Source organism: Lacerta agilis, chromosome 8, assembly GCF_009819535.1.
Source record: "Lacerta agilis isolate rLacAgi1 chromosome 8, rLacAgi1.pri, whole genome shotgun sequence".
Taxonomy (NCBI): domain Eukaryota; kingdom Metazoa; phylum Chordata; class Lepidosauria; order Squamata; family Lacertidae; genus Lacerta; species Lacerta agilis.
Genome location: NC_046319.1, coordinates 18,894,498 through 20,023,363, shown reverse-complemented (window position 1 = coordinate 20,023,363; position 1,128,866 = coordinate 18,894,498). Strand labels below are relative to the sequence as shown.

The 1,128,866-nt window shown below is 45.2% G+C and overlaps 11 protein-coding genes and 1 long non-coding RNA gene across 31 annotated transcripts; 5 read left to right on the top strand and 7 right to left on the bottom strand.

The window, feature by feature from the left end:
- Positions 1 to 5,346: 5,346 nt before the first annotated feature.
- TP73 (tumor protein p73) lies at positions 5,347 to 105,638 on the bottom strand. Of its 4 annotated transcripts, none has more exons than XM_033156429.1 (14): positions 105,518 to 105,636; positions 76,286 to 76,381; positions 74,194 to 74,317; positions 51,263 to 51,508; positions 19,841 to 20,027; positions 19,145 to 19,260; positions 16,142 to 16,251; positions 14,455 to 14,597; positions 13,838 to 13,926; positions 13,300 to 13,424; positions 12,740 to 12,894; positions 10,451 to 10,583; positions 9,538 to 9,631; positions 5,347 to 6,180 (listed from the first exon to the last, which is right to left on the bottom strand). In XM_033156429.1, the coding sequence occupies exons 1-14, from the start codon at positions 105,547 to 105,549 to the stop codon at positions 5,860 to 5,862; spliced, it is 1,971 nt and encodes a 656-aa protein (XP_033012320.1). In that variant the 5' UTR covers positions 105,550 to 105,636; the 3' UTR covers positions 5,347 to 5,859. The 4 variants fall into 4 exon arrangements, with proteins under 4 accessions (XP_033012320.1, XP_033012321.1, XP_033012323.1 ...); XM_033156430.1 differs by lacking the exon at positions 105,518 to 105,636 and adding an exon at positions 82,967 to 83,039; XM_033156432.1 differs by lacking the exons at positions 9,538 to 9,631; positions 10,451 to 10,583 and having other exon boundaries at positions 105,518 to 105,638.
- On the top strand, positions 102,373 to 124,507 carry WRAP73 (WD repeat containing, antisense to TP73). Of its 2 annotated transcripts, XM_033156433.1 has the most exons (12): positions 102,373 to 102,549; positions 104,232 to 104,384; positions 105,674 to 105,790; positions 113,990 to 114,062; positions 115,865 to 115,968; positions 117,231 to 117,317; positions 117,876 to 118,010; positions 118,128 to 118,205; positions 118,994 to 119,099; positions 120,343 to 120,468; positions 122,249 to 122,440; positions 124,060 to 124,507. In XM_033156433.1, the coding sequence occupies exons 1-12, from the start codon at positions 102,481 to 102,483 to the stop codon at positions 124,173 to 124,175; spliced, it is 1,356 nt and encodes a 451-aa protein (XP_033012324.1). In that variant the 5' UTR covers positions 102,373 to 102,480; the 3' UTR covers positions 124,176 to 124,507. The 2 variants fall into 2 exon arrangements, with proteins under 2 accessions (XP_033012324.1, XP_033012325.1); XM_033156434.1 differs by lacking the exon at positions 117,231 to 117,317.
- A 1,151-nt stretch (positions 124,508 to 125,658) lies between these two features.
- On the bottom strand, positions 125,659 to 130,866 carry TPRG1L (tumor protein p63 regulated 1 like). Its single transcript, XM_033156428.1, has 5 exons — positions 130,560 to 130,866; positions 129,618 to 129,709; positions 128,618 to 128,794; positions 128,136 to 128,289; positions 125,659 to 127,102 (listed from the first exon to the last, which is right to left on the bottom strand). Exons 1-5 carry the CDS (start codon positions 130,800 to 130,802, stop codon positions 126,908 to 126,910), a joined length of 861 nt encoding a protein of 286 aa, XP_033012319.1. The 5' UTR covers positions 130,803 to 130,866; the 3' UTR covers positions 125,659 to 126,907.
- A 7,544-nt stretch (positions 130,867 to 138,410) lies between these two features.
- Positions 138,411 to 340,766, top strand: MEGF6 (multiple EGF like domains 6). 4 transcript variants are annotated; one of them, XM_033156423.1, is made up of 39 exons: positions 138,411 to 138,745; positions 145,972 to 146,106; positions 155,179 to 155,288; positions 172,070 to 172,174; positions 216,962 to 217,084; positions 265,853 to 265,975; positions 286,747 to 286,872; positions 289,295 to 289,417; positions 291,781 to 291,903; positions 292,733 to 292,870; positions 296,401 to 296,523; positions 297,764 to 297,886; positions 298,810 to 298,980; positions 299,790 to 299,921; positions 301,698 to 301,826; positions 305,520 to 305,648; positions 305,795 to 305,929; positions 306,554 to 306,688; positions 309,245 to 309,370; positions 310,326 to 310,457; positions 312,895 to 313,023; positions 313,109 to 313,240; positions 315,109 to 315,237; positions 316,327 to 316,455; positions 316,557 to 316,685; positions 318,600 to 318,728; positions 321,116 to 321,244; positions 324,826 to 324,954; positions 326,790 to 326,918; positions 327,939 to 328,070; positions 328,914 to 329,042; positions 329,839 to 329,967; positions 331,431 to 331,559; positions 333,137 to 333,265; positions 333,986 to 334,114; positions 335,365 to 335,493; positions 336,720 to 336,851; positions 338,452 to 338,499; positions 340,496 to 340,766. In XM_033156423.1, exons 1-39 carry the CDS (start codon positions 138,654 to 138,656, stop codon positions 340,558 to 340,560), a joined length of 4,848 nt encoding a protein of 1,615 aa, XP_033012314.1. In that variant the 5' UTR covers positions 138,411 to 138,653; the 3' UTR covers positions 340,561 to 340,766. The 4 variants fall into 4 exon arrangements, with proteins under 4 accessions (XP_033012314.1, XP_033012315.1, XP_033012317.1 ...); XM_033156424.1 differs by lacking the exon at positions 172,070 to 172,174; XM_033156426.1 differs by lacking the exon at positions 216,962 to 217,084.
- Positions 340,767 to 346,239: 5,473 nt separating this feature from the next.
- On the bottom strand, positions 346,240 to 379,435 carry ARHGEF16 (Rho guanine nucleotide exchange factor 16). 2 transcript variants are annotated; one of them, XM_033156421.1, is made up of 15 exons: positions 379,196 to 379,435; positions 374,004 to 374,595; positions 366,946 to 366,997; positions 365,576 to 365,751; positions 363,065 to 363,121; positions 361,365 to 361,525; positions 360,707 to 360,859; positions 360,066 to 360,195; positions 359,305 to 359,379; positions 357,920 to 358,012; positions 357,283 to 357,440; positions 353,566 to 353,766; positions 351,147 to 351,220; positions 347,059 to 347,160; positions 346,240 to 346,632 (listed from the first exon to the last, which is right to left on the bottom strand). In XM_033156421.1, exons 2-15 carry the CDS (start codon positions 374,565 to 374,567, stop codon positions 346,493 to 346,495), a joined length of 2,136 nt encoding a protein of 711 aa, XP_033012312.1. In that variant the 5' UTR covers positions 374,568 to 374,595; positions 379,196 to 379,435; the 3' UTR covers positions 346,240 to 346,492. The 2 variants fall into 2 exon arrangements, with proteins under 2 accessions (XP_033012312.1, XP_033012313.1); XM_033156422.1 differs by lacking the exon at positions 379,196 to 379,435 and adding an exon at positions 378,555 to 378,649.
- A 17,132-nt stretch (positions 379,436 to 396,567) lies between these two features.
- PRDM16 (PR/SET domain 16) lies at positions 396,568 to 830,144 on the bottom strand. 12 transcript variants are annotated; one of them, XM_033156415.1, is made up of 18 exons: positions 830,024 to 830,118; positions 680,115 to 680,166; positions 662,589 to 662,938; positions 586,532 to 586,582; positions 456,016 to 456,150; positions 436,648 to 436,750; positions 429,942 to 430,140; positions 429,590 to 429,737; positions 428,482 to 428,635; positions 425,438 to 426,851; positions 422,005 to 422,092; positions 416,340 to 416,509; positions 415,332 to 415,409; positions 408,562 to 408,731; positions 406,683 to 406,857; positions 402,379 to 402,609; positions 400,733 to 400,907; positions 396,568 to 397,245 (listed from the first exon to the last, which is right to left on the bottom strand). In XM_033156415.1, exons 3-18 carry the CDS (start codon positions 662,913 to 662,915, stop codon positions 397,111 to 397,113), a joined length of 3,753 nt encoding a protein of 1,250 aa, XP_033012306.1. In that variant the 5' UTR covers positions 662,916 to 662,938; positions 680,115 to 680,166; positions 830,024 to 830,118; the 3' UTR covers positions 396,568 to 397,110. The 12 variants fall into 12 exon arrangements, with proteins under 12 accessions (XP_033012306.1, XP_033012305.1, XP_033012300.1 ...); XM_033156414.1 differs by lacking the exon at positions 680,115 to 680,166 and having other exon boundaries at positions 830,024 to 830,144; XM_033156409.1 differs by lacking the exons at positions 680,115 to 680,166; positions 830,024 to 830,118 and adding an exon at positions 780,286 to 780,484 and having other exon boundaries at positions 422,005 to 422,089.
- Positions 830,145 to 830,326: 182 nt separating this feature from the next.
- On the top strand, positions 830,327 to 832,990 carry LOC117050671. Its single transcript, XR_004427119.1, has 3 exons — positions 830,327 to 830,499; positions 832,290 to 832,323; positions 832,922 to 832,990. It is a non-coding gene; the product is annotated as an uncharacterized LOC117050671 (long non-coding RNA).
- A 28,321-nt stretch (positions 832,991 to 861,311) lies between these two features.
- On the bottom strand, positions 861,312 to 862,984 carry LOC117050669 (actin-85C-like). Its single transcript, XM_033156407.1, has one exon. It carries the CDS (start codon positions 862,478 to 862,480, stop codon positions 861,356 to 861,358), a length of 1,125 nt encoding a protein of 374 aa, XP_033012298.1. The 5' UTR covers positions 862,481 to 862,984; the 3' UTR covers positions 861,312 to 861,355.
- Positions 862,985 to 864,958: 1,974 nt separating this feature from the next.
- LOC117050668 (actin-related protein T2-like) lies at positions 864,959 to 866,278 on the bottom strand. The gene has a single exon (XM_033156405.1). The coding sequence runs from the start codon at positions 866,242 to 866,244 to the stop codon at positions 865,090 to 865,092; it is 1,155 nt and encodes a 384-aa protein (XP_033012296.1). The 5' UTR covers positions 866,245 to 866,278; the 3' UTR covers positions 864,959 to 865,089.
- A 1,758-nt stretch (positions 866,279 to 868,036) lies between these two features.
- LOC117050667 (actin-85C-like) lies at positions 868,037 to 869,450 on the bottom strand. The gene has a single exon (XM_033156404.1). It carries the CDS (start codon positions 869,360 to 869,362, stop codon positions 868,229 to 868,231), a length of 1,134 nt encoding a protein of 377 aa, XP_033012295.1. The 5' UTR covers positions 869,363 to 869,450; the 3' UTR covers positions 868,037 to 868,228.
- Positions 869,451 to 1,053,814: 184,364 nt separating this feature from the next.
- On the top strand, positions 1,053,815 to 1,082,413 carry TTC34 (tetratricopeptide repeat domain 34). The gene is given in 8 exon segments (XM_033156403.1): positions 1,053,815 to 1,055,486; positions 1,056,657 to 1,056,882; positions 1,065,863 to 1,066,055; positions 1,068,534 to 1,068,700; positions 1,071,094 to 1,071,304; positions 1,071,307 to 1,071,363; positions 1,073,192 to 1,073,406; positions 1,081,712 to 1,082,413. Coding segments are annotated over 8 exon segments (3,201 nt in total). The 5' UTR covers positions 1,053,815 to 1,053,876; the 3' UTR covers positions 1,082,234 to 1,082,413.
- An 18,336-nt stretch (positions 1,082,414 to 1,100,749) lies between these two features.
- Positions 1,100,750 to 1,128,628, top strand: MMEL1 (membrane metalloendopeptidase like 1). The gene is made up of 23 exons (XM_033156401.1): positions 1,100,750 to 1,100,952; positions 1,101,123 to 1,101,286; positions 1,105,899 to 1,105,958; positions 1,107,712 to 1,107,873; positions 1,109,195 to 1,109,275; positions 1,110,009 to 1,110,104; positions 1,111,218 to 1,111,336; positions 1,112,553 to 1,112,618; positions 1,113,481 to 1,113,615; positions 1,114,061 to 1,114,150; positions 1,115,706 to 1,115,842; positions 1,117,080 to 1,117,173; positions 1,118,703 to 1,118,831; positions 1,119,857 to 1,119,955; positions 1,120,995 to 1,121,078; positions 1,121,570 to 1,121,673; positions 1,122,838 to 1,122,896; positions 1,123,518 to 1,123,637; positions 1,124,424 to 1,124,557; positions 1,125,088 to 1,125,153; positions 1,126,241 to 1,126,336; positions 1,126,806 to 1,126,882; positions 1,128,262 to 1,128,628. Exons 1-23 carry the CDS (start codon positions 1,100,903 to 1,100,905, stop codon positions 1,128,359 to 1,128,361), a joined length of 2,322 nt encoding a protein of 773 aa, XP_033012292.1. The 5' UTR covers positions 1,100,750 to 1,100,902; the 3' UTR covers positions 1,128,362 to 1,128,628.
- Positions 1,128,629 to 1,128,866: the final 238 nt, after the last annotated feature.

Sequence of the window (1,128,866 nt, the reverse complement as noted above, 5' to 3'; positions counted from 1 at the left end):
CTGTGTTAATTGCACTGAGAAACACCTGGAGTTGGGCTGTTGAGTATCTTCTCTGGAATGAAGCATCCTGTGAAATATCATGCATAACTATGTCCACAGTTAATGGATTTTGCATGGGTGCACAAGAGTCTTTGGAAACGAACACAGATGTGGTGTTTGCAGAAGGGCCTGTGCACTGTGGTCATTTGAGGAACCCAGACATACCACAGTAAAGCAGATGATGGGAGGAGTTTCTGGTCCCAGGCAGCAAAGGGCAGAGACTGGTCAATGATGAATGTGATTAAAGTTCCCCCAGCTTTTATACTGGATCAAATTATTATTATTATTATTATTATTATTATTATTATTATTATTATTATTATTATACTCTTACTTTTGCAAGGCTTCCGCAGCACCATTATTACCCTGTGAAACAGAGAGGACTTCTATTTCCAGGGGTTTTCAGGGTGGCATAGGTTTCATGCATCCGTCATAAAAGACCAACCTTCTCCCAGAAGACATTTTGCTGCATGTAATGGAGGCAAATTCAGGACAGACGAAAGAGCACAGCGTGTCTTTAAACTATGGAATTTGCTCCCACAAGAATTAATGGTGGCGACCAACTTGGTGGGCTTCAAAGGGAGATATAGACAAACCCCAAAGGGTAAGACTATCCTTGGCTGAAAACCAGTTGAAGAAGGTGGCAAGTGGGGAAGAGTTCTGTTGCATTCAAGTCCTGCCTGCAGGCTTCCCATTGGTGTCCATTTGGCTGCAGAATGCTGGATGAGATGAGCCTCTGGCACGGTTCAGCAGGAATTAGTCCTGTCCTGCATACCCACCTTAGATGGCTTAGAAGGGGGATAAGGCAATCGGCAGCTCCTAGCCAGATTGGCCATGTTTACCCTGCAATATCAGAGGTTTTCAGGTCCCAGCTTGTGGGCCTCCCAAAGGCATCTTTGGCTGGGCGCTGAGAGAACAAGAAGCTGGACTAGATGGGCCTTTGGCCTGATCCTGCAGGGTACTTTTTACTTCTTATTATGGCAATACAGCACTCAACTGGACTGGTAATAGAGCTTACTCCTGCACGGGATAGCATTCTTCAAAGCACGTGAGAGGAGCAGACTAGTTTAGAGGGTAAAGGGCAGGGGATAGCTCAGTTGGTTGAGGATGAGACTCTTAATCTCAAGGTTTTGGGTTTGATTCTATGTGGATCTCCCAGCTCAAGCAGCTCACCTAGTGCTGTGTCCACTGAGGTGCTATCCCACCCTGCCTATTGGTAGGGCCACTTCTGATTCAACAGCCTGTGTCAGAGGCTGTACCATTTCAAGCTGCCGATGAGATGGGTCACATCACAGAATGTGTCTGCAGCTCAACAGCAATCCCTGCAGTAGAAAAGTTAGCATGTCCAGGAGAACACCAGGCACCTTCAGTACTTCTCCTGTGACATCTGTTCTTCTATCTGTAACGAGTGGGAAGGGTCAAGCAATCATGCCCCCAGCGCTAGTGCTGCCGCCATCGAATTCAGAAACCAGACAGCTTTTTTAAAGTGAAAAAAGAGGGAAGCATGATGTAATTCACAGTAGTGTGCCTAAGCTGTGCTTAAAAGGCTGCTATGCTTTGTCACTCCCCTTAGGCCTGGAGACTGAAGGAGACTCTCCATGCCTCTTTATCTGGTGCTCAGGACTCTCCCCAGGGCACACCCCTCCCCAGCCACAACCCCTACCCCCTCTGGTTTGCACCCAAGTGTTTTTGCCTGGCTGGAATGTGCCCTTGTGCTCTTGAGAATGCTTCTGGCTTGCCAGGATGGAGGAGAGAAAATGTGTGTAAAAACTAGCCTTTTGTGAAAAGGCACACCCCCCACTGGCTTGTGGCCCCCCAGAAGGGAATGCAACCCTTTGGCTTGAAACAATTCCCTTGCCCTGCACTAGGAGCATGAAAGGAAGGGTGCGCTTTTGTGCATGTGTGTGTGCAACAGCGATGCATCTCTCCCTTTTGAGTCAAACGACGTTTGAAATCCATTTATTGTGTTACCCCAAGAAAGCTATAAAAATAACACATTTCCCCGCCCCTCCCCCTCAAAGATATCATTACAATAAAAACGAAACGAAACCTCACAATTCATGACAAAGTTTAAACTCCACTTGTGTTTCTTAAGCCCATGTTAAGGTGAATCCAAAAAAGCTCGGGCACGCACACCTGAGAGGGGTCAGGCAGCCATCGGAAGGACGAGATGCAGAGGTTGCTATGTCAGACATCAGAAAATTTACTGGCCATTTCCAGAACAAACCAATGTAGATGGATTGTTCTTTGCCCTGCTTCATCTGGGAAATACAACTGCATGAAAGACCTGTGCACGAAGGAGGAGGAGTCCCCCACCCATATAAGGGGCAATGGGGTCATGGTACTGGTTTGGCCTCATGCACAATGCCACATGGGAGCCCATCCCTTGTTGTCCGTACACTGCGTGTGGACCTCTGAGCATTAGCCAGCTGATATCTAACTTTGCCCCCAGTTATTCCAGAAGGGACTCTTGTTCAGCACCACTTGTTACAGCAGGGAAAATCGAGTCAAAATAATAATGAGGCATCATAGATGTCTGTGGGCATAGGGAGCTGGGCCCCACACACCTCTCCATTAGGGCACTGCCTCACCAACTTCAGCCTTGATTCCTCCAAGCTCACCTGCCTTGAGAAGCTCTGCCATTGTAGAACTCGGCACAGAGAAAGAGGAGGAGGACAACAAAAGTAGTTAGTTGGTTCTGCCTGTCGTTGGCTCTGGAGCCACCTGCTTTCCAGTCCTAACAGGCACAAGCCCATCACTGTGGACAACCTGGGTTTTCAGAGTGTGTGGAAGCCCGTAAGTGCTGGCTTCCCTCCTCATAAGTTCTTTCCCATCATGGGACAGGGAGGAAGGGAGGAAAAGAGAGGGGGGGGAGGGAAAGAGAGATGCCACTCCAGATTTCCCTACAGTTTAATCTAGAGTGCCAACACCTTTCTTTCCCTTTTCGTGGTTTTGAATCTACCAGAGTAAGCTGTGATTTTGGCGGGTGTATATAGGCCTAACTCTAGCTGAAGCCCAGGTAGGTCAACAACATGCACTCTCTCTGTGCATCCCGTGGGTCTCTGTTCTCCAGTATGGCTATGAATCGACAAAATATGATAGGCCTTTCTCCTGCAAACTGTGAACCTTGTATACCTCTAGGTACAAGTACACTTTACATGCATGTTTGTACACATTACTGTGCTGTGATTCAGTCCTCGTATTGTTCCAGAAAGTGCGAATGAAGGCTCACCTTTGCATGCATACTAAACAAAAATGTACTCTCCCATCCCTGCTGCTGACTCCAGGATGCTTCCAGAGCTTCTGGATTTTTGCTCAAGCTGCTTGTGACATGTGCCCAACATTTTGAGATTTGCTAGTTACGGAAGCATGCAGGTGCACACGCACACTCACTCACACACAGATTAATTATATACAGTATAGTAATACTGCTCCGGGAAAGCATTTTTTGTGACCACTGAAGATGTGAGTGAGGGAGGAAAAAGAACAACATAAAGTGCTTTAACTTGCTGCTACTTCACAAGCACTATTGCATCTTGGCTGTTCCCAAAGTCCCAGCCCCTGCAGGACAAAAACACATACACAGTTTTCAGACAGGATCTTTAACAAGGTGCAAATCTGGGCGCTCCCTATAGATAATTCACTGAGTAGTGATGCAAAGTGAGTGAGAGAGAGAAGGAGAAGAATTTTTTGCTGGGTAATGAGTGACAGATCTGTAGCATTTTGGCTATGCTGGTTCAGTGGCAGGGGCAGCTGGTGTATGTGTCCTGCTTTAACAGTGGGCAGTCCTCTGAAAGAGTCCTCTCTTTAAGGGATGGAAGTCCAGAAGAAGCCTATTGAAAAACCAAGAAACCCAAACCCAAATCAAAGTGTTTCCCCTTGCCCTGCAAGGGGCTTTTAAACAAACAAAATCACACGGTGTCACAAATGGGGGCTCTAAAATTCTACCTGGATGCTGCAACAAGATGGGTGAATTGCAAACTGTTCTTAGCAAAGACAAGAAAACAAAAACATACAGTAGCAGAAGCATGTGGAACAAGGAAAGTCAATGTCGAAAATCCTGGTCAGAATCGGGAGGAAATTTCCAGAGGTACCAATTAAGGTAGTATGGGGAACCTCTGGCCTTCCAGGTATTGCAAGTCTACAACTTGCATCGTCCCTGACACTTAGCCATGTTGGTTGGGGCTGATGGGAATTGGAATCGATAACAACATCTGGAGGGTTTATAAGAGTACTGTGTCCAATTCTAGGCACCCAAGCTGGAGGGTAAAGGTAAAGTGACCCCTGACCGTTAAGTTAAGAATCTGGTAACCAAGCCTTATGAGGAACCAAGTTCATCTAGTCCAGCTCTCTGCAATGCAGGAATATGTAGCTGTCCCTTATGGAGATCAAACCTGCAACCTTGGTGTCATCAACACCATGCTCTAACCAACTGAGCTATCCAGATGATTTATTTAACAAAATTTATATACCCCTTGTTCATAGCTACAGCCTGTTCCCAAAGTGGCCAACCTGATGGAATGAGTTGCTTTAAAGCAAGGGTGACTACATTTCCCATTATCCCTAACCTTTGGCCATACTGCCTGGAGCTGGTGAGAGTTGGAGTCCAATAGCATTTGGAAGCTCCCTCCAGAACCTCTTACCTTTCTGGAGTCTATTGAAATGTGCTGCGACAAAAAAGAAGAAGAAAATTTAAAGAAAAAGAGAGCAAGTTTCTTAGAAAGCAAAATTTTGCACCCGAGCCAATAAAACACACACATTGTTGAATGCAACCCCTTATCACCTAAGCATGAATTTGTTCTGAAATCTAGGGAACATAACCCATCTATAGGGCTTCTAAGCAAGAAACAGCTAGCACCAAACTATATATCATTGTGTGTGTTTTTGTGTGTAATGACAGAGCCCATTTCTCCCAAAGATGAAAACTATAGCTTTTTTGATGTTTTGCTTAGGAATCCATTACAAAGACCAAATAATGATTTGGATTTGATCAAGCAACAAACCTTTGACTCTAGAAACAGTTGTGGAATTGTTTTCCTTTCTTGGGTAGGGGAAGAATGATGCCGTCTTTGCACCCCCTCAGAAGGGGGGGGGGAACCTTGTCCATCTGTGAACTCTTCACAATAGCTTACATAGAAAATAAACCTTACAACATCATGGCGAGTATATACTGTATATACAGCGTGTGTGTACAAAGTCGTCTTGCTAGGCAACGCCTTCACCCAGCTAACACAGATATCCCTCAGGTTAATCAAATCGTAAAGAGCTGCTTTTCTGTTCTGCAAAGTACTGTAGAAAAACAAACACTTTTTTTGGCAGTCTGTTAAAGAAAAGAAGTCCCTAAGTGGTTTGGTTCCAGTTGGCCGTGGAGACCTCCCACGATGTGTGACAGGTCAGCCCTGTTCTCACTTAAAGAAGTTAGGGGCTTGGAGACTTTTCTGATGAGGTGGAAGAGAATAGATAAGATGAGACACGTGTTATCCTTAAGGTCCTTGATGCTGTGATACAAAATTAACCCAGGTTTGCTACACAACCAAGTGCAACACAACACAGGTTGTGGTTTTTTAACCCAGTGCATGTCCTGCTGCTAAATGCAACCGCCAAATTAGCTACCCTTCTTGAAAAGGTACGTCGCAAAGGACTGCATTTAAGCTCCAGAGCACAACTGCCATGTCCTGCCCCAAGCTCTGAAAAAAATACTTTTCGGTGGCTACCCGAAAGGCTCGTTCTGCCTGGCTGTTGTGCCAAATACCTTTCAGGTCCAACTGTTCAGTTCCTTGCCCTTAATCCACCGGCTTCCATGCGCCTCTCTAGAAACACTCAGTTGATTTCTCCCTCTGTGAATTCCTCTTTGATGGACTGTTTGCGGGACTTGCAGTCCGGGAGGTCAAAGCCGAAGTCCGCCCACTCATCGGCCCCACTGCGGTTCGGGATGGTGATGGTGTGGCGGACGCGGAAGTGAACGGCTTCCATGACACGTTGCCTCTGCAGCTCGCCAGACGTGCCGATGGAGATGGTGGAGGCATTGCTGCTGGAGCGGATGAGCTGCTGGGCTCCGTAGTCGTGGCCCTGCTTCAGTTCCTGGAGGCCCCTCCAGATAATCATCCGGTACTGCTCCGGGATCTTCAGTGCTCCAAGATCCTGCAGAGAAAGGTGTTTGGGAGATTGGGTAGACAAAAGGACTCAGTGAACTGTAAGAATATAAGAGCCTGTTGAATCAGGCAGACAGCCCATCTCACCCAGCATCCTGTTCTCACAGAGGTCAACCAGATGCCTTTGGAAAGCCCAACAAGAACACTCTTCCCTCCAGTGTTTTCTAATAATTCACATTCAGAAGCATTGCTGCCTCCACATAGCCATCATGGCTCATAGCCATCGATATCCATCTCTAGGGATTTGCCTCTTCCAGTCCTGATCTCTCTACCTCACGGCTACTATTTCAAGCTAAATACAGTCATACCTTGGGTTACGGCCACTTCAGGTTGTGCGCTTTCGGGTTGCGTACCGTGCCGAACCTGGAAGTATCGGAATGGGCTACTTCCGGGTTTGGCACTTGCGCATGCACAGAAGCACTAAATCGAAACCCACGCTGCGCAGATGCGACACTGCGGGTTACGGACGCTGCAGGTTGGGAATGCACCTCCCGCACAGATTGTGTTTGCAACCCAAGCGTCCACTGTACCAGTAAAAAACAAACATGGAAGGCCCAAGTACTACATGTTTAACATAGCAAGTGCTCTGGCCCTCCATGTGAGAATTTGGGGGAGGAAATGAGGAGACACAGAGGCCCAGACAAGCCTCACGTTCCCCTCGGAGCACTGATTTACAACACAAACAGTTTTAAGTCCCACTCATGAAAACAGCCAAGGATTCATGCGCAAGTGTTAATTTAGTTAAAACAGTAAGCACTGTAATACTCTATTACAGTTTCCCCTAACTTTGGGCCCCACAGTTGTTTTGGATTTATTTTGCAGGGAGTTGGCAGTACCATTGCCTCTCCTTTCTTGCTGATGAAGCCAGCCATTTTGTACCGGCACTCAGAAAACTTTTATGAAGAAATAAGTATCAGGACCTCATGGTTGTTTTTGTTTTTTGTTTTTTGTTTTTTAAAAACGACAACAAAAAGAGTTGGAGCCCAAAACGTCTGGAGAGCATCAAGTTATAAAAGGCTTCTCTGTTGGGAGTTAGGTGTGGGCATAACTCAGGAAACATGAGGTATCTGAAGAAGTGTGCATGCACACGAAAGCTCATACCAAGAACAAACTTAGTTGGTCTCTAAGGTGCTACTGGAAGGAATTTTTTATTTTATTTTGTTCAGGAAACATGGAAAGTCTTCATTCAAAAATGGGATCTTTCTTCAAACACACAACACTAAACTTTATGGAGTTAAGCAGCAAGCAGCTTTTGATTCCAGTCTAAGACTGTGCAACTGGCTCCAGGTGTTTGTGCAACTGGCTCCAGCCTTTATTCTGCGGGTTTTCTGTTCATTGCTTGAAGCCCGGAGTGGAAAATGACATACAATGCATGGCACCAAAATATGACATGGTGAAGATTTGTGGTTCAGTGCAACATGTGGCATTTATTGGACAGACATTTATGTAGGGTTCCCTTAGAGCAGCCTTTTCCAGCCTGGAACCCGCCAGACATGACTGGACTCCAACTCATCCCAGCATGGCCGATCAGCAAGGATGATATGAGGGCAGAAGGTTTGGGGAAGGTTGCCTGAGAGGTGAAATGATGGTGTCAGTGGGTAGGGATACAGAACTCTGCCTAATTTCTGATCCATACCGCTTTCATAAGTTTTTACCTATAATTCCTTTGCAACTGCCATTAAATAAAAAACACCTCACAAACCCATGCTTAACTGCATATTTTCTCTCAGAACATGTGTTTAAATGTGTGCTTCTCTCAGAATCTGTGTTTAAATATGTATCCTCTCAGAATATGTTTTCCTCACAGAATACACATTTAAGGTATTTTCTCTCACAACACATATCTAAATGTCCATTTTCTCTCAGACCACATTTCTCTCAGACCATTTTCTCTCAGACCCCCCCTTGTGTTTAAATGTGTATTCTTTCTCATATGTTTTTCTTTCAAAATACATATTCAAATGTGCACCCCCCCCCCCAGAATACATTGTATTCTCTCTCAGAATATGTTTTTCTCACAGAATGTATATTTAAATGTGCATTTTCTCTCAGAATATGTATCGGAATGTGCATTTTTCTCAGAAGGTGCTTGAAGGTGTGTTCTTCCTCACAATATGTTTTTTTCCTCAGAATACATATTCAGTTGCATGTTTCCCCCCAGAATATGTTGTACAGTATTCTCTCTCAGAATATGTTCTTCTCACAGAATTATTATTTAAATGTGCATTTTCCCTCAGAATATGTATTGAAATGTTCATTTTTCTCAGAAGGTGCTTAAAGGTGTGTTCTTCCTCACAATATGTTTTTTCCTCAGAATACATATTTAGTTGTGCATTTTCTCTCAGAATACATTGTATTCTCTCTCAGAATATGTTTTTTCATCAGAACACATATTCAAAGGTATATTTTCTCTCAGAATATATTTTTTCTTTCAGATTACGAGTTCTAACATGTATTCACCCTCAGAATACGTTTTTCTCTCAGAATACATATTTAAATGTGTGCTTTCCCACATAATATGTATCTAGCTCAGTATCATCCTGCAAGCTCCCTATTGTCTACACTGATGGGTTTCAGGTGGGGGACATTTCCTACCTGGAGATACCTGGAGATTGAACTAGGGACCTTCCCATCAGATGTCAAACAAATAAATGACTATTTGACTTTTAGAAGACATCTGAAGGCAGCCTTGTTCAGAGAAGTTTTTAATGGTTAACGTTTGATTGTGTTTTTAATATTTTGTTGGGAGCCACTCAGAGAGGCTGGGGCAACCCAGTTAGATGGGTGGCATATATGGTAAATGCTATTATTATTATTATTATTATTATTATTATTATTATTTGTATACCACCTTTTTCCCTAAAAGAAACTCAATGTGGTTTACAGAGTAAAGCTGGATTATTATTTTTAAAGTTGCACAAAATTTTGCATTAAATGTTCAGTGCTTGACAGAACTGACCACATTATTTCACCATTTTCTGTTATGTGCTCTTCATATTTTTAGAACAAAAATGCAACCGATGACTGTGTGGGAAAGTCTTATTATTATTATTATTATTATTATTATTATTATTATTATTATTCATGCAAAGCAGAGGTTCTACCACTGAGTTTTTGGCCTTTTCAACCATACCTGAGTACCCAAAGTTGGGATGGGGGAAGGGTGCTCTAGGTAATTGTCTTTATTGTTTAACTAATATCATCAAGAGATTTCTCCTGTGACAAGCTTGCATTTCAGCTGCTCGAGACCCCCAATACCCCCCATCCCATCCCCAAAAACGTTGTTTTGAGAGCGACAGCCCCAAGAGAAACAGAGCAATGAGCAACAGATCTTCTCTGTATTTACCTCTAGAGTTAAGTTCTGCAGGTGGTAAAGAGTCTGTAACCCTTGTGAAGTGAAATAGTCAATGCAGTTTGAGCACCCCAAACCTGTTAAAAAACTGCAGAAGAAAAAGAAAAAAATATATAGATATATAGATATATAGATATGGGGGGGGGGATAGAAGTGGAGTTCAGTCCTCAGGTACATTAAACTCTTATCAGTAAGGTAAGCTAGGAATGGTAAAAATAATGGACAAGCTTCTCATATCCTAGGATGGCTCCAATAACTGACAAGATATTTTGTAATATTGAGGGGAAATGGTTCCCATAACGCGTCCCCTTCCCCCAGCTCTCATTTAATGCTGACAGAAGTCATTTTTTAAGAATATGATGGGTTAATAGGGTAGGAAATAAGGCAGGGGTAGCCAACGTGGCGCCCTTCAAATATTGCTGGACTACAACTTCCATCATCCATGACCTTTGGTTCGAGCTGGAGGGCAGCAACATCTAGGCCACATCCATACCAAACATTTAAAACTCTGTGGTGCCATTTTAAACATCTTGTAATCCCTTAGCTAAAGAAAACAAGTTGTGAAAGGAGCGCTCGCCTTTCTCTTCTACCCCCCTCCCAACAGAGCATTGCCTAAGCCAGAGCTTTCCAAACTGTGTGTCGCAGCATGTTAGTGTGTCGGCTGAAGTGTTGTCACGCGATAAGTGCCCGTATCTCTCATAAGGGGTTAGTTTAACCTCCTGTTTGCTAGCAAAACTGAATTACTGTTTCACGAAATGATGCACTTCTAAAAAGTGTGCCACCGACATGAAAAGTTTGGAAAGCTCTGGCCTAAGCAAACCAGTTGCTACAGAGGTTAGTGTGTGGTTAAACAAAAACAAAACCAGGCGTTGCTGAGTTGACCCATGCTGAGCCACCTCCTTCCTACCTGACAAGGTTTGGGTCTGGGTTGTAGGGCGGAGGGGGCGTGCAATGCGACCCTGAGACCATGGACTGCGAGGGGTGCCCGCCGTTCATTTCTCCATTGGACTGCATGGTGTGGCTGTTCAGCATTCCCGGCCCTGGGTTCAAGAAATGGCAGCAAACCAGCCTGGTGAGTTTGCAAAATACATTCCAGGTACAACCTTACACAATTCAGGGGCTGCCAACCCCTCGGGGCCAATGGGATCATAGGGAATGTTGAGAAAATGCTGCAAAATGGCTGCAGCATAGTGCAAAATGGATGCCTTGGGGTGGGGCATAATAAAAAATGGCTACCTCATCCAAAAGAGCAGGAAAAGATATGTATTTAGCGGGGACATTTTGCTGGCTCCAAAGTGGGTAAAGGTGGGCACACAGGCATCAATTGGCACCATGTGTAAGTATCTCTTCTCCCAGGTGCATGCTTCCAGGGAAGGGTGCTTAGGAGGACAGTCTCACAATACAATGGTGCATGTGTGTACTCAGAAGTAAATCCCATTGACTTCACTTGGGTTTATACCCAGGTAAGGATGTTTGAACATGCCTCAATCCATTCCAGTATTCATTTGCCCTTTCACCTGGCAATTTTTGTTCTGCTGCAATTGGGTCATTTTGCACATGTCTGTGTTCCATCTAGTCATTCTCTGATGCAACAAGTATGTATTTTTTAATGTGGTGTGTGTGTGTGTGTGTGTGTGTGTGTGTGTGTAGCACACAACAGACACAAAAAAACTCAGTCATCAACAGATATTCACAATCCTTCCTTGCATGTTCCCTTGCAAAGTTAATATAGTAAATTTCCGTAAGAGGCAATATCTAAAAAAAAAGGTGCAACACTAGTACAGTTATAATCTTGGAATAGCTCCTGCCCTACCAAGAATTGGAACAGCAATAATGAAAATAAAAAATGATAAAAAGAATACTAAAAACAAAACAAAAGAAAAGAAAAGAAATCAAAAGAAAAAGGAAATAGAAAAAGAGCAACATCTGGGCCGAGTCATGAAAATATACATATTGAAAGCATGTTTAATGTCTAATTTAATGAAGAGATTAAAGTGGGAAGCCCAAGGAAGAGATTATGTACAAATTCAGCCTTACTGAAGCGAACAAGAGGCTAGAATGAAATTATACTTTTAAAGAGTTTGTGTAATAAAAATATTTGGATGAAACTGTATATGGAATTAGATTTATATGTGTAGGTGTGTTTAATGTGTATTTGTTCTATGTGTATGTATATGTATATGTAAGTTTGTATTTTGATTAATTAAAAAAAAAGTAAATTTCCGTAAGAGTAACCCTCTTAGAATTTTTGCAGCCAAAACAACAAAGAGCCAAAAATGGCTTTGTGATGGGCCATTAGCCCATTCAAAGCCATCCATGACTCCAAACCTATCTATGTTCACTCAGAAGTAAGTCCCGCTGAATTTAGTGGGGTTACCGCCAGGTAATTTGGGGTTGATTTTGCAGCTCAATGTAAGCTTGATGTCTTATCCCATTTTCCTCACTCAGGCATCAGGCAGAGACAGTTTAGCTGGTCAGCTACAAGTCAAGAATACATTGTGGGAAAGGAAAGCAATTTTGAATTTTATTTGTTTTTAAAACAGAGATTTAGAGTGGACAAAAAACGGGCAGCCAAGTCCAAATGGCATCGCCTCTTCTTGGCTGTTTGAGGGGCTTCCCGCTCCCCTGACAGTCATTATTTTACACTTGAATCCAGTTTGCTAGAACCTTGGGAGTTTTGTAAAAAAGAAAAAAGGAACCACAAAGTAGCTGTCACAAGTTTGGGGAAGGGCTGTAGCTCAGTGGTAGAGTGTCTGCTTTGCACGAAGAACCCCACCCCAAGATCAACCCCCAGTTTCTCCAGGTAGGGCTGGGAATACCGCCTGAGTATGAAAACCAGGAGAGTTGCTGCCAGTCAGTGCAGACAACAGTAAGCTAGATGATCCAATGGTCTGACTCTGCACAAAGCAGCTGTTTACACTTCCATATTTCCAAATCGCCACATCTCGGTTCCAAAAGGAAGAGCGAGGCTACCCGTTTTATTTAGAAAACTACCGGTATATATCCCACCCTACACAGCCCTGAGAGGCTGGCTCAGGTAGCATGCAAGAAGCCCAAAAATACAGGCACACTGAAATTGACTACAGGAAATGAAATGACAGGGTATCTGTAGGGAACCAGGAAGATCCAGAGAAAGGGTGCTGCACAGACAATAAGTAAACATTCTTGGCCTTTTGCATTAGGTGCCTTGCCTTACCCATCGGCCCAAGGGTGGTCCCAGCGCTGGAGCTGTGCTGCGGGGGCTGCCCCACGAGCTGGTTGACGGACGGCAGCTTATTGATCCCTCCCGTGTGATGCTTGTTGATTGGCGAGAGAACTGGGCCATAGGAAGAAGGAGGCTGAAGGTGAGTCCTGCATGGGGAATGGAGTTTGGTGGTCAGGGGCAGGGATGAGTGGGAGGGTAGGAGAAGTTTGCTCCAGTACACATTTATTTATTTATTTAATCAGCTTATTTAAACTTGTGCTCTCATGTGAACTGTCAACCTGCAATAGCTGATGGACCAAAGGGTTAACCATCCTTGAAATATTTGAAATTTGCTGACTGGTCTTGAAAACACAGAATCCTCTCTTCTGAAAAATATAAACAAAATGGCTTGCAACACAGAGAACACAACAGGTGGTGCCAGAGCGAATTAGAGGCAGACCCAACTACCAGTAAATCTTGTTTTGTCCCCATCCTCCTCCAGCACCCTGCTCACCCTAATAGTGCTGCAAGTTGTTTTGGGGAAGAGCAGGGAAAGACAACTGGGGACTTACTGGCGTTGCAAGAGCTGCTGCTGTTGCTGGCGATAGGAGTCGACCAGCTGTTGGGGAACCAGCTCCACCAGCTCCAGGCTTTCCTTGATCTTCATCAGGATCTCAAAGTTCTCTCTGCCGCGTACCTGAATCAAGGAGAACAGATGTGAGTTAGAATCAAAAGAGTCGGAAGGGACCCCCCAGGGGGCGGGGTCATCCGATCTAACCCTCCCCCTGTTCAGTGCAGGACCTGCAGCCGCAGCCTCTGCATTTATACCTCCAGCGTAGGAGAGCCCACCACCTCTCAAGATGACTCTTGGACTAGATGACACTTGGGGGTCCCTTCCAACTCAACAGTTCTATGGTTCTATGATTACAGTTCAAATGTGCTGAGGATATTTTTGAGTTCATTGGGAGGCAGTGGTGAGTTCACAGGTGACTGTGCATGCCACGTTGGAAAGCTGTGGTCTAGTTTATCTTAAAGCGTACTAGAGTGTCTTGTCACTTGTACAGCATTGCACACGCACACAAACACAAACCAGACTCAGGTGCTACTTACAGGTACGTAATATGTCTCTTCTTCCCCATGCCTCCTTTTCTTCACTCCAGCTCCCAGTGCTGGAATACCTTGAGGACTTTGCTTGAAAGCTGGGTGAGGGGAGAGAAGGAAACAATGACTGCTATTAGACAGGGCTTAATTTGAGCCAAGGTTGCGTCTTGGGGAGGATGGTGGAGAACCTGCAGCTCAAGGTGGTGTAATGCATTGCTGCCTCAACGGTCCATCATGGCTATAGATAAGACTTCTCCATGAATGTGTCTAACCTGCTTTTAAAACCACCAAAGTTGGTGGCCATTGCTCGCTCCTGTGGTTGCGAGTTCCAGAGTTAAACCATTTGCTGCATGAAGAAGTACTTTCTTTTATCTCATGCAGCAATAGATAAGCAGCTTCCAGTGACCTGTCCATGGTCCTGAAAGCCCTGTTTGTACCTAGGATCCTACAGCCAATTAGCTCCAGTCATTTGGGTCATTTTAACTTTTGGTATATAGGAAGCTGCTTTATCCCAGACCAGTCCATAGGCCCACCTCGCTCAATATTGACTTCAGTAACAGGCATCAGGTTGGGGGGCAGCTCTCCTTCCTTGAATGCTGCCCAAGATCCACAAACCAAAGACTTACTCCGCTTATTTGGGTTGCCGTTTTTCGCCACGCTTTCATTCAGGGCCTGCTGCTCTCGATAATGGTCCTCATCCGCTTTCCGGTCTCTGCCGGGACAAGCGCAGATTCGGCCTTCGAATGACCTCCTCCCCAAGACCTGTCCACTGAGAAGCAAAGACAATGTCAATTCAGCAGACGCAAACCTCTATAGTTACCAACAGTGGGCTGTATCTAATGTTAGTCCTACCCAGAGAAGACCCACTGAAACCTATGGACATGACTACCTTGAGTCCATTAATTTCAGGGGGGTCTGCTCTGAGCAGAACATAGCTGGATGCAACCCAGTGACCATGTTTATAATTATTATAATAATTATTAGACCTGTTACTGTGATTAGCAGTAACATAAAAACATAAATACATGTAATATATTGTAATGTTAACACATTCATTTTTTAAAAAAATGTGCAAGTCATAAAAATATTCAAAACAATCCCTCCCCAAAATAATGGCAGCAGAAAGCTTTAGCAGCAAAAACCATAATCTTCCTAGTTTATCAAAAGCTGGAAGTGGGGAAAGATACATTTTGACTTGGCATCAACAATATGTCAATGAAGGTGTCAGGTGGGGCTCACTGGGGAGAGTGTTCTGAAGTCTGGGAGCCACAACTAAAAAGGCCCTCTACTTTGCCACCATCCTCCTCCAAGCCTTCCTTAAAGAAGGAACCAAGTGGAGGAGATCTAATGGTCTGGGTGGGTTCAGATCAGGAGATATTGAGGTCTCCTATGTGCTAAGCTGATACACTAACCCACAGATTTTCCACACCTATCAGCCAATCACCCATTCCCACCACCCTTCTGAGTAATACCCCTCCCCACTCTCTCACTATAAATAAGTGTCTGGTGACTTCTGTTTCAGTGTATCTGAAGAAGTGTGCATGCACACGAAAGCTCATACCAAGAACAAACTTAGTTGGTCTCTAAGGTGCTACTGGAAGGATTTTTTTATGTTTTTATTTTGTTTTTACACTAAACCACCGTACTAGTTGTCAAATGGGAAGGGGATAACTTTGCATACTTCCCTGAGCTGCTGTGTGGTGGCAGCAGTGGGAAGCAGATGAATGATAATAAATGAGGAAGGTCCAAAGCCTGACTCTGGGTGTGTTAGGGCCAAACTAGACATGACACAGGAGTTGGTGAATCCATCTCCTGCTGTTATTTCTTCAGTTAATAGCAATTAGAGGCAGGGATGACTTGGTGTGGGTAGTGGGGGATGGGATCCAACCTTTTACTTCTGTGCCCCCAATTCAAATTCTGCCAACACACACACCCAGCATGGCCAATGGTCAGGGATAATGGAGTTGTAATCTCTGGAGAATCACTGGCTTCCTACCCATGGTTTAGCACATCAGAAGTAAGAACCATCACCTTGGGCTTGGCATGGAAACAAATCGGAACCCAGTGCACTTGACATAAGGCCAGTCTGAAAAGCATGTGCCAGTAAGCAACCTGTTGGCTGCACTTTGCACGCATTTCCAAACTGTCTTCAGTATAGAGAAAATTGCCATGATGCAGGCATGGCTCTGATCTTCATCTACCTTCCCAACCCAATGCAAATCAACCCCACTCATCTGACTATCCATTGGGGACTATATTGTCAGGGGAGTCGCATATCTTCTTGCAGAGCTGGTGTTCACATGGCCGACTCACTCTCTGGTCTCCAAGGTGATGATGATGAGGATGGGTCTCCTGTTCATTCCACCCACACAGCTGCTGTTGCACATGAAGTTGTAGAGGATGGTGGTGAATTCGGTACCCACCTGACGAAGGAGAAAGAGGGGAAAGAAGGTGTGGTGAGCCATGTTCGGGATGTGTATAACATTATTATTGTGGCTGGTGGTGGGTGGGGATCTGGCCCATTTGTTGGAAGAGGACAGGGGAAAGGGTGAAGAGTAGAAGGGATTGGCCGGATGGGAATGGATTTGAGAAAAAGGCATGGCTCAGCAGTACAGCATCTGCTATGCACGCAGATGGCCCCAGGTTCAATCTCAGGCATTTCCAGGTAAGGCAGTATGAAACCTTGGAGACACACTGCCAATCATTGTAGACAGTACTAATCTAAAGGAATGTCTGTGCAAGGGCAGGATCCCAAATTCAACCCATAATTTCACAAACCAAACAGCCAATTCTGATTCTTCTTTAAGTCCTAAGTCTCCCAAAATTATTTGTGTGGAGGTCCAACATGCTCGCATGGTTTAAGAATATTTTAAATGATGGCTTTCGTCTGCGTTTTTAGCAGTTCTCATTTTTATCTGTAAGCTGCCTTGAGTCCTGCCAGGGGAAAAAAGCAGGGCTAATAATAATAATAATAATAATAATAATAATAATAATAGGTTTAAAGTAACCCCATAAACAAGCCTCCTTCCTCCACCAAAAAAGAAAACAGTTTAGAGGGTGAATACTTTGTTGTTGTTGTTGTTGTTGTTGTTGTTGTTGTTGTTGTTGTATCATTAAACAAACAGGAGTCAGAATCCTTGCTGATCTACAGAAGATCATTCAGAACTCCACTAGTAAATCTTCTGCCCACCTCAATGTAGGTGACCTTTCGAAGTCTCAGACCCTTTCTTGAAGTGGAAAGCAGAGGCTCAGTGTGGTGTAGTGGTAAGAGTGGCAGATGAGGTCTCTGGAGGCCCAGGTTCGAGTCTCACTCAGCCATGAAGCTTGCTGGATTTCCCTGGGCCAGTCACTATTTCTCAGCCTGACCTACCTCGCAGGGTTGTTCTAAGTATAAGATGGGAAGGGGAGAACTACACATGCCACTTTGAGCTCTTTGGCATAGAAAGGCACGAATAAACAAAACGAAGCATTGCAAGCGGAGCGTGGAATCAAAGTTGCAGTAATGATGCCCCAAATTGAAGCATATTACATATTGGGTGCGGAATCAGAGTTGCAATAATTCTGCCCAACAGTAGGGGGAGACCCAAGCCTTCCAATAAGCAGTCTTCATTTTTCCTTCTGCTGCTTTCCCCTAAAACTCTCCTGCATTTCTCCTCCTTCGAGATGCTGCAATGTATGTGAGTTTAGAGCAGTAGAAGGTGGGCATATCCTTTAAAGAGCGAGGAGCTACAGGTGTGCTTCTTGATAGGCGAGCACACCTGGTAGGTGTTCCCATCCTGAATGTAGATGTAGCCAACATTTGGTTTTTCTTCCTGGGGTTTGCAAACACTGGCGGTACATATGCCATACCTCCCAGATCCCTAGTTCAATAAATGCAGATGGAAGGTAAGGCGAAAGTTAGGAGGTTGCTTTGCACCAAGTAAAACCAGTGGTCCAGCTAGATCAGGATTGCCTATGCTGACTGGCAGTGGCTTTCCAGGGTTTCAGACACAGGGACATTCCCAGCCCTACCTGGAGATACCTGGGACCTTCTGCATGCACAACAGATGCTCTGCAACTTAGCTGCAGCCCTTCATTATACTAAGACAGGCTATTGATCCATCTAGCTCAGTACTGTCTACACTGACTGGCAGCAGGTCTTGAGAGTTTCAGGCAGGGGACCTTTCCAGGAGATGCTGAGAATTAAACCTGGAACCTCCTGCAGACGAAGCAGCATCTCCAACACCTTAAAGTGAAAGTAAGATTCTAGTCCTCATGGTTCCAGATGAGGAGCTGTTAAAGAAGCTGCATTGTATCTAGTCAGACCATCAGTCCAACTAGCTTATCTTTCAGGAAGGGGGACATTCCCAGTCCAACCTGGCGATGCTGGGGATTGAACCTGGGACCATCTGCATGCAAAATAAATGCTCTGCCACTGAGCTACAACCTCTGTGGTGCATTAAGACCAGGCAATGCTCACACGTAGCTGCTTTTCTTTCAGAATAAATACTGGCCATCTTAAATACTGCTTCCCCCCTGCTGCCTTTTAAAGCATATTTAACATGCTTGGCCCTTAGAAGTGGATAAACCTGATTTGCACCGGTGTCCTCTTCCTTTCCTACACAGTGGGAGCCTGCAGTGCAGGAGTGGGGAACCTCAGGCCCAAGAGCTGGATGCGGCCCCCAAGGGTCTTTCTATATGGCCCTTGGGACACTTCTCAGGCCACACTTCTTCCCCTATCCTCACACAATGGCTCTCAAGGGCCCTGTTCTGCCCCCCTCCTTGACTGTGATGGTAGGAGCCAACTCCTAGCAGCCAAGGAATATTTGAGGGGCCCCCAAGTTGATGGGCATTGCCATTCAAATAGTGCACTGCACCACATCATGTGGTCTATTATGCAGGGCGGGGCTTACCTGGGCCCCTCCTATATTTTATTCAAGGTGGCTCTCCTGACTGTGATATACTGCCTCTTGTTTGCCTGGATGGAGAGATGAATGCAGGACTTGTGTGTATGTGAAACCTCTGGCTGTTACCATACAGTGGTGAGAACCGTGAATTTAAAACTTCAGTCTGCCAGCAGCTGCCTCTACATGAGAAGCATGTTTTTCCTGAAAGCTCAACCCTGTTCTCCAATCAACATTGTGGATTCCCGGGCCCCTCCCTCTGGCTCCGAGCCTCAAGAGGTCTAGCAACCTCCACCCACCACCCACAAGAGAGAGAGAGAGAGAGAGAGAGAGAGAGAGAGAGAGAGAGAGAGAGAGAGAGAGAGATTATGCCTATTGCTTCAAATGTTGCTGTCCACCCACCCACCCACCCCCCATTAGCAAGTCAGATTACCTGGGGAGGTTCATAGGGAACCATCACACTCTGCCTCCCAGTTACAGGGTCATCCACGTATTGAGATAGGTTGTTGCCTTCCACGCGGATTAAGTGGCTTGCGGGAGCCGAGAGACCTGTGAAGACAAAAAGCAGGCTTAACTGCAAGTATTTGCTCCTTTAGTTGTCTTTTTGGATGGAGAAGCCAGAAATGCCACTCAACGGAATGTCAACATCAACAGCAGAAATTCCTGTGAGGCCAAGACCCATCGTAATGTAAGCCAACGAGATTGTCCTTCTGACTGGCTGCTGGGGGGAAGCAATCCACCTTACCATCCTCAGCCTGCCCTGATGTGCCTGCTGTCTTGCCATGAGTAAGGGATGAACTTTGCCTCTCTGGCTCTGGTGCCACCTAGTGTTGCTCTCATTGCCTTCTGCCAAAGCAATCGCAATGGACAACCCATTATAAGGGGGCAGAGGGTCATATCCAGTGTGAGCCCTGCTCAAAGTGGACACATTGAAATGAATAGACATGAAGATTGACCAGATGACCTGTTGGGTCCCTTTCAACTCTACAGTTTTATGGTCCTATGGATAACTAAGGTCCACTGATTTCAGTGGGTCTGTTCTGAGTAAATCATAGCTGGAGACAACCCAATGCATTCCAGAACTTCTTGAGAACCAACGGCACACACTTCCTGTTGAACCTGATCTCACCGTCATTGAAGTCGCGCCCGAGCTCATGGTTTGGACACCGCTTCACCACTTCCGTCACATGCTCTGCCTTCTTGTAGACTGGCATGGCTCGGATGACAGTCCCCGGAGGAGGCGGCGTTGACACTTTGATCTGGATGGGGCACGTCTTCGCAATCTGACAGTAGAGCTTCTTGAGCAACGGGGAATACTGGAAAGAGGAACAAGGTGCAAATGTGAATGAGGGTGTGCTAGCACTTCTCATTCATTCTCCATGGATGCCACCAAGAGGGGACAACCCATCCGCCTGGAAGGTGGATTTGGAAAACCTGTTCTCCTCCTAACCAGCACCGACCTTTGCATTTGCCAAGTGGCAGAATCAATCGTGATGCCATTCTACAAACCTTTGGTGCAACCACATTTGGAATACTGATCACCTCACCTCCAAAGGGGATATTGTAGCATTAGAAAAGGTTCAGAAAACGTTTAGCCAACATTAAAACTTGTGGACATCCAATGAAGCTGAATGCTGGAAGATTCAGAACAGGTAAAAAGAAAGTACTATCGAACTTACTCCTTCAGGAGGCAGCCATGGCCACCATCTTGGATGGCTTTAAAAGAGGATTGGGCATAGAGAATAATGCTATCAATGGCTACTAGCAACAGTAGCCTTCCTCCATGGCCAGAGGCCATAATGCTTCTGAATACCAGTTGCTTAAAACCACAGGGGGGAAGAGCACTCTTGTGCCAGGGTCCTGCTTGTGGGTTTTCAACAGGCATTGGATAGCTCAGTTGGTTAGAGTGTGGTGCTGATCATGCCAAGGTGTCAGGTTTGATCCCCGTATGAGACAGCTGCATATTCCTGCCTTGCAGGGGGTTGGACTAGGTGATCCTCAGTGTCCCTTCCAACTCTACAATTCTATGATTCTATGTAAAGGTAAAGGTAAAGGGATCCCTGACCATTAGGTCCAGTCGTGTTTGACTCTGGGGTTGCGGCACTCATCTCGCTCTATAAGCCAAGGGAGCCGGCGTTTGTCCGCAGACAGCTTCCGGGTCAAACCAGAGCAGCGTGCGGAAACGCCGTTTACCTTCCCACTGGAGCAGTCCCTATATATCTACTTGCACTTTGACGTGCTTTTGAACTGCTAGGTGGGCAGGAACTGGGACCAAGCAATGGGAGCTCACCCCATCGCAGGGATTCGAACCGCCGACCTTCTGATCGGCAAGCCCTAGACTCTGTTATTTATCCCTATGATTCTATGTAGCATGTCTAAATCAGGTGTGTGCATTCAAAGAAATACAGTCATACCTCGGCTCCCGAATGCCTTGGGAGTCGAACATTCCGCTCCCAAATGATCGGAAACAGGAAGTGAGTGTTCCGGTTTTCGAACTTTCTTTCAGAAACCGAATGTCTGATGGGGCTTCCAAAGCTTCTGATTGGCTGCAGGAGCCGTGCTTTGGAAGTCAAACATTTCAGAAGTTGAACGGGTTTCCGGAATGGATTCTGTTTGATTTCTGAGGTATGACTGTATAGGAAGCTTCCAAGTCAGACCGTGGGTCTGTCTAACTTAGTACTGTCTACATGGGCCGACAGCAACTCTCCAGGTGTTTTTTTTCCCCTAACCCTACCTAGGATGGCAGTGAATGAACCGGAGACCTTTTGCATGCAAAGCAGATGAGTTTTCTACCACTGAGTGATAGCCCTTTACAAAATTCATTTCAGAGCAAATGGAAAATTTGGCTGAATGTGTACCTCTCAGTACAGTTTTCAGATATGTTCTGAAATTAATGCAGAGAGGAATGAATTATCGAGTCAGATGTGGAACTGCAGCTCATGCCTGTTTGTTCTCCTATCAGCGGCGTGAGGGAAGCACTGGTCTGTTTTGGTGCTTGTGGTTATAGAGCTGACGTCTGTAATTGTGGCTGGTTCTAGATACATCAAAGAAGCAATTCAGTTAAACACATTGTAAACTTCATACAGGGAAGTTCTGTCGGTGTCATAGTGTTATAACACGCATAAAGCGCTTTATCTTTACAAATGTAGCTGAGTCCTGTATCTAGTGGCCATCATTTATTGCCTCCCAGAATGTACTGGATGTTGCATAGTTCTTTTAGAGGGGAAATGACAACTACTAGTGGGGGCCACCGTTTTCACCTTTCAGAAATGCTGGGAAATAGGGAGGGGGGTCTGAAAGGGGGGGAGTCTCTTGGAATGGCTCAAGAATCCAGCTTTGCCGCTGGATTCCAAAATAAAACTATTTTTTTAATTTAAGAAAACTGTTTTAAAAAGAAAAAACGAGGAAATGATCAACAAAACGAATACAAAATCCAAATGAACAAACAACTCAATTAATGCCAGTATGGTGTAGTGGTTAGAGGGCTAAGCTAGTATCTGGGAGACCTGGATTCAAATCCTCCACTTGCTGAGCGACCTTGGGCTGGACACAATCTCTCAGCCTAACCCACCTCCCAGGGTTGTCATGAGGATCAAGATGGGGAGGAAGAGGAAAACACTATATGCTACCTTGAGCACCTTAGAAGAAAGTTGGGAATGTAAACCTAATACTAAGTTAAGTTAGTTAAGTTATAATGGAACAAATTAGCATCCTAAAAACAACAATGAACAAAGTGATAATGAAATAGAGGAAAAAATATTGCAGATCTCTGATACAAAGCAGTTCAGTCTACTGCTCTTTTGATCCACCCATCCAATTATATTTCCACTTGATCCCTATTGGCTAATAGGTTATGCTTGACAGGGAGAAATTGGTTGACAAGTACTCAAAGGCTGCATACACATGCCATTTTATTCTGGAATCAATGAAGACTGAGTACTTGTTTCTTTGACATTGTCCACGCACAATTTAGATTTAATACGTCTTCTTTCTTCTTTCTTTTGCCATGGATGGGCAAATGTTTCTTGAGAAATCGGTTTCATTCTGAAAACAAAAGCTCATTGCAGATTGATCTTGCATTACTCCACAGCATGTCCATTAGAAAACAGGTGTAGGCAGGGCCGGCAATGGAGGGAAGATGCACCCACACCTGTCCGATGACACTGTGCAGGTGTGGGCATATACCAAGATCACAGTCGCCACTTCCTCCTTCATTCACCTCAGGCAGGTGCAAGGTGGAAAAAGCATGGCTAAAGGGAGGGTTTTCAGATGTATGTCAAGTAACTGCGCCAACCCTTGTGGGCAGCAGGATCTAGACTCAATCTAGGTAGAAGCAGCATGCTGAAGATGAGCTTGAATGACTCAAGATTGAGGAAAAACTTCATAGTGTGTATGCAGCCCAAGTCAGCTTAAACAATTTCCATAGTTTGATGGGTAGTTAGTTAGTTTTAAATGCAAGCTACTTTGTATAATAAATTATACGTAATTCTACTTGCCGAACTCCTTTTTTTTTTTTAATAGCCAGATGCAGATGTATGATCAGGAGCGAGAAGCTGACCTGTGTCAAGTTCAGTCAATAGATACACCACCACCAAGCACAGCTCATGCTAATTATCTACCTGTCTCTCTGTCTGTCTACAGAGAAAGCTATCTGAGCAGGGTACCACCAGATGACATAAGACAAAGTGCTAATGCACGTGGTTGTATCCAGTTAAATCCTGCTCCCAGTAGACCTACTGTAATTAACGCTTTTGACTCAGGTACACACTTCTGCTAGCAATTTTCCCATATACAATGCATTTGTGTATGTCATTTCCCCCTAACATGTTCATTTTTTATGCACATTCCCCCCCCCTCATATATGTATTTTTGTTGTTGTTGCAAACATTGGCAGGAGAGCAGCCTTTCAAAATGCAAATTCTGAATGACAGCTGCATTTTGGTTCATGTAGTGGTCCAAGAAGTGCAAATTAGGTAGCTTCTTGTTTGAATGCAAACATCCCTGGCAAAGACCACAGGCCAACTTTGCCACCCATTGTGGACCAGCCTCTATTAGGCACACCCCTCTGCACCCACCAGTGGTATCCTGATTATTTGGTTGGCCTCTCTCTCTCTCTCTCTCTCTCTTTCATGGCAAGGACTGAGAATGGGAGGGGTTTCCCCAACATGCTGGAGCAAGCACCTTTGCTCAGAGATCCCAAAAATTCACACTGAGTTTGCTCCTTGCATGGATCTGCTGGGACAAGTTGGCTTGAGGTGGAAGCCGAGAATAACAAGACCTCACTGTTGAAAAATCTAGAATACCCAGCTCCAAAAAAAGAAAAAGAGCTTTGAACAGGTAAAAACAATGGCAACCTGACACTGATAATTTAGCAAGTGATTGCACAGCCCTTTGCTATTAGAGGCTCTGGGGCAAAAAAAAAAAAAAAGGTGGCAACCCTCCTTATTAATGTTTGGACATCTGATGGGATATTGTTGTAGTACTGAATCTCCCCTCTGCATTGATCTGGAAAGAGGCATGGGTCAGTTGTAGAGCACATGCTTTGCATGCAGAAGACCCCAAGTTCAGTCCCTGGCATCTTCAGGTAGGGCTTGGAAAGATCCCTGCCTGAAACCCTGGAGAGCCACTGCAAGTCAATGTTGGCAATACTGAGCTGGATGGAGCAATGGTCTGACTTGGTTGAAGGGAGATCCCCACGGTGCAGAATACTTTCTCTTCCTCCACTCCCTTCCCTTCCCTCCTCATCCCATTGTGCATCTGCATGCTTTGTCAACTTCAAGCTTCTAGTCCATAGTTTCTAAACCCTCAACACACACACACCCAACAGAGTGCATAGCGGAAGTGCAAATGCCATTTTCCTAGCGGAAAGACACCAGCTTTGAAATGCAATGCTTAAGGGGTAGTTAATTTTCTGGGCTTCACAAAGTTCAAGCCACTGTCACAGACAGACTTCAGGTTTTGGAAAAAATGTAAGCAAAAGCCAACTTATATTGACACTCCTCCTAATTTATACAGATCGCCTGATTATTTTTTTGTCACATTCCAAGCCCATCAGTCCAAAAATTGCACAAGAGCAGTAAATTATGAATAATTGCTATCATAAAAACTAATAATTCTCCCCCCACTCCTTTTGTGCCAAAGAAAAAGCATTCTGTATGGAGTTCAAGGTGGAGTCATTTGAGGACATAGGAGTGAACTCCTAGGGGCCGTGGTCCATTCTGCCCCCCAATAAAATACTTGAGAGGGCTGGGGGCCCCCAAAGTTGATGGGCATTGTCATTCAAATGGTGTGCATCTGCTGTTTCATGTGATCAGTTATATGGGGCGGGGCTTACCTGGCCCCCACAGGATTCTTTTCAAGTTGGCACCCCTGTTTGAGGGGCAGCTTCTGATGGGCTCTACATCCCTTGTATTTACTGAACATGCTGAGATAAGGTGATGGTTCTTTCAGTGTGTAAAGGAGGTGGGGGCTGTCACAGGATTATGCTGGTTATTCCTTCCCCACATTTTGGCACCTGAGGCGGACCACAAAGTGCCCACGCCCCCCCCCCCCCCCCCAGGGAAGAAGGGGGTGAATGAAGAGCTACACCAGGAACAAGGGGGGAGGTGAGGAATAAATATCTGCATCAGGGGAAAGGATGAAAAATTAAGATCTACATTGGGGGAAATGGGGCGAGGGAGAGTAAAGATCTACATCTGGATCAAGGGGAGGGGAATCAAATCAACCTTACTGGGTGGTTGAAGTGGGAACCAAAGGCTTTTGCAGTGCAGGGGGGCACTGAATCACACCAGGTGAGTGCAGCCCCCACCATTTCCTCCCCACAGGTGGGAGGAGAACGGCAGTGCCTCCTATTCACCAAGTGGCCATTGTAGAGACATTGGGGGGGGGGGTTCTGCCAAGGAAGTCACAGATCTGGTCTCCAAGGAACGTGCTGCAGCTGTCGCTTCCACAGAAGCAGTAGCAGTGGATTCCTTGGAGGCTGGATCTGCTGCCCCTATGGATCCTGCCACCTGAGGTGGTCACTTCACCTTGCCTCTTGGGTGGGCCGTCCCTGCCCCCCTACCCAACATTCATAGTGGGCATGACCCTTCCTAGCTGCTTGTTAAGTCTCCACCTGGGAGGGCTACTTGCACCCATTGATGCCTGTCAATGTGCTTCCTCTCTATGCACAAGGGACCTGAGGTTCCCTTTCCATGCTCCACCAAGCAAAACAGTAGGAATAACCAGCCACATAAATCAACCCCAAAGCACCATCAACGGCCAGTGGCCCAACCAGGTTCCCTCCAAACACGGCAACGCTTTGCACGTGCCGCTGAAAGGGGATTGTTGTTTTCGAAGAATCTCTGGAGGCCTCACAGGAGCTGTTGGGACTTGATGGGGTTATCAGAGGAGGCTTGTCTGTGTGGGGTTGTGGCAGCCTCCCCCCCCCCCCAAGGCTCTGAGCTGCTGCTGCTGCTGCTCAAGAAAAGGTTTCTTCTCCATGTCATAACATGGCATAACGAGATAATTTGTACTGAGCGGCTTAGCACAAAGCACCTCCGCTGTCCCAGAACATTTTCGTTTCCCAGACATGCTGGGGACGTGCCTGGGAATGTAGGCCATGAAAGGGATCCTTTGACAGGAGTCATCCATGTGCTTAACACCTGGCCAGGGGAGGGGGGAAATCCCCCCCCTATAATCCCCAGCCCCTCCCCAAAGGGGAACCCCGGAGGGATTATTGGACTCCTCACAAATGGACAGTGAAGCTCGCGGGGAAACCGGGGAGAGGTTGGAAGCCAAGGAATGGTCCTTTTTCACATAAATGGGCCAGCGGATACATTAAGGCAGTTTCACAGGCAGGACCAGAGTTTGAGACTTTTGTCGATGTCAGTAGGGATGGGGGAAATATACGGAAGGAGGCTTTTTGGCAAATTGGTATAATAAGGCCATGCACTGGTTAGAGTAGCAGGCTGGCGCCTGGGAGAACCAGGGTTCGAAGCCCCACTTGGCCATAAAGCTCACTGGGTAACCATGGGCCAGACACTGCCTCTCAAACCAACCTACCTCGCAGGGTTATTGTGGGGATTAAAGGAGGAGGGTCAGGAAAACCACCCACTGTGTCTTCTGCTCTGTCTGTCACTGGGATGCATCTCTTGAAAGGAATGCAGCCCTTGCATTAAAAAACAAAAAAAAACACAACCCTATAGATTGATTACGCCACCCTTTACCTGTAGATCTCAGGGCAGTTATGTATTATGTTGGGCTACATCCTGCCTTGCTAACACATTTGAGTGCAAGAGGAACCGGCTGGACAGAAGCACTTCACACTGCAACGTTTTGTGGCAGTGCTCTGTTGTCTGTTGTTAGTGTCCAAGCTGTATATCCCTTCTTCCTTATTTGCAAATTCTGGGCAGCTAACAATTGTTTAATGTACACTATGCTGCAATGATAAAATACCCATGATTTCATATTTTTTTTAAAAAAAGATTTAATTGCATCAAACTTTTTAAATGATACCATAAAACATCATAAAAATCTAGTTTCCTAAATGCTTCTCTTATCATGTTCAATCTGCAGCAGCAATTTGTGGGCCACCGTGAGAGGCAAAACATGTACAACATAATTTTGCACAAAGAAACTTTGATATTTATGTTGGCTAGCCCGGTTCAAATTAATGATTTCCTGACTTGTGGGGTATCTCCCCACCTTCTTATCTCTCCTTGCGTTCCTGTTACCTGTGGCTAGTTGGAACCCACCATGGTGGTGACAGAATAGCATTTATTTAAAAAAGAGGAAGATAATTGTTAGGATTCCATGTCTAAGGATGAAAGGAATGTAAGATCCCTACCCCCAAGTCATTGTTGGGGTGTGTATGTCTTAGTCGTGATTCACAACCAAGTGAAGTGAAGGCATAACCCCCAGAGGCAGTGCTGACTCTGGACTATTTCACATCTGAAGTGAAAAGTCAGAATAATATCTCCCTTCCCTATTTCAAACTGAGTTGTTTTTTTAAAAATTAATTTACAGAATTGGTACCCATCTCAGCAAGGACTAATGCACAATTCTTTGAGAGTGTCAACGAGTGTCAACGAGTGATAGTGGTGATCTGGTCGACACAGTGCACTTACTTGGTCTTTGAAAAAGCTTTCGACAAAGCACCTCACCATCTCAGCAAGGACTATTGCACAGAGAAGGAAACCTTGCTTTTCTGCCACATGGAGAGTCCTGCTTGTGGGCTTCCCAGAGGAATCTGGTTAGTTAGTCTGCTCCACTTAACCGTGGGGCGGGGTTGCGGTCGGCCATGTGGCCACCCACTCTCCTTCGGGGCTGGAGGACGTTGTCCCGCATTGCCCGGAGGATCCCGGCCACATCAGCAGCAGCCGGCCAATCAGCTGGCTGATGGGGGGGTGGCCGGGACCCATTTAAACAGGGGTGCAAGCCAGGGGACTTCCTATTGACTCACTTCCTCAATCTCCTGCCCTCCCTCCCTACTTTCAGGTTTCTTCACTGACCTTGGTTTGGACTTCGGTTGGTCGCCTGTCTTATGTCAGGGGCCTGGTAGGAATTTTTTTCCACTTGGGAGTTTGGCTTAGCCATTTGGTTTTCGCCTACCTCTTAGCAATCGTCACAACTTTGTAAGGTTTGCGGTTAGGCATTGGGTGACCTCATGTTGGGGGGGGGAGGGGAGGCCCGGCTATTGCCTGCCCCTCCAAGCTTAAGGGTATTCCGTTAAAGGAATCCGGGTGTGTGGATCTTGTCCGAAGCCCAGGGTGGGGTTAGGGCCATGCCACAACCCCTTCAGGAACAGAGGGGGAACTCGAGTTGGTTCGCATCAACGGGGCTCCCCTTACCGGTGGTTTACCCTTACCAGACTTCCTGTGCAGCGGGCAGGAGTCAGATATAGTCTGGTCTATCCAATGCCTAAGCCAATTACCGCTCACATTCTGTAACCAATAAAGTTGTGGCCAAAATTTGCCCAATAGCATTAACCATATACAGTGGTGCCCCGCTAGACGAATGCCTCGCTAGACGAAAAACTCACTAGACGAAGGCATTCGTCTAGTGGAAGGCTGCCCCGCAAGACGAAAAAGTCTATGGGGCTGCCTCGCAAGACGATTTCCCCCCCAATTTTTTTCGTCTAGCGAAAACCGCGGTTTACACTGCCGCTTCGCTAGACGGAAAACCCGCTAGACGAAAAAACACGCAGAACGAATTATTTTCGTCTAGCAGGGCACCACTGTATTCTGTGTCCTAGTCTTTATTCATCTTCGAGGGGTTGGCTGTGGGGTCTCGACACGCAACTGTGAGGATGCTGGACTAAACCAGCCTTTGTCCCGATCCAGCAGGGCTCTCCTTGTAGGCTTACGGGGTTCCACCAAGTGACTATGGAGATGTAAGCAAAGCAAACCTTGAGGTTTTACCTGCCTTTTCTCTCTTAGGTACCACATTCTAAATCCTGGGATATTACCTGGAAGGGCATGTTTGGGCAGGTGACGAACATTCCTTGGGAGCTTTTGATGTGAGCTGGTGTTTTTAAGGGACTTTTTGGTGGTGCGTGTTGTTTTGTTGCTTGGGTTGCATTTTGCGGGGAGATGGGAGGAATGTTTTTGACAGCAAAAAACGTGCCCTGCCATGTAAGGACTAGTCAAGCCATGCACTTTGCTTCTAGAGGGAGGAAGCAAGCAAAGAGAGAGTAGCAAGAGACCATCTCTGTAAAAACAGGAGCAGGGATACCTTTTGTGACGATCCCACATGCCAGTGGTCTGTGGTGCCAGAGGCAAAAGTGTGTAGAGCAGGGGATGGCATTGTTATCTGAAGGTTAAAAAAAACTTTTACCTCCCTTGTTCTAGAGTAATATGCACAATCAGAAAAAAACAGTTATTCCCCAGATTTTGTGCCTCTGGTTTCTCTCTCTCTGAATTTTGCGGTGCAGTTCCCAACTATAAAAAATGTTTAAAATGCATATTTAAGTAATTGCGGATTAATGCAAAAGCAGGACATACTGGGTTTCTGAGTGAACAGGAATAGACTGATCTGCCCACCCATGCTTCATCAGACATGCATAATAATTGCAGCTATTATCTTATTAAAGAAGTCTTACTTGTAACCAACTAATAGACTAGCATTGCATTTGCATACATTTGCCTGGCAATAAAAACAACTGCTCTGGAGCAAAAAATAATTCTATTTTTGTTTTAGATTACGCCACCGTCTTTGATATCACACATCATTTTAGAAGCCCATATTTAGAAGTACTTGAGTCTGGTGCCCAACTAAATCAGGGCGCCTTCTAGGTCATTCAAAACGTGTGTGCAGGTGCTATTAAAAATTACTCTGACTCAGGGGTCGTCAGCATTGGGATCTTTTGCATAGCAGCTGCTCTACCACTGAGCTACAATCCTGCATAAAACTCATTTAGGAACAAATGAAAAAAATTAACCAAATGAGGCCATTATCCACCCAAAAGCCCTGTGAGATAGATTACACTGAGAGGTAGCTATTGGACCGAGGTCATCTTGTGAATAATTGAATTGCAGAGTTGAAAGGAAGCCCCTCCAAGGGTCATCTACTCAACCCCCCCTTGCAATGCAGGAATCACACCTAAATCACAGTGAACTTTATGGCCAAGCAGGGATTTGAAGGCTGGATATAGATGTACACATGTAAGGCACCTCCTGATTCCCCAGGGAATCCCTCCTAAATCTCCCTAGGTCACACATCCTCTTCCCAGCCCATATCTGTTACTGTTCCTGCTTTGCACCCTGAATGTATTTTTGTCTGGGCCAAATGCATCCTTGGACTTTCTTCTCTGGGTGTAGGATAGAGAAAACAACCAATGGTTTGTGACATAGCTCCACCCACTTTGGCTTCTAGACCTTCCCACTCCTTGCCCCAAATGATCATACAAACTGGGAAGCATAGGAACACAGGAAGCTGCCTTATACTGAGTCAGGCCATTACTCTACCCAGCTTAGAACTGACTGTCAGCAGCTCTCCAGGATTTCAAACAGGAGTCTCTCCCAGTCCTATCTGGAGATGCCAGGGATTGAACCTGTGGCTTCCTGCTTGCAAGACAGAAGCTCCTCCACTGAGCTATGGTCCTTTCACAAACTACATGTTGGCTGTGAGGGAGAGACAACACAGACCACTGTGAGCCCCTTGGAGAGAGAAAAAGAGAGGAGCTGGAAGTAAAGCAATGCAAGCCAGTTTCAAAGTTACTGGGAGCAGATGGGGAGCTGATTCCTGCTTTTCTGGATCCTATTAACCCTCTCACAGCCTGTGCTGCTGACAATAATAAACCATCCCTAATTATGACAAGACAATATTGCAATGACCATTTTTCAGCTCAAGGGCCACCTGTTCTCCCAGGGGCCACATGCCAGGGGAAGGCAGGGCCAGGGGTAAAAGTGATCAAAGCAATAGAGGTGGATTGTACAGTGGTCTAGTTTCTGCACAGACATCCAGGAACCCCACTCTGTCCTACATCATCCTGGTAAGCAAAAGGCAATGCCAGATTTCAAGGGGACATTCCAGCCAGACCAAGACACTCAAGGAAGATGCAGAGCAGAGCTGGTGAAGGGTGTGGCTCTGGGAGATTTTTTGAGGGCCGGCTAGAGAGGGCTTGAGGGCTGCATTTGTCCCTCGAGCCTGATGTTCCCAGTCGCTACAATATTGTAAGACTGTTTTGGGTCAGCAGTTCCATTTTTGCTTTAAAACTGCTTCCCTTGCTTTGTTGCAACCTGCCCAGGGCGAGAAACCCTATAACAAAACAAGTTCCAGGCAAGGAGGGCCTTAGGCTGCGATTTATATCGTCATTTGCAAACACTAATGATGGGGCCCAATTAATGAGTGGTTAGTGGGCTGAAATCAGAGGAAGAGGATGTCCTAGGTTGCATTCTAGGCTGAGCAGAAAGTAGACTAGGTTATTCTGGTGGATCTGTGGGTGATTTGAAGCAGACCAACAAGTGTTTTTCGGCTCCCGGCTGCTAAACAAAGGATGCCACCCTGGTCTCCTTCAAGGTGGGGGGTGGGGTATATATCCAATAAATAAAGTAAACAACAAAATGACTTAACTAGAAAACTCTTAGGCTCAGACAGTGGAGGCTGGTCCATTTGCACAAAAACCTCAACTATTCTTATTTTTGTTTATTTTTTGCATTTATATCCCACCTTTTCTCTTCCTCATTTAATTCCTGAGGCAGGTTAGGCTGAGAGGCAGTGGGGGACCCAGTAAAATTCATGACTAAGTGGGGATTTGAACCCTGATCTCCCAGTTCCTAGTCCAACACTCTAACCACTGCACTGTGCTGGCTCTCCTAGCTGGTCTTTATTTCAGTTCAAGGGGCAGCATGGCCAGTCAGCTACCTCTTCCTCTTTAATCTCAGTGTTGTTCTTATGGAACTCAGCAAGGAGGAGGATTGGCGCAAAACTGTAATGGGTTGGCTCTGCCTGTCATCGGCTCTGGCGCCACCTATTGTTGGGCTCCCTGCCTCCCACCCTACCTGTCCTAGGGGGCACCAACAAACACTGGGCTCATTATGTGGCCAACAATAACAATTATGCATCTGGTTGGGAGATCTTGGGGGTTCTAGTAAAAGGGAGAGTAGAACTGACTAGCCTGAAATATGTCAAACCCCTGGTTTAGGTGTAAAAAGAAAACCACGCTCATTGTTTCAATTTCCCTCTTCCTTTATTGCAAGGAGAAAAGACTAGATCATTTCAGGACCATTACAGCTGACTGGTGTTCTTTGTTGTTTGGCCTTTTGATTTGGCAATTTGTCAAAGGAGCTGTCCCTGGTATTTGTCCTATGGAGTGAAATGAAAACAGCAGCAGCAGCAGCAGCAGCTGATACTGTGGACATTGTGGCTGAGAAGAGGGTGAAGGAGAGGCCATAAGCAGGAATCATTCTCACATCATGAAGTATTGTATCATGGCCAACAATACCAATTATGCATCTGGTTGGAAAAATCTTGGTGGTTCTAGTAAAAGGCAGAGCAGAACTGACTAGCCTGAAATATGCCAAACCCTGGACTAGTTGTAAAACGAAAACCAGGTGTAAGACACACTTTTGGGGTGACAGGGACAGGTGATGGCTTTGCTATTTTTTTATGCAAATGGATGTCCCATGCAATTAGGCACTTTTGTTCGGATTCTTCAAATATGGGGAATTTTCTTTTCTCTTTCCTTTGAATACATTATGAGTATTACACGTTCAGAATAGTCCTGTTGGCCCATCAGGTCCAGTACCCTTTTCTCACAGCGGCCAACCAGATGCCCCAATGGGAAACCCACAAGCAGGACCCTAATGGAACAGCATTCTCCCCACTTGTGAGATCCAGAAACTGGTAACCCAGCAATTACCTCTGAGACATGCAGGCAGAACAAAGCCATCACAGCCAGTAGCCACTGACAGCCTTATCCTTCATGAATTTGTCTAATTCCCCCTTTAAAGATTTCCAAGTCAATGACCATCACTGCATCTTATAGGAGTCCTGAGCATTACAACCAGTTAAAGGCGACTATGGGGTGTTCCTCTTGCTTCAGGCCAAGGGAGCCGGCGTTGGTCCACCAGAGTGCATGGAAAAGCCATTTACCTTTCTGCAGCAGCGGTACCTATTTATCTACTTGCACTGGCATGCTTTCGAACTACTAGGTTGGCAGAAGCTGGGACAGAGCAACGGGAGCTCACCCCATCACACGGATTCGAACTACCAACCTTCCGACCAGAGAGCCCAAGAGGCTCAGTGGTTTAGATCACAGCGCCACCCGCGTCCCTCTTAGGACAATCCAAGAGACAGGGGATTCCACAGATTTCTTTTGAATAGGGAGGCTTTTAATATTTAATAGATTATTGCATTTTAATGTTCTGTTGGAAGCCGCCCAGAGTGGCTGGGGAAACCCAGCCAGATGGGTGGGGTATGTATGTATGTATGTATGTATGTATAAATAAATAAATAAATAAATAAATATTATCATCATTAATATTGTTTTGTTATTCCTGCAGTGCCTATATCTATATATTGGATACATCCCTGCCCCAAAGTGGTGTCTTGCACGAAGTCAGTTGGATGTAAATCAATATGTCATAGTAGACCCTCCACTGTTTTTCCTAGACTCTCATGTCCTAAGTCTGACTGGCCATCAAAAATAGATCAACAATATTTGATTATTGTGCTAGGGCATCATAGTCTCTCTCAGTTGACTTGGGGAGAAACTCTTGCATAGAAAAACTTCCTGGCCATTGCTCCATCTAGCTCAGGATTGTCCACAATGACTGGTAGCAACTCTCTAAGGCTATGGAAGGAGTTTCTCTGAGCCCTACCTGAAGATGTTGGGGATTGAACCTGGGACCTTCTGCATGCAAGGCGTTGAGCTGCCCCCCCCGCCACTAGAGCTGCAGCCCATACCCAGTTGCCAGATTGGATCTCTCCACCTCCCGACTCTGTGACCCTCAAAATCTCTTCTGGCTGCCTCATAGCAAGATCCACCTCTCCTTATACATTGTAGAAAATAAAAGAGGGAGAAAATGCAGAGACAAGGCAATGAATGTCTCTCTTTCCCCCCCCCCCCACTTTAGCATTTGGAGAGCCGAAGGCTAGCCTTGCCTTGCCCAGAAATATTCCTTCGGAGAAATATCTCTGTGTCCGGAACCGCTAGGTGGATGTGTCTCAACAGAATCCCAACTGATAAGATCCCGTTTATCATCAGCTTTTGACACAGAGGTGTCTAGACTTGAAAAGCACAGGGAGGGGTTTGTCCTCCTCCTTTCTTAAAGGAAATGATCCAAACCATTACTGTTGTTTCCTACTCATTCCCATCCCCATCCCTCCCCCAAAAGCCACACCCTTAATTTTTCTTTTGTTAGGGTTGTGGGGTTTTTTGGGGGGGGGGGTTTGCATTCCATTCTCCTCATTAGAGTTTTCCTGCAGACGTGTTTGGGGATGCAGTAGTCAATAGATCCTAAGGAAACTGCTACCCTGGAAAGAGGGAGCAAGGGGAAGAAAAGGGGGGGGGGAATTGCGCCCCGGGCTGCTAATTTCTCTGCGTTCCCTGAGCAAGCAGCTGCAAGGACCCCCTTCCCTGGTTTGGGCAGGTTTGGGCAGATAGCAGCGGAGAGGTGATAATAATGCGTCTGTCATTTCCCTTCGACATGTAGGATCTTGCAAACCGCAAATACCGTTAACCAGCTTGGCCAAATCTGTTAGGACGGATCCTGGGAGATGAGAGCACATGCCTACCGCAAAGCTTGCCTCCTTATTTTATTTTATTTTTTTCATCATTATGGATAAGAGCAAGACTCACCCACCCACCCAAAATCGGGGTATGGAGCGGGGTGGGGGTGGGGTGGGGTAAGGGAACATTCTTGGAAGGAATTGCGGTCCAGAGGCTGGCGGAATCTTTGCACAACGAGAAGCGGGTTTTGTAGATCTTGCTATCCCTGACACAGACAATGCTGGGCTTGCTGGTTTTCACAGTGGCCAATCAGTTGCCTGTTATGAGAAGCCTGAAAAGGGGGCGACAGGGCTCTCGCCCCCCACTTGTGATTCCTAGCAACCGGTATTTAGAGCGATCCTGCCTCTGACAACGCAGGTAAAATGTAGCCCATCTCGGCAAGTTGCTAATGATAGCCTTATCCTCCATAAATGTATTCAGCTCCCTTTTTAAAGCCATCTGGGTTGGTGGTCATCACTGATTCCACAGTTTATTCACTGCATGAAGAAGTATTCCCCCCTCCTCCCATGCATTTCCCCGCTACTACGTCGGATTTTATACACCCCTATCTATTGTCTCTCAAACAGTCAGATAACAAAAGCAACAACAGCTATGTCTTCTCTTGCTTGTCTTTTATCTAAACTAGAAAAAGAAAAAAAGAAAACCCAAGAGCAAATGCTGTAACCTTTCATCATAAGGGAGTTGCTCCATCCGCATGATTATTTTTGCTGCCCTTTTCTGAAACTTTTCCGCGCTCTACAATCTCCAACTATGCAATAGCCAGTGGAACAATTCAGAATAACACAGATAACGTACAGAGTAGGGTCGTGGTGGGTTCATTTTGTAATGAATAAAAAGAACAAGCCATTTCGTTTTTCAAATACTAGTAGAAATGAATGGGCTTTGTTTTCATGTCTCAATCTGTGCTGGGTGAGAGTGCTTAACCATCTCTGTCCATAGTGGAGCTGATATTAGTAACTCCTCCTAGTAGCTTTCGGTTTATTTTCTCAATTGCCCCAGTGGAAGGGGGGAGAGGACAAATTAGGCTGAAACCCGAATTCCACTTACTGTATATTCTGGCGTATAAGACTACTTTTTAATCCCGGAAAATCTTCTCAAAAGTCAGGGGTTGTCTTATGTGTCGGGTGGAGAATCTGTGGCCGAGTACATCTCAAAGTCTATATTTTAACTGGAAAAGTTGGGGGGTCGTCTTATACGCCCAGTCGTCTTATACGCCGGAAAATATGGTACTTGGGAGCAATTCCAATTGAATCTGTGAAGCAGAGGACACTTTAAATACATTCTTAAAACTTAAAGGTTTTTCCCCAAGCTTTCCTGGACTGTTACCTTTTTAACTCTGCTCTGTATAATGCTCAGTTTTATTTGTGATATGAATTTTTGTCTTGTTTTTATCTAGGTTTTATTTTTTTTGCTAAATTTAAATTCTAAGAAGTGTCTTTTCATAACACACCTCAATATTGCATTAAGCAGTATATTTTAAGAATGCGTAAATTAATAAAAATGTGAGGAACAAAATGAATGTGACATTTATGAATGTGAGTTGCATTCAAGGTTGGTCCTATACGAAGCAGACCCATTGAAATGAATGGGCATGACTAATTTAGTTCCATTGATTTAAATGGATGCCGAGTAGAATGCTGTTGGTTATCACCCTGAGTGACCAACCTAATATTATTTCAATTAACGAGTAATAAAATAAACGAGGCCTTTGATAACAAACACGAATGGCCCTGTGAAATCAAAACCACTTTCCCTACAAGGGAAGAACCTTGATAGATATTGCTAGGTTACCAAAATAACAGCCCTGGCTACTTTCAGAACAGACTTCACAAACCTAGTACCCTGCAAATGTTTTGGACTACAACTTCCATCAACCCCAGCCAGGATGGCCTATTTCACACCCTCCTTGAGTGTTTTTGCCTTTCTGGAATGTGCCATTAACCATGCTTCTTGCTTGTCTGGGTGGAAGATAGAGAGAAAGAGTTGTGTGTGTATGTAGAAACTAGTCTACTGTATAAAGGTGAAATTTACATTCATTGCTCCACCCAGTATAGCCACTGGACCAACCCATTATTGGCATGTGGCCCTTGGAAGGTTCACTGGAAGGAAATGTGGTCCCCAGGTTGAAAGAGATTCCCCACCCCTGCTTTATATGGGCAAAATTTTCTAGCTGCCCGCTATGGAACTGATGTCAACAAACCCAGGTTTGGAGCGCAAGAAGTTGAACAACTATTTCCCCTGCCTACTGGTTTTACAGGTTGTGAAACAGAGGTATGGGGAAGGGTCCCAGAGGGAGCCTGTGTTGAATTCACAGGATCACTCCAATGCAAGGAAAACAAAGCAATTAAAATTAGTGTTGCATTCAATTATGCTAGGCTCTTGTCGAAATCTGGCGTGAGTATTTGTGTGAGTTTATGGTTAATGCACTTAATCTGGCCTTAATGCAACAAGGGATCATCTTTGATCCTGCCCATGCAATTGGAGAGCCTCAACAAGCTAAAGGGGGAGGGGGAAAGGCAGGAATGCCTTCCAGGTGAACTCAACAACAAGAAAAGCAACCATAGCACTTGGACTTCTAGCAATCGGCGAGGTGCCTTGCTGAATTGGACCAAGGGGCTATCTTATCCCTACACTGGCAAACCAGATGCCTCTGAGAAGCTCACGAGCAGGACCTGAGTACAACAACACTCTCCCCACTTGTGATTTGCAGCAACCTGTATTCAGTGCCATGCTGCCTCTGAAATGGGAGGTAATACACAGCCATCTTGACAAGCAGCCATTGATCACCTTTAATTTATCATCGTTTCTCATTTAGGGCATCTTCAGTATTTTTGCAGGGAAGCTTCAAGCACCTACCTGTTAATTGGGGCTTGCACCGTTCAATTGGATTCAAGTGCTCTGTCACCCCTAGCACAACAAATGCACCTAAAGAAAAAGGCTTTCGGCAATTAGGAGAGTGACAAGGAAAAGGGATCGAAAGGCATGGGATGAACAAATGACCAACACAGAGATGTGTGAACACCGTGCAAGCAAATCAGCAGAAATGCTTGATGTCATATAACAAACACTCGATAGAGGCTGGGCATAGGGTTGCAGCCAACTAAGTCATGCCCAGAGTAGGCCCATTGAAATGAATGGACTGAGGTCAGTCACATCCATTAATTCCTGCGTGTCTGCAATGAGTAGGACTAACGCAGGAGACAACCCATTCCAATCTCTCCTTTGTCTGTGCAAGCAAATCTGGATGAAGGCTCAGTAGAGAGGGTTACCTGGAGGGGCCCAAAGACTCTGTTTGCTGGATAAAAACTGGGGCTGCATTCACAGGGCAGTTTGTTCCATTTTGCATGACATTTCCTCAACTGTCAGGGGCAGTGCATCCTGTTTTGAAGCTTGAGGTACAGCTCCACCCACTGAGCCTCCTGCCATGCTACCTACACAGTGCTGCCTCTGCCATTTGCTGGTGCCACTTCTCTGTTGATACCCCCAGAGCATCACCTTGGCAGCTTCCACTGCCTGGGGCAGCTGCTTTGCCCTGTCTAATAGGTGGGCTTGTCCTGCTAACTCTCCCCCCCCTTCCAATATATTTTAATAAATTTCCAGCAATTTCACATAAACATTCCAATACATAACATTGTGACATATACACTCCAATAAATCACAATTTTTTCTTTTCTTTTGTTAACTTCACATCCCCTTTTCCATTGTGTTTTTTTTATTTCTCTCCCTTGCTGCACCCTATCTTCTATCTTCTATATCATAACAATGATACAATACAGTAACCTCTAATTCCTTCTGTTGCTCATAGTACAAATCCTGCTAGCAAATTCATCATACTATAGCCCTGCTAACTCTTGAAATTTCACACAATGTAGAAGTCACTTCCAGAACTATAGAGAATATAGTGCAAGTTTAGCACTCGTTTCCATATTATTTGCAAATGGGTTCCCCCCCCCCCCGAAGCAAATAACATAAAAATGAAAACTAAAGTTGCACTATAGGAATATATAGTTCCAGAAGTGGCTTTTACGTCGCATGAAAGCTCAAATTTAATGTGGAACGTTACAGTAAGGGGGAAAGTTGTGGCAATGCTACAAACTGCCATGTGAATGCAGCCTGGGTGAGGCTGCTTCTCATGAGCACTTCTAAACTGGAAGAAACCAATGTGTGTGCATGATAGCGATTGCTGGATTGCTGGAAGTAATCCCCATTTCCTTTTCCTCTCAATTCATTTTCTCTCTTCCTCTTTTGCCCACTTCCTCACTCCAAACTAGGGTTTCCATATTTCAAATCTGGACGGAAAAGTTGTTGAGCTCGAAAATATTGACGTGTTTAAGCTATTTTTAAGGGGGGGAAACACCAAAAATGACACTGCTGACATGGCTTGCCATAGTTTCAGCTATTTCTGCCCAGACACTGTTTCTGATTGCCAGCTATGTCCAGGAAATTCCAGACATATGGCAACCCTACTCCAACTCCTTGGTCTGAATTTGGACTTGAAGAATCTCGAGCAGAGAGTTAAATTTATTAAGTGTAGTGTACACTGACGGCAGAATATAAACAATGCAAACTAGACATGTTCATTAACCCTTCTTTTGCCCGAAGCAGGAGACAGTTTGGGTTCTGGACCATACAAGGCCACTTCCTTGCAGAACACCAGGGTAGCTCCTAATAGGAGATCATGATAGAGTTGTATGCAAAAAAAAAAAAAAGAGGACGGGGAGAAGTTCGCCCACTTCCTCTCGTAATACTAGGACCATCCGATGGAGCGGAACGCTGGACGATTCAGGACAGGCAAAAGTCCCTCTTCACACAATGCATTGTTAAACGATGGAACTCACTCCCACAAGGGGAGTTATGACGACCAACTTGAATAAGCTTGAAACAAGGGTTAGACAAATTCATGGAGGATACCCATCAGTTGCTACACTCTGCTATGGCTATGTTTTGCCTCCACAGATGGAGACAATGTGTGCCTTTGGATACCAGTTGCTGGAAATCGCAGGGGATCACAAAATCATGGAATTGGAGAGTTGGAAGGGACCCCATGGGCCATCTAGTCCAACCCCCTGCAATGCCAGAATCACAGCTAAAGAATCACTGTAAATATGGCCACCATCAACCTCTGCTTAGAAGCCTCCAGTGAAGATTGCAGTCTGTGCTGCATCCAGCTATTACTTGTGGGCTTCCCACAAGCATTTGGCTGGTGACCCTGAGAGCAGGACGCTGGGCTAGGTGTCCATCAGGCGTCCTCTTCTTCTCTGTGCTTATGTCCTTACGTTCTTGCAAGTCTCCTCTGCGGCATGCAAGGCTTGGAGGGCCAAAGGTGCTTTTCTCACTTCAAGCATCCCCCATGCTTTTTGGGGGAGTGCTAAAGAAGGGAGGCAGCGCATCCCACAGCTGCCATTGCTGCCGCCGCGATTGGACTTGAGAAAAATACTAATTATCTATCAGTTACCAGCTGTCTGGCGTGGCAAGGGGAGGGAGGGGGGGCATGGGGCAGATATGGCAGCTGCGATCAGCTCCCGGTTTTGACACGTCCAGGCAGCTCCTGCAGGCAGACATCCTGATAGCTTTGCACATGCTGTCGGGCTACTGACATGCTCCATCATGCCCATGGATCAGAGAGCCACCTTCTCTGGCCTCCCACCCACTATGAAAATGAATCACAAACAGGAGAGTGGCGGTGGGGGGTGCTGCTGCCAGGATGTGGGGTTTCTACAAGTTGACCCAGGACCTCAGAGCTGAAGGGGAGCACCCACTGGTCCATTAGTCAGGAGGCCAAAGGGCCTCATGTATTCTATTGAGGTTATAACTTTCTGTATGTTTTAAATCATGGTTGTATTTATTTATTTTTTACTGATAAGTTTATTGTTTTTTCTTTTTTGTATACCGCTTTCCCTGCAATCAAGGGGAGGGGTATATAAGTTTTTTTTTAAATAAAACTGAACAGAAGCACACCCTGGTACTATTATTTATAGTTGGTTAGAGCATGGTGCTGCTAATGCTAAGGTTGCAGGTTCAATCCCCGTATGGGACAGCTGCATATTCCTGCATTGCTGGGGGTTGGGCTAGATCAGGCATAGGCAAACTCGGCCCTCCAGATGTTTTGAGACTACAATTCCCATCATCCCTGACCAGTGGTCCTGTTAGCTAGGGGTGATGGGAGTTGTAGTCCCAAAACATCTGGACAGCCGAATTTGCCTATGCCTGGGCTACATGATTCTCAGGATCCCTTCCAACTCTAGTTCTATGATTCTGAGATCTTAACAGTCGCAATACTAAGGCTAATAAGAAATTTCACCCTCTGCCTCTCAGGAAGCACATCATAGTTGGGGGGGGGGGCAACCAGCCAGGCACCATCCACCAGCCAGAGAACTTAAGAGAGTGCTTGGCTGTGTGGATTTAGGGCATGCTGTTGCAATCTATTACAAGTCACTTTCATTAAAAGGTTGGGTGTAAATCTCCTAAATCAAGGGTGGGGAACTTTCTCCTGCTTGAGGGGCCACATTCTCATCTGGGCAACCTTCCAGAGGCCCCATACTGGTGGCGGGTTCGACAAGAGACAAAAGGGGTCAGAGCAAGAAATGTAAAGTTTTGCCTTTGTAAAAAATGGGCCAGTTTCTACAAGCACACACGAACACCCCTCTCTCTATTCTGCATCCAGGTCAGCAAGAGTCATGGTCAAGGACACATTCCACCCAGGCTAAAACGCCCGAGGAGGGTACAAAGTGGGGCTGGTGACAAGTGTGACCTTGGGGAAGGGGATATAGGTGGAGAAGGGGTGTGGCCTGGAGCAAGCCTTGAGAAATCTGGATGGCCACATTCTGTCCATAGGCCTGAGCTTCACCACCCCTGCTCTAAATAAATACATTTACCCTATGAGGTCCTTGTTGAGGGGTGAATGATGATGATGATGATGATGATGGAGATGCAGCAGAAGCTACTATAAAGAGAGACACAAGCAATCCTTTGTTGCAGCACTCAACCACGCCTTGAGGCTGAGGGCTAGCCATGATAAGCTACCCGAGACCTGAGTATGCTCAGAGCTCAGGAGCACCCCCTTCAGGCACAAAAGGGAATGATGGTTTGTAATGCCAGAACTTTGATTGGCTTGCAGAGGGGAAGCCTCTGGATTGGCTGGGGCTGCTATAAATACCAGGAGCTTGCATGGCAGTTGTGAAGGTGTATGTAGGAAGATTCCAGGGATCAAACTGGGACTCTTCTGGTGAGCCGGAGAACTGCAGCTTTGAACACTTCCAGAAGTCAGGGGTGTGGAAGCTGCGGCACATCCAAGCGGCTGTTCAACTCTAAAGCTTCATCTGCACCATACAGTTAAAGCCCTATGGTGCCCACTTAAAATGGCAAAGAATCCAGGGGAACTGTAGTTTGCTAAGGATTCCGAGAGTTATTAGGAGAGCCCTATGCCCTTCACAGACCTACAGTTCCCACAATATTGATCCTTTTCTCCGGGAACTACAGCTAGAGACAGGCAAATCTGTCGGTTTTGGTTTCTTACTTTTGCACACATTACCCGTGTAGATGCAATATTTATTTATTTATTTAATTTATTTGCATATTTTACTCTGCTGGAGAACCACACTATAAAATTTAGAGAGGTGCATATTTCGAAGGATGGCTGTTGTTTCGGTTCACCCATTTGTTTCAGGGAGTAAATACCGGTAAACTCGCTTTTAGATGCGAACGGAAGTGGCTTTCTTCTCCATCCCTACTGACTGGTTCCCCGTTTCTGACTCTCTGGTTAATTCATTGGCTACACCTTCTGGTCCTCTTCACTCTCATCTTGGACAGCTGCCTGCAGCCAAGGTTCAGTGAGGTGGCCGCCTCTTGTGACGAATGAAGAGAAGCAGAAAATGGTGGCAGCACGTTGGAAAGAAGTCCTGTAGATGCCACCACACCACAGTCTGACCTTCATCCTCCAAACTAGTCTGCTGCCCCATCACCAGAGCTGAAATAAGAATCAACTGTCCATCTGGCCAGATTTTGGGAATGTAATTGGGAGAAGGGCATCTTATCCTTTGCCCCATGAAGCAAAATGTCTTGGGTAAGCACTGGCTAAAGGCTTGTCCACCTCTCCTTTGTGTATCTTCTATTTATTTTAGTGAGGTTTATGCCAGAGAACTTCCTCATCATTAAAAGAGCCCTACAAAATCAGGCCAACAGCCTACCTGGTGCATCATCCTGTTTTCCTAGTGGCCAAGCAGATACCTCAATGGGAAGCCCACAAGTTGGGCAACTCTCCCCTCCTGCAATTTCCAGCAACTAGTAGCCATTTTGGGGAAACATGTTTTTTAACCATGACAGCCCTGGATCCAATGATCTGCCATAGTTCCACCCTTGCAAAGCTTACAAACTGCACAATTGCCCATTGCAAAATGAGATTGGAGATCCTTTTTTAAAGGCGAAAGGGATATTAAATTGCATTTAGAATCCCAGGCCCAAAGCCAAGGATAAGGAAGCATGATAATGGGACAGAGAAAGCAATTCTGCCATGGGGGTCGTTATGCAAAGCCTAGAGAATTGCCAACTGATCCACCCTGAGCATTGTGAAACTGCAGCTGAAGCTTGAAGAAAGCAAGAATTTCCATTTGGATTTGTTAGCAAGAGGTTTCAGGCAAGATGGGTGAAGGGAGTAGTCAGGCTAAGGCTGAATTCTGAAACACCAACTGACCAACTGGCCCTAACAGGCTTTTTATGACCAGCAAAAGGTCTCAGTTCTGATCAGCTCACTAGGAGATAATTTTGATGCTTTTGCAACACTGTTGGAAGGATGAGATGCCCTGGACAGAGCCATGGCATTTCTGAAAGAACACTGTTCCCCAAAGGATGAAGCGTTCCTTTCGTCACAAAGAGAGCCTTTGTGGAGAGTTATTTTATTTTGTCTGTCCTGAATCTTCCAGCATTCAGATTCACTGGATGTTCCCAAATACATGCCTGTTATGAACTCCCCTTGGAACTGCTCTGCTGTTCTCCAAGGAAGATAGATATGTGTGGTCAATCACCCAAGGCCATCCTATTGTCCTCAGAAGGCACAGCTTTGCTCCAGCAGGTGCTCTCTAGGAACCTGAGTTCCTCCCAATCTTTGCTGAAGAGTTGCAGGGAATTCACCCCCTCAGCAAATGTGATGAAGCCCCCAAGAACACAAAGCTAAAAACAAAACAAAACAAAAAAAGCGTGGGGAAGAGTACCAAGATGAACCAGAATAACAGAAGGGAACACTCAGGCGCCGAATGATATTTTAATTGCTAAACAACAACAGTTAGCCACTATCATCTAAAAACATCCCATTACAGAAATAATACTAATGCTAACACATTCAAAGTCAAAATTTATCGACTCCTTCATACATGCTAGCTTTTTCATTACAGGGTTATTTCAGTACTTTGAGGAGCGGGTAAATAGACAGGATTTATTAAATTTGGAATGTCTTGAGTAGCATATATAGATTTTTGCAGGACATAGTCTCATATATATAGTGGTTTTTTCTGTTGAGTGCAGGGGTACACATACCTCTAAACATTGTGTGTGTGTGTGTGTTTACTAGCAAAATTTTGCATTACATTTTGCCTCTCTGCAACACTCTGCTGATGGAGCATCTGGGGTGCTTCAAGACTGCTAATATTTTCAAGTAGGATTCAATCACACACTAGCAAATCCAGGTTGTACAATTAAAGTTGATTTGCACAGCAAATCACCCACCCCCAATAAAAAATTATGGAATAAGGAAAGTGACCAGAAAATGAAATGGAAAGTGTGGGATAATAATTGCTTAATGCAACATCTTATAACCTCCCTGCAAACATATCATAATTAATGCAGAATAAATAGTTCATCTAAAGGTGAACCCCTATTGAGTTATAGAAATTCAGAGCCCACATCTCCCTATCAGGTAGCTGTCCAGTAAGTTCCAGCTGATAAAAAAAGCCCTGGGCAATATGTATAGAATCATAGAGCTACAGAGTTAGAAGGGACCTCAAGGGTCATCTAGTGCAATCCCCTGCAATGCAGGAATCACAGCTAAATAATCCCTGGCAAATGGCCACCCAACCTCTGCTTGAAAATATCCAATGAATGAGAGTTCACCACCTGCCAAGGTAGTTTGCTCCATCATCAATCAACTCTTACCACCAGAAAGTTCTTCCTAATATTTAGCTGGAATCTCCTTTGTCGTTTGAATCAATTGGTTGGTGTCCTCTCCTCTGGAGCAGCAGAAAACAAGCTTGCTTCATCTTCCATGGGACATCCTTCAGATATTTGAAGATGCCTATCATATCACTTCTCAGTCTTTTATTCGCCAGGCTAAACATGCCCAACTCCCTCAACCGTTCCTAATAAGGCTTGGCTTCCAGGCCCTTTGTTGTCCTGGTCACCCTCTTCTGCACATGTTCCAGCTTGTCAATATCCCCCTTAAATATGTTTCTCTTCAGAGGTGGAGCAAGGGAAACAGTAGCCTTTGGAAGATTTCTACTCTCCCCTAGTGACTCTCAATAATCCAGGCATAGGCAAACTTGGCCCTCCAGATGTTTTGGGACTACAACTTCCATCATCCCTAGCTAACAGGACCAGTGGTCAGGGATGATGGGAATTGTAGTCTCAAAACATCTGGAGGGCCAAGTTTGGGAAACTCTGTCCTAGTCCTACACTCTACCCTTGTCAACACATAGGAAGGAGAGAGAGAGGTGTGGGGGTGCCTATAGAAACTAGCCTACCGCAAAAGTAAAATTTTAATTCATTGCCCTGGACAAGCTGTTATTTCAACTCAGCTTTGCCACTAGAGGCCTGTGAACTTACAGCGGCTAGAAGCTCCTTTAACCAGATGTGCCAGCTTAACTATAGAACATCAGGCAGTGGTGACCTCCGTACTGGATAACTGCAATGCACTCTATGTGGGGTTTCCCTTGTGCTTGACCCGGGAATTGCAGATAAAGCAGACAGGAGTGAGGCCCTGTCAGCATGCAATACCTCTGCTCAGAGACCTGGAGTGTTTGCCTGTTCATTACTAGGTCAAGTTCAGGGCGTCACAATTGGTATATAAAGAACTTAATGGCTTGGGGAAAGTTTACTTGTGAGATAGCCTTACCCCATGTGTGCCCAGCTGACCGCTTCAATTAGCAGAACTGGCCCTGTTACAGATGCCACATAATACTCGTTCTACAATTGTAAGAAATCAATCATTTAGTGTGGGAGCACCTACACTTTGGAACTCCCTGCCTATTGATACAAGGCAGAGAGGCCTTTGTGCTATACTCTTTTTGGCACCTGCTTGAAATATTTTTGTTTTGGCAAGCCTATCCAGACATGCAGAATAATAATAATAATAATAATAATAATAATAATAATAATAATAATACCCCACCCATTTGGCTGGGTTTCCCCAGCCACTCTGGGGGCTTCCAGCAAAATATTAAAATACAACACTGGTGAGTGTTTTGATCTGATTTTAATTACCAATGTTAATTCTCTTTCGAATGTGTTTAGCGTTACTTTTTTTAAAAAATTGATCATTTTAATATTTCTTGAAAACGACTACTTAGAGGTTTATTGCATTCAAGTGGTATATACGTTATGCTAAACAATAAATAAATTGCAATCCCAGGATATCTGATCATTGGACACTCTGTCCCTAGCAACACTTACTCAAAAGTAACTGATGGCAAAACTGATGGCAAAACAGTTTACATTCCAAGTAGGTCTTCTTGGGCCAGTCATCATCTCAGCCTAACCTACCTCACAGGGTTGTTAAAATAAAATGGAGAGGAAGAGCGCCATGTATGTCACCTTGAGCTCCTTGAAGGAGAGGTGAGAGATAAAAAGCATAGATGATAGATAGATAGATGATAGATAGATAGATAGATAAGTAAGCCACCACTGCACAGAGCAGGCAACATTTCAGATTCTGAACACAATTGCAATCATGTTCTATGACTGTTTATTTGGAAGTATGTTTGGTGGGGCTTACTCCCGGGTGAGTTTGTCTAGGCATCTCCACATTGAGATTGCAGCTGCCTAATTGTCTGCAGGACTATAGTCAAGGAGATGTGCATCCAGAGTCTGTGTGCGTTTCCTCGGGAGTTGGGCTCCATTGAATTCAACGGGGCTACTCCCAAGTGCGAATGGGCAAAACCTGTCTGTTTCAGTTTCTTGCTTTTCCAATCTCAAGCCCATGTTTTCTCCACATCAGTGCCTGAATTCCATTTTTTATATACTTCTCATGAAAATTCACCCGCATTTGTGAATTCCTGCTAGCATGCGGCAGTTTTGGGTACGAAGTTTTCCTAACATGCACAGTTTTTTCAAAGCAGTTTCCCCACAGTGCAGTGCATTTTGGTACATCATTTACACCAATATATGCACCCTTTATGAACATCTTTACCCCAGCATATGCATTCTGATATGCTGGAGAAAGACACAGCAAGATTCAGAGACATCCAAATTCTGAAGGATGACTGTGTCTTGTTGCAGAAAGTACAGATTAGGTTCACCTTTAAATGCAAACTGAATCATATTTCTTCCCCCATCATACTTGGCTCCCAGGTACTGTAAGTGTGCTTAGGCTTGTGGTGAAAAATCAGTTGAAATCTTAATGCTAGACAGTAGCATGTAAGACTGGTGATGAGCTCATCCTAACACCCTCCAGTATGAGAAGAGGTTTGTATGTGCCATTTAACTTGAGCTGATTTATAAATATTACCATGATGATTTAATAGCTAGTGGAACACTTGCTACAATATTTGCATGCGTGTGCAGTCAATGGGCTTTTTTGCCTAAGTGTCTGCTTTCCTTTTAACAACTACTAGTCAGTGATCATAGAATTGCAAAGTTGGAAGGGACCCTGAGGTTCAACCCCCTGCAATATGCAGCCATCCCATACAGGGATTGATCCTGCAACCTTGGCATTAGCAGCACCATGCTCTAACCTGTTGAGCTGTTACTAATCACGTTAAGGTCTGTGCCATGAAAAGAAATTCTGCCTTCCTGTGGGATCCTGGTCACTCTGGGCTGGGCCAGTCAGCTAAGGTAGTTCAGTTTAGGGAAGGGAACCCTGGTGGTGGACCACCTGCTTTTCATGCAGAAGAGCGCAGGTCCTACAACCCTGCAGAATCACTAGGGGAGGTGGGGAATGTCTTCTGCCTGAAGCCCTGGATCGTTGCTGCCAGCCAGTGTCAAAAATACAGAGCTAGATGGACCAATGGTTTGGCTCAGTATACAGCAGCTGACTATGTTCCTGTGTTTTAAGGAAAGGGCTGTAGCTCAGTGATGGAGCACCTGCAATGAATACAGAAGGTCCCAGGTTCAATCCCCAGCATCTCCAAGGATGGCAGAGAGAAACTCCTGCATAGATTTCCTGGAGAGCCACTGCCAGCCAGTGAAGGCAGTATTGAGTTAGAAGGACCAGTGGTCTGATTCAGTCTAAGGTGGCTTCTTATAGTCTGTGATGGAGGCTAGGCTTTGCCCAGAGATGGTGCCCTTAACAGCACCATTTTATTGGTTTGAAACATCTATACGCTGCCTCCTTCATGACAGCTTGCAGTAAAACTCAGAAATGCAATGAATAGTGAATAGAATACTGGGAGAACAGTAATGGATAAGGCAGGCCGACCCACTCAAAATTACTACAATATCATCAAAGGGAAACCCAGAGCCTTCGAAGGGTTGGGACCGAGTCCCCAAATATCTCAGGAAAGCCTGCAGTGTTTGTGGTCTGGCAATGAATTCCAAAGCCACGTGCCTGCCAATGAGAATGCCCTTGTACCCAAATAAACAGTTTACTTAGGAGGAGAACGGTGCTGTGGTACCCTTGTCACTCTCCTCACCACTCACGCTGCAATATCCTGACTGATAAGGATGAGTGAATCTGTCATCTTCAGCTTTTCAGTTTTTTCCCCTTACTCTTAAGTTCAGTTCTCCACATTCCCACATCAATTTCCTGATTTCTCTCTCTCTCTCTCAAAAAACAACAACCACCCAATAAAGTGCTCGTGAAAATTCGCCATGATTTTAATGTGACGATCTCCTAATATACACATGCTTGTCTGCAAGTCTGCCTAATATACACATTTTTTGCAAACAGTTTCCCCTAACAGAATACAGTTTTGCATGTTGTTTTCACTTAATGTCATGCATTTTCATGCATGCTTCCTAACCCCAGCCAGTGCACTTTTGGTGCACGTAACTTGAAAAATTCAAAGAAGCGCAAATTTCAAAGGATGGCCATGTTTCCGTTCGCATATTGTTTCAGAAAGTGTGGAACAGGTAGGCTCACCTTTAACTGTGAAGTGAATCGAGTTTCTCCTCCATCCCTACTGACAGGGACCATGTGGGAAGGGAGGCTCTGTGTGTCACAGGGGCAGCGTAGAGGGATGCCTCTGTATGTACCATGTACCACATGTGTGGTAACCATTTGGCGACTGCTGAGGAAGGGAACTGGCTAAACCTGCCGCTTAACCTGAGTGATACCGGAGAAGTGGGTTCAAACCCCTCTCAACCTTGCTGTGGAAAGTGACTAGTTTGCTTTGTCTGATAGAGCTCAGTGGGTGACACTTTGAATGAAGCCAGTTCTGAAGGCACGGTCTAAGAGTTACAGCCAACAGGGTGCTCTCCCCAGGTGTTGTTGGACTACAACTCCCATCAGCCCAAAATAGCAAGGCCAGAGATGATGGGCATTGTAGTCCAACAAAATCTGGGAGGCAACACTTTTGGCTACTGCCAATCTAAAGGGATATGACACAGCCAACTTGCCATACTTAAGCAGAGTGGCTGGGGCAACCAAGTCAGATGGGCGGGGTACAAATAAATTATTATTATTATTATTATTATTATTATTATTATTATTATTATTATTAATATCAGGTCTGGTCAGCACATGGATGCAATGCGACATGGGAAACGCCGCCTAAGCTGCACTAAGTTGTATGATCAGATATATGTGTAATAAGTGAACAGTAAATGCCACATGTGTTCGTCTATGCCCTGCACCCTTTTGCTTGCATTGCACCTGGTGTGATGGGGTTTTGGAACTGGCTTGTTGAGAGAGAGGTCCCATATAATGGACCTAGCTCACAAAGTTGGACTGAAGAGCAAAAAAGGCAAGATAGTTGTAAGATGCATTGACACATCTGAAAAGTCCGCTTGCCCAATACAGGCAAATGCATATTTAAAAGAAAGCCTATTGGCATGCACCAACATTCACAGAAATGCCATAACTCAGTGGGTTGAGCACATGTTGAGCATGGAAAGGGGCTCAGATTTAATCCCTGGCATCTCCAGGTCCTTCAGAAACCCTGGAGGGTTTCTGCCCATCAGTGTAGGCAGCACTCAGTGGCCTGAGTCTGCACAAGGCAGTTGCTTAGGTTCTAAAATAAATAAATAGGATAGCAACCTATTGGGAGTGCATTCCTGGCTGGCAAATCCCCAGCTGAAGGACATGAGAAGCTGCCTTATACAGAGTAGGACCAGTGCTCCCCCCCCAAAAAAATAGGTACCAGTACTCACCCTGAAGTTGTTATAGTAAGTGCCACACTTTTTAACAACAACAACAGCAAAAAGGTACTGCCCTTAAGTATCCCTTGAAAAAAAAGCACTGAGTAGGACCATTGGTCAATCTACCCTAGTATTGTCTTCTCTTCCTTGCAGTGGTTTCCAGGGCTTCACTGAATCACAATTCTGCAGGGGACCGACCTCAAGGGCCATCTAGTCCAACCCCCTGCAATGCAGGAATCTCAACTAAAGCATCCATGGCAGATGGTCATCCAACCTCTGCTTAAAAACCTCCAAGGAAGGAGAGCCCGCCACCTTCCGAGGTGGTCCATCCCACTATCAAATCAGCTCATGCTGTCAGGAAGTTCTTCACAATATTTACCGGTAGATAGAATCTCCTTTCTTGGTATTTGAATCTATTGGTTTGGGTCCTACCCGCTGGAGAAAACAAATTCTCTCCATATTCTATTGGTGTATCTGAAGAAGTGTGCATGCACACGAAAGCTCATACCAAGAACAAACTTAGTTGGTCTCTAAGGTGCTACTGGAAGGATTTTTTTTTGATTTTTTTTGTTTGTTTGTTTTGACTATGGCAGACCAACACGGCTCCTACCTGTAACATATTCTATGCAGCAGCCCTTCAGGTATTTGAAGATGGCTCTCTTATCACCTCTCAGTCTCCCCTTCTCCAGCCTAAACCTTCAGGCATGAGATTTACCTGGAGACACCAGGGATCAAACCTGGGACTTTCTGCATGTGCAAAGGGAAGCCGTTCCTCCACTGAGCTGTGGCCTTGCCCCCCAAAAGAGCCAAAAAAAAAATAAATCAAGCTGTGTGACTTACTGTCCAGGTCGCAGATTTAGCCGTGCTGGATTGCTGGAAGGTGACCTCGAAGTGATGCGGCCCCGGGTAGTCAGTGTTGGACGGGATGACAGGCGCTGGGGACATGGTGTCGAAGGTGGAGCTGGGCTGCGAGTAAGGCGAGAGCGTCGGGACATTGGAGGCGTGCTCGGAGCTATAAGGGCTAGAGGAGGCGGCCCTGCTGTCAGTGCTCTGATCCATGCTGTTGTTTAGCAAATTAAACTGAGACTGGAGGAAAGGAAACGGAGGGGGAGGAGGATGGAAAGGGGGGGGAGGAGGAAGGAAGGGATGGAGAGAAATAACACTGCCAGTTTAAACACATGGAAATCTCAACACACTCCTTTTTTTGGAAAAAAAAGTTGTCCAGGTGTCTTGTTACAGGCACCTTTAAAGGGGTAGCCTCACTCCAGAGAAAACCAGCGTGGGCCATTCATGGCTCAGCTTCTTATCGTTAGCCCCTACACCACCCCCAATTCCAAACAAGCTGCCACTTGTTAGAAAAAGAGAAGGATACTCTCTCTTTTTGCCTTTTGCCTTTTTTTCTAACAAGACTGACCTTGTTCCTCAACTTCATCCAGGATGGAGATGACACGTGTGCAACCCTCCCCCTCCAAACCCCCCCCCCACAACCCAGGATATATACATACATGCATACATATATAATACATATAACGAATTTAGCAAAATGGAACCCTTGCATTTTGCCCTTGGGAAGAGCTAAAGGTTTTGTGATTTGGGTGCTGTCCATTCTGAAAGTGAGACTAAAGGCATTTGCGTAAGTGACTGACCCTCGTGAACTATCTCTAGGTGTAGCTGTGGGTAGAGATAGAAAGAGATGTCAATTTCAGTTCCTCTCCTTTTTCCAGTCTTAAATCTACTTTGCACATTGCATTTTTTCCCCTTTTACATAAGACAGCATGAAAACGTGTGTTTGTGTGTGTGCATTTTTACACACATTTCTCCTTATTTGTGCATTTTTGCAACACATATTTGCCTTCTGTGAGCATCTTTGCAGGTCATTTCCCCCACGTTCCAACAGGATGCAAGTTTGACTGTTATTTTCACCAATACGTGCATGCTTGTTTGTATGCAGTCTTTGCTTGGACTGTTTCACTGAAAATCTTCTCTTGGAGAAGTGCTCGTTTCAAAGGAGAAATGTGTTTTGGATCACATAGCAGTTTGATAGCAGATTTGGAAAGTTTGTATTAAAATGCAGACCACGTGAATTCCCCCTCCATCCCTGAGCCCCAGCCAGCATGCAGCCAAACGTGATGATGGGAGCTGCAGTCCACCAACCTCTGGATGGCCCATAGGATCCCCACACCTGAAAGGTGATGTCCAAGAATCCTCCCAGCTTTATAAGTCTATGGGCAAGTTTACTTGCAATGGGCCGCAGTGCATTCTCATCCACAGATGTAATGAATGAGCACAGCGGTCATCTGTGGAGAAGCATACAACTATTAAGAGATTGAGCCGTTGCTCAACTGAAAGAGCATCAACTTTGCTGTGATGTCTCCAGGCAGAGCTGGGGATTTCATCTGTCCAAAACCCAGGAGAACCACAGCCAGTCAGTGTAGACAATACGAAGTTAGCTAGACCAATGGTTTGGCTCAGAATAAAGCAGTTCACTACTTCCTTGTGCAAGTAAACTTGTCCAAGGAACTGGAAGCAGGTGATAATTGCCTTACACAAAACCCATCTACCCTTTTTCAGCATGAGGACTGTGTGCTGAAGGTCGGTCAAACCTCCAAGGGTTGTATGCCCCCCCCACAGCAAATATAAACCCACTCACACAGGCCATGTGCATGCCACACTCATTGCCACTGAAGTGCTGGGCTGAGTGGCGTAAACCTCTCCACACAACTCCATGCTTTGACTGGGCCATTTCACCATTGCAGTGCTGGGCTGTACAGAGGGACTTAAAGCCACTCAGCGCTGAGATGGAGAAAAGAGGGTGCTGATTTTGCTGGGGGCTGGTGGGTCCCTTGCAGTGGGTGTGACCCATGGGCTTTGGGCACGGCACCCATGAGGCTACCCCACTGATTTCTCCCTGGATGGGCAAATAAACCTTGAAGACTTTGCAAAGAATCTTCCCTGGGGGCAAATGGGGTCCTGGCTTGCCAGCTATCTTTAACCACCCCCCCACCTGCCAGCCTTCTGACTTTCCACTAGTCAACGGGGGTGGGAGGCACTGTCCATCAGCTTCCAGTGTGGTGTAGTGGTTAAGAGCAGTGGACTCGTAATCTGGTGAACCGGGTTCGTGTCTCCGCTCCTCCACATGCAGCTGCCTTGGGCTAGTCACACTTCTCTGAAGTCCCTCAGCCCCACTCACCTCACAGAGTGTTTGTTGTGGGGGAGGAAAGGAAAGGAGAATGTTAGCCGCTTTGAGACTCCTTCGGGTAGTGATAAAGCGGGATATCAAATCCAAACTCTTCTTAGCCTGAGTGTTGCCCCTTGTATAACTCAGCAGGGAGAAGGAGGCAGATGGGGCACAGCTAGAATGAGTTGGCTCTGCCTCTGGCGCCACCTGCTGTTGGGCCTCCTCCCTTTGGCCCTACCACTCCCAATGGGCACCACAGTGCCACACCTGAAGATGCTGTGTGGAAAGCAAATGCCCTCTTGCTGAGTTACAAATCCTCCTTAAGATCCGCTTTCCTTATTTCAACATATTCATCTCCCACCTTTCTGAGGTCTTTGAGGCAGTTTGTGAGCGTGTTTGAACAAAGTATATTTTTGGTCTTGGCAGAGGCAAGCCTCCGCACGTACGTAGGTCTTCCACCCCAGAACAGGCACACAGATTCCTATGCCCTGTGCTTGGTGTCCATGCTGAAGGCCCATGCCAGGGCTTCAATAACTTTCTAGCATCACTCACTGGGGAGGGACCATAAACTCAATGGTTAGAGCTCCTGATTTGCACAGAGAAGGCTCCAGGTTGAATTGCTAGCATCTCCCGGTACAGCTGGGAATATTCCCTGCTCGGAACACTGAACACATGGCAGGCAGGGCCAACTACCACTTAGCTTTGATTCCTGCATTGCAGAGGGTTGGACTAGATGACCCTTGGGATCCCTTCCAACCCCACAATTATAAGCCTCTATGATTCTAACTAACTAGTTTCTGCTGCCATTCTCCTCTCTGCTGAGTTCTTCAAGGCTCTAATGCAGCCTTTCTCAACCTTGGGTCCCCAGAAGTTGTTGCACTTCAACTCCCATCACCCCTACCTGCCAGGGATGATGGGAGCTGTGGTCCAACAACAGGAAAGTCTGCTCTGGTGCATTCAAAAGAAAGCTTGCATCGTTACCTGTATCCACACTCTAGGTCTCAGGCTCAAAAAATAAAGTCCGCTTCCTGGTTGCCATTACAGAACGCAGTTGGGAGAAGGATGGGGGACAAAGCTAGAATCAGTTAGCTGTGCCTGTCATTGGCTCTGGCGCCACCTGCTGTTGGGCTCCCTGCTTTCCGCCCCACCAGTCCAAACATCCACCAGCCAAGAGAAAAAACAGAGAGCACAACAACTGATTGGTTAAGCCCTTAAGAGATGTGAAGCGAATGTGAAGGAGAGAGGGAGATACCCAAAGTGGTCCAAGAAGGGAGGGGTTATGATGGTTTAAGGAGGGTGTGAAACCGGCCCAGGAAGGTGTGAGGATGGGGATAGCACTGAAGGTCAAACAGAGAGGCTTGGAGAGGCATATTCAGGCCCTGTAACTGACCTTCCTCACTACTGGCATGAAAAAAAATATTGCCATTTATTTCTTTAGGAAATTCCTAAACTGCACCTTCATCCAGAACAAGAATGTTTGAGCAGTGTACATACATAAGAATCAAACATCAGTACAATATCATCATCATCTACTCTTATGAGTTAAAATAATTTATAAATATATTTTTTAAAAACAAACTTATATGCCACCTTCTATTCAGGGGCTGAAGATGGGGGCGGTGGGGGTAGACCGCCCTGGGTGTTTTCGCTGAGGGGGGTGACATTTGGCATGCCGCCCACACGTGACTTCCAAGGCTACCCCAAGCCATTTGCCGGTGGCATCCCCCCTTCCCCCTTCCCCCTTCGTTTTGACAGTTTGGGGAGGCTTGGGAGTCATGGGCGGGTGGCGCTCTGAATGTCCCCCATCAGCGGCTCGCTCCACCCCTGGCTGCAGGTGCGCGTGCTGCTCAGTGCACCCGAGTGGCTATCCAGTGCCTGGGAGGGCACCCTCCACACCCTCCCTCCCTTGGGAGTGTGCTCTGCCCCCTGGGAGCACCCCCACCCCCCTCGAGTACATGCCTGCCCTGGGCAGCGTGGACATATATTCCACCGCTGCTTCTATTCAGAAGATTTAAGGGCAGTTTACAGTCAAACTATGATGATGATGATGATGATGATGTACTATAAAAATGCAATAAGCCAACACTGAAATGCCAGAGCAACAGCACCTATAACATCCAGCAGCAATTATCAGCACAATATCTGTGTCCAGAAAAATGCTTGGGCAAATAAGTGTGTGGATTTGTTTGTTTTCAGGCATACACCGGAAACTGTTGGAGCTAATCTTACCTTGCTGGTGAGCAGGGCCGTCTTAAGCATATCTGGCGCTGTGGTGCAAAGATCCCTCCAGCAGTGCACCCCATTTCCCAGAGTTGTCAACCTTTTCCCAAGCCTCTGCAGGGATCGCTCTCCTCCTGCAGGGGCTTGGGAAGGAAGCTTCATGCCTGCCAGCCATACAGTTGGCGGGGCACAGCTTCCATCCTAAGCCTCTGCGGGGATCGCTCTCCTCCCACGGAGGCTTGGGAGGCAAGCTGCACACCCGCCAACCATATGGTTGACGGGGCACAATTGGCAGGCACGCAGGAGGGAAAGGGGAGGCCGTCCACAAAGCTGCGCAGCTCCCCCACTCACTGGGGCGCCCCTGAGAGGCCGGCGCCTTGGTACAATGCGCCAGTAAGCCCAATAGGAAAGACAGCTCTGCTGGTGAGAGCCACTGTACTATGGTGGTACAGCCATAGAATCATAGGACTGTAGATTTGTAAGAAGAAGAAGAAGAGTTGGATTTGATATCCCTCTTTACCACTACCCGAAGGAGTCTCAAAGCGGCTAACATTCTCCTTTCCCTTCCTCCCCCACAACAAACACTCTGTGAGGTGAGTGGGGCTGAGAGACTTCAGAGAAGTGTGACTGGCCCAAGGTCACCCAGCAGCTGCATGTGGAGGAGCGGAGACGCGAACCCGGTTCCCCAGATTACGAGTCTACCGCTCTTAACCACTACACCACACTGGCTCTGGTTAGCATGTACTAGGGTCATCTGGTTGGCATGTACTAGGGTTGTCATATTCAAGAACTAAAAATCTGGACATTTTGGGGAGGAAGTTTCAAAAACCTGGACATTTTGCTGATTTCCCAAAATCCTCCTGCCTCCAGATGCTAATTCCGCTATTGCAATCCCAGACATCTCTGGGGAAATCTGGACATGTGGCAACCCTATCGTATACATTATTTGGCCACGCGCATCAACATCAATGGGTCTACTCTAGCACTGAATCCCACCCAACGACCTCACTCTACACCAGATAAAGCAAAACTCTGAAGATGTGTCTGCAAAGCAACAGAAGCTGGGTGGATTTCATTTTGCAGATCCCCACAGCAGTGGAACTTAGTTACCCTCCCCTTCTTACCAACATGCCATCAATCTTAAGATTTTTAAAACTAACCAGACTTTGGAATCAAGGGACAAGTTATAACTTGGGATTCTCGAACCTCACCCACGGATAACTTTCTGATGTTGCACTCTAATAGCTTCCTTTCTTTTTCTTTTTTCTTTTTTTTTTTAAAAAAAGTACCAACATGAGGCATCCATGTCAAGCAAGACCTCCAGCGCGCCGCAACTCCTACAATATCATCAGTGTTCAGTGAGTAACAGTTGGAATTCAGAGCAAGACTGAACTTGCAGTGGTGGAGAACACCTCTTTTCTCCCCGAAAATATGCATGCAAAACTCCTTTGTCCTCTTTGATAATACAGTTCCAGGATGCTTTTGCCCTCCACACCATGGATCTCGAGGTGCCTCCTGAGACAGAGATCCCCAAGATTAGGAACTGAGGTGAATTTCGTTTTGTCTGCATTTTAAAGCAAACCAACCTAATTCACATTTCTCCAGCTAATATGCGGCTTGAACAGAATAGGCAGAGTCCTTTTTTTTTTTTAATGCAGTTTTGGTTCAAAAGACATATGCTGAAATCTGTATTTTATGAGGATAATGGGTTGTGTCCAATGCTAGGCTTAATGAGACGAGACCCATTGAAATTACCAAAACTAAGGTAGCCATGCCCATTAACTTCAGAAGATCTACTCTGAGTATGACTAGCACTGGATACCGTCTAATGCATACAAAGGTGGAAGGCATATAAAGTGTGCACTTTATAATAGAAATGCATAAAATGTATGTGCAAAAAATGCATATTTCAGGGGGAAAGTGTGTACAAGGATGTATATAATTTAAGCACAACATTAATTTTTCTTTTTAAAAAAACTATTTTTAAAAAAGGACAGGACAGACTTCTGGCTGAAAAACACATGAAAATACAAAAATGTGTTTATCAGGAGGAAATTCACACTAAAATGCTGAAGAATTTTCATGATGATGATGATGATTGAATTGCAAATTGCTACAGAAAGAGATAGAACTGAATTTAAGATTGGAAAAATGAGACACTGAGATGCCACAAACTAGCAGATCCTTCCATTGCTAATGATGGGGAGTTGAATAGGCATAAGAACATACTTTGGCCACCTCATGAGAAGAGAAGACTCCCTGGAAAAGACCCTGGTGTTGGGAAAGATGGAGGGCACAAGGAGAAGGGGACGACAGAGGATGAGATGGTTGGACAGTGTTCTCGAAGCTACCAACATGAGTTTGACCAAACTGCGGGAGGCAGTGGAAGATGGGAGTGCCTGGCGTGCTCTGGTCCATGGGGTCACGAAGAGTTGGACACGACTAAACGACTAAAGAACAACAACAAGAACATCAGAGGTGTCTTTCTGGATCTGACTAAAGGTACAGCATCCAGTTTCCCAAGCAGGTCCACCAGATGCACATGGGAAGCCCGCCATAAGGACATGGCTGCAAGAAGCCCATCCCACCGTTGTTCCCCAACAACCGGTCATCGGGGGCATAATATGCAGCCATCATGACTAGATGCCACTGATAGCTTCCTCCTCCACCACCAAGAATGTGTCTAACCCCCATTTTCAAGCAATCACAAGCCATCACCTGATTTTGTGGTAACAGCTTCCATAGTTTATCTATGCCCTGTGTGAAAGTCCTTCATCTGGGCTGGAATCTCCTACCAATCCATTTCGTCAGCCGATCCTGTGTCCTTGTCTCATTTTTTGTTGTTGTTGTTCAGTCGTTCAGTCATGTCCAACTCTTCATGACCCCATGGACCAGAGCACGCCAGGCACCCCTATCCTCCACTGCCTCCCGCAGTTTGGCCAAACTCATGCCAGTCGCTTCAAGAACACTGTCCAACCATCTCATCCTCTGTCGTCCCCTTCTCCTTGTGCCCTCCATCTTTCCCAACATCAGGGTCTTTTCCTTGTCTCATTAGAGAGGGTAAAAGAATAACCTCCCCATCCACTCTCTCCACGCCATGTCTAACTTTCTAAAGAAAAAGAAAGGAAAAAAAACTCTACCAAGTCCCACACCCACCTTCATTCATACTAAACATTTCTCCAGGGAAAACAGGGCTGTCCTATTCCATACCCCCCAACATTTCTCTGATGAAAATAGGGACATCCTAAGGAAAAGCAGCACATTCCTGGATCAAATCAGAAACCCGGACAATTGCTTTAGATCTGGGACTGTCCCTGGAAAATAGGGGCAATTGGAGAATCTGAACTTTATTTTATTTTATTTTATTGAACTAAAAAGCTCCTATCCCTGCAGCCTTTTCTTATAGGGGTGTTGCTGGACCCTGGTGATCATTTTAGTTGCCCTTTTCTACTCCTTTTTTCCTGATTTGCAACCTCTTTTGAGACTGGGCACAGCATTCCACATGTGGCTGCGCCATAGATTTCTATAGAAGTATTGCAATGCGGGCAGAGGGTATGGATTCACTTTGGTTAGGATGCTATTGCGGACCTCTGCCTAACTGGCACTTTCTGAAAAGATAAAAGAACACAGTAACAGCCTGTAAGATCAGCACAATGGCTCATCTAGCCCGGCATCCTGTTCTCATGGTAGCCTACCAGATGCCTCAATGGGAAACCCGCAAGCCGGATCTGAGTACAAGATCACTCTCCCCTCCATTGATTTTCAGCAACTGGCATTCAGAAGCATGACTGTCTCCAACTAGGGAGGCAGAGAATAGCCATCACGACTAGTAGCCATTGGTAGCCCTCTCCTCCATGAATTTGTACAATCCTCTTTTGAAGGCCATCAAAGTTGGTGGCAGTTCAATAACCAAATAATGTGTACAAAGCTGTGAATATTTTGGAGCGGGGAGCGGTGTGCCTAGAAATGCTAGTGAAATGCATATATTAGTGAAAATGCACCATGTTAGGGAAGACTCCTTGCAAGTAAGTGTATGCATGGCATTTAAATTGTGCATACTATTATGAGAAAATGCCATGAACTTGGTCAGCATTTTTATTGCGCTACACCCTCAAGAGCTTCAGTATGTGGTACTATGACAGAATTACTAAATGTAATCCAGCATGGATCAGATCAGAAATCTAGACGAGAGATTACCGGGAGCGCAAGATATACCGATAATAAATGGCTTGTTTTAAAAGAAGAAGAAACGAAACCACAGTGGTGGCGATTACTGGTGAAGTAAATTAAAGAGACACAGTCACTTTGACTCTGGCAATTATCTCCTAAGGTTACAGAAAACACATGGCCTGTGAGCATTACACAGGATCGGAGGCAGCTACCGTGAGTGACTCACGCCAATTAGTGCAGTGTTAAGAGTCAGACCCCACTGAGCTCACACCATTGCTGTGTTACACTGTTTGGTAGACCAGTGTTTTTCAACCACTGTTCCGCGGCACACTAGTGTGCCGCGAGATGTTGCCTGGTGTGCCGCGGCAAAAATTGAAAAATTACTTTATATATCAGTGGTGGCGAACCTATGGCACGCGTGCCAGATTTGGCACGCAGAGCCCTCACTGCTAGCACGCGCACCATCGGCCCATCTGTGCTGCTGTTGTTGTTTTTTCCCCAGGCTTGCGTCCACTGTTGCCTGCTTGCACTCGCTGGGGCTGCTGGCCACGCAGAGCCGCCTCTCCCGGCGGAGCTGCGCCCAGGGTGCGAAGGCAGCGGCGGCTTGCCTCGCTGCCGGCGCGCCTGGCAAGGCGAGCAGTGCTAAATCCACCCTCTCGAGCAAGAAGGCAGCCCGGGCCCCGGATCAAGCAGGCGCCAAGGCCGGCGGGAGGCAGCCCGGTGGCGAGCCAAGCAAAGGCAGGAAGGGCAAGCGATGCGCCTCCTTGGCCCCGCCGGGTTCCCTGGCCCCGCCGGGTTCCCTGGCACCGGCCGCTGGGCTGGGCAGCGGATCCGGCGCCAGGATCAGCCACATGGACAGCAGCTCCGACCTGTCCGACTGCCCGTCCGAGCCGCTCTCCGACGAGCAGAGGCTGGCTCAGGCCGCCAGCAGCGATGCGGAATCCAGCACCGGCTCCAGCGATCGGGAACGCGAGCAGCCGCAGCTAGCGCCCGCTCTGCCCCCGGGGCCAGGCGTCGCCCCTCAGCCTGCCTCGCCTTCTTCGAGCGCCACCAGCAAAGGGCCGGCAGCGTACCGCCCCCCATAGCGACGCCCCTGCGGGTGGGCTCCCGCCTGCGGGGACTGCGGCTTGCTGGAGAGGCTGGGGAATTTGGGGTGCACCGGCGGGGGCTTGGCAGAAGCTGCCCGGGCGTGGAGGTCTTTGAGGAAAGGTTTGGCTGGGGAAGGAGCTCGGTGGAGCCCCTTCTTCTCGGCGAAGGAGTGGTGCAGGCTCTGCGGCGACTTCAGAGGCTCGCCGAGGCTGGTGCCATTCAAAGTCTCCATAGTCCCGGCTGCCTAAGAAGACGCCAGGGAGGGGCGGACACTTGAGGCTCCTCGAGCCCTTCCCGAGCGCAGGAGTGTGAGTGGCGAAGGCAACGGTCCTCCCGGCAGAGCCCCGCAGCAACAGCGCCTTCCTCTAGTTTTCGCCTTTGCTCTCTCATCACTCCTGCTTCCTCCTTGCCCGCCACAAAGCTCACACTTTTTCCTCGGTCTGATTCAGCAAGACGGGCTCTCCTCCACCCCTCGGTCAGAAAACACAAACACACACAAAGCACAATCGGTGGCAATCTTCTCCCCCCCCCCCCCCAGATCTTTCCAATCCGCTCGATGCAGCTCACGGTAACGTTGCACCCTGCAACATCGACTCCCTTCCCCCCCAAAAGCCCAGCAGCTTTGGGGCGCCCCCCCAAAAGCAAAGCAACTTTTGTGCACCCCCCCAAAACTCCAAAACTTTGGTCGGCAGCTCCCCCCAAAAAAGCTCAACAAGTTTGAGCACTTTGTGATAAATAAGTGGTTTTTGGTTTACAGTTTGGGCACTCGGTCTCTAAAAGGTTCGCCACCACTGTTTTTAACATTTCTAATGGTGGTGTGCCTCGTGATTTTTTTCATGAAACAAGTGTGCCTTTGCCCAAAAAAGGTTGAAAAACACTGTGGTAGACAACAAGGTCTAAGGCAGATCACCTTAAATGCTTGAGCGATAAATTGACAGACAACTTCTAACTGTGAAGAATCAGATTATAAATCCCTTTGATTTTAGTGCAGTTCACTTCTAGGTAATACATTTAGGGTCCAAGCTTGGAATCAGGATCCCAATGAAATGGCCAGGATTTAATAAATGCAACTTAGAAGCCAGGCTCTGGAGCGACTTTTAAAGTTACAGCAAGGAATTAACATTGCCATTGTTCATATATGGGGGGGGGGGAGAGAGAGAGAGAGAGAGAGAGAGAGAGATTGTTTGTAGTCAACTTCATGGAAATTTCTGTGCCATTGGAGATGTTCTTGCGGGTTGTTAATTGTTCAGCAATTTCATGGATCAAAGCAAAAGAGAAACGAAAAGAATTACTGTGAAATTGCTTTCTTTGCAAGACAGCTTTAAGAGTATAACATGGTGATTTTTCTGTATAAAAAGGTATTTACTGTTTGAGATTGTCAAGGATAATGTCAGAAAAGCTAAGAAGCACGCCACTTGAACATGACATGTTCAAGCAGAAGTCTCATTGAACTCAGTCTTCCTTTCTCACTTGTTAAGAGTGCTTCATATACTTGCCTTAAAAGCACACACAGTAATGTATGAATGCCATCGGTGAAACACAGAAAACCCATAAAGAAACAAGCCTTCATATTTGTAACCAAGCAATAATCCAATAATTTCAAAGGCTAGGGCACCAACACAAGAGTTTGGGTTTATCAAACATTAGTCCCATTAATTTCAGTGGGTTGTATCCAACTAAGTTTAACCTAAAATAGACTCATTGGAATGAACTGGTCTACTCTAGGACTAATGTTAGATTAAGCCTAATGGGTCTACTCTGAGCAAAATCTAATTGACTCCTTAATGGAACACTTAATGGACTACTTAACTGACACATACTATGGATTAAAGGCATTTATCTACTTATAATATTTGCAATAAGAGCCAAGCACATTCATCAGTAATTGCCAGTAAGTCCCTTTCTTTGATTCTAAGGAAGCTCATTTCCGATGCACTGTGGTAAGGAGCCAAATTCTGTGGACATGTCTTCTGTCACTCTTTGAAGACCATGCTGAGGACCAAAACATTGTGTCGCATTGCATTAGAACCCCTGCAAACAGCTGAACTGTCACAGTGTAGGTTACATTGCACAATCCCATTCCTAAAAAGGACAACGTGGATTCCCCTGTGGTCTTTGTTGACTGCCATATCCTAAACGTACTGGGTCTTTGGTTTTACAGATCCTTTTTTGTCCCCAGTTCTCTTGAGCAGCTTCCTAAACAGTCTCCCTTACAAAGTTATGGATGCGTGGAGAAATACCACCTCCAGACCCGCAAGAGAAGCATTAAAAAAATTGACATGTGGGAGTCAAGTCGGAGCCCAACCTTTATCTCAACTGGATACAAAGGTCAAAATACACCACTGAGCCACCGTACCAGATGCCTTGCCAAACAAGCATCCTGTGCTGTGGGACCCAAATGCATCTTCAACGCAAGCCTGCTAGAGTGAGATCAATGCTTCTCCCCACATGCTCAGAAGTGCAAAGACAGTGACTGGCAGCGTCTCTCCGGGTTTTCAGACTCTCTCAGTCCTACCTGGGGATGCCAGGGATTAAACCCGGGACCTTCTGCATGCAAAGCAGATGCCCTATGCCACTGAACCATTTGCTAACAGGCAAAGCAAACGCTACCCTGTTTCAACCCATCCTGAGCCAGCCCACGCTGGCATTCCTCAAGAATCTACAGGTGCCCTGTTTTGGTCTAGCCAAGTGCCACCGCGCCACGGGAACCGAGCCCTCGGCAGAAGAAAAGTCGACACCTACCGTGGTGTAGTGCTGCATTGGGTTGCTAGCGTACAGCATTTTAGTCTTCTTGGGGTTTAAAAGTAACAAGGGAAATCCCTGTTGCCGGAGTCATGGAGTCAAGGGGTGGACGGTGGAGCCGCGGGGGGGGGGGCATTAAACGGCATGCAAAAGTGGGGAGGGCGGTGAAGTGCCTGTGGTGTGCCAATGGGGAAAGGGCAGCGGAAAGATGTGGGGCTGGCTACTTTGGTGGCTGGCTATTTTGCTTGCTTCTCTACCCCCCCCCCGGCACCCTCCCCACACCTTAGTTCTGTCATCTAGCTGCATCTAACAACAAAACTCATACCCACCCCTTTTCCTCTCTCATGACTATTCATTAAAGAAATAGGCAGGCCTAGACTTGCCCGGTGATGTATTGGACAGTACCACTGGTTCTCAGTGGAAAGGGGGGGGGGTTGGAGTGTGAGGTGGGTGTCCTTTCTGCAGAATAAAACCGAGTCAGACTTAATTCCCACGTCCAAACTATTTTTTTAGCTGCATGAAACAGATTTCGGTGGTACGTTGCTATCCTTTGTCATGGACAGAGTGAGATTTCTCTGCCCAGGCAAACGAAACGATTTGGAAATTGTCCCCAGGTGTGTGTGTGTGTGTGTGTGTGTGTGTGTGTGAAGCTGAAAAAAAGATCTGTTCCCAAGACAGATAGTAATAGATTATAGAAGTCTGTGCTTTAAAGAGAAGGCCTTCTTTCTGCAACAAAAACATGTATCAATCCATCGATGGATAGATGCAGATATACAAGTGGGGTACTGATTGTGCTGCTTCCATACGACTGCTGTGAATGGATTTTAATATCATGGATTCTGCAAGCTGGCATGCTGCATGAAAACTTCTCTCTGTTGACCTATAAGGCTTCGGTCCACACCATTAGGGCTGCCATACATCCGGAATTTCCCAGACATAGCCGGGATTCGTCCGCCAAAAATAGCGACTGGGCAGAATTTCCGAAAATTGGTCAAAACGTCTGTGAAAACCCAGGCGTATGGCAACCCATGCTTTTTTGCAAAAGATTTTGCAAGAGATTTTGCAAAAGAAGCTCAACAACTTTTGTGTTCAGATTTCCACTTTCTGAAATTCTTCTTCTTCTTCTTCTTCTTCTGCAATCACTCGTAGCCGAGTAAGATTGTCTTCCATAAACACAGTTTTAACAATGAGTCCATAAGTGACTGTGGAGGCCAATTCTGGATCCACACGTCCTTCCACAGTGGGGACATTGGTTTCCAGGCAGGAGTTGATCACGGTGTGGATTTGCCAAGCATGCCTTCCTCTTAGCATGTTTCTCCCTTGCGTCCTGAGTTTGAGTGTCTTCAAAGCCCATAACACCTTTGGTAAAGGCTGTTCTCCAACTGGAGCGCTCGCAGGCCAGTGTTTCCCAGTTGTCAGTGTTTATACTACATTTTCTTAGATTTGCCTTGAGACAGTCTTTAAACCTCTTTTGTTGATCACCAGCATTACGCTTTCCATTTTTTAAGTTCGGAATAGAGTAGTTGCTTTGGAAGACAATCATCAGGCATCCGCACAACATGACCAGTCCAATGAAGTTGACGTTGAATAATCATTGCTTCAACACTGGTGATCTTTGCTTCTTCCAGTACACTGATATTAGTTCACCTGTCTTCCCAAGTGATGTGTAAAATTTTTCGGAGACACCGTTGATGGAATCTTTCGAGGAGCTGGAGATGGCATTTATAAGTGGTCCATGTTTCACAAGCATATAGTAAGGTTGGTAGTACAATAGCTTTGTAAACAAGCGTTTTGGTTTCCCTGCAAATGTCCCGGTCCTCAAACACTCTGCACTTCAGTCAGGAGAAAGCCACACTCGCAGAGCTCAGGCAATGCTGGATTTCAGCATCAATGTTGGCCCTTGTGGAAAGATAACTGCCTAGGAAGGAGAAGTGATTGACATTTTCCAGTGTTACACCATTGAGTTGGATTTGTGGCGCTGCAGAGGGGTTATTTTGTACTTGTTGGTGTAGCACTTTGGTTTTTTGGATGTTGAGTGATAGGCCAAGCTTTTTATAAGCTTCTACAAAGATATTTAGGCTGGTTTGGAGGTCATCCTGTGAGCGTGCGCACACTACGTTGTCATCAGCATACTGAAGCTCTATGACGGAAGTTACGGTAACCTTACTCTTTGCTTTCAGCCTGCTCAGATTGAAGAGCTTTCCCTCTGTTCGATATATGATTTCTACTCCGGTCGGGAGTTTCCCTTCAACAAAGTGTAGGATCATGGCAATGAAAATAATGAATAGAGTTGGGGCAATAACACAACCCTGTTTAACACCAGATCCCTCTGTGAATGGTTCACTTTGAGAGCCATTGTTATCTGCTATTATTGCTGTCATATTATCATGGAAGAGCTGAATGATGTTTACAAATTTATCTGGGCAGCCAATTTTCAGAAGGACAGTCCACAGGGCATTACGATTTACAGTGTCGAAAGCCTTAGTCAGGTCAATAAACGCCACATACAGGGGTTGGTTTTGCTCTCTGCATTTTTCTTAAAGCTGTCGATCAGTGAAAATCATGTCCACTGTCCCCCTAGAAGGCCAAAAGCCATTTTGGTATTCAGGAAGGGTCACCTCGGATATTGTTATGAGATGGTTTGCTAAGATCCTTGCAAGAAGTTTGCCGGCTGCAGCTAATAGAGAGATGCTTCGATAGTTTCTGCAATCAGTTCTGTCACCTTTTTTTAAAGAGATTGATAATTTTGGCATCTCTAAAGTCTGCTGGGATTTCTTCTCTTTCCCACATTTTTTCAATGAGCTTGTGAAGTTGTTGTGTAAGTTCAATTCTGCTCACTTTGAAGATTTCAGCAGGTATCCCATCAGGTCCACTGGCTTTGTTGTTTTTCATTTGTTTAATAGCTGTACACAACTCTCCCATATTTGGAGATACTGCAAGCTCATCTCTAACTTGTTTTTGCAGAATTTGTGAGAGGACCTCGACAGCTACAGGGGAGTTGCGGTTAAGGAGATGTTGGTTATGTTCTTTCCAGCACAGTGCAATAGTTTCTTTATCTTTTAGAAGTGTGGTACCGTCTGCTGGGCTTAGGGGGCATATGCCATGATTTATTGGCCCATAGATGGTCTTTGTGGCTTTAAAGAAACTCTGTGCATCATGAGTGTCGGCTAAGTGCTGGATCTCTTGAGCTTTTTTATCCACCGGGTGTTTTTCAGTTCTCTGGTTCTTCTTTGAATCTCAGCCTTAGCGTTGGCATAGGATTTTTTCTTAATGGCACAATTTCTATCTCTTTGCCAGATCTGAAAGGCCTTCCTTTCCTTGTCAATCATGTGTTCAATCTCACTGTCATTCTCATCAAACCAGTCCTGGTGTTTCTTGGTTTGGTATCTAATAGTTTGTTCAAAGGCTGCAATAATGGATGTTTTTAACTTGGTCCAGTGTTCCTCGATGTTCTCGGGGAATTCTGAAAGCAGATGCTCCTTAAGAGTCATTTGGAAGCAATCCCGCTTAATAGGATCTTGAAGGGCTTGAGTGTTCATTTTGCGCCTTGGTTACTCATTTAAAGCATCTCCATCGCAGATTTAAAGTACCTGGCTTTCACCCAAAGTACCCTGGGAACTGTAGTTTACCCCTCATGGAGCAACAATCCCCCATGCCTTTAACATACTACAGTTCCCAGGATTCTCTGGGGGAAGTCTTGTGTGCTGAATGTGCTTTGAATGTATGCTGTGGATGTGCAATAGTTTGTCTTTTGGTTGTTATTTTTTTGAGTCTCAAGGATCGGGAAGCATGGAGGGTGATAGGCAGCTGCCTTATTTACTGCATCAGACCACTGGTCCATCCAGCTCAGATTCATCAACGGCAAAGATGCAGGATTTTTTTTTTCCAGCTTGAGGGCCACATTGCCTTCTGGGCAATATTCCAGGGGCCACATGCCAGTGGTGGGTGGTACCAGAGGCAAGAGCAGGTGGAGCAATGAATGTAAACTTCAGCTTTGTGCAGTAGTTTGGTTTCTACTCACACTTGCGGACACTCATCTCTATCCTTCACCAGGCAAGCAAGAGGGATGGTCCAGCTGGGCAGAAGCACTCAAGGAGAGACTGTGCTCCCCCTGCTTTTCCTCCAATGAGACCCCTGGTTCCAGATCTGAGCAAGAAAGAACCCTGACACTGTGGTGATTCTCAGTGTCCACCTTGATCCCCAGGGCCTATGGATATATAGTTGAGAGTTGCAGCCTGGGAAGTGTTCCAAGGGCAAAAAAGTAAGGTTTGAGGGCCACATTCAGCTCTGGGCCTGAGGTTCCTAACCCCTGGCCTATGCTGAACAACAGTGACTCGCCACCCTTTCTGACAGGGCCCATTTCCAGTTCTATCAAGAACCAAACTGTCAGGGAACTGCCTCCTGGCCCACTGAGGGGAACGGAGGATCCCGGGATGCTGCTGAGAGGCCCAGTACCTCACCTCGTCTGGCTGGTCAGGAGGGAAGCACGCCAGTTCCAGCGCCCCAATTGCACAGAGGGGTGAAACGCAAGGAGGGCAGGAGGAGATTTGGGGTGCTGAAGCTCTTATATTGGGGAAGGAGCCAGAAGGAGCCATTCCCAGATTCTGCCAGCGACTGAGACAGACATGCTTTTCGTAGCTCTGCACTGTAAATAGTTTTGCACAATAAAACTGCCCAAAGACTGTTTGGGTTCCTGCTTTGTCACTCGTAAGCACCATCATGCGAACCTCAAACAAACCTAGGAGCTTTTGCCTGCCAAAAGCAGGACTCCAAGTCGCCACTCCTTCCAAAGGAATTGTTTCTGTCCTGTGCTTCCTTCTCAAAGAAGCCCAAGGCAGCAAGCAACAAGTGGTAAAACAATAAAGACCACGTTGAAAACAATTCCAATACAGATGTGGACTGGGAGAGATCTCGACTTAAAAGGCTTGTTGGGAGAGGAGGAGGGTAGGCACTGAAAATATGACGGAGACAGCAGCTGTCAAATATTCAAGGGGAAGGCATTCCAGAGGGCAGGAGCCACCACACTGAAGGCCCGATTTCTATGTTGTGAGCAAAGGGCCTCCTGGTAAGATGCCATTTTGCAGGAGGCCCTCACCTGCAGAGCATAGTGATTGACTGGGTATATAAGGGGTGAGATGATCTTTCAGGTATCCTGGCCCCATAGAGAGCTTTGTACACCAAAACCAGCACTTTGAACTTAGCCCAGTAATTACCAACCATAGGAAAAGAACTTCTCAACACTCAGGGATGCAGAGTGCACATACTAACAAGTGCATGCATATCAACCAGCAGGCTCATCTGGATCCACATTCACACTCTCAGGACCATTGGAGATATTGGGATGAAGCCTCCTTTTATCATTCCCTGCCTCCTTCCCATCCCTCTTGCATTCGTCCCCCATCCCTTTATCCATACACTTTCCATGAGCAATGGAGCTCCATTTTCCCAGCAGACTTGAAAGAGTCTGAGGGACAGCGAGAACGACCACTCTCACTTCTCTGGAAAAAAGGACAAAAGAGGACAGAGATGTACGCCACATTCGCATAATGCTAATTTATATGTGCAGGGGCAGATTTAGAGATAAAGACAGCAATTTAATTGGAACAATTTAATTGGAACTTCTCAGCATAGTGAGGATGACCGACCATGCTTGGTCGGCTTGAGCTACTGTCCAGGTGGAAACTGTGGCTGGGCATCTCCCAGGTCTCTCCTTCGTCCTCTTCCAACAGAGGGCTGTCCTCCATAAAGTAGGGTACATGACATGGTTTGTGTTGGGTCAAGTGACCTCAACACTGTCCTGTAGCCCACAGTATCTTAGGCTATAGACCAGGGTTTCCCAAAATTGGGTCTCCAGCTGTTTTTGGACTACAACTCCCATCATCCCCAGCTAGCAGGAGCTAGTGAGGGATGATGGGAATTGTATTCCAAAAATGGCTCGAGAATGAAGTTTGGGAAACCCAGATATAGAGCTTGGTGCAGAACTTTACAACTCTGGGCAAAATCAGTTCTTCTGTAAACCACGGATTGGATCCTACTCAGAGTATACCCACTGAAGGTCCTCAACATGACTAACTTAGGTCCAATAATTTCAGTGGGTCTTCTCTGAGCAGGAGTCACCTGGATGGAACCACATCCTCTGGGCCCTTGCGTAAGGGGCCATTATTGTGGGGTTACAGCTATTCAGCTTAGATATTACTGACAAGGCTTGGCATATAAGCACTCCACAAGCAGAACCTACAATAAAATGTTACAGAGGATCCTTGCTTCCAAGAGGGCTGGGAAACCTGTGGCCCTAGCCATGTTGTGCTCTCCAGATGTTGGCTTCCAACTCCCATCATCCCAAATCATTTGCCATTGGGGCTGATGGGAACTGTAGTCCAACAACACAGAGAGCACCGCATTGGCTATCCTTGCCCTAGGCAATGGTAGCTGATGCTTAGTGGGACTGATAGGGCAGAAAGCAGGGAAGTCAACAGCAGGTGGCACCAGAAGCAATGACAGAGCCAACTCATTCTAGTTTTACTCCCCATCCTACTCTTCATACCTGCTAAATTCTATAAGGGCAAGAACTGAGACTAAGGAGTATGAAGAAGACAGCCAGGGCCACCCTGTAGGCAAGTTGCAAGTAAGAAGGCAGGTGGACATAGAATAATAGAATTATAGAGTTGGAAGGGACACTGGAGATCATCTAGTGCAACCCCCTGCAATGCAGAAATATGCAGTTGTCCCATACAGGGATTGAACCTGCAGCCTTGGCATTATCAGCACCATGCTCTAGCCAACTGAGCTATCCAGGCACATCCAGAGGAATCAAGGTTGGTGGGGCCTGCTCTAAAGGACCAGTCTTCACTGCCTCTGGGGCTGCATGCACCCAACTTTCAAAACGCTTCTGCAAATTATCAGTTCAGATCTCTAATCAGACTGCCTTGCCCCTCTTCCCACAACCAGCTGGCCCCAGGTTCAATTCCCAGAGTCTTCAGCTAGGTGATGAAAGTGTTGGAAGTTTGGGTGCAACTCCACTTGGGGTTAAGACAGATGGAGTGAGGGTCATCCATATCCCCAGATGATCCCTGCGCATTTAACCTATCAGATTCTTTCTCTGTCTCCTGTCTGTTTAGGCTGATACATCTTAGGTGACGTGTTTGCAACTTCCTCCTCCTCCTCCTCCTCCTCCTCCTCCCACTTCTTTCTTAGACCTCAAGATGACAGGTCCTCTTGGAAGTAGCCTCTGAGAGAATGCAGGAGCAAGCATGGCTGCCTTGTTCTTCTCTGGGCTAGTTAGACTAGAACTAGAAACCTTTCTAGCTGCTATGTATTTCCTAAAATCCTTGTGGTGTACAGGTATTTCCTACAACAAACAACTTTATTGTTCTCTTGCATCTCTCTATGTGTGATTTCAACAGACAAAGTCTATTCTCTAACCAAGCTTCAGTAGACAAACACTGCTCAATATGCCTATGAAAGGGTTTCAGTATGTAATAGGACACTGCTACCCCAATAGAAAGACCTCTAACTGAATCCCTGGAGAACTCCTGCCAGTCCCTGTAGACAATGCTACTCCACCTAGGCATATCTACTCAGCAATGAGTTCAGAGGGGCTGACCCCCTAAGTAAGTGTGCATAGGGGGAAGGGCCATAGCTCAGTGGTAGAACATCTGCTTTGCATCCAAAAGGTCCCAGGTCCAATCCCCAGCACCTCCAGGTAGAGCTGGGAGAGATCCTGCATGAAACCCTGAAAAGTTGTTGTCAGTCAGTGTAGACAATACAGTGGTACCTTGGGTTACATATGCTTCAGGTTACAGACTCCGCTAACCCAGAAATAACGCTACAGGTTAAGAACTTTGCTTCAGGATAAGAACAGAAATCGTGCTCTGGCGGCACAGCAGCAGCAGGAGGTCCCATTAGCTAAAGTGGTGCTTCAGGTTAAGAACAGTTTCAGGTTAAGAACGGACCTCCGGAACGAATTAAGTACTTAACCAGAGGTACCCCTGTACTGAAATGGACTAATCGTCTGACTCACCATCCTCTGCTGCTGTGTCTTCAGGGAACATTTGTAGCTCAGCAGTAGAGCACCTGCATGTTGTGTGGAAGGTCCAGTCCACAGCATCTATAGGTAGGGCTGGTGAGAAAGCCCTGAAACCTTCGACTCGGGGCTTATCATCTCCTCTGTTTGTCCCCTACTTTCTCCAAGGAAAACCTGTGGTTTAGTGCCAAATCGGAACAAACAGCAACCGGGTTCCCTGCAGAATGCAGTTTTGCTCCAATTTAGGGCTAAAGAGTAGGTTTTCTGGGGCAAAGGCAAAACCACTCAGACTCATGCCTAGAAAGCACGAGGCAAGCAGGAATCCACTCAGACGCTGCTTCCTAGGCATGGAACAAGCGGAAGTGTGAATGAGCCCTCTGTGCAGACAATACTGAGCCAGGTAGACCAACGGTCTGATCAGTATAAGGCTACTTCCTGTATTCCTAGAACTGCAGCATCAGTATCACCACAGGAAAACATTTTCACGGTTCCTTGAAGCATAATTCTATACCAGCACGACTTAGAGCCTCTGCTTTTGTGCTGTTGACGTGCTCCACCTACTGCAAGAATGTTTGCCTTCCACTTGTCCAGTCAAGCAACAGAAGTTTTAAGCCTGGATAGCTCAGCTGGTTAGAGTGTGGTGCTAATAAACAACAAGGTTGCAGGTTCAATCCCTGGTTGCATATTCCTGTTTTGCAGGGGGTTGAACTAGATGATCCCCAGGGTCCCTTCCAAGTTTACAATTTTATGATTCACATTCCTACACCTGAAAGACATTTGGCTGTTCAGCTGAGGTGGATGAACTTTTTTTAAAAAAAAAAAAAAGCGGAGGAAGGAAGCTGGTCTTCCCTCTTGGGACTCTTGCTTCATATCCTCCCCCCCCCCCGCAGCCATGGGTCCAACCATGATAAGAGAATGGGGAGGGGAAGGAGAGGGAACCAACCAAAAGAAACTATAGGCAGTGACTTCAGCTTTGGTTTTGAAACTCTGGTAACTGGTGCCCGCTGGGGCTAGTGGGGCAGGAGGCAGGAGCCCAGGAGTAGGTGGCGCCAGAACCAATGACAGACAGAGCCAGCTGATTCTGGGTTGGTCCCTGCCACTCCTCCTTGCTGAAGTTCTAACAAGGCCAACACAGAGACGAAGGAAGAGGAAGCGGCGGGCAGTGCTACTCCCTTGACTGGGTGTAAGCAATGTGGCAGGCAAAGATCCTGCACTGATATTGGTGGGGCAGTGTGCCACATTGGCCCTAATGGAGTAGCCTCCACCACTGTCTCCCAGAGAGAAGCCTTGAGGGATCCATGGAAGGTTACCAGAGGTACCTCTGTGTGAAGAGGATGGCACCATGGTAAATCACTCCTTTTTGAATGCAGAGGGTCCTTGATTTGATCCAGCATGTAAAGGAGTGCTGTGCCAAAATCTTCTCCTGCATCCTGCATCCCACCCCCCAATTTTCCCATCCAATAACATGAAAGGAAATTGCATTTGCAAAATATTGAAAGGGGAGATGAAAATTTCAGAGGTTGTTTGTTTGTTTGTTTGTTTGCTGTGCATACCTTTTGAGGGGATCTGTGAACATCCTTGCTTTTATTCTACACACCATCCCATCAGTGGTCTGCAGCCTTCCTGGGTGCCCACGTTCCAATCAAAGCCCAGGGAAAGCCATTGTGTGTGACTCATCCCATAGCTCTTTCTCAAATGTGGGGGGGGTCTGGGCAGGAGGCTGCAGAGCCCTAGAGAAATGTTTACTGGGGAAGAAAGTAACATCAACCACCTGTGACCCCCTTGCAGCAATAAAGTGAGCTCCAACCCTTGCATTGAGAGAAATCCTACAGAAATTCTAAAATGCCTTGAGAACGAGGCTGAAAATCTGAAGCTTCAATAGCGAGGAAAGTAAGCTTTTGAGAAATTGGAGGACACATTTCTCTCTCCCCCCCCTCTCTCTCTGTGTGGGGGGGGGGAGGAGGAGGAGGAGGAAGAAGAAGAGGAAGAGGAGGAGGCTGTTCCATTAGGGCCAAAGGGGCCCTATGATCTCAGCTAGTCTCCAGCTGTATTGCCTTCTTACTTACAGCCCAGGAGGTGGCAATGCCTATCAGCTTCCACTTCCTTAGTCTCAGTGTTGCCTCTTGCAGAACTCAACAGAGAGGAAGATGGAGACAAAACTGGGATCAGTTGGCTCTGGCTACCCTTGGCTCTGGCACCACCTACTGTTCATCTCCCTACCTTCCGCCCTACCAGTGCAGACACCACTGCTTGAAGTCTGAAGTGTCCTTGTACCAACCCATCACCATGTTGTTCCTCTGCAGCCTCAACTGAGTCAAGAAAGCCTTCCACTTTCTTGCCATCTCTTACCATTACGGAGTCATTCATGCTTCTCATCTGAAAGACATCCATGGTGACCTCTGTGCGGTTAGAAGCTTCACTGCTCCCTGCATGCCCCGACTGGGGAAGGTCAAAATAAGTGCTGTCAGGTTCCCTGGTGGAAAGGAAACAAAAAGGCTTCAGTGCATCTGGTCTGGTTTCCACTGAATGCAGCCTCACCTTGCACTTCTATTCATTCATTCATTCATATTTATCAAGGTATATATACCAGCTTAATCCCCAAAATCTTCAATGGTGCAATCAAAATTCAAGATTCCCTGGGATGAGAGAGTATGGTTTTAGAGGATCTTGTGTTTTCACAACTGATTTGGAGCTACACTAGAGTAAGTTCCCCACCCTCAGCTCAGTGAGTAAGTCCCACATCCTAGCTTAAGCAGGGCTCTGCCAGCTAAGGTGAGAGTCATCTGGCAAAATTTAGGATTGCTTGGCACATGGCAGGCATGCAATATAAGGCACTCATTAAAATTACCAATAAAATCAGGTGTTAGCTGGGCTGCTTTTTGCAAAATACAGCCAGCAGTTTAAATATATACATAATGAAACAAATTTGCAAATTTAATAGCATGTCAGATTTACCTGTCTGGGGCACAGAAAACAGTACAGTGAAAGCACTTACTTAATATCAATGGGCAGTGCATTCCCAATAAGAAGTGCTGGCACACTGAAGGACTGATTCCTTGCAAGCATAGAGCAGGCATTATGTGGTGCTCTTTGCCTGCAGAAGATCCAATCCCTGGGATCTCTATGTAGGGCTGGGAGATAGATCCCTGCCTGTAACTCTGGAGAGCTGATGCCTGTCAATATAGGCAGTTCTGACAATATTAAGCTTGTTAGACCAATAGGCTGACTCCAAAGAAGGCTGCTTCCTATGTCCCTGTGATATACATCATTTTGAATGCATGCATTTTAAAATCGCCTTTCGAAACTGTGCATCTCTGCAAACTAATTTCATCTGGAATACAAATGCATGCACGTTGGTTGTTGCATGGCTGTTATTGAAGTTGTAAATTACCCTGTAGATTATTATTATTATTATTATTATTATTATTATTATTATTAAGCCATTCATTATGGTCCCAGAAACCTGGTGGCATGGATCAACCTCCACCAGTCTAGAGCACTCCAGATTGGTGAAGGCTGAAATATTGGTGAAGAGATGATAGAGATAATGGGGGGGGGGGACTGTTCAGACAGAGCCAGGCCTGGTAAGAGCCCTGAAAACACCAACCCTGCACTGTCAACTCCCACTGGACAGGGCTCTGACTCTGAGGACAAGCCCCCTTTGGAACTGTCCACAGTGGAGGGAGGGCACTTTGCTATTACCACTCTGCAGCCTGAAGCAGCAATGGTGGTCCCCAGCCCTGCTGGTGCCAATGCCTAAGATAGGAGTTGCCTCTGTAAGAGCCCACAGTTCCTTTCCTTCTGCTAAAATTAGACTTGAAGGCAGCACTTTGCTGCAGCCAGTTGAACAGAGTCTGTGCAGCTGTTGCCCTCAACAGTTTCTTCTATTTGCAGATGGGCCCATGGCCCCCAGAAAGGTTGGCAACCTCTGGCTTAAATAGGGCATGACCTTTTTAAGTGCAGCAGTTTCCCCCAGAGGGGGTGGAGCTAGATGGCTGCAATATTATTTAAACCCCCCAGGTGGCTCTGCACCTTTGCTGGAGCTGCATCCTTAGCTGGTGGTATCTGTGCTTCAAGGAGCTGGCCAGGGTCCTGAATGCCTGTCCTGTTACTGAGTCGTGACAGCTCCTCTGTGGGGTCCTGGCCCAAAGCACAGGTATTGCTGATGTCTGTGCAGGTTGATGTTACCTGCTTGACAATGGGGGGGAAGCCCTTTCTGCTATCTGCATCAGCTAGGTGAAGCTCCTAAATCCAGCTATGGCATCAAAAAAACAATACATGTGGGGTCTCCTGTTTGCCTGCAGGGGGAGAGAAAATTAGCCAAAATTGTGCATGGAAAGTCACTCAGGGCAACAAGGATATTACTGTAAGTTCTTTGGGGCAGGGGCTCATCACTGCAAAGCTCCGTTCACCTAGATGGTGGCATACAAATTATACTTACAGGGTGCTCCAAAGGTGCTCGAATGTGGTGCCTTCGTCTGCTGGGGAAGACTCAGACATCTTCACAGCAGGGGTCTCTGATGAAGGATAGATGGCCCTAAAGGGGAGAAAGGGATGAGGAAATTAGCTTAGCAAGCTCTGAGATATTTTATTTATAGAAGTGTTCATATAAAGCTGTGTCATTAAATAAGCTGGCACTGTGGGTTAAACCACAGAGCCTAGGGCTTGCCGGTCACCGGTTCAAATCCCCACAATGGGATGAGCTCCCGTTGCTCGGTCCCTGCTCCTGCCAACCTAGAAGTTCGAAAGCATGTCAAAGTGCAAGTAGATAAATAGGTACCACTCCGGCGGGAAGGTAAACGGCATTTCTGTGCGCTGCTCTGGTTTGCCAGAAGCGGCTTAGTCATGCTGGCCACATGACCCGGAAGCTGTACGCCAGCTCCCTCGGCCAGTAAAGTGAGATGAGCGCTGCAACCCCAGAGTCGTCCGCAACTGGACCTAACAGTCATGGGTCCCTTACCTTTACCATGTTAAAACACAAAGTGCCTTAAAAATAAAATAAAATAGAAGTGCAGATAATTATAAGGTGATTTTGAACAGCCATAGATGTTTGACTGTGAAGCTAGATCAAGGCTGGGAAATTTTGAGCCTTCAAACCAGATTAGGTCTACCAAGCCTTGCCATTTGGCCCTCAAGGCCATTTCAGCCAAGCCACAGCCATCTGCCCAGCCCCTGATAAGTCATAGAAGAAGTTAGGTATCATGCAGGGGAGAAGCCATAGTTCAGTGGGTCAGCATCTCTGGGCTATGAATGTCCCACTGCCAGACAGTGTAGACAATGCTAAACTAGATGGACAGGCTCTGCAGCTTTCTCTCTTCCTATGTACAGGTAAAAGTCCTAGTTCAGGCAAAACTGGTAGGACAAGCTCCACCAATCAGCTGATCGGCACCTGTAAAGCCCTTTGCAAGACCCCTCAATAAGCTGATTGCTGAATCCTGTGGAGTGCATTTGCCTGCATGGTTTTGTGTCAAACCATGTAGGCAAAAAGGGTCAACCAGGAGTCACTGTGATGCACCACTCAGCTGTCAAATTTGCTCTGCATGCGGGGGGGGGGGGGGGGAGGATAACAATCTGGCTTACTGCCTCCCTCTGCCCCATGCTGCGCTACAGTGCTTTGCTACTACATCTGAGGCCAGGTTCCAGTTCTGCCTAGAGCTGAAATGGCAACAATTCAATGTAATGAGTTCTACAGGGCTTTTGTTTCCAAGCACAAGGCCGCAGAGGAGATGAGTGCTAGATCCCCAAGCTCTTGGAACCAGGGGACCAGCCAAGGGATTAAGGAAGGAAGCAACCTGCACACCAGTTAGGACAAAGGCTCTGGTGTTCCTCTGTATAAAAATACAACATAATTAATTAGCCCTGCCAACAGCTTTATGGACAGATGCTCTTTTCACTTTCCACATTAGGGTCACAGGTAGAAATTCAGCAGGTATAGATTCTCCCCCACCCCCACCATGTCCTTGCTAGGAAAGCTTTGTTCTCCCCATTTCAGCCTGTTATTTGGCTTTCAAAGGTAAACAGCTTCTGGCATTCTTTATTTTTTTTTAAAGGCATCAGGCCTATAATTAATTGTCTATTTACTTAGAATCATAGAATTGCAGAAATGGCGGGACCCCAAGGGTCATCTAGTCCAACACCCTGCAATGCAGGAATATGCAGGTGCCCCCCATTTCATCTCAATGGATTGGGGTGGGCAACTAGTTCACACTGGCTCCTACTCCAGAGGGGCTGCTGGTTGTCTTCTGTGTTTCTTGAGCTTGTGGCTCTTGACATATCAGTTGTGTTTTCTGAACCTTGTTAGGAACATAGCACGCTGCCTTAAAGTGAGTCAGAACCATTGGTCCATCTAGCTCAGTATCACCTACACTAACAGACAGCAGCTCTTCTGGGTTTCAGACAGTGAATGTTCCCAGCCCTACCTGGAGATGCCGGGCATTCAAACCTGGGGAAACAGATTCCTGGGAAAGCAGGTTCTACATGCAAAATAGATGCTTTACCCCTAACCTGTGCCCTTTCCCTGTTATCCATTTCTGAGGACTCTTACATCTACTGAGCAACTTATTGAGCAAAACTGTTAAGAGGAGCCATAATTGCCATGATGCAACAAAAATGGAAAACCCCAAATGAACTGGAAGTAGGAGAAAAAAGGGGGTGGGAAGAAAGACAGGAAGGTATTAATCAAGTTCTAGAGGTTCTTCTTTGTTGAAATTTTAGAAAAGATACAACATTTAGAGCTGCTTCCACTTTGGGTTAATAAATTTCTCTTTTGTCCCTCTTAGCAATTTCTCTGAGCCCAGACGTGGCAAGGAGGTCAAGGGGGGAAGCCAGTAATAGGCCATGAGCTGGGGGCCACTTCCTGGGGCTTTCGGCAAGGGATAAGCCTGGCTGACTGCTGGTGCTAGCCTTGACATGGACAGCCATGCTGGTGACATCAACCTCCTTGAGGAAGGGTGTTTATTAACAGCCAGGCACTCCATAAATAAGCATTTGGTGAGGCAGCTGCAGCCACCACCTGAAGTTTCCAGAATGCTTCTGGACCCTGAAAATGACCAAAGGGCTGGAGCAACACCCCTGCAAGAAAAGGTTATGATGTACGGGGATTTTTAGTTTAGAAAACAAACATAAGAAGACCCTGCTGGATTAGGCCCATGGCCTGCCTACTCCAGAATCCTGTTCCCACAGTGGCCACACAGATGCCTGTGGGAAACTTGCAAGCAGGATCCGAGTGCAAGAGCGCTTTCCCTGCCTGTGGTTTCCAGCAACTGGTATTCAGAAGAATTACTGGCACTGAACATGGAGGCAGAGCATAACTGTCGTGGTTAGTAGTAGCCATTGATGATGAAGATGGTGATGATGATGATTTTATTTATACCCCACCCATCTGGCTGCGTTTCCCCAGCCACTCTGGGTAGCTCACGGCATTTTTCAGAACATACTAAAACATCAAACATTAAAAACTTCCTAATACAGGGCTGCCTTCAGGTGTCTTCTAAAAGTCAGGTGGTTGTTTATTTCCTTGACATCTGAAGGGAGGGTGTTCCACAGGGAGGGCGCCACTACCGAGAAGGCCCTCTGCCTGGTTCCCTGTAACCTCACTTCTCTCAGGGAGGGAACCAGTAGAAGACCCTCGGAGGAGGACCTCAGTGTCCGGGTTGAACAATGGGGGAGGAGACGCTCCTTCAGATATACAGTACTGGGCCGAGGTCGTATAGGGCTTAAACGTCAGCACCAACACTTTGAATTGTGCTCAGAAATGCACTGGGAGCCAACAAAGATCCTTTAGGACCGGTGTTATATGGTCCTGGCGGCCTTTCCCAGTCACCAGTCTTCTCTTCCTTGATTTTGTCCAGTGCTCTTTTAAAGCCATCCTAGTTGGTGGCCACTACTGTCTCCTGTGGGAGGGAGTTCCAAAGTTGAAAAGTATGTTGCATAAAAAAGGACTTCCTTTTATCTGTGCTGAGCCTTGCAGCTTCATGGGATGTTCATGAGTTCTAGCATTACAAGAGAGAGAGGACAAGTTTTCTCCATTCTCCAAACTAAAAAGTCCCAAAGGCTGCAACTTTTCCTCGTAGAGGTGTCACAGTGGATGAGTAACAGTGGACCTGCATATATGAAACTTTGGCGACTTGTAGGGAAACTGGATAGGGTTTTTTTCTCCTGAGGTTATCATAAGAATCTGGTTCTCAACCACAGCCAACCAGCAACCTCTGGGAAATCCAACTGCAGGACCAGAGAGCAGCCATGCTTTCACCTCTTGCAATTCCCCAGCAACTGGCATGGGTCCTTGGCTTGCTCTAGCAAGACTTTTCTCATGTTCAGAGGCATTCTCGAGAAATTAAGGTGGCAGAGTCTTCAGCCACCTTGCCCAGCACTTTCAGAGTTCTGGGCTGTTTGCTGCTGTTGTGCTCCACTGCCTGCTCAGTTGTCCCAGTGCTGCTAGTAAGAACTGCACAGGGCCCCTTCAAACCAGACACCAGCCCTGCTCTTTCTAGACAAACTCTTGCTGCCACACAGGAACACAGGAAGCTGCTCTCTCACTGTGCTGCTGCCCCTTTCTCAACAATAATAAGATTCCAGTTATCGTGACTAGTTCTAAATGAATAGTCATTTAAATAGAAAGCTACCTCCATACCAAGTAGTATTGTCTGCGTTGACAGGCAGTGGCTCTCCAAAAATGCGGGCAGTCCTATCTGGAGATGCAGGCAGGGGTCTATCCTAATCCTATCTGAGGATGCTGGTAATTGAACCTCGGTCCTTCTGCATGCAAGGCAGAAACTCTGCCACCAAGCTACAGCCCTTCCATTGCCCTTCCCCCCCCCCCCACAAACCCCCTGCTTGTAAATTTGGTCTTTGGTTCATCCATTCAGTACACCTTCCAAATTTTAAGTAAATATCATTGATTTGACCCTTGGGCCAAATCAAAATCATGGATAAATATACCCTGTAAATAAGACATTGCGGGGGACAGGATTCTGTGTGGGAGTGGGGGGGCAGAACCTCAGATAATTCAGTACATGCTTTTCAATATGCCTCATTCCAAATCCTTACCTAGTTTGGAGCGAGGCATCACTTATTTCTAGTTTTGGATTGTTATTTTGTGCAAGCACGGTAAATCACAAAAGGTGTATGTGCACATGCAGAGAAATACCCATGGATCTCAGGTTTCTTGGCTTGGAGGAACAAACACACACACACAGAGAGAGAGAGAGGGGGGGGGCTGCTGTTTTGTGCAAATCTGGTAGATTGAGAAACTTGCATTTAAAAAACAAACAAACGAAGGTTTGTGCTTACAGGTAAACAGATACCAGTGTGCATGCCCATAATGACCTCAGGCAAGGCCAGCCCACCCATGAAGTGGTGTGAAGTAGCTGCCTAAGGCAACAGAAGCCCCTGAGGCAGCTCATGGGTGCCTCCTGCCTGCATCCTGGGAATGGCTCTCCTGACAGATGATTTGGACTGGAGCCACCATGTGCAAATAAAGGATGAGATTGCCCCTACTACTAGGCCTGGGGTCTCCAATGTGGTTCGCCCAGCCCCCGCTCACAGTACTCCTATGTTGTGAAATGGGGGCTTTTGGGGGGAGGAAGACCAGTTTGATTGGGATATTGCCTGCTCATGGGTGGTGTGTGTGTGTGTGTGTGTGTGTGTGTGTGTGTGTACCTGTGATCAGTGCTATTTCTCTAGAAAAAGATGTGTCAGAAATCACCACAAACACATCCCCTTGTTCTCTTACAATGGCAATGGTGCCCACCTGAGAGGTGCCGGAAATGAGTTTCTGTGAGTTTTGACTGGGGGGGGGGGACATTCCCTGTGGTGATGTTTTGCTGAGTGCTGTCACCCTCTGTGCCCCCTACTCCCATTTTGTTCACATCAGCCCAAAGGAGAGGCTGCCTTTCCCCACGACCATCTGCTGAAGACACATTTATGGTATTTATATTTTTTACAGTTAAAACAGCTCTTTTTGGGCAGCCCCCATTGTTGAGCTTTTTTTTAGGGAATCAAAGTTGTTCAGCCTTTCACAGGTAAAAAATAAAAATACCCCACCAGTAGGACATTGCAGGGGGGGGGGCAAGCTTCTGCACGTGAGGGAGCAGAACCTCAGAAAATTTTCAATGCTTTTCAATAATATTTGTGGAATCGGAGGGGGGGGGTTGTAGGTGATTTGACCCCTCCCTTCTGTGACTGTTTCTCACCTGCATTGTCCATTTTAGATTGAAGCAATACTTCTCTATTTATGTAACTTTGTAATACATTTTCATAGGTGGTGCAGCAACAATAACCACTTGCCACATAAACAAAAACTTTGTGAGGGCATTGGCTCAATCTGGTCAAACTTCAGCAACTGGAAATGGTTGACCGTTTCAGTGGGAGACTGAGGCTGTGATTCAGAACACATATATGCTTGGGGGTGATTCAGTTCACATTTAAAGGTGAGCCTGTGCGGCCTGTACTTTCTGAAACAACATGCGAACCAATACATAACCATCATCCGAAATTCACATGTGTCCAGATTTTGCAATGCAGGTTTCCATCCAAGTAATGTGTACCAAAAAAAGAAGAAGAAGAAAGGGCACATACTGGGGTAAATTGTGCGTGCAAATGCATGTATTAGTGGAAATTGCTTTGCTGAAATATGCTTATTAGAAGAAATTTGCGCTAAAATGCTGAAGAGGAGTTGTTGTTTTTAAGGGCAAATTTCTGCAAAAACGTGGATAACTGCATTCAAGACTGGGGGGAAATGAGAACCCCAGAGAACCAAAACTGAGCAGGCCCTTCCATTCCTATTGAAATTATAGAAACAGTTGAATGCAAAACGCCGGCGAGCATCACTCTCTAGAGTCAAGTCATCCACACACAACTTTTGCCAACCGGTTATGTGTCTGCTGTAGCGCTAATGCCCCATCCAAAAATGCAGACCTATCTTTCCTGCCAGAGGGGGATTAGCCAGGGAAGCAAATCCCACCCCCTCTCCCTTGCATTGCAGCCTGCAACACCAGGATCTGATTGTGACCCGTCAAAAGTGTGCAAATCACACCTTCTTTTAAAAGCAAAAAAAAAAAAAAAAAAAAAAAAAAGCCCCCAGAGCAGAGCGAAGGAGGGGAAGGGGAATGTGTTCTCTTACCTGTTCGCAGCCCCCAGTAAGTTTGGGTTTCCCTCAAAAAGACACACAGAGAGAGAGAGGCCTAAAGGGTTGAGATTCTGAGTTATTTAACTGCACCCGCTGACAAAGTAGCGTCCCGGTCGCCTAGGTGATGACATTGGAGCTGTCGAAAGCTATGTGAAATGTGTGGCAAAGGCCCGCGCACTCCTTCCTGGAACGCCAAGTGTGGCGGGGAGGGGCTGTTCACTCCCCCAACTGTGTCCCTGCCTTGAGGAATTAGAGAGCAGGCCCTGAAGCGGAAACCCTAGACAACTTGCCTCACCTGGTCCCCCTGTTCTTTTCCTTCCCCCCTTTTCCTGCAAACTCTCCTGAAAGCATCCAACACCTTTTGCAGATTCTGCTTAGGTATATGACCCTGCTCACATCTGGCTTTCTAACTCTGGGTGCCTCCCAAGCTAGCCGTATTTTTGCAGAAGGGATTTAAAAGGCATACCGGGGAAATTCAGGTTTACGCAGCAATCAAAGTGGATTAAAGCGCTCCGTTGCCTCAGCGCGACAAAGCCTCTTTGAAAAAGAAACAGACCTCCCTGTTTTGCAGTTAGGAAACTTGACGGGAGGAAGTGCACTGAAAAGCGCGAGATGAGCAAATGATTAATGGAATGACTTGACAGATTGTGCGAGCAAATTGTGATGAATGTTTATTGTCAAATAACCTCTGAATGAACAGACCTGAACGCCATCTAACCTCTGCGTAAGCTTTGTAGAAGCAATCTGGGAGAGATGAATGCTCAATAGATAGTTGGTCTGGAAGAAGCCGCTGACTGTTACGTTTCAACTGACATCCTATGTGTACATACTTATGAATCAGCCCGCTCAAACAAAACCCAATTTATTTCTGAGTAAAGGTGCTTCAAATCACATGGTTATCCGATTAAGTGGTTGCCTTTGTTGGTTAAATAGTGTAGGCAAAATTCTGACAGCAGGCACCATCTAGGAGGAACCTAGAATCACAGAACTGTAGAGTTGGAAGGGATTACCAAGGGTCATCTAGTCCAACCCCCTGAAATGCAGGAATCACAGCACTTCAGTTCCCTGACTAGGTTGTCTGGGGCTACTAGGAACTGGTGCCCAAAAGCATCTGGAGGGCTATGGGAAGAACTTTATGGTGGGAAGAGCTGTTTGACAGTGGAATAGACTGCTTTGGAGGGTGGTGGACTCTCCTTCATTGGAGGTTTTTAAGTGGACTAGATGAGCCTCGGGGGGGGGGGGGCCCTTCCAACTCTACAATTCTGTGTTTCTAATTGGAAGGCACCAGGCTGGCGAAGGCTGCGCTAATTGATCACCTGACATTGGACCTTCCATTTCATGCAAACAGCCCTGTACAGTTTTATTGAAGCACACCTGATCTGATTATTTGGATAAGAGTGACCTGTGCAGCCGCAGCAAACAACTTTGCTTCCTTATCATCAGGCGTAGCAATTTGGCAAACATGAAGCTTTGGGTCAAGCTGGGGCTAAGGCCTTGTTAAAACTTCCGCATAAAGTAAACTCTTTGGAGGCTGTACACATGATCTTGAAATGCACAGACATGCACAACCCACACATGCATCATGCTTCTTTTTCCAGACTGCTTTCCTTAACCCTGCAATGTTATACCTTATACCGGCACTAGATCCATGGAACTACCATGCAGATCAAAAGAATCCCTGCTCTGATGCTTAGCCAATTTTACTTCTCCTAGTCGTGTCCAATGCTAGTCCTACTCACAGCAGACCCACTGAAGTTAATGGTCATCATGGCTAACTTAGATACATTAATTTCAGGGTGAGTAAAACATAGCTGGAGGCAACCCTCTGCTTCTGGTCTGTGTCAGTGTCATATATGCTCAGCCATAAATTCATTCCATTTTTTACTGGGGTTTTTTAAACACACTCTTAAATTGTCTGCAAAAGATGGGGAACTGAATAAGCAATATGATACACATTGCCATCTAAGACTGTGGCAACTACATAACAGGCGGAACTTAGCTGGTAAAGCTTCTCCATCACCAATAAGGTGATGCAATAATGAGCAATGACATACCTGTTGGGTTTCTGCCTGTGTCATGCAGCTATTGAAGTAAAATAAAAATGTGTGTGTTCTTCAAAAGGCGTCAAGGGGTATGTGGGTGTGGGTGGGTGTGTTGGTGGCTCTCTGGTTCAAATAGGTCATTTCACAACCAGTCCCTTGGTCAATTTGTGGCTGTTCTGGGAAATATTTTTCTGTGCCACATTCCTTTTTCTTTAAATAGGGGGTGTGATCTGGACGGTTCTGCCAGGGGTGCAAGATCACCTAGCTATGGCTCTGTGCTTGGGTCAAATCCAGAACAAGTGAGCTGAGCATAGACACCACTGAAATCAATGACCCAGGATGGACAATGCTGCCATTTTCAAATTCTCTCTGATCCTCATTTTTTCACTCTTAAGAATACCACATTTCGAGATCAGTTTGCTATTACATACAAAAACACATCAGCATTCTACAGCATATTTATCCCAATATACTCATTTTTGAATGTGATTTTGCCTTGTAAGGACATTTTTATCCTAATATAATGTATGTTGTTGTGTGATTTTTATCCCTCATCCTTTCTCATCACCTAACTTGCACCAAGCCAATTTTGATTAGAGCTAAATTAACTAAACCACCATGCAATTCTAAGCATGTATGCTGAGAAGAAAGTCCACTGGAACGCAATGGGGTTTACTCCAAAATAAGTGATGCCTCAGTCTAGGATCTAGTCCTGTGACTTCTATTAGGGGAGGAAACAGATTTTTTTATTTAAGGTATTTTTACCCCAATCTTCAGCCAAAGAAAGCTCCCAAGCAGATTGCAATTAGCAATAAGACACTTGCACTTACTGTCATGACACAACACAAAAGGAAAATTGACTGGGAGGGAAGAGATGAAAAGCAAACTCAGGCACAAGCATTCTTTCTGGCAGGGAGAGTGGATGCAAGCTCTCAGCATACTGGAACTGAGTTGTGTTCATTTTAGGTATGACATTTATGGAGAATAAGGGGAGTATGAATCTTCATCAATTTAATATACACATTTCTCTGAGCACACTGAATTTTTAAATGGTTTGGTTTTGTACTACCTGTAATATGAATTGCAAATGCACCCATAACATTTTTAAAAATTTGATGATGTATTGCATTGGATTTTACTGTTGTGTGTTGTGTTGTTATGGGCATAGTATATAAAAGCTACACTAAGGCCATATATGTAAAAGCAGCCCCGGAGTCTCTATAATTTCCCCTTTTAACCCAATTAGTGACTTGTTTACCTACCTCTCCTTTTGTAATTTGCAGCCTTTCCCTAAAAGCTGAGGGCAACTTCCACAAGCTGTTGTTATCGATTTTCTCTCATTACGTCCCATAATTAGCAGAGACGCTGGCCGTGATCAGAAATTAAGAATCGGGGGACAAGTTGGAACATGCTTTATGTACAAAAAAGGGGGATAAATATTATAGGAGACTCTTCTAATTACAAGAGAGTTTTGTTGACATTTCTAGGCTTTAGGGAATGAGTGACGGGATGGGGGAAATGGAGGTTTAATTGCCTGGTGAAGTGTGTTGCATGTAATTAAGTGTGGTACAGTTTCCCTTCCGATATAAAAATATTCGACATTGTTTGCCGTTATTAATGTGTAAGGATGTTAGTCAGCATTACAATGCAGCAAGGGAGCCCCATAACCAGGGGCCCTTTTTCTATCTGCCCCTTGGGATTTTCCCCTGGCCGCTCTCTCTCTCTTACTCACTCTTCCTTGAGTGTTTTTGCCTGGCTGGAACATGCCCTTGAGCTCTGGTCATACCTTTTGCTTGCCTGGGTGGAGGAGCAAGAAGGGTGTTGGTGTAGAAATTAGCCTGCTGTGTAAGGTAAAATGAACTACGTGGTAGCCCCTGGAATCTGGATAGCTCAGTTGGTTAGAGTATGCTGCTGATAATGCCAAGATTGCAGGTTTGATCCCCATATGGCACAGTTGCATATTCCTGCCTTGCAGAGGTTTGGACTAGATGATCCTCAGGGTCCCTGTCTGGATGGAGGGCAGAGAGGAGTATTTGCAGAAACTTCTCCTGTTGTAACTTTGTCTTGTTTGAACTCAGGAAATGAACTCACTCAGTCAGTCTTATCTCTCTTCCGCCTCCGCTGTACTGTACTTTTGTACTTTCTTTCTTTCTCTCTCTCTCTCTTAGAGAAGTGATGAGAGGATGCCATGGTTGCTTTGTTGTCCTGTATATATTGAGTTTGACCAAACTGCAGGAGGCAGTGGAAGACAAGAGTGCCTGGTGTGCTCTGGTCCATGGGGTCACGAAGAGTCCAACACGACTAAACGACTAAACAACAACAACAAATATATTGCTTAATAAATCACTTAGAATGCTACACTCATGCTCCACGATCATTTCTGCTATACTCTGCTGAGTGAGCATGTGCACATGTCTTTTGATATGTGTCGCTGGTGTGCACCGGGACTGATTTGTGAACATCCCGGGCTGCACTTCATCCGGAAGACGCCTGGAGAGGTTTGTCTCATTCCGGGTGCTGTGTGTGCCCCCCTAGGCCTGTTCCAACATGATCTACTGCAAAATTCCAAGTCCAGATTTTAGAAATTCGGCTGTTAAACCAAACTCTTGGTTTGGGTGTGTGGAGCCAAAAGCTGGAGCTGGGGACTTCCTAGGCGACTGAAACAGTGGCGGCAGTTCAAAATGTACACACGCCTGCCCAATTACGCAGGAAGGTCCCCACCCAGCCCTGGAGAGGCACTCCTTGGAGAGCAGCAGAACTGCAAGGAGCAGCAGGCAGGCAATTAAAGGCCCGCACAACTGGCAAAGGCAATGAGAGGTGAATTGATTCTCCAGCTGGTACCTTGCAGGGAGCATGTTGTTCTGTGGCAACTCAGGGAGCTGAATGGGGCCGCAAAGCAGGAGACTTTCCGTGCTGCTTGTTAGGGATTATTCTCCCAGTGTTGAAATTTAGATTGTATGCTCCTACAGGTGAGGAACCTGGAGCCCTCCATGTGCTGTTGTTGTTGTTGCTGCTGCTGCTGTATTGTGATTGTTGATGTTGTTGTAACAATAATGTCATTCTTTTTCCTATTTGACGCTTTCTGTTTCTTTTAAAATTGAGTTTAAGCTGCAATTTAGACGGAATGAGAGTTTCTTTGCTGGTAGAATCTGTGTGTAAAAGCGATGTATAGGCCAACTTAATACATACTTTAAAAATATTATTATTAGTTAAATAATGATTGTGATGAAAGGTTTGCTATGAATTTATTAATAATAATAATTTAATAATGATGGTGAAGAAGGAAAAAACAATACAGGTGTAATATAATATCAAACCTTTTATTCATCACCATCACCTTTTTCATTAAGATTGCTGGTTGTTAATATTTATAAAATAATAATATTGATATAGATGAAATATATCACTGTTTAATTACTACTGAAATGTATATAAATGAAAATCATAAATAAAAATTTAAAAAGATATAGATGCAATAATAATAATGTTGATGATAATAATGTTGTTTATTATTACATTATTATAATGTTGTTTATTATTACATTATTATAATGATGTTGTTACATTGATATTCCACCCTTTTTCTCCAAGCAGCTCAAAGGAGGCATAAACACTGCTTCCCCCTCCAGCTTTCGCCTCTACAACAGCCCTGTGGTGTAGGCTGGGCTGAGAGAGACAGCGGCTGACCCAAGGTTACCCTGTGAGCATTATGCCTGAATGGAGATTTGAACCCATAAAACTATGTGTGGAGGGGCAATGGTGATGGGCTGCCAAGGGTCACCTGAAGTCTGGTGCCAGCCCCGGCCTGTACACAATGATGACAGGACGTATGATGCCAGCTACATCCTGTTGACGTTACACTGCTGTTAGGTATCCACCGTGAAGCAGGGCTGCTGTGACTAGAGAATTCATGGCAGAAGTGGGGTTACACCTCCTCCCCACCCCCTCCAGCTGATGCACTTAGCCGGTCAAGGATTCGTAGCTCAGTGGCAAAAACACCCACTTTGCACGCAGAAGTTCCTGGGTTCGGGTGTCGGTGTCTCCAGCAGTTAGAGGATTACAGGTTGGTAGGGAAGACCCTGCCCACGCGATAACCTTCAAAAGCAGGTTCTTAGTCTTGGGTTGACAACTCCATACAAAGCCAACTTTAGTTATGTACACTGGGCTTCAAATCGAAGCCATCAGCTCCTGCGCTCTGCTTCTTCTGTGTGTGTGTTTTTGCTGCAGTGGTTTTATTTTTCATTCGTCTTAAGGCACCACAATGGGAAGCTCAGGGAAGATATTCTGGACCAGTCAGCCAGGAATTTTCAAGCGTGGTTTTAATGAGCCTCCTTCCCAAGCTTGGGGAGAGGAGGCGTGACAGGTGGGAGGATCCTCCGCTCCAGATCACAGCCCGAAACAGATGCAGCGCTATTGTCCCTCCTTTGGAAGGCTCTTGTTTTCTCTGATTTCACCAGGGACAAGCTCTTTAGACTAGTTCTGTTACATTTTGTACCTGTTCATTGCAATATCCCCTTGTTGGTTACACTAGCCTCTATGGCAACCGCCATAGTAACACAATTGCACAATGCATAGGCAGGGCCACCAAGCTTTTGCCGGCTGGGCTGGGCGTGTGGGATAACCCAGAGGGCCCCGCTCTCTTGCAGGTAAAAACTTGGCTCATTATCTTAAAAGCGGGGGGGGGGGTCTCCCGAGTCCTGACTCAGGTCCTTTGCTGCTTTGCGCTTTCCATTTGGAACAGATCACTTTGGGTGCAACCAGGCCAGACAGCCTTATTGTTTGGGTATTCGTCCTGATTTGTTTTCACGCAATTCATGCATTTAAGGCACCTTTCTTTCTCCTCCAAAAGAATCCTGGGAACCTTAGCTTGCTAAGGGTGCTGAGAACTGCAACTCTGAGAGGGGTAAAACTACAGCAACCAGCCAGGCTTTCTCGGGGAGAGGACCTGTACTTTGGATCCGTGTTTTTGAGCCATAATCGGTTTGGAAACCAAGGAGATACATGATTTTCTCAGTTTAGTCAGTGGATGCAGATGTGATTTATCATTTGGTGATGGTTGCGGGAGAGACAAACTCCTGAATAAATTAACCAAGAGGACCCATTTTACTGAGGTGTGTGTGTGTGTGTGTGTTCGTTTTATCACTCCCTCTCCCTCCCTCCCCTCTTGTAACATCCCACTTTCTCCCCATTCTTCTCCTCACAGTATCCCAGGATGCTCCTCTCTCTCTCTCTCTCTCTCTCTCTCTCTCTCTCTCTCTCTCTCTCTCTCTCTCTCTCTCTCTCCCACCCTGTATTCCATTCAGTGCCTCACCTACTTGATCAGAGCCTCCAAAAGCCCATAGAGCTGAAAGAAGAAGTTTGAAAGAGCAACCCTCTTCTCACTTGCTCCTTCAGCTCTATTGCAGGGGAAGGAGCTAACCACTCTGAACACCATGTGATGTGAGCAGGGTAGGACTCAAAGTCACCAAGGGAAGTCCTCATGGACACTATCATGCCCACGGGCACCAGGTCGGCAACCCCAAGCATCCGATATATTGGTAGCATGGCTACCTCTCCGTATGTTGGAAAAAAGGAAGGAATCAGGAGTTCAAAGAGATCAGCAGTTCCATCAAACAATTTAAGGGTACTGGGGAAGAAGAAATGAATATTGAAAATGAACAGTTCCATCAATCATTGCAGTCTGTCACCTTTCCCCCCCCCCCCATGATTTCTCCTGATTTCCAAAAGGATTTATTATATTGGACTCTGTGTAGTGGATATTTGCTCAAATCCTTGCCCAACAGTGAATCTCACCCTGATATGATCCACAAGGTTGTTGTTTGGCAGAAAACCCATGTATGTATGTATGTATGTATGTATGTACACTTAACAGGATGGTTGTTGAGGGGGAAAGCCCAAATCAGCTAATCACTCACTCTGACTGCAAGGTTGCTGTTCTGGGCAAAACATGTTTGTTAATCCTCTGGCTTACTCAACAAGGTTGTTGTTGGACAGAAAGCCATCTGTGTTAACCTGAGCTTTTGAGAGGGAAAGTGGGGTGCATTCTTTTGCTCTCACCAAGCCCCAGACCCTAATTTTTTACTGCCACAGCTGTTATCAGGGAAAGAGCACATCACTCTTCAGTAAATTAACAGCAGGCAGAGCTTTGCTCAAAGAGAGGAGACGCCCTGTGATAACTTAGACCAGAGGTAGCTAAGGTGTATTCCAGGTGTTGTTAAACTACAAGTCCCATCAGCCCCAGATGGCATGGCTAATGGGTAAGGGTGATGGGAACTGGAGTCCAGTGACTTCTGGAAGACTACAGGGCTCCTATTCCTGGACTAAAGGCTCCTGGGGTCTGGGACCATGATCCAGAAAGGAGGCTCCCTGCAGTATCCCTGCATAAGTGGCTACTCTGGCATATATTTAGACTGGCTGATTTGTAGGGTGGGAGGCTAGAGCAGGGGTCAGCAACCTGCGGCCCATGGAGGTCGTTTGACCGGCCCCCAAGCCGCCCCTGAACTGAGCTGCTCGCTCGCGTGCTACGCTAAACCAGCGGAGCGCAACGCGGGAACTCGCTTCCGCGGCACCAAAAATCATGTCTGCCCATGCACAGAAGTCGAAAATCGTGGGCGGGCACGCTCACACACGTGCATGATCCAGCCCACGGTGGGATCTCCATGGGACCGATCCGGCTAGAGTCTATACCCACTCACACACCTTTCTATTCTCCATCCAAGCAAGCAACAGGCATTATTGAGCTCAATGACACATTCCAGCCAAGCAAAAGCTCACCAGATAGTTATGGGATGTGACATAGAAAATGGACGAGATGGAAAGGCCTGGTGAGTGATTTATTCAGCCCCTGGACTTGAGGTTCCCTCATCTTGTGTTAGGGCTTTGTGGAGCTTGGTGGAGCAACACTTCTCTTCCTTTTTCAGTACTGGGGGCTAGTCCACTAGGGTGAATGAAGCACTGCCCCACCAAGCTCAGTCTGCCTTCACCCAACTCCCACCAACCTGCCTTCTTACTTACATCCAGCCCAAGGGGTGACACTGCCCTCCAGTTTCCTCCTCCTCCTTAGTCTCAGTGTTGCCCTTGTAGAACTCAGCAGGGAGGAAGAGGGTGGGAACAAAACTAGAAATTGTTGGCTCTGCCTATAATTGACCATGGCACCACCTACTGTTGGGCTCCCTGCCTTCCGTCCTACCAGTCTCAATGGGAAGCAACCAACACTATTTTTCCAGTCTTAAATGGCATCCCACAAAGAACCGAATCTCACTATCGAAACAACCAGAGTCTCAAAGTCAAATAAAGGCTAACAGGTTTGATTGTGGCATAGGGTTTTGTTTTTCTTTTTTTTTTCTTTTTGGACTAGAGATTATGCTATTTGGTGCTGTCATCCATCTTTAAGGTACCATCAAAGGCTCTTTTCTTTTTCGTTTGTTGGAGCAGAGGGTTGACCCACCTGTTCCTCAGGAAGGTTTGTAGCTCCTATAATCTCCACGTCAAAGCACATGATTTCCCCCAGAGAATCCTGGGAACTTTAGCTTCCTGCTCACGTGGCTACAGTTCCCAGGATTCTCTAGAGGAAGCCACGTGCTTTAAATGTGTGGTCTAGAACTGGTATCAGCGGCTGAACATCTGCTTGGCCTGCGGAATGTCCCTGGTTCAGTCCCTGCCATCTCCAGGTATGCTGGGATTAGGGCCCTGTAAAAATCCCAGAGGGCTGTTGTCAGTGTAGACACTATGGAGCTAGGTAAGCCAATGATCCAACTCTGGTTAAGTTATCCTTCTATAAAAGTAATATTTCATTTCCTCAGGTCCTTTGTCCCCTGTTAAACTGGCATTGGGGAGGAGGTTGCCCTATATAATGGACAGGGGGGAAGGGGGAGGATTCTCCTTTATGGAAAAAAAAATAGGGTTAAGCAAATAAGAGAACCAGGGAAGTATAGCATTTAAGAATGTTGGGCTAGGACCAGAGACCCAGGTTCAAATCCCCACTCAGCAAAGAAGCTCATTGCATGACCTTGGACCAGTTGTTCTCTCGCAGCCTTGCCTACCTTGCAAGGTTGTTACAAAGATGAAATGAAAAGCGTGTTTACCGCCTTGGACTCCTTGGAAGAAAGGGAGGGGTATAAATGTAGTAAATAAAGAAAATCAATAAGGACTGTGGAAAGGTGCCTTTTCCCAAGTCAAACCATTAGTCCATCTGGCTCAGTATTGCCTACACTAACTGGCAGCAGCTCTCCAGGGATTCAGGCAGGGGAGACTTCTAGCCGTACATGCAGGTGCCAGGGACCAAAACTCTGGTGCAAGGTGTTCTAACCACCGAACTATGAGCCTCCCCTTAGGACATAGGTACATTGGAAGCCACATTATGCAAAATCAAACTCTTGGTCCATCTAGCTCAGTATTGCCCACACTGACTGGCAGTGGCTCTTCAAGAGTCTCTCCCAGCCCTACCTGGAGAAGCCAAAGATTGAACCTGGAACCTTCTGTGTCAAAGCAGATGCTCTGCCACTGAGCTATGGCTCCTCCTCCTGCTTTATTTGCAGATTAAATAAATAACTGGAATTTTAGGGATTAGAGAAAGCAAAACACCCTAGCCTAGCAGCTGGCCGGGCACTCCAGCCATCCTTAGGGCCATTTGCCCCTCTACCCACCTAACCCAATTACCCCTTCCCTACCTGGCTGGCTGGAGTGTGGGTTCAGCTCTGCCAAGGGGGGGGGGGAACGCGACAGAGGTTGGCAGCCTCTTCCAACAGAGCCAAGCTTGCTCATCTAGTCTTCTCTTGTTTCCCCACTTGACATTGGCCTGGGCTGGGAGGGATGAGATGGAGCTTTACTCCCCTCCTTCCCCTGCCTCTTTGATTCCAGGTTGTTGGGAGGTGGGTGTTTTCCCCCAATGCATTGCCTTTTTAACCCTTCCCTGGCATTCTTGGAAGGGGATGGCCAAGAGGAAAGGCGCCTTTTCGCTCTGAGCAGGCGGGAAGGCAGAGAAAGAGAGGCAGAGGGGGAAAGACGGGGAGGAGACTCACAGAGGTCCTCAAGCAAGGCAACTCTCCCACCTACACCGCCCACACCCAAACTAACCTATGACAAGCATCTTTTCATTGTTGCAGATAAACTACCTTCTCCATTCACATGTTCATTGACAAACAGGCAGGATCCTCCTAACTCTGGTCTCTTCAGAAGTTAGTCCTGTGGATGAGGACCGTAGACTATGGGTTGCAGCTCGTACGAATCCTGCTCAGAGTAAACCCATTGAAGTTGATGGGCATGCTTAATTTAGGCACGTTAATTTCAGTAAGTCTGCTCTGACTAGGAATTGATTGGATGCAACCCTAGGGCTGCCTGCAGCAATCCTAACCCCACATTCCTGAGAATAAACCCGTGTGAATTAAATGCGGTTTACTTCTGCGCAGATGTGGTTAGAATCTCCCTCTAATGCTGGCTTCAGTCTAATATCACCTTGTTAATATCACCTTGTTAAATATCTCGTTGGTTGTATTCAGCGGGTTTTAGACAATGTTAGTCTTACACGTTGAGTGCAGCCATGTAAAATGTCAGCCGTGGTAACTAAGGCCCCTCAATAGGTTTAACTCTCTGTAGGACTTAGCTAGATATATCTCAGTGGGACTTACTTTTGAACTATAGGATGGGGTTGCATTTCACTCTATGTCAAATAGATACATAGCTAACTCAGCTTGACAACTGTCACTCAAAGGGGGCATCTGGGTATCCGCAAGAATTTTTTTTCTTTGTGTGGGGGGGCAGGTTAATTTCTCACACCCCCTTTTTGAGGAGAATCGTGCTTGCATATTTTGCATTATACAAATGCTAAAAACTGGGTTTTTTTTAAAGATGGGGGATCTAGAAATTATGGTTCATGGGTGGGTAGGGGGGTGCCCTCCTTGCACCCCTTGGAAGCCCATGGCCAGATACCTCTTTCACACACACACGTGTGCCAAGCAGGACAGCAGCAAAAGGAGAAAATGGTCTCCTCTTTGGGGGTTTCTGTTTGCGAATTCATGAACTGGAGACCTTCCTTCCCGCGCCATTTATACCTCACGCTTGTTTCAAATTTGGAGGCGGCTCAGGAACGACAGAATCCGAAGCGTCTGACTGCACCCCACCCCACATAACCGGGTGGTGGTAGTGGGGTGGGGTGGGGAGCAGGATTTTAGACATCGTATTGACAAATCGAGGCTGCAATCTTAACCCCACTTCCCCATTGGATACAATACGGTTTACTTCTGAGTAGGCACTGTTCGCATTGCACTCCAGGGGGAAAATTACTATCATGTAGGTAGGTTGAACGACACCCGATGTTATTATTATTTAAAAAAAAAAAAAATTTAAAGCCAAAGGGATCTGTTTACATTGATCTCTGTGATCATGCCATCCTCCTGTCCCTGATCCCATCCCATTTCTTTACACACACAGGCTTACACATCATGGACTTTCCAGCAGCACCTACCCGTGCTTGCTTCTCACATCGCAGAAGATTCTCCCCTCCAATTTTCATCATTATAAATTATAAAAAAGTTACCTTACCCTTCCCCAGTTCCAACTCTTTAAAAAAGGCATGGAGGTCCATCTTTTATCATGGCAGTTTATTACGATGCTCGGCTCGCCCTCTTGCACACACACACACACACACACACACACACAGAGAGAGAGAGAGAGAGAGAGAGAGAGAGAGAGACCAACCCACTCCTCCTCCTGGGAGTTTTCTTTTAAACATTTCCCCAATGGTTGAATAGCAGTCGAGGGTTGTGATTTTTTTATTTTATTTTTTAAAGCACAGAAGAAACGAAAATGCACACAGATTTGTTCGTTTTTAAACAAACGGATCTCTCAGATATATATATATATACACACACAAAACAAAACATGCCACTGTTAATGGGGACCCCTCACCAATCAGGACATATATAAATATAGATATAGATGTGAATGTACCTTTTTAGAAATTGCTCCGGGATCGCAGGCGGTTTTGCAGCTTGCTGCGGATTCCTGGTGGATCCCTTCCTTTGTGGGTGTTTTTGAGGGTGTTTCCCCCCTTCTTCCTGGGTGTTCATTTGTTGTTTATTTGAGCTTATTATAGAGGCGGGTGGAGGGGGTGGCGGCAGTTGCCTAACTCTGCCAGCGCTGGTCGTGTGTCAAATTAGCCTGTGCGCCGAATGAACCCGCAGCCGCAGAGCCCCGTGTGGATGCAAAAATAAATAAATTGGGAGGGGCGGCGAAGTGAGATTCGAGACATCAACAAAAACAGCAACTCGGGGGGGATCTATGCGCCAGGGGTTTATTTCCTTTTGAAAGCAGCAACAGCACAAGCAGGGCCGAAATGGCATGCAGAAATGTTTCACGCTAGCTACGTGTTTTGCTAAACGGGATTCCTGGACCCTGCTGCAAGGATCAATCCGAATCAAAATGTTTCCCACAACAGGTGTAAACGGGGCAAGCGTCGTTACGGCGGCGGAGCGAATCCGATCCGTAAGGTTGGTGGGGGCTCTGGCCTCCAAGTTCGCTCTGGCCTCCAAGTCCTGCTTAGAGTAGACCCACTGAAATTAATGAAGCTGTTACTCATGTCCAAACGGTCTGCTCTGAGGACTAGCATCGGGTGCCGTTCGTTCTGTATTAAATCGTATTATTTGCATTAAGATGCTGCTTTTAAAGTTGTTATATTTTATCCACTCCTTCAGGTGACTTATGGTTTGCAGTAATACACGAAATCTATTTTAAAAAAACAATCAACAAAACGACAGCCCGTTAAAAATCACTGGTTATGGTTATGGTTATTTAATAAGTCATAACTAATAATTATGTCAGGCCCGCTGGTAGAACGCTTGATGAAAAAGGTGAGACTCTGGTCCTGTCAATTTTTTATCCATATTTAGATGTTCTTGTTTTTATGCAGCTTCTTCAACCTGGTGCTCTCCAAATGTTGCTGGACTACAGTTCCCATGAGCAGGTGCTGGCAGGGGGCTGGTGGGAGTTGTAATTGAAATGGCATCTGGAGGGCACCAGGTTGGCGAAGGCTGTTTTTAATGCACGTGACTCGTGAGCCGCCCTCGGGGCCGTGATGTGGCCAAAGAGGAGCAGAAATCCCGGAACAGATAGCAAAACGAATAGAATAACAACAATTTTGAATGGGAACGCACTTTTCAGAATGCAGCTTTAATTCAGAAATAAATCTGACCCACTTAACTCATTTGCACGGGAGAAGTGCTCTATAAAAATTTGCAAGAGGGTGGCTGAACCCAATTTTCTCCCGGACAAAGAAAGAAACTGAACAACTCAAACCCCGTTTTACTTGGAGGTCCGTATAGTTAAAGCTATGGTTTTCCCAGTAGTAATGTACGGAAGTGAGAGCTGGACCATAAAGAAGACTGATCGCCGAAGAATTGATGCTTTTGAATTATGGTGCTGGAGGAGACTCTTGAGAGTCCCGTGGACTGCAAGAAGATCAAACCTATCCATTCTCAAAGAAATCAGCCCTGAGTGCTCACTAGAAGGACAAATCCTGAAGTTGAGGCTCCAGTACTTTGGCCACCTCATGAGAAGAGAAGACTCCCTAGAAAAGACCCTGATGTTGGGAAAGATGGAGGGCACAAGGAGAAGGGGACGACAGAGGATGAGATGGTTGGACAGTGCTCTCGAAGCTACTAACATGAGTTTGGCCAAACTGCGAGAGGCAGTGAGGGATAGGCGTGCCTGGCGTGCTCTGGTCCATGGGGTCACGAAGAGTCGGACACGACTGAACAACAACAACAGTCGTGATTTCACGGTTGAACTTCCTGTAATGGGATTTCATTATTTCTTAAACTGTCCTTTCGAAAGAACAGCAGCAACAATAGTAATAACACGAAATAAATACTAGTAAAATATCACCACTAACGTTGAGGCTCATCATTCAGAACCTAAGTCAGGCGCCCCGGAACAACGAGAAAGCTACAACAACAAACAGGACCTCTGACCATACACAAAGGGCCCCTCTCCACTAAACAGCCCCTCCTACCCACGGATGTGGAGAATCAGCTTTCGAGCAAAAAATTGTTTTTTTAAAAAAATCTGGATTTGCAGGCAAGTTTGACATCTGCGAAATCAGGTCAGGGGACTAGAAGAGCTACAATGCAGTCACAGCCGTGCCATTTCAGCAGAAGGTGAGCTCTCCCATTTGATTCAATTGAGCCCTATCCACGTCTGATAAAAACGAAGCCCCATTGAGTTCAACGGGACTTGTTTCCGGTGTTTATAGGGATCGCTGAAGCCCGGCTGGCTTCTGGCCCTGCAGTTGGGATGATATAATGGAAGTGCCTGGCTGAAGCCACCACAATCAGCCTGGTTGGTGTCCCACCCTCAGATTTCCCCGTGACTCCAACTTCCAGAGCCCCGCCCTAACCATTGATCATGCTGGCTGGGACTGATGCGAGTTGAAAGTCCAACAACATCTGGGGAGAAGCAGGTTCCCCAGCTCCGATTTGGACCGTCACTTGCCTTTACTGCCCCTCAGTTTGCCTCCATCACTATCTAAGAGGGAGAGTACAAGCGAGGCGTCCCTGTGAATTGTCAAGGATGGGGTTTCGCTGCAAAGCTGTTTATAAGGCACTTTAGGAGATATGTTTGAGGCACATCACTTACTTCATCTGAGTAGTTTTCCATTTTTCTAGATAAATTTTTAGGTTTTATTATGGCTGCCATGCAATTCTTAGCTTATTTATTAGCTGCTGTTTATTTAACGTTGTTAATATTGTTGCATAGATCATAAATCATATAATATGTCTTTTGCTGTGATTGGGATGCTTAGCTTATTTATTTTTTTAGTTGCTGCTGTGTTGTTTTACTGTTGATTTGTTATTTTATATGATTATGTTATACGATTCACTCTATTGTTATTTATTGTTTGTAAGCCACTTTGGGCTTCATTTGAATGAAAAGCAGAAAAAAGGTAAAGGTAAAAGGACCCCTGACAGTTAAGTCCAGTCGCGAACGACTCACTTCCGAGTAATGGGAAGAAGGAAGGTATAAACCCCACCGACTTCCTTTCTTTTTCTCTAATAAATAAAAAACCTCTGTCATATTTGCGAACCCCCCCCCCTTTTTTTTTTTTTTACAAAACTGGCTCATCCTCAGCCTGGTTGCAATCCTACGCGCCAACTTCCCTGGGAGTAAACCTCCCTGAATGTAGGACTTCCAAGAAAACATGCACAGGACTGAAAAGCGAGTTTGTCCTCCTAAGAATCAGTTCTAGATTGTGGGTGCATGATCGGAGCAAATCGGACGGAGAGAGGAGAGAGGGTGGGAGGGAGAAGGAAATTTTTGTCTGGGTTTTAAATTTTGTTTGGGAATTAAAGGGCGACGAATGGACTGGTGGGTGTGTGAGAGAGAGAAAGAAAGAAAGAAATAGCTGGGGGCGGAGCAGCTCTGTTTGCCCAGATGATCGTTAGGAAGGTGGCGCGCTCTTTCCCGGGAATTGCTTGTGTTTTTTTTCTATTTGCTGAGCGGGAAAGCAGGGCAGCATTTCTCTATTAGGAAAATAACTGGCAGCGGTTTAACGGAGAGGGCGCCTTCCAATCCCTGCCTGTGCCTGGAGACTGAATCTGGGACCTTCTTCTGCATACAACGCATGTACTCTACCACATAGAAGTAGAGGGTTGGGTCGGTCTATCAAGCTCAGTATTGTGCACTACACTGACTGGCAGCGGCTCTTCAAGGTTTCAGACCAGAGAAATTCCCAGCCCTATCTGGATATACCAGGGATCAGAGGAAGCTGCCGAATCAGAGCAGTGGTCCAACTAGCTCTATATTTTCTACACTGACTAGCAACAGCTTTCTGGGTTTTCAAGAAAGAGTCCTCCAGCCCTTTCTGGACTTGTCCGGGATTGAACCTGGGATGTTTTACATGCAAAACAAATGCTCTACCACCAAGCTACAGCCCTTGTTTGAATTGTCATTGAGTGGATTTTATCTGTTTATGGCTGAAACGTCATTTTATTTATTTATTTATTTATTTATTTATTTATTTATTTATTGCATTTCAATCCTATCTTTTTCTCCATACAGCTCAAGGTGGGATATATCATTTGTCCCCCTGCACACCGCAATATCTGAAGGGCTGCCACATGGAAGATGGAGCAAGATTGTTTGCTACTGCTACAGAGGGTGGGGCCCAAACCAATGGATTCAAAGTACAAGGAAGGAGATCCCGATTAGGAAGAATGTTAAGAGCTGTTTGACAGTGGAAAGGAGTACTTCCTTGGAAGGTGGGGCACTCTCCTTCATTTGAGGTTTTTAAACAGAGTTCAGAATCATAGAATCAGAGCATTGTAGAGTTGGAAGGGACCACCCAGGTCATCTGGTCCAAGCCGCTGCAATGTAGGACTCTTTTGCCCAATGTGGGGCTCGAACCCATGACCCTTCTTGGGTGGCCACCTGTCAGAGATTCTTTAGGTGCAATTCCTGCACTGCAGAGGATTAGATGACCTTTGAGGTCCCTTCCAACTCTTACCATCGTCGACGTAGGCCATGGACTACCTTCTCTTAGTTGCTCTTTCCTCCGCAAATGAGAAAGACAGATGAGTGCAGACTCAGAGTATGAGTTGCGCAAACCTGAATGAGCTGGTAACTTTCCTGAGCGTGGTGGCTCCGATGCTGGAACCGAAAGAGAGTCTTTCACCATTGTATCGAAATTTTATCCGAAATCCCAAGACTATGATTTTGTGGTTTCATCATAAAACTCTGCAAAATGGCTAGGCTAAGAAGCGGAGACTGCCCATCCACCCTCCAAGATCACACAGCAAGCTTCATTCCTGGGTGGGGTGATTTGAACCCTGGTCTCTCTCTCTCAGATCTGATTCTCTAACCAGTATACTGCTTTCTACATGACTTTTGTTTTATTTGCTTGAACACAGAGATATATATCTATATATCTATATATAGATATAGTATTATATAGTATATCTAGATATAGTATGTGTGTGTGTGTGTGTGTGTGTGTGTGTGTATTCACACACACACACACACACACACACATCTATCTATCTATCTATCTATCTATCTATCTATCATCTCCCCTACTGGCCTAGTGGAATCTTCATTATCATCAGCAATAAATTAGAAGCATCCTCCCCTTCTCTGCAAACCGGCCAGCTGACAGCTCCTTGCTTGCCTTTAGCTCCTTCCTAGCTTGCCTTTAGCTCGAGAGTCAGCGCACCCTGCAGAACTACACCTCCCAGCGTGCCTCGCGGCCTCCTCTCCATCCCATGCCTTTTCCGGAAGGGAGCGGATAACTGTTTCCGGCCCGGGAACAGCCGGTTGATTGGCGGGCGTCTTTGAAGCCGCCGCTAGGCTGCCTCTTCGCCTCGGCAGCTGCGCCTTCTCTCTCCCCCCCCATTCCACCCCCCCCCCCGAGAGAGAGAGTGAGAGAGAGAGGGGCCCCCCCTGGTTTTTTGGGGGTGGTAGTGGTGGGTGGTCAAATCAGCCCCCTTTGCGCAGAGGGGTGGCTGGGTCACCTTTCTCTTTCCCTGTATTATTCTCTTTTTTGAGTGTGTGTGTGTGTTTGTTTCCCAGTTCCTTGTGGATAATTTCGTAAGTGTGTGGGTCGCACACACCAATTGCGTTTTGAGGCTGGGGGGGGGGATTGTTAGGGCGGCTGTCCCTTCCTCTCTTCCTCTCCTCTTTTCCTTCAGGGCGGGGGGGCAAATTATTCCCTTGAAACTTTTAAGGGGGCGGCATCTTTTCTTCTGAGGTGTGTTCCCCAACCTCTTCCGTTTTTCTATATTCCTTTTTTTGGGTGGGTTAGGGGTCGTTTGTACCTCCTTCCTTTATTTCAGGGGACAGTTCTTTGGCATCCCTTGAGACCTTAAGAGTTGCATTCAACACCTTTGAGGAGGACCTTTCCCCTGTTTTCTTTTATTGGGGATAATGATATATATTATATATCTGCCAGGTTGTTGTTTTTTGGCGGCAGTGTCATCCACTCCCTCCTTGGGGTCCCCCAACCTCTTACTCAAATTCTCACCCCCCTCTATCTCCTAGACAACACTTGATGGGCAACACTTCCTCCCTTGAGGCTGTGCTTTTCTTTTGAAAATTTCTCTCCCTCTGTATGTGTCCCTCTCCCCTACTTTCTGAGACTTCTCAAAATACAGCATCCCATGGGCAAGTCTCTACTATTCTGGATACCTCTATTATTATATATTTCTCAAGGCTGGGGTAGTTCATATCACCCCTTCACCCACACCCATACACCTTTCTTTATGGGAAGTGGCATCTTTCCCAGTATCTGCTGGATATCTCATCCACTCCGCTCCCTAGGGCAGAGCCCTTACACTGAACATCGCTCTCTGCTTGGAGCAAAACTAATGTGAAAGCTCCCTGTTCCTTAGCCTCTGGAGGAACAGGCCTTCCGCCCTTGGGAGACTAGATTTGGTTCTGCTCATTTGCTAGGCTCCCCTTCTCCCTTTTTATTTGGTCAACATGAATTTCTCCGAGGTATTTAAACTCTCCAGTCAGTTGTGCAGATTCTCTCCGGATGGAAAATGCTTGGTGAGCTTAGCCTTGTGTGCCGTGTGTGTCTGTTTTACAGATAACGGGTTGGTGTGGGGGGGGGGGGCAAGGACTAAGAGTGGATGGACAGGAGGGTTGGCTGTGGATTCAGGGAAGGAATGGAAGATGTGAGGACCAGGGGTGGCTTTGATATTTGATGATAATAGACATGATTTTCTTGTTACTCAGTTTTATGTTGGGACAGCCTTAGCCAAACAGTATCTGATTTATGCTGAGGAGAGCAGCATCCATAAAATAAGCCTTTCCACCTAGTTAGCAACCTTGTATGACATTTGCCCATTAAATTCTTAACTGTTTTTAAATGACACCAGGAAATCTCTTCCCACAAGATGTGCATAGTAATATCAAAGTATAATTTGGCTGTGATTTTAAATAAAAATCATTTTAATCAGCACTACCTCTGGCCCCCCTTCTCTTTCCTACTTAACGTGTCTTGTCTTTTAATTTATAAGCTTTTATTACTATGTTTGGTTAGTAGTTCTAACAACCTGGATTATGATGTGAAATCATTGCCTTGTAGTATATCTGCTGAAGTGCACATGTTTACTGCGACATTAGTATGCATAACTGGTGTAGCTGTTTAGAGCTGCAGTCCTCTGCATTGCTTCTTGGAGCGTCAACCCCACTGACCTATTCCAATGCCCCCAGTTTGGTTTAAATGAACAATTTTGGGTTCCTCTCTTCCCCAGCTGCACTTCCTCTTTTGTAGCAAACCATGGTTTGCCTTGTTCAGATGAAATGACAAACAATGGTTTGCCAAGGATGAGGAAGTTCAAGAGGAGGAGGAGGAGGAGTGCATAAACCAAAGGTGTTCAGATATAAAAGAGGAGGGGGCTTCTACACCTGTAATAGTTACATAGAAAAGGGAGCTTCATCAACTGAAGCTTGTGTGATGTGACAGTTACAGTTGGAGAAGCCGCTGTGTTTATTGCATTGGTTGTCCTGCATAGGCCTAAGGATAGTTTCTGTGTCATTGGCTGAAGTTATGTGTGAATGAAGCTATGTGTATGGGGGTAGAGACTTCCAATAAAGCCATTATGAGAGCTTCATTAACTACGAACCAGACCAAGTTGGCTCTCTGGGGGATACCTATGTCCTCTGGTTTGAGAGCTAAAAAATGCAGGACTCACCCCACAAAACGCTATTAAATGACTACAAAACCCTATAAAGGTTTGGAAGCGGACTCTAAATTTCAGGGCTTGTAGTTACTGAAGCTCATCAGAAAATCTATCAGTGGGTGTAAAAATCTTTGCATATGTGTAGTTTTGCTGTGTTATAAAGTAGGGAATGCAAAAGAAAGTATGAAAGATTGCCTTTCTTTTGCAGTCCCTGTGGTAGGAGTGGCAGCTCCTATTAAAACCTAAGATATTTTTCTTATACCTCATTTTATATCAAATAAGCACCTATATTGAAATTTGTAAAACAGGTACATTTAATATATTAATTGGCAATTGACAAATCAGTTATTTTTACTGCTTGACAGGCCTGCGGTATGTCATCAGTCTATATTTTGAAGAGCTTTCATCTTGTTCTACAGGTTTTCTTATGGTTTCCCCTGTCTCTAATACTAGAGGATTTAGAAATCACATCTGAAATAATTTTGCCCCTTGTCGCTGAGCTAAAATGACCCAGCTAAGCTATTCATTTTTTGTTCTATTCAGGCCTCAGGTGTCCAGTATCGTTTGGTGGTTCGTGATGTAAACACTCTCCAAATTCTGCAGCTCTTCACCTGCCTAGACCAAATCCAGCACATTGAGTGGTCTTCAGATTCTCTTTTTATATTATGTGCAATGTACAAGCGTGGAATTGTGCAGGTGGGCACCCATGCAATATGCTTTCTTTTCTGGAACTTGCCAGTTTCTAAACTGATGGTGTTAAGTAGCAAGTATTTAATACAGGTGCTGAGGAAACAAATGCACTTTACATACAGAATGCCCCAAGTTCAAACTGGCATCTTTAGATAGGGATGATAGAGTCTTCTTGAAACCATGGAAAGCCTCTACCGGCCAGTGTGGATGGACCACTGGCCTGACCCTGTTTAAAGCAGCTTCCTATTAATATCAGGTCTTTATTCAGAAACATGAGGACTAGAATTTTTAATGTTTAGAGGAAGGACCATATCTCAGTGGCAGAGCACCTCTGTTTTGCATGCAGTAGATCCCAAGTCCAACCACTGACATCTCCAGTGAGAGAGACCTCTCCCTGAAATCCTGTATTGCTGCTCCCAGTCACTATAGACAGTACTGAGCTAGATTGAAAAGCAGGTTGAAGTTGTGGTTTTTAAGTAGCCTAAGGGTTTCACTAGTCTGAGAAAGAAACAGCTGCTGTCAGTCCTGTGGACAATGACTGGGCTGGTCAGCTGGGTTAAGGACCCAGCTGATTTCTAGACTTGCTTGGTATCATCATTTACAAACTGGGAATAGCAGTGGTGGACCATCAAGGTGATGACTTGAAACTAATTTCAGAAAACTTCCTAGCCCATACATTTTATTTTAATGGCTCGCATATACTTAGTGAAACAACATCATGCTTAATGAAAGACCAGTTATAAAATTTTCCTGCCTGGTCACCTGGAGGTGATTCATGCTTGCCACAGGCAACTTGGTAAGTGTGAGCCTGTTGTGAAGCTCTTTGCATCTGAAAAGCACCATATAAATAGGGCTGTATGTGAATTCAATAAACAAAAAATAATTCAAGCAAACCCTTTCAAATTTTTGAAATTTTAATGTGTGGTGGGTCTTTAATAATATTGGAGCCCTGTGACATATTTAAAGTCAAACAAATATATTGTGGTCCAGATCTCTTAAAGACAGCCACCATCTTTACTGGAGGCCTATACAATCCTGTGCCACAACAGAACTCTTGATCTTTACAGACACTCTTTTGGAATAGTTTTGTGGATCTAACTGGATGTAAAGAAGAAGAAGAAGAAGAAGAAAATACTTACCTCTGTAGTGGGATCCAGCGCCAGTCTTTCATGGTCTTTTGCTGGTGGGCTTGTCTTTTTTCTGTTGAAGAGTGATCCTTGAGAGGAAGCTGGTAGGGCTTTGGGTGCCTTGTTCAAGTCAGCGCTGACTTGACTGTTTTTCCTCCCTTGGCTTAGGTCTGGTCCTTGGAACAGCCTGACTGGCACTGCAAGATCGATGAAGGCTCAGCGGGACTAGTGGCTTCTTGCTGGAGTCCGGATGGCCGTCACATTCTCAATACTACAGAGTTCCACGTAAGTGTGAAATTGGGGCTGCTCTTCTAAGATATCAAATGTTACTGTCTACATCCTAGCCCCCAAAATAGCCTGAAGCTCTTAAAGCTGCAGTGTGCTGCTAAGTTGTACTTGTGGGACCTTTAAAAAAAAAAGTGTGTCTGCAGGAGGCTCCTTTAATATTCTTTGCAGGAGAATACAACAAAGAAAGGTAACAAGTCTCCGATTTTAGTCACATAATCTTGGGTATGTAAGGAATCATAAACATTATCTCCAGCTCTCCTGAGGACTGATGCGTTGTTTAGTAGCCAAGAACAGGATTAGTGAGCCATGAAGTCTTTGTTTCCTTGTTCACCACCACTAATTTAATTAAACCACTATCTCTGTCACTTTTCTTTCTTTTCTTTTTTTGCATTTATGTGCATGTTACTGAGCTACCTCACAGGTAAGGACTATTGAGGTGATTGATGCATACGGACACTTCAAAGCAATATACAAATTAGAATTGGAATTATTCTCCCACTGATATGTTTAATATGGCACAGTAGCTTGAGATGGCTTTGTGCAGGTCAGCATGCACACGGTGAACCTCCCCCCCCCCTTAACACATGTCAGAAAATACAAGGTCGCTTTCTTACCTAATCTCGGGTAAAGCTTATTTCCATCTCCAAATATGAAGTCAGTTAGACGGATTTGTGAAGTGAAGGTCTGTTGTGGAGTCTCTGCTCGGGGCTGTCTCTGATTCCCCAAATGTGGGGAATCGAAGAGAGAGAGAGAGAACACCTTTCTGTTTTTCTTACTGAGCGAATTGAAGGGCTAGTCTTTGAAGGATATTCCCCCCCCCCCCCCCGGTATTGCATTAGAGCCCGTCGGATGCTTTTCCTCAACTGTAATAACTACCCAGGTGTGGAAATACTGTTGCTGGTTCAGTAAATAAAAGAATCATAGAATCATAGATGATGGCACGCATAGAGCCACTCTGCATAGAACATAAGAGCTCTGCTGTATCAGATCAAAGGCCCATCCATCCCAGCATCCCAGTCCCCACCATGGTCAGTCCTATGTGCATGACAATCCCACAAGCAGGATATGAGGGCAATAGCCCTCATAAGAGCGCAAGAAGAGCCTGCAGAATCAGATCAGTGGCCCATCTTATACAGCATCCTGTTCTCACGGTGCCCAACCAGATACCTGTGGGAAAGAGCATTGTCCCATCCTGTGGTTTCCAGCAACTGGTACAGTAAGCCCACAAGTTAACATGGGAGTTATTTTTCCTGGGGATCACGCCTAAAGCCAAAACCACGTATAGCCAGAACCCGCTGGGTTCAATGGGGGATTGGATTGCCCAAGTCATTTCCCCCCCGGAACCCAGCCCCCTTTCCACCCCCTTTGTCACGCTCGTAACGCTCAGTGTGCACAAGTTAAATGGGCGTAAATTGGGGCTTGCTGTATTCAGAAGCAGTGTTGCCTCCAACCATGGAAGCTGAGCAGAGACTCCATGAATTCGTTTAATTCTCCTTTAAAGCCATCCAAGTTGGTGGCCCTCCGTGTCTCCTGTGCGCGGGGTGTGTGTGTGTGTGTGTGTGTGTGTGTGTGAGTTCCATAGTTTATGCACTGTGTGAAGAAGTGTTTTCTTTTATCTGTCCTGAATCTTTTAGCATCATCACTTATCCGCGAGTTCTAGTATGATGTAAGTGAGAAAAACTTTTCTCTTTCCACTTTTCCCAGACCACGCATAATTTTATAAACTTCGACTATCAGGCCACCTCTTAACTTGCCTTTTTGCAAACCAAGAAGTCTCGAATGCTACGTCTCGCTGCGTCCCCTTGGTCTCTCCTGCTGCCAGTGTTCCCCACGTGCTTACAGTGCTTCACTCACATTTCTCAGCAATAAAATCTTCTAGGTTTTTTTGTGGCAAGGCTTCTAGTAATCTCCCATAGTACAGGTGAATATTATCCTCATGGTGCCAGCTTATCCTCTCCCTGCATCTTTGCCAGTTCATCCTTTCGGTCCATGGCTCTTCCGGGGCCATGCGGCAAAAAAGCAGGCACGAGACTTCACCGTATTGGATAGTTTTAATAGGGTGAAAACTATTCCAGTTATCCGGCTTCATTTTGTTAGTCGGATGCATGGCTAACAGCATCCCGAGGAATCGAAGATGGTGGGCTCCCTCTGCATACCTCCTGACGGCTTCCAAATGGCACATGTACGTGGGGGCGGGCTGACAAGTTATTTATTACCCGCCATCAGAACTCCATTTGACCCTGCGGGATTTTCATTAAGCCCTTGCCAAGTTGGCATGTGTGTTTGGGATAGACTTTCTCCCCAGCTGTAAACAGGTTGCTAAATTAACTTGTGGCAGACAGCTGGCTGGGATATGTTGGTGTCTGCACTGTTTACTCTCTCAGGTCCTCTAAATCCATCGTCTGCCGGAGCAGACTGTGGACTAGCGTTTTGAGATGAGCACTTTAAGGATACATAATATCCTTGCATTGTGCACATTACCCATTTCAGGGATCGCTTAGCCTTAGAAGGTTTTGCAAGTTATTCCTCAGCCGCCGCTGCTCACATTCAGAAGGCCGGGTTGTGTCCGACACTAGTTCTGCTCAGAGTCGACCCATTGAAGTTAATGGACATAGTTTTGGAGTATAAACATAGTTGGCTCTGATCATGTTTCCATGTATTTTAATTATTTAATGCATCCTGCCAATGGAATGGTTCTGCAGTCCCAGCTCTCTTTCTCTCTCTCTCTCTCTCTCTCTCTCTCCTTCTCTCTTTCTCCCCTGCAGCCTGATGACAGTTGAGGGAGGATCATGACCCAGTAGCCATTGATAGCCACCTCCTGCATATATTTGTCTAGTCCTATTTTAAAGCTGTCAGAGTTGGTGGCCACGGTAATGACTGGCAGGCACTGGAACTGGGAGGGGACTGGAATTCCCGTTGCTGCTGGGTTTGTCCCTTCTGGTCACTCAGTTTTGTAGCCTTGGGAGGTGCCTGGGTTCCAGGTGTTGGTGCTAGAACATGGGAAGCTGCCTGGTTCATCTAGCTCAGTATTGTCTGCACTGACTGGCAGTGGTGTGCTGGGCTTTCATGCAGAAGTTTTCCCAAGTCCTACTTGGAGGTGCCGGAGCTTGAACCTGGTACCTGTTGCATGTAGATTAGGCGCTCTTAACCACTGAGCTACAGTCTTCCTCCTCTCCCGGTTTTGCCGGAAGTGGTTTCTACGACTTGCTTTTCCATAGTGGTGCACACCTAGTGACCGTCATGCTGTACCTTCATAGATTTGCCCGCTGTATTAAACATTTTGCAGGACTACCATTCACAGGCTTCATGTGATGCAAAAGACACTGATCCACTGTCTTCTGATGGGAGAGGATTATTGGCTATAACTTGCACCAGGATTCCAATGTTGGCATTAGCTTCCTTTTGATTCCCAAGTGCCATTCAAGGAGCCTAGTGGCTTGAGCTTGACTAGGATGATGTTTAAGATTGGCTGGGAATTCTCCCTAAATGTGCCAAATCATTCATAAGGGCCTACAGCAAGGAGATATTGTTGGCAGTGAAATTCTGTTTCTTTGCAGATTCGACTTCTGGAAATATTGTAAGATTTTTTTCTTTTCCAGACTGGCACCCAGTGGCCAGGGATAGCGTAGAGGAAGCTTGCAAACACTGTTGTTTAATGTGAGTTCTCTAAAAGCGGTGGGCTGTAAGTCCAATAGATAGATAAGCTATTCATTATGAAACGGCAAGTCTTAACCTGCGGCAATAAATTGTATCCGAAAGATCATTTTCCGATTTGTCTCCTGGTAAGCTAATAGGACTGTAAAGAAGTGAAGAGTGTGTTAACAAGTTCCTTTTATGTGACTCTTGGATGATTTCTGGTAATGCTAGCTATTTTAAGAAGGCAAGTGATAGCACTGAGGAGAGTTTATATTCCTATGAGGTGCTGATTTTTAAAGAGAGGCCCCTTATTTCTTACAGTGATATAGTTATTAAAGCTGTGAGTATTATTCAAATAGTTGTAGCTGATTGATGGGGGCGGGAAGGGTTAAATTTTCCTTTATAAGGCTGAGGCATAAAAATTTGTCTAAAGTCCTCCAGATGTTGTTGGGTTGCATCTCCCACCATCCTCAGTCAGCATGGCTAACGGTCAAGCATACCATGAGTTGTAGTCCAACAACATCTCTAAGGAAAGCATGGGCTACCCTTGATTTAAACATTAAATTCACATGCCCACTTAACTTCTAGCCATTGAATGCCAGCCCAGACAAGAAAAGTCCTTAGAAAACATCTGGAGGGTATTTTGCCATGAGCTTTAAGAGATTTGGGAAGCACATTGCACAATGGTAGGGCAGCCACCGAGAACCAAATGATTGAGAAGCTGTTTGGTGACCAAAAGATACATGTCATTGTTATAAAACATATATTTACTCCCACGCATCTGCTAGACACCATGTAGAGCTGAGCAGTGAGCCACTCCTATTTATTTTTAATGTTTTGTTTCCTATCCTTTTTCCTAAGAAGCTGAAGCCAGTATACAATGGGTTATCTTACCCATTTTATCCTCACATCAACCTTGTGAGGCAGGTTGGGCTGAGAAGGTGGGACTGGCCAAGGCCATTTAGTAAGTTTCATGTTGAGCCCAGAGCCCAGACCCCATTTCAGTCCAGCACCCACACACCTCTGTTATTTTGCAGGACGAGTGTGAACTTACCGTTGTACGATGCTTGTGTTTGCACACAAAAAAATGCTCCAGGGTCGCTGCTTGACTCATTACCATTTGGAGCAATGTTTGTGCTCTGAACGGCCAGTGGAGCTGCTAGCGGCGGTTTTCCCTCTTTCGGCGAATACTTGGGTGCCCTGTCGCTCTAATCCTTAGTAACTGTAAATGGCTATATTGGTTGAAAAATACTTTCTGTCGAGGAATGTGTGCTGCGTAATCCCCTGAAATCCTGTGCTGACAGACACAGCTATGTAAGGAGGCCCAGTGACCTAGTCAAGTCTGGGACAAAAGTTGACAGTCACTTGAGAACGCAAGGTTGTTAAGCGTGGGTTTTGTTGTAATGAAAATTGCCAGTCTTGCCACCTGCCTGGGGTTGTCAAAGCTTGGGTGCAGCTCCTTAGCCCAGCTCTTCAGACTGTTTTATCGCGTTACTGTCTAAATACCTCTTGTTTCTCAGCTGTTTTTAGGCTATTTGAAAAATGCTGCTTCTGCTTCGCCTCCCACCCTTCCCTGCCCTGTGCTGCAAAACAACAGCTGTATGCTCCTCAGGCACCTTAGCAGTAGGATGTGAGTTTGGAAATTTTAATTAAGTCCGTAACCCTCACATTTGGGGTGGGGGTGGGCGGGAAGGAAAATATGTTAGGGAAAAGCTGGCTAAAAGCCCCTGTAGTGGCATTTGCTGGGATTTGCACACCCACACCCCACATTACAATCTGTTGTTAAATTTCTCACTTTCTCGGTCTCGTGCATATTAAGAGGGGTGACTAGCGAGAATCTCATTCTCGTGGTGGTAGGTCTTGGGTGCGTAAGTGCTTTGGCATTAATTATCCGTAATGCTGGAAGGTGGGAGCAGGTTGACACATGAATTGTGGACGATCTGCCCTCTTGTTGTTCCTTATCACTGTAAGCAGAAGGGCTAAATACTTTTTTTTTTTAAAGTAAACATTCAGGGAAGTGGTGTTGGCACTGGAGCCCGGCCTGTTAGGGTGAAAGTGGCACAGCTCCACCAACTTCAGCTTTCCTAATGCAGCTGCTACCTCGCTTACAGTCCAGAGGGTGGCACTGCCTATCACTTTCCTCCTCCTTAGCCTCAGTGTTGCTCCTTTGCAGAACTCAACAGAGAGGAGGATGGAGGCAAAACCAGAATTACTTGGCTCTGCCTGTCATTGGCTCGGGCTCCATTTTCTGTTGATCTGTCCGCCTCCCTCCCCGACTTATTCCAGTGGGCATCAGCTATCACTGGATGTTGGTAGAACTTCATGTCTCTGGAAGACCATTAGTCATTGCCCATACTCCAGTTCTGTCAGGTCCCAAAAGTGTACCTCTTTACTCAGACCTCTGGGTCTTCTTGAGGTTGCTGTTTAATTAGGTACGGGGAACATTCAGTTCGTAGAACAGTCTATGGGTGTGCTTTATCTTGCTGGAATGCTAAGGTCAATGTTTATGGTTCTGTTGTCCAGCAAAATCTGGAGAATATATTTTGGAAACTTCTCTGTAATTTTCTGAATGGTTTATAAATGGATCTAAGGATATCAAGTAAGTAGCAGGGGGCCATCCCTTATCACCACTTGTCTACCAGTGTGCCTTTATCATCGTGCACTTGCTTGCAGATAGGGCGGTCTTCACCAACCTGCTGCCCTGCAGATGTTGGACTACAACTCCCATTGACAACCGGGGATGATGTGAGTTGTAGGCGAACAACATTCTTGAGGGCACAAAGTGGGCGAAGGCTGAGAAAGGGGATGCCTCTTTCCTGCCTAGATTTGAAATCACACCTGTAGCTCCCTGATCACCCCTAGATTTTCTTGGGCAGTGGACTGCAATCTCTCTTCTGCTGAGATAGATATTGTGTTGCTGTTTCGAAAGAAATAACCGGTCTCAGGAGTGTAGTCTGAAATTTTTATTTTGGAATGACTGCAAACAAGCTGATGAGATGATGGTCTAAAAAGCCTTTCACTGGCTCAGACCCAGAATTAATCTTTTTTTTTTTTAAATGGACATAGAAAATTACTGCTTACGACCTTGTGATTAATGTTGCATTGCTGAGGGAAACTTCAAACTCGACTGAAAGCATGCGGATTGAAAGACTAGAGTAGGGGATAAGGAATCTAAGGTGCAAAGGCCAAATATGGCCCTCCAAGGCTGTCTGTCTGGCCCTTGGTACTCTATAACTATGACACACCTCTTTCTGAGCCACACCTCCTTTCCCCAGGCCACACCCTTCACTGGCCCTGCCTTATAGCCTCAGTTGAGTATTTTTGCCTGGTTTGAATGTGCCCTTGAATGCTAATAATTTGTTTATTCATTTATCTCATAAAATTTGTACACCGCTTGATTGTAAAAAAAATATAAATAAATAAAAATGTATATGCTACTGATTCCGTCTAGTGAGACGGTTGGAATAAGGAAAAGAGACCAAACTCCTAGGCCCTTGCCCTTGATGGCAATAAGCCCCTCCACTCTGACTGTACCCCATCCTGCCAACCACCACTGAAATAGGAGTAGCATCTTCATCACTTCCTGCTACTTGTCTACCCAGACACTTTAGAGCATCATTATTCACCCCCCATTTACAGCTGGGAGATTAGGGCCACAATATAGTAAACCAGTATTTCCCAAACTTGGGTCTCCAGCTGATTTTGGACTACAACTCCCACCATCCCTGACCAGCGGTCAGGGATGATGGGAATTGTAGTCCAAAAACAGCTGAGGACCCAAGTTTGGGAAACCCTGTAGTAAACTAAAGCCCAGCTGTATGTGTATTCCACACTTTCAGACCCACAGGTGGGTTGTGAGGCCACACCAAGTGGGTCACAACAAAGCTGTTGCCGCCATGTGGGTTTCCAGCTTAGTCTAAGGAGCATTAACTACATGTGTGTCTAGACCAGGACACATTTTAATATGGCACCCATTTCATCCATTTCCACAAGTCCCGCAGGGTGGCAGGAGAAAGGCACCAGTTGTTTTTTTAAATAAGATACGTATTTCTGATCAAGCACTTTGTCCTGCCACATGGCAGCACTGGTTTTCCTTTAGTAGTAAATGCTAAGTTAACACTGCATGTGTTGCTCTGTGAATTGCCATTTTAGGATTAACAACATGTATTATTACCATAACTAAGTATAAATCAGAAGTGAAAACACAAAAGTGCACCCCATAATGCAGCTTGGGAGTCAGAGATTGAGGTCACAGGTGTGTGCCAGTTGAAGATCACTTTTTTAGAATTTTAGGGAAGCACCAGTTAAGATGCTTGAGGGATATAAGTTTGCTTTTGCTTGTGTGCTGGGAAGAAGGTATCTGAAGCAAAACTGCCGTACGTCTTCATGTTTTGTCCCCTAGTTTGGTTTCCCATCCTTTCTGCAGAATGAAAACCACACCGTTGTCGAGTGCGGAGATGAAGCTCAGTGGGTTCTGTATAAAAAAACATTCCCCCTGCATGCATTTCATCTGCAAAGATAAACAAATACTTCCTCTGTCTCTTTCTCTGTTTCCAACAGCTGCGGATAACTGTCTGGTCCTTGTGTACAAAATCTGTGTCTTATATCAAGTATCCCAAGGCCTGTCAGCAGGGTAAGTGGAGCTAACCTAAAACAGGAATGGTTTTTAAAAAAATTATTTTTATAGTGAAGATTGCCATGATCTGAGGATATCTCGTATCTCCTTCAATTGATGCCTATCTGCCAGCAGGAAGGGTACTGATATGGTAGGGTAACTGCAGTGTATGTTTGTCCCAGTGGATGTTGGTGTTCCAAAGTGAGTAATCCCCTCTTATTCTCAAGGTGTATTCTGTCAAATGCAGGCACCTGTCTGACTGGTGGAGACCTGTGGAATAAAAATCCAGAGTACAAAGTCACATTTGTAGGAGACTGGGGTGTGTGAGCTTAAAGGTACATTCCTGACCTCAGTGTTGGTAAAGTTTTGAAGCAGGAAGGAAGTCAGGTGAGCAGCCTGATATTGTTAAGCCAACATGTGCAGGCTGACTGGAGGACAGAATGTCTGAGGATATGTAGTATATCTTTCTGTTACCACTGAATAACCACAACCAGTTCTGCTAAGATACATGTCACTATGAATTGGTGCTTCTGTTCAGGGGATATAGCACTGAAGAGAGAAAGCCCCCCCCCCCCCCCGGTACAAGTGGGGAAGGCCTTGTCATACATAAGAAACAACAAAGGTGTTTGGGTAGAAGAACAATGCCAACATGGAAGATATGTGTGTCAACTTGGGAAATGTGGCTGTTCATTTCTACAGCCCTTGATGATTATGTTCTATCTCCGCTGTTGGAGGCAGTGTGCCTCTGAATACTGGTAGCTGGGAATCACAGGAGGGGAGAGCTGCTGTTGCACTTGAGTCCTGCTTGTGGGCTTCCTGGGGGCATTTGGTTGGCCACATGGAGAACAGGAAGCTGGACTCTTTGGCCTGACTGAACAGCGCTAATTTTAGGTTCATATTCTATTGGGCAGTCCAAGCAATTTAATTAAACATGGCTCTCTTCTCTTCTCTGTATTTACCATGTTCTCGCACAGACATGAATATGAATACCATAGGAGAGGCTGAAAATGCTTTGAATGGCATGTGTGGAAATATTCAAGAAAAGTGGAAAGGTTAAAGAACGCACTGAGAAGTAGCTTTATCTTGCAAAAACAGTATCTCCCTGATATCTGATCTCAGGTTACATGCACCCAGTTGTTTTTGGTGATTATAGTAGTTATTGCATAACCAGTCTCGTGAATCTGCTGTTAGACTGGCTCTCCCCACTCCACAAGATATGGATTCTTTGTAGTTATAAGCGCCAGTTTGTCCAGTCAATGTTACTCAAATCATGTACCTTAGGGAAGTATTCTAATATCTCTTGTCTAAACTAGAGGTGAGAATACTAACCTCCACCCCTCCCCTTACATAGTTCATACCAGTATTTTGAATTAAACATTTGTGGTTTTGTGTGGCTTTTCAGAAAGCATTTCTTCTTACCTACGTAAGACAAGGACAGCTGGGAGTCAAGGGTCCTGGGTCAGGGTTCTGTTTTCCTTTCACACGCAGACAGGCTTTCCATTACTTGGTTTTGACAGTAGCGGAGTTTACAATGGTGGCACTTCAGGGCCTTGAAGAGTCGAATGAAAGCAATAGACCTCCACTTCAGAGCAAGTATAGCGTGTGTGTTATGCAAGGCTTCTCAAGAGAACAGGAACTAAGCAGCAACAAATAAGCCTTAAGTCATACTCATCCATCCTCAAAATAATAAAAAATAAAAATGCCTCTTCTGTCCAGGTTTTGTTTTGCTTTGGGTTTGGCCCATTCCTTGGCTGGTATTATTAATGGCTCAATTTCCCTCTCTCCTAAGTGCTGCCATTTTTTGTGTGTGTGTTTGGCAGGAATAGCATTCACAAAGGATGGCCGGTACATGGCCTTGGCAGAGAGGAGGGACTGCAAAGACTACATCAGCCTCTTTGTATGCAGCGATTGGCAGCTTCTGAGGGTAACCCTCCCCCTATTATTAACCTTCCCTTTGTAGGCTCCTTTGTGCCTTATAGAGCCTGTGCAAATGTAATGTTCCAAATCCCTTTAGCGATAAGGAGTTGACCACCAGTTTGTGCCTTTTCCTCCCACCTCGTTCAATTTGCAAATTCTTTTTGATAGGCTAGAGCTGGTGCTGTCTTTAACCATGGTTAATGCTAATCCTCCTGGGAATCCAGAAGACTTATTCCAGGGGAGAAGGCAAAGTAAGACAGTGAATTGTAGGGGTGGGGAGCAGGCTAATTTCTTGCAAAAAGTGAGAAGAATAGTGCTTGAATATTTTTGCTTCATGTCTCAGGTTCTACAAATGCTAGAACCTCGGGGCTAGATTCACCTAGCCAGTTCCATTAACCTAAGGCCTGTACAAGTACTTCCACACACACAATGGGGCTTCCCGCCCTCTGAAATTGGCTCAGGGAGTGTCAGGAAAATATCCCCAGAAGAGCAAGGAGGGTGTGTATGCTTGCACAGATAGAACAATTGGAAGAGTGGGATATTTAATTCCACTGTTAGGATTGTATTCATTAATGTATACAAGTTGCGCACACACACACACACACACATTTTAAAATGAAAGCTGGGAATCAGGATTATAGTTCATCAGGTATGGGGCAGGGGGACACCCTGTGGGTGCCCACCATCATTCTTCTCAAAATGTGGTTCAATATTCATAAAGGAAAATAAACTATTTATTTATTTGGGTAATGTATTTAGAATCACATAATTACAGAGTTGGAAGGGACCCCAAGGGTCGTTTAGTGCAATCTTCTGCATTGCAGGAATCGCAGCTAAAGAATCCCTGACAGATGGCCATCCAGCCTCTGTTTAAAAACAGTGAATGAAGGAGAGTCATGTATCTCTTCATATTTCAGAGAAATTTTCTAAGCTGTTCTCCACATCCTAAAATATCACAAATAGCCAAGTCAAAATAATATAATTTTTTTTTACAGTATCTCATATAACAATTATGTAAGATGCTTTCTTAAACATTTGTAGAAATGGAAACAGCTGTCGTAATGGGGACCATACCTATGGGCAGATCCAAGATGTAGCAGTACAGCAGAGAAAAATGGAACACGTTTCTCTCACTCACTCACACATACATGCTGGGTGGGGGCTGACCCACCAACTATAGAAGCATAGGAAGCAGCTGCATCTCTCACTTCTACTGTTTCCCCACCTTAAGCTCACACTGAAATTATTTCCTTTGTTTCTGTTTGGAAGCATTTTGATACTGAAACACAGGACCTGGCTGGGACAGAATGGGCCCCGAATGGCTGCGTGTTGGCAGTGTGGGACAGCTGCCTGGAGGTGAGAGGAAACTGCCAGTGCCTCAGTGGAGGGATCTTTTGCCAAACCCATTGCAGTGTTTCAGAGCAGCTGGGTCCATATTGACTTAATAACCCACATAGAAATGTTGCTGAGAGGCGGCTTTAACGAGAGCATTATCTAGGTAATGGCCTCTTGAGAACAGGCATGGATAGTCTGTGGCCCTCCAGATGTTGCTGGACTGCAATGCCCACCACCCCTGGCCATTAGCTATGCTGCCTGATGGGATCTGGAGTCTCAAACAACATCTGGAGGGCCACATGTTGCCTCTTCCTGTCTCAAAAGATGGCCTTTGCACCAAGGTTTTGAGCGTATGCATTTTGTTGCTGGAATCTGAATGTGAAAACACTTCGAGATTTTGCAAAATGCAGAGAAGATTCTCTTTCTTTAGCACTCAGCACTTGGGTGTGGATAATTGACAGGCTGTGCATATGCATTTTTGGACTGGGGCGGAGGTTGCTTGCTTCAAGACCTTCAGATGGGACAGACTAAAACTCTTAAGCCATTGCCAGTCTTAAAGATGTAAACCTTTTATTTCAGTATAAAGTTTTGCTGTACTCCCTCGACGGGCGTCTGCTGTCCACATACTGTGCTTATGAATGGTCACTAGGCATTAAATCTATCGCCTGGAGCCCCAGCAGCCAGTTCTTGGCAATCGGCAGCTATGATGAAAAGGTAAGGCTTCTGAAGCCCTGCCAAAGTTGAGTTTGTGCCACAGTTCTCTCTCTCTCTCTCTCTCACTCTCTCTCTGTGTGTGTGTTTTCACCCTGGGCTTTCTCCTCTCTTAATCAGGTGCGCATTCTGAACCATGTGACTTGGAAGAAAATTACAGAATTTGAGCATCCTGCAAACATTGCTAGCCCAAAGATAGTAAGTAGAAAAAGAAGAGTGGTTGGCTCATGCTGCAGGAAACACACTCGGTGGGCAGAGTGGGTGGGTGGGCGGGCATTGAGACCTCTTATACAGTAATGATAATACTTGGTATTTCCATAATTCTTCAAAATGTTTTCAGCAGTCCTAACAAAAACTCTGTAAGGGCGGTCAGTATCATTGTCCCCAGCAATGAGGGTTTTCAGGCTGTGTGGCTTGCTTAAGGTCATTTAGTAAGCATGCAGCTGAGGTGAGATTTGAACACGGGACTTCCTGTTCACATCTCAGCCTTTTAGTCACTTGATGTAAACCAGCCAAGTGCTGGTTAGTATGGACAGCTTTGATAATTATTTTCTTTTTGTTTGGTTGAACCAAAAACATACGCAGATTCAAGGGGATTGGAGCATTGCTTTGTGATTGGAGATTAGGAGAAATGTGAGGCACTGCCTTGGTTCATGTGTTCTTCTTCCTGCTCTTCCTCCTCCATGGAATTGGTTTTTAAAACATGGACACCCATGTTGCAGCTTCTGTTCTGCAAATTCTCTTGCATTTCTATTTCTCTTTACATCACACAGTCTGGATATCTATGTTCTGATTTGTGTTGAAGGATCAAAGAGACTTCTCACCCAAACCCCACATCCTGTTTATTCTTAAATTTCTGTTTTGATTTTGATGACATCCTCACCACTCAGACCTTGCTTACTGCCATGCTTTCCAGCCCGAGCGTGGATGATCTAGCAATGTGTCTCCTATAAAGAGCTGCAAGGCTGACTTGCCTTTCTCTTCAGATTGTCTATAAGGAGGTGGAGAAATCGCCAGCAGTGGAAGTGGAGAAACTTGCCTTCCCCCCTACCAAGAAAATGGCAAGCTCTCTCTTTAGCACAAAGAGCAAATGTAAGTCAAAGCAGGGACCGTGTGTACAAAGCCGCGTTATTACTTGTCTGTTTACTTACTTAAAAGTATTTGAAATAACTTTTACTCTCTTCTGCTGCTCAAAAGACCCCCATGGTGAAATACAAGATGTACTGTGCCATTAGACGCACTGTGTAAAAGGCAAGACATAAAAGGAAAAAGAGAAGGGGAGGAGGGAAAAAAACAAATATAAAGCAGTATTTTTTATATTAACCAGCTGGGGTGGAAGCAGGTTAGGGAAAGGAGATGCCAAAACGATTTGATTTTGCCACAGAAAAAGGTTTAAATACATGATACCCAGAGTGATACCATATGGTTCTTGTGAGATCTTGAGACCATTGACTGTAAGGTCTTAGCAGCATACCTGCTTGACTTGGCAGATGTTGAGCAACTGCTGTGGAGTGGATTCTCTAATTCCTGTCAACAGATACCAAACGATACTAATAGGTAGTTGCTCAGTTTTCCTAGCCCTGCCCCAGATCTCCTGTCCTGACTGCTTCCATTCAGCATGTGTCTATATGAGGCAGCTGAACCACATCGTGAGACACTGCAGTTGTGTATGATGAGATACACCTCATTTTTGTGAGACTGGGCACTTAAAAGGTTGGACTAAGACTAGTACTCAGTATCTGTTGATTTATTGGATTTATACACTGCCTTTCTGTCAAGCCACTCAAGGTTATTTAAAGTTTTAAAATAATAAAACATATATATTATAGAGTCTTCTCAACGCCATTTGGGAGCTAGTGGTTTGTGTTCTTCCTGGCCTGAGCTCCTTCACTTCAGTAGGGCTGTGTACCAGTCCTGGGGGAATTCCGAACCGAATCTGGCTAATTCAGGTCAACCCATAATTCCGCCAGAATGGGTTGAGGCAGCCCCAGGTTGGATTGGATCTACCCAGAGTGATCCAGGGCTGTCAAGGGGGGCGGTGGCGGTGGAGGACAGTCTTGTAGTGAAGGTCAGGGAGTGGGGAGGAGGAGATCTAGGCAGGCAGCTTGCAGGTGTCTTCCCTCTGCTGATGCATGTTTAATTTGGTTTTTAAATGCTAATTAAACACTTTGCGGGGCGCCTGATTGGGCCCTGAATTGAAGCAGTGGGAGGATGTGCAGCCCTAGTACTCTGTGTGCATCATAATATTAAAAGGAAGTTTATTCCAGGATCCATGAAATAGAACGATATATGGTTTAAGAGTCATTATGACTTTTATTTTCTCCTCTCCTTTCAGATGAAATTGCCCAGGTCCCAGTTTCTTTGCATCATGTCAAACCTGCGGTGGACCGGGCAAATCCTAGAATTGGAGTTGGAATGTTAGCTTTTAGCTCAGATAACTGCTTCCTGGCGACCAGAAATGGTTAGTATCTCAAGAGGGCTGACTGAGGACCATTGTGTGTCCTAGTGGCTTCGACTTCAAGTCCTGCCTCTAGAATGTACTCATCGTATGGCTTTGTGTATATTACTCATTTCCCATGTTATAGACTGGAAAGTAAATGCCCCACCTTACATGGCACAGGCTTTTAAGGCAAGAGTCTCCCAAATAGGAGTGTGACAAATTGTGGAGGTTTTCCCAGTTCAGACTGAGTGGTGTGCTCAATGGTTAGCGCATGAAAGTGTTCTTACATTGAACACAGGGACCTGTCAGCTGTTAATATTCAGGACTGTAAGTTTTCATCATGACATCAACTAGTGACTTCTGTAAAAGCTGTGTGTTTTTGTTTTGTAAACATCTTGACTAGCTTGGAATAAGAATTCATGTTGACTCTGTATGTTTTTGAGGATGGATCTTAGAGAAAAATGAAACAAGTTTCTCTCACTCACTCACACATACATGCACATGCCCTTGCACAAACACGGTGATTATGAAACTCTGTTGCTCTGGGAGTATGCCCAGAACATTCCACCCTAAACTTTGTGAATTCTTGTCCTGCGGACTGGTTTCCCAAAAAATGACTTGAACACAACTTGGTTGCACAAGCTGCCACCTTATTGGTGCTTTTATTTCATGCCCAAGGGGCTGCATAATTTTATTAAGGTACTTCCACCCCATTTTGCCTAACAACGACCACAAAGCCACTTAAGCTGCAATAAATATTATTTCAGATAGTAGAAATTCAAATAGCAAGCAATAGAATGAAAACAGCTGTTTAAAATAGGATTCCCAATAGAACATGATAGTTAAAAGGTCTTTTGAATTTATCCCTCAAAAAGCATGCAGGGAGCAGGCTTGGTGAATTTCCCTCAGGACTGAGTTCCATAATCACGGAGCCACTACAGAGCCGCCGCCACCACGGAGCTGCTATTCCCTGCAGATTGATCCTCAATCAGCAGCAGGGCCAGAAGCCAGGCCTTGGATGTGGATGCTGAGGCTTCGATAGGTTCATGCAGACATAGGTGGGGAACTTGTGGCCCTCAAAATGTTGCTGGATTACAAATGCCCTCATTCTTGACCACTGGCCATGCTGGCTGGGGCTGATGGTAGCTGGATTCCTAACAACACTTGGGAGGCCACAGCTTCCCCACCCCTGGCATAGGTGGCCTGAGCAATAACTGGGTCCCAAACTTGAGGGACTTGGTCATCCCCAGTTTTGTTTTTAATTGGCAAACAGCGTGACCAGTTCGAGCAGAATAGTAGTGTGTCTGCACCACCTTGCTCCTGCCACATTCTGAGTCAACTGCAGCTTCTGGCTTGTCTTTAAAGACAGCTCAATTTTAAATGCATTGCAAGTAATCTAGTATGGCTGTAACAAGCAGGTGGTTAACTGGCTTCCTCCAGGCTGCAGACAGTGAACTAGCCAAAGCTAGTAGAATGCGTTCCTGGCTGCAGATGCAACTTGGGCAACTAGAAATAACCTTGGTTCCAGGAGAATCTCCAAACTCTGTGCTTGGTTCTCTAGTATTTGGTGACTAACACAGTACTTGGTTCCAGAACAGGCTGTATATCTTTATCCAGATTAACAAAAGATCCAGCTCACTGCCTGATGGGCTTTGCAGTAAGTTTTCAGTGTGTGTGGTTGCTGAGGTCTGTCTGCCTCAGTTCCTTAGACCAATTACCGGTATTAGTACAATTGTGAACCAGGGACTGATTGCATTGTGTGCTTGTATTGTACCTTTAATTGCTGTTTTGCATCTAACAGATAATATTCCTAATGCTCTTTGGATCTGGGATGTCCAAAAGATGAAGCTGTTTGTGATCCTGGAGCAGCTGTGCCCAATCCAGCTTTTCCAGTGGGATCCCCGTCAGTCCCGGCTTGCCATTTGTACTGGGAACAGCAGAGTGTACCTCTGGTCCCCAGCAGGATGCGTGTCTGTACAGGTACCAGTGGAAGGTAAGGAAGCTCCAAACTGATACTGCAGACAAGTCAGGCCTAGGGGCAATTTTGCTACAGTGGAGAAGGGTATCCTTGAATGGGTTGCCGTTACCTACTGGGCAATATGCAACAACAGGTTTCGTTAACATTTTCTTAAAACTGTGAAGCCTTTTTTGTAAACTGGCTGATCATTTTCAACATGTCTTTAATAGACAGCTCACATTCTCTAGATGTGTGATCATTTCAAGAACTCTAGGTCAATGCTTGGATTGATGTTAACCACACCAGAAAGGAACTGAAACCAGTGTGCTGGTTGACCCTCATTTGGTTGTTAAATATGCAGTGCTGATTAAATGCATTGCACATGACTGTGAAAAAAACTGAGGCAGATGTCACAACTGGAGATTAACTCTGTGTAATCTCCAAAACCATATAGATCATACTTGCATTGCTGTCATGAAGCACACGGTGTATGTGCGTGTGTGTATTCTACTCTGAGTAGGCCCATTAAAATTGGTCAACCTTCTCAGAGTAGGACTAACAGTAGGATACAGCCCATGTCAAGGTTCAGTCCTTCACATCTCCAGTTAAAAGGAGTAGTAACAGGTGATGAATGAAACTGACTGATGAAGACTCTAGAGAGTCACTGCTACTCAGAGCAGACAACACTAGGCTAGATGGTCAATCTGATTTGATCTGAGTCATCTTACTACATCAGCTGCTACGGCACACATTCTAGAGTGCTTTCTGCACTTTTAAGATACTGAAGAAAACACAAAGGAATCCTAAAATTTATTAGGATTATTATTCTCTTAATCATCCTTTCAAATTCTGAAGCTGTGACCAAATGTGTTAGGATATGTCCCGCCCGGGACAAGTTGTGAGACTGCCCGAAACAGGAACACAACCTTTGTGCACATTCCCAGCTACAAGAGTCTGGTGGCACATTCATATGTGATTGTTCCCCAGCAGGAAGAACAACACACACAAGCCATTAATTAGGCTAAACTATTTATTGTAGTTAGATGCAGAGTATGTCTCTGCTTGCCAGCTCAGTAAGGCAGAGCTGTGCATTAAAACATGTTCAACATCTCTTGAGCCAGAAGTGAAAGTAAAGCTATACAGTAACATCACATGGTTGAGAAAGCAGATAAGACAGCTGGCTTTCTCATGGGAAAAACACACTTCATACCAGCCTCGTTGCTGCTTTTGCAGCTCGGTCTGTATGAATATCCTAACACCACACCCAAAAAGGGAGATATCAGGAGGTCTGAGGGAACCTAAGGTTTTCAGAACAAATATATGTATTTGAAGAACCTCAAAACAACCCAATGAGTTCTGAGCATGCTTAAGAGGCCACAGAATGTTGACTGCTGTTGGTCAGGGTAGGGAATAAGACTCAGAAACAAGATGGAGTGGTTGGGACCATGAACAGGAATGCTCCATGCAGCAACGTGTTTGAATACATTTTAGGAATTAGTCCTTAAATATTTACGTGTACAGTGCAATTCTGCAAACTGGAGCTAACATATGCCTACAACTATCTTTTATCTGAAGGGGAGGGCAAAATGATCACCTAGAAAAATTGTGTGTGTAAAGGGTATTTGCCAGTAAAAAAATTTGATCCACGTCTACAGGTGACTTCCAGGTAACTTCTCTGTGCTGGCACTCCAGTGGGGACTCTTTGGCTCTCCTGAGTAAGGACAATTTTTGTATGTGTTACTTAGAAAAAGAAGAGGAAGATGTGAAATAGCTACACCCAAAGCTAAGCTGGGTTAAAATGGAAGCCTGGTTTTGTGTACTGGTTCTCCAGCATTGCAAGTGGAGGGGGAGGGTAGAGAGAAACTGCTGCTGGGCTTAGTCTGTATATAGATGTGTGGAAGCTTGTATTTGCCCTTGATGCACTTTAAACAGCTGAGCAGTATAAAATGTTATGAAATAGTGAGGAAACAGGTGTTTTCGCTTTAAACTTATAGATCCCTTTACAACATAATGTATATCTTAGTGTGTAAACTACTTAGTTTATTTTGAAAATAAAACAAAACATTTTTGTTACATAATGCATTATTAAAACATGGCTACAAGGCTACCATTTTTTCATTCTTCAGTGTATGAACAGAATGTGCTGTTGCCTGTGAAAATTAAAAATTGAATGAAGGTGTGCAGTGCTGACTTATAAAGGGAAAGCTCTCAGGTTAAACTCGGTACCTGAAATGTTCCCAGAAGTGGTTTGCCTGAAGCAGGATTTGGCCAGTTTTGAAGGGCCCTGGCACCTGCCCCTTCAGTCCTTTACTGAGGTTTCCACTCACTGTTACGGATGCGGTCAATGATAACCAAGACAACAATTTGGATAGAAGAGCTGCTTGTCCTGTTGATTGACTTAGAAAACACAGAACTGCTTGGATCAAGAGCAAGGAGCACAGTGCTCTTTTGATTCCACCCCATGCCTCCATTGCAGTTCCTTGGTAAGTGGAAAACAGAAATGAAGAAAAGCTAGGCAGTCTGCTTATTAGCAGCTGCCAACATCTACCTGTTTGTTAAGGAAAGCGACCCAATTGGTTTTGATTTTTTTATATACCGTATATACCGGCGTATAAGACGACTGGGCGTATAAGACGACCCCAACTTTTCCAGTTAAAATATAGAGTTTGAGATATACTCGACCACAGATTTTCCACCCGGCGTATAAGACGACCCCCAACTTTTGAGATGATTTTCCTGGATTAAAAAGTAGTCTTATACGCCAGAATATACTGTATATACTTGGCATACAGCCTAAAATCTCCAGCCAGTTTGTTTTTCCCAGTATGCCTCAGTACTACACAAACCACACTTAACAAAACCTCATTTTGAATGCCTGCTACCCCCTCCCACTCTCTACCTTAAGGCTGTTACCAGATGCAGACACAGATGGGAACAGTACTATCCAATCCCCCCCCCCCCCGTATTTTTACTATATAGCTGGACAAAGAGGTCTGTCAACGCAACCCTGCACAGCATTTTGTAATTACATTAGCTGGTCTAATAAATTAAATTATGATAAGGGCTTTAAGTTAAAAATGCTTTTCTTTGGTATACAAAATAGTGTTACAAGGCCACTGGCAGCACCCAATGTAAAAAGTTTGTGTTTCTGTGTTTACTTGTTTCCCTTCCATTAAACAATTGTTTGCTCCTCCCTGCCCAACCTCTGACCCACTACTGTTGAACCTGCCACAAGGAATAGATGACATTTAAGATTCACATTTACTTCAAGTTTATTAAGCTTAAATATACCTTGCTTAAGACAAAAAGGGTCATGCATTCGGTTCCATTCCAGCACCATATATTTTGACACAAATTTTCAGAGGGGAAAAAAATGGTTCAGAGAAATAAGCACTATAAAACATTGGATTACCAGTACCAAAGCAGGATTTCTTGCATATTAGTGACAAACTTTCAGTAAGCATAGAAAGATTCAACCAGCAAAGGTGACACAGGCCGGGAGCCAAAGCTCATGTGCAGGCACTGGGAGGGCTGGCATGGTTGCTATTTTCTCCCTTCTGGCAGCATCTTATCTCATGGAATGCCACCTGGAAATATCCTTGACCTTTTGGGGTACCTTTTTGGAGGAAGGATACGAGGAGTTTCCGATAAATCCTTATGCACAAACCTCACATGGCCCTTTGGATCCCAGCCACAGAACATTATTCATGCAATAGAGCAGAAAGTCTCTATATACTTGACTTTTAAGAGTTACAGGTTTGTCTAGTTTTAAGGAAATGTCCATAGTCGTTTCTCCCAGCCCTCTTATTAGAGAGGTACTTTGGTGCTATTCATCTAGTTTAGATTAAAACAAAGTAGAAAGCTAATCAAAAATTCCCTTTTCCTATAAGATAAAAAAAAAGTTGATCCCATGTGGCAAAAGTTAATATAAAAATCAGACACTGCTGCTTGTGTGTTCACAGTGAGACTTCTTTGGATATCTGACTGCAACGAGAAGCTGTAGCTAGCTGCATTTGCATCTGACTATAGAAGGTTATTAAAGGCAACTACCATCACTCAACCACATTTCCACTCAAATGTGCAGTCTCCAAAGATTAACAGAAAATAACTTGGGTTCTGACAAAATAATCACTTTAGCAAAACAGTTCACAACCTGTCAAACCAACAGGTGCTCTCTTTAAATCAAAAGAGAGAGAACTTTTATCCCTGCAAAACAACCTCGAGCATACGTAAATATGACACTTGCAAAAGTAATATGTTTACTGGCAAGAGTTAAAAATGAAACCATGCTTCAAAATATACAGGTGGCTTACTTGAGACACACTGACAGGGAAAGAACTTTTCACTGGAATATTTATTTGACTCACCAAATGAATTTTATGACAAGCAAGACTTCTGTTAGATGAGCTGGAAACTCCTCTATATGATGTTCTCTCTCCCACTTTCTTCTTCCAGGGACTTGATAGGCAGTGATCTCTCCACCCTTTTTTTGGAAGCAGACTTTTAAAATCCAATTTTGCCTCTTGTCATTGAATAGCCCAACTTGGCCTCATTATTGATGAAAGACATCAATCCCACATAGGTCTCAATGAGAAGAGGGCGCTCCAGCAGCAGAACTCCATTTGCCCTCCCAGGCAGAGGGCACTCCTTGTGGGCCTTCTTCACAGCTTGGATCAGTTGAGTTTTGAAGTTCTCCAACTTAAAAAACAAACACAAACCATACCTGTTAATTATACTGAAATCATGATAGTCAGTAAACCAACACTGCAGAACTTCTGTATCTGTCAACAACTAACTGCAAATGGCTCAAGCACTTTTTTTAAACCCCTCACCAGAAGTATGCCATGAAATAACAGGTTTCATGCTAACTCCATAACAGAAGGATGTAAGAAGCCATACAATTAGTACAGCCAATGGGACTTTGGAACAGGGCTTGTTTCTCAAACAGCATCCCTCCGTGCCATATGGCAAGTTACTTTTGAAACCACGGGGACACTCAAGAGCAGTTTGTTGCCATAGCAAGAGTATCTGCAATATAAAAGAACGACCCTCACAGGATGGGTCCAGAACCTTAGATGTACCTACAAATTTATTTATTTGAAAGTCTCAAGACCTTTCAGTTGGCATCAAGTTGTCTATACTGCAAACTCTTGTCTACCTTTCTTGGAAGTAAACCAAACAACTGTCCTTTGCATGTATGCTTAGATGTGTGGATTTTGTACTAAGAAAACCAAAGAGAAGACACACATTTTTAAAAGGCAAGTGGAGAAGGGGTCTGTAGCAATGGAGAACAATATTAAGGCAGCTAAACTCAACCCCAGCCGTTTCTGCTCCAAATCAAGTCTTTACACTTCCATCAAACCCTCGGAAAGGACAAAGCGTAGGATGCTGGTCTGTCTTATGTACAGTGGTACCTTGAGTTACAAACGCCTCAGGTTACAAACACTTCAGGTTACAAACTCCGCTAACCTGGAAGAGTTACCTCGAGTTGAGAACTTTGCCCCAGGATGAGAATGGAAATCTTGTGCCGGCGGCAGAGCGGCAGCAAGAGGCCCCATTAGTGAAAGCACGCCTCTAGTTAAGAACAGTTTCAGGTTAAGAACGGACCTCTGGAATGAATTAAGTTCGTAACTAGAGGTACCACTGTATTAAAGTTCTGTTATGATTTCTACCTAAAGAACTTGACCTCGACTAAAGTCACCCAAAGAACGCGCATATGGCAACACCTTACTTGACAAAGAGATGCAATCTTTTCATCAGCATCAGCCATGGGATGTTCTGTGAAGGTGGCATATGGCACATTTGTGGACCATGGGTTCCATCTATTTATGAAGGAGGGACGGCTTTGTTTATCCCACTGGACTCTGATTCCAAAGCCTTCTCGTCTGAAAAAGGGAAAGATTGTATGCTCACTCAAGCTCCCCCTTCAGTCATGCAGTTTCTGTGAACCCTGCAACCATTTAAACTGTGTTATGAGAAAGCAACGACACACAACCTATATAAAAATGTTACACTGTGAAACCTGATAGTTTTTGTAGTAATTAAAGATGCATGAGGAACTTAAAGGAGATCCGGAAGCTAGAAGCTTAAGCAAAAGGCTTCTATAGTAAATATCTACTAGAAGACAGGAGCTAACAACTGCAAGTCTTCTATAATGCAGTGGGATTTACAAGATACACAAAACAAAGAACAGGAAACAGAATCAGAACCCACTTATTCAGTGATTTAGGAGGAAACTCAAATTCTCCAATGGAAATTGTATCAACGGCATTAAGTGATATTCTGGTCACTTGCTGGCACTGCAGGCTGATGAAGTCATATTTACAGATCAAAAGGGACCAATCAGTAATGAGAACCAAGCGTTCCTTCTCATTGTTCCAGTGATCAATTCTGGAAAGGGGAAAAAAAAGATGAGTTAGCATGGTTTATCTCCCTAAACTAAACACAGATGATAAACTGAGGAGGACTTCTAAGAAATAAATTATTTGTACACATGCCCGTCCCAGTTTAAATCGAAAGTCTATTTTTACTGCAGTTAGATACACACTAAAAGGTTTGTGGCATGGTTAGCTAATCCTGAAATCAAGAAATATAGAATGATAATTCACCAGTACCTCTTCTAAATCATTGTTTGTGGGCCACCCTTACACCTTCTAGGGCAGAGGCAAAAGTGGGCAGAGCAATGATATTATCCTTATCTTTGAACCATACATTCCAGCTCTGCAAAAGTCAATAGGTCTGTGTACTCTACCCCTGTCCATCCTTCTTGCAGACAGGCAAAGAAGCAGGATCTTAGTTCAATAAAAATTCTAGCAAGGCAAGAACATGCAAGGAGCGGGGCTTGTGGGAGTCCTGAGGGTCAAATGGAGAGGCCTGCAGAGTCACCTTTGGCCTCTGGGCTTGTGGTTTCCCACCCCTGCCTTACTGCCTGGATCAAAACAAGTCAGTCTGGTTCTGAGTCTGGTCATTGTGTTTACATCTCATCCTGCTTTTGGGAGCCCTGGGGGTGGCATGGTCAAGTGCTTCTTTTAAAGAGGTTGCAGTCAAAAACTTTGTAAAGACTTCTCCTGCCAGATCACAAGATCTTCTGCATGCAGCTTGGCTTGCTTTTCTGATGTTAATTGAACCACCACTCCTAAGTTTCACCTGTTTTTTTGGAAAGAATGAAAGGAGAGAAACTGTACTGAAACTGCATATCAGATCTGCTACTTACTCAGTCAGCAGCCATACACTCTGCACTTCTCCATCTTCAGTGGGCATCACCACCACTCGTATCTCGTTCACTGCCTGCTCTATTGTTCCTGGCTAAATTAAAACAAAAAGGAAATAAATTTCCCCCCGTTAGAGTAATATTGACATCTTCTCATCCCTAACAGAGCTGCCATACACAATTGCAGTCTATCCCCAGGATATTCCCCCCACCCAAAAAATTACACGCCCTTTTCTCCTGTCTGCTTCCCAGAGCTTCCAGCCACAGCGGCAGTCTACCCCTAGAATGAATACTTTCCCTTGAAAATTAATTTCCTTCTCTTGTCTTTCTTCTCACCACAGTTGCAGTCTACTCCCTGCTAAATATTCCTCACTGGCCAAAATTATGTGTCCTTTGATCTCCTCGCTTCTGCCCTCCCAAACAAGAGCCTCCAGCCACAGGGGTGGCCTACCCAAATATATTTTCCTTTCAAAAGTAAATTTCTCTCTGTCCTCTTCTCTCCATAACTGCAGTCTAACAACCAACCCCACTGAATATCCCCCTCCAAAATCCAAAATTATGGAGGGAAACTGCACTGAAACTCCAGAATTATGTGCCCTTGGATAGCTCAGCTAGTTGGAGCACGGTGCTGGGGATACAAAGGACGCAGGTTTGATCCCCGTGTGGGACAGCTGAGTATTCCTGCATTGGAAGGGGGTTGGACTGGATGACCTTCAGGGTCCCTTCCAATTCTAGGATTCGGCAATACTGTTCCGCTCCCTCTCCACAGCCTCAAAGCCACGGTTTCCCACTAGAGTATCCCCCTAACCGCGCCCAGAATCGCGTGCCCGTTTCTCTCTCCCTTCCCACTCCAAAGAGAGCCTCCAGCCACAGGGGCAGTCTGCCCGCAGAGGAGCTCCCGGGCGCGAGAGGTGGGCGTGGCCTCCGCCGCTCCCCCCTCCTCACCCGGAAGACGAAGTACTCCTTGAGGCGGCCCCCCCGGGTGGGGTTTCGGACGCTGAGGGGCCGCAGGGTCTGCCTGGGCGGCGCCTGCGCCAACAGCGAGGCGGACGGCGAGCTGGGCGGCAGCTCCCCCGTCGGCGTGAAGGGCACGTCGGCCTCAGCCGCGGGTACCAGCAGTGCCGCCCCCCCGGAGCCCTCGCAGGAGCCCGGCCCGACGCCTTCCACCGAGTCCCGCATCTGCAGCATCGCCCACACCGGCGCACAGCGCGCCAGGCCTGTCCGGCGGCCGCCTCACAGCAGCGCCTTCTGCGCTTGCGCGGCGGCGGCGGCGGCAACGACAGCCTCTCTAGTTTCCCCCCGCGCGCCGCCCAACGGCCGTCCTGAGAGGCGGGGATTCGGCCGCCCATAGACTCACGCGGAGGGGGACTCATCACCCGTGGAGGACGAAGGCACAACTTCCGGGTCGGCTTCACCCATATGTTCCACGTGTCTCAGCTGCTGGGGATGCTCAGTGCTAGGAGAGTTGTTGTTGCTGCTGCGCTCAGCACCTGCTTGCTGGCTTTTCGTAACGGGCAGCTAGGAGCATCCCAGACCCTGAGATGTCAGGGCCCAGACCTGGGACTTAGGGGTGAACCCCTGTGATGTCAATAAGCACGACAATGTTTAAGCATTGCTCACAGCATAGCACGTGGAAAGGAACAACAGAGGATGTTGCTGTCTAGGCTTGCTGTGAACTGCCCTTGCAACAGGCAGTGTTAAGTGCTGCAGGCATTCAGCTCCCTTCTGATTTCATTCAGAACATCTACCCTTCACTAAAACCAATGCCCAGATTTTGGTTTGTCTGAATACCGGGAGCTCCTGCTTTTATTGGTTTTTAACACCCTCTCTGAATACTACTGTTGTATTGTTTGCATTTCGTGTTTTTGTTTTAGTGAGAATGTTCACTGTTATTTTTACATTGTACACCACACACACACACACACACACACACAAACATATATATATATATCAAGTGCTTTTAAAAACAATTGAAATGGAGCCTTATTTGCCCCTACGGGTTCCCATTGTTGCGCCCGGTGAGAAAACATGGAAGCAAAAAAAAAAAACCTGAGGCTTCTGGCTTCAGAGAGAGAAAGATTTAATTTCTGCATGCAGAGGTACTTCGGTGTTTAGATAGCCAAGCAAGTACAAAACTAGCCAATTTTCAGACAGTTCTTATAGACAGTTCTCTGGCTCTCTTCCCACCCCAGAAAACTTCCTCTTGTCCATATAAGGAACATTTCCTGTTGTACATTTCCTGTTATACATATAAGGCAAAGGACATATAAGGCAAAAGAGCATTTAGCCAGAGTTGGTTCATGTGCACTCCAGCAAGGCCATCCTATCTCTTGACCTGGACAACAGTTCCTCTCTGCAAGGACAGCTACAGTCTGTGGAAGGTCTACTGTTCTTATCTCCAGACACTTAGTAAGGCAAAGCTTGCCAGAGAGAAGTACAATGCAGATCAAAGTTCACAGCTTTACAGAGCAATTTCATACAGAAGAGCTTAACAGGGGCACTTTTATACTTAATACATTCACTGGACTAACAATACATTCAGGTAAATATATAGGTTAGCTAATTAACCCCTTCCAGAAATACATGTATATTACTTTTCTCTCTTTATTTTTATTACGTTGTTCCCTGCTCTGGGATTGAAAACATTCAATAAAGAGTGGGCTATAAACACTTCAAATAAATAAATAAATAAATAAATCACACCTAGTCCAACCCCCTGCAATACACAAATCATTTAGCTAAAGAAGTGATGAAACTAGGCACTGTTCTACCCGGGTCAAAGACCTAGTTTGGCACACAAACCCTATGTGCATTTCCATAGACACACACACACATAGTCTGGGAGCCTCAATGGCTCCTCTCTGGGGGCTTCACCTGGGGCAAAAATCCTGGCTTGTCCCATAGGTACGGTTTTGACTAAAGAATACCTGACAGATAGGCATCCAAATTCTGCTTTGTTGTTGTTGTTCAGTCGTTCAGTCGTGTCCGACTCTTCGTGACCCCATGGACCAGAGCACGCCAGGCACGCCTATCCTTCACTGCCTCTCGCAGTTTGGCCAAACTCATGTTAGTAGCTTCGAGAACACTGTCCAACCATCTCATCCTCTGTCGTCCCCTTCTTGTGCCCTCCATCTTTCCCAACATCAGGGTCTTTTCTAGGGAGTCTTCTCTTCTCATGAGGTGGCCAAAGTACTGGAGCCTCAACTTCAGGATCTGTCCTTCTAGTGAGCACTCAGGGCTGATTTCTTTGAGAATGGATAGGTTTGATCCTCTTGCAGTCCATGGGACTTCTGCTTAAAAACCTGCAATGAAGGAGTCTAAGGTCGGCGGTTCGAATCTCCGCGACAGAGTGAGATCCCGTTGCTCGATCCCTGCTCCTTCCAACCTAGCAGTTCGAAAGCACATCAAAGTGCAAGCAGATAAATAGGTACCACTCTGGCGGGAAGGTAAATGGCGTTTCCGTGCGCTACTCTGGTTCGCCAGAAGCGCTTAGTCATGTTGGCCACATGATCCGGAAGCTGTATGCTGGCTCCCTTGGCCAGTAAAGTGAGATGAGCGCTGCAACCCCAGAGTCGTCCACGACTGGACTTAATGGTCAGGGGTCCCTTTACCTTTTTACCACCTTCCGAGGGAGTCCATTTCACTGTTGAACAGCTCTTACCCTCAGAAAGCTATGTCTGTTCCTACAGTTTAGTTGGAATCTCCTTTCCTGCAATTTGAATCCATTGGTTTGGATCGTGCCATCAGAAGCAGCAGAAAACAAGCTTGCTCCACCTTCCATGTGACAGCCCTTGAGATATTTAAGATATTTCCTCTCAGTCTCCTGTTTTCCAGGCTAAACATACCCAGCTTTTTCAACCGTTCCAGACCCTTGATCATCTTGGTTGCCCTCCTATGCACACGTTCCAGCTTGTCCATATCCTTAAACTTTAACATCCTAAATATCTTTACAGAAGCTTAGAGAAAACTTGGCCCATTGCTCAATATCCAAAAAACAAAAGTGCTGCACCAACTAGCACAAAACAACCGCTCTGCAGTGCCACAAATCCAACATAATGGTGTAATATTGGAAAGTGTTGATCACTTTTCCTACCTGGGCAGTTATCTTTCCACAAGCTCTGCGAGTGCAGCTTTCTGCTGATTGAAATGCAGAGTGTTTGAGGAATGGGACATTCGCAGGGAAACCAAAATGCTTATTTGCAAAGCTACTGTACTACCAACTTCACTGTAGGGTACGCTTGTGAAATATGGGCCACTTATAAGCTCCTGGAAAGATTCCATCAATGGTGTCTCCAAGAAGAAGAAGAAGAAGAAGAAGAATTCTTAAACGGGGGTGCCCAGAACTGGTCACAGGCCTCCAGGTGGAGTCTGGCTTTGACGACTCTTAACGTTGTGACACAGGCAATATGTCGTTTTCTTAGGATCTCACAATATGTTCCTTATTTGGGAGTTCTTCAGATGACAACTCTGCTGTTTAATATGTCCTGTCTCACCTGCACTGATGTGATTACACGTAAGTGCTGCCATCTAGTGACAGGTTTTCAAAAAAAAATTCAGTCCCGAGAGCTCTATCTGCAAGGAGAGCATTTATTTTGGCTGGCATGTGGCAGGAGGGGCTAGCAATTGGTGCCCAATGAAATGTGGGCATGTTCAAGGCAGGGTGGTGGTGGTTTCAATGCAGAAGAGTCTGAGCCCATTAGGCCTGTTCACAGCCTGTATTTCATCCTGATGAAGAGTTAAATCCACTTGCTTCGTGTGATTGACCGCTGGCTCACTCCTGTCAATAAACAACATGAGTGAAAGCGAACAAAACAGGTGTGACTTCCCCAACTCTGGGGAGCAGATGCCAAAGAAGGTCGGATCCTGTGCCTCTCATAGGACGTTGCCCAGACTGTTGCAATTTTCTGGTGGGATTCAGTCACCAGCAAATTCAGGTGGCACAGTTATTATTTATTTGTTTGTTAAATTTGTATTCTGCCCTTCAACTGTAGATCTCGGGGCGGTTCACAAAGTAAAACTGGCTTGGCACTCTTATATAAATTTCATTTGCTATCAAACTCTTCAAAAATTTCAATGTCCTTTGACCTCCTTCATCTCTGGCCACTGTAAGCTCTGTGAAATAAGTGGCGGATAGCAGCTTGTGAACTTAGATTAGGGACTTGCTGTGGGAGAGTGGGAATTCACAACAAAGCACAGTCACTTTATATGTTATACATACCTTTCAACTGTATAGAAGCCTTAAATACCAATTTTTATTTTGTAAAGGTTCTCTTCCATATTTACAACAATCATATAAAGGTAAAAGGACCCCTGACCATTAGGTCCAGTCGTGTCCGACTCTGGGGTTGCGGTGCTCATCTTGTGTTAATGGCAGAGGGAGCCGGCATACAGCTTCTGGGTCATGTGGCCAGCATGACAAAGCCACTTCTGGCGAACCAGAGCAGCACACGGAAACGCCATTTACCTTCCTGCCGGAGCGGTACCTATTTATCTACTTGCACTTTGACGTGCTTTCGAACTGCTAGGTGGGCAGGAGCTGGGACCGAGCAATGGGAGCTCACCCCATCGCGGGGATTCAAACCGCCAACCTTCTGATCAGCAAGCCCTAGGCTCTGTGGTTTAACCCACAGCACCACCCGCATCCCACACCAATCATATACTGGGCCACATTCCTCCAAATTCGGGCCCCTTCTCCCTTCGACATGTCGTTTCCCAGTACTAATTTCCCATTTTTTCACAACAGAGGTTCTTAAAAACCCCTGTTCCTTGCATTGTATCCTTCTGAATACACCCAAAAGGGGCTCCTTGAATCTGGCTGAGAATCTCTTCTGCCCTTACACCCACCACTAAGCAGATGTGAGTCATACCCATTCCTTTGTGGGATATTGTCTTACATGAAGCACCTTTTTCTAGTTACAGGTGGGTAGCCGTGTTGGTCTGCCATAGTCAAAACAAAATAAAAAATTAAAAAATCCTTCCAGTAGCACCTTAGAGACCAACTAAGTTTGTTCTTGGTATGAGCTTTCGTGTGCATGCACACTTCTTCAGATACCTTTTTCTAGTTGCTCCTCTATTCCAGGCACACAAGGGGGAGCCAATTGCTAAACAGTTTTAACGGGAAATGCCTTTATCCCGGAACGGGTTTGCAAGTTATTTTTCTCTCCCTGTTGTTAACTTTATTTTGCGTGTGCATTGGTTCTTCTACCGCTGCAAAAAAATATTTGTAATTCATTTAAGCCCTGTCAGAAAGACACAACTGCATTTCTTCCAGCCCAGCGAGGGACCGTAGCTGGAAGCGTCTGGAATGAACATCATCGACATGGATGCACTAATCGAGCTGTCGCAGGGGCTTATTTTCAAAGCATTGTAAACGGACTTTCCTGATGCTGTGGAATGGCCAAGTCCTATTTCTGATGACTTCGGCATCGGTGCTCCTCACAGCTGGTCTGGATCTCTGTCAGCTAGAACGGCTTGGCAATCAGTCGCCAAGAGGATGCGACTGATCCTGTGAGCGCATTCAGGTTCCCCATGATTTCTCTGAGCCACCAGAAGGTGTGGTTCTCCACCGTGGCCTGTTTGTGGAGCATTCATCCTGAAGGGTGGCACAAAGCTAATGCGGAGGTTAAACAACGCCTCTTCTTTATTGAGTGACCGATACGTCATTATACGTATTCCCATTAATAATCTGCTCATTCCATACTTTGTAGTGTACCTCCCCCATCACTTTCCAAACCATACAAAGCCATTAAAAAAAGGTGGGTTTGTTGTGCCAGAGCATTTTAACCCACTTTGATTGCAGAAACCTAAATTTCCGGTATGCGACTGAATGAATCCCTCCAACAAAATGCTGACAGCCTGGAGGCAACTTTGAATGGAACGATTGACCATTGCAATGTGGAAAAAGCTTAATTCCTTGATTCTCATGAGTAGGTCTTGTGGGCCTTGGCTTTAATTGGCCATTGGCCTCTTCTGCCTTCCTGATAAGATGGAAGGAGGGGTGTTATGTACTGAGTTGAATAGGATCCAAAATGCAGCAGTCTGATTGGTCCTAGAACAATGGGATTCAGAAGGCAGCAGTCTGATTGGTCCGCAGGAGCCACTCAATCCAGCTCCAGGTGGAAGTGAATCTGCAACCCGATTGGCATACAGGAGTTTCCCAGAATTAGCCAATCATGTGGGGCCCATTGTGTAAATAGTGTATATAAAGCAGATGTTTTGGGGGAACTGCATTCCTGCCACAATGAGCTGAATAAAGAGCATGAAATCCACACTTGACTCAGAGTATATTTCAAGGAGATTCCCTCAATCTTCCCTAGCAGTGACAGCCCGAAAATGACCGATATATCGATCTGTCCAGTTCATTTGAGGCATTCATTGCTGTTCAGAAATAGCTCAGCCCGCCCCGCCCCCTTCACGTTTGCTCACTTAACAGCATGTTTTCGTTCCCCTGTGGCTTGGACCGAGAAACGAAAATCCCTGTGTATTCCACTTCCTGGACTAGGCGCTCTTTACTTGCAACACGATTCCAAAGTCAATAAAGAAGAAGTGCTTGTGGCTTTGCCTGCGATTTTTTTTCTCCTTAGCCAAAACCTTAATGTCTGTTGCAGGTGGAGAGAGTGTTTTCTGCTTTCTGAGTCAGATTTAAAATGACAACCAAATAGTTCTGTAGAACGGTTTGGCTTTACAAAGCATGTTTACAGGGGTAGGGGAGTGTTAGCAAAAGTCAGGCTGTTTAGAGGAAATGGGCACTCCTGCATTTAACTTTTCTGTATATCAGGGACCCCCGCATTTATGGGAACCTCACATCCAGGAGTCAAATGTGGCCAGTATAGATCTTTTCACATGAGCACCAATTAATTAATTTCAAAGGGTTTACCCCTAATACGGCAGATGTCAGCTACAATATCTACTATATTGCTACCCTGTTCTTCCTCTGAAGGACTTAGTACAACTTAATTGTGGTTTGCAAAGAAACAAAAAATCCTTCAGACTGGTAATTTGTTGGTTTTTTTTTTAAAAAAATGCTGTTGTTTTTTAAATATAAAAACAAAATCTAATACATAACAGTAATTTATAAGTCACAATAGATAGTAATGGTTCATGCCTCATTTTCAAACGTTCTTGATGGCTTCCCTTTTTTCTTTGAGATATGCATAAAAGAAGATATCCATATATTTCAATTATCTGACTGTGGAAGCGGGCAAAATTGTGCCAGATCTTCCAGATTATGATATGTGGCCAATGGGGTTCGGTTCTTGGTAAGTGTACATGGATTTCAGATTCACCTTTTTTTAAAAATATATATGCGGATTTTTGTTTTGTTTTCTGTATTAGGGCATTAGAAGGTTTCTTGGGGTGTATGTGTGTGAAAATCATGTGCTGTGTATGTTTTAACTATTTGTGTGTGATTGTATAACTTCTATGGTCAAACCCCCAGGGATGAATGCTGGTCTCCTTTCCCATAATAAAACTGTATTACTTTTGGGGCAGGGGGCGGAGACTCTATTAAATCCTTACTCAAACCCCATTAGACAATGGATTGAGAAAGAGGCAGGAGCATGACACTGGGGAACCCATAAGAAGCATGGATCGAACTCGCGAGTGCATCTCCCTTTGTCTGGACGGATCCTGCCATCCATGGGCTTCTCCTGAATGCCACCGTCGCAGCAAAGCCCTTTAAGGCTGGACTGCAGCACTCCGGAGGAGAGGGCAGCTGTTTGTTGCGCCTTTTGGCTTTAAGTCTCCCTGCTTTGCCGTGGATGTGTGAAGAGGGAGAGGAGAGCTCGGTTGCTCCCCAGAGGGAATGTTCCCGGCCGGGTGACAGATATATCCATCTCCCGGCAAGGGGGACAGAGAGTTCCAAAAGTGCTCTTTTGTAAAGGAACAACAGCAGCAGGAGGAACAGCGACAAACAGACCCGGCTGGGTCAAATGGTAGCAATGAACTTCCTTCCTCCGAAAATCGGGGACCTGCCAGAACTGTGACTTCGTTGCAATTTGCTGGAGGCACCTCGATCCTGGGGGAGGTGAGGGGCCGAGGATGGCAGCGATGGCGATTCATGCCCTCGTCCGGTACATCTTTGTTCTCAAGCTGCTTTTCCCTGCCTACGGGAACAAGCTGCTGCCCAACATGTAGGTATTCAAACTTGTCTTTGGATTGGGGCCAAAGCCGGGCGGAAAACTTTTATATATGGGTGCTGCTGTGTGAAAAGGATAATGGTGGCTAAGAAACTGAACTGTGAAGTGGGAAGTCCTGGATTCAGATTCTGTTTTCTGTCCACCCCCTCTACCCATGGGCGTAGTCAGGATTTTTTTTTGGGGGGGCAGAACCAACCTGATTGGTCAGTTAAGTATTTCTATTGTTTTACTTGATCTGGGGTGTGTGTGTGTGTGTGTGTGCAGCTGCCCATGCCAACCCCCACTCCAAATCTGCAGTATTGGGGGGGGGGTTATAATACTGACCTACCTGGGAAAGTTGGTGTAAGAATCCCTGAGTTAATGATAGTTGTGAATTGCTATGATTACTCTAAGGTGCTATGGTGAATGCCAAGTATGAGGGTTGGCAAGGTTCTGTATTTATTTTCTCCTGTTGGATTCATGTACTTTTATCATTTGTGGGGCAAAGATATTCCTGAAGGAGCGTCTCCACCCCTATCGTTCTGCCCAGACACTGATGTCCAGCGCCGAGGGCCTTCTGGTGGTTCCCTTGCTGCAAGAAGCCAAGTTACAGGGAACCGGGCAGAGGGCCTTCTTGGTAGTGGCACCTGCCCTGTGGAACACCCTCCCACCAGATGTAAAAAACAACTACCAGACTTTTAGAAGACATCTGAAGGCAGCCCTGTTTAGGGAAGCGTTTAATGTTTAACAGACTATTGCATTTTAATATTTTGTTGGAAGCTGCCCAGAGTGGCTAGGGAAACCCACTCAGATGGGCGGAGTATAAATAATAATAATAATAATTCAGATGGTGTAGCTTTTTCTAGGCTGGAGAAAGGAAAATGTTTCACCTGTTTGATTTCTGCTTGGTGCACTGTTTTTTTTTTTTTTTTTTTAAAGGAGCAAGAGTCCTTGTTGCTGCAGGCAATGGAAAGAGCAGATGGTTTTAATTTTTGGATGATCACCAAGGGTCATTATGAACTTTCCCCAATGTTTTTGAGGAATGCTTATCTGTGCACAACAGTTACTATCGTTGTTGCCATTTAACAGGTGGTGATGCTGAGACTTAATGAGAGCAATACTGTGATTCCCAACCAACTTACTTGGGAGTAAGCTCCCTTGGGCACTAGGGGAACATTTCCTCCCAAGTAAACCTGTATAGGGTTGCTCTGTTACCAGTTCACCGAATGCTTGCCGATAACAGTGGTGGGTGCTGTTCAGTGGCACATCTGCTTAAACCCATCTTTAATAATAATAATAATTTATTATTATTATTTATACCCCGCTCATCTGGCTGGGTTTCCCCAGCCACTCTGGGCGGCTTCCAACAGAACATTTAAATGCAATAATCTATTAAACATTAAAAGCTTCCCTAAACAGGGCTGCCTTCAGATGTCTTCTAAAAGTCTGGTACAGTGGGATCTCGGGTTAAGTACGCTTCTGGTTAAGTACGTTTCAGGTTAAGAACTCTGCTTAAGAACAGAAACCGTGCTCTGGCGGCGCAGCGGCAGCAGGAGGTCCCATTAGCTAAAGTGGTGCTTCAGGTTAAGTATGCTTCAGGTTAAGAACGGACCTCCGGAACGAATTAAGTACTTAACCCGAGGTACCACTGTAGTTGTTTTTCTCTTTGACATCTGGTGGGAGGGCGTTCCACAGGGCGGGTGCCACTACCGAGAAGGCCCTCTGCCTGGTTCCCTGTAACTTGGCTTCTCATAGTGAGGGAACCGCCAGAAGGCCCTCGGCACTGGACCTCAGTGTCCGGGCAGAACGATGGGGGTGGAGACGCTCCTTCAGGTATACTTTACCTCCCTCTTCCCACCCCCTGCTCAGAGAATCCACAAAATACTCTTATTTAGACATTCCAATTTATTTTGTAGAACTGCAATTCTATTGCCCTGGGATTTGATCGAACCTCGGCTTTACAGATAATACTGATTTCAACACTTTGTACACTTAGCCACACTCCTTTGCAAAGTTTAGTTTAAGTTGCTCTGGCCTGAAATGTTTTAAATGAGCGATTTCTTTTTTAAAAATTTCCCCCGAGGAAGGGGATTGGTTTAAATCGGAGGTAGTCCATGTGGGGTCCTCCAGATGTTGTTGGACTTTCCAATTCCCATTCGCCCCAGCCAGCATGGTTAGCGGGGAGAGCTGATGAGATCTGAACAGCATCTGGTTAGCAGCCTAACCTGGATAGTGCATAGTGCTCAGAGCCACAACCCATTAAACACAGTATTGGGCTAGATTAATAAAAAGACAGTGTGGAGTAGTGGTTAGAGTTTCTGCCTAGAACCTGGGAGACCAGGGTTCAAATCTCCCCACTTGGCCATGAAGATCACTGGGTGACCTTGAGCCAGTCACTGACTCTCGGCCTAACCCAGCTCACAGGGTTGCTGCAAGGATGAATTGGGGAGGGGAGAACTGTGTGTGCCACTTTGAGCTCCTTGGAGAAAGAGCTGGGATATGAAAGCAATGCCATAAAATAACAAATGCATTTTGACAATCTACTCCCAGCCTTTGCCAAGCTGGTGCATCTGGAGGACACCAGGAGAATGAGAGCTAATCTACTCCATTTGCAAAAAAGAGAGGACATCCCAGGTAGTTTAAATAATCCTTTCTTGCTCTCTTTGTAAGCCAGCGAAGGAATTTTAAGTGTAGGAGGCAGCCAGCACTTTCCTCTGTGCATTGAACACTTTAGTGCCAAGCAGCAGTTCAAGAGGTGAAGCATTTTTCTTACCTTTTCCCCTGGCCCGCATGGGAAAAGCTCTACCAGTTGAGTATCTGTGTATTGTGCAGCAGTTAAAAGACTCACAGAACACAAGCGTGCAGAAAGTAATTGCCGCTCTGTGCAATGGGACCTGTTCACTAGAGCAGAGGTGCAGAGCCTTGGGGCTGGGGTCCAAATGTGGCCCTCCGGGGCTTTCTGTCTGGCCCCTGGAAGTCTCCCCAGGCTGCACTCCTCTCACTTGCCCTGCTTTGCAGACTCCTTGAGTGGTTTTTGCCTGGCTGGAATATGCCCTTGAACTCTGATAATAGTTCCTGCTTGCTTGGATAGAGGACAGAAGGTGTGTGCGTGTGTAAACTATTTTACTGTACAAAGGCAAAATTCACATGGATTGCTTTGCTCACTTTTGCCCCTAGCTCCACCCACCACTGGCACATGGCCCTCAGAAGATTGTGCAGAAGGGAATGTGGCCCTTAAGCTGAAAAAGCATCCCTCACCCCACCTGAGAAAGTTCCACAGGGGTAGTCGTGTTAGTCTCTTGTAGCAAAGTCAACCACTTAATGTTGTGGCCCCTTAAAGACAAATTTAGAAGCTTTTATGGGCTGTAGTCAAATTCGACCTCAGACAGAAGTGAACTGTGGTCCACAGAAGCTTCCACTGAAGTGAAGTTATTAGCTTTTAAACATGACACTAGACTCCTTGGACTGGTTTTCATTTTTGTGTGTGTCTTCTGCAACATGCCATCGATGCAGCAATAGTGGTGAATTTCTGTTGGACCCTGCGCACATCAATTCACTTGGTTGTTCTGGAAGGCTTTCCCGGTGTTACTGCATCATTGCTGTGTGGAGGGGCACTCTTGCAGCATGGGATGTGGGTGGTGCTGTGGCCTAAACCTCCGAGCCTCTTGTGCTTGCTGATCACAAGTTCGGCAGTTTGAATCTGCGCAACGGGGTGAGCTCCTGTTGCTCTGTCCCAGCTCCTGCCAACCTAGAAGTTCAAAAGCATACCAGTGCGAGTAGATAAATAGGTACCGCTGCAGCAGGAAGGTAAATGATGTTTCTGTGCTCTCTGGCCTCCATCATGGTGTTCCGTGAGCCAGAAGCAGTTTAGTCATGCTGGCCACATGACCAAGAAAAGCTGTCTGCAGATAAATGCTGGCTCCCTTGGCTTGAAAGTGCAGATGAGCATGATATCCCATAGTTGAATTTGACTGGACTTTACCGTCTAGGGGTCCTGTACCTACAGTGTAACAAAAGAGCAACACCCTCTGCCCCCCACCCCCACAAACAACCCAGAACATTTGTGCTATGAGAAGTTGCAGGATTTCATCAGGAAGCTACAGGACATCTGCCCCAGAACTCTTGCAGCCTGAAACAGTATTGGAAGTGGGATTGTGTATAACTGGCCTGATACCATCATGAGCTCAAATCATCGCAAATGCAGAATAAAATGGATTTCTGGAAGGGCTTCCAGTTGTCCCACCCCCACCCCCAGGAAGTGTGTGTTTTAAGGCTGCCTTCTTAAAGAGCTCAACCAGGAGGAAGTTGTTCACGCTGCTCAGTTGAAAGGGTTGCTCATTTTTACGAGCGCAGTATTTGCCTCCTGTCTTCCTCTCCTCACAATTAAAGCTTATAGCTCTGGCGCTCAGCATACGACTATGTGAATCTTTGGAAAGTTTCCTTACAAGCTTGAGCTCTGGCCAAGAGCGCCATTCTCGACTCAGTGAAATCGTTATGTTTTCCTTTGTAAACTGAACCAGGATTGAACAACATAGTAAATCCAGACCATCTTTTCCACATGTTGTTCGCCCTGCGATGGGATGTGTGTGTTAACGGTTGAGGGCGGGGGGACAGGACCATGCTCATCGATGCGCTTTGAAAGACTCCGCCATGATGACATTTACCATATTTCTGGAAAACTCGTTAAGTTTATAAGCTGAGCAGCTTGAGGCAGGGATAACCTAGGCTGGTTGAGTGCAGATGCGTTTTGAGAAAGCTGTTGTTGTAGCCTGAATTACAACCCAGTCAAACCCCAGAATGCTTGGATTCAAGTGGATTTATTGCCCTTTGGGTTGGCTCACCACAAATCTCCATCGGCCATTGTCAACCTGGTGCCCTCCAGATGTTTTGCACTACATCTGGAGGTTTATCAGATTGGCTGGGATTGATGGGAGTTGTAGTCTAAAACATCTGGCGCACACCTGGCTGGCAAAGGCTGGTCTGAGTATTCTAGTCCACTGTAGGGAGAAGATGAATCGGGTGCTGCAGGAATATTTGCTGCGGAAGGTTTCCCTGTTGTCCAACAACAGCAGCAACAAGACATGCCTCCCCTTCTGCCTAAACACCCTTACCTGGCCCATTGAACTAAGACATCCATAGACTGTGCAGTTGGAATCCCTGATATATGGAAATTTGGATGCATGTTTGTACACTTTGGTCAACCATCTGTGTGGCTCAAGGGAGGGGTGGTGTGGTTCAATTAAAGGAGTTGGGAGAGCAGATAACAGGAGACAGTCTCCTCTCTCTCCCGGGGTCTTGGAGAGCTTCTGCTACTCAGAACGGATAATATTGGCTCAATGGGCCAGTGGTCTAACTTGAAGCGAATGCTGTGTATTCCATTGAGGAAGGAGCCGTAGCTCATGGTAACAGCATCTGCTTTGCATGCAGGAGGTCCCAGGTTCAATCCCCGGCATCTCCAGGTAATTCTGGGGAAGACCTCTGCCTGAAACCCTGGCAGTCATCATAGATAATACTGCATGGATGGTCTGGCTCAGTACAAAGGCAGCTTGCACTTTTGGGTCCGCAGAGATCCAATTGCCAAATGGATGTGCTCAGTCAAATGTTTGATGTGCTCAGAATGGGAGTAAAAGCACTCTGTGTACTCTCAGGAACACCTTTTTGTCCTTAGATTTGTTTTTGTTGTTTTAAAGGAAGCAAAGCTCTGCTCCATTTTGGATATACTTAAAAGGGGTTGTATCCAAATGCTGGACCTACTTGGAACAAGCCCTTTGAAATTAATGGACATGACAACTTCAGATCCATTAATGTCGACAGGTCTGCTCTGAGTAGGGCTAGCGTTGGCTGCGAACCAAAGCCTTTCAACTTCACCTGCCAAAACCTCTGAAAGCAAAAGTTGGCAGTTCTGCAGCCCAGCCCAGGACAGCGTTTATCTCTGCACGTCCCAGTAAAGTAGAGACAGGTGGGGAGGATTCTCCCCCCCCCTACACTCATAGGGTTTATCCTGAGACTCCCTTGCAGCCTTTAATCTAGCCCTGTTAGCTTAACTCATCATCACTGACTGGAACACTTCTTTTGATGAGCTCTTGATTTAGCTTAGCACATCCTGCCTCTCCATTCCAGCTTCCCTGGAGACAATAGATTTCACTCCCAGGACACGGGTTTTAGCTGAATGAAGAACAAAATTAGCCTGGCAGTAAACAAACATTTCTGTTTGGGGGTTATGGAATCCCAGAGAGTCAAACGTGACTCGTGCAACGTCCGTAGGATCGGCGTTTCCTCACCTAGAGTGGCTGGGATGCTGGTGTAGTAGTTAGAGCCAGAGTAGAGGACTTTCTTGGAGCCCGAGGGCCACATTCCCTTGTGGACAAGTGGGGGCACATGTCAGTGGTTGGAAGGGCCAGAGCCAAAGCAACTCTTAACTTTGCAGTATTGGTTACATTCCAGCCAGCAAAAGGCAGATGGGAAATAGGAACAAGGAAAGAGTGGGCAGTCTTTATACTGAGAGGCGGGGTGGTGGTGTGGTGGAATCCGGGTCGAATCCAGCATTAGAGCAGATCCACCGAAATGAATGGGAACAACTAACATAGGCCCATTCAGGAGGAATTAGGTGGATACAACAAATTACTTTCAGATTGGACTGGTATTGGATCCTTTTCCATCCCCCAATTTCATTTGCATTGTGTTTTCTTGCATTACGCTGCTAGCTAATTTTATGAAACGATGCATTCCTGAAAGGTTATTCTCCCCCCCTGCCCAAAATAGTGTGTGTGTGGTGGCGGCGGGGAGGGATTCATACCACAATCACTAAGGAATCCATATCCTCTTGTGTGCCAATCCCTAAATTATTTTGAAATGCCTACCTTGAAAAAGTTGGGGCGCACAACCTGTTTTAAGCCGGAGGGCTGCATTATTCCCTGAGGCGCAGATGCCAGAGGGAAACGTAGCAGGAGCGATACATACAAATTTTGCCTTTCTGTGGTAGGCTAGTTCCTACACACACTTTTTGCCATCATCTGTCCAGGCAAGAGGAAAGCATGGCCGAAGATCAAGGATGTTTTCCAACCGGGCAAAAGCAACCAAGGAGGGCGAGTTAGAGGTGTGGCCCAGGGAGGGGAAGTATAGTCTGAGGGCCAGAGAGAGAGAAAAAAAAAGCCTAGAGGGCCAGGTTTGTCGCCTGCGCCTGAAAAGAATGTCCTACTGTTCAGCCGCACAAAGAAATAACACCTTTCTTTTCCTTCCAGGCCAAACGTCTGTGCAGAGCGACAACTCGCAATGGTCAGTCACCGACAGCCACGCATCAGCTCCTTCTCTCGGTTAGTTAAAGTGTGGAATCCAAGTTGTCGAGGGCATCCGTGGTGCTTGGGCTATGAAAGGAGGTATGTGCCATCGCTGGACTGGGTGGGTCTCCTGTATTTGTTTTGTTGCTCTTTCCATCTTGAAAGCTTGGTGGAACAGCCTCTCCACCCCTGGACCATAACGGGATGCGTTCAGACTTCAGGGCCGTCTTAAGGGGATCGGCCGCCCTGGTGCGACGATCCCTCAGCGCCCCCGGTGGGCCGCCTCTCTGCCCACCTCCCTCCCGTGCTGGCCGCCCCTCGGGAGGGGGGGTGGGCGAGCAGGAGATGAGGGGCGTGGCGCTGCAAGCCGCCCGCCCTCCGGAGCCCCAGCTGGAGCACTGGGAAGGGCGCGCAAAGCCCCGCGCCGCTCCAGCGCGGGAGGGAGGTGGGCAAGCGGGGGATGAGGGGTGTGGCGCTGGAGCGGCGCGGGGCTTTGCGCGCCCTTCCCAGCGCTCCAGCTGGGGCTCCGGAGGGCAGCCGGCTCGCAGCTCGCCCGCCGGCGCGCGAGCGTCCGCCCATGGGGGCGGGCGTGGGTTGGGGAGGGGGCGCCTGGTATGCCGGCAGGCTCGCAGGGGCGCCCCTGGGGGGCCTGGCGCCCTGGTGCACCGCGCCACCCAGCCCCTATGATGAGACGGCCCTGCGTTCAGTGTCAGTCACGTTCAGAGTGGAACCGTTGAAGTTGATAGATGCAACAAACACAGACCCACTGATTTCCGTGAGTAGGACTTAGTTAGGGGTGCGTACAGCCATTGAAGTGAATGGGCCTATTGCAGTCATGCTCACTGATTTCATAGGGCCGTCTCTGAGGCTGCACCCACACCTTCAATTAAGGCCCTATTATACCAGTGCTTTAAATGGCACAGCTTTAATAGCTTCCCCCAAGGAATCCTGGGAGCTGCAGTTTGCTAAGGGTGCCAAGCAGGGCTTTTTTTCTTCTTCTAGAAAAAAGAGGTTCTAGAACTCACGGTGAACGCCTCCCTTGTTCTCTTATAATGGCAATGGCGCCCACCTGAAAAAAAAGCCCTGGTGCTGAGAATTGTTAGTAGATCCCTATTCCCCTCACAGAGCTACAATTCCCAGAGTTTCTTTGGGAAGAAGGATTGATGGTTAAATCACTCTGGGAATTGTAGCTCTGTGAGAGGAAAAGCGGTCTTCTAACAACTCACAGCACTCTTAAATTACAGCTTCCAGATTATTATTTTTTGGGAGGGAAGACATACTTAAAGTGGTGTCATATTGTGTTAAATGTATGGTGCAGATACGGCCTCAGTAGGAACAACCTTGGACACAACACAGTATAAATATATGAAGTTGCTTACAGCTGGGCTGGCTAACCTGTGTGCCTGCAGATGTTTCGGGACCACAACTCCCATCTTCATCCCTGACCATTGGCCATGCTGGCTGGGGCTGATGGGAGCTGGAGTTCAGCCACATCTGGAGGGGCTCCCCACCCCTGCTGTACACAAAAATCAAACCATTGGTCCATCTAGTTCTGGATTATTTAATTTTACTGCGGTGGGCAGCAAGATGAATAATGCAGTTTCGGGCAGCAGTTCAACCGCAGTGGAATGGGGACAGTGCTGCATGCAACAAATACAGAAACAGAAAATGATGGCTTCTTGCATCTCTACTCAGAGTAGATTCATGTCTATCAGTTTCAGTGGGTTCACTCTAAAGAGGACTTAACGTTGGGTGCAACCCTGTGTCCCTGAAAGAAATGAAGACAGCTCCTTTCTTTCTTTCTTTCTTTTTTTAAAGAAAATCCTGTCTTGTATTTAAGGAATCCCTTGCAGCCTGTAATTGTCAGCAATTACCTTGCTGATGGAGAGCTGTCCAGCAGTAAGGCTGAACTTAGTGATTTATTTCTTTTTTTTGGTCTCAAAGTCTGTGTCTTTGTCTGGTGCAGAGAGGACACTTTGGAATGTGAGGGGCTTTGTCTGCTGCTGCAGCACTTCAAAGGCTCAGAATCCTCCGTCTTGCAAATGTTCGGCTCGCTCTCATGCGATGAATCTCCCTCCATCCCCTCTTTTTAACATTGTAAATCAGGAAGCATAAACACAATCTCTATTCTCTTCTCTGTGAGGCTCTAGCTGCTTTCTTCCTGGCTTGAAAAACATGCACGTTTTTGGCACGCAAAGTCAGAGGGGTTTGTGCTTACTGTCAAGTCAGAGCACGGCAACCCGGTAAAGTGGTAGTAAATCCCAGGTTATACCACCGCTGTGTATATTATTTTGCAAGAGTTACATAAGCAAATAGGCAGGGGTCTTGGCCCCAAGAGGCTGTGCTATCAATATTTTAACTGTGTTTGTATGGCTGAAACATTACCCCCCCATTTTGTCCTGGAAATTTGGGGGTGGGGGAGTTCACTGCCCATCTCAACAGTTCCTTCTCTGTCACTTTTTCTCCCTCCTGGAAGCCCATGGGAGAATCCTGGCATCTCCAGTACAGTTTGCCTGAAACCCCGGAGAGCCAATCACTGCAGGCAATACTGAGCTAGTTGGACCAATGGACTGACTCAGTATAGCAAAGGGCTATAACTTGGTGGTAGGGCATCTGCTTCGCATGTAGAAGGGTCCCATATTCAACCCAGGGAATGTTCTGTGTGTGAAGTCCTGGAGAGCCGCTACTGGTCAATGTAGATGATCAGCACTGGCTGGGGCCCATTGAGACTGGTAGGGTGGCAGGCAGGGAGCTCAACAGTAGGTGGCGCCAGAGCCAATTACTGTATTTTTCGCTCCATAGGGCACACCAGACCATACGGCGCACCTTGTTTTTAGAGGAGGAAACAAGAAAAAAAATATTTTTCTGGTTTTCCTCTTCTAAAAGCCCTGTTTTTTTGAGGATCAGCTAAAGGTTTTGCAGCTTTTTTGCAAAGGGAAAAGCCCTGGTTTTTTGAGGATCAGCTAAAATATTTGCAGCTTTTTTTTTGCAAAGGGGGAAAAGCAAAGCTGCTTTTGCAAAGGGGGAAAAGCAAAGAGGAAAAGCCCAATTTTTATGGGGTTCAGCTCACATTTCTGCAGCTTCTAAAGAAAAGGCAGCCTTTTCTACAGTTTCCAGACAGATAATCTAATCAGCCAGTCACATGTCACTGGGGAAACAAACAGCCTCCTTCTGCAGCACCTTCAACAAAGGAGGGCGGGGCTGAAAGGGAGCCGGGACTCTTATTTCACTCCTGATCTCTTGCTGATCAGCTGCTGAGTGGGATCCTTTCAACACTCCCTTTTCTCTTTGTAATATAAAAAAGCATGATCCTCTTTTGGCCCCTGGCAATTCAGCTCCAGGGACCACCATTCGCTCCATAAGACGCACAGATATTTCCCCTTACTTTTCAGGAGGGAAAAAGTGTGTCTTATGGAGCGAAAAATACGGTGATTCCAGTTTTGACCCCTGTCCTTCTCCCTGCTGAGTTCTTCAAGGGGCAGCTCTGATATGAGGGAGGAAGTGGAAGCTGAGAGGCTGTGCAGCCTCTTGGAAGGCAGGCTGGCAGGGGTTGACTAAGAGCAGTATGAGGTTGGTGTGGCAGTGCCCCATTTGCCGAAATGGACCAACTTCCACTGTGCTGAGCTAGATGGACTTACGGTCTGACTTGGTATAAGGCAACTCAAGAGGTGGCTCAGTCGTAATCTCAGGGTTGTGGGTTCGAGCCCCACGTTGGGTAAAAGATTCCTGTATTGCCAGGGGTTGGACTAGATGACCCTCATGTGATCCCTTCCAGCTCAACATTTCTGTGAATTTCCCTGTGTTATTATTGAGCTTGAGTTGGGCTAGATTTCAGCTGAACATCAGGAGGCTACATTTTCTTTTTAGTGCAAGTTGTCAATAATATATGTTCAAGTTCCAGTTTAAAACAAAAGCCCCAACAAATACATATAAGCTTAAATACATGTGTCAACTAGCATATCTCTATATCTGAAGTTCTCTTCAGATAACTCAGTTTAATAAACCTGCAGGTGAAGACCTTTTATTTTCTTTATCCTTCCCTATTGCTGAAAACACACCAGAGCCACAACAGCTTTTGAAAATATTAATCAACAAGTATGTATTTCACTTGCATTACCCGTGTTAATCAACCTTAAAATAATAGTTGGCTGATCTACCAGTTAAAGCAGTCAAAGTTTGCAGCCAGGTTCATGATAATCCTTCAGAGCTCATTAGAACCAAAATAGCATTAAAAAACACTAATAAACAAGTGTGAGTGTTACTAGGTAATCAACAGGTATGACTGTGGCTTGCTGCCCCCTGTTAATCAACCTAAAATATTAGTTGGCTGATCTACCAGTTTAACTACTCAAAGGTTGCAGCCCATCTATCCATAATCCTTGGGAGTGAAAGCTCATAGCTCCGCTGTGTATGGTTCATATCATGCAAAGTATGTTTCCTGGCCTCTGTGTTGGCTTCTGGAGCTGTTTCAATTGGCCAACACTGGGCTGGGAAACAGATGAATCGGGAGCTTGGCTGCAGCGTTGCGGATTTCCTTGATGGGACCAGGGAGGCACGGCAGCTGATCCACTTTTTTTTTTTTTGTTATAAGCAGTTGTGTGACGAAGATTGGACAACAGGGGCATTTAGCCATGGGTATGGCCCAAGCAGGGGTTGCGAAATGGCAGGCAAAGGGCACGCACCACGTTGGCAGTTCTGGAAGAAGCCACACATTATTTAATGTTTTAATTTTTGGCAGGAAAGACTTAGGACCGATTTTGCCTTGTCATTCCAGGAGTATGCAGTTATGTAACTTTAGACCAAAGGTGGGGAGCTTCAGGTCCAGGAGCCAAATGTGCCCCTCCAGACAACTCTGTCGTAAAATTATAAGAAGGCACCCAAGCGCCATCTAGTCCAACCCCCTGCAATGCAGGAATCACAGTTAAAGAATCCCCGACAGAGGGCCATCCAGCCTTCAATGAAATGAACTAGGATAGCGAGGGGAGGTTCTTAGCATTTTGAGAGAGCTGGACTTTCCTTAGATCCCAGATGATCGCAGTAGTCTTTAACATTAGGAACAACAATAAATTTATTAATGGCCCTTTCTCTGATGTGCATCAAATTTATGAATGAAGCCCAATACAGTGTTCAAAACATACCCATTAAAAATATATATATGGAGAGGGAGAAAGGGGGAGAGAGAGATTTCTTCCAGCCTTACGAAGAGACAAAATAGATTGACTTTGGGACTCTTTGCTGCTGAGCCGCAGAGGATGGGGGCAGCGGTGGAGTTGGCCACTCGGGCACCCAGGGGGCGGGATGAGCCGCCCAGGGGGGCAATTGGTGCAGCGATCGGCACCCAGGGGGGCGATCGGTGCCCATTGGGGGCAATCGGCAGGTGATCGGCTCCCAGGGGGGCGCCGCAGTGATCTGCTCAGGGGGGCAGCGTGGTGATCCGCCATGGGGGGATTTTGTCACCCCCCTCAAGGATGGCACATGGGGCAAGCCGCCTCCACTGCCCCCCTTCCTATGACCCTGGATGGATGGGGGAGCAGCTCAGGGCTAGGGGGAGCTGGGGGTCTCTTTCCCCAACACCCTCAAAACCTGTAGCTGAGCCTGGGTCAAAAGATGAAGGTCTGGAAAAAGTATACCTGTAGCCAAAGTGCTCAAGCTCGCCTGAGTGGCCTTCAAGGAACTGTGTGAACATTTTCTCCCCCTCTCTCCTGTGAGCAACACATATCTGGAAGGTAGAATTCTTGACCTCCTCCGTCCTGGAGCAGCGGCGGGCTCTGGAGACGAGAGCAGCGTTTTCTGCCAAGCCCAGAGCAAGACGGTCAGAGAGTGGTTCCACCTGCCCTTCCTCTCTCCCCTCCTCTGGGTCCTGTTAAGTATGGCTATTTTTCTCCGGCTTAGTTCTCAATGCAATAAGGAGCCATATTAATTTTTATTGGGCTTGACAACATGAGCTTTTATTGGCATCCCTCTTTGAAACCGCATTGCCTGATAGCTCTCCTCCTTGCGGGGGAATCCTTCCTAGGCGGACTCTTATCCCAGTCTTTCTTCTGCCGCCTTCTTCCCAGAACCCCTTGCTCCAAAACTCTCCTTCCCTGTCATCTCAAACACACACCCCATCACCTGGGCTACATCTGTCTCCCCAGGCCAAAGGATTCTTCTCTGAGGGACCATCGGCCCCTTTTGCCAGGGATTCCTTTCCTGGCACAGTTCTGCAGCTTGCACTTGTCATCCCTATCCCAACTAATCAAAATCCTACCATTTATCCATTTCTAGTATTTTTTTTTTTGGGGGGGAGGGTTCCTTCCCAAATCCATAACACGGAGCAAACTTGTTTTCTGCTGCTCCAGAGGGTGGGATCCAAATCGATTCACATTGCAACCAAAGGAGCACAAGCGAACAACAGAGAAGCTGCACAAACAACGCTGACACCAAACCCTACATATATTAAGTAAAATAGAAACGTCGTCACCCTACCCCACCCGCCTCTCTCCCCCTTTTCTTCCTAATGTCTCAACAAACGAAACTGATGTGTGAAAATGTTACATGGGAAAAAATACGAGACATTGCACCTTTGTAACTCAAGAAAATCTTTAATAAAAAAATACTTTAAAAAAGAAAGAAAGGAGGTTCCGACTAAATATTAGGAAGAATTATCTGATGGGAAAAGCCATTTGACAGTGGAACGGACTCTCTTGGAAGGTGGTGGGCTCTCCTTCCCTAGAGGGTTTTAAACAGAAGTTGGGTGGCCATCTGTCAGGGATTCTTCAGCTGTGATTCCTTCATTACAGGGGGTTGGACTAGATGACCCTTGGGATTAGCCAAATTCATGGAGGGCAAGGCTATCAATGGTGACTAGCTAGGCTTGCTATGTTTTACCTCCACTGTTAGACGGAGTATGACTTTTTTTTAAATAAGAATTTATTAAGTTTTAACCATAAAAAACATACAAAATACCACAAACACTACAAAAAAGACTACAAAAAATACAAAACAAAAAAACAACTTACAAACAAACACTTATTTAACTATCCTTATCCTCTTTATACACATTATTTTGGGACCTCCTCGCATCCTCTCTTCTGCGTTCATTTCTAATCTTCTTTAGTAACTTTATAACATTGTAAAATCTTCTTTCTCACAACTAAACTTAATCTTTACAAATCATAATCATTTTATACCTATAATCTTATGCCTAATAAAATAAACATTACACAACTCTAACTTCTTATATCCTATCTTAACTTAACTTCACTTTGCTATAGCCTTAAATATCCTCTGATTCCAATTTCAAATGTTTATCTATTCACATCATTTTAATTAATTTTTAAATTTCTTCCAGTTCTCTTACACCGTTTCCCCCCCTCTGGTTTCGGAGTTTCATGGTCAGCTATTTTTATTTCCCCTTTAAATAAACTTTCTTCACCCCATACCTTTCCTGACCATTCTAACCCTTCCCTTTTTTTCCCACCCCCCACAGATCTCCCCCCAAAAGTCCTCTCTTTCCAGCTCCTGCGTCTTCATTTGCTAGACAGAGTATGACTTTGAATACCAGGTCCTGGAAATTCCTAGTGGGGAGAGTGCTGTTGTGCCCAAATCCTGCTTGCAGGCTTCCCATGGGCATTTGGCTGGGCCTTGTAAGAAAAGGACGCTGGGCTAGAAGGGCCACTGGCCTGAATCAGCAGAGATCTTGTTAGGTCCCTCTTCCTCCTGTGTGTAAGCAGCTTGGGAAGAAGTCTCCTGTCACCCAGGAGAGTTTCTCAAAGCCCAAATAATTTCTCCTGGTTCTAAACAACCCACACACCCCTCTTGATGCGAACTGTTAACCACGGAGGGAATGTAATGACGAGTTTTCATTCATTTTCCCCCCGAACCTTGGCATGCTTTCCTTGCAGGGCATCTGCTCCATCACTTATATTAAACCTGCGGATTTTTTTTTAAAAAGCTGATTGCGTGACGTTGAAAGTAATATCTGTTTTGAGCACAATGGAGAAGGGAGTCTTTTTGGCAGCGCGCAACCCAGTTGGGCTTTTTGCCAGTTTGCGAGCTGTTTTGCTGTCTTAATGACTGGATATTGCTTTCCCAGACACATCTGGGCCCTGATTGCTTTCTCCATGCTTGGCTGAAATGGGTAAAATATTTTTGTGTTTTCCACAACCCCGTTTTATTTCTCTTTTCCTCCTTGCAAAAACGGACTGGAGATGTCGTGCATTACGATAAAGCCGGATTATGCCTTTAGGTTTGTGCCCCATGCTAGTCCTACTCAAAGTAGACCTTTTGAAGTCAATGGGCATGGCTAACTTGGGCACCTTAATTTCATTGAGTTTACTTTGAGTGGAACTTGTTGGATACAACCCATATCATTTGCCCTGCATTGCAAGGGGTTGGGCTAGGACACCCTTGGGGAAACAGTTGTACAAATCTGTGTTTTTATGGTTCTGTTTCTTTGTGAATTAAAAGCACTAAGTAACCAGGATTTGTCTGGACACTTTTTTTTTTTAAAGCATTTTAATGGATACACCTGGCATTTTCTGCTATGCAGAAAAGTGTGTGTGAGTGCAACACTCAAATTCATGCAGTCATTCTGGGGGCTTTTGCAGTTAGTTGTGTTTCATCTCTTGCCAATGGGATGTGTTGAAAACATATGTTAAAACCACCAGAATGGTCTAACAGTGAAGTTAGACTAACTCAACTGGAGTCTTAACTATATGTGACGTTAAAGTATTTTTTTACCTGTATTTTTGGTCACTTACAGACTTTCACTGGTTTTTTTGGGGGGTGGGGGGGTGGGAATCAACCACATACTGAGAAATTCTGGTTGCACAGTTAAAGTTGATCCTGGTAAGGCTGGGGAAGATTCCTGTCTGAAAACCTGGAGATCCACTGCCAGTCAGTGTAGACAATATTGGCCCAGATGAACCTGTGGTCTGATAAGGCAGATTCCTACGTTGCTCACTATTTGCAATGGCTTGATTGCTCTGGGTTGCAGACAATGTTAGAGCAGACCCACTGAAATTAATAGACAGAGCTAATTTACGTCCATTAAAGTTTAATAGGTCTACTCAGAGTAGGACTAACACTGACTGCAACCTTCTGCTTCTGATTTCTGCTGAATTACGCGGCTGTAACCTCCAGCTGCAGTAACACAATACTGCTTGTTTTGATGTTTTCTTTTCTCAGGATGGTGTATTACATGGACAACAGGCAGCTCTACAGCATGCAGTACCAGACGGTGTACAGGTGCTGCCCGGGATGGTCTCAGTTTGGAGAGGACGCAGGCTGCCTTTATCGTAAGTGGGCCCTCCTTCCTCCTGCCATGTTTTACCAACTGGGATAGCTCAGTCGGTGGAGCATGGGACTCTAAATCTCAGGGTTGTGGGTTTGAGCCCCACGTTGGGCAAAAGATTTCCTGCATTGCAGGTGGGTTGGAATAGACGACCCACACGGTCCCTTCTAACTCTACAGTTCTAGGATGTGTCTCTTCAACTGCGAATACATAAACTCAGTGAGATCCACATATACACTCTGCACCCAGGCGTGCAGAATGCACACTCGTAGGACGGTGTAGGTCAGCAAACCGTAACGTTTGTGTATGGAGATTGTGCGGTGTGTGAACACCCTTGCTGACCCAATGCAAAGCATGCCGTGCTTCTTAATAGTGGGGTAGCAAAGACAAATTCTCTCTGTGTGTGGCAGAGCAGAGGGACCAAACATTTGCTGAATCTCTGAGCAGTTGTATGCACTCAAAGGAACACAGAGCAAATGAATGGGAGGTGGTGATAGTGTCCAAAGAGGACCAAAGAGACCTTCTCAGAAAGGGTGGGAGCCTCATGTGGTCGTCTTTCCCAGATGGAAGCGGACACTGTACTGTATATAAGCCTATTCCCTGGCCGTACAAGGCTAGGAGGCTCTGGCTCGGGGGCCAAATGTGGCCCTCGTAAGTCTCTCTTAGGCCACACCCTCTTTCCACTGGTCATACCCCTTGCCAGCCATACTTTGCACCCTCCTCAAGTGTTTTTGCATCCTTGAACTCTGCTAATGCCTCTTGCTTGTCAGGATGTACTGGTAGAATAGAGAGGGGTGTGCTTTTTGGTGTGATGTATTGTAGAAACAAGGCGACTGTACAAACGTAAAATTTGCATTCATTGCTCTGCCTACTCTTGCCTCTGGCTCCACTGCCGTGTGGCCGTCAAAAAGTTGCTCAGAAGAGAAGAAGGTTTTGGGCTGAAGAAGATCCCCCACTCACCCCCTAGGCTAGGGTGAACAGTGCTCTCTTTACCACCACCCCCCACTCCACCCCCCCCCCCACAAAAAACCCTGGAATTGTGGTCACAGGCAGCATGAATATCATTGTGCAAGACTCTGTTTTGGTTCCAGCATCAAGGAGACAACCTCAGAAAAATTACCGGCTTGCATAACCCGACTTCTATACCCATCTGTCTTCCTCATTTGTGGAGAAAAAAAACAATTAAATGGAGGTATTTCAAGTCCTGAGCTATAACCTCTGAAACAACTTGAAATGAAACTTTTTTTTAAAACAAGAATTTCATCTATGAAAAGAAAGAATAAGAAAAGAAAAAATACTATTACATTTGCATACATTAATATACGGATGCGCATATTCTTATTATCCTAATACACATATAATTGTCATAAACCCAACATAGTCTTTGTAAACTCATTCCCTATATCGCTGTATTTATCCAAAGTCTGCGTCTATAAGCTGCCTGTTCGTATGTTGCCAATGTTGTCACGTTGTCAAGCCATTGATTAAGGGGGAATCATATCTCTATTCTTCCAGTTCATTAGTACCATGAAACTTGGCGAAGGTGATCTTATGGCCCAAGTGGCATGTGCCCTCCCCAGGGTTGCCCAGAAGACTGAAAGAAGTTCCCCACTCCTGGCCTAAAGGGGTGTGGGGAGAAAAATGAACTCTATTCCAGTTTGCAAAGACATTGTGGCCTGGTGGTGATGCTTATTCCTACATAGGACCTCAAAAGTAGGGGTTTTTGTTTGTTTGTTTGTTCCCCACAAGTGTGTAGCAAAGCAAGAAAAATATTCTGGAGAATCTTGTCTTTGTTTTGTACCCTTTCCATTGTTCTTGGTTGGTTCTTACTTCTTAGCATGGATGGCGTTCTAAGTTAACATCATTGAAATGCGAGTTGGCTCGAGGTCCGTTCCTATTTAAAGCAAAGACCTGCACTGACGATATTAAACTCTGGACTGTTTTCGAGATCCATCTTCCTCATTTTTCAGAATGTTTGTAGAAATGATCAGGCCGCCGGGAGTTGCCGGATACGCTTTTGCGATCCGCTAGTGCGATGCGTTCTGGAGTTTTTCCTAATAGCTTGGGCTGAAGAAGGTAAATTGGGAATCCCTCTACGGACGCTGATTAATTGTGTGGGGAAAGGAGCCAGGCATTGTTGCTCATAGCTGGATAAGACCGCAGGCCCCTTATAGTCCAGCATTCCGTTCCCAAAGTTTAGAGAGATGCAGTGGTGGTGACGGTTATTATGAATTTGGCGAGTCTGTCTAGATGAAACCCTGGATTTCTTTCCCCAACCCGCAATCCCGTATCTCTGAGGGCGGAATGCATACGAGCAAGTTTTGCCAACCCAAGTTCCTTTGTCAAGGCAATGGCTTTGGCTGGCCAGCTAAGTACCGCAATTTAAAAGTCCAAGAGGTTGCCATAGAAGCAAATGGGTAGGGCTCTTCCCTACCCCATCAATAGCTAGAGCAGTGTGTGAGAGTTGGCCGGATGCTGACGACTGGAGGGAGCGAGGCAGGTCTTCCTCTGTTCTGGATTTGGGAAACCTAATGGGGAAGCAGCATCTGTTGGAGTGTCAATGCTGTGAGCCCCTCCCTCCCATGCTCAGGTTACATTTAGTTAAAGGTAAAGGGACCCCTGACCATTAGGTCCAGTCATGGACGACTCTGGGGTTGCGGCGCTCATCTCGCTCTATAGGTTGAGGGAGCCGGCGTTTGTCTGCAGTCAGCTTCCGGGTCATGTGGCCAACATGACTAAGCCGCTTCCGGCGAACCAGAGGAGCGCATGGAAACGCCATTTACCTTCCCGCCGGAGCGGTACCTATTTATCTACTTGCACTTTGACGTGCTTTTGAACTGCTAGGTTGGCAGGAGCTGGGACCAAGCAACAGGAGCTCACCCCGTCGCGGGGATTCGAACTGCCAACCTTCTGATTGGCAAGCCCTATGCTCTGTGGTTTAACCCACAGCGCCACCCATGTTTATGTGTAGATAAAACTATATATTCTAATTCCGGGCCCAGAAATTGGCTGTGCCAGCCAACGCTGGTAGACAGCATCTCTAGCATTATAAAATCATGTTGAAGATAGATAAAAGGTTGCTCCGGAATTCCCTTGAAAGAAGGATTGCTTTGTTTTATTGTGTATTTTCAAATTGCAAGAAATGAGATTCCAACTCAACATTAGGAAGGACTTTCTGACATGAAGATCTGGCTGGCTGTGGAATGGACTACCTCAGAAGGTGTTGGGAGTCTCCTGTGCTGGTGGTTTTTAAACAGTGGTCAGCTGCGATTCTTGCATTGCAGGGTTTAGGTCTAGATAGCCCTTGGGGTCCTTTCCAGTGCTACAATTCTCTGATTCACGATGGATGTTTTATAGTTCGGTGGTTGTGTATACTAGGTTAATACTGCTTAGAAACCTGTCTTGCCGTGAAGCAGTCTACAAATTAATAAACAGTGAACTTGTAACAATAACAACAACCATAATGCTTAACTCAAGAGGTTGCCAGTTTGTCAGCTGTGGGAGGGTGATGAAGAGAGTAAACAAAACAAAACAAAACAAAACAAAACAAAACAAAACAAAACAAAAACAACAATTCAAAGGAAACTTTGGAGAAGGACCAGATAATGGCCTTATCTGAACTCGGCAAAAAGAAGAAGAAAAAAAAAGTACACCCAAATTGGCAACCAGCCAATTAGCTCAACTCAGGAGGGAAAAGAACTTTCATAAAGGTTTCCTGCAGGGGAAGTGAATAATTCCATTCAGGAAAGCAGAAGCCCAGTATAGGAAAGAGAGACGCCTAGAGCAGCATCTTAGCTTGCCATTTGAACTGCTGGCACGGAGAACTCTCAGGGGAAGGAAATCTCTCATTTGTAGCTGGAAAGGGGCGAGAGAGATAATGGGGGCAGACACGAAGAGGAAGAGCGTCTGTGCAGAAGAAAAATGATAATAATAGTCTGTGTCTGTTTATGAACTGGTGTGTAATTTGTCGGAGGAACCCAAAGTTAGGAATGTTTGTGTTTTTGCTCCCCCCCCCCCGCCTGCTAAGAGGAGCGGCCTTAAAAGCTAATGAGCTTCTGCGTTTGCCAGTCTCTGTGTTGTTGCCAGCTAGCAATTATCACGAGTTTTTGTATGGCTACGGTTTGAGCAACAACTGGCATGCTGTGGAGAAAGGGGAGAGGGGAAACACACCACACCACACCACACCATACCACACCACACTCCAGGAACAATCCAGTGAAGCTCTGAAGATGTCAACCCACCAGCTGCGAAAAAGGCAGATTCCATGCTAGGGATCATTAGGAAAGAAATTGAAAATAAAACTGCTCATATCATAATGCCACTGTACAAATCTATGGTGTGACCATGTTTAGAATACAGTAAGCCTACATGTAATGTGTTTAACTTGGTGTGCATTCAGCTTACATGCAGGGCAATTAAAAAAAAAATGGGTTCCAGGGAAAATGTCCTTGGCGATGCCAACCACCATTGAGCCCAATGGGTCTTGGCTATAGACGATTTTGGCTTTAGGCATGATCCCTGGAACATAAGTCGTGGGCTTACTGCACTTGGTATGGTTCTGGTTGCCTCACCTCAAAAAGGAGCTGCAGAAGGTTCAGCAAATGGGCAGTAAAAACAGTCAAGGGGGTGGAGCGACTCCCCTATGGGGAAAAGTTGTAATGTTTGGGGCTTTTTTGTTTAGATAAAAAGGGAGTTAAAGATGACATGATAGAAACTAATAAATATACATTCTTCCACCACGCTATGTATCTATACACATGCGCGCATGCACGCACTACCATTATTAGAGGCTAAATCTAAAATGGTGTGCGATAATGCACATTATACCACTTTGTACGCATTAAGTAGCACACATCACTATACTGTTAAAACCGCTTAAAATATTTAAGACCCTGTGATAAAATTGATAGGAGTAAATATAATTTTATTAATGTCATTCTTTCAGTTAGAGGACTTCCATCTGATCACCTTTGATATTGAGGGCTGTCCTTTGAAAAGTGCATCATGATCTCTCTCTCTCTCTCTCCCCCTCTCCCCCTCCCCCCATTCCTTTGGACCTTCTCATGATTTTGACCCACTTTGAGCCACCTTTTTATTCCTTGCAAACATTGACCTTAAACATGTCAATGCAAACTGTGTGAAATTTGCCCAGGAGTACCGTTCCCCTTACAAATTCATTCCTGTTTGACTGAAGGAACTCCATACGGGCTGTCAGGTCGGCACCCCCCCCCCCCCCCTTTTTAACAACCCCGTTGCTGAGTTCAGAATTTCTTCATCCCTGTGAAAGGAAAGCTGGGAGATGGATGGAAAACTTTTCACGGAAAACAGACGGTGAACAAAACGCCGCAAGAAGAGGCCTGTATACTTTAAACAGCTCCAAGGGGATCTGTAAAATGTCTTGTGAAATATCGGGCTTCCTAGTGGCTTCTTTCCATCGTGTGTGTGTGTGTGTGTGTGTGTGTGTGTCTGTGTGTCTGTGTGTCTGTGTGTCTGTGTGTCTGCTGGATTCATAATGTCCTCTCATGCTGTCAGATCGCACCTCAGTCTCTCTCTCTCTCTCTCTCTCTCCTCTCTTGGTTTCATGTTTATCTTTTTTTTCTTTAAACCCTCTTGTCTTTTGCTTTGGGCTGTTTGGATGGTCAAGGTTTGCTTATAGGTTCAAAAGAAACACCAGAATGTTACTCAAGCATAGTTGAGACATGGGGCACATCTGCATTATACATTTAAAGCAGTATGATACCACTTTAAACAGCCATGGCTTTCCTCAAAGAATTCTGGGAGCTGTAGTTTGTTAAGTGTGCTGGCAGGTTTTAGGAGACCCCTGTTCCCGTCACAGAGCTAGAGTTTCCAGGGTGGTGAAGCAATCAGTGAGCACAAATGAAATATGCAGATTTAGCTATGGGTGTCTGATGTAGTTCCAAAGGGACTGAGCAGGTTATGGACTCCTCCTCCTCCTCCTCCTCCTCCTCCTTGACATCTTAAGTAGAATTCTGGCAGTGACTTTTCAACACCGTTTCATTACCTTGGGGATACAGGCAACATGGCTTGAGCATTGCCTTTTGTCTGGCTAACCATCCATTGATGGGGATGCTTCTGTAGAGACTTGTGACCCGCAATTCAATTCAAGCCGATTCCAAAGCTCAGACGTGGCTCTTCTGATGCAGCCAAAGTAGTGGTGGGGTTCAGGTGTCAGTCAAGCTGAGATGTAAGCCAAGAGGAAAGAGAGACTCTGGTGCAGTGCACATTGGCAGGATGGAGAACGGAGGAAATTGCCTGATCCGGAGTCAAACCATTGTTCTGTCCGGTTTAGTATTGCCCATGCTGACTGGTGATGTCTCTCCAGAATTTCGGACAGAGATCTTCCCAGTGAGACCTGGAGATGCTGGAGATGGGACCTTTTACATGCATACATAGCAGATGTTCAGCCACTGAGCTACGGCCTTTCCTTGGATGACAGCAAACAGACGTTTGTGCTGTCACATTGTTTCCTAGGGGCCAAAATCGATGGGATGCTAAACATTCCATTAGGAATGCATATACCCTCCAACATTACTCCTATGAAAACAGGGACACCCATCATCATCATACCCCGCCCATCTGACTGGGTTGCCACAGCCACTGTAGGTGGCATACAACATATATAAAATCATAATAAAACATTAAACATACTTTCCAATGCAGGGCTGCCTTCAGATATCTTCTAAAGGTTGTATAGTTACTTATCTCATTGGCTTGGGGGTTGCAGTAACTCCATACCCTCCAACATCTCTCAGCTGAAAATAGGGACGTCCTAAGGGAAAGCGGGACATTCCGGGATCAAATCAGAAACTGGGATGGCTTCTGTAAATCTGGGACTTCCCCAGAAAATAGGGACATTTGGAGGGTCTGGTTTTGGATGCCAAGTTGGCTGCATCATGGCAAAGGTCTTTATATTGGTAGTGTTTATAGTTAAAGCTATGGTTTTCCCAGTAGTAATGTACAGAAGTGAGAGCTGGACCATAAAGAAGGCTGATCGCCGAAGAATTGATGCTTTTGAATTATGGTGCTGGAGGAGACTCTTGAGAGTCCCATGGATTGCAAGAAGATCAAACCTATCCATTCTGAAGGAAATCAGCCCTAAGTGCTCACTGGAGGGAAAGATCCTGAAGCTGAGGCTCCAATACTTTGGCCACCTCATGAGAAGAGAAGACTCCCTAGAAAAGACCCTGATGTTGGGAAAGATGGAGGGCACAAGGAGAAGGGGACGACAGAGGATGAGACGGTCGGACAGTGTTCTCGAAGCTACTAACATGAGTTTGGCCAAACTGCGAGAGGCAGTGAAGGATAGGTGCGCCTGGCGTGCTCTGGTCCATGGGGTCACGAAGAGTCGGACACGACTGAACGACTGAACAACAACAATCCAAAGTCTCAGGGCTTCCTTAGGTGATCTATTTATTTAGCATTCATCTTGATTTGCTTGTGTGGAGGTTAGACTATGTCCAACTTTAATTGAGCATCCATCCTTATTTGCTTGCAGAAAGCTTATGCAGACAGTAGGCTACAGCTGGCTTATACTGAGCATTGTTCTCATTTGTTTGTGGGCAGCATTCTTCCTAAATTCATCCTGATTTGCTTGTGCAGTGCTTATACATCTTCCCATTAATCATTCATTTGCCCCACGCTTTCCCTGTTAACTCTCCCAAGTGCAAAAAGTCACTTTTTTAAAAAAGTGGGTTTGTTGCGCCAGGACGACAGAGTTCTTTAATCCTCTTAATTCAGCAAACCTAAATTCCTGGTATGTGCTTGAATCTCTCCCACAAATTGCTGACAGCGTGGAGGTGACCTCAAATGTAGGTCTTTTCCTGGAGATGCCAAGAGGTGAAACTGGCTCCTTTATTTTGTATGGAAAGAACGAGTGCTACCACTTCACTGAGGTCCCTCCCTTATTCTTCCTGAGAGCTGAAATTTTAATGCCTTTAATTTCCCATGGCAGAAACAAGAATAGCAGGAAATGTTGTCAGAGTATAACTTGTTCTGTATTACCGGGGTCATAATTGATGGCACCATGATAAAACCCAACAAAAGAAGTGTTTATGAATATTATCGTCAGTAATATAAAGAGTGGTGCAAAAAGCTGCTTCCCCTGTGCACGCCCCAAATGTATTAAAACAACTGCGAATACTTAAGCTGTTGTGGGAAGAGTCACGGCTCAGTGGTAAAGTATCTGCTTTGCATGCAGAAGGTTGCAGGTTCCAAACCTGGCACGTCTAGGTGGGGCTGGGAAAGTCCCCCTGTCTGAAATCCTGGAAAGCTGCTGCCAGTCACTGTAGGCAATACTGAGCTGGACCAGTGGTCTGACTCTGTGCTAAAAGAACTGTCCATGTCCTTTGTGAGTATGAAGGAAGCTTTGGAAAAGAGTCTAAGGCCCCATCTGTACTACACATTTAAAGCATTGTCACTTTAAGCAATCATGCCTTCCCCCAAAGAATACAGGAAATTGAATTTTGTGAAGGGTACTGAAAGTTGTTAGGTAAAGGTAATGGGACCCCTGACCATCAGGTCCAGTCGTGTCCGACTCTGGGGTTGCGGCGCTCATCTCGCTCTATAGGCTGAGGGAGCCGGTGTTTGTCCGCAGACAGCTTCTGGGTCATGTGACCAGCATGACTAAGCCGCTTCTGGTGAACCAGAGCAGCGCACGGAAATGCTGTTTACCTTCCCGCTGGAGCGGTCCCTATTTATCTACTTGCACTTTGATGTGCTTTTGAACTGCTAGGTGGGCAGGAGCTGGGAGTGAGCAACGGGAGCTCACCCCGTCGCAGGGATTCGAACCACCGACCTTCTGATCAGCAAGCCCTAGACTCTGTGGTTTAACCCACAGCGCCACCTGGGTCCCATACAGCTGGGAAAAAAAACAGCTGAAAGTTGTTAGGAGACTCCTATTGCCCTCCCAGAGCTACAATTCCCAGAGTTCCCTGGAAAGAGGGAATGTTGGTTAAAGCACCGTATTATATTTGACCTTTCACATTGTAGGGGAACCAGCCTCATATAACCATCATGTTTGAGTCTAATTAATGAATGAAGGGGTTAATGCCATAGAGTAAGCTGTCCTGCCAGGTTTTGCCTATGTCACTTCTCTTCACCTTGGAAGGAAACGGGCAACCAAGCCTTTTGTTCTACTTAGTCTATGTGTGTGAGGATGTCTGAGCTGCTCCCTCCAGCTGCATGGCTTTAAACAGCCTCTTTTGTTTCAAACAAGAATAAAGTATGAAACTAATGTTTTCCTATACCAATAGCTTAGGAACTTTTACCATTTTATAACCAAGCAACATTTTACTGCCTGAGCAATTATTGCTATATGGAAAGGCACATGAATCTGACCTCTGAAGCATGTTATGAGGATACCATTTTATGACTTTCTAAACCTGTGGTCTATATTTGTGCTAGGGAAATAGGATACATCAAGATTCACTGGAAAGGGTACATGTTAAAGGTTTTAAAACCTATATTCCCATGCTTTCTTTGCTGCATGTTTTGTCACATCAAATCTAAGCTGGGGTTCTCTCACGAAAGAACAATTGCCCCAAGTTTGGAATCTTTGCATCTGGGATTTCCAACACACATGGCACAAAAGCAGCTTCTGGAAATCTAGCGGAAGCTTAACATTCATTTCTGTGTCACTTACTTCAAGAAAAAACAAACAAACAAACTGTTTGCAATCCCGTAGAACCAGAAAATTGCACGATTTGGGGTGGTATACCAACATACAGCTCTACCCAGCTGTTTTTATGGGGAAACAGAAGCATGTATGGAGGAGAATGACATTGTCCAATGACATCCGTTGTTTTGCCACATCATGCCCACTGGTGTGAAAGAAATTTAGCACGACATGCTAGTGCAGTGGTACCTCTGGTTGCGAACAAGATCTGTTCTGGAGGCCCATTCACAACGTGAAAAGCCCACAACCTGTGCAGGTGTGCGGCATGATTTGATGCTTGTGCGCATGTGCGAAGCACAATTTAGCACTATTGAGAGCTAGTGTGGTGTAGTGGTTAAGAGCGGTAGACTCGTAATCTGGGGAACTGTGTTTGTGTCTCTGCTCCTCCACATGCAGCTGCTGGGTGACCTTGGGCTAGTCACACTTCTTTGAAGACTCTCAGCCCCACTCACCTCACAGAGTGTTTGTTGTGGAGGAGGAAGGGAAAGGAGAATGTTAGCCGCTTTGAGACTCCTTCGGATAGCGATAAAGCGGGATATAAAATCCAAACTCTTCTTCTTCTCTTCTATTGCGCATGCACAAGCAGCAAAATCCAGAACTAACCCTTTCCACTACTTCCGGGTCGCCGCGGGACGCAACCTGAAAAAACGTAACATGAAGTATGACTATATATCTGTCCAAAAGTATTGTTCAATAATGCAACAGGCACTGAAAGGAACATTAGAAAACAGGACAGAAATGGCTGCATTTCAACCAGGAAATCTAACACAACATTTCTCACTTCCGGATGCAGCCAGTGTCTGTTCTTCACTGAGCTTTCTTTCTGATTCATTTCTGGGGAGGTTATACAACAAAGAGCATTCATCCTAACAGAGGTTAGACAATGTCCAGTCTTCGTGGAGCATTTGTTCAGTTTTCTTTGCAGAGAGGTTCAGCGATGAGTGGAGTTTCTTGTGGGGTGTTCACACATATTCCCACTAATCTGCATGCCTCTCATACCTTTCAATGTGTTTTACCATCACTTTCTGAACCATATTTGCCAGTTTTTAAAAGTGGATTTCTTGCACTAGACTAGAGCAATGGAGCACTTGAATTAATGGAGGAATCCTAAAGTTTCCCAGCGTGTGCTTGAACCACTCCTAGAAAATACCCACAGTCTTGAGGCGCCCAATGTGTCCCTGGGAATATATATACTCTCCTCCTTTTGTGGCTGGTTTTTTGTTTTGTTTCCCTAGATCCAAGAGATTCTGCAGAAATTTATCTTCTCTCCAGACTGGCGGCGGGGGTGGGGGGTCTTTCCCAAGCTCCTCTTTGGCGACTAAGTTGGCTCACAAAAATGCTTTGATCTCCCCTGTGCTGTTGATTTTTCCCTTAAATGCTCTTAAAAAAAATCTTCGTTAGAATTTTGTCAGCAAGCTAAAAGGCTCTGAAAGCTATTTCTTGGATAATCTGCATAGATGGAGGTGTAGGGTTTGATGAATCTGTCTGTTTTGGTTTGGTTGACCCCATTTCTACATCTGTTTGTGAATTGCTTTGTTTTGTTTTGTTTTTAAAAACACACGAAAATTCATGCACATTTATGCATTTCAGACAGAATTTTGCCTAGTATATGCATTGCACCCCCCCTCAATAATTTCCCCCAGTTCTCACAATGGGCATCAGGTTGGCCACTGTGAGAGCAGGACACTGTTTGTTGTACAGCAATCGCCTTCAACTCGCTGCAAGGAAATCCCCTATCCAGCTGGTCTGTCTTGTGTTATGTCTGGCATCTCCCCATTAGTTTTATGGCTCCTGTAAATTAACACCCACTTGAGATTGCTGGATCACACCTGCTAGTGTCACTGGGCCTCACAAGAGCTGAAAGGGGTTGACTGTAAATGAAAAGGTACAGCTGAGCCTTTGCAGACAGACCTCTTCAGATATGACTCATGCAAAGGAGCAACACAAGAAGAGACTAGCTGCTGGGTCAAACCAATGACCCATCTTTCCCAGAATCCTGTTCTCACAGTGGCCAACCAGACAGCCCTGAGTGCAGCAGCAAGTCCCCACCTGCAGTTTCTGGCAACTAGTGTTCAGAGGTATACTGCCTCCGACAGCATTTCACTCCTCCGTTGCTGGATATGTGATTGCTGTGTCACGTGTCTGTGTTTACTTTCCAGGCTTGGAAAGTGTGAGAACAGGAGCCAGTCTTATCTCTTCCACTTGTACTGTACTTTTGTACTTCTTCTTCTCTCTCTCTCTCTCTCTCGGAGAAGATGTGAGAGGACGCCATGATTGCTTTGTCCTGTATATATTGCTTAATAAATGACTTAGAATGCACACACTTAACATCGTTTGCGCTATGCTCTGCTGACTGAGTGTGCACATATCTTTATCCACACCAGGACTGAAGATTTATGGATGTCCTGGGTTGCGCTTCATCAGGAGGACGCCCAGAGAGGTTTGTCTCATTCTGGGGGCTGCATGTGCCCCCCCAGGCTTGTTCTGACAGGTAGAACCTAGTGTTTGTGGCCAGTAGTCTTTGATAGGCTTATCTTTCATGAATTTGTCTAGTCCTCGTTTAAAGCAGTCCAAGTTGGTGGTCATTACTGGTCCTTGCAGGAACAAATTCCGTAGTTTAACTATGATCTTCCAGCACTCAGTTTCAATGTATGTTCCTAAATTCCAGCATTACGAAAGAGAAGGAGTAAAATTTACCTCTTTCCACTTTCTCTGGACCATGCACGATTGCATAGGAACCTGCTTCAACCCCAAAATCATTGTGTAGGCTTCAACTCAAGACTCATTTATTCCAGAGGGATTTTATTAATCCTGTATAAATGCTCAGGAGTGAGCAAATAGTGGATTACGGCCAGATTACTTCTCCTATCCACTTTGAATTTCTTACAAAAGTTCCTGAAATTTGCAGGAAAACAACTGTGCTAATCCTCCTCCTGCTAATTCCCATTGTTAAGATTTCCAGCCTCTGTGGGTGTTCCGAGTATGTTGTTTTAGCTATCTGAGGAATAACTCTTTATCTCTTTTGCAAAGAGGTGTTTTTCTTTCCCACTTTGAAATAAACGTTTGGGGTTAGTTGGCCAAAAACACCACTTTGAGCGTTACAAAAAGATATTCTTTTGGAATTTTAGAGGTAAGAATACAGGAGAGGCAAGTGATGGATTGCCCATTTAATCTCGAGGGCTGCAGGTTTATCTGGGTAGATTGTGGTACAATCCTGTTCACGTCTGTTCAGAACTGGGCGGAAGAATGTTTGAGGGAGTTGGAGGGATCAGTTTCTGCTGCCAAAGTTGACCCTTAATGAAGCTGAATTAGTCATGTCTATCAACTTCATTGAGTCTACTCTGAGTAGGACTAGCATTGGATGCAACCAATGATTACTGGGCATGATCTCCTCTGGCAAGGTGGTTGGAAGCCATGTGAAGGGAATTCCACACACGTGCTGATATATGTCCCCAGGAACAGACAAATATGTGATTTTTTGTTTTCCCCAGCATCTTATTCACCCCCAAACTTAATTCAGCCCCCCCTCCCCAATATTTCGGGAATGAAAATGAATGAACATTCACCAGTCTTTTAAGGGGCAATTCTTTTAATATACAGGTGAAACTCGAAAAATTAGAATATCGTGGAAAGGTTCGTTTCTTTCAGGTGAAACTAATATATGAGATAGACTCATGACATGCAAAGCAAGATACAGTGGTACCTCAACTTACGAGTGAGTCGACTTCTGACGTTTTCGACTTCCGAATCAGTTCCGGAAGAGTTAAGAAGGGAAAGCGGCGGCACGATACCTCGACTTATGAGGTTTTCAATGCGGTTTTTTCGACTTGCGAAGTTTTTTTCCGTTCCGAGATGGCGCCTTCGACTTACGAAGATTTCGACTTATGAGGGCGCCTTCGGAACGGATTATCTTCGTAAGTCGAGGTACCACTGTATGTCAAGCCTTTATTTGTTATAATTGTGATGATTATGGCATACAGCTGATGAGAACCCCAAATTAACAATTTCAACTTTGGGGTTTTCATCAGCTGTATGCCATAATCATCACAATTATAACAAATAAAGGCATGACATATCTCACTTTGCATGTCATGAGTCTATCTCATATATTAAACTCTAGTAGCTAATGAAAACAATTGCTTACATAAATGGACTTTTCCACAATATTCTAATTTTTGAGTTTCACCTGTACACATGTAGTTTGGACTAATATGCACACTCTAACAAACAGCTTGCTCTAACATAATGTATCCTCTGTATGTTGTTTTCACTAATGTATGCATTTTTAAAACGTTGTGAGTCAGATGGAAAATGGAGCCATGTTGTTTTCTGTTGCTCCAGAGGGAGGAATAATAATAATAATAATAATAATAATAATAATAATAATAATTTTATTATTTATACCCCGCCCATCTCGCTGGGCTTCCCCAGCCACTCTGGGCGGCTTCCAACAAAAGATTAAAATGCATTAAAACATCAGTCATTATAAACTTCCCTAAACAAGGCCGAACCAACAGATTCATGAACCGAACCAATAGATTCAAACTACAAGAAAGCTGAATCCGACTAAACATTAGGAAGAACTTTCTGACAGTGGGACGGGCTGCTCCAAAAGGTGGTTGGAGGTTTCTTGGGAGAGGTTGGGTGGCCATCTGTTAGGGATTTTCAGTTCTGATTCTTGCATTGTTGGAAGTTGGACCACCAATTGGGGTCCCTCCTACCCCCCTATACTTCTATGAATCACCATCTCCGTTAACTATAGTAGGTCTACTTTGAGTCGGGCTAGTATTGGCTGCAGTTCTATGTTTGTGGATGGAGACCATCCACTTGGTGGGGAGATCCTTGGCCAATGTGCTGCCCTGCCGTTTTGTATGGAATTCAGAAACATCGCACTGTTTCTGTTTCTCTTGACTTCCAAGCTGAGTAGAGCATTTCTCCGTCACAGTGGGAACTAGTCCAAAGACTTCTGCTCTGGACATCATCCACTGGAACAGACCCCTTGTCAGAGTGCCAGACAAGATCTGTGGCATTTTAATCGCCATCACGCTGTATGAGCTACAGTCTTCGGAGCTAATCACTTCACCATTTTTGGACTGTGGTTCTTAAATTGTCTTAAGCTGGCATCAGACACCAATGGCACTCTCTCGTATTACATGATCTATGCCCCTGTGTTGCTGGAGACAGTATGGAGTAACAGGCACATTTTTGCCTGTGGTGGGAATGTGGGAAAGTGCAAAAATCTGGAGGTCTTTTCAGAGATAGCATCATGCAGTACCCATCAGAAGCTAATTGCAGAGCCAGCCCTGGCTCTATTGTCCACAGAAAGTGACTCTAATCCTGTAGTATCACATAAGATTTTTGCATTCCAGCTATTAGCCTCCGCAAGATTAGCATCCCGTTGGAAATCTTGAGCGCTAATGCCCTAAGAGATGTGGCTTAGCAACGTATGGGATATTGCTCTCTCGGAACCTTTAACTTAATACTGCCATACAATTCAAGGGGAAACTGAACTTGAGTTGTTTGATAAAGAATTGTATCCCTTTAACGAGGGAGGCAGATTTAGAGTGGCTGGGGAAACGTAGCCAGATGGGCAGGGTAATAATAATAATAATAATAATAATAATAATAATAATAATTAATAATAAGGCAGTCTTGAGAGATTAAGTCATATTCATGGGAGGCGTATTTGAAAACATAGCATTGTACTTTGGGCTTTTAAAATGTATATCTAATTGAATATTGCATGTAATTCTGCTGTACCCCATTGTACCAAAGTTGCCCGTGATTTTTGTCTTTTGCTACTGCCAAAGAGATCTTTTTTCTTCTTCTGCTAAACAACAATGGAAAAGGTCCTTCTAGTTGTATGACACAATATGGTAGGGTTGCCATATTTCGAAAAGTGAAAATTCGGACACAAAAGTTGTTGAGCTTTTCTGTTCTACTGCATTGTATAGTGGGCTGGCTGCAGGAAGGTAGTGGCAAATTCGGAAGTGCGAGGTCCCTTTAGGATAGTCACAGCTACACTCCTAAGATTATACAATTTCCTTATAATTATACAATAGTAATAACTAGGGACATATTACAATGATCAATGCGGACACCATGCATTGCCTTTCAGCTAGATCCGTGGACATGCATGGCAAATGATTTGGAGTGCTATGGGACCTTCTTTTGCGGTGACTTAAGCTGTGTTGTCCTTGGAAGTTGCACATGGCGGAACTTGCACACAATTCTCTCGAAACACTTAGCTGTGAGGTGTACAAAAGAGCAACTCCTTGGTGCTCTTCCCACACTTTCTCCAGAGCAACCCGAGAACAGGCTGGAGGCTGGAGAGGAGTGTGAGAATGTTTGTAAAAACCAGGTGAAATTTGCATTTCTCGATCTGTCCCACTTTTGCCTTCCCCCCCCACTGCCAGCAGGCGTCCCCTGGAAGCTCGCCCAGAAAGGATTTTTTGCTCTTGTGCTGAGAATGGCCCCAATCCATATTCTAGAGCAGTGTTTTTCAACCTTTTTTGGGCAAAGGCACACTTGTTTCATGAAAAAAATCACGAGGCACACCACCATTAGAAAATGTTAAAAAAATTAACTCTGTGCCTATATTGCCTATATATAAAGTAATTCTCTTGAATAGGAATCAAATAAACACAAAGTATTTTATAATTACTTTATTATGAAATAGTAAGTAAACAGAAATGTGAAAAAATATAAAATACTTTATTCAGTGCACAACCAGGGCCTGTTTGGCTGAACACAAAGCTGATATTCTGGCTGGAATCTTTTTTTAAAAAAATTTTTTGGGAATTTTTCCATTTTTCCCACGGCACACCAGGCAACATCTCGCGGCACACTAGTGTGCCACGGAACAGTGGTTGAAAAACACTGTTCTAGAATGTCAGTTGATGGTCTCATCGAATCATAGAGCTGAAAGGGACCACAAGAGTCATCTAGTCCAACCCCCGGCAATGCAGGAATCTTTCGCCCTCTGTGGGGCTCAAACCCACAACCCTGAGATTAAGAGTCTCATACTTTACTGAGTTATCCAATGCATCCATATCTCATATGGTCATCCGCCTTTTCCTTTTTTCTTTTAGCTGTCTGCAATTACGGCATGTGTTTCAATGGAGGCAAGTGTGCGGAAGGCTCCTCTCAGGTTTGCCACTGCCCTGCAGGCTTCCAGGGCCCCAGCTGCCAATATGGTGAGTAGCAGCTTCAGACTGACCCTTACGCCCATGTTAGTCTTAAGATGGAGCCGCCTCTCCACCTGAGTCGGAGACCTGGCTTGGCACACACAGCAGGCTGATGGAGTCGACTCCTAAGTGGGCAATAACCACTTTGGGCCTTGAGGGACTGTCTGCCCAATTTTTCAGTTCCTGAATATATAGCCGTGTTCATAGATGTTTGTACAAATTGCTGTTGCTTGTGGCTGATATTTGTCTAAGCGAGTCTATCTCCAGCCTGGCTTGTGCAACATGCTAAGCTGAGCTATGTGATCCTATTGGTGCTGACCGGCTGGTTTGGATTATTTTTTTTTTTTTACTGATGCTCTCGCTGCACCGCCCTCTCCTTTTTACATCTCAAGTCTTCTAGCGAGGTCTCCCTCTTATGTTTGCACGTGTGCGTGATGTCTGAGCGCCGACTGCAATCCTGTATTTGGAAATGAGACACAGTCTCCTCTGCCTTTTTGCCAGTTTCCATTGATTCAGAACAGCTGGGGAGAGGGGGCAGTTAGGTCATCATAGCAAGAGAGGTTCTCTCTGGGAAAGACCCTGCTAAGTGCTCCTTACATCCTGTAATTCAGCGAGATCTTCCAGTTGGCACGATACGTGTGTCTCCCCCTACCGCCAGCAACAAACTTCAGGGATCACACACACACACAAACCCATGATGCACACACACAAACCCACAGCTAGATCACACAATTTTCTTTTAAAGTAACCTGACCTTAGGCATGCTTGCTTGGGAACTCGGGGTCAATGCATTCAATGGGGCACATGTCTGAGCTGGTATGTTTTATGGCTCAGACAGCATGTTACAAAGGAGGCGTGTGAATGCCCCTCTCTCTTTAAACCACCCCCGCCCCAGCCAAACAGCTGCACAGTGAGTTGAGGGATGGGGGTGGGGAAGAGGCTGGGGGAAATGGTCTGGAAGTGTGTGTGTGTGGGGGGGAGCTTAATTCCACTACATACCACATACCTGCTAACATTTCTCTGATGAAAATAGGGATGTCCTAAATAACAACACAGGTGTGGACGCGGGTGGTGCTGTGGATTAAATCACAGAGCCTAGGGCTTGCTGATCAGAAGGTTGGCGGTTTGAATCCCTGCAATGGGGTGAGCTCCCATTGCTCGGTCCCAGCTCCTGCCTACCTAGCAGTTCAAAAGCACATCAAAGTGCAAGTAGATAAATAGGTACCACTCTGGCGGGAAGGTAAACGGCATTTCCGAGTGCTTCTCTGGTTTACCAGAAGCGGCTTAGTCATGCTGGCCACATGACCTGGAAGCTGTACACCGGCTCCCTCGGCCAGTAACATGAGATGAGCGCCGCAACCCCAGAGTCGTCCGCGACTGGACCTAATGGCCAGGGGTCCCTTTACCTTTACCTTTTTTAACAACAACAACAACAACAACAACAACAAATTTTAATGGGTTGCCCCAGCCACTCTTGGTGGCTACCAACATATATGAAAACATAATAAAACATCCTACTGGGAGAATGCCAGGTATGGAACATGGAACCTTCTGGGTATGGAGTAACTGCTCTGCCACTGAGCTATCTTGCTTTCTCTGATGTTAAGTCTGGCGGGAGTATGCAGAGCTGCGATGGGCCTCAGGAACCTCTGATGCTGAGTGCACACATCCATTTCATGCTTTGGGGAGTCCTGATTACAGGAGAACCATGAACTCATCCGGTTAGGTGGGTTTTAGCTGCTGATTCAGCATGCTTTCTCCCTCCTTCCCCTTTCTTTCATGGTACATCTGCTTTCATGAACTGTAATTATCATTACAGGTGACAATATAGAAGCCCTATCAAGGCATTTGAAGTCTCTTTCAGATAATCTGTTGAAAGCAGATGCAATCCCCTACACACACACACACAGAGAGAGAGAGAGAGAGAGAGAGAGAGAGAGAGAGAGAGAGAGAGAGCACAAATATCATGCTGTTGCAAGAGATGGTTTGTTATCTATGGGTGTGGTGTGTTCAGCAGGACTCATGATCCTCTCCTGCAAAATATATTCCCCCTTTCTCTCTGCATAACTTCCACTGCATGAAAGAATACCCCAATTTTCCTATCTTTTCCACTGAACATTTTTGGAAGTAAATGCCAACTGCATAATCCTCTGCATCACAACTCAGAAGTAAATTCCATTTGCTTCAATGGGACTTGCTTCCTGGTCAGCGTGGATGGCAGCCTGCCCTAGTTGGGCCCCCTCGAGCTGTCAGTGGACTCCCAATTCTCTTTGAGTCCCAGGCCCAGAAGGGTTGGTGGTCAGGGCTGATGGGAGTTGTAGCCCAAAGCATCAGGGGGCACCAGGTTGGGGAAAGTTGGTGTACTGGGTTGCGCATCAGGAGAGCTCTTTATAATGTACATTTCCTCAGAGATAAGTGCTACGCTGTTCTGTGAGACTAGGTACTACAACCCTGTATTCCACAAAAGGCAGTGATTGCCTCTGACTTGGATGGCTTCCAGTGAAGAATGCATGGAGGCTATCATTGACTCCAACCCCCCCCCCCAATAGATTATACTTTCTGCAATAAGGAAAGTGAGGGGAAAACCCATTAGAAAGTGTAGGATAATATTTGCTTCACTCAGCGCTGTATGATCTCCACATATGAAAACTCAGAACGAATGCAAATAAACAGCTGGCCTTATATAGCTCCCCTTCAGACTTTGTTCTAGTAAATGAGGACAAATGCAGGTTGTCATGAGTGCACATCCCAGATCAAGGGTTATATCCAGTGCTACTCAAGAGTAGACCCAACGAAGTCAATGGACCTAAGTTTGAGACCCATTAATTCCAGGGGGGCTGCTCTGAGTAGAATCTAGTTGGTGATGACTCCAAATCGCTCCTTGGCAGCTGAGCTGATGCAGAAAGTCTTAAGAACATAAGAAGACCCAGCTGGATCAGGCCAACAGCCTATCTAGTCCAGCATCTCACAGATGCCCCTTATGGGAAACCCTCAAGCAAGATACAAGCACAAGAGTACCCTTGTGCGTTCTGTAGTTTAACTATGCACTACGTGAAGAAGGACTTTCTTTTATCTGTCCTGACTCTTTCAGCACTCAGCTTTGTTGGATGTCCACAGCTTCTAGTGTTATGAGGGTGGGGGTGGGTGGGGGATTTTTGTCCATCCACTATCTCCATGCCACGCATAATACTATAAACTTAGGGACTCTTAGGCACCCCTTCCTGGGAGTAGCTTTCTAAGAAACTTGTTCACCTTTTCTCTAAACTCAAAAGTTCCGAATGCTGCAACCTTCCCTCGTAGCAGAGTTCCTTGACCCCCTTGATCTTCCCCTAAGGAAGGACCCTTGGATTTCTAGAGCCAATGTGGTGTAGTGGTTAACGTGTCGGACTAGGACCTGGGAGACCAGGGTTCAAATCTCCACTCAGCTATGAAGCTCACTGATCCAATGCCGCTCAGCCAGACCTACCTCACAGGGTTGTTGTGGGGATTAAATAAAGGCAACCATGTGAGCACCTTGGAGAAAAAAGATGGGATACAAATGCAATAAATAAAATAAAAACAAATTTCCTACCATATACAGGATTTATTTTCCTGTGTGCACACTTTGCCCTTAGGGCTGACGCCAAGATAGTCATTGCCTCCCCTCCTAAATTCTGGTATCGGATGGCGTGCAAAACAGCAGTTTCAGGCCGAGCCAAATAGCAATATGCTTTTCTGGCCCTGGCTCTTGTACGCCCCGTTAATGACCTGCTTAAAACTCACAGACAGAAATAATGGATTTCCCTTGCTATTAAAACGGGAGTTACATCGGTCCAGGTGTGGATGGTTTGTTCCAGACGATTTTACAGAAGGCTATTTCTCCCCCTCCTATTAAAACCCATGTTCTAGCTCCTTTCAAATACTGTTTTTTTTTCTTTCTCTTTCTTCATTATGTAGCTCAAGGGTGGGGAAAGTGATGGGGAGTGTAATCATAGAGTTGTAGAGTTGGAAGGGACTCCAAAGGCCATTAATCCAAACCCCTGCAATGCGGGAATCTCCATTAAAGGGGCCATAACAGATGACCATCCATGAAGCAGAGGAAGTAGGGGTCTGTGCTTCAGCCCCAAGACCAGTTCTCTTCTGTGGGTGACATGCCCACAGTGGGCGGGGCCAGAGGCAAAATTGGGAGGGGCAGCAAATGCAAAAATTTCTTTTATACAGTAGGCGGGCAGAAGCAGCCATCCCCTGATAGCAAGTGCAGAGTCTCTCACCTCTCCAGGTTCTTCTTTGTGAAGAAGCTCCTTTATGAAGGCTCTTGGAGCTGCAACTGGTCTGCAAGCTTACAAAACCTTACCTTTTTAGTCCAAGGGCCACAGCACCTTCTGGGCACACTTTCAGGGGCCGCATGCCAATGGTGAGTGGAGTCTGAGGTCAAAGTGGGTGGCGCGACAACTGTAAATTTTTACCTTTGTACCGTAGGCTAGTTTCCATGCACATTTCCATGCCTCTATCCAGGCAAGCAAGAATCATGATCAGATCAAGGACACATTCCAGGCAGGCTAAAACACTCAAAGTGTATGTGAAGCAAGAACAGTGAAGAGTGTAGCCCGGGGAGAGTTCTGAAGGCCACATTCGTATGTGGGCCTGAGGTTCCCCTACCGTAAATGCAATATTTTGCAGCTACCTGTTCCATCTCTACCTTGCATTTCCTTGCAGCGGGCACTGTTGTGATGTAGTATCAGGATGGCAAGGACTGCATTTTCTCCACCGCAAAATGCCCCTCTTTTTGCACTGGGGAAGATTCCACATTCTTGCAAGAGGGGCCTTCCTTCCAACATTGATTGGGGAAGCGGGTGGAGGTTGGATTTCTTCAAGCAGCTGAGTAATGAGCTTGCACCGCTATTGCACCGAGAGAACCATCTGGAGAGGCCCCAAGAACAAGCCGTTTTTCTCCGTCTCGGCGAGGCTGCCAGGTTGAAATTTCCTTCCCCAAATGTATCCCCCCCCTTGCGCTCTCCCTCCCCTTGAAACAAAGAGTTCCTTTAGTCCGAGGCCAGCCCTTCTGTTCTGTTTGATGGTGAGGTCCCTGCAGAGCTGTAACAAGCTTATGGGCTTTGCTGCTGGAATTTGGTCCCGAGAGCAGATACATCTTCCTGAATTCCATTATGTGCTCAAGGTGGCTTTAAGTTGGCTCTGCGGATATCCCCCTGGGCCAAGGAGAGAATGTGGACAGGAAAGCAATCTTCCCGTGCGCCTCCCCCCCCCTGGGGTGAGGGGGGGGGAGAGATGAAAGCCCTTCTGACTCGCTTGGGGGCTTCCTGGCAAACTAATCTTCATAGCCCTTTGTGTAAAAGTAGACCCAAGCCGCCGCACATGGAGACGTGTGATGTAGCAGATAAGCGACAGATGCTGGGCTCAGCGTGGAGATGAGACAGGCGGCCTGACCCGTTTAATTTGCTTGTTGCATCTAGCCAGCCACCATCCTGTGCTGGTTTGCGGGGACTTCGTCCGTAGTCACTTGCGTTTCATGGGATCCTAGAATTGTAGAGTTGGAAGAGAACCCCCCCCATCCAAAAGGGGCATCTAGTCCAAATCCCTGAAATGCAGGAATCACAGGTAAAAGAATCCTTGCTTGGAAGAAGTCCTAGAGAGTGAGCTGGGTTGGTCCGTTGCAGCAAAACCCAACCCGGGATCGTGTGGCACCTTAAAGGCTAACAAGATGGCATGTTAGGTTTCATAGACTTGAGCCCATTTTGCCAGGTGCATGAAATATTATCCACAAATATAAAGCAGGGCTGGGTGGATCTGACAGTTTTAGTTTCTCTCCGTTTGTCGTTCTTCCAATCTTAAATTCGGTTATCCACATTTCTGCATTAATTTGCACTTAAAAAAACAACAACCCCTCTGTGAAAATTCATCGGTGAATTTTTCTAATTTTTTCTAATATACACAGGATAACGCCTTCTTACCTGTGCACATCAAGCCAGCCTCTGTAAAATACTCGGCAGGCCCTCCCCTGCAGATTTTAATAACTGGACAGCTTTGTAACGAGACAGAAGGTCCTTCAAATAGCCTGGCCTCAAGCATTTTGGGACTCCAAGGGTTAAAACAAATGTAGCCCAGTTGAATAACATTCAGTAACCAGGGGTGTATTGAAAGATCTAGTGATGGGTTCCTGGTCCTATGTACCTATGTACCTGTAAGCAGCCTAGCTGCTGACTTTGCAGTAACTGCAGCTACCAGATGCTCTTCGAGGGTAGTCACACATAGAGCTCCAGATCACCAATGTATTGAGCATATATCCTGATTGGCTTGCACAAAGCTTAGGGGAAAGTTAGATTACGCTCTGACTTTATTGAGCACCAGTTCTTATTGGTTTGCAGGGACATTATATGACTACGAACATTCGTTCTGATTTGCTTGCACAATATTTATGTCCCCAATATTTGTCCAGTCCCACAATTTTCAGAGCATTTTGCCATCACCTTTCTAACTACAAAAAGCTGGTTTCTTTTAAAAAGTGGGTTTCTTGTGCTCGGTCAATGGAGTGCTTGAATTCACTTTAATTGTGCAAGTCTAAATACTGACTATTTTGAAGTGACCTGGATGTGATGTGGCTGAGATCATTTCTAGATGACCTGTCTGTTGAGCATTCATCCTGATTTGTTTTCAGGGAGGTAAAATGATGTTTTACTTCCCAGAGCATTTTCACATCACACTCCTTATCTGGAAAGGTCAATTGGGTTGGGAGAACAAGAGTTTCAAGCCAACTTTAATTGTGCAACCTGAATTTTCTGGGATGTGATTGAAGCCCACCTGCAAATAGCAACAGATTATTAATACTATATTATCATTATTAATTATTTTATATTCCACCTTTTTCCCTGACAGGGACCTAGGGCAGCTTACAGATAAAATAGGAGCAGCTAAAAACACAGGAAGCAAACAAACAAGCAACCAACCAACCATTAAAAAACAATTAAACTTTAACAGAATTCCTATCTGAAACATATTCAAATGTCACCATCTTTTCATATTTTCTCATGTTAATTTTGCAGACAAAATTTTTAATAATCATCACCTTCGGGTGAAAGGGTGCAGCCAACCAAGTTTTACTCAGAGTAGACCCAGTGAAATTAATGGACCCAAGTTAGTCATGCCCATTAATTTCAGCGGGCAACAACTCTTGGGTGCAACAGCTGTTGGATACAATCCTGAATGTTTTCCTGCAAACATGCTTATTGCTTCCACCACTGGGGAGTCTAGGAGTACCAGAGGGTCAAAGATACACTCTTCAGCTATGAGCATAATCTTTCACTGGGGAGTACAACCCCTTCCAGAACAGATTGTATCCCAGTTCCCGAGCCAGATTTTCTGCTGACCAACAGCATGTGGTGCGCTGAGTGGGGGAGCAAAGCAAACCTTTAATGTCTGGTCCATCTGGCTCCCTGAAGCTTCTGCAGAGAGCTTTGTGTGGGAATAAAGGAGTTGGGGAGAAGTTTCTGGTATTTTGGAGACTGACCTTTCCAAACATAAGTGCATCAACTTTGAACCCCCACCCTTTTTTGCCGAGGGGAAGAAAGCAGTGGAATATACTCCTGTATTGTTTTTCTTCTTGAAAATACAGACATTTTTGACCTCTGGACCTTGAATTGGGCCACAGCTCCCCCTTGTTGCTCACCCAAGGTGAGATGTTCCAGGTACCAGAGTGCAGCTCACTGGAAGATGTGGAGCAGCGTCTTGGGCTACCTTGGTAGAAGTTCAGGGCACTTTTTTTTTGCCCAGGCACACACTGTATGCCTGCCTGTGCCCTGCCCTGATTTGTGTGAGCAGAGGTTACTCGTCCTCCCATCATTTGAACACCATTCTATGCTTTCCAATGCCTCTCCCCTTCAATGTTTGTAACTGCAAAAATCCTCCGCCCCCCCCCACAAGAGGAACGGTTGTTCCAGGGTGATAGAGAGCTTCAATCTGCTTTTAATTGCAAGCCTAAATTTCTGACAAGAGCTCACACCCTTTGCAAAATGCAGACTGTCTGGCGGCAACTGAAGTGTGAAAGCTGGCGATCGCATTAGTTTGGTTGGTATGGATCAGGATTCACCAAGTTCAAGTTCCTTAGGCACCCGTACTAAAGAAAAACTAGACCTTAGCAGCTCCCTTTTCTTTGAGACAAACGTATCCTCACAATGGACCACCTGATTCCATAGAATAGCTGCAATATTTATTTATTTTTCTGAATGAAGAGGTAGAGTGTGTTTGTGTGTGAAAACGAAGCAGTGTACTTATCTCCAGTCTTAGTGTGCCAGAAATAGACAAGATTCCAAGGAGAAGGTAGAAGAAACAACGTCATATGAATAACTTGCAGCTCTTTGGGACAAAAGTAAGAGAGCTGGGATAGCTCAGTCGGTAGAGCCCAAGACTCATAATCTCAGGGTCACGGGTTCAAGCCTCACGTTGGACAAAAAGATTCCTTGCATTGCACGGGGGTTAGACTAGATGACCCTTGTGCTCCCTTCCAACTCTACAATTCTATGATTCTAGACATCTTTCTACTTCTCCATACTGGGACAATCTTGAGTCAACCTTAATATCACTGTAGGTGTTCCCCCCACCCCATTAGTTACATTGCAGTGTTTCTGGTTTTTCCATTTTGGTCATTAGCTTCATAGCATATTTGGTGGTGGTGGTGGGGGGAGTAAAATTGGCTCATGCCTCCTGTTTTGTACTTGTTGATTTTCCCCTTTGTTTGCCCCCTCTTTTTTTGTTTGGTGATTTCCCAGTTCTGACAGGTAAAGTGGGGTGGGGGAGCAGGAGGAGAGAGGAAAGCAAGGCTCCGCTTTGCCCTGAGTTATCTGCCTGTCCATCTGCCAAGTACTAGGTATTTAATAGTTGGCAAGCAGATAGCACCAGACACTTTGACGGAGAGGCTGGGAAGGGAAGCAAGCCAACATCTTAGAGGAGCTTATTGAGTTGTGCAAGGAAGTTTGGTAAATGCATTTAAACGGGGGTGGTGGTGGTGGAATGCACTTAGGACAAAAGGAGTGTTTGGAGATTCCCATTTATTTAACTTTTAAAAATGGGGACTGGGGACAGGGTCCTCCAGATGTTGGTGGACTCCAGCTCCCATCAGCATGGTTGATGGTCAGGGATGATGAGAGCTGTAGTTGAGCAACATGTGGAGGACCGAGGGCTCCCAAACCCCCGATCTAAGGGCAGAGAAAATCTGCCAAGGGTTCTTGAGCTGTGGTTCCTGCATTGCATAGGCTTGGACTGGACGGTTCTATGTATTTGGCTGCAGAAGCAAGGGGGGTGGAGGACCAGAGTTTCTAAGAGCCAGCATGCTGCAATGGTTAGAACGTTGGACTAGATTATGAGAGACCAGGGCTCAGACCCCCACTCAGGCATGATGCTCACCTTAGGATGAGTCCCTGCCTCTCAGCCTCACCTATCTCTCAGGGTTGTTGCGTGGATACATGGAGAGGCAGGGGTGAGAACCAATTGGGATGCCTTGAGTTCCTTAAAGGCAAGGTGGGAAATAAAGGTAATAATGCTGGTTAATGATCACAAATTAATGATTCCCTGAGCATGCAGGGTTAGAGATTTGCAGCAAAGAAGTGATGACAGGGGAAGAGTCTCATTAACCACTCCCCCATCTGGGATGGCAGAAGACCATTGTCTTAGAAGATGAGTGCAGAGAGGTGGAAATCAGGTTTTAAATAATTTATCTGCTGCGTACAACAAGCTTTACCTGGAATGTTTTCACTTCTTACAAGAGTTACACACACACACACACACACACACACACATGCATATACCACCCATCATCTTCATCAATTTGTTATGTTAAAAAGAGGAAAGCCAAGAAGCCCTCCAACTTCTCAGCTCATTAACTTGATTTATACACCTGGAGCTAAAAGTTCAGGCAGCTGAAAAATCTGTTATTTTAGGGTCCTGCTTTTCGTTTGTTGAAGCCAACTGGTCTTTTCTTTTGCTTTCCTCTGGAGCTCTGGTGAGTCATGTTTACAGGGTGAGTGGGAGGTTGAAATCAGCTGGGAGTTGACAAATCCTGTCTGCACCAGGGGTGCTTAGCCCAGCCGTATCAGTCTCAGGATAAGGTAGTCTAGTAGGGCAAATAGGGTGTTTCCCCACCAATCCCAGTTTGTCCTCAGCCAGGCCTGCCTGCCTTCTTCCTTACAACCACTGAGAGGGTGTTCTGTCTGTCACCAGCTCTGGCTCCCTCTACTGTTCATCTCCCTGCCTTCCACCCTATCAGCCACAATGAGCATCTGTCACCACTGGGATGATCCTGGGGACATTCGTAGGTGGAGCCCATAGCCTTGGGTCTCCTAATAGTAGCTTGGCTAACCTCTAGCTAGCCACAAGCTGTGTTCACTAACACAACCCCTCTCCCTCTAAGTCCCCTGGCAGGTGTAGAGGCAGTGGGAGAGAGGCGAGATCTCTCTCCTCTGAGTTTACAGGACGGGAGTGGGTGGGAGAGGCTCCTGCTGTTTCTTGTCCAAAGCGCATAAAAATACCTCTCCCTCCAGCCCTCTGTGTGTGTGCCAGAGGGCTTCAGAAACAAGCAGTGAGGAGAGTATCTTATCTCGCTCACACTGAGCTTTGGACAAGGTGAGAAACAGAGGAGCTGGTGGGCGAGCAGGAATCCTGTTGATTCTTCATCTCTCCATTCCAACACACACTCTTTGAGTAGATCTACACATTAGATCAGCAAGCATAGGTCACAGGATCATAGAATTGTAGCGTTGGAAGGAATCCAAAGGGTCATCTGGTCCAACCTCTATAATTGCAGGGATCACAATGTGGGATCTCCCTCTTTATCCCCCCACCTTGAACCCTCATATCTGCCAACTAAAGTAAAAAATGCATACCCTTAGAACGAAAGAATTCAGAGCCCAGGAGTTTGCCTCGAGTAGGGATGTAAGCAGAGCAATTTCCATCCCATCTTGTGTTTCATGCAACCAGCACTGTTTCCTTTCTGCTACAGTTCAGCTTCTGCTGAAACCACTGTGAGAATAGGCTATTGGGATAGATGGGGCATGGTTCTTCTTCTTCTGGTCCTTCCTTCCTTCCTTCCTTCCTTCCTTCCTTCCTTCTTCCAGGAACCCTTTTAAATGTAGCCTCTAATTTTCAATAACACCCCTTCCCCGTAGCTCAGAGTGGCTTATGCAACAATTCAAGAAGCCAAGCAATGTTGAGAATGTGCTAATTAGTGATTATGTGTGTTCTGAGAATACTCAACAACACAGCAAGCTTTGGTGGTATAACTAATGAGGGGCATAGCAGAAAGGGAGGCCCCTTCTCCCCTTGCCCTCCATCCTTGGGTCCTGTTCAGATGCTTTGGAAGCTGTGTGCATTCCAGCCACCCCTGCATTCTTCCTTGCGGTTGTTGAACTGTACTTACTCTGCACAACGTCAAGCTGAAACAGGGCTCCTTGATAGCGGCACTTTGGCTGCATTCGGAGGAGAAGCTTTCACTGACAAGCAGTGTAAACGGTTGCAACAGCTGGCAGGAGCTACGCAGGCGGGCCCTGGTCTCCAGAAATGTTTTAACGTTGTCTGATTTTGGTTGTCAGATGCAGATGATGAATGCCCATGTTGAGAAAGCAGGAGCCGAGGCAGGCCTTGGTTATTTGTTGCATAGAGGCCCAACTGGAGTTAGGGAAGTGCAGATCAGGGCTCATTGGCTCCGGAGTTGCTGTTGGCATCCATCTGCCTCAAGAGACAATGGAGTACTCTTCCAGGGGTGAAGTCAAACCACTGCATTAGCAGTACCAAAGTGACCTCCTTGGGGCGCAAGCCTGGGTGGTGGGTATGGAGGTCCTGAGCTGCCTAGACAACCAGGCCCCCTCTTGGCCCCACTGATGTGGTCCAAAGGAAAGCGTACAGTGGTACCTTGGTACTCGAATGGCTTGGCTCCTAAACAAATCAGCTCCTGAATGCCACAAACTCAGAAGTAAGTGTTCCAGTTTGCAAACATTTTTCGGAAGCCGAATGTCCGATGTGGCTTCTACTTGAGTGTCAGAAGCTCTTGCAGCCAATCGGAAGCCACACCTTGGTTTTCGAACGGTTTCAGGAGTCGAACAGACTCCCAGAATGGATTAAGTTTGAGAACCAAGGTGCCTGTACATCAGGCAGATAGTTCAGTTGATTAGAGTGTGGTGCTGGTAATGCCAGGGTTGCAGGTTCGATCCCCGTAAGGGACAGCTGCATTTTCCTGCAGTGCAGGGGGTTGGAATGATACCCAGCGTCCCTTCAAGCTCTGTGCATCTATGATTCTACATATCGGTCATGCCTGTAACAGGAGTTACCTGTATATATATATGTCTAACTTAGGTTCATGAATTTCAGCTGGTATACTTTGAGTAAGGCTTAGTTGCATATGACCCTCAGTTTCCACTCGCCTCTGTCCTTCATCCAGCTAAGCAAGACACATTCAGAGTTCTGGGACAGGCAGGTTCCAATTGGGCAAAACCATGACATGAAATAGGGCTGGTGATGGTTTTGGCCTGGGGAGAGTCCTGGGGGCTAGATGGAGAAGGCTGGAGGGCTAAAAGTGAGGTTCTGCACCCCTAGAACAGGACTAAAGAAAAGAGCAAATCTTAGCATCGTGGCATCTTCTCTTGCTCCTTGATCATTTTATTTCTTTCTTCTGGGGTCTGTTGACAATATCAGAAGCCTCCTCTACATGTAAATGTTTCCATGCTCCACCTCATCGCTATATCATTGGCAGATGGGCCTCCTTTTAGGCTGTTTGCAAAACCTGTACTCACTAAGTCACGCTAATACGGCAGGTATTTGCACGCATTCCAGCGCCAAAGCACAGAGCCTACCAGCCACCACCTTCTGCATATCTGGAATGAATATCCATATGTTGCTGGCTGTTAAAGGAGAAATGTGTGCCTCTAGCCATAATCTATGACTTCACTCACTCCTGGGTGTTAGTGAATAAGATTCTGCTGGGGTAAATGAAGTTTTGAGTTGATTCTTCATTGCCGGGTATCAAGATAGAATACAGTTATGCATGGCATGGAGGAAGTGCATAGAGCAAAGTTGTTCTCCCATAATACTAGAACTCGGGGGGCATGCAATGAAGCTGGATTCTGGAAGATTCAGGGCAGGCAAAAGGAAGTACTTCATCACATAGCCCAGAGTTGAAATATTTCCACAAGAGGTGGCTACCGACTTTAAAAGAAGTTTAGACAAATTCACGGAGGACTAAGACTGTGCTCTCCCTCTACTGTTGGAGGCAGTAGGTGCCTGAATACCAGTTGTTAGAAACCACAGGAGTGGAGAGTGCTCTTGGTTAGATTACTGCAACACATTATATGTGGGGCTGCCCCCTGATGATGGTTCGGAAACTTCAGCTGGTGCAGGATTCAGCCACCAAGTTGTTCACCAGGGCAAGACGGTATGAATCTATAACGCCAATCCTGGCTCAGCAATGCACTGGGTGCTGATTAGTTTCCGGGCCCAATTCAGAGTGCTGGTTTTAAATGGCTCAGGACTGCAATACCTCAAGGACTGCCTCTCCCCAGTGGAACCGACCCAGACCCTGCAACCATCATCTGAGGCCCTTCTTTGTGTGTCTCCTCCATGAGAGGTCTGGAGGGCAGCAACATCAGAACAGGCCTTTTCTGTGGTGGCTCCCCATTGTGGAATGCTTTCCCCAGAGAGGCTCACCTAGCCCCTTCGTTACATATCCTCTTCTCCCAGGCCTTCGGCTAATTAAACTATCTATGACTTTTTAAACTGGGGTGGGGGTGGCGGGAGTTACTGTTTTCACTTGTTACTATAGTATGTATTTTTGTGTAGTCATATTGTAAACTGCCCTGTGATCCTCAGACGAAGGGTGGTATAGAGACGACAACAACAACAACAACAGTGCTCAGGTTCATCTTGTGGGTTTCTCACCAGCATCTGGCTGGCCAAGTCCATGTATACAATATTCCTTTACTGTGACAAGAAGCTGGTGTGGTGAGTTTGCAGCCTCCAATATTTCTTGGCTGGAATATGATCTGGTGTAGGATAGCTCCTGGCTCCAGGTTCTCTGCTCATTCGGAAGACCGCCAGTAATAATAGTTATAGTTGTCAGCTGCTGCTGAATCTCCCATTGCCATTTCATCTGGCTTCATGCAGGCCAAAGAATTTGATATCCTGACCTCCCCTCTTCAAACCATGGGGAGAAGAAGGGCCATTTATGAAATCCCAACCCCCCCCCCCACCCTGACACACTCACCCCAGGTTTGTTTGTTTGTTTTGCGAAATTACAACCTCCCTCTGTTCTCTCTTAAAAAAACCCTGAAGTTTATGGATAAGGACATAGGAAGCTGTCTTATTCCAAGTCAGACCAGTGAGTAGTTCATCCAGCTCAGTATTGCTCGTGCTGACTGAAAGGCTTTCAGGCAGGAGACTTGCTAGCCCTAGGTGGAGATGCCGGGAATTGAACCTGGGACTTTGCGCTTACAAAGCAGATACTCTACCGCTGAGCTACGTCCCTCTTCCAAAGGGGAATGCTGGATGAGATGAGCATTTAGGATGGAACTTAATCTTCTGGGGGACTCTGAAATCTCAGCATGAGCTTTGTTGGGATTTGGCATGGTTTGGCAGCTCCAGATGGATGTGGACAATTAGGAGAGCAGGGTGTGTGTGTGTGTTAAGGTTGACATCCAGGGTTGATGGACAAGGGTGTTCTCCACTTTTGATGCCAAGTATCAGAGATGGACAAGCCAATCTGCCACCGCTCTCCATTGCCCCTCGTTCAGAGCCCCGTTGGGGAGTGCAGAAGACCTCAGCCAGCCTGTGGGGTGGCTGAGCAAGAGGCAGTGGCAGCAGAGCCAGAGGGGCAGAATGTAGCCTTGTCACCAAGATCCAGGTATCACTTCTGCAGATGGGATCAGGCATACGTGCCCAGACAAAGTGTGTGTCTTGGCACAAGTGGCATTCCCACAAAGCAAGCAAGCCTCTCTAAAAGCTGGGCAGGAAGGGTGCCATAACCATTGGGACATCTTTGTTGCTTCTCTATAGTCCTGAAACTCTTGCTTTGTTTGCATACTTCAGAATCATGACTTCTGGTCCCTGTGTTTGCTGCTGCGCCAGTATTGGTCAGTACCCCCCAATAAAGATCTCTTTCTTACTCACAAGGAAGAGCCTCTGTCACTGTGGACAGAGGGGGCTGAATTTGGTCCTGGCAGATTTTAGATGTGCAGCAGCCATCCACCCAAGGGTGCAATCCACAAACAACCACGACTGTATTGTTCTACCTTTAAAAGCTCTTGTTTGCTTCCTTGGTCAGACTTTTCAGAATAAGTGTGCATAGGCACAAGGACCAGTGCAACAACATCTGTATTTTTGTTCTGATCCCCTCCCCCTGATTTTGCAAAATGTCCATGTTTATGGCCCCCTCCCCTTTGCACTGGTGGCTCCAGAGCTAGCCAAAGTGCCTTCTCTTTCCCAGAGAGAGCCGTCTGCGAACAAATTCCTGTCCTGCTATTTTTCCGCCAGCCATCCCCTCCGCAATCTCGGCCGATGTACCTCGGAGAGCCGTTAGCTAGCATTTCTGCAAGAACATCTCTTGGCTCGGAAAGCACTTTTGAACTTTACATGCAGCTCATAATTGCTGGCCGCCTGCTGTCTAGTGAGAATGAGTATTATTACTTTTTCCCAACATTATGAGAGAAGGGAGGGGGGAGTCTATAGCTGCCTAATTATTTTGTTATCATCCCATTGGGAGCCATTCAATTTCCTGCCAGTTTCCAATGTGTGGCTGTGCCTTTTCCTCTTTGTAACGCAGCCGAGGGATTAAGGATAAGGTTATACGTGGAGGTTTTATAGTTGGATGGATTGAAACATTAGGTGTGCAAGAGGAGACCTGCTGCTGACAGAGTGTGTTTGCATGTTGCAAATAAAGAGTGTGGTTTGCCCTGCCAGCCAAAGGGCAGGTGAGCACCCTTCCTGATTTGCTTGTACAAAGCTTACTTGGTGCTTAATTTATGCCTGGTCTTTATTGAGCGTTTGTTCTGATTGATTGATTAATTAATCATTTATTTATTATTTATTGCATTTATATCCCGCCAATGTGGTGTAGTGGTTAAAAGCGGTAGACTCGTAATCTGGTGAACCGGGTTCACGTCTCCGCTCCTCCACATGCAGCTGCTGGGTGACCTTGGCTAGTCACACTTCTCTGAAGTCTCTCAGCCCCACTCACCTCACAGAGTGTTTGTTGTGGGAGAGGAAGGGAAAGGAGAATGTTGGCCGCTTTGAGACTCCTTTGGGTAGTGATAAAGTGGGATATCAAATCCAAACTCTTCTTCTTCTTCTTCAAGGAGCTCATGGTGGTGTAAATATTCCTTGTCATTCTCCCCATGTCATCATCACAACAACTCTGTGAGGTTGGTTAGGCTGAGAAGCAGGGACTGGCCAAAAGTCAGCCAGTGAGCTTCATGACCACGCATGGGGTTTGAACCCCGGCTGCTGAGGTCCTAGTCTAACTCTCTAAACACTGTGCCACACTGACTCCTATCCTGTTGGGGGCTGCCTGCTGACAGTGGGAGGGGCCAGAGCTGTATGTGGGTGGTGCCATCCCTTCTCTCTCTCTCTCTCTCTCTCTTTCTCTCTCTCTCTCTCTCTCTCTCTCTCTCTCTCTAACACACTTTCCCCTCCCACTTCCTCCCTGGCCAGAGGGCTTCTAGGGGGAGAACAGACCACACCTGCCAGCTGTCTGAACCAGTCACTTGTAGAAGGCTTTTCAGATTAGGCAAGGAGTCACATGTTTCATAAGGATGGGATGGGGGAAAGCCTCAGGCCCAAGGGTTCAATGTGCCCCACAGGCCTCTCCATCTGCCTCTTCGGACTCTTTCATTTTTTTAAAATAAGTATTTATTAAATTTTGATAATACAACAAAAACAAAACACAACAAAACACTACAAAAATTACAAAAAAGACAAAAATACAAATACAAAAATACAAAAAATATCAAAACTAAAAATCCAACAAAAACACTTATTTAATTATCCTTATAGTATTGCCTAACATTATTGGGGGACCTCCTCACGTCCTCTCTTTCTGCGTTCATTGCATATCCTCTTTAGTAATTTCATAACCTTGTATAATCATTATTATCTTCTAATCTTATTCCATATAAAAAAGAAATTATATTACCTATTTCTTATCTCCTATCTTAAACTAACTAATTTCATAACTGTAACCTTATATGTTCTCTGATTTCATTCTCAGATAACAATCTTTACATGTTGTTTCCAATAGTCTCCAAATTTCTTCCTATCCCTCTTGGGACTCTTTCAAGACCATACCCCTTCCTTGACTCCACCCCGTCTCCAAAAGCCATTCCACTCACCAGACCTACATCATATCCTCCCTGACTGTTTTTCCCCTGGCTGGAATGTGTTCTTGAACTCTTGCCTGGATGGAGGACAGAGGTGTGTTTGTGTGTGTATCTAAGCTGCTGTAGAAAGGTAAAATTTGCATCAATTACTCCACCTACTTTTGCTTCTGGCCCCACCCACCAGTGGCATGTGGCCCCAGAAAAATACCTGAAAGGCAGTGCGGCCCTCAGGACAAAGAAAGGTTCTAGGGTCACCACTTGCCCACTCCTGATTCAGTAATTGTGGGGTGGATTTTAATAGGTAGGAGGGGATGTATTAATTGCAATTTATCCCTCCAGGTGCCCATGTGTGAGGGTTGAGTATACAAAGAACTTACCACTTTATTTAAAATGTGGGGCAGAACAGAGTTCCAAGTCCCATCCTTAGCAAAAATATGGAAATCATAGGAATAGGCTGTGAAGGTTTCTTTTAATTAAGTCCAGCTGCGAAGCAAGCTGGCTCCCACTTTCTCGCCATGCTTCTCAGAAAACAGGCTGAGAAGTAAGTTTAACATATGATTTACTTACTCACAATCATGCATTCATTCTCAGCAGCAACAGCAGTTAAAATAAATGCAGGCAAAATGCTTATATTTTTCAGTATAAACATTCTCAGGCATGTAACTGGTGCTGGAGCAGTTGTATCCATCGCTGGCCGAGGAGAAAGAGAGAGAAGGAAGGAAGGAAGGAACAGGGAAATATTTATTTGATTCTTCCTTCCCAAGAGAGGAAGGGAAATGACATCACACAGAGCCTTCTCTACCAATTACATTTCTATGGTTTGAGTCTGCCTATCAGCAATGTGGTCTTACCCTCTCACGTGCTAACTCGCAAGGATATGCCTTGTTAGATTTGACTGCAAATCTCCCACAGTAACTGGTGTGCTGCTGGTTGTCAGCTGTCAGCCTGGGTTTGGTTCATCTGCGCATTGATGCACCTGGACGACTCTCATAAGAGCAGCTGGGAGAGGAACACAAATAGAAATGGAAAGGAGTGCCAATGGGCACAGGGGGATGCCAACTCCACTTCAAGACCAGTTGAACCTGTCTTTTCACTTTACAAACCCACCATGGCTTTGTTGGAAGTGTTGGGATGCAACTTGGCTTGTCCTGGCGGCTGATGTGTCAGCATGGAAAATGGAGAGAGAGAGAGAGAGAGAGAGAGAGAGAGAGAGAGAGAGAGAGAGAGGGAACCTCCAAGCTTCCTAGACTGTCCTTTTCCCTGTGCTGACCTCCCTTCCTTGTAGGGCTGCCAACCTCATTTCTGACTCCCTTCTTCTCCATGCCCCACCTTGGGAGAGGAGACGTCAATTTCAGATGTCTGTCCATCCAAGTTGCAGGAGCAAGCTTGACTTGTTGCCTCTTCTCCTTGGTTAGAACTCAGATCTTTCTTATCAGGCATGCAATTCCTACAGAAATAAAAACAAACCATAGCTTTCTTCTTTCCCCTAAACTCAGAATCTCAACGGGATTATATCCAGGGCAAAGTGTGTGCCTTTGACAGTGATCCAAGTTCATCTTCTGCTAATGCAGAAGTTCAACCCCCAATGGCATCATGCTTCTCTCCCCAGAATGATGGGCTGCGACTCCCAGTCGGAGCTTGTTAGCAGTTCCCCAGTGATGGTGTTTCAGCTGATTAATGTCCCCACGGGAGCTTCAGACCCATCAAGTCAGCGGCATCAGGAGCAAGAGGGCTGGATGATGGAGAGGATGGCAAACTCTGGCCGAGTTTCTGTGGATGGATTTCTTTCCAGCTTTAAAAAGGATAGGGTAGCAAGCAGTGGGAAGGCTCTTTCAACCTCTTGCATTGTGAAGAGCTGCCGCCGCTTAGAATAGGTCAGGGGTGCGGGGCCTTTGATATCCCAGATGTTGTTGGTGCCCAGCTTCCACGGACCCCTGCCAGCCAGGAGTCAAAGATGATGGGAGTTCAAGAACATATGGAGGGCCACAAGCTCCCTGTTCCTAGAATGGACAATATACAGTGGAGGCTGGTCCATTAGGATGAATGAGGCACTGCCCCAGCAACCTTATTCTGCCCTTAGCCAGCTCCCTGTCTTTTTACTGACAGCCAGCCCAGGGTTTAGCACTGGCAAAGTTTTCTCCTCCTCTGAACTCTGCAGTAAGGAGGATGGGGACAAAAGGAGAATTAATTGGCTCTGCTGTCATTGGCCCAGTTGATTGGGAGGTCTTGTGCAACAAACCCTCTTCCTCAAAAGACCAGACTTTTTCATGCTGAGGAAGGCAATGGGTGAATGCATTGGATGCAACATCATCCTAACTTCTCCATAAGCAGATCAGAATGAATGTTTGAAGTTCCCAGGTGAGAGCTGGGAGGGCTCACTTTTCTATGTGTGGAAAAAGTATCAAGATATAATTGTGATAGAGGGCCTGGTGTTTATTCTCTCTTCTTTCTCTTCTCTTTTTCTTTTTCTTTATTTTCTTCTTTTGCTTATTCTTGCTTCTTTTCTATTTATCTACTTTAGATTAGTTTCACTTTTCTTGTGTTTTATGTTGAAAATTCTTAATAAAATTTGATTTTTTTCTTTAAATGAATGTTTGTTAAACAACCAGCATCCTCTAATCTCCCTACAAAGAAATTGGGATGACTGCTGAATAAACAGGTTGTCTGTAAGTGCCCTGAGGTTAGCATACTTCAGGGGAGATCAGTTGTATTGACTGAGGCATCTTTGCAGGTCTGTTGCAATGTTCACCATCCAAACAGATGAGCCTCTTAAAACAAGACATGGTATTCTTCCTCTTTGTCCCTTAAAAACACACACATCCAGAGGAAGAAGTTTGTGGAACTCAGAAGCTAGCTTGCTGCTTTTAAATATGTAATTGCTCCTAATAATAGCTTTTTATGATGTAGGTACTTGGAATTCTTTCCCCGCTGAAGCTTCATGTCTGCATATTCGTTTGTGGTTTTGTAGAAGGTCTTATGGTAGCAGTAATATCTTGCTTGCATTTACATTTTCTCGATTTTGGGAGGGTGTATGTGTGTGTAAAATTATTAAACAGAAATGCATGATTAAGCCTGCCAAAAGACTCTGCAGTTCAGAGAACGAAAGGATGGATGGGGCTCCGCCTGGTGGCTTTTGTGTAAAACTGCAAACTGTGGAAATAAATCATGACTGCGAGTCAAGGTTCTAGTTTATGAATGAATACTAGCCTCTCTGCTAGTGGAGATAGAGAAATTTTATTCAGTTTGCATATAATGGTGAATGTACCTAATTCACACTTTCTGAGGCAGTACATATACTGAAACACAGCCAGCCTTTGAAATTTGCACTTCTCTGAATTTTGCAGTGTAGATTTCCACCCAAGTAATATGTGCCAAAAAGCATATGCCATGATAAAGCTTTAAAATGGTTATATTTGTGGGAAAAGCATACAAGAATACATTATACTGGGAGGGGGAAATTATTGGGAAATAGTTTATTTTAGGATGAATTTACACTAAACAGCTGACAAATTTTCAGAAAGAACTTAAAAGAATTTGCAAACTGTTGCAGGGAACTGAAAAACTGAGGGTCTTAAATTGACAGTTTTTTCTGTCTCTTTTTGGTACACAAGAAGTGACATCTTGGTTCAAGCACAACAGTTACCGAGCATGTTGGGGAGAGGGGATGAGGACAGCCCCCCCCCCCAAATCTGATGCAGAACTCATTTTATGCGGGGTCGGGGTTGGAAGATGAATTAAATGGGACTCACCTGAATTATTTTTTTTAAAGTTTATTCTGAAATGAGTGCATTGGTGAATGAAATGGATGCACAGTTAACTATTGTTCTGCAGGCACTTCTCATTCATTCATTCATCATCACCCTGCTCTTCAGTCCAAATAAAGTTTACAGTGGAAGTGTTGCAACACACAAGGGGAAGGGTCTGGAAAGGAGGAAGGGAAAAAGAAGCAACAGATCCTTGTTGTACACACTCCTAGTCACATGCTAAGTCCTTGCGATGACCAGATAGGTGCACCAACACCCTGACTCATTATAAAGATAGCTTTCTAAAATTCATACAAAAACATTATTGCTTCCTTGGAAACTTGGGCTGCCTGATTCCTGTGTCTTCATCTCTTTCTTCCTCTCTCTCGCTGCCAACGGGAATGTGTCCCATCTGTAGATTTTGATTGCCAGTGAATCTGATTGGTGGTTCTGCTTACGGTGCCTCTGTAGGGGAGGATGATAAGGGACGGCCATTGTTCAGGAAGCCGGGCAGATGCTGGCAGCCCAGAGGAGCCTCTTGCAATTCTGGAAGCTTCCTCCCCTTTCTCCCTCTCTCCTTGAGATGCTATAAATTCCTACACACAATAAGCTTGTCTGTTTGGTGAGATTTTTTGTGTGCCCAAAGACAGATGGAAGAGAGGAAAGGGGGGGGGGGTCGTTATCGGTTTTAAGTCGGCAAACTTCTTTCATGTGGGGATGTCAGAACCTCTGTAAATAAAGGACCAGATGTGCCCTGAATCCTTCCCCCCTCCCCTGAAATGCAATTGTACTTCTTGAGCTGCAGAACCAGTTGCAGATGCCGGCCATTCATGCCAGATACAAGACTGAGATTTTGGGGAGGGGGGTTCCTTAAAGACTATGTTCCCTGAGTACAAATTCAACAGGCAGGGCCAGGATTAGCAAGTGCCACAAAAGGTAGTGTTCTGTAGTGGTTAGAGCAGGCAACCCCCCAAAAAACTCAGTCCTCCAGTTCTTTTGGGACTACAAATCTCATCATCCCTGACCACTGGTCCTGTTAGCTAGGGATGGTGGGAGTTGTAGTCCCAAAAAAACTGGAGGGCTGAGTTTGGGGGTGCCTGGGTTAGAGTGTCGGTCTAGGGCCTGGGAGACCAGGGTTTAAAGCCCTAACCAGACCAACCATGTTCCCCTTGCCCCGGAGAAGGATTCCAATGCAACTTCACGGGTCTCGGGGTTGCTGTGGTGTAATGGTTAGAGTGCTGTACTCGGACCTGTGTTCAAATCCGCATTCAGCCACAAAGCTCACTGGGAAGAGGTGGGCCAATCGCTGTCTCTCTCAGCCTACCCTGCCTCACAGGGTTGTTGTGAAAATAAAATGGGGAGGAAGAGAACCACGGGCGCTCCTTGGAGGGAAAGCTCATATAGAAATGTAAAAAATAGCAGTCACTGAGTTTGGCAGGAGGGGGGCAAATTGCAGGAACCATAGCTTAGGCGTAGAATGGATTTTTTTTCCACGTAGAAGTTCCCAGGTTCAATGCCCAATAAAAGGTAGCAGGTGAGGGGGAGGACCTTTGCTGGAGAGCTGCTGCCTGTCAGAGTTGACAGTGCTAGTCTCAACAGACATATAACCCGAAGCCACTTCGTTTCGAGCAGGGGAAAGGCTCTCTCTGGCTCAGTGGCACAGCCTCTGCTTTGCATGCAGAAGGTCCCGTGTTCAATCCCAGCATCTCCAGGGAGGGCTGGGGAAGACTCTCTGCCTGCAACCCTGGAGAGAGGCTACCAGTCAGTGTAGACATTACTGAGCTAGGTGGAATGAGGAGTCTGATACAGGATAATGCCACTTCATATGTTCCTAAGCTTATCTAATTCTACTGCATGTACTATGGTCAACAGGGCCATTTTGAAATACCCAAGTTAATAAATAAATACATGTAAATTCAAAGCAAAACAAAACAGTGGCTCCCCCAGTGTCTAGAACAGTGTTTTTCAACCACTGTTCCGCGGCACACTAGTGTGCCGCGAGATGTTGCCTGGTGTGCCGTGGGAAAAATTGAAAATTTACTTTATATATAGTCAATATAGGCACAGAGTTAATTTTTTTAACATTTTCTAATGGTGGTGTGCCTCGTGATTTTTTTCATGAAACAAGTGTGCCTTTGCCCAAAAAAGGTTGAAAAACACTGGTCTAGAAGACCCTTATCGTCTGTCAAACCAACAAACCCATCCAGAATATAAAGGAGAATAACCCAATAAATGTATATCTTGAAAGTAAAGAATGGGAAGATTTCCCCCATCCCTATTATTTGTCTGTCTTTTGCCTTTTCTGCCTCATGTTTCTCTTCTCCTGAGATCTGCTTTTACTTAGGAGTCTTCATCAAATGAATTGTAGAACCGGTGCTTCAGGTTTCGGTTCCATTTATATGCACCATCCTGATCTCATGCCCTGGTACATTGTCAGTGCAAATGTGTTGCATGGATGACACACTCCTTTGATGAAGCACTATATATATATACACACCCACAATCTGATAGGAAAATTATGCATTATACTGAATCAGACCATAGTCTCATCTAGCTCACTGTTGCCTACACTAAGTAGGATATGAAAAAAGGCAACACATGGGGCAGCAGCTGTAGGAGGAACTTTCCGCTACAGAGACTCACACCAAGTTCCTAATTGGCCAGACTTTATTCAGTAAATGTGTTACAGGGCAGAGTCCAGAGAGCATTTGACCATACACTCTCTCCAAGTCAGCATTTTGGTTTCAGATGCTTGCTGGAACTTCAGGTTTTCACATTTCCAGTTGACGAAAGCACTCTTGTCACCCTAGTACAACAAATCTGCTTCCTCAGAGACCCTTCCAACTCTACCCTTTCCTAGGGAAGTTTTTTAATGTTTAATGCTGTATTGTGTTTTTAATATTTGGTTGGGAGCCGCCCAGAGTGGGTGCAAAAACCCAGCCAGATGGGCGGAGTATAAATAAATTATTATTATTATTTATTACTACTACTACAACAACAATTCTTTGATTCTATTATTCTATTGCAGTTGGGAAGGTGGCAGGGAAAATGCATTAAAAAAGTGTGGGTTGGATGAGCAATTAATGAATTAATGGGGAGATGTCTAAGCACCTGTAATTGAGGGTAAGTGTTCATGGTTGTCCATTCCCCCACAAAAAAGAGAAGAAAAATAAAAACAGGAGTGCTTGGTAATGACTGGACATAGTATTATTGGCAGCTGCCCTCTTCTCATAGATTCCTATGGAAACATGATTGGATAATACACTTATGATCAAGGGCAATTGTCTGGAATTATAAAGCTGTTTTTTGAATACTACCACTCCTCCCTCCTCACAGCCTTCACTTCTTTTCCTGCTTTGATCCTTTCTCTTCCTCTTTCTCTTTATTGTTGCCATTACTGCTTCTTGCATATTACAAAGGAGGGGAAAGCAAAAACAGTTACAAAAAGTAATGACTGGACATAGTCTAAGTTCCACATAAGCTTTGTGGATGAATGCTCAATGAATAGATTTTTGGAAGGAGTCAGCCCTCCTCTCTCTGGCCTTGTTCACACTTCTACTTGTGCTGTGCCTAGAAAGCAGTTTTCTGCTTGTCCAACACTTTCTAGGCATGAGGTCTGAGCGGGTTTGCCTCTGCCTCATCACTTTCCCCTGGAAAACTCCCTCTTTAGTGCTAAATTGGTACAGCAGCCCGCAGAAAACCCGATTGCCATTTGTTCCCATCCAGCGCTACAGATTGGATTTCCCCGGAGGGAAGAGGCAGGGCAAACGGAGGTATGCCCCCCTCTGACATCAGAGCAGCCAAGCCAATAGTAGGGAAAGATAAGCCATCGGACGCTTTCTGCTTGGTCAGGCCCAGTGTGACTTCAGATTGGCTAATGGCATCAAGACATGCAATGAAAGGAAAGAGGTCAAAGATGAAGGGGTAGGCAGAGCGCAGAGGAGGAGAAGAGCAACCGCTGATGCACTCTGAGGCACTAGAATATCTGCATTCTGTGATTTGTTTCCGTGAGAAACTGTGTGCATGACCTCCATTGGCAAGAACCGCCATGGTAGTTTATGGCCCACAAACCACCCATCGGCTAACCCTTGTGATAACAGCTTTTGAGGGGACGCCCTCTGCACTGGGGTTATACAAGCAAGCTGTTAGTCTGGTATGCGGCTTGGATTTCCCCAGTATTTGTCTTGGATGCGCCGGAGCACACCCTTCGCATGCAGAAGTTCAGTCCCTTGCATCACTGGTAAAAGAAGACAGAGAGCAGGGAAAGATTTTTGCCCGAGAGCCCCTGCCTGTGCAGATGACGCTGAACTGGATGTCTCCATGGTTTGGATCTGTGTCTATAACATACAAAGAGCCCTGCTAGACCCATCTCATCCTGCATCCTGTTTTCATAAATGCCTCTGGGAAGCCCACAATTCCAACAGCACACTCTTCACCCGTGATACTCAGCAGCGGACAATGGAGGTGGAACCTAGCCACCATGGCTAGCAGCCATTTGTCTAACCCTCTGAGAAAGCCATCCAAGATGGTGTCTCAACACCAGCTCTCATAGAAGTGAACTCCATAGTTTAACCAAGCACTGTTTGAATAAGTATTTTCTTCTGCCCAGTGGCGTAACATGTCGAGGTGGGCGCACAGCGGCAGTTGCTCTGGGTGTAAAAAATTTTAGGCTGCAAAATTTCAACACCTGGTGCTGCCTCAATATAGCTGTGCACTTTTGTGGCTGGGCTCCGTTGAAAACGCGTTATCCCTGCGAACCAGGAATTGACCTCTCGAGGCAATGGAATAACTCTTCTTTTCTTATCTCTGTGGCTGTGATCATCTGGGTGCTGCAGACGCTGTTAGGCAGTTGAATGTGCATGCGTACTCCAACTGTTTCCCTCCTTCCCTCCCACCCCCCTCCATGCAGCCCCGGGCACTGGCAACCCATGCTATGCCACTGCTTCTTCCTGTCCTACATTCCCCCAACATTCAGTTTCGTTGGGCGACCCTGAGTTCTAGTATTACAAGAGAGGGAGGACAACCTTTCCTTTTTTTGCTGTCTCCTCGCTGTGCATGATTTTACACACCTCTGCCTCCCTCATTACTCACCCACCAGGGGCACATTTAGGGCAGTGCGAGCAGTGCGGTTGCACCGGGCGCACAGCTGAGTAGGGTGCCTTCCGGAAGGAGGTGTGAGGGCTCTGACAGGGTCCTAGTGTCCTCCTTCCTCCTTCCCGAAGCTGAGCAAGTGATTACCGGGCTTTGGGAAGGAGGTAGGAGATCTCTAGGACCCTGTCAAAGCCTGGCTTAAGCCAGTGCCATGAGGGCTGGGGAGAGGGTGTCAAATGGCCTTGCACAGTGCGGCATAGTACCAAGGTCTTCTCCTGCACGCACACCTAATGATCCTCTTCCCCTGAAGAATTTCTGCCCGCTGTTTCACCTTGGAAATCAAGAGCGGGTGGGACCTGTGGATGTAAGAGTAGGCGACCCACTCTTGGTTTCACAGGTCAGCAGGGGATCTCGACAGTCTTCTCCCCCACCCTGCAAAAAGGCAGACATTACTTCACAAGCTCCTGTGAAATAAAAACAGCCAGACGTTGATGGGCAAATCCTCTTTTTCGTTTCTAACCGGCCTGCTGATTCACCAGGGTGGTCGGCTGCAGCACCAGCTTTCCAAACACCTCTGGCAGCAAGCGCACTTCGAGCCCAGTGATGCTCTGTCTATCTAGGATTGTGGCCTCGACCCTTTTGTGTCTTGTGGCGGTCTGTCTTCGCTGGCCTCTCCGGCGTTTGAGCACACATCATTAATCACGCTGTCATCCAAAACGCTGTGCTCCCTCGCGGAGAGTTACTCACAAGAGGTGCCCCTGCTGTTCGAGTCTGGATGAAGAACTCTCTGAACTTCTTTGGTGCCTGCGTGTGATGTAAAACCATGGCAATGGTTCAAGAACGGAGCGAAACGTTGCTTTAAAGAGCAACCCATCTCGACCAGTTAGGAGCTTTATTTTGGAACGGTCAGGATGGGCTCAGCGTGGTTTGCCTAGGAAGGTTTTGGAATCCAGACCTTTCGCTGAACCTGAGCAGGGTTTTCAAAACGTCAGGGAAATAGAAACCCGAGGTTCTCCTAGGTGGAATGCTTTGTGTGCTTTTATTTCATATTTCAAGGATTGTAGATCTCAGATTCGGCTTGGTTAAAGCGGATGGGGCAGTTGCAAATGGTGGAAGAGTGCAGAGTGGTTTTGGTGGAGAGTGAATGGTGAATTTCTTTCCAGTTTTTTAAAAAGGATAGGGGAGCAAGCAATGGGAAGAAACACACACACACACACACACACACACACACACACTTTGTCTCTCTCAGTCTCTCAGAGTGTGAAGAGCTGCTACCAGATACAATAGGTCAGGAGTGGAGAACATTTGGTCCTCCAGTGAGGAGAGGCAGTGTGGTTTAGTGGTTAAGAGCGGTAGACTCGTAATCTGGTGAACCGGGTTCGCGTCTCCGCTCCTCCACATGCAGCTGCTGGGTGACCTTGAGCTACTCACACTTCTTTGAAGTCTCTCAGCCCTACTCACCTCACATAGTTTGTGTTTGTTGTGGGGGAGGAAGGGAAAGGAGAATGTTAGCCACTTTGAGACTCCTTCGGGTAGTGATAAAGCGGGGTATCAAATCCAAACTCCTTCTTCTTCTTCTTCTTCTTCCTCTTCTGCAACATGTGCTGATCAAGGATCTGGAACCAGGCCTTATGAGGAATGGTTAAAGGAGCTGGCTATGTTTAGCCCCGAAAAGAGGAGACTGAGAGGAGAAATGATTTGTTGTTGTTCAGTCGTTCAGTCGTGTCCGACTCTTCGTGACCCCATGGACCAGAGTACGCCAGGCACGCCTATCCTTCACTGCCTCTCGCAGTTTGGCCAAACTCATGTTAGTAGCTTCAAGAACACTGTCCAACCATCTCATCCTCTGTCGTCCCCTTCTCCTTGTGCCCTCCATCTTTCCCAACATCAGGGTCTTTTCTAGGGATTCTTCTCTTCTCATGAGGTGGCCAAAGTACTGGAGCCTCAACTTCAGGATCTGTCCTTCTAGTGAGTACTCAGGGCTGATTTCTTTGAGAATGGATAGGTTTGATCTTCTTGCAGTCCACGGGACTCTCAAGAGTCTCCTCCAGCACCATAATTCAAAAGCATCAATTCTACGGCGATCAGCCTTCTTTATGGTCCAGCTCTCACTTCCGTACATTACTACTGGGAAAACCATAGCTTTAACTATACGGACCTTTGTCGGCAAGGTGATGTCTTTGCTTTTTAAGATGCTGTCTAGGTTTGTCATTGCTTTTCTTCCAAGAAGCAGGCGTCTTCTGATTTCGTGACTGCTGTCACCATCTGCAGTGACCATGGAACCCAAGAAAGTGAAATCTCTCACTGCCTCCATTTCTTCCCCTTCTATTTGCCAGGAGGTGATGGGACCAGTGGCCATGATCTTAGTTTTTTTGATGTTGAGCTTCAGACCATATTTTGCGCTCTCTTCTTTCACCCTCATTAAAAGGTTCTTGAATTCTTCCTCACTTTCTGCCATCAAGGTAGTATCATCAGCATATCTGAGGTTGTTGATATTTTTTCCGGCAATCTTAATTCCGGTTGGGGATTCATCCAGTCCAGCCTTTCGCATGATGTATTCTGCATATAAGTTAAATAAGCAGGGAGACAATATACAGCCTTGTCGTACTCCTTTCCCAATTTTGAACCAATCAGTTGTTCCATATCCAGTCCTAACTGTAGCTTCTTGTCCCACATAGAGATTTCTCAGGAGGCAAATGAGGTGATCCGGCACTCCCATTTCTTTAAGAACTTGCCATAGTTTGCTGTGGTCGACACAGTCAAATGCTTTTGCATAATCAATGAAGCAGAAGTAGATGTTTTTCTGGAACTCTCTGGCTTTCTCCATAATCCAGCGCATGTTTGCAATTTGGTCTCTGGTTCCTCTGCCCCTTCGAAATCCAGCTTGCACTTCTGGGAGTTCTCGGTCCACATACTGCTTAAGCCTGCCTTGTAGAATTTTAAGCATAACCTTGCTAGCGTGTGAAATGAGTGCAATTGTGCGGTAGTTGGAGCATTCTTTGGCACTGCCCTTCTTTGGGATTGGGATGTAGACTGATCTTCTCCAATCCTCTGGCCACTGCTGAGTTTTCCAAACTTGCTGGCATATTGAGTGCAGCACCTTAACAGCATCCTCTTTTAAAATTTTAAATAGTTCAGCTGGAATATCATCACTTCCACTGGCCTTGTTGTTAGCAAGGCTTTCTAATGCCCATTTGACTTCACTCTCCAGGATGTCTGGCTCAAGGTCAGCAACCACATTTCCTGGGGTGTATGAGACCTCCATATCTTTCTGGTATAATTCCTCTGTGTATTCTTGCCACCTCTTCTTGATGTCTTCTGCTTCTGTTAGGTCCTTTCCACTTTTGTCCTTAATTGTGGTAATCTTTGTACGAAATGTTCCTTTCATATCTCCAATTTTCTTGAATAAATCTCTGGTTTTTCCCATTCTGTTATTTTCCTCTATTTCTTTGCATTGCTCGTTTAGAAAGGCCCTCTTGTCTCTCCTTGCTATTCTTTGGAAATCTGCATTCAATTTCCTGTATCTTTCACGATCTCCTTCGCATTTTGCTTGTCTTCTCTCCCCCGCTATTTGTAAGGCCTCATTGGTCAGCCACTTTGCTTTCTTGCATTTCTTTTTCATTGGGATGGTTTTCGTTGCTGTCTCCTGTATAATGTTACGAGCCTCCATCCACAGTTCTTCAGGTACTCTATCCACCAAATCTAAATCCTTGAACCTGTTCTTCACTTCAACTGTGTATTCATAAGGAATTTGATTTAGATTGAATCTTACTAGCCCAGTGGTTTTTCCTACTTTCTTCAGTTTAAGCTGGAATTTTGCTATAAGAAGCTGATGATCTGAGCCACAGTCAGCTCCAGGTCTTGTTTTTGCTGAGTGTATAGAGCTTCTCCATCTTTGGCTGCAGAGAATATAATCAATCTGATTTCGATGTTGCCCATCTGGTGATGTCCATGTGTAGAGTCGTCTCTTGTGTTGTTGGAAAAGAGTGTTTGTGATGACCAGCTTGTTCTCTTGACAGAACTCTATTAGCCTTTGCCCTGCTTCATTTTGATCTCCAAGGCCAAACTTGCCAGTTGTTCCTTTTATCTCTTGACTTCCTACTTTAGCATTCCAATCCCCTATAATGAGAAGAACATCCTTCTTTGGTGTCATTTCTATAAGGTGCTGTAAGTCTTCATAGAATTGATCAATTTCGGTTTCTTCAGCACTGGTAGTTGGTGCATAAACTTGGATTACTGTGATGTTAAAAGGACTGCCTTGGATTCGTATCAAGATCATCTTCAAATACCTTAAGGGCTAGCCATCTTCAAATACCTTAAGGGCTGTCACATGGAAGAGGGAACAAGCTTGTTTTCTCCTGATCTGGAGGGTAGGACTCGAACCAATGGCTTCAAGTGACAAGAAAGGAGATTCTGACTATGGAACTTGGGAAGTTGTGGACTCTCCCTCCTTGGAGGTTTTTAAGTAGAGGTTGGATGGGATTCTGTCATGCATGCTTTAGCTGAGATTCTTGCATTGCAGGGGGTTGGACCTTGAGCTCCCTTCCAACTCTACAATTCTATGATTCTGTGATCCCATTGGTCCCAGCCAGCATGGTCATGGAAAAGGAGCTTAACAATTGCCAGCCGAGCTGATTGCTGCAGCTTGCAAAACACATGACTTTTGCAAGTGCCCATGACCAGCTGATCATCAGGCAATGTAAAACGCTGTGCCTTTACCCACACCATTTGATTTTGAACCACACAGGCACAAAATAGTGTACTGGATGTCATGGGGACTTTTACATGAGCAAAAGTGGGACTTCTGACACCATTGTGATGTCAGGTAATTGGCAGGTGGCTGGCCCTGCCCACCTTTCAGTCTTGAGCTGCAAGGGGAGGGGAGGATCTGTCTCACTGGCTTTATCCAGTTCCCTGCCTGGATCTAATCCTATGATATATATATTGTGTCTTTGAATATGCAGCTCCCATTTAAGGGTCACAACTAGTAGCTGTTGGCAAACCTGCCTCCCGTGATGTTTTGTTCCATTACCTTTTCAAAGAACCTAAGAGCTCTGCCAGATATTGCTTCCATGGCTGGCATGGTCACATTGTCTGGGCTCATCAGGGAAGGGCCATAACTCAGTGGGTAGAGCAGATGCTTTGCATGGCAGAAGGTCCTAGGTTCAATCCCCAGCATCTCCAGATAGAGACCGGAAAGAACTCCCTGTCCAAAACTCTGGACAGCTGCTGCCAATCAGTGCAGACAATACTGAGCTGGTGAGGGACCAATGGCCTGACTCAATAATACAGCAGCTAAGCCCTGGAGAAGTGCAGATTCCGAAGGATGGTTGAGTTTCAGTTTGTGCATTATTTCGGAAAGTTAGATAGGTTCACCTACAATGTACAGTGGTACCTCAGTTTTCAGACGTCTCCGTCGCTGAACATTTCAGAACCTGAATGCCGAAAACATGGAAGTAAATGCTTCCGTTTTTTAACGTGCCTTGGAGGTCGAACAGTGTCTGCTGAGTGTACAACTGTATTTTTCTCAATTTTCTGCAGACCGCCCATTGTCCCTCAGTTTTCGAATGTTCTGGAAGTCGAATGGTCTTCCAGAACAGATTACGTTCGAAAACCGAGGTACCACTGTAAAGTTAAACTAAATTTCTCCCTTTTCCTCACCAGGAACACAATGTTTCCATTGTTGCTGTTCCGTTGCTGCTAGTCCTCATTCCTGGCCATTGTGTCACTAACCTCTCTCTCTCTCTCTCTCTCTCTCTCTCTCTCTCTCTCTCTCTCTCTCACACACACACACACACACACATACACACACCACACCATGAACAGCCCAACATCCTATGACTTCCCCACTCCGTAAACAGTGGACATTGTATAACTTCCTCACAAAATGGAGGGGGAAAGGAGAGAGAGAGAGAGAATCCTTCACAACACCTTAAAACATGTTTTAAAACCCAAACACGGTACCCCCCCCCAACTGCTTCGTGTTCAAATACAGGATTTGGAAAAGCGATCCCTTTAAATCTGAACTCCCCATTCAACTCTCTTGCCTGGTTCTTTCACTGTGTGCTTCTCTTCATGAACTCCTAAAACATCTAGGTTTTCAAACGCTGAAGCTTTTCAAAGCTTTGTGGAGGGGTAGGGGGGGGCACTCAACGGATCGGATTTCTTCCCTCTCTTCCTGCTCTCCACCCGCACCTCCAGGATCTTAGAGTACACCCCCCCCCACACACACACCCCAGAGTGTCCTTTTCTTTACATTCCCCACATACACAAATAAATCTTGGGGTCTGGTGTCTGGATTGAATAACAACTGCGTGTTTTATGGCTCTCTGAATAACCGTAGAGGTTTGGAGCGAAGGATTCTTTTTGTGTGTGATTGGCATCTAGGGCCGTGGGTGGTGTGTGAGGGGTTGGTGAGCGAGCGAGCGAGCAAGAGTTTTAGCAGCACAATAAGAATATCATAAAAGCCCTGCTGGATCAGGCCAAGGGGGGCCCCACCTAGTCCAGCATCCTGTTCTCCCAGTGGCCAACCAGATGCCTGTGGGAAGCCTGCAAGCAGGACCTGAGAGCAGCAGCAGCAGCAGCAGCTCTTCCCACTTGCAATTGGTATTCGGAGGCACTTGCCTCTGAGAGCAGAGGGAGAACACAGATCATGGTGGGTAGTCACTGATAGCTTTATCCCCCTTGAATTTGTCTACTCATCCAGGGAGAGTGTGACTAAGAAGGTACCTTAAGTCACTTAGGACTGCAATATCTCAAGGAACACCTCTTTCCATATGAACCTACCCAGACCCTAAGATCGTCTTCTGAGGCCCTTCTTTGTGTGCTTCCTCCTCGAGAGATCTGGAGGGTGGCAACATGAGAAGGGGCCTTTCCTGCAGTGGCTCCCTGTCTGTGGAATGCTCTCCCCAGGGAAGTCCGCCTGGCGCCTTCATAATACACCGTTAGACGCCAGGCAAAAGCCTTCCTCTTTAATAAGGTTTTGGGCTGATTGACATCTGATGCCCTTTTAAAATGTGTTGGGGAGGGAGGGTTAATTGGGTTGCTCTTGTTTTGATTATGCATTTTGTGTTTTTATATTGTGAATTTATGCTGTGAACTGCCCAGAGACCTGCAGGTATAGGGGGTATGCAAATTTAGATAATACTGCTGGAGGAGACTCTGGAGAGTCCCATGGACTGCAAGAAGATCAAACCTATCCATTCTCAAAGAAATCAGCCCTGAGTGCTCACTAGAAGGACAGATCCTGAAGTTGAGGCTCCAGTACTTTGGCCACCTCATGAGAACAGAAGACTCCCTAGAAAAGACCCTGATGTTGGGAAAGATGGAGGGCACAAGGAGAAGGGGACGACAGAGGATGAGATGGTTGGACGGTGTTCTCGAAGCGACTGGCATGAGTTTGGCCAAACTGCGAGAGGCAGTGAAGGATAGGCGTGCCTGGCGTGCTCTGGTCCATGGGGTCACGGAGAGGCGGACACGACTGAACGACTGAACAACAACAACAACAATACTAATAATAAAGTACCTGTGGGGGAAAGTGCCAGCAGTTCCTTCGGAAACTTACTCTGAATGGTTGGTTGCAACTGTTGGAACATATCCCCGTCTTGGTGTCTGAGTCCCATACAAATGTTGGGGGAGTATTTTAGCAGCATAAATATTCAAGCTGAGGGCTACAAAGGAGTCTCCTTTAAACCTCCCAGAGCTTAGAATGGCTTTTGCTGTCCTCTAACCTAAAGGTTTTGCTGCCTCTTTCTGCGACTGAACATCCATTTTAATTCATTTGCGAGGAGGTTATACAATAACTTGCCTTTGTCTTGTGTTCATCCTGATTTGCTTGTTTATACACTTCCCCACCCATCATTTGTTCCTCCCACACTTTTCAATGCATTTTCCCCGTCACTTTCCTAACTGCAAGAAGTCTGTTTCTTCTTTTATCACCAAACGCTTTAATCCACCTAAACTGCACAAACCTACATTTCTGCTAAGAAACCAAACCCCTCCCTCAAAACGCTGACAGTCTGGAAGCGTCCTTAGTAATAACTGACGTCTGGGTTGCATTCAGAGGAGCTTTACCCGGGGTAGACCCATTGCAATTTAATGTGCCCAAGCTATTTATTTTAGTGGCTATACTCTTAGTTTGACTACTGCTGGATGCAGCCCTCTGTCTAAGATGAACCCCAATCAAATTCCGAAAGAGCCAAAATTGTCAATTTCAACATGATGAAGGTGGATGGCAAAGATAGGTGTGTAGCCGTGTTTTTTTTTTAAAGATCTGCCACCAGGGGGCAGGATCCTTCCAAAAACAAGAGGCATTGTGGGGTGGAAAGAGATGAAAAGGTGCTTATAAGAGAGACACTGCTTTTGGACAAATTTGTTTGGGGCATTGGACAGATAATTAATGCTACTGTTTTTATGGTGGGCACTGCATTGAGATGTCGCCAAGATGATTTTAGTTTCTTGGAGGTCATTCATTTCACTGGGTCACCTCTGAGTAGTACTACCACTGAGTACAGCCCTATATCTGCAAACATATTATATATTTACACCCCTTCTTTTTCTCCAAGGATCTCAAAGTGCCTTACAAGTTCTCCCTGCTCCTCTACCCCACAACAACCCTGTGAGGTAGGTTAGGCCCAGAGGCAGTGATTGGCTCTAGGTCGCCCAGTGAGCTTCACGGCCAAGCGGGGATTTGAACCTTGGTCTCCCAGGTCCTGAATTTAAGGTGGGGGGAAATGAGAAACTGAAATGGATAGGTTTGTGGATGGCAGCTCCCCCTGGAAATGCGTTCCAGCAGTCAGGGCCCATAAGGTTTTCAAGTGCTCCCTGGCACATGCATCCATCCCCCGCCTCCTTGAGCATGTTGTGACAGCTGAAGTCGCCTGGAACGCACTCTCCCTTGGCTGGACTCCCAGGTCAACCGTTTCTGAGCTCCCTTCCGAAGCCGCCTGGCAGCCCTGACTTAAGAGCCACCCGGGCCCAGTCTTAATGCATTCTGTGTCAAAGGCTTTTCACCCATGTCGGATCTTCGCCAGTGCTTCCCTGAAGTCCCTTAACACTGCGGTGTCTTCCTGTTAAAGCCCTGGTTGCTGAACAGTAATAGGATGGGTCCAGATCACAAAGCAAAAGCTACCTTCTTCTGGTGCCCCAGAAAAGTTCCCTGTAATTGCGTGAGATGGATTCTGGGGGTGAGGAGGAAATTTTATCCGGGTTGGATTTAAAGGTGAACCCACTGAATTTGCATCCCCCCACCCGTTTTCGTATATGTATATACAGCGGACGCTCGGGTTGCGAACGTGATCCATGTGGGAGGCACATTCGCAACCCGCAGCACCGCATCTGGGCACACGCGGGTTGCGATTCAGCGCTTCTGCACATGCGCAAAGCGCGATTTAGTTCTTCTGCGCATGCGCAAGCGCCGAAACCCAGAAGTAACCTGTTCTGGTACTTCTGGGTTCGGCGTGGTGCGCAACCCAAAAACACGTAACCTGAAGCGGCTGTAACCTGAGGTATGACTGTATTTTTATTGAGTTTTGATAAATCCTAAACATCAGTTCAGTTACTTAATAACAGTAACTGACAATTAATCATTTGGATCGCTGGTACTTTTGCACTCGGCAAATTGCCCTCCTTGGAAAGATATTTCATAAGCTGAAAGCATCTAAATGGCGGAGCTCAAATAATTGTTTTCGGGATAGAGAGCGTGGGTTTTATTTCTTACGCAGATATCAAGGCACATGGTTGCTCAGCCACCAGTATATGCAGACGTCTGGCTCATCTAAAAACCTTTACTCTCAATAATGATGGAACTCACAGGTGGAGAATACTTTTATTTTTACATGTCTTTATTATTTGTAAAGGGGATATCTGTATTAGTTAATACTTTATTACCCCTTTGGAGCTGCACTGTATCTTTGTGCTTTGTACTTAGCTGTGATTCCTGCATCGCAAGGGGTTGGTCTAGATGACTATTTGGGTCCCTTCCAACTTTGTGATTCTATGATTTTGTCCTTCTGGACTGTGATGCCTTACTCTTCACACGTCTCAGTCTTGATTTTCTTTCTTTTTGATAACGTCTGCACTTATTAAAAAGACAACAACTCAATAAAATGTTTCTTTTTAATATCTATATCTATATCTATCTATCTATCTATCTATCTATCTATCTATCTACACAATAATTGATCTAACCTAGTAAAAAATAAATCATACCATAACAAGGGATGAAAACAATATAAACAAAGAGCAAACACTGGGCAGGGATTAAAAAAGAAGAATTATGTAGTAGTCTTTAAGGATCATATCCGGTAAGTATAACACCAAAAAGTATCTCTTTTATTTTGCAAATTCAGGAAATGGGTGTACAAAGGAGGGAGAAGACACACAAAGATACAAAAAACAATAAATTGATGAACTTCAACTTTAATCAGATCCATTTAAACACCAATGGTGGAAACCAACCATGTACTTGGATACTGTGGATGTGGGGGGGGGGGTGTCAGTCTGGATGATTCTCCGAGTCCCACCCAATTCTTGGGATTCTGTATCTGTGGGTGTCAAATGTATGAGAGCAAGCTTGCCCAACCTGTCCTTTTGTCTAGCTCATGGTTTTGGCTGATTCACTTAAGCACCATGGTTAGCATAACCAAAGAAGTTGCTCTGTCCCGTAGAACAAATGGGTGGGCCTTTCCTCTACCCCTCACTATCTGCTAGGTAGGAGAACAGTAGCCGGAGTGGGAGGTGGGGGGGCACTGAGTAGAATGCAGGCTGGAAGCTGGAGACCCAGAGACATGCTTGATATGTGCTTGATCCAAAGCTGTGACTAATGGAGAAGCAAGCAGTACTGATTCGTCACAGACTTAAGCTTGAAATTATGGCCAACCTATATTACAAACCATAAAGAAGACTGATCGCTGAAGGATTGATGCTTTTGAATTATGGTGCTGGAGGAGACTCTTGAGAGTCCCATGGACTGCAAAAAGATCAAACTTATCCATCCTTAAAGAAATCAGCCCTGAGTGCTCACTGGAAGGACAGATCCTGAAGTTGAGGCTCCAGTACTTTGGCCACCTCATGAGAAGAGAAGACTCTCTGGAAAAGACCCTGATGTTGGGAAAGATGGAGGGCACAAGGAGAAGGGGACGGCAGAGGATGAGATGGTTGGACAGTGTTCTCGAAGCGACCAGCATGAGTTTGGCCAAACTGCGGGAGGCAGTGAAGGATAGGCGTGCCTGGCGTGCTCTGGTCCATGGGGTCATGAATAGTCGGACATGACTGAACGACTGAACAACCACAAATACAACAACAATATTACAAACTTACATTCTCTTGCTAATTGTGCTGTTTCAAATGTTCTTTTTATGTTTGACTTCCTTTAGTGATGTTTTCTTTTCAAATGTTTGAGATAATAATAATTTGGGGTTAACGTTGCTGCATTAAAGGTGCCTTCTGTAGCTGACCTTCTTGGTAATGTTTTACTTTGAAATCTTTAAGATAATAAGTTGAGTTCCCTGCAAATTACGTTGCTTTGAATGTACGTATACTTTATATTTTGCTTTCTTTGGTATACCGTCATCAGTCTACTTTATATTTGACTTGATCCTGGATTGTTTTATTTGAGCTTCTAATGTAGGTTGTTGAGAGGTTTTTGCTTTCTTTCTTAAAAATATAAAGCGGTATAGAAATTAAATTAACAACAACAAGAAGATCTAGTTACAGGTAGGTAGCCATGTTGGACTGCCATAGTCGAAACAAAATAAAAAATAAATAAAAGAAATTCATTCCAGTAGCACCTTAGAGGCCAACTAAGTTTGTTCTTGGTATGAGCTTTCGTGTGCATGCACACTTAATGCTGGGAGCTCCTCTATCTTATCCTCAGGTTGTATATATGTGTAAATAAAAACAGACATCTAAAAGACACCATAATCTCTGCTGACCTTCATTCCAAGGAAACAGAACCTAGGGTGAGCTCCTGGAGCCTCTCGCTGCTCAGAGATTGTGGTGGCATGTAACATCATTGACACAGCTCATAAACCAAACTGAACAGAAGGGAACTTACCTGTTCTACATTGTAAATGTTAGCTTTTCCAACAGTGCATTATCTCAGACCTTCCTGCACCAGTAGTTCAAATCAGCTCCAGACTTATCTCTCCCAAAACCTTGCAATCCTGAGTTGCGCAGCAGTCAATAAATGTCCAGCTAGCTCCCTACTCTAAACAATAGCATCGTCTTCCATTTTTTTTTAAAAAAAAAAAAAAGATTGAGGAGGGTTTGTTGTAGTGCGAGGGTAAAAGATGACACTTTCCCAAAGATCACATTTCTTGGAAGGCTGTATCCCAGAAGGCTTTAATTTGCCCTTTCTGGAACAGTTCACTAACTGAAACAGAGCCATCCTTCCAAATTTGCACTTTCCTGAATTTTGAAATGCGTTTCTCTCGCCAAGTAAGGCGCACCAAGAAGAAGAAGAAGAAGAAGAAGAAGAAGAAGAAGAAGCCTGCACTGGGATCAAGTGTGCATAAAAATATGCTCCTTAGTGAAAATGGAGATGTCAAAATTAGTGCTTTGGTGGAAATTGGAATCATAGGATCGAGGGGTTGGAAAAGGTCCCAAGGGTCATCTAGTCCAACCCCCAAATGGCTGTGCAAAAATGGGTACATTAGGCAAACTGCCTTATGAAGGTGTGTGTATTAGGAGAAATGTGTATCAAAATGCTACCAAATTTCCATGAAGTTTTTTTTTTTTTAATTGCAAACTGATTATGTGGTGTCATGACAATATTCCTTAGACAGGTGGGAGGCACTACCTACCTCTCATATTTGACCCACAAGGTTGATCCTCATTTGATATTTGAAGATGACTTAAGAACAACCATACATTTTACTACTTCCCTTCCATTCCAGGATATATTATGGAATACACCCACACACCTGATTTGCATTAATTTGCACTTCTGCAGCCAAAGCCATAAATGTTCAGCATTCAAAGTGGGCATGGAAATTGGGACCCCAATTAATACATTACATTGGCAATGTGGGGACTGCCATGTCCTCCTAGCTTCCATACAACTGGGGGTTCCATGGTGCAGCACTATTGTTTGCAAGCTCTAGTAGGAAATATGGGGCCATAGCTTGGTGGGAGAGCACCAGAACGGGATGCAGGTTCCTTGGCTAGCATCTCCAATTAAAAGGATCCGGTGGTAGGTCAGGTCCTTTGGCATGATAGCCTGGAGAGATTCTGCCCATGAAGACTGGACAACACTGGTCTAGACAGGCAAAGGGTGTGGCCTGGCACAAGGTAGGTTTCTGTGTTTCTGCCTTTTGGAGAAGAGGCATAGCTCAGAGAGAGTGCATGTAGAGGTTTGGAGCTTTTAGAGTTAACAAGCTCAACCAGGTTGTCCCACCCACAGGAGGAAGAGCGTCACCGGATGCTCTGTGTACTGTTGTACTGTGTAATGTGATACTTTCTGTTTCTGTTGTCCGGAGAACGGAGAGAAGGGAGAAGCCACCAACATGGCTTGCGACTCTCCCGGAATGTAATGATTTATGCCTTGTAAAATAAAGCTTCTAGATTAGAAAGAAGCCGGACTCTGTTGTCTGTAATATGCTGGCATGCACACAACCCCGCTGCGTGAGAGAAGATAAGAGAAGATAACTCTGCTGAATAGCACAGGAGACGGCAGCAAGGAGAACGTACAGGAGAGGTACGTGCGCTGAAGGAAGTGTGCCGGGCTCCAAGGTGTACTAAGGTTGGTTTGAAGTGTTTCCAACAATCAAAAACACTTCAGGTTATGGATCCAAGCTTTTCCCCATTCTGGATTGATTCTGGGACAGTTCCAAGGATCCAGAACGTGTGTGCTTTGCCTCCCTGGCTTGGACTGTGATGGAGCATCCAGGGAAGTTTGCTTTGCCAGCAGGAGCATTCAGCAGTCTGCTGAATGGCTCAGGAGCCTAAACCCTGCTGCCAGAGGTTGGAAGGCAGCAGGGAAGCCCAGATCGAGGGCTGCAAAAGCAGTTGTACCTCTCTGGTGAAACCCCCATCTGTGGAGCCGGGTGAGAAGCTACAGATTCGTAAGTACGCTACCCCTGGGCAAGATGGAGGGAGCCATAGCATTCCCAGCAAGGAGGAGGGAAGCTTTTGTTTGCAAGCACCTCCAGCCTCACAGCTTCAATGCAGAGGGCTGTTCCCTGAGAGCGTTGATGTTTTGGCCAACGCCTGTGAGGAGGAAGGTCTGGCCAGTGCTTGTGAAGCCTGGAAGAAGACCCTAGCCCAGTTTCCTGGGGCTGAGGGACTGGCTGAAGTGGCTTTGGAAAGCTCGCCCCCAGCTCGGCTTATGGCTGTTGAGAGGCAACAGTGCCATGGAAAGCAGGAGGGGGGCCAGATCGCCGTGGGCTTTGCTCCCAGAAAGGGAGGGGCTGTTTCCAAGTCTGAAGCCAGTGTAAAGGCATTGACTGTGGATCTGTGTTTTGGCACGTAGCCTGCACCTGGTCTTTTGTTGACGTGCATGGCTGAAGATAAGGCCAAGGACATGATGTGTGGTACTGGCCATGAGAATCGCAACAGCTCTACCACAGCCCAGGAGGAAGAGGAAGCCCTACTGTTGTGATGCAGTCACCGAGGCAACGCTGAGAGAGGCCAACCCTGGTGGGCTGCGTGTGATGGTTGCCGTCGTCGTCGTCGTTCCTCCTGGTGGACTTGTGAGGAACTGCATATCTTTTTCTACAGAGCAGTTTGAAGAACTGACTGTTGGATGCCAGAGACAGTTTGTCGTGCTTGAGACAGTCTCTGCAGGATTTAAAGGGACAGAACTGGCGTTTTCTTTGGCTGTTGACATAACTCTGTATTGTCTGTTTATGTCACACCTTCTGTCCAATGTTTTTGCTGTTTGCTTTGTGATTATCACCTGTTCTGATTGCAGGGGCCAGAAGATGCTTCTACGCGTGAAAGGCAGCCAGGACGGGCTGTTTGCTGTCGAGGGGCCTCAAGCAAGAACAGGGGGAGGTGGCACTGATGGAATGTTTGCTCAGTGCACCAATGTGCCCGTGCACCACTTATGTTTGTGTCAGTGGTACCAAAGGCTGGCAAGTCGCCACTGGGACAGTGTGCTGAAGCAGCCTGAGTTCTCTGAAGGGTGCAAGTTAAGGGCATGTAACAGCTTTCTTGATTGCAGGGTTTGCAAGGTCGAGGAGTCGACATCCTGCTACCCCGCGTCTGAAAGGGAAACCACGCGTCCCTTTTCCCTGGTTCATGTGGCTGTTTCTGAAGGGAAGCCAGAAGCTAACCTGGGGGGAGCGTGTTGTTCTGAGTGTTTGGCTGATGCTTTCTCTCACCACATGTGGTCTGCGTTGCTCAAGGAGGCAACTGAGGCAGCACCACTGGTTGCAGTGGAACAGCAGGTTTCTACTGGAGTAGGCTGTTCCCAGGTCCTCAGTGAGAGGGGGAGTAAGCACAGTGTGTCTAACCTGCTTTCTTCACAGGTATGTGGTCTTGCAGAGAGGCAGCAAAGGATGCTGCATGCTGCCACTGAAGACATGCTCTTGGATGCAGAGCTTCCACAAGGGTTCCGGGTGGAACTGGGTGGTACCAAGGTTCTGAAAGTGTCTTTCTGTGGGTACGAACCCAGCTTGCGTAGCTGGAGGTTAGTTAGCCCAGATAGTGACCAGACCCAGGTTCTAGTCAGCAGGAGTGCTGAATTCTTTGAGCAGAATGGATTGGAACACATCCCTAGAAGCCCTGATGTTCTGGATGGTCCTGTCAGTGATGGACAGGCAGATACGCCACCTGCTGGTGGCGGTGGTGGTCCAGGTGGATCAGCCCCAAGAGGGGGTATTGCTGTGGCTTTAGCACCTGCTGGTGGCTCGGGCCGAGTTCCCGGTCATCACCAGGGTGCAGCGCAGCTAGTGGTGACTCCAAGGCAGCAGCCTGGGAGTGCACCCGCATCTCCTATGTCACGGACTAGGAGGCAGGCCACGCATGGTGACTCTTTGTGTGGCAACTCTTCTCCAGGAGAGCCTGGCGCAGGCCTCGTCCTGGAGCAAGAGCAGGGTTCTTTGGCAGTGAAGCAGGAGCCCAAAGGCGCGCCAACGTCATCCTTAGGTGGTTCAGTTAGGATGCACAGGCGCAGCAAGTCTGTAGGTGAGGTGCCTGACGTCAAGGACGTGCAGGTGGAGTCCAGTGCAACTGGAGCAGAGGGAGAACCTGACGTGGTATCACAGCAGTCTGCACGATCCACTGAAGGGATTCTGCCCGAAAGGTTCACGGCCACTAGCGTGAGTGCTTGTTTGGTTCAGTGTGAACCGGAAAGCCTTGTGAAGGTTCAATGGGTATCTCAAGGTGAGGCCCAGAAATGGCAGGATGCCATGGTAGAGCAGGTAAGCTCAATGAGGTCTTTGGGTGTGTGCACAACCACGACGCTGTCAGAAGGTCGTTGGGTGTGCAGACTCAAGACGGCAGCAACTGGCGAGTTGCAGTGCAAGGCTAGGTCAGTAGCCAGAGGTTTCACTCAGGAGGAGGGGGTCCATTGTTCCGAGGTACTGGACGCGCCCTCTCTCAGAGGCGAAACCACGCGCATGCTGTTAGCGGTCGCGACTCAAAGCAGTTTTGAGGCGAGCCACTTTGGTTTGGATGCCTGTTTGGATTCCGACCTGGACGAGGAGAGGTACGAGGTACCTCCGCCAGAGGACAAGGACAACGGGCCAAATCAGGTGTGGAGTTTGCACGAGGCAATCACTGGCTTGAAGGAGTCAGCCAGAGATTGGTCCTCAGGCGTGCAAAAAGCTTTGAGAAAGCTAGGTGTCAGCCAGAGTTGTGCTGATAGCTGCCTGTTTCTGGCAGGAGTAAGTCCAGAGCAGGAGCTAGTTCTGCAGTCCGGTGCGGACATGCTTTACCTGGCGGAGTCCAGGGGACAGGTGCAACGGTTCGCAGAGGAGCTTGGTCAGTCTTTCCAGCTCAGGAACCTAAGCCCTGTTGGTGTTTACCTAGGTGTGCAGGTAGACAGAGCCGAAGACGGTAGTGTCTTGCTCAATCAGACTGGCAAGGTAGTGCAGTTGTTGAAGAAGTTCAGAGTGTCTGAATGTGCTAGTGTCAGAACACCCATGGAGACGTGTCTAGGTGAGGACAGTCAGACCGGGGAACGCTCTGAGTTCGAGAGCCCCGAGGTGTTTAGGTCAGCTCCTGGGAGGCTGTTGTTTCCTTCACAGTTGAGCAAAAACTGACATAGCAGTTGCTGTGGATCTGTTCAGCAAGGTGGCTGCAAATCCCAGCATGCATGCCTGGAATGGCATGGTGAGAGTGCTCCAGAGTTTGCAGGAGACTAAGGAGTTTTGCCCGGAGTTGTCAGCTACCGGTGAGCCCCAGCTCACGTGCTGGTGCGACGGCAGTTGGGCAAATTCCGAGGACAGGAAATCTGTGTCTGAAATGGTTGTACAGTGTGGAGGAGCTCTAGACGGGTTGAAGTCCCGGTGCCAGAGCCTCATTGCTCGTTCTCGTGCAGAAGCCAGGTACAGTGCGTTGTCAGTGCTTTGCAGGGAACTGGAGTTCTATAGGTGTTTGATCCAAGAGATCTGCGTTCAGAGTTGCCTGCCCGTGATGGTTTGGGAGGACAACCAACTCTGTTTGTTGGCGGCAGAGTCTAGACAAGTCAAGGCCAGACCCAAACACCTAGACGTTCTCTTTCGAGACGTGTGTGTTCAGACCGGCTTGGAGAAGCTGAAGTACTGTCCTGGTCAGGTGAACCAGAGGGTTGGGTTCACGAAGCCCCTGAGCTTCCAACGTCATGGGAGTTCTGTGAGGGTTTGTGTGAGGTAAGCTGCAAGCTTACAACGCCCCTGTGTGCGGGACAAGAGGGGGTGTAGAGGTTTGGAGCTTTTAGAGTTAACAAGCTCAACCAGGTTGTCCCACCCACAGGAGGAAGAGCGTCACCGGATGCTCTGTGTACTGTTGTACTGTGTAATGTGATACTTTCTGTTTCTGTTGTCCGGAGAACGGAGAGAAGGGAGAAGCCACCAACATGGCTTGCGACTCTCCCGGAATGTAATGATTTATGCCTTGTAAAATAAAGCTTCTAGATTAGAAAGAAGCCGGACTCTGTTGTCTGTAATATGCTGGCATGCACACAACCCCGCTGCGTGAGAGAAGATAAGAGAAGATAACTCTGCTGAATAGCACAGGAGACGGCAGCAAGGAGAACGTACAGGAGAGGTACGTGCGCTGAAGGAAGTGTGCCGGGCTCCAAGGTGTACTAAGGTTGGTTTGAAGTGTTTCCAACAATCAAAAACACTTCAGTGCATCTGCTTTGCATGTAGAAGGTCTGGGGTTCGATCCTTCCTGTCTCCAGTTAGAGGTGGGCTCATCGGAAGCCCCAGAGAGCTACTGAATGGCAGTGTTCACAATGCTGAGCTAGATGGACCAACAGTCCAGCTTAGTGTAAGCTAACTTTTCTATGTTCCTGTGCATAAAGGTCAAGCATGGAACTTGGAAACTGGTTTAATATGCATGGCCCCAATCCTTCCTCCATACCCTCTGAGAACCTGTGAACATGAACATGGCCAATAGCTCTCACTGGAAATCGGCATGAAGCACCAGGTAGAACATTGAGTTTCTTCTTCTTCTTCTTCCTTTGCTCACAGATGTGAACGAATGCGAAACCGGGAACGCAGGCTGCGAATCCCAGTGCTGTAACACAATTGGGAGTTTCTACTGCAAGTGTCCTGAAGGATCCAAGCTTAAAGACGACGGAAAGTCCTGTGAAGGTAATGACAGCCCATTCAACCAATCACTGTATCATTGGAGGTGGTTTGTCTGCCTTCTGACTTGCAAACAGTCCAGAAGTTGTACTGCCTGTCAGCTTCCTCCTCTTAAGTATTAGGTTGTACGTTTGTATACTCTACATCCAGAGCAGCAGATCTTCTATGAGACAACCCTTACGAAATACTGCATTTTGATTAATTTTTTACCCAAATCGGCTTGGTTTCAAATTGAGAAAAGAATGACCTAGCTGTGTTTCAAGCAAGTGATGTGTACTGAGACCTAGTGTAGCCCTTCTTGAGCTCAGCAGGGAGGAGAGAATGGGAACAAAACCAGAATGAGTTGGCTCTGCCTGTCATTGGCTCTGACTCTGTCAGTTACTGGCTTTGGCTCCACCTACTGCTAGCCTTCCTGCCTTCCACCCCACCCCACCAGGTCCAGTGGTCACTAGCAGTTGCTGGAGGGTTTTATCCCGGTGTGCCCCGTTCACAGCTCAGTGTCATCTGGGAAGCAATTGAGCTTGGGCCTTCAAAAGGCACCCCCCCCCACCCGCTTTAACAATGTTTTGGAAAAGTGTGTTTATGTGTGTTTAATTGCTAAGCCGGATTTAAGTGGATTAGTCTGCGCTGTCTGTTTGAGAGAGGGGTGGTGGTTTCACTTTCTAAAGGCAGAGAGTTTGACTTGAAGGAAATGAGTTTTATGGTTTCACGTGCCCACGACCAACTTTTCATGCCAAATGCGGCGCATGGCTTGGGTTGCAATATTTTATCAAAGAGAAGCAGGCAGATACAAGGCTCCTGGTCTTTATGGTGTGTGATCTGCGGCTTTTAAAACAACAACATTGGTTGCCTTTTTAATTGCTGTTGGCCTTCTTTGTTGCTATGCTAGTTTATGTGAACAGACGCAATCTTCTAAACTATCATCTTAAACGAAAACAGAACACATCTCACCATAGCGGGGCAGATGGCAACCTGGTGCGTTGTGAACCTGCTCAGATCCCATCTGCACCATACGTCTAAATCAGCATCATACCACTTTAAACAGTTGTGTTCTTCCTCAAAGAATCCCAGTAGCTGTAGTTAGTTGGTTAAGGGTGCTGAGAGCTGTTAGCTGACCCCCTCCCAGAGCTTCAATTCCCATCATTCATAACAAACTACATTTCCCAGGATTCTTTGGAGGAAGGCATGGCTGTTTAAAGTGGTATGATACTGCTTTTAATGCATGGTGCAGATGGGGCCTCAGTCTGCTGTCCTGGTGCTAAACTGTTGGTAGACAGTTTCAAGTCCCCTCTCACTCTCCCTTTCTATAGTTATTTAAGTTTATACCAGACTTGGACCAGACAACCTTCAAATCAAGCAGGATTGAGGAGCCTCAAGCTTGGGGGAAGCAGCAAATGTGATCCCTCCAGTCCTCTCTGACTGACCTGCTGGCCATTCCCCAGGTGTCACGGGTGAGCCAGTAGTAATTCACAGGGAGTTGTTGTTGTTCAGTCATGTCCGACTCTTTGTGACCCCATGGACCAGAGCACGCCAGGCACCCCTATCCTCCACTGCCTCCTGCAGTTTGGCCAAACTCATGCCAGTCACTTCGAGAACACTGTCCAACCATCTCATCCTCTGTTGTCCCCTTCTCCTTGTGCCCTCCATCTTTCCCAACATCAGGGTCTTTTCCAGGCAGTCTTCTCTTCTCACGAGGTGGCCAAAGTACTGGAGCCTCAACTTCAGGATCTGTCCTTCCAGTGAGCACTCAGGGCTGATTTCTTTAAGGATGGAGAAGTTTGATCTTCTTGCAGTCCATGGGACTCTCAAGAGTCTCCTCCAGCACCAGAAATCAAAAGCATCAATTCCTCGGCGATCAGTCTTCTTTATGGTCCAGCTCTCACTTCCATACATACAGCTCTTACTTCCATACACCTACAGGGAGTAGGTGAAGTTAACTCTTTATTAGAAGAAACGGGGTCTGCACAGGAGGGCCAGACCAAATGAGCACAGCAACTCATCTTCAGTAGATCTCATCTCCCCACAGTTGCCTAAGTCTCCTCCTCTCTATTGGGATGCGGTTGGCACTGTGGTCTAAACCACTGGCTTCTTGGGCTTGCCGATCAGAAGGTCGGCTGTTCAAATCCCCACGATGGGGTGAGCTCCTGTTGCTCAGTCCCAGCTCTTGCCAGCCTAGCAGTTTGAATGCACGCCAGTGCAAGTAGATAAATAGGTACCTCAGTCTGTGGTGGGAAGGTGAATGGTGTTTCCGTGTGCTCTGGTTTCCGCCACAGTGTTCTGTTGCACCAGAAGCAGTTTAGTTATGCTGGCCACATGACCCGGAAAACTGTTTGTGGACAAACGCTGGCTTCCTTGGCCTGAAAGCGAGATGAGCACCGCAACCTTTGACTGGTCTTAACTATCCAGGGGTCCTTTACCTTTTTTTAACCTTTACCCTCTCTATCGTTTCCCCAAGTAATCTGAGACCATGCCTGCATCTCTGCCTTTGCTCCTCACACTTCATGCCTCTCTGGGTTCTGGGAGACCTGGGGGAAGGGGAGGGTGAGACACTGTGACTCTTCACCAGCCTGACTCCTCTTGGCCTCCCTCCTCTCACTCACCTGCTTCAGCATCTGCCTTTGATTCTGCACTGCTGTCTGCCACAGGTTCTCCCAGCTCACTAAGCCCTGTTGCCTCCTCGGCTTCCAACACCTCTTCTTCCCAGTCTGCTCCCCCTGACCACTCATCGTCACCCCACCACTAATCCCCGGGCTCTGAGTCTTCTTGTTCTGAGCTTCCCCAGCTGGTTCCTTCCACCATTCCTCTGCATCCAAACAGTCCATGACATTAAGTCACACCTGATACTGATCCTGCTTGAGTGTTTTTTGCCTGGCTGGAATGTGTCCTTGAATTCTGATAATGCCACGTTGCTTGCATGGATGGAGGGCAGTGAAGGAGTGTGTGTGTGTGTGTGTGTGTGTGTGTGTGTAGAAACTAGCCATGAATTAACACTTGTCACTCCACCCACTTTTGCCTCTGGCCACGCCCACCATTGCCACATGACTCCTGGGAAGGAAATGTGACCCCTGAACTGGAAAAAAATTCCCTATCCCTGAAATAGGATTCCTCCACAGAGAAAACTGTCTGCAAAAAAGAAAAAAAAGGGGGGGGCACATTCAGTTCACGTTAATAAAAACACCCACACACCCCAGATGTGAAATTGTTTCAAGATGTTTTTGCGATTCATAAAAATGGAATCAAATAAGTAAGTAAATAAATAAATAAATGATTCTATACAAGGCGTGTGAGTGCAAATAAACAGAAAGGTATATTAACTTTTTAAGTACATTTTTCATATATATTTTTATAGTCTTTATTGAAAAATAAAAAGTACAAAATTACAAGAGTAAGGTAAGACACAAAAAATAAGAAATCGTACCCATGTAGAAAACAAAGCAGAGTAATAACAACAACAGCAAAATTATATTGTGTACATTACAAAAAAAATGGGGGGATGTTATTGTAGTTAACCAGACCTTAATCTAATATGGTAATTATAAAAATGAATTCCAAATATCATTAAATTTATCCATGGCAAGTCTATGTTTGTTCACAATTTGTTCTTGTGTAGCGAGTTTGTACATACAGTGGACCCTGTAGTTACATACCGCTCTGGATACGTAAGTTTCAGGTTATTAATGCGGCAAACCTTGAAGTGTATACTTCTGGGTTTCACGCCACACACATGAGCAGAAGCAACGCCTCTGCCTACGGACTTTTCGGGTTGTGGACAGACCCCCAGAATGAATTTAATTCGTATCCGGAGGGTCCACTGTATCTTCAGTGCAATCATTAAAGGGAACAGCTTTTTTTTTAAAGCACCCATGCAGGATTTAGCAATTCTGCAAAAGACACTCAAAAAATAGAAACATTTGTAACTGACTCAGTTACATAAGGATTCTGTGTTCCTCAACCAGGAAGGCTGTATATACCATTTCTAAAGACTTTCTCTGTTCACTTTTGCCCCCTTTGCCACCAATTTCTGGCATGTGGCCCCCAGGAGGAAATATGGCCCATGAACTGGAAAGATTCCCTATTCCTAAAATAGCAGATTCCTTCAAATATAGGGCTTTATGTAAAATAGGTCACCTGCTCTTATTACCGTTCAATTCATATTTCTTACTAGCCCACAGACGTTCAAATTAAAACACACACACACAGATCTTTGATTTCATGCAAGGAGTGGGACCTCAAATACACAGAAAGGTATATTAGCAGGAAAAGTAAAACTTTTAAATAGATTATTTGTTATTTTTTAAAAGATATTATAAAACACCCAGTTCCCATTAACAAATCTGTAAAAGTTGCTCATGACTCTTAATAGTTTGAAACAGAAACTTTTTTTCAGGTGATTCAGTTACATAAAGAATGTGTGATCCATAACACATACCATTTCTAAAGACTTTCTTGGAAAGGGAAAAATCAAAGCAGAACTAAGTTTGGAAAGTATAGGCTGAAACAACATGGAGAAGGTGGAGCCACCAGGTCAATAGGTTCAAGAATTGGCTGTGGGCCCTGACTAGGCATGGGGCTTGGAGGATATCCAACAGTGGCCCCTGATATTGGCCCTGGCAGCAGGATGCGCATTGCCCGACCGCTGCCTGCTAAAAGTCTCTCTACATGGATGGGGAATTTGTAGATCTCTAGATGCTGCTAGACCCAGGTGACGCTGTGGGTTAAACCACATAGTCTAGGGCTTGCTGATCAGAAGGTCGGCGGTTTGAATCCCTGACACGGGGTGAGCCCCCGTTGCTCAGTCCCAGCTCCTGCCCACCTAGCAGTTTGAAAGCACATCAAAGTGCAAGTAGATAAATAGGCACCACTCCAGTGGGAAGGTAAACGGCGTTTCCGTGCGCTGCTCTGGTTTGCCAGAAGCGGCTTTGTCATGCTGGCCACATGACCCGGAAGCTGTATGCTGGCTCCCTCAGCCAGTAAAGCGAGATGAGCGCCGCAACCCCAGAGTTGGACAAAACTGGACCTGATGGTCAGGGGTCCCTAGATGTTGCTAGACTCCAAGTTCTTTGGGACTCTCCCTAGGTAATTCCCACTCTCCCCAGGACACACCCCTGGTTGCTTTTGCTTGGCTGGAGTGGGTCCTTGAAATCTGAGAATGCTTGGATGGAGGATAAAGAGGGATAATTGGGTTGCATTCCATGCTAGTCCTACTCAGGGTAGGCCCATCAAAATGAATGGCCAGGACTCACTTAGGGTCATTCATTTCAGGGGGTCTGCTCTGCGTAAAATTTAATTGGCTATCACTCTGCGAATATGTGTAGAAGTAACCCCACTGGACAAAATCAAAATTAGCACTTGTTGGTCCTCCCATTTTTTGCTTCTGGCCCTGCCCACCACTGATGCATGTCCCCTGAAGGTTGCGTAGAAGGGCACATGGCCCTCAGACTCCAAAAGGTTCTGTTCCATTGCATGAGCCAATTCTTCATGGAAGCCCATATTTCACAGGCCCATGTTTAAGTTTGTGTCTGAACCGAGGCCTGCGAAAACCGGTCTGGTCTGGGAAAACTTCAGCCTCTGTCCAGATCACAACTCATCAACCACATCCTGAAAAAGAAACCATGCAAGTGAGTTGTGCCATGACATGGTGAGTCACAGTCTGGAGATGTGTCGGAGGGTTCAACCGTCTGGTTTTGGTGAACTTCACGGCCAATGTGCATTGACTTCACCATATAAATATCAATTGGCTCTGAAGCATATTAGACCAGCAAATTTCCTTGTGTCACCTCCCATTAGGTGACAGAGAAAATCCCCAGAAGAAATGACATTTTCAAGGATAGACAAACCAGTGTATTTGTGATCCATGTCTTGTTCATGTGCTTTCACCCTTGCATCTAATCTTTCGCATTTCCACATTAACTTGCAGTTTTTCAACCCATACGAAAATTCACATATAAGCACCCAGAAGGCTATATAAGCACCCATTTCCAAACATGGATCAAACCTAGCTCAGTGGTAGAGCATCTACTTTGCTTGCAGAAAGTCCCAGGTTCAAATCCCGGCATCTCCAGGAAGGGACTGTGATAGAATGCTCCTCCCAGACCCTGGAAAACTCCTAGTGGTCAGTTTGTAGATGATACTGAGCTGAGTGAACCAACGTTCCAACATATTCTTTCAAAATACAAAGCAAACAAGCAAACTGATGGATATTTCTGTTCTGATCTTCGTGTTAGTCAGGTGCAGATCAGATCAGAGCACACACTTCAAAGACTGAGTTCTTCATACTTCTCTAGACACCAGCGTTTGATCAGAGCTGTGTCTGGATGGATTTGGTCTACAGGGATAAAATAGCACCTATGCTTATGAATGTGCATTAAAAGCAATCTGGGAGCATGAAATACTCTTGGTGGACTGGATGTTCAGGAAGTTCAGCAATCATTTCTTCTTCTTATTCCTCTTCCTCTTCTTCTTCTTTCCTTGCCATTAGAGTATATTTTATTAGGGGGTGGGGAGATTGAAATATTTCCAGGCTCCTTGCACTATGAATATGTGTGAAATGCTGTTGCCCGTATCTGAGTCAAGCTAAGCCATTTTTAATTTCCCCAGAATTCCCGGGACAGGGATTAGCCTGTTGAATGATTAAAGGTTTCTCAGCCATCAGGGGGAAATGAACCATCTCTTGCCGACGCTTTGGCGATCCAAGCCACGCATCGCTGTTATGCAATAAAGATTGGCCAGCAGCCTTGGCTAGCATTATATCTGACCCGCATGTTAGCCTCAGACTGACCTATACCTTTGATCCAAACTTGCGATCACCTCACTCCCCCCCCAATCCTTCTCAAACAGCTGGGCTTGGAGAGATTAGATGTTCCACGAGGGGATATAGCTCTTTTGATGCTTTCAGTTTTGACTCGGCTGGGGGAAGGGGGCAATAGAAGGTCTTTCATAGCTTGTGAAATCATTTCCATCTCATTAAATACAGGGAAGAGAAATGGAAGTTGGTCCATTAGAGCAAATGGGGTGCTGGCCCACCAGCCTCAGCCTCCACAGGCCTGCCTTCCTACTTACAAAAAAACCATTGGCTCTAGCGCCTCCTACTGTCAACCTCCCTGCCTTCCAATCCCAATGGACACCAGCCACCACTTCTCACAAGTCCAGGAAGGCTGCCTAGACCATTTATAAAAGCCCCGTCTGCCCAGTTTTGCCCCTGGCCCCTGCAACTATTGTGATGTGGTTCCTCAGAAGGTTGACCTGAAGGGGAAAAGAGTCCCCCTAACACTGAAATTGAGGATTCCTTCAAGTTTTATTTTTTTTAATTTAGATTATATGCATCCCTCCCATTGTGGGGGTCTCTACCTACAGGTTTACAATCTAAAGCAAAAAAAGGGCACACAGGGGGAAAGGGGAAAGGAGAACAGAGCAGAGGTGGGAATCAAACTTGGCTACCAAACAAAGGACTGTCGTCTGTAAAATAGGACCCCTGCTTTTATTACTGTTCAGTTCAGTTCATGTTTCTTAATAGCCCACAGACCTTCAAATTAACACACACACACACACACACACACAGAGAGAGAGAGAGAGAGAGAGAGAGAGAGAGAGATTTGATTCCATACATGGAGTGGGACCTGAAATATACACAGTAAGGGCATATTAACAGGGCAATTAAAACATTTAAATGGATTTTTATTTTCTTTTAAAGAAAATAAAACATTAAAAACAACTGGCGCCCATTAGCAAATCTGTTAAAGTTGCTTACAACTCTTAATAGCTTTAAAAAGTAACCTTTGCAAGTGATTTGGTTACATAAAGGCTGTAACCGGCACGGTTACCGATACCACTTGTAAAGGCTTTCCTGGAAAGGGAGCAAGCAAAGCAGAACTAAGTCTGGAAAGCACAGACTAGAATGACAAGGAGAAGGGAGAACCACAAGGTCAAGAACTGACTGGGCATGTGCCTTAGAAGAAGCCTAACAATGCCCATAGTGTCCAATCACTGGTTTCATACCCCACAAGTGTCCCAGAAAAACCGGGACACTCCGTTTTTCCCTGCAAGAGCACAGCGGCCATTTTGGGCACTGTGATCTCACACGGTTTTGCACCAAGATCTCGCCCTGAAAAAGCACTTTTGGGGGGGCTGCGAACTCACACAGCTCCCCAGAACACGTGTTTTTGGGTCCCATGCTCTTGTGCAAAAGCATAGCCCTGGGGGGGGGGGGAGATGCATGACTCAATTTTGAGACTCAGCGTGTTGGAGGGCATGTGGTTCTCTCCAGGGATGAGGAAGCTGTGGATCTCTAGATGTTTTGGGGCTCCAAGTTCCGTCATCCTAGCCATGGACCATGCTGGCTGTAGCTGATGGAAGCTGGAGTCATTCCTCACCTTTCCCACCCCTGTCTTGTCCTTGGGCCATTAGCAGATCCTTCCCATCTTCCTTCTTTTTTACTTTCACATGTAAGGGCGACATCTGAGTTAGCTAAAATGGTGCCGTCCACAAGTAGTTGGACTATAACTCCCATCATCCTTGACCCATCAGGCTGACTTGGGCAGATGAGAGCTGGGCTTCACATTTTTTGCTCTGCCCATTTCTGGATCTGGGTCCACCCACTGCTGGTATGTGGCCCCTGGAAAGTTTTGCAAAAAGGAATTCTTCTTCTTCTTCTTCTTCTTCTTCTTCTTCTTCTTCTTCTTCTCTTGCCCTTCAGCCTAAGGTCCCAGGGCAAGTTGCAGCACTAAAATGCAATAGCTAAAACTGTTTCAAGCAATCTACAATCACAAAATAAGGTGGGTCTGAAAACTATACATCTCAAGTGGCAAAAGAGGTGCCAGACACACCTCTGTGGAGAGGGTGATCCATAGGTTAGGGGCCACCACAGAGAAGACCCTCTCCCAGGCCACTATTCACCCTGCAAGTCTCTGAGGTCAGAGGAACTACCAAGAGGGTCCCATCTACCAATCTCAGCATCTGAGATTGTCTGTAGAGAAGGATATTTGGGGCTTGAGTTATTAAGGGCTTTAAACATTAGCATGACACTCCATCCAACTTTTTCAGACCCCAAACTACGATGTGTGTCTTCCAGGGTGCACTTTCAGGCAAGTTGTGTGACCCGCGCCTCATTCTTGCCCTGAAAAAACAAGCGGTTTTTATGAGGTGAGACTGTGGCATCCAAAATGGCTGCCACAATCTTGTATGATAAAACCGGGATGTCCCATTTCCCCCCGGGGTATGACATGAGCACCTTGAATTGGGCCTGGGAATGAACCGGCAACCAGTGTCGCTGTTACAAAACTGGGGCTGTATGAAATTTGAAACGGACCCTAGTCAATAATCAAGATGCTGAATTTTGGACCAATGTGGCTTTTCAGGCTGAGAAAGGTCCTACTTTAAGATGCCTGTGCCAAAAACACTGCAGTGGATCACCACAACTGTGACAATTCTCCTGCGATCCAACAGGATTATTTAGGAGCAAAGGAAGCTGCCTTGTTGTACTGGGTCAGACTGTTTATCCAGCAGTGGTTTTCGAGGGTTTATGACTGGGGTCAGTGCTTGCTACCTGATTCTATTTAACCGGAGAGGCCAAGGACAAAACCTCAGATCTCCTGATGCAAAGCAGATGTTCTACCACTAGGGGTGTGGGAAGACATTTGATCCCGTTCTCATTTTAATGCAAACCTACCTGATTCTCGCTTTCTGAAACAATATGCAGACCGAGAAATATCAATCCTTTGAAAGTTGCACCTCGCTTGATTTTGCAACACAATTCTCAAGCCAAGTCATCTTTACAGACATGCATCTATTAGGAGAAACTGCTTAAAATGATTATGATGATGATGATTTACTTGCCCTTCACCAGCAGATTTGTGGGTGGGCTACAACAATTTAAAACTCAGTATTAAAATCAGTTTAAACATATCGTATCACATTCATGGGAATCAGGTGGTAAGGTAAAGGTAAAGGGGCCCCTGACCATCAGGTCCAGTCGTGTCCGACTCTGGGGTTGCGGCGCTCATCTCGCTCTATAGGCCGAGGGAGCCGGCGTTTGTCCGCAGACAGCTTCCGGGTCATGTGGCCAGCATGACAAAGCCGCTTCTGGCGAACCAGAGCAGTTCACAGAAACACCGTTTACCTTCCCGCTGGAGCGGTCCCTATTTATCTACTTGCACTTTGATGTGCTTTCGAACTGCTAGGTGGGCAGGAGCTGGGACCGAGCAACGGGAGCTCACCCCGTGGCAGGGATTCGAACCGCCGACCTTCTGATCAGCAAGCCCTAGACTCTGTGGTTTAACCCACAGCGCCACCTGGGTCCTAATCAGGTGGTATTGCCACTAAATTAGGTTGTTTGGTGAAAGTAACCCAAATAAATGCATTATGTTAGGAAACATTGCCTTGCAAAAATGTGTAGGCAAAAAAAAATGTATATCATTCATGTGTCTGTTAGGAGAAATTAGTGTTACTATGTTGATGAATTTTCATGAAGTGGAGAACCAGATTTCAAAAATGGGAAGCTGAGAAACACCCATACATTCTCATTATTCTGCATTACGTTAAAGCAGGAATCATGCTGGACCTTGAATCAAGACTGTCTGGCCTTTTTCAGAAGGCGTGGAGTGAAGGTGTATGACTTACGAAACTTTAGGACTATGTGTGGGTGGTGGGGGTCATGGGACAGATGGGGGTCTGTGCGTGGAGCTTTCAGACTGCGGATGGGATTCATGGCTTTGTTGGGAATATGTAGGCTGTACGTCTTGGGCTCAAAGATCGCGACTTTGCTCATTCTCGGCACTTTGGTTTGATGGATGGTCTCTGTCAGGCATTCAATGACACTGGATTGCAGGAGACCTCATGTTTGAAGTTCTTCTTAAACAAACAGCTGCATAGTGACAGCCGCAGGGTGCTAGGGAGCATCAGCCAACCCCACTGGGGTGTCCTGTTTGTTTTCCAAATGTTGTACAAAAGAATGCTTTGATCTAAAAAATCTATATGTCCCCCCCTCCCCCCCCCAATAGGTACCATTTTAGGCTCAGGGTTTATCCACACTTACATATGAAAACATCTGAAAGTTGCCCTATAAAGGGAAGCTTTTTAAGGTTTAAGGCTTCATTATGTTTTTATATATGCTGAAAGGCGCCCAGAGTGGCTGGGGCAACCCAATCAGATGGGGGGAGTACACATCATCATCATTGTTGTTGTGGTTGTTGTTTGCTTTTTGCCCCACTCTATCCAAGCAAAGGGCTGCACTTAAAATCTCCTTGTCTGAGTGTTGTGTTTTTTTTGCCCCAAACTTTCCCTGCAAAAACCTGCTCTTTTGTGCTCAATCAGAGCAAATGTCAATTCAGGTTTTCTACAGATTGCCGTTTACTCCAACTGAGCTTTAATGAGTGGGTTTTCATGGGAAAATAATAATAATAATAATAATAATAATAATAATAATAATAATAATAAGTGCTCAGATACAAATCTTTAAAGGGCAGACCGTGCCTGGAAAGAGCAGAGGAAAGGTAAGTGTGGATAAGTCTTCAGGAAGAACGTGAGAAAAGCCCTGTTGGCTCAGGCCACTGACCCATCTAGTCCAGCATCCTGTCCTCACCTTAGCCATCCAGATGCCTCTGAGAAGCCCTAAAGCAGGACCTGTTTGCAACATCAACTCCCCCCCCCCCGTGATTCCCAGCAACTGGCATTCAGAGGCTGATAGTGGAAGCCAAGTGTAGCCTTCATGCTTTATGCATACTCCCAGACTCTTCCCATATTACTCAATAGGGAGAGCGTATGGGTGGTGACAGGGCCACGTGTTAAGCCCTGTGCTCAATATCAGTTGTACCACCTTCAGCAGTGGAGAGTCTGCGCATGGAGCCTCCCCAGCATGATGTACAGGTATGAGCTTGGGTGAAAGGCACCACCCAAGGACAGGGCTGGCCCAATACTTTTTGGCACCTGAGACGGACCCCAAAATGGCGCCTCCCCTCCCCACCAGGGAGAAGGGATCAGGAAAGATGAGGAACAAGGGGGGAGGGGGAGAGAAAGATTGACATCAGGATCTGCTGCCCTGGTGGTCTCTGCCACCTGGGCAGTTGCCTCACCTTGCCTCATGGGTGGGTTGGCCTTAACCCATTGATCCATCTAGCTCTGTATTATCCCTACTGACCAGCAGTGGCAATAACAACAACAACAACAACAACAACAACAACAACAACAACTTATTTATACCCCGCCCATCTGGCTGGGCCTCCCCAGCCACTCTGGGCGGCTTCCAGCACAATATTAAAATACAATAATTCACCAGATATTAAAACAGGGCTGCCTTAAGATGTCTTCTAAAAGTCTGGTAGTTGTTGTTCTCTTTGACATCTGGTGGGAGGGCATTCCACAGGGCAGGTGCTACTACCGAGAAGGCCTTCTGTCTGGTTCCTGGCAGCTTGGCTTCTCGTAATGAGGGAACTGCCAGAAGGCCCTCGGCGCTGGACCTCAGTGTCCGGGTAGATCGATGGGGGTGGAGATGCTCCTTCAGATATACTGGACTGAAGCAGTTTATTCAGGTTTTCAGCCTGGGGGTTCTTCTAGGCCTAACTAGAGATGTGGTGGGTGGAGCCTGGGACCATCTGCATTTGAGGCAGATGCTCTGCCACTGAGTTATGGCCCTTCTCTTAATAATAAAGCAAAAATTCCAGTCCTTGTGATTCTGAAGAAAGGCTTAGTTTCAGTCAGAGGATGTTTTGTATCAAGTCAGACCCATGGGTCCATTGAGCTGTTGTTCATCTCCTGGATTTTGATAAGTGAAGCCAGGTGATATTGACCAACCCCTAGATGGGTGAGGGAGTCTAATTTCAGTTTCTCTCTCTCTCTCTCTCGTGTGGTTCTCCACATTTCTGTAGTAACATGCGATTTTTTAAAAATCTAGTGAAAATTTGTCAGCATTTTAGCATGAATTTCTCTTATCATATATCTTGAGTGCGGGTTTGACTAATGTGCACATAATTGCAAGCAATTATCTCAATGTAACCAATGTATGTTTGTTATCTTCAAGAATATACACATTTTTATGGACACTTTCTCTTATATATGCATTTTCATACACATTCTCAGATTGGACAACTGCACCGCAAAATTCAGAGAAGTGCAAATTTCTCGAGGGATGTTTGAATTTTGTGTGATGTTTCAGTAAATGTGTATTAGGGAGTTCCTCATTAAAATACGAACAAAATCGAATCCCTCCCCCATTCCTGAATGCTGAAATCTCAGCTCTGGATGGTTTCTGAGCAGAGTTTAGAGGCATAGGATATGGTGGTCAAAACTACCTCTCCATGGTGGCTGGGCAGATATTTCTGGAATAAGGCAATACGAACACCCAGTCATTTTTTTCCTTAAAAAAAATGTTTAGGGGTACTCTCATTTTGACTCAAGAAAAATCACCATTTTATAGTTCAAATCAGAGGGGAAAAAATACAGTAAATGGACAAAAGTACAAAGATGCACAAAATGTTTAGGGGTATGCATACCCCTGTGTCCCCCCAGAAAAAAACCCACTGCAAACATAGCTAAACCGAGCCCCCGACCAAGTCCTCCCAACTTACAAGACTGTATTTTTCATCCATTCTAGAGATTGCTCGAAGGACCGCTCTGTTCAAATTATGCCTAGAGACAGCAAAGATCTCACTGTCCATCTTTCCAATAGCATGTAGTTTTAAGACTGGAATAGACCCAAGAGCTTGTTTGTATTTGACTGTTAAAAAAAAAGATTCAAAGAAGAAATTAAATCTGATTCCCATTAAGGCTGCAAGAACGACAGCTTTGCCGATGTCCGTTTTAATGCTTTCCACCCTTTTGCTCTCTGATCGCTCATCCGAGACTGCTGCCAGGAATCTTTTCCACAGCTCCTGCCCGCTGCTGCTGCTGCTGCTGCTGGGTGTCTGCTTCCAGGGAGTGTAGACAGTTCCCGGGTGAGAGCCAGGCAGTCTTGGCTGGGCGGCAGTGATCTTTAGTCACAAGCTCAGAAAGGCTTCCAGTTTTCTGTTTTCAAATCATTGGGGAATTTCTCAGAAGTCTTTGTTCCCCGTTCTCCCGTGAACTGGGACTTGGCCGGCTTCCCCACTTAAGGTCATTCTTGCCAACTCGAGAGTGTTTGAATGGATGAAGGGAGGCCAGGCTGCAACCCTAGGTAAGGGCAAGGGGCCATCGCTTAGTGGTAGAGCTCATGCTTTACAGGCACAAGGCTCCGAGCTCACTGCCCGGCCTCTCCGGTTAAGGTGGGGATGGGGAACCACATGTGGCCCTCTGCATCCCCCTATCAGGCTCTCAGGACACTTCTCCCTCCGCACCCCTCCTCTCCAGGCCACACCCCTCACCAGGCCTGCTTTGTAGCCTCCATTTTGCCCAGCTGGAATCACGGAATTGTAGACTTGGAAGGTACCCCAAGCGTCATCTAGTCTAACCCCCTGCAAGGCAGGGACCACAGCTGAAGCACCCCTGACCGATGGTCACACCATCTCCGCCACCCTGGTGTCTCCCAGCAGAATAGTAAAAGCATGATAAAACATCAAACTTCCCTAAACAGGGCTGCCTTCAGATGTCTTCTGAAAGTCAGATGGTTGTTTATTTCCTTGACATCTGAAGGGAGGGTGTTCCACAGGGTGGGTGCCACTACCGAGAAGGCCCTCTGCCTGGTAAATGGCTTAGGCCCCAAATATCTGAGAATCCACCTCCGACCCTCCTCCCTTGCTTCCCTCCTCCACTTCTTAGTGCACCCCAAACATAGTTTGCTGTGATGTCCAAAGTGGAAACTATGGCTAGTTCCCTGCTTGCAAACCTGCAATATGAAGCCAGCGTTCAAGCTGGGGTTAAATAATCATCATTTGCCAATTGGGATCCCATGGCACATAATGGTTAGTGAAAATGAGAAAGTGGAGGGAAAAAATGTGCAAACACAGCGGAAGAAGGAATTGTGTGAGCTTGCAAAGGGTGGGCTGGGGGAGCCTCACTTCTTGACTTGTCATTATGTCTGATTGTGGCGTTCACCCACACTTCAGATTGGCATAGAAAGTGTTAAAAGGAAATAACCAGTAAGAACCTTGAGGGGGGCGGAGTTATGTGGGCTATATAAACCCCTCCCGGGGAAGGAAGAGGGTTCTTTAGGTCTTGGGTTCTTAGGTCTTTTGGTTCTTTAGTTCTTTAGTCTTAGTTCTTTGGTCTGGGGTTCGTTGGGTTTTTGGTTCTTTAGTCTTGTCTTTAGTCTTTAGGCTTGTCTTTGCCTAGGGGGCTTGTTGTGGGTATTGAGAGGTTGGAAGAAGGGTGGCAAGGGAAGGAGTAGGAACAGGGTTGGGAGAATTTGTTGGGCACTGTTGTTAACAAGAACACAACCAAAAAAGTACTGTTTATTCAGAAACCACATGCTTATGTACTAAACTTCAAATAAAACAGTTTTGTTCCAATATTCTCCTTGACTGAACTGAGTGAAGTAAATACCAGACAAACTGGTTGGTGGCAGCGGTTAATAAATAAAGTGGTGAGTGCAGGTATCAACGGACCGTTAAACGTCTGGGGGACCTGTGCAGGTGGAGCGAACCGCCACAAGTGGTGGCTCAGCGGTGGGATCAAAAAAGTCCAGTGACTGGAAAGAGAGGAGCAATACACCTGGAAGGGGGAGAGGATAAATCTAGAAAGGATATTATCCCGTCCTAGGGTGTAATTGTGAAGACTCTTGATCACTGTGAGGCTGAGAAAGAATTAAGAACTGGTGATCTCAAAAGTTATTCTGGCAGAAAGGTTTAAGTTGTGGTCGGGGGAAAGTACGCTGGAAAAGGTTAGAGAAAGAACCTTAGGCGTGACTTTCAGACCATAGTCTTGGAGAACCTAGCCCAGAAAACAGACAGAGAAAAACGTTCTTTTCTTTAATAGACTGTTCGAACTCCTATTTTTAAGAATATGCCACCCAAAAAGACTAAGAACCCGGTGAGGGAATCACCTATAGAAAGTGCTGAAGAGGAAAATGGGGACCTGCAAGGGGAACCAGGCTCTATTGAAACCACACCTGCGGGAGAGAGTCCTAAAATCTCTGAGAGTTTTGAAAAGTGGAAACTAGAGCAGGAATATAAATTGAGAGAGATGGAAATTACATTAAAAGCTGAGCAGGAAAAAGAAAAATTAAAAGCTGAGCAGGAAAGGAAAAAATTAGAAGCAGAGAAAGAGGAGCGAATGAGGGAAAAAGAAATGCAGTTTCAATTGGAGATGAGGAGATTGGAAGTGACTGCAATAAAAAAGCAGAATAACAGTAACAATACCAATGGGCAAACACTTGTGAAAATAGAGTTAACACGTTTCCCAGAATATAAAGAAAGATACCCCACAAGCATTGCAGCAGCTCCAAGGTTAGGAGATGAGATTAATGAAATCCGAGACTATGTGTATGATGGACCCATATATGGGGGGAGGAAGTGGGAGAACAATAAAAATAAGACTGAACAACATCGAGGAAAATTTACCTCAGACTCCAATACGGGAAATTACTCCTCAGAGAAGGGGCCCAATGAAAAGACATCCCTACAATCAGGGAGTGCTGAGGGAAAACTTAATAAACCCAACAAGACAGATCCTCCTGAAATCTTTTGTGGGAAATGTGGGAAAAGGGAACATCGGAGGGATGAATGTTGTCAAGGAAAAGAGAAAATAAAAAGTCCCACAACTACAAATAAAACATTTTGTGTCCAGGCTGTAGAGCAGGGCCCAACTGACTCGGTTGTCATGGCAACCAACTGGAATACAGTTGAGCAGGGGCCTAAGGAGGTAGCTGAGGCCAAGGTGCTACATTGTAATACCATCCTATATGATGAACACTTATTACAAAGTGCTGGGGAAAACATTTGGGTAGAAGGAAAAAAATACCGTGGGCTGAAGGATATGGGCTCACAAATCACAATCCTTCACCCCGATATAGTAAAATCGGAGGCCATCATTCCCGGGAAGACTATAAGAATAAAGGGAATTTTCAAACCTCCTGAGGTACTACCGATGGCAAAAGTTGATATTGGATATCAGAGTTGGTCAGGACAGTGGGAAGTAGCGATCTCTGAAGAGATTTCCACCGCAATTCTTATTGGTTGGGATTTAGTAGAACATGTGCGAAGTGCTTTTATAGTCACCAGAGCACAAGGGAAGTTATTGTTGCCCAGGCCTGAACAAAGTGATACAGTTGCTGAAACCACTAAGGAAGGAGAGCAGCTGGGGGGAAGAGTGTCTATGGAAACAAGAGACGCTACATTATTTCCCCTGACTAATAGTCAAGCCTCAAACTTTGTGGAAAAACAAAAGGAGGATTTAGAGTTAAAACCCTATTTTGAGGCGGCAGAGATAAATAAAACCTTAACTCCTGAGAGTCCAGAACAATTTAAGTTGGACCAAGGTTTATTATATAGAGAAATTCTTATCAACCCAGCAAGGGGTGGTGGTGAGATACAACCACGAGTGGTGGTTCCAACTGAATATAGGGGCAACATCCTGCAAAACACGCACAGCAGTGTGTTTAGCGCACCCATGGGGATTAATAGCACAAAATACCTGACATTCAGGATGGACGATGAAATCCGTAGTGTCCAACTGAATGCCTCAAAGCCAGTTAAGTCACTAAACCATGAACCCAATCTAGACTACAGTAGGCACGTTGTTGAAAAAGCCCGTGAAGTTGGTAAAGAAGGGTATACCTGCAGTGTGACCAGTGACCTATCTGTGAGATCAGTTAGAACAACTAGTCATATTTATGATAAACCATTCAGCAATTGGAAATATAGAAAGAAAAACGTCCTGGAAGTTATAGCTGGCATGGTGTCCCATCAACTTTCTATGAAAGTGAAAGTGTTTCCTACACTAGAGATTGTGTGGTGGGAAGATGGGTACCCTGCTGCTTACGCAACACAAATAAATGTCCAAGATAAACGTGGTTACACAGCGTTAATGTGGCCACCACAGCACAGACATAAAAAAGTAGTCTTCAAATGGCTCAAAGTGGGAACTGATAAATCAATACAGACCAAAGATGGACTGACAGCAAGGGAGATTGCTATGAGCAAGAAGCAATCAGAGTTTTTAAACCTACTTGCATTAAGTAATCACGCTTGTATAGAAAACTTCAGCAAGCTGACTAAAAAAAAAAAAAAAAAAAGAAGCTATCCATAAACTTATGAAAACAGTTCCCAGTACATTTAAAAGCCAGTCAACCAGTTCTTATGCAACTGTTGATGACATGGAGATGTGTGTACAAGGCCTCGAGCTTGAACCCTTAACAGAGATCCTGAAGGAGGGAGAAGTTGGTCCAAGAGAGCTTTTGACCCTGAGAAACAAGGATTTTACACAGCTTGGAATCCACAATCGTAGCAGGTGCATCGAGTGCAGAGATCGGAGGTGGACTGTGTCATACGGCAGAGAAAAGACTGGTGCCAGAGAAAGATTCTTCTTACAGCGTTTAAGGACACTAAGGAGTGCGAAAGTTCCCTTAACATCGTCGCCGATGCCCTATCCAGGAGACCGGAAATGGAAGAAGAAGAGTGAACTACTGAAAATAACCGTAGTAAAATTGTATATATGTTGTTTTGGGGGGTGGACATCCATGAATAATGAGGTATGTTTATGTGTAGCAACTGACAGTTGATCAGGAGGTCACTTGGCAAAGTGAACCCTCCTGAATCAAACTTTCTAAAGGGGGGAGGTATGTGGCGTTCACCCACACTTCAGATTGGCATAGAAAGTGTTAAAAGGAAATAACCAGTAAGAACCTTGAGGGGGGCGGAGTTATGTGGGCTATATAAACCCCTCCCGGGGAAGGAAGAGGGTTCTTTAGGTCTTGGGTTCTTAGGTCTTTTGGTTCTTTAGTTCTTTAGTCTTAGTTCTTTGGTCTGGGGTTCGTTGGGTTTTTGGTTCTTTAGTCTTGTCTTTAGTCTTTAGGCTTGTCTTTGCCTAGGGGGCTTGTTGTGGGTATTGAGAGGTTGGAAGAAGGGTGGCAAGGGAAGGAGTAGGAACAGGGTTGGGAGAATTTGTTGGGCACTGTTGTTAACAAGAACACAACCAAAAAAGTACTGTTTATTCAGAAACCACATGCTTATGTACTAAACTTCAAATAAAACAGTTTTGTTCCAATATTCTCCTTGACTGAACTGAGTGAAGTAAATACCAGACAAACTGGTTGGTGGCAGCGGTTAATAAATAAAGTGGTGAGTGCAGGTATCAACGGACCGTTAAACGTCTGGGGGACCTGTGCAGGTGGAGCGAACCGCCACACTGATCTAAGCCAAAACTTTCAAAATGCAATGCGTGTATATAAATACACATTTATTCATTACCCTTTACAACAGCAGTGATAAGTGAGAAAACATCAGCTTGGCAACACTAAATTAATTAAAATCTGCAGCAGGAAAGAGAGGCACTGTCTCTTGTTTAGATCCAGATTGAATCTGTTTTCAGTTGTCAACTTCTGATTCCTGGAATTATTTACACACACACACACACACACACACACACATGAAAACATCTCAAAGCAATTAGCAAAAACACATCAGGAATAAACACAATTCAAATTCAATACAGAAACTGCTTGGGAGAAAAATCTCTACTTAAGAACCTTGTTGAAAGAGGAACCGTAGAATTGTAGGAAATATAGAGTTGGCAGTCACCCCCTAGGGCCATCTAGTCAGTGCAGGAATCAAAAGCTAAAGGCTCCCTGACCGATGGCCATCCAACCTGTTTAAAAATCTCCAGTGAAGGAAAGTCCACCATCTTTAATGTGCCTAAAATACAATAGAGATGCTGCCTGTCTGGTATATAACGGGAGGCACAGTTCCTGCAATGCATGGAATGGACTTCCAGATAACATGATATTTTCAGGAAGAGCTTAGTAGTAGTAGGTTGGGTGTATAAGAGGTATTCTGGACCCAAGATGTATAGAGCTTTGTATCCCTGTACCAGCACATTGAACTTAGTCTGGTACTGGTATTTAAATTCATTAACATAAAGCTGACCTACATATATAGATATACAGAGCCGTCTTTCCCATTGGGCTTACTGGTGCATTGCGCCAGGGCGCCGGCCTCTCAGGGGTGCCCCAGCAAGTGGGGGAGCTGTATAGCTTTGCCGGTGGCCTCCCCTTTCCCTGCACGCCCGGCAACTGCGCCCCATCAACCATATGGCTGGTGGGTGTGCAGCTTGCCTCCCAAGCCTCCCCGGGAGCAGAGTGATCCCTGCAGAGGCTTAGGATGGAAGCTGTGCCCCGCCAACTATATGGCTCCCGGGTGTGCAGCTACCTTCCCAGGCCCCCGTGGGAGGAGAGCGATCCCTGCAGAAACTTGGGAAATGGGGTGTGGGGCACCGGAGGGATCTTTGCACCACAGCGCCGGCTATGCTTAAGACGGCCCTGTAGCTATAAATGCAATGTGCACATTTTAAATTCAGAAAATATAGCTTGATAGTCCAACCAGCTGCAGTCCTAACCCTACTTACCCAGGAATTCAATACAATTTACTTCTGAGTAGACACGGTTGGCATTGTGCTGTAGTTCCAATAATATACCACATAGGATGTTCCAAACTCTGTCTCTCTTTTCAGATTTTATGCCAGTAGTTCTCAAACTTTCTTCTCTGGGCCACACTTCCAGAACAAAAATTTGACATTTGCTATTGATAATAAATAAATCGGAAAACAAAAAGAAGCAATTCCTAGCAGTGCTTGATTGAAAACATAGAACACAACCACTCTGTAATATGATCACGGGACATCCAGAAAGTATAAAAGAATGCAGCTACATAGAACAGGAATCATTTCTCAGAATATAATTACAAGCAAGCATCTTACACATTTACCTTAAGTTTGTACACCAACTCAAATGAGAGGTGTGAGCTTGCTTTTGCCAGGTAATCTCATTTATATTAGGCCTAATTTGAGACAAATTTACTATCATCTCCTCGTCAGCACAAATAAGCCTTTCTCTTTTCTCATCTTCCATATTTTGTCAGAGTTGAAAATATCTGTTCACAACAATGTGTCCCTGTTCAGAACTCTGTTCAAACAGTGATTCTGGATCACAGCTAGGATTGTCCTCAGCAGAGGCGCCAGCTTGTGAGAGCAATGGGGGTGGGCAACATCTTGATGCCCCATGCATGATGTCAGGACAACGGGAGGAGCCATGGACGGAGCCGAACGCAGCAGCCGCATGACTCAATAACCAGTGGCTCCTGCTCCAGCTCCTCCTGGTGCCACCACAGGCTGCTTCAACCTTCCTCAGTGGTGCAGAGCGTTCCTCGTAATGCTCTTGCTCTCATTTCGAAAAGATATCTGGCCATATTCTGCAATTATTATTATTTTATACTATACTATATTATGCTATACTGTACTATACCGAAATGTTTAAATGATTCCTTGATTAGAGAGCCAGTGTGGTGTAGTGGTTAAGAGCGGTGGACTTGTAATCTGGGGAACCGGGTTCGCGTCTCCGCTCCTCCACATGCAGCTGCTGGGTGACCTTGGGCTGGTCACACTTCTTTGAAGTCTCTCAGCCCCACTCACCTCACAGAGTGTTTGTTGTGGGGGAGGAAGGGAAAGGAGAATGTTAGCTGCTTTGAGACTCCTTCGGGTAGTGATAAAGCGGGATATCAAATCCAAACTCCTCTTCTTCGTCTCTTCTTCGCGGATCTTCCTGCCACCCCCCTTGAGAACCACTGTTTTAAACACTTGTCCATAAAAACGTGATCATTGTCCTCTTGACCTAAAAACTGAAACGTCAGGTTTTAACTGCATTTCAGGAAAGAGGGAGAGAAAATGTTTCGTGCTTGGGAAGACACATGGATTCTGTTTATTCAATTATCAGCTAATATCTTCCTCTTGAATGTTTTGAAGGGAAGGTGTTTGTGTGAGAGGAGGGTTGGAGATCTTTCTGGAAGCCATTGTGTAGCACATAGCTTGCCAGTGGCATGTATGAAATTTCCTGTCCTCTTTGTTTATCCGAAACCTCCAAAGCCTTTAGCATGGCACTGTTAGAGGAGAGCCAATTTGCTAATCTCTAGAATCAAGCTCTTACTGCCAAACAGACTGGAACAGCTTCTTCCTCTTAGCACAGACACTAAACACACCTCAAGGCCACCAATTTCCTCAGTTAGATGATGTGTGTTTTTCTTTTCAAGAAATGGCGAGCAATTCCATTTATTGATTTTCCTAATAGGTAGGCTTTCCCCCCTCCTCTTTTTCCTTTGAGAATTCTCTGAAAGAAGGGCCAGGTCACCAAATCTAGCTTATTACATCCTGAGATTTTGCTGGCATTCGGTGAAAATTGTGTCGGGCTTGCTCAGGAGAGGCAGTTGCCTCGAGATTTGGCCTAAAGCAAAATTTCAAAGCAAATGTTGATGTTCCTGTGTGGCTGAAATCTCAGAGGAAGCCAAAAATAAGATATGGAAAAAAAGTTATGAAAAGGTTCACTATGAAGAGGTGAGAGAACTGCCACGTGCTTGAGCAATAAACTAATTAATTTTGGGAAGGTGTGTAGCACAGTGGGAAGGCATGCGGATATTCCCAGTCAATCCCTGGCACCTCAAGGTGGAGTTGGGAAACGGCCCCATCTGAAACCCTGGGTAGCAGCTGCTAGTCAGTGTAGGCCAGGGGTTGCTGATCTTTTTGGAGCAGCAGGCACATTCTGAATTTTGTGAAAGCGCTCAGGGACATGGTATCACAAAATGGCAGCAGTGGAGGCCAAGCCCAACACAAAAATTAGAGAGAGCATTCACTGCTGCATCAGCGGCACCCTGGGCAAAATCAGGCTTACCATGAGAAGTCAGTTTTGCCCTGCTGGTGCTTATTGGGGAGATCACACAATATAATTGATCTGATGTTCAATGATGTTCAATGATGCTGTTGCTGTTTAACACCAACAGGGAAACTTCTCCAGTACCAGGGAAAATATGTAAGGTGCCCATAGCATGCTCTCTCTCACAAACTGCCTACATTCACCTCTCTCACTTGCGCACAAATATATACGCACACTGCATGCACCCACCCATCTCTCTCTCTCTCTCTCTCTCTCTCTCTCTCTCTCTCTCTCTCTCTCAGTCCAAGCGCATCTCAGACCACACATACGGGCCACATATTCATAATTTCTGTCTCTCTCACACACCTCCCCCGCAGACCACACATCTGCCCCCCACATCCACACCACATGTGCATCTCTCCTCGAGTGCGTTCCTCCCTCTCTAGCATGCCTGGGCATCCACAGGAATTTTTCCAGGGAAGGAGGCAGTTTCCCCAGGGGAGCAAAGGAAGACACTGAAAGGGTGGAGCAGGCTCATTTTGCACAAAAAAAGAAAAAATGAAAGGGGGTGGGGGGGGGGAGGAAATGCGTCCGTATGTTTTGCCTCGTATTTCAGGTTCTAAACATGCTTGAATTTTTTTGTTTTTGGAAAAGGGAAAGCTGGGCATCTGAGAATTATGGTTCATCTTGGTTGGGGAACCAAACAAGGCCTATGGGCAGCCAGTTTGGTAACCCTTGGCCTAGATTTTCCTGGATAATGGATGGGGGGGAGGAAGTAATTAATTCATTAAGTAGCAATGTCCTGGTGATTGTCTGCAATCTCAGCATAGGACAGATGATCTGCTGAGGTTTTGGAGGTTTTGCTTCTTTCCTTTACCTCCTATCCACTAAGCACAGCCAGACTCTTCTTCATACCTGGTCAGATGATGCCACTTCCCACCTGTCCCAGATGCCACCCCATTCAACCAGGCTCTGGCCGCCATCTTTTCTTTGCTAGGCTCTGCCCTCTGAATCTCAGAAGCTGAGCTTCACGGAACTCGTTGTGTGGACACGCCACTAATGGAGAGTGGCTTCAGGGTGCACAGGGAAAAGGCACCAGCAATACACACAGTGATTGTGTGCACCAGCTTCTAAGAGCTACTTTGCATGCATCTTTATGTTTAGGCGTATGCTCAAGGCTTTTACACGCGCTCTCAGAAACACAACTTGTGGATGCGACAAGTCCCACATCTTTGCAAACACGTGAATCCAAGAAAGTATAGTTGCCAGAAATCAGAAGAATTTTTTTTACCAGTCTGGCCTGATCCTGCTGTGCCTTTTGAACAAAGTTATTCTGTATTTGAGTGAAGCATTTCAAGGTGCAGAATGAAGCATAATTGTCTGCTAACAGCTACATCTAGAACCACTGCTAAAGGTATCGCTGGAGGTTACATTTCAAAACTGGGCAGCCCTATCAGGGAACCAGAATTCTGTACACTGTCCTCCTGTGTGTTCACTTGTGGGCCATCCAGTGTGCAGAACTTGTTCTTGGGAGGAGGAGGAGGAGGAGGAGGAGGAGGAGGAGGAGGAGGAGGAAGAAGAAGAAGAAGAAGAAGAAGAAGAAGAAGAAGAAGAAGAAGAAGAAGAAGAAGAGGAGGAGGAGGAGGAGGAGGAGGAGGAGGAGGGGGAGGAGGAGGAGGAGGAGGAGTTTGGATTTGATATCCCGCTTTATCACTACCTGAAGGAGTCTCAAAGCGGCCAACATTCTCCTTTCCCTTCCTCCCCCACAACAAACACTCTGTGAGGTGAGTGGGGCTGAGAAACTTCAAAGAAGTGTGACCAGCCCAAGTTCACCCAACAGCTGCATGTGGAAGAGCGGAGACGCGAACCCGGTTCACCAGATTACGAGTCTACCACTCTTAACCACTACACCACACTGGAAGCTAGAACAGCCCCTGCATATGTCTCCGGAGTCCTCCTTGCCAGCCAAATGCCTGCAGATAGGAAGAAGGAAACAAAAGCAAAAGGGTGTGATCTTCTGCAAGTTGGATCACTTCTCTGTGGTTGGCTTCAACTATTCAGGGACATGCGTCTCAGTCACTTGTTGATAGATTTACCAAGGAAAATTAGGTCTGCTAACAAGTTGGAGATGGATGGGCTTAAAGAATGAGGAACACCGTCCCACCCAAGCAATCAGAGGAACAGGGATGGGAGACATACCTAAGAAGAAGAAGAATCAGTCAACCTCTCTGAATAGCACACCTTTGCTATACTGGCTCTGATGAAGAAATGGTTGCGGACCAATTGCTCCAAAGGTTCACAGTACCGTTAAAAGTGAAGAGCTGTGTCATTAATCTGGGAAACTGCTTTATATTGAGTCAGACTCTGTCCATCTAGCTCAATGGCATCTGTACTAACTGGCAGTAGCTCTCCTGGGTTTCAGACTGAGGGCATTTCCAGCTCTGCTTGGGGATTCCAGGGATTGGACTTGAAGCATTCTACATGCAAAGCAGATGCTCTATCATTGAGCCACTTTGCCGCTTTGCGTTCTGCAACCCCTATCTCACTACTCTGGGAACCACTCATTGCTCAGATCTCAAAGAACTGCCTTGTCAGAGTTTTCCTGGTGTTTTAAGAACATTACCCAGCAAGACAGAAACTTGAAAAGCACACCTACACACACAGAATCCCTGACTCCAGTTTCTTTCATTCTTCCTTCTACAAGGCTTTCTCAAATACAACAATGAAAGGTGCTTTCTTGCTTGTCAGCTGTTCCTTCCCAGCAGCCTCAAAAGGGGGACACCCATGTGGCGATATTGTTGCTGTAGGCCTCTGAACTTCCTATAGGAAAGTTACCTCCGGCTGAGATGTAATGCAACAGTTCTGACTAGGGATGAATGAATGAATCTTACCATTTTCAGTTTCACTTTTCCTCAATCTTAAATCCAGTTCTCTACATTTCCACAGCGAAAATCCCCATGAGAATGCGCCATCATCTTAGTGCAATTCTCTCTTAAAACATATATTTTTATATGCAGTTTTGATGAACGTACATTTTTGCAAGCATGCTCCTCTAATAGCTGCATCCCCCCCAATGCAAGCTTTCTTCCAGTATATGCATTTTTGTGCATTTGTTTAGTTGTAGAGCTCCAATGCAAAATTCAGAGTGAGACTTGCTCCAAGCAAATATGCATCGGCTTGCATTGTGGAATCTCTGTCATTCTTTTAATTAATACTACAGAACCACATGCCCATGGGTCTGACTGAAATGTACAACGAAAGCACTCTTTCTCTTTTTTGTTCTCACAAAAATCTCACCATCATGCAATAGTTACATAGTACACATAATATTGTAAGTGTTTTACAATACTTACAGCAGTGAATCATAAACAGGGCACTGCCTGCAGGTTTACAATCTGATTTTTAATCTAATCCATCCGCATCTACTTTGAGATGGTATTGCAAAATGAAATTCCTCCGAAGAGTTTGTAATGTGTCTTATATAAACATGTTCAAGTAATGTCACTCAGTGGCAGAAGGGAAAGGGAAGAATCCAAGGCTGGTAGCTTATCTGTGCCTTACTCAGTGTAGGGCCACTGAAATCAATGGGCCTAAGCACAATGGGCATATCTTGAGGAGGACTGAAGTTGGATACAACCCCAAGGGACCAAAACAACAAAACTTAATAGATTGGTGCAAGCAGGCTGGGCAACTTTCCCAAACCACCCACCCGAAACTCAGTGATCCTGGAAACAGTTTTGCTTTACAACAAGTGAAATTTCTAGCTCTGTTTTCATAGTATGCTATGTGAGTCAGGCTTCTAGCTAGTTGAAGTGGGTTTGTAATTTGTACCCTTTTAGAAATTATTTTTAAAGGGGGGAATGGAAGAGGAGACAGGAGACAGGAGTGGGACTTCCAGCTCAGGGGGTCAGATGTGGCCCTCCAGGCTGATCTGTCTGGCCCTTGGAACTATCCCCAGGCCACCACCCGCTGGCTCGGGCCACACCCTTCACTGACCACTTTGCACCTACAGTGCTTTTGCCTGCCAGGAATTTGCCATTGAATTCTGACCATGCCTCTTGTTTGCCTGCATAGATGGTGGGGAGGGAGTTGGCAAATGTGTGTGAAAACAAGCCCTCTATACTGAGGTAAAATTTGCATCCATTGCTCCACTCACTCTATATCTCTATATATTTAGGGCTCACCTTGCTGAGATAGCTCAGTTGGTAGAGCATGGGGGGTGGGTTTGAGTCCCACATTGGGCAGAGGATAACTGCATTGCAGGGCGTTGGGCTAGATGACCCTTGGGGTCCCTTCCAACTCTGCAGCTCTATGATTCCCCTTGTTTCTTCATTGGGGGAGGCAGTTAAACTGCCTCCCAATGGGTTTATATTTAGGGTGTACACCCCCGCACACCACACACAGCTCAGAGCATGGTGCTGAAAACACCAAGGTCGCAGGTTCAATCCCTGTATGGGACAGCTGCATATTCTTGCGTTGCTGGGGTTTGGACTAGATGATCCTCATGGTCTCTTCCAACTCATATAGTCTATGATTCTATGATATATGTTGGTGTGTGTGTGTGTGTGCGCTCGCGCTAGAAAATCTGCCCAAGTTCCTGCTGTCTGCTGAAACGTAGAAACTTGTCTATGGGAAAAGTTCCCAATGCCCCCATTGAACTCAAGAATTCAGTTTCTACCTCCTGAGCCAGAGGGCTAATTTTAAGCTCCGAACAAATCTTGTCAAACTTTCTTAATTTATAAAGATTTTTTTTTTTTTGGCGATTATCATTTACACACCAGGGGACCTTGAAAGAACATATTAACACATCAGGACAGGTTTGTGGGCAGGGATAACCCCGGTGAAATTCCTTTAGTCTTACAAGCTCGGTCCACATAGATGTCAGCAAGCTTAGAAAGAGGTGATGAATAGCCTGGCAACCAAATCGAGGCGAAGATATATTGGTTCCATGGGAATCATACAAAGAGGTTGCCAAATCTAAACCAAGTCCTTCCAGAGCTTTGTCAGCTAAATGAAATCAGGTGACAAGCAAGCATACAGTTGGGCCAATGTCAATAACCTTGCGCCGATAATGTTCCACTTAATTCCAGAAAGTGCTTCATTCTACTGTGAGCCTCCTTTCCAGAAAACGAAATTTCATCCAGTTGGTTAGATCTTCAGATGTTCTTTGAAGCTATAGGGAGAACCTTCCAGCATCAGCCTGACAACTGAAGGGTGATCAAGGGCTTGGAGCAGCTCTCATTTGACAGAAGCGGTGCTTTTTGGTTTGTTTGTGTTTTTTTTTTTTTTTTGGTTTTTTAAAGGCAAGCAAGGTAGAATCTTGATAGAGGTGGGAAGGTGATGCATGTTGTAGAGAACGTGGGCAGGGGAAAGTTTTTTCTCTCCTTCTCTTCTAATATTAGAATTTGGGGACATCCAGTGGAGCCGAATTCTGTAGCATCCAGGACAAGCAAAATAAAGCTATTCTTCACCCCAAAGCATAGCTGAACTACAGAACTCACTGCCACAAGATGGCAGCGATGGCCACCAACTTGGATGGCTTTAGAAGTGAGGAGAGCGCTGTTGCACTCAGGTCTTGGTTTGCGTTTCCCATTGGGGCAAAAAACAAGATGCTGGACTAGATGGGTCTTTGGTCTGATCCAGCAAGGGCTCTTAGGTTCTTATTAACCATACTCTCCTTGGAGGGCTTTTAAAGAGGATTAGAAAAACTCTTGGAGGAAAAACTCCACAGTCAGAGGTTGTATACCCCTGAACACCAGTTTTCGGGAATCCCAAGTGGGGCGAGAGCTGCTGTGTACATGTCCTGCTGGCACACTTCCTATAGACACGTGGAGTGGTATTCAACCAAATAGTAGCACCAGCCCAAAGATTACTGCCTGTGCAATGGGATTTCCCCCATCTCCTCCCCCTGTATATCCCCCAAGCCACCCCGGTATTTGCTCTGGAGAGTTGGGGAAAACCCCAGAACAGATTTAAGGGGTGCACAGAGGGAGAAGAAGAGGCAGGCATTCCACTGCACACAGAGAACTCCTTTTTGCGGATGGAACGTATTCCTTGCAGCTGCGTCGAGTACAGCCCATTGTTGGCCACTGTGGAAACAGGTTGCTGGGTGAGGTGGGCCTCTGGCTTGATCCATCAAGGCTGCTCTTGTGTTTTTCATGCGAGGGCTGGCTGGGTGAGAGCTTTGCTCCATCTGCTACAGAAAATGGCCCGCAGAGGCAGTCAAGCACCTTCCACTCACTTTGATCTGTACTCCAGGGTGCCTACTTTCTTCCTCTACTTACTGGTTTTCTTCTGCAAAATACCCCCCAACAAGGAAGCAGAAAACTTCCCTGCCATTAGTCTTAAGTTTGCCATGCGTTTCTTTCTCCCCCCTCATTCCAGTTTCTCTTTTCCGGTGGTGAATTTTCACTGCTGTTTTGGGTCATCTATAGCCTCTGATCCGTTCCCCCGGCTGTTCCACAGTGCCATCTCCCCACCCCAGCAACAGTTTGATGTATTATTGGTTGGACCTTCATTGGGAAGTTACCACAGCTAGGGTCAATTTCAGTTTATCATTTTTCCAGTCTGAATTCCAGAGGAAAGCAATGGTGGTGAGAGAGACAGGTGGAGCTAGGTGCTCGTATTAAGTTGCACGTGTGAATGGGAACACAGGAAGCTTCCTTGTACTGAGTCATACCATGACTTGCTCAGTATTGTCTGCCATGATTGGTGGGGGCTCTTCAGAGTCTCGGGGGGGGGTGTCTTTCTGAGTCCCCTTACCTGGAATTGCAGGGGACTGACTTTGGGACCTTCTTTATTATTATTTTATTTGTGGTTTTCAATTTTATCCATTTCAATAATTCTATAATCATTTTAACATTTCCAAACTTCCTTCCCCCTCTTTCTGCGGTTCCTTAAATTTATTTTTAACATTTTCTGCATATCCAAATTAACCTGATTTGCTCATTTATTCATCTACGGTAATTTAAAGATACACTCTTATAAAACTGCAGGTTATTACAATAATCCTTCCAATGTTCTTCTCTGTTTATTTGTAAATATTAAATAAACCATTTCCATTCATATATATATATATATATATGTTAGTTATCTTGATTTCTTATTTTTCTGGTAAATTTTGCTATTTCTGCATCTTCCATAAGTTTTTGTATCCATTCTTCTTTTGCTAGGATGTCTTCTTCTTCTTCTTCTTCTTTCCATTTTTGGGCAAGAAACATTCTTGCCGCTGTAGTCACATAGATGACTACATTTCTATACAGTTTGGGTAGTTCTGTCCCTATCATTCCCAAAAGGACCTTGGGATCTTCTGCATTCAGAGCATATCCCCCAACCATTGAGCTATGCCCCCTTCCCCAAAATGTGTGAACTCAGATTCAACGCTAGCAAGAAAACCATCACATCCCCTTGTATCATCTCAGGCACAAGACTTCCCAGTGGTCTATTCGTGCTTCCAGCCAGGAGACAGTGGAAGGAAGAAGGGATGATGAGCTTGTCAAACTGCCCATGGAGGGGGGGAAAACTGCTGACCGTACAACTTGCTCTCTCTTTTTTCTGAAACAGTTCTGTGTCTTCTAGGAAACCACTTTGGCTTGGAGAAATATTGTTATGAATCAGAAGCAGGCTCGATGTGGCAGTCAGTTAGCTTTGCGATTCAGAAGGCAGAGGCCACGGGTGCTTAAGAATTTTGTTCTCATTTGATTCAGCCTTGCTAAAAATGACTCGAGGGTGGGTGGGAGAGGGCGGCGGCAGCCCACTTTATTTCTTGAGCATTAAAAAAAGTGTTCTCTCGCTCCTGGCACAGGCCAGCCCAGTGTACCATTTCAAAATGGTATTCATTGTGCTCCAAAACCGCACATTTTAATTTGGAATTTTTCCGCAGCCAAATCGATACCACGGAAATGTCTATGATTCTGAAAGAGAAGCTTTTCTTTCCTCGGCGGCACAATGTCACAAAGCGTTCCAGAAAAAGCAACTTGTGCTTTTATGAGCTTTGCTGCTGAAAAGAAAAAAGGCACACAAACAGAGTACCCTTCCCCCCCTGCTGCCTGTGCCCCCCCAAACACAGACTGGTTCCAGGTTTGAGGGGGCACTTGCCAGGGCCCCCCACTCCCTTTACAAGGCCCTTTAGCCCTTCCCTTGGTTGTGATAGGGCTGCCTATTCTTTTGCTATGGGTGTCAACAGTGAAAATGCCATTTTAATTAGGATCATGTACAGGTCCCCTGATGTGAGGGTGATCTGGCTGTGACATCTGTCACCCCATTGATCGCCAGGGTGGATTCAGCTGATCTGGCTGGCTAGGCGGGTGTTCCCTTCCTCCCTCACCGCTCCATGTGCGTCCCTCCCTCAGTGGAAGAGGACAACCATCCCAGATAGAAGGAGTGTACCGTTCTTCTGTCAAGGGTATACAATAGCTATGCTCCCCTGGTAGAACCTCCAAACAAGATCTCAATCCAACCTGAACTGGGTGCACAGTATTTAATTTGGGTTTTTAACCCAGATTAAACATGGTGTGAGGGGAGAAGAACATGCACACAGGCTGCCTGGACTTCTCCTTCTCCTCCCCTCCTTCTCGCTGCCAAAACCCACCCCCCTTCTGAGCACCCTGGATTGTTACAGGTAGGTCTGAACAGAGGCTGCCTCAATCCAATCCTGCCGAATCGCAGGTCAACACAGGATCTGGCCCAGATCTGGTGCACAACCCTAATTTTAATTCTTTTGCAATACACCTGGACTCAGGCACTGCCTGTCTTGACAGGGCTAACCTGTCCATTTCGGTTTTTATTGGTCTCTTATTTGGCCAATGCTCCACATTTCCACATCAGTTTACAATCTTCTTCTTCTTTTTTTAAAGTCCCCATGAAAATTAATCAGCAATGAAGTGTGGATTCCTTCTAATAGCGCACATTTCCCTATGCAATACAACCTAATCTACAGTTGTTTTTTTTTTTTTTTTTGCAATGCACTTTCCCCCAATGCAATGCATTTTTTCTTTTCTTTTTGGTATGTCATATTCACTCATACATGCTGGATCAGGCAAAAGGCCCACCTGGTCCAGCACTCTGTTCTCACAGTGGCACTTCGGAGGGCTGGACTAGATGGCGCTTGGGTGTCCCTTCCAATTCTTCAGTTCTATGATTCTATGAGAGTGAGAGATTTCACTTTCTTGGGTTCCATGATCACTGCAGATGGTGACAGCAGTCACAAAATTAGAAGACGCCTGCTTCTTGGGAGAAAAGCAATGACAAACCTAGACAGCATCTTAAAAAGCAAAGACATCACCTTGCCGACAAAGGTCCGTATAGTTAAAGCTATGGTTTTCCCAGTAGTAATGTACGGAAGTGAGAGCTGGACCATCAGGAAGGCTGATCGCCGAAGAATTGATGCTTTTGAATTATGGTGCTGGACTGCAAGAAGATCAAACCTATCCATTCTCAAGGAAATCAGCCCTGAGTGCTCACTAGAAGGACAGATCCTGAAGTTGAGGCTCCAATACTTTGGCCACCTCATGAGAAGAGAAGACTCCCTGGAAAAGACCCTGATGTTGGGAAAGATGGAGGGCACAAGGAGAAGGGGACGACAGAGGATGAGATGGTTGGACAGTGTTCTCGAAGCTACTAACATGAGTTTGGCCAAACTGCGGGAGGCAGTGAAGGATAGGCGTGTCTGGCGTGCTCTGGTCCATGGGGTCACGAAGAGTCGGACACGACTGAACGACTGAACAACATGATTCTATGAAATGCGTGCGCAGGGGAAGCCTGCAAGCAGAACCCGAGTGCAAGAGCAACTCTCTCTCTCTTTAAATATTTAAATGTGCACTTGCATGTGTGTGTGTGTTTTAAACACCCTCATTGCGGAAATGGGCCGGATTGGAACAATGAATGAAAATGAGTTGCAGGGAAATAAACTGACCATACCATAGGTATCCTTTTCCTGCCACACAAGAATGGTTCGTCTCTAGCTTGCTGTGTGAATAGAAGCATTGATGCTTTTGTAAAAGCCTTTGGATGCTCAGGTAACAACTTCCACAGGGAAGGCCCACCCACCCACCCATGAATGGACTTCAAGAAGTCAATGAGGCTAAACCTCTCTTCTTCATAGAGAACTGAGCCCAGCTAAGGGGGGGGGCAGAGCTTTGCTTTGATCTTTATCCATGCTTCCCCCCATTTCTTCACCTCGTCATCTCCTTCACCAGCACAGAAAGGACTGGAAAACCTTCGCCCCCGCCATCATAACACAGCAATTTGCCCGACAATCTTGTCTTTCAACAGGTTGTATTAATAAAAAAACAAAACAAGGAAGGTTTGCTTGTGTATCTGCCGCTCGGGCATGTGGGTGGGTTTCGATTTCTTCAGCCGCCAAAGAGAGCTTCTGCGACTGATTAATGGGCAGTGGTGGGGGAGGAGAGGGAGAGTATATGTCTCAGCGGAGTAACATTTGCATTTAATTGCTCTCGCAAGAACACGCAAGAAAGTGCAGCGAGGATACTTGCTGGGTTCCCAGCTCTGGCTCAAACTCCTGAGGAAATAATTCAAGGCGGGGGGGGGGGGGGAGAATGAAAATTAAAAAAAAAATGCCTAAGGAAATCTGGCTCCATCCGAAGAGATTGCTGCGTCGGGGGGGCAAGAGCCTGTGGGGCAGGGAGAGGGATGTTTTAAGATTCTTAGAAAGGTTTAAGGGCCCACACATATCGAAATGAATAAGCAGTGTCTTGATTCAAAATACCTTATTCTGACCATTGCAATGTCATTAAGAAAGCTCAAGGAGCCAGCCGTTTCCTCATCCCTGCTTTTATTTTACTTTTTTTAACCAAACCAAGAATGTGCCATTTTTTCCGCCCTGAGGGCCACATTTCATGCTGGGCTACCTTCTGGGGGCCATGGTTGAGTGGTGGGAAGGGCCAGAGGCAAAAGCGGGTGGGGCGATGGATGCAAATTATCTTTGCACGAGATGCAAACCCATGTACGCAGGGTGGTGGTTGTATTTGTTGTTGTTGTTCAGTCATATCCGACTCTTCGTGACCCCATGGACCAGAGCACGCCAGGCACGCCTATCCTTCACTGCCTCTCGCAGTTTGGCCAAACTCATGTTAGTACCTTCGAGAACACTGTCCAACCATCTCCTCCTCTGTCGTCCCCTTCTCCTTGTGCCCTCCATCTTTCCCAACATCAGGGTCTTTTCCAGGGAGTCTTCCCTTCTCACGAGGTGGCCAAAGTACTGGAGCCTCAACTTCAGGATCTATCCTTCCAGTGAGCACCCAGGCATGATTTCCTTCAGAATGGATAGGTTTGATCTTCTTGCAGTCCATGGGACTCTCAAGAGTCTCCTCCAGCACCATAATTCAAAAGCATCAATTCTTCGGAGGATATAGCCTGCATTTATAACAGGGACAGGGAAACTTTTCTGTTCTGAGGACTGCATTCCTTCATTGGCAAGCTATTAGGGGCTGCATGTCAGTGGTGGGCGGGGACAGCGGCAAAAGTGGTTGGGGCAGAAGTTGTGCTTCTTATCTTTGTACAGGGCCAATGAGATGTGTGGTCTAGGGAGGGTTGCAGTGGCCTCGGCAGTCTCAACGACCTGTTAGACAGAGGCATAGCCATGGCTTGAGTCTGATTTAAATATTGCCTCCAGTTGTTAGGAGCTGAAGCTTGTCCTTTCGTCTCCCCCCCCCACGCAGTCTTTATTTATTTACTTAATAAGTATGAAATTATTTCATAAAATTCATGCACAGCTTGATGGTTGATTTTTTTTTAGTAGCTTACAAAGAGAGGAAAACAATAAAATTACCAGTAAAAGCAGTAAAGACAACCCTTTGAAAGATTCAGATGATAAAATCAGCAATAAACTAAAAACAGATCAAGCATTCTGCATGTCTGGGTCGCCTTGTCTAAACAAAAACAGTTTACAGCAGGCGCCAAGAAGCGTACAGGGGAAGGCGACTGATGCACAGTGAAAAGGGTTACAATTGTAGAGTTGCAAGGAACCCCAAGGATCATCTAGTCCAACCCCCTGCAATGCAGGAATTCTGACCACGGCCGTCCCTGGTCCGGCTCAAACCACCTACTGACCCATTGTGCCCCCCGAGGAATGAAATACCAATTTCTTACAAATTAAAAAGGAGTGTTGTGTGGCATCTGTAACACTGCTGTGCAGATTGATGCAGTCGAGTGGCCATATATGGTGCAAGGCAATGGATGGCGTTGTTGTATCAACCTGTTCTCCAAGAAACAGTTTCTTGTTCTGAGCCTATGAAGTGAGTAGCTTCTATTACACGAGAATTTAACAAGGAGCATGCAAGGCCACCTTTTGCCCCTGGGCCAGATGTTCCCCACCCCTGATCTTCAAAATCACGCCTAGTAGTGTTTTGGGTAAATTAAATCAATGCAGATGGAAAAGGAAGGAATTGTGCAAGTATCCGGAAAAGGCCTAGGGCTGATTAATTTGTGCAGTCAAATCCATGTAGACTTCTCTGCTTCAGGCTGTTACCTGGAAGTGTTACTATTTTTTATATATTTAATTGTTCCAAGAGCAAGTTCCGCCTTTACATTATTCAACTGAGACGGAGCAAAAGTTATGTGTGTTCGCTGTTCTGTTGCCACGTTCATTCCAGAGGCAGGTTGCTGCATGGCTTCATATTTCCCCAAGAGAACCCTCTGTTCTTTGCCGGCTTGCACCAGGGTGCCCATCCAAATAATGTTGGGTGGGTGTGATGCAGGCAGTCACACCCTGAAAGGTTTGATAGATTCCTTCCTGCATAACATGCGCGGAGTAGTGGGTGTGCTTAGCCGAGTGTGTGCTCCGTAGCGCACAAAAGCCGCTTGTCTTGGCAGCGTACCGTTTCCGCACGGCCTCACCCAACCATGAATGAGCATGTGGTCAGATGCGTACGATTCAAGGCTGTGAAGCTGGATGACTCATTGAGTGCCGCCACCGCCCACCCATGTTCAGAAATATGTGTGGATTGCTGTTCACGCATGGATTAGTGCAGATAGTTGGGTCTTAGTGGGGCAGGCCAGTTCTTGTTGCCAAGGTAAGATGAAAAGAATTTTTGAGGAACCAGCGGGGAATCCTCTCTAGCACTAGGACTTGTGGACGGCCAATGGCACTGAAGGCTGGGAGATTCAGAACAGATAGAAGGAAGGGCTTCTTCATGCAGCTCATAGTTAGACTACGGAACTCACTCCCACAAGATGCCGTGATGGCAACCAACTTGCAGATCTTCAGAAGGTTGACAAATTCACGGCGGATGAGGCTTCCAATGGGTACTAGCTGGGATGGCTATGTTCTCCTTCCACTGTCAGAGGTAGGGTGCTTCCGAGGACCAGTTGCTGGAAACCACAGGAGGGGGAGAGTGCTGTTGTGCTCGGGTCCAGCTTGTGCGTTTTCCACAAGCATCCAGTTGGCCACTATGAGAACAGGATGCTGGCTGGACTGGATAGGCCATTGGCCTGATCCAGCAGGCTCTGCTTATGTGGGTTGTATCCTGCTGAATCCTACTCAAAACAGACCTATTGAAATTAATAAGCCTAAGTTAGTCATAGGTCTTAAGTTACTGAATGGGTCTACTTTGAGTAGGACTTGCACTGGATACAACTCAGTGTCTCCCATGAACAGGCTTTGAAGTGGTCCTGTCTGTAAAATACTGTGCCAGATAAATGATATTTGGACCCTGTATACACAATGCCTTTTGTATCCCAAAGAATACCAATTCAATACCAGTCAACAAGGGTCTTTACATTCCAAGTCCCTAAATTTAACTATGCAACTTTGAGAAAATATGGAAATATATATATAAAATCACCCGAGACTGTGTTTACAAGGCTGCAAATGAAATAGAATATTTATTAGTCCGTATTTTTTATTTTTTAAAAAATCTGAATAGGCTACACTTCCAAACCTTTGGGTTTCCAAGCTCAATTGAGTGTTGCATTTTGCATTTGAAGCCCCAAGCTACTTATTGGGCTGCTTGTCCCCACAGCATCCCTGCCCACAATTTAAGATTTGCTTTGAAGGCTCTTCCCATAGGTTGATTGGGTAGGTGTGTTCCACGAGGGAGAGAGCCCCAGGGCTGTGGGATTCCCTTCTATCAGACCCATGTCAAATCTCAAATCTCTATGTAGCTAGCTTTTCAGATATACCTGAAGATCTCTCTCTCTCTCTCTCTCTCTCTCTCTCTCTCTCTCTCTCTCTCCCCCCCCCCCAACTTGGTGGTCTTGTCATGATGCAGATTAGCTGGGCGATGAGTCTGGCTGAATTATTATTTTTCTGACACTGTTTCTGTTTCTCTCTGTCTCTGCCTCTCTCTCTCTCTCTCTCTCTCTGTGTGTGTGTGTGTTGCTGAGTTGTAGTTTCAAGTTTTCAAATTCCTTTTACTGTTGTTTTAATCCTTGCGTCGTTACTGATTGCAAGCTGTTTTGGGTGGGCATTTATTTATTTAGAAAATGTACAAACCTAAAAAAAAAACCACACCAAACAAACCTCCAAACGGTGTACATTTTATATAAAGCGTGATTAAAATATGCAGACCAATTTGTCCAGAAAAACAGAACAATAATAGGTTGTATCTAATGTTAGCCCCCCCCCCCCAGTAGATCAACAGAAATTACTGGACATGACTAGATACATCGATTCCAATGGGTCTACCCTGAGTAGGGCTAACCAGATAAGAATGGGTTGTAGCCAACTTTAGTCCTACTAAGAAGTGAGCCTGTTTGCTGTGTCCATTATTTTCAATGGGTCTACCTTGCACAGGACTAATACAACCCTTTCTATTTGGTGTGACTTTCTCCCATTTGGCTTTTAAATATTCAGTTGGGGAATATTTCATTGTCTCAAAAAGCAAAACTCCTTCCCGGAGTATGTGTGCCTTTGTGGAGAGGGAGAGAGAGGGAGAGAGAGAGAGAGAGCGCACTTTGGAGTATTTCACTGATTCTAAGCAGGACTTTCCAAAATGTGGTGTTGATTTAAAGACCGCCCTCCCCTTTCCCCCCTGACTCTCCTGGTTTCTTTTCTTGTTTACATGGCCAATTTTAGAATCCAGATTGGCCCCAAGCCAGGAACTCAATAATGCCCCAGAGTCCGTCAGCCACAATTCCTTTGCTTCTCAGGCATAATTTTGTGTGTGTGTGTGTGTGTGTGTGTGATGGAGATAGTCACACTTTTCTTTTCTTAGAGTAGCCCAGATAGAATAAGGGAGAGAAAGATAATTTGTGTTGTGAAGGAGAAGAAGGGGGCAGAAAAGCCACTGTGGGCTTGGTCTTTTTTACCTGCAGGGGGCGGATCGAAAGTTGAGAACATTAACTTTTTTTTACTTTTTTAAAAAAAGAAGTCCGTGTGGGAGGGCTGCTCTGAAAACCCTCCTCCCCAACAACATGTGTGCTTGGAAGCAAGCGGGTGGCTGTTTCACAGGGACATGGTGTGTACATCAGGGCATCCTCACCGAAGGAATTTGTCTCTAAGCTGCAAACAATAGCAACGTTTCAGCAGAGAGGAGAGGGATTTGCTTTGCAACTCTCTCTCTCTCTATTTAAAAAGCATTTCCCATGCATGCACATGGAAACTTTGCAGCTTAACCGTTTTCCTTCTGCTGCGCTGGGGTCTGGCTTTTCTTAAACCTCTCCACCACCACCACCACCCCTGCACGGGGTTTTTTTTTTAATTAATTAATTAAAATCGGATTAGGTTTTGTGCTATGGGACACAAGCAGCCGGCAGAGTTTTGGATGCTGCTACTCTGCTGTGCAGCCGTTTTGCACAGCATCCCCCAAGCTACCGCCTTGCACGACCGCTACCTGTGGAGAAACTGTTACCCGTGCTATTTGGGGCAGGCAGGGTACGGAAGCGTGGGCCACTCTGAGCGGAGGCCAGGTAAGCTACAGCTTGTTTTCTTCACAACTCCAGGGGCGCTGTTGGCTGCCTGTACAACAGCATAGCTTTTTAAATGCATGGATCATTTTTCCCCTCCCCTGCCTCGGACAGGTATCATAGGATCCCGGCTGATTCTTCCCCCCCCCCCCAAATGACAGCAGGTATGATTGGCTTTCCTTGTCTGGAGGTGATGGGCCCTTTAATCCTTAACTGCATTTCACTAATCAACTTGATTGATAGTTTGCTATTAGCATATATATATATATATATATATATATATATATATATATATATATATATATATATATATATATATGTATATGATGAGAGTTGACTTTTCGATGGGAAGAGCCATTTGAGAGTTTGAGAGTGGAATGGGTTCCCACAGAACGTGGTGGACTCTCCTTCATGGGAGGTTTCAAAACAGAGATTGGATAATAATAATTCAGTAGTTAGTTAATAAAAAATATTTGTAGATCGTTAATTCATAAAGAAAATATTGAAGTGGTTCACAGCAATGAATATTTGTAGATCGTTAATTCATAAAGAAAACATTGAAGTGGTTGACAGCGATGATACCTAAAACCATACAATAAAAACCAGATATAAAAAGTTAAAATCAGAAATCAGGAAACTACTGTATTTTTAATTGCCTGCGTAAGCCTGAAAGCACAGGAAAAGTTTTCATCAGGTGTTGGAAAGCTGATGCAGAAGGCACCTGCTGAATGTCTATTGGGAGAGTGTTTCACAGGACCAGGCCAATAACACTAAAGGCTCAGTTCCCCTTTTGTTGTCAAATAAGCCTCACCAACTCTGGCAACGACCAGCAACGCGCTGGCAGATGATCTCGGTGACTGAGTTGAAATATAAGGGTTCAGGTGATCTTTAAGGTACCTAGGACCTAAGTTGTTCAGGGATATGTAAATTAATTAGTTAAGCTGTACACTCATATGGGCAGTCACACGCAGCATCTAAGGAGGGTACTGTCTCTACGCTATAGTTTAGCAGTACAGCTCAACCACCATATGCTCTTCCACACAAAGACTTGGGCGTGTGTGGAGACAGCTTGTGCCTGTGTTCAGTGTAATGTGTGAACAAGCTTATTCAGCCAACCCATTGGTTCAGAAAGCCAACTATTATCTATGCTGACAGGCAGAGGCTCTCCGGAGTCTCGGATAGAGATATTTCCTGCCACCTGCTGCATGTTCCTTTTTTTAAACTGCAGATTTTGGGGATTGAAACTCAAACTTTCTGTGTGTAAAGCAGATGCTCTATCATGGACCTACAGCCCTTAAGATATAGAAGCATTTGAATCTGCCTTGTACTGAATCAGACTATTGGCCCATCTAGTTCACTGTTGCCTACACTATATCTGTGCCACTTCCACATGTATAGTCTCATCCGTCCCATATCTTCATTGATCTGCAATATTTCTTTCTATATAATAAAAATGTAAGGATGTCATCATGCAGCCCCATTGGAGTGTGCTTTCGTGCCTGACTGCGTAGTGGCAGCTTCTGAGCAGCTGTAACTGAGAAAGCCAGTCGAAATTGTTCATGGCTGCAGCTCTGGAACATCCCATTTTTGTTTTCTGTTCTGAAAAGTGCTAAAGCAGCACTGGCAGCTATTGCAGAGGGGGGCACTGTGCCAAGTGTGCCAACCAGCAAGCTTCCTCTGCAGAGTGGGAGAGCGGAATAAAAGCCAACAACAAATCATCTTCTGAGGCATAAATGGCCCCTGTTCACATGGAAAGAAAAGAACCAGATGGTTTGCAATGTAAAAGTAAAGTCCCCCCCCCCCATCTCCGCCACCCTGTTAATAGCTTGGAGCACATTTCCTGCAAGAACAAGCTAAAAGGTTTTGGCCTTTATAGTGCATGCATGCATGTGTGTGCACTTCTATGTTTCAGGGCTCCTCCAGTTGACCTATTTACTGAGCATTCCTCCTGATTTGCTTGCACAAGGATTATGCAGCATTTAGATCGTTTCTGGTCTCTATTGAGCATTCCTTGTAATTTATTTACTTACTGTAACGTACTTCCATCTCACCTTTCTCCCAAGCTGGAATACAAGGCAGCTTGTGACATTAAAAAATAAAATCAATTATAAAATACAGAAAGCTAAAACCAACAAGCATTAATTAAAATACAGTGTGATGCATCTAAAACCAGCAATTAAAATGGTGTTTGTCCCAACAGCCGTTCAGTGATCAGCATAGTCTGCACCTTAGTTTCCAAAGGCCTGTCTGAACAGGAAGGTAACAAGGCAGGCAGGCAGGCAGAAAAAGAACGAGGAGGGAGCCAGTCTGGCCTCCCTTGGGAGGGAATTCCACAATATAGGAGCAGGAACATTATATAACAAGGAGCATTCATTCTATATCTGTATGGATGTGCTTGCATTGGTTCATCCCACAGTTTTCAGTGCATTTGAAAACTGCATTTGAAGTGTGTCAGACTAGGACCTGGGAGAGACCAGGGTTCAAATCCCCCCCCCCCTTAGCCTCACATTCCTATGGGCCAAGGCAGTTCCCCTCATGTATTTTTTTAAGGGACTGGGCTCCCTCAATTTTCAGAAGGTGTTTTGTTTTGTTTTATGGTAAAATAATAAAAATCTTTTAAAAAAAAACAAAACAATTTTCAGAAGGTGTTTCGCTCCATCCCCTGGCTCCCCATGACATCACATATGTGATGTCATGCCCCCCTCCATATCCTCTGTAGAAGTTGTCACCTCTTCTTGACCACAAAGCTCACTAGGTGACCTTGGTGGTGGCCAGTCACTCACACTGAGTCTGACCTACCTCACAGGGTTGCTGTGGAGATTAAATAAGGAGGAAGAGAAGCATGCAAACCACCATGATAATAAACAGAATGCATCTCCCCATCATTCTTCAAGCTGAAGGAAGCCCGTTTCTTTTCTTTTCATAGATTTGTGGTTCTCAGGCAACAGAGTCCTTGAATCCACTTTAATTGCACAAACTGAAATCTCCCAGCAAGGTTTAGGTTTTGTAGCTCTGCGTAAGTCCTGCGAGCTGTATCATTTGAGGAGCGGCTCACAGCTCCACTGCCAAAGAGGTCTGCGCACCCCTTGGCTGCAGTGGTGCCCCTGGGCCATGGCAGCGTGTGCTGATGTCTGTCTCTGCCTGGCACCTTTGCCACGTTTCCTTGGGTTCTGCTGGAGCCCATGAATTTGCACAGAGCCTAGTCAAATAAGTTGATCAACATGATTAATCTGGTTTAAGGGTGTTTTTGTGCCCATGCCTTTGAGGGGCGGGGGAATCACTTTAATTATTAACTGGCACATCATTCCTGCCCCAGCTCCTTCCCATTTCCTTCATTCATAACTTCAAGCAAAGGTTTCTGTTGCTTCAAGTTTGTAATTGGAGCAGGTGAGCTGAGGACGCCTGTCCTCGCCAGGGATGGGCCAGTCTGTCAATTGTGGTTTCGGTCTCATTTTTTCAGTCTCTCATTTTTTCCAGCCTGCAGCTCATCTGTCTACATTTCCCCATCATTTTGCAAACTCCTTGTTAAAACAAATGTCCCTGTGAAAACCCAGCGGCATTTTAGTGCAATTTTCTCCTAATATACACATTTTTGCTATGGCATTTTGCTGAATTTGTGCATGTTTGCAAAGTGACTCCCCCCCCCCCACACAATGCATTTTGGAATGCTATTTTCACAAATATACACATTCCTCTTTTTTTTTTACACACTTCACCCCAGTATATGCATTTTTGTACATATGATTACGTGCCTGCAAGATTCAGAGAAGTACGAATTTCAAAGTATGCTTGTGTTTTGGTTCATGGCGTGATTCGGAAAGTGCAAAGCAGATAGGTTTGCCTTTAAAGGCAAATTGAATTGAATTTCCACCTCTTCCCTTGTCCTTACCTCTTTTCTGCACCTAATCCCAAACCTTTACTGCACTGGGGGAACTGAATAATCAGCTTCAGGTAGGGTGCAGCTGTGTCCATAGGTGGTAAAGGTAAAGGTAAAGGGACCCCTGTCCGACCCTGGGGTTGCAGCGCTCATCTCGCTCTATAGGCCGAGGGAGCCGGCATTTGTCCTCAGACAGCTTCCGGGTTATGTGGCCAGCATGACAAAGCCGCTTCTGGCGAACCAGAGCAGCGCACGGAAACGCCGTTTACCTTCCTGCTGGAGTGGTACCTATTTATCTACTTGCACTTTGACGTGCTTTTGAACTGCTAGGTGGGCAGGAGCTGGGACCGAGCAATGGGAGCTCACCCCGTGGCAGGGATTCGAACCGCCAACCTTCTGATCAGCAAGCCCTAGGCTCTGTGGTTTAACCCACAGCGCCACCTGGGTCCCTCCATAGGTGGTAGCAGATGCTTATTGAAGTGTAGGTGGGTTCCCACGAGGCAAGACACAGTGATAACAACAAGTAGCTTTATTGATCTACGTAACTGGGAAACAGGGGCAAAGCAACTGCTTATATACATTCCTGAAAGCCTGGGCCACTCCCACTCCCAACGTGATTGGCTGTCTAAACTTCCTAGCTGCAAATCACAACTCATAGTTCAAGGGCCAATGGCAGGGGCCCACATCCTGAAATGTTCTGTGATTGGACATCATGTATCGAATCAGAACACAGGAGCTCAGAATTGTTAGTTCAGACTCAAGCTCGGGCAAACACAGACCACTGAATACATAATACTTATAAAGGTCGACATGTGGTTGTGTATTCAGTTTCCTGTATGGGGAGGGAGCACAGCTCATTTGTGGAACACCTACTTCTGTCCAGACCCTGGCAGCGCCAGTTGAAAGGGTTAGGTAGCAGGTATGGGAAAAGACCCTTCTCAGTCAGCGAACACAGAGAGAGATGCTGCCAGTCAGAGTAGACAATAGTAGGTTTAAAGGACAACTGGGTATTAGTCTATGAATACACCAGATTATGGACTATCCAGTCATTTGTCAAGTTGTAACTCAAGAGAAGAAACAGGATCGGGGCATCTGTCTCATACCGAGTCAGACTATTAGTCCATCTAGCTGGGCGTTGTCTACACTGACTGGCAGCAGCTCTCCAGGGTTTCAGGCCTTTCCCATTCCTACCTGGAGATGCTGAGGGTCAAAACTGGGACTTTCTACATGCCAAACAGCTGCTCCACCACTGAGATATGGCCCTTCTGTTAAGACACGGAAACATTAGAAGGTTCCTGATATCCATCTAATTTAACATAGTTTACGATGACTGGCAGCAGCTTTCCGTGGTTTCAGATGGGGAGCATTCCAGCCCTATCTGGAGATGCAAATTATATATTTGTGCAGCAGGTTAGTTTCTACACAAACTCCAGCACACATGCCCCTCTCTGTTCTCTATTCAGGGAACCAAGGTGCATTACCTGAATTTAAGGATACGTCCCTGCCAGGCAAAAACATTTGGGTGCACAGCAGAGTCAGCGAGTGGGGTGGGGTGGCCCAAGGAGAGTCCAGAGGGCCAGATGGAGACGTCTGGAGGGCCACATTTGCATTGTGCCCCCAACCTTGGATCTAAGGGATTCGCATCAAAGATTTGTTAGGCACAGGGGATCAGACACGTACACGAACCGGAGCGTGTGCTTATCACGCGACAGGAGGGGAGTCCAGGCATTAAAAGAGCATGGAAGCCCAGCCACACCCGCTGACCATGCACCCCTGCTTGGCATAGAGGTCCTGCATATAATCGAGGGACAGTGGTGCCCATCAGCCACATCCTGCTGCCACACCCATCACCGATGCCCCCCACCAGCCATGTGCTTGGTGAGTACATCAGCCGATTACAAACCTCTCATGTGGAGGGACTCTATGAGTGTGGGGCTCCTTTGCCTGCCCTCCTTGCAGGGTCATGGCTGATGCGTGGCGCTCCCCTTCAGTACGTAAGGGGGTGCCCATTCCTACCTTAATCCAAACAGGCAGCCATTATCTGTTTGGTTGCAGGGGAGGATCAATACCAAAAACAAAACAAAACAACCTACCCCTCTTGTCGGCCCAGTAATCACCCGAGCCCTTTCAATGGGCTAATCTTAGAATCTCGTTCACGCCAAACGCCTTTCAGCCACAAGGGTAATGGCATTCTATTCTATTGTAACCATTTTACTTCTGCCTCATCTGCCCTCACTAATTATCCCTGTGCGCTATCCATGCGCTGCGCATTTTAAACGTCCCTCTCGCACTCACTGTTGTCGGAATATGCTGCTGAGAAAAATCCCAATGTATGCAAGACTGGCCAATTATGCTAATGGAGATTTGGTTATGAAAATTAAGAGGTGGGAGGGTGAGACCAGCAGCCCACTCTGCACTCACTCCAGGGGTTCCAAAAGCATCTCTTCTCCACCAGGAGCCTGTCCTTTGGGATCTGAAAAGGGGGTGACGTTCCTTCTGGTCAACTGGTGTAGCCCTTGAGACATTGCTGGGAAGGGCTGCAGCTTAGTGGTAAAGCATCAGCTTTGCATGCAGGAAGTTCCCGGTTCGATCCCTGACAACTCCGCTTTCAGCCCAGTGAAATCCCTTCATGAAACGCTGGAGAAGCACGGCTACTCATTGTAGACCAGTGTTCTTCAAATTTGGGTCCCCTAATGCCATTTGGACAACCAGTCCCATCGTCCCCTGGCTATGCTGGCTGGGGAGGATGGGGAACCAGTGTTGACAAAGACACTCTTGAGCCACACGGATTTAAACAGTCTGACTCTGTAAAGGCAGCTTCCTATATTTGTAGCTCCTAGACCACCTGCTTGCCAACAATTGACCCCCAAAGCATCAAGCCAGTATGGGCTGCAGGTGGGTAGGGTTGGGGCTGATAAGAGGCTGCAAGCCTTTTACTGCCTTCTGATGGTTTAGCAGCCTGAGCAACTTGAAGGAAGGGAAAAGGCCAAGGAGAGACCTGAAGGCTGCCCTTTAAAGGAGAATAAACTGGTGGAGAGAGGTAGGAGGTCTATTCTCTTCCTCTTCCCTGTGTCTCTGATCTGACAAGAAGAGAGGGAGAGTAGTCTGCTCTTGAAAGTAGCCAAGAGCAGAAGCATTGGAAGCTACCTTGTATTGAGCCAGCTGGCTGGTTCAGCTAGCTCAGTATCGTCCACACTGACTGGCAGCAGCTCTCCAGGGTTTTGGATGGAGGCCTCTCCCATTGCTACCTGGAGATGTCGAGGTATTCCAAGCTGGGGGGGGAACCTTTTTTCAGCCTGAGGGCCGCCTTCCCTCACATATAACCATCTCAGGGCCATATACTAGTGTTTATCCTTCTACATTAGGCTAGTTCGTGTAAATACGCTTGCATCCTCCTCGCTCACCTCCATCCAGACAAGCAAGGCACACTATTGGGGTTCAAGGACACATTCCAGCCAGGCAAAAACACCCAAGGAGGATGCAAAGCAGGACCTGGGGAGAGGAGGTGTGGCCTGGGGAGAGTTCTGAGGGTTGGACAGTGAGCTATGCAAGATCACATTGGAAGTTCTTCACACCTGGTGCATAGGTACACAAGGTTGAAGAGATGTACTTTGCCATTTTGTAAGACCATGCTAGGATTGCTCTCTCTTCAGCATTGCCCATAAGCTGTGTTGAATTTGTGTTGTTTTTAATAAAGAAAAGTGGGGAACATTTTGAAAACAAATGGCCTCCTTAGCCCTGTTGAAATGAAGAACGCAAAGTTGAACTAAGGACATGCACACCTTGATTCTGACTCTTGATTCCTGCCCTCCCGCCAGCAATATGTTTGCAACATAATTTATCTTTGCCTTCCTTCTCTTTCTGCCTTTGAACACTCAACCAAACGAAATCTTGTGAAATGTCTTAATGCATTCCCCCGGTTTCCCTTGAAACATGACAGATGACTCTGAACCTTTTCAGTGCAGAAGTTGAAGCAGGAGGATCTGATCATTTCCCAGCAGGACGCTGGGAAAAGAGCGAGTGCCAACCTTTCTTGGCTGTGCTTTTGAAGTTTCTCTGTGCCCAGTTGAGAGCGTTTTGGACCGCAAGGCCGGGTCCTTGTCAATTGAGGGCAACCGGATTTGGACCGCGTCCTAGAAGCGCCCCTTCTCATTAACCGCAAGAACCATTTGGGGGAGGTGACATAGCTTCTCTCTGTGGTGGCTCCACTGACCCCTACAGGGGCAATAAAATACATTGTCCATCGTCATTTCTCTGCTGGCAGGAAACACCTTTTGTCTGCATCTTCTGTGTTTGCCTTGGTGTGTTTCTTTCTGGGCAGAAGGCCAAATTGAAGGAGGACTTTTGTGAGGAAGCCTCTTCTCCCCGCCCCACTGCAAAAGGAAAAAAGGGGGAAAGCCATGCTCCAAAAACAGAACAGAAGATAAGCATCGCGGGCTTGAATGTGCTCGAGACTCATGGTCTCCCCTTTCCACACCACAGAGCTGAGATGAAACAAAATCAACCCCAAAATTTGTGTGCGCGTGCATGTGCACATGTGGAGGGAACTTTTGGATATGCAGTTTCCAAATTTTTGCATGCATATTGCGTTACAGTGTTTAGACTGCTGGTTAGAAGAAACTGAATGGTTAACCCTGGGTAGAGTTGCTAGCAAAACTTGCTTGTCCAGGGTTTGGATAGGAGTTTTGAGCGGTTATAATAGAAATGTGAGCATTTAGGGGCCCTGAATTATTTCCTGTCTTAGATTAAAATCCGAGCCAGAGAATAATTTCCAGCCTATCCATCTCTCACTTAGCCAGTCCAGCAGTCTTCTAACTCTCTCCCCTCCTGCTTCTGTTATATACCTTGAAAACATTTTTTTTCTGATCTGAAGAACTCCATTTCCTTTGGGACAACTTTCCAAGAATCACCTGGTCCTTAGGAAAGGTCTGAAAGCTGAGGTTGGTGCTAGCAGGGAGGGGGACACTGAGGCAAGACTATCAGGCATAGGCCCTGTGCTTCCCTTCATGCATTGTCTGAATGTGTTGCAGTGAATGCCTGTACAGGGCTTTCATCCTTCCTGTGGAAGCTAGCTGAAAAGCTGCTTCAGGGCTGGGGACCTTGGTTACAATCCACACATAAGCTGATGAGGTACAAATTGGCTCAGTAGCAGAATGCAGAATGATCCGATTCTTCCAGGTTCTTCTTAAGTGTACAAGATACCCCTCATTGCCTGGTGAGTTCCTCCCGGGTTACTTGGTGCAACAACAAGTGATTTCCCCCATACATTTGCAGCTCTGTGGTAGGTAGAGCATCTGCTTTGTATGCAGAAGGCCCCAACATCTCCAGACAGGGCTGAGAGAAACCCTGCAGAGCTGCTGCCAGTCAGTGCAGACCGGGGTCCCCAAACTAAGGCCCAGGGGGCCGGATGCAGCCCAATCACCTTCTAAATGCGGCCCACAGATGGTCCGGGAGTCAGCATGTTTTTACATGAGTAGAATGTGTGCTTTTATTTAAAACGCATCTCTGGGTTATTTGTGGGGCATAGGAATTTGTTCATATCTTTTTTTTCCAAAATATAGTCCGGCCCCCCACAAGGTCTGAGGGACAGTAGACTGGCCCCCTGCTGAAAACGTTTGCTGACCTCTGGTGTAGACAGTACTGAGCCACATGAACTAATGGTCTGACTTCGTATAAGACACCTTCCTATGTTTTAAGAGAAAGGCCATCGGTAGAGCATCTGCTTTGCACCCAGAAAGTCTCGAGTCCAATCTCCAGCATATCCAAGTAGGACTGAGAGAGACCCTGTAGAGAGCCACTGCCAGTCAGTGTAGCCAGTATGGAGCCATATGAACCAATGGTCTGACTTGGCATAAAGCACCTTTCTGTGTTCATTAGGCGCATCTGTAGCTTGATGATGGAGCACATGGGAACATGGGGTGCTTCCAGGCACCTTGTTTATTAAACATTTGTTCTGGTTTGTTTATGGGGAGGTTAGACAGTATTGTGTCAAGCATGTGTCACAACACTCGAATGCATTTCCCTATCACTTTCCTGACTGCAGTTTTGCAGAAACTGGGCTCATTGTGCAAGACCACCAAGTTAAGTTTAACTGTGCAAGCTGAATTGTCGATATGTGATTGAATCCCACCCGAGAATAGCCACAACATCTTCCTAAGCCTGGCCCATTGACCTGGCTGGCTGCTCCTCTTGAAGTCCTGCTTCTGGCCAGCACAAATGCTGAGTTTAGCTTGCATCGTGCCCGCTGCTCTGACTGTTTCCATTTTTGCTTCCTTTCCAGATGTTGACGAGTGCCAAGTTCACAATGGGGGCTGCCAGCACAGATGTGTGAACACTCTGGGGTCCTATTACTGCGAATGCAAGCCAGGCTTTCGTCTGCACACAGACGGCAGGACCTGTCTTGGTAAGATGTGGATTTCAGCGGCATCTCAGCCCCTCTTATTACTTCCAGTGTCCAATCCAGCACACGCTGGGAAGACAATGTCAGCCAAAGGGATCTGGCTCTTTGTGTTGAATCATCTCTGCAGAACAATGCTACGTAATCACATTGGCTGCCTTTGATTCACCAGGTTTGCTTAGTTCTTAAGAATGGTGCAGCCAGCCTAGGGTTTTTACTCATGAGTAAGTCCCACCATGTTTAATGGCCTTGCTTCCAAATACAGTGGTACCTCAGTTTACAAACTTTCCGGAAGTCCATTATTAAACCGAACTGTTCCTAAACTGAGGCACGCTTTCCCTAATGAGGCCTCTCACTGCCAGTGCCCTTCCACCATTGGGCTTCCGTTCTTAGACCGAGGTAAAGTTTGCAAACCGGGACACTACTTCTGGTTTTGCGGAGTTCCTAAATTGAATAGTTCATAAATAGGGCTGTTCTTAAACCGAGGTACCACTGTAACTGGACATGTGACTGCAGTTTCACAGCTCAATCTCCTGTAAGACCATAAGCAGAATCTGCTGGATCAGGCCAATGGGAGGCCATGCTCCACCTTCCTGTTCTTACAGTCAACCCAGCGGGAAGCACATGAGCAGGATCTGAGCACAACAGCGCTCTCATAAGACCATGTGAATACCCTGTTGCATCCGAGCAATAGCCTCTTGTCCTCACAGTTGCCACCCAGATGCCTGTGGGAAGCCCACAAGAGGGATCCGAACACGAGAGCCCTCTCCCCTCCTGTGGTTTCCAGGAACTGGTCTTCAGAAGTGTTACTGCTTCTGCCCATGGAAGCAGAGCGTAGCCATCATGGCTGGTAGCTTTGGATAGCCCTCTCCTCCATGGAATTGTCCAATCCTCTTTTAAAGCCATCTAGGTTGCTGGCCATCTCTGCCTCCTGCGGGAGCAAGTTCCATACTTTAACTGAGAAGTGAGTGGCACTGTGCTCTAAACCACTGAGCCTCTTGGGCTTGCTGATCAGAAGGTCGGCGGTTCGAATCCCAGTTCCTGCCAACCTAGCAGTTCAAAAGCACACCAGTGCAAGTAGATAAATAGGTGCCGTCATGGCAGGAAGGTAAACGTTGTTTCCATGAGCTCTGGCTTCCGTCACAGTGTTCTGTTGTGCCAGAAGCGGTTTAGTCATGCTGGCCACAACCCGGAAAGCTGTCTGTGGACAAACGCCAGCTCCCTTGGCCTGAAAGCGAGATGAGCGCCGCACCCCACAGTCTCCTTTGACTGGACTTAACCCTCCAGGGGTCCTTTACCTTTTACCTTTTTTTTTTTACTTTAATTATGCACGGTTATCCGTTCTGGAACTTCATTGAATTTCCACGAGAGGGAGAAAAACTTTCATCTAACCACTTCCTCCATGTCCTGCATAATTCTGTAAACTTCTACCATGTCATCTCTCAACTTCATATCACCTCTTGCCTTTTCTCTAAACTTAAAAGTCCCTCTCCCCACAGCAGCTGGTATTCAGAAGTATGCTGCCTCTGACAGTGGAGGGAGAACATAGCCATTGAGACCCTTATTCTTTGCAGGCTATTGTTAGAAAATATAGATATGGTAGTCATTTGTTAGAGGGAGAGGAAGTATTCTGCTTATGGGTATAGATTTGGCTTGCACTAGGGCCAAGGACTGCTGATAAGAAGGTTTGTGCTAACCATAGTTTAGAATCCAAATTGTGTTCCCGTCTTCCTTTTTTCAAACAAAAGTTATATATCATTTGACTGTAGCAAAGCCTCTTAGCAGTTCACAAGAAAAAATATTCACAATATCCATAAAAATAAAATTAACTGAAATTAACAGCAAAAGAGATGAACACTGAGGCAAACCATGGTTTAGAGTTGGTGATTTAATTGTTTTCTTTTCCTGCTTACATCAAATTAAGAATTAGTGGGGAAATAGGTGTGTCTGATTGCTCCATGTCCCAGCCTGCTTGTCTTAAGTAAACACCAGTTAGAGGTCTTGTGGAGAGAAACATATTCTTGGATGGAAAGTCTGCGAGGTGTGCCAAGGGAAAAACTTCAAGGAAGTCTCCAAATGATCATTTCTTGCTCTGTTGTTGTTGAAGACCGTAAAGTTTTGCTTTGAATACGGCAGTGGGGCACAATGGGGGGTGGCGCTGTGGCCTAAACCACTGAGCCTCTTGGGCTTGCCGGTTGGAAGGTCGGCGGTTTGAATCCCCACGATGGGGTGAGCTCCCGTTGCTCTAACCCAGCTCCTGCCAACCTAGCAGTTTGAAAGCATACCAGTGCAAGTAGAAAAATAGGTACTGTTGTGGTGGGAAGGTAAACGGTGTTTCTGTGTGCTCTGCTTTCTGTCACGGTGTTCCGTTGCACCAGAAGCAGTTTAGTCATGCTGGCCACATGACCCAGAAAGCTGTCTATGGACAAACACCGGCTCCCTTGGCCTGAAAGTGTGTGTGTGTGTGTGTGTGTGTGTGTGTGTGTGTGTAAAATTTCTACCCTGCCCATCTGGCTGGGTTTCCCCAGCCACTCTGGGTGGCTTTCAACAGAACAACTCCATAGTCCCATATGGCAACCCCATAGTTGCCTTAACTGCCTAGGGTCTTTACCTTTTTAAAAAACCTATCTCTGGACCACAAGCCAAATGTGGCCCTCAAGGCTTCGCTATTTGGCCCCCAGGACTATCCCTCAGGCATGGCCCTTAGCAGCCCCACTCTGCACCTTTCACAAGTGCTTCTGCCTATATTTCATTGAACTGTGATATTGCCTCTCCCTTTCTGGGATGGAGAGAGGGTGAAACCTCAGGCTTTTTTTGTGGCTAGATGGGATGCTCATGAATTCTGACACAAATGGGAGCAGAAATTGCCGATATTTGCTAATTTACCCCATGACTGGAATATGGACCGGTATTCATTGTTGTTGTTTTCACTCCATAAGCAACACATAATTGACCGTGTTCCCCTCATCTGGACAGGTAATAATCCCCCTGTTTAACGAACTAGTCCAGCTACCGAAACATTTTCTTCTAGGAGTCAATCAGGTGGGGTGTCCAGCAGCTAATCGGATTATTATGATTTGAGTGTTGCATAGCGGCTCCCTTCAGTTTTGAAACAATAGGCTATATATGCATTTTATAGTTCTGCAAATCTTGGTTTGCTGCCACGCATGCTGACCGCCACCCCGGCCCCAGTTTTTTGGTGGCCCTGTTTGGGTTAAGTATCCATTGTCACTTACCACTTGGGTTCGCTATTAGAGGGCAATGAGTGGCTCTTTGCATGAGAAAACTGCATAATTCTGAAACTAAAAGTCTCTGTCAACCAGTACCAATCAGTTTATCAGACCTTTGGAGTAAAAAGCTCTGAAACAGTCTATTCAATCTCTCTCTCTCTCTCTCTCTCTCTCTCTCTCTCTCTCTCTCTCTGTGTGTGTGTGTGTGTGTTAGATAGATAAATAGATATAGATAGATAGATAGAATCATAGAATCGTAGAGTTGGAAGTGATCCTGGGGGTCATCCAGTCCAACCCCCTGATTGCCAGCCAACCTCTGCTTAGAAGCCTCCAAGGAAGGAGAGTCCACAAACACACAAAAACAAACACACAAAACACCTGGAGCTGTAAATTTACCACAGAGTTAGCACACCCTTGTATGGTGTCCACGGGGGTGTCTATCTCCTTGGCAGGAAACCCTCTCTCTCTTTCCTTACCTCACCACTATACAGAGGAGGGAAGCAGCAATGGATTTGTAAAAGCAAGAAGCTACACTGCTTTTTCTCCTTCGTGGTTGTAACGTGCAAGTCCGATGTATTGGGCTGTCCCAGTTGGCCCTGACTTTGTACAAGCACCTGGCTTTGGGCTGGTTCCTCCTGACCAAGATCAGCTTTCATCCCTCTGAAATTTGAGAAAGGCAAGCCATGGTCCGAGGGCTCAGCTTGAGCTCACTTCGCGTGGGAGGCCGGCAAAGCATGGGGAATCTCGAGGCTGTTTCAGACAAAGTGATCTCCTCTGGGATGATTCATCTCACTGCACTGTCACTTTGTTCTTAATTGTTTGTTTTGAAGCAAATGGAGCGATGCTCTCCGCCCCGGTGAGACATTTTCAAGCCACAGCGATGAGCTGTACTCTGCTTTCGTTTCCGATTCCAAGAGATTCCTTCCACTACAAAGGCCATTCAATCAATCACTTTATTTCAGCTTTAAGCTCATATAAAACAATACTAAGACAAATACACACATTAAATTTAAAAATTAATGACAATAAAAGCCTTAATAAAGATACAAAATTAAATATGGGAATTATAAAGAAATTTCACTTTCCAAACAGCAGTCCATTACACCGAAAAGGCCATTCGATTCTCCAGGTTTTGAAGATATTTGTGGAGCAGGGGGTAGCCAGAAAATGGCTGAGGGACACTTCTCAATTAAAGCACAGGTCACCAATGAAATTTCTGCTTTGATGCATTCTGTTGTGAGCAATGGAAGAGGTTGTGGTCTGTGTGGTGCCTGCAACAGTTTCTTCAGTTTTCAAATATGCACATTAGGCCCAGAGTTACAATTCGCTGAATTCCTTGGGAAGAAGGGCTGGCTGTTAAGCCGCTCAATGAACTGTAGCTCTGGGAAGGGAATAGAGCTTTGTTAACAACTCTGGGCGCCCTTAACAAAAACTACAGCTCCCAGAATTCTTGGCAGGGGAGGACCATGGCTGCTTAAAGTGGCATCATAGTGCTTTAAATGTATGGTGTGATCTCAAACCATTCACTGGCAAGGGGAAAGTGCATGAGTCCTCATTTGGATGGTACCAGTGACATGGGATGGAAAATGTGGCTTTTGTAGAAGAAAGGTTTCTTGGCCTAAATTAAAAAATTAAATTAAATTAAAACAACAACAACCCATCAGCCTGCTGTTCTGTGGTTCACCATATGGGGTATAAGAACATAAGTAGATCCTTCCTGGATCAGGCCAGTGGCCCATCTAGTCCAGCATCCTGTCCTCACAGCAGCCAGCCAGATGCCTGTAGGAAGCACACAGGCAGGACCAGAGCGCAAGAGGCCTCTCTCTGGCCGTGATTCTCAGCGACCAGTGTCCAGAGTCATACTGGAGGAAGCCTCAAACAGATCCAAAGGTTCCCAGTTTGACAAAGATTGCAGGATCTTCCTGCTGTATTGAGTCATTGCAAGGACCTCCGTGAGGGAGAAATTCTCAGCGGATTGTATCTCAGGTGAACACATGGAGGTGGGTACCGTCTTCGGATTTCCTCATTCGGGCAGCAAAACATCTTGGACTGGCCTTCCCATCCCAGAGGATGCTGTTGGCCTTCCCCTCTCTCCCTGCCACTAGACATAAGGGTCTTTGCTCTAGTGGAGCCTGCAATAGTTCCAACTGTGCCAATTCCTTCCTCCGGGATTAGGCTTGCCTTCTCTCTTTGAGACGGACGGAACAGTGCAAAACCCCACAGCGTCCCATTCGAATGAAAACATTGTGGCGAGCCAGTATGTGCAGTGTGGGGTTTCTAGAAAAGGAGAGAGCGGAGGGGCTTCTAAAACCTTGTAGCATCTTGGCAGTAAACCAAAAATATGTTTCTGTAACTTTCCCATGTCTGGAAAGTGACTTGTGTCCATTCACACCTTTTAGGGGCAGGACCAGATGCAGTGTGCGTACTGTAGTTCTATGGGGACATTATACACCCGCTTGAAGCAGACGCCTTTTAAGAGGAGATGAATAAAGTTCAGATGGGGAAAGAGCTCGCTCTTTCTGATCCAAAGGCACTGTGGCTAGCTTTCATATTTTTCCAAAGTATTAGCAGTCCCTTAGGCCACATTGAAACCTACTTCTGGTGCATGTGTGTACACGTATATGTCCCCAGAGACAGCTAAAAGGCATCAGGAGTCCTGTTGGATCGAACCAAGGGGCCCATGTAGTCCACCTTCATGTTTCTCACAGTGGCCTGTTTGGCAGTGGAATGGATTCCTGCGAGAGGTGGTGGACTCTCCATCCTGTTTTGAAGCAGAGGTTGGATGGCCATCTGTCCTGTACGATGGGCTTGAGATTCCTGCATTGCAGGGGGTTGGACTAGATCAGAGTCTTCAAGTGTCCCTGTTTTCCAGGGTCAGCCCCGGATTTGCAGAATCTTCCCTTAAAGTAAGATTTCAGCAGGGGCGTAGCAAGCCGCTCTGCCGCCAGGGGCGGCAAACTTCAAGGCACCCCTCCCTGGGGGACGGTGCGCCGCTCCCCAGCGCGCGCCCTGACGTCACGACGCATGCAGCGTGATGTCACGACGCGTGCACAGCCTCCTGGGTGGACTGCGCATGTGTGGACATGCGCAGTCCACCCAAGATGGCAGGCGTGATCGGCCGGCACCCCTTCTGACTGGCATCAGGCCAGGCCGGGCCGCACTGCGTTTTAAGGCTGCAGTGGGCGATGTGGCGCGGTGCAGCGCCGGTCGGAAGGGGTGCCAGCCGATTGCACCCGCCATCTTGGGTGGACATGCGATCGGCCTGTACCCCTTCTGAGCAGACGCTGTGCTGCTGTTCGCGCGTTGCAGCCTTTTAAAAGTTGCCGCACCGACAGTGTCGATCGCAGGGGTGGAGCCTGCCCCCAGAGTGTCACCCTCCCCAGGGCGGTACCCAGGGCGGACCGCCCCCCGCCCCCTTGCTCCGCCCCTGGATTTCAGTCCTCATGGTTCAGAGTTAAGAGCTGCTTAAATGGGAACACAAGAGTGCTGCCTTAAACTGAGTCAGTTCCATCTAGTCAAATCTTGTCTGCAACGAATGGCAAAGGTTTCCCAGAGTTTCAGGCAGGAAGTTCTTCCAGCTCTAACTGGAGTTGCCCATGATTGAATCTGGGACCTTCTGCATGCAAGGGAGATGCTCTGTCACTGAGCTGTAGAAGCTATGAGCTTTGACTAATCGGAGCAGCAATACTTGATTTTGGGGAAGGGAGGTCTCATCAAACAAATCGTCCAGGGCCTAGGAACCTCTGCCTCTTTCTCTTGTGCTTCTGCATAGGCATGAAAGGGGCTCATTCAGCCAGCTCTCTGCCTGTGTAAATATTTACTCTGAGGGAAACGGTGAATTTGCTCTGACTTGATCTTTGAAACCATGTGGCTTTAATTATTATTATTATTATTATTATTATTATTATTATTAATAATAATATTTATCAACATTCTTGACAGGTCTTTTGAGTCTGGAGCCTGCCTAGAGGGAGGGTAGCAGTGGGAAAGGATGGGGTAGAAACAACCACTCAGGTTCACATTTTTAACATGGAACTACCTTATTCGCCCTCTTCGAAACAATATGTGAACCAAAGGAAGACTCCCTTTAGAAATTTTGCGTGTCTCCGAATTTTGCGATGTGGTACTTCAATCAAGCAACATGTACCAAAATAATGCATGTACTAAGGGAAAGTGTTCCTACAGATGTGTAAGTGACCTACCAATATACATTGTATTAGCTTGCAAAAATGAGTATATTGGGGAGAATGCACACAAATATGGCCCCAGGGCTTCAATTCTGGTTGTGGATATTTTTGGGTACAGTATTTTTTTGGTATGGATTGAAGAGAAGGCAGCAGAGAGGGCATTTAGAAGGCGTTTAGAGGGTACTTCCCACTTAATGCAATTTCATTTAGGTGTGTGGGGGTCCGGAACATAAACCCCACATATGTGGGGAGTTGCCTGTACTTCTAGTCCAATGCGATGATTGCAACCCAAAGTGTGTTGTGATGCAGTCGTCGTTGTTGTTGGAAGATAAAGCCTGGGATTCCACCCCGTACGGATTTCAGTTACCATTAGTTGCCATTAGTAACTATTAAAGTAACCATTAGTTGCCATTAGTTGTGCGATCAATTGGCCATCATCATTGATTTAGAAGTATTTCCAATTCAATGTGGAAGTGGAAAACTTAGAGTTCCTAGGTTAGATACGCAGCAGTTTCCCTTCGGTCCTGAGACACCGTCAGTTGTGCAAATTCATTTTTTAGGAAGCAGTTGGCAGAACTAATGAGCAAAATAAGTAAATAAATGCAGTGCCAGGAATATTTTTGAGAGGGGGGGGACTTTTGTTTTATTTTTAATAATAGAAAAGGACTGTACAAAGGATTCCAGTTTAAAGTTGGCAACGAGCCACCAATCCAAATGTGTCTGGTCTGCCATAAAGAAAGACCACAAAAGCTTTCAGGCTCATCAGCAAAAGCTGACTGAAGCACAATGTCTCCAGAATTGTACTTTAGGAATTGAGGCTTGCTGTTGTCCCTATGGGCACAAAGGCCTGACCACAGAACTCTAGAGAAGCTGGTTAGATTTTTCCACCCACCCACCCGAAATCTGAACGGTCCCTGTGCGTTTATTCTGAAGGGGCGAGTGTTCCTAGATGCTGATGGGTACAAGAAAGAACCCAGAGGTCATCTTGGGCTCATCCTCTTAGCAAAGCCACCTAATTAACTCCACAGAGAAAACAAAATCAAATCCTGACAACACTTTACTGGAGGAAACCGAACAAAACCAGTGTGTAATTGGAGGAGGAGAAAGGGACAGAGAGGTTTTGTCTTTCTTATTTCAGTCCTTGTACACGACAGGCATCCAGCTAAATCCTAACCCCCCAGATCTTCTGGCTGCAGGGGTTTTAGGGCTGGGTGGAGACATTTTTCCACCATTAGAGAGGAGCTCTTGCTGGCAGGATCGGAGGCTACGGTTACAGCTGTGGAAACCTCCATCAGCATCAGTCGACCACCAGCAGAGTTTCAGTAGGGGCAGAGGCAGATTTGTATCTTCCCAGTCCGAAGCCTCTTTGCCACTGGGTTCCCGACAGAGGCCTGAGTATTATGCTCCTCCCCAACTACACCAGCCTTCGTGACTCAGGGACACATGGCGCCTTGCCCATGGTTGCCCATGTTCAGTCGTTCAGTTGTGTCCGACTCTTCGTGACCCCATGGACCAGAGCACGCCAGGCACGCCTATCTTTCACTGCCTCCCGCAGTTTGGCCAAACTCATGCCAGTCGCTTCGAGAACACTGTCCAACCATCTCATCCTCTGTCGTCCCCTTCTCCTTGTGCCCTCCATCTTTCCCAACATCAGGGTCTTTTCTAGGGAATCTTCTCTTCTCATGAGGTGGCCAAAGTATGTTTGCCCATAAGACTACTTAAATCTGCAGAACTGGCACCGTTATAGGTGACAAGTAATGCCTGTTCTTCATTTGCAATAAATTGATCTGTTAGTACAGCAGCACCTAAACTTTGGAACTCCCTGCCTATTGATATCAGGCAGATGCTTCACTGTATTCTTTTTGGTACCTCCCCCAAACATTTATGTTTAGACAAGCCTCCCCAGATACCTAGAATGCTGGTGTGGCTTTTTGGCTTATTGCTAGCTTTTTGTTTTGTAATGTTTTAAACAGTTGTTTTAACTGTTCTCCCCCCAAAAAATGTTATTGTTTTATTCGTTCTGTAAACCGCTTTGAGGGTTGTTTCAATACAATCAAGAGGTATAGGATTTTTTTAAATGAAATAAAAAAAAACCTTAGCACTCATTTCTGTATTATTTGCAAACGGATTATTTCTGGATTCAAGTAACATGAAACTGAGTGCTGAACTTTCACCGTTTCCCACTATAGTTCCAGGGGTGCCTTTTAACGTTGTCTGAAAACGTGGAACTCGACAGTGAGGGGGAAAGTCCTGAAAACAGAACAAAATCCCGTTAAATGCAGTCTGACTTAGTTCCGTTAATTTCAGTGGGTCTGCTCTGATGAGAAGCATGTTTGGATGGGACCCATAGTTTGGGTTTTTGGAATCTGTGTGGTTCACAGCTCTGGGTTTATTTTTTATTTTATTTTTTTACAGTCCAAGTTGCTGCTTTGAAAGAGTGTCTGGACTCACAAACATTCTGTGCATTCGTCTCTAGAGGAAACTTAGCAGGACTGGAATCAATTCTTTTGCCTTTATTTTATGTTTGATAGGCGGGGATGGGGGGGGGCGATGAGCTTTATTTGTGTGCTGACAAGGTCCACCTTGAAGAAAGAGACTTACGTAGCCAGAAGCTGTTTCTTGACTAAGTTGGTGCCACGATGAAATCAATCTGGGACTCCCGGTCTTCCTCCCCAAACCTCTCTCCCCTTCCCCCGTCAGTGTAACTTCAGCCCTGGCTTCTAGCAACTGGGGTGGGTGGTATGTATTAAAATGCAATTCTGTGTTATTGGTTTGGTTCTTCCTCCTTGACATGTGCCATGTATAATTCCCCATCCTGTATCGAACGGGGCTGCCAACCCCCCGTCTTGTTTCACATGTGCATATGGGCTGCGTGCCTTGCCAGAGAATGACTTCTGCTTCTTATTACTTGTCCCGAGCTGAAATGTACGCCGTATGGCAAATGCAAACAGAGCGCTTTGCAGTCGACATGTACAGTTGGAAAAACTATAAGGTTCAAACGGGGTTATTAGCTTGGGGGCGGGGCGGGGGAAGGGTATTCCTCTTCTTACATGCAACCTGTATTTTGGGACGGTCAAAGAGAATTGAGTGGACGGGTTAGTTGGGAGAAGATAGCCTAACACTCCCACTGTCCTCAGGCTGATTAAAAAGCAAAACACAAGGCATGTATTTGGTGAAGAATTTGACATCATTTTACAAGCTTCTAGTCCTCATGAGTGATATTTTTTAAATCCAGCTTAAACATTTGGATGGTCAGTCATACTTGTATTAAATTATTTTTTACAGTCAAAGTTTGCACCCAATGTTAGTCCTACTCAGAGAAGACTCATTGAAATTAATGGATATGACTAGCTCAGGGCCATTAATTTAAACAAGATAACTTCGAGTGAAATTGAACCCAAGGGTAGTTCAAAGTAAGTGACAATTCTATACTTCTGTTTAATTAATTCTATACTTCTGTTTAATTAATTCTATACTTCTGTTGAGACAGCCTAGAATTGCATTCGCTTCTGTTGCTGATGCGCATATATATATATATATATATATATATATATATATATATATATATATATATATATTCCAATGTATTTGATGGATTTGATGGATTGAATGGTGGGAGCTGAAAGCAAAATTATTTAGGGGAGGGAAAGCAAGCCCAGCACATGGGTAATTAATTTGCACACATTCCTCAGAGTCCAGCAGTCACATTTCAGTGGTGCAGAGTTTTGAATTGGGTACAGAGAGAGTTTTTGGTTGTTGGCATCCATCGGTCTTGAGAAGACAATGGAGTGTGCCTCTGGGGGTGAAATCAAACCACTGTGTTAGCAGCACTAAAATGACCTCCCCGGGGCACAAACCTGGGCTGTATGTGTGGAGGTCCTGGGCTGCCCAGACGACAAGACCTCCCTCCTGATGTGGTCCAGAGGAAAGCAGAACAATACCTTTGGCACCAGCTTGGCTGCAGGAGTTGCCAGAAAGAGGCGTACAAGGCGCTATTCAACCATCGACTCCAGATTTGTGTAGGGTTTGATCCTTAACTTTTCCTTCTCCCGAAGATGTCCCACAGGGCAGTGGAGGTTCAGGATCAGAGTTTTCCTTCTCCTAGATGAGCTGCCTTCCTAGGTTCATGAGCCCCACCTGCCCCTTATTGCTACAGCACGTGCAGATACTGCTTTCTTGGCCATTGGACCCACCATTGGTCTCATGTGCTCAGTCTGCTGGAGCCTGTCTCCTCATGCAGTGGAAGTCCCTAACTCACCAAGGGTTTGAGACCCATCAGCTCCCCTCACCTGGTTTGGCTGACAAGTCGAAGCTGTTCCTGGGGCGTGGCCGCTGTCGCATGTGGACAGCTTCTGTGAGCCACTCTGCTGAGTGCAGAGTGGGGACCATGGTAGACAAACTACCCCAGAATGAGCACCCCTTATGCCCTGAAGAGATAGCATAGTATAGAGAACAGACATACTAGGTCAGGTCATATCCTTCACAGATTAGACTACTTTTTACCCCCACCCCCCAAAATGACAAGAAGGACAAATGGTTTTGCTAACGTCTCAGTCTTTTCCTCTCACTGGATACTGAGATGCGCCTTGTAAAGCCCAGAAAAGAAGAGTATCATTCAACCAAGCATAACTCTGAATGAGCCTGTGTTAGCCATGGTCCTTCATTTTGATGGGTCTGCTCTGAGTACAACTAACGTCGTACTCTGTAGCTGAGTGTGCATGACCCTCAACCCAGAGGTGGGGAGCCAGAGACTCTCCAGGTGTTGCTGAACTCCAACTCCCATCAGCCCCAGCCATCATGGTTGAGAGAGATGCTGAAAGCTGGAGTTCAACAACAACAACAACAACAACAACAACAACAACAACAGCAGCAGCAGCAGCAGCAGCAACAGCAACAGAAACTGCAGAGGGGAATGGGACTTTGTACTGACCATCAGGCAATGGGTTTTTTCCCACCTGCCTTGCCCCAGCCTCCAGCCCTAGGAACTTCTGAAGTCTTCAGAATGGAGTTGCTGTCATGGGCATTTTGTGTATGTGTCTTCTGGTGAGTTGAATGGAAGATTATGAGTCATGGGGGTTGGAAGAGTGTGTGTGTGCATTCAGCAGTGCTTAGTTTGTTTCTGGTTGTTAGTTTGCTAATGCTGTTAATATTCTTTTGTGGATTACGAATGCTGTAGTGTTTTGTGAGTCTTAGAATATGACTTTTTGTTGTGGTCGCACTGTTTAGCTTATGTTTTAATCTTGTCAATAGCGTTTTGTAGAAGGTGGTTGTTTTACTGGTGATTTGTTTTACTGATTATTTGTTAATTATTCTTCATGATTTATGTTGAAACAGTGAGGTTTTATCATGTTATCATTGTTTATTGTTTATGTGCCGATTTGTGTGAGGGAAAAGTGGCATAGAAATATAATAAATGAAATGAGAAGGGAAGAGTCACAACTGAATAGCTCAGTTGGCTAGAGCATAGTGCTGATAACCCCAAGGTCGCAGGTTTGATCCCCCTATGGGACAACTGCCTATTCCTACATTGCAGGACTAGGTGATCCTCAGGGTGCCTCCCGACCCTACAATTCTATAATTCTAAGTTCCCCATGCCTGACCTAAGCTGTGTGTTGTACTCAACATTAGGCCTGCTCATTGCAAGTAAGGGGCATGACGGTCAAATGCTGCTCTCTCTAGCATTTAAAACAAGTGCTGTGTTCAAGCCCATTCTTCACTACATATATAAATGCCTTTTCACTGCAAATCACTCCTGCTTTCACAGAGTGCTTTAACATTTCTTTTCAGTTTCTGCTAGTGTGGGGTTGAGCTTTCCTTACCATAGTGAGATGGCAGACTGGGGCAGGGGCGTGGTGGGTGTTTACTTGTCACGGGTCAGGGAGAGGGCTGCTGGACCAGGTCCTTCTGCTGAGTGCCATATGCTGGACTAGATCACATCCTCCAAGTGTCCCTATTTTCCGGGAACAGTCCCGCATTTACAGAAGCTGTCCCGGTTTCAGATTTGATCCCAAAATATCCCACTTTTCTCCCTATTTTCATTGGAGAAACATTGGAGGGTACAGAGTAGGATGTCTCTGGTGCCATCAGAGAAATGTTGGCGAGGGTATCTCTGTTTTCATCAGAGAAATGTTGGAGGGTATGCTAGATGGGCCATTGGACTGGTGGTCTTATGTTCTTAGGGGAAGCTGGGAAGAATGGATACCAAGTTCCTGAGATCAGTTTGTTTACTGATTTTGCTTTCCCTTCCCTTTTGGCATTCCAATGCTCTGCATTAATGGGGGGGGGAAGCAACTATCAGGCACAAAGTAGGCAGCATCTTCACCGCCCGCCCCCCCTTAAAGGGTAGCCCACCTCATGTGGATTTCGGGAAGTGGGATTAATGTGCAAGCCTGCAGAATGCCAGAGAAAATGATTTTTGTAGAATGAAGGGACATTCAAGATCCCCCCCGACCACCTTGTAAGTAAGCAGAACAAAAAACCCCACATCCCATACATGAAAATCTCACTGAAATTTCCTCCTCCCTTGATTTTTTTTTTGAATGTAATTTCTTTTCTCATTAACTGATGGAAAACACGTCAGGGGGAAAATATGTGAAGGTAATTTTTGGCAGAGCGCTACTGGAAACGGTTCTATAAAACCCTCAACCAGTTTCCTGAGTGGGGCAGAATATAATTTAGCAATGTTGCCAAAATGAATAATTTTTTTGGTCAAAATGTGGATTTGCTCAGGTTGTAACGCTCTGAGGTATTGAGAAATGGGCACTGTACCCTAGAGAAGTCCTTCTCCAATTTAGGATTTAAGATGAAATTCTGCAGAGATGCAGAATGCCCTTTTAGCTGAAGAAGGTGGTCTTGTTTGCCCAAAGCCCGGGCAATTGTAGCTCAAAAATCTGCCCCTATTTTCCAAAGAGTGATTTTCAAGATTACAGGGAACTGTTGGAGCCCTTCAGAACAAAAAATGATGTACAGGAAATCTCCTTGACCCATATGAGCTATGACAGATCCTGTTTACATACAGATAAGTTTTATACTTGGCCTTGCTGTAATTTATGGAGGAGCATTATAACTATGCATGTTGGGGCGGAAAGCTGATAGGGAGATGTTTTTCCTTCTTCTGTCATAATATTGAACTTGTGGAAATCCAACAAATCTGATTGTTGGGAGATTCGAGACAGACAAAAGGATGTACTTCTTCATGTAGGGCCTCGTTAAACTGTGGAACTCCCACCCACAAGATGCCATGATGGTAACCAGCCTGGAGAGCTTTAGAAGGCTGGACAAATTGACGCAGGTGAGGCTGCCAGTGATGGCTGTCTTCTCTCTCCACTGTCAGAGGCAGCATGCCTCCGGGTACCAGTTGCTGGAAACCACAGGAGAGGAGAATGCTCTTGTGCTTGGATCCTGCTTGCAGGTTTCCCATAGGCATCTGCTTGACCACTGCGAGAACAGGATGCTGGACTAGATGGGCCTTTGCCATGATCCAGCAGCCAGGCTCTTTTAATGTTCTTATTCATGATACTCTCCTTGGATGGATGGCTTTAAAAGACCAATTCACGGAGGAGAAGGTTTCTAGTGGTTACTAACAGCATTCGAAATTCGCCAGGCGCATTTTGCACCTGGCTTTCGGCCACGTTGCAACCAAGAGAAGACGCCCAGCTGCCAGGATGACATCTCCACCATCTGGAGGTGCATCCTGGGGATCTTTGGGTCTTGGCTACTTTCGCACCCTATCAACACATCCTGTTGAATTCCATCTGTTACATTTTCACTGCGCAATCGGAACGAATTTCAGGAACCAAAAAGCCGTGTTGGAAAAAATAGGACTTTCAAGCCATCTAGCCCCAAAATGGCAACCGGTTTAAGGAGCCATTTGGTTCTTAGCTTATAGATTGAGTTCCTAACGCTGGTTACTAAGCACAATGGCTGTGTTCTCCCTCCATTTCCGCTCTTCTGAGCCTGTGAGCTCTCCATCTACCAACATCAAATCTGTAAGTGTTCCTTCTGGGATGAGCAGAGAGGAGCCTCAAATGTGAATAAGGAGGAGGAGGACGAGGAGGAGGAGGAGAAGAGAGTAGTGGCATCAAACCATTTACATTTTGCTCCTGGGTTGACCAAACTGGACTATTAGCTGCTGGATAAGAACATAACAATGTTCTACAGGGGTGTGTTTCTTGCAGTTGGCAAAAGCCCCTGAAAGAACTACCTCTCATAATATTCCATGCCCCGTCACTCAGGTGGCACAGCAGAAGGGAATAAGGGCAAAATCCTGCTTCTGCTACGGCATTCCGCCATAGTTAATTGGTGGAGCCTCTGCTTTGTGTAGGGAAGGTCCTTGGCTCAACCACTGGCATCTCTGTGAAGGACTGGGAGAGACCCCTGGAGAGCTGCTGCCAGCCAGTGTAGACACTACTCATCCAGATGGAGTCAATGGTCTGACTTGTTAGACGCTACTGATCCAGATGGAGTCAATAGTCTGACTTGTTAGACGCTACTGATCCAGATGGATTCAATGGTCTGACTTGTTAGACACTACTGATCCAGATGGAGTCAATGGTCTGACTTGTTATACAAGGCCAATGGTGCGATTTAGTGGAAGGCAGTTAACGTTGGGAGATGGCACAATCTCTCCGTATAGACACTGTCCTTTCAGAGCTGTTTGGGGAGGTCTGTGTTGCTTCGAGCTATATGCTGCGTGGCCATTCCATTATCCCAGCATTCCTTTGGAAAAAGAAACATCCAATTTTGTAAGCTTAGCTTTCACATGTGTGCTTGTTCGCTTGTGTGTTGGTATAGCAGCCCGTTTAATTCTGAAATACAAAAACAAATCCTATTTAATAGTAAGAAGTGCTTTAAGTTTTATATGGTTTCATACCGGGAGAGATTATTTTGGATTTAAGATGATCACTTATTGAACCTTTCTAGTCTTATTTTTTTTCCCAGGCGGGCAAAAGTGAAGCCTGCTTTTACCATCATTTAAAAAAAAAGGAAGGAAAGAGAGAACCTCAACAGCATTCTTTATGGAAGCCTTGAATGCTTTTATTAGCTTTTTAAAAACATGTGATTTTATTTTATTTTATTTTTTTAATAGCTACCACCAAGCTCTGTAATATCCAGCTCCTCATTGCCTCAGTCCAAGATGATTGTGTATGTGTGTGTTTTTGTTTTCATTGCAAAAGAACCGTAAACCACTTTTCCAGCTCCTGTTCCAACAGCCCTAATGCATTGCTCAACAAACATTTTGACCCGACTCAGTGGCTTTGGGTCCCCAAATGGGTTGCCTAGTTAATCAGGGGCTTGTGTGTCTATGCCTGAATGCAAAAGACCAATTCAAATTGTTCTCTGTATCAGGAAAGGTCACACATTGCTATTTCAGGCCGTGTTTTGTTTTTTTGCTGGGGGAATCGTTTACAGTAAAATTAGGACATATTTGTGGCTTTCCCTCTTGCACGCTAAGCCAGGTTTTCTCCTGCAGCTCCTGGAGGCTATTTGGGGATCACAGATGATCCTGGAAGAGCAGCGCACTGGAAAGCAGACACCTTTCGAGATGTTATATTGGGGACGAGGAACCTCAGGCCCTGGCGGGGAGGGGAGGTGGGCAAATGCAACCCTCCGCTCCATCAGGCCCTTGGGGTGCTCCCTCCGAAGCCCTGATTCTAGCCCTCCTTGGAGGTTCCCCCCCCTGTCTGGAATGTGTTCTTGAACTCAGAGTACATCCCTTTTCCCTAGATGGAGAGACTGCCTAGATGGAGAGTGGGTTTTTTTTGGGGGGGGGGGGAGTTGCGTCTTACTAGCCTATTGTACAAACGTAAAATCCACATTTGTTGCCCCACCCACTTCTGCCTCTGCCCCCGCCCACTACATGGCATGTGGCCCCTGAAAAGTTGCCTGGAAGGGAACGTGTCCCTTGGGTTGTAAAAAGTTCCCCAGTTCCCCACCTCCGACTCAAGAGACGCGGCGTTACCTTCTCCAAAAGCACCTCTCTTTTATTTGCGGGGAGGGAGGCGGGAGATGTCTCCCGGACGGTTCGAGATAATTGCCTTCCAAATAATTGTCGTTTGCCAGAAGTTGTTTATGGAAACCCACTGGACGGTTGGTTTCCTTTCTAAGATAATATTGTCAACCAGTCTCTTGCACGAAGAAGCAGGCTGTGGGCCATGAAATATAAATGTCTCCAGAGAATTTAAAGGCCAATGTACACATTCACTAAAGTCAAGTGGCAAAGCCTTTCCTGGACTGTACCACTGGGCCTGGCCCACTGAGGAAGCTATGTGAGGCGCCCACCTAATGCAGTGGAAGCCGCTGGGTGAAGAGGAGTGGGGGGAGGCTCCGGCCAGGGAACCCCCAAGGGTAATCCCAGAGGAGGAAGGCTCGGAGCTGGGGGATTGGTGGTGGCACACTGAGGAGATGTCAGATAGGGAAGACAGAGGTGATGGATATGGAAGGGACAACAGGGTTTAATGAGCAGGAGGAACCTGTGACAGGGAGCAGTTCAGACTCCGAGGCTGCAGCAGAGGAGGGGGGTTAAGAGACTGCTGAAGGATCCCTCTCCTGCTGTGACAAGCTCCCCTCCACCCTGGTCTGCAAGAACACAGAGAATAACAAGGAGAGCAGAACAGAGGCCAGAGGTGGGCAGATGCAGTTTGAGACTGCTTGAGAAACAGCTGGGAGAGGAGGAGCCTTAGAAGGGGTGGAAGGCAGGGACCTTCAGTCCTGGAAACAGTTCCACAGGGGCAAGACCTACTCAGAAGTGTGGCTGAGTTGTATGCTGTTTCCTTGAATGAAGAGTCAACTTTACTGACAACTGACTTCATCTTCATGCTGACCTGCATCTGATTCCAGCCCTGGCACCCAGGAAGGAAGAGCTGGGAAAGACAGCGTGGAGACCCTCCCCCCTTCCAATCAGCATAAATTGGAGTTGGGGGAACATTTCCACCCAGGAGCTACATTCCTTTCTGGGGAACATATGCCGGACATGGGCGGGGCCAGAGGCAAAAGTGTGCGTAGCAACAAATGCAAATTTTATCATTGTACAGGTGGCTAGTTTCTACACACCACTCTCTGTCCTCCATCCAGAGAAGCAAAAGGCATGATCCAGCCTGGCAAAAACATTCAAGGAGGATGCAAAGCAGGGTCAGGTAGGGGTGTGGCCTGAGTAGGGGGGCATGGCTTGGGAGAGTGCCTAAGGCCAGAAGAAGAGGCCTAGGGGGCTGCATTTGACCCCCACGTGTAAATGGACTCAAGTTCTGAACTCCGTACAAAGTAGCTTCTCAAGTTCCATACGTGAAACAAGTCTTTGAAAGTCCAGAAAAGCAAGGCAGATTTCTGCGTGTACCTTTGGGGTGTTTTGAAGCATGACTGGTTGCATAAAATGTTTCTTTCTTTCTTTGTTTACTGCATGGCGTGCAGCCAGAAAATGAGCTTCCCACATCCTTCTTGTCTCGCTGAAAGTTATTTGAATGGAGCTTCAAATGCCATTGACTGTTTGCTCTCTTTCTGGATTGGTCTGAACCGCTGGGGGCGCTTGGAGCCGCCCCTCCTGCCATCAACGCCCCATGATGGCTGTTTCCTTCCTTAAACAAACCCTCATCAAAACTTGTTCTTCAACCTGAGCACCTGCCGGGTGGGTGGCAGCACAGGGCAGAGGGTTTGCCACGTGCAGACAAAATTGTCGATTGGATTCCGTCCCTTGGAGCACCCTCAGTTTGCAGCCTCGGATTATGTCACTGAAACCGTGTGGCTGAAATTTTGATCCAATGAGATCATCCCTCCTTTCGTTCTTTTTAAAAACGAAACAAGATAGCAGATCCAGAAATAATGGCCTGTTTTATATCATCAGTGCATTTTTCTGCAGATAAGTCCCATACACGGGGAGTTTTGCTCCTCACGCTGGTCTGGTTCACAAGAAGCGGTATGTCCAAAACTGGATTACCTCGGCTTGGGAACCTTAGGGCCAGGGGTCAAATAAAGCCCTTCAGGCAACTCTATGTGGCCTGTGAATTTCTCCCCAGCCCATTCCCCCCCACCAGCTTTGCTTTGCCCCTCAGATGTTTGTGCCTGACTGCAGTGTGTCCTGCAAAGCAGATCATGCTTATTGCTTGCCTGGATAGAGGATGGAGAGGGTTGTGTTCAGAAAATAGTCATTTGTACAAAGGTGTTGCTCTGCACACTTTTGCCTTTGGATCCACCCACTACTGCCATCTGGCCCTCAGAAGGCTGCCCAGAAGATAATGCGGCCCTTTGGTCTGAAAAGGGACCGCCCCAACTCTGCCTTCCTGGGACTTTGTGAATGTGTGGACTCTTGCAACTGCTTTGCTCCATTCCAGTCCTTTTCAATGCCCGCCCCGCATTGAGTTCAGTCAAGGTTTGGCTTGGAGTATCGTCATTGAAACCAGGCTTCTGGGTTAAGCTTCCTCTTCACTAGCTACGAATTGTAGCCAAGAACACGACTGAAGAAAGCATCTGTCCACACCTCACGTAGCTAGTGCAAAATGCAGCAGCTCGATCGCTTGCTGGGGCAGACGATTGCCACCGTGTTGCACTGCTGCCGAAAGAATTTGATTGGCTGCCAATTAACTAAAAATGTCTCAGCTCTGTTGCCCCAAACCCAGGATGCTTGGAACCAGGATGCCTAAAATAAAATCACGCCCTCACCCCCCATTATATACTCAATTGATCACTGAACTGTTCAGACGAGGGCTTCCTGTAGATACTGTTTTATCAGAAGGTTTGTTCCAGGATTGGCTTTTAGTGTGTCAGCAAATCCCTCCCATTGAAGCACCGGAAAGGAGCCTTTCGCCCTCCAGATGTTCTTAGACTACAACTCCCATCCTCCCTGATGATTGACGATGCTGGCTGGGACTGATGGGGGTTGGAGTCCTTAAATCGGCATTAGATATTAGGTGGGTGCTGTCTTTATTGTCTTTTCAACACCCGTTGAACGCCTTCCTTTTTCAACAAGCCGTTTTTCAACAAGCAGTCGGTATCTGTATTGAAACTGAAAAATGGAATTGTCTTTAATTCTCTGTATATGTGGAATTGGTTTTATTTGTTTTGCGTTGTTGGTCATTATCATTTTGCTGTGAAATTGGTTCAAGATTCCTATGGGAAGTTGATTCATGACTGCAACCACATAACTAAGAATGTAAGAAAGGCCTTCTGGATCAGGCCAATCACTCATCTGGTCAATGGTCGAGCTTCCAACAACCAGATGCCCATATGGGAAGCCTGCAAGCAGGAACCAAGCACAATATCACAACTGTGATTCCCGGCAACTGGTATTCAGAGGCACACTGCTTCTTACCATGTTGAAGGCCTGTACTGTTGCAGTTTGACCTAACCATGCTGTTCTTTCATTTCCCAGCCATAAACACCTGTGCTATCAACAACGGTGGATGTGAACATGACTGTGTGCAGCTCACCCTCTCACAGCATCAGTGCCAATGCCGGCCAAATTACCAGCTGAGGGAGGATGGGAAGCATTGCATTGGTGAGTCTCCCCTGCCCTTTGAGGGCTCGGATCAAGCAGAGGAACATGGCAGGCCTGTCTTATACAGAGTCCTGGACCCTTGGTCCATCTAGTTCCGTATTGTTCACACAGCATTTTGGACAGGAGACATTCGCAGCCCCATCAGGAGATGCCAAGGTTTGAACCTTTGACCTTCTGTATGCAAGGCAGGTGCTCTGCCACTGAGCTATGGACCTTCCCCGTGTAAGTTCCTAGTCCCCAGGATTCTAAATGAAGACCTGGTTTAATAAGAACAAAGGAACATGCCTTATACAGATCAGACCACTAGTCCATCTAGCACAACATTGTCACTACTTGCATGCAGGGACTGTTCAAGGTTTCCAGCATGGGACGTTCCCAGCTGGGCTACTGCCCTCTTCCCAAATGGTCCCGAGGGCTATATATTGTCTCTAGGATCAGAGACAGGTACGCCTCTGCATACTACTTGCATGGAATTGTGTATTTTTAATAAATATAAGGAATTCCACCACCACCACCACCCCAAAAAATATTATTGCCAGGGTCAAATTTGTACAGTGGAGATGCAGTCACCAGTATCTACATTTTAATTCAGTTTTTAAAAACTGGATACATTGTTTGGAATTAAGTTGGTGTGCGTTTTCACATTTGGTGATTAACACAATTACAGCCTGGAGGTTGGGGGGGGGGGAGAAGAGAAATCGAGAGCAACCCAAACTGGCAGCAGATTCACCCATCCCTGGCAGTAGCTCAATTGTAAGAGCATCTGATTTGCATACAGAAGGTCTCAGGTTCAATCTGCAGCACCTCCCAGTAGGGTTGGGCTCAGTTGCTCCATGATACAGCATCTGCTTTGCATGCAGTCAGCCCCGGGTCCAATCTCCAGGTAGGGCAGGGGCTGTCTGAAACCCTGGGGTGGTTCTGATGAAAACAAGAGACACTTGTGAGTGCTGTTAGGTGTGCCACCCCCTGGGGCTTCCACGGGCGTCCCAAGTGAGATCAGTTGGTTGGGAAATGGTTGCTCATTCATAGTGATCACCTGGACTGAGGCTCCCTGATCCAGTGCCGGGTTTAGGTTTGACGAGGCCCTAAGCCAGGGTTTCCCAACCTTGGGTCTCCAGCTGTTTTTGGACTACAATTCCCATCATCCCTGACCACTGGTCTTGCTAGCTAGGAATGATGGGAGTTGTAGTCCAAAAACAGATGGAGGCCCAAGGTTGGGAAATACTGCCCTAAGCTACTGAAGGTAATGGGGCCCTTTATATGTCCAGCTGTCCTTTGTCAACAACAAATTTTCACTGGTTTTTGTGTTCAATATATGCTATATGGTAACTTATGGACCTAATAGATATCTAAAGCCATTTGCACACAACAAAATAGGTATTGTATCAAAGTAATTGTTGAACTGAAACACAATTAAGAAGAATTATATTAACAGTGAAATACAATTAAGAAGAAGTATATTAATAGTGAAATAATTATTAAGCTTTTCCCCCCCTTTAATTTTTTTGGGGGGCCTCCTAGAGAGTGGGGTCCTAAGCTATAGCTTGTTTAGCTTATACGTAAATCTGGCACTGCCCTGATTGCACGGCCTGTTTGTGTTTGGAAGGGAGTGCGTAATGATGTTCTTTCAAACGCCTTCTGAGGGATTGCTTTGGCTTTGGAGGAAGAGGAGAAGGGAGGGAAGCCGAGTGTAATGAAATAAAATCAAGCCCTTCCCATACCAGGGAAGAGACAGAATTATCTCTGAGGAAGCACTCCCCCCTGCCCCTGCCCCTTAGTCATCTCTTGTTCCAGCAGGGGAGGGGAGAAAGCCAATGATGGAGAGAGAACCAGCTGGATAATCTCAGCTGGAAGGACTCAGATAAGAGACAGAAAGGGGAGGATGCTGGTGTGCAGATTAACCTAGAACAGGAGCTCACTGGTGGAAAGTTGAAGCTGCAGCTCTTCTGGCATCTGGGTGCCTGCTGATCCCTCTTCAAAATGTACTTGAAAGGACTTGGCCCCTGGCTTCCATTCCTGAATAACTGCATGCAGGATAAGCCATTGCCAGTGTTCTTTGGGTGTTTGGCCGTTCCAAGAACCCACACGGCATAACTTCTCTTCTGCACAAGATGCAAGGAAGCCTCCATCCAAAGCAGTTGCACCCCACTGTTCCTCTCTCATAAGCAGAACTTTTTGGGTCAACAGCCTGCGGGTTTCTGCAGATGACCTATTTATTGAGAATAGACTGGGTCCATCCAGCTCAGTATTGACTACACGAACTGGGAGTGGCTGTCCAGGGGGAGTCTCTTCCCTGTCCTACCTGGAGATGCTCCTGACGATTGAACCTGGGGTCTTCTGCACGTGAGGCCAAGACTCTACCTTGGGACTGCTTCCTTTTGGACCATTTCCCACTGACTCGCTGCCTCCCTTCTCTTCCCAGTGAGAAACCCATGTGCCGACAGGAATGGAGGCTGCATGCACCGGTGTCAGAGCCGGCGTGGGGTGGCGCATTGCGAGTGCCACCCTGGATACAGGCTGGCGGCTGACAACAAAGCTTGCGAAGGTACGGGGCACCTCATGAGGCTCTTGCACAAGTTTTGCAGAGCTGTCCTTTCTCTCTTCCCCCCGTGACCCCCATGAAAATGCCTTGCTAATCTCCATAGATGTTATAATTAGTTGCTCCGTCTGGTCTGGGAGGATGATAAATGAGCCTTCACTGGCCCTAGAAGATAAGTGCTTGCAAAAACAAAAATCCCATTTACTTGCAATTAATACAGACCTTTCTAGTGTTCATGGTGGGGGTTGGGGTGGGGGTGGGGGAGGACAGCAACCAAAAAACCCCCAGCCACCAATTCTATGCATGTCCAATATGCTCCATGCATGGGAGAGAGACTCCTGGGACAGGGGTAGCCAATGGGGTGCCCTGCTGATTGTAGACCACAACTCCCATCATCCCTGACTGTTGGCCTAATGGTCAAGGATGATTGGAGTTGGTGTTCAGCAACAGATTAGGGGGGAGCAAAGTGGTGTCCTTCTGGCGTTCCTGGATAACAGCTTTGTGGGCCATGCTAACCTCGTACAACTGCACTACGATTCCCATTGTTGGGGAAATACTGGGGTTCAATAACCAACAGCCTGTGGGTTCAGCCTGGACAGCCGATGAAGTCCGGGCTCCAGTTGTCAGTCGAACAGGATGCTTATTTAGGTGCTGCAAAGCCAGTGCAACACAACCTCAGCTAGGAAGTAGTTGAGGGATGGCACCCCAAATATGAAGAAAAAAAAAAAACAACCACAAGCATTTATACATTTATAAACAAAGAGAAGCAAAGGGGCAGTTATGTCCATATATGGCAGTACTTCTGCTATCTTCTCCTGCTTTAATCCGGAGGCATAACATCTTAACTTTCCTTCCCCTTCCTTCATCCTTAACAGCTAGAGCAGTAGCTCATGTTTACATGTCGTTCTGTGCTTCTCTTGCAGACACAACCTTCACATTCCAGCCTTCACTTGCTCAGCCCTCCTCTCACACATTTCAGCCTTTAATTTAATTATTTCCACAATTTGTACAACGCCCATCATCCCTGATCATTCGCCAGGCTGGTTGGGGCTGATGGGAGCAGGTGTCCAACAACATTTTAGAGCTGGGGAGTCCATGTGGGGCCCTTCATAAGTTGGACTACGGCTCCCATCAACCTTGACTATTAGCCAGGCTATTGGAGGACACCACATTGCACACTAGAAAACCTAAGAGTGTGATGGCAGATCCCGTGGCGACCAAAACAAGATGGTAAGGCATGCTCTGCATTGTAAGATCTTTGCAGCCAGAGAGAGGGTTGTTGTTGTTTAGTTGTCTTAGTCATGTTGGACTCTCCGTGATCCCATGAACCAGAGCATGCCTAGGAAACTCTCACTTTCTCCTCAAAGCTTCTCCTTTTTTATGTCCATGGAGTTTTCTTGGCAAAATACTGGAGTGGTTTGCCAGTTCCTTTTCCAGGTGGATCACATTTAGTCTAAACTCTCGGCTATGATCTGTCTGTCTTGGGTGGCCCTGCATGGCATAGCTCATAGCCTCTGGAAGTTATTCAAGCCCCTTCGCCACGACAAGGCACTGATCCATGAAGGGAAGAGAGGGGGTAGCAATGGGCAAACTTTCCACCAGCACTGGGAACAACAGGATTTTAGATCTGGATAGAGAACAGCAATTAGAACAAATGAACTAACTCAGGTCCATTAATTTCAATGGGGCCACTCTGAATATTCAGACAGTGACAGTGAAGGCAAAAGCATATCCAACACGGCTAGTAGCCATGGATCGCCTTTATCCTCCATGGATTTATCCAATCCTCTTTTAAAGCCATCCAAGTTGGTGTCCATAGCCAGTTCCATAGTTTAACTATGCACTGCGTGAAGAAGTAGTTTCTTTTGACTGCCCTGAGTCGCTCAACATTCAAGCTCTCTGGCTCAATGGCAGTCTTCACCATCAGCTGTTCTGCTCGCTTTCTCTGCAGCTCTGCTCCGATTTCATAGAACCACAGGACTGTAGACATGGAAGGGGCCCAAAGGTTCATCTAGTCCAACCCCCTGCAAGCTGGCAATTATGTGTGTGGTGTAGTGGTTAAGAGTGGTAGACTCGTAATCTGGGGAACCGGGTTTGCGTCTCCGCTCCTCCACATGCAGCTGCTGGGTGACCTTGGGCTAGTCACACTTCTCTGAAGTCTCTCAGCCCCACTCACCTCACAGAGTGTTTGTTGTGGGGGAGGAAGGGAAAGGAGAATGTTAGCCGCTTTGAGACTCCTTCGGGTAGTGAAAAGTGGGATATCAAATCCAAACTCCTCCTCCTCTTCTTCTTCTTCTTCTTCTTCTATGTACAGGGATCTAAATAGCTCATCTGCATAAAATAGCTTGCTTCTGCTTTCTTTTGTCCAGATATCGATGAATGCGTAGCAGGGATAGCCATGTGTGTGCATGGTTGTCTGAACACCCGCGGCTCCTTTAAATGCACCTGCAATCCAGGCTATGAGCTGGGGGCGGACGGCAAGCAGTGTTACCGTAAGTATCCATCTCCATAGAATCACAGAACCATAGAGACGGAAGGGACCCCAAGGGACATCGAGTCCAACCCCATGTTCTTCCCTCTGATGAAAATGCAAGAGCGGAAGATGCTGAGATAAGGCTTTCCTTGGGCAAGTTACGGAGTCTTTTTGTGGGGCCACATAGTCAGCCCACATCAAACATCACTTCACACAAGCTTGTACCAGATCCAGTGCTTTTTTTTTTCTAGAAAAAGAGGTGGCAGAACTCGCCACGAACTCCTCCCTCGTTCTCTTATAATGGCAATGTTGCCCACCTGAGAGGTGCTGAATTCCAGTGAGTTCCGGTTGGAAAAAAAAGCCCTGTCCAGATCCCTTTGGGGATTCTGTTAATCCCTGAACTAATATATAGAGTGCCGTGATTAATAAAACAAGAGATATAAGTTCTCTTGCAACTTGTTTTGACTTCCGCCTCTGGATTTTAGTCCAGGTAAATAACCCTTGTTTAAACCTGTATTTAGATATCCAGTTGTTTCATATGTGTTTTTATTGTGTTGTGGAATTGCTTCAAGAATCAAAATGCTTCATAGGAAGTGATTCGTAAACTAAATCGGAATAACAAGGGGCAGTGTAGGCCTTCGAATTTCAGAATTCACATTTCAGATCTTTTTCTTCTATTTTTTTTTTTAAACTTAAATTTTGAATGTGTACAAACACTTTTACTGAAACATTGATTTCATGCAAATGTCTGCTTCCGCTTGGCCATGGCTCAATAGATGACTGTAGGAAACCAGTCGATAGTGTATCTCTCCTTCCTCCTCCTTCTCTTCTTCTTCTTGCTTTTCCAGGTATAGAAATGGAAATTGTGAACAGCTGCGAGACCAGCAATGGGGGCTGTTCCCACCTTTGCCACCACACCAGCACCGGCCCCGTCTGCAGCTGCAACTCAGGCTACCAGCTGGATGAAGACAAGAAGACTTGCATTGGTAATCCAATAACCTGAGCTGGCAATTTGTTAAGTGAAGAAGAAAACTATGATGAGCATATGAGAGGCAATGAAACTGGTGCCTTCCAGTGTCTGCTGACCTACAGCTCCCATCATCCCTGACCAGTGGCCATGCTGGCTTGAGCTGATGGGAGTTGGCATCCAACACCATCTGCAGGGCCACAGGCTTCCCCATCTCTGACCCAAGAGGCATCCCTTACTCTCAGGCGGAAACGCCTCTTCAAAATAGAGACATCCCTCCATCTCTCATATGCAGTAAGCAATGCTGTTACTTAAAGCATGGATGAGGAACCTATGACCCTCCAGATGTTGCCGGACTACAATACCCATCATCCTTGACCACTGGCTATGCTGTTTGGAGGTTTGCCTTGAGAAGCATCTAAGGGGCTCCCTGTTGCTGTTTACAGAGATGGCTAGTAACCTACTTCCAGGGTTCCACATTTTTCACTCGCTGAGATCACCGGGCTGAGTGTTCTGCTGCCTTTCCCAGAAGACTGCTGAACCCCAGGCTTCCTCCCAACCCTTGAGTTGCAGAGGATGTTGGGGGATCAGCCTAGAAGTTGTGTGGTGGTCCCTGTCAATACTTTTTTCCTGGGAAAAACAGTGGGAGAACTCACCACAAAGTTGTTGTGGCTGGGGAGACCCGGCCAGATGGGCGGGGTATAAATAATAAATTATTATTATATTATTGTTTGTTTATTGCGGGCTCAGTCACAGTGACACAAACACAGTGACTAAATGTAAGATGTGATTAAGCAGGCAATGCTCTGGATTAGAAATGGCCACAACTTAATTGATTACAGATACAGGTGGGGTTTTGGCTCAGGCATTGGGTGTACTGTATATCTGTTCCAGCCTCCTCCCCCCGCCACCTAATAATAATAATAATAATAATAATAATAATAATATGCTCCGGTCCATGGGTTCACAAAGAGTCGGACACGACCAAACAACAACAAAGGGAACTCAGTTCCTCCAAGTTTCTGCTAAAAAGCACACAAAACCCTCTGGTCCCTGTACTCCTGTTTGGGAAAGGGCTCTTTGGCCATTGGTTGGTCTAGGTATCCAGAGCACACAGACCAACCAGGGTATGGAGGCAACCATATGGGTTATTTTGGACTGGCTGCTAAGGGCAGCCAAATAAACTGTGGACCCCTGCATGATACCCTCCATTTTAGGGGTATGACCTTGAGCAAGCAAGACACACGTATGGAGAAAGCATGGGTCACCTGCCCAATGGAACCCATGGTGGATCTTTGGCCCATCAGGGATGTCTCTCCCTGAACTACCCAACCTGACCAGGACCCTGGGGAATACCTCCTTGGAATAACTGGAAGCTTGCAAGGTAGGGATAGGGAACATTTTCCAGACCAGGGTCCACATTTCCTTCTTTGTAACATTCTGAGGGCCACATGCCAGGGACAGGTATGGCCAGAGGCAAATGTAGGTGGGGCAATGTATCTAAATGTTACCTTCATGCAGCCAGTTTCTGCACATGCTTGTACACCCTTCTCTATCCATCCAGACAAGCGAGAAGCATATATATTTTACTTTATTGTAACGAACCAGGCCACTGGTGCATCTGGCCGAATACTACCTGGCATCACTTCTCCAAGATTTTAGGCAGGGATCTTTCCAAACCCAACTGCCCAAGATTCTTTTAATGGGAGGTGCCGGTAGTTGAACTTCTGCTCCCTCCCTCAGCTGCAGATACTCCCAATGAACATCAGAAGCTCTCTTAGACTGAGTCAGGCCATCTAGCTAGGCATTGTCAACACAGACTCCATGTTTTCAGAGAGGAGACTTTTCTAGCCCTGCTTGGAAATGTCAGGGATCGAACCTAAGACCTTCTGCATGCTTGGCAGGTGCTAATACCACAGACCCTGGGAGACTCGGCTTCTTTTGCCTTCCCCTCCACCAACAACACTAGAAGGATTACTGACAATAACAAGGTCTCCATCTCCAAGCAAGCTGCCAAAAATTCAGCGCTCCGTCAACTTGTAGTTTGCCTGCTGGACAAAGGAGTGTGCATAGGTGTTTGTGTGTGTGTGTGAATGCCATGATATCAAATGTCTGCATTTCATTTTATATCATGCCGTGCTGAGTCCCAGTCTGGCAATTAACCTAATCAGAAACTCTCCGCAGATCTTACCAGCCAGGCATTTCCTGGATAGGGAACTGGCTCCGCGTGTGTTTAAATGTTTATGCACCGGATGCATCTGAGCTGCGCGTGTGGAGCGTAGGTCTGTCTGGGTCAGTGCCCGGAGCATCCAGGGGGATCTTCAGAGGATCATTAAGTGCAATTTTGCCTGCATCCTTTCTGCATTGAGGTTGTAGTTGCTGTCCCCCCACCCAGGGATTTTCTCAGCTTTCCCATGTCCAGGGGCAATTACTCTGGATGATTCTATTAAATTTCTCAGCGCTGAGGGTCTGTGACGGGCAAGGTTTAGTAGGGCCTAGAATACTGTTTGCACTTTCATTTCATGCCAGTGTAATTGGTAGACAGTATCTATGGGCAACCTCAGACTTGTATAATAATAATTTATTATTTATAATAATGGGTTTCCCCAGCCACCCTGGGCGGCTTGCAACAGAATATTAAAAACACAATAAAACATCAAATATTAAAAGCTTCCCTAAACAGGGCTGCCTTCAGATGTCTTCTAAAAGTCAGATAGTTGTTTATTTCCTTGACATCTGATGGGAGGGGGTTCCAGAGGGCGGGTGCCACTACCGAGAAGAGCCCTCTGCCTGGTTCCCTGTAACCTCACTTCTTGCAGTGAAGGAACCGCCAGAAGGCTCTTGGCGCTGGACCTGTGTCCAGGCAGAACGTTGGGGGTGGAGATGCTCCTTAAGGTATACAGGGCCAATCTGGTTTGAGGCCTGATTCAGCATGTTGGATTGGGCCAGATCTGACATGGGATAACCCAGCCCTGGCGCAATCCAGGCCCTGAACTGAATGGGGGCGGGCCATGCACAGCCCTAAACTTAATTAGGGTTTAAAACCCCAATTATACATGCAATCAGGACAATGGTAGCCGGGAGAGAAGGTCCAAGTAGAGATTCTCACTTGCATCTCTTTCTCTCCCCCCTCCCCTTTCTCATTTTCCCTCCCTAATTTTGGGAAGTGCTGCAGCTCCGCGAGAGAAAATCTGCCTTGCATACAGAAGGTCTCCGGTTCAATTCCCAGCCTCTCCAGATGGGGCTGGGTTTGCCCCCGCCCCACCTAAAACCCCGGAGAGCTACTGCCAGTCAGTGTAGACACTACTGAGCCATATGCCCCCTTCCCCCATAATATATGCATTTTTGTACACGCCGGTCAGAGAACTGCAGGACAGCAGGCTTTCCATTTTGAGAGGTAGGAATAGGGAAGATTCCCATTGTAATGCCAGCAGAGCCCAATGCCTCCCCCATTTCTGTCTTAGGGGGAGGGCCGGGTAAACCTGCTCCTCCTTCACAGGGCCCTTCGCAGGGTTGATGCAGGCTGACAACTGTTTCTCTTTCGACCAGATACAGACGAGTGCAGCGCTCGTTCTCATTGCTGCCACCAGGACTGCTACAACTACCCAGGGGGTTACGAGTGTGTTTGCTTCGCTGGATACAGGCTGAACGCCGACGGCTGCAGCTGTGATGGTAGGGAGGGGCTCTGCGCTCAGTGGGACTCAAAAAAATAGTTTGGCATTGCGTCCTTCCATTCGTTTTCAGCTCCTATGCAAAGGTCCATGTGCTTTTTGTGTGTGTGAGAGAGCATGCATCTAGGGATGGAGGCATCTGTCAGTTTCCCATTCTTACTTAAGTCTGGTTCATCTTATTGACCCGCAGTTCAGAGAAGGGGAAACAGAAATGATTAAGGGGGTCTGGAGCGAAAGGTGGCAGCGCTTGGGACATTACAGCTTAGAGGAAAGGGAGAGTTAACAAGGTGACATGTTGGAAGTCTTATAGAATGTTCATCATCATCATCATCATTCTTTATTACGGTCAAAGACCAGCTCTTAAAAAGGAGGTAAAGTAAAAATAAAAAATAAATACAGTGGATCCCTTTGACGAAACATTTTCCGGGGATGTTACATATATAAAACTCTTTGAACAAGATTTAAAAGAAAATTATTAATTGCATTACAATGTTAAAGATTTAAAATAGTGGCTGCAGAATGTTCACATGGCGAAAGTGGATAGAGAAAGGTTTTCCTCCCCCTCTCTCATAGCACTAGAACTTGTGGGCATCCAATGAAGCTGAGTGTTGAAAGTTTCAGGACGGATAAAAGAAAATATTCCGTACGGTGCGCAGTTAAAAGCAAAATGGATGGCTTTAAATGAGGGTTAGACAAATTCATGGAGGCTGTTGATAGCTTTTATATGCCTGTTGTCTTTGTCCATGGAGTTTTCTTGGCAAGGATACTGGAGTGGCTTGCAAGTTCCTGCTCCAGGTGGATCACGTTTAGTCTAAACTCTCGGCTATGACCTGTCCGTCTTGGGTGGCCCTGCACGGCATAGCTCATAGCTTCTCTGAGTTATTCAAGCCCCTTCGCCATGACAAGGCAGTAATCCATGGGGTCCATCCGGTCCATGGGGTCACAAAGAGTCGGACACGACTAAACGACTGAACAACAACAATATTGATAGCTACTAGCCATGATGGCTGAGGCAGTTATGCTTCTGAATCCCAGTTGCTGGAAACCACAGGAGGAGAGAGGGCTCTTGTGCTCGGGTCCAGCTTTTGGGCTTCCCATTGGGTTGGTCAATGTGAGAACAGGATGCTGGACTGGATGGGCCATTGGCCTAGTCCAGCCATGTTCTTAGATTCTTACATTCTGAAGATTTGTAGCTCAAAATTAAAACTAAAAATAAATAAATGCCTCCTTTAATTTTTAAGATGTGGACGAGTGCTCTTCAAATAATGGCGGATGTGAACACCTCTGCCAGAACCTGGTGGGGTCTTTCCATTGCAGCTGTCAGATTGGCTACAAGCTCGATGAAGACCGAAGGAGCTGTCTCTGTAAGTGACTTCTTCATCTTTCCGCCAGTTTCATTCTTCTTCTTCTTCTTCTTCTTCTTCTTCTTCTTCTTCTTCTTCTTCTTCTTCCTCTCATCATCATCATCATCATCATCATCAACACTGGAGGCATTTTATTTCTTTAGATTGAGAGCCCAACCAATCCAAAAGGCTTGGTGCACATGGTGCAGGAAATATCAAAACAAAACATAACAAAAGCTCCTTGGAGCAAATCAACAAAGAAATTAAAAGCCAACACAACACAGTGGCTCTTCATTATACCTACTTATTTTTTGTTTCTTTATTACATTTTATTTTCATCCTACCTTCCTCTAAGAAACTCAAGGTGGTGTACCCAGTTCTGCCCCCTTCTCATTTAGTTCCCAATTTTATCCTCCACGGCGGAGATGATAGGAGCTGAACCGAGAACATTCTGCATCTACACGGGAACCCCTTTCAACCTAAAGGCAACATTCCCTTCTAGGCAACTTTCTGGGGGCCGTGTTCCCAAAGTGAGCCAGGGCCAGAGGCAAAAGTGGGTGGAGCGCTGAATGCCAATTTTACCTTCAGATGGCAGGATAGTTCCTATGTGTTGTACTCCCCCAAACTCTGTCCTCATCCAGGCATTATCCGAAGGGCCAAATAAAGAGGTCCTGCACCCTCATCTAAAGCACATGCTCAATGTTTGGCCACCCTTCTCAAGCTATACCTAAAAATGTAATGCGTGAAGAAGGGTCCACATACAGAAGGTGTGTGTCATTTTGGGAAAGGGCATTTAGATTCTTTACAACATAAAACAGTGTAGACCATTGTACACTGCTCAGCTCCCATATTGAGTTTATTTCTTTTGGTGAATGATCAGACCATTTTTCTGGGTCCTTGGCATTCCTTAAATGCCCTTGGCGTGGTTTGCTTTTTCTCCGCAGTGCTCGATGAACCAGTGGAGGCCTTGGATGGCCGGCGTCCCATCTTCCGTCCGCTCCCCCACGTGGCGGTCCTGCGAGATGAGCTCACCCAGCTATTTGATGAAGATTACCTTGAGGAGGAGGAGGAGGAGGCGGAAGCAAGAGGAGAGCACACGCTGTCTGAGAAATTCAGTAAGCACACGTGGGACCCACAGCAAAACATTGCACTGTATCCTCCTTCCAAAAATTAGTGCTCCTGTTCAGGGTTGCGGCCGGCCAGCTAGGCTTGCCCTTTTCCCAGGTATTCCATTCCATTATTCATTTCTCTGGTTTTCTATTCCTCCATCATAACACATACCAGCAACAATCACTATTCCACTGAACATACATACTTTTTGTTTCTGTTGGGCGACAAATGTGTATGTCCTGCAAGTTTACCTACTCAGATTTCATTCTATAGGGTCTACAGCTTGCAGACTCCCAAATTTATTACTGAACACTTCCTTTTCTTGTGATTATCCTGCAGGAGAACCATAAAAAATCATGCAGTTAGACACTGAAATATATTTTATTTATTCTGAACATATTGCACTCCAGTACTGGGAGACGTGAATTCAGTCTTTGTGATTTCCAACACAAAATGACCTGATTTGCTAAACTGTGGTTTGGAACTTAGCTATCCACACCAGCTTCTGTGCATTGCTGAATCTTACGATGCAGCTGTTTAAATGAATCAAACGATCCATTTACATCATTATTCCGGACAACAGCATTGGTCCATCTAGCTCGGTGTTGTTTACACGGACTGGCAGTGGTTCTTCAGGGTTGCAGACGGGACTTTCTCCCAGTCCTACCTGGAGGTCCCAGGGATTGAACCTGGGACCTTCAGCATGCTAAGCACTGAGCTAGGAGCCTCCCCCAGTTAGCCCTCATAAAAGTATTACGCTACTGTTGCCTCTTGGTTCAAGGTTGAGCTCTGTAACAGTTTACCTTTCTTGCAGTCTGCTTGGACGACACCTTCGGCCACGACTGCAGCCTGACGTGTGACGATTGCCAAAATGGAGGGGTGTGCAATGAGGACCGGACAGGCTGCAACTGTCCTGCTGGCTGGAGTGGGATCCTCTGCAACCAAAGTGAGTTGGGAAGGCGATACCCCGGCAAACGATGGGGCCGCCTTTTATGACCTGTCAAAGTGTTTCCTTCCTAGAGGCCATTAAATGTGAAGAGCGTTGGGGCAGCGGTGAGCCAGCTGGCTTGGAATAGCACCAAAGGCCTGCATTTTATCATGTTTAGCTTGGACTAGAACTACCCGGCAAAAGCGCTCAGTAAAGTTGTGTGGAGGCCATTGCCACTATCTGCCCCTTGAGATCCCAGTCTGCAGTCCAGGCATTTTTTGTGTGCCTTGGATCAGACAGCAGCTGTAAACCTATCGGCGGCGAATTAGAAGCATTGCTGGCTTTTGAAAGGCTAATGAACTCTTTATGACACCAACGGGAACCTTTGGGGATTCTGTCTCCCAACACAGTGTCTGGCCACTCTGGAAAAACAGAGACCACCACTTCCCACTGCCGCCACCACCCTCAAGGGACCAATTGAGTCTATAGGCAGAATTGAGTCATGCCTGCACCTTCCCTGCCCAGTCACCTGCCACCAAATGAACTGATGCCTATCTTAGAAGAAGGTCTTCTTTTTATGTTTGGCTTTCGCAAGAAAGACAAAGGCCCGTCCCGCAGTTAACCACATGCCTACAGGAAGTTGGCAAGCAGGACCTGAATGCGGCAGCACTCTTGCCACTTGCGATTCCCAGCAACTGGGAGGCATACATTCCTCTGACGGTGGAGGGAAAGCATAGGGCTTTTATATGCCCCCCCTATCTGATTTTAGGACCCAGACTGGTGCTTTGGAGCAGCTCCATTGCGACCCAGGATGAATCCCTGCACTGCAGGGGGTTGGGCCAGATGACCCTTTGTGTCCCCTTGCAACCCTGCAAGTCCATGGGTCTATACAGTCAGGAAGGGAGGTGATTCTCCTTTGTCCCTCCTTTTAAGAGCCCTGGATCTTTCTTCTACCATCTGTGATTGGATTAAAGACTTCCTGAGAGATCGCACACAAATAGTGAGGATTGGGCCTGTAACATCTTCCTCTCTGAAGCTCTCTGAAGCTCAGCACTGGCACCCCACAGGGATGCGTACTGAGTCCCTCTTTCTACCGGTCCACAATAGAAAGTGTCCTTTCATGCTGTATTACAGTGTGGTACGCTGGTTTGACAGTCATGGACAGAAAGTCCCTACAGAGGGTGGTGAATACAGCACATGATATCATGGGCTGTCTCCTGAGATCACTAGATGACATCGCAGGAGACCACTGCCTCAGGAGAGCGAGGAAAATTCTCAGGGATGACTCACACCTGGCCAGCACCTCTTTAATCTCCTACCTTTGGGCAGGAGATATAGAAGTATAGTCAGCCACACCAACAGGTTAAAGAATAGTGGTGCAATTGATTTCCGACAAGAACACAAAGTGCGAACAAGACTGAGTGCATGTGTGGGGAGGGGAGGGGAGCTCGTTTAATTTCACTGCACACAGGTGGTGTAGTGACAATAAAGGTTTATTTATTTTATTTATTTATCATTCCGGGCGGACTTGATCCCATCAGAGGGATCCAGGGGTGCCTCATTCGGCTTTGGCTAAATCATGGGTTGGACCCAAATCAATCTGATTCAGTGTGGGATCCAGCATTTGATTGAAGCATATCCCTGAAATATAGCCATTGTGGCTGGTAGCCAGCAACAGACTTATCTTTCATGGATCTATCTAATTCTCTTTTAAAGTCCTCCGCAGTTTCCACTGGCCCGGCCCATCTGTTTCTAGCATCTCATGGGTCGTCTCTTCCTATCTCCCTCTCACAGCCTGCCCAGAAGGTACCTTTGGAAGGAACTGCAGCTCTACCTGCCTCTGCCAAAACGGAGGTACCTGCAACCCGGTGACAGGAGCCTGCCGCTGCCCGCCTGGAGTCAGCGGGGAACTGTGTGAGGACGGTAAGGCTCAGACCTCTTTTCTGCTCTCCTGCTATGAGTTGGGAAAAGGGTTCCACTTAAGGTCACATTTGCACTGTACATTTATTATTATTATTATTATTATTATTATTATTATTATTATTATTATTATTATTACTACTACTACTACTACTACTACTACTACAGCCGTACCTTGGAGCCCGAACGCCTTGCGAGTCGAATGTTTTGGCTCCCAAACGCTGCAAACCCGGAAGTGAGTGTTCCGGTTTGCAAGCGTTATTTGGAACCCGAATGTCCAGCGCGGCTTACACAGCTTCCGATTGGCTGCAGGAGCTTCCTGCAGCCAATCGGAAGCTGCACCTTGGTTTCTGAACATTTTAGAAGTCAAATAGACTTCCAGAATGGATTCTGTTCGACTTCCGAGTTACCACTATATTATTATCATTTATTGAATTTATATACCTCCCTATACCTGGAGTTCTCAGGGCAGTTCACAAAATAAAATCAAGATATAGAACCACAAAATTCACAATAAAAACGAAAACAAAAACCCAATAACCCTCCCAAGTGCTGGGATAGCCCACCCTCCGAATTATGGGAGCTGTAATTGGATAAAGGTGCTGAGAGTTTTTTAAAGACCTGATTTCGGTACTCTATCTGCTGGTATGATTTGTGAAGGCTTCTGAGAGTTGTTACATGTCCTCACAGAGCTACAATTCCCAGAGTTTCCTTTGAAAAGGGATTGATGGTTAAATCGCTCTGGAAACCATAGCTCTGGGAAGGAAATAGGGGGTCTCCTAACAACTCTCAGCACCCTTAACAAACTACATCCCCATGAATTTTTTGGGGGGGAAGCCCTGACTGTTTAAAGAGTTATCAAAGCTCTTTCAATGCATGATATGAATCTGGCCTCAACCTCCTCTAGCAAGAAAGGTTTGGGATCATACGAAGTGGGACGGATATGTCTGCCAATTGCAGTTTCCCTCTGTTTCTTATTTTCCCCTTGGTCTTAAGTTGAGCTCTCCACATTTCTGCATGAGTTTCTGATATACATTTTTAAAGTCCTCATGAACATTTTAATGCAATTCAATGCAATGCAGTGCATCCCCTCTGGTTCCACTTATGTATCGCCTCCCGTAAAACATCTGAAAATGATTTCATGACAGTAATGAAAATATTACACTATTTCATTTATAAGAAGAATTAAAACAAACAATTAAAAACAGTTTTCACAAGTAGAGAACAAATTCAAATCTAGTCCAGGTACAGACTAGGATGAAGGCCTTTGCTTCAAAAGGCTTGTCGAAAAGGAAGGACTTCAGGAGGCCTCCAGCTGCATTTTTGTCATTCCCTAATGTAATGCATATTTATTTCCATTCATGTATGCAGCTTCAAGCACACTTTCCCTAATAGGCACATTTTGCATCCATGTTTTGTTTGGGGAACTGAATTGAAAAATTCAGAAAAGTCTGAATTTTTGAAGGCTAGTTCAGTTACGCTTTGCGTATCGTTTCAGAAAATGTGAACTAGGAGTTAGCATATAGAGTCCTTCCTTGCTGAGACTACAAAGTATAAAGGCTGAAACTTGGTATAAAGTAAGAATGCTAATGTCTATTAAAGAAAGTGCATTCTTTGTAAGAAAGAGCTCTATAGCCCTAGCTAACTAACTAGGAGGAGAAGGAAGCTGTAAACAGGATGCAACCCAAGACTTATCAGTCTAAACATCAAGGATACAGAGAGAAGTCAGCATAGTGTTAAAGGTACAGAGATTGTCTAGGAATCTGGAGGTCTGCTACTCTATTGGTCTAAACCCCTCTCAGCAAGCTGAGTTGCACCCAAACTTCCAACATTAGGTAGCTTTGCATTAAAACCCAAATCAAATTTCATTCCCATTCCTTGCATGTGGCAGATGCTTTGATGTGCTCATAGTTGCTTTGGGAATTTCTAAAACTGAAAAGCAGTCTATAAATCTTGTAAACAGCAGAATGCTATAGCCATGTTTTGTTGATTAATAAAAATTCAAAACAGGGTGTGACAAACTCCCTAAGTGAAGATGGGAGGTGAGGCAACGTGACTGAAACTAGGGAGGTATAAACTTGGGCCCTTCCTGTATAAATCAGATAAGAATTCAGGGGTTGTCTATACGTGGTGGCCTACACTATTGATCGGCAACAAGGACTCTTAACGTTGGGACTCCTAAGGCAACTTATTCCCAGTTCGGGATATCAATTTAAGCTGAGGCACATTGGAAAAAAAACTGGACTTTATTTAATTAAACACTTAGTGAGAAATGATGCTTAATGGTTTCATTAGTAAAAGCACAATAGGCTACTAATCAGTCGTAAATGCTGTTACAGGTTTAAATGAAAAATTTACTGATGAGTCTATTCCACAAAACTATTTCTGTTGCTCTGTAGAATAGCTATCTGCCTTACAATGCCAGTAAAACAACTCTAGCTATTTTCTAGGACCTTTTCCTTTACCTCATGAATTTACCAGGTTTATTGTACCAGACAAACTCCTAAGCCCCTTAGCGACTTCCCTAAATTGTCAAAACCAACTTTTCCCATCCTCTCCCCCTCCTGATTTGACGTTTCCCACTGCAGCCATGATTGGTTAAGGGTCATCAGGAGGTTGATTGAATGTTCTGTCCATCCTGTTAAGAGCTGAGAATGCACTATAATATTTTGGGGGCATCCATTATCAGGACGATATCGCGATTACCATCAACTACAGTTCCACATTGTAACTCACATTTCCAGGCCCTTTGTCTCTGATTGTCCCTCATTTTCACACTATGGTTACCTTGCGTTTTCTGCAGTAAACACATCGTCAACAAGCACACATCCTTATGCAGATGTGACCATTCATCAGGGCTCCTAGATAGGTGTGCATTGATGCTCAAGGATGTACATCTCTCAATCACGCTTTCTTGTGGAATGTGTGGGAATGAAACCTATGCATGATTGTGAGATAAAATATAAATGCTCCCTTCAATGGGGAGAACAGAGGTCAGGAGTCACAGTAACTACAATGTTCCTAAGGCCACCAAAGGCATTTTCATGGCTGAGTAGCAATCGTCACCCAGGTCTCTTCGATCCCGATCCCCCACTCTTGTCACACGATGCCACATACTGTACCTTTTCCCACCCCAGAGGTTATTTAAGAAAAATAATAATTGACGGATGTTTTGTCCAAAGCTAAGAAACAAAAATGAAATCCATTAACATGACCTCACAGAAATAGTTAGGAACACATGGAAGCAATTTGCTAGGAAAGGAAACTCAAGAAGAGCAGGAATGAGTGCAAGAGGCACCTGATACTGCATTCATTTCCCTCACTCCATGCAAGAAAGATGTGCAGCCATTTTTGGCATTGAGGGTAATAAGATAAGACTAAGCAAGAAGGTATAAACAAAATTCAAAATTGGTCTGATGTCCCAGAGGGTCCTCTGACATCAACAGCAAATGGAAAGGACTTGGCTTGAGATGCCTTTGGTGACTGGGACACTTCAGGCATCAAGGATTTAATCCAGCCTTTCTTAGCCTTGGATTCCCCAGATGTTCTTGAACTACGTATCCCATCATCCCTGAGCACTGGCCAGATGGGAGTTGTATTCCAACCACATCTGGGGACCCAAGTTTGAGAAAGAGGGTAGCCTACACCAGCCTATCATTCCGCTTTGACCATCTTCATTTGCTTGTTTGTTTCCAGGCTGCCCCAAAGGATTTTTCGGGAAGCATTGCAGGAAGAAATGCAACTGTGCCAACAGAGGGCGCTGCCACCGAATCTACGGGGCCTGCCTGTGTGACCCAGGCCTTTATGGGCGATATTGTCATTTAGGTAATCAGCTGGGCAACTTGTTCACCTGGGGACATTGAGGGGGCTCTTGGGGTCCACCCCAATAAGTGTATTTCCCCTCCCCCAGTCCATTTACTTTTTTTTTCTTGATTCTCTCCCCCCTGCCCCCCACTACCATTCCACGTTAGCTTGTCCAAAGTGGGCCTACGGCACAGGCTGCTCAGAGGAATGCCGGTGCACACAAGCAAACAGCCAGGAGTGCGACAAAAAGGACGGCACTTGCGTGTGCAAACCCGGCTACTCCGGTGACAGATGCCAGAAAAGTGAGTTGCTCTTGTGCAGTTGGTGTCAGGTACTCAGGTTCTTGTAGGGGACATAGGAAGCTGCCTTCTGCTGAGTCAGAATATTGGTGCAACGAGCTCAGTGTTGTCCACACTGACCGGCAGCCGCTCTCCTGGGTTTCAGACAAGGCATCTGTCCGACCTCAACTTGTGGAGATTAAACCTGGGACCATCTGCAGGCTCTGCACCACTCTGCTATGACCCTTCCACTGTAGATGTTGCCGTACTACAACACCCATTATCCATGGCAGCATAGCCAATGGTCATGGATGATGGGCATTGTAGTCCATCCACATCTAGAGGCCCAGGGATGAAGGATACTGACTGTCTATTCTGACCGGTGTTGGATCTGTATTTTTCTTTCAGTGCAGCCCCCCTAACCTGGGGGGTCCCCCAACATTGCACTCCAGCACCCATCAGCCCCAGCCTGCATGCCCACAGGTGCTGTCCAACAGGATCCAAGGTTGGGGAGGACTATTTCAGTGGACCATCTTGTGGATTAAACCCCGGGACCAAGGATGTTGTTGCCCACCTGTCAGCTGCCGCCTCTCTCCTCACTGTCCAGCCTTGCATTAAATGCTTGGTGTTGATTATCTCCCTTCTCAGAATGTGATCCAGGCTATTACGGCGCCAGGTGCAGAAGCAAGTGCGATTGCCCCTCTGGTTCGCCCTGTGACCATGTCAGCGGAGAGTGTCAGAAGCAGTGCGCAGCGGGCTACCACGGAGAGAACTGCAGCCAGGGTAAGGTCTGCTTTGGGGTGTACATAGGAAGAGCCTGCTGGATCAGGCCAATGGCCCATCTCATCCAGCACCCAGTTCTCACGGTGGCCTGTGGTGGACCAGCAAGCGGGATTCGAGCATGAGAGAGCTCTCCTCTTGTGTTTCCCAGAAGCGTTGCTGCCTCCAGAAGTGGAGCAAGGTGCAGACATTCTGTCTAGCAGCCATTGCTGGCCCTCCCTACCAGGAATTTGCCTAATCCTATTTTAAGCTGTCCAACCTTGGTGCCATCGTTGCCTGCAGGCGGGCGACAGCTTTGTTGCACAGGTGGGGAACCTGAAGCCCAGATGCGGCCCCCCAGAGCTTTCTCCTTGGCCATTGGCACTCTCCCCAAGCCACAGCCCTTCTTTGCATCCTCCTTGTGTGTGTTTCTGCCTGGCTGGAGGGTGGGTCGTATGGGCTGTGTGAGTGTGTTCGGAAACCGGCCTGCTGTACACGGATTAAATTTACATTCATTCCTATGTCTACCGCCATGAAAAAGCTCCCTGGACCTTTTTTGCGGGGGTGTCTCTGGTTATACACTCTCAGAGAGCTCACCTACCTTTCCAGAGTTTAAATAAAACGAGAGCACTGCGATTCCTGCATTTCAGGGGGTTGGACTCGATGACCCTAGGGGATCGCTTGCAACTGTACAAATCTATGATTAATTAATCAAGCTGATTTATTTAAAGTATTTGCATTTTATGGAATAAATAGTGTGTGTTCTTTTAATTGGGCAACACCAATATCTGAGTGTTCATTTCCTTTCCTTCTCCTTTTGGATCCTAGCCTATGCCTGATCAAAGGTTTGAGTTTTTGTTTTGCAGAGAATATGTCTTAGTCCCCCAGGAAGAATCTCACTTTTCAGTCGCAGAGAAAGCAGGAATCCTTGCTAAGATCTGTCTGGATTACAAGTGCTATGTTGCAGCAATCTGGGCTGATTGGGGTGGGGGGGGGGTAGGCAGTGGTATATGATGATGGACTGGGCGGCTTGAAAAGCAACACAAGCTCATTGGGGGAGATTTCAAGCCCCCAAGGAAGAAGGGACAGGAAATAACGTAAATTTTTAAAATGGCAATATTGAGCTCCGGACTTCGATACAAAATCTGGAAGCTATTAAAAGGGAAGAGGAACATCTGTCACCTATTAGCTTAGAGGAAAGAATGCACAAAAGTGATGCTGTTGTTGCTTTAGATCCTTAATCATTGTGTGTGTGTGTGTGTGTGTGTGGTGTGTCTGTCCCCACCAATCCCTGCCCCCCGATGAACTTTTTTGATTGTGTGTTTGCGGCTCAGGGCTTGCATCTGTGCAAGACCTGCCCCAGCATAAACGAGCACCTCGCCTTTGCACACCCACCAGGCTGCTTCTGTAGTCTAGATCATTTTATTTATTCATTGGTTATTTGAAATGTTTTGGGCTGCATCCAACCAAGGCCTACTCAAGGAGGGATCCGCTGGGTGGGATTTGGCATAAGGCAATAGTTCTGTCTGCACAAACCTTTCTGCTTGCCTGACAGAACAGTGTCCCCTCTCGTCCCCCTCCCCCATGCACTGTTCTGCAGTGGGTGGCCCCCCAAGGCAGATTTGGGAAGGAGAGAAGGGTAAAGTCCTGTTGTGCTAGCACAACAACTTAATTGAATTTGGCCCAGTGATATTAATGGGCCTAAGTTAGCCTGATTCCTGTGTTGCCGGGGGATTGGATCTGTCTATAATTCTGTGATTAATTTCACTGGGTCTGCTCTGAGGAGGAATAGTACTGGATACAACCCAATTTATTTATTTACGCTACCATGTGCTATTTGTTTTAGGTTACTTTTTATGATTGTGACATGTGCACTATTGACACATGTCTTAATCCAGTTTTTAGCTTCCTTGGAGGCTTTTAAGCAGAGTTTGGATGGCCACTCACAATGTATGATCTAGTCGAGATTCCTACATTGCAGAGGGTTGGGTTCCCTTCCAACTCTACCATTCTATGAGTCTAATAATTTTTTTGAATGTTGGTGTTGAGTTTTTATTACAATAAAGTGGTATATAAATCCAGGGAAATAAATAAACTAAAGAATAGTTGCTAATAGCAGGAGCAACCAGGTCTCTCTTCGTCCAAATGCCTGCTGAAGAAGGTGTATCTTAAATAGCCACCTAAAATTATTAAGATATGGGCCGGGTGTGCCTCTGCAGAGAAGCAGTTCCATGTACAAGGAGCCACCACTAAAAAGGCCCTTTTGCTGGAAGGGGGGCATTTTGCTTCTTCTTTTTGCTGTCACTGTCCACAAACAACCACATTCGTGTTTAGTCAGATTGACCATGGTGAACCCATGTCCTTTTGCTTCTGGGTGTCCACAACATAACCAGAAAATGCCACATGGCCACTTTAACCGATTGGATTAAACGTTGTCGAGGACAGTGAAGGCAAAGATGAGAACTGGATGGAAAACAAATCTGGGCAGGTAATCTTGGCGTCAGGAGTTTCAGGGAAAAATACCATTCCTAGGGACACGTGTGTTGTCTTAATCGCTGCATGTCCTCCTTTGCTTTTCAGAATGTCCAGAAGGCAAGTTTGGCATGAACTGTTTACAGACCTGTTCCTGCAGTGGTTCGCAGTGTAGCCGCTTCACTGGGCAGTGCCACTGTGTGGCCGGGAAGACTGGTGTGGATTGCAGCCACGGTGAGTAAGGGAAGTCCCATGTCTCCACCTCTGAACACTTGAATGCTCCCTGTGTCACAGGAAGGAAGAGCTGGAACTTCTCGCAGCTTGAAGATGTAGGGAAAGGTCGTGCCCGTTGATTCCACGCAGTGCCATGTGACATTTTAATTTAACTAATTCAACTTAGTTATGGGCAGAGTAGACCCACAGAGGTTAATGCAACTGAGGTTTATGGAGCCAGTGTGGCGTAATGTTTAGTCTGTCAAACTAGGACCTGGGAGAGACTAGGGCCATGAAGCTCACCTTGCCTCTCAGCCTAGCCTACCTCACAAGGTTATTGTGAGGATTAAATGAGGAGAACCACATATGCTGCAGTGAGCTCCTTGGAGAAGAAGGTGGGATGTACAGTAAACGCAATAAATGAGTAAGTTAATCGTGCCCCTTAACTTCGGTGGGTCTACTCAGAGTAGGACTAAGCTTTGAGTTTCCCCTGACCTTGCTATGCTGTTGGTGGATGGACACATTCAGGATTATAGGTGGTATTCAGGGCTACTCCTATTCAGAGTAGACCCACTGAAGTTAATGGGCACAATTAACTCATTCATTCATTGTGTTTGCATCCCACCTTTTTCTCCAAGGAGCTCACAAATGGCCTTGCACACCCTCACACGCACTATCACTCAACCATGTCCTTATGGCAACAACATCACTCCAGCCACTCTATTCTTCCTTCAGCGAAACCCTGACAATGTGTGATTGTGTGGCTCGCTTTCTCCTCCTGCCTGCTGCTAGGTTAGGAAAGATCCACCCAAATGGCTCTGGTGTCCCCACGTGTGCCACAGGTGCTCAGGACTGCCTCGTGGGGAAGCCGCTGTGGGTGCAGGTGAGCCTAGCGCTGCCTAGAGAAACTAGAGTCCATTGCCAATCCGGGACTTCAACATTCATTCTCTCTCTCTCTCTCTCTCTCTTGATGCAGATTGCCCTGAAGGCCACTGGGGTAGAGGCTGCCAGGCGCTCTGCCCAGAGTGCAAGAATGGTGCCCGGTGTGATCCTGCCACTGGCGTTTGCTTGTGCCTTCCTGGATATACAGGCAGCCATTGTCAAGACGGTAAGCAGCTCTTGTCTTTAGCAGGGTTAGAAGTGAAGGCAAGGACACCTACTCTGCATGCCAAAAGTCCCAAGGTCAACCCCTGACATCTCCAGGTTGGGCCGGGAGAGATTCTTGGCCTAGAACCCAACAGAGATGCCGCTAATAAGTATAGACATAAAATCATAGAACTGTAGAGCTGGAAGGGATCCCCAAGGGTCTTCCAGTCCAACCCCTTGCAATGCCGTAATCTCAATTGAAACATCCATGACAGATGGCCATCCAACCTCTGTTTAAATACCTGCAGTGAAGATAGAAGTGGAAGTTCATAGCAGCTCAGGACCGCAGTACCTCAAGGACTGCTTCTTCCCATATGAACCTACCCAGTCCCTGAGATCATCTTCTGAGGCCCTCCGTCATGTGCCTCCTCCTTGAGAAGTCCAGAGGGTGGCAACATGAGAATGGGCCTTCTCTGCAGTGGCTCCTCATCTATGGAATGCTCTCCCCAGGGAAGTTCGCCTGGCACCTTCATTATACACCTTTAGGTGCCAGGCAAAAACGTTCTTTTTTAACCAGGCCTTTGGTGGATCTTATTGACATCCAACACCCTTTGAGAATGTGACTTTTTTGGAGGGGGGGTTATTGGGTTATTGCTTTTGGTTTGATTGTATATGTTGTGGTCCTGTTGTGAACCGCCCTGAGGGCAGTGTATAAGTTGAAATAATAATAATAATAATAATAATAATAATAATAATAATAATATAGTTGAATTTGACACGTGTGGTCAACGGAAGCAACATCCAGTGTGGATTCTTCCAAGTAAGCGCCAGTGAAATGAATGGGAGTCGCGCAAGAGCACGGTGCCTGCTGGGCTCCCTCGACTCTGCCAGTCTCAATGGCAACCCCCCCCCCCCCAATACTTATGGGCCCAACTGGCTTTGCACCGTTCCTCCTCCTCCCATCCTGCCCTAGAGGTGATCTGATGTACCAATTACAGGTAGGTAGCCGTGTTGGTCTGCCATAGTTGAAACAAAAGAGCACCTTAGAGACCAACTAAGTTTGTTATTGGTATGAGCTTTTGTGTGCATGGTACCTGAAGAAGTGTGCATGCACAGGAAAGCTCATACCAATAACAAACTTAGTTGGTCTCTAAGGTGCTACCGGAAGGATTTTTTTTTTTTTTAATGATGTGCTGATCTGGAGCATCGGTTAACTTTGATTGTGTGTTTGTGGAAATGGTTGTATGAAGGATTTAGTAAAATGTTTTATTGCACTGCCCAACCATAATGCCCGTCCTAGAAAGAAAATGCAATCTTGACTGTACTAATATATATATATATATATATATATATATATATATATATATATATATATATACATACATACACACACACACACACACACACACATATATATATATATATATATATATATATATATATATACACACACACACAGTGGTGCCCCGCTAGACGAAAATAATTCGTTCTACAAGTGTCTTCGTAGAGCAATTTTTTTGTCTAGCGAAGCGGCAATGCAGCGCGGAGGTTTTCGCGCCGAAATTTTTTCCCCCCGTCTGTCGAGGCAGCCCCATTGACTTTTTCGTCTTGCGGGGCAGCCTTCCGCTAGCGAATGCCGTTTGTCTAGCAAGTTTTTCGTCTAGCATGGCATTCGTCTAGCAGGGCACCACTGCATATAGAAAGATTGAGCAATCCCAACAAAAGAACAGACTGCCTAAGCTTATAGAATTTGCAGAACTTGCCAATTTGACAGCCAAAATAAGGAATCGGGGTGACAAACCGATAAGGTCTGAGAGGGAAAGCTTTGGGGAGGATTTAAAATGATATGATACCAAAATCAATTTTCAAGTTGGGGTAACTTTATGAGCAACAGTGAACTATAACAAAGAGGGAAAAGGGGGGGGGGATGGATGGATAAAGTATCTGATACGTAGCAAAACAAGGTATATCTAGACTGCCTCGGAATGCTGGGTTGGAAAGTCTGCAAATACCACATGATGGAAAAATAGGATGTATAAATTGGATATTGGAAAATGCATGAAAAAAAAACAAATTTAAAAAAGGAAAGAAATTGCAATCTGGTGTCACAATGTAGTGGGGGGGGGAGAGCAAAGTGCGGAACAGACTCATTGACTTGTTATCCATCGAACATGAACATATATCCTATCAAGTTGCCTTGCTTGCAATTGCAGCGAAGAAAATCAGAGCAAGAATCTTGAAGCAAATGTCAGCGGTTTGCAAAAGTAACTCGCGTAACTGGAGCACGCTCAATGTTAAGAGTAACCCCGTGACGTTTCAAAGCTTCTTTTAATTTTAAACTCCGAGTTTATTTACCTGTCCTACATCTGTGCTAATAGGCATTTCACTGCATTTGCAATGGACTCTGGCTACAAGCAATAACTATTTATTGGATTCTTGCCCCCCCCCTCCTTTTGTAGTATGTCCACCTGGATGGTTTGGGCAAGATTGCCAAATGCGCTGCAACTGTGGGAACGAAGGATACTGCCACCCTGAGACGGGGAGGTGCAGCTGCCTGCCCGGATGGACGGGCCACAATTGCCGAAGAGGTAGAGGTATACTCTGAGTAGGACTTAATTGCAACCCGGTGTCGTATTCATGATAATAATGAGGTTTCCCCTCCCTCCTCTTCAGCCTGCGATGCTGGCCGCTGGGGTCCCGATTGCACCAACACTTGCAACTGCAGCAACAGTGATGGGAGCTGCAACGCTATGACGGGGCAGTGTCTCTGTGAAGCCGGCTACACCGGGACCCGTTGCGATCAGAGTGAGTGCCGCCTTCCGGTGTTTTCGAGCCTCTTGCTCACTCTTTGTGCATGTGCGAAGGTGTCGTTAATGTCCAGCCAGCAGAGTGATTATGTGTGTGTGTGAGACACACACACACACACACACAGAGAGAGAGAGAGAGAGAGAGAGAGAGAGAGAGAGAGAGAAACTGACTGGGAGGTGATTGACTCTTGTGAGGTAAGACCACTTCCGCGCATGCGCAAGAGGTGGCATTGCGGGCATTCACGACCTGATCACGCGCGCAGGGGACGAGAGCTCAGCCCCTGTGTGATTGGAAGGATTCCCGCCGCATCGCCCAAAGGCTGACCAACCCGGCCGGCCAGGGGGCGGTTAGGCATTGGAAAACATCAATAGAGGTGAGAAGGGGAGGTAGTGCCATCACCTGCCCCTCATTCGAAGGGTAGTTGTGACCTTTCTGCCCATTAAACCTATATTACGTCTCACGTGTCATTATTTCCCATGGGGAGGGAGGTACATTGCCATGCAATTCTGGGATGAGGGCACCACAGTGGAGAATGCCCAGTTTCTTGAAGAAATGTGCTCAGCTCCTAAAACCACCTGTCTCACAATCCCAGCCAGGTGACTTAAACACTAGGGGTCTGCAGCTTTGTTTCTAAATTGGATTTAATAAAAAATAAAATCATTTATTGACATTACTAACAATCTTTATTTCCAAATTGAATGGAAAATCCAAAACACTAGTTTCCCCACTCATTCAATGGAATGTTCCATGAAAAAACACCTTTCCTTTTTCATTTATTTTATTTGTTTCTCATATTTTTTTGTATTGGGACAAAGTATTAATATAACCTGGAACAGTCTGTACTGGTCACAGGAAGGTCACAGAGAGGGGAAGGAGAGAAATTAGGTTGTATTTCTGTTGTTTTTTTTAATGCCTATAAGATAGAGACCCTTTGTTCTATTATAGATTTGGCCAGTCTGTCCGTTTGAAGGAGTAGCAGAAAGTCTGAGAAGTTCATGCCAATTGGGGCAGAAAACATGGAAGTAATAAGCAGGAGAAGAGCTAGTAGTTCTGTCATGGAAAGCAACAGGTAGTTTATAGGATGTGTGCCTCCTTTAACTGCATCTAAAGCAGCAGACATTACCTGTCTGAAACCAGGCAGATCTGATGCTTTGAAGTAGTAAGAAGCCTGAACATTTCATGCCACACAAATGGGGAAAACACCAACATTACAGGCAGCAGAAAGACCACCTGAGTCTTCCACTGAAAGCAAAATAAAACCAAAAGAAGTTGGGGAATAAGTAAAACAAATATGCTAGTTTTGAGTGAACATGACTGGAGCAGCTTGTTGTGAGGAGAGCATGGATTTCAGGCAAGGCAAGGGCTGGTTCAAGGAGGCACTCGGACTGTGCTTTGGGAGAGCAGACCTCTGATGTTGCCTCAGCAGCTGTCAAACTGAGACTGAGCCTTATATAGCAGCAGCACCCAACTAACCCCACCCTGCCATTTTTTTAGTTAAAGGGTGCCAGCCCATTCCATCAGTCTCCCTGGGGCCAGTGCAATGGAGTCGTCCAAGGGTAGCAGCACTGCTGCCAGAGACTTGGCCAGTGAAAGTGGTTCTGGGGCTGGCCCTGCATGCCCTCCTGCTTTGGAGTCCTCATCTCCCAAAGCAGGGGAATCAAACATCCAAGATCGTGGCCCCACCAAACTCCTTTCCCCTCCTGAACATCTGGGTGGGAGGCAGTGCTTTCCTGAAAGATGGTGGTCCTTTTAGCAGCATCTGGTTTTACACACCAGCTCTGCATCCTCTTAAAAAAAAAACCCTCTCTCTCCCTCTCCCCGCCCCCACCCTCCCCATTGTTTTGATGTATTTTGTTTTTCCCAAGAGTGCCCCGAAGGCTGGTTTGGTCCAAGCTGCCGCCACAGGTGCCAGTGTGACAACGGCGCTGGCTGCGACCACGTCAGCGGGGCCTGCACCTGCACCCCGGGATGGAGAGGAACCTTCTGTGAACGCTGTAAGTAACCCAAACCCAGTACTTTAGTTACTCATACTACTACTAATATCCTCCCCACCCCTTATTCACAGAGGAACCTTTCGATCTGCTCACCTTGCCAGTCGCTCTTCAAATGAGGGCTGTGCCAATAGTTCTCCCAGAAATGTTTTCAGGAGGAAGGTATCGTCCCTGGAGGGGATGTCCATTTAAACTCCAGCTCACTCATTTCTCTGCCTCTCCATTTGCCAAACGACAGCAGACTCTTCATGGTCGCCTAGTCTAGGAGGGGATACATTCGCTGAAAATATTAGCTTTTTTCCCTTTTCTTTTTAAAGAAAGGAACCTACCTGTTTGTTAAACCTGGCACCAGAGGCCCTTCTCTAAATATCCCTGCCACTCTGTTGGTTTTCTTTATTACTGTTGTTGTTGTTGCTGCTGCTGCTGTTGTTTATAAGTCACCACATGACTGGGTTGCCCAGAGAGCCATATTTTGTTGTTGTTCAGTTGTTCAGTCGTTTCCGACTCTTCGTGACCCCATGGACCAGAGCACGCCAGGCACCCCTATCCTTCACTGCCTCCCGCAGTTTGGCCAAACTCATGTTAGTAGCTTCGAGAACACTGTCCAACCATCTCATCCTCTGCCGTCCCCTTGTGCCCTCCATCTTTCCCAACATCAGGGTCTTTTCCAGGGAGTCTTCTCTTCTCATGAGGTGGCCAAAGTACTGGAGCCTCAACTTCAGGATCTGTCCTTCTAGTGAGCACTCAGGGCTAATTTCCTTGACAATGGATAGGTTTGATCTTCTTGCAGTCCATGGGACTCTCAAGAGTCTCCTCCAGCACCATAATTCAAAAGCATCAATATTTTAGACATTTTCAAAAAAGATTGCCCATGATTTTAACTGCTTTTATAACTACTGCTTTTTTGTATCTTTACTGTTGTTGCAATAGTAGCTTTTGTTTCTGAGGTTTTTGATCTGTTTTATGATTCTCTTTTGTAAACTGTCTTGAAAATCTAGATTAACTGAATTAAAAAAGAAAGGTGGCTTTGCTTTACCGCCATCTCATACGAATTGGTGCCCAGACTTATCGCACGGGTTTTTCTTTCCCCAGCATGCCCTGATGGCTTTTACGGGACGGAGTGTCACAAGGCCTGCCGGTGCCTGAACGGAGCCCGCTGTGATCACGTGACCGGACGCTGCACCTGTCCCGCTGGCTGGATCGGTCCCACCTGCAATCAAAGTACGTGCCCTGTGCTGGGTGCCAGCCTCTCAGCCTCGCCAGCTGACCGTGGGCGTGCATGAAAGTGGCGACCCTCATTGTCTGTTTCCCTCCCGCTACAGCTTGCCAGGCTCATCGCTATGGGGAGAACTGCAGCCAGGAATGCAGCTGCTCCAATGGGGCCACCTGTGACCACATGAGCGGTCGGTGCCACTGCGCACCTGGATGGACGGGAGAGACCTGCCAGCAAGGTATTGTTCGCTAATAATTAGTAAGGAGGCTTTCTATAGATACTAGCCATGATAGCTGTGTTCGGCTTCCTCTGTTGGAGGCAGTGTTCTCAAATCACAAGTCAGGTGAGTGCTGCTGTCCTCCAGTTTCTGGTTGGCCGCAGAGCTTGACTTCTCCTTTTCTTTACTTTTCTGCTCTTCTTAGCATGCAGGATGTTTTTCTCTATTTCCCTTCTCTCCTGCTAGTGGGTAGGTTCTCAGCGATGACCAGCAAAAAATCCATCTGTGGTGGAGCTTTAGGGAACACACACACACAAGTGCATAGACACGTTCCTAAACTACCTAACGAAGACTTTGCCCAGTTTAGGAATTCTTGGCACTACAGTTTGTAAGAAAGTAGATTGGGAATGTGTGCGTGTGAGAGAGAGATCCTGGAGTATACAGAAGAAAATACTAAAAAAAAAGGGGCCTTTTCCACCTGGTCTGGGAGGCCTTTTCCACCTGGTCTGGGAGGGTGGAGCCCTGACTGACTCCTGCCACAGAAGCTGAGGCTGCTCAACAGACTGAGAGCCAGTGTGGTGTAGTGGTTAAGAACAGTGGACTCGTAATCTGGTGAACTGGGTTCGCGTCTCCGCTCCTCCACATGCAGCTGTTGGGTGACCTTCCCTTGGGCTAGTCACACTTCTCTGAAGTCTCTCAGCCTCACTTATCTCACAGAGTGTTTGTTGTGGGGGAGAAAGGGAAATGGGATGTTAGCCGCTTTGAGACTCCTTCGGGTAGTGATAAAGCGGGATATCAAATCCAAACTCCTCCTCCTCCTCCTCTTCTTCTTCTTCAGCTGGGTTGCTATCTGAAGGGTTTTGTCGTGTGTCCCCATGTGTTAGTTACTGGGTTTTTTTGGTATGGTTGTTTTTATGCCTTGACAATACATAAACTGTTCAGTTTGGTTGTGTTTTTCGAAATGCTTTTTAAAATTGCTTATTACTACATTTGTTATGCTGTAGTTATGTATTTCCGTGAGTTATGGCGTTTCCGTGAGCTGCTCTGGTTAGCCAGAAGCAGCTTAGTCATGCTGGCCACATGACCCGGAAAAACTGTCTGCGGACAAATGTCGGCTCCCTCGGCCTGAAAGTGAGATGAGCGCGCAACCCCAGAGTCGTCTGCGACTGGACCCAACAGTCAGGGGTACCTTTGCCTAGTTATGTGCTGCTTTCATGTTGCAAGCCGCCTAGAGCAAGGTTTGAACTGTGGAAAGGCAGCATAGAAATATAATTCTGTATGTGCTGGGGCGAAGAGGCAGGACCTGGAAATGATGTGGGCATTTCCCACCTCGCAATCCATGGGGGAAAGAGAGACCTGCCATGCTCACAGAAAAATGTTATTCGCACCTCTCCCCTGTTCAGAATGAAAGGGTGAGTGGCTGTGCGTGTCCAATCCTGGCATCTAATGAAACGCGTCCATGCTTAAGGGGGGGGGTGTTCAATGTTGGAGAGGCTGAAGGAGTGCAAGCAGGAACTGAGCATGGAGAGCAAGCAGCTTGTTGTGCGTTGAGGATTTCCAAAAGGGGCCTTTACCTTTTGTGGTAAAAACATGTGGCTTAAACATAGAATCATAGAGTTGGAAGAGACCACAAGGGCCACCCAGTCCAACCCCCTGCCAAGCAAGAAACACCATCAAAGCATTCCTGACAGATGGCTGTCAAGCCTCCGCTTAAAGGCCTCCAAAGAAGGAGACTCCATCACACTCCTTGGCAGCAAATTCTACTGTCGAACAGCTCTCACTGTCAGGAAGTTCTTCCTAATGATTAGGTGGAATCTTCTTTCTTGTAGTTTGAATCCTATTGAGATTCTGTGTCCCTTTTTGTTCCCACTGGAAGTTGATTTCAGCTGCGTTCTGATCTGGTTGCTGTTCTTTTTTTTCCTCCCGTGCCCTCAGTGTGTGCCGATGGCTCCTTTGGAGCAAGCTGCCAGCAGCAGTGTCTTTGTCAAAATGGCGGGACGTGTGATCCAGTCACTGGGAGCTGCGTGTGTCCCAAAGGCTGGACAGGACTGGCCTGCGAACAGGGTAATCTGTTTCTTTTTTGCAATAATAATAATAATAATAATAATAATAATAATAATAATAATAATAATAATAATAATAATAAATTTCTCTCTCGTTATCCATAAATACAGTCATACCTTTGAAGTCAAACGGAATCAGTTCCGGAAGTCCGTTTGACTTCCAAAACATCCAGAAACCAAAGCGCGGCTTCTGATTGGCTGCAGGAAGCTCCTGCAGCCAATCGGAAGCAACGGAAGCCCCGTTAGACGTCCGGCTTCCAAAAATAGTTCGCAAACCGGAACAGTCACTTCCGGGTCTGCGGCGTTCGGGAGCCAAAACGTTCGAGAACCAAGCTGTTCAAAAACCAAGGTACGACTGTAAGTAACAAAACTACTTAAAACAATTATACATAAAACCACACAATAAAAAGCACTATGGGAATGCTTACTATGTTGTGTAGATATGAGGAACGTGTTAAAATGTTAAAAGTAATAAAATAAAGGAGCAGGAATGGAATGTTGTGGCTAAAGGGGATTTCTTATTTACCGGTCGGACTTTTCCATACGTAAAATAGCAGGAGGGATAATAAGTTGCATTTGTGGAATATTGACATATAACCAATTTTTTTTGTGGGCTGGCAAAGCAAAAAGAGTAACCCTGCTTGACATTTTGGGAGTATGTTGTAGCTGAATAAAATTCTATGCAGGGATTGAAATATGTACAGTCAAGGGGAAATGAAGAAGTGATAAAGTGATAAAACGCTAAAATATTTCAAGTATTGAAACAGAATTATGAGATGTACGTTACACTGAGCACTGGGTAAGGGAGGGAAGAAAAACACCATGGAAGCAGGGTGGGAAGTCAGCTTTTAGATTTGTATTAAATTGGAGTTAATTTGATGTTGATCTGTAAAAATTTTTTGAAAAGCAATACAAATCAATGGGCCAAAAAAAGTAATAAAATAAAAATAGAATAAGTTAAAAACTTATCAGAGGAGCAGCTCGAAGGAGCTGTTCACCGGCCATCCTTTTGCTCCTCCCATATGAAGAGGTTAAAATTGGAACCAGCCTGAAGGAAAAGGAAAAATAACAATTGGGCATCTATAATATGAAACAGAAGGTGCCTTCTGAACTTTTGCTGGCAGAGTATGCCACAAGGCCTTGCTCGTGATACTAAAGGCTCAATTTCTTCTTGCTGTTGTCAAACGAGATTCCCAAATTCGGGGAACGCTCCTTTTTTTATTATTGTTTGGAAACCCAACTATCGATCTGGTTGGCTGGACATTTTCAATCAATATATCCCCTCCACAGACACCTCTGGGATGATGATGGCATTAAAATCTCCTGTTCTTCTTCAATAAGAGGGAAAAAAGGGAGATCAGATCGTGTCAAAGATATCTTATTTTGGAGATGCTCTTGATTAGTTGCCGATGGTCTGCGCAATGCTCCAGATCTTATTAACCCAAGCCTCTGTTGGTATATTACAGGTTTCCTTCCCTTGTTGGGCAATAATTAGTCTAGCTGCTGTGAACAGGAAGGAAATTAGTTCTTTAAATTCTTTGAGGGTAGAATTCAGGGCAGGGGTCAGCAAACTTTTTCAGCAGGGGGCCGGTCCACTGTCCCTCAGACCTTGTGGGGGGGGCGGACTATTTTTTTTTTGGGGGGAATGAACAAATTTCTATGCCCCACAAATAACCCAGAGATGCATTTTAAATAAAAGGACACATTCTATTCATGTAAAAACACACTGATTCCCGGACTGTCCACGGGCTGGATTTAGAAGGCGATTGGGCCGCATCCGGCCCCAGGGCCTTAGTTTGGGGACCCCTGGTTTAGGGGAAAGCTCCTGAAGGAGATCCCAGTAGTTGGGGATAAGGTACCATGGACTTAAGTTGTTCAGAGCTTTGCAAATTAATACAGGAACCTTGAATTTGGCTTGGTAGTAGATGGGCAGCCAGAACAGATGCTTTAAGGATGGTGCCACCTGTTGTTAGCCACACACACCCCTATAATGCGACGCTCCCATCCATCAGCACTCCATCTGCGGAACTCTCTGGTGCAATAATTTAAGCCGGGGATGGGGAACTTTTTCCAGCATGGGGGCTGCATTCCCTCACTGGATGGATTTGTGGGTGAACAGAATCAGAAGTGATGCGATGCAAACTCTTCAGCCACCCCTAGTCTCACCAGAGAATGTAGCTACAGTAAGCCTCCTTGCATGTAGAAAATAGATCTCTAAGGGAGGTTGAGCTACATAACCTTGATATGCTGCTTTTCTGCTGACATGGATATTTATCATGTGTTTTGCATTGGAGGGGGGAGGCATTCAACTCACGTTCCCACCCTGCACACCTGTTTTGATGGGTACGGTCTGTGGAAGGCTCATCTGAAAAGGTCTCTTTCCCTTAGAGTGCACCCAAGGAAAATATGGGGTCAATTGCCAGGAGAGCTGTGATTGCCTGAATGAGGGCTTTTGTGACCGGCAGGCCGGGCGCTGCCTTTGCCGCAGCGGCTGGACAGGAGAGAAGTGCCAAAGCCGTAAGTAGAATATTTTGTGTTTTCTTTTATTAAAACTTACGAACATCTTTATAACAGGCATCTCCTTCATGAGGCATGGTGCAAAGCAATGACACAAAAAACCTAACAATATGTAAAAAACCGAGTTTAAAATCCACATTGCACCCTCTGAAATGAGCAGTAAAGCAACCTTTGATAAATAAGTGGACTTAAATAATATTTTTATTTCTTTGAGGCCTTTTAATATAATTTGATTATCGCAGTCATACCTTGGTTGATGAACGCCTTGCGACTTTGAACATTTAGGCTCCCGAACGCCGCAAACCAAGAAGTGAGTGTTCCAGTTTGCAAACATTCTTTGGAACCCAAACATCTGACACGGCTTCCGATTGGCTGCAGGAGCTTCCTGCAGCCAATCAGAAGTCGTGCCTTGGTTTCCAAATGTTTTGGAAGTCGAATGGACTTCCGGAACGGATTCTGTTCAACTTCCGAGGTATGACTGTACTTGTTATTATTTTAGCCTCTGCAGAATCATGGCAAAATAACCATTTTTATTTTATTTTTTCCCTGGGACTGGTGGATTTTAGTGGATATGCCGATTAAATTGTTTCATGGAATTGCAGAACTGTAGAGATGGAAGTTGCACGTGAGGGTCATTTAGCCCAACCCTGTGCAATGCTATAGGAATCACAGCTAAAGAATCTATGACAGATGGCCATCCGACCTCTGATTAAAAACATTTCAAGGAAGGAGAGGCCACCACCTTCTGAGGGTGCCCATTCCACTATTGAACAGCTCTTAGCATCTAAAAGTTCTTCCTAATGTTTACTTGCAATCTCGTTTCTTGTACTTTGAATCCGTTGGTTCAGGTCCTCCCCATACTGGAGCAGCAGCAGAAAACAAGCTTGTTCTGTCTTGGCTGTCCTATCCTCTTTCAGTCTCCTCTTCTCCTGGCTAAACATCCCCATCTCCTTCTTCCATTCCTCACAAGGCTTGGTTCCCAGACCCTTGTGTCGTCCTGCTTGCCCTCCTCTGCCCACATTCATGCATTACAGGGCTGCCTCCATAACTATTTTGGCAAAGAGATTTAACAGCAAACAAGCAATTTTAAAAGCAGGTATAAAGCTATTTATTACACTGATCAAAACAAGCAAATTTCAAATGTAGACTGTGATTTATTTATTTATCTATTTTTAAAATCCATGTAAAATGCTTGAAAGGCTTTTCCCTGAACCGAGACTGGGGTTCCTCTTCACATCCACTTGGAATTTCCCAGTGCAAATTGCAACTGGCATTGCCCGAATCTGGTTTCAATTACGCGCCCGCCTCCCCCGGCCGCTGTGAAAGCACCGGGAACGAGGCTGCGGAAGGTGCCGTTCCAAACGGCCGGCTCGGCGCCGTTCCCTAGCCAGCCTATCTTGCATTTTTACCCTTTCTGTGTTTGCCTTGGACCGTGGCCATTTGCGCCTTCTGTCTGAGGCGAGAGCCAGCTCAGGAGGCTTGAGTGGAGTTGGCGTGCCCTCGGGGCAACCTCACGTGTGTGTTGTAAGGCGAGCCGCCCACCTCGGGTTACCGGCTGCCCTGCTCGGGAACTGGCAAGCACTGGGAGCGCAGCCAAGCTCCTGAGCCGGTGCCCCAGTGTTGATATTGCTGCATTTCAGTTCCGTGATGGAGGCATTAGGACGGCTTCCAAGACAACTCTGTGCCCAGGGCAAGGAAACTGTTCTTTCGCCTGGCAAATATTTGCTGCTTGAAATGGCGAATGCCAGAATCTATTTTGATTCTCCCACCCCCTCCGTCCTCTTGTCTGCCAGTCTTCCTTTCCTTCATATAATTTCCAAAACATGACACCAAGGGGTGGGGCAATTCAGGTCTGAGGTCCAACTGTGGCCCTCTGGATCTCTCTGCCTGGCCCTTGAAACTCTCCCCAGGCTACACTCCTCACTGGCCCTGCTTTGCATGTTCTCTTGAGTGTTTTTGCATGGCTGGAATAGGTCCTTGAACCCTTTTAATGCTTCTTGCTTGTCTGGATGGGGAGAAAGAGATGGGGCTGTCTGTGAATGCGTGTAGAAACCTGCCTGCTGTATAAAAGTAAAAATTTCATCCATTGCTCTGCCCCCTTTTGCAATTGGTCCCACCCATGGCTGGCATGTGGTCCCTCACAGGTTGCCCAGAAAGGAGCATGGCTGAAAAAAAGTTTTGCCATCATGTATTATGGGCCCCCATCATTCAGTTCAATTTGTCATTTGTTCCAAAGGGTGGGACAACATGCTTCCTCTTTGGGAGCTTAAGCGGGAAAGGGGGTTATAAAATCTTAGAATTGTTGAGTTGGGAGGGGACCCCAAGGGCCATCTAGTCCAACCCCCTGAATTGGAGACTATCACTTACTTATGGCCAGCAAGCCCATGCGGCTGACATGAGATACTTCTCTTTCCCCTAATTGGGAGCTTTGGAGCAGAATGTTCTCTGCAAAAGAATTCTGCTGGGAATTTTGGCAACCAGAGGGGGGCGCTGACTTGGGCAGAAAGTGAAGAAGCTGCAGAAATCAGAAATAAAAACACTCTCCCCCCCTTCTTATCCGGGTGTGAAAAGCTCTCCCCAAACAGTGCCAAGTAAGATTGGAAGTGTTATTTCTGGCTTGAGCCAGCAGAGCTCGGATGCCAGGACAATCTCACCATGATCCAGGGTATTTAGCAAGATCGGCTTCAGTAGTTGGAATTTGCTGTTTTATCTGTCATCGGAAGTTTAACACGGAACTTTAAAGAAGAGGGTTCTTTTTTAAAACACACACACACACATAAACACACACACACACACACAGTTCTTGAGGGGCGCAGGCAGGGAGAAATTGGAAACTGAAATTTGAAGTTAGGAGTTGCACAAACACAGCAGCCGCCGCGACGAAAAGTTGCAGCATAGCAAGTGTGGCTCCTGTTTCGGCATCCTTGCCAGGCAACGTTGCTCTTCGAGGATGCTGTAAGCCAGGGGTGGTGCCCTACAGATAGTGTTGGCTCCCGTCAGTCCCAACCAGCATGCCCAATGGTCAAGGAAGATGGAAGTGGGGAGTCCGTCAGCACCTGGAGGGCACCATATTGGCTACCCCTGTTGTGAGAGATGGGAACCCATAGCTCTCCCTTCACCTTGGACCATTGACTATGCTGGCTTGGGCTGGTGGTAGTTGAACTTCCAGCAAATGTCTGGAGCGCCCCAGGTTTCCCGCTCCTGATCTGACCTGTAAAGCCGCATTGTGGTACGCACCCAGTTAGTACCCAAGTTTAATGAGCTGATAGATAACCTTTGGAATGGCTCTGATAAGCATTCATTTGCTGTCAATCACACCTCTGGACTCATCAGCTGCATTTCGTACTTGCCAGATTCCATCCTGGCTCTGCCCTTCACCCTTGGGGTCCCTTCGAAACTCTACAATTCGATGATTCTACGTTACAAATTTGGGGTGGGGGGGAAGGGATGGTTTAACAGCTTCTTGAAAGTGGGGGGGCTGATTGCTGCCCGGTTAATCTGAGTATGTTTGTTTTGATCAGATTCTAGATCAGAATGCATTCATGATTGAAGCACTCCAGCCGTTTCTTCTCTTTTTGCAGCTTGCCCCGAGGGCACCTACGGGGAACAGTGCAAGCAGCGGTGCGACTGCGAGCATGGGGTCTCCTGCCACCATATCACAGGGGCCTGCGATTGCCCGCCAGGGTGGAGAGGACACCACTGTGATAAAGGTGAGGGAGCTGCCAGCTATTCCGGTGACCAGGTAGGTGAGCCAATATGCAGGCGGCCAAGCAGGTAAACAAGGAGGTTGTGCTCCGTTGCTGCCTGGTGAGTGACCATTTGCTCAAACTTAAGAAATGGGCTGGAGTCAGTGATTTTATAGGGCCAGCCGGAACTCTTGCTTTCCCTTGTATCTGCGGCCCTCCACTGCCTCCACTGGCTGGAGGTGGTATTGCAGGGTAGGTGCAATAACAGCTCCAGCACTGGTGTGCTGCAGAGAGTAGGCTAGCGGATGCCTCCTTTGGCAAACTGCTCTGGGGGCACAGTGCATGAGGCCTCTTGAGCCCCTGCTGTGGCAAGGAACCTCCGGCCCACAGACCTAATGCTGCCCTCCAGCCCCCCTCCTTCCGGCCTACGATGCTGTTTTGTTTGGGGCCAAGCCACTCCTGATTGCCTGACATCATATAGGACATTAAGTGTTGGGGCAACTGAGAACGTGGCCGGACTGAAAAGGGGGCTTGCAGGCACCACTGATGGCCAGCACTTACAACAATCCTGCACATAACCTCAGCCACAGCATTTTGCAAGCTCTGGCATCCAGCACTGTGCCTGCACGGGTTCAGTTTCAAGCCATGCACCTGATAATCAGGTAATTGACACATGGCTGCCCCCTCTTGTTTCCCCACCTACCTGCCATCAATCTACTCCCCGTTTCTTCCTCCTCCTGTTCCAGTACAATTGACTAACCTGCTGTTGTGGTCTTTCTGAATCCTGGTTAGGATGCGAGGAATGAATGTCACCATCATAAATGTTACATTGGGGGGTGGGGGTGGAATACTATGGTGTGGGAGAACAGCCAGGTTTAAGCAGGTATGGGTTTTCCTATGAAAGACGTTGGCTTGCTAACAGCTTTTCGTTTAGGAGACCACCCAGTTGGGGAAACAAGCATGTTCTGGAAAACAAGCTGATTTCACAGAAAACTGAAACCCTTTCCCCTCAGAGGCTCCAACAATACCCCCATCCCAAACCCTCTACTGCTCTGCTTAGTTTCCTTCTTGGATGGCATGAAAAAGGCTGGCTCAGTTTCCACCACCCCTGGCATGGAGCCTACTGCTTTGGGTCCCACCAGCTGTTGGGAACCACAAATGGGGAGAGCCGCTGTTGCACTCAAGGCCCTGCTTGTGGGCTTCCCGCAGGGGTGTCTGTTTGGCCACCCATGAGGGAAGGATACCAGACTAGATGGGCCTGCGGCTTGATCTGGCAGCCTGGCGCTGCTTCTGCTTCTGTGTTCAGAGCAGAATGCCAAGCGATGGCCACCAACTTCGATAGCTTTCAAAGAAGGCTGGAGAAGTTTGAGGAGGAAAGGGCTGCTAGCCACAGCAGCTCTGCTCCACTGTCGCTGCCCAGCTTCCAAACACCAGTCTCTGGTGTCACAAGTAGATAGGGTGCTGTTGCTGTCAGGTCCTGCTTTTGAGCTTCCCAGAGGCATCTTGGTTGGACGCTCGGAGAACAAGGTGCTGGTCCAGAGTGGTCTTTCATCTAATCCAGCCACTGGACTGTTACATTTTTATTCTTTGTATTCTCTTTGGAGGCTTAGATGATTTCAGGGAGGGTGAGGCTATCCATGGCTGCTGGCCACGATGACGGTGTCCTGTTGCCATTGTTGGTTGGAGGTGGTATAGCTCTGGGTACCACAAAGGAGGAGAGTCGCTGTTGCCCACAGGTCCATCTTGTGGGCTTTCCCATACTAAGCATCTGGTTGGCCACTGTGAGAACTGGACCCGATGGGCCCTTTGTCCTGATCCAGCAGGGCTTTGTCTTACGTTCTTATCTGTCCCCATCACAGCCTGCCTGCCTGGGTCATTTGGAAAAGGCTGCACTGCCAGCTGCGACTGCCCTCCAGGAACGCCTTGCAACCACATCACGGGCGAGTGCAGCTGCCCCCCAGGAGTTACGGGCCATGGATGCGAGCAATGTATGTTTCCCAAGTTCCCCGGCGGGGCTTGTAGCTTGGGCCAGAGTTGGAGGTGTCCATTCAGCTTTGGATAATATATCCATAAATGGAGTAAATAAAACAGGTGCTCTGCCAAATCCCAGATCGCATCCTGGCAGGTGCCTCATGCTCTTGCAATCCAAACACAGAGGAGAGAGAGCCAAGTGGGAAATGGGATCAGCATCCTCTGTCCAAGGAGGATTAGATTAATAAAGCCTCGAGTGGAAGCCAAGGCTTGGCGCAAAGCACTGTGGCTCGCCGCCACGATTCGTGCACTTGTGTGTTTCGAGGCTCTCCTTCCATGCTTCGAAGGGTTTCTGCTCAGGGCTGCCAACTGACCGGGAAAAGAAACCATGCCTGGCCGCTCCTGTGCCAGTTTGAGCTGTTTGATTAGGAGAAACTGCTGGCTGGCTGGCTTTTCACAGGACGACAAGCATTCTCTCTTTCTAAGAGAAGATGCCAACTGATCGAACAGGGTGTGGAGGACCCTGACCTGGCCTGCTCCTCAGCCTTTGATACCAACATGTTCTGCAGAAAAGTGGAGTTGGTCACAGCACAGAGATGAGGCCATCAAATGCCCCGAAAGGCTCAGGGGGAGGAGCAGGTGAAAGGAGTTTGCAGACCTCGCCTGGGCCTAAGCCAAAGTGGAGAAGCTTCTTTCAGTCTGAGGGTCACATTTCCTCCTAGGGGACCTTCGGAAGAGTGGTGGTGGTGGTGGGGGGACACGTGTGGAGGGCAGAGCCAGAGACAACTAAAGCAAATGTTCACGAATCCTTTCTGTGAAAGTTGCAATTTGGTGCCCTCACAGTTAAAAAAAATAGCATACAGCATCTGCTCACTGTTACGGGAGAACAGAAAGCAGGAGTCAGCCACCTCATGGAAAACCTTGCTATGGAATCTCTGCCCCGCCAAATTTGTTGGGTTCCAAAAGAGATCTCGATGCAAACTTCGCCATCCCAGCTCATTACTACCCTTTCTTCCTCCATGCCCCCTGCCCTTCAGCCTGTCTCCCTGGGACCTTCGGAATGAACTGCGCTCGGATTTGCCAGTGTCCCGGAGTGAACCATGACTGCCACCCAGTGACAGGAGACTGTATCTGCGCACCCGGTTACCACGGCAGCAACTGCCGGCAAAGTGAGTTTGCTCTGAATTACTTGCAGCGGGATTTGCTTGCATCGCAGGGAATGGGAGATAACGTCGTTTGGTCTGCGGTTTTAAGTGAGCTGATGGGATTCGCACCATCTGGGTGACTTCATATAGATTAGAATGACAGCGCCTTTCGGATTTTGGACATCTCCACATCCTGCGAGATAGGATGTATCGCGTTTGTATCTCGCCTCTGCCCCAAGGAGCCCAAGGTGGTATATACATGGTTCTCTCTTTCCCCATTTAATCCTCATAACACACCTGTGAGGTGAGCTAGGCTGAGAGAGATTGACTAGCTCAAAGTCACCCAGCGAGCTTTATGGCTGAGCAAGGGATTTGAACTTGGGACTCCCAGGTCCTAGTCTGTTACTCTAACCACTACACCACACTTGCTCTCCAGTACATGTTTACACATACACACAGAGAGAGGAACGTATAGAGGATGCAGAAGGGAGCAGGAGGGGTGCCAAATTTTGGCCCTGCGCAGGGCACCATATTACGAAAGATGATAAAATTTCCACCCCTGCATCTAGCTCAGTATTATCTGCAGGGTTTCAAGCAGGGTTCCCACTCCCTACCTGGAGGATGCTGGAATTGAACCTGGGGAAAATCGGCATGCAAAACAACAGGTGCGTTGCAACGCAGCTGCAACCCCTCCTGGCTGGCATCTCCAGATGCTGTCAGTAGAATCGCCGCACAATGGCAAAAGCAAGTTGCGATGGAGATTTGGTTTAACGTGAGCAAAACGTTCTGCTTTGGCAGTGCAAACCCAAAGGCTTATTTTGAACCTTTTAAACTTTTAATGGCTTTTTTGTTTGTTTGTTTACTCAGGATGCCCCTCTGGGCGTTATGGTCCGAATTGTGAGAGGCAGTGCAAGTGCAAGAACGGGGGGCAATGTGTGACCACCACGGGAACGTGCCAATGCCCAGCTGGTTACATTGGTGCCGACTGCGGTACTGGTGAGTGGATTGGAACGGGTTTTGTGTAATGCAGCGGCAAAAGGCTGAGCCGAAAGATCGAATATTTGAAATTTCATCATGAAATTCACACAGGCTGGTGTTGTTGTTTTTTTTAGGTGGCAATGGTGATGTAACTCTGAACCAAAAAAAAACATATTTTTTAAAGTTTTGTCATAAAAATGACAGAAGCTGGTAAAGAGAGTTCTTGTTTTGTAAAGTACCAGAATATAGAACAAGTTTAGCACTCATTTATGTGTTATTTGGTTCCCCCCTAAAAGAATCCATTTGACAATAATATGGAAAGGAGTACTAAACTTGCGTTCTGTTCTGCCATATGTCTCGAAAAGTGGCTTTTGCATCATATGCAAGCTTGAATATAATACAGAAGTTAACAGTTAAGGAAATCATCAGGAAAATGCAATAAACCTGTTGCATGAATGCACTCTTTATTGGAGACAACCCAGTTTCTAAGTGCAGACTGAAAGCTGGTCACGTACTAAGGGTTGTTGGAATGAACCCAACCTGTGCCATTTTTCCTTTCCCTTTTTATAAAGGCCTCAGGGGTCAGCTTCTCCTTTCCAGAACTTTCTCTGTATCAGAAAACATCATTGGTGGAAAATAACTTTCCCTCCCCACCTTCCGATCTGTGAAATGGGGTTGCTGTTTCTTACCGTAGGGTTGCAGCCTTGATTACGGAGATGTGCTTTTGGGAGTAAACACTAAGAAGACTCTGCTGTAAATGAGACCTTTCTTTGTTGCTTTTTCTTCCCCCCCCCCCCGCCCTCCACCTCCATAGCGTGCCCAGCTGGTCGCTACGGTGTGGACTGTGCTCTAGTGTGTTCCTGTGGCAACACCGCCACCTGCCATCATGCGACAGGCCTCTGCCTTTGCCCACCGGGAAAAACTGGCCCCAACTGTGAGCACGGTAAGCGTCTGCAGTGGGGGGTGGGGGGTGGTGGACGGTTTTCATCCCAGGGCTCCCTTCTAGGCAATGTCCTGGGGGCTGCATGCGTATGGTGGGTGGGGCCAGATGCAAAAGTGGGGGGGACGGACGGACAATGGAGGAGAATTTCACCTTTTGTACGCTAGTTTCTACACATATTCACACGCACTTTGCTGTCCTCCACCCAGGCAAGGAAGAAGCATCATCCGAGTTCAGCGATACATTCCAGCCAGGCAAAAACTCTAGGGGTGCAGTGCAGGGCCAGTGACAGGTGCGGTGTGGCTTGAAGAGTGTTTTGAGAGTTAGAGGACCATATTTGGTCCCAGGCCTGAGCTTCCCCCAATGCCTGCCATTAATGTAAAGTGTCATTTTGTCCAATGGAGCCCTAGGAGCATAAAGCTCTGGATCATGGCCTTCTCTGTGGGAGTCTCTAAGCTGTGAATCTCCCACTCAACAGAGGTGTTTCGGGCTCATGCATAACATGATCTCCAACATTTATCCGATGAAAATAGGGATGTCCTAAGGAAAAGTGGGACATTCCGGGTTCAAATCAGAAAGTGGAACGGCTTCTGTAAACCCACAACTGTTCCTGCAAAATAGGGTCACTTCAGTGAATGCTAAAAGATGCACCTCTTTACTCTGTTTTTTGAAACTTGCGGTGCATATTTTAGGACAGGGGTCCCCAAACTAAGGCCGGTGGGCCGGTCGCGGCCCAATCGCCTTCTAAATCTGGCCCACGAACAGTCCGGGAATCAGCGTGTCTTTACATGAGTAGAATGTGTCCTTTTATTTAAAATGCACCTCTGGATTATTTGTGGGGCCTGCCTGGTGTTTTTACATGTGTAGAACATGTGCTTTTATTTAAAATGCATCTCTGGGTTATTTGTGGGGCATAGGAATTCGTTCATCCCCCCCCCCCCAAAAAATATAGTCTGGCCCACCACATGGTCAGAGGGACGGTGGACCAGACCACGGCTGAAAAAGGTTGCTGACCCCTGTTTTACGACATCTCCATAATTTTAAGTTGCTTTAAACTGGTTTTTAATAACTGTAACCCGCCCTGTAACCTTGGGGTGAAGGGTAGGTGGTGGCAGTAGTAGTAGTAGGAATGAATGAATGAATGAGCACATTGAAGTTCAGGAGAGTACTGTTGCGCACTCATGTCCTACTTGTGGGCTTCCCAGAGGCATCTGGTTTTGGCCACTGCAAAAAGGACTGTGGACTAGAATGGACTCTTAGCCTGGGGAGGGCTGCCACTTTCCATGCTCTGCCTATGGACTTTCTGGAGCCACTGTGGAAAGCAGGGTGCTGAACTTTGTCTTTTGGCCCAGTCCCAACAGGGCTCGCTTCATGTCCTGTCGTCACATTGCTCCGTCAACAGAAATAGGTGTCTGACCCTGGCTATCCCCAACCACCATGTCTCTCTCTCTCTTCTTCGCCACCAGGCTGTCCAGGAAACCGCCACGGAGCCGGCTGCAAGCAGACGTGTGCCTGCCGGAACGGGGGGATCTGCCTCGCGACCGACGGCTCCTGCCTGTGTGGGCTTGGGTGGACGGGGAAGTTTTGCGAATTGGGTAATTCTGCATGTGCGGCTCCTATTCCCTCTTGCTACAAAGGTGCAATTGATCCTTCTGCCTTCCCCCGCAACTTGGCTGCGGTCCAGACTGCTGGAATTTCACTAGAGCCGCTTTGCTAAAACAAAACAAAACCCACAAAAAACTCACCTTCGTTTTCCAGCCACATTTGCAGGTCACGAACGTGGAGGTGGGGGTTTCAGATGTTTTAGAGAGTGAATTTTGATGCGGGGAAGTTAAACTTATTGGCACATCTCCTGACAATTTAGTTTGGTTTAGGTCCTGCTTTAGGCATCTGGTTGGCTGGATTAAATGTGCGCCTTTGGTTTGATCCAGTAGACCAAACTGTTATTTATTTATCATAATCTTGAGTGATTTTAAAAGTGCATTAGACAAATTAATGGAGGAGAGGGCTACCAATGGCTAGTAGTCACGATGGCTATGCTCCATCTGCAATGTCTGAGGCTGCATGCTTCTGAATACTGGGACTGGGGAGAGGGCTGTTGCACTCAGGGTCCTGCTTTCAGGCTTCCCACTAGGGCAGCATATCTCAAGCTGGGTCCCCAACTGTTGTTGGACTACGACTCCCATCATCCCTAGCTAACAGGACCAGTGGTCAGGGATGATGGGGGCTGTAGTCCAACAACAGTTGGGGACCCAAGTTTGAATATTATTATTATTAATAATACCCCAACCATCTGGCTGGGTAGAAAGCACTACTTTAGGGTATTTGCTTGGCCACTGTGAGACCAAGATGCTGGACTAGATGGGCTTTTGACCTGATCTAGCAGGTGCTCTTTATGTTCAAAGTTATGTACCAAGTTATGGCGACCTGCCTTGAATGGCTTTAAAAGAGAGTTGGGCAAATTTATTGAGGATATGGCTCTTGGTGACTAACTAGCCACAATGACTACTACGTTCCACCTCCATTGTCGGAGGCAGTATGTCCCCGAACGCCAGTTGCTTGAGACCCACAAATGGGGAAAGAGATGTTGCACCCAGGACTTGCTTGAGGGGTTCAGGATGGACACTGTGAGAACAAGATCCTGTACTAAGATGGGCGGTGGTGGGTCTGATCCAGCAGAGCTGCTCTTTTAAAAGAATGCCTTGTGACAATTCCAAAAGGGTATTCTAGAGAGAATCCATTCCATCCTGCCTTGCATGCAGGAGGTCTAGGATTCAATCCTCCACATTGCCAGGTATCATGGAGAGCTGCTGCCAGTCAGTGTAGACAGTACTGAGCTAGATGGCTTAAAGGTCTGCATCGGCCAGCTTCCTTTTTTATGAGAGTAAAAAGGGGCGGGCGGCGGGGAGTAAGCACATAATGACTGTTTCTCTCCTGCCATTAGATATGTATGATGTCAGCCACAGATGTTCTCCAATTGGCATACTGTTTTCTTAATTGAGATCTTGCGTAATTTCCCCCCCGAGGAGAAAAATGTTTATGTATGAAACGAGGCAGGATCTCTGGGAACCAGCTTGATAATAAATCTCCTTGATTTTGGCCTGCTTGAGTTTGAGCGAGACCACCTCTTTACGAGCAGTGTGATAAACTGAGACGCCGTCTTCCCCCGCAGGATGTCCGCCAGGGAGATACGGAGCCAACTGTCAGCTGAGCTGCACCTGCCAAAATAACATGACCTGTGACCCGGTGTCGGGAGCCTGCCGCTGCGGGAAAGGGCACTATGGAGATCTTTGCCAACACAGTAAGTGTGGCCACTCCTATTGCTTCGAAAAATCTATTGCAAGGTTTGGTAACCATCCTAAGCTTGGCTTAAGATGGTTAGACAAGAGCTGCTCTTGTCTCCAGAAATAGGGTGTGGCCGCAGCTCTTTGGTAGAGTATCTGCAGAAGGTCCCAGGTTCAATCAATCCCCAGTGGGCCTCTCCATCTGAAGTTTCAGCCAAGTCAGAAAAGCTAGTTGTGATCTCAAACTACAATGTGGGAGAAATTTCAGCTTGAACTTAGAAGCACTGGGGAGAAAGGGGTTGCTGCTGACCTGGAAAATATTTGTGGATATCAATGCCCCCTGAAGTCCACACGTAGGGGTTTTGAGGAGGAATCCCACCTTTTAAATTTCACCCACTCCCTTAAAAATCACCTTGTATACGACCTCAGTTTTTCCTGCCTAAAACAGTGGTGGCCAAATGGTGGCATTTGGGGGCTGGGGCGGCAAACCCCCCCCCACCCTTGTTTATTTTGATAATGGCAGGCTGAACATGTGAAACTGATGGACCTGAACGATGGTGAGTTGGCGAAGGGAAATGCAATGAATCCAAATCCAAGGGCTGCTTGGTGCTCTTTGGCTAAGTGGGTTGCCAGCTGCAAGAAGCCAAATGGAATCCCCCATCCCCAAATATCTCTTAGTCCTCTTTTTATGTGGATGTTTCCAACTAGCTTCCCAATGTCTTTCCATTTCCCCTTAGCTTGCCCAGCTGGTTTTCATGGAGTTGGTTGCCAGGAGCTGTGCGACTGTCAGAACGGAGCCACGTGTGACCCGGCGACAGGGGAATGTGTGTGCGCCCCGGGTTTCTACGGCAACCAGTGTCAGAAAGGTATGGAACTTCCTGAAAAGGAAAAGTGGCTGCAGAAAGCAGTATTGAGTTCCCTTCGTATCAGATGATGTTGAGGGGGAATTGCAGACCTGTTTGGGCAGTGTCTCTGCCCAACTGCATGGGGCAACTTTGACAGGACGTTGGGGGGGAAAACCCACTGCCAAGTTGGGCTGTGGGAGAGAGAAATACCTGGCCCACTTGGCCAAAAAGGTTCTCAACTCCTCCTATATATACTATTTAGGAGGATAGTGAGCCATTCCACCCAGGTCTTAGCCATTCCATCTGTTTCTTTAAATGTCAGTGGGGTGCTACTCTCCTTTTAATTTTGACTTCCTTGGCTTGAAGGAAAGCTCTAGCTGAAAGGATATCATTCTCTTGCCCTATGGCTGTAACAGTGATGTGGCAGAGATTTGGTTCGGTCTGCACCTTAGCACGCTGCCTGAAGCAGTATTCAAACTGAAACTTGGGCTGTCCTTCAAAATTCACACGCCTCGCAGATTTTGTGTTGATCTTCTTCAACTAAGCAAGGTGTACAAAACTCTGCGTTAGGAGGAAGTGTGTAAAAAAATGCATGCACCAGTGAAAATGACAGTGTATTAAGGAAAGCTGCTTGCAAAAATGTGTTTGGGGAAATGTACACTGAAATGTGGGTTAATTTTTGTGAGATTACATCAGAGCAAGTTGAAAGCAGCACAACGTTGAACAGTCACATTAAAATTACTATTCAGAAACCCATTTGCCCAGGAACCTATGAGGTTGGTTTGTATGTATTAAGATAATTTGATTACTATAGACCAGATTTTTTCAAACCATTTATGTTTAGTAGGAGATACATACACCCCCTGCCCCAGTTTTTAGCTATCATAATCTTTACAGCAGTTAAATGGTTGATTACTTATGTCTTTCTCATCTTCCAGGGTAACATTCTTCAGATAGAATGTGAATTACTGCTGCTATGCTAAGGGCGTATAATATCCTTATATGTCAGAAACATGGACCTGTACAGATTTCCAAATAGTTTGTGATTGAAAGCAACACTGAAAAATGCATATGTTGTCTGCTCTATTTAAAACATCCTGGGGGGGGGAGCAGACTGTAAAGAAGGATTTTTTAAAAATAAATAATTGCAAACAGCTGCAGAAATATGGAGAACTAAGCATACTGGAAAGATGAGAAACGGGGGGGGGGGGGATGAAACGGACCAATTTGCCTACCCTTAGTAACAATGGATATCTCTTTCGTGGCCACAGCGTGCGACATGGGGACATACGGAGACAAGTGTCGACATCGGTGCGACTGTGAGGGGAACGCTCCGTGCGAGGCGACCAGCGGCCGCTGCCTCTGTCCTCCTGGGAAAACGGGTGCCAAGTGTGATGTGGGTGAGTGCATGGATGTGTATAATCTTTACAAAGAAACAAGTCACACCTTGTCGAGGGCAGGAGTGGGATGGCTTCCATATAGGTGGGCCAGCAATGCAAATAGGCCCTTTTCAGTTGCAGCAAGTCGGAGACTCTGAGCTGTCTTTTAGTCCTCCACACCTGAACACTTTGTGGCCTGCAGGTGCACTAGGTGATCCAATACCTGCCGGCCTCTAGGAGCTTTTTGTACATGGAAGTGTACCTGGAAATTGCCCCTGCAGCCCCGAAGTTATATTAATCAGCAGCTTGCAGGAGTAACGGGCTGTTTTGGCTGTTGCAGCAGTGCTCACTTTTTGCACTAGGAAGGGTGTGAAGGTGGGGAACTTAGGAAGCCACCTGAGTCAGAGCACTGGGTCTATCTAGCTCAGTAATGTCTGCACTGATTGGCAGTGGCACTCCAGAATTCCAGGCAGGAGCTTTCCCTGCATCTACCTGGAGCCACCAGGTATTGAATCTGGGGGCTTTTCTGCATGCAAAGCAGATACTCTACCACTCAGCTATGGCCCTTCCAGTTGCTTTAAAAAAAAATATTGCTCATCAGTCATGAGGTTCTCAGACAGTGCCTGCCCCCACCCCCTAACACCCTGAAATTTATTCCATTTCTTTGGGACTGCACAGCTTTAGCTCTTTCTCTTTACCACTAGGAGATGCTCCCAGGTTTAGTCTGAGTATCAGTTAGAATCATGGGATCGTAGAGCTGGAAGGGACCCTGAGAATCATCTGGTCCAACCCCCTGCAATGCAGGACGATGCAGCTGTGCCATAAGGGAATTGAACCTGCAGCCTTGGCATTACCAGTATCATGCTCTAACCAACTGAGCTATCCAGGATTCCACCCCCCATCCCCCAAGGTTAACAACCAGGTTCTGCCCCCTTAAGTGCCTTGCCTTGGATTGATGGAAACCTGCCAATCTTATGCTAAGGGTGGGGAGCCAGCTTTGGCAAGTGGGTCTAATGTGACCCTCTAGGCATGTGGTCCTGGGTTCCTCACCTCTGCCATATATAGCACTTAAGATTCCAGGGGACCCTGTTGCTATGGGATTACCTCCTCTGCTGAGTCAAGGCCCCCCGCTCTCAGGACATTTTTGTGTTTTAAATGCGTGCAGCAGAAGCTTCGCTCCCCCCGGGTGAGATGCCTTCCTAGCATTGCACCGTCTCCGATTTGACTTGTTCCTCTTGCTAACTCAGATTGCCCACTGAAGAAATTTGGCCCCGATTGTGCTCTGACGTGCGAATGCTCCATGTCCAACGCTTACTGCAATGCCCAGAACGGCCGCTGCGTTTGCCTCAACGGTTACATAGGGGCAATGTGTCGAGAAGGTAAGGGGGCCAAATTGGCCGCTGTTTTAAGAAATCCTGGACTTCTTTGAGCTGATTTATGTGAAACAGCCTGCTTTGGCCTCCATCATTTCACTGTTCAGCTGCTTGTAGGGAAATGAGGGAGAATCTTCACAGCTGACAGTGTGGGTTGTTGTGTTTTTTTACTTTCGGTGTGATGTGTGTGTGATTATATATATAAGCACATGCTAGGGGGGAAATGGCCGGTGTTGGTTGTAAGAAACTAAAAGTATCATTGAGGTTTTGAAAGGTTTAAGTCCGGCAAATACAAAATGGCTTCCAATTGTATCCAAACACAGGTGAAAATGTGTTTCTTGATCTCAGGAACCATCATGCAATATTTGGTTACAATAACTTAAGAGGTGTCCAAAATCATAGTGAACAAACAACTTTCCAAAATATATAGTAGAGATACATATAAAATCACACACACACACACACAAATACCCATGTTTCCTTACCAGCACCTGCAGAATAAAGTAGTCATGTCCAAAAAAAGGCTGCAGCACTTGCACTTGATACAAATCCATCATGTGTATACAGAGAGACAAGTTTGTGTAGGTATCTCTCTATCTATAATAATTGTACTGGTCTATCATTACATGTAATGTTGTCTGAGGGAGTGCAAAACACACAGTCTGAGCTGAGTTTTGAAAGCCAGCCCCTGTAGAAATCCATCTCAGATCCCAAATGGGGAGGAGGTGGTGCTGGCTTACCCTCCCTCAATTTCTCTCTCTCTCTCACCTACTGGGAAAGGCTTCTCTTGGTACCAGAGATAGAAAGAAAAAAATGTGGGTTTTTTTGTGTGTGTGAGAGAGGGAGAGTAGGGCTTTTTGAAAACAACAAAAAATTTTTTTTTGAGGTTGATACCAAATTTTGCCCTCACTCAGGGTGCCATATTATGAAAGTCCCTCCCTTGTTCTTTTTGTGGGAAGATTTGGGAGGGAAACAGAGGCAGGGAGATAGGAGTGGCACTGCAGAGTAGAAGGGAGGAGACACCCCCCCCCCCACACTAAGAGCTGCCTCCCACCTTCCATCAGGGATGCTTTTCAGCCAAGACAAGTGATGAATTCAAGGCAGTGAACCAGGGGAGCATTGTTAGTTTCTCCCAAATAAGCTGTGATCATTAGCCCATCTTAACCTAGTGCTTTTTTTTGGGGGGGGGGGGGAGATACTCAAGGGTATACAGTACCAGCACCTTTCTCCCCCAGAAGAACAGCACTGTCTAGTCTCTATAAGCTTAGCTTTTCCTCATTTGTTTGGGTGGGTGGAAATCAGGATCCCTGGTTCAGATGTAATACTTTGTGCTTTCTTACCAAGGTCATGGAAGGAAGGAGCAAACTGGCAGTACTCAGGCTTCATCCCAGTATGGTTTAAGACCTAGGTCATGTCCACGCTTACGAGTGTCGGACTAGGACCTGGGGGACCAGGGCTTAAATCCCCACTAGGCCACAGGGTTGTCCTGGGGATCAAATAGGGGAGGCACGCACACCACCCTGAGCTCCTTGCAGAAAAAAAGTGAGATAGAAATGTGATGAAATAAATACGGGACAGAGCAAAACTAACACATCTTCACTTTTAGGTGGCCTACCACAGCTGCTAACCCACACGAGACGACAACCAGAACAATGTGAGTTGTTTATATATATATATATATATATATATATATATATATATATATAGATAGATAGATAGATAGATAGATATATATGAGCTCAGAGCTGGCTGATGTGGGGAGCGAGGGGCATCAGAGCTTGGAACATAGGATGCAGCCTTGGACCAAATCAGACCATGGGGCAACCTAGCTCCATTTGGTCTACAAATGATGTTAGACTACAACACCCACCATCCTTGGCTAGAAGGGCCAGAGCTGAGGGATAATGGGAACTGTAGTCCAACAGCATCTGAAGACCCAAAGAAAGGCTGGTCTGCAGAGGTTCTGCAGGGTTTTGGGCTAATATCTCTTCCATCTATATTTGGTAGGCCTGGGTGATATATCGATACATCGCCCAGGACTGGTATGAGGGCCGGGTGAAGCAGTCATTGCGGTCTTGTCCTCATTGTACTGGCAGGTAGCTTCTTTAAACTGCTCCACTGAGGGGGGGCACGGCTATCTGTGCCTCTGGGGAGCAGTTTAACAAAGCCCCCAGCATGCAGGAGGGGGGAGGCTTGATCAGCTGAGCAGGCGGGCAGTTTAAGGAAGCCTGCTTCTTGGCTGGTCAAGCCTCTACAGACCAGGTGGGGTCTTCATTCATCTGCTCGCTGAGGGGCACAGGCAGCTGCACACCCCTCAGCAGAGCAGGATAAAGATGCCACCCACCTGTACAGTGGCGGTGCCTGAGGCCGTCGTGCAAACAGAGCAATTGCGCAGCTGCCTCAGCAGGAGGGCCGCCTCTTCCTCGCAGTAGAAAGAGGTTGCCCACCCATGTGAAGGTGGAGGAAGCCCTGTGAATGGAGCCCAACAGCTTCCGTGGGCTTGATCGCCATTGGGCAGGCTGTGTCTTTCCGCCCCTGGGCGAAAGCAGGCAGGTGCCTTTGAGGGAACCCCCCCTCTGGCTCGCCTCAGTACAATAGCTTCTTCCCTCCACACACTGGGTGCTAGGAACAAGCTGCATCAACCCTGGCCTCCCATAAGCAAGCAAAGGAAGCGACCAGTCTCTTTCCTTCAAAGTGCCCAACTAGGAGGCAGGCACTTTCCTGCCCCCCAGCGACCCTACTGTCCGGCTTGTTTGAGGCGGAGCAGCATGATAAAGGGGCTTCCTCAGCCAAAGGGCTGGGCGCTGTATCTGGCTGCTTCTTCCTCCCCTAAGGCAGGAAGGATGTAGCAGCCAGATACCGTATTTTTCGCTCCATAAGACACACTTTTTTCCTCTTGAAAAGTAAGGGGAAATATCTGTGCGTCTTATGGAGCGAATGGTGGTCCCTGGAGCTGAATTGCCCAGGGGCCAAAAGAGGATCATGCTTTTTATTTTACAAAGAGAAAAGGGGGTATTGAAAGGACCCCGCTCAGCAGCTGATCAGCAAGAGATCGGGAGAGAGATAAGAGTCCCCGGCTCCCTTTCAGCCCCACCCTCTTGCCCAAGCCTCCATTGTTGAATGTGCTGCAGAGGGAGGTTGTTTTTTCCCCCAGCGACATGTGACTTGCTGATTAGATTATCTGTCTGGAAACTGTAGAAAAGGCTCCCTTTCCTTTAGAAGCTGCAGAAATGTGAGTTGAACCCCATAAAAATGGGGCTTTTCCTCTTTGCTTTTCCCCCTTTGCAAAAAAAGCTTCTAAACCTTTAGCTGATCCTCAAAAAAACAGGGCTTTTAGAGGAGGAAAACCAGAAAAAAATTCTGGGTTTCCTCCTCTAAAAACTAGGTGCACCCTATGGAGTGAAAAATATGGTACATTTCAGATATCGTGATATATTAGTGTCTAGCTGCTGATATATATCACGGCGCTGAAAACCATACACCGCCCAGCCCTAGCACCAGGAGATGTCAGGGACTGAACCTGGGATCCTCTGCCTGCATGGCAGGGGCTCTACCACTGAACCATATAGCCCTGTTGCTGAGGCCATGCCTGCCAGCACATAACACCACGGTTGCTGCTCCTCTAACACATTATCATTTCCCTCTTACAGCTGCACAGTCTCGGACTTTTTACCGCGCTTCCTCCAGGGTGGTTGCCCCATCTTTGAAGCACTAGTTTTCTGGACTCATCACTTCCAGCGCAGACTTGGGCAGAAGCTACAAGGGTCGGCTTCCAAGTATGGAACTAGCTCACCTGACTTGCGACACAACAGCTTGCAGATCCGACCCCTCAAGAGCACAACAAATACAAGATTTCGCCCAGAGGAATTGTCGTCCTGCACAGACTGAGCGAAAACAACTCAAAACAAGCATATATCCACTTCAAACCAGCAAGGCAGTGTGGACCTCCCCCCCCCCACCCCCAATCCTCCATCTCGCCCACTCACAAAATCTGGAAGCCATTTTGTCTCTGAGCTTCCGGACTTAAGACTAACTCATAATTACAAGCTCTTGCTCTTTTTGTTTGCCTGGAATTATTAATAGCAGGATTCTGTATTTATGTAAAGGCATTATTTATGGGTAGGTGTATCAAAAGTTGCATCTTCGTACTTGCTACGCGAAAGGCCCTATGGGTCTGTGTAGCCCTGGGAAGTGTGGGCGACAGAGGGTGGAAGTGTGTGTGGTTGAAACACAACATCCCTGGCGCTTGAGATAGAATGATTTCAACAGCCCCCATACGAGCTAGCCAAGAGCTTGAGAGTGGCAAGCTGCTGGGAGGGGGTCGGGAGAGAAGAGGATAGCTCCATTTAACTCCCAGAAGGCCCCAGGTGCAAAAACATGGCACTACAAAGGTGCAGACTGTTTTGCTGCCTTTCCATGATCCGGCCTATGGGATTTGTAGAAGAATCGTACCTCATCTCTGCCACTCCGGAGTCTGCAGCCTGAGATGGTCTGTTGGGTTGCTTAATTTAGGCTGCCTTTTGCGTATACAAAGGAGCTATTAAGCCTGCAATCTAAAGCCTAAACACATCAGACTTCCGGGAAGGTTTTTTTTAACTGCCTGGCTTTGCATAAGCTGAATTGATGCCCATTGCTCCATGGGCGGTGAGAGCTAATCCACCTTTCGCCAACTTGGTGCTCTCCTGCCATTTTGGACTACAGCACCCATCAGCCCTCACCAATATATCATCAGAGAGAGATTGCAAGAGGCAGGGGCTTGTGAAATGCTATAGGGACATCTCTTCTGCTGCGATCCTTGCTTTCCCATCATGGAAGATGGAAAAGACTGTGAAACTTGTTCCGAGCAAGAGCTAAAAAGCTTGTTACATTAATTCATGCATGAGCCCTACAGTTGTTGGGTTTGTTTTTTTAAGTGTGCTTTTTCCTCCTTGTTTTAGAGACTTTTATAAGCTTTTTGCCTGGCCTTTCCCTATACAGCCATGAGGGAAAGCCGCTTGCTGTTTTTAAACAGAAACTTGGAACTCTGCCGATTCTGAAACATACTTGGTGGCCCACGAACTTTCTGCTGCGTCTCCGACAGCCTACATTGTACTTGCAATGAAGTACTTTGGTGAAGACTCTGCTTAAAAATAATTTGGGAACCACAACAGGATGAAAAGGACAGGATTTTATCAGCCTGCATGGAGGGGTTAGATCCTGAAGGCTGAACACCTAGGGAAGTCTTCCTTTTTAAAGTAGCAATGGCACACAAATTGGTTAATCACAGGAGAGCAACAACCAAACAATTCAGGAATTTCACCCTCAAACACACACCTTCACTCGTTCCCTCAATCTTTATCTTGCGAAAGGCGAGGTAGGTTTGCAAGCAAAGACATCATCTTACCTTGAACATCCATTGCCAGTCTGGAAAACAGAAGTTCCCAGTGCCTCCGATAAGGAACTCCATTGAGCCAGGAGACATGGGAAACGGTCACCGCCCAAGCTCCTTTTTACAAGGGCTAAGTCTTGGGAAATAAAAAGAGTTGGTTAAAAGCTGAACTACTTTAGCAAAGAGAGAAAGAACTCACCATCATCACTGAGATTTTTATCGTGTGTCATGCATAAGAACTTGAACCCGGCTTTAGAAAGTAATCAGAAACTGTGGAGCTGTACAGTGTTTTATATGTGAAGATTTTAGCTTTCATACTTGTGTTTGGGGACAACCCATCAGAAACTTCCCCCAGCTAAAATTTAATAGAGCAGAGTTTTGCCTTTTCAGCTTAATGGAAGTTGTTATTTGCAAGGTTAGTGCTCCTTTGTCCATAATGCCATAGCCTGTTTTCAAAAGCAGCACCTACCTGCTATCAACCCTCTTTGCTGTCCCCTCAGACTTGTGTTTTACCCCCAAGCAGATCCGTAGAAATTAATGGACTTAAGTCAGTCATGCCCATTACATTTACTTTGTGTTGGACTAAGAATGGACACAACCCATGACCTCTGACTTAATCCTGCCACCGGTTTACAGATCTTTGGTTTTTTTCCAGCTGCAATACTGTAGAACATCTTGCCATACGTCTGACAAAATTATAATGTTGTTACTTGCTTCTATTAAATATATATATTTATATATACACTTTTATGCTATCCTCCGTGAAGGTGACAGATTTTTGGCACACAGTATTATGTCCAACACAAAAATAAAAATTAATTTGGGGTCCCACCCCCTGCCCAAAATCACAATAGTCATGCTGCATACAGAGATGGCCTCTCAGTCCTCCCCAGTTCTAGAATTCCGATTACCATCGACCTGATGGCTACTAAGCTCTGTCTCTGCGCTCAGGGACAGTGAATGCTTCTGCATACCAGCAGTTGCTGGAAATGGAAACCGCAGGAGGGGAGGTTGCACTTGCAATATGGTTCCACTTGCAAACTTCCCACAGGGATCTGGGTCAGCCACTGTGAGAACAAGAATCTGGACTGGATGGGCCACCGGCCTGATCCTGCAGTCTCTATTTATGTTATCATGTCATCGCCCACATCTTTATTAGGAGAATTTCGGCATACCTCCTCCCCATCACCAGATTTGGCCTTGAGCTGATTTTAGTATTAAAAATCATCAAGTGCAAAGTGACTAACACACGATCTTATGCACATCTACTCAATAAATAATAATAATAATAATTTATTATTTCTATCCCGCCCACCTGGCTGGGTTTCCCCAGCCACTCTTGGCGGCTTCCAACAAAAGCTTAAAAATACATTAAAACATCAGTCATTAAAAACTTCCCTAAACAGGGCTGCCTTCAGATGTCAGATGGTTGTTTATTTCTTGGACATCTGATGGGAGGGAGGGCGCCACTACCAAAAAGGCCCTCTGCCTGGTTCCCTGTAACTTCGCTTCTCACAGAAGCTGGACCTCAGTGTTCAGGTATACTCAGAAGGCAGCCCTGCAGAATTCAGTGGGCCTTACTTCCCAGCTGCAGAGAATAGGAACACAGCCTAAGAAACTGAGCTTGCACAGCATGATGCCCCTGTTACAAATCCTGCATGTGCTGCAAGTTTGCTGGGTAGCGTTAAGGAAGCTTCAACCTGCCCCCCGATCTGCAATATGGGGGGATTACAGTAATACTGACTTACCTTACAGGGTTCTCGCGAAGAATGCATTCAGGACCTGCATACGAACTGCTCTGAATACTTGACAGTGCTATACAGATGTTTCAAGTAATATCATTTTTTAAAAAGAAACAACTATCATTTTAAAAAGCAGTCAGCAAGGTTTTTAAAAACACATGTTAGAAGCTTGCAAAAATAAAGTTCTGTCCTCCTGGGGCCTAAATTTAGGAGCTTTAGGGCATTTCCCCTAAGCACACACACAGAGCTTTTTACAACAGATTATTTGCAGATTTATGAACCACTTCCCAAACATACGTTCTGACAGCTAATTACAAATAAGATGCAAGAAAGATAAAACGTTAAAAGATTACAAACTCAAGTCAGCTAAGCCCATTTCTACAACTGTACCATACAGTGGAATGGGCTGTCTCAAGGTGAGGCTCTCTTCTTTGCTAGAGGTTTTTCAGGGGTTATTTAGCTATGATGACTGCACTGCAGCGGGTTGGACTTGATGACCTTTGGAATCCCTTCCAACTCTATAATTATGGTAGCATTTTTCCACAAAGTGACCGGGCCCCCACTTTAGGGAAAGCCTCCTTGAAACAAAAACTGCAGGGCAAACTACGTAAGAAACACCACTTTAGTTTCAAATATGTTGTACGTGAAATCTAACCAAGGCGGCACTCCAACAGCATTTTGTTCCATTTCCTTACCTGAGCCTTTTCACATCTTGTGTGTTCTTTCACGTGGCATAAAGGCCACTTTTGGAAATCTAGTGGAAGTGTTAATTGCTTCCACAAAATATCCGTTTGCAACTGTCGACCTGGAAAATGGGAAGACTTTTTTGTGCTGTAATTTCCTGCAGTAGAAAAGGAGTATTAGAAACTGAGACAGAAATGTCATTGTTATCACCAATACAATCCACACCACATCTCAATGCACCCCAGGTCTGGAAAAACTCATTGGGTACCCTACCCCTTAAAGCAAAAGCTTCAGATCCTGGGTTGAAGTAGGAAGGTTCAGTGGTGAGAGCACCTGGTTGGCATGCAGAAGGTCCCAGGTTCAATCCTCAACATCTCTGGACGGGGCTGGGAGAGAGATACCTTCCTGAAACTGCAGAGAGCTGCTGCCAGTCAGTGTAGACAATACTGAGCTAGATGGACCAATGGTCTTCCTGTGTAGAAATAACAAACCCTCCGCACCTCGTTCCAAATCATACAAGAGTTTAATCAGCTTAAATAGATATACAGCAAGACACACGACTGATTTTCTAAAACTACCCTCCGAGTTCACAGGAGCTGCAAGAAACAGGGTTACTATAGTAATGCAATTTGTCCCAATCAAAACCACTCCGGTCCACTTGCTAGACTCATGCAGATCCAGAATGCGCAGGATAATTACAGTGGTCAGACACAGGAAAACAAACTACTTGGAGGGGGTGTATGTTAACTATGAAGTCTAAAAACAGAGATACACATACTGTATAAAAGGCAGGAGCACTTATTAAAATGCCCCGAACAAAAATGATTTAAAAACCAGTACATCCAAGAGTCACAGCATTAGACACTAAACCCAAATTCATTGCAGCCCATAAGCTAGACATACGTCAAAAGGCAGCCAAGATAAATAAGGCTGCAAGCCCATGCACACTTACCTAAAAGTAAGCCTCGCTGAACTCAGCGGAGCTTACTTTTGCGCAAGACATGTTTAGGGTTGTACCGTAAAGGTCACACTGGAAACCACCATGCTAAAAATAAAATAAAATGGTGCCAGCGCAATGTATTCAGATTAGGAGGAGTCTATTCAAAAGTTTTAAAGGCATTGTCCTTCCAACTATAAGCATCGCACAGCACTACTGAGGTGCAATGGCTTAATGGCTCATGAACGTATATTGGATTCGCCACATCTGTGCAAATTGGCAAAGGAGGGTGGAGGGAGGTGTAAGGCTCTGCAAACATCGAACTGATTGCACAGGAATGTGTCCTCATGGCTGCGGGTTTGGGGGTGGGGGGCAGGAAATTGCAAAGTTAAAAGCCAGCCTCTACAATTGGTGGGAGGGTCACATAAGCCCGTTTTCCCCTGAACATTGCAGCTTTCACAACACACACACACACACGCCATGATGAGATTCTGACATGAATCTGGACAGAACGTTATCTGTACATCATCTTAACAACCAACAACAGACCACAGAAGATAACACCCAAGGAGGACCTTTAGGGCAGGGGCGAAACACCATCTTCAGCGAAACACCAGCGAAACACCATCTTCAGACAACAAGGTGAACAACTGTGTCCTTTTTTGGAGGGGGAGGGAAGGGGGAGATGCCTCAACCCAGAAGGTCACCCAACAAAGGTGCGTCCATTGTGCGGCACAGCTGGAAGGTCATTCATCTCTTTGGACGGCGGCTACCTTACGAGCCAGGAAAGAGCTCACTTCTGACCCAGGAGGGACAATCGGAGGCAGTCAGCAACCCAGGTCTGCCTTCCCAGGCCCTACCGCTGGCTTTGTGTCCCAAGTGCTCCAGCGGACTAATGTTCGACATACTCCAGCTTTCACACATCTGTCTCTATTCGCAACCGTTCCATGCGCTGAACATTGCGCTCCACGGCGCTGCGGTTGGTGATCTCCTGGGCACAGGCTTGCGGGAACCAGCCCTTCTCACCATCACGCAGACGCTCACCTAAGTACCAGCCTGCAAGGAGGAAACAGAATTTAAAAATATATTATGCTGTATATAGATATGGAGGCTATCAATCATGGTTTCCTAAACTCAGTCTTTCTGAAGTGGCATTTTGTTAAGAGAGAAGAACTTTTTTCTGTTTTCAATTATATGGTGGTGATTTCTCTCTCTCTTCAAGTCCTGAGGGCCACATTCCCTCATTAGTAATCTTCCAGGGCCCAACAGCTGGCAGGGCCAGAGGCAACAAATGAGGCTCAGATTCCAGCCATTAAAAAGTCTCTACACCCATGCAGGCAAACATCACAGTTGAAAGACATGTTTCAGCTGGGCAAAGACACTTGAGAAGAGTGTGGAGTAGGGTCTGGGGAGGTCCCTCACATACACACCCCACAATCATACCTACAGACTAGGCATAAAGCCCTGGCAGAGCACACTTACCTTCCTCCCTGGTCAGGACTAGGACAACATCGCCTTGCTGGAGGGAAATCTCATCCGTCTGCTTGGCCAAGTAAGCCCGTACAATCTCCACCTGCTTGAGATCTTGGAGAAACAGAGGGACACAGAGTGAGCGGCGGTGCGGAGACAAAAGGGCAGAGAGAGTAGTAGTAGAAGAAAAAGAACAATCTCCCTCCTATCCTTTTAGAAAAAAAAAGAAACCTTTGAAAGCATGAAGTTCAAAATCTGTTTAATGATAAGAATATAAGTAGGAGCTGCAAAGAAAAATAAATGCTGCAGCATGCACTCATGTCCTAGTAGAATTTCTCTCGTTCTAGGTTCTTGTCAGTCATGCCCTTCCCAAAGATACTATAAGGCACAGGTGGATAACCTTTATCTGGCTAGCAGATTATTTCCCCACGCCTGCCAGGCCAAAGCACACCATCACCTGATGTCACAGTGTCATTTAGTGGAAGATGGGTGGGACTGCCCACCTGTCACTCACCCAATAATGCGATGACGTCAGGTGATGCTTTGCTTTGAAGCCCCGATAGTCAGGACTTCAAAGCACAGTGCAAACAACCTGTGCTGCTCTTTGAACCTCTGAGAAGCTTGAGATTCAAGGAGCGACCCCAGGAGGGAGAAGCGGTATTCATTCAGTGGAAACTGCTTCCCTTTCCTGGAGTAAGGCATGATCCCACTGCCGATATTATTAAAATATTCTTATTTTATGCACTGTGACTTGCCGTTGTTTTATTGATTATAGTTTAGAATTAATTTATTATAATTGTTAAATGTGGATTTCTGTTTAATTTTCATATGCTGATATTTAATATTCTTCTATACCATTCTAATGGATTGTTGAATATTACCTTATTTGATATAAGTTGCTTATTTTAAAGTTATGTTCTATGATCATATTTTTGTATTGGGTGAGGTTGTTATAAGGCGTACATTCTTTGTTTCTCTTCAGCTTGTAAACCACCTTGGGTATTGTAAAATAGAAAAATCGCATCCAAATTAAAAGTGAAATGAAAATCAGTCATTGGGTGGTGGGAATGTGCCATTCTCCAGCAAAGGAACAATCAAGAGAGGATCATTTTAAGCTCCTGATTGTTTCTTCGGAAGTTTGCACTTACCTGACGCCAGGTGCAGGACAGGTGGGCCTTGAGAGCATTGATCCACGGACCCAAGGTTCCCCACTCCTAGTCTAAGGAGCTGAAGTAGGGCAAAACTGCCTCCCACCACATCAACTTCCTGTTTTCCTTTCTCCGCTCAAAGGACAACATTCAGTGGCTATTCACAATGCTCAATCCTCATTGGACCTTTCTTTTAAGAGTGTGCGTTTGTACTTCTGCAGACCTTGAGATTATTCCAAGCTCTGCCAATACCTCCCCTGGCACCATTTTTGTTGGCAGGGGCCACCTGCGTTTGTTAATAGAGGAGCATCAAATGTGTGGGGATTGAATCTGGGGACTGATGCCTGCAAGGCAGGTCCCCAGCTCCTGAGATGTGGGGGCCCTCCTTCATCCGGTTGAAATGCATTGAACCAAAGAAATGTGGGAAATATTAGGCAAAGGTATAGGGAATGCTTCTGTCAAAGTCCCCCTCTCCCTCTCTTCCATTTCAACCGCACCATTTTCAGTTGGGCAGGCAAAAGACTTTCAAGAGCTATAGTTATTCCCACACTGCATTAACATTCAGCTTTCGGCTATATTCTGGGGAGCAAGCAGTTCTCTGGCTAGCCTGCCCTGTAGAGATTTGGGGAAGCTGGTCAAGCAGGGAGACTCTGAGACATTAGTGAATCAATTACATAAGGAGACTCCGGCTGCTGAATCAGGCCAAGGGCTCATTTAGTCCAGCATCCTGTTCTCACAGTGGCCAAACAGATGCTCATTATGGGAAGCCCGCAAGCAGGACATGAGTGAAACAGCAACTCTCCCCGCCTGCGATTCACAGCGACTGGTATTCAGAAGACGCTGCCTTAAATAGTGGAGGGAGAACACGGCTTTTGAGTTTAGATCCATAGATTGCATTGACATGAATGCAGATGCAACTTGCTTTCTATTTTGATACTATGGTTTTTGTTTTCTGTTTTGACGCTATGCTATGGTTTCGTTATATTGACTTTCCTTTCCGATACTTTCCATTAACTGAACTGTTTCCTGGTTTGCCCTTGCAAAGCAAACCAACATATTAAAATGAAAAAAAAAATGCTGGTCTGTATAACCTGTCTGCTTTCTGCCTAGCCTGCTGCCAACAAAGGGAGGGGCTGCATCTCAGTGACAGAGCAGATGTTTTGCATGCAGGAGGTCCCAGGTTCAATCCCTAAGCAAGTCCAGGCAGGCTTGTAACCCTGAAGTGCCACACTGCACGTAATAGAATCATAGAACTGTGGAGTTGGAAGGCACCCTGAGGGTCATCTAGTCCAACCCCCTGCAACACAGGAACCTTCTGCCCAAGTGGGGATCGAACCCATGACCCTGAGATTACAGGTCTCACGCTCCACCAACTGAGCTACAAGCTAGATGGACCAAAGGACAGATTCAGCATAAGGCGGCAGAATGAAAACATGGAAGATCTCAGTTTCCTGCAAACACTGAACATTTGTAACAGCAGAAAGTCAACTTGCTATATTCTCTTAAATTAAGCTCTTCCCTAGACAGCCAAACTCCACATGAACCACCAGAGGGAGTACTAATCTCAGTTCCTTTTTGGATTTTTGCTCTCAGTACTCAAGAGTGGAAAAAGTCATTCCTTATTTAGCACTGTCCTCCCCCCTCCTCTCCCCCTCCCCCTCAGATCAGGGAGAACAGAGGGCAAGGCATCTCTTAAAGGGGCAGAGCCAAGACCAACACCCTCCCTTGCAGAGAACCAGACCTGCCTGAATGGCTCCCCTCTTTCAGGTAAGGGGTTGGAATACTCCCAGATTCTTTTGATCCTTTGAGGTGAGAAGCACCTTCAGGCTGGCTTCAAAACTAACCCAGCACATTCGCCTGCTCTTTGAGTAAGCAGATGGGAACATCCGGACAGCGCTGATTTTAAAACTGTAACTTGAAACATCATCTATGTTTAGATGCCAGGCAAAAACCTTTTATTTTAATCCATGATTTGGGCCCTTCATCTGAAGGACAATAGGTATTACTTGTGGCTACTTTTTTTATCTTCCAGCGGGGTGACCTGCCTTTTATATATAAAACGGACAGGTGGTTTTAGGTTTTCATTTGGTTCTTGTTTTTATACATCGGGCCTAACATTTGCACCATTTTGTAAGCTGCTCTGGGTCACCTCTTGTGGAAAAAGCAACTGATAAATGCTAACACTGCTAACAACAACATTGATAATAATTATGGTGATTATGCTAATAGCTTGCGACAGGCATGGCCAAGGTGCTACCCTCCAGACATCATCTCCCATCAGCCCCTGCCAGCATGGCCAATGGTCAGGGATGATGGGAGTTGTAGTCCAGCAAAAACATCCAGAGGCCAGCATGTTGAGCTTAGGGCCTCAGGATGGGCTATACCCAGTGATTTCCATCCACTAGACTAGAACAAGGACTTCTGCAGTCACAGATAAGGCAAGTTTTAATACTGCACAACAGAGGAATCCAAAGGAAGGCACAGGAGCTTGTTGTGCACTCTAGAAACCTGCTTAAATGTTCTTTTGGGCAACAACATTCTGCAGTTGCAAAGGATTTTGCCAGTGGAACCAGCGTACCATTAAATAGAACGGGCGCCCTCGGAAGGTGGCGGACTCCCCTTCACTGGAGGTTTTTAAACAGAGGTTGGATGGTAATCTGTTGGGGATTCTTTGGTTGAGATTCCTGCATTGCAGGGGGTTGGACTAGATGATCCCCCAGGGTCCCTTCCAACTGTACAGTTCTATGATTCTATAAGCACAGCACTGGATGCAACCACTTAATCCAGCCCTGGAGGGGGACAATGACAACTTTAGGGTCCAACAACAAGGGGGTGGAGGGAAGGAGCTCCAGCCCTGTTTTAGAGCCACTATTCAAGACTCAATTCAGCTCTCCATAAATACAGCAAATTCTTTTCAAACAAACAAACAAACATATAAATAATAAGTTGTACCTCCTTTGTTGGCAGTGTCCTTCTCCTTGTCTTCCCTGTGCATCAAAGCCCTGATCCATCGGGCACGGTCGCTCCTGCCAAAAGCACAGAATTCAAAGCATTTACAAAGCAAATATATTGCTATGAGTTTGGGGAGTGTGGGGTAAGTCTGGAAGATGATACCCCCAAGTCCCTTCCAATTCTTGAGATCCTGTATCTGTCAGGGTAGAATGCAGAAGAGCAAGCTTGCCAAACCAGTTCCTTCATCAAGTCAATGGCTTTGGCTGTTAAGTACTGTGATTTAGCATGACAAAAGAAGTTGCTATTTTACCATAGAGGAAAAAACGGGTGGGCTGCCACATTGGAGAACTATAGGCCAGAGTTGTGGCAAAGGAGCATGAAGCAGTCTGGAAGCTGGAGACACAGAGACTTTACTTGCTCCATGCTGGACTTTGGGACTTCCCAAAGGAAACCTAATAGAGAAGCAATATCTATTGGGGAGTTAATGCTGTGAGACCTTCCATCCTTGCCTAAGTTTTGTATAAAGGTAAAGGGTAAAGGGACCTCTGACCATTAGGCCCAGTTGGGTCCAACTCTGGGGTTGCGGCGCTCATCTTGCATTACTGGCCGAGGGAGCCGGCGTACAGCTTCCGGGTCATGACAAAGCCACTTCTGGCAAACCAGAGCAATGCATGGAAACGCCGTTTACCTTCCCGCCAGAGCGGTACCTATTTATCTACTTGCACTTTTGACATGCTTTCGAACTGCTAGGTGGGCAGGAGCTGGGACCGAGCAACGGGAGCTCACCCCATTCGAACTGCCGACCTTCTGATCAGCAAGCCCTAGGGCTCTGTGGTTTAACCAAATAAAACAATATATTCTAAAGGCATCACCATCTCCAGTGACCTTCATTTCAAGGAAACTGAACCCTGGAAAAAGCCCTTTAGACCCCTGGAGTCTCTCACTCCTCAGAGACTGGGGTGGCATGTAACAACATAAGCATTATGGGCTGTATTCTGTGTTAGTACTACTCAAAGCAATGGACCCAAGTTAAGCATGGTCGTTAATTTCAGTGGGTCTATTCTGAATATTTGTTTGTTTGTTTGTTGCCCATCTGACTGGGTTGCCTGAGCCACTCTGGGCGGCTTCCAACAGATTAAAACATCAAGCGCAGTAAAACATCATTAGTAGGACTAAGGTTGGCTACAACCCTATATATTTAATGCATTTTATCCCACTGGGAATTGGTTCCCAAGGTGTCTTACAAATATAAACCCTGCTACCTTCAGGCTTGGACGCGGGTGGCTCTGTGGTCTAAACCACAGAGCCTAGAGCAGTGTTTTTCAACCACTGTTCCGCGGCACACTAGTGTGCCGCGAGATGTTGCCTGGTGTGCCGTGGGAAAAATTGAAAAATTACTTTATATATAGTCAATATATAGGCACAGAGTTAAATTTTTTAACATTTTTTAACATTTTCTAATGGTGGTGTGCCTCGTGATTTTTTTCATGAAACAAGTGTGCCTTTGCCCAAAAAAGGTTGAAAAACACTGGCCTAGAGCTTGCCGATCAGAAGGTGAGCGTTTCGAATCCCCATGACAGGGTGAGCTCCCGTTGCTCGGTCCCTGCTCCTGCCAACCTAGCAGTTCGAAAGCACATCCAAGTGCAAGTAGATAAATAGGTACCGCTCTGGCAGGAAGGTAAACGGCGTTTCCGTGTGCTGCTCTGGTTCACCAGAAGCAGCTTAGTCATGCTGGCCACATGACTCAGAAGCTGTACGCTGGCTCCCTCGGCCAACCCCAGAGTCGTTCGCGACTGGACCTAATGGTTAGGGGTCCCTTTACCTTTGCCTTCAGGCTTAGACAGATACAGGAATGAGGGATGAAAGCGAAGAGGAAGAAAGCAAACTCAAGATCAGGAATGAGGAACCTGTGTCCCCCCAGATGTTGTTGGACAATGCCCATACTGCCTGGCCATTGGTCATGCTGGCAGAGAACGATGGGAGTTGTAGTCCAACAACATCCAACAACTTCTCCACCCCTGTACTAGCTCTTAGTTACACAGTTCTTGCAAAGACTTGCTGGATTGGTGGTGGAGCATGTGCTTCGCGTGCAGAAGGTCTGAGGTTCAATCCTCAATGTCTGCAGGTAGGGGCTGAGAATGCCCACTGTCCGAAACCCCAGAGAGCCACTGCCAGTCAGTGTAGATGATACTGAGCTGGATGGACACAAGGCTTCATCCCATGAAGGCACAGAGGGCTGAAGGGTAGGGAAAATCAGGTGGAAACAACCACCACCCCCAACAGCAAGCACAGAAATATCTCCAGTGCCCACCCTCCCCTTCACCTCTGCTTGATCACGTGCCCTCTGCCCACTGGGCACTACTGCCCTGGAAGGTGCCCAGTGACGCCAACCCTCTGCACCAATCAAACCAATACTCACAGGGATTCCGCGGCCAGCACTATCGCCTCCCGCTTGCCTTCACTGTCCTTGTTCATGGTCACACGGAACAAGTGGCCAAAGCGGAATGCACCACTCGAACCCGGCTTGCCAGGGGGAGAAGAGGGAGTGTCCGGGTTTTCAATTTTGTCCACCGAAAGCTGGTCAAGCATGGCGTAGTTGAGAACCATGTAGCTCTCCTCGCTGCAAGAAATAAAAGAGAGCTGGTGAAAGGGACCGGGCATGAGACAAGAGCCAGGAAGATAGAAACGGAATCGTGTACGGCGGAATCGCACTAGCGTTTTACGTGCTACAAAATGGTTTGCAAATGATGAAAGTGGCCCCAAGGCAACTGTGATCATTGACTTCCTTCTATAATGGAACCTCCAGATATTGTTGGACTACAACTCCCATAATCCCCCAACAACTGGGAATGCTGGGTGGGGCTGATGGGATTTGGAGTCCTGCATATTCTGGAAGGCATGAGGCTGGGCAAGGGTGTAAATATATTAATCTACTGGCTGTGTTGTTTTCGACAGCTTGTGAAAGAGCATCCTAAAATATCCCAGAGCTCCCTCCAAAATTCCCTTATCATCATCATCATGTTTGCATTCTGCCTTGGCAGTGGCGCCCTCCCTATGCAACGCCCTCCCATCAGATGTCAAGGAAATAAAGAACTACACAACTTTTAGAAAACATCTGAAGGCAGCCCTGCATTGGGAAGTTTTTAATGTTTGATGTTTTATCGTATTTTTAATATTCTGTTGGGAGCCGTCCAGAGCGGCTGGGGATACCCAGCCAGAGGGGTGGGTTATAAATAATAAAATTTTTATTATTATACCATGAGATTAGTCCATTCTCAAGGCGGCTTACAACTTGGAAAGATTTACATGATTACAACAATGTAACAAAAGCAGTTGCGAGCAATAAATAAAAACATATCAAAATGTGCACCACAAAGTTAAACAATCCCCACACAAGTCATAAGATCTAAAAATAAAGATACAAAAAAAATCAATTATAAAGAACATCAAAATTAACAGCTCCAAAATTAAATCTTGACCCCAACAAATTGTTGTTGTTGTTGTTCAGTCGTTCAGTCGTGTCCGACTCTTCGTGACCCCATGGACCAGAGCACGCCAGGCACGCCTATCCTTCACTGCCTCCCGCAGTTTGGCCAAACTCATGTTAGTAGCTTCGAGAACACTGTCCAACCATCTCATCCTCTGTCGTCCCCTTCTCCTTGTGCCCTCCATCTTTCCCAACATCAGGGTCTTTTCCAGGGAGTCTTCTCTTCTCATGAGGTGGCCAAAGTATTGGAGCCTCAACTTCAGGATCTGTCCTTCCAGTGAGCACTCAGGGCTGATTTCTTTAAGAATGGATAGGTTTGATCTTCTTGCAGTCCATGGGACTCTCAAGAGTCTCCTCCAGCACCATAATTCAAAAGCATCAATCCTTCAGCGATCAGCCTTCTTTATGGTCCAGCTCTCTCTTTGTTGGGGTCCATAAAGAAGGACCATAAAGCTGGACCCCAACAAATACCCCTAATCAATACCCCACCCCAAGAGTCTGTAGGCATCCCAGGAAGCAGGTTATGATGGACTCTCAGCCAAGACAGTCTCTGGTCTCTTCACCAGCCTCAACTTTTGTAGCTGGAGTCAGTCAGTCAGGGCCCCTCCCTCCCAACCAGGCAGAAAGAGGCCAGCAAGGAAGGGAGCTGGTCTTGCAGGATTCACACTGATGGGCAAGATTGTCCTTCCTTAGGGAAAATTCTCCATTCAAGGCTCTTGCTGTAGGACACACCTGCAGAACCTCCAAGTGTGGATAGACTCCAACTCCCATCAGCTCCAGCCAGAACAATCAATGGTCAGGGGTGATGGGAGTTGTAGTCCAGCAACATCTGGAAGACTGCAGGCCTCACAGCCCTGCTATAGAATGATTTAGAAAATAAAAACAAAAATAAAAAAACCAGTCACTCTGGCATTCCAGCCGATTCCAGAAAGAGTGACTGAAGCCTGATGTGTGAGAGAGGAAGAGTTTTCCCATGACAGACAGAAGCCTGGCTCCTCTCTGTGCCAAGATTCCCATTAAAGAATCACTTGGGAATGGGCAGGCCACGAACCACGTCCCCCTCGGCAGGCACTTCCCACATAAATCAGCCGCTCACCATTCCACAGTGAGCAGGCAAGAGGCATTCCAAACTAGAGGCGGGGAAAGAGTCCCCCCCCCCAAATGATATAAAAATTACCACCGGAAGAATGAGTGAGGGAAGGGGGGGGAATAGGGAAGAGAGTTTGGCCAGGACGACGAATCTCAGAGAAGGAATGTAGGGACAGTCCCACAATCTTGGAAAGAAAAGAAAAAACCCAAACCAACGCACAGCTTCCAATGACTTCACATTCCACAAGGAATTCCTTCGGCTCCCTCCTTATCGCAAAAGATGGTTCTTAAGTGTTTCTGCACACCAGAGCCTGGCCGGAAACATCCTCGCCACCCGTCCCCAAGTGACCGAAAACATCCCGAAACTTCAAAACATCAAATATTAACCACTTAAGGGGCAATGGTTATAATCGGGAGATTGGTAATCTTTGGGTCCGTGGGCACATTTGCAAATCTGAGGTAACTTGTCATGGGCGCCACACGACCACACACACACACCACATCGTGCTTGCGGGCTTCCCATAATGAGAGGGCCACAGGATCTCTGCCCTTGTGTCTAAAGAGACCAAAACATAATACCGAGAGGGGGGAAAGAGAGTAAGATGCATCCCACTGACACCAGAACACGTTCCTCTGAAGAAGCAGCCATTTCCATCCATCCAGCAGACCTTTGTGACGCAATTGACGGAGTTTTTTCCCGTTTGCAGTTCTGAGCAGCCCTCACTCAAGATAGCCTGCAGAGCCTCTTTCCGACAGGGTTTTCCCCCACTGCTGATGCCTCTAGGCATTGACCAGAAACCCTCACGCATTAGGCAGGAAATCTACACAGACTCTTCTTGGGTTTTACCTCAGTCGCTGGGAAGCAGGCATTAAAAGCACCCAGAGACTCAACCCATCTTAAAAGGAATCTACCTAATTTTCTTTTTTTGTATCACAGAAGGATATTGAGAGTGAGACTAAGAGATAATTAAACCAGGTTGACCAGGGAGACTTGGGTTCAAATCCCTGTTCATCCCTTTTTCATGTGCCCCGTAGGTGTCGAGGGTGAAAACATAAGAACGGGCCTTTTTAGTGGTGGCTCCCATGTTTGTGGGATGTTCTCCCCAGGAAAGCACACCTGGCACGATCACTTCAGTCCTGGAAGGATAAGCACCCAGCGCCTGTTAATGCAATGGTGTGAGGACTTAAAATACGCTTGCTACATTTAAACATATTCCTTATAAATACCAGTTTCATGTGGACAGCTATCTGGACATTTGGATGGCCAATATAGATTTGCATATTTTAAATTAAGATGGATGGCTATTGTATTTTCAGCGTGAGATGAATTTTATTTCCCATTTCCCCCTCTGTTTTTATTTCTGCGTTAAATTTGCTATAAATATTAATTTAAAAAGAAGCATCATCAGAGATTGAGATGGCGTTTGCCAGATGAATGAAGCGGAGCCTTGAAGAAGCGCATTGCGAGCGACTTCATGAAGTAAAAAAAAATCACGCACAAAATAAAATTCCCCATACGCGAGGTGAAGTTTGTTCCACTAAAAATGGCCTCAATCATACCTCTTTTTCTTGGTGATGATCAGCACATCGTTGAACACGAAGAGATAGCAGTTCCCACGTCCAGAGCCCTTCCGGAAAATTCCGCCTTCTTCTGCCAGGGGCATGGAGAGCTCTCCCCTTTTCAGCAGCCACCGGGAAGCAGAAATCAGCGGGAAGTTCTGGGGAAAGACCCAGGGTGACATTGGTCAATATAGCGAATTCAACCAAAGGGTTGTAATGAGTACATCATGGAACCAGACACATTCGGAGTAAGCCAGGGGCAAATCCAAAATGGCACTGTCCCCCCAGACCGCTCCCAACATGAAACACAGCCCCTCCTCAAAATACTCCCTTTCTTTTGTCTCCGAAAAGCCCAGGTGAACACAAGGCCTAGCAACATGGTGGGCTCTCTGGGTGTAAAGGTGAAGTTCTAGCAATGGCCAACAACTTGGACGTTTTTTAAAAGGGAGTTAGACACAACAACCCTGCGAGGTAGGTTAGGTGGAAGGACAGCAGTTGGCCCAAGGTCACCAAGGGAGGCTGGAGTGAGGATTCGCAGGCCCCCAAACCCAACCAGTACACCACAACTTGCCATCAAGCCTAAGGGGCAGAGCCGCACTGGGGGGGGGGAGAGATTTACAACTTCCAAATCTCACACCTTGATCTTTCCAAACTCCAGCTGCTTCTGCAACGTGTACATCTGCTCGGTTCTCTCCATGGTGTGGGCACCCTCGTTGCACCTCTTCACGAGCTGGGGAGTAAAGGAGAGGCAGAAACATACTTTTGTAAATGCAACATCGTCTCTATCGTCATCTCCTGCACAAGTGGGAGCTGCAGGAAAAATATTAATGGTGCAACACCTCTCCAGCCTGCCAGACCTCCTCGGTGACACTCCATTCCATACCTTTGGCTCCATTCTATTTCCCATCCCACCTGGTTTTCTGGGTCTCCCTGCTCCAGTCCATCAGTCAGCATTCCATGCTCACTGAACATGCTTAGTCCTCACTGGCCTGCTTTTCCCCTCCCTTTTTTTTTGGGGGGGGGGGAAGGACAGGTTGGGTACATCTCCAAAAGTTGGGATTCCCCAGTGTCTGCTGATCCTTCCACTTTTTGCACATGTGTAATTCAGTTTTCCCCCTTCATGGATCACTGCCTTGCCGTGGCGAAGGGGCTTGAATAGCTTCCGGAAGCTATGAGCTATGCCATGCAGGGACACCCAAGACAGACAGGTCGTAGCCCCTGGAAATGTGATCCACCTGGAAAAGGAACTGGCAAACCACTCCAGTATTATGCCAAGAAAACTACATGGACATAAAAAAGGAGAAGCTTTGAGAAGAAAGTGAGAGTTTCCAAGGCATGCTCTGGTTCATGGGGTTAGAGAGAGTCAAACACAACTAAGACGACTAAACAACAAACAACAATTCAGTTTTAGCTACATCTGCAACAGCACTCAAACCCCGAACGCTGGAATTAGAGGAATGGGTTGCTAAAGTGTTTCTTGCTGCAATCTACTGTTAGAGGTTTGACAGGAACAGCCCCGCCCCCTAATTTCAGACGCCTTTTGAAAACTACTGTGGCCTTGACAATATAAAATTTTCTATCACAATTAATTGATTTGTTTTGATTGGTTCCAGACCACGCATGAGAGCCCCAGCTGCTAAGAAAGTATCTCCTTGTGATTTGTTTCATTAAACATTGAGCGACCAATTCCGGGGCTCCCCCCAAACAACCGGTTTATGGAGCATTCATCCTCATGTGCTCATGTGAAGCTTATGTGGAGGATAGACTATGTCCAGTCCTTATTGAGCATCCATTCCAATTTGCTCCATGGAGCATTTGTTCCCAATTTTGAGGAGGGTTATAAGGCAATAAACATTCATCCCGATTTGCTTGTAAGGCGTTTACATGTCTTCCCATTAACCATCTATCCACCACACAATTCTCAACCCATTTGGCTCCCATCACTTTCCTAACTGCAGAAAAGCCCATTTCATTCTTCAAAAAAATGTGATCACACAAAGAGAGCTGGAGAAAGTCTCTTACCTTACTGATGGCCTTCAAAGCCTGAGTAGCTGCTTCATAAGCTCTGCTATACATCTGGGTTTTCTGGCAGACAGTCTGAAATGGAACAGAACACCCACACCACTTTTTTTTTCCCCTTCCAAAACTATTGACTGCCCAAACCTGCAACCTGTTCTTGACAGTCCATGTTTTGGAATGCATTTTTTGCCTAACAGAAAGCATTTTTTAAATATGTTGTTTTCATGAATAAATGCATCCTGATGCACACTTTATCCCACCATATGAATTTCTGGACATATTGGTTGGGTGGAGAAGTGCAAATTTTGAAGGATGACTGTGTTTCAGTTTGCGTTTAGTTTTGGAAAATGCCTAAACCAAGTAGAATAGGTCTGATCAGAACACAGAGAATATTACTATTTGAATTGTGGGATTTTAGGTATATCATTCAGTCTTCTCTTCGGGAACATGCAGCAATCTTAAAGAATACGCAGATCAGTGAGGGGTCTAGGAAATCTGGGGCCAAGGGTAAGGTACAAATAAATGAGAAGCATAAACAGCTTCCTCACCAGGGTCTAGCAGCATGGCCTGTTAATGAGGTTCGAAGGTCAGAGGAAAGAACCCCAGCTTTCAGCCTGATGAATGGTAGACATTGTGTTTTAATGCTGCAATCCCACCCCCGGGACTTTAGGATGACAGGCAGGTAAACAACAACAACAACAACAACAACAGATGGACATATATATTTCCATGTGCTCCTCCCCCCCCCCCCCGCTTGCTCTTACATCCATCAGAAGAGGCAAACGAGTAACTCTCTGCATGGGGTTGATAAGGAAAGAGATCAAGGGAAGGCTGCCACACTCTGGTTTCTGCTCAATGTGTTTCAGGGTTTCCTTAAAGGCAGGATTCGTGGTTCTGCAATGGAACAGAAAACACCACTTTATCTTCTTGTGATTGATGCAATGCACGCTTTTTACACTTTAAACAGATAACCTGAACACAAACAAAGTCACCTCCTGGTGCAAGAAAGAGTAGAGTATCAAACTGGGAGTTTCAATGAATTCAGCTGCTACCTACCTTGGATTAAGGGTTGAATCCAAATTAGTCCTGCTCAGAGCGGACCTACTTAAGTCAATGGGCATGACTAACTTAGGGTCATTAATTTCAGTGGGTCTATTCCGAGTAGGATTCAGTTGGCATTCAGTAGCCCTTACTTAGAATCATACAGTTATAGAGCTGCCAGGCATGTTTGTGTTATTATTCCCATATCGCAGATGGGGGAGGCTGAAGGCTAAGGCCACTTGGGTTCATAGCAGGGGCAAGATTCTAAGTCTCTACACCAAGCCACATGGGTTGGACTTTAATACACTAAAGCTTATAAATAATCTTTTAAGTTTTGGGGCAAAGGATGACTGCAGTCACTTACAACAGCTTCTGAAGGGTCCTCTGTTGGTAGACTTCATTTGAACAATAGATGACGTATGGATTAAAATTGTTAGTCGCATGAGCCTCTACGATGTCGCTGATGTCCGGGATCAGGACGTTCTCCTGATGCCTTTTCTCCAAGTCCTCAAAAAAGCTAGAGGCACAATAAATAAGAGGGAGGTTGAGAAACTGAGTTTCATGGTCAGCCTCCTCTGCACGTTTCAGCTTGTCAATACCCTTCTTAAACTGTGGTGCCCAGAACAGTTAAGCAGATCCAAAGGTGAACAGTCCTTCTAGCTGCCAGTGTTGGTGGTTCTTGGCTGCTGCCAATAAGTGGGCCCAGAAATTCTTTGTGTTTTGATTCTACATCTAAATCTCTATATAGGCTGAACAGTGCCAAGTGTGAGGAGAGATGGACCATCTGCTCAGTGATGGGGCTAATTCTAATCCTACCCTTCTCCTCCAAGGATCTCGGTAGGAATCCTCACAACCACCTTGCCAGGTAGGTCAAAAAAGGCCAGTGGGCAGCTCAAGGTTGCTTTCTAGCTGAGCAGGGATATGAATTTGGTTGTCACCAAGTCCAACACTCTAACTCAGGGATGGGGAGCCTGTTATAACTGCTACACCACACAGGCAGCTGCCTGAGGCTTGAGATTTACCTCTTGCTGGCAGCCAGGATATCCCCAATGTTGGAGAAGAGGTGGTGGTGATCCGTCTGATTCATGGTGTCCTTCAGCGCCTCCGACTTCATGAAGTGGTTCACCAGGATCTCCAGGCTGCGCATGTAAGAATACTCAGAGGTAAGGATCTCAAAGATCGCCTGCAGGGGGAAAGGGTGGAGAGACAGAAAGGTGAACACGACTGGACAGCCCTTTTAAGCTGATATTGAACACAGCTGATCATGGAACTGTAGAGGTGGAAGGGACCCCCCAGGGTCCAACCCCCTGCAATGCAGGAATCTTTTCTCCAGCGTGTAAGTCAGACCCACAACACTGAGGTTAAGAGTCTCACGCTCTTCCAACCGGGCTGTTCATCCAGCTATGTGGCGGAGGTGCATTTTCAGATGCTGGCAAGTGAAATGTTGGTCTGCAGCCACCAACATCGGCACCATTAATGGTGCCATCTGGGTAGAACCGTGGGCAAAAAGTCTGGGGCTCCAGTCTCCAGAATGATGAGGCAGATCCCCTCCCCCTGCAAAAAATAATAATCCAGCAACCCACTTTAGCAATCTGACATTTATTGTTTATGCTCTGGCAATGCATTCTATGTCAGGCTGCCTTTGAAGATGATTTGGAAACCACAGTTAATACACAATTCAGCGGCCAGACTCTTGACTAGGCAGCATGGTCAGAACACATAACACTGATTTTGGCTTGACTGCATTTGTTTCCTGGCTCCGTTCAAAATCATAGTTTTGACCTATAAAGCCTGATGTGGCTCAGGACCCCAATACCTCAAGGACTGCCTCCTGCCACACGAACTGAGCCAGACCCTGTGATCATAATTTGAGGCTCTTCTTCTCATGTGCCCCACCTCCATGGGAGGTTCAGAGGGTGGCAACACAAGACTGGGGCTTTTCAGTGGTGGCCCCCTCCACTTGTGGAATCCTCTCCCCCCAGGGAGGCACGACCGACTGGAGCCATCTCTGGTCAATTTTCAGGTGCCAGGCAAAGACTCTTCTCTTTACCTGGGCTCTTGGCCCTTGATATGACATCAGTAGGGTGGGGTTTGCAAGTCCTGATCTGTTTTGTCTGTATTTTTAAATCTCCATAGCGTGTTCTTATTGCTTTTAATGTAAGCTGCTTATGGTCCCTCCTTGAGAAAAGTGACTAACAAATAAAAAAGAGAAAGAGAAAAAAAGTCCTCTCTAAGACTATTAAGCGAAGCAATCTTAAACAGGGAATAAAGAGAGACACAGCAGCTTGAAAGGAACTCATTGTTTGGGAGAATTCACAAGGCATTCAAAACCATGCCACTTCTCCAATTTCCACAGCATTTTGTGCAACATACCGTACTTTTCCATGTATAAGACGAGCTTTTTTTCCTTAAAAATTGTATTAAAAATTGGGAGTCATGTTATACATGGATAGTGCATTGTGGGGACATGTGATTGGTTGCTGCCACGAGCCGGAGATAGTCAGTGGCTATTTGCGTTGCATGCAAGTCTCAGCGTAGGTCAGGCGGGTGAACGAATTTTGACAATTTCCCCTTTAAAAAAAGCTCAACAACTCTGGGCAATCCCTCCCCCATTTTATTAATTTGAAATCCCCAAAACCAGGGGGCGTCTTATACACGAAAAAATACGGTACTTTTCTAGCACCAAGCAGGAACCTTGTTTGAGCCTCCTGGCTTCCCTTACCTCCTGCCGTTTGCGCTCTTCCGGGGATATCTGCTCTAGGATTCCAGCTTCCTGCACCTGCAGAAAACAAATTCTGAGTGACTCGCAGACTTACTGTTAGTTTCCAGACATCCCTTCTGTGGAGCCACATGACCAAGGACCCCACAGGTGGCCATGGGGGTGCAGGAAGCTGCAAGTCACATAGAATTCAATGGGGTTTCCTCCCTGGTAAGTGGTTATAGGATTACAGGGTGCCCATTTTTATGAAGAAGAAAACTGCATCTTTTGCTTTTAGAACATGGAAAGAAAGTTACAGGAGTGAAACTATGAAGTATTTCCCATGAAGACAATACAAATCTGCCCCTGTTCACTGCCACTACATATTATCCCAGAATTAAGTCACTCTCACTGAACAAGCCAGATTGATTTTCCCATTATTTTTGTTATTTATTTATTTAACAATCAAAAATCTCTAACCCAGTGGTGGGGAACATCAGGCTTAGGGACTGGATGTGACCCTCTAGGCAGCTCTGTCCGGCCCCTGGAACTCTCCTCGGGCCACACCCCTAGTTGGCCTTGCTTCACCCCCTCCTTAGGTTTTTTTGCCTGGCTGGAAATTGCCCTTGAACTCTGATCATACCTCTTGCTTGGCTGGACTGAGGAGGGAGACTGGTTGTGTGTAGAAATCAGTGTACTGTACAAAGGTAAAATTTGCATCGGTTGCTCCTCCCACTTTAGCCTCTGGCCCCACCCACCATATGGCCCTCAGGACATTTTTCAGAAGGGTATGAGGCCCTCAGGCTGAAAAAGCTCCCCCTACTTTTAGTGGTTCACATAAAACAATGTAACGCATTCCTTCCAAAATGCCAATCATATCAAATGTTAAAAAACAAGCCAACATAGAATATAATCAAAATACAAATAAAATCAGAAAAGTTAAAATATATGTAATCAATGTACATGGTAGGGAAATGCACACCTGGGGAGGCTAGAAAGGGTTTGGGCAGGTGCACAAAACAATACAGCCTAATAACAATGGGCAGGGAGTCCAGGAGGGTACATGGTGCCACACTAATGGGTCGATTCCTTGCAAATGCAGAACAAACATTACGTGGCACTTGTAGAGTTACTAGGGAGCTCCTTGCTCAGGGAGTTTCCACTCTCATCTGCAAAGCCCCCAGACAATGCTTGAAAAGAAAAGGGAAAAACACCAGAGCTGCATTTCAGCAAACTCCATAAATCCTGCCAGGTGAAGCAGATGAACTTTGGAACCATCTCAGGAGGAAATGTTTAGTTGTTGTTTTTTTAAAAAAAAAAAGTGGAGGAGGACAATACCAGGTCAGATAAGAAAAGGCAGGTGAGCCTCAGGGGCAAAGCCACTCCTTCGGGTCACATCATCCCAACTGAACGTTGCACCATCCATTTCTCCAAGGCAATTCTGTCTGCTGCAGGGGAACTTCTACAGAGAATCCCACAGTAGCCAAAACACACATGTTGGGAAGGGTGCGGGAGACAGGTGCGCAAATATTGACTGAGGCAGAAGTAATCCACCTGAAGTACATTCCTGGAACGTAGGACGCTCCCTAATCCAGAGTTAGAACACTGCGCCCATCTAGGCAAGTGCAGTGGCCCTCCAGGATTTCAGGCAGGGATCTCTCCCAACCTGACCTGGAGATGCTGGGGACTGAACCTGGGACCTTCTGCATACCACTAAGTTATGCCTCCTCCTGCTCCACTTCTGGGAATTCAGTGTTGGTGTGTAGCAGTGCAGCAGTATGCGGCTTGAGCACATATAGTTCCCACATCAAACTGCCCATGTGCCGAGGCCATCAGAGTCCAGGAAGGGGGCAAACCAGAAAGAGGGTCTTTCCCAGTTGTAGTACTCTCCCCAACAAGTCTTGCCTGGCATCCACACTGCTATAATTTCAGTATTAGGGAAGGATCCAAGACACCCACTGTCAGGACGAACTCATTAGAGGGAGCGGCAGCTCATTTATGAACCCACCTGGTCCCCCTACATTGTTTGCGCTGCATTTATATTCAGTGGGCTATGTTGCAAAGCAGCTTTGCGGAAGCTAGGAAAGTTGGGGGTTAATCAATGCAAACAAGTCCTGAGCTTCACCGACCAGTGGCACAAAAAGTATTTCTAAAAGTACTGTAGCTCCATAGGTACCCAAAATGAAACGGAAGAAACTGACTGTCCTTCAAGAACAGAAGGACCCCTCTTGTGGACCATAGACCACAGATGGGTGTGGCCAGCGGCCTTTCAATCATCTGATGTCACTGGTACATCATGTGCCCATGTACAAAACCGTCAATGATCAGCTAGTGCATTTCATCCTTGCTGTACCTTTACCTGCTCCACAGCTGACGACATCATACGTGGCATCACGTGTAGGGCAGGTGGGCATGTTCTGGCCAAAATGGACCAACTGGGAAGGCTTACTAGGCAGGCCTACTGATTAAAGGAGGTTCCCAGCTGCTGTTCTAAAAGACGGGGTCCCTCACCCTCTAGCGATCTCCCTTTCCTACCTCTGGCAGCTGGCTCCAGGTGATGTGAACAGGCCGGTAGTTTTTCACCACAATGGTGGAGGAATCTGTGGCAGGGGGTTCCTCGGGGATGGTTTCCACCTCTAGGAGGTCGTCATCTGACTCGTGGCTGATGGAGTTGAGACCTTTCTCGCGAATCTCTTGATACAGGCGGGGGTCTGGGATAGAGAAGTGGTGCGGGTCAGCGATGCTGAGAAACCTCAGGCTGCCCCAAAATGTTAACTCTTTGCTCCCCAAAGACACACATTTTCCCAACCTATGTGCTAATGCTATGGAAGCGCATTACCAATGTGAATCTTATATACCAGGAGTGGATGGTGTGGGGCCCTCTAGACGTTCCTGAACAACATCTCCCACCATCTCAGACCATTTGGGGCTGATGGGAGCTGGGAGTCCCAAAACATCTGTGGGTTTCACAGTACACTGGCTGTCCCAGCTATGCAGTAATAGTGAACTCGTTCTTCTGCATTTATATCTTTTATGAAGCAAGCATCAGAAGGATTTGAAGAAGACAAGGTTTGCTGAAGTATATTAAACAATATATTTTAGGGGGGAGAAAACTTTCTAGGGGAATCCAAGTCTCAGCTATGCATGCAGAAGGTCCCGAGTTCAATACCCAGCATCTCTGGGTAGGTCTGGGGGTGTCCCCTTGCCTAAAACCCCAAAGAGCGGCTGCCAGTCAATATAACTAATCCTGAGCTGGATGGAACAGGGGTCTGACTCAGGAAAATGCAGCTACCCATGTTAACAAGCTAAAGGTGTGTGAGAGAGAGAGCGCGCACAAATAGCCCAAACAACACTTGACAATGGACCCCGGAATGCTGCCTGACTGAAAGGGGTAGTGTGGGGGATGGAATGGAGTATCCAGGAAGAGGGTTCAATTGCCTGGCACCCATAACAAAATCACTCCACACTGCAACATTTTGTTGCAGCTTCCACTTGTAATTCCCATCAAGAACTCACATGTTCCTAGGCATGGGGAGTCCTTAGCAGCAGAAAACAACTACCCGAGTGAGGGGGTTGCAGACAACTAAGTTTTACTCAAGGTAGACCCATTGAATTTAATGGACCCAAGTTAGCAGTTCATTTCAACGGGGGCTAGCGCAAGACACAGCCCTGAGGATCCTTAGATGAACTGACGTAAGAGTAGCCAGGCTGCCATTTCCTGTTGCCAAATATCTGGGCACCTTGGGTTGACCGCCTGTTTTGAAACTGCTCCCATAGGAACCAAGTTTTATTTTAGGAGGTCCTGCCGTGGAATGGATGCAAAGGGAAGACTCCCAGGGCCAATCCCAGGATCAATCCGAAGTCTGACTAGGGGTGCCCTGGAATACCCTAGTCCATCTACTCACCATCTTTGAAGGAACCTCCATGCCGATTCATACGCTTCCGACCAAAGTTTCTCTGTCAAACAGAGAGAGAAAATGAGAGGTGGGGCGATCATAAGTAGCTATACAGACACTCCATTTTAAAAAATAAAAATCATATTGCAGATAATGGTGGCTGGTGCCCATTTGTACTGGTGGGCTGGAAGGCAGGGAGACTAACAGTAGGTGGCGCTAGAGGCAATGACATACCTAGCCAACTATTTCTAGTTTTGTCCCCATCCTCTCCCTCCTAAGAGACAGACAAGGGGGGAGGTACAAGGCTACTGTATTATTATTATTATTATTGGTTTATTCAATTTATATACCACCCTTTATCAAAAGATCCCAGGGTAAAGAGGAATGTTTTAGCCTGGTGCCAGATGAGCCTCTCTGGGGAGAGCACTCCACAATACAAAGGTAAAGTCTACTCTCACCCCACCCTCCATCTCCACATGGCCCCCAGAAGGCTGCCCGGGAGGGAATGCGGCCCTCAATCTGGGGGTGGGGAGTTTCCTGCCCCGAAGCACTATGAAATACTAGACATTAGCAATGATTGAACCTTGCCAATCATCATTCAACGTTTTTGAGCAGAGGCTGGGAGGCCATCGGCCACGTATGATCTAGTTGAGATTCCTGCATTGGACTAGATGACCTTAGGGATCCCTCCCAACTCTACAGCAGTGTTTTTCAACCTTTTTTGGGCAAGGGCACACTTGTTTTATGAAAAAAATCACGAGGCACACCACCACTAGAAAATGTTAAAAAATTTAACTCTGTGCCTATATTGACTATATATAAAGTAATTCTCTTGAATAGAAATCAAATAAACACAATTTTTCCCACGGCACACCAGGCAACATCTCGCGGCACACTAGTGTGCCGCGGAACAGTGGTTGAAAAACACTGCTCTACAGTTCTGTGATCTTGCTCCTTTTGTTTGAACAACTCTTGCTTGTTCAGGACTCCCAGAAGCCTGAGTAAACTGAGAGCCAAGCCCCTTTGTCTATTCAGCTGCTGCTGCTTCCCCCCCCCCAAGCGTTTCTCCACCCCGCGAACTGTGTACAAACAACGTCCTAAGAGGATCATCCGGATTTGAGCCGAGGAAAAGAGTTGCCAGCCAGAGAATTATGTTGCAATGGCAGTTACGTACGCGGTCAAATTTGCAGCCCCAGATTGAAAACAACCCCCCCCCCCAAAAAAATGAGGCGTTTCACTGGATAAATACCGGGCGACGTTTTACAATGCAAGAAGAAGGTGCAGAGTCCAGAGGGAAAGGGGGCCTGCGACAAACAAGCATCACAAAGGTTTGGGTTCAGCATTAAGGAGTTTATATCCTAGGCTTGCAGCCTAATAGAGGTGGGACATAGGAAGCTGTTGTATGCAGAGTCAGACCACTGGCCCAGTTCTGCAAGCAGCTCTCTCCAGCATTTCAGAAAGGGAGCCTTTCCCAGCCCTTCCTGGAGATTCTGGGGACTGAATTGGGGATTTTCTGCATGCAAGACACATGCTCTACCACCGCAATACAGCCCTTCCCTAAATGTACAGGAAGCCACTTTATACCGAGTTGGATCTTTGGTCCCATCTAGGTCTGGTTTGTGAACACCAGTGTTTCCCAAAGTTGGGTCTCCAGCTGTTTTTGGACTACAATTCCCAGCATCCCTAATGCCAGGGATTGAACCAGGGATCTTCTGCATGCAAAGCAGGTGATCTACCATTAATGCATACCCCCCCCCCGAAAAAGGGGAGCAAGGAAAGATGACGCTCATTTGCACATGCAAAAAAAACATGGGTGGCACTGTGGATTAAACCACTGAGCCTAGGGGTTGCCGATCAGAAGGCTGGTGGTTCGAATTCCCGCGATGGGGTGAGCTCCCGTAGACCATTTGGCCATCCAAAGCTGAATCTGGGGATTAGACAAATGCATGGAGGACAAAGGTTTTATCAATGGCAGGTAACCCTGACGGCTTTGTGCCTCCAAATGCCAGGTGCTGGGAACTGCAGGAGATGAGACCACTGTCAAATGAGATGGGCTGCAACAAGGTGCCTATGAAAAGTGATTAGGTGGATGGGCAGCTTTCCTTCCCTCTCTCCTCCCCAAACCCAAACAGAAAACCAATTCATGCAGCTTTGCGCCATTGCATATAGGTGTGCTGAACACCTGGGCACAAAAATCCCGTTTGTTTTCTACACAGCTGTGTGAAGCAAAATGCCAAGAGCAGACCCTCCAAGGGTCCCTATTTTCCAGCGACAGTCCTGGATTTATAGAAGCCATCCCGGTTTCTGATTTGATCCCAGAATGTCCCACTTTTTTTCTTAGGACATGCCATTTTCACCAGGAAAAAATGTTGGTGGGTACGGTAGGATGTCCCTATTTTCATAGGAGAAATGTTGGGAGGGTATGGAGTTATCCAAACCCCAAGCCATTTGATGGCAGCCCCGTATAGGGAAGTTTTTTTAAAAAAACGTTTAATGTTTTATGGTGCTTTTCTGTATGTTGGAAGCCACCCAGTGTGGCAGGGGCAACCCAGTTAGATGAGTGGGGCATAAATACAACAACAAACAACAACAACAACAACAACGGAATAGGACATCCCTATTTTCATCAGAGAAATGTTGCACCGTATGCAAAAAAGAATCCCTTGCCTTGCTTCTTAAGCCTTAATAGGAAGTGACACAACCAAGGCCTTTCGCACAGGGCCATAACCTCTTGGTCAATGTCTCTCTCTCTCTCTCTCTCTCTCTCTCTCTCTCACTCACACACACACACACTCACACACACCCCTTGCAACTTTGACATGTGATCTTCTTTGCCTTATTTCAGTTTCACTTTCTCAATGTGTGGGATGGGGGGGGGGAATCCAAGTTCCAAAGTGACTCAAGGTTTTGTTTACTTTTCCAGGGACCTTTGCCCCCAACAGCCCTAACATTATCACTGCAGCACTTCCCCATACTAGACTCCCACCCGCCTTGGGTCTTGTTGCAACACGTACCCAACGAGCAACCCTCAGGTCAAGAGCTGTCGGGACTCAAAACTTGGTCTACTTGCTGCTGCCTCTTGTGGTGAGAGACAGAACTGCAGCTGCAGCACCTACCTACCTAGGCCAGAGGTGGTGAACCTCAGGCCCAGTGGGTGAAAATGGTCCTCCATGTCTGTCTCTCTCTCTCTCTCTCTCCCCCCCCTGATCTTCAGGAGTACCGTCAGGACTCACCTTCCAAGCCCTACTTTGCACCCTCAGGTGGATCATCACCACCACCACATCTTCCACATCATGGACATTCCTGGCTGGGTAAAAGAGGTAAATCTCAAGGGAGCAAAAAAGGACCAGGCATTTGCTGATTTGCATGTGAGCATGACACAATTGCAGGCGCCGGCACCAGCTCATCCCCCAGGACATTCCAGGATCATTACAGAAGCCAGGATGACTTCTGTAATTCCGGGAATATCCTGGGCAAACAGGGATGGTTGGAGGGTATGCCGTACTGGGGGCCCCAGTTTACCAAACATAGAGCAAGGGTTGCTAACATGATGCCTTCCAGAGGTCGTTTGGACTCCTGATTCTTAACACCTCCTCCTACATCAGTTTGTTTGTTTGTTTGTTTGTGTTTGTTTGTTTGTTTCAAGTATTTACATACCCTTACCCCAAGTGCAGGACCCAAAGTGATTCGCAGCGTACATCAAAATAGATTCAGCTACAAATGCACAAAACATTTAAATGGTAATTAACAGTTAAATAAATGACCCCATTTAAACAACACCCAGCACCGAAAACCAGTTAAAAGCACAACACACATATCCAAAACAAAAAACGTACAACCCTCTCTTCAGAAGACCCTGCCACAACAGTCAGTTACTGGTCTGAACAAAGAAAGAATTTGCTTTCTCCTGAAAGGAAAGAAGAGAGGAGACTGCATTGGCCTCCTGTAGAAGGGCGTTTCACTATCTGGGAGCGGCCACCAAGAAGTCCTTGTCTCATGCCTCCGCAGAAGATTTCAAAGCCTGGGCAGGCTCATATAAGGAGGTAGGTGCACAACCAACGCTATGAATTGCACTGAAGCCAGCACTTTCCACTGAAAAAAAATCACAAATTATCCACCCTTGCGACCATTTTCTGATTCAAGCCACATCTGCTGCTTGTGGTCCTTCGAAAAATCTAAGCAGAGCGCGTGAACACTCTGCCATAGATCCATGGCAAGGTTCCCCTCTCCTTCCAAGTTTCCAGGAGAGAAAAGCCCAGTTCCGTGGACTCTTGTGCTGAAAAGGTCCGCCCCTCTGCTTCACCCTCCCCTTTCTAATTCACTCCAAATCTCCCTGGAAAGATATCAATCACTTTATTTCAGCTCATATAAAACAAAACTAAGACAAACACACACACAGTTAAATTTAAAAATTAATGACAACGAAAGCCTTAAGAAAGATACAAAATTAAATATGGGAATTATAAGGAAATTTCACTTTCCAAACAGCAGTCCATTACGTCGCTTATATGTCAGAACGGAAGTTAAAAATTTCGCCATTTGAAGAGTTACATACTGATCTGTATTTTGCAATAGGAAAGCAAGATAAAAGTCTGCCGGATGCCCAGGCAATTTATAGATTAACTAGTGGTTTCTGCCCGTTAAAATAACGGGTGCTAGAATATGTCCACCACCATCACCCCCGACGTCCCGCTAAGGCAGGCTTTGGCAGGGGGGCGGGGGCGGGGCGGGCAAGCAGCGGCTTCTCCGCGAAAGTGGAGAAACCGCTTCTTGCCTCTCCACCACCCCCTGACCTCCCGCTAAAGCAGTCCCCTGGAGGCCAAGTGGGCGGCGGGAAGCCCGGCTGGTGGTGGAACTGAGCGCGGGAAGGTGCAGCGGCGAGAGCGGCAGCGTGGCCTCCCCTCTCGGCCTCCCCTGGCCTCTGGAGCGCCAACGTTCCGCTTCAACTGCCCCCGGCCGATGTCTCTCCATCCAATCCCTGTGTCCCTGGGGCACATGCGCAGTAGCGCAAACCCAGAGACACACGGACTGGACGCAGAGACACTTGCATTTTATATATATAGATGTAACAATAAGTTCTTCCAAACAGCACAATATAAAGCACATATAAGCACTGTGTTGAAGTGTTTCAATCAATCAATTCTCCCTGGAAAGGTTGATAGAAACCCAAAAGTCATCTTCAAATAGAGAGCATGATTAACTCCCCAGTTCCCAGGGGTCTATCAAAGACAGCACCATACCCTGCACCCAGACGGCAGGCTGATTTGCTCACTTCTGGAACGGACAGAGTTAACTTGTTTTGTTTTAAATGCAAGTTTGACCTCTGACCCTCCGCTGGCCAGGCCTCAGCTAATCAGGGCAGTAGTAATTCAGGCCAGCTGTGGCCAAACTGGAGTTCTGCATGCATTTGTCCAATCCGGAATAAAAGCATTTGGGGCGAGGATGAAAGCTTTAACGCTTTGGAAACAAACACACCATTGCTTCAGCAGTACAATTTCATTGCATGGGATCCTAGAGTTGGAAGGGACCTCCCTTCCCTAAGGGTCATATCTTCCAACCCCCTGCAATGCAGGGATCTCTGCGAATCATTATTTCTCGGGCTTCAGAATCCAAACTGTGGTCTGAGTGACCGATTGCACCTGCAAGTCATGGTTTGGAGTCCCTCAACCTCTGGAGGGCACCAGGTTGGGGAAGGTGGCACTGTCAGGTCTACGGCAGCTCAGCTTGCCCCTTTCGCCCTGTGGAACGCCCTCCCACCAGATGTCCAAGAAAAAAACAACTACCAGACCTTTAGAAGACATCTGAAGGCAGCCCTGTTTAGGGAGGCTTTTAATGTTTAATAGATTATTGCATTTTAATGTTCTGTTGGAAGCCGCCCAGAGTGGCTGGGGAAACCCAGCCTAATGGGCGGGGTATAAACAATAAATTATTATTATTATTATTATTATTATTATTATTATTATTATTAGAAGGCACTATGGGGCTTTTGGAGTGTCCACCTGAAACACTCCTGAAATCTCAAGCATCTTCTGGGTGAATGGGAGGGAATCCACCCAACTCTACTCCAGTTTCGGATTGGGACAAATCAGCCGCTGAAATGCACATAACCCCATTAAAACAGGGGTAGCCATGCCCAAGAAGGAAGCTTCAGCAGGCTACGCCTTCTGCCACCCCGAACATGGGCCATGCTGGCTGGGGACTGATGGGAATTAAGAGTCCAACAAAACTGAAAACACATTGCTGGCTTCCCTGCTAAATGAGAGCCAGCGGGGTGGAGTGATTAGAGTATCAGACGAGGAGAGACCAGGGTTCAAATCCTGCCCTCCTCAGCCATGAAGCTCACTAGGTGACCTTGGGCCAGTCGCCGCCTCTTGGCCTAACCCACCTCACAGGGTTGTGGTGGAGATTAAGAGAGCAGGCCACCTGCTTCGGCAGCTGCTTGAGTTGCAAAACAATGAAGCTTGGAACAGTGCAATGGAGAACTTATGAAACGGCAATGGAATACTAGCTCCGCCTAAGGTATGGTGGAGAACAGCAACAACAACTGGAAAAGGTAGACATAATACAGTACAAGGACAGGAAGAAACATCATGGACAGAATAATAGCCACACACAAAGAACAACAAAGAGAGAGTTTGAATGCTTCATCTGTAAAACTGGAAATTATTTGATGTGTTAATGCGGATGGAAGCCGTTAAAATTGCAGCTGCAGTATAAAGGTTCGTTATTCTAACTGGTGTGTAATTGGGATTTATAAGTTTTTGGAACGCAGAGTTGAAGTAAATTATCAAGCCATAAATTCTATCACATGGGGGGCCAACAAAATAACATAATTTGCCATCTGAACAATTGGCATTATTGGCTGTATTATAATTTGGTATTGTGACAATGAGGCTTTTATTGGGTCATTGTAACTGAATACTAATAAAAAATTATTACGCATAAAAAATTGGGTCACCTTGAGCTCCATCCATGGAGAAAAAAGGTGGAATAGACAAGCAATAAATAATAACAACAGTGGATTATAGGCTATTCTAGAGGGCAGAGCAGTGGTACCAAGGACCTACCTTCTGCCTTCCGGGGCTCCGGGCTCCTTGGCCATTGGTTTCTTCACACAGAGGCTTCAGGCCACCACCGACAATTTTTGATGGCTCTGTGTGCTCGCCGTTCCCTAGGCCCTTCATGGCGGCCCGGTACGACATGCTGCGGAGGTTGCGCTTGAGCGTCCCTCCATCCAGCTCCGCTTCCTCCGGGTCGTCGAACGAAATGCTGGGGGCCGACATGCGCTTGGGGTCCAATCGGGCAGCTTCCTTGCTCAAGATGGCTGCCGAGAAGCTCTGGTGCCGAGAGGGGACCTTGGGCTTGGGGCCCTCTGCCAGGCCCTTGGGGATGAGCTGCTGGGTGCCCACCTTGAGGGCGGCCGGGCTTTGGGTGCTGAGGATGATCCGGTGGGGCCCAGTGGGCGACGTGGAGCGCTCGGCCAAGAAGGCAGGGCTGTCCAGAGGGACCAGGGAGCTGCGCTTGCCGTGTGGGGACACATTATTGGCGCTGAGGCGCAAATCTGAGCCGACCTGGTGCTCCAGCAGAACGGCCTTGTCTCCCAAGGAGCCGGTCGAATGGCGCTGAGACATGGCGCCGGCGTCTGCAGATTTGTGGGGCCTGGAGAAAGGAAGAAAGAGCATCAGGGATGCAGTTTTCCAGCACAGGAAGCAAATAAAATATGGGAGTCTCTAGGGATCTGAATCTGCCAAAGCCATGACATAATAAACATGTGGAGACCATTCCTTCAGAATCCCTGAGGAAAATATATTTATTACTCATTTTGGAGTAGGTAGTAACACTTAAATGAAAAAACTTTTAAAATACAGTGGTACCTCGGATGTCGAATGTTATCCGTTCCGGAGGGATGTTCGACTTCCGAAACGTTTGGAAACCGGATCACTTACTTCTGGGTTTTCGACATTCAGGAGCCAAAATGTTCAGCAACACAGACGATTGAAAACTGAGGTTTGACTTTACTAGGATTTGGTCTTATGATATTCTCAGTTGGAGCTAAATTTGCTAAGCATTCCAAATAGTAACATTATTTCACAGGCAACAATTTTTTGCCCTGCAGTTGAAAATGAATATTTTTGCTTGTTTGTTCTGTAATCTAACATCATGCATGAGTTAATTTTTCAACAATAATTATGCCCCAAACTTAACTATGCCAGAAATCCTTATTTAATTTGTCTAAATGTTTCCTTTTCTTGTGACAACCACATGTACGATCTAGTTGAGATGTCTGCATTGCAAGAGGTTGAACTGGATGACCCTTGGGGTCACTTCCAAGTCCACAGTTGTATGATTCTATGAATAAATATACTCAATTCTTTCCAAGGCATCTTCCATTTGGCCCACCCCATATCACCAAGAGAGGAACCAGCATAAATTCTTGCTTTCTTCTTAATTTCTAGGAACATCATCTCCCCAAAAGCTGCCGCTGAGTGACATTCCTACAGTAAGTGGAAATATGTAAATTTATGGGGTGTGGTTTTTTTTAACAGCATCATCATTTGGGTGGTTAATAGGTTATAAAATCACCTGTGCATGGTGCCACATTAATATTTGTTTAGCATAGTATTAAATCTTTGCTGAGGTTGATTTCATAGGCACCTTGTTGCTTATTCATTCCCATCGAAGCGGTCAATTTCATAACAGGACTGTTTTTAAAAAAAGTTAAACATAGAGGCCACAGAACTCTTTCTGCTTGCAAAGACTAGTGGGGGGGGGGGGAGGCTGTCCAACCTGTTGGATTAGTTTTCAAACTGACTTCCAACTATTATTTCTATAGCGGGTTGGGGCACAAAAAGGTATTCTTAATTCAACTGTCTCTGTAAAAGGGCGGGGAGCTCCTCTTCCAGATACTGTACCTTGCATGCAACTCCTAGTTTAAAGATATTTGGGGATCCCAGGACAGCGTTGTTTTCATGCTGGCTAGGATGCAGTAAGTTTCCCCCTTCGTTCCTTCTTCCTTTGGAAGGATTCTGAAGGAAATGTACAGGCATGCTACAGCAACACTATTTAGGTATATCCCTCCAAGGAGATCAAGATGCAGCGCATGGTTCTCCCTGCTCCCACTTTATCCTCACAACAGCCCTATGAGAAGAGGAGGAGTTTGGATTTGATATCCCGCTTTTCACTACCCAAAGGAGTCTCAAAGCGGCTAACATTCTCCTTTCCATTCCTCCCCCACAACAAACACTCTGTGAGGTGAGTGGGGCTGAGAGACTTCAGAGAAGTGTGACTAGCCCAAGGTCACCCAGCAGCTGCATGTGGAGGAGCGGAGACACGAACCCGGTTCACCAGATTACGAGTCTACCGCTCTTAACCACTACACCACACAGGTAGAGTTAGGCTGAGAGATGTTGAATGGCACAAGATAACCAGGGAAATTCATGACTACTAGGCATAATGGCTGTGTCCTGCCTCCACTGCCAGAGGCGTAATGTCTCTGAATGGCAGCTGCTGGGCATCAAGTGAAAAGAGAGCAGCTGTGCTTGTAGCCTTCACTGGGTGGAATCTGGGCAGCCTACGCTGGGCTTGATTGGGCCACTGGCTTGATCAAGCAGCCAGGCTCTTCTTAACAGGTGAATGGGCAATTTGAACCCTGGTCTCCCAGGTTTGACACTCTAATTGCTACACCCAGAAACCACAGACCCCTGATTATTTAATATGAACGAGGGCACGCAAAGGAGGAAACAACGGATGCAAGAAATGCAGGAGCTGCTTTTGCGTCTAATTCACAAATCTCACTCGTCACTGTTCCTGAAACGCACCAATGAAAATTGTTCTCTGAGAATAGCCACAACTGGATTTTCACGCATATCATAGCACAGATTTTAATCAGGCCCCTCTGCCTTTCCATGCCCGCGGGCAGGTGAGTTTGGGGAAGCGGGCGCCAGGTTAAGCAGAGGTTGAATTCTTAAGGGCTCTACAGTTAAAACAAAGTATGCTATCTTTAACTCCTAGGAATAGTGGTGGTGGTGGTGGAGCTATGCACTGCAGCTAATGGGTGCAATGCCTGGAAATTTCTTTATTTACAACCCGCACCTGTTGAGACATGTTATCTAGTGTGCAAGGTAAGATTGCATTATTTACTCCACCAGCATTCCTTCCAACTCTTAAGGAGCGGAAACACCCTTTGACTTCTCGGTTGGCAGGTTGGGGCACGGCCGGAGCAGGCAGCGAAAGAGAACACACAGGTGAAGAAAAGAAAAAGCAGCGAGACTCAAATTCGGGAAACCCTGGACTAGAGGATCCTCAGGGTCCCTTCCAACTCCATGATTCTATGATGTCAAGGCCAAGAACGGGATATGGATAAGGTGGGGAAATGCAGAAAAAGAGGAACAGGGTGGGGTGGGCCCCTGCATCTAATAGTTGTGTAGAAGAACAAATCAGCTCTAGGTAGCAAGGTACACCTGCAGAAACTCCATCTTCTGCCCAACTGTTCTCTCCTAGGACACTTTCAGATTCACCATTTCCAGGTGTGATTCCATCAAGTAACAGCAAATTAGGGTTGCACAATTCAAGTTAATTTGGCTCTCTCAACAAACCTGCTCCCCTGCAAAATCTGGACTTTTTGTAGTAAGAGAAGCGAGGTAGAAATGCACCAGAAAGTGTGAAATAGCACTGGGCTTGACTCTGTCATATATCCTCCTTGCAAAAGAAACAGAATGAGTACTCAACAAATAGCCACTGCTATCTAACCTCCCCACAAATTTTGTGCAAAGGAATCAAGATGGATGCTCATTAAATAGTCACCTGGAAACAATCTGAGTTTTCAGGAAGGAGGTAAACTTTAGGGTTATAGCACCTATCGAATGTTAGCCCTACTCACTGTAGATCCATTGAAATTAATGGAGATAGCTAACTTAGGTCCATTGGTTTCAGTGAGTCTGCTCCAAGTAGGACCAACCTTGAACACAACCTGATATGACTAGTTTCACTTTCAAGCCTTTCCGTGAACCCAGGAGAATGCCAGCAAGCCTAAACAGCTTGTAAGCTTTACATTAGTCAACCCGTTCCCAGCCAAAGCACTTTAAATATTGAAAAGCTTGATCCTAACAGTGCCCCCCCCCTTTAGCAGTGTCCATGGATTTCAATCAGATTCCTTTGTTTGAGACCTTGGTTTCCCCCAAACTATTCTCTGCAGGCTGACCCTATCTTAAATCAGTCTGACTTAATTTACTCTCAAATACGCATAGGTTACAGAGAGGCAGCATAGTGCTAGACATTTTTACTTAGGAGTAAGTGCCGCCATATTCACTGGGACTGCACAGGATTGCACCATGGGCACCTGCAATCCTTTGGGGGGGGGGCGGGGAGAGAAACAGAACACCTAAGGGCGGGATAATTACACACACACACACAGAGAGAGAGAGTAGCGTCTACATATTTTGCTTCATTTCACAGATTCTACAAACTTTCTCTTTGTTTCTATTTGGGATATCTGGGATGGGGGGAGGGGCACAGATGCGCCCCCCGTACAGTGGATACACATGGATTACACGCAGGAAAACTACACTTATCAATTACTAAAAATAAAAATAAATATTACAATCCTCTATTATGCTTACTCGAGTAATTCCGATTGCACCCAGCTGGGTCATCACGCAAAAGAAGCCCGCCCTCTCCACGCCACGCGCGCTCCACAATCCAGTGTGGACTCAGACTCAGGAGTAAGTTCCACTTCGACGATGCACCGCTTACGTCAGAGTAAAAAGTGCCTGTTGCAATTTTCCAGCCACCTTTTAACCCTTTGTATACCGTGCGCCACGCATGCGATCCTCGGGTCGCCTTCCACAGAAGGAAGTCCTCTTATAAACAACAGGGGCCTGTATCCTGCGGGACCTCTGCTCAGAGTAGTGTCAGAATTTTAAGGTATGACCCGCTGAAATTAGAAGACCCAGGCCTGGAAAAGGAAAGGATCGGACCCCTGCTAGCCTAGATTTCTCCCTCCAGGATTTGCAAGGGGTCGGACTGCCTGAACGCCCACGATTTGAAGCGGTGCCATGCAACGCCAAATCACAGCTCCCCATAATCAAGGCGCGGGGGGGGGGGGGAGATGCGAGGACCCTCCCTCCCAGTAAGGAAGGAAGTGGGCAAACTATGCCTTGTCCTCCTTTGATCAGCGAGCTAACTTTCCCACGCGCTCACACACACACCCCCAAAACAAACCCGCGCGCGCCTCTGCGTGCCCTTCTCCAAACGCGCTCACCTTCTTTACGTCTCCATTGGGGCTCGGTGTCCAGCGTCAACGGGGCGCCATCGTCCTCGGCCTGGGACAAAAAAGAAAAGAAAAGAAAAGAAAAGCACAGGTGTCGCCTGAGAAGGGGGGCTCCACCCTCCAAGGAGGAGCCTGAGATCGAAGTGCACCTGGGCAAGCCCTCCCACTTCGCTCTCTTTCTCCAGCTGGGGCGCAAGAGCCGACGGGTCTCTCTTGCAGCCAGCCAGCCGGCCTTGCTATTCGGGGCTTGGGCGTCCCAAAGACTTCTGAACTTCCTTTAACTCTTCCAGGCCGGGAAGATTCCCATGCGGGCGTCAAGTTACAAAAGGTTCAACCCCCTGCCGGGTTAAGCAGCAAAACGCAACGCAGGGAGTTGCATTTAAAAAAAATATTTAATTCTTGTGTTTACAGTGTCCTAACCTGCATAGCTTTGCCTCTGGACGTTTGTCTTATAGACTTATACCAAGTCAAGCTAGCTCAGTAATGTCCTCAATGACTAGCAGCAGCTCTCCAAGATTTCCTAGCCCCATGCCATCTTTAGCATATTATTTATTTATTTTTCATCCTTCACCAGCACGCCCCATGGCGGCCTGGACAGGCCAGGTCATCCTCTTATATACCTGCTGGGATTGACAAGGCATCTGACTCTCACCTGAATCTCATAGCTCTCCTGTAGCTGCCTCTGATTAGTTATCAGTTAACCAATTAACCAACTCGATAGATTACTGTTAATAGAATCATAGAATCATAGAGTTGGAAGAGACCACAAGGGCCATCCAGTCCAACCCCCTGCAAAGCAGGAAACACCAGTCTTCCCATAACTTGATATTGCTGGATAATTTTGATGAACTGCAAAACCATTTTTAGTTTTCTTTCTGTTTCCACCCTGGAACTTTTCTTTATTTGTGCCACTTTGTTGTGTATGATTCCTTTCAAATGAAGGAAAACAACTTTTCTGCTAGTATATGTTGATAATATAATTTTGGTTACTGAGGACAAACAAGATTGTACTAAAACAAGATTTGTATGCTTGCTTGCTTAACAGCTGTTGGGAACTTCAAGGTCCCTGCTCTCCCTTCTTATGGTCTTTGTACTGGACCTGGAGACTCTAATAGAAAGCATTCCATGTTAAGAAAGAGTGCAAGTGGGCACTCTATCAAATGCCAGGGCAGGAGTTACACGGAGCAGGGCCTCAGAGCTGTAAACTTTCCCTTTTTTGCAGTGGGAAACGGCGCTGGAATAAGGGAATTTCCCGCAAAAAAGGGAAAGTTGACAGCTATGCAGGGCCTTTTCACTGGTGGTCCCCATTGTATGTCTCGCTCTTCCCAGACCTGCTCTCTTTTGGCCTGTATTTTGGAGCTTTATAATTTAGGAAGACTTTGGAAGAACTGGTTGACAAGTCTTATCAGTTGCTGACGTATGAGCGGATTTTATTTTCTGCTATTCTGTGCTTCTGGTGCACCAGGGTTTACACCATCATAACAGAGTTGGCCAGGATGCCAGAAGGGATACAATTTACAAGCTTTCTCCATTATCTGCACAGCAGGGGGTGTTCTGTCAACAGTGCAAAGGCTGAGCTGAAGCATTCCCTGCTGGTTACCTGCTTTCAGCAATAGGGGTCGTTGTTTGGTAGTACCCAACTGCTTAGCTGTCAGATTCTAGAGCTCCCTATTGGTGGCTCTTAGGTAATTCACAAAATACAGAGTCCATTCATAAAAGACAGTGTTCATTCATAAAGCAGTAACAGAAATCTCCATTGCTACATAGTGGGTGTATATTTCAGCGGTTGAACGTATACGTTTATGGCCATGCTGTAGTGTAGTGCTTATGCGACTGTGAATAAAAGGTGGCTGGGGTCATTGTCTCGGGATTTGGGGGGGGGGGGGAAAGAGGTGACAAAACTGATTTCCAATAAGTGCCCCCCTTTATTTCCATAACAAGTCCATGAGTCTGTACTCTGAATGGTGACACCAGGGACCTAGAAGGTGCAGGGCTCGTCAGTCCAACCCCTGCACAGTCTCATCAGGGCTGACCTTAAGGCAATTGAGCCAAATTGGGCCCCACGGACCACTCCTAAGGGGGCCCCTGCACCAGGGCAATCTAGATGGATTTATTTATATCTATAAGATTTGCAGACTTTGGCTGTGAACTGGGGCCCTACAAATATATATATATATAATCAAGTTGCGCCTCACTACTTCAAATTGGCTAGCCCTGAGTCTAATAGTTGCTGGGCCTGAGTTGCCCTGTCCTTGCATGAAGTCTTGGGTTTACAATTTCAGGAGAGGGGAGAGTGGGGCACTGGGGAACGGGCAGGCTGGCGAGGCCCCCTAGATTTAGAGGCCCAAGTTGTCCTGCCCTCACATGAAGTATTGGGTTTGCAATTTTGGGAGAGGGGAGACTGCGGCACTGGGGAGAGAGCAGACTGGTGAGGCCCCCTAGATTTAGAGGCCCTAGGCTTCAGCCTACTTAGCCTATACATAAATCCAGCACTGCTGCTCAGAGTAAACCCACTGCAATTAATGGACCTAGGTTAGTAGTAGTGCCCTTTATTTATTTGAACAATGAATTACCCCTCTCTTTGAAGAACTTCCTCCCCAAAGCAGTGTAGTTAAAAGCAACTAAACTCTGCCCTGACAAGAAGAGTGCAACTAAGCAATACACCAGCATAAAAAGTGCACAGCAAGAATTAAATTAGATTTATTATTCTGATCATTCATTAGTTTGGAAACATTAAAAACCCAAAAAAGATCGAAGATTTAAAAAACCAACCAGAATTTAAAAGTAGAAATAAAAGAGAATTAACTTAGGGTATGTAAGGCTTTTGATACCAGTTTCTGGGAATTGCAGGGGGCATCTAGTTGGTCACTGGGAGAACATGATGTTGCACCCATTGTTCCCTTGCCTGATTCAGCAGAGCTCTTCTTACCCTCTTATGAAAAAGAAAATGCCATTGGGAGTTCAAATCGCAAAATTCTTAACATTGCATTAAATTTGGGGGGCCCGTGCATCGAATAGCTTGGGTATGCTGCTGCAAAGCCCAGATTCTGCAGCTGCAGCTCGCCCTCTGTTGGGTGATACTGCTCATTGCCTCGAATACACTTGCAACTTACATGCATTTAACTTGTGGGCATTCAGCTTTACAAACTTGACAATTAAAATAAATAAATTGACAGGGTACAGAAAGGGGTGGGGACGTGTCCGGGCGGGGGGGGGGGGGAGAGGACTATGCCAATCCCACTCGCCATTGCACCCAATGTGTTTTGACTATACTCAGTTTTGGTTTTAGACGTGATCCCCGGAACGGAACTCCCGCATAATCGCAGGCATACTGTACTGTATTGCGAGGCAGCGATTTGGGTGGTGGGAGAGCCTGCAAACGTTTGCAGTCACAATTACGAGCACGCTGCAAATCCAATCGCTGCCTAAATGGTGCTTTGGCACCCGGGCACACAGCTAGCGCCTATGCATATAAGGGTATATGCATCCTCATCCTCTCCTGTTTCAGTTTTTCAAGAGCTACAAAGTTCTGCAAAAAAAAAGTGTTTGTTTTTTTCCAAGTGGGGGTTAAATGTGGAACTTACTGCAGCAATCTTAAGTACAAGTGCCCCCGGCAAATGCAGTTTCCCCAGAGTGCATGCCATCTGTTTCCCAAGACCACTGCTAACAGTGCAGTGTAGTGCTTGGAGTCAAGACTTCAGCCACAAAACATATTGAGTGACCTTGTGCCAGGCACTGTCTCTCAAGCTAACCTACCTCACAAGGTTGTTATGAGGATTAAGAGGGAGGGAGGGCATTCTCTTAGAAGCCACCCCCCCCCCGGCGGTTCCTTGTAGGAAAGGTAGGATAAAACTTTGATAGGTAGGCAGCTAGCATGCAAATGCAACCTATGTGCTCCCAAGCATGGTTTCCCCTTTGTCAGAGAGCCATGGCTACTTCTAAAACAATGTACAGTGGTACCTCATGTTATGCACGCGATCTGTTCTGGATCACGTTACGTAACATGGGCATGCTTAACACGAACACCCCCCACCACCACCACCACCCCGGAAGTTCGCATGTTTTTGCGCTTCTTCGCATGCGCGAAGTGTGCAGAACGCTTCTGTGCACCCATGTGCACCTGTGCGTCGTGTGCACTCCGGGACTTCCAGGTCGCAGAGGTCCGTAAGTCGAACGTACGCAACATGTAGTGTACGCAACTCGAGGTATGACTGTATAGAGAACAACATCCCTGCATACTGCCTTCACCAGGGGTGGGTAACCTGGGGCCCACAAACTGCCACTGGACTCCCAACTAGTATGGCCAAGGGTTAGGTAAGTCCAGCAACTTCTGGGTTGCGGGGACAGGCTTATCATACCTGGATCATACCACTGAGTTGCAGAACATGCAGACAAATTTTCACCCACTGCCTCCAAATTCATTTCCTCTTATGTGTCATCAACAAGGGGAGGGCTTTTTTGTAGAGGGGGATAAGCCTTGGCTACAAGGCTCTGTCTGGTCACACGATTGATTTAGGGTATTTTTTTCGTCAGCCGGGATGCAAATGAACTACATGTGGGCATTATCAACCTCCCAACAACAGACCTTTTCTTTACGGGCCTTCTGAGTTGGGCAGATGCCTCGAGCACTGGCCCATAACAACTGGGTTCATTTTCGTTACCAGAACAAAAGTCCAAAACGCTGCCCCTCCTTGGCCAATGGCAAGGGATAATGGGTGGGAAAGTAAAAAAAAAAAAAAGGTATATTCAAAGCTGCAACAAGTGAGTCTTGGTTTGGATCTCTCCAAAAGAACCGAACCTCAAACAAAGGAGGCACAAAGCTTTTATATAATTGTAGCAAACTGTGTCACAGTAGAGAACAGCGTGGTTGGGCAGAAGCGAACCATTATCCTATCAAAAGCATCAAGGGATAGGGAAACGTGTACAGAAAAGAAATCTAGACAGAGGAGTCCAGCGATGGGGAGAGATTCCAAATCCTAGAACTGCTTCCCTTCAGGTACCTGCTCACAGAGCGTTTTGGTACCCGCTGCCATTGTAAGTATGATGTAACCAGGGCTTCCTTCACAGTCATAGACTATTTAACAATATATAATGGTGGCAAAAAGAAAGGTTGCTTGACTGTTGTCCCAGCTGTACAGAGAACAGATGCAAAAACCAAGGACCCAGACCCAGTGCCCAGTAAATAGTATTCATTATGCATTCAACTTATTTTCACCACTTGGTACACATCCCAAGAAAATGCAGAGGAGCATCCTTTAAAAAAGCACACAGGTTTATTGCATATCAATCTCATGTATAAATCCGTTGTAGCATTGGAAAGATTACATTTGGTATACATTCCTATTCTACAGCATTAACCTCAAAATCAGCGCTTTCTATTCATTATTTTTTTTAAAGGAATTTCTCTACACAAGTACATTGTTTGTTTGTTTTTCATCTTTTTATCACAAGCATCAAAGTGAAATTTTTGCAGGAAAAAAAATCGCCTTTTGTTTTAATTATATTCTACACATCACCTCTTTTTAATTTTATTTTTTACTTTATTTATTCTCCCAACAAAGCGATTTCGTATTAATTAATAACTGCCACTTATTTAAAATTTTCCTTGGCAGTTCAAGGCTTCTAGCCCCAACTCAAAAAAAAACAAAAACAAATAATAATAATAATAATAATCCCCAAACGAAACAACAACGGAGGGGGGGGGATGAAACAAAACCCCTAATCACATATACATAAGTGCATCTACTGAATTTTTTTTTCCTTTTTAATAAAAATTTCACAAACGGACACAATAATGACTGCTAAACACAAGTCATGCAGAGTTTTGCTTTGTTTGTTTTTTTTACTTATAAACAGAATAGAAGCAATATACACTCCAGAATGCTAAGGAACTAGCACCTTCCTCTTTCGCAGTGTTTTAAAAACATTATTTGAAAAAACCAGACATTTACAATTGATAAAAAAGCAAGGGGGGGGGAGACTATACAGTTCTAAAAGAAATAAAATGTCCTAGATCAAACGTGTATACTGTAACAACGGCAGGAGGAAGGGATAAGAACAGGAAGATGAGGACAGATAACACAAATCATAATCCTTGCTACCATTTATATATATATAAGGTTCTTTTAAAAAAAAACATGAAAAAATTACATCTTTTTGTAGGTAGGCAGTGGGGGTTGTTTTTTGTTTGAAAAAAAGCTTGCATTCTGAAGACGCAGAGAAAGACAAGCTAAGACGACGAGGCATATCTACACTAGAAACATATGTCAGTTTTTAATTGCATTGGCTGCCCCCCCCCAAAAAAAGTCTTAGGAATGCTAGTTTACTGTGAATGCTGAGACTTTCTGGTTAGAGAATCTCAGCCTTAGCAAACTACAGTTCCCAAGGATCCCTGGGGGAGATGTTAAGCCACTAAAAGTGCAACTCTGTCCAATTCAGTAATAAGCCCCATTGATTTCAACCAGAGTTATTCCCAGGTAAACCATATACAGCAGAGGCGGGCAGATTTCAGGTCTGATGAATCCATTTCATTTCCCTAGCACTTTTTTATTTCTTTGTTGCATTCATGTGCCACCTTTCCTTCGAGGGGCTTCAGACGGCATACGTGGTTCTCCTCCATATTTTATCCTCACAACAAACCTGTGAGGGAGGTTCGGCTAAGAGAGAGTGACTGGCCCAAACAAGTCTCCCGGTGAGGAGCTTCGTGGCTGAATAGGGATTTTTTTTTTTATCCTGTTCTCCCAGGCCCTAGTCCAACAGTCTTTAACCATTGCACCATACTGCTGCTCCTGAGATCCACCAGTTGCAAAATGGCGGTGCTATTAAGGACTTGGATGGCTCTTCTCACAGGCTCAGTCTGAGGATATATTTCCAGGACTAGCATAAGAGTCATAGGACTGTAATGTTGAAAGGGACACCAACGGTCATCTAGTCTGGCCCCCTGCAATGCAGGAATCTTTTCATACACAAATGCACTACTAGTTTTCTCAGCAACAAAAAATTAGTTCATTTCAGCAAATTAATTAAAAGCAACTTGTGTGTTGTTACTTTTCCTGTGTTAACACTGATTTACCATTTGCCCGCCACTGGTGTATAGGATTGCAGCCTTACAGTGCTATCTGAGGCATGTTTACTTGGAGATACGTTCCACTGTGTCTAATGGGGCTTACTCCCAGGTAAGTGGGTTGCAGAACTGCAGCTTCAGTCTCTGGTGTAGATATTGCCCTCTAAGAAATGGCTTTAGAATCTTTTGATCTTCTGTGAATTGCCTGTTAGGGAGGGAGAAGCAAAGCTGCCGTTTTTTTATTTTATTTTTCCTTACAAAAAAATAATAATGAATCATACATTGTTCTGAAAGTGGTATCAATGACTGAGGAATCAAGAGACAGCGAGGAAAAGAAGTTGAAAAAGAAAAGAAAATACACTTCGATTAAGGCGAAACAAAACCTTTTAATCACAGTATCTGTTAAATATACAGGGAAACAGTTTGACGGGTTTGTGAAGGACACCTACTGACCATTATAGAAGGAAATGTTTCGAGCCCACATTCTCATTGGCAAAGCGGCACAAGTAGATCGCGCCATTCCTTCATTTATTTATTTTTTTGTGAGTTTCTACACCATGATGCACCATTCCCCTCCCCTCCCTCCCTCCCCGCTCCCTCAGACCACGACACACACAAAAAAATTACAGCATATTAAAATAATGAATGTTTTAAGTCAGTAGCTTGCAGTACGACGGAGAGAAACTCAATCCAGTGCTTTTTCTGTGGTTCATTATAGTATTTATTGGTGCCTAAATTTGTACATGGGTACAGTCCATCAGAAACGTCCCTTGCAGAAGTTGCCCTGTGGTGCAGCTGTAGTTCATTTGCCATGAGACTTTGGGGCAAGAGACCCTCCTTGGGGAGTCCGGGGTGTGTGTGTTTCTTCCCACTGAGCAAGTGCTTTTCATAATTCGTCGCCCTAAACACAGGGATGGGGGAACTCGGAGGCTTCTCCACACACAGAGAAAATAATCTTGTGAAATTCTAACATGATGCTGCGTCAGACCGTTGGTCCATCTACCTCAGGGATGCCAACTTTCCAGGGTTTCACCGGGCAGGAGCCTTTCCTAGCCCTACCTGGAGATATCAGGGATTTAACTTGGGATCTTCTGCATTCCAAGCAGGTGTGCTACCCATTGAGCCTCTCCTTAAGTGCTGGTTTTATATAGGTGGGGGTGGGGTGGGGTGGGGAAATAAGGTTGTGTTTGCATCATAAAATGCACCTTGGGAATCCCAGTGTTTTCTTGCTGCTGAGCTTCACAACATAGCCATCTAATTCCGTTTCAACTTTCCTGCCTTGTTTGGTGGCCCTTTTACTGGCTTGAAAGAGCACGGGGGTCTAATTTTGGTTACAAAGGAACGCAGATGCTTTGACCCACACTTTCACCCCATCTCAACCACATTTTCAGGTTCCGCTGACTCACTTCAGGGACATTCCCCTGCCGCCACCCCCCTCCCCCAAATCATTGGCGTATTATAGACAGTAACCTTTAGCAGGTGTCGGACGCGCTGCTTCCTATTCCTTGAACCAACCTGACATTTTGGATGCCTTAGGGAAATCACCAGGCTCTTGCAGTCTGAGATATATGGTCTTGCAGCGCACGTTTGTGAAACAACCCAGAAAAATAGCCAGCCAGGTTTTTTGAGGGGCACGCTAACAGAGAGGCAACAATGGTGAAATGAACAGGAGATCAGTATTATTACACATATAGACACCGAGATACAGAGCCCGGGGGATGGGGCATTGGGCAGACCAGGCACTTCACTCCATCCAGAATTCCCTGCTCTCTAGGGTCAGTCCTGATTCACACTCAGGATGCGTGAAAAGTGCCAGTAAACATGAGTTGAAGGGGGCAGCTTCCTCCTTAGATATCCCATTAGCAAGATCATTCTGGTCTTCCAGCGTTACAAGCTTAGCACCTGCCCTCTCTCCTATATTCAAACAGCACAGGTGGAGCTGGGCAGGATTGATACATCAGCATCTAAGACACCACAACACCCAGTTCGCACCTTTCCATGGAAGCATGTCTAAAACAGCGATTGCAGGGTGGGAGGGAAGAAACATAGGGCAATTACATGCCCCACATCTGCCAGATTTAAACCTACAGTGGTACCTCGGTTCTCGAACGTAATCCGTTCCGGAAGACCGTTCGACTTCCGAAACGTTTGAAAACTGAGGCGCAAAAGGCTGGGCTGCAGGTTCAATGGGGGGGGGGATGGAAAACACGCAGCGGAAGCCATTTGACTTCCAAGGCGCATTTGAAAATGGAAGCAATTACTTCTGGGTTTTCAGCACTCGGGAAATGAAACGTTCGGCATGCTAGAAAACCGAGGTACCATTGTAAAACCTTACAAAGGAATCTTTGACGTTTCACGGGGTTTGAATACTGGTGTCAAAGTTCAGAAAGCTTATGGGAACAGCAAAGGCTCGTCTGCTAGAATTCTGCACTCAGAGCACCCGCCCAAGCAGCAGTAGCCAGCATGTCGAGAGACCTGTGGGAAACATCACCTCCTGCACACAGCACAGCACGACATGTGGGGAACTTGGGAGGACAGCTGAAAACTGCTCAGATCAGGCCCAAAATACAAGCAGGACTTTGGTGGTGGGGAGGGGAGGGGAGGGAGGACTTCCTAAAACAACAATAATTATTGGTATCTTCTAATGTAATTGGCACACTTGAAATAAATGCCATCTGTCTCTAATACGGAACACCTCAAGGACTGTTGTTAGGCACCTGCAGTTTGGGTGCTTAGGAGTGGGGGTGTCAAAGGAGGCCGTCGATTTCCATCTAGCTGCAATCGTCGCTATCTCTGTTCTGCTGCAGTTTGGCTTCCACTAAGTCCTACATTATTCATCTTGTTATGGCCAAAACATACATGATTATTCACACAATTAATTTCAATGCATTTCGGTAAAAGGGAAACAAACAAATGCAGAAAAGAACGTAATTATTTACCTAATGTTTGTGGAGAAAAGAAAAGAAAAGCCCTGATAGTGAATACTGTTCATAATTGCTGGTGTGATTTCTGTTTCGGGTGGCATTCTCTGACGCAGAACTCACACATGTGTGATTGTGATTGTGCGGGGTTTTTTGTTTTTCCAGTATAGATATTTATAATTGCAATTTTCTTCTGCCTCCTGCCTTGTTTTGCCAAACCAAACTACCCTAGAAAATAAATAGAACACTTAATTCTAAACGCAAATATGATAGAAATGATTATTTTTTTAAGAAACCAAATTAGAAGCAGCATATGATTGTCTGGGAAGCTGGGTGCCAGATTAGCGCTTTCATTACTTATGGGTCATTTGGCACATTGACAATGATAAAAACAATTAATTAATAATGGAAAACAATTCACCCTTCTACGTCCTACTTATTGGTCATATGACGTAATAGCCTTTAATTATACACCATTTTGGTCCTTCACTAGTTACTTATATTAACATTATTATTTTTCCACAATAATGATATCTAACGCCAAATATATATATATGTATATGTATATATAATATAATAATAAAATACTGTTAAGGAAGAAATAAAATGTGTGTGTGGGTGGGTGGGTTTTCCTCTTTTTAAAAAATATTACAAGTTATATACAGATTAAAGTAAAATCCACCACGCCATAGAATACCCCAATAGTCTTTTATTTTTCTATATATAAAAATTTGGCCCCTGTTTGAACACACAGCCCATGTGAATGGGATGGTTTGCTTTGTAGAAGCTTAAGGAGAAGTGCCAAGGAATGGAATGTTAAGAGTGGCTTCTCGCGACCTGTTCACAGACAACAATTTGGATGCTTTCTCTCAGACATTTTTGGCCAGGGCCTGACATGCAAAAGCAGGAATGCCAGATGCGTCCCAGGGGAAGGTCTGCAACTCCCCCCCCCCACTGCTATACTCAGTGGTGACTGATGCCCTATTGGGACGGGTGGGTTGGAAGGCACAGGCAGTGTTGTCCCCTGGGCTGGTTGTTAAGTAAGGAGGCAGGTAGGCGAGGGCTGGCTGAGATCAGACTAAGGTTGGTGGGCCAGTGGCCTCTTTGCCTAAGTGGACCAGCCTCCACCGGCTACGCTCAACACTGCTTGGCAGCATGGCAAAAGAGGAAGCTATGCACCCTCTCTCAAATGGCTCTGCATCTTCTGTGAAGAGAAAGCCTGTGATTCTCACCTGTAGGGAGGTGCACTGAGGTTGGTGGCACTCAAATTCCCCCAAAGTAAGCAGAGACGATGCGCAAGAATCTGTTTATGTTTTGCAGCACGGCTGACACCAGATGTCAGCTAGGTTGACCAAAAGTCCTGGGGGCCAGAAGCCTCGCCGAGCCACCAGCACCTGAAAGGTCCTTCCAGCTTTCCTTCAAAGCTCAGCACAAAAGGAGAGGATTTGCCCCGTCTCTGCGTTCCTCTTAGAGGAAGGAGGTGCCTTACAGGGAAAGGTTTTTCCCTTGGTTTGTATGATCCTGGCAGTTGCTCAACAATTAAGGGTGTCCATTGGTGGGTCTTGAATGATGGGGCCAGACCAGGCTTCAGAAGAACATTCAAATAGCCATTCTGCCAGTGATGTGACTTCCATCAGCCCTCCGTGCTGATCTAGGAAGCAGAGTACTTGACAACCGATAAGGAAGATCTCACTGGGAGGGCAGATCCTGAAGTTGAGGCTTCAGTACTTTGGCCACCTCATGAGAAGAGAAGACTCCCTGGAAAAGACCCTGATATTGGGAAAGATGGAGGGCACAAGGAGAAGGGGACGACAAAGGATGAGATGGTTGGACAGTGTTCTTGAAGCGACTGGCATGAGTTTGGCCAAACTGCGGGAGGCAGTGGAGGATAGGGGTGCCTGGCGTGCTCTGGTCCATGGGGTCATGAAGAGTCGGACACGACTGAACGACTGAACAACAACAAAGGAAGATCTCACAGTTCAGTGAAAAGCATTTACATGCAGCTGGTCACAGGTTCAAACCCTGACCTCTCCAGTTTCAAAAATGGCTCTCAGGTGACAGGTGATTGGAAGGACCCTGTTCCTGAGACTGTGGAGAGTTTCTTCTCATGAAAAGGAGACGATACTGGACAAGATGATCAAATCTGATCTAAGGTAGCTTTGTTATATGGGGTGAAACATCTCAGCGCATCTTAGAAGAAGAAGAGTTTGGATTTGATATCCCGCTTTATCACTACCTGAAGGAGTCTCAAAGCGGCTAACATTCTCCTTTCCCTTCCTCCCCCACAACAAACACTCTGTTAGGTGAGTGGGGTTGAGAGATTTCAAAGAAGTGGTGACTAGCCCAAGGTCACCCAGCAGCTGCATGTGGAGGAGCGGAGACGCGAACCCGGTTCACCAGATTACGAGTCTACTGTTCTTAACCACTACAACACACTGGCTCTCTTAGCTAAGTAGAAGAGCTGAAATCACAATGTAGATCCTCAGAAAAAGCACTGCCTGAGTAAGGCTTGAAGTTAGAGTTGTTTTAACCTTATTGTCCCTCCCAACTCTACAATTCTATGATTTTATTCCTGAAAATCATAGAAAATCATTTTATTTGGTGGTGGTGATGTCTAAAGCAAAAGCAGCTAATTAAGCAGGTTTGCTAATATGTGAATCTATCCTTTTTTTTAAAGAGCAATGTGCAAATGACCTTTTCACATTTTCCACTGTCTTTACAGATGAAGAAGTTGGAGAGAACCAACGTTCATACCGTTAGAATCTGAAATTTTCTTTCTTGGTTATTGGAAAGGCATTATCTTGGAAAACGACCTAGAAACAGCAGTTAATCTTTTAACAGCTGCAAGAGTAGCAATTGCTAAGAAATGGAAGAAAAGTCGATTCCCTACAGAAGCCGAGTAGATAGAAATGATTGGGTCTGTATTAATATGGATCAAGTTAACATATTTTAAAAAAAGAATTTGCATAAGTCAACCATTATGCACTTTGGGGCAAAATGGGTTTTGTTTGTAATGTTCTGGAGTAAGTTTAATGACAACGCCAAACTTTTACGCTGCTCTGAGTTTCTTACAATGTTACTGTATTTTAGGAAAAGAAAAACCCTAATTGCATTTTATTTGTAAAAAAACAACCTTTTGTTCTCAATGCATTAGTGAGTTAATAAAGCATTTAACAAAGAAAGAAAGAAAGAAAGAAAGAAAGAAAGAAAGAAAGAGAGGCTGGGGGGGGCATTTTGCCATAATTCTCCAGGGAGAGGAGAAATTCAAAAATGTCTGTCTTTTTTTCTTAAGGATTTGGGGATTATTATTATTATTTTTTGCCATTGAAATTTAAGATCTGTGTTGTCAGCATAACCACCATGTTCCAAAATACATAATTCTGGGACAATAGGTGATACAAACAGTGGTCACCACCAGCAAGGTACTAAAACTTAAACAAAAAACCCGACCTGAAAATGAATAACGGTGGAGAATATTTAGTCTTTTATTTCCCCTAGAGAGGTGAGAAAATGAAAAATCTCAAAGTATTATTTCTGACAAATGTCCTCTGAAAATTTTCAGTTCAGCTCAGGTGTGTTCTTTGCCCCCCTCTCTGCAAAGTCCCAACTAATTTAGTGTTGCCATATTTTGAAGAGCAAAAGAAAGAGGACACATTTGCCGACTTCTACTTTTAACTACGGATCACTATGACGACTCTCATTTTACATACCCATGAAAAAGAGGACGTGTCCTGGAAATAGATGACATATGGCAAGCCTATTACTGGAGTCATTATGTTTTAGGGGATTTGGGGTTTTGCAGGAGGGTGTAGGTAGAAGTACTATTTTTTTAATGGCTGCCTTCCAATTTATTGACAAGACTTAAAGTTGCAAGCTTCTTCTTTTTTTAGAAAAAAAGCTGGCTTTTAAAAGCAAAACTTGAAAATATATGAATGATAATGCATGTGAGAAGGTACCCTGGCACCTGAAACTTGAAGAAGAAGAAGAAGAAGAAGAAGAAGAAGAAGAAGAGGAGGAGGAGGAGGAGGAGGAGGAGGAGGAGGAGGAGGAGGAGTTTGGACTTGATATCCCACCTTTCACTCCCTCAAGGAGTCTCAAAGCGGCTAACAATCTCCTTTCTCTTCCTCCCCCATAACAAACACTCTGTGAGGTGAGTGAGGCTGAGAGACTTCAGAGAAGTGTGACTATCCCAACGTCACCCAGCAGCTGCATGCAGAGGAGCGGGGAAGCGAACCCGGTTCCCCAGATTACGAGTCCGCTACTCTTAACCACTACACCACACTGGCTGAGGCTGAGACTTTTATCCAACCAATGCTCATCTTATTCAGACAACACAGACTGAAATTAATTACTAACTTGGATCCAATTCTGAGTAGGACTTGACTGCATACAGCCCTTAAGGCACCAGATAGACACTTAGCTTCAAGACTTGGAAATGACTTCTGAGTATTTGCGCAGGCCTGTAAAATGTTACCATGGGGCACATCTGCACTACTGATTTAGCCATATTTCGTTTCTCCCAGGGAAACATAGTGCTTCCAGGAGACCTAGCAATCTCTTCAACTGAGTATCATCTTGAACAAACCACAGTTCCCAATATCCTTTTTTTTCGGTGGGGGGGAGCCAAGATAGGTAAACTGGAATAATAAAGCTGATCTAAGTTTATGCAGTTGTGAGAAACTCCTTTTTACAGTCCACGGGCAATTATGTAAGGAAGGGCCTGGCGCAGAGTGATCAATGGGGAAAAAAGAGAAGGGATAGCCAACTATTTCAGAATGCAAAGTCTCCAGTACAGTCGTACCTTGGCTCCCGAACGTAATCCATTCCGGATGTCCATTCGATTTCCAAAAACGTTCGGAAACCAAGACGCGCCTTCCAAATGGTTGCAGGAGTTTGCTGCACTCAGTCGGAAGCCGTGTTGGACGTTTGAGTTCCAAAGAACGTTCGCAAACCGGAACACTCACTTCTGGGTTTCTGGCGTTCGGGAGCCGAAACGTACGACTCGCAAGGCGTTTGAGAACCAAGGTACGACTGTACAGTAACACAGAGATGGGAGGATGAGGTGGTTTCTGAAACCAGAGCTTGATGTTATCTACAAGGTGGTGCCTTTGACTGCAATCGGTAACCCTGGCTATCTGGTTTCCCCTCTCCCTGTAATGCCGCATAAAACAAAAATTCATGGTGCCACAAAGCCAGTGAAGCACAACAGGAACAGAAATAAATGCATGATGTTGCTTGTGTTGTTTCACATTCTCCTCCACCCATTAGATAATACTGGGGCGAGGGGGGGGGAGAGAGAGAGAGAGAGAGAGAGAGAAACACCTGTCTTAATGTTTCCTCCAGTACAGTCACTACCTGCCTGCCACAATGCAGCTGCCACCAAGCTTTGGGGAGCCATGGGGCCCATTTGCAAACCAGAGATAGCTCAAAGGTGCTGCACACCCCACAAGCCAGCAGATACAACCATAGAATGCTACTGGTTACCACAGAATGCTGCTTCCAAGCTGAACTTGAAACCGGGGAGGGGGGTCACATGGGTAGCAGGAAGGACCTCTGTGGGCAGATGTGTGCCCACGGGCACCTCTTTGGCAACCTCTGCCTATTGTCTTGTTCCTGCCTTGGCAGCAACTACAGGAAGACCTGAGCACCTGATAATTACCCCTCTTGCCCAAACTTACTCTAAAAACCAACCCTGTGCTGGGAGGGGGGGGGAACCCTAAACCCGGCTGAACCCTAAGCGAAGCGAAAGCTGGACTCACAACAAATCAGCATTAAGGTCTCGACACTATTTCTGTGTCCTGGAACTTGATCTAGAGATGATTTGAAAACATTGGCACTGGACGGGAGGGAATCAGAACTGAAAATCTGCAAACAAAAATAAACAAAAACCAATCAGACAGCCTCATAATACTATTTGTCCTTGCCTTCGGAATTAGTTTAAATAGTGGTGCTGGAATATGGTGGGAAAGGTTGCCCCTTTATATTGAAGAATTTTGGGGAGATAGGGATAAGGCTGGCTTTGGATGGTGTTGTCTTGGGACCCTGTCTTCTTGCCAACAGCCTCTCACCAACCTGGTGCCTTTCAGATGTTTTGGACTTCAACTCCCACTGTGCTGTCTGGGAGTTGTTGCCACAACATCTGGAGGGCATCCGGTTGGCGAAGTCTGGTGTTCTGCATGGGAGCTGACCTGGCAACAGACTTGAGGCTTCCCACCTGTTGGCACAAGACTCACGGTTTGCCCTCTGCCAGGTCTCTGTGCAAAACTCTGCTGCCGCAGTCTGCAAGAGAGGCTGCCAGCCAATCCCTGGCCTGGGGGGAAACAAAATTGTGGAGTTGGACCCTAGCAAGATGCTTTGATTGATGCCCCCAGGTCCCCCTTTAAGAACCCCAAGGAGTGGCCCCGATCCACACCTGTGCCGAAGCTGCTGTCAAAATTCCACCGAAAGCACAACTGTGAGGCAGATTTGGCAATCTGGCAGACCAAAACAAGCAAACAGAGGAGTTCAAAGGGAAGCAAAAGGGATTTTGGTAAGACTTGTGACGCTTCTCGGGTCAGAGGGAAGGAGGGTCTGTACGCCCCATTTACCAGAGGAGCTGATGTTGTTCTCCCCACCACCACCAAGTCCAGAACCTTAACTACTTCAAGCTATAGGGGAGTAATTCTGTTTTCTGGCCGTGCAACAGGAGACGGAAATTCCATACCACCTCTCTTGCCCATTTCAAACTTTTACAGGCTGTTTTCCATCGTAAGCACGACCTGGGCAGGTGGGATAGTGAAGGCCATACACAAAGTTTCCTCCCGCAGCCCCAGCTGCTCCTCAGCTCAGCATCAGAACTTCACATAATGTGTGGCTTGTTACACACATTATGCTGAACACAGCTTTCAGCCAGCAGCACCTTAGAGACCAACTAAGTTTGTTCTTGGTATGAGCTTTCGTGTGCATGCACACTTCTGAGCTTTCGTGTGCATCTGAAGAAGTGTGCATGCACACGAAAGCTCATACCAAGAACAAACAGCTTTCAGCGTGTGTGTGGAAAATTGTGACTTGCACACCGACTGTACACTCCTTGATTGTTACATGTGAATAACCGTACAAGTGTACAGCTCAGCATATGTGCACCCCGGTCAGAAAGACCGTGCACTCGTCATCGAACGTAACGCGTGAAAACCCCTCAAGAGAAGTGGCAATGGGTGGCTGGAAACCGGAGTTACAGAGGTGGTTTTTTTTTTCCTTTAAAAAAGTATGCCAACAAGCTCTCTGAAAGGCACCCACTGGGGGACAAGAGAGGTTATTACCTACAGTGAGGCCCTCTGAAGAAGGGCTTACACAATGCACATAAGATGAGGGAAAGGAACGTGACACCTTTTTAAAAAAAAAAAGAGGGGGAAGGAAGCAAACGAAACTCAACAGAAGTCCTAATCTCAGCAGAACTCCACTGACTTCATTGGAATTGGACCTGACCTAGAACGTCGTTTTCTTCTTCTTAGCAGAAGTGGATACGAGGGTCAAAGGATTTCATGTGGGGTAGGGTGAGGGTGTTTACAAGGAGGTTTTCGCTGGCTCAGCAACACGGTCTGTAACATGAGAGGGTGGGGCACGATTGGATTTGCTAACGACAAATGCACCTGGTACTCCCCCCCCCCCAGCCCAATGCAGGAAGAAGCTTTTGCTCCTGGGATGTACTATGCGTCAGAGAGATGGCAGGCCCCCGGAGCTGCTGCGGTGGTGGTTTCCTAGGTCCGACGAAACAGGGAACGAGCTGTCCGTGGTGGGTTCCTTCTCCCGGTGGTGGGTGGGTGAGCCCCGAGGGCTTCCTGTCCAGTCCTCCGCTGCTGACCAGAAGGTCTGAGAGGGGAGACACGTGGCACCTCGGCCTTCTTGCTTGGGATCTCGGGCCGGGCGCCTTCTTCTCCAGCCTCTCAGAGGTGACCGATGGCGCTGAAGCCCCCTGGCTCAGAAGCAGCACCTGCCATGTTCAACCAAGCATCCAGAGAGTTCTGGGAAGAAGGATGGAGGGGAGTGTTCTCAGAAAGGGACAACATCATTGCATAAGCCTAAGGGGAGGGGGAGAGAGAAGAAAAACACAGCGAGGGAAAGAGGGCATCAATACATGCTGGTCAGATCTTTGTCAGCAAAGAAAGGTGTGTGTGTCAGGATTCTAAGAAAGGCAGTGCGGTGTAGTGATTAGAGGGCTGGGTTGAGACCCAGAAGCCCAGGTTTGAAATCTCTCATTCAGCTGTGAGGCTTACTAAGGGGGCACAGTCTCTCAGCCCAGCCTACCTCACAGGGTTGTTGTGAGGATGAAATGGGAGAATAGGAATGACGCACACCACCTTGAGCTCCTTAAAGGAAAGGCGGGGCACAAATGTAGTCATGATAAACAAATGTCATCACCCCCATTCACTTCAAGGGACTTTTGTGCAAGAGCACTTTCTTGGAGGTGCGGCGTGTTTTTGCATGGGACCATGGTAGCAAGCGCTGTGCTCTTCAGATGTTGCTGGACTTCAAGAGTTGGGACTGGCGCTCTTCACGCTCAGAATATACCCCCCACTGGCTTGTAGCCAACCAAGTCCTACTCAGAGTAGACCCACTGGAATCAATAGACCTAATTTGGGCATGCCCGTTAATGTCAGTGGGTTTCCTTTTTGAGCAGGGCTAGCGCTGAATGCAACCCAGTGAAGCAAATGGGCACGACCGCCCAAGGTCCTTTGATTTTTATGTATCTACTCTGATTAAATCTCAGTTGTGGCCAAGGTTGTCTCCCATGAACTCCAGCCCATATGGCCAAGCATAGCTGTCAACCTTTTCCCTTTTTTGTGGGAAGCATTGGGAAACAGCAGGGAGGGTTGACAGCTATGATGGCCAAGAGATGATGGGAGTTGCAGTTCAGTAGCCTCTTGAATGTGCCATGTTGGCTACTCTTGCTTTTTTTGGGGGGGGGGGTGGGGTAGGCTGGGAAATCAGAATGGCTCAGTTTACACATCTCATCCTCAGGCATGTGATCTCTCTCCTTATGTTTCAGTTCCCTCACTTCCTGACTGAGGTTGCCCCCTTGCCCTGCACCAAATAATTGATTGGATGGATGGGGAAGGGGGTGACCTGCCTCCCACCTGCTCTGGTGTGTCTATGCATGCCAACCGTGGGGTGGCCATGCCCATTTTTAAGCCACACTTGCCACCTCTGGCATGTAGCCTCTGGGGGCTTGGAAGGTGGCAATGTGGAAGGTGGCAATGTGGCCCTGGAGCCTGAGAAAGCTAGCCTAACCCTTGAGATGGCAATGTCACTACTTGCTTCCAAATGTGGTAAGAGAGCACTGCTGGACTGGGGTGGGAGGGAGGCATCCTACTCATTTCTGCTGAGTGGGGCATCCCTGGACCTCTGCCCCCTGATGGCACCACTGCTTGAACTGGATGAGTTCTGAGGCTGTCCTTGCTCTGGAATCCAGGGGGAGAAGTTTTTTTTCATAGAAACTGTGGAGTTGGAAGAGACCCCCAAGGGCCATCTAGTCCACCCCCCTGGAATGAAGGAATCACAGTTAAATAATCCCTGACACATTGCCATCCAACCAGAGGATGCCATTTCCACCAGACTGATTGATCTGATTCAGTATCAGAAAAGTGCAGTCAGGGGGAAAAAATTCCTGTCTTCCCCATCTTACTGGGATCCAATAACAAATGTTGACCATAGGAATCCAGGGAGATGAGTGCAGGATTCCTCACTAGGAAAAGAGGAGTGAACAGCAAAAAGGTTTAGGTTTGGGAAATGAAATCCTGTGTTTTCCCTCCTTCTCAGCCCTACTGCCTTTGGCCAAATCACAATTCTGTGGTGGTGTTGGTTCATATACCATTGTAGCAAAGCAAGAACAGGAGCCCTCTGTAAAAACCAAGACTGAAATTGCAGGGAAACAGGAACAGAGAACACAAAGTCCATAAAAATTAGTAGGTTTTCAGCATATTAGTATTAAAAAGACAAAGACAAAGAGACATGCATGGAAACAGGAAATGAGACCTCCCTCTCTTTCTCAACGAAGAAGAACATGATAATTAAGTTTCCCACACAAAACAAAAGTTAGGGGAGCTTGAGGTTCTCTGCAGCTACTGTCAGGGAGGGTATTTCCTACAGACTTGGTTTAAACAGCAATTCTATCTTCCCAGGTTAAAAACCTTAATAACTGCAGTTCTCGGAAGAAAGGCTTAGGGGGAGCTATGAGAGAGAATTTTCACGGACCTCAAATCTCCCCAGGATCAGGGATGCTGTGACAGGGTGCATGAATACTGGGGTTGTGTTGCATAGGGACCATCTTCAGAGAAAACCCATTGCAATGAAGGACTTAGACTTATTCATTTCAATGGGTCTGCTCTGAGCAGAACTCAGCTGGAGGCAACCCGCAAGGCCACCACCCAAATTTGTACACGTATCGATGCAGAGGGAGGTCCTCAAACAAGCTGAGAAGGTGGGCAGCCAGCTGGGCTCTCAACAGAACTTTGCACTTTGCAAAGCAATGTTTCTTGAGTGGTGATCTGAGAGGCAGTTGAAAGGATCTCTGCCACTCCACCAATGCTCCTGCCAAGGATTCTTGCTTCTTCTTTTTCGAGGTGAGGAGTGGCAAGCTATGGGTTGAACCTATTTCTCCATAATTAAATGGCCAGCGAGCATCTTGGTCTCTCTAAAGCAGGGCTGGGAACCTATGGTCCTCCAGAACTGGTTGGACACCGATGGGCCTCAGCAAGCATGGGCAATGGCAAGGGATGATAGGAATTTTATTCCAGCAACACTTGGAGGGCCACAGATTCTCCACCTGTGACCTACAGCAGGAGTAGGCAAGGTAGTGACCTCCTGGTTTGCTTGGGCTACAACTCCCTTCATCCTCAATCAACAGGGGTGATGGAGGTTGGTATCCAAAAACATCTGGAGGGGACCACAATGGCTAGTCTTGCTCCACAGCCTTCTGGCTTCCTTCTAGCCGCTAGCATTTCATGGTGATCTAGTGCAGAAAGGAAGGAATTTTGAAGGATGCGGCAAGATGGGGAGGTTTGCTGGCTGCCAATTGTACTTGGCAAGTTCTCAGACTTATTAAAAAAAGTGAAATAAAAAACCCCACCACCAAACCATCTACCCAAGGCTACCTCTCCTGTAAGTAAGGTATGCAACCTACCCCACCACTGAGAAAAAGACCCTCGAAATTTCTAGCAACTCATGTCCATGTTTGATGCATTTTCTTGGTACCTCTCCCCACAGCAAATGTTCAAAACACTGGCTCAGCCTATAAAACCTGAGAGAAATTGGCCATGCAGATTGACCCATTCGTCTTTCCCACATCGCCTCTGAGGTTAGAGTGGTAGGCAACCCAACCCATAAATCCTGATGAAAACATGCCCCTATACTGTTTTGCGGGACCTGCCACTGCTTGGCTGCGAGTTCCCAGTGTTGGCCATTGTTCATGGGGACCTTTGGCCAGGAAAGGAAACCAAACGGGCTGAACCCCCTTCTTCATCACCACGAGAGGGAAAACTGCGGAAAATATCCCAAGGGTACACCTACCTGATTTTTAGCCTGCCTGTACAGAGTCTGTTTTATTGCCTCAGAGTCTAAGGTGGGGTTATACACATCTTTAACTTCAAAAGCTTCCTCGGACGCCTTGCGTAGATCCAGCCCCTTCCCAAACTGCGGTAACTGCTCCAAATCTAACAGGCCGGCTTCGTCCTCCTCAACACACCTGTACCAATGACCAGGAGGGGAGGGGAGGGGTGGACCTGTTAGCGCATCTGACTGTTCACATACGGGGCCACGGTGAGCGTCGCCAAACTCGGGCAGGGGCTGACAACATGCACAGACTGTGGAGGAGTTGCCCGGAAGCTACATGCAGGACGTGTGAAAGGGAGACACACAACACACACACACACAGAGAGAGAAAGAGAGAGAGAGACAGGCACATGGACCGACAGACGTAGGGCTTGCAAATGACACCGAGGAACAAGCAAAGTGTGGCGTGGGCATGGCTGTGTGAGCTTCGATCGCACACCGTCTCACTGGCACGTGGTGCTGCATGCGCCCATGTTTGGTGCTCACTGCCCAGCTGGGGAGCTCTCCCTGGAGACGCCTCAAAGGGGTTCTCAGTGCCCCCTTGCACCATAGGCAAGGAACCTCAGGCCCGGAGGCCGGATGCGCTTGCCCTGGCCCTGCTATGCAATGCAGCCCTTGGGATTCTCCCCAGACCCCATTGCTCCTGCTATGCCCCCCCCCACTAAGTGCTTCTGATTGGCGGGATTGTGTCCTTGCACTCTGAGAATGCCTCTTGCTTGCCTGCATGGTAGGGTGGAAGGCAGGGAGGTCAACAGCAGGTGGCGCCAGAGCCAACGACAGGCCGAGCCAAACAGTTCTAGATTTGTTCCCACCCTCCTCCCTGCCAAGTTCTACAAAGGGCAGCAATGAGACCAAGGAGGAGGAAGCTGCGGGTGTCTGCTTGCATATGTGTGTTTGTGTGTGTGTGTGTGTGTTTGTGTGTGTGTGTGTTTGTGTGTGTGTGTGTGTGTGCAGCTGAAAGTTATGGACTTCATAATGGAGACAAAAGAGTCCAAAAGGTCCCCTCTAGGCTCCGGAGCACCTTGCTCCTTCAGGGTGATGCCATGGTGAGGAGCAAAAACAGCAAGGGCCTCACAAACTGCAGGTGAAATATGGCGAGCCTAGAGGGTTTTAGGCACTGCCATGTTCTTGATGATGGCCTCGGGAGTGGATTGAGCCTCACAGTCTTTCCTAAAAAATGCTGGGTGATCCATACTACACTTGGCTATGCCTTATTTCCCAGCCGGGTGTGTGTTTGCGTGAGGTTGAGAGTTCTCATCCATGCTGGGAGGGACACAAGCTAGAGGGAACCTTAAGACGTGCCTGCCAGGACATACAGGGACCCATGGGAACTGCATTTCCCATGATCCCCGGATGCCTTGGATGAAGTGGAGATGTGTGAAGGTGCCCAAAGGCTCTCTCTGCAGCCTGCGGAAGCTTGCATGGGATGCTGCTGAGAGCTGAGCTAGACTCCCTTCTTGGAGAGGTGCCGACGCATCTCTAGGGCGGATGCTATAGCCACACCGAATGGATGGTTCACGATCCCCCCCCCCACGACTTGCCAATGAGGGGTGGGAAAAGCAGGCGTTCCCCCCACCACACACTGAAAGTCCTGTCCCACCCACCTTCGGGTGCGGTCAAAACTCATGGTAAGGGACGTGGCCTCTTCATCTTCCTCATCCTCATACCCTCCTTGCGGCTCTGTCGTCGGCGACGCCGTCTCGTCCTGCGACTTCCCCGTCAGGCTGTCATCGTCTTCCTCTTCCAGTTCTTCCTCCTCCTCGTTGACATCCTCCGTTTTGTCATTTGCGAGGCCATGGCACTGGGAGTTGCCATCAGCATTCTGGATTTCAGGCCTGTGGGTTGCAAACGCAAAGGTTTCAGACGGGGGTTGCGGTAAACAGAGAGCAAAGAGGACTTTCAGCTTGAGAGTCATGCCCATCTTTGTAAAGGTGCTTTTCGACTGTTGGGTTATAAGAAATATGCTAGGACCAGGGCCGTTTTAAGTAAATCCAGTGCCCTGGTGTGAAGATCCCTCTGGCGCCCCTCGTGCTCCGCTGGGCAGGGCCAGGCGTGGCAGGCAGCCGGAGGGCACGGAGGGCCAGGTGGGGACGCTGCCAGCTGTGCTCCACCCCCACCTCCGCCTCTGCCTGCTCGGCTGAAGCGGCGGTGTGGTGCTGCCGTCCAGGGAGCCATGGCTGCAGTGCTGACGGGAAGCTCGCTGACAGCCTCCCCGCGTCCACAGCCCGAGAAGAGAGCGGTGCTGCCGGTGGGGCTGGAGGGCGCAGGTGCCCTCCTCAGGCCATGGCGCCTTGCGCCAGTAGCCTCAATGGCTAAGACGTCCCTGGCTAGGACATTTTCTCATCCACATGCCTTCCTAACCTCTGCTCCTTTGAGAATGTCTTATGCCCAGGAAAGTAAAAAGGTAAAGATAAAGGACCCTTGGATGGTTAAGTCCAGTCAAAAGCGACTATGGGGTTGCGGCGCTCATCTCCCTTTCAGTCTGAGGGAGTCAGCGTTTGTCCACAGACAGTTTTCCAGACTATGTGGCCGGCATGACTAAACTGCTTCTGGCACAATGGAACACTGTGATGGAAACCAGAGCACACAAAAACACTGTTTACCTTCCCGCCACAGTGGTACCTATTTATCTACTTGGACAGGCGTGCTTTCAAACTGCTAGGTTGGCAGGAGCTGGGGCAGAGCAACGAGAGCTCACCCCGTCACGGGGATTCGAACCGCCGACCTACCGATTGGCAAACCCAAGAGGCTCAGTGGTTTAGACCACAGCGCCACCCGTGTCCCATGCTTTTTACCAGGAAAGTACATGTCCCACAGCCTACAGCTTCATGGGCTACAGCTTAGCACACTCCTTACAGCACCTCAGGTACTAATGGATCTACTTTCAGGGAGAGGCATACCTAGGTTCCCTTGTGCCTCTGAAGTCAGGAGAGACCATGGACCAGAAACTCAAAAATTTTGCTTTTTGTCGCTTTCTGCATTTGCCAGTGACTTTCCCCCATGACCATTAGGTTCAGGTCTGCTCTGTTCTGCCTCCCCTCCTCCACCTTGGTCCAGTCTGCCTTCCTCCCTCCTCCCTCGGCTTGCTGCTCCCCCCCCATTCCATTCCCTCCTTTCTCCTCCTCCAACTCTCACCCACTCTCATTCTTTCTTCCCCCCCAAACTCCACTGGGCACTCCACTCACACATCTAACGATGCCCCTGGGGAAAGGGGCAGCTGTAGTGGCCCCTGCCGGGGACCAAATTTCTCTGCCAAGGAGCCTAGCGCAGCCTGCACACCTTGCCTGGCTGCCCGGAGCAGTGGAAAAGCTGCCCGGAGAGCTCGTAGCAGGCACGCTCCTAGTCACTCTGTCCAAGAGCAAAGAGACACACTTTTTGCACCCCTTTGGGTCTGTGCTCTTGGTGGGCCAACCTGACCAACTCATAGGTACACCCCTGCTATTAAGGCTCTTCACTTTCCCTGGGCTTTTGGCCCTTAATTTGAAGGGATTGGAATTGTGGCTTCTTTTAGTGGGGTAGAATAACTAAGCCCTGCCTTTTATCTGTACAGCTGGGTCTGTTTGCTTTTTTTAGATTTTAACTTGGCTGCTTGAAATATACTCCGAGTCAAGTGTGAATTTCATGCACTTTATTCAGCTCATAGTAGTGAGGAATGCAGTTCCCCCAAAACGTCTGCAAAACGTCTGCTTTATATACACTATATACACTATGGGCCCCACATGATTGGCTAATTCTGGGATACTCCTGTATGCCAATCGGGTTGTGGATTCACTTCCACCTGGAGCTGGATTGGGTGGCTCCTGCGGACCAATCCGACTGCTGCATTCTGAATCCTATTGTTCTAGGACCAATCAGACTGCTGCATTTTGGATCCTATTCAACTCAGTACATAACACCCCTCCCCTCTAAGTTCCAGTCCTGCCTGGGAGGTTGCATTCATAGTCCTCAAGGTACGTTGGCTGTCTTTAATGTTAAGTTGCTTCCAGTCCCTTGGTGAGAAAAGCAGCAGCAGCAGCAGCAATTTGCATGGTGTTTGAGATTGCCATAGTATACTCAAGGCACTTTGGAAAACTTTTATTTCCCAGGGATCTTCGCTGATGCTGTGAAACTGCCTGTATTCTAAGTTGGAGGGAAATGACACTTAATCTATATAACACAGCTGAGCTGGAGAAGTTCACAGCCCATGCCAGGTAAATAAGGAACTTGAATGACATCACTCATTTCAAAGTTCTGTATGCTTGGCTGGCTATAAACCCAGCGCTGACAGCTTGCCATGCTTAATTCAGATGATATCTTTGCCACAGGCCCACCAGGATCCAGGAACAACATTGTCCCAGACAGAAAATAAGCATCGACCCTCAAGAGCCATCAGAAATGCCGTGATTAGTGTCTGACTTGGGGGCCCCACTCCAAACATGGAATTCTCGATGCATAAAAAAACACAAATTAAGTATTTTTTCTTTCTTTCTTAAATGTCCATGTTCACATTACACGGCATTTGGAAAGATCAGAATAGCCTGATCGTAATTGCAACTGGCACTGCCTAGTAGGATGGGGAGAGAGTGTATTTGTGTGCGGGGTACAAAAAGGACCCTATTTATTTTCTTCTCTTGGTCCCTAAGCAGATTAAATATCCCCCCCCCCCCAAGTCAATGTGAAGTTTTAAAAAATTAAGGGTAGGGAGCACACAAGCTTCCTGTCAGCCCTGCATCTCATCACATAGTCTAAACAAGCTCAGAAGCTGCTTGTAATTAAAAAACAACAACAAAAAACCACACATACGAAAGCCAGGTCCCCCCAATCTCATTCACCCTAGAGATCAATTATGCCAGTCTGCTGAGGATTCTACCTCTAATTTGGTATCAATTTGTGTGTGTTTGCAACTAACGTGGAAAGATTCCTGATTTTCCACCAAAACTCCACCCTTGACTTTTCAGGGTTTCCTTTTCTCATTTAGATCTAAAGCACAAAGTTTTAAAAGCAAACTATTTCACAGGGTTTCTGTTTTGTTTTGTTTTGTTACTGAATGAGATTGCCATATTTTCCTCTTGGCTGCAAAGAGATCAAAGCCAGTGTGGTGTCCCTCTCATGCCTAAGCCTGTTGTATCAAGCTGCCAAGAGGCTCCGAAGCCATTCTAAGGGAATGGGGCAGTGGGGAAAGGTCACATTCAGCAGCCCTGAGTTACCGTGGCAGGGAGTTCCATACACGCTGAAATCTAAAAATCAAATTAGCAGTAACGTTTATACAAGGTGAGGCTGAGGAAAGCACTTTCTTATAGGTTGTGGAATCCGATTCCCGACACTCACAAATAATTCCTTGCATTCAGAAATCTAGCCTGTCAACCTTTCCCCTGAAACACTACTTTTCTATGTGTGGGGATTTTTTTTACTCCCTTTTTCGTATGAAGGAGTACTTATGTGAGCCCCCACCTGCAGTCTGTTGTGAAGCAGCTCAGACACGCTTTATCACCACACTGCAGAACTGGGTTGCAAATACCAAACTAAGTCAGAAGTGCACTATAATTATAACACAAGCTGTTTCCTAATTCCTTTAAGCTCTTCCCCAAAAATCCTTGCAGATGTCTGCTGAGGTTGTCACTGTCACCATAGCGAATGTGCAAAGTTGCCTTAGATCAGGGTTTCCGAAACTTGGATCTCCAGCTGTTTTTGAACTACAGTTCCCATCATCCCTAACCACTGATCTTGCTAGCTAGGGATTATGGGAGTTGGAGTCCAAAAACAGCAATACATGTGCTCTACCTCTGAGCAACGCTAGCCAACCCCCTTCCCAAAATTAATGTCTAACCAAATGGCCCCTTCTCCATTGCGAGGCTAGCCTCTGATTATGACCCGGAAGCTCACAATTCATACTCTCTCCATCACTAAAAGCACATTGAAACACACTCACCTTTTATCTGCTAAGCCCGACGATTGGTTCATCTCGCTATTTGCAATAAAGTTTCTGATTTCGGAGAAATACGAGTCTTCCTTCTCGTCTAAAAGTGCATGGTTGTCTGATTCTGAGGTCGGCGAGGAGGCGTTGGTCCCCAGGTGGTTCGTGATGACGCCCGTGTGCTGGCTCACTGCGGTGCCGGAAGAGAACAAGCGCACAATAAGATGCGGAGCTGTGAAACGATGGTGCTAAGAGAGCGTTGGTGGCGGGGGATGGGGACACCTTAATGCAGGGGTCAGCAACCTTTTTCAGCCGTGGGCCGGTCCACCGTCCCTCAGACCATGTGGTGGGCCGGACAATATTTTTTGGGGGAAAATGAACAAATTCCTATACCCCACAAATAACTCAGAGATGCATTTTAAATAAAAGGACACATTCTACTCATGTAAAACATGATGATTCCTGGACTGTCTGCGGGCCGGATTGAGGCGGCGATTGGTCCGCATCCCGTCCATGTGCCTTAGGTTGCTTATGTCTGGGCTCTCAATTTCCCCAGCTATTCCAATACAGTGTTGGGCTAAAAATAATAACCATTCCAAAAGCCCAGCTTTTGATGGGCTATGATCGTGATGGCTCTGCTGCTAATTTGCTGCCAAAGCATCCTGCAGCTTTTATGAGGGTGGATGGGGTTGTTTTGAACATTTTTTGATGGGCTGTGTGTGTTTCTGCATGCATCTGTCAATATTATAATGTATTTATATTTAGGTTTTTCAGTACAACGTAAGTACAGTTGGAAACCTCACAGGCAACAAACAAATCTAATGAACGGCGGCGGCAGCAGCAGCAGCAATAACAGGTTGTATTCAATGTTAGTCCTTCTGAAAGCAAACCCACTGAAATTAATGAATGCAACTAAGTTGGATCCATTAATTTCAATAGGCTGTATCCAATGCTTGTCCTACTCAGAGAGAAGACCCATTGCAATGGATGGGCATGACTAAATTAAGCCCATTTATCTTACGTTTCAACTAGAACTTAGTTGGGTTGGATACAACCCAGTCTGCAGTCCACGTGCTAATTGTTGGAGGGCAACTTCCAAGCCCTTCCTGCTCTCCCCTTCTTAAGGTTCATTCTGTTTAGGAATCTGTCTTCTACTGAGTCAGAAGATCGGTCCATTTAGTTCAGTATTGTCTGCACTGACTGGCAGTAGCTCTCCAGAAATCCAGGCTGGGTTCTGTCCCTGTCCTATGTGAAGATGGCTAGGGACTGATGCAGGGGCGTCGCAAGGGGTGTGTGGCCCACCCGGGTGTCATGCCTGGGGGGGGGGGGTTGACAAAATCACCCCGGGCAGATCAGTGTGGCGGTGCTCACCCCACGCTGGGTGGATTTTCGCGATTGGCATGATCGTCGTCATGAAGATCTACCTGCTGATTGCACAAATATGGCCAGCGATCAACCTGGCAACCTTCCTTAAAATAATCTGAACAACTCTGGGCAACGTTCCCAAAAACTGCAGTGTGTGTGTGTGTGTGTGTGTGTGTGTGTTTGACAAATTTTTTTTTGCACCGGGTACCACCTGACCTTGCTCCGCCACTGCACTGATGCCACAGAGCTATGCCCCATTCAAACAGACTTGGACTGGACAGTCCTTTAAATAGAGGACTTCTTCATGCAGGGGAATGCCCTCTGTAAAGAAGGACACACGATCAGTCTAATGAATGAAAACAAGCCAAACTGACATGGTCCAGGCAGAGACCTGGGAGCAACACTTATCCAAAGATCTCATCGTTGGGTTCTCTTCCTCCGAGAAAGCGTTTAAAAAGCGATCGGTGGTGGGAAAACCAAGGCTTGCATTTCACCCGTACGATTCTGAGCCTGCACCGTTCCCCGTTACCTGGCACACTCTCGTGTTCGTGCTTTTTCAGGTGTCGGTCGAGATTGGTCTGCTGGCCGAAGCAACGATTACAAAGGTGGCACTTGAATGGCTTCTCCTTGTTGTGGATGTTTCGGACGTGGCGCTGGAGGTTGGATGAAATGCTGAAGGACCGGTCGCAATATTTACATCTGGAGCGAGAAAGAAGAGAGACATTGTGGGGGGAACCCTCCAATAACACAGGGTAAAAGAAGTTGTCTGCAATGGTTGGTTCTCTGGGGGCTGTGGTTTCTGCTCCCTTTCAACCCTACAATTCTATGAGTTCCTGAGGTGGTGGTGCTTGAGAGGTTGCCCTCAGACTCTGGAACACCCTCCCCTCCGCAGCTCATCTGAAATCACTACTGCATACATTTCGATGTCAGGTGAAGTTGCGCCTTTTTGTCCAAACTTTTGAAGGTGGACGGTATTACCCCAATTCATTTTTATTTTTTTAGCTACACATAACCCTCTCTAGAATCCCATGCTGGGCATTGGCTGCATAGAACTAAATAAACAAACTAAATAAATAAACTAAATAAGCATATAAATAAATAAACTAAATAAGCATATAAGGGTCTGGTGACTTCTGTTTCAGTGTATCTGAAGAAGTGTGCATGCACACGAAAGCTCATACCAAGAACAAACTTAGTTGGTCTCTAAGGTGCTACTGGAAGGAATTTCTTATTTTTTTATTTTGTTTTGACTAAATAAACAAGCAACCACACCTGCCGCTAGGACCCCTGTGGGAGGCAATCTCCTTTCATTTGCTGACTGCTGCTTTTACGGTTATTACGTGCTGTGATATTTGTTTGTTTTGGTTGGGGGGGGCGAGACGGGGGAGGCCTTATTGATATTACAGTTATTTTACTGTCGGCCACTTTGGATTGTGCAGAAGTATAAGTGGAGAAGCTAACAAAAACAGCTAAACGAAATAAAAATAAGGCCAAACCACACAATAAAAGGGAATGATAACGGCGCCTGAATAATTTACTATTGTAATAATTACAAGAAGTTCCTGCAACAAAATGGAGTGCTCCTGTACAAGGTTCCAACCAACCACGCCTTGTCTCGGGATACTCCATTCCATCCTTTTCTCAGTTTTCTGGGGTTTCCTTTCCCTTCTAACACTCAGCCCTTATTGGGCTGTTTTGGGGTTTCCTCCCACTTTGGGTTCCCCCCTCTCTAAAAATTATAGTGCTTCTGCAAACCTTGAGGTTTGGCTAAACAGGGACCCAAAATCTGATCGATTGTGATGATGGTGATGACCTCTCCCTTCCTCCTAGGAGCTCAAGTTGGTGTACATTGCTCTCCCCCTCCTCAAAACAACCCTACGAGGTATCTGAAGAAGTGTGCATGCACACGAAAGCTCATACCAAGAACAAACTTAGTTGGTCTCTAAGGTGCTACTGGAAGGATTTTTTTTTATTTTTTTTTGAGGTAGATTAGGCTGCCAAATAGAAGGGGAAGAAATGGAGGCAGTGAGAGGTTTTACTCTCTTGGGCTCCATGATCACTGCAGATGGTGACAGCAGCCACGAAATTAAAAGACGCCTGCTTCTTGGGAGGAAAGCAATGATAAACCTAGACAGCATCTTAAAAAGCAGAGACATCACCTTGCCGACAAAGGTCTGTATAGTTAAAGCTATGGTTTCCTCAGTAGTAATGTATGGAAGTGAGAGCTGGACCATAAAGAAGACTGATTGCCAAAGAATTGATGCTTTTGAATTATGGTGCTAGAGGAGACTCTTAAGATGCCCATGGACTGCCAGAAGATCAAACTTCTCCATCCTTAAAGAAATCAGCCCTGAGTGCTCACTGGGAGGACAGATCCTGAAGCTGAGGCTCCAGTATTTTGGCCACCTCATGAGAAGAGAAGACTCCCTGGAAAAGACCCTGATGTTGGGAAAGATGGAGGGCACAAGGAGAAGGGGACGACAGAGGATGAGATGGTTGGACAGTGTTTTCGAAGAGACTAGCATGAGTTTGGCCAAACTGCGGGAGGCAGTGGAGGATAGGGGTGCCTGGCGTGCTCTGGTCCATGGGGTCACGAAGAGTCAGACATGACTGAACAACTGAACAACAACAAGGCTTAGAGTTGGTGAGCAGCCGAAGGTCACCCAGCGAGCTTCATGGTCGAGAAGGGATTTGAACATCCCACTAGTGCCGGGAAGAATTGAGTTTGTTACGGCTACTGTAGCTGCTCATATTGGAGTTGAGGCAGTTAATGATGGCAGCTATAATAAGCAGCGGTACCAATCTTGGCTGGGGAAGGTTTGTGAGGCTTGTAAAAAAAACTCTGGTGTGCAAGATCTCCAGATTTCCTGAAGAGGGCAGCATTGGGGCACCCAGAAACGGAATTGGGATTTCAGTGCCTGTTGAAGTCAAGCTTTGTTCCTTCCTTGGAGGCTGCCCCCTCTCTGCCAACAGGACTGCTTATTAGATTTGCTAGCACTTGTATCCTTCAGCCTATTGATGCAGAGTACACAGAGTTTGTTTTCTTAAAAATAAACTTTCAAAGGAGGGGAGCAATTGTCACAATTCTACATTATGCAGACAGCACATACTTTCCAAATGCGCTACAGCTGGGACCGAGACTAAAAATACCTCCCCTATTATTTTTGGAAACAGCGGATATACATTTATGAAACACTCTCCTTTTTGTTTTGTTTTTTCGGACCCCGCATTCAGCTTGCGATTTGCCGGCTTTGAAAAACGAGCTGGACTCAAGGTGTTACGTGTCACAAAACACTGTCATTAAAGCCTCCATTCTGAGGGGAAGGCAGGCTTACTGAAAAGCAGAGTCATTTCAAATATTTCTGGAGGTGGTGTTGGCAACTTTTAGGGGCATAATAGGAAATCACAATTTCAGAACAAGCCAGGTTCTGAAAACACAGTTTAACCCTGGCTTGGCCTCACTAAGCCATAACCTAAGTAAGCCACAGTTTCTGAGCTTTAGACATCATGGGAAACTGTGGTTTGTTTAAAAGTGGAAATGGAAGCTTCTGAACATGATGCTTCTCAACCATGAGGTGCAGCATGAGAACACATGAACCTAAGGCACGTATAAGCTTGTTAACATAGTGAGAAACCATGGTTTTCTATTACGTCTGAACTAGGCTACAGTGGACAGGGACTCTCAAAGCATTTGTTCTGCAACACAGGGAAAGCCGTTGCTATCACCTTCCAACAGAAATGCACAGGTGTGTATCCAGTGCTACTCAGAGTGAAATGGGTGGACGTGGCTAACTTAGGCCAATTAATTTCAGTTGGTCTACTTGGAGTAAGACTTGAGATTTGCTTCTTTTTCAGAGAGGGGATACTCCTGCAAACCTTGCCAGCAACATCTGGGGGGTCATAGTTTTCCCCACCTTTGCCTATACACATTTGCCAGGGAGTACACCCCAGTGAAGTCAAAGAATTGTAGAATTGTATGATTGGAAGGACCCCACAGGTCATCCAGTCCAACCCTCTGCAATGCAGGAATCTCAGCTAAAGCATCCATGACAGATGATGATGATGATGATGATGATGATGATGATGATGATTAATTCCCCGCACATCTAGCCAGGCCTCCCCAGCCACTCTGGGCAGCTTCCAACAGAATATTAAAAACACAATAAAACTTCAAACATTAAAAACTTCCCTAAACAGGGCTGCCTTCAGATGTCTTCTAAAAGCCAGTTGTTTATTCCTTTGACATCTAGTTCCAGAGGGCGGGCGCCACTCCCTGTAACTTCGCTTCTCACAGTGAGAGAACCGCCAGAAGGCCTCAGTGGACCTCAGTGTTTGAGCTGAACAATGGAGGTGGAGACGCTCCTTCAGATATATATACTGGGCTGAAGCCGTTTAGGGCTTTCAAGGTCAGCACCAACACTTTGAATTGTGCTCAGAAACGTACTGGGATCCAATGTAGGTCTTTCAGGACCAACCTCTATCCAACCTCTGCTCAAAAAACCTCCAGAGGCATTACTGGGGTTTACATCAGAGTAGAATCATCAGAGTTGGAAGGGAACGCAGGGTTCACCAACTCCCTACAACGCAGGAGCCACAGCTGAAGAATCCAATGGCAACAGACATGCCCAGGATTGCCCTGGGAATTGGGATTGGAGCAAAGTTCGTCAACTCAGCTCTGCTTCACATGCCCTGAAGTTCACGCTCACTCACAGGCAGGTGCTTGATTGATCTCTCAGATTAAATGGGTCAACAAAGGAACTACTTAAACAGCTTAAAGGGGGGGTCCAAATATATGAGCTAGAACCTAGCAATGGGCTCCTTCCTGCCCAGGCCAAGCCAGAATGCTTTCCAAGGAGCCATTTGTTTTGCTAAAATTAGAAGCCAACATTGCGAAAAGGAAAGGAAAAACAAAACAAAACACCCAACAGTGGCCCATGCTCTTTGCAAAATGCCACCTTCCCTCTCTGCAGTGCCATTACTATGCAGGGTTGCCCAGAAGTCAAACCTTGATTGCTAAAAAATAAAATAAATAAAAAATAATGCACAGACTTTCCCCAACCCCATTTCTGGGAGAGGACCAGACCAAATACAAACTTTATTTTGCTAACTTATGCTAAGTATCAAAGTCTCCTTTTTTGGAAGAAAAATGGACTGAACAAGCTGTGAATGATCTGGTGTGTGCTTTGGGCTGGATAAGAGAACACGGCAGTATTCATCTCCTTCAAACAGCAAAACAGCCCAACAGACAGATTGGAAGAGCGGGGAGTGGGGAAGCAACTGCAGAATGTGCATTTGGGGGGGCGGGGCGAGTGAGGCAGTGGCCATGGAAGCAGGTCTTGACCAAAATGAAAAATAAAACTAAAAACCCTAGCACAGAGCCAAAAGCTCCTACAAGGACAGTGGCGGCACCGGGGTGAAAATTGAAGACCTCGCTCTGCTGACTGAGAAGGAGGTTCCCCCAAACACAACAGGGCCAGCTGAAAAACGTTTTAAAGTAATTGACACGTGTCAAGTATACTCTAGCCCTGACCAAGGTCCCCAGGATTCTCAGAGGCCCCAAGGTGTGCCTGAAAACCAGACACTCCTTTGTGAGTCCCGTGCTCTGAGCATTTGGGCACTCTTTTCACCGCCAGATCCTTTGCTTCTAGTGTTACAAATGCTGGGCGCTTCCCCTCCCCTCTGCCAAGCCCAGAGGGCCCCAGGCACTCACCCAGGGTCTATGTTCCTTTGGAGAATTGAGGCATGGCGAAGACTGCCGTAGCTTTAAGAAATATGGTTTATTCGCCTATGTACACCTTCAGTCTGCATGGAAGGAGTCCGGCTCTTACAGCATGGTCCTTTCAAGAGGGGCTTGTTCCCCACAGCAGTGCAGCCCTGAAGTCCAAGGCATCTCTCCCAGCCAGCCTTTATTTAGCCAACCAGCCCAAGGTGAATCCCAGTCTTTCTTCTTCCTCAAACATCTTGCTAAAAACTCTCTTCTTCTGTCACCTCACACCCAGTTACCCTGATGGCAACCTTCCAAACCCCCAGTCTCTGTTCACGCCTCAGGGCAAGCGGAGAGGACAGCTCTCTTGCATTGCCAATGGCTCTCAATGGCCCTGTATTGTTTCTTAATGGCCCTAGCTTGGCCAGGTCCTTTTGCAAAGGCTAGTTCAGGAATTGAGAGTCCCATGGACTGCAAGAAGATCAAACCTATCCATTCTTAAGGAAATCAGCCCTGAAGGACAGATCCTGAAGTTGAGGCTCCAGTACTTTGGCCACCTCATGAGAAGAGAAGACTCCCTGGAAAAGACCCTGATGTTGGGAAAGATGGAGGGCACAAGGAGAAGGGGACGACAGAGGACGAGATGGTTGGACAGTGTTCTCGAAGCTACCAACATGAGTCTGACCAAACTGCGGGAGGCAGTGGAAGACAGGAGTGCTCTGGTCCATGGGGTCACAAAGAGTTGGACATGACTAAACGACTAAACAAGAAGAAGATTAAGAAGAAGAAGAAGAAGTAGTTCGGGAATTCTTTTGCAGCCTGTATTTCTCCCCAAATAATCAAAATCCTACCATTTATTAATTTCTAGGGCTTGCCCCCCCAATCTATAACAATATAATAGAGTAGTCCTCCCCAAGCCCTTTCCTTCTCCTGCACCACCCCCAGAGGCTGCTCTTTATGCTTCCTTTGCTTCAGACCACCTCTTTCTTCATGCTAAAGCTACTTTTATGCCCATTCCCTTTCACACACACCCTGCCGGCAAACCGTCTCGAGAAATTGTTGAAATCCAACCTCCGCCTCCCCCCAAAACCGGGCTGAAATTTCTCTTTACTGGCGCCATTATGAAAAACTGCCATGCACACCTAGGGCCATATCCTACTAAGTTTAACTCAAGAGTAAACCCACTGAAATTAATGGGTCTACATCAGTCATGTCCATTAATTTCAATGGATGTACCATTGGAGAAGACTCTTAGAAATTATCAGGTTTGTGGAGTCCCCCCCCCCGCCCCCCCGGCAACAGCAGATATTTTGCGGCCTATCTTCTGCTCCACACTGAACTCTAAAAGGGCACCTGTGGTACAGAGGCCCTGAATGTGGAGGCTCCATTCTGAGGCATATCTGCTGTGAATCTGCTAGGTTCATCTATGCTGAGTCACCATCCCATGATCCTGTGGCAATCAGTTCCACAGATAAACCAGGCTCCTTTATATTTGCCCCCCCAACCCTTCTTGCTGATAATTCTCTTCAGAAAAAAGTCTATATCGACTGTTTCCCGCTGTTTGTCCTGAGATTTAAAGCTACGTTCTTCCTTACCTGTAAGGTTGCTCTCCTGTGTGTGTCCGCAGATGTCTCGTCAGATTTGCTGAACGTGGGAATATTTTACCACAGTACCTAGGAGGCGAGAAGACAGTGAAGTTCATACCCTAGTCTTATGGCTATCGCAGGAACATGGGAAGCCACCTTACACTTTACGAGTCAGAGCATTGGTCCATCTAGCTCAGTATTGCCTGCCCTGACTGGCAGCGTCCCTCTGGAACTTCAGACAAGCACTACCTGGAGATGCCAGAGATTGAACCTGGGACCTTCTACATGCAAAGCAGATGCTCTACCACTGAACCACATCCTTCCTTTATGGCCCTTTGCTATAGTGGTGTGATCCAGAGATTACTAATTGGCATGAGGGGGTAGAGGGAATCTCAAGCAAAGAAATCAGAAAGAGGAAGAGAAGGAAACTATGTGTCCCCCAGAGAGCTCTGGGGGACACACAGTGGCTAGTGAACCTGACCGTTGCACCAGCACTGCAGAGCAAACTTAGGCTGTTTGTTTCATTTTCTTGGATCAGGGGTCACTAATATGGTGCCCATGTGTGCAGTGACATCCTTGAGGCATCCTCCTGGTGCCCATGAAGCTTCTGAGCCCCCCCCGAAACCACAGCACAGTGGCTTCTTGTCTACAAGTTGGTGAGGCGGCTTACCTTCTTTCCCCTCAACAAGTCCGTAGAGCTGAAGGAGGAAGTTGGGAAAGTGACGCTCTTTCCCATGTCCTCTTTCAACTCTATGGGCTTTCCAAGGCTCAGATCAATGCCAATGGGACGCTTGCAAAAGAGCAGTGTGTCGGGACACCCTTTCTACCTCTCTCTGGTGATCTGAAGGAGGAGAGAAGTGATCAGAGAGGGTGGTACCCACGGCACTCAATCAAAAATCCCAAATGTGCCCACTGGCCTAGAAGGATGGCAACCCCTGTACCAGATCTTGCATCCTACCTCGAGCCGAGCCTTTTCTCTTCCTTTGCAGCAGCTGCTAACGGCCCTGAGTTTCTTACCTGCAGGTATAGCGTTCTTTGCCCTTGCGCAAAATGGGGTCGGACAGCGTTGGGGGCGGCGACCGGAAGTTGAAAGGGTGGTGCGGGAGGGGCTGCAAGGAAGCGCCGGCATCCGCCTTCATGGCTGCAAAGCTCTCCAGTTTCTCCGTCATGGTCTCTATTGCCGACATCTGTTCAGAGAAGGGGGGAAGGTTTGTCACCCGTGGTGGCCAACACAATTCGTTTATGGATTTTGAGCAAGCAGGGTGGCGGAGGGATTCTAGATTCTACCAACCAGGCAAGCCTATAAGCACCCAACCTCTTTTCAGACAGAGGTAATTCCAAGTCGGGCCTAGCCACTCCACTTCCTTGATTTTAATGAGATATTGCTCTGGAGTTTTTCTGCACATTGTATGACGTAAGGTTTAGATAATTTAGTTCAGGCCAGGCTGCAGGAGCTTGTCTGCTGCTTTATCATCACCCAGGGGTGGGTGAATGTGTTTCAGTTTCTCTCATTTTCCAATTATTATTATTATTATTATTATTATTATTATTATTATTATTATTATTAGAATTTATATACCGCCCTATACCCGAAGGTCTCAGGGCAGTTCACAGAAAAGATCAACATAAAAATCACAATATATATAATAAAAATAAAAACAACAACCCAATAACACCCCCTTTCTACCCTTCAGTTCTCCACATTTCCACATTAGTGTGCAATTATTATTATTATTATTATTATTATTATTATTATTATTATTATTATTTCCTCATGAAAATTCACCAGCATTTTAGCCATTTATCTGAATACAATGTATTTTTATTATACTAGTTTTGTCAATGTACACATTTATGTGCACACTTTCTCCTAGTACAAGCATCTTTTAAAACGTTACTTGGCTGCAGAACTGCCTTGCAAAATTCAGAGAGGTGCGTTTCAATGCACACATCCTTTCAGACTATGCAATTTAGGTAAGTTGGCCTTTCAATGAGAACCACCCCATCCCTATTCCCAACTTGTTTTTTCTTCCAAACGTTCCCCCCATGTAGAAACCTGCAATAACTAGCACACTGGGGTCTGTGCTAAACATCTCGTCCTTATAGCTGGTTAACATTGTTCAGCAGGGGAAACAGCCCAATAAAGTGAAACTTTTGCCCTGTAAGATAAATCCTTTGCTGTGTTACGCAAAGAGCTAGGCAATTAAAAGTTGTCTTAATGGTATTGTTATGTGGGAAGGAAAGAGCAATGGAGGCTGAGCAGGGTGCAAGGCTCAGAATTAAGAGTCCAATGTTGTGGAGGGGAGGTCACACTTTTGATGGCAGGAGGGATCTCTCAGTCACAAAACGAAGTGCTTTGTTGAGTACCTGGGAGAGCTGGCCTTTGCCATGTTCCTGCTCCGTTGAAATGGGACTGGAGATAATGCCTAAGAATGCATACCACTACTGACAGGCGGATCTGCCAAATTCAGTTTCTCTGAAGTGTGAAGTCAGTGGCTTTACATTAAAATGTGGAACATGTACAGCCCCCCCCCCCGATTCTCTCTCTCTCTCTCTCTCTGTGTGTGTGTGTGTGTGTGAGAGAGAGAGAGAGAGAGAGAGAGAGAGAGAGAGAGAGAGAAAATGAGTAAGAAAATAGGAGGGGAGGGAAGGGGGAAGAGGCAGAGTCAGAGAGAATGAGTAAGAAAAAAATGAAGGGAAGGGGAGCTAGAGATAGAGATAGAGATAGAGAGAGAGAGAGAGAGAGAGAGAGAGAGAGAGACTGAAGGAAAGAAAACAAGGGACAACATTAAGGAAGGAAGATAGATAGATAGATAGATAGATAGATAGATAGATAGATAGATAGATAGATAGATAGATAGATGGATGGATAGACAGAGAGAGAGAGTGCTGTCCTGATCATTGAGGAATAAATTGCAGACAGTTGACAACCAATCATAAACCTTAAAAAAGAAAATAAAAGGAGTCCCATAAAAGCCATTTTGTGTTATTTAATAGAACAGATCCTGGGCCTGTATGATAATAGCGCAAGGGAACAGAGGGCCAGCCTCCGCTGCCAGTCATGTAACAAAACCGAGCGGGTTGCAAAACGCTTGGTGGATCTCGTCGAGGGTTCTTTTCACTCAGCCCTTTACCGGAGTACCTGGTGGCGGCTTTTGTTGCTCCCTGCTCTTTCGGCACTTAATCACAGAGGGTTTGCCAGTGTGAGATGTCGTGGGCTCGTTTTACAATTCTAAAGGCAGGCCCTGGCCTCTCCGTTTGGCAGGAGCATTTGCTATTTAAGGAAGGAGCAACTGGTTCGAAATGACAAATAAAGATGAGGAAGAAAAGAAAAGCAGAGAAGAGGAAGAAGGAAAGACAGTCATCGGGGCGGGGGGCGGGGGGGGGGCTTGCCATTAAGCAATCGGGAAGGCTTGCCAATGATTTGTGCAGGCAGAAGTTCATTCGAAACAGATCATGCTGGAGTCGTACAAAAATCAGTGCAGGGGGGAAAGCCTTCTTTTGTTTAACCCCCCCCCCCCCCCCCCGCCACTTGCAAAACAAAAGAGAGATACATGTCATGTTGTTAGAAATGCCAGCGTGGGAATCCAGCATATATTTATTTTTTATGTTATTGTTCTTGGTTTCCAAAGGCTAATGGTCTCCCGAAATGCCAGGTTTTGTACAAATCAGCATTTCAGTTTTAAAAACCCCACATGGCCCAGTAAAACTAAATGACAAAGCATTAGGAGTTGGGTATCAAAAATAGCTGTCCATGGCTAGCTAACCTGTGGTCCTCCAGAGGTTGTTAGACTACAACTTCCATCGTCACCGACATTTGGCCATGCTGGTGGGGGTGCTGATGGGAGGAGGAGTCCAACAACGTCTGCAAAGCAGCCCCATGTTGACTATCCTGACCTTATGCTGATATTTTGCTGTTGACAAATAGCACTTGCAAGGAAATGCCACAGTATGGAGTTCAAGGGTTTCAGACAGACAGACAGACAGACAGACATGTCCCCTTCTGGGAATGTTCCAGGAGTAGGGAACCTTGGTCGCAGGGGACAAATGTGGCCTTCCAAACCTCTCTCTGTGGCCCCTGCACCTCTGGTTAGGCCAAAGTCCTCATTGACCCTGATTCATACTCTCCTCAAGTGCTTTTGCCTAGCTGGAAGCTGTCCAGCTCAGGCTGAAATGGTCCTTACCCTTTGAACTATGGACACACAACTTAAGCAATTAATCTACATTGCACTGCAAATTACAGCCAGGAAATGGTGTCAGGAACAGATGGGTCTGTGTGCATCTCCCCTATGTGGTGAACCTTTGAGATGCGTATGGAAGCTACCCAGTGAAATAACTTCTGCCATTGGCTGTGCTCACTGAAGGTGACTATTGGACCTTCCTGGACAGGAAGCAGTTTAAGAGGACTTCCTGTTCTAGTTGATTCTTGATGCAACAACAGTCTTCCTGAACTCTGTTGTGTCCCTGTTTATGCTTTAGTCTTGACTTTTGGTTTGCTCCTTGATCTTGCCTCCTTGGTTTTTATTTTTTATTTTTACTTGCTTTCTGGTCCTGACAACTAGCTGCTCTCCCGGCTCCCAGCTCCCCCTACTCTGCTTCCCACAGTTAGGGATGGGCAGGTCTGTCCACTTTTGTTTCTCTCAATTTCTAATTTGTTCCAACTTTAAGTTCAGTACTCCACATTTCCACATCAGTTTGTGAAATAATAATAATAATAATAATAATAATAATAATAATAATAATAAGGCCTTCATGAAAATTCACCAGCAAAATTATTGCAATGTACACATGTTTATGTGCAATTTTGCACATTTTTGCAAAGCAATTTCCCCTAATATAAGGCACTCTTAATGTTATAATCACAGGTATCTGCCTCTTTATTGACATTTTGTCCCAGTATATGCCTTACTTGGCTCGAGAACTACACTGCAAAATTCGGAGGAGTGCCAATTTCAATGAATGGCTTTGTTTCATTTCACATATTGTTTCAGAAAGTGTGAATTAGGTGGGTTCACCTTTATATGCAATCTAAATCATGTTTCTTCCCCATCCAGACCCACAGCCTAGCCCCAACATTCAAGAGGTTCACAGCGCCACTCAGTCAAGAAGCTTGTTGGGTGACCACGGGATACACACACTATATTTTAGCTTACCCTGCTTCACAGGGCTGTTGTGAGAATTGAATGGGTGGGTGAGTATGAATGGGGAATTCATACATGCTGCCCTGGGTTATTTGAAGGAAAGGCGGTATGAAAATAATATAAAGGAATTGTTGATAATGGTGATGGTGAGAACGACCACCATCATTGTATATATTCTGTTGACAGATACTAATTTGACAGACAACCAATGTGACAGATATTTTATGAGATTGACTTTTAGACCCTTCTGTGCCCCCCCCCCCCAGCACACAGTCTTTCTCGGAGCGCATAGCTTTCTCACCAGACTTTCTGGGACAGCTATCAGATCATTTCTCTCCTGCTATTCTAACCCACACAAACACAGGATGTCCCTGGCCAGCCTGTCACCATTGTAGGACCTTCTCAAATGGAAAATCGGGGGAAGTTATTAACCAAACTCTCAGGCTGAGACAAAACAATGAAGGAACTAAGTTTAGCTGTGAAAGCAAAACCATACCGGGCGGGGAAAGCTCCAGCAACAAAACAATGGTTGTTGAGTACCCTGTAAATGAAACCACAGGGTAGACTCTGGCTGTTTCCAACAGAAGGGAAACTGAGATGTGACACTGTTGGCTTGTGCTTTATCACTAGCCCCTCTGCTTAAAGGATGGCAAAGGTGCTTAAAGATGAGAGTGAAGTCAGGGGCCCCTAATATGGTGGGACCCCTGTTCAGGGGCCTTTTAGCAAAGTCATGGAAACACACAAGACCCTGCCACTCTGCTCTTGATAGCACTAGGCCAATGGTCTCATTCAATGAAATGGCATTTTTATGTGCTCAGTTATGAGGGGCCCTAGAATCATGGAATCGTAGAATTGTAGATTTGGAAGGCACCACGAGGGTAATCAAGTCCAACCCCCTGCAATGGAGGGATTTCCCCCCCCCAACATTGGGGTCGAACCCATGACCCTGAGATCAAGAGTCTCATGAGAACTTGCAAAGTATCTCAGAGCTTTGGGTGCTCTGAAAAGGTCTAGTGTTCAAATAAAGCTAATAATAATAATAATAATAATAATAATAATAATAATAATAATGTTGCTGCTGCTGATGTTGCTGACGTCAGGCTAGAAACGATCCTGCAAACCTCCCTACAAGTACCTGGCTGGGGTAGAACATTTATCTCTGGTGTGCTAGATTTGGACCGGGGGGGGGGGCACACATACACCAATAAAATATAAAAAATAAAATTTATTTTATCTCTGCAAATGAACTTTTTTTTTGGCAATGCCTTTTTGGGGCCAATTTTCTGAGTTGCAAACTCCTGCAAAATCCAGGGAATTGTAAAATGCTGAGCTGTAGTCGCTACCAGTCCTACTAAGAGTAGAAGTTAAGGAACATGATTAACTTAGCCCCAATCATTTCAATGGGTCTACTCAAAGTAGGTCTTAGCTGGATACAGTCCGCTGCTCTGATCCACACATTTGTTTGGGAGGTTCCAGACAAAGTAGGTTCTCATCAAACTGCACCAAAGTCAAATTCAACACTTTTTTTTTTTTGGTCTTACCTGGGGATGAAAAAGCAGCGGGGATGGTCTCAGATACTTCTCCTTCAATGCGCCCACTGAATCTACTACCTTCCGCTTCTCCACCCTGCTGGACAGCAATACAGAGGGTTACATACCTCACAGGGCCTCAAGGGAAAACCAGAAGAATCACAGAATTGTAGAGTTGGAAGGGACCACGAGGGCCATCTAGTCCAACCCTCTGCAATGCAGGAATCTTTTGCCCAACATGAGACTCGAACTCACGAACCTGAGATTAAGAGTCTCATGCTCTACCAACTGAGCTAAGAATATATATATATATATATATATATATATATATATATATATATATATATATATATATATATATATATCTACCCTTCCTGATTTCTGCCAAGGGATGCCTTTCTGTTGTGCCAGGAAGATAACAATGGGATGAAACCAACATTAGTCCCACTCAGAGCAGGCCCATTCATGGTTTAAGAGCATGAGTGAAGGACCTCCAACCCAGGGGCCAAATGTGGCCCTCCAGGGCTCTCTATCTGGCCCTCACAACTTTCCCAAGGCCACACCTCTCACTGGTCCTGCCTATGTGTTTCCACCTAGCTGGAAACGTGTCCTTGAGCAGCAATAATATGTTATGGGTCCAACTTGCATTGCTCTATTTTCTGAGCTTGCCAGACTGCTAACTCATGGCATCCTCAGTTGGATTTACAACCTTTGAACTGCTTTTAACTTTGAAATCTCCCCCCCCCAAAAAAAGAACCCGCTACTAATCCTTCACATCTCCCAGGAACTCACTGAGCATGTCTCCCCCCTCCCCTGATCCATCTCATTCATCTGTCTTCTGCTCCTGTGCCATTTCCTGCCTTTCTGTTTTGACTGGCAAAGCTTCCTCCAACCTCTGTTATTTTGGCACATTTCCCAACCCTTACACAGAGGTGCTGGAATCCCACTGGAATAACTTCCATCTCTACCGTTACCATCGCTATTTCCCAAGGAACAAAGTTGAAAATGGCCAAGGCCATTTTTCATAACTGGGATGGCATTCCTAGACGAGGATGATTGGGAGAGGCAACATAAAGCTTGGAGCAAAGTCCTTAGGATCTCAAGGGTGAGAACAAGGAAGCCCTCCTCATGGAGTACCAATCTGAAAAGGGATCTTGAGAAAACTCCCCCTCCTTACCCCCCCTCCTGGTTTCTCAACATGCCCAGCCAACATCACCTTGGCTGACAGTTCCTTGGCATCTTCCCATATTGATGTCATGGTTTCCCAAACTTCTCCACCGTGCATGATTTGCAGATCTCGGTTTCTGGTTTCCTAATTTTGGACCCACTTGTCCTATGCAAGCCTATATACTTAAGCTCTACACAAATCTGGAGTCCCTCAAACAGTTGGATGGTGTCTTCTGCACCTCTTTCTGGCAACTCCTGCAGCCAAGCTGATGCCAAAGGTATTGCTCTGCTTTCCTTTGGACCACATCAGCGAGCCCAAGAGTGGGATTTTGTCATCTGGGCAGCCCAGGACCCCCATACACACTGCCCAGGCTCATGCCCCAGGGAGATCACTTACAGTGGTTTGACTTCACCCCTGGAGGAGCACAACAACAACAATACTTAACAACAACAACAACAACAACAACAACAACAACAACAACAAGGGAAGAAGATCTTATCTAGGCCAGTGCCCTATACAGCTGTGCCTTGGTTTTCGAACAGTTTACTTCATGAACAACTCGGAATTCGAATGTTGCAAACCCAGAAATAGCTGTTTTGGTTTGTGAACTTTGCCTTGGAAGCCGAACATCCGATGTGGCTTCCATAGTTTCCGATTGGCTGCAGGACACTCCTGCAGCCAATAGGAAGCCATGCCTTGGTTTCCGAATGTTTCAGAAGTCGAACAGACATCCGGAACGCATGCTGTTCGAAAACCAAGGTACGACTGTATCAGACCAAGAACAATCAGGAGCGCATGTGCTGTATGTTTGAACAGAATAGATCCATTTAAATGGGCGGACCTAAGTTAGTCGTGCTCATTAATTTGCTAGAAAAGAAGTCAAGGTAGCCTATGAGTCACATATACACCTATTACATAGGGAAAAAGGCTTTAAGGTGATAACTTGATGAAAACAATCTCCTAGCCCAACAGTCAGCTTATTTTCAAATGACTCTATCCACAGGAGCCAACTCCTAGGGTCTTTGCATCCCCCCCTAAAATATTTGAGGGGGCCAGGGCCCCCCCAGAGTTAATGGGCATTGCCATTCAAATAGTGTGTGTGCACCATGTCATGTGACCAATTATGCGGGGCGGGGCTTACCTGCCCCACTCCAAATATTTTATTCATGTTGGCACCCCTGACTATCTTCTGGTGGTGGGGATGTTTGCTACAGCACATCATAAAAAAAGCAATTACACTTTTGGAGTCGTGCTCAAGTTGGTGTTCTGTTTTGTTTACCTGCCACAGAAGAAATCCTGTTCATCAGAACATGTCTGGCCACAGATATTGGCTTTGGAAAATAAAACTGCACATTTTATTTCATTTTAATTGATCCACGTGTATTCAGTTTGTCAATGTCATTGGGAATGGAGGTGAATCTATTGGCCACTGGGCTGAGGAACTGAGTTGTTTTTAACTAAAGTTATCGCTTCAATGTTAATGACCTAGCGCCGTTCATTTCAATGAATAAAATGGAAATTAATGGGCCTATTTCAGTCATGTCCATTAATTAAAGTGGGTCTACTCTGCACAGACTTTCATCGGATATAATGCGATATACCACATAACCATGTTGCAGCCACAGCTAACGGTCAACTTTTGTCAGGATGCTGTCAGCAGCTCCCGGCTGCTTGCCCAGGAAAGTCTAAAGTTTCTTACCACCCTTTTTTTATTTCAATCTTTACAGAGAGAGACTATAGAACCCAGCCTCTTGGAAAATGGCGTTGTCCCAAGTGAATCTCCACCCCCCATCTCTCCCACTTCCTCATTCGTCATTCGCATCATCTCCTCTATGGGTGGCTGCTATGGGCCCCCTGTTTTTGAGCTCTTTGCTCTCCTACTTTCAAGGCTCGCCAGGTTCTGGGAGATGGAGGCTCTGGAATGCTTTCTAATGACAACATGTTAGTTGGGTGTTGCTCTGGCTCTCCCATGATTTCTCAGCTTCCCCCCTCATCTGCCTCTGAGCTGTGACCTCCCTGTTGCAAATTTACTGTCTTCCTCTTCCTTGTCTCTGGAAGGGTTAGGATGGGGAGGTGGTCTCCACCATTCCTCCTCAGCCTAGTCCCTGAGAACTTTGCTGGCAAGTAGACCAGACCCGAGTGATTGCTTCATACACCAGGGTTGGGGTAACTCAGTAGCGGTGGCAACCCCGACCACTGCTTGCCACCACCGTTGTCGCTGGGGCTCAGTTGGCCTCAGTTGCAAACGTGTGCGATTAAGGCAGGCTATGTTAATACCTGTATATGGGGTCCATGAAAAAGGGAGACGGCTTGGCGTAATGCAGTGATGGCTGTGGCGGCATCTGAGCCTGAGAGATCTTGGGTAATACTTCACTGGCCAACAACTTCCTTTCTCCGTACACGTGGTTCCTCCGGGAGTCCCGGCTCCCATTCTGACTGGCCCGGATGCGGTTGCCGATGCTGAGATCGAGCGGCTGCTCCTCCCCAGACGGGTGAGCTGGTGGGACTTTGGGGGGCGGCAAGGCTGGCTTTATTTCTTTTGGCTTTGTGGTAAGGTCGAAGGGCGACTCGGAGCTGGTGCTGCCCAGTTTGTGAAGGTCCCTGGGCGACTTTGGTTCTGCCTTGACCAGCAAGCTGTGGTTGAGGGTGCGGTCCGTAAAAGGGTACAGCGAATGGGGGAAGTTGGGGAGGAACTGGAACGGGAACATGGAATGGTACGGGAGGGAGCCCATCTTCTTCTCCTGCATCCCCATGAAGCCGGGCCCAAAGTACTTCTCCGCGATGGAGGCAATAGCCTTGATGGAGTCGTTGGCTGCTCCTGCCATGGGGAGGAGCTGCTCTTCGGGGGGAGGGAAGAAGGAATGCTGCGAGTAGAAGAGGGGGAGATCGCTCATGTTGTTGGCGGAACTGGTGGGCACTGTGCCGCTGCTGAAATCCGGCTTGCTCTCGGACGGCTTGCTCTTCTCCTTCATTTTGTCCCGGTCGCTCTCTGCGTCGCTCTCCAGGTCAGACCCTGTCCCAGTGGTGGTATCCAGGTCCGTGCCTGTGGTGGTGTTGACATCCTCGAAGTCGCTCGCGTCTGACATGTCGCTGGTCCTGGCCTTGAGCTTCTCCAGGTAGGAGTTCCCCAGGTTGCTGCTGTTGTAACGCTCCTCCCCGGAGGCGGGGTGGCCGCTGTTGCTCACGGCCGAGATCAGAGGGAGGGCTGGGTTGCCCAGTGGGCTGGGAAGTTTGGCATCTTGAGTGTGGTTGAGGGGGCTTTTCAGCAGCGGCGTTGGAGGTAATAAAGGGGGCCTGGGGTACAGCGAAGGAGGGAAGATGCCCGGGAACCCAGGGGCGAGGGATGGGAACGCTGGGGGAGCGGGGGAGAAGGGGAGCGCTCCAGGGTGCTGCCGGGATGGGAAGTAATCACTGAACCCCAGGCTGGCATGGTTAAGGGCAGGAGATGGCTTGGATTTGTCCATCATTGAGCTGGGAGTGAGAGGCAAGCCTGGCCCAAAAATCCCCCCGGGGTTGTAATGGTTCTTCCCCTCGCAGAAGCGCCGGTGCTTGTTGAGTGAGGAGGTGGTGCTGAACATCTGGCCACAGTCCTTGCACTTGATCTGGGTCCGGCAGTCAGCATGCATGCGCTTGTGGCGGCACAGGTTGGAGAACTGCGTGTAGGACTTGTGGCAGACCTCACCTAAAGCATCAACAGAAACCAAAATACCAAACCCCAATATGAAATTAATATGAAAGAACTGGTTGGAAATCAGGTTGTGTTTAATAATAAAGTAATGAATAGGAAGGACTTAGTTGGATGCAACCTGAATTCATGATTGATTGATTTTTTTTACTGGTTTTGGGTGCCACCCTGTTGAGGTGGAGCATGTGTGTGTGTGTGGGGGGGGGGAAGTAACATAATTTTACATATAAATTGCAAACATAACCCCTCAGCCCATGTAGCTCAGTGCTGCCTTGCCCTGGTGAGCAAGCATCTTTCCCAGTTCCCAGCAGCAAAGGATCTCGCAGTAAGCAAATTTGCAGAAATGCTGCATCCTAGAATTGTAGAGTTGGAAGGGACACCAAGCATCATCTTAGTCCAACATCCTGCAATGCAGGAATCTCAACATGGGGTCACCCATCCAATTTGAAACCACACAGGACCCTGCTTAGGTTTGCAAATGTGCTAGCAGTTTGATTGCTGCCCGTCATGTGAACCTGAAGTCGTACTTTGGCTTACCAAGCCTATTACCTCACTGGAAATATTGGCTGAGTCAATTCCTTGTGTAGAACTGAAGATGACGGTCACATCCACACCATATGTTTAAAACGCATCCACTGCACATTTAAAAAGCACAGGGCTTGTCCCAGAGAACCCTGGGAGCTGTAGTTTACCCACCACAGAGGTACAATGCCCAGCACAGTTAACAAACTACTCAGCCCTGTATACCTGAAGGAGCATCTCCACCCCCATCGTCCAGCCCAGACACTGAGGTCCAGCTCTGAGGGCCTTCTGGCACAGTAAAGTTACAGGGAACCAGGCAGAGGGCCTTCTCGGCAGTGGCACCCTCCCTGTGCAACGCCCTCCCATCAGATGTCAAGGAGATAGAGAACTACACAACTTTTAGAAGTCATCTGAAGGCAGTCCTATATCGGGAAGTTTTTAATGTTTAACATTTTATTATGTTTTTATGTGTGTTGGAAGCTGCCCAGAGTTGGTTATTTCTTCTCCAAGAAAGGGTGCAGGGATGAACTGGGGAAGTGCTCTTTGCACAGACACAGGAAGAGCCTTGTGGATCAGACCAAAAGGTCCCCATAGCCTGCGACATCTGCATTGCATGCAGACGGTCCCAGGTTCGACCCCGGCATCTCCAGGTAGGGCTGGGAGAGACTCCCTCTGATTGAAAGCCTGCAGAGTCCTTGCCTTTCACTGGAGACAATTCTGAGCTAGAGAGAGATCAATGGTCTGACTCTCTATAAGGCAGTTTCCTATGTTCCTAGGATTTGGAGGGGATGGCGTGTGGGTGTGGGTGTGGGTGGGTGTGCGCTTGCTGCAACGAAACGCGTGCAGGCAAAATTGGCCCAATTGACTGTGGAGTTCAGCTTTTAACCTGTCAAAAAAAAAAAAAACCCTGCCTCAAATGTTTACTGAAAAAACAGGAGCCGTGCGTGAAGTGGGGGGTGGGAATTGCGGCAGGATTTAATCTGGTGCTCTGACCTATAAAATTACAGTGGCTGCTGCTGGCAGAGGCTGGAGGGGGTGGCGGTGGAGGCTGCAGCTCAGGATATGTGCAATTATAGTGGCTGGCCCGCTCTCGGAGGCAGCCATGACAACTTACATATGAAAGGTTTGACAGTGCTGTGAATGTGCTTGTGCTGCTTTAAGCCGGAAGAAGTGGCAAAGGTTTTCCCACAGTCAGGGCAAGCGTGCGCCCGTGCGCCAACGTGCTGAGAACGGATGTGCCTCTGGAGGTTGCTGGGGTCAGTAAACACCTGGAAATAGGGAGTGCAGAAAGAGAGAGAGAGAGAGAACTTTTTTGAGGAACAAAGCCACATAAATTCATCTCACCGTGAATTTCTGTTTACTGGCGACTTATTTATTTCATTTCATTTATATCCCACCTTCCCCCCCCTCCAAGGAGCTTAGGGCAACATATCTGGTTCTGCCCCACCTCCTTTAATTCCCACAACAACCCTGTGAGGTAGGGTTTGTTTCTGAGATTTAAGTGTCTTATTCGCTTTTTGCAGAATTGTTGCCAATAGCAAGTCAGCAATAAATCACACAGAGTAAGTGAAGTTAATGCTTTATTAGAAGTATAAGGTCAGCTTAAGAGCACTAGGCCTAATGAGCACATCAACTCTTCTCAGTAGAGTTGCGCCTAAGAGGCAGTTGTGGGGACTGAAGGTCCCTGCCTTCCCATAGCAAGTCTCCTCCTCTCCCTGGGTCCTTCCCAAGCAATCTGAGACTGTGCCTGCATGCCTGCCTCTGTTCCTCCCTCTTCATGCCTCTCCTAGTACTACGACTCCAGTGGTGAGGGGAGCCTGTTGTAGCGGGAGGGAGAGGAACCAGCCTGACTCATCCCTGCCTCTTGGCCTCCCTCCTCTCTTTCTTCTGCACTTCTCTGTCACAGACTCTCTCAGCTCACTAAGCCCTGTTGCCTCCTTAGCTGTCAACACCTCCTCTTACTCCCAGTCTTCTACCTCTGACCACTCATCTTCATCCCATTCCCACCACCTCTCCCAGGGCCCTGAGCCTTCTTCCATTGGGAGTTCCCCAGTGCCTCCCACCATTCCTCTGTGTCCAGCCAATCCATGGCATTTGCTTTATTTCAAAAAAGTCTTTCTCTGTTCCTTTATTTGCCCATCTTCAAAGGAAGGTAGGGTTGATCCTCTTGAGTGATTGGGACCACAACCAGAGTCAATCAAGGGCACCCATCACAGGCGTACCTTTACACAGTTTTCACATTCAAATCGCTTGCCGCTATCGTGTGACATCTGGTGACGAATCAGGTTTGATTTCCAGTTGAAGGCCTTCGGACACTGGTCACATTTGTACTCCCGTTCCTCAGTGTGGATGATCATGTGCTGCTCCAAGCTGAAAGAGAGAAATGGGGGGACACATTGCATGGATACTACAACTCTTCCCATCGCTAATAACTCTAGCAAGCCTAATTTTGAAGGAGGTCTAACAGGGTAAGAGGGCTACAGAATAAACCTGGTGCCCTCCAGGTGTTCTTGACCAACCCCAACCAGCCCCAGCCAGGATGCTCAGCATCTCATATGTTCTGAAGTGCATTACCTGTATTTGTTTGGGAACATCCTCTCACAATCCTTGCACTCATGGACCTGCCCATCGGAAGCCCCTTCCTGCTTGATCTCCTCACTGAGGGTCTCGTAGAGGGAGTTGACGGCATTGCAAGAGTATTTCTTGTGCCGCCTCATGTCCATCTTCGACTGGAAGAGTTCGTCGCAGTCCTCACAGCGGTACGTGTGCACTTCTAAGGAAGGAGTGGAGAACAAGACAACGTCAGAAGAGCCCAGCTGGATCAGGGTTGTTCAGCCCAGCTTCTTGTTCTCCCAATGGCCAACCAGATGCTGAAGGAGGCAGGGCTGGGGTCACCAACCTAGATGGATTAAAACTCACGGAGCAGAGGGCTGGCTACTAGCCGTGATGGCTATGCTCTGCCCCCACAGTTGGAGACAGCAATGGTTCTGAACCCCAGTTGCTGGAAACCACAGGAAGGGAGTGCGCTCTTGTGCTTGAATCCTGATTTCTGGCTCCCCACAAGCATCTGGTTGGTCACTGTGAGAACAGGATGCTGGACTAGATGGGACATTGGCCTGATCCAGCAAGGCTCTTCTTATGTAAAACACTGATTAATTTTCATGAGGACTTCCCTGCCCCCTGCACTGCCAACTGATGTAGAAATGTGGAGAAGAATGGAAGCTGGAAGAATGAGAACCGAAAAGGAACAGTTTTGCCTTGAGGCCTCCCAAAGCCACCTGGTTGGTCTCTGGGAAAACAGGATGCTGGACAAGAGGGGCCATTGGTCTGATCCAGCAGGCTCTTCTTATGGTTCTTCCTGTATCATAGAGGCGAGGAGCCTTTTTATGTCATGTGGCTGGCCAGTGGGGCCAGAGCCAAAACAATATGCAAACAATATGCAGTTGATTACTCCCCCTCCTTTTTTATTTGTGTTGAAATGAATGGGGTGGAATGACAGAACGACAATGCATCTTGCCTTATTTACGCAACCAATTGCGTAATTTGTTCTGCGAATTATGCAGGCTGCACAATTCTGTCGCAATGGCCAGTGAGAGAAGTAACGACGGTCTTGGCAGAAGGCAAACTGCAGCAGGGTGGAGACAGCGCTGCATGGGACGACTACAAGGCAGAATGGAAAACCTTCTTACCTCCCTAGCCCAGAGAGTTTCATCTGAAGGCAGACTAAAGGAGGGGGTGAGGTGGAGGGTGAACGAAAAGGCAGACATTGTCAGCAGCACTGACAAAATGCAGAGAGATGCTGAACTAACCGTTCTCCAAGACCAAGATTAATTATGTCTTTCCAAGGAGGAAAAACCAGCCTTTTAGGTTTTCCAGGGATTCAAGTATACATGTAAAAGGGGAAAAAATAAAAAAAAAATAAACTCTGTCTTCTGTTTAAATACGAAGTCGATTGCTAACCAGCTGCCGCATGAGCAACTGAAGCCAAAGGGAATTCCGAGGCACAGCTCTCTCCGCGCAGTCAAGGGGAAGAAGCCAAATTCTTTGTTTTAAAGAAAAGTGACGGGGAGGAGGAGGGAGAGAGAGAAACCTTCTAACGCACATAATAAATTATTGTAGTCAAGGTCAAACAAATTAAAAGGAGGGCAGCTATTATTAAGTTTACAAGACAGCATCCTGACCAGAGTGCCAAAACCAAACAATCGGCTTAGCGCTGTAAATTTTCCAGCAGAGCAGTTTCTGGGAGGAGAGTTGGGACAGAGCAGGATTTCTTCCTCCTTGCTTTAAACAGAAGCTTTGGTAAATTTCCTCCTCCTCCTCCTCTTCTTCTTCTTCTTCCTCTTCTTTCCTGCCGTGCTCCCCTTTTGCTTTACGGTTTCCCACCTTCCTCAGCACTGAACTCCTCCGTTTCAGAAGCTTGCTTTGCAATTAAAGCCTCTTGCTCACTCACTTCCTCTAACAGTTTTACTGCTAATATAAAACCTGTAACTGTCACTACTTTTTCTTTTATTTTTAAACTGTTTTTATTCATATTTACAGAAGAAACACATAACATTCCATTTTAAAAGATGAGCAAATAAACAGAGGCGTAAAGGAGAGAGAAGAGAGGGTTGTATCCAACGTCAGTCCTGCACAGAGTAGACCACTGAAATGAATGGTCCTAAGTTAGTCACATCTATTGCTCTCCATGGGTCCATGTTGCATAGGACTACATTGGATACAACCCTTATATACAGCCACTTTTGCATTGCCCAAAAAGAGAGACAGGGATCTTGAAAACAGAAGGTGAAAGATGACAGTGATTTCAATAGGGTTGTATACAGCTAGGTCCTGTGCGGAGTAGACTCATTGAAATTAATGACCTAAGTTAGTCATGTCCATCAATGTTAAGTAGGACCAGCCCTGGATACAACCCATAATGTTCACATGTTCTAATTCACATGTAAAATGCAAACTTAGACAGAACTATAATCCTTTGATTGGAATACAAGACATCTTACTCTAGTGGGGAAGACAGGGATCAGGTGACTGGTGTGTCTGCTCAGTTTGTGTTCCAGGTCTTAAAGGGTTCCAGGTCTTACAGGGGTCTAGGTCTTAAAGGGTTGATGGGCAGGTTCAATGCTTCGCTCTCTTTTTGTGGTTCCTTATCTTGAAACTGGACTGAGAAGACTGTTCTCTCTAAACTGCGACACGTGGTCACCCTACTAGAGAGGCTGGTTGCTGGGAAGTGGGGGTCAGAGGATGGAGGTCTCTCCCTGTTGTGCTTTGACTCCAGCTACTTCAGAAGGGGGATCCCGGGTGTTGGCTCCTCCCCATGGTCTACAGGAAGAGCAGAGGGTCTAAATGGAGGCTGGGGAGGGCTTTGGGCAGCCAAGGTGGGAGGAAACTCTGAAGGCAGCAGCAAATGATCAGGAGCATGAATGAGAGGGCGTAGTCCTGCTGCCCAGAACCAGGTATTGCCTCCCACCCACCCTGGGTGAATGGGCACTTGCAATCATCACATCCCCTCCAAGTGAGCGAGCCTTGTGGTCGAGTGCATCACGCCTCATACTTAAAAGCTTGGTGGGCAGGGTGTGGGAAATGTTGGGACATCTTCAGTGCTTCCCCCCAGTTCTGAACATCTCACCTGTTTTCTGCTGCCTGTTTTCTGCCTGCTTGAACTCTATGTCTGCTGCTGTGCCTCATGAATGAAGATATCCATTAGGAGTCTGTGTTGGATTCAACTAACCCCTTTCCGGCCCTGCAGCCAACACACTAACGTGTCGTGACACACAGTTTGGAAAGCTCTGCTCTAACCTCTACACAACACTGGCTTTTGCCTGAAATCATAATGTCTGAAATCCTTGAGAGACGCTGCCAATCAGTGTAGACCACTAGATGGACCAATGGCCACACTTGTTATAAGGTGGCTTCCTATGTTCCTTGGGGTTACATTAGGACTCGTGGCATTAAGGGAGGGGTTGAATCTCACCAGGCAATTCTTTTCTGTCATTCTTTCCTGCCCTCTTTGTCAAATTTGTGTTACACGCTTCTGCCTCATGTTCCATCAGGAACACTTAGGACATAGTGAGAAAGTAACCGGGGGAGAAGAGGAAGGGGAGAGAAAAAAAATTACATCAGGCCATAATAGCTTTCAAAGAGACCAAGGGGAACATAATTGTAGGATCTACATGCTAATCTACCAGAACCGTATCTCAAAGGAATTCAAGAGCCCTGCTCAAAATTCCTGCAGTGATAAGGGGGTCTGCCACATTTGGCTGCGGCTTGGAGAAAAAGATTTTAATTATCTTTGTGTGGAACATTTTAACATTTCCTTTCTTGTGCAATTCAGAGTTGCACTGGAAAAGCGAGGTGGGGGGGGGGAGACCGAGCCTTGTCGAAGGCAAAAAAAAGGGAGGGGGGTGTAAAAAAGAGGAAAAGAAGAAAGACAAAGTATTTTAAAAAGTCAAATGTTTGATGATGATAGGTTATTATGTTTGGGAAGCAATTAGCCGGCAACTGCCTGCTACTTGATACGCTATTAGGAGGTGGTAGATAAATACTGTGGCATGTCAAAAATGGAGCATTGTTGGAAGCAAGGTAAATGGGTTTTTTTTTGGGGGGGGGGTTCGCCCCGCCCGGGTAGATTCAGAAATGTGTCATTTTGGAATGAAATGAAATGTATGATGCTTAACAGATCTTCCAGGACTAAGCAGTCATCTTCTCCCATTTGTTTCATTTCCTCCCTCGGAATCATCACGCCTACAGTCCAGGAAGGACTGTACCACATGGCTGCTCAGAGTTTGCCTTGAGAGCCCAATTCTGAGGATGGGTTAGCGGCATGGAAGCTGTAACACCTTGGCTTCAACCCAGAGCAAGATGCCTTTTCCTTTGTCAGACCCGCTGTTCCATCTAGTTCAGTATTGTCTACACCAGGGGTCCCCAAACTAAGGCCCGGGAGCCGGATGCGGCCCAAGCACCTTCTAGAATCATAGAATCATAGAGTTGGAAGAGACCACAAGGGCCATCCAGTCCAACCCCCTGCCAAGCAGGAAACACCATCAAAGCATTCCTGACAGATGGCTGTCAAGCCTCTGCTTAAAGACCTCCAAAGAAGGAGACTCCACCACACTCCTTGGTAGCGGCCCGCGGACAGTCCGGGAATCAGCATGTTTTTACATGGGCAGAATGTGTCCTTTTATTTAAAATGCATCTCTGGGTTATTTGTGGGGCCTGCCTGGTGTTTTTACATGAGTAGAATGTGTGCTTTTATTTAAAATGCATCTCTGGGTTATTTGTGGGGCATAGGAATTCGTTCATTCCCCCCCCCCCCAATATAGTCCTGCCCCCCAAGGTCTGAGGGACAGTGGACCGGCCCCCTGCTGAAAACGTTTGCTGACCCCTGGTCTACACTGACTGGCAGCCCTGCCTGGAGATGATAGGGATCGAACCTGGGAACTTCTGCATAAAAAGTGGGTGCTCTTCCACTGAGCTATGGAACTTCTCTTAAGACACGGGGAAATAGGAAAGTGCCTTATACCAAGTCAGACCCATTGGTCTACCTACACTGACTGGCAGCAGGATATGTGAGAGGAGGCAGTCAGAGCCCTATCTGGGGGTGCCGGGGGCAGAACCTGTAGCCTTCTGCATGCAAGACAGACGCTCTGCTTTTGAGCTACAGCCCTTCCCATGCCCACAGGGCAACATTAGATGCAGAAAGGTCCACAACTAGGGCTGCTGATGCAGCCACCATACCTGCAGAATCTCCCAGCCCCCTTGCCAAAAAGCATTACGTTTTACAGAACAGAGAGTAGTGTACATGCCAAAGGTCTAGTCCTAAGCATAGGGGCGTATGAAGTGGGGGACGGAGGGGGCGGGCCACCCTGGGTGCCGCTCTGGGGGTGTGTGTGACAAAATGGCCCTGTCTCCTCCCCCCCCAGCTGTAAAGCGTCCGAGGGTGCACACAGTCAGTATGGGCGCCACTCTTGTGGCATCCGTATGGGCTGCCACTCTCGTGCACCATCCATATGGGCGCCTGTATGGGCTGCCTCTCGCACGGCGACCGTACGGGCTGCTGCTCTCGTGCACCGTCCATACAGGCGTCTGTACGGGATGCCACACATGCGCAGTCTGTATGGGATGCCGCACATGTGCACTCCGTACAGGATGGCGCTCGCACAGCAGCCCATACGGATGGCCATATGGATGGCGGGCGCAAGCGGCAGCCCATACGGACGCATCCATACAGGATGCCGCACATGTGCAGTCCGGACAGACAGCACACATGCGCCACTGGGTGGTTTGCCCCGCCCTTTGGCGTCCCGACCCGGGTGCTGGAGAGGGTTCCTCCGCCACTGCCTCAGCATAGCTCTCCTGAAATGAGGATGAAGAAAACGGATTAAATAGCTGCCAACTCGCCACCCTTTGTGGATGCAGGTACTGTAGTCCACTTCTTGGCAGAGCTCGTCACTCTTATGATGGAAATGCTGCAATCACACAATGGGGCAGAATAACAAGCCTAAAAGAAACACTCCAGTGCATTGGCCCTCTTGGCTTGCCATACCAAGAACTGTGGTGCTGGCTCTCAGTTTCGTTTCAGTTCTGCATTGCAAGCCGCACAATTTGTTCCCTCCGCAAACTGCTTGATAAAAAAAATGGTGTTGATGCTTTGCATCCCCTCTGCGGCCTCCTCTTTATGACACATTTCATGAGCCACGCTGGGCCAAGGCGGTGTCTAGTCCAGCATCCTGTTCTCACAGTGGCCAACCAGATGCCCATTATGAAAAGCCCACAAGCAGGACGCGAGTACAACAGCTCCTCTTCCCACTTGTGATTCCCAACAACTGGCATTCCGAAGCATATTCCCTCTGGCAGTGGAGGGAGGACACAGCTATTGTGGCTAGTAACACTGATAGCCTTGTCATACTTGAGTTTGCCTTCTTCAAAGCCATCCAAGTTGGCGGCCATCCCTATATATTGGGGGAGAAAATTCCAACTATGGAAGTCCCATCCTGTTTTCTGACCTGAATTGTCCAACATTCAGCTACACTGGATCACCCCAGTGTTTTATAGCGTTATCCACTTTTACCAAACCATGCATAATTTTAATTAACTCTATCATGTCCCCAACCCCTTATTCGCTCCTAAAACTAAAACACCCCAAATGTTGGAACCCTTTCTCACAGGTGAGTTGTTCTAACTCCTTCATCATTTTTGGTTCGTTGTGTGCATGTTCGGGGAGCTTCATGTCTTGAAGGAAATGGGGCAAAGTTGCAGAGTGTGCTCGCGTATTAATTCTTACCTTCCAAACTGGGTGGGATGTTCCCAGTCGGATAAGTACCTTCTTTCATATACATCAGCAGCTCTTCTCCGGGTTCAATTTCTTTAATAACTTTATAATAAATCTAGACATTTGCAATGAAAGAGAGAGGAGAAGAGAAGAGAAAATATTAAATCTGCACAGTCACTTTCGTATGACTTAAAGGACTTTTTTTGGGGTAATATGCAAAAAGGGGAAACTGCCCCTTGATCTGTTTGATCTTGGCTATTTTCAGCTTCTACCCCACCCCCACCCCTGCTCCCGACTATCATTCATATGCTAAGTTTGCCAGATTTTCATGGACTCAGAGGTGGGAAAGTCACAATTCAATATAGCTCAAAGTGCATGTCTTTTTTCTGATTTGCAAAGACGCCTACCAACACAAAGTGGCATTGTTTGGAGGGGGGAGTTGGTGAGTAGCCTTGAAAAAGTCTCCCCACTTCCACCTGAGCGGAGATCACAGTGCCCCAAGGGTGTTGCCTGCAAGGAAGGGGTTTTCAACACACCCCTATATGTGGAATGATCCAAAGGTCTGCATAGCTTTGATGTCTTCACAGAGGATTCCATTCAGCACTCTGAGAAGGACTAGAATTAGATCCATCCCCAAATATTGGTCTCTATCATGCTTCTTGTACTCTTCTGGTTTTTGTTATGCTTGAAATCTTCCTCTCTGATGCACGGAGCAACATCCCTCATGGGTACATACAATGCTCCTCACTCAACCAGTCTCATCCACTTCAGCTGCAAGCCAAAGTATGAGCACGCAATAGTAATCTGTGGGTCAGCCACAAAATGATTGACAGAAGACCCATTTGCCCATATGCTGGAGCTGTACGGTCATGGCAGAGCCCAAGAAGTCATGAATACAGTACCAACAATCCCCCACTTCTACACCAACCACCATCTCCAAAGGCACACATTCCTGGAAATAGAGAAGTACATGGAACTGGCAGCTGGTTCGAGAATGTTAGCTAGCAATGGGTTTATTTATTTGTAAAAACAAAACAAAAACGCACCTCTATTCTGCTGCATTATAAAATATCAGGGTGCTGTATAGTGATAAAATATAAAAGACCATTAACAACAGGGTTGTTTTTGAGTAGGAACTTGGGGGAGCTGAGTTCCTTAACCTTTTTAAAATTAAATAATTTTTGTTGTTGTCGGGGGTGGGGGCTGGAAGGGATGTACACCCAATGCCTGAGCCAAAAACCCACCTATATCTGTAATCAATGAAGAAGAAGAAGAAGAAGAAGAAGAGGAGGAGGAGGAGGAGGAGTTTGGATTTGATATCCCGCTTTTCACTACCCGAAGGAGTCTCAAAGCGGCTAACATTCTCCTTTCCCTTCCTCCCCCACAACAAACACTCTGTGAGGTGAGTGGGGCTGAGAGACTTCAGAGAAGTGTGACTAGCCCAAGGTCACCCAGCAGCTGCATGTGGAGGAGCGGAGACACGAACCCGGTTCACCAGATTACGAGTCTACCACTCTTAACCACTACACCACACTGGCTCTCCAGATGTGGCCATTTCTAATCTAGATCATTGTCTGCTTGAGTTTATTAATCACATCTTAAATTTAGCCACTGCCCAGGGTAGGGTGGGGGTGGCACTGCGACTGGGCCCACAACAAACAAACAAACAAACTTCACAGTGAGTTCCCCCAGCCTTTTTTCCCCCAGAAAAAAGCGCTGATTAACAACAATGCAAATACTCATGATAGTGACTGGCTAAGCAATCTGCACAGCTGCAAAGACCTATCGACATAAAATGGTCATGAAGAGATGCCTGAAGTCAAAAGGAAGGGTGCCTGCCCAACTCTGCTGGAGCAGTGTTTCAGAGCATGGGAACAGCAACACTAAATGTCTGGCTTCTATTTGAGGCCATTGGGCCTTCTGCAACGTGGAGGACAAACCAACAGCACTCCTCTGGATGATCTCAGAAACTGAGCTGGGATAGAAAGGGTCGAACAGTCCTAAAAGTATACCCATGTTTGTTTATTTTTTAAAGGGTTTTGCATATCAATACAAGAACATTGAAACTGGTCCGGCGGCGCATTGGCAGACAATGCAGATGTTTTAGCAAGAGGGTCATATCTGGTTGGACATCTGCCCCCCCTCCCCCCGTCTAGCACCCGCATCCTGTACCAGCTGGAGCTTCCACACAAGGCCCAAGATTTTTTATGACAAACTATCAACTGGATGCTCAAAAACGATTCCCAATGAAGACAGTTGTGCAACCAATGTGCAGCCATGATACAGGTCTGTGTTGTACTACTAATTTTGTGCTTCGAAAACAATCGAGGCCATCGTGGATAATAATATGAATTCATGTTGTCCATTATTTTTATTTTTATTTTTTTGAGGTGGAGGGGGAAATTAATCTTGATTCAACAAATCACAGGATGCCAGTTGTCAAGGAACTCCAACGCCGCCAGCGTCCCTTTACTTTGTTTCCCCAAAGAAGAAACCCAAACATAAGACCTACAGCTTATAAATGCGGTTGAAATGCGTGCCACTCAATGTTGAAAATGAATCACATAAGAACAGAAGAAGAACTTGCTGGATTGGGCCAATGGCCCATCTAGCCCAGTATCCTATCCCCAGAGTGGCTAACCAGATGCCTGTGGAAGAAGCACAATTAGGACCCAAGCATAAGATCCCAATCCCTTCCTGCAACTTCCCCTCTTTCATTACTGTCGCCAACTGTTGCAGCATGGCTGAGTACCAGAAAAATATCCAAACTTACACCATTTTCTTCCTGTATTATAACTGAAAATTTAAATTTATAACAATGCTAGTAGTTATGGGAGAGATATTGTTATTATTGCTCAGTTTATAACCCCCCAGGGCGGGTTATGGCTATTTAAAATACAGACGTCCACTTCACTTATGCATGATTCCCTTGTACGCAACCGATTCTGCATAGTGCCAGGATAGAAATAGATTCAAACCAGGAAATGGCAGGAGAGAGCTGGAGAGCCCTTGTGGCTTGTGAGGAGACCCTTCCTGAGATCAAAGGAGCCTGAAGAGGATGTAGGTGAGGGCAGAGGAAACCCCAAAGAGACCGGTGGCATAGCAGGGCTTTGCTTAAGGCTGCTCAGGTAAACATAAAGGTAAATGACCCCTGGACGGTTATGTCCACTCAAAGGCAACTATGGGGTTGCAGCGCTCATCTTGCTTTCAGGCCAAGGGAGCCGGTGTTTGTCCACAGGCAGCTTTCCAGGTCATGTGGCCAGCATGACTAAACCACTTCTGGCGCAACTGAACACCGTGATGGAAACCAGAGCGCACGGAAATGCCATTTACCTTCTCGCCACAGCAGTACCTAATTATCTACTTGCACTGGTGTGCTTTCGAACTGCTAGGTTGGCAGGAGCTGGGACAGAGCAACGGGAGCTCACCCCGTTGCGGGGATTTGAACCACCGACCTTCCGATCGGCAAGCCCAAGAGGCTCAGCATCCCTAACCTAACAGTGGATTTGTGGGATAGTGCAGCAACTGCAGCCGCTTTCCTATGCATCCTCTATCCTCCAGCCAGAGAGAGAGAGAGAGAGAAAGAGCAAGAGAGAGCAGGAAAAAATGGGCCTTTAGAGACTTTTTAGGGAATGCTCCCCACTTACATGATTTTTGCGTATGTGTGTGGAGCCCCAGAAAGTAACCCCTGCATAAGTGGGTGGGTGGGGGAGGACATCTGTACAACATCAAAAGCAGTTCAGTAGTGTCATACACTACCAAAGTTCATCTTACTTTCGCTAAGAGCAGGGCCTGCCGTGTGGTGGCACCTGCCATTTGGAGCACGCTCTCAATGGACACCAGGCAGGCACCTACAGCACTGATGTTTAGCCACTTGTGAGAAACTCACCTGCTCACACACTGGCTTCTCTTGAGGGCTGACCCGACTATGTTTTATGCATTGCCTGCATTTTTTATTTATAATGTATCTTGTTGCTTGTTTTGCGAATGTAATAATGTCATGGTTGACTTTGGGTTCTAGTCAGAGTAGACCCACTGGAATTAATAGACCTAAGTCAGGCATCCCCATTATTTTCAATGAGTCTGCTTAATAATAATAATAATAATAATAATAATTGTTATTGTTATTATTTATTACTTATACCCCGCCCATCCGGCTGGGTTTCCCCAGCCCCTCTGGGCGGCTTCTAACAGGAGATTAAAAATACATTAAAACATTAGTCATTAAAAAAAAAAAAAACCTTCCCTAAACAGGTCTGCCTTCGGATATCTTCTAAACGTCAGATAGTTGTTTATTCCTTTGACATCTGATGGGAGGGCATTCCACACGGCGGGAGCCACTACCAAGAAGGCCCTCTGCCTGGTTCCCTGTAACTTGGCTTCTCACAACGAGGGAATCACCAGAAGGCCCTTGGCGCTGGACCTCAGTGTCTGGGCCAAACAATGAGGGAGGAGATGCTCCTTCAAGTATACTTGGCCGAGTAGGTCTATCATTATCTACAACCCCTTATGCTGTTCACTGGGGGGATACTTTTCCTTAACGTTGGCAATATGAAAATGTTTGCAAATAATAATAATAATAACCCAATAAAACCATGTCCCTGGTTTATATTTGATGCATTCCTTTCCCCTCTCTTTCTTTTGCTGCTTGTAAGTAGCAGTCCTGACTTCAAACAAATAAGTTCATGAGTTTTGTGCAACCAGCCTTGTGAAAACAGCATATTAGCTTTTGACGCAAGTGTCCTAAGGCTGCGGTGTCAGCACCCGTGGTGGAGGGGACCAATCCAAAGAGAGGAAGGGGCAGGTGGTTTGACACATCCCACACAGTGATGTTTCACAGCCTGGTGACTGCAACTAGAGGCAGCAGCTGCATTGGTCTTTCAATACTCGCGAGCCTCTTTCTAAATAGAAATCTTCACTAGAGTGGGGAGCTGGGAGATATAGATGAGCCTAACCTGTGGCCTAAGAGGGCCGTGGGTGGCGCTGTGGTCTACACCACAGAGCCTAGGGCTTGCCGATCAGAAGGTTGGCGGTTCGAATCCCCGCGACAGTGTGAGCTCCCGTCGCTCAGTCCCAGCTGCTGCCAACCTAGCAGTTTGAAAGCATGTCAAAGTGCAAGTAGATAAATAGGTACCGCTCCGGCGGGAAGGTAAACGGCGTTTCCGTGTGCTGCTCTGGTTTGCCAGAAGTGGCTTAGTCATGCTGGGCACATGACCCGGAAGCTGTCTGAGGACAAACACCGGCTTCCTCGGCCTACAGAGCGAGATGAGTGCCGCAACCCCAGAGTTGTCCGCGACTGTACCTAATGGTCAGGGGTACCTTTACCTTTTCAATCTGCGGCCTATGACATGGTGGGAAATGGCAACCTCCTCAGAGACGGGAAAATTTTCCCTGAGAACTTATATAGCTAGATATCCATGCTATCCTGCAAATCAATGACCAATACTCCAAACAAGCAAGCAAACCTTTACTCATCAAAATAAAGGGTTGCACCCAACTAAATCTGACTCACAGTAGACCTGCTGAATTAATAGAACTAAGTTAGTCAGGTTTAATCATTTCAGTGAGGAAGAATTAAAGAACCTTTTAATGAGGGTGAAAGAAGAGAGCGCAAAATATGGTCTGAAGCTCAACATCAAAAAAACTAAGATCATGGCCACTGGTCCCATCACCTCCTGGCAAATAGAAGGGGAAGAAATGGAGGCAGTGAGAGATTTCACTTTCTTGGGTTCCATGATCACTGCAGATGGTGACAGCAGTCACGAAATTAGAAGACGCCTGCTTCTTGGGAGAAAAGCAATGACAAACCTAGACAGCATCTTAAAAAGCAAAGACATCACCTTGCCGACAAAGGTCCGTATAGTTAAAGCTATGGTTTTCCCAGTAGTAATGTACGGAAGTGAGAGCTGGACCATAAAGAAGGCTGATCGCCGTAGAATTGATGCTTTTGAATTATGGTGCTGGAGGAGACTCTTGAGAGTCCCATGGACTGCAAGAAGATCAAACCTATCCATTCTCAAAGAAATCAGCCCTGAGTGCTCACTAGAAGGACAGATCCTGAAGTTGAGGCTCCAGTACTTTGGCCACCTCATGAGAAGAGAAGACTCCCTAGAAAAGACCCTGATGTTGGGAAAGATGGAGGGCACAAGGAGAAGGGGACGACAGAGGATGAGATGGTTGGACAGTGTTCTCGAAGCTACTAACATGAGTTTGGCCAAACTGCGGGAGGCAGTGAAGGATAGGCGTGCCTGGCGTGCTCTGGTCCATGGGGTCACGAAGAGTCGGACACGACTGAACGACTGAACAACAACAACAATCATTTCAATAGGTATATCAAAAACATTGGACACAGTCCAAAGTTCTGGACCCTGCATTGGTTCCGATTCACCCCTGGTGCTCCCTCCAGGGCTGGCAGCAGGGCCTGACATCACTGAGCACCAGCCAAGGCTCCCACACCAGTAAGGGCCCACTGCCAATCCCTGGAGCTTCCTGGTCCATTCTTTCTTCAATGTGCTGCTTGCTCACCTCTGCTCTCCGCATATGAGTGGCTGGGGAATGGAGCAGCAGCCTTTGCCTTCTTTGCCTTCTACCTTTGGGAGTTGGTGTGGAATGGGTGGGGAGAAAGATAGGAGTGGGCAGCAATGACAGTGATAAGGAGGAGGTGGAGAGCACATTCGGGGAAAGAGAGACTGCTGAGAGCACAATGGCCACCTGCCCTGGAAAACCAGGAGCCAACAGTGGTTTCCTCCCCTTTCCCTCCCCTAAAACATCCACCCCCAACCGGGGGCCCTCCAGATGTTTCTGGACTCCAACTCCCATCAACCCCAGCCAGCACAGCCAATGGCCAGGGAGGATGGGAGCTAGAGCCCAATGAGAGAAGCTCCATCTGCACTGGCATCCGTCGGCTTTGGAAGATTCACCTATTTACACAGGCATTGCTATGATCTCTCCACCTTTGATCTCTCATCTCTTGTTTTAATTGGTGTACTGTTTTAATGGAATTGTTTTTCCCCCTATTTTAATTATGCGTGCTTATATTTTAATGCTTTAATGGGATTGTTTTAGTGTGTCTTTTAATTAATTATACTATTTTAATATCTGTGTTGTTGGCTTTCATACTTGTAAACCACTTAGAAGCCAATATTGCCATAAAGTGGTATGCAATTAATAAGTATCTGCAAGGGCATTTAGAGGGCAGCATGTCAGGGAAGACTAGTTTAAGTTTCTTAATATCAGAATCCCATATGAGGTATCTGCTTTTAATTTTTGTCATGCAAAGTGGCACTCTTAGAAACAGGTAGCTATAAAGGTGTAGATAGAGGGAGAGAAAGAAACTTGCATTAAGAACCTAAAGCAACCTGCAGTATCATTGATTTCTCATTCTTTTATCCTGTCCAACACACATATGTTATAAAATATTACAAAACAATGATTAAAATAACGGTGTGCAATCCACACTGACAATTAAAACACAACACAGCAGTACACAGAATAAAGTCTATGTAACACAACATCAGAGGCAGTGAAGGATAGGCGTGCCTGGCGTGCTCTGGTCCATGGGGTCATGAAGAGTCGGACACGACTGAACAACCAAACAACAACAACAACAACAACACAACATAGGCTGCACATATATCGTTACTACTAATCTTATTGTTCCTCGGAAGCAAAATGACTTTGGTGGCATGTAGTGGTCCTGGGGATAATTTGAAATCGCTCCCCCCCCCATCACCACCACCAAATGTTCCCTTGAAAAATCACACAGCTGTTTCAGAAGCTTTGAATTCGCTCTGAATTCGGTTTTAGCCGATATTTGGTGATGCCTCTAAGCAACTCCCGAGGAAATGCCGAAATTCCGCTGTGCTCAAAGAATGATTCATTCAGTGTGTGATATATACCACCCAGCGCAAGACAGAAGGAGCAGTATTTCATTCCTTGTTGGCCTTATAGGCACAAAACAACTATTGTTTCTCCTCTGTCTTGGTTTACCCTCTGCTTTTCAAAGTGAACCCATTTCTGACACATCTCACCCAGATTTAGCCAAATAGCCTGTCAGATACAATTTTAATAAATGGATAAGGCTGGATCACAAACTACTGCTTTTTAACATGTTGGATTTACGGACCTTTATTTTGAAAGGCATTCTCACGTTCTCTGAGGGGGTGCACCCGCGTTTTTCGTTCACCCGCTAGAGGGCACCGTTTACCAATGAAAAGGACGTGGAGCGACAAGGGAATCACTTCCCCCAAATTGGTATACTGTATATCCTACCGCTTTCCCCCTTCCTTCCACCTAACAAGAGTTAGAGCCATCTCTCGAAAGCTTCCTTGAAGGTAGATACATAAAGGAAGGACCTTATCCCTCAAACAGACCTAGGTGCTAAACCGAAGCTAAAACAACAGCAAAATCCACTGCAAGCATCTTTTAATGCAGCAAAAGAAATGAATAGAAATTCATTCCAGAAGGCGACACCCGCTCAGTCAGATAAGAACAACCACAACCTCGTGGCAGGGGAGGTTGAATCCTTCCTAGCAGGCTGTGGGAGAGTGTGGTGGACAGGTCGGCTTTTAAAGAGTGCTGAGATTGAAGGGGAATTCTGCAGCTTTCTTTTGGGAGCAGGGGGGAAGTTGATCGGTCCGGTAATCTAATCTCATGAAGGTTGAATTTCAGAGCGGATGGGTTATCTCCAACTAAGTTTTGCTGGGGGATAAATCCAATGTAATTCATGGGACCTATGTTAGCTGCGTCCATTAATTTAAATGGGCCTACTCTGAACAGACACAACATTTTCTTAGGGGGACACATGTCTACTGAGACTGTCTGTTTTGGTTTCCTCCACCTTCTCAGTTTTCTAAGCTTAAATCCAGTTCTCAACAATCCCACATCAGCCCTCAATTCCTCAAGAAAATTAGTTAGAGTTTCTAATAACACACACCTTTCTCTGGCGCAACTTTTTTTTTTTTTTGCAAAGCAACATTCCCTGATATAATGCATTTTTTTGTATGCTATTTTCACTAATATGTGCATTTCAATGCGGACTTAACCTTAGCATATGCATTTTCTTTTTTAAAAACTATTATTCAGTAATTTCCACAGAGGGGGGAAAAAAACACTTTACAAATTTTAACATAAACCATAAGTTACTCTGTCAATTGGCTTCCCGTCCTGCCTTAAATGCTGCATATTTTGCCTATACTATTCAATTCAGTCAATTTAACCTATTTATCTTAGTAGTACATGGTGCTGCTGCTCATATTTCAAGTCCTGCTTGCGTTTTCGTCCCGCTGCAGTAGTTCTTTAAATACTCAACGAAAAGTTTCCAATCCTCAATGAATTTTTCATTTCTGTGCACATTGCTTGGCTGGAGAAGTGCATTGCCAAAATAAAATGAAAATGAAATCAGAGAAGAGCACCTTTTGAATGATGGCTGCGTTTTGATTTGTGTAATATTTTGGAGAGTGAAAATCGGGTGGGTTGGAATTTCAATTAGAAGCAAATTTAATCTCTTCCCCCCATCCCTACAAAGAACATGGAGAAAGGTCATAGCTCAGCAGGATAGCATTTGCTTTCTGTGTGGAAGATCCTAGGTTCAATCTCTGACATCTCCAGGCCCGGCTAAGGATATTTCCTAACTGAAACCCTGGAGAGCAACTGTCTGTCAGGGTAGACAATACTGCGCTAGATGAACCAATCATTTGATTCTGCAGAAGGCAGCTTCCGATGGCCTTTTGCTCCTACGTCTAAAACTTCATTAAGTTTCCCGGGTGAGGTGGAGGAAAGGGGCATGATACTGGGTCATGAGTTGGCAGTTGTACTGATTTCAAGCTTCTTTGGAATTAGGTCTGCTGTCCTTTAGATCCTGACCCAGACAGGATTCAAAGTTAAGAAGCCTCTAGCAGCCCCTCTCCATCCACACTGCATTGCAAGGTAAAGGTAAAGGGTAAAGGGACCCCTGACCATTAGATCCAGTTGCAGACGACTCTGGGGTTGGGGCGCTCATCTCGCTTTATTGGCCAAGGGAGCCGGCGTACAGCTTCCGGGTCATGTGGCCAGCATGACTAAGCCGCTTCTGGCGAACCAGAGCAGCGCACGGAAACGCCGTTCACCTTCCCGCTGGAGCGGTACCTATTTATCTACTTGCACCTTGACGTGCTCTTGAACTGCTAGGTGGGCAGGAGCTGGGACCGAGCAATGGGAGCTCACCCCATCGTGGGGATTTGAACCGCCGACCTTCTGATCGGTAAGCCCTAGGCTCTGTGGTTTAACCCACAGCGTCACCCGCGTCCCCATTGCAAAGCAGAGGTTTAAAGGCCCCACAGAATGTAGGCATATTGACAAACACAAGGTGACAAAAGCTGGGCTGAGGAGAGGGAGAGGGAGAGGGAGAGGGGGAGAGGGAGAGGGAGAGAGAGAGGGAGGGAGGGAGAGAACAATGAAATTGCTGACCTGCTTCTGCTGTGCAAGATCCCCCATCGGAGAGACCCAGGTTAAATTTAGAGGGTCCCTGTGCATTAATCCGGAATCAAGAGAGCTGACCACAAAAACCATCCTGTACGCGATTAGAGGGAAACAGCAGATACTATGGGCCTCAGGAAGCCGAGAGGGTTTGTGTGTGTGCAGTGTGGAGGGGGGATACTTCTATCTGCAACACAGCATCCTCAGTTCAGATTATCCCTCTCTTGCAAAAGTCTTCCTTTCACTTCATCCTCTCTCGGTTACCTAAAAACTTCACTTCTGAGACACACCCACAGCTCTTATCAAACCAGCCTCCCTACGTTAAGAATGTCAGAGAGAGAGATTGCAGTCCTGTTGCAATTTGAAGGAAAAGGATGTTTGGGTTATGGGAGTCAGGCGTCCAGAGTTTCAAAACTGGCTGAAAACTTCCTCAGGTTTTTTTGGGGTGGGGTGGGGTGGAGAAAACAAAAAGAAAACAGACCCCCCCCCAAAAAAAACCCTTTAAACTCAGCAACCAACAAGAACCCAGTTCCCTCTTCATTATAATTCCTGGGATTAGAACACATTTAATGGAGATAAATATCTCAGAGATTAATGCTACGAGTGGTACCATTATTATTTTGACTCCGATGCCAGTCCTACTCAAAGTAGGCCCACTAAAATTAATGAACACGGCTAACTTGGGTCAACTGATTTCAGTGGGTCTACTCTGAGTAGAACTTAGCTTGATGCAATTTCTATCGCTGCTATTGCTATTTCTCGGCATAACATTCTGTTGGATTGTGAACCGCCTGCTCAAGGTGCTTACATTTTACTGGTTTCACTCTGTTTTTCTGCCATTTCATCATCCTCCTCCTCCTCACCGTTTGAAAAAAAGAGAGAAAGAGAGAGAAGATTTCTAAGGTGGCCTTAAGGATGCCATCTGTGACACACTTACCTGGGAGCAAGTCCCATCCTAAGACTTGTTTCAAGTCAGCATCTATAGTTTCGTGTTACACAAGCAATTCATGGCCGAAACAATCTGTTCGCTGCTACAGGAATCTGAAAGACTAGGTGCTTGTCAAAGAAAGCACATGCTAGGCTCAGTGCACCAGCCTTTTAAGGAAGCTAGGGTCTCTTTGTAGTTTTCACAAATTAATGTCACCTCACTGCAGCTACGAGAAACGCTTCATTTCTGACAATGTGGACGAGGCATCAATATTCTGCTTTCCTCGGCAACTAGCGAACTTGATTTTTTTTTTTTTTAAGGCATTGGGAATTATTGAGGATAAGTATATGTTGGCTTCTCTTTTTAACTACAATGATTTTTATTGTTTGGATAATTTGCTAATTCCACAGCAGGTGTTGCAAAATGAGATAACAAATGCTTGCTCTTGTTGTGGAAAATAAAAGAAACAGCATTTCTGAAGTGTGATACGTTCTCTTGGGTGCTCATACCAAGTTCAGAATGCCGCAAAAAAAGCCTCATCCCAAGATCTGAAAGAAGAGAAGTACGGAAATCTAGGTAAATGCATTTAGCAAAAACTGGGGGGCTCAGAACGCCAGAACTACCTCAGGATTCCTGATTTCCTGAGTTTGCAGTTGAAACTGATAAAAAAAGCCCTTTAAAACCCCAGAGAGAAATTGTTTTAGCTGGTATCAATACAAGAAACACACAACCAATCTAAGAACTGGACCAGGAATGATTAAAGGGTGGAAATATGGATGAATGAATGAAATGGCTCAGAAGCACGTGGGAAATAGGCGTCTTTGCTGAATAATGCCTACCAGTGACTATTGGAAATATATAACAAAGCTCTCAGATGCAGCAACTTAAAGAAAATTCAAGGGTGAATGGGGGCGGGGGGGGAATACAACATGTAACAGAGGAGTACCTTGTCTTACCTGATGCAGAACAGCTTGCCAGACATAGTCAGGTTTCAAAAACCATTCACTGCCAAGTAAGTATGCAGTATCCACTAATTAGTTCTGAACCTCCCCTTTACGGCATTTGAGATACACATTTTGGAGATGGACGAGACTGTGGGTGGGTGGGTGATATCACTATTTGGTGGGGATGAATGGAGATTCAGAAATTCTAGACACGAGCAAAGGGATTTATCAGAATGCTTAGAAATGTAACATAATATCCCATACGTATGTCTCCCCACAATGGTGTCCGTTTGGCTAGGTGGTTTGTTTGTCTTTTGAGCCATGTTTGGCTACGTAAAATATTTTACAATTGAGAGGTTGCCAGGAAATCCGTTGTGCATATGATAATAGCAACGGATTTTAAGTGGCCTGAAACAGATGAAGCTATGAATGATGCGTTAAACAAAACGTTGAATGATGTGTTTATGGTGAAACTGTATTCACTTGGGAAGGTGATAAATGCAGATATTATTAATGCATAATATCAGTACTCTAAAATACATTGTTAATCATAATGAATAAAGACAGGTATTGTTTGTTTCATGAAAATCTCTTGGTAGTTTAGTGCAGCAGGCGATTCGATCAGAATGTTCTCTTGGAAATGCCGATAATCTGAAATGCTTTGTTAAGGAGAAGCAATAAATGTAAGTACCGTTTGGTTACTGGGAATATTTCTGTAAATTTGCTGAACTATTTGGAAATATTATTTTGAGGGTACTTTAATCTTGAGTTTAGATGTATGCATATATTGTGTGTGATACTCATACAACTCAAAATGTAAATGTGAATTAAAATACCCTTTGCACAAATATAGTTCTGAACCAGATTTTGGGTATAAGAGCTGGTCCCAGAGTTATGATCCAAAGGCAATGGCTATAGTAACTTTGCTGAAGTTAGGCAGGTAAGGGAAATGAGTAAGAAAATGAAGGAAAAAAATTAGTTACTCTTTGTAGTGGAATAAGCCTGGACTAACAAGCAGACAACAGAGCCTTTCTTCTTGTGACTCTGTCATCTGCAGTGCAGTGACAAAAAGAGGGCATGTTTTGTAGTGGCACCCCAAATATAGAATAATTTTCCTAGGGAGGCCTGCCTGCTCCCAATTTTAAAGTCATTTGGCTCCAGGCAATTATTATTATTATTATTATTATTATTATTATTATTATTATTTTCCTAGGCTTTTAATCTATGCTGCTTTTATCTATTAGGTTTGTTTTAACCATTTTGTTGCATTGTAAAAAAATATAATTTTGCTAATATAAGCTACGTACCTCAGTGAAATTGTCTGAAGGTGTGGTGGATGTTGACATAATCCATCAAGAGAAACAACAGATTGCTAGAGGCCAGACATAATTCTGGGGAACCAGAATTCCCCGGAAGTTCCATTCTCCACATTCCCACATCCAAGTTTGTGAATTCTCTCTCTCTCTCTTTTGATCCTCATGAAAAATGATCAGAAAGTTAGTGTGCACTTCTCCTAAGATGCACATTTCCCATGCAAATATGCTGCAGTCTTGCATGCTATTTTCAGCAACATATGCATTTTTCTGGACACTTTGCCCTAATGTATCCATTTTTGGACACTTTACTTGGCTAGAGAACTGCATTGCAAAATTCAGATAACAGCAAGCGGCTGTGTTTCGGTCCGCGCATTGTATCAGAAAGTGCGAATTAGGTAGGTTCACCTTTAAATGCAAAGTGAATCTGCCCCCCGCATAGGTGCAAACACCCTGGGGTCCTGGGTGCCCAAGCATCCACAAAATTCCCCATGAAGGGGCCGGGTACCCACAAATTTCAGTACCAGGGCCATGCATGCTGTATGGCACCCACAGTCGTGGGCTCAACCTGGCACTCCTGCCCCCCCATCCTTGATTCTAAGTAGACAGCAAAGATTGCACTGCAATGGGCAGATATGAACATCCCATATTAATTAATTAAGTTATTGTATTTCTAGCCCAACTTTCTCAAGGAGCCTGGTGACAATGAGCTTTATGGCTGAGTGGGGATTTGAACCCTGGTCTCCCAGGTCCAAGTTCAACACTCTAACCACTACACCACCCAAGCAACTCCACAGCTTCCACTATCCACTACAGCCCCTTAGAGTTTTGGCTTCTGGGTTTAGGTAAATATAGACACTGAATGATGTTCTATGCAAATGTTATTGGTCCAGGCTGGGATCCTGTACCCGGCTGGCTGCACTAGCTGGGGATGATGGGATTTGTAGTCCCAAACACCTGGATTCTTGAGGGCACCAGGCTAGGGAAGGCTGGATTAGATAGACAGACACATACAGTGGTACCTCGACTTACGAATTACTTGACATACGAATTTTTCGACTTATGAATGAAAAAAGTGCCCGCACGCCTACGATTTTTTCGACATCTGAAGGACATCCCTTGGCGGTTTTAGATGGGGTTTACTCGACTTACAAATTTTAGATGTGGTTTACTCGACTTATGAATTTTTCTGAATTTTTCGTTTCCAATGCATTCCTATGGGGAAATCGCTTTTTCCGACATACGAATTTTTCGACCTACGAATGTGCATTCGGAACGGATTAAATTCGTAAGTCGAGGTACCACTGTATATGAAGTATTCAGAGGTTATTTATCTCCCAGTATTCATTGTTGCAGCAGCCCTCCCCAAGTTCTGAAACTGAAGAGATCTGTCTTTAAAAGGAGGAGAAATGAAAAAAGTCTCGCTGTTGGTTAATGATTTCCAAAAAGCATGAAGTAGTTTAGGAAGAGGAATGCATTTTGGAACCAAGTGGTGAAGAACATTGTAGCAATGTTTTATTTTATTTTTTTTCAGGGGGAAGAGGAAAGGAAGAAGACATACATAAATTGTTTTGTTGACATGGGTTTCAGCTAAATCACTCACCTAGCATATCCTCCTCCTCCTCTAGAATCAATTAATTTGCTCTCTTGCCAGCACGTCACTGATGTTTCAAAATTAAGGAAGCCACTCACCCCACTCTAGGGTTGTACTTTTTAAAATGCGCTCTTTCTTTTCCTACCTTTGCTAGCTGACCATTGTTTCAGCTACAACAAATAAATAAATAAAACTCTGAAATCATATTTTAATCATCTATTTACTGGGGATTCCCTCCCTCCCCGAAAAAAACTGGTCATATCGCAAAACAACTCAGCGTTGGTCATAGTGGAAGTGCTTCCTGCTGATTCAAGAATGCTAGCTTTCAGTTTTCAACATACATTTTAAAAAACACTCAATATCAGGAACTGCCTATCTATATAATATATACGCATGCATATATTGACAATAGCTATGTTTTGCCAGGCGCCGGAAACGAAACCGGAAAAAACCCTGAAGCGTAAACAGCTTAATAAGATATTGGGGTGAGGGAGATGGACAACCCAGGCTTCAGTCAAACTAACAGCTATTTAACACTCTGAAACTAAAACTGCAGTTTCAAACACCCACAGCAGCAGTGACTTCTGTTATGACTGACTGCTCAAGCTCAAACCGATCAAGGTTTTTTTTATGACTTAGCATTTTACTGTTACATCTGAAATGAGCCAAGGTTGCTTTGATGCCACCACTGATGCCACTCAAAAGGCGCTGTTGGTTTTTGCAGCACTCCAAGAAAAATGCCAAACCTGTCCCCCCAGAGTTGACAGCGGCATGGGTGCTCACACTGCAAGCCGCTTTGACTCCCATTAGCTCTTGTTTCCAGCCAGAGAGAAAACATGTGGAGTGAGCTGTATACCATTTGGGGTGCTCCCCTGCCCATTCTCCAAGAAGGCTGTGTGTTCTAGAAAGAGCAGAGTGTCAACAGGTTGCAGGAGGGTTGCCCTGCCTTTTTGGCTGCCTTCCCTCTGTAAGGCACCCTACAGGAATGAAAAACCATGGAGTCAAATGATCGAGAAAGTTGGACCTGCCATTTGCCTCTGTCCAGGAGAGAGAAGCAGTGGCGTAGCGAGCTGCTTTGTAGCCCGGGGTGGCAAACTTAAAGCCCCCCCCCCGGGGCGGTACGCCGCTTGCTAGCGCACGCGCCCTCGCATCACGATGCATGTGTCATGACATCACAACGCGTCTGCAGCCTCCTGGGTGGACTGTGCATGTGTGGACATGCGCAGTCCACCCAAGATGGTGGGCGCGATCGACCGGCACCCCTTCCGACCGGTGCCAGGCTGCGCCACGCTGCGCCGAGTTTTAAGGCTGCAGCGGGCAAACAGCAGCCGGTTGGAAAGGGTGCCGGCTGATTGCGCCCGCCATCTTGGGTGGACATGCGCAGTCCACCCAAGATGGCGGGCGCGATTGGCCGACACCCCTTCCGTGCGGTGCGGCAACTTTTAAGGCTGCAGCACGCGAACAGCAGCACAGACGCTGTGCTGCTGTTCACGCATTGCAGCCTTTTAAAAGTTGCCGTGCCGCCGGCGTCGGTTGCGGGGGTGGGGCCCACGGTGGGGCCCACCCTCAGTGTGTCACCCCCCAGGGCAGTACCCAGGGCGGACCACCCCCACCCCCTTGCTCCGCCCCTGGAGAGAAGTGAGGATTGCCCCCCACCCCAAAACACACCACGAGCTTCTTAAAAAACCATACAATGTGGTGGCAGGTATTTTGCCTTGCATACCGAATGCAAGGGGCAAGTAGTTTGCCATGCTCGATTCGCAAGAACGGCAATAAGAAGATATCCGGGGTGAAAGGGCCGGGATTTTAATTTGATAGGTGGAAGTCTTACCCCTGCATTTCACTCAGGATCATCATTTGAAATCAACGATTATCTAGTGCAGCCTTTGTGCTTGGATGGGCTAGGTCCTGTTTGCACTGCACAGGACCTAGTACTGTGATGCCACTTTCACAGTCATGGCCTTCCCTAAAGAATCCTGGGATCTATAGTTTCTTAAGGGTGCTGAGAGTTGTCCGGAGGCTCCCGTTCCTCTCTAGGGTTGCCAGATCAGTAGCAACCCAGGCCCTGAAATTTCAGGGCCCAAACCTGAGACCTAGGATTGGCCCTTGGTGATGTCATGGGGGCAGGCCCTGGAGATGGAGGTTAATTGGAAGAGGGGAGCAGAGGAGGGCAACCTCCTCAGAGTGCAGCCAGCTCCTGCCAGACTGAAGCCTACAAGCTGCATGCAAAGTCTTCTTAGTGATTTTTAAAATTGTCATTAGATACTCTTGCCCACCTGGAAATTCAGGCCTTCCACCAGCCACCTGGAAAGGTTGAAGCACACCTGGAGACTTCAGGTAGCTGTGGCCCCGAAGGACCAGGTGCGCTGTCTGGGAGTCATTTTGGACTCACAACAGTGCATGTCAATTCTGTGTCCAGGGTAGCTGTCTACCGGCTCCATCTGTTACGCCGGCTGAGACCCTACCTGCCCGTGGACTGTCTCGCCAGAGTGGTGCAAGCTCTGGTTATCTCCCGCTTGGACTAATGCAATGTGCTCTACATGGGGTACCTTTGAAGGTGACCCGGAAACTATAACTAATCCAGAATGTGGCAGCTAGACTGATGACTGGGAGTTGCCTTCTCTAAAGAATATAACACTGGTCCTAAAGGATCTTCACTGGCTCCCAGTATGTTTCTGAGCACAATTCAAAGTGTTGGTGCTGACTTTTAAAGCCCTAAATGGCCTTGGCCCAGTATACCTGAAGTAGTGTTTCTACCCCCATCACTCAGCCCAGACACTGAGGTTCTCCTCCGAGGACCTTCTGGTGGTTCCCTTGCTGCAAGAAGCAAAATTACAGGGAACCAGGCAGAAGGCCTTTTTGGTAGTGGCACCCTCCCTGTGGAACACCCTCCCATCAGGTGTCAAGGAGATAAATAACTACATAACTTTGAGAAGACAGCTGATGGCAGCCCTGTTTAGGGAAGTTCTTAATGTCTGATGTTTCACTATGTGTTTTATATTCAGGTAGGTAGCCAGGTTGGTCTGACACAATATATATATATATATATATATATATATATATATATATATATATATATATATATATACACACACACACACACACATACATACATACATACATACATACATACATATATTGTCCAGTAGCACCTTAGAGACCAACTAAGTTTGTTCTTGGTATAAGCTTTCATGTATCTGAAGAAGTGTGCATGCACACGAAAGCTTATACCAAGAACAAACTTAGTTGGTCTCTAAGGTGCTACTGGACAAATTTTTTTTGGTATGTTTTATATATGCTGTAAGCTGCCCAAAGTTGCTGGGGAAACCCAGCCATGTGGGCAGGGTATAAAACTATTATTATTATTATTATTATTTATTATTACCGTGTTTCTCCTAAAATAAGACATGGCCATAAAATAAGCCATAGCAGGATTTCTATGCATTTGCGAAATATAAGCCATTCCCCGAAAATAAGCCATACCCCGAAAATAAGCCATAGTGATGCGGCACCTCCAATTAAAACAGCCTGGAGAGGCTTGGCTATGCAGCGTACTGATGCGATGCGGTTAAAATAAGACATCCCCTGAAAATAAGCCATACTGTGTTTTGTTGAGGGGGAAAAAATATAAGACGGTATCTTATTTTAGGAGAAACACGGTATTATTATTATTATTTATTGTCAGGTAAGACTTGGAGGTTTGGCAACCCTATTCCCCTAATGCACAATGTGTTTGTAACCCTTACAACAGCTGCAAGTTGGCATCATGAATTATTACATCCCAAGATAACAAGGAAGGCTTGATTTCTCGCCAGCGTGGAACCACTTCTAAAAGTGCCAGTTCCTCAGGTCAATGCACTCAAGTGGGTAATCTGGTCCCACCTTGAATCTGGCATGGTAAAAGATCAGCAGATCTTCGAGAATATTCGTTGCGTGTTGAACTTGGGATACTTTGCTGTGGTCTTCTGGTTATTCTTTTTAAATGCAACCATTTATCAATTCGAATGATAAATCAGAAGAACTTTCTCCTGTGGTACACTTAACTCCTCTCTCACTGCCCAACTGGCCCCGCCAAGTTTCAGCGCAGCAGCAGAGAAACAAGATGACACGGGGAAGAGAAGCGGATTCCACGGAGCCAGATCATACCTGGTCATTCGCAGGACACACGGCTAGGTTTTGTTCTTCGCTGGAGCAGGCCACCCGGATGTACTTCAGCCAGTTCCCGTTTCCTGTCTGGTTGGCATCGACGCAGAATTTCTCAGTGCCCAGGTCATCGCCAATCTGAAAGAGAAGGAAGTGTTAAAATAACCAAATTTGGAAGACCATAAGCCAGGGGCTGGGAACGGTTTTTCAGGTGAAGTGCCGCATTCCTCTCAAAGCAATCTCCCGAGGGCCACGTGGCCCCAAAGGCAGAAGTGGGAAGAAGAACCACGGCAAAAATTTACTTTTGTGCAGCAGGCTGCTTTATACACATACCCACACATGGATCCCCTCTCCATCCTCCATCCAGGTAAGCAAGGGGTTATTATCAGAGTTCAGGCACACATTCAAATGCTCAAGGAGGATCTGAAGCAGTGCTAGTGAGGGCTGTGCTCTGGGGAGAGTTCTGAGGGCTAAAAGGAGGGGGTTGAGGGCTACATTGGGCCCCAGAGCCTGATGTTCCCTACCCCTGCTATAAGTATTTAAGTAAAGGCATGAGCAGGATGGGAGGGAGAAAAGCAGCCCAACATTTATTGGCCAGTTCAAATCGGTCTGGGAAAACCAGTTGCGTCTTGGAACTCACAACCTCTCTTGGCCTTTCTTCCTTTGTGCAAACTGAGAAAGTGCACAGTTCCAGCCCATAGTGACATCCACAATTGTGATTCCTCCGGCAAGGGGAACCATGCCAAAGGCCATAGCTCTGTGGTAGAGCACCTCTCCTTGAATGCAATAGCTCAAGAGTTCAATCCCTGGCATCTCCAGGTAGGGCTCGGAGAGGCCTCTCTCCCTGAAACCCTGGAGAGCTTCTGCCAGTCACGGTAGACAATACTGAGCCAGATGGACTGACGACATGTTCCTATACTGTGGGCTGCATCCCTGAATCAAGCAATTTATGCCCAAGTTTCACCCTGAAATCCTGCACACAGAAGGGCTTATGTAGAAAAAAAAAAGAATAAGCCAGCAGTTGGGTTGCTTATGAAAACCAGCCCCTTGAACAAAGTATTTCTGGGCATGCACAGAGTGATTTTAACCTAGCTACAATTGCAATCAGTCACTACACATTTGGGTTTGAGGTCAAAGTGTGCGACTTCTAGGTAGAGATGGATCCAGATTCCTCCCCCCTTTCTTTCTTTCTTTCTTTCTTTCTTTCTTTCTTTCTTTCTTTCTTTCTTTCTTTCTTTTTTTAAAGAAAGTACATTGAAAGAGAAAATAGGGTTGATTAAAAGGCAGCATGCTTCATTGTCAATCTAAGCACCCTTCCCCAACCTGGTGCCCTCCAGATACCATTAAACTCCGCTGGCCCATGCTGACACAGCCAAACACCCGGGATTGTGGGAGATGGAGTCCCGCAACATTTGGAGGGCACCAGGTTGCGGAAGACTGGGCAAAAGCAAGTTATCTCAGCTGAAGCCTAGGAACAGAAGCCCAGTTGTGATTAACAGAAGCCCTGATTACAGACATGCTCACAAATACTTAGAAGATACAAATGTGCAAGTGTGGGAAATAAAATGGTGTTGGTGACCTTTTAAAAAATCGTGGTTGTTTTCTATCTCTCTCTCTATCTCTTCTCAAAGAGCCTCTACTTTCTTCACACAGGAAAGCTAGCAAGTTATGTGAGAGTATCTGCAGGCAGGTAGCAAAGATTTTCACACACACCCTTTTCTTTCTTTCTTTCTTTTTCGCAGAGGCAAGTGAGTGTTCTGAAGAGCTTGGGTACTTCCCCAGTGTGATTACTGCAATGTGGTTCAGAGTTGTGAGTACAGTTAAGGAACTGCAGCTGGAATAGGACATGACTCCCAGGTACACGGAGGTTAGGACATCACTGATGTAAACCTGGGAGTTTGTGCAGGAGCAGGAATGTTTGAAATTGGGACCCAGACAGGTCTGGCCTGGATCCCTTTGTTAGACAAACACAGGTGATATATTGCCTGGGGTTTTAAACAGATAGATAGCCAATTGCTTCTATGGTGGGTTTTTTGTTTTTTTGGTGGTGGTGGTGGGGCTGGTTGCAGTTTTAAGGGGGAGGTGAGTAACACAGAGAACTAAACATTGAGCTCTGTATGCATTTTCGTGTACCAGCCATCTCCCTAGAGATCTGACATAGCAGCAACTATATGCCTTTTGGAGTACTTATTGTGTAGGCATACAACGTAAGTGCTCCAAAAGGCAGCCCGTTGCTCCCTACCCCAGCTGTATATTTGTAAATAAATACAACTATTACAAAATGCCAGGGGCCTCCTTCCTAAGGAAATCACAAGTTTTGTACGTGTTGGGCCTTCGAAACTTTTCGTTGCTCTAAGAAGTGGAGCAAGCTTAACAGTACTAACTTGGACTAAGTTACTGGAATGTTCTGGGCTCCATTCAAAGTGTGGAAGTGTTAACCTTCAAAGCCTCCTGCTTTGAGAGAGGTCTGGTTTTTTTTTTTTTAATGGATGATGAATGCAATGTGCAATTAGCCAGATGTGGAAAAACAATGATTTGCATACCTTGCCAGAGTGATTTTGGACCTTTGGCAAGGAGAATAGGACACCTCTGCTTTTGCAGATAAGTATCTCCCAAACCCGCAAAGCTAGTGAATGGGAAAGGGGGGCAGGGGGGGTGTCCAGAAGAATCCCTGACAAGATGGTCACCCCCAACTTCTGTTTAAAAGCCTACAATGAAGGAGAGGCCACCACCTGTCGAAGGAGTCCTTCCCGCTTTCAAAGAGCTCTTACTGTCAGAAAGTTCTTCCTAAAGTTTAGTCAGAATCACCTTCCTTGCAATGGGAACCCATCGGCTTCGGCCCTCCCCCCAGAGCAGCAGAAAGCAAGCTTGCTCCATCTTCTATGTGACAACCTTTCAAATATTTGAAGATGGCCAAGACTTACTCAGAGTTGACTCGTAGAAATGGACAGGCCCTAGTTCATCACGTTCGTTCATTTCAGTGTGATTACTCAGGGTAGGGTTGATATTGGTCTACTCTGAGTCTACCTTAATATAAACCACAGTGTTTTTTTGTTTTTTGTTTTTTAAAAACCCAACATCTTCTGCTTGGGTTATTTCTGTGTTATCAAAGCCTCCTGTGTGGACACAGATAGGGAGATTGGGGAGGTGGTGAAAGGGAAGGCAGCTGTCTGTGTGGAGCTGGGGGAGGGAACCGATTCGATTCCTTGACAAGAGGTGACAATGCAGTGCTTTGCTGGCTGTCTCTGCATTTCTTCACTCATCACTTTTGTCTGGGCTCAACTCTGTCCACCTCACACACACCCAGCCCCCACCTCCAGGCGTGTTGTTTTGATCACCTCACTCCTCCGCATCATTCCTTAGGTTGGCCATTTCTGCTTTCTCATGTTCACTTATCTTATGGGACTGAGGCGTGGAATTTGCTGGCATGGGACGTAGAGATGGCCTTTGGTTTACACAGGGTTGTAGCCAATGCTAGCCCTACTCGGAGAAGACCCAGTGTGGTGTATGAGGACCTGGGAGACCAGGATTCAAATCCCGAGGACCAAGGAGACCAGGACTTGAAGCTCATGGGGTGAGAAAGAGGAGGATTGGCTTGAGAACCTACTGGATTATTTGGGTAGGTTTGAACAATTTGGGGTAATCAAAACGTTAAAAGCTAAATAAACCTTGCGGATTGTTAATATATATATATAGAATTGTACATATGGTTGATTTGAATATGTTTCATTGTTCATGTATATCCGATGCATCTGCTGCCTGGAGGGATTCACTGTTTTTGTCTGGGTTGTTGATGATCTAAATAATAATTTATTTTTTAAAAAAAGCTCATGGGGTGACCCTGGGCCAGTCACTGCATCTCAGCGTAATTTACCTCCCAGGGGTTGTTGCGAGGATAAAATGAGGAGCAGGAGAAGAACTAGGTATGCCCCCTTAAACTCCCTGGAGGAAAGGTGGAATATAAATGTAATAAAGAAAGAAATAGATTCAAATTAATGGGCATGGCTCACGTACGTCCATTAACTCCAGTGGGTCTACTTTGAGTAGGACCTAGATACAGCCAATGTATTTTAAGAGGGGGGAGGGCGCGTTGTGGTGGAATAGGTTCTTCATCCATGATATCGAAATGGGACCTTCCATGAAGGGTTGTTTCCCTCATGCCCTGCATGTGGGCTTCCCAAAGGTTCACCACTGAGGGAATCAGGATTAGATGGAGCCTTGGTTCATTAGATGATGCAGGGGCCCTTCTTACATCCTTAGTTCAAAGCCTTGGGGTAGCTTTAAAAGAAGATGGGGCAAAGTGAGGGAGGGTAAGCCTATCAATAGCTCCTCGCTACAATGGCTGTGTTGAGAACATAAGAAGAGCCTTCTGGATCAGGCCAATGGCCTATCTACTTGTTATGTATTGAAGTTCTCACCCTAGGCCACTAGGGGTGTGTGTATATAGTTCATTCTGATGCAGGTCTCACTCAGGTCCGCACATGCAAATAAGGGATTGGGTAACTACAGAAAGTTGTTACTGTTGCTTGCAGCTGAGTTCTATATAAGCAGGCTGCTGAGCCCTTCAGTTCTGTTCTGTTCCAGCCTGAGAATAAACAAGAGCTGCTTGGAGAATCACTGTGTTGTCTGCTATGTCCACCCGCTATTTAATACTACTCCAACATCCTGTTCTCACGGTGGCCAACCATATGCATTTGGGGAGCCTGGAAGCAGGATCTGGGCACAAGAGCACCTCCTCCTCCTCTGGTTTCCAGCAACTGGCATTGATCATCTAGGGACAGCAAAGTCATAGTAGCTAGTAGCCACCAGTAGCCTTTCCCTTCATGGATTTGTCTAATCGCCATCCAAGTTGGTGGCCATCATCGTCCCTTGTAGGAGCAAGTTCCATAGTTGAAGTGTGCTTTGCATGAAGAAGTACTTTCTGTTATCTGTCCCGCTGTGGGAGGCACTACGGATACCAGTCACTAGGAATCAGCAGAGTAATAGAATTGTAGAGTCTAGTCCAACCCCCCCCCCCTGCAATACAGGAATATGCAGCTGTCCCATACGGGGACTGAACCTGCAACCTTGGCGTTGTCAGCACCATGCTCTGACCAACTGAGCCAAGTAGGGAGAGCACGGTTGTACTCAAGGCCTGCTTGCTGGTGTTCCACGTCAAATGCATTGCCTGTTATTATAGGACTAAATCGTGCGTACGTGCTGTGCATCAGAATAATGGAAAGCAGTCCATAAATGCAGGAACAAAATTTAAGTATCCAACAGCTGAATAAAATGGAGGCATAAGGTGTGTGTACATGATGCACCACTGATGACATTTCTCACCTGGAGGGGGGGGCGGCACCCTTTGATCTAAGGCCAGCCCTGGAAATGGGTGTGGAATCGAGCAGCGGGACAAAGTGGCGGCCCTCTCCACCCACCCGAAAAAGCATGCCGGGTCCTCCTTGCAGCCGGTTTATAGTCCCATGTCAGCAAACCTCACAAGCGCAGTTGAAATGAGAAAACATTGGTCTGAGATCCGGTGTGGGTTTTCACTTTTTAAACGTGCTACCATTAAACTGCAGGAGTTCACAGGGCAAAGGGTTGCAGAGCGAACCACAGAGCTGACCACAATTTTACACGTTTTGAAGCAGAGAGCTCTGTGTTTTGAAATTGCCAGCAGAGGGAGAGGAATAAACTGCGCCCTCCCAGAGCAGCTACCGAGAGCAACAAGGAGAGTGGGGTTTTAGTAAAGCAGGAAATTATGTTCAGCGAGGCAAAAAGAGTGCTACAATTGTGGAAAGAAGCCGAGTCCTCATAACCTTTAATGATTATTGTTATTTTGCAAGATTATTACCATCGCCTCCTTTTTTTCTGCCAGCAAACACATCTTTTGCTTTTTTCAGAAGGTGCAAAGAAAGGTGGAGAACCTTTGGCCCTCCAGATATTGTTGGATGCCAGCTCCCATCAGCCCCAGGTACAAATGGATGAATATTTCAATTCTGGGTTCTCTTTGGTCCTCATTTTTCTCCTTCTCCTTTACGCCCCCCAGTCAGACCTGACCCAGGAGTGGAGCTGCGGCTGGCTAGCGGTGTTGGGCCGCCACGCAAGGAAGCTGTCTCCATAGCTCTCTCGCTCGCTGGAGCCAGGCTCCAATGAGGGATCCTGTCGCTGGGGTGTCTTGCCATGCACCCCCTCGAAAAATTGCACCAGGAGCCACAGACCCCCAGCCCCCCCCATTATGCCACTGACTGGTCCAAGGTCACCCAGCGAGCTTCGTGGCTGAGTGGGGATTTGAACCCTGGTCTCCCAGGTCAAAGTCCAGCACCCTAACTGCTACACCACACTGGCTCTCTTATTGAGAAGGACTGCCAGGGTGTTGCCCTGTGTCTTGTCTAGCTGCAGACATGCCACCCCAGCCATTCCCACCTCCCAGCAAACCCTGCTGTCACTGGGGCGCTGATCCTGCAAGCATGCAGGAGGCAACCATGGTGTGTGGGTGTGTGGGGGCAGTGGGGCAGTCCTTGGTGGTCCTTCACAACACTAATAATAAACCCCAGAAAGTGCTGCTAAATCCAGGCAAAATAAATTCACCTTCTGGGTTTCCCTTCCTCTGCCCATTGGGTCGCTTGTCCCCTGCCTTACGAACTCCCCTCTCAACTTCATACAAAGTCCCCATTGTCAATGGACAGTCGTCTTAAGAAGGCCTTTGCTGAATCTGAGCATGCAATAGGATGTCAGGCTTACGTTCCAATAAATAAATCAAACATACTTAAGACCCGTTAGACACCCCGATCACCTCCTTTTTTATTTTATTTTTAACCCTATGGCAAGCTAAGTTTTTATTGGATGCACTCAACTGATCCTACAGTACTGTAATGGGTCTCTCTCTCTCTCTCTCTCTCTCTCTCTCTCTCTCTCTCCTCTTCAGCCCTTCCATTTTACGGACAAAAGACCTTTTCTTGTCTTCAAGGGCTGACAAGTTTATCCAAATATTCTCGGCTTAGTACTAGCCCCTTTCTGAATTGATCAGCTCAGTAAAAGGACACTTTGTACCTTAAAAAAAAAACCACACGAGGGAGACCAGCAAAGGACAGCTGGTAGGGGGTGAGGAATGTGCTTAAGCCGAAGGATGCCGTCAAACAGCAGAACTGGGGTATAACCACTCATGTCTTCCGCTTTTCAAACTACTTGGGTAACTCACGTGGTATAATCAATGGTTTCCTTCCCAGCGAAACTCCTTTTCACCTTTCAGGTTGGCACTCTGCAGGTGTGGCCATTAAGTGTCAAATATATACAGTGGTACCTCAGGTTACAAACACTTCAGGTTACAAACTCTGCTAACCTGGAAGTAGTACCTCGGGTTGAGAACTTTGCCCCAGGATGGGAACGGAAATCGCGTGCTGGCGGCAGGGCGGCAGCGGGAGACCCCATTAGCGAAGGTTAAGAACGGTTTCGGGTTAAGAACGGACCTCCGGAACAAATTAAGTTTGTAACCTGAGGTACCACTGTATATATATTCTGAGATGAGAATTCAAGACCTGCCTTCCTCTTAGAGACGTACAAATGTATTAGTTTCAGCTTCCCATTGTTCCAGTCCTAACTTTAGTTCTGCACTTCTGTGCACCAGGTTTTTCTTTTGAAAAATCTAAAATCAAAATTGATTATCAATTTTAGTGCACATTTCTCTTCAGCTACATGTTTTTGTATGACGAACATACCCGTTTTTGCAAGCACTCCCCCTCCCCCAAAGGGAAGCATTTTTTGCATGTGATTTCCACGGACATGCACATTTTTTAGGCTCACTTTCTCCTAATATGCAGTACAAGCACATGTTACGTGCAGTTAACTTGCGTGGTTTCAACCACACGTAGTTGAAGGCGGGCTGGTTGAATCTGTGCACGCTAAACCCAAGCAAGGCTGAGAGCTTAAAAGCTCTTTGAGCACTGAGTCCACTCGCACGACCACCCCAGAGCCCTGTGAGATCTCATGCGAGCATCCCAGAACCAGAGTGCTGAGCAGGTCTTTCCCCAAGCTCAAGGCAGATTGTTTAAAGACTCCCCTTGGGTTGCCGAATGTGCAAAGAGCATGTGTTAGCTTTCTGTCCTGCTTGCTGGGCAAGGCCTACTTGCTATGTGAGTTCTGGGAGTATGCAGGATTCTCCCCCCCCCCCCGACAAGCCGTGAGGGTGTCTCTGAGGGTTTGGGTATACACAATTTTTATGTAGACATGGAACCCTCGGAACAGAACCCCCATGTAAGATGCAATAGTACTGTACACATGTTTTGCACGCAGTCTTCGGGGAACTGCATTGCAAAATTTGGAGACCTGAGAAATCTTGTTGATCTTATTGAGACACATCGCTTCCCTGGAAGTTCTTCAGATGCTCCCCCAAGCAGGAACTTGAGTCATTTTGCTTGAGGGAAGCAAAAGCAACTCAATATTCCCCCCCCCCAGCTTTTTCCCAAGCATGGAGAGTCACTTCACCAATCTCAGAACCCCAAGGTAGTCCTGCCTAGACTAGCAGCCTGTTCTCACAGTACCCAACCAGATGACTATGGGAAGCCTGTAGAAAGGACATAAGGGCAACCGCTCTCTCCTCTCCTGTAGTTCCCAGCAACTGACCCTCCCGATACAGGAGAAAGGATACAATCATCATTACAAGCAGCCATGGATGGCCTTATCATCTGAAGGCAGCCCTGTATAGGGAAGTTTGTTAAAAAAAAGTTTAATATTTTATTATGTTTTTATGTATGTTGGAAGCCACCCAGAGTGGCTGGGGCAACCCATTTAGATGGGCAAAGTATAAATAAAATTATTACTATTATTACTATTACTATTATTACTATTATTATTGAATAGGATGTCCCTATTTTCATCCGTGAAATGTTGGAGAGCATGCTCTCTGTCCATGTTCCCCACACCACATATAATTTCATATACTTCTACCATGTCCTCCTTACTCCCATTCCAGGGATGCAGGTGGTGCTGTGGTCTAAAGCACTGAGCCTCTTGGGCCTGCATATCAGAAGGTCAGCAGTTCAAATGCCCGTGATGGGTTGAGCTCTGTCCCAGCTCCTGCCAACCTTGCAGTTCGAAAGGACACTCGTGCAAGTAGATAAATAGGTACCGCTGTGGCGGGAAGGTAGTCCCTTGTCAAGGTAAAAACAATCTCCAAGGATTTTGGATTTTTGGGGCGGGTTCCACACATACCCAGTAAGGTAAAAGTGATCGGAAGGTCGGCAGTTCGAATCCCCACGATGGGGTGAGGTCTTGTTGCTCTGTCCCAGCTCCTGCCAACCTAGCAGTTTTGAAAGCATGCCAATGCAAGGAGATAAATAGGATCCGCTGTGGTGGGAAGGTAAATGGCATTTCCGTGCACTCGGCTTTCCATCACAGTGTTCTGCTGCGCCAGAAGCAGTTTAGTCATGCTGGCCACTTGACCCAAAAAGCTGTCTGTGGACAGCCTGAAAGCGAGATGAGCACCGCAACCCCATAGCCGCCTTTGACTTAACCATCCAGGGGTCCTTTACCTTTCTTTTACCTTTACCTTACTCCTGTTCCCCTGCAAAAAAAAAACCACAAAACCTAAAAGCACCAATATTGAAATCTTTCTGTTCTTCCTGCCTTAAGAAATATGGCAAATGGCTTTTCTTCTCAAGAAGAAATTGAACCTGCTTCATACCAAATCTATGCGTCAGCAGATAAATACCCATAAATCTCCCTGCCTCTGCCTTATTAGAATGGTTGCTAGGTAACTGGAGCCAGGCCAGCCTCTCCTCCAGTACGTGTGCTGCCTGTCAGGGTCGGTCAACAGCATGAGTTGTTGGCAACGGCGCAGGGGTATCCCTGGGACCATGTGCCACAGGTGCAGCCATCGAGGCATTAGTCAATGATTAGGCCTCGTAAAATATATGAATAGTGTTTCTTTAAGAAGCTATAAAGTTTTATGGAGGAAAAAATCCATGTGTCAAGCATTTCGGTCTGCTCCATGGCTGGTCATTCAAAATTTCACTCGTTTCTGTCAGGGCCCTGATAATTAAAACTGTGGCAAGGGTCTGGTTTCTATAATGTCGCCCATCTGGCTTTCGGAGATGAAGCAAATGTAATTGCCGGGACAGCAAAGAACTGTTGTTGGGGTGGTGTGAGGGTTTTTTTTTTGGTTTTTTTGCCATTTACTGGGCTTTCATTTTGTCTCTAAAACTGGAGGCTTGGGGGCATGAAGCATAAACTTACAGAGCACCAAAGATCGTTAATGGACGTTGCGAAGCAGTGGGGAGGGCAGGAGAAGTTACGCCATGTGCTTTATAGGTTTGACACTAGAAGGCCCATTAATGAAAAAGTTAGATTTCAATTTGTGGGGCGGGCGGGTGGGCGGTAATTGTTTGAAACTGTTTGTTAAAAGGTATGTGTGTGCCTGTATGGTTTTGTGCATGTGGTTTAGGGACTTAAGAGGTATTACATTGTCCTTCGGGGAACCTGAAGTAATAAATAATCGCCTCCCATTAAGGAATCAAGTCATCTTCTGATGCCATCTCTTCCTTGGAAAGATAAAGGCATTTGTGTGTAACTGTTGTTAGATTTTAATTGTGCCATTTTCTAGCTTTATAATTTGCAGATTTGCCTTCAGTTGTCATCCTTTTTTAGCTTTTTTGGGATTTCATTTTTATTGCTTTCATTTGTCTAAGGTGCCTTGAGTCCTGGTGTGGGGAAAAGGCGGAGCATTAATAATAAGAATGCCTTGTGAGGCTGAGGAGAGGAGAATTGTGAAATCCGTTGAAAATAAAGCAGGAGATCCATCACAAAACGAAAAAGCCAGAGTGGTGCATGGCTGGTTTTTGTTTTTTTTTTCTCTCCACAGAGCTTCTTTCTGTAAGGTCAACCCGATGTCTTTGGAGGGTAAAAATCCCCAACCCGTGCTGCCTACTTGCTGACTACAAAACAAGATTGTACAACACAATGCCTTGCCTGATTGTCCCACGCAGCTATCTCACATCATGAAAGGCTATCTGTGCTCCTGAATGGCAACACTGTGTGACAAGACAGTGTCGGGATTGTTGGAGCCGTGTCTTCACTAAGTCAAACAGAAAAAGGTCCCCCGCCTTTCCTCTTCTTCTTCTTTGACTGGGAGAAAATGAGCATATGGAAAATCCCAAGCGGACAGTACTTTGCCTCCCCCCCCTTTTTTTTCTTTTACCCTAATGGGAACATCAAGGGCACATCTGGTATCATTTTAGGACTTTCTGAAGATGTTCCACTTTGGAAAAGGCAGGAACACCTCCGGGGTGGATGGAAAACAGAGAACTGAGGGCTTCTGTGTAGAAGTTCAAGAATAATGGCAACAGCGGCTGTCAATGCACGCCTAAGGATGTGACCAGACAGTGGTGCTGAATGGGGAATAAGATATGCACACACAGAGAGTGCAATCCCATACTTGATACACCCCACTCTACTTTCCCCTCATTTTTGCACCATTAATTTATGTCAGGGGTCACCAATGTTTCACCTTCAGGTGAGCCCATTTGCAAACCAAAAGAAACCATTGTGGGCACCACTTTCACACTGCGCCCTCAGAGGAAGAGCAGGAGGTCCTGGGAACAATCTCCACCATGTCTAGGGAGGGCTGGGGAAAAGACTTGTGTCTGAAACCCCGAAGAGACACTGCCAGTCTGAGCAGACAATACTAAGCTAGACAGACCAACAGTCTGACTCTGTATAGGACAGCTTCCAAAGTTCCTCTGTAGAGTTGGTGTCAGTCTCCCTTCCCTGAACATGATGACAGAAGCTCTTACTAGAAAGTATGGAAGAGATATTTATTTAGGCTAAAAGTGCAAGGACCAGAAGCCAACATTCCAAGGTCAGTGAGCAAGGCAAGAGGTTCATAACCGAACAGAAGGAAGGAAGATGTCCCAACAATTGGTATGCCCTTCCGGCCAGATGAGATGGCGTGAGCTCGCTCACAAGATCCTCTCTCTCTTGGGTTGTGCTGTGTGTGCACACGTGTGCTCCATCTGGGTGGGTGCTTCTGATTCCATGTGCCAAGGTGGCTCCTGGTTCTTGGAGGCAAGCCTGTGCCTTGTTCCTTTGTCTCCAGCTCCAGCACCACCACCACCTGTTGTCCCTCTTTCTGGCTGGCTGATGTCCTTCTCACTCTCTGATGGGGCTCTGCACACCACAGGAAGGCCAGGAGAGAAAGCAGATGATCTACTTCCTCCTCCCTAGCATCATAAGTCACAAGGGGTGGGCCTGCATCCCTGGGTGCCCAACTTCCAACTTCCTCCAACTGGTGGAGCCAAGGGGCCCATGACAGTCGTAGGTACAAAACAAAGTTATCTCTGTAGCGTAATAGATTAGCAACATAGTTGCAGAAGGCAGAGGCAAAATTCCCACATGTGGTCCTCGTTATTATACTTGCTCAGAGATGAAAGCGGACAGGAACATGATAAATTGGACCATGCACTCAAAACTGACGAAAATATTTTCATTGCTGCATTCTCAATGCAATTATGGGGGCAGTCTCCTTGTTGCCCACTGAATCGCTAACATTTCTAATTAGACGTGCTCGCTCGCTTCATTCAACTGGCAGCGGCACATAGTTGGATAAACCGGGATTCTTAAACTCTGCAAAACGGCCTGCCAAGACAGCGGTTAATGGGCTAACCTTTATTAATTTGTCAACATTCTCTTTAAGTAGCCATTCATGAGCACAGGGAGAAACACGGTCTGCAACCAAAACAGAAAGTATGCAGAACAGTGCAAGAAATGTTAACCTTTTCATATCTTATTCCATTTGCAAGCCTATATTCAGGGACTGCAGGACTGCAGCTCAGTGGTAGAATATCTGTCTTGAAAGCCCCAGGTTCATTCCTTGGCATCTCCAGGTAGTTCTGGAAAAAGCTGTTGTCTGAAACCCCAGAGAGTTATTGCCATTCAGAGTAGACAATTCCAAGCTAGATGGGCCGACTCAGTATAAGGCAACTTTCTGGGTTCCTATGAATTTAGGATTTAGCCCATTTAGAAATGCAGGGCTTCTCCTTTCTCATTTTGCCACACAGCTTTTGAGAAGGTCTGAGTCAATGGCAGTGCCAATGGCTTGGGTGGAAGGACCACCATTTCCCATGCCACACGCTGATGCAACGTTGCCTCCCCAGCTCAGCAAGAGACATAGCTCTGCCCTCTTCACGAAGAAAGCAGGATTGTTTAGGATCATAGGAAGCTGACTCAGACAGAGACAGACTCTTGGTCCGGCCAGCTCAGTGCTGTCTACATCCATCTGCAGTGGCTCTCCATGTTTTCAAGCTCAGGACATTCCCAGCCCTACCTGGATATGTCATTGGAGAATGAACCTGGAACCCAGGCTCTGCCTCTGAACCACAACCTGTTTCCTCCTGAAAATGGAAAATTTGATGGGGGAGGGGAAAATAAGGAAGCCTAGAACGGCCTTCCCCCCATCCAGATGTTTTAGGACCATGTTTTGGAGGAGAAAGAGGCTGCTTGGAGGGGGGGATGCTGGGAGTAGAAATAAAAGTTGGCATGAAGGTGAAAGAGAAAATAAACCAGCAAGGTTTATGAGAATCAGTGTTGATAGGTGGAGCAGGAGCTGAAACTCAAACCCAGAAGTTGTTGCAAATAAGGATTTGCTACACATGGTTTTGATATAACATAACACTACAACACCATCTAGAGTATCGTGTGTGTGCGTGCGTGTGCGTACACTATTATTATAGGCAGGACACAAAGCTAATTATATAGTTATGGAAACACGTTGCCCTAAAGCAGATGCACATGAAGAAAGCACTCCAATAAAGGTAGACCAGTCTCCGAGGAAAGGAAAAACCATATTAATATAATATTTACAAATAAGCAGGCTGGCTTCAGCACTCACAGGGGTAATGGAGAAGCAAGGAGACACCCAGATCCATGGCTTCCCACCACAACCAAGCTCTCCGTGTATGCTGAACTTATCTTTCTGTGCTATCTGTTGGTGTTCAGGTGGTATGCTTCTGAAAGCTCTCTGAGTATTCCTAAAGGAGTTACCGCGCATTTCCTAAGCATCTTTGCATGAGCAACATCCAAGGTTTAACACACACACACACACACACACACACACACCCCAACCCAGGACACCATGGTGGGAGAGGCAAAACATACCTAACTTTATTATTATTATTATTATTATTATTATTATTATTATTATTATTATTATTATTATTACCCCCCCACCCCACCCCAGCCAAGACCGGGCTCAGGGCGGCTAACACCAGGCATAATTTTTTTAAAATTAAAATACAACTTAAAAACAAGATTAAAATACAACGTTAAAATGCAGCCTCATTTCAGTAGAAACTCAAATCAGAAACTGTTTGGGGAAGAAAACGTCAAATCTTCACCAAGGCCAACTATCCAGACTGGTCCTACGTGGGCCAGAAAAAAGCCAGGGAAGTCCCCAAATAGGAGTTCTGTCACAGAAGGAAAAAGGAAAGAGGGGGAGGGGGGGGGGTCAATGTTGATTTCAAGCCAAAGGGCCAGGCGGAACAACTCTGTCTTACAAGCCCTGCGGAAAGAAATCAGATCCATAGCTGTCAACCTTCGCTTTTTTGCGGGAAATTCCCCTATCAGTACTATAGTCTATAGTATAGTATACTGTGGAAGCACCTGCACTGCAGAACTCCATGCCTATTGACACCAGGCAGGCACTTTTCACTATACCCTTCCAAGCACCTGCTCAAAGCAATTTTGTTTAGGCAAAAAGAATGACTCAGATACTAGAATGCCGATATGTGCTTCAATCAGATTTCAGTTTATTGCTGATTTAATTTAATTTTTGGAATGTTTTAAATAGCTGTATTTAACCAACGATTTTATTCTTTCATTCTCTTTGTAAACCAATTTGAGGTTGTTGTTGTTGTTGCTGCTGCTGCTGCTCTCTCTCTCTGTGTGTGCGTGTGTTTTAAAAAACATAACCAATCAAGCAGTGTATAATTTTCATGAAATAAGTAACATTGTTATTTTAACAACATTTTAAAAAAAGATTTCCCTGACAAAGGACCAGTAGAGGCTGAAACATGCTGGACTAATAAATATCTCTCGTTGCTTTTTATTCCCTATTCAAGTGACGAAAACATATGAATTGCTTGCAATGCACCAAGATAGGAAAGCCAGCAGGTTATTCCATACTGATGTCCACTTTGCTTGTGCAAAGGCCCAGAATGCCAGAGCCGTACAAAGACAGGCGCATGGGGCCATCCCAAGTCTGGTTTTAATACGGAGCCAGCCAATCTCTGTCTCCCCCCCCCCAGCCCCAACCCCAACCCCCTCCTGCCCTTCTGGGTGGACATATTTGGCTCCCGAATGGTTTGACAGTAATGATTAATATAGTGTATTAGGAGATTCCAGCGAAAATATTCGGGATCAAGCTGTGTAGTTTAGTTCTCATCAGCTGGTCGGGTCTACAGGCCTATTAAAAACAGCAGGGGAACTGCAGACTTAATCACAGAGGCTGTGCCCACGGAGGGGAGATGACACACAGACAAGCAGAAAAGATGATGAAGCCGGCCCAAGACATTTGGTGTCTAAATGTCACTCCCTTCCCTCTCTCCCTCCCGCTTCCAATTAACACAGGGCATAGGACATAGGAACATGGGAGGCTGCCTGGTACTGACTCAGAGCATGGTCCACCTAGCCCAGCATTGTCTACCATGACTGGCAGTGGCTCACACAGCACATGTTCCTAGCCCTACCAGCAATTGAATCTTGGACTCTCTGCATGCAGAGGAGATGCTCTCACTACTGAGCTGTGGTCACCCCCTAAAGTAATATTCTAGTCTTCATGGTCCTGTATAAAGAGTGGTGACACTCGAACTCAGAATGCAAGGGAGAAACATGCCAAGAAGAAGGCACGCTTGGCAAATCCACACCGTGATCAACTCCAGCCTGGAACCAATGTCCACACTGTGGAGGGACGTGTGGGTCCAGAACTGGCCTCCACAGTCATTTATGGACTCATTGTTTATGGAAGACAATCTTCCTCGGCTACGAGTGATCGCCAAAGGATAAAGAGTGGTTTTAAATAGGAACAGAGCAAGGTGGCTCAGACCATTGGTCCATTAGTTCAGCACTGCCTACACTGGCAGGCAGCAGCTGTCCAGCTTTTCAGCGCAATCACAGCCCAACCTGGAGACACCAGAGATTGAATTTGGGACCTTCTTCATGGAAGGCAGATCCTCCAACACAGAGCTACGGTCCACCTCCAAAGGACATGATCCATTTAGGATGGTCTGCTTGTATGCACGAGTATTGTTTCAGGGGTAAATCTAAGCCAAATGAGCAGAGGGACAATTGCAGGCTTCCCTTGCTTCTTGATCTGCTGGACAGCCTAAGTAGACAGAGAAGAATCTAAACCTCCCTGCAGCGGGATGGTTCCAGCTGGGCTTGAACTGAAGAATCATAGAATTGCAGAACTGGAAAGGACCCTAAGGGTCATCTGGTTCAACCGCTGGCAAACGAGGGACCGCAGCTAAAGAATCCCTGGCAGATGTCCATCCAACCTCTGTGTGTCGCTTCATACACCAGATAGCATTTTTGCTGAGGGCTCCCTCAAACCTGGAGCCTCGGAAATGGGACTTGGGGAAAGCTTCAAGCAATGAAAGCCAATATGGTGTAGTGGTTAGAGCGCTGGTCTAGGACCTGGGAGACCAGGATTCTAATCCCCACTTGGCCATGAAGGTCACTGGGTGACCCTTGGGCCAGGCACTCACTCTCCGCCTAATCCACCTCACAGGGTTGTTGTAAGGAATAAAATGGGGGTGGAGATGTCACATCAAGCTCCTTGGAGGAAAGGTGGAATAGAAATGTGATGGATGGATGGATGGATGGATGGATGGATGGATGGGTACATAGGCTTAGGGACATTTCGAGGTTGGCTTGGGAACAGGGCTACCATGGGTTCTAGGAATGGCCAGGTTTTGAGTTTTAGGTTCCTCTCTCTCTCTCTCTCTCAAAAAAGAGCACCCTGTCAACCATGGCTTAGGCTGTCACTGGAGCATCATGAGCCAGAAAGGGCTAAGAAACAGAGGGAGGAGGTGCTTGCAATTTTCCCATTGATTGGAACAAACCAGCCAGCTCCTTGGCTGTGGGCTTTGAGTGTGATTCTTAACATTATTAATTAGGAATCGTGACCCAGGGCTCATTGAACTGTGAAGCCCTCTGGGCTAAAATGAAATAAAAACAAACATATTGCAACCTGAATGGAGAGATTAGGTCTGGGGCAATCCTAGCAGGGGCTACTGCCACTTACTGAGTCTCAGGCAAAGAAAGGAAATTATAATTATTTGATTCATTGAAAATACACATATCCTGCCTCTCTGTTCAATAAAAATAAAATAAAATAAAAATGACAAAATGACAACAACCAAGGGTTGTATCCAGCTAAGTTATACTCAGAGTAGATCCTTTGAAATTAATGGGCCTAAGTTAGACACGCCTATTGATTTTTTAATGGGTCTGCTCTGAGTAGGACTAGGTGTTGGCTACAATCCCATGTCAGAATCCTGCAAGATTAAAATAATCCATTTTGAAACACATAGAGATGCTGGTAATAGAATAATTAAAAAAGTGGGAGAGCCCACTCAAAGCATAATTAAAACATGATCTCGTGATGGGATCCATTACAGTAACCAATATATATATTCAGTATAATTTGCACTAACAAAATAAGAAGCCTTTAACGCTGCAAAAATGGCAGGTAAAATGGGACACTGACAACTCTACTTTCTGGAATTCTTCATCTGCCTCCATTGGTCTAAATCAAGTGTTTCCCAACCTTGGGTCTTCAGCTGTTTTTGGACTACAATTCCCATCATCCCTGACCGCTGATCTTGCTAGCTAGGGATGATGGGAGTTGTAGTCCAGAAATAGCTGGAGACCCAAGGTTGGGAAACACTGGGACTCTAAATCGTGCTGGCATTAAGTCATATGGAATTGAGCCCATTCCTTTTTAATAGACTAAACCAGGCATGGGGACCACGTTTGGCCCTCCAGACATTTCTATCCAGCCCTTGAGATTTTGCCCCAGACCACACTCCTGGGTGTCAGAGAATTCCAATGGAAATGGAAAAATGGGAATTGTCAAGGGTCACATATTTGTCCCATGTCCGGAACAGCAGCATATCTCCAGGGTCCCAGCCTTCCCCAGCGCTACCTAAGGATTTGCCTCCTGTGTGCAAAGCGAGAGCCACCCCTCTCTCTCTCTTTCTCCCCCCCCACAAACCAGCATCTGCTCTGACTGTCAGTCAAGGGACATTTCCTTGCTGGCGAGGACAGCTGTTCCCCATCCTGTGAGCGAACTACAGGGGCAGTAGCCTGCAGAAGACTCAGCCCAGCTGGAGATCCCCCTGCCACCGTGCTCAGGTTTCAAGCGCAGCTTCCTAATCGTGTGTAGATGCTGGGAAATTCAATCTTTGCGCCGTCCAAGCAGCCCATAAAACAGGCACAGGCTCAGAAAAGGAGGGCGAGATGTTGGTGGTGCCTGCAGGGGAGCAAAGCATGCAAGAAAGAGAGAGGGGGGGCATTAGATTGCCTTTTACTGGGCCTGTGTGCCCTACACAGGAGTGGCTGAAGGAGTCTAATTCCAGGCTATGTCACTCCTGCAGGTGTTCCCCATTTCTGTTTCAGGATTCTACTTCGGCACCGGTCTGTATGTGTTTTAAATTAGCACAGAAATCCACGTTTCAATCTGTATGTAGTCTCCCAAATCGAGCATGGCTAAATGTATTTTCTTTTGCAATGTGTGTTTCTCTCAAAACATAGCATTTAGAACACATTTTCTGGAGACAGTGTTTGAGCCAAGAACATATCCCGAGGAGTGAGAAAACAGGCAGGTAGCTAAATTCAAATGCACACCATTGCCTGTGAGTTGCAGGACAGGTTAGTTCATGAGTAAGGAATGTATTCCGCCTCGAGGACCACACTCCCTGCTGGACAACGTTCTGGGGGCCACATGCTAGTGGTGGGTAGGGCCAGCTGCAAAAGTAGGAGGAACAATGAATGCCAATTATTTAAATGCACTTTTTTTAGCAGATAGATTGATAGATGGGTAGATAGATAGATCATAGTTTATACTGAAATGGAATGGTTCAGAAAGATGGCAGAACACTTGGAAACGTGGTATGAACGAGAAAGTGACTAATTCACTTCCCTAGAGGTTGGGCTGGCCTGGGATAACAAGGGCTGCCCCATAACTTACAGCCCAGCTTCCTTCTCCTTAGTCTCATTGTTGCCCTTCTAGGACCCAGCAGGAAGGAGGGTGGGGAGCAAAACTACTGGTTTTGTCATTGGTTCTGGCGCCCCCTACTGCTGGCTTTTCCACCTTCTGCCCAATCAGTTCCAATGGTCACCAGCCCCCACGGCTAGACAAAATGTTCAAGACTAGTCCTGACATGAGTTTGGAAGGATGTGTATAGGCATGCCGGCCAATCAAAAGGATAGGAACAACTCAAGACCTGGGAATATCTGTGATGTAGCAGGGTGGAAACGTTTATCTGGGAAGTCCCGCTACTTCCATAATTGCTGGGGTGTCAGTGCAAAATTTGGTTGCGACTTCAGGATCCTGACAAATTCTACTTGCTGAGGCTATCAGAGGGTGAGTAAGCCGTAGCCAGACACCCCTCCACTGTGCCTGGAATACAGCTCGAGCTGAGAGCTCCCCTCCCTCTCACTAAGTGCTGACCTAACTCAGGACTGACTAGCAGTGGTTCTCCAGATTTCAGAGAGGGCTTTCTCCTGGCACGACCAGGAGATCCTGGGTATTGAACTTGGGAGTTTCTTGCCTGGTGCTGAGTAGCCTGCTGCCTGAGAAGTTTGTGGACCAGATGGTATGAGGTGTGGGACACATCAGGGCTTCGGAACAGAGGTCCTCATTTAAAATAATAGAAGATGGGTAGAAAATGGCCATAACTCAGTAGCAGAGCATTTGCTTTCCATGTAGAAGGTTCTAGGTGCAAATCCTTGGCATCTCCCAGTAGGATTGCAGGTAGACTTCCACCTGAAACTGTGGACAGCCGCTGCCAGCCAGTGTAGATAATACTGAGCTTTATGGACCAGCGGCCTGACTCAATATAAACAGTTTCCTATTTAAATCAGAACTTCATTCAGTATGCTTTAAAAAAGAAAAGAAAAGAAAGAAAATCCTTCTGCAGAATGCAAACTGATGACGATCGTGATATTCCTCCGGTGTTTGAAGCCTTTGATGTCTTTTCCCCACCCCACCCCACAAATATAAAAGGTCCAAAGAGCAAGAGAACACAAAACACAAATTAATTCTTCTCTGCCGAACACACTTGGATCAGAAACAAGGGCTAAAAATAGCTCTGATCCTCAGGGAATACGGCAGAGGTGCCCTGGACATTTTGCTGCACTGATTAAGTAAATTAAACCTGAGCTGCTAAGAAGGAAAGGACAGAAAATTCACAACTGGCCACGATGAGATATGGGCAGGCAGGGAGCAGTTTATGAGGAGAGAAGTCCACTAAATGGTAGCATAACAGAGGCATTTCTGTACACTGTACATGACAGTTGAACTGCATCACATCAATGGATGAAGGGCTGATTACGAAGGAGAATTGGGCTTGAGTTGTGTGTGTTGGGTTGAGAACTGCAAATTAGGTAATTCCTGATTGAAATGCAAACAAAAGAAAATTCCTTCCCCATCCCTGCTTGTATTGTTAAGATAACATTTGCTTTCCTTAGTGGCTAGGGTTATTCCCCTCAAATAGCCCTAAGATTCACTTTGAATTTTCACTGTGAGTGAAATTTGGTGGCAACACTAGACTTGCGTCATAAGGTGTCATTGGTTGGAAAGTTTCTTCTTTAACCTCAACAAACAACCCAGCCACTGCTGGTGAACACCCATAACACAGCTTTAATATTTCTCTTTTAACAGTGGCATATACATATTTTTAAAATACGAATAATAACCACTTGCACTGATGTACTCCCTAGGTCCTAGACAGGAGGCACAGAAACCACCATATGCAATTTTATACAAACTCTTTCTGCTTCTTTTGAAATGCATGGGACATTTTCATCCCTGGGCAGAAACCTCAAAACTCAGCGCAGAATTTCACTGTGAAAGTGAAATTCCCCAGTCGCAGCCCTCAGCGACGCAAGTCACCCTCTTTTGACAACCATTTTACCGGTTGCCAATGCATATGCCAACAAAGACTGCATTATGTCCAAGCGGAATGTTTGGCTTCTTTGGACAGCGATTGTTACGGACCTCACTGCAAAGGCCTGCCTCTCCTGTTGCTTTCTCGTCGTCTAAAAAAGCAGCTCCCGAAAACTGTGCAGGGAACAAGCGCGATGCAATGGAAACATTTGTTTAGTTTCGGATCGTGAGGGGTAGCTGCTCCCCTTCTTGAACAGGGGCTGACAAGCGAGAGAATGATGAAGGACAGGATTTTCTGAACACCCTCCTGTGCTATCTCCGCATAACTTTGGATTTGCAAGGTTATCAGCAGGGGGCCGTGACTTCAGCGATGACCTCATTAAGTTGGCGTGGCCACGTCAGCACCTTTTCCAGAGGCTGGAGCACTCATCATGTGTCAGGGCAGCGCTGGGCGGAGGGAGTCTTCCCATTGACACCTTCTCGGCCAAGGAGATTTGTCTCTTCTTATCTCCCGCGGAGAGAGGTCCCCAACTGGGAAAGAGAGGAGCTTGTTGTCTCGGAATGCAGTTCAGAGACAAGTTCACCGACACCAGCTGACCGGAGAAGATTAAGCTAACAGTCTGTGGAAGTGAGGGATATTATAAATGGGCACCTCCACCCCCTGACAACACTTTTACTTACAGCTGCTATAATTCGGGAATCGTTCCTATAATTTCAAACAAAACCTCGCAAGTTCCCCGCCCGGAACACACACCCCGAGCAGGGGCTCTTTTTAACCCCTCCTCGCAGGCAACGGGACGCGAGCAAAGTTGAATCCATTTAATTTGCCCAAAATACAGTCTTTATTCTCTCAGGGTTGGGGTGGGATGTCAAGGCACTCCCCAAAGGTCCTTTTTTCCACCACTTCCTTTTTTTTGAGCATTCAACAACAACAACAACAAAATATTGCTCATTTGCACCTATTATAGGTTGGACACTGGAAAGAAAAGGCCGCTCTTAAACAGCTGGAGTGCCGAGTGAAACGATGCCAGGCCTTCTTACCTTAGTGAGGATCTTGTTCCAAAAAGTGCTCTCTTTTTTTTTTTGGTGAAAGCTATGTTTTGCAAGAAAAATGGCCCATTTAAGTGGCAGAAGCTGTGCATTCTCTTCTCAGGAAACAAAAGAGGGCTCAGCGTGGCACTGAGTCACGCATTGGGGTAAGGCTGGCTTTATGTCACTGCCACATATATTTTTCGGAGAGGAACGGGGAACAATGAGCCCCCTTCACCAGTCATAACCCTCCCCACCCTCCTCCTTTTTCCTATCACAAACAGGCACTGGGCATAAATATTAACTTCAGTTCAGCTGCTTTATGCTAGCTCCCCCCCCCCATTTTTTGTCAAAAGCGTAATGCAATCACTCAGAATCATACAGAACACAATGTCCAAGAAGAGACATGCAGCTAACCTGACAGGCATAAGCACCCCTAGCAATTGGCCTAGGCGGCAATATTTTTAGAGGCAGTGTGCAAATGTGGAAGCACCCCCACCCGGCTCCCTTGCAATATTGTGGGGGACATACCCTCCAATGTTTCACAGATGAAAACAAGATGTTCCTGCTTGTGTGGCAGCCCCCCCCCCCAAATACTCTGTCGGAGCACACGCTTCCCCACTTATGCATGGCTGCATGACTTTATCCACCAACTAGGGGTAGCTGGTGCCTGGTGGGGCAGAAGGGCAGGAGCCCGGCAGTAGGTGGCGCCAGAGCCAACGACAGGCAGACCCAACCCTTCCACCCTACTGAGTCCAACAAGGGCAACACTGAGAATTGACAGGCAGCTCCACCCCCTGCTCTGGTGTACAGAACCCTACACAGCTTGGGGCCGGGATGCCTAAGAGGCAATCTAATATGGCCAAGCAATCTTTGCACTGATGCCATCTCACCAGAAGGTCCAGTCCATATGATATAGGAAATGGGCCTTCAGTGTGGTGGCACCCAGCCTTCGGAGCTCTCTCCCATGGCACTCTATGATAGCTCAGTCAGTAGAGCATGAGACTCTTGACCTCAGGGTCGTGGGTTTGATCCCGACGTTGGGTAAAAGATTCCTGGATTGTGGGGGGTTGGACTAGATGACTCTCGGGGTACCTTCCAACTCTACAATTCTATGGTTCACTAGGATTCTTTGACACACCGGACAGGCACCTTCTCCATGGTCTTTTCTGCACAATATTTTTTTTTATAAAGTTTTCAATTTTACATTTCAAAATAAACATTTTACAAACTTTAAAATATCCAGTAACTTCCCTTCTTCTCCTTCCATGGTTCATTTCACATATCATACATTCCTGCATATTTTACTGCAACCATTCAAATCAGTTTGTCACTTTCACATCAATCAAATATTATTTACACTGTTGAATTTATCTTAATGCTGCCAATGTTTTCAGCTGTGTGCAGTTATTTTCCACATATTCAATAAATGCTTTCTGCTCTAAATATATGTTCTTCTTGCTCCCTTATTTTATGTGTTAGATCTGCAAGTTCTGCATGTTCTGTCCACTTAAGTTGCCAATCCTCTTTAGTCTCTGTGGTCTTTCTGGGACACGCCGAAGACCTTCTGTTTCCAACAAGTCTTTCCAGCGAATATATATTTTTTTTCATTCCAGTTTGTTTCTGTGTTGGATTTGAAATTGTTTTTATATGTGAAATGATTTTAATCACTTTCATATTTGAAATTGTTTCAATGTGTAATTATATATGCAAACTTGTTTTCCATGTGCATTTATCGTGAAATGAGATGTTTAATGGGAAGTGATTCATAATTGGTGCCTATGTTCTGCCTCTGCCCAGAGGCAATAAACCCCTGAATCCCAGTTTCGGAAGATCACAGGTAGGGACAGTTGCTCTTGTGCTCAGATCCTGCTTGCAGGCTTTGCATAAGCATTTGATTGGCCACTGTGAGAACAGGATGCTGGACTGGATGAGCCACTGGCCTGATCCAGAAGGGCTCTTTCTTGTGTTCTGATGTAATAGAAGCACAATGTCTTAGCTATAACAAACTGCAAAATGTAACGAGTGCGTTTCATTTAATCTGAGAAGCTTTGCTGGATACGACTTATGCAAATTTGTGTGGCCTTAAAATTTTGCTAAGTACATCCCCCCCCCATTGGAGATTTTTTTGTTTTGTTTTTTTGTTTTAAGTGAGTATCAAAAATGAAAGATCCTGAATGGTCACTCTCAGGTTGACACTTCATCTGCATATGAACCTGAGTTTTTAGGTTTTTCTGATTATCAAGGACATGAGGTGCAGACCTCCCCTCCCACCAACCGGGTTGCCTCTGCCTCTGTCCCTCAAACGTTTCCAGGCTCGCTTATTGAACAATTGGAATGAGCTGTTATTGCTACATTGTCTTCGGATTTACAGTTGCAGCTACCTACAAAGAAATTTGTTAAACCTAAGAAGGCTTCCTCATTACAGAGCGCTCAGGTTGATTTGGACACAGGGGATTCCCCTAACACATTCACCTCCATAGGTGATGACGAGAATGAGGATTTCCCCTTTGCCTTCCTCCCCAACCCTTTTCCAACCCTTGCTGTGATTTACAAAAAAGGGCCTTCTCTAGCCTTTTCTTCAGATGTTAAACCTGATATTTTTATTACACCACAATAACCCAAACATCCTCCCCTTTATGTCTCCCCTGCTGGGCAATGCCATGTTGAAACAGAAGCAGCCAGAAACAACCCAGGATCTTGCTGTAATTGGCACAAGTTGACTCTTCCTCTCTTCAACACACACCATGGAATTGAAGGAGTAAACACATTAACTTTGGCATGCTTTGGTAAGAGAACAGGATGAAACTGCTTGGAGACATCCTCTTGGTGACATTCTCATCATTGCTATAAAGAGGAGAACCCCAAGTGACACTCTACCTCCCCCACAAACACACACACATGCGAGTGCGCGCGCACGCACACACACACACACACACGCAAGCAGAGTTCCCAGAGTTAACTGATAATCAGCTAAATTAATTGATTCACCCTTGCAAACACCACCCTCTCTCCAAATTGCTATGTGTCTCTATCAACTTAAATTGCAATCACCCTGATGGATTTTTCATCCCTTTAAGCTGCAATGGGAGTCAATGATGATGGAAAACTGGGCTATAAATACGAGTGATGTTTGGAACTCCTTGCTTATTGATCTCAGGCAGGTGGAGTCACTGTGTTTCTATAGATGTCTGCTCAAAGCATAGTTTTTGTTTTTTTTTTAATTTCAGCTTGCCTGCCCATATATATAATTCACCAAACGCAACTATCAATGTTTTTTCTTTCACCCAATCACTCAAAAGGGTGTGCATGGTTCCAGGACATATGTTTCGACTGGATAAGAGGAGACTCAGAGGAGCTATGGTAGCCATTTTCCAATATTTACAGGCCTGTCACATGGTGAAGGGAGCAGGCTAGTTTTTGCCTGTTCCGGAGGGTAGGACTCGAACCAATGGATTCAAGTTACAAGAAAGGAGATTCTGACTAAACACCAGGAAGAACTTTATGGTGGTAAGAGCTGTTCTGACAGCAGAATGGACTCCTTTGCAAGGTGGTGGACTCTCCTTCATTTGAATTTTTTAAGCAGAGGTTGGACAGCCACCTGTCAGGGATGCCTTAGTGGAGATTCCTGCACTGCAGGGGGTTGGACAAGAGTATCCACAGTGTCCCTTCCAGCTCTACAATTCTATGATTCTGAATGCCAGTTTATGGACATTTAATCCATGAAAAGGCAGGTGATTCTTTAGCTGGTTGAAAACCACGATTTAAAGCATTTAAGTTTGTGCATTCTTTACAAGGACATTTTGTTTTGAAGATGCACTGCACCTTTGCATTCAGCAGGGGCGCTATAATCTAAAAGAGCACATCGGAGAGCAGATACTGAATTACTTCCTCGTTTTTCTGTTAAACCTGTGGAGTTTACACTCAGACACGTTGTCATCACTCAGAATCTCATCACATGTAGGTTTTAAACATGGTGTGCAATTTATGGGAAAGGGGAGAACAGATGCCTCACTCAGTCTAGGTCGCATTCACACGTGGCCACTCGCAAATCCCTTCAATCACACTCGCACACTAAGCTGCGATTCCACAAAAACCCGCACTTCAACACTATTTTAAATGTAGCTCCAAATGTATGGAGATACACTTGTTGAACCAGGAACTGCAACAGAACATCTAGGGGTTGCAAATAATAGTGAGAAGCCTAAGATCTAGGAGATGAGGATCAAGTCAACCAGGCACTGTATTCTTCAGGCACTCCCTACTAAGAGAGGGTAGACATCTGTTTGTCCCCCACTTGTCTTCCTTTCCTGAACATGCACTCTGATTCTCATTCGATTTTATTTTTTGTTTATTTTATTTTATTGTTTGTTTGTTTTGTCCATGTGCACATGCGTGCGCGCGCGCGCATGCACACACGGACTTAAATGAGTGCAGGAGCTGCATAAGTTTTAGATGCCAACAAGAAAACTACAATACCTGCTCATACCATGTTTCACTGTTACCTCTAAGTCCTTCCTCAATAATATTGCTGCTGTTGTTTAATGAATCCCTTTTCAAATAAACCTCGGGGCAATTTACAATCTTCTTGAATTGTCGTATGTGTTATGTATTTCCTACCCACCCCTTCAAGATTCATCATGATACCGGGGAAAATAAAACGTTGTCCTCCAGCTGTTCAGAGTTATAATAGCTCTACAAAAATGCAAAATAACAGAGGGGAGGATGGGTTTCCCTTCCCTCTCTTTCCACCCTTAGTGCTAGCCCAACACTCATCCTGCAATGCCGGTTTTCCACATGCAAGACATGTTGTGTTTCTTTTACAAGAGGCAATATCCCAGCATTGAATCCTTGCTCTCGGAGTTTGAGGGGGCATGGCCCATCAATACATACAAGTGCTGCTGCCCGTGGTGTAGCTTCATCTCTGATGACCCACGACAGATACAAGTCATCCCTTAATATTGCAGTATGAAGGACACTCCCACGCATTTTGTCCACTCACTTTTTGGAAGGCACGTACATGAGGCTGTCATCAAACTGCTATTCCTTTGCTTCTCTGGAGAGCTCTGAAAACTCTAACTTTGGAGAAGGAGGTGCAGTATCAGTACAGGGGCAGCTCTAGGTGTGTGGAGGCACACAGAATGCCCACCATCAGGTTGACAGGCCCTCCAAGGCAGTTTGCATGGGACAGAGAATATTCCCATTTTCCTTCCATCTCCTTTCCACCCCTTGGTCTTCTTCAAGTTCACTTTCCAGGAACAGGCAGGTGTCTTGGACCTCTCTGTGAATGACAGTGTCACGACCCTGGAGTCAGATTCCTATTCACCTGGGGACGAGATTAGGGATGCAGAGTGGAAGATGGAATTGGCCGGAGGGAAAAGTCCCAGAAACTCCTAACCAACCATAAGCATTTTATTTTTCAGATTTGTCGTTGCCTTCCTCTGGCTCAGAAAGCTCCAGATCGGAAGCCCAACAGCAACCAGAGTCTCCTCGACTCTGCCACAATAAAGTATATGACTGCTAAAGCAGGCTAGGGCCCCTTTAAATGAAGAGGCTGATCTCAGGAAGTGTGGAGGTGGCTACTGAGATGGAGCTCCCATTTAGGGGTCCGTGTTGAGGATGGCTGCTGCTGAAGCAACATCTGAGCCCTGCTCTCCTTAAGTATTCAGCCTGAGCCCTGAATGGAGCTGTCCAGGGTACTGTTGCCTCAGCTGAGGTACAATCCAACTTTTTGGGGGGTGGTTTAAAAATGAAGGCACTACCATAAACTGAGGTGCTTTGGAGCACTGTTGCTCCTCTGTCCACAGATATACACACAAAATTATGCATACTGAATTGTGGGGAATCTGCTGCAATCCTGCATTTTCCATATCATTTAAAAAACAAACAAACCCAGCCTGGAAGCACCATAAGCAGTGGAGGAGTGTCGGTTAGGGCAAGAGAGGCACTGCCCTGTCAACCCAGCCTGTCTACCAGTCCCTACCTGCCTGCCTTTTTAATTCCAACTAACCCAGGGGGTAGCACTGCCTATCAGTTTCTTCCTCCTTAGCCTCGGTGTTGCACCGCAAAAACACAGACGGGAGCAGTACGGGGACACAACTAGTTGACTCTGTTTGTCATTGGCTCTGGCGCCACCTACTGTTGGCCTCCCTCCCTGTCTGCTGCTCCACCAGTCGCAATGGGCACAGACTCAAGACTGCTGGGAGTCAGCTGAGCTTCTCAGCAAGACTCCAGTCCTTTTCAGCTGTATCTGTCCCCGTGATCAAAATCACACAAACAGAAAATGGGAAGATGATCCCGAAGAGTTCTAAACTATGAGGGAGAGTACGTATATGGAGCAGACACCTCACTTCAGTGCTTTGGCTCCAAGCATAGATGGTGGAGGCATCAGGAGACACAGTTCTGGGGCCGGGGCCAGTCAGCATGACCCCATTGTGCACAGTTAAAATCTGTAAGGTCAGGATGAATGAAGGGGACACCATTGCCCAGGATCAAGCACAGGAAGCTGCCTTAATCTGAGTCGCACCATCAGTTCATCTAGCTCAGCATTGCCCACACTGACTGACAGCAGCTCTCTTGGGTTTCGGGCAGCCCTACCTGGAGATGCCAGTGATTGATTTGGGACATTCTGCATGCAAAGCAGCTGCTCCACCACTGAGCTACAACCTTTAAAGTGAGCATTTCTTTCTCTCCGTGCAGTGAGATGAGCATGTGTGAATCTTCACCTCTAATAAGAATAACAGTAATAATAATATTAGGTTCCTGTTTGCTAAAACACACTTGCATTTGCTCTCCCAGCGGCTCGGGGAGTTTCTGCTTCTTTATCTGATGACATCCCTCAGGCTATTAATTTCATAAAAAGATCATTGTTCTTCCAGATGATCTTTACAGAAACATGTCCCTGGAGGACGGAAACATTTAGTTAATAATTTAACACTGCGCTGTCTGCAGATTTTTTTCTCCTTCGCTTTCCTCCCCCCCCCCAACCCAAAATGCGATCGATGAGGCAAACAATTGGTTTATTGAATCTCCCGCAGGCTTTTTTTATTTTCCAAAGACACCAAAAGAGAATGTAAAAAGGATAACTGCTCTTGGAAAACATATACATACACATACATACATACACGCACATAAATCAATGCAAGTTGCCAAAAATAATTGTTTTATTTTCTAAGGGAACGTTCAAGACACTATCGGATGCGATGACCCGTAACACTGGTTTTGAAGAGTGTGGGGAGCAGCTCGGCATTTATTGACACTTCGTTTCCAGCCTCTGAGGGGTTTTTTTTTTCCTTTTCTTTTAATGCCTGTTTGCAAGTGAAATGCTTATAGCTCATGATTCCATTTTAAAACTTCTGTATTATTTGTAGATGATGGCTGGGAAAAGGTTGGCCATCCCCACAGAATTAACAATGATCCCAGGAAACTCTATAGACTGATGGGAGAGGTCCAGGTGCCCTGGGAAGCACCAGGAGGTCTCACTCTGCCACTAATGACAAGCTAAGTTATACTCTGAGCAGAAAATTAATTTTCTTTCATAAAATTTGTACACCTCTTAACCTAAGTTAGTCATGCCCATTAAGTTCAATGGTTCTACTCTCAGCAAGACTGACACGGGATACTCTCTCTCTCTCTCTCTCTCTCTCTCTCTCTTTCTCTCTTTCATCTATATCTATCTATCTATCCATCTATCATCTATCTATCTATCTATCTATCTATCTATCATCTATATCTGTCTGTCTGTCTGTCTGTCTGTCTATCTATCTATCACCTATCTATTTATTTTCTAATAACAATATTATTATATGCTTTGGAGAACTGACTGCTTTTAAGGAAAGGGTTTTTAACAGTGCTGCATTTATTACCTGTTTTCATGCCATTATAGTTTAATTACTTCACACACACACACACACACACACACACACACACACACAGTGCTTTTTTCTATAAAAAATGTCTAGGGTTACTCTCATTTTCCTACTCCTATTGAAATATTGCTCCTCAATGAGGCGAAACTCATTGTTTGTTTTAATTTTCATGGATCGCCTTGAGTCCCAATTCTGAGAGAATGGTGGGACATAAATAAGTATTACTATTGTTGTTGTTGTTGTTGTTGTTGTTGTTGTTGTTACAGCTACTACTAATACTAATACTACTACCCATTACATGGTTCTCTGACTGATGTGCAACAGAAGTTTAAAACAAACGGCAAACATCTAAAATAATAATAATGCAATTTTAAAAATCTACAATAAAATCCGAACAACATACGTAAAAAAAACTCCCTGCAACAACACTCAAATTCATTTAAATCACACCGAGAACTCAACAGTCACAATAACCAACCATTTCTATCCTGACTCTAATCTACAGAGCAAGGGGACTATTCAATTAACCTGCCGCAATGTGGCTGCTTAGAAATGTACAAAGCGGTCTTAGAGAAAATAGTCAGGTCTTGGTTGTTAGGTCTTAGGACCATCTGGCTCAGTAATTTCTATTCCGGCCAATAGCATCTCTCTTCCCAGCCCTTCCTAGAGATGCTCGGGATTGAACCTGGGACTCAAGGATTGAACCTGCACTCAAAGCAAGTCCTCTACCACTCAGCCACGCTCCTTCCCTTAAGACAGGGGTTGGCAAACTACGGCCCGGGGACCGGATGCAGCCCACCAGGCTCATAAATCAGCCCGTGGGACCCTGCCACCTGCTCGGTCAGTCCCCATGCTGGAGCTAAACTGGCGCGGCACCCAGTGTTTCCTTGAAAAGAAGCCACGGACAACTTGCTGCATGGGGACTGACTTCCGCAATGTGGCACGGCTTCAGATTGGCTGCAGACGTTCCTTCAGCCAATTGGAAGCCTCGCCGCTTGTGCACCGAGGGTAAACCCGGCATGGCCATGGACAGAGAAGCTGGCGGGTCTGGCCCACCACGGGCATTGTGACGGGTGCATCGCGGGGCTTCAGCCAGAGCTTGGTGTACCTGCTGGCCCTGTGCTTGGCACTGCTGCTGCACTCGGGTGGCCACGCTGGAGCAGCTGGACGGCGACCTGCACGCTGCCTGCCCGGCGCTCCACGTGTGTGGCCTGCCCGCCGACCTGGCCTCAGATGATGGGCCACAGTGCATGGTGCACGCCGACTGGGAGCTCCGCAGGGATGGGCCGATGGAGCAGCTGCTGCTCGTCAACAACACCCGTGAGCAGGCGGCACTGAGACACACTCCTGAGCACATGGAGAGTGTGTTCCTTCTCCAGGTCCGGAGGCAGCTGCGGGACCGGCTTGCAGGGTGTTTATATTTTTCAAAATATAATCCAGCCCCACACAAGGTCTAAGGGACATTGGACCACCCCCCGATGGAAAAGTTTGTTAACCACTGCCTTCAGATATAGGAACATAGGAAGCTACTGGGTTCAACTCCTCGATTCACCTATCTCAGCATTGTCTACACTGAGTGGCAGCAGCTCTCCAGAGTTTCAGGTGAGAGTGTTCCACACTCCTACCTGGAGATGTTGGGGATTGAACCTGGGACCCTTCTGCATGTGAAGCAGATGCTCTACCACTGATCTGCAACCTGGACCCCTAAGTGGCTATTTAGCATCCATGTCTGAGCCAAATCTGATGGTCTGGAAAAGAAGTTGCCAAAGTTCCTAGGGAAGTTCCTTCTGCAATGACTCTTTGATCTGGGAAGGTATCAAAGTGCTTAGACCAAAGTTGGGAAACCCGTGGCCTTTCAGATATTACTGAATTACAACTCCAAACAGCTCTTTGTTGGCTTTGCTAGTTGGCCTGTTGAGAGCTGGAGGTTCAACAACATCTGGAGGACCACAAACTCATTGCCATTGGTCTACTTTTTAAATTGCACATTGGTCATTTAGGGGCCTATTCTTGGACGGTTAAGTCCAGTCAAAGGTGACTATGGGGTTGCGGTGCCCATCCTACTTTCAGGCTGAGGGAGCCGGTGTTTGTCCACAGACAGCTTTCCGAGTCATGTGGCCAGCATGACTAAACTGCTTCTGGCACAATGGGACACTGTGATGGAAACCAGAGTGCACGTAAATGCCGTTTACCTTCCCTATTTATCTACTTGCATTGGCATGCTTTCAAAACTGCTAGGTTGGCAGGAGCTGGGACAGAGCAATGAGAGCTCACCCCATTGTGGGATTTGAACCGCCAACCTTCCAATCACTTTTACCTTACTAGGTATGTGTGGAACCTGCCCCCAAAATCCAATACACTTTCCAGTTCCTTGGAGATTGTTTTTACCTTGACAAGGGACTCCCTTCAAAAACGTCAAAATCCAGGAGCAACTCTAGTTCCATGTCTTATCAGCTTTATACTTGCAGGGTGGAGATTTAGAATAATGGAAGTGCAGAGTTGGGGGTGAACCCAAGGGTCATCTAGTCTGATCCCCTACAATGCAGGAATCACAGCTAAAGAATCCCTGACCGATGGCCATCCAACATCCATTTAATGGAGGTTTCCCAAGGCTGCGTGAAGCCTCGATTAAGGACTGACACCCACATTCCATACACACGTGCATTAACACCCCCCCACTAAAAAAAAGATAGTTCTTCTAGAGGGGGGTTGCCAACGCATTGGCCCGTGGGCACCAGCGATACCACTAGTTAGGCTACCTTTAAGAGCTAAAGCCCTCCCAAACTGTCTTGCGTGATAAACCTATGAAACAAACTTCAGAACGTAATAGAATCTGACATTTCACTCTCAGATTGCTTCCTCCCCCCCCATGTCTATTTCAAAAAAGAAAAAAAGAAAAGAAAATCCTTCTTTCTGATTGTGGCATAGGCTCACTCGGAGGTTCAGTCTGCTGCATCATTTTCTCTCTCCTGCCTTTTGAACAGCGTGCAAATCATCCCGGGCCAAAGGATGTGAGCAGCACCACTCAATCTGACACAAACCACAGTGGTGGGTGTGCACAAACGAGGCATCCCAAGCACAACAGCCTCTTGCTATTGCTCTTCTTTTGAAGACAACTTCTTTAATTCCACTGATCCTGGCCAGGCTTCTGCATTAATGATTTAGGCATTGCGTTACACACCTGATCACATTAAGCCAAAGCAGCGCTGCACATTTTCTGGTGCGTCGCAGCCTCTGAATAATTTAATTGCCTGAGCTGCAGACTGAAATTTATTAATGGTGTTGCCGTTGCAACCTTTGTGTTTATTAATGCAGGGTACAATCCAGCCAGAGTTAAGCACCTTAAAGCCTGATGTTTTGTTTCGAAGGGAGGAAGGAAATAGAGAAAGACGTGCAGACAATCTAGCTTTCTACTGTTGTTGCATTTGTATTCCAACTTTTGCCCAGGGAGCGTAAAATAGGGGGCATGGTTCCTCGCTTTCCCAGTGCTCATCTGCTCAAGAACCCTGTGAGGTAGGTGAGGGCGAGAGGACTGACCGATCAAGTGTGGATTGAACCCAGGTCTCCCACATCCATGTCCGACACACTAACACTACAGCACTCGAGCCACTACCTTTTTGTTTTTAAGCAGTTAAAAAGCAGAGACATCACCTTGCCGACAAAGGTCCGTATAGTTAAAGCTATGGTTAAAGTATGGAAGTGAGAGCTGGACCATAAAGAAGACTGATCGCCGAAGAATTGATGCTTTTGAATTATGGTGCTGGAGGAGACTCTTGAGAGTCCCATGGACTGCAAAAAGATCAAACTTATCCATCCTTAAAGAAATCAGCCCTGAGCGCTCACTGGAAGGACAGATCCTGAAGTTGAGGCTCCAGTACTTTGGGCACCTCATGAGAAGAGAAGACTCCCTGGAAAAGACCCTGATGTTGGGAAAGATGGAGGGCACAAGGAGAAGGCGACGACAGAGGATGAGATGGTTGGACAGTGTTCTCGAAGCAACTAGCATGAGTTTGGCCAAACTGCGAGAGGCAGTGAAAGACAGGGGTGCCTGGCGTGCTCTGGTCCATGGGGTCACGAAGAGTTGGACACGACTGAACGACTGAACAACAACAAAAGCAGGGTTTTGGGAGTTCCTAGGAATTCAACATGTTCAGGGTACAAAAAGCAGGTGCCCAATAGGTGTTTAAAAGGCCTCAGAGAAAGGAATGGTATTCAAGGACAGACAGACAGACAAACAAAGAGACAGAGAGACATATATACACAAACTGCTCTCCAATTTCCAGAACAATATATTGAATTATGCTCCCTCAATATACATCCAAGTCTCTGTGAAAATAGCCAGAATTTGCTGGTTGTGATAACGAGGGACTTCCCCCTTCTCTCTTTTTTCTTTTTGCACAATTAAATGTCACTTTCAGACAACCTGTTCATCAAGCTTTCATCCTAATTTGTTTGTGGGGATATCAGATGATGTTGACTGTTCACTGAGCATTCACACTGACCTGTTTTCAGGGACGTTAGATGATGCGGCATTAAGCAAGTGTTGTCTCACACTTCCTAGAAAACTGTTTGCAAAAGCAGCTTCGTAGCTCAAGAGTGCCAAACTCAACATGCATTGCGCTACCTGGAAATAAAACCAGCAAGGCAGGGCCAAATCTGAATGAAACACAGGACCTTCTTAAACTACCAATTCTCACATGTTGCTCTACATTGCTATGTTAGAAATCATGTATAAAATGGGTAAAAATGTAAGTATATAGCAGCTGTATATGGCAGGAAAAGAACACCATGGAAGGTGTTAGCGCCCCTCGTGCTTCATTCTAAACCATAGTTGTGGCGTCCCCTGCAAGCGCTCCCATGGCTTCATACCCAGTGAGACCGAACCAATCGTGTTGGTGCTGACCTTGAAAGCCCTAAACGGCCTCGGCCCAGTATACCTGAAGGAGCGTCTCCACTCCCATCGTTCTGCCTGGACACTGAGGTCCAGCTCCGAGGGCCTTCTGGCGGTTCCCTCACTGCAAGAAGTGAGGTTACAGGGAACCAGGCAGGGGGCCTTCTCGGTAGTGGTGCCCGCCCCCGTGGAACGCCCTGCCACCAGATGTCAAGGAAATAAACAACCACCTGACTTTTAGAAGACATCTGAAGGCAGCCCTATTTAGGGAAGTTTTGAAGGTTTGATGTTTTGTCACATTCTTCTTTTCTTCTTCTTCTCTTCTCTTCTTCTTCTTCTTCTTCTTCTTTTCTTCTTCTTCTCTTCTTCTTCTGTGGGAGCTGCCCAGAGTGGCTGGGGAAACTCAGCCAGATGGACAGGGTATAAATGAATGAATGAATGAATGAATGAATGAATGAATCACCACCACCATCATCATGCTTCCCTACATCTGCCTCTGCCCCATTCCCCAAAGTTTAGGAGTTTAGGGAGCATCTCTAGGTGAGGAGAGTACACCCTTACCCCAGATACACAACACCACATTTAAAGCACATGACACCCCACAAAAAAATGCTGGGATATGTAGTTTGTTAAGGGTGCTGGGAATTGCAGCTCTCTGTGTGTGTGTGCATTGGGGAGGGGAGTAACTACAGTTCCTAGGATTATTATTTTATTTGGAGAGTGGAATCCATGTGTTTTAAAGGCAGCTTTAGTGTAAGGCGTATTTGCAGCCCCCGACCAGCGAAGGACAGTGCGCTCAGGAAGCACACAGGCTGCCAACTTTGACTATCTCGATGTGCGAGAGCTGCCTTTCTCGCTGGGGAAGGGAACGCTGAAACGTTCAAGGGGTTCATTTATGCAAAAAGGAAAACAAGGGGCAGCCACATGAAAGCCTGTTTGGGCTCCGTTTCCAAGGCAAAAACTGAGAGAGGCTTCAGTCTGCGTCGGCGGTCTGAGCCAGCAGCGAAGCAAATGACCCGCAGAAGGTGAACCTGATGGCCGGCATAAGGGCCTTTTTATATAGTTTTGGCTTGGCTTCCCGGCTGCCAGCGATATAATGTAACATAGCCGCGCTCCTCGCAGAAATAATAATAAACTCTCACCAAAAACAAAAAAGGATATTTGGTTATGATACATCCCTCAGGTATATGGGGGTCTAAAACCAGAGGCTGCAGCATTAATGGTCTGTATTAGGGATTCTTTGGCTGTGGTCCATGGAGCAGTCCAGCCCCACTGAAAGCAGCGGGATCAAGGATTTATTTACTTAATTCGGGGTGTGTGTGGGGGGCGGGGGGGGGCGGACAACCTCGGTTCTACTTACAAAGCTCAAAGCAGCTTACATTATCACTTTGACATGAAGCTAGGAGACTAAAAAAAGCGTTTCCTTTTTTAAACACACACACCACACAAAATAAAACACCACTCAATACATTCACTTAAAGCCTGCAGATTGTTATTTTTTTTTAAGCATTTTCATTCAACATTTTTTGAAGGCAGCCAGATAAGACCAGATAGGATCTATAAGGAAATAAATCAACCTCAGAGACTGCATGGCTCAGTCCTTGCTGAGGTGGGCTGTACCACTTTATATTACGATATCTCAATGGAGTGAAAGCTCTCCCCCCCCCACTTGCAGAAGAAAAGTGGAATCTTCTTCCTGACATTCTAGCCTTCTATATGCAGGGAGTGTGTACTGTTATTGTCCCCTTGGCATTGAGAGCATTCAGTCATGTTATTATCACCAATATATTCAGTTTTACGCCCCTAAACTATATATTTGTGTAAGTGTTAGTTGGAGAACTGCATCACAAAAGCTGGACGAGTGCGGATTTTGAAGGAAGGCTGAATTTTGTTTCTCATATTATTCAGAAAGTCCAAATTTGATAGAGTTGGCTTTAAATGCAATCAAATTTATCCCCCGTATCTAGATATCGACATCCAGTTGCATGTTTGCACTGTTCTGCCTTTTGTGGAGGGGAGTTGACTTTTTAATGTACTTTTTAATGCGCACTTATTTATTTCATAAAATCTATACACCGCTTGATTGTAAGAAACCACACACAATAAAATCAAGGAAAAATCCACAACCGTACTTTAAAACACACAAAAGTTAAAAACAGATTGAAATTACATTTAGTCTGCCTAAAGGAGGCACCGAATCTCTCACACTGAAGATGCAAAATTCCAGAAATGCACCTTCAGAAGCAAATCAGGCATTTTGAGTTTAACTCCACTAAACATACCCAGTACATTAAAACTGCAGTATCCATGTTAAAATATGGGAGATGTTGGAACATCCCTAGCTCAATCTGCACATAGCCATGAAATACGCCGGCTGATGTTGGCCATATCACTTGAACCCCTAAGAGGCTGCCTTATGTTGAGCCAGACCATTGGTCCACCAAGTTCAGCACTGGCTGGAAGCAATTCACAAAAAATCTTTCCTAGCTCTACACAGAGATGCTGGTGCTTCAGAACCTTTGCAAGCAAGGCCATGACCCTTACCAGACTTACCTACTCCACAGGTGGCTGCTTAATCCAAAGCACATGTACTCAGAAGAAAGCCTCGCCCCAACAAAAAAAAAATCAATGGGGCTCGTGCCTAGTAAAAATACCTAAGATTGCAGCCAGTGATGATAAAGTATTAGCTCCATATATGGACCACCCCAGGCTACCTGATGGAAGGATGGGTTACAAAAGCAATGACTACCTTTGGCTCCTTCCTTCTCTTATTCCCACATTATGATTCCGAGATCAGCCTGTTGAATGCCTTGTCTGAGCTAGCCCTACTGAAGCGGGATGGGTATAAGAGGGCTGAGCAGCAGTAATTTGGTGGATCATAGAATCATAGAGTTGGAAGAGACCACAAGGGCCATCCAGTCCAACCCCCCTGCCAAGCAGGAAACAAAAAGGTAGATAGAAAGGTAGACAGACAGACAGGCTAGAAAAGAGGGACATTTGGAGGGTCTGGGCCAGTTGACATTTTGTTTACAGGTCTAATTGAAGGTGCTCATGTTAAGTGTTGAAAGCCCTAAACAGCCCAGGTCCCAAATATCTGAGAGATGACCTCCTTCTGTGCTGCCCCACTCAGCTGCTGAGATTGGCAGAGGGGCACTTCCCAGTAGTTCCCCTGCCCTCAAAGACTCAGGTGTGGGGGGCAGCCCAGGGACATCTCTAATTTGGAGAAGCCATCCCGGTTTTTTGATTCGATCCCGGAATGTCCCACTTTTCCTTAGGATGTCCCTATTTTCATTGGAGAAATGTTGGAGGGTATGGAGTTATTGCAACCCCTGAGCCGTCAGAAGGCAATCCTGTATAAGGAAGGTTTTTTTTTAATGTTTAATGTTTCATTATGTTTTTCTATATGTTGGAAGCTGCCCGGAGTGGCTGGGGCAAACCGTGTAAGATGTGTGGGGTATAAATAGTAAAATTATCATTATGGAATGGACATCCCTACTTTCATCTGAGAAGTGTTGGAGGGTATTGAACCATCAAAATCAACAAGCATTTGAGAATGAGCATTTCTGCAAATTTCAGTTTCTCTCCCTGTTCTGTGTATCCAGTCCTAAATTCAGCTCTACGTATTCCCATATCAGTTTACATTAAAACAAAACAGCAAAAAAGCCCCCATGAAAACCCATGAAAACCCACCAGCATTCTAAAACAAATTTCTCCTAATGCAGTATACATGTACAGTGTTTGCATGCAATTTTGGCTAATATGCCCATTTCAGCAGAGCAATTCCCCCACCCATATTAAAAATTATGCACCCTGTTTTCACTAATATATGCATTTGTATGCACGTGTCGCTCAGGTACGTGCATTTTTGTACACATGACTTGACTGGAGAACCGCACTGCAAATTTCAGAGAAGTGCATCGCTTCAGAAAGTGCGAATAAGGTAGTGAGAATGGAAGCAATTTATCTGCCGTCCTGATAATAAGATATACATTAAAATATTGATAAAACCAGAGTTTAAAAGCAAGCGAATCCATTTCCCCACAACACGCACACCCTTATCCATGCTACCGAGCTGTGGGAACAAGGATCCCCCACCCACCCAGCACTGTAAGAAAGGAATGTGAATTTGAGGTCCACCCCAATGAATGGGAGGTGTGCTCGCGAAGAGTTCATGAGATTGGGCCTCCAGCGAGCGCATTGTCTAAAGACAACTCCTAAGGTTTCGTACCATTGAAAGGACAGATGCCGTAATGAGAGCCGTGGAAGATTTGGCTTGGCTGCTTCGTGCAGGTGAATACCTGCACCCCCCCCACCTACCCACCCCTATTGTATCTGGTGGCTTCCGGAGGTAATCAAAACAAGCATTCAGATAAGTGAGGTAGGAGGTGGGATCTTCTCAGCTTATTCTGTTGCAGCTTTGCGTTTTCCTGGGGAGTTGTGTTGTGTTGTCAGCAACTCCTTCCATGAAATACCAAGGAGAACTTGGAGATTCCAGCTTTGGGGAAAACGCTTTCGAAATTTACCGAACCGTCGCATTATAACTATACCTTCTTTCCTGGCACTCCATAGAACACACTACAGTAATGCCAATTTATCAGTTATGCTGTTCTGTGGTTCATGTTTGTCTTTTAAGTGCCCCTGTTTTCAGTCTAGGGCAACTGACAGACCTTTCCAGGCAGTAGATTGCAGTAGGGAACCTGTGTCTCTCTGGATGTTGTCAGATTACAACCCCCACCATCGCTGACCATTGGCCGTGCTTACTGGTGATGATGGAAGTTGACTCACCTTGCCTCATGGGCGAGCTCTCCCTGAATATACCTCAAATAGCCACAACCACAAACTTTCCACAGTAGCAGATTAGTGATAATTGCTGAGGTCATTGCATTGACACCCACAGTTGGGCAGGAAACCATTTGCAAAGAAACCGTCATGGAGAGCACAGGTATCGTGGCATCAGTCAGCTAATTAATACTTGCCATGCGACAAGAGTTCTTTGTCTCTGTTCAATGCACCAGTGGTGGCATTTTCTGAAGGAGCCGTTCTGGCCTCAGAGGTTTGTTGCATCTGAAGGAAGAAGTCGGAATGGATACTCCCTCCCAAACCCATTCTGGGGTAGCTTCCTTTTTTAAATAAAAGAATGAAGTGCCTTGGAGAGGGAGAGTTATAGATAAGGGGAGAAATGGCTCTGCCTCTTAATTCTGCCGCCTGGTGTCAGGTTGCTTCACAGACATGCCGCCACTTGGTGAGCTATGCAGGCCTCATCAAAAGGTGGACTGGGATCTGCTGCTAGATCTCAATATTTGGTTGTGTGTCGAGATCCTCAAGCCACCCCCCAAGGAATTGACAGTGGAGACATTTTGGCAATAATTTAGGCCACAACTTTATTGAAATACAAATTCGGTGAGTGGTTGTGTAGGCATTGGTTCAGACTAGCTGTCCGCCGGGACAGAGCTGACATCCAGTCAGCATCGGGAGAATACCAACTGGGGAGAGTTAAGGAGGCTGGGGGCAAAGCCTCCCTCTCCCCAGAGGTCCCGGGGGCTCTGGCTACAGCCCTATCCCCTACTGGGGGTTCGGACAAAGCATAAAGAGCCGCCGGATTCCTTTAACGGAATTCCCTGTACCATCATCACCATGATTCTGGAGGTGGCCACCACCCATCCAGAAATCAACACAATAACCAAAGCCTAACCACCAACCTTACAAGTTGTGACAAGTTCCTACTGCAGTAGGTGAAAACCAAATGGCAACAGCCAATCAGCCAGATGGAAAAATTCCTACTGTGCCTCTGCCCCAAAAGCAGACGACCCTATGACAGGCAGTTGCCCAGCAACACCTCCTGACCCTATTGCAGCTAAGGCCGGCTACCGGCCCCACCCCACAGGACAGGGAAGTGTCTTGCCAGGCCCCAACCGCAACACGTGCTCTTACTCAAGGTAGAAACCCGATTTCTCCAGTTGTTTTTTGGACTACAACTCCCATCATTCCTAGCTAGAAGTCCCAGTGGTCAGGGATGAGTGGAGCTGTAGTCCAAAAACAGTTGGAGATCCATGTTTGGGAACCCCGGACCAGCAAGTAGGGGTGGCATTTGAGAGATCTGTTGCATTTGAAGCAACGTTGGACAAAACCAGATGAATAAGAGACTCTGTAAATAGAGGAAGCAACCTAAACTGGTGTCTGCATCCAACTATGGGGTTTTCCTCTTTTTTGAGGGGGGGGGGAGTACAGTATGTTCACATGCTTTTGTGTGCAACCCCCCCCCAAAAAAGCTGAGGTTCTTAGAACGCTTTGGATGCCACCCGATCCTACTCTGCCGACTCTGTTGCAGCAGCCTCAGCATGAACGCCGTTGCAGCGGCCCTGTTCAAAGGAGGCATAAGATTGTAAAGCTGCAGACTGCTATTTTGAAGATTCTTTCCTCTTCCTCCAGAGGCTCGGAAAGCCGTAGAGATAGACCAGTAGCCGGCCCTACTGCTATGTAATTAAGGAAGTTCAGCAGCGCAAACATTTCCTCCCGTCTCCAATTACATTTAACAGCCCCACATGTGCTTCGAGCCCGGCACATCCCAGCAGTGTGGAACTCGCCCCCCCGCCGCGATCTTGGGCTGGCCCAAGCTGACCATTTTATGAGAGATTTGCTCGCAATAAATCCCCATCTTGCTTGCTGGTGGTATATCAAGGAGTAGCTTAAAAGCTGTACAAAAAAAAAAAAAAAAGGAGGAGAAAGCAGAGGGGGAGCAGGAATGAAACGTAGGAGCAAGTTATGAGACAAACTTTATGGGCAAGATTTGACAGCTGCTCCTCCAAAGACTGTGGAAGAGGAAAAGGGGAAGGGAGGGGGGGAAAGGCTCCATGCCAAATGTATTTTATTGCCTCATTGAAAGAGTTGCTTCAACAACAACAAAAAGGAAAGAGCATATATATTAAAAACGATGTTGCAATTTCACAGAAACCAAGTACTAGCATCTCTGGACCAGTTCCAAAACAGCCAATTTTTGTGATTTTGCAAGTGGAAGCTATCTAGGAGGCTATCTGTACGTTGCTGTTAGGAAGAAAATAATACATATTCTGTTCCTTTTTTCTTTTTTAAGAGAAAGCCATGTCCTCACTGAGTAAATACCAGCAGCCACTATACAGCTGAGACTGTGGACAGTGATGGGCTTAGAGTCCCTGTGAGGAACTGAGAACATTTAGCATAGGAAATTATTACGATTGTTTTCATAGAATTGTAGAGTTGAAGGGACCCTGAGGATCATCTAGTCCAACTGCTTGCAATGCAGAAATATGCAGCTGTCCCATATGGGGATCGAACCTGTGACCTTTGTTCGATCAGCACCATGCTCTAACCAACTGAGCTATAATTTCTCTCATTTTAACTTTATTATACTACACTTTTTATTTTATTCACTTATTCGGAATGGGCAACCTTCTTTAGCATGTGAGGGCCACATGAGGTGGTGGATGGGCAGTTGGGGGCCACAGGCCAGGATGTGACAGCTATGCCCATGCACACATACGGACTCAGAAATATACACAGGCATTTATTTCCACACATACAGCTGCACAGTTCCACACCCCTCCACACTTTTTCACTTTTATTCATACACTGTGGGCCTGATTCAGTAGTGCTCCTTTATGTTCAGCAGTGAGCAGCTGATCTAAGTGGTGCATTTGGGCTGTAGGCCTCAGGCTGTCCACAAGTAACAGCTAGTTCCTCACTCCACTCCACCCCACCCCGGTTACGTATTGCATTGCATTTCCTTCGCATCGAAGGAATTGAATAATCTACATAATTATGCCACAGGAGACAGTGAAGCAAGCAGCATGGTTTTTAGCGGAAGACAACCTGCAGCAGAACGGAAACAGCGCTGCAAGAGGCAAATACAGTGGTACCTCAGGTTAAGAACTTAATTCGTTCTGGAAGTCCGTTCTAATAGGGCCTCCCACTGCCGCCGCACCACTGCCGCGCAATTTCTGTTCTCATCCTGAAGCAAAGTTCTTAACCCGAGGTACTATTTCTGGGTCAGTGGAGTCTGTAACCTGAAGCTTCTGTAACCCGAGGTACCACTGTATAGGCTAGAATGCTTCTTATATCACTACCCACAAAAGCATCCATGGGGAAAGGCGGTGGTTACATTCCTGGATGAACACTAACCTCCAAATTGTCAGCTTTCTGAAGAAAATAAAATAAAATGTTTAATTTCCAGCATCTGTAGAACCTGAGAAATGAAGCAAAATGCACGGGCACCAGTCTCCCGCATTTGTCCAGATGCTAGCCTGCTCCCACTTTTCAATTTTGCAGGTATGCTTGTTTATTGATTTGGAGTATTTCTTTCTCTCCACAAAACAATACCTGTGGATGCCCGTGGTAACAGGGCTACGGAAGATACAGCTTTCTATGTGTGCATTTCTGTTTGTGTATCCCATCACCACCACTCAGGAGATTTGTGAGACACAGGCTATGTGTTTTGCCATAAGCACTTGATAAGTAATGTGTTTTAACTGGATTTTTTGGTTGCCATTATTATTATTATTATTATTATTATTATTATTATTTCTTCATAAATTTATTTTAATATTTTCCCCAGAACCGGCATCTTACACAAATTAAAACAACACAAATAAAATACAGAAAGTTTAAAACATATAAAATATAATAATTTAAAACTATCCAATTGTTTTTTTTTTTTTTTTAAAAAAAAAACTATAGCTAAAAACAATGATGGAACTGAAATGATAAAAAAACCCAATCTATTAAAATGCAGGAAGCAAAAGCAACACAACCTTCCTTAAAAAATAAAACTCCCGTCAGTTCCCAATGGCCTGTTGGAATAAAACAGTTTTTTTCTGCCATCAGAAAGACAACAAGGAGGGAGCCAGTCTAGCTTGTCTAAGAAGGGAGTTCCAAATCTGAGATCAGCCACCGAGAAAGCTCTCTCTTCGTATTGCTGGTTGATATTATTCTAGATATCTATTTATCTTTAGTGTTTTGGGTTTTGAAGTTTAGGTTTAATACTTATTTATTTTGAAGAACCTTGCCCGAGCCGTCACAAAGGCTTCTTGCAACGGCAGGCGGAATGCAAATATTTCAAGAACATAAAGAAAAGCCTGGCTGCTGGTCAGCCCCGGAGGCCCACCTAGCTCAACCTCCTATTCTTGCAGAGAACGAGATGCCTCTGGGAAACACACAAGCAGGACTCTGCGTGCAACAGAGACCTCCCCACTTGCAATCCCTGCTGATGGTATTCAAAGGCATGCTGCCCCTTCCAACACTGGGCCATCGTGTCTAGCAACCACCAACAGCCTTGGCCAAATCTCCTTTTACAGCCATCCAAGTTGGTGCCATAATGACATCCTGTGGGAGCAAATTCCATAGTTTTAACTACGCTCTGTGTGAAGGACTTTCTTTGGTCTGTCCCAAACCTTCCACCACAGGGTTGCCATATTGTGAGAGCAAAAAAGAGGATGCTAGGACGACTCTCGTTTTAAATATCCCTACTATATGTAGGCTATAGAAGCTATGATATATAGCAGAGGTTGGGGGGGGGGTTGGCAGGAGAAGAGAAAAGCACCAGTTATGTCGATGTATAGTCCAGGGCCGGATTTAGGTTTGATGAGGCTCTAAGCTACTGAAGGTAATGGGGCCCTTTATATGTCCAGCTATCCTTTGTCAACAACAAATTGTCGCTGTTTTTGTGCTGAATAAATGCTATATGGTAATTATTATGGATAATATAATATAATATAATATAATATAATATAATATAATATTTATGGATAATATATGGTAATTTTTGGGTTTCCATGATCACTGCAGATGGTGACAGCAGTCACGAAATTAGAAGACGCCTGCTTCTTGGGAGAAAAGCAATGACAAACCTAGACAGCAGCTTAAAAAGCAAAGACATCACCTTGCCGACAAAGGTCTCGTATAGTTAAAGCTATGGTTTTCCCAGTAGTAATGTACGGAAGTGAGAGCTGGACCCTAAAGAGGCTGATCGCACCGAAGAATTGATGCTTTTGAATTATGGTGCTGGAGGAGACTCTTGAGAGTCCCATGGACTGCAAGAAGATCAAACCTATCCATTCCTTAAGAAATCAGCCCTGAGTGCTCACTAGAAGGACAGATCCTGAAGTTGAGGCTCCAAGTACTTTGGCACCTCATGAGAAGAGAAGACTCCCTGGAAAAGACCCTGATGTTGGGAAAGATGGAGGGCACAAGGAGAAGGGGACGACAGAGGATGAGATGGTTGGACAGTGTTCTCGAAGCTACTACATGAGTTGGCCAAACTGCGAGAGGCAGTGAAGGATAGGCGTGCCTGGCGTGCTCTGGTCCATGGGGTCACGAAAGAGTCGGACACGACTGAACGATTGAACACCAACAACAACAATAACAATTTATGGACCTAATAGTATCTGCAAACACAACCATCCTCCCAAATTTGTACTTCTTTGAAATTTGCAATGCAGTTCTCCTGCCAAGCAGCTTTTACAAAAAGTATGAAATTGATGAACTGAAGGAACAAAGATACGATCTGCTTTAATAAAGGATTGACAGTATGATAAGCATCACAACTATGAATGGACTGCTTACAGATGTGGATAAATATGACAATATTTTGAATGTGTTTATACAAATGTAGCAGGCTATCATATTTATGCATATATTAGGATAATTATATAAAATTTATACAAGAATGTATGGTTAGGGTGTTTTCCTCATATATTGTATATTCTTGTATATTGTTTCTTTCTACACATTTTTTGTGCTTTTTTCTTCTCTCCCTCCCCCGCATCACTTTATTTATTTATAATTGAAACCTTTTAAATAAAACATTAATACCAAAAAAGCAGTGTTTTAAAAAAGGAGCAGGGAAAAAACCTAGGGAAAGTGTGCACCAAACCCATATATGGGGAGAATAACATACAAAACTGCATTAGATTAGGGCAAATTTATCAAAATTTATGCATGGTTTGGGCAAAATCGCATACAAATATGTGTATTTTAGATGAACACACATAGACTAAAATGCTGATGAATTTTTGCTGAGGACTTTAAAAAAGGAAGAATTCCATCCTGGTGCAGAAATGTTCAGAGCTGACCTTCAGATTATAAAAGTGCGTAACTGAAACTGACAAATTTATTCATCCCTACTTACTGCACAACCCACATCTACTCAGAAGTAAGTTTCATTGAGTTCAATGGGGCTTACTGTGCAGCCCTGGGAACCTAAGGAAAGGATGATCTGCCCCGGATATAATGGGAGGACAGCAAGGTTTGGGTTTTAGTTTATAGACAAGAGTAATAAAATGCACACCACAGGCTCTCTCTGCTCAAAACTATGTGGGCTCAGAGCTTCCTTTTCTGCTTGGCTGCTGAATGGAGTCTCCCTGTCAGTGTTAAGTTTAATGTCTATCCCTTATCAGATCAAAGCAGGTTGGAGTTTCACTGTTCTGATTCCTGCCATTCTCCTCTCATTCATTCCTACTTCCTGTTCGCTGAAAGTCAAGCTCCCATTCACAAAGAGCCAGGGGGGGCCTTATCTCCTTACCTCTTGACCCTGAATCATGGCTGCAAGGAAGGGGGGAGGGTTAAATTTCTTGCCAGGGACCTAACAGGTGACAAAGTCCTTGGTTGCAGTGCCTTGAAAGGAGGAAGAAATGTCTTTTTTTCCCTGGGTAGAGGATGGCGGTGAGGCTGGAAGGCCCCTGCAGAATCTTTGCATGCTGTTAAGAAGAAGAAAGAAAGAAAAAAGAAAGAAAGAAAGAAAGAAAGAAAGGAGGAAGGGAGGGAGGGAGGGAGACCTAACTTTCACATCCAGATGAAACAGCCACTTCTATTTTCTTTGAGAGGCTGTGAGTAGCTTCCAGGAGGGCTAGGGAATGTTTAAACCCGCACACCAGCCCCCCATCTTTCATTTCATTTCATTTGTTGTATTTATATCCCACTCCTTTTCCCGAGCTGCTCAAAATTGTCCTCCCCCTCCTCATTTTTCCGTATTGGCCCAAATATATCCTGGATCCCCCCCCCCAATTCCGACCATGAAAAGTTAAAGCGCAGCTTATATTCACGACCTTACGGTATGCAGCCAGAGTGTGGGATAAACAGTGGCGCCCGTCCCGCATGCAGCCCCCGTCCTCTCTGCCAAGGCTGGGAAGGGAGGAGAGCGAGGAAGGGGAAAGGCCGCCGGCAGCGCAGCGTGCTCCCCCCCTCCAGTATGCAGCCAGAGCAGAGAGGAAGGGAACGGCTTATATTCGGGTATTTTCCCCCCTTCCCCCTCCAATTTTAAGCTGGCTAATATTCTGGTGCAGCTATATTCGGTCCATTACAGTAACTCCCACAGCAACCCTGCAAGGTAGGTTAGGCTGAGGAGTGGTGACTGGCCCAAGACCACTCAGTGAACTTCGTGGCTGAGTGGAGATTTGAACCCTGGTCCCCCCCCACCAGGACCTGGTCCAACACTCTAACCACTATCCCACGACTGGTGACAGTTTCATTTGTAGCCCAGAATCCTAAGCAAACTTAGACAGTCTTACTGAACTCAGAAGGGTGGGGTGGGGGAAAAAATCTGCAGCGATAATGCATATATGTTATTTGTTTTTAAGATATCGGCTCCTGGATCGTAGGGGATGTGGCTAGAGGGCCTTTGGGGTCCCTACCAACTTTTCAATTCTGTAATTCCAGGAACTCTGCATAGCAGGTTATGCCAGGAGATACCAAGGTCACCTCTACAGACAAGTGATATTTTGGGGTGTGAGTGTCGAGCCAATGGCTCAGGGGTTCGGGGGAAGACACCCAAATGCCATGGCCTGTAAAGGATGGAGAAACAGACATTATTAGAACTGCGAGTTTAGAGGAGGGAAAGATTGTTGTTTGGGCTGATGCAGTAATAATAATAATAATAATAATAATAATAATAATAATAATAATAATAATAATAATGCAAAGGATTTCACAAATGCAAAAGTGTGCAAATGACAAAGAGCTGTCTCGTGACAGCTCAGGGTGTGAGTTCAGTATACACTGCACCTGCTCTTTGTTTATTTTTTGTATTATTATTCTAAAAAAACTTGGCTGAAACTTTGCAAGAGCTCTCTCTCTCTCTCTTTTTTTATCAGGTTTCACAGCCAGGCCACTTGAGTGAAGAAATGTCTGGTGGGTTGAGATTCTGACACATACTTTAAGCAACAGCCACGTGAGGAGTGCCAGCATTCATTTAAAGGAAGAGAAAAAGGAGGGGAATGGGGAGGGGGGGAACGCAACCTCTTTAATATCAATATCCACACATTCTTCTGGGGCTTTTGGTGCAACAAATTGCAGCCTTTCAAGCAAAGCGCTTGCTAGAGTGACGATCATTGCTGGCACGTTATCTGGGTGCGCATGGGTTGTTTGTGCGTGCGATTCTTTATTTTAAGAAGAAGAAGTTTGACTTAAACAAAGCACTCCTAACTAGCTAGTTTGCTCCGCCAAGGCGAGGGTTAAGAAACCCTGCCGCGCTTGACAAGTACAAGGTGAAGTGGGTGGTCAGCGAAGTCTGAAAGGCACCCTTAACCCCTCTTGGCTGAGAATCCAGGCTCTTGTTCTTTCTGCTGAACCCGCACATCATCACTTGGTGATAGGAATCAGAATGAGGCGGCTGGAGCCGGCCAAAGCTTTCCTTCTTAAGAGACAGCCGCTTCAGGCAGACTCTTTCATCCAGGGGGAGAGAGACAGAGAGAGAGAGAAAGGAAGAAGAAACAGTGCTTCCATATTCTTCTACTCCGCTTTCCCCTTCCCCTGAAACTTCCCTGCCTGCGCAGGGGAAAGATTCACCAGTATAGCACCAGGCTTCTGATAAAAGCCCAGGAGTGACGGCTGTGGCTCAGAGGTTTGCATGCCGAAAGCCCCAGGTCCAACCTCCAGCATCTCTAGGTAAGCCTGGGAGATTCTGCCTCCAAAAACCCTTGAGATCCTCTGCAGCCAGTGTGGATAATACTGAGGAAGGTGGACCAGTGGTCTTGCAACACAGGAAGGCGCACTGTACAAGGGTGTACACTGGTTAATGACATGAGTGTACAGTCAATGCATTTGTGGTTGAATTTGGAACATTGTTCTTGCAAAGCAGATGGTCTGTCAATAACCTACAGTGCTTTCCTAATTCCTGAAAAACTGAGTGTTCTTAATATCTTCTTTTAAGCTTCGATTTAAGGGCTGATGTTGCACATGCAACATATTATTATTTTATTAAAATTTATATACCGCCCTTCATCATAAGATGTCAGGGCGATTCACAGAATAAAATACAAGATAAAAACACTAGTAAATAATTAAAACAACACAGCAAAACAATAACTGCCCCTTTCCCACAGACACATTTTTAAAAAGTGTAGAAAATTAATCAGCTGAAGGTCTGGCTGAAGAGGAATGTTTTTGCCTGGTGCCTAATATATATATAATGAAGGTGCCAGGCGAACACAAAATCCTGTGCAGGATTTGCTTGAGTTAATAGCCAATAATGTTCATAGTTCGATCCCATAACTTTATTTTTTTTTGGTAAAGGTGGAGGCGGCAGGACATTAAAAAAATTAACATTGGTTGAAGCAAGATTTGAACTGGTGTGTTTTTGGTTGACCACTCATGCTTCCCATAAACTTACTCAAAGGCCTTCTGCAAAGTGCTACCCTTTCAGCTTGAATGTCTGCAATATGGGGGTAGTGATCCTGGCCTACCTTACAAGGCTGTAACGTTTGCCAAGCTACAGTAACATAGGAAGTTGCCTTAAACAAGACAGACTCTGTGACTACTTTGTCCAAAGGTTCTTCTAGGAATCTCAAGCAGAGCAAGTCCTCTCCCCAGCAACTGTTACCCAACCCTTGAGATACTATGGATTGAACCAGAGTTTGTTTGCATGCTAAGCACATGCTCTACCATGGATCTTTGGCTAGGGGTGTGTGGCGGGTGGGGAGAAATCCCATTCAGTTTGCATTCAAGGGCATACCTATGTAATTAACACAGTCCAAAACAACACAAGAACTGAAAAAACATCAATCCTTGAAAAGTTGCACTTCTCTGAATTTTGCAGTGAAGTTCTGCAGCCAAGTAGTGTCTACAAAGATGCAAATACTGGGGTAAAGTGTGCATAAAAATGGATACATTCGCAAAATTAATATGTGAAAATGCACTATATAAGGCAAAATTGTTTTGCAAAAAAAGTATGCGTTAGACAAAATTGCATGTGAACATGTGTTTATTATTAGATCCACACTAAAATGCTGATCGATTTTCATGCGAACATTTGTGTGTGTGAGTGTGTGTGTGTGTGTGTGTTTTAAAAGATATTTGCAGACTGATGTGGAAATGCAGAGAACCGAACTTAAGATAGGAAAAGCGAGGAGGATTCAATTTGGAAGATTCGCCCATCGTTAACTGTGTCCACTCTAAAGCACCACTGTGTCACATTCAAAAATGGCTGCACTGTGTTCTCTACTGCCAGCGTGGGCTGCAAATCACAGTAATGCAATCCCAGCAACAACTAACGGTAGTTAAGACTATGAAGCGCCTACATAAATCCTATCCATCCTGTTCAACACTGGAGAGTCCAGGCCACAGACAGACTGTAAAGGTGCCTCCGAGATGAGTCGGAACGGCAACTGTGTGGGCTTCCCAATTGCTTCTTGACCTCTTTGGAACGATTAGGCGTCTCGCTCCAGCTTTGCTGCATGACATGAAAGCTTTTCTCCTTCCTTCTGCCTTCTGAATTGAGCGGGTGGGCGGGAGGGCAGGAAGCAAAGAGCTGACAGGGCACAGTCATCGCTGGATTGTTCTGGGAGGTATGTCATTTGCAACAGAGGCACGTTGGGCACACATTTCGCATTTGGTGGGCCTTTGAACTTTCGAGGCAGCTTCGCATGCATGTTCCCGTCTTTGTTTTCATCGCTGATCCGACTACCCAGGGAAGGCTGTGTGTGTATGTGTGTGCGTAAAGGCTCACAGCAGGCAAGAAGTGGGTGAGAAGGAAAGGTAGGCATTTGGAGTCGTAGAATCATAGAATTGTAGAGCTGGAAGGCACCACAAGGATCATCTAGTCCGATCCCCTGCAATGCTGGAATCTTTTGCCCAACATGGGGCTCGATTAAGTGTCTCAGGTTCTACCAGCTAACTCTGGCTTCTGCCCTTTGCTTCACCTTTGAAGGAAACCAGCAGAGAAGATCTTCATGTTGAACGCAAGGAAAGCGCAGCAGCTGTATCAGGCCGCAGACCCATGTAGTTTAGCACTCTGTTCTCCCAGTGGTTGACCAGATGCATGTGGGAATCCTGAAAGCTTGACATGAGTGCAACAGCACTCTGCCCACCTGCAATACCCAGAAACTTCTGGTCAGAGATGTAACGCCTTTGATGAGGGAGGCAGAACATCTTTGTCCTCCATGAATTTATCTAATCCTCTTTTGATGGCCACCTGTCATGGATGTTTTAGTTGAGATTCCTGCATTGCAGGGGGGTTGGACAAGATGACCCTTGGGCTCCCTCCCAACTCTACAATTCTTTAAATCCATCTGAGCTGGTGGCCAGACTTGCAGAGGCCTTGAGGGTATCCATTTAGCACCAGTGGCACAAAGGTCACCTCAGCACCTTCTCCTCTACACTGGCGAGGTGCAATCCATTTCCATTTGAATGACAAGGCAGTTCTAAGCAACCTGTGGATGTTGAGAGGCCATTTTGCACGATACAGATGTGTTTATGCACATTTCTTTTTCCCCCAGGGTGGGGTGAACCTTGTGGATTTGCTTTGGATAAAGCTCTTCTCTGTAACTATATGCCTTACTTTCAATCCTCTCTTGCTCTACCAAGAACCCATCCTTCCTGGCTTCTTCCCCACCTGACAGCATCAGTACTCAGGTTATAAGCCAGGATTTCAGAGATCTGATATACCAGCTATCAGTAACATGATCAGCTTGGAGGTCAAATAACTTAAAGTCAGGCTAAACAGACTATTACTATAATAGGCCTATCTCTAAGTACACTGCCTATCCCTATCTGCGCAGAGCCTCAATGGAAAAGTCTAAGCATCATTATTTGTGCATTAGGAGCCAAGGCAGAGAGGTGGACGGGTAGCTAATTCTCCATAAGTAGGAAATGGGTGGGTAAAGAAAGTTAGCTGATGATGCACAGTGCTATTTTTCTAGAAAAAAGAGGAGCTGGAACTCACTATGAACATCTCCCTTGTTCTCTTACAATGGCAGTGGAGCCCACCTGAGAGGTGCCGGAACTGAGTTCTGGAGAGTTCGGGCTGAAAAAAGCCCTGATGAAACATGCTCATTGCAATATTAAGGTCACTTTAGCTCTGGCAGAGAGGGCTTTCGCATTTGTGGGGGCCTTGGTGATGGAACTCTCCCCTCAAGGAGACTCCTCACTGCATTATCGTTCAGGATTTCCCACTGTTTCCCTCAAACACTTTGATGGTTTGCCTCGCTGGTTAAGACAGCTGAGACGCAGTGCCCCTTCCTGGGGATTGCAGGTGAAGAATTGCTTTTGTACTCAGATCCTGCTTGTGGGCTTCTCAGAGGCATCCAGCTGGCCAATGGGAGAAGAGAATGCTGGAATAGATAGACCTTTGGCCTGACCCTGCAGCCAGGATCTCCATATGTCCTTAGATTTTTTTAAAAAAATATATATAACAAGCCCCTCATCAGCCTGGGCTTCTGCATTTCTCCTATTACTGGTGTCCACCTATCTGTGTTCTTTTTTTTTTTTTTTTAATCCAACATAAAGCTCCTGAGCAGTTGAATTCCACACAGAAGACCACACTCTGCTCTCCTCTATGCTCTGTATATACTATCAGGACGGATCATGGCTTAGTGGCACAGCCTCTGTTTTCCTGTATTCAATCTCTGGCTTCTCCAGGTGGGGCTGGGAGAGATTGGCAACCGAAACCTTGGAGAATGACTGCCAGCCAGTGGAGGCAATACTGAACTAGACATACCAAGGGTTTGACTCAATGTAAGGCAATTCCCAGTGTTCCTACAGCATCTCAGCACATGCACCGGCATACAGTTCTGTCCAGTTAATCAATAGCCTGAACTGAATTTCACGCTTGGCTTGAAATATAGCTCATTAGAAAGGAAACAGAAAGGTTGGCCCATCCATGCGAGACACATTTGTACATACCACCCAGTTCAGGGATTGCAGAAATTTGCCCAATTCACATTTTAATGCAAAGCTGCCCGTACTGTGATAGATCCAGTTTTGTGATAGATCTCCAGCCCCGAAATGTGTGGACTGGGGAAAGTACACACAAAAAACCATGTACAGAACTGACGTCTTCTCCCAGACTTTTGGTGGCTATCGGTGTTTTTGCTGCTGTCACATTGAACTAAGTTTCACTCATGGCAGACCCATTAATAATAATAATAATAATAATAATAATAATAATAATAATAATTCCTTCCAGTAGCACCTCAGAGACCAACTAAGTTTGTTCTTGGTATGAGCTTTCGTGTGCATGCACACTTCTTCAGATACTCTGAAACGGAAGTCACCAGACCCTTATAAATAGTGAGGGAGTGGGGAGGGGTATTACTCAGAAGGGTGGTGGGAATGGGTGATTTCCACACTTATCAGCCAATCACCCATTCCCACCACCCTTCTGAGTAATATCCCTCCCCACTCCCTCACTATATATAAGGGTCTGGTGACTTCTGTTTCAGTGTATCTGAAGAAGTGTGCAGAACTATGGCAGACCAACATGGCTACCTACCTGCCATTAAAAATAAGTTAGTTATGTTCATTAGTTCCAATGGGTCTACTCTGTGTAGTACCAACATTGGATGCAATCCATGGATGCAATCCATGTTTTCACAGTGGCCAACCAGATACCTTTAACACATTTTATTTTTTTCTAACTGATCTAATGCCATACTTTATGCTTTTTACAAATTTCGTAAATCACCAGGAGATTCGTTATATGTTGAGCAACTAATAATAATTATAACAGTATTGAAATCAGTGTTCTACTAACTCATGGGTAGGCAAACTAAGGCCCGGGGGCCGGATTTGGCCCAATCGCCTTCTAAATCCGGCCTGTGGACAGTCTGGGAATCTGTGTGTTTTTACATGAGTAGAATGTGTCCTTTTATTTAAAATGCATCTCTGGGTTATTTGTGGGGCATAGGAATTCGTTCATCATATATATATATGTATATGTATATGTATATGTATTCCGGCCCCCCACAAGGTCTGAGGGACAGTGGACCGGCCCCCTGCTGAAAAAATTGCTGACCCCTGTACTAACTGAACTAATACATTTTTGCCCATTTTGTTCTACTCTGAGCAAAATTTCATTGGTCTCGAACCTATATTATATGGGAAATGCAAACAAAAACGCTATTTATTTTTTTAAAAAAACAAACAAAGAAAGAAATGCAAATGGCTATGAAAATAGGGGCTGCAGACTAAACATAAGGCTGAAACAATAAGACAGAGAAATGGAGAGAAGCAGAAACTAACAGATTCACCCATCCTCACTCCCTTTAGAGATCTCGCGATGCCACATGCAAGGGGCTTATTTATTTGACGATTTCCACATGGAGAGGGCAACAGCCGCCACCACCATCACAATGTGACAACAGCATTGCCCAATTCTCCCATCTCCTCAATGATAACAGGTAGGTTATCTGCAGAACAGCCTGCAGGCCAGGCCTCCCATAATGGGAGAAGCTCTGGTGGCTTGACTGAAACCCGATTCCTGTCAAGAGCTATTTTCTCTGGGAGACAGAGGAGACATTGTAACCCCCTCGGTGCTCGAGTGTGGCCTTGGCTACTGCCAAAAGACCACCTTTCCTCCCCCTTCCTTCCCTGAGACAAAACAGAAACAACCCGCCCCCCCAAAAAAAACCCACACCCACCCCAGCTGTCAGTCCTATCGAGAGCTGTTGAAAGGAGGTGTATAAACCCAGTAGCGCAGCTGAGGAGATAACTGTCAAACGGCATGAAAAGCCATGCCTATCTTCTCAGCAAGAGGAACTGGGGCACCAGCAAAATTGTAGCGTGAGGCCAAACACTTCTCAGCATCTGTGAGGTCCTGCTTTTATTTTTATTTTTATTTTATTTTAAAGTCAATTCCTTAATACCGCTATAAAAGAAAATGGTGGGCGGTATCAATGGAACTCATGTGCTTCCAAGCCATGTGTGAGAGAGGAGGTTGACTGACTCATTTGAGGGCAAGGGAAGTGGGCCTGGGTTTTTATTATTATTTTTTGGAGGAGGAAAATACATGAACTAACCCTGTTTTGTGTGTGTTTGTGTTTAATTTTTATCTTTAAAGCAAGACAGAGAAGAAGCAAAAGGAGGGAAACTCAGAAACATGGCATGTAGGGAGTGCTGGCGGCTTCTGACGAAAACAGAAACAGGAGGAGAAATTGCCAATGTTAGCAAATATGGTTGATACTTTACTTTCAGTCTGCAAATGGTATGTGCTTATTACATCCATGCCCCCCGCTCCATTTGTACTGTTTCCTTTGCAACGAAATGAATGCAGTGGAATAGCATGACAACAATGTGACTTACGTAACTAGCTATGCAAAGCACATAATGTACATTATGTAATTTCACCATAACGGATAGTGAGATGAAAGGGTGTGGGGGTTGTTGTTTTTTTAGCAGAAGGTGAACTGCAGCAGAATGGAAGCAGTGCTGCATGTGATGAACAGAGTGCAGAACAGAAAACAATGCCTTCTGACATCCCTACTAGAGTGTCAACGCACAATGGATTTGTGCCCAATTCCTCAGTCACCAGCTGGCCAGGCCAGAGGATAGACCTGCCTTTGAAAGCCACATTTGTCCCTGGACCTGAGGTTCCCCAACTCCTGCAACTAGGTAGACAACAGGAAACTATTATGCACACTTGTGAATGACCCTTGCCTGAAAACAGTACGGAGCTAGATGGCTCCAATGGTCTGACTCGGAATAATCCTGTGTTCCCAGATGCCCATTGGATCGAAATCCATAGGTTAGGTGCAGCCTCAACAGAACCCAAATCCACCACCTGAGATGGCTGTGTCTCTGCCACATGGAAGGACCCTACTGTAAAAAAACAAAAAGGCAACTGCTGTTGGATCAGATCAAAAGCCCACCAACTCCAACATCTGAAAGTACCAGTCACTGTAGAGAAAATACAGAGCTAGATGAACCAATGGTCTGACTTAGTATAAAATTCCTATGTTTCATTTTGTCCCATCTACAGAGAGCTCTAGTGAGGGAAGGGCTTTACAGAGCTGTAAAGTCCCAAAGCTCATCTTTCCAACCTCAACAGTGACAAATAAAAACAAAAACAAAACTCCCACCTTGGTTTTAGAGTCTTGGTCTTGTCCTATTTAGAGCAGGCCCACTGAAGTTAATCTGCCCAAGTTAGGCATGTCTATTAACTTCAATGGGTCTACTCTATGTAGGACCAGCACTGGATGCAAACCCCTGGAGTTTCCCCAGGAAAAGGCTTCTCCTACATTTCCACATCTGAAGACTTTCCTGGAGCTTCCCCCTTCCCCTTCTCCATCTTTCTGCTTCGCTGAAGTCATTTATGGGAATAGGCCATAAATCTAGATAATTTATACGCCTCGTGCCTGCATGGGCCCTCTTCCTCCTATGCCCCTTTCCAAGGACTCAGCGAGTGCAATTTGAAAGCAATTCAACAGACAGGGGCCCTGATCCAACAACAACCTCTGAGCAGAAGGAAGTCCCTAAGAGCCTGCAGGATGCTAACGAAGACCTGGGACAGACTGCCCAGGAGTGGCAGTCGCTGGAAGCAGCCTTCATGCGACCAACCATCAATGCTACATTGCAGATCAAAGCTCTGCTTTGCTATGATGCAAAGTGCTCTCTAAGCACAGGGGGCAGGAAATTTGAAGAGTCAGTGAAGTGTAGCAGCTGGAATGGTGGACTAGGACAGGGGTGATGAACTTCATGCCCAGGGGCCAAATGTGGCCCTCCAGACATCTCCTTCTGCCCCTCTGAACTCTCTCCAGACAACCCCCATCACTGGCCCTGTTTCACAACCCAACCTTTTTTTCTTTTTTCTTTTTGCCTGGGTGGCATGTGTCCTAGAAAGCTAATAATGTCTCTTGCTTGTATGGAAGGCAGACACAAGATGGGTGCTTGAGTATGTGTGGAAACTCTTCCTCTGTAGCAGGATAAAATGTTGTTGCTCCACTCATCTTTGCCTCTGGGCCCTCCCACTTCCGGCATGTGGCCCTTGGAAGGCTGGCCAGAAGGGAATGTGGCCCTCGTGCAGGAAAAGTTTCCATACCTATGGAAACCAATCTCTATTTAAGCATGAAGCTCATTGGATGATCTTGGATCACTCATTCTGGAATTTCACCACTGTTCTGACTTTGACAACCCACCCTAGGGATCTGGTGGCAAACACACACACACACACACACACACAAACACACACCATGCTTCCCCAAGCTCTACCCTGTCCCAGATGTTAGGGGTTTGCTTGATTCATTTTCCAGTCCAGAATCTGAACTGATTAAAATTTCGCTTCCTTCCTTCTCCGAATATTCATTTATGGGATTTCTGACCTGCCGTTCATTGTAAGGTCCCAGGGCAGTTTGCAACAATATAGCAATACAATGGTAGAATCAGTTAAACCAATGTACAATCAGAAGGATAATGTGGGTCGGCAATAGCTCTATCTATAGATCAGCTGTCAAAGGCCAGGGTCAAGAGGTTTGTGATCAGGCTATGCAACAGCTGTACAAAATGAAGGTGGCCAACCTGCCACTGTAGGGAGGGAATTGTACAGATTAGGGGGCTGCCACAGAGAAGACCCCACCAAACTTCTAAGGTGGTGGAACTCCCAAGAGCTCACCCCCCACCGCTGATCTTAACAACCAAGAGAAGAGGGTCTGTACTGAAGGAAGAGGAGGAGCTTTCAGATTTGGGGGGCCTACTGTGCTTAGGGCTTGATACACTAATGTGGTCACCTCGAATTGGTTCCGGTCCTCCTAAATCTCGCTGGTGTTGTGGCTGACCCCACCCACATCTGAGGAAAGGTGGAAGAGTAATAGACCTGTTATCCAGTGCCATTTTTCTAGAAAAAGAGGTGCTGGAACTTACCATGAACTCCTCCCTTGTTCTCTTATAATGACAATGGTGCCCACCTGAGAGGTGTCAGAATTGAGTTCCGTCAGGAAAAAAAAAAGCCCTGCTGTTATCATGTCCTATGTCCACCATGACCATCGGGAGTGTCTCTCTCTCTCTCTCTCCTGCCCCCTCTTGCAGATTTAAGGAGCCCCTAATAGGCCGGGCCACCTCTGGGATTGCTGACACGCATTGTATTATCCTGCTATTCAAATACGGCCGAGGAAAGAAATCAAATTTAATTCCCCATTCCCCTCAGATGGGAGACTTTAAAATGAAATTAATGAGCACTGCCTCAAGCTGCTGAACAATCAAGCTGTTTTCTTTTATCCTCACCCCATCCCTTAAAAAAAAAAATTAAACCCTTGGAATCAAGAGAGGCTATAAATTTTACAATAAGCCCAGAGAAGCTGCCCTTTCCTTGGGCTTCATTTTAAATAAAATAAAATAAATAATAGCCTTGGCCTGCGTGTCTTTGATCAGAAATATTACCGAAGGGGAGGAGGTGCTGGTGCTGGGTGGGGGTGGGGTTGACTGGGAAGGGGAATGGCTGCGAATGTGTGAATAAATGGCTCTACAAGTTGACAGCCAAGCCAGGAAGCCAGCTATTTAAGCTAAAGCCCTGCGATATGTACGCGGGGAGTGTTATCTCAACCGCTAGGATGACTATAAAATATCTTAACAGTTTTTGGCCGCTTGGCTGGAGGGCGGGGGGCTCCCCGACTATCTGAGGCGAACCGAGCCCGCCCGTCGTCGTGAAAGGAGACTCTGTGCTGGGAGTCTGCTGGGCCTGGAAGCCGAGGGGTCCCCCTCAGAAGCTCTCAATTGTTTTTAAATTCTGTTTTTACAAGGAGAGGGAGATTTATAGGCTCTTGAGGGGAAGAAAATGATGTAACCTGAGTAAATCAACAGGCCATTTATTCCTGGCCCTGTTTCCTCTCTGTCACTAAAGTTCTCGAATTAGCCCCCAGTACTCTGTCTTTTAAAACACACACACACACACACAGCCGCAGACATCTTGCAGAGATAATTGAAGGTATGGCTTCTCTTCCTACTGCCCCCCCCGGCCATGCCCCCCCCCCCACAAAGCAGGGAGCAAGATGAAGCCCTGCAAAAACCCATGTGCAAGTTGCGTGAGCCTTTGCCAGAACCAATGGCGTCTAAATGGGCCAAATTCTGATCTGAATATGGTTGTGCAGACACAGTCATTTGTCTCTCTGCCATAGGAACCAGTGACATAATGGGTACTGTGTGTGTTTCGGTGTGTGGCATCAGGGCCACAAAATGGTGTTTGCATGCCCCCTCCATCTCCCATCTGAGGTGGGGTGAAACATGTACATCACCCATCAGCACAATCAGAGGGACACTCTTTGCACCTCTCCTCTGTTCCGAATGGATGCAAAATTGAACATAGGGGGACACATTTAAGGAGGCATGGCCAATGTAGGAGACGCTGAGCCAGCATAAACAGGGAATGAGCTGGGAGCACAGTGGATTTATGATGGAATATTTACTGAGGTCTTTTGTGTCCAATGAGATTCTGGCAGACACAGCGCTACCAACGGGTGTCACGTTGTTGACCCATGTTCCAAAGCGTTGCAGGGAATTAAAACAGCAGCTCCTGGACCTGGGCACTTTTTTCAAAAGGGAGCACGGCTAGCTCCCACTGGTTCTTAGCTGCAGCTGATAGATACCATGTTGCCTGCATTGTGGAAGCCTAAATCTGTATGCGAGGTACCACTCTGTTGGGGCATCAATGTTCTTTTGCATTCTCTTCCGCAAAAAAAGAAGTTCAAAACACTCAGTCTTGCTATTCTCTCCAAGCTCAGCCAGCTCTGGTGTTTCTCTGCCTCTTCCCCCAGAAAAAAAAAAAAACCAACTCTCAGGGAGAGGGAGTGCCGAAAGGGGCTGCAAATTAGGAGAGCGTTTTAACCTTTGCCCTAACTAAACCGCAGGACTTGTTGTCGGCATTGAACCTGGCCCTAAAATCTCTGTTCGGAGGAGAGAGATTTTTACAAACATAATTTGGATTGAAATGCGCTCCAAGCAGAGTCCGTTCTTCATACTCCCCACCCCTCCGCCAAGAATTCAAATGCAGAAGGTATAACAGCAATTGTGCTGACATCTTGCAGCCATTGAGTCAAAAGAAAACCAATGCAGGAAATGAGGCATTTTTGAAGATTTCGGGGAGTGAGAAGCATTGACCTCTCACCTTTCGATATTGATATAAAGATTCTGCCATTACTGTTTATGCCCAGGAAGATCAGGGCTGTTGGGGAAATCCTTTAGCTTGACATTTATCTTAATTCAATGGTGGTTTCATTCATTTCAGGGACTCCATGTCTGCATTTGCCAGCCAAATTTAGTGAGGATATGACAGAGGGATGTATTTATACAACACACACACACACACACACACAGAGAGAGAGAGAGAGAGAGAGAGAGGGAGAGAATAGCTATTAAAATGCAAACCTTCCACTTTTGCCAAAATCAAAGGGGTCTGTGCACAACTTAAAAATCTCAGACGGAACAGTAAAGCTTCCCCCTCAAGTTAGAATGTAAACGGTCTTACATAATTTCTTTGGAGTACAGTAGCACATTAACATCTTTCCTTTTTTGCAGTTGGAAGGCATTCAAAAGTTAAAACAATAACCTCAGACCATTTTTTTAAAAAAAACAACAACAACAAACAAACAAAAAACACCAGACTGGTAGCGATTCTAAAATGAGATGTTAAATCTACAATACTGCAGCTGCTTTGTAGAAGTACAAGATCCATTTAAATCAGTAGGACTTGCTCCAAGAAAATGCACTGGTTTTAAGGCATTTGCAATTTGTAATTCTCTGCATGTTTACTAGGAAGCAAATTCCACTGAGTTTAGTAGTGTTTACTTCCAGGTCAGCATGCATGGGAGAGTAGCCTTAGGCAATGGGGGTGCAGATTTTCCGTTTCCCTGCCTATGCACACACTTTGAATACATGAGGGGGGGGCAGGCCTGCACCCAATCGCTCCCTGAAGCTGACACATATGACCTCCCCCCCCAAAAAAAATGCCTTTGAGTTTTGCATACCTGTAAATGTAATCTGGTTAGCCAGTCCCAGGTAAAACCCCCAATCGATCCCGCAAGTCTGAAATCCACCTATCTCTTCCCTGAGGGAAGCCAAGATTAGAAGAGGAGGGGCAGGGAAGGAGGACAAAAAGTCCCATCTGCACTATCCATTTAAAGCATCGTCATACCGCTTTAAACAGGCATGACCCCCCCCCCCCAAATTATGGAAACTGCAGTTTGTCAAAGCTTTGAGTGTTGTAATGAAACCTCTATTCTCCTCACAGAGCTACAATTCCCCAAGTGGTTTAACAACCAATCCCACTCTGGGAAATTTTTCACTCTCTGAGAGTTGTAGCCAGTGTTAGCCCTATTTGAAGAAGACCCGTTGAAATGAATGGACATGGTGAACGTAGGTCCATTAATTTCAATAGGTCTACTCTGAGTAGGGCTTTCTTGAATGAAAGCCAGAGAGAGTAATTTAAGGATCGCTGTGTATACCTCTATTGCTGTTTATACTTTTGGTCTCTGATACTCTACCCTGAACTGGTGGATCAAATGTTCAAAGTGCAAATGAATCAATCTCTGTATTATAGACGGTGTCCTAGCCATTTCTCCATCTGCCATTTGGACTGCGGTGAAAGGTTTCTCTCCCCCCCCCCATTTTTTTTTATGATTCTGATAAAATGACTTATTCTTCCTAGCCATTGATTTTTTTTCTCTCTCCCAGTGTGCAGTGTGGCTGGAATCACCACCATCACCACCAATACTAAACCACCCCCCATGCAAAAAAAAAACTCCACCACCACCACCAACAACAACAACAACCCAAAATTCAACCCTTGCAGTTTAAAAAAAGGAAAGAAAAAGCCAAGGGTATAATTTTCTTCAATCAACTGCAGCTCATGACTGCAATTACCCAAAATCTTTCCGAACCTTGCTGTGATATGCGAGGGACAGGTCTTGGGGCCTCAGTGGGTGGCTCCCTTTCATCTGGCTTCTCAAACTGTTCTTTATTGTATGGTTTCAAATTAGTGCTAGCAGCAATGAGCAAATTTGATAATTCAATCTCAAATTAGTTAATGTAACGGGCCAGGAACCACTAACTAGGGGCCTTTCCTTGCAGGATGAAAAACGCATCTTTACCATAGTTAGGGAGACAAAAGTTAACCAACCTGTCCTTTCAGGACTCTGCATAGGTGTTCACATGTGTGTGTGTGTGTTGTTAAGAAAGGACAGATGAGCCTAGTCCCTTTTCTTGTCATGTGTTCAGCCATGAATAGCTTTCCATCCCATTTTTCTGCAGAAAATGTGCAGCATTTCAGTCATTTACGTCTCTCCCTCTGACATGACTTGGCCACTGTACTCCATGCTCTGGTAATTTCCAGATTGGATTATTGCAATGTGCTCCATGTGGGGCTGCCCTTGAAGACGACTAGGAAAATTCGATTGGTCCAAAATGCAATGGTCTGATTACTGGGCTGGGTTTTCTTTCCATTCTCGCAAAAAGTAGGCCGTCATGCCCTCCAACATCTATCCGATGCAAATAGAAGAAGAAGAGGAAGAAGAGTTTGGATTTGATATCCCGCTTTTCACTACCCGAAGGAGTCTCAAAGCGGCTAACATTCTCCTTTCCCTTCCTCCCCCACAACAAACACTCCGTGAGGTGAGTGGGGCTGAGAGACTTCAGAGAAGTGTGACTAGCCCAAGGTCACCCAGCAGCTGCATGTGGAAGAGTGGAGACACGAACCCGGTTCCCCAGATTATGAGTCTACCGCTCTTAACCACTACACCACACTGGCTCTTCTTCTTCTTCTTCTTCTTCTTCTTCTTCTTCTTCTTCTTCTTCTTCTTCTTCTTCTTCTTCTTCTTCTTCTTCTTCCCTGCCCATCTGACTGGGCAGCTTCCAATATATATAAAAACATGGTAAAACACTAAACATTTTTTTTTAAAAAAACCTTCCCTATACAGGGCTGCCTTCACATGTCTTCTAAAGGTTGCATATTTACTTATATGTTTGTCTCCGGTGGGGGGGGGGGGTTTGCAATAACTCCATACCCTCCAACATTTCTCCAATGAAAATAGGGACAGATCCTGAAGCTGAGGCTCAAATAATTTGGCCACCTCATGAGAAGAGAAGACTGGGGGAAAAAAACAAAACTCTGATGTTGGGTAAGATTGAGGGCACAAGGAGAAGGGGATGACAGAGGACAAGATGGTTGGACAGTGTTATAGAAGCGACCAATATGAGTTTGACCAAACTGCGGGAGGCAGCGGAAGACAGGAGTGCCTGGTGTGGCGTGCTCTGGTCCATGGGGTCACGAAAAGTCGGACATGACTAAACGACTAAACAACAACAACAAAGGCAAAGGGATCAAATCAGAAAATGGGATAGCTTTGTAAATCCGGGACTGTTCCTGGAAAATAGGGACACTTGAAGGGTCAGGCCCAGTTGCCAATTTTGTTTCCAGGCCTAATTGAAGGTGCTAATGTTAAGTGCTGAAAGCCCTAAACAACTCAGGTCCCAAATACCTGAGAGACCACCTCCTTCTGTGCTGACCCTCTCAGCTGCTGTGATCGGCAGTGGGGCACCTCCCAGTAGTTCCCCTGGCCTCAAAGACTCAGGTGTGGGGGGCAGCCCAGGAGAGGCTGCCCATAAGCTGTGGAACTCTCTCCCCACAGAAATGTGCCCGGCATCTTCATTATGCTTCTTCTGGAGGATGCTAAATGCACACCTCTTTACCCTGCCTTTGACACTTGAGGTATCTCTTTTTAGAACCCACCTTATCTTTTATGACCGGCGGTTGTTTGATTCATGCTTTTAATGTTGTGTTTTAATGTTGTCACCCACCCTGGGACCTTGGCAATAAATTGCAATGGTAAAATAATAACCACACTCCTCCATTTGCCACGCTATTGGCTTGATAGAAACAATACATTGAAAGCACCCGCTTGCACCCAAAGAATCTTCAGCAATGCAGTCAGTTAAGGATACTGGGAACTGTAGCCCTGTGAGGGGTAAGCCGCAGTTCCCAGGATGAAATTCACAGTGTGAACGCAGCCACTCAGCAGAAGTGGCATCGGTGAATGCTCTGCAGGCTGCATGGAGAATTTATCTGCATGTGGCACTGACACTGGCATGGTGCCTGGTGCCAGGGGCTGTATAAGCGCAAACAACTCCTTGGTCAGTCCTCTTTAGTTTACCTTACAGTGTAAAACTAGTTGGTTTCATCCAAGCCAGCTAGGACCTATATGCTTAACACACTGCTCAGCATTTAAAGGAGGTGTTTCTGTCTACTCTATACTGTTGCCCTGGGACGAGGTTTGTTAGTCCTTATTTCTTATTACAGTGGCACCTTGGTTCTCAAACACCTTGGTACTCAAACAACTTGGAACCCAAACGCTGCAAACCCGGAAGTAAGTGTTCTGGTTTACGAAAGCTTTTCGGAAGCTGAACGTGCTCCGATTTGAGTGTTACACTTCTGATTTGAGTGCCACACTGCCATTTTGAGTGTTATGCTTAAGTCTGTCTGTTTTTGCTATTTATTTAGCATTTTTGTGCCTCGTTTGTTTTTTGTTTTTGTGACTGTGTGGAACCCAGTTCAGCTACTGATTGATTGACGGTGTGACTGCAGTACATTGTTTATTGCTTTCATTTTATGGATCCATGATCTCTTTAGATAGTAAAGTTCATGTTAAATTGCCGTTTTAGGGGTTGTTTTTAAAAGTCTGGCATGGATTAATCCATTTTGCATAACTTTCTATGGGAAAGCGCGCCTTGGTTTTGGAACGCTTTGGTTTTGGAACGGATTTCTGGAACGGATTAAGTTTGAGAACCAAGGTACCACTGTATATTTGTGTGCTTGTTTTATTTTAATTTTTTTAATGTATTTTTATTAAACATTTCTTGGTTTACAAAAGTATGTGCAATGTATCTTTTTCCCCAAGTTACATTTTCTACAGCTGACACAAAACACATGCACTAAGTAGAATAGAAGCATTGCTACCTTACCCCACCTCCACTCACCGTGCTTGTTTTTGTTTTTAGGGATGGAGAGTCTATTTCTGTTCCATGTCAACTTCTCATGTGCCAAATCATCAGTACAACCTATCCAGTCTTCTTTCTTTCTTTTAATACAGAAAAAAAATCAACATGTACTGGTATGCGTTTCCTCCTAAATTGTGGTGGGTTTTTTGTATGCAATTTCCCTTAAAACACATCTCAGTACACGTTCAACTCCCAAATTGCACATTGTTGTATGTGTTTGCATTTTACCCTAAAGTTGGCATTTTTGGATGGATTTTCCCCATAAATGTACTTTTTGGAAGCAAAACTGCTTTGTAAAGTTTAGAGAAATGCACCGTGCAAATGAAAACTGTGCAATGATCCATGAATTAGTCTAGGAACTGCAAATTAGGTTGGTTTACTTAAAAATGCACACCAAATACATATGCCTATATTTTTTAACACTGAACGTGTGTGTGTGTGTGTGTGTGTGTTTGGTGGAGAAAATTTCGCATTTCCCTCCCCCTGTGCATATGAGTGATTTGGGGTTAAAAAAAGAAGAAGAAGAAGCCTACAACGGCCAGTTGTAATGGCAACAATGGATGCAATCTATCAAGTACAGCTTCTCTTTATTTCAATGGAAAGTTGCGTGGGAATAACCCTTGATGGAATACGCTGAATACTTTCAAGTCATTGGCAATCCTGCATGAATTTTGTCGGTGCGGTGCTGTGCCAACCCCAGATAAGATGTGAGATGAGTAGGAATCAGGAGGCTGGCCATTTGCAACAAGACTTGGGTTTGGGTAGCAGGTTGTGATGCAGCAGGAAGAGGAGAAATGCAGGATTTCTGGTGCTTCAGTTAAGGATGACAGCAAGGTCACAGAAAAAGAGAAGGCTGCCTTTCGCAGAGTCAACCCACTAGTCTACCCGGCTCAGTATCGCCAGTACTAACTGGTAGAAGCTTTCCTGGGTTTCAGACTGGAAATGTTCCTAGCCCTACTTAGAGATGCTGGGAATTGAACCAGGGACCTTTTGCATGCATGCCACATGGCTCTACCGCTGAGATACAGTTCTTACTTTAAGACTTAGGAACCTAGGAAGCTGCCTTTCACTGAGCCAGGCAATTGGCCTGTCTTGTTTAGTACTGTCTATACCAGGGGTCAGCAAAAAAATTTTTAGCAGGGGGCCGGTCCACAGTCCCTCAGACCTTGTGGGGGGCCGAACTATATTTTGGAAGGAAAAAGAAATGAACAAATTCCTATGCCCCACAAATAACCCAGAGATGCATTTTAAATAAAAGGGCACATTCTACTCATGTAAAAACATGCTGATTCCTGAACCATCCATGGGCTGGCTTTAGAAGGTGATTGGGCCGGATTTGGCCCCCGGGCCTTAGTTTGCCTACCCATGGTCTATACCAGACACGTCCAACAGGTAGATCGTGATCTACCAGTGGATCACTGGACGTCTGTGGTAGATCACTGGTAGATCACTGGCTCCCCTCAAAGAAGCTCAACAACTTTGGCTCCCCTAAAAAAAGCTCAACATTTTTGCCTTGCACCCCACAAAAGCGGGGCTTTCCTCCTCCGTCAAACAAGCTCAAGATCTTTGACCTAAACTCCCCAAAATGGGCTTTTCTCCTTCCTAAAAGAAGCTCAGCAACTTTGATCTGAAACCCCCCCAAAACAGGGCTTTCCTCCCTAAAAAAAAGCTCAACAACAACTTTGACCTGAATCCCCAAAAAGGGGGTAGATCACAGTCTCTTGGGAGTTGGCCACCCCTGGCTATACCAACTGAATTGTGGCTATCCAGAAATAGGGAAGGGGCTGTAGCACATCCGCTGTGCATGCAGAAGATCCCAAGTTCGATCCCCGGTATCTCCAAGTAGGACTGGGAATGTTCCCCGCCTTTGAACCCTGGCCAGTTGCTGCCAGTCAGTGTGGACAATGCTGAGCTAGATGGGCCAATGGCTTGACTCAGTGTGAGGCCAATGGTCTGGTCAGAATTTCAGATGGGAATCCTTCCTAGCCCCCAGTGTAGATGTCAGAGTCTGAGCTTGGATTTTTTTTCCAGAAAAGGAATGTGCTAACCACTGAGCTATTCTGTCTAATGAGAAAGAAGGGTGTTTATAACTGAATTGGGTGGGGCAGAGGGTATAGCACACACCTTCCTTGCCAATACAGAATAAAGAGAAGAGAAATCCATTTTTTTCCTGCAAGCAAATTATAATCAAGACTTCTGATTTCCCCCACCCCAGCTCTCTCTCTCTCTCTCTCTCTCTCTCTCTCTCTCTCTCTCTCTCTCTCTCTATATATATATATATATATATATATATATATATGCTTAAATACATTTTGGCTCTTCTGTCCGAGCATCCGATCCCCAGCATTAAAAGCCAGAAAACACAGGCACTAGACAATGAGTCAGTAAAGAAAGGGCTGGAGCACAACTAATGCTTGCGAAGCACGGTTCATCCTTTCTTGGGAATGAGAATGCTATCAGTAATATATGAATGCCAGGCGGTTTGCTTCAAATTCTGGGAAGCTGTGAAGTTGAGATGAAGAGAAGGATTGGAGAGAGGCTTTCAAAAGCGCCAGTGTTGTGTTGAACTCTCTACTTTAATCAGAGCTGAAAGGCCTCCGGCCTGGAGCCGAGTGACAGATGATTCTCCCCTGAAAATGTTTTCAAATGGAACAGAAAACGCTGTTTATCTGTGTGGTCTGAGCTCATTTACTCCAATAGGAACCTTCAGCTCCTCTCTGACTGAAAGCCAGGTCTTGTTCTCCCATCTGATGGATGAATTGAATCTGGAAGTTTGATCCCGTCCCCTGAGATGTCATTTAAGTCCACAGATACGTCCGACAAGCAGAGGGACGCGTCAGTCCCTTGGCTCATCTCTCTCTCTCCCTCCCTGCCTGCCCCCACCTCCTTCATTCACTATAAGATCCTCTCTATTCACTTCTCTCCCCTCACCCTTTGCTTTTCTGATTTTTTTTTTTAAATTAAGTGTCGTATTCTTGCACTGCAGGGCTTATTAGACTTGTATGCAGCACACATCGTGGCACACTAAGATGTTTCTCTTTTTGGAGGGGGGAGAATAAATTAAATGTACAATTTTGAACTTTGAAACGCTCAGCTTTTGACTTTGAAATCTAACTCAATCTGAATAATAACAAAAAATGAATGGATGAATGAATTCAGCTAAAGTTATTTGCTGGTGCGTATGTGTTGCCCAGGTCTGGTTGTTCCCTAGGTAGCAGCCACACAGCTCCCAGAAAAAACAACAAATGTACCCACAGGACTCTCCATCCGTGTTTCCTTCATGAATGGGAGCAGACCCCCCACCCACCCGGAGGGAGTGTATTTCTGCAATCCTGATGTTCCCACAAGGTGAGAGAGTGCTGCAGGTGAGCTTACCACACCTTGTCTCCAAAAGCTTGGCAGGTGGGGGCATGGAAACTTGTTGGGGTATCTTCACCACTTCTGTTTGGTTCTGAACTTCTTTCTGAACTCCTGAATCATGGCTCCGGAGCTCTGCGGCTGAGTTGCCTAATGACTGGGGCCCTTGGGGGAACCACAGAGCTTTGGATCCAATGAATTTTTATTTTTATTTTTCTGAAAAAAACTTATTTGGAGTCCCGTCCCCCCTCTAGGCTGCTTTCAGCAATAACTTCCCACTTGAGTGGGAGACACTCTGGTCTCTGCTGCAGCAAAGAGGGTGCTACCTGCCACCTGATTCCCCAACCATTACACAACAACCTTCTTGTACAAGCTACAGCGCTAGACTGTGCTCTTTCCTAATATTACCAAAGGCTAATATTAAACCACTTGTTGTGGGTTTAGGGCTGCACTGTAGATGGACACAGGAAGCTACCTTAGGCCAAGTCCGAATTGGTCTATCGAGTTCAGTGTTGTCTGCGTGGGGCACACTTCTTAGCCTTGGCTGGACATGCCAGGGTTTGAACCTGGGAATGCAAAGCATGTCATGACCCTTCCCCTTTTGTATCTTACCACTTTTTTCCCCTTTGGGTGTCCCAAGCCCTGATTATCTGTAGCCAAGGCTTTTGCTTGGCTGGTATTTAAATCTGCATTCTTATCTGACAATCGTAGCCTGCATGGTGTGACTCTTCCTATCCATTTCCCTTAGTTCCGGCTTCTGTTCTCTGTTGCTTCTTGCCCTACTCCTGAACTGCCTCTTTGAAACTTGACTCACTTAACCCACAGACACGGGCTCACCAGCAGTGGACTGGTAACGGATGCCACCGATCTTGCTCATCTGCCAGCTGGTGCCCCCCTCCTTCCCTCCAACATTTGACAGCAGAAATGGACACACTTGCCAGTTTCATTGTCAGATGAGTAGCCTAAAGGATTCACCATACGATAGCGAGGAAGGGAGATGAATAAGAGGCTTCGGTCGAGCCTTACGGTATTCTTTGCCTATATTAATTTCTCACAAACGCCAAAGGCACTGATGGCATGTGTGCGTCCCCCAAAGATATACAGACATTTCAGAGCTCTAAAAATTCAGAGCTAAGGATGTGGGAGAAATTGGATTCAGTTCACGTTGACCTAATCTGCATTTCCCGAAACAGTATACAAATTTAAACACAACACAACACACACACACACACACACACACCACTTCAAAATGCACACTTCTACAAACTTTTGCAGTAAAGCCCTTCCATCACATGTGAACAAAGATGCATATACTAGTGTGCATAAATGCACAAATTAAAAAAAAGAACATTAAAAATGCATTTGATTAAGGGGATCTGCTTGCAAAAAACATGACTGCTGTTGCATGTCACCCCAATCTCCAAGCGGTGCGAGATTCCAGGGGTTCCAAGTGCTTGTGTTTCCTTTTGGGAATGAGGCACATTGTCTTTAGGATATATGATGTATTTACACATACATACAACCCGAGCCTGTGGTGGAGGGAGGGGTGCACAGCATTAACAGCCTAAAAGGGTCATTTCTCCCATAGCCTTGGATTCAAACAAGAAATCAAACCTCATGCTCTGCCTCTCTGGCTTTTTAGCCTGCAGCTTTTACACCTCCAGCTTCTCGCTCACATGACATCTAACTCTCAACTCTGGCTTTATTCCTCTTCACTATATCTGTGAATCGAGAGAGGGGCCCCATCCATTTGCCGTTTCCCACAGAGCCCCTTCCTTTGCTCTCCTTACACCTCACCAGGAGGCTAGTCTGGCTATTTCCCGGAATTTGAAGGCTTCATTAGCACGCTGGGTCCAGGGATTAGGGTGTCTGGCACCCACAAACTCATAACAATACAGTACAGTTGCAATTTACACACGTTTAGCATGCGCAATTTCAACTTTACGCAGCCGAAGGCTGACCAGTTGAAATCGCACAATTTAAGGCAGAGAGCTTAAAAGCTCTTTTTGCATGGGGCTTTCCCAGCATGTAAAGAGCTTTTAAGCTCTCCGTCTTGCTTACCAGACTCTGGGATACTCTCACACAAGACTCTGGGATACTCTTGAAAGATCTTGCAGGAACTCCGGACAGCCCTGCGATATTTTGCAAGGGCATCCCAGAGTCCAGTAAGCAAGGTAGGGAACTTAAAAGTTTTCTGACTTTTCTGCCTTACTTTGGGAGAGGTTGCCAGGGCTGCTTGAGGCGCCTGCTCCGAAAAGGTCAGGAGTGGTTCAGTATACCCATTTTTGCATATACATGCCATCTCCTGAACATAACCTCCATGTAATACACAATTGTACTATACTGAGCAAAAAAAAAAAAAGCCTACAGAAATTTGTGTATTAGGAGAAATGTGCCCTAAAAGGCTGATGAATTTCCATATATACTTTTGAAAATGTGCAAACTTATGTGGGCATGTGGAAAACTGAACTTAAGATCGAGGAGCTGAGAGAACTGAAACTGAAAGAATCCTCCATCCCTAGAAGCAGGTGATGTGGAAAACCCTGGAGAGCCCTACTATTATGGGTTGGATGGACCAATGGTCTAACCTAGTATAAAGCAGCTATACATTTTGCGGGGGGTGGGGTGGGCAACAACTGTGTGTAATACCTGCATGTCTGACCTACAAGGATCAGATATGTGAAAGAAGTTCTGATCTCCATCACACACACACGGACATAAGATGATCTTGCAGGATCAGGCCAATGGTCCACCTAGTCCAACACCAGGTTCTCAGAGTGACCAAGCAGATGACAGTAGGAACCCTGCAAGCAGGGCATGGGTGCAACAGCACTCTCCCTTCTTGCTGTTTCCAGCAGCTGGGATTCAGAAGCATCTGGCAGTGGAGGCAGAGCATAGAAGCTATTGTCAGCCTTGCTCTCCGTGATTCTGCTCAATCCTCTTTTTAAAGCCACCCAAGTTGGTGGCCATCACTGCCTCTTATGGGAGCAAGTGATGCTTTGTGTGAAGGAGGACTTTCTTTTACCTGTCCTGGATCTCTCAACATTCAGCTTCATCGGGTGCGTGCTATGAGTCCATTTTCTCTATCCCCTATCTCTATGCTGTGCTCAGTTTAAGAGACTTGCATCATGTAGTCTCTCACTTGCCTCTTCTCTAAACCAAAATGTCCTGAATCTTGCAACTTCTCATCCCCTTGCCCCAACCCCTTGATCATTGTGGTTGCTCTTTTCTGAACAGCAGCACTAAAAAAGCCAATGCAATTCTGGGCTGCATCAATAGGAGTATAGCATCTAGATCAAGGGGAGTAATAGTACCACTTTATTCCGCTCTGGTCAGACCTCACCTGGAATACTGTGTCCAGTTCTGGGCACCACAGTTCAAGAAGGATACTGACAAGCTGGAATGTGTCCAGAAGAGGGCAATCAAAATGGTCAAAGGCCTGGAAACAATGCCTTATGAGGAACGGCTTAGGGAGATGTTTAGCCTGGAGAAGAGAAGGTTAAGGGGTGATATGATAGCCATGTTCAAATATATAAAAGGATGTCATGTAGAGGAGGGAGAAAGGTTGTTTTCTGCTGCTCCAGAGAAGCGGACACGGGGCAATGGATTCAAACTACAAGAAAGAAGATTCCACCTAAACATTAGGAAGAACTTCCTGATAGTGAGAGCTGTTTGACAGTGGAATTTGCTGCCAAGGAGTGTGGTGGAGTCTCCTTCTTTGGAGGCCTTTAAGCGGAGGCTTGACAGCCATCTGTCAGGAATGCTTTGATGGTGTTTCCTGCTTGGCAGGGGGTTGGACTGGATGGCCCTTGTGGTCTCTTCCAACTCTATGGTTCTATGATTCTATGAACCCCTCTATCGACATACCCTGTGTCAGAAGCGTCTGCCGTAACCAGCTGTGGCAACACGTTTTTTTCCAGCCTAACCAACCTCGCAGGGTTGTTGTGAAGTTAAATGGAGATGGGGTAGAACCATGTATATACCACCTTGAGCTCCTTGGAAAGAAGGTGGGATAGAAATAACTAATTTGACAGGTGGCGTGTCTTACCTAGGAAACTATTATGGCGAGACTGGGAGTGCATCAGAACCTCCCAATGCCTTAGCTGCACTTAGGTGTAGGACCGAGGCACGCAGCCAAAAATATTTGCTAACAATTCTGAAGGCGGTGTTAGTGTGCGAAAATGTTTGTGTTGTGCATGCAAGGCTAGTGTGATTTCAAATTGTTTGTTGTTGCACACTTGGCACCGTATGCCGACAATGTGTTGATGGCTCGGTGTAATGTTGCAAGAGAGGAGAAGCTTTATATAAGAAGCTCTCTCGGGAAATGCTGGGAATGGACTCGCCTTCCTTAGGGAGGTTGTGTGATTGTAATCGCGCTCCAGATAAATTCTTTACAGTTGCTTGATCCAATTTAATGAAAACCTCACTGAACACCCATACATTAAACATGAGCGATCAAGCCCTGCTTGTAACGCATCTCAAAAATATTTGCCATGAAAACAAAAGCAGACCAGAAATTTCAGGCACAGCCAAAGGGAAAAAAAGAAAGAAAGAGAAAAAGTTGAGTTTCGGTGATTTGCAAGGAACATGCACTGGTGTTCGTGTCTAAGGGTTTGCTTGCACAGACTCTATCCTGAAATAACCTCCTAACTCTCCTTGTGTCTCAGTCTTAGAGGTAGGGAACCTTTTTCATCCCAAGGCCTACATTTCCTTCTAGACTACCTCCCAAGGGCCACAAGTCTCTTGACAAATAGGTTACACTGGACACGACCACTGTGCAGAAAGGAGGTTCCCAGGGCATAGGCAAATGTTTAAACTGGGATAAGGAAGCTTTCCCATCAACGAAGCATGACAGATAAATAGGAGGAGATTTGATGGATGCTTTGAGATGTGGTTCTATCTATCTATCTATCTATCTATCTATCTATCTATCTATCTATCATCTATCTATCTATCTATCCACAGATAAGATCATGTGCAGCTTAGGAGATACTCAAAAGCCTGACAGGTGGGAGGGATGTGGATGGTCCACTGTGTCCAGCAGTTAAGGGGTTAATGACCAACACACACACACACACACACAGAGAGAGAGAGAGAGAGAGAGAGAGAGAGAGAGAGAGAGAGAGATGTGAGCATACAGTCCAGTGCCAAAATTGAACCCATTGCTTGTTTCTAATGAAAGCCAGATTGCTGTTCAACAATCGTCCCACTGTTATGAGACAGTCTTCCTGGGCTAACAGGCACACGGTTGCCTGTGTACCGGTACTCATGAAAACGTGCATGTATCCCGTGTGCCCAGCTTAGAAGGGTTTTGAAACCCTGTTTTACATTCTGGTGATGGAGTGGAAGGTGAGGGGGGGGGGTCATGCCAGCAGACTGCAGCACTCCTAATTCCACATTCTCTAAACAAATGGCAGCAGGCATCTGTTAAATACTTTTTCCCTCTGCTGGCTTAAAAATGCTTTGCGTAGCCCTTTCAGAGCAAACAGGACTCACCGTCACAAGCGCTAAATAATTATTTGGAATTCCTGCCAAATGAATGCTTATTGCAACCAGCGGTGATGGTCAGGGTTTGGAAAGGTGGGAACAGGTCTTGTGGAAGCACCAACCCAGGTTCAGATTCAGGTTCTTCACTTCCTTGACTATTCTGCCTAGCAACAACAGAGCTGTAACACAACCTGTGTTGATGCTGTTGTGTATTTGGTAATGGAACAAAGTTAGAAGAGCCCTCCTGAGACAGACCAAGTGTCCATCTAGCCCAGGTTCCTGCTCTGTCAGTAGACAATGAGATGACTCTAGGCATGGATAAATGAGTCTATTCAGCAATAAAACTGCCGCCACATTTGCAAAGGTAAGCAGGGTCCAGTATGGTTTCAAATTGGATGGGGAACCAATGTGTTGAGATTCCTGTATTGCAGGGGTTTCCACTAGATGACCCTTAGGGTCCCTTCCAGATCTACAATTCTATGATTCTTTGAAGTCTGTTGGAAGGACTGTTAATCCCTTTAACTCCATATCGCTGACGACACTGACTGGCAGCAACTCTTAGAGAGGAATCTTTCCCAGTCCCACCTGGAAATGCTGGTCGGAATTGAACCTGGGACCTTCTGCATGCAAAGCAGATGTTCTACCACCAATCCCATCCTGCCCAGTTTCTACATCCCTCTGCAGTTTTTGCGCATTTCAAAAAGCATTTTAATATCCAAAACCTATTTTCTCTCAAATGAAATTTGATACAGTTTTGCAACAGTTTTGTCTGTCCGGAATCGGTGAAAGACTGAAATGTGAGCTTCAGGTTTTCAATTTGAAGAAATCCCAGAGCATTCTACCCCAATCTCCTCTCCCTCTGGATGTTACTGGACTACATTTCCCATCAATTTCTGAGGCTGTTGGGAACTGGAGTCCAACACATCTGGAAGGCATCGAGTTGGAGAAGACTAGACGAATCCAACATCCTTTAGCACAGAAGCTTCTGCTACATTATCCCTGAAACTGGAACTTTAGATGTTACCCAGAATCCTGTGCTAGGAAGCACTAATGTGAGCCACATTAGCTCTCCCCAAACTGTGTTTTGCTACCTATAATAGAGGCTCATTTCCATAATGCATAGAATTTGGCTACTGAAAACACAGTAAATGGTTTTGTGAGTCAAGTCTGATGAATTCCAAATGTGCTAATGTACCATCTATTGTGTACAGTATGTCCTGGAAAGAATTTAGCCTGTTCCTACACAGTATGACTGTGTTGAGAATTTGTGAGCTCAAACATTTTTTCGACTGACATACATTCTCACTCTCTCTCTCTCACACACACACACTCTCGTTGAAACAAAATACATATACAGCACGCTCCTCTGATGTGAAACAGTAGGTGGCACCCAACTGCGTTCTACTTAGAGTAGACTGGATCCAAGTTAGTCATGTTCATTACTTCTAATGGATCTACTCTGAGTAGGACCTAATGCTGCATACAACCCAGGCTGCCTCCCACAGAATCATCAAATGTATCTGGGGGTGCCAACTTAAATAAAATATTGGGAGGCAGGTAAGTCCCATCCTACATAATTGATCACAAGTTGTGGTGCAGGCACACTGTTTGGATGGCAATGCCCACCAAATTTCGGGTGACCTGGCTGCCTCAAATATTTTATGGGGGGTGGGTTGGCCAAAAGGAGCTCAGCCCCAAGGAGTTGGCTCCTATGTATCCTTTGCTGTGATTTTAATTAGTGTTAGCCACCCTGAGCCTGGTTTTTGGCTGGGAAGGGCGGGGTATAAATAAAAATTTATTATTATTATTGCATATCCCACTGAAATTGACTGAGGATGCTCAAGAGCAAAGATCTGGTGGCCTTTCATAAGAACCAATGTTTGAAGAGGGGCGGGGGGGAACTAGACACCCTCCTTTATGACATGTGCATTAGCAACAGAAGAGGCATATTGATGATTGAAAGGTTATTTGAAATATTATATTTGCTTCCTTTTTAAAAAGAAGGTGAACATTCCCCATAAACTCAGCCATTTACACAGACAAGCCAGACAGGCACTCTAGTTTCTGATTCGATCCTGGAATGTCCCGCTTTTCCTTAGAGCATCCATATTTTCATCAGAGAAATATTGGAGGGTGTGGTAGGACGTCCCTATTTTCATCGGAGAAATGTTAGAGGGTATGGAGTTATGTGACCCCCCCCCCCCATGCCAAGGAGATAAGTACAGTCTTTAGAAGACATCTGAAGGCAGCCCTATATAGGGAAGTTTTAAAAAACGTTTAATGTTTCATTACGTTTTTATATATGGTGGAAGCTGCCCAGAGTGGCTGGGGCAACTCAGTCAATAATGGAATAGGACACCCCTATTTTCATTGGAGAAATGTTGGAGGGTATGAGTTCCTGGGCCAAGGCAGTGAAGGATAGGCGTGCCTGGCGTGCTCTGGTCCATGGGGTCACGAAGAGTCGGACACGACTGAACGACTGAACAACAACAATATAAATATACTGAACCTTTCCCTTTGGTCTTCTGCCATTTCCTCCTCCTCCTTTAAGGAAAGGGTCACAGTTCAGTTCCTTACACTCAGAAGCCCCCAGGTTCGATCCCTTATGTCTCCAAGTAGGCCTGGGTACGATTCTGGCCCAAGAACAGTTGAAGCTCCTGCTAGCCAGTGTAGGCAATAATGAGCTAGATGGGCCAATGAAAGCACCCCATCTTTCCTTGTCTTAGACCTCAATTTCTTAGCTTCATCAGCCACTGCATCCACAAGCCAAACTGGAGACTGAGTCCATCAGATCTGAACACATCAGAGCAATGTCAGCCTGCTCCACTGATGGACTGCCATTTCGCTTAATATATTACTGGCTGCCTTTACCCACAAAAGTGCCCCTGAGTGGGTGGATCAAAGAATGGTGGTTAAAGCAGACATTTAAAAATAAGGCAAGATGGGCAGAGCTCCCCAATTAAATTCTGCAAAGGCAAACACAAAAATGCGGAGGCATCTTATCAGCTGAGACCCTCCCATTGTCCCACAGCCAATAGAACCCCGTAAGATTTGGTGCACACTTATTACCCTGCGATCAGCATTTTGTGGCTTGGCAACCCGAAACCTTTTATTTATGGAAGAATAATGAAATTATATTTTAACCGCCTCACATCAAAGTTCACTGCTTCCGATAAGTTTCCACTACAGCTTCGCCCCAGGGCAATGCAATCCCTTTTATTAATACTTTGTCCTGGTTCATAGATGGATGAATCACTACATGGATATCAATACAACCTTTAGCCACAGACTATTATCAAAATCAGCATCCATGGCGATTTTAGAAGGTTTCATTACACCTCCGTGGGCAAGCACACTGCAGAGATGCAAATCTTTCAGGCGCTGATTACAATAATTTCGTAGCCAAGAGCCCAGAATACAACAGTCCCAATTTATTATATTTTATTTTAACTGCCATCCTAACATGGAGGACAGAAACTTTGTTGGGAAATATCCACATTTAATATCACAATTTAGGGGGGGGATCTATTATTTGCAATAAGGCTCATTTAAATTAATAGACCAAATGGCACTGACTTCAGTAGTGGGATTAGCATTTGGTGCTACATCCTTGGTGTATACGACAAACCTGTATACAAAACTATGCATGCAATGAGAAATGTGCATCAAAATGCTGGCAGGTTTTCACGAGGTCTTAAAAAAAAAGAATAGCAAACTGACGCAGAAATGGGGCAAACATGTAAAGAGGAGAAACAAAAAGTGACAGATTTGTCCATCCTTAATGCAGGCAGGCAGGCAGGCACACCACATGTTCTAATCTTGTCTGTTCCCATGTCCACTTAAGTTCTCTAAGGACATCAGAGGAGCTCAGCTAGACTTGACCAAAGTTCCATCTATTCCATTTCCTAAGCCATATTCTAAGCCAAATTCGCACCATGACTTTAAAGCAGTGTTTCCCAAACTTGGGTCTCCAGCTGTTTTGGGGCCACAACTTCCATCATCCTTAGCTAGCAGGACCAGTGCTCAGGGAGGATGAGAACAGTAGTCCAAAAACAGTTGGAGACTTGTGTTTGGGAAACACTGTTTTAAAGCAATATGATGCCACTTTAAGTCATAATTCGGTGTGCCCCCCAAAAAAATAATAATAATATGGGGTCTGTAGTTTGTTAAGGGTGCTGACAGTTGTTAAGAGATCCTCTACTGGCAGAGCTATAGTTCTCAGAGTTCCTCATGAAGAAGGATTGGTTGTTAAACCACATTGGGAACTGCAGCCCTGTGAGGAAACTAGGGGTCTCCTAATAATTCTCAAGACTATTAACAAACCGCAACTCCCATAATTCTTTTGAGGAAGCCATTCTTTGGAGGCTACTCAAAGGGATAGCACGGTGCCTTAAATGCATGGTGTGAATGTGGCCACAATCTTCAGCTTGAGGCATCTGGGAAGCCCAGCATGAAGGCAGCAGTGCAGCCCCCTTGTTTGTCCCAAAGTTATTCAGACGGGAAGCGGACAGGTCCATCCATCCCCACCTGGGATGGAGAAACTGACTCCCATCATTCATGACCATTGGCCATGGCACATGGGAGTTGCAGTCCAACAACATCAGGAGGGCACCAGTTTGGGAAGGCTGAACAAGCAGACCCTCCAAGTGTCCCTATTTTCCAGGGACACCCCAAATTTACAAAAGCCATCCCAGTTTTTTATTTGATCCTAGAAGGTCCTGCTTTTCCTTAGTATGTCCCTATTTTCACTGGAGAAATGTTGGAGGGTATGGAGTTATGTGACCCCCAGAGCCAAGGAAATAAGTAACTATACCACCTTGAGAAGATATCTGAAGGCAGCCCTATATAGTTTTATTACATTTTTATATGGGTTGGAAGCCGCCCAGAGTATTATTATCATCGTTATTTGGAATAGGACGTCCCTATTTTCATGGTCTAAACCACAGAGCCTAGGGCTTGTTGATCGGAAGGTCAGCAGTTCGAATCCCCACGACGGGGTGAGCTCCCGTTGTTTGGTCCCAGCTCCTGCCAACCTAGCAGTTCGAAAGCACATCAAAGTGCAAGTAGATAAATAGGTACCACTCCGGTGGGAAGGTAAACGGCGTTTCTGTGCACTGCTCTGGTTCACCAGAAGCAGCTTAGTCATGCTGGCCACATGACCCGAAAGCTGTCTGCGGACAAACACCGGCTCCCTCGGCCTATAGAGCGAGATGAGCGCTGCAACCCCAGAGTCGTCTGCGACTGGACCTAACGGTCAGGGGTACCTTTACCTTTATTTTCATGGGAGAAATGTTGGAAGGTATGAGCATGAAGATCTGCTGAAGACTGCCACCAACCACCCTCAGCTTCATAGGCCTAAGCCATGTTTATAGCTCCATTGCCACGAGATGCATTTAGAAAACAAACAAGAAAACAATACCCAGTATAGACCATAACCTAGTTCTTACTGAGATGGTTACCCTGTGACCTGGTTGCGCTAATTTCTGGACTCAGGCTGGAGCTCATGTTATTCAACAGTCCTCCATAAAACAAACAAATCCCAGCACATAGAAAGCTAGGGTGAAAAACCCTTCTCCCTGACATAGTACCCTTCTGTAGGCAGGGACTTTTTCTGTCATTCCTACAGGCGAGACACAGCTTCACTATCTCATTGAGAGCTGAGCGCTTGAGGCAGCCACTTGGAAAAGATGCTATTCCATGCTCTCCACCAGGTCTCAAGTTGCATTCTTCAACTCCTTCAAGGCCAACGCAACAAGGAACATTCTTTGCCTTTCTCCGTGTCATTATAAGATAATCTAATACAAAAAGGTCTCCTATTTTCATCTAGGCATTAAACTATCTACAGACAGTGCAGTCAAGAGTGAAGGTTATTTATGTCATGCTTGTTAAAGAAGTACCCCTTTCAACACACGAGGAACACAGTTCAACTGGAGAGATAAGGAAACAGCCAGAAATGTCCCTTTTCTTTTTCCACGAATTATCTCTTCACTCCCTCTTAAGGTGGAGAGGCCAGGCAAAGCTAGCTAGCTTTGAAAGCTAGCGGAAATGGTTGTGCTCAGAATCGAATGGCTTTCATTCTCATGGTGATTTGCAAAAATAAAAGTGGCGGTTCCAGAATTGGGAAATAATAATAAAAAATTTAAAAAATGCATTTTTCAAGGTCAGATTTAAGACACCAGCCTTGTAAGAAGATGGAAATCTCAAATGCAGCAGTATATATATATATATATATATATATATATATACACAATAACAACAAAAACCTATCTGTCCCCCATCCCACCCCACAGTTTGTCATTTTCTGGATCATTGGGTGAAGATTACCCTGCAAGGCTCCACAAAACACACATGGAGGCAGGCAGTTGTAACACTGTATGGTATATTGAGGGCCACAGTACCAGCTAAGGTTACTGCAGCCCTTACCCCAGAGGTTGCCAACACATAGGCATATCCTCCAACATTTCTCTAATGAAAATAGGGATTTCCTATTTATTTTATCATCATCATCATCATCATCATCATCATCATTACCTTGCCACTCTGGGCAGCTTCCAACACATATAAAAACATAAAAAATATTAAACATTAAAAACTGTCTTCAGGTGTCTTCTTAAGGTTGCATAGTTACTTATCTCCTTGGCTCGGGGAGTTGCATAACTCGATACCTTCCAAAAAAATTCTGATCAAAATAGGGACGTCCTAAGGAAAAGTGCGACATTCCGAGATCAAATCAGAAACCAGGATGTCCCTGGGAAATAGGGACACTTGGAGGGTCTGCGTGGGTAGCAGTCTGCCCACCAGAACCTCTGACAGGGCACAACATAGGAGCCAACTCCTAGTGGGTGAGGGTTCTTTGCCCCCCCCCATAAAATATTTGAGGGGGCGAGCCCCCCGCCCCAAGTTGATGGGCATTGCCATTCAAATGGTGTGCATGCACCATGTCATTTGATTATGTGGGGCAGGGCATACCTGATCCCGCTCCAATATTTAATTCACGTTGGCACTCCTGGGGCACACAGAAGGTCTCCATAAATCTCCCTTCAAAAATCCATGATGCATGGTGGACTGTTTGCCCTTCCTAGCTCAGTTCCTGTTTGGACTGATTTAGTAATGTTGCTGGAGAGCTCTTAGCAATATGTCCTTGGGGTATGTATACTGAAAATACGTGATCTTCCCAGGACTGGTGCTCAAAGCACGAGCTAAGTCCCAATAATCAATGTAAACTTCAGCCCCTAGAAAGAAGTTCCACCTTAACAGCCATGCCGAAGATCCCTGAAGCATCACTTTTTCTACATCTGTGGGTCTGAAGAAGCCCTTTTGCAGCTGCCCATGTCACTAGGCTGGGCCCACTCCTCATAACATCGCTAAGACAGCTAATAAGGCTCCCGATGAATGATTAGTATGAATTTCTGCACTGCTAATTTCCGTAACTATCACTCTCTGAAAGACAGCTCAAGGGATTTTCGGGTGCGGGGTTTGCCTCTTGTCCCTGCAAACAGAGGGCTGCATTATTTGACAGAGCTCAAATTGGCGTGTCCGGTTTCAGTGGCCTAATGTGGGCTGCATTTTAAAATGATACAATATTTTGAAATGTGCAACTGCCTCGCTGATGCCTCCCGCTTCGTGACAGGCCCTCGGGGACTCTGCTTCCCGACAGAACGAGGCACCTGATGTGATGCCTCACTCAGGACATAAGAAGAGCGCGGCTGGGTCATGGAAATCATGGAATTGTAGAGTTGGGATGGGACCCTGGGGATCATCTAGTCCAACCCCCTGCAATGCAGGAATACACAGCTGTCCCAAACAGGGATCAAACTTGCAACCTTGGCATTATCAGCACCATGCTCCAACCAACTGAGCTGATAGTCCATAGGCCTATTGTAGTCCAGCATTTTGCTCTTACATTAGCCAGCCAGACACCCCTGGAAACCCTGGGCAACAGTATCTCCCCCCCCCCCGGTGATTCCCAGTGACTTGTAGTCAGAAGAATGATGCCTCTGAAAGTGGACGGAGAAAGCAGCCATTGTGGTTACAGGCCACTGAAAACCTTCTCCTCCATTAACATGTTGAGTCCCCTTTTAAAGCCATTGAATGAGATTCCAGTGATTAAGAGCAGAAGTCCAACATTCTGCTCTCACACTGGCCAACCAGAGGTCTGGGGATCTGCAGTACCTCCAGAGTTTCCATATTAAAGACGAATCTACCTGATTCACAGTACCTGAAACATGTAAACCGAAATAAATAAATAAATAAATAAATAAATAAATAAATAATCTATTATTTATACCCCACCCATCTGACTCGGTTTTCCCAGCCACTCTGGTGGCTTCCAGCAAAATATTAAAATACAATAATTAATCAAATATTAAAAGCTTCCCTAAATAGGATTGCCTTCAGAAGTCTTCTAAAAGTCCGATAGCTGTTTATTTCTTTGACATCTGATGCGAGGGCGTTCCACAGGGCGGGCGCCACTACTGAGAAGGCTCTCTGCCTGTTTCCCTGTAACTTCACTTCTCGCAATGAGGGAACCGCCAGAAGGCCCTTGGCGCTGGACCTCACACCCATCCTTGAAAATTCACATTTCTCAATATTTGAAGGGGCCAGGGGGGCCCAAAGTTGATGGGAACTGCCATTCAAATGGTGTGTGTGTGTGTGTGTGTGTGTGTGTGTGTGTGTGTTGTCATGTGAGTCCAATTCAATATGGCACCCCTGATCCCGAGGGTAAGCTAGTCCAATTCTCTGCAAAGCAGAGATCCCTGACAGATGGCCATCCAACTTGGTAAAAATAACACACCAAAGGGAAATTGCTTTGCAAGAAGAAGTGGTGTATATTAGGAGAAAATGCTGATGGATATTCATTTTTGGGGAGGGGGGAGAAAAAAAGGAAACCAATGTGGAAATGTGGAGGATGGACCTGAAGACTGGAAGAAGGAAAAAAAAAAAGAGAAACCTACACTGAGAGGTTCACCCATTCCTAACACACCATTAGCCTTACTCAGAGCAGACCCTCTGAAATCAATAGATGTGGGCAACTTATGACCACTAATGTTGATGGATCTACTCTGAGTAGGACTTGGTTGGCTTCATCCCAAAGACACACACCTCTTGCATAGCCTTGAGAGTGATCTGTCTGGAAGCAAAGGACACCTGGAACTTCAAACAGTGTTCAAATTCCTGTCAGACTGGAATGTAATTAGAGCAAGTTCAACAGCATCCTGAAGCAGCAGAGGTCAGAGAGCAAGGGGAAGAGAGAGAGAGATCTGGCAGAAGGACTGAGCTGGGTCATTACCATGAGGGGTGGGTGGGTTAGGACATGTACAACAAACCTTTAAGTCACTTAATGACCGTGAACATTTCAGTTTGGGTCCCTCATTGGAGACGATCCGCCCTCCATTGCAGGAACCACCTCACACTTAGGACCTCTTGTCTTGATGCTTTGGTAGAAGCCAGCTTTGTGCGATGCTAGATTTAGAGAGCTGCAGCCAATGCTAGCCCTACTCAGAATAGATCCATTGAAGTTAATGGGGTGGCTTACCAAGGTCCCCTAATTTCGATTGGTCCAATCTGAGTTGAATTTAGTTGGGTACAAACAATATTTCTGCAAGCAATTTCACCCAATATACACTTTTTTTTTAATGTACATCTTCCCATTGTAAATGGATTTTTGCATTTTAGAAGGATTGTGGGGAAGGGGGTAAAAACAGGGCAAGTGAATTTTTGGTGAGGGTGGTGTGTGGTGTCTGTCTGTCTGTCTGTCTGTCTCTCCATTTACAAGTGACAACATTGGAGTTGTGACCAAGGGTGCCAACTCGAGTAAAATATTGGTGGAGTGCAGATAAGCCTTGCCCCACATCATCCATCACAAGACGCAGCATGGACACACCACTTGAATGGCAATGCCTATCAACTCTTTTTTGGGGGGGTTTTGACCTCCTCAAATACTTTATGGGGGGGGAGTCAAAGGGACCTCAGCCCTAGGTGTTGGCTCCTACGGTTTTGACATTTTGCTGAATTCTCTCTATGGTGTGTGCGTAGAATTTTCCAACTCTTCAGAAAGCAAATTCCCAGGAAATCAATCTTAACATCTTTTTTGAGAAATTTCAGCCCAGCCAGCCACAGTCGCCTCTGAAGACAGGATCGCTTAGAGAAATCTGCTGCACGGAGTCTCCACATTCAGCCAGGTTTGTGCTGGAGCAACTGAACAAGAAACCTTAATGACACTTAACTGTGATGAATTACTATATGATAACATCATAAATAATAAACAAACCAATTTTATGTCGTTTGTACATTAGAATATTTGTAACTTGCCAAAGGCTCCCTGGGGTGGCTAACAAAATTGTAAAGCAGGTGCATAATGAAAGCAAAAATTAAAACATAATTGCCCCCAGAAGCAATCAATTAAGTAAAAAAAAAATGATAACAAGGCCAGCAGGGTTTTTGTTTAAAGGAATCTGTATAGAAGGACTGAGGAACCCATAGCCCTTCAGGTGTTGCTGAACTACAACTCCCATCATCCTTGGCCATAGGCCATTCTGGCAGGGGCTGATGGGAGTCAGAGTCCAACAGCTCCTGGAAGGCCAAAGGTTTCCCAACCCTGGTGAATAGCATACTGAATTTATTATTATTATTATTATTATTATTATTATTATTATTATTATTATTATTATTGAATAGGACATTCCTATTTCCATCAGAGCTGGACCATAAAGAAGGCTGATCGCCGAAGAATTGATGCTTTTGAATTATGGTGCTGGAGGAGACTCTTGAGAGTCCCATGGACTGCAAGAAGATCAAACCTATCCATCCTTAAGGAAATCAGCCCTCAGTGCTCCATGGAAGGACAGATCCTGAAGTTGAGGCTCCAGTACTTTGGCCACCTCATGAGAAAAGAAGACTCCCTGGAAAAGACCCTGATGCTGGGAAAGATGGAGGGCACAAGGAGAAGGGGACGACAGAGGATGAGATGGTTGGACAGTGTTCTCGAAGCTACTAACATGAGTTTGGCCAAACTGCGGGAGGCAGTGAAGGATAGGCGTGCCTGGCGTGCTCTGGTCCATGGGGTCACGAAGAGTCGGACACGACTGAACGACTGAACAACAACAAAATTTCCATCAGAGAAATGTTGGAGGGTATGAAACAGGATGCTGGACTAGATGGACCTTCGTCCTGATCCAGCAGGGCTCTTCTTACTTGGAAGTGGTGAATCAAAGCATCAGCACACAGGGAAATAGTGTAGGAAGCAGATTAATATGCTGGATCTACATCCAAGACTGCTGACTCAGTTATTTTAAAACTCCAGTAATTGACTTTGGGGTTTTTTTTGTTTTTTGTTTTTTTAAAATGGCATTAGCATTTAAATGGTAACAGCATTATAAAGGTGAAGGTTCAGCAGAATATGATCAATTTATTGAAATTTGCAAATGTTCCCTTTGAGTGTGTGTGTGTGCGCGCGCGTGTGTGTGCAATATGCACACAGAGACAGCTTTTCACGCTGCTGGGATTTTATTTGGTGTTATGTCAGGGAAAAAGTCTATAGCATCAAGTAGCACTCTCGAGTCGGCAGCTGCTAGGTGGAGACAAGTAAGAATTTTATCCTTCAATTTCTCACCCCCCCCCCTTCCGAAGCTTCATTTCCTTCAAAGCTAGTCCCGTGATTATAAAAAAACCAGAGCCGATCTATTTGCAAAAATGTGGGGAGGTTTATCCCCCATTGGTCCACTGCCATGAGAATTATCAGTATGCAATTATACAAGCATATTTGTATAGACTTATTAGTATGCAATTGTGGTGTTTTTTTTTCCAACCGAGCATTGAAAATATTTGACATGAGAATGTAGTTGCATTGCTTAATATTATATTTTATACCCTGCTTAATGATGTCAAATTGGCTTCTGAGCCATGTACGAGTATAACTACTAATGGCAAAAACATCCAAATATAAAGATCCATTATCAAAATGAACGATAAAGCAATTCCCTGAGAACATTAACATATAAACATGCATTATTAGGATATGCCCCCCCCCCAAAAAAAAACCACAATTCCATCAAAAGGACTTAGCAGGAGACAGGAGACTAGGACCTGAGTTTCCCACAATTCATGGTCTTGACCAGCAGGACTAATCTCAGCACCCTTTCCAGCTTTATGGGCAGCATCACATGAGAAGAAGCGTGGTGCAGTGGTCGGAATGTGGACTAAGGCTGGGGAGACCCGAGTTCAAAGCCCCATGAAACTCACTGAATAAAGAACGCCTCAATATGTATCTATTCCCCCCCCCTCAGAGAATCAGCCCTTTCAGTACAACAAAATCGTCTCACTGAGCAAAAGCAAAAGCTCCAGCCAGGAATGGTAGATAGAAATGGAGAAGCAGATCTAAAACCCCATCCCTTGTGCCTCCCGCAATGGAAGGCTTAAAACTGGTGGTTATGTGCAACATTCTTCCACGGGACCATCTCCAGGCTGGTGCAGAACAGGGGTGGCTCTCCATGGGACATGGTCCAGCTTTGGATAGGGTTGCCATATTTCAAGAAGTAAAATTCCTGACACCCGCAAAGTCGTTGTTGAGGTTTTTTTTAAGGAAGCCACCAAAATTGTTGATAAAATAGTGATTTTAAGCTTTTGGAGCTGTTTCTGCTGCTTCCCCCCCCCCACCGCATTGCCATAAATCTAGGTTTTCCCTGACATTTTGCCAATTCGGCACCCCCCCCCCCCAATGTCATTTGTGCACCAGAAAACCAGGACATGTCAGGATTTTTTCCTGACGTATGGCAAGCCTAGCTTTGAATCCAGTAGATTCATGCTGGACCTGCTCTCCCTCCCCAGTGCTCCTCTGAGAGCTGCAACTGGAGATAGCACACACTCCCCTGTACTTTCAGCGATTGTGGGGTTACCATATCTTGAAGAGTAAAAAAGAGGACAGCCCCAGCCACTGCCAGTCCAAGCCAGGAAAAAGGGGGCACGCACATGCGGGGCCACCGCCTTGGACTGGCAGCAGCCACGGTGTGCAGAACTGCCCATGCCCCCCCAAAACCATAGACATTTCCTTTAAAATGTAGAAATCCCCCTGGATTGGCATTTTGGCCCCCCAAAAGAGGACAGGAGCCCTGCATAAGTGGAGCCTGGCCCATGCGTGGAGGGACACTTCCAGCTCATCCTCACCCCTTCCAGCAGCGTGGAACAGTGGTTAGGGTTGCTCTGCACAGTCCTGGGAATTGCATACTAGATCAATAATCCCCAGAGTCGTAGTTCTATGCACAATTTTTTTTGAAAAGGGAGATTTAAAAAAAAAGGAAGTTTGGCCCAATGGAAAAGCAAAACTAAATAGGTATATTGTGTATGTTTGTGTGGGTGATAAATTTGCAAAGGTACAAATTTCTTTATTTGGTAAGGCTAGAATTGCACTAAAGAAAACAAAACAGGAGGCACACTCCTTATTCCAGAATGTCTCACATGCATTCAGATGTTTAAAAATAAATAAATGCTTAGTTTGAAATAATTTAGTCTTGCAACTTAGTCACATTTTTTTTAAAAAAAAGATTTTTAAAAATACATAATATTAAGGGAAAGCAAGACAGGGCACATATTAAAATATTTATTCCCAACAATCATCAAATGCCTCATCTTGCAAAGTAAACCAGAAATGGTGTTTCTCGACTGGAGAATCCAGAGTTAGGCATTTATTCTGCAATCCTCTATATGCTTACCTGACAGCAAGCCTCACTGAATTCAATGGGACTTACTTCTGGGTAGACATGGCTAGGTTTCTACCAAGGTAAAGTTTCCTTTGGAGTTTAAAAATTTAAAAGGCTTATGTTTCATAAATCAATAGATGAAACTGTGCTTTGCCCACTATGTCCCTGCCCGGCTTTCAAATGTGGGGCCAATTCCGTTTGAAGAAAAGTCCCAACAATATGTCACACCCCAAATGTCTAAGTCTTTTGTTTTGTTTTTAAAGCCACTCCTGAACTGGTTTGGAGAATTCATCTTTTGTCACTCGGGAGTTAAGAGAGATTCACACGGCCTTAACCACAAAATTAGAACCCATCTCAACTTTCTTAAAAATCATCATAATAAGGTAACAACAACCTCTGGACTGTTTCCTGAATCGGAGAAGCTCTTAATATCGCAAAGAATCCATCTCAAACTTCTGAAACATTTGTCGCTACCAGAAGTGCCAGCATTTATTTTTTTTAAGAGCCTGATGTTTTCTCGTCCTTACTGCAGCCTCCTCTGCCAGGAAATCTTTCCAGCCTCGGCTCATGTTAGCAGAGGCCCAGGGACCGTGCCAAAAATTAACTCAAAGTGTATCCTCCCCTCTGTTCAAGGAAGGTTCATTAGCGGCCAATTACACTATACAAGGGACTTGCTATCATATAAAGCTATGTCAACGATCCAAGCCGGCAGATTTTGTGAAGGCTTTTCTCGGCAGTTCCCCAGAAAGGGGGAGACAAACCCGCAAGAGGAGCACTCAGTAGCACTTAATAAACTTGGTCATCTGAGCAAAATGTAGCCAAAATATAGTGTGCACACACTCACACACCCTTGCGAATTGCATGCCCTTGAAAAATTCGCAGCTGGGAAAAGGGGCATGCGCATAACGCCCTTATATACTCATACCAAGGAGCACTGCCCACACTCAGCCCATCCTAGGATTTTATTTATTCTGCAACAGCCAGTTATTCTGCAACAGCCAGTCCTCAGGCCTATATACTAATAGGGAACACATTCTCTGGATTCCGATCTGTGCATAGTTAAAACAGCATCATCCGCACACGAGTGGGAAGATACTGGCACACTTGTGGGACACACAATACATTTTCAGAAGTATGGAATTTCTTTGGGAGGGGGGAATCCTAAATAAGAAAAAAGAGGAGGACTAAACAGCTCAATTATTGCTGAGCATGTTCAGTGAACTCAGAATGCTGAATGATTGTTGCAGGGAGGGGTCAATGGAACACAGGGGAGGGGAAATGGAATGGAGTATTCTGGAAATGTGCATGGCCAGCTGAAAGCTTTATGCCAGGCTGCAATGTTGCACAAGAGCATGTTTCATTTTGTTTTCCTTTTGGAGATAGATAGATAGATAGATAGATAGATAGTCTTAGATCCTCATATAATTTAAGGAAATAATAATAATAATAATACAGTGGTGCCTCGCTAGACGAAAATAATTCGTCCTGCGAGTATTTTCGTCTAGCGATTTTTTCGTCTAGCGAAGCACCAATGCAAATCACGGTTTTCGCTAGACGAAAAAAAAATTCGTCTTGCGAGGCAGCCCCATAGACTTTTTTGTCTTGCGGGGCAGCCTTCCGCTAGACGAATGCCTTCGTCTAGCGAGTTTTTCGTCTAGCGAGGCATTCGTCTAGCGGGGCACCACTGTAATAATAATAATAATATTTATTTGCCACTTTACTCATAAAAATAACTGAAAGCAATTTACAAATACATCAGAAATGTCAAAATCAATTACAATAAATGTAATCAGTAAATGCGTACAAACAAAAGGCAAGTCTACTGTTCCATCAAAAGAGGCCACAAATATTTAAAACCCTTTGAACTAAGAGCCAAAAACCTGTGTGAAAACAAAAGTTTTTGCCTGGTGCCCCAAATGAGACAAAGATGGTGCCAGGCGAGCCTCCCTGGGGCTAAGCATTGCACAAGCTGAGAGCCACCACCAAAAAGGCCCGTTCCCATGTTACTGCCCTCCAGGCCTCCAATAGAGGGGGGGCACACAGAGAAGGGCCAGGTCAGTTCATATGGAAGGGAAGTTCATGGGAGGAAAGCTTCCTGTCCCCCTCCACTCTGAATCAGCCCCCATTGTTCAGGAGAGACCTTCAACTGTTCAAAGAGGCTTTTTTGGGGGGGGTGGGGGGTACAGGTGGCCCCAGAGGATGTGAAACTTCCATTGGCTTCCTTATCTTATCCCGAGGATCTAAGATTGTGTCTCTCACGCATCCAACAACGATTTAAATAAACGAAAGATTGCATCCAACACTAGTCCTACACTGAAATTAATGGACGTGAGTGAAGTCCATTAATTTAAATGGGTCTGCTTCAAGCAGAACTTAGTTTGATACAATCCAGGGACTTCTTGGCTGAACAGGGATAGCGGAACTGCATGGGGTTATTTAAAGCTTTCTTTCCCCTTCCTTTTACATTTTTCAACGAACAGAACAGAAATAGCTATGGTGTGGAAGGGAAGACACATAAAGCGAGAAATCATCTATATGCATATTTCTTTAGCTACTGTACAGCCTTTTGTCCAAATTGCACAACACTATGCCAGCAGTGTTGAATATCAGAATGACTGGCATGCATATCTTACAGCTTATTCAAAATAAAACAGAAATGCTACGTTCATTTTATCTAGTTTCCCCTGTATTTTCTTGATGGGTACATTTTTTCTGGTTCTTTTTAACCATCTTTATTAACTTTCCCAGAAGAATCTTATATATTTCTGCTGCTTAATGCTGACTAGTCAGCCAGAAATCACAAGTGTTTGACTTTCTTTTCTTTTCTTTTTTTGAGATTCAGCAAATATTTGGCATCTTTCAAGTATCGTTTTTCAACAGAGGAGCATGGGGGAGGCAGAATCATCATCTCAACCACACAGATTTAATCCAGAAGGCCATCTCTATTAGAGGCTGCAGAACCAACTTTTAACAACAGAGGGCACCTTTATACAGTAGTTATGTTACATTTCAAATGACTATACTTAAAAGATACATGATAATCAAAACATGTTCTGGACCATCAACGAAGCCCTTTTTAAAAATCCTGTTTTTAAAACTCGCTCTCTGATTATAATATGAGTATGCTATATGTTCTACTGTTAGGAAGATCTTTTAGAGTTGATTTTTTTAAAAGAAAAACCTATCAATGAAGAATTAAACACTGATGTTAAGGGCAGGAGAGAGATATTTACATGCAGATTCAATTCTGGATAACTTACTTTCCATTTCCTTGATCTATAAAGGATTATCTTATGTAGAAAACACCATCTTTAAATCAAACATGCACAACAAAGGGCATAAAATATCCTACCCAAATACCACCCCTAATTGGTGCACCTTCCTGGAACAAATCTGTGTCTGCACTTGCCATTCTAAAGCAACATCTAATATCTAATGTGAATTTCCAATACTGCCACATCTGGCTGTCCAGGACTCCCCAAGTCAGAATTTAATGGATACCATTCTCACTGAAAGTTAGTTCACTGTTTTCTCGGCATTTCCCCTTGCTACCTCAAAATTATGATGATATGGAAAATCATTATCATCATCATTATTTTTAAACAGAGGAAAGCAACGCCTCATCTTCTGTGGCCATGCATTTCAAGCCAATCTAATTTCCTTTTCAGCTCCTGCATTCGCTTTCCTTGGCTGGAGAACTGCATCGCAGCATTCGGAAGATTGCAATTTTCAAAGAGCTGCTGCGTTTCAGTTTGCGTAGTGTTTCGCATCACACAAATTTGGAAGATTTGCCCTAAAATACAAAGTGAATCAATTCTCGAAACCATCCCTAATTAAGATGGATGTGCACGCACACACAAACACACAACTCCTCCATCCCTCATACTACATGCGTAGAAGATTGGGTTTCCTGAAAGCCCAGAATGAACCAATGGTGCTCTTCCGGTATGCTACTCTACAAAACCTTCATTCCCCATGACTGTTTGCATTGGATTGGATGGGACAATGTACACACACGGAGGACTTTTCTAAAGAGAAGCGTTCAGAATAACCTTCATTCATGAGGAGTTTGTACAGGTGTGAAAATGACAGTCATTCCATCACATCAAATGCCCGGGCAAGTTCTATTTGAGAAGAGCAGAGACTTTCCCCCTTTCCTTGTCAGCTTGAACACAGAAATCATTTGAAAGAGAAAAATGAGGGGTGGATGGGATTCCTGATACTAAACTATAGTTCTTGTGTGATTTCAGGGCAATAGGAGACGAATAATTGCTGGAAAATGAAGAACAAACCCCATGGATCATATCTAAACTCACTTTGAAATGCTGTTCCATTTAATACATAAATGAAAAGTAGGCAGTCCTATAGCTGGTTTCATGGAAGTAACTAAGTGGACATATAGGTACTTCTGAGTAGACAGACATAAGATTGCTCTGTTCAGCTCAGTGCTTCTCCAAATTATAGAAAGTTCTCTTTCCATGCAAAAGAGGCTTCTCCTCTTCTGCCTAATTCACAATACAAATTTAAAATATCTTGATAGTTTTAGCGGGTGTGTGGTTGAGCCCTCCTACTTGCTGTGAGCTGGCGGAGGGTGACATGTCACTAAACATTCCCCCCCCCAGCACTCTGCATCCTCCCTACACTTCCTGATCTGAAAAGGGCCGACTGCCTCACCAAACCAACCCTGCCATAGCCTGGAGCTGAGTGTGTGCAGTGCAGCTGACTTGGGGCAAAGTGGGGTTGCAGAGGATGCCCCGTCAACCTTGGCGCCTGCCTAGGAAAGCAAGGCTAGAAAGGGAGACTAATGTGCTACCAGCAGGTTCTAGGAACCTCATAAGCTCTTTGTTGTGAGATTTCAGGGATGGCATGTGAGTTTGTTTGGGTCTTTGGAGGAGTCAGGAGGTCGAGAGAGGTCAAGTGGAAGAAGGAATATATGACAGTATTTATTTCTTAGTAATTTGCATTCCTGGAATTATTGTGTATATTTGTAATATTTGTGGTGGTGGTGTGTGTGTGTGTGTGTGTGTGTGTGTGTGTGTGTGTGTGTGTATACTGGCCTTTTATCTTAATTTTTTTAAAAAGGCTTAAGTAACAAACAAACAACAAGCAGTTGCGAGGAGCATGACACTTGGTGAAATGACACTTGGTGAGAGCAATGACAGACCCTATTTTCCAGGGACGTCCCTGATTTAGAGAAGCCATTCCGGTTTCTGATTTGATCCTGGAAGGTCCTGCTTTTCTTAGGATGTCCCCATTTTCATTGGAGAAATGTTGGAAACTTTGGAGCTATCCAACCCCCAAGCCATCTGAAGGCAATCCTGTATAGGGAAGTTTTTTTTTAATATCTTATGTTTTTATATATGTTGAAAGCTGCCCAGAGTGGTTGGGGAAACCCAATAAGATGTGTGGGGTATGAATAGCAAAATTATCATTATGGAATGGGACGTCCCTATTTTCTTCACAGAAATATTGGAGGGTATGCAATGAATTACAGATCTGTAAACCTTTTGCTTCTGGCCCCACCCGCCACTGGTACGTGGCCTCCGGAAAGTTGCCCATGAGGGAATGCGGCCCTCAGGCTACAAAAGGTTCTCCTCCCCAGATGGACAAGCTTTTGCTGCCAAGTTCCTCCAGAGACGGGAGACACATCTATTACTAAGTAGGTACTACAAAAAGGCCCACCCTTCAGGCTTAGGACCTGGCAACTCCACCTCTCTGGAGACATCCAGGAACCAGTTCCTGAAGTCTTCCTCTTATGGCGCTTTTGTGTTTCTGCAAGGTGTTTTTCTTTTCTTTTCTTTTCTTTTTCCCCTCAAAAGGAAAAGGAAACTCCAGAGACCACCAAATGCATTACTATTCTTCTGGCTCCCGAGGTGAGATCATGGCTTGGTATCACATGCAGGCAGCTCATTAGCTGTCTCCTGGAATTGTTTCTTTGCCCAAGCCAGTTCCTTGCTTTTATTATCCTCAACTGAAGGCAGGAGATTTCGGCTGGTTCACTTGTTTGCCTAGTGATTTTTGGACACACACACACACACACACACACACACACACACACCTTTCTTCTTGCTCGCTTGCCTGGGAGCCAGATGCTATTTCCCCTTCACCTAATCTATTCCTCTCACATCTCCCAATACTCAGAACATAGGAAACTGCCCTACAGTGAGTCAGACCATTGCTCCGTCTAGCTCAGTATTGTCTGCAACCCTATGAACCATCGGATATTCTTGGATCACAACTCCCGTTCTCCTGGAACGCTGGGCACACTGGATGGGGCTGATGGGAGTTCGAGTCCAACAACATTGTGGAAGGGGGAGTGCCACCCTCTCAAAGCCTAGTTTAAGTTCATTGGGGGGGGGGGTTGTCTAGCCTCTGTTTGAAGACCTCAAGCAAGGGACAGCTCACCACCTTTCTAGGGGATGTAGAAACTGTTGTCAAACTGCCCTCGGCATCAAGACGTTTTTCCTGAAAGTTCAGCGAAAACCTGTCCTCCTCAAGCTTAAGCCCATAAGATACAGTCTCGCATTTTCCACCAGCTCTGCCCTCTTCTATCTGGCAGATCTTCAGGAATTTGATGAGTACACTCATATCCTCCCTAGGTCTTCTCCTCGTCAGGCATAGCTAGGGTTGGAGGATAAATTCATTCGGTCCACTTTTTATAGCAGAAACAATCTGAATTATCAATCCTGGGCTTAACCTGCCAGTTTTGAATGGAACCGTCAATCAGATTATGCACACCTCCAGATTTTACAGTGAAGTTTCAGTCCCCCCCCCCCCAAAAAAAAATTGCACACATTAAAATGTGCAGTTTGGTACTTTTCTTTTTAATGTACAAAAAATGCACATTTTAGGGTAAAACGCACTTGAGAAAGAGACAAAGATGCATGTTTTAGGAGGAATCTGTACAAAATGAACACACAATGTGTCCAGTTTTAAATGAAAAATTGTCATGGGGGGGGTGGTGTCGGTGCACAGACACCTAGTCTTTTTTGCTAAACAACAACTACAAACACTTGCAACAGGTGCTCAGTGCATTTCAGCCAATTTCTGCATCAAATTTATATATTTAAAATTCCATTTTGATACACGTTACATTCTATAGCCACACATTTGCAAGCAATTTCTGTATGTTATTTTCAGACTATATCTGTGTGTCTAATGCCTGCTCCCCCTTCTTAACGTTCTTTAACTTTAAAAACAAATAGAGACCTCCTTCAAACAGAGGACACCTAAGTCACCCTTGCTAAGCATTTTCTGAGCTTGCCACACAACCCAGGGCTAATTTGTCTCAATGAGTCTCTGTCAAAAGGAGATCCAAAAGGAAATATACAAAAATGCAGAGATGCAGTTTATTGGATGTTGGTGCTCTGAATGTTTTTGTTGTTGAAGATCTGTTCCATTTAAGCACATGGATAGACAGACACCTTTTAAAGGAGTATTTGAACTCTTCTGCAGAGGAAAGAAAACGTACGGCTTTATTTTATTTTTCCAGCATCAAGAACTTGAAAGCCTAGGGCTGTGAGGTTCTTTGGATAACCTTGGCTCTGAATGAAAGCTTGCTCTTACTTTTAAAAGCTCGCTCTGTTTTAAGCAGAAACACCGTCCCCACCCCTACCCCAAAGTAAGGGATTCCCTCCTCCTGAGTCGTTCAGCACAGACAGTGATACAGAGAGGGCAGGCTGCCCTCTGAAGTGGGAGAAAGAAGCTCAGCCGTGAATCTGGGCATTCATGCTCACTTTGGGCGGACGGGGTTGAAAGCACAGAGCCACCCAATGTTGTCTTCTCCCGCAAAAGGGCTGCCCCACTTATTCTCTCTCTCTGAAGCAGGGTCCGCTAACCTCCAGTGAGGAAAACTACCTTGCAGACTCCCATCCCTTAACCACAGCTACAGGCCTAAAACACTGCCAGCCTTTATTCTGCCACGCATGCCATGGCCTCCTGTCCTATGAACATCCTGTTCACTCGGAGCTTTGATCTGGCCACATTTGCCAACACGCCTCAATCCACACAACCACCCTGCTCAAACAAACCCTGCTCCGTGTTCCTCAAGGGAGCACAAACTCAGGGATATGGCAGTATCTCCAGGGACAATTGGAAGCTTTTGCGCAGCGGTTCCAAGTGCTCATGGGGATTCACATACAGAATCTTGGTGGTTCTTACTACACCTGGGCAAGGCGAATCAGTATTATGTTCCTAAGTTAGGTGGGGGGATGAGGAGACGGGAGAGAAGAGGTCTGGAGGGTGGCAACATGAGAACGGGCCTTTTCTGTAGTGGCTCCCCATTTGTGGAATGCTCTCCATGGGGAGGTTCACCTGGCACCTTCATTATATATTTTTAGGCGGCAGGCAAAAATGTTCCTCTTCAATCAGGCCTTTGGCTGATTAATATCCTACAGCTTTTAAAATGTATCCGTTGAAAGTGTGTGTGGGGGGGTGGGTATTGTTTTGTGGTTTGGGTTTAATTATTTGCTTGTGTTTTATCTTGTAGTTTATTCTGTGAACCACCCTAAGATCTTTTGATGAAGGGTGGTATATAAATTAAATTAAACAAACGAACAAAGAAATAAAGAGAACATTTTTGGACAGACGAAAGGAAGTACTTCACACACTGTGTAGTTAACGCATGGAATTTGTGACCACAATAGAAAGTGACGGCTGCCAATCTGGATGGCTTTCAGAAGAGATTAGAAAGATAGAATATCAGTGGCTACTAGTCATGATGGCTATATACTACTTCCAGTGCCAGAGCTGCTATGCCTCTGAAGACCACTTGCTAGGGGGCAACAGTGGGGAGACTGCTTCCATGTCCTGCCTGCTGGCTTCCCATAGCCATCAACTTGGCCCCTGCGCGAAGAGGATGCTGGACTAGATGAACCGTTGGCCTGATCCAGCTGTATGGCCTCTGCTTAGGTTATTCTGACTTCCCAGAAGCTACCTGATGTTGAAAGCCCTGAGCTGGATTCAGTGGTCTGCTCAAGCAAAGCAATTGGGAAACATGTGGGCAGCCAACTCAAAAGTTCTTAGAATCATTTTCCATCTGCTGAATGGACACAGCCAGGCCTCTAATGGCTTGTGCAATGAAAATACACAGCTGATCCATCGTAATAGCGGGATTTCCCTTACTCGTTCTATGGAGTCTTGAACCACTACTACAATCTATGAGTTTTCCATAATGGCTTTTAAGCCTTGTGTTGCAGGCTGTTTATGACACACTTGTGCTTGCTTTAGAGATTTGTTTTAATGCTGTTGGTGTTATTTAGAGGGGGATTAAATCCAAACAGCTTTATGGGTGCTAATAAATGTCTCTTATTATTACAGGCATTTTGATATAAAAACCTCATACAGGTACTTTCCCTGTGAACTATGTAGATTTGATTGATTAGGCCGTGCATGCAACACAGTGGTTTATTTTACACTTCAGTGGGCATTAAATCTTTCGTTAAGATTAAAACTGTACTTCCTACAAGAAAGAAATCACTTTGCAGTTATTGGAAGGGGAAGTTGTTTCACCCAAGATCTAATGGAAAGGGGAGAAAAACTCAGGACAAAAGAAGAAGAAGGAAACTGAGACAGTGGTTTTCAATTATGTTATTCAAGAGCTTTTGTCAATGGTTATTAGATTGTGTCTGTCATCCCTAATCTCTAGCCTGGAATGAACTCGCATAACATCATTGGCAACTCCACTTAAAGAGGATCAGGTAGCAGGTCTGCTTGAGAGTCTGGAGAGCTGCTGCCAGTCAGAGCAGACAGTGCTGGTCTAAATGGACAAATGATCTGACCTGGTGTAAGGAAGTGTCCTGTGATCCACTGTGATAATAGCCTATGCTTTGTATTTAAGCATATGCAGGTTCTGTTCCCAACATCGTCACCTAAAAGATTTCAAGAATAGGACCACAGCACCTTAGAATTGTAGAGTTTGAAGGGACCACAAGGGTTATCTAGTCCAAACCCCTGCAATGCAGGAATCTATTGCCCAATGTGGAGTTCAAACTCACAACCCTGAGATGAAGAGTCTCATGCTCTACCGACTGAGCTATCTACCATTGGCGGCTGGGCCATTAGGGCAAGTGGGGCACTGCTCCACCAACCTCAGTTATTGTTTTTATGTATTACAAAACCAAAATATCAGCAGCCTCCCCCACCCAAAAGATGGAGTTCATATAATATAGAAAAGTCATGGTCCACCTCAAAATCTCAGTCTCAGTTATCTACAAAATAAGCAAAGGAGAAGCAAATCATGCCAAAACTAGGCAAAAGACCTTGCTTTTTTACTCATATCCAGTCCAGGGTGTGGCCCTCCATCAGCCTCCACCTTAAGTCTGCATCTTGTCCTTGTAGAACTCAGCAGGCAGGAGTGTGAGGCCAAAACCAGGATTATTTGACTCTGGCTCCACCTACTGTGGGGCTCACTGTTTTCTGGCCCACCAGTCTCAATGGACAACAGTCACCAACAATACCAATACTGGCAACAGTGCTGCTTTCTCAAGCAGATCAGGAGGCTCATTACTATATAAACGTCACCTGATGTCTGATGATGCTAATGGGGCTGTGTTGAAGAGACCATCACAATAATGTCCTCCCAGAAGGTTGTCATTGTTGGCACTGAAATACCTCCTAGATGTAGGCTGAAACCAGAATAGAACCTAGTAAAACAGGACTATGAAACCTTTGGCCCTTCAGATGTTGTTGAGCTACAACTCCCATCATCCTTGACCACTGGCCAGCCTGCCTGAGGTTGGTGGTAATTGACACCTGACAGCATCTAGGAGTCCACAGGTTCCCTATTCCTGCATCAGAACCTAATCCATTGTCTGCCAACTCCTCCTACTAACTGCAGACTCTGTGGCTTCAACATCACCTAACGTTTAATATTCCTGTCCCCTCACATTTGCTCCATACAGAGTTTCCCAAACTTGGGTCTCCAGCTGCTGTTGGACTACAACCCTCTCATCTCTGGGTAGCAGGACCAGTGGTCTAGGATGATGAGAATTGTAGTCCAAAACAGCTGGAGACACGTGTTTGGGAAACCCTGATCTAGCATGATAGAGACTTCTGTGGAATTCAGATGCATGCTCATTTTGAGTCAGTCCCAATGAAAACATTGTCCTACGATGGATTTTGGAGCCACCTAAAGCAAAGTTCCTCCTCAGTCAAAATATTTGAGGAACGTCACGTGAAGCTCAAAGAATTTCATCAAGGCTAGCAGACTTCCACAACGTGGTCAAGTCAGGCATCCCTTGAGCTGGGTCACATCTTAAAGCCATTTTATCAGAATTTAAAATACACCATTTGTGCTTGGGAGTTTTGATTCAGCCAAGGAGTCAGTTAATTACTGTGCTTCTTGCCTAAGCGCCTTGCGGAGCCTTGAAACTGTTCCCACGAGCAAGGCTCTTGGCTCAGGCAGAATGGACAGGCCGGCCGGCCTGCCTCGCAGCCTTCAGACAGGCCACCACCAGGGAACACATTGATGAATGGCCGGTTTATAAGGCTGTCATGCCACTTTTGCCCTCTGGGAAATGCGGGAGTCTCTCAAAACAGCTTATTACCAACCTGTGGCCAAGGCAATGATCAATCACGCTGATCAGATATGGCAAACATAGCAATTGATACAAAGAAGATGCCCGGCTGCTTTGGCTTGAGGTTAACATGACAAATGATAGCGGGGAGCAAGAATAACTGAAGTGTGTGCATTTGGGAGGGAGGCTGGAGGGAGGTCAGGCTGGAGTGGAGCCCAAGAGTGTGCTCACTGGCAAACCATTGTGGAGCAACGGCACCACGAGTTAACAGCAATGCCTCAGCCCTCAGCCCCCATGCACAGATATTTCTTGCTTTGCTTCTCTCAAAACAACCTACAAAGTATTCACTGTGAACAATTCATGTGCAGGGGTTTTCTTTAAAAAAACAAAACAAAACAAAACAAAAACTGTGAGTAGCCCTTGGACCCTGGTTTCATATGTGCATTTTGGAGATGACATAGTTTCATTGCCGGACTTGATAACCTCGCCACCACCCAGGGCCACCACCATTGCTGACCAACAATTCCATCTAATCCAAGTGAGCTGAGTGAATTTGCACGCTCTTGCAATCTCCAGAGAGTTTAACAAAGATGGGGCCAAAATCAGAGGTGAGGAAAGGGATTGATTAATCTGCCATTTTTTTGTTTCTCTCAGCTTCTCATTTCCCCAACCCTAAATTCAGTTCTCCACATCAGGTTGCTCTTCTTCTTTTTAAGCCTGCATGGAAAATTCATCAGCCTTTCAGTGCAAGTTTCTCTTAATATAGACAATTTCACGTTCAAGTTCGCCCAATAGGCCTTTTTTTTTAACAACAACAAAAAATTTCTTACAATAATGCATCTTTGTTTGTTGTTTCCACTAACATTTTCATTTTCATGCAAATTTCCCCCCTCATTTATGCATTGCTGTACACAGTATTTGGGCTGGAGAAAGGCACAGCAAAATTTGGGGAAGTGTGAATTTCAAAGGACGGCTGTGCTGCATATATACTATATGTATATAGTAAATATACATACTCACTTGATTTTCTTTGTATGCCACCTTTCCACAGTTCAAACTATGCTCAAAGGTGGCTTACAATATTAAAAAAATACATAACTACAACATAACAAAAGTAGTCACAATAAATAAATGAAACATTAAAAATTCAAAACCAAACTATTCTCACATAAATCACAAGATCTAAAATAAAAATGGGGGGGCAGCAATAACCGCCCCTCGCAATAAAACCCCAAATGCCCAAATCCAAAAGTCTGTTCAGCATCCTGAGCTTTTGTAGCTGGAGTCAGTCAGGGCCCTACCTTCCCAGGCCAGGTGTGAAAAGGCCTGCAAGGCAGGGAGCAGGTCTTCCAGGACTCACTGAGGTCATTCCACAACATCAGTACACATGGAGCTACCTTAGACCAAGTCAGGCCATTTCGCTCGGTGCTATTTACATTGCCTGGCAGTTGCAGTAGAGGGTGCACAAAAGCAAAAATAAACCCTTCCCAGTGGCAGGGCAGGATTGCTTAAGCAGATCCTTGAAACTAACTAGGTCTGGACCTGGCCAGAATATAGACTGAGCAGTGGTTGCAGTGTGGTGGAGTGGGGAGATTTGCATGTAGGCTTTCTTTGACTAGGGATGCTGGGCAGTTTCATCTAGCCCATATTTTTTAAGCCATTTGGCTTAATTTGCACTTATTTATTTATTATATTTGCAGACCTCAAACTCCTCCTCCTCATTTGTTGCATTTTTCACAAAAGTGTCCTAAATAATTGAAACATTAACACCACTTATAAAACCCAAAGCAAAACAACGCAAAAATCCTAAAAAGTGCAACCATAACATGTCGCTGAGGTGGAGCTTTCTCTTCACAACCCTCCTGGCCCCTCCCAAAGCGTTGGGCCCCTCCTCTGTATTGGTCCCCAGTCTCTCATCCCATTCCTCCTCCCACTCTGACCAGCCCTGCTAAGAAGTCTCTATGGGGCTCATGACACCCGCTCCCTGATCCTTTGAGATGGAGGTGCAAAGGGTTGAACCCAGGGCATTCGGCAGGCACAGCAGCTGTCTGTTACCGAGCCAGTGTCCCTCCACTCTGCAATCCAAATATTCCTTGTAATGTACACCAAACAAACCAGGTAAATTCTCTCGCTGAAGTTCTTACGTTGTAAAAATGAAGTCCAAAGCTTGATTTATCAGCCATTTCACATATTACAAAATTCAGAGGTTGCCAGTCTTTATAGACCCCTGAGTAGATTTGGATTTTTGAATGAGTGCCATGGGTGCTGCCCCATCCAGAACTTCTCTCTCTCTCTCTCTCTCTCTCTCTCTCTCTCTCTCTCTCTCTCCCCATCCCTCCCTCCCTCCCTCCCTCTCCCCCCTCCCTCCCATCCCATCCCATCCCCTCCACTGGATCAGTCTACCCCCAAGAAACAGAAAGACAGAATATACATATGCACACACAAGTCATATCTAGTAAAATTAACCTGAGCCTTGAAAAGTACACAGATAGAGCTGAAAGAGGAAGTGGGCAAGAGTGTCATTTTTCCAACTTCCTCCTTCAACCCTATGTTTCCTTCAAGGAAGAAGGCAACTACTTATCATCACCTCATGAATAAGGAGGCAGTAAGTACAAGGGTCGGAGGGCTCAGAAGCTTGTGGGCACTAGGGGAAGACCTCAAGTGCACCCTACAAGTGCCACACTGGCCATCTCTGCCAACGATAGCAAACTATGGGAGTCTGCCACCATGTTTACACTTGACAGGGAGCTGAGCCAAACCCAGCTCTCTGCTATATTTAAATGTATTCATTGCTACACATTTCCCATCCTGCCATCCCATTAAGCATTTCCAAGGTGGCATGTGAGATTGATAAAAGAACAATAAAATCAAACAACCCAGTACAAAAAGCAAAACAATAGAACAGCAGAGAGCAGTCCTAAGAGCGAAGCCATCCACAGGTAGTAGTCTAAAACACAATGTCAACAGCGTGGTCTAAAACACAATGTCATCACCTGATGCCTGAAACTCATAAAGGCAAGTGCCGGGTGAACACCCCTGTGGAGGGCATTCCAGACTGGAACACCTCCACAGATGCCACATTCTCCAAACATTCTGGACCTTTCCAAATGATATCAAGCTAATGTGGGAGCACACACTCCTTAATGCACCAACATCTCAAACCCAGATTTGACTCATTCGTACACCATACTTCTAACTTGTAGACTTTGGAAGAGGAGGGGATCTTGGGTAACCTAGGTCTTCAAGATGCAAACCCAACAGTCCATCTACACTGGATCTCTATGTGGCTTCCTAAATATTTGGGCAATTGTGGTATGGGCCCTGCTAGAATCTCAATTTCCTTGTGGTTAATAAGCAGCAGCATTGCTTGTTATGAAACGACAAGGTATTTAAGAGGAGCTCTGCTGAGTTGCACTTCACTCGATGTATTTACTAAGTACATCTAAATAAACATGTACATGTGTGCGTGCTTGTGTGTGTGTGTGTGTGTGTGTGTATGTATATGCATTCAAAGTTAAGAGATCTAAATTGTCAAGCTGCAGGTGAGCAGGTATAATGGGCCCAAATTCCAACTCTCAAGGGTGTGGAAAGTGCGGACACCGCAGTGCAACAACGCCAGACGAGCTCTGCTGACTTGCATTGTTGTTTTTTTCTGGTGCTTTTAAATGGCAGGATCCATTTCACGGAATTGTAAAATCACAGGGCTGAGAAGGAAGTACAGTCAATTTGCCGGGAGAGTTCCCTGTTTGGACTTCATTGGGAGTGTAATCTCCTGTTTAACAACAGCGGAGGAGTAGGGGGGGAGTGATGTCCGTTATCTTCTTTACGCCTGGAGGAGGACACATTCATCACTTTATCATTGGATGTATCTCGGTCGTTAACTCTCTGACACTTGTTAGAGGAGTCTTTTTGTGCCTGTAGCTAAGGACTGATGCTTTTTTCTTTTCTCTTTTGGTTGAGTGGCTTCGTGGGGGGGGGGGGCGAGCTCGTTTGCGAGCAAAATTAACGAGCAAAAGAAGGTCCTCAATGAGACAATAATTTATTACTTCTGGAATTGGCAGGTTTTGACAGTGGAACTCATTGGATAATACGTTTCAACTGAAAAAAAGGACGGGTGAAGAAGGGTTCCTTTTCTAGAAAGACTGAAAACATTGTGGGTTGGTTTACTTAATGTTCAGAACATGACACTTGGGCACCAAGTCTTATTTTGAATAAAGCCTTAAAACCCCCTCAAAAGTTTACATTAAAATTGATGATGATGATGATGATTACCATCATCATTATAAATTTTAAAACATGCAAAATTCAATTTTGCAGCTACATGGCACCCCAGAAATGGAAAACAGGATAGCCAAAATAATTTGCTAACTAATTGTTCGTGTATCTCAACTTGGCTTAGGATCATGCGTGTCATTCAGAGAAATGGATAGATACAATATTGTTTCATATATTTATAGCAGGGCAGTCTGTATCTGTATCTGTAGGTACAGTATCTATCTATATAGCTATAGCTATAGCTATAGCTATATCTCACAATGAACAATGAAACCTGTAATGCCAAATAAAGCAATAACATACCCCCAAAGGACATATTTTACACCGACTCAGAATTTCACTGCTCCAGGAACCCAAACTAAGTAACCTCCACTAAGCATCCAAAATCACTCGTCCCATTGTACACCCACCAACCCCCCCCCCAATCACTGCAATATCTCCAATGTTAATATGCAATGGATGGGATGACAAAATAAAATGTAGATTTGCCATGGGGTGTTGCATCCTTGCTTCAGCGGCAAACATTTCCCCCTTTGCATATGCCGGTGAGGAGCTGTGCACTGGTGCGTGTGTGTGGTGGGTGGGGGGAACGATGCACACAAAATGTATCAGGGGAAGAAGGAGGGGGGAAAGCTCTGCCTAATGGCTACCAGACTTGCAGAGTGTCAGTTCTAGTGTTTTCTACAGATAGATTTTCAACTCTATAATAATCATGCAGCTAAGATACAAGGTTCCTTGTTGGCAGTAACCTACATGACATGACTCAGAAGGCAGGTGTTATTCTAATTAGCTATTGTTGGGTTATCAAAAGTCAGAGCTGATTAAAGCCACTAAGTACAAGTGCAGTATTTTATTTCAAAGAATATTATAAACTCCATGCTGGGACCCTTTCAGTACGGACCTACCTTCCGGAGTCAGCTAAGAGCCCATGCCAGCAGTAATCAAAACTGAAATCTGCATAAACCTTCAGGGTTTTTTAATTCAAGCAGAGTCATTTCATTAGAAATATGTTACTTTATGAAATCTGTTCGCCAGCAAGGGGAGAAAAATGTGACTTCTTAAGAAAAGTGAATGACATCTCTTTAGTGATTAAACCAAGATTAATGGAGGCTCCCACTGGTGGGCCTAAGTCCATTTTATTGCTAATTCATTTAGGTACTATTTCAGATGTACTTGATGAAAGTCACCTGCTAGGAAGTCATGTTTTGGCAAGTAAGGATAGCCATTATGGTTGAAATCCCAAATAGATTTTTTTTATCATTATTAAAGAAGCTTTGAAAAGTGTCTTGAATTAGGCAGTCTTCTCGGGGATGTATTATTTAATGTACTCAATTAGTTAAAAAAAATAAAACGAGAAAGAGAGGGATATTTGGGTCACTGATGAATAATGCACAAAGCCATTGAGTGCATTTCCATCTACCCGCTCCAGCATAAGCGTGGACAACAAGGAGGGGGAAACTGTGGCCCTCCAAGTGTTTTTGGACACCAGCTCTCATCAGCGTCAGCCAGCATGCCCCATGGCCTCAAGGGTTGATGGGAGTTGTAGTCCAGCAACACCTGGAAGGACAGGCTGCGTGAAGCAGAACACAGGGCAATCCAACATCTGGAAGAACCTTGAGCATCCCTGGTCTACTCTAAGCAAGGAGTCTGTTTAGAGAAACATGGTCCAATAGTTAGGGGAGATGAATCCTACTTTCCCCATATGGTATTGGAGACAGTGGCATATGGCTAGGGGTGTGAATTTTTGACATAAATAGAGTGGGCTAAGGGCTGGTGGCAGTGCAGAACTGGTGTAATGGAGACAGAATCTGAAACTTGTTGGTTCTCTGGATCCCAGGAATAGTTACCTAACAGAATTGGAGATCTGATCTTTGCAAATTATGAGATGAACTAACCTTATCTGCACCTCTTGAATGGATGTGTGGATCGTAACTTAAATTATCCATTTGCTTCTGCACTTTCCAAATGTTCCAAAGTAGCTCTTTGCTCAAAGGGCAATTTTAAAAGGGCATATATTTAAGAGAAAATGCGCATAGAAATACACATTCTGAGAGAAAAGAATGTTTTGAAGTATGTGTCTAGAAGTGCACCATTTGTGTTTCCAAATTTTATTTATTTTACTTGCAGGTTCATACAGAAACAGGACTGAAGAGATTTATGGTGAACTAATGCAAAAGCGACACAGGCACACGGTCTGATTTCCCAATCCTATGGGGTCATTTTTTATTTTATTTTTTACCATTTACTCCAATCTAATTCATAGCTAGCTGGCCACCTGAAAGTTCACCCAGCAGTTTTTATTCAAAGCCCATCTAGATGTCCTGATGCTTAAATCTTGAAGTCCAGGGAGTGGAGCTAAAGAACCAAAGTTTTGGCATATCAGGAAATGGTAGTGGAAATTGCCAGTGTGTTCCATGTGTCCCTTGTCCATAATGAAAATAAATCAGAGAGAGAGAGAGAGATGAGACAGAAGAGTGTGTCAATATCCAGACACAATATTCTTTGCTGTAGTTTTTAGTCTGCAAACAAAACATAATTGCTGACAGGCTTCCCACCCCACCTTGTTTGCATTGTGTATCCTTTGCATTGAAATAAATGGTGTGGCATAATGTAATTAATCGTGTAAAATTCCACCACAGTTGCACAAATAATATCGTTTTTGGTCAGAGGCCGAACTGCAGCAGTTCGGAAACAGTGCTGCTTGCAACAAACACAAGCCAGAGCAGAAATCAGTGCCTACTGGTAAGGGCAAGATGGCAATTGGCAGTTCGGGAAGAGCTCAAGTGTGCCATTTGCCTCCTGGTAGAGCCTGATTGATTGACTCATGGAGCATATTTATTCATTTTTATTAACCACATTTATTGTACACTTTTCACCATGAAGCTCAAGATAATACACATGGTTCTTCTTGCCCACATTTTATTCTCACAACACGCCGGGGATTGAACCTGCATGCAAACATGTTCTGCCACTGAGCTATGGGCGCACCTGACAAATAATAGCGATACGGAATTTGCATTCTGTTTAGTATTGGCTCTCAAAGCAGCTAATGGATCATAAAACCCAAACCAAAACACACTGACAAAAATTTAGAAGACTTAAATATTTACTTTAGCTAGAAACATCAGCCTTAAGACACATACCCCAGGCTGCATCATGGTTTTGCAGCAAAACACCCAAAAAACAGAATGTGTATCATTATTATTTTTTTCAAATGCCGCATTCCAATTTCAAGGGATGCTCTTAAAACCAAACATTCCTGCTCATATAGTTTTCCTTAGAACTTATTAACTTGGCTCATTCAGCACTGTACACTTTATTTTCCTTTCTTTCTAAATTACCTGAATTTAACAGCACTATAACTGGAAGTGGAAAACAAACAAACATCGAAATCATATATACCTGCAAGTGAATTCACAACATGAAGTTTAACTTCAGATCTGTTTTCTTCTTCGACATTTAATTTATTATTTCTGTTTTAGACCACTTACTAGCAGATTAAAAAATAAATAAAGTCCAGAGTGATTTACAAAAAAATATATAGTAGGAAAGCACTAAATGAAAGCCAAATCATTTAAGCCAGTGTTTTTCAACAGGGGGCCATATGGCCCCCTGGGGGACCCCAGGATATTTCAAGAGGGCCACATGTGAAAACTGCATAAATGAGGGGCCACGACACAACATTTGGGGGCCACAGAGGGAAGTGAGAAATGAAAACAGAGAAGTGACCGAGAAAAGAAAACAGAAAAGAAGAAAGAAAACAGAGAAGTAGAGTGAACACAGAAGTGACCGTGCTTCCGAGTGGATTTATAAAAAATATAAATAAAAAATATAAATAAAACATGTCCTATTTGCAAGCAAAACATTTGAATACCTACATTTCTACCAGTAGGGCAGGGGGGCCACAGGAAGGAAACAAGGTTGGAAGGGGGCCATGGTCAGAAAAAGGTTGAGAAACACTGATTTAAGCCATAATATTCAAGATTCCACTTGAGTCTTTTGCAGAGGTTGGCTATGAAAATGTGATGCTGCTGAGAAACAAAGCGTCAAAGGACATCGACACAAACTACTTCCCACCTCCCAGGAATGGGGAACAGATATGATTTGGTTCACACTTAAAAGCAATTTAAGCTGATTTGCTCTTTCCAAAACAATATGTGAACTGAAGCTCAGTTGCCCTTTGGAATTCACACTCCTCACAATTTTGCAATGCAGTTCTCCAAACAAATAACATGTTCACTCTGTAAAGTGTGCATCTATCTATCTGAGCAAGGATATCATATAAAAATGCATTGTGTTAGGGAAAACTGCATTCACACACACACACACACACAAAGTGCTATATGCACGAAAATGCTGACAAATTTTCAAGAGGTGAACTTGCAACGGGAAAACTGAAAGAAGCGAAAACTGGCAGATTTTGCCCGTCTCTACTTCTCTCCACGGACCAACTTTTGAAATGAATTATGCAGGAAGAGGGAGAGAGGATTCCCTTCCCATGCTGACAAAGTTCCCTGAAATCAGATTTGGATTCCTTGGGTGTGCAGAGACATGCAAAGGCAAATCTCATCCTCCTCCTGTTTGACTCTGTTAGTTCACCTCCTTGGCCTTCCAGTGATTCAGCCTCTTTCTGCTATCCCGGAATGCCCTTGTTTTACCGTTCCTTTTAAATGCATGTGTTAATTATCTTGCCACTGCTGTAATTTCTCCCTGTAGTCCATTAATTAAGAGGTCACAATTTAAGAGCATGTTTACCCAATAAGCTTTCTTTTTTAATTATCTTAATTGCTTGGATAATGACAAAGACTCTGTCCTCCCCTCCTCCCTTTTCTCCTTCGTTGGATTAGCAAACAGCATTTGGGGAAGGGGGGGGAGAGCTTACAAGAATGGGTTTGTTAAATGTATAGGGACATCTACCATTGCCATGTCTTATGGCTCAAGGATCAATATAAAAGGGCTTTTTTCGGGTGTGGGAGAGGGAAATCCAGAAAACTTCAAGAGGTTTGTCTCATGCTTTATCAGTAGATAATTATTTAAGGATGTCGTTTATACTGTCCTTTTGCAGAGGGGGACAGGAAGCAAAAATAAATGTGTGTATGTGGGGGGGGGAGAATGGCATTTGGAACCATCATTTTCCGTATTTGATTCTGATGGTACAGTGCAGTTTTCCGTTCAGAACCACCAGTCAGGTTTAATAGCTTCTCGCCTCCTTTGCAAAAAAAGGAGCCAAACAAAATTTCCAGGCTTATTTGAAGGATTCATAAAAGGGTTTTTCTGAAATTGAAGAGAAGGTGTGGGGCACCAAGTAGAAATTTAATTGTTAAGTGGGAGGGAGGAACTGTGTGCAGAGAAAGAATTCCCCCCCCAACATCATATGGGACAATATTTGACATGCAGACAAAAGGCGATTCCTTGGGTGGCTCCCCCCCCCCCCAATTTTAATAAAGCAAAGGCTTCGTTCAGATTAGCTATCTTGGGGAGCTGTCTAATCTAAAAGTAATATAAATTAATTAGAAGCCACTTAGGGGGAGCGTGATTGATGCATGGAAAAGTAGATGTGTGTCCCGCGCCCCCCCCCCACATTTTTTTTTTTTGTTTCTCTGACGGATTACGGATGAGTGTTTAAGAGTTCGTTTGACCAGCCTGTCCACGTGTTTTGTCGATTGTGGCGGTGCCAGTCCGCACCAGTGGCTCCTTGGTAGTTAAGGACTCTTTAATAAAGATTAAGATGTCAAAGGGCCCTGCACTGAACAAAATCCCAAGTTTATTAACTTCTCATTATCAGCTTGAAATATGAAGGGCATTTTCTGCCCGCCCCCTTCTTGCCACCATCCTTGCTAGTACTAAAATATCCCCTTTGCAGTGGGAGAATGACTAGGTAATGTATGTTTCGGAGGAGACAAAACAGCTAGCCGTTGACGCCAACGTTTCCCCTGTTGGCTTCAGTGGGGCTGCCTTTGCAAGACTACACATCTGGGGACAACTTTTCCCAACTCCGTGGCTGCTTTCGGCACCATAAGAAACAAAAACATGTGCCAAGAAATCTGAATTCTGTTAATCATATTTGCGAAATTGTTGTAATTATATACCCTGGAGCTTTGTACCAGGGATGGAGAGCCAGTGGCCCTCCAGAGGTTGCTGGACTACTACTCCCACAATTCCTCACTGCTGAACATGATCGCAGGGACTGATCGGAGTATATATCCAACAATATCTGGAGGGCCCCACCCCTGCTTTATACTGTTTTGGATAAGGGCATTGAGGACTCCGATAGATCGCAGGCTACTGTAGACCTTTCATCAGCATATTTCTGGTGTCATGGGCTTTTATCAAGCCTGCCTACACACTTTCTCAACCATGTTTCCCGCAACTATAAGGGAACATTTGGGTGATTCGTGGCTCACATGCAGCCTCCATAGTCCTTCCCAGGAAAGCACCATGGATGTGCAAAGCTGTACCTTTGCACTGAAGCCACTGCTGCTGCTGCCACCTGAATTTTGCTGCTCAAGGGCTCAGAGGAGCATGACTGCAATGGGAGAGGAAGGTGCATGAAAAGGGCCATTCCTATATACCTGCCTGGCAGTCTAAGGTGAGCATGAGAAGTCTATTGCCGCATGGGTCAAATGCAGCCCTCCAGGCCTCTCTATCTGGCATTCCAAACCTGTTCTAAGCCACACCCACTCCTTAGCCCCAACCATTCTTCACAGGACATGCCCCTCACTGGCCCGACACCTTCCTTGACTGCTGTTGCCTGTCTTGAAGGTGTCCTTGAACTGTAACATTGTAAGTAGAGTCTTGGAGAGATAAGTGTGTACATGTGAAACTCTGACTATTGTTTTAAGACGTAGCCAACTGTAGGAAATGTACAAATCACTTCCATTGCCCAACCCACATTTGGCTCAATCCAACCACCCATGAGGGCATGTGGCCCCCAGAAGGTTGCCAAGAAAGAATGTGGCCCTCAAATTGAAAAAAGAGGTCCCCGCCACTTGTCTAAGGCATAGGGACTAGTAACTTGTTTTTGTCAGAAGAAAACCCCACCTGTGTTCTGCATTTTCACTCACTATGCCACATTATTTCCTTCTTTCTACTTTCTCGCAGGACCAGACAACTGGCACACCCAAACCTGTTTGCGGAATGGAAACTGGAAAGGGATTTCTCAGCAAGCAAATGTTAAGACTGCAAGAAGGGCTTGCTGGATCAGACCAATGTAGCTAAGCAACAACATTCTCCCACAGTAGCCAATCAGATGCTTTCAGGTAGCCCACAAGCAGGGCAGGAAGCCAATAGCTGTCCCTTTCTGATGCTTTCCATTAATTCAAGGGTGCTGAAGAAACCTGAATCCTTCTGCACAGCTAGCTGCTAATCTTGGGCTTTCCTTTAGGGTTGGGTTTCTCTATAAAGAAGGGATGGGTAGCCTCAGGCCCAGGAACCCATGCCTTTCTAACTGGCTCTTGTGAGTTTCTATAGGACACACCCCCTGTCCCCAAGACCATACCCATCACCAGCCCTGCTTTGCACCCTCCTTGGTAAGTTTCTGCCTGGCTGGAAAGTGCCCTTGAACTCCAATGATGGCTCTTGCTTGTCTGGATGGAGGACACAGGGATGTGCAAACATGGGTGGAAACAATCCTACAATACAAAGGGAAAATTCACATCTCTTGCTGCACCGACTTTTGCCTCTGAGCTTGCCAACCACTGGCACTTGGCCCCCCAAAAGGTTGCACAGATGGAAATGCAGGTTGAAAAAGGGGGTTCCCTGTCCCTGCTCTAAAGCAAAGCTAAGTCTCAGCCTGTCACCAAAAAGCTTGCAACTTCCTCAGAAGTGGAAACGCCAATCCTACTTCTTCTCTCTTCACACTTCCCCCTGCCCCCACCGTCTTGATAAAGCAGGAATGGTGGAGGCCGGCCTCCCAGCATTCAAGAAGAGGTGGCACACATGAGCGGCGCAATGTCCCTTTCAAAAGGTATGTATGTACAAAAGGCATGATAAGTGGAGCCGAATGGCTGGGAGTGGCCAATTATCAGGCCGACGTATCGCTGTAGTCCCTCAAACTTTTTCAATAGCTGCAGAGTTCCACAAATACTCTGTTTACCAGGCCAGGTAAAAAAGGGACTCTTAAATGCTGTGCAAATATGACTTGCCAGAGGACTTTGCTTTCTCACCTACTCTTGGGCTTTTCAAATCAGTATTATTAATTGGCCAGCTTATCGGCAAAGTGCTGTCTGGCAGTTAAAGGATGTTTCCACCCATCGCGTCACTGCATAGAAACTGAGTAATGTCAGTTGCAAGGACAAATAGCTTCAGAGCTTTGGATGGATAAAGATTTCCAACCCCCGATATTATTTGATTAGTGGGTTTTTAAAAAGCCATACTTCCCATCTTTTTCTTGTTTCCATTTTTCTATCTGGCTACCTCTATCACAATGGTTTATCTAAAAAGTGGATGTTCTAAATGAAAAGTTAAAGAAAAGTCTATTGAAAGCTAGGTCAACTGAAAGGTCTTGAACCGAGTTTGGAAGGTGCATACATGAGTTGGGTTTCACAAGTGTTCAATGGAAAGTCCCCCGTTACTGGTGGCCACCAGAGTCTCGACACAAACTTAATCATCCTTACAACAGTCCCATTAAAATAAACAAGATTTAAGTTAGTCGGAACGTAGGGCTCATTTATTTCAATGGGTCTACTCTAAGTCTCAACCCAATTTGTTCTTTATTAATAATTGCCAACTCAGGTTTCTGCACTTTTATACACATTGGGGGAGGTTGTTTTTTGTTTTTTTCAGAGGATGGCCTTTCTCTCATTTTCAGAACTTAAGTATTGCTGGAATATGTAAGCAACTTAAGCAAGTAAGCAATACAAGCCCTGCCTCTATACCTGGCCTTTGGAACTCCTCCCATGCAAATGTCCTCTCCCCAGGCCACACCTTTCAATGGACCTGCTTTGCACCCTCCTTGAATGCTTTTGCCCAGCTGAAATGCTTCCCTGGACTCTGGTGCTTCTTCCTTGCCTGAGTGGAGAATAGAGAAGGATGTGCTTTGGGTTGTGTGTAGAAAACAGCCTACTGTGCATTCGTTGCTCCACCCCATTTTGCCCACGACTCTCCCTACCTCTGGCATTTGGTCCCTGGAAGGTTTTACAGAAGAAAACGTGAGCCTTGAGCTAAATAGCTTCCCCTGCCCCTTGCTTTGGAAGCTCAAAGCGTTGCGTTTCGTTGCTTTTCATTTTTCAATCTCTTACTAGAAAAGCTAAATGTCTACCGATATTTAGTTTACTGTTTGTCTCAAGCATAAAACTTATTGCAGAAAGATGTTATATGAATACTTTTGAGCTCGCGGATTGATTCGTTGCGCAGGCAGGTGGTACAAAGAGAAGGGCAGGTTTATACCCCCCCTTCCGACCAAATACCCTGCTTCTGCACCCATGCTAGCTATTGTTTCTTTTTTGATGGCATAATTTTAGCATTCAGAGGAACACAAACATTCGCGAAACAGATGCTTGCAGACTTGGCTGTAACTCAGGAACAGCCCAGGCACAATTCCAGCACCGAATAATATGTCTTGCTCTTATGACCTAATTCATCAACACTGTGTTCTGGGTGGGGAAAAGAATATCTTGTTAACCGGAAAAGAGCTATATATATTGAGGGAGGGGGAAAAATACTAAATAAAGACTTAGCTTTCTATTTTCTGCAAACCTCTGACTTTTTGAGAGCCACTGATAAGGGCTGCATGGCATGGACATAGCCTGGCTCCTCGGTTGCCCAATCTGACCTTTCACTGACAAGTCACAGGAATGCATGAGTCACTGTGGTGTGGTGGTTACAGTGCTGGATTAGAACCTGGGAGAGCAGGGTTTGAATCCCGACTTGGTCTTGAAACTCTCATTGGATGACGTTGGGCCAATCACTGTGTCTCAGCCTTACCTACCTCACAGTGTTGTTGTGAGGATAAAATGGATAGTTGGACCGCGATCTCCTTAGAGGAATGGTGGGCTAGAAATGTTGTAACAGACAATATAAAATAAATGGTTTTGGTGTGGCACCATCCCTGAACTGTCCCATTTTCCATGGCCATCACCTCCAAAGCCTTCTAGGTCACTATCCAGCTCTTGGCTGAGCAAGGGGGCATCTGGCTACCCCCTTTTTTGCCTTCATTAAATGTTACAGCTGAAGTTAGGCATGTAAGTGCCATTCAGTTAGGGCTCTCTGCTTGCTTGAAACATTGGATATTTTTTGAGGGGGGGGGGACAAATGAGTTTGAGAAGGCAACAGGAAGGGCCTTGCTCAGTTCCAGAGCATCTGCTCTGCATGGAGAAGGTCACAATTTCAACACGCAGATAGGCCCCTGCCAGAAACCCTGGAGAGCAGCTGCCCACCAGTGTGGATAAATGGGAGCTAGATGAACCAATGGTTTGGCTTAGTATAAAGCAAGGGTCAGCAAACTTTTTCAGCAGGGGGCCGGTCCACTGTCCCTCAGACCTTGTGGGAGGCCGGACTATATTTTGGGGGAAAAAATGAACAAATTCCTACGCCCCACAAAAAAACACGCTGATTCCCGGACCGTCCACAGGCCGCATTTAGAAGGCAATTGGGCCAGATCCAGCTGCCAGGCCTTAGTTTGCCTACCTATGGCCTTAGTTTGCCTACCCATGGTATAAAGCAACACTATATGTTCTTAATAATTTCTTGCTATCACAAGGCTCTTTTCCTGCATTGTCCTTCTTGTCAGTACTTAGAACTTTCCCACCAGACAAGTCTGCTGGGTCCACACTCTCACTTCACATCCTGCTTATATTGGTCTAACACCTCATCCAGTTGATGAATGTGGACCAGTTATTTGTCTACTCCTCTCTCTCTCTCTCTCTCCCCCTGTCCTTGCCCTTTTCTACATAATATTTATAGGTGTGTTCACACATTGCGGGCCCTTTCCCACTTACTTTTTTATAGTGGTAGAGTGGCTGTCTGATCCAAAACCTTTAATAGTGGATTTGTAGCTGATTTGTCTCCACCACTGATTTTATCTTCCTTTATGAACCTTCCCTGGTGTCAAGAGCCTTGGGTGAGCACCTTCTCTCGGTCCCATTCACATCAGAGGCAGGGTCGGTGGTGACATGAAAGCGCCTTTTCTGTGGCTGCTCCCAGTTTGTGGAATTCTCTGTGTTCAATGTGAATGTGTACATGATGCTGCCATGACTTCCTGTGGTTAACAGTTGGCCAATGGATCCAATTGGATCAGTGGATCAGATTTGACCAACAGACCACTATGTCCCTGGCTACACATTGGACTGGATCAATAATAAGTTGGACAAACTTACTTCCCACTGAAATCAATAGAACTTTACTTATAGCTAACTTGTTCTATTGACTTGAAACAAGACTTTTAAACCCATTCTAACCAAGCTCAGCCCACCTCATAGCTTTCCAGATCCTGGCTCCTCTATCCCAGCATTCTAGAAACATACTTTTTGATCGCCATTGACAGTTCATTTCATCCCAATACCAAGACATTTCATTAGATCTAAAAAAGGATAGGCACAACAGTGTATTTCTGCGCTGTGTCAATTTCAGACATTTAATGCCATTCCATCGCATTGCTGCATGAATCTAGGAATTAAACGAAAGACTGCATACAAACATTTATATTTAAATATTGCAAAGCAGCATTTAAATATGTGATTATCTCAAGGTATTTTGCATCTCTAAAATATTATTTTAACGTACCCGTTTGCTTATTTTTGAGCCATGAACTGTATCACAAAATTCAGAAAAGCACAAATTCTACATCTTTTGAGCTGGGTGATGCAACTTAGGTTGGGATCACTTAAAAACAAGGGCCAAAGGAAATTCATTCTTAACTCTGAAAAGCAGTGGCAGGAATATTACTAGAAGAATCTAATCGGCTCAGTTTTTAGCACTCATTTTCCTGGAGGAGAGGGTAAAAAAGTCTCAACGTCTCCCCACACCCCTTTCTCCTGCTGCAAAACTCTGGTTTAAGGGATCTTAATAGGCCTTTCTGATGACATATATTTTCCTCCAAATGGTGCAGCACAATTCAATTAACTCAATATCAGGCACGCCTGATGATAAGTGACATTATTGATGTCACCATCTGGCTTGGATAATGCACATATAAAATATGTACACTAAAACAACCCTTCTTCCAAATGCTACACTGGCCAGGGGAAAAAAATTAATAAATGTTGCTGTGCTCCATAGCCTAATCTCAGAGCATCTAAATAGGTTTCGCATTATGCAAGGGACAGTTGTTCCCATGCTGCTTTCTAGAAAAGTCTGCTCATTAGGCACATTCACCTTATGTCTCTACTCAAAAGCACCCCATGGAAGGAAGACCAGGAGCTGGCTATGGGGAGGGGGGGGAGCTATGGCTCTATTTGACAGAGCACAAACATGGTAAACTTTCAGTATGGGCAAGCCTTTCTAATTATCCAGTCTTCACAGAAGTCGAGCAGGTCACCAGAGGGTGACCTTCCTCCACCCACCCTCTTGGAAGCCTGAAGGCATTCATGAACACTGTCCCAATCACGGGCGGGGGACGGGACGGCCATGCTATAATATGACACTCCCCCCCCCCTTAGGCAGCAATGCTCCAAGATTAAGAACGCAACGCCACCTTAGACACTAAAGGTTTAGACTATGCATGTGCTTAGTTATTAATTTTAGGCGTCTTCATCCATTTCCAGCATATTTACAGATTCTCATTTGTTACTGATAATGCACCATTCCAAGAGCCTCAGAGAATGGGAAAACCTTTTGCTAGGCCATTATGGATGGCTGAATCTGTCCATTTTTTGTTGTTGTTGGTTTCCCTTGAGTTTCCTATATCCCCAAGACTCAAAATCAGTTCCCCACATTTCCAGCTTGCAATATTTTTTTCCGAAAAAGTTCTCGTGAAAATTCGTCGGAGCTTTTAATTTCTGCTCCGAAACCCATTCTTCTTTGCAAATTTGCCTAACATATACATTTCTGCAAAACAGTTTCCCCTAATATAAATGCATTGCTTTATTCTATTTTTCATAAAGACGTGCTTTTCTGCGCATGCACCATTCTAGTATATACTTTTTGGTACACATCACTTGGCTCAAGAACTGCATCGCAAAATTCAGATGAGTGCAAATTTCAAAGGATGGCTGGGTTTGGGTTCATGTATTGTTTCGGAAATTGTGATTACAGCCACCTTTAAATGCAAACTGGATTTCCTCACCATCCCTAGTCATGATGGTTAGCCCAGAGATGTTCAGAGGTGTCAATCAGTGGGGGGATGTTAGCACCACCTGGCTCAGCTAGACCTGCTGGGGTTGGATGAATCAGTCAGTATATGATGTGTGCTATTTTCAAAATATAAAACCACAAAATATATAATCAAAATAAAAACAACAACCCAATAACCCCCCATTAAAACAATGACAACTAAACGTTTCACATTTAAATTTGCATTTATTTTTCTCCCAAGGTACACATTTATAAAGGTGTTTTAAAATGTGTTTTGATTTTATTTTTTATCTGAGCACTGCCTTAGAACATTTGGAAAGGGGGGAGAGCAGATGCATAACTATAAACCCCACTTACCAGGAAGTAAGCCCCATTGAATCCAATGCAATTGACTTCTGAGTAGACACAGATGTGATTACACTACAAGTTTTGATTTTTTGCATTCATCAGGGGTGCCAATAGGGCCAGAATTTGTGTCAGAGTCCTCAAAGATCAACCTTCTCAAGCACTGCTTTCGGTCAAGCCCATGGATAAGTCTGCATCTTACGTCCAATGAAATGTGTCCTGTGTGCTTTCCCCCATAGAAAACATTACCAGAACATATTATGAAATGCCATGTTTCGTTTAAATGCCCTGTTGTAGCCAAGTAAGCTCTACCCTGAGCAGACCCATTGGAATTCAGCAACCCAACTTATCCATGGGCACTGAATCCAATAGGTCTACTCTGAGTAGGACTAATATTGGCTAAAACTCTGTTAGAAAACATTGTGTCCCTCTCAAAGACACATTTGCTCTCATTTTTGCAAGACGGTGATCCAAGCTTCTATTCATTCAGCCCAAAGGGCCAGAATCTGATCAACTTTGGCAGAAACTCTCAGAGTCCACCCCCCCATCCTTTCACTGCTATGCCAATATAGAGACCGTTACGTCACCCGCCAGTTCTTTGCCCTGCTGCCTAAGTTAGAAATGTGGTTTTGGAATCCCAGGAGGGCCAGCGATCCCAAATTTGTGGTGTTTTGTCTGCCGCTGGGGCTGGTGATTTAAGGTTTGTCAGAGAATGTCAGAAAGGCCAGGAGGCCGAGGGCTTCCTGATGATGGAGGATTTTCTTTCACATGACCTTCCTGAAGTTGATTTCGGGCCCCAGACAGCGCGGCCTTCAGCTTTGACAGGGGCCGGCTGGCAAAAAACTCCTGAAAGCTCTCTGGGGGCTTTCTAGCATTCTTAAATGAAGAGGGTTGGGGGGTGGGGGCTGTGTGCCTCTTAGGCATCCAGATTATTATTTCACAAGCAATCATCTGGGTAAGTGGGATGAGAGAGAGATGCGTCCATGTTAATGCCAACCATTTTGCTGTTCATTTTGTTTTGTGACTGTCATGGGGGAAGGAATTTGTTTAGTTTGCCTTTTAGTGAATCTGCATGTCCCAAAGTAATATGCAAACTGAAACACAGCTCTCTTTTGCAACTCACCGCTTTCCAAATTTTGCAATGTATTTCTCAAACAAGGCAAAATAGAATAAAATACTTCTTTTGCGTTTTTTCCCCTTTTACCAAAAATGCATTCTATTTGTGGAAATTTGCTTGGACAGATGGATATGCTAAGCAAAACTATATACAAATGCATGGATGTTAGGAGAAATGTGCATGAAAACACACTTATGGATGAATTTTTGTATGAACCATTCCAGTTATGTGAGCATTCATTTGCTTTTCAGCAGGCAAATGCTCAGTTCAACCACCATTCTGAAACACACTATTTTTGAGTCATCATTTTCTTTCAGTAAAGTGAGCCAGACAATCTGGGCACATGTGTGCGTCAAAAGAGAGAGGAAGAAAGTATATAGAAATAGAGTGCTTGAGTTCCTTGTGGCAGAGGGAGCAAACACCAAGTGGGCCTTGCCCAACATGAATGAAAAAAGCCAAACCAGTAGCATATAAATATTTCTTTTTAAATCATAGTACATAGTCCCCAATATTGTGGGATTCTTCTGGCCTTCCCCTCTGAAGGAGACTCAAGAGAGTGATGGCAAGCCAGAGGGTCTTTTTAGTTGTGGCTCCCTATTTATGGAATGCTCTCCCCAGTGAGGTCCACCTAGTGCCATCACAGACTCCTTTTCAATGCCACTATAAACATATATATATATCCATGCAGTTTTTCCTAGCGTACATATTTTCTGCAAGCTTAAAGCACACTTTCCCCTAAAACGCATTTCTCGCACACATTTGTTTTGGGCTAAGAACTGCACCACAAAATTCAGAGAAGTGTGCATTTCAAAAGATGTTTTGATTTGCATATTGTTTCCAGAAGTGCAGATTAGGGAAGGCTGCATTGAAATGAAAACAGGTCTGAATTTCTTTCCCTTCTCTGGCCATTTGTGCTCATATTTGTTTTTCTTTGAGTCCTTAATGGAACCCTCAAAAGGCAACATATAACACTGAGTACCAGGGAACAACACAAAATGCATCGGTGTGTTCAGGAACAAGGGTGGAAAGTTCAACTTCGGTCAACTTGGGCAGCCGAGGTCCATGAACTTTCCTTGACCAGCTTCCGTGCTCCCATTTGGAATGACAAGGCCAAATATCCAGTAATTAAGAATCAATAGCTTCTTAGTGCACGTGCCAATTAATCAGGCCGTGGTAAGGAGATTAACACTTCTCCACAAGAGTTTTCTCCCATCTTTATCTCCGAGAAACTCAACTGAATCGAGCAGAAGCAGTTGGTGGCTTGAGTCCTTGGTAACAGCTTGGGTTTTCAATATTGTCAATACCATAATGATGTAGGTGATTAACCATCCATTGGCAAAGCCCTTTCCCCTCTCGGTTAATGCAAATAAATGGATAAGGGCAGAGCACCCCTTATATCATTAGCGTGGCAACCTTTTTGTAAAATCAAGTTGATCTTCCCTGCTACCTCTTTCCCAAAGCCCTCGGACACGCTTGTTGACCCCCCAACCTTTAAATTGCCTGGGTTGGCAGAGAGATGTGAAGCTAAATCAATTCTTCATTAGCTTAGAACCCAGTTTATATCTGGAGATTTAGGTAAGCCTTGTGATGCCAAGGGAATGAAGGATGGGTGTCAACACCGTACGAGTGAGATAACCAAAATGAACAAGCTAAAGGAACACAAATACATTACTTTCTTGTGGCATACAAGAGGGGTGAGCAGACCTCAGGTTTGTGGTATCTAACGTGTCACATTTTGTTGCTAGAACCAACTGGTGCATGAGGCATTTGTGGTGACCGAACCAGATCCAAAATGGCGACTTGGGGATGGAGCCAGTTGACCTACTGTGCTCCATGAGTCATACAGGGATAGCCTCTGTATACAAGCAAGGATCTACCAATCTGTTATTAGGAACCAGGGATTCTAGCACTGCTTTTAATACTAGATCTGAGTTGGCAATCCATTCACATGAAAATGCACCCTATGTTCCCCCACCTAATGTCTAGCAATGAGAGAGAGAGAGAGAATAGACTCTTGTTAAGAGCCAGAAAGCTTTGCAGATCTACTGCAAATCACCCAGTGATCTACCAACAGATTCCTTTATAGCAATACTCCCTGCAGAAGGTGTGGGTGTCATAGCTGCACCAGAAGTCGTATTCTTAATGGAAACAAGAGAACTGGAACTGTACAAAAGATGTAATACTGGCATGAACTGCTTCACCTACAATTTCTTCTGGGGGGCAGGAGCTACCCCCCCTTCCTGTTAAGACATGCACTGCTCAGCTCAGCTTTCAAACTATGCTCACAGAATATTTGACCAGTAATTTCTTTTAACAGCCATCAGCTAGCCATCTTGGTGACTGTGGATCAGACCAGAGCTATGACATGGGACATTATATTATGCTTTGCCCTTGATATAACTCCTCTAGGAATGGAATCCTCTATTCATTTCAGAATCTTCGAAAAGGTCAATCAGATTAGATGGAAATTAGATGGTTCCTGGCCAATGTAGTCAAGCTTGTTATCTGTCAGTTAGCTTTCAAGCAGTGATAAAATTACACACTATTTTTTCTTTTGCCCCCAAACAGCATCAGCTGCCATGACTGAGTAAAAAAAAAAGTACAGATGTCAAACAGATGTCAGCAGGGTTGGATATTCTTGGTGGCCACCTTCTGGCTGCCATATCCCACCCACAACAGACGCTGTGTCATTCTGGGACGTTCAGTGTGTTTTTGGAAATGCTAGTATCCACATGGAGTGGTTGCAGTTTTCTGTTTCGCTGCACGCAGCACTGTTTCTTTTCTGCTGCAGCTTGGCTTCTACCAAAAAACTGCATTATTCGCCTTGCAGTTTGTTGTGGTGAAACTATGCAACTTATGTAAGTTACATAACAAATTGTGCAGATTACATTGAAATGAATGAAGTAGAGTAATGTAATGACAATGGGGGGGACACTGCAAATGGGGGAGAACATGGACAATTGTGTATCCTTTGTTGACTGAAAGCAACATCATCATATACCTATCGGTGGATAGATGGTGGACTCTCCTCCAATGGAAGTTTTTAAATAGAGGTTGGGTGGCCATCGATCAGGGATGATTTACTTGTGATTCCAGCAGTGCAGGGAGTTGGACTAGATGACCACGGGGGCACCTTCCATCTCTATGATTTCCATTCCGGACAAGGGATGAATAAGTGAACATCAACAATTTCTATTTCTGTTTTTGTCTCTAACATCCCTAGTGGCTACCATGTCGTTCTTTTTCTGAATTCCCCAAATATGGGGCATGTGAAGGAGGAGAGTTTAAAACAAAAACCCCAAATGTATTGGGGGTGATTTGCCCTTTACCTCCCCTCCCATATCCCCCACCAGTATTATGAAAACGGACTATTTATTTCCCTTTTTGGAAATAGGGTTACAAAAATTGTGGTGGGTTTTTTTTTTGGGGGGGGGGGTGGAGTGGTGGAGAGAGATTTTGGTTCAATCCCACCTTCAGCCCCAGTGTAGGACATTTGCTCAGGAATTGCCAGACATGCAAAAGATCAAGATGGCAATTGTCGTTTGTCCATTAAACTTTGTTCTGCAAGGCGTCCAGCGGCTGTTTTGCTCCTGCCTCTGCGTTCCATGCTTCATTTCAGGAAAATCAAGGATGCAAACTTCTTAGAGGTACTTAGTTTCCATGGTAACCTAAGCTGACCTCAACATTATTGTTCTCAAGAGGGGAACTGACTTTACTATATGTTCATTCACTGAATTAATGGACTCCTCGTTCTTTTACTAACGGTGGCCTAACAATGAAAAAAAAGAGAGGGAGAGAGAAATGCTGCATTTTTTTAAAAAAAAAATAAAGACACACACTCCCTCTCTCCCTCAGACAACTGTCCAGTCTTTTGTTGAAGGGCTTATTGCAATGAAGTGAGTCTATTTAAAGGGGGGGTGAGAGAGAGAGATTATAAAAATAAACTCAAAGCTGCCTCTGTTGTGGCAGCTAAACACACTTTTATTTCATAGAGTCAGAAACTATAAAACAAGCAAATTGAAGTGCTGAACGAACCTGAAATACCACAGAGTGTGTTGAAAGTGGATTTGAGATATAACCGATAGGATATTGTTATACAGAAGGCTGTGATCCTCAGCCACTATTGTTCAATTTGTTTCTCAAACCACAACTGGACCCTCACTCATTCCTCCATTTTTTTTTAGTTTCCAGTTTTAAAAATAAGACTGACGTAAGAAATGTAAATAGACTTGGGAGTGAGATAACGTAACTGTGGGTCACCATTGGGGAAGAGGAAAACCCCGTACTGCCCGCGTTTTAAAGTGGAACCACCTGATTTTTAGCTCCTGGACTAGAATGCAGTTATCAGGTGGAATTGTACTTCTCGGCAGTTCCGATATGAAAGGCAATGTGTATGTTGTAGGGAAAATGTATCACAATGCATCTTTTGGGCAGGGGGGGGGATATAAATTAGATAGATAGATAGATAGATAAATAGATAGATAGATAATTTACAAAATGCTTAATAGAAGGAAGAGGCATGAAAAATAAATGCATTTCAGGGCATTTTTTATTTTAAAAATCCAAAAATGTGATGGAACAGTGCATGTGAAAATGACACCGAGCAGCAATAGGGTGACTCAACCACCCCTAGTGATGGGCAAGCCTGCATAACACATAGCCCTTCAACATTTCACACTTATGCTTTGGGGAAACGGCCAGAGTTCAGTGTCGAAGCAGCTGCTTTGTATGCAGGAGTTCAATCCCCAACATCTCCACTTAGGACTGAGGGGAGACCCAAAAAGGTCTGGGGTAAAATGCAGCCTTGTATTCAATCAGAAACCATCTCTCTCTCTCTCTCTCTCTCTCCTTTCTCAGTATACAGCTTTGCCTCTAGGTCCCACATCACAGCAAACCCTGCCCTCAAAACTTGGGTTTTGCCCCACTCATTTGTCATCTGGCCCAAAGGCCCCCCCCCCCACTTTCTTAAAAGGGCATGTCACCTTTCCCTTTGTTCTCTTTTAACACTTGCTGGCTCCAGGGGTTAAGTGTCTGGCTCCCAGTTTAACACCCTATACCTAGATTAAATTATAACACTTACTGGATCCAGGAGTTTAGAGGAGTCTTGCACCCCACAAACTCATAACGTTATTTTAATCCTCCACAGGGACAGATTCTGCTATTTATTCAAGATTTTTTTAGCATGCCAGTTAAGTGGTTTCTAGGTCAGAGGGTTTGCTGGCCAATGCAGACAGGCTTGTTACCTATAGGTAAGGATGGAAGAAGGCGCCAGTTTCTGTTTTGCCACCTTCATTGTCCGCAGCACTGTTTCAGTTCCACTGCAGTTCATCTCCCACCAAAATCTACATTGCTCGTCTCACTGTCTGCTGCGACGAAATCGCACAATCTGTGTAATTTATGTAACTACGCAAATTGCATCGCCATTACATTATTCCACCCTATTCATTTCAAAGCAAAGGCAATGCAATGTACCAGTAACTATGTATTGTCTGTGGAATGAAAACAACAATAACAGTGAATGCAACTCATATTTGCTAAATGCATTTCCATTCTGGATGTGGGATGCAGAAGTAGACATGTGCAATTTCCACTCCTGTTCATTCAGATTTCTCCAACATCTCTACTTATAGGAGCACCAGCAGCGAGAAAACCGAGGTGCTTTAAAAACAACAACAACAACAACAACAACAACAACAACAACAACAACAACAACAACAACACTAATTCATTGAGGAACATTTCAGGTTTTGACAGCTTCTGAAAATGGATATGTTTAAACTTACCCTTTGACTGTCTTGTTTTGTGTGTGATTTATATGGCAATAGCCGTTGGCTGCAAACACATAAAATCTGCCTGACTGATATTTTTAATAACACACCCTTCCACAAATGAATATGTTCACAAGCACCATAGCTTTGAATACATACTTTAAAAAAACAACAACAAAAAAAACAGGAGAAGAATTGAGAACATTTGATGCCAATAAGTGCAAGGAGTTTTTTCAGAGGATACAAAATAAACATCATGGTTTGCTTCTCACTGCCTTGGAACTGCAGGGAATCTGTGAACTTTGAGCAACTCTAGTTAAAATCTCCAGACCAAACATGTGTGTGTGTGTGTGTGTGTGTGTGTGTTTAGTACTGTTATTCTAAACGTGGCAAAGGCCTTCGGCAAATTGGCCCAAGTCATAATTGCTCCACAAAAGACAGTTAGCAGTTCCCCAGCTCTTCTCTAACTACCTTCCTGACTGCCCATTGAAGCCTAATTTCCCACTCCTTGAGGTCATCATTCATCAGCCCCTCAGATCCCACTGGGGAAGGCCCAGCAGACCTTTTCTCTCTCCCTTATAACCGGGGGCCCCCCTTTTTTTTTTTGATGGCCCTGTCCTCTATAAAATGTCTCCACTCTCTCCCTGTGGGGTGAGCTATGTTTATAATATCCAAATAATGATTTCACAAATTATCATAATTATCAATCAATCATCTTCTTTTGAACAATGCCTTCCGCAAGTATCAGATGGCTTGGGTGACCTGTAGAGAGAGTGAGTGTGTGTGTGTGTGTGTGTGTTTGCGCAACATAAACAGAGAGAGATTTATTGGTTCCATTGCTGCTAATGCTTCTCAGCAATGACATTTAGTGAATTTGGGAATAAATCTGCCCCAATAACTGCCAGGCTTAGATACAGGATGCAGTTTCTCAGAGCTAAAGGGTTCGGCTCATCAAAAGAATAAAAGTAGCAAACAAACAAAAATGTTCCAAATTTCTATAAAGATGTGCCTCCTTTTATTTATTTGCAATACAGACTTTAACAGTCTCCAGCACTCTTCAGGAAAACAAGCTCAGCATATATCAAAAGGGGCTTCCCACACCAACGTATTCATTGCATTTTGCATAGCCTTAATCACATTTATTACTTTAAAAAAGTATTCATAATGCAAAGTCAAGCAGAAAGGAAAGGTCTATCATCTTAAAGATTGAATCTCTCTATTATTATTTTTAAAGACAACGTTATCTCTCGGTCTCCCCACAGAGTTCCTCCTTGTTAATGGATAAACCTGGACTCACCAGAAAGTCACAGAATAAATTCAGAGCCTTCCCCCCACTCCACAACCTTCTTGGGCAAATGTCTATCCTATTTGATTTTGATAAGACGGCTATTGAGCTTTAATAATGTTGCCTATCCATTTCAGCTGGCCCTTAACATGTCTCTTTATTTGTCCCTAAAGCCTCTTCAAGCAATGCCTTTTTATTACAAGTCTCTCCGCATGGTCTCTGGGGAGACGGGGTTGACAAAGAGTGATAGATAGATAACTCTATAGATTATCTCCCACAGCTGTTTTCCCTCCAGTAGCCCCCTTAGGCGATTCCCTGTAAGTAAACAGAGGCTAAAGGGGGGAGAGCATGCTGGAGAAAGATGTCTTCCAAGGTTCTTTAGTCATCATGCTTGGGAAAAATAAAATGAAACAGCCCACACTAGATTGGCCTGTATGGATGCTTCTTTCTTCCCTCTTCTCTGCAATTTTCAAGCATTTTTTCCCCCAGGGGAAAGAGGTCTTGCCTTGGAAATGGCTTATCGTGCACTAGAAAAGTAGGGGGTGTGGTGCCGTTTCTGACATTAGAAACAGAGGTGATACAAAGGTGCCTTTTAGATTTATTTCCTCCCTTCCTATTTTGATCTACACCAGGGTTTCCCAAACTTAGGTCTCCAGCCATTGTTGGACTACAACTCCCATCATCCCTAGCTAGCAGGACCAGTGGTCAGGGATGATGGGAATTGTAGTCTTAAAAAACCACCCAGAGACCCAAGTTTGGGAAACCTTGATTTATGCCATTCACTGGAGGGACATTACTACCTGGACCCTCTGCTCTTCCCAGCATTGCTCTGCAAGGAGCATACCTTATAAAAAAAATCCATATAAAATGGGTGAAATACAATAGTAACCTTACTCAGAACAGACCCACTGAAGCCAGTGAAGAAGATTTAAGGATGTAAGAAGAACTGTGCTGGATCAGGCATCCTGTTATTGCAGTGGCCAACCTATGGGAAGTCCATATGCAAGACCTGAGCGCAATACCACCTCTCCCCACCTGCAATTTCCAGGGGCTGGTATTCAGAGGCAAACTGTGTCCAACAGTGGAGGTAGTAAACATAGCCATCATGGCTAGTAGACATTTCATTAAGTCTTCATCATCTCTTTAATCTAAGCACCACTTTGTGGCATCCCTTGCAGAAATCAAACATGACGGATTCTGCTCACACCTTTAGGGCAGAGAAAGGCACTGGTTAAGGGTGATTTTTCATTCTTTACTCCTCTCCACTGTCTGGCAGTAGTTCCTTCTGTTTAGCACCAAGTTCCTTCACAAGCCATTAAGCTTAGACTTGAACTCTTTACCCTACTGCTTTGACCTCTGTTGGCCTGGCTTCAAAATCCGACTGCCCTTCAGCAAATTTATCACCTCATAAACCGCCGGTAGTGCTTCTTTACAATGTGTTTAGGCTAGAGCCTATGTCAAATATTATAATTGTCATAGTTTATGTTTGCAGTTGGTGTGGTGTGTGGTGTGTGTGTGTGTGTGTGAATTAAGGCAGGAAAAGCAGAAGTAACCCAACTGCGGATAGTGAATGTCCAATTGGCCTTCTCTCATCCCTACCACCTTGTTGTTCAGTTCAATTCAATTCTGCATCCTTCTGCACACCTGCCCAGAAGAAGGCAACCAAACTTATCAAGGGCATGAAACAACATCCCTAAACGAAGAAAGGTTAGAGCGTTTGGGACTTTTGAGTTGAGAGAAAAGGTGTGCAAGCGATGACATGATAGAAGGGTACAATATTATGGATGTCATGCATGAAGTAGGTAGGGAAACATTTTTCCTCCCTCTTTCATAACACTAGAACGCACGAGCATAAAGCTGAATGATGGAAGGTTCTAGACAGGTAAAATAAAGTACTTCTTCATGTGGCACATAATTAAACTATGGAAACAGCTCACACAGGAGAGAGTGATGGCCACCAACTTTGATAGCTTTGAAACAGGATTGGACAAATTCATGGAGAGGGATCTCAATGGCTACTAACTCTGACTTCTGTGTTCTGCTTCCATGACTAGAGGCAGGAATGCTTCTGAATACCAGTTGGACCAGGTGGGCGATTGGCCTGATCCAAACAATCTCACTCACCCAGTGTGTGCCATGTGTGTATGTGTGTGTGAATTTGCTGTACCTGTACTCCTATACTTTTATTTTGCTAATGTAAAAGCCCCTTAGTTAAAGATCACTGTCTAGTTTATCTTAACTTCCTGCATAATTCTGATGGCAAAGAAAAGTTGTCAGCAAATGTTTAAAGGCCAATGTAGAAGACACCTGCTGAATCTCTAGTGGAAGATGCCTGGACCAATGACAGGAAAGGGGGGGGGGTCTTCTTGATAGTTCCACTTCCCTCAGAAGTTTGGAGGGGTTGCCTGGAGGAGGGCCTTCTCTGTGGCAGCCCCCTAAGTCATGGAATCCCCTCCCCAAAGAGGACATCTGGAAGCTTCACCATATAACTTTTGCTGAATGGTGAAGAAATGCATATTTACCATGACCTTTGACACCAGAGATGTGTGTTTTGACAGGCCCACCCTATTCCTACGAATGCCATCTGGTGATTTGTTAATTCGATATGACGATTTGTTGATTCTTCTATATGATTTGTGCTGTATTCGTAATGTTCTATCATGCTATTCTTATTTATTGTTTGTAAGCTGCTTTGGGCTTCATTTGAATGAAAAGCAGCATAGAAATGGCATGAATCAAATCAACTAATCATTTTTTTTAATTTTTAATTTTTATAACCTGCCCTCAGACCTGCTGATCAAAGGCAGGCCATAGATTTAACAGCAGCAGCAACAACAACAGCTCAGTTTCATGTCAAATGAGAAAGTGCAAATTAGGTAGGTTCACATTTTAAAAATTGTGAGAGATTTAAGGAGGATGTTTCCAAAAAATAAAATAATTTTGTGTTTGTGTGTGCCTCGTTGCAATAAACAAACATTTAGAGATGAGCTCACAATGACTGGGTGCAAATGGAATGGGACTTATTACTAACACATCATGAGCGAGTCCAGGAAAACTGATAAGTGGCTTCTAAAACAAGGAGGATGGGATTCCATTTTTGGGGGTGATAAATGAGGTTATGATAATAAGGACTGTCCCCACATGGCTTGGGATAATAAGATCCCTCCGAGGTCCAGACAAATGGCCGATGAGTTATGAGATGAACAAGGTAAAAAGTTCAGCACTACTGCAAGGTCACAGGATGGTCAACAGGGGGCATTTCTTGTGGGACACCCCACCCCCCACCCCCATGCCCTCAAGTTTAGCTTCTAAAGGAAAAGATTATTTGCCTCATCTCATCCTGGAGAGAATTGGAATAGACTGTGTTGCGTATAGATATGTCTATGTATCTCTTTTCAAACTGCCTCTGGAGCCAGCCAGATCTAGAGTTTCACAATGTTTGGCAGAAGCTGCCCGGGTGTTTCGTTTTAACTTTCAGAGCTCAGAAAGTGTCATTAACAAGACAGCCATACAAAGGGGTGGGGGGGGAGTTGCTCTAGTTTTTCAATCTGAAACAGCAATGGTTTCTTAAAAGGAAGTCTCTGGAGGCATGCTACCGAAAATATGGACTTTCATAAAAAAGAAAATAAGCCAAAATGAAGCACACAAAGAACACCTTTAGGCAAACACATGTTGCCATTGCATAGACAGGTGGTGCAATGAAGCTTAGTTAGTTGTTCCACTAAAAATGCAAACTGGAGAGACTTTGGCTGGGATAAGTGTAACGATTCAAGCTAAATCAATCAATAGGCAATGGCAAGCAGGGCTGCTATGAGATCCCATATAACCCTGCTAGCATCGTCAGATTAGAATATATTTTGGGCACATTCATACACATTTAAAAAGTCATGGCTTCCCCCAAAGAGTCCTGGGAGTTGTAGTCTGTTAAGTATTGAATTGATGCTTTTGAATTATGGTGCTGGAGAAGACTCTTGAGAGTTCCATGGACTGCAAAAAGATCAAACCCATCCATTCTTAAGGAAATCAGCCCTAAATGCTCACTGGAAGGACAGATCCTGAAGTTGAGACTCCAGTACTTTGGCTACCTCATGAGAAGAGACGACTCCCTGGAAAAGACCCTGATGTTGGAAAAATGGAGGGCACAAGGAGAAGGGGACGACAGAGGACAAGATGGTTGGACCGTGTTCTCGAAGCTACCAACATGAGTCTGACAAAACTGTGGGAGGCAGTGGAAGGTAGGAGTGCCTGGCGTGCTCTGGTCCATGGGGTCACAAAGAGTCGGACACGACTAAACAACAACAAGTATTGTAGTGCTGTAAATGTATGGTGTGAATGTGGCCGTGGTGTGACCTCTAAAATGCATGTCCAATTAAAAAAAAAATAGTACTATGTGCTAGAAAGACAGCAAGAATCAGGATTCTCTTTCACCAAAATCTGCTAGGCGTGATGCCTGACTCATCAGAATCTGCCAGATCACCCAAAGCCGCAATATTTCCACCACTGGTTCAGTAGCACATTCCAGGTTCTGCCCATGAATCATCAACATCTGCAAAGCTCCACACATGATACAGCAGAATCTGCCAGGCCCTGCCCATGGCTTGACAATCTAGCCTATGAGGAAGTGCCCTGGCCCCAACTCACTCAATTTGAAAAGCAACCACACTGAAAATGCAGACTCACTGCTACAGGGACATTTGTCAAGAGGGGTGTTCTGGACTGGAGCTCTGCATCCAGACTTCCATCCTCCTGGCTTATTGCAGTGACAGTGGCAACAGCAAAGTAGCCTTTGCAAAGGGCTGCACAGCTGATTTTGAGTTGTTTGGGCCTTGGGAGGAGAAGGTTTTCACTGATACCAGGTCATGGATATTGCCCCATACAGCCCCCCCCCCCAGCATGTATAGCTAACCACATGGTTTCTGAGATTTCCGAGAGACGAAAATTTTAGGCAATGCATTCGCCACCACAGCATGGACTCAAAACCTATTTATAACAAACAATTTTATTTCCAGTGCCACAGAGGATTTCTGAACTTTTGTCCAGCTTGGCCCAGAACTGAAGCCTACATCCTACCTGCAAATCTGTCTTTCACAAACAACACACAAACAGAACCACCCACACAATAAAAAGGGCATTCCTGTTCTAATAGGCAAACGGCACACTCAACAAATTTAGGTGGATATTCAGGAGACATATATCACACCCCCTTCCTCGCCCCTGGAACAAGGAAACAGTCTAGGTCCCGTCATAACCAAATACAGAACTTGCACAACTTGGACAAGATCAAGAGGCGTTTTTTCTCTCCTACCTTTTTAATGCAGCCAGCTTGCAAAGCTGTCTCAGGATCCGTAAGCATTTGCTGAAAGCAAAACAAAAACAAAGGTCACTTGGCAGATCTGGGGAGCAGTGAGACAATGCAAATCACATTCAAATAATAGGAGTAAAAGTATGGTTTTAGACTGGAAAACAAGCATACAGTGAATGGGTGTGATACTAGGCACTAGGAATGGGTGAATCTGTCAGTTTGGGTATCTCGTTTTTCCTAACTTAAGTTCTGTTCTCCACATTTCCACATCAATGTGTTTGCAATTTCATTTTGCAGAAAGTCCTCATAAAAGTTCACCAGGGAAGTTCTCTTTCACACTTCCTTCGTGTGAAATTTTGCCTGGCGTAAATGGGTTGTGTTTTTTTTTTTTGGTTTTTTGGGCAAAACCATTTCTCCTAATACACAACACTGTTTTGTATATTATCTTCATTAATATAGGCATTCATTTGCACGCTTTACCACAACATATATCCAGTTACAGGTGGGTAGCCGTGTTGGCCTGCCATAGTCGAAACAAAATCAAAAATTCTTTTGTTTGTTCTTGGTTTGTTTCGTGGTATCTGAAGAAGTGTGCATGCACATGAAAGCTCATACCAAGAACAAACTCAGTTGGTCTCCAAGGTGCTACTGGAAAGAATTTTTGATTTTGTCACAACATATATGTATGTTTCTGCACACGTTGCTTGGCTGGAAAACTGCATTACAAAATTCAGAGAAGTCCCAAGTTCAAAGGATGGCTGTGTTTCAATGGTGAACATGGATGGGTGAAGTCAGTCCAGAGTCTCATGGTTCTTCATTGAAAAGCAGCCACCTACAGTTTGGTGACATGGGGAAATCTGTAAAGAGCAACAGTTCCACACCCCCCCTCACTGGCACATCCTGAACCCATGCAGTTAGGGGCAGATTTGATTGTCCCAACTGGAGAAAAGAAACGGGCAACAGCCATTTGAGGCAAAACCTGTTCCTTGCCAACAAATTGTGGTGCCATTTAAACTCACTTCACTGGGGAGGGTGAACTTGGAATAATGTGTCCATTCTAGTTGCTTTGCCTCTAAAAGGGATATTGAAGAGCTGGAAAAAAGGTTCAGAAAAGGATAGCCAAAATGATCAAGAGGTTGGAGCAACTCCCTTATGAAGAAAGGTCACAACATTGGGGTTTTGCTGGTTTGTTTGTTTTTTTAGTGTAGGGAAAGGTGAGTAAGAGAAGGCCTGATGGAGGTGGACAAAATTATACATGGTGCTGTGATTGTTTACCTCTCCTTCTCCCTACACTAGAACTCAGGACATTCTGTGAAGCTGAATGCCTAAAGATTCATGGCAGACAAAAGAAAATGCTTCTTCACGCAGCAGCACATAGCTAAGCTATGCAATTCCCTGTCACGAGAAGTAGTGGTGCGTGCCAACTTGGCTGGCTTTGAAGGAGAATTAGACAAATTCGTTGAGGCTATCAATGGCTGCCAACTATGATGGCTGAGTTCTACCTCCACTGTTGGAGGAATCATGCCTCTGAATACCAGTTTCAGGGAATCACAGGTAGGGAGAGTGCTGCTGTCCTCAGACCCTACTTACAGACTTCCCATCAGCCACTGGCTGGGCAATGTGAGAACCTGAGAAGAACATAAGAGTCCTTCTGGATCAGACACAATTAGTTGAGTATCCTGTTCTCACAGTGGCCAAGCAGATGTTTGTGGGAAACCCAAAAAGTATGTTAGTTTAGATGGCCCACTGGCCTGATCCAGCAGAACTAAGTTCTCCTCAGAACAAACCCATGTAAATTAATGAACCCAAGTCTATTAACTCAAATGGGTCTACTCTGAATTGGACTAGCAATGGCTACAACCCTTTCATGCTTCTACAGGGCCCTTCAGATATCTATTCACTTACTCTCTTGCACATAAATGTCTGCCATTTATTTCCATGGGGCCGATAAAGGTATTCAATCAACGGAAAAGTTGTGGTGGAGCAAATCTACTCCCTACACCTAATCATGGGTGGTCCAGCCTCCACCAACATGGATCCCTTTGCCCCTCCCATCCTATAGATCATTGCCATATACAGGTCCCAGGTGTAGACATTCCCCTGGTTTCTTAATATTAACAGTAATCACTCATTATCATCGTCAGGAGTTCAGACCTAAATATATTCGCTGTATTTTTCTTTCTTTCTGTTCCTTCCCTAATAACCCTCAATATTCTCTTTCCTTTTGGACACATTTGCACAGCTGTTTTCTGGGAAGCTCCTGCAATGGTTCCAAGATGTCTTTCTGGAGTCGTAGTAGCTAATTTGGAACTCGCAGACTACTCCAGCTATTTCTTCTTCTTCTTCTTCTTCTTCTTCTTCTTCTTCTTCTTCTTCTTTCTTCTTCTTCTTCTCTCTCTCTCTCTCTCTCTCTCTCTCTCTCTCTTTCTCTCTCCCCCACCCCCGTTTTCCAGGGTGGAACTTTGAGCTACAGAAGTCCTACACGTTCTGCCCAATAAATGTGCCAGCTGAGTGGGTCTGGCTCCATCTGTGTGTTTGCATGACCCGGCCTGGGTAAGGCCGCCCAATTTCCTAAGTTCAAATATGTTGGCAGGGCTTTTCCCCGAGCTCAGCTGTGACAACAAAGTGTCAGATTTTAAATATGAAGGGTTTTCTAACCCCTCCGATGTTTTACGTTTCTTTTAATAGACACCAAAAATTGTGGTTTTGGAAAGCTGCGAAAAGCAAACAGGAGCGAAAGGTGAGCGCCGGAGGAACAAAGCAAAGTTTGTCGGGAGAAAATCAGCACTCCATGCTGCATGCTAAATAGTTTTGCATGCCCCAGTGCGAGCAGATGGGGCTGGTTCGATGGAGCAGAACAGAGCTGGGGTTTTAAAGGGAAAGGACAGCCCTTCTGGGCCAGGCCAGCAGCCCACGCTCAGCTTGCCGGCCCAATCAGGATATACACAAATTTAGGGAGGGTGTGAAATTTCTCCATTACAGTCTAAAGGAGGATTTAGCTACCTAGCGCAATATACACTAAGATAACAAAGCCGATTTTGATCCTGATTGAGTCTCTCTTTGGAGTTCCCACCAGGCTGAAGGGGCAAGCAACCATATTGTCTGAGAACCAGGAATGTACGAAACTGCCAATATCAGTTTCTCACCCGCTCCCCCAATCTTAATTCAGTTCTCCACTTTTCTGCATACATTTGCATTACAGAAAAAACTCCTCCTGAAAATTCATTAGCATTTTACTTCCTAATAGGCACAAGTTTGCAAGCAAATTTCCCCAATACAATGCATTTTTGGTGCGTTATTTTTTGCAATCAAATGCATTTTCATACACACTTCCCCGCTGATATATCCAGTTACTTGGTTAGATAAATGCCCCATGACATTTTGAAGGATGGCTGTGTTTCAGCTTGAAAATCATTTCAGGTAGTACTAATTAGGTAGTTTTGCATTAAAATGTGAACCACCGGACTGAATTTCAGAGAGAGAGAGAGAGAGAGAGAGAGAGAGAGAGAGAGAGAGAGAGAGAGAGAGACTATTTCTGTCTCCATGCCATGTGTCATTTTATATGTTCCAATCATGTCACCTATTACTCCCCTTTTCTCTAAACTTAGAAGCTCCAAACTCTGCAACATTTCCTTATAGAGAGACCAAGACCACAATGGAACTGCCAAGGAAGAACTGAAGAGAAAGTGTCCAAGAGGTGTCAAATATTTGAATTTGAAAAATTCTGAACGGTATTCAACACAGTCCTACATAGAATGCACCCATTGGTGTTAGTGGACATGGCTAACTTAGGTTCTTTAATTTAAATGTGTTTCCTCTGAGCAGGACTGAGCAGAATGCTACCCTCTATCCCAGCATCAACAATTACAGCAAAAATCAACTCCTTGTTCCTGGATGAATAGAAAGAGAAATTAAATTTTCCAAAGGAGTTTGAACACACACACACATGCACTCTATCATACAAGCATAACAACATTTTCAGCAGCCACTGCTGAAGGACAGCTTTGCATTAGCAGCTGCTCTAGGGTTGGCAGCGGCGGGGAAGGAATCCTGTCCCTAGATTTTCCTTCCTGGAGTTGGGAGATGAGAGAGGTTTTGTTGCTGGCGCACTGGGGTTTGTGCAACTCCTCCCCACTTTCTACAACCAAACATGTCAGGAGACGCCATGTGAATCTTTTTCAAAAACAGTTTACAAGCTGGCATGCGCCATCTGCGCTTAGCCCTAATTTGATTACATTCCCCGGACGGATCACAATGAGCTTATGTAAATAGTAATATTATCCATTCATCCCATGTGCTTGGATAAGTGGTTATCCCGTGTGTGTGTGTGTGTGTGTGAAATTAAAGCACACAGGCATGCAAAATGGATGGATATATTGGATGTATAGTCACTGAATCTATTTGGCCAAATCGCTGTTCTGGTGTGCTCAAGATTGCATATGGCATCCGGTGTTTTTCTTTCCCTTTCCAATACCTTAGGTTGAGGCTAGAATCAATAGATTTAAGCCTGAAGACAGATAATGGGTTACACCAAGTGCTAGACCTACTCAGAGTAGAAGAAGAGTTTGGATTTGATATCCTGCTTTATCACTACCCGAAGGAGTCTCAAAGCGGCTAACATACTCCTTTTCCTTCCTCCCCCACAACAAACACTCTGTGAGGTGAGTGGGGCTGAGAGACTTCAAAGAAGTGTGACTAGCCCAAGGTCACCCAGCAGCTGCATGTGGAGGAGCGGAGACGCGAACCCAGTTCACCAGATTACGAGTCTACCGCTCTTAACCACTACACCACACTGGCTTCAGTAGAGCTACTGAAGTCAACAAACATGACAAACCCAGGTCTGTTGGTTTCAATGGGCATACTCTGAGTAGAATTTAGCTGTCTCTAGAGATGTGCTGAGTGCCAACTCTGAGGAGTCACAACCCTTTTCGCATGCCTGGAACTGCTGGGAATTACCAGGGCTGCAACCAGGAATCCTTGGTTCTGTGTGCAATTGCCCTGTGGGGTGAGCCACCAGATCACGCTGAAGCATATTAGGAGTAGGAGAAATTTGATTCAGTTCACACCCGAGGACAAACCTATCTTATTTGCGTTTTCTGAAAAAAAGGAGTAAAATAATGCACAACTTTCCTTTGAAATTCACGCATCTTTGAATTTTGCAATGCAGTTCTCCAGTCAAGCAATGCATGCAAAGAGGCATATACTTGGGCAAAGTGTTCATAAAATGCATATATTTATGAAAATAACATACAGACATGTATTGTTTTATGGAAAAGCACATTGCAAAAATGTGTACATTGGGCAAAATGGAATAGGAAAAAGTGCACTGAAATGCTGATACATTTTCACGAAGATTAAAAAATAATAATAATCACATACTGATATGGAAATGTAGTGAACTGAAGATAACACTTGGGAAAAGGCCAAGTAGATAGAAACTGGACATGAATTGACAAATTCACCCATAACTCCCCCTCTCACACACACCCAGTTAGGAACCACAGAGAAGTCAAGGATGGGGTAGCTGTGGGTTGTAGTCAACTAACTTTTACTCAGAGTAGATCCATTGAAATTAATGGACTTGGGGTTGATGGGAGATGGAGTCCAACAACATCCCTGAGCTATATGGCTTTGCACAAAGCTCAATTCATGCCTGAATTCAGGAGGTGTCAGGAGCTGTCATGGACCAAAAATCCTTTGCTTTGCATACTGTTGTCTCATGCTGCACAGATGTATTGAACTATAACTCTCACCAACCCCAGCCACCACAGAGATATCAAATATGGGGAAGCTGTGCCCCCACTCCATATATTGTTGGACCAGAACACCTATCACCCTTGGCCATTGGCCATGGTGGCTGGGGTTAATGTTAAATGGAGTCCAGCAGCATCTAGTTGGTTAAGATTGCCCTAAGCTGTGAGCTCTACTCCTTAGCTCCTGTCAGGACTGAGCTACAGGACGCTTCCTGTGCCTGTCAGTCAAAGATGAGGGACAAAGCTAGGAGTTAGAATTGATGCAGCTCTGGTTCTACCAGTAGGCATAATGAGGCAGTCCCCTCAAGCAAGTGATTTTGGATATCACGAATGGACAGCAAAAAAGGAGGTTGATTTATATTACTTCCAAGGTGAGGCACTTGTGCAAATTTCTGCCTCAGATGCCAAGACTCCAGCCATCATGGCTGTCGGGTTTAGCGCTTCTCCCACACAAGACACGGAACGTCGGCAATTTAAGTAGCTGAGGTTTATTTCTCAGTAACAGACTTACAGCAGTCCAAGCTTCCACAATTCATCCTTCACCATCAGAGTCAGTTGACTCGACTGGCTTCTGACCCCTCCCAAGGCCAGATATACACCACGCCCCCCCATAGCTGTCAACTTTTCCCTTTTTGAAAGGGAAATTCCCTTATTCTGAATAGGATTCCTCGCAAGAAAAGGGAAAAGTTGACAGCTATGCGCCCCCAGCCTCCTGCTGGCCTGCCTCTGCTCTAATTGCTTGCTCCACCTCCTACTTCTTGGAGACTCAGGTGCAGCCAGTTCCTCTTCCTTTGGAGATTCCTCTCTGCTGGGCGTGTCCCTGACAATGGCCGATGGGGTCTTGGTCCCCACTGGTCCAGAAATATATGTGTGATCTCTCTGTGCTGGCTGGGGTTGATGAGAGTTGCAGTCTAATACATCTGTATGGCACCAGGTTGGCAAAGGATGAGTCAATAAGTCAAGGGACTTACTCCTCTCTAAATAAAAAATCCTGTATTGGTCCTTGGAATGCATAGATAGATACATACCCTCCCCCCACTCTTTATGAAAGAAAGGGGGGGAAGGAAGGATGGATGGAAGGAAGGAAGGAAGGAAGGAAGGAAGGAAGGAAGGAAGGAAGGGGTAGAACCCATCCATAAGCTCACATTAAGATGCAATAACCACCAGTGCACCCATTTTTAATTTAAACACATGAACCCAAATGTCCAGATAGGTATCCACATGAAATTGACATGCATAAGAAGCATGTTCAAATCCTGCAAGGACGATTAGGTCCTCAGACCACCACACAATGGACAGCGGGTGTTTATCCTTCTAGGCTTATGGTCTTGGGGTGACCATAAGGGCTTGCCAAATCTGCTCAAGTTGTCCTGGAATGGTTAAACAGTTTTATACTCCAAGGAGCCAAGGGTGATATACACCCACCACAAAAGAAAACCACCACACATTATATATCCCCACAAGACCCCCAATAGACAGCTATCAGGCAGCTGCCACAAGATCACTTGGCAAGCTTCATGGCTTGTGTGCATATGGTCTCAGTACTTTGCACTATGCCAACTCTCAAAGACCCGGCAAGGGCCTTTGATGGACTGAAGATGAGGCGTTTGATCAGGATGTGTTTGATGTTATTTCAATATGAAACAGAGAGGGTGTTGGTGGGGAGCTGGCTTAATATTTAACCTCAGATCAGATGCTTTTCTGCACCAGCATTCACCTCCAAGCTGAGTGTCTGTTGTCTCCCCAGTATGCAGAGTTGCACTCTTCACCCTAATCCCTCCAGACGGTCCTCAAACACAGCCATGATTAATCGTTTTGTCACTCTGGGCTATGGCACCAGGCAGATACTGTGGAGAGAGGCCACACCCAAGAGCCCAGCTGTGATAACTCCCAGGTGTGGGAAAGTTCATATACAATGATGATAACGTGGTTAAAATGAATTAATGTTGGGGCGAGTAGACACCTGACTCCATAGCACCTGACTCCACGGAACCAGTCTTGATCAATGACCAATATTAAATCAGTAATTATCACCCTTCATCTGTTTATTAGATTTCCTACCCAATCTTCAATGTGAGATTCCAGGGCAGGTTGCAACAACTTATATATATATATAAAATTAAAATCAGTTAAAACAATTACAATCAAGAGCATAGGGTGAGTCCCTAGATAGACAGATAGATAGATAGAGAATCATTTTGGTCATTTATATACAATTTCATACTTTAAAGAAACCTCTGATATCCTAACAATATCACAAATGAAGTAAAATAAATAAAAATAAAAATATACATTTCAGAGCAGCACAGGGCAATTAGGTAAGATGTTCTCTTAAACTCAGACAGTATTTAATGGGGAAAGGGTCAAAGACATGCAAATAACATGCATATCCCATTAGACAACTGTATTTACAAGGTTGTTCCATAAGGAATGGGCAACACCAGCGAAATGCAACTAAAAGGGGAAAAGTTGAAAGTTCAAAAGTTTTGTGTAGCTTCACAACCAGGTTCACCTTTACTATTGAAGCATTAGATTTGCTCTTTCTCTCTATGAACGGCACATATTAAAAGTGATTATCAACTTTGTTGAGAGATGAAACCAAGATGAAACTGAAACATATATCAAAACTCCTGGCTTAATCTCTCTCTCTCTCACACACACACACAGCAAGAAGTTATAACCTCCCCCACCCCTCGGCTTTGGTGTGATCATATCCCACGACAAGTATCAGGAAGTTAAACACACCATCTAATGGGGATCATTTGTAAGAAGTTCAGTATGCAGAGGACTTAAGACTTTTGGCCAAGACAAACAGAAGACAAGGTAGAGATTGCAGAATGGCACCTTTCCCTTTGCCAAGTAATTGGAGGCTGGTGATAGGAGGATGTTAAGTACAATCCCACAGTCTTCAGGGCCTATTTGGTTTTTATATGGCGTCCTTATCAGGCTTTAAAAGTCCAGTGTTTGTGAGCTGATGAAATGTACTTCAAGCTTTGGCAAAGGTTTTCTCCCCTCAAGGAGAAAAGGGGGAAATAAATACTGTAAGCTCATTACATGTGTTTCTGTGTGTAGAAGAAATAGAAATCTAATTATGAGCATAGCTGTCAACTTTTCCCTTTTCTTGCGAGGAATCCTATTCGGAATAAGCTATGGTTATGAGGTGTATTTTTTCCCTTTCGTGTAGCATGAGGTGTACTTTTCCCCCCTTTCATGTAGCAATCTCTCTCTTCTGGGACATTTCATTTCTTTATTATGTCAGACCCTACAAGTGTCCCTATTTTCCAGGGACAGTCCTGGTTTTACAGAAGCTGCCTCAGTTTCTGTTTTGATCAAGGAAAGTCCCACTTTTCCTTAGGACATCCCTATTTTCATCAGATAGTCTGTTGGAGGGTATGGAGTTATGCGACCCCCGAGCCGTCTGAAAGCAGACCTGTATAGGGAAGTTTTTAAATGATTGATGTTTTATTATGTTTTTATATATATGCTGAAGTGGCTGGGGCAACCCAGTCAAATGGATGTGGCATAAATAGAATAATAATACAGTCGTACCTTGGAAGTCAACGGAATCCGTTCCGGAAGTCCGTTTGACTTCCAAAACGTTCGAAAACCAAAGCGAGGCTTCTAATTGGCTGCAGGAAGCTCCTGCAGCCAATTGGAAGCCGCGGAAGCCCCGTCAGACATTCAGCTTCCAAAAATAGTTCGCGAACTGGAACACTCACTTCTGGGTTTGCGGCCTTCAGGAGCCAGAACGTTTGAGAACGAAGCTGTTTGAAAACCAAGGTACAACTGTAATAATAATAATAATAATACCGTATTGCCCTGAATATAAGCCACACCCACAAATAAGCCGCACCTTTAAAATTCGGGGGGTGGGGGGAGAGAATACCCGAATATAAGCTGCTTCCTTAAAAATTCCGCAGGCACTCACAACCATAAATGGCAAATGTAGAAGAAAATCCTACAGCGATAATGTAAAAGCCAATTTTTGTAAGGTCTCAAATTTAAGCTGCACTTTAACTTTTCACGGTCGGAATTTGGAAAAAAGTGTGGCTTATATTCAGGTCAATACGGTGGTAATAATAATAATAATAATAATAATAATAATAATAATAATAATAATAATAGAATAAGATGTCCCTAATTTCATCGAAGAAATGTCAGATTGCTATCACCAAATTGGATTCAAATTGGGCTCAGTGACAGCAGCGGCTCAGCTTTGCCTTGACTCATGAAGTATCACATTTCAGAATGCCAATATCTCTGTAGACTTATTCACGACATTCCCATATTTTTAAACTCACGCACATCCCCCCCCCAGTCAAAACAAATATAACACAGTTGTACTGTACTATCTTCAGGAGAAACTAACATTATTATTTTTTGTTCTTTGGAGGGGGTTCCTCTTTAATATGGGTTTGTTTTTTTTCAAAGCCTCACGTCAATAACACAAAGTGGGCACAGTAAATCATGGGTAGGTTTTGCCTGTACGCATATGATCCATCTCTTCATTTCATGCAATCCTTTTTCGTTACAGAACTGACCTCGGTATCGACAAAGTGATAAAAGGGAATGAATTTGTCCGGTGCTTTGGTTATTGATAAGCTGTTTGTTAAGATGATCTGTAATAATCATAAGTAAATAAGGGCTGCCCATATATCTTCTGTAATAGTAATGCACGGGGAGCAAGGGAGACAGCGGTAATTGGCGGATCCAGGTTAGATACATCTTGCTAAAAGGTAGCGTTCAGCTTTCATTCTTCACTCACAAGGAGTATTGAATGGGAAAGAGGGGCTTCACTGCCCTGAAGTTAATAATAATAATAATAATAATAATAATAATAATAATAATAATAATATATTTGTACCCTGCCCATCTAGCTGTGTTGGGTAGTTATTTCTTCAAATGGGCCATGTACACTTCACTCTCAAAACTGGGGGGGGCGGTTCCAAAGGGACCTTGAAAATGCTTCCCTGGCACTGTGGGCCCAATTTGTATTGTGTGGCTGGAATAACAATTCAACTGACCCATTTAGCTTGTTTATTTCTTTAGGACACTGGTAGCCCTGAAAGGCTCTCCATGAGTCTTACAAAAGATGTCAGAATTTTATGAGGAGCTGGGGTGGCAAGTGAAATTTCTGAAAGGGGAGGCGATGCTTTGATACTGAGTGGTCTTGCCTTTAATTCAACTCAAAGTGAAAGATGGGGGGGGGGGGAACGCAGCGCCCCATAAAGCCAGTTTTTGATAAAGCTAGTAACAAATTTACAGGGGAAGCCTCCCTAGCCAAAGGCCATTTTCTTGGTTTCTTCGTTGGCTAAACCTTCTCTCTTCTTAGGGAGTGTAGTAATGCTAGCACTTTACAGCCCAATCCTATGCAATTTTACTGAGACATTAGCCCTGCAGCGTTCAGTAACTCATAAGTAAAATGTGCGCAGGATTGCTATGTTACTTTGCTTTGTGCTAATGTTATGGAAAAGGTATTCTCCCGCCCGCCCCCAATCTCGCTACTTAAGTCAGCCACCTATGTGGTGGAAAGACACATGAAACAGCCGCCTTTTTAAACACTGCTAGAGTCCAGGGGGAAGCTGGTTATTTTTCCTACACTGTCTGGGAACATAACCCTTCCTGGTACCCTGACAGAAAGGATGGGATATGTCAGTTTGAGACCCACCAGCCACCGAGCCAAATGTCACTTTAACATGACAGGGTCTTAGTCAGTCTGCCTGTTAGACTGAGAAAAATGACCCCCATTAGCGCTATGGAAGAAAATAAAGTTGCATCCTGAAAGGTGAAGTAGGGGGGAAAAAACAAAAACCTACAAACGCCACACTGAATTGGAACAGGGTGACAGGTACTCAGCACCTGTCATGTTGAGACATCCCAGCAAGGTGAAAATGAAGATCTGTACCTGGTATATTTACGGAGAGTGTCTCTTACAGTTTCAAACACAGTGGTGGGGGGAAATGGCCAAACAGAACCAAAACCCCATTAAGTGGAATGGGGTTTGCTTCTGACTAAGGCTAAAATCCCATGCAAGGGGTGGGGAGGGTTTTCAATAAAGCAGAATTTCCTTAAGAACTTAAAAGCCCTGGTGGATCGAACCAAAGGTCTATGTAGACTTGAATTTTTGCTTCACAGTGGCCAACCAGATGCATATGGGAAACCCACAAGCATGATATGAATGCAGCAGCACACAGACCTAACTCATGTTTTCCAGCAAATAGAATTCAGAGACGTATTGCCTCTGATGCAGGAGTAACCAGTAATTATCTTATCATTCATGAATGCGTCTAATCCCGTCCTAAAGCTGTCCAGCGTGATAACCATCACTCTATCTTTTTTAATAATAATAATAATAATAATAATAATTTACTTACAACATAGTCCACAACAACTCATACATACATACATACATACCCACCACCATTGACAATTTATAATTATCAAAATTAAACTCCTATCCCATTACATAAAGAAAACAAACATAAAAATAAAATACTTCCTTTATCCTGTAAATGGCTTCCTTATTTACTTCTTGTGTACTGTTTCTTTTATAAGTGATTATTACAATTTTTCCCAGTTATGACGTAAAAAACCGCAAAGTCTCCTTAATCGAAACAAGTCCAGGTTTGGGGGCACTGTTTGGTAAAGTATTCTCTGCATTTCCCCCATTCTTTTTGAAATTCTTGTCTGGGTTGTCCCCTAATTATCTCTGTTAATCTGGCCAGTTCAGTATAATAATAATGATGATGATGATGATGATGATGATAATAATAATAATAATAATAATTTATCAGTATAATAATAATAATAATTTATCCTGCCATTCCTTTTTTGTTGGCACAAATTCTTTTTTTCCAAATTTCTGGCAATTAAGGTCATTGCCGCGCCTGTGGCACAAAGGAATATTTTCCGATCTTCTTTTGCTATACCTGTGTCTGTTATTCCTAATAGGAAAGCTTTTATATTTTTCACAAAGTTATATTTGAACTTTTTTTTAAGTTCACCATATACTATATCGCAGAAGCTTTTGATTTTTTCACAAGTCCACCAGATATGTATACGTGTCCCTTCTGCTTTACCGCACCTCCAACACAGGTTTGCTTTCGTTTTATACATTTTAGCTATTTTGGCAGGTGTTACGTACCATCTATAAAACATCGCTCTGCCTTGAGGGAGCATATAGTGCGATGTACATTTCGCACCATATTATACCACTCTAAGAAGTCATGGCTTCCCCCAAAGAATTCTGGGAGCTTTAGCTTGTTTAAAAATCTTTGTCTTGGAGAGCTACGATTTCTAGACTTCCACTGAAAGCTCCATTGAATCGTAGCTCCATGGTGGGAATAAGGGTCTCCTAACAAGTCCCAGAACTCTTAACAAACTCAGTTGGGAAACCATGAGACTCTTACTGTCAGAGCTGTGGGTTTCAAGACCCAAGGGCAGGCACCCCCAACCTTCGGCCCTCCAGACGTTTTGGACTACAATTCCCATCATCCCTGACCACTGGTCCTGTTAGCTAGGGATCATGGGAATTGTAGGCCAAAACATCTGGAGGGCCGCAGGTTTGGGATACCTCCCCAGGGGGCTGCACTAGATGACCGCCATGGTCCCTTCCAACTCTATGATTCTGTGGTACCCAGGACTCTATAGGGGGAAAGAATGACTGTTTATAGTGGCATGATACTGTTTTAAATATGTAGTACAGCTTGGGCCTATGGTTTAACTAGGTGCATAATGGTATCTGTTTTTAATCTTCCCACATTCAGCTTCACTGGACGACTTTCAGGTTTTAGTATTATGAGAGGAGGAGAGAATACTTCTTTTCTGAATGAATTTGCGGAGAACTAGGCTGCTGAATGCTTAATGTTGCAGCCTTAATCCCATGGAAAACTCAAATTATTAAGAGGTACGTGAAAATATATGCAGCATTCTTGCATAAGCTAATGTTCAGTGCCATTTTTTTTTTCTACAGGCAAATTGTGGTATTGTTTTGCCACAACATCGTAAAGACTTCTGCTGCTCGAAAACAGGATATATATATATAAACACATGTTAACTTGGGAGAGAATGACTGCTGGCAGTAATCGTTTTGAACAGGGGAAAGAAACAATAGAGGGAATTAAACAGAGCCCCATTTCTTCCTTTCTTCTGAACTAATAGTGGGCCATTGATATTCACTCCAGAGAAAGGTTAACACAGCAATTCTGTGGATTAACTTTCGTCATAAGCATATAATCGCTTTCCTATTTTTAAGAAAGTGCACAATGTTGTTTTATCTGAACAGATGGGGGTACCAGGTGAGTTCACTTTTAAGAGCTGTTGAAACAATCTCGGGCACAATTTGATAATATTATGCTTGGAATGATAATATTATGTTTGGAAAGACCCAATATTTTATTTCATCCGCCAGACGACGGAGAGTGGGTGGTAATTTCGTCGCTTTTTCTTGAGACAGGAATTCCGGGAGACCAGTTCTGTGAGGGATGACAATGCCTTCCATGGGTGGGAATTAATGTGTTCTGGGGCCATTAAAATGTTACATGCAATCTGTGCTCATTGTGGAATACCCGTCTCCATAACTCTCTGTTTTGTTAAGACATTGCAGTTCAAAATAAGAGCTTTTCCACCTTTGCCTTTTGCCCCACACATTCCATGCACAGGTCAAAGCTTTAAAGCTCTGCGTCCGAGCTCTCTCCTTTTTGTCCCAGAACTTTCCCCATGAAAACCCACTGTTTAAGGCTGAAGCACAACAAACGACAATTTGCATTTTCTGTGCATTGCCATTTGCTCCGATTCAGGAGTAAGGGGTACATTTTTTGCAGGGAAAGTTCCAGGGCAAAAAACCCCACAAACGTTTAGATGCAGAGCTTTAAAACATGGGCCATGTCTCAAAACTGCGGCAGAAAGGTTAAGTGTGACTAACCACTAAGAGACTCTAGGACACGGGTTGTATCCAATGCTATCTTACTCAGAGTAAGATTGGAATTAATGGACATAACTACCTTAGATTCATAAATTTCTGTGGATCTAATCTGAAGTGCATACTTCTGTGTTTCACTGTGTGCGCATGCGCACAAGCACTCTGCGAGGAGTGTGCATGCGCAAGAAGCACTCAATCGCACTGTGTGCATGCACAGAAGGGCACCCCTGGGTACAATTTTTTGGGGGTGCGCGTGGACCCCCAGAACAAATTAAATTCATTTCCAGAGGGCCCCCTATACTAGCTGAAGCATGCTAACCAGGCTCTGTCCGCACATAGAGCACATTGCAGTAATCCAGCCTTGAGGTTGTCAGTTATGGACTACTGTGGTCAAGGTGTCCTTGGCCGGGTGTTGATGCAACAGCCCAAAGATGGTGAAAGATCATAGGACCGGAAGGGAAGACCGATTAATGTAGTAATCAGCATGCCCATGTTTCAGTCTCCCTTTCCCCCCTTCACTTTTCCTTGAAGAATGTCTCTGTTCAGAGAGTGAGCTTCAGCACATGATGCCACATTCTTTTAACCCGCTTTCCCTGCTGAGCTAAGTGAGGCATAATGAAGATCCGCTGACCCTGACCGAGCCAAAGTCGCAAAATAAAAACAAGACGCCGTTTGCCCTATGCTAAGAACCGCATAGAAGATTTTGAACATTTACTAATACGCATTGTGCTAATTCCACCATCAATCTGCATCTCTGCTTATGAGATGCAGGTTCCTGAAGTTTGATGTTCTTGTGGTGGTTATTTTAATATGCCATAGGTCAGTTTTACACATTGGTTGGTTTGCCTTCCCTAGTCTTGGTGTGCCCAACAGCTAGGGCACATTTTGGGGGGCAGCCCTGAATGCAGATTTAACATACAGTTACAGTAACTGCGATCCATGTTGGCATGATCATGTTCCACCTAGGGACCCGCAAGACTGCATAAAGGCACCGGTTGATGAATGAAGCTCACTACATGAGTGATCCTAGTCAGCCAGGGATTATTCTAGCACTCTGTTTTTAAAGTTATTTTGCAATTATCTCTGGAAAGTGACCAAAAAGGCTGCATGCACACCAACCTGTTTGTAGTGCAAAATGCAGTTGCTCCCATGCCCCAATCCAGAATTTTCCTAGTACTTGTCCTCAAGATACTGCTTTCAAGCTAGATTGATTGTAGATCTTGCTAACCACAAGGGATATGCCAATGGGCAGGTGTGGATACAGCCCCCTATTGCTGGGACTGCTTACATCTGTTTTCAAATGAACCCGCTGCCGGGTGATGCAGAATCCGTCTACAGTGTGCTTTTATTTTTGCAATGAAACCGGTTTCTGAAGAGCTGTGATGCCTGCATGGCTGGGGGTGGGACCAGATGACTTTTGGGGTTCCTTCAAGCTCTACAATTTTCTCTGATTCTAGGAAGCGTTTTCAGAGCAAAAAAAAGTAATACATCTAGACTGCGTATAACTATGGTAGAAAAAACCAAGTACTTAGCCTCCATTGCTTCTAGATTAAACTTCTTCAAAAAGAAGATGGTTAGATTTTGGCACATATTTCCATAAAATCTCTTCCCCCCCCCCATTTTAGGTTCAGCACTACTGAAAAGACTTGGAGAAGGTTTTCCTTTATATGGATTTGCTTTCCGCTGTTGCCGCCGGCAAAGATTTCGGCTGTGGGGCTGGGAGACTGCCAAATTCACAAGTACTTTATTATGCTTTGAGCTCTATATTAGCAAGAGTTTCCTTGGTGGTGCGTCCAAAGTTTTTGGCCATTCATAGAATTTGGCTGCCTTCAGATAAATGATTATTTATTTTGGATGCCTCAATCCAAAAAATGTACTTTAATAAACCCTCTTCAACAGCGTAAAGAAATTTCCTCTCTAGCGTCTGGCTGCATTATGAACATTTGTGGTGTCCATGAAATATTGGTCATAGTTTTAAGACATAAACAGAAGTGCCTTTTGGCAACGCCGCTCAGACAGAAAGAGAGATGCATCTCTTACCATCAATGTTCCTTTTGGCATAATAGAAGGAAGCAAAGTCAGAAAGGCACTGAAATAAATACTCAGCGTTGAATTTTCTGCAAAGCTGCATTCAAGGAACATAGCAGAACCACAGACATTTAGCTACTTTTCCAGGATTGTGAATAGCCTTAATCAAGGCGCTGAAAGATGGGCACCTCTGAATGAATGTGCAAACAAACCGGGAAGGCCTTGTAGCCCTTGATCAAGATTTTCAGCCATTGTACTGGAGGTTAACTTTCATCTGGAAAGAGTTGCGTTCAATAGGAAAACAACAACAGTTTGGTTGGATCTGAACACTGGCAAGTGTCCAAGTAGAAGATGTTCCACAGTGAACGTAAAATAATAAGGATTTAACGTGTGTCTTGCTAGAAGAGACCAACATCCTCATAATCCAGAACTTTTGTTTCCAACTGGCACCAACTAAGATCCCTTTGGAAGCCCAAGAACATAGAATGCTGTGTGCCCTACCAAAGAGCTACAGCCCTTGCCTTTATCCCAAAAAGCTTTCCCTCTAAGTTGGAAAAGTTTTCTAAGAGCACGTGGGCAGCTTTGAATCCAATACTATATTTGCTGCTTGTCTCCTGAATATTCGATCTCTGCGTTTGACATCCTAACATGGAGATGGGCAACCTGTTGCCAGAGATCTGCGCGTGACCTTCAGCCTAATATCAAGAGCTCTCTGCGAGTGAGCCATTTGGGAGAGAGAAGGAGGTGTCAGATGGAAAAGGGGTGTCAGAGAGAGAGAGAGAGAGAGAGAGAGAGAGAGAGAGAGAGAGAGAGAGAGAGAGAAGGGGTGACATAATGAGAGAAAAGGGGAGAAGGGATTGAAAGAGAGAAAGGGGGTGTCAAAAAGAGAAGGAGTGAGTGAGAAGGGGATGCCTTAACATTTTTCTGGCCCTGCTCACGGTTGGCTTCAGATATGCCCACCACCAGCATGCAGCTTCCAACATATTGTCCCAAGGAAATGCAGCCTTCAGCAGAGCAAGCCCTGTAGCTGCATCCAAATTCTCTCTGCAATTTTTTAAAACTCACAGATTTAAATAATGAAGAAACCAGTTTCCAGCTCATCCAAAGTAAAAAAAGGAAAGAAAAAAAGAATGTAATGGCAATTTGGACACAGAGCTGGAAGCAAAGGGCAGAACGAAGTGCTTGTAATAGAATCATATAATCTTATTGAAGTTGGAAGGGACCCTGAGAATCACCTAGTCCAACCCCCTGCGATGCAGGAATATGCAGCTATCCCTTACGGGGATTGAACCTGCAACCTTGGTGTTATTAGCAGCACGCTCTAACCAACTGAGCTATGCATGTGAGCCAAGCCTTTTGGCTTTGAATTTTGGAGGCATAGCAGCATAGTTTCCCCCTTGTAATAAGGCTGCTGGACTTACCCAAAGCTCTGCTACTGGTTTCACCCGCTGCTTTAGAAACACAACAACTTCAAGGTGGGCATGCTTAGACTCCCCAAGACCACCATTCCAAATTTAAGCCCAGGGGGACCTTCGAAAAATGACAATCTATTTATGTATAAATTTGGGTTCCGTTTTATATATATATATATATATATATATATACACACACATATATACACATACACCAAAGCGGCTCACAGCTACAGAGAGCAACGAAGTCTGTGCCAACCTGTGATGCTTTCACATAGGTCAACGCAACAGCAACTCTCCTTGCCAGTAGTTCCCAGAAGCTGCCAATTCTGTCCTCTGCACCTGCATTAGCTTCTTGCCCTCACCTTCAAAAGCCACCCATGACCTTGTTCCTGTTTAGCTCTCTCTCTGCTCATTTTCTGACACATCCCACTTTGCCTGCGACCTTCTTGCTCATCTACATCTCATCCGCCCTACAACAGTATGGATAATATGATATGCTGCTTGAGCTGAAAACTGCATTGGATCATTGGGGGAATGGGAAAGGCTGCGGATAACTAAGTTTCCTGCACATAGTCCAGGAGATGCAGACCAAGAACTGCCTTTGCCTTCTCTCTTCTATTGCTACGTAACTTGCTTCAGAACTGGGATGAAATGCTGCTACCATGTGCACCGCAGGGGAAAAAAATCCCAGAATTCATGAACACACACACACACACACAAACCTTTAGAATCACAATTTTTGTAACTGGAGTCCAGGGGATACTTTTAAAAATTCTTAAGGATGAACGAGAATGAAGTAGTAACTAGCTATGTACAGTGATTCTCCACTTCCTGCGCTCTGTTGCCAAATCCTTAACTATAAACTCGCCAGTTAATTGGGAATGTTGGAAGGGAAGAAAAATGCTCTGGAAGGTTACTTAAAAAAAAAAAAAAGCAAAGCATATGGCGTTTTGTGCTCCTCAGAGAAGATTCCTTGGAAATGACAGACGTGGCCAGCTTGGATCCCTAAATTCCACTGGGTTGTATGCTAGCCCTACTCAGCACAGACCCATTGAGATGAATGGGCATGGCTTACTCAGCTTCGATCACGTCAATGGATCCGGCTCAGAGTATTAACTCAGTTGGGTACAATCCTACCTGTCCGGATTACTACTTAACTAGCAAAAAGTTAACTAGCAAAAACCTCCAAAGCGTGCACATAAAACTATACAAACTATGCATAAGATACGGCTGATAAAATCAAACTTTAAAACAAGCTCATTCTGGCCAAGAGAATGAAAACCCCCCACTCTCATTTTTCTTTCAGCTCCAGCCTGCATATGCTTTCAATTCCACAGCCCTAAATCCATTTCCACTTGTGCGCCGGCTCGAGTGCGCCGAGTCCTGAATCTCTGGCAGACGCTACTCATGCGTGTTCAAGCATTTCTCCATAACCATGATCGCTGAGGTTCACTCCAAGTCTGAAAGGCAAGCGCAAAACAGATTTCCAGGCCCGCCTCCCCTCCGCCTATCCCCCTGGCTAAACCGCCAGCGTTTATTCAAGCAGGCAAATGTCATATTTATATCCCTATATACTTTATACTATCTTGTTCAATTATGAATGGACTGGATTGCTTCGTATATATTTCTATAATATTAAATCCTTTGCCCCTGTGCCATTTAATTGTCTTCCCTGACAGCCCTGGCATTTGTCATTGCCCCTGCTGTCCCTCTTAGCCCCAAAGATAAACCATCCAGAGGGTAATAAACGTCAGGCTATGATTATTGATGCCTTCATGGAAATTGATTATCTATTTGAGAGACACAGGCCCGTGATATACAGCTGCCCCTTTGAATTCACACCAGCTCCTTGGAAAGATAAAGAGGCTTTGATTAGATTTTTCTATTAATTCAGGGTCTTTTTTATTATTATTGTGATGTTATTTTACAAAAGGGACTCCAGCACCGTATGACCCATATCTTCGGAAATAATAAAATCGTCTCTGTTTCTGGTGCTGTGTGCATGCATATTGTTAAGCGTAAAGAGGTGTGCTGCTGTTTGACAATGTAACCGCCCAGCCTACGATGCTTTTAGAAGTCTTAATGTCTAAAGGCATCTTTTTCTCCTTAATGTATGCAGTTTTGTGAGCTTGTTAAGAAAGATCCAAATAGAATCCTCTCAGAGTTTGTGTTGGCATTTGTCGGTTTCATAGGGTGACCCGCAAGTCCCGGTGGTTGGGTGCAGAACATAGAAAGCTACACCAGGGAAAGGTATGCAAAGCATATTGTGACCTTGTACCTTCTGAAGCAAGGACGGGGGGGCAACTTGAACAAAATATGGGGGAGGCAGATAAGCCCCACCCCGCATAATCGATCACAAGACAGGGCACACACACACACATACCATTTGAATGGCAATGCCCATCGACTTTGGGGGCCCCAGCCCCCTCAAATATTTTAGGGGGGGAGCAGAAGGAACCTCGGTCCCTAGGAGTTGGCTCCTTTGTGCAGGGAGGAAGAAAGAGTATCATTCATTGGGCAAGCCATAAGATCACAGAGCAGGGTGGGTTAGGATCCCTCTCGTGGATGCTTTTTCCACGGTCAAGGGATTATTTTGTCTGGATAGGGGAGCATTCAGCCTCAGGTTTCCCAATCTGCAAGCCTGTGATAGTGCAGCCCAAGCATAGTTTGTCTGCCTCAGTGAGGACTAAACACAGGGCCGGCCCTACCATTAGGCAAAGTGAAACAGTCACCTCTGGTAGTGGTTAATGTGGGTTGGGTGGGGGCCAGTGGTAGTGTGTGCCACCTGAAAATAGCTTTGTGCACCTGCTAAGATTGAATCATAAAAATCATACCATGGTAGAGATGGAAAGGACCACAAGGGTCACCCACTCCACTGCCTTCAATGCAGGCTAAAGAATGCCTGGCCGGTGGCCATCCAACCTCTGTTCAAAAACCTCCAATAAAGGAGAGTCTACCACCTTCCAAGCTAGTTCTTTCCACTGTTGAACAGCTTGTACCTGCAGAAAGTTCTTCCTAAAGTTTAGTCGAAAGATCATTTCTTGTAATTTGAATCCATTTGAGCAGTGGAAAGCAAGCTTGCTTCCATATGATAGCCCTTCCGGTTTTTGAAGATGGGAATGCCATCTTGCCCTTGGCCTCAGGCAGCAAAACACCTCAGACTTCCCCCGACTAGTTCACTGTAACATAAATACTGAGCTGCAGTGAGCTCTGACTCAACACTGCCCTGTTGTTTTCTTAATTTCAGACAAAGGAGTTTATGGACTGCAGAACAATTGACTGAAAAAGGGACAAAGCCAACAGCCTCTTTGTCAGCTGTACAATGCAACCATGAGCCACCTAACGGTGAAAACGATTCAGCCGATCACAAATCTGCTGAACATGAGGCAACAGAAATCAAAGCTAAAGAACTGCGGCGGCGGCGGCATGGAAGCCACTGGATGCTGCAGGATGTGAGGAGGTGAAGTACCTCCTTTCACCTACCTATTCTTCTCAACACACTCCTGACTGGGTGCCCTCAAAGGCCCAGTCTCAGGAGGTGAAAGCCTCTTAGCAAAACACTTGCCAATGGGGGCAGCATTGCAGGTGCAGCAAGGTCAGTCACAGGGAACTACTTACGTCCAAAACTTGATTCAAAGGCAAGGTCAGGAAGCAGCCCAGAGTTCAATATTACAGGATGTTCAGGCAGTTGTGCAGCATTGCAGGGAGGAGGAACCAGAACAAGGAGCCAGATACATATTTCACTCCCAGCAACAGCACAGCTTAGGAGGAATCTACTCTGGCCTCCTAGACCACCCCAACTGGTAGTGAACAAATTTCAGGGATTGCTTTTTCCCAAGCCACGCAACGACTGTGGCTCAGTCTTTGTCACCCTTTGGACCTTTTATTTCTGGTCTTCTTGGAGATAGCGTAGTGGATCCACCATCTCTTCTGACATCTCCATGGGTTCTTCAGCAAGTCTCCTCCATGCTGGTTCTAGGTTGGACCCTGCCAGTTCCTCAAGGTCCTCAACCTTTTGGGGTGACTCCATGTCTATTTCCAGTTCAGGCTTTTTATTAATGCTGGGGTGGTTTTTTGTGCTGGCTTTTCTGCATGCTTTATTATTTTTTATTTATGCTCAGAAACCATCCTTGTGGGGTTTTTTTGTGAATAGTTGCAAATTTAGATGTCATAATTTGTTCCAACCTTGCATTTCCATTAGTTGGATGATGCTATGCTTTTTAAAAGGTGCAAAAAGAAAAAAACATTGGAAGTTGCGTAGACCCAAATAGAGAGAAGATGACCAGGAGCTTGCCTGCTTGCGTATTCATTTAATTACTTTTTTAAAACCATATTATGTATTGGATGTTTTGATTTTTATTATTATTATTATTTCTTTAGCATCACAATGCTTATCTTCACTTGATGCACTGTTGCAGGCATACGTTGATTAAAATAATTCAGCATATTTTAAAATTGTATTTTATTTATCCATTGCTCACTGGACATCAGCGATGGAATGGGTGCAACAATGTAGTAACAAACTAACAAATAACCTCGTTGGTAAAACAACTATGGCGACACGGAAACTATATTGTGTTTTTATAAGAAAAAAGAGAGAGAGAGAGAATGCAAAGCCACTTCGCTGTCTACAGCAATTACTTGAGATTGCCACCTGGATATGGAATAATTTTGTACATCTATTGAGAAACCTCTCCCTTAACCTCTCCCCCCCCCCAAATCTTCTTGCATGGCAGAGTTCTGGGTTACTTTCCACTGATAGTCCCCTCAGGACCTCTTGTTTTTTCTGATAATCTTGAATTCCTTCTGCACAATCCAAACACATTAAGGTCTCCCTTACACCCTCAGCCCTCAGCTGAGTTCTTTTCAGATGGCTCATAGCTTCCTGTGCATTAAACAGAACAGATACCTATCCTTGTTCTCTCTCCAGTGGAATGGAAAACTTCAACCCTCTCGTATGGCAGGACTGCTATCTAGACACAGCTTAAAAGAAAAAAAAGAAAAAGATAGCTGAACATTTGCAATCCATCTCTCTTTAAAGAGAGATATAGGCAACAGCTGGCATTAAGTACAATAAATTTCTCTGAAAGCCCCCACCCTATCTTCCCCTTATGGAGAGACTATATAATTTAGCAGTAGAGCCTTGTATGTGGAAGATCAGAGTTTCAATCCTAGGCTAGGGGTGGGGGTAGAAATCCAATTCAGTTCACATTTAAAGGCTAGTTTACGTAATTCTCACTTTCCGAAGCAATATGCAAACTAAAGCACAGCCATCCTTTGCAACAGGCAACTTATCTGAATTTTGCAATGCAGCTGTCCGGCCAAAATGCATGAACTGGAGTAAAGCGTGCACAAAAAGAATTTACGTTATTTCCGTAAATTGTAACACCTGCAAATATTAAGGAAAATTGATTTGCAGAAAAAGTGCGCATTAGGGGGAACTGCATACAAAATGTGCACGTTAGGAGAAAATTGCACATAAATGCAAATAATGAATTTTAATGAGGACTTGGGGGGGGGGAAACCCAGCTGATGTGGAGAACAGAACTTAAGAATGGAAAAAAGAGAAACGGGTAGAAATTAAAAAAAACAACAACGGTAGATTTGTCTATCGCTACTGTCATGTCAGGGACGCGGGTGGCGCTGTGGTCTAAACTACAGAGCCTAGCGCTTGCCGATCAGAAGGTCGGTGGTTCGAATCCCCACAACGGAGTGATCTCCCGTTGCTCGGTCCCAGCTCCTGCCCACCTAGCAGTTCGAAAGCACGTCAAAAGTGCAAGTAAATAAATAGGTACCGCTCTGGCGGGAAGGTAAACGGCATTTCCGTGTGCTGCTCTGGTTTACCAGAAGCAGCTTAGTCATGCTGGCCACATGACCCAGAAGCTGTCTGCGGACGGATGTTGGCTCCCTCGGCCTATAAAATGAGATAAGCACCGCAACCCCAGAGTCGTCCGCGACTGGACCTAATGGGTCCCTTTACCTTTACCTTTACTGTCATGTCATATCCATTTAAAATGATAAGGTAGCACCTGGATCAACGAGTTGTTGGGCAAACTGAAGAAACTGATGCTTCAGCTGCACACTCATCAAACCTTTCCCTGCATTTAATCCTGAAAAGCATCACCACTTTTCTCAAGCTTATTGGCAGACTGATCTTCCAGCAGTTGGGGGAAGCAGGACTCAGCTTCCCAAACTCTAAGTGCAGGGAGGAAAGGGTGACTGATGAGACCCTGCGGCTGCCAGGGAGAACCTCTGAGGACACATCAGTGCCCACGAGCGCCGTGTTGGTGACCCAAGAGAAGGGAAAGACCTTTCACTGCTTGAGACTCAAAATTACCCTCCCTGCACATGGAAGGCCCATAGCTCAGTGCCAGAGCATTTGCTCTGCAGGCAGACTGTTTCAGGTTCAATTCCCACATCTCCAGGCAGGGCTGGGAGCAAGCTCCTGTCTGCAACCTGGGAGGGCTGCTGCCAGTCAGTGTAGACAATGCTAAGCAAGATAGAGCAATGGTCTGGCTCAATAAAAGTTAGCTTCCCATGTTCCCTGCCAATAGACACTCGGCATTCTGTGCCCACTAGGCATGCATAGTTCTCATTGGGATGTTTGGGTTCCCCCCTGCCCTTTCAGATTTCATCCCCCCTGCTCAAAATAAAGATTTTCTTTGCTTTCTGAAAACCTTGGGTCTCCCCCAACTCCTCTCATGCTTCTCTCTTGTTCCTCACTGGTCCCATGTTGACAACAACCCTGTTAGCACTCACCAGCTGAATATGCTGTTATGCAAACAAAATGGGGGGGGAGCTGGAGTTTTTAATGCATTTTCCCTATGGATATGTCTAAGATCAAGGAATCTTATCGTGCTTCTCCATGTGGCCAACTCTAAAATGATGCCCATGATTTCAGGAACGGGGAGGGGGGGGAGAGGGGGGAATAGCTTCTTTTTTAAATAAATAAATAAATAAAATAAAATCCATGGACTTGTCAGTGAAGAGTTCGAAATGTGACCAGAATGCTAAGATTCAAAAACTCAGAGCCAAATTAAAACACATACGAACACACACACACACACACACACACACACACACTTTTCGAGCCCAAAGACTACTGTGCAAATTGGGTTGGGTGCTTTTTTCTTTTAAGATGTGCCTCTCGTCTGGTCATTTCACACCTTATCTCTGACAACCTTTAACCAGGCATATTAGGTTTTGCTGTTTCGTTTTGTTTTCTAAAATTCAAACTACAGTAAGAATTGCATGAAAGGGGTTCTGGAGCTTTTTTTGTCCCCTGGTCACCCTTTCATTCGGACAGTCCCTTTCTCCTCCTCCTCCTCCTCCTCGCCTCCCCCATCACCGAGGAAGCACAGAGGGAGAATGCGAAAGTGAGTCCACCATCATCGCTGGCACCGCAGACAATGTCTGTCTTGTGTGAGTAATTTAGCGCTGTGGCCAGTCAATGTGGTTTCTGGGCCCGGTGCCCTGACCCTCTTTAGAACGGCTCTGTCTCTCCGGCACAGTGTGAAACATTTCCTTTCACAGCGCTGACACTTTGCAGATTGAGACATCAGCCCTGTCCAACTGCAGCAAATTAGCAATTTTTCTTTTCCTAATTGGAAATAAAAATGTTTTGCAAAGGGGTGAATTTGGAAAAGGCGGGGGGGGGGAATGCAGGAGGAGGTTAATGGCTTTGCACTTTTTGGGGGGGGTTATATTATATTATATTATATTAATTTATTTTTTAAAACATGCAATTGTTTTCCAGATGCATGTGGTTATTCCCTGAGACGCACATTTTAACAGGGTACTGTTAAAATGTTCACAGCATCAGCCTCCCAAAAGATTAGCTACAGTTCTTCATTTATCTCCAGCTCCTAAAAGCCACTGGGGGCTTCATAAAAATTTCCATTGATTTCTCTCCCCCCCCCATACACACACACTTTGCTGTGAACAGTCTGCAGAAGCAGGAATGGAAGGGCGCTGATCACTTTAGGGAGGACATATGATATTGGTAAAAACTAACACAATCAAAAGATTCTCCATGGGGCTTATTGGGATATGATATATAATGAGTTAAAGAAAATATACAAAAGTATGTTTGTTAAGTGTTCTCGAAGCTACTAACATGAGTTTGGCCAAACTGCGAGAGGCAGTGAAGGATAGGCGTGCCTGGCGTGCTCTGGTCCATGGGGTCACGAAGAGTCGGACACGACTGAACAACAACAAATGTTTGTTAAAAAAACAAAACAAAACCAGAAGCCTTTTTACTAGGAATAATAGGCGAAGAAATTAAAAAGACAGAAAGAACCAAAATCTGTTTAGGTATGCAACAACTGCAGCAAGGATTTTACTACCTCAAAAATGGAAGCACCAGGAGATAGCAACAATACAAGAATGGCAGATGAAGATGATAGAATATGCCGAACCGGCAAAGCTAACAGGGAAACTCCGAAATCAGTGTGATCAAACGTTCCAAAAAGATTGGAATAAATTTATACAATATTTGAAGGAGAATTGCAAGCAACTGACAACACTGGCAGGACTCAATTAAGAAGACTTGTATAGATCTATACCTTTTTGCATATTGGTTGTAACTTTGATATATGATGGGATATAATGTAAGGAGGAAGATGTACAAATGCTATGATATAAAAAAGAACTAAGGTAACCATGAGATGGGAGGGAAGGCAGTCAATATTTTATTTGAACAAATATTGTGGGAAAATGTGGTTATATCTTAATAATATAAAATGGAAACTTAATAAATATTATTTTTTTTAAAAAAAAAAAACCCCACAAGATTCTCCAAGGGGAAAGGTTGCTATGGTGCTGAACATTCTTATGCTTTGGTTTTTGGATAGAAACTGGCACTTACAGCGTGATGAAAGTTCCACCTTCCCCAAATGGATAGATTGCGGGGAAATTCCACTTTGAAAATCTCACCTGGCATCACTGTTTCCCTTTCAGTTGGGAACATGGAGTTTGCTGAGTCAGACTGTGGGGCCGTCTAACCTAGCATTATCTGTGGTGACTGGCAGCAGGTCTCCAGAGTAGGGATGCGGGTGGCGCTGTGGTCTAAACCACTGAGCCTCTTGGGCTTGCCTATCAGAAGGTTGGCGGTTCGAATCCCCAGCATCTCCGAATGCTGTTTAGCAAAGGCACCAGATGAACTTCTCTGGCCTTTCTTCCTTGGAGTATTAAATAACCTACTGTTAGAGTTGGAACAAGGGACGCGGGTGGCGCTGTGGGTTAAACCACAGAGCCTAGAGCTCGCCGATCAGAAGGTCGCTGGTTCAAATCCCCACAACGGAGTGAGCTCCTGTTGTTCGGTCCCAGCTCCTGCCCACCTAGCAGTTCTAAAGCACATCAAGGTGTAAGTCGATAAATAGGTACTGCTCCGGCGGGAAGGTAAACAGCGTTTCCGTACGCTGCTCTGGTTCCCCAGAAGTGGCTTAGTCATGCTGGCCACATGACCCAGAAGCTGTATACCAGCTCCCTTGGTCAGTAAAGCGAGATGAGCGCCACAACCCCAGAGTCGTCCGCGACTGGACCTAATGGCCAGGGGTCCCTTTACCTTTACCTTTACCTTTAGAATGGGAACAGTTTCTAGAGGAAGTGTCCAGTTCACCAAGGCAAAAATGCACACAGTGTTGAAATTGGTCAGGCATGGGCAGGCAAGCTGGAGCAGCCCAAGAGGCAGCAGTGATTGGGGCCCAACACCATACTCTACTGCTCTGTGCTTGTTTTGTGACTCTTTTCATGCTGTTCCTGCAAGTTTCAAAGATCTCAAGAGCCTGCTCTGGTGTAACTAGGAACAGGACCTTTGTGGTAGCTGCCCCTGTGCTGTGGAATAGCAGCCTGGTCAAGGTACGAAGGGCACCACTTATCTACAATTTCCAAAAACCAATTGGAGATAGCCCTTTTTGTTTTGACAGCCCTTTTCAGCTCGAGAAATGGGTCTCTGGCATTGCTGTGCTTGTTTATTTATTTTTGCATTTTAAAATCTGTTATTATTTTCTGTGCTTTTAAAAACTGTTTTAGGTGCCTTATTGCATTTTATACATCACCCTGACGCATGTGTGTGGAAAGTGATTGATAAACTCAATTATTACTAGTATTATTGGTGGGAAATTGGGGGAGGAGGCATTTTGTCAAATTTCCTTTGGGGAGGGAGATGAAATTCTTCCATATGTTTCTTTTTTCCTCAGGGGAGGGGGAAAAACATCTGAGCAAGAGGTAGAACTCTGGCTCTTAGTTCAGCTGTCATTCCAAGCCATAACTTTGAGGTCTACTAAAACAAACAAACAAACAAACAAACAAACATAGATAGATAGATACTGATTTAGATTTTCAGACCAATTGCAAAATATTATTTTAAGTTAGATAATTGGCCCATCTAGCTCCCTGTTGTCTGCACTGACTGGCAGAGGCTCTTGAGAGTTTCAGGCAGAGTTCTCTCCCTGGCCAACCTGGAGATGCTGGGTATTGAACCTGGGACTTTCTGCATGCAAAGCATATCCTCTACCACAAAGCTATGACCCTTCCCCAACAGACAAGGTGCCTGTCTGATCAGACAATCGTAGCACCATAGGAAACTGCCTTATACTGAGGCAGGCCGTTGGTCCATCTAGCTCAATATTGTCCACACTGACTGGCAGCAGCTCTCCCAAGATTTCAGGCAGGGGGCATTGCCAACCCTACCCAGAGATGCTGGTGGTTAAAGCCGGAACCTTCTGCATGCAAAGCAGATGCTCTGCTACTGAGCTACAATACTCCCTGGACAAACACTGGATGCAAATCTGGATTTGCTGCTGAGCTGGGCTTTATTTGAGTTGAAGAAATGCAGTTCCTGTTCGAAATATGCTTAGAAAATCCAAAGAACCTCTGTGATGCAATTTTCAAGCAGAAACCAAAAACAAGCACCACGGCGGCCAATAAAAATGGTGTATATTTTCTATATTGTATATAGTAACAGTAAGACAATGGACAGTGATCCAATATTAACACTGTTTCGTGTACGTCTTCTTCAGCATATGACTCAACATATATTGGAAACAATTTTCTACGGAGCAGTGTTCATAAGAATATGTAACAACTGTCTTACTGTTATTATATACAATATAAAAAATATACACCATTTTTATTGGCTGTTGTGGTGCTTGTTTTTGGTTTTTCCTCTTCGAAATATGTCAGATGTTTCAGCTGTGGAGTGAGATAGCCTCACATTCGCTTCGAATATAATCTTTGATGATGTTTCAGTGGCAATTCATGTACTGTTTTCCCCACAGAGGAGGGGGCAAGACAATAGTTAGCTGGGAATATTTTTGCTTCATAGACTAGACTAGACTAGGAAGGGACCACAAGGGCCATCTAGTCCAACCCCCTGCAATGCAGGAATCTTTTCCCCAATGCGAGGCTCGAACCCATGATTCTGAGATCGAGATCCTCATTCGCTACCGACTAAGCAGCTCCATAAATTGCTCAGCACCATTGAGCACTGACACTCCACTTTTTTCTTTTTTAAAAAAGTCCCCTTCTGCAGTAAACATTCCATACAATAACATACTTGCAAGGCGGACAAGTGATTTCGGAAAATCGACATGAAGGGATTTTTAAAAAATAATAATTTAGGTTTCCCTCCTTCCAGAAGTTGTTAAGAAGGGCTGCCACACTGGGCCGAGGCAAAAGTACATTGGCTCTGGAAACAATGCAAGGACATGGATTGCACTGAATTCCCCACAAACCACCCCCCCACCCCCACCCTCCGATAAAAGCATTTGACAGCCATGCCTAATAATTCTTTCTAGTGAGTTCCCCTTCTCCCTCTCCCCCCCCTTTAACTTGATGTCTTTATGCGAATATGAAGCTGGAATGAAAAGCGCTGGTCTGACCCCCACGAGTGAGGGGGAAAAGAAAGATTTTTTTTTTTTTTAAACTACATACGAGGGGGAGAAAGGAAAAAGAGTAAGATATACAGGCTTCCTGCCGTGATGCAGGCATCTTTGACGGCGGCTTCAGAAGGTCGCTTTGTGAGGGGGGGGGAGGAGGAAAGGGAGTCTTCTTCACTCGGACTTGCGACAATAGGTGTTTTGTCTGAGAGGGATAGGATTAAAAACAAGGCAGAAAGTGGGCAATGGGTTGTGTGTGTGAGAGAGAGAGAGTGTGGGGAGAGGGGGAGATCAGGGTAGGCCTTTGGGGGCCTGCAGATGTTGGAAAAGGGATGATTTATGAGTCCAGTGTCCTCTGTGGCATTTGGCTGCCATCCCAGACCTTCGCCTTGGTGGCTCTGGGTGGGAGGGAGAGCAGTGGGCAGAGGCGACTCCATAACTGAAGCGATCTTGATATTTACCTTGTATGGGCAAAGTGAAGGGATGGTGGGTGGGGAGGGGGAGAAGAAAGGGCAGCGGAGGAGTGAAAAGGCAGCAGCAAAAACCGTACTGCTCTGATGACTCAGAGGCATCCCAGAGATGCCGGAAGGACACCCAGATCGGCCCAGATGGCACCATGAATCTAAAGAGAAACAGCTAACGTTCTGATTTTATTTGGAGTCTGTGAACGGAACGTTTGGGTCTCTACGTAGCACCTCCGGCCAGCAGATGGCGCAATACGTTTCCTTTGCGTGTGGCCATTTTGGTGTTGCATTCGGAGAAGTGCCTGGATGTTCAGGCCATGTTCTGACATGCTTGAGCTCGTCAACAATGCAGCGCTTGGTTAAGGCAATTAATTGCATCTTGCCTGCGAGTCCTGGAAGACCTGCTCCCTGCCTTGTAGACTTTTTCCTTACCTGGCCGGGGAGGGCGGAGCCCTGACTGACTACAGCTACAAAAGATGAGGTTTCTGAAGTGGCTAGAGGTCATCTCGGCTGCCTCTTAGCGCAGACCTAGGTCATTGAGCCTGAGCTTCCACAGCTGATGCTCACCATGGACTACCACTGGCAGGATGGGCAGCAACGGCAGCAGAAATGGTCAATGCCTATGCTGATGTTTTATTCTCTTGCTAATTATGCTGTTTCAAATGTGCAGTTTATATTTGACTTCTTTTAGTCACGTTTTCTTTTGAAATGTTTAGGATAATTTATTGGGTGGGGCTACCTTTGCTTGGTCCCTGCTCCTGCCAACCTAGCAGTTTGAAAGCTTGTCAAAGTGCAAGTAGATAAATAGGTACCGATCTGGCGGGAAGGTAAACGGCGTTTCCGTGCACTGCTCTGGTTCGCCAGAAGCGGCTTAGTCATGCTGGCCACATGACCCAGAAGCCGTACACCGGCTCCCTTGGCCAGTTAAGCGAGATGAGCGCCACAACTCCAGAGTTGACTGCGACTGGACCTAGTGGACAGGGGTCCCTTTACCTTTACTTCACCTTTGCTGCAATAAAATGTGCATTCAGTACATTTTGTAATGTTTTATTTCAAAATCTTTAAGATAATATATCGGTTTCCTGTTAATTGCGTTGCTTTGAAATTATACTTTATATCTGACTTTCTTCGGTAATGTTTTATTTTAGATTGATGTATTTAATGTTTTAATGTAGGTTGTAAACCGCTTTGATTTCCCCCCCTTTTATATATTGCATTTGTTTGGATTATTAATGTATTTGGATGACTTTGTATGGTTTTATGATGTTATTGTTTAAACTTATGCCAATAAAGATAATAATAATAATAATAATAATAATTGATATAGAAATGAAATTAATAAAAATCATAATTTCAGTGGAATTGTTGGATTCATTTAGAACTTTAGCCTGCCCCTTTCAGGACAGCCTTTCCCTCTCAACCCCTTCTCTCTTTCTCTTTCTTCCCTACATACATATATATCCCTTTTCATGGTTCCACCCTGTTCCAACTGTTGCTCCTTATGATCCCTAGTTTGCACTGAATGGCAAACCAACCTAATCTGAATTTTCTGAACCACGCAAATCAAATCCGTGCCATCTTCTGCAATTTTCTGAATTTTGCAGTGTTGTTCTGTAACATGCACAAACATGTATGTACTAACGTAAAGTGTGCATTCAAATGCATCTATTGGTTAAAATAACATGCAAAAGTTTATTATATATGGGGGGAATTGTGCACTTTAGAATAAACTTTCACTAAAATGCTGGTAAATGTTCATGAGGGTTGTTTTTAAAAAGCAAACTGATGCAGAAATGTGGATAGCTGAACTAAAGATTGGCAAAATTGGAAAAAAAATACTCAGAAATTAATGGCCATACCCAGTTGCTGGGAATCACAAGTGGGGAGAGCGGTGTCAGGTCCCACTTCCTGGTTTTTCATAGTCATCTGGTTGGCTTCTGTGAGAACAGCAGGTTGGACTAGATGGGCCATTGGCCTGTTCTGCCCTGTCTCCTTCACAATTAGCACTATTTCTGTTCCGCTGCAGTTCAGTTTCCACCAAGCACTATATTATCTGTCTCACTGTCCACTATTTAACATAGTTTATGTAAGCAATTGCACAATTGATTAATTAAATATAATTAATGACAAAATTATCTCCACACTATTCAATTCAATTCGACACAAAGGAAACACAATTTAAATGGGGAAGGAATCACAAATTGTGGATTGCTTGCAGGTTGAAAAACAAGAAAAACAGCTTGATTTGCATTCCGGAAATGGACAAATAAGTGAACAGCCGTGATTTCTTCTATTACTACCACTTTCGTCTGAATTCTCTGATATCCTTACCCTCCAGTCTGTTTCATCTTGCATTAAAGCAGCAACAACAAGACAGGAAACCATGCTTGAACACATTTTTCTAAGGCTATTATTCTCTCGAAATTTCTCTCACAAGTTTCTAAATGTGTTTCCTTTCCAAATAATGTAATTTTTACAAAATAAAATAAAATATTGGAGCTGGGTACTGCACTGTAAGATTTGGGAAGTGTGAAATCTGCTGGGTAATTAACTGTGCAACTGCAGGGGGTGGACTAGAGGATCCTTTGGGTCCCTTCCAACTCTACAATTCTATAATTTTATGCATATCTACTCAGATGTAAGCCCCATTGAGGGTTTTGTTGTTGTTGTTTTTTTTAAAAAAAACTGCAGTTCTGATCCACCTTACTTCAGGAGGTGTGGATTTGCACTGCAGGGAAAGATGCAATGAAAAGATTGCAATGAAGGAAAAGATCAAATGCTTCAAACTTCCCTGGTGAGAATAATAGTATGGAGTGAGACTTACTTAAAGTTACTTATGGGTAAACATGCCCAGCATAATATGGTAAACATGCACAAAACCTCTCTGTGCCAAGCCAATAGGAAGCACGGGAAGCAGTAGCCTGGTGAGCATCTTATGCAAACAACCTCAGAAAATCAGGATATTAATACGCACTCAAATTAATCCCCCAAGCCTTCTGAAGTCTGCCCATTACTTCATATATAAACTATACATAAAATTAGACTGGATTATCACTAATCCAAAACCATGAGCCAAGGGAAGATCCAGAAAACTTCTGTGTGTGTGTGTGTGTGTGTGTGTGTGTGTGTGTGAGAGAGAGAGAGAGTTTGTGTTCGCAGCCAATTTTTTTAAAATAGTAATAACATGCAGCCAAATATCATATTGCCAGTAATATGATTTAGGGATATTTACTGCCCTTTCCACTTTTCAACATATGCTCTTCCATCTGGTTAAATAAACACTGTTGCCTGCAATGTGGGTTCATCGGGGGGGGGGGAGCTGAATTATGAACAAACAGCTCCATGATAACAAAACTTGAGTTCAGATTCACAAGGTGGCAGAAAACTACAGTGTGTGTTTGTTTGGGTGGGTGGGTGCCTGATGCCAGTCTGTTTCACAGAGCGAAGCAGCTGAAGTGAGAAATTGGATTGTTCGGAGTATGGGCTTTTTCTGTTTGCAACTACTGTGCACATTTCAAGCTGAACCCAAGCCTATCTAAAGTTTGGGGTCAGCCTGAAATTGGCCCCCTTTCCCGTTCTTTGTAAAAAAAGAGGGCTGTTGCTGCATTCTTTGATGGCACCAAGACTATCCAGAAACAAAGTTCTCTAGGGCACCTCAGTTCTTCATATCTTTGTTGTTGTTGCTGCTGTTGTCGTTTAATCGTGTCCGACTCTTCATGACCCCATGGACCAGAGCACGCCAGGCACTCCTGTGTTCTACTGCCTCCCGCGCAGTTTGGTCAAACTCATGCTGGTAGCTTCAAGAACACTGTCCAACCATCTCATCCCCTGTCATCCCCTTCTCCTTGTACCTTCAATCTTTCCCAACATCAGGGTCTTTTCCAAGAAGTCTTTTCTTCTCATGAGGTGGCCAAAGTACTGGAGCCTCAGCTTCAGGATCTGTCCTTTCAGTGAGCACTCAGGGCTGATTTCCTTAAGAATGAATAGGTTTGATCTTCTTGCAGTCCATGGGACTCTCAAGAGTCTCCTCCAGCACCATAATTCAAAAGCATCAATTCTTTGGCGATCAACCTTCTTTATGGTCCAGCTCTCACTCCCATACATCACTACTGGGGAAACCATAGCTTTAACTATATGGACCATTGTTGTCGTTATATCTACACCATGCATTAAAAGCGCTCTCATCCCACTTTAATAGTCGTGGCTTCCCCCAGTGCTGTTTTTCTACAAAGAGGTCCCTGAACTCACCATGAACTTCTTCCTTGTTCACTTAGAATGGCAGTAGTGTCAACCTGAGAGGTGCTGGAGCTGAGCTCTGGTGAACTCTGGCTGTAAAAGAAAGCCCTGCTTCCTGCAAAGAATTGTGGGGACTGGAGCTTGTTAAAGGTGCTGGGAATTGTCCCTCTGTGTGCAGTCTCCTATCAACTCTCAGCGCCGTTAGCAAACTATGCTTCCCAGGACTTTTGGAGGAATCAATGGTTGCTGGAGTAGGATAAGGCAACTTGAAAGGCATGGTGCAGAGGTGACCAAGGAAACTACATTTCCCAGCAGTTCTAGGAAACTGTGTTTCCCATTGGTGTTTTTGTCATTGGTGATGCTATGTAAGTTTTGAGAAAAAACGAGGATTTGGGGGCAGGGAGATTCATTCTTTTACAATGAAAGGGTGTGATTAAACAATTGGCATGCTTAGTGCCTAGATAGATGATAGATAGATGATAGATAGATAGATAGACAGACAGATAGATAGATAGATAGATAGATAGATAGATAATAAATAGATAGATAGATGATTGATAGATAGATATAGATATAGATAGAGATATAGATAAGAGAGAGAGAGAGAGATTTTCCAATGGTGATGGGATGTCATCAAGGAGGGGTCAGAATGGATTTCCTGGGGCAAAGAGCTTCAGAGGTGCAGGCATTGATAATGCCTTGGGTGGAGGTGAGCAATGGTGGTGAGTGCCAAGAGAAAGTGCCATTACAGCCAGTGACAGGAAGAGCCAGCTATAGTGTTGCTCCCATCCTTCTTTCTGCTGAGTTCTACAAGAGGCAACTCTGGGGCTGACAAGAAGGAAGCTGGCAGGCCGTGCCCCTCCCTGGACCAGTGATATATAAGATGGCAGGCAGGTGGGAGCTGGTAGAGAGCAGGCTGAGGTTGGCAGGGCAGGGCCTTGTTCACCCTAATGGACCAGCCTCCACTGCAAGGAGAGTGGAGAGGCATGTAAAAGGACTTCTCCAAATGACCTCACTGAATGGACTGGGAGGATCAGGCATCCTGGACCTAAGCCATTTAGGGCTGTGAAGCACACTGTATGGGCAGGGTCCAAAACTAGATTAGTGGAACTGATTAGTGGGCATCTCATTGTTGCCCACACTGACTGGCAGTGGATCTCCAGGGTTTTGGACCACCTGGAGGTGCCAGGGGTCTTCTTCAGAAAGTACTTCTTCATGCACCACATAGTTAAACTATGGAAATTGCTCCTACAGGAGGCAGTGAGGGACACGAACCTAGGCTTTAAAAGAGGATTAGATGAATTCACGGAGAAGGCTTATCAATGGATGCTCTGCCTCTGCAGTAGGAGATAGTGATGCTTCTGAATACCAGTTACTGAGACCACAGGAGAGAAGAGTGGCTGGGGCAACCCATTCAGATGTGTGGCATACAAATAAAATTATGATGATGATGATGCTTGAATCCTACTTGTCGACTTCCCACAGGCATCTGGTTGGCCACCATGAGAACAGGATGCAGGGCTAGATGGATCATTGGTCTGATCCAGCAGGCCTCTTCTTGGGTTTTTTATGACCTAGGAGCTTCTGTGTGCAAAGCAGGTGTTTTTATAGCTGAATGATGGCCCTCCCTGTCTGGCCTTAGACAGAAGAACTCAAAGAATGAAGAGAAAAGCAGTCCAAAAGGTAGACAATCCAAATTTGGATCGGTTTCGGACTACAACTCCCATCATCCCTAGCTAGCAGGACCAGTAGTGATGGGAATTGTAGTCCAAAAAATAATAATACACCAGCTGGAGACTCAAGTTTGGGAGGCCCTTGTTTAAAAGACGCTGAGTGTCCTCCATGTGAGCTCACATGCGCTCTTCACTAAGCATATGCATCTATTCCCACTTAAGCAGAGCAAATCCCAGCTGGCTAGCAAGTGCTGTCAAGGCTCTTGGCGCCCGAGTCTTTCCTTGTGCCAAGCATGGACAACGTGAAGAGCTTGCAAGCGTGCTTTGTACGCCTCTGGCCGGCCTCGTACAGGCAGATCTTGGCCTTTGGCAATGGACCAATCAAAGGCTCATCTCTAAGAATCAGCAGCATCAGCACAAAATACCTCCACTCAAAACGGTTGCTCCCCTCCCTTCTTTCATTTCGATCCGACAAAACATATTTTCCCATGGAAGGAAAAGGCCGGCCTTTGTGAAAACGCCACAGCCTGCCCAAGTTACAGTAAAGGTTAATCGCAAACAAGAGACAAGAGGGGGAAAAGACAAAGAGCATCATAGACTTCCCGTTTCAATGGATGTTTTCAGAAATGTATGAATAATTTAAATTATCATTGCCAGAGTTATTTATTCGAGAGATCGGGGTGGGGAAATGCCTGCTCTCTTTTTAATTTTAGTTATTTTTTATAATTCTCCCCACACGCACACACTTTCAATTCTTTCCATTTTTGTCTCATCCCTTTTAAGTGCTGCATTGGCTGTTTTGAGGGATTTGAATCAGGTTTTTTCTTCTTCTTCTTCTCCGCCCTACGGAACAATGGGATGTATGAAGACTGAGGGGGCAGCTGAAGAATACCGCCCTTGTTGTCCTCTCTGCTAGTTGACGTTGATTAATGAGGGTGCGGACATGGGCAGAATGTGAGAGAGGGAAGGGGGAAATTAAGAGGACCTGGGGGCACCAGAAGGAGGAAGACAAGGAGGTGACAGCGGGGTGCCAGAACCGTGCCAGCTTCTTTGCAAAGGCACAGCAAAAAATGGGGGGGGGGAAGCGAGGTTCACCCAGCTCTGTCTTCCACCATACAAGGTTGCCACAGCCCTGAAGATGTTACTTCGCAGCAGGGCTGGCATTTATCCCCGAGAGGTCACTGCGCTCGCCACTTAGCATTCCAGGGTTCAGAAGAGAGATGTTGTAAATATCTGCTCCTGAAATGAAAACCGTGTACTTGATTTTATAGATAAGCATCCCAACCAGACTGCAAGATAGCAAGGGTTTGGTGTGTCGTCGTCCCCCCCACACCTATCCCTGCTGAGATCTGGGGGCAGAGGGGAAGCGGTGAGTCCATGTATTAGAATAATCAGGGGTGGCCAGCTTCCAAGAGACTGTGATCTACTCACAGAGTTAAAAACTACCCCCTTTTTAGGGGTTCAGGTCAAAGTTTTTGAGCTTTTTTTTAGGGGAACCAATGCTGTTGAGCTTCTTTGGCAGGAGCCAGTGACCTACCAGTGATCTACCACAGACATCCAGTGATCTACAGGTAGATCACGATCTACCTGTTGGACATGCCTGCATTAGATGATGCACAATTCAGGCAGTCGTGCAGCCCACTGTTTAGGCTGGCATTCATCTGGGCTTTTGAATGTGGAACACAACAAAATAACGCCAGGTCCACATTTCTGAAGGTGGGGGATCATGGGTAATTGAGCCAAATGTGCATCATGAGGCACAATAGCTATTGCAAGAATAAAAAGGGCCAAGAACATGTCAGCGCAAGGACTTCCTATAATCTTTTTGCTGATAAGTAGGCTGAAATTATGGGACGTGCATCTGGGAAAACAGAATTAGCTAATGATTCTTGAGGAAACTGATCTAAGAACCAATAAAGGGTCCTGCTTTCTCTTCCCACCCAAGATGCCAAGGGGAAGTCTACAAGCAAGGCATGTGCAAAAAAGCCACTGTTTTGGCCTGCACTTCCCAGACTAATAGGCAGATTGCAACTTAAGTTATCGGTTGGGTTTCACGCTTCTTGAATATTCTGACATAGCTCCTGGCTCAAGAAATATGGTGTTAAAATAGCAATGTGTAATTGGAGAGAACACTGGGAAATAAATTTAAATGTTTGTGAAGATTTTTTTTAACAAACAAACATGCAAACCATCAATTAATGCAGAAATTGAATGGACTTACTGGTGAACATAGGACCCTATGATTCTATGAAATGTGAAAATGGACAAAATAGAGATATTCATCCACCCATGGAAATAGCTGCAATACACCTGGGGAATCACAGCAGCAAGGACTATAGAAATATGACTATATAAAGTTTCCCTTACAAAATGCAATAATCTATGCCCCACTGACCCAAAATCTTAATAATTCTGCCAGGCATGTTCAAAATCTGACTAAGAAATTGGTGGCCAGCTTAGTAAATGTGAGAGAAAGCTTAGCTAATGGCAGAAGTCTTTAGTTCTCCAAAATTGCTGTTGTTTTTCCCCTTCATTTTTTGGGGGGTGGGTGGGAGTGTTACCTGTTTACTTCTGGAGCACCTGTGCTTTGATGTCACAGGGACACAATAGGGAGAATTAGGAGAAGCACAGAACATCAAGGTGAGGGATTTCTCTGTTATGGACAAACACCCTTTGGAAATGGTCTTCCACACCATACCTTGATCAAAGCTTGACAAAACAATTGTAGGCAGTGATGGAGAATCTGTTCACTTTGTTTCCTCTCAAGTTTCTTATTTTCCCACTCAAGTTCACTTCTCCACATTTCTCCATTAGTTAGTTGTTATTATTATTATTAATTGTGATCACTACTACTACACAAGAAAGAACTCAAGATATGCATTTAATGTACATCTTCCCTAATATACGCATGGTTGGTTGTTGTTTTTTTTTTTTTGCAATTCTGCCTAATAGAATGAACTTTTCACCAATATATGTACATTGTGTTGCACATTTCCCCATAATAAATGCATTTATGTGTGCACGTTTTGGGGGTGGAGAACTACACCGCAAAATTCAGAGAACTTGAAGGACAGCTGTGTTTGACTTTATCAGTTGTTTTGGTCGGTGCAAATTAGGGAAATTCAACTTCAAAATTTATCCTGCAACCTCAGTTTCCAGCAAGAAAAACTGCTCTATGGGCAGATTAAGCCCATAGCCTGCCAGCTCCCCTGCTTCTTTAGAAGATAAACCAGACATAGCAATGACTCAAAAAATCTCCACCCATCAGCTCCAATGCACACATAGAGTTCCATCATACTGGGGACTTCATTCATTCATTCATTCATTCATTCATTCATTCATTATAAAGGGAAGCTTCTTGCATACAGTTGAGATGCAGGTGGAGCTTTGTACTGAAACCGAAGTTAGAGCCCCTGTTTGTGCAGAGCTCAGGGTATGCATTACAGCTCAGTAAAGACTGAATTGGGACCTGCACAGGCCAAGGCTAGGACTTTGTTTGGTAAGCTAATGGGGGTTGCCTGTATGCAGACTTTAGTGCTTTATTCAAACTCAGGGATGTGCAATAGACACGTGCCAGAATAATAGTAATAATAGCAATTTAGTGACTTCATTTGTTTTCATTACTGAAAGTGTCAGTGGTTTCATGGCTCATTCGCTTATTTTTCATTTGCTTTCATAACTGATTCAAAACCAGTTCATTTGTTTTCATTATTCCCGCAGTTTTGCTTCCCTCTGGTTTCGATGGGAAACCCAACCAGAATTCTGCTGCCTGTAACTTCTGTAATCTATGACCAAGTGGCATGTGATTTTCAGATGATTACATGCCCATTCAAGGTATCGGACCTGTCAGATTGCCAACAGGTTGTCGGAAAGGCCCCCATTTTATAGGCAATTCCACACACATCCCATAAGCATCCCCTTAGATTTCAAAGAGAGGCACAGATGCTCTGCAACTGCTGCTACCTTCTGTGTTTGCCATCCAAGAGGCACAACATTTCTGAAAGATGAGACCTTCTAAATTCCAGCTAAGGCAAAAGGTTCCTCCATTTCATTTGCAAATTTTAAAGCCACACAAATGCACCCTAATTGCTCTTCTCCCCCTGCTGCATACTTTGACCAATCCACACTGCTCTAGCAGAGCTTGAATTGAACTGAATGAGATATTAATGGTTCTGAATGCTAAATTCATTTGCTTGTATCCCCACACATTTCCATAACTAATGCTGGATAGCTCAGTCGGTAGAGGATAAGATGCTTAATCTCAGGATCGTGATTATGGACAGCTTTTAACTGGTCTTCTACATATATATATATATATATATATATATATATATATATATATATATATTTCTGACCATGCTGTGCTGCCTGTGGTTTCGGTGCTGCCCTGTTTAAAAGGACTATTTTGAAAAGTTTAAATTGCATTTTTGTATTGTTCTGTATTTTGGGGGTGGGTATCTTGTTTCTGGGATCCGGGTGGCGCTGTGGGTTAAACCACAGAGCCTAGGGCTTGCTGATCAGAAGGTCGGCAGTTTGAATCCCCACGATGGGGTGAGCTCTTGTTGCTCGGTCCCAGCTCCTGCCCACCTAGCAGTTTGAAAGCACGTCAAAAGTGCAAGTAGATAAATAGGTACTGCTCCAGCTGGAAGGTAAACAGCATTTCCATGCGCTGCTCTGGTTCAACAGAAGTGGCTTAGTCATGCTGGCCACATGACCCGGAAGCTGTACACTGGCTCCCTCGGCCATTAACGCGAGATGAGCGCCGCAACCCCAGAGTCGGACATGACTGGACCTAATGGTCAGGGGTACCTTTACCTTTACCTTTATCTTCTTTCTAAGAGCAGAGATAAAAATCCCTCTTTTTTTAAGTGTCCCTGCTTCCTTCAGTTGTCTGAGAGATTTCCCACTATCTCCTCCCCCAGGATCACCTTTTTAGCTTCCCCAGTACTCACTGTGTGCCAAGAGCTTCTTTGTGTGGCACGTGACCACTTGCAACATCATGTATTACGGGTAACTTGGGCAGTTTAAAAAAAAAAAAAGCCACAGTGAGATATAAATGCAACAAAAGGGTCAGAAAGCAGTAGCTGAGACAAGACGATGAATGCATCAGGGTTTATTTCCTGAACTCTGACACTGGCTTAACCCAGACTAACAACAGGCCTCAGGCTGCAGTCCTCCAAGCTCTCAGGCACGTGCATTGTGTTCTCTTGCTAGAGATCCTCTGGGACTTGGAACTCTCCTGAGGCCACGCCTCTTCTTCCCAGGCCACACCCCTCACTGACCTGTTTTCCCCATCCTACAACAAGTTTTTGCCTGGCTAGGATTTGTCCTTGAATTCTGATAATGCTTTTCGTTTGCCTGAGTGGAAAATAGTGAGGGGTGTGTGGGTATGTGCAGACCCTCCAAGGATCTTAGATTTACAGAAGAAGAAGAAGAAGAAGAAGAAGAAGAAGAAGAAGAAGAAGAAGAAGAAGAAGAAGAAGAGTTTGGATTTGATATCCCACTTTATCACTACCCAAAGGAGTCTCAAAGCGTCTAACATTCTCCTTTCCCTTCCTCCCCCACAACAAACACTCTGTGAGGTGAGTGGGGCTGAGCGACTTCAGAGAAGTGTGACTAGCCCAAGGTCACCCAGCAGCTGCATGTGGAGGAGTGGGGAATTGAACCCAGTTCAGCAGATTACGAGTCCACCGCTCTTAACCACTACACCACACTGGCTCCCATATGCTACTGATGCCAACACACAGTTGTTTTAAACACTTGCTGAAACCTTAACATATTTATTTCAGCAAGCCTACCTTGTTACCTATAGTCATCCCGGTTTCTGATTTGATCCTAGAATGTCCCGCTTTTCCTTAGGACGTCCCTATTTTCATCGGAGAAATGTTGGACGGTAGGGAGTTTTGCGAACCCCTGAACCAAGGGGATAAAAAAAACTATACACTCTATAGAAGACATCTGAAGGCAGCCCTGTATTGGAAAGTTTGTTTAATGTTTATTGCTTTATTATGTTTTTATATATGTTGGAAATCAATCAGAGTGGCTGGGGCAACCCAGTCAGATGGGCAGGATATAAATATGATGATGATGATGATGATGATGATGATGATGATGTCCCTATTTTCATCAGAGAAATGTTGGAGGGTGTGTGTGTGTGTGTGTGTGTGTGTGTGTGTGTGTGTGTGTAAACTAGCCTATTCTGCAAAGGTAACACTTACATTCATTGTTTTGCTGGTTTTGTTCTGGTTCCACTTCCCCTCACTCCCAACCCAGGCTTGTGGCCCCTGGAAAGTTGCCCAGAAGGGAATGTGGCCCAGTGCTGAAAACTTTCCCGTGTCCCCATGAAGCAAGCTTGACCCAAAGAACCTTATGGACTGTGGAGCAGAGCAAAGACGCCAGGTCTGGATGCGGGTGCTGCGGCTTGTAATTATGGCCTTGCCTTGTCAGGACTATTGGAGCAGGGCTTTTCTCCCCCTTTTACTTCTGTAAATCTTTTGTCCCCAAGGACTCTTCCCCATTGGTTGTTTGGGACCTCTGTGATGGCTTGATGGCGGTTCTTTCTCGTCATGACAAAGTCTTCAAACCCCCTTAAGTCCCATTCTCTCCCCAATCGGGTCCTTCTGAGGCAGCCACCTTCTGCTTCCAATGCCAGGCCTCCAGCTATCCTCTTGCAATGGCACCCCAGGGAGGATCTGAGCCCCAACGCGATTGAGGGAACAAACGCTGGAGCTTAACTACAGCAAGGCCTGGCATAGAAAGAAGGGAAGGGACCTGTGTGTGTGTGTGTGTGTGTGTGTAAGATTAGAACAAAGATTCCGTCCAATTTGCTCTTTTGGGCATTGTGGAAGCTGGCTTGTTTCCCAGTATATCACTCTGCCATTCAATAAGGTCAACTGCCGAGTAACCCTTCAGTCCTCCTGATGGGTTTTGAGGAGAAACTGAATGGAGCGCAAATTAGCCAACGTCGTGACGAGCTTTTTCACTGTCACTCCAGACCTGACAGTCCAAAAAGGGAAATAAGGATTAATAAAACACAAAAAACCTAACGGACTTTCCTCTTTCCTTTAGCTGAGCAAACGTTTCTTTCTTTTTTTCCTTTTTTTTTTTAAAAAAAAACACCATTGTATGTCTTTCCCTCCACCCCCCTTCTCTTCTCCCTTTCCTACAATATTCCATGCATTTTTGTCCACTGCAGGGAAGCTTTTAGCGAAGAATGGATCGGTGGATGAGGAGCTTACATGAGCCACACAAGTACCCCCTTAGCTACCCATGCCTACAAGACTCCAACCATGGACGGAAAGGGTCCTCATCTGCATAATTATTGTCTGTGCTATATAATTCAATTTCCCTTGGGAAATTACCCCACCCAGGGCGTATCATTTCATACCTGTCTAATGGCAAGCACAGTAAAGGCCAGGAAGGAGCATTTGTTTGTTTTCCTACTCCAGGGATGGAGAACCTGTGGACATCCGGATACTGGTGGACTCTGGCTCTCATTAGTCCCAGCCAGCTGGAAGTGATGGGATTTGTAGTCAGTCCACCATTGAAGGAGCATAGGTCCTCCATCTCTGGTATATGTTAAGAGGTGGTGACCCTCCAAGGTTTCCGGCAGGAGTATTTCCCAACAGGCCTTGGTGACTGCCACTTCGTGACCAACAAAAAGCGGGGACTGGCATGTAGATCAACCAATCAGGAGAGAGGGAGAGTTGGAACCTGACAGTTAACAGTGAGATAGGGACTGGGACTGTCTGACAGAGCAGGCAAGAATTGTCTCTGTGTTGGACAAGGGACCTGGGTTTTAGCAGACTTAGATTTTAATCTGTTAGGGAAAATAGATTGTGAAGTGGCTTTCCATCAGTGTACTGGGAATCGTTCAGAGCCAGATAAGGTACCATCTACCTGAGGAAAAGGCTAGGTGAGCAGCTGGACGTGTTTTACAGATAGGGTTAAACAATAGCCATCCTGGAACAGGGACAGCTTGAAAGTGCTGAGTTAAGACCAGTGCTATTTTTCTAGAAAAAGGGGAGCTGGAACTCACCATGTACGCCGCCCTTGTTCTCTTAAAATGGCAATGGTGCCCACCTGAAAGGTGTCGGAACCTAGTTCCAGCAAGTTCCGGTTGAAAAAAGAAGCAGCCCTGGTTAAGACAGTTATCAAACAACTCTGTTAAAATTGTCTAAATCATAGCCTCCCCCCCCCATCTTTTGGTGGCTCCCCGCCCCCCAGAGTTAATGGACATTGCCATTCAAATGGTGTGTATGCACCACATCATATGATCAGTTATGTGAGGCTTGGCTTGGCTCACCTGCCCCCCCCCCCAATATTTTATTCAAATTGGCACCTTGGTATCGTGCCTCACAAAAACAGCCGCTAAGCTACAACCTCTCTGAGTGTAAACAAATAAAGTTCCTGTTTCGTTTTGCAAGTGCCTTCAGCCTCACTCAGGATTAGTGGTCATACCTGATTGCTGGTAAATAAGGACACTACCACAACCAGTTAATACCAGAACCTCCGCTGTGGGAATACAGGGAGGAGTTAACAAATAACGCTCTCCATAAAGCAGGCATGTTACCCAACACCCATCCTAAGTGAGGGTGTCTGTCACAATGGCAGCAGCTGGACCTTGGACTTTCCAAAGCATGTACTGTCCTACTGGGCTATGGCCCTCTCACAGGCAACAACGTTTCCTTTGTCTGCGAAAGAAGGGAAAACTCGGGTCCCTTCATATTGCCTAACTCTGAACTTTGGTATTCCTTGATCAAACAGAATAGCAGTAGGCTTTGGACAGTCAAAAATATGTAGAATTCCTTTGACTTATGGAATGCAGTGGGGTAGGATGTGGCAATGGTAAGCAGTATGGGTCTTAAAGGGGGCCAAGACAAAGCAAAGGGCTTTTCCGGAGAAGAATTTGTGTACCCTGCATGAGAGGAGCTGCCATATACACAGGACACAGGAGAAGGGATGTGAAAATGGTTGCGTCCATTGACAGAGGTCATAATAAGAGCATAAAATTGCCTTCTGGATCAGGCTAAAGGCCAATTTAGTCCAGCATCCTGTTCTCACAGATGCCGACCAGATGTTTGTGGGGAAACCTGCAAGCGGGACCTGAGTGCAAATGTGCTTTCTTAACTTGCATTCTCAAGCAAGTGGAATTCAGAACCCTGCCTCTGACAGTGGAGGAAGAACATAGCCATCTGGGTTAGCAGACCCTGATAAGCTTCTCTTCCATGAACCTGTCTAATTCCCTTTCAAAGGCATCCAAGTTGCTGGTCTCCACTCCCTCTTTGGAGAGTGAATTCCACAGTTTTAACCATGCACAGTGTGAAGAAATACTTTGCATTGGAGGACCCCAAGTTCTAGTGTCATATGAGAGAGAGAGATTATTTCTCTCTCCACGCCATGCATCATTTTATATGTGCCAATCATGTCACCTATCACCCCCCCTTTTCTCTAAACTAAGCAGTCACAAACTCTGCAACATTTCCTTATAGAGGAGTCGCTCCATCCCGTTAATCATTTTTGTTGCCCTTTTCTGAACTGGTAAGAAGGAAAGACAATGGCAAATGTTGGTTTTGTGAAGAAAAGAAGGGGGATGTATACATGTATGGTGGAAATACTGGGAGGCCAGAAACTTGTGGAATATGGTAACATAAATCAGACATGAAATATCTGATCTCAGACTGATTGTTGTGCATACTGAGCAATGTGAACGATCTAAGTTTCCAAATAAGTTATCATTTTCAAGTGCTGCATATCCTAACTTTCACATGTGCTAAAAAAACCTGGAAAAGTAGCTGGAAACCATAGATGTAGTTAGAAACTTATGGTAACAGATGGCAATTATTGTACTGACAATAATGTTTAAAAATGTGGACATTATAAAGAAAGTTTGAAAAGCTGGAATCTGGGATTGCTATATATTAAAACAGAACTTGGGACTGAAAGAGTGAGGATAGATCATATGCTAATATATACATTGGTATTTCAGGTTACAGATTTTTCAGGTTACAGACGCTTCAGGTTACAGACTCCGCTAACCCAGAAATAATGCTTCAGGTTAAGAACTTTGCTTCAGGATAAGAACAGAAATCATGCTCTGGTGGCGCAGCGGCAGTGGGAGGCCCCATTAGATAAAGTGGTGCTTCAGGTTAAGAACAGTTTCAGGTTGAGAACGGACCTCCAGAATGAATTAAGTTCTTAACCTGAGGTAAAGGTAAAGGGACCCCTGACCATTAGGTCCAGTCGGGTCCGACTCTGGGGTTGCGGCACTCATCTCGCGTTAATGGCTGTGGGAGCCGGCATACAGCTTCTGGGTCATGTGGCCAGCATGACTAAGCCGCTTCTGGTGAACCAGAGCAGCACACGGAAATGCCATTTACCTTCCCGCCGGAGCGGTCCCTATTTATCTACTTGCACTTTGACGTGCTTTCAAACTGCTAGGTGGGCAGGAGCTGGGACCGAGCAATGGGAGCTCACCCCGTCACGGGGATTCGAACCGCCAGCCTTCTGATAGGCAAGCCCTAGGCTCTGTGGTTTAACCCACAGCACCACCCGCATCCCACCCAAGGTACCACTGTATTAAATTAACAATTTTTTGCTAATGTAGTATTAAAACAGCTCCCCCCCAGAACAAAAATGGGTAGTGATTTTTCATTCCAGACAGTAACTCATGTATATTTATACTATTGTATCTATCTATCTATCTATCTATCTATCTGTCTGTCTATCTATCTATCTATCTATCTATCTATCTATCTATCTATCATCATCATCATCTATTGTTCATCTATGCAAAAGGCAGCATTTGCATTCATTACTCTGTCTCAGCATTTGGAGAGCATCTGTGTCTCAGTGGCACAGCACATCCATTGCTTGCAGAAGGTTCCAAGGACCAGCTGTCCCATCTCCAGGCTGACCCTTTCCCCCCTGGTGGTTGGCATGGGGTGTTAGAAAATAACTCCCCATCTCCCTCTAAGTCTATTTCCCTTAGCGCAGGAGTAGCCAAAGTCCCTGCTGTGCAACCTTCTTAGGGCCACATGCCTGTGGCCCTAAGGCCAGAGGAAAACTTGTGCGCTAGGCTAGTTTCTACACAAGCTGAGATGTACCTCTCTCTGTGTTCTAACCAGGCAAGCAAAAGGCATGATCAGAGTTCAAGGACACATTCCACACAGGCAAAAACAGTCCAGGAAGGTGCAGCCCTCACAGGGCTGGTGAGGGATGTGGGTCACACAGACAGACCCAGAGGGCTGCATTTGGCCCCTGAATCTGAAGTTCTGTCTCCCTGTGCTAAATCTTCCCCAATCTTTCCAGCTAATGAATGAGGGAGAGCGCATCATTTTTTATTTATTTATTGTCATTTCCAATGTCACCAGACACAGAAGGAGCTGTTCTTGTGCAATTCCAATTTAGATCCTGCAAAGATCCTGCGTGCAGAAACTTTTTTTTTTTTTTTTAGAAAAAAGAATGCTATGATCAAGCTTCTCTGTATATTTGCTTTTGTAAACTTTCAAGTACTCTCTGAGTACTGGGAGGCATCCAGAAGCTTCTACCTGCTCACCACTTCAAACTGCTGGCATTTTAATCTCATCAAAGGATCTGCCTCCTCCTTCCTCCCCTTCCTGCTGTTCTGACTTTCCCCGTCTCTCACTCCTGTCACATTTGCTAGCTTGAAATGAGAGCAGAACTTACATTTACAGACTTAGCAACCTGCAAGGCTGCTCCAAGCGAGTTCTCAAACAATATCACCAAGCGACTCCTTGCTTTTCTGAGCCTTGTTGCAAATGAACAGCTCTAACGCAACCCTTTGAGATGGATAAAGATTTGAGTTGTGTGTCTGAGAGAGAGAGAGAGTGTGTGAATGCATGATGTGCAGTCCACATTTATGGGTTGAACGAAACCCCCAAGCAAGTCCTGTAGGAAGAGGCCCATGTGAATATTGTCAGTTGATATGGTAGCGGATATAATTACACCGTCCAAAAACAATGACAGTGAAACCCATGAATCAGATTCTATGTTTCCTATGTATCCCATTCCTCCCACACCCATGGGCAATACTGGAGAGGTGGGCAAGACACTTGTCAAAACCCATCATTACAGGTACATACCTCCACATGTGGTAGGAGTGCCCCAAAATCCAACTATTCTGGACAACATGTAAGATAACCAAGCAAGTGTTAGAAATCACCCCAGAATTAGTCTTACTAAACATCTTCCAAGACAACAATGCTCACTTACACCACAAAGAACTCATAACCCACCTACTCTCAGCAGCCAGAAACATCATAACCAGACACTGGAGAGACCTGTCAGGAGTAAGCATGAACCAATGGTACCAAGTAGTATGAGAAACAGCCCTACTAGAAAAACTAACCAGTAAGCTGAAACTGACACGGGGACAAATAGAAGAAGACGCCTTCACCCTGGTATGGCTCCCCTTAATCACACACACAGCCCAACAAAACAACGACAAAAATCTACCGACAGCACACAAATCAATATGGCTAACCTGATCTAAAACACTCACCTACCCCACTCACACAGGAAACCAAAGACCACCACAGCCAACTACAAATGATCAATCACACCCTACGCCAACCCCGACCTCTCTCACCACCAAAGGAGCATAAGTGAACAACAGAGAACCTGCACAAACAACGCTGACACCAAACCCTACATATATTAAGTAAAATAGAAACATAGTCACCCCACCCCACCCACCCCACCCACCTCTTCCCCTCTTTTCCTCCTAATGTCTCAACAAACAAAATTGACTTGTAAAAATGTTACATGGAAAAAATACAAGAGAGACATTGCACTACCTTTGTAAATCAAGAAAAAATTTAATAAAAAAATACTTTAAAAAAACCCATCGTTACAATGATGTCAGAGGACTCGTTTTTTACCCATATGGCTTGAAACCAAACCGTGCCATCATAGACACAGCCTTGTGCTTTGTGAGCTCCAACCACCAGCTGATTGTTGGGTCTTACAAAGCACTTTGCAGGGTCTTAACACAGGGCTTTGCTGGCAACCTACCAAGCTACTGATTGCCAGTGTCTGAATAACCCCTTTTGGCCCAGCCATGCCCTCACCTGCCCTCGACCTGACATCCTAAATGACATCAGGTGTAGGGCAGGTGAGCATGGTTTGGCCAAGATGGTCTCACGGGTCAAATGGGGAAGCCTAGCAAAGCTAACTAGGCCTGTGAGCCAGAGGCTCCCCATGCCAGTTCTAAGCAAATCTTGATAGTGGCAACAGGAACCAATTACTAGAGCCAGTATTGTCAACCGACTGAACAATAACAACAAAAGTTTGCAACTGCTTATAAGTATCAGCATTCCTGCAGCACAGATCTCCACCCCAAAAGTCTGGGAAAACAAAGTGGAGGCCAATGAGGCATTTGGTTCCCTGAAATAGAGACCCTAGCTGCAACCAACACCTTGTTGCATTGTTTTGACAACAATCCCCACTTTCATCCCTTAGAATCCAATAATTTAATTCATACATGAATTAGGAATGGGTGAATCTGTCAGTTTTGGTTTCTCTCTATTTCTCTTTCCCCCCCAATATTAAGTTTAGTTCTCCACATTTTAACGTGCGTTTGCAAACCCCTTTAAAGAAAAAGAAAAACTCCTCGTGAACATGCATGCAAAGTTCTAATATACACACACTTGCATGCAATTTTGTCTAATGTCCACATATTTGCAAAGCAATTTCCTTTAATATGATGCATTCTGTATGCAATTTTCACAAATATGTGCATTTTTGTACATATGAGTTTGCTGGAGAACTGCCCTGCAAAATTCCAAGAAGTGCTAATTTTGAAGGACAGCTTCGTTTCGGTTTGCATTTTTGTTTCTGAAACGGCAAACTATGCAGGTTCGCCTTCAACTGTGAACTGAATCAAATCTCTTCCCCATTAAAATGCACACAGATTGAATTCCCTGAGCATCCCTTAGTCCCAAGTAAATTGCAACACAGGAATGCAGCCTGAGAGCACAAAATTTCCCCTTTCAAACTCCAGCGCCCCTGACATGCATCTGAGTAGTTCTAAATGCAGAGGAAGAGGCTTGTTGCCAAATAATTTTATACTGGGTTGCAAAGGGGAGGGAATTACAGGCTTTCATTGCACCACAGAATTAATTTCTGCCTTCTAAAGTCTGCTGTGCAAGTTCATGACACGGAGGGAGATTGCTGTCAATGCTTCTTCGAAATCCATCTGGGATAATGCGCTTTCAGCGCTCCTGGCTGTAGGTAAGTACATCCTTTAAATCAGCCACTAGCTCCAAATTCAAACAAAGTAAGCTTTCCTGCCCATTTTCCCCCAAGAAAGGAAGCTCAGCGTCCCCTTTATGCATTGTGAATGGCCCACCTAATTTAGACTGAATTATACCCTAACCTTCATTTCCCCTTTTCGTCTCTGGTCCATTCAGGGGTTTCTGACTTCAGTTAATTCACTAACAATCCCGGCTGGTTCTTCTCAGCTCCAGCTTCTTTAGCGCATTGTCCGTGGGAGCTGCATGCTCCTATCTGTACTCGTATTCCGCTCTCCAATTAACCTACTGCTGAGACGGCTTTACCTCTCTCTCCTTTGCCCATTCCAGCGCACTCTTCTCCCCCCTTTCTTCTCTTTAAAAAACCTTTTTAACTCTACAAGATCCCTTCCCATTCCCTTCACCCCTGGCACGACCCCCTGACACAGGCACATATATGAAGATGGGCGACGGCTAAATCGCACGCCAAGACAGACACTTGTTCCCACAGTCCGGCACAAATTTGTAGCAATGAAAGAGATATTGCAATGCACTGAGTGTGAGGGATAGTCTTGTCCCATAAGAACAGCAGAAGAGCCCGCTGGACCAGGCCAAAGGCCCACATAGCCCAGCAACCCTGTTCTCTCCAGGGACCGACCAGATGTCTGTGGGAGACCAGCAAACAGGATTCGAGCACCAGAGCGTTCTCTGCTCCTGTGGTTTCCGGAACTGGTATTCAGAAGCGTCACTGCCTCCAATTGTGGATGAAAAGGAGATCCATCATGGCTGATAGCCCTCTTGTCCATGAATACATTACTGTTTGCCTACTTGGATCTGTGGAACGTACACGTTTACAAGTGCCACGTAATGTTTGCACTGCATTAGCAAGTATCTGGGTTTTGGTTTTTTTGAGTGTGGCAGCACCTGTGCTTTTCTGCTCCCTGCCTACCGATACCAGGCAGGAACCCTCCAGTAGTGAGCCACTCAACTGTACTCCCTCCATCTGAGTCACTGGTGCATACTAGAATGGAGAGGTGGAGAGGTGAGGTGACTGGCATGGTGGGCATGCTGCAAATGCATTGGCAAAGCCAATCTGATGCTTCTGACAGCACGTTTGCATTTGCCACTGCCTCCCTCTCCACCACATCCTGGCACACAGCTGCAACTCATCCAAAAGGAGGTTGAGTGACTGGTGCTGCCCAACAATGAAGAAGAAGAACAAGAAGAGTTTGGATTTGGTACCCCACTTTATCACTACCCTAAGGAGTCTCAAAGCGGCTAACATTCTCCTTTCCCTTCCTCCCCCACAACAAACACTCTGTGAGGTGAGTAGGGCAGAGAGACTTCAGAGAAGTGTGACTAGCCCAAGGTCATCCAGCAGCTGCATGTGGAGGAGCAGGGAATCGAACCCGGTTCACCAGATTACGAGTCCGCCGCTCTTAACCACTACACCACACTGGCTCCCATATGCTACTGATGCCAACACACAGTTGTTTTAAACACTTGCAGAAACCTTAACATACATGTATTTATTTCAGCAAGCCTACCTTGTTACCTATAGTCATTTGCAAAGTTTTACTGATTTGTTCTTTCCTGATTTAATAATTATTATTTCAACTATATTAGTTTCTTTTTCTAAAAAACAAAGAAGAAATGTGGATTTTAGCTGTGTTGTGTTTACCATTTTAGTTGTCCAATAATTAGAGATCGCTTTGATTAAGTGGTTTGCACATCTTTCCAGGTGAGAGAATGGGGTTGAAGCCAACTTAGAGCATCCCCACTGGAATTATTTGGTCTACGATAGCCATGTCAATTAATTTCTTTGGGGCTGCTCTGAGTAGGGCTAGCATTGCATGCAGTCATAGGTGTGAGGCATTGTCGAATTTCCATTTCCTCTGAGCTCTAGTTCACGCATCCTCTTCCACAGGTCCTTGTGTTGGCCACAAAGGTCTGAATGCTATAAAGAGGACTTGTCCGGCATACTTAATCTCGGAAGACTTAACCTGCGCTTAACATACACTCAGGTCCCAAGCCTTTATGCATTTTGACCAACTGCTTACTACTTGAGCTAGAACATATAGAATGGTTGATACAGATTGCCCTGGGCTCCTTTGGGATGAAGAGCGGAATAATAAATAAATCCTATGGATGTATGCAATGCTAGTCCTACTCAGAGTAGACCCACTGAAATTAATGAGCATCACTAACTTTGGTCCATTAATTTCAATAGGTCTACTCTGAGCGGGGCATCGTTGGATACAACCCTCTGTAGGCAACCCCTGATTAATCCTTTTTGATTGATTCTGGTAGCTAGCTGAGTTCTGCCTAGCAGTGTGGCACATCTACCTCTATCTCTTGTATTACTTGGCTTAAAAAAAACACAACAAAATCCCCATCACACTATCTACTCCTCCTTTCTATGTCCTCTCCCCTAACCACCTAGGATGCCACTTCATGCATCTGAGAAATGCCCACAAAACGTCATGCCAATACATTTCTTAGTCTTAGGGTTGCTACAAGCTCTGCTTTCCATCTGATTATATGTGCCGGTACAGAGCAACCAACATCTCATTTTATACACATAGACACACACACCACAGAGCACCACAACTTGGCAAGCCTGCGGTGAGGAAGCCCTGCTTTAGAACTCTTTGACCTCAGGGGCATTGAGAGGGTCCTCACCAGCTATTAACTCTTGACAACAATGTTTTGCTTGCCAGCATATTCCTCTTGCCCAAACTATGATGGCATCCTTCTTTTTAAAAAATCACCCTCTCCCGTGTTGCTTGGAACAGTTAGGCCAACCCATTACAGCCACTCTAAAGGTGTGGGGGGCAGGACGAGAGGATGTTTGAAGACCTGGGGAGGAGAAGCTTCCTTATGGAAAGTTGCAGCCAGCTTGGATTTTTTCAAACCAAATTATAAGCCAAAATTCAGTAGAGGATTGGGGTGGGAGAGGCATTTTATAATTTATCAAAGTATAGGTACCAACACCTCTTTATTTTATTTTATTTTATTTATTTTATTTTATTTTATTATTACAAAAAAGAGACTACAAGATACTTCCCCCCCCCCCGGAAATAAACATGCCCACTCTCCAAATTATGGACAATGTACCGCTAAAAAGATGTTTTCAGAATAATTCTGAAGAAACCAATTCTGAAACAATGCCAGAAAACAGATCATGGCACAAAGGTCTAAAAACTCTTCCTTGAGGAATAATGGAAATTTCTATTTCTCGTGGGGAGCTTGTTCTGTCAATTATGATGCCAGCTGAACTCCCTATCCCTAGTGGAAACCTCAGCATAAAACAGTTGTTGGAGTCATGATCACAAAATGTTCCATAGTTTCCAAAACAAGCAATGCTCTAAAAACCACCACTGTCTTATATAAAATCAAGTCGGGAAAGCAAAGTGTCTTTGAAAGAACATAGCAAGACAGAGACGAGTGTTGAACTATTTTTAGACACATTTTGCTCTGTAGTCTCAACCTCCCAAAATAATGGGAGTGCCCATCAGCCAGCTGCTTGGTTAAAGGATTCCTAACATCACTCCTAATGGCGTGAAACTGTGTGTTTCAATTTGTTTATTCAACTTTTGCTCAGCTCTTGCTTTGAGATGCTTGGGACAGCTTGCGTGTGGGTCTCTCTGTGTTACACTCAGGTGAGGGCTTACATGCATGAAGACACCACTCACCTAACACAGATAATGTTCTTGTTACTCCACACCACTTCCAGTACAAAGTTTATTCAAAACAAAATAAAAAATAAAAAAAATCCTTCCAGTAGCACCTTAGAGACCAACTACCGTAAGTTTGTTCTTGGTATGAGCTTTCGTGTGCATGCACACTTCTTCAGATACCTATTTGAAGAAGTGTGCATGCACACAAAAGCTCATACCAAGAACAAACTTGGTTGGTCTCTAAGGTGCTACTGGAAGGAATTTTTTTTTTTTTTTTGTTTTGACTATGACAGACCAACACGGCTACCTACCTGTAACTAAAGTTTATTCAGTTCAGTAAGATCAACAACAACATTTATTAGGTTTGTGAGGTCCATGCCTTTACACAAAACACCATACAAGACCGTTAAAAAGTAAACAATAAAATTATTAAAATAGGTTTAAGATTTTAAAAGCCTGTGCCGCGCTGTTGCAGCAAAGGGGACAAATCCAGACCAAACAAAAAACAAAGAGGCAAAAAATGAAACCCAAATGAATATGCATTTCTGTGCACATCTCTTGGCTGCAAAACTTCATTGCAAAATTCACAGAAGTGTGAATTTTCAGCTTCAGCGTTGCTTTGGAAGCTGCAACTTGAGAAGGTTTGTCTTGAAATGCAAATATAACCAAACGTCTCCCCCATCCCTGGACTGGACTCGTGCCCAGGTTGGAACTCAAATTTGTAACTGGAGAGACAGCTCAAGCCTGGGTACCAACTGCTAGCTCTGAGACCAACCAAGTAAGATTCCTTATCCCAATGGGCTAGAGCAATGAAACCTTATAACAGCTTCTAAACTGTATCCCTTCCATTCCGGTCTGTGCAGTTAAGAGTCACTGCTCAATCCTGACACTTCCCCAATGGGTCAGCCTCTGTCCTTGGAGTGGAGGGACCCTTCTTGCACTTCACCACAGCCAAGAAAATCTATTTGGCTGACTCTGGCAAGGCCTCAACAGCTTATGGAAAGGGCTGTAGCTCTGTGGTACACTATCTACCTGGCCTGCAGAAGGTCTTAGCTTCAATGCCTGGCATGTCTAAAATGCTGGACAGTTGTTGCCAGACAATGTTGAGCTAGATGGACTTTGGTATAAGGCAACTTCCTATGCCTCTGTGGCAGAGCCTTACAAAAGAATCCCCCCTTTCTTCTCTAAACAATAGCAAAGCTATGTATTGTATCATGGAATGTATCAGAATTTAGCCCCTCCTTCTCCTCCCCCATGCAGCTAATAGGAATTCTTCCCCCCAAAAAACTATAGTCCGGCCCCCCACAAGGTCTGAGGGATAGTGGAGCAGCCCCCTGCTGAAAAAAATTTCTGACCCCTGGCTCAGACTTTCGACTCGGCTATTCCCCCCAGGCTTTATTCCAGAAATTGCTGCATGGTTTAAGCATAGATTAGGTTAAAGGTTGCATGGCTCAGAAATTCAGAAGCAGGACTCTATGGTACATGATACCAGATTTACCCCCTGGCCACCCTTTTTGAAGAGCAGGGTGGGCAGTCATTTGGGTGCTTCTCATCCCATGTGTTGGGACTGGGCAAGCAAGCAGGCACTCCCGGAAGTGGGTTGGGTCTGCTTCCACTGGCATATCCAACAATACACCCTTGGAGACAGGGCCTGAGTCTACCTAGCCAACTTGCTGTGCAACTTGCCTCTACAGTTGCCAGGACAACCTATTGCTCCAGGGGTGGAGCTGGGGTTCACTCCGTGGTTAAAAGGCTCTGCCCAGATAGAAAAGCACACCTGTGCTTCAGACTCCATGACATCAATATCAGTCCTGTATGGGAGCTCTCCCAGGTTCTGAAAAGCCTGGTCCTCCTCCTTCTTTTACAGCCGGGGTAGCTAACCTGATGTTGCTGGCACTCCAACTCCCACCAGCCCCAGTCATAATGATCCATGGTCAGGAATGGTGGGTGCTGTAGTCCAACAACATCTTGAAGCCTACAAGTTATCCGCCCCTGTTTTACAGTCTACCTGGAACTGGCTTCCTGCATCTAGCACTGGGCAATTTCTGTTGAGCCCCAAGTACCTCCCAGGCTTTGAGACTTTGTGGGGGTCCAGCTTGGCCAAAACAGAAGATGCACAAGCAGTCAATCTGTATCAGAGGAGTGGGAGTCAGGAGCAGGTCAGAAATTAATCGCATGGCCTCAGTGAAGTTAACTCTTTATTCAAGGAAACAAAGTCAACCCAGGAGGCCAGGCCTAGTGAGCACAGCCACTCATCCTGGTAGATCTTGCCTGTATGAGGCAGCTGTGGGGACTGAAGATCCCTGCCATCCCACTGTTGTTTAAGTCTCCTCTTCCCCTGGGACCTTCTCAAGCAATCTGAGACTTCAGAGTCATGCCTATCTTTGCTCCACCCTTTCCATACCTCTTCTGGTTCTGGGAGACCAAGGGGGGAGGGGAAGCTGGTCACAGTAGAATGGGGAGACCCCCTTGGATCCTTCAGCAGTCTGCCTGATCCCTGCCTCTTGGCCCCCTCCTCTCCAACCTCTGCTTCTGCCTCTGCTTCTGGACTGCTCTCTGCCACAGACCTTTCTGCTCGCCAAACCCTATTACCTCTCCAGCTTCCAACATCTCCTTCTTCCAGTTTCCCCCCCTCTTCTCCCCCTGACCACTCATCATCATCCCACCACAAATCCCCTGGCTCTGAGCCTTCTTCCAATGGGGGTTCCCCAACTGGTACCTTCTGCCACTCCTCTGCATCCAGCCAGTCCATGACAATGTGCAATGACAGCATGCAGAAACCCAAATCTTTGCTGTTGCTGTTTTTTTTTTTTTTTAAAAAAAAACAACAACAACAAACCCATACAAAATTAAAACCAGGGTGTGCTCTGAGCTGCATCCACATCCTAAGTAGCCTATACAACTCCTGTGCTCAGTAGCTGTATTGGATGTCCATGGGACTCTTGAGAGTCCCATGGACTGCAAGAAGATCAAACCTATCCATTCTTAAGGAAATCAGCCCTGGGTGCTCACTGGAAGGACAGATCCTGAAGCTGAGGCTTCAATACTTTGGCCACCTCATGAGAAGAGAAGACTCCCTGGAAAAGACCCTGATGTTGGGAAAGATTGAGGGCACAAGGAGAAGGGGACGACAAAGGACGAGATGGTTGGACAGTGTTCTCGAAGCTACCAACATGAATCTAACCAAACTGTGGGAGGAAGGGGAAGATAGGAGTGCCTGGTGTGCTCTGGTCCATGGAGTCACGAAGAGTCAGACATGACTAAATGACTAAGCAACAACAATGCTTCTGGGCTAGACTCATATTTTTTTGGTATTAATTTAAAAGGCTCTTAAAAACTTGGGTCCAGGATATCTCAAGGACTGCCTAATTCTTTATATCCCTCGTCGATCCCTGAGGTCTGGGGGGGGGCAGGGAGTCACTGTTAGTGGTCCCCCATGGCTTCAATGCACTGCCTGTATTGGCTATATCCTCATATGATCAGTATTGTGGGCCCAATTTTGTGAAACTCCCTTCCATTTCAGATTTGATGAGCCCCCACCCTGTTGAACCACTGGCACCTATTGAAGAGTCCCACCCACCCACCTATAGCAGAATTTTAACTGAATGCTGGTTTTGTGGTTTTAATTTAAATTTTAGTTTTATTACCTTTTCTGTATTGTATTTCTCACGCACTGCTTAGAGATAATTGTAGCTAAGTGGAATATAAATTGTTTAAATAAAAAAGGGGGGACAAGCCAGTACAGCAGCACACTGTTAAATTAACCTCTTGTAACCAACATTAAGCATGCATTTTATTGTCTTGAAATCCCTACATTCAAGCCAAATCTCTCCCCAGACATAATAAGAACAAAAGTCGAACAGGATGGCAGAAATATATAAAGGACAGCCCGCCTGCCCCTCAAAACCCCAACCCCCAGCCTTCATGTGCAAATTGGCTCAGGTCCAAGTGAACATAATATTGGTGTAGTTTTCCGAAAGTGGTTTTTCAAAATCAGTCAGTAAGAAAGTCAATATGGTGCATAGTATCCATTTGTTTTGATTTATCTCGCTAACTTCAATTGACAGTTAATTCATCAGAGGAGGAAAACGTCGGTCTAGAGAAAACACAAATCATGAAGGATAAAGGAACAGGGTGGAAAATGTAACAGTGATAATACAGGTAATAAACTAAAAGGCACATTATCCCCTGAACTCCATCTGCAGTTTTACTGATTATAAATTAAGAGCATATCCATTGTTATGAAAAAGACCAAAATGAAATGAACCAATATAAGATGAAAATCTGCAGGGCTCTGCATGGGCTTAAATTCATCTGCTCAGACCAATGGATCGAAAGGAGAAGGAGAGGTGAATATTCTTGTATTGACAAGTTACCTTTTCAGATGTTGCATCATTGGAGAGAAAATTCACATGCAGTTTCAAAATGTGATCATTAAAAATGAAAAGAATAAAAGCTTGCATATATATATATATATTTAATCAATGAGCTTATAAATGTGTGTCAGGGAAAAGTTGGTGGGACCTGGCAGCCTCAGAGTCAAAGGCCAGAGCTATCATTAGAAGGCATATTGGAAAGTGTTTGTGAATCCCAAGACAAATTGACTTGATCAACACCTCCACATCTAATCTGTGGGTCATAACCTTGTTCTTAACCAAAGTTTGTGCTTCTCAAGTGTTCTGGTGCAGTTCTCAGCTCATTGAGAAAAATAAAAATATATTTCAATAGGCCTATTTGGAAGGAAAATGCCTTTGGAAATGTACTTTAAGACAAATCAAACACAAAACACATAATATACCAGGCTATGATCAAGGTCCTCTTAATAACGTATAAAACTCCAAACAACTTGTGCCCAGGTTGCCTGAAGAACCACCTGCCCCTGTGAAGACTTGTAAGATCACTTAGATCATTTCAGGATTATTATTTTTACCTGTGATACATTTACCCTAAAAAACATCACAAGGCAATGACCCAAAAAATGCATTTCTGCAAGTGCCCTTAATTCTAGTCTTTGTGTTACTTTTGTATACTGCTTAGAGATTATTTATTACGCAGTTCGAACACACTTTAAAACAAACAAACAAACAAACAAACAAAAAGTGTGTTGGAATGCAAAGTTCCACACAACTTTTTAAAACAACCACAACTTAATCCAGAATGGAATGTGATGGACTTACTATGAGTTAACATATACCATAAGAGACAGGGGTTCTAGGTAAATAATAATAAAGTAGGTTACTGTAGGAAATTCAGAACTCGGACACAGGGCTGGCCCACCCATGAGGTAAGGTGAGGTAATTGCTTCAGGAGGCAGAATCCACAAGGGCAGCAAATCTGGCCTCAAAGGGATAGTTAAAGATGGCCTCTCATCTTGAGGTCCAAGGGAGAAATGGCAGGAAGAGGAAGAGGAGGAGGAGGAGGTTGTAAACAGGATGCAAGCTAAGATGTATTGGTCAAAACAAGAAGGTATAGAAGTAAGCTGACAGCTTAAAGGTACGGGGATAGTCTGAGAATATGGTTGCTCCTCACTCTGCCTTAAACCCATGCAAACCCGTTCTGCATAATTGCACCCAGACTTCTAACAAAAACCAAACAACCCAACCCCAGTCCAAAATACTATACAAAATTTACATATCAACAAACAAATGGTATATAGGGGAACAGTACATAGTACACCTTTCAGAGGCCAAGGAAAAGAGGTGCATCTTGATTTCCACAAGACTAGAATATTATGGAGGTGGTGGCTGGCGCCCATTGGAACCAAAGCCGAAGACAGACAGAGTCAACTCAATCTAATGTTTTCCCCATTGTCCTCCATACTGAAGAAGAGAAAAACTGACAGACAGCTCTACCCCCTGAACTGGTTGCAAGTAAGAAGATAGGCAGGTGAGGTCTGGCTGAGAGCAGACTGAAGTTGGTGGGGCAGTGCCCCATTTGTCCAGAGTATTATAGAGAAGGCAAGGCCATAACCCATTAAAAAGAAAAGAGGGAATACTATTTCTAGGTCATGCAAGATTTTCTGATCCTGACAGGTCTCCCCACCCAAAGCTGAATCCAAATCCAGAGGGGAGGAGGGGAAAGAGAGGGCTGTCACAGAAAAGATTTTGGGCAAAAGACAGATACACTTAATAGGACAGGTTATCTTTGGCTGGGGTCCAGTTTCCTGGGAAACAAGCAGAGAAGAGCTTAGCTTTTGAGGGCACTGCAGCTGTGCATAGATTTTAATGAGCACACAGGATTTTAACAACAACAACAACAACAACAACAAAAAACAGCATCGAGGGTTCCAGAGATTCTAAATACTCTGCAAGCTCCTTGGGGCAGAACATTTTGGTTCTGTGTGTTGTTTTACGAAAGGAGGAAAAAGCTAGCATCAGAAACCTTGGAAAAAGAAGCCAATCAAAGGAATGGCCTTCCTTTTAACAATTCCTTTCCACACAATTGTCACACTCGCATTTATCCCACTGATGCATCGATTACAAACTTTTCTCCTTGAGTGTAAGATGCCAACCCTAGCAGCTTTTCAATTGCAATGGGCTTGGAGGTATTGGCTTGGCTCAACTGTGACACTCCCTGCTTAACAACCATGGTTTGCAGGAGTGAGTGATGATGAGTTCCGGAATCACCATTTGCCAGCCTGGTTTATAGAGAGTGCTTAAGCCACAGTTTCCCAGTTGGGACAGCAGAGGTAACTGTAGTTCAAACAAACTGCAAGCACTCTTCTGAAGCTGCGCAAATGAGAAGGGCAATAGGGAAGAAAAAAATGCTTAAACTCATTGCTTGTTTCCAGTCTGACAAACCATGGTTAGCAGCTGAATTCTGAGCCCAGTAAGGCATTATGCAAGTGCAGCAAATCTCCCTCATTTATCTTTCTTTTATCCACGTCTGCTTGCGGACTATAGCCCTCCCTCCTGCCAATGGAGATCTTAGTCAACCAACTCACTGGCTTCTGAGATTTCAGCTGGAATTGCCTACACACTTTGAACTCTAACTTTGCCACCGTAAGTCCTAGAAACTGCTTTTTTATATATAAAAAAGCAAGCTGAGGTTCTTGAGAACCTAAATTTTAAACAACTCCGTACCATAGGAGCCAACTCCTAGGGGATGAGGGGTCTTCCCTCCCCCGATAAAATATCTGAGAGTGCCAGCCCTCCCACCCCCCAGTTGATGGGCATTGCCATTCAATAGGTGTGCATGCACCGCATCATGCGATTGATTAGGTGGGGTGACATGCTTCCCTAGGCCCCCCCAATGTTTTGTTCAAGTTGGCACCCTGCTCAGTCCCGCACTCTGTGCTTTGCCCTGTAGTCTCTAGGCTGAATTGACAGCATGCTGGACTTTCACCTGGGAGATCAGAGTTCAGAATGTAATCATCTTCCAGGCTTGACAGACTGCACACAACGTTCAGCCATGACACCACCCAAACCAGGGAAGCCTGGCGATCTGTAAAAGAGTGGCCAAGGTAGATAGCCAATCGTGTGAACGATGCAAGAGCGAGCTGGCTTCAGTATGGGGAGGTGTTGCATGTGTCTGTAGGGGAAATGGCAAGCAGGTATTTGTTTCAGGGTTTCCATGCTGTAAAAATGCGCTACGCCTCTTGCAAGAGATGCACCTGCCACTGCAGTTTGTTACGGTGTGCAAACCTGCCTCAGGCCAAACAGTCAGGAGCCGCTATGAGATAAGGAGAAACTTGGCTCTTTCAAATGCCTTGGAGGTACATAGGTGACTGAGCTGTGGGGAGCAGGGGTTAGCTTCTTCTTTACACATTTGCCCCGAAACGTGTGTCTAGCGTTTCTTATGTCATCAGTGTCTGTTATCCCAAGTTTAAGGCAGTTCACAACTTATGGTCGTTTACAGCTTACATCCATCTCAGTAAATCCAGAAGGTGTCTGATGGAAAGGGGAAAGAAGGAGAAGAAGAAAAAGAAAAGAGAGGAGGGGGAAGACGGCAAGCATCTTAATCCCCCTGTTCATTCATGCTCTCCGTAATGTTCTTTCAGGCCTCTGCTGAGAATCTAGGCTTGAAATGAAGGCTGATAAATTAGTCTAGAGGGAAACAAGGCAGATTCAGCTTGTAAAAGGTCATTCCAACTTTGTTCTGGGTGAGGGTTTATCTTGACTGCAGCTGCGACAGACAATGGGCAAGACCTAAATGGCAGAAAACTTAAGCTCTGCTAGCGAAATTACTGTGCTGATAAGGTAGAATGGACTTTAGTAAGATCTAAATGGGAAAAAGGGGAGGAGGGTGTGAGGGTTTTTTTTGGGGGGGGGGAGGCCGGTATTTTTCTAACATGATTGAACAGGGATGACACAATAAGATGTGCAATTAAACCAAAGATTTCTTTTTTCCTGGGCATTATCTCAAAGGGAAGAAATATACCGCTGGCTAATCAGATAAAGAAAGGTAGGAAGAAATCCAACCTCCCTCTCTTCACAGAATGAGCTGCCCTCCGTATAAGCTTATTGCGAGGCAGGACATAAGAACCGCAGGCAGCACAAAGGCCTTCTCTCAAGTACTTACAAACACCGTTGTCATTCATCATAAATCTGTGCTCTTTCACAAAGCAGGAGGGGCCACAGATGAATTTTCAAAATCAGTTGCCCGTCAATTCTGCTGGAGTGAAATTTTGAAGCGAATCTGGAGGTTTCTGCTCAAGTAAAATGCCAGATAAATATTGTGGTAAGTTTCCCCCCCCTCCCAAAAAAGTCTGTTTCAATAAACCTAGCAATATTTCACAGGAGAGTCCTGCCATCCCAAATTTCAAATTGGAAACAACTCATCGGCACAGGGCCAAGCAAATTCCAGCTCTGGAGGAGAACGAGGGGACGTTTTTGAAGAGAGATGTTCTCCTTTCTCCAAAGACACTTTGAATTTCAAGAACATTGGGGCGAGTAACATAGTCCAGACAGATTGGGGAGGGGGGGGATGAGTTGTGAAGGAATGGGCTCTTCAGAGAGGTGCCCCTGCTTTTTTTTCTTTTTACCCTTTCCACTTGAACCTGCATTTCCTCACTCATTGTGAACCAATTTAATGGTTATCAGTCTGGATCTTAATTAAGTCTAACCAGCATCCACTTCTAACCTCATGGTCTGAACAGGAACCTCTTATCTGTTTGCTTTGTAGAGGGTTTAAGGGAAGAAAAAGAACGAAGAGCTGCACAAATGAATCTGTGGATTTTTTTTTATGTTGGGATGAAGAAGAATTTTGTTTTGCCCAGATTTTCAAACCAGAAGAACCTAATTCACACCCCCTGAACTAATACACAAATCGGGATGTAATTTTGCGCTGTGATAACAGTGCTCTGCTCAAAGCATATAACAAATGCATTAAACTACACATTTTATGATGAAATTAATTTATACATGCATACATCAAAAAATACATATGCACTGAATGATAAAATAAAAATTTAGCTACTGGAGTTGTTCTTTTTGTTTAAGATAAACTGGTTGATGAGGCAATGGCATACAATGGGGTTATGAATGAATACCTGCAATATTAACACAGGTTGCTTCCAGACGACCTGCCTTTTGAGCATTCATCCTGATTACTTTGGAGGAAAAGGAGTGAGATGAATCTGGCTATTTATTTGGGGCTCATTCTGATTTTGTGGGCAGATTAAGTTACATGACATTGCACAAAGCAAGCATTTAGTCCACACTTCTCAGTGCACTGACCCCCTCGCTTTCCTTATCACAAAAAACCCACAGCAGATTTCGTTGTGCAAGAGCACCCCATCAATTTTAGTTTCATGACGTGAATTTGCCAATATGTGACTTAATCCCACCCCAAAATGGGGACAGTATGGAAGATTTTAGCTTACAGGAAAGACTGGATATGGAGGCTGTGAGGGGTGGGGTGAGGGGAAAACCTGTCAAGGATGGAATTTTTTTTGCCATGTTTTGGTAAATCGGGTCCTCCATTAAAACAGAGCACGTGTTGCGGTGCGACCGGCAACCCGGCCCAGTGTTGTGGGGGTCATTGGAAATCATGGCCACAACCCCGATAGGTCGGTCCCGTGTTGCTGGGGTGAAATCTGGCCAATGGGGCATCATAAAATACAGCAACGCTGGACCTATTTAAGCCCATGTGAGGCTGCTGAGCTTCCTCTTTGGGGCCTTTCGCATCGGAACACCCACTCACCTCACCCTAATGGTCAGGGGTCCCTTTACCTTTACTAAAGGTCTAAACACGCAAATGGGAGAGCCAACCTCTTCAGCTCATCAAAATGGAGCAAACACCACTATGTCTTCATATCATTTTCTTTCAGTTTCTCATTTTTCCCAATTTTAAATTCATTTCCTGACATTGACACATCTATGTGCAATTTTTCTTTTCCTTTAAAAAAATGCAAATTTATCAGCACGTTAATGCAAATTTATCCTAATATATGAATTTTTGATTGCAATTTTGCCAGATTTACACATATATTTGCCAAATGACGAATAGTGGTTCTGATAACACCAAGGTCACTGGTTTGATCCCCGTATGGGACAGCTGCAGATTCCTGCATCGCAGGATGTTGAACTAGATGATCCTCAAGGTTCCTTCCAGCTCTACAATTCTATGATTCTGTCCCTCTTGCATTAGGCAGCTTCTCTGCCCAGACTATATTTTAACTTGGTTAAAATGGATCACTTATTTTGCAGAGCCTCTGAGATGTTAGATTTCAATAAATAGAACCTTTCTTCCATAAGTTTGTGCCCTGAGTCTTCTTTAAGGGCGTGATGGTAAAATACCCTTCTGTACTTCAACGTTCTTTCCTGACCGTACTTTCCAAGGGGAAGAAATCCAGATTGTGCAGAAGACTGCATTTGTAGAAAGGATAACATTCCAGCGAAAAGAAAACAGGGCCCTGTATTCTTGCAAGCTTTCCCTGACAAGGGGAAAAGGCTATTTTTCAAGCCCGATGGTCACAAATGGGCTATTCTTGGTTCTCTCACTCATTCTCAATTTTGTTTTTAATTGAGATGATAAAATACCAGGTTCAGAGGCTGGTATTCATAGATGTCTCTCAAAGATGAAAAGAAAACATTTATTTCCTATTTCTGCTTGTGAATCAGAGTGTTCTATTTTAAGGAAAATGCCCTCTGTCGGATTACCGATGAGTTATTACCCCTTATGGAAATAAATGGAGAAATATCACAGAGGTATTCTTAGTCATTCTTTCATAGGGTGTGCACACATCCTTCTCTCCCCCCTGTCTGTCTGTCTCTTGCTTCCCCTCTTATTCCTTATATACCCATGTTTCCAACTCATTCCAAGCACAGTCCCAGATTTCTTGGCACACGTGGGCTGAAAGTGACCTCTTAGCCTGCTTCTGATGTCATCCACGGGTTGAGCATCAGAGAGAGAGAGAGAGAGAGAGAGAGAGAGAGAGAGGCAGCTGGAAAGGCATTTGCTTTCAGCAGTTTGGACATTTCATAGCCATTTCTAGGACGAAGACCTAGTTCTCAAAGTCTTGAAATGAGTTGGGAACTTAGTGGTACAGCATCTGCCTTGCATGCAGAAGGTCTCAGGTTCAAACCTCAGCATCTCTAAGTCTGAAACACTGCCATCCACTATAGACAATAGTGAGATGGATGGACAAATGATCCGACCTGGAATAGGCAGAGCCCTGCATTCCTGTGCAGTAGGGCATCTGCTTTGTGTGCAGAAGGCTCTCGGTTCAGTCCCCACCAAAACAGACAATGCTATATGCTGACTGTGTAAGGCTTCTTCCAGCATTCCTTTGAGCAATGGGAGACAAACCACAGATTACATAAGGAGTTGATACAAGCAGGACCGGTCCCTTAAAATAAACCCTAGACAGTGCCGCTTTGCTAAAGATCTCTACCAGTGTGACTTTTGAAAGGTCGAAGGTGGCACTTCTCTTGACTCACTAAACATCACCCATACGTGGATCTCAGAACACGCAATGAGATAACAAGGGGTATCTGTGGACAGTGCCATTTAAGGTCGCATAGATAATGAACAGCACTTTCCATAATACAACACCTGCATTTTAAAAATGTATAAAGGTAAAGGTAAAGGACTCCTGTCAGTTAAGTCCAGTTGCGAATGACTCTGAGGTTGATGCACTCATCTCGCTTTACTGACCGAGGGAGCCTGCGTTTGTCCGCAGACACTTTTTCTGGGCCATGTGGCCAGCATGACTAAGCTGCTTCTGGCGAAACCAGAGCAGCACATGGAATCACAGTTTACCTTCCTGCTGCAGTGGTACCTATTTATCTACTTGCACTATGATGTGCTTTCAAACTGCTAGGTTGGCAGGAGCTGGGACCGAACAACAGGAGCTCACCCTGTCACAGGGATTCGAACCGCCGACCTTCCGATCGGCAAGCCCTAGGCTCTGTGGTTTAGACCACAGCACCACCCGCATCCCAATTTTAAAAATGTATGGATTTGCAAAAAGGAAAAGGAAAAAAGAAAACCAAGTTACTTGGGAAATCCCCCCCCCAGAAAAAAAATAAAGATCCAATTATTGTATTTTTTAAAAAAATTATCTCCAAGGAAGCAAGACTACTAAGACAATTACACTCTGGTGGTGTAATCCTGCACACACGTTAAAAGTAGGTGAATCCCACTGATCTCTATGATGCCAAAAGCCATGTTCACTGCAAAGAGGATCACATGCTCAGCTTCCTTCAGGCTTTCAGTGATGTAAAGCCTTCCATGATTTTGTGGCTAATATTGCTCTCCAAGATGTCACTTCTCAACCTGCTCTTCATTAGCAAAATAAACAATGCTGTGATTAATGTCATTATTTACTCAATAAATGATCTAGATCATTGTGCATGCGTGTGCTCGCCCCCCCCCCACACCTCTGCTCTAGGTTTTGTTTTCAAAGGACCCAGGGGTAATAAAGGGAAAACACAGTGTGATTTATTTCAGGGTGCCGTGACTTGGACGTTCTGTGTCAGCAAGCAAGGGAATAATAAGCTTGAGGGAGGAGGGTGTAAAATGCAAACCCATCGTGCAGCATAGCCGAGAGCATTCTACATTTTGGACTGAGTTTTCTCCGCAAGGAAAAGGATAGGCTGATGTAGGGATCCAAATCGGTTCACATTAATGCATGCTGCTTTTAGAGCCAAATCAGGCATTACTCACAGGTAGGGACAGTTCGCAAATACCGGTATAAACCATGCCGCTCCTGGAGCAAAGGTAGGTAACATGGTGCTGTTGGACCACAGATCACATCATCTGGGACTGAAGTTCAATATCATTGGAAGGACACCACATTGTCTACCCCAGTCCAGGAGTTGCAGATCATGCTTGTTTAATGGAATTTGCAAAAAAATCAAATCCCACAAGTTTTCCTAGTAATGCAGATTGGAAGTGGAGTTATTTATCAGCTTTCACACTTTCCCCAACACATTCCTCAATGGTGACAAAATAAAAAATAATAATAAACCTATGTTTTAGAAGGTGTATTTTAACATAAAAATGCCATATAAAATATGGGTTGTAACCAACTATGCCTTGTTCTGAGTAGGTCCCACTTGAAATCAATAGTGCTAATTTAGCCGTGACCATTAATCTCATTGTCTTTAAATATGAAAGTGGATTTTGTTCAGATTTAAAAAAATAAATAAATCACAGATTCTCAGAAATGGGTGGAATGAATGTCTGAATGAACATGTGCGAGACTGTGCAAAGAACATGTGCACATTTGTTCGAAACACTGCCCTCACCTGCCCTCAGTGATAACATCAGGTAGCCAAATTATGATTTGGTTATGTCAACCCATTTGGTTATATTTACTGTTGCCATGCCAGGTATAGTGTTGTGACATCAGCCTGTTCAGTATGTGCTCCCTGATAGGTTGTGCTGTTCTAACCGATTCTTAATTCAAGCAGCAGCAGCAGCAGCGAACCAACACCACAAATTGTTAAAACAGTGAATAAAATCTGGTGAACGTTTGGTGGAGCCCCAGTAATGATCGCTGCTAATGAGGAGAATGGAAGATGAAACAAATAAAGAAACTGATAGCTATCTGAAGTCCAATGGATTTTTTGGGGGGGGGGTAGCTGAGAATTATTTGCATTAGGAGACAAAGATTTGTTGCTTTCTGTAGTAGCCGAACAAACAAAGGAGCTTTGAAGAAATGTGAGGTGCTCCTAGGAAAGTGTGTGTTCTCTCACGTCCACTGCGAAAAATAAAAATTAATAGCATTGGAAAGTCAACAACATTTATGACAGATAATAGAAAGGGCCTGTACCGAGTCTCGCGTTCGGGAAAGAAAGGAGATATGAAGCATTACCGAGTATGTGAAAATAAACAAAGACTTTTATCAGAAGAAGAAAAGGACAAAAGTTTGCCGCAAGGTTATGGAGAAGTAATATAGGCTCTTGTTAGCTTGCATGGAACTTGCAAGAATTAAGAGCAATTTAGGGAATCTAAAACATCCAGGATTTTGCAACCTTGACACAAAACCACATATATTTGCTATGGCAGATGTCCCAAAGAGGGAATGGGTTGAGAACCTTATACAATATGACCTTACCCATTTGCAAACTGAATTGTAACTAACTTTCCCCATTGAAATCAATGGGACGTAGCTGTGCTTCCTTGGATCATGTCCATATGTGCTTATTGCGGACAACCTGCTAAGTCAGCCCAAGAGCCCAGAAAGAGCTCAGCTGAATTATGACTGAAGCTCAGTTGCAAGGGATCTTTCTCAACCCAAAGTCCACATTCCCTTCTGGGCTACCTTGTGCCAGGTAGTGGGGAAGGTCACATGCCAATGGTGGGTGTGGCCAGAGGCAAAAGAGGGCAGAGAAACAAATACAAATGTGACCTTTATATAGTAGGCTTGTTTCAACAAGCACACCTCTCTATATCCTCTAGCCAGGCAAGCAAGGGAGTCGAGTCCAGGGACGTATACCACTCAGGAAAACACTCAGGCTACAAAGGAGGACCAGTGAGGAGTGTGACCTGGCAACAACCCTGAGGACCATATAGATCACGCATTGGCCAAACTTGGCCCTCCAGCTGTTTTGGGACTACAATTCCCGTCATCCCTGACCACTGGTCCTGTTACCTAGGGATGATGGGAGTTGTAGTCCCAAAACAGCTGGAGGGTCAAGTTTGGCCATGCTTGATATAGATAGACCTGGTGAGACGCATTTGGTCCTGGCCTTGTAGTTCCCCACTCCTCACCTAGTCCAACCACTTGTTTTGCACAGCGGCTGCCATATGCTTTCAGAAGCCCACCAGCTTGGCAATGAAGGCACAACAGTCAGACGGTGCCCAGTGCTGTCTGTTCCAGGGACATGCAACATAGTTTCCTTCAGATGATGGAGGCTGTTGATGGGAGTTGGAGTCCAGCAACATCTGGAGGGCATCACATTAACTACTGCTCTGCTCTAACTGGCAGCAGCTGCATGTGAGAGCCAATGTGGTGTAGTGGTTAAGAGTGGTAGACTCGTAATCTGGTGAACCGTGTTCGCGTCTCCGCTCCTCCACATGCAGCTGCTGGGTAACCTTGGGCTAGTCACACTTCTTTGAAGTCTCTCAGCCCCACTCACCTCACAGAGTGTTTTTTGTGGGGGAGGAAGGGAAAGGAGAATGTTAGCCGCTTTGAGACTCCTTAGGATAGTGAAAAGCGGAATATCAAATCCAAACTCTTCTTCTTCTTCTTCTTTCCAGGGTATCAGATGGAGAAGAAACTTGTACACCACCTGCTATCTTGTCCTTTTAACCAGAGGTACCAAGCCCCAAACATGGGACCTTCTACATGCGAAATATGTGTTACCCTAATAAATTATGGTCTTTTTCCATTAAAAAACAACAACCCTCAAATGATGTATCCAAAGTTAGTCCTACTCAACCTAGACCCATTGAAATAAATGGACCTAAATAGACACGTCCATTAATTTTAGTGTCTACTCTGAATAGGAGTAGTGTGGGCTACAACACCACGCTGCTGCTGTTATTTTCTTGGAACTTTGGAATGTTCCATTGAAAAGCATTCTTTTTTAAGGTTTATGGGTATATACAATTATGCTTACTGGTGGATTTAGAGGGCTGAGTAAGGACTAATTTAGGTCCCGCTGAAACCAAGTGTACAAATTAGTCATGACTGAAGTTCCATTTGTTTTGAAGACCAGGCTAACCTAGCCTGGATCCAACCCAGGGATGTCAGAAATGCATGTACACAATGGATACTATTTATTGCCTCAGCATCCATCAGGGACAATTTAATGATTTACATTTTTAGAAGTATCTGCCGGGGCTGGGCCGTGGGAAGCAGTCTGGAGCTGAAGTCAGAAGGCTGGGAACTAGGATTCGGGACTAGAGAGCAATTGGGCAGGACCAGAGACCGAGCAAAAGAGGCCAGGTCGAACAGTAGGCCAGAAACGCAGTACACACATACACAGGTGAGTAGTACCTGCCTCCACAGCTGATCCGTGCAGATCAATTGAAGGAGGGGTTATCACAGCAGTTGCTGGTGCCCACTGGGACTGGCAGGGCAGAACAGCAGAGAGGTTGAGCCAGAGCCAATGATAGGCAGAGCCAACTCATTCTAATTTTGTCCCCAGCCTCCTCTCTGGTCAGCTCTAGAAGGGCAATGCCAACGCTTATTTATTTTTCTTTCTACTACCACCAAAATCAATGGGGTCTTATGAAGATGGGGGGGGGGCAGAAAAATTGCTTGGGGGGACAGATCAGCCTCTACCCCAGGGCTTGGGGGGAAGGGCTACCCACCTCTGCTTTAGAACCATGAGGTTGAGAAATTCTTCATCCCAAACTGAGTGACAGCCAGGAGTTTTAGGGAGAAGAATTTTAAAAACAACAACCATGCACCAGGTATCTGACTCCGCATGAAACCCTCTGAACAATGAGCAGCCTAGAGCATCTTTACCAGCCTTGAATCCCCATATATTGTTGGACTATGACTCCTATGGACCCCTGACCACTGCCAATGCTGGCTGGGGATGGTGGGTGATTTAGTCTACTAAATGGGAAATCTGGACTAAAGCTACAGTAAGTCTGTAAAGGGGTTGTATATGCGGCCTTCAGAAGTTGCCTCTGTTTAGCGGCCAACCAGCACTCTCCCCCCCCCCCCGACACACACACACAACTGACGTGCTGCGCTCCTTAAGGAATGTTTTCCTTCATTCCACAAGGTGTTTCCGTTTAGCTCATAAAATGTATATTTTAATGTGTGCAAATCCAGGCCTGCCTTGGTGTCCACACCCTCCTTGGAATGGCCCGATATTTCCAAGGCTGAAAAGGAAAAAAAGAGGAGGTGGGAAGAAGGATGCTTCTGCAAGCAACTCCGTAAGGTGGTGCTAATCAAACATTCCGAAAGTTATGAGATTCACGGTTGAAGTATCCCAGGGCAGGAAGATCTTCTGAGGCACCTTTGTTAAATGCAGTGGAAAGCTGTTGAGAGATTTGGCAAAGGATCCTTTTCCCCCTCAACCATTTTTTTCGGGGGGGGGGGGGGGTGGGAGGAGGTGGTTTTGATAGGTTAATCATATTTATTCCTCCATTCAATAATCCATTCACATGTGTGGGGTGGCTGCGTTGCATGTGATTGGTTCTTCTTCTGGGGCAACCTGAGCAGAAGTCCTGATTCATTGACAGATGGTGGGAAGGTTAGGGGTGGTGTGCAAAATTCCAGAGATTGCAGCCATCCAAGTTCTACTTGGAAGAAACCGACTGGAATGAATGGACCTAAGTTAACCATGCCTCTTAATTTCAACAGGCTCACTCTGAGTAGGATTGTGTTGGATACGAACCCAAATTTGGCTAGTTGAACCTGTCATCTGATTAAACGACTGATGGGAAGCCTGTGGCCCTCTCAGACTTCAGCTCCCATCAGCTCCAGCCAGCATGGCCCATACTCATAAATGGTGGGAACTGAAGGCCCAACAACCACTGAATGGATTTCCATTTGAGTTGAGTATTCGATTAATAAGTGGCAGTAGTGGAGAATGGGTAAGGAGCTGATTTGTTGTTGAATTAAACCTGCATGGTTTTGTATATCGGGGTGGGCAGGCTTCAGCATGAAATGATGGGACATTTGCTTTGCTTGAACAAACATTCACCCAGTTCAGCATCCCATGTTCTGATCCATCCTCAATAGGCACTCGCAGGGCATGCAGTGGGTGAGGGGCTGCAGGACTATGGAAAGCTCCAGGTGATCGACTTGCTCCAACAAAGGCTTTCTCATGCCCACCCACCCACCTGAAGAGTGTGAGCCCTTGAAGGCTGACCCCCAACCCCAGCTTGAACGCAAGCATAGTAGAGCAGGAAGTACTTAAACCTTCAGGTGACTTGGCCTTAGGGGAACTCACCTGTTGGGGTCCTGACTCGCATTCCAAAGCTCCTGGTCACAGGTGGATTACCACAAACCCACTCCAATTCACAAGTAGGTAAGAACATAAGGAGAGCCCTGCAGCTGCATCAGCTCAAAAGCCCATCTGGTCCATCAGCCTTTTCTCACAGTGGCCAACCAGATGCCCATTATGGGAAGACTGACAGCAGGACTTGAGCACAGCAGCAGTTTAAAAAATAATAATAATAATTGCTGATTCAAACTCTTTTTCACTGATACGTGGTTTTACCCATTTTGTAAACCACTTTGCGGCTGTCGTTTTGCATTCGTGGTATATTAGTTTTATGAAATAAACAAAATGCTCTGTCCTCACCTGTGCTTTCCAGCAACTGCCCTTCAGAGGGATATTGCCTCTGATAGTGGTGGTTTAACACACCAGTCATGGCTAGTAGCCATTGATAGCTTTATCCTCCAGGCATTTGTCTAATATGCTTTCAAACCCACCCAAGCTGGTGTCTGTCAATTCCTTTTTGTGACTGCAGCTTAACCATACAAAATTCTGCAGTTTTATGCCTGTCCTCAACTTTCCAATGGCCAGCTTCACTGGGTGCCCATGAGTTATAGTCTAATCAAACAGGGAGAAATGCTTTTCTCTGCCTTCTTTCTCCCCTCCATGAATCCCCCAGCCAGTGGCACAGGAGCCTTAGACTTGGCCGCCCCGTCCTTTTTCCAGGCATGAGACTGGGGCCATGCCACAGCCAGATGCCTCTGGAAGTGTCCAAAGTAAACTGTTTATGCATCGGATTCAGGATGTGAAAAACCCTTGCCACTTCATGCATCTGACACTTGGCTCTACAATAAATCAGCGAGATCTTTTACATGCCACAGCTCTCAATGCCTTTTCCACCGGCACCTCGCTAACAAGGCCGCTCTTCTGGAATCTGTCCCCATGGAAAGCATCACACTCTTGCCTCGTGAAGAGGAAATCCTCCACCCTCCCAACACCTTTGGGGTACAAGGGAGGAGGGAGTGGGGGTGTACAATGGCAGCAGGAATGCCAGCCTAAGAACACGGAAAGTCACACACGTAGGAGGAAGGAAGGTTGGGCGAGGATCTGGTTCCTAGCCAGTTACTTGTTAACAATGCTCAGATTAGGAGAAGAGCAGCATCCTGTGATTGCCAGAAACGTGATTTATCCTTGCAGGTGAACGGGGACCACCACAAGTGCCAACCGGGAAGATGTCTATCCTTGCAGATCAAGTACTATATACAAAGACATCACCAATGACCGTCAGCGATAGATACATGCAATGGTGGCTGGTGCTGCTCACTGGGACTGATAGGGTGGAAGGCAAGGAGCTCGACAGTAGGGGGAGCCAGAGCCAATGACGGACATAGCCGTTGCTTTCTCCCAGCCCACAAAAGTTTGCAAGTCCTCCATGGCAGATCATGTGGATTCTAGCCTTTTCACATGAGATGAGGAGACCTTGGCTGAGAGCAGACTGGCATTGCTGGGGCAGTTGCTACTGTGCTCTAATGGACCAGCCTTCCATGGGTATATGGAATCACTATTCAAAACAGAGGTGCTCAAATATGTGAGCATCCATGCTCAATGCAGAGGTGGCCTTATCCAAGGTAGGCACAGACCACCTGTTGAGCTTGCAGAGACTCGAACCACAGCTTGCACTCCATTCTCACAAATGTTTCTATCCAGGGGTCTACCGGCCTCACAATCCCCACCTGCAAAGGACAGCTCCATGCAGCCCAGCAGATGGCAGGAGCTGAATGGTGTTGCCTGCTCTGTTCCCTCTTCCTTCTATCCCTCTCTGAGGTACAACCCCCCCCCCCCCCGCTGGGGAAGAAAGGGGGTCAGGAGGAACTGGGCTGCAAGAGTGCTTCAGCCGAGGCTTTAAAATGGGGTGGTGGTGAAGCTGCAGCCCTACAGATGTTGCTGGACTACAATTCCCATCATCCCTGGTCATCAGTCATGCTGGCCAGGGCTGATGGAGGTTAGAGTCCAATGACATCTAGTTGGCTGCAGGTTTCCTACCTTTGCTTTAAAAAGTGTTTTGTTGAGAAAGTGGTAGCTTCCCATAGATTCCCATACCTAGCTAAGAATGTACTTATCTACACAGAATGGCTAGGATATGGAGGTCTCAGCTTGGTGACAAGAGTCCCCTGCTTAAGAAAGCCTTGCTGTGTGGGGTTGGTTTTTTCTTTGAGGTTAACACAGGTCCCAGTCAGTTTTGCTTTTGGACGGCTTCCCTGCCTGTTGAGAGAAGAAGTTCCTAAAACGAGCAGCGCCTTTCCGACAGGTTTAGTGTGAAGCAAATGCAACCTGTCAAGCAGCTTACATCACGTGTTTGCCTTGACTCTCACCCAGGACAGGAAACAAAAACACCAGCAGTTCCATTTATTGCCTGACCAAAAAATAAAAAGGAGCTCTCAAAAATGTTCCTAGAAAGTGAGCTGCTTTTCTAGTTCCAGTTTTCCTGTCAAAGTCAAGAGAAAATTGCCCATCACGTTTATATTTTGTGGGGAGAGGGGGGGGCAGGACTTCTCATATCGGCTAGAGATATTTAGCAGTGAGTTCAATGACTATATGAAGACTGTTTACAAAAGCAGGTTTTAAAAGCTTTGCTGTCAGAAACTGAACATATAACTGGGTCTGTCTGCACAGCATTCTATGCATTGTTGTTGTTGTTCTTAAGACACCTACACATTCTGTTCCAAGTATATTCAGATTCTATGCATCTGGAAAACAGAGAAAACCAGTCTTCCTTTGCAAGAGTTCCTCAGCCCTCCTGCTAGCATGGTACAGAGTAGTCAGAATGCCAGCATAGGACCTGGGGGACTCGGGTTCAAATCCCTGCTCAGCCATGAAGCTCACTGGGTTGACCATGGGCCAGCCACGGTCAATCTGCTTAACCTACCTCACAGGGTTGTTGTGATGGAGAGGGGCAGAACCACGTAGCCACCTAGGAGAAATGGTGGGATAGAGATGCAAAACAATAAACAAATAAAGGGGGGGGTTCTCAAGGGTCTGATGTTAGCAAGTGGACATTGGATTCCCCATCCCCCTGAATGCCAGCAAGCCTAACCCCTGACTACTTATCCTGGACCCTCCTTTTAAACCAGCATTCCCATCTGTTCTGAACAGCTACCACTTTGAATTTCCCACAAAGCCCTTTAAAAAAAAAAAGCCATTTCTCTCCAGCTTTCAATCTTATGAGGCCGTGGACCCTATAAAGAATGGCTGTGGAACTTCCAGAAAGTGTGTTTGTGGGACTGAAACCGAATCATTCATAACAATACATAATCATTGCACAATAAAATACCAGAATATCCATGAAGACGTGAAATCAACAAAGCCACTCTTCTTCCCAGTCCTGGAGGTCATCCAATAGCAAACACGGCACCTTCCTCCAAAGCCAAACCAATCACCATAGTATCAATCAAAAGCCTTCTTACCTCCCATCCAAAGTTTGCTTCTTTCAACGTCGTCCTTGGGAAGGTCACGTAAGGCCCGAATCTTTCCCCAATTTCAATCTTCTTTTTGGTCCAGATGCCCAGCCCTGCCCCTGGAATGGAAGACTCCCTCAGCTCAAAGTCGGGCGGGATTGGAATGTCATCGGGGATGTAGACGGGAGCTTCGTACGGAGAGCCTTCCTTGGGGTTGAAGTCCTCTCCAGCGGGGAAAGGGGATGGCGGCCCCACGGGGATGGGGGACATGATGCTGTCCTCGGTCTCCTCCTCCCCGCTCTCGCCTGCTAGGAGGTCTGCCTCGGTTTCGTACATGTTGTTCACAATCTCGTTGTCACCTTGAAAACACACACACACACAAACACACAAAGAAGCAGAAAGGGATAAGCGGTGAGATCCTCTTCTCTTGGGCAAAGAGAATAGTCAGGCACTCCCTGGGTACCAAGGCAGTGAGATTGGCCTCTGTGGAACCAGGGGAGGACCTGACAGGCTTCATAAGGACTGCTGCTGTATTTTCCCGGACATGACCAGGATTTCAAAGGCAGAATTGACATCTGGGGGGGGGGTGTCCAAAAGGTGGTGCTTTGCCCTGGATCTTAGTCAATGGGGAAATTGTGTATTTTTGGCATTTTTGTTTTTTTGAAAAAAGCTCAACAACTTGGGGGTCTTCCTAAAAAAAAAAAAGCTCACCCCAAATTTTGGGGTGTCCTGGTATTTTACTTTTTGAAAAATGGCAACTCTGTGTCATGTTTTTTGTGCTTTTACATTTTATCCTGTGAACTGCCCTAAGATCTGTGGGTATAGGGTGGTGTATAAATTCACTAAATAATGATTTTAGAAATGCTAGCTGAAGATTCTGTTGATTCTATCAACCACTGACATCGTTGGAAGAGATAGAAAGGACCAAGCTTTGCATGTGGAAGGTCCCAGCATCTCCAAGTAAGGGTGGGAAATGTCCCCTTCCTGAAACCCTGGAGAGCCTCTGCCAGTCAGTGTAGACCAAGGGCCAGAGAATAAGGGTAAGGCTAGGGATGAATTTGAGCAAATGAACACATGGGGACAGAGTGCTACATTTACTATTCCCCTCTTATATTTCTATGCATTTTAGCAAAGCAAAAGCCATGCAAATATCAGCTTTGCAGGCCAAGATGTGTGCATCTGAATGAACTATGTAAGGTCATGTTTATTTTTTGCAAGCAAGGGCAATTCCTGAGTCACAAGCAGTTCACCTTTGCAAACTTACTGGGGAAAGTACATATTCCTTTACTGAGGACAGTTGTTCAAAAAAAAATATGCCTCCCTCTCTCTCTCTCCATCTCCCCCAACAATGTTATAGTCCTACCATGTTCCTGAAGTATAACCATGCCACCCGCAGTTCAGGCTTGGCCACAGACGCCATTCAAAATCCATGTCTGGATCTGGTTCAGTGAGTTGCTCAAAAGGAGGTGAACAGCCAACCTGCCCTTGAAACCATGCCTCTCACTTTTATGCCCTGCTCAGCAAGCCATAGAGAACAGTTTCTCCTTGAACACAACAGCATCACCAGCATATGCACAACTGTACTCAGATATAGGGATAGGCGAACGTTTCCATTTTAGTTTATCTAAGTTACTTATCTTTGAAACAAAATAGAAAATTCTTTCCAGTAGCACCTTAGAGGCCAACTGAGTTTGTTCTTGGTATGAGCTTTCGTGTGCATGCACACTTCTTCAGATACACACCAATTTTCTATTTTGTTTCGACTATGGCAGACCAACACAGCTACCCACCTGTTACTTATCTGTAAGCTCGTTTCTCCACATCAGTGTGTGTGTGTGTGTGTGTGTGTGTGTGTGTGTGTGTGTGTTTTAATGAAAAGTCCTTGTGAAAATTCATCGGAATTTTAGTGTGGAAATACAGATAGGTAGGTAGGTACTGTAGGTAGCAATTTTGCCAAATATACACAGTTTCACAAAGCAATTTGCACTAATATAATGCATTCTGGTATGTTATCTTCACCAGCATATGTATTTATGTGCACACTTTACCCTGGTATATGCATTTTTGCAATCATTGCTGCAATGCACTCTATGTGGGACTGCCCTTGAGGTTAACCCAGAAGTTGCAACTAGTCCTGAATGTGGCGGCTCGACTGCTAACGTAGAAACTGAGTAGGTAAGTCAAAGGTTTGGTAAAGGACCTGGGCTACAGAACAGTCACTGAAAGGTACTGAGTTCAATGAATGCTGGGTTTCTGACCATGAATCTCATTTCATGCAATACAGCAGGTTGGGTTAATAAGCTGACGGGTAGGAATTTGCCAAAAAGAAACTGGGACCTAGCTAGCTAGATATACGACTGAAGTTAAACTCTTCTCTCCACTGCAGTGTACATATTACTCGATTAAAAAAAACAAAACCCTTCGCATCAGGAAGAAGGTTTGCCTGTGATTGAATCCTGGGTTACGGCAGGGTGGTGCAAATGTGCTGCTTGGTTTAATGGTTGCAGAAAAATAGATTCATAATCCGCTTACAAACAGAGCCCTTCAGGAACTATTTCAGATCTATTCTCTGCAGAGAAAACAAAAAGACCCAAACCTTTAAAAGTCATGTGGCTAAAACACTTATTTAATTTAGGAGCATTCAGAAGAGTAATTATGAGCCTACAAGTGGGTAGGGGTGTCTTTCATTTCTTCTTCCACTGATTTGTGCCTTCCGCTCACAAAAGCAGCAAAGAGCCGCAGCTGTTCCCCCCCTCATGCACTAAAGTTCTATGTTGTTTGGGAGCAGAGGGAGAGAAAAAACACCCCCAGAAAACATTCAAAAAAGGACATATGCAGAACAAACGTAAAATTGCAAGGGAGAGCAATTAGCTGAGTTAGTCAGAGTAAGTGACCACATCAAGGAACCAACAATGCGCCCGGTCGGGAGGGAGCATGGCACCCTCTGTTGCAAGGGAACTGTAGCACAGATGGAAGACGCTCAGCACCATACAGGAATGAACCGTGCACTGTGTCCTCTGTTGTTACTTTTAAAACACACACACACACACACACACACACACACACACACACAGGCTAAATACCCTTAATCTAGCAAAGTTGTTCTCCCTCCGCCCAGCCCCAAGAGCAATTAGGAAATTAGTGTGATTATTTTAGCAGGCTGCAAATTGCGACACTTAAAACCGGGTTGCAAAGGAAGGCTGTAATTCCGCAGTCACCCGTTACATCCCCTTTCTGCTCTTTCGCTTGCTTGCTTGTTTGTTTTGCTAAAATGCACAGAAAGAGAGGGAGGGGGGGAAAGAGCAACCTGTTTGATGAGCTTCTGAAGAAAAGTTAAAAATAATAATACAGTGGAAACCGCTAAATGTCTCTAGCTAGATTTCTGCGTTCTGTCGGATTCTCGAAGATGCTGGGTTGTCTGCAGCCAAGTTCTACACAGAGCAAACCCACTGAAATTAACGGACCTGTGTCTGTTATAGGACTAATATTAGATACAAACCACTGGAACTCCATCGCCTACCTCCACCCCTGTCTTGACACGGACAGGCCATTTCTGCTACTCAAGACAGTGGTGACAACCTGCACAAATGTGTTTAAAGCACTTTGAACGGTGGTAGAAGAATCCTGGGAACTGTAGTTTGTTAAGGGTGCTGAGAGACATCAGGAGACTCTTGTTCTCCTTCGCAGAACCATAACTCCTAGAATCCCCTAGGAAGAGGGATTGGCTTTCAAACCATTGTGAGAGCTGTCCTAGGCGGAGATGTTACCAGGGATTGACCCTGGTGTCTTCTGTATGCAAAAAAGTGGATGCTCTACCACTGAGCTACAGCTCTGTGATAGTGTGTTGCCCAATGAGCCTGGCAATGTAGAAAGGCACAGGTAGGGCTACGAGACCCAGACCAACAGTATATGTGAAGCTTTTAAATAAATAAATAAAACCCTTTCGTTTGTGGCAATTGGCTGGGTTGTTTCCCCTCCCCTTCCTCACTTTTTTTTTGGCGGGTTGGGGTAGGGTGGGGAGGACAAATTTACCTTTCCCCATCTCTGCCATCAGCTGCAGGCTCCCTGCTTTCTTTGTGCCGTATTCCCCTCCTCGCTCCCCGCACGCCCCCCTCCCCAGAATAACAATCCAACAACTGCCTCATTGTGGACTCTGGAGCAATGTGCGGGACTCCTAGCGAGAATATTAATGGCTGACCTCTGATGTAATCGGGGGAGGGGAGGCAGGGAAATAGCACCCGACCGAAATTGCAGTTTTCACTTCAGCGTGGAAAGGCATTTTTTTGTGCTGCCGAATAGGAGCAGAGCAGTTATAACAGCAGGGCTCGACTTTTAAGGAATGAATCTTTCATCCCTTTTATATTCTCAAAACGGGGCCTCTGGCCTCTAAGAAATATTCCCCTCCTTTTCTTTTGAGGCCTCATAAACGCTTATTCTGAAAATCATTGCTTTGGATCACTAAAGGGATAGGAAGGAGGATTTTTTGTTTTGTTTTGTGCATTCCGGGGCGAATGCATCTATCGCTTATGAACGTTTCCTTCAGCGAGAGAGAAAGAGAGAAAGAGAGCAAAAGGGGGGGAGAGAGGGCAATCTTGCTTACGCAAACATGCCCCCAGAAACAAGCCTTTCAGAGGCATTATACGCCATAATCCCGAAAATACTTGTGGTTGCAGTAAATGTTTCTCCTCTGGGTATTAGCAAGTCAAATTATTTTCCACTCTATGATTAGCCCCCTTTGCACTTATGAAACAGGGATTCCAACCAGGCTGAGTTTAAGAGCAGAGTGAGACCATCGAAGGGGAACTTGACATGACAAGCTGCCCGACTCCTGAGCAGTATCGCAGGTTCTTTTCATCGCTGTTCCCCCTGTACTTAAAGGGTGCCTAGAGGGTTGTGCAGCAACCTGCTTGAGAAATATCACTTCTCAAAACCAAACCTCTACAGCAATGACAAAAACCAACAGCTCCACCTGCTTCTCTGACCTTAACATTTCACGTGGTGTCAACTCCTGTCCCAAGTGTAATCCGCTTTCAGAGTTGGAATCAGGGGTTGGCATCATTGGCTGTCTGGTGGCGTCCACACGCTATCAGGGAAACAGAGGTATCTACCTTATACCAAGTCAGACCATTGGTCTATCTAGCTCACTACTGCCTAGATGATCTTGGGTCACAAATAGCCCCAGTTCTACCTTGCATTTGGGACCTTCTGCATGCAAATCAGGTTCTCCACCACAGAGCTATGGGCCTTCCCCACTGACAGCCTCCAGAGCCTCTTGGCCCTGCTCTTCCTCCAGAGAAGCGGACACGGGGCAATGGATTCAAACTCCAAGAAAGAAGATTCCACCTAAACATTAGGAAGAACTTCCTGACAGTGAGAGCTGTTTGGCAGTGGAATTTGCTACCAAGGAGTGTGGTGGAGTCTCCTTCTTTGGAGGTCTTTAAGCAGAGGCTTGACAGCCATCTGTCAGGAATGCTTTGATGGTGTTTCCTGCTTGGCAGGGGGTTGGACTGGATGGCCCTTGTGGTCTCTTCCAACTCTATGATTCTATGATTCCTTCTCCTCTCTGTTGCCTCCAAGGTGAGCCCAAGACACTTTGCGGCCTGAGGAGAGGGCACCACTACCCCTATAGCATGCGCAGGACTAGTATGGTCCAAAGACTGGTGACAGGATGGCATCCTCCACCACATCTGAAGCCTCTTCTCATTGAGGTGTGTAAAATGATGCATGGTGTAGAGAGATTGGATAGGGAGAATACTAGGACCCAATGCGGCCATACAATGAACCTGAATAGCAAGAGACAAAGAGCAGACACAAAAGGAAGCACTTCTTCACATATGGATTTCCCTCCTACTGGATGTAGCGATGGTCACCAACTTGCATGGCTTCAAAAGAAGATTGGACAAATTAAGTGAGAATAAGGCTATCAATGGCTATAATGATGCCTACGGTCTACCGGAATTAAGATTGCTGGAAGAAATATCAACAACCTCAGATATGCTGATGATACAACCTTGATGGCAGAAAGTGAGGAGGAATTAAAGAAACTTTTAATGAGGGTGAAAGAGGGGAGCGCAAAATATGGTCTGAAGCTCAACATAAAAAAAAAAACTATCAACAACCACTGGTCCCATCACCTCCTGCCAAACAGAAGGGGAAGAAATGGAGGCAGTGAGAGATTTTACTTTCTTGGGCTCCATGATCACTGCAGATGGTGACTGCAGTCACGAAATGAAAAGACGCCTGCTTCTTGGGAGAAAAGCAAAGACAAACCTAGAAAGCATCTTTAAAAAGCAGAGACATCACCTTGCTGACAAAAGTCCGTATAATTAAAGCTATGGTTTTCCCAGTAGTGATGTATGGAAGTGAGAGCTGGACCACAAAGAAGGCTGATCACCAAAGAATTGATGCTTTTGAATTATGGTGCTGGAGGAGAGTCTTGAGAGTCCCATGGACTGCAAGAAGATCAAACCTATCCATTCTGAAGGAAATCAGCCCTGAGTGCTCACTGGAAGGACAGATCCTGAAGCTGAGGCTCCAATACTTTGGCCACCTCATGAGAAGAGAAGACTCCCTGGAAAAGACCCTGATGTTGGGAAAGATGAAGGGAACAAGGAGAAGGGGACACCAGAGGACGAGTTGGTTGGACAGTGTTCTCAAAGCTACCAATATGAGTCTGACCAAACTGTGGGAGGCAGTGGAAGACAGGAGTGTCTGGCCTGCTCTGGTCCATGGGGTCACAAAAAGTCAGACACGACTAAATGACTAAACAACAACAGTCTACCTCCGCTGTTGGAGGCAGTATCCCGGTTGCTTGGAATTGCTGGTAGGGAGAGTTGCTGTTCCACTCAGGTCCTGCTCATGGGCTTCCCAAAGGCATGTAGTTGGTCACTGTGAGGACAGGATGCTGGACTAGATGGGCCATCGACTTGATTCAGCAGACTCTTATTATGTTCTTATTCTCTGGAAGGTCCCCACTCAGGATTGGGTCACTTAAACAAAAGGCCCTCCAGACATCATTTTCATTTTGTATCCATGACGAGTTTTGCTCACGATGGTTTGGGAACAGTTATATTCCACTTTCAATACTGATGGTGTCAAGAAAAGTCTTGTGGCAGACATACCGCTTTGTTCCCCATCCGTGCATGTCCTATAACTTCCTGTTGAAATTCTGCAACTTTTCATGCTGCGAACGTTCTGGTGTTTGTTTGTTTTTTATCCCACTTATGGTGCAAAAGTGCTGCTCCAGATGGCAATAATGCAGGGACACTGGAGAAGCATCACAGAGCAACTCGTAGAGTGGATTGATATGTTGACGGTCCAGTATCCACCACAAATGCACTATTGCTTGCAACAGTGACATGTTGCTGAATGCAGCAGCAGCAGCAGCAGCAGTCTGTATGAGCCCAATGCCATGCTTTGGCGCAATGTATTTTAATTACGTGTGGATATTTAATATTTGATTTTATACTCATAAAACACCGAGAAGCCGTTTTCAGCATGTTAAGTGGCATATAAATTAAATAATGACGATGCTTTGCACTAAAGGCTAAGTATGATGACTGTGGGTGATTGCATTTTGGGGTCATGCCACCGAGAGCTTAGGATCTGGCCTGTAGCAGTTTTGTGAAATTCCGTCACATTATGTGTTTTGCCTGACACATGGCAGCCCTCCAAGGCTCAGATTTGGCAGACAGCTGGAGAACTGGATGTTCACAAGAAAGAAAGAAAAAGAGGGAAAGTAAGGGGGGCAGGGGGGAAAGGGAAAAGGGAAAAGGGTCGTTTTTACTTGGGCATAAAGTAGCAACCGACTCTCTGGGCTGCACAACCCTGACAGGCAGGAAGAGGATCCCCCCCTGGGGGGGGGAAGTTGTTGGCTTAGGAATCGTATGGAGGGAGGTGGGGAGACAGAGAGAAGGTGTGGGGAGTACAGACAGCCTGCAAAGGCAGAGAGAAGAATTGCTGGTTCTTGTTTATGAAAGGCAAAGTGTAACATTTTGGACTAAGGAAGTGAACTTCTGAAAAGAAGCAGTACATAACAGAGGCAGGTAAGACCGGGAGGCATAGCAGTGAGTTTCACTCATCTGCACCCACCCCAAAGACAATTCAACTCAACATTGCTGAAGGGTTGCCATCTATTACCCATCATGCTCTCCGCTCCATATATTTGAACTGAAAGTTTACAGCCCAAATAGACAGCTGCTAGCAACATTTATGATAACGACATCGACATTGATATCTATCTACCACCTAGGGACGCGGGTGGCGCTGTGGGTTAAACCACAGAGTCTACGGCTTGCAGATCAGAAGGTCGGTGGTTTGAATCCCTGTGACGGGGTGAGCTCCCCTTCCTTGGTCCCAGCTCCTGCCCACCTAGCATTTTGAAAGCACGTCAAAGTGCAAGTAGATAAATTTGTACCGCTCCAGCGGGAAGGTAAACGGCGTTTCCATGCGCTGCTCTAGTTCGCCAGAAGCGGCTTTGTCATGCTGGCCACATGACCCAGAAGCTGTACGCCGGCTCCCTCGGCCAGTAACACGAGATAAGCGCCACAACCCCAGAGTCGGACACGACTGGTCCTAATGGTCAGGGTATCATCTATTTATCAATCTATCTAATCTGTCTGTCTATCTATACAAGTATTAATAATAATGCTGCTTATGAAGGCAGCTGAGAAGCTGCACATGACTGATTCTTCTTCTTCTTCTTCTTCTTCTTCTTCTTCTTCTTCTTCTTCTTCTTCTTCTTCTCCTCCTTCTTCTTCTGTCTAACCCTTACAGTTCTGAACGTGGCATTTATCCTGCGACAGAGGCCAATGCAGAGAAAGGAAAACCACAGCAGAAAGAAAAACTACAGCATTTTGCAAAGCAAATTACAATTGTTACAAAAGTCAGTAAGTGGTCCACCAAGACCCTTGGCAATATTCAGGTGGATCTAGGAGAAGCACTGGTTTTTTTTGTTGTTTTTTTTGTTTTGTTTTTACGGCTTTCAGGGATGTAAATTCTTTCCTTTGTAACTTAATGGAACAAACCCAAAGTCAGGGGTCATAGACTTCTCTCTCGCTTGGACACAAATCATTTTGGATGAGGGCTGAGCACACCAGGAGGAAAAAAAAAAAGCACGGAACATTTCACACCTTTTGCAAAACAGTGGGGGGAATAGTGAATTGTGTCCTGTTCTTGGTTTCCAAGTGGGGCAGAGGGTTGCAGCAGGCAGCTGCTTCTGTCTAAGCAATCACTCCAAAATGCTTCCAGGCGGGGAGGGAAACCTGGTTCAGAGCCGCACAGAACTATAAAGAGAACATATTTGGAGAATACACTTAAGGGAAGGGCAGAGACTTGGTCAAATCTGTCAATTTCAGCGTGGCTTATTTTTCACTTTCTCGTTTTTCCAATCTTAAGTTCAGCTCTCCACATTCCTGCATCTAATTGTTGTTCAAAGTCCTTGTGAAAATTTGCCAGTATTTTAGCCCGTATTTTCCATAATACACACACTTCCCCCCACCACAAGCAATTCTCCTTACTATAATTCATTTTTGTATGCATTTTCGTGAATGCACGTTTACACACCCTTTCCACGAATACACATGCATTTTCTTCTTGCACGCATCGCTTGATCAGAAAACTGCACTGCGAAGTCCAGAGAAACGTGACTTTCCAGGGATAGCTGTGTTTCAGTTCAAGAACAGCTTTGTAAAGTGAAAATTAGGTCGCATCGCATTAACATCCAAACTGAGCCAGCTTTCCCCTTCTCTCTAGAAGAAACTACATGCAGCTGTAGGCAGTGCTGTGAGCATGCTGCTTAAGTAAGAAAAATCTGAACAAAGGAAGCCAAAAATTCTGCAATGAGAAATTCTTTATTCTGCAATCCATGCTCATTACGCCAGAATTAAACTCAACTGTGTGATTCCACGAACTCTGAATCATTTATCTGATTATTTTTTTTACAGCTTTGGGTATCTTGCTTTTGAATGCCATGGGGTGACCTTGGGCCAGTCACAGCCTCTGAGCCTCACCTACCTTGCAGAGTTGTTGTGGGGATTAAATGAGGATGCTTGGTTGTATGCGACAACAGCAAGTAGAACGTTACATGCACAGAAATGGAAAGAAGAGAAGGTGCCAGCAAAGGAAGAGTGGCTTCTGAAAGCAATGGACTATGCAGAAATGGCAAAACTGACAGCGAAGTTATGAAATCAGAACGGTGGATATATTTTATGGAAGAATGGAGGCTTTTCGTGAACTATATTATTATTATTATTATTATTATTATTATTATTATTATTATTATTATTATTTTAAATAACAACCAAATGAAATTGTGGGCAGGATTTGAGATAAAAGCAGTGGAAGAAAAAGGATTAAATTATTGCAATTAATTTTTTTTTGCAATAGGTAAAGATACAACACAGTAGAAAATGTTGGAATAAGAACATGGTGGAGGTGAGGGTGGGAAGTCAAGTTATGTAACAATGTATTTGATTTGAAGGTTATTGTGAAAATGTGATACACACACACACACACACACACACACACTTGACCACTGAGCCACAGACCTTCCCCGTGTGCACTGTGTGATCACTTAGCATTAATGTGTCTGCATTTACATGGATGTCTGCTAGGGATGGCGTGTACGCATTTGCACCCTTGGAGACTTAACTTCAAATATCCAGAGAAAAGGGACTGGGACCCTGAAGAAGAACAAAAATGCTAGCAGCATTCATTAGCAAAAAGGAACAAAGGAACAAAGGACCAATCCAATGACAAATCTGAGGACATTTGGATCAAATCAAAGGTCCAGCTAGTCCAGCACCCTGTTCTCACAATGGTGAACCAGACACCATTGGTAAGCCCAGAAGCAGGACCCGAGTGCACTAGTGTCCTCCCAGGAACAAGTATTCAGAGGCATGTTGCCTAATCAGTGGAGAGAGAAGATGGACATCATAGCTTATAGCCAGGCTTCCTCAACCTCGGCCCTCCAGATGTTTCTGGCCTACAACTCCCATGATCCCTAGCTAGCAGGACCAGTGGTCAGGGATGATGGGAATTGTAGTCCCAAAACATCTGGAGGGCCGAGGTTGAAGAAGCCTGGCTTATAGCCATTGTTAATTTCATCCCCTGTACAGGGGGTGGAGGACCTGTGGTCCTCCAGATGTTGCTGCACAGCAACTCACATAGTCTCTGACCATTGGCCATGCTGGCAGTGGTGGTTATGGGAGACGGGAATCCAAAAGCACCCAGGGGGTTGCAGGTTCCCCAGTCCTGCTCTGTATGAAGAAGAAGAACCCTGCTGGATGAGACCAATTGCCACCTAGTCCAGCATCCTGTTTTTACATTGGCCAACCAGATGACTATTAGAAACCCATGTGGAATTGTGGGTGGTGCCCATTGGGACTGATAGGAAGGCAGGGAGGCCAACAGTAAGTGGCACCAGGGCCAACGACAGCTGGAGCACACTCCTTGTAGTTTTGTCCCCATTCTCCTCCATGCTGTGATCCACAAGGGCAGCACTGAGACTAAGGAGGAGAAAGCTGCCAGCCTGGGCCAGCCCTAGGACTAATGATAAACAGGAAGGCAGGCCAGTGGGGTCTGGTTCAGGGCAGACTAAGGTTTGTGGGGCAAGTGCCCCCATTTGACTGAAAAGTCCCACTTTCACTGTTCTCAAGAGGCACCTGAGTGTAACAGCAAAATAAAAGCAGGGATGGAAAGTTGGTCAATGGCGAGAGCTGGAGTGCATGTGGGAATTTGGCTGGTCTGATGCACTGTTGAAATAACAGAATGCCTACCAATTTCATGTCAATTGGACAGAAACAGCCAGAGCTACAGGCCGAAGTAAGCAGGATGGGTCTCCATTGAAATCCATGGGGGATAAAATCCAAAGGAAGGCAAGTGAAATGAAAGTGAATTGAGACCAGAATGGCATCAGTAACTAAAATGAAAAACATTTTTTTAAAAAATAAAATAAAATACAAACCCCTAAACTTTATTCAGATTCCACCATCCCCTGGCTTTGAATAAAATTATCTCAAGAAAGGGTTTTGAACACACAAGACCACAAGGAAAATAAAATCTGCAAAGGATTTTTTTTTTTTTACTCTGAAATCCATTTATAAAATTTATCCCACAACATTACGTAAAAGTGGGTTGTATGGATTTAAATGGGAGAGAGAGAGAGAGAGAGACTTAGAGAAGCAAGGGGAGGGGAGGCTCCACGTGCCTTCACTTTCTAAAGATTAAATTAAGGTATTTTCTTTTATTAAAAGGATTTCTGCTGGTGGAATGGAGACTAAAGCCTGTAACAATATTTCAAAGTGTTTTTAAATGCACATTTTTCCCCTAGTAAAAGCAGCAGGGAAAGTGTCCAAATACTTCTCTTCTAAATGCCAGTATTATATTTCTTGTGAAAGTTGAGTTCAGCCAGGCATAAAATATATTTCCGCACAGAAGTCTTATTAGAATCATTAACCAGAGGCTGCTGTCCAGAGCTAAGCATTACCTTTTCACTTGCTTAACCTTCTCTCGATGTCCAGGTTGTAGACATGCAAGATGTGTCAAAACCCGATAGGATTGGAAATTCAGCTTAACTCTCTCTCCACCCCCCTACCTGATTCTGGAAAATAACACTGGGGACATTTAGGGTGATTCCAGACTGTTGCTATTTTCAGATAGGATTCAATCACTTACCGCCAAACTCGGTTTGTGCAATTATAGTGCCGTGCGGCAAACCCACTTCCCCAAGAGATGAGGCTTTTTTTGTAATAAGAAAAGTGGTGGGAGAGTGTGGAAAACAAACAGAATTAATGCTAATCAAAGAGCCAATGTCGTCTAATCGCCCTGCAAACAGATCAGGGTGAATGCTCAATAAATAGGTTGTGTAGAAGTGCCCTTAATTTAGATCATTTAATCATGATAACAGGCTCCGATAAAACCTTAGATCTGAATGCAGTTTGGCAAAAGTATTAACAAGACAAATATGCTGCCATCGTACGCACACAGGCATGCGTGTGAGTCCCACTGAACGCAGTGGGATTTAGTTCGGTGGAAGCCTGGTTAGGATTGGCACAACACAGCATTCTGTTATTAATTTATTTTTTGCTTTGATTCTGAGTAAACATGGACAAGTGGAGTCCTCCAGGTGAAGTCCACTGGGATTTCAGCTGAAGGGAATTACAAGCTATTTGCTTTACAACTCAAGAAGAAGGGAAAGTCTGTGTGTGACTATTACTGTGGGAAATTAAGGAGCACTGCAAGTTGATTAGTAAACAGCAGCAGCAGCAACAACATAAATTAGGATGCATGCCTTCTGTTGGATAGATGGATGGGTTACTTTGTTAAAATATAGCCAGTTTGGATGCTTTGAGTACAGAGCAATTTTTCTGTGGGCTCTGAGATTTAATATTAAAAGATCAATTTGCATTTTTATTCTTGGGCCGCAGTTCCACTTCCCTGGAAGTAAACCTCATTGCGTTCAATGGGACTGACTTCCAAGCGGACATGCAGAGGACTGCACTGCAAGGCCGCCGTTGTCTGCACACTTACATGGGAGTAAATGCATTCAGACTCAGGAGAACTTTCTTCCAGATCACCATGTGCATGGAGTTACACGAGAAGTGTCCTAAGCAGTGGGTAATCCATCGTCTTTCCACTTCAGCCCCCCCCCCCCCCATTGCTATTTGAGGGCAAGAATGGCAGCCTAAATGGTTGCTGTAGGTAGGATGTCCTGTCATCCTTCTATAAAGTTGCTGTTTGGCACAATTATTACAGGCACAGGAGCCCTGTCCAGTTTTCCACCTGGAAACCGTAATGCTCAGATTCCTCTGAAGATCAGCTCCTGTTGCACTCATGTCCTGCTCGTGGGCTTCCTGACCAGGGATGGGGGGGAATTTCATTTCCTATCACATTTAAAGGCAAACCTACTTAATTCACGCTTCCTGAAAAAAGCTATCCATTGAAATCTGGAGTTCAGGGGGGCGGGGGCGGAAATGAATATCCTAGTGTGCATGTAAATTAATGTAATGTTACAATGCATGTAACAGGTTGAAAAAATGCATTGGCTTAGAGAAAATTGCTTTGCAAAAGCAAATTTGTATATTGTGTACTAAAATCCTGGTGAATTTTCAGGAGGATTTCTTTTTTAAAAAAATTGCAATTTGATGTGGAAACGTATAGATCTGAACTTAATATAACACTGCTTAGAAATTTGGGGTGTTAAGCAGTATATAAATACCTGAAATAAATAAATGATTGGGGAAATGAGAAACGGAGAGAAACCAGAATTGACAGACTAACCCATCCCTGTTCTCAGCAGAGGAACTGGCTGGCTACTGTGAGAACAGGATGCTGAACTCGATGTGCCTTTGGCCTGATCCAGCCCCTAGGCTCTTCTTCTGTTCAAATACTGCATGCAAGGAGGTTGACAGTTGGATGCAGTGCATATTATAATTTCTCCTCACCAGATTTTTCAAAAATGAAAATTGAATTATAAATTCAAGCAGCGTCATGGATTATATGTGTCAAAACAAAACTGTCAGAAAACTCCCTTCTGAGAAATTTCAGCTCAGATCATATGGAAAGAAAGAAAAATATTGCCAGTTCAGAAAAAGTCTAGAGATGTTCCCCAGAAAATTCCTTTTCCTGGGAAATTGCAGCTTAGATGTAGATTGCAAGTCTGAAATATATGTAGGGGAAATCTACACACACACACACACACACACACACACACACACACACCATAATATCACCTTCTCTTAAAGACTGAATGCCTTCTCCTGCTTCTTTTTGAGAAAGGAAAATATAAAACTATATTACTGTATTTGTTAAAATTGCTACAGGGACACAGGCACATATATTGGCAGATACAGATGCCCACTATGGGGAAGAAAGTTGATTCACTTCTCATTTAAAGATGAACCTACCTAATTCACGCTTTCCAACACAATACTTGAACCAAAACACAACAATCCTTCAAAATTCGCACTTTTCTGAATTCTGCTATGCAATTGTCCAACCAAATGATGTGTACAAAAAAAAAATGCATATATCAGGGTATAGCTTGCATAACAAGGCATGTATTCTTGAAAGTAACATACCAAAAATGCATTACGTTAGGCGAGATTGCTTTACGAAAATGTAGCTATCAGGAGGGATTCACACTAAAATGCTGGTGAATTTTCATAATAAAAACAACAACAACCAACTGACGTGGAAATGTAGAGAACTTAAGATTAGAGATATGAGACACTAAGAAATTGTCCAATTTCACCATCCCACAAACAATACAGAAACATACAATACACATAGCCTCGCTAGCAAAGGGCCACCAGTGGACTGTCAAAAAAGACTGACTTCTGAACAGTGGCTGAAGACAGATCAGCAGAGAGGAATGTCCGAAGTGGGAACTCACCCTCATTCAACCCTTACACCATGATGAAAATGGATGCTACGTAATAAATTATGGAGCTTTCTCATAGAAACGTTCATTAGCAATTTGGAGGAAACACACAAAAAAAAGGTTCAGAAATCGCACTGGGGTTTTTTTTTGGGGGGGGGGAGCATACACATATGAAGAGGAGAAGGAAGAAAATACAAAGAGAAATCGTGCTATTTTCTTTGGAAATGCTGCCATGTCAGCTTTGATAAAAGCATCGACAAAGTTTCCAGTTCAGCGAGAAGTTCTTTCAGGTGGAAATGTACGAAAATAATAGGAACGGGAAAGAAAAGAGAAAGAAACCGGGTGTGTGTGGGGGGGGGAGGATGGAGCCGGGGGCGGGGAGAGAAAAGATGCAACCTAGCTAAAATTTGGAAAATATTCCCAAAGGGATGGGATGTGGAGGCATCGAAATATTATATGAGCAAATTAGATTTCTCTCCCCTTTGGCCTTCCAAAGAAAGAAAGAAAGAAAGAAGAAAGCAAGAAAAATGGCAGATAGTGTAAAGTATGCCTTTGAATCCTGGCCCTCAAAACTCCAGGAGAAAAAGAAAAAGAAGAATAAAGAATTTGAAACTCTCCCCAAAGAGAGCCTGCATTGGGAATTCGCATCCCTGCCAAGCGCAGGCATTGCCTCTGTTGTCATTCCCTCATTGTCATTCTCCTCACTTGCGGTTCCCCGGGGTCCAGAGCAGGAGTCTTGGCGCTATTAACATAGTAGATTAATAGGGTGGGCTGGAGAGGGGGCTAAGGCATGTTCACAAACATGCTAAATATTAAAAATAATCGATAGCAACTTATATCTCCTAGAGGGCCCTGCACAAACATACCCCCCTGGCACTGGGTGAGAGAAGGGGAGTCAGCGGAGGTATCAAAACAGACCCCAGCAGCAAGAGGCAGTGCAGAATAAAAGGGGAGCTGGAGGATAAATGCTGGACAGAGGGCTGAGCCGTGAGGTGGATGTCAAAAGCAGAACTCTTTTACAAGAGGGAAGGGATGCATTTTAACCTAACAATGTGGGACAGATTTTTCCCCCCCTTCCCAGATCAACCACCCACCCCTGCTCGTTCCAACCTTACAATTCCACACACACACACACACACACACACACACACAAAACCACACACCATGTCTTAGAGGGGTGTGTAAAAGAAATTTGAGGCCATTTCTTCTCTCTCTCTCTCTCCCTCTCTCTCTCTCTCTCACACACACACACACGTACTGTTTGATACTTTCACTCACGGCTAACTCGCTTCATCCCTGACGTTAGGTTCAGCGGGAGTTTCTGGGCCCAAATTATCGCAGTGCTTTGACACCAAAATACGTTTTCAAGGGAGGCATTTCTCGAAGCTCACAGTTATTTGCAAAAAAAAAAAAAAAACCCAACCCATTTATATTCTCCTAATTCATCTCCTACCTACTCTGATGCCTCCCCCCCCCCCAAAAAAAAATCTCTTACCACAAAGCATTTTCAATTAGGGATACTGCTGGATTTGGGAGTTTTAGAAGAAGAAGAAAAGCAAGACATTTATTGACTGTAGCAAGTTGATTGCTCTAAAATGAATCGCCAAGAGCCGAGTTGTAGTGGTGGTTTTCCTTTAAAAGATCTTTGTGACCTAATCCCCAAACTAAGATACAGATATATATATATATTGGGGGGGGGGGGACACATTCAGAAATTCTGCGAAGCCACTGAATTTCTAACTTGTGCGATAGTTTTAATTGTGCAATGTGTGCCAAGTGGGGAGGGACCAGAGCTCAGTGGGAGAGACACCTACTTTGATATTTGCTAGCCTTGTCCATTAGGACTGGTGGGATGGAAAGCAGGGAGGTCAACAGCAGGTGGCGCCAGAGCCAATGGCAGGCAGAGCCAACTGGGGCTAAGCAGGAGGAAGATGGCAGTCAGTGCCATTCCTTGACTGGTTGTAAGGAAGAAGGCAACACAGGCTAGGACAGGCTGAGATTGGCGGGGCAGTGCCCAATTTGCCCTAATGAACCAAGCTCCACCGGTGGCAGGTGACAGGGCATGGAAAAGGAATTCTCTCTACCTCAAGGTGCTGAGCAGCCGCCACAAGTCAGAATAAAGAATGCCGGGCTAGTTGGACAAAAAGTCTGACCTGGTGTAAAGCAGGCTTCTACGTTCCATGTCTGCCCTTCAGATGTTCACCACTGAGAAAAACAGGGGAAACCCAAATGTCAGGATCAGATCATGACTTAACAAAAAAAAACAAAAAACTAAATTATGTCTGGAACTATCCGGGTGAATTTCCTAGCTCTATTATATTACAGAACAACCCTATCCATGTCTACTCAGAAGTAAGTCCCATTGCATCCAATGGGGCTTAGGTAAACGGACTCAGGATTTCAGCCTTATTAGTTGACACAACGCTACACGTGTCAACTCAGAAGGAAGCCAGTGCGCGTATAATAATGCTTAGTCCTGGATGCATTGGGAATGAGATTGGACCCTTAATTCAGTCTTAATTTGGCCGAAATTAAAGAGCACAGGGTAGCTGCCCCACGTCCGTGATCTGCTCTTCCCAGGGGAAACATGCCTGGTGCCATCACTGACTGTGTTTAGGTGCCAGGTTGAGACTTTATTTTATTCTGGTGGTTTAGTCAACATCTGCTGTGGTGCTAATGGGGAGGGGTAGGGTTTCTCCTTCTCACTGTATTGTTGAATCAGCATTTTATTAATTAGAAAATTGGAGTCCTTGGAGAATACAGGAAATAAAGTAGAAAGGTTGCAAGGACTCGGGCCAGGACGGCAATAAACAATGGTTTTCTCTATTTTTGTTGTTGAAAGTATAAAACAAATTCCAGTTACAACGATTGTTAACTCCAGGACAAGGCCCTGTTTTGTTTATTCTTCATCAGCTCTCGTTTCTTAGTTTTATGGTCAAAGTGTACCGAGTGTGTATACATGCATGGAGTGTGGACGAGTTATAGATGAAGGACCAGCACATCTCCCCCATCCATCCTTCTGGCTTTCTGCATGAGCTGACTTCTTGTCATACCCTGGCAAGTCAATGGGCTCCCGTTCTGTCCTGATTCAGTAGACTGCATCCAGAGATAAGCACACCTAAGGCCCCGTCTGCACTGTGCATTTAAACCAGTATCATACCACTTTAAGCAGACATGGTTTTCCCCAAAGAACTGAGAACCTTGGGAATTGTAGTCCGTTTAAGGGTGCTGAAAGTTGTTAGGAGGCCCCTTTGTAGCTCACATAGCCAGAATTCCCTGGAAAGTGGAGTTGCCTATTACACCACCCAGAATGGTAGCTCTGCGGATAGGGGTCCCCTAACAAACTGCAATTCCCAGAATCCTTTGGGAGAAGCCATGTCTGTTTAAAGTGGTATGACACCGCTTTCAATGTTGAGGGCGGATGAGGCCCTAGAGAGCTCCGGGAAACTGACTCCCAGTCCCTACAGCAGCCTCCCTCGACTCCCCCCAAAATGCTCCACTGAGGGTTGGAGGCCTATTCTGGATGGAAAAGACTGTGCCTAAAAATCATGCTCAGGGCCATGTGGAACTGGGATTGCAAGGTTACCAGTGGGTACACCGGGCAAACGGACATGGGAACATTCTCTTCCCTCCTATTTCAAATCAATTCAGTTTTAATTAGCTTTTTTGGGGGGTGGCGGCCAAGAAAAGCAAAGCACCCACCTGTTTCTAAGAGTTCTTTTCCAGCTCCTCGTCAATATTTCGTGTGCAGAAAACCCTAGAAACCCTCCATCAAGTTTTGTTTTATACTTCAGCCTTTTCCAACCTGCTGCTCACCCCATGATGTCATTGGACCAGCTAGGATGGCCAACAGCAGTGTGGGATGGTAGGAATTGACAACATTTAGAAAGGACCAGGTTGGGGTAGGCTGGCAGAGAGGACTGCAAAAATGTGAGCGTTTTCTCTATGGATGTTGTTTTTGGAGGAGGGCTCTTGCCTTTAGAACCAAAGATTGGCTTTTGCCACCAAGTCTGCCTAAAGCAGACATAGGGACATAGGAAGCTGCCTGATGCTGTCAGACCAGTGCTCCATCTAGCTCAGTATAGCTGACCCTGGCTGGCAGCAGCTCTGGAGGAGAAGCCAGGCATTGAACCTGGGAGTTCCATATGCAAAAATTCAAGATCAATTTGAAGCTCATTGGGGGGGCGGGGGGAGAGAGCCATGGTAAGATTTTAAATTCTGCACTGAAAATGACACTTGAGCGAAGTTTGGCGGTCCTTTCCAAGAGAGCATGTGTGAATGACTTTTGAGGAAATCTAAGCACTCCCACCGCCACAAAACTTGACAAGTCTAGCAAAGGTCCTCTGGTGGGTTTCACCCAATCTTAACTGGAATGCAGAGTAGTTTTAAGTCCATGACCTACATCTTCTGATGGGACACATCTGGTGTGTGCGACCAAGGTTAGGACATGCACCCAAGGTTTGGTTGACCTTCACTAGGCTTTAGTGTGATGGGCCCTGATCTGTGGAACTCCCTGCCTGTAGAAGTTAGGCAGGAACCACCCCTGCCTTCTTTTAGATGTATCGTAAAATGTACTTTTTATACATAATACTTTTTTTTGTTCTTGCTTGTAAACAACAGGTACGTATTGCTCATTTCCCCCTACATTTTCCTCTTGCTGCTTTGTTGGTTTTGGTTTTTTTTAAAAAAAAAGTTTTAAATATACTAATTGATTTATTTAATTGTAAGTTGTCTCGTAAGCCACGTTGGTACATTTTACAAAAGTGTGAATCATAAATATTCAAATAAATAAAAATGATAAATAACATACTTAACGCTAGCAATAATAACAGCAATAACGATACCATCGCCATCTACTGTTAGGAGGTACCCGGAGAACCTGGCTCTGTTTAAAACTAGTGCATTATTCTAAAAAGGATTATTTATATGCAAAAGGCTCCAGGGACTCTTCAGGGCCTACTGCATCCCCTTATTTCCTCATTGCTTTAATATTGCCTCGGGCTGGGTGGGATGAAATGGCTAGCAAAGACGCCGTAATTTTGATCAGAGCATGTTCCTTGGGGTGGGGGGAGGGTGGGGGGGGGAGAAAAGAGGCTCTTTGTTTCAAAGAAATGTGATTTGGCCTTTTCCCTCTTTCCCTCTGTTGTTTGGTTAATATACTACTTCCAGTTGCCCTGGGGCTAGGAAAGGTATTCCATGGAATGGCTGAAATCTCTGTGCTCCCCCCACCAATACCCTTCCTGACACACACACACACACACACACACACACACACACACTTCCCCCCACCACCCTAAATCTTAACTGACTTCTTTCCTCAACTCATGGCTAAGCACCACCTAAGCCGACAGTAGGAACTTGAGATTTGATTTCACCTTTTAACTCTCCAACAACGGAATACCCTTTCGCCCCACCCCAAAATGGAATAAGTGAGCACACAAAGATAGAAAACCATGCTAGTCCTACTCAGAGTAGACCCACTGGAATTAATGAGCACAGCTAACTTGGGCTCATTCATTTCAGTGAGTCTCTTGTGAGCAGGGTATAGCTGGACACAACTCATAGGAAACTGGCTAATACCTGGGCATACCCTCCCACATTTATCTGATGATGATGATGATGATAATAATAATAATAATAATAATAATAATAATAATAATAATAATAATAATAATAATAATAATACTTTTATTATTTATACCCCACCCATCTGACTGGGTTGCCCCGCCACTCTGGGTGGCTTTCAACATTTATAAAAACAATAAAACATTAAACATTTTTTAAAAAAGAACTTCCCTATATAAGGCTGCCTTCAGATGTCTTCTAAAGGTTGTATAGTTACTTATCTCCTTAGCTTGAGGGGGTCGCATAACTCCATACCCTCCAACATTTGTCCGATGAAAACAGGGACATCCTAAGGGAAAGTGGGACATTCTGGGATCAAATCAGAAACTGGGATGGCTTCTGTAAATCTGAGACTGTGTCCCTTGAAAATATGGGCACTTGGAGGGTCTGAGATTGCTGTGCCTCTTGCCGATTTGCCACTGGGCCATTTTCAAGGTACTTGTGTTAATTCACAAAGCCCTAAACAACTTGAGCTCAATGTACTGCAAGGAACATCCACCTTGATCGCTAAGACCCTCTGTACTTCTGGTAGTTCCTCATGACATTGAAGGTCCATTATGCCTTCAGTAGGGACTGAGCAGACTCTGTCCTGCAGAAATCCCAGTAGAGGTTTGTCAGAAACCACCGGCCCCTTCTTTCAGATGTCTTTGAGAAACTTAATTAAGACAGGCTTTCGCAATATGAATTTTCGCTTTTAACCAACCAGTATTTGTCGATGTTTCATTATAGCTTTGTACGTTGCATGCCACGTTGTCATGCTTTTTTTTTTTTAAATGAAGGTGCAGGTTATAACTACTTTAATTAATAAATAGTAAAACAAATTGGACAAGTTCCTTGGTAAAGATGGGATGAAGGCAACAAACCCCGTGAAAGTGAAGTTCTGGCTGTGAAACTGAATTGCATTCAAAGGAGGGCGAATGCCACTCCAAGGAGCCAACACAAACAGCTGCAAATATAACCTGGCAAAGTTGCTGCAGATCTCTAGTTTTGTATGGAGGGTGTGAAGAACTGGAATAGATGGGGGAAAATAAATATCTTTATGGGATCCTGCAATTGGTAGACACCCACAGCACCCTGGACTAAAGAATAGCCGACTGGCTGCAATGTCTGCCTTGTTGATCCTATCAGGGAAAGGGTATGTAGAGTTGCATCCAGCTACACTATACTCAGAGTAGACCTATTGAAATTAATGGAGCTAAGTTAGTCAGCTTCATTAATTTCAATGGTTCTCCGCTGAGTACCCTAGAACTGGACACAATCTATAGAGTCTTTTTTTCAAAGCTGCCCAGGGAGGCATGTCTGGTGGATACTAAAGTCTGCCCCCCCACCCCCCACCACTAAAATAATCAATTGTAAAAAATACTGAGATGGAAAGAGGAAGTGGAATATGAAATGTTGAAGAAAAGGCAGGAACGTGAGAGGCAAGTGGAGCCTCTGAGAAAGCAAATATCAGCTCTTAGTGGGCTCACTTGTCCAAGCTCCTTGTCAAGTCTGATGGTACAACTCATGTGACACATAACCACCAAGGAGCACCTAGTACATTTCAGTCGGTTTTCTCCAACTCAGTTTTCTTCAGAGTAGACCGTTTAAATTCATGGCCCTAAGTCACCCATAGCATTGGATACAACCTAATATTTAAAGCAGAACCAGGACTGGGAAATGAACTGCAGAGCTCCATGAATGGAAGAAGAAGAAGAAGAAGAAGAAGAAGAAGAAGAAGAAGAAGAAGAAGAAGAAGAAGAAGAAGAAGAGGCTTTGCTTCAAGAAGGGAATGGGGCCACAAGAGAGAGAAAGGGCGACTTTAGTTAGCTGTGTTAAGAAGATGCCTCCTAATAAAATGGGGAAAATATATAAGTAATCTTTGAAAAGAAGGATTTTTGGCTTGGGCGTAGGAAGTAATAGAACAGTTATTTATTTAGATGTGTTCCACTGCTATGATCTAGTGCAAGTCTATTCCTTTCCTGCCTCCCAGGTATGAATAAGCTTCTTGTGAGGTTGAGGGGAGGGGCTTATTTAGACAGGATCCACCCCTTTTGTTTAATCCTGTCAAAGTGAGAGAAAGCAGTGATATTCCCAGGCAGATCTTGTGGGATTTTACCCATGAATAGGATACTGGTAGAAGGTTGTTCAGGCGAGCGGGTACCATGGTTCTGAGCGGGGAATGATTTGCAATTAATCTGGTTCCGTGCGATTCACCACAATGAGGTGCAACTATGATTTTGGAGGCCGAAGACATTGCCCGCTGCTCCAGGCTAAGTGTTTCAGATGCACACAAGTGTTTGGAAAGGTGACAATATCTACAAAAACGACACAGGAAGCCATACATAAGAAAATAAGATGAGTCCTGCTGGATCAGGCAAAGGGCCAGACTAGGGCTAGACAGATATGCCTAGATCAGTTCCTCACTCACATTTACAGTCTCCAGCTCACTTCACCCACTTTCTTGCATCAATTTGCATTTTTTAATAAAAAAAATAATAAACAAGGTTGACTTAAATATTCATATGCACATTTCTCCTAGCATGCCCATTTGGGAACATAATTCCACTTAAAATGTACAGCTTTGCAAACGATTTCCCCTAAAATGATGCAATTTGCATTATTTGTTTGTTTGTTTGGGAGATTTACACACAATAGTGCCTTGGAGTGATTTGGAATCACTCACACACACACACACACACACACACACACACACAGAGCTATCTGAACTTTCCCCTTTTGTACACAATTTTTGAAAGAGAAAAGCATCACAAAAGAGCGTGAGTTTGCAGGATAGTTGTGTTTCTGTTATTTATATTGTTTGGAAAGTGTGTTTCCATGCCTCTGCCCCTCATCCTTAGACCAGACTACAGGTAATTCTAGTTTCTAACAGTTGTTGAAGACCTACGGTTGATTGTATGGTGGCCAACACTGGATTAACTTCTGGCGGCACAGGAGAACCAGATAAGGGGGTTGACGACGCTCAAAACTCACATACTCCTCCCCAAAGAAAACTACTTAAAATTAGATCATTTTACAATGTTTGCATTTCTCACTTCCGTAGCTCTTTGCCACCTCAATAACTATCCACACCTCTGCGCGTACAACACACAGAGAAGCTGTTTGTTGTGGGGAAAGCAACCTGGGATATGCCTGCGCTACAAATCTAAACATGTTTCAGGTTGATTTAATAGCCAGGCCTCAAATTGTGGAAGTTTTAGAAATGGCTGCTCTACAATGGGGGACAGTGGTCAGCTGCAAGAAGCCTGTGCCCAGATTATAACTATAATTCCCAGGACTATTTCAGCGAAGCCACAACAGTTCCCGGCTTTAAATCTGGCACCGCTGCCATTCCTTTAAACTGCATGTTATCGAGTCAGTTTGCATGGTCCAAATCTTCATGATCCAAGATCTTCTTTGAACGGGATCAGTTCAGCCAGCTAATGAAGTGCTCTCTGCTAATTAACAGAGTTGGTGCACGGACTGCATCAAAGTTGGGTGCATTGGCACCTGCAAGATGCAAAAGCATTTGAAAGCAACAGCCTGGTATTTCTCTCTCCCTCCCCTTTTCCCCTCCCCCCAAACCCACACCTCTCCCTCTCTCATATTTCAAACCTTTTCAGCTTTCTAGATCCCCCCCCCTGCTTCCCTTTCCCCCATTTAAAGAACACCGGCACATTTGAGAAAATAGCTCAGACCAAATTCCCCTGCACATGCCACGTTCTATTGCAACAGTAATAAAGATGTTTATAGTTTTAACCATCAAATAAAGTGCTTAATTCCGTAGAGCTTGTGTCCCCCCCCCTCCATCCGCTCAGGCCATTCAACGGCTTCATTTAGCAGACCGGCATTTAAAAGGGGAGGGGGGGGAGGAAAAAAAATTCATTAATTTTTATTAACAGGGAGAGCCATTTGTTCCCTGTGACAATATTTGACTTGTCGAAATGATTTTTCACCTCTGCCATGAGGTGCGCGCTCCGTCCATACATCACCCGATTACTCCGAGAGCAGACGGAGTTGCAGTCATTAGCTAGTGAATTAACGACAATCCACAGCACTATTAATCACACTGACAAAAGCGTTAGCTGGCTGCTGACCCGAGCGCAGCTCTGGGACGCAAGCCGTAAGAGGGGAGTGTGAAAATGCCTAGGAAAGAAGGGGGTTTTCCCTGCCTCCCCACCCCACCCCTGCTATGGAGGAAAAGGAATTTATTTCGTTCGTTTATTTTGGTGTTGTTGTTTTTTTAAGTAAAATCGGCGAACGGAAGGGTTGCACCTGCCGTGAGATTGCTACAAAGGTGATAACAGAAAGTGGGTTGGGCAGATTCCTATGGCTTCGTCCCTTTGCAATGCAGAACCTCCGCAACCTTGGCGAAGGATTGGCAAAGGCTGCTATCTAATAATAATAATAATAATAATAATAATAATAATAATAATAATAATTTATTTGTACCCTGCCCATCTGGCTGGGTCTCCCCAGCCACTCTGGGCGGCTTCCAACAAATATTAAAATACATTAAAATATCACTGATTAAAAACTTCCCTAAACAGGGCTGCCTTCAGGTATTTGTGTCCCTGCTTCACTTCCAAGGGACTACAGGAATTAGCACCGGGTGCAAGCTTTGGCTTCCTCAGAATCGCAGTTTTCAATAAAAAATAAATAAAGTTCCCCGTCCCAACGGCCTAGCAAAGGTGGTTTTGGTCTGTTTGTTTGCCCACTTGTCTGTCTGTCCCCAGCTTATTTCACACGTTTGCAGCCAGACGGTTCTCCGCAAAATACAGGCAGCGATAAAATTGTTTGTGTGGAAGGTCAAATCAAACTGCCGCTGGAAAGGTGCAATGAAAAGCAGGTCTTTGACTGGTGTTAAGAAGCAGAACAAGAACAGGCGGGTCCTTATACGATGTGCCACCTACGCACCTTGGCCGCCAACCACCTTGCCTCAGATGGCGGATGGCGTAGGCAGTCCCAGAAATGGGGGGCTAGGAGGGGAAGTGTCCCCCAGATGCAGAACATAGGCAAATAGAGGTGGGAAGGGGTGTTGATTGTGGCCGCCATGCCCGAAGCCATATGGAGCTTCAAAGGTATGTTTTGAATTGTGCTCACTGGGTGACCTCGGGCCAGTCGCCATCTCTCCGCCCAACCTACCTCGCAGGGTCATTGTGAGGATAACGTGGAGAGGAAAGGTCAGGATACAGGAGCAAAAATGCCTCAAATAAATAAGGCAGCTTTTTTATCTGCCAAGCATTCTGAACCTATAACTTGATGCACACAAAGGCCAGGCTGGGGAGGGTGGGAGGAGGAATTCAATTTTGTTTGCATTCTAAGGAGAAAATGTACTTAATTCCCGAGCGAATACATGAATGGAAACACAATTGCCCTTGAAATCTGCCTTTCTCGGAATTTTATGCTGCAGTTCTGCAACCAACCAACATGTACAAATCACATCATCCTAAGGGAAAGTGTGCATTATTATTATTATTATTTTAATGCATACGGTAGCAAGCAAGACATGCACAGCACAACGCGTTATATTTGGCGGAAACTTTGTTACAAAAATGTGCCTATTAGTCAAAACTGCATGCAGGAGGGTGTGTATTAAGAGGATATTTGAGCCAAAATGCTTCTGCCTTCCATGCAGCTAAAGGACTTCTGCCTTCCGTGGAGCTAAAGGAGATTTTGTTAGGAGGGAAAGCAGCAGTTCTTCAACCCTCTTGCACAGGATTTGATCAGCTCCTTTACAGGTCAAGCATATTTTCTTTTGCTCTACGGAATAATTTTCTGATCTGTTTCTAGTTACTTGCTTTTATCGGTTTAATTCTCCTTTTTTTAAAAAAAAAGATAGAAAGAACGAAAGAAAAGGGGGGGGGGGGAGTCGGCGCCGCAAGGGAAGTTAGGTTCGGAAATCCATGATTTCCTGTCAGCTAACTTGAATCAGCCAAACAGGAGGCAAAGTGATATTCTCCTTTAATGCCGTTACTTAATATATAGCAATAAGCTGGGGTTTAAAGCAGGTTTTGGACACAGCTCCACTGGGGAACCTGTTGCTGTGCAAACGCTGTTGAAATGAATGGGCAGAGTGGTGCTGGTGGTGGGGGGGATTGTTCACCGCATGTGCCCACCTTGAAACGTTTGCCTCGGGCTTGCATTCACAGCAACACTTGATACTTTCCACCGTTCAGAGATTTCAATAGGGACATGTCTTGTGTGTTTAGAGAACACACAAAGATTCATAGACTCATAAACCCAAGGATTCATTGGGACTTAGGAAACTGCAGAGTCAGATCCTTGGTCCATCTAGCTCAGTACTGCCTGCACTGACTGGCAGTAGCTCTCCAGAATTCCGGACAGGGAACATTCCCAGCCGTGTTTGGAGATGCCAGGGATTGAACCTGAGACTTTCTGCACGCAAACCTGGTGCTGTACCACTAAGCTATGACTCTCTCCCTGCAGGAGGATTGTCCCTTCTCCCAGCTGGACATTACAGTCGTACCTTGGTTGACGAACGCCTTGGTACTCGGATGTTTTGGCTCCCGAACGCCGCAAACCCAGTAGTGAGTGTCCAGTTTGTGAACGTTCTTTGGAACCCGAACATCCAATGGGGCTTCTGTGGCTTCTAATTGGCTGCATGAGTTTCCTGCAGCCAATTGGAAACTGCACCTTGGTTTCCAAATGTTTGGAAAGTCGAATGGACTTCTGGAATGGATTCCATTCGACTTCAGAGGTACCACTGTACTGCTCTCTGCCCGCTGTACGTTAAACTGACCATAGCAGCTTGCTCTAAAAAAGGAAGACGTAAACAAAGGACGTTTAATAGAATGTTTCACTTCAGAACAGTACTTCTTAGAGGCTCTGGGTTGTATTCAACATTACTCAAGGTAGACCCATTGAAGTTAGAGGGTGATAAACTGAAGCCTGTTAATGGCTGCGCAACCTCATGTTCCACTCTTACGGGTCCAAATGGGAAATCTTAGAATCACAGAATTGGAGAGTTGGAAGAGACCCCAAGGTACGTCTAGTCCAGCCCCCTGCAATGCAGGAATCACAGGCAAAGAATCCTTGATAGATGGTGATCCAGCCTCTGCTTTAAAAAAAAATGTAGGAGAGTCAGCCACCACCCAAGGTACTCCATTCCACTGCTGAGCTGCTCTTACCATCAGAAAGTCCCTCCTAACGTTGAGTCAGAATGCCCATTCTTGCAACTGGTTCAAATTCTACTGTCTGGAGGACCAGAAAACAAGACTGCTCCATGTTCCATGAGTGACACCCCCTATGCCCCTCCTGGCACTCCTCACCCCACACTCCCTGTTCCATCCCTTCCTGCACTGAGCAGGGCCTGAATGAAGCTTGCACCCATGCTTGCTTGCACCCATGCAGAACCCTCCTTCAGACATTCCCTTATCAGCTTGGGAGGAGTATGGGACTGAATAGGTAGGGGAGGAAGGTTGGGTGCATGGCCTGCAGGCACACCCCCAGCACCCTGAACATGGACTTCCTGTGCAGATGCATGCTGGGAAATGGAAGCAAGTTGACTGCAGCTCAACAGCATTCCTCCCCCCCACTGCACCTCCTTACTGTCTCAGGTGGTGAGAGAAGGAATATCGCCATGGTGGCACCTTTAAGGAATCACATGGTCCTCCAGGGCAATCGGTGAGTGGCAGGGCACTTCTCTACTGTAAGTAGCCTGGTCTGCATATGGGAAGTTCACAAAGTCTGGTGTGCAACCTGGGCACTATTGCAAGATGGGGCTGGTTGAAGGAACATGGCACATATTAAAGTGAGCCCGTGCCTGTTCCCCAAGTGCAATAGCATTCAAAACAGCCAAGGTGGGAGCCAGGAGAAAGACAGTCTGCTGTCTCTGGAGTACTCTTATCTGGATAGGCAAGGGAAAGGAAAGGACAAGGAGCGGGCATGTGCCATCATAATAATTTAATAATTCTATTACTTATACCCCGCCCATCTGGCTGGGTTTCCCCAGCCACTCTGGGCGGCTTACAGCATATATAAAGCATAGCAAACATTGCAACCATGTGCAATGTGCTCAATGTACATCCAGCCCCTTTCAGAAGGTTGTAGCCAATTTAAATTTGCTCAGAGGAGACCCGCTGAAATCATGGGGCCTGAGTTTGCCATGTTCGTTCACTTCAACGGGTCTCTTCTAAGCAGGACTGACGCTGGATACAACCCAGAGATTTAATATTAAGGAATCAAAAGAGGAGGGGTAAAACCCAAAGAAATAAGAGCAGGCACATATACAGGTACATGCTGTTTTTTGAATGCACGCTTCCCCTCCTCCGCATCTCCCACACCCCACCCCAAAGCACCCACACAAGCTTGGGCAGAATCAGGGCAGTGTTGTGCTAGTAACAAGTCCCTGGTGATTAGGGAGCATTGCGGGGGACATTTCTGAACATGAGCGTTCCTTACACAAGACTGCATAGTGGATATACCCTTTCTGGACTGATAGTGCTGTTTGGAAGCCAAACAGGCGTTCCTCCTACAACTCAAGGTCTTCCTTTCTGGTTGCCTGCCACCTTTGCTCCTGAGACCTGGAGAATGATGGGGGGGGAGGAATATAGAGATTAGGGTGCAGCTCAGAAGTGGTGGTGGGTGGGGGACAAAGCGTTCCACAGGTCTTTCTTTGGGGCTGGGAGACACCTGTGCATATAGCTTTGCAGAAGTCTAAAACTGCATGCCATGTAACCTATTTTTCTTCCCCTCATATCTGCCGTTGTGTGTTTGCACACACAGAGATACAGGATTACCACTTAAACTGATTTGTGAGCCACTGAAAATCGGGTCCTACATGTTTTTCTTCCACCCCACTTCCTTCAATCATTCCCCCCCTCCCCCTTACGCTTACCACTTACTGGCTCCCTTTGTATTTTTGCCCAGCAGTGCATGTAAAACGAAAACATGAAAATGTTACACAGACTTTTCAACTTAGGGTCTCCGTCCCCCACACATTTTTCACATTACCAGATATTCCCCTGCCTGAGTTAAACTTAAGCGGGTCTGGAACAACTTCATTAACATAAAACCACATGATAATAGAAAGCAGAGACATTTAATGGTTTATTTTCTTATTATCTTATGATATATTTCATCCCTTCCCTCCCTGCTGCCCTTTCCTCTGAGTGCTACTACATTCTTTCTGTGGGTTTTGCTCTAGTTACTGGTTCCAATATTACTCTAGCTCAGCAACAGAAGTGATATAGAACAGGACAATGGAATCCATACCCCTGGGAGACTGTGCAGGCCCTGCCAAAATTATAGGGTGCCAAACACCATGCCCACACTTCCATCTTCTATATTACTGGACAAAAGCCATTGCAGAGCTGTACGTGACCAAGGAGATGTCCTGTCCAACCCCAAGCACTGAAGGGATGGGGAAATTGGTCAGTTCCAGTTTTTATTTTCCCCATCTGAAGTCCAGTTCTCCACGTTTCCACATCTATTATTATTATTATTATTATTATTATTATTATTATTATTATTATTATTATTATTACTATTTAAAACAAAACAAAAACCATGTGAAAATTCATCAGCATTTAAGTGCAAATTCATCCTAATATATACATTTCCCCCCCAAGCAATTCCACCAAATAAAAATGTACTTCTGTGTGTTATTTTCACACAGGCATCACTTTGCACAGTCTACCTTGGCACTCATTATCCGGTCGGAGAACTGCATTGCAAAATTCAGAGAATTGCAAATTTCTACATAAGAGTATGTTTCAGTTTGAGCAATGTTTTGGAAAGTGCAAACTAGGTAAGTTTTCCTTTAAATGCAAACTGGATTTAATTTCTCCCCCACCCCTAGCAGAACCCCCAGTTTGCAACAAATCACAGAGAGAGTGAACAGATAAGCCTACTTCTAGTCTATGAAAGTTTCATATGTTTTCTCCCTATACTCTGATTACTCTCTCTCTCTCTCTCTCTCACACACACACACACACACAGAGAGAGAGAGAGAGCGTGAAAATTTGCATTTCAGTTGTACAGATTTTGGGGTGCACTGAAGAATATTGAAGAGTGCAAAATCAGGAAGCTGAACTGCTCTCTGAGGTGGGTGTGTTAGGTTGGCTCACTGGAAAAAAACAAACGAAACAAAAAATATCCAGGATCCCGAGGCTGTGTAGCTCACTGGTAGACCACATCCCTCATGGATGTGGGTTCATTCCTTCCAGTTATGGAACCTCAGGTTTGCAGGACTCTTCTGCCCAAGATCATGGACAGCCACTGTGAATCATAGGAGCCAAATCCTAGGAGCCAAGGGCTCTTGGGGGGGGGCAAAATTAAATATTTGAGAGGGCTGCCCCCCTCCAAGATTGATGGTCATTGCCATTCAAATGGTGTGCATGTGCCACATCATGTGAATGATTATGTGGGGTGGGGCTTGGCCCTCTAACCCCCCCCCTCCCACAGTATTTTATTCTAGTTGGCACATCTGCTGTGAATCAACAGAGACTAAATGTAAGAAAAGCCTATCTGGTCCAGCATCTGGTTCTCACAGTGGCCAACCAGATGCCTGTGGGATGCCTGCAAGCAGGACTTGAGTGCAAAAGTTCTCCCTGCTTGCAATTGCCAGCAACTGGTGTTCAGAAGCATACCACCTCCAACAGTGAAAGTAAAATACAGTCATGATGGCTGCTAGCCTTATCAATGGATTAGAAGGACAACAGTCTTGACTCTGTATAAACCAGTTTCATGTTCTCATTGGGGGTATGTCAAAATGGACAGGAAATAAATTGAAGCAAATGCCACGAGTAAAGGAATTGTTGAATTGTCTGGCAGATGTTATGCAGCCTCCCCATATACTGGTTCCCAACCAGGTGCCCTCCATACGCTGCTGGACTGCAACGCCCATCGCTTCTGACAGCTGGCTATGCTTGCTGGAGCCAGTGGGTGTTGGAGTCTAACTATATCTGGAGGGCCAAAAGGTTCCCCACATCTGGGCTACCTGATCATTTCCTGATTGGAGGTTCTGCACAGCAGCGTAATGTCAGCAGCAACACACACACGGGGGGGGGGGGAGCCCAGCTGGCCAATGCAGCCCTTGGCAAGTGGAGAGGAGAGGAGCACCGGGCCGGACCACTCTGGGGTCGCCTGTGTAGGGTTGCCTGGTTTGTGCCCCCTCAAAAACTGTACCCCCCCACTGTGCCCCTGGTTCTGCAGACAGAATATGGGACCTTCTGCATACAAACCATGTGTCCTAGCACTGAGTAACAGCCTTTTCCCATAGTGTAGAAATCAGGTGGTCCGTGCTTGGAGAGGCTCCATGTGGAGTCTGCATTCTGTGGGGCCCCCTTACAGCTTCCATAGTGTGCTCCTTGAGTTTCTGTTACTGAATGGATTGTGTACTGTTACTGAATGGATTGTGTACACACACACACACACACACACACAGCACTCCTCCCCCCCCAAAAAAAAATCAGCACAATTTTGAAATCAGTGCTTAAAATCGGTGCACTTTTTAAAAGTCCCACCTGCCATCTTGATTGAAAATGGCACCTGATTGTATTCAAACAGACAAAAACCTGCTCCTCAATCTCAGGAACCACTGTGTGAAATTTGGGTATTATGTCTTAGGTGGTTCAGATGCATAGCCTACAGACAAACAATGCACATATTTATGTATCTACACACACACACACACACACACACACACACACACACAATGGTATGAACTAGTATTCTGCACTTGAGTAATAGAATTATAGAAGTATTACCAAAAAGAAGGCACTTGAAAGTGATGGGCCTGGATTTTCCATCTTCCTGTGACCCTCAAGCGCCTATAACCATCTTCATGTAACCTTGTCTCCCTCCCCAATGCTGCCCGGCATAATGGATTTCTTTAAATTAATAATGCGTAAAAGGAGATTTACGCTGCCGTGCTAAAATATTGGGTTTTTTTGCCTTTTATTCATGCATTTGTCACTGTAGTCTCTAATAGAGGTGTTCAGCCTGGGGATAAATAATGAAGAGGCAGGAGTGGGAAGTCTGTCATAATCCAGAGGCATTTGCAAATTCATCACCAATATTCTTTGGGAAGGTAGGAAAGAAGCAGGTGAAAAATATGCCGCGCAGCTAATATATCTCATTGATTTTCCCTTTCCCATTTATTTTGAGAGCCCACTTTGAGCTATGATAGAATGTGGATCCTCGAAATAGCCATTGCTTTTAAAAAGACAAGGCTGGAACAGCTTCCATCAGGATCTCGGCAGACTTCTGGCAAAGGGGCTAAGCTAAACACACACACACACACACACACACACACACACACACACACACACACTTTAAGCAAGGGGTGCTCGGTTGTGGTTCCATTTGCTTTTGCTGATAATTTAATTGCTGAAAATGCCAAGAGGGAGGGGAAGTCTTTGCCCAGTCATCTCCCTGCTAAGTAACTTAAAACATGGTTTTCTCTTGCTTATTTGTTTTTGCCAAACTCGAAATAGCAATGGAACAGAAAAGAAGCCGAACCAATTTAATTCGCTTTTAGCTCCAGCCCAGAAAAGGGAAACCAAAATGAAACTCCTTAACGAGGAATATGGATGGGTTACTGTCAGCTTCTCATTTTTCCAATCTTCCCTTTAGTTCTCGACATTTCCATCTCAGTTTGCACATTCTTCTTCTTTTTAAATCCTTGTGAAACATTGCCAGTAGCATTGTAGTGCAAATAGCTCCTAACATACCGGTACACACTTTTGCAGGAAACTCCCCCTAATAAAAATGTATTAATATATGTGCTTTTCCTTCCACATTCCCTGTTATATGAATCCCCCCCCACACACACACACATTATTTGGTTAAAGACCTCCATTGCAAAATTCGGAGAACTGCGGATTTTGAAAGATGCTTGTGTTTAGCTTTGTGTATTGTTTCAGGAGGTGTAAGTCTGGCAGATTCCTCTTTAATTGAGAAGTGAACTGAATTAACTCCCCCCCCCATCTCCAAGGAAGAAAGGGGTACAATGTTTGGAACTTTATAAGTTTGTTATGGGGTGGGGAGTGAGTAAGGGGAGGACATGACAGAGGCATATAGAATTACACATGGCTTTGAAAAAGTGGACGAGGACTTCTCCCTCTTCCACAATACTGAAACTTAAGAGCCATCCAATGAATCCAAAGGGTGGGGAATTCAAAACCGATAACATGAAGCACGCACTCTTCACAGAGTGTGTGGCTAAACTACGGGATACACCATTAAAAGCTGTAGCAGTGGAATATTAAAAGAAATATTTATCGTATGATGAATTTGCGAGCAGGATTTGAACTATGAGCAACAGAAGGAGTTAGAAATCATTGTATGGTGGCTAAGATTTAAGAGTGAGGTGACAGCAAGGGGGAGAAATAACAAACACTGTGGAAAACAGGAGGAGAAGTCGATAAAATGGAAGAGGTCTGGAGGGTGGCAACACCAGAACAGGGCCTTCTCTGCAGTGGCTCCCTGCCTGTGGACTGCTCTCCCCAGGGAAGTTCGCCTGGCACCTTCATTATACACCTTTAGGTGCCAGGCAAAAACATTCCTTTTTAACCAGGCCTTTGGTGGATCTTATTGACATCCAACACCCTTTGAGAATGTGGCTTTTTTTGGGGGGGGGGTTGTTATTGGGTTATTGCTTTTGGTTTGATTTTATATGTTGTGGTCTTGTTGTGAACCGCCCTGAGACCTCCAGGTATAGGGCGGTGTATAAGTTGAATAAAAGAATGATGATGATGATGATGATGATGATGATGATATTCTGCTGTGTGTTTGTGAATTTTTTTTGAAATTTAATGAAATATAAACGGGGTGGGGGTGGGGACAGGGTGCAACAATGGCTACCAGTTTTAAAAGCCAATTACAAAACAAAACAAAACAAAACATGGAGGATAAGGTTACCAGTGACTACCAATCATGATGTCTATATGTTACTTAGGAGCACAGGATGCAGTCTTATACAAAGTCCATCTAGCTTCATATTGTATACATGGGCGGCAGCAGGTCTCCAGTAATTCAAACCTGAGCCTCTCCCAGCTCTAGATGGAAATGCCAGGGATTGAACCTGGGACCTACTGAATGCAAAGCAGATGCCCTATTACTCTGTTCCCCCAAAGATATTTGCAGACTCAGAGGCAGAATGCCTCTGGGTGCAAACAGCGTAGCCGTAGATGGCCTGCTCCCATGAAGTTTAAGATTGGCCTGCAGCCTTTCATGCCAGACCCACTCCTTTATTGAAGAGTGGAAGAAGAAGAAGAAGAAGAAGAAGAAGAAGAAGAAGAAGAAGAAGAAGAAGAAGAAGAAGAGTAGTAGTTTGGATTTGATATCCCGCTTTATCACTACCTGAAGGTGTCTCAAAGCGGCTAACATTCTCCTTTCCCTTTCTCCCCCACAACAAACACTCTGTGAGGTGAGTGGGGCTGAGAGACTTCAAAGAAGTGCGACTAGCCCAAGGTCACCCAGCAGCTGGATGTGGAGGAGCGGAGACGCGAACCCGGTTCCCCAGATTACGAGTCTACCGCTCTTAACCACTACACCACACTGGCTCTGGCCTCTTGATGGGAACCCAGCACTCTCCCTGCCAGTTAAGCCAACATTTTGGATGCAGAAGCCTGGCATGGAGGGTGGGGAGTCTACTCCTCAGTCGGTACAAAGGTGTCTAGAGGTCCTGATTCAGAGGTTTCTGGCTCAAAACCTCATCATGATGCCAGATTGCTTTGCAGAAGCTTTGCCTCCAGCGCAGGCCCAACCAATCTGGCCAGCCGCATCTTAACTAAGCCACAATTCCAGGTTGATATTCAGGGTGCAGATAAGGATTTGAAAGCAGAGAGACCCAGGGACTGCAAGATCTGGAGCAGATGCAGGAAATGCATGAACTGCCTTATTAATTCCTTCTCCCTCAAAGTTCCACAATAGGCTAAAATATTGGAAGAAAGCATAGCTAAGGGGTAAAGGTAAAGGTAAAGGGACCCCTGACAGTTAAGTCCAGTCATGAACGGCTCTGGGGTTGCGGTGCTCATCTCGCTTTACTGGCCAAGGGAGCCGGCGTTTGTCCGCAGAAAGCTTGCGGGTCATGAGGCCAGCATGACTAAGCCGTTTCTGGTGAAACCAGAGCAGCACACGGAAACGTTGTTTACCTTACCACCACACAGGTACCTATTTATCTACTTGCACTGGTGTGCTTTTGAACTGCTAGGTAGGCAGAAGCTGGGACCGAGCAACGGTTCAGTGGTTTAGACCACAGCGCCACCTGCGTCCCAGCTAAGGGGTACAGCTATGTTTTCTGAATGCAGAGGGTCCAAGGGAGCAAGTAACATGAAAGGCCTCTTTCTGCTTGAGATCAAGAAGAGGACATTATAGAGTGCTAGACGAGCAAGTAGCCTGATGACCTGCTGTACGGCTGCTTCTCATGTTCCTAAACTGCATCTTCCCCTCTCCTACGCTTGCCCCCTTTTAATGCTCCAGTTCTGTTTGTTTCCCCCCAAGGTTTGAAGAGACTGGTTTTTTTTTTTTCCTTTTCTTTTTTCAGATGCTCAAATCTTGCGCTCTGATCTCCAGCGTAATGAGCTGTTTCTCGGGGCTTGCGCTGCACCTCGCTCCCCGAGAGGAAACGCGGCTTGTATCGAGAGAGGAAGGAAAAAGGAAAACAGATGGGAAGGGCACAGAATTGGAACAAGTGCATTGGCCAACAATAAAACAGGTTCCTTTGGCTTCGGAACAACAGAAAGCGCCTGCGAAAATCTGTACACAATGCGAGCCCAGACAACAAAGCTGAAAAGCAAAATAATTCTGTGAACCCAGAGCACAGCCACTTTCTGTAAGGAGAGATGGTAATCGGCAGTCATGCTTTCTATTGATCGCATGATGCAAAGCCAAGACTCTAAGGTTGGTGTGTGCTGGTTTCTCTCTCCCCCACCCTCTCTCTCTTGGTCCCCCTTTGAAAATTATTGTTATAAATCCACTACCAGGAGAAGAAGGGAAAAGAGCTCAGCCAGAGCTCAAAATGCCCAGTGCCAGCAGGTACTCTGTCCAATGTGCCAGTTCGATATGATTAATTTAATTTGCTGGCAACTATTCACATTCGATCTGCCTAAAACACTAGATGAGGGGGTGGTGGAAGCTATTCTACCTTAGCTATTCTATCTTGTGTTTGTGTATGTTGCATTTAGCATCAAATGGTGGCCGTGCAAAGACACTGAGTTCGCCCTGTTCAAAAGAATATTGGAAATTTAAGTTTGCAAAAATAAAGTGGGATAAGGCCCTCTGTCACCCTGGGGCAACAAATCCACTTTTAAATAAAAAATAAAATAAAAGGAAAATGTCCTTTTGAGGTTAGGAAAGCAATGGGGAAATGCACTGAAAAGCGTGGGATGAGCAAATGGATAAGGTGAAGATGTATAAACACCACACAAACAAGCCAGGGTGTACCCAGAATCAGTGCTCACTGTCTTATGACCTCTGCACAAATGAAACAGAATGTTAAAGGCCGGGCATAGTCTAACGGTAACCACTGTGTAAGCTTTGTGTAAGCGAATCAGAAATGTCAATAAACAGTTTGTCTGGAGGAGGAACAGGATAACATCTTTGGGTGGGGGGTGGGGTTCATTTTACTGCTCCAAACCAATTCATTGGAAATTTTGGGTAAGTAATTTTTTTTTTGGGGGGGGGGGGTATTTTGGGATAGTAAAAAATTCCATAAGAATGAAACCATGTCAGAAAATGGGAACCTATCTGCTTTCCTTGATCGGCTTGGGTTTGAAAAAGTGCCACGCAGGACTTTTTTTTACCTAAACACTTTAACATTGGCTAGGACAAATGTGCAGATCGGGAAGGTTACTATCCATCAAATTTTGCAGCTTCTTAACATTTTAGCACAGTTATTTTACTAATAATAATAATAATAATAATAATAATAATAATAATAATAATCCGATTGTTGTAAAACCTCTAAGTTGTTTACAAGAAATATTAAAGTTATCAATAAAACAGCTAAAACAATTAAAAGGGTTTAGAAACAATCAAAATTAACAGTTAAAGGGATTAAAGCATGTCAGCATCTACATGTCTGGATAGGCTTGGTTAAAGAAAAATACTTTAAGCAGGTGCTGAAGAAGGGAGAATGAAGGGGATCTGCCAGACATCAACAATTCTCAGCTAAAAAAAGAACATAGAGTCAAAACAGGTTTAAAAGGTGGGTTTAGAAATGTGCACTTTGTGAAAAATGACGGTCAAAAATACATATTTACATGCCGGTGAATTTTTCATGCATATGCAGAGTAATGCAGAAATTGAACAGATGTAAGAGTTTGAGAAGAAGGCTGGGATTTGAATTTAGTAAGTGCAATTAATGTTTTTCCTCCTATACAGTGGTACCTCGGTTTACGAACTTAATCCATTCTGGAAGTCCGTTCTTAAACCAAAACCTTTCTTAAACCGAGGCACGTTTTCCCTAATGAGGCCTCCTGCCGCCGGTGCCCTTCCACAGTTCAGCTTCCCTTTCTTAGACCAAGGTAAAGTTTGCAAACCGGGACACTACTTCCAGTTTTGCGGAGTTTGTAAACCGAATCATTCGTAAACAGGGCTGTTCTTAAACTGAGGTACCACTGTATATGTATCCCAAAGTGAAAGTGCCCTCTTTGCTTTTTTTGATCTCTGGAGGACAGACCATTACAGAGAAAATAGGCTCACTGGTGGAAAAAGAGACATCAGCAATGCTTCATGATGTAACATGGTGCAGTTCAGATGTGGCCAGGACTACAACTCCCATAATTCCTGACTAGCAGCCATTCTGGCTGTGACCTATGGAAGTTGGGTAGAGGGACAATAGAGAATGTCAGTTGGTGGTCAGCAATAAGAGTTGCTCCTGCTGCCATCACTGGTAAGCCCCTCCCCAAATCACCAGTATGCTTGGCATGCATACATCACAACTAACCATTAACTCGAGGCATCTGGACTCACAACGTACCCATAATTGATTCATAAAGAGCTAACATTGCTGAAAGTCAGCATAGTTTGGTTATTATTATTTTCATGGGGCTGTCATGAGCTGTTGTACGTGTGATCAGCCTGGACTAGAGATATGATAGGTAATTTACTGAAAGCTGTATCAAGTGAACAAATCTATGAATTTAACTTTTTTCTCATTTTCTCTAATCTAATGTCCATCTTGCTACATTTCCACATCAACTTACATATATATATATATATATATATATATATATGTCTTTGTGAAAATGCACAGCATTTTAAGGCATATATCTCCCAAAATACATACTTTTGTGTGCCAAATAAGCAGTTTTTGAAAGCAGTTTCCCTCATTTTTGCATGCTATATTGAGCAACGTATGCATTTTAATAAACCCATTCCCCTAAAAAAATGCATTTTTGGGTTGGATAAATGTGTTGCAATATTTGGAGAAGTACAGCTGCATTCTGATTCAATTTACTCTTTAGGGAAGCACAAGTGAGATAAGTTTGCAGTACAATATGAACTGAACCAAAATCTCCCCCCATCTCTAATCAGGGGAACACTTTGAGGAAAAAAATAGGGGCATTGTAGGGTGACTGGCAACACTGTGTTGTGTTGTTGTGTTGTGTTGTGTTGTGTGTATGCCCGCGCACATGTCCCAACATTGTTAATGGATCTCGCATAAAGCAACAAGCAACACAGAGTCAGAAGATTCTCTGCAGACAGAACCTCTGAGGAATCAGAGCAAAGTCAAAATATGCCAGACAAACATAAATTCCCATGAAGGCTTGTTTGCAGAGCAAAGAAATCAATTGCATCTGTTTTGATCAATCCATCAGTTAAATCTACACGGCTTTCCGTTTGAATAAAACAAGAGTGTTGTGGGGGAGAGGCGCATTTGTTTTCTACCATCTTAGAGAATCTGTTCTATGTCTTCCAAGACAGCAGCTGCCAGCTATGATGTTTACAAATTCTTATATTATAGATAAGTAGTTTTTTTTATAAAAAAAAAACCCACAAGCCACCACTGCTGCCCTATTCGCCAACCAAACAGGTTTGAAACCAATTACTATAACCAATCAATCAACTAAACCATCCCTGGTTTGCACACCTCCAAGATCTGTAAAAGGAGTAAGCTTTTCCTGAGAAGGGATCTGAAAAGTGTCAGAGAAGAGATGGCCGGGGGGGGGGGGGGGGTGCCCTCGGAATTTGCCAACACAAACCTCAAAATCCTGCCCTCCTCCCCAATTGCTTTGACAACAAATCAGCCAATTCCGTTAGCAAAGCTGGCAGCGTTTCTCATAAAGGGCTGCTAAAGGGAAGACACAACGACTTTATCAGTGTTGTTTTAGGCATAGAGTTTTTCCTGCCCCCTCATCTTCTGAGTGACTTAAAACTGAATCTACGGCACTTGTGTTCTTTGTAGGCCAGGAAGTGATGGGAGTGGCGGGGGGAGCGCTTTCCCCTGCCTTGCCTGTCACAAAGATTTAGTCACGGTGTGGCCCAAACATGGAGGACCACCTCCACTGACGTCTGAAATCAATGAGCTTTGGCGGGCTTCACTTTGGAGTTGGATTGTGAGCTGTAAAAAGACCCCGGTTCAAGTCTCATCTTGCTAGTTGACCTTTAGCTGGGTTTCCCCCCCCCCCCCCAGCTTCAGCTCCAAACTGGTCAAATTTTCCAAGTTTACGTTTAATGCTACCTTACAGGTTGGAAAGACTACTGTGCCAATTAGATAGCAATGATGCTTCACAGATTTCACTACAAGGCCCCTTTCTCGCAATTTCTTCGCTTCCCCCAAAGACATTCTGCAAGGCAGCGGAGTGTGCGGTTTATGGTTTAGTCAATAGCACATCGCGTAGTCTGTGAAGTCCCACCTCGGCCATGAAGCTCTCTAAGTGATTTTGTGCCCATTGCTACCGGCCTAAGCTTACCTCTCAGGGTTATTGTGGAGATAAAAGGGGCAAGGGCCATGTACGCTGCCTTGAGCTAATTGGAGGAAGGACTAGATTAAAAAAATGCTATGTCTGAATATGAGATTGCAACGTTAAAACACTGCAGCCTCTAGTTGGAAATTAACGGCACTTTAAAAAGTGATCAGCCTAGGCTAGATTGCGTCCATTGTGTTTTCTCTCACGTCAGAACTTTGAGGTAGGCCACTGCTGTTCCCATTTTACAGATGGGAACAGAGGCTGAGAGACAGGGAATTGCCAAATACCGCAAAAAAGGAAACAATGACACAGGATGTGAGTAATCCAGGTCCACATATCCAGGTAAATAGCGCACAGGTGAATAGCTGAATGCAAGGTAAAAGCTTCCCTCTCTCCCTCCCTCCCTTCCCCCTGAGTTCTCAGCAACATTTCAGCATTGCTGTCCCCAATAAAAAGGGTAATTAGTCTGTTTCATAACAGTGCATAATGAAGATTGCAGATGAAAGGCCTGGATAATTTGCTGGCGATTAAGAAAGGTCAAGAGGTCAATTTATGAACAACTGAATCGCTATACCTGAGGGAAGCCACTTATGTAACACAAGAAGGTCTCTCTCCTTTGTCTCTATTATCTCCCCATTTGTACATTGACATTTAAGTAAAGGTGTAATTTATCAGTCGGGGAGGAGAGCATGATCAAAAACAACAAAAGGATTGGGCGCCTATTATAAAAAGAAGAGGAACCCAACGAACCCTGTTGGCATTTTCAAGTGTTCCCCTTGTCCGTCTTGTAACAACGTAAGCCAGAAAACTTTAGGTTCCCCCCCCTCAGTATTCCTCTTTCTTACACATAACCTAATGACCGTGGGTGGAGGAAGATGCAATCCGTTGCTGCCTCCCTACACACAACTGCTGTGCTTTCAGTCTGAAGTCTGCAGAAACGATCATTCCAAAAATCGGGACCTCCAATCAGGACCCCCAATCTTCACATGCAGCCAAATGCTGTGTTTGATGGATGTGATTACATTGTGCAGGTAAAGGGTCATTTGCTTGAAAGAAGGGGAACTCTGTGTAATTTTAACTGAACCCCACTGGCTCTTGGTAGTTGCTTTTTCCCACTCCCAAATCACTTTTTTTTTTAAATCCTAATGAAAATACTCAGCATTTTAGTGCAATTTTCTCCTTATATGCACTCTTTCCTTTTCCTTTTCGCAAAGCACCTTCCTATTTTTATGTCATCTTCACTAACATATGTATTTTTTACAGACACTTGACACCAGTATATGCATTTCTGTGCACATCTCTTGGCTGCAAAACTTCATTGCAAAATTCGCAGAAGTGTGAATTTTCAGCTTCAGCGTTGCTTTGGAAGCTGCAACTTGAGAAGGTTTGTCTTGAAATGCAAATATAACCAAACGTCTCCCCCATCCCTGGACTGGACTCGTGCCCAGGTTGGAACTCAAATTTGTAACTGGAGAGACAGCTCAAGCCTGGGTACCAACTGCTAGCTCTGAGACCAACCAAGTAAGATTCCTTATCCCAATGGGCTAGAGCAATGAAACCTTATAACAGCTTCTAAACTGTATCCCTCCCATTCCGGTCTGTGCAGTTAAGAGTCACTGCTCAATCCTGACACTTCCCCAATGGGTCAGCCTCTGTCCTTGGAGTGGAGGGACCCTTCTTGCACTTCACCACAGCCAAGAAAATCTATTTGGCTGACTCTGGCAAGGCCTCAACAGCTTATGGAAAGGGCTGTAGCTCTGTGGTACACTATCTACCTGGCCTGCAGAAGGTCTTAGCTTCAATCCCTGGCATGTCTCCCATCTAAAATGCTGGACAGTTGTTGCCAGACAATATTGAGCTAGATGGACTTTGGTATAAGGCAACTTCCTATGCCTCTGTGGTAGAGCCTCACAAAAGAATCTCCCTTTTCTTCTCTAAACAATAGCAAAGCTATGTATTGTATCATGCAATGTATCAGAATTTAGTCCCTCCTTCTCCTCCCCCACGCAGCTAATCCAAAATCTTACTCAGGCCCCGAATCAGGTAGAATGTCTGCTTCAGAAGATCAGATTCTACCCAGATACATTAGCATTTTTTCAATGGTCAAGGGAATTTGAATTGGTCGCAATGATGTTGTGACTCAGGATCCAAGGAATTCTCATTTTTCTCTCTCTCCTCCCCCCTTTCATTTTCCACCTCCCCTACAAAAAATAAAAATAAATAAAAATAAAACTCCAGCTACACCTTAAAATAATTAAATTGGATGAGTCAAGATACCCGATCGGTTTAGCTTTTCAGCTCCTCAATTCTCTCCCCTCCCCCTTCACACAATAAAAATAAAATAAAAACCGAACAACAAGTCTGAGCGCGAGACGGTGCTTGATGCCAGCGGGTCAATGGCCAACTTAACCATAACAAATACGAACTTAGCCTTTCAAAGATGTTTAAAAACTTGAGTGCTAGAAGAGGCTTTGGATTTCCTCTGCTTTTCCCACCCTGCCAAATCGCAAACTCATTATCCCCATCCCCACCCCCTCCCATTCCTCATTCTTTGGCTGAAAAGCCTCCCCAGCCATCCTATAAGGAGGACAGGATTTCCAGATACAATTCCCTCTAAAACACTGGCCGTTTCTTCCAAGCATCCAGGTTTGCAACCTAGAAAAGCAGGAGGCCTGATCTCACCAGCACCAGAAGAGTTAAAATATTTCACCTCTGAGTTAAGGGAGAGTAACTTCTCCTTCCCATCGAGCGATTGGCTTCTGTCCTCTCCTCTTGTTTTGAGAATCTCAGAATGTGCGGCCTTGTGTAGAGAGGGGATTGCCTCCAATTTAATTTGGCTGTTTTGTCTTTCTTTTATCGCGGCAGAAATGGATTCAGGATCCTTCTCAGGGCTTCGTGTGCTATGTTAAAGTTCGCGTATATGCACATATCCCATAAATGCCCTCTGAAAAGGTCAAAGAACAATCGCCTGGATGTTACAGGGGACAACTAAACACTCGTCTAGCAAATTTTGTTAGACTAAGCCTCAAGAAAACACGGCCCACCAGAACACACACATAATCTCACCACTCACTTTGGGTTGTGCCTAATGCTAGTCCCACTCTGAGTAGACCCATGAAAATGAATGGAAATGATGAGCGTAGGTTCATCCATTTGAATGCATCTACTCTAAATAAAACTTATTTGGATGCAGCACTTGGCTTTTTTCTTTTTGCAGGCTCACCGGTGGTTTGTTTCTATGAGTTGTGAAGTCCTAAATTTGGGATGGGTGTGGGCAAAGGAGTCTGATTTACCACAAAGTGCCATATTAGGCAGTTGGCCCCCTACCTCTCTCGCCCTGATCTGGCCAAAGTGAACCATGCAGCGGTCACCTCCAGACTTGATTATTGTAACTCGCTCTACGTGGGGCTGCCCCTGAAGCTGACCCAGAAACTTCAGTGGGTGCAGAATGCCGCGGTGAGGCTCCTCACGGGGTCTTTGCCGCGGGATCACATTCATCTAGTGCTCTACCAAGGCAAGTGTTTCCTGCTTGGCAGGGGGTTGGACTGGATGGCCCTTGTGGTCTCTTCCAACTCTATGATTCTATGATTTGACCAGCTGCACTGGCTGCTGGTGGAGTACAGGGTCAGGTTTAAGGTGCTGGTTTTGACCTTTAAAGCTCTATGAGGCTTAGGATCCTCATACCTAAGGGACCGCCTCTCCTGGTATGTCTCGGGTAGGACCTTAAGGTCCTCAAATAATAACTTTTTGGAGGTCCCGAGCCACAAGGATGCTAGGTTGGCTTCAACTAGGGCCAGGGCCTTCTCAGTACTGGCCCCGACTTGGTGGAACGGTCTGTCACAAGAGACCAGGGCCCTGCGGGATTTGGCATCTTTCCGCAGGGCCTGCAAGATGGAGCTGTTCCACCTGGCCTTTGGTTTGGTTTCAGTTTAACCTGATGTTTCATTCTTTTGGTGTGATTGGTGGGCTACTTAAAAATGTGGCTGCAGTCTAAATTAAATTTTAAATTGTATTTTAATCTGTATTTTAATGGATTGTTTTATGTATTTGTTGTGATTTTATTGGTGTTAGCCGTCCTGAGCCCGGTTTGGCGGGGAAGGGCAGGGTATAAATAAATAAATAATAATTATTATTATTATTATTATTATTATTATTATTATTATTATTGGCTTTTGGAGGCCAGATCAGGCATGGTTGAACAAGCTCTTAAGCTTGGTATAGAGTTGCCATCTAAGAACATCACAACTGCACAGATCACACCAAAGGCTCATCACACCTGACATCCTATTTCCTGCAGCGTCCAATCAGATAGTGCTGGGAAATCCACAAGGAAAGCCTAAAGGCAACAGCATGCATGCACACACATGTGTGAATCCACACACGTACACAGGCTGCCTCTGAATCCGGAGACTCCATTTGGCTGCCCATGTCCCTCAACAGCTGCCAATAAATTCGAGGAGCGGGAAAGACCAATAAATTCATGGCAAGGACATCACAATCATTGGGCATTATCCAGTCTGGTGACAGCAAACTCCACGAATCAATTACAAGCTGGGCAAATTACTTCAATACTATTTGAATGCAATTTTCTATGTGGGCTTTCTTTCTTTAAATAATAATAAAAAAAATCACAAAATTAATGCCATAAAGGACCAAACGAACTTGAATGAAAATGCATGAAACGGAGAGGACAAGGATGGCAAACAGGAAAGCTGCCTTATAGAGTCAGATCCTTGATCCATCTAGCTCAGTATTGTCTACCCTGACTGGCAAGTGATGCTCCAACATGTGAGACAAGGTTCTCTCCTAGCCTTACCTGGAGATGCCAGGGACCAAACCTGGGACTTTCTCCATGCAAAGTAGCTCATAGTACAGTGGGAGCCAAACTTGGCCCTCCAGCTGTTTTTGGACTACAACTCCCATCACCCCTAGCTAACAGGATCAGTGGTCAGGGATGATGGGAATTGTAGTCCCAAAACATAGGAATAATAGGAATAATAAGAATTATTTATTATTGGCCAAGTACATTTTCCAACATACTTGGAATTTGTTTCGGCTACATTGCAATGTAAACATGCAGACACTGTTCCTCTCACAATACAAAGAAGCAAAGAAACCCCACCCATAATTTACCTCCCCTTCAGCTATACAACTATGAATTTAACAATTTAATGGCACAAGGGGAAAAACTATTCTTGTGCCTGGTCGATTTTGTATTTGAAGTCCTGTAGCGATGTCCAGATGGAAGCAAATCAAGCAGATGATGACCGGGATGTAAAGGATCTGCTACAATTCTCTCTGCTCTCTTCCTAACTCGGGTAGCATAAATTGTCTCTATTGAAGGGAAGCTAACACCAATTACCCTTTCTGCAATTCTTACAGCTCGTTGGAGCCTTTTCTTTTCTCTCTTGGAGATTGTACCGTACCAAGCTGTTATAGAATTACAGAGAACAGTTTCAATGATGCCTCTGTAGAATTGGATCAACACTTCCTGGGACAATTTAAATTTCCTTAGTTGGCGCAGGAAATACAGCCTCTGGTGGACCTTATTAATAATACTATGTTGCTTGACCAGTTTAAGTTATAAGAAATTATAGAGCCCAGGAACTTAAAAGACTCTACTACTACAACCATGTTACCAAGAATGGAAAGTGGTGGCAGAACGGAAGAGTGCCTTCTGAACTCAATTACCATTTCTACTGTCTTTTGGGCATTTAGTACAAGTTTGGCCACCACTGTCACAGTACAATAATAGGATAGACTGGACCATCCTTATGCATCACTGGGTGCTCATAAACTTCCTATGTGTGAAGCTTCCTGTGGGAACTGGTGAGAACTGAGCATGCTCAGCTGGCACAGAACGTGGATTGAGCGTTGGGGAAAATGGAGATGTGGGTGGGAAGGGACACAGAATGAAGCCCATTGGAGAAGGGCAAGGCTGACTGCCTGGAACATTCCAGACGAAAACATTTTGTTGCAGATCCTGCTCGTATTAATTGTTTTAATTTCTAGTTATGCAAACCATGTACCATCAATGCTGCAAAAAGAAAAGTATCCCAAATGCAGGTTTTCAAAGATTTATTGTGGTTCCCAAGGAGAATCAGAGAGACAAGAGGAAAAACTCGTCGTACAATAAAACCTATTGCACAGGATGGCGAAAGAATGTGAAACAGCAAGCTGGTGAGCAATCAAATGGGAAACTTTGACGGGTGTTGATTGGCTGAACCGGAAAAGATGCACAATAGTTAACCAGTCTCTATGCCCCTGAATGGGGAACAAGGGATCCCAACCAGCATGCAGTTATTGAAAATCCTGACCTCACAGAGCTTGCACGTCTGCTTTTCTAGATATGTGTCCTGAAGATGAAATATGCCTTCGGTTCACTAATTTATTTTAAAGATTTCTATTCCACATTTCTAAGTATTCCCAGGGTTGCTTATTGCAACACAACAAAAAAAGATAATAATAAATCACATTGAAAAAAGAAAAAAAGGATATGTGTAAGAATTAGATAGCCTTTAAAAATAGAAATTTTACTCAGATGGAAAGAGAGACCATTTTAACTACCATATATATATATATATATATATATATATATATATATATATGAAAGAAAAACGGGGGCTTTAAAAAATAAACACTGCTCAGCGTTTATGCAAGAAGAAGAAGAGAAAGAAAATAAAGTCACCACCGGCATGTGGAGTGTAACAGCGGATCTGCACAAATTAAGCAACTGCCTTCTTGGCTTGCATCGTGTGGTTTTCCCAGAAAAAACAAATCTACTGCCCTGCAGAGCACTCATGCTTTGTGATAGTGAGGATCAGAAATATGTCTCACTTTGTGTATAAATTGAATACCCAAGCTGGGTCATCTAGGGCTTTCTGCTGGCATCAGCCGCAATGCTGGTATTAGAATTTTTTGGGGGTGTGTGTAGATGAGCTTGAGCGTAGCATCCTCAATGGGTCCCCAAAACCTGGGAGAGGCAGGAGATAGAACCCGAGATTTCTTTCAGTTTTGGGATACACTGCAGGAAGTTGGTGTCATTAGCGCTGTTAGGGCGGTGGTCCTTCTGTGAGCCCCTGGCAAATGCCCAACCTTGTTTCCCTCTGGGGCTTTGCCCCGTTTGATGGAGCGCAACTGTGGGTTCTCCTGCGACCGAGAGATCACAGACCGTGTCCCACCAGTTGTACCGGGTTCCTCGACCACAGGCTACCTCTGCCCCTAAGGAGCAAAGCAGAATCGCTACATTTTCCCTGACGAGTCAAAAATTATCCTGAACAAGCAAATGAAGAACGTTGCTTCTATTAGCACTGGCAAGGCGACAGTCAGTTTTCTCTCCTGCTTTCCCAGTGCTTCAGGCGTTCATCCAAAAGCGTGGGAGAGAGGTAAGACTTGGCTCACGGAGTCCACGCTACATACTTGGCAGGGTTTTTCTTTTGGTAACTCACAACTATAAAGTGGTCCGTGTTTTTTTTTTTCCTCCATGGGGTCATGGTGTGGGCAGTCTATAGCATTGCTTTGCATGCAGAAGGTCCCAGGTTCCATCCTCAGCATCTCCAGGTAGATGCACCTGTCCAAAACCTTGGAGAGATGCTGCCATGGACATGGCTGAGATAGATGGACCAATGGTCTGATTTGGTATAAGGTGGCTTCCTACGTTCCTATATTGGTAAGGCACATAGGTCACATGTCAATTTTGCTTTGTGGGGGAGAAAGGGGCATTTACAGGTAGAACATAAGGATATTGGAAGAGCCCAGCAGGATTAGGCCAAGACCCATCAGGTCCAACACCCTGTTCTCACAGGAGTCAATGAGATGCCGCAATGGAAAGCAAGGTAAGGGCAGATGAATTGGGCTAGTTGTGACCTGTATCACTTTTGCAAGTGTTTAACCATTAGTCCAATACATCAGAATTTTCTATTATTGTCTTTTTCTGAAGTACTCAAAAATGTGTATTTATACACGTATTTTCTCTCAAAATACGCAATTTGCCCTGTGACTTTGTGCAGAATAACTAGTAATAAACCATAAGCACAATTCTGAAATAAGGTGTTGTTTTAATAAGAACTGTGCATGTTAGTTCAGTGGTTAACTGTGGTTAGGCCTGTTCCACTGGGAATTTTCAAAGGTAACTGTTGTATTTAATGCCAGCCTGACTCAAGGTAGAGCTACGGAATCTAATGGGCACAATCAACTTCGCTTCATTCATTCCAGTGCAGTTTACCTGGAGGATAACTTTTCCCTGTATTTCTACTGTATTTTGCTTTTGAGATGGTTTTTTGTAGGTCTTTGGACTGTAATAATAAAGGATAACTTAGTTGGATACAACCACAAGCATCCTCTACTTACAGGTTTGCCAGATGCTAAAACTTCAGCCAGGACTTACCTGGCTCCAACCAAAGACAATTTTCACATATGCAATGGTGGATTTTAAATATTTGTTTGTACTTCTGCAAATCTTTGCAGATTCATGCCTTCTTCTTTTGCACAGATGTTGCTCTTTTAGCTACATAAGTATCAGCACTCAACCCTGAACGTAAGAAGATATTGGATTAGGTCAAAAGCCCATCTAATCCAGCATCCTGTTCTCACAGAAGCTTGCAAACAGGACCTGAGTACAACATCAACTCTCTCCCCCTTGTGATTTCCTGTGATCAGAGACAGACTGCTTCCAACAGTGGAGGGGGGGGGATATAGCCATCAGGGCTTGTGGCCATTAGTAGGGTTGAACTCCTCTACTCCCCTTCTAAAGTCATCAAAAGAGGTTATGATAAAGAAGAACATAGGAAGAGCCTGCCTGCTAGTTCAGGCCAGTGGCTCTTGTAGTCCAGAGTCCCTGTTCTCACTGTGGCCAACCAGATGCCTCTGGGAAGCCCCAAAGCAAGACCCAGAGTGCAATCATGCTTTCCCAAATTCAGAGTCCCAAAAGCTGGTATTCAGGGACAGTGCCTCGGACATTGGCAGGGGGAGCATGTCTGTCACTGCCAGTAACAACTGAACTTTGGAATTAGAGGGAATGAAGTTCTGAAGAAGGATAACCACAGCAGCAATGCAAAAATGGATGAACTGGAATCTCACGTCTCGCAAAAGATTACAAGTTGGCACGCCCTCCAACATTTCTCTGATGAAAACAAGGACATCCTATTCCATAATAATACTAATATAATTTTATTATTTGCACCCCACCTATCTGATTGGGTTGCCCCAGCCACTCTGGGCAGCTTCCAACATATATAAAATAAAAATAAAACATTGAACATTTTATTTATTTATTTTAAAAACTTCCCTATACAGGGCTGCCTTCAAATGTATTCTAAAGATTTTATAGCTACTTATCTCCTTGGCTGGGGGGGTTGCATAACTCCATACCCTCCAACATTTCTCTGATGAAAATAAGTTTGCCCTGAGGGAAAATGGGGCATTCCGGGGTCAAATCATAAACCGGGACGCCTTCTGTAAATCCGGGGCTGTCCCTAGAAAATAGGGACACTTGGAGGGTCTGAATTAGCTTGCTTAGATTATTGTTCTTCTAAAGCATTCAGTGTTTTCTTCTTCTTCTTCTTCTTCAAATTTGTTTTTGCTGCTGGGATTTTAGAGAAACTGCTCCCCCCTCCCCCAAAATAAACACAAACATGATCTGGCATGACAAGTCCTAGTACAGATTTGTCTGCATAAGCCAGGTGAGAGGGACAATGCGAGACAGGAGATAATAACAAGCCCCACCCATTCCCCCATTCACTGATATTTGTCCACCTGCTCACATCATCCAGGGCTGTAGCCGAGCAAATAAAATAGTACAGCCATCAGCAGATAGCGAAAGTCACGGTTAATTTCAGGTAGCACTGTTTGTGTGCGCGGAGGATGAATGCAGACTCTTCAGAAATGGGACCTGACACATCAAAAGCAAACGTTTACTAAAGGACACCTTAGGCAAGGCAGGACGCACACCAAAGTATCCAGAGTTGCCAGGAAAACAATGTCAGCAAGATAAATTGATGCACAGCTCAAAAAGTCAACACACACGTTGACGGAGAAGAGGTGAAAACTTGACACATCGTGCCAGGGAAGTTCTGAAGCTGTGTCACGTACATTTCTGTGGCTGCAAGCCACCTGAACAAAGGTAAACAGGTACTTCTGTAGGGGCTATTCAAGAGGGTGGGTGTGTCCTACCCTTTGCCCCCCTTTTTTTTAAAAAAACCAGATCTTCAAAAGAGGGAGGGTCCAGGACTCACCTGCTTTTTGCATGCAGGAGTTTCTGGGGAGGAGGGGAGAGAAGTGGGGCTGGGAAGGACTCTGCTGGAAATCTTGGAGAGCTGTTGCCAGTCAGAGCAGGGGACACTGGGCTGGGGTGGGGGGACTGACAGACTGTGGGGCAAAAATGGAGAATCTCAGGCTTGGAAGCCACCAGAAGTGGACAGTCTGTGTCACATTATTATTAATAATAATTATAATGGTCAGCAGGCAGCAGTTGAAGTTGTATGTGGGTTTTCTACAAGGCGAGGCGTAGCAATAACAGCAAGAGACTTTATTGAGCCGATGGCTAACAGAACAGTCAAACAGGGGCAAAGCAACTGCTTATATGTATTTCTGAAGTCCTGGGCCACTCCCACTCTCAACGTGATTGGCTGTTGGAACCCCCCAAGCTGCGAATCGTAACCCAGAGCCTATGCCAGTAACCCAAACCCTGACAATGCTACGTGATTGGATATCATGAATGGAATCAAAATCAGGGGGCTCTGGATTCTTGTCCAGACTCAAGCCCAGGCGAAGCCAGGCCACTGCAAACATCACGGCAGGATTGGCATTTATTCGATGAATAAATTCATTCAAATTTGAAGTGTTTCAAAGCAGCATACAGAGATGGTATTAGGCTCCACCCCCAGCTCCAAGACCTCTCTCCTGAGTCAGAAAAGACCACACATGCAAACACACACCGGATAGACTCTCCTGAGCCTTAAGAGACCACACACACACACACACAGAGGTCAGCTAGCCGGAGAACAAAAATATAATGGTAAGATTTCACTGCACTTTCAATGGGAGGATTGAAAGATAGTGGAGCAGGGGTTGGTTTTAACAAAAAATAAAAATCAAAACCTCTTTTTCCTTTCTTTTAAAAGAAAGAATATAGACTCTCTCCCCCCCCCCAATTTTCTGGCAAGCTAAAGGAGAATAGTACTTCAGTACCCAGCTTAGATCTATTTTCCCCGATGATGATAAAATACGGGAATGCAGTGTAATCGTTCCCTTCTCCCACCTTCCTGATTTATAAGTGTTTATGACTAAAGGGTCAAATGAATGAAAAGCACCTGGGGACCCCTGAAGCAGGAACAAGCCGTCAGTGTGATAGCGGTTCCTGAAGTGCCAGGGATAGAGATAGCTAGTCCGGCTCAGTCAGACAAATTAGATAATTAAATGGAAACAGGCTAGATAAATTGCACTTTCCTAATTGGGTTATCAGGAAACAATAGCGCTTGGAATGACCTCACTGTCTGTGTAGCCCGAGACGCTACGGTCTCCCGAGGAAACTAGAAAGGAGTCACTCGTCTCGGCCAGGGTTATTCTTGGCCTCAAAAACGAAGCTTTTCGAGGTGGTGGGGGGGGGGAGAGATGTTGCATTCCCCTGGCTTCCCCCACCCCACCCCATCATCACCACCATGGCCTTCTCCGGGCTACTAAAAACATCTGCTGATGGAAATCAGGTTTTGAAATCGTTAGGATGGGGGTGAGCAGAGGGGGCAAAAGCCATGAAATCTGCAGGGGTGGGGGGAAGCACATTCAGTAGGAAATAGAGATTTTTGCGAAGCAACCAGGATCAAAAAATCTGAGTCTGAGTCTTAAAATATTTATTTTTAGGAAATAAAAAACGAAGGAGTGTCTCCACTCCTGAGGTCCAGTTCTGAGGGCCATCTGGTGGTTCCCTCACTGCAAGAAGAAACGTTACAGGGAACCAGGAAGAGGACCTTCTCAGCAATGGCGCCCTCCCTGTGGAATGCTCTCCCATCAGATGTCAAGGAGATGAATAACTATACAACTTTTAGAAGACACCTGAAGACAGCTCTGTATCAGGAGGTTTTTAAATGTTTGATGTTCTATTTTGTTTTTATATGTGTTGGAAGCAGCCCAGAGTGGCTCGGGCAACCCAGTCAGATGGGTATAAGTTATTGAATTAAATTAAATTAAATTGAGGGTTGTGAAGTCGTGGCTTCTAGCCATGATGGCTATGTTCGACCTTCACTTTGTGAATGCAAGTTGTTGGAAAGCACAAGAGGCAAGAATACTGTTGCACTCAGGTCCTGCTTGCCAACTTCCCAGGGGCTTCTCTTTGGCCACCATAAGAACAGGGTGTTGGGCTTTGATGGACCTTTGATCTCATCCAGCAGCCAGGTTCTTCTGATGTCCTCATGGACAGTGCCAGAAATTGCGTGTGTTTGCGTGTGCATTGAAAAACACGATCGGTTAATTTGTATGGTTTAGTCTGGTGCACAAAAGTGAGTATGTGTACATTAGAGAGATGGGGGGAAGGAGGAAGGAAGGAAGCAAGCAATAAAGAAAGAAAGATCAAACATTTTAAGGAGGACTTCATCATATTGCTTCTGTTCAAAAGCCTCTCCCAGATCACAAGCCCTGAGGCTGCAAACTGCATGGACCTTTAACTTCGGCCTCTAGTTTTCCTTCATTTCACCTACCTGGTTTAAAGAAGTGGAGGGTTGAACCAGTTCACCTCCAGTTAAATTAAAGGCTATTATGATCTGATTGGAAGTCACAAGTTAATTTCTGTAAATTGGTTACGAGCCATGCACTTTCCTTCCTTTCTCATTTGCAGCATGGGACAAAGTGGCAATCGTTTTTATGGCGGGGGGAGGGGGGAATGACCAGGGCTGGATTTAGGTTTGATGAGACCCTAAGCTACTGAAGTTAATGGGGCTCTTTATATGTCCAGCTGTGCTTTGTCAACAACAAATTGCCACTTTTTTGTATTGAATATACAGGTGAAACTCGAAAAATTAGAATATTGTGGGGAAAGTCCATTTATGTAAGCAATTGTTTTCATTAGCTACTGGAGTTTAATATATGAGATAGACTCATGACATGCAAAGCGAGATATGTCAAGCCTTTGCTTGTTATAATTGTGATGATTATGGCATGCAGCTGATGAAAACCCCAAAGTTGAAATTGTTAATTTGGGGTTCTCACCAGCTGTACGTCATAATCATCACAATTATAACAAATAAAGGCTTGACATATCTCACTTTGCATGTCATGAGTCTATCACATATATTAGTTTCACCTTTTAAGTTGAATTACTGAAAGAAACGAACCTTTCCACGATATTCTAATTTTTTGAGTTTCACCTGTATGCTATGTGGTAATTTATTGACCTAATAGGTATCTAAAGCGAAGTTGTGAATGTACTTTATTCGGTCACAGACCAGCATAAAACAAGATATTTACATTTATAAAAACAATGTAAAAACAATGTAAAAAATATATGTTTAAATGGGTACTCATTACATGATGAGGGCATATTCAACATATCCAGCCCAACTTAAACCATGTCCTTAAAATCATTGATTAAACATAGATATAACTAATAAAATTTAGACTCGGGTATCGGTTCTATGAGATAGGCTACTAAAATATAGATCCAACAATATTTTAGGCCACTATTTAAAGTCGATTTACATCACAGACCATCTTTCAACGTATATCTATCAAGGCTGCACAGAATCTGGCCATTTGCACATGCAGAATCTGGCCATTTGCACATGCAGAATGTAGGCACCCTATATATATAAATGAGCAAACCAGTGATATTTTAGGGAGCAGGCTAGCAGGCAGGGCCCATTACTTACATCATAGGAGCCTACACAACACCAAACACACTTGCTGTATGTAGGTTTTATTTTATTTGTTTTTATCTTATATTTTGGAAATGTACATCCAGGTTTTTTCCTTCCTTTAATTTTTTTGGGGTCCCCCGAGAGAGTGGGGCCCTAAGCTATAGCTTGTTTAGCTTATACGTAAATCCGGCACTGGGGATGACAAGTGGACGACAAAGCATCGTTGCAGGAAGTTTGCAGCCTGTTCACATTTATTTCCTCTAGAAACGATGCTACTACCTAAAGCCACTTTAGCTCAAGGTTCTTATTAAGATACCACATTCCCTTATTCTTATTTTGATTTGAAATGACAGGAAACCAAAAACACCGAATGCAGCCTTTCTCATTCGAAACCTCCACAAGATCTAATGAAAACCATTGCTTGAGGGCTCTGTCCAAAACAATGTTTTAAGATTCTCTGACTGGAAAAGCGCTACTGGTATTCTCAAGCTACTTACCAGGGACAAAGCAGGCATGAGCTATGATGTTACTGGCATGACAAATAGCTTGATATATGTCTGCCCCATGCAATTGCTTCTATGTCGAAGTAGGAGCAGATGGATCTATCAGTTTTGGTTTCCCTTAGTTCCTCAGTTTTCCAATAGTACGTTCAGTTTCTTGCATTGCATTCCAAAAAGTTCTGCGTAAATTCATCTGTATTTTATAGTGTGCATTTCTCCTACATGTGCAATTTTGCCTAATATACACAAGTAGTTTCCCCTAATGCAATGCATTTTTATTGTTATTAACACTGATGCCCGCATTTCCAGACACACTTTCTCCTAATATGTGCATTTTTGTACACATGATGGAGAACTACATTTCGAGAAGTGCAAATTTTGAAGAAGAGTTGCGTTTTAATTTGCAGATCGTTTCATAAAGTGTGAATTAGGTAGGTTTGCATTAAAATGAGAAGCAAAATTAATTTCTTTCCCATCCCTTAGATTAAAGTACTACAGAGAACATTACATTACATTACATTACATTACATTACATTACATTACATCCCTCTGGCTCCCTCAGATTTAAGGGGTCTAAAAACATAGCACATTCCTGCTTGGGTGACAGCCATGCTAAACAAAATGTGAAGATGCTTCAAAATTATGTAATTACATTTTATATTGCTTAGTTCATAAGCAAGTTAAGAATCATGGTGGGGTCAGTTTCACCCATGACTAATTAAAAATAAGGAAACTGGGGTGACAGAGACTTGTGGGGGAAACTCATTAATCTTATGGAAACTCTTTCAGTTCCATTCAGATGTTTTGACCAAGATAGAACCTTTGCTTTGAATGTCAGTATGAGGGGGGGATTTTGATAGAAACCTATAAAGCCTCATGCAGCTGAAGACCCCAGTACCTCAAGGACCACCTCTCTCCATGTGAACCAACGCCATCCCTGAGCTCCTTTGAAGCCCTTCCCCACATGCCCCCTCCAAGGAAGGTGCAGAGGTTGGCCACATAAGAAACTGGCCTCCTCAGTGGTGGCTCCCCATTTCACATTTTCACTTGCCCACTAGGGTGGTTCATTAAAAAAAACACTTTTGTTTTTTTTAAAAAATGCCTGCTCCAAAGGTCTTATCTTACTACACTAGGGATTATATAGGTATATCTGAAATTTCATGCATATCAGTTAATATCTTGACCCTGCTCCACCAAATTGAAATTTCAGCCTTCATGACATAGGAAAATGGCCAAGTAAACGGCTATTTTCATGGCAGGGTCAAGATATTAACTGATATGCACGAAATTTCAGATATAGCTATATAATCCCTAGTGTAGTAAGATAAGATCTTTGGAGCAGGCATTTTTTTAAAAAAAGTTTTTTTTTATGAACCACCCTATTGCCCAAGTTTTCGACCCTTATTTGTAGGGTACTTAAGGCATGGCTGTGGTCAATTTTTGTGCACTTTGTTACAGTGAGAAAAGTTGGGTTGGAACTGCCCAACATAATATACATATTTATAGATGGACATATTTGGTGCTTACAGTATTCCTGCTCTTATAAGTGGTTCTAATGGGTTGTAGCCAGCTCTGTGCACATGGAGTTCCGTTCATGAAATGGGACTTCCCCTTCCTTTCACTGTGTACCCTCCAAATGTGCTCAGAAGGGTCCTGGAGCAGATTTTGAGGGTGTGCAGGGAGGGGCTATAGAGAAGTGGCGAGGAAGCGAAAGGAAACTACCATCCCACAAGTGGAAGTCTGTTGCCCATCCCATATGATGCGGAGATTTTTCATCTGGATTAGTTTTGCACACTGTACAGTGGCACCTTGGTTTAAGAACAGCTTAGTTTATGGAAAGGGATCTAACCATGATGGCTTCTACCAAGAGTTCACCATGGTTCCCACTTATTAAAATGGAGCATACCTGGGCCAGTTACCCGTCACAGCTCCCACTTGCCATGGTTAGAATCGCTTTCACAGAATTACGATTCCAATTGATGCCCTCGGCGGTGTTGGATGGACGCTACGGCAAAGTACATTATGAAGAGAGACTTTGTCTGTGTGGGCAACCCTGTGTGCAGCACCTGTGCCACTATTTATTGCAGTCCCCGTTATATATAGACCCAAGAGACCGATTCATAAAACCCCTGTTTCCGAATGGAACTCACTTGGAATAGGTTGGAAAGGGTGAAATGGCTGCTGAGCGATACTGATGACTTTGTAACTTATAAAGTAGCACACAGGAAGAAAGAACTTGACAAAAATAGCGGTCAACTGCAAAGGGGATTCGGGTATTTAATTTGGCACATTTTACTAGAGAACCTTCTGCTATTCTATTTTATGCAACAAACAATCTTAGTAGTTGTGACTGTGGTTTTATGCTTAGTTTATGAGCAACTTGGATTAAGAACGCTGCAAACCTGGAAGAAGGTGTTTTGGTTTGTGAACTTTGCCTTGGAAGCAGAACATTTTCCGCTTCCTGTTGAGTGTGTTCCATTTGTAAATTGAGTCCCCCGCTGCTATGGGAAAGCACGCCATGGTTTAAGAACGCTTTGGTTTAAGAACGGACTTCCGGAACGGATTAAGTTCGTAAACCTGGGCACCACTGCACATCACTTTGAGATACTTTAGTGGAAAAAGTACCAAAGGAATATAGCGAATAATGCAGAATTAAAATGCACTTAAACAAAATCAAAACTTTGGATGAACTTGACTCCAGCTGCATGAATTTGTCCACTCACAAATGAGTTTCTGCTAGCAATTTCACCAGTTCGGCTTAAACAACACGTACAGCGTTTTGTAGCTAGACCTTCCTTGAGCCCTCCTTTACCCCCAGAGCAAAGCTATGATGACTGACTTAATTACTCCTCTGGAATTCATCTTCTGGAGGGATATTTCCCCCCCCCCACCCTCTTGGCATATTATTTACACAACTTGATAATGAACCTCACTCTTTTCTGCTTTCCTCCTAGGGAGTAGCAATCGAAGGCAGGGAGGGGGGAGGAGGGGGAGGCCTTGAAATGAGACAACGAGGCCAAAGGCCACATCCTACTTTGATATCTTGGTTGATAACGTATTGTACAATTAGATCAATTTGACAATTCCCATTATGGCTGATAAAATATTTATTGAGGCTCGGAGATGATGTCCAATCCCCCCACCTCTCGTGCCATTTGTTTTACTAATGGGGGCGAGACATACCGAGTCGGTGAGAGGCAGTCAAGATCTCCCAACCTCCTGGCATTCCACACACACCCCCACGCACACACCCTGCATACACACACATACACACCACCTCCACCCTCCACTTTCCTCCCTCGAATTCTTGCATTAGGTTTGCAAATTGTCAGAAAGGGTCATAAATTACCAGCACTGCACAGCCAGATGGATGCCCAGCTGACAAGGTAGGTAGATGGCTTGTGATGACATTGTTTCTTGGGAGCATTAATCAAAAGCAAAGAAAGAAAATATTTCTGAAATTGGGCCATAAGTCTAAATATTAAGGAACCAGGAGCCAGCTGTTGGAAGATTGCTTGAGAAAGAGCTGACAATTAGGAAGTGAAATGAAACCAGGAGTGTGTGTGTGTGTGTGTGTGTGTGTGAGTGAGAGAGAGAGAGAGAGAGAGAGAGGCGGGGAGACACCCTTCTTTTATTTAACACATCAATTCAATCAGGTTCCAATTGTGCAAGGAAAAATACAGTTCATCTCCTCTTCCCGTTTGCTTCTGTGGCTCTGGAACAGTATTATGTTACCAAAGCTTTGGAGACACCCTCCAAAAACATTTGGTTGTCGCCAACTAAACCCTACTCGGAGGAGACCCTCTGAAATTAATGGAGCTAAGTTAGTCATGGTCCTTAACTTCAGTGGGTCTACTTTGAGTCATACCAGCGCTGGATGCAACCCCAAAGTAGCTCCAGTTTGCAACAGTGGCACATGGATAAATAAACAGGATTGTATCCAACCCTGCACAAGTAGCATTCTGCTCATGCAATGGGGCTTCCCTGTCCTCTCCACTCCTTGCATATTGTGTCCTATTCTACTCAGAGTAGACTTGAATGAACAAACCTAAATTATGTTCGTTAACCTTAATGTGTTAAGTCCTCTAAGGAGGACTAGCATTGGGTACAACCTATAGTATCTCTACTGTAAGATGGGTGAGTTTTTACTTCCTGTTTGTCTGACTGCTACCACTGACGGGGGCTTACACCTTCTCAACTGGTACTGGCAGGTTAGCCAACATGGTGCCCTCTAGATGTTGTTAGACAATAATTCCCATCAGCCCCAGCTAGCATTGGCCAGGGTTTCAGGATGTTGGGAGCTTGGCAGCTGCGGTCCAAAAATATCCAGAGGACATTACATTGGCTAGTCCTGTGACACGAGGTTCAAATACAGCGCAAGTCAAACTGGTTGAAAGCTCTCATATCATTTAATACACAAATGTGACATAATTCAGAAGCTTATATTTTTAGAGGGAGAAAGGGGGCACTTTTTTAGTGGATTAAACACTGATCCTATTGTTTAATGGCTTAAAATTACAGGGTTATCAAAACTCTTTGGGGAAACCCATGATTTCTTTCTTTTGCACTCCTTGAGCACTTACTAATGTATTTGCCCTCACTTGCTATGGCCCTCACTTGCTCTTACCCTTAATTGCCTGCTTCTAAATCTGTTCAGATGTGCAATGCCGTTTGGGTGCCTGATAGGTTGGGATCGCCATGAGACTTAATACACTGGAAGTCAGGGGGGAAACATTGCATGTAACTGCCCAGATAGCATCATGAGCCCAAGTCAGCAAGAATGCACAATGCAAGGACCTCTGGAAAAGGCCACTGTCACTGTGCCTGAGGGTGATGCCCTTGTGGTTCTGTTGCTTTGTCTCTGGGGTTGTGGGCAGAGGCCACTGGCCCTTTAAGATCAAAATGTCCAGTGCCGCTGGGCAGCCTTTGTCTGTCTGCGCCGCAATCGCAAAAGCTATTGTCCTTTACAAATTAGCTGGCAAACCTCTCTGTGTCCCCGGGATTTATCTCATACACATGATGCGGCTTTGTGGAAGGGGATCGGGAGCGACTTTGCATTCCTCCAGTAGGATGATACGGGTTTGTATCTAAATCTGTTTCTTATGACCCACCTCACATGGTCGGTGTCTGCCCGATGCACTCACAGAGGTCACTGGAGGTTGAAGCTGTCAGCGCCAATGGGGAGAGAGATGCTTTGGGGGGGGGGTGGCGGAACCTGCCTGCTGTGTGCCCAGAGATGTCAGAGGACCACAAGCATCACTTGAGATTGGGTGGTGGGAGATTTTGGCCGCTTACAATTGTTCACTCGCTTTTCCCAACTCAGCCCTCTCAAGCTTTAGAAGCAATTAGAGGGTGTCAAACTGTTCTCTAAATTCAGAGGCTTTGCAGAAGAGGATGACAGTGGCTGTAGCTGCTGCAGACCCATCACTTTTTAAGAGACCTTCTGGGCTCAAGGCAGTTACAGCTGTTGCCAATAGAATCGTAGAGTTGGGAGGAAACTCAAGGGTCATCTACTCCAACCCCAAGCAATGTAGGAATCTCAGCTAAAGCATGTATGACAGATGGCCACGCAACCTCTGCTTAAAAACCTCCAGGGAAGGAGGGTCCACAACCTCCCAAGGGAGACCATTCCACTGTCGAACAGCTCTTCTTGTTGGAAAGTTCTTCCTGACATTTAGTCGGAATCTCCTTTCTTGTAATTTAAAGGCACTAGTTCAAGTCCTACCCTCCAGGGCAGCTTGCTCCATCTTCCATGTGACAGCCCTTGGGCTATTCAAAGGTAGCTATCACGTCCCATCTCATTCTCCTCTTTTCCAGGCTAAGCATACCCAACTCCCTCAACTGTTCCTCATAAGGCTTGGGTTCCAGACCCTTGATCATCTTGGATGCCTTCCTCTGTACACGTTCCAGCTTGCCACCATCCTTCTTAAATCGTGGTGTCCCAGAATTGGACACAGTATTCCGGGTGTGGTCTTCCTTATCTCCAATGCCCCTGGGTCCTGCCCTGATGGCATTTTCCCACAGTGTTGGACACTTGGAGCCACACTGCTATCAACACTGGTCCCTGCTGCTGACTTCTGCTGCCTCTCTCCACCCAGCCCCTGGTAACCTTTGGGGGCCCACCAGGAAAGTGTGTGGAAAGGCATCAGCAGGGACTTTGCACAGAGGTCCATCAAATGTGATCCCAGCCCTGACTTCCGGCTGGCGACGCCATAGCGGGTGGTCGGGGCTGCTTCGGCTGCGAGGCGCCCGATCCATCCCGGGGGTTAGGAGCCCCGCAACCGCAAAGCGGGGCTCCGGTTGGGGTGCGGGAAGAGCGTCCCGCACCCTGGGCTCCCCGGCTGCGCCCACGGAGGCTCCGAACCCTTCCCTTGCCCCCCCTGTAAAGGGGGAGTGGGGGTGAAGGGACAACGGAGCCGGGCTTACGGGGATATGCCCCAACCGGGATGCAAATGCGGCGACAAAGCCCGCGGTGAGCGTCTTAGTTCTACCTTTGAAGAATGGAGCCAAAGGAACCCGGTGGTCGTGAGTAACTAATTTGACCAGAAATCGAGCTTTTGGAACGATCCGGGGGGAAGGAGAAAGGCAGCCTGCCTTCTTCCCTTCGAGTTAAAGAAGCTAACCAATTTGAGCAACTGCTGCTACAGGACTGCTACAATGTGCTTAAAATTGATACATGAGATTGGCAAACTTTTTTCTTGGGAAGTAAATTAGTGGAAAATATCTCCATTTAAAGTTGCGGTATCTGCGCTCCAGTTTAGGAAAATGGCGATGAACAGAGAGGCAGGAGTAGAAATTTGATACCCACTTCCTCCCCCTCTACCAGTATGCTGGGCTTCGTCCTTGAACTGGTACTGAACTCTGGACTAACGGACGAACAGAGGCTCACTGCTTTGAAGGTGGAACTGCTGTACAGGAAAGTCAAAGTCTTGTGTGGGGGTCTGAAAGAGAACCAATTGCCCACAGAGGAGGCTTTTAAAACTTTTAACACTTTGGAAGAAAGTCTTGCCAAAGAGCTGAGAGGGTGTCTGGGAAGATGGAGAGAAATGAGTGAGCTACTTCGGAGAAGAAACTCGCCTTTTGGGGGTGGCAGTCCCAAGGCGACGGTAAGATTTGTTATATCCAGTCCCCGAGGTGTGAGCTCGGGGGCCAGGGACAGAGAATTATGGTTTTTACAAGAAGAAAAGGAATGCTACAAAGAACCGGAGAAGCTGAGAGACGACGAGATGGACATCCTGGAGCTCGTGGCAAGGAGAGTTTTGGACTGCGCCTGGATCTGTGGACGCTTGGAGAGGGAAGCCACAGGGAAATTCAGTGTTGATGCCACCAGGAGAAGAATAATGGACAGAGGGGGTGTGGGGTGAAACACTAAGTAAAATTTGAAGTAGCCTGTCATGGAATTTTGAAATCGGAGGGTGAATACGGTCAACAATCTTTCTGTTTTATTTTTTGTTTGAATATGAAAGGAGATATTTTGAGTTACTATGTTATTAGCAGCAGTTTAAAGGATAGAAGAGATAGATATGATATAAATGATTGGTGAAGATTTCAATGGAAGAAGAATTATGATGAGATATTATTACGATGATGCATTGTTAGTTAAATGTTGAATATATAATTGTGTGTAACTATATAATTGAATTTGAATTTCAGGAGAAATGGTTATAAAATAGATTAAGGATATGAACTCGAAGGAGAAAGGGCAGGGGAAGTCAATGGTCAAGATAAGGAAATAGAAACTTTCTTTTTAAAGAAAAGATGCAACAAGAAAACTTGACACTGTTTGTATTTGTTTTATCAATGTATTTGTTTTGTATTTGTTTAATTGTAGGTGTGGGTGTGGGTATATGTTGTTATAAGAAAAAGGTCAATAAATTCTTATAAAAAAAAAAAACAAATGTGATCCCAGCCCTACATATCATCTCTGTAGTCTGAATTGATGTACGGAAAGTAAGGAACCTTTTCTGACTGAGGGCTGCACTCCCATCTGAGCCACCACCAGGGGAGCCACATGACAGTGGTGAGGTGAACCAGAGGCAAAAATGGATAGTGTAAAAGATGTGAATGTTACCTTTGTACAGTAGGCTAGTTTCTACACCTTCACACACATACATTTCCAGTGCTATTTTTCTGAGAGAGAGAGAGAGAGAGAGAGAGAGAGAGGTGCCAGAACTCACCATGAACCCTTGTTCTCTTAGAATGGTGATGGTGCCCACCTGAGAGGTGCCAGAACTGAGTTCTGGTGAGTTTTGGGTGAAAAAAAGCCCTGAAAGTCTATAGCCTCCATCCAGGGAACAAAGAGGTGATATCTGAGTTCAAGGCCATAGCTGAGCCAGGCAATAAAACATTTGAGGAGGGCATGGAAAACGAGGAGAGGGATGTGGCTGAGGAGAGGTTGTGGCCTGGGGAGAGTTCTGGCTGCCATGTAAAGATTGCAGGAGGGGCACAGCCGGCCCCAGGGCTTGATGTTCCTCAACGCTGCGCCACAGTCTGTTTGAACATTTCAGGAATCTACCATTGCAGCAAGGGGACAGTAGACCCGGCTTCCTCAAGGGGAGCCCCAGGTGGAGATGCCGGGACCTTACGCATGCAGAACAGATTGAGCTGTGCCACCGAGCTCGGGGATAACAATTGCAATCTTACTGTGCAGGGCTGCCGTAAGACCACTCCTTTATTGTCCGCTCGGCACCTTCTGTTTCAGCATACCTGGAAGACTCAGAATTCTTCAATGCAATCTTATTTCAAAAGGTCGGGGTGTGTGGAAATGTAGCAATCACTGTTCAGACCACGAGCCCCGACAGCGGAGTCGGGGTGGGGGAGGGGAGGAAGCCCACAGCTGACTAGTCTGGGTTTCCCAGGTATTAGAAACAGAAGTTGCAGGTCAGCCTAGAGTGGCATTAAAACAGGCCGGTGTGAAAAGGCCTGCTGGAAGAATAGGCAGGCAGGCGACACAGGTCAGGACCTCCCGAGCTGCGCCTGTCAGAAAATGATCATAAGAGTTATATTTGCCCAGGGGGTGTGACAGGCAGGCCTACCTGACAAGCAAACAGACAGGTCCATATATTTTCCTGCTTTGTTTTTCTTTTCTGTATTTTACCCCCTGTGCGCTGTGAAAATGAAGGAGCTGCTATATACTCGAAGTTCAAGATGAAGCAAAACAAGAACATATAAGAAGGGGGGGTGTATGTATGCCTTATGCCAGTTCAGATCATTGGCCCATTAAGTTCAGTATTGCCTACCCTGACTGGCAGCGGTTCTCTAGCACTGAATACAACCCAGTGAGTCTACTCTGAGTTAAATTTAGTTGGATTCGGTGCTTTTTCTGGGGGGACGCTACCCCTAAACATTTTATGAATCTTTGTACTTCTGTCCATTTACTGTATTTATCTTTCCCGATCTGAACTATAAAATGGTGGTTTTCTTGAGTCAAAATGAGAGTACCTCTAAACATTTTTTTAAAACGGAAAAAAAGCACTGGTTGGATTCAACCAAATTACTCTGCTGATCACAATGTCTGGTTCATTGAGGGGCTCTGCAAAGTATAGAATACTGATCTTGCACAAAGGGAACTTTTCACTTTTATGTATGAATCTCTAACCAATTTGGAACCATTAATAGATCAATACCAAGTAAAATGGGAACAGATCTTGCAATGGAAAACAGTAAATGGACTCGGGGCGGAAAAACTGTTTGTTTGTTTTTAATTTAAATTTTGTACTGTCTAAAAATAGTTGCAAAATGTGACCAAAAAATAAAAAATAAAAGGAATGGAATAGACGGATGAATAAATCAGGGTACAAGTGACATGAGCCAGCCATTGATTGGTTGATTGATTGATTGATACATCCATCCATCCTTCTCTACACTGAAGGGAAATATTTGGACAAGGCATCAAGACTTCCAAAAATAAAATCTGGAAATGTCCCTCCCCCGCTGCACCATCCCACTGCTCTGCCAGCATCCGAGGGGAACCCCCTAGATGGGAATTAGCACGCCTAAAACCACAAGCCACTAATCCACCACTTGAGCAAACCTTTGCAGCCAACATGCTTGCATTTTGAACTCCGTCCACGGGAACACGGAAGTGTTCTGTTACCACCTCTTCAAACCACCAGACCTCTTGGAGGGTTGGCCGGGCCAACTCCGACTCGCTTCTTAAAGCATACATAAAGAACAAATTCATCGGCTCAGCCCTCGGTCGTGGTATTTAAAAAAAGCATCCAGCTGGCCAGTTAGGTGAGGCGTTGTTTTTCAACCGGTCAATAAACATTCACTTCATTGCATTAGACGTAAGAACAGCAGACCAGCCTACTGGGTCAAACCATCTAGTCCAACATCTTTTTCTCACAGTGGCCAAACAGACGACTGTGGAAGGAGAATGGAGGGGTCTCTGAACAACTGTCAGCACTCTTAACAAGCTACAGTTCCCTGAATTCTTTGCAGGGAAGTCATGACTGTTTAAAGTGCTATCACAATGACAGACCAGGATTTGAATCCCTGCTTGGCGATAAAGCTCACTGGGTGACCTTGGGTCTGCCACTGCCTCTTGGCCTAACCTACCTCGCAGGGTAGTTGTGTGGATTAAATGAGGAGGGGGAGAACCATGTATGCCACCTTCAGCTCCTTAGAAGAGAAGGTTGGAAATAGAAATGCAATAAAATAAAACTGTCTTAGGATGTGCCTAAGACAGTTCCATTACCACAACTTACGGCACCATATTCCACAAACAACTCATTAAAATATGGCGGAAACCATTAAGCTTGATTGTACGTATGTTTTTATTATTATTATTATTATTATTATTATTATTATTATTATTAATTATCATCATCATCATTAAACAGATTTGATTTCTTAAATAGATTTTACAGATGTATATCATTTTAATTCTATGTATATAGTTTTAATTCTATTAATTTGACGTCTTAATCTGCTGGAAGCTGCCCAGAGTGGCTAGGGCATATAAATAATTTATTATTATTATTATTATTATTATTATTATTATTATTATTATTATTATTATTATTTCAACTGCATTTTAAACCATTGATTTTTCCAATGCTTTCAGGGCTTCTTGTTTTTATCTGCAAGCTGTCTTGAGTCCTGCCAGGGGGAAAGGTTGTTTGTATGGAGAAATAAAAGCTGCATCATTTCTGCCGCCAGTTTCAAGAACCTTTTGCTGACTAGGAGCTCTGCTGCACCTTGTGGGTGGCCGGACAATTTTCCTCTCTGCTAGGGACTCTGACTTCTAATCCTCCCGCTAACACTGCTGCCTGATTTGCTTTCTTGGCGACAGATAAGTCATGTTCCAGCATCCCTCACATGGTGACCGGACACCACCTCTCAGTGTCTTTGCGGGCAAGAATTAGGGTGAAACAAAAGCCTGCCTATTTGGCCGCCCTTCCTCTGGAGAGGCTTAAGGACATTTTTGTCATTTTTGAACAGCTAATGTCTTGCAGGAACAGGGGTGGCTGGGATTGTCTAATCTCTTTAAACATAATCTTTCCTTCAACACACACACACACAAATTAAAAAGTTGGGTACAGATGCCCTGGACGGGTCCATGTTTCACTAATGAAACGAATTAGGTTAAGATTTCCTCAAAGTTTTCAAGCCTGCCCCAGATTTCTCTTTCGCCTTTAATATTTTTCTCCATCACCGCTGGGCCTCATGTCAATATTCTTTTGTTCCACATGCTTCCAAAAGTGGGGCATGCAGAAGCATTTCAAAGGTTCCAGGGCAGAATTATTAATTTTATGTTATCATAATATATACGATATATACAATATATACAATATTAACTTTTATTAACAACCCCAAAGTGCAGTAGCAGGATATTGCATCCTACCATAAACAAAGCAAACAAACAATAGAGTCAGGAAAAAGAAATTGCGGCACACCAATATAAATCAGTACTTCCGTATTTCCTGACTTGGCATGGATGGTGAATGTTCAGCGTCAAAGAATGAAGCATGGGAAATAAAATGACAAAAAAAGTATTTTGGATCCTCCACACCTCCTGGGAAGACACAGTTTATATGCATTCCCCACCCCCTGCAACAATCGAAGTCCATAAATTATTAGGCTACACAGATTACAGCACAATTTTCATTATGTATCAACAAATAAATGTCTTTTTTTTTGCTCCAGTATAAAGTATTATTACAGTGGTACCTTGGTTCTCAAACACCTTATGTTCTCAAAAAACTTGGAAACCAAACATTGCAAACCAGTTTGCGAACTTTTTCGGAAGCCGAACGTCCTCCGTTTTGAGTGTTATGCTGAGGTCCGTCTGTTTTTGTTATTTATTTAGCATTTTTTGTTTTTGTGGCTCTTTTTTGTTTTGTTTTTGTGACTGTGTGGAACCCAGTTCAGCTACTGATTGATTGGTTGTGTGACTGCAGTACATTGTTTATTGCTTTGATTTTATGGCTCAGTGGTCTCATTAGATAGTAAAATTCATGTTAAAGTGCTGTTTTAGGGGTTGTTTTTAAAGGTCTGGAACGGATTAATCCATTTTGCAATTACTATCTATGGGAAAGCGCGCCTTGCTTTTGGAACGCTTTGGTTTTGGAACGGACTTCTGGAACGGATTAAATTTGAGAACCAAGGTACCACTGTATTGAGATGAACTGCAAACTATCCTCACCCAAGAAGGGGTATGCCGGTAAAACTAAAAGGGATGCACGATTACAGGCAGACCCCTATTTATGTGCATGACTGTGCATCATGCTAAACCAGGGGTCCCCAAACTAAGGCCCGGGGGCCGGATGAGGCACAATTGCCTTCTAAACCTGGCCCACAGACAGTCCAGGAATCAGCATGTTTTTACATGAGTAGAATGTGTGCTTTTATTTAAAATGCATCTCTGGGTTATTTGTGGGGCATAGGAATTGGTTCATTTTTTTCCTCCAAAATATAGTCCGGCCCCCCAGAAGGTCTGAGGGACAGTGGACCAGCCCCCTGCTGAAAAATAGAGTGTCCCTATTTTCATTGGAGAAATGTTGGAGGGTATGCGTAATGCTAATCTTTACTCTGTGGTGAGGCCTGTCCTGTTACCTTCAAGGTTAATATTGCCTTAGAGCTTTGCTGTGGAGACAGAACATCTGAATACCACGCTACCTTCATGCCCCTTCAAAGTTATCTCACTCTCGGTGAGTTGGTTCCAAGCCTCCTTAAACAGTTAAGTGCACTAGGGGGGGTGGAGAGAGTTTGCCAATATGTAAAGGAGGCTGTATTTCCTGAATCTCCAGAGTGGAAGCATTGTGTTGATTAGAGGTTGAGGTTATGAAAGTGTTTACTCGGCAGCTCTGTAAACACGGCTGCCTTTAAATTAAACTACATCACCAGGAGGAAGCCGGCAGGGTGAGAAGCTGGGCAGCAGCAAAGCTCAAGTTGGCCGAGTGAAAATATCTAAATCTGAATCACCTTCATCATTCCCGCCCGCCCCCCCTTGCTTTCCAGGGTCAGCACTGACTCCTCGCAAACGGGTCTCCTTCCAACGCAGCTTCATTGCTTTGCAAACAGAGGTGGAAAATCCTTCCAAGAAAAGAATCGGGTCCAAGGGTGAACCAATCATTCAAGGTCGGCTGACTAATCAAAGGCAGTGTGTTGACAGGCAGAGGTCTGTCAGCACTTGTTCCCTTGGCTAACTAGCAATGCCACATCCTGGTTTTCCCTAGTCGACTTCCTTATGTCAGATGGCAGGCTTGCATCTTACCAGCTTACACTGGTATAAGACCCTCCAAGGGTCCCTATTCTCCAGGGACAGTCCCAGATTTACAAAAGCTGTCCCAGTTTCTGATTTGATCCCAGAATGTCCCACTTTTCCTTAGGACGTCCCCATTTTCATCGGAGAAATGTTGAGCTTGGAGTTAAGCCACCCCTGAGCCAAGAAGATAAGTAACTATACAACCTTTAGAAGACATGTGAAGGCAGCCCTGTACAGGGAAGTTTCTTAAAAAAAATGTTTGATTATGTTTTTATATATGTTGAAAGCTGCCCAGAGTGGCTGGGGCAACCCAATCAGATGGGCAGGGAATAATAATAATAATAATAATAATAATAATAATAATAATAATATGGTGGCAGTGGCTGTGGTGATTATAATGAAATAGGACATCCCTATTTTCATCAGAAAAATGTTGGGAGGTATGAAGTATGCCCCCTGCTAAACAAACAAACCAGTGGTGGAAATTTACTAAATTGGGCAACTCCACCTCTCCATACCAGCACTGATATTGCAGTGGGGTAGGTAGGTAGGTAGGTAGGTAGGTAGGTAGGTAGGTAGTTTATTTCGGCCATTTGGCCCATATCACATAGCAAAAACACATTCATCATAATACATGCAAAATAAAATAATTTAACAAATTTAAACAATACAGTACAAAACCAATTTTAAAATAACCCGTTTACACCCTTCCATCTAAGTCAAACTGAAATCTGAGTAGTCCAACTGAACTAATTTTAAAAAAACCATTAAAATTATTTTATCACCTATTTTTTCGCCCCATAATAGCTCTTAGTTAATTTCTACATTGCCATAAATGAGCAGAGAACCATTCCTCTTCTTTGTAGATAGCACATTAATCAAAAATCTAGCGACCGTATGGGTTCTATTTGGATATTGCAGTGGGGTAGCTATTGAATTTGAGTTTGAAGAAAATGTAAGTGAAGACAACTGCAGAAGCCAGGAATGGTGAACATTCAGACTGAGAACCACAGTCGATTCTGGGCAACCACCAGATGGCCACATGTCAGTGGTAGGCACAGCCAGAAGCAAAAAAAATTTGTAGCAATAAATGCAAGAACTAAATAATGTAAAAAAAGAGCCTGCGGGATCAGAGCAATGGCCCATCTAGTCCAGCATCCTGTTCTCAGAGGGGCCAAACAGATTCTTCCCAGAAGCCCACATGGGAAGCATGAACGGAAGAGCCTCCCTCTCTCATCCGTAAGAGCACAAAAGCGCTGCTGGATCAGGCCAAAGATCCATCTAGCCCAGCTTCCTGTTCTCGCAGTAGCCAAATGAATGCCTGTGGGAAACCTGCAAGCAGGACCCAAGCGCCAGAGAAACTCTCCTCTCCTGTGTTTTCCAGAAACTGGTATTCAGAAGCATGACTGCCTCTGAGACCATGCAGGCAGAGCGTAACCATCATGGCTATAGCAGCAGCCACTGACAGCCCTCTCCTCTGTGAATGTGTCCAGTCCTCTTTTACAGTCGTCTAAGTCAGTGACCTCCTGTGGGAGTGAGTTCCACAGTTTAACTCTGCACTCCATGAAGAAGTGCTTTCTTTTCTCCATCATGAATGTGATTTTTTCTTTTGCACGGTTGGCTAGTTGTTATTGTTTAAAATTGACTTTAAAAAATAATATATATGAAAGATTAAAACTTTACAGCAGAAACAGCCATCATCCCCCAACCCCCAAAAAGAATGCAGCAAAATTTTAAGTAGGGAAACTTCCAGAAGTGGGGGAATGCTTCTCTGCTTACCGATTTACTTCACTGAACTGTTCCCATTGCCTGGTTTTCCACACCTGGTGGCGTAATCACATACTGGGTGTGGTCGTGATCACAGGTACGTTGCATTTCAATAGGGTGTCCACACCCCACCCCAGAACATTAGCACTAAGGCACTCCGCCTCTGCTATCAGCCCATCCTTTGACCAAGAGGCTGAGATTTCATTTAATTATATCTCTTCACAGAAAGAATCAGGAGGACCACAAGAGAACCTGATCCACGCGGTCCCTGCCCAGCACTGAAGCCGTCTCCCTCTCTAAGACAGCCGCTTCATAATCTCTGAAACACAGGCAAGCTAATCACATAATTACATCCACTACTCTTGAATATATATATATATTTGGCCAGGAGAGAGGTTACATCACAACACGCCGGGAGGGGGGGAGGTCCTCCAGATTACATGTCGGCCAAGAGAAAAATACATTTGTTCTTCAAGTTGTCGTTCTGAGGACCTGCGGACAGAAACCTGATGGTTTGTATGCCGTGTGGAGAAATCAGATGGAGCGAAGTTTTCTCCACTCCTCTCTTAGCACTAGAATACGGGGGTCCCATGAAATTGATCAGCGGGGCTTGAAAAGGAAGAACTTTTTGCGCAATTTATCAATGAAATGATGTGACTCGCTATTGTTGGCTGTGGGTTAGCTGACTATCAAAGAAGGGCTTAGCCAGCAATGTCTCCCAAACTTGGGTTTCCAGCTGTTTTGGGGGCTACAACTCCCATCATCCCTAGCTAGCAGGACAAGTGGTCAGGGAATGATGAGAACTGTAGTCCGAAAACAACTGAAGACCCAAGTTTGGGAAACACTGGGTGAGAAGGGTACATCTACCAGCGGCTCCTAGTTATATAGAACCTCCAGCTTCAGAAGCAGTTTACCACATAGTACCAGCTGCTGGGTGGGTCGCGGGTGGCCCTGTGGGCTAAACCACAGAGCCTAGGGATTGCTAATCAGAAGGTCGGCGGTTCGAATCCCCGCGACGGGGTGAGCTCCCGTTGCTTGGTCCCTGCTCCTGCCCACCTAGCAGTTCGAAAGCACGTCAAAGTGCAAGTAGATAAATAGGTACTGCTCTGGTGGGAAGGTAAACGGTGTTTCCATGCGCTGCTCTGGTTCGCTAGAAGCAGCTTAGTCATGTTGGCTACATGACCCAGAAGCTGTACACCGGCTCCCTCGGCCAGTAACGCAAGATGAGCACCGCAACCCCAGAGTCGGACACGACTGGACCTTATGGTCAGGGGACATTTTACCTTTACCAGCTGCTGGAGAGTCAACCATTGTTTGGACATCATGTTTGGGGGCTTCCCTGAGGCATCTGTCAGGCCACTGTATAAAGCAGGATGTTGGACTACATGGACCCCTGGGTTGATCCAATGGGTACTTTTTTTGTTTATTTCAGTGTATTTTCTTAGACGGCCCTTCACCATGTGGTCCCAGGGTGGGCTGCAAACAATGAAAACCCTGAAAACCATTCCAGTATTTGAAAAGAGAAGGTTATCCCCCACCACCGCCACAAAACATCATTAGAATTGCAATCCATAAAAAGAAACACTATACAGTAGAGGGACAGGTTGCATTCACACCATGTGTTTACAGTACCCTTGCACCGCTTGAATAATGACTTCCCCCAAGGACTGCTGGGAACTGTAGTTAGATAAGGATAACTCAGTAGTTTAGAACAATTGTCAGAGATAGACAGGTCTGTCCATTTTGGTTCTCTGAATTTCCCATTTATCCACACTGCCATAGTAATTTGCCTTAAAAAAAAATCCTGCTGAAAATTCACCTGCCTATTAGTGAGAATTTCCCTCCAAAGCACAGGTCAGTATGGAATTTTGCCTGATACAGCGGCACATTGGTTCTTGAACTCAATCCGATCTGGAAGTCCATTCGACTTCCAAAGCGTTCAAAAACCAAGGTGCGGCTTCTGATTGGCTGATCGGCCCCAGAAACAATGCCAACAGCCGAAACAGATTTTCGGCTTCCAAAAAAATTCACAAACCGGGACACTTATTTCCGGGTTTGCAGCATTCAGGAGCCACAGTATACACTTTCGCCAAACTATTTCCCCTCATGCTGCATTATATATATATATATATATATATATATATATATATATATATATAACAACATGAAACAATGCAGGGAAAGAATAATGGGTATTGCTCACTAGGTACAAAGTAAAATACAGACATCATGTGTGTAAGGCAGAAAACAACAGCAGCCTGTTACATTAAATAACCAAGCCAAGAAGATTAAGGAATTACAGGGGGTGGCTACGTTGTCCTGGGTGAAACTGAATAAAAGAAATAAACATGAACCATTCTGAATCAAAAGTATGTATATATGTTTTGTTTTGTTTTTCCATGCATTGCTCTATAGTGTTGTGTAAGTTTATCAGTCAAAACCAAGTACAATCTGCTATTTATCACTTGTGGATAGTACATTTGCCTGCATCTTTTCAATGTGTGATACCTTTTTGCATGTTATGTTCCTTCTTCTTTATAAACCTCTTAGAGGGACTATATCTATATACCGGTACCTATATGTATAGATATAATCAAACAGTGTTTACATTTTATTAAACAAACAAATAAATAAATATTATATACATTTTAAACACACTTTGCCCAAGTGTATTAATTTTTTTTTTTGTACACATTATTTGGCTGAGGAACGTCACTGCAAAATTCAGAGAAGTGTGGGTTTCAAAGGACGGCTGCGTTCCATAAAATCACACAGAGTTGGAAGGGATCCGAAGGGTCATTTAGCCCAACCCCATGCAAATGGCTACACAGTTCCTAACAGGTGGCCATCCGACCTCTTCAGCGATGGAGAGTCTGCCAAGGTAACCTGTTCCACTGTCCAGCAGCTCTTCAACTTGTTTTCTGCTCATATTGTTTCAAGAAGTGTGAATTTAGCCAGTTTGCCTTTAAATACAAACTTTAAAAAAATTCTCCACCATCCTTAACTATCAGCATTTTTTAAAAAAAAAGTATTGCGGGAAGGATTATATGCAAGCAAAGTTGCGTAACGTCTGAAAAAAGCTAGGCGGCGGGATGTCCTCGCCAGATCAACTAGCCCAGGCATAGGCAAACTCCAGCCCTCCAGATGTTTAGGACTACAATTCCCATCACCCCTGACCACTGGTCCTGTTAGCTAGGGGTGATGGGAATTGTAGTCCCAAACATCTGGAGGGCCGGAGTTTGTCTATGTCTGAACTAGCCAATCCTGCATCCTCCCCCTCTAAATAGGAAGGCTACCCACAAACAAATGAATCTTTGGTACTCGTTCCATCAAGCTTCCTCTGTCTCCTCCCCACCCTGCACCTAATATCCCCCCTTCCCTTCCCCCCACCAAACAGGAAGAGAAAGCTTTTCCAGGGGGGGAAGGCTTTTCCTCTTCCCTCCACCCACATCCCACCTCGCAATACAAAGCGTTCTCTTTTCTTGTTTATTGAGACAGTTTGGAATATTTAAACAGTTGTATATTCAAAGATTACAATGATGGAAGCGGGAAAAGAATTACCTACAGACTGGGTTAGCCTGTTTGATCAGTGCATAATCAGATAACTGCTCCGTCTTATACGCGCGCGCACACACACACACACAAGCACAAGACACGTCTTTAAGCAAAGATCAGCCACTCAAATTCTAATTCCTTTTGCTAATTAAGCAGCCTGTTAATTGCTCTCAGGGTCTCTAATGCCATGTCATTATGCTTTTTAACCGCCTGCTTGACATCAATAGGGTTTCAAGCACATGCAAACAAAGAGGGCATCTGACACTTAATAAATTAGGTTAATGCTGGTGCTTTTAACTGGCCACTGGCATCTTGCCTTACGCAGAGATCTCTCCCCCCCTTTTTCCTTTTTGGGGGGGGCGGTTAGCGGAATTTCCTCACCTTTTCCAGCAAAATAAATAAATAAATAAATAAATAAATAAATATAATAATAATAAAAATAAATGCAACAGGGTGGGGGGGGAGAGAGGAAACGATTCATCAAGGCAAAAGCACCTCCCAGATCAGGCGATAAAGGTCTTGATTCTAATATGGAATAAAGTTAGGGAGCTCTGTTCGCTCTGGCTTTGAAATGGGCTAACTCAGAACCATAGAACTGCAGAGTTGGAAGGGACCCCAAGGGTCATCCAGTCCAGCCACCTGCAATGCAGGAATCGCAGCTAAAAATAAATTAAAATAAAATCCCTGACAGACGGCCATGCAATCTTTCTTTAACCATCTCTAATGCAGGAGACACCACCACCTTCCGCAATAGTCCATTCCACTGCTGAACCGGTCTTCCTAATGTTTAGTTGGAATCTCCTTTCTTGTATAGTGGTACCTCGGTTTAAGAACAGCCCTGTTTACGAACTATTCGGTTTGCGAACTCCGCAAAACCGGAAGTTGTGTCCTGGTTTGCGAACTTTACCTCAGTCTAAGAACAGAAGCCAAACGGTGGAAGGGCACCGGCGGTGGGAGGCCTCATTAGGGAAAGCGTGCCTCGGTTTAAGAAGGGTTTCGGTTTAAGAACGGACTTCCGGAATGGATTAAGTTTGTAAACAAAGGTACCACTGTAATTTGAATCCATTGATTCAGGTCCTACCCTCTGAAACAGCAGAAAACAAACTTGATATACAAAAGTTACCTGAGACTTATTCACATGTCACTACTGAGCACAAAGTGTCTCTGCACATGGCTGAGTATTTGTGTGTGCGCGTGTGAAACTTGTTGATTTGTACAGCTGAACAATTGTGCACACTGGGACACAGGCTGTATAGCTGTTGAACACTACCCGTGAATAAATGCCAAGTATTTGTAAGCACAGGGTCACCACAAACTAAGTTTTACTCAGAGGGAGCCTACTGAAATCAGTAGGCCTAAGTGGATTTTGTGCATCAATTTCGGCAGGTCTACTCAAGCAGGACAAAACGTTGGACACACAAACTGTACACTGGTTGACTGGTTGCTGTTGTTTTTAATCTGCCCTTCACCATAAGGTCTCAGGGTGGGCTACAACAATTAAAACGCAACATTAAGGACAGTTTAAAACAATCTACAATCGTAGAAATAAGGCGTGCACCTTCTATTTCCTTCACAGAGCTAAAATAAAATAAAATTCCAGAGTGGTTTAACAATCAATCCTTCTTTCTAGGGAACTCTGGGAATTGTAAGTCTGTGATGCGAATAGTGTGTGGGGAGTGTTCCTCCTAGTTGCTCTCGGCACCATTAACAAACTACAGTTCCCAGGATTCTTTGGGGAAAGCCATGACAGTTAAAGTGGTATCATGCTGCTTTATAGCGGGGGCATGTGGCCTGAGTCTTCTTGTTTTCTAGATTGTAGTTTCCTGGAGATATCACTCCTGAATATTATCACTCTGAGGATCGGCAGCTATATTCCACAAGGTCTGGGGGCAAATCACACTCATTGGGAAATCCATGTGTGCAGTGCAGTCTGTGCCAAGCAGAAAGTAAACAAAGGGTTTGCGTACCCCTTTTGTGCATCCCCCCCCCTTTCACCTCTCCTCCATTGATGCAGGACGGTAAGAAAACATGTGGCTCAAGTTGAACCACTCCAGCTTCCTCTCTCCATTAGTCCAAAATAAATTCCCACTGGCAAAACTGATGAGTGAGAAGTCTTGTCTGCCTGTCATAGATTAGTCTCAGAGAAGAAAGGGGAAAGAAGGTGGTGTCAGAGACATGGCACATTTGGGGGGAGGCCCAAGTGGCGCATGTGAGCGTGCACAGCCACACATTAGACCACAACTCCTACAAAAATATCCAGTACAGAAAAATAAAGCAGTAAAGTTTTTTCCTGCAGTAAAACACGGTGGGGGGGGGAGTGTGTTAATAGGATTTACTTAATGTTATCTCATCTGCTCACCTCCACATTTGGGGGGCAGCATGTTAAGGGACTGACCATTAATTATTGTCATTATCGGGGGTACCAACTTGAATAAAATATTGTGGGGGCCCAGGTAAGCCTTGCCCCACAAAAACGATCCCATGATACAGTACACACACACCATTTGAATGGGAATGCCCATCAACTTTGTGGGGGCCTAGCCCCCTCAAATATTTTATTGTGGGGACTAAAGCCCCCGTGGCCCCTAGGAGTTGGCTCCTATTATGGTGATGGTGATGGATTAAATTTATATACCACCCTATACCCACAGGTCTCATTGCATTAATTGATGCAATGATAATTTTCTTCATCTAGGGACAGCTAAATAGGCACACACAGAATCATAGAATTGTAGAGTTGGAAGGGACCATGTGGGTCATCTAGTCCAACCCCCTGCAATGCAGGAATTTTTTGCCCAAGGTGGGGCTCGAACCCATGACCCTGAGATCAAGAGTCTCATGCTCTACTGACTGAACTACCCCAGAAGCTTCTGTGTTCAGCCTGTGCCGTTATTTCCACTTGATTCAGTGCTGAGGGTATAAAGAAGTTGGATCCAGAGAGTTTTGTTAGAACTTAGGTTCTATTAAAATCAATGCCACAAGTCTGTCCTGCCTTAAGCCTCATTTGTAGCACTAAATTTAACAAATGGGCACAGCAAGTTATGGGGTTCCATCGAACCAAGAGTAGATCCACTGAAATTCATTGACCCAAGTTACTCATGGGTATTAATTGCAATAACCTACGCTGAATAGAACTAGCACTGGGTCAAATCCCTGCTTTGGAGAAGGACTATAGCTCAGCACATCCTTTGCACTCATAAGGTCCCAGGTTAAGTTCCCAGCTTCTCCGGGCAGGGCTGGGAGAATCTCTCTGTCTGAAACCCTGGAGAGCTGTTGCCCTTCCTTGTAGATAGTACTGAACTGAATGGACTCTGTGGATTGGCTTGGTATAAGTCACCTTATTATGTTCCTGTGCTACGTTACAGGGTTGGGTAGGGTGGCCAAGTGCCCTACTTTAGAGAGTACAATCCTATAGTTGAAAGCCACAGGAAGAGCCATAGGCGCCTTGACATCAGCCATCAACAATCAGTACCCGGAAAGCAGATTGAGCAGGCACACAGGTAAACTGATCACTCTCTTCTCCCCCATGATGCTAGGACGTGCTGGAAATTCTGTTATCGTATCTCTTTTTAAATCTGCATCTATTCATATAAATTAGGATCTGCAAATTTCATGCAAATGAAAATCTTGGCAATGTGCAAGCGGGCACTCTAGGCAGTGCCCAGTCTGCCTTCCAGGCCAGCTTTGTTGTTGTTGTTCAGTCGTTCAGTCGTGTCCGACTCTCCATGACCCCATGGACCAGAGCACACCAGGCACACCTATCTTTCACTGCCTCCCGCAGTTTGGGCAAACTAATGCTAGTCGCTTCGAGAACACTGTCCAACCATCTCATCTTCTGTTGTCCCCTTCTCCTTGTGCCCTCCATCTTTCCCAACATCAGGGTCTTTTCCAGGGAGTCTTCTCTTCTCATGAGGTGGCCAAAGTACTGGAGCCTCAACTTCAGGATCTGTCCTTCCAGTGAGCACTCAGGGCTGATTTCTTTAAGGATGGATAGGTTTGATCTTTTTGCAGTCCATGGGACTCTCAAGAGTCTCCCCCAGCACCATAATTCAAAAGCATCAATTCTTTGGCGATCAGCCTTCTTGATGGTCCAGCTCTCACTTCCGTACATTACTACTGGGAAAACCATAGCTTTAACTATACGGACCTTTGTCGGCAAGGTGATGTCTCTGCTTTTTAAGATGCTGTCTAGGTTTATCATTGCTTTCCTCCCAAGAAGCAGTCGTCTTTTAATTTCGTGACTGCTGTCACCATCTGCTGTCCTTCCATTGCCGGGTTGAAGTCCTTCCTCTTTCGACAGGCCTTTGACCTGCTCAGGTAACTTTTGACTGCTGCTGCTATTTTTGTGGTGAAGCTTTTTATTTGCTCTGTCGTATTTTTTCCCCATAAAAATAAAATCTCTCCATTTTTTGTGGTTTGTTTTTTTTTTTTTTTGAAAATTTACTGTTGATTTAATTGTGGTAGTCCCCACCCCGCTTATTTATTTACAGTTCTTTTATATCCCTCTTTTTCCTTCAAGGAGCTCAAGGTAGCAAACGTGTCGTCATCGTCATCATCCCCCCGCCCCTTCATAATATCGTCACAAATTCCCTGTGGCTCAGGGAGAGTGGGGATTTTAATGGGAGAGTGGGGATTTGAACCATGGTCTCCCAGTCAATTTGAACTCTGGTCAATCCAGTCCTCCAAACAGGACCTCAATACAATTGCATTATATTTACATTCTACTGATGATATCTTTAGTGTTGTTAGCTGGCTTGGCTTGGCTGGTTTCATAAAAGAAGGGGTAAACATTTAATAAGGAAATGCTTATCGCTATCTCAGTTTTGGTTAGTGCCAATACAAAACCTTGCGCTATTTGCCGAAATACCAAATATCACCGTGTGCATGCCAAGAGTCAAATGCAGTCAAACATTGTATGCAACTGTGTTATTATGAAAAGGAACTTGCAAGCCACACTGTTTGATTGGGACCAGCTAAAAGTGGTACAAAATAGTGAGCAAGCTTTTGTGTTTATAAAACTATTATTGCATGCCAACTGTCAGAAGCTGGCATGAAATTGCACAATATATTCAGCGGTGTCGCACATCAAATATTGCAGGGGTAGTCGATGTGGTGCCCTCCCTATGTTGTAGGCCATATATCCCATCAGTCCTGCCCATTGGCTGGGTGTGATGGGACTTTGGAGACCAAAACATCTGGAGGGCCTTGGTTAGCTGTGAAATATGAAAATCAAATGTCAGTGGATGTTCAATACAGACACCAAATAGCTGGAAAATATTCAGCAAATAGCTGAGTGTTTGGGAAACAGAGAATATTCATGCTCATAATTTATAGAGGATAAGTTGAGCAGATCAATTGTCAAAAATAGTAACTAAACTGCTGAGACGTGATTGGAAAAGGATTGTAGGTTTAATTTCTGTCCCTTGACCATGGCAATTGTTTCCCATTATATTTGGTTTTCATCCTGTTACATTATAATTATTATACATTATGTACTTTCTGTTTTCTGCTGTGACCTTTTGCCGGAAACATTTGTTTCGGTACATCACAAATATCCCAGAGAATGTTTTGGAGCCGTTAGCTCTGCGTCACAAGCAATGTGGACACCCTTTGCTGGGACAGGGATGAGGGGAAATTCAGTTTGGTTTGCTTTTTAAATGCAAAACCAACTAATTCACCATTCATCTGAAACACCACAGGAACGGAAATACAGCTGTCTTTCAAAATTTGCACTTCTCCAAACTTCGCAATGCAGATAGACAACTAAGACACGTGCATACAAAAATATAATGCATATGGGGAAAGCCACGAGAAAATAACATGCAAAAATGCATTCAATTGTGGGAAAGCAATTACCCCTAATGCATAATATATATTTTTTTAAAGTGCACTGAAATGTTGTTGAATTTTCATTTTCATTTTTGCAAAAATGCAGTGTTGCAGAAATGTGGAAAAAGAACAAACTAAAATTTACAGATCCTAACCACCCCATGCTGCAGTCACCTGGATTGATGCCTTACATTAAGTAATAGCTTCGGTCCATCGTAAGTAACAGGAACTGTAAAAGAGACAGTAAGCCCTCTCCCAGACGGCAACTCGATCGAGCAGCTTCAAACCAGAACTTTCAGCGGCAAATGTATAACTGGATACCCGCAATGGGCCGAGGTGTATTCAGTTGTCTGGGACAAGCGTTCTAGGGCCTTAGCACCATCTGAGGAGCTAACGAGCAATAAATACACCAGAGCACACCCGCATCAATTTAAATAGTCTCGGTATGAAAAGAATGTAATTAATTAAGATATGTTGATTTACAAGAACCGGCATGGCTAGCAAGATTGATAGAAAACTCCTTCCTGTCCAAATCGGTCATGCTTAATCTCGACATCAGCTCCCTGCGTCGGGATGCTAGCTCTTTGTCGGCTCTTAAGGGGGGGGGGGAGAAACCTGAAGGAAGCCAGCCTTTAATTCTTCACAGTCTAACTTGTGTAAGCCCCTGGTTTGAATTTGGCCTTTCGGCACCGAAAGGAGGAAAACTGTGTTCCTACTGACTTACAGGAAGGATTCAGGCACAAATCAAAGCAGAGGAACTCCGAAAGGGGTGGAGGTGGGGAAGACGTTCTTTATTGAATTATTTTTACAAAATGAAACTGGGAAATCGTCTCTCTCTCTCTTACCCACCCACTTTCCCTTAAATCTGATTTCTTTTCCTCACCAGGCACACAGCATCTGGTAAAAGATAGGATTGTGCCATTTGCGGGATGGGGTTTTTTAAAAAGGAAAAAAAAAATATCTCTCTCCCTGCTCCGCTTCCCTCTTTCTATAATGATCTGCTTCTCCTTTCAGACACTCGAATTTTGTTTATGCTGTTTTAGCCCTGAAGTAATGGCAGAAATCACTGGCTTGCCAAGAAGTGGATCTCAGACCCAGCAGACAGGATGAGCCCCAAACATTTCTGCTTTTCATGAACGCCTGGTTTAATTTTACTTTTTAAAAAGAAAAGAACAAACTGACCTATTGTGTACAGATTACTGGTCTTATGTTTTTATTATCTGATTATTATTTACTTTAGAGATTTCTACCCCAGCCTTCAAACCTGTCCCCGGTATGATTCTTACAAGAGGCCTCTTTTGTCGGCTAGAGACATTTTTCAGAGTTTTATTTTATTTTATTTTATTTGTCTCTGATATAGCCTGCCTTTCTCTACAGAGTAGATACAAGGTGCTTTACAGCTAAGTAAAACAATATAATAAACTGTTATTGTTAGAACAATGAAGAGTAGACCAGAAGACAATAAATTATAAAAGTATTTAACTTTTTAAAAAGTCCACTGAAACAATAGTCCTAATCGCTTGCTTAACCATTGAAACAAATGAGCCTGAGTAGGGAAAGAATTTCCATAATCTGGTTGCCATAACAACAACAACAACAACAACAACAACAACAACAACAACAACAACAACAACAACAACAACAACAACAACAACAGGTCTGCTAATTGAGCATATCTCAGTGGTGAAAATGCAAGACAGGTAGCAAAGGGGAAGAAATTTGATTTTGGTTTGCATTTGAAAGGGAAGCTACCTCATTTGAACCAAATCATGAAGCGAAGCACATTTAACCTTTGAAATTTGCACTTCTCGGAATTTCGCAATGCAGTTCTCCACCCGAGCAATCTATTCAAAAATGTGCAGATATTAGTCGGGAGACTGCATTTTTAAAAATGCATACGTTAGTGAAAGCAACGTAAACAAATATCAGGAGAAATTGTGTGTATGGGGTGGAGAGAATTCTTATATTGGTCAAAACGACATACCAAAATAGACTGGGAGAAGTTTGAACAAAAATACTAATGAATTTGCATGAGGATGTTTTTTTAAAAAAAAAAATTGAAATTTTTATGTGAAAGCATAAAGAACTGAATTGAAGAGTGGGAAACTGGGAAACTGGCAGTTTTGTCTAACCCTTGTCCTTGTCTCAAACTTCCTACATGGGTTCACATGGGAGCAAGTTAGATTTAATCCGTGTGATGGTTTGTTTGGGGTTTATTTGCTCATTTAAATGTTGTTGTTTTTTAGTTTTAAATCTCCTGCTGCTGGTTTTTAACATTTCTGCTACATTTTGTGGATGGTTTTTTTTTAATATGGCTGTCATATTTGTGTGGTTGTTTTTTTAAAAAAATAAATAAAAATAAATATTGCTCTTATGGTTATGCTCTTGTATCTTAGAACTGCTAGCTTCCTGAAAGCTAATGAAAGGTGGGATATACATTTAAGAACATAGGAAGAAACCTGACTCCTGGATCTGGCTGGTGACCCATCAAGTCCAGTGTCCTGATCTCACAGTGGTCAACCACATGCCTGTGGAAAATCCACAAGCAGGACACAAGCACAAGAGCAACTGTCACTTCCTACAGTTTCCAGCTTGTCCTTAAAAAAATAAAAAAATAAAAATTATTGAATCCAAAATGAAAACAGTCAACAAAAGAATAATACACATTACCAGCAGATAAAATATTTTCATCGTACATAGCTTCTAAAGCGACTTTCAACCACGCCATTGTGGCTCCTAAGTAAAGGTAAAGGTAAAGGGACCCCGATCATTAGGTCCAGTTGCGGACGACTCTGGGGTTGCGGCGCTCATCTTGCGTCACTGGTCGAGGGAGCCGGCGTACAGCTTCCGGGTCATGTAGCCAGCATGACTAAGCCACTTCTCACCCCGTCACAGGGATTCGAACCATGGACCTTCTGATCGGCAAGCCCTAGGCTCTGTGGTTTAGACCACAGCGCCACCCGCATCCCAGGCTCCTAAGTAGTTTTAGCATATTGCACTTATCTTTATCAGTCAAAACAAATCTCAATTCTCTTAAATTCCCCAAATTTTCTACTTTCCTACAGAAGTGACTCCAGATCTGCCGACGAGTTCAGGTTTTTACAATGCTCCCTGAGATATTTTCTGCACGTGTCCCATTCTCTCATAAACGTTTGTTCTGTGTGGTACCTTAATTTTTCTGTCATCCTTGCTCATTCTGCGTATTCCAACTGTTTCAACTGCCAATTCTGGTATTCAGCTTGTCAAATTGGTCAAACAAGCAACCCTAAAAAAACCCTAAAAATTCTAGAGGTGACCGACGATGGCACAAGAACCGAAACAAAATACGGGCATTGTTTATTTATGTCTCCCACAACCTGTTGATTCCTTGGTATCCACAGTTTAGTGACCATGTAGAAACAAAACAGTTAAAAAGAAAGGAAAACCAATGCTTCAAAAACCATACAGCACAGTATACACTACAATGAGAACCAGATAAGACGTTCTTCCCTCAATTTGCAAGTTTGGGGCTGAGTATTGCCACTAATAGACGCGGGTGGTTGGTGGTTCGAATCCCCATGACGGGGTGAGCTCCCGTTGCTCAGTCCTTGCTCCTGCCAACCTAGCAGTTCAAAAGCACATCAAAGTGCACGTAGATAATTAGGTACCGCTCTGGCGGGAAGGTAAACGGCATTTCCGTGTGTTGCTCTGGTTCGCCAGAAGTGGCTTAGTCATGCTGGCCACATGACCCGGAAGCTGTACGCCGGCTCCCTCGGCCTATACAGCGAGATGAGTGCCGCAACCCCAGAGTCGTCCGCAAATGGACCTAACAGTCAGGGGGCCCTTTACCTTTACCTTATTGCCACTAATATGACCCAAATGACATTACCCACACACAACAACAAGGTAGGAGCAGGATCAAGGGAATCCCAAAGTTTGCAAAGTACCAACAACAACAAAAAGACAATCTTTGGATCACACATTCCTCACCCCCAGTGAGTTGGGCAACCTGTGCTTTCTTTTCCTTTAAAAAAAATGTTTAGGGGTACTCTCATATCCCTATGCATATTGAAATACTGCACTCATTGAGGCCAAACTTAGATTCACAAAATGTTTAGGGGTATGCATACCCCTAAGTCCCCCCAGGAAAAATCACTGTGGGCAACCCTCTTAAAAATTCAACCAACAGACCAGTAGGGACTAGGCATTGGAAGGGGAGGAGAGGGAGAAAACAGGGGGCATAATGGGGTATTATGTAAGAGGGCATCAGCTAGCTGACTAGAACCCTAATCAAGAGCAATTCATACTTCAACAGGATGATGATGATGATGATGGTTTCCATTTGTGTAGTGTGTATATAACCTCAAATTCCCTATAGAATATATGTAGCTTCAAGTGGACTTCCATCTAAAATGTACAGTGCTACCTCATGTTGCGAACGGATCCATTCTGGAGCCCCGTTCACAACATGAGCAGAACGCAACATGAAGTGCTGTGTATGCGCATGTGCGCGGTGTGATTTGACGCTTCTGCGCATGTGCATGATGTCATTTCACTCTTCTGCGCATGCGCGAATCGGCAAACCCGGAAGTAACCCATTCCGGTACTTCCGGGTTCAGCGTGTTTATATCCTGTGATGAACGCAACCCACAGCGGCCGTCACATGAGGTATGACTGTATTGTAGAATGAGTGAGGCAAGTCTCACTTGGAAGGATGTTCCCCAGTCCAGGCACTATCACTGAGAAAGTCCTGTTGGCCTAAGTGAACATGTATGTATGGAGGAAGGCCATCTTTAGGGTATCCTGGACCCAGAATGTTGAGAATGGCTTCCCATCAGCCCCAATGGTACATTCCCAATCAGGGTTGGTGGGAGATCTTATCAATACTTTGGATAACATCCTCAAAGTCTAAAATGACAGCATGGACCCACCGAGGAATTCCAAAGGACATTACACGCAGAGACTGGAATTCCACTGAGTGATAGGCAAAACCTTAAGCTGTTTTATACTAAGTCAGACCATTGGCCCATCTTGCTCTGGCCTGGAAGTGGCTCTCCAAGGTCCCAGGCAGGAGTCTTTCCCAGCCCTACTTGGAGATGCAATGTAGATGATCTACTGCTGAGCTGCAGTACCTCCCAATAAAGCATAGGGAGCAACCTGAATCAGAGCAGTGGTTCATTTAGGTCAGTATTGTCCACTCTGACTAGCAGTGGCTCTCCAGCGGTTCAGGCGGGAAGCCTTGCCCAGTCCTATCTGGAGATGCCAGGGACTGAACCTGGGACCTTCTGCATGCAAAACAGATGCTTAACCACCGAGCTATGCCCTTCCTGAGAAATCTCCCTTGCTGTATATGTGTATATATTCTCCTGGCTTCCCTCTTGAGCTGTTTCATGAGAAGGGATCTCCAAATGTGTTTTAAATTTCAGCTGAGGTGAAATTTCAGAGGCTGCCAGTCCTAATCATCTTGCATTTTCACCCAGTCCATCTTCCTAGGAAGGCAAATGTGGTGCAACAAGCTCAAGAGAAAGGTTGCTCGGAGAGGTAGTGACAGATCAGAAGGGAACTAAGATGCATCACAATCAGCAAAGACGGGAAACCATATTTTGTTCTCTTCACACAGCATTTTCACCACAGTGGCCTCGACCAGTGATCATTCTGGTAATCATGAGATGTGGGGCTTCTCTCTCAAGGAAGGCTGGCTTTCTTGACCATGAGACAGATCTGAAAACTAATGCAAGACACTATTTCGTCCCTCTGAGCCATACCCCAACCCTGCTACTGAAGCGATGAAATGAGGTAACAGGCATTGAAAACATAACCCATTCAGGCAGGAGGGAAGAGGGGAGCTACACTCTCCCCCCCATCCCCAACCATGTTTTACACCATGGGGTGGGTGGGGAATCCAGCGGTCCTCCAGATGTTGTTGGACTCCAACTCCCATCAGCCCCAGCCAGCATTGGCCAAAGGTCAGGGGTGATGGGAGTTGTAATCCAGCAACATCTGGAGGGTCACAGATTCCCCATCCCTGGGTTAAACAGGGTCATAACTACAGAGGGGAGAGAAATTTTGGTTCTACTACTACTACTACTACTACTACTACTACTACTACTACTATATCCCGCCTACTCTGGGCGGCTTACAGCATATATATATAAATAAAACATCAATCATTAAAAACCTCCCAATACAGGGCTATCTTCAGATGCCTTCTAAAAGTTGTATAATTCTTTATCCCCTTGATTTCTGAAGGAAGGGCATTCCACAGGGACGGTGCCACTACCAAGAAGGCCCTCTGCCTGGTTCCCTGTAACTTCACTTCTCCCAGTGAGGGAACCATCAGAAGACCCTCAGAGAAAGACCTCTGTGTCCGGCCTGAGCGATGGGGGTGGAGACGCTCCATTAGGTACACTGCACCAAGGTCATTTAGGGCTTTAAAGGTCAGCACCAACACTTTGAACTGTGCTCGGAAACGTACTGGGAGCCAATGTAGGTCTTTCAGGACCAGTGTTATATGGTCCCAGTGTCCACTCCCAGTCACCAGTCTAGCTGCCGCATTGTGGATTAGTTGTAGTTTCCGAGTCACCTTCAAAGGTAGCCCCACGTAGAGCGCATTGCAGTAGTTCAAGCGGGAGATAACCAGCACAAGCACCACTCTGGCGAGACAGTCTGTGGGCAGGTAGGGTCTCATCCTGCATACCTGATGGAGCTGGTTAACAGCTGCCCTGAACACAGAATTGACCTGCACCTCCATGGACACCTATGAGTCCAAAATGAATCCCAGGCTGTGCACCTGGTCCCTCAGGGGCACAGTTACCTCATTCAGGACCAGGGAGTCCTCCACACCAGCCAGCCCCCTGTCCCCCAAAAACTGTACTTCTGTCTTGTCAGGATTCAACCTCAATCTGTTAGCCACCATCCATCTGCCAACCACCTCCAGACACTCACACTGGACCTTCACTGCCTTCACTGGTTCTTATTTGAAGGAGAGGTAGAGCTGGGTATCACCCGCATACTGATGAACACCCAGCCCTACCTGTCTGATGATCTCTCCCAGTGGCTTCATGTAGATGGATGCGTCTACCTAATTTGCACAACAGGAGAACTGAAACATAGCCATTCTTCTTAATTCACACTTCTCTGAACTGTGCAATGCAATTTGCCAGCCACATTATGTTTCCAAAAATGCACATACTGGGGTTAAACACACATCTTAGTGAAGATGCATTACGTTGCAGAGGGGGGGGAACGTTTTGCAGTTATTGTATGTTGTGGGAAATTGCATACAGACATTTATATATGAGCAGAAGAATAACTCTAAAATGATGATGAATTCTCATGAGGAGTTTTTTAAAAATATATATATATATCGTGAAGTAATGTGAAAATGTGGAGAAGTGAACTTAAGCTTGGAGGGGGGGACAGAGACACTGAAATAAACAGATTCACACATCCCTGTCTACAGGCTCCCTAACCTAGTATTTAAATAAGGTGACAATTAGATCTGTCAGGCTTAGCCTGTGTCATGTGTCCCCCCCACACAAGTCTGCTCTTAAATATACTGTCTGCCATTAAATATGTCCCAGAAATCTCTGCAGTGTGGAAGGGATTCGCACCAGACTAGTTAACAACAGCAGTAATAACGGTAAGAATAATAATATTTGTAATTGTAGCCCATTTGTCCTCCAAGGAGCTCGAGGTGGCATGTATTGCTCCCCCATTCACATCATACTCCCACAACAACATTGTGGGGTAGGTTAGGCAAAGACACCCAAGTGAGCTTCAAGGCTGAGTGGGGATTTGAGCTCTCGCATCCCAGGTCCTAATCAAACACAATAACTGCTATGCCACACTGTCTAGATATGAAAAGAGGCACCTTGAAAGACTGACCCAATGCAGACTTCTCTGAAACCCCAGATGGACACCGTGGGCCTTAAACATATGTAGAATTGCACTGTACGTACATATATTGATCAATTATCATGGAAATCAAATGTTTATTCCATTTTCTGGATACGCTGGCATAAGGCCCTTGGCAGGAAGCAAGCATATCAGGCAGGCAGAAACAAGAGTTTTCAGTCCATCTGGAAGTTCCGAGCTTTGTCCGAAATCTCTCTGCCGTGCCTCTTGCTTATTGAATAAGTGAGACAAAGCCCTTGCCGAGAGCTTGAATGTGCGGGACAAACGGGCAGTGGTGAAAAATGAACGCAGTTTCAAAATGCAGAGAAACAGATGTGAGATCGCAGAAGAGGAAGGGAGAGAGAGCCCATCTCAACGTGTGGGTTTAAGCCACAGGTTGCTTTGCTGACTTCATTTTGAAGTTGCATGCCCCAAAGTGGAAGGGGTTGGGGGAATATTTATATGCATCTAATATCTGTAATATTAAGAGCACTTTTCAAACTTTGTTCGTGGAAGACTGCACTGGGCAGGAGAAGGGAGTGGAGGAGAGGGGAGGGAGAGCTAGGGTACGCTTTCAAGTTCCAAGAGCTGGTGTGGAGCAAAAGGTAGACCCTCATTAAGGCTCCATGGACGGTTGTGATGTATGGAGTGAAATATTATGAAGAATGAAAAGCCAAATCCTAGCGTAATCTCTGCAGAACAAAAGACGTTCGGGGGTTTTTTATATATAAAAAAGCAGAAAATTGTGAAAGGTGCATATATCAAAATGTCAGTTTTATATTAAACATGCATGTGGTGGAACCCTGGATTGCATGATCTGAGTTAGAAGGCTGGAATACTGGACTTGTGGGGAAATTGAATATCCATGGAGACAATGAGATGGGATGGTGGGAGACCTAAATTGGGACGTACCAAATCTAGATAAAAAGGGGTAGTTGCAGATGGAGGGAACCTTTTGCCCGGACATGTTTTTCAACCTGAAACCATTGTTTTCACCTGTTGTTGTTGTTGGTGGTGGTGGTGGTGGTGGTGGTGTTGTTTTAACCACCAGGTCAACGTTGCTTCTGATGCAGGAATTCCACCAGGAGAAACAAAAGCCAGCTGGGATCCAGCAGTTATACAATATCCAAAAAGCTAGACTCAGAGAAGACCTACATTGTTGCATCTGAGGGGCACCAATTTGGCTGCTGCTGCATTACCAGTTGAGGAGCTGTCAGCCTGGTTAGCGGTAGCAATCAAACACATTGGACTGTGTTTTTTTAATGTTTATTTTTACATTTATACCCCACCTTTTCTCCAAAGAGCTCAAGGTGTCATACATAGTTCTCTGCCTCCCTGTGTTATCTTCTGTCAGGCTTCAGGGAACTGATCTCCCCCCTACACACACATGGCAGGCTGCCAGTACTATAGACAAGAAGCTCTTACCAAGTCGTTTATTCAGTATTCACAGAGAGAGGCTTAGAAATGCTGCCTCTAGGAGTAATGGTGTTGCTCTGAGTAAGCTCCACCTGCCTTCCCTTGTCAGTCATCAACAGCACCACCCCCCTTAGGGTGGCTGCTTAAGGCCAATTGCCTCTTAGCTCTTTGCTCTCCTGTTTTCACTGCTCGCCAGGTTCTGGGAGAAGGGGGCTCTGGAATGCTTTCTAGTGATAATGTGTCAGACAGCTGCTCCGGCTCTGCTTCTTCCCCCCCCTCTTTTCCCATTATCTCCCAGCTTTGCCCCTCTTCTATCTCTGGGTCGTGACCTTCTGCAAACCACTGTTGTAATTCTATACTGTCTTCCTCTTCTCTGGAAGGTTCAGGAGGGGGAGGGGGAGGCAGTCTCCACCGTTCCTCCTCAGTCCAGTCCCTCACATCCTCAGACCAATCCTGATATCAGGAATCAGTAGGAGAACACTTCAGTCTCCCAGGACATTCTATACAAGATCTCAAATTAGCTGTCTTACTACAAAGGAATTTCAAAAATAGACTGGAAAGAGAAGTTGCTGAATTGCAACTAATTACCAAACTTAAAACCATGGAGAGACCTGGTCTGAACAAAGACATTGGATTCTTATCTCATTATACATGACAAAGCTATCTTTAGCCATCTCACCCCTTGCCTTTTCCTGTATGACCAATTGCAGTCGTTAACAGTCGTCAACAGGTTTTCCACACCTATCAGACAATCGCCCATTCCCACCACCCTTCTGAGTAATACCCCTCCCCACTCTCTCACTACATATAAGGGTCTGGTGACTTCTGTTTCAGTGTATCTGAAGAAGTGTGCATGCACATGAAAGCTTATACCAAGAACAAACTTAGTTGGTCTCTAAGGTGCTACTGGAAGGAATTTTTTTATTTTTAATTTTGTTTTGACTATGGCAGACCAACATGGCTACCTACCTGTACCTGTGTGGTACGTTAGGCTGAGGAAGACAGTGTGATTGGTCCCCATGGTCACCCTGACAGCTTTGCAGCCATTTGGGGATTTGAACTCTGGTCTCCCAAGTCTTCGTCAAGCACCCCACTACACCCCACTGAAGTTCTCCATCAACTTTGGCAGGTTTACTTTGAGTAGTATTAGCATCAGATACAACCCATTCAAATTAGCAGTCTGCATTTGCCTATAGCCATCATTTTTAATGGGTCTACTTTGAGCAGAACCAACTTCCACAGAGCACAACTTACGCTGCTTATACATGAGTAGTAAAGCAAACTATTTTCCAAGGAAACTTTTCTGTCATTATGGATCTGACTCAAGAAGCCTCTTGTAGGCTTGAACCCCGTATCTTCCCAGTACAGAGTTCTTAGACCATATTTTTAAAGATGAAAACAAAGAAACAGCCCAGTTCAGAAATTTCCCCCTTATGTCATCTTCTGGCTTGTCAACAGTCAGTAAAAGCAAGCCATAAAACTTCTTCACAAGAGTCAAGTATTAGAACGTCTGCAATAACAAAGCCATCGGTTTGGGGTTTTCTAAAAAAAAAAAAGTTAATATTGTTCTCAACTACCGACTTCATGGTTATATAGGTATGTAAAAGAAGACCTTGTGAAACTGGGAACACTCAAAGTACTGTATCTGGAATTCTGCACCACAAAGTCCAGAATTTAGCAATTTCTATTTAAATAGTAACAATGGAAAAAGTCACCACTGCCTCTTAACACACTCCCTCCCAAGACCCCCACCAACAACAACACTGCTTGGCACCCTTTCCTCCAGCGTTTTCTCTCTGGCCGTGAACTCTGATGGTGCTTCTCATTCCGCAGATGTATGCACGAGGGTGAAGAAACTAGCCTACCTACCATACGAAAGGGAAAACTCACATTTCTTGCTCTGCAGTACAGTCAGGACCAGTGCTAGGGCTTCTGGCGCCCTAGGCGAGTCGTCCCCCCCGCCCCCATCTTCTGCCCCCCCCCGCCCCCTGCCAAAGCCTGCTTTAGCGGGAGCGGGGGGGTGGGGAGGCAAGCAGCGGTTTCTCTGCTGTAGCGGAGAAGCCACTGCTTGCCCGCCCCGCCCCCCGCCCCTGCCAAAGCCTGCTTTAGCGGGAGCCGGGGGTGGTGTAGGGGGCAAGCAGCACCTCTTCACTACAGTGGAAAAGCTGCTGCTAGCCTGGCCAGCGCCCCCTCCATTTTGGCGCCCTAGGCGATTGCCTAGTTCGCCTAAATGGACGCGCTGGCCCTGAGTACAGTAGGTGAAATCCGTCTCCTCCACGCGTACACATACACACACACACACCTCTCTATACAGGCAAGCGAGAGACATTACAGAGTTCCAGGGATGCTGTCCAACCAGGCAAAAGCATTCAAAAAGGGTGTGGCTTCTGGGAGGTGGTGTGGCATGAGGAAAGAGCCCTGGGGGCCAAACAGAGAGTCCCAGAGGGTCATGTGTGGTTTCCAAGGTTTCCCCAGGTGTGTTTTAGATCATAGCAGCTGGAAACCCTCTGTGAGAGCCCGTGGCTGGAGGGAAAATTCAAGAGGTCTGGAGGGGCCCATTTTGGACCCAAGGTTCCCCATCATTGCCCTATATGAGCGTTACATTCATCTGCGGATGAATCAGGATTGGTATGGTGGGTGGACAAAGAATGAAGGAGGTCTTGTCATGACTTATCATGAGCAGAGGAACAGCCAAGGAAAGCAACTTCCTTGCTGGCCTTTGATCCTGCAGATTTGCAAGCTGCACTTGTTCCAACGTTCCTTCGTGGACCTCAGAGGTCTCTCTGTGTGTCTAAGCATTTCTGCTATTATACCCAAGATGCTAATTGCAGGGTTTTGCCCTGTGGTTTTGTGTGTGTGTGTGTGTGTGTGTGTGTGATAGCATGACAGCAAAGACTGATGCAAAGAACAACAGCCCCTCGCGCATTTTCCCAAGGCAAGGTTTTGACATGTCGACAACTTTATTATATCCTGCTCCTGACTTAAAAAACAAAAAGCCCTTTTTAAAAGGACGGGCTCTCTTTCGGAAAAGTGGAATAAAACTCCTAAAAGTGATTGCTACGACTTAAAAACTTCAGAAAGAGAAATAAACTCACGGCCGTGTTCATTATGTTTGGCTGCGCACTGAGTCAAAAAAAGTCTGGGTGATTTTATTCGATTTTGTTGGCAGACATCCTGATACGGTTCCAGCATCATAAATAATGTAAAGTTAAGAGGTTTGGGGGGAAGTTTATGCTGGGAGATTGTTTTGTCTCTCTCTCTCCCCCCCCCCTTCGCCGCTTGTTGCTGTTCCTTATTTGCAACTCATTTCTCCCTCCACCACCATCCGGCCCCCCTCGCTGCCTTGCTACAGTCCTTCAAAATGCACTTAAAAGTGTCCACAGTTGATGTTCATCATCTCCAAGTGCCTGGCCCCCTCGCATGTGTTTCATCAGGATTTCTGTTCTGTTTTACAACCTTAATTTTAAAGGGCTAAGAACATAAAAGTCAACAAAACATGTACTTTTATAACCGCTATATCTAAAAAGAACTCGGCGGACGACAGCCTCATTCTTACGAGCTTACTGGTTTCTGAATCACCCCTGCTTTGCATTGCTCCCCAGCCAAGATCGTTTCGGCAGGGAGCAGGTCAGAGATCTTGCTGCCTATTGCACACGGGACAAAATTCCACGCACAGAATAGCGTCGGCGAAGCAAACGGTTTTATGTGCATTTACTTGTCCCGGACCAATAAGCGCAACCATAATCCTTCTCTATATGTGGATCAAAGACTCCCCTACGGCAATCCGCAAACGAAAACAGAAACAACAGGCCAATCCTATGCATGCCTTCCTATAGAACGACACTGTTTAAGCTTCCGCTGGTTTTTACAAATGCTTATTCAGTCAGGTTTTTATAACTTCTGTTTCGTGTTACTTTTATGCTGTGAAACTTTGCTTTGCGATGGTCTGATGATAGAAACCACTAAATTAGGCTAAAGCTGAATTTACTCAGAAGCAAGCCGCCTTGTGTTTATGTATAAACAATATTTGTATACTGCAAATTCATTTAAAAAAAAAAAACCATCAAATCCGTTTGCAACAATTATAGATACAATAAAAAAAAATTGCTTCCACATTATTCTCCATCTCCATACTATTAAACTGGACTGCAGTCGTTTGAACCCTTCCCATTGAATTCAGCAAGAATATAAAGGATTGGACGCACCATCTTCAGTAACAAACACACTTATTTCAAAGTAAATTCTGTCCAAACCAGTGGGTCTTAGCAGGCTTTACATAGACTTAAAGCACTCAAGATTTCTGGTCTTCTATTTCTAAAATGCTTTTTTACATTCCTACCTTTCATCTGGAACGTAAAAATAAATAAATCAAGAGACAGACAAGGTTTTTTTTTTTTTTTTTTGTAAATTTCATTTTATTTTAGCTCTCCTTTCAGTGCTAGTGGGACTTACCCAAATAAGTGCAAGTACTGCTGCAGCCTTACTGTCTTACAGAAAGCCTACTGAAAAGTCATGGGCACCGCATTTTAAGGAGGATATTGAAAAGCTGGAACGTGTGCAGAGGCTTGTGATCAAGAAGATAAAAAGATCTTATGAGGAACAGTTGAGGGAATTGGATATGTTTAGCCTAGGGAAGAGAAGACTGAGAGGTGGTATGGGAGCCATCTTCAAATATCTGAAGGGCTGTCAGATGGAAGATGGAGCAGGCTTGTTTTCTGCTCTTCCAGAGGGTAGGATGCAAACTGATGGATTCAAATTACAAGAAAGGAGATTCTGACTGAACATCAGGAAGAGCTTTCTGACAGTAAGAGCTGTTCAACAGTGGACTGGACTAGGTTCTCTTTCATTGGAGGCTTTTAAACAGAGGCTGGATGACCATCTTACAGAGGGCTGGATTAGATGACTCCACTTGCTCGTCCCAGCCTCTGCCCAGGCTGGGACAAGCAAGCATGGAGATCACCTTCTGCATATCCAGGTGGCATCACGTGCCACAGCACATGGCCACACCCCCTCAATGTGGGGGGCAAGTTGGTGCCGCTGGTGGAGGTAGAACATAGCCTTTATCCTCCATGAATCTTTCTCATCCTCTTTTAAAGCCACCCAAGCTGTGGCCAACACAGCATCTTATCAGAGTAAATTTCATAGTGGTGTGCGAAGGAGTGCAATCTTCCAACCTCCAGCTTCATTCAATGGTCCCACGGTCTTGTTTCTCCATACTATGCATAATATTATAAACTTCTATAATCACAGCTCTGCTCCACCTCACCATGCTGTCCCAGCCTCTACCTTCCTTCCCCCATCTTTATACACAGGGATAGGCCATCCGATTCAATCCTACATGTGTAGACTTCACACGGTTGTTCTGTTATTTTACTCAATAGATTGCAACTGCGTGGTCCCCATATGTGCGGGAAGGAATGGCAGAGCCCAGCATCCTGGAAAATGATAATCTGTGTGCACTCGCTCTGTCAGCAGAGGAGCAAGAACAGTATCACTTGACATCCTGCCCTCCACCCGACGCATGCAGCACTGTTTTCCTTCCACTGCAATTCATCCTTTGTCAAAAATTATATTGCTCAGGTTCATTGTCCGTCCACTGTGGTGAAATTATGTAACTTACATAATTGTCTTTTATATAATTCCACTGCAAATAGGGGTGGGAGAGCCTAATCAATTACATATTGAATTCACAACAGTGAATACCAAGCCGTTTCCACCGGCATTTCCCCACTTCCCTAAGTAAGAGCATCATCCAAGCCAGCCCTTCATCAACTGTCAATGCAAATGCACATATTATTCAGCCACCAGCAGCATCCCACAACTTTTTTGTACGTTGTTGTAATATTATATTCTCAAAATATTGTTTTATTTTGGCGTTGCCAACATACCAGAGGGCAGGAAAGAGGTACTCAGTTGTGACTTGGCAGCAAGCCCTCTGTGTCTTAAACCAGAAAGCTATCTCCTCCCCATCAAATTTTTTAACACATCCAAACCCTGTGTGTGCAGCCTCCCATCTACCCCAAACAGTTTGTTGGCTGTAAGGCAGGTCCCCCCCCCCTCTGTTTTTAACGCTACAGAATTTTAAAGACCTGCTTGAATTTGTTTACTTTGGGCTCATTTTCTGGCAATTAAGGCCCCATAAGTGAGCAACCAGTGACATTAATGAGGTTTCGGTAATATACATCACCCAGTGGCAGGCTCGCTTCTCAGGGTGGGGTGGAGGGAGAGGGAACTGAGGATGCTAAGGAGGGAGGGGAACTTGATCCCTATGAAATGGAACAATATTGGCTAAGACACGCTCGTCTCTGGCAGACTGAAGCCATCACCTAAATTATTTGGCACACTCTGTTTCTGCTCTGTTCTTACAGGCTCATAGCAATTTGAACATTAAGTATTTTGTGGGCAGAGGGGGTGCAGGTTATGATACTTAGCATTTATACAGCATTCTCTGATCCTCCAGAAAGAGCCTGCCTCGGAATTGCAAGATCCTGGGGAATAACAATAGGAGAAGGCTACTGCCCTCTAGTCCTGTTTGTGGACTTCCCAAAGGCATCTGGTTGGCAACTCAAGGAAGGAACAGGATGCTAAACTAGATTGGTTATTCAGTCTGCATCCAGCAGGGCTTTTTGGGTGACTCAAGTCCTTCACAAGCATGGCCTTCCAGAGGGATAGCAGTGCTTAGTCTGCCACAGCAAAGATAGCAACAAATCTCACAACACCTTCAAAGGCCAATACATTCATGGCGGTGGAAGCTTTTGTGGACAAGAGTCCATTTCATTGGATATGTGTGATGAAGGGGACCCAATGTGATGGTATATTGGTTAAGACTGGAAGGTTCCACACAAGATTCTCATGTGCCTCCAGGCTGCCAATGCTATTTTGTATGGAAGATGCATTCAAGCACATATTGGAAATTTATGTTTGTGCAACTAAAGAGGAGTACAGCGCTCTGGTACCCTGGGAGAACAAATCTACTTGCTTCAAAAATGTAATTTTTGCTTCAAAAACATAATTTTTGCTGTTGGGGAAAACGAGAGAGAAATGCACTGCAAAATGTAAGGAAGACAGGGAAGATGTGTAAATACCACCACAAGCAAATTCTAAACTAGAATTCTAAATAGCAAATTTTATATCTGCAAGTTCATTGTCATAAAAACTCCCTGCAAATAAATCAGGATGAATGCTCAATGAAGCCCAGAATTAATCTAAACTTTAGTTGAGATTCCTGCATTGCAGGGGGTTGGACTAGATCAGGGGTCAGCAAACTTTTTCAGCAGAGGGCCGGTCCACTGTCCTTCAGACCTTGTGTGGGGCTCGACTATATATTTTTTTGGGGGGGGGATGAACGAATTCCTGTGCCCACAAATAACCCAGAGATGCATTATAAATAAAAGCACACATTCTACTCATGTAAAAACACGCTGATTCCCGGACCATCCGCAGGCTAGATTTAGAAGGCGATTGGGCCGGATCTGGCCCCAGGCCTTAGTTTTCCTACTCATGGACTAGATGGTGCTCAGTGTCCCTTCCAACTCTACAATTCTATGATTCTATGAATGCCCAATAAAAAGGCCACCTGGAAGAAGAGACGTCAGTGTTCTGAGAAAAAAGAGAAACAGGAGTGGGAACTGCCAATGATCTCTTGTTCGTCCCATGTCCAGAATGGAAATCAATTCAGCAAATACAATCAGTATTCATTCTAGTTGTTGCTTTTAGTCCGCTAATGATACCTAATTTATTGCATCTCCCCTTCCCACTCCATATGCATTGTGTTTCCTTTGCAAGAAAATGACCGGGGTGGAATAATAGAATGACAATGTAATTTATGTAGTTAGCTGCGTAAATTGCATAAACTCACCACAGCAGACAGCCGGGGGGGGGGGCAGCACAGTTTTGGGTGGAAGGTGAACTGCAGCAGAATGGAAACAGTGTTGTATGTGCCAAAAATGAGACCTCCTTACAAAATATATGGAGGAGGACCTAGGCTGCAGGGGCAGGATGATGGCACTTACAGTGACAGGGATGGGAAGTGGAGAGAATCTTTGCTAGCTTGGACCAAAAAGTCAAGGGAAACCCAAACCACTGTTTTGGGGTGGGAGATGGTCACATGACCCATCCCAGTTAATCTCGGTTTCAGAGACGGAGAAGTCATCTTCAGTTCCTCTCTTGGCTCATCCTGCATGATGCTACCTGAGCTCAGATATCTGGTTTCAGAAAGTCAGCGTCTCCTGTTCAAGTGCTGGCAGAGTAAGGCTTCTTGCCTTAACAGGAATAATAGTTGGGTTCTCCCCCACACACCTACCTCACTGAGGACTGGATATTCCTAAGGAGGGGGGGGGGAGTTCAGCATAATTGTTTTCTCACCAAGGACTAGAGACTTGATATTTGGAGTGGAGAGAGTCTCATGATGATATCAGCTTCTGGGGAAAGTGGCTAGCTATCCTCTTTGTAGCTCTGGGGCATAAGAGAGGAAGCCGCCTCACACTAAGTCAGACCATTGGCTCATAAAGATCGGGATCATCTACATTGAACAGCAGCAGCCTTCAGATTTCCAGAAAGGTTTTCTCCCAGCCCTACCTGGAGATGCCATGGATTGAACCTGGGAAATTCTGCATGCAAAGCAGATTCTCCATCATTAACTATGGTCCTTCCCCTGTCCATGGTTTCCCTTGTCATTAATGCTTCCCAGAGGCCAGCTGACAGTATATTTTAACCTCCTTGCCCTGATCAAACAGGCAATTTTAGATTTGCTGCACACAATAACACAAAGACACACACGTTTCCCAAAAACAAGTACATAGATGCCTTTTCTTTCTCTCTCTCTCTCTTTCACTCTCTCTCTCTCTCTCTTTTGCAATTGAAACATCAAGTCGGGAGAATGTTAAAGGTAATTAAGAAGGATTCTGAGGGGACCAGACCATCACTGGCTCTCCCGTATGGCAAACACAATAGCCCACCACTGTGAGGGCCAGAAGGCTTGATGGCACTTTATTTAAAATGTCTATCTTGCCTTGATGTACAGCTCATATTGCGAAATCGCAAGGAAGACCTATTATGGCACGGAGGAGCTCTGACAGACGCAGCCTGGGACTGCTCCATGAAAAGGGAAACAGCAAGAACTCCTTCACACTGTCCAACTGCAGCGCAGCATGGAATCAATATATTTCTAGATGAATTCGTGGAGGAACTTTTGCTCGGGAGGGCAGGAGAGGAAGAACAGCAGCACACACTCACTCACACACACACACGCACAAAAGAGGAACTGCAGAGAGGTGGGAGAGGAAGGAGCACAACCTCCTCTGGCAAGAATGTAGAGACGCTAAAAGAGGCTGCTAAATTCCATGGATATGTAGGGAAACATCCGCAAGTCCATTTCATACAGCAGATTTCAGATAATAGATATAAGCAGACAGACACACATGTAAATATACCTTGCAGTCTGCAGCCATAGACCTGTCCAGGTTGCAACTTAAAATTCAGTCGTCCCCCCACCCCAATCTGAGGGTAGTGATTAAAAACTAAATATACGGCATTTCTATCCATTTGCATTTTCTCAACCTTCAGCCCATCTTGCCCCACTTCTGCATCAGCCTGTGATTTTAAAGTCCTCACAAAATCGGGCGTGCATCTTCATGCAAATGACTCCTATTACGTGTTTGTTTGTTTTTTGGCGCACCATTTTGCCTCATGCACAGGTGTCTGAAAGCACTTTGCTTGGAGAGCTGCATTTCCAACCAACCCTCCTGGGGGTTAAAATAATCAGAGGGGCACCTCTTGGTAGTTCCACCTCCCTCAGTAGTTCAAGGTTGTGGTCAACGTGGCCCAGGAGAGGGCACTTTCTGTGGAAACCCCCAATATGTGGAGTTTCCTCCAGTGGTGGGCTCTGGGCTCTCAAATTTCAGTGGTGCCCCCATGTGACTCTAAAGTCTGGCACCCTCTGCCTCTCATGCTCTGTTCTACAGCATTGTTTGGGCGCCCCCTGCAGTGTGGCTCCCTGTGCGACCGTACTGGTCGCACCTCCTAAAACTGACTCTGTTTCCTCCCCACAGAGCTAATTCTCATGTCTCCACCCCCATCATTCAGCCTGGACGCTGAGGTCTGGCTCCGAGGGCCTTCTGGTGGTTCCCTCACTGTGAGAAGTGAGGTTACAGGGAACCAGGCAGAGGGCCTTCTTGGTGGTGGCGCCCTGTGGAACACTCTACCATCAGATGTTAGGGAGATAAACAACTACCTGACTTTTAGAAGACATCTGAAGGCAGCCCTGTTTAGGGAAGTTTTTAATGTTTGATGATTTATCATGTTTTTAATATTCTGTTGGGAGCCACCCAGAGTGGCTGGGGAAACCCATTCAGGTGGGAGAGGTATAAATAACAAATTCTTCTTCTTCCTCCTCCTCCTCCTCTTCTTCTTCTTCTTCTTCTTCTTCTTCTTCTTCTTCTTCTTCTTCTTCTTCTTCTTCTGGAGAATGCTGACGACACACTTCTTTGCCCTGGTCTTTGACACCTGAGGTGTGCATTGCCAGGGCCTACCCTATTCCTTTGACGGTAATCTGTCTTAACTGTTTGTAAAATTAAATTGTTCTAACCTGTCCTAGGACCTGCTGGTGAGAGGCGGGTGATGAATTGAAGAATAATTGCAAAGTTTGGGGAAGTGGGAGCTTTGAAGGAGAGTCTGAGTATTGGTTTGCGAAGTAAGAGTTAGGTCTCTAGATACCCTGCCACCCTGCAGACAGTGTGTGTTTGTGTGTTTGTTTGTTTGTGTGTGTGAGAGGGAGAGTGAACAAGTGAGTGAGAGAAGTGGGGAGATTTCATCCTTTTCCCAATTTAAGCATTGATAAAAATCATGTGAAAATGACCAAATCTTGAGTGTTCCGGACATCCTTCCACAAAATACCCCTCACAGATCCTGCCGTGGGTTAACCTGTTGACAACAGTGCCTCTAAGAAGCCCAAAAGCAACTGGGAAAAAGTAAATTATTCTTTTCATTGAATATATTTATCGATTTCCTTTTCTCCAGAAAAGTGAACTCAAAGTGGCTAACAGAAACTAGTTCTTCGCTCGTCTATCTCTGCCTCCACTTCTGTGTCAAATTTTAGATTAAAATCCCCTCAGGATAGCTACCTGTACTCTTATTAGGGATCGGGGAGGGGGGGGCAAGTAATTTCACTTCCACTCATTTTTCCAGCCTTAAGTTCAGCTCTCCACATTTCCATATCAGTTTGGCATTGTTTTCTTCAAGTCCTCCTGATAATTTGCCAGCATTTTACTAGAGACTTTTCTTTAACATATGCATTTATCTATGAAATTTTGCCTAAAATACATGATTTGGCAAAGCAATTCCTCCAATATAAAGCATTTTTTGTATCTTGTTTCCATTATGTGCATTTTTAAATGCAGATTTCTCCCCTAGCATACACACTTTTTTTTAACACATTACTTGGCTGGAGAACTGCATTGCAAGATCCAGACATTTGCAAATGTCAAAGGGTGGCTGTGTTTCGGTTCACATACTGTTTTGGAAAACACAAATTAAGTGGGTTTGCCTAATCCAATTTCTTCTCCATCCCGGCCTCCTACACTTTGCAAAGTCCTATTGCACACTGATGGTACAATATGAAATTATATATCGTTCAATTAGATGTATCAACTGCTTGAAAAGCTCTCCAAGCGGTGTACAAACAGTAATTATTCAAAGAATAGCTTTATTTAATATTATTTAAAACAACATTTTAAAATTGTATGATTATTGTTATTGTTATTTCAGCCCACATGAAAACTACAACATGAAATAAATTACAGGTATAGCTGTAAGGTAATGTTTTCCTAGAAAATAGGTTTTAAGTACCAAGTTGCAGTTTTCTGTATCTTGTGGAAGTACATAAACTTTTTATATTATTATTGCACTTCAGTAAGTCGCAGGAAAATCTCTCTCTCTCTCTCTCTCTCTCTCTCTCTCTCTCACACACACACACACACACACACACACACACAGTCACCCGCCACCTTACACCTCTATTAGCAGCTGCTTTCATTCCAATTAGGCCACCAATAAAGACAAATGACTGTGGCAGACTCAATGCATTTTTTCTTGTCAGACAGAACCCATGCAAGCTTTCTGCATGAGCAACCAACTGCTAAGGGAACCAGTAGCTGCAGCCTTCCGTGCTAGAAGCATGCAAAGCACCAGCAGCTGGCACTGCCAGGCACTCGCCGAGGCCCACGTCACATCAGTGGGTCCACTGATAAGCCTGCCCCAGAAGTCTCTTGGCCCTGCTACTTCCTCTTGTTGAGAGTGACCGGCAGTGCTATTTTTTCTAGAAAAAGAGGTGCCAGAACTCGACATGAACACCTTCCTCATTCTCTTAGAATGACAATGGCGCCCACTTGAGAGCTGCTGGAACTGAGTTCCAGCGAATTCCTCCGGGGTGTGTGCGGAAGCCCTGGTGACCAGACATCTGCTCACCTCTCCCTCTTCCTAGGATAGGAAACCTAAGACCCTCTGGATGTTGCTGGACTACAAGTCCTATCATCCCTGACCACTGGCAATGTTCAGTAAGGCTGATGGGAACTGTAGTCCAAAATGATTCTAGAGTCCAAAATGATTCTACCTTTGCTTAAAACATGCACGGCTTTGCGAACCCTTTCCTTTAACCACTGCTGGTGCACACATCACATTCTTTACTGTAAATAAGAAGTGGTTAAAATAATAGAACAAGGCAGAATTCTATTAACCTACGGTTGGTTGGTTGGTTGGTTGGTTGGTTAATTTATTTATTTACACACACACACACCTATAAGACACTGCCTGGTAAAAGCAATCAGCCCCAGCTGAATTGCATCATGTAACAATATTTCATTTCTTGGAATTTGATTCCATTAAAAAAAAAAAGTCGTTGTCAAATTATGCAGCTTGACAAATCCTTTATTGTGTTCCTAGTCAATGGATGTGAACTGTGCACTTGGAAATTGCTTTGTTGATATGATTACTTTAAATTGGTTTGTAATCATTCCTTATTTAAAAACGGTTAATAACATATAGGCTTAAACGAGAATGATCACAAGGAAATATTGGGGGGGGGGAGTGGTTCCTGCAACAAATGATTGTGTGGCAGAGTTTCAGGGTTTCAGCCGGCCAGTCATGGGGTTTTTTCCAGGTCGCTCCATTCCAGCCCATCCCTAGCCCACTGCCAGCCAAAGAGATAACTAACATTTTGTGCCTACTGAGCGTATTTAGTCCACACAGGACTGTTTGATGGTAGGGTTGGGCAAATCTGTCCATGCCAGTGTCTCGTTTTCCCAATCTTAATTTCTACTTTGCCTCATCAATTTGCAATAAAATGAAATAAAATCCCCCCCTCTTTTCTTTTTTAGGTCCTTGTGAAAATTCAGCAGCAATCACACACATTCTTGCAGTCAGCTTCCCCTGACACAATGTCTGTAAGTTCCACTTAACATAGGCATTGTTACAGACACTTTACCGAATATTCGCACTGTTGTAACTTGGTTGGAGAACTGCACTTCGACATTCAGAGAAGTGCAGAAACTGAAAGATAACAGGATTCACAGAACGATTCAGGAAGCTCAAATGAGAGGGTGTCCTCATTATGTACAAACTGAACTGAATTTCTCCCGATCTCTATTTGGGGGTTCTTGCCATTAGCCCCCCTCCTAAGTTTCTCAACTTTTGCAAGACCTGGCTTTCTCCCACAGGTGCCAACACAATGGGGCCTGGCTCCCTTCATCCCCCAATAAAATATTTAGGCCCCTCACAATATTTTCTGCAAGTTGGCGCCTCTTTCCATCCCTTTGTTTGAGCAGGCAGAAACTTCTTGCACGCTGTGGAGGGCATTGGAGAAGGGGTGGGCTGCACCCAGTTGTCTGTGGCAGAGGAAGGTGCACTCTGCTGAGCTGAATATGGAACAATATTTTGTTCAAGTTGCCATATTTTTTTCTAAAGGCTGTTGAAACTTTCCTCTTATGCATGGAGGCTGCTGTTTTGATTGCATATGGATCCATATTCAGATTACCATATATTCTGGCGTATAAGACTACTTTTTAATCCAGGAAAATCTTCTCAAAAGTCGGGGTCGTCTTATACGCTGGGTGGAGAATCTGCAGTCGAGTATATCTCAAACTCTATATTTTAACTGGAAAAGTTGGGGGTCGTCTTATACGCCCAGTTGTCTTATACGCCAGAAAATACGGTATATTAGTATATAGAATGCGAGGAAAACAATAAAGGCACGCTATACATTTAAAACATATTCAACACACATTTAAAGCACATGGCTCCCCCCCCCATAATATAATAATCCTGGGAACTGTAGCCCCCTCCTCACAGAGCTACCATGTACAGCACACTTACGAAACTACAGTACCTTGGACACAATTGCGTTTCATTCAGTAGACTAGCAGTAGTCTTGCATTCAGTATTAAAAGAAGGGAATACAATTAGATTTTAATTTCCTGGTCAGCCAAAAATGGCTGAAGAATTGACCTTCCCTGCTCAGGGAACAAATCCCTCTCCGCCCACCACACAATTTCTCCATCTATAAAATAGGGACATGGGAAGCTTCCTTATATATCAAGTCTGGCTATTGGTCCATTTATGATCTAGTTCAGTATTGTGTATACTGAGTTTCCCAGGATTCCCATGTAGGTGCCTCTCCCAGCCCTACCTAGTGGCCGAGACTGAACCTGGGACCGCTACCGCTGTGTGACACATAAGAATGTGCAAAATGGCCTCTCCAAAATTTCTCTTAAGTGGGGCCCCTGCAGGGCTGGACACTCGCCAAACACACACACACCCCTAGCACCAGCCCTGCACCCGAAAAACCTCCCTGCGATGTGCAGAACTTCTTCAGCAGACCTGTATTTACCCTGGCAACTTGGAAAGGGTTTCCCGATGTTAGGAAAGTTTGAAAGAGAGAAAGGAAAACACACCAGCAACAGAGAGCGTTTGCCTGGAATCGAAAGTTCTTCCCGCACCCACCCTGCCTTTATTAAGGCACTGTTTTATTGCGGTGGGGGAGATGACACTCTTGCAAGCTGCACTCAGGCCTATCAGCAGAAATCTCCCTTTTGTCTCACCGAACGCTATTCACAAGGTCTCCAGCTCTCTGGCCTGAAAGAGTATTGATCTCCTGGCGAGCAAAGTCCAGCGTTCCATTAGTCCAATCTGTTTTCAAGCTGACACAATCTCATCATTTGTCACCCAGGCCTGTCCTGCTGTGTTTGTTTAGGAGCAAGACATTCGCTTTATCTGTCACTTTCCAGTTCTTGCTGTATCTTTTTTTTTTCCCCTTCCCCTCCCGATACAGAGTTTATTGGAGCCAAGGTTCCCCCACTCGCCCAAGTCATTAATAAAAAGAGATTATGATATGCCAATAGGATTCCAGAGGAATCTGGATATTTTTAGATGTGGCTGTCTGTTCAGCTGCAGCGGGGGCAAAATTCTCTCATGACAATGGGAAACTGGAAACTGGAGAGAAAGATGGCCCTGTCTGCAGCCAAGTGCTAGTGCTACTCAGAGTAGACCCACTGAAAATGACGTGAAGTGACTTAGGTTTATTAATTTCAGTTGGCTTAGCACCGGATACAACCCAAAGCCACTGGGGCTCATGGTTTGCTCACGTCATCCAAGGTCACATCAAAAAGCAAGAAGACCGATAAGACTCAAAACATTATGTTAAATAAAATGAGAATTTGCTATGGAAACTGAAGATAATTTCGTATCCTATGGGAATAGACACTGTAGTGTCACCCTCCCCCCAAAATGGGGCTGCCCTCCACGATAATTCAGAAACTTCAACGGGTCCAAAATGCAGCTGCACACTGTGTGCATGCAGCATAGTTTCATGAGATTCCTCTCTCACTGCTGTGTGCACCTTAGATGTAAGAGCCCAACAGGCACACCATGGCCCCATTGGCCAACATTCACCCTAATGTGTCTGTCAAACCAAAGGGCACCGCCTCCCCACCCAGCACCCACAGGCCATACCTGAAAACAGTGACTAAGGGATGTCCACAACCCAACACTGCCTCAGGTAAGTGTGCCACTATTTCTGAAATCTCACAGGCCCAGACGGCCTGCCAACAACTAACTGTGTTGAAGGAATGCCACTCCAACAGACAAACATCACCCAACAGCATTGAATAGGTGAGATAGAAAAGACCCACAGCAAATTAGAGTCCTCCCCCCCAAAAAAAAATGCCACTCAGGGAAAGTGTGAGGAAGAGCATGCTTAAGGAGCCTGTCCCCATTAGGCAACATCACCCTTGTGCTGTAACGTTCTTCTACAGGGAGAGGGGAGGTTAGGAGGGGTGTAGCAAATTTCCCCTCTCAATAAATGGGTGGAATTGCAGAAATGAGAACGATTCCCTTCCAACGGTGGTTGTTGTTGTTCAGTCGTTCAGTCATTCAGTTGTGTCTGACTCTTCATGACCCCATGGACCAGAGCACGCCAGGCACCCCTGTCTTCCACTGCCTCCCGCAGTTTGGTCAGACTCATGTTGGTAGCCTCGAGAACACCGTCCAACCATCTCGTCTTCTGTCGTCCCATTCTCCTTGTGCCCTCAATCTTTCCCAGTATCAGGGTCTTTTCCAGGGAGTATTCTCTTCTCATGAGGTGGCCAAAGTATTGGAGCCTCAGCTTCAGGATCAGTCCTTCCAGTGAGCGCTTCCAACGGTACAATTCTATGATTCTCTGGTTTGCAAATGTGCCCAGAGTCCCAGAAAGGCCGGCAATTTTGAGGACCAGAATACAAAGTCCAAATAATATTATAAATCAGTTAAGCCTAATTTCCCCCATCCTAACAGCAGGCATCCTCCCTAGAACGGACTATCAAAAAGAACTGAGAAGCTGGTCCTGTGGGTCACAGAAATGCACTTATGAGATGCCGCAGCAGGGCCTGCCGTTTACTGTGAGAAGTGGCTGCAGGAAAGCCCAAGAAATCGGATCGTTCAGGGCAAACGTGATGGGGTGCCGAAGACCTCTGGCTGTTCAATATCACAGAGAGGTTTGGATTAGGGAGGTAATACATCACAGGATACACTCCCCAATAAAATTTTAAACACTCTCATTAACTAACAGAAGTCTATACACGGAAAACAGCTGTACAGCTGTTAAGGATTGTCTGCACTCATTTTGTGTCGTATGCAGGGCTCCGTCAGCAAACCAGGAGTGAGTGGGGAGGGGGGGAGGACAAAAGGGGGTGGGTGGGAGTTACTCGCAATGGAAAATTCACACCGGACTCCAGATCTTGGTCATTTCAACCACACAGATGTTAACCAAGTTTTCGAGTTGGCCTGCTCTGCGGGTTTCTTGCAAGACGGAATGGGTTGCAATATCTCCTTAACCCCAAACAAAAGTAAAAGCAGTTTGCTTGCAACAATAAAGAGAGAGAGAGAGAGAGAGAGAGAGAGGAATGAATGTATCCCTTTTCCATGAGTATGGTTAGTCTTCATACAGGACACCATGTTCTTTTCTTTATGTAGAAGGGATAAGGTTACGTTTTATTTGCAGAAAACTTTGCGGCAGCAAAGCCAATTCTTTAAAAAAAAAACACACACACACGACTGCAACTCAGGAATTCTCATCAATCAATATGCCACATCGGTACGGAATTCCATTTTTTGGGCCATATAGTAAGGGCCGTGTCTAACTAACTTTGACTCAGAGTACATCCATTGAAGTGAATGGACCCAAGTGAGCCGTGTTCATTAATTTCAGCTTGTCCAGCATTGGATACAACCTATAATCCCTTTTTAAAAAGGAAAAAAAAGAAAAGAAAAGAAATACTCTCTTTGCTACTCAAAATGAGAGGTCGTGTGTGCTATTTTTCTCAAGGTGAAATTCAGAATACATCATATATATATCCTTTGGGGCACTTTTTTATCCATCAAAAATAATAATAAATATTTGGGGCATATTTTATTTTATTTTAAGGAGGCGAAAGAGAAAAAAAAAATCACAAGTTCATAAAGCCCAGATTCCCTGGGCAGGATATATATATATATATATATATATATATATATATATATATATATAATTATTACGTCTTTTCTATTTACTTCCTACCTAGATAAGATCTTAATCGCAGCCCCCAAATTATCCACCGTGACATTTATCAACTCTAGTCATCTTTTCTTTAGCAAGCTCCGCCTGACCAGCCGGCATTTTATCCACCCCTTCCTTTCAATGGAAGTTAATTTCGACTACACGATTTATCTTGCTGGGCTAACAGTGCTGAGGCAGCCCACCTTTTCAAAGGGCTGGCCAGGGAGTGAATTATAGCCGAGTTGTCCGGTGATTGCGTTCCAGAGGGAAGGAGAATGAGAAGCCAGTGTGTCGTCCCGATGTGGCGCTGGGACCTTTTCAGCCCGAGAAGAAGAAAAGATTAAACCTCTGACCGCGGGGCTGACAGGCAAGTGTTATATCAGCAGACAAAGGCCCGAATACCTGAATAGAGCCGAGCTCCATGTCCTTCCAGATCAGGTGGTGTTTACAAGGCTAGCCACTGACCCTAACCTCCACCCTCTTCCCTCGCATTTACATGATATCAGTAGGGCAGCCTTTAGCCTCCTCAGAATCCGGGCCTGTCTGCGTCCCCTTCCCCATTAGCATAACTGAGAATTAGCAACGGGCAAAACATTAAAAAGGCCAGAAATCCATTTGCACGCCAAAAATATACGTGTGTGTGTGTATTAATATCCGTGTGTCTCTGTCCTGTCTGTACCCAGGGAGGCTCCTGTTTAGCTTTGCCATGAGGTTCATTCTGTATTGTTTAATTGTTAAATATAAAGATTTAAGGAGCCTTGCATGCACGGCCCACTCACTCCTACACATATTTGGCGCAAGCTCCAGTCACCGAGTGTTAGCCCAAGAGTACAGCTGGTGCCATCTGGGGTAGGATAATAAGATGCCTTCACAGAGGGCCTCCCAAGTTGCGTTTTCCACATTCTCCCTGCCTTCTCTCCCCCACCCCCCCAACCTGGTTCACACAACTGAGCAAGCCAGGAAGATGCTTCAACAGGACAAAGTTTTAGGGACGCTGGGCTTTGAGAAACACAAACCAGGAAGTGATTCACCAGGGAAGATGTGCTCTCAATATACGCCCCCTAACAAGAGTTGACCAGCACTTAAGCCCTTCCTCTGGACCTAGATCGGGGGGGGGGGGGAGAGACTTTGGCAGCTCAAGGACCATATGCCAGTGGTGAAAATGGTCAGAGCTAAAAGTTGGCAGAGAAATGAATGCAGGTTTACCTTTTTTCCAGCAGGCTAGCTTTTGCACACATACACCCACAAACCCGCACCCCTTCTGTATCCTCTATTCACATTACCAGAGTTCAAGGACACATTCCAACTGGGCAAGAAACACTCAAGGAGATTGTGAATTGGGGATAGGGAGGAAGAGTCTGGTGGGCCAGAAAGAGAGGTCTATGTGGGATATCCAGCCTCAGATAACCAACATGATTAAGTCTAATTCAGGCATAGGCAAACTCGGCCCTCCAGATGTTTTGGGACTACAATTCCCATCATCCCTGACCACTGGTCCTATTAGCTAGGGATCATGGGAGTTGTAGTCCCAAAACATCTGGAGGGCCGAGTTTGCCTATGCCTGGTCTAATTCATACATGAAGGGGTTAATACCATAGAGTAAGCTGTCCTGCCAGGCTTAGCGCACCTTGGGGAGGAACTAGGTCATGAAGCCTTTGTTCTCCAGTCTACCTGAGAAGCACAATGTGTGAGGTCTAAACAGGTTGCTCTAAGCTCAGACCGCATGACTCTTAACAAGCCTCTCTTAAGTTCCTATTCCAATAAATTAGGAACTTCCATCACTTCGTCACCATCATCATTTTATTTGGAACAGGGACTAATCAAATAGAGCTCTCCAATGAAATTGAACAGGAAAGCATCCCACTTATTTCACAGAGGCCGATGCCTAGTGGGTTAGACAGCATGTGGAGGTCACCTCCAAGCAGTGCCGGATTACCTATGGGCCCCACGACAATGGATAAAATAATAATAATGATATGATCTTGATATAAAATTGGTTTGTTAAAATTGTTGGTCGGTAAAATCAAGAGCATATTCGGAGACTATTTCTGAGGGCAGCAGCCATGGGGCCTCCGCAGGGCTTAGAATCATAGAATTGTAGAGTTGCAAGGGACCCAAGGGTCATCTAGTCCAACCCCCTGCAATGCAGGAATTGAATCCTGCACTGCCTCCAAGGCATCTTATATTAACGTAAGAATTGCCATATAAGTCCAGCATGCTGTCCTCACCATGGACAGCCAGATGCCTCTGCCATAAACAAGACCCAAACGCTGCAGTGCTCTCCCCACGTGGGGTTGCTAGCAAGGGGGAAATCGGAGGTAGCAAGGCTGCAATTGCACTCTGGTCCTGCTTGGGGGCTTCTCAAAGGCATCTAGCTGGCCACTGTTAGAAGAGAGTATTCCACTAAATGGACCTTAGGCCTGATCCTGCAAGCCGTTCTTATGCTCCCCTGCCCCCCATTTGTAGAACCAACAACCAACACATATGTTTCAATCAATTTTTTTTTAAAAAAAAATCCATTTTCTTCAATTGCATATTCATTCCCTCCTTCGTGAGGGGCAAAGCTGAGTTCACAACAGCTCTCTTGACAGATGTTTAAACGCTTTGCTTTTGCAAAGTTTCAAGAAGTCAAACATCTTTTAATAACCTTGTAAGTGGCCAGTGTTCTTTGTTCCCTGGGGGGAAAACTCTTCGTGAACCACAGACTATTAGTGCAGGGTCCCTGCCAGACAATTAGCCAAGGAGTGATTAAATGAGGAATACATATTTGGGTAGTGAACAGAGTGTATTATTTTTCTCTTTTCTTTCTCCCCCCGATTTATGTCATGCTAAATATATCTGTTGCTTGGCTTGCGTCCTGAAGATTTGGTTTCGCTAGGGATGAGCACTTCCCCCCCCCAAAGAAAAACTCTGACTGAGAAATATATCATACACATCCGCTCTTATTATCTTAGCTTGCGTTTTTTTAAAGAGAGAGAGAGTGCAAATAAATTAGGAAGGTGAAAGCACCAATCAGTTTTTTGTTTTTTTAAAAATAAAAGCGAAACAACTGTTTTAAAGTGAGTAGCTTCACTTGCTGAAGTTCTGGACAATTCTTTTTTTCTTTTCTTTTCTTAGAGGCAACCAGTGTGGTAAAGGCAGTGAAAGGACCGATCGCTTTTTTTAAAAGGTAAAACATTAAATGTTTTAAAACTAGAAGCTGTATCAGCTGAAACTTTGATTCCTATGGAAGTATTTAAAATATAGGAGTCCCTTCTTCCTGTGAGTCTGGCTACCCTACCCTTAACAACAACCTGTGCAGCTCTCACACACATCTGCCCTCATGGGAAAAACTTCATCTGCAAAGTGGAGATGAGCCAATATTCTGTTGTCATTTAAAAAAAAATCAACAACACACATTTATACTGTAGCCAACCTTCTTAACTGACGAGTGCAGCTGTGAGATGCAGGCATTAGCAAAGTCATAATGCTTATCCACATGCTGCTGCGATAGCCCACTAAGCTGTTGTTAAATGCAGAAGAACAGAATAGGCTGGTTTTCCTTGGGTTAGTTGGCAACCCTGCCCTACAGAGTACAGTGGTACCTCAGTTTAAGAACAGTCCGGTTTAAGAACGATTCTGTTTACAAACTCCCCAAAACCAGAAATAGTGTCCCGGTTAGAGAACATCACCTCAGTCTAATAACGGAATCCGAATGGTGGAAGGGCACCGGTGGCAGGAGGTCTCATTAGGGAAAGCGTGCCTCGATTTATGAATGGTTTTGGTTTAAGAACGGACTTCCGGAACAGATTAAGTTCATAAACCGAAGTACCACTGTATTGTAAACCACCGGGGGGAAGTAAAAGGTCTGGAAATTTATATTTGCTTTGCTTTTGGGGTTAGCGCTCAAAAGAGAAAGAGGTAATAATGGTTATGCGCTCTTCCTTTGTTGCTGTGCAACACAGAACCATAGAAATGTAGAGTTGGAATGGACCCCAAGGGTCATCTAGCCCAACCCCCTGCAATGCAGGAATCACAGCTAAAGAATTCCAGAGAGATGGCTATCCAAGCTCTGCTTCAAAACCTCCAATGAAGGAGAGTCCACATAAAACAGAATAAAAAATAATAATAATAAATTCCTTCCAGTAGCACCTCAGAGACCAAATAAGTTTGTTCTTGGTATGAGCTTTCATGTGCATGCACACTTCTTCAGATACACTGAAACGGAAGTCACCAGACCCTTAAATATAGTGAGGGAGTCTGGTCTGGTCTGGTGACTTCCATTTCAGTGTATCTGAAGAAGTGTGCATGCACATGAAAGCTCATACCAAGAACAAACTTAGATGGTCTCTAAGGTGCTACTGGAAGGAATTTTTATATTTTTATATTTTGTTTTGACTATGGCAGACCAAGACAGCTACCTACCTGTCACATAAAACAGAATACTTTTCTTATATAGCAACCATGAACAGCATGAACAGCCCCAGAGCCTGACAATTGCTGAACTCTGACCTGGCTCCAGGCTCCTCCCTCTGACCTAGATGGCTCCACCCCCAACAAGTACTCCCCCCCCCCTTTTTGAAAATCCTATCTACAAGTCTCTTGGGAAATTAAAAAAGAAATGACTACCCGACATATACTTCTCTCAGTTCTCCAAGAGAAGGGAACAGATGGGATGAGTAAAATCCTGATTTCACTAAAAACAGAGACCTCAAAACTGGGACCTGCTCTGGACTGAAAGTGTGTATGGGGGGAGTTAAATACAAAGCATCTTAGCACCTGAATGAATCAAAAACATTCTCTACCAATTCAAGCAGTAAGCATATTAGGAGGTCAGCAGCAGTAGCAGCAGCGCGGAAAGGACTGTTACATCCTTGTGGAGGCCTTTGTGCAGGGCCTTCGCTGTGATGAGCGGCCTAAACTTGACCAGATGATCAAAATGTCCAAGTGGAAGCAAAGGAACACAGGAAGCTTTCTCACACATCGGTCCATCTGACTTACATTGGGTAGCAGCAGCTCTATTGGGTTTTGCACACTCGCAGCCCTACCTGGAGACGCCTGGGGTTGGCTCTTGGAGCTTCTGCAGAGACCTTCTCTGTAGAGAGGACCCTTCCTTATGTGAGTAAGAGTAGTGTTTCTTCTTCCAAAGACTGGTGGGGGGCCAACACCAGGTAATATTTCTGACATGTCTATCCTATCCTTCCTCCAAGGCAGGGCAGGTGCAGTGGTGTAGAGGCAGTTGCTTCATGTGGTGGAAGCCCATGAAGGTGGCACTCCTTTGGGTGCCCCAGCTCCCCCACAGCCTCCTCCACCACCACTGCCTGAGAACCGGTGCCAGAATTGACACCAACTCCCACCAAGATCTCCCAAGGTTTCAGTGAGATCTGATCTCACCCAAAATTGGCGCTACAGCAGCAGCAGCAGCAGCCCAACATCAGAGGAAGGAGGTGCCATGGATGAGCAGAGTGGCAGAGCACAGCAGCACTTCCTGTTTGGGGCTGCCCATGAGTGAGGCTTTCCAGGGGTGGGAAAGCAGAGATTGGGCAAAGGCTTCTCCTTTGCCGAATCTTCATCTCCCCACCCCAAGCAAGGTGGCAAGGCTTCTCCTTGAAGGGAAGCCCTTGCAGAGCCTCATGTCCCCACCATCATGGTCTCTTAGTTCAAGCTGGCATAACCTTCCCAGAGACACCACATCATCCATATAAAGCTTTCCCCCTCCCCCTGCACTGGGTCAAAGAAGTGGTCTATCTCATCTAGTACAGTATCTTCTGACTGGCAGTAACTAAGTTGGAAGATACTGCTGGTCTTTCCAGCTCAGTAATGTCCACACTGACTGGCAGCAGTTCTCCAGGGTTTAAGGCAGAGAACAGCTTCAAGGGCCTATCTGGAGATGTCTGGAATTGAACCTGGGACCTGCTGCATGCAAGGCTCTACTAGCGATGGGCGAATCCCATTTCCCCGATCTTAAATTCTGTTCTCCACAGTTTTGCAGCAATTTGCCATTTTAAAATAGTCTTATGAAAACTTGCCGGCATTTCAGTGTGAATTTCTCCCAAGGACCACACGCAGTTTGGATTAATATGCACGTATTTTTTTTGCAAGGAATTTCCCCTAATGTAATGAATTTTTGTATGCTACTTTCACTAGCGAATGCCATTCTTATGGCCACCCCACCCCCCACCCCAATATATGTATTTTTGAACATGCTGCTTGATTGGAGAACAACCTCACAACATTTGGAGAAGTGTGGATTTCAAACAATGGTTGTGCTTTGCTTCCCATATCGGTTCAAAAAGTGTGAATTTGGTAGTTTCTCATTAAAATGCAAGGAAGTTGAATTCCTCTCCCTTCTCTATATCTCAGCCCCTTCTCCTATGAAATGCTGCACCAGTTCAGTTTACAGATGTTGGCAAATTGGTTAAATAAATTGGGGCTGCATCAGCTAAAATTCAGATAGTATTATCAAATGCATAAGAGCATTTCAGCATCTTCAGAGTCTCTCTCTCCAGATTTTTTATCACCTTCCTAAATTAGAGAAAGGTCTATCTAGCTCAGCATTTGGTTTCCAAAGCAGCCAATCAGATGCTGCTGGAAAATTCACCTGCACAAAGGATACAGGTATATAGGAAGCTGCCTTATACTGAATCAGTCTCACTGGTCCGTCTAGGTCAGTATTGCCTAGGCTCTCTGGGTTTTCAGGCAGGGAATGTATACCAACCCTACCTGGAGATGCTGGGGATTGAACCTGGGACCTTCAGCATGCAAGTCTCTAACAATGAGCTACATCCCTTTCCCCAAACGGCTCTCCCTTGATTGTCCAAATATTCAGAGGTTAACTGCCTCTATAGCACCGGTAGGCATGCAGCCCCTGGCCTCATTGCGAAAGTCCTCTGCATGTAGAGAGACAGGAGAAGTTTCCATTGGTTTTTAATGCCAACCTTCCTAACCTGCAGTTTCCAATACAAGAAGCAAAACAAAATGCAGCTGTCCCCTGAATTTTGCAATGTGGTTCCCCAGCCAAACAATGCTTGCATACAAGATAAGCACACATTAAGAATGCATTCATTGGTGAAAACAACAATCCAAAAAGGCATGTTCTACAAAGCAAAAATGTGTGCAAAGGTGGGTAGGAGTAGGCAAAATTGCAAATCTGAAAACAGGCATATTCGGATAAATCTTCACCTGATTGATGGCAAATTTCGTGGGGCCTTTTTAATGCGAACTCATGCAGAAACATGGAGAACTGGAGTTCAAGTTGGAAAATTGAGGAACAAGGAGAAATGGACAAACCTTTCAATCCCTACCTGCTATCATTCAGTTCAGACATCTGGCACAAGTGACCTGCCCTCTGCTTACATATCAACTGGATGGGAAGAAAGAAGGGGGGAGAAAAGTTGCCTTCCCCCTGCTCCCCCCTAGCTTTTTCCCTATCCAGAGCCAGCATGCTGCCCTCAAGCAACGAAAAGCTTCCCCCTTTGTTGTACATGCTGGTTCCCTTTTGCTATTGCAATAGTGCTGTGAATTTTGTTTTTTAGTTATGTTTATAAGGTGGTTTACATGCTTCTCTCCCCCCACATTTTACTCTCACAACGACCCTGTGAGGTAGGCTAGGGTAGGAGACTGGCCTAAAGGTCACCCAGTGAGCTTTGTGGATGAGTAGGGATTTGAAAACTAACCTCCCAGGTCCAAGTCAAGTATACTAACCACCACAGCAGATGCAGGAAACCTTTGGCCCTCCAGCTGTTGTTGAACTCCAACATTGCTGTCCATTGGCTGTGCTTGCTAATATGGGTTGGTTCTGCAACATCTGGAGGGCCAAAAACCTCCCTGTGACTGCGCAACCTTCTTAACCTTTTAAGAAGTCAACGAAGTTAATGGTCATTTTGGCTCAGGCCAGTCACCTGATTAAAGAAATCTCAGTTGATTAAGTGTGTGGATTTTAGTTGATTAATTGGTTGGTTAAACAAGCACACAGTAAAAAACAACAATGGCACCAAAGCAAGACAACATGCTGTCTTTGCTTTTAGATGATGTACCTGGGTGTAATGGCAGCCTTGAGCAAGTCAAACCCCTGGCCATTCACGTAGATGGGTCTACTCCTAGTATAACTATCATTGGCCACAACCCATCACTCTGAAACAGACTTGACTTCTCTCGAGCCAAGTTTTCTTGCCTGCCCCCTCCAAAAACCCTGACAGTTTTGCATCCTACCGGGATTCAAAAATGAAGAAGAAGTGGAAGGAAATGTCAAGTGTAATTACGAAACACCATCCATCTTGGGCAAATCAACCTTTTTATTGTTATGAATATTATTTCAGGGCTCTCCCCCCCCCCCCCGCTCCAAAAAAAGCGATGTGCATATTCCCCCTCTCCCCATGTCACCCCATTCAAGGCTCCCCCACCCTGCTAATAAGGAGCTGTGGCTGGTTAAGCAGCTAATTAGCATGCCGTTTGTTAGACGAGTTAAGAATGTCATTAGAGAGAGTAGGCAGAGCCCGCCTGAGGAATGCAATGTGAGGGGTTACCATAGGGATCTTTTTGTGGTCTATTCATTCGGAGGGTTAGTCTAATCACTATCATAAGGCAAGGATTGCTTGGATATAAACTTCAGGTTAACATCTGATTAGATCACCGGGGAACAAAGCAGCTCAAAAGCAGTTTGTTTGTTAATCCTTTGGGGGTCCAACTCAAATTCTCTAACTTGAGTAAAGAGCTTTGGATCTAGATTTGGTGATGGGGTTTTCCTCCTCCTCCTCCTCCTCCGAGTTTGAAGTTGAAAGGGAAGTTTAAGATGACAGTCACAAGTGTGGATTCAGCAGGGATCCTCTACCCACATCCCCAGCAATAAGTGTCACCGAACTTGCTTCCAAGCAGACACACACAGGGTTGCTCTGTTAAGACACACCATGGAAGAGAGAACAATTAGAAGCCAAAAAAAAAAAGTTAAAAGGTGCCTCCATATTGGAAAGCAGCATAACCCTGGAAAGAAGTTGCCTAGGGGACAAACCGATGGGACAGTTGATCTACCTTGTTTATCTACCTGGGGTCTATGCCACCTTTCTTCCAAGGAGCTCAAGGTAGCATACATGGTATTTCCCTTCCCTTTTTTATCTACACAACAACCCTGTGAGGTAGGCTAGGCTAAGAGACGGTGACTGGCTCAAGGTCACCAAGTTAGTGGGGATTTGAACCCTGGTCTCCCAGGTCCTGTTCCAACACCCTAACCACTACACCACATATGCTGTTCTGAACGTTTCCCAAAGGTACCTACCTGTCTTTCCTTTGGAAATAGGATGCTATGCTACAAGGGTGGGGAACTACCATGCCCCCATCAGCCCACGGGCCAAAACACTGGCCCACCAGAGGTTCCAATTTGGCCAGGGAGACTATTTTTCCCAAACCACACTCACCTGTCTATCAGTAGATGTCAGCTGATGGAAGAGTTCAGTCCTGCTCAGGCTCAGCCATACGAGTTCCCTGTGCCTACACAAAGCAGGATTGAACCCTCCACCCATCAGCTGATGGGGTGGAGTACTGAAGCTTGCTTGGTGCAGCGGTTTCCCTTCCACACAGGCCAACGCTGAGAGGTGGGTGGGACAACCTGCCTGCCAATCACCTGGCACTATTGTGGCATCAGCTGATAATGGATCTGATGCTGAAGTTGGCTGATGGAGGATCTAAGGATATGGCCCAAGGGGAAAAGAGATTCCCTACCCTCTGCTATACTAGATAAACTCCATGATGTTGGGAAAGCAGGAATAGTTGGATGGCATCAGATAGCACTGGCAGCAGGAGCATGAATTTCACACACACACACACACACACACACACACACACACACGGATTTCACCAGAATTTTCTCTCCCCTTTGGTCATTTCTGAAGTGCTTCTCAGAATGCATGGAAAGAACAGCAAGGTTGGGCAGAATAGCCCCATTCAAGAGTGGTCAGCAACTAATCCTTAAATTTGCTACTATGTCACCCCCCCAAAAAAAAACCCCAAATAAGTGCAATTCTCCCCTCTCCAGAGATAAGTATCAAGGAATGGGGAGTTCTCCCTGATAAACGGAGCCTTGCTCTGTGACTAGGCAGGTGAAAAGAACTCAGGTGTGCAGCCACACACTCCAGGTTAATTAATCTGGAATGATTTTAGCATGGCACCATTTCTACCATTGCAAATGTGAATTTAAACTTCCCAGACCTGGTCATAAGCAAACAGCAATAGACTGGCACCTGTGTGTTTGTTCTACAATTAATTCTTCGGGGAAACAAAGAACAGAATATTCTGTAGGGCAGAAACTTACCTTTCCAAGGACTGGCTATAAGTGGTGTTCCTCTTTGCCCTTTTTTCCAGCAACTATCTCTGCTAAAGTACATCTCCCTGATAAGCAGAGTTTGCCAACCTTTAAAGGAGCACTTTGATCCGGCAACTATTAGCAGGTGATAACAATTTAGCTTCATACCATGAAAAGTTGCACCTGCTAATGTCTGCATGCCAAATCTCTGTTAAAAGGGCAGGAGACCTGTCTGTTCCGGGCCTCCGTTCCAGCTTGTTGACAACCCTATTGTTAAGAATCCTCAGAAACTGCTTCTATCCATCTCATTTGATCCCAGACTGTCCCACTTTTCCTTAGGACATCTCTATTTTCATCGGGGAAATGTTGGAGGGTATGGAGTTATGTGACCCCCTGAGCTAAGGAGATAAAGTAACTACACAACCTTTAGAAGACATCTGAGGGCAGCCCTGTGTAGGGAAGTCTGAAAATGTTTAATGTTTAATTATGTTTTTATATATGTTGGAAGCCGCCAAGAGTGGTTAGAGCAACCCAGTCAGATGGGTGGGGTATAAACAGACAGACAGACAGACAGACAGACAGACGCATAAGGAGTAGGGCACCCCTATTTTCATCCGAGAAATGTTGGAGGGTATGCCCTTCTGAACCAAAGTTAGATGTTTTTAGATGCCAAGCCATTGCTGAAGTGTCCACTCTCTATTTGCAAGGGAAGAGGTTGGGGACCTCACAAGCAGCCACCTCCTAGGCTCTGCCCATGTGACTTCCTCAGCTCTGACCAGGTTCCCCACCAGATCCAGGTACCAACAGTTTTCCCTGGTCGATAAGCTTCCACTAATCCACCAGTCACAGGAATCACACCCCCAGAAAGCACTTTACACGAGACCTGTGTTTGCCTTCTTGACAAAGGTGTTTCCACAGCAGCCACTGAGGCACAACTCTTGTCCCTGTTTTGAATTGCATCAACTTTAGCCACCTTTCCCCCTCCCCACAAGCCATTTAAACATCAACATCATGTTGCCACCTTGTCCGACATCACCAAGGGATGCTACTGCTCTTAAAAGATGTTCATTAAATCACCCTGAATAATTTTCTCACAGTTCTTGGAGCTGCCTACCAAAAAATTTGACAGTGGCATTTGCTTGTTACCCCCTTTTTTAAAAAAAGAGAGAGGGAGGGAAAGAGAGGGAGAGAAGGAGTGCAATAAAATACACCAATCACAAAGCATTTTGTGCCCCGCACCATGCTGTTCACTACAGACGCAGCAGGTCAGAGACTCGGTGGGAATTAACAGTTCATTGAGGACCAAATGATTTTAATGTTATCAACACATCTTTCCTTCTGGCATAGGAGTGCACGACTTATGAGGAGAGAGAGGCAATTTGTTTGGTGAATTTCATCCTTTGTTATTGAAAGCTGCTGCATTTTGATGTATAAAGACTCTTGCCATTAAGCCGCAGGACATAAACGTCCCGTGGGCTTGCCAGGTTGTTTGCTTCTTCTTTGATTTTTAAATAAAATTGACTTTAAAAGTAGCGTGGCATGGTGTTTTTTTTTTTTTAGTGTTTTCCTGTTCCTCTTCCAAGATATTTCAAATTTTTAACCCAAAAGCAAGCCTCGCCCAGCTGCTTGGAATGGGAAAAGAATAGAAAGGAACTACCTTATTATTTCAAGTTGAGGGAAGAAAGTTTTCCAGTCAGTCTGAAACGTAGGATGATTTACGGGTAATATATATAAAATCTAACGCCACCTGCACTTCATATGTGCACACACAATACATTTAAAGCACATTTAAAGTGCACCCACACACACACAAACAAAAAAAAGAATCCTGGGAGCTGTAGTTTGTGAAGGGTGCTGGGAATTGTGGCTCTGTGAGGGATAAACTGCCGTTCGCAACATATAGTGGTTTATTTGAAAGCCAACGTGTGTTTTCTCAGAGGAGTTAACAACATATTTCCAGCGCAATCCTATACATTCCCAATGAAAAGCAAGTCTGGTTGAGTTCATTTCAAGTGAACAACTGCAGCCATGAATATTGCTTATATTTTTTTACCAGGGTGTGTGTGAGGGGTTGAGTCCTAAGAATACAGTGGTAACTCAACTTACGAATTACTCGACATACGAATTTTTCGACTTACGGATGAAAAAAGTGCCCGCACGCCTACAGTTTTTTTGACATCCGAAGGACATCCATTGGTGGTTTTAGATGGGGTTTACTCGACTTATGAATTTTAGATGCGGTTTACTCGACTTACGAATTTTCCCGAATTTTTCGTTTCCAATGCATTCCTATGGGGAAATCGCTTTTTTCGACTTACGAATTTTTCGACCTACGAATGTGCATTTGGAACGGATTAAATTCGTAAGTCGAGGTACCACTGTATAAGAAAAGCCTGCCGGATCAGGCCAAAGGCCGGTGCTAGTCTAGCATCCTGTTCTCAGATGCATTGCTGCCTCTGAAAATTTGCACAGTCCTCTTTTAAAACCATCCAAGTTGGTGGCCATCACTGTCTCTTGTACAAGTGAGTTCCACACTTCAACTATGTGCTGCATTAAGAAGACTTTTTCTATCTGCCCTCAGTCTTCCAACATCCAGTTTCCCTGGGTGCATTCTAGTGTTACGAGAGGCGGATAAAAAAATTTCTCTGTCCACACTCTCCATTCATGCAATGTATCGTTTTACAAACTTACGGTAAATCATGTCACCTCTTACTTGCCTTTTAGTCAGTTCTGTGTGAGCCCACAACCTGCTAGGGCTAAGTTTGGTGTTGACTTAATGCATGTTTTTCTATTGACTTCCACCCTAAAGATGAGGCACTGGTGACTTTAATGCAAATCTTGCCAATTCATTTCCCAAAACGATATTCAGCCCGGAAGCCAGCTGTCCTTCAAATTCTGCACTTTCAAGGATTTAGTGATGCCGTTCGCCGACAAAATAATGTGTACAAAAAAATGTCTTTATTGGGGGACAGTGAGCATAAAATGTGCGTGATAGTGGAATTAATGTAGTAAAATGCAATGTATTAGGAGAAATTGCTGGAATATATGTGTGCATCAGGCAAAATCGCATGCAATGATTGACTCAATGTGCAGTAAAATGATGGCAAATTCTCATGAGATCTTTTTTAATATATATATATATATATATATATATCAGAAAGTGATGCAGAAATTTGGAGAAATGGACTTAAAGAGTGGGGAAAAATGAGAAAATCTGAAATGGACAGACTCATCCATCCATGAGCAGGTGTAAGAAATACGGCCTTAAATGAGGGGATGACGATGACAGAGAAACCTCTTTCTAGACAGTTTCCACTGAAACATCAAATTGGTGACCTCCAGATGTTGCTGAACTACATATCCCATCAGTGCCATCAAGCAGGGGGCAGGGAAGATGGGACGTGCTCCAGCATCATCTCTAGGGCTTCACATTGGCAATCCTTGCAGAGGGGGAATGAATTGGGGTGGAGAGAACCAATGTATTCTTTAATGGGCTATTTTTTTCCTGCCAGCTCTTTTCAGTCTATTTCCAGATAATTAAACCAAGCTGCTAAACAGGTGTAAGCACACTTGTTAAAAACAATGGTTTGGGTTGCTAAAAGGGAGAGACCTTTACAAAGGCTGATCTTGGGGGGGGGGGGAGATCCTTAAACCCCAACGACAAAGGGGTCCCCTCCTACAGGATGTAAAGAATCCCATTTCACCCTTCGGAAAATCTACCAAGTCCTAAAAAACAGAGTCCTCTTAATCCAATACACTGGAGCCCTAGGAAAAGTATAACCAGCAGGTTTCCTATTGCTAACACCCCCAAGGTGTGTCCTTGCCTAAACAATCCCTTCCGTACCATTTTCCGCATGGTGTATAGCAAAGGCTGCATAGAAAGCTCTCTGTGCCTTAAACAGAATTTGCAGATGCACCACTGTTCAAAAACTCTTCAAAAAACTCAGCCTGTTCATTGGGAATTTCCCCACAAAAAAGCCCACATTCAGTGCCGTAGAGAAACTTATATTGAACACTAACCTGAATGTCAATTAGCAAACTCTTGCAAGGAATAGACCTTTAAATATAAAATAACAATGATTCCCAGTGACCTATTTATTGAGTATTTCTCCTTATTTGTTGACAAAGAGGATGGATTATGTCCAGTCCATATTCAGCATTTATTCTGAGTTGTTTGCTAGCCGTGGGCAGTTCTTATACAATAAACTTCCTCATTTTCTTGCAAGACATTTGTTTGTTTTCCCACTAATCATCTGATCATCCGGCACGTTTCAATGCATTTCGCTGTTACTTTCCTAACTACAAAAAGACAGTCTCTTTCTTTTTTAAGTGGACACAGCACTTTAATGCACGTTGATTGCCCCAAACCAAAAATGTCCAGGATGCACTTCAATTGCTCCTACAAAACCCAGGGGTGTGGACTGTAGCCTGGGGTGGCATGTTCCATTTCACTGTTTGAGGTGAAACAGGAAGTGCTGTTCCCCACACCTCCTCCGCTGAAGCATCCCTTACCTAGATGACGCAGGTTCCCAAGAGATCTCTCTGGAAATTAGTATCAATGCTGGTGCCAGAGGCAGTGGGGGGAGTTTGGAGCCCATGGAGGCACCACCCATGGGGGTTTCTGCCACCCAAGGTAGCTGATTCACACTTCCTCATTGGAGGACTGGCCCTTGAGTGCAGTGGATGGATTGTGGAATGGGACATCTTAAGCAGGCATCTTAAGGAAGCTTCATTAGACCTAGTTCCCTACCAGCAAACTGCAGAATAAGGGACCCAGATGAGATCAGCAAGTTGAGGGGGTGCTCTTTGCTGTGAGAAATTTTGGGGTGACATGGGAGCTGGTTTAGGTCCTGGGGGCAACAGCCAGGAGGTTGAGAGGTTACTGAGCCCTTTGAGATGAAGGGGTTACCATCAGTACTCCAGCACAGTGCAGATATCAGTATTCATTTATTAGTATTGCACCTATTTGCATTTGTGTTTGGGTGTTTGTTTTTTTTAATTGCTGGACATCACTCAGATATATTTCATGCATTAAGTAGTATAGAAATGGTCTTAAATAAAAAATGATGTGAGCCCCTTGCTGACCAATGGGGCACAGTGGCCTTCAGTTCGTGTGCATAGCCACTGTGCCCCACAGTGTGGATATCTGTAAAGTAGAATTTGGTGAGGGATGTTGCCTTTGTATAATTCTCAGTTCAGAATAAAAAGACAGGGGGACATAGGGTTGCAGCCAGCCAAGTTATACTTGAAGTTGACCCATGGGCCAGGCAGAGAAGCCAAAATGGTTGGATTTGGCCCCCAGGCCTGAGGTTATCCACTACTGTGGTAATGGAATTAATCATTTTAAGAAGGTTTTCCAAGCAGAAGAGCTCCACTGATGGCCATATTGTGACTAGCTAGCATGGTAGCAGTGTTTGCTTTCTCATCCCCACAGACACATGCAAAAGACTTGTAGTGTAGCTATTACTTTGGGTTAAGACTCAGCCCCTCTGCATATGTTATTTTCCTGTACCCTCTGCCACAATGCTGTCACCTGGGCCCACCACCCTCCATGCCTTGGAGGGTAAACAATTGAAGAAATTAATGGAAGGGAAGACTTTCAGTGCCTACTGGCCACAATGGCTATCTTCTCCCTCCTCTTTAAGAGGCAATATACTTCTGAATATCAGTTGCTGGGAGCTGCAAGTGGGGAGGCAGTGGTGGACACCAGCTTGGATGGGTAAGAGGACTAGACACAGTCATGGAGGGGAAGGCTATCAATGGCTTCTATCCATGATGGCTATACTCTGCCTGCACAGTTGGGACGCAGCAATGCTTCCGGGGGGGGGGGGACAGTTGCTGGAAATCACAGGAAGAGAGAGGGCTCTCGTGTTTGAATCATGCTTGCTGGTTTCCAACAGGCATCTGGTTGGCCACTGAGAGAACGGGATGCTGGATTAGATGGGCCACTGGCCTGATGCGGGAGGTTCTTCTGATGTTCTTATGAGAGTTGCTGTTGCACTCTAGTCCTGCTTGTGCAGTTCCCCCTGGCATCCGCTTGGCTACTCTGAGTTGCAAGATGCTGGACTGGATAGATATTTGGTCTAACCCAACAGGCTTTCCTTAATTTAGTGACTGCATTTATATCCCATTTCATTTATGCCTTCAGTTACCTGAATTGACCTGCGTAGACCTGTAAGATCACTTAAGTCATTTGGGGTATTTTATTTTATTTTTTTTACTTGGGGCTCCACACTCTACAGAGCAGAGCAGGGCAGTGACCCCAAAACAGGCATTTTTTCATTTTTATTTCTATTTTTGCTATTTTTAAAGATCAAAGAGAATACTCCCCCTTCCAATTGTTCTGAAACTACATAGAAAGAAAGAGGAAGCACTTTAGAAAGCCGGGGGAAATAAGTAGGAAATGAACAGGAATTCTAATGGGATGGAAGAATGGGGAGCTAAAGAGGATTTGAGGACTGCCAAAAATGAGGTCAAGGGCCCATGGGCATGTGTGTGTGTGTGTGTGTGTGTGTGTGTGCGCACACACACACACACACACACACACACACACACGCACCTGGTCAGCACCCATTGACTCCTGGCCTAAATGAGTAGCAACAGAAATATCTAGCAAAAATAATAATTAAGGCACGGGTCACCTCCACACCATCCATTTAAAGTGCATTGCTTCCCCCTAAAGAATCCTGGGAACTGTGGTTTATTCCTCACATAGCTGCAATTCCCATGTGCAATCTAGAACCCCACTCATGCTCCTCTCATGAAGGCAGATGAATGGCGATAGGTGCCTGAAGCAGAGCTCGCATCATTGGGGAATGGCCATAGCTCAGCAGCAGCGCTCTTGTTTTGCAGGCAGGCGGTCCAAGGTTCAATCGTTGGCATTGCCATGTAGGGCTGGGAATTGCCTCCTACCTGAAACACAGGCGAGCTGCTGGCAGCCACTGTAGGCAATGCTGAACCAGATGGACCAATGGCTGGATTCAGTATAGGGTAGCTTCCTATGCAGTGGATGCTGCTGCAACCACCATACACACAGGCACACACTGGCCCTTTTCTGTCCTCCTTCCGATCCATGCCAAAGGCACATGCAGAGACTACCATGCTGGCATCTAGAAGGACTCCTCGTCCCTTCCTCTCCCCCACCCCGACATTCTTATTTGTGAAGGTGCCCAAGACAGGAGCTCACTTAAAAAAATGTTCCCTTACGCTTGTGGCGTAACAGCCCATTCAAGACAGATAAGCCCCTTTAGAAATGAAGGGGAATTTAATTCAGTGTTTGAGTGACAGTAGGAAGATTTATCCGCTGGCTAGACAATACGGCCTTTGCAGCTTTAATCTTGCCCAGACAATGGGCTGTTTCTCGGGCCTCATCTTGTGCTTTTCCCACGATGGTCGGTGATTAAGCGGCTACTTCATTGGATGGAAGCCACTATCTCTCATTTAAGAGTGTTTGCGGCTCTGTCAAGGCCTACAGAGGGAGGGCAGGAGGTGGGAGGAAGAGGAGAAGAAAGAGGGAAGAAGAGGGGGAGATTCAAACCCATCTAAGAGAGACTTCCAAGAACCCAACTTGGTCTTGACCTGTAGAAGGTGGGTCATACTGAGGACGTTATATGCTTTCTATCTACGGCAGAAGTGGAAGACCCTTTTCAGCCTGCATAAGGCTGAACATTCCCATGTCTTATGGAAAGAGTCATAGCTCAGTGGCAGAGCATCTGCTTTGCATGAAGAAGGTTCCAGGTTCAATCCCCAGCATCTCCAGGTATGGCTGAGAGATACCTCTACCTGAACCCCATGGACTGCTGCTCCTGGTCAGTGTAGACAGAGAGGGCTGGTTCATTAGAGCAAGTGGGGCACTGCCCCACCAACTTCAGTCTGCCCTCAATCAGTCCCCTGCCTACTTACTTACTTACTTAAAACAAGTCCAGGGGGTGTCCCTACCTGTCAGCTTCCTCCGCCTTAGTATCAGTGTTGCCATTGCATAACTCAACAGGGAAAAGGATGGGACAAAACTAGAATTAATTGGCTCTGCCTGTCATTGGCTGCAGCTCTTCCTATCATTGGCTCTGGCGCCACCTACTGTTGGGCTCCTTGCCTTCCACCCCACCAGCCGCCACTGAGTGTAGACAATACAGTGACATGGAACAATGGTCTGACTCAGCATAAGACAGATTCCTGTATTCCAACTCCCTTCTGGACAATGTTCCAAGAGCTATCTGCCGGGGTGGCAAAAGTGGGTGGAGCAAAATTTAACCTGTGCAATGCTATACAAAGTATCTACACACACACACCCCTCTGTATTCCAACCAGGCAAGCAAGTGATATGACCAGAGTTCAAGAATGCATTCAAACTGGACAAAAAAACCCCCAATGTTTAAAGTTCAAATGAGGCTGGTGAAGGGTGTGGCCTTTTCAAGGGTGAGGTGTGGGGGTCTTGATCCCCGGACCTGAGGTTCCCTACTCTTCATATGTGGTGCACCGTATATATTGAGTCCTGGGCTGTCCTGATGGGCAGATGCCACAGCCATAGCTAATCCATATTACACTTATGGAAGGCACCAAGTTAGTTCATCATTCATCCCTTCTGACATCTCAGTGTGTGTAATGAACAGCTGTTGGACCACACTGAAATTTAGTGTCCCCATGGTTGCTCAAGTTATGCCAAAAAAGAAAGGGGGCGGAATCTGCTAGTTACTATCACCTAGTGTCACATGACAACACTCCAGTTTTCTCTTCCATTACCAGTTGAATGTGCTGTGCTGTGTTAGGCTGCAGGCATGGGCCAGTTCTGCACGTGTCTGCAATGGTGTCTTGCCTGCTGATCTCACAAAGCCCCTGAACAACCATACCATCAGATTATGGGTTTCACCCAACTAAATCCAAACCAGAGTAGACCTATTGAAACCGATGGACCTACATTAGACATGTGCATACATATCAGTGGGCTGCAACTCTGTTCTAAAACCTGTCAGCTCTACTATATTATATCTGAAAGTCACATGGAAACCCTGCAGGGCAGCTGACCCCTATCACCAGGAAGGAAGCAGAACTAGGAAGGGCAGATGCTATGTAGAACAGGGATGGGGAACCTGGGGCCCTCTGTGTGTTAGAATCCTAGAATCGTAGAATCGTAGGGTTGGAAGGGACCCCCAAGGGTCATCTAGTCCAACCCACTGCAATGCAGGAATCTCAGCTAAAGCATCCCTGACAGATGGCCGTCCAACATCTGCTTAAAAACCTCCAAGGGAGGAGAGTCCATAACCTCCTGAGGGAGACCGTTCCACTCTCAAACAGCTCTTACTGGCAGAATGTGTTTCCTGGTGTTTGCTCGGAATCTCTTTTCTTCTAACTCCTATTAGCCTCAGCTAGGACAGCCAATATCAGGGATGATGGGGGCTGTAGTCTAGCAACATCTGGAGGCAGGTCTCTCTCACCTTGATACACTGTTGAACTTCCTGTTCAGCATTTGTCCAGCGCGAAACAAGGGTTTGCCTTTGTCTGCATGATGTGTGGAACCTGGTCCACAGTGTCACAAACTTCCTTAAAAGAGAAATCCTGTTAGGTTTTCACAGTCGAGGGAAAAGAAGGGAGGGGGGGGAACTACCTGTCACACACAATCCAAATCAACCTCCGTTTTGCAAAATGCCAAACACAGCTTAAAGGATTTGAGGTTACCCCGCCCCCAACTGCCCAAACCACACCCACTTCTGTGTTGTTATTCTGAAGAGAAGAGGGGAACCTGTCAGCAATTGACAAAAGGCTGGATGAGATTATTTGTGTTTCTTTTCTCCTTCCAGGGGTATCTTTCCCTTAATTCCTGAAACTAGATGCATGGATTATCCTGAACTCTTAAGCGATATCATTTTCCTCTTTCTACCAGAATACCACAGTCAATGCTGAACAGGTGGAAAGCCACAAACTCAACAGCACCAATGTGGGGCACCTCTCTCCGATTTTATTTTACACCCTAGCAAATCACAGGATATAAGATTCCAGAGGATGCTTTGAAAGCTCCTTTGGACTTGGTTGAAGGGGTGTGCAGAAAGAATTGATGGCGAGGTGGTTATCAATGAATTCACAGCTACAATTATCGCAGTAGCTCCATGTGGGGAAATAAAAAACCCTGTCCCCCCCCACCCCCCCTCCATCTGATTGTATTTTATTCAGGATATGGGATTCAGCTATGAATGGCAAGATCACATATTATAGAAGTACACACAAAAACTAAACAAAACCTAATTCAGGGGGAAATAATCAACCTTTGTAATGTAAGGAAGCAATTACTCTACATCTTCCTATATACATAAAAATGTAATGCTGTCATCAGGGGTGTCAACTTGAATAAAATATTGGGGGGCCAGGTAAGCCCCACCCCACATAGTTGATCACATGATGTTGTGCACGTACACCATTTGAATGGGAATGCCCATCAACCTGGGGGCAACCCCCTCATATTTTATTGGGAGAGCCAAATACCCCTTGGCTCCTAGGAGTTGGCTCCTATGGATGTTTATACAGTATTGTTTATATTTTGAATTAGATATATATCAGGACACCAAAATCTTTTAAGTGCTTAGGACCTCTAAAGGCAGGCATCCCCAACCTTCGGCCCTCCAGATGTTTTGGACTACAGTTCCCATCATCCCTGACCACTGGTCCTGTTAGCTAGGGATCAGGGGAGTTGTAGGCCAAAACATCTGGAGGGCCGCAGGTTGGGGATGCCTGTCTAAAGGCCTTAATCTGGCCCTGGCTGGTTCATCGAGGCAAAGGGGGCACTGCCCCATCAGCCTCAGCCTGATCTTGGCCATCCCTTGGTCTACCTACCTGCTAACTTACAACAAGTCCGATGGGTGACACCTGCTGTCAGCTTCTTCCTTTTAGATCTCAGGGTTGTTTTTGGAGAACTCAACAGGGAGGAGTTGGGGTTCCTAACTCTACCAGCCCCAGAGAGCACCAGCTACCGCTGCATTTATCTCAGACAGAAAGTGATGAATTATATAAAATGAATATAAGGCTATTTGGCCACTTGGCTAACCTTAAGTAGATCGATAAATTACATTTTTGTGGATTAAATTAATGGGTGTATTTAATTTTAAAAAACCCTGCAGATTGGGTTCCTTGTTTAGAATTTGAGCAAAAGCAATTCACTTTCCACATTGGGTCTTTACATGTAAAATGGGAAGAGGCGCTTACCCTGAAGGGCCGCAGGGAAGTTCAACACAATACATGACACAAGAAAGAGTAATGAAGAGGTGTCTGCCATGACACAAATATATAGTGTTGTAGCCAATGAAGTCCTATTTAAATTCATGAACTTAAGGTATTCAAGTATGTTCATTTCAATGGGTCTTCTCTGAATAGGAATATTGCTGGATACAACCCAATGGTTTTTTATTATTGTACGAAAGATCTGGTCAAGCCACCAATTTCATACAGAGCCACTGAAAGGAACAAGGAGGAACCAATCCATCCCATTTTGGGAACTATCAATCAACTTTTGGCTGTCCTCTTTCAACCTGAGCATTCTCCTCCAGCATTCCAACTTCAACAACAACAACAACAACAACAACAACAACAACAACATTTTTCCAGAAAAAAATACTCAAAGTGCTTCCAAAAAACATTAAAACGGAAGTACAAAAACAGGAATAAAACAACCAAAAACACACCAGACATGTTTATCCAAAAAGGCAAATCCCACTTAACTCAACACCCTACTGGAATTTAAGCAGGAAATGAAGATTATTTTGTTTTAGATTCTAAAGTTTACTGTTCAGTCCTAGTTCTTTTTCCCGGTGGACTGGAATGTTCCTGGTCATCTTACTAAATTATTCTAAGTGCAATAAGACACTGGCAATGTATGTTTTATTTAATTTATTGCAAACACTGCCCGCACCAAAATACCCAAGGTGGAAGGAGAGTACTCTGAGGTGATAGTGCTGGAACCTCCAATAGGGATAAATTTGGTTTGGTTCATTGTTTGCTGCGAAATTCCCTAATCCACACCTCCCGATGCAATACATGAACCGAAACACCACTACCTTTTGAAATTCACCATTCTCTGAATTTTGCAAGTAAAGAAAGCATACAAAGTTCTCCATCAAAATGCCTATATGATTGAAAATGACATACGGGAATACTTATTATTAGGATAAATTGCTTACAGATATGCATCCATTAGTCGAAATGGTATACAAAGGAGTGTGGGTGGGTGGGTTTAAAATACGAAATATATATATATATATTTAAAATACTACATGTGCACTTAAAATGCCCCGTTGAGTTTTCATCAGGGCATTAAAATAAATAACTAAATGACAAAGCGGTGCAGAAATGAAGATGTAAGGGTGGGAATAAAACAAAAATGGGACTGGCCATTCCGTCCCAACTCAAGTGAGATTTCAAAGCAGCTCTTAATAAATGTGCATGGGTCAGGAATAAGGTTTTCTGAAACTGATTCCATGTTCTGTAAATAGGATTGGCAGACAAGGCTCATCCTAAAGAGAGGCAGCTGTCTCAGGCAATGCCTGATGGGAGTGGCTGCAGCCACCCTCTCTGACATTTCTCCAGAGCTCCACCACCTGATCCCATTGATATCATCTTTTAGATCCAGACCCTCAAGCAGCAGCAGTGAAGTTTCCTAGTTGCTGGCCTGCTCAATCTCCTTTTCCCAATGCATCTACATTGTTTAAAAGACCAGTGCAGCCTTAACAGTGGCTCTCCAGGATTTCAGATGGGAATCCCTCCCAGTCGTACCTGGAGGTGCTGGGGATTGAACCTGGGATGTTCTGCATGCCAGGCAGAAGCTCTTGCCCTGAGCCACAGCCCTTCCCAGCCATCACCATGGTCGCAATCCATTAAGACCCTCCATGCTGGCCTAAAGCAAACAGAAGCTGTACCACAGTAACTTCTATTCATCTCCATGGGGGTCGTTCCTATTGGACTCCTATTGGACCACAGCCTAAAGCTTCTCAGGAAGTTATGGAATGCCCCTGTCATTATTTCCTGATCCAAAACGGCAGGTAAGGTTACCGCATCGAGAGTCTCCAGCTCAGTGGAAGGAAGTATTGAAAATCCCCTCACTATCCCCTTGTTTCACGCTCTATAATGTGATGCTTATACATTCTTTGGTAGCAGATTAAATGGCTAAGAAATAAAAACACCAAGAGAAAGCTGGGAGGGGAGAGGGGGAGAAAGAATAAGAAAAAGGGAACAAAGCCCCTAAGTGTCTAAGGCGAGCAGTTCAATCTCCAGGACGGGTTTATGGGCTCCAGCACCATGTGCCACACAATACAAGATAAACATCTGTTGTTATTTCAGTAAACCTAAATCAGATGTGATATATATATATATATATATATATATATATATATATATATATATATGAGAAAAGTGGTACAACAGAGAGGCCTCCTCCTGTCCCCAATTTATCAACAGCAGCTTTATCCAGTGTGAAGGAATTCGGATTAAAGGGGGAAGGGGGAAAGAAGAAGATGGCTGGCAAAGTCCCACTCAGAGTCGATCCCTTGACATTACCAACTTATGTTCATCGATTTCAATTGGTGTACTCTGAGTAGGTTTTAGCTTGGATATGACCATTATGATGATGATGATCTGCTAGACATTGTTAGTTTGGGAAATATGTTATCCTTGGCCCCATTTTACAAATAGAAAGCCCAAGACTACCTAACATTGTGATTGAAGAGAGATCACAGCCAATATTTCCTTGTTCTGGAGCAGAGGCACATAAATGGAGGTGGGATGGGGGGAAGAGGGAGAGAGAGAGAGGAGGGGGAAAGGGGAGAAGAAAACCACCGTAGAAGGTCAAAATGGGCCCGCCAAAATGTTTCAAAACATCATGTTGGTCCTAGTGGGCAAACACCTGATAACTCTACTCTCTAGTGACCCCCTCTGTAGACTTATTGACAATTCAGGAAGCAAAGTCATTTCTCTTGGAAACTATTATGGTGCAACTCAAATCAAAGGAGGTTATTCATTGTGGGGGGGGGGGGAACTGAGATGGTTCACCAAAATAACCAACCCAACCCAGGTTTGTCCTTGAGGTATCTTGACCTGAGAGGTCTGAACAGTTAAGGAAATCACTACTGTACTTGGCATTTAAAAACACACACACACACACACACACACACACAGAAAAGGGTTAGTTTGCTTAATTGCCAACCCTGACAGCTTGTCTACTTTTCATCATTATACCCATGGCAGCAGGAAAAGTCGAGCTAAGTTAATATTCCAAGCTGTTTCTGTTTTCGACATATTAAAAGGTATATTATAGCTCAAGCACCAGACGGCATATGGAGTTCAGAGCTCGAAAGCCTGAGGGTAAAGCTGTGAGGGGTTATGGTTGACCACGGGAGATGTTGTAAAAAGGAAATTTTGCAAGGTATGGTTCCAGGAGCTGTGGATTGCTGGGGCTTCTCAGCCATAGTACTTACCAGAAGCACAAATGAACTATAGACTGACTCCCGGATGAAGTTAACAGCGATCAGCTCTCATGTCCCGTTCCAGATGTGGCTCTCTGCAGTTTTTTAATTTGGAAATTCTGCAGCGTGCTCCAATTTAACAATGCGCTTCTAATGACCCCAAAATGTATGAGCCATTTTTGTTTCTTTTTCCTTTTTTATATTTACCTTAGGAACATAGTGGGGGGGGGAGTAACGGACATATTTCAAGTTTCCTTTTATTAGATTTTTAATTAGTATGCAATTATGGGGGTGCAGGGCCGTGTGGATAACTTTTTTTAAAAAAACTAAATAAAAAAAGCAGAGGAAACAGACACGCTGTTCTTTGCAAGATCTGCTCTCTCCAGCAGTCTGTTGCAACTGTCTCAAACAATTCTGCTGCATGAGCAGAACTGAGGCAGTGTACACAATATATACATCTAAAGCGCGCGCACGCACACACCCCACATGATCCTGGGAACTGTAGTTTCTTAAGGGGGCTGGGAATGTGCTCCACATTTTTCCACATCAGTTTGCGAAATGCTATATTTGTTTATTTATTCATTACTGTACATTTTTTAAAAAAACTATACATGGCTTGATTGTAAAACAAACAAACAAACAAAGCAGATTTTAAAAACAATAGAATAATAGTATTGTTGGGGGGGGGAACAGTTCAACACAGACTAAAATACACCAGCATTCTAGATAGCTGGGTAGGCTTATCTAAACAAAAACGCTTTTAGCAGGCGCCAAGAAGAATACCAGGTACGAGCCTGATATCAACAGGCAGTGAGTTCCAAAGTGCTCCCTGCCACACACATTTTAAAAAATGATTTCTTACAAACGCAAAACGGGTATCAAGAGGCACCTATAAGATTTTGTATGTGCATTTCTCCTAATACACTTTTTCATATGCACTTTTGCCTAACAACCTTCCCCCCCCCTTTTTTGCAAGCAGTTTCCCCTAGTACAATGCATCCTTTGGGAGAAAGGGTGGGGTAATTAATTAATTAATTAATTAATATTTCGCATACTGTTTCTGTTAATATCTGCATTTTATGGATTCTTTCCCCATATACATCCCTTTTTTTCGTTGCAGAACTGCATCACGACATTTGGAAACACACAGTCAATGAACCGAGGCTGTGTTTTCGTCAAAGTCTTAGGCAGAGTCACATTAAAATGTGAATCGACACAAACACCCCCACCTTCACTTTCATTGGGACCATTTATAGGAGAATCAAAAGAGTTACGTAAATAAAATTATAAGAACTACATAATGATATACAGACTCTCATAGCAGCAACAGCATAAAAAAATATGGGAGTATGGGAGGAGATAATCAGCAGGAGGGAATCTAAAATACAGAAACAGTGCACAAATACAGAATTTTCTCTCTATCCATAAGGGGCTCTTGAACTCAGCCCCCACAGAAAATGACAGACCCCCCACAGCTCTCACACCCTCCTACAGCAATAAGTTCCTCTCCCTCCCTGTCTCCCAGAACCAGGAGAGGCATGAAAAGGGCAAAGGAGAGATTGGCTGCAGGAAGGAGCAGTCTCTGATTGCTTGGGGAAAGTCCTGGAGAGGAGGAAAGATAGATAGCTGTGCGGAAACAGGAACCTTTAGTCTTGGCAATTGATTTCATGGAGGAATACAGCACCGGAATGGAGCTGCTGTGCCCATTAGCCCTGACCCTCAGCCGAGTCTGATTTTTCTAATAAAGTCTTAACTCCTACTTTGGACTGTGTGATTACCGACCGGCACGCTCTGCGATGTGTATGTTTTTAAAACTTCCAATTTAATTTTGGAACATTTTAGGCTAACTTATTATTAACATTGGATTTTATTGGTAATTCTACTATATGTACGCCTCTAAATTTTGATGGTTAAATGGTATATAAATGCTGTTAAATTAAATTAAAATGGTAGGAGCAGTGATGTCCGTGAAATGTAAGCCCCAACTCCTCTTTGGTGTGCAGAGATATTAATAATAATAATTAATAATATTAATAATAATAATAGTAATTTGTTTATACTTCGCCCATCTGACTGGGTCTCCCCAGCTACTCTGGGCAGCTCCCAAAAGAATATTAAAACACGATAAAACATCAGGCATGAAAAACTTCCCTAAACAGGGCTGCCTTCAGATGTCTTCTAAGTCAGATAGTTGTTTATTTCCTTGACATCTGATGGGAAGGTCCTCTGCCTGGTTCCCTGTAACCTCACTTCTCGCAGTGAGATAAAACACACCCCAACCTTTAAAATCTTCAGTGCAGGACTGGCCCAAGACATTTGAGCACCTGAGGCGGACCTCAAAACGATGCCCTCCTCCCCACCAGGGAAGAAGAGGTGAGGGAAGATCTACATGGGGAACAAGGGGGAAAGAAATGTCAACATTGGAATCTGCTGTCCTAGTGGATCATGCTGCTTGAGGCAGTGGCTTCATCTTGCCTCATGCCCTGCTTCAACGAGTTTACTGTGTTTGCTTAAGTGACAGAGACAACATTGTGAAATGGAAGGGCAGAGATGTAAAAATTAATGCCTTGCACGCACCAAAAATGGGAGAAAGCAGAAAGATCCCAGAGGATCTGGCTTGAATGAAATGCAACTTGTAAAAGTCATATTGCTCTCCTCCTGGCTGCCGCTCACAGAATTATTTGTTTTGATGTCGTCGGCAGCCTTGCCCCTTACTTGCAAATTGCTTAGTCAATACTGTTTTTAAATATGTTGGAGAGAAGCATTCCAAAGCTTTTACACACACACACACACACACAAAGTCTGAATTAGCAGTGACAGCCAAGGGGTAGTGGCAGGGGTCAATTAAAAACAAAAAAGAAGAAGTTAACATTCTGGATATTATAAACTTGTTCTTTTATGATGGGAGCCTGGTGCTCTCAGTTCTCGTTAAGGGTCTATAAAACATTTCCATTAGAAACACCAGGTAGGCAAAGGGGAGGCTCGTTTAAAATAAATCCTGCTAGAAACTTCACCCTGGGGCATCAGTACAAAGCTGACATCCAAGGTTTTAAACCCTGAAATGCTTTGTAGATGCTCTGCCACAAGAGACCATTAAGTGGCACATACTCTATTGAAAGTCTGAGAGGCTCTCCCTGATACAGACATTCTCAATGACTTCCATTCATTTCAACCGTGCTTATGCAAGACATTCTCCTCTGTGGGTCAGGCCTGAAGCCAGCTGGTTTAATAGCTAAATGATGATGATGATGATGATGATGATGCTGTTTCATTGCCTTTCGCCAACATCTCAAGGCAATGCACAAAATTCAATAGAAACGGCTTGTAAAGGTTTAAAACAACACAGAAATTATGAGCCACTAAATAGACATTCATAGCAAATACCCATTTACCCAGCTTGGAAAGCCAGTCTGAGCAAAACTGTCTTCTGTTGTTTCCAGAAAATGCAGGGACAGGATGCTATTCCACAGAACAGGGGGCAGCCACACTAAGGAACCTAAGGAGTGGGCCTCTGAGATCCTTGCAAACGTCACACTTGTATATGTGGTGCTCAGGCAGTAGAAGGTCATAGCATCATAGAGTTGGAAGGCACCCTGAGGAACATCTAGTCCAACTTCCTGCCATATTCAGCTATCCCATGCGGGGATTGATCCCGCGACCTTGGCGTTATCAGCACCACACTCTAACCAACTGAGCTGTCCAGGCTGACGGAGAAGCTCTCCCACAGATCTCTGTGACCTACTCGGTATATAATGGAGAAGGCTACATCTCGCTCTCTTTTAAACCCTTGCAACCTATTCATAGTCAAGCGTGTCTGTGTGTGTGTGTGTGCCACATCCTGTTCCATTGGCTACAGCAGAATGCTCATTTCAGGCCTAATTTCAGTGGTGGGAGGGGAATCCGTGAGTGCCAGGGAAGGTGTCTACGGGTCCATGTGTTCCAGCAGGTGCCTCATTGATAGCTGAGCCTAAAGCAAGGATATTCTTTCTGCAACCCCCGAACAAAGCAGGGTCAACTTATCACCTTCCAAAGTAAATACACATGGCCATCTAGAAAGTGTGTGTGCGCGCGCACACGCATAAGACCATTAAGCTAGAGACTAAGAACACATCACTAGATTGCTGCAGAGATTACAGGTGGGCATATAAAACAAGGCTTGTTCCAAGAATGGACTGGTGGATCCAACAGCTGGACAGCTAGCCTTGTCCCCCAAGTGTGTCAGACGTGGGATAAGGTTCAGAAGATTGAATGCACCCAGGATGAACATGCAGTACCCCTGTGCTGAGCGCATATTGTCACATAGTACTGGAACATAGGGACCTGCCTTATTCCAAGTCTTTCATTCATCTAGCTCAATATTGTCTACACTGGCTGACAGCAGCTCTCCGGGGTTTCCAAGCAGGGTCACTCCCAGCCTTACTTGGAGATCCTGGGGTCAAACCTGGGACCTCCTGCATACAAAGCAGATGCTCTACCACTGAGCTATGAATCTTCCCCAGTTGATGCTTGCTCTGATTCAGACCATTCCTCTGTGTTCATCAGAGGAGAAGATCTATCCATGCTTGAGTGCGCTTCTAGACTGGGCATCATGGAAGCCTCAGGAGAGATGACAGAGGACAAGGGGGGAGTCTTTGCGCCAAACAAGTTGCAGAAGAAAATTACCAGTATTTATCCATCTAGCTTGTCTACACTGCCACCAGCTCTCTGGGCTTTCAGACCCTCCCCAGCCCTAGCTGGAGATGCCACAGATTGAACCTGGAACCTTCTGCATTCAAAGATTATATTTTCTGCCCCATAACTATGGCTGTTGTTGCCAGTTAATATGGGAAGCTACCTTATACTGAGTCAAACCATTGGGTCTTTCTACCTCAAGTGAGAAAAGGACCATCCCTTGTGTAATCAAGCCCTGGGAAATTATGGGATAACCAAGCACTGAAAACATATGGAATGCTCATGTCTATACGGAAGTGACACTTAGATTATACTTTAACAAGCATTTAAAATAAATAATAAGTTGTTAGCAGCATGCCCGCTGGGGCAGATAAACTTTCTTTTCTAAGAAAACAAAAAAAGCCTTCTCAATTCTCTCCTTTCCTACCTTTATACCAGTTCCTGGGAACAGTAGTGGGGAGAGCAGCTGCTGTTCTCAGACCCTGCTTGCCAGCTTCCCAGAGACATCTGGTTGGCCTCTTTAGGAACAGGATGCTGGACCACATGGGCCTTTGGCCTGATCCATCAGGACTGGACTGCAGAGGGTTGGACTAGATGGTCTTTGAGATCTCATCCACCTCTACGACTCTATGATTCTACTACTGTTCTTACGTACTTGTAGTTCCCAATTGTGCATTATGTATTCAATGTGGGAGAAGCTCTGGATTCCAGCACAAAAGCCAAGGTGGCCCAGTTTTGAAGAAAAAGTCTCAAGTGAAATTTGGGCAGTTTTTCATGCAACTGATCAGGGATAGGAGATCAGGGGTAAATTCTCCCCCACTCCCCCTCTCCTTTCTCCTAAGCATGACTCTGCCTGAACTGGATTCTCCTTGCAGCTGTGGCTTGCAGTCAACTCATTAACATTACTTAGGCATCATTTTTTTATAGCTGAATTATACTATGTTTATACTGCCGAATTCCATTACTTAATTGCTTCACTACTGGAAATTTCAAGGGGGGGGGTGTTTCTCTCTCTTTCTCTCTCTCTCTCTCTCTCTCTCCGTCTCTCTCTCTCTCAAGTCGTACGGATAAACAAGTTTCTGTACTCCGCTGCCCTAATTAACTGCATATTTCATACGAACGGCTGGCATAGACAAATTAAGCAGAAGAGCAGTTGTTTAATCAAACTGGAAACTCACCCAGCATGAAAGTGGGTAAACCTCAGAAGATATGTGCTTCAGGTAAGGGGCTACCCATGGCTCTGGGATGCATTAAAAAAAGAAAAAGAAATATGGCCTACAGAAATGACAATGACAAAATCCGCACACTTCCACGCGCCGGCTGTAAAAGCAGACACTGCAACAGGTTTATTTACTTGGGGGAGTTCCCAGGTGAACCACAGCTTAAGACCATGGGACCCATTGCTGGGGCTCATCCTGGCCAACTTTAAATCCCCCATAATGCTGTTTGTCCCTGTTACAATGCTGGGGGGAGTTTGCCACAACCTCCTCCCCGAGGGTTCCCATATGTCCAGAATTTCCCGGACATAGCTGGGACGTGGTCGTCAAAAAGAAGTGCCCGGGCAGAAATTGCTTAAATATCAGGGGGAAATCCGGGCGTATGGCAGCCCATGTCAGAAGTGAATTTTTGGCAGATTTCATTTTTTTAAAAAAAATAGCTCAAAAACTCAGGTCGTTGTTCTTTTTTGAGATTTTGCAAAATAAAAACCTCAAGAAATTTGGCAAGAAAAAACCCAACACACAACTTTTTGAAATATGGCTACCCTATCCTCCCTTGAAAAGAATAGGAGAGTTGGTTGGGGGGGGCATGGCTTACCACGTGGGCTTCCCCCACTCCAATAAGAACGAGGCAAAGTCCAAGCTATTTAATCCAGTGCTTTTTTTCTTTTTTTAAAAATGTTTAGAGGTACTCTCATTTTGACTCAAGAAAATCACCATTTTATAGTTCAAACTGGGAAAAATAAATACAGTAAATCGACAAAAGTACAAAGATTCACAAAATATTTAGGGGCATGTGTACGCCTGCGTCCCCCCAGAAAAAAAGCACTGATTTAATCCAGCTCCACCCCACGCTCCTTCCTCTTTTTTCTTGCAATGCCCACCCGCCTGCCCCTTGCAGTATGGGCAAATTTTGATTTGGTGGGGGGTCTGATAAAGAGGAGGATGTCCTTTTGGCCAGTGTCAGAAACTCAGATATGTAAGTTAGGCACCAAAGGGCTCCCTAAACCAGAGTTACCATCACCAAAATGAAATGCCTAGTTGTCATTTGGGGGGCCAGGCGATTTGAAAGTCGGATTTTTCAATATGACTTTTGGGTTCCTGAAATTCATTCCCATGCAGACAAGATATAATGGATAGAATTCTACAGGATGTGTTGTTAGTATGTGAAAACAGTCTAGCTCCAACAATCTCCAGGCATGCACCTCCTGACAGTGGCAGAGGAACCCTCTCCAGCACCTGGGGTGGCGCAGCCCGTACGGACTGTGCATGTGCGGCATCCCACATGTGCGCACTCCGTACGAAATTCTGCACATGCACAGTCCGTTCAGAATGCTGCACGTGCGCACTCTGTACGGGCTGCCGCTCATGTGTGGCTTGGATGGCGACCGTGGCATCCCATATGGATTGCGCATGTGTGGCGACCATACAGGATGCTGCACATACGCAGTCTGTACGGCATGCCACACATGCACAGTCTGTACAGGCTGCCGCACGAGTGGCATCCCGTATGGACGCTTGTACAGATGGCGAGAGAGAGAGTGGCAGCCCATGCCCTCAGTACCTCTACAGCAAGGAGGAGGCAGGGGCCATCTTGTCACCCCTCCCAGGGTGGAACCCAGGGTGACTCGCCCCCTCCGCCCCTTCCTTCTGATGGTGGAGATGTCAGGTGCCACCCTGGCACCCGGGCATCTTCATTTGGTCGCAAGTGGCTCAGAGCAAGGTGCAAAACTTGCCTGGCAAATTTCAAAAGCTGCTCCTGACTTTACAGCGGAAAGGAAAAACACCTCTCAATCTCAGCCCAAGAGGCACATTCTATCATGTACACCTCTCCTCCCACATTTCAGCGATGGGTGGGGTCAAAAGTGGTCAAAGCAATGAAAGCAACTTCTCTCTTTTTTTAACAGACAAGTTTCTAAACATGCCCCTTTCTGTCCCCAACAAGCAAGGGGCGTGGTCAGGGTTAAGGACATGTTCCACTGGGGTGCAAAACAGAACCAGCGAGGGGTGGGGCCTTGTGAGAGTTCTGAGGGCCAGGTAAGAGAGACCCCAAGGCCCTCATACAGACCACAGGCCTGAGGATCCCCGCCCTGCTTTCTGAAACGGGACAGCTGTCCATTGCTACCAGATCAGCCCCGAATGGGAAATAATCCAGTGTTTGGCGGATGGCAAGTATTTTTGTGTCTCCATGCAGCTCTTAATCCTATGGGGCTCCTCATCTCTGTGGGCACCTCACCCAAATAGCAAAGTATGGCATCATTGCCAACTTTTATTTACATCTCGGCTCATTAGCTTAAGAGCCGTTTAAGTGGGAGGGATGGGGGGAATAGCTTCTTTAGGCAAAAGCAAAACGAGCCAAAAGACAGAGAACTAGCTAAAGCATCTCAAAGCAATTCTGTTTTTGGCCGAATAAACACACTGAGGATCCTCTGACAGAGGGGAGAGGGAAAGCGAAGTCAAATTCCTTTATCCTCGTGTCTTCCCCCCACCCCCCACCCCCCAACACCACCACACACTTTCCCTTCACAATGTAATACACTGTTTGGTGGGCCGGTGAGGGGCACATCCCCCGAGACCCCGACAGAATCCAGGCCTTTGGTAATGGATTCCTAATACCCAACACTCCTGTCAACCTCTTTCCCATTTCCCTTTGAACGAGGGTAGTCTGTCAGGATCAGAAAAAAAGCAATTTAAAACCTCTGGTAAAGGGAGACCGTGAAGTAAAGAGGGAAGAATGATCCCTTATCAAGGCTGCCAATGCAGATGACCCCACTGGTGCAGCCGGGGTGCCCTTCAATGCCTAACCTACCCCATTATTAGAAGATGATATTCTATAACCAACAAAGGCCTTTAAAAAAAAAAAGTATCAGTCTAACTTTTTTTTTAAGGGGGAAGATTAACACCTAGGAGGGAGGGAGAAGGGGAACTCCATTTGGCTCCTCTACGCTGGAATTCCTTGGGATGAAACATGAGAGTTCGCAGCTTCAGTTAGTTGACTGGGCCAAGTCGCTGGAGGCTGTTCCTGCTGTGAGGAGGAAAAGGAATACAGCCTGGGATATAGGCTATGGGGTGGCTCCTAAAAAGTAGCAGAGGCTGGTCCAGGAGGGCAAAAGGGGCACTGCCCCGCCAACCTCAGTCTGCCCTGAGCAACAGTCACCCCTGCTACCATTCCCTGTAGGTTCCATACCCTCCAACATTTCTGTGGCGAAAATAGGGATGTCCCATTCCATCATGATAAGCTTACTATTTATACCCCACACATCTTATTGGGTTGCCCCAGCACTCTGGGCAGCTCCCAACATATATAAAAACATAATAAAACATTAAACTTTAATAATAATAATAAAATTCTCTATACAGGACTGCCTTCAGATGGCTCAGTGGTCAGATAACTCCATACCCTCCAACATTTCTTCAATGAAAATAGAGACATCCTAAGGAAAAGCAGGACATTCTGGGATCTAATCAGAAACCAGGATGGCTTCTCTAAATCAGGGAAAACTGGGACACTTGGAGGGACTGAGATTCCCATTGTCTCATGGTCACAGCTTGGTCTACGTCCATCTAAATCAGTAGTTCCCAAGCTTTTTCAAGGCATTGCCCCCCCCCCCCCGGTTCCATGAACACATCCTGAGTGGCCCTTACCCTACAAAAAGCGTTATTCAGAATAGCGGCTTGCATGACCCACTGCGGAAGATAATAACACAATGACGTTCAAAACAGTAGCAATTAATCACACAATTATTCAAAACGCAACCCAAACTGTTTCGTTTAATTAATTCAACAAAATTGATTAACTCGGTCCAGCGATGCCAGCTTTTCCAACTCCAGCGCCCACTGCCACCCCTTGATTTCCCACCCCCGGTAAACCACACACACCCCCAGAGGGCAGTACAGCCCACTTTGGGATCCGCTGGCCTAAATCAACCTCTATCATTTCGCTTGGCATTTCTGGAATCTTACAGAGGTGAAGCTAACAGTTGTGAAGATGTTGCCCCTCTGATCCTGTACACAAAATCGAAGTTTTGTGGCCGGGAGAGAGAGGATATTGTCAGAGAAGGAGCTGTGGCTTTGGAGAGAGTCGCAACAGGCAGATCGTGAGGCCTGGAGGGTCACATTGGATGCCTGGGCCCGAAATTTGCCACTTTAGCCTTAGAAATGCAAATTGTTTGACAGTAAATAAATAAATAAATAAATTACAGTTCTTTCTGTGAAGAACAACAGGCTACAATACGGCCTTAAGTTTTCACCCAAGTGCATTTATACACACAGCTGCTGACATGCCTCCACCCCAGATTTAGGGCAAAACTCCAGAATAACATTCATTCACTCAATTTATTTATTTTTTAAAAAAATGTCTACTTAACAACTGGCTGCTTTTATTCCCAAATTAGACACAGATCTGGAACCTTGTTCCGGTTTCCTGGTAAAATTACCCCCATCCACTCACATTCACCCTCAGAAAGTGCTCTTCCCTGTAAACAGCGCCTTTGCAGGGGAATTAGCAGCAGGAAGGCAATGAAACCAGTGTCTGTGGTTCTCCCCCTCCTCAATTAATCCTCACAACAACCCCATGAGGTTGGTTTGGCTGAGAGCCAGTAACTGGCCCAAGGTCCCCCAGTGGGCTTCATGGCCAAAGTGGAGATTTGAACTCTGGTCTCCCAGGTCCTGGTCTGATACTCTAACCACTACACCACACAAGCTAAAAGACTGTTCTTGGTTATGGTGGTGGTTGCTGTTCAAAATAAATGTTGCCAATTTAATTACACTAATATGCACATTTTTGCAAGCAACTCCACTCCCCTACCCCCCCCAAAAAAACAGAATGCTTTTTAATGTACACTTTCCCCTAATATCCACATTTTTGTATACTAGAAAAAAATAGATTCATCAGACAATTGTGCAATAATTTCCTTAGCATAAATATTAAACAGAAAAGGAGTCAACGAAGAGCATTGTTTTTACACCTTCTGTTGAATGCATTTCACCTGAGAGTTGTCTGTCTTTGCCAACTCTCACTTTTATTGCAGTGCCTGTGTATAGATTCTTGATAAGGATTTTTGAATATGTTGTTTGGTTGGAGAATAGCCTTGCAAAATTCAGAGAAGGGCAGATTTTGAAGAACAAGCACATTTTGGTTCATAGAATTATTGAATTTGGCGAGTCTGCATTGAAATGCAAACCAAACCTAATTTGTCTCCCATCTAGTTGGGCTGGCCAGTCTGTGCTTGCAGATAAAGGTGAGGGAGAAATTGATTGAGCTCACATTGAAAAGCCAGGACTTACCTAATCCACGATTTCTGAAACTATATGCAAACTGAAATGCAGTCATCCGTTGAAATTTGCACTGAATTTTGCAATGCAGTTCCCGAATTTTGCAATGCCTACACTAGAGCAAAGTGTGCATTTCTATGCATGCATTAGTGAAAAGAAATACAAAAAGATAATGCATTATACTGAAAGCAAAAATGTTTACATTAAGAGAAAATCATCCTAAAATGCGGATGAATTTTCTTGAGCACCTTAAAACAACAACAACACACAAACTGATGCGGAAATATGAAGAAATCGATTTTTGAAAATTGAAAGAAACTGAAACAGACATATCCTCGCATCCTAAGTTGCAAGTGCTGAAGTAGCAGACGAAGCAGTTGTCTCTATGCTGTTTTCGGATCTCTGAAATTAATACACCATCATTAAACTTGTATAACTGTTTCATTAAAAGAAGATGGATGGGAAAGAGAGAAGGAGAGTGGAGAGGTATTGCACAGAGCAAAAACTCTAGAGATCCGAAATTCTTCCCCCGATATTCCAAGGCACCATTCGTACTCTGTCACTCACTAGATGGATGTGAGGTCCAAGCTGTTAACCGACTCTCCCGTTCAGAAACATCCTCCCACTACACATTATTGCAATTTAATATTTTCACACAGAGACACATCATTATCTTGGAACCTGACACTGCAAGGATTATTTTGTAATTTCCCCCCTAGAACATCTATTCCCTACCCACCCTAACGTGAGCTTCAAGACACAGGCGTGAGCAAAACAGATTTCCTTTTCCTTTGCCCTTTTTATTGGAGAGAAATCCAGCAGCCTTTTGCTTTTCGCAAACTTTTTATTTATATAATAGGAATCCTTGCATAGTTGCTTCTTTATTTTAGAATCCATATAAGAATATACAAACACAAGGAGAGCCTAGTTAGGTCAGTCCATGCACAACCTTTGGGTAAAACAGGATTTTCCAAATTTGGGTCTCCCGTTGATTTTGGACTACAATTCCCATGATCCCTGAGCACTGGTCCTGCTAGCTAAGGATGATGGGAGTTGTAGTCCAACAACAGCTGGAGACCCAAGTTTGGGAAGCCCTGGTATAAACCTCTGATTTATCCTGCACAAAGGTAACAGTTGCATTCACTGCTCCACCCATATTTTCTCTGGCCCCACCCACCAATGACATGTGGCCCCAAGATGATTCCCAGAAGGGAATGTGGCAATCTGATTGATAAAGATTCCCTACTCTTGATTTAAGTCAAGGGCAGGGAAATTTGTGTTGGGTGGGGACAGAAGTGAATTCTGAGCTCAGTGAATTAGGGTGGGCAGGTGAGGAAAGGAAATCTGGGAATGAGGTTGTGGTGTAAGCCTCATATTTGACATTGCCGTGGTCCAAGGTTTCCAAAAAGACAGGCGAATGTTAAGGCTGAGGAGGGTCGCCCTCTGCTCCTAAGTGCTGTTTACCATTTGCCATTAATTACGCCTTTCAAGTCAAAACGAGCAGGTTTCGTTAACTTTGCCGATGCCAAAGCCCTGCCATTGGACGCAAACTCATTCCCTAGCCACGTTTGTTTTGATAGGTTTTCGATGTGTTAATAGCACTTAAGGAAAAAAGAAAACATTATAGCAAAGCCCATGTTTATTTATGAGTGTTCTGAAGGCTACAGCACATTCCCCTAAAGAGCAATGAAGATGGTGGTTCTTCTCCTTTCCATGGAATCAGATTAGAGGAGAGGGATGAAGTGATTATTTCATTTAATGGTAGTATTTGGGGGAGGGGGAATTGTTTTAGAATTTTACATGGCGCTATTTTGAAGTGAGACAGGAGGAAAGACAGTGATAAAATCTAGAGATTGTGGGTTGATTATGGACTAGCTCTGTCCTGCTCAGCGTAGGAAAGTATTGCACACAACCCATAATTAGGCAGTAGCTCAGTGGTAGAGCATCTGGTATGCATGCCATGCAAAAAGCTCCAGGTTAAATTCCCAGCATCCTCAGGTAGGCCTGAGAGGGAGCCTTACAGAAGCACTGCCAGTCAGTGTAGACCAGGCATAGGCAAACTCGGCCCTCCAGATGTTTTGGGACTACAACTCCCATCATCCCTGACTACTGGTCCTGTTAGCTAGGGATGATGGGAGTTGTAGTCCCAAAATATCTGGCGGGCCGAGTTTGCCTATGCCTGGTGTAGACTATGGTGGCTAATAGCCATGCGTCCTCTTTTTCCAGGACATGTCCTCTTTTTCATGGAGAGAGTCATCACAGTGATCCATGGTTAAAAGTAGAAGTCGGCAAATGTGTCCTCATTTTTGCTCTTCAAAATATGGCAAACCCAGGACCTATGGACTGATTCATTATAAGGATGCTACCTATATTCCTGTAAGACCCCTATCTAAATTGGCCACTGATACATCACTGTAAAGAGAGATGCAGGTGGCGTTGTGGGTTAAACCACAGAGCCTAGGGCTTGCTGATCAGAAGGTCGGCGGTTCGAATCCCCGCGACGGGGTGAGCTCCCATTGCTCGGTCCCTGCTCCTGCCCACCTAGCAGTTTGAAAGCACATCAAAAGTGCAAGTAGATAAATAGGTACCGCTCCGGCGGGAAGGTAAACGGCATTTCTGTGAGCTGCTCTGGTTCACCAGAAGCGGCTTTGTCATGCTAGCCACATGATCTGGAAGTTCTACACCAGCTCCCTCGCCAGTAACACGAGATGAGCACCGCAACCCCAGAGTCGGACACAACTGGACCTAATGGTCAGGGGTCCCTTTACATCACTGTAAAGAGAGGTCAAGAGATTACCATAAATGGGCAGGAAAATGTATGGGGTAATTTGTATGCATAAATGCAGATATGGAAATAATTACACTCATTCGAATAGAAATGCAGTCCATCTCACTCTAGTAGGAAATACTATATCTAGGTGACATTTTTTGGCTAGCTGCTCAGTCTGCTGCTGTCCAGGTTCTTACACTTGATGGGAAGTTTAAACCCTGCCCCAGTCTCCTCCTCCTCAGGGTGATCTATAAATTCTATTTGGACCAGGCAGCCCTTCAAATTGCAAAACTGGAGGGCTACCCCTGCTCACCCCACTTTTGCCCTCAGCTGGCAGTGGGTTATATTAATAGATTTGTGGAATTGTAGAGTTGGAAGGAATCCCAAAGGTCATGTAGTCCAACTCCCTGCAATGCAACTCAGCTAAAGCATCCCTGATGGGTGGCCATCCAACCTTTGTCTGAAAATCTCCAATGAAGGAGGGTCCACCACCTTCTGAAGAGGTCTACTCCACTGTTAACCAGCTCTTCCTGACAGAAAGGTCTTCCTAATGTTTAGTCAGAATTTCCTTCATTTTAATTTGAATCCATTGGTTTGTGTTGTACCCTCTGGAGCAGAAGGGGAAAAAAAGCTTGCCCGATCTTCCATCTGACAGCCCTGCGGATATCTGAAGATGGCTCTCATATCACCTTTCTGTCTTCTCTTTTCCAGGCTGAACATACCCACTCCTTCAACTGCGCCTCATAAAGTCTCAGTCCTACTTAGAGTAGGCCCATTAAAATTAACGCACCCAAGTTTGTCATGTCCATTCTCGTCCGTGAGTCTGCTCAAAGTGGAACTAGCGTTGGATGCGACCCAGTGGTTGCTCTCTAGAGAGGCGGAAGAATGCGTCTCCAACGCACAGAAAAGGGTTATCGTTCCCTTGGCAAAACTTTTTGCATAGCAGACTTAGCAAAGTTCTCCACAAATCATCATCTACTCTATAAAAAGATAGTTATTTAAAAAGCCAGCTATTTTAAGAGATAGTTCTGCCATGCTCAGCTTCAAAGGTCCATTTTATTTCTACTTGATCAAATACAGGGAGCTCTGATCATTTGCTTAATGTGTGTGTTTCCTTAGTGCAGGATGCTGCTATGGAGCATAGCATGGACATAGTGTTTACCTCTAAACAGGGAGGGAGGGAGGGAGTGCAGTGATTGATCTTGACATCTCAAATTTCAGGGGTGCCTTGTGCAACACCAAAATCCAGTTCCCACCCGCCTTTCGCCTTCCATTGGACGTCATCGTTGCAGCACTTCAGAAGCTCAACCTCTGGTGTGACTGAATTGGTTGCGCACCCCTAGATCCACCTTTGGTGTGTGTGTGTGTGAGAGAGAGAGAGAGAGGGGTGGGGTCAGCTTATGCATTATGGGCATAGCATCTGCAACACAGCAATTGTGAAGGTATCATCTTGACATGGAACACACTTTACTGAGACCTGATGGTTTCCTCATCAGGGAGTATAAACAAGAGTTCAGATTATACACAAAGGTGTTAAAATGGTTGGGACAGAGGAGGAAGTGTAGAGGCAAAATGACCCAGAAGCAAAGCAACGTTTCTAGATTGGCAATGCTAGCAGCTGACTGATTTGGCTACCTTTCATCAGCTGATCATTCCTGGACTATGGACAATCTAGTTACACACTCCAGATTCCATCAGTTTCATAGAATCACAGAACTGTAGAGTTGGAAGGGATCTCTAGGGTTATCTATTCCAGCCGGCTGCAATACAGGAATCACACAGTAGACTGGTTTCTACACATGCTCACCCACCACTCTCTGTCCTCCATCCAGATAAGTGAGGAGCATTATCAGAGTTCAAGGACACATTCCAGCCCAGCTGGAACATCCAAGGAAGATGGGAAAGCCTGGGAACCTTTGGTTCTCCAGCTGTTGGCCATTGCAACAAGTTTTATTCCACCCGGGAATTTGGATTGGCAGAACTCACCGACCAAACAAGCATTTGGGATTTCAGTGGCAAAGTTTCAGAGACATCATGCTAGACCTCATGGTGCATGTGCAGAGGCCATTCCGGCAGTGCTGGATTACCACATAGACAGAGTAGGCACAAGTCTACGGACCCCATGCCTTTTAGAGACCCCGAGGCAACAGATCAAAATAATATTGATTTGATCATGAAAGGAAATTGCAATCAAGTATTAGGAGATTATTTGCAAGGGCCCCACCCTTGAGATTTTGACTGCCTAGGGCCCACCACAGGGTTTAATCCAGCACTGCATTCTGGGCTCTTTGGCAGAGGTCATACTAGACAAAGAGATCTCCAATTGATTCGTTCCACAATCTGTCCTAACACTGTGGAGTAGACCTCAGCTTTACACCCATCCTTAACCATAGGAAATATGTATGTTCTCTGATTTGTGGTAAAGGAAGAGCAACATGTGTGATACCTAGCACAGCTGTCACAACTACCTGGGTCTGTGGCACCAACACACTTGCCCTATATGAATTTGTAGAATTACCCCCAGAATTGTTGGACTCCATCTTGGAATGCATCTACAGGACTCAGCTCCAGAAAATGTGGTGTAATAAGATTGGCTTTTGAGCATGTGCTGAGTGTGTTTTCTTCACCACACTTCTTGGATTAGGAGGCAACAGCGTGTGAGCCAGAGGGTGGAGTTGTAAGCATTACATTTGTTTGGCTGGTAATAATAATTGATATTCTCCTCTGGAGGCTGAAGGATAAACTCAAACCTCTAAAGGAAATCCACTATGAATCAGTCCACAAAACAGGATTCTGAAAATGAATAGCTTTCTTTGGGGGGTGATAAAAATGTATTTAACTGAAAAGCAACAAGCCAGGCATAATTTTTTAAATAAAAAAAGTAAAATAATAGTAATAATAAATTATTACAAATTATCTTAACAGTACATTTGCAACCGCCTTATAAAAACAGCGATAATATTTTTGTCTCGGATTCTAGAATTACTGGTGTGACAGCTAATGCAGTAATGATTTGTTTCAAACGCTGGTGTTTAAGCCATAGAAAGCTGATTTTTATCCATTTTTTTTTTTCCAGTAGGCTGCATTGTCGTTAATGAAATTAAACACACCAATCGCATTTGTCCCCGGGGGACGAAGAGTCGTACACGCCACTGGTTTACTTTTTTATTAAAATAAATTGCAGCCAGAAAGATGGACTAATTGCATGCAGAATTGAAAAAGAAACATTCCATTGATATAATTAAGCCAATTTTCGTGGACAGAAAGAGTTAGCATTGAGATAGAATAAGCAGAGCATTCAACAGAGACTGACATGCACACCTCTCTCTCCCACCAAACCCACACCAATCCTGGCACGTCTCTCCCCCACCCAACACTTTAATAAAAAATAGCAGACAGTTAACTATTAGACAAATATTCTCTTGCTCCAGCCTTCCATGCATTATCTAATAATGGTGGCTAAATTGTCTCTAATCCTCGTTACCGGGGCATAGTGTCTGTGTGAAACAGTTGACAAGAATGTGTGTGTCTGTCAAAATAGGGAGGAAAGAAACTCACAGGTCTGTTTTTATTCGGCCTTTTGACTTCAAAAGCAAAAAAGAACTGGACACTCCACTCGGGGAGCTGGCAGACAGATTTTCTCCTACCTCGCTTCCAATTATATTTAAATGGTTCTCCTGCCCTCTCTCACCCGCCCTTGGGACTCTCCCCAGGCAACACCCTCTCTCCTCCGGACAGGCCCCTCTCCCCAGTGGCACACCACTTGCTGGCTGTGTTAAGCACTCTCCTTGAATGTTTTTAGCCCGGCTGGAATGTGTCCTTGAACTCTCGCTTGCTGGGATGGAGGGCAGAAAGGAGGATATGCAGAATGTACAACACACACACACACACACAAAGAAACCCTACGTTATTTGCTGTCTACCGTAGTTTTCCCTTCGGCCCCAAGACGGCTATTCGAACGGAATGTGGCCCCCGAGCTGAACAAAAGGCTCCCCCACACACACACCCCTAGGTCAAGCCTGATCTAACGCCAACCACCTTATCAGGGTTCAAACCAAAGTCCCCTTCGAAGTGTTTGTTTCTCAGGAAAGCTAATTCTTCACCTCCCCACTCTCTCCTTCTCTCCCCACCCCCCATTTCCTCCCCCGGAGACACCTGATGAATCACATCAAAGACTATTTCAGCATCAGGGTGCGAGGGGAAATTGGGGAGAGGGGGAGCACTTCATTTAAAAATAAAGATTTTTTAATCCTGGATAATTTGGATTCAGACTGTAATTATACATCACTTCAATTACCAGATCAGAACCCCCTAAGTATTTCTAATTGCCTAATTGAAATAAATTGTGGTTTTTTTGTGGGGTGGGGGGGAGAGAGAACAGCTAGTAGTAAACTTTCCTTCAAAGAAGTTGATTGTGATGTGGGGGGAGGGCGGGAATAGGAGTTGGATGTGGGTGGGTGTTTCATGAAGGAAAGTAGGCAGGCAGGAGGGCTGGAATGAGAATGGTCAGCTCCTGGTTTTTTGTTATTTTTTATTTTTTTACAGATGTTTCCTGCGGCACTAAAGTAAGTTACACTGGGAGCAGGCCCTGCAGGGAATGAATCCTGTAGAGAGACCTGCCTAATCTGCAATCAGACTACAAAATAAGGGCATTCATATATGAGCATCTGGTAAGTCCAGGAATAGGGAGTCTCAGGAGGCAAGTGTGGTCCTCCAGGACTCCCTATCTAGCTCTTGGGACCAGGGGCAGACTTTGGTCTTTCAAATTTCAGCAGCCCCCTGCGAGGCCAAAATTCAGCACACACACACACACACACACCAAATTCTTGCCTTCCATTCTGCTCAATTCACAATGTCATAGCTGCCATGCCCTGCAGCGCCCCCTAGACTCAGTGCTCAGTGCAGCAGAACCGGTCGTGCTGCCCTAATTCCACCTCTGTTGGTACTTTCCTCCCCAGGTCAAAACCCCTCCTGAGCCACACCCCTCACCAGCACTGCATCACTCCGTCCTCAGGTGCTTTTGCCTGGTTCAGTTGATACCTCGTGCGTGTCTGGAAGGAACGTTGCAAGTGTAGGAAGTGTGCAGCCTGCTGTACAGAGGTAAACACACCTATGTTTGTTGCTCTGCCCACTGGCATGGGGTCCCTGGAAGGCTTTCCAGGAAAGAATTGTGCCCCTCAGGCTGCAAAAGGTCCCCCCACACCTGACCTGGGGAGAAATTTGATTTTAAGCCTTGTCCAAGGTGATGTTAACATACCCAAGAGTCCTGCTGGGGGGGGGACGACTCCAAATAATGGGAGATGTCAGGGAGTTTTTTTGGCGTGGGTTCCCCTCAAAGAAAAGATCCCTAAAGACTTCCAAAAACTTCCAAAGACTTCCAAAGAGATCCCTAAAGACTTCCAAAAACTTCGAATTGTATGTGTACAGCTTGATCAGGTGGTAAGAGGGATTCAGAAGCAAGCACACAGACTTGCCTTGTCAATTAGTCCAGCATCTTCCCAGCCCAATGCAAAGCTATAGTTTTCCAGGTCCCTACTTAACACATAACTATATTGATGCTTTTGATGCTTTTGAATTATGGTGCTGGAGGAGACTCTTGAGAGTCCCATAGACTGCAAGAAGATCAAACCTATCCATTCTCAAGGAAATCGGCCCTGAGTGCTCACTAGAAGGACAGATCCTGAAGTTGTGGCTCCAGTACTTTGGCCACCTCATGAGAAGAGAAGACTCCCTGGAAAAGACCCTGATGTTGGGAAAGATGGAGGGCACAAGGATAAGGGGACGACAGAGGATGAGATGGTTGGACAGTATTCTCGAAGCAACTAGCATGAGTTTGGCCAAACTGCGGGAGGCAGTGAAGGATAGGCGTGCCTGGCGTGCTCTGGTCCATGGGGTCACGAAGAGTCGGACACGACTGAACGACTGAACAACAACAAATATCTTGCCAAGCTGATGTTCAGGCCTGGGCAGGTGGCTCAACACAGATTCTACGTCCTTGGGAACGGGCATATGCCTGTTTTTCCTCATCACTCAGAGAAGAACTTCAGGATCTGTGGCCTTCCAGATGATGTTGGGACTCCAGCTCTCATCAACCCCCAGTCAGCATGGCTAATGGTCAGGGGAAATGGGCATTGTAGTCCAGCAACATCTGGAGAAATACAGGTCCCCCACCCACCCCAGATGTCCGAGGACAGAACAGCTCACAACAATTTACTTGGGCACTCTAGAGATCGTGGTACTCTCACAAGTAAGGCTGCAATCTCAACCTCACTTTCCTGGCAGTAAACTCCACTGAATTAAATAGGAACATGAGAAGAGCCAGTAGTCTAACGAATCCAGCATCCTGTTCTCGCAGTGGCCAACCAGATGCCTGTGGGAAACCCACAAGCGGGACCCAAGCACAAGACCACTCTTGCCTCCTTTGGTTTCCAGAAACTGATATTCAGAAGCATTGCTGCCTCCAACTCACTGCTGAGCAAACGTGGTTAGGGTTGCACTGTAAAAGTCTGTGACTTCCCAGCCTCTGTAGTGCATTTCTCACATGAAGAGATTACTCCTAGGAACGGATGCATGGTCTCTTATAGTGACTATCATGGTCTTTAGCCAGGATTCATCTTGTCAGCATTTTGCAGAGCCCTTCAGCTTCTCCCATTCAATTCTGCTGGCTCTCCTAGTGGTCTGTACTGGAGAAGGCAAAGGGCACCGTCTGGGAAGCAGTTTCACGTCACCCAGATGCATAGCTCTGAGCCAGTGCATCGCCCACTTAAATTCTCTGAAATACAAGCAATGGGATTCCGGAGTTCTCAGGCTCTCCTTAGTGACAATACATGGGCCCAGGAACCTTCAGAAGTCAGGATGCCCTAAATCATTTGGCTAAAGGTCACCAAATATAATAGGGTCTGCTCTACTTCTAGGTATGCTTGTGAGCAGTAAGGGGTAACTTATTGGATAATTCCCGTGCAAACAGAAATGGGAGAAAAAACTGAAATTGGAACCCATGTTTTCTTATTCCTCCTGTGTCCAAAAAAAAGGAAATCTGTTGTTGTTGATTTCAGTCTGCAAATGGCACGTAATTAGTTATGTTTCCTGCCCTCTCCATTCACATTGTGTTTCCTTTGCATCGAAATGAATGGGATGCTATAACACAACAACTTAAATTACATAAATTATATAATTTCACCACAGCGGACAGCAAGGCCAATGACACAGTTTTCAGCAGACAAACTGCAGCAAAACAGAAACAGTGCTGCATGAGATGCATGCAAGGCTGGATGGAATGGGATAGGATGGGTCTAAACCACAGAGACTAGGGCCTGCTGATCAGAAGGTTGGGGGTTCGAATCCCTGCGACAGGGTGAACTCCCATTGCTCGGTCCCTGCTTCTTCCAACTTAGCAGTTCAAAAGCACATCAAAGTGCAAGTAGATAAATAGGTACCACTCTGGTGGGAAGGTAAATGGCATTTCCGTGCACTGCTCTGGTTCACCAGAAGTGGCTTAGTCATGCTGGCCACATGATCTGGAAGCTGTACGCCAGCTCCCTCAGCCAATAACGTGAGATGAACGCCGCAACCTCAGAGTCGTCCACGACTGGACCTAACGGTCAGAGGTCCCTTTACCTTTAAGGGGGAGGTTTTCTGTGCATGCCCAGAGGCACTCTTTGCTTGCTATGGCCTATATGCCATTGCCAATACATGGCACTGAGTGGGGAGAACAGGCCCCTAGAGGTAAATTTAGGTGCCCCAGAGAGGTTCATCTGCTAGCTGGCTGTGTCGAGGTTGTTCTGAAGCTGCCAAGAACTTTAGGGTGGATTAGCAGAAGAGGTGAGAGATTATTTTCTGGGTGGGGAGCCACCCACAGAGAATAAGAGTTTTCCTTCATCCTTCTCTATTTCCTAGGCCTCCCTGTACATCTCGGAAGGGAGAGAGAGAGAGCGCTCTGAAAGCCCAGGGGACAAAGAGCTCTTTATGCCAGAAGTAAGGTGACCTCAATGGCATTTGCAGAAAAGAAAAAGAAGGGGGAAGATTACAAATACATGCCCAGAAGAGTTTACAACCTGGGGAATGATCCTGATCCTGGCTGGTCTTTGCTTTCTTCTTCAGAGCACTGATACTTCCCAATGTATCGTAAGAGGAGGGAAACTACATACAGTCCAATCAAATGCCTATCTTAGGTTACATCTACAGTATACGTTTAAAGCCGTATCATACCATTTGACAGTCATGGTTTCCCTGGAAAGATTCTGGAAGCTAGCTTTTCTTAAGGATGCTGAGAGTTTTTAGGAGATCCCTATTCCCCTCACTCAGGATGCGGGTGGCGCTGTGGTCTAAACCACAGAGCCTGGGGCTTGCTGATCAGAAGGTCGGCGGTTCAAATCCCCGCAATGGGTTGAGCTCCCATTGCTCAGTCCCAGCTCCTGCCCACCTAGCAGTTCGAAAGCATGTCAAAGTGCAAGTAGATAAATAGGTGCCACTCCAGTGGGAAGGTAAACAGTGTTTCCATGCACTGCTCTGATTTGCCAGAAGCGGCTTTGTCATGCTGGGCACATGACCCGGAAGCTGTACGCCGGCTCCCTCAACCAGTAACGTGAGATGAGTGCCGCAACCCCAGAGTCGGACACGACTGGACCTAATGGTCAGGGGTCCCTTTACCTTTACCTATTCCCCTCACAGATGCCCAGAGTGGGGCAACAATCAGTCCCTCTTCCCAGGGGCCACATTTGTGCCCAATACACACATATTTCCAAAGTACCCTAAAACAGCAATGCATAACACAGCTATTTATTAAAATTTGCACTTCTCCGAATTTTGTGATGCATTTCTCCAACCAGAGGAAAAACAGGAGGAAGGGCTGCAAAAATTCAATCCTTTGCATTTCCAGGTGGGGCTGGAAAACCCTGCCTGAAATCCTGGAGAGCCACTGCAAGTCAGTGCAGGCAATGGTGAGTTGGATGGACTCAGCAAAAAGCAGCTTCCTATGCATGCACATGTATTAGAGGAAAGTGCACATGGAAATGTGTATTTTCACTAATGTGCAAATACGTGCTGGGGGAGCTCAATGGCAAAAAAACCCCGCATATATTAAGCAAAACAAAATGTGCACAAAATGTACATTTCAGGAGAAAAGCCCATGGAATCATACAGGCTTTTGAAGACAATCAAACAACTGCTGAAGTAAAGCAGACTGATCTGAGCAGGAGGAAAATGTGATTTGTTCATCCAAAAGCTCTTCTTGCAGCCTGAACAGGCTCTGTCCCAACCTTCTCATGAGCGGCATGAGATGTGGCTGGTGAGCCATGTCCCTGCCTTTGCAGGTTCCTATTCATGGAAATGGTCACATGAACAGGGCTTTAGGCCACCAAGTCACCACTTACAACTTGCACTTCTGCTGCAGACCCACCCAGGTAGCTGCAAATGTAGCATAATGCATATAGGACCATCCCTGCATCAAATCCCAGGATTGTTTTTCAGCCACCACAACTTCCCTCTTTGCCTCCCTTCCCACAAAACCACTCTGGTTTGAAGAAACCATCTCTAGTGGAGGGAGGGGTGTGTGCTTCTCAGTGCCCCTTGAGCCAACTGCAGCATTGATCGCTTGCATTCTGCTTAAGTCAACTTCTGCAAATACACCATACATTTGAAGCCCATTTCACCTCCCATCAAAGAATCCCAAAAACAAAAATAAAATGTTCAGCCCACTTACCAAAACCCTTAACATCCTATTTGGTGGGAGGATGTGCCTTAAATCTGCATTAGTAGTAGTAGTAGTAGTAGTAGTAGTAGTAGTAGTAGCCTGCCTTTCCTCCAAGAGGCTCAAGGCAATGTATATGGTGTGCCTCTCCTCCATTTTAACCTCACAACAACCCTGTGAGGTAGGGCTAAACAGAGACAGCGACTGGCCCAAGTCCACCCAGTGAGCTTCATGGCTGAGTGGGGCATTGTCCAGCACTCTAACCTCTTCGCCAGACTGACTTTAAAGGTGCCCTAAATCTATGGTGTGTAGACAGCCCTAACCCTAGCACTGGAATTTTTTTCAGAGTCAGAATGAAATAATTTGGCATAGGTTGATATTACCTCTGGTGGTTATTACTATTTTCTTGCTAAAAGTGACACTGTTCCATTTCCTCACCAACAGAGCTAATATCACGTAGCGGTTAAAGGACTGAACTTTGAACCAGGAAGTCCATGGTGCAAACGGGTGATTTCAGCCTTAAACTCACTATCTCTCAAGCTTCAGGTCTTTTGTGTGCACAATGGAGGCTAGCCATACTTGCCTACCTTATGGGATTCTTGTAAGGATCACCTAGATCACACATGTGATGCACTTTGAACAGTGCAAAGTACGAAATCAATGCTATCGTTCTTTTCACTTTTCTAAATAAACCAGTCCCCCCATTTGCAAGGCAAGTTCAGACATCATTCCCCGCTCCCTTTTTTTCAAAAGAAGCATTTGGGTTGTAAACAATGCTAGTCATACACAGAGGGGACCCATTGACGTTAATGGGCACGGCTAAGTTAACTCTGAGAGGGATGCGGGTGGCGCTGTGGTCTAAACCACAGAGCCTAGGGCTTGCTAATCAGAAGGTCAGCAGTTTGAATTCCCGCAACGGGGTGAGCTCCCGTTGCTCAGTCTCAGCTCCTGCCCACCTAGCAGTTCGAAAGCACGTCAAAGTGCAAGTAGATAAATAGGTACTGCTCTGACGGGAAAGTAAACAGCATTTCCGTACGCTGCTCTGGTTCGCCAGAAGTGGCTTAGTCATGCTGGCCACATGACCAGGAAGCTGTACACCGGCTCCCTCAGCCAGTAAAGCGAAATGAGCGCCACAACCCCAGAATCGTCCACGACTGGACTTAACGGACAGGGGTCCCTTTACCTTTACCAAGTTAACTCCATTAATTCCAGGGGGTCTACTTTGAGAAGGACTTAGCTGGATACAGCCTATTCTATTTATTCAGTTTCATTAAATATACATTTCAAATCATAATCAACTCAGGTGTAAAACCTATGGCAGGGCTTGCGACCCTCCAGATATTTGGAGGACTCCAACTCCCATCAGCCCCAGCCAGCATGATCAATGACCAGGGATGATGGGAATTGTAGACCTGCAAATATCTGGAGAGAGACAGGTTCTCTAACCCTGATTTGGGGTATTAAAATGTTAGGTTTTTTATTTTTTAAAAAATTAAAAGTTTATTGGCATGTAATGTAAGTTTGAGAAAACAATCATTGATGGCATGGGAGAAGCTTCTCCAATCAGAAAGAGACATCCTAAAACAACTTTGGGGGACCTGTGGTACTCCAAAAGCTGCTGAAATATGAATCCCATCAGCCCCATCAAACATGACTAAAGATGATGGGTTGACAGTTCGACAACATCTGGAGGGCCAAAGATTCCACCCACCAATGGTTTAATCTCTCTTGATGTTAGGATTTTAAGTCTCCACAGTGCTGCCACCTTGAACTACATCCTCTGTGGTGGCTGGGAAGCAGCAGAGAATCTATTTCAGGACACTGGTCCCCATGGAGGGTGGGCATGGAAGAGAACCCTTCCCTAGAATGGAAGAAGCCATGCATCTGCAGAGGAAGTAGTGCCAGCGATTCAGGGCTGCTGTGGTTTGTTCCACTCCTTCCTCTTTGTTCTTCGTTCTTGTAGCTTTCCAAGTTCATCAGGACCCAGTCTGATGGGACCATGAATGATATGAAGAAGGTGGTCAGGCCAACAATTGTCTCCACCAGCCCTATAGGATCCTTAGGGGTCTTAGAAGTGACACCTCTGGCAGGGCAGGAAGTCAGACTGGGAAGCATAAGCACATACACCGTCCTCAGCAACTGCAGCGACATGAGGCTGCCAAAGGTTGCAACCTTCCTCCTCTCTTCTGCTATGAAGCTAGAACAAGATGGCAGCTGACCACCTTCTTAAGATTCACAAATACTTGTGCATCTCAGTGTATTTTCTATTTCTTTGGGGGAGAACTGAGCATCTTGAAAAGATTGTTGACTCTTCAGAGTCCTGGCCTCCCAAGCCAGACACATATGCTTTTGAAAGACTATAGCTCAGTGGCAGAGCATCAGCCTTGCATGCACAAGATCCCAGGTTCGATCCCTGGCATCTCCAGGTAAGGCTAAAAATGTCCTGGTCTGAAACCCTGGAGATCAGCTGCCAATCAGAGAAGACAATACTGAGCTAGATGGACCAGTGATCTGACTCAGTATAAAGGCAGCTTCCTACATTTCCGTGTTCTTCCTATGACAAGTCATTTCCTCTCCCCTTTTTGCTATCCAGTCCTTACGACTGGGAGAAGATGGGAGTTTACTTATTCAGGAGCTCTTCCACTATCTGAGTTAGACATGATACTCACACCTGCTGGGGAAACTCTGCCTATTTTTTGTGCTTAAACAAAAAACAACAACAACAACATCATATTCCTTGACCACAATGACTGATGGGTGGCATGTGCTATGGAATAACCTCACAATCTCAAGATCAATTCTACTCAGACATAAGTGCTCTGCTAGATCAAGCCAGATGCCCATCTACTCTAGTATCCTGTTCTCATAGCAGCCAACCAGATTCCCCAACAGGTACGTGGTTGGCCACTATGAGAACAGGCCACTGGTATTCAGAGGCATGCTGTCTCCAACAGTGGTGGAACATATCTACTGTGTCTAGTCCTAGAAGGGCTGGTGAATCACAGCCTGCTCATTTAACTTAAGGAACTTTTGATGTATACATATTATCAAGAATGGGAGGAGGGGGAAATATATATTTAGGGGTGGCGAGTCAAATAACCTTTTCTCTCTAGGCCTTTGTAAGCTCAGTTGCTCCCTGAATTGGCACTGATTGCTTATGAGAGCATTGATGGCAATGGAACACCCTCTACCTGCTCAGAAGGTGCCTGGAGAGAGATGGGTGGCTAGAAAGCATTCACAGTATATCATCAAACCATCTTTCAGAAACGGGGGGGGGGGGAGCCTTGCAAAGTGGGTCCATATCATCACCCTGTGCCGTACACGAGAATGAATAAATTAGTGTTTTGCCTAAGTACACCAATTGCATTATTAACCTGGGTGAGATTTTAACCTGATACATCCCCCAATGCAGTTCACACCCTCAAAGCAATCTTTCCCGAAAGCAAAAGTGAATGGGGCAATGAACGTAAATTTTGCCTTTCCCCAGCAGCCAAGCTTCTCAACAAAGAGAGATACACCTCTCCTTCCTCTAGCAAGAGGCTATACTAGAGCTTGAGCACATATTCCAACCGGGCAAAAACTGGGGAGGTGGGGGCACAGTGCAAGATTTGGCTGCAGAGAGTTCTGAGGGCCATACAAGAGAGGCCTAGAGAGAGAGATTTGGCCCCCAGAGCCCGAGCTTCCCCACCCCTGTTATAAATGCATCTCTTTTTGATTATCAGAGTTTGCAACAACAACAACAAAAAGCAAGACAAACTCTTACAATGGTCAGAAAGCTGATTTGCACTACAAATCCTCTTTTCCATGTTATATTCTGCATTCACCATCATCACCGCAAACATACCGGTAAATAGACACACACCCAAACCAAGAATTTAAGAGGGGAACAAGTACCTTCAAGTTGCCACCCTCTAGCAGCTCTTGCATATACAAAAAGTTGGTCCTCAGGTCTGTATTGAGCTGTGTAAAGCTCAGAGCACTTTTTCATTTGCATTTTGCCCTGCATCAATATCATGGTGCAAACAAGCAAGTGTGTGCAAAAAAAAAAAAAAAACACCTTATAAAGATGACAGGGAAAAGATTGTGATTCCCAGCACAGATAATGTTCTTGCATGTTACTAATGCAAAAGAAAGAACTTTTTAGGCATGTGAAAAATACATACAGCTGGTGAGTAATATGTTAACCTTTGGCACATGATTTTTTAAAAAATGTAGAGTTCTAAGCCTGGGGAACAAAGAAAAAGGAAAATTCTTATAGACAGCTCCATTTGGAAGACTGCATGCAGTTCTAGACACCCCATCTGCAAAAGGCTACTCTAGAACTGAAGGATCTAAGAATGCTGAATGAAGGAGGATATTGACAAGCTGGAATGTGTGCAGAGAAGGGCAGCCAAGAGAATAAAAGGTCTGGAAACCAAGCCTTATGAAGAACGGTTGAGGGAGCTGGGTATGTTTAGCCTGGAGAAGAGAAGACTGAGAGGTTATATGAGAGCCATCTTCAAATACCTGAAGGGCTGTCACACGGAAGACAGAGCAAGCTTTTTTTCTCCTACACGCATGCAGAGACATTTTGTGCTCAGTGGTGACATGTGAACAAATCTTAAGTAACAATTGCATTTTAAACCTGGGTCCCAACTCTACAATTCTATGATTCCCCCCCCCCAAAAAAGGTGGAGAAATCAGCAGCCAAAATGATCAAACAGCTGGAATACTGGGGGGGTTGCTGTTTGGCTTAGAAAAAATAATATGACTATGAGTATGAAAAGGAAACATCATGACTGTAAAGTCATTGCTATGGAAGACAAACTCTATCTCTCTCTCTCTACACACAGCTTCTCTCCAGACTGATGTTTTATTGGAATTTATTCTGAAACATGTTCACAGTAAAGCGATTTATTCCTCTTTGGTTTATTATTTAATACTTTCCCAATGCTATCATATAATAGCTGTCCAGAGAAGCTGTAGCACAACAAAAATGGAACAGCAGCAAAACAAAAACAAAACAAAAATCCCATACAAACCCCTGAAGACTGAGGGTATGGAAAGTGACAGAATTTCAGCAGAAAGTGACAGGATAGACACTGATTGGAAACGAAGCAGTGCATCCACTCATAGGATTTGGGGGGGGGGGCAGGCGTTTTGTTAGGTTGGGCAGAACCTCAGTTTGCTATGTATTTTTATTGAATTTTATTGATTTAAGGGGGGGCAAGTGTCCCTCCCTGCCCCCCTGGGTACGCCCATGTGTCCACTCCAAAACTTTTGCCGGCACTAACAGTACTGAAAACATAATCACATGCAACTGCCCTGATGGCATCCTGAGCGCGAATTGTCATGAATGTGCAACAAAAATGATGTTTGGATGTGAAGCACGTGGTGAGAACGTGTGGCATTGGGGTCCAGAAAACTACGACTGCTGCATGCGACCTTAGATGACGTGAGAGGGAGGAATCAGGAGTATTTCAGTGCAGAAAGGCAGGGCTATTGGCAGTGAGGGAACTTCCAAGCTGCCTTCCACAGTCAGAGACAGTATGCAAGGCTATGTGTCGTTTTTGAGCTCTACTGGCGGCCCTTCAGGATGGGGGAGTGCTTAGAAAGAATTTGCTGAGAGCAGAATGATGGACTCACTAAATGGGCTTCCGTTTTATTCAGGCAGGCAGGCAGGCAGGCGATCCTGACTTATGGGGAGTCCCAGGTCAGAGGCTGAACAATTCTCAGAGCTATCGCTCCTCCTACAGATCTGCTCAGCGTAGACACCATCCTACAACTGCTTTATTACACACACATACAGGCTCTCAACTTAGTCACCCTAGCTCTTCAGAATCTCGCGATCCCAGCCAGAAGCAGGAAAGGTGGTGGGGGGGGGGAGATTACCCGAGAAGAGAGATGAGTAGCCCGTGGACCGTCCCTTTTCTTAAGCTTGCTAGACAGAACTCTAGCTGGCTGTTTGAAGGAGGGAACCGAGTTGATGTTGAGAGGGTATCTACTATACTGTACTGGTTCTTAGCTTAAAGGGGATAACTAGGAAGGGGGGTGTATGTATTCGCAGCCTTGTAGAGGCCTCGATCCAGTGCCCCCCCCTACCCTAGCAGAAAGAGAATTTTTAATATATATATTGGACACATCCGAACTATACATGAATGCTTTTTTCCCCCTCCCAAAGGGGTGATAGAAGCAAAGTGTTCTTGCCTGAACTGCATCTGTGAAAGCGGGATTCCTAATTTGTGTAAGGGGGTGTGTGCTTCTAATGCCTCCTTTAAAAAGCTAGCTCGCGTTTTAAAAGTTCTCCAGACCAGACATGTTGAAATAAGCCGTCTGATGAGCGCAGAGCGTTTTCTCTGCATTTTAATTTCATTTTAATTTTTATTAAAATGACATAGCTCCCCGATCCAGGTGGGAGATTGCCCCCCCCCTTTAGTCGCCCGCACCAGGCCAAACCAGCGAAAGCGGGCATTGCCCCAAAAAACAATGCAAAAAAAGGTTTGCCCCCCGCCCTTGCGTTACAAAGACGGTTTAAGGCTGTGACCCTAACCTCGCCTGCCCGGGAGCAAGCCCCGATGAATCCAATTGGACTTGCTTCTGAGCAGACGCGGTTCAGACTGCGCTGCAAAGGACCTGGTGCTGAGAAACGGCGAGAGGGGGGAGAGCAAGATCGGAGAGCTTTTCGCGTCCATCGGGCGGGCCACTCTGAGGATAATCTCCCCAGCCTTTGCTTCCCGGGACTGGAGAATCTGAAACGGCGCAGCCTCGGGCCCAGCCGCTCCAGGTTCGGTTCCTGGGGAAGCCGCTATCAATCGTTCCCTTCCTCGTCCCTTAACTTCTCCCTTTCTTCTCCTACTTTCTTTTTCACACACAGCCTCAAACGGCTTGCCTCAAGGTTTTATTCCATAATCTGGCTCGACGATTAAGGAAGTCACTCGGACTGCAATCCTATATATTGCAGTCCGAGTGACTTCCTTAATCCTTATATATATATAGGCTACACTTCTTTCTTTTCTTTTTTTGGCTAAGAGTTAAAGCCAGGATCATGGCTGCCGGCCTGGCCGTGCCTCCTCAGAATCAAGCCCTATTTAATCCGACGGGGCTTGCTCCTGGGTAAAGTGGGTTTATGAGTGCAGCCGGGCTCTATGGGCCTTACTTGCAAGTAGACACGCAGAGACTAGCGCCGCTAACACATTGTCATTTATTTATTTATTTATTTCCCTGTCTCTTCCAGTGTAAAGGCATCTCCCAAACATAACCACGTTTTCCCCCTGCAACGCACGCAGCCCAGACCCTTTGCTGTAAATGGGAATCAACTGCAGGAGCGGTTTTTTGTTATTTGTGTATTTATTTATTTATTTATTAAAGCGGGACAGAATCAGGGAAGTGATCGTGGCAACAAAAATCAGGTATCACCTCCCCGCCTCGGCCTCTGCTCCATCTTGGTGCTCATTGCGCCTGCTTTTAAATAATATTTTTTTTAAAAAAAAAAAACTTTATAATTGCATTTGTTCTGGAGTTCTTTAATCCAGAGATGCAGCCTTACTCGGGAGGAAGAAGCCACAAGTTGCTCTCTCAGCTCAGCGCGCGTGTAGGACGGCAGCTCTGTACGCGTCGAGTGTGTTCTGAGTTCAATGGGGCTAAACGAGAATAGGATTGCAGGGCCCAGGGTGAATTTATTCACCTGTGTATGGCGCGCGGGAGGGGTGTCATTTAACTTGCTTACACACACACCCAGGCCATCCCAGTTCATGCTGTCTGGAGAAATTAAAATTTCATCTTCACTTAGGTGCAGCGGTGAAGGGCTCCATTCAAGAAACGAATCCCCCACACGCATTCACACATCACATTCCTCGTAGCGAAAACATGCCGTGGAACTGGGAGTCTCCGGAGAGGGCCCCTTTCCATCTGCTGAAAATATTGCCCACCGAAAACCAAATCCTACTACAGCACATTCAGCCAGACGTTGATTCGCCTTTACCTCCTAGGCTGCTTCAGTCACAAGGAAGCGAGGATGATTTTTCAGTTTTTTATTTTGTCTAAGATACCCTATCAGCATTTCAAAACACAAACAAAACTTGACAGGCATTTCAGAACAAGAGGAGGAAAGCGAACGCGTTAGGCCCATGTTGGAGAGGAATGGTTATTTGAGGGCGTTTGATAAATGCGAAAGCAACGATCACTTGCAAATCAGGACCGAACGTTTTCCGTGCAGAAAGCCCCAGGGATCTGGAAACCCGGACTACTGTATTTAGAAGGGGGGGGGGGAGAACCTTAAAAGGATCCTCAGCTTCAAAGGGCTTGCCCCCCCTCCTTCCACGCGCTGTAAACTGTTGAGTCTGGGGTTGGTATCAAAACAGCTGAATTTAATCAGGACTTTCATAACAGACACTTCCAGGTTGGATCAAGTGGTAAACGGCGGGGGCAGAAAGAAATTCTCCTTGCGCGGCTCAAAAAAAAAAAGTTTTTGAAAACCATTTACATTTTTTTTTTATTCCTCTCCCCTGCCCCAGAACCCCAAAACACAGAGAGTGGAACTCCCCTCCTCAGGGGGGAAAAATGAACTAAACTCTCCAGCACACATTTGCAGCGCAAGTTTGGGCAAGTCTACTCAGAAGCAAGTCGCTTTTTATTTCAGCGAGGCTTATTCGGGAGTAAGTGGGCACAGAACTGCAGCCTTTAAGACTGAAATTATCCAAAGGAAGCATTCAAGCACACCTGAGGTCTCGTCCATTTCAGCTCATGAGGGGAAAATGACAGCGACGTTTCCACTCCGACCTGATGAAATGGACAGATTTTAATTTACGCTTTTAAAAGACACACACACACAGAGAGGGGGGGGGGGGAGAGAATTTACATATATCACCTGAGGCATTCTGGATGTGATTGTTTTTACTGCAGCAGAGACAGACATATATGGAAGGGAGCCGATATTTCTGTTTATTGAAAAATTATAGTATTAATTAATTACAAAGAAGTTGCTTTACCGAAGTCCAGCCGTTCCCCAAGTTTGATACAGACACGAGGGGGAACGAGGTCCTGCTTGGAGATCAGTTTTTCTTCCCTTCCTAGATTCTACCCAGTAGTGGAAAAGCGGGCTGGGGGGGGGGGGGTGTTACGGGGAGAGAGAGCTGTGAAAACAGGAATTTGTTCCTGTTAAAATTGCGGGGCCTGTCAAGGAGGACAAGCGGCTGCCCGCGCGCCCTGCGCGCTTGTTCCTTTTGCGCCTTGAAAAATTATCCAACTATTGATTACGTTAAAGCAGCAGGAGGAAGAGCGCTGCCTTTTCTTTTCTTTTTTCTTTTTTTGAACTCTCGCCCTTCCGAAAAAGTGGAGAGTAAATCAAGGGAGTTTAAAAGTTGGTGTTGGACAGATCCTGCCTGGAGCGGAGGGGACCGCTCCATTAAAACCGCAGGAAACGTGCTTCTGTCCATTAGGGCTGCGATCTGACTTACAGGAGTTGCATTAAGTGTGAGACATTCGGCGTTGCAAATCTCTATCTCCACTTGTTTCCTTCGGGGTGATCTGGAGAGGAGCTTGCAGGGGACTGGGAGGAGGAAGGATTCAGAACGGGGGGGGGCGCCTTGACCTTGAACTGAGTCTGGAGGGGGTGTCCAGAATCGGGGACTTGAATCGTAAAGGCAAGAGAGGGTCGCGCGTTCTTAACTTGTAGCGGGGACGGCTCTGGAAATCTGCTGGAGTTTTGTAACGCTCGGCAACACAACTAACACGCACACACAAAGACTTAAAAGCAGGAGTTTCAGATCCTCGCTCTCTCTCGAGAATCAAAACTTAGGTGAGCTTTCGAAATCTCCTGACGCAAACTGTTCATGGTTGAAAATCCATTAGAACTTTCACTACCGAGTAAACGTATTTCGGAGTAGAGAGACAGACTCCCCCCCCCCCCTTTTTAAAGTATTTAAACGTATTCAGGATTAAAACGCCAGCTCCCAACTTCCCCTGGAAAGCTTTCCGTCACCTTATATTTGCAAATGTATTTGCAGGTATTTTATTTTTACAGCTTTACGGCATCACCCCCCCTCCGTGCCTCCACCTCAACCAGCCACAATCTCGCGTCCAGTTTCAGCATGGAACTCAACGAGGGGCGGGGGAACAAAACAAAACAGACCGTTTCCAAATGATAATTAAGATTAAAACAAAAAATCAAGACAGAAAACAGCGATTATAAAAACACAAAATAGACCCTCCCGCTTTCCAGAAAAAAACAATGAAAAATATCTGCCAGAATGAAATGCACGGGGTGTTAACTTCGGAGTTTAAAGAAACACCAACGACGCAGAAACAACTTATATTATTTTTGCTACAAAAATCCTGAAAGTGGGAGATGGGGCGCGGGGGGGGGGATCTATCGTCATTTGACAGCTTAAGTATCTTAGATCGCGCAGCAAACAAACTGCCCCCCCTCTTTCTCATCCGCCCACCCTCTTTTCTCATTGCCATCTTTTAATATTTCATTGGTAACCGATGACAAGCGTTGGAGAAGGATGAGGGTTCTCTCTCCTCCTCCACTCCCCCCTCCCCGCCCCCGGCAACGAGGGATCGAGAAATTGAGGGGGGCGCAGGAAGGAGACACGAAATATATTTGCAAACTTTCCACATTCTCCCTCCCCTTTCCAAGCGCGCGCGCGCGAGAATCGGGGACAGAAACTGCTCCTGCAACAGGGCGCATGCAGGAACCCCACCATCGCTCACTTTCAAAACAAGACAACCGCCGGAGCTCCAGAAACTTGTCAGTTTCACTACGTATATCTAGATAGATAGATACACACACACACATATCTATAATGCCAAGCTGCATTTTGGGTTCCAGTTTCTCTGCCTCTTTCCATCCAAATCTCTCTCTCTCACTCCCTTTGCGCCTGGTTGGTTTTATAAATATATATATTTCTCTCTCTTCCCCCCGTGCCTCCTTTTTTTCACCCTCCTCTTCTCTCTTTTCCACGGTCTTCTCTCTCTCTCTCTCTCTCTCTCTCTCTCTCTCTCTCTCTCTCTCTCTTTCTCTCAAGCTCTCTCAAGCTCTCCATCTACTCGGGAAACCTCGCTTTGCCTTCCCAGCCGCGAATCTCTAGCGCCCACTATATTTCAAAAGCTGGGAACTAAAAAAAAAAAAAAAAAGATTTCACAAGAACTTGGAAACGACTCGGCGAAGAGGAGAGAGGAGGAGGGAAAGGGAGAGAAAAAAGTTGCAGGCTTCAACTTTGTAGCTAACTTTCGCTTCGCTCTCGTTAGCTCTCCCTGTGTCCCCCCTACTTTTCATTTTTTTTTAAAAAAAAAACCGATCCCCCTCCTTCCTCCTCCTTGCCATCCTTGATCGCCTCGAGATCCTCAGACGGGTGAACCCCACCAATCGCGGGGTGCGGAGCACAACTCTCGGAGCGCAAGGAGAGGCGGGGGGAGCCTTGGCCAGGCTGCCCGGATCGTCGCGCAGAGACCGGCGACGGCGGCTGTGGCGGCGCGGAACTCGCTCCCGGCTCGCCCAGCTGCGCTCATCCGGCCGCGGCGAGGCCAGGGCGGCCGAGGAGGAGGTGATCGGCTCGTCTTCGTCGTTGTCGTCCCCCCACCCCAGGGCCGACCAGCAAGACACCCATGGCTCCCCCCCCCTCTGCTCAGCGCGCGCCCCCCCCTCTCTCTCACCCCCCTCGCCAGATCTCGCCGGGGATCTCCCCCTCGCGGGAGAAAGGGGACCTACTTTTGGGCAGTTTCCTCGCTCGCGCCTTGGATCTCATCTTGACGGCGGAGCGGATCCCTCCTTGAACCCGCAACAGCTCTGCCGCGCTATCTTCATCTCCCAAGCATTGTCAGTTTGGACACCTTCGCACATGCGCACAGAGCATTCAATCTGACACCCTCTCCGGGGCCAAAAAAACTTTCCAATGTATTCATCACCATCAGGGTTGGGGTTGGTGTGTGTATGTGTGGCTTTTTTTTTTTCAACCTCCCCCCTTCTCTTCCGTGGTCCTATCCTCTTCTTCAGATCACTTATCTCTGCCCCCACCTCCTCGGAGCACAGCACCATCCCAGCCTTTCCTCCTCCCCCCACCCCCGCCACTTCCCCTGATCTGCCCCTTTAAGAAAAAGCGACCTTTCTCTCTCTCCCTAACCCTTTACATGCTGCCCTTCCCCAGTGGACAATATTTAAAGATGGAAGGTAACATCCAGGAAGAGGTGACTTTGCCCCCCTTTTTTTTTTATTCGGACGATGGTTTCTATGTTATGCTGGGGTGGGAAGGGGAGGGTTGGGGGTGTATGTGGCTGGGTTTTTTTTTGGGGGGGGGGTAACTGGTCCATTGCATGCTGTACTTTACAGGTCTAATTATTCTTTTCCTAGCAACCGGTCCATTGCTGTTGGTCAATTGCACGCTGCCCTTTTGCAGATCTCTTATTATTTTCTGGTCACTAGTTAGCCGTCTCTTTCAACCAGCCAACTGCACGCTGCACTTTAGAGATCTAATGATTTTGCTATTATTTGGCTATTAGGTGCTATTCTCATCAATGTGGCAGTCGCGATGGGATATTTCTCCCCATGCCTATATATATACAGTAATATAATCTTTCTTCTCGCATGATCCTCTGCATGCTTACTCGCGAGTAAACGTCCCACCTTCTTCCGCAATGGCTTACTCTTTTCTTCCCCGCCCCCCGCCACCCATTTCGGGCAATTGTGAATATCTGGGTGTCTGATCTCCCCCACCCCTCCCTAATGCCAGGTTTACTCGGAAGTTTCTTTTCTTGATTACAGTGGGATTTACCTCCAGGTAGGCAGGTTGAGGAAGATCGCAGCCGCGGCTGAGGTTGACTGCAGAAGCTGTGGCCGTTTCCCTACTCGGCGGGGTCTTATAGAATTACCAAGGTGCACAGACGATGTTTAGGTGCACAGACTTCTTCTACCTTTTACAATGTCTTTCTCCCTGTTTTGCGCCGTTACCGAAAAACGTGCATCCCCTTCCACTCCAGTGCATTTAAGCCAATCTGGCAGGCAAATTGAAAACTCCCCACACACACCCAAACGACTTTCGTTTTCCTAACAATCGGTGCATTCTTTCCCACCCTGTCCCCTATCCATTTACAATAAAAAATTGGGTGGGTTGGGGGCTTTCGGTTCTCTCTTCCCCCCCCCGCCCCCCTCCATCAGCCGGTTTAAACGATTCTGTCTCCATCGTGATGCTTGTTTATAACACGCTAAAACCTGAATAATCGTTGGTCCTTGGTGGGTGTGGGTGTGGGTGTGTAGGGAGGCATTTGGGCTACGACCCGCTCCTGAAGCCTGGGCTTACTCTGAAGTAAGCTTCCGCCAAGTTGAATGGGTCTTGGCTCCCCAGCGGGCCAGCATTGCAAAGCAGCCTTCAGGGTTGAAGCACTTCAGACCAGAACTTCGCAATACGACATCCCACGAGCTCAGGAACCTTGTCGGTCCCCAGGAAAAGGTTCCCAATGAATCGCTGTGGCCTTACTCGCAAGTAAGGAGTAAGGGGCTCCTTTAACGCCTAGTTAAATGGAGTTAGGCTGGCCGATCCCCCGGGCAGCTTGACTTGGAAGCCAATTCTTATTTGTGTTGTTTTTTTTTTTACCCATCGGGCCGCATTCCTATGCAAGCTTACTTGGGAGTAAGGCTCAATGAACTCAAATGTGGCAAGCTGCTAATTCACAAGTAAGTAAGTAAGTAAGTATGCGCAGGATGGAAGACTTCAGCCAGTCAGGCAGCCTGGGCGTCCGCTCCTTCTCTGTCTGATCTCTGACTTACCTATTTTGTCACAGCGATGAATGTGTCCTGATCAAAAACAAGAAACAAAAAATGGGGTTTTGATCTAAGCAAGTTCACCTGCTCTACGGCACTTCCTGTTAACACACATATATTTACACGCTATTCTCTACTCTTATTCCTCTTTTCTTCCAACTATTTTTTTTTATTCTTATAACAGCCTTTCCACTTCAATGTTGGACTCAGCCTTTTACAGGTCCGGGGGTGTTGCTTTAGAAGGGATCAAGGTGGTAAGTATCATTTTCAGGTCCTTTAATTAATATATATTATCATCACTATATTTAAAATGCTTGGTTGTCATTTATAGAAACGACCCTAATCTCCTGGGCAATGGATGGAAGTGGAGGAAGCTGGATCTTTGGATTCCTGAATTTTTCAGGAATCCCCGGAAATAGGAAAGTGGGTGGAAGACACTACTCTCCCCCCCCCCCAGTAAATAGCCTGGCTGGATCAGTATTAATTATTCACTCCCTTTGGGAATTCAAGAGCCCAGGAGAGATGGCGACTGGAAAGGATACATTGCGTGGTGTGTGTGGTGTGTTGAATATAAAGGGAAAGGGAATGTCAAGAAGCCTTCAAGAAAATAAACCAGATTTTTTTTTAATGGGGCGGGGGGAAGAGAAGAAACAGGACAAGGAGAGTTCACATTCCCACCCCCCACCCCCCGCAAAAAAATCAGGTTAGCAGCCGACCGGCAGGTGGAAGATATGAGGAGAGAATAAAGTTTGAGGTTGAAAACTGCATACTTTATTACTATAATAAAATAAAATACAATGAAATAAATTGTTATTATTAAGATTATAGAAGATTTTCTTTTTTTGTATCTAGATTTATATTAATCCTGTTGTGGTCAGGGCAAAGGAGGTCTGAAAACATTTGTTATATTTTCGGGGGGGAGGAACAGAGAGGTAACAAACCACGTCCCCCTCTCCGTTTCTTCATTCAGTTACCCCAACGCCTCGGGATTTAACTCAATCAGGTTCTGGGATTCCGCCCCCCCCCCGCCCACCCCGTTCTATTTTAACAAACTTGTAATAAAGCTGGTAATTTTAAAAGCCATTCAAACAATAAAACAAAGCCTGCCGGTTTATTTTTATTTATTTTTAAAAAGCGTTGCTTATTTATCAAGTAATTCATAAAATGGAATTGGTTTTAAATGTAGGCTCTCAAAGCGCACGCGGGGGGGGGGGGAGATGGTTATTTGTCCAGAATTATTTATAAATGCGTTTGAATCTGAATTCTGATGGTATGGATTGTAAGAGTAAGTTGGGTTTTTTTATGTAATAGGATTGGAAGGGAACTTCCGAGTCGATGTTTTCAAAGTGGGGAAACCAATAGCTGCCCCTTCCCAGCTAAAAGGAGATTGGCCCCCCCTCCAAATGCGAAAACATTATCCTTACGTTGCACCTGTGCGTTTAAACGAACATGTGTTCTCAATTCGCACTCTTTTTCCGCGTGTTTGCGTATATATATTCTGCACGGGTGTGCTTACTCCTGAGTAAACCTACTAAACGCAGTCTGAGCTGTTTCTTCAGTCAATTGCTGCCCTATATTGATTTGCGGGCCCCCTAATCCCAAGCAGGTCGACTCAAGAGTCAGTCTCTCCGTAGCCAATGGGATTTACTTCCGTGTAAAAACAAGCATGAATACGTCGGGCCTCTGAATGAGAATAACTTCCTTCTCGGGTTGTTGTTTTTTTTGGTGGCGGTTGTTTCTCCACAACATAACATAGAAGAGCAGACAGGTTCTCTGCCCCGCGGAGTTCGCAATCCACTCCAAGCTCAATACCAGGTGCGGGACTCGAGGGGTGAAAAATCCAGATAGGTGGTCCTTTTTTTAGGAAACTCCCCAAGATGGCTTTAGAAATATTCAGCTGTATCCAACCCAACTGGAATTAAATATTTCAAGGCGGGGGGCGTTGCTCGTGGGGGTTGACAGCAAGGTTGAAACGCTAAGTGGGACTTACTTCCGCGTAAACAACAACTGTAGGCTGTGCCAAGTGTGTCTCTTAAGCAGGCCCTAAACGATTTTTTTTCCATTGAACTCCAGCAGATCCAAAATGTCTAGTCAACAGGAGGAGAGGCGGGGGCGCGATCCATATAGACAGTTACTCTCTACCACCCCCTAACCCATTTGCCAGGAAGAGTGCGTCCTGCTAGATCCGGTGTGATGTCCTACTGTTTAGGATCGCAGTTGGTGTCCCTTGAAAGTTGGAACCTGATCCTGTAGATGCTGCTGCACTCTGAAGGAGATTCCCCTCACCCCCTGCCGCGCTGGGCCGCGCCACCAGTAAGATTTAAAAGCAACAACCCCCCCCCTCCGGGTTGTTTTTTTCCTGGATCGCACCATACGGTTTACGAACCGAAATTTTTAGGGCTAAAAAGTGTGAGGAATTATTGGCACATGATGTGAGAGTTTTACCCTTGTGGCGAGTTTGGGCTGAGGGCGGCTGGGGGTTGGCCTGGAGTGACCCCCCAAAGAGCTGCCTAAGCGGGTGGGGAAGCGGAATTGAACTTGGGTGTCAAAGCTGCAGCGCTCTCACCACTAGGCCTTATTGCCCCCTTTAAAGGTCAAGTGACTATTTGCAGAATAACTACATCACGCTCCTTGTGTCCCTGAACCCCGCTTGTTTCCAATTTGCAAATGCCTCTCTCCCTCCCTCCCTCCCCCGCTTAATATTTATAGGGCAGGTTGATCTCAGGTGTGTGGGGTCTGGCAAAGCGATCGAGCATGGCCCCGGTGAGGGTTTGGGGGGGAGAGAGGTCAGCGACCTCTCTGGCAGCTTCCAAGAGATGACCAGCGCAGAAATGGAGCGATTTGGCTCTTTGGGGCCATCTCAAAATTCTCCCTTTTAATTCCTTTCAAAAGAGTATCAGAAGACAATTGCGCAGCGCGCAAATCAAACCTCCCTTCCGACTTAAGTTTCACCTTTCCTGGACTTCGCTCACAAAGCGACATTTCTAGCCCAGAGAGCATGGCTAAGGTGGATCCTGAATCAGAGGGCCTGCGGTTCGGATCCGCCTTGGTCATCTAAACTCACTAGGGAGACAATCCGGCGGTGACCAGTTTGCGATTATGCACTTGCGTGGTAGGACTCCATGGGACTTGCTTCCGAATAAACCAAGTTGAGACTATTCCTACTGCTCTTTCTTAGAGGGATGTGGCAAGAATAGCAACAGGATAATGGGAAGTCGAGTTCTTTTGAACACGGTTGACTCTTATTATGTACTATCATTTATTGATAATAATTAGCACCATCGCCTGGAACTTAATAAATTCAGGTGGTTTGCTTCGGGGTAAACATAAACCCAATTTCCTCTGCTCGCTTCCCCCTTTGATTGGTGCCCTCCCTTCCTCCACCTTTTTGAAAAGGTTCAGAATGGTGGTCCCGGAAGTGTCGTAAGCGCGGCCCTTACGCGCGCCAAGTCAGAAGTAAATCCCTTTGAGTGAACTTCAACGAGTTTTGACTACCGCCAGCGTGCGGATAAGGCTGGCAGCCTCAAGCGGCCCGTTCCGATACAGAGGCAGAGGATCGCGCTTGTTAAAGAAACAGGTTTTGAAATTTTCAGGGAGAAACGGGAACCGGGGAGGGTGGTGGATGGCCACCCTCCAAGGGCTGGTTGGTTTGTTTGTTTGTTTTTTTAAAAAAACCAACCCGAAGTGACACCAAATAATTAGGATTAATTGGGGATTCAGTGGAGAAGAAGAGGGGGGCTCCTTCAAAGAATAGGTGCCCGTCACTGAAATGAGATGCTTTGAAAGATTTGCTGAGAATCCATTTAAAAGAGGTCACACAGCAAATTTAAAGGCAGGTGTTTGTGTCTACATGGCAGATTTCGATTAATCAAAGTATTTCTTCGGGGTGTGTGTGTTATACTCTCTCTCTCTCTCTCGTGTGTGTGTGTAATCCCTCTCCCCCTGCCTATCATCTCAACTCCATATTTCCTGCAGATTGCCCCCCCTCCCCAAGACATTTTTATACAATCAATGATCTACTTTATTAGCAGCTAAGAAACGGGCAGGAGATAGAGGAATTAGAATTGCCCTCCTCTGCATGATGAATTAATTTCTCTCCCTCAAAGTCCAGTCGCGTCCTTTCCCGATAATATAGAAATCAATTTTAGAACAGGGCACTGGATTTTGGGTTGGTGTTTTTTTTGGTCAGTTCAAGGGGGGGTACTTATTTAAGGGCGAGTGAGGGGGCGTTACTAGAAGGGATTTTACAGGAATAGGCTTTCTACAGACAGATGAAAAGTTGGTGACTGGCAGGGCATTGGACGAAATGCAACATTTTGAAAAACAGCACCCGTGGTCATTAATCAGATTATAATAAACTCGCAGTCCCAACCAGATTCGGACGAATGTACCCCCACGTGGATACACATGTTTACTCAGGAGTAAGATTTTAATGAGTTCAGTGGAATTTATTCTCAAAGCAGCTCTGTAGTCACCTCGATGATGCCAAATAAACACAATCGCAGTTTTTAATATTATTAACTACTACTAATACTGCTGCTGCTGTTGTTGTTGTTGTTGTTGTTGTTGTTGTTGTTATTCCACCTTTCCTGCGAGATAGCTGCATAGTTCTCCGCTTCCCCGTTTAATCTTCACAACAACCCTGCGAGGTACCTTAGGCTGCACAACCGGATTCTTAAACCAAAGTCAATTCGGTGCCAGAGGCATCCGTCACCCCATCTCCGCGCATTGCCATGACATTTAATCTTTGAATTATTTCGGTCTAAACTTAATTGCGTTGTGGATCACAGCTGAAGGCATACAGGAGCGATGCTTACCCGCAAGCTTTTGTTTCCTGCACACAACCTCACTCCTCAGAAGTCGCGAATTTAAACTTTAGGTTTTTGTTCTTTTAAACGCGCAAACTAAAAAGCAAAGCGAAAGCAATCATTCCGCACGCCTGGTTCGGATTACGATTTGCGAACCGAATTAGGAGCAGGATCAGAGGAGCTATCACAGGATTGAGAAGGAACTGCGCCGCTTCTTAAACCTCCCCCCCCCCACCTCGCCACCGCCCTATCTACATGTAAAATGCACACAAACACATTTATCACTGGGGTGTTCTTAGCTGCCTTTTAATATGGAAAACCAGATAGACCAGTCCTGGTAAAACTAGGGGGGGAAACACATACAAGGACCTCCCCCCACCACCTTTCCGTCTTCCTTGTTCCAGAAACCTAAGAGGGAGTTTAGATCAACCTGAGGGAGCAAAGGGATTCCTTTGTATATGGCCGCTGCTCTCTATTTCCAAGGTGTCTGCATAACTCGAGTCTATGCTTGGTTACTCCAAAGTAATACCCCCACATCCCCGATGTTCACTAAGGCCTGTTCCCAGGTAACGGTGCCCTTTCCTTCTCCCCCCAAATGATTTGTATCAATATAGAGGTTTTAAGGACACTGCACTGGATGGACACCTTTGGTTAGGGTGTCCCTTTCAACCTGTTTTGTTCTCCTCTGTCCTTTCAGGTCGAGAATGCCACCGAATTATTAACTAGATTTCTCTATGCATGCATCTGCTTCTCCTTAAGAATCCATCCACATATAAATATCTAGCCCTCAACACATGCACGCACGCACGCACATATATATATTGAGGACTAGAAACCTTTATCGATTTAGTCTTGAAGACTAGAACGTTATCACCCTCCCGTTTTCTTTTAGTAATGCTTGAATTCTTATGCAAGGCAAGGGAAAGGGGTTGGCCTCACTCCCCTTGGGGGTTATTTACTCTGCCCCACTCTTGTAAATAAATAAAAATGAAGTCAGGGCTAGGTGTGTGTGGAGATCATAACGTGGATTAAGAGGTTTTCCATGGAGGGAGACAAGCCTACCAGCCCTAGGATGATTCTTCTGAGCTAACGCTGCCTAGACGACCTTCCTCTCTGCCTGCTTTTCCTGATCGATATTCTTCCCACTACCAAAAAAAGGGGGCAATTCATAACAATTCGAGAGAGGCGATGCCTCTCAATATCGCCTTTCATTGGAGGGCGTCGAGTTTCACCTTTGACAGCGCGTCGGTTCGGACTCCACCTCTCTCCATAAGAATGCATGTGTGGCTCGATCCATACGCATCTTAATTCTTAAGCAGTTGTCTTGTGTGTGAATGGGAGAAAAGCTCTCCCAACGAGATCAAGGGGGCTTGATGTACACCTGCATGGGATCTGCGCCTACATTTAAAGCACCCCCCCCCAAAAAAAGAAGGATGGGAACTGTAGCTCGTATGTGCTAGGATTTATGGGTAAACTACGGTTCCCAGGCTTCGATGTACGCCTTAAAGACACGGTGGCTACGTAGCCTTTCTCCAGTGAATCATGTGGATATCACTTCCCAGGAAACAAACACAGGATCGGGCTGGATTTTTATCTGGACGGAGGAGTCCCCGCCTTAAAAACAACATACATACACCTGAGCAGTGTCAAATGGTCTTGCGCGGGACCCATTTCAAGGAAGTAAACTCTTGACCCTCCCGTCTTCCCTCGCGAGTCAGAGTTTCAGAGTGGGTTGTTCCAGCGTCCTCCCAAAACCGCAGTCCAAAACCAGCTACAATTCATTTGCTCGCACTTACTCGGAAGTAAAGCCTATTAAATGCCTTCGGTGCTACTGACTGCTTTCGGGTCGGGGGACGGGGGGGGGGTGCCTAGGCCCTAGGAAATGGGGATTTACCCGACGAGAGAGAAATATATGTGTTGGGTGGACCAAAGGAATGAAACACTTACTGTATACGTTAAGAAGTTATATAAAAATAAATAATTGGGGAGGGGGGAGGAGCGGGCGGGGGCGCTGTGCGTCTCCGGCTGCCTCTGGCCTCAGAGTTCCGTAGAATTAGCACAGCTTAAAATACTTGGGGTTTTATGGACAGATCAGGAGGCCTTGAGTTCATGATTAAAAAATAAATAAATCTCCTTCCCCCCCTCCCCCGGAGGATTTGATGGCATAAGCGCTTGATTCTTACCATACCCAGTTCTGCAGTGAGAGGTCATTAGGCAAGGGCTTAATTACGTTTTTAATGGGGGGGGTGTCCATTCAGGTTGCCCCCACCACGTGCCACTCCTGGCTGGGGGGGGGGGAGAAACACTCTTGCACTCAGGTCTTGCTTTCTTGTGCGCTGCCCGACATGGGTGGCACTGAGAACTGGACGCTCCCATTATTATTATTATTATTATTATTATTATTATTATTATTATTATTATTATTATTATTATTATATCGACCAGGGAGGAAACGTATGTTATCTTTTTATAAGTGGGAACGCTTCCTCGCCAAAGGATTTCAATGGTGTGTGTAGATAGGAGGCACGCTTGTCCGCACACACACTTCGTTTCTCCGAAGCTCATCTTGCAATCGCAAGGGGGCAGCTGGAGACAGAAGTGTGGGAAATCGCAGAACCACCCACAGCCACCGGCTGAAGGAGAAAATGGCAAGCTGAATCCCCCATCTCTCTCCCGAAAAAGATCGCGCAGGCAACTAGCTCCTTTTGCCGCCTGCTCATAAAGGAGGGGTGTATTTGGGCTTCCCGGCTCAGAGACCTATTCCCCACCCCACCCCATCCGATTGTAAAGACAAATCGCAAACATAACTATTGTAAATAAAGGTATATGGTACTCTGTGCAAGGCCATGAATCTCAAGCGTGTTATTAGTGTAGTAATAGTTTTACTCAGTGGCTTACTTAGTTTTTACCCGTGGCTATCGTTGGACCCAAGTGAGTCAGGTCTATTAACTTCAAGGGGTCTAACTCTGACTAGAGCAATTATCCTACTGAACTTTACTCAGCACAGGCCCATAGACATAAACGAATCTAAGTTAGTCGTGCCCGTTCATTTTTGTGGGTCTACTCTGAGCAGGACTCACGCTGATGCAAATCAATAGTGCTACATCTGATAACAATAAAGCTTTGGAGCAGCAACAATTGAGATCGTTAATTTCGTTCTCCCGATTCTGACCATCCATATTCCTGTTGCGCGTAAAGAATACTTGTTCACAATCAATATTATATATTAAATATATACACAGGGTAAAATGTTTGCCTTCCCAACCGGCTGAAATATCAACTCTTGCTTCCTTCTATGGTTCTCACCAGCTTTCTGTTCCTACAGCTACTTATAATAGTGGGAAGGACCAAGCAAAGAGACTAAGGCTGCCTCTCTGCCCATTTACTTGGAAGTAAGTCCCACTGAATTCAGTTAATTTTACTTCGGCGTAAACTTGGACTTTTGGGAGTACTCCAATCCCAGGCAGATTTAATTGGGAGTAAGCCCAACTGAAGCCTACGTGGGACTTTGGCGTATACTCGCTTCCGACGGGGTCGATAGTCTCCGGAGGTTTTACTTCCGAGTAGACATGCAACAGGCTCGGTTTACAGAGTTTGAAAATGCTACTGATTTCACTCACTTTAACTCTCTCCCATTTCAAATCGAAGCGATTGCCAGGAAGCTTAAAAGTGCGGGATCGTGCCCCTTTTCAGAGGAGTCTTAACTGAGAGGATGGAGACGAGGAATAGCGACAGTCTCCGGCAAGAAAAGAAACCCTGTTGTTTAGAAGCTGGTTTCCTTCTTTTAAAACGATTTCCACTTTCAGCTAATAAGCTATATTATGCGTTGGAAGAGTTTGGAAGACTCGAGAAGTGCTAACATGCATTAACCCATATATATTATATAATTTAATATGCCTTGATGTGCAGGTTTGCACGAAAGCGGGGCATTACCTTGTAGCTGTTTCTTTTAATAATAAAAATCCTCCAACGAAATACTGTGGATGCGTTGAACAAACGCACAGAAAAGCAAGAGGAAGAGAAGCAGGACGTTTGGAAATCGATTTACACTCTTTTTTGTTTTGCTTTAAAGGAAGGGAAGGCAGAAATTTAGTCTCCGAATTCATCCTTTTTTAACGCAGAGATGCCTCCGTTGAAAACTGTTTTTTAATCGGCTTTAGAATAAACGGGGGCGGCGGAGGGGGGTCGTCTAAAAGGGTCCATCCGGTGTTAATTACGGCTTCGAAAAGCCTGGAAACGCCTCCAGATTCGTTGTATTCTTGCTCCCTTTTCAAAAGCAGGAGCAGGCAGCCTGAAGTGGCTGCGGGATCGCGGTTGATTGCTATACGTTTCTTGCCCGGGCGTTTTGCAAAAGAAGAAGAAAATAGGACTATTTTAAGTTTTTCCATGCCAGATCTGAAAACTCACCGCCCTCCTCCCCTCCTCATCGCACCCCAAGGACATAAATGCACACACACACACACACACACACAAAGGTTGGTCCGGGTTTGTTCAAAGGTAGCTACTGTTCCTTTTTTCCACCAGCTTTCTAGCAGCTGTTTTTTTTTTTTAAGCAACACTGTAAAGGTTCGGCTAGAGAGACCCCTCCCCAACCCAAGACTGCAAACCCGATCTGCTTGTTTTGCCCCCTCCCACCCTGCCCTCCGAAATATTAAAGCCTCCGGGTAACTCTCTCCCACCCACAAGCGAACAAAAATTAACCTAAATCGGTTCCCCCCCCTTTTTTGCTGCATTTTTAAAGCCATAGATACGTCGTCGTGACAAAGGGTTGATTTTTTTAAAAAAGAATTTTTATTTACAGGTACTAGTTCACAAGTTATTAGGTAGCAGCCATGATGCCCTACTCAGAGTAGACCCATTGACATCATTGACCAGCCCTGTCTATTCATTTCATAGGTCCTACTTCTGAGTAGGACTGAGGTCGGCTACAAAAGCCATGATTAGGTTCCCAATAATGACAATTATGCAGACAATCGCCTAATTTATGGTAATTAACAGTCAGAGAGCGCAAATATTATAACGAGCTTCAAACGAGCCCAACACGACCGCCTCCTTTTTCCTGCTGTTGATAGAAACGTAATTAGCCAAATGCATCACCTGAAAAAAGAGGGTTTTATGGGGGCGGGGAGAAACAATTTCTTATGGGATTTGGAAAATCCACCAGGATTTTAATTTTATTTTTAATTAAAGTTTTAAGGGACCAGAAAGGAGCAATGGAAAGATGGGCTCTATCGGAGAGACGCTGCTTCCCCCAGCTGGTTTAAAACCGGCATTTATTGCAGCAAACAATAATATATATTAAAAGAATACAGAGCGTTTAAGCCAAAGGGCGTTTTGCCTCTCCAAAAGAGCCCCCCTTTTCGGCTGCCGAATTTGAAAAATAAATGCCGCAGCGGTGAGGCTTGCCTCCGAGTAGAACCGCTGCCGGCCAGCAGCCGAAAACCTGTAACGACGCTCAAACGGCTGCAGAGAATGGTTTAAAATAAAATAAGAGATGAAGACATTATTAAAAGGCGGGGGGCGGTAAAATTTTGGGCTGGTGATCCAGCAGAAAGTTCCACTTTACTCCAACCTTATACAGAAATCTTCCCAGTCTGCCTCTACTCAGCAGTAAACGGAGTTATGTTGGGGTTTTAGGACCCGGAAAGCGGGTACAGGATCTAGATGGCAGCCTTAGAGCTCTGATCTTAGAGGGGCTTACTCATAAGTAAATCTCCATTGCCTTCAGGCAGGGTGGCGCGCGCCTAGGTATTTCTTTTAAAAAAAAATGGGGTTGCAGTTTTAAAGGTAAAAGGGAAACCAAACGCACAGAGAAAATATATATGTTCAAGGAGTCCCAAGAGAGCAATTACTCCCAGAGAGGCAAGTTTTTAAAACAAGGAGGCGACGGCCCTCTTTTTAATTCGGATTAACACCTCCCGCCAACGAGCAGCGACGGAATTCGCGCTTGACTCCTTTCCAAAGATCCCGCGCCTCCCTCCTCCCCGAGGCAGTTTGGCGAGCCGTCGATCAACCAGCCAACCTGGCGCGGAATCGGGGCCCTTTCTCCCCAACTTGCTCCCTTCCCACCATCCCTTCCTTTCTCCTGCTGCCTGTTCTCGCTTGCCCCTGCCGCCTTTGCGCCTGTATAATTATTAGCCATTAATTGGGTTCAGGACCTCGTTCGCCGGCGGTGGGGTGGGGAGGATGGTGACCCAATAACTCCCCAGAAGAGACGAGGAGGAGGGAGGGGGGGGGAGAAGCGAAGGCAGGATCCAACGATTCCTTTGAGGGCAATGCCCAACTATTAAAGGGGTAGGTGGAAAACTTCTTTAGCTGCAACAAGGGACCCAAAAGTTTTTAAATTAAGGCACTGCTCCTGGCCAAGGAAAAAGGGTGCTTTCAGTCTCCCCCTCCGCTTCCTTTTATTTTCAATTCAGGTTGTTCCGTGCCAGGAGCTTACTGGAATAGCCTGGCCGAAGGGGGAGGAGGAAGGGACATGAACTATACAATCAAAAAAAGGGCGTGTGGAGAGAAAAAGTTTCGCTAGGCTGCTCTGCCGCTTTGCCAGGAGGGTGTGTGCGCGCACTGCAGAAGATGGTAACATAGGCAGCTGCTTGGGCCTAAGTCAGACCACTGGTCCATCTAACTCAGTAGAGTCTACACTGGCTGGCAGCAGCTCTCCAGGGGTTCAGGCAGGGAGTCTTCACCTGGAGGTGCTAGGGATTAAACCTGGGACCTTCTGCATGCATAGCAGGTGTAATAATAATAATAATAATAATAATAATAATAATAATAATAATAATAATAATATTCTCTACAAGACCCTTCCCCCAAACACACTTAGAACCAAACTTAGAACCCACAACAAGCATCCCTGTAATGCTGTTGCGTGTTCTTCAAAAAGCACCATGCATTTATGTTCTTACTACAGCAACTCTCTGCTAGGTTGTCTATATTAGTACCCCTTTATTTTACGCACACCTATTTATGGGATACGAGTTCTCTGCACCTAAGGCCCCAGTCCTATACCCCCTTAACTGAGAGCAAGCTCCACTGAAGTCAATGCGAAGAGGAGGTATGTATAAAATAAAATTGCTAGCACATTTGCAAAGCTAAGCAGGATCTGGTATGGTTTCAAATTGGATGGGGAACCGTGTGTTGAGATGCCCACATTGCAGCGGTTTGGATTACATGACCCCTGGGGACCCCTTGTGACTCAGCAATTCTACGATTCTAAGTGTCTGGTGAAGCTAGCAAACACTGTCCATTGAACTCAACAGGTCTTACTTCAGAGGAGACATTGTGCTGTTTGTGCTGTGCTTATTTGCTTGGTTACTCCATTCATTTGTGTTCTTGATCACTTAATTTTAGCTGCTCTTATTTCATCTGTAAGTCACCTTGAATCTCCACCGGGGGGGGGGGGGAGGTGAAGTATAAATAAATATATAACAGCAGCAACAATTTGTATCGTCATTCAGTAGGTAAAATTACATTTGTTGTGCTACTTGTGTTCATTTTAGTTTCCACCTTTAAAACCAAACCAAACCAACCTATTACTTGATATGTTGGCAGCAACACTGAGCATAAGAACATAATGTGAGAGCCCTGCTGGATCAGGCCAATGACCCATCTAGTCCAGTAACCTGTTGCTATGCAGTGGCCAACCAGAAGCCTGTGGGAAACCTGCAAGCAGGATCCCGGTCCTCTCCCCTGCTGTTGCTTCCAGAAACTGGCATTCAGAAGCATTGCAGCCTCCAGCTGCAGAGACAGAGCACAGTCATCATGCCTAGTTGTCAGTGACAGCCCTCTCCTCCATGGATATGACAGGCCCTCTTTAAAAGTCATCCAAGTTGGTGTCCAGCATCACAGCCTCCTATGGGAGCGAGTTCTGTAGTTCAACTGCTTGCTGCCTGAAAAAGTGCTGAGCTGAGCAGTTGTTTCTCCATCCCAGATGCCCTGGGCATTTCAGTGCTCCATGAAATTTGGAGGAAAGCACATGGTAGATGCCACATCCACACACAAAGCTCACCCATCTGTTGAGGCCACCATTTCACCTGCAGATAGCAGAAGGTCTTGGGGCTCCAGAAGAGCCCCAGAACAACATGAAGTCCTGGTCCTTAGGGTGAAGGTGACTGTCAAAATCAAAACAGTCATAGTTGCCATTGGTGGCACAGGGCAGTGGAGGCTGGCACCCATTATGACTTGCCAATGAGAGGGAAAGGTAACTTCTGGCTTTGTTCCCATCCTCTTCCTCCTCACTGTTGAGTTCTGCAAGGGCAGCACCGAGATTAAGGAGCAGGAAGCTGGTGGACAGTGCCACCCCCTGGACTGGTTGCAAGTAGGAAGGCAGGCAGGTGGGAGCTGGCTGAGGGCAGGCTGAAGTGGGTGGGGAAGTGCCTCAGTCTCCCTAATGGACCAGCCTCCACTGGTGCAACATCCCACTTCTGGCAGATATGAACGAATCCTCAGTGGGCCTCAGAATCGTTCTGGTTCCTTTATTTTTGTTTGGGAACAAATGGATTTCCCCCCCCCCCTTGTTCTGGAATGATTTTGCACCCGTTGACTTGCTTCAAACAAACACACACACACACACACACACACACACACACACACACACACTATACACACCCACCCACCCACATGTTTTATTCATCCCACCTTTCATTGTAAACGCCCTCAAGGCAACTTACAAACCATCACCAAAACAATAAAAGTACCCTATCCAAATTAAACATCAGAAACTTCAAATGAAAAGCGCAGTAAAGCCCACAAATGAAAAGCGGCAAATGGAACAGTTCTTAGCAGCAGCCGAAAACCAAATACAAGGATGTTAAATACCACTCAAACTAAGAGGGAGGGAGCAGGGATCGACTTGGCCCACTGTCTGAACAGCTGTGGCATTGGGCGGAGGGCAACAGGCTGAAGGGCAAAGGGTATAGCGTGGCTCAGTGACACAGCATCTGCTTTGCATGCAGATGGCTCCGGCTTCATCCCAGTAAGCATCTCTGGGTAAGGCTGGGAGAGACCCCCCTGTTTAAATCTGTTTCTAGCTTACTTTTGAATTTAATTATTTCTTAATGTTTTAAATAGCTGTTTTTTTAATTGCTTACTGTTTTCTTATTTTTGTAAATCACGTTGAGGTCTCTCTCTCCCCCCCCTTACTCTCAAGTGGTATGTGGGTTTTATGAAACCAAATAAAGACTGGATGATGGTGAAACTGACATTCCTTGCTCTGCCCACTTTGGGCATTTGGCCCCCAAAAGGCAATGTGGCCCTTAGGTTGAAAAAGGAGCTCACCCCCACTGAAATCAAACGGGCATCTATAGAAACAAAGACCCAAATGTTTTCAGCTTTCAACACCCCTTAATAGTTAGGACCGGGGCTTTCCAATGTGTTTCTACCTTTTTTTTTTTTAAAGACATCCCTTTTGCACCATAAGTGCATGCAAAGGATATTATGTTTTGCACATCTAAAAAGCAATGCCCCCACCTCATTATGTACCAGAAAATAGGGATGACTCAAAATGAATGATAAACATGGAAGTTCCTCCCTCCCCGCCCCCCTGCTTTCCCTTTCTTTCTGAAAAACTGAAGTGTGGAATTGGGGTGGGGGGTTAGGGAAGGGGGGTGCAGCTTCTGATTAACTCCCCCTGGTTCCAAGGTGAGCGGAGCACAAGTCTCTGATGGGCTGGCAACATATTTTATTCATTTAAGACACAATGAAACTCTCAAACGCAAGCTGGTTAGAGGCATAATTCAAGAGAGGTGGAGGAAGAACTTATGGGGTGTGAGGTGATTTTGCAGTAAGCTCTGATTCACTGGAGGAGAGTGCTGTAGACAGGGCGGGGGGAGGAGGGAAGACTAGAAACATGCGAATGGAGAAGTAATTTTGAGATTTCTCAGAAAACGAGAGAGCGGGAAACCTCATTGGATGGGAAATATTTTGAAAAGCAAGACCATCTTCCCCCATGGATATTGTTCAATATCAGTAGTACCGTTTCATTTATAATGTGGAAATGTGGAAATATCAAAGCATAAATGGGGTGGAGAGAGAAAACAGGATGGAGAGGTCAAAGGGTTGGATTGTCTAAAATGGAAAGGGCCGGTTTTTGGAAAGCTTTCCTTTGCTTCAGAGGAAGAATCCAATGTGGGGAGAAGTTTGATTCAGTTCACATCTAAATTTGAGTCCGCCACACTGGCACTTTCTGAAACAAGGTAAGAACCAAAACACAGCCGTCCTTCGAAACTCACCCTGTTCTGAATTTCATGATGCAGTTCTCCAACTAAGTCCACGGAAATCCACACGCCAGAGTAAAGGGTGCATATAGAAGCATTGATTTGTGAAAATACAAAATGCATTCTGTTTTTTTTTTTAAAGACCGCTTGCCAAAATGTGTAGACTGGTAAAAACTCCAAGCAAAAATGAATTTTTAAAAGAGCTTTGCACTAAATCATGGATGAATTTTCAAGAGGATTTTTCTCTTTAAGAAAAATCTAATTGCTGTGGAGAACTGGATTTAAGACTGGAAGAAGTTCAAATAGAGAGCATGGAAATGGACAGAACCTTTCATTCCCCAAAGTGTCAGATTTGCGTGCAAAAGGTCCCGGTTCCAGTCTCCCCACAACCTCATCCTAAACCTCCAGGTCAAGCTAGGAGAGACTCATGTTTGAAAGCCTGGAGAGCCACTGCCAGTCAAAGTAGACAATACTGAACCAGATGATCCAATGGTTAGACATGGGCCTAGCCAGGATTTCTGTTGGGGGGGGCAGCCAAGGTTGTTGAGCTTTTTGAGGGGAATTCATGGGTAAATATACTCCCAAAAGCTTTGGTAGGAGGGGGCAGGCTTCTCTGGGGGTGGGGCAGAACCTAAGTTAATTGAGTACTTTCAATGCTTTTCGATAATTTTTGTGGATCTTGGCTATGCCCATGTGGTCAGATAAGGCAGTTTCTTGTGTTCCTGTTTCACCCACCCTGCAGTCTCCTGTTGGTTCAGTTTGACAAAGAAGTTGATCTTTTAAGCATAAGACATCTTTATGAAATATCCCCCCCCCTAAAAACGATCGTTTATTTTAGCTGAACTATTGTCAGTTATTTTCCCTCTCAACCCCATCATTTTCTTTCACTATTTTCACATTATAAATGGTAACACGCAGTAAATCCCATGTGCTAAGGTTGACATGTGGTCCAGACAGTTAACATCCATGCTCATTTTGATTACAGTTCATTAAATAATGCGAAGCACATAAATATCATGTTTGCATTTGTATGTACCAAAGTTCAATGTTGAATAAAATCTATTTTTAAATCAAGACATGCATATCTACTTTTTCATGGATATAATGTGTTATACCTGGACAAAAGTCACTGAAATCTTACATATACTTTCTTGGGAATATGACCTATTTAATTCAGTGGAACCTGCTCTGTGGTTTAAACCACAGAGCCTAGGGCTTGTCGATCGGAAGGTCGGCGGTTCGAATCACTGCGACAAGGTGAATCTCTGTTGTTTGGTCCCTGCTCCTGCCAACCTAGCAGTATGAAAGCATGTCAAAGTGCAAGTAGATAAATAGGTACCGCTCTGGCGGGAATGTAAACGGCGTTTCTGTGCACTGCTCTGGTTTGCCAGAAGTGGCTTAATCATGCTGGCCACATGACCCAGAAGCTGTATGCCGGCTCCCTCGGCCTATAGAGCGAGATGAGCACCGCAACCCCAGAGTCGTCCACGACTGGACCTAATGGTCAGGGGTCCCTTTACCTTTACCTTTAGCCTGCTCTCAAACATGCAATTGAGCCAGGCTTTCTTCCTGCCATCCTATGTATAGTTTATCAAGATTAAATCTCATCGGACTCAATGAGACAACCAGCACAACTCTGTGTTTACTCCGAAGCAGGTCCCACGATGTCCCGTGGGGTTTATTTCCTAGCACATGATGGAGAACCAATTACAGCCCCAAAGACACATTCCTTTCTGTGCAGCCTTTGGGGCCACATGCCAGTGGCTGGAGGGGCCGGGGGCAAAAGTGGGCTGGTTCCTACACAAACACACACCCCTCATTTCCATCCAGGGAAACAAGAGGCATTGACTGTGTGAACACCATACACTGAAAGCACACACCCCTCCCCAATAACCCTGGGAACTGTAGTTTGGCTAAGTACTGGTAATTATAGCTCTGTGTGGGCTAAACTACCATTTCAAGGATTCTTTCGCAGGAGGGCGGGAGCTTGAAAACTATAGTGTGCTCACAGAGTTCAAGGACTCATTCGAGCCCAGCCCAACCATTCAAGGAGAAGGTGGAGCTGGGCTAGTTGGGATGTGTGGTTGGGTGGGGAGAGTTCCAGGGGCCAGAGGGAGGGGCTTGGAAGGTCATATTTGACCCCCACGCCTGAGGTTCCCCACCCCTCCCCTGGAAAATGAGCTTTATTTCTGAGCAAGCACACTAAAGAGATGGCTTAGTCTCGTAACGTAATGAACCCCTTTTCTTTCGTAATTATCTTAATCATAGCACTGCACATGCTTCACAGTAAGAAACCAGGGTCTGCCACCGATTGTACACTTGACAAGAAGTCGCAGCCAGATCCATTTCCTTGCTGGCTGGTAACATATCTGCAATTATGTATTAGTCGCTCGCATCTTCTAACGTCAGACGTCAATCATCTCAGGAGGGTTTTCTGCAAAAGCCAATGTGTGAAGATCATGTTCTCCTATGAACATCTCTTTGAAAGCACATCATATTGGATTCAATATGAAGGGGAGAGGATGCAACCCTATTAACCTTCTTTTGACTAGTAAGACCCCTAGAACACAGGTTTTACATGGGATTATGCAGCATGCCTGTCTCCAAAGCTTGGCCAATCTTGCTCTTGCTACAACTACCTTATTTAAGAAAACAAATCCGCTAATTCTTAGGTGTATTGTCTTTTGAATTCCCCTATAAGGAAAGGGGAAAACATTTGGGGCTTTGAGTTCAGAAAAGAGATGAGCAGTGTGTGTGTGTGTGTGTGTGTGTACACATGTATAAAATATCCATGATGTGGTGGATATGGAAAAAGATTTTTTTTCTCCACCTCTCATATTATTAGAACCCAGGGTCATCCAATTAAGCTAAATGCGGGAAGATTCAGGACAGACAAAAGAAAGGACTTCTTCATACAGCACATAGTTTAAATATGGTATTCAGCCCCACAAGATGTTGTAATAGCTTCGCCCTCCGTGAATTGTCCCAATCCTGTTTCAGAGCCACCCAATTAGGTGGCTATCGGTGGCTATTAGCCATGTGATAGCTAGGCTCCATTTCCACTACTGCAGTCAGTATGCTTCTGAGCATTAGCTCCTGGGAACAGAAAGTGGGGAGAGCCCTGTTGTGTTCAGGTCCTGCTTTCAGCTTTCCCATAATGGGAATCTGGTTGGCCCTTGTGAGAACAGGATGCTGGTATAGATGAGCCTTTGGCCTGATCTAGCAAGACTCTTTCTGTGTGCTCTGAGCTTGCGCAACAGGCTGCACCCCAGCCCCGCAAAAAGCAAGCATCACATCCGTTGCTCCACCCACTTTTGCCTCCAGCCCCTCCCACCACTGGCACGTGGCCCACGACAGAATGAGGCCCCCGAGCTGCAGAAGCTTCCCCACCACTGGCCTAAACTGACTGGCCGCAGGTCTTCAAACAGGAGTCTGTCTCAGCTGCACCAGGGGAGCCAGAACCTAGGGCATTTTTCGTGCAAAACATTGGTCTCCCACTGGCCCTGCGACCCTCTCCTTCAGCATTTTTGTGAATGAGCAGCCATTGCTCTAATCCCCTTTGTCAACTCTTACACCTGCCTACATGAAGAACCACCAAGGCATCTCACGCCGAAGATAGGGGGCAAAGGAAGCCTGTGCTCAACAGACCTGGAAGCAAAGGGTGAAAGAATGAAATGTGGGTGCACAGATGCCAGAGGCTGTAGGCTTGCTTATCAGAAGGTGTGCAATTCCATCAATTGACCAGTCAAGCCATACACCTCTCTCCTCACCCGTACAGGTTGCCTACCTACCTACAAAACCTTCAGCTTTTTTCTTTTCCCACCAACCCCCTCTCCAGTTTAATCAGCCCAGGTCAATGCTCCTCTTTCTTTGACAACAAATCACTTTTCCAATAGGAAGAGAAGCAATCTACGTCTGGAGGCTCAGGCTGACTGGCCAGCCAGCCAGCCAGCCAGGAAAGGGCAGAAACCAGGAACACCCTGAGGCCAAAGACTCTTAGACGTGACCTTAAAGAAGATGCAATCAATCATGTTTGGCTATCGGGAGACCTCAGGGAGGGCTGCCCTGCTCCAGAAAACCCAGGCGGAGGAGGGGATCCTTTTAATACCTCCCTGCCCCCACCCCCCCAGCCATGCCTGATTGCCATCAAGCTGTATCTTCTTCAATGACTCTAGCTACAGAGTTGATTGAAGGAGGCTGTGGATACCTGCAGGGCATTTCAGATAGCACTCTCAAAGGCTGAAAGCTCTTGACATGTATCAGTAATCCTTGCCCCTAACTCTGCAAGATAGGTCAGTGTTATTACCCCCATAATGTAGACTGTGCAGCTGAGGCTTAGAGAGAGAGAGAGCTCATTAATGCCACCGTGAACTCGCTGGAAGCTGCCTCATTATGCCAGGTGAGTCTACTTGTCCATTATCACCTAGTATTGTCAACTCTGACTGGTAGCAGTACCCCAGAGTCTCAGGCAGTGGTCTTTCCCACCTCTTGCTACTTTGAGAATTATCCCCAACCACCAGCATCCCTTATTTTGTCTCTTTATCATTGGGTTGGACTTAATGTTAGACCTACCCAGAACAGGTCCACTGAAGTTAATGAATATTACTAACTCAGGGGGGAGAAGTCTACTTCAGGTATAACTTAGTTGGCTAGAACCCATTTTATTTATATTATAGCTTTCAGGATAAAAACCCGAAGAGCTTACATAGACTCCAGACACTGTCCACACCCACTGTCCACACCCTTCAGTAGAGTAGAATTGTATGCTTAGCAGGACTCCCAGTCTGGCAGTCCATGGTATCAAATTCAAAAGGAAGAATTCAGTACTCTGGGCAGACTCCAGATTGAATCTTCATTTTCAGCGGTGACTTGAATTCAGGGCTTTCTGAATTTGATGCCCTTTTCTTGCCACCTTTTTCTGGTCACCACGGAGAGTGGCAAGCTCAAAAACCACTGACTTCAAGCTGCCAAAGAAGAGTGTCCTTTTCAACCACAGCTTGAAATGTGAATCGCACGATATTAGGTGTTCAGAAGGTGGCCATCCCCGCCCATCAGTCAAAAGTGGCCCACACAGGATTGGTCAAATTCTGGATTCATCTCTGACAATATTCTCGTTCACCACCTCTGCTTTATGCCATAGCCATAGCACATTAACTCATGATTTCAACTGATACCAAGTTATAAACATGTAGCCTTTCAATTTGCTGATAGTTAAGGGGAAACATTTTTAAACTGCCCTGTTGCATCAGAACAAAGACCCAGAGAGCCTCAGTATCATGTTCCCAGTACAATGCATCATAGATGCTCACAAGAGCACTGTTTCCTCCCTCCATCAACATTTCATACCCGTGAATATATTGCTCTTCTGCTTCCCTGCTTCCCAGGGCCTTTCAACCTAAGTCAGAGTTCCAAAATTCAGCTCTTAATCTCTACTATCCTCTTCCCTAACAGAAGCTACACTGCAAACATTCCAAAAGCTTTGTACCCTGGACAGTCAGAATGCCCACAAATTTTACCTCATTGCCACACCAGCTCAGCCAATCATTGCCAGAGGTTTCACAACTCCAACACTATTTAAGAGGATGGTTCAATGTGCAGATTTGCTTGTGTGCTGTAACCCAGGGTCACATCAAAAAGAAGGCACGCTATGTATCTTACATGGGCCACACCTAACTGAAGGGTGTATCTGTGTTTAAAAGAAAGTACCAACTTACTTCTAGGTCTGTTGTAAGGAAGACTCAGTTTCCATGAACTTGCTTCTGCCCACATCCTGGAGGTATTTCGGCAACTTCCTCTCCAGAGTGGCTACTTCAGAGTAATGCCTCTTTCCAGAACTTCCAAGGCTCCCTTGTCCACTCCAGTCTCCTTGGGAGTAAATCTCCAGATCCTAGAGACAATCCAATTCTAGCACCAGATTTAGGGCAGTGTGGGTGGTTCCCTTGCACAGAACACTGAGCCAAGGGGGCACAAAAATTGAGAAGCTCCATAATTGAGAAGATCCAGTTGGGAGTGCCAATTTTCTGCCTCACACAGGGCACCTTATTATGGAAAATTACTGAAGTCCACTCCTGCCAATTCTCCAAGTCATTTCAGGGATAGCAGGGTATGGGGAGCTCTTCAAAAAGAGGGCAGGAATGCCTTTGGCCTAGGCAGCCTTAAGTCCAGAACCCTTAAGTCTCACATGGAGACTTATCAGGGAAACTATCTTATATTCCTTCTTTAGCCCCATCTAGCAGAAGACCTGAGGCTCATTCAGCTATTACAGTCTGCCTCTTACCTCTTTCTACTGAGCTTCTCCTCTTTCTTGGCAAGGCCTTGAGGCTTTTTATAAACTCTGTGTCTGCCTCCACACCCTTCATTCTGACAGAGATGCAGCAGCTGAGCTCCATCTTGCCCATCAGGCAGACAAATGAAAGTGCCCAGTCATCCTTCTCCCACAGGTGTAGCCTCTTATAATTAAATCCCTTGCTGGTGCAAATCAGGGGCAGGTGCTGGCAAAGCACTGGCAAAGACAATTGGTCCATCTAGCTCAGTTCTGTCTCCTCTTTCCTGCACTGGCTCTCTAGAATTTTCAGATAGGAGCTCCTGCTAACCCTTACCTGGAGATGCCAGGGATTGAACCAAGGATTTATTCATTTATTTATTTTTTGCATGCGAAGCAGATGTTCTAACCACCAAGTCATGGCCATGCACTTTTGGCATGAAGTATATGCTGGGGAGTCAAGAAAGAGAGCTGAATGAGCATCTCACTTCGAAAACTGCCAGTACATAAATTTCAGACTTTTATGCTCTGGGGGATGTGGGTGCCACTGTGGGTTAAACCACAGAGCCTAGGGCTTGCCGATCAGAAGGTTGGTGGTTCAACCCCCCCCCCCAGGGTGAGCTCCCTTTGCTCAGTCCCTGCTCCTGCCAACCTAGTAGTTCGAAAGCATGAAGTGCAAGTAGATAAATAGGTACCGCTCCAGTGGGAAGGTAAACGCCGTTTCCGTGCGCTGCTCCGGTTTGCCAGAAGCAGCTTAGTCATGCTGGCCACCTGACCCGGAAGCTGTATGCCAGCTCCCTCGGCCAATAAAGCGAGATGAGCGCCGCAACCCCAGAATCGTCCACGACTGGACCTAATGTTCAGGGGTCCCTTTAACTTTTATGCTCTACTTCTCTAAGCAGTGAAACATTCCTGGTGCAGCTCAATTAGGATTAATTAATTTTGCACTAGAGAACCCAGATGCTCCAAATGTCCTTATTTTTCAGGGACATTCCTGGAAATACAGAAGCCATCCAGGTTTCTGATTTGATCCTGGAATGACCCACTTTTCCTTAGGATGTTCTTATTCTCATCAGAGAAATGTTGGAGGGTATGGAGCTCTGGAGGAGTTTGTGATGTTTACTTGATTTACCAGGATAGAAGCAGAGCATGAGTGAAGACATTCAGGAGAGCCTCCTACTACCAAGGTGGCACACCTTCTAGTCCATGTTCACCCCCAAATGAGAGACCCTGCTCCATTAGGGGTTTTGCTTCTTCCCCTCCCAATCTTGTCCCAAATGCCAATTTTACTATTCTCACCCTCCTAATCTTCAACTACATCTTCTCCAAGCCCCTGATGGGCATCTCATTCCAATGTACAGAGAGATCCCCAGCAATCAGGACACTGCCCTTTAAGCGTTTGGTCCCATTGCTGAAGCACCAGGTGAACTGTCCTAACGTTTGGAAACACAGTAAGAGAGAAAGAGCTAGCAAAACAAATTGCAGTTCACATGTGGGGGACTTGTGGCACCCCCAGAGGTTGCTGTACTACAACTCCCATCACCCCTGACCATTAGCCACCAACCCTGGCCATTTTGAGCTCCTTGGGATGAAAGGTGAAATATAAACGGTAGAAAGACGATTGGAAGAATGGGAAGCAGAAATTGACAGATTCGCCCATCCCCAAATACTAGCAGAGGAATCTGATTTCCATTATGATAGAGTTGTACGGCTGATGCTCACAAACCACCTGAATTCATTTCTTGGTTATTCCCCCCCAACCCCACTTTTATTTTCATAGCCGCACATGATCCCCATTTGCAAATGCACAAGGAAGGAAAAATCCCCTTGACTGTGCTGCAGTTGCCATTTTGCATCAACTTCATCCTTTTATATTGTCAGAGGAAGCAGGACAAAGAGTTCCATTTCCCCATAGTATAAAGTTAAATAGAGTGAACTGGGAAGTTTCTAAAAAGTAATTGAGTGAGATCGGCCATGCGGCTGTTTTTAAGTGACTTAAATGCAAGCGGCTCTCGTCTCGAGTCGGAAACGGATCTTTACAATATAGGAGGGTAATGTACTGGCTCAGCCACAGTTGTAATCACATCTGAGATGGCATTGGCACATAGGAATGCGTTTTTTAATAAAATTATTATTAGCCTTCTTCCCCCCCCCACACACCTACACCTTTTCAAGGCAACCACCCAGAATGCGAACCCATGAAAAGTCAACATTTTTTTTTCCAGAGGAAAAAGGTTATTAATCCACGAATTTGTCCCAGAAGGTCCAAAGCAGGTTTTTATTTTCCAGGAGGCCCAAGGTGTCACTCGGAAAGTATATCATCTGCTACATCTTTACTGGCATGGTGTAAAGAAGGCTTGCAGAGGAACAAAAACTCTACCTAGTTGAAAAGGGGGGTGGGGAGATCAGCAGCTGAACCACCTACTGTTTCTGGAGAAGGGAGCCTCGGTTGTTGTTGTTGGGTTTTTTAAAACCCACTTTGTGGGCAGCCAGCAAAGCTTTCAGGTGCACAATCAGTCACAGGGATTTCTTCTCCTTGATGCCAGACACCAACAGGAATAACAGGGCAAGGACAGGGATTCTCCCCACCTTCCAAATTGGTGTACACCCCCCAAAAAAACCCATTTGGAAATCTATTTTGGCATTAAGCCAAGGAAAGGTAACCCTTTGTGGCCTGAGGGCCACATTCCCTTTTGAGAAACCTTCTGGGGGCCACTTGCCACTGGTGGGTGGGGCCAGAGGCAAAGTGGGCGGAGCAGCAAATGCCAACCTTACCTTTGCACTGTAAATCAGTTTCTCCATATACCGTATTTTTCCGTGTATAAGACGCCCCCATGTACAAGATGCCCCCTATTTTTGGGGACTCCAGATTAAGAAAACACCCCTCAGCACTACCCGTGTATAAGAACGAGCCCCAATTTAAAACCTAATTTTTTGGTTAAAAAACCTAGTGTTATACACGGAAAAATACGGTACTCACACGCTCTTCTGTATCCTCCATCCAGGGAGGGAAGAGGCATGATCAGTGTGCAAGTGCACATCCCAGCCTGCTACTGCCACACCTACTATTATTTATTTCATAGAATCGTACAGTTGGGAGGGACCCTGAGGATCATCAAGTCCAACCCCCTGCAATGCATGAATATGCAGCTGTTCCATACGGGGATCGAACCTGCAACCTTGGCGTTATCAGCACCACTCTCTAGCCAACTGAGCTATCCAGTTGTCCCATTTCATTACCGCTATTGCTACTGCTAGTAGTAGTACTATACTAGTGCGTGTTGCAGTGTGGAGTGCTCCTGCTCATGGTTGGCTGGCTAGATTCTTGCCCCCTTATAGGATACTCCCTGGTACCTCCCTGGTTCTTCCCATCACCAGAAATCCATCAGTCATTTGTTCCATACCTGCTGGGCATGCTCAGTCACCATCTGATGCTTTTGGGAGCTCCCCCATCAAGAGCTTTCCCAATATAGAGATATATTTAACGGCAGGCAGTCAAGGGAACCATGCATGGGATGAATTCTTGCAGAGAAGGGACTTTCCCACTCTCTGATATTTGTAATATCAGCAGCTGTGCAATCCCTACAGCAGAAAGATCTGTTTTAGGTTTACGTAATCCGTCCCTGAAAGTGTTGGAAATGTTACAGGCAACACTGATATTAGAGCTTCGATGAAGCACAATGCCAGCTGGAACAGGCTGAGAGCAGGAGAATTCCCACTTGACTGTTAAAAACTTAAAGAGGGTTAGTCTCCAATGTTCATGGTGTGTGCCGTTTGGAGCTACTGGGGCTGGGGGGGGGCTGGGGGAATTTACTGTGTGCGCGCACATGAACACACACACACACAGATTTTGACAACGCATTGCTTTCCTGTGACATCAAAAACTGAGGTCAAAACGTTTGCAATAACATGAGGCTTGTTTGGGTTAAGACTTGAACAACCCCAGATCAAACTGATTGCATTATCAGATTGAAACCAAATCTGTTCAAAATACTGTATGTCCAGGACTGAAGGTAATAGCAGACAACCACCTGCTTCATATTGTCAGCTTTGGAGAGGCATCCTTGGCTGATGCACCAGGAACTCAGAAAACTGCCTTATGTCAAGTCAGACTACCCACAGGTAGGTTGTAAGGCCATCCCAGGTGGGTCACAACAAAGCTTTTGCCACCATGTTGGACACCAGCTAAGGCTCACCAAATGAAAGGGGCACTATATGTAGTGGCTGGCAGGCCCTCCAAGTGTCCCTATTTTCCAGGGACAGCCCCGGATTTACAGAAGCCATCCTGGTTTCTGATTTGATCCCAGAATGTCCCGCTTTTACTTTGGACGACCCTATTTTCATCAGAGAAATGTCAGAGGGTATGGACCGGGCCAAAACACATTCTTAAGAGGAGACGTTTTCTCAATTTCCACAAGTGCTGCAAAGTGGCAGGAGGAAGACAAGAGCCTTTTTTTTCTATCATCTCCCTTCAGTGGAATGGGATCTGGAGGAACAAATAAGCCCAGGTCCCTTGCTAACATTGTGAGCCTTTCCTTTACAAAAAAACCCACTGGTTTTCAACAGCTTCCCAGCCTTCAGGTTAAGAACAAGTTTAAAAACCACCTGTTTTCATTTAGAAGTATCGCTATGCTAACCCTATGTATATTGCTATGCGAATAGCCGTTTTAGGATTAATAAAATGCCTTATTAGTGCTCTGAAGTACAACTCAAAACTGAATATGTGAAAGATGGTTCCGTGTTGCAGGCTGGGAGCCAGAGGTGGGTCTTAGGTCTGTACCAGTTGAACACCAATGGTCTACACCAGGGATCAGGAACCTGTGACGCTTGGAATTCTGTTAGACTGCAACTCCTATCGCCCCTGAGCATTGGCCAATCTGGCCGGGGCTAATGGGAGTCCAAAAACACCCAGAGGGCCACACAAGTCTCTCATCCCTTGCCTATACTGACTGTCAGTCAGTCTCTGCAGTTGTAGACAGGAGAGTTTCCCAACCCTACCTGAAGACACCAGGGGTTGAACCAGAGGCATTCCACACACATGCAGATGCTCTAACAGTGCACTATGTCCCTTCATGACATGCTACCAAAAATACTGCAAGACTCAAAAGCGTCCCCAAGGGTTGGTGGTGGGGAGATGAGAATTATTCTTCTTATGTAAGAATAGCAAATACTGGGTGAATGGCAATAAAATGGGAAATGCATATCAAAGAAATCAAGTGTAAAGAGATGTATGCTGGGACCACGATGCTCTGCTTCCACAGTCAGAGGCAGCAATGCCTCTGAATAGCAGTCGCTGGGAAGCCCAGGAGGGGAGCTTGCTCTTGTGCTTGGGTGCTGCTTGCAAACGTCCCTCAGTCATCTGGTTTGCTGTTGTGAGATCAGGATGCTGGATTAGGTAGACTACTGTCTCTTCTTATGATCTTACCAGGATCTGTGCGTTGAGTGGCGCTCCGCATTCGTTTTGGTCCACTCTCTGCTACCAAGGTCCTATTAAGCGGTTACATGTAAATATTAGACACATATATATTTAATTTGGAAACATTTTTGAGTGCCGTCGCCTCTCCTCTCTGCACCCCCCCCCGCCCCTGCCACCACACATGCAGCGAGTTAGCTTTCCCGAGGCTCATTAGCCTTTCTTTCCCCGCAGATGTGAAAGGGGATACGTCTCAGTTATGCAACGTCAGGTTGCTCTGTAATGAAAGGCGGCAGAGGCATCCAAGAAAAACAGTGTTTTGAACTTGGGTGTGTAAAATATTCATATTCAATCATCGTAATTTCTTGAAAAACAACAACCCTCCACACATCTTTCCCTTTGAGGGAATTTTGTTATTCTTTCATTCCCGAAGCAAGGCAAAGGTCCAATGTGGTGTAGGGTGTAGGGTTAGGATCTGGGGACACCCAGCCACAGATATGAACTGTTATTATTATTATTATTATTATTATTATTATTATTATTATTATTCCACCCCATGCCCACAGGTCTCACAGTATAAAAACCACAAAATGCCTTGGAGGTCAATCATTGTTCTCCAACGACCGCAGCCACCAAGGTCCTAAATCCAAAAGTGTTCATATTTAGGAACTTTTTTGTGGGGAGAGAGGGGGTAAATTAAAGAAAGAAATGATGGCAGTGATGGCTGGTGCCCATTGGGTCTAGCAGGGCAGAAAGTGGCGAGTTCCACAGTATGTGGCACCAGAGCCAATGGCAGGCAGAGACAACTGAATCTGATTTTGACCTGTCCATTCTGAACCCTTCTGAGACCCTATAAGGAGCAACGCTGGGACTAAGCAGGAGGAAGCTGATGAACCTCCCCACAAGTCTGGTTGTAAGTAAGGAGAGCAGACTGGTGGAGAAATGTCACTAATGGACCAGCCACCACTGAATGAAGGGGATCTACATTAAAATAGGGGATCAGGCCAATGGCCCATCTAGGCCAGCATCCTGTTCCCACAGTGGCCAACCAGATGCTTATGGGAAACCCCTAAGCAAGGTGTGAGCTCAGAGAGTACGTTACATCCGAACTTTTGCAGGCAAAACCAAGGCTTCCCTCAACTCCAGTCTCGAGCTCCTCCGTTGTGTCAAATTTCCAAGGTGGTGTGTTTTGGATTTGCCTCTGCGTTCGATTACCAGCGCAGGAGTCGAGCCCCGTATGCTCCTGTAAATCCTCTCTCATATGGAAGTCAGTGAGCTGTAAAATATTTAAACTGGCTACAGTTGTACCTCATTTGTTTACACGTTTCCAGCGGGGCTGCTAAAACGTAACACGCCGAAGGAGAACAAAAGGCCGCCGGCCGCCGAATCGGATTTCATAACAGCCCTGGCAAAGGTGCACCGATCAGCTTGGCGAGGCAGCAGTCCCCGAGCTCACCTTGGCCCTCGAAGCCATACAATGAAGTGTGTCACTGAACCTTCACTTTCTAAATGCTTAATCTCTTCATTCTGAAACTTCACTTTCAGCAGGGATAGGGAACTTTGATGGGCGGGGAAATTAATGTGGCCCTCCAAACCTCTCTATCTGGCCCTTCAGGTCCATCCCCAGGCCACATCCCTTATCCAGCCACAATCCCTTTTCCAGACCACAGCCCTTGCTGACCCTGCTTCTTACCAGTGCCGGGTAACCAACTAGGCAGAGCAGGCATTGGCCTATGGGCCCCACATAATTTTCTTTCAAGATCAAATCAATATTATTTGGATCTGTTGTCGCGTGGCCCCTAAAATGTGTGGGGCCGCAAAGGGTATGGGGCCCATAGGCTGGTGCCTACTCTGCCTATTTGATAACCCGGCACTGGGTGTATGTATATGTGCTAGGGATGTACACAGAAACCTCTGGATTTCCCTGTACAAAGAAAAGAAGAGCCATACCTACTTTTTGCCTCTGGCCCCACTCACCACAAGCAATGCGGCCTCCAGAAGTTTGCCGATGAGGGGATATGGCCTTTAGGCTGTAAAGGTTTCTTCATCTCTGCTCTGAATTGACAGGCTTGGGGGGAAAGTCACTCTGCAATACTCCCCAATAATACTGTTCAAATCTCTCTCTCTCTGTTTGGGGCAAAGCTCAGCGAAACCCCATTCTGCATTATTGGTTCATTTTATATTCTCTGGATATTTATGGCGAATGGCAAGGAACCAAGGCCCTGTGGGCATACTGTAGAATCTAAGGTGGTTGACTCTCTGGGGTTTAAAAGTCTGGCAAACAAACAATTTTGCCATTCTAGCCATTTTAAATACACCCCCTCCTCCCCAGCTTATATAAAACAACTTAACAGGGTCGTCAAAAATAGACCAAACAAGGGGTCTTTCTTTAAGCAAACACACAAGGGACCTTTTCTTACCATGCTATATAAAACTGCAACACATTGATCCTTTGTGAAAAGTTTTACTAGCCACTCCCCAGCTGTTCCGATTGACTATTTTTCTTTTTTGGTTGTTGGCTGTGTGTGTGTGTGTTTGTGTGTGTGTGGTTTCCACCCCTCTTTTCTAGTTGGCCATTTATTCATCTCAGAAGCATTTCTTCTGCAATACAGTTGGGCCAACCTCCTTGTACTCCTGCTGGGTAACCCACATGTCTCTAAATGAAGCCAAGCTGGTGAGCACTGACGCTCCAATCCAAACAGAGTGCATCCTGTCTGCGGGTGCTTCCACCTTCGCCGGCATGCCTTTGGGCGCAAGCGCTCGGAGCTCCTTCAGGAGCCGTTCCCTTAGGCCAGAGAAAAGTGTGGACCCACCCGCCATGATCACGTTCCTCCAGATGCTCTGGTGGATGCTCCCATCACAGTTGGAAATACTGTCCAAGATCATCTGGTGAATTCCTGGTGCTGCGAGTCCTGCATCTGCTGGTTTAAAGAGGGACTCTGGGGCTCTGAAGAGCTGGTCTCCGATCTGGACAGGGTTTCCATCTGGGAGGATATATTTATGAAGCAAGGTTTTGCCCTTTTGATAGTCAGGATCTAAAGCTACGTAGCATAGGTTCTCCTTGATGTCCTTCACTATCTCCTTCTCGGCAGAGCTCAAGAAGCTGTGGCCACTCTCTAAGAGAAGCGTCGTCAGGTACCTGGTGATATCCCGGCCAGCAAAATTCATCCTGGAAATGGCATGAAGCAGACAATGGCCTTTGTAGACGGGGACGGTCAGAGTGACGCCATCTCCACTATCTAAGACTAAACCTGTTGTGCGAGCAGAGGCATAGAGGGCCATCAAAGCTTGCAGGCCCACAAACATGGCAGGTACTTGGAAGTTCTCAAACATGACCTCTGTCATTTTTTCTCTGTTTGGCACTGGGTTCAGTGGGGCCTCTGTCACCAGCACCGGTCTCTCATGGGCTCTTATTCTGAGCCCACGTCTGTAGATGTACCTCCAGATCTTTTCCATGTCGTCCCAGCATGTTACTATTCCATGTTCCACAGGGTATTTGAAAGACAAGATACCCCTCTTGGCTTGGGCTTCTTTGCCAACATAAGACTCCCTCTGGACAGGACCAAACATGATGGCTTGCGACTTGGGGTAGCCGACTACTGTAGCGACAACCGTTCTTGGTGCCTGCTCTCCAGAGAGCCCTGCCTTACATAGCCCAGATCCATTGTCAATAATGACGGCTGGAAGATCTGCCTTTGCGTGGTGAGACATGCCCAAAGATGAAGGAGCAGGGATTTCAACCACTTTACCTTCTTCCTTCGTGGATGGAACACTGGGCCATCAATATTCTAGATCTCTAAGTGTCACAAAAAGGGAACCTTCCCCCCTTTCCCTTTCCTCTAGTGGCTTTTTAAATATACAAACATGTTGCATATGCTTCAGGAAACAGATTCTCCTCCAAGAAACTGTAAGCTGGTTTTGGATGACGAAGAGCATCAGAAATGGGTGTTCAGAGTTGATGAACAGCCGTTTTCCAATTCCCGTCTCAAGAAGGAAGGTTCAGAGCACCATGGAAATGGGGGACCATGGTGTCTCTGCCTTCCAGACAGCCTGGAATATCAGGAAGGATTTTCCGTTCACAAATGCCCAGTTAAGAATGGAGGCTTAACCATTGTCTCACCCCTTGTGAAATTTACACACCAGCTTGGAAAGCTCTCACTAACACAACACAGTTGTTTGCATTCTTGCCTTCACTGTTCAGCCCACATGGAGGTGGTCATTAAGGTGACATCAGAAATGCTTCATGATGTCAAAAAGGGGCAGTGAAATGGCATACCAGTGGAAGAGTTATAAAGCAAAGGCGTTATAAAGAAAATGTCCGTTTGGGTTGTGTCCAGTGCTCATCCCACTCAGGGTAGACCCACTGAAATCAAAATCCATGATATGGGTTCATCAATTTCAATACATTTACTCTAAGTAGAACTTAGTTGGCTACTACCAACTTTAAAGGTCAAAACAAACCCATCCCTGAAATCAGTGTGATGATTCAGACTCCTTGTTAGATGTATCTAACATTTATTTCATTTGTAAATGTAGAGCAACTGGTTCAATGTTTTCCCAGAGGATATGCATATTATAGTCAGATAAACTTACGGTATTAGGAGTAGGGAACATTTTTGAGCCCCAGGACTTCTGTGCAACCTTTGAGAGGTGAACACATGCAAGAGGCGGGTGGGGCAAGAGTCAAAACTGGGAGAGCCACAAATCCAATTTTACCTTTGTACAGGTTAGTTTCTACACACAGACACACATGCCTCTATCCAGACAATGCATTATCAGACCTCCACAAAATTTCCCAGCCATTCAAAACACACAGGTTATGAAACAGGACCAATGAGAGGGTGTGGCCTGGGGAGAAGGGGGTGTGGCCTAGTGAGAGTTCTGTAGACAAGAAGTCTGAGGGGCCTAGAGTGCTGTGTTTGGCTCTTAGTCTGAAGTTCTCCACACCTAGTACACCAGTTAAGTCTCATTATAATGATATTACGACTCTTGTCTTTTGAAGCAAGATACAAACCTAAGAATGAGCCCATTGCAATTAATGGACCTAAGCTGTCTATGTCTATAAAAACCCATCAGTTAAATTGGAGGAGGACTAACATTGGATACAACTCAACTGCACTGGTCTTGTTCAGATATAGTGGCACATCAGGGATGGAGAACCTGCAGTCCTCCAGATGTGGTTGGACTACAACTCCATGACCATGTGCTATGCTAGCTAGGGCTGCTGGGAGATGGAGGACAACAACATCTGGAAGGTTCACAGGTTCTCCACCATTGTGCTGCAGTTCAGGGCTACACACACGAGTCAATTCTCCTTTCCCAAACTTCAATAAGGCTGCCTTTTTGAGATATTCAAAGGGCAGAGGAACCCAAACTCTTGCCTGGGAGCAGTAGGGAAGAATGAGCACTACATTCCAAGGTCGGATTCCCAGACCACTCAAGGTCTTAGGGGTGGGAAAATCTATCAGATTTTCATTTTTTCCATTCTTTAGTTCAGTTTGACATATTCCCACATTACTTTGCTTTTTAAAAAACGAAGAACAAGTTCACCCCAAATGCTCACTTTTGCATGCTTTTCTCCTTATAAATGTGCAAGAGGTCTGGAGGGTGGCAACACGAAAATGGGCAATGCTCACCTGGTTGCCATCATTACATAGCTTTAGGCACCAGGCAAATTATCTATGGCCTTCTTGTGTGGGTGGGATGTTTTAATCTATTTTTTATTTTTTTAAAAGTATTTTCATTTAGATTTTAAACAACATTTTTAATGTATGTTTGAGTTTATTTTTCTGCTTAAAATATTGTACGTTGCTTTGAGTTGCCACGGCCAAAAAAGACTAATAAATTTAATAAATAATAATAATGTTTTGGAAACGATGTCTTCTAACACAATGCATCTTCACATGCTGTTTCAGTAATATATACATTTTTTTCTCTATCACATTTTCCTAATATTCTTTTTGCATACCTTTTTTTGAGTTGGAGAATGCAACACAACGGTCCAACAAACGAGGATTTCAAAGGAGAGCTGCATTTTCGTTCGCGTATTGGATTCAAGGTGAGCCAATTAGGTAGGTCCACAGCAGAATGTGGACTGAATCAATTTCTACCCCATCCCTTGTCGGACCACGAAGAATCAAGCCATATTTAAGGCAACTGGGCAAGGAAATGATTGACACAAACCTCATGTGACTTGTTAGAACCTGCAAAGGCATTTTTATTTCACCCTCTGAAAGAGGTGAATGCATTGCTTTAAAGTAGCTGTAGCTGTTGATGGTTGTTTACAGGTATAGTATGTCATGCAAAATCCCAAGTCCTCCTTAATAGCACCTTCTCTGGACAACATTTGGTCCAAACTCTCTGTAGTCAGAAGCAGTGACCCATGTTTGCTTGAAGCTGCTCAGGGACGTAATGATGGAGCCCCCAATCCATGTTGAGAACCACCGATCTGGGGGTGCTATGACCTTTATGGGAACCCCTTGAGGGACTTGAGCTTCGAGCCCTTTAAAGACCCTCTCGTCTAATCCTGGAAAGAGAGAGGAACCTCCTGAAAGCAACACGTTGCTGTAGAGCATGCTGCGGATGGTGGGGTCACATTTTTTGATGCTCTTGGCAATCATTTTGTGGACGCCTTGCCCACTTCTCTTAATGTTACTGGGCGTGAAAAGGATCTCTGGAGCTAAGAAGAGAGCATCACCGATTTTGATCCTGTTGCCATCGGGAAGTTCATACTCCTTTGGGAAGTCCTCGGACCTCTTGTTCTGCTCATGGTGGGCATCCAAGGCTACGAAGCACAACTTCACTTTGATGTCTTCCACAATGTTGTTCCCTTCGGGGAAATTTCTGAAGTATTGCCTGTTTTCCAGAAGCAATTCCCTCAAGAACTCGGTGATGTCTCTGCCGCCAATATCCAACCTGGTGACGGCGTGGGGCAAACAATACCCCTCATAAACTGGAACTGCGTGGGTGACCCCAAAACCACTGTCCATCACCATACCAGTATAACGGGCTGAAGCATAGAGAGATAGTATGGCCTGGACAGAGAGGTAAAAGGCAGGCACCTTGAAGTGTTCAAACATCAGCTGAGTGAGTTTGGCTCGATCTTCCTTGGGATTTAGAGGCGCCTCCGTCATTAGCAAAGGCCTCTCAAATGCTTTGATTCCCAACCCTTTGTCATAGATGTGCTTCCAGATCTTCTCCATGTCATCCCATGAAGTGATGATGCCGCTCTCGATAGGGTATCTTAACGACAACACTTCTCGCCTGTCTTGGGCCTCATCTCCTACATAGCATTCCTTTTGCTTGGTTTTGGAGAGGGATAATTTGCTTTTGTGGCACCCAAGGACGGAAGCAATGACATGCCGCGGGCCGACTTCTCCCGAGACCCCGGCCTTGCACAATCCAGATCCATTGTCAATAATCACTGCTTGGCTGTTGAAGACTCTGGACTTACTTTTCTCATTCTCGTGGATCATTTCAAACTAGCTTGCGAGAAGATGGCACCACAAACACTTTAGTTTCAATGGCACACGTTCTTGGCGTCTCAAGGGGGAGAAACAAACTTCATTCTTGAAACAGTGCGTCAGCACTAAAAGGTGCAAAGCCTTCCACTAAGGTCAGTGACAACTGGTTTACATAACAATGGGCAAGGCAGCTAGTGATTGTTTGCTCACTGTTATTGTCTGGTGGTCTCTAGGAAACCAGAAGATTGATAAAAACTCTATGTGCGCAGTCGTGTAATTGCTGTTATTAGTTTAGCTATCAATTTGATGATGATGCTTTTTTTAAAAAAAACCTTTCTTTAATTTTCAGGCATGCAGTTAGATTGATTCATTTGGTGTTTAATCAGTCTCTTCATGAGTTTGAAAACATTTTTAATGCATAGTACAATAACGAGATTTTCTCCATGTGCGAGAAGGCAAGTTTGGTCTCCTGAGTGCCTAGACTATAACCCAGGGAAGGGGAATGGCATCAAAAGAGCACTTTTACTTGTGTATAATTAAGATGCATCCACACCATACTGTCATGTCTGATGAAGCACAAATCCAGCAGCCAGAAATTCAGCAGCTGGAAATGGAAGAAGTTGAAAGAGCACCCCTTCCCTTTCCCCAAACAGATAAGGCTTTCTGTGTGCAGGTAGGAGGAAGATGTGCTGCAAGTTTCTACGGAGTCCAAATAAATTCTTATCGGGAACTGCCTGACTCTCAGACTCATGAGGCCAGAGGTGAGGAGGCAAGGAAGTGGGCAGTGCTGCAGCATCATGGGTCCCTGGATGAACTTCCATCCTCCAGTCTCATCCCAGCCCCAGGGCTTGCCATGGAAAAGAATGAAAGAGGAAGAGGGTTATCACATCTCACCCAGCCTTCCCATGACACAGCACCTTCCAGATGTGTTGGACTACAATACCCATCACTGCAGCCAGTGTGGCCAATGGACAGGATTGATAAGAGTTGCACAGGGATGATGGGAGTTGTGGTCTAAAACATCTGATATATTGGGGAGCACTGCTCTTTCCCATAACTGAGTGGGAGGTTGAGGACAGATAAAGAAGAAGAAATAATAATGTGCATCTTAAAGGTAAAAGTAAAGGGAACCCTGACCATTAGGTCCAGTCGCGGACGACTCTGGGGTTGTGGCGCTCATCTCACTTTATTGGCCGAGGGAGCCCACGTTTGTCTGCAGACAGCTTCCAGGTCATGTGGCCAGCATGACTAAGCCACTTCTGGAGAACCAGAGCAGTGCATGGAAACGCTGTTTACCTTCCATTAGACCATGGGTCTGCAAACGAAGGCCCGGATCAGGCCCAATTGCCTTCTGGATCCGGCCTACAGATGGTCCAGGAATCACCACGTGGATCGCCAGTGTGCACGTTCTTTCCCTCTCCCTTACACGGATGGCACTGCCACTTCCTCCTCCCTCCCTCCCTCCTGGCTTCTCCTCACCCTGCCTAGAGGAGGAAGAGGGCTGGGCTTTGTTGGTGCCAGCAGCAGCAGCAGCAGCAGCACTTGAGCAGCCGCCATTTTAAGCAGCTCCTCTACGGAGCCCTTTCGCGCAACGCTCATTGTCCCTCTGCCGCCACTACCACCAGCCCCTGCCGCTCGCAAGACACAGGTAAGCAGCCACCGGGGCTCGTGGTGCTCTTGCATCATCCCCCCCCCAAAAAATATAGTCTGGGCCACCACAAGGTCTGAAGGAAGTGGACTGAAAAGTTTTCTGACTCCTGCATCACACCACAGAAGACACAGAATGATAACAATGAAAAGCCACTATGATCCAAATGTGTGTTTCTCTTTTTATTTTCTTTTAAATTTTGGCCAGCCAATAAATCCAAAGAGACAACAGCTGAATCTCTTTCTAAAAAAAGAAAGAAAGAAAGAAAATATTTGGGAGGTCCACCTGTTTGTGGCCTTTCTTGAGCTCCCTTTGTTCTAGCAAGATCACAGGTGAAGGCAGTCAGTCTTAAAAACATTTCCGGTGAACAACGCCTGGGCCAAAGTCTTTGTAATCATTGAGGGTGACCCACATTTGTCTGAAAGATGTCAAGCAAGTCAGGATGGAGGCCCCGATCCACACGCAGTACTTCCTCTCTGGCGGGGCAATGATCCTTACCGATATACCGATCGGCACTTGAAGCTGCATTTCCTTCAAGATGCGCTCATCCAAGCCATAAAACAAGGTGGACCCACCCGAGAGGAGAATGTTCCCATACAGATCTCTGCGGACGTCAATGTCACATTTCATGATGCTGTTGAAAGCCATTTTGTGGACTCCGGGAGCATCGACACCAATGTTAGCTGGTGCGAAAAGGGCTTCAGGGGCTCGGAAGAGCTGGCTTCCGATCCTGATGATATTGCCATCTGGTAGTTTATACTCTCTGAGAAGGTATTCTGGTTTGGCTTTCATTTCTTGGATGGGATCTAAAGCCACGTAGCAGAGCTTCTCCTTGATGTCTTTCACTATTTCCCTTTCTGCTGTGCTGACGAAGGAAAGCCCACTCTCCAGAAGGAGCCTCATGAAGTACTCAGTGATGTCCCGCCCAGCGACGTCCAACCTGGAGACAGCATGTGGCAAGCAGTAGCCTTCGTAGATAGGGACTGTGTGAGTGACACCATCCCCACTGTCTATGACTATCCCCGTGGTCCGTGCTGATGCATAGAGTGCCAAAGTAGCCTGGACAGCAACGTACATAGCAGGCACCTTGAAATTTTCAAACATGATCTCCGTCATTCTCTCCCGGTTCTGGAGAGGATTCAGCGGGGCTTCAGTCAAGAGCACTGGTCTGTCGCTGGATTTGATCCTCAGTTCACACTCATAGACATGCCTCCATATCCTCTCCATGTCATCCCAAGATGTCACGATGCCATGGTCGATGGGGTAATTCAGTGACAAGACGCCCCTTTTGCACTGAGCTTCTTCTCCAATGTAAAATTCTTTCTGGCCAGCGCCAAGCATTGTGGCTTTGGCTTTGGAGCGGCCAACAATGGCTGTGATGACCGCCCTTGGGGCACTGTCCCCAGCAATGCCAGCCTTGCATAATCCAGACCCATTGTCAAAGATCACAGCTGGGATGTCTAGAAGCTTGGGATCAGACATTCTTTGGACGGTTCTCTGCACAGCTGGCCTGGAGAAGCTGGTCTGGTGAGGCAGGGTGGGATTGGAGGCCAAACAGAATGTCCACGAATGGAGGTTCTAGAGTGGTGATGTCATATACAACCGCCACTCTGGTAGGCAAGGCTGTTGCTTTAGCCAAACTATACAAGGCGGAGCCAACCTAGCCACCCTGATGGATGTTTTCAGCTTACTAATTCCAACTTTTTTTTGACCTGGAATACCTGCACAGCGGAAGGATGATCTGACAATAGATGATATCTCAATAGAGGCTGTTCCTAATCATCTATGAAATCAGGATCGTAGGTTAGTGGGGAATGTGGTCCAAGACGAACAGAAAATATGGGTTGGGTGGGTGATTGGGATTGCCTTGTACCAAATCAGACAAGCTTGCCTACCAAGGTCACTATTATCGACACTGACTTGGCAGAGACTCAGAGAGGGTCCTTTGCCAAGCCTACCTGGAGATGCTAGGGGATTGATGCCTGCATCAATGGAGCCTCTACAGGTTTCGGTTTGGACGTACTTGTGATGCAAGTGAATGTCTCTGACTCTGAACCTCACACAGCACAGTCCTATGCAGTGCCACCGAGTTCAATGTTACAGGGAACAAAGGGGGACTTCCTTCTGAGTAAGCATCCATGGGATGTAGCTGCCTGCCATTTGAGCTGCGGTGATTCTGGATAGTGCTGTTGTTTTGAGGTGGTATTATGTTTTAAGACCCCTTGTCTTTTTGTTTTTTTAAAGAACAGTGGGAGAGACGTTTCAGTAACAATAACAACATATATAATCTGAGTGCATTATAGAAAGCTATCAAGTTCGACTGAAATATACGTGTGTGTGTGTGTGTGTGTGTGTGTGTAGTCACCTGTGTGTGCAGTTAATGGGTAGAGCGACCTGCAGCAGTTGCATTTTAATTGCTTCTCCCGATAGCCTTAAGTTATGGCCAGCTTCAAAGCGAGGGTGGCTTCCATTAAATTTAATTACTCTCCCTTGCAGCCAGCATGGCAAAGGTGCCAGCACCTAATTAAAGGTGGTTATGAATCAGAAGCAGATCTGAGCTGAAAGATTCAAGATAAAGAGGCACTTCGAAACGTGAGTGGAGGACTTGTAGGTGCAAAGGGGGTTTTGTGTCGCAGGAAAAAAAGAAAGAAAGAAAGAACCTTAGTATAGCAATAATGGGCACTGGAGCTCTTGTTGCCTCCAGGAATGTTATAGGGCCTCCCCCCACCCTCAAGAAATGTTTATTAGCCTTACTGGGGGGTGGGGTGGAATCTATTAGCTTTTCAGATGTTTCTCCCTAGGAAACCTCTCCACATTTGCCACAATATTTTGCTCTGAGCCAGGAATGGGGAACCTGTGGCCCTCCAGATGTTGTCTCATTATTCCTGACCATTGGCCATGCTGGCTGGGGCTGATGGGAGTTGGAGTCTAACAGCAGCTAGAGGGCGATGGGTCCTCCATCCCTGCTTCAGGCAGAACTAAGCAGCAACTCTGTGCAATGGGTACACTTAGCCTGGATAGCTCCGTTGGTTAGAGCAGTGTTTTTCAACCACTGTTCCGCGGCACACTAGTGTGCCGCGAGATGTTGCCTGGTGTGCCGTGGGAAAAATTGAAAAATTACTTTATATATAGTCAATATAGGCACAGAGTTAAATTTTTTAACATTTTCTAATGGTGGTGTGCCTCATGATTTTTTTCATGAAACAAGTGTGCCTTTGCCCAAAAAAGGTTGAAAAACACTGGGTTAGAGCATGTTGCTGATAACGCCAAGGTTGCAGGTTCGTATCCCTGGATGGGACACCTGCATATCCCTGCACTGCAGGATTAGATGATCCTCAGGGCTCCTTCCAACTTGACAGTTGTATGATTCTGTGATTCAAGTTTTAGGATTGCATCCAAAGTTAGTCCTATTCCCTAGTGGACCGACTGAACATAAAGGATATGGCTAATGTAGCTTCATTAATTTCAGTGGGTCTACTCAGGGTAGGACTTAGAACCCTTAACTCCTTTACTTTATTACATAGATTTATTAATTGATATGCATTTTATAATATACGATCAAGCTGCTAGGAATTGTCCCCTCTTTAACTCTTAGCCTCGATAAATCTTATATATTTTATTTGCTACTTTTATACAACTTTGCATGGTGCCGTTGTGCAGTGGCTGCTGGTTTTATTAATGTCAATATGTGATTGTATTGGAAATGCTTGTTATGGTTGATGGAAATGCTTTTAATGATTTGCAGTTTATTTTGCAATGATTTAAAATGTTCTAATGTTTATATTATCAAAAACGATTTATTTGTCGTACTGGGTTATAACTTTTATTCTGAGCAGGCCCACTGAAACGAACAGATAAAAGTTAGCCAGTTCCATTAATTTCAGTGGGTCTACTCTGAGTAAGCCTAACCTTGGAGACCACTTACGTTTTGAAATGATCTGATATTGAGGCGTTACTGTATTGATGTAATAATTGGCTTTTTGTGTTGTGAATTATATGGGTGTGGTTGGAGATGGAAGTGTGGGGCTCTTAGGGCCAAGATAAATAATATACCCATGAGGCATTTTTTTTTTTTTTTTTTGCCCTCAGAGAAGTGTCTTACATGAATCAGAATAGTCACATGACAGCACATTGGCCAATGTGCAAAGCAGGAAGAACAAAGGAGGAGGAAACTCCCAGGTGCCAATATTCCAAGGCAGTAGAAAATACTTTTTATGCATGCGATGACAGCCGCACAGATGCTGTTAGCCCAGAGATGGAAAGAAGATAAAGTCCCTACCAGAGAAGAATGGCAAATTAAACTGATGGACTATGCCGAAATGGCAAAATTGACCAGAAAGTCCAGAAACCAAGAAGACCAAAACTTCAACAAAGAATGGGAAAAAATTACACCTTGGAGACCACTGTAAGCAGATGAAAACACTAGCAGGATTGCAATAACACTTGTAATGTAGCAAGCACTATGGAGATATTGGAATTACCATACTTTTCCATGTATAAGAGTAGGATTTTTTTTAACTAAAAAAAAATTGTTTAAAAGGGGGGGTAGTTTTATACATGGGGGTCAATCTCCCCCCCCCAATTTTCTTAATTTTGAGTCCCCCGATATACACCGGGGCGTGTTATAAACGGAAAAATACGGTATATAAAATGTGGATTATTGAAAAAGATGCAGTAGAAAAGGTTTAACAAAAGGACCCATGGAGGGGAAGGTGGGAAGTCCAGAGATTCGAGGGAATCTTTTAACTGTTGATGTGTGTAATTGTATTGTTATAACTTTATATTTGTAAAATCAAATAAAAATTATTTCAAGAAAAACAAAACTAAAACTCCCAGCAGCTACTCTCCATGATGACTATTTTCTACTGCCGCTCTCTTAGGCAGGATGTCTCTGAATGCTAGTTTTTGGAAACTACAGGAGGGAAGTGTGCTCTTATGCCTAAACCCTGCATGCAGATTTCCCAGAGGCATCTGATTGGACCCTGTGAGAACAGGATGCTGGACTAGGTGGGTCACTGGCCTGATCCAGAGGGGCTCTCCTTACATTCTTTAGGATGTCCACCTACTCCAAAAAAATACAGAAAACCTTCATGCTCGAATTCTCACAGACCAAATGGCAGTCAAATAACCTCTCTAGAGGGCTTCAGCCTTCCCATGACAGATGGTGACAAAGAATTTGGCTCAAGAAGCAGAATTCTGGAAAACTTTGAAGAATGGGGTAGGATTTTTATTTTATAGCGAGGGCAAGATTGCTGGAATTTCAGCCCAAACACCTGTGAATGGCTTCCCACAGATGCTGATCTCTCCCCCCCACCCCCCGGTGTGGAGGCACAAATCATAAATAGTTTAATAAGCTATTTATAGGGCATTATTTGCCTGCTTTATTTGAAAATGGCTGAACACACAGTTTCCACTTCAGGTACTCTACATAGCTTTCTGTGTTTATTGACCTCTCTCTTTCTTTCAACACACACAAACCACTTTCTCCTCCATTTGATTCCACTGCTGAACAAGACCCATTAGGCTTCTCCGGCACCAAACTCCGGTGAGTTTTCAAGTTAAAAAACCAGGACATTTTAAAAGCCACGTTGAAGGGGCAAAGAAAAGGTGGGTTTTTCAAGAACTGGAATGAGATTGGTGCTCCTGTGGAACTGGCTTTCAGGAAGGATAATTGCCGATTTATTAATTTTTATTTAATTGGGTTATTTCTATGTTGCCGTTTGCATAAGCCACAGGGCAGTGTACAGCAGAAGCCAAATAATTTATTTACAGTGGTACCTCAGGTTACAGACGCTTCAGGTTACAGACACTTCAGGTTACAGACTCCGCTAATCCAGAAATAACGCTTCAGGTTAAGAACTTTGCTTCAGGATAAGAACAGAAATCATGCTCTGGCGGCAAGACTGAGACGCGTCATGACATCAACTAACAACAGCGATAAAGCCGTCCACCAAGCCATAGCAGATAATACTTAAATGGAATTATCTCCCATTAAATTTTAGCTTAATTTTAATCTAATACAGGATCTGAAATAGTATTGTTAAAAGACGATATTTAAGAAATATTTCTACTATGTACTATCGTTTATTTTCTCTTTTGCTGGTCTATGACCGTAATAAAGATTTATTATTATTTTATTATGCTCTGGAGGCGCAGCGGCAGCAGGAGGCCCCATTAGCTAAAGTGGTGCTTCAGGTTAAGAACAGTTTCAGGTTAAGAATGGACCTCCAGAACGAATTAAGTTCTTAACCCGAGGTACCACTGTATTTCGTTTATTATATTTGTGTCCCACCTTTCCTCCAAGGAGCTCAAGGTGGCATGCAAGGATTTTCCTCTCCCTACTTTATCCTCACAACAACCCTGTGGGGTAGGTTAGGTGAAGAAACAGTGACTGGCTAAAGATCACCCAGTTGGCTGAGTGGGGATTGACTGAGTCTTCCAGGTCCTAGACTGAAACTCTAGCCACGACACAACACACCAGCTCTCTGATAAAAAGAACCCAGGAAATAGCACCGTTCTTAAAATACAGCAATTCACAGCAATTCACAAAATTGGTGATGGGGAGCCTACAGTCCTCCAGCCATGGGTGGCGCTGTGGTCTAAACCATTGAGCCTCTTGGGCTTGCTGTTCAGAAGGTTGGCGGTTTGAATCCCCGTGATGGGGTGAGCTCCCATTGCTCTGCCCCAGCTCCTGCCAACCTAGCAGTTTGAAAGTACGCTGGTGCAAGCAGATAAATAATTACCGCTGTGCAGAGGCGTAGGAAGGTCAGATATTACCCGGTGCGGAAAATTTATTGTCAAACCCCCCCCCCATTGATTCCCCCCCCGCAAATATGGTTTTACGTTATTTCATATTTTCTTACAAAGCAATAATAACAAGTAATAATAACTTTTATTTATATCCCGCCCTCCCCGGCCGAAGTCGGGCTCAGGGTGGCTAACATCAGATACATAACATTGGTATAAAATCAAACAATAATTAAATTACCTCCGAAAAACATCTCAAAATCAAATTAAAGTCTAATTAGATGGCTTTCCACAGGGTTAGGGTTGGGAACAGTAAGTGCTCCACCGAACTGAAATTTCAGGCTTCACGACATAGGAAAACAGCCAAGTAAACAGCTATTTTGGTGGAGGAGGGTCAAGATATTAACCAATATGAATGAAATTTCATATATAGCTATATAATCCCTAGTATAGTAAGATAAGACCTTTGGAACAGGCATTTTCCAAAAAAGTTTTTTTTTTATGAACCGCCCTAGTAGGGCAGTAATTGTTCCTTGATCATTTGTCACCCCCTCCATTATGGAACATGGGGCGGTCCGCCCCCTATGCCCCCCTTGCTACGCCCCTGCCGCTGTGGCGGGAAGGTAAATGGCATTTCCGTGCACTCTGGTTTTTGTCATGGTGTTCCGTTGCGCCAGTAGCAGTTTAGTCATGCTGGCCACATGACCCAGAAAGCTGTCTGTGGACAAACATCGGCTTCCTTGGCCTGAAGTGAGATGAGCGCCACAACCCCATAGTCTCCTTTGACTAGACTTAACCATCCAGGGGTCCTTTACCTTTTACCAGTTGCTGAACTCTAATTCCCATCAGCCCCAGCCAACATAATCAATGCTGAGGGATCATGGGAGTTGTAGTCAAGCAGCATCTGGAGGGCTATAGGTTCCATAAATTGGTAACAATAATTTGAGACATTCAAAAAGTTAAAAAAATCATAATAGGCTAAAAACAGTTTAAAACTTGCATCCTCTTTCTCAACATCTGGGTAGGCTTGTCTAAACAAAAATGCTTTTTAGCAGCCGCAGAAAAATGTGCAGTGGAGGCTCAGCCCCTCCAAGTGTCCCTATTTTCCAGGGACAATCCTGGATTTACAGAAGCCATCCCGGTTTCTGATTTGATCCTGGAACATCCTGCTTTTCCTTAGGATGCCCCTATTTTCATTGGATATATGCTGGAGGGTATGGAGTTATGTGACCCCCCCCCAAGCCAAGGAGAAAAGTAGCTATACAACATTTAGAAGACACCTGAAGGCAGCCTTGTATAGAGAAGCTTTTTAAATGTTTAATTATATTTTTATAAATGTTGGAAGCCACCCAGAGTGGTTGGGGAAACCTAGTCAGATGGGCGGGGTATAATAATAATAATAATAATAATAATAATAATAATAATAATAATACAGTAAAGCCTTGGTTGTCGAACGTAATCCATTCCGGAAGACCATTCGACTTCTGAAACGTTCGACAACTGAGGCAAGGCTTCTGATTGGTTGCAAGAGCTTCTCGCACTCAAGCAGAAGCTGCGTCAGACACTCGGGTTCCGAAAAACGTTAGAAAACCAGAGCATTTACTTCTGGGTTTTCGGGGTTCGGGATAATGGAGGTGTTCGGGAACAGAGGTTTGACTGTAATAGAATAAGACGTCTCCATTTTCCTCAGAGAAATGTTGCAGGGTATGAAGGCACCTTCCTGATATCAACAGGCAGGGAGTTCCCAAGTGTAGGCGCTGCCATGCTAAATTATCAAGTTCTTTAAAATGTGCAACAAGTATTATACAGCTGAATAGTGCCAATTCTGCTGATCAGACTAGTCAAGTTGGAACATACGGGGTAGGGCAATTTCATAATGTGTTAAAGTAAGATTGGTAGGAACACTGGAAGCTGCCTTCTGCTGAGTCAGACTATTGGTTTCCTAGCTTGATACTGGCTGGCCGCAGCTCTCCAGAGATTCAGGATATCCCTGCACTAAACGGAAAGACTGGGGATCAAACCTGGAACCTTCTGCATGAAAAGCAGATACTCTAGCAGTGAGCTGTGGCCCTCCAACTACCCATGAAGGCTATGTTCTATGTCCACTGTTGCGTCAGCTTGCCATACGTCAAGCTGACATGTCTTTGTTTTCAGGTGTAAAAATGGCGGAGGGAATTTTGCCAAATTGGCAAAATGTTAGGGGAAACTTGGATGTATGGCAAATGCCGGATTTACGTATAAGCTAAACAAGCTATAGCTTAGGGCCCCACTCTCTTGGGGACCCCCAAAAAATTAAAGAAAAAAACCTGGATGTACATTTCCAAAATATAAGATAAAAAACAAATAAAATAAAGCCTACATACAGCAGCAGTGTTTTGTGTTGTGTAGGCTCCTATGGTGTAAGTAATGGGCCCCGCTTGCTAGCCTGCTCCCTAAAATATCACTGGTTTGCTCATTTCTATATATAGGGTGCCTACATTCTGCATGAACTGATTGCATGGCAACATGTGCAAATGGCTTTAGATACCTATTAGGTCCATAAAGTACCATATAGCATATATTCAGCACAAAAAAGCAACAATGTGTTGTTGACAAAGGACAGCTGGACATATAAAGGGCCCCATTACCTCCAGCAGCTTAGGGTCTCATCAAACCTAAATCCGGCTGTGGGCAACACAATGGCAAAACAACTTTGTGGGTGTAGGGGAATTTTACTTTTTGAAATATGGCAACCCTACTGTTGCGTGTTCCTGGGAATCAGGGCACCTGGTTGGTCACTGTGAGAACAGGATGCTGGACTAGATGGGCCTTAGTAGTTCCACCCCCCTCAGATGTTTAGGGGTGGTCATGGCCCAGGAAAGGGTGTTTTCTGTGACAGCCCCTAAATTATAGCATTTCTTCCCCACAAAGGTACATCCTTACCTTTGACACCTGAGATATGTGTTCTCAGGACCCACATCATTACGATGGTGGGTTGTTTTAGACTGTTTCAGTAATGTATTTTAAATTCTTCTAACATGTCTCGGTACCTTATGGTGAAGGGTGGGCAATAAGTTGCAATCATGTATATATGGATAGATTGCTGTTGATCATTTTTCTGAGTTATAATTTTATTGTTTAATCTTTCTGTAAGGCACATTGAGGGTTTTTAAAAATATATATCCAGTGCTGTATAAATCTTATGGAATAAATAAATGAAATCAAATCAAATGGAGTGCTCTCAAGGAGGGCCTGGCTGGATGGCTGGCCAGAAACCTGAGCGAGAGTGCCATTGCTAGGAAGTGAGGATCCCCTGCAACATTTTGTTGCACACACCACTTGTCAACTACTCCAAAAAAAAGGGATGTTGTTTCTCTCTTTGTTTCTGTTGGAACATCATAAAACACCCCAGGTAAGATCTATGCTCCGAGCACCTTACAATCATAGCAGCAGATACAGCAGAGCAGGGAGAGGCAGCTGAGCTGCAGATTCTCTAAATAGCTCAGTGTTTCCATCCAGCATGTTAAATATGTGGATTTTCCTTTCCCAGCCAGGCGTGTATGTATATACATTAGGTATTCAGTTTCCAAGACATATGCCTCTTAAAAAAAGAGAGAAAAGCCCCAACTATTTTCCCAGAGTAGGAAATAATATATGCGGCTGTAAGTGCCTCTTTTCAGATTGTTTGGAATTAAATCTGAACTCCTCGGGGGCCTGTACCTTCCTGGTTGTTCATCATGACCAAAGGGTTCATTACATTTCAGATGATACTATTAAAACTGGGCTCCCTCCAGAGATACCAGATAGATGTAATGGGTTTAAAAAGTAGAAGGCCATGTCTTAACATCCCCAAGGGATTTCCAAGTTACCAAATTCAGTAATTTAAGTTTCCCTTAAAAGGACAATGCCGGAGATTTCGCTCGCCCTCCCCCCTCTCATCCTGTTTGTGCAGTTTATAATTTGTTTTCTATATTCTCTGTCACTCTCTCTTATTCCCCTCCATCTTTTTTTTTTTTCCTTTTGGGGAGTTAAAAATGAAAAAAGAGGTTTAGTTATTCACCCCCTTTTACTATTCCATTAAGAGATATTGATTTTTATAGCTTCTTTGGAGGGTCTGTGTGTTTCCCCTCCCAATGCAGATGTGGCAAGCACAACCTTCCTGCTCCACACTCCCCCAATTTTTTTTCTAACCAAGAAAAAGAAGGAAGGAAAGAGAAAATGGCAGAGAAGAAAGAGGGTAGGGAAAGTGAGAAAGACCAGAGGTGCCTTGTTAAAAGAATGAGGGGAAGATGGGGGTGTACCTTTTCAACAATGCTCGTTTCTCCAAAAAGCTCAGGGTGGTATATATGGTTTTGCTGCTCCTTCATTCTCACAACAACCCTGTGAGGTAGGCTAGTCTGAGAGGCAGTGGCTGGCCCAAGGTCACAGGGCAAGTTCCTTGAGCAAGTGGTGATTTGAACCCTGGTCTCCCAGGTGCTAGTCGGACACTCTAACCCAGGCTTCCTCAACCTCGGCCCTCCAGATGTTTTGAGACTACAATTCCCATCATCCCTGACCACTGGTCCTGCTAGCTAGGGATCATGGGAGTTGTAGGCCCAAAACATCTGGAGGGCCGAGGTTGAGGAAGCCTGCTCTAACCACTACACCATGTTTGTTCCGAAGGTTTAAAGGAAGGCTATGAAGGTTTAGAGCACGAGTGGTGAAACTATGGTCCTGCATATAACATTGGCTATATACCTCAGGTGATGAAAAAGACCTCAGCCTGAGACCATGGAGAGTTGCTGCCAGTCTGAGTAGGCAATACTGAGTGAGATGGATGAGCCACAAGAGAGCTTCCTCGTGGACCATGGAATACGGGGCTGGAGTAGGACTCTGATGAACGACCCAATAAGAAAACTCTGATGGATGAACCAATAAGCAAATCCAGCACCACTAATATATACCCCCCAACAATCTGCAAGGAGAAGGGGACGACAGAGGACGAGGTGGTTGGACAGTGTTCTCGAAGCTACCAACATGAATCTGACCAAACTGCGGGAGGCAGTGGAAGACAGGAGTGCCTGGCATGCTCTGGTCCATGGGGTTACAAAGAGGCAGACACGACTAAACAACAACAACAATCTGCAGAAGCCTCTCCGAATTGGCATCAATAGTTTTGATGGGCAGGTTCCTAGGGATATGCAGAAGACATGGAGACCTTTTGCTTCCCTCAAAACCCTAACGTATTTTTTGCATCTCCAGAAAGCTCAAAATATAACTTAATAAGAAACATGGTGGAAGGGCTGTTATTGGGAGCCTTGCTGCAGCCTACTTCGCACCACGATTAATCTGGCTACCTTGTCTTGGATGACTTACACGCAACGGCTGGTTTACTGCCAGTGAATAGGTCAAAAGTCTGCCCTGGGCAAAGGCTTCTTGGTCCTCTTAAGCCATCCTAAGCAAACATTGCTGCATATTCTCTGCCAAGCTGGCACCCTCCATTTATTTTGCAAGGCAGCTCATTAACAGCTGGAGAGGTTAAGAAAAGTTTACTAATGAAAGAAAAACCACTCCAGGGAGCTTCACCAGCAAATCCAGGCAGGAGGAGGATCCACAGACACATATTCTTGGGTGGAAATTCTGCAGTATCGGCCCAATGTCCTCAAGAAAGTGGGACCTTTCCCACCCCACTGCCGCAGAGTTTATAAATCTCAACCGTTTTGAACATCAAGAGCGAGTGCATGGAGCCTTTTGAAGATGTTTACTTTCGCTTTTCTAAATATTTAAAGCCCATCAGCCAAACGAAAGACAAAACCGTCAGGATTCTTCCCTGCTCGGATTTTTGGCTCGCCTGGAGCGTACAGGATAAGGCTGTGTTATATAAACAGGAACTTGATATCTCTAAGCAGCATCCAAGGAGCCTGGAGATGTGAAGCATGAATTAGGGAAGTGTTAATCAAGACAATAGCCTAGAACTCTTGGATCTGGAAGCACGGCTTGAAAGCCACCGACAGTCTCCTTGGCCTATTCCCCTCTCTGAGATAGCCTACCCAGGCACTCCAAAAGAGCAAAGGGGAACTGAGAAGGGAGATTGAAGAGGGAGCAGGCAGCAAGCAAAAGGAAATACAGAAGATGTCTGGTAACAAAGTGTGGTAGAAGGAATCATGGGAAAGAAGATAGAGAGAAACTCTTTCTTGAAGGCACAAGGACAGCAGGTGGCACCCACAACCCAAAATTAGAAGGGGAGACATGGGAGATGGGGTGAACTAGGGTCCCCCACTTTATTTATTTAACAAACAGAGATCTGCAGACAAACCTGAACAATTGTGTGGGGATCAGCTGGGGCCGGCATACACTTGCTACTGGGGTGTGCCATGGGTTCAGATGCACCCCAAATCTCAAGATGAGGCAAGGTGCTTTGAAGAGGTGGTGGACCCATCTGAGAAGAGGTGAGATCCCTGCAAGGTGCCCTGGATTGAAGCGGGACTACCCAAAGTGCTGTGTGAGACCTCCAGGTACAGGGCAGTGTTTAAATTGAAATAATAATAATAATAATAATAATAATAATAATAATAATAATAATTTGTGGCCCCTTGGCAATTCAAAGGCTGAAAAGTAAATGCCTGCCAGGGTGGGGTGATGGGAAAGCAAACATTGGTGATTGGGGGTGGGGAGAGAGAGAGCAGGTAGGGAGAGCTCCATTGTGATTGCTAAGTCCAGTTTGTAATCCATGTGGCTGGTTTTACCAGGGATCTCTAATACCAGTGCTTTGGTGTGTGGGGTATGTGTGTGAGCTGCAGCTGCTGCTGCTGCTGTGACTAAATACTAGCCTTGATTTCATGTTCTCTTTTGCAAGTTGTCCGAGAAGCAACAATGTCATTTTAAAAGTTCTGGTGAAACAGTAGGAGGCATTTTTGTGGCTTACTTTCCAAGTCCCGTCCAGTCACTTTACTCCCCTTTCCCTTCCAAATCCACACAGTTCTTTGTCATTCATCCACTTAAAAATAATAATAAATCAATCTTGCTGTTTCGTTCTTGAGTCAGAGCACCATTCCATTCCATTCCCTACTCTGTCTTCCCAATTGCTATCTTTTTAATATTGCTGTTTGAATTTTTGAACCTGGGTATAGAAGTGTTTCTCAGTTACTCCTTCTTAGAGTTAGTAAATCCCCCCTTAGCAATAGCTCTGGTCTGAAGTGCTTGCTTTTCGTTCAGTGAAGTCTGTTTTATTTAGACTGTCTCAAGTAATTTTATTCAGCCGTAGTCTGCTTTATATTATTAAATTCTTAGTGTCCCCCTCTGTGTGTGGCTCCCTCTCTCCCCTCCTCTCTCTCTCTCTCTCACACACACACCCTGGGTCTGTTCCAAATGATTTTTATTTAGTATTTTCTAATGGGGAGTGCCTGGGAATTTGTAGACACAAAAAAGTGTGTGGTTGTTGTTTTTTGTAAATGGATAGTGTAATTTCTGTGTTTTGGACACTGACGTAGACAACCCCCCCCCCCGGAACATTTGTGCTAAGTTTGGTGACGCTTTCTTGAGAGGTAGCCAAACCTTGCCAAAAAAATGGGCAAAGTCACGCCAAAGTGGTTTTTCAGTCTGCCATCTTGATTCAAAATGGCAGCCACAGGCCCAACATCAATGAAACCAGCCGCCACTGCAATGGAAACCCTTGTGCTGAGTTTGGCGATGATCTTTCAAAAGGCATTCCCTGCCCCCTTTTGTTGTTTTTAAAGGAGGCAAAGTATCCAGATCTTTGAAGCAGCTACAGATTCTGAAGTCATCCTTAGACCAAGTGAGGTGACTGTTCTGGGCAGAGCACTGAAACACCGGAAGGGATTGGCTGTTCGCAGCGGATCATCTGACGACAGTCGTCTCTCAGTAGGGCAAACCACTCAAGCTTTTTCAGTTGCAATGATCCCTGCTGCTCCAAGCGCCAACAGAGGTGGAATTGCTGGCCAAGAAATGTTAGTAATTAAAGCTGTCATTGTGATTCCAGAGTAAGGGCTGAAACACCTGCAGGGAAAGGGTGGGGAGGAGATTGAGCAAACAAAGCAAATAGATGGTGCCCCCATTGCACAATGCTACGCAGCGGCCATTAAGGCTGGCAACATCACCCACCAAGCTCTGGGGCAGCACAAAGAGTATACCAGGCATGGTATAAATGCAGGGAGGCCAAACTGGCCTCTGAAAGCAAACACACTTTGCTAGATTGGTGGGCTCATTTGGGTAAACAACTGGGAAAGTCTCACGCTCCGCAATGGTGGCGCTTTGCATAAATGAAAAAGCTCCCGCGCCTTCTCTGTTTAGAGGCCTTCATCCGACTTTGCCCACATGGAGATTCCCATTCCGAAATGTAATGTTATATTTTGTTCCCCCTCTAATGAGGTTGCCAAGTGATTTTTGCACCCCCAGTGGCTCTTTTGACATGGTTTATTCCTCCTCCCAAAACCGCCAGCCTTCCCTTCCTCACTGCATCTGCCACAGGGATGGAGACATTGTTATTCAAATACTTTTAAGTGCTTTGGAAAGGCAATAGGAAATGACCATAATGACAATAATAGCAATATTTGCTCTTTAATGTCCAAGTTATTTAGAGATATTTCTCCGCAAACAACCATTTCGGGGGGGGGGGCTCCTGGGGCTTCCCGTAAGTGCATTGAAGTCTGCAGTGAACCCCAAATTCACAGCTGCTTGCAGGAAGGTATATCTGGTACCATAAAGGGAAGAAGGAGCAATGCCTGCAATCTTGAGCAGGGCACCACCTCCTTGGCAAACCTCCATGCACCAACAACCTCCATTAAACTTTCTTTGTGTGCAGCAGTTAGGTCTAGCTGCCATTTAAAATCTCATATATATATATATATATATATATATATATATATATATGCATTCAGTACAAAAAAGATCACTGCTCCTAATTTTTCTGTAATTTCTCCACTCAAGAGATGCCAATGTGCCTGCAAATTTCATCCAATTCTGTCAATAAAAGAAAGTTAAAGCCATATTTAAAATACCCCCACAGGGGAAGTACAAATCTTCATTTTCACAGAATCAGGGTTAGGATTTGAACACATAGCCAAGGCCCGGATCTGGCCCAATCGACTTCTAAATCTACATGAGTAGAATGTGTCCTTTTATTTAAAATGCATCTCTGGGTTATTTGTGGGGCATAGGAATTCGTTCATTTCCCCAAAAAAATATAGTCTGGCCCCCCACAAGGTCTGAGGGACAGTGGACCGGCCCCCTGCTGAAAACGTTTGCTGACCCCTGGCCTAGAATCTTTGCAAAACAATATAAAAGTATCAGTCATACCTAAATCTTCATCAAGGATGAGTTTCAGCAGAATGAGGCAACACCAAATTGCCACTATCAAGTATGAACTTCAGACTATTAGAGTCAAGCAGAATAATGCCATGTTATAGTTTACAGCAGGGGTGGCCAACTTCCAAGAGACTGCGATCTACTCATTGAGATAAAAACTGGCAGTGATCTACCCCCTTTTGGGGGGTTCAGGTCAAAGTTGTTGAGCTTCTTTAGGGAGGAGGAAAGCGACATTGAGCTTGTGTCAGGAAGGAAAGCCCTGTTTTTGGTGGGTTGGGTCATTTTAGGGGTGGAGGGCAGAGATGTTGAGTTTTTTTAGGGGAGCCAAAGTTTTTTAGCTTCTTTGGGGGGAGCCACTGATCTACCAGTGATCTACCACAGACATCCAGTGATCTACCAGTAGATCACGATCTACCTGTTTGACATGCCTGGTTTACAGTGATACTTGCATTTAAATCATAGCTGTCAACTTTTCCCATTTCTTGCGAGGAATCCTATTCGGAATAAGGGAATTTCCCTTAAAAAGGGGGAAAAGTTGACAGCTATGATTTAAATAGATTTCCCTGCTAATGCATTTTTCAATGCATCCCATATGCAGTGTGGCAAATGCCACAATTAAAATATTTTGAGATAGATTAGCGGCATTCTCCCATCTCACCCCTGCAAGAGCCTTAACTGCTGTGCTATGGAAGTGTTCTCTTGATCACATAAAGGGAATGTTAAAAGAAAAGTCAGCTGTTGTGTTGCTTGTGATTATCAGATAACTTAATTTGCTGTCCCGCAGGTGTTGGGTTACCCTATCTTGTAATCGGAGGACACAGCATGTAGCTAGCACAAAAAGCTAGAATGAAATAATTTGACAAGGAAAGCATAGAAATGGCAGAATGGAAAACCCATTATTTAACCACATCAAAGGGAAGAGTAGAAGCATCTATTGGGGTGACAATCCTCAGCTGGGTTGCCTACCTCAAACTGCAATGAAAAGATGGGGGGATTCATATCACCCCACAGGGCAAAAAATTAATAAATCAGGAATTGGATTGCAGTGCAAAACCCTCAGATGTGACGCGCAGCGGGAATTAAATTTAAGCAGAGTTTTCATTGAAACAAATAAAAAACTTTTATTAAGCTTAAAATAAAATAGATCTTCTTATTAAAATTCTTATTAAAAATAGATCGCATATAGAATACAGGCTCTTCTCTATACTGGCACACCCTCTGAGAGAAACTAGTCACCACAGTCAAGGTAACTCACACAGCACTGAACGACATCTACAGACTAGAGTGGCAGTTATGGCAGTTAGACTCCAACAGCTGTTCCTGCTCTCATGCATCTTTGTCACATGACAAGATGCAACCTCACTAAGTTCAATGGGATTTTACCTCAGTTTAGAAGAAGAAGAAGAGTTTGGATTTGTTATCCCGCTTTATCACTACCCGAAGGAGTCTCAAAGCAGCTAACATTCCCCTTTCCCTTCCTCCCCCATAACAAACACTCTGTGAAGTGAGTGGGGCTGAGAGACTTCAAGAAGTGTGACTAGCCCAAGGTCACCCAGCAGCTGCATGTGGAGGAGCGGAGATGCAAACCCGGTTCACCAGATTACGAGTCTACTGCTCTTAACCACTACACCACACTGGCTCTCAGTGTGTATACTGCACAGTGTGGCTACAGCCAATGGGGGGGGAGGCAGCGTTCTCTCCCCCCCCCCTTCCCCGCAGTTAGCCCTATCAAAATGATACTATGCCATCATCACATAGCTTCACTATAGGGACATTTTCTCAAGAAACAATAATCAATATTACAAATGACATTAAAACAGATTATTGGCTAGGCAGAGAGCAGAAGTACAGAGTCTTTATACTGGAAAAAACCTGGAGATTTATTTTGGCTGGTGCACTAGGCAATAGAGCCATCCTTTATTTAGAATGAACAAAAATGCCACAAAATAGGGGCAAGATCAGAGCAAGAATTTAGCAGGCCATTTAAAAAATATATATATATATATATATATAATTGCAAGTAAAATAGAAATCCAATGCATAAAAGAGCCTGCTGGATCAGGCCAATGGTCCAGCTCCTGTTCTCACAGTAGCCGAACAGATGCCTATGAGAAACCCACAAGCAGGACCCAGAAGAAATAGCCCTTTCCCTTCCTCCATTTTCTACCAATTGGCTTTCAGAAGCATTACTGCCTCTGACCATAGAGGCAGAGCATAGCCATCATGGCTAGTAGCCACTGATAGCCGTATGCTCCATAAATTTGTCTAATTCCCCCCTCTCATCTATTTTTTTAAATTTTTATTGTAAGATAACATTGATAAAATTCCAACCAAACCGGCAGAGTGTTACACGCTTACACCTGTCACTTGCAAGAAGAAAAATCGAACGAGGACACTGTCGAATAACCAAATCATTGAATGCATTGCCAAGGCTTCAACTACCCATGACATTGCCTGGCCGTAAGTAAGTGTGAGTGGCTGGAGGCCTAACATTAACATCACTTCTGTTTACATAGCTGATATATGGGGAACTGTACCTTGTCAAAATGACCATGTTTGGTTTGGCCTCGAACAACTCTTCTGTGTTGCATTAAAGGTTTGGAAAGAGCTAGATCCCAAATATTCCCTTGCTATCCTGTGAGAGTCCCCACTTTTGGGGTCTTTCCCATAGGTGTGTGTAGGGGGTGTGCCAGATGTGCCCAGGCACACCCTAATTTTTTATTTTTTATTAAAAAAACGGCATCAAGGGAAGCAGACAGAGAGAGGTATAGGCAGAATAAAAAAAAGGCTGGAATGGACCTTGAAAATAGATCTGCAGCCTGCGTCTGTCTCTGGGAGTAGCAGTGGGGTGATTTTGTATGCTATTTCCCTCAATATGTGCATTTTTGTACCTGGAGTAGCTCTCTCCAAAATTTGGAGAAGGGCGAATTTCTAAGAAATAAAAGTGTTTTGGTTGGAGTACTGGCTTAGCCAGTGTTAATGGAGTACTTGCTCATCAAAAGGCAAACAAAACACAATTTCTGCGCGCTGGGTTGCCTCCCAATCCCAGCTGAGTCTTCAGACCCCACAAGCTGGGTTGTATCCAGAAGATGTCTGAGCTTGGCTCCAGAACAAACAAGCAAACAGCATCTCAGGGTAACTCAGAGCTCATCAGAAACACTAAGTAAAAGTTACCTGGAGAATACGGGGCATAAACATCAACGAAACATAACAAGCAGTGTGGTGGGGTAAGGACAATGGGAAACATTATAATCCTGCCCGAAACAGTATTTGACAGAGAACCTGGTTTTAAATCAGGTGCTTTTTCTCAGAGTATTGTTCCTGACTGTTTGCATCATGTTACCGAATTCTGCATCCCCCCTCTAATAAAAAACGAAAGCTGCTATTAAAAATGAATCAATGGGCCAGTCCTGGTTTTGATCACTCGTGTGCTGGTCTTTGCAGCATCTGTTCCAATTAAAACTTGTTTTTGAGTTTCAAGATATTAGCCCGATCACTAGTGTTCTGTTTGGGATGTGAATAGGGCATTGTTCTGACAGGGTGTAGTTAAACAGACTCCACGGTGTCTATTAAAATGTTTTGCACCCCAATTAGACTGAAGAAGGAGGCGCGGAGACAGGATTAAGCCATATACCTTGGTCCCATATGTATTTTTCTTTTAATAGATTCATAGTCAATGAAAAACTGTTAACCGGGACCATGTGTTTGAGAAACGCAGCCTGCACGCTCTCTTGGCCTTTGACGAGAGGCACGCTGGGGCATCCATCAGGATTTAACGGGTACCAAACTTAATTACAGTAAGAACTGGACGGGAAGCCTTGCACAGCTATGACAAAACAAGCCGCTGACATATGGATGGAATCAGCATCAGAAACCCGGTGATGGCAAAGCTGAAAAATGGTATACAGATGCACCACTTTCTTGCGTTTTCTGTTGCAGTGGCAGCATACTGAGGGATTTTTCCCTTCCTTCTAATACCTGCACCACTTCATCCACAGACACTTTCAAAATACAACTGCTCAACAGCAACCTCCCTCACTGCAATGGTAGCATGGTGGTTGAGAAACCTGTCGTGCAATCCAGATATAGTGGGTTCTAATCCTGATGTGTAAAGGGACCCCTGACTGTTAGGTCCAGTCACGGATGACTCTGGGGTTGCGGCGCACATCTCACTTTACTGGCTGAGGGAGCCAGCGTACAGCTTCCGGGTCATGTGGCCAGCATGACTAAGCTGCTTCTGGCAAACCAGAGCAGCACGTGGAAATGCCATTTACCTTCCTGCCAGAGCGGTACCTATTTATCTACTTGCACTTTGACATGCTTTCGAACTGCTAGGTTGGCAGGAGCAGGGACTGAGCAACGGGAGCTCACCCCATCACGGGGATTCAAACCGCCGACCTTCTGATCGGCAAGCCCTAGGCACTGTGGTTTAACCCACAGCGCCACCCGTGTCCCAATCCTGATGTGTATTACTACTATTTTGAGAGGGGATTTATTGTCATGGCTACAAAACTGAGCTTAAAACCAGAAGGAACCAGCTTTAATGCTTCCCTGTGACCTGAACTCCTTGAGCATGATTTCTCTTATGAAGGTGGGGTACAAATGCCAAAATAAATACGTAAATTAATTAAATGCATGCACACATACGGCATGAACTGGCAGAGGGTTCGTGACTTTTCTGATAAAATGGGATGGAATTGCATAACACATGGTGACAGATTACCACCAGGAGAACTCAGCCACAGACCCAGTAGCACCATGACCACCAAATACATGGAGATAGTCACCCAGTAGATGCTGTTCCATTAGGGCCGGTAGAGCAGTGCTCCACCAGTATTTATCTGCTCTCAACCAATCCCAAACCCACCTGCCTGCCTGCCTTCTTCTTTATAACCAGACCTAGAGGGTGAGCCTCGCTGTCAGCTCCACCCTCCATAGCCTCTGTGTTGTGCTTGTAGAACTCAGCAGAGAGGAGGGTGGAGACAAAGCTAGAATTAGTTGATTAGAATTACAAAACGCCTCCCTGTCACTGAAGGGACAACCAAGCTTCTGAGCTATTTGGGAACTTAAGTGAAACACCTTCCATTCCACCAGTTTTCAGGAAGGGAATGTAAGAAGATACCAATTTGATCAAACCAAAGGTCCATCTTTAGCTGAACATCCAGTTCTCATGCCAGGCAACCAGATGCCTGTGTGAAGCAGGGAAGCAGGACACAGGTGAACACTTCAGTAGTAGCCATGGGTAACCTTGCCCTCCATGAATTTGTCTAATCTCTTTTAAAGCCATCTAAGCTGGTGGTCATTGCTGCCTCCTGTAGGAGTGAGTTCCACAGTTTAACAATGTCTTAAACTGTTGACTGGGAGTGGTTTCCGAGACCATATAACACCAGACCTGAAAGGCCTACATTGGCTCCCAGTACATTTCCAAGCACAATTCAAAGTGTTGGTGCTGACCTTTAAAGCCCTAAATGGCTTCAGCCCATTATACCTGAAGGAGTGTCTCCACCTCCATCATTCTGCCCGGACACTGAGGTCCAGCTCCGAAGGCCTTCTGGTGGTTCCCTCCCTGCGAGAAGTGATGTTACAGGGAACCAGGCAGAGGGCCTTCTCAGTAGTGGCACCCGCCCTGTGAAAGGCCTCCCATCAGATATCAAGGAAATAAACAACTATCTGAAGGCAACCTCATTTAGGGAAGTTTTTAATGTTTGATGTTTTATCGTGTTTTTAATATTCTGTTAGGAGCCGACCAGAGTGGCTGGGGAAACCCAGCCCGATGGATGGGGTATAAATAAATAAATAAATTATTATTATTATTATTATTATTATTATTATTATTATTATTATTATTATTTTATTTCATTATCCCGAGTCTTCCAACATTCAGTTTCATTGGACATCTGTGAGTTCTAGTATTACAAGAGGGAGAAAATGTTTTTTCTATCTATTGTCTCCAAGCTGCACATAATTTTACCAGTTTCTATCATGTCATCTCCAGGGGCTTGAGGCAGGAGATGCTAGAAGCTGAACCTGGACTCTTCAACATGCAAAGCCCATCTCCAGATTTTCTGCCTCTGAATGGGCATCCTGGGGCTTTACCTGCAGTTTCTGTGTATGTAACTAAAGGATTGCACTTCTGAGTACACCAATTCTGCCCAGAAAGTGGTTGAATATTTTCCTAATGACCATTTTGAAAATGCAAACATTAGTACAGTCTTTGCATGTTGATTAATATGGGTTTCCCCCCTCCCTTGAGTCTGATTTTCACTGCCAAAAACCAGGCAAAAGTGGAGGCATAACATAAAAATATGCTTTACAAAAACAGGCAGCATGACTTTATTTTTTTGGAACTCTCTCTGAAACGCGGTCCAAAAAGTTAAATAAACAAATAAATAAAAAACGAGATTGGTCTTGTCCCAGTCAAATGCTGGTACTCCAAGTGCGCTTGGGTGGAAAGGTAGCTTCAAAAATAAATGCAGCCTTTGGGCTTGCAAAGTAAATATGGCCCAAGTGCAATGGCTATTAGATCACTTCATGTAAATAGGGATGTTTGAAGCATTCCAGCTCAGGAAAGGAAGGCAGCAAAGAATGACACTTTATTTCACCTTCTCATACTCGAGGGCTTTCTTGGTACAGAGGTAAAGCAGATGGAAGGTGGAAAACCCCCAAATAAGCAAATGTATTGGGCATAGGGTCCAGCAAAAAGTGAGGACTTGGGCATAAGGATGTAGGGAAAGCCCTGCAGGATCAGGCCAGGGGCCCATCTAGCCCCAATCCTGTCCTCACTGTGGTCAGCCCTTGGAAGCCCACATGCTTGAGTACAACAGCAACTTTGTCTCCACTTGTGAATCTTCTAAAACAGGATTTTCTAAACTTGAGTCTCCACCATTTTTGGACTACAACTCCCGTCACTCTTAGCTAGCAAAACCAGTGATTGATAGGATTTGTAGTCCAAAAACAGCTGGAGACCCAAGTTTGGGAAACCCTACTCTAAAACATATTCCGAAACGTACTGCCCCTGGACAGAAAATGGGTGACAGGCCCATCTAGTCCAGCATCCTGTTCTCACAGTGGCCAACCTGTGGGAAGCCCACAAGCAGGACAGGAGCACAACAACAGCACCCTCCACACTTGTGATCCCCAGCATCTGACATTCTGAGGCACATGGCCTCCAACAGGAGAGCTAAAACAGCCACCAAGGCATTTAAGGGTGCGGTGAAATGCCACCGATTTCTGTGAAGGTTTGAGGGACCTGTGGCTAACCAGAATGGAACAGAATGTGGTCAAAAGACCAGTGAGAATAGGAGAGACCCTGTTGAACTAGCAAGAAAGAGAGATGATTCACCCAATGGAGTGTTGGTAAGACTACTCGCCATATTGTCTGGTTGCAAGAAGGAGGACAGGCAGGTGGGGGTTGGCTGAGGGCAGATTGGAGAGCAGAGCTTTGCTTGTCTTAATGGACTAGTATTTTGTGTGTTGAGATATTATATATATCACTTATCTACCCCCCCCCCCCCATATTTCACCAGAATTAGACAATATTATTAAGCATTCCATCAGTACCCTGGCACACAGAAATGAGGGGTCTTATCCCAAGGTCCTTGCTTAAAAATAAAATAAAAGCAGCACATGGAAAATGAATTGCAAATCAATATATTGCTAAGCCAGTTTTGGAAACGTGCAGCTCTTCTGCTGAGCTGAAGCTGTAGAAACAGGGCCTCCTATTGGCAGAGCACATGAACAGCATGGAGCAGTCACATCCGGTGAATTACAAGCTTTGAAATGCAGCAAAATGCTTTTGGGAAATTGAGAGTTGTCCCTCCCATTCGCCTTCCAGCACATCTGATGTGAGAGTGGGAAGCTAGCAGTGTAATCTTCTGCACATTTACTTAGGGGTAAGTTAGTGTGTTCAATGGATAGTACTCTCTTGTAAGCATATTTAGAATTGCAGCCCCTGTGGCTCAGCACCAGGAACCTCTTTCAGATGCCAGGGGCGTGTGAAGCATGTGCCTCTGGGCATGTGTAGAGTGCATTCCTTCATACGCTCAAAGCAATATTTGCACTAATAAATCTTAAAGGAAAAGGTAAAGGACCCCTGACAGTTAAGTCCAGTCCCATATGACTCTGGGGTTGCGGCGCTCATCTTGCTTTACAGGCCAAGCGAGCTGGCATTTTGTCCGCAGACAGTTTTTCCGGGTCATGTGGCCAGCATGACTAAGCCACTTCTGGTGCAACGGAACACCGAAACCAGAGCAGTGCACAGAAACGCTGTTTACCTTCCCGCCGCAGAGGTACCTGTTTATCTACTTGCAATTTTGGCATGCTTTCGAACTGCTAGGTGGGCAGGAGCAGGGACCGAGCAATGGGAGCTCACCCCATCACAGGGATTCGAACCACCAACCTTCTGATTGGCAAGCCCAAGAGGCTCAGTGGTTTAGACCACAGCGCCACCCGCGTCCCTAATAAATCAAAAACAAGGCTATTGGCTATCAAGCTGTATCCAACATATTCTATTCAGATAAGGCCCATTGAAATGAATGGGCCTAAATTAATCATCTCCATTAACTCCAGTGGGGTACTTAGAGTAGGATCAGCATAGATTACAATCCTCAGAGCTTAATGGTCTGACAGAAGGGGGATGCTCTTTAAATGTTAATTTCTATTCCAGTGGTGAGGAACCTGTGGCCTCCTGACTGAGTTAGGTCTAACAGTGGTTCCAGTTAGACCTGCAGAGGTCCCAGTTAGGCCTCCAAATACACCTGCCTTTCACCTGAAGTCATATGTGAAGTGGGACAGGTAAAGATATGGCTGGGATCAGCAGGACTAAGGCACTCCCCATCAGAAGCACCTTAGTTGCAGCCACTGGGGCATGGTCTCAGCACCATCAGCTGATTGGCACTGGGTGCAAACCCTGATCAAGGTGCACTGTCAGTACTGGTCAGTTGATTGGCACCAAGGATGCTCCTTCTGCAGAACTCAGTCTCAGCTCTGGACAGCAGATGGGTGGCTGGAGCAAGCCCCTTTTAAGTCTGATTGCAGGCATGGTTTGGAATCAATCCATAACCACAAACACACGTTTCCCCTCTGCAGTCCCAGTTGATAGGCACAATTCAAGTCTGTACTGCACAGGGGCTTAAAAGGGGCTCACTCTCAGTGGCCATCAGCTGATCGGCCCTAAGGATGATCCCCTTTGAAGTCATCACCTGATGTCGTAATGACTGTTGACTGACAAGTGGGCAGCCTCACCCATCTGTCAAAGGTAAGCTCTGGCCCCTGGTCTATTCCTTTACAAAATGTGGCAAGCCAGCTCTGCTGCATTTGAGGGCCACCCTGCTCACTCTCCTGATCAGGGTCCTGGACTTCTGCCCCAAAGTCTTGTCCTAATGGCAACACTGAAAATGCTGGGAAGAGCGTTATCTTCTATCAGTCCTCTGCTGTGCCAATAGAAACAAATTATCCAGCACTGGGGAACACCCCCCCCCCCATCTTGAGGGCCACATTCCCTTCTCGGCAACCCTCCGATGACCCAACATCAATGGCGGGACAGATCCAGAGGCAAAAGTGGACAAAACAATGAATGCATATTTTACATTTGTATAGTAGGCTGGTTTCCATGCACACACTATTCTTTCTTCTGCATGCACAAATGGTATAGGAAACAAATCCCAGGATCCAAGGTCCCTTCGCCGCCACCCCAATAAAATATGTGAGGGAGCTAGCCCCTCCTGAGCTTGCCCTCCCCAATAATTTATTCAAGATGGCATCCACGATAAAGCGCATGATTCCCCCCCCCCCAAGAATCCTGGGAACTGTAGTTAGTTAAGAGTGATGAAAAGTGTAGCTCTGCGAGGGGTAAACTACAGTTCTCAGGGTTCTTTGAGGGATGCCCCGTGGCTTAAATCAGGGGTGTCCAACAGGTCGATCGCAATCTACCGGTCAATCGTGGGGTGTCCCTGGTCGATCCCGGTCATCCTTCCCCCAAAAAGCTCAACAACTTTGGCTCATCCTCCCCCCCAAAAAAACTCAACAACTCTGGTCAATCCAATGGGTAGATCACTGCCAGTTTATTTATAGTGGGAGTAGATCATTGTCTCTTGGAAGTTGGATGTCCCTGGTGTAAATGGATGGTATGAAAGCAGCCAGAGTACAAGGACACACTCCAACAAGGCAAAAACATTTGGGGTACGAACCGGGGCCAGTGAGGGGTGTGGCCTGGGGAGAGCTCCGACAGTCAATGAGAAAGGCCTGAGGTGTACCCTTAAAAAACCCCTCCCTTCACCAGTGAGATAGTTCACTGCAGGCTGCTGGATGTTGCATTCAGTTATTTCCATTGCATTCTCTCCCATTCACAAGTGGATGCCCAGTCCCAAAGGGGAGAGGTCACCTGACACCCCTCTAGCCATGTCCTTCAATGCCCCCCCCTTTCTCTTTCATTGCTCTGCCCTCTCCCCCACTGCCCTCCTTTTAAAAATGGGTATATTTCTCCCCCCCCCACAAATTTCTAATAGAATTACTCTTATCTGCAAGTGATTTAAACCCAGAGCTTTACAGAAGATTTAAAGAGTGAGAACACCATTGGAATGTTTTAAACCAACAGAACAAGTTGCATTTTAAGAAAATAATTAACTCCCAGGGGAGGCGTGGTTCGAGGAGTAATGACAGATTCAAAGCAAGCTTTCCCCCTATATGGTGTTTTCAAATAATAAAATATCTTCGAATCCCTACTGGTGTCAGATGAGAACCTGCTAGCTTGCTAGTTGCAAGTGGATTGTCGTGGCTGTGATATTTCTCCCCCTCCCCTCCCTTGCTTTTTAGTGGGCCCATTAGGATCTTAAAGGCACAGTACACGGTAGGTAATCATCGATGCAAAGCTTTCGCGCAAAACACTGTAAATGAATTCATTTTATAGGCTTAAGAACCGCTTTAAAAAATGGCCAGGATCCAAAGAACTGCTCTGGCTCAGACAAGGAGCTTGCACAAGTGGCATGTTTATCTTTTAGTATCTGAAAAGGCAGCTCTCCACCACCCTTTATACCACATCACTTTTTATATATATTATTTAAAAACAATTTATATATTATTATTTTAAAACTATATATATATATATATATATATATATATATATATATATATATATATAATTTTAAAAAATGATTCTACAAAATTCATAAAGAGCATTGCTTATTAAATATGGAAGTACATAATAAAAAAATCCTGCTAGCTCCAGCTAGCACAGCATTCTGTTCCCACAGTGGCCAGTGAAATGCCCATTGGAAGCCTGCAAACAAGACTTAAGTGCAGAAAGACTTTCCCCTCCTGCAGTTTCCAGGACCTATTATTCAGAAGCACCTTCCCTCTGACAGTGGAGGTGGAATACAGACACTGTGGCTGGTAGCCACGGGTAGCCTTATCCTCCATGAATGGTCTAATTCTCTTTGAAAGCCATCCAGATGGATGGCCACCCCTAGCTCCTGTGGGAGTGAAGCACCCAGTTTAACAATGCACCCTTGGTAGTGGTTATAGTGTTGGACAAGGATGTGGGGATACCAGGGTTCAAATCCCCACTCTGCCGTGAAACTTACTGGATGGCCTTGGGGCAGTCACTGAAACTCTCACCCTTAACCAACCTCTCAGGGTTGTTGCAAGGATAAAATGGGGAGGGGGAGAATTACCGTACTTTTCCATGTATAAGACTATGTTTCTTAATTCAAAAAGCATGTTCAAAATTAGGGGTCTTATACATGGGTAGTGCATTGTGGGGCCGTGGGATTGGTTGCTGCCTCGAGTTGGAGATTGTTATCAGTGGCTGCTGCAAGAGCTGTTGTTGATTGGCTGTCGCTTTGGCAATTGGGCGGGCAATTTCCTGCTTTTTTTGGCGATGGGACAGAGGGCGGGCAATTTCCTGCTCTGTTGACACGTGCGAGCGGCTTTGTCGGTCTGGCGGGTGAGCGATTTTTGGCATTTCTCCTTAAACAAAGTTCAACAACTCTGTACAGTCCTCCCCCCAGAAAGCTCCCCCTCATTTTCTTAATTTTGAGTCCCCCAAAATAGGGGGCATGTTATACACGGAAAAGTACGGTATGTACAGTGCCTTGAATTCCTCTTAATCAACCATTCAAAAAGTAAATAAACAAATTTCATTGGATGTCCATTTTCTCATATAATAATGCATTTTTGGTACATTATTTTCACAAATATGACAATTTTTATGCACACTTCCAAACCCTAATATGGACAATATATGGATTTTTGTAAACATTGTTTGGTGGGAGAATTGCACTGCAAAATTCAGGTAAATGCAAATCTTGAAGGACAGCAATGTTTCGGTTCTCACGGATAGGTCTGATCTTCTTGCAGTCCATGTGACTCTCAAGAGTCTCCTCCAGCACCATAATTCAAAAGCATTAATTCTTCGGCGATCAGCCTTTAATCATTGTTAAATTTGCATCTATCTATATATATATTTATATAAAATATGGACATGCAAAATTTATGCAAATTCTATTATGTTGGGTTTTTTTTTGTTTTTTTGGGGGGGTTGTTTTGTTTTGTTTTGTTTTGCAGATTCAGGCTGATGCATTTCCTAATTTTGGAGGATGTGTAAATGGCAGGGATGCACATTGGTGCCGTGTTCCTGAATTCAGCTGTGGGTGATCCCAGTGAGGTTTTCATGTGCTGGAGTTGTATTGAGCCATTAACAAAGCATCTCAAACTAGACCAAGGACTTCCTAAAGTTCAGAGTCATGTGCCCCCCAAATGCTATTGTTTGCCACATAAGAAATATTGACTGCTGCGTTAAAATAAATAATTAAACCAAGCTAACTAGGGAAGGTGGGACACGGGTGGCGCTGTGGTCTAAACCACTGAGCCTCTTGGGCTTGCCAATCAGAAGGTTGGCGGTTTGAATTCCAGTGACAGGGTGAGCTCCTGTTGCTCAGTCCCAGCTCTTGCCAGCCTAGCAGTTTGAAAGCACTCCAGTGCAAGTAGATAAATAGGTACTCCTGTGGTGAGAATGTAAACGGCATTTCCATGCGCTCTGGTTTCCGTCACGGTGTTCATTTGTGCCAGAAGCAGTTTAGTCATGCTGGCCACATGACCTGGAAAAACTGTCTGCGGACAAACACTGGCTCCCTCGGCCAGTAAAGCGAGATGAGCACTGCAACCCCAGAGTTGTCCGCGACTGGACTTAATGGTCAGGGGTCCCTTTACCTTAACTATGGAAATGGCCTGAGCTCAAGTGGGCGAGAGCAGCTGGCAGGGGTGGGGACTTTCCAATCACACTGGTGTTGAAGCAAAACATGAGTTTTCAAAGTGGTCATTCTTCTGCAAGCAGGGTGCATTGAGGTAAATGGGTAATGGTTGGCACCCTTCCCAAACACCTTCTGTTTCCTAATAATTCAAAACCAATATTTAATCAAATTATTTTAATTTCACTGGTTTGTCTCCTTCTTTTCCTCTGGTTTCCCTTGGATTCTTCATTTTCAAATTTTCCGAAAAGCTCTGTACAGGGTCATTTCACCTTCCCTCTTCCTCAGTTCACTTGTTTTCATGTGATTTATTTGCTTCTTTTTATTCTAATCCCTTTCTATGCCGTGACAAGCAGCACCTGCTTTCATTTTTCGTTCCACCCCCCCCCTTCAAATCTATGTCGCAACTGCATTTGGAATACTGTTCTGGTTGACTCACCTCCAAGAGGATATTGTAGAGTTGGAAAAGGCTCAACTAAAGGTAACCATAATTATCTAGAGGGTAGTGTGACTCCCTTATGAAGAAAGGTTGCAACGTCTGGATGGGTCCTTTCAGTTTAGAGAAAAGGCAAGTAAGAGGTATATGATGGAAGTTTATGAAGTTAAGCAGGCAGGAAGAAAGTGGATAGAGGAAAATCTTTCTCCCTGTCTCATAACACCAAATTTATGGACACCCAATGGACCTGATTGATGGAAGATTCAGGACAGATAAAAGAAAGGACTTCATGCAGTGCATGGTAAAATTCTTGGACATGCTCCCACAGGAGGCAGTGATGGTCACTTGGATTATTTTAAAAGAGCACTAGACAAATTAAGGGAGGAGAAGACTTTCACTGGCTACTAGCAAAGATGACTACTCTGGATACCAGATGCTGGAAACCACAGGAGAGGAGACTGCTCAGATCCTGCTTGTGAGATTAGCAACCTCTTTTTTACCTTTTATTTTTGAAGTGTGGTGTATTTCTCCTTTTCTTGTGATGCCTAAGTGACCACCCTAGGAGAACCTTCATCATATGCTGATGCTTTCAAGCCAGCTGTTCTATGATTCTGCAGTATGACCATGCCAGTTCTGGGAATTTATGGATTCTCTTGACCCATTTCTTAGAGGGCACCTGGAAGTCCTCGTTCAAAACTCCCCGTGCTTTTGGCATTGAGGAACAAATGTAAGCATCACTCGGTCAATACCTAATAACGTTGAATCGTGAAATATAATAATGTGTTTTACGCCTTGGACCATGCAACGTAGTGTTTGGATTGGCTGAGAGTGTTAAGCATCCCCCCCCTTACAACTTCAGGGCTTTTAAAGACGTACCAAATGGGCCTGCCAGTTAATGAAAACAGTGTATAAAAGGGACTATAAATCATTGAGCAGCCCCCAGAAGGATGCTAACGTTTCTGAATCATCAGGGGTTCTCTCTCTCTTTCTCAATCTCTCTCTCTCCACAACCCCACAAACGTCATCAGCACTGAGCTACATTGGAAGAACCTACATGAGTTTCAAAACACCCTGCTTCTGCAGAATGCTTCACACCTAGGTCATGCACAGATATATTGGGAGGTGACCCCCGAATTGATGGTTTCAGCAGTATTTATGCCCAAGTAAGCTGAAGAAAGGAGAAATGACTATTGTGCTCCTCTGTACCAAAGATGGAGAACCAGTAGCTCTCCAGATGTTGTTGGCCTCCATCAGCCCAGCCAGCATGGATAATAGTGCATTATGAATTAATGCATTTTCTCACAATCCCAAGGAACCAGACCAGGTGCAGGGCTCTGAGTGCCATGTTAGAGACCAGAAGACCACTGAGGCTAAGGCTGATGGAAATAAGCTGCAGAAGAACCATTTGTACATGCAGAACTCAGATGCTCACGAGCACCTTCCCCCAAGAGTGAGGATTCAAATGCCTTGCTCAAGACACCATTGGACCAGCAGCACACCAGCTGGCAGGCTATGGAATGGAGGGGGTCTGTCTTCAGCCCAGAGCAGGGGTCAGCAAACTTTTTCAGCAGGGGGCCGGTCCACTGTCCCTCAGACCTTGTGGGGGGCGGCGGACTATATTTTGAAAAAAAATATGAACGAATTCCTATGCCCCACAAATAACCCAGAGATGCATTTTAAAGCACACATTCTACTCATGTAAAAACACGCTGATTCCCGGACCATCCGCAGGCCGCATTTAGAAGGTGATTGGGCCACATCCGGCCCCTGGGCCTTAGTTTGGGGACCCCTGGCCAAGAGCGTTGGCTCTTTAGGAATCTGCCATTAGCCATAAGGACGTAGAGCTTGTGAGAGGTAGTCCAGGGCAGAGGGTTACAAAGGACTAGGCTTACATTCACACCATACATTTAAATAGATATCATGCCACTTTTACACAATCATGGCTTCCTACAGAGAATTCTGGGAGCTGTCCAGAATTCTCTTGAGAGTGCTGAGAGTTAAGAGGCTCCTACTCCGCTCCCAGAGCTACAAATGTCAAGAGTTCCCTGTGAACAGAAATTGACAGTGAAACCACTCTGGCAAAGGGACTGGGGGCGGTATTCTAACAACTTTCAGCACCCTTCACAACTACAGGTCCCATAATTATCTGGGAGACATTGTGGCTCTTTAAAATGGTGTGAATGTGGCCTCAGTCTGCATGCTCCCAAACTTTGCTGGATCAAGTTGCTGAACTGGAGCTATCCGAGGTCCTGAAACAGCAAATCCACATTGCCCCCTGGATTCTGCCATCAGACATGTACATGGCATTCTAGTTCCAACCATCTCCAATTGAACACACTGGCTAGATTGTGCACATATTGCACATATCAACATTATGTAAGAGTTGTTTGACAGCAGAACAGACTAACTACCTTGGAAGGTGTCGGACTCTCTCATTGGCCATTTTTAAAACCAAGATTGGAGCTATCTGTCAGGGGTTCTTTAGCTGTGATTCCTGCATTGCAAGGGGTTGGGCAAGATGATGCTTGGGTTCCCTTCCAGCTCTGCAATTCTATGGGTCTATGTGTGCATCAGTAAAGCAGAAAGGCTCTGGTGCATTGGGGGGGGGGGACCCAGATAAGCACAATCTGGAAAAATTGCATATGCAATTGCAAAAATATTGGTTTTTCGCTGTGTTTCATCCATCTGTAGGTGCCCACAGATAATATGGGTGTAAAGGGAGAGGTTAGAACAAAGGTTCATTTAGTCCAACCTCATTTTTTCTACAATGGCTAATCAAATACCCATGAGAAGCCCAGAAGCAGAAGATGGGGACAAAAAAGCCCTCCCACTAATGTTACTCAGTGACTGGTATTCAAAGGCATGTTACCTGTGATACTAGAGGTAATGCATATATATTCCATGAATAGTAGCCACTGATAGCCTTATTGTCCGTGAATTTGTCTAAACTAAGTCGGTGACCATAGTTTGTACCCAACTCAGTCCTACTCAGGAGAGCAGACCTACTGGAATAAATGAGCCCAAATCAGTCGTGTTCATTAACTTCAGTGGGCTTACTCTGAGTGAGACTAGCATTGGATGCCACTAAATCTTGTTCTAGCGAATTCCATTGTTCAGCTATGCACTATGTGAAGATGCTTTCCCTTTTGTCTCCCACCATGTTGCTTTGAGATAAAAACTTCTTTCTGCCCACTTTCTTCACATCATGCAACATTATGTGCATCTCTGCACATCCCTCATTCATATTTCCATCCTAAAGTAAAGAGCCCCAAACACTGTAATCTTGCTTCATAGGCGAGTTATTCCAGCCTCTTGATCAAGACGCAAAGAAACAGTAAGATGCACCATGCTCCATAGGAAGAACAATGGAGAAACCCTAGGACGTTGGCTCCACTTCCAAACCAAGGTTAGGTAATTTGGGAGTCCAGGATGGGGAGGTTTTTGGGATCAGGGCCTGGGATCATGGGTATGGTTTTTAAAAATTATTATTATTGTAAACTCAGATATGCTGATGACACAACCTTGACGGCAGAAAGTGATGAGGAATTAAAGAACCCATTAATGAGGGTGAAAGAGGAGAGCGCAAAATATGGTCTGAAGCTCAAAATCAAAAAAACTAAGATCATGGCCACTGGTCCCATCACCTCCTGGCAAATAGAAGGGGAAGAAATGGAGGCAGTGAGAGATTTTACTTTCTTGGGTTCCATGATCACTGCAGATGGTAACAGCAGTCATGAAATTAGAAGACGCCTGCTTCTTGGGAGAAAAGCAATGACAAACCTAGAAAGCATCTTAAAAAGCAGAGACATCACCTTGCTGACAAAGGTCCATAAGTTAAAGCTATGGTTTTCCCAGTAGTAATGTATGGAAGTGAGAGCTGGACCATAAAGAAGGCTGATCGCCGAAGAATTGATGCTTTTGAATTATGGTGCTGGAGGAGACTCTTGAGAGTCCCATGGACTGAAAGAAGATCAAACCTATCCATTCTTAAGGGAATCAGGTCTGAGTGCTCACTGGAAGTACAAATCCTGAAGCTGAGGCTCCAGTACTTTGGCCACCTCATGAGAAGAGAAGACTCCTTGGGGAAAAACCCTGATGTTGGGAAAGATGGAGGGCACAAGGAGAAGGGGACGACAGAGGAGAAGATGGTTGGACAGTGTTCTCGAAGCTACCAACATGAGCCTGACCAAACTGCGGGAGGCAGTGGAAGACAGGAGTGCCTGGCGTGCTCTGGTCCATGGGGTCACAAAGAGTCGGACACGACTAAACGACTAAACAACAACAAATTGTAAACTCACACAAACTCTTGTACCTCTCAGGGAAGGTGCTTTACGCTAATTTAATTGCTTGTGAAACCTTTACTCATTAACACTTAACTGGAAATGGATTCCAGGTCACAGCCTATTAAGAAAAGTAACCCACCCAAACTCCCACCAAGAAACACTCTATGTAGCTGCAAATCTGTTTAAACCCCACATGAAAGGAATAGTCTTTGCACTTGTCCTTGATTCTTCTCCCCACTCTTGTTAGAAAGGGTCTGTTCTGTCTCCTATTCTATTCAACATCTTTATGAAACCAGTGGGAGCTATCATCTGGGGATTTGGAAAACTGTGTCATCTGTATGCTGAGGACACAGAGCTCTATCTTGCCATTCCACTGGAATCAGGAAAAACTGTGGAAGCACTGGATTGGGTGGTAAACAGGCTGAATCCTGAATATAGAATCATGGATTTGGAAGGTAACTCTGAGGTTCATCTAGTGCTGTGGGGAAGTGGTTCCCATGTTTGGGAATTAAGTGTGCGACATGTTCTGGGAGGGGTTGCACTCCCTCTGAAGGAGAAGGTTCATAGTCTGGGAGTACTCCTAGATTCCAGCTTGTCACTCAAATGGCTTGTGGCTTGGAGTTCTTATGCCTGGCTTAGGCAGATTCACCAGATAGGGCTGTTCCGGGACAAGGACAACCTGGCCTCAGTTGTCCATGCTCTGGTGACCTCCAGCCTGGGCTACTGTAATGCGGTGTCTATGGGGCATCCCTTGAAGATGGTCTAGAGACTGCAGCTAGTGCAGAATGTGCCTTATTATGTTTTCTTGATGCTTCCTTGTTTTATGTGATTTTTCACACAACATTAAGACACTTCTGGAAGCCTAGCAGGTAGAAGTATAGCACTCATTTCCACGTTAGTTGCTTCCAGAAAACAGTCCATTTGCATCCCCATCAGCCCAGAAGTTTGTGGCAGTTTTGCACTGCAATTTTCCTGCCATTTTTAGGTATCATCCCATGTGACAAATTTTGGGCCTGTGTTCTGGCACAGTTCTTGCCTGCTGTTTTCATGGGGGAATCATGGGGAAATAAAACGAGGCATGAGCAGAAAGGGTGGCAGCATGGTCAATGGCGACTGCTTTTGTTTCAATCCATGCTCATTGGTATAAACAAAAGTAAGTGCAGCATAGAAGTATATACAGTAAAACATCAACAACAACACAGTTCCATGATGCAAGAGGTAATGCAGTGTAAAAGGATTGTAAGAAACGGGGCATAAACACTAGCATTATAACCAGGAAAACTAATGCAATACTCACCCTTAGTTGGATATAACCTTATATGCCCACATTTGTGACTTCTCCGAAACATGCAGTGCTTTATGTGTGTGTGTTTCAGCAAGGTGAAAACATTTTGCAGAGAGATAATTTGTAGAGGTTTTGTATAGACTCACTGGAGGCAGGGAAAGGTTCAGTATTCCCCAAGTCTCAGCCTCAACCCGATCCCTTTCAGCACAGGGCACCCAGTGCAATGAAACATCAGTCAGACACATTTCTGCCCTGCAAATTTGGCCCCTTGGAATGGGACTACTTAGCAAAAGGAACGTAGGTAGATCTGAATGCATATACTCACAAAGGGATCGTTCTCTTAGCAGGCCCAAAGCGAGGATAGTTTATGGCGCTGATGATTTTTTCTGGCCTTTGAAACTCAAACCACATGTTCAGTGTTTTGAAAATTTACACATTGTACTGGCACAGCTTCCTCAGCTGAAAAGTTTTCTTTTCCTTTTTGCTTCCAAAGAGGAAAAGGAGCTTAAGGGAGAGGATCCGGAAAAAGACTCAGTTGAGCATTTTGCCTGCAGATCGGCAGCCGAGGTTCCTGAACACCACCAGTCTGCACTGATTTTCCAAGGCGGTGTTAATGATTACCTCGATGACTAGAAAATTTAAACCAGCATCCTATCAAAAGGAAAGGGGAAGCTCACTCATTGATCCCATTGCTGCCTGGAGCAGAAGAGAAAGTAAAGAAGTGGAGCACATTTTCGTTCTTTGGGACTTTGGGGTGCAAAGCAATACGTGGCTGTTATCAACCGTTGCAGCAAATCCAAATGCATTTCCTCAAAGGAACTCATCCATTACTACAGGGATGGGAAACCTCAGGACCAGACCCCAAACGTACTCTGATCCTCTCATTATTATGCACAATGCACAATTACCCCGAATCTGTACATTTGTGCTGTGTCATTGCTCTTTTGCTGGACCTTTGCTGCCAACATCTGTGAGGACTAGGGGGGTGGCTCCACCATCTTTTCCAAGAGCTCCAAGGGTTCCTCAGCAAATCTCCACAAAAGAGGACCTTCAAGGGGACCCTCCGCTGTGGTTCCAGGGGATCCTGCTCACTCCATAAGTTTGTTAGGCGCATACTCTAAGGACTCCATCTCGGGTACCAGGCCAGGACTAGGCATGACAATTTTTCACTGTTCTCATGAGTTCCATGTGCTTAAAGCAGGAGAGCCTTAAAGATGGAGAGCAGAGTAGACAGATGGTGACTAAGATGACAATTTCATCCTTGCATGATGCCTTTCTCCTCCTCCTTCTGAAATATTCCCTCCCAGTTGTGTTCTTGCCAATGCCAAGTATGTTCATTAGAAAACTGGAGAAAGAACCACACATTTTTATATTATAGAAACAGCTGATATAATTATAGAGCTAATGAAGGCATTTCAGAATATTTTTTTAGTGGTGCGGGGGGTAGGATTGCTATGAAATTTCATTTCGCCCTTTTAACAAGCACATTCGCCAAACAGGGACTCTGTGTCTTAGAGGCAGCACATGGCTGGCATTGTGCCAGGGGGGGGGGCTTTTAATGGAGTAACAGATTAAAAGCACACGTTTTAAAAGTGGTCTCCAGAAACAGCCCGTAACATCAAACCGTATTAGCCACCCTAACATCTGACTCTTTCCTCACAAGCAAAAGGCTGTTTCAGATGAGTAGATGCCATGAGCTCCGTTCCATTATTCTTGGGGGGGGGGGGTTGGCTCTACCCTACAGTCCTCCTTCCCCCAGGTTGTTGTTGTTTATTAACTTGAAAAACAACAACACCTTATTATTATTGTTTTTCTTTAAATAAACAACAACAGCAACAACTCAGCAACCATTTCCGCAAGTTTGGCCAACATGCTAAACACAAGAACTGCAGTGCCTTCTGGGGAAGCATTTGGGGACCACATGGAATCACAGAACTGTAGAGCTGGAAGGTATCCCAAGGGTCATCTAGTCCAACCTCCCTGCAATGCAGGAAACTAGTGGTGGGTGGAGCCAAAGGGGAAATAGTGGGCAGAGCAACAAATGTAAATTTTACCTTTGTCCAATACACACACATATCTCTCCATCCTCCACCTGAAGAAGTAAGAAGCATTAAAAGTTGGTTGGTGCAATTATTTATTGAAATATTTAGATCCTTTTATTAACAACATTTCAGGGACCTTATTGTGCTATATAGTATCATAGAATTTTAGAGCTGGGAGAGACCCAACCCCCTGCAATGCAAAAAAGAAAAATCTCAACTAAAGCATCTATGACAGGTGGCCATCCAACCTCTGCTTAAAAATCTCCAATGAAAGAGAGTCCATCACTTTCTGGGGGAGTCTGTTCTACTGTGAAACAGCTCTTACCATCAGAAAGTAATTCCTGATATTTAGTCAGAATCTCCTTTCTTAAAACTTGAATCCATTGGTTTGGGTTGGTCTTTCTGCCATGTGACAGCCCTTTAAATATTTGAAGATGGCAATCATATCTCCCCTCAGTCTCCTATGTTCCATTCTGAACATGCCCAACTCCCTCAATCATTCCTCATCATAAGGCTTAGATTCTAAACCCTTGATCATCTTGGTTGCCCTCCTCTGCACATGTTCCAGTTTGTCAATACTATTCTTAAATTGTGATGCCCAGAACTGGTACAGGACTCCTGGTGTGGTGTGACCAAGTCAAAATAGATTAGAACTTTTACTTTGCTTGATTGTGACACTATACATCTGTTGCTGCGGCTTAGAATAGTATTAGCTTTATTTCATTTCGGCATCACAGTGTTGACTCATATTAAGTTTGTGGTCTACTCAGACCCCTAGATCCTTTTCACATATACTACTGGAAAGCTAGATGTCCCCCATCTTATATCTGTGAAGCTGCTTCTTCCTGCCTGGGTACAAAACCTTACATTTGTTCCTGTTGAAATTCATTTTGCAGTTCTCCAATCTGTTAAAGTCATATTGAATCCTAATTCTGTCTTCTGCAGCATTAACTGTCCACACCCCCACCCCGGCTTGGTGTCATCTGCAGATCTGACAAGCAGCCTTTCTATTCCTCAATCCAAGTCATTTATAAAGATGCTGAACAACAACAGGCCCAGAACAGAACACCCCATTTGTCACTTTCTCCCAAGATGATGAAGAGCCATTAGTGAGCACTCTTTGGGTTCGATCAGTCAACAAATCTACCTAACAGTAACCTTGTTGAGCCCACATTTTACAAGCTTCTCCACAAGAGTATCATGGATGACTTTGTCAAAAGCCTTAATGAAATCAAGATATAGTACGTCCAAAGCATTCCCCTGATCCACCAAGCTTGTAACTCTTTCTCTCTTTATATATAAAAGAAATGAGATTCATCTAACACGCCTTGTTTTTGAGAAACCCATGGTGGGTCTTAGTAATCACAGCATCCTTTTCCAAGTGCTTACAGACCAACTATTTATTTATTTAATTTTTATTGAGTTTTTAATAATACAAAAAGAAAAAAAGATAATATATCCTACCAACACAACAACACACAAAAATAAATTACTATTTACACAAACACAAATCCTTCCCACCCCATTTACATTTACCCCGTCACCACACCCCTCAATTTCCCTTCACCACACCATGACTTCCTTATATTTTAAATTTGATACCATCATTGCACTCTTTTGGATTTTGAATTTTGATCTTACAGACCAACTATTTAATTATCTGTTCTAGGGCCTTTCCTGGCATTGGCATCAAGCTCACTGGTCAGTAGTTACCAGTGAATTCTCCCTCCTCACCTTTAGAAGATGGGCACAAAAGTTTGCATAATATACTGTATATTATTTGCATCAATATTCAGTTATTTGTATACTTTTCATAATATTAAATGGGAGAAGAAGAGAGAGAGAGAGAGCGCATCCTTGGATATCCTGCACACAGACATACAGGGGTTCCCAGGAGAAAGAGGATGCTTATTAAACCAGTTTAAATATGCAACACAGACCTGCTTTTTAAGAAGTAAGTGAGCATCTGAAGAAGAAGGTTTAAATGCTTGTGGGTATATATGTCAGAACATCTGCTGCTGCTATATCCACTCTTGCATAAATATTTAAAGTGGACCTTCCAACCTTTTTGGAATCAAGCAGTCTCTTAAATCACCCAGACTTCCAAACAAGACCACAAAACATTTTTGGAACATTGTTCTCAAACCACATCAGCAACCCCCTTCCTCCACTCCTCAACAGGAGGTGATATTTGCAGTACTGGAACAGTGTAATGATCCTCCCTCCCGAGGGGACAATTTAGGTCAACCATGTTACTGACACAGATCCAATCTGCTGCCAATTTTTTTTTTACAAAGCAGTGAGTTTTCCTTCTAGAAGGGTCCCCGTGAGCAATGCAGGCATGAGATGCAAAATCCATCTCCCTCACATGTCATTTCTGATTTGTTACTCACTTTTGAGATCTACAGTTTCTTGTTGACTTATCAAATGACCAGAAAGATTTAAGAGCTGAGCATGGAAAGTCATCCAGCAATGCTGTCTTAGAACTTTGTGATTCTTCCTCTTGGTCATAATTTAAGCCAAGGTCATCAACACGGTGGCTTCATGCACCTGCCTTCATGCACCTGTCTAAAACCCCTGGAGCATTGCTGCAAGCCAGAGAAGACAATATGTCAGACCTTTGATTCAGCTTGTCCTTCTGATGTTGGTGGTTGAATCTTAGTCTCTCTGTATGCAAAGCAGGGGATCTGCTGTTGAGCCTTTCTAACACTGTCGGGACATGGCTAAAGAGGAAGAGTTATCAAGAGCTTAGAGAAAGTCCTAGGTTCAATCCCCGTCATCTCCAGATAGGACTAAGACAGACTCCTCTCTGAAACCCTGAGGTGCCACTGCTAGTCAGGATAGGCCATTCTGCGCTAGATGATCCAGTGGTCTGCCTTGATAAAAGGCAGCTTCCTGTGTTCCTAAATCTCTTCTTCTTTTCAGTTCCAACTCTATCAAAACTTGCAACCATATAGTCTATAGCCAGCCTACCAAAGAACCTAGTATTCCATGAGAGCACACACACACACACACACACACACACACACCAAAGTTCTGATTCGGTGAAACAACAACCATTTCTCTTACAATACCATGCATTCATTACTTTCCTCTTTTAAAAAAATGGTGTACTGTGTCTGGAAAACAGGAAGTAAGTAATAAATCTCTAGTTTAAAAGCCATCTGATGCCTGCAGACCAGATATGTTCTCAATCAGTAGTCAGGCACTAAATAAACATTTATATACGGCAACTGCTCTCAACCAGTCTGACCTTGGACTATTACAGGGCACATAAAGAGGAAATTTGTTTAGTCCTGTAAAAGTCCAAGCAATATATCAATAGATTATTAAAAAAAATGGGACCAATGTGGGCTAATGGAGTCTATTGATTTTAATAAGCATAAGTATATAGGATTTAAAGATAAGAATAGCATAGGGCACCCCTTGGCGATTGCCCATTCATAGGTATCTGCTAATCATAACCTCAGTTCATTTCGTGGAAAAAAGCAATAGGACAGCTTTTGATTTGATAAAGTGTTTAGCAGTTCAACCAGCTGGAGGAAGTCCTGCATTTTAGGGTTTTGTGGCTCACAAATAAAAGGTAGAATAGATTCCCATTTTGGGGTTTTTTGTTGTTGTTTTTTTGCAAAATAAAAGTTTGCCTTTTTAAACCTACAAGTATAATGCATCCATTGTGTTAGGATATTAGTCATTCCTTTAGTTCATGCAAAACTGGCGTAAAGTTATCAAGGTCTTTGCAAAATTATTTCTAAATGCACATTTCAGCAATTGTCTGTTTGCCTTAGGCAGGGGTGTAGCAAAGGGGGGAGGGGCGGTTTACCCCAGGTGCCATCATGGAGGGGTGTGTGACAAATTATCAAGGAACAATTACTGCCTTACTAGGGTGGTTCATAAAAAACTTTTTTTTAAAAAAAATGCCTGCTCCAAATAAATAAATAAATAAATGCCTGCTCCATTATTATTTATATCAGTATTGGAAATCTTATTAAAAAGTATAAGAGAATCTGAAAAGATTAGAGGAATAACAATTGGGAAAAAACAACACAAAGTAAAAGCCTTTGCGGATGATTTAGTTTTGACATTGGAGGATCCGGAGGAAAGTACCAACGCTGCACTGCAAGAAATCGAAGAGTTTGGCCAACTCACGGGATTCAAATTAAACAAGAAAAAAACAAAAATGCTGATCAAAAATATGGACAATGATGAAATCAAAAAACTAGAAGATTTAACAGAAATTGAAGTAGCCAAAAAAGTCAAATATCTAGGGATCTGGCTGACGAATAAAAACATTAATCTCTTTCAAAATAACTATGATTTGGCCTGGAATAAAATAAAGGGAGATCTGGAAATGTGGGAAAAGTTAAAATTATCATTACTAGGAAGAATAGCGGCAATTAAAATGAACATACTGCCGAGAATGCTATTTCTATTCCAGACAATACCTATAATTAAAGGAGTAGCAATTTTTAAAGATTGGCAAAGGAAAATCTCAAGATTTATTTGGCAAGGGAAAAAGCCTAGAATTCGATTTAAATTATTAACTGATACCAAAGATAGAGGGGGGTTTGCACTGCCGGATCTGAAATTGTACTACGAAGCGTCATGCCTATGCTGGATCAGAGAATGGATGACACTAAAAAATACAAGTTTACTAGACCTCGAGGGCCATGACAACAGATTCGGCTGGCACGCCTACCTATGGCAAAATAAGATCAAGGTACACAAAGGATTCGGTAACCATGTTTTCAGAAAACCCCTCTACGAGGTATGGGAGAGATACAAAAACCTATTAGAAAGAAAGACTCCGTGGTGGCTTTCACCTCTGGAGATGATGTCTTTAAAAAAGACAAATATGAGAGAGAACTGGCCAACATATGAAATGCTACTTAAAAAAGATGGAGTAAATTGGAAATTAAGACCATATGAAGAAGTTAAAGAATATGTAAATGATTGGCTACATTATCATCAAATAAATGAATTATTTAGAAATGACCTGAAAAAATATGGTTTTAGTGACGTTAAATCAAGATTTGAGATTGAAATACTTAGCAATAACCACAAAATATTGTCCAAAATGTATAAAAACCTGCTGGAATGGGAATTGAAAGATGAGGAGGTGAAGTCGGTTATGGTTAAATGGGCAATGGATTTTGGTTATAACATCATGATGACAGATTGGGAAAGACTCTGGAGAGAAGGTTTAAAATTTACGGCTTGTGATGCGTTGAAAGAAAATATATTTAAGATGATTTACAGGTGGTACATAACGCCAGCAAAATTGGCAAAAATGCATAAAAGTAACAATAAATGCTGGAAATGCAAAGAAAAAGTCGGAACCTTCTACCACATGTGGTGGGAATGCCAAAAAGTTAAAAGCTATTGGAACGAAATTTATAATGAGATGAAAGAGACATTAGGGTATAATTTTGCCAAAAAACCAGAGTCTTTACTATTGGGAATAACAGGTATAGGAATTAAAAAAGAGGACATAAAATTGTTCCAATACATGGCAACAGCAGCCAGAATCCTATTGGCCCAAAACTGGAAGCAGGAAATATTGCCGACAAAAGAGGAATGGGTTTTGAAAATAACGACTTATGCGGAGCTAGATAAAATGACAGGGAGAATCAGAGACCAGCGAGACCAAAAATTTATTGAAGATTGGAAAAAATTTACAAATTATTTAAAGAAATATACACAATTAAATTCGTTAGTAGGATTACAGGAAGCTTTGTAGTTAAAAATAAATATTATTGTATGAGGGAATAAATACCAATTATATAAGATATGAAGATTAAAGCAATAATTTATGGAATAAATATAAAAACAAAGGAATTTGTATTGCTGAAACCAGACGGAAGGATTGTTGGAAGTCAAGGCCTGAAAAGGCTAAAACACAGAATGATTAACATGTTATGAATTGTAAATATACTGTATATTTGTGAAACTTAATAAAAAAGAATATGCAAAAAAAAAAATGCCTGCTCCAAAGGTCTTATCTTACTACACTGGGAATTATATAGCTACATATGAAATTTCATGCATATCAGTTCATATCTTGACCTTCCTGCACAAAAATAGCTGTTTATTTTGCTGCTTTCCTATGTCGTGAAGGCTGAAATTTCAACAAAGCACATTGCCTTTGCTAGACTTTTTTTGGGCACCTGCTAAAAGCATTCTTCTTTAGGCAAGCATACCTAGATGCTTAGGGTGTTTTTTGTGTTTTTGGTAAACCATTTTGCAGGTTTTTAAAAATAAATTTAATTAAATAAATAAACAATAAATATAAATAAGATAACACAAGCCAAAGCACAATCCATCCCGTAGATTTAACTATTTGTCCATAGTCGCCTACTTTTTATCAGAGGCTCAGAATCTAAATTCCTTTGTAAGAAAATATGAAATAATGTAAAACCATTTTTGCAGGCAAAAAATAAAAAATAAAAATAAATGTGTGTGTGGGGGGGTGTGTGACAAGAAATTTTCCGAACCGGGTACCACCTGACCTTCCTACGCCTCTGGCCTTAGGTAACATTTCCTTCGTAAATATATTGGTTTCCTACCTATTGTCCGCTAAGGCAGGAATTCTCCACACATGTACCATTAGACATAAATGATTGATTATATATTTCCAAAAAGTTAAAAGCTTAATTTCAGGGTTTTTTTTTTTAAAGCTCTATATTGTTCTGCATTCATAGCACCAATAGCCATCAGATCTTAAGAATTTTGCAGTCAGCATTCTAGAGAATCCTTATGTTTTAAGGCCCATATTGGAGGACTTGAAGTGCTACCTAAGAACTGTGCTCCCCCCCCCCCAGGGGAAACTCAAGGGTACGCAGTACTGGCACCTCTTTTTATGGTTAAAAAGTGTGACACTTACCATAACAATTTCATGGTGAGTACAGGGACCTCCTTTTCTAGAACAAAAAGCAATCCCTAAGAGGATACAAAGATGCATTGGATTTTTTTTTTTTAAAAAATGTGTATGCAAGAATATGCACCACTCAACCACCTCTTAATTATTTTAAGGTAGGGAAGAGCTAGAAAAAGCCCCCTGCCACTCCATTTCATGCTGAAAATGTGGATTTTGGAGTTTTTCTTGGCCTAATAAAGGTATTGCCCTCCAAAAGACCTTGAACCAATTTATCTGCAATTTGACAAGCTTGGTCCACTCTAGAGACCAGAGTGAACCTGTAAATTTCATCTACTTTGGCCTGAAGAGGAAACAGTCATTTTTAGATTCCACTTACACTGAATGGGGAATATTGGGATTTGGTCTATACAGAGCTGCTTGGAACCCAGTACATAGCCTGAAGTGGAGAGAGCATGGAGTGACTCAGAAAGAGATCAGATTTTTAAAAAACATGCAGATACAGGGAGAAAATTGGATTTCAGGGTCATGCACAACAGATAGATAATCACAGTGTGTATTTACACACACTAAATAATAATAATAATAATAATAATAATAATAATAATAATAATAATAATAATTTATACCCTGCCCATCTGGCTGGGCTTCCCCAGCCACTCTGGGCGGCTTCGAATATTAAAAACGAATATTAAAAACACAATACAGCATTAAACATTAAAAACTTCCCTAAACAGGGCTGCCTTCAAATGTCTTTTAAAAGTAAGATAGTTGCTTATTTCCTTGACATCTGAAGGGAGGGCATTCCACAGGGCAGGCTCCACTACCGAGAAGACCCTCTGCCTGGTTCCCTGTAACCTCACTTCTCGCAGTGAGGGAACCGCCAGAAGGCCCTCGGCGCTAGATCTCAGTGTCCAGGCTGAACAATGTGGGTGGAGGAATGTGGAATCCTGAATCTTCCGCCAAAGCAGGGTGCCTCAGTAGGATATTTTGGGTTATTATGAAAGGAAGTGGGATCCACAGAAGGCACCATGAGTCAAAGTGGGTCACCAGAAGCATTTTGTAGCTTCTTCACTGCCCTGAAGAGCAAGAGATGGAAAAGCCGGGTTAACTGGTAGATTAATTCAAAAGGAGGATGGGCAGCGAGGGCAGGGGGCTTCAGAGGTGGGCACTGCAACAAAGGGAATTGGTCTCCTTCCCGTAAGCCAGGCAGTGAGTCACGTATCTTGGGTATCATCCACCAATCATTCGAAGCCCTAGGATGCCTACTTCAGAAACGCAACACACCCAGCACACTGATTGTGGCTCTCATTTGTCAGAAGGAGCTAGGGGACCACTCTCCATCTTTAAAGGCTGAGCTGCCATTAGAACCGTGTCCCCTCTTTCCATCATGGGAAGCTGACCAGCTTCACTGCTTCATTGTAAGTCGACTGAGATTGCTGTGTTGTTAGTCCTTAGGACACAAGTAGGTTTTGGAGTCATCATGGTCCTTTTTGCTTTTAATATTTCTTTTGGACCTTGATGTCCTCTTGTTTTCTATATCCTTAAAGTGGGCAGGGCAAAAGGTGACTCTTTCCTTGGTGCAGTAAACGACAGTTCCACCGTGCAAGTCAGAGGTTTCCACAGGGACATCTTAACATCCAGAAAAGCAAGAGGCATTCAAGCCATGTTATGAAAAACAAACAAACTGGAGAAGGGCCAATGAGGGCTGTGGCCTGGAAAGGCGGTGTGACCTAGGGAACAGTCTCAGGGGCCAGATAGAGAGTCCTGGGACATGACATTTGGGCCCTGTCTCTGAGGTTCCTCAACCCCACTGAACTGAACACTCACCATCTTGAAACGTGAAATGGTGCCTCTGATCCATACATATCCACCCTCTACTCGTTTGCCAAAGTTCCCTCCTTTTCCAACCTACAGCTCAACATAACCTTTGCAAACAAAGCTTGTGCTTACAATAACATTTAAAATGTTTTTAATACCATAAATATATAGGAATTTGAAGGGTTTCCCTCCCCTATTTATTTTTATTTTAAAAAATAATCTCTCTGTTCTTAGCTAAATAATAATTTGTTAATAGCTAAGCCTTCGGTGCTCCCGGTTCTTAATGACAGTGGCATCCACACTTGTTTTCTGAGTCGGGAGAATAAAGAAACGCACGTCAGAACTTTTACAGTAGATTTCAAAACCCTGTTCATTAGCCCCCTGACAGTTGAAATAGCACCCTTGGCAAATGTTGACTCCTTTGCAAATTACAGTAATTTGTAATTATCAGCTCCAGTGTTAATGAGGCTTGATTGCAGAGAAGGGGTGAGGCCACCTGTACATGTCGTTTACATTTGGAAACCCACTTAAGCTCACAGTCCATTTTGAGAATGTCTCAAAGGTTAAAAGAAATGGACTTTTTTGTTGTTTTGCAAACTCCTTTGGAGATTTCAATTTGTTACCTGGAAACCAAATGTATCCACAAAGTACTTACTGGGTCCATTGTGCCATTCCCATTTGTTCCTCCCTCGATCAGCTGTTGCTTCCTCGCAGTCCTGATACTGATCTTGGTCCAGGAGCTGAGCTTATTAATTAAGGAGAGTGGCACCTGAATGAGTCTGCTTGACCTTTTAATGAGCATTATTTTGGTAAAACGCCACAGGACTTAAATTGTGTCTTTCATGTAGTTAAAGGATAATGTTCGCTGTGGGAGCATGGAAGGGGGCATAAGGGGGATAATAAAACTTTTTTAAAAATTCTCTCCAAAAAGAGTGATTGCACACCCCACCAAGGCTACATCTAGATACCTGGGATCACAACACAAAGATCTTGACATTTAAAGGGTTAGATGTTGTGAATCTCTCTCCTACAACACAGCAGGCTTTCAGAGGTATGATTGATCTCAAACGGTGTGTTCGGAGAACAGCCTTCCTGAGTGCTTGTTTGGGTGACAGAACACGATATTTGGGATTCCATGGGGGGCTTCGGGGAATGGCAAGTACTTTCTCCATTGGGGCAGCCTCATGCTGACAGCAGAAGATCAGCCATGATCTTTCCTGTGAAACTTTGGGTGAGGGCTGTGCACACAGAAGAATGAGGCAGCAGCTTTCTCCCTCCACTGTTGGAGGCACTATGCCTCTGAAGAGCAGTTGCTGGGAATCACAGGTAGGGAAAGTACTGTTGCACACTGGTCCTGATCACAAGCACCCCAGAGGCATCTGCTATTCTTATCTTCTCATGCATATTAGATCCATCAGCACCCCATTGCATCTTTCTCATACTGTGAATGTTATAGCCCTGTACATCTGTGAACATGCCCTTAACGTCCTTTGCAGGGTGTCTTTGACATTTGCTCCTCTTCTGGATTGCCATAAATTGCAAGTGAGGGTAGACATGCAAACCTTGTTGCCAGGCCTGATTAGCTCAGTGCCCCCTTTAAGGACTGTCATGTCCAGGAGCTGAAGTCATATAGATAGTCATATATATGTATAGCTCACTTAAAGATGATCCATAGGAAAAGATTCTTTAAATCTTTTAAAGTGTGGTGTAGTGGTTAGGAGTGGCAGACTCGTAATCTGGGGAACCGGGTTCGTGTCTCCGCTCCTCCACATGCAGCTGCTGGGTGACCTTGGGCTAGTCACACTTCTTTGAAGTCTCCCAGCCCCACTCACCTCACAGAGTGTTTGTTGTGGGGGAGGAAGGGAAAGGAGAATGTTAGCTGCTTTGAGACTCCTTCGGGTAGTGATAAAGCAGGATATCAAATCCAAACTCTTCTTCTTCTTCTTCTAAATGAAGCAATATTTATTATAATGTGTCCTTCATTTTATAATTAAACAAAACTCAGACCTTACATCATGTTTCTCAAGTGAGGTCCCTTTAACCACACAGCCTTTCAGGAACATGGAGCCTAGCACACTCCAGCCTGTAAAAGCTGGCAACAGCTCTCTGCTGAGACAACATCTCCCTGCAGCTGCCTTGGGAGGAGACAGCCTCAGCCAAGAGGCCTCTTCAGAGCTGTCCAAGGTCCTGATTTTTGCATGCCTTATTTGCATCTCCACTGTCTTTTTCAGACAGTGCTGTCCCCGTCCCCCGTCCCCCGAAGACTTAGTTGCCCACAGAAAGGGACAATTCTCTTCAGGTTTGTAATACCAGCCTAGAGGGGGCTCTCTAGAAACTTTCTTCTGTCAGTTTTATCATATACTCGGGTGTTCGCTTGTGAAGGGAAGTGGGAGAGGGTTGGGAACCTCCGCTGAGTTCAGCAGAGAGGGAGTGGCAGAAGCTCCATTAAGGTCGGGATGCTTCATTGATGCTTCATATTTAAGACAATGCTCTGCAGTGTTGCCAGAAGAGTCCATTGTGACTGGGGAGCATAAGGAATGTAGTTTCCAGTGCCTCTTGGTTCAACAGGTTGAGCATAGAGATACTGTATAAACTACATATTTTATGCCACGCTGAGGCAATGAGTGATCTGCACAAGGAGCTAAGGCTTCAAAATGAGGTTTCTGTCACTGTTGCTGGCATCTCCAATCCTCTGTTCCCCCTTTCTCCCAAAACTTAGGTTTGCAAAGAGAAAGAGGAAACCGGTAGCCTGGAGGTATGCAAGCATGCGATGAGGCCATTTTGTGTTTTTTTTTATAAGTATTTATTAAATTTTTGATAAAACAACAAACACAAAATACAACAAAACATTACACAACACTACAAAAAATACAAAAAATAACAAGATTAAACACAATACAAAATACAAAAATTCTAACAAACAATTATTTCACTATCCTTATAATATTCCTCACATTGTTAATGGACCTCCTCACATCCTCTCTTTCTGCGTTCATTTCTAATCTTCTTTATTAATTTCATAACATTATAAAATCATCATTATCATCTAATCTTAATCCTTACAATCATTATGTAATCATCATACTCTTCTAATCATAATCCTTACAAAAATAATCATAATATACTACTATCTACTTCTTATGTCCTATCTTAAACTAACTCATTGCATAACTGTAGCCTAATATATCCTCTGATTTCAATCTCAGATGTCAATCTTTTCATGTTGTTTCAAATAGTCTTTAAATTTCTTCCAATCCTCCTGCACCGTTTCTTCCCTCTGGTCTCGGAGTTTCCTGGTCAGTTCTGCGAGTTCCATATATTCGATCATCGTCATCTGCCAGTCTTCCACTGTTGGTAATTCTTCAGTTTTCCAGTTTTTAGCTATTAAAATCCTAGCAGCTGTTGTGGCATACATAAAAAAATGTTCTATCTTTGTTGGGAATTTCATAGTTGGTCATGCCCAGCAGAAAGGCCTCTGGTTTCTTACTGAATGTGTTTTTCAACACCTTTTTAAGTTCATTATAAATCTTCTCCCAGAAGTCCTTTACCTTTGGGCACGTCCACCACATATGTAAGAAGGTACCTTCCACTTGCTTACATTTCCAGCATTTATAACACAAACCATGATACATTTTTGCTAACTTAACTGGAGTTAAATACCATCTATAAATCATTTTCATAATATTCTCCCTTAACATATTACATGCAGTAAACTTAGTACCCTCCTTCCACAATTTCTCCCAATCTTCCAACATTATATTATGTCCAACATCTTTTGCCCAATCAATCATCACTGATTTAACTATTTCATCTTTCGTATGCCACTCTAGCAACAAATTGTACATTCTGGAAAGATTTTTAGTATTTGGTTCTATCAACTCCGTTTCCAACTTGGATTTCTCTGACTGAAAGCCTTGCTTCTTATCTAACTTAAAAACTTCATTTATCTGGTAGTATTGCAGCCAGTCGGATACTTTCTCTTTTAATTGCTCATAACTTTTCAATTTGAAATTCTGACCTTCTTGTTCTAATATATGAGCATATTTTGGCCAATTAGCAGGCATATTGGGTCTTTTGTAGGCCTTCGCCTCTACTGGAGAGCGATGAGGCCATTTTGAACCATGACTGGACTTCTGAGAGGGTTTGGACTAAGTTCATACTGTTTCAGGGTTTTCTGATTTGAGGAGCTGCTCCTGGGGGGGAAACCTACTATGCCCAGTTTTGAACATTGGTGCCATCAAACGAGAAAGGATGGAATATTTCAGCAAGAGATGCTCTTCACAGATCCAAACTGAAATTACGCAAGATTTGTATTCAACTCTAGCTCAAAAGCACAAGCCTGGTGAGCTGTGGCTCATGCAAAGCTTTGCATTTCTCACGAAGGAGTGGGTGATCTGATAGGAGGAAACAGCAGCTAAAATTACCCCCATTCAGTTGCCATGTGCTTTTAAACTCCATCGATTGGATGGATCTTCTAATGTGTGAAAGTAATGTAAGAACTTCTTCCTGTTCTGTGTACTTTTTTTAAAAAAGAAAGAAAAGAAAGCAGCCTTGCTAGTCTAGGAAGGATTTCCCTGTGACAGGCACTTGAGTAAAGCTGGTGTTTGAATGGCTGAGGGGAAGTCAATAAAGCATGGCTAATTAGAGAGCAAATTGACATTCATAAGCTGCCATTTAACATGACTCTAGTAAACAGTGTAATAGACGTTTAATGCACTGGACAGGGCTGGCATTGCCCAGCTTGAATAATGGAAAAGGACCAATTGAGCAAATTTGAAGCTCAAACAATCTGCTTAGCGGAGGTCATTGAGGAGCCCAGGGCTATTATGGGTTCGTTTGGCAGGGCTGTGTTTAAAGAATGTGCGAAAACGAATGGCAAGAAATCCACATAATGGCAAATGAAGCCAGTTTACTAAGTGCACCTGGTGATAAGGCACAGGAGGGCAAACACTCCAGTGATGCTAAGAGGCGGAACCAGAGTTTTCAACATGCCACAAGCCTATCAGCGCAGCCAGATGCTTGGATGGGTGGTGTGTGGTCTTCCCCATTGTTGACGTGCTCTCTTCCCTGGGGGCCCTTGCAGCTGACAAAATGTCCATCTTTTTGTCTTGACTGCATGGAAAACAAAACAAAACAAAACAAAGTAAACTGGGGGTGGTTAATGAAGGAGAAAGTATAATAAGCATGGCTCCCCGGCTCCAACTCATGTGTTCCATTGATATGGATTGCATCCAATGCAAGTCCGACTCAAAGAAGACCAATTGAAACTAATGGACATGAATAACTGAATCCCACTGGTTTCCGTTGATATTATCTGAGTAGGACTAACACTGGATGCAGCCTCATAAATGTACTTCCCTCACCCCATTTAAGATACAGTATATATCTATTTTTAAACATTCTGTATGGAAAAGAGCACAAGATAAGAGGGATATGTGAATTATATAGAGAATAATAAAGAAGAAGAGATATTATACCAACACAGTTAAAATTATGGGGAACTTTAAAAACCCTGGAGGAAGTCAAGTGGAAGTCAAGTGGGGAGAGGGGAGTAATGGATATATGTTGAAGGAGTTTGTTTGTTTGTTTGTTTTTTGGATAAACAGAATAGGATAAGGGAAAAAGAAAGGTGAGAAAAGCGATAAATTAGCCAAAGTGTTGATAAATATTAAGTTTTTTATTTAAAGTGGTTTTTTTTGCTTTATATATGTAAGATTTGATATAATTTGGTTTGATTTGATTCGTCATGTTTGGCTATGATCAAATATGCTTTGAAATATGTTTTATTTGTTTGGTTTTTGCTGTTTTCGTTGGATGTTTATTTTGTTTTAAACTGCAAACCTTTTTTAAAAAAAACAAAATAAGATACAGTATATAGACACACACACACATGCATCAGTATATTGAACTCAACAGGATTTACTGAGTAGACAGTATGCTAGTCATTGATTTTTTCAAAGCATTTTAGTAGGCATCTGCATCAGATTCAGATGAATCCTGAGATGAAGTGGGGCGCCTTAGACGGCTCTTTCACCACATTTTATTTCTTGCTTTTGTCAGGAGTGAAGTGGTTGGTATCCATTGCAGCTATCAGGAAGGCCAACACTGGATGGAGCCAGAGCCAATGAAAGGCGGAGCCAGCTAATTCTAGTTTTGCCTACATCCTTCTTCCTGTTGAGTCCTACAAAGGCAAGGCAGACTAAGGAAGAGGAAGAGGACAACCAGGGCAACTCCCTGGGCTAGTTGTAATTTAGAAAGCAGGGAAGTAGGGTCTGGTAGAGGGAAGACTGAAGCTCCACCAGCAGTCCTTTGAATCAAAGAACTGTAGAGTTGAAAGGGACCCTGAGGATCATCTAACCATAATTGTCCTCGGAGGTCCTTCTTTGTGTGCGCCCCTCCACACAAGAATGGGTCTTTTCAGTGGTGGCACCCCAATTATGGAATGATCTGTCCAGAGAGGCTCACCTGGTGCCATCATTACATATCTTTGGTTTTTAATTATCCATGGCCTCTGTGAGTGGGTGGGACACTTTGATCTGGCTTTTAAAAAATACACCCATCTTTAAGATTTTTCTTTGTGTTCTTTGATCCCAGTTTTAATGTATCTGTTTGCTTGTTTTTACTGTAAGTTGCTTAGAGTTCCTTTGGTTAAAAAAAAGAAGACGCAACCAATACATTTTAATTAGAGTAGCAGTAGTAGTAGTCCCAAGCATAGTTTTTTGGGGGGGAGGAAGTGCTACTGAACTCAATGGTCCTTCTCTCTGGTGTCATACAGTAGGTTTAATGTGTAAACACCCTGAGCTTTATCCAAAGATCTTCAGCTGCCTGAAATGCAACCTTCGCATTCTAATTAGAAAGGCAGACAACCTTGCAAATAAGTGTCATCAGCTAACAGGAAAGAAAAAAGAATTATCCAGCTTCTCTGCTTTATTATTCCCCTCTTTCTTCAAATTCATCCATGCTAATCGGAAAGCCTCGTTATGACATCATCCAATGTTTTCTGCTAGGGCTGCCATACGTCCGAATTTTCCCGGACATGTCTGGGAATCAGGCAGCATTTGGGTGTCTGGGTGGATTTTCATGAAATTGATTAAAATGTCCAGGAAAAGTTGTACATATAGCAAGGTCAACAACTCTGGTCCAAATTTTCACTTTTGGGAATATGGCAACCCTATTTCCTGCCCACTGGTGCAAGAACCCTGAAACTCAAACATCATCTAATTCAGCCAGCTGCTCTGTAGAAAATCTACAACATAGAATCACAGAGTTGAAAGGGAGCTCATAGACTTGATGGCTTGTCACAGATACATTGAGATGTTGTGTGTGTATCTGTGCTGGGAAGTCTTCCACATGGTATGTTGCCGAATGCATTACCGTACAGCATTATGGTGAACTAATTTAACATCATAAACACAGACAGCTGAGGATGATCATATTGATAACTTGCCTAAACTGCTTAGCGCTCACAGATTAAGTAACCACACACAGCTAAATGGCTTGAGCATCATCACGATGAAGGACAAGCTCGGGGAAGCATTGATTCATGAAATCAGTGACAACAGGCTTCCTATCTAATTGGCCACCCTTCGCTACACCATGAAAGAGTGTGAATAGTATGTGACTCATCGCTAAGTGACAGCCGATATCCAGCAGATGTTTGCTGGTGTATTACCCTTTCTGCAAACAAGGGGTAATAACCAGGAGACCTGCTCATAATGAGAAATTATACAGAAGTTAGACACCAGCAGCCAACAATTGGGTGTGCCGCTCCAAATGTTTACTTATTTATTTGAATTTTACCCCCCTCACATAACCTTTTTGCACATCCTCAAAGCAGTTACAAAACGAGGCCCTCATAATGAAAGCGAAGAAACCTCTCAAAAGTATAATGTTGGAAGCCCAAATGATAATGCTGTTCTGCAAGGTTATCCTTGCACCTATCCCCTTTCTTGCCTCTGTTGAATTAAGACATTATAGAATCTAGTGATTCCCAAACTTTTTCAAGCCACCACCCCCTTGTTTCCATAAACTCATACCTAGTGCCCCCTACCCTATAAAAGCATTCTGCAGAATGTTTGAATGACCCACTAAGACAGAAAACAGCACAATAAAACTCAAAACAGCAACTCAAAAAATCCAATTAAAGCTATTTAGTTTAATTAATTGAATGACAACTTTATCCAGTGAGGTCACCTTTTCAAAAACCTGATAGTCCTTTACACCTCCAGCACCACACTGCTGCCCCCTTGGCAGGGGCATAGGAAGGGGGGGCAGTGGGTGCAGTCCATCCCAGGTGCCATCACTGGGGGGGGGGTTGACATCGCTGCCCCGCCCCCAGACGCTTGCTGTGGGTGGCGCACCCCCCAGGATGCTCACTGCGGGTCGTGCACCCCTGGGACACTCACCCCACCCCTGGGATGCTCACCCTGCCCCCACGGGTGGCTAGCCCTGCCATCCGGGTGCACGCCGCTCCGGGTGCTGGAGCAGCTAGCTACGCCTCTGCCCCTTGCCTCTTAGCACCCCACTAGTTAATCCCCCCACGCACCGCAGGAGTGGTACCTTGGGTACTACTGGTCTAGATCCACTAAAGCCACTCAGCAACTGGGACAGATCTGTTAGTTTCTTTCTATAGTAGTCCTGATCAGCCAACAAGAAAATTAGGTGCTTATATGGCTAGGAATGGTTGAATCTGTCGATTTCACTTTCTCATTCTTCCAATCTCAAGTGCGGTTCTCTACATCTCCACAACAGTTTGTGGTTATTATTCTTAAGTCTTCGTGGAAATTAATCAGCATTCTAGTGCACATTTCCTGTAATATTCACATCTTTGGCAAGCCATTTCCCTCAATATCATGCATTTCTATATATTACAGTCGGACCTTGGCTTGCAAACACCTTGCAAGTCGAATGTTTTGGTTCCCAAATGCTGCAAACTCAGAAGTGAGTGTTCCAGTTTGCAAATGTTCTTTGGAACCCAAACGCCATGGTTTTGGAATGTTTTCGGAAGTCAGGCGGACTTCTGGAATGGATTCCATTTGAGAACCAAGGTACGGCTGTATTTAGGCACACTTGCATATAATACACACATTTTTTGTACACATCACTTGGTTGAAGGGCTGTATTTCAAAATTTGGAAAAGTGCAAATTTCAGAGGATAGCTGCATTTCATTCTGTGTAGTGTTTCAGAAAGTGGGGATTGGTTAATTTCACATTCAAATACAAGCTGAACAGAATTTATCCCTCACCAGTGGTGTCTGCTGTGAGTCATTGTTAGAAAATGTCTTATACTTTTGTCCTTCCAAACTTGCCTAGCTAGCAATGCTTCCAGAATAGGGTCCAGCTTTTCTGCCAGGAACACAGTCGGGCAGGCGGCGATTATTTTGTGTGGATTTCTAGAAGTGGTTTTTATGTAATGTGAAAGAACACATAAAACATGGAAATTGTCAGATGAAGGAATGCCGGGAAAATGCTATCTGAATGCAGCTGAAATCTGGTCCAAGAAGAGACTCATTTAATAGCCAACTTAGTTGTACTAGCCCCATTATGAGCCAGTGAACATGCACAACCAGAAAGACACAGAGTTGGCAGGGTTACCTATTCCTCCTTAGTTCTCTTCTATGCTCAGTCCTCAACCTTCATCTCTTCCCCCACATCATAGACACAACTCCTGCATCTTGGAGCCTCAGCAAGGAAGAGGTGACTCCTAAACATTTCCTCAAAAGCCCTGCACGATAAATGATGCTCAGTAGATTTAAGCAGCATTGTGCCCCCCCTCCTTCTCCATCCATGTGTGTTTGGCTTTATGTGCTGTCTTCATATTTAGATGTTCTTTGAGTACCTAGAATGATGAGTGATTTTCAGATGCTTGGTCCTGGATGCCCATCAACAAAGCCTATCCCCTCGCGGCTTCAATCAGCCCAGCAAAAACAAAACTGAAGTATGAAACATAAGATGTTTATCTTGCTGGGTATCCATTTCACCTCGGCAAAAACAGTCGGGAAACAAACAGCAATCAATCCTGCCATGTCCATTACAAAAAAAGAGAGTCGTGTTTGTTTCAAATGGCTTCTATAAGTAGGGAAAAATGAAACAGGACTGCATCAATTAAAAAGTGCTGGAGAATGTTGACTTGGCATTGAGTAGTCACTATGGGACCCAAAGGTTATTTTTAACTGTTACATTCTTTCCTGTGAGTTTTTCTTCAGAGGTGCACATGCCAACTGTCAAGTCCTAACAATGACAGAATTGGTGATGGTGGAAAGCCTGATTACACATTGAACTAGTGTTGAAGGTTCTCCCATCTTTAGGCAAGAATAAATAGATACACAAAGTAGGATGGGGGCACCATCATTGACAGTAGCACATATGAAAAAGATCTAGGGGACATAGTAGGCCACAAGCTTAACATGAATTAACAGCATGATGCAGCAGCAAAAAGAGCTAATGCTATTCTAGGCTGCATCAACAGAAGTATAGTGTCCAGATCAAGGGAAATAAAATCACCACTCTTTTCTACCTTGGTCAAATGCTACCTGGAGTACTGTGTCCAGTTTTGGGTACCACAGTTGATGAAGGATATTGGCAAGTTGGATTGTGTGCAGATGAGAACAACCAATATTATCAAAGTTTGGAAATCAAGCCTTATGAGAAATGGTTGAGGGAGTTGGGTATGTTTAGCCTGGATGACAGAAGACTGAGATGAGATATGATAGCCATTTTCAAATATCTGAAGGGCTGTCTCATGGATGATGGAGCAAGTATATTTTCTGCTCTTCCAACAAAATATTCCAACAAAATATTCAGAAGAACTTTATGATGTTAAGAGCTGTTCAACAAAGAAACAGACTATGTCTGAAGGTGGTAGACTCTGCTTCATTGGAGGGTTCTAAACAGAGAGTGGCTGGCCATCTGCCTGGGGTTCAGATAAAATAAAACTGAACCAAGTTGCATAAGAACCATCCAACTTCTTGTTATTCCTTTGTTCTTTTCACCAGTCCACTTCTTTTATGTCCCAAAGCAGTATAAACCAAACCTCTAGCAGATCTGTGCTGCAGGATCTCAAGAATTTAGTGATCATAAGTCTCGTGGATATCATATGGTAGGTGATGTGGTCTTTTAAAGAGACATTCTTGGCACCTGCAACCTAAATGGAGAGAAGTGCAAACTTGGGATCCAGTAAATGTCTACCATTATTGCATGGGAATTGTTATTATCACAAGGTTGAAGATATATCCAGAGTGGGACGTTCTAGTTTTCTTGTTTTGTTGACTTTAATTATATAACAGAGCTGCAAAATAGCAATAAAGACTTCACATTAAAAAGAGGAATTGATGGTCATTAACTTGGATCCATTAACTTCAATGGGTCTACTCTGAGAAAGACTTGATTGGCTGCAATTTTATGTCCAGTCTTTATTGACTTTATTGTCTTCATCCTGTCCCCTTGGAGAACTGGCATGGACCAGACTTGAAGGGGCTTGTCTATCCCTACATGGTGGTCATCTAGTCAAACACGCCATTCAGCACATGGTCTGTAGTGCAGGATGCCACTGCAGCATCCCTGGCAGTTAGCTGCAGAGTCTCTACTTAAATACCACCAGAGAAGGTGAGCCCATCACTTCCCAGGGCAGTCTACTCCATCATTGAGCAGCTCTTGTGATCAGGAAGTTACTCCAAATGTCCACCTGAAAACTGCTTTCTTGCCATTTCCACCACTGGCTTCTTTAGCCCTCCCATCCCAAACTGCAGAGGCCAAGGCTGCTCCACCTTCTGTGTGATGGCCCTCCAGATACTGGAAAGTATCTGAAGGCAATAAAAGTCTTGTGTTGGATAGACCCACGGTTTGGTTTTCATCCAGTCATTTAAGTAGCCATCAAAGCCTGAAACTGATAGGCCTGTTCAGGTCCTGTTAGAAGACATGTTAAATTCACATGAGGCTGTCCTTTAAAAAATCAAACTTTTTTCACAATGGTGGTAGAAAGCAGCGAAAGGTGGGTGGGTGGGTGAACAGGGGAGCTTCCAAAATAAAAGGGTCACCCTGTTAGGGCTTTATTATAATTCCTACTTGAATTTTACCTAGGGTTACTCTCTCTCTCTCTCTCCTCTCTTTAATATATTGTTTTAAATAAAAAACGTTAATAAATCTTGAGTGAAATATGTCATGGCAGTGCTTAAAACTTGTAGTGTGGTATCTAACAGTTCATAAAATATTCTATTCAAATAGCCAAAGTTGGTGCCCATTTAGACCAGAAGTAGTTAATTGCAGGATCAGCATTTTATTAGCTACTAAAATTAAGAAAGAGTATGGCTGTTTCACGGCCAGATAATTAAGTACCATTCTCTCCCCCCCTGCCCGCCCGCCCTCTCTTTCTCTCTTTCTCTTTTAAATACTATAAAATTAAACTTCCTGTTTAAAAGGCCTGGTAAGGGCTGAAAAGAGAGGAGTCACCTGATGAGCCCTTAGGGCAAAATCCAGAAACATAACACAACACTTTATTCACACAAGATTTTAATGGGGTGGAAAACGCACGTGTGTGTGTGTGTTGCAATACGTGAAAGACTGCACATAATAAATCAGAGATCCAGTTTTTCACATCTTCTTAGCTAATCCATTAAATCTCCCTACAAAAGGGCGTTTATCAAAAACAGAAGCTGCTAGAAAACATGGGAGACCTAGGAAGTGGGCTTATGCCAAGTCAGAACACTGGTCTATCAAACTCAGCATTGTCTACTCTGGCTGGAAGCAGTTCTCCAGCGTTTCAGGCAGGGGTCTCTCCCAGCTTTACCTGGAGATGCCAAGGATTGAACCTGGGATCTTCTACATGCAAAGCAGATGCTCTGCCACTAAGCTATGGCACTTTGCCAGAAGGGAGCTATTGATCCATAATTCCTATCTCATATTGTATTAGAGGAATGTGAGTAGCTCTCCTTCAGAACTCATGGCAGTCTCTTCCACAAGGTGTGGTGATGACTACTCCCTTAGATGGCCTGAGAATGGGAGGGCATAGGTTGTATCACTGGCTATTAGCCATATGTCACGAGCACATTTGGCTTTATTTGGGAGTTGGGGTATAAAATGGGGAGCAACACCAGCTTCTTTGTCATCTCAGAAGTTAGCATTTTCCTTATATAGTTCTCCCTCTATATGATGGCATATTATCCTGTTGTGGCTTTCAGAATGGGTTTTGTGGGACAGAATAGTGCCTCCCACATCTGGGATGGTGCCAAAAGGAGACATTTCACAGTCCCAGCAATGCTCCTACTACCCCTTCCAACCCCTTCCGACGTCATGACACACGTCAGTACGGACTGCACATGCACGGAAAAGCCATGCATGCGCACTCTGTCCAGGCCTGCGGCGACCTTGCAAGCCGCTGAGTGAGTGACAGCTGATGGGGCTGCCCCATCCGTGCTGCTTTTCGTGTGTGGCGGCCTTGCGAGTTTCCGCTTGCTCAGCGGCTCGCAAGGTTGCCGCGGGAGCAGCAGCACAGACCCGGACGGAATGTGCATGTGAGACATTTCGTGCATGCACACTCTGTCCAGGGCTGCCGCACACGTGCAGTCTGTCTCGGCTGCCGGGTGCGAGCCACCACCGCACGGATGTGGTGCCGGGTGGCGGTGCTCAGCTTGGGAGTCATGGGGCGGGGCGGGGCGGGGGGCACGCCGAGTGTCACCCCCTCCAGGCTGGAATACGGGGCGCCCTGCCCCCATCTCCCCCGCCTTCCTACGCCACTGCCCAGTCCTGCTTGTAATATCAGTCACAGAAACATAGAATTGCAAGTTGGAAGGGACCCTGAGGGTCATCTAGTCCAATGCCCTGCAATGCATAAATCTCACCTAAAGCATACATGACAAATGGCCATCCAACCTCTGCTTAAAAACCTCCAAGGAAGCAGAGTCCACCACCTTCCAAGGAAGTCCACTCCATTGTCAAACAACTGTTACCCTCAAAAAGTTCTTCCTGATGTTTAATTAGAATCTCCTTCTTGTATTAGAAAATGGCTATCACATCTCCTCTCGGTCTCCTCTTCTTCAGGCAAAACATACCCAACTCCCTCAACCATACCACATAAGGCTTGCTTTCCAGACCCTTGAGGATCTTGGCTGCCCTCCTCTGCACATTGTCAAGCTTTTCAATGTCCTTCTTAACTTGTGGCATGCAGAACTGGACACAGTGTGGTGTAGTGGTTAAGAGCGGTAGACTCGTAATCTGGCGAACCAGGTTCGTCTCTCCGCTCCTCCACATGCAGCTGCTAGTCACACTTCTTTGAAGTCAGCCCCACTCACCTCACAGAGTGTTTGTTGTGGGGGAGGAAGGGAAAGGGGAATGTTAGCCACTTTGAGACTTCTTCGGGTAGTGATAAAGCAGGATATAAAATCCAAACTCCTCCTCCTCCTCCTCCTCCTCTTCTGTATTCCAGGTGTTGTCTGACCAAGGCAGAATAGAGCAGTATTATTACTCCCCTTGATCTGGACACTCTACTTTTGTTGATGCAGGCTACAATAGCAGAATAGCATCAGCATTTGTTTGTTTATTTATGTATTATGTATTACTGATGCATCACACTGTTGACTCATGTTAAGTTTGTCGTCTACTAAGACCCCCAGACCCCTTTTCACATCACTAGACTTCTGGACTGTTTCATCATGGAAGGGTGGCAGTGCTGTTGAATGGGATCAAAGCTCAGCTCTCATGCAGAGTGGCCATCTGCCATCTTAAATTACCCAAAATGGAACGACCAAGCCCACAGATCTATGAAATCTACAGCTGTCTCAATTCCATAGATCAGTGCTGGCCAAAATGCTGCCCTCCAGAAGCTGTTACCTACAATTCCAATCATGTCTGACCATCAGTCATGCTAGCTGAGGCTGATGGGAATCCAGAGCCAAAAACATATGGAGGGCACTACGTTGTCTGCCTGCCATAGATATGCATACCTACTCATATGCCCATGGCTCATTTCCCAAAGATTTGTTCACCCCTAGGTGGACCAATGTCCTTCAGCCTTTGCTTAGTTCAAAATAAGGTCCACATTAAAATTAATTGCATGTCAGTGATACAAATATTCCCTAAACTATTGTTATGCTATGTATTCATATAGCATGTTGTTAGTCATGCATGATCTTGCCCTCCCTACAACAGCTCTGTAAGGTATGTCAAAAGAGTGAGAGGTGTTTCTGAAGCTAAGAGTGACTTCTCTAAGGCCACCTAGAAACAGGATTCAGCAACCAATCTTAGCTGCTATGCCTCACCAGCTTATTTTCTCCCTAAGCTATAGCATATCTTATTATTAGCAATAATAAAATAATGCTAGCCTTAGCTCTCCATAATAGGCATGTTTAGCACATGAGAGTGTTTGTGTGTGCGTGTGTTTTCCTATGAAGCCAGCCTGTTATGCATGTGTACACTGTAAATTAAATGGCGGTTCTGTTTTGACTGCGAGAGTCAAACTGGGGTTGCGGTGGGGTAGGAGCTACCTCCCCATTGCTCAAGAAGAAGGATCCTAACTTTGAAGAAATATGGAAATGAATTATGACAGGCTTTAATTAAATGTTGCCTTCACACTACATTACACTTTATTAAAAGAAAATGTGCCAAACAGTGCAGGCTATTATCTCCTCTTACGGAGCCAGCCTTCCTTCCTTTGTATTAAAATATCACTCTTTTCTCCACGTCTTGTGGACGAAGCTGCAAGTGTACTGGTGCATGAGGGAAATGAAATTACTCTCAAGGAGACAAAAGATCTGGCCACTCTGTGGGGAAGGAGAGAGAGCCACCCACCCCCAGCCTTGTTCCAGCTCACAGAGCCTGTGTGATCACAGAATCATAAAATTGTAGACTTGGGATGGATCCCCAAGAGTAATCAGTGGCAGATTTAGGGTAGTGAGAGCCGTGCAGTTGCACTGGGCACACAGCCAAGGAGGGCACCTTCTCAAAGCCTAGTAAGCGCTTGCCTGGCTTCAAGGAGGTGGTGTGAGGGTTCCAACAGGGTCCCAGAGTCCTTCTTCCTTCTCAAAGCTGGGCAAGGCTAGGACCCTGACAGAGGACCCTGACAGAGCCCCACTCCTTCTTCCCAAAGCCTGTCTTAAGCTCATGCCAGGTGGCCATCCAACCTCTGTTTAAATACATCCAATAGTGGAGAGTGAACCACCTTCTGAGGAGGTGTCGTGGTTAGAGTGCTGGACTAGGAACTGCAAGGGCAGGGGTTGGAGCCAACTAAGTTCCACGCAGATTACACCATTGGGTGTACTCCATTAAGTAATGATAAGGGATAGGATTGTTAAATTAATCTGGCACCCTCACTATTGGGCTTCTGGCATTGTTTAAGGATGCTTCGGTTCAGCCGGGACTTTGGAGGCTAACTGATGTGCTTAAGGCCAGCTGCAGTAGTTAGATGACTGCTGCAGTACTGATACAATGGTTTTGATTTTGCTCATTGGATTATTTATTACACCCATGCACACTCTTATTTTTGTTGAAATGAGTTTTATGGCTTTAAAGACACATCGTGTAGACTGCCCTGAAATCCTAATTGATTAATAGTTCTTCTTTTTTAAAAAAGGAAATTGATAAATAAACTATATTTTATTTGCATCCTTTTCTCTGAGGGCTGAAAGTGGTACTTTTTTGCACTGTTTTTGGATACATGCAAGCAAGGAGGTATTAACAACCATGACACAGCACTTAAAACACACACATGACTAATGGATCCTTCTGGACTAGGTTTTTAATGTAGTGACATACTTTTACTCTACCTACACCGTTGACCTTGCATCTACAGTAGCCGTGAAACTTTATAGAGGGCTTTGCTCGCAAAATCCTTTTGTGTGCCGTGGGTAACGCGACACCCGATTTTCATAACAAAATACATTTCAAACATTAAAAGAGAAAATAAAGTCTTTTACGACGGTATTAAGTTTTTTGAGCAAAGCCATGTTATCAGATTTCATCCTTCTGTTCTTCTGAGGCCCGAAGTTTTAGATTGCTTTCTCGATAAGCCATTGCAAGTGCCAGATTCGCTTCATGTATCCTTCCTATCGCTTCGGGGGAACTCTTAGGGAAGACTAAACATCTTGAACTGCGCTGGAATGAAGCACAGTGGAGAGGGGAGTAGGGGGAGATCTGTGTATTTTAGCAATAATAAACTGCTTCTCCGAAGAGAGGAGAAATCACCGCATCGTGTTTAGTCTCGTATAATCTAAGACTGGTCAGTGGTGGGCTCCGATCTTCCTCCGATGAGCAAAAGATTCCATGCAAATTGGTTGAATTTTGAAATTGGTTCTGACAGGGGCTATACATGGAACATAGCAGAGGGGCAAGTTTTGCCCATGTAGCAGTCTCCTTGGTGATCTGATTAAGACAGAAAGGGAGGGGGCAGAGGTGGTGATTTAAAAAACAGACAAAACCTCTGTAGGCCGAGGTCGATGTACAGCAGGTCAGGCTGAGGGGCAGTAAGGATGAAGAAATCAGCCCCCTTTAGCCACTCTGTTTCCCATTTTTTCCAGGCTTCAGTTCACCAAATTTCTGAATTAGTTTGCATTTTTTAAAAAAAGTCTTACGAAAACCCATCAACACTTCAGTGCATTTTCTTCTTTATCCCGTTTTGCCAAATGCTCACATTTATTCATGCAGATGCCCCTAAAACAGATCATGTTTTGTAGGTTGTTTTCACTAATAGATGCATTTTTAATGAACTCTCCCCATACCCCAAACCCAAAATTCATTTTTTTTACACCACCGTTTTGGGTGGGAGAAGTACATCGCAAAATTCGGAGAAGCGCAAATTTTGCAGTTGCTGCATTTAGGGCCATGCATTGTTGGGGGGAGAGAGAACTTGGAAGAAATGTGAACCAGTCAAAATCTCTCCCCAATCTGTACCTTTCAGTCCACTGAATGGGGGGAAATACAGGGATCTTTGCATGCTCAGTGATTAGGGTTCAAAAATGCACTTGGCAGCTCACCACCACCAGCTATATGATGATGGCCATGGTATATTGTATAGCCTGTAAAATTGAAAAAAAAAAAAGCTTTAGAATCTATATCAACTATTTCCTTAGACCTGAAAGTGAAATTGAATCAGGAAAAAAAATAACCTTATGACTACATTGGACTCCATAACATTTTTTTTAAAGCACTGTCTAATGCAGATAGATGTTTGGAGGTGTAATGGTCAGAATGCCTCTTGGAGGCATATGAGGCGAAATGCCCGGTGGTATATTCCCTTTGGTATGAAGCTGCTACTTGCAGAAATTGTACTTTTAAACTAAACCCATTGTAGGAGGACCATCAGCTGGAGGACAAAACTTGTGAGCCCTTAAGGTGGCTAAGAGAGTTATACTTCAAGCTTAGAAGCAGAAATACCCACTGCCTATTATACAATGTTCTGAGGATACAGCGTCTTGGATACACCAGAACATATTTCATATAGGCATAAATTTCATGTGGATACCTATTTGCATGTCTGGAGGGCTTATATTAATTTGTATGATTAATTTAAGACCCACGTCACTGTATCAGAGATGTGACCTGATGGTGGTTTGTTGTTGCTGCTCTTGTGGCTGAGATAGGTCTGTCAGTAGAGCATGAGACTCTTAATCTGACGGTTATGAGTTCAAGCCTCACATTGGACAAAATAAAATAAAATTCCTGTATTGGAGGGGGTTGGGCTATAGATGATCATTGCAATTCTATGATTCTATTTAATAGTATATCATCATCTCTTTCCTTTCTTTGAAATTTTAATTCACGTCTCTCCTTTCTCTTTTTCCTGCTAACAGGGGTGGCCAACTCCCAAGAGACTGTGATCTACTCACTACTCACAGAATTAAAAAAACTGGCAGTGATCTACCCCCTTTTGGGGGTTTAGGTCAAAGTTGTTCAGCTTTTTTTAGGAAGGAGGAAGGGCCATGGGGGGGGGGGGTTCGGGTCAAAGTTGTTGAGTTTTTTCAGGGAGAAGGTAAAATATTTAGCTTTTTAAAGGGGAACCACAGTTGTTCAGTTTGTTTGGGGGGAGCCAGTGATCTACCAGTGATCTACCGCAGACATCCAGTGATCTACCGGTAGATCACGATCTACCCGTCGGACATGCCTGCGATTAAAACAATAACAATACAATCCATATCCTAAGGAAGGGGAACAGTTGTCCCATCAGATGTTGCTGGACTCCCAACTCCAGTCAGCTAATGATCATGTATAACAAGAGCTGTAGTCCAGCAACTGGAGGTTCACAGCTCGTGCCCGTTTCCAACATGCATCTGGTCAGCCACTGTGAGAACAGGATGCTGGTCTAGATGGGCCACTGGCCTGATCCAACAGGGGCTTCTTATGCCATTATCTTCTTACTAAGCTGGCTGAACCCCTCAGCATAGGTAAACTTTGGAAGGCTTCCTCCCGAAGTGCCTTGAAGTTGTTTGGGATATTTGTTTAGTACCTGCAGCCTCGTTGCAGTCTGATCCTGCATTCTCCTACCTTCCTGCCACCAACCCCACCTTTTCTCTCTTTTTTTGCTCAAGGAACCTACAGTGCCTCCCATTCTTACTAGCTCGTCCACAGTGCTGAAAGCCTGCGAGGGGAAAAATAATAATAATAATGATAAATTAAATGAGAAGGAAACGTTTCAAGGGCCCCTATTCATAAGGAAAAAAAAAATACTTAAAGTGGCCCAGGCCATGAATCTTTCACAAGCCGGTCAAGATGAACATAAAGACCTCAGTTCAGAAGAGGGGACTGGCGAGGTCTTTGGTGGATGCCTGCCGCTTGGTAGATTTATGGGGGCAGTGACTGGTATGTGGGCAAGGTTCAGGTCAGTAATTAATTCCTTGCCGAACGCCAATGCACTGTGCTCAGCCTTTGTGCCAATTGTTTAAAGGTGTTTTCTGTTGTGTTGGTTTCATTTTTTGAAAAACAAACCCTGAGCAAGTTAGCTATGAACTACTCCCCCCCCCACACACACAAACACACTTTTGGGAGTGTTTTACTTTGCATTTCACTTCACTTCCCAGGGGTGGGGTGGGGTGGGGTGGGGATATTGCACAACTAAGTGGCCACCTACCCCTCCGGCACAAAGATTAATTCATGATTAACCGACGCTGAGAAAACAAGACCCTGCCGCATGGTCCTTCCCTCTCCTGCCACCATCAAGTCCTCCCAAATAAGGGTTGGAAATCTGGGCAAGAGGAGGCAAGGGTATGTGTGTGCATGTCTGTTTGTGTGGTTATTTCTTTAATAATAAATCCAGCACATTCCACTTCCATTTGCTTTAATGTTTTTTTCCTCCATCTAAGCCCAGTTAATAAGGATTAGCTGGAAAACGTCATTTACCTTCTCCTGCCTCGCCGTGTGTTCGAGAGAGCGAGAGAGAGCCATTTTTAGCAAATGAAGTGAGGACACAGCTGGGATGGGGATGAAGTCATCTATTTATCCATGGAACTGCAACGTTCTGGGCAGTGATGGGTCAAGTCACCCTCTTGTCATCATGGACTTGCCTGCCTTTGCATTCAGGGTGGGTGGTTGAATCGATGGCCTGTCCCACCCACTGTGCTGCCACTCCAACTAAGGATGTGTCCCTGAAGTATTTTCCTTTTTCATCTTAGTAAAGCTCTTCGAACTTCTCTAGATGTTCCTCCTGGGAAAGAGCAGCCAGGGTTGTCTCCAACTACATTTTAGTCAGAATAGACCCACTGAAATGAATGGACCCAAGTTCGCCGTGTGCCTTGATAGCCGTAGGTCTACTCAGAGTAGGATTAGCATGCAAGTGCTCTACCCCCGAGCTTTCCTCCTTTCCTAGGAAAACATCCTTGGAGAGTTAATGACCATATGACCTGATGCATTGTGAGACTGAGACGGTGCCATTGAAACCTCCTTCCAACAGAAACATTAAAATAGGATTAAACAAGTAAATGGAGGATTGGACTATCAATGATTAATAACCATGATGGCTATGTTTATATACTGCCGTCTCAGTAGATGTCAAGGTGGTATACAACAATATGTCACTTTAGGTTGCCTTGGGCAAGATTAATCGACTAACAAATTTAATAACACACACACACACGAAAAACAGAACAAAATGGTCTCTTTCCACTCTCGGAGGCACTGTGCCTGTCAATACCAGTTGCTAGAATTCACAAGTGTGGAGAGTTGCTGTTGCACTCAGGTCCTGCTTGTGGACTTCCCAAGAGGCATCTGGTTGGCCATGGTCAGAACAGGATGTTGGACTAGATGGGCCTCATCCAGAAGCCAAACTCTTCCTCTGTTGTTATGTTTTACTTTGGGAGGTTCGGCAGCGAAAGCAGTGGCTCATACTGCCAAGAATCTTAAGTAGGGAGGGTTTAGTGTCAAAAATGAGATATGCCAGGCCTTAAGCCATCTTAGAAGTCACAATGATCCAATTGATGGAAGTCAACCATCACATACTTAAGCTCTGTTTATATCAGCGGAGAGCAGGCCCTCCCAGTCCTTGCCAGGTAGAGCTCAGCCTTATCAGCGGTATCACATTACCATCCCAATAGTCGCTAGAAGGACATTATTGGAAACGGTTTGCTATAAATTCAATGTCAATTTAAATTTCCTGTGTCTTGGTATGTTCCATAAAAAACAAAGTCATTTTGTTTTTAAATGATAGGGGTGTTTCCATGTAACACTCAATGAGTGTACAATCTGGGTCAACCTGCACAAACAACACTGACACCAAACCCTAAATATATTAAGTAAAATAGAAATATCGCCACCCCACCCCACCCATCTCCCCAACCCATCCACCTCTCTCCCCCTTTTCTTCCCAATGTCTCAACAAACGAAACTGATGTGTAAAAATGTTACATGGAAAAAATATGAGAGAGCCATTGTACATACCTTTGTAAATCAAGAAAATCTTTAATAAAAAAATACTTTGAAAACACAAATAGTTGAGCTGTATGGTCAGATTTAATGACCATTTCCGTTTAAAGTCCAATGAATGTATAGTCTGAGGACACAACAGCTGAGCTGTACGAAGTCCATGAGTGCAGAGATAGCTTGCACCTGTGTTTGGTGTAATGTGTGGACAAGCCTAATGTTACCTTCAAAGTTACCCCTTGCATTAGCGAGCCCCATCTATGTGCCTCATGATGAAGTATTATCTTTTACCTGTCCTAATTGAGAGGCAAATGGAGCAGAAATTGTGTTTGTTAAAACGGTACCTCAAGCCTTCCTGGAATCGCAAGATGCAGAAACTTATATTTCGAACCACCTAATCACTTAAGCCTGCCTTGAATACTAAAGAGGGTCCGCACTCCGCAACACCCAAATGCTCCTGGACTTTCAATTATCCTCACCGTGTCAGCGAAGTGAGCTTCAGGTTACAATCACAAATTCATACTTCAAGAATGGCAATAAAAAAGGAGATGTAAAACATGCCTCCCCCACCTCCAAAACATTAGCAACTCATCTGATACTTAGGCCAAGGATCTGGTTTCCTGGAAGTTGATGACATATGAAACCGCAAGCCTTGAGGCTGATATTAAATTATACACATATTATATAGAGAAATACAGCGCTGGGGGAGGGTGCATGGGTGGGGTAGAACCAGGCCCAAATAGCAAACACAGATGTGATGCTGGTGTCATAATTTTTTCCTCCATTAAACTCTGTATTAACTTTATCCCTCCTTTTATACCTGAAAATCTTCACCTATAAAAGATGAATGGCAAATGCTCACGGGGATTCCTGCGATTTAACCTCGATTCAGAGGGTCAAACGCAACACACAAACTGTATTGCTACAAAGGTGGTGGTAAAGTGGTATTATATTTTCACTCTCCTCCTCTAATGGAAGGGAGGATAACTTTCACATTACTTGCAGTCCTTGTAAGTGAAGGATTTGGGGTGGGTGTGGGTGTGAAGGACAACGCTCAGATCGCTCCTTCACCATCATAAGAGCGTGACCATGTGGACTCCTTCCCGCTGAGAAACCTTGGTTTGTATCCAACATGGATCCTACTCAGAGTAGACCCATTGAACATAATTGATTTGCATCCATTAATGGGAATGGGTCTACTCTGAGTAGAACTTAAATAAGCAGAAGCCACTATCTAAGATGGCATGCCGCCGTATTACATCTGCAGTGGCTTGTTTACGCATAGCTAAACCTCTCTAGGAATTGTAACTCCACAAGAGGAATAAGGGTCTCCTACTAGCACCATTAGTAAACTACAGCGCCCATAATTATTTGTGGGGAGCCATGATTGTTTAAAGTGGTAGCATGGCAATTTAAATGTATGGTGTGAATGTGGCCCTATTCAGAGTAGATCCATTGCATTTTTGCTGCTGATGTTGATGATAATGACATACACGTTTAACAAAGGAGAAAGGGAGGTGGAAAACTGAAGGAGATAAAAGTGGGCGGAGAAGAAAACCCATCAGCTCACAGTGCAGAGACATTTGCCACCACTGCATCAACTGCTTTTCTTTTCTCTTGAGAGAAAAAAACGAGGTGACAGTATTCCTTTCTTGAAAAGTGTCATGGGTAGCATCACAAAATGGTGGCCCTAGGCAGCAAAACTAGAGGTGATGGCACTCTGTACCAGTGAGTACTGTCACAAAAGAAGCTCTGAATATATCCATCTTAAGTTACTATAAGCCATGCAAATGCCCACAAAACATTGATGCTTACATGTTCAAATGTAGCAGGCAAAGTGACATCTTCAAGCTATTGTGTAATAAAAGGTAAAGGGACCCCTGACCATTAGGTCCAGTCGCGGCCGACTCTGGGGTTGCAGCACTCATCTCACTTTATTGGCCAAGGGAGCCGGCATACAGCTTTCGGGTCATGTGGCCAGCATGACTAAGCCGCTTCTGGTGAACCAGAGCAGCGCACGGAAATGCTGTTTACCTTCTCGCCAGAGCGGTACCTATTTATCTACTTGCACTTTGACATGCTTTTGAACTGCTAGGTTGGCAGGAGCAGGGAGCGAACAACAGGAGCTCACCCCATGTGGATTCGAACTGCCAACCTTCTGATCAGCAAACCCTAGGCTCTGTGGTTTAACCCACAGTACCACACGCGTCCCACTTTATTGTGTAATAGACAATGGATATTTATCCTCCCAGGCTCAAAGTACATTGAAATTAATGCACGTGACTAACTTAAGTCCATTAGTTTCAGTGTGCCTATTCTGAGTAGAAGTTAGTTGGATACAACACCTGGTCTGCAAGAGCCTTCTCCTTGATGTAGTAGCTTTTCAAGGAGAGGACTGTACCACGTATTATTTTTTCAGTGTTCAAATTAAATTATGAAATTTCTTTCTTCTATGCTTTCTGAGCACATGTCAGGAATCATGTGGGTTGAGACACACGGAAACATACATATCTGCAGTAAGAGAGAAAAATACACTCATAAGAACGTCTTGGATTGATTTGACTAAAGATCCAGGACATTCTCTCCTGGTTGAAAACACGGACAGGCTTTTTCACTATGAATTCAAAACATGGGTTTGGCTTCATTGTGTTGAGACACATCCAACCTCTTCCTAAACCTTAAAGATCTGAGGGTATAATAAATGGTTGTTTTACAAAATGTTTCCAGCAAGAAGCACTCCACCTGTAATGTTAACACAATCTGAGCATTGTAATATCTGAAAGTGGAACACACACAGAGAGAGAGAGAGAGAGAGAGAGAGAGAGAGAGAGAGAGAGAGAGAGAGAGAGAGAGGGAGAGAGAGAGAGAGGTTTATTTCTTAGGACACTAGGACATCATATCCAGACCTGCTCTCCCCACCCCAAATGCCCAATACAGTATTACTCAAACTTTATATCAGGAGATATTCTTTACAACTTCTGTTATTTTAGGTGGCTTTAGATTTTGTCCTCACCACCACCACCGCCAAAAAATTACAGGACTGCTTTACACTTGCCAGATAAGGAATGAACAAATCTGTCACTGTCTCTCCATTCTTAATTTTTCCAATCTTCAATTTGCTTTTTTAAAAAACCAACCTCATGAAAATTGGCCATCCTTTTAATGTACTGAAAAATAAAAAGTGCAAAATTACAAGTGCCCTGAGTAAGACACAAAAAAGAATAGTATCCATGTAGAAAACAAAACAAAACACAACACAACAAACGATATTGTATACATTATAATAAAGGGGGAAATGTCATTGTAGTTAACCAGACTTTAACCTAATATGGCATTCATAAAAATGAATTTCAAATACCATTAAATTTGTCCATGACAAGTCTATGTTTGAACACAACTTGTTCATGTGTAGTGAGTTTGTACATATCTTCAATCCAATCATTAGTGTATGTTTTTCCCAGTAATAGTATACAGATTTGGCAAGCAATTTCCCCTAGGGAAATACAATTCATGTGTTGTTCTCACTCACATATGCATTTTTGCGTACACTTTCTCATTATATGTGCATTTATGCACAAATTATCTGACTGGAGAAAGTAGAAATTTCAAAGCGCAGTTGCTTCTTCAGAAGATGGAAAATAGAAGGGGAAGGGGGTAAGAATATTTACCATGCTCATGAGCTACTTCAAGAGCAACAACCCTGAAGGCTCCCAAAAATATTTTATGGGATGCTCTTACAAGAAACCCTTGGAACCTACAAAATGCAATCAGGGATCTCATTGGCCAAACTTTGATGATTGTATGACCAAGAGAGGTAGTTGTTGGCAGGGTGAAGGTAGGTCAGCCCTATTTATATGGAGGGTTGCAGAGGAGGTTGGAGGAGGGGAATGCAAGACTCTGATATTCCATTGAGATTTCCACATTTGCTTGGGGTGTATTTACAAAGGATCCTGAGGATTGTGGTCAAGGGGTTCCAGTTGTATTCCAAAAAACCCTTGTTTTCATGGAAAGAGAGAGAATTAGGTTGTTTGTTCAACTTGCTATACTTTATAAAGTAGAACTTATAAACATTTTATGGGTCCCGTTGCTCATAGGGCCTCATTCCAGAGAATACACAAACATTTGCACATTGCACCGATCTCTCTCTCTCTCTCTCTCTCTCTCTCTCAGCAGGGGCAAAAAAGCAAGTTTGGGTATATATGACAGTCCAGAATATTATCATAAAAAACTGAGGTCAATGCCAGTATGAACTATTTTTGCTTCAACACAAATGGCAAATGTGTTTTGAGACTATTATTTTTACCAGGCGGGGAAAATCCTATAAAATGGAGAAGGAGCTCTACAAGTTAATTTGCTCGTGCATGACTCGCTCATGCCATGACAGTGTTGGGATATTCTAACCATGCATTGGTAGTTTTCTCAGAGTTATTTGCGAGTTGGATAAATAGGTTCAAGTTTCAATTATCTCATAAGGTTTCAGATACTCTTTATATGCTGCTTGTAGGAAGGGTGAGCTTGATAATCCAATACTGGAATCAAATAAACCTATGATTTGGAATGTCCTTCAATGGCCATCTAGTCCAAATCTTGACAATGCAGGAAATCCATGGCCATGGTATCCCTGATAGCTGGACATAATTTGCTTTTTTTAAAAACTCAAAATGATGGCTATGTTCTACCTCCACTGTTGGGGGCAGTATGCCCCTGAATACCTCCCTCTATCTTTCTCAAATTTCACTCTACTTTGCCCACTGATTAAGATCTTTAGATAATGCTATCTTCTTCTGTTACCCAAGTCAAGTCCTGCCCTTTGTGGAACCTGAGAAGACACCTTTGCCCTCTTCTCTGTGATCCCTTAAGGACTTTGAAGAGTGCCTTCAGATGTTTGGAGAATTCAGGGGAATTTGCAGAACCAACTCTTCTCTTTGGCAACTTCCACAAAAGATTAGCAACCAGGTATTATATAGAGGCATTATTATATATATAAAGGTTCCATAAAATTGAATCCACAGTACTAAATTTACAGCTTCTGTTGAATATGAGCCATGCATCTGTGCCATGGAAGACCACTAACAATGTCTCTCCTGAAGCTCTCCATGAGTGGGGAAGGATAGAATGGATCAGGCAGTCATTGAAGTCTCATTGTTAAGGGTTTTGATACATGAAACTAGAACCTGGTCTGTTAGTGTATGGGCTGTCAGTGCAGTCTTTTGAGCACTGGAGTTATGTGGTAGTCTGTCCTCATCAACAGCCACAGCTATTTGCACCAGCTGGAGCTTCCAGAGAAGGCCCAAGAGCACATTGCAATAATCAAATCTTGAGGTTACCAAGGGCCATTGATCACCATGGCTAGGCTATTCCAAGAAAACCGATGTGCTTATCCTTGGTCCTCCTTTGGGACAAACCACTCGAGTCTTCCTTGCAGGAGAGGAGGGGTGTGAGAAATTCACCCCCACCTTGAGAGTGGGAGAGGCATTCTTAGCAGACAAAATGATGTGGGGAAGGATTCTTGGAAGGTAGAAACTTTGAAACTGGCTGACATTGCAAATGGACGAACAGCTGAAATGGCAACTGTCACTCTTGCTGTGTCAAGGCCTCCCTCGACTGTACAAAACCCATCTCAAATGAAGCCCCAAATGAAGAGAAGTTAACAACAAGAAGGGCCAAACACCACCACTTACAAGGATTCCATCTCCTTGGAACCTGTTCCGTTTTTAAGTGCCTTTTACCGAATCCATCTTGTCAGATCGGTTTGTCCACAAATACGTCCGCACTTAAAAACCCTTCTCTCCATATGCAAGATGACAAGCCATTAAACACAAACCTTGCCATCCGTATACCTTTCCCCAACCTTTTCTATAATAAAAGATTTAAAAAACAAAACAAAAAACACCCCCTTTTTTTGCTCCTTCAGCCCATTTGGTGACATGTTTTAAATATTCACGCATATTGAAAAGGGCCCTTAAAACACACACACTTTGATTTATTATTTAGAGAACACGTCCTCCCTCTAACACCACCAAACTACAGCCCTTCCACAAGCCTGCTTGTTTCTCCTCTTCCACCTCCCCAATTTCCATTAGTCTCTTGTTAAAGTTTTAAAACAGCTTTGTTACTCAAGAGCCGTGCCTGGGTTCTTTTGCGGGGTGAAGAGAGGGTAAAGAGAATTTGTTTCTTCTTGAGATGACATTGTTGACCCAAAACTATGATGGAAGATGGTGATTTAATCGCCCTCCACCTATATGTCTCAAGTCAATGTGCACAATATAATAAAAAATAGCTTTTAAAAAGTCAGATAAAAACGGGACAGAAAATAACAGCAAATAAATTGAAAAACAATAACAGGAGACCCCCGTGGCAGAGACTTATCCATTCAGCTGGGAAAGTTTCTTGCTTGTCTTCTTGATGGGGGATAGAGAGGGCTGTATGTAGAAGCTTGCCTACTGCATGAAAAGTAAAAGTTATATCAATAGCTCCAGCCAATTTTGCCTCTAGCTCCACCCACTGCTGGCATGTGGCCCTTGGAAGATTGTGTAGAAGGGAATGCGGCCCTTGGGCTTCAAAGAATTTCTCATACTTAGCATACTACTGCTACTACTACTACTAATAATAATAATAAATTGAATTTATATACTGCCTTATACCCGGAGGTCTCAGGGCAGTTCACAGAACAATATCAGAACATAAAACCACAAAGTATATAATCAAAATAAAAACAGCAACCCAATAACCCCCCAATAACAATACCTGGTCAGTTCATATGGGGTGCTGAGCAAGACTCTGAGGGACACTCTGCAGGGACACCATGTATACTGACAGTGCCCAACAACATACCTATCACATAACAACAACAGCAACAGCAACAGCAGCAGCAGCAACAACAACAACAACAACAACAACAACAACAACAACAACAACTTATTTGTACCCCGCCAATCTGACTGGGTTGCCCCAGCCTCTCTGGGCGGCTTCCATCATATATAAAAGCATAATAAAATATTAAAACCTTAAAAAGCTTCCCTATACAGGGCTGCCTTCAGATATTTCCTAAATGATATATAATTACTCATCTCCTTAACATCTGATGGGAGGGCATTCCACAGGGTGGGTGCCAATACTGAGAAGGCCCTTGGTCTGGTTCCCTGTAGTTTCACTTCTCGCAGTGTGGGAACCGCCAGAAGGCCCTCGGTGCTAGACCTCAGTGTCCAGACTGAACGATGGGGATGGAGATGCTTCTTCAAGTATACAGGGACAAGGTCATTTTGGGCTTCAAAGGTCAGCACCAACACTTTGAATTGTGCTCAGAAATGCACTGGGAGCCAATGTAGGTCTTTTAGGACCAGCGTTATGTGGTCTCAGCAGCTGCTCCCAGTCACCAGCCCAGCAGTCACAGTCTGGATTAGTTGTAGTTTCTGAGTCACCTTCAAAGGTAGCCCCAGGTAGAGCGCATTGCAGTAGTCCAAGCAGGAGATAACCAGTGCATGTACCACTCTGGTGAGACGGTGTGCAGGCAGGTAGGGTATCAGCCAGCGTACCAGATGGCGCTGGTTATTATAGAATCATAGAAGATACCTTAAAGGTCAACTGATCCAACCACTGGCTCATCCTGTGGCATCCCTGACAGATGGCCAGCTTAACAACTGGAGATGTGCCTTGGATTCGGCTTAACCTTGAGGTGAAGCAGAATGCCTCAGACTTATTTTTGACTTGCCAAATATGATGCAGGACCTCTACATCACATGGCATGAGTTGAACTAGGGACCCCAGAAGTGCTCCATAGCACTTTAGAAATCCAGACATTAAAAAATGCTGCAGACAAGTATCTGCTGAAAGCGAAAGCAACGGATTGTATTCACTGTTAGTCCTATTCAGAACGGACCCATTGAAATTCATGGACATGGCTAACGTAGGTCCACCAATGAGTCTACTCTGAGTAGGCCTTATTCTTTAAGCTTACAATGATGATATAACACCAGGGTGTGATGATGTGGAGAAGAGGGACAGCAAACACCAAAGTGAGCAGGGGCATAGAGGAAGACCCTCACCCCTTGATAGACACACCTAGTTTATAATCAGAGGGAATGACTTTTACCAGTACCCTCCTACCATTGTGACTCAGAGGCAGAGAAAGGAACCCGTTTGAGGCTCATCTGGCTCATGCACTCTGAGCCACAGGGTCTGGAGGAGGGGGACGCTCTCTCTCAACACCTGTAAAGGTAAGACCAAATGGGGAGGAGGCAGGCAGCACAAAACCTCTGGCTCATGGCTGGATTAGGCTTGCCCTAATTTAAAACAGGAATCGCCACACTGCAACCCTTTAAGCGTTACAGTATCCTGCACAGCAATAAGATCCACTGCAAGTCTTTATTAACTTAAACATAACGAAGTTGTGGCCCTAGTTTGCCCAATGAGACTTGTCTCATCTCATTATTCTGGGTGTGGGTACAATTCCCGCCCACACCCCTAAATTCTGGCCTTTGATTTATTTCTGCCAACTCTACATTGCTTTTTTTTTTTGTTACATACAGCTTTATAGAAATATTTATAGCACACATGCACCATATAAAACACCCTCATAAAGATGCTTAGTGCTAAAATAAGCAATGTTATTATGATGATGATTATAATCATTTCACAGAGTTATATCTGTTCCATAATGAGAAAAGCCTGCAGCTGTTCGAACTCTCAACCCCGGTGAGTTTTTATAGATTTCTGTTGGTGGGGATGACCTCATGGCATTGCCAGATTTGTGTGTGTGTGTGTGTGTGTGCGTGTTTGGGGTGGTGGTTGACCTTCCATGATATAAAACACAAATTATAGGATGGAATTCACTCCCCGCAGGCAGCATATCCCAGCTGGAAGATCCCACTATATAGGATCAATTTGTGTATGTTGATCATATAATTGTTGGAAGGGTCTACCAAGTGTCATCCAGTCCAACCCCCTGCAATGTAGGAATCACAGGTAAATGATCCCTGACAGATGGCCATTCAACCACCAATGAAGGAGAGACGCTGTTGAACAGCACTGTCTGAAGATTCATCCCAATGGTTAGTTGGAAACTCCTTTCTTGCAATTCGAATCCATTGGTTCAGGTCCTACTCTCTGAAGCAGCAGAAAACATGCTTGTTCCATCTTCAGTCACCTGGAGATGGCTATCCTATCACCTCTCTCTCTCTCTCTCTCTCTCTCTCTCTCTCTCTCCTCTTTACTCATGCTGAACATGCTCATAAGGATTGGTTTGCAGATGTTAAAGTGTGATCCACTGGATAACTTTAGGAATGCTTGAAGGTTTTGATCTGCATAAATTCTGATACAAATTGATCACATCATCCTGGCCCCATCTACACCATATATTTAAAGTAGTACCATACCACTTCAAACAGTCATGACTTTCCCCAAAGAATCTTGGAAACTATAGACTGTTTAGAGCACTGAGAGTTGTTGGGGGGCCCCTCTGCCCCACCCCCAAGCTGCAATTCTCGATGCAGATTAACAGTCAGGTGGTATCTATACACATATAAAAAGCATTCTGAAAATGCTTTTTTAAAGTGTTTTTAAAACTGCATTGGATTTCCTATAAGGCTTGCCATCACCATATAGTGTCACATTGTACATTGCACTTAAAACACACTTAAAATGTTTCATTTGCAGCTGTATAGCCGAGTCTTCCATCTCTCTCCAAAGGGAACTGTGGAATTAGTAGTAGTTGGCTCTCCCAACAACTCCCTGCACCCCAAACAAACTACAGTTCCCAAATGATTTGGGGGGAAGCCACAACTGTTTAAAGTGGTATGATGCTGTTTCAAATGTAAAGTTCAGATGGGGCTTCCATTAGCCTTTCAGATAGGCCTATGCCCTAGTGGTGACTAGTGCATATTAGGACTGGCAGGTGAGTTCTGGATCATGTAAGACAGCCTTTCTCAAGCTTGGGTCCCCAGATGTTTTTGGCCTACAGCTCCCATCATCCCTAGGTAGCAGGACCAGTGGTCAGGGATAATGGGAGTTGTAGGCCAAAAACATCTGGGGACCCAAGCTTGAGAAAGGCTGATGTAAGAGCACAAGGAAACTCAGGACACAGATGCAGAAGGGCCCATGAAACATTAAAGTAGGGATATTGCTCCTGGCCTTAAGTACTATTGATTCTCCCCACCTATCTCAAGCTGCTATTTCATTTTCCTTGTGGAAGCTTCAGGATTTGCCAACTTCACAGTTCTGAGGTCTCCCCATTCCATCCCAAGCAAGAGGGATGTTCATGAACATTCTGTTGTTGCAACACTGCCGTTCCATGGCTAGAGATCTTCTCCTATTGCACATATAAAACTTCCATGACTGCAAAATGGTGTTTCATTCATTGCACATGGTGTATATATTGCAGAGTGTAAGAGAAGGAGCGAGACAGCTGCTGGCACATGTACAAAGGACGGAAGATTCTGGAATGTTTCAGCATCCTGTTGGCTATGAAAAAGGGAATAGGCAGGTACTGTTCAAAGATAGCTTGCTCCTAATGTGTTCCATGCTGGAATGCTTGGTGGGGAAATCACTTTTGTGTTTTGCCCAGATCTGAAACGGTAGTTATTTAAGCACACAGATCACTGGAATCAAAAGTCTCCAATCTTTGCTACCTTGTGATAGAGAATGGACCTGTTGTTTTATTGCTGGCACCTGTCTTTCTCGGGAGTCAATAGCAGAGTGCACCTTTGAGGTTGGAGAATTTCAGCGTCTGCTGTGGCTGTAGAGACTGATACAGGAGAGACATGTTTTGAAGGCAGGGAAGCAGTGCTGCCTTCCAACATGGCTCCCCCACTTCCCCCTCATTGGCTGTCCTGAACCTGACTCGCTTCTAGTGCCTTGAAGAAAAGTCAGACTCACGAGAGCCAGTGAGGAGTCATGTTGCAAGGTTCCAGATCAGGGGTGAAAAACCCATTTCACATGGGCAACCTTCCTGGCACTCCATGCCCAGTGGGATTTAGGCAAAAGTAGGCAGGATAAGAGATGTGGCTGTGCTGTAGGCTATATTCCAGCCACACACACACACACACACACACACCAGAGGTTTCTGGATGCACCTAAAAGCTCCCCATTCACCATCCAGGGAAGCATCATTACAGTACAAGGAGGTATTCCAGTCAGGGGAAAGCACTCTGTAAACCAGGTTTCTTCAACCTCACCTCTCCGGATGTTTTTGGCCTACAACTGCCATGATCCCTAGCTAGCAGGACCAGTGGTCAGGGATGATGGGAATTGTAGTCTCAAAACATCTGGAAGACCAAGGTTGAGGAAGCCTGCTGTAAAGGCACAGGGCTGGTCTAGTGGGAGGTGTGGTCTAGGAAAGGGGTGTGGCCTGTGGTGGGTCCAAGGAGACATATAGAGACACATTTGGCTCCAGGGCCCGAGGGCCACCACCCCTTCTCCAGATCAGGCATAGGCAAACTTGCCCCTCCAGATGTTTTGGGACTATAACTCCCATGATCCCTAGCTAACAGGATCAGTGGTCAGGGATAATGAGAATTGTAGTCCCAAAACATCTGGAGGGCCAAGTTTGCCTATGCCTGCTCTAGTTGATGTTCATTTACCACCCCTCATTCAAGATGATGTTAAAGTGTTCCCCTGGGCAACCGGTTTAGAATTCTGTCTCCCATTTCCTTTAGACAGCTACTTTGTCTTCAACCCTGCCCTATACACCACTCTTTGGAACATGCCAAGATCTGTGGGATCGGTCAAGTCTCCTTTCCCACGACTTCCACAATTGGCCATCCTGGTTTTAGATCAAGTAGCACTTTCAAGCTCTCTCTCATCTCTCACTGTAAGGCAGGAAAAGCTCTCTGGCTCCCTCTAGAGGGTTTGTTGGCACCCAAACGTTTTGGCTGCCTCCTACGTCTGCTGGCACCAACTGCTAACTGGCTGGTGAGTTGAGCTCCTCACATCTGGCTGCCTAATTCGTCCCAGAACTTTTCTGTACCACTTGATTTGGCAAAGACAGGTTAGGAAGTATATTGAATGGGATCTTTCATGATATTCACACCCCCTTGAGCTTCCATTAGGGTTCAAAAGGCCACAAGGAGAGACGCGGGAGCTGTTGGAACAAGCAGCAAGGCGGATAATGCTGGAGTCTTCGCATTTGCCCACACATTGAGTCATCTGGGGTTTGCTTCCTCCTACTAGCGGTGGAAGATCTTGGAGCCCCACACCTTCGTTGTGGTGGTGGAACTTGGATTCCGTTCACACGCTATGTTCCTCTTGATTCGGAATTTGTTCAGCAATTTGCAATTTTTCAAGCTGAGGATGAGGATGCGGCTGGTTTTGGAAAATTTCCTCCCAGCTTGTAATGTAAGCACGTGCATGCCAATGGTGCTGTGCGTCAGAATGTAGGCACCTCATATCATTGGTCCATCTAGCTCATCATTGTCCACACTGAAGGGATGTGGGTGGCGCTGTGGTCTAAACTACTGATCCTCTTGGGCTTGCCAATCAGAAGGTTGGTGGTTCGAATCCACACGACAGGGTGAGCTCCTGTTGCTCTGTCCCAGCTCCTGCCTACCTAGCAGTTCAAAAGCAGGCCTGTGGCAGGAAGGTAAACAGTGTTTCCATGTGCTCTGGTTTCCATCACAGTGTTCCGTTGCGCCAGAAGTGGTTTAGTCCTGCTGGCCACATGACCTGGAAAGCTGTCTGTGGACAAACACCGGCTCCCTTGGCCTGAAAGTGAGATGAGCGCTGCAACCCCATAGTTGCTTTTGACTGGACTTAACTGTCCAGGGGCCCTTTACCTTTACCTTTTACCTGTCCACAATGACTAGCAACATCGAAGCTGTGGGCAGCCATCACTTCTTCCCCTCATAAGTCCCCGGGATCAAGACTACAGCATCACAAATTATGATTCCTACTGGGAAGGGCTATAAAACACTGGCAGAGCATCTGTTTTGCATGCAGAAGGATGCAGGTTCAATACCCGGCACCTGCAGGTAAGGCTTGGAGAGATTCCTTGTTGGAAATCCTGGGCAGCCTCTGCTGGTAAATGAAGAGGATACTGAACAAGATGAACTAATGGTCTAACTCAGTATTGGGCAGCTTCCTATGTTCCTGTGACTTACAGAACAAACAGCAACCAGAAGCCCCCAAGAGGTGTGCTCTACTGTTGCTGGTAAAGCCATCATGTTTCAGCAGCCTTTCCCAGTCCTGCCCCATATCACCAAAATGCCCCACACTCATGTTTCACCAAGTAGTGTTTGGGCAGACTTAGAGGGAAATTGCACACCAGATGTGAGATGCCTGAGAGCTATATGTAGGAATGGGCAATTCCCCCCCCCCCCCAATTTTCATTTCTCTCCATTTCTTTTTCTTCCAGTTTTAAGTTCAGCTTACCACATTTCAGATATGTATATACAGTCAAACCTTGGAAGTCGAACGGAATCCATTAGGGAAGTCCGTTCGACTTCCAAGATGTTCGGAAACCAAATCGCGGCTTCTGATTGGGCTGCAGGAAGCTTCAAAAAATAGTTCACAAACTGGAACAGTCACTTCCGGGTTTGCAACATTCGGGAGTCAAATCGTTCGGGAACTAAGCTGTTTGAAAACCAAGGTATGACTGTAATACCCCCCCACCACCACCAAAGGAAGATGGCAGAATCCCCAAGGGTGTGCTCAACAGGGATCTAGCTTCCGGCAACAGGCCCATTGGCAGACCAACTTTGTGTTATTAAAAATGTCTGCAAACGTGACATCAAGGCTGGCAATGTTAACCCTGCCATAAGGAAATCCCTTGCAGATGCTCACAGTGCCCGGAGGCCGTCGGTCAGGTCATATATCTACAGCAGTGACCAGAGGAGGAATGGCTGCTGAAAAGGAGCGCAGAGAGAAGGAATCCCATGGTGCATCTGTAGCAATGAAACCAGACTCCTTCATCTGCCCAAGCTGCAATAAAAACTGTCTCTCCCATATCAGTCACTACAGCCACAGCAGGCACTGTAAGTCTCAACGCTTTGACTTCAGCCCCAAAAGCGCACTCTCCCATTGTTTCCTGAGACAGTTGGGTGCCAACCACAAAGCAATCTTCACAAAAATTCACCTTCGTGTTATTGTGCCTTTCTCCCAACAAACCCATTAAAAAAAAAAAAAGCATTCTTCCCTAATCAAATGCATTTTTGGTATGTTATTTTCTCAGACACTATGCCTTTTGACGCACACATTCCCCTAATACATGTGTTTAAGCACATGCCGTTTGAACAGAGGACTGCATCGCAACATTCAGATAAGTGTGAGTTTCAGAATTTGGATTCGAGGGCCGAAGATCAGTGCTGGTTGGGGCCTGAGGCAAAAATAGGCCAAGCAACTAATGTATCTTTACCTTAGTATAGAAAGCTGGTTTCTCCACACGTTCGCACGCACCCGAAAGCACATCCCAGGCAGGCTAAAGGGCTAGTGAGGGTTGTGGCTTGGGAAGACTTCTGAGGGCCAGATTCAGAGGGCCGAAGGGCCGTATTTGGCCCCCAGGCTTGAGGTCCACCTAGCCCTGCATCATGCAAAGGTAGCTCCATATTCTGTGTGAACCTGATGTCCCTGAATACCATCCCTCTCCACTTCAGCACTGAATCACCCAGAAACTAGTGTGATGCTCATAGAGACGTTGTCCAACAGATAAGTGGGTTCTGGGTAGACTCTCTCTCTCAGCTAGTAAATTCTGCCCAGCTCCCTCCCACCCACCCCCTTAAGCCAACATGTCTTTCTAAGAGTGGGGAGCGGTAGGAACTAACCAGCCCCTATTAAGCAAGGGGGGTAGGACACACACAAAAATTAACACCATGCATCCATAGCCTGTAATTTGGAGAATTTATTACTCGCTTGAAACTGGGATGACTTATTTTTATGACAAAGGCTGTAATAAGAAGTGGAAAATGAGCCGGCTCCTATGGCAGGAGTTGTAACGAGAATGGGGAATGACAGAATGCTCCGCTGAACGAATTTGACTTCATAATTACAATCATATGGATAACTTTTAATGTCTTCATTGGGGTCATTTATTGCTCATTTTCTCTCGGGAACATTTCCATTAAAAAGACTCACACTAGGCCTTTTAAAAATAAACATGCTTTCTTGCCGAAGGAAGAGCCAGGAACCCATGGAAAAGAAAACCATTTTTCTTTAGTACGAAACTTCAGTGCTAAACTTGTACTAAGAATACAATGTATACAATGCACACTCACAAATTGTCCCTTTGCCACAGCCTCATTGCAATGACTTTTAGTGCTAATTATTTATTGAATATTTGAACATTCCACCCGTGCCAGCTAGGGATAGACGGATCTGTCAGTTTCAGTGCGTCTCACTTTCTCCCTTTTCGACATCGGTTTACTTTTTACATTTTTTAAAGTCGTTGTGCAAATTTGTCAGCATTTTAATCTACATTCTTGCAAGCACTTTTACCTTAATCAATGCCTTTGTTAACATCAAAGTTTCACTAATATATTCATTTTTATAATGTACACTAATTGAAAGTAATGGACCTAAGTTATTCATACCCATAATATAATTGTGGATTTGGAAGGTACTCCTGAGGGTCATATTTATTTATTTTTATTTTTATTTTTACTATTACTACAATTACTATTACTATTATTATTACTATTATTATTAGCCACCCATCTGGCTGGGTCCTGCACATAGCTGTCAACTTTTCCCTTTTCTTGCGAGGAATCCTATTCAGAATAAGGGAATTTCCCTTTAAAAAGGGGGAAAGTTGACAGCTATGGTCCTGCAATGTGGGAATCCCTGACAGATTGCTATCCAACCTCTGTTTAAAAGCTTCCAATGAAAGTGAGTCCATCAACTTCTGAGGGAGTCAATTTCATTGTCAAACAGCTCTTACTGACAGAAAGTTCCATTTCAGTGGGACCACTCTGTGTTGGACTACAACCAGTGCTTTTTCTCCTGGGGGGTACGCATGATGCACATACCCCCTAAACATTTTGTGAATCTAAGTTTGGCCTTGTTGAGGGGCAGTATTTCAATATGAATAGGAAAATGAGAGTACCCCTAAACATTTTTTTGGGGTAGGGAAACACTGACTGCAACCCAATATACACATTTAAAAACAACATCGTCATTTTGTCAGATGTCAGAGAACTTCATCAGAACATTTGGAAAAGTACAGATTTCGAAGAATGGGTGCATTTCCCTTTGTTAGCAGTTTTGGGAAGTGTGAATTAAGCAGGTTCCCTTAATAATAAAAATAAAATAAAAATCATAAATAATAATGATAAGTTCACCTTAAATTACAAACTGAACTCCATTTCTACCCTACACCCAACCTAGGACCAGATCAAGGTATACGGATGCATGAAGCAAGCTCCAAATCACATCTCCTCTACATGCTAAGAGATCTCCATGCATCATTCAGCCACAAGTTCCTGGATTGCACCCAATGCTAGTCCTACTCAGAGTAGACCCATTGACATGGCTGACTTAGATGTACAAATGTCAATGAGGATTCTTCATCTGCCATCCCTCCCCAGTGATCACAGGAACAGCTCTCTTCTCTTTATATCATGACATGGTTGGATTTGAGTTCAACATCATTTGACCAGTCAAATCATTTGTTTAAATTTGCAGTTCAGCCCAAAATATCAAAGGCACATCTTTAGACCAGGAATGTGTTGTCCTCCAAATGTTGTTGTCAAAGAAGACGTGATGTGAATTGCTTTCTGCAGCTGATCTTCCTATCACAGATGCAAAAGGGCTCCTTCCCCTCTGATAGATGTGTGGAAGAGAGAACGAAAAGTGAGCATAGACATGGAATGTCGGCAAGGGGGAATGGAATGGAATGCTCTGAAGGAGGGCATGGCTGGCTGACTGGAACCCCCACTGGAACCCTTTCCAGAGGGTGGATAGACTGCAGCATTTTGTAGTTGGTAAGGATGTAAGAAGGTGTCATTTTCTGTTCTGCCCTTCCTTTGTAAAAATCCAGCACTGTTTCCATTTTGCTGCACTTCATCTTCCACCAAAACCTACATCTCGGTCTCCACTGCAGCAAAAGAATGCAATTTACGTAATTTACACAATGAATTATGCAAATCGCATAAATCGCATCACCATTGCGTCATTCCGCCTTATTCATTTCAACTTGAAACACAATGCAAATGGGAGCTGGGGTTGATGTAATGATAATGTTTAAGGGTTGGTAGCAACAACAACAGTGAATAATGATTGTTTTCATAGAATCATAGAGTTGGAAGAGACCATAAGGGCCATCCAGTCCAACCCCCTGCCAAGCAGGAACCATCATCAAAGCATTCCTGACAGTTGGCTGTCAAGCCTCCACTTAAAGACCTCCAAAGAAGGAGACTCCACCACACTCCTTGGCAGCAAATTCCACTGTCGAACAGCTCTTACTGTCAGGAAGTTCTTCCTAATGTTTAGGTGGAATCTTCTTTCTTGTAGTTTGAATCCATTGCCCCATGTCCGCTTCAATTGATTGATTTCCATTCCAGACAAGAGATGGCTAAGGAAACATTGGAAGGTTCTACTCTTGCTTCCATTTTGTTGGAGTTCTCTGACACACCTAGTCTCAGTTCTCACTTAGTTTGCTGCAATCCTTAAAACAACCCTCTCCCCATACTGTAAATCAGAAACGGAAAGACGGAAAATTTCGGTAAGACTTGCAACGTTTTTCAGAACCTGACATCCCAGCATTAATCCCACCACATTTCTACATGGGACGTTTGTTTGAGAAATCCCACCCCCACCCCCTTCCGTTTCTGCACTCCAACATTTTTGCTCAGCTCCAGAAAAGGAGCAAACCCATCTTCCAAATGTCATCTCCCCTGAGAGCTGCTTGAATGAGGTATTTCATACCCAAGAAGTCACCAAGTCGAGAAACATCAATGGGAGACGCCTGGGGTGTTCTGCACAGGCTGGAATGCATTCTTGCAGAGGCCACCGGCAGAGTGACAATACTTGCGCGTTCCATGTGTCAACCCTCATTTAATTCTCCGAGCAGCGTGAGCCCAGACAGGTGGGTGAGTAACGCTGATGTGTTACAAGATTTATTTAATAGGTATCTGATGGGACCCTGGGTCCTCCCAGAGCCCTATTATCTCTGCCAGAAATAATAATAATAAAAAGAGAGACGGGCGAAACGGTCGGGTTTTGATAGCCACAATCTGTTATGTGAAAATTGAACTGTCACCCGCGTGTGTCATGTTCATTTGGCCTGATTAAAGAGATATTAATCTATTGTCATTATTACAATATCTGTCATTGGAGGGAGCTCGACTGGGGATACAGCAGAGAAAACTCTTCCACGGAGCCACAGAGGAGGAGGAGGAGGAAAGCGACGAATATTAATGCACGCTCTACCCTGCTGGAAATGAGGACAATCAGTTCTGCTCCTCATGCTGCAAGCAGATGGCATTGCGGAGCGGGGAGTCCGTACAGGACTAGCCAAATGAGTTGAAGGCAAGGGTCAGAGCAAAGGAAGGGGACTTGAGAGTCCGCTGTAGAGTTTCAGGTCCTGTGACATTGCAAAGGATTCTGGGGGCACTGCCAGGAGATGGGTGGGTGAACCTGCCAAAAGAGACACATGGCTAGCAGGGAGGGGTCATCAGCCCAATACAGGCCTAGACTCATACAGACTAGCGGTGCCTCGAAGGGCATCTATTTCCCCCCACCTTCAATGTGGGAAATGCAAATCTAGAGTAGTCTGGAACCTCGCAGGGGAAGAAATCGGCCTATTCCAAAAGTTACCCTGTTCCCAGCCTCCACTGTATCTGTTTCTCCTCATTCCTTTGGGCCTAAGATGCTTCTACAAACTACAATGCCTAGAGATCTCTGCACCAGGAGCTTCCTGGTGAGAAGATTTTTTGGGGTGTCATGAAATCCAGGGAGTTCCTTCCATCCTTCATGCACACAGAGTCAATACTGCTGGAAGGGATGTTTTGGGAAAAACAAAAGGGAAGAGGAGATGATTCCTGACCCTTCCGAGGGACTCCGTTCCACTGTCAAGCAGCTCTTCCCCTCAGAATGCCAAATAACAAAAATCAATACAAAACAATCTACGGTGCATAGTAGGCAAAAACAGGAAGTCCCAAGTGCCAATCTGGGGCTCTCCCAAAATCATTTATTTTATTTTATTTTTATTTCATAAAATGTATACACTGCTTGGTTGTTTTAAAAAATGGAGTAAAATGCCTCAAAGCAGTGTACAAAAAAAAGATAAAACGACGAGATCATCAGTAAGGAAAAAAATAACAACAATAATTTAAGACTTTCAATAAAAATGGAAATCACAGTAGATTAAAAACTGTTTGCATATCATCGTTGTGAGCATCTGGGTAGGCTTGTCTAAACAAAAAATGTCTCCAGCAGGTGCCTTAAAGAGTACAGTGAAGGCTCCTGCCTGATATCAATAGGCAGGGAGTTCCAAAGTGTAGGTGCTAAAAGACTGATCTTTTGCAAATGTGGAAAAGGCTATTATGTGGCATCTGAACAGTGCCAGTTCTGCTGATCGAAGCACCATGATAGGCTACTAAATGGCACTCACACTATAAAAAGGACCCGGAGCTGAAGCCTGGATACACGGTGCGAGGCAGCTGTGCGGCAGGTGGCGTTGCTGCGGTGCTGTGTGTGGCAGTCAGCTCAGCGGAATCCCATCCTCGTCACCAGTGAAAGATACTCGGGAGTCCAGTGTGACTTTCATGCTCTTTATTCAGCTCATAGTAGTGAGGAATGCAGTTCCCCTAAAATGTTTGCTTTATATACACTATTTACACAATGGGCCCCACGTGATTGGCTAATTCCGGGATACTCCTGTATGCCAATCAGAGTGTGGATTCACTTCCACCTGGAGCTGGATTGGGTGGCTCCTGCAGACCAATCAGACTGCTGCAATCTCAATCCTATTGTTCTGGGACCAATCAGACTGCTGCAATCTCAATCCTATTGTTCTAGGACCAATCAGACTGCTGCAGTTTGGATCCTATTCAACTCAGTACATAACACCGCCCCTCCCATGAGACACTAAGTCCCGGGTGTTACTAGGTCCTTTTGCAGAGGAGGAGACCACCCTGAGGTTCCTTTTCCGGGAGGGGGGGGAGAGTTGGAGGCAAATTTGTCCCCCGGGCAAAAGCAGGAATGCAATTGCGGAAAGGAGCCAAAGCCCTGTTCCATCACCCTATTTGGCACGCTCTCTTTCTCTCTCTCTCACACACACACATACTGTTACCTTTACACTTTCCCTTTCCAAGGTGTTGAGAGGCTTCAAATCGATAGTTATTTGAGAGTTAGGGCCCAAGTTGGCACCGGCGTGCTTTCGACTCCGTGCCATCAGCCTGCCAGTAGCCACTCTGCATATGACACATTAAATATTTAGAGGATTTCTATTGTGGAATTAACTATTTATTGATTTATAATTTAAAAGATTTATGCCCCGCCATTTAAAAAAAGAAAAAACCCAAACGGACTTTCACTTATAAGAGATGTCAGGTGCCATTTGGAAGTTGCAAATGTCTAACGTACCCTTTTCACCTCCATGTGGAGAAGAAAGGGCAATTATTCAAGGCCATATGGTTCAATAAATTCATGCTCGCCGCATAGGGAGGGGGCTATGTGTATTCGCTTTCCCACCCCCCTACATATTAGGTTGTGCTCTGCACTCCTTTCCAACCCCATAGTCTCCACAAACTGCCTTGCTAGCATTTCCCCCCCCCCTTCCATGTTGTGAGCTCGTGCATTCCGGGAAAACTTTGGGAGATTTTTGCATCTCAAGCGGTTATTGAATGTTCATAGCGAGAAGTGGCGCTGTCATCAGGGTGACTCTGGGTGGAGCGATTTGCTGACACAGCAACATACTTTAGCAAGATTGAGAGCACTGGACAGTGGACTGCTATAGAAACGATAAGAGTTCTATTGGCTATATATGGAATTGTGTGTGTGCAATTCTGAGCTTCCCCCCCCTTTTCTTTTTTGCATTGTGAAATCTGTTTTGCTTCCTAGGAAGCAATTCATAAACACATTTAATAATTTTAATAATGACAATCACCTGCAATATATTTTCGAGAATTGCTTGTTTGCTATGCACTTAGATACCTCTCAAAGTGTCACAGGCAAATTTTGCACAATGGTTTCTGAGATCAAGGGAAAGGGATTTTGTCCGTGTTTGGACACCATTTTGAATCTGATTTCAAAACTACACTGATTTTAACCAAACATATCATGATGGTTCCTGATATTAAGGAACATTTTTTTTGGCCTATGTTTAGATACAATTAGCTGATATTTCGAATCAAGATGGCAGACTGAATCTTTCAAAAGCGCACTGAATTTAACAACTGATTTCAAACCGGCAACGATGGCCTGGAGGGCTTCTCAGAATTCCTGAGCAACATCTGTTATGAGGCTGCTAGAAAATAGACATTTTTAATTGGAAATTGATGCTTACAAAACTTAAGCTTACTGCCAATTTCTTATTTACGACGACTTCACTGTCATGCTTGCAGGTGCTTCATAGATATTTATTTATTCTGTTTTAGCTTGCTTTTCAGACAATTAATGTCATCAAAGCAGCTCATACCATATATATTTTTAAAAAAGAGAGCAGTCCCTCCTATAAGACATTCAAAACAAAACAAAACAAAAAAACCTCAAAAGGAAAGGAGAAGGGAGGCAAAAAAGTAGAGGAGGAATATCAATTCTTCAAGGCCAAGGCAAAGAGATAAGCTTTATGTGGACAGTGATACCCAGTTCAGACCAGGTTGGTTTTCCCTTCCTGAGACCCTTTGACTGGTGGTGGCTTATATTCTTTTGACTATTGGGTGAGGCCAGAGCATCCTTTCCCAAGGCAATTGGCAGGTGGAACTAAGTGTTACTTCTGACTCAGAAGGAGGGCATCAAGTTCCCTTCGGCTGCTCTTGCTCTGGCCAATAGATGAGGCCATGCTGTTCTTCTCCTTGTTCTGCTGCTCTTCCTGGTAGGCAGAAGAGCAACCAGTGGAGGCTGGTCCATTCGGGCAAATGGGGGCACTGTCCCACCATCCTCAGTCTACACAGCTAGAAAGTCTCCCATGGGCAGCTGACCTAGTTATTTGTTTTTTCTTTCACTTTATTCATTCATTTTATTTAAGATAGTTACATACTGCCAGCTAACTGACATCCCTAAGTGTGCACATGCAGTGTATAGTATCAACTAAAACCAATCATGAGTGCAGAAAACCCCCTTAAAATGCCAATCGAAAAAGAAAAGTATTTGAAGTTGGCCCATCTAATCTCAGCTGGTAGGGACTTCTACAGATTTGGGTCCACATGGCTTCTGCCTTCTGGCAGATATGAGTTTTGTATCTGAACTATGAGGGGGGCTGCTAATACAGTTTGACCCAAAGATCTCAGCGACTGAGCCATGATACAAGATATCCACCCACCCTTAAACTATCAGGAACATAACAAGATCTCTTGTACCAATTGAGGCCTTTGGTCCACCTCGTTCAGTATTGCCTGCACTGACTGACAGTGGCCTTTCATGGTTTTGAGCCAGGATCCTTCCCAACCCTACTAGGAGATGACACAGATTGAACCTGGGACCTTCTGCATGCAAAACAAATGCTGTATCACTGAGCCACAGGCCTTCCCCAAACTGTTGATCTCTCCTGGTCAGCTCAGTTGTGGAATTCACTTCTATGAGATGTGATGAGGACCGCCACAACTGTAGACAACTTTCTGGTTGGGTCAAAATGACTACTGGTTGTGATGGTTATATGCTATCTCCAGGAACAGTCAGTATGCCTCTCAATACCAGTCAATGGGGAACAGCAATGGGAGATGCTTATCATGCTTATGTACATGTTATGGGCTTCCTGAAGAAGCTTGGTTGGACATTGTGGGAACCAGGATGCTAAATATTGATCTGATCTGGCAAAAGTGATGCTGTGTTCTTTCACTGGAAATGAACAGAACCCTCAGTCCCACCACCAAGGGGAAATGTTGCCAAACACAAATCTTTTCTTTTCTTTTCCTTCTCTTGATATTGCACAGATGCTTCTTCAAGGCAGGAATCTCCAAGTTAGTTCTTGGGATTTTGCTGAAGGAGAAGTTTGGTGGCAACTCCACTTGATTTATTTAATAATAAAAAATGACCCCCTGCTTAGATGTCTATCAAAACCACAGAGTATAATTAGCAGGGTCCTATCAGACGGAAATGTAGAAGAGCCTAATGGATTATACTTGAAAAATCACTGATCCGGCTTCTTCCCTCCATGAATTATAAATAACAATGGCTTGGGGTTGAAAGGAGGAACCTACTATAAATAATGACTATTTGAAGACTCCCATGTAGCGTTCCTGCGTTGCAGAAGGATTAGCCTCGGGAAGATAATTATCAGAATATCAGATGCTAAATGGTAACAAGTTGTATTAAAAACTGACATGAAAGAAATAGACAGGGGGATTCTGGAGTAAGAAAACCGGGGAGCTTGTTCCTGATATGATATTACCGCAGGAGAATACTTGCCTTCAATAAACTGTTATATATAAATATTGTGTTACAAGTGGCTCAACAGAAAGTTGCTCTCCAGAAAACAATCTGCAACAAAGCTTTGGTGTAGCTACTACGTCTATCCATGGCAAACCAGAGGTCCAAGAAGAACATAAGAAGAGCTGATGTAAGTCCAGCACTTCTGGTCAACCCAATGCCCCAGTGGGAAACCCACTAGGAAGAGACCTGAGTGGAGGCAGAGCATAGTCATCATGGCTAGCAGCCACTGGTAGCTTTCTCCTCCATGAATTTGTATAGCCCTCTTTTGAAGCTGTCCAGCCATAACTACATCTTGCAGAAGCAAATTCAATAGTTCAGCTCTTCGCTGTGCAAAGAAGGATTTTCTTTCACCTGTCCCAAATCTTCCAACATTCGTCTTCATTCATCTTGTACCATTTCATACCTCCTTTGGAGAAACTATTCCATGAGGTTGCATCTGTAGAAACATCCCACCACGGTGGGCCATACATGTTATCCTAAGAAAGGAAAGAAGAGATTGCAAATGCAATTGAGGGAATTACCACAATGGATTCCTTGCTTAGATTAGGGATAGGATTCTCCAACTATTAAGGAAGGGCAGACATGAAACCTACAAAAAGGCTCTGGAAATAGCTCGTATCCTAAAGCAGTTCTTTCTCTGAGTGCTAACAGGTTGTGGACATGCATTTTTAAATGGGTGTTGTTGTCTAGCCTGAATGGTTTCTTTTTCACTCTGCGAATGTGAGAGAGGGCTCTCAGAGACAGGCGGATGTTCACAATTGTCTCTCTGTTGACGCTTCTTCAGTTTCCAGTCGATTAAAGATGACATCTGTGGTAGGCAGCATGTCTGTCACAGCTGTCCCATGGGATAAACATCTTCCTCTGATGGACTCTTGAAATTTATCTACTCAGTAGCTTCTCTACACTTTGGGAATGCAGCTGAACCCCGTGTTTCAATTTTAATGGCAGATCCCAGCCCTAAGCTCACGGAAAGTGTAGTCAATTCCGCACCGTAGCCACCAAAACCAGGTCACTATGATTAGAGGGAAGATGAGTCTCGAGTCAAAATTGCTTATATTTTTGAACATGCCTGACTGTTCATGGAATTGCTTATATGCTCTCATTTCAAAAGGCACAAGATGGGAGGAAATTTGATTCAGTTTGCATTTAAAGGCAAACCCACCCAATCTGCACTTATAATAGTCGGAGAAACGAAACACAGCCGCCGTTCAAAATTTGCACTTCTCCGAATTTTGCAATTGGGTTCTCCAGCCAAGTAATGTGTATAGAAATGCATACAGTGGAGAAAGTGCCCATAGAAATGGAGTAGGGAGAGGTCTTTGACCAGCAAGAATGAGGGGCTAAACAAGAGGTGGTGGTGGAGGAGCTGGAGGCATAGGGGAGACGCAGTCTTATCTCCAAAAACAGGTGCCACCTTCGTAGATGGGGACAGATGCACTTGCCTAGCTACAGCATGCAGCAGACCTGAAGCCAGCTCCCTAGGGAGCACGTTCTTGGGGAATCCTGCCATCTTCCATTCTGTAGACATGACCAAGCCAGTGTAGGCATTGCTGAGACAGGAGTGTGAACTTCAGGTAGTTAGTAAAAGCGAAGGAGTACATGAGGAAAGAATAGGATGTCTTTCTGAGTATCACACACACCACACCAACTCAGGAAACTTATTGCGAGCCTTTGCACTGTACTTCCTGCTGGTCCCCTGATCAGAGCCCCCAAAACAGCATGATGGCAAAGACCAGTGGTAACTGGTGCCTACTGGGACTGGTAGAAAGGAAAACAGGGCGGGAGACCATCAGTAGGGGGAGCCAGAGCCAATGACAGGCAGCTTTCTCCCTGTTATGTATTGGGTTTAACACATGTTATGATTCTAACCAATCGTAGAAGTGTAGGTGGACGAAAGTTCTAATGGCAAGCTCTGTCAACTGTCAGCTGCCAACTGGCAGTTCTTGTTGGGGCTTTCAGAGTGTGTTCTTGTTTAATATGGGAGTGAGCTGTTGAATAAACGAAGTTACATTGGGCTTCTGACTTTTCCTGAATATTTAATATTGGCGACGAGGATGGGATTCATGAGCTCCCGCTAGATACCAGAGGCCTGAGACTGCAACGCAGCACAGCCGCCTGCGAAGCCCCGGAAACGAGACCGTGCCTGCCGCGTCTTCGCAACCACCCATAATCGCACAAGCGACTACTTCAGGTCTGAGGATGGCCACCAGTCATAGTCGGCCGCCACCGGACTTCGATATGAGCCATCCTGCAGAATGGCCACAGTGGCTCCGCCGAATAAGAAGCTACGTCCAACTACAAGGCTTCACTAGGGAGGCAGACAAGGTGGATGTGCGATTGACAGTGCTAGGAAGTTCCGCCATCACTCTACTAGAAGGTCTGATGGCACCCAGGGACATAGAGGCCTGCACTTTCGATGAGCTGACACAGGCTATGACAAGACACCTCGCACCTCAGCCAACAAGACTCTGAAAGCCCCACCAAGAACTGCCAGTTGGCAGTTGACAGTTGACAGAGCTTGCCATTAGAACTTTCGTCCACCTACGCTTCTATGATTGGTTAGAATCATAACATGTGTTAAACCCAATACATAACAGTCCCCAACCTCTTCTCTGCTGTGTTCTACAAGGGCAACTCTAGGACTGATGGTAAGAAGGCAGGTGGGGAAGGCTGGCAGAGGGGCAGAGTGAGGTTGGTAAGGCCGTGTCCCTTTCACCCCAATCGACCAGCCTCCGCCGGGAAAGGCTCAGTATAACCTAATGTTAGAAAGCATGGGATGGAAGTTTGGTAGTTCCCCCTGGCATGCTGCCTTCTGACACTTCAGAAGGTGGCCCATTATAAATTTCAGCTCTGCACTCATTCCTCCGCCAAGCCGAGTTTAATACCAGAGGATTTTGTTTTATGGTGTTTATTTTAAGTCAACTAATTTCATACCAAATTAAGGGTGATGTGGGCCTTGAGCATTTTGCCAAAATTAGAATTGCACCACCCAGGCAGGGCAGGTAAGGTTGGTGAGAAAGCAACTTCAATTCAGCTGAAAGTCGTGTGAGGAGTGTGGAAGGGTGAGGCCAGTGTAATATTTTGCAGTAGTGGGAGAACTGAAGGCATTCATAATAATAATAATAATATTTATTATTTGTACCCCGCCCATCTGGCTGGATTTCCCCAGCCACTCTGGGCGGCTTCCAACAGAAACCAAATACAACAATATCAAACATTAAAAACTTCCCTAAAAACTTCCCTAAAAAGGGCTGCCTTCAGGTTTTTTCTGAATGTCAGGTAGTTGTTTATTTCCCTGACCTGTGATGGGAGGGCGTTCCACAGGGCGGGCGCCACTACCGAGAAGGCCCTCTGCCTGGTTCCCTGTAGTTTTGCTTCTCGCAGTGAGGGAACAGACAGAAGGCCCTCGGCGCTGGATCTCAGTGTCCGGGCTGAATGATGGGGGTGGAGACGCTCCTTCAGGTATACAGGACCGAGGCCGTTTAGGGCTTTAAAGGTCAGCACCAACACTTTGAATTGTGCTCGGAAACGTACTGGGAGCCAATGCAGATCTCTCAGGACCGGTGTTATGTGGTCTCGGCGGCCACTCCCAGTCACCAGTCTAGCTGCCGCATTTTGGATTAATTGCAGTTTCCGGGTCACCTTCAAAGGCAGCCCCACATAGAGCGCATTGCAGTAGTCCAAGCGGGAGATAACCAGAGCATGCACCACTTTGGTGAGACAGTCCGCGGGCAGGTAGGGTCTCAGCCTGCGTACCAGGTGGAGCTGGTAGACAGCTGCCCTGGATACAGAATTAACCTGCGCTTCCATGGACAGCTGTGAGTCCAAAATGACTCCCAGGCTGCGCACCTGGTCCTTCAGGGGCACAGTTACCCCATTCAGGACCAGGGAATCCTCCACACCTGCCCTCCTCCTGTCCCCCAAGAACAGTACTTCACACAAGTTTCTTGCTACGCAAGGGGTGGGAAAGCTTTTTCAGCCCAAGGGCCACATTGATAACCTTTCAGGGGCCACACAACAATTGTGGGTGGAGCCAGAGAGAGAAATGTGAATGTTACCTTTGCTGGGCTAGTTTCTACACACACACACACAGAGAGAGAGACTTCTAACCTCTTGATCGCTGGGCTTTTGACACATATATACATTTGAATCCCCATGACAGGGTGAGCTCCCATTGCTCTGTCCCAGTTCCTGCCAACCTAGCAGTTCAAAAGCACACCAGTGCAAGTAGATAAATAGATACTGCTGCGGCGGGAAGGTAAATGGCATTTCCGTGTGCTCTGGCTCCCGTCACAGTGTCCCGTTGAGCCAGAAGAGGGCCACATGACCCGGAAAACTGTCTTTGGGCAAACGCCAGCTCCCTCGGCCCGAAGCAAGATGAGCGCCGCAACCCCATAGTCACCTTTGACTGGACTTAACCATCCAGGGGTAATATACCTTTACCTTTTTACCTTACATTTATCAGATTAAGAAGCTCCCATATCTGATTGGCCCTCATGATAGTCTGAAAAAATATATAAATGCATACATTTTAAAAAGTAAGACAGCACACCAAGGAAGAAGTGTTTGCATGTTTATTTAAATTATCCTCACATACTGTCATATGGTTGCCTCGCTAATCTAATCACACAGTCTGATCTTATTGGCATCGTTAACCTGTCCCATTATGTGTGTGTCAATTCAGGCGGGAGAGGAGAGGAGAGGAGGCTTGGGAAAAGAGTAAGAACACAAGGAAAGCTGTACTGTGCCAAACCAATGGCCCATTTAGTCCTGCATCCCGTTATCACACTGGCTGACCAGATGCATGTGGGAACCCAGTAGGCACAGCAGCTGTCCCTGCCTGCAGTTCCTAGCAACTGGTTTTCATTTTTTTTAAATATAGAATTTTATTAGAGGTTTTTAACATATTAAGCAATAAAACCCAAACTCTTTTATAGAAAGGTAATAAAAGGCAACGTATCACAAGAAAAGAATAATACAGAAAAAGAAAATATAAAATACAATATTCAAAATCCTTATAAAATTCAATCACTTATATCTATCATCATTTTATCTCAATTTCCCACCCACATACTGTGAGTTGAATCCCACCCACCCACCTACCCCCAATTTTCAGATGCATTCAGTGGAGTTAGAACATAGCCATTGAGGCTGGTGGCTATTGGTCCCCTTTCATACAATGCCAAATATGACCAGTGTGTGTGTGAGTGGGGGGGGTACTATCAGCACAGTCTTTTGTAGAGAAATTTCTGCCACATGTAAAACATTCATTTTGTTTTAAAAGGGGGCAGCACAGAATTATATACTGTATATTCTGGCGTATAAGACTACTTTTTAATCCAGGAAAATCTTCTCAAAAGTCGGGGGTCGTCTTATACACCGGGTGGAGAATCTGCGGCCGAGTATATCTCAAACTCTATATTTTAACTGGAAAAATTGGGGGTCGTCTTATACGCCGGAAAATACGGTAGGTTGCCGTCCAACTCTCAGTTGAGTTGGCAAAAGAAATAAATGAACAGCTAGACTAATGCAGCAGAGATTTCTTGTGTAATGCATGAGCAGCTATGGCTTTTCTTTCACCTCTCTAAGGAACCTCAGATGTCCCCGGGACTTGCACGAGCAAAGGCATATGGATCTGACATACAATCCCTCTGTCATTACAAATGTTTGCCTGCCTAATGTCATAAAAGGTTGAGTCGTCTGTGCTACCAGACACGCTCTCTGTTTCTCCAGAGGGCAGGGCGAGAAGCAACGAATGGAAACTTCAGGGGAGGAAATTTTGTCTTAAGCACCCTCATGGTGAGAACTGTGCCAGAAGGGAACCGGCGACCTCAGGGGGCTCACCTTTGCTGAAGGCATTCGATAGCTGTCTGCACTGCAAGGATCACTGGCCTATTTGGGACAGTGGGCATGCATGGAGTTTTGAGGGTGTGGGAGGGCGTGTCATGGGTGCAACAGAACCCAAAATGGATGCCTTGTGGCACGGCATAAATCAAAATGGTTGCAGCGGGGTTGGGGCATAACATAAAATGGTTGCCAGGATGGAAAGAGCAGAGAAAAAGAGACAGGGCCACAAAGGTGTTGCCTACATAATCCATCCCATAAATGCAGGGGGGAGCATTTACACCAGCCACCATTGCACTAGCTCACAATTATCCAAGGCTATTGACGGCTAAGATGGAATTGACGGATTGGTCCAGGCTAAATTAGTTAGTCAGACCATTGATCCATCTCACTCAGTATTCTATGGCAGCACTTCTCCAGAGTTTGAGATGGGAGTCTCTCCCAGCCCCACCTGGAGGTGCCAGGGATTTCAGCATACAAAACCAATGCTCTAATACTCAGCCACAGATGCACTTAGGTGCATTTAATTTCTCTTTAAATAAATGGAACTGAACCTAAGTCAAGATGAACTTGTGCCGTTGTTTTCAATGGCAGCTACATTCAACTAAAATAGTCTGCATCTAGCCCCCAGTCTCCATCTTGGCCCATCTCTGAAGGTTACTGTGCTGTCTTTATTTCCTGAAAAGCAAGCTCATTTTTTTTTTTTATCCATTGGATACGTGAAGCTCGCACAGAGAGAAATATGGTAGCAATTAGCTTAAGAGCTGTCTTTGGGGGAAATTCCCATAGAGACGGCGGACCCTGTATTTATGAAGCCAGTTGTATTGGGCCCTAATGAAACAATTAAGCAAAGGTCCTCTGCCTTTGATCTAAATGTGGTAATTTTTACAAAAACATCACCGAGTGATAGATACCCATAACTCAGAGTCCTTAATTGTACTTAATTTGTTTGGAATACGAATGTGCATTTAATTAAGGCTGGGCTTCGGCCCGTATGTTTTAAGAACAGCTGTCAAGGAAAATTAAGACCCACTTTACTTTCAAAGTTACTGGATTTTATCAGACTGGGACAACCATCTTCGAACAGAAGGTTACCGATAATTAGGGAGACTTCTAGTGGGGGTGGGGTGGGGGAAGGCTGTAATAAAGACACTATACAGCTGAGAGAGAAGGAAGGGAGTCAAGGGAAAAGGGCCAGGGAGGACCCAAGAATTTGCTGTTCACTTAGTTTAGGGCATGCACATTTACAATCCAGTATTTTCTGCAAGAAGCAGGCTTATTTCCTGCAACCTCAAGCCATCTGACCAGGCAGTTGTGCATTTGTTAACAACTTTATTCTCATGCCAACGATTACTACCTCTTTCCCTGGTAAACAAAATTACTAACTGCAGAAGGCTATCATATCACGTGTTGCATTCATTCATTCTGCAAAAGGCTACCCTCTGCTGGTATAAAAATGAAGAGGGCATTTGGCTTTGGGGTTCAAGATAAACTAGGGAGGGAAAATGTCAGGGATGCTGGGAGCTGATGTCCCCAATCAGGATATAAGAAACTGCCCTTTTTGCTGTTGTTTTCTCTCCGTTTCCCCAGTCCTGAGTTTACTGCCCCACATTTCCACATCAGCTGGCAAATAAAAATAAATGAATAACCACCCTCATGAAAATTCACCAGCATTTTAGTGCTCATTTCTCCTTGCACGTGAAATTTGTATGCAATTTTTCCTAACGTAACACTTCTGCAAAATCAGTTTCCCTAATGTACCGCATTCTTATGTTCTCACAGGTTTATGCTTTCGTACGCACAAATTACCCTAGCACATGTTTTTTTTTTTAAAAAAAAAACACACCTTGCCTACCTGGGAAATGGCACTTCAAAATTCAAAGGATGAGTCAGTTTCAATGCACCTGTTGTTTCAGGAAGAGTGAATTAGGTAGGTTCACCTTTAAATGTGCCCTGAAATATCAGTACCGTATTCTGCTAATCTCATGTTTGTGACCATAAAGATACAACTGGCGTAACTTTAATCCTTTTGGTCAGTTTTAGCTTCACTACCTACCTGACATTGCTTGGGAATTCTAAGAACCCTCTGGTCGACCCCGCCCCCCAATATTGCAGTGTTGAAATAATTGATTAAAATTGTGCAGCAATTAAAGTTTCAGTCCTCCATCTTGATTCCAAATGGCACCTATTTCAGTCCAATCATACACAAAAACCTGTTCTTACATCTTGAGGACCATAATGCACAATTTGGTGCATAATTGTATCCCAAAACAGACAAAACTCCTGCTGCTTGATCTGATAAATCACCACACAAAATTTGGTTACAAAATCTTAAGAGGTGTCCAAATGCATAGCGAACAAACAACTTTCCAAAATCTGTTACATATTTGTGTGGGGGGTGGGGGGGCAATTTTTCTGCAGCAGCATTCCCTGTCGATTCTGCAGGTGGTACATTATTTCTTGATTGCTCAATTTCTCTAAAACATCCCGCCAACACACACACACATCAATGTAACAAGTGGAAAGGGTGAAAGGTAAGGAAACACGGACCTCTGTTTCCAAACTGTCCAGTTTCTGACAACAGAACCCATTTCCAAACTGACCCTTTGCTTTCCACTCTGGCCTTCATTAATGCCTCCATCTCGCACATCTAGAAGGATGTCAGTCACCTATCAATCATTTCCCTCCTCTCCCTCCTGCCCAGCCCCACTCCATCCTCTTTTAATGCCAGATCACTAGGTGAGGAAGCCATGGGTTTGAAACTTTTAATCTCCAGACCCTCAGGAGATGCAGAGGAAAGCGTTTGACAGGGGTCTTAGGCTGGAAAATGTCATGCACACAGAGAGAGACGTATTAGTGAAGCTAGGAAGTTTCTGAGCTGGAAACTCAAAATGAACACCGCTCTTTGGCAGTGGTGGTTGGTGACCATCTGAACTGGTGAGCTGGAAGGAGAGTAGGCCCAGAGTAGCATACCCTCCAACATTTATCTGATAGGGACCTCCTATTTCTTCTTCTTCATCACCACCATCATCATCATTTTATTAACTATACCCCACCCATCTGACTGGTTTGCTCCAACATATACAAAAACATATCAATGCTGCCTTCAGATGTCTTCTAAAGGTTGTATAGTTATGTCTCTCCTTGGTTTAAGGGTTGCATAATTCCACACCTTCCAACTCTGATGAAAATAGGGACACCCTAAGGAAAAGCAGGACATTCTGGGATCAAATCAGAAACTGGGACAGCTTCCGTAAATACGGGACTGTCCCTGGAAAATAAGGACATTTTGAGGGTCTGCAGTAGGTGGATCCAGAGCCAATGGCAGGCTGGGAAGCTGATTCTACATTGCCTCCATCCTCCTCCTCCTCCCTGCTGAGTTCTAAGAACGAGGAAGCTGATGGCTTAGGCTAGTTGTAAGTCATACAGGTTGGCTGAGGACAGGCTGAGGTTGGTGGGGCAGTGTTCTATATGCCCTCATGGACCAGACTTCAGACCTGACTCTATTCAAACCCCAATGCACAGAATCAAAGTTTATTATAAGTTCTAAATCCACCAGTGAGTGTGAACCGCTCCTCTTCTTTGGTGGAAAGGCAGTGTCTCAATGGCAGAACATCTCCCTTGCATGCAGAAGGCCCAAGCTTCAATCCCTGACATCTCCAGACAGGACTGGGAGAGACCCCTGGCTGACACTCTGGAGAGCCACTGCCTGTCAGTGTAGACCAGTGATGGACAAACTTGGCCCTCCAGCTGTTTTCGGACTACAATTCCCATCATCCCTGACCACTGGTCCTGTTAGCTAGGGATGATGGGAGTTGTAGTCCCAAAACAGCTGGAGGGCCAAGTTTGGCCATCACTGGTGTAGGCCATCCAAGCTAGATGACCCACCCAGTGGTCTGACTTGAGATAAGGCAACTTCACACAACAGTTCCTCCTCACAACTCCCATGGGGGTTTGGAGGGCAGCCACATCAGCCTCACAGCTGTTTCCCTCTGTGAGAAAATATTACTGTGTGAATTTCTTAAGCTAGCCTGCTGCCTTCAAGAGTGGTGTAGGATGCTATCCCATTGCCAGGGCAGAAGTAATATCCAGCTGCTTCTGTGCACGGAATGGGGGAGCACCCTCTTGCACTTTGCCCCAGGCAGCGAAATGTCTTTGGCCGGCCCTAACTACAACTTGCCATTCCCACTATCACCATCCTGGGTGGTGCAAATGGGCAGGGCAGAAAGCAGGAAGGTCAACAGTAGCTGGAGCCAGAGCCAATGACAGGCAGATCCAACTCATTCTACTTCTCCCCCACCCATCCTCTTCCTCAATGAGTCCTGCAAGAGCAACCCTGAGGATAAAAAGAAGGGAGCTGGCAGCCACACACTGGAGTGTTTGTAAGGAAGGAGGCAAATTGAGGCTGGCTGGCTGAGATTGATGGGACAGTGGCCCATTCCCCCACACGGACCAGCCTCCACTGCTGATGGGAGCTGTACCCTGACCACCAATGAAGGGTATCAGCAGTGGCAGCCAACACGATGCCCTCCAGATGCTGTTGGACAACTCCCTACTTCACCTGCCCCATATTGTGCTCCCTTGGCCTTACGCAAGGGTCCATGAAAATATGAGACCAACTGGCAGGGAAGTGACAGGAAAGGAGAGCAGCCTTGCACTCAAATCCTGCTTGCAGACTTCCCAGTGGGTTAGCTAGTTGGCCACTGTGAGAACCGGATGCTGGACTAGATGGGCCGTGGGCTCGAACCAGCAAGTTCTTCTTATGCTCTTAAACTGGAAACCTACAGGGCTGAATCATGGAACTGCAGAGTTGGGAGGGACCCTAAGGGTCATCTACCCAACCCCCCTGCAATCACAGCTGCAGAATCCCAGACAGATGGTGATCTGATCTCTGCTTAAAAACCTTCAATGAAGGAGAGCCCACCACCTTCTGAGGTTGTTACTAATGAGTTATTACTTCACGGTGTGAGCATAAAACGGGGAGCAGGAAGGAGAGGAAGAGTGAACGCTCTCTCTAGAAATGCCCACGTTGCAATTTCCTCCTAAATCAAGTGTGAGTTGGATTTATTTCTTATTCATGCGGCAGGCTTTAACTGCTAGCTGCTCTCTAACCACGTCAACCATGTCTTTGTCTCCCCACCGTCGCTGCCGACACCGTGCACACACGCACCTCCGCTGCGAAGCCCTCGTATCTAAGAGAATCAAGAGAGACATCTCCTTTATCAAATCAGGCATGAAGCCATTAGATTGCCCCTGTAAACATTCTGCAATCTGGGGCGTTTTAAGGACCGCACGGACCGAGGACACGTATAAACGGGCGCTGGCGAAATGTGAAGATGACGGATAGCGCAGCGACGCTGGCGCCCCCTCGCTGCAATCATTACCTCCTGAGTGCTTTGTGTGGAGTGCACCTCTTATCTCACACTGACAACACTAATAGAATATGCATAGCCCTATTAGCATACCAGATAATAGCCCCCTGGAGGGGACACAGCCATAAAACTTTAAGTAGAAATCAAAACAGGGGGAGGTGGGAGGGGAGGGGGCGGGGAGGGAGAAAAAGGAACGTTGTCACAAGTAAAAAGAGCGCCCGAGGGCAAATTTTGCTGCAACGGGCAAACATAGTCATAATTCTTATGCTAGTCGCCATGCAAATGGTAATAGGCTGGAGTCCCATGAATACGATCAGGGCCGTGTTTGCTGTGAAACATTAATTGAGATAATGTGCCTCTTTCAGAGGCGGCGCGGAGCCGTATGTCAAAGTGTACCGTAACAAAACCACGGCAACGTCTTCTGGAAATATATGGCGGCTGTCGAGGGTGCTGTATGGCGGTGCCAGAGACACAACGGGGAGCCTCCGGTTGCAGCCGGGGAAATCTGGAGATGCGGAAGCACAGCCCGTTTTCGTCTGTAGGCCCATATGATGGATATTGAGACCCAACTGCATGTGCTCAGGACTCATCCTCCATGAACCCAAGTCAATGTCATCATGGAGGGCTGGGGAACTGCAGGCCCCATGGGGCAAATGGGGTTGCCTAGGCCTCTCCATCGGGTCCTTCAGATTCTCCTCACACCACACCCTTCACCCTGCTCCACACTCCAGGTGTGTGGTGTTTGTTTTGTTTTTGTTTTTTTCTGGGCTGTGAGGCATCCACGATTGACCTCTGATAGGACACCAGGCCTGAGCTTCCCCAGCAATGAGATATGCGAGAGAGGAGTGGGAAACCACTAATATAAGATGGCAGGGCCGGATTTAGGTGTGATGAGGCCCTAAGCTACTGAAGGTAATGGGGCCCTTTATGTGTCCAGCTGTCCTTTGTCAACAACAAATTGTCACTGTTTTTTGTGTTGAATATATGCTATATGGTAATTTATGGACCTAATAGGTATCTAAAGCCATTTGCACATAACAAAATGTGTACAGTGGTACCTCAATTTACGAATTACTCGACATACAAATTTTTCAACTTACAAATGAAAAAAGTGCCCGCACGCCTATGAATTTTTCGACATCCGAAGGACATCCGTTGGCGGTTTTAGATGGGGTTTACTCGACTTACGAATTTTAGATGGGGTTTACTCAACTTACGAATTTTTCTGAATTTTTCGTTTCCGATGCATTCCTATGGGGAAATCGCTTTTTTCGACTTACGAATTTTTCGACCTACGAATGTGCATTCGGAATGGATTAAATTCGTAAGTCGAGGTACCACTGTATTTTATCAAAGTAATTGTTGAATTGAAATACAATTAAGAAGAAGTATCCAGTTTTTTCCCTTTATTTTTTTTTGAGGGGCAAGGGAGTGGGGCTCTAAGCTACAGCTTGTTTAGCTTATATGTAAATCTGGCACTGGAGGATGGTGAGAATAATGGCATCAATATCAAAAAAAATCCTTATTATTGAATAGTTGTGTTGTTATTGTTGTTGTTGTTGTTGTTATCTGGGATTCCATGCCTCTCCTTCTATAGAATTTTGGAAGTTTATTGGAACCCTTTTGAGTCCTCCTCACTAACATCTCCAAAATTTTGCCAAGGGGCCAAAATGTCATTTCAGCTGAAATCCTGCTTCCACTTCCCTCCCCCCCCTCCTCCGCCAATTAGCACCTTCGTCTCATTCAGCAACAAATTTATGGAGGGAAATCTACGCCTGCCTCTTCAGGACTGCGGAGCCAGCGAGATCGCGCAGGCAGGATGTTTAGATATTTATTAAGTTTGTTCGGGGTCCCATTTAATAGCCGCTCTGCCGTTTATCACCCAACTCTTGAATGCCAAAGAGGAGAGGTAAAGAAAATAGCGATATAAAAAATTTATCTTGGGATGGAAAGGAGGGGGGGGAATGGTTGAGGAGGTGGGGAGAAGAGGCAGAAAACGGCAGTGTGAAAAGCAAGCCTTCCTTCAACGCTAATGCCTCCCGTCCTTTTTAGCAGTTGGCTGTGTGTGTGTGTGTGTACACAAATATGCCACGGATGAAGGAAGGAAAGGAACCTTTGCTGATGTTTGTTGTTTGGAAAGCACATTCTGGCTGCTGGCTTAGGTCAGCGGGTGGCCAGTCTGAGGAAAATGAGTCCCCGGGGCTGTAATAATTGTAACTGTCAGGGAAAAAAGTCAAGGTCTTTTGATAGCACCGGGCTGACCTGACTTCTGACCACTGAGAAATATATATGAAAACTATCGCCCGAGGCCCTAGCTGGAGAATCCAAAGAGGATTTTTTCCCCTTTCTTTTAAGAGAAAAATCTCATAGTGGTGGATTATGCTTGCGAAGCTGAAAGCTCATTGGGGCACAATCCACTAAGCTCTGTTTGTGCTTGTTGAGCGAAACAAATGGGCCTCTCTCTTTCTGCTGAAGTAGCTCCTGGTGTATTGCATTGGTAATACTTTCAATGCTTATTCCTCTTTCTTTTATAGGCAGGGGCACTTCTGAAATCTCTCCCTGAATATTGGGAGCCCAGGCTACCTGTCATCTTTGCAAAAGTGGTGCATTAGAAATCTCTGCATCCATCTTCAGTTGTGTTTTTTTAAGAACAAAAATAAAAATAAAAATTACAAGTAGCATCCAATGCTAGATCTACTCTGAGTAGACCCATTGGAATTATTAGACAGGGCTAAGGCCACATTCACACTATATTATGATGCCACGTCAAACGACCATGGCTTCCCCCAAAGAACCCTGGGAAGTGTAGCTTCTTAAGGGTGCTGAGAGTTTTTAAGAGGCCCTTATTCCCCTCCCAGAGCTACAACTCCCTCGGAGTGGTTTAACTTTTTCACAAAGAACACTGATAATTGTAGCTCAGCAACTTTAACAAATTACACCTCCCGGGATTCTTTGTCATTTTCACTAGCCCTCCTAGAAAACGGATCACTAGATATATTTCATGCACTCTTTAATTAAATTTCATATTTTGTCTTAAAACGAGAGTCGGGAGAAAAGTTGGCATTGTCCCATTTTTGCCAAGGCACATCTGAGACGGAGAAAAGAGTGGCTACTTTGAACTGGCTTGGTAACTTCATGGATGGTCAGAGATACAATCACATTTCCTACTTTCCTACTTTCAAATCCAGCACTCGCCCGCTGGATGAAGCTGTCCGATCACAATGAATGCAAGGGTGTTAAAAACACACACAACAGCAGCCCACTCCCAGCAGCAAAATGTGATGATTCCTCTTTCTTGGACCACATTCTGTAGCACGTGCAGGACATAGAAAGGATGTCACAAATGGTAAATAATCATTATACTTCCCTACCCGCTACAACATGCAAGGATGAATGAATTTGCCAATTTCCATTTCACCTTGGTTTTTTAAGTGCAGTTCTCCACGTTCCCCCCACACCATTTGTAGTGTATTTAACTATTTTAGAAAAAACAAAATGAAATGAAAAATTCCTTCCAGTAGCACCATAGAGACCAACTAAGTTTGTTCTTGGTATGAGCTTTCGTGTGCATGCACACTTCTTCAGATACATGCACACGAAAGCTCATACCAAGAACAAACTTAGTTGGTCTCTAAGGTGCTACTGGAAGGAATTTTTTATTTTGTTTTGTTTTGACTACGGCAGACCAACGCAGCTACCTACCTGTAACTGTATTTTAGAAAAGATCCTCATGGTTAATCATTTTGAGGGAGCATTTAGACATATTAGTTGCATTGTTTATAATTCTAGCACTTTTGTCCCAGTTTCCAATCTTCCTTTCACACTGCAGTACCGGCGGTGTTACGGAATGGCATCTTTTGGACCAATCTGCTGGCATGTTGCACTAAATTTCATTCCCGCCTGTGGATGTGGTGTGACGCATCAACCAACATTGTTGGGTTAGTCCCGTACCCGTTCTTCACATGCGTGCTTCTGTTCTCCCATGACTCTCTTGTGAAAGCAGCAGGAAAGACTGAACAGCGGCAGACCTTGGTGTCTCAGATTTAAGTGGTGCCCTGTGTAACATGAAAATCTGTCCCCACCCCCAGCTCTTGCTTTTCATTGGATGCCATAGTTATGGTGCCCACTGCAGTGCCTCAGAAGCTCCACATTGTAGATCTGCATTTGGACTGTATGCTGGTGGTATATGACCACAAATTTCATCACTTTACTGTTGCAATTTTCCAGGTCAAGGGGGCTGCAAACAGATTCTCTCCCCCCCCCACCAGGGGTGAGGAAGAGGGTGCAGTGTGAGCGGATCTCCCCGGGTATCACCACTGAGAGGGGTAACAAAATGCCGGGTGGCACTCAATGCAGGGCCTGCAGCGCGCCCGAGCCACACGTCTCTACTGGGAGAGACACAGTGGCTTGGGCGTGCGCAGGCTCCGTGCTGCCCAAACGGTCCACCCGCTGCCCCCCCTCCCAGCTGTAGGGCGGCTGAGTGGGAGGAGGCAGGCAGATTCCGGAGGCCCCATGGTGTGCCCCACCCCTATGGGCGGCTCGCCCTGCCCACGCCCCGCCCCTATGGGCAGCTCTCCCCACCCCTGGGTGTGCCGCCCCAGGCACCTGAGCAGCTTCCTCCGCCACAGCCCCCCCCCCAGAATCAAATAACACAGAAATGACATCTGAACATGTGCTGTATTCCATTAGGTTTCTAAGAAGCGGCATTTACATTGCAGGAAGCTCAAACACAACACAGAACATAACAGTTAGGGAAACATTGGCAAAATGGAATAAACTATCGTATGAATGCAGCTTTAGTGTACATTTCCCCTGATGAACACCTTCGTATATGTAATTTTTGCTCTCTCACACACATTTTTTCCAAGCAATTTCCCTCTATATGATGAAATGCTTGTGTGTTGTTTTCACAAATATATGCATTTCCACGCACACCCTTGAGGTATGCATTTTCCTTTTTACCTGCTTTATTTCGCCGGAGGACTGCACCGCCAATTTCATAGGAGGAGTGTGAATTTTGAAGGACGGGTGCATTTTGGTTCACACGCCCCCCCCCTACCCCAGAAAGTGTTCATTACATAGGAGCCAACGCTTAGGGTCTGTGGGGACTTCATCACCCCAAATAAAATATTTGAGGGCACTGGGCCTCCCCCCCCCCAAGTTGATGGGCATTGCCATTGAAATGGTATCTGTGCACCACATCATGTGAAGAAGAAGAAGAAGAAGAAGAAGAAGAAGAAGAAGAAGAAGAAGAGGAGTTTGGATTTGATATCCCGCTTTATCACTACCCTAGGGAGTCTCAAAGCGGCTAACATTCTCCTTTCCCTTCCTCCCCCACAACAAACACTCTGTGAGGTGAGTGGGGCTGAGAGACTTCAAAGAAGTGCGACTAGCCCAAGGTCACCCAGCAGCTGCATGTGGAGGAGCGGAGACACGAACCCAGTTCCCCAGATTACGAGTCTGCCACTCTTAACCACTATACCACACTGTGATCGTTTATGTGGGGCAGGGCTCCCCCCCCCGCAATATTTTGTTCAAGTTGCCATCCATGGGTTTTGAAGACACTCGAACCCAGGACAGAAGGGAGAAACGCACTAAGAGGAAGGCATGCTTGGCAAACCCTCACCATGATCAACTCCTGCCCGGAAACAGATTTCTCCACTGTGGAAGGGCGTGTGGATCCAGAATTGGCCTCCACAGCCACTTACGGACTCACTGTTAAGATGGTGTTTATGGAAGACAATCTTACTCGGCTACAAGTGATCGCCAAAGAAGAAGATTCGGTAGGTTCACATGAAAATGAAAACTGAACCAGATTTTTCCTGCATCCCTAACAACAACACCACCACCACATTCAAAAACAACCCAACAGAAATAGCACCCAGAATCTTATGGGAAACAAATTCCATAGACTATTAGAAAAGAGATGGTGAGATTCCTGGCTGTGTTCACAGGCAGGGGGAGCATGTCTTGGAATGTCCACTGTGAAATCACCCACCCACCCCCTTTCCCACACTGCACACTGGGGAGTTGTGCTTCCTACCTGTGGCTCGCTAATGCAGCCTTGCGCTTTTGATTGTCCTAGCCGGCGATTTTGCTATTTTAAGGCAAAGGTAGGTGCATGTGGAGAATCTCAATGTCACGGCATGGCAGGGGAGGAGAGAGAGAGAGAGCGTGGGGCGAGGGGGGGTGAGTTAGGGGGGCAGGCCCAAACCCTTCACAAATAATGTCAATTTTCTGCATCAAATATTTTGATAATTAAACAAAGCTGATCAAGAGAGGAAAACAGCGTGTCTCCAGAGCTCAGGAAGCAGGCGCCCATTAAATAGAAGAGTCAGAAACTGCCAGAGGCTGCAGGCTCAGATTAATGACAGTCCTGTAATGGATTTTTCCCAAGCACGGTCACACAGGAGACAACTACCGCGTAGCACTCTGGTGATGCGGCTGTTAAAGGAACAGTAACATTAAATCACCGTGCTCCATAGGGGTGTGGGGATGGAAGGAGGGAAGCCAGGAGTCTGGTAATGCAGAGAGCATAAAATAAAATAAAATCTCCCTGCAATGCGCCCATAAGCCACTGTCACTAAGGGGAAAGAAGCTGTCCAGAGTTACTGTGTAGATATATAGATATAGATATATATATTTTTTTAAAAGGTAAATGATAGCACATAAGCCTTTGGAAAACATGGGTGTTTGGGGAACATCTTTGCTAGCGCTTTCCTATTGCTACTAAAATAGGATATAGCTTTCTCCTCTCGCTGCTTCTCTCTCCCCCCCCTTCCCTAAGCTATCATTGCTGTTCCCCCCGCCCCCATGGGAAGCATGATAGTACTGGAGGGAAGTTTTTAGTTTTTTTCTTTGACAAAATAATCCATCCATTCTTCCCCGCCCCCTTTCTCTGGTTGGCCACTGTGAGAACAGGATGCTAGACTAGATGGGCCATTGGCGTGATCCATCAGGCTTGTCTTGCGTTCTTAATCTAGGGATGGGGGAATAAATATTTTGACAAAATGCTCCTGGGGGGTGGAGAGGCTTTTTCAGCCCAGGGGCCACATTGTCTCATAGGTCCAGGTCTCGGTGCCCAATGCAGGTGAACCAGTGATGCTCTCCTAAACCCTCCTCTGCCTGCCTGAAACCCCAAGAGCCGCTGCCAGTCAGTGAGGACAGCGAGGGAGGGAAGGCTAATAGGCAACACCTTCAGATCTTTGGAGAGAAAGGTGGGCTATAATGCAATAGAAATGAATAAAACCATGGGACTGCCCAATAACAGATATTGATTTGCATCTAACTAAGTTTCATCCAGCACAGATCCATTGAAATGAATGAACCTAACCTGGCAGATCCCAAACGTTTTCAGGCTACCGTTCCCTTGGTTCCATAAACTCATCCCAGTTAGGTAAGAAGCATAATGCAGAATGGCACTTAGCACAGCCCACAAAGGAAGGTAACAGCACAGTAAAATTCAAAACAGTCACAATAAATGGCAGATTTATCCAAAATCCAATTAAAACTATTTAGTTTAATGAATTCAGCAACTTGATCCAGCGACGCCTGCTTTCCATTTTTCAGATATATTTTATTGCATTTCCAGAAATTCCACATATACATTCCAATACATAATATATTTTTGTTTTGTTATGTCGACTTCCCACCCTCTTTTCCATGGTGTGTTTTTTTTAAAAAAATCTCCCAATTTCTGCACTCTATCTTCTCTCTCTTATAACAATAATAAAATATTCTCTAATAGCATCTGCTGCTCATAGTTCAAACCCTGCTCGTGAATTCGTCATTCTTTAATATTTCTTTAAATAGTCCAAAAAAGGGTTTCCCTTCATCCATAAAGCAATCATCATTAAGTTCTCTTATTTTAGTTGTTAGCTTTGCCAGTTCTTCACAGTCCATCACTTGTTCTTGTTGTTGTTGTTGTTGTTGTTGTTTTGTTTTGTTTTGTTGTTTTGTTGTTTTTGTATAATCACTTTAAACACCTTATTTTATCTCATCATATATCATTTCCCCAAATTCCCTCGCTTTCTTACAAGTCCACACAGTGCCAGCTTTTCAAAGTCTGATAGTGATTGACACCTCCCCCTGCCAACCCCTTGCCTCTTAGTGCCACCCCCTAGGTAATCCCGCCACCCATTGGGTACCTATTGCTGGTCTAACCTAATGGCCTTTAATTTCAATAGGCCTACTCTGAGTAGGAGTAAGACAGGAGAAAATCCATTATCTCTGAATATAGACACATTTCTCCTCCCCCTCTTCTTTAGAAAAGAGAGTTTTGTAACTTTTAATAAGTTCTTATCCATAGCATAATTTCTTCACCATTGATGGGGTTGAACCCGGGGTGAATTTGATTCAAAGGTAACCAAACTCTGGCTGCTCTGTTCTCCTGTGTTCAATCTTCATGGTTATCTCATTGGCAGAGCTAGTCCTCTCCCTCCTCCCTGGCCCGCTGCCGCCGCCCGCCTTTCAGAAATGGCCACCTTGTCCGAATAACTTCTATCCGTTTCTCTAATACAGTAATTCAACAATAACAGCCACGGAGAGCGGCTCCTGCACTAGCCTGGCCTGGATTATAAAGGCCTTCATGAATGCTCTGTGCGGGCAGCTGGGGGCTGTATGGAAACCAGATGAACGCTCTGAAAATCGGAAACAACTTTTTAGATGTACTTGCGCCCTGATACGATCGCATCACCAGGATGGGTTGAATTTGCAGTCTTTATCCAGGAGTTTCGCTCGTAATCAGCACCAGGTTGTCTGGCTGCTCCTCCGATGCTGCGCGAGATTTCTTTGTGCTATCTAGAAAAGGTTAGGGCACCGAGAAATAGGAAGCAATGGGATAAAAACTGACTTTGTTGTGGTGTGCAAAGGTTACCTTTTTAAAAAAATCATCTCATTTCTTACATTCCCAGCCAATTGCCGCAGTCTATAGGAGAGGGCATGCTGCAGGTACCAGCTAACCAGGAGGCCCATTCTGCAAAATGTTGGAATCAGGTCTTCTGTGTGGTTCTGCCTGCCCTTTGGAGCTTTCCCCCACTATATATCAGACAGGAACCTTCCCTGCTATTCCTTTACAGTAGTACCTGCTAAATGCATTCCCCTTTCAATAAGCTTTCCAAATGGTGATCTTCATTCCAGCAGATAACCGTATTGGATCTGGATTGATTTTATACGTGTGCTGTTGTTGTTTTTGTTTACATAACAAATATTATGCATGCAAACAAAGAGGTATTTTTTATATACGTGATTATTCTATGTTTGTTATATTGTAAATCACTTTGGGGTGCCCCGTGGGAAGGGATTGAAAAATGAAATAGGTAATAATAATTCACTATATATATTAAGGATAGCTGTTTGCCCATTTGGACATCTCTAAAGATGTCACTACCAAATTGTGCAGGGTGGTTCCTGTGATCAAGGAACAGGTTTTCATTTATGTTTGGATACAGTTAGATGTCAATTTGAATCAATGTGGCCGACTGAAACATTCAAAACTGCACTGATTTTAACCACTGATTTCAAAACTACACTGATTTTGTTTGATTATTATAATTCCCAAGCAATGCCTGTGACGAGGCTACTAGTAAATAAGGGCCTTAACAGATCATAACTTTTGTTTATTTATTTTCCATGCTATAAGTCATCAGCCAGTTTATCTAGCTGTGACTTCTTGGGCATAAAGATGTTCAGCAACACCCTTTGATTCTGCCTTCCTGAAAGGGAGGCGCAGATATCTGCGGAATGGTCTAAATCTCCATCTGCACAATGTGCATCTATGTTTTAAAAAGTCAGTGGCTTGAATGTGTAAGAAAATCCATTGGTTTAAGATTAGCCATAGCGCATAATTAAAATATGGAACTCACTGCCATGAGACATAGCCACGGTCACCAACTTGGAATCCTTTTAAAAAAGGATTAATAGATGATGAGGCTATCAACGGACAAGCAAGGGAAGGGACTTCTTCACCTAAAACATTGTTGTTGTGTAGTTGTTTAGTCGTGTCCGACTCTTCATGACCCCATGGACCAGAGCACGCCAGGCACTCCTGTCTTCCACTGCCTCCCACAGTTTGGTTAGACTCATGTTGGTAGCTTCAAGAACACTGTCCAACCATCTCGTCCTCTGTCGTCCCCTTCTCCTTGTGCCCTCCATCTTTCCCAACATCAGGGTCTTTTCCAGGGAGTCTTCTCTTCTCATGAGGTGGCCAAAGTATTGGAGCCTCATCTTCAGGACCTGTCCTTCCAGTGAGCACTCAGGGCTGATTTCCTTCAGAATGGATAGAATCATAGAGTTTGAAGAGACCACAGGGGCCATCCAGTCCAACCCCCTGCCCAAGCAGGAAACACCAGGTTTGATCTTCTTGCAGTCCATGGGACTCTCAAGAGTCTCCTCCAGCAAACATAATTCAAATGCATCAATTCTTCGTCTAAGAATTGTTAGACTATGGAATTCACCCCCCACAAGATGTGAGGATAAGACTATCAAAGGGACTATATCCCACCTCCATTGTTGGAGGCAGTCTGCTGCTGAATACCAGTTGTTGGGAATCACAAGTGGGGAGAGCGGCTGTTGCACGCAGGCCCTGCTTATGGGCTTCTCTGTGAGAATGGAATGCTGGACCACATGGGCCATTGGGCTGACCGAGCAGACTTCTTAAGTTCTTAGCGTTGCCTTTTGGCTTGCATCCATCTCAACTATACCCATGTAATGAATCAGCAGGTGCACCGACTCGGTAAAGTTTTTTGTGGGGTGGGGGTAGGGGTGCTGACATCACCTGAGACATCACGCCGGTGTGTCTGGGCGTTGTGAGTGACATCACAAGGCTGTGTATGATGCCTGGACACTGGACATGACTCCCAGATTGTCAGGGACTGGACAGAGGAGGAATGATGGAAACCGCCTCCCCAGCCTGACCCTTCCAGAGAAGAGGAAGGCTGTATAGGTTTACAACAGTGGTTTGAGGGAGGTCACAGCTCAGAGGCAGAGGAGGGGAATAGTTGGGAAATGATGGGAGAAGAGGAGGAGGAGGAGGAGGAAGAGGAGGAGGAGGAGGAGGCAGAGCCAGAGCAGCTAGCTGACACGTTATCACTAGAAAGCACTCCAGACCCCCCTTCTCCCAGAACTCGGCGAGCAGTGAAAGTAAGAGAGTAAAGGGCTCAGAGATAGATGGCTGCTAGAGAACCGGTCTCTCTGACAGGCAGAGACGAGACAGATACCGTGGAAGGGGGGGGGAAGCAGTCAGACACAGCAATTTGACCTTTGTACACACAGAGACACAGAGAGCAGAAAAGCAGCTGCAGAGCTCAGATAGTGAAACAGAGAGAGAAATAATTGGAGTATAATCTCCCCGATCTTGTAGACTCACAAGACTAAACAAGAAGTGCGAAACTAACAGGAATAATAATATTTTGCTTCCAACAAAATATTAAAATACAATAGTCCGTCAAACCTTAAAAGCTTCCCTAAACAGGGCTGCCTTCAGATGTCTTCTAAAAGTCTAGTAGTTGTTTTGCTTTTTGACATCTGGTGGGAGGGCGTTCCACAGGAAGCTAAGGTGGGGTTTTTCCTGTTGGGGGGAAAGGAGCTCCGACCCGGGGCTTTGTTATTTGGCTAATAAATCTGAAATAAAATCGAAAATTCTTTCTAGTAGCACCTTAGAGACCAACTGAGTTTGTTCCTGGTATGAGCTTTCGTGTGCATGCACACTTCTTCAGATACACTGAAACAGAAGTCACCAGATCCTTAAATATAGTGGGGGAGTGGGGAGGGGTATTACTCAGAAGGGTGGTGGGAATGGGTGATAGGCTGATAAGTGTGGAAAACCTGTTGACGACTCTAAACGGCTGCAATTAGTCTTGCAGGGAAAGGCAAGGGGTGAGATGGCTAAAGATGGCTTTGTTATGTATAATGAGATAAGAATCCAATGTCTTTGTTCAAACCAGGTTTCTCCATGGTTTTAAGTTTGGTGATTAGTTGCAATTCAGCCACTTCTCTTTCCAGTCTATTTCTGAAATTTCTGAAATAATTAACTGCCGAGTCGTCTCGTGTGTGTGGGACCCAAGCCACCAAAATGGCCCTAAGCGGCAACCATAAGGTGGGTGGTGCTGTTGATGATTGAAGAGAGAAGGGGGGTGGAGATTACTCAGAGCAACACCATTGCTGCAAGAGGCTGCATTTCTAAGCCTCTCTCTGTGAATGTTGAATAAAAGACAGTGGTAAGAACTTTGCCTTGTCTCATCCATTCCTACCGTGGGGGGATCAGATTCCCTGACGCCTGAACACAGATACTACGCCATCACGCATGATTTCTGGGCATTGTCCAGCAGCCCGGCTTCAACAGCTTGGCATCTCCTTCGCCTCCCACTGCTGCCACGGCCTGGGAGCTATGTCTTCTCTATGGCAGCAGGAGGAGGATCTGCCCCATTGCTGGCTTACTCTACAGCGTTGCATCCAGACGTCATGTATGATGTCATGATGTCATATGTGATGCCCAGATAAACATCGAGGGGGGCCATATTCACCCACTAACATATATAGCCCAAAGGGGTTCAGCCCCTAGAAGTCAGTGCCCCTGCCCATCAGAGAGAGGAAGCATTGCAACAATATCAAAAGCTTTTGGGGTATTGCTTCATGATATGTGTTAAATGTGAAGCGGCTCATCACTGGGAGATACAAACCGAAACCTATGTCAGAAACAGGTGTAGGGTGAGCCTAAAAGATTTCACATACTGATAAAAGTTTTAGAGGGCAAATGGCTTTGGGTAGTAGCTATGCAATATTAAGTATAGAAACAAAAATCACATTATTTATTATCCGTGTCAGTGGGTTGCGGCCAACTACATTTTACTCACAGTAGATCCACTGACATTAAAAGATCTAAGTTTGTCATGTTGATTGATTTCAAAGCGTCTTCTCTGAATAGGGCTAGCATTGGATACAACCGATGATCATGAGTGTCAAAGTTCAGCCATGGAACATCCAGTTTCAACACACGCAACTTCCTAAGCACTTGAAGTGAAAGATAATAATAAAAAACGTTATTGCAGCTATAAGCTCATACATAAATAGACATGCAAATCATACATGCCTTACAATCCATGCAAAAACAGCTAAAATAATTACATTAAAATAGGAATAATGACATAAAATGTTTACAATTAGGAGAAATAAATATAAATTCAACCTATGATACTATCAGGAGTTATTGGCCCAAAAGGGGTGGAAATGAACCACTAGGATTCCTGTAATAGGCCATTCCGCCTCTTATGGTTCAGAACCGAAGTCAGATACCTTGCCACTTGCAAGGTTACCGTTGGGTTAGAATCCTGGAGTAAAAGGGTAAGCTGGATCTCAACTGGAAGTCCAGAGAATTTTTGGACCAGTGGGCTCAACAAATTTCTCCTGACATCACTATATAAAGGGCAGATAAAAACAATATGCAGGAGGGAAGTGAAAGATATTTTGAAAAGGTTTTAAAAATCGAAAACCCTGTGTTAAAATCAGAGCTGTGTGCAAATGGCCTATCACAATTCTCTACCCTCTTCATGACCTGAGAAATCGGGGCCATTTCACTGAACTTCACCAGGGGGGAGGATATATTTTCCAGTAGTTTTGAGTGTGTGTGGTGTGTGTGTGCGCGCGCGCGCACGCTCATCATTAATGGCTGTATCACTGCTTGTCACACATTCACCCCGGGCAAACTTTGGGGGAACATTTTTCAGCCTGAAGATCTAAATAATCCTCCAGGAGACCACAGGATTCTATAAACTTTCTTTCAAAGGCTAGTGGACCAAAGCTTGGTGGTTGGCTGAAGCAGAAAAGTTAATAGGGTGGGACAGGTGTCTGAGGGACAGGCCTGGCCCACCTGTGCAACAAGGTGAGGCAACTGCCTCAGGTGGCAGAATTCACAGGGGCAGAGGATCTGGCCTCTAAGGAATGCATCACTGGCTGCTACTGCTTCAGTGGCCGAGACAGCTGTGGTGGGCTCCTTGGAGGCTGGATCTGCCTTGCCTTACAGCAAGATTTGGAGCACACACACACACACACCGTGGTATTTGATTCCCACTTCAACAACCGCTTTGATTCCCCCACCCCTTGTTCCCAATGTAGATTTTTACACACTCGCTTGATCTGGATGGAGATATTAATCCTTCCTTGTTTCTGATCTAAGATCTCAGACCCTCCAAGTATCCCTGTTTCCCAGGGACACCCCTGATTTAGAGAAGCCATCCCGGTTTCTGATTTGATCCTGGAATGTCCCGCTTTTCCTTAGGATGTCCCTATTTTCATTGGAGAAATGTTGGAGGGTATGGAGTTATCTGACCCTCTAAGCCATCTGAAGGCAATCCTGTATAGGGAAGGTTTTTTAAAAAAATATTGAATGTTTTATTATGTTTTTACAGTCAAACATTGGTTGTCGAACGTAATCCGTTCCGGAAGCCCGTTCAGCTTCCGAAATGTTTGACAACTGATTGGCTGCAAGAGCTTCTTGCACTCCAGTGGAAACTGCGTCGGACATTTGGCTTCCGAAAAAAGTTCAAAAACCAGAACACTTACTTCTGGATTTTCGGAGCCGAAACGTATGATAATCAGTGGTGGAGGTTCATGCTCAGGCACCGGGGGGCGGAGAGTAGGTGGGGTGGGGCTGGCATGCGTCCTGGGGGTGTGGTGTGCCGCCTGTGGGAGTGGGGCACCCAGCACGGGCGAGGGGCAGCCGCGACGGCACCCCACTGGGATCGTACTGCCAGGGGTGGTGCGCTCCCTCCACACTCCTCTTCCTCCACCAGTGATGATAATGGAGGCGTTTGGAAACTGAGGTCTGACTGTATATATATTGAAAGCTTCCCAGAGTGGCTGTAACCCAGTAAGATGTGTGGGGTATAACTACTAAAATTATCATTATGGAATAGGACTTCCCTATTTTCATCAGAGAAAATGGCAGGGTGGTGGCACCGTTTTGTGGTTTGCCTCAGGTGCCACAATGTCTTGGGCCAGTCTTCTCAAAGGGAGTCAAACCGAAAAGTCTTTGCTACCTTCTCACAATTTATGTAATCCAACAACAGGCCCAGATTCCTCCACCTGCATATCAAAATTTTATGTGACAGACTGAATACAATTCCCATGCAGTGTTAGTTGCTGGATTGAAACTACAGATGCTAAGACAAAAACAGCATAGGAGGTTTATAAAGTCCTTTCCATTTTTATTGTGAATATGCAAAAATGATTCCCAACTCTCTTGCTTTCATTGTAATGTTAGAGTTTGTGAATAAACGCCCAGCCTGTTTCCTTTTGTCGAGTCTCCTGTGTTCATTCTTCTTCCCTTATATGTTGTATCTGTTTGTATACTTTGCAAACACACACACAAGCCCTTCTATAAAGGGGAGGAGAATCCTTCATTGGTGATCATTGCTGAGATGGGAGGTAGAGAAATTTGCTTTGGATTTTATTCCTGATGAATACCCAAGCTCTGCTTTGCCTCCTCCACAATGAGTTCTACTTAAATTCTGGCAAGGTCAAATGCCGACCTTTTTAAAACTGGTCAGCCAAGTTGCCTGGCAATGAGCATTAGTACCACATCATTATGTTCTGATAAAACTCAGTTACTCTTCAGCAAAACCCCATAAATCATACGACTTCAGCCTATCAGGGTTCTGTCACTGTAACTAAACAATGACTCAAGAAACACCACGTTTCTATTGGCTGTGACAGGGTGATATAAATTTCCCCCCGGCCAATCCACTGCAGGCAGCAGGGCATGTCAAGAAGAGTTGACAGCCGATCAAGGATTGTGTACCTCGGAGATCAGCAAACTCCCCCTCCTCCTGACTTGATGAAGGCAACGCTCACGATGGTTTCAGTTTGTAGCGCCTGTCGTGCCACTAATTTTACAATATGGCGAAATGTTGTTTCACTTATCACTATTGGGAAAGGTCAGAGTGGTCTGTACCAGAGAAAGGGGCTGAGCAAGTATAAGGCGAAGTGTTGCCTCCGTTTGAGAAGCTGAGCTGTTTTGCTTGTTTGTTTTGCGTAGAATTTGCGAAATACAAGTTAGTGAGTTGTTTGGAAGGCTGGATGGCTGTTTCAGTGAGGGAGGGATAGTTCTACCTTCCTGTTTATCTAAGCTATGGCTTTCCAATGCCACACTTGGCCATGTCCATCCTGAGTGTCTTGTTTATGGACTGACACCTCTTCTTCACCTGGCCAGTGGGCAGGGCCTTTTCAGTCAGGGCCCCTAAACCAAAGAACTCTTTTGGGGAAAAACAACAACAGCTCATCAGTTTGGCTCTCTTTCCTTCCTTCCTTCCTTCCTTCCTTCCTTCCTTCCTTCCTTCCTTCTAAACTTTGGGAGGCAATGACTGAAGTCATTGTGTGCAGCAGCCATGAAAAAGGCAAATTCTGTGCTAGGGATCATTAGGAAAGGAATTGAAAATCAAACTCCCTAATCATAGGAGCCAACTCCTAGAGGCCAAGCAGTCTTTGTCCTGCCACCAACCCTCCAATGAAATACCAGTTGCTGGAAGCCACAGGAGAGGAGAGAGCTCTTGTGCTTGAATCCTGATTTATGGTTTCCATCAGGCATCTGGTTAGCCACGGTGAGAACTTGATTATGGATTTAATGGGCCATTGGCATGATCCAGCAATGCTCTTCTTATATTCTTATTATTTGGTAAATGGGTCAACCTGATGCTCTCCAGATGTTTGGGACTGTAACTCCCATCAGTCCTAGCCAGCATGACCAATGGCCAAGGATGATGGGAGTTGTAGCCCAAAACATCTGGAGGACACCAGCTTGGGTGCTCCAGATTTATATAAAATATATATAACTAATATATATTTTAAACTGTTTTATTTGTGGCATTATGCACTGTTTGTTTAATATCCTTTACAACAGTGTTTTTCAACCTTTTTGGGCAAAGGCACACTTGTTTCATGAAAAAAATCACGAGGCACACCACCATTAGAAAATGTTAAAAAAATTAACTCTGTGCCTATATTGACTATATATAAAGTAATTCTCTTGAATTTTTCAATTTTTCCCACGGCACACCAGGCAACATCTCGCGGCACACTAGGGTGCCGCGGAACAGTGGTTGAAAAACACTGCTTTACAATACCGATGTTAGCCATTTCTGGATTATTTTCTGCCATATATATATATATATATATATATATATATATATATATATGCTGTGTAATAACAATATCGGGAACAATTGATTATCGACCAGCTTAAAGGCACAAATTGGACATACCAATTTTTCACAGATTTAAAACAAGATATTAGCTCTAGCTTATACGAAATCCCTTTTCTGAGGCTTCTGGAAGGTACAGTTACATCAAGAGCTGTATGGCATCTCAGCTTTATTAAGAGCGGTGCAATTTAATCGGACTGGAGTAATATGAACTTGGAAATGCAACATCAGGGCAAAAATGCATGTCAAATTGGGTTGCTCCTCCAACCCTACCGCCCGCAGCTCGCTGCCTTTCTTGACCATAATTCACACAGCGCCTATGATCAGAGTTGCTTGTTACTTTCTCTGAAAGAACAAGAAAGGAGAGTCTTGCAATTCAGTTATCGTACCTCCTGGAAAACATGTCAGAAATCCAGCAGGCCCAATGGACACTGCTCTGTTAGAGAAACTGCCCCACCAACCTCAATCTGCCCTGAACCAGACCCTACTTGCCTGCCTTCTGACCAGCAGTGGAGTGGCAAATTCAGAAGCGCAGGGTCCCTCCATGATAGTCGTAGCCACACTCCCTTAATGACACACTCCTTGTATAATCAGAATTCTATAATTTTAGAATAATTATGAAGCACTGCAGTGAGCAATGCAGAGCTCCGTGTGTTACTTTTCAGCTAGATGTTACTAGATGCACATAAAGGTGGAAATGATTTTGAGAGCTTCAATACCTCTTTTCAAAGGAACTTAAGTTATGTTTTCTTTAAAGGTCCTTTGTACATAACAGAACTTGCAAACCATTCTCTTGAAACTTGAAAGCTTGTTTTTTTTTTTCCAGCATTCCTAAACGCTTAGCTTTAGAGCATGTAGAACAACTCCTTGATGTTCTCCCCTTGCACCTTCTCCAGAGTGACCCTAGGAGCCAATCCTCAGTGGTGGACTCACTTCCTTTCACTCTGATTGGCTCCAATCAATGCAAAGTGTGAGAAGTCTTCTCCTTGGCTAGAAAAATCCTCCTTTCACACCAATTGCTGGGCTCTAGTACACTAGAGGCATGGGTCTTTGTCCTGCCCCATGGCCTCAGACCACCACACCGCTGCTTCTGACTTACAAGAAATTCAGAGGGTAGCACTGCCTGTTTGTTTGTTTCCTTCTCCTTCATCTCACTGCTGTTCTTGATGGCTGATGGGTGTTGGAGTCCAACAACATCTGGAGGTAAGTATGCTCATCTCAAGTATTGGCTTCATTTCAAGAATAAAGGAAGAAGTGGTAGCCTCAGAGGTTTCTGAAGCCTTCAAGTACAGGCTCCAGATAGTATGGCTGGTGGGGTTCCCTAACCTAGAGGAAATTGCATGTGCAAACTGAAAATTCCATCTGTTGGGGTGGGAAATCTGTGGACCTTCACAGATATTGCTGGGCTACAACTCCCATAATCCCTGACCACTGGCCATGCTGCCTGGGGTTGATGGAAGTTGGAGTTGAACAACACCTGGAGAGGACCAGATTGTGGTGGGCTTCTTCTTATCCAGAGGCAGGGAACCTGTGGTCCTCCAAATATTGCTGGACCTCAGCTCCCATCCTCTCCGCCTATTGGTCATATTGGCTTGGACCAATGGAAGTTGGAGCCCAACATCTGGTGGCTCACAAGGTCCCCACCCTTGTCATAGGGCTTGGTCTCCAGGTCCTTCAACATCTTTGTTTCTCTCTCTGGACACAACCTGGTTTGTTGATATCATTCTAGTTTGCCAAAGCACATTGATAAGCACTGCTGAAAAAAGAAAGAAAAGTCTCCCGTGATGGAACTGTACACATGGTTACGTCAGCATCACATTTATGTATGGTGTTTTACCAGAGTGCAGCAAGGAGTCAATGTCGGTTTCTCTCAGTTTTCCATTTTTTCCCCAACCTGAAGTCCAGGTCTTCACATTTGCACAGCAGGTTGCAGTTTTGCTGTACCTGAAGTTTGTCAGTGTTTCAGGGAACCTTTCTCCTAATATAAACATGCATTTTTGCCTTAAAATGTAGTTTTTGCAAGCAGTTTTCCGTAATATAATGCATTTTTATTTGTATGATTCAATTTATGAATGGCTTGCCGATTAGAAGGTTGGCGGTTCGAATCCCTGCGACAGGGTGAACTCCCATTGCTCAGTCCCTACTCCTGCCAACCTAGCAGTTCGAAAGCATGTCAAAGTGCAAGTAAATAAATAGGTACCACTCCGGCGGGAAGGTAAACGGCATTTCCGTGCACTGTTCTGGTTCGCCAGAAGCAGCTTAGTCATGCTGGCCACATGACCCGGAAGCTGTCTGCAGACAAACGCCGGCTCCCTCGGCCTATAGAGCGAGATGAGCGCTGCAACCCCAGAGTTCTCCATGACGGGATCTAATGGTCAGGGGTACCTTTACCTTTACCTCACGGTAAAAAACATCAAGATTAAAAATAATTCCACATGTAAAAAAAAAATTCGAATTTCAGATACAGAGTGGGGAAAAGTTCTCCGCTTAAAGGGCTTGAAGAAAAAAGCAAGGTCTCCAGTAGGCAATAGAGACAGCATCTGCTTGATGTGGAAAATGCCACACTAAAGGCCCAGTTATTGTATCATACAGAACCGACCTCCTTATAAGATGGTATTTGCAGGAGGCCTGCAGAGCACACTGATCAGTTCAGTGTGTAAGGGGTGAGACGATATTTTTGCACACAATTTCCATGAATATATGCCTTTTCTAGGCACACTTCCCCTTTAGTTATGCATTTTATGTACATTTTATTTGGCTGGAGAAGCTCCATCATAAAATTTGAAGAAGTGCAAATTTCTGAGAAATCCAGTCCACATATTGTTTCAAGAAGGGAGTCTTACCATCTCACCTGTGAGTCCTGCAAGACCTGTTGCTTAGCCTAACCTCACCTAGAGGCCTGTGTCTAGGCAGCACCATTTAAGAAGGATATTGACAAGCTGGAACATGTGCAGAGAGATAATGATCAAGATAGTCAAAGGTCTGGAAAGGGTTTGGAAAAGAAGCCTTATGAGGAATGGTTGAGGGAACTGGGTATGTTTAGTATAAATAAGAGGACATGTGATGTGATAACTGTCTTCAAATATATGAAGAGCTGTTCCATGGAAGATGGAGCAAGCTTGTTTTCTGATGCTCCAGAAGATAGCACCTGAACCAACGTTATTAATAAAAGGGTAAGACCTGAACCAATTGATTCAAAGGGCACAGAAGGCCATTCTGGCTAAACATTAGGAAGAACTTTCTGACAGTAGGAACTGTTCAGTTGTGAAAAGGACTACTGTGGGAGGTGGCAGACTCTTCTTCCTTAAAGGTTTTAAAGCAGAGGTTGAGTGGCCATCTCCCAGGGATTCTTTAGCTGTGATTGCTGCATTGCAGGGAGTTGGACTGGATCACAATTCTATGATCCCATGTCTCAGTTGTCAAGGTGAAGCATAAGGAGTCAGGCAGTTCTTAGGGCCCAAGTTGTTTGGGCTGTTGGCATTAACACATGACCTTTGAACCCAGCCCAGTGGCAAATGGACAACCAGAGCATCGATTTTAAGAAAGGAATGGTGTGCTGCCAGTAGCTGTCAACTACTGTCTTCAGAGGTTGGCTCCCAGGAGTTGTTGTTGTTGTTGTTGTTGTTGGCCCCTTTCCATAGTATTCACCAGCGCAGACATTGCTGCTAGTACAGCACTGTCCCAACAAACCAAAATCAAGCACAGGGAAATCAGTCTAGGTCAAAATGTATTTCAGAATCATGGTCAACAAACAGTCCAAGGTCACTGTCACAAGGAGTTCATGCAGGGACAACACAGCAAGGAGGAGGGAACATTTATATCTTACCTTTCTTCCATGGCTGAACTCAAGACAATGTGCTTAGGGCATTCATAAATAAGCTGCTTCCTGACATCTGGATCTACTTTGGTAGGACTACATGGCATTGGACCTATGGTCTAAGGTGGCAGCCTTGATGGACCCTTAGACCATAGGTCCATTGTTAGCCCTAGCCAGAGTAGACACATTGCAACTAACTTGGGTCCATTAATTTTACTGGGACTAGACTTCATTGGATGCAAACCCATACTTTTTTTTTTTTAAAGGGAACTTTGATACTAATAACATGCTCTGGTAAGGGAGGAAAGTCTTACTGAAATCTTTTTGTTAGCCCCTAGAAATCCTCATATAATTTGCTTGAGGAGGAACCCTCTGAACTCGTTTCCAGTTTTTATCTGGATTAAATTTTAGTGGCAACATGAAAAGACATGGCTTCACCTTCTAAAAATGACTAGCAGTTTTGTTTATTGACTTGTAAATGATCTCCCACTTCTGAAACATGGCGGGAAAGGAATTTATATTCTGTTTTTTGTACAATCCCAATTTACTGAAATCTACTCAGTTAAAGGATTGATTAACTACTTAAAAAGACAGGCGATTAATAAACTGAAATCATTTCATCTGTTGGCTGCCCTAGTTTTTAGTTTGCACTATGTTCACAAATAAATTTCAAGAGAGTGGTAGAATTATTTTTTTCTGTCTCCAGCTCTGAAAGTAAAGGGGGAAAAGCATGCTGTTTGACCCAGACAGTAGACAGATAAGTGTCAATTTCAATATTGATTATGATCCTGGGATCTTTCTAACTCTCTCCATACATCCTTGATAGATAATGGTTTAATAAAGCACTCTGGTTTTTATTTAAAGGGTCGGTAGTAAAACCCAGATCACATTTCTCACTTGGTGGGTTAAAAAACCGCTTACGCTCATTTCTGCAATGTAAAACGACACTATATCAAATCAAACATTTCCAGATGTGGCCAGCTTGGGCATATTAGTGAGAGATGGGGAATCGGGAGCAAGAAACATATAGGCGAGAAAAGGGGATTCCCAGGGTGTTTGGGTAAAATAGGACTGGAACCCCACCTACTGGCCAAGATGTTTATAGAAGAAAATCAATGGGAAGACAGGAGGGACCTTCGTTTCATGGCTCCTTTGAACTAGCAGACAAACATAGCTTGGAGATGAATGATGGCCGCAGCCCCTACTAGGCAGAGATAGCCTAGCCACTGTTGTTCCCCAAGTTTGGTAACTGTGAGAGGCAGTGTGGTGTAGTGGTTAGAGTGCTGGGCTGGGGGCAAGTGTTCTGATCCCCACTCATCCCTGAGGATCACTGTGTGACCTTGTTCCAGTCATCATCTCTCTGCCTAACCTCCCTCACGGGGTTGTTGTGTGGAGAAAATGGAGAGGGGACAGATCCATGTACACCCCTCGAGCTCCTTGGAGGGAAAAATGGGACAGAAATGGAATGGTGACAATAACTGAAATTAGAGGAATGCTGAATATTTCTTTTTCAATCATTGGAGGGAGCGAAATGAGAGGAAGAAGGGAGGGAGACATTTTACAGATGGTTTTCCCTTACCCTACGTAACCTTTTGAGTCAGCCACTTTTTTAAAATGAAAGCTCCACACAATTTACTGAGGTGTGGGGCTCTGCCTATAACTGCCCATGAATTTTGGATTGCCGTAGCATTAGGGATGGATCAGGTTCCCTCAGCTTCTCATAGTTCCCAATCCTGAATGCGATCTCCAATTTTTGCAGCAATAGCAATTTGTGTTTTTGTTTTAAAATCCTCATGAAAATTTATCGGCAGTTTAATGTGAATTTCTCCTAATAAACACAACTTTATATGGAGTTTTGACTAATGTATGCACTTTTGCAAGCAACCCCCCCTAATATAATGCATTTTTGTATGTTTGTTTTCAATAAGATCTTCATTTTAATGCATTTTTTGAGAAATGCGAATTTCAAAGGATAGCGGTGTTTGGATATTGTTTTGGAAAGTGCAGATTTGATCAATTCGGCTTTAAATGCATCCCAGATAATAGAATCATAGAGTTGTAGAGTTGGAAGGGACCCTGAGGATCATCTAGTCCAACCCCCTGGAATACAGGAATATGCGGCTGTCCCATACAGAGATCGAACCTGCAACCTTGGAATTATCAGCACCATGCTCTAACCAACTGAGCTATCCAGGCTTACCAAATTTATCATCCGCCGCTACCTGGGAGTGATGCTCCAAACACATTCTAAGAAGTATGTGTGACAGACAGGAAGCATTCCCTGGGGAGACTCAGTAAGGGAAGAAACCCTTGTGTTCTTTTTCTTTTTTACAGAGTGGGGAGAATATGCTAGGGAATCTAGGAAAGGGTATGTGAAATTTCAGCATAGCCTTATTAGTTTAGATATTGAGGATGTACTTGAAGCTGTCTTTGAAGGAGAACACTTTCTCGGGGCCACATTCCTGTCTGGGCAACCTTCCAGGGGCCGGTGGTAGGTGGAGCAGCAGCAAAAGTGGGAGGAGCAATGGGTGTAAATTATACCTTTGTACAGCAAGTGTCAGGACCCAGGTGGCGCTGTGGGTTAAACCACAGAGTCTAGGGCTTGCTGATCAGAAGGTCGGCGGTTCGAATCCCTGCCACGGGGTGAGCTCCCGTTGCTCGGTCCCAGCTCCTGCCCACCTAGCAGTTCGAAAGCACATCAAAGTGCAAGTAGATAAATAGGGACCGCTCCAGCGGGAAGGTAAACGGCGTTTCCGTGCGCTGCTCTGGTTCGCCAGAAGCGGCTTTGTCATGCTGGCCACATGACCCGGAAGCTGTCTGCGGACAAACGCCGGCTCCCTTGGCCTATAGAGCGAGATGAGCGCCGCAACCCCAGAGTCGGACACGACTGGACCTGATGGTCAGGGGTCCCTTTACCTTTACAGCAAGTGTCAGGGACTGGCTAGATCAGGTGAAATGGTGGGAAGCTACAGCCAGGGAACCTCCCCCCCCCAAGGAAGCATAAGAAAGGGAAGGCTCCGAGCCAGGAGAAAGGTGGCAGGATTCAGAAGACAGGTCAAGAGGAGGAATGTGGGGCATATGGATTGGAGGCTGAGCAAGCAATAGGTTTAAGTGAGAGTGAGGCAGCTAAGGAGGAGGAGCCGGAGGCTGTGACAGATCTGCAGACACCTGCCAGTTCCACTGTCTCCTTCTCCCTTCCTCCTCTGTCCCCAAGAACAAGGAGTTTCCCCTCCATCTTCTGAGCACTCCTCTCTCCCCAGAGCTCTCTCTCCGAGGAATGCAAGTCTGTTTATAGGCTCATTTCTTCTCTGTTATCACCTCGCTGGTGGCTGAACATTTGCTTGTGTGCGCAACTGCTGGCTTCCTGCGCCACTGTGCATTGGCACCTAGTCGCACACAATTTGCTGATGATTTACAGGTGCCTTTTGTTATGGAAACTGGTTCGCGATTCCCCCTGCTACTTCCTTCCACATGTTACAATTGAAATCATATGAGTGATTTCGCATAACAACAGCCCCATCCATTCAGATATGGCTGTCAATAGGTACTAGTCAAGATGGGCTATGGATCAGACATGAGGGAACCTCTTCCAGCCCAAGGGCTGAATTCTCATCTGAGCAATCTCTTGAGGGACACATGCCTTTGGTGGACAGGACACAGTGAGCTGAACAGCAAATGTGAATTTTAGCTTTGTACAGTCAGCTAGCTTCTTCATACTCACATATGCCTCTCTATCTGCCACCCAGACAAGCAAGAGGCATCATCAGAGTTGAGGGAATCAGTGGATTGGAAGCCATTTTGGCAAGTAAGTGATATATAAATATGGTGATGAAAGGTTGCATCCAATGCCAGTGGCATAGCATAGGTTGCCAGTGCCTGGGGTGGGGCAAAGGTTGACCCCCCCTGGTAGACTGGGCAGCTGGGGTAGAGACATATACCCCAGCCCTGAAGGCCCAGCCCAGGCCCAGCTTGCCTTCCCGTGGCTCCAGAAGGCCGCAGGAGCTCAGATACATGGCCCCGATGGGAAGCCTTTCCTGGGGGTGCCCCTGGTTGCACCCCTCTAAGGTGCCCAGGGCATAGCTGTCAACCTTTCCCTTTTTTGAGGGAAATTCCCTTATTATAGCATTGGGAAACAACAGGGAGGGTTGACAGCTATGTATATAGCAGTGGGGAACAGCAGGGAGCGTTGACATCTATGGGCCTGGGGCCACCTTTTCTCTGCCCCTCTCACACTATGCCACGGTCCAATGGTAGTCCTACTCAGAGTAGATTCATTAAAGTTAATGAACATGACTAACTTAAGTCCATTAATTTCACTGGGAGGATTTCAATGTAGCACTATGGAAATGGTTGCGACAGTACAAGCATCTCAGCTTGGCAGACAGAATGACACCCCTCACCACCACCATGATGATGATGATGATGATATATACCCCGCCCATCTAGCTGGGCCTCCCCAGCCACTCTGGGAGGCTCCCAACAGAATATTAAAAACACAACAAAACATCAAACATTAAAAACTTCCCTAAACAAGGTTGCCTTCAGATAGTTGTTTATTTCCTTGACATCTGATGGGAAGGCCTTCCACAGGGCGGGCGCCACAACCGAGAAGGCCCTCTGGCTGGTTACCTGTAACCTCACTTCTCACAGTGAGGGAACCGCCAGAAGGCCCTCGGAGCTGGACTTCAGTGTGTGGGCCGGACGAAGGGGGTAGAGACGCTCCTTCAGGTCTACTGGGCCAAGGCCTTTTAGGGCTTTAAAGGTAAGCACCAACCCTTTGAATTGTGCTCAGAAATGTACTGGGAGCCAATGTAGGTCTTTCGGGACCATGTGCTGTTCTGGGGGGGGGGGGCGTCTCTGGACTGCCTGAGATCACACAAGGGGCATGAGGGCAGAGGTGAAGAAGAATAGCCCCATTGTGTGAGCAGAAGTCCCTGCATGGGTTTCTGCTAGCAAAACTTCTTAGCTGAATCTGAACCAATAGGTCTGCTCTGAGTAGGACTCGGTTGGCTGCAACTAAAGATGGTAACACATTCCAGCCAAGCAAAAATACTGTGCGTGTAAAACAGGAGCTGTAAGAGGCGTGGCCTTGGGCAGAAGGGGAGGAGTGTGTCTCAGAAAGTGTCCAGAAAAAGAGGACTGGGTGATTTTCTAGAACAGAAGCCAGAAACTTGCAGCCAGCCAGGAGTCAAAAAACAGCCCTTGTCCCACCCAGAATTGCTTCCCCTCTGCCTGCTTCAAAAATGACTTATTCTAGTTAATGAAATCAATGAAATCAATGAAACAATTGTGTTTTTTATTTATTTTGAAAGCAAGAATAGAAATCCCTCTTTCTGTCCCGGCTGGTGGAACTCAAGCACCAAGGGGGCGTGTGCTGGGTTCTTGCGAGTTGTCAGCAAGCAGTGAGCAAATTGGCAGAAAAAATAAATAAATGCAAAGAAAGAATTTGGCTCCATATCCCGGCACCAGCCAATAACCATATTTTTCCTGAGTGACCCTCTGGCAGTGTTGCTGGTTTCTATAACAACTCTGCATCACAGTAGGCAAATAAAACATAACACACTACTTATGTTATCTCTTGAAATCCCCGTAAAGTTGTAGGTTCAAGCCCCCAAAGGAAACTCTGAGCTCTCCACCTGTTAATTATATATTCAAACAGCAGTGTCTTAAAATTGCCTATTAAAAGCCATAAATATTGGAGGAGGGAGGGTGGGTGCAACATGTTCTGTTTCAAGCATGCTTTAACACACTCCCAATTTCGCCTTTTAACTACAGCCCGGCTCCTGGGGGACTGCAAGGCAGCTGAAAAAGCGAATGCTTAAAAATGAATCTCACGAAGGAAGAAAATAAACTCCAGCTTGACTTTCTTAAGCATTGCAGTGTTTTCATCCTGTGGATTTAGGGCGGGGGCGGGGGGGAGGGGCGGGCACACACACACACAAGCAGGTTTTAGGAAAAGCCCTCTCGACATGTGAGATCATCGTGGCCCTGATCCGCAGGACAATGCAGCCAGTTCTGCAGGCTCAGAGAAGGTCTTTGGGAGCATTCAGACGCGGGAAAGTCTGCGTTGGTTTTCCTTGATTATAATGCCAGCTCTTGTTTCCCATTTTCCAACATTTTTTTGTACACTGCAGTACCTGTTGCATTGTAGTTCTGTGGCTTTCTGAATGATATACTGACATATTGGACTAAATTTTATTCACAGCAGTGGGGTTTGGTGTGGAACAGCTACGAATGTCATTGGACAATACCACTACTCCCTCATACTTTCTGCCAGGGGTGCCAACTCAAATAAAATATTGGAGGGGGGAGGGAGTAAAAGCCCCACCCCACATAATTGATCACATGACACTGTGTGCACACACTATTTGAAGGGCATGCCCATCAACTTTGGTGGGGGCAGCCCCCTTCAAATATTTTATGGAGGGGGGCTGAATAACTCTTGGCCCCTAGGAATTGGCTCCTATGCTTTCTGCACATACATAATTTTGTTCTCCTGTGAAAACAGCAAGGATGGAATGTTTGCCACCCCAAAGGCCATCACTTCTCTTCCACGGTTTTCTGGGTTAATGGGGTCACGGACGGGTTTATTTCTGGGACCAATAAACACGGAAATAAGCGCTGAACTCCTACTGGATTCCGCTAGGTTTCTGGAAGTGGCTTTTACATTGTGCGAGCGCCCATATACAGTCAAACCTCAGCTCCCAAAAACGCCTCCGTTTTGGAACGTTTCGGCTCCCGAACATCAAAAACCCAGAAGTAAATGCTCCGGTTTTCAAACGTTCTTTTTGGAAGCCAAACATCCGCCACAGCTTCCGCTTGAGTGCAGGAAGCTCCTGCAGCCAATCGGAACCTGCACCTCGGTTGTCGAACATTTCGGAAACCGAACAGGTTTCTGGAACGGATTACGTTTGACAACCGAGGTTTGACAGTACAGTATAATAAAGGAATGATCAGTTAGGAAAGCATCAGTGAAATGGGGAAAAAAAACTGCCATGTGAATGAAGCCTTGGTCTTACAAGTCTTCGACAGCCCATGCAGCATGGGAAATCGTTTTGGGGAAAAAAGAGGTTTTCAAATAAAGATGGACAAGTCTGTCAGTTTTAGGTGTACATTCAAAGCATTTTTATACCATTTTAAAAGGCATGGCTTCCCCCGAAGAACCCTGGGAATCGTAGTTTGTTCATGGTATTGGGAACAACAAACTATGGTTCCCAGGATCCTTTACTGGAAGCCATGGCTGTTAAAGTGGTATAAAAGTGCTTTAAATGTATGGCGTATGGATGTGGCCTCAGCTTCTCACTTTTTTCTCCAGTCTGAACTTCACCATATTTACCCAACACTTTGCATTTTTTTTCAAATCCTTGTGAAAAATTAATAAGCATTTCAATTTTGTTCGGTTTTTGTTTTGTTTTACTTTTCGTTTGACGTTAGCGTAAATCGGCAAAAGCCTCTAAGCGGTTTTGCGCAAGACCCTGTCCAATTTTCATTTTTAAAAATAGTGATAAAATCAAATATTAAAAGCAGATTGACATAACATTCATCAAAATATCAATAAAACCAGTGGTCTTAAAACAAACATACATAATAAAAGTCCTGTGCCAAAATTGCCTGCTAAAATTCCACATCTGGGTAGGCTTGCCTAAACAAAAATGTTTTAGTGGCAATAGACATCTTCAAGACTCAATGATATGTGGCCTACAACGCCAGCTATCCCCTTTGCTTATTTTCCAGAAACAAAAGATCATTCTGGACCCACCACGCAGGTTCCTGTTGACCTTACCTCAATGGTCCTGATCAAAAGTTAGGGCATCACAAATGCTGAAACTACAGAGACCATTCAAGACTGTTCACTCTCTTTGGACTGACCATAAGGAAGGGGTGCCCTGAGCTCTCCTTGACCCAATGTTCTACTCTCTCAGTTTGCCATCTCGATGCCTCCAGGAAGCCCACAAGCAGGGCATGAGCACAATAGCACTGCTATGCTCACAATGATCCCCATCAACTAGCCTTTGATGCTGGAGGTACCGTATTCTTCTGTGCATAAGACGATGTATTTTTTGCGGGGGGGGGGGGATTAGCCAAAAATTGGGGGTCGTCTTATACATGGATGGTGAATGCACAAGGGTTCGGGCTCTGGCTTTGGCACGGGCAGTCGGGCTTCGGGCTCAGACTCTTGAAATATGGCAACCCTAACTTTGGCAGACCTCCCTCCCCAAAAAAGCTCAAATTTGTTCTGTTTTATGTTTAAAATATTGATTTCTTAATTTGGGGTTAAAAAAAATATAGGGGTCGTCTTATACATGGGGGCATCTTATATACAGAAAAATACGGTAATCTCCAGCAGGGTTGTGAGGAACAGCATCCCCTCTGTAGCACATCAGTAGGTACTTGGGGGTGGGTTACACCTACTCGCCATGATGGTTATGTTCAGGCGTGCCAACTCCTAAGGACAGAGGAGTCTTCAGCCCCTTCAATATTTGCTGGCAGGGAGCTGGGGGCCCTTGATGTTGAGGGGGCCGAGAGAGTTGAGCATGGCATGGTTCAATGGCTGGCTCCTTCTGAGCATGACTGAGGAGAACTGCACCATGCTGAGCTCCCTGGTTGGCCTTCTCTTGATGATGCGTGTTGCACAAACATCTCATGCATGACATCATATTGTCAGAAGGAGGCTGAGTGGGGAGCCCAGTGAGGAGCCAGCCATTGAACTGTGCCATGCTGGGCTCCCTGCTCGGACTCCTCCCAACAATGTGACATTGTGCATGCATCACACATACGATGTCATGTGTGTGCAACACCCACTGCCCCCCGCAGCCTTGGGTTCAAGACGACTCCTCTGGCTCTGTTTTACCTCCACTGTCAGAGGAATCATGGCTCTGGATTCAAGTTGCTAGGAATCGGAGGTAGACTGAGTGCTGTTGCACTCATGTCCAGCTAAAAGGCTTCTCACAGGCATCACTTCAACCTCTGTTAGAGCAGGATGCTGGGGTAGATGGCCATTGGCCTGATCCAGTCAACCAGAGTTTCCCAAACGTGGGTTTCCAGTTGTTTTTTGTCTACAATTCCCATCATCCCTGACCACTGGTCCTACTAGCTACAGATGATGGGAGTTGTAGTCCAAAAACAGCTTGGACAACAAGTTTGGGAAACCCTGCAGTAGACTCTTCATACATTCTTATGTTTGAAATGTCTGAGGTTCCTTGCTCAACAGCAAGGTTGGGGAACCTTTGGCCCTTCAGATACTGTTGGAGTCCAGTTCCCATGAGACAAACACCTAAGGAGGATGGGAGTTGTAGTCCAGCAACATCTGGAGAGCCCCAGCCCTGTTCTACAGACTCATCGCTCCTTTCCAATAACTGGCTCTCTGACTGTTACTTGGTTTTTGTTTTGGAAGGTGGGTGCCCTTCTAAAGCCCTGCCCCCCCCACGCCACCCCCATCATGAAGAATCCTGGTCTGGCCACTTCCAAGCTCAGTTTCTTTTCTTTTCTTTAACAGCTGTACCTTTAAATTGCTTCCATCTCTTTGTTGGCAATCCGCACGCCCGAGAGGCTGGCATCGCCTGTCAAAGCGTTTTTAGCATTTGTTTTGCGTTTGGCGGGGGAAGGAGGGGTGGTGGGAGCACAACCAAAAACCCTGCGGTATGAGGGTGCACTAATCTTTAAAAAGGTTAATTTATTCATAGAGATTTTGACAGAGATGTATGGGTAGGCTGCAGTCCTTGGCATCTCTTCCCGAGGGGAAGAAGCAAGCGCAGGCTGCTTTTCCTCAGATGCAAAGAGGGAGACCTTAGAAAGAGGCCCAGACTGAATTAACTCTGGGTGGGTGGGTGGGATGAGAGGAGGTAGGGGTGTGTGTGTGTGTGTGTGTGTGTGTGTACATGCATGGTTGGTGCACCAGGAACAGAAGTTTCATTAGCTACATTCATCTTTAAAACGGAAGGTCCATAGCTTAGTGGTAGAACTGCTACCCTGGCATCTCTAGGTAGGACCTGGAGAAACCCCTCAGAAAGATGGACCAAACAAATGGTTATAGGGGAAGGGTTGAGTGACACAAGCACACCATGTAGCCCCAGCTGCTCTCTTCTGACCCTCCTTTCTGGTTAGGGTTGCCAGGTTAGGAGGAGCATGCCAGAGCCTGATATTTCGGGATCCAAACTGGATACCTTGGGGCAGCCCCTGGTGATGTCATAGGGTGTTCTGGAGACGGAGGTTAATTGGGAGAGGGGAACAGAGGAGGGCAATCCCCACCATGGGAACAGGTGAGATAATAACATAAGAAGTGACTGCTGTGCCAGGCCAATGGCCCGTCTAGCCAAGGATCTTGTTCTCACAGTAGCCAACCACATGCCCATGGGAAGGCTGCGAGCAGAAACCAAGCACAAGATAACTCTCCCCCACTTGCAATTCCCAGAAACTGGTGTTCAGAAGCTTTGCTGTCTGAGAGCGGGTGGAGGGAGAACTTAGCCATTGCACCTACTAGCCATTGTTCTTCGTTTTGACCTTTCCTCTAGATAAATAAATAAAAACTGTGCACATCTTTTAAAAAGCATGGCAGGGCTTTTCAAAACTTTTGATCCCTCTTTTTAGCCTTCCTCGAGGAAAAGCTTTTTAGTCCCAAAGACATACCTCTGCGGAAACTGCAGGAAGTCTCTCAATCATTTCGTAATTGGCATTTCCATTGAATTACACCTCTCCAGTTGGGGCTCCCCCTTTTCTCGGCTTTCTTTGTAGAAGTTCCTGTTTCCCTAGGATAGATCAAGGAAAGGTCAGCCTTCCTTCTGCGTCTGCAAGAAGTGGAGGAACTCCACTGATCTTTTCCAGGCGGTCCAACCAAGGGATGGCAAGGGTGGGTGGGTGTTTTAATTCCCCCCCCATCTCTGTTCCTTTCCGTAGACGAGCTGGAGAGCGGAAGCTGTCTGCTATTGGAGGAATTAGCCAAATTCCTTGTCAGATGAGCAATCCCATTAAAAATGCACTATCTGTTTTCAAAGCTTAAAGGCTGGTGTCGATGGAGAGTCTTTCAAATATTATTGTAAACTTTCACTGAGAAAAAGTATCCCCTGAGTCTTTCATGAAGGCTAATCCAACTTCAGCTACCTAAAACCACTCCACCTCTCGGGTGGCCTTTCTGAGCAATGTTGGATAGAAGTTGAAATCCTGGTTCAGGAAATGTTTCGGAGTGCCTCTATGTTCGTTGTTGGGTGCATGCCGTACTGGATTGGATTGGATCCATTTCTTATTACATTCTTATCACCTTTCCTCATGAAGGTGTATATGATTCTTTCCCCCTTTCCATTTTACCCTCACAACAACCCTGTGAGGTAGGTTTGGCTGCGAGGTGTTGACTGGCCCAAGGTCACCCAGTGAGCTTCATGGATGAGCAGGGATTTGAACTCTGGTCTCCAAGGTACCACCTAAGCAATCTTAACCATTATGCCACCCTGGCACTGGGTGCATTGTTGACCATGCTAGAATTCTACAAATTCACTGAGGGGTGACACAAGAACAATGACTTCTTTGATTTCTACATATAGAAATTACATATATATATATATATATATATATATATATATATATATATATGAATGTTCTCCCATCTGAAACCCAGGGCAGCCACTGTCAGTCAGTATGGACAGTACTGAGCTATGAGCCAATAGGTCTGACTCAGTCAAAGGCAGCTTCCTATGTTCCTACAGTGCAGCACCAACACCACTGGATGATGTCTGGGAGGAAGATGCCACAGAATATCCTTTAGGCAGATGCTAGCGGTCCAGTACCCTGAGAGGGCCCCCACTTGGTGCCTACACTCAGGGCTGGGTTTAGGTTTGATGAGACCCCTAAGCTACTGAAGGTAATGGGGCCCTTTATATGTCCAGCTGTCCTTTGTCAACAACAAATTGTCACTGTTTTTTTGTGTTGAATATATGCCATATGGTAATTTATGGACCAGTTTGGCCAAACTGCGGGGGGCAGTGAAAGATAGGCGTGCCTGGCGTGCTCTGGTCCACAGGGTCACGAAGAGTCGGACACAACTGAACAACAACAATTTATGGACCTAATAGGTATCTAAAGCCATAATGGGATCAAAATAAATAAATTATGTATTACATGAAATTAATCAGTAGGCCTAAGACTCATACCCTTAGAATATGCTGCCTGATTATCAGTCTACAAGCACTCTTTAATATTAGATAACAGATACAACAGCTTGACCTACATTCAACTGTGCTGCACTGCGGTCCATGCAGAATGTAGGCACCCTATATATAGAAATGAGCAAACCAGTGATATTTTAGGGAGCAAGCTAGCAGGCGGGGCCCATTACTTATATCATAGGATCCTACACAACACAAAACACTGCTGCTGTTTGTAGGGTTTATTTTATTTGTTTTTCATCTTATATTTTGGAAATATATATCCAGGTTTTTTCCCCTTTAAATTTTTTTTTTTTGGAGCTCCCAAGAGAGAAGGGCCCTAAGCTATAGCTTGTTTAGCTTATACGTAAATCCGGCACTGCCTACACTAGACCCCTCTTTATTCCCTCCCCCCTTGACAGTCTAATCAGCAGTGGACTGCTGGGTCTGTGAGCAGCCATTTTATTTCCCCACAGTGTATAGGAGTGACATCCCATCAAGGGCATTGTGGGAAATTAGAACGTCAACTCACAGTCACCATCCTGTGAGCCTGCTGCTAAAATCAGCTAAGTCCATCCAGACTCACCCATGCGGCGACATTTCAGTTGGAGTCAGTTCCGAATATGAGCTGTTGAATCCAAAAAACAATGAGTTGTATCCTATGTTCAGCCTACTCAGGGCAGACCCATTGAAATCAATGGACATGGCTAATTTATGTCTATTGTTTTTATTGCTGTTTTACTGCATTTATATCCCATCCTTTCATCCAAGGAGCTTGAGGTGGTTTACACTGTTCTCCTTCTCATCATTTAACCCCCCACAAAAAACCTGTGAGGTGGGTTAGGCTAAGAGACAGTGAAGGAACCAAGGTCACCCAGTGAGCTTCATGGCCAAGGGAGGACTTGAACCCTACTCTCTCCCAGAACCTAATCCAACACTCTAACCACTACACCACAATGGACTGCATTTGCTCCCTTAGACTGGTGTGAAAATCTACACAATTGACAGAGTTGCTCTCATCCATTAAACACACACATTTCACAAAGCAAGTAGATTGCTGGTGGTGTAAGAGAGAGGGCGGGAGGGACCGAGCGAGGCTGACCCCCTTGTCCCTAGAAGGGGCGCAAGGGCTCTGCAATGTCAGGTGGCTGTGGGGATACCAGCTTGGCAGCTCCATTGTGATTTGTTCCAGGTCTATGCAATTAAAATCCAAAGGCAAAAAGTGAGGCGAGGAGCCCTCAGCTTGCATCTTGAATGGCCTTGAATATGCTACAGCAATTGCTCAATGTCACAGACACCTGCTTTGGCCGACTCCAGGATGCAGGACCATGAAGTATTGGAGCCACAACTATTTTGGGTCCCATTTTTTCCTTCTCCAGGTATAGCCATAAATTTCTGAGGGCTTTGGCTACCCAGGAGAGAAGATTCTAAGACATCGACACTATGGAGAAATGAAAGAAACCTAGGAAGCTACATTATACCAGTTCAGACCATTGATCCATCTAAGTCAGTATTGTCTACACTGACTGGCAGCAGCTGCCTGGGGTTTCAGGCAGGACTCCTTCCCTGAAGATGCTGAGGACTGAACCTGGTAGACTTTCTGCAGGCGAAGTGGATGCTCTACCACTTATCTACAGCCCTACACTGATCTACAGCCCTTCCCCCAAGGAAAGATCTACCACCTGATCCTACCAGAGCCAGTGTGGTGTAGTGGTTAAGAGCAGTGGACTCTGGTGAACTGGGTTCACTTCCCCACTCCTCCACATGCAGCTGCTGGGTGACCTTGGGCTAGTCATACTTCTCTGAAGTCTCTCAGCCTCACTCACATCACAGTTTGTTGTGGAGGAGGAAGGGAAAGGAGATTGTTAGCCGCTTTGAGACTCTTCAGGGTAGTGATAAAGCGGGATGTCTAATCCAAATTCCTCCTCCTCCTCCTCCTCTACCAAAAGCATGTTTGGATTTAGGACTAAGCTAAAATTTCCTTTTATTTTAAAATAAAAAATAAATAAATGAAAATGATGATGATGATCAAACACAACAGCCAAACAAACAAACACCAAAAAATATTACACATGACAGGTCAAACTATATATATATCTCCCCATGCATCAGTGTATATCTCTTTCTTTTCCAGGTGGGTAGCAAATTCACATGCAGTTTCCTGTACATTTCATACAGGATTAAGCCAAATTATTCTCCTAGAATGACCTCTAAGCAATGGGTACTAGGACACTCAGGGCTACAGTTAATATAGAAGACGAAGGGGGCGTTTTCTTATAACTTTCTGATTTTTGTCTTATTTGGGAAGTACATTCCAAACTGTTGGGAGAATTTCACACACACACAGGCACACACACACACACACACACACACTGGATATTCTTTGCTTAAATGCCCACCACCAACTTCTCTCTACCCATGAATGAAGTGGAGATGGTCTGGCACTGTTGGTGATCTGATCTTAATCATTGCTTGATGTTATTTTAATCTCATTGAAGGAAGCAATGGACTTTAGCCACCAGCCTGAACTTATTATTTCAGTTCATGTTATCCCCCCTCCTTTTTCATTTTTTTAAAATCGAATGAGACTTTTCTATCTGACTTCTTCCCTGATTAGGGTGAGGGCTGTTGATGAGAAGTAGGGTTGTACACCAGATCTGGCCAAATCCCTGATTCCAAACTAAGGCTGGATCTACACTGTTCTGGAACACGCTATTAAAAAACGTCAATGCAATTTTACATTGACCAGGGATCACTGCTCTACACCACCCTCTGGTGTCACATTTTTTATAACACATTTTTAACATTTTAAATGACCAGTGTAGATTAGTCCTAAATTGGGCTGATTCACACCAACCCGGGATTTTGCAGTTTAGCCTTAACATACACATTTTTGCAAGCAATTTCCCTTAATTTAATGCATTTTTATTTGTTTGATCTGACTTATGAATCCTGTCACCATAAAAACACCAAGATTGAAAAGAATTCTTTTGTAAAAACAATTTCAAATGCAATACAGATACAGACTAAGATAACACTATCAGCTTAAAGGTCTTTTTTGAATCAGAATAATCTTTATTTGCATCAGCCACCAGCCATAGCAATAAAATAAAATGAAATGTACAGAAGATAAAGGTAAAAACTTAACTATATAAATTTACATTTTGGAGGTTTAGGTCAATACTCAAATGATAGCTCTTATGCTAATTGCCCCCCACTAAAAATCTTGCAGATTTTGCTGTCACCTGTTGATCTTGATCTGCCAAAAGAAAGGACACAATAGAAATGGTTGAGCAACCCGGCATGGACAATAATAGATGTGCAAGGCACTTTTTTGATGTACAGCAGGAGAGCATTCCAAAGATTGCGATGGAAACAACGTGATTCTTAAATGCTTGGTTTATAATTTCTGCGTTTTACAGCACGCACACATAAACCAACCCAGGGCTCCAACCTGACCTAGCCCTGAATCAATTTGTGGGGTGTGGGGAAGCTAATATTTTATTAGGATGAAATGGGCCTGCCATCTTGGTTCAAAATGGTGCCCAGCACCCAAATGGAGATGAATTCCTCTGCCTCGGGAATGCTGATGCATTTTTGGCAACAATATCTTGAGAGGCACCCAAACCTGTAGAGAACCGACAGACAAACGTACAAACAATCCACCTTCCAAAATATATAGTAGCTATAATGTACTAAATAATATATATCCCAACACCTCCATATGGGGGCTGTACATTATGTGAATATCAGTGAAAACCAGGCTGGCATATGTCTCTGTGTTCCATGCATTTAAACACACACACACACACACACACACACACACACTTTTTGGGGGGCTACCAGGGGCAGATGTTGTCACCAAGGCCGCCCTTGTAAACAAGACGTGGAGATGGTCTGGATTGGGTTACCTCCATAAAATATTTTAAAATAAATAAACTGGGGTGTTGGTCTCTTTCAGGTGAATTAACTTGATTGGAACTGTCAGGTTTTCTCTCCCTCCCTCCTTTCTTCGTAGCCTAAATAAACAAAGTTCGTCATCCACCCGGAATGGAGTTAAGAGGCTAGGACTGCAATCCTATACTCACTTATCAGGGAGCCAGAGCTGTTGAAATCAATGGGACTTATTCCTTTGTAGACATGTAGATAACTGTCCGAGACACAGATCGGACTGGGGAGGTAACAGTGGCCGAAATGCTCCTCAAAAGAGACAAGATCTAAGGCCTTCCTGGCTCTTGACCTACTGTTAAAATGCTGCAGGAAGGTTCACCGTCCACATCTCCTGAAATTTTCAGTGAACTTGAGACTGGTTTGAAGTTGTTGGGTTCCTCCCCGTCCCATTTTCAACCTCCTCTACTAACAAAGCTACAATGGCTGCATGAGGTTCACCTGCAAACTTCTGAAGACAAAGATCATGTCCAAGACTACAGAGATGCTTTAGGATTATGGGAATATACATGACTACAATTGTGTTATCACGGAAGTAAATTATGTATAGGGACACTTTCAAAATTCCCTTCACCTGAATTATCCTTTGGGCTGCAGAGTTCTGACTTATTATCATCAGGGGGGATAGTGCATTAAGAACCTTCTGTTGTTGTTTCCCCCCCTCCAATTTTTGTTTGTTTGATGGATTGCTATGCTGGGTGTGTGTGTGTTATTTTGTTGGTGCTTTCAGTGCTCTTCTGCTAAAAAATAGCTTCTGCTTTCATATTAATGAGAAACTACCCAATTTACACCAACGTGCAAAGCAAGATGCAGCTGTCCTCCAAAATTCGCACTACTCTGAATTTCACACTGCACTTCTCCACCCTAACAGAGACAATAAAATAACACCCAAGAATGCATTAAGAGGACATTGCTTGCAAAAAACATTTGGAGCGTTGCAGGTTCCCCACCGCTGCTCTAAATGTTGCCAGGCAGAGAGGCAGAAAGACCACCAAGGAAGGGGGGCAGGTTTTGAATGCAAGAGGTGCTTAGAGTGTTTGTTTTACAACACAGTAGCTCACAATGCTCTTAAAGAAATGGGAGTGCCGGATCACCTCATTTGTCTCCTGAGAAATCTCTATGTGGGACAAGAAGCTACAGTTAGAACTGGATATGGAACAACTGATTGGTTCAAAATTGGGAAAGGAGTACGACAAGGCTGTATATTGTCTCCCTGCTTATTTAACTTATATGCAGAATTCATAATGTGAAAGGCTGGACTGGATGAATCCCAAACAGGAATTAAGATTGCCGGAAAAAATATCAACAACCTCAGATACGCTGATGATACTACCTTGATGGCAGAAAGTGAGGGGGAATTAAAGAACCTTTTAATGAGGGTGAAAGAGGAGAGCGCAAAATATGGTTTGAAGCTCAACATCAAAAAAACTAAGATCATGGCCACTGGTCCCATCACCTCCTGGCAAATAGAAGGGGAAGAAATGGAGGCAGTGAGAGATTTCACTTTCTTGGGTTCCATGATCACTGCAGATGGTGACAGCAGTCACGAAATTAGAAGACGCCTGCTTCTTGGGAGAAAAGCAATGACAAACCTAGACAGCATCTTAAAAAGCAAAGACATCACCTTGCCGACAAAGGTCCGTATAGTTAAAGCTATGGTTTTCCCAGTAGTAATGTACGGAAGTGAGAGCTGGACCATCAAGAAGGCTGATCACCGAAGAATTGATGCTTTTGAATTATGGTGCTGGAGGAGACTCTTGAGAGTCCCGTGGACTGCAAGAAGATCAAACCTATCCATTCTCAAAGAAATCAGCCCTGAGTGCTCACTAGAAGGACAGATCCTGAAGCTGAGGCTCCAGTACTTTGGCCACCTCATGAGAAGAGAAGACTCCCTAGAAAAGACCCTGATGCTGGGAAAGATGGAGGGCACAAGGAGAAGGGGACGACAGAGGATGAGATGGTTGGACAGTGTTCTCGAAGCGACTGGCATGAGTTTGGCCAAACTGCGGGAGGCAGTGGAGGATAGGCGTGCCTGGCATGCTCTGGTCCATGGGGTCACAAAGAGTCGGACACGACTGAACGACTGAACAACAACAAAGCTCACAATGCAATGCAATGCAAAGCTTCCATTGTGTTAGGCGAGAGAAGGCAGAGGTAGATAACGGGTAACTTAGGTCAGAAACAAGGCAAGATCTAAATGCACGGACATTAGCCTTCTTCCTATCGCACCCACAAACCACATGTGCCACCCAGAAGCTGATCTATACCATGCTGTGAAGTTTAATAGTGGATATACATAAAGATATAGGCAAACATCCTGATAGCTAGTACCCACTGGGACCAATAGGGTGGAAGGCAGGAAGCCTAGACTCTCGTTTGGACCCCATCTTCCTCCCTGCTGCATCATAGAATCAAGGAACAGTAGAGTTGCAAGGGATTCAAAGGGTCATTCAATCCGACCCCCTGAAACTGGTTCTACAAAAGCTGAAACGGAGAGGGAAAGTGGCAGCCAGGGGCCACCTTCAGTTCTGCCCGGAAGCAGACAAGGGCTGGCTGGGTGCAAATGGAGGTTGGTGGGCGATGCCCCACTCACCCTTACTGAAAAGCCTCCCTCTGACCCTGAATCCTTGCAGACCATCGCGGAGGAGAGAAGGATTACAGCCAAAGCAGCAAAGACCAGAGAGTCCCTGGAATAACTGACGAGCCGAGTGGTTTACTTATGGTAGTAAGGCTTGTTAAAAAAACAACAACCAAGGTAGTTGTCCAAACACCAAAACGGAGAGGTTTGCCAAGGAAAACACCGAGCAGGCTGAGTGTTGGGGGGTGCACTTACCAAGTGCAGCCCAGACCTGCCTGTAAATTACATGGAGCCGGCATGAAGTGAGTCTTTGTTCCATTTGTGTGCTTAAAATCTGAGGAGGGCTTCAGCGTATCAATCACGCCTGTCAGATAGCACAAGGGCAGATCTGTTACACTTAAAGGGGCGTCAAATGAGAAATGATTTAATTTGTCATCTCTCTCTCTCTCCCTCTCTCTCTCTCTCTCTCTCTCTCTCTCTCGCACGTGCTCTTCATTACTCTTCCATTGCTGGGAAAATGAATATGGGTTTTGTAAATTCGACTCTTTCCCCTTTATTTTACAGGGTTAGTTTGTTTACCAGTTACCTAGCTCTTGTTAGGAGATGGCTACCAGCTGTTGCTCACATACCCATCTTGGCTGAGGCCCGGAACTGAATACTTGGGAGGATATACCGGCTGGGCTGAAAAACACATAGGCTGCATTCTATGAGACAACAAATCCAAACGTCGTGTTGAAAATGTCAATGGACACAGATGGTATTTAGCAGGACAACGCCAAAACAATTCACTGTTGTTCATGGACATTTTCCACAGTGTGGGAAAAAAAAAAAACCCTCCACACAATAGGTTTCTATGTTTGTGTGTTTGTGGTTTGCTTCACATTTTACAAGAATGTCTTTGCATGTCAGCAGTGAGCCAGCAGTAAATCACATGAAGGAAGCGGAGTTAACTCTTTATTAGAAAAAGCAGGATCTGCACAGGAGTGAGCACAGTGACTCTTCTTCAGTAGGTCTTAGCTCTATGAAGTAGTTGCAAAGACTGAAGGTCCCCGCCCTCCCACAGCTGCCTAAGTCCCCTCCTCTCCAGGATTTCCCCCAAGCAATCTGAGACTGTGCTTGTGTGATGCTAATTTCTCCACCCTCTTCATACCTCTCCTGGTTCTGGGAGATCAGCTGTGAAGGGAGCTTGTCGCAGCAGAAGGGGGACGCTTCACCAGCTGGACTCATCTCTTGGCCTTCCTTCTCTCCTGCTTCTGCTTCTGGACTTCTCTCTGCCACAGACTATCCCAGCTCACTAAGCCCTGTTACCTCTTCAGCTTCTGACATCTCCCAGTCTTCTCCCTCTTCTCCTTCTGACCACTCATCGTCGTCCCACCACCACTCCCCAGGCTCTGAGCCTTCTTCTCTTGGGGGTTCCCTATGGATTCCTTTCACCATCCCTCTGTGTCTAACCAGTCCCTGGCATCACATTGTCACCCCTTGCTTTTGCTTTTGCTTTCCACTGCTTTCAGTGACATCATCGTGCAGCCATTTTTTTATTGGTTGTGATTTTATTGGCAGGCATTTGTTGGCATCGTTGCATCCAATGTTGTGCTGGGCCATCATCCAGGACTCAGCAACACAGCTGCAAATAAAGTGTGTTGTAAGGTGCCATGTACAATTGTGACACTAGATGGCGATGGTGAACTATGGCAAATTCAATATATTTTTCAAAACATTTTTAAGCATTTTCACAGCGTTTTTTTATAGGTGTGTAGATTCCACCCCAGTCCACTGTGATCTTTGATAATGAAATCAGATTCCTCTTGTTATAATCTTGAGAGGAAATATGAGAAAACCCAGTTTCCTTTAACTTTCTAGCTGTTATTCCTGCAAAACAGAGTTGAACAGTCATTAGATGCAAAGACCCAACTGAAGACAATTCACTTGTCTTATCAAAAGGCCTGTTGCTTCACTCAAACAGGGGACTTCGAAATATTTTCAAACAGGGGACTGACAAGCCCCATCTCTATTGCACATTTAAACCAGCAGCATACACCTTTAAACAGTTATAGCTCCCCCCTCCACCAAACAAATAATGCGAACTGTAGTTTCTTAAGGGCACCGAGAGACCGCTATTCCCCCTCACAGAACTACAGTTTCCAGAGTTCCCTGGGGAGATTGATTGAATGTTAAATCACTTAACAGTAGCTCTGTTAGGGTCTCATAACAACTCTCGGCCCACTTCAAAAACTGCAGTTCCCAGGGTTCCTTGAGGGGAAACCACGGCTGTCAAAGTCCTGCCATAGTGCTTTAAATGTATGGTGCACATGTGGCCTCAAGAGTTGGGTTACCTGAACAAATAGGCATCTTCCTCTGTTCCCCTTTGTTTTAATACTTTGCATCTGTCAAGCTGTTTTCTCTACAAATCAGAGCTAGGTCAACTCAAGAAGTGCATGTCCTCTGGAGCATATCCCCAACATTCAAGAAGGGCTGTCCAGCTTTTCCTAAAAGCCAGTCTCAGGTTAACATTCTGCTTATATCTAGCATTTCCTATGGAAAGATTTTGTTTTTTTAGCATGTCCCCAATGGGAATGATCTTGAATGAAGTACAGTGTGAACCTGCATGTTCCATCAGGATAAATTAGGTAAGCTCTACGCTCTCTCTCTCTCTCTCTCTCTCTCTCTCTCTCTCTCTCTCTCTCTCTCTCTTCCCCTCCAACACACCGCTTTTTAATTTAATGCCTTTAGCTTATGAGCCTAATGATACATCATTTTTGAAATTTGCAAAGTGGTAACTGTCAGCACATTTTCCCTGCATTTCGGTTGGCAACCCGGGTGGCTGGGAGCTCCGTCCAAAGGAGGTTGCCACCCCTAATTTGAACATGGAAGCGAGAGGATTTTGCATGCAAATGCCCATGTGGGTTCTATAAGGCCTGTTTGTTTGGCGATGTCCCTTGAACTTGTCTGGAAGCTCTTAAAGGAAGTTTTAATTCAGTTAAACTAAATAGCCAGCTATTGGAATAATTGGACTAAAGGTTTAACAGAAGTAGAGAGGGGCAAAAATTAATGGGAAATCCAAGAAGAGGAACGTATCAAGGCACACCCTTGATCCATCTAGCTCAATATTGTTCACACAGACTGGCAGCAGCTCTCCAGGGTTTCAGATAGGTATCTCTCCAAGTCCGATCTGGAGCTGCCGGGGATTGAACCCGGGATCTTACACATGCAAAGCAGATGTTTTCTCGCTGAGCTACAGCCCTTCCCCTCCTGCAAGATCCAAGCTGGGTGTCACAGATTATACAGGATTATTCTGGTAGATCCACTATATACTTTTTTTCTTTTCTTTTTTGTCAAACATTTTTATTGATTTTTACATTGCAAATTTAAATTCAAACAGTAAACATCAACATCAACATTTAGGATTCCCTGAATGCTTTGACTCCCGTCCGCCCTTCCATGGTTACCATTTTCAATCTTTTTTTTCAGCTGCTTCCCTTATTTTCTCCATTATTTTGAAATAATCCATTTTTACCATCGTGCATTACAAGCATTACTCAAGTCCTGCCAAAGTTTTTAGTTGTTTGTAGCGTTCTCTTAAATGCATTGTGAATTTTTCCCAATGCTTCTTAAAGTTCTTCTCTTCCTGTTTCGCCATTTCAGTGCAGTCCATCATCTTCATCAACCATCCATCTCTGGTTGGGACTTTATCTTCTTTCCATCTCTGGGCCAGTAGTATCCACGCTGCTGTTATTGCATACATAAATAATCGTTTCTGCTCCTTTGGTATCTCTGCACCTAAAATACCTAATAAAAAAGCCACTGGTCCCCCCCCCAAAAAAAAACGTTATTTTAAGCATTTTCTTCAACTCATTATAAATCATTTCCCAGAATGCTTTCGTTATCTTGCACATTCCACCACATGTGGTAAAACGTGTAATCCACTATATACTTTCAACCTGTCTGTTCTCTACAGGTTTGGCCACCTCTCAAAATAACACTGCCAGATTTGTCACAATATTTCCCAAGCTGCGGGAGGCAGATTTTTCTAGGTGTTGGGATGGCAGGTGCCATTTTGAATCAAGATGGCAGATTGAAATAGGAACTTGACATGACTTCACCAGATTTTTGCCACGACAGCTCCAGACTAAAAAAAGACACAACCCTTTTGAAAATCATCATATTTTGGGGCTTCTAAAAAATTCCCCGGGCAGAATATTTGCAGCCTGAAGTCATTGCAATTTGGGCATTATCCACTGGTGGTAGGTAACATTGGGTTGTTTTTTTGCCATAGTACTGGAAATAAAAGAAAGGGTAATTTTACTGCCTCTTCCCTTTCCCTGCCCTGAACAAATAGTCACCAATAAGAGTGTGTTTTATGGGGCCTCCCTATTGTTCCAGACAAGGTCCAGGGACTGCATTGATCTATATGCACAGGTTTTGTTTGCCTCTGGGTTTCCTTGAGGGGAGATGATCGATACCATTGAGTAACTCTCAAGCAGAGAATGTCAGATTGGCAATATCAATATGTGTTATATAATAAACTGAAATTGAAGCTGCCTTTCCTTCATCTCGGCATAGCTTTAAGGCACAAAACTGGGCTCCCTTCACACCTGGAAGAATGAGTGGAGATGAGGTGATTAAGAGGCAATATCACTGGAGGCCCTACCAGCTTTGGTCTGTCTTCAACCAGCCCTCACCTGTCCAAGAGGTGGCACTGGCAGGCTGTTTCCTCCTCCTTAGTCTCACTTCTGCCCTTGTGCTACTCAGCCAAGTGCACAAAAGTCAAATTGATCGGCTCTGCCTGGTGCCACCTACTGTTGAGCTCCTTGCCTTCCACCCTACCCCTTCCCAATGAGCACTAGCAACCATTGGATGATATCATCACCATGTTCAGTTTGAAGGGGACAGTACAGAGTCAGGCCGTCCAAGTGCCCCTATTTTCCAGGGGCAGCCCTGGATTTACAGAAACCACCAAACTTTTTGAATTGATCCTAGAATGTCTCGCTTTTCCTTAGGTTGTCCCTATGTTCATCGGAGAAATGTTGGAGGGTGTGGGGTTATGCAACCCCCCGAGCCAAGGAGATTAGTAACTATACAACCTTTAGAAGACATTTGAAGGCATCCTGTATATGGAAGGTTTTTTAAAAATGTTTTGTGTTTCATTATGTTTCTATATATGTTGGAAGCCACCCAAAGTGGCTGGGGCAACCCAGTCAGATGGGTGGAGTATAAATAATAAAATTTATTATTATTATTATTATTATTATTATTATTATTATTATTATTATTTTAGAGTTTGGATTTGATATCCCGCTTTATCACTACCCGAAGGAGTCTCAAAGCGGCTCACATTCTCCTTTCCCTTCCTCCCCCACAACAAACACTCTGTGAGGTGAGTGGGGCTGAGAGACTTCAGAGAAGTGTGACTAGCCCAAGGTCACCCAGCAGCTGCATGTGGAGGAGCGGAGACGCGAACCTGGTTCACCAGATTATGAGTCTACCGCTCTTAACTACACCACACTGGCTCAATAATAATAATAATAATAATAATAATAATAATAATAATAATAATAGACACCCCTGTTTTCATCAGAGAAATGTTGGAGTGTATGCATAGTTAAACTATGGAACTCACTGTCACAGGTGGCAGTGATGGTCCCCAACTTGGATGGCTTTAAAAGAAGACTCAACAAATTCATAGAGAAGAAGGCTAACAATGTCTACTAGTTATGATGACTATGCTCTGCCTTCATGATTGGAGGCAGCAATACTTCTGAATACCAGTTGCTGGAGACCACTCTTTGCTTGGATCCTACTTGTGGGCTTCCCATTGAGGCATCTGGCTGACCACTCTGAGAACAGGATGCTGGACTAGATGGGCCTGATCCAGCAACAGAGCTCTTCTTGTGTTCTTAAGTTCAGTAAGGCTGTTCCCTTCTGGTTCATTCCCAAGAGCGTGAAAGATGTGGCCTTGTAGTTAGCTTGATGGCCCGATCATTTTTAACACCACTCATGCCCCCTCCTGCTGGCGATGGATATTAGCTTAAATGCAAATGTTTGGGTCCACCGTAATCTATGCAAGAGAACAGATTTTCTTCCCCACTGCAACGAGGAAATGAATTATTTTATCACATTTTCACAGCTCATGCTTCTGCCTGTTCGCTAAATACTTTACTGATGTTCCTCGAGAAAGAACATTCTCATAAAAGGGGGTGGGCAGGAGGGAGAAGGGGGGGGGAGAGAAATCTGCTTGGGAATTCCTGTTGATGTGGTGGTTTTGATTAGTACTAATGTTTCTTTGGCCCTGCTGTGAAAACGCATTTAAGCGTAATTGACTCAGCATTGTTAATTCCTGTGCTTTTGCAATCTTCCGATGAAATCTGCAAAGGAAAGAAGGCAAATACAGAAGATTGATCTAATATGGATCAATTGGATGTATGTTTCCCGGCCATATTTTGACAGGGGAGGCAGGGAGCCCTGTGCAATGCAGCTCTGATCCGATTCGGGGCTGTGAGCCAACATTTCCCCCTGTCCATCTGATAGTGACCTCTCAGATAGTGACCTTCAGCCAAGATCATCTGATGGATGGGGAGCAGGGCTGGGGAGAGAGGACTCCCAGGCCCCAATCCCCAGACTAAGACCTGGAGAGACACAGGGAAAACACTAGCTTCCTGAACTTCTATCTGCCCTGGAAATGTACCCTTCAGGGGATACGTAGCAGTTTCAAAGCAATTTGGGGAGGGAAAATGGCACAAGCGGGAGAAAAACCCTGTTTGCCCAGTTTGGATGAAAGGTGCTCCTACCTGCAGCAGTTAGATCTTCCTTCAAAAACCCAACAAGCCAAAGATAGATGATCAGATGGGAACAGTGCCGGATTTACATATAAGCTAAACAAGCTATAGCTTAGGGACCCACTCTCTTGGGGGCCCCCCCAAAAAATTCACTATTAATATACTTCTTCTTAATTGTATTTCAGTTCAACAATTACTTTGATAAAAGACATATTTTGTTTTGTGCAAATGGCTTTAGATACCCATTAGGTCCATAAATTACCACATAGCATATATTCAACACAAAAAACAGCAACAATTTGTTGTCGACAAAGGACAGCTGGACATATAAAGGGCCCCATTACCTTCAGTAGCTTAGGGCCTCATCAAACCTAAATCCGGCCCTGGATGGGAAAACTATTATCTATTCAGGGTTTTCTTTTCTAGAGTGCAAAAGCAAACGAAAAGGTCCTCACTGACCCCCATCACTTACAACAGGTAAGACAAGCCCCCCCCCCCAAAAAAATCAAACCAACACCCCAAATTTCTCACCCACATTTTGTTCTGGGTTGATGTTCCCGTGAAAACGGGTTGGAGGGTCCCATTTCCTTCTTACTGTCCACTTCCTTAAACAGTTCCCCTTTTGAAGGTTAAGGGTGGTGAGAGTTGTTAAGAGACCCCCCCCTTTCCCGTCATGGATGTATAATTCCCAGAATCCCCTGGGAAGAGAGGACGGTTGTTAAAACTCATCTGAGAATTGTAACTCAGGGAGAATAGGAGCCTGCAAACAATTTTCAGCACCCTTAACAAACTACAGCTGTGAGGGAAGCCACGACTGTTTAAAGTGGCACGATACTGCTTTAAATGTATAGTGCAGATGGAGGAGCTTGGGGAGTTTTTGAGGCGTAAAAGTCTCTGTGACTGATTGTGAGCCAAGTGCAACAACACTGTGTCCAGCAGATGGCAGTAACAAGGCCTTTCCTCTGGCTTTGCAAAGCCATTGCAATCCACGGAAGACTCTGCCCTGTCGCTTATGAGATGGTGGATCATGTTGTGTTGTGACAGCAGGACATTGCCATTGCATCACCATTGTCCTTCCCGGAAGGAAAGAGCTAAGCTAAGCAGAAGCTCAAGACTGGATTGTAAGGAAAGTGAGAAAAAAGGTCTCACAGGTAAGAAGTATTTTCTACTCGCCCGTTTCTCGAAGATTTTTGGATTTTTAATCAACGGGGATGGATGAAACACATAGTTGATGTGTAGGATTTTGATAGGACAGCGTACTCTGTGGCGTAATTTGTTTAAAGTTGGAAGGACTGCCACTCACCTTTGTGAAGTTTCTGGCATGGGGGAAACAGTGGACCATGCAATATGGAGTTGTCTGAGATGCAGGCAGCGACTGTTTTAGGTGTGTCTGATATGTGGAGTACCATGCGGGTGTGCATTGCACTGAACCCATAAGTAACCAAAAAGGTCACAGAAACGTCACAAAAAGGGACAGGGCAGGGCAGGGCGGGCTTACATGGGCCCTACCAACGCATGGGGGGGGTCTGAAACGTAACTCCCGTGCAAATTGGTTGCTGCCTGTACAGGGATCAAAAGGAGCCTTTCTTCATGAGCTTAATGACTTGGGCATAATATATTTGTCTTCAGGGCCCTGACTTTCAGAACAAAAAACTTTGCTGGTCAATACTTTGGATTTTATATTAGTTCTTGTGAGATGCTGAATGTTATGAGCCATTGAAATCGAGAAGTAATGACATTGCAGCTGGCAGGCGGTTTTACTAGGGCCTCCTTATCGTTTTGCAACACCATCGCAATCTGAGGAACAGACTCTGTTGAAGTACTGTAGTTGTCCTGGAGGTATCAACGGTTTGCTCTTCTAGCCTGACTCAACCTACCCGACTGAGACTCTCCTGAGAGGCCATTGTGCCATATGGAGTCTAGAGTGTGGTCATTACGCCAGGTGGTGATCAGAGATAGCGGTGTCCTGGGTCTGTTGTATTTTGAGCACCAGGTGAAGACTTCATTTACTCTTGGCCTTTGATTATGTCAGGAATTTTGTTTCCCGATATTGTTAAGTCATCTTGGGGAGGAAAATAAAGGTAAAGGTAATGGACCCCTGACAGTTAAGTCCAGTCGCAGATGACTCTGGGTTTGCGGCGCTCATCATGCTTTACAGGCCAAGGGCATTGGTCCACAGACAGTTTTTCTGGGTCATGTGGCCAGCATGACTAAACTGCTTCAGGTGAAACCAGAGCAGCGCATGGAAACGGCGTTTACCTTCCTGCCGGAGCGGTACCTATTTATCTACTTGCACTTTTTTGGCGTGCTTGGACAGCACTAATCATATCAATAACGTTTTTATTACGAATATTGCACTGTAATATTCACTTTGCTAGTGACTCTTTATCTGATGAGTGACGCACACAGACATTGTGAAAATGAATGGATATCTTATGGCATACAGATTTTTCTGAACGTGTATGCTGTGATCATAGTCACACTGCATCATGGGCTTTGTAGTCAAAATACGCAGGAGGTTATCTGACGATGCCCTTACCATCATGATCATTATATATCGTTCCTGCTTTTAAGTTTGAAAACTATCTGTTGATAGATTTTAAAAAATTGTTTTCTCAATTTTTAATATATATCCTGTTCCCAACGGGCATCGCCTAGTCTAGTGATGGTTCACCTGAAAATATTTCTCCCCAAATTGGATAACTGCCACTTCCACACACCCTGCAATAATAATAATAATAATAATAATAATAATAATAATAATAATAATAATAATAATAAATAATAATAACCCTACCACTAACCCTTCAATATGTTGGAAAGTGAATTTTTACATCACTGCTCATCTCTCCATTCCCTGGACTGCTTGGGCAGATTTGTGTAATGGGGAGAGTGCAGCAATGGGATGTTTCTAAGTCTTATAACAGCTGGAAGGAAAAGCTCCCATACTGTAGTTTTGTAAAGACCACAGTGGAACCAAATCCTAACTTAAGTTCTCCTCGAAGGAAAACCAACCCACTGGGACAGCTGCCTTTGTAACATGTGAAAAGGGGAGATTAGCTGTATGGTAGTAACAGTGACAGCATTTAGATTTAATTCAGGGTACTTGATGCAAAGCTGAAAGGTGACCATAAAAACTATGAGTTGCCCAGTCAACAATTGGATAGAACATCGAGAATTACCTTGTACTGAGTCGGCCTGTTGCTCCATCTCACTCAGGATTGTCTGTGCCAGGAATAGTCTGGGTGTGTGCCCTCCAGATGTTGTTGGACTACAACTCCCATCATCCTTAACTATTGGCCATGTTGGTTGGGGCCAATGAGAGTTGTAGTCCCACAGCATCTGGGGACACCACACCTGGTCTTTGCTGTCTGGCAGCAGCTATCCAGGATTTCCGGCAGAGCTTGATAAGACTTCTATCTGCTGGGAATTGAACTTGGAACCTTTTTCAGGAAAATCAGGTTCAGCCCCAGTGCAGCAGCCCTACAGAAGCTATGCTAGCAGTCAGTTGGCCACCTTGCTGATTTGCATGATGGGTCCAATCCACCATTTGCAACTATTTCAAAGCAGCAAACCGCCTTTTGGTAAGTAGCACATCTCGTGCGCAATATCCCGCGAATATTCCAGGCACCATATTTCCAATTTCCAAAAGGAGAGGGTTTATAAAATGCCAGGGGCACATATGGTTGGGGGAAGCTAAGGAACGAAATTGCAAAGTGGGTTAGGGGAGCAAAAAAAAAAAAAAAAAAAAGGCAGTATCAAATCAATTAATGTGACTTCTTCCTAGCTTTTTGCCTTCAATTATCCGAATCTCAATGAACCCTCCTTTGCAGGCCCCAAGCGAAAGCTATGCAAACTTTCTCCCTGCTTGTTTTAATCTTTCACCAAGTCCTGACTTTCGCCTCCAGCCCATCTAATTGAAACTAATCTTCCCGGGCGAGGCCTGTCTCTTTCCTCTAATCCTTCTCTAAGGAGACTCACATGGTCCCAATTAGAACCACACCGGCCCTTTTTATTCCCTTCCCCATCTCCTTCTGCCAGTTTCATTTTTTTCAAAAGTTTGCGTTATTAACTCCATCCTTGCAAGTTCCTGCCTGTCACGGGGGCCTGGAGATCTTATCGCTGTCCGCTGATGTCTTGGGTTACCATGAAAGCATTTTATGGATTACATTTTGCAAAAAGGCGATAGAGGGCATGATAGCAAGCATAGTGGTGAGCTTTATGGGCGTTTAGATCAGCAATAAATGAGGGGGCTGAGGAAGTGTTTATCTTGGACTTAAGCATATACCTGAAGGCAGGAGACAATATAAGCTAAGAAGGCACAGCTACCACACCACAGAAGAGCTTCACAAAGAGGCCTCAGCAAGAGGAAGGATCTGGAGAAGTTGGAACATAAGCATCGCCTTCTGGATCAGACCCAGAGGAGAGCAATCTTCCCCCATTCCATTCCTTCAGTTTTCTGTGGTCTCCCATTTGGGACGGTGAGATGGATTCAGTTATTTCATTTAGTTTACTTCTCAAATTTTCACTTCCTGAAACAATATGTGAACTAAAACACCATTCTTGAAATTCTCAATTCTCCTGAATATTGCATTGTTGTTGTTCGACCAAAGAATGCAAACCCATCCAGCAGAAATTCAGCATTACACAGACCCTGCACATGTTTAGGGGCTATGAGGAATGGCCATAGCTCATTGGTAGAACATCTGCCTTGCATGCAGAAGGCCCCCACTTCGATCCCCAACATCTCCAGGTAAGGCAGGGAAGAGACCCTTGCCTGAAACCATGGAGAGCTACTGCCAGTCAGAGTAGGCAATACTGAACTAGATGAACTAATGGTCAGATATGGTATCAGGCAGCTTCCTATGTCCAAAAGATTTATTCCATATTCTGTAAAGCAGCCCACCAAATATCTGAAAATGATGGTCCTATCATCTCTTAATCTTCTCTTCTCCAGACTAAACGTACCCTGACTCCTTCAACTTTTCATAATCATACCTGGGTTCCAGGTCTTTCACCATCTTTGCTGATATGTTCTAGCACTTCAATATCCATCTTAAACTGCATTGCACAGGACTGGACACAGGACTCCACAGGAGGTCAGCCCAAAACAGAACAGAGGACTATCATTATTTCTTGAACTCTGGACACAATGTTTCCACAGATGTAGCCAAGATCCCCTTAGAAATTCACAGGGAGGATGAAGGATCCTTAACCAACAACCTTATCTTAATGTTTCTGCTGAATTGTGGCTTCTGAATCATCTTATCAAGCATCCACAGTTGCATCAATGTGTCAGCATTTTGCCATTTTTTTTCTGTTTTGTTTTAATTTCTGGACTTTATTCAGACCGCTGCGCATGCACTATTGTCTGAAATAATTGGAGGCGGCACTCCTCTGAACACCAGCTGCCGTGCAGCAGAAGTAGGAGAGAGTTACTGCATGCATCTCCTTCTTTGAGGCTTTCCAGAGGCATCTGCTCTGACACTCTGGGGAACAAGATCAGAGGAAGGGAACCTTTTTCACGCTGAGAACCTCGTGCCATTCTGGGCAACTTTCTGGGGGCCACATGTCAGTGCTAGACAGAGCCAGATGCAAAAGTGAGGAGAGAAATGTATTTGAATGTTGCTTTTGTACAGGAGGCAGAGGGTTGGGGATCATTACATGGTCCACCAAGACCCTCAGAAATTTTCAAGCGGTTCATGCATGAAAAAAATTGGGTGCCACTGGCCTTGTTCCAGACACTGTGATATTTATCTTTATGATATCTTTCTGGACTGCTGTCTCTTGGTGGCTTCATGCATTTTAATTGTGCTTTTACAAAATATTTAATATGTGTATAGCACAACCTTCTTTGGACAAAAAAAGAGGAGCAGAAGCACCTACACTAATCTGTCCAACCCTAATCTGAAGTGCAAAATGGAAACTCCATCTTAAGCACACATAAAGGTAAAGGTAAAGGTACCCCTGACCGTTAGGTCCAGTTGCGGACAACTCTGGGGTTGTGGCGCTCATCTTGCTTTACTGGCCGAGGGAGCCGACGTTTGTCCGCAGACAGTTTTTTCCGGGTCATGTGGCCAGCATGACTAAGCCGCTTCTGGCGAGCCAGAGCAGCGCGCGGAAACACCGTTTACCTTCCCGCTGGAGCGGTACCTATTTATCTACTTGCACTTAGACGTGCTTTTGAACTGCTAGGTGGGCAAGAGCTGGGACCAAGCAACGGGAGCTCACCCCGTCATGGGGATTCAAACCACCAACCTTCTGATCGGCAAGCTCTGTGGTTTAGACCACAGCGACACCCGCATCCCTAAGCACACATATTTGGGAGTAATACTCATTGAATTAAGCAATGATATATTAAGCAGTTTATAAATGTTTTAAATAAATATTAATGTACAGGGTGTACTCTAAAGTCCTTTCAAGTAGCTGGCAATGCTATTTACTGTACTTTTTCGTGTATAAGACTAGGTTCCCCCCCCCTTAAAAATCATGCGAAAAAGTGGGGGTTGTTTTATGCATGGGCAATTGGGCAGGCGATCGACAGCTTCTGCCAGCGAGGGTACAGATGGGAGGTGGATTTTGCGACTCGTTCGGGTGAGCGATTTTTGGCATCCCCCCTTAAAAAAAGCTCAACAACCCTTGTTAATCCCACAAAAAAAAACCCTCAACAACTTTTTGCCATCTCCCCCCATTTTCTGAAATTTCAGTCCCCCCACAGAAAAGTATGGTATTTGTTTATTTAAATTTATATCCTGGTCTCAAAGGATACTGTTGGATGCTTGGAGAAGCATTCCAAGTTGTTAACAGGTCTAGAAACTAGCAAGCAGATTAATGCTGAGACATCCAATGGGAAACTTCCGCAGCCTGCTTCTCACTGAGGTGGCAGATTTGGACAGTAGCACTTCAGAGAGCAAGTTAAGGTGCTCAGCGCTGAATCTTCTGCGCAAAGAAAACTAGGATGTATGGGGAGGAGGGTTCAGGCCTCTTCCTCTAACATGCTAGATGTCTATGTGTGGGGATTCTTAACTTTATTATATTTCTTCTTGGCGTATGCATAAGAGCATGCCAGTGATAGCACTCCTCATTTAAAGTACTGCAGCCCAGACACAGTTTTAGTCTAAACAAGGGCTGAATTAATCATCTCCCCCCCCCCCATCCCACGCCACCGATCAATTATGAATCAGAGAAATAGGTATGGTGGGGAGGGTTGCCCATTTCTAGTTAATTCAAAATAGACAATTTCTGCCTCTCCCGTTCTAAGTTTTTTTTTTTTTTAAATCCTTTGAGTGCTTTGCTTAAACAAGTCTCGGGCAATCGTTTTGCCTTCTGCAAAGCCCGTGATTTATTGCTTGCTTATATCGTTTCTGCTCGAGAGCTGGGCGCATAAATCAATCAAGACGTCTGTTGCTCGGAATACATTCGGCTCTTCAACCTCACTCTTGCATGGCCCTGAGAAAAGCCACAAAACATTGCCACCCTCCCACCCCCCCACCCCGAAAACCCCCAGTCGGTTCGAATTCACGATGGATCTCCTTCCTCTGACAATGACCATCCCTCATCTGAATATTTGCAAGATGGCAAAACCTAAAAATTAGGGAAGGCTTTAAGGATCCCTTAAGGAATGTCCTTTAAGAACATGATGCCTCTGTCGGAGACGGAGATCCGTCAGCTCTCTAGAAATACCCACTGTAAAACTCAGTAATGAGCTATCTAGAGTTGTGAGAACTATTGCAGAGAGGGGGGAAAACCCCCACCCTGCATTGTGAAATTAAAATGGTCATGATGAGAGCAAAGCAAGCCTGGGGCGGGGGGTTGAATTGGTCTGGTTAGAAGAACCTTACACTCTTATTTTTATGGGTCAGCTTAAGCTGCGATGATCCAAGTGGTGACAGGCTTCACATCAGCTGAAGTGTGATTGTGTGCCTGGGAATTGGAACCCCTTTGGTCACAGGGGTGTGATAAATCTGCACAGCTGCTCTGCTCCCTACCTGCTCTGACTAGGAGTGTGTGCGCACACACACACACACACACACACACACCCACACACCGGCAATTATATCAATCCATCAAACACACACTCATAAGTACAGGATATTATTATTATTATTATTATTATTATTGCCTTGCATTTTGTTGGGAACACCAGAAACATGGTGCTTGCTTGTGTGTGTGTGTGTGTGTGTGTGTGTGTGTGTGTGTGTGAATGTACACATTTATTTATTTCATGAAATTAACTTACCACTTTATTGGGGTTTTTTTTAAAAAAATGGGGGAAACCATCTCAAATGGCTTTACAAAAAGAATGTGCTGGACCATATTAGTTGGCTACAGAATCATAGAACTGTACTGTTGGGAGGTACCCAAGCGTCATCTAGTCCAACCCCTTACAATGCAGGCATCACAGATAAAGAATCCCTGGTAATCAGAGGCACACTGGCTGTCATCCTGGAGATAGTTCGCCATTGACTATTAGCCATTGAAACACCCATATTCGATGATTCTGCCTAAGACCCTTTTTAAAGCAATCCAAGTTGGTGCAGAACAACTCATCTTGTGATAGTCAATCCCACAGAACCAACAGGCTGTACTCTAGGATTGGCCATCTGTTGGAATGCTCTCTCCTCCAACAAGGCCACCCACTGCTCTGGGCCAGTGGGTCAGAAGCTTAACATTCATTCCCAGGGCATGGGTTGAAGAAGGATATTGACAAGTTGGAACATGGACAGAGGAAGGTGACCAAGAGATATGATAGCCATCTTCAAATATCTATAAAGGCCTGTCACAAGGAAAATGGAGCAAGCTGCTTTTCTCCGGCTCTGTTGGGTAGGACCCGAACCAATGGATTTAAAAATACAAGGAGATTCCAACAAGACATCAGGGAGAACTTTCTGACACTAAGAGCTGTTCGACAGTGGAATGGACACCCTCAGAAGGTGGCAAACTCTCTCCCCTTGGAGGTTTTTAAGCAGAGGTTGGATGGCCATCTGTCATGGATGCTTTAGTTGAGATTCCTGCATTTCAGGGGGCTGGACTAGATGGGCCTCGGGATCCCTTCCAGTTCTATGATTCTATTAGTCTAAGACAACTGTCAGAAACATGCTCTCTCCTTCAGCAAAGCCACCCAGCGCTTTGGTTCAGTGGTTCATAAGCTCTGTGTTACAACTTGTACAGAGGATCAGGACCTGGGTCCCTTTCCAGGTCATGTGCTAGTCATAGAAATGATAGTAATAGAAATTCTCTCTGCTTCAACACCGAAAGTTTCTGAAAGAGCTCCAAAGTGTGCCACAGGAGAGTTGTGAGAACGATGAGATCAGAGATCCACAGAAGCCACAATAACACAGGCCTGAGATTGTATCAGGGAGGTATAATTACCCATGAGTTTCCCAAGCAGAAGTTTGAAATAGTCTTAGTTTTCATATCAGAGTCATAACTGAAACATAGCCCAAATAGACACAGGGTTCCCCCTCTCCTGCTCCCAATCTTTCTGGGTGGAATGAATGCTTTGCTGCTTAAGACAGACAATGCGCATGACGCTCGCCAGACCTCTGGCACTCTGTGAAAATCCACACCAAGCCTTCAGGGAAATGAAGAATGATGCAGCCAAAACTCTAACCCCAGGTACTCGCTTCTAATAAAGCTGCCCCATATTTTGACTTGAAGTGGACTTTCCCATAACAAACCTAATTGACGAAGCCTTGAAGCGGGAGGAAGACGATCGTGGTAGCATGAACTCCAGGTCTGTTGTGGTTCACTCTTAAATTCTGCATTAGATGTTGGCGAAGCAAACTGAAAACAAGATCAGCTTGGCTTGCCAAGAGAGACAAAGCATCAAGGGGAAGTTTTTCTCCTTCTCTCATAACGCCAGAATTCAAGAACAGACAACGAAGTTGAATATTGGAAGAATCAGGGGCAGACAAAAGAAAGTACTACTTCACATAGTGCTTAGTGAAAACAGTGGAAGTTGGACCCACAAGAGGTAGTGACAGTCACCAGATTGGATGGCTTTAAAGGAGGATTACAAAAATGCATAAAGGATCAGGTCATCAATGGCTACGAGCCGCAATGGCTATGTTCTGTCTCCGCTGTCGAAGGCGGTATTCCCCTGAATGTTGGTCACTGGGAACCACAAGCAGGGAGCGGGTTGTTGCAATCAGGTCCTGCTTGTAGGTTCCCTGGGGCACCTGGTTGACCACTTGTGAGAACAGGATGGTGGACTGGATGGGCACTTGGCTTCATCCAACATGGCACTTACTAGGTTCTAAGGGCCACAAGTGTCCTGTCAGCACCCATAAACTGATTCTGCACTTGGAGTGTGTATTCCCACCCCCTCACCCAAAGTCCATCTGATATTTATTGGATTGATACCTCACCTTTTCCCGTAAGGCCAGAGGGCACCTGAGTGAAGCAAATACTTCTTAATTAGAAAATGAAGATCAGAACCTATTTTGTATGCTTCATATTTTAACTGGAATAGGATTTGCTTCATTCATTTAGGCTGCTGTCCTTCAGTCATTTAGGCTGCTTCATTCATTTAGGCTACATGGCTCATCCAGCTGTTGGCAAACGACCAACTCCCACCAACTCCTGAAAACATGGACTATGGGCATTGTAGTTCACCAACATCTGGAGGGCCACAGACCCCCTATCCCTGCTAAATGTACACTTACTTGGGAATGAGACCCACTGAACTAAATGAGAGTGTCTTCTGAGTAGACATGTTTAAGATTGAGGCAAGAGATCGAGTCCAGCAACATCTGGAGGGCCATAGATCCCCCATCCCTGCTGTAGGGCATAAGGGCATTTTGAAGTCTCTTCTACTTTTCTCCTCCTGCATGCAAATACCTCAGATAAGCAGATCACCTTGACTGCCTCTGTAGGTAGCTGGGAAGAGATCTGAATCTCCTAGCATGGCGTTCCTTCCCCGGGCAAGCTGAGCAGAGGCCTTCCCTTGATTTATGTGAACTTGGTGAATGATTAACTGACAGGGATAAGGGAAATGAATCTGTCCAGCGTATGAGAGGTTGGATTCTCCAAACCAAACAAATGGCTCTCATTTCAGATTTATGCTCTTCATGAATTTCCACAATGGTGAGCGATGACCTATCTTTGGGTTATTACGACAACTTATCACCAAAGTAACATAACAAGACCAAGGGTGTGTGGGAGGAGATCTGGAATGAAAAGTGGAGAAACTATCTTTTATTTCTTCAGGAACTTTCCCCAAATCCATTTTTTTTTAAAAAAAGTATCTGTGTCTTCGGGTTCTCAAGTGGTGGCATTGAACTACCTATAGTAAAAGGAAATTGATATGCAAGAGAATGAGGAATTGTAAATCCAGGGAAGGGATAATTCAGTGGCAGAGCATCTACTTTGCATGCAGAAGTTCAATCCCTGGCATCTTCAGGTAGGGCTAGGAAGGGGAGTCCACCACCTTCCAAGGCAGCCCATTCCACTGTCAAACAGCTCTTACCATCAGAAAGTTTTTCCTAATGATTAGTTGGAAGCTCATTTCTTGTAATTTGAATCCATTGGTTCTATCCTCCATCCATGCAAGCAAGTAGCATTACCGGGGTCCAAGGTAGAGAGACCCAGATGATGACATTCAGCCTCCCAAGCATGAGTTTCCCTACCCATAATACGGGAATGGAGTATGATTGAGTGGCATTAGCAGACCGCAGCCCTCCCAATGCTGTTGGTCTACATTTCCCATAATCCCTCACAATTGGCCCATGCTGACTGGTGCTGATGGGTGTTGTGTCTTCGCCAACTTCTGGAGGGTCACAGGTTCCCCATCCCTCTCTTGATTCAACACATCAGGATTTGGGAGCACTGTCAGCACTGATCACAACTCCAGGGTCTTGTTTGGTGTTTTCAACATAGTACTTTAGACAGTCACTTTTCTCAGGACAAGATGTAATCCTTTTTTCTTTCTTTCCAGCATTCAAAAAGGTTTTGGCTGCAGGGATTAAATTATGGACTGCAAAATTCCCTGCTCTCTTGTTGCTCTAGCCCCATGCTTTCAAAAGTTTCCCTCCCTTGCTAAACCAAGGAAAGTACTGTATTCAAATGCGAGCCCCAGCTTTTGTTGGCTGCTCAAAGAGCAGGCGGGCAAAAGTTGTCGGGTGACTGTAACTTTTTCAGCTTGCTGCTGGAACCTCTGCATCTTGCGGAGAGCAGCTGCACTTAGGAGCTGGGCTGGCTCTGGTGTTGACTAATGAGAAGGCATCTTAAAAGGAATTTGAAAAGGGTCAGGGGTATATCAGAACGTGCACACCCCTTGAGGGCTCTGCATAGCACATTGGAGGAGGGAGTTTCCCAAAAGTTGGACTGCAACCTGCATAACGTATGCAAATGAGTGAGCTGAATTTACATCATTATGTTTGCATTTGTAAAGGAAAGCAGTTAAGAATTGAAGCCACCTCTTTCCCCCAACCCTTCTGTTTCTCCACTATGCAGTGTCCAAGTGTCCACAGATTTTTAAGTAAGAAGAGCCCTGCTGGGTCAAGCCAGGGGCCCATCTAGTCCACCACCTAGTTCTCATAGTGGCCTAGCAGATGCCTGTGGGGAAACCTGCAAGTAGGAAGCTGCCTGACATGACATCCATCTAGCTCAGTATTATGAACAGACAGTGGCTCTCTTGGCTCTTCCCTACCTGGAGATGTTTGAGACTGAACCTGGGACCTTCTGCATACAAAGGAGAAGCTCTACCACTGCGCTCTCCATACCTGCTATTCCCAGTATTATTGCCTCCAGCTATTGGGTACAGCATAGCCACGGTGGCTAGCAGCCATTGATGGCCTTCTCCTCCATGAATTTGCCCAGTCCTCTTTTAAAGCCACCCAAGTCGGTGGCCATCACTACATGGAGGGACAGGTAGATAGCCGTGTTGGTCTGCCATAGTCAAAACAAAATAAATAAATAAATTCCTTCCAGTAGCATCTTAGAGACCAACTAAGTTTGTTCTTGGTATGAGCTTTTGTGTGCATGCACACTTCTTCAGATACACTGAAACAGAAGTCACCAGACCCTTATATATAGTGAGAGGGTGGGGAGGGGTATTACTCAGAAGGGTGGTGGGAATGGGGGATCGGCTGATAGGTATGGAAAACCTGTTGACGACTGCTAAGGACTGCAGTTGGTCTTGCAGGAAAAGGCAAGGGGTGAGATGGCTAAAGATAGCTTTGTCGTGTATAATGAGATAAGACTCCAATGTCTTTGTTCAGACCAGGTCTCTCCATGGTTTTAAGTTTGGTCATTAGTTGCAATTCAGCAACTTCTCTTTCCAGTCTATTTTTGAAATTCCTTTGTAGTAAGACAGCTACTTTGAGATCTTGTATACAATGTCCTGGGATACTGAAGTGTTCTCCTACTGGTTTCTCTGTCTTGTGATTCCTGATATCAGATTTATGTCCATTTATTTATTTTACATTTATTTATTTTACATGGAGGGAGCTTGACATAAAGTTACTCTGCAGAAAATGCTCTGCAACGAAGCTTCATGGAGTTTTTACATCAAGAGGCCAATTAAGAAAGTAAGGTGGGCTTGGGTGCTGGATTAGGCCACTGGCCCACCTTGTCCAGCACACCCTCTTCTCACAGTGGCCAACCCACATGCCCCTGAGAAGCCCATCAGCAAGACCTCAGTGCAATAGCCCTCTTCTCTCTTCTTTTTTGTAATTTTTATTAAATTTTCTCTTTCACAATTTAGAATATTCATTTAAACAACCTTAAAATATCAATGACTTCCCTTCTTCTCTTTCCATGGTTCATTTTGCATAACATAAATCTCTGCATATTTTTTATAAACTAAACCATTCTGTAGGCTATTCCATTATTCCTTCCTTCAAAACTTATTTAAACTGCTGAATTTATCTTAATGCTGCCAATGTTTTCAAGTGTACACAATCCCTGCATATATTCAATAAACATTTTCCAATCTTCTTTAAATGAATGTTCTTCTTGTTCTCTTATTCTATAAATTAGATCCGCAAACTGCACATATTCCATCAGTTTAAGTTGCCATTCTTCTTTAGTTGGGACCTTGCTCGTTTTCCATTTTTGGGCTAACAAAACACAGGTCGTCGTAGTGGCATATAAATAACCTTTTTTGACACCTGGGAATTTCCATCTGAATTATCCCCAACAAAAAGAACTCTGTGTTGTTGTTTTAGAAAAGTACTTTTAAATATTTTTTTTTCAATTCATTATAAATTATTTCCCAATACTCTTTTACCCTTTTACAGATCCACCACATGTGAAAGAAGGTACCCTCGACCTCATTGCATCTCTAGCACTTATCTGATTCAGTCTTATACATCTTCCCAAGCCTACTGCAATAGCCCTCTTCTCTCTTGCAGTTTCCAACAAGTGGTATGGGTCCTTGGCTTGCTTTAGCAGGGCTCTCCTTACGTTGGGAAATTAAGGTGGCAAAGACTGCAGCTACCTTGCCCGGCGTTTTCAGAGGTCTCGGCTGCTTGCTGCTACTTTACCCCACTGCTGCTGAATCAGTCTGGTGCCAGCCACTGTCCACCCTGCTGTCCTGCCCTCTAGCAAGCACAGCCCAGGGCCCCTTTCAATCAAACACCAACTCTGCTCTCCCTCAACAAGCCCTTTCTGCTACAAAGGAAGCTACTCTACTTCTGAGCTGCAGACCCCCCCCCCTCGAGGATAAAGCAAGTTTCCAGTCCTCGTGGTTCCAAATGAATAGCTGTTTAAATGGGCTCCATTCATGAGACACTAACACAGCCATAAGAGCATAAGAAAGGCCCTCCTCGATCAGGCTTATAGGTCCAGTGTCCCCCAAACTTATGTCTCCAGCTATTTTTGGACTACAATTCCCATCATCTCAGACCACTGGCCTTGTTAGCTAGGGATGATCAGAGTTGTAGTCTAAAAACACCTGGGGACCCAAGTTTGGGAAACACTGATCTGGTCCAATCGAAGTTGGCGGCCATCCTTACCTCTTGTTGGAGCAAATCCCATAGTTTTATCTATGCACTATGTAAAGATGTACTTCCCGTGGTCTGTTCTGAATCTTCCAACATGCAATCATATCTCTCTCCATAAGGGCTAGAAAATTGTGAAGAAAACCAACAGTTGAAAGCTGAGATTCTCAAGAGAATATATTAGGTTCTGTGCCTGAATTACTTTTGATAATGGGACTTGACCATTGCATCTATCAGCTGATGACAGGAACTGACAGTTATTATCTATATATTCAAGGGCACAGCATGAAACTGCAGGGGGTGTGGGAGTCATAGGAGATGAGCAAATACTGGAGATGGAAAATGGGGATTTTGCAGATGCCCAGGTGTCCTCCCTCAAACCTGGGCTGGGCATCCTTTCTGGAAAGGTTTTGGCAATGAAGCATCAACAATGCATGCCATTGTCCTTTTTAAAAAAAAAAAAAAAAAAAAAAACCTCCTGCCCTGCCCAGACAATAGGTTTGTTGTAGTGCTGATAAGCACGAGCATATCTCCTCCATGTTGCACAGGGGATGAATGAGGTTAGGCTAAGGGTAAAAATAATTTGGCCTTCCCTGGTGCTGAAAGCCCTTTCACTGGGGCCTAATTTAAGGAGGGGTGTGTGTGTGTGTGTGTGTGTGTGTATGTGTGTGTGAGAGTGATCCATCACCTGGTTGGCAGCGGAGATATAGTTACATCATTGTGGTGTGTGCGTGTTTGTGTCAATGCACCCGCATCTCTGCAAGGGAAGCTTGACGCATGCAGCTGACGGCAGGAGGAGTTAAAGGAAGCCTTTCCGAAGAGAGAGGTGAGATTATCCTTGATCTGCAGCTACAATCAGCAGCACAGAGGAGGCCCAAGACAGCCATCTACGGTGGCCCTGTGCCAGGCAGCCTGCTCTTCCGCACGCACGGAGAGCGCCTCAGGTGGAGAGCACCGTAGCGGCTTGGCAGTGACCCTCCGTTCACCTTGGCCACTGGGACAGGAACACAGGGTTGGTTTTGTTCTGGCCTAAGAGTGGAGACCGGCTCTGACAGCCAACGTTTGCTGAGGGCAGAAAGAGCCTTTGAAGCAAATTCTTGGGGAAAGAACTGGAAATTTGCTTAACTTACCATGTCTCCTGCTCTCCCCCCACCCCACCCCAATCCTCCTATAAACTTCTTCCTTCTCTCTCTCCCTCTCTCTCTCTCTCTCCTCTGCCAAAATTGGGCTTTCTCTCCTTTCTGTCTCTCCTGCTCGAAATGCAATCCCTCAATGTTCTATGAGCTGATTCATGGTGAACAGTCTTCTCCAACCTGGTGCCCTCCAGCTGTTTTGGGCTACAACTCCCATTAGTGCCTTCTGATGTGTGCCCCAGAATCCTCTATGTTGGTGTGGGTGTAAACATGCCCATGTTGAAAAGTATTTCCTGAAGATAGGGAGCTTGCAGAACATGGATTGGATGGTAGGCATATGCCAGCCTTCTCCAATTAGATGCCTTCCAGAGGTTTTAAACAATAAGCAGACAAGACTGATCTAGATTGGCTCAAACCTCTCACTCTGTAGAAGGTAGTTTCCTGTGTTCCTAGAGCAGCAGACCCTCCAAGTGTCCCTATTTTCCATGGACAGTCCCAGATTCACAGGCACCACCTCAGTTTCAGATTTGATCCCAGAATGTCCCACTTTTCCTTAGGCCGTCCCTATTTTCATCGGAGAAATGTTGGAGGGTATGGTAGGACACCTCTATTTTCATTGGACGGAATGGAGTTATGTGACCCCTTCCCCCAAGCCAAGGAGATAAGTAACTATACAACCTTTGAAAGGCAATTGGAAGCAGCCTTGTATAGGGAAGTTTTGTTTTAATGTATAATCATGTTTTTATATATGTTAGAAGCCACCCAGAGTGGCTGCAACAACACAGTCCGATGTGCAGGGTGTAAATAGTAAAAATGTTATTGTTGTTGTTGTTGTTGAATAAGATTTCCCTATTTTCATTGGAGAAATGTTGCAGCAGGAATGAGGAACCTTCAACCCATCAATTCCCATCTATCTGCAGATGACAACTTCCATCAGCCCCATCTGGAGGGCACAAACAGATGGACTAGATGATGCTTGGTGCCCCTTCCAACTCTACAATTCTGTGATTCAATCAGGAAGTGGGGTGTGGTGTGGGCGGTCCGCCCTGGGTGTCTTCACTGAAGGGAGTGACATTTGGCGTGCCACCTGCCCACGACTCCCAAGCCTACCCCGAGCCGTCAGGGGAAGGGGGAGAGCTGTGCCGCTTTGCCGGCGGCATTCCCCCCTTCCCCCTTCATTTTGACAGTTTGGGGGAGGCTTGGGAGTTGCAGGCGGGCAGCGCGCTGAATGTCTGCCACCGGCGGCTCGCTCTGCCCCTGTGGGTGGCTTGCTCCGCCCCCGGCTGCAGGGCTTGCGCGCCGCTCCATGCACATGAGCAGCTATCCCACACCTGAGAGGGCACCCTCTGCACCCTGCACACACACCCCAGGAGTGCACCCCGCCCTGGGCAGCGTGGGCATATACTCTGCCACTGGATTCAATGATACTTTAAATGCTCTGGAAAATATTGTTTGTCAGTACGGTTAGTAGGCTCCCTCTGATGCCCACCATTTTGCAGCCTCCGTTCCCAGAATCCCCTGGAGCGGCATTGCAGTTAAACTCCCATCACACTGCAAAGGGTGCGCCCCCGTTGTAGGGGAGTCCCTTTTCACATAGCACCCCAAGATTCCACCTGAAAGTATTCTGCAGATAACACTGAGCTCTACCTTAGACAAAGCATACCTGCATCCTGAGAAATACTGCTTGCCTCTGTACACTATTTTCAGATTTCTATTTATTGACGTTTGGTTCAACTTTGACTCCAAAGCTCACTCCGGGCAAAATCTAGTGGCAGCTAGGGGTGGACAGATCCATTTATTCCAATTGTGTACATGTTTGTCCATAAATCCATTTCAACATTGACCTGCGCTTTAAAAAAGAAAGAAAGAAAAGAAATCTGCACACAAAAACCATATACTTCATTCTGTATTGATTTTATCACAAAATATTTGCCTTGATTTTTTTAATAGCATCTTTTTTTCTAATATATGGAGGCTCTAACCCATTTTGATCCTTCTTTTTGAGCTGCAGACTGTATCTAACAGTTCGGAGACATGCAACATCTGAACAACCATTCCCTTCCAATCTGCTCATTGGCCTGAGAAGCACAGATTGTGTCTGTGTGCTTTGGAATTCGCAGATATTAAATTCCTCAGACATCCCTAGTAACATGTCAGTGATCTGCAGATGATCCCCCAGAAATGTCACCAGTCATTTAGTGGAGGGTGGAGTGATTCAGCCCACATTTAACGACAATTCTACCTTTTTTTTGCACTTCCTGAAATGGTACGTAAACTTAAAGCACAGCTATCCTTCAAAATCTGCACTTCTCCAAATTTTGTGATGTGGTTCTCCAACCAAATAATGTGTAAAGAAATGTACACATCAGGCTAAAGTATTATTGAAACTAACATACAAAAGATGCAATGTGAAATTTGTATATTAGGCAAAATTGCATACAGAAATGTGTGTATTAGAACTATGCACTAAAATTCTGACAAATATTCATAAGGACTTAAATAAATAAAACTGAAACTGATGTAGAGATGTGGACACCTGAACTCAAGATCGGGGGGGGGGACTGAAATTGACAGATCCCCCCATCTCTTCCAGTGGTAATATAATCTTGATTTTATTTCTTTCACAATAATTGCTTTGGGTTGCACCCAATGCATATTCTACTCAGAATAGACACACTGGAGTTAATGAACTTGGGTTTATTGATTCCAATGGGTCTACTCTAAGTAAGGATAGAGGAGAATTTCAGTATGCATTTAAAACTGAATCTATCATTATCTTCAATTTCTGAAACTATCTATGAACCAAAAAATCCAGCTACCATTAAAATTATGCACTTATCAAAAAAATGTCAGTGCAGTTCTTCAACCTGTGTATACAAAGTAATGCACACATGAAGATATTAGTGAAAATAACATATAAAAATGCATTATACTAAGGGAAATTGATTGCACAGATGGGTACATTTGTCAAAACTGTGTAAAAAAATGAGTTTATTCGGAAAGAATTACACCAAAATGCTAATGAATCTTCATGCAAAGTTTAAAAAAAAAAATCAAAACATTGCAAATTGCTGCAAATTCTGGAGAACAGAATTTAAGATTGGAGAAATGAGAAACTGAGAGAACGGAAATTGGCAGATCCTTCCATCCCTTGCTCTGAGAAGGACTTAGCCACATGCAGCTCTCTCTAGGCCACAGCCATTCCATACATTGAAAGCAGTATCATGATTCATGCCACTTCAAACAGTCACGGCTCCTTCCTGAAGAATCCTGAAAGCTGCCATTTGTGAAGGGTTCTGAGAGTGGTTAGGTAACCCCTATTCCCTTCTCCCACACCTACAATTCCCAGAGGGGTTTAGCAGGTAACTGGGAAAATTGTAGCCCTGGGAGCAGTGGGGTGGGGATGGGGGGGGTCTTCTAACATTGGCACCTTTAACTACATTTTGCAAAATTATTTGTGGGGGAGTCATGGACTGCTTAAAGCTGCACCCTAAAGACATGGTATACATGTGGCTCTGTTCTCCTCCAGTTTCGCTACTGGCGAAATACTGGCGTGAACCCTGGGAGGAGAGGGGAGGTTGGGGTTGGCCAACAGAGGTCGGGTCCCCTGCCCCCCCCCAATCTGGCGTTTTAACGACATCTTGTTAAAGTGAAAAGGGAATGTGCATCACCTCCTGCCTTGCTCCACCTGTGCCTGCCTGTCATTATGTCAAACTTTTCTGGAGCTGCGCCGTGTTTCTTTTTATTATTATTATTTAATTTTCCAGCCAGCACGCTCTTTTATCATCCGGAACCGTGAAAGTAAATTAAGAAGAAATGGTTTTCTTTCAATTAGGCCCGCAGTTGCTTTGAGTAACTGCCTATAATTCTATTTAATGAAAAAATAAAATCATTATTTCAGTCTCGCTTCCCTCGGCTCCTTTCCACCCAATGCAACACCCGCACACACACACACACACACACACACACCCGGTTGCAGGCTCACAAGGCTGGCTGCTGCTAATGTGGGTACCATAGATTTATTTAATTAGAAAAATATTTTGTGCTTCCCCCCCCTCTCTCTCAGAGTTAGTGGTGGGGCAGGGAGAGAGAGAGCGTGTGTGTGTGTGAAGAGAAAAACCTCCAGGCGTGAAATTGATCAGTCTGTTACCTGGTGATGAATAACTTATCAGCTGCCAACATACATCACTCCAATGGTGTGGTTTCCCCTTGAACTATATACATGTCAGCGTTGTGATTCTGTCAACGGACTCTTGTCTTTAACATTCTAATTTTCCTCCATGGTTCTAACCGGTGGCTTTTCCTGCAGTTGCAGCCCAGTGGTGGGAGAAGCAAAAGTTGCTGGAGGAGGAACTCAAAACCAGGTTGCAATTTCTACGGAAATCCTTAATGTTCGAATCAGAACGACACATAGGCGAAACGTATCACTTTGGGGCGCCTCGTGGGAAGCGATGCATAAACCGAATCAATAACGTTATGTCCTCCGTCGGAGGAAATATCCCTCTGAATGCCAGCAACTGGCGTTCAGAAGTGGCGAGAGATGCTGTTGCATCCGGGTCCTGCTTGTAGGCTTCCCTAGCAGCTTCGGTTTGGTCACTGTGAGAACAGGATGCTGGACTTGATAGGCCTTTCCCCTTCTCCAGCAGGACTTCATCTTATGTTCTTAAACTTGAGGGAATTGTAGGGCAGGCTGGCCCTTAGAGGCCCTTGGACTCCTTTTGTTGTGCCTCCAACCGTGCAGGAAAACAAAAACCTAGTTTCATTTTTGTGTGTGAGAGAAAATGGTTCCATTTTCTTTCTTCACTTCCGAATGAGTTTGCGGGGAGTTCCCCCCCTCACCAATTCGCAGACCCACCTGCTGCACCACTAACTTTTAATGGGGACTACAGCTTATGACAGGCATCCCCCCACTTACACATGACTGCGTATACATACGGCGCCGGGAAAATTTTTAATAATTTGATTCATTCCAAGAAATGGCTCGTGACGAGACCCTCCCCAGAGCCTGAAGAGGACAGAGGAAGCCCCGAAGAGACCAGAGGTGCAGCAGTGCTTTGTTTAGGCTGCTCATCCTCCTGTCCTAACAGCTAAGAATAAGAATAAGAATAAGAATAATAAGAATAAATTTTTATTTATACCCCGCCCTTCCCAGCCAAAAACCGGGCTCAGGGCAGCTAACACTAATTAAAATCACAGCAAAAACATAAAAACAATCAATTTAAAATACAGATTAAAATACAAATTTAAAAATTCAAAATTAAAACTGCAGTCTCATGATGTGTGGGGTAGCGCAGAGGCAGACTGGTTTCTGCTTGTCCTCCAGCCTTCATCTGGCCCCAGAAAATCAGCTCCAGTTGTGGATAATTTTGGTACCGTATATTTGATTTCGATTGGAGAGCTGCTGGCAGAGAGGGCACTTGTGCAATTTTCACTCATGCGCACAGGGCACAGGAACGTAACCCCCATGTAAGTGGGGAGCTGCCTGTCTTTATTTTTTATTTTACTGTATTTCTATCCCACCTTCTCTCTCCCCCAAGGAGCTCAAGGTGGTATACTTGAGTTCTCCCCTCTCATTTGTTGCCCACAACAACCCTGTGAAGTAGGTTAGGCCGAGAGGCGGCGACTGACCCCCGAGGTTACTCAGTGAGCTTCGTGGCTGAGTGAGGATTTGAACCCCGATCTCCCAGCTCCTAGTTCAACGCTCTAACCACTGTACCACAGTGAGTTGAGAGGGCAATGCCAACAGGGCAATGACATTGGCTGTAGCCAGTGATTCACACTCATGTGGCTCAAACTCAGGAATCTCTTAACTCCTTCTTCCCCGCCACATACCAAATTAGAGGCTCTGGCAGAGCACACGTTCCTGGCCTATGACAATTTTATAGTGGCTTAACTTTCGCCGTCAACCACAAGAATCTTGCAAACTGTTGCCTGATGAGAGGGTTGAAAGTGCAGTTTAGCATTTCTTGCACCCTGCATATGCTCTCATTAGGATTCTTTAGCTGTGATTGCAGGGGATTGGACTAGATGATCCTTTCAAGTCTAGAGTTGTATGATTCTATTTTTTAAAAAGCCCCACAAGAGTACAGTAATCTGTGGAGAAAGAAGGACTTCTTAGAGCAGAATCCTATTGTGTGTTTACTCTGAAGCAAGCTTCACTTTGCTCCATGGGGTTTACTCCCAGGTAATTGTGCAGAGGACCCGTACCCTTAAGACGGCTGAGATCTGTAGTGAAAATACTAATGCCCTCTGTTAACAAAGTTTTCTGTCCTTTTTTCTTCTTCTTCCTACAGACAGTTAAGGGGTTTATTGAAACGATGCACTGAATGGTCTCCCTCTCCTCTCCCTTCCCCATCACAATCCACCCGTTCCTCCCCTCCCCTCACTTTCTGCTTCTGGTTTCTGTTCAGCCCAAAAGAAGAGGAAGTTTAAATTAGGATGCTGAAATCCTGGGCTGTAATTTCTACGGCTTTACATTAACATATAGCAACTTGCTCCAGGTACTGTAACAAAGTCAATGTTCAGCAAGTCTGTCTCAGATTACCCAGGCTGATAAGAGATCTACTGACTATAGAGCAAAGGAAGTCTGCTTTCTCCTGTTCTCCCTCCTTAAAATTGGATGCTGGTCTAGAGGGCAGGCTTAGGCTGTGAGAAAGCATTTGGAGCCACTGAAATGGGAAGTGATGGACGCATTTTCGTTTAAAACGAAAACTGGTCATATTGCATTGAACAAGCGCACCGTTAATTTTACGGGCTAAGGCAAGAATAACCAACACAATGCCCCCCAGTTGTTTCTGGACTGCAGCTCCCATCAGTCCTAGCAGCACAGACAATGGTCAGAGGATGATGGGAGTTGTAGTACAGCAACATGTGGAAGCCACTTCATGGGTTAGCCTTGGGCTAAGAGCTGTGGGGAGCAGGTTTGAGGCACGGAAGATTTTTAGCCGTTTCAAAGCTTTCAGTGGGTTGTGGCCAGAGTTAGCCCTACTCAGAGTAGACCCATTGGAATTGATGCTCATGGCTAACTCAGAGCCATTCATTTCAATGGGCCTCCTCTGTGTAGAGCTTAGCTGCAGACAACCTGCCACTTCTAGAGACCTGCTTGCCAGCTCAGCCAAACAAGTGCAGAAATAATAATAATAATAATAATAATAATAATAATAATAATAATAATAATTTATACCCCGCCCATCTGACTGGGTTTCCCCAGCCACTCTGGGCGGCTTCCAACAAAATATTAAAATACAATTGTCCGTCAAACATTAAAAGCTTCCCTAAACAGGGCTGCCTTCAGATGTCTTCTAAAAGTCTGGTAGTTGTTTTTCTCTTTGACATCTGGTGGGAGGGTGTTCCACAGGGCGGGTGCCACTACCTCTGCCTGGTTCCCTGTAAAATGCAAAAGTGTTCCTCATGGACCTGAAGCTGGTTCACGCACTCCTTCATCACATGATAGCTTCAATATCATGTGATGGCTTTTATTTAATTATATATGTTGGAATATATACATCCCAACAAAAATCAGTATTTAGAAAACACAGTGCAAATTTCACATTTGATACCACTGCAGCTAATGACGGTAATCATTGCCATGGCAATAGATTCTGCGTTTTTAAGTAACACAACTAAGCAACAATTGATATTTCCAGACAATATGTCTAGTAAAATAGATAATAATAATAAAATTATAGACAGAACATCAACATGTAAAATAATTACAGCATATATCTAGAAAATCTAATAAATATTACCCAACAATTGCTACTACTAAAAATAATACTTGAATTTTTATCCTTCCATTCCTTCCCAAGGAGCCCAGGGCAGCAACCAGATACATAATTTTAAAATGAATGCAGAGAAAAAACAATCTGAAAGAGTTAAAGCATTCTAAAAACTTACAGTTTAAAAAAACAACAACCCGTTGCCCATCCAGTGATCTCAGGGTTGTCAGAAACAGTATTCTCCAGTCATCAAATGCCTGGGTAAACAGGAATGTTTTCAAATCCCTCCTGAAAGTTATGAATGATGAAGACAGGCAGGGCATCCCACAACTGGGGAACCACCACAGAAAAGGCCCTTACATGTAATACAATCACTAAAATTTTATCAGTGTGGCATCAAAATTCTTTTCTCATAAGTGTTCGATTCAGCTCTGTGGTGAAGGAGCCAAATGTAAGACCACAAATGCAATATTCATCTCCCCTTAAATGCATACTGTTCAGTCAGCAATTCACACCTTGGCTTGGTTTCATGCAGTTGCATGTGGACCCCTGTGTGTTGCTGAATTACATCCACCATCATCCCTAGCCATTGGTTGTGCTGACTGGGGTTGGTGGGAGCAGGATTTCAAGAACATCTAAGGGGCCATGGGTAGACCCACAATGAAAGCTTTCACTTCCTAGTTTAAACTAACCACAGTTTGTTGTTATTTCCAAATCAGAAACCATGGCTAGTTTAAACTCTTTTTGAAACATTGGAAAGCACAGCTTCTATATTGGCTTGTTAAACAATACTTTAATCAGTTTTTAGTTTGAATGTAACAACAAACTGTGGTTAGGATTACAGTGGGAAGAGCATGCTAGAAAGCACCTCTACATAGTTTTGTGGGGGGAGGAAGAGGAGAAGGGGGAAGGAAGTGTTTAATTTTGAGGCCTGTCCATTCTTGTTCCCATAGTGCTAAACTACAGGCTGCTGAGTTGCTAGTCTTCAAGGCCATTGTGGAAGAGTAGATTAAGTAAACAAATTAACCCCTGGAGAAGGCGTTTGGGATGACATTGCTAGCACAACCCTTGACCTTTGCAGCTGGCCAATAGCTTTTTTCCAGCCCAAAGGCTCCAGAGTTGGTTTCTTGGGAAGAGGCCGTACCACGGCCTCTCCCAAAGTAGCAGGCAGCACCCTCTCACACAATGAAGCATTAACTACATGTTAGACCCAACCAGTCAAACCCCACTCTACTAGATTTAATAAGACAGGAGGGACAAGGTTCAAGAGGGCATATAGTCACTGTATAGCTGCAAGCACCTTGTCCATATCAGCTGACACTGATCCCACACCACACCACCAACTCTGGCATTGGATACATCACCTGGAACTGCAATAACTGAAGAGCCAAGGTCACTCCAAAGTCGAGTGACTTTATCCTCAAAATGTGTGGGTGCTTGGTTGCAGCAGGTTCTCAAGTCCCTCCCCTTCAGCTGGAGTTAGTAACTTCTGGACTGTCTGAAATAACTCAGCTGGCCAGCTACTAGAGGCGGCAATCTTTGTAGCCTGCACTGCCACATGGTAGGCATGATTAGGTGCACTAACCAGTCGTCTGAGCGGAACTTACACCACTTGCACTCTAGTCTTGCTATGTAGACCAAAGCTTCCCAGAATACCAAGGACCCACTTGGACCAAAGAGGACACTTGGGAGCAATTGTTTCAATGATTCCTTCTATCTTGTCATTCCGTAGCGAAACCAGGACTTTGACAGGATTCTCCACTGGAAAATACCCCCTACCATTCAGGAACCCTATCACCCTCTGGTGTGCTCCTTCCGTATGGGCCCACCAGCATTACAGGAGCAAATTGTCCATCCCTCATATTGCTTTGGTAAAGGCTACATCAATGGTGTACCCTTTCCTGATGCACTGGACTGATAACTGTTTGAGACAGCGCCATGGTTGTCATGGTGGCCATGAAAAATGATGCGGAGAAGAAGAAGAAGAAGAAGAAGTCCCACTCCCAGTGCCAGCACAGAAGGAGCCTCCATGTGGATACTGAAGTCTTCTAACACAACACCAGAGACCACCTTGGCAAGTTTGGTCAGAGATGGTACTGGGCTACAGGGTCCTCTGCATTCCCCTCAGCCCATCAAAACTTGGTATTTTGTGCCCCACTGATCTCTTTAAGCTATTCCCACCCTAGCTTTTTTCTAAAGTTGTTTAACACTTAGGCAAACCTTAGAGTCCTCACCACCAAGCATGCAGGATAAGGTTTTCAGCTCAGCCCATGTAAATAGAAGTCTTCACATTGGTTTCAATTTTTTGAATGCTTTAGGTTATGGTTCTTAATTGTTTTTGCCGATCATTTTATTGTTTTACCTTTTTGTAAATTGCTTTGACGGTTCCCCCCCCCACACACACACACAATCAAGCAGTGTATACATTTTATGAAATAATAATAATAATAATAATAAGAGAGAAATGATCAGAACCATAAATAAGAATGAATATTTCAACAAGAAGGTTGATGAGTTTGATTGCTGTTGTAGTTCTTAAACCATTTTTGTTTTCTTCACTATAAACTGGCCTAAAACAGGTGAATTGGTGCAAAGGTGAGTGGAGGCCCTTAGGCTGAAGTGACATTTTAGAAAAGGATGGATATGCTTTGATTTGAACAGTTCTTTTTGAGACTGGTCCAAGGAGCCGCTTAGCCTTTTCTTATTCAATGCAGATTTCTGGTTGCAGAAAAAGTAGCCAAGATTGCCTCCATCACACTTTCCTCTCATTAATTCTGCTTTTACCAGCTCAAACAGGCTTCCTATGTATATTTGGAACTTTTAAGAACTACATACAGAATGCTGGCACCCTCTAATGGCTTTTCTTGAAATGACAAGGGGGGGAAATGATTTTGCATCTACAGTTTGGCCAGCTAAAAAAGCAGTGTTTTCCCCAAAGGCCAATGGTCAGAAGTAAACATGGTGGAGAAACTTGATTCAGTTCACTTTCTGAAACAGTGTGCAAAGCGAAACACAGCCGTCCTTTGAAATTTGCAGATGGATGCATATATTATTGAAGATAGCATTCAAACATAGAATCATGGAATTCTATGGAATCATGGAACTGTCGAGTTGGAATGGACTTCCAAAGGTCATCTAGTGTAGGAACCTCAGCTATAGTCCCTGACAGATTGCCACCCAACCTCTGTTTGAAAACTTCCAATGCATTCTGTTAGGCAAGATTACATATACATTTGACTAAATTTTCACTAAATTGCTAGTGATTTTTCATGAGGACTTAAAACAACAACAACCATGAACTGATGTGTAAAGTGGAAAGCTGAGCTTCAGATTGGGAAAATCAGATTGCACTCTATCCAGCTAAATCCTACTTAGCATAAATCAATTGGAATCAATGAACCCAAGTTAGTCATGCCCATTAATTTCAATGGATCTACTCTGAGTCAGACTAGCATTGCATGCGTGTCAATATCTTTGTTTTTAAATATATATGTATTATGGGTGGGTGGATTCTCAATCAGATCAGATCCACAGTGAACAGGGAAAGGGGAGGTTAACCCTTCCAAAACCACCCCTGCCACAGTTTCAAGAAAAATCTTCTCTGAACCAGATGTGTGTCCTAGAAGAGTCGTCCTTCTGCGGAAAATCACTGAAACATGGAGACATAGACTTGCAGAGTTGGAGGTGACCCCAAGGGCAATGCAGGAATCTAGTCCAACCCCCAACAATGCAGGAATCACAACTCTATGGAGTTTCAGCAAGTGAGCCATTTGTGATGCAAGAGATCTGATCACAGAACTCCTGAGTGCAAGGGGATCCAATATCCATTGCAACAGCAAGGCAAGGGCAAGGAGTGTGTAAGCTGTTTTCCGGATATAAATCTCACCTACCATAGCTTGCTATCAGCTCTTCAGGAGAGGGACATACAAGCAATAGTCTCAAATGCTGCCACCACAGCCACCAGCCCAGCCAGGTTAAAAAGGACTGAAAGGAGAGCAGGAGGGAATTCGGTGGATGTGATGTGATGTGTGAATGGGAAATCATTCAGGGTCCTGTGCAGACACGGGTGATGCCCTTGGGGTTGGTAGGGCAGAAGGCAGGGAACCCAACAGCAGATGGAGCCAGAGCCAATGACAAGTTGTGCCAGCTATGTTTTGTCCCCACCTTCTTCCTTGCTGAGCTCTACAAGGGCAGCACGGAGACGGAGGAGGAGGAATCTTCACAGCCAATGCTGCCTCCCATTTGGAGTGGGGGGTAAGGAAGAAGGCAGGCAGGTGAGGTTCAGCAGAGGTTGGCTGGATTTCTGTCATGGATGCTTTAGCTGAGATTCCTGCATTGCATGGGGTTGGACTGGATGACTCTGGGGGGTCCCTTCCAGCTCTATGATTCTATGAGTGCTGAGGGGGGGGGAGTGGAAGCTGACATGCTCATTACCCATTCACCTGCATGGACCAGCTTCCACAGGGCTTGAGGGATGAAAGGGCTACCAAGTTTGGCTGGGTTCTATCATAAACCAGACTATTTTCTGATTTGGATTTGGATTTGATATCCCGCTTTTCACTACCCGAAGGAGTCTCAAAGCAGCTAACATTCTCCTTTCCCTTCCTCCCTCACAACAAACACTCTGTGAGTTGAGTGGGGCTGAGAGACTTCAGAGAAGTGTGACTAGCCCAAAGTCACCCAGCAGCTGCATGTGGAGGAGCGGAGACGCGAACCCGGTTCCCCAGATAACGAGTCTACCGCTCTTAACCTTGGGGTCGGTGGGTGAAGGAGGGAGATAACTTGGCTTGCAGTCATACACTGGGAATGTGATGCCACCAAGTGTCTGGGGTTGTTTCCTTAAAGCAAGGCTGAGGGACCTGTTGTTGGACTACAGCAGGCATAGGCAACCTTCGGCTCTCCAGATGTTTTGGACTACAATCCCCATCATCCCTGACCACTGGTCCTGTTAGCTAGGGATCATGGGAGTTGTAGGCCAAAACATCTCCAGATGTTTTGGACTACAATTCCCATCATCCCTGACCACTGGTCCTGTTAGCTAGGGATCATGGGAGTTGTAGGCCAAAACATCTGGAGAGCCGAAGGTTGCCTATGCCTGGACTACAGCTTCCATCCTCCCTGACTATTGACCATGCTGACTGGGTCTGACAGCCATTGAAGAACAGCAACACCTTAACCGGTTGAAGAACAGCAACACCTTATCCAGCAGTGTCCCCCGCAGAGTATGACAAGATGACCTCCTGGTTCTTTGGCTCCAGCATTTGGTTCCCCACCTCTGAACATGGAAGTTCAGTTCTTATTACAGTAGATACCATATTTATGTATTTAACACAATTTATGTGCTTATTGATTGTAGCAAAACCTCGAAGCATCCTACAAAAAAATATAAAACTATCAAGTTGATGTGGATTTTCTTTGTGTGGAGGGGAGAATAAAGGAATCTCAGCTATTACAGATATGAATTTGGTGGGGTTCTGGCTATTTCCAAATATTTCATAATATTGGGGGGGCAGTTTATAAGATGTCTATGATAATAGTTCACAGATGGGGTTGGACCAAACATGAATGGCTTTAAAAGAAGATTAGTCAAGTCATAGACAATAAAGCTAAGAATGGCTATGAGCCCCAATGGCTATTCACCCCCCTCTGTCAGAGACAGTAGGTTGTCTCCAGCTCAATCCTACTCGGAGAAGACACATTTTAATCAATGGATCGAAATGAGTCATGTCCACCAACTTCTGAGTAGGAGTAGCAATGGATACAGCCCAATGTTCTGAGCCTCCACATTCAGAAACAATACACCTTTTATTACTGATCATTGCGGAATAATTGTCTGGATTTATCATGCTTCTAGAGGCATTGGCATCATCAACTCCGCAGTGGTGCCCTTGGGGTCTTCTCCTGGTGCCAATGAAGTCTCTGAAACCCACAAGGTGGAAAGAACAGTGAGCTGGAGGAGGAACTTGGAAGAGTAATACTCTTCCCCACTTCATCCTCCAACTCTGTGTCCTTCCCAAGGTTCAGATTACTGGACATGACCAGAGCAGGGGTGGCTGGCACCCATGGTATTCACTCGAAGATCCAGATGTGGTGATGGGCCTAGAAAGGTTGGTGACTTAGCCAATGTTGTAGACTGAATGCTGGATTGGATTAACCATTTGTCTCATTCAGCAAGGTGGTTCTTATATGCACCAGAGCTGCTGGATCAAATTTTTACTCCTTTCCCTTTAACAATGAACTCAGGTGGTGTGCATAGCTGTTAACCCTCCCTGTTGTTTCCCAGTGCTATAATAAGGGAATTTCCCGCAAAAAAAGGGAATGGTTAACAGCTATGGTGGTGTGTGCCAAAAGTATTGGAGCAAAATGAGGGCCTTGATGAAGAAGAGAGTGAGATCAGCAAGTCTGGAGAAATTCTGGCAATTTTCAGAAATACCTGTGTGTGTGTGTGTGTGTGTGTGTGTGTATAACCTATACCTCCCAAAGCCTAATGATAGCTGGCTAAGCAAACATAGTAGCCACAGAATAATGGGTGCCATGGATTTTTCTTTGGGGGGGGGAGGTGTAAAATGGAGATTGTAGAATGGAGTGTCCTGGAGGAGGACATGGAGGGCTGGAACCATGAAATGGAGCATTCCTGGTATGAGAAAGGATAGATTGCAACATTTTGCTTCAGGTCTCACCTGCTTGTTACTGCAATTGGGCGGCCAGTTTTCTCTGCAAGTTCTGCTCCTCCCTACTTTTAAATCAAGAGCAGAGAAAGCAGCATATTATTGTTAAACGATAAGTTATTTGGTTACCCAACTTATATTGGTTTTTGAACTAAGTTTATCAGCCAAGCATAAAGACATTAATCACCTGGGGTTGGGGTTGGGGTGCGGGGGAGAGAAACACAGAGCGAAAATGACTTTTCAAAATGTCGCTGGCATAATTATCAGCTTGCCCATTACATTAAATGCCACCATTTATAACTGTAATGTTTAAGTATGCAAACAGTAATTAACTTCGTAATGAACTGAGGACCCCTGCGCCTCTCTTCCCTCAGCTAATTTGCATGTTAATTATCATTAGCAACCAGGGAAACAAGTTATAAACAGCTTAATTAGCAGCTTAATCATTTTTACAAGGAAATGCGCTGCACTTTGATATATGAGCAAGAATTAGATTAATGAAGTCAGAAGGGAATGGAGGGTGTTTTTTCCCCCTCCTAAGCACTCCTAAGTATTAAGAAATGGAAAACTTGTTTTGTCACACTTGTGTTTGTGCCCCCCATTTCACAAAAAAGACATTTTCTCCAACAGTTTTCTTCCAAATTCAGATGAGCTGACATTTAGCTTTAAGTAAAATGAAGTGAAAAACTTAAGCCAGTCTTTCCAAACTTGGTGTATTCTAGATGCTCTGGACTACAACCTCCATGAGCACCAGCCAGCATGGCTATCCAGGCAGGGGCTGATGGGAACTGTAGTCCCAAACAGCTGGAGGAACCCAGGTTGCAGAAAGGCTTACTTAAGTGCCAGCACTGTTTGATTAGAAAGTTTTCCCTCTTTCCAGAATATTGCTTCTAATGACAGCCAAGCATATACCTTTGGGAGCTTGGTATCAATAGATGTTGATGATTGTCCATCCCTGTTCATTCCCCTTAGTGTCTCATATTTAGAGCTATACTGCCGCAGTGCATGCAGGTTTTATTTAGTTCAAAAGTAATAGTAGTTAATAAATCTGTCCTCCATACATCCCCCCCCAATATCTTTTGTTAAGCGCTATAGAAGCTACAGGATGGAGGAGAATTTCATCCAGGAAGCATTTTTAAGTGAATTGGCCTGATTTTCAGCTCTCAGAATAATGCATGGGTTGGAACCCAGTACCATTTAGATTCTGTACTTCCCGAATATTTTTGATGCAGTTTTGTTTCAAAAATGCATACAAAACACAAGTATTTTTTATGGGGGAGATGTGCACAATTGTGCATATTTTAGCAGGGTGGAAGCATACAAATGTGTGTATTTGAGGGTGCGGGAGGGGTGCCATAATTGCTCCAGACCAGGAATCCTTGAAGCTAGGGTCCTCTAACAATGGCAGTCCCTAAGTAGAGATGAATCCACTTCCTGGTTCATCCCATATGGAGTCTTGGTCACTAGAACTGCATCTCCTTCCTTGAACCCTGAAGAAGCATCTCTGCTACCAGACTCCGATGACTGGTCTACAGATTCCTTGTAGGATCAAGAGAGCCCAGAAGAAACAGCCATATGAAAGGGGCTGAAAGAAGTCATTGGCTGCAGAAGAAGGCACCGGCCCTTTAATTGGCCAGATGTGGCATTCAGAGGGGTAGGGTCTCTAGTTCAGTTGATATATACCATAGCCTGCAAAGATCGGCCAGTTTCACCAGGTCACTGCTGAAACAACTTTCATGTTCTGGCTCAGCAGCAGGAACACAAAAAAGTGGTCCTGAAACCTGCATTCAAGTCCCTCTCCAAGGTGCTGATCCTACTTGACTTGCCTTCCTGAAACTACTGACCTTCCATTTGCTTGGATTGTCATCTACCTGCAGTGGTGGGCATCTCTATATAGTAAGACAGATACAAAAATATGATATTGTAGAGGAAAATGCACAAGACCATATACAAATGTGTGTCTTAGGGGCACACCAAATTCTAAGGGTAAATGCATACAAAGATCTGTATTTTATGCGAAAAGGCATTTGGTTTTATCATATATATATACAGAGAGAGAGAGAGAGAGAGAGAGAGAGAGAGAGAATGTGTTGAAACAAATTTATGTTAAAACACATGCAAAACTGGCCTTGGAGCAGTTGACCACTTTGAGCACAGGATGCTACATTAGATGAGATAGTGGTCTGATCCAGCAGGGATGTTCTTATGTTCTTTATGCATTTAATGGATAGGGAAAGTTTAGGAAAGTTCCGTTTCTACTTTCTGAAAGCTCAGTGCCCCCAGAGGAAGGCTTGGTGTGGTGAAATCCAAAGATGTCCTAAAAAATATAAAAATCCTGAGTGGTCAGATGCCAAATACCGCTATGATGAAAAAGGAGGGTGTCGCAGGCATGTGCAGAAATGGATTGAGATGGAACAGCTTATTTGGTCCTTGATCTCTGATTGTGTTTCTTCCTTGCCCAGATGGAGGACAGAGAGGGATGAACACACATGAATTGTTGTACTTGCTCCTGCTGTACGCAAGGTAAAATTCACATGCCTTGCCCTGTCCACTTTTCTTTCTGACTATGCCTACCACATGCAGGTAGCCCTGGCAGATAACCCAGAAGTCCACCCCTAGGATACGCCACTTCTGCTTCCATCGAAGGGCGAAAGCTCTCTTTCCTCTGTGTGACAATGATCATACCACCTGGGTGCCTCCTTCTTTTAAAAAATTCATGGTCTGCGCAGTGACAAAAGAAATACCTTGTAGCATGCTTTAATATTTAACCAGGGTTCTGGAGAGCTGTATTCTCTTCCTCTCCCTCTCCCCTCTCTCTCATTCTGTTTCTGATACAGTTTTGGAGATATTTTGAATGCAAGAATCTCAAGCCATGCGGGAGAAGCACCTCACCACAATTACCTGACCATGGCGGATCGTGTAGGAAATTCCGGTAAGTTGCATGCCTGATGTTGCTGTGGTTCTTCTGAGTTGTCTCCATACAGTAGACCCACTGAAAGTAACCTACTGTACATCATTTATTTGAATGGGTCATTTCCACGCTATCTGCTTCCAGGTCCATTTGCAAATAATACGGAAATGATTGTCAAAATTTACACTATATTCGGCTATAGTTCAGAACTGGCTGCTGCATCGCGTGAAAGCTCAAATATAACGTGGAACTTAACAGTTGGGGGAAAGTTGGGAAAATGGAATAAACTGCCACATGAATGCAGCCTTAGCTGTAGACAACCTTTCTCTTTCTGTATTTAATAATAATAATAACAATAATTTTATTATTTATCCCAGCCACTTTGGGTGGCTTATACAGCATGATTTAATCCTCTTTTAGGCCACAGCTCTCTCATCAGGCTTTCCTGTAACACTCAGGTCAATGGGGATGTTTTCAAGATGGGAAGAAGTCAGCAACCTGACCTTTCAGCCACCCACCATTTTTTTTCTGACTTAGAAAATGATCCACTCTTAAGTCATTTGAAATTAACTCTCCCCCTACCCCGCCAATCCCTGTTAAGTGTGAAAACCAGACACAAAGTCAGCTAAGTGGAAGCAGTGGCTTTGGGCAGAAATTGTAAGAAAAATTGCAGAAAGGGTAATTGGTGTTAGCTTGCCTTCAATAGAGACAATTTATGCTACCCGAGTTAGGAAGAGAGCAGACAGAATTGTAGCAGATCCTTTACATCCCGGTCATCATCTGCTTGATTTACTTCCATCTAGACGTCGCTACAGGACTTCATATACAAAATCGGCCAGGCACAAGAATAGTTTTTTCCCCCTTGTGCCATTAAATTGTTAAATTCGTAGTTGTATAGCTGAAGGTGGGGTAAATTATGGGTGGGGTTTCTTTGCTTCTTTGTATTGTGAGAGGAACAGTGTCTGTATGTTTACATTGCAATGTAGCCGAAACAAATTCCAAGCATGTTGGAAAATGTACTTGGCCAATAATAAATTATTCCTATTCCTATTCCTATTGTCAAGTTGGCTCTGCCACTAAGTGCTCCCAATCCTGCATTCACATTCATGGCAAACACAGTTTTTGGAACATACCATTTGCCAAGAGAACATGGTGGTAATCTGCTATCTGTTTGAATTGTACACTGAGCTCATATATATGGATGGACATAACTGTTAGGCATGGTATTTCTGTTTTTTTGCTTTTTATCTGAAGCATAGGTGCCAACGCCCTGGGTGCCCGAGCACCCACAAATTTCAATGGTCACCCATGGTCACGGGGCTAAGCTAGCACTCCTGATCTGAAGTGCAGTTTTCTGCATTTCTGCCACAATTTGGGGTTTTCTAAAATTTAAATTATCATGAAAATTTTTCAGTGTCTCTGCAAATTTATCTTAATATACACCTTTCTGTATGCGGTCTTGATTAATTTTGGGCATTTTCTGTGTGCTGTTTTAACTAAACGGCACACTTTCCTCTGATGTATTTTTTGTACAAATTGCTTGAAGAATGAAATTGCAAAATTCAGGGTAGTGCAAATTTCAAAGAATAATTGTTTCCTGTTTTGTATATTGATTCATCAGAATTAATGAACCAGAGGTAGCATGCCCATTAGTGCTGAAGGGTCCATTCTGAGTAGCACCAACATTAGATACAATCCATTATCTGTGTAAGTGGATCTGCACAGGAAGACTGTCTTATACCAAATCAGACTATTGAATCCATGTAGCTCAGTATTGTCTACACTGACTGGGCTTTCAGACAGGGGACATTTCCAGCCCTACCTGGAGATGCTGGGGATTGAACCAGGTACCTTCTGTGTGCCAAACATGTTCTCTGCCACTGAGCTACCGCCCACAGACACAAATTGCTTCTCTGGCTGAAGTCCCAGGGCCTTTCATGCTCTCTCTCTCCCTCCCTCCCTCCCTCCCTCTCCCTCTGTCTCTCTCTCTCACTGCTGGGACCAAGCAGTCTGAGGCAGTGTTTACTGTCTCCTGGGAAACAGCTGAGCATGTGGTTGTCTGAGCTTCTCGTGCTTTCCCTGCCCCCATGCCTTCCTGCTTATGGGAGGCAAGTTCTACGGTGGATACATAGCCTGAAACAGGTATCCATTCTCTCCAGTGAAAGCAGGATGGGGGCCACCAGGAACCCCCAGCCAGGAATTCATGCAACCGCTTTTCTTACATGTGAGTCCCCACCCCTTCGACATTCTCTTGATTTCTCTGCTCTGATTTTTTCCACTGCCATCAGCAGATGGGGAAGGTGCCAGATAAATGGGAAGAGGATTCCCCTCCACCCTATAAAAACCCACACTTGCCCATTAGGCCTCAGAGAATATGTGAATCCCTGCTTACAACCCTCCCATAGAAAATTAGGGGAGGTGCGTGGGTGCATTATTCTAGCATAATTTCATGGAACTGGGTGCTCTTCCTCATATACAAAAGCAGGAGAGAGCTGTGCGTCCCTCTCCCAATATTATCTTTAGATCTGTTGGCAACTGGGCCCTCAAAACTCTCCCATTTGTGATAGAGGAATTGAATTTCTTCAAGGGAGGGGCAAATTATCCAAAGATTCTTCAGAGCTGAAGCTCCGGCAAGAGCACAGCTTATGTCTTCTTCTTCTTTTCATGTGGTGCAATGGGTTGGAGTGCCTGGCTCCTAGCCAGAAGGTTGGTGGTTTGAGCCCACCCAGGGATGACTGTGTGCAGGATTCCTGCATTGCAGGGGGTTGGACTAGATGGCTCTTGGGGTCCTTTCCAACTTTACAATTCTAGGCTTCTAGGCAGTGCTTTTTTCTGGGGGGTACGCAGGGGTACGCATACCCCTAAACATTTTGTGAATGTAACGGAAGAAGAAACTTTTTTAAAAAATTACATTTTTTTTGTTTCTTCTGTAGCAAAGTGAACCATCAGTTTGGTTGCTACCCCCGATGGCGGCCTCATTTCCTGTTACGGTGTTTCCTGAGTCTCAGACAGAAGTGAGTGTTTAATGTGTGGGGTAGGAGTTGGAATCTAGCATGGCGATTGGTCACTTTCGTTGTTACCACTTCCAATGGCGGCTTCTAAATACATTTTTAAAAGAAAGAAAAAAAGCACTTCTTCTAGGAACCTCCAGCCTGTGGTTCAAATGTAACTCTCCAGACCTATCTGTGAACTGCCCTGAGACCTCTGGGTATAGGGCACTATATAAATCCAAGAAATAATAATAATAATAATAATAATAATAATAATAATAATAATAATATCTGTCTGCCCCTTGGAATTCTTCTCAGGCCACATCCTTCACCAACCTTGCTTCACACCCTCTTTGAGTATTTTTGGCCGGCTGGGATGTGTCCCTGGATTCTGATAATGCCTTTTGCTTGCTCGGATGGAGGATGGAAACAGGTGAGAGAGAGAGTGTTGTAGAAAACAGCCAGCAGTGCTCTTCTTATGACCCCTTATGACCCCTTCAGGTGTATTTTGATGGATTGCAGCCACATAAATAAGTTAAGTCTTGACATTTTTCTATTTTTTTTTTAAAAAACATATATATTTAAAAACCAGGCTTGGAAGTGGAGTAAACATGGTTGCTGATAACAGAGAGGGCACCATGTCCTCTAAGGACCAGGCGAATCTGCTCTGTGATGCGGCGGAACAACAATTGGCTGCGGATGACCCTTCACTCGCCACTGCCTTCTACACGGCTGCATTCAGCTGCAGCGTCCCAACAGCTGTCGAAAAAGTGGCTTCCCTGGGAGAACAGTCACGTGCCAAAGTGACGGTCACTTTATCAAAGTGGTGTCGGGATGGCGGCCCCATACCAAAGATTCAGTATGGTGGCCTGAACTACACATCGCTCAGCGTTGAAATGGCAGCCATTTTTCTCTCGACCCTTGACCCCAACAACATGGCTGCCTCTCTCTGCAAGATGGAGTCCCTGCTCAAGCTGGGCCGCTACGAGGAAGTGCTGCGGCGATGCGACTCTCTGCTGGACGCCCAGCCTTGTGTGGAGCTGGCCCTCACCAGGGCGTTGGCCCAGGTGCTGTTGGGCACCTGCTTCCAAAATGGCATCACAGGTTATCTGCGTGCTTTTGCGGAACGCCGGGATGAGACTGTGAAGTTTGTGCGCAGTCGGCAAAAGGAGCACCTTCAGCGGATAATCCAGGCGGTTTTTGACTTCGTCTCACTTCAGGAGAAGACTCGCTGCGGCAAAGGGGGCTTGGGAAATGGGCAGAGTGACTGCTACGACTTCCTGGTTGCCATTTCACCAGAAGACATCCACACCTGCCAGACCCAGGCAGCCCAGCTCTTGGAGAAGCACAAATGCAAGGAAGGCGTCTCTGTCTACAGCAAGGCAGCCAGTGGTGCAATCTGGGACGAAAGAGCGTCCGGACTGCTCATGGACAGGGCTGCTGCATACTTCTCTCAGGGTGGGAGGGTGGCAGAGATGATGCAGGACATGACGGCTGCCTTTGAGGCAAACCCCAGCCTGTCAGTGAGGCGCTTTGAAGCACTTTTCACCACAGGGGATGCTGAGAGGATAGAAAAGCATGCCAGAGCAGCCCTGGATCTGGAGTTTGCTGCTTACAGAGAAGCTGTGCGTGCCAGACCTGAGGTCCGGAGTGACAGTGGTAAGGAGCTTCTCTCCCCAGTGATCCGAACCCTCCGCTTCCTCATTCAGATTTCTCCGGGCGCCGGGCGTGAACTAAATGTCCGTTTGGCAGACTGCTCCCTCTTGGAGGGCAGTGTCCAGAGTGCCTTGGAAATCTGCAACCACCTTCTGGATTCTGAGCAGGAGACCTATTACAACACCCTTCTTGCCCTCCGGGGGTTCTGCCACCTCCATGACAAACGTTGTGCAGAAGCCCTTCAGGATTTCCAGAAGATCATAGAATACAGCTCCCCACACCCCAGCAGTTGCATCAAGGCTCTCTGTGGCCGTGGCTTAATCCGAGCTTGGGGAAGTAATCCTTACCTGACTGCCCTGGATTATATCACTGCCTGTAGGTTTAGATTTGAGGAGACCAGCTTTGTCATCAAGTCCTACATACCGTGGAACCAAAGGGGCTTCCTGTTGATCGTTCTACAAGAGGAAGCAAGGAAGATACTGGAAAGGAACCGGGACACCAAGGGCAGCACAGCTCCCCATCAGAACAAACCAAGAGGGCTGGATGGATTCCAGGTGAAAGAAGGGTAAGCAAATCTCACTGGGACAATGCTTTAAAAGACAGGTGAGCTGATATTGTAGTGCAGGGCTGGGGAACCTCTGCCCTGTGGGACAAATTAGACTCAGCAGGCCTCCCCAATTGGAAACAGATGCCATTTTTGCTATGCCACACTCACCCAGACGTCCATCTGGCATCATCATACCTATAGGGCAGGTAAAGATGTGGCTGGGCCTGGAAAGGTGTTTCAGGCACCTTTAAGCACATTGGTGGCACCTGCAAAGTCCTGTATTGGAGTAGGGAAGCTTTTCGGCCCAGCGGGTCAAATATTTATCTCCCCACCTGCCCACAGGCTGACTTTGACAGGTGGATGGGGCCCAACCACCTCTCTTGGGCACTTCTCCATTGCATGTGTGAAGCTCTCCTTGACTTTTTTTTAATTAAAAAATATTTTATTTTGACAAAGTGATAACCATAATTAATAAGAATAAAAATGTGCACTCCACCACCGAGACCATTCCATTGTAACTATCCAACCTCTCAAAATTTCAACCCCTCTTGCGAAGGTTTGACCCCTTTCCGTTTTAACAGTACAAATTCTACAAACACTCTCCATTTCTCCTCAAAATCATTTCACCTGCATATTCCCAGTCTTACCTTAATGGCACATGTTAATTTATGATTAATAGCTATATCCCACACCTGTTTATACCATTCTTCCATTTTATATTCTGTTTGCCCCTTCCACTTCCTGGCTATAATAATTCATGCAGCTGTCAATAAATTTGTGAGCAAGTCCTTCACAGCCTGTGAACCTTCCACCCCGTTGTAAATTGATAATAATGCTACCACTGGACTTTCGGTCAGCTTTAACCCAGTGATTTCTTTTATCTCCTTAAACACCCTTTGCCTGAAAAATTGTACATATTTACACTCCCACCACATGTGAACATAATTCCCTGTTTTCTGGCATCCCCTCCAACGTAACACCGAATATTCCTTGTTCTCCTTGACTTTTAAGCCTCTCCTTGTGCTGAGCTTTGCACACCCTGCAGAGACCTAAATAACGCTATCCATCTTTCCTGGAGGGCTTCTGTAGACATGTTGTTTGGATACTGGAAAGACCTGATATACAAGTGTTAGAGAACAAGAGAGAGATAATCTGTGGGAACACCCCTACTTCTCCCCTTTTTTTCAGCGATGCATCTGGAGCTCACCAGCTGGCTTCCCTCCTGTTGGACCTGGATGCTTCAGATGAGACATCTCAGCTCCTCAGTGCTGATGCTCTGTACCAGATGGATCGATTAGATGAAGCTCACAAGGTCCTGTTGGTGGCTCTCTCCAAAACCTCCCAGAGATCTGCCTTCTTGGCCAGGCTGGCTCTGCTTCAGTTGAAGAAAGGCTTTCTATACGATTGCAACCAGGTAAGAGCAGTGGGATGGGGGAAGGCATGCCAAAAGAAGGGAAAAAATCATCACTAAGGAAGCAACAAGGTAAAATGATAAAGGGTAACAAAGTGAAATGAATTTTTCAATCACTATATATAGACGGCGGGTGGCGCTGTAGTCTAAATCACAGAGCCTAGGGCTTGCCGATCAGAAGGTCGGCGGTTTGAATCCCTGCGACGAGGTGAGCTCCTGTTGTTCGGTCCCAGCTCCTGCCCACCTAGCAGTTCGAAAGCACATCAAAGTGCAAGTAGATAAATAAGTACCGCTCCAGTGGGAAGGTAAACAGTGTTTCCATGTGCTGCTCTGGTTTGGCAGAAGTGGCTTAGTTATGCCGGCCACATGACCCGGAAGCTGTACGCTGGCTCCCTTGGCCAGTAACATGAGATGAGCGCCGCAACCCCAGAGTCGTCCATGACTGGACCTAACAATCAGGGGTACCTTTACCTTTAAGGAGGCAACAATGTAAAATGATAAAGGGTAACAAAGTGAAATGAATTTTTCAGTCACTATATATAGACAGAAAACCTAATGACTTTGATACCCATAGATATGTTAACAACATTTATTACATAAAAATGGGGTTGAATCTTAGAGTAAACAAAAACAAAAAAAACACACATGAAGAGAAAAACATCCAGAAAACAAAAGGAAGTGGACAATCTTTCAATGGAGTTTTTTTAACAGAGGTTGGATGGCTACAACTTAGGAATTCTTTAGCTGTGATTATCAGGGGTTGTGCTAGATGACACTTGGGATTCCTTCCAACTCTATGATTCCATGAGAATACCAAATATAAAAACTCTGTAATACAACAACTGAAATAGATAAACATGCAAACCGAACGTATGTCAGAATAATATATACACAGTGTGTAAACAACCATGGAATAATCTAAGTGAAAAAGAAACCCTCTATGCTGTGTATAATATGTTCTTGTAGTTCTTCAGTCGTATTCTTTAGATAATGCTGAAATGCCACCATAATATGTTCTTGGTCAGGTTTCCCAGTCCAGCCCACAACTGCTTCTTACCCTAGAAAGAGAGACGCATTCACTGTCTGAGTGACTGTACTCCAAATGGTGCTGCACTATAATAACTAGTTTTTAGCACACAACCATTGCATGGCAGCTGAAATAATCCACAATGGTAGTTCTACTCTGCATACGCCCATTGAAGTTAATGAGTATGACCAACTTAGTCCCATTCATTGCAATAGGTCTACTCTGTGCAGGACTCAGTTGAACACAACCCAGTGCCGTTACGCTATCAGTTAAGACCTAAACTATGTGAACAGCTCATCACATGGGAGAGTGGGGCAGAGCATCTGCATTGCATTCAGTGGGTCCCTCTTCAGTCCCTGACTTTTCTGCTTAAAAGGGTAAAGTAGCAGGCAGGGGGAAAGTCTTCATCCTGAGACCTTGGACAGGGGCTGCCAGTCAGAGCAGACTAGAAGTAGCCAGTGTGGTACCCCTACAGATACTATGAATTCCAACTCCCCATCCCTGCTGTGACTTAAATCCCCATTCTGAAATCCAGATGTGCGGTGAACCATTGGCAGGGCAGGAATTTTTGCAGGGGTCATCCACAAAGTGCTTGTAGGCATGGTAAGCATTTTTATTTTTAAAAGAAATTAAAAATCAAACGGACGCCCTTTGGCCATGAATTAATATTGTCGACATTTGGAAAGCTAATTCAGAACAACCTATAACTTGACAGCAGAGGGCACTCTTATCTTTGCTTAGGACTCGCAGAAACTCACAGCATCTGCATAGGAACCTATTTTAGCTGCTTTTTGTAGAGATGCTCCAAGACACATAGCCCCGGCTTACATGCAAGGACATGGCTGTCTAGGCTTTGGAGAGCTAACAAAAACATCTTAATCCTGTGCTATTTTAACACATCACAACTCTGGGGGGGGGGGGGAGAGAGATCCTGTAATCTGTAAGGAACTTGCTTGATTGGATCTGCTCCTACCAGGCATATTGGGAAAGGGAAAGGAGTGAGATAGGGCAATGAAATCTCTGCCCCCGGCTGCTGGAAATCTTACTCTACCCCGCTTCCCAGAAACTACCTGCATGCACCCGATTTGCTCTTTCCAAAACAATACCTGAAATGAAACACAGCTATCCTTCGGAATTTGCACTTCTCCACATTTTGCAACGCCTTTCTCCAATCCAAAAATATGTATATTAGGGGAAAGTGTGAATAATAAAATGTAGTGCATCTAAATATGTGATGTTGGGGGAAATTGCTTGCAAAAGTTGTATGTCAGGAGAAATTTGCACTAAAACGCTGGCAAATTTCAATGCTTTGTTTTTTGTTTTTTTAATTGCAAACTGACATGCAAATGTGGAGAGCTGAACCTAAATCTTGGTGCTGGTTCCTCTTTTCTCTGTTTCCTTTTTTTATATATATATAATTTTTATTATTTTTACACTAAAATACTACAATGAATCCTTGACAAACATTTTCATATATTTTCCATTTGGCTACCAAGCCGTGACTTCCGTCAATCCCTTCCAGTGGTTTTCTAATTTTTAACTTAATATTATACTTCTTTAATCAACCATTGCTTACATTTTCAAAAAAAAAAATTCCCTTTACTTTACTATCCTACTTACAATAATAATTCTACACATTCACTACAAAACTTCTTGAAATCCTATTAACGTATTCAAATGTAAATTGTCTTTCAAATAGTTCGTAAACTTTAACCAGTCTTTGATGAATTTCTGGTCCCGCTGCTCTCGGATTCTTCCCGTTAGTTTGTCCATTTCTGCATATTCAGTCAATTTCACTGTCCATTCCTCTTTCGTCGGTAATTCTTCTTGTTTCCATTTTTGTGCTAGAAGAATTCTAGCTGCCGCCGTTGCGTATTGGAAAAGTCTAATATCCTTTTTTTCAATGTCTGTACCTACCATACCTAACAAAAATGCTTCAGGTTTCTTAACAAAATTATATCTCAACATTCTTCTTAACTCATGATATATCATATCCCAATACACTCTCACCTTTTTACATTCCCACCACATGTGAAAAAAGGTACCGACATTTTGTTTACATTTCCAACACTTATTGTCTGACTTATACATCTTAGCTAGTTTAACTGGGGTAATATGCCATCTATACATCATTTTCAATAAATTTTCTTTTATTGACGTACATGCCGTAAATTTCATTCCTTCCCTCCAGAGTTTTTCCCAGTCTTCTAGCATAATGTTGTGTCCAATATCTTTTGCCCAATGAATCATCACCGATTTCACTTCTTCGTCTTTTAAGTTCCATTCCAACAGCATTTTGTACATCTTAGCAAGTACTTTAAAGTCATTATTAAGTACTTCGACTTCGAACTTTGATTTTGTCTCGCTAAATCCCGTCTTTTTCATATCGGTTTTAAACATTTCATTAATTTGATGGTACTGCAACCAATTATTAACATGTTCTTTCACTTCCTCATATGGTTTTAATTTCCATTTATTACCTTCTTTTTTGAGCAGTGTCTCATAAGTTATCCATTTCTGACTCATATTTGTCTTTTTCAAACTGATTATTTCAATTGGGGATAACCACCATGGTGTTTTCCTTTCCAGCAGGTTTTTGAATCTGTCCCATACTTCATAGAGTGACTTCCGGAAGATGTGGTTTCCAAAACTTCTGTGTACCTTTATCTTTTCTTGCCAAAGGTATGCGTGCCATCCGAATCTGTTATCATGTCCTTCCAGGTCTAAAAGATCTGGTTTCTTCAAATTTATCCATTCCTTTATCCAACAAAGACAAGCTGCTTCATAGTATAGCTTCAAATCCGGTAAGGAAAAACCTCCTCTTTCCTTACTATCTGTCAATAATTTAAATCTTATACGGGGTTTTTTCCCCTGCCAGATAAATCTTGAAATTTTCTTTTGCCATTCTCTGAAAACAGCTGTCCCTTTTATTATTGGTATTGTTTGAAACAAGAATAACATTCTCGGTAGCACGCTCATTTTTACCGCTGAGATTCTTCCCAATAAAGAAAGTTTCATCCTTTCCCACACTTCCAGGTCTCTCTTAATTTTGTTCCATGTTAATTCATAGTTGTCTTGATACAGATTAATACTCTTTGGTGTTATCCATATTCCCAAATATTTAACTTTCTTTACCACTTCAATTTGTATTTTTTGTTGCAGTTCCTGTGCTTCTCCATTTTTCATATTCTTAACCAAAATTTTAGTCTTTTTCCTATTAAGTTTAAATCCTGCAAATTGACCAAATTCTTCCATCTCCTCTAATACTGCGTTCGCGCTTTCTAAAGGTTCTTCAACTGTCAGTACCAAGTCGTCGGCATAGGCTTTCACTTTATGTCGAGTCTTTCCAATTGTAATTCCTTTTATTCTTTCTGATTGCCTTATCGTCTTCAAAAGGACTTCCAGGACCGAGATGAATAATAGCGGTGAAAGTGGACATCCTTGTCTTGTTCCCTTCTCAATTTCTATACTTTCAGTTAGCGTATTATTTACAATTATTTTTGCTCTTTGCTGTGAATATATTGCCTTGATACTTCTTATAAATTTTTCTCCCATATCCATTGCTTCAAAATTCTTTACCATAAACTCCCACGAAATATTATCAAAGGCCTTTTCCGCATCAACAAAAATCATAGCGGCTTGCTTCTCATTCCTGACAGTCAGATATTCAATAATATTAATTATATTTCTTACGTTGTCTTTTAACTGTCTGCCTGGTAGGAAGCCCGCCTGGTCTTCATGAATTATATCTTTCAGTATATTTTTCATTCTGTTTGCTAATATACTAGCAAAAATCTTATAATCATTATTCAATAGCGAAATTGGCCTATAATTCTTGATTTGGAGCAAATCTGAATCAGGTTTTGGTATCAATGTTATGTACGCCTCCTTCCAAGTGTCTGGTATTTCCGCTTTCTCTAAAATATTGTTCATCACTTCCTTGAAGGGTTCAAGTAGAATGTCTCTAAATTTTTTATAATATCTTGCCGTAAATCCATCCGGTCCTGGAGCCTTCCCACTTTTCAAATTTTTAATTGCTTTGGTAATCTCCTCTTTTTCAATTTTTTGATTTAGTCGGTTCTTCATTTCTGTCGTTATCTTCCGCACCTCTTTTCCTTTCAGATATTTCACAATTTTATTAATATCTTGATTTCCAGATTTTTTATATAGTTGTCTATAATATTTTGCGAAACCCTTTCTTATCTCTGATGGACTTTCAACTTCTTTTTCCTCAATTTGTATTTTATTTATTGTATTTTGTTCTTTTCTCTTCTTAATTTGCCAAGCTAGCCACTTTCCTGGTTTATTTGCATGTTCGAAAGATCTCTGTTTCATCCATTTTATTTTCCATTCCACTTCCTGATTTACAATCATCGAGAATTGGTTTTGTAATATCTTAATATTTTGGTTTGCTTTTGTATCATTTGGTTTTACTGCCAATTTTTTCTCATTTTCCATAATTTGTTTTAGTATTTCTTCTTTTTTCTTTTCTCTATTCTTCTTTTTAATACTATTTTGTTGAATGAAGAAACCCCTCATCACCGCTTTTGATGCGTCCCATACGACGCTATCCTTTGTTTCTTTTTTCCAATTCAATTCAAAATAATCTTTTAATTTCTTCTTTGCTTTTTCCTCTAATTCTTCACCGTCTAGCAAGGTTTCATTCAATCTCCATCTAAATGATTTTTCTTCTTTCTTCTTAGTTTCGCAGAATATTGAATTATGATCTGAGAATGTTCTAGGTTGAATCTCAATTTTTTCAACTCTCGGTACTATTTCACTGGATATCATGATATAATCAATTCTTGCATTTGATTGATTTGGTTCTGAGAAATGTGTATATTGTCGTTCCAATGGGTGTCTTAGTCTCCAAATATCAGTTAAATTGCAATTTTCCACCAATGAGAAGAACGTCTTAGGTAACTTCCCTTCCTTTGATTCCATCTTCTTCCTTCTTCTGTCCGTCTCCAATGAGATCACACCGTTCATATCTCCCAAAATTATAATCTTCTGATCCAAGTACTCATGTAGCATTTCTTCCAAACCTTTATAAAATTCTGATTTGTTACCATTTGGTGCGTAGATTCCGACAAAAATAATTTTTTCGCCCTGTGTCGTGACTTGTACTGCAATTACTCTTCCTTCTTCATCTTTGAACAGCTGTTTCGACTCGAGATTTTGTTTTACGTATAGCACTACTCCTCTTTTCTTTGTCTTATCTGATGAAATAAATTCATTACCCAACTTCTTTTTAATCAAAATTCTTCTGTGCTTCCTGGCAACATGTGTTTCTTGCAGGCAGATTATATCCAGATTTTTCTTTTGCAAAATATGTTCAATTCTACTGCGTTTCTTTTTTTGGTTAATTCCGTTTACATTCCAAGACAGCACACGTAGCGCCATCTTGGGTTTCTTTTGTTTCTTTACTGTTGTTTACTATTTACTATTCTTCTTCTTCTTCTACTTCTCCTTCTTCTTCTTCCTTATTAATATTATCTTCTTCTTCTTCTTCTTCCTCTCCCCCCCCTCCCTGGACTGGGGCGGCACATGCTCCTTCTACTATTTCCTCCCGTCCCTCCTCCTCCTCCTCCCTCCTCACCTCCTTCTCATCTTTGTCCAACTCTTTGTATCTCCTGAGAAACTTTGTAAGATCCAAGATTCCTTTCAATTTGTGCTTCTTCTCTTTGTAGTAGAAGGAAACTCCCTCTGGGAATTCCCACTTAAAGTCTATTTTCTTTTTGAGTAGCGTCCGTGTCAATGGCTGGTATGGTGTCCTCTTCTTCAACAGATGAATTGGAATGTCTTTAAATACTATTATCATCCTATTGTCAATATACAATTTTTTCTCTCTATTTTTCATCAAAATCATATCTCTTGTTGATTTGTCTTTGAAAATTATCAAACAATCTCCAGGGAATTTCTTCCCTTTTTTCCCGTTTTTGTTTTTACTTTTAATTCTGAAGACATTCACCACATTCACCGCCAATTCTTCCTTTTGAATTCCAAGCCATTGTGCCAGTTCCGTGATGATTTTAACTCCAATATCTTCTCCTTGTGTCTCAGGTACCGCTCTTAGCCTCAAATTAGTCTCTCTCTGTTTGAGTTCTTGCATAGCAATCAAATCTTTCATGTCCTCTTGTGCTTTATTAATATCCGAAATGTCGCTGTTTATTTTCCCTTCTTCTTTCTTTAGTTCTCTGACCTCTTTTTGTACTCGCTTAAGTCCTTCCTCATTCTTTTTAGTTCTTTTGTCAATCTCTTGCACTTGAGTTTTCAGTTCTTTGGCTGTTTGGTCCCACTTTTGTTCCATCTGGTCCAGTTTCCCTTCCATAGTCTTTTCACTTTCCTTTATTTCTTTAATGTCTTTTTTCAATTCTGATAGCATCTTTATTATTTCTTTGGAGTCCTCTTGTCTTCTGTCTGCTGATCCTCTTCTATCTGCTGGTGTTCCCTCTTTTTTCTTCTCCATCTGATCTCTTCTCTTCTATTTTCTCTTATTTAGTTTATTAATTCTTTCCAAATTATTATATCTTAATCAAAATTCACTTAATTTCATTCATTAAAAAAATTCACCAGTTATTATAGTATTATTACATTACCATAAAATATTTAAAGTTCACTTTATAAATTGCTCAGTCCAGTCCAATTATTATACTTCAAATCTGTCTTTCAGTTTTAGTTGGCTCAGTCTCAGTCTTTGCCACTTGATTGGCTAATCCAACTTAGGTTGTAAACCAATTTAAAACAATTTCCAACGACAAAGAGAGATTAATCCACACGCCAAAAAAGAGAAGAAAAAAAAAAGAAGATGTCACTCCGAAAGAAATAAAAATAAGAAAAAATAAACAGAGGATCCACAAACAAAAAAAAAGAAAAAAAAGGGGGTGTTCAAACAGCTTCTGCCACTTGTCTGGCTAATCCAAAAGAGTAAAAAAGGGTTAAAAAAAAACAGACAACCAAAGTCCTTCTCAAAGAGGGTACGAGAGAGAAAAAAAGGGGAAAAAGGAGGAACAAAGAAAAGGGGAAAAAACAGGAAAAAACAGGGAAAAAGAAACCTCGTACTCTTCAGCCTCTCGGCCTAATCCAAACCGCTCCAGCCAAAGGAGGGGGGGGTGAGGCGTCAGGGGAAGCAGAAAATGGCGATCGCTGTCCTCGGATGGGGGTAAATCCTTTCTTGCACTCACGCAGATCAGGGAGATGCTTAAAGGTCAGGGTAATCGGCCAGTCCAACTCCCAAATCAATTGCTGCTGTACTGGGAACTTTATTTCTTACTTTTGAACAGTTTTAATAAGTTTTTAGCGCTCTTTACTGTCGTTGCGCAGTTCGTTCAAAAGCGAAAGTAAGTTTTACCGGAGAGCCCCCGATCGCAGCTGGTTCCCGTAGTTCATCAAAAACTAACAAAACAAACTAAAATAATAAACCTTCAAAGTCTTTAATATCCTAGTTCATTCCTTCAGTCAATTAGTTTCAGTTTTTAGTAGTGCGTTAATAGGCAAAATCAATTACTTTCAGTCTCGGCTTTGCGCTCCTCCGTATATATACAAATAACCACAGTCGGGGCTGACCTCCTTTTTAGACCCCGCTGCCTTCCGAATTAGATTCCAAATTTAAATTTAGCACCAACCTTTAGATCAAATTCGGGTTCTTCTTTTTTGAGAATCGGTCGTAGAGCCGTGGAGACCTGAGGCTGCGTTCCTGTGAGCAGAAAATGGCGTCCCGTGCCGGCGCCTCAATCTCGCCAACCTTCTTTCCTCCCAAACGGGAGTTTTCTCGGTGGCGGAGAGACCTCCTCAGCACAGTTGGGATCCCTGTCCCCAAAACATTCCTTTTGGGGCTTTTAGGGGGTTGCGGCGCCCTGCAAACACCCCTTTTTCCTCACAAAGAACCGGACTTTCCCCGGAGGGTTAAGTCCCGTCTCCTCTCGGCTCCTCGTTTCTCTGTTTCCTTTACTGAAGCTGCTCAAGAAAATGACCCAAACTGGGGAGACCTCCTGCCTCCTGACGGTCGTGAAGGTTTTAAAAGAGGAAGATCGAGCATTGATGCAAAGCCACTGTCACTCCAGGGCCATGACAATCCTAAAGAACAAGCAAGGGGGAGGTTACATCAAAGAAGCCATCCTCTACCTCTCCTTTGCCATCACCGCAGCAGGTGAGACACCACACTGTAGCCTACTTCTGTGCAAAACCAGGCACGCAGGTCAATATACTAAGGTGCAAAACCTGTCCCTCCTCCTTTATTTCTACAGGTTTTTTTTTATTCCCTGCGCTCTTGAATATATATATATGGTGACTGGACTACTGCAATGCACTCTTTGTGGGGCTGCCCTTGAAGACGGCAAGGGAACTTCAATGGTTTCCAGATCACAGCAGCCACATTACTGGCTGGGATTGCATTCTGATCTCGTATATGTCAGTTTTCATTTCTTAGTACAGAAAGCATTGATCTGATTGGGTAGAAATCTTTTCTATTCTGATTAATTCAAGAGGGTTCTGGAAGCTTCTCTGTGTGAAAGAAACAACCAGAAGGTTCATGATGTTTGGGTTATTCCTTCAGAGAAGCTGAGTTCAGCTGGTTTAAACTGGTTCTGTTATCTCTTTCTGTCAAGGTCAGGGCCGTCTTAAAGGGATCAGCCGCCCTGGCGCAACAATCCCTCGGTGCCCCTGGTGGGCCGCCTCTCCGCCCACCTCCCTCCCGCGCTGGCCGCCCCTCGGGAGGGGGGGTGGGCGAGTGGGAGATGAGGGGCGTGGCGCTGCAAGCCTGCGCCCTCTGGAGCCCCAGCTGGAGCGCTGGGAAGGGCGCGCAAAGCCCCGCGCCGCTCCAGCGCCACGCCCCTCATCCCCCGAGGGGTGGCCAGCGCGGGAGGGAGGTCAGCGAGCGGGGGATGAGAGGGATGAGGGGCGTGGCACTGGAGCGGCGCGGGGCTTTGCGCGCCCTTCCCAGCGCTCCAGCTGGGGCTCCGGAGGGCAGCCGGCTTGCAGCTCGCCCGCCGGCGTGCAAGCGCCCGCCCGTCCACCTGCCCATGGGGCGGGCGCAGGTTGGGGAGGGGGCGCCTGGTATGCCGGCGGGCTCGCGGGGCGCCCCTGGGGGGCCTGGTGCCCTGGTGCACCACGCCACCCAGCCCCTATGATGAGATGGCCCTGGTCAAGGTTATGCTGACTATAATAGTGAGGCCAGAAGGAGCCTGGGTTTCACTCTCTCTCTTTCTCTCTCTTTTCCTTTTGGTGTGGTGTTCCATATATAGTGTTAAGGTTTAGTCTTGTTATAAGTACAGTATCATAAGTTTAAAGTTAAGTCTGCTGCAACTGGATTTTTTATGGACAGTGCCAATCCTGAATGCATTGGATTTGTGACTATTATGCTCATTTGCCTTCAGCAGCAGTAAAGCTCTGCTAACTATACATTGGAATCTACTCAGGATCAATATTGAGTAGAATTCAAATGTCAATGTAAACACCACCACCACCACCCCATTTTAAAACAACCGCAATTGTCGGTTCTTTCTGGGCCCAGTTCAATATACTCACGTTAGTGCTTAAAGCCCTAAATGACATGGGCCCCAAATATCTGAAAAATTCCCCTGCCATCTTTGCATATTTGAAAAGTCTGCCTGTTATTTCTCCAGATGCCAAGTTCAGAATTGGTTGTTTTCTGGGCCCTGGGCATATGGCATGAGTTCCTGCAAAAGAATAAAGCTCCATTTTGTTCAGGGAGATAAAAGGCACCCCTGTCTACCCGAATTGCTTGCAGCTATACCATACCACAGAAGATACTTGTTGTACCTCGCAGGGAGGATTGCTGAGGCAATAAGTCTTTTCAGACTTGGTCGTGTGATAGTCAGTTGACAATCACTGAGAAGCAGTCAAGAGCCCAGCGGAGGAATCAATGGTGTGTTAGGTCTAGTTTCTACCAAACTGGTAAACCTTTGCCTGGGCTACATCACTTTGAGATTAAGTTGGGGCTCAGCAGAGCCAGGGCACCTCCATTGATAATAATAATAATAATAATAATAATAATAATAATAATAATAATATCATCCTGCCCATGCAGCAGTTAAAGCCTTGGGACTAGGACCTAGGAAACCAGGGTTACAAATCCCCTCTCAGCCAAGAAACTCACTGGGTGACCTTGGGCCAGTCATTGCTTCTCTCAGCCTCATCTCCCTCACTGGGTTGTTGTGAAGATATAATGGAGAAGGGAGAGAAGCCATGCACACCACCTTGAACTGCTTGGAGGAACGATGGGACCAAAATGCAAAATTAATAACAATAACAGGGGGGGGGGGAAACCAGCTATTAAATACTAATCTTAGATAGATCCTAGCAAGTACTAATCAGAATTAATTAGGATGATGGAAAAGCTTCTATCTCAGATTAGGCATGTAAGGATCTGTCAAATTCACTTCTCCAACCACTAGTTTCCCCAATCTTAAATTCAGTTCTACATATTTAGCAGCAATTGCCCCCCCCAAAAAAAACCCTATGATCCTCATGAAAATTCATAAGCGTTTTAGTGCAAATTTCTCCTAATATGCAGCATTTTGACTGATGTAACATTTGCACAAGCAATTTTCCCTAATGTTTCACTGATAATGTTTCATTTTCATGCACACTTTCTGTTTTGCTCCAGGAGGTTATGCTGTCGATTCGCTTCTTAGCAGGGCCCGCTGTTATGGGCATCTTGGGCTGAAGAAAACTGCCATATTTGATTTCAATGCCATCCTAAAAGAAGACCCCACAAATGCCCAGGCACTGAGTGGGAAAGGATTTGTTCATCTAGCTCTGAACCAGAAAAAGGTAAGAACTGGGTTTTATTTTTCTATTTACTTACTTACTTACTTACTTACTTACTTACTTACTGAATTATGGTGCTGGAGGAGACTCTTGAGAGTCCCATGGACTGCAAAAAGATCAAACTTATCCATCCTCCCTAGAAAAGACGCTGATTTTGGGAAAGATGGAGGGCACAAGGAGAAGAGGACGACAGAGGATGGGAGGGTTGGACGGTGGTTCTCGAAGCAACTAGCATGAGTTTGGCCAAACTGCAGGAGGCAGTGAAAGATAGGCGTGCCTGGCGTGCTCTGGTCCATGGGTCACAAAGAGTTGGACACAACTGAACAACAACAACAACAACAACAACTTACTTACTTACTTACTTACTTACTTACTTAACAAGACTTTGAGCCAGAGGAAGAATCATAGCTCAGTTAGAGCATGGTGCTGATAATGGCAAGGTTACAAGTTGGACCTCTGCATATTCCTGCAGAGGGTTGGATTAGATGATCTTCACCTGAAGTTAGGGGAAAGTGGGTGGACCAAGGAGAGCAAATCAGCATTCAAGGACATAGTCCAGCCAGTCAAAAACATTCAAGGAGGGTGCAGAACAAGGCTAGTGAGGGACATGGCTCAGAGGGGTGTGTGGCCTAGGGAAATTACGAAGGGCAAAACAGAGAGGCAAAAAGGGTTGCATTTGGTTCATGGGCCTGAGTTTTCCCCACCCTGGCCTAGTGGATACAAGGACAGTCCAAGACGAACCATAGGATCATAGAACTGTAGAGTTGGAAGGGGCCCCAGGGGTCATCAAGTCCAACCCCTGCCATTGCTGCCTGAGGCAAAGGTCAAAACAATGCTCTCAGTCAGAGTCTGGGAGTCAGCTGGGCTGGCGGGCCCGACAGATCTCTGCCCTCCAACAGGACCCCAACCTCCGTTGCCCAATTATCCCAATTGACAATGCCAATGCTGATATTTTTTTTGGGGGGGGGGAGTTTTGCAGGGCTGCTCTAACCACTGCACCACTCGCTGGCTCTCAGGTCATGCCAGGATAATGATGCTAAGAAGGAGGAGTGGAAGAATGAGAGGCCCAAGGGACAGCAACAGAGAGAAGATCTGACTGAGCTATAAAGGCTTTCCTTTTTCTCTCTGCTAAATCCCGCAAAGGCCTGGAAGGGGACAAAAAAGGATATTTTGATAAAGGTTAAACAGGATTAACATTTTGAAAACCTTCCCCTCCCCACCATTAAATGCAAACTGTGTCTGTATCTGCAGCCCCCAAGTGGCCCGCCTTAATGGGGAAGGTTGTGACGGCTAGCTTATCTGCCTTCCAAGATAGCAGGCGCATGGCAGTGAAGAGGCTTTAATGTTCCCTGTCGCATTCATCTTGCACGAATCTTTAATACCTCGGGATTGAAAAGAAAGCCCTTTGTTTACCAAACTAATAATAAAATGCAGATAATTAAATGTCATTTTGGCTTTGAGGAGGGCAGGCGGGCAGGGGAAGCATAGAAATTAGCTCACAATACTTTTGCTCCGCCTAATTAAACTCTTTTAGAGCCTCTTTTTGATTGTGAAGGGCACACAGGAGTGTCTTGTAACACCTGGTAAGGGGCAGAGATCTTGCCAGGCAGAGTAGGGGCAGAAGCCAATCTAGGGGAGAGTGGCTGGTTTGTGCGCACTGTGCGCTGAGCCAAGAGGGTGCTGCAGGGGGTGCCGCAACAATGACTTAGAACGGAAGGCAAGGGGTGACTTTGAGCAAGTTGCTGCCTCTCAGCCTGACGTGCCTCACAGAGTTGTTGTATGCCCTTGAGCTCCTTGGAGAAAAAGGTGGGATATAAATGCAAATAATGCTGTTGTTGATAATGATAACCAGGGCTTTTTCCCCCCACCAGAGTGTGCTGGAGCACAGTTCCAGCACCTTTTTCCAGATCTCCTCCAAACAACAACTCATGGCGCTGAGCCCTGGCATGAACCAACTCCCGAACCAATGACTCTTCTCTTCCTCCTTCCCCCTCATACACACAACCAATGCTGACACGACTGTGCTATTGTTCCTCCCCACAGGCAAAGGCTGCTGTGAGGCCTACCTGCAGGCTGCCAAGCCATCCCTTCTTCCTCCTCACTCTGGCTGCTCTAGCAGGAGGTAGTGGGGAAGCCCATGGTGCTGGAGGAAGCAAGTGAGGAGAGGGGGGAGAGGGGAAGCCGGGCCGTGGTGTGAGAGGATCACTGCAAGGAGGAGGAGGAAGAAGAAGAAGAAGAGGCAGCCTCCCCATTGTCCTGGCCCAGGTGCCCAGGGATGACCACAAGCCTGTGGATGGGAGACAACTGATAATAATGACAACAGACAATGTAAACCAATCAGAGCTGTGCAAACAATTATCAGGCTTTTAAAAGACTACTCTTGTTTTATCCACATAGAGGCTGTGCACGATCTAACCTCAGCCCTAAGAGCCAACCCAGCCGTAGCAGTTCCAGAAATTCTTTCATTAAAGGAGGAGGCCCAGGTGTTGATCCATCAATGGCTGTATGACCACTGCAGGGCTAGGCTGTCAGAGTTCATTGCTACCAAAGAGCCACCCGTTGGAGATACACTGAAGGACCTCACTGTAGCTGCGGCATTGCTTGTGAAAATAAGAGCAAGGACACAGAGAGTCACATCCTTTATGTGGACCTTTTAGCCGCGGATGGTAGAGACTTTCAAATATCTTGGAGTACCATCTCATTATTTGGCATTACTGTCACCCACTGTTTCTTAGCAACAAATGGAACCTGGTTAGTCTTGCCAAGGTGTGATGATTATCAGCTCATGATAGGGCAGAAGCCCCAGTGTTGCAGAATGCACTCCCTGCTGAAACATGGAAGAGGCCCCATCAGCATTGGCATTCCACCGGCTTTTCGACAATGCAGGTGTTTACCCAGGTGTTCCCTTGATCTCTTCACCTGTCTCCTGTTTGAACAGCTGTGTCATTATTGTGCATTTAATTGTGGGTGTTTCGATTGTAATGTATCTGTAGCTTGTTTTATACTTTGTAAATAGCTTAGAAGTCTATTCTGACATTAAGCAGAATGATGATGATGATGATCTAGGGTTTGTTGTTGTTCAGAGTCGTTCAGTCGTGTCCGACTCTTCATGACCCCATGGACCAGAGCACGCCAGGCACACCTATCCTTCACTGCCTCTCACAGTTTGGCCAAACTCATGTTAGTAGCTTCGAGAACACTCTCCAACCATCTCATCCTCTGTTGTCCCCTTCTCCTTGTGCCCTCCATCTTTCCCAACATCAGGGTCTTTTCTAGGGAGTCTTCTCTTCTCATGAGGTGGCCAAAGTACTGGAGCCTCAACTTCAGGATCTGTCCTTCTAGTGAGCACTCAGGGCCGATTTCTTTAAGAATGGATAGGTTTGATCTTCTTGCAGTCCATGGGACTCTCAAGAGTCTCCTTCAGCACCATAATTCAAAAGCATCAATTCTTTAGCGATCAGCCTTCTTTATGGTCCAGCTCTTACTTCCGTACATTACTGCTGGGAAAACCATAGCTTTAACTATACGGACCTTTGTCGGCAAGGTGATGTCTTTGCTTTTTAAGATGCTGTCTAGGTTTGTCATTGCTTTTCTCCCAAGAAGCAGGCGTCTTCTAATTTCGTGACTGCTGTCACCATCTGCAGTGATCATGGAGCCCAAGAAAGTAAAATCTCTCACTGCCTCCATTTCTATTTACCAGGAGGTGATGGGACCAGTGGCCATGATCTTAGTTTTTTTTGATGTTGAGCTTCAGATCTAGGGTTCCCATATTTCAAAAAGTAAAAACCAGGACACCCCAAATGTTTTAACAAAACACACACACACAAATGTGATTTTTCAATTGACTTACTTGCCTAAGATCCAGGACAAGCGCCACATGGAACGCCATCAAAATAAGCTCCAGGTGAGCTTCCCTGATGGGCAGGGAGAGACTGACAAAATAACTTTCCCATTTTGCTTCTTCTTGTTGTTCTGATCATGAAGGGGGGTTCCAAAAGCTTCCTTATTTTATCAACAGCAGTTATGAACTGGTTTTCTAATGGAAAAATCCCTTGTGTCAGTGTACGGAATATTAAAACCACAGCTTGAAATGTGGGTGCACATTTCAATTTACTATGTTCAGAGTATGTTGCATGTGCATGTCTCATATCAGTCACCTTTACAACAGTTTTGTAAGGTAGGCTGATGCCAATATTCCCATGGAGCCCTTCAGAGATCCATTGGGCAGGCAACTGCCATTTACTGCATCAGCAGAAGCATAGTGACCAGATCGAGGAAAGTAATAACACCACTCTATTCTGCTTCGGTTGTACAAAAATGTCCATGTTAGGAGAAAGTCATGCTAAGATTCTGATGAATTTTCGTGAAAACGTCATCTTCTTCCTTTTAAGTTCAAACTGATGTGGAAATTTAAGAAGGAAAAATGAGAAACTGAGAGAAGCAAGAACTATATTAGCCTATCCCGGTAACCAGTTTATTGATATCCATTGGCAGGGAGAGACAATGAGGCTCTGGCGCACCTCCAGGGTGAGTTTGGTCACTCTGCACCCAGCGATTCCATCAATGCTCGCTTTGGAATGCTCCAGGCCAAGAAGAGCCACATGAATGTCGCAGCCCATATTTTGGCCAGTTTGGCCACAAATGACTACAAAGACATAGGATACCTGATGAGCTTCCTGGACACCAAGCAACGGCAAAGCCTTGCTCAGGTAAAGCTACCTGCTTGATGCAAATGATGTCTGTTTTTCAGCTGAAGTTATCCCCGCTTCTCCACCAGTGAACATACCAACTCATCTAGTTGAACACTATCACATTGGGAGATCTGCTGGAGAAACAAGAGAGCAGTTGAGCAGATAGATCTGGGATGGAGAGCCTGTGGCCTTCCAGGTGCTGTTGGGCTGCAGCTCCCATCATCCAAGCCGGCTGGGGCTGATGGGACTTGGAGTTCCTATCATGCATGGAGGACCACAAGTTCCTTATCTCCAGGTGTTGCTAGACTCCAATTCCTATCATGTCTGACTCTGTTCCTACATTCTGTGTTCCTCAGTAGGGTTGATGGGAGTTCACAATCTCTTCTACAATGCAAGCTGGTGAACCTGTGGACCTCAATATAGTGCTAGACTGCAGATCCCATCATCCTTGGCCATGGCTTCCCAGCTGTTTTGGACTACAACTCCCATCATCCCTAGCTAGCAGAATCAGTGGTCAGGGATGATGGGCATTGTAGTCCAAAAACAGATGGAGACCCAAGTTTGGGAAACCCTGTCCTTGACCATTGCCCAGTGCAGCTGAGGTGAATGGAAAACTCCTAACAATGTATAGAGTGGCCACAGGTTCCTCATCACCATATTTTTGGACTGTTCCTACGTTCTGTATTCACCATGCTGGGTGGGGTAGAAGGGAGTTAGGACCTCATCTGCGTTCATTTTTTCTCCCTCTGCTCAGGATTGCACCAATATCAGTTTGGAGGTGAAAGAGAGGTCCCGCATCCTGGTTCTCCCAGATGATACCTGTTCAGGTTACCCAGGATGCTGGCTTTGTTCCCCTTACCCTGTTCTCTCCAATTGCAAGTGACACCCATCCTTTTTTCAAAAACAAACAAGCTGTTTGTGCATTCTGTGAATCAGGCTAGCCTGAGCAAACACAAAACAACCCCTCCCTAAAAAAAAAAAAAAACCAACCACCACCCTGTGTTGTGTGCTGATATGCTTCATAAATAAAGGGCCTGGAGAGGACTGTTTTGTATGCACCCCTCGCAAGCCAGCAGGAGGGTGTTAAGTAAGCAAGTATTAATTTATCAATCCCTGAGGCAAAGAGCCTCTCTACTCTAAATCAGGCAGGCAGTCGGAGGGGGCATATCTCTTCTGGGAGAAAGAAGCTGGGAGATTTTAAGAAGTAATTGCCAATCACCGACTTAATGTGGGAGTTAAAAGGACAACCAAGAACATTACTCCAGGGGGGCAAAGTGACTCCTTACTTAGAAGCAAAATGTTTCTTAGCTACATGCATTTAGCTGCCTTTTCCCTAAGAGGTTTGCATTTGTAGCAAACTAGATATGCAAGCCTCCACCCTCCCAAGGTGTTAGGGAGCAACCCTAGCCTATTCCATTTTTTGCCTATTCCAAATAAACAAATGCATGGGGGGTGCGCACAGATGAGGGACACTTCCAAATTGACATGCATAAGTGGACTTGTAAATATTCATAGAATCATAGAATTGTAGAGATGGAAGGGACCCTGAGGATCTTCTAGTCCAGGGGTCTGCAACCTTTAAGACCAAAAGAGCCACTTGGACCCGTTTCCGAAGGGGGGAAAAAACCTGGGAGCCGCAAAACCATTGCGACATTTAAAACAAATATAACACTGCATTTTATTTTAAAAAATCCGATTTAAATTTAAAAAAATCCGATTTAAATTTAAAAAAATCCGATTTAAATTTAAAAAAATCCGATTTAAATTTAAAAAAATCCGATTTAAATAAAAAAAAATCCTTTAAAAAAATCATTCATTTTTCCACCCTGGGGACCACTACCAGGTCACAGCCTGATCCAAGGTGGGTTGCAACAGCATACAAATATTTGATTTGTTGTTTTTTTTAAAAAAAAATGAGTCCTCAACTGCACACTTGTGTTAAATGTTTGTCCCATGTCTTATTGAAGACTGCTGGCTTTTACAATAATCTTAGTGTCTTTTACCCTTAATATTCCAGACCAGAGGCTATGTTCACCTCTTCCAACCTCCTCTCTTGCTAAATAAAGCACAGAATTGCACCAGAGAAGCCTGTGATGTTTGTGCTGACTTGCATACAGGTGGCTGTAGTAGTTCGTAGTGTTCAAACCTTTTTAGGGGAGTTCCCTGCCCCCTTAATGACAATGGCGATAGATTTTGCACATGAACACAGATCCAAGTTAGGACTCCTCTCTTCCACGCCAACAGGTGCTTTGTCAAGGCTCCCCTAACACACACTCAGGACAGAGGAAAAACTGCAAAACGTCCCGGCCTTGCTCCGGGGCGGAGAGAGACGCGCGCCCGCAAGAGCGCGGTCTGAGGCTGCGAGCGGAACCAGGAGCGAAGGAGGCAGCGGCAGGGAAACAGGCGCCACTTCCTCGACCATTTTTAAAAAGAGGGCTTCCCCCCTCGCCCGCCACCCACCGCCCCTGGCCCAGCCCACAGCTGCCTACCTCGTCGTCACCTCGACGCAGCAGCAAGCAGCCTTCCGAGAGGAACCGCGGCCAGCCCTTCCCCGCGGTCCCACTACCCAGCCGAGGAGTCCTGGCCTCCAGTGCCCGTGCGGGGACGCGTCTGAAGGCCCCCTTCCTGCCCCCATCCCGTCCCGCCTCCCAGCTGCCTCTGGATGCCGTGGGGTCCCACATACCCGCCGACCCTGGAGCTCCCCTGTCCGCCCCAAGGCCGCCTCCCACGCTAGGAAGAATCCTGGAGCTGGGCAGGGTTGGTCCCGCCAGGCAGGCTCGGGGGCGGCCTCTCCCATGGGCGCCTGCTTCGGAGGCGGAGGCGGGGTCTTCAAAGTTCCCCCTCCCGCTCGCCCAGCTCCATCTCTTCCACGGAGCGTGCGCGCCTCAGGCGCGCTCCCCACCAGAGCCCTCGGCTGAGCTGCGCCACCTCTACTGCGTCCCCACCGCCTCCGAGCCCCACTGCCCCGCTGTTCAAGGCCAGGTGATCCTGGGTACGCCCCTGAGCAGCGCCCTCAGCCTCCGGAGGGCGGGCCGCCGGCCAGCTGGAGGGCGGTCGCTGCCAGCTGGAGAAGTGGGCGGGCGTATCCGCCCCGGAGCCGCGGCAGCTGTGTAAAAGAGCTGCATGCGGCTCCGGAGCCGCAGCTTGCTGACCCCCGTTCTAGTCCAACCCCCTGCAATGCAGGAATATGCAGTTGTCCCATTCATTCCTTCCATGTTGAGATACATCAGGAGCTTCAGCATCAGTTACACTCAGGGCAATGTTCCCTTCTTGGGGGCCACATGCTGGTGGGGGTGGGGCAGAGAAAAACATGGGAGGAGCAAGGAATGATTTGGTTTGTTTGTTTTTACTTTTGGGACAGTAGGCAAGTTTCTAAACACACCCACCCACCCTTCTCTGTCCTCCTCCAAGGCAGGCAGGAAGCATTCTCAGAATTCAAGGACACATTCCAGTTGGGCAAGAACACTCAAGGAGGATTCAAAGCAGGGTTGGTGAGGCAAGTGGCTCAGAGACATGTATGGCTTTGGGAGAGTCCCAGATAGTAAATTCAGGGACGTCCCAAGTCATTTTCTTGCCTGATGTCGGGGATTGGCTGGACGAAGTGGAGTGGTGGCAGGCACCAGCCGGAAACCCAAGGGAAACTCTGGAGGAGGAAGGCTCGAAGTTTGGAGATTGGTGGAAGGACACTGAGGAAAGGTCAAAAGGAAAAGATTGGGAGGAGAGGCTGGGGTTAGTGAGCAGGAGGAAACTGTGACAGGGAGCAGTTCAGACTTTGAGGCTGCAGCAGAGGAGGGGGGGGTCAAGAGACAGCTGAAGAGTCCCTCTCCTGCTGTGACAAGCTCCCCTCTACCCTAGTCTGCAAGAACACACAGAATAATGAGGAGAGCAGAACAGAGGCCAGAGGTGGGCAGATGCCATTTGAGACTGCTTGAGAAACAGCTGGGAGAGGAGGAGCCTTAGAAAGGGTGGAAGACAGGGACCTTCAGCTCTGGAAACAGTTCCATAGGGGCAAGACCTACTGGGAAGTGTTAACTTCACTGACATGGCACTCTGCCTCTTTCGTGGTGACCTGCATCTGACTCCAGCCCTGACACCTGTGCAGAAGTCCATTTTACTGGCAAGCCCTGCACACCTCTGTCCACCAACAGCTGCCCTGTTTTGTCTAGTGGTGGCGCCAACCCTGATTCTCCCAGGTCACAGAGTCCTGTTCTAAGCACTGTCTCTCTCAGTGACTCTCAGGTCATGCCAGGAGGCATGAGCCAGGCTCAAAGACACATTCCAGCCAGGCAAAAACTATTGGGGAAGGGGTGAAGCGTACCGAGTGAGGAGGTGTGCCCTGGGGAGCAGATAGAGAGGACTGGAGGGCCGCCTTCAGTTTTCAGGTCTGCAGTTCTCCACCCCTGGTCTGGGACTTTATGTTAAATTTGAACAGTAGGTCTGTTTCCCAGTCCCAGCCGTCGCCCCAAGGAAAAACGTGTGAGACCTTCAACCCCAGAGCCCCGTGCCTTGATCCCCTACAGTCATCAATAAGCAACCAACCAAAAAATTAGTATAACTATACAAGTTATTTTGGCATCCCTCCAGTTGCCCTGATATTTTGGGAGCTAAATTAGGCTGCCGTGTGCATTAGCAGTAATTTTAACAGAAGCAATTTTCTTTCCAGCTCGCGTTGCCAGCTGCAAGATGTGAGGTGTGATAAAGGAACTTACTGGCAGCTGGTTTAAACATGAAGCATTTCCCTGGCCTTGGTCAAAGTCTTCAGCGATAGCTCTTTTCAAAATTCAGAGTTGCTGTTCCAGTGTGGAATGAAAAGAATGAGGCAGGTGGTTATGTTTAGTCTGGAAAAGAGAAGACTGAGAGGTGAGATAATAGCTGTCTTCAAATACTGAAGGGCTGCCAAATGGAAGATGGAGCAAGCTTGTTTTTTCCTGCTCCGGAGGGCAGGACCTGAACCAGTGGATTCAAAGGACAAGAAAGGAGATTGCGTCTAAATATTAGGAAGAACTTTCTGATGGTAAGAGCTGTTTGACAGTGGAATAGAATCCCTCTGAAGATGGTGGACTCCTTCATTGGAGGGTTTTTTTAAACAGATGTTGGATGGCCACCTGTAAGGGACTCCTTAGCTGCGATTCGTGCACCGCAGGCGGTTGGACTAGATGATCTTCAGGGTCCTCTCCAACTCTACAGTTCTATGATTCTATTAATATAGCTGGTGATATGCCACTTTAACCACAATGCCACACTCCTTCAAGAACACAAGGCATGGATGAGCTCCTTTTGGTAAAGAGTAGAATAAAGTTGTACTAAACAAGGATTGTCAACTAAGCCCCCCCCCCTTTTTTTTTTTACTCAGAGGAGACCCACTGAAATTAATAGATCTAATCTAAGTCATGTCCATTAATTTCAATGGGTCCGTTATTTACTTCAGGATGGATACCTTCAGAGTAGACCCATTGGAGTTAATGGTCTTAAGCTAGAGGCGGAGCCAAACCATTCTTGTTGCATCCCCATCCTCCTCCCTGCTGAGTTCTACTGAGACAGAGAAGGAAGAGGATGGGCAATGCCATTCTCTAGACTGGTTTGTAAGTAAAAAGGACCAACTGAGGGAAGATTCAGGATGGTGGGGCAATGCCCTATTTGCCCTGATAAAGCAGCCCTCTGCACCACTTGCCAATGGCATTGTTTATTACTTAAACATTTGCTCTGCAGCAGTGTGGTGAAAGCGCTGTTTTCATCTCTGAGCACTAAAGGAGCAGTAATGAGAAATCCATTAGAGCCACTGTGTCCTAATGAAGATCTTCTGATTGTCCTTCATAAATTGAAATGGAAGGAAAGAGCCAACTCCTAGGGGCTGTGGGGGCTCTGGCCCCCATAATAAAATATTTGAGATATTTTTTCTCCATGTGATGCTATATGAGTTATCAATATTCTTCCTTGTTCATCTTTAAATAGTTTTTTGGGGGGGTCCAACTCTGGCTTTATATACATTACAACGCCCTTCTTTTTTTAAATCCGAGGTTGCAAAGTCCTTTCCCAGACTTTGATTTATCAAAATTATTCTATGTTTCTTCACAATGTGTGTTTCTTGGAGGCATATCACATCCAAATTTAGCATGTTCAATTTTTTTTTCATTTTAGTCTTATTATTCAGTCCATTTACATTCCAAGTTAGAATTTTCAAATCCACCTTGTTCCATTTTTATTTCTCTTTCGCCTCCACCTCTGTTGAATCCTCCTCTTCCTGTCCACCTTCCAGTTCCATCTGGAATCCTAGAGATGTCCAACACTAAGTGGTAGAGCATCTGACTTGCATGCAGAAGGTCTGTGTGTTCAGCTCCCAGCATCTACAAATAGAGCTGAAAAAGTCCATCTGAAACTGGAGAGCCTCTGCCAGTTGGTCTAGACCAGTGTTTCCCAAGCTTGAGTCTCCAGCTGTATCTGGACTACAACTCACATCATCCCTAGCTAGCAGGACCAGTGGTCAGGGATGATGGGAATTGTAGTCCCAAAATAACTGGAGACCCATGTTTGGGAAACACTGGTCTAGACATTATAGAGTTAGATGGACCAATGTTCTCACATGATAGAAGACAACATCTTGTGTTTCTATGGCACTACAATGAGTCTTAAGGATGATGAGAGTTGTTAGGAGACTCTCTACCCCCCCCCAAGAGCTACAATTCCCAAAGCTCCCTGATAAGAGGGATTGTCTTTCAAACCACTCTGGGAATTGTAGCCATGCAAAGAATAGGGGTCTTCTAGCAACTCTTAATATGTGTTGAGTGTTAAAGCGGTATGATACTGCTTTTAAATGTATAGTGCGGTTGGGATCTTAGTATGGTGCAACTGGATTTTCTGTATCCTTTGCATGTTGTGATTGATCAGCTACAATGTGATCCTTCCTACGTTTCCTCAGAGTATTACTCGGAGCTTCTAGTTTGCACTGTGAGATGTTAGATCAGATGCGCCTTTGGCCAGATCCAGTAGGCGCTTATTATTTTAGCTTCGCCCACTTCACAGAGAGCTTAATTCATCAGCCCCAGGATTCCCAAACGGACACCCAAAACTGGTGAGAATGAGAATAAACAACCAAATTCCTGCTTTAATCAGCACTGATACATGCTAACCTTCCCACCCACCACCCCTGGCAGAAATGTCGTTACAGTTACTTAAACCTCTTCTTGCATAACTCACAAGTGTTTGGCGTGGAAAATCCAGATTGGTTTCAGATTGTCACATCAGGCTGAGTTCTGTGTTCCCTTTAGCAGATGATATAGAGCATACTATATGAGAGCAACAGTGGTGTCATGCAAGCAACTTTAAAAGCATATGGTCCTCATTTATTTATTTATTTTTCTTTAAATGAAAGCATCATGAGTTACTGGATCCTAAGCATGTGGTGCTTGGGAAGTAAAGTCGTGGTGAATTCACAGGAATATAGGATGCTATCTTAGGTTCATCTGGCTCAGTATTGTCAACCCCAAATGGCAGTGCCTCTCCAAGGTTTCAGATAGGGGGTATTCCCAGTCCCACTTGAAAATGCCAGGGATTGATCCATACAAAACAGACAGTGTTATCCAGAAATTCAAGAGTTAAAAATTATAGAATCATAGAATTATAGAATGGGAATGTATGTCCAAGTTCATCTAGTCCAGGGGTGGCCAACTCCCGAGAGACTGCGATCTACTCACAGAGTTTAAAACTGGCAGTGATCTACCCCTCTTTTGGGGGTTCAGGTAAAAGTTGTTGATCTTTTTTTAGGGGAGCTGAAGTTGTTGAGCTTCTTTGGGGGGTGTCAGTGATCTACCAGTGATCTACTACAGATGTGCAGTGATCTACCAGTAGGTCACGATCTACCTGTTGGACATGCCTGATCTAGTCTAATGCAGGAATCCCAGCTAAAGAATCCCTGACAGATGGCCATCCAAACTCTGGTTACAAACTTCCATTGAAGAAAAGTCCACCATCTTCCAAGTGAGTCCATTCCACTATCGAACAGCTCCTACTGTAAGAAAGTTCTTCCTAATGGTTAGTCACAGTCTCCTTCCTTGTCATTTGAATCCATGGGTTTGGGTCCCACCCTCTGGAGCAGCAGGGAACTTGCTCCATCCTCCATGTGACAGCCCTTCAGATATTTGAAGATGGTTCTCATATCACCGTCTCCAGGCTAAACATACCCAAACCCTCCATAACCAACTTCTTGGGACTTGCGGCATGCAAAGCAAATACTCCACCACTGAGCTACAGCTCTTTAGTCAGACTTACTTCTGAAAGAAGAACCTAATTTAGGACTGGGGGTAACCAATATTCTTCCTGTCTCTAGGTTGCTTCCAAAGAAGGAAATGCACTGGTGAAGGAGCAATTCTACCCAAAGGCTGTTGGCTACTACTCACTGGCCGTCTTGGCAAGTAATGGCAATCCACGATATCTCCGCCAACGTGCTGCTTGCCTAGCCCACCTGAAGGACTACAATAAGGCTTTGACGGACATAGACAAGGTGATCTCCAACCACGGGAAGAACAGCCTGAAGACTCAGATTGAAGACTACTGCTTGCAGGGACATCTGTTCTTGTCTACCTCAGAGGAGGAACTGGCAGTCAAGCAGTACATCCAAGCTCTTCAGCTGGGACAGTCTTTGGCTCTGACCATCATTGCTGCCAATCATGATAGGGATGCACTGTTCAAAGCATTCCTGCAAACTGCTCAGTCCTCCTTTGCGGCAAGGCGTTATGAAGAATCCTGGAAGATTGCAGAGTATGGCCTGATGATCAACCAAAACAACGCTGAGCTTAAGAGACTTAAAATAAGACTTAAACGGGAGGCATCTGGATGCAGAGTACAATAATTTATTCAGTTTGGGTCACAGGAGGCTTTCTCGTGACCTGCATTTTTAAATCAGCCATCTCAATTAGCATTTCTCGAAGTAACATATTTACTAGAATGTAGTTACTCATCAGTTTTCACACATTGCCCAATGTTGTGATACTATAGCTCCCCAAAAATGTACCAGAGCGCATATTTTAGAGACGAGACATGCAAAAGTGTGCATTTTATGAAACAGCGTGTTGAAAATTAATGCAATTTTTGGTGCATTTTTTTTAATTGAAGAGTAGTGCAGAAATGGACTTAGGAATGAGCATATTCAAAGCAGGCACAGACAGACAAATGAATGGATCTACCCTTCCCTATTATTCAGTGATTTAGTTTAGCAAACCTCCACAAGCACATACTTTCTTCTTTCTTTTCTCTCTCTTTTGCTTGTAAAGACCAGAGAATATATATGGAGGTGCCTCTTATTCTCCAGCATCCTGTTTCTTGAATGCCCTCCATATAACAAAATCATGCTGACCAAGTTGTGATTTTTTAATTTATTTTTAAATCAACGAATATTTGAAAGGCAGGAAGAAGGTAAGTTTTTTCAGCCAACTAGTGAACACTGTATTTTTAAGAACAATTTACAGCTGCTATTCCTATACATATTTATTTAGGGAGTATGACTGATCTAGAAAGATGGAGGGCACAAGGAGAAGGGGACGACAGAGGATGAGATGGTTGGACAGTGTTCTTGAAGCGACTAGCATGAGTTTGGCCAAACTGCAGGAGGAAGTGAAAGATAGGCGTGTCTGGCATGCTCTGGTCCATGGGGTCACGAAGAGTCAGACACAACTGAACGACTGAACAACAAAGACTGATCTAACTCAATGGGGCTTACTTTTGAGCAATAGGATCAGTTGACATCATTATTTATCACCCTTGCTTTCCTCAGCCAAGGATTTTTGCTGGTCCCGGTTCTTGGAAGATCCCCTCATAGAAAAAGTGGCCCCATACTACCTTGTGGGTAGCAGGAAGGTGGGCATTTAGCAAAATGGAGAATCTCAGTGAAATGTTCTCTCCAATTTCTCTGCCTGCACATAGAGTGAAGGATTTCAAGAGGCCCTGTCCTAGTACAAGGTAGCTTTCATGTTAGCATGTATCAGCGATAGAGAACCTCAGGTCCAGAGGTCAAAATGTGGCCTGTGGCTTCTCTATATGGCCTCTGGAACTCTCCCCAGACCACCCCCCTCAGTGGTTCTGCTTCATATCCTCCTTGCCTGGCTCGGATGTGTCGTTGAATTCTGGTAATGACTCTTGCTTGCCCAAATGGAAGAAGTGTGTTCGTAAACTATGTGAAATATGAAGTTAATATTTGTTGCTCTGACCACCTTTGCCCTGTCCTCATCTGCTACTTGCATGTGGCACCTGGAAGGTTGTCCAGGTGGGAATGTGGCCTTCCTATTGAGAAAGGTCCCCTTATAGAATCACAGGGTTGTAGAGTTGGAAGAGACCTAAAGGGTCCTCTAGCCCGACTTCCTGCAATGCAGGGGTCACAACCCTCATCCCTTTTGCATATCATGCAACTGTCTTGCACTGTCTGTAGGCGTAAGTCATACTCAGCCTGGTAGGAATTGCCTCTGTGTAGGAATGAGCTATGTAACTTGAGCATCACTTCACCACCTCCCCACACCACCCCAGTTGCACCAGGTTCCCTGGCTGGTTGTACCAAATTCTCCTTCCAAAGCCAAGCAACATTTGTGCAAAGACCTCATGGCGAGGAGGGGGGGGTCCCACCGGTGTATAATTGTTTCTCCCGATTGTCATCAAAAAGAGGGAGGGGGGAAAACTTTCTTCCCAGGCACATGTTCTGACTTCCATTCCACCACGCCCACACGCTTCAAGTGGCAGACATTCAGTGAAAGAGTTTTACTGTTGAAGTTTTGGGGAAGGAAATGTGATTGACTTGTGTAATGAGACCCATCATATCCCCCCCCCCCAAAAATGTCAGCGATTCCGCCATATCATTGCCTCCCTTTTAATTGCTTCTTCTGTTCCGAACAATTGGTGTCAAATGTAACTGCTGACAGCCGTTTCTCCTTAGCAAACGTGCCTCCCTTTTCATCCATCAGAAGATGGATATGATACCCTCATTCCCACTTTGCCGGCACTTTTGTTGTACAGAGCCACTTCTGCGCTCTGACAGACAAATTGGAGGGCGTCTGGTTGCAATCAAGTCTTCCCAGGTATTTTGCAAGCAGAGTCTCCAGCTTACTGTGGCCTGGGGTTGCTGCAATTGACAGGCCTTTAATTTGGAAAACAGAAGCCCCCTGATTTCTGCAGCTGAAGCAAATGATCGTAATTAGGTTACTTTCCAAGTTTCTGCAAGAACCCATGTTTGTAACTGCTAATGTGATTTTCAGCCGCGTTAAAAGAGCCGTTGTTGCCAAGCAATGGGACATAATGGTTCTGCTTCATTCCACGCTGGTTTAATCTCTTCTAGAGGACTGTGTCTAGTTCTGGGATGTCACGCTTTAAGGAGGGATAGCGAGAAACTGGGACAAGAGTCGGTGTGGTGTAGTGGCTAGAGTACAAGACTGAGACCTGGCAGGTTGGGGTTCAAATCCCCACTCAGCCAGGATGCTTGCTGCATGACCTTGGGTCCAGGCACCATCTCTCAGCTTAACCTGCCTCTCACAGGGCAGTGGCATAGCATGGGGGGGTTGCCCTTGGCACAAAATTGTTAGGGGGAACAAAATTTCAAAAACCCAGAGCTGCCTCAATACAGCTGAATGCTTCCATCACTGGGCTCTGTTGAAAGTGGCTTCTCCCTGCAAACCAAGAAGTGACATCTCCAGAAAACAGAACAACCCTTCATTTCTTTCTTTTTTATTTTATCTAATAAAGTTTATTCTATAAAATATATGCACAATCAATATACCATCCTTTACAAAAACATAAAATAAAAATTCCACTGTTGTGACTTCCCTCCACCTCAACTCGACATCTTTTGATATTCTATGCTCTTATTTACATTGTGTTTTTCTATTATTCAATATTCACCTATTATTAATTTTGCCGTGATCCAATTCAGCTTTACATACTTAATCCATACATATCAACAGATTTTCTTTGGAACAGTGTTTTTTCATATAATCCTCAAAAGGTTGCCATTCCTTCCTTAATTTCTGGTTTGACTGGTGTCTTATGGCTGCCGTTAATTTAGCCAATTCTATAAATTCACAAAGTTTACCTAACCAATCTTCTTTGGTGGGGATGATGTCCTCTTTCCAGTTTTTAGCAAGTAATAATCTGGCTGTGGCTGTGGCATATAAAAATAGCCTTTTCTTATCCTGTGGAATGTCCATTCCTAAAATGCCCAATAAGTACACCTCTGTATTTTTTTCTATAGAGGCTCTGAGCAACCCTTCTTTTCTTATCTCTGTGGCTGTGATTTCTTGGGTGACACAGACTCCATTAGACATTTGAATGTATATGTGTACTCTGTCCGTGTTCCCTCCCTCCCACCCCTGCTCTGTGCAGCCCTGGGCACTGGTAATCCACGCTACGCCACTGTCACAGAGTCATTGTAAAGATAACATGGGGAGGGAGGGGATGCCACCTCAAGTTTCTCAGAAGAGAAAGGTGGGATATAAATGTAATTTATACAATAAAACAGGTTCAGAGGATGCATTCCACAGAAGGAAAGAAAGTAATCTGTAGGAAAGGTTGAAGGAACTAGGTATGTGTAGCCTAGAGAAGAAGAGAACTGAGTAAGAACATGAGAGCACTCTTCAAAAGGTGTGAAGAGCCGTCATATAGAAGAAGGCAAATCGTAGAACTGCAGAGTTGGAAGGGATCCCAAGGGTCATCTAGTCCAACCCCCTGCAGTGCAGGAATCACAGCTAATCACAGGAATGATTGTCATCATTTCTGTGCATGTTGTCTTTCAAGAGTTAAAACTACTTGTGGCATCAAATATTTGCATAATTAAATACAAACTAAAAAAAATTAATTAGTCATAAAGAGTAAATGAAAACATCCCAGTAAATACACAGCAAAATTAAGCAATCCTCACAAAATTCATAATATGATCTAACAATAAAGATGCAAAGCCATAATACCAAGAGCAGCAAAATTAAATATTGACATCCCCCACCAACAATAACTCCTAAACAACACCCCATCCCTAGAGTCTCTAGGCATCCCGAGCAGGTCCTGCACGACTCACAGGTAGGATGATCATGGATCCCTGCAGAAGTAGCAGCAGACCACCCCCAGGCTAAATTAACCAAACTCGGGTCCCATGGAAGTCAATGGTTAACTTAAGCTCCATTCATTTCAATGGGACCTAAGTGCAAGTAAGTGGTAAGTAAGGGGAGAAGCTCACAATCCCTCCAAGTGTCCCTATTTTCCAGGGATGTCCCTGGTTTTAGAGAAGCTGTCCCGGTTTCTGATTTGACCCCAGAATGTCCCACTTTTCCTTAGGATGTCCCTATTTTCATTGAAGAAATGTTGGTCTGTTTGGAGTTATCTGATCCCTGAGCTATCTGAAGGCAATCCTGTAAAGGGAATGTGATTATATATATATATTATATATATATATATATAATATTCATTCCCTTTACAGGGAACATTATATAATATATATATAATGTTTTTATATATGTTGGACGCTGCCCAGAGTGGCTGGGGCAACCCAGTAAAATGTGTGGGTTATAAATAGCAAATTTATCATTATGGAATGGGACGTCCCTATTTTAATCAGAGAAATGTTGGAAGGTATGAGCTCAAGAGGCAGATATGAGTCAAGCTGGTGAAGACTCATGAGTGTCACCACCACCTGCTGTGACAAGCTCCCCTCCCCTGTGTCTCCCAGAACCAGGGGTGGCATGAAGCGGGCAGAGAAGAGATTGACTGCATGAAGGTGCAGTCTCCAATTGCATGGGGGGAAGCCCTGGAAAGGAGGACACAGGCAGCTGTGGGGAGGCAGGAACCTTTAATCTTGGCAACTGGTTTCATGGAGTAAGACCCACAGGGAATGAGCTGCTGCACTCAACAGGCCTGACACTCAGCCAAGTCTGTGGAGACTGTGTTTTTGGTAATAAAGAGTTAACTCCAACTTGAACTGTATACTCTGTGACACTGTTTGTCATTGACTCTGGCACCACCTCCCATTGGCCTTCTGTCTTCTGTCCCACTACAGTCATACCTCTAGTTACGAATGCTTCAGGATGCGTACATTCAGGATACACACTGCGGCAACCGGGAAGTAATGGAATGGGTTACTTCCGGGTTTGCCATGTCGCACATGCACAGAAGTGCGTGGTGACGTCATGCGCAGAAGCACCGAATCATGTCGCGCACCTGCACAGATGCGGCGCTTCAGGTCGCGCACGTCATGGGTTACGAATGGGGCTCTGGAACGAATCCCATTCGTAACCAGAGGTACCACTGTAGTCCCAAAGGGTGCCAGCCACCACTGTGTCCATTTTGCCTTGCCAGACTTAGCTCTAAGCATGACTTCCAAACTCAGCCTTTTCCTTGCAAGGCAAAGATGTCCAGGGCTCTTGCCTTGCCTCACAGCCACCTATACCTTCCTTTTTATTTTTATTTCCCTGGGAGTATATAAGGACACCGTTCTGAAGCCGGGAGGCAGATGTTTCTGTTTTAATGACAGCTCATCTAAAAACCATTTTGTTTTACTACCATCTCCCCCTAGGCAAGATTGGAAGCTGCGTTATCGTTTGGATTGTCTGAGCCTTGAGCAATTTCCAATTTGCCGAGGTTCTGGGGAGACGGCATCCTCATTAATTTAATGTGCTATGCAAAATTACCATTGGCATCCCAGCCCTGCCTTTGGAGACATGGTTCCTTAATCACATTTTGACTCAACCGGTTTGCATCAGAACCTGCCAGCCCGCAAAGCCATTTGTCAATGCCATCTCGAATAAAGCAGCTTGTTGTTTTCGGGAGGCTGGCCTCCCAGGGGTCCAAAGAAACCTCGTCAGCCCATGAGCACCATAAAGAGAGGAGACCCTCATTGCATCCTAAGCTTACAGCAAAGCTTCTGCATGCAAAGAGAACCACCCTTTAAAATGCCATCAAACAAGACGTTTCTTTTTTTCTCTCTCTCATTGCCCTAGAAGAAGAAGAAATTTGCACAATTTTCTCTGAACGTTCACCACCATTTTTTGCTTTGTCTCTCATTAGCTGTGATTCCGGCAATGCAGCAGGTTGAACTCGAATGACCCTTTGGGCTCCTTCCAACTCTAAAGTTCTACGATTCCCAAACAAATGTTCATGCACACTCACACAAAGAAACAAGCAGAGTCCCAGGAGTGGGAAATTATAGAATCATAGAGTTGGAAGGGAGCCTGAAAACCATCTAGTCCAACCCCCTGCGATGCAGGACTATGCAGCTGTCTCATATGGGGATTGAACCTGCAACCTTGGTGTTGTCAGTACTATGCTCTAACCAACTGAGCTATCCAGGCTGAACCTCAGGCCCAGGGCCTCACTAATCTGGCCCAAGCTTCATCAGGTTCCCCACACCCCTCACTGGCCCTGCTTCACACCCTCCTTGAGTGTTTTTTGCCTAGCTGGGAATGTGTTATTGAACTCTGACCATGCCCCTTAGTTGCCTAGATGGAGTTCAGAGATCAGGGGGAGGAGGAGCGTAGAAACAAACCTATAGTACAAAGGTAAACTTTGCACCTCTCATAGTACTAGAACTTATGGACAGCCAAATGAAGCTGAATGTTGCAAGATTCAAGACAGATGAAAGAAAATATTTCCTCACACAGCATATAGTTGAACTATGGACCTCTCTCCCATGGGAGGCAGTGATGGCCCACCAACCTAGGTGGCTTTTAAAGAGTATTAGACAAATTCATGGAGGAAAAGGGTTATTAGCCCTGTATTCTTTGCCTACAGTCAGAAGCAGAAACACTTGTGAATGCCAGTTGCTGGAAGCTGGAGGGGAAAGCCCTCTTGTACTCAGGTCCACAAAGTTCCCAGGATAACAATAAAACACAGAGACATGAGGCCTTGTGAGGGATGAGACCATCACGCCACTCCTATCTGCCATCCCGGGCCGCTCTTGTGAAGCCAAATTGTTTTCACTTCTAGCCGACCAGAACAGCTCGATAACAGAGAAGGTTGCCAGATTTATCGAGAGAGCAATGAGATTGAGAGCTGCTATCTGAACGACAACAGTGTAGTCATCTGGATTCCCAGCATAGGATTTTATTATTATCATTTTACTATTTATGTTAAGTTCCAATGAGCTATTACCTTGAGTTTTAATAGGTTATAAGGTTTTATTGGTAACCATATTTGTTGACATGAGGCCTTGCCAGCTCCGGGAAGCGCGGAGGATCGAGGATCACCCAGCTGGTGGCAGCGACGATGAACCAGAAGCAGCAGCAAGATAAAATAATAATAATAATAATAACACAGAGACATGAAGTTTTTTTGGTTTATGGGTTCAAATAGGCCACCACTTTATTGGTTACAGATGTGAGTGGTTTGGCCTGGGCACTGGCTATATCTCGACTCCTGCCTGTTTGCAGGGAGTCCACAAGAGTAAACCCCCGATAGGGGGTGCCCTATGACTCACATCAAATAAGGGCACCCCGAGTGGCCCCTGTAGGAGTTGTGACATGGCCCTAGCCCACATCCAGGCTTCGGACAGCATTCACACCCCGGATCCCTTTAACAGGATACCCGTACTGAGGAGGGGCAGGTGAAGGCAACAACTTCCCCTCCAACCAAACAAAGGCTTACCCAGTGCCTAACCTCACAAAAGTTGTGGCGATTGCTACTAGGTAGGCGAAAACCAAATGGCAGGTGCCAATCTGCCAAGTGGAAAAAAATTCTTTTTTTTTTTTCAAAAAGATTTTTTATTATTTTCTACATTAAACAACAAATACATCAAACAAATAAACAAAAACAATTAACAAAAGATAAAACAAAGAAAACACATCAAACACATTAAAACAACATAAGAGTAACAAAAAGAAACCTATACATACCTAAACAGGAACACCAAGAAAAAATCATTGTTTAATTCGAATGAGTTGGGCTGTTTTAACTGAAGAGACATCTGCCACGTAAGGCAAAGCTTGCAGCTGAGACCACAATGGCTGCTCCTATATGAGGCTCAGTCTCAGGGTGACTGTTGCTGAAGCAACATTAGAGTTTTGCCCTCTATACAGACAGCCTGACCACTTGCCTTGCATGAGGTCAGTGATTGCATCATAAAAGGATGCTCCTTAAATGCTGACCAAGCCAAAAGGTGAGTTGGCAGTGTTTTGTGCCAGTGGCAGCTTCTGCGCTGTGTTATAAAAGGAAGCCCCAGTCAGAATACATTCACTAACCAAGGGCTGCTTGAGGGGGAATTTAGCAAGGCACATCCTGATGCATGCCCTCTTTTGTCAGTGGGTTTTGATATACTTCCTTGTAATAATTCTCCATGGTGCCCCTGGGTGGTGTTAATTTAGGGCATTGTGGGGAATGAAAATGGATGAGCACCTAGAGCTCATTGGAGGAAAGGCCAGGTGTTGTTGTTTGTTGTTCAGTCGTGTCCGACTCTTCGTGACCCCATGGACCAGAGCACTCCAGGCACACCTATCCTCCACTGCCTCCCGCAGTTTGGCCAAACTCATGCCAGTCACTTCAAGAACACTGTCCAACCATCTCATCCTCTGTCATCCCCTTCTCCTTGTGCCCTCCATCTTTCCCAACATCAGGGTCTTTTCCAGGGAGTCTTCTCTTCTCATGAGGGGGCCGAAGTACTGGAGCCTCAACTTCAGGATCTGCCCTTCCAGTGAGTACTCAGGGCTGATTTCTTTAAGGATGGATATGTTTGATCTTTTTGCAGTCCATGGGACTCTCAAGAGTCTCCTCCTGCACCATAATTCAAAAGCATCAATTCTTTGGCGATCAGCCTTCTTTATGGTCCAGCTCTCACTTCCATACGTCACTACTGGGAAAACCATAGCTTTAACTATATGGACCTTTGTTGGCAAGGTGATGTCTCTGCTTTTGAAGATGCTGTCTAGGTTTGTCATTGCTTTCCTCCCAAGAAGCAGGCGTCTTTTAATTTCGTGACTGCTGTCACCATCTGCAGTGATCATGGATCCCAAGAAAGTAAAATCTCTCACTGCCTCCATTTCTCACTGCCTCCATTTCTTCCCCTTCTATTTGCCAGGAGGTATAAAGGCCAGGTATAAGCGTATAAATCAGTAAGCGAGGGCCATTATCAGATTTCAAAGACACATTCCAACCAGGCAAAAATACTCAGGATATAAAGCAGAACCCAAGAGGTGTGTGGCCTGGGTAGAGCTCCAAAGACCAGATGGAGAAGCTTGGAGGACCACATTTGGTCCCCCAGGCCTGTGGTTCACCACCCTTGATCTTAGAAAAAGGCCATAGCTCAGTGGTAAGTGTTATTAAAATCACGAGGTCGTATCCAATGAAATTCGAATCAGAATAGACCCATTGACATGAATGGACTCAATTTAGTCATGTCCATTAACATGGCTAACGTGTTACTGCTTTGAGTAGAATTAGCATTAGATGTAACCCTTGATGTCTACCAACAGGAGCTATGTAAAAAGTTGTGGCAGTGAGGCAAAATGGTGGCTGTGGAACTTGGGGATGGAGTGCGCACTTGTGCTCATGTGCTGCTTGTGGGCTCCCAATTGAGGCATCTGGTTCATAGCTGTCAGGTTTTCCCTTTTCTTGCGAGGAATCCTATTCGGCATAATGGAATTTCCCTTAAAAAAAGGGAGAACTTGACAGCTATGATCTGGTTGTCCACAGTGGAGATAAGATGTTGGACTAAATGGGCCATGGACCTGATCCAGGAGGTTCTTCTTGTGTCCTTTCTGGTGCTAGCATTGGTACAGTCAAAAAGACTGGCATAGCTAGGGGTAGACCCTGCAAGTGAGGAGTACTGGGCAGGCTGCAGCAGCAAAGCCAACCTGAGAGAAGCTCGCTGGTGGGTCCCAGACCACTCTTTGAGAAACGCTCTTCTGCAGCCTTCCACAGGTGCTAAATGCTTGCATTGAAATGTGATTGATTGATTTTTCCTGGGCAATTTCAGCAGAAGGACGGAATGGGTAATTAGCCGTTTGCAAAGGTTGCACACAGCCTGGGCCCTTAATGGACTTGGAGTATGATTATTATTGTTGTCTTAATTGACCGCCTCCTCGACTGCCTGAGACTGACCTAAATGCCTGCTAATGCAATCCAATTAAGTTCCTCTTGATCAACCTTTTTCTGGCAAACTGCAATATAAAGCAACAGTTACTATGGAGGCATGCACTGCTGTGCTGCCCCCCAGCGGTGAAGGAAGGGCAATGCTGTGATTCTCTAAGCTAAAATGCCCAGCTATGGGTTTGTGCAGTGCTCATTGGGAAATCTCTCTGATAGTCTGGAAACTGAGACTTACCTGCTCACAAACAGTCCTAGTGGAATCCCATCCAAAATGTACACAGCAAGGAGGGAGCTGAATAAGGGTTTAACTCCACTTCCCACCAGCCCAAGCCAGCATAGTCAATTATGGAATTTGAAACCCAATATCTGGAGGGCTAGAGGATTAGATGTCCCAGATGTAAACTCTCAGTTGCTGCTTGCAAGCTCCCAGTCTAGTTACCTGATGGACAGCTCCCCTCCTGCTGGACAGCTCCCCAGCCTTGGCCAGCATAAGGTTTAGTGTCACTTTGCAGCTCCCATCAGTCAAGGGACCAGGGTTTGGGTCATGTACCCAAACCATAGGTTGTATTCAGTGTTACTCCTTCTCAGAGTAGACTCATTGATACGAATGGATATAATTAAGTTAAATGCATTTTATTTCAATGGGATTACTCTGGTCGAACTTAGTTGGAGACAGCTGTCTGTTTCTTGCTCCATGGTTAACCAGCATACCAAATCAGTGCGATTGATTGGAGAATTGGAGGGTTTTTTTCTCCTTCATTGGAGGTTTGTAGACAGAGGTTGGATGGCCATCTGTCAGAGATTATTCAGCTGTGATTCCTGCATTGCAAGCGGTGGACTAGAGGACACTTGTGGTTCCTTTTGACTTTACAGTTCTATGGTTCTGTGACTGATACCTTGTGTTTTTGCTATTTTATTTTGTTGTGTTTCACTTATTGAACTTTGAAGCTATATTGCTTTTGAATCGGGAAGTGTTTTTATTTGTTAATGGTGTGCCGTTGTTGCAAACTACTGGGGGAAGCAGCATACAAAAATAAAATGAAATCTGCCAGAATGGTGTTTGACAGGACTGCAAGCATAATGAGGGTCAGGCAGTGACTGACCCAAGGTCACCAATGAGCTTTGCAGTTTATCAGGCAATATTTGTGGATAGAGAAAAGTTCTTCTCCCTCTCTCATAACATGAGAACTCGTGGACACCTAAAGGCTCTAAATATCGGAAGACGCAGCAGAGACAAAAGAAAGTACTTCTTCACAAAAGTGAATTGTTAAACTATGGAATTTGCTCCCACAAGAGCCCCAGTGATGGCCACCAATTTGGGTAGCTGTAAAGGGGAATCAGAACATAAAGCTATCAGTAACTACCGACCATGAAGGCTATGTTCTACCTCCATTGCTGAAGGGAGTACGTCCCTGAATACCAGGTGCTGGAAGTGGAAGGGGGAGAAAGTGGAAGCTGGACTAGATGGGCCACTGGCCAGATCCAGCCGATGTCTTTATATGTTCAACCCACAGCTGCCTACACTTGTATTTTAATTTCTGCACTGCCTTTTTGCCAAATGATCCTCCTAATGTTCTCACAAAGGTTAACAAATAACAAGTTTCAATAAATAAAATACAGTAAGGCAAAATAATCCCAACAACAGAACCTAATACCCAAATTGGGGACAGGCAAATCTATCAATTTCAGTTTCTCCATTTCCCCTGCCTGAAGTTTGGATCTCCACATTTCTGAATCACTTTTATTAGGTTTAGTCCTCTTAAAAACCCATCAGCATTTTTGCTCAATGTTAACATTATTGCAAAGCAATTTCCCCTTAGATGGTGCATTTTTTAAATGTTACACCAATACCTGTGAGTTTGTATGGACACTTCTGACCCCATTACATGCATTTCTATGCACATGACATAATAATAATAATAATAATAATAATAATAATAATAATAATAATAAACAACAACAACACTTGACAGGAAAACCACACTACAAAATCCAGAGACGTGTGGCTTTCAAAAGATAGAAGTGTTGTGGTTCATATATTGTTTCAGTAAGTGCAAATTAGTAAGTGCAATCTGAATCAAATTTCTCCCCCTTTCCTAACACACATACAGTCAGCCACTCACCTACCTAAATGCTAGAACCACCACTCCAAAAAAATGCCTGAGAGAAACCAACTCCCATGCAGTAGCTCTTCCTTATAAAGACCCCAGGCTAGGGGTGGGTGGGGCAGAACAGGTAGGAAAGCTTGACCTTTTGTGGTCCATCATGGTCTCCCCATTGCAGCCATTTTTTGACTCTCCTTAGGGGTGTAGTTCTGGGCATTGTGAGCATTGCAGGAGGTTGGGCAAGATGACCCTTTGGGTCCTTCCAACTCTACGATTCTATGTTTCTATGAGCCCTTGCACTTCAAAATTAAGCCTTGCTTCACTTTCTGGATACAATTCTATATCTGAAGTCCAACATGCCAGGGATTCTAATGGGTGATGGAATAGCCATTTTGTTGTAAACCCTGCTGATCTTCAGCAACTCATAATCAGAAGATACCTTATACCAAGTTAGACAAGTGGCCCATCAAACTCACTGACCAGCAGTGGTGCTATCTGGAATGATGGGGATTGAACCTGGGACTTCCCACATGCAAAGCAGCTACGCTATAGCTCTTCCCTAAAGACATAGGAAGCTGTCTTATGTTGATCCAGATCATTGGTCCATGTGGCTCAGTATTGTCTACTGACAGCAGCTCCCCGGGGTTTCAGACAAGGAGTCGCTCCCAGACCAACCTGCAGTTGCTGGGGATTGAACCTGGGACTCTTTGCATGCAAAGCAGATGCTCTAACACTGAGCTATTCTATGGGAGGGGGGAATCTTCATAGTTTAGTGTTTAGGTTGGCCAGGAAACATCCATGTACCACTTTCCTGTAAGAAATGCAAGAGAAGTCAAGAGAGTGCCAGGGAAATGTTACCTAATTTAAATAACACCTTGGTCCCTTTTGTACTGAACAAATAAACAAACCTGCTGAGGAATTGTGCCAGCAATGCAAATGGCCACACCTACTATATCTGATTGGGTGGTCTGTGGTGGGAAGCAGTCAACTTTTTATTCCATCAATCCTGGACCATCTCTTTGCAGTGGACTTTCATTCTCTGGACATCCCGGGGCACCTGTGAGCAGACGTGGAAGAACACCACGAGCCAGTTGTAGCCTGCACGCATGCTTTCGACACCCAATGGGGAAATCTACAAAATAAATACACTTCCTACCAGAGGACATTAGCAGCAAACCGATATCCCAGTTATGTTGCTCGTTATCGTTCCTGAAAAGAAAAGGAAAGCAGGTAAGAATGCTCCACGTTTTAAAAAAATGTTTGTGCTTGCATGAATCCTTGTGCATGGACAGCTTTCCACCTAGAATTTGGAAAGCTAAGAAGAGAGCTTTGAAAAATCATGCAGTCTGCTCCTGAATGCCTATTGCTGGGATTCACAAGCGGGGATTGTGATTTCTCTTTCGCCCAGGTTCTGCTTCAGAACTTCCCACAGGGGCATCTGATTAGTCACTGTGAAGATGGGATGCTCAGCTAGATGCTGGATTTTTCCCCCCCAATGGGTTGCATCCAGTTAAGTCCTACTGAGAGTAACCCCATTGAAATGGACATAAATTAGTCATGCCCATTAATTTCAATGGGTCTACTCTGAGAAGGACTAGGACTGCCTACAACACGTTCAGCAGGATTCCACTAAGTTTTTGCCTGTGTAGAAGGAGGACTGCTTCTGAAACTAAACTCTCCACCCCTCCCCTCTTCCTGCACCCCTCTAAATCCACTCTGGAGTGTTGGAGCAAAATACAGAACAGCCTTAGGAGGTCATGGAGAGGAAGGAGAGTGGGAGTAAGTCCCATTGCACAGGTGGTCCTCAATTCTGCACTGTGTTCTTAAAACCTTTTGCGATTTCTTTCTTTCTTTCTCTTTTCTTTTTTCTTTCTTTCTTTCTTTTTTTTTCTTTTCTTTCTTTTCTTTTCTTTTTCTTTCTTTCTTTCTCTTTCTTTCTTCTTTCTTTCTGCTTCATTGGAAAATTTACCTTTGAGGATTGCATATCCCTATCTGATATACAGGTTGGGACCCTTGAGTGTGGCTCCTTATGCATCACACACAAGAGGGAGATATCTACAGGCTTAGAGGAAAAACCAAAGTCTGCAGAAGTAAATATACAGATCTATCTATCTGAGGGGGGGAAACCTAAAAAGGCAGGACCCCAAAAATCACTCAAGTAAAACTGAACACACTATTAAGTGCCTCCTATTAAGACACAGAAGGCTAGCTGCCTGTTTTTGTGGGTGAAGAGGACAGAAAACAAAAGTGACGGGGAACAGAATGGAGTGACCTAGGGAAAGGCCATGGCTGACTGGAAGCCTGAACTGGAGCACTCCAGGCCCCACTTACAAGGAAGGACGAACCTGTCAATGTGTCATGAACCGGCAGGGCAATGGAGAGGAGGAAGAGGATCCCAGCGAGGGGTGTAGCTGGGACTGGGACACACCAGGGCAAGCAGGGAATGGGGAAGGAGAGGTTGGTGTAGGAAGTTCTCATGGTGTAATGGAGGATGACAAGAGGATGGGGGTCAGTGCATAGGAACCAGAGCAGCAGGACCAATCACCAGAGCTAGAGGGGCACCTGTCTCCATGAGCATGGCAGGCTCTGAGGCGTAGGGAGCAGTGGGAGGGGTGCTCCAGGAGGCTGAGGCAGGCAAGGGCCCACAGCCCAGCTCCCTAGCTGGCCAGGTGGGGCTCGCTAGCTCTGGGAGGTAGTATGTGATTCCTCAGATGGAGTGTGCTGGGAACAGGTGAGGGTCGCATGCCTCATCAAGCCTAGATGCTGCAATCAGCACACCAAGTATAAAAGGGCAGCAGAGCTGAGGTGCTGTGTCTGCTCAACTGCCCATGTTGATGTCCCTCAACTAACTTTGCTTCACTTTGGACACCTGGCTTGACCCTGGACTGGGGACTTGACCAACGGACTTGCCGCCAGGTAGGCCAGGGGTTCAGGGAACAATGTTGGCTTGTCCCTCAGCTTCTGGCAAAGTTGAAGGACACATTCTAACCAGGCAAAATCACTCAGGGAGGGTATGCAGTAGTAGGGCTAGTGAGGGATATGAGCCTGTGGAGAGTTCAAAGAGCTGAATAAAGAGGCCCAGCAAACTGCATTTTGCCCTCAGGCTTGAGGCTCCTCACACCTGCCAGTTGAGGAGCCCATTTCATTTGTTCAGAAAGGTGTTTATCCATCCCTCTGCATTTCTAGGGAACCCATTACCAACCAACAGCAAATTTGCTCCCCTGAAACCCTTGGGTCTTCATTTGTAAGCATTGTGCAAACCATTTTTCCATTTCCAAGTGTTTCTTCGAATGAAATATCTGTGGCAGTAAACTGCATTTGCTCCCGAGTCATGTGGACTCCCCATTAATCTGAGGCAGTAAAGTTCCCACCAGAAAGTTGGTGAGAAAGTGCCGTCCTGGACATCTTCTGAGTCTGAGGGCATCACATGAAACCTGGAGAGGGACGGATCTGACTTTATAGCTGACGCTCGTCTCGGTCCATTTGAAAGGCAGACTGGCCTTAGGCCCCCTGTTCCTGAAGTCTGTAGTGAAAACCGTCTCATTGATCCGGGGACATTTGGTGCTGTGGTTAGCATTTGTCTGATGATCAGGGTGGAGAGCAGAATATGTCTTTAAGAGAACCTGAGGCAGTTTTCCTCTTTCATGTTGGCCATATGTCAAGAAGACCATGTGCAAGAGTGGGGAAGGACGGTGGACATCTCAAAACCACAGACTTGAACTGGCTTCAAGGAACTTTTCCTTCTCTCAGAAATCTCTGAAGACTGTATGTCTGGGGGGACATAAGGAGCTTCTGGCCAGAGGCCCATCTACTCCAGCAACATATTCTCATCATGACCAATGAGGTGCCCCTTATTGGAAACCCTCAACCAGTTGCCTATTATGTTTTTCTCACATGATTCCCAGCAACTGGGATTAAAAGCCATGCCATCTGAGAGTGGAGGGAGACATAGGTGCTGTGGCTAGTAACCACTGATAGCCTTCATGAGGGCAGAGGCAGGATACTAGGGATTACTTGTGGGAGATAGACAGGCCTAGTCTCAGCTGGCACCACTGCCATGAGGTCCCTTTTCTGATGCTTCACTGGGTGCCCTTATCACCACCCTGATTATTTGTGAGCAAATACTCAGGGAGCCTCCTGCCACCCATAAGAGCAGGAGTCACCAGTGTGCTTGCCAGTACTTCCTACAAAACCCACAAAAGGTAAATATCACCTCAGAAATTCACATCTAATTCAGGAACAGAACCTTTTGTTTCAACCCCAAGGGGCCACATATTACCTAAGAAAAAGGGAGTTTGGACTTCATCTCCCGCCTTCATTCCCCTTAAGGAGTCTCAAAGTGGCTAACAATCTCCTTTTCCTTCCTCCCCCCACACAACCACACTCTGTGAGGGCGGGTGAGGCTGGGAGACTTCAGAGAACTGTGACTAGCCCAAGGTCACCCAGCAGCTGCATGTGGAGGAGCAGGGAAGCAAACCTGGTTCACCAGATTGCGAGTCCACTGCTCTTAACCACAACACCATGCTGGCTAGAGAAAACCTAGAGAAAACTTCCTGCAGCCACATACCAGTTGTGGGTGGGGCAAAGGTGGGCAAAACAAGGAATTTAAATTTTACCTCTCGTACAGTACGCTACAGGGACGTGGCTGCGCTGTGGGTTAAACCACAGAGCCTAGGGCTTGCTGATCAAAAGGTCAGTGGTTCAAATCCCCATGGCGGGGTGAGCTCCTGTTGCTCGGCCCTGCTCCTGCCAACCTAGCAGGTTCGAAAAGCACCATCAAAGTGCAAGTAGATAATAAGTATTGCTTAGGCGGGAAGGTAAACGGGCGTTTCCATGCACTGCTCTGGTTTCACCAGAAGCGGCTTAGTCATGGTGGCCCACATGCCCGGAAAAACTGTCTGTGGACAAACGTCAGCTCCCTCAGCCAGTAAAGCAAGATGAGCACTGCAACCCCAGAGTCGTCTGCGACTGGATTTAACTGTCAGGGGTCCTTTACCTTTACCTTTTACAGTATGCTAGTACACACACTCCCACACCCATCTCTATCCTTCATGAAGATCAGAGTTCAGGGACACATCCCAGCCAGCCAAGGAGGGTGTGAATCAGGGCCAGTGAGGGTCATGGCCTGCAGAGACTCCCAATGGCCAGACAGAAGGGCCTAGTGAAGGGGTGGAGGAAGGGGTGTGGTGGGTGTGGGCCACCCCAGGTGTCACCACTGAAGAGGGTGACAAAATGTTGGACAGCACTCACTGCAGGGCCTGCAGCAAACCTGAGTCACTGTAGGGCAGCTGAGTGGGAGGAGGCAGGCAGACTCAGGAGGCCCCATGGTGCACCCCACCCCTATTGGTGGCTCGCTCTGCCCCTGGGCGCATCGCCCCAGGTGCCCGAGTGGCTTCTTCCACCGCTGGCCTTATGGCCACCAGGTGTGAGGTTCCTCCATCCCTGTTGCTGAATCCTCCATTCCAAACAGCCATTGCAGCCATTCCTCATTGCTGTCCACACCAATCCTAACATCCCCCTAGATGATTTCCAAGGGAGGAGGAATAACAGGGCTGGTAATTCAGCACTTAAAGGGAAGGGAAAATAAGAGGGTTTTTTGTGGTGGTGGTGTTTTTTCAATCCAAGAAGCATTTGCTGGCTGCTCTCCCATCCTTTTGCAGCTGACAAGACCAGGGAAATGATGTTCCTCCGCGTGCTGGCTTGCTCCCCACCCCCAGATCTCTGTACATTGTAGCACACACGCCTGCCATCAGCTGCCTGATTGACAGAACAGTCTGATCACCTGGAGAGGAGCAAAAGTGCATCCATAGCTAGCGAGAGAGGGCTAGGCAGAATCTTATCTTCTGCTGCTGGCTGTGTTATGAACTTGTGGTTGCAAAAAAGGCAAGCCTCCTCCTCCCTTCTCTTTCTCTTCTCCTCCTCCTCCTCCTGCTCATTTGCTGGAAGAAAGCAGCAGCGGGGCTGAGCTGAGAAGTTTTGGCATGGACTTGAGAAGGCAGAGGGACTTAAGCTCACAGCTCCAGCAGCCCAGCAGCCAGACTGCTCATCCATACCCTTGACAGGTTTCCAAGCTGCTCTGTTTTCTGCTAGGGAGAAACCAAGCACAGCCGTGTTCTGGGACTTGGTTTGGAATCACAGCATTTTAGCCAAAGTTGATGGGACTGTTTGAGGTGTGTGTTTTTTTTTCCTTACTCCTCCTTGCGTTGAGAAAATCCCAATAAGTGTCAGTGGAAAGTGGGGGTGTCTTTGAATCCACTCCTTTTGGTGGGGTCAAGGAGGTTCTCCTTCCAAAGTACCAAAAAGGTCTCTGTTTGGATGTGAGCAAGATCACCAAGACATCTCTGCTGATCAAAGCTCGTTCTGCAGAACTGGAGATGGAGAATGAGGTTGGGAAATCTGTGGATAAGCAAATGGATAAATACATGTAATTATTCTGGTCTTTTTTTTAAAGCTCACTTTCTTTCTCTGTTTTGTTCTGCTTTTGCACATTGCCCTCTCCATTCGCCCATTTTCCGTTCTTCTGGTGTGGTGTGTGTATCCCTTTAGAAAGCCAGAGGGACGTGAGGTTAATCATTTTGTGCCCTTCTTCCCTAGAGTGACCATAATGGGGAAATCAGAAAGCCAAATGGATATTGTGGAGAAAACGACCAGATCTGGGCAGAAGTCCTGGAGCTTGGTTGCTCTCAGCTTGACTGTGCTGCTAGTCCTCATGAGCTGTGCTGTGGTTTCCTTAGTAATCCTCTACTTGAAAAGCAGAGGTAAGAGAACAACAGTTACTTATCTGGTTTCCTTCTCTCCTTAACTGCAAATTTGGGCAAATTGCATACAGTGCTTTAAAAAAAAAACTATATAGGAAAGAATTTGCTACCATTGCTTGGGGGGTGGGATTGGGGGGATAATTTGTGAAATCTCTTCTCCTAATGTGGTGTGTGTGTGTGAGTGTGTGTGTGTAAATATGAATAAACTCACCACAATCCCATCTGCAGTTTTCAAGGTAAATCTCAATTTGACAAGAATGAAAATCAAGAAAGGAGTCCCTGTATAATCGAGAGCATTCTCCACCATACCTTACAAGGGGTGAATAGTAATCCCAGACCCCGGGCAAAAAAAAGGAAGTATAGCTGCCATTGCCCACCATAGTATAGCAAATTAATTGTTGAGTTTTGACACAGAAAACCAATATTTAAATACTCACTGCTCCACAGAGTCTATCTACCTATCCTACTAACTAGGCTGCTCTGGGATTTGAGGAAATCAGAATATACAGAGTCTGTTTGTGTGGGGGGGGGGGGAGAGAGAGAGAATGTAAGAGAGAAAAGATGTATAAGGGAAATAGAGGGAAAAATTGGTTTGAAATATCATCCTCAGTTACAATAGCTTGGCTGAGTTAACAAGAGCCCAGATTCTCAACATTCACTGGTAGACATAAGAATGTGTGTTTGCATCTGTCTCTGTTGAGGGATTCTTCTTGTGCAGTGTGGATTGTAGGCAGAATGAGTGAGAGGGGCTTATTAGATGTAGACAGTTTGGGATCTGCTACGCTTATCATGCTAGAGCAGGAGATGCAGTAAGCTTGTAAGAACTGAATATTGTGTACCTTCCTGCAGAAGCCCAAACCAAAGGCAGTCTGTCGCTAGAAGAAGCGAGTTTTAAAAGAACTCCCACACAGAACTGGGAAGGAGGGGGGGGAGAGCGACTTGCTGTATTTATTCTGCATTTAAAAGCTTTTGGTTTTATTTTAAGGTTCTGATGGCAGCACTGATTTCCTCCTCGCCACTAAAGTGTTGCCTGAATATTTTGTCCCCGGGTTCATAAAAATATACATGTGTTGTGGAGGATAGAGTGGATACAGAGAAGCTTTCCCACCTCCATTCATAGAACTAGAAATCAATCGTTCAGCAGAACCAGCTCCCAGTAGATTTAGGGAAGAGGAAAGGATTGTATTTCATTGATATCTCATTTTTAGCCTAAGAATCTTAGAAGTAGTCCCTAAGAAGCCCATGGGGACACGTTCTCTTCTGGGCAGCATTCAGAGGAGGGTGCATGCCATTGGTAGGCAGGGCAAGAGGCAAAAGAAAGCAGAGACATGAATGCCTTTGTATAGTAGGTGAGTTTCTGAACACACGCAAAACAGCCTTATCCTCCAACCAGGCAAACAAAGTGCATTATCAGAGGGTTGTTGTTTTTTTAAACTGTTTATTAAAAGATTTTCATGGATATAATAACAATAACAATAACAATAACAATAACAATAACAATAACAATAATAATAATAATATAACAATAATTTAATATTTATACCCTACCATCTGTCTGGGTTTCCCCAGCCACCCTGGGCAGCTTCCAAAAGAAGATTGAAAATACATTAAAACACCAGTCAGTACAAACTTCCCTAAACAGGCTGCCTTCAGATGTCTTCTAAACATGAGAGAGTTGTTTATTTCTTTGACATCTGATGGGAGGGGTTCCACAGGATGGGCACCACTACCAGAAGGTAACATATAACGTCCTCTGTTTTCAGTTTGCAGATTCTTTTCTGCATGTCAGTTACATTCAACGTGAGACATTGCTGCCATGTGCATTCTGAGGTTGGGGGGAGAGAGAAGTAGGTCCAAGGAAATATTCCAGACAGATCGAAACACTCGGGAAGGGTGCAAGAAGAGACTGGTCATGGGTGTAAGAAAAGGCCCTGCTGGAATCAGCAAAGGGCCCATTTGCTCAGCACCCAGTTCTCACAGTGGCTAACCAGACAGTGATGTAGCATGGGTTGCCAGTGCCCAGGGCAGAGCCTACGTTGTGCACCCCCCAGTAGGCTGGCAGCTGGGGTGGAGGTGTGCACCCCAGCCCCAAAGGTCAGCTTGGGTGCAAGCTTTCCTTCCAGGAATTTGCCAGTCCCTCTTTTATAGCCACTGGAGCCAACTTCAGGGGGCTATGGGCAGTGGCAGAGGAAGCCGCTCGGTGCCTGGGGCGGTGCGCTCAGGGGCAGTGCGAGCCGCCCATAGGGTGATGGGCACACCATGGGGCCTCCGGAGTCCTGCCTGCCTCTTCCCACTTAGCCACCCTATAGCTGGGGGGAGGCAGCAGGCAGTCCGTTGGGCAGCACAGAGCCTCCCACGCCACAGTGAGTGCCACCCGGCATTTTGTCACCCCCCTCAGTGGTGACACATGAGGTGGACCGCACCCGCCGCACCCCCTTCCTCCACCCCTGGCTATGGGTGCTTCGTCACCCACCATAATGTATTCGTGGGGCTGGCCCCCCAGAAAGACAATGGGCAAAGTTGAAGCCCTTCATTGCAGGTGCCCACAATGTTCGGTGCGAGATAGCACCTATGTTTTTACAGCCTTCAAGTAGGTGGCCATTGCCCGCCTCTTATGTCAAATAAATCTTCGCTTTGTCCTGTCTTAGAGAGGTATTCAGGGTGACAGGGGTGTTAGGTCAGGATAAATCACTGTGAAATAGGCTCTGAGAAGGGGTGCTCTTTTGACAGATTCAGTAAAAGTAGTAGGGCCCCCCCACACACACACACACATAAGTGCCCACACATACATAAATCAAATGCTGCTCTAAATCAATTGCTGCAGTCTTTTCTCATAGGGGAGTCACTCTGTCCCTTTGAACATTTTGGTGGGTCCTTTCTGAGCCTTCTCCAAGTCAACTCTCTCTATATATATATTCTAACTATAAGAAGAAAAAAAACAAATATTTCACACATTGGCGTTTGTGTTATCGGTGTCACCCAACTCCTCTAAGTTCAGGAACACTCTGCAGAAAGTTTACACATTTATATCCATTCCCCATGGCGATGCAAATAAAATTACCCTGCTGGTTCTGGGTCTCGGTGATTTTCACACCTACATAAAAGCAAAGGCTACTGAAACCAAAGGTGCCCATCAAGCTGCATTGCATTGTGGGAGTTCGTGGTAAGGAGAGCAGGAGGGTGGGAATCCTAAGGAGTTGTGTTCTGTATGCTGGGAAAAGAACATGGTTGAGCTGGCTTGACAGGAGGCATTGCAAGATGACCAGGGGTGTCACACATTTCTCAAGGTCTGAGTCTGAAGATACAAAGCTGCCTGAAAACTTGGCTCTAAAGGAGGGGGACCTCAGGCCTGTGACCCAAATGCTGCCCTCCAACTCCTCTATTTGAACTGCATGGCATTTCCCCAGGCCTCATTCCCTCTCAGAGACAACATCATCCTTGGGTGCTTTTTCATGGTTGGAATGTGTCCTGAATCTGTGACTATGCCTCATGGTTACCTGCAAGGAAAATGGAGAGATTGGGGGTAGGGGTGGGTGTCTTACTCCACATAGGTAAGAGTCACATCCATTGCACATGTTTGTATGTGGCCCATAGGCGCCAACTCCTAGGTACTGAGGTCCCCCCTGAATAAAATATTTGAGGAGGCTGCTAACCCCAAAGTTGATGGGCATGCCATTCAAATGGTGGGTGTGCATCTCATCTTGTGATTCATTATGCAGCCCTTACCTGCCCCTCCCCAACGTTATATTCAAGTTGGCACCCTGATCTGGCCTCTATATGTGGCATCTGGAAGGGCACCTACAAAAGAACAAAGAGTAGAGATGAATGGGACTCTGAACACCTTGGTCCATTGGCAATATCATGAGCACACTGCCTCAGAACCTAAAGGCTGAATAATTATTCATCCTTACTAGGTTAAGAGGTCCCACTGACAATGTCCTGTCTAAGATCCCCTCCAAACCCTGGAGCCATCAGTGATGAAGCTCCTGGAATACACCATTGACACAATGCCAGAATAATCTATGGAGATGTCAATAACATTTTGGTGGAATATTGAAGAGCAGTTGCTGGGAATCACAAGTGGCGAGAGTGCTGTTGTGCTCAAGTCCTGCTTGTGGGCTTCCCATCATGGGCAACTGGTTGGCCACTGTGAGAGCAGCATGGTGTGTCTGATCCAGAAGGGCTCTTCTCATGTAGAACATGAGAGATGATAGAGGTGTATATAATTATGTGTGGGGTTGAGCAGGTGGACAGAGGATAGTTTTTCTCCCTCATAACACTAGAACTAGGCTAGAACTCAGGGCCATGCAATGAAGCTGAATGTTCCAAGATTCAGGATGGGGGAAAAAATATTTCTTCATGCAGCACATATTCGATCACATGGGATGTAGTGATGACCACTAACCTGGAGAACTACCCTCTTCCTCCGTGAATTTCTGTCAATGGTAGCTGGCCACAATGTCTATGTCCTGCCTCTACTGTCAGAGGCAATATGTCTCTGAATACCAGTTGCTGTAAATTGCAGGTAGGGAGTGGTTTGCTGGCATGTGGGTTTTTTGTGTGCAATCCTTGTGAATGGTCTGTGTTTTATGTGCTTTTCTTATATCCACAGAGTTACAGTATGGTGCCAGTCCACAGAACGTATGCACCACCCGTGGGTGTGTAACAGCAGGTAAAAATGATATTATTTCCTGAATCATTTTTTTCCCTGCTGGGGTCCACTGCAGGGAATGCGCTGGCATAGCAGACCCATGAAGTCAGCAGGATTGAACCCTCCACTCATCAGCTATGGATAGTGCTCCACTATTGTTTTTTTCTGCAGGGAACAAACTGAAAAAGCAGGTGTCTCCCAAATCCCCCCACCAACCAACTTTGGCAGTACCTCCCACTTTTGAGCCACTAGCTGTCAACATGATGTCAAATGATAGTTGGCCCAGCTTGGAATCCCTAAGACAGTTGGATAGTGCCTTGTACGCCTCCTTCTGGCAACTCCTGCAGCCAAGCTGGTGCCAAAAGTATTGCTTTCCTTTCCTTTGGACCACATTGACAAGACCAGGAGGGGTGTCTTGTCACCTGGGCAGCCCAAGAACACCTTACACACTGCCAAGGTTTGTGCCCTGGGGAGCTTACTTTGTTCCTGCTAATGCAGAAGTCTGACTTCACCCCCAGAGGTGCACTTTATTGTGTATCAAAACAGACAGATGCCAAAAAGGCTGACTCCACCCACTTGTCAAAGTTGTGCCATGGTGGTGGGAGAGATAATGATCGGTCCCCCTGGGCCAAAAATGTTCCACATAACCCTGGCTTAGGGGGAGCCCAGAAAAGGCAAATGATCAGGTAACTTAATCAGAATATACTTCTGAATTAATTTTGGCTCTGTCCTCATTTTGATGTTTGATTATCAGATACAATAGGAGTGGTGGACTTTTTCAGCCTGAGGGCCACATGACCTTCTGGGCACCCTTCAGGGGCCACATGTTAATGGTGGTAGGGCCAGGGGCAAAACTGGGAAGAACCACTAATGTAAAGCAACTTAATGTTATATTTATACAGTAGGCTAGGTTCTAGACACACCCCTCTATATCCCATATTCTAAAACAAACAGGTTGCCGTTTTGTTTCCAGTCCCAGTTCAAGGGGCTTGCATTAGCATGGGGGAGCTATTTAATCACAAGCATTATTTATTTTTTTGCAAAGTTACCAAGCATGTAGTGTTGTATGCCAGAACAATTCCAGCTCTAGGTGAATTCTTTATTCTTCTTTCTTTTTTGCCAATTTTTTTTTGCCTTTTATTTTTTTAACAAATTAACATCAAATTAATTCCAATTTAATACAAATTTAAAAGTTGACTTCCCGTTCCACTGCTTTGATGTTTCATTTCCCACCCTTAATTGCTGCTCAATATTACATACATTTCCAAATTTTGTTTCAAAATATTTTAGCCTTTTAGCCTTAATTGTTTTCTATTTTCTTCTTTACTTCCCATCAGCTGCTCTTCTTCGATTCCTGCCAGACCTTTACTTAGCTATAACATATTCGCAAATGTCGGGAATAATTGCTCCTCACTTTGTAAGCCCACATGCATCCTTAATTTTTAAATCAACAAACCACAAATACAAAAAAGCTCTAGGGGAAATTCAAGCTCTAGGGCAGTGATGGCCAAACTTGGCCCTCCAGCTGTTTTGGGACTACAATTCCCATCATCCCTGACCACTGGTCCTGTTAGCTAGGTATGATGGGAGTTGTAGTCCCAAAACAGCTGGAGAGCCAAGTTTGGCCATCACTGCTCTAGGGGGATATGCTGCCTCTAGGTACAAACTGGCACACAACAGCTGGGAATGGGCTCAGTTATTGGACACCACAAGTGTACTTGCATGCAGTCTGCTTCCCCAATAATGGACACACTTATGTCTTCATGACATGCAGCTGCCAGAATAATTCAGAACATGGACCCCACGGCAGAACCTTGCCAGAATTTTTACCAGTATGCCTGTGGAGGCTGGCTCAGTCGTCATGTCATCCCAGAGACCAGTTCAAGATACAACATCTTTGACACACTGAGGGATGAACTGGAGATTATTCTCAAAGGTGAGGGTCTATTTTCTGTACTTTCCCATTACCTGCCTACTTCCCCACTCAGTGCTAGGTCTGTGCACAAGCTAGGTATGCTGCAGTATAGGGACTCAGATTATGACGTTCTAAATTACACACACACACACACAAAACCCAGTTAGATTGTTAGCCACCTCTATCGAAGGTATGGATATGGCAATGGAAAGTCTCTGTTCGTTGGCATTAAAGGTAAAGGTAAAGGGACCCCTGACCATAGGTCCAGTCATGGATGACTCTGGGGTTGCGGCGCTCATCTCTCTCTATAGGCCAAGGGAGCCAGCGTACAGCTGCCGGGTCATGTGGCCAGCATGACTAAGCCACTTCTGGCGAACCAGAGCAGCGCACAGATATGCCGTTTACCTTACCGCTGGAGTGGTACCTGTTTATCTACTTGCACTTTGACGTGCTTTCGAACTGCTAGGTGGGCAGGAGCTGGGACCAAGCAACGGGAGCTCACCCCGTCGTGGGGATTCGAACCGCCGATCTTCTGATCGGCAAGCCCTAGGCTCGGTGGTTTAGGCCACAGTGCCACCCGCATCCCCTAACCATTGGCATTACCCATGGTTAATTCAACAATACTGTCAAAGAGGTGGTGTCCTCCACATGTTGCACAAAGGTGCAAAACCTTGGAGAGCGCCACAACAGAAAATGCTCTGGCAGATGGCGGTAAAGAACTTTAGTGCCTTGCTCACTATTAAGTTGTATTTTGACCAACAGGTGGATGTAAACAGCTTCCAGTGTAGCTTGTTTTGGTCTCTGCAACTTCAATCCATAGAAAGTGAAAGCAAGAACCCAGCTACTGGTGATTTCAGCCAGGAAGAATAAGCCCAATTATCAGTGATTTCAGCCAACAGTTTAGCAAATCCCTGTTTCCAGCATTAAGAGCATAAGAAGAACTTGCTGGATCAGACCAAAGGTCCTTCTAATCCAGTGGTTCCCAACCTTTTTTGGGCCATGCCCCACCTAAGCATCTCTAAAATCCTGATCCCCCCCCCAACATATAATTCTTATTATTCAAAAAGTGAACTCTAAAAAGCCATTCACTGTTAATAACTCATTCTCGAATTGCCCCATGCTGGGAACCACGGTTCTAATCCAACATTCTCTTCTCACAGTGGCCCAACCTGCAATTGCTGTTCATAAACAGTGGAGGCAGAAACCACAAGTACTTTATCAGCTATTTCAGCCATGACCTCACCTGCACCCAAACAGAGAGAACAGAGAAGCCATATTAATTTTCTAGGAAGCTGCTGGTATCGCAGGTCATTATGCTATCACGACCCTTTTCTTCCTCCAGGTGTGCTAGAGACACCAGAGCAGGAAGATCGGGAAGCCTTCCAGAAGGCGAAAATGCTTTATAGATCCTGTATGAATGAAAGTGAGTCTCCTCCTCCTCTTTATTCACCCATTTGCCCTATTTATCAAGCTGTTTTCCCTAGTGGCCACTTTTAGTGAATGGAGTACGGTTATACAGTATGCTTAGCTATATATGGTTTACACTGTAGCTAACGAAATAATGCATTGCATATTTTATTGGTTAGGGGAAGGGAAGCTCAGTGACAGAGCATCTGCTTTGCATTTAGAAGGTCCCAGATTTGGACCCAGTAGTCCGACAGTGTATGGTAGCTTCCTATGGTCATTTCTTCTTTCAGACACCTGTTTTAGATGCACTTATTTCTATTGTCTCCAATGTTGATTGGTGACATGCTAGATGTTGCAAGTGTTGGGTTGCAGCTTGCGCTGGAGGCTGATGTGCCTGCATGGGAAAGAGGAGAGAGAGGAACCTCCAGGCATATTCAGCATATTCAGTCAGGTTCAGGAGGTTGCTGTCTGAAGACCTGGACAGCCACTGCAAACCTAAGGAGATAATACTGAGCTCTGAGTCAGTATGACGTAGCTTCCTTTATCTTCATGGATCTGCCATAGCTCAGTGGCTGGAGCGCTGGCTCTGCATATAGAAGTTCCCAGGTTCAAACCGCAGTATTTCCAGGCAACACAGAGCTTAATCCTCCAATTCCTTGGTATAAGGCAGGATCCTGTACCAGTGCGCTAGGTTTCCTTCTCATTTATTTATTTTTTCCTGCTGCTTTTCTTTCCTTTCCCATTCGTAGGCACCATAGAGCAACGTGACTCATTGCCTCTGCTCGAGGTCTTGCACACGGTCGGAGGCTGGCCAGTGGCTTCTGCAGACTGGAATATTACAAACGGTAACAAGGAGGCCAGGGGAACTTCGAGCTTGTTATTTGTTTATTGTTTTTACAACCAAGCAGTGTATACATTTTATGAAAAAAATAAATAATAGTAAGTAAAGGAGGGTGCCCATCTTTGAGCAGGGATGCTATAACACTTAGAATCCCCAACTCTGGCACTTCGGTGAGGACTGAGGGTGGTGACCTATGGGGGTGAAGCCCTACCCTTCCAACTCTTAACATTCTATGTGGACTGTATGGGTGGCCAGTTGGGAACAGCAGATTCAACCTGCCGGGGCAGCGTGCCCCATTTCCCTGCTTGAGACGAAATGGGGAAGTGCTTCCCCACACTGCTGTGCCACCCACTGCAACACCACCACCACCTGCACCACTGCCACGTCACCCACCTCCATTGGCACCTCACCACCTCTGCTGCTGGAAGAGAAGCGGCATCGCCAGCAGTTTTCAGCGAGATCTTGCCAAGATCTCGTGAGATCTTCCATGCTCCCTGAGATCTCGTGAGATTTCCACAAGATCTCACTGGGCATTGATGCCAATGCCAGCTGGCTTTCAGTGGTAGAGCGGTGGACCCTAATTCCCAATGTGTCTGTTGACTGGTGTAGGTCTATGGAGCCTATGCAGCCAAAGTTGCCGTCCAACATTGGGTCTATGGCGTTGAAGCTTCCATGCCAGGTTAGTCGGGCGGCCCACCCATGAGGCAGGGTGAAGCAGCCACCTCAGGTGGCGGAAGCCCCCAAGGCAGCACCCCACCCACCCTGCTGCCTCCAACACTGGCATTGGCTTGGATTAACACCTGAGAAGAATTCAGGGGTCCTAATCAACATATCCATCTTCCTCATTGGATGAAAGAACTCAAAGTATTATACAAATGTACACCGCAAACATATATTACTCATTTATTTCCTGCCTAATCCTGTGACCTTGGAAAGGCTATAGGAATTTACGCTGGTTGCTAATTGTACATTTGATTTCAATTGGGCTTAGTCATAAGTTACTGCTTAGAGATAATTGTGATACATAAGTAGTTGAAATAAGAAATTTATTATTATTATTATTTAATTAAACTTTTTAAAAAATCTCATTTTCTTTTCTTTAATCCTTTTGCCACAGAGCCAAACTGGAAAATAGAAGACAAGCTTGCCTTATTGAATTTTCAATATAACGCACGGGTCCTCATTGACATGTTTGTGTGGCATGACGACCGGGATTCCAGCAGAAATATAATTTATGTAAGAAAGCATCAAATCAGGGAATTGTGGTACTTTAGGTTGGTGGGCTGTTCTTCTTTGCCCATTACATGCATTTGTACATTTCACTCCCCCATACCCAATATTTTATGGATATTCTCTTCTACTATTCCTCTTCCATCTGTTTAAGATATCATCATCATCATCACTTTTAATTTGTATACCATCTTCCTATCTTACAATACCCAAGGCGGTTTACAAGCTGAAGAAACAAATAATGTACTCCTTATATCAATCTAATGCAATACAAAAATGTGATAATAAAACATAACTTTAAAATAAGCAACCTACATCAAATAAAGTAACATTCAACGATCATTAGAATAATGCAGAATAATATTAAATATCAGCATATAAAAATTAAACAGAAATCTACTCATAACAATTACAATAAATAATTTCTATACTATTTCAATTTCATTGAAACACAGATATATAGCATGTGGCCTAGTCCTTCTAGGCAGGTGGAAATTGCATGTAGTCCTTGAAATAAACAGCATCTCCAAATAAAGAACTGGGACAGTCAGAAGGAAGCTGGTATGCTGTGCTTCAAATGTGCTGTTTCCCCAAACTGAAAGGGCTGGGTTGTAACCAGTGCTCCTTATACTCCTAAGTATACCCATTGAAATTAATGGACCTGGCTAACTTAGATGTAACCTACTCCTATTGCAAGCTGTTTCTGCTCAGTATTGCAGGACAAGTCAACCATCAGCTCTAGGCAAAAGACAGATAATCTTTTTGTGCAAGTGGAAGACAGATCATGGTGCCTTCCTGATGTTGAACTATAGCTCCCATCATCTCAGACAATTGACCATGCTGTCTGGGGCTGATGGGAGTTGTAGTCCAACAATATATGGAGGGTGTCATATTGCCTATCCCTGCTATATGTGGTGTGCCACTTGAGATCCTAAGAAGGCTGTGGATTGAACCTTCACTTGGTTCCCTAAAGCTATTGTATGCTGAGTCACACGATTGGTCCATTAGCTCAGTATTGTATCTTCCAATTGGTAACAGCTCCTCTGCATCTTAATAAGAAAAGTCCCAGAGGTGGACATTCTTTGAATTAGAAATGTCAGGAATTGAATCTGGGGCCTTCCATATGCAAATCATTTGGTCGTCTTCTAAGCAATGGGATTTTGATGCTGAGATCTTTTGTTGTATCCTTTCCTACACAATAAGAAAGATTATTTTCTTCCAGATTGACCAGCCTGGGTTGGGAATGCCCTCAAGAGATTACTACTTTAGTGATGGCAACTACCAAAGAGTAAGTATTTCCAAACTTCACTTTCACCTTTTAAACATCACAATATTGAAAGATTCTAGGGATCCCACACATTCTGTCAACCATCAACTGAAGTAGCTGCTGTTCTATTCTCTGCTCCATTCATGGTTTATGGGCTGGTCTCAGGGATATCTCCTAAAACATTGACAATCTCATGAAGAGTCGGACACGACTGAACGACTGAACAACAACAACAACAACACACCCAAAAACTTTTACTACTCTTGGCAAATGCTTTCTGCTAAGGACATATTACCTAAGAACCCTCTGATTTTATTTGAAATTCTGGTGCGTAAATTAAGAATTATTATCTGGATCTCATTTCAATCTGAGACAGAAAAGAGTTTGGGTGCTCGTAGGAGGTCATCTCTTCTTCTTAGTTACAAGACCCCAAAGCTCATTTTCTGGCCTGAGCCTACTAAGCTTTTCTTGCATCTCTGTTGACTAAAATATCAACAGCCAAGCCCAACTCAAAGGTGGTCCTTCAGAGACACCAATCCCAGATCATTTAGAACACGTTTTGCGGGGGGGGGGGGGCTATATTCTTTCAGATGTTGTTGGCCATCAGCTCCCATCAGCTTCAGCCCACAGTGTTGATGGTCAGGCACAGTGGGAGTTGTAGTCCAACATCAACTGAAGGACCACAGGCTCCCCATCTCTGGTTTAGATATTTATACTTCAGATGTAGGACTATCAAATGAATTGGAAGCCACTGAACTATCCAGTGGTAGTCTCTACCTTCAGTGTTTCTGACTGTTGACAACTTTGTCTGATGAATTTATTGCCTCTGGACTGTGCTTAAATGCAAATTTCTAACATCTTCTCTTTGTCCTCCTCTGTTTAGGTGAGGGAAGCTTACTTCCAGTACATGGTCCTCATTGCCAAAATGATTAGAGAAGATATGAATGTGTCCAAAGATGACAACTTTGTCCAGGAAGAAATGAGAAAGGTTATGGAATTTGAAACAGATGTAGCAAACGTGAGTACAGCACGTTTTTTTGGAAAGCTGAAGAGTAAATCCAAAGGGGTATGAGGACAGCAGCATATATAGGGTTATAGCCAATGTTAGTGTACTCAAATGTAGACCCATTGGGTTGTATCAAATGTAGCACTATTTTAAACTGACATAGTGGTGTACTTGTTCCAGTGGTGAAATGCTTTGTGCCAGTGGAACATTGTGGTGCATGAGAATGCATAAGCACATTGCTGGTGACTTTGTTGTGAAATAGCTGGAGCAATGAGTTTCTGTCAGCATAACTGTTCCATTGGATTCCTCCACTGCACAATGTGATAACTCACAAAAAGTCCTTGAGCTAGTGGACAGAGAACTTCCTGGGTGTCTCATCCAAGGAGTAACTTCCGAATTGTCCTTGAAATTTCCTTTTGGGGAAAACACGAGGGCAACTCTGATCTTTGCTTTCTAGGCTACGGTGCCTGCAGAGGAAAGGCATGATGCGACTTTGCTATACAACAAAATGACTGTTGCTGAACTCCAGAACAAGTTTGAACTAAACGTAAGTGTTTGAAGATCTGCTCCCTAATGTGCTTTTGGAATGACAATCTCAGATTCCAAAACATAAAATGTTTAGTAATAGAAGTTGGGATGGGTGAATCTGACAATGTTGGTTTCTGTCAAATTTTGGGTTTCAAGCTCTTCAGTTCAGTTCTCCACATTTCTACACCCGTTTGAATTTTTTTGTGTGCACCATACTGGCCTGGAGATCTGCAGTGCAAAATTCAGTGAAGTGCGAATTTCAAAGGGTGATTGAGAAATAGCTCAGTTGCTTAGAGAGCATGGTGCTGATAATGCCAAGGTGGCAGGTTCGATCCCTGTAAGGGACAGCTGCATATTCCTGCATTACAAGAGGTTGGACCAGATGATCTTCAGGGTCCCTTCCAGCTCTACAATGCTATGATTCTGTTTGTGATTTGTTTAGGAAAGTACTAATTAGGTATGTTAATCTTTACATGTGAAATGAATTGAAACCTCCCCCATCCCTAGTTAGCAGTAGAGGAGGCCATGACTATGTTCTTCTGAAGGAAGCCTCAGAACCTAGTCCTGCCCTCTGTCCAAGTGAGACACAGGTAATATGAGGCTTACCCACAGTGGCTGGCAGGATAGGTGGGGCTGTGTTGCTCTCCTGGCTTTCTAATGCCACATATCATTACTACTTAGTGAGAAGAGGAGGAGGAGGAGGAAGGGCAAGGTAGTGGGGAGCTTGCTGTGGGTGCAATGGTGAAGTTAATCTGATCCTCCCAACTGCGCCTGCAGCTTGCTGAGCTCCCTGGTGCCTTGCCCCCCCCCTTGGTAAGCAACAGTGATGTGCAGCATCAGGAGTCAGGAGCCCCACTTGCCCCACCAGCTACTACTGGTAAACTTCATTTTGCTTGTGCCTCGATTGGACCCAGAGGGCAGGACTAGCACCAATGGGTGGACATTACAGGGAAGCAGATTTCAGCTATACATTAAGTAACTTTAGAATGGTTAGAGCTGATCAGCAATGGAACAGACTGCCTCAGGAAGTGGCATGGAGATGCTGAAGCCAGTGGCTGAGTGGCCACCTGTCAGGGATGCTTCAATTGCATCCTACATTACAGGTTGTGCATGGAGCGTGGAGGGCTCAGGGAAAATGGAAGCTGTACTCCAACAGCATCTGGGCAAGGTTGAAGAGCACTGGAGCAGGGTTCTTTAGAGCACTACATTCTATGGACTCTCTCCCTATGAATCCTTTTCTGCAAGATGATAAATACCTTTGAATGGGACGTGTTGAGGAATGCATGATCTAGGGATGCTTAAGGAATCCAGTGTTTGTGATTTGATATAAACCGAACTGGATCTTCTGAACTAGTGTGTCCACCAGCTTTTGCACTTCCTGATCAATCCCCCCCCTCTTTTATACTGTGCATATATCAGAAATTAAATCAATTGAGCAAATCCCTTTGCTATGTCAATTTCAAGGAAAAACAATTCCAACAGGACCATGGAGGGATGAAAACTGAATTTCCCAATATCTTTTTTAAAGACTTGTTTTCATTTTTCCCCTCCCCCACTCTCTCTGTGTCATCTAGGGGTTCAATTGGACACTCTTCATCCAAAATGTAATGTCTTCGGTTAACATTGAGATCAGTCCCGATGAGGAGGTGGTCGTGCACGGAATGCCGTATCTCCGGGAGCTAAAAGATGTCATCGCCAGTTATTCAGCCAGGTAGGGATGCCAGATTTCTTGGACTGAGGCGGGGGAGGGGAGGGGGAAGAAGGAAGCAAACATAAAAAACATAAAGAGAGAGAAAATGAAACAGTAAAAGAGAAGCAGAAAGAAAAACAGATAAACAAACAGAGAGAAGGGGGATTGGGGAGAAATACAATTCAGTCCACATTTAGAGGTGAATTTACCTAATCTGCATTTCCCAAAGCAACACACAGATCAAAACACAGGCATCCTTCAAAATTCACACTTTTCTGAATTTTTCATTCCAGTTTTCCAGCCAGGTAATATGAACAAAAATGCATATGCTAGAGTAGAGTGTGCGTATAAATGCACGTGTTAGTGAAACTAACATACAAAAGTGCATTATTTTAGAGAAATCGGCTCACAAAAAAGTGGTTATTGGTGAAATAAGCAGGCAAAAATGTATTGTGTTTATTAAGTTAAATGGCTTTGCAAAAAATGTGTATTAGGCAAAACTGTATTATTATTATTATTATTATTATTATTATTATTATTATTATTTGCAAACTGATGTTGAAATGTGAAGACGGGAGCTTAAAGCTGAAAAAAGAGAAACTGAGAGAAACTAACATTGGTAGAGCGTGACTGAGTAAAAGAGAAACACAGAAAGAGGGAGAGAAACTAAATAGAAAGCGACACTGTGAGTGTGTGTGTGTGTGTGTGTGTGAGAGAGAGAGAGAGAGAGAGAGAGAGAGAGAGAGAGAGAGAGAAGTTATGGCTTCCCCAAAGAATTCTGGGAGCTGTAGTTAAAGTGTGATGAGAGTTGCTGGGAGACCCGTATACTTTGGGGGAAGCCATGACTGCTTAAATTGGCATCGTATTGCTTTCAGTGTATGGGCTGAAAGTGACCTCAGTGTCAATCTTTAAATTATGACATTGGACTGCAGTGCTATGCACACAGCTCCATTCAACATAGCAGGACTTAATGGCTGAGTAAACTGGCTGAGGACTGCATTGCAAGTTATAGCAGAGCTTATGTATTCCATATGCTCCAGAGTGCCTTTTATTGAATGATGCAGTAATGGGGGCAGTGGGGAGGAAAGAGACAATTTAACTCCTTCCTTCCTAGATGTTTATCAGTTCAAAATCACCCTGAGGGGTTTTAAATTTCAAGAGGGTTTTAGTAATTAAATTATGCAGCGAGCAACCCATTTAACAATTCCTAACTTCTGCTCTTCCTGTGCCCCCCCCCAATGTATGCATACACCCCCAGCACAATCCAGAACTATCTGGTGTGGCGCCTGGTACTTGACAGAGTCAGCGGTTTGAGCCGGCGTTTCAAGGAGGCCAGGGCAAACTACCGAAAGGTAACACTCTTCCACTTTTTACTCACAGGTTTTACTGATATCATTTTGGGCGGAGCCATTTACTAGTGTTATAGGTACTTTTTACTTTCTTTGGGAGGGGGGAATTTCTCGATGTATGTTGCAATTGGATTATCAAGATGGCCACCGACCTCTGAGGCAAGTCGAGGCAGCTGTTCTCACCGTTTAACTGTTTTATTGCCCTATTTTATTGTTTTATTGTTTTAATTCCTTGGTATTTTGCTGGTAACACCCCTGGCTCTGTTGGGATTTCTGCTGAGATACTTAAAAAAAAAAGGAAGCAGTTTGGTGAGCATTACCACCTGCTAACCTTTTCACTCGTATAGACCAAAATGGAATTATAACAAAATCATGGTTAACTTTTGTAATTATCCCAATTTATAAAAAAGGCTATCCTGAGCAGCTGTGTAACTATCACCCTTTTAGTCTCCTGTCCACTATAAGCAGTGATTTTTTCCTATATGTTTAGGGGTACTCTTATTTTGACTCAAGAAAATCACCATTTTTCTAGTTCAAATCAGGAAAAATAAATACAGTAAACGGACAAAAGTACAAAGATTCACAAAATGTTTAGGGGTATGCGTACCCCTGCGTCTCCCCCCCCCCTCCAAGAAAAAGCACTGGCTATAAGTAAACTCTACTCTAAACATTTAGAGCACTGTCTATTGGACTGGATTAAAATGAATGGAATTATTGGCCCTCAACAGATTGGATTTACAAAACAGAAATCAAATGCCATGGATTGAACTGGGAACCACCTGCTTGCAAGGGCACATGCTCTGCTACTGAGCTACAGCCTCTTGGTTCTGTATCTTGATGTCTTACATATTTCCTTTTGTGGCTTGTATTTATTTCACTTGTGTACATTTATTTACCTAATAGCATTGTTTTGAGATATGCCCAGAGCATAGAGCTTCACAGTACTCGGCAATCAGCTGATAGTCAGGTATTGTGCAGCCCCAATCTAAGCACTCCGCAAGCTCCAAGGGTATGCTGATGAAGGCTGCATCTTTGCCAGGATGGTTTGCTTTCGGAAAAAAAGGGGGGGGGGTCATCTGACATCATTGCAATGGCAGGTGGTTGATGAGTAGATGACCTGTCAAATTTGGCCCATAGCAGTTGGGAGAGATAAACATTCTGGCTCTCCAGCCAGATCTAATTCTCCCCATCACCACCACCCTGCAGGAGGGCATTAAGATAGTCTAGACCAGGGGTTGTCAACCTGGTCCCTACCAACCACTAGTGGGCATTTCAGGATTCTAGGTGAATCCTCCTTCCGTCGAGCGCTGGTGGGCGGTAAGGAAATTTTACCATCAAGAAAGATGCATTAGTGGGTGGTGGGTATAAAAAGGTTGACTACCCCTGGTCTAGACGGTGGACAACCTTAGAGCAAAGAACAAGGAGCTCGTGCTGGGCAGATAAGGGGTTTGGAAGCCAGCTGAAGGGATGTTGGGAGCAGGCGTGATGTGGTCTGTATGACGAGAGAAGTGTTTGGACTTCTTTTCTCCAAGGCACTTTATGGCATGATGCTGGAGGAAGCTCGGTGGCGGGAATGTGTGAGCTACGTCAACACCAACATGGAGAATGCAGTGGGAGCTATGTATGTTAGAGAGACTTTTGCTGGCAAGAGCAAAAGTATGGTATGTTGTTGTTTCTTGGTTTTCTTATTTTTCCATATTCCTACCCCCCTCATCGTCCCAGCCACTGTGAATCATGCCTCCACCTATGTGCACAGTCTTAACCATAGAGCTGGTTTCAGTGTAATGTTAACTGTAGTTTAGCATTACAATAATGAGGGAAGATGAGTCTTGGACCCTCACATAGGCCTCAAGCTTGGAAGGTTTCACTGCAGTTTCTCATGGCATCCAAACCCAAAAACCTAAAGCTTGATCCTGACTTGTTTGGTGAAGGAAGCCCACTTCAAACCACAGTTTATAAAGTTGTTGTTTATCCCAAGAAACTATTGCTAGCTTTAACCTCAGTTTAGAGTTTGGAGGCATTGCTTAAACTGTGGTTAATGTGAAACTGGAAGTGAAAATGACTGACCTCGTCATAGCCATATGAAAGTGTGAATTTCAGTGATGTCCAAACAAGCCCATGGCTCTGTCTTTGAATCATGCAGCAATATAGGATAGGAACTGACACAGATACATTTCTGCTAGCAAAGAAACAACCTTAATGGGCCCAGCTTAGCCCACACCAACAGCACTGACTTGGGCCCCACACTGTAGGTGCCCGGCGTGCCCCACCCACACCGCAATATCATGACACACACGCTGTAGTGTCATGATGTCATAGGGTGTGGCGCAAGCTCCAGCGGCACAGCAGCGATTGCACCCTTCCCATCCAAATGTCGCACTTCCTCTCTCCCCCAACTCTGTGTTCTCTCCCACCTCCCCAAATCCATGCTCTCTCTTCCCCTCCTGCCAGAAATCTGTGCTCTTTGCACGGGGTGTGGTGCCCGCACACCTGCCCCCACATTTTGTAGATGCATAGCCCCTATATGGGTAATTTTGTGGGAGCTCAGGCACCCAGAGCCCTGGGGAGATGGAGCCTATGGCCCACACCTGATTGATCTTCACTTGGAGCTCTACATTCTGTTATTGGAAACGGCATGAGGATTATACCTCCTCCCCCCCCCCCCGCCCATCTATTTTTGCTTCAGGTCCGAGACCTCATTGAGAAAATTCGTGAAGTGTTTATCGAGACACTGGATGAATTGCAGTGGATGGATGAAGCATCGAAAGGGAAAGCTCGGGAGAAGGTCAGAAGCAATGTGTGTCTAAGAATAGTTTTCATTAATGAAATTTCACATGAATTTTTTTTCATATTTAAAAAGATAACAAATATATCAGACCGTTCATATATCTTATGAAGACCATTTCTCTGTCTCTCTCAAATATGAAGCAATGGAGAATTTTCATACAAGATGCAGAATAGGGGTGAGCAAGCCCAGGCCAGGGGGATGAATGTGGCCCTCCATACACCTCTATCTGGCCCCCCAAACTCTCCACAGATAGCATCCCCTCCTCAACCACACACCCCTTTCCCAGGCCACACCCCTCACCATCACTTATTGCATCCTCCTTGAGTGCTTTTGCCTTGCTGGGATACGTCCTTGAACTCTGATGATGCTTTTACAGAGGATCGAGTGGTGTGAGTCCACTTAGAAAGTAGCCTACAGCACAAAGGGGAGAAATTGTACGTGCTGCTCTGCTCACTTTGCCTCTGGCCCTGCCCACCACTGACATGTTGTCTCCAAAGGGTTCCCCACAAGGCCATGTGCCCCTCTGGTTGAAAAAGAGGGGAAAGTGGGTATACAGTATGTTGCATTTCAGCTGTGCAAAAAAATCAGAGGTTTCTATACATGTTTGTTCCAGAGGATTATCTCAGTTCAAAGACAGGCAAAAGCACTTGAAGGATGTGGAACGGGACCAGTGTTAAGCCTGTCCTGAACAGGGGGAACGGCCTAGGGTGATGTCCAAGGGCCAGATGGAGAGGCCTGGAGGGCCAGGTTTGGACTCCCAGTCTTGAGGTTATTCCTTAACCCCTGTTTGCACCTTCATTGAGAAATAAATATTGGTGTGCTTTGGATCTTCTGAAGTGTTGCAACCTGCCTCGCCCATGGCAAACAGTAGTGTAAAATAAACAGCGGTGTTTAAAAAAAAATAATAAATGAGAAAGGTTGGAAAAATTGTATACAGGCACTGTAATATAAATAAACCCAATAGATGAGTATGATACTGCCTGGCCCTGGAGAAAGGCAAGAAAGTGAGGGTTTGGTTTCTGCTGTCTTCTTCTAGGTGACTGCAATTAGAGAGCAGATAGGTTACCCGGACTACATTCTCGAAGGTCAGAATGAAAAGCTAGATCGGGAATACACAAATGTAAGTGTGAAGGCGATACCCGGACATTTCCATTAAGGACAGTTTTGGAATTGTAGCCAATTGCTAGTGCTACTCACAGTAGACCCAGTGACTTTAAGGGATATGACTAACTTGGGTTTATTAATTTCGTTGGGTCTTCCCTGAGTAGAACTTAGAATCATTGAATTGTAGAGTTGGAAGTGACCGCAAGAGTCATCTAGTCCAACCCCGTGCAATGCAGCAATCTTTTGCCCAACATGGGACTTGAACCCACAACACTGAGATTAAAAGTCTCATGCTCTACTGACTGAGCTATCCCTTCTTCATTGGATACAACCTTTTGTCTGTAATTACTGGTAGGCATGCTTTATAAGACAATTATTTGGTTTTTCCATGTAACTGGGCATTGATGTCCACTTGGTAATAGGGACAACAACTCAGCAAAAGGACCTTCAAGACAAATGCTTGTATTATTATTATTATTATTATTATTATTATTATTATTATTACAGCTGAACTTCAGCGAGCATGAGTACTTTCAAAACATCCTGCAAAACCTCCAACATGGAGCTCAGAAAAGCCTGAGGAAGCTCCGGGAGAGGGTTGACCAAGACCTGTGCGTATCTCTATGGATTGCATGATGTCTTGCAACAGGACAGGGGAAGCACTTTCAGCCTGGGGGCCACATGCCCTTCTGGGCAACAATCCAGGGGCCGCATGCTAGTGGGAGAATGGGGAGAGAAGCAAAAGTGGGCAGAACAACAAATGTAAATCCTACCTTCGTAGAGTAAGCTGGGTTCTGCACACTCTGGCCGCCCTGCATTCAGCCAAGCAAGAAGCATTTTCAGAGACACAGGTCACATTCCAGCCAGACAAAAACATTCAAAAGAGGGTGAAGATCAGGGAGAGTAAAGGAGGGAGCCCCACGGGTCAGACAGAAAGGCCTTGAGGGCCACATTTATTCATTTTGCCAAGATAATATGAGTATGCAGGGAGCAGAAGGCATCTGTAGGGGAGACTCAGCAGCTCTTAAACCTCCAGTGCCTGCTGATTATTCCCTACAAACCAGGCTTTGGGGCAGAGATCCGGGGCCTCACTCAGCAGAATGAAGAGAGAACCCCAAAATGAGTGACGCAATTCACATTTCTATCAAACGAGAGGGTGTGTGTAAGATCATGAAGTACAAAACCTGAAACTAGGCCATGGAGCATCAACTTTGTGATCAGACGGCCCAAGCTTCCATTTTTACCATCCCCAGGTAGGGATGGGAAAGACTCCCTGTCTGAAACTCTGGAGAGCTGCTGCCAGTCAGTGTAGACAATACTGAGTTAGATAGACCAATGGTCTAACTCAGTATGAGAGTTTCCTATGAACCTAACTGCACCGCTGCTATGGAGTGGGACATGATTTGCTTAACATGGAGGGGAATCAGAGGGTGGTAGACCCCCTCAAACGTTTTGCCCCAAATCCAAACATTGTTTCAGAATCTTGATGAAAATGAAATTATGGGGGAAGCTTGCAGAGAAGAAATATTAAAGTATTCCCTGCCCTCTAACTCTCCCCTACAAATGCTTCTATGACATTTACCTAATGAGGGTCAGCACAGAGTTTAGAAGCTCAACCTTCCAATAATATGATATTTTGACTGCTTTATGTTAGCAACTGTCCCATTGTTGTGCTGGGGGCCCTCCTCCATTTGTGTGGGTGTTTCCATCCTTGCGTTATGCTACACAAGTTAGCACTGATCCTGACAATGGCTTTCAATGCTGATCTCTTTCAGATGGTTAATTGGTGCTGCAGTGGTCAATGCCTTCTACTCCCCTAACCGGAACCAAATTGGTAAGTCCCAAAATACTCCAACAGATTTAGGTGGCAACCCTGAACATGCCTACTCAAAGTAAGCCAGTGGGACTTACTCCAAGGTAAGCGAGCAGTGAAAAATGCATATTTTAGTGACAAATCAAAAGAAAAAAATGCATTGCAATAGCTTTGCAGGAATGTTGAAATTAGGCAAAATGGCATACAAAGAAGAAATCCACACTGAAATGGTGCTGGATTTTCCTGAGAACTTTTTTTGGGTGGTGGTGGGGAACCCCACAAACGTGTGTGGAAATGTGGAGAACTGAACTTTCAAGTGGGACAATAAGAAACTGAAATTAAGATTCACCCCTCCCTGGTGCACACCTGTAGGCCATGTGATACTCTTGGCAATGGAGCACACTTGCTGGGCAGGGATATGTGGGGCAAGGAAATCCTTAGGTAGCCAAGTTGCTCAGGGCTTTAAATGCTAAAAGAACCACCTTGAACTGCACCCAGTAGCATGCCAGCAGCCAATGCAGCTTCCACAGCAGAGGCGGAGCATCCAGGAAATCCATGCAGTTCCTCAGTCACCCTCAAAATCTATCACACTGAATGATCTTCCCTTGCCATCATATTTCCTTTTTCCTCTATTTTCTGTAGTATTCCCAGCTGGGATCCTGCAGCCTCCCTTTTTCAGCAAGCACCAGCCACAAGCCCTCAACTTTGGAGGTATTGGGATGGTAATCGGACATGAAATCACGCATGGGTTTGATGACAATGGTAAGGCAAGTCAGCAGAGCAGCTTGATCTGCCCCTTCCCTGGTAGGTTGGGAAGAAAGGGCGGGGAAGAAAGGGCGTTCAGAAATAGAGAGAGAAGTGGGTGCCAATGAAAGAGAGGGAGAAAGTTGCAGGGATGTTTGGATAAAGAGAGAGAATGGGTGTTAGCAGTGCTATTTTTTCTAGAAAAAGAGGTGGCAGAACTCACAACGAACCCTTGATCTCTTAGAACCCCTCCCTGGCACACACCTGTAGACCATATGATACTCTTGGCAATGGAGCACACTTGCTGGGCAGGGATATGTGGGGCAAGGAAGTCCCACCTGAGAGGTGCCGGAGCTGAGCTCTGGCTGCAAAAAAAAAAAAAAAAAGCCCTGGGAGTTAGGAAGTGTGAGGGAGAAACATGGGAGTGTCAGAGAAAGAGAGAGGGAAAAAAACAACATGGTGGGTTGGAGAAAGAGAGAGATAAATAAAACCATAGGGGTGTCAGAGAGAGGAGTGTAATAGCCAAGCCTATCTGGTCAAATAGCTTAGTTCTCTTTCTCAAGTTTGGCAGATTTTGATATTTGTTTTGTTGTGTGTGTGTGTGTGTGCGTGCGTGCGCTGAAAATTTTAGCTGCGTTTCATATATAATTTTAGAACTTGGAACTTTTTTTGTAAGTGGTCTACAAATATTTCCACATAAATAAAAAGGAGGTGGCCCTGCCTACCATCTCTGGCCTAGGACCCCTGTGTTGCGATGCGGGTGCCTACCGGGTTGCTCATTTCTTTCTCCTCCTCCCCAAACAGGCAGGAATTTCGACAAAGAGGGCAACATGTTTGACTGGTGGAGCAACTTCTCTGCCACGCACTTCAAGGAGCAGTCGCGCTGCATGATCTACCAGTATGGCAACTACACCTGGGAGCTGGCCGGGGGACAAAATGTGAGTTGGGGCCACGGAGGCACTGCCCCACCAACCTCAGTATGCTCTCAATCAGCCCCTGCCTTCACGCCTTCTTACTTACGATGAGTCTAGGGGGTGCCCATGCCTGTCGCCTTCCTTCTTCTCAGTCTGTGTTGCCCTTGCAGAACTCGGCAGAGAAGGAGGATGGGGGCAAAACTAGAATTAGCTGGCTCTGGCACCACCTGCTGGTGGGCTCCCTGCTTTCTGCCCTACCGGTTCCAGTGGGCAGCCACCGAAGGCTCTGCTTCCTAGCCCATCGTTCATTAAGACCAGATTGATGGAGTACCTGGGAGAGGCCCTTTTTTGTGGTGGTGCCACATATCATGGAATTCTCTCCACAGGGAAATCCACTAAGTTGAGGGTTGCTTTTGGGGGCCAGTGGGCACATCTGGAATTCTGAGGTCAACCATCGCAAAATGGCTGCTATGTGGTGCCATGATTTCAAAAGTTCAAAATTATTGAGTTATAATACAACCATATGTGGAACTGAGGAGCATTTGTTGCCATAGGTCAGTGGAATCAACACACTCGGAGAAAACATTGCCGATAATGGAGGCGTCCGTCAGGCCTACAAGGTGATTTGAAATTTACTTGTGTGTGTTTTCACTGCTGGAAACTGGGGGTTGAATTTTCTGCTTCTAGGTTGTATATTATTATAGATGTTGATGATGAGAATACAGTATTGGATGAGACTCTCCTAAGAAGTCCCATCAGCACAATGATTTCTGCAGGTGCAATGGGGCTTTCCCTCCATCTCTCCCCCCTTCACACATTCCACACCTCCCAAAATTCACTTGGGGGGGGGGGCAGGAAAACACCCAGAACAGCACACAGGGAGGAAGAGAGCAGATTGTTCTGCCTGACAAGCTGAAATGCTTGCCCAGATGAAACTTTGTCAGAGCTTCCACCCAATGTACTGTAGCCAACTGAATTTGCTCAGACTAGAACCCTAGTAGTAGTATTAGTAGTATTTTATTAATTGCCTTCTGTACCAAGATTTCCCAGACTTGGGTCTCCAAGCTGTTTTTGGACTACATTTCCCATCATCCCCAGCTACTGGTCCTGCTAGCTAGGGATGATGGGAGTTGCTCTACACCATCGTCTCAAGATGGCATCCAATAAAAACAGCCAAAAAACTTGTCGGGACCACAATGTCCTGACTTGTTTCTGGAAAGTGCAGATAGTGGTATCTTAACAGGGATGCTATTCTACAGAACTGAAAGCCCTGCTCTCTGATATCTTCAGAGCCCTCCAGCAGGTGGATTTCGTATTTAGCAATTAGGGCATCTTGAGGTGGCCATCTGTATTGTGAGAACAACAGGGGTGTGATAAGAGTTCATTTTTACTATTAGCCAGAGGTGGCGTAGTGGTAAGAGTATCAGGCCAGGACCCAGAGGACCAGGGTTCAAATCCCCACTCAGCCATGAAGCTCTCTGAGTGACCTTGGGCCAGTCGCTGTATCTCAGCCTAACCTACCTCACAGGTTAGGTAGGTTGTTGTGAGGATAAAAATAGGAGTGGGGTAGAGGCCTATTTGCCTCACCACAAGCTCCTTGGAGTAATAGTGGGATATAAATGTAACAAGTGGAATGGTGGAAGATATTGTTTTTTTCAAGCTACTCATTCGGTTGTTTTATTATTATTATTATTATTATTATTACAGGCCTATTTGAAATGGGTGGGAAAAGAAGGACAGGAACCAAGATTGCCTGGTCTTGATCTAACCCACAACCAGCTCTTCTTCCTCAACTTTGCACAGGTGTTTTTGGTCGCGGGAAAGGAGAATATTGATTTGGGAGCAGGGAGAGGGCTTGTTTAATGTAATGTTACGCATTTGTCTGGCTCCCTTAATGTGGGAGAGGTATAGGTCAGAAGCTCAAAAAGTGAATGAGATTGAATACCCTGAGGTTGGTGTGCCTGGCCCCTCCTTCCTGCAAGGAATCCCTCTAAATATGCTGCGGGATGGGTGGGAGCGAAATCCACAGCAAATATGCCTTCCCAAAAAATTGTGGCATTTGAAGCCACTGTGCTCACATCATGTCTATTTGCATCAATTACCCTGCTGCTTTGCAGTCCCAGAGCTGTAGGTTGCACCCACACCAGGGGTTGTAATATTCAATATTCAGCTGTCTCAAGCTTTGAGTCAATGCTGATTTTGAATGGTTTTATCTGGGTATTCCAAGGCTTTCTAAACTCAGTTACAATCAAATTCATTGTCCATCTCCCAGGTGTGGTGCGGTTCCTACAGGCCAGAATACGCCAGCCAGTCTATTAAGACTGATGTCCACAGTCCACTGAAATACAGGTAAAGCCCCCATGAAGCCTTCTCCCACCTTCTGCTTGCTCACACACCGCCGCTGATCCAGCGGACTAGTTCACTACCGTTGCAATACTGCCAACGTTCCATTTCTCTGCGTCCGTTCTCACCAACAGCTCTCTCTTTCCCTGCTTCGCCAGGATTCTCAGTGGGGGAAATGAACAATTGGAATGTTCATAGGCATTCCATAGCAGCTCAGGCAGCTGCACCAGTGTCATTCCTCTGGAGCCAAAAAAGCAAGAATGGTTGCCAAAACTCCGGTTTACTTTCTAGTGTGAGGTGTCGTTTTGCCAAGTTTATTACATCTATTGATTGTCAGATTGCAGCCACAGAGTTACAGTTCCCAGAGTAGTTTGTTTAGCAATTAATCCCTCTTCCCCTGGGAATTCTGGGTGGGAAATCGGGATCTCCAAGCAACTCTCAGTACCCTTAGCAAACTGCAGCCCACAGGATTATTTGTGGGAAGCCATGACCAGAGGAAGTGAGAAAAAAGTGCCTTCAGTGTCTGATGTGGCTGACCAGACACATTGTGAGGGGTGATTGTGCTCAGGCACACAGTGTATGGAGGGGGGGAGCTTAAGACTTCCTTCCCTAGAAGCAGTTTTAGTGAAAATCCTACCTCCCCAGGCAGCAATTAGCATCCTGATAATGTTTGCCAAGGGACACGGGTGGTGCTGTGGGTTAAACCACTGTGCTGCTTGGGCTTGCCGACTGAAAAGTCGGTGGTTCGAATCCCAGCAATGGTGAGCTCTCATTGTTCGGTCCCAGCTCCTGCCAACCTAGCAGTTTGAAAGCACACAGTGCAAGTAGGTAAATAGGTACCACTCCAGCGGGAAGGTAAACGGCGTTTCCGTGCACTGCTCTGGTTTCGCCAGAAGCGGCTTAGTCATGCTGGCCACATGACCCGGAAAAACTGTCTGTGGAAGTGGACAAACACTGACTCCCTTGGCCTTTAGAACGAGATGAGCGCCGCAACCCCAGAGTCATTCACAACTGGACTTAATTGTCAGGGGTCCCTTTACCTTTACCTAATGTTTGCCAAGGGGAGCGTTGTTACCTTCACCAAGGGGGCGGGGGGATGAATTCTGTCACTATTGTGATCCTTCTCATGTGTACTCTGGCATACATAACAATTGCCCCCAACCACTCTTTAATTTTAGAAAAACTCACCACGTAATGTTATGTGCAATTAAAGCCATAAGTGGTAGGTCAATGAGTGGTGAAGCTGCCATAAAGAAAGATCGCTTTCGACCATTCCAAGTTCTATGCATTTTGTAGAAGAAAAGTCCCTCCTGTGGTTCTCACCTAATCCCACCCATTCCTTTCCAACCCTCAGCTTCTTTGCCTCTTCTATTCTTCCCTCCTAGGGTGATGGGCTCCTTGCAAAACTTTGAAGCCTTTTCTGAAGTGTTTCACTGCAAAAAGGGCACCGCCATGCACCCAGCTGAGAAATGCAGGATCTGGTAGCCAAAGGACTTGGGCCTCTACAATCAGACCTCTGTTGTCCGAATTTGTTCGGGTTTCGCCAATGACGTGCCTGGTGGTCTATTTTGTCTCTTCCCCTTGCCTGCTCCAGTTCAATCACAGCCACGGTTTACGGTGCAAGTATCACAGCAATGGTGGGTCAAGCTACAGTTGTGCATGCGGTGATTCAAAAGTGGACTAAGCACTAGTGTTTTGACATGCCACCTGTGTTGCTGCAGGAAAGAAAGAAAGAAAAAAAGACTTTCTCAAGACACTGACTGTTATTAAGATACATCAGGGTTCAAAAGATTAGCTACTTAAGAACAAAAGACAGTTCTATTTTTCAGCAAGGAGTGTTACTTTTAATATGTCTTATGCCTTTTGGAAGTTTGGCAAAGTATCGCTGAGGCTCCCTCACCCCATGCTGCTATTGTGTTCATCTTTGTCTTAGGATGGGATCGATCCACCAGCCCCTCCTAGCTGCACAATCTCATTTCATTCCCAATTT

Excerpts from the sequence above, each read along its gene's own strand:
- WRAP73 (XM_033156433.1), top strand. The coding sequence starts at position 102,481 with ATGAATTTCTCCGAGGTATTTAAACTCTCCAGTCAGTTGTGCAGATTC. Across the intron at positions 102,550-104,231 it reads CTCCGGATGGAAAATGCTTG|GCCTCAGGTGTCCAGTATCG; the intron begins GTGAGCTTAGCC and ends TGTTCTATTCAG. Across the intron at positions 115,969-117,230 it reads GCGATTGGCAGCTTCTGAGG|CATTTTGATACTGAAACACA; the intron begins GTAACCCTCCCC and ends TCTGTTTGGAAG.
- TP73 (XM_033156429.1), bottom strand. The coding sequence starts at position 105,549 with ATGAAAGACTGGCGCTGGATCCCACTACAGAG. Across the intron at positions 76,382-105,517 it reads CGCTGGATCCCACTACAGAG|GGCCATCTATCCTTCATCAG; the intron begins GTAAGTATTTTC and ends TCTCCCCTTTAG. Across the intron at positions 51,509-74,193 it reads GCATGAATGACTCCGTAATG|TCTCAGTTTAATTTGCTAAA; the intron begins GTAAGAGATGGC and ends CCTTTCCTCCAG.
- TPRG1L (XM_033156428.1), bottom strand. The coding sequence starts at position 130,802 with ATGCTGCAGATGCGGGACTCGGTGGAAGGCGTCGGGCCGGGCTCCTGC. Across the intron at positions 128,290-128,617 it reads CCTCCTAAATCACTGAATAA|ACGAGAAGGCTTTGGAATCA; the intron begins GTGGGTTCTGAT and ends TCCCTTTTTCAG. Across the intron at positions 127,103-128,135 it reads AGATTGCATCTCTTTGTCAA|TTGGAGAACTTCAAAACTCA; the intron begins GTAAGGTGTTGC and ends TTGTTTTTTAAG.
- MEGF6 (XM_033156423.1), top strand. The coding sequence starts at position 138,654 with ATGGCAGCGATGGCGATTCATGCCCTCGTCCGGTACATCTTTGTTCTC. Across the intron at positions 289,418-291,780 it reads TGACAACAAAGCTTGCGAAG|ATATCGATGAATGCGTAGCA; the intron begins GTACGGGGCACC and ends TCTTTTGTCCAG. Across the intron at positions 305,930-306,553 it reads CGGTGACAGATGCCAGAAAA|AATGTGATCCAGGCTATTAC; the intron begins GTGAGTTGCTCT and ends CTCCCTTCTCAG.
- ARHGEF16 (XM_033156421.1), bottom strand. The coding sequence starts at position 374,567 with ATGTCTCAGCGCCATTCGACCGGCTCCTTGGGAGACAAGGCCGTTCTG. Across the intron at positions 363,122-365,575 it reads CCTGGAGCCAGCTGCCAGAG|GTGCAGGAAGCTGGAATCCT; the intron begins GTAGGAAAGGGA and ends TGTTTTCTGCAG. Across the intron at positions 347,161-351,146 it reads GGACACTGCCAACAAAGGAG|ATCTCAAGCAGGTGGAGATT; the intron begins GTACAACTTATT and ends TGTTTCTCCAAG.
- PRDM16 (XM_033156408.1), bottom strand. The coding sequence starts at position 780,475 with ATGCAGACATTAGCAGGTGCAACTTTTCATGGTATGAAGCTAAATTGT. Across the intron at positions 662,939-780,285 it reads TATAGCCAGTCCTTGGAAAG|GTGACAACGAGATTGTGAAC; the intron begins GTAAGTTTCTGC and ends TGTGTTTTCAAG. Across the intron at positions 422,093-425,437 it reads TTCATGGACCCCATATACAG|CAGGGTGGAGAAGCGGAAGG; the intron begins GTATTAACATAG and ends ATTGCTGTCCAG.
- LOC117050669 (XM_033156407.1), bottom strand. The coding sequence starts at position 862,480 with ATGTCTCACCACGCAAAGGCAGATCTTCCAGCCGTCATTATTGACAAT.
- LOC117050668 (XM_033156405.1), bottom strand. The coding sequence starts at position 866,244 with ATGATCCACGAGAATGAGAAAAGTAAGTCCAGAGTCTTCAACAGCCAA.
- LOC117050667 (XM_033156404.1), bottom strand. The coding sequence starts at position 869,362 with ATGTCTGATCCCAAGCTTCTAGACATCCCAGCTGTGATCTTTGACAAT.
- MMEL1 (XM_033156401.1), top strand. The coding sequence starts at position 1,100,903 with ATGGAGAATGAGGTTGGGAAATCTGTGGATAAGCAAATGGATAAATAC. Across the intron at positions 1,122,897-1,123,517 it reads CCCTAACCGGAACCAAATTG|TATTCCCAGCTGGGATCCTG; the intron begins GTAAGTCCCAAA and ends TATTTTCTGTAG. Across the intron at positions 1,126,883-1,128,261 it reads CACAGTCCACTGAAATACAG|GGTGATGGGCTCCTTGCAAA; the intron begins GTAAAGCCCCCA and ends CTTCCCTCCTAG.